The sequence below is a fragment of the Caretta caretta genome, chromosome 7, assembly GCF_965140235.1.
Source record: "Caretta caretta isolate rCarCar2 chromosome 7, rCarCar1.hap1, whole genome shotgun sequence".
NCBI lineage: Eukaryota > Metazoa > Chordata > Testudines > Cheloniidae > Caretta > Caretta caretta.
In genome coordinates this window covers 41,604,887-42,642,521 of record NC_134212.1, presented here as the reverse complement: position 1 = coordinate 42,642,521, position 1,037,635 = coordinate 41,604,887, and the positions used below count along the sequence as shown (strand labels likewise).

Genomic DNA, 1,037,635 nt, shown 5'->3' with positions numbered 1-1,037,635 from the left:
TTCAAATCAGATAGTAAGAGTGTGTTTATCTAATGGGGGAAGAGAGAATACCATCAGACCTGTGAACAATCAAAATGTACCAATATAGCTCAAATTTTGCAGATTGAAAACTGTTACAAGCTTAACTACCACCCTGCATTTAAAACAAGTTAATCAAAAACTCTCACCTAAGACAAAGGGTATGTGAGCCCACACAGAAACTTGTAGAATAAATTAATTAAAAATTAGTGTCAATTCTGCTCCCGTTTAACCTTTCTTGAAATCCCCATCCTCGTGAAAGGCAGCATAGGTAGAGCAATGGATTAGGACTCAAAAGAACAGTACTGTATTCCTAGCTGTCCCACTGATTTGCTGGGAGACCTTAAAATCACTTAATTGCCCTGTGCCTCAATTGCCTCCTCTGTAAAATGGGGATAATAAAACTTAGCTCTTTTTGTAAAGTGATATGAGACTTGGCGACAAAAAGTGCTATTGAAGTGGCAGGTGGTGTTCTGTGCTGTTCTTTTGGAAAGATAAAATTGATGTTGTAGCCTGACAATGCTTTTGTCTATGCTTTTTTGCTTAAAAATTGACTTAAGGAAATACTGACTGGTACATTAAACCAACAAAAAATAAAATGAATTCTAAAAGTGACTCTGAGTGAAATAGAAAAATGTGCACTAGTGTAGCGAGGCGGTGTGGTGCCCCACCACCCCGCAGAGGGAAGAACCTCCCCAGACACCAAAATGGGTGGAGCCAGTGGATCCTGTGCCCACCCCCCAGAGGTTAAGGCGCAGAACAGGAATTATAAAAGCCCAACCCCAGAGCTTACTTGGGCTGCCGCCGCCAGAGAGGCCAGATACCTGTGGCCTGATTCCACTTGGGAGACCCCGGCAATCCGCGGCTGACCCGAGGACTGGCCGACCCGGCCAATGCCGACCCGGCCACGGAGGAGCTGCCAAGCCTACTCGTTGCCAGCTACCCAGAGGAGCTGCCGAGCCTACCCCTTGCCAGCTACCTGGAGGAACCCATGGTGCTGGAACCTTCCGAGGATGCCACCCTGACCCAGGTACCCTACAAGGGGGAGTCCGGAAGCAGCCTGGGGACAGCCGACCTTAGTCTGGCTACAGCACTGCCAGAACCAATGTCAGTGTGTTGCGGCCAGGATCCCCACTGACGCAGCAGCGGGTCTTCTCCCACTGCTATGGCCCCAGGCTGGGACACAGTGGAGTGGGAGGGCCTGTGTCCTCACGGGTGGCAGTGTCCCCCTCTCCCTGGTCGCTCAAAGCCAGGGCCCGGGCTTATATCGAACTATTTGCTTAGTCCCTGCCTGAGGGCCTGAGCTTCTGGCTGTTTGTTTGGTGCCCTGCCCTGACCCAGGGCCCGGGCTTATATTGAACTATTTGCTCAGTCCGTCTGAGGGCCTGAGCCTGTGACGATTTGTTTGCTGCCTGCCCTGACCCAGGGCCTGGGCTTAAATTGTAATCTTGCCGGGCCCTGCCTGAAGGTCTGGGCCACAGACTGGGTATTCCCCAACCCAGCAGAGAGGGTATAGCAAGGCGATGTGGTGCCCCACCACTCTGCAGAGGGACAAGCCCCGGCCGAGTCCCCTTTCAACTAGCCACAGTACTTCATTCATATTGCAGAAGGAAAAACTGAAGTACATTTCCTGAACATGTGGACAACTAATCATAGGAAGAAAGGTCTTGACTTTTTGTAACCATCATTTTAAACATAATGTTTCTGTCTTAGGAAGTTAGTCTGTGGATTCCACATCCATATTTGGAAAACATCATAGGGGGTCCAGGATGGGATTGACAAAGTGATATGGGGCCAAACTTTTCTTTTCCAGTCATTATTTCAAATCCACTAGGGAAAAGATCCATATTACAAAAGCGTCCACTACAACTGTTGCTAAGCAAAGAGGGCCAGGATTGTGTGGACCTGGAAACTAGAGTTGCTTTTAGGCATATGCTATTTTGGGGTAGTTTCCCATGTTATTGCCCATATATTACTGGTACCGTTGTATTAATACCTAGAGAATTTCAGTCTGTCTCTCTAGCCCAATTCATGAACTCTACATTTACTTTGTTATAACAATGTCAGCTTTGAGATTGAGATAAGAAAATAATAGGTGGAGTGGCAAAACATTTCAGTCCTTTTATGGGAGAGCGTGAACACATGGGAGGAACAGGATTCTTACAATCAATAGGCATCATATGGCAAGTGCCACAGCAACTTACCTTGAATATCAGAAAACTTGGGAGTTTGATTTATTATAAAATGACATTGATTATTGTCACCTTGCCTTTCTTCTGAACATTTGCAGTGAGGGTTGGCAGAAAGTGTGTATTGCCTCCGTTCCCATCTGAAAAAGCACTACTTCATTATATGTCTTTCTTTGATTGAGGCTGTAGGCTTTTGTCTAATGAAAATGTATGTATACCTTTTCAAAACTAAAATGCAAACTTTCCTGATTTGTTAAACCAATGTGACTCTACCAGAAGGATTATAATCATTCTTGACACTTACTGTGTTCAGAATATTGTACCAATATCCACTAATCTCTACAACCTATATGATAAGTGACTAGCATTATCCCTGTTTGGGAATGGGAAAACTACTGAGGCACAGAGAGAATGAGTGATAGTCTCAAAAATGCATAATGTGTTGGATTCAATCAGAGCTGGGATCATGCCAGTCCTGTGATCAGATCCCTTTGGCTTATATGCATGATGACATAAAAGTACAGCTGGGATTTTCAAAAGTTCCTAAGGGAATTAGGCACACAACTAGCATTCATATCCCACTGAATTAGAATGCTAACTCCATTAGGCTCCTTTGAAAATCCCAGCCAATGTTCATAAGAACATTTCAGCTACAAGGCTTTCAGGAAATCTTCTTTAGGCATTTCTCATGACAAAGGCCTTTAGACTGAAAAATCCTTGCAGCATAAATTTAAGAAAAATCCCTTTTATGCAACCAGGACTCTAACTTAACATAATTGTTTACTTCAGCTACTTCACAGGGTTCTTCTAGTAACTAGGACAGGGGGATGAAGACTTGCAGTGAGAGACTCAGAGCATTTGTACCTACATTTCACATATTCCAGGAGTGGAGTTTCATATAAATCTTTATATTCTTAAACTGCCCTTGAGTTGCAGGGATATATGCTACTAATTGAAGTGTTGTATGCATATTGGTTCTGACATTAATGCATTGAAAGCAGTACACTGCACTACTTTTAGTGACTGCCACAGTACTGTGCAGAACATTGGCCTTCTGCTGAATTACAAAGCAATTTTGGGGGGAGCTTTTGCTGTAACTCAAACTAACTAAGCCAAACTATGTCAAATTTGGCAACAAAGAGTGATTCAACCTAAAAGATTACATTTGATTCAGCAAAGCACTTAAACATATGCTTAAATCCATCCCTATTCAGCAACGTTGTTAATTACATGCTTAACTTGAAATAATTGCTTAAGTCCCATGGACCTCAACACCATTGTAGTTAAAAGTGCATGCAAGTGCTTTGCTGAGTGAGAACCTTTGTGCAGAAATGCCTCCTTTACTGCATGTCACTATTCAGTCTTGATGTCCTAGCTGTCACTTTTTAAAATAGTATTCTCAGTCTGGATGTTTTCACAGGAGTTATAAAACTTCCTAAGCACTACACAGTATATTGACGGCAACTGACAAGTAGAAAACACCAGTTCTTTACCATATCTAATATTTTTGGATTAGATTTGTATATCAAAGTTTTATGTCCTGTCTTTCATAAACCACTCTTTCATCCCAAAGACCCTTTCTTTTTATGTAGAGTCTTAAATCATTTTGTTCTCTGTCACAGGAGCTGGCCCCAGCAAGGCATTAGGCATCCAGCCCACCTGGGACAGGGCTAGTTAAGGAGAATGAGCCAACCCAGATCCAAAGTGGATAGTTAATTCAATAGGTAAGATACACCTGGGCCTAATGTGTAGGCTCAGTTAAGGAGAATGAGCCATCACAGGAAGGCTGGGTGCCTGATGCCCACTGGGGCCAGCCTTATGACATCCTCCAATGAATAGTGACAGCCTTGGGGTGGACCACTGTTGTTTCACAGTGCAAGTAATACTGCCTATAGGTTAGGACAGGAAATGAAGAATATTTATTCAAATTAAACTGCTGGTTGAACTGAGACTAAAATACAGATAAGCACAAGGGTTAACTTCCTAATCTTGCAAAAGTGGCATGGTATCTTTAATCACAGATGGTCAGGTCCCCTCCATGACATGACTGTAACCGAGCAAGCTGACCCTTAAAGAGAGAGGTGCTGCCTTCCCCCATAACTAGAAGCATGGGCCCTACTAAAACCTGACCACAGGGTCAAGTGACTGAATATGGATTGAGTGATGACAGGGTTACAAGACTCCTTCAGTAAGATCACCAGAAGCAGTACATGCTTGGGAATCTCTCAAGAGTAACTAAGGAAGAAGCATGGAAACAAGACCTGAAGAACAGCAGTGGCTATTTCTTTTCTCAAGAAAGAGGTTGAAAGGGTTTAGAACCTGGAAAGAGGCCTAAGAAAATGCCTGGTAAAAATCCCTTTAGGAAGGGGTGGTGTCTAGGTTAGAAATCTACAGGTTTGTAGTAGAAGCCGGGTAACCAAGGACTATATCTAAGCTCTGATGCCAAGGAGAATTAAAAGCTTGCATTTGGGAAAAGGACTGTCTGGCCTAGCACGCTTGCAGGGGTGTGGCCTGGTATATACAGCTGCTCTTTGTCCTAGAAGCCCTGGGGAGGGTCCTAGGAAATCCACACTTTCCTCTGCCACAAAGTGAAAGGGCTCAGCTCAAGAGCGTATGTGGGATTTTTAGTCTGGTTTGAACTCTCATTTATCCCCAGAGGGGAACGCTTTTGATGTAGCTAGAGGGTGAAATCAAGCAAAGCATTTAACTGGCCTGAGGGAGACTGTGTACCGCGAGGGAAAACTGAGGTAGAGAAGGGGAGACTGAGGCATGGCAACTGAAAAGAGTTGGAGTGAGATGACCTTGTAACAAGGTCTCCTCAAATATTAGCCAGCAGCCATTTGAGCATCATAATTGATGTGAAAGAGGCAATGTAACAACCCCTTTTCATGTCATAGACAAGACAGAAATCAATCAGTCCTGTTTAAAAGTTTCCAATAGCTGCAATGGGAGTCTCTTACCTTGTCCTCACATCCTGGAGGAGTGATCCCGGCATGCAGAAAACATCTATTCAATCTACTGGTCTGCCTATTTGAAACAGTTGCTGAACTGCCTACACCAGACAGTCCTTTTTGCCATTGTCCTAGTCCTCTTATCTGGACAAAGGGAATCATTGCTAATGGGTCTCCTATCCATGTATTATTTGAGAAATAAGTGGGAACAAATCTAAATGTGCCAGATCAACATGAGTGATTTCCTGAGTGGTATCTTTAGTTTGCTGTTCATGAAACTAGCCAGGGATGGTTTCATTTCAAAGAAGACAGCTGTCTTGACTGACTCAGATTGTTACTCTTAACCCACGCACAATGATTCTTTAGCTCTTTTCTATCATGTGTCTTACAGCTGCAACCATGAGATTTCATGCATGCCTGCAAAGAGTGAGGTACCTCCAGCTATAATTTAAATCTGGTCACAAGTAATATAGTCTGTTGCTACACCATGTGATATTTTCATCACTTCTGAAAGTAGTAGCTCTAGAATATTATGTAACAATCTTAAGGTTACATATGTAGTTATGTCATTTATCTGTGTACTGGATTTACATTCTAGGAACTGCTGTTTATAGGGGCAGCTATTACTTTGTGGGACAGTTGATGCAAAATCTTTCAGAGGAGGCACGCTTTTCCAGTTGCTGCATCTGTAAAATGCAGCTAATGCTCATTTCCAGAGGGTTTTTTGAGACTTAGTTTAGTAATGATTATAAAGCACTTTGAGATCCTAGGATGGAAGGACTGTAGAAAGGCAAAGAATTGTAACACAGAAGTGTTACTATACTGGAAATGCTTTTTCACTCTCTTGCTCCTTCTGCTTTTCTGTACTTTCATTTTCAGTAGATGATTTTCAACTGCAGTGTAGAAAATCCAGCAGTTCTTGCATACAACCAACACTCCTGTGCTCTGCTTTTTCACGTCTACCTATCTCTGATACACATAGTATGTAACATCCTATTCTCTACTCTTGATTGGGATATCAATGGCTTGCTGACATTGAGTCAGATGCCCATGGCTGCTTACAGTTTCAGCGTGCACTAATGTTTGACAGGCAGAGGTTTCCATTTCACAACTAATCACACAAGCTGACTGCATCCGTGTATTGCACAAAGGTCCAATTTCAAGTTGGCAGACGGAATGACAGTACTAGTAAATTCAGCTCCATCTCCAGTGCCTGTAATTTTGTCATGAACCACCACATTTCCCAGGAGACATTTGTCAGGATTAACTTTTACATTGAGTTGGAGGCACCAATGGACCCCCTCTTCAGGGATTCTTATATCCTCTGCAACTGTGGAAGAGGATGCTGTTAAATTACGGAATCTGTGCTTCGCTTGGTCTTGGGGTTTCTTAGCCTTACAAAACTGGAATATCTTGTCTAGAGAAGCAGTGACTGTTTGTGTATTTGAACATAAAAGTAGACTAGGGTTTAGTGCAGTAATATGTCTTCAGCTGTGCTGCTGATATTGTCAAAATCAAGTATGTCTGAAGATACCAAAAAGAGAAGGTGGGTGAGGTACTATTTTTTTTATTGGACCAACTTCTCTTGATGAAAGAACAAGTTTTTGAGATCCCTGTGAAAGCTTGTCTGTTTTAGCAACAGAAGTTGGTTCAATAAAAGATATTACTTCACACACTTTGCCTCTCTAATATCTTGGGACCAACATGGCTACAACACTGCAAACAAGAAATGAAGAGATCAAATGCAGTTAAGCTCTCCTCTTATGAGAGCTTTTTTAGATGAAAATAAAAGTCCAGCTATGCCTTCCCTGGGAATAAGTGTCTGCCTGTGTTACCCATTTCTGAGTATGTGTTAAAGGTGTAGTTCTCCTCCCCCCCAGCCCCCGGCCATGCCAGTCCACAGAGAATGAGTTAGTATAGCCCCCACCTACAGAGTTTTAGCTCAAGATGTAGCAGCTCATGCTTTTAGCTTTGGATGTCCCTAGCTCATTGCCCAGTTTGTCTGCCAAGATGGTGTCCATCACACCTGTCCTGCCTTTATTTGATAAGAGGCAAAGCTACAGGGAAGCTTCCACCTTCATCTGGCTACAGACTGCTGGCATGCTGAGCTCTTTCTGAAAATCTGACAACTTAATTTGGTATCTGAATAGGAGCCGCACTCCTTAGAAAACCTGGCCTATGTTTGCCCAGAATAACTAACTTCAGAAAGTTGGTGGTAGAGCCAGGAATGAAGTCCAGATCTTCTGACTCCAGTTACATGCTCTCCCCACTAGACCATATCTCACCCCTTTGGTGGGGTTGGAGGAAATCAGTTACAGGGCAGTGGCTGGGAGAAGTTATTATTTTCTAGCTTGTATTTTTTGTGGGGAAAGAAGCATTTCGTTCTCATTTAATGAGTTGACTGGCCAAGCAAACTGCATCATAAAAGGTTTCAGAGTAACAGCCGTGTTAGTCTGTATTCGCAAAAAGAAAAGGAGTACTTGTGGCACCTTAGAGACTAACCAATTTATTTGAGCATAAGCTTTCGTGAGCTACAGCTCACTTCATCGGATGCATACGTGGAAAGTGTAGAAGATCTTTTTATACACACAAAGCATGAAAAAATACCTCCCCCCACTCCACTCTCCTGCTGGTAAGAGCTTATCTAAAGTGATCACTCTCCTTACAATGTGTATGATAATCAAGGTAGGCCATTTCCAGCACAAATCCAGGGTTTAACAAGAACGTCTGCCGGGGGGGGGGGGGGAGGAAAAAACAAGGGGAAATAGGTTACCTTGCATAATGACTTAGCCCCTCCCAGTCTCTTTTCAAGCCTAAGTTAATTGTATCCAATTTGCAAATGAATTCCAATTCAGCAGTCTCTCGCTGGAGTCTGGATTTGAAGTTTTTCTGTTGTAATATCGCAACTTTCATGTCTTTAATCGCATGACCAGAGAGATTGAAGTGTTCTCCGACTGGTTTATGAATGTTATAATTCTTGACATCTGATTTGTGTCCATTTATTCTTTTACGTAGAGACTGTCCAGTTTGACCAATGTACATGGCAGAGGGGCATTGCTGTCACATGATGGCATATATCACATTGGTGGATGTGCAGGTGAACGAGCCTCTGATAGTGTGGCTGATGTGATTAGGCCCTGTGATGGTGTCCCCTGAATAGATATGTGGGCACAGTTGGCAACGGGCTTTGATGTAAGGATAGGTTCCTGGGTTAGTGGTTCTGTTGTGTGGTATGTGGTTGCTGGTGAGTATTTGCTTCAGGTTGGGGGGCTGTCTGTAGGCAAGGACTGGCCTGTCTCCCAAGATTTGTGAGAGTGTTGGGTCATCCTTCAGGATAGGTTGTAGATCCTTAATAATGCGTTGGAGGGGTTTTAGTTGGGGGCTGAAGGTGACGGCTAGTGGCGTTCCTTGCAACAAAGCCCGTTGCCAACTGTGCCCACATATCTATTCAGGGGACACCATCACAGGGCCTAATAACATCAGCCACACTATCAGAGGCTCGTTCACCTGCACATCCACCAATGTGATATATGCCATCATGTGACAGCAATGCCCCTCTGCCATGTACATTGGTCAAACTGGACAGTCTCTACGTAAAAGAATAAATGGACACAAATCAGATATCAAGAATTATAAGCTCACAAAAGCTTATGCTCAAATAAATTGGTTAGTCTCTAAGGTGCCACAAGTCCTCCTTTTCTTTTTGCATCATAAAAGTAACAAGCAATCTTATGTGGCTCTCTGCTAAAGTTTATCATGTCTTGATTCACACATCAGTTTTGACAGCTGAGGCTAATGCATTGTGACCGATATGTCCATAGGATAGCAAATTATGTAGCTTGTTGCTGGTAAAAGCATCTACATTTTAATCCTAAATGGAGACTAAATATACTGAAGACTCCACTTACTGCATAGCTGTTTGTGGAATTCCACTTTCCACTCAGTAGGTGGATACTAAAACTACTTGACCTCTTCAACTGCCTCAAGCTCCAGGTGCAATGCTTGCTGTGGGAGATGGCATTCACAGGTAAAACTGGATATCAAAAAATGGTTTTCAAGAAGTACGAATTAATTTTTAAGCTGCAGCACACAGTGTAGTAAATATGTTCAGACACAGGTTTGATTAACATATCCATTACTAATACATTATTCACTTTCAATATTTAAGATAGCAGCCCTTGTATGTACTTCAGCATGCAATTAAACAAAGTAATACATGTCCTCCACTACATCTGTTGCCTCCAGCCTTAAAAGCTAAGGGCCAGATCCTTCTTCCAGTGAAGTCCATGTCAAGGCTCTCATTGACTTTGATGTAAGCAGAATTAGGCCCTCACTATTTGTCCTCTTCACGGAGGCCTCTTCATTGGATTACCTCTCATCCCTATTCAAAAGAATTTTGGATTGAGGGCTCAATCTGATGACTTGCTGAGCATTCTTAGCTCACATTTATTTAGGAGTGAGGTTGCTCTTCCCATCATAGAGACCCTTAACCATTTTAATAGTAATGCTGTTATCCTGGGAGCTGCAGGAAGGTCCGCATATTACTGGACATAACCACAAAGTATTTATGGGAGGTAGGCACTGTCAGCCCTTGGATAGGTACAGAAGCTTCTGCGTGCCATGTGCCAGCATAGATGAACAGCACTGTGATTCAGGAACAGTTTCAAAAACTTTCTGAATGCATCTGTAAACTGATGGAGTGAGTATGAAAAATAAAACAGCTGTAAGTGTTCTTCAGTAGGACCAAGTCTCTACCAGCCTAAAACAAAACAAGTTCCTACGAACCCGGGAGGCTTACACAGACTACAGAACCTGGGTGTAGATGCCTGCCCTCAAAGACATTCTCTTTCCAACTTCACAGCAGGTATTCTTAAAGCTCATGATTGGGGGGAAAAGTGTGGGGGAGAGGGAAGGGAAAGAGTTAACTTTTGCTCCTTGCACCCTATACTAGCTAAGGAGGATGTGAAATCTTCCATAGAAATAGAAACAGAACCAGTGTAAGATTGGGAGAAGAACACTAAAGCTAAGCATCACTAAACCAGAAATAGAACTACTGTCCCCATTCAATAATTATCATTTTTTATTAAATCTACAGCCTAATTAAGTGGCTATACTAACACTTCAGTGTGTATTACTTTATCCTGTGAATGGATAAAGGCTTGGTTGTGCTGTTAATCCAATAATGTTCTTGGAAGCCGTATGCACAAATTGATTTAGGAATTAGAGGTGAAAAGCAGAATTGTGCACCACTTGGCAGAGCTGCATAATTTAATCTTTTCTCTCACGCTTTTACTTCACTGACAAAGGTGTTTGTTTGTTTTTTGTTGTTGTACCATGGGATAACTAAAGTGCATTAGCTGCCCCACTGTAAAATCCTGATTGGAAACTAAGCACCTGTAGTTTTTACTGCAAGGTGAGATCAGCTACAGGCAGGAGATATAGCGTTGACTTGACCCCTAGCTACCTCACAGTAAAATCTACAAATGCCTTGTCTCCACTAGGATTTTGCAGGGGGATAGCTGATGTACATTAGTTATCCTCCTATTAAAAAACACACAACTTTTTTTTCGTGAAAACATAACCTTAGATATTTTAGAAACTACTGTAATTTTTCATTTGCATAATGCCAGAGCACTCTCCTAAACCTTTATTTACTTTGAGTGATTTGACACTGTCAGAAGGATTTCTCACAATTTTTTTTTTACTGAGTATGACCATGAAACTCCATTTCTTTTGGAGTGTGCTCACCAACATCAAATGGGCAGTGTAAAGCAAGTTTGTTTGTTTGTTTGTTTGTTTTTCAATGCAGCTGTGCAAATTGACTGGGTTCTAGACTTGCAGCTCTCCAGCTATTTCAGTATTCTGTGTCTGCAAAGCAGAAATTAGTGTTTCAAATGGAATTTGATCTAATGGTTAAAACAGGGGATTGAGAGCTAGGACTTCCATATTCTGTTTTCAGCTCTGCCAGTGAGTTTTGACCTTGGGAAATTCATCTAACTTATCTGTGCCTCATTTTCAACCATATGTAAAATAATTCCTTACCTCATAGGGATGTGATATCACAAGATGAAAAATGCTGTATAAATACAAAGTACAGTAGAAAGTTTTAATAGTCACTAAAAGACCTATTGTGAAATACTGAGACAAATAGTACAGCTATGCTTACACTTCATAAAACACTAGTTAATAACCTGCAGTTTGTTTTGTGAAAGTAATGAGCACCCTGCTCTTAAAACCTTACTGAAAAGTAGGAAGAGGTTGTCACTATTCTGTAGGCAAATTATGAATTATGCAGATTGCAATCTTACTAATTCCTAGTTCACTAATATATTGTACTTTTACCCATTTGCTAAATCTTTCAGCAGGAACTCTTCATAGCTCGATCCTAATTTTTTCAAAATTAAATGTCACCTATAAACTGCTTCCAGATTATATTTTTGAATGGTGTCTGCTGGATTAAAATAACTGTGGCTCTTGCTGTTGAGATTGATTTAGCAACTAGAGTGTCAAGCACTTAGAACAACTTTGTAATAATACACATACCTTCCCAGGCACAGCAATAGTACTTTCCCCATGAGATCTGCTTGGCAACATGCCTCATACAATGTTTCACACACTATATTGAAGGGGTATAGGTATAGCAACCTGTAGGTGATGCAGAACAAACAGAAAAGTTTGTATTAATAGCCTCTTCAAACAAAAGCCTCCTAAGGTCCACAGACAGTAAATTAACAGTTGGTGCAAAAGACTGCAAGAATCAATACAAGATGTAAAACATGAATACAATTAAATGCCAGTCACTGTAGTGAGGCATTGATTATCTTGTCAAACTATATTAATTTCTGAGGAACATCCACTGCTGACTTGTGGAGTGTCCAAATTTTGTTGTGTACTTTAGCTTTCAAAAGTACTTCTGTATTTTCTTCACTTGTGTATCCCTATTTACTTTGTAACTGCCTCACACACAAATTTCATAAAGCATAACTGGGACAATGTCCGTGTACTTTCTTTACTATCACATTCACTCATTAGTAATAACACATCTAGAACTGCTGTGTGCAAAGTGTTAGGATCAATCAGTCTAATTTTCTCACCCATAGATTTTTCTGCATGTCTTTGTCTACACTACCCGCTGGATTGGCGGGCAGCAATTGATCCAGTGGGGATTGATTTATCACATCTAGGCTAGATGCGATAAATCGATCCCCAAGCGCTCTCCCATCAACTCCTGTACTCCAGCACCGTGAGAGGTGCAGGCGGTGTAGACGGGGGAGCAGCAGCAGTCGACTCACCACAGTGGAAACACCACGGTAAGTCGATCTAAGTACGTCTACTTCAGGTATGTTATTCACGTAGCTGAAGTTTCATAACTTAGATAGATTTCCCAACCCCCTAGTGTAGACTAGGGCTTAGATCTCGTCTCCGCTGCTTAGCATCATTCAACTGTAATGAAAGACAAATTGAAATAGAGAGAGGGGAATTCCCTCAGGCACACAGCAGTCTGCCTGTCAGGTTGACCTTACTACATGGGCTGTGATTAAGATGTATTTGCCTCCTAGGAGTATGACCACTTCTGCCTCTTGTTAGACGATTGAAGATACCACATCTTTTTTGTTGACTTATGGATCTATTTAATATACACAACTGAAATATATATTCTGCCTTTGTCAAGGCGGGGAAGTCAGGAAAAACAAGACTGAGAGCAAGCTGACTAGTGGCCATGAGGCAAGTATTGAACAGTCCTCTTCAGTTTTATTAAATACGTTCATATTCATGCCTAACCAAAACACTTGGAATGCCTTTCAGCTGTAGATCTCAAATTGTTCATAAAGAAAGATGAAAATTGTCCGCATTTTATGGATGAGGAAACTGAAACAATTTACTAATGTCATGGAGCAGGTTGGAAGCACAGCCATGGCTAGAAACCACGTCACAAAAATAATGGTGGCCAGCCAACTGTTAATCTATGTGGAATTACCATAAAACTATGCACTGCTCTTAATTCTGCATGCACCCTTTTGTATGTATGAAATTGCACACTTTAAACCTTCTGGGCTGATTCTACTTCAGTAGCCTCTTCATGACAAAAACTGTCTTGATTAAAATCACTGCATACTACCATAGCATAAATAATAACTGAGTAATAGGGAAACCAGGACCAATGTTCATGAACTAGCTTAATTCAATATAAAGATGAATACTTATACAGAATAGAATAGTACAAGAGTGTTAGATTTGAAAAAAATGTTTGTCAGTAAGAAACTTAGTGGGTAGGGTACTATAGGAGGAATTATTAAAATCTATTTGTGTGGAAAAATAAGATGTAGAATGGTGAGAGAACTGAAACATTACTTCCTTCGAAGGAGGAAAAAAGAAGAGAGGGGGAAAAAAACCATGAAGCAGTTAGTTAGTTAATAAGGTTCCATGAAGAACCACAAAACAATTTGAGAGTAAATAACACCATGCAATTAAATTGGAATGGGGGAGAGAAATAAGTTTTCAGACAGATGATGGCAGTAAACACGTGCAGTGATTTAGTGCTGAAGAGTTGAAAGGAATAAGATGGACTTTAAGATGACTATCAAATGGAAAATATTACTAGAGCAAGAAAGTAGCTCTAATAATACATGGTGAGGGGAATGAAGAATAACTAAATTGATGAGGTGGGAATGTCACTTCATTATTTCTTAATAAAAAGAAAGAGGGAGAATTGGGAGGTAATGAAGACCTTGTAAAAATAGCTATTGATAAAATCCAGATATAGAGACACTGGGAAAAATTTGAAAATACATTGGGAGGTCTGGATGGCATGTGTCTGATCACATTAAGAGAATATCAACCTGATAAAAGTAATTTAAAAAAAAAACAACAAAAAAAAACAACGAAGAGCTATTGAGATGCCAGAGGACTGTGGGGGGGCACAGAGGAAGCAAATCCTACCACTCAACAGAAAAGGAAACCGTGATCTTGCCAACTAACATCCAGCAGAATATTAAAATAATCCTTAAATTCTGGAGGATTAGAGCCATAAGCAATAAACAGCCCAGAGTTTTGTAAAGTAAATATACCAAATAAGGTTGGTATCTTTTTTGATGCTACTGGAAAATTAGGAAAAGATGTATATTATCTGTAAGTCAAATTAATTTTAGAAACAAACCTAAGACACTGTTTCCCAAAACTTGTGAAATTGATTTGATTTTTTTTTCCTCTGAGAGGAATAGTCTGCACAATATATGTAATAAAGTATTTTTTAAAATGTAGGTGTTGCAGGAGTGATACATAAAACAGGACATGTTTATGCTGCTTAGTGAAAGAAGGCTGAGGTAGAGGCAAGCTCTAACACCATTTGATTACTCTGTGATAAGTCAGTTTCTGGTAGTAAATTTCGTCCTAATGTTTTGTGATAAATGAAGGGGGGGTAGCTCCCTTTTATGGACCCCCAGCCAGTTAGCTATAAAATTCCTCTTAGTAGCTGTTCTCTACTTGCTTTACCTGTAAAGGGTTAAAAAATCCACAGGTAAAAGGAAAGGAGTGGGCACCTGACCAAAAGAGCCAATGGGAAAGCTAGAACTTTTAAAATTAGGGAAAAAACTTCCCTTTGTCTGTGCTGTTGTCATACTCCAGGAAAGAGGGGAACAGGGAGCAGTTATACTGTGAGAAGCTGAAGGCCAGATATGAAAATCATCAGATCATATCTAGAACTACTTATTTAACAATCCAGATATGTAATTAGATAAGGAATGTTTGGAAAGACGCGATTAGGTTTATTTCTGTTTATTTCTTATTGACTTGTGGACTCCTATGTGCTAACCCCAAATGCTTTTTTGCTTTGCTTGTAACATTTAAGATGGACCTCAAGAAGGTTACTCTTGATGATTAATTTTTGTAAATGGGTTTTTTAAATCTAGCAAAAGCCTAAGTTCCAGATGTATTTTCTTTCTTTTTGTTTTTAATAAAATTTACCTTTTTTAAGAACAGGTTTGGATTTTTGGTGTCCCAAGAGGTTTGTGCATATATTGTTTAAATTAGCTTGGGGCAACCGCTAATTTCCTTTGTTTTCTTTCTCCGCTCTTCCTCAGAGGTGGGGTGAAATGGCTTGAGGGTACCCCACAGAAAGGAATTCCCAAGTGTGCCTTTCTGGGTTCTCAAAGGGGGGATTTTTTTGCATTTGGGTGGCGGCAGCATCTACCCATCCAAGATCAGAGAGAAGCTGTAACCTTGGGAGTTGATACAAGTCTGGAGTGGCCAGTATTAATTTTTAGAATCCTTGCGGGCCCCCATCTTCTGCACTCAAAGTGCCAGAGTGTGGAATCAGCCTTGACATGCTTAAAGGACCACATTCATTCCTGGATTACTCCACTGAAACAATTGTCAAGGTACTGAAACCAGGGGGGAAAATGGCCAAAGAATGAGGCTTGTAAAATAAGGAGTGTATATTCCTGGGGAAAAACAGAAGAGATACTATTAACTTATATTACTGCTACTTAACGACTGTACCATTGATAATAAACAATGCTACCAGAAGAATCTAACTGCAGCACAGAAGAGATCAGATATTCCAGAAATGCAGTGTGATTTGGATTCAATTGAGCCAATGTCTGTTTGACTTCCAGTTTCTTCTTGAGGTCACAAGTTGTTTTGGGATGGGGTGTTGCCGACTCAGAGCTTAGTAAAAAGCACTGTGTGCTAATTTATGCAATATATGAGTTGCCATTATTCAGATGACTGACATAGGAGTGATTAGGGGAAACTTTATAAATTCACTTTGATAGTCATGTAGATTGGATGGTTTCATAAATATATGTTACAGATGAAAGGCATTAGGTCACTAATTGAAATCTGAACCAGATTGGGAACTGGTAGGACCATGACTTGGGTGGTCTCCTACTAGTTCCTCATGAACAGATAGGTATATTGGAAACAATATGACTCTTGGCTTCCTTTTTGGCAGGTTCAGCTGCCCTGGGTGTTGGCCACAGTGATCAGAAACATGTGGTATTACAGCTGTTTAACTGGAGGTGACATAGTGCATTTAAAGTGGAAATATTGATTAAATTGTTAACAAGAGCCTATGAATGTGGTGCAAAGAAATAGCCATACAGTGAACTAACCAAGCATGCTTTTGTAAGAATAATGGAGGCTTTTCATCAAGCATCTAAGGAGAAAGAAGCCAGGTAACTGTCTTTCTTGATAAACTGTTCAGTAAAGCAGAATAGATTTTGCTCAACTAGTGCAAACTACACAGAATTGATTGATTCCTTGCCTCAGGCTCACTACAAACTTTATTTGCATTAGTAAACTACCATTTTCTGAATGATACCATTTTTCAGGCCCTGACAAAAGCTCCACAGTAGCCTTCTTTTTACCTCAGATAGAAAGCAACTCTGGTTTTCATAGATAGGTATTTTTGAATTTAAAGAAAAAGATCCTAAATTACTTTGTTTCGGTATATGCACCAATAAGAGAAACATCACCCAAATTTTTTTTGACTAGCCCAATAATGATGCATAGCTAATTTCAAGGTTAATGAGTAACTCAAGCAAAAGATAATTGTGTATTTTGCACAGAAGCTCATCAGGACTAGAAATATGTGAGCACATACATGATAGGATTTGTATTTGAAGGGGATGAGAAGAAGAATTGTTCAATGTGGCAGAATGGGTATAATATAGTTAAACTGGTGGAAATTTACACTAACTAACCCATGAGCCTTGGAAAGATAGATGAGTCTAGTGGGAAGAAGAAAATATTTTGAAAAATTGGCCAAAATCATTAAATTTTCAACAGATGGTATTGGTTTCTGCTGTTCTTAATGTGGGCCTTTAAGGGATCCTCTTTAAGGGTCCTTCTCCAACCTTGCCTGCCCCTAAATCCCAAAGGGTGACAGTAATCAAAAATGCTTTTTGCAGCTTTAGCTGACTGGGAAGCTTTGCACTTTCTTGTTGAATGACCAACTAGCCATGATGGTTCAGACTGCTAATCTACAGGGTCAGTTATTGCAGTGCACTCTCTGGGGATGGGGGTGAATTGCCTTCAAGAAGTTTTTAGATCTCTAACACATGGTGACCCAGCAACACAAGCTGATAAAAATGGATGTTACAAACATTCCACTGGTTTCTGGTCTAAAACTGTGATCCTCTTTGTCAAAGCCCTCTATGGTCTGGGACCTGGCTATCTCAGGGACAACTTCTCTGCAGGACAGTGACCTGTTACACTAGCTGTAGTCATCAGGAACAAAGGCACTGAAGTGAGTTCAGTGGCTGGACCTAGCAGGGGAATTCCCTTCCAGCAGACTTCTGAATGACTGTGGACCTCAATACATTTAGTGACAGATGTACGAATCATCTCTTTGCAACTGCATTCCTTTTATATCCATCTAAGAAGTGCTATGTGTAGACACGCAGTGGGATAAAAGAGAGAGGGAAGCAGAACAAAAAATAAAAGTATATCCCAATGGAATTTAATAGGGTCTGCCTACTTCATATGCTGATATAATTTGTGCATTATAAACATGTGGCTAAATTGATCAAATTGAATATACCGGCCACCCTGTAGCTCAGGGGTCTCAAACTCAATTTACATTAGGGCCAGTGCCAGTCCTCAAATCCTCCCAGCGGGCCAATAATGTCGCGGAAGATGGAGTTCAGAAAAGAAACATTTTTTTTTTATTTCGAATTTCTTAGAAATAATAAAACTGTCCTACAACTTTATACAATTCTTTGCCTGTGTAGGGGCAAGGTTGCGGAAGATTGGTGAGGAGCTAAGTGATGGACTGAGTACGTGACTGGACGTACATGGAGGATGCAGGCAGTTTCAATTAACTTTGTCCGACAGACCCTGCCAAAAGAGATTGTAGCATAGCTCAGCATATTTTTGCCTGTAAACAAGTTAGTTTACGTAATAAGCATAAATCATACATTATAAGAGTGTAACCAGCTGTTGACCCCACGTAACCCTGAGATAAGCGCGGAGAATATAGCGCCACAGAGGACTCCTCCTCCTCCCCCCAACGCAGATTGGAGCGTAAATTCTTCCTTGCTTCCTTCAATAAACCATAGTTTACTATTCTTAGGCCTGAGTGTTCTCCTTTTGCTGGTATCTTCCCCCCCACCCCCCCGCCATCCTTCTCTGCCCTTGCGGGCACAGCCTGCCAGAGTTTTTTAGCGTTTGCCAGACCCCTTGCAACGCTTTAGTTCTGTCAGTTTGTTCATGTTTGGCCTCAGTGACTGAGCAGTTGAAACCTTCAGGATTACAGCAAGGTGGGCATCAGATATTTGTGTTCAGTATTTTGACTTGTTTATATTCATTGTGGGAAAAGTGATGCCGCCTCCATGGCTGACTCTGCCCAGCAACAAATGATGCTGCCTCCATGGCGGACTCTGCCTGGCAACTAGTGATGGCATCTCTGTCCCTCTCCCCCAGCCAATGGGAGCTGCGTTGGGCGGCGCCTACAGCAGACATTGGGCAGCATGTCGGCATGCGTCTCGCCTCCACAGGCTGCAGTGGGGAGGTTCTCGGGCCGCAGATGGCCCATGGGCCGGGACTTTGAGACTCCTGCTGTAGATTGTGGGAGAAAAGCTTTCACTCTGCTCATCCCAAGAAAGTGCCTAGAAAGGAAAGAAAGTAACTTTGACTTAAAAGGACCACTTCTAAGGGCAAGAGTAATGCATTTTTCATGTTCATTCAATACTTGGTGTGAGGACTGGGATATGGGTGGTCTGACATGATCATTAGGCCTAGTGGTCAGAACCAGAGTCCAAGCCAGGAGCCAGAGCCAGAATCAGGAATGAGGGATCAAATAAGAGTCAGTTCTGGTACAGAAGCTAGTCACATTGTCTCTCTCTTACTCAGGCAACTTCATGTTTCTTTTGGCTTAAGAAGTAGGGTCTGCCCCACTGGCAGGGCTGGTTATTGTCCCCAGTCAGGGTCCTTATGGGCAGTGCCTCTGAGAGGGGTCAGAGTGCTGCTAACCCCTCACTTCCAGTATTTCTGGGTGGGCTGCCTGGGAACCCATGGGTCTAGGTTTGAAGCCTACAGGCTCTTACACTTGGTCTAGCTAGCATCCAGGATGCCAAATTTATGATGCAGGGACTGTCCTTTAGAAACTAGACTGAGATGACTAGCTCAGAGGGTAATGACTAAAACTTACCAGGGACAAATTCAGACTGCATGTTCCATTGTCAAACCCTGAGTCCTCCAGGCGCGGTGGTTTTTTTTTGTTTGTTTGTTTGTTTTTTGGTTTTTTTACTGGCATAAAAAGCATTATTAAAATTGTCAGGTGGCATAACTCACACTAGTTTTAATTATCTGGTGCACCTGCTCAGCCTAATACTATCACGTCTTCCTAATTCTAGGTGGTAAAAGCTGGATTTTTCTAACATCTGATGTTGTGCCTGGCACACCTGAGTTTCCTAACCTAGACTGCAAAAGCAAATGTGAAATACAGTGCTACTTGAGAGAACTACTTGCACAGCATGTTGAGTCAAATGGCTATGTTAAAAGGGAAAACAAAATCATTTGTCTTTCCTGAATAGTTTCCTCTGCAGGGATAAATATTTCTACATTTTTAATAAAATGTTAACACTAGACTGGCACATAACCCTTGGTGAACTAAACAATGTGTGAATGGAATCTGACACAGCAGTCACGATGATCAAAGAAAGCACTAGTGGAAATGGAAGCAGCACAGGATTCTACTTACTGTTCGGGAGATAAGCAATTTATTTTTAGGGGAAATGAATTTAATGATAGGATTTGGCAGATGAGCAAGTCTGATCTATCTATGAAAGGCTAGAAAAAAGCACTGAAGTCAGTAGGACGGAAAGGAAAACAAGACTGCCTTTCTGAAAGACTGATATAGATGATTGCGGCATCTGCAGAAAAAGCAGACTGATATTGGCAGGCCTTTCAGATGCATTCCATGTCCTTTATCTTAACAGAGCTCTGCTCAATTAGCCATGGAGAAAAGTCTCTCCATTTGTCTAAAGTGGAGACAAATGTACTGAGATTCTAGACTAATCTGAATCTCATAAGTAAGCAGCCTTCAGAAACACAGGATTGAAATCCTCCCATCCCTCAAGTTCACTCAATCCGTTGTCAGCTAAGATCAAAATGCTGTCGCAGAAGAGGGCTAGAGCTTATAACTTTCTAAGGGAACATTTACTTGCTGCAAGTTTCTCCCCGCCCCGTAATAATAAATAATATGTCAGAAGGCCCTTTCTAACAATGAGGGAATCCTAACAAAAGTAATTTTTATTTTCAACTTAGCTGAAGGAATCTCAAAGGTCATAGTGAAGCAACTATGACTGAGTGGCTCCAGTCACCAAAGTGTGGATTTTGCATTCTTTTTTGCTGTACTGATGATGGTACAATCTGGAATTAATCTCCTTGTTCTGTTAAACAAATTGTGCCTGTTTTTTCAAATGAAAATATAGGCTAAGAACACACAAAACTTGTCTGTGTTCCCTGATTCTAGTGTAAATAATGCTTTGCAGTAACAACTGTAATTGCACAAAAGGAAAGCACATGATGTCCAAATGTGTACTTTCACTAAAGGAACCAGGAGGTCTGCACTAAATTTCTAATCCTTCGTGAGGTTCAAAGTTTTTTTTCATTTTTTGAAAATGGGAGGTCCTTCCCTGCTGCTCAGCAAGTGGTTTACTGCAGATTTTTTGCTTATGAACCATGAGAACAGTTTGTTAGAAGCCACTAAAAATCCAAGAGTTACTGAGCTTTGAGAACATGGGCATATGACGCCCAGTCTCCCACAACAGAGAACCTCATACCCCCAACTTGTGCAGAAAGTCCTTTCTGCAAATAAGGGGGGGGGGGTCTTTCTGCCTTCCCCTGAACTCTGTGGAGGCCTCTCCACTGGTCCAGGGGTCTGTCAAAGGGGAAAAGACATCCCATCAGAGCTTTTCAAAGAAAAGAGGAACTTTTCCAGAGTGCCCACTGTAGTGACTCTCTCCCTGTAAGGAGACAGGAGCAGCTGGGGGCCACCAAGACCAGAGCTGATGCAGAGGCACATAACTTCTGCAGGGATGGCCTTAGTCCCCTGTGGATCTCAGGAGATCTGTGAGATGTCTAAGCTGCTGGATGTAACCATCAGATGAGATGGTCCAGCCCTGAGGAAATATTCATTTTAACAAACGAGGATTAGACATGCTTTGTGAGGACGAAGTAAAAGTGTTGAAGCAACTTTTAAAAAACTAATGAAGATTCTAGGTGTCCCGGTCATGCTAGAAAATGAGCCATGTTGTTGAATCATTTTGAAATGTGGCTGTTTCCCCACCCAACTGGTGGAAGCACTAATGTAGACAGGGCTGCAGGTGGACATTTTTGTGTATAAAGAACTTTGTTAACTAAACCTGCTCAGAATTACATGGTGGTAAAAGGTCTGATGGACCTGAGAGTTCTACAAGGGAAGTTGAAAAATGAGCAGATTCTCCCTGGCACAAGAGAGCACTGATATGCTCTAGCTGTAGGCAGCCTTTGTTGTCTTTGAATGTTTGTTGTGGGAAGCTTGCTTATTAATCTTTGGCCACAAGAGGCCTGTCTTGAACCTTCAGCAGCTGGATTGTAACCATGGGTCAATTAATTTCTGCAGCAAACGGATATCAGCCTGGTGTTGCTACTAGTGTTCCAAAAGGGTAAGATGTGGTGATGTCCTTAAGTTAACATTTATCCAGGATGTGAGAAAGCACCAACAATGCTTTACACTGCTAGTATGGACATCAGTGGGGTTACTCATTTATGACCAGGAATCAGGCCCATAGTGTCTAGAGGCCATGTGATATGCAAAATATAGCTAATCAAATGCATTCTCCATCAGGCAACCTGAATGATCCATCTTAAGTAACAGAAACTGTCACTCAGGATGAAAATCTCCCTCATAGTCTCAATCATTCTACTGCAGCCTCCCTAGCTTACTGACAGTATGTAGCAGATTGACTGTATCCATGTAACTTTGTGTAAAATGCCTAACTTATAAAACACCTCCTACCTACCATATGTATCTGTGCTCTACCTATCACTACTATCTAGATGCCAAATGAATTGAGGCACCTGTTTTCCAAAAAGTAAATGACACATTCATGGCATCCCTACAACTACACAGATCAAGTCACTGGAATTTAATGTTGCCATTTTGCTAACTCAAGGGGACATCAGTGCAAGCATTGCAAATATTGAGGCACACATATTGCTCCTAGCAGCCAGGAATGCCTTACTTTGTGGTCCCTGCATGGTTGTATATTAAACCTACACAATAACATATTAAAACTTTAGTAGTTCACAATGCTCTCAAAAAATATTGCTGACTGTACACTAAGGTAATGGTGACATTAATATGATTAGTCCCCCCATTTCAAAGGCCACTGCCTTGACCTATCCTTCTCTTACAACATGGTCCAGTAAGCTTAGGAAATATGAGCCAATGCACCCTGAGTATGTTTCTAATATTTTAGCCTAGTGTGACAGAATTGGGAGTGAACTGAATTTTACATATAGGGCCAAATGTGTTCAATTTCACACGTTGAGTTTGGCTCCTTGAGTTACCCCATTATCTTAAGCATTGATGTAGCAATTGACAGCAAGTTGCATATGTCATACAGACGGGCTCAGAACTAAATATGTGCAAAAAAGCTTTTGTGCAAATATAGTCAGTTTCATTCTTGGCTTTTCACAATATAAAACTTTTCATCTTTGAAATGTTCACAAAATGGTCACTTATACCAAGACAATTGCGTATGTTGAAAGTGAAAAATTGTTGTTTCCTAAAAAGGCATGTTAGAACTACTGAAAGGGAATGAATACTTGACTGGTTGCCAGTTGTCTAGGCTCTCAGATGGAATACTGTTCAACAGGGCACCAAGGAATGAGCTCACCATCCTAGAAGTTTTTTATAAATCTGACAGTACACTTTCTAACTTTTGTTATTACTTTCTTATTTTGACTATTGCACCTTGATATTTTTTTCTTAAGTGAGATCTATCTCCTAATAGCCTTGTATATTTTGTGACTGTTGCATTTTGTAGCATTATGTTGAGTGCCTCTATACTTGAGCATGCACACCCTTATTGTCTGTGCCACTAATCAGGTATATTTCTGGTTCATAGTTCATCAATTTCTTAAAACATTTCAGTGATTTTTTTTTATTTATTTATTTGCATAGAATTATGGATCATGAATGGAGGCCTTTAAACTTGTTTAACCTCTTTCAGCAGTAAATAAAACAACAAAAAAGATGCCATGGGACTCATTCCTGTATTCCTAGTGCACCCAAAACTTACATTAGCTTCAAAAGAAGTAGTAGGTGTGCCTGGAATACAAGCTCCTGTCTCCAGTGAACGCCATATACTTCAGGTCCCCACAATAAGCTGCTGCCTCCATGTATGTGCTTGCAGTTGGAAGACTGAGTTAATACTTTGACTGTGGCAATTCAGAGCCTACATGATTTCTAAAATTAGTTAAAAATCACAGCTTAGCAAATAAGCCAGCTGTCTTCAATAAAGACCTCACCCACCTTTTGTCTGCAAATATCTGATTAAAAGCAGGCAGTGGGTGTCCTCCTTTTACATTTGTCTTCTCTGGTGTTAGGTGGTAATTTAAACCTCTTAGGGCGGGTCTACACCAGAAAGTTTTACTGACATAACTGTCAGGTGTGTGTGTGTCTGTGTGTGTTACTGATGTTGCTATATTGAGATAAATCCTCGAGTGAACACAGTTATACCAGTATTAAAAGGTGTCTTATACTGGTATAATTTACTCAGCTTCCAAAAATGGAATACCAGAATAGTTGAAGTGGCACCACTTACTTTGTGAATGGGGAAAGGAATTGGTTGGATTAACTCTTATCAGACAGCAGACAGTGTTAATCCCAAGCATTCATTTTGCTGGCAGTTTGGAAACTGCCAGTGCCATAAAGATTTACACTATGGCCTGTCTATGCTGAGTAGTTACATCATAGCAACATCTCTCAAGGTATCTCTCAAAAATCCAAATCCCTGAGAAATGTATTAAGCCAAGCTAACCCGCAGTGTAGACGGCATTAGGCCGATGGAAGAATTCTTTCATCTACCACCTCTGGGGGAGGTGGGTTATGTTTAGCCTATTGTAGTAAGTGGCACAGCTGCAGTACTTCCGTGTGGACACTGTTGCGTTTTAAATGTAGACATAGATTAAGTAGAAACGGACTTCCAGAATCACGGAGAGTTCCAGCCCAATATGTATATGACAGTAATACAACACAAATAGGATCAATATGAAAAAGCAACAGCTTCACTGAATAGATGGAATATTTTCATGAACAAAGTGAGGCCCCTCCTACATGAAGGGAATCGCCATCTTCATACTATACAAATACTCCTCTTCCTTCTCTTCTGTATCTCCCAAGGATTGTCCCTGTTTTACTGACAGAAGAAAGAGAGGCATAGAATGGTTTCAGGACTTGCTCAATTTGTAGTGAGCCAATTGGAGGAAATATTAGATTCCCTCCTCACTTCTGATTCCAGGTCACATGCTCACCACCAGAATAAGGTTGTACCTGACCTGCATAAACTAATTCCATAGCTCAGTGTAGTTGATAGTGTATTACATTTTCCAACTGTTTTAGAATTCCCTATCTGCTCTCCATGTTAGTCACAGCAGTTACCAGTCTCCACCAGAGCAGTAATTGACCCTCTTGTTGCTCTATTGACCCTCTTGACCCTCTTGTTGACCCTCTATTTTTTTAATTGGAAGAGTACAGGGAATACTCTTTGACCATCCATAGTTAGGAATAAATTAATTCCTTTCTTTATCACTCTTGGAGTGCTATAAAATGTCAGGTATACTATGGAATAGTTTAAAAAAATTTCTATGCCGTAAATATTGAATGCTTCCTACAAAACATTTTATATGATGTCTTCCTATTTATTTTTCTCCATTTGTGATATCACTACATGTGACTTGAATAATTCCCATCTTTTTTCTTTATCTGAGCTGGTGCCCAGATCTGCTGGTGTTGAAATCAAGGGCAAAACACCCAGTGTCATAAATGGGAGCATTTTAGTGCCCAAAGACTAAGTTATTCAGAGCAAGGACCTTGGGCTTGAACCTGCTCCTATTGAATTAACTGGGAGTTCAGATGCTCATGTCAGTGGGAGCAGGATTAGGCCCTCTCTTACAAATGCATCCAGTGCCATATACTCTATTGGTAAACACACAAAAAGAAATAGTACAGGCAGCTGCTAGCTGCTCCTTTGATTCTTTGGGCTAACTGATGCAGGAAGAAACTAGATATGGGCTGGACTAAGAAATCCACCTCCCCGGGACAAGCCTCATCCCTGTCCCCCCTTCCCAATCAACTTCCAAGGATGGATTTTAGGTTTCCATAGACCATGTATTAAACTCTTAAATTTGTGCTGTAATGAAGCCTGTAACATTAGACTCTATCCTGTACCTTGTCCACTGGGAGTGCGAGGACTAAGGATTCTTCCTAGACCCTGCTTCACAGAAATGCATGAAGGCTTCTTACAGCCTCTCTCATCCTAACCTCCCTGACTGGGGTACTCTGCTCAGGAATAACCAAATTCTTGATGCAAAATGTACAGCTTAAAAATCTTCCAAGGCTTGCCTGTCACCTCATCTTGCACTGGTGCTGTGGAATGCTGCTTTGTGATCTTCCTCAGCCCCCATACAGGAAATGCTGCTGCTTTTCTAATGTTACAAGGAGAATGTCGAAAAGTGTTATGCTAAATGGTGAGTGTGGGTGGGAACCTAGGGCTCTTCCCTTAGGCTCCAAAGACATGGTCCAAAAATGTACCCAGCCCCCAAAATTAAAAACATATTTTATTGTTTGTAGGCTGTAGCTTCTCTTACTACAGATAATCTTGTCCTCACCTTGATACTGCAGCCTGTCTTGTAAGTATTTCAATTCCAGATAGCAAACTTTAAATTTGAGGGGAGGGGAAAGATTTATGTTGAGAAGAGTTGGTATTAATGACTTTGTAGTTATGGGCCTTGTGTGTAAACAGCAGAGAATATAAATGTGTGTCAAAATGTATGGTTAACAAAATTCAGACTTAGTTTGTGATTGTGATCTGCTTAACCAGTGGAAGTGTTACTTTCTCTACTTTCCTCAAGAAGGCATCTAGAATCAGCAAACTAGTGACTGTTAGGTGTGTGACCTACTATAACAAACAGCCGGGGAGGCGAGCCAGACAAGTTCCTTTCCCTGCATCCCAACCCTGAAGAGAAAAGTTGAATGAAGTAATATTCAGTTAAGAATTAAGGCAAACTTTTTCTGTGAAGGTGGCAAACAATGGCTTTTAGTATCTTGTTGAGGGTTTCACATAGCTTTATGGAGTCAAACCTTGCAAAATAAGTTAGAGACTGAGGCAAAGGAGTCAGTTATCTAGGGATTCTGTTCCTAGCTCTGCCATATTTCCTGCATGACATTGTACAAGTCACAGAACCTTTCATTGCCTCAGTTATCCCATGTTCAAATAGGGATGTTTCACTACCCAATAGAAGAATTGTAAAGAGTGCTTACTTACTGCTCAAAAACTTTGTACTGTACTACCTTCCATATCAGGGAGAACTTGGCACAAGCATTAATTTTTGTCTATTATGTGTTGGAGTAACTTTGATGTTGAACAAGTTCTAACCTTTTTACATCATGGTGTGGTATAAATGAGAGCAAAAAAACTCTGAAATAATAAGAAACTATTTGTGCAAATCTGATGTTTGGATACATTCCACTGGCAGACTGAACATACCAGTCTTATATTATCCAGTTGCCCAGGCAGTTGTAAGATCATTGGAGAGTTAAACTGAGGACAGTTGTGATGTACTGTTTATAAAACCTTTTTTTAAAAAAAAACAAAACCCTAACCCATGTAAACTTGCATAGTCATGGTGGTTTCCTTCAGGTAGTGAATATTCATTTTTCTATTCAAGAGTTACTCCAGTTATTACCCAAGACCGTGTTTTTTACCTTAACACTCATTGTCGTTTTATCTGAAGTCTACATTATATCAGAATGTTAGTTTTGTAAAGATTTTAATCTTTCTGAGTCATTGTGCTTACTTCTAGGAAAATTACGACATCTGGTTTCTTGTTTGCTTTGAATTGTATTAAAACCTGTCCTCACATTCTCTGGTCTGAACTTGTGAGCATAAAATTTTTAGTCAAAAGCCCCCATCACGAACAATTTTTATCACTGCAAAAATGGTAAATTTGAAAAAATTCTGTGAGTTGTAACACTTGTTGTTGTTGTTGCAGTACAAGGAAGTACGTGACTTTTGGAAGATGTCGACAACAGGAGACATAATACTAGGAATCCTCTAAATTCTTGCCATTGTGTGGAACCCACAGCAATTAGAAGACCAATCTGAAGAAGACAACGTTGACCATGACCTAAAATATTATGCTGGGGAACTGAAAAGGAAAGAGTCCTTTCACAAAAATAGTTTCATTTTATGCTTTATCGACTTTGCAAAGTGTCCAAGGAAAAGTTGTTGTTGTGTTGTTTTTAATTCACAATTCATACAGGATATGTGCAAGTGTATTGGCCTAACTGTACACGTCTCAAAAGCATTCATGGAATAATTCTTCTAACAAATCTAAGCACAGCTTGAAGGTAGCTGGAAAACGTGAGTAGAAGGGGAGAAGAGATCTGAAAGTGTATTTCATGCAGGAAAGAGTTCTTTCCCCAGGTGTTTGATATACTATTCAAGATGAAACTATCAGAATGCCTGCTTCCTGCTAACAAAGACAGAAGTGTGCTAGGCAATCTTTGAATGATCTGTTTCTCAAGGGCAATTCTATTTCTACCCTTTAGGAGGGCACAGTCAGAGCTAGGTCAGGCAGGGAGCCTGCCTTAGTCCCAGGCCCATGCTGCGTTGCCAACCGGACTTTTAACAGCCTGGTCGGCAGTGCTGACTGGAACCGCCAGGGTCCCTTTTCAATCAGATGTTCTGGTCCAAAACCAGGGGCCTGGCAACTTTATGCTTGTCTAATCTTAGTTTCCAATAATGTAGATTCCACACCCTCCCTAGGCAATTTATTCCAATGCTTACCCACCCTAACAGTTAGGAAGTTTTTCCTAAAGTCTCCCTTGCTGTAATTTAAGCCCATTGCTTCTTGTCCTATCCTCAAAAGTTAAGGAGAAAAATTTTTCTTCCTCCTCCTTGTAACAACCTTTTATGTACTTAAACTGTTACCGTGTCCCCTCTCAGTCTTCTCTTCTCCAGACTAAATAAACCCAACTTTTTTTTTTTCAATCTTGCCTCATAGGTCATATTTTCTAGACCTTTAGTCGTTTTTGTTGCTCTTCTCTGGACTTTCTCCAGTTTGTCCACACCTTTCCTGAAAATGTGACACTCAGAACTGGACACAATTCTCCAATTGGGGACTAATCAACTCAGATTAGAGCAGGAGAATTACTTCTCATGTCTTGCTTACAACACTCCTGCTAATACATCCCAGAATCATGTTCACCTTTTTGCAGCAGTGTCACACTGACTCATATTTAGCTTGTGATCCACTATGTCCCCCAGATCCCTTTCTGCAGTACTTCTTTTTAGGTAGTCATTTCCCATTTTGTATGTGTGCAATTGATTGATTGATTGTTCCAAAGTGGAGTACTTTGCATATGTCCTTATTGAATTTCATCCTATTTACTGAAAACCATTTCTCCAGTTTGTCCAGATCATTTTGAATTTTAATCCTATCCTCCAAAGCACTCACAAGCCCTCCCAGCATGGTAATGTCTGCAAACTTCATAAGTGTACTCTGACATTATCAAAATAATTGAAGAAGATATTGAACAGAACCAGACCCAGAACTCAATCCACTCAATATACCATTACCAAACCTGAACCATTGTTTGGTAACAGCCATCTTAGACAGAAAATGCCAGAATAAACAGATTCTTGCTGAAAAACTTTGCCAAAGATCATGCTGTCAACAAAGGAAATGGAATGGAGCTAATAATAAATAATTTATAGTCTGTGATGCGTGCTTTATTTATTAATGACCTTATCCCTTTACAATGAAAGAGCACTTGAGGCATACTAGCCCATCTCAAAAGCTCTGTAGCATTTCCAGCAGTAATGGGACTCTGGTGCTCACAATGGACATCAGCATAAATTCAGAAAGAAACCTCCTGTTAAACTGAGAACATGATACTGGCAAGGAAAGGGCAACTTCATTTGTCACTTATCATTTTAATAAAAGCATGGTAACTCGATAGAACTGTAACATGTCATATCTCTTGCTCTCCTTGTAGCAAGCTTGTAGAACTTGGAGACAAGCCCAAAGAAGCTTTAGCGCTGGATAAGTCTTGAAGATTCTCTCCACCTAAACATGCTATATGAGTTCTTCTAGCTCACAGGATTCATTCAGTGGTTTCAGACTCATTGGTAGGGCCATCTCTGTGTTGACATAGAGCAGCTGTTCAATCTTGCTGTGCTGTTAAACAATTTATGTCCAGAAAAGAATGCTGTCGCCAACTGAATTTAAACGTGGCAGAAAGTAATGATCTAGCAGTTAAAACTTGGTCAAAATCTTGGTTTAACACATGTCCTCTTGTGCAAAGTACCATGGATCCATGACGACTATAAGTGGTCAGAACCTTGATTTTGTTCATTCTGAAATACAGCACCTTCAAGAGCTGTGTCTCTAACACAAAGCTGGGCCATTGGTTCAATACGGATTCAGGGCTTGTGCCATGTAAGGAATCACCAGCATTTTGTGTGTCCGCTTTGAAAGGCTCCCTCATATATACTGACCTGGCCCTTTGCCATGTATTTTGAAATCTAATCTTTTGTTGCAAACATACACAAATAGCAATTATAAAAATGAATCTGTAGGAAAGTCCTGAAATAATTCTTAACATCCAAAAGGCTTTGGACTACAGTGATCCCAAACTAGGCACGCACAAAGGGGGAGTGAACCTGCCCCTTATGAGCCAGATCAGGGTGACCCAACTCAAAACAAAAGCAGATGTTAGTGCAATCTCTTCATTTTTGGGAAAGTCGGGCTACAAATTGAATTGCAATGAACGGATAAGTTGTTTGCAGTTTAAACCAGGGTTGTTATAGCTCTACTAACATTTCCAAGAAAGTCAGTATCTGAGCTCAGAAACAGAAAGTGTAAAGCCTGTGTTTCAGAGATGGACACAATGAGTGTCCTGGGAAATAACTCACTTAAGAGCTAAAATAGACCATTCCTGTGATAAATGTGGAATTCTTGTTAATGTGTTGGAGTTCATCTTTAATGAAGCATAGTTAGAATGGATAAACAGCATTTCTGGCCATAAAAGCCAAAGTCTTGTGTAAGAATGAAGAGGGTGACAAGAGATAAGAATACAGCAGAGCTCAGGCACTTGAGGCTGAGTTAGAGTAAGTACATACATATGTAAGTTATCATTGGTGTTGCATTTCATCTCATTTGGCCCACTTCTCATCAGAAGTTCAGTTCTATTAAAACTGTAGTCCTTGATCTCTCAATTCTAACTCTAATCAGCCACATTTCTATAAATAGTATTTGTTTTTGAAACCATAGTGGTGCAATACATATATTGGTTACAGTTACAAGTTTTCTCAGTGAATATGTTTAAGTTTCACCAGTTGGGATGCTTCCACCATAGCAGTGAAAGTTTGGGAATTCGTAATGGAGTCAAACCAAGTTTCAGGTCCAAAACAAGGTTTTGAGGAATGCTAAAGTTTTTGAAGTCTTTGTTTTAGTGCCTTTATAAAGAAACAGCAAGGGCCACTTGCAGTTTCAAACACAATATTTTGGATCTGGGGATTTGGTTCAGGGACATCAGTGTCTTTATTAAGGATAAGTAAATAAGATAAGAATTTACCTGACCATTCATCTCAAACTGAACCAAATCTAAGCTTTGTTTTTTGTAAATTTGAAAGTAAGCTTGATATTTTTTTTTCCTTTTTTGTTCCTCCAAAGATGTCTGAATAAACATCTGAACATTGGATGTTTAACAGACCCACCAAACCTACTGAGGTTTGCTCATCACTAATTCTTAAACTCTTAATGGGGGAGCTGAAATTCTCTTGAGATTTTTTTAATTTAATTAAAGGTGGTTTTCAATAGCCTGATTAAAATGCATCACTGAAAGTAAGATTGCTAAGAGGATCTTGCTGCCTAGGGAGGATTTGGAAAAGAGAAACAGAAGATGAAACGAGAGAAAAGTAGACTGGCTTAATCATAAGCAGACAGCAAGGCAAAAACCAACCTATCAGCAGTGTTAGAGCTGAATACTGTTTCAGGCATCCAATGGAAGTCTTGATGCCATTGAGTGCTGTCTGAAGAGATGAAGTGGAGTATAAGAACGTGGCCTTTAGGAAACACAATGACCCAGACAACTATTGTGGGGGAACAGAATAGTGTACATAAGTTTAAAAGCTAAGACCTATTTTAATACATTTTTAGCTAAGGAAAGTCATTATTACATATGACTATTAGTAGTTAATGTTAGGTGGAAAAACTAAGCACACCTATGGTTCTATAAAATATTCATTGCTAGGGATTTTTAATGTTTTGAATCCATTCCTCTCCGGTTCTCTCTCCACTTTCATCCAATTCTTAGATGATACCTTTGAATAAAGGCAAGTGGTTAGTAACTCTTGGCTCCGAACCATAACTATCAGCTGATGCCAGCTCCTTTTTTGAGCTGTGCTGCACAAGGTTTTATGTCTGAATTGGTACTTCATGGAACAAAAGGTTGAAATTATAAGGCTTCCATACTTCAGTCTTACCTGCCAAATGGACCAAATTCTGTTACACATATCCAGTGCTGATCAAGTCCATGATGTTCCATGCATAGTATGAAGCTAAACAAAACCAGAAGAGAGTCCATATGAAAATTACTCCACAAAAAGGCTTTGCAAAGCTCAGTGTGTATTGTCGTACAGATTTCCTAGTCAAATTTGCTGATTACAAAAAGTGACTTATCTACCTGTCAGTCTTGCAAACTCAGTCTGGAAAAAGTTCAGCTGGATTCTCTTCCCAAGTTGGCTTATAGATTCTTCACTGGTAAGAGTGCCCAGGTTCTCCCATCACTTACACGCTGCAGCTTTTGAGGCTTCAGTGGAGTTTCACTGGCGTAAATTAAAGCCACTGAACTCTGCATTTACAATGATTTGTTGCACAAACCAGAATAGACTCTCTTCCATAGCCATGCTGGTTCTACAAGGTGTGATAGACCCAGGCCAGTTGGGTACAGCCGAGTAGCCTTATTGGGGTCCAGGAAGTGGGTGGGCAAAGCCCGCCCACTGCTAAAGGATCCCCCCCAGCCTAAGGGGTGGGGAGGGGTCCACAGGAAAACCAAATAATTACGGGGGACAACTAATGAACAACAGGGACAGGAGTGCGGTCAAAGGGTCAAACGAAGGGAACCGGACGGGGACACCGAGCAGAGGACCCCGGATAGCACCCACTGCTCCTCAAAGGCGTCAAGAGAGTCAGTGGACGCCGCCCAGAGGAACTCTGCCTGGAGGCGTGAACCGACAGAGGATCAGAAATAGGCCCCGCAGTCACAGGAGATTCCATCGGCCAACCTCCTCACCCTGGTTTTATAGATGGCCACTTTAGCCAGGGCCAGGAGGAGGTTGACCAGGAGGTCCCGCGACTTAGTGGGGCCACGGACAGGGAATGCATAGATAAGGAGGTGAGGGGAAAAGTGCAACCAAATACAGCCAAGTAGCAGAAGGCAGATTTCTGTTCCCTGACTGACTCCAATTAACCTGCAAAGAGTCAGGTGAGGCCATTAAGCTAATGTGACCACCTGACTCTAACTAAGGCCCCTCTGATAATATAAAAGTGCTCACTGCAGTCAGGCAGAGGGGAGTCAGAGGAGAGGAAGTGCAGCTGAAGGGCTTGTTAATGAAGACACCCTCAAGTCATTGGTAAGGGAGCCCTAAGGTAAGGGTGAAGAAGTGAGAAGCAGGAGAGCTGTTGGGAAGTGGCCCAGGGAAATGTAGCAACTCTGGAAGTGAAAGGTTGCCTGCCAACAGCTGCTACCATTAGGCTTCCTGGGCCGGAACCCAGAGTAGGGGGTTGGACCTGGGTTCCCCCCAACCCACCACTACAGAAACACCTCCTGGGAGGGGGAAACAGGCCCCGGTCAGGACAGGAGGCTAAACTGTTTTGGCATGATGGCTATAGGAGCAACAGAGACTGGGAATTCTCTCACCAACCTCCATTGCTGGCTTATGATGAAAAGGGCTCAGTAGACTGTATCCCTGGCCCTAGAGAGAGAAGGGTTACGTGGAGGGTTGCAGTGAGCCTCTGAAGCTAGCATAAACCACCTGGAAGTGCAGGAACCATGGGGACAAGGTCGGAGCTCTGCCACAAAGGCTAACAGCAGTAATCACTGTTGTTTAATGTAAAATAGATCTAGGGGATTAGCTGCACTGTTTTAGAAAGGTGCTATTTTTTTACAATGTGAACTTTCAGAGTAGAACTACACCTCAGGGTGAACTATAAAAAGTTCTTCCTTTCAGGTGCATCACCTGCAGGAATTCATCATCTAACAATCCAGAAATGCATGGATCAGAGATTATAATTGTAAGAAATCCCCATCTTGGTTACTATCACTGAAAATAACTATTCTCCACTATTAAAGTTCATGTATTAAAGCACTGAAAATGTGCTCTGAGTTGTAAAAGTCATAAAAATAGTCCCTGCTCTAACAAGCTTGCAATCTAAAACCGAAACACTTGTGGGGGAGACCCAAAGGAAGGAGTATGTTGGATTCAAATTTTTTGTTGCAATCTGACCCACTTTGCCTCTAATGTAACAATAGGGTGGTAGTGGTAAAGTTCCAGGCTTCAAAACATTAATAATTCTTGCTTGTTTTATTAGTAGCCACATACCTTTGCATCGGATCCTTCTTATTTACAGTAGTGTTAAACTATTGTGTTGCTATACTGACTTTAATGGATTTATGTCTGATATATTCACTGGTGTAAGAGGAAAATCAGACCCTCTGTGTTTAACTCTGGGGTCAGAAGAAGAAAGTCCCATCTTCTCCTACTTAAACTAGTTGTAGGGCAACAAAGGTTACAAAGCTTTTGGCTTAGATTCACTGCTGAGTCTTTATGCCATCAAGAATCTAAGCAGTAAAGTCCACTAGTACCAAGAAGGATCAGGTAGGGTAAACACCCAGGCTTTATTTTAAGGAACTATCCCTTATTTCATTGATTTGTCCCTTAGGATGACCTCCTGTCCCTTTATTTTGAGATGTATTAAAACTCCTAAATACCATTTTAAACATCAAATTGAAGCTTATGGTAATTGCTTTGTCTACTTGAGGGCAGTAGAAATGTATACTGGAGAGAAAAATACATGATATGTTTAGGAAAACTGTGTTTCCCTAAAAAGTCCCTTAAAATAAAGCATTGCCCCTTATTTCCATACAGGAAGAGTGGTCACCCTAGGATCATGACTACTACCATCAAGCAAGAACACTTGGTTTGCTGCTACATAAAATTACTTCTGTGGGACCTGCTTTCTTGCCCTGCCAAGAAAAAACTGAAGTGCAGCAGAGCAATATTTGGACACAGTACCTGTCAATACCATGGTAAGGCAGGAACTGAGAGAAGACAACCAGATTTTTTCAGCAGGGGATGTAAATGTTTTTAGTCAGGAGATTGACATGGTCACTTAAGGAGGCACAACACATAAATATTACTGTTCTATGACAATTGCTAAGAGTAAGAACATTTTTTACAGTGTTACTCAAATCACAATTTACATTGGCAATTGCACTGCATAATCCAACTGGCCAGAGATCAAGGATTAACTGGTAACAAATGGACTTTAAATTCCATCTCATTCTCTGGTCCAGATTAATCCTTTCACAGACACTGGGGTGGACTAAGGGGAGGTGGCTTGCAACTCCTTTTTTTAGGGCCTTCTGGGGACTTCTCTGGCTAGGGCAGGTCTGAGGGCTACCCAGACTTGCACATCTATAGTAATGCTCCCCCCATGGAGCACTGCAGGGGCAAAGAATCACTATGGACATTCAGTGCACATGGGGATTCTAGCAAGACGGAAGTTATTCCTGTCCTTTCTCTGGATCAGCCAGTGTAGATTCAGCCCAAAGGTCCTGTGGCATTCTTTGCAAGAGTAGGGTGTTCTTGTGTCCCGCCCAAACTCCAGCTCTGATCCTTATGTTCTGTCTCCCTATATTCACCCTGCAGTTTCAGTTGCATAGGGGACTTCTCACACCCTGCCTGAACTGTTGTTATAGAACTGCTATGTTGCCAAGTTACTCTCTGGTGAGTTGTTTCATGGGTGGTTGCTGTGATGTGTAGTCTATGTATAGTTTCAGTTTCATAGGGCTTTTCTTCCTAAAATATTCTATCTAAGCATGAGGTATCTTATTTGACACTTGAACATTCCCTGAATATCCAGCTGCCTTTTGTCACATGATTAAAATTGTAAGGCTATAATAAACAGCAAGGCCCTGGATCAAGACACTGATACAGAGTTAGTCTGTAATTTGTATTGTCGCACTGTTACTCCAGGATAACAGCATAGCTCTTTGCAATGCCATAAAAAGGACCAAAAAACCAAGCCCTGCCCATCTTGGTCAGTTGGGACCCTGTAATTTATGGTAGTGGCAATGCAAGTATTTGTAGGAGGGGTGTCATGGCACTATGCTAAGGTGTTTCATGTATGGTACTAAAATGGAGCTGGTGCAAACGTTAACCTCAGAGTTCAAGGGAGAGAGAGGGTTGTATTTCCAACTCATATCTGCCAGTATGCTGCCTATTTACTCACCTCTGCACTAGGGTCGCCCCCAACCATAGGATTTTAAATATTCATGAAATCTGTATTAAGGTGCATTAGGATATAGATATTCATGCCTGTCTGTAAAGGCCTATACTCTAAGAATTTAGGTGTATTCTTATCACTTGGCTAATTATAGAGGTATAAAAGAATCAAAATCACTATCTGCTGGTGTAAGGGCCTTCTCTTACTGTGACAGTCTGAGGCCCTGTTCTTAGGCTAAGGCCTTTGGCTAAGCAGCAGAGGCAGCCATAAGCTGGGAAGCGAACAGTCACATCCTCACATTCCAAACTAGTCACATTGAAATAAGGTGCTATTGGGCTGTTAGGCACTATCAGGACAGGATTGTATTCCTATCACCTCCAGAGAAAGGGAAGTGCCTAGAAAATGTAAAAGGAAACTTAGTTTGATAGCATCCTGTCTGGCAAGAACTCACTTATCAATAGCTGGGATGTGAAATCCTCACTTCTGTGTTGTCTTGTCATTGTAGTTCCCACTTTGCTATTGTTTGTCTGTATAATCTCTGTCTGGTTCTGTGATTGTTCCTGTCTGCTGTATAATTAATTTTGCTGGGTGTAAACTAATTAAGGTGGTGGGATATAATTGGTTACATAATCATGTTACAATATGTTAGGATTGGTTAGTTAAATTTCAGGAAAATGATTGGTTAAGGTATAGCTAAGCAGAACTCAAGTTTTACTATATAATCTGTAGTCAATGAGGAAGGGGATGGGTGTGGGTGGGGGTGGGCATGGGCATGTGGGTAAGGGAGATGGGAACAGGGAATGGGGGTAAGAAAATTGGAATCATGTTTTGCTAAAGGGGAGAATAGAAACAGGGAATGGGAGTAAGGAAGTTGGAATCATGTTTGGCTAAGGGTAGGAATGGGAACAGGGACACAGGTGTAAGGCTCTGTGGTGTCAGAGCTGGGAAGGAGGATACTAAGGAAGGAAACTGGAATCATGCTTGCTGGAAGTTCACCCCAATAAACATCGAATTGTTTGCACCTTTGGACTTCGGGTATTGTTGCTCTCTGTTCATGCGAGAAGGACCAGGGAAGTAAGTGGGTGAAGGAATAAGCCCCCTAACATCCATATTCAGTCATGTAATATGCTATGCAAGTATGAGTATGAGACAGGTTTAAATCTGAGGTTTGGGAGGTGTCCTAAGGAATGGTTAGCCTCAATGAATGTTAGCATGATTACTAGCAAAAAATATTTTGATTTGAAATGTAACTAAAATCCTTTTCTCCTCACCAATGGATGATACTTCTTTCAAGAGAGTGATAGAAATAAGATGATGAAGAGCAATTTGAATGTATCGGGGGGCCATTTCTGTCTCATACCAGGAATTAATGTATTTTTATTGATTTAGCCTCCTTATCTCCTCTTGTACCTTTCTTCTTCTTTCTTAACTGTATTGTATCTCTTTAGATTTAGAAAGTTAGATTGAAGATGCTTTTGGCTATTACCATAAATGTATATAATTTATGGTTAAATAAACACATACTAGACACATGAGGGTCAAATTGAACCATGGACTAAATAGACCAACTTAACTAGATTCGATGGAGCTACACCAGAGCTACATTTGGCTCATCAAGTTTACTTTTATTTTGTTTTTTCCTCTGTTTTCTGACTTTCCTGAACAAATCAAAATAGTGTGCTAGCTATGTAGCTTTTACAAGGAAAAGATTACATTTCTAAAAGAAAGCAGGGCAGTTAACACTGAAAATAATTAGGAAAGCAGAATTGTTGGGGGCGGGTGTTTAAATTGTGACAAAAACAATTTTGACTGCATGGCCAAGAGGTATAAATAGGTACATATAGTTTAAAAAAAAACAACTGTAAAAAAGCTTATGTAACAGTCTTACCGTAAGTATACTATATTTCTGGTACTAGAATTGAACTATATGCTCCTTCACCATGATTTTCAGTCCACGGATGTGGAGGGTATCAGATAAGTCTCTTGACAGATTCAGATGTATTGCAAACCTAGGTGTTAGATAACTTAGATTGACAGCATCAGCAATTGTTGGTTTCCTTGTGGCTGCCTATGTAAACTCCACATATACAGGGTAGAGTGGTGGATTAGGAGAGGCCAGGACCAGACAAAACTCAAGTTCTGAAAATATGACTTAGTGTTTTTACTGAAGAAAAAAAAAATCTTAACTAGAGGTGGGCTTCAGTCCTAGCTAAAGGACCAAGAGTTGCATTCAAATGTGAACTTGCCTGAAGTTGAGGGAGGATCACATTGATGTGTTAGTGCCCATCTTGAAACTTCAACTTCAAGGAACAGTATAATAGGTACTCAGCTCTGTATTTATAGTTTCAAGGCTAGAATTTAATTAGATGTTCAATTTAAGGTTTGTACAGTCCCCACATCCTGCAGTCTCTCCAGTCTTCAAGGCAATTGTTGTGTCCATTTGTATAGAACATAGGAATTTTGAGGTATTGAAACTTGAAGTTTCATGGGGCCTGCCCTCAGCAGGGCCAGAGAGGTAGGTACTATGCTTTCTCAGTGAGACTTTACTTTTGTTCGTTTCTAGGTTTTATCTATCCTTAAATTAAACCATTCTGAAAGTATTTGCTCTGTGTGACAAGCCTACTAGGGATAGCTTCCTCTATGCACAATACCTCACCAAATGTTTCTCACCTGGGTTTGTCTTTCAAGAGTTCACAAAGCAATGTTTGTGACGTTCTAGAGGCACCATTGTTCCACTTTAATATTATAGCAGTGACTTCGGGGGGCAGGAAGGTTCTTCCTAATGGAGTGCAGGAGGTTTACAATTAACAGAGGCCCTTGTGTATGGGTACATCACAGACACAAACATAAAATCATTTATTGGACAGTGGAGTTTACTTTGACTTTTTTTTAAATCCCAGATCCCTTTCACAAAATTTGTTTAGCAAGGTACATATCTGAAGGACAGTTGAGTTGTCTTTGGTATATTAAATACTTAATATCCATTATTCAGAAGGCACTAATGCCCAAAGATACCAATCAGAATTAGGCCCCCATTGTGGTAGGTGCTGTTCAAGGAAGATGTGGTATCTGGGATACACTATACCAACAAAATGACCAGGGAGACAATAGGCATATGCCTTGTGATATACATTCTCCTTGGCTGCCTTTTCATTTAGGCATTATTTGCACCTCTTGTGTAAAAACACATGAACTATCATCTACCATTTGAGTTAGTTTCTGGTCCCAGAAATAGACATTATACTAATAATTTATCTTGGTTGCTTTATCACCTCTTGTCCACCTTTCTTCTTTCTCATCAAATGTAGAATAAGATTCCATTGCCTTAGAACCTTGAGCCGTGTGTGGGGAGAGCGGCAGGAGGGCCACAAGCGCACCCAGTCAAAAAAACTCTCAATTGTCAAGACTCAAAATTCTTGACCATCTTCTCCATCAGTTTGAGGGTGGTAGGGATTCTTCTATGCTTGGCCAGTTTCCGCACACTCTAAACAGTTCCAATCCCTTACCTTGCTGTGGGGATGTGAAAGAATAAAGGGTCTTGTCTTACTATCTTCAGTAGGAGACAGGAAACCAATGTTCATTTATGCAGAAAATAATACTAAAAAACAACGTGCTAATAAAGGCAAAAGTGTAACTCGAAAGTAACTCTCCTCATATAGATTAGCATTAGCAGCAACTGCTGTACCAAAAAGAAAAGGAGGACTTGTGGCACCTTAGAGACTAACAAATTTATTTGAGCATAAGCTTTCGTGAGCTACAGCTCACTTCATCGGATGCTCAAATAAATTGGTTAGTCTCTAAGGTGCCACAAGTCCTCCTTTTCTTTTTGTGGATACAGACTAACACAGCTGCTACTCTGAAACCTGCTGTACCAAAGCTCATAGGCTCCAGTCCATCCCTGCCCCTTGCCAGCTGCACTCTATTAGTCTCTGATGCAGTAATAAGTTGTACCTGAACTAACCAGGACGAAGCGACTCTATAATACAATATCTTTTCCTCCCCCCACCCCCCACCCCAACACTACTCCTGCTGCAATAATGCCTAATAGTTTTTATTATCTTTGTATCAGCTTGTTTGCCCAGGCATTGGAGCCCAGTGGCAGTAATAGCCCATAGGAAGCTTGTAGTATGAATTCTCTTTTGTTAAGGAGTTCCATTAGAGTTTTGGTGTTGCCGCAGCATTCGGCAGTTTTCTCAGCACTGATGTTCTAGTGTAACGTACCAGCTTTCCCAGTGACAGGCCTGGTAGATTGGGCAACAGCTGCTAGCAGTTCAGAGGCATCCAAAGTGTTGCCAAAGCTTGCAGTTTTATTGGGAGTCTTTTGGTGAGTGGTGTTTTTCTTAAAGGCCCAGCTGCTAGTCATGTGAATACATCCCACTGTCAGCTTTCATTTAAAAAGTAAGTTTCTAGCCCTCACACTTTCAGAGAAAAGTTTGAAAACGTGACCTCAAGTGCATCCTAAAACTCACAAACCAGAAGATAAATAAAAATTTTTAAAAACCATTTGGGGTTGGCAAAACTGCAACTACTAACTGTCTAATATTATGAAGACACTTTCCCTATGGATAGGGTATTCCATAATTGTCCATGAAGCTTCCTTGAAGTATCTGGTACTGACTACTATTTAAAACAAGGTATCAGATTCTATGAACCAAATGTCAGATATGGTATAGCATTCCCTACACTATTATGATCATGCTGCCTTATGTAGAGGGGATACATGCAGCACAGCAGCATGAGAGCATCTGAAAACCAATATAGAGCCACCACCCCTTTCACCCCATGTTTTAAAAGTAATAAAAAAGCCAAAAGCATTCATGTTGTCAAAGTATCCTTTTAATCTCATCTAGTAGGTGTATAAAAGAGCCAATAATAATGTAAATCTCTTCAGCAATTTATCTCAGGAAACAGATGCGTGGTTAAGGCTTTGTGGGTGGTTGCTGTTCTCTATTTGTATAACAAGTATCCCTTTTTTCTTTAATATAAGCATCTGATATACTTTGCAAAGGTATTCAACTTCCAATAAACTCAAAAGCTGAGATGCATGCTCCCTAATATTCTATTAATGTGTATGACCAAACTTACTGCATGACAGGAAAATTAAAGTTTGTACAATACTTGAAAAATTTAGAAGTCAGGCTTTTTTTTTTTTCTCCCATGACCCCTTAATCAGGCCCTTGCAACAGGTCCTCCCCAAATGCTGCCCAGAATCCATTGTGCTAGTCCTCATGGTATGTCAAAGAAAAGTTCAGTTCTTCAAAGGAAACATCCCAGCTGCGAGTGGCTGAGAAATCAACATTAGTTCCAGATCAGACACCAGGAACAAAAGCAGACCATCTCCCTTGGCAGCTTCCCTAGACAATGGCTGGCATCCCCATTGTGGGTCATACACTGAGAACTGCTGCTATGATATCTCTGGTTTTTATCAGAGCTGGATGCCAAGATTGTGAAGCAAATATAAATCTGCCTGTGGGTGGAGGTAATTTCAGTGCCACAAAAGCAGCTGCATGTAGTTTATACTGACAACATCTCATACTGTGTCGTGGGTGGGATCAGAGACTATGCTCATCTGAAATAAACATTTCAGAATAGTGTAAAAAAAAAAAATAATAATAAAGCTACAGGCAATTCCAGTGAAAGTTCAAGTGTGCTACAGAAAAGGAACAGTAGGAATTCTGTTAATTTTTAGTTGGAGAAGTGAGCCCTGATACTCCTGACACCCCCAGACTTGGTTTGTATCTTCTGCATGATTAACAGTGGGTCTTGTCACGACCAGCAGAACCCTATTTCCTTAAGCCTGGGGACTAAAACAAGCTCTCGAATAGCAAAGTGTTGATAAATGGTATAGCCAGTTGCTTGACCATGCTTTTTAGTTCATTATGACATATGAGACCAAATACCTAATATCAGTAAAGTTTATTGCTATAAGCCAATAATAATGTAGTGCAGGGAAAAGGTGCAATACAATATCAGTCTCTGGGAAGCTGTCTCATGCAGCATTGTTCCATGCTCCTTACACAGCTATGCTCCCAGAGAGATACAGCTCAAGCCTGTTTACAAGTAAAAGATAGTGTGTATGCATCATCCAAAACCAAATTTAAGCAATCAGTTTTCTACTTGGTTTTTCTGGTACCATGGTATTCCTCTTATCTTTGTTCTGAACACATGCATTCTAGATTCAAAAGGGCATGAAAGCACCTCATAGGTTTGTAGTAGGGTAGAACAATCCTATATGTCTTATCCTCTTTCTTTGAGACAATCCAGTACAGGCCTGCGAGAATAACTGAATTGTCTCAAAGAAAGAGGATAAGACATATATGATTGTTCTACCCTACCACAAACCTATGAGGTAGCCCTGTTGCTATAGTAAAATACTCATCTGTCCTGATCCTGAACACTTTCCATTCTACTTAAGACAAAGCTTACTTCAGCTGATGCAAGGTGTTATGGGATACTTGCCATAAGTGAACAGGATTATAGTAAAGGTAGAGGCCAATTTAGGCTAAATAATTGTTATAGTATTTGTGCTTTATATATTACTATGCATTTATGCTGCAGATACTACATAGTATTAGTATGATATATATGCTAGCTAGCATATATTGGTCAACCAAACTGAATGCAGCAATAGGGATAGCTCAGTGGTTTGAGCATTGGCCTACTAAACTCAGGATTGTGAGTTCAATCCTTGAGGAGGCCATTTAGGGATCTGGAGCGAAAATTTGGGGATTGGTCCTGGTTTTTTGAGCAGGGGGTTGGACTAGATGACCTCCTGAAGTCCCTTCCAACCCTGATATTCTATGAATAGTGTTGGGGATGGGAAGGGTTTGTCTAGGATATCGCTGCAGGGCTAATGCTATATAGCTGACCAAGATTCAGCCGATCTGCAGTATAGTCATGTTGAAGTCTACATTTTGGCTCCCCCCCCCTTTTTTTTTTCTTAAAAAAAAAAAAAAAAAAGCTTTACTTTCTCCACTGTCTTAGTGTTCCTTCTTTGAAAGTCATTGCATCTTAAACAGCTATACGCTACGAGATATACAGTGGGTGGTGAAACGGCAAGTATTGTGAAATGCTCTTCCTACATATGAAGAAATGCTGTACTGATGCAGCCTTGAAAACTTGAAACAGATCCTGAAAATTGGTGGTAACTTGAAACAGATCCAGAAAATAGGCAAAATTAAAATGAATTTCTTACTTGGAATTAACTTCCTTTTCCAAACACTCCCGGTTTTAGTCCCAGGATGTCTCTTGGATCAATGGAAATCCATGATAAACATATTCATTTGGGAAAATAAGATACTCAGGGTTTAGCAATCTACTTTACAAAGGCCATGGCAAAAGGGAGGACTGGCTTCACCAAACACCAAGCACTATTATCAAGCTAGTCAGATCAGAAATCTAATGTACTGGATAACATCAACCCTAATAAGCACGGGGTACAGATTGAACAATCTCACTGTTTGTGCAATCAAACTCCATATGATGCCCTGGTTTAAGAAATCCTATAAGCCAAAATCAATATATAACCACCTGTTTATGAAGGCAAGAGTAGAAACTTGGGATAGAAGTGATGGGTATGGAATTTAGCTTTCTAAATAAACTAAAGCCCATTGTAGATAATATAAAATTTAACCCCAATAAAAGTCTGGGACGTTTAAACAGTTGGCTGAATTTTGATATACCTGTCAAGAGACAATACATTTAGATCACTTGATTAAATACAACTCGCAAAAGACAACAACATTTCAATATATCTGTCAAGGTTCCTCCCCCACTCTGAACTCTAGGGTACAGATGTGGGGACCTGCATGAAAAACCTCCTAAGCTTATCTTTACCAGCTTAGGTCAAAACTTCCCCAAGGTACAAAATATTACACCTGTTATCCTTGGAATGGCCGCTACCACCACCAAACTAATACTGGTTACTGGGGAAGAGCTGTTTGGACGCGTCTTTCCCCCCAAAATACTTCCCAAAACCTTGCACCCCACTTCCTGGACAAGGTTTGGTAAAAAGCCTCACCAATTTGCCTAGGTGACTACAGACCCAGACCCTTGGATCTTAAGAACAATGAACAATCCTCCCAACACTTGCACCCCCCCTTTCCTGGGAAATGTTGGATAAAAAGCCTCACCAATTTGCATAGGTGACCACAGACCCAAACCCTTGGATCTGAGAACAATGAAAAAGCATTCAGTTTTTACAAGAAGACTTTTAATAAAAAATAGAAGTAAATAGAAATAAAGAAATCCCCCCTGTAAAATCAGGATGGTAGATATCTTACAGGGTAATTAGATTCAAAAACATAGAGAACCCCTCTAGGCAAAACCTTAAGTTACAAAAAAGATGCACAGACAGAAATAGTTATTCTATTCAGCACAATGCTTTTCTCAGCCATTTAAAGGAATCATAATCTAACACATACCTAGCTAGATTACTTACTAAAAGTTCTAAGACTCCATTCCTGTTCTGTCTCTGGCAAGAGCAGCACACAGACAGACACAGACCCTCTGTTTTTCTCCCTCCTCCCAGCTTTTGAAAGTATCTTGTCTCCTCATTGGTCATTTTGGTCAGGTGCCAGCGAGGTTACCTTTAGCTTCTTAACCCTTTACAGGTGAGAGGAGCTTCCCCCTGGCCAGGAGGGATTTCAAAGGGGTTTACCCTTCCCTTTATATTTATGACACGCCCCCCAAATCTCAGCTAGGGTGAAACACTGGCTGGGATTTCTTCCTGGAGCTCTAGGAAAAACAGAGTTAATAAGACACATGCATCTCTAAATATACTACCAAGTACATAAAGACTAACAATATTTTCCACATCTCAAGGACGATTTTAACCAGTTGATTCTGGGAAACTTTCACGGGAGAGTGCATCAGCCACTTTGTTAGAAGCTCCTGAGATGTGTTGGATGTCGAAATCAAAATCTTGGAGAGCTAAACTCCACCGAAGAAGTTTTTTGTTAGTTTCCTTGACGGTGTGAAGCCACTTCAGTGCAACATGGTCGGTTTGCAGGTGGAAACGCCGTCCCCAAACATATGGGCGTAGCTTTTCCAGAGCATAGACAATGGCATAACATTCTTTTTCAGTGACTGACCAGTTGCTTTCCCTCTCAGACAGTTTTTTGCTGAGAAACACTACAGGGTGGAATTCTTGATCAGGTCCTTTCTGCATTAAAACTGCTCCCACACCACGCTCGGATGCATCTGTGGTTACTAGGAACGGTTTGTCAAAGTCTGGGGCCCTTAGTACAGGGTCAGACATGAGTGTCGCTTTAAGCTTGTTAAAGGCCTTCTGACACTTTCCGGTCCACTGAACAGCATTTGGCTGTTTCTTTTTGGTTAGGTCTGTCAGTGGGGCAGCGATTTGGCTGTAGTGCGGTACAAATCGTCTGTAATAACCAGCCAAGCCTAAGAAGGATTGAACCTGTTTCTTTGACTTTGGGACAGGCCACTTTTGGATAGCATCCACTTTGGCCTGTAGGGGGCTGATAGTTCCTTGACCCACCTGGTGTCCAAGGTAAGTCACTCTGTTTAGGCCTATTTGACACTTCTTAGCCTTAACAGTTAGTCCTGCCTCTCTTATGCGCTCAAGGACTTTTTGTAGATGTTCCAGGTGGTCTGCCCAGGAATCCGAAAATATGGCCACATCGTCAAGGTAGGCGACTGCATATTCTCCTAATCCCGCTAGGAGACCATCTACAAGTCTTTGGAAAGTGGCAGGTGCATTTCGCAGCCCGAAAGGGAGTACATTAAATTCATACAGCCCGAGATGTGTGATGAAGGCTGACCTTTCCTTGGCAGATTCATCTAGCGGTACCTGCCAGTACCCCTTGGTTAAGTCCAAGGTAGAGATGAACTGGGCCCATCCCAGTTTCTCTAATAGTTCATCTGTGCGTGGCATTGGATAGTTGTCTGGGCGAGTTACAGCATTTAGCTTACGGTAGTCCACGCAAAAACGTATTTCCCCATCTGGTTTGGGAACTAGAACCACTGGAGATGCCCATGCGCTTTCAGAGGGGCGGATTACACCCATCTGTAACATATCCTGGATCTCCCGTTCTATAGCAGTTTTAGCTTGAGGAGACACCCGGTAAGGTTGAACCCTAATTGGGTGAGCATTACCTGTGTCAATGGAGTGGTATGCCCGTTCAGTCAGTCCTGGGGTGGCTGAGAACGTTGGCGCGTAGCTAGTGCACAGCTCCTGGATCTGCTGTCGCTGCATACGCCCAAGGGTCATGGAGAGGTTCACCTCTTCCACACCACCAGCACATTTCCCTTCGTAGTAAACACCTTCAGGCCACTCAGCGTCGTCTTCTCCCTGGGCTGTAAACTGACAAACCTTTAATTCTCTGGAATAAAAGGGCTTTAGAGAATTAATATGGTACACCTTAGGCTTCCGGTTGGAGGTGGGGAATGCTATGAGATAATTAACAGCTCCCAGGCGCTCCTGGACCATGAATGGCCCTTCCCACGATGCTTCCATTTTATGGGCCTGGAGCGCCTTTAAGACCATGACCTGGTCTCCTACTTTGAAGGAACGCTCTCTGGCATGTTTATCATACCAGGCTTTTTGCTCTTTTTGAGCATCCTGTAAGTTTTCTCTAGCAAGGGCTAAAGAGGTTCGGAGGGTGTTTTGTAGGTTGGTTACGAAGTCCAGAATGTTAGTTCCTGGAGAAGGTGTAAATCCCTCCCATTGCTGCTTCACCAACTGCAATGGCCCCTTAACCTCACGGCCATATACAAGTTCAAATGGGGAAAACCCTAAACTGGGATGTGGTACAGCTCTGTAGGCAAAGAGCAACTGCTGCAACACTAGGTCCCAATCATTGGAGTGCTCATTTACAAATTTACGTATCATGGCCCCCAAAGTTCCATTAAACTTCTCCACCATGCCATTTGTTTGATGGTGGTAAGGAGTGGCAACCAAGTGATTTACCCCATGAGCTTCCCAAAGGTTTTTCATAGTTCCTGCCAGGAAATTAGTCCCTGCATCTGTGAGGATGTCGGAGGGCCAACCTACCCTGGCAAAAATGTCTGCTAGTGCCTGGCACACACTTTTAGCCCTGGTGTTGCTTAGAGCTACTGCTTCCGGCCATCGGGTGGCAAAATCCATGAAAGTCAGTATGTACTGCTTTCCTCTGGGTGTCTTTTTCGGAAAAGGACCCAGAATATCCACAGCTACTCGCTGAAATGGAACTTCAATGATGGGGAGTGGCTGGAGAGGGGCTTTGACCTGGTCTTGGGGTTTTCCCACTCTTTGGCACACCTCACAAGACTGGACATAGGTAGAAACATCCTTGCCCATTCCCTCCCAGTGGAATGACCCCCCCAAACGGTCTTTGGTCCTGTTCACCCCAGCATGGCCACTAGGGTGATCATGGGCTAAGCTCAAGAGCTTGGCCCGGTATTTAGTTGGAACTACCAACTGTCTCTGAGGATGCCAGTCTTCCTGGTGTCCACCAGAAAGAGTTTCCTTGTATAAAAGTCCTCTTTCTACAACAAACCTGGATCGATTAGAAGAGCTGAGAGGCGGTGGGTTGCTCCGTGCTGCCGTCCAAGCTCTCTGGAGGCTTTCATCTGCTTCCTGTTCGGTCTGGAACTGTTCCCTTGATGCTGGAGACATCAGTTCCTCATGGGATTGTGGACCTAGGCTTGGTCCCTCTGGAAGCGATATAGGGGATGGAGCTGTTTCTGTTGACTGTGAACCGCTCTCCGCTGGTGCACTATGTTGGGATTCAGGCTCCGGCTGAGCCTCTTGTGTAGGGTTATCGGCTGCTGCCAGTTCAGGTTCGGTGGGGCCTTCTGGTGTTGAGGTTGCAAGTACTGGATTCAGTGCTGACACGGGGTCTGGTGTTGGTTGTTCGGCTGGTTCCGGTTCTAGGACTGGTTCCGTCTGGGTCTCTGGGACTGGATCCACTACTGCTGTTGCAGACATTGGCCTGGGGTCCGGGTCCATCACCTCTGACTGGGTCCTGATAGAAGTTTCCGGAACAGAGCTAGGCCTCACGGCTTGGTTAGCCTGGCTGCGGGTGACCATTCCCACCCTCTTGGCCTGCTTCACATGATTGGCCAAGTCCTCCCCCAACAGCATGGGGATGGGATAATCATCATAGACTGCAAAAGTCCACATTCCTGACCAGCCCTTGTACTGGACAGGTAACTTGGCTGTAGGCAAATTGAAAGAGTTGGACTTGAAGGGTTGAATCGTCACTTGGATCTCTGGGTTGATTAAATTGGGGTCCACTAAGGAAGCATGGATAGCTGACACTTGTGCTCCGGTGTCCCTCCACGCGGTGACCTTCTTCCCGCCCACACTCACAGTTTCCCTCCGCTCCAAGGGTATCTGGGAGGTATCTGGGCCTGTGGACCTCTGGTGTGATTCCGGTGCAATGAACTGTAATCTGTTGGGGTTCTTGGGGCAGTTGGCCTTTACATGCCCCAGCTCGTTTCACTTAAAACATCGTCCAGCTGACGGGTCACTGGGGCGAGGAGGGTTGCTGGAGAACGGGGTGGTGGGACGATAAGGGGTCTGGAGGGTTCTTTGGGAGGTAGGTGGGGCTTTGGGCGGCCCCCGGTAATAAGGTGTGGTCTGAGGTGGTCCCTTCTGGTCTCCGCTCCAACTGCGACCAGTTTTCTTCTTCTCTGCCACCTCCACCCATCTGGCTCCAATCTCTCCTGCCTCAATTACAGTTTTGGGTTTCCCATCTAGGATGTATCTTTCTATTTCCTCAGGAACACCCTCTAAGAATTGTTCCATTTGCATTAGGAAGGGCAAATTTACTGGAGATTCAACACTTGCTCCTGATATCCAGGCATCCCAATGTTTCACAATGTGGTAGGCATGTCGGGTAAATGACACGTCTGGTTTCCACCTTAGGGCTCTGAACCTCCGACGAGACTGCTCGGGTGTTATCCCCATTCTGACTCTTGCCTTGGATTTAAACAGTTCATACTTGTTCATGTGTTCTTTAGGCATTTCAGCTGCCACCTCAGCTAAGGGTCCACTGAGCTGCGGCCTCAGCTCTACCATGTATTGGTCAGTAGAGATGTTGTACCCAAGGCAGGCCCTCTCGAAGTTTTCTAGGAAGGCCTCAGTATCATCGCCTGCCTTGTAGGTGGGGAACTTTCTGGGATGGGAAGTGGTACCTGGAGAAGGATTGCTAGGGTTTGTTGGTATATTCTGCTGGGCCTTTATCTTCTCCATCTCCTCCACATACTTCCTCTCTTTTTCCTTCTCCTCCAGTTCTTTGTCCCTCGCTTCCATAGCTCTCCTGTGAGCAGCTGCTTGGTGTTGTTCTGCTTCTCTCGCTGCCTCCCTTTCTTGTTCCTTCTTCAGCTGCATGAGTTCTATCTGTCTTTCATGTTCCCTTTGTCTTTCCTCAGCCTGAAATTTGGCTAATTCCAGCTGTAGTCGAGCTGAGGATTTGGTCATTCTAACCTCTCTGTTTTTAACTAACTTTACACCCGAGGTTTAGAAATAAACAAACAAAACTTGGCTGTAAAATTTTGCTGTGCTGCAATAGAATACCTATTCTCTGATAGTGATTGTCAGCCTACAGAAAAAGACAATTCCCTTGTCTCTGCTCTGGGCCCAATTTAAAGCAAAAAACCTCCAACTGCTTGGAAACCTGCTTACCCAGCCCAAAGAAAAAGCAAATGGGTAGAACACACACCCCCTATTTACTTTTAGGAAGAAAAGAAAAAAAAAAAAACAATGGGTTGGAAGACTGTGAATTTCCCTGCAGGAGTTAAGTACCCTGCCTCCAGGCAAAAAAACCTGCAATTCACAAGATAATCCCCTTTTGTCTCTGCTTGGCCAAAGTTTCAAAGCTGCTTTCTGGACTTTCTTTCCAAAGAAAAAAAAATTTCCTTTTTAAAATCTGTATTTCTAGTTCAAAAAATCTCAACTGGATCTCAGATGATTTCAGGTTAATCCCACCACTGTGCCACCATGTCAAGGTTCCTCCCCCACTCTGAACTCTAGGGTACAGATGTGGGGACCTGCATGAAAAACCTCCTAAGCTTATCTTTACCAGCTTAGGTCAAAACTTCCCCAAGGTACAAAATATTACACCCGTTATCCTTGGAATGGCCGCTACCACCACCAAACTAATACTGGTTACTGGGGAAGAGCTGTTTGGACGCGTCTTTCCCCCCAAAATACTTCCCAAAACCTTGCACCCCACTTCCTGGACAAGGTTTGGTAAAAAGCCTCACCAATTTGCCTAGGTGACTACAGACCCAGACCCTTGGATCTTAAGAACAATGAACAATCCTCCCAACACTTGCACCCCCCCTTTCCTGGGAAATGTTGGATAAAAAGCCTCACCAATTTGCATAGGTGACCACAGACCCAAACCCTTGGATCTGAGAACAATGAAAAAGCATTCAGTTTTTACAAGAAGACTTTTAATAAAAAATAGAAGTAAATAGAAATAAAGAAATCCCCCCTGTAAAATCAGGATGGTAGATATCTTACAGGGTAATTAGATTCAAAAACATAGAGAACCCCTCTAGGCAAAACCTTAAGTTACAAAAAAGATGCACAGACAGAAATAGTTATTCTATTCAGCACAATGCTTTTCTCAGCCATTTAAAGGAATCATAATCTAACACATACCTAGCTAGATTACTTACTAAAAGTTCTAAGACTCCATTCCTGTTCTGTCTCTGGCAAGAGCAGCACACAGACAGACACAGACCCTCTGTTTTTCTCCCTCCTCCCAGCTTTTGAAAGTATCTTGTCTCCTCATTGGTCATTTTGGTCAGGTGCCAGCGAGGTTACCTTTAGCTTCTTAACCCTTTACAGGTGAGAGGAGCTTCCCCCTGGCCAGGAGGGATTTCAAAGGGGTTTACCCTTCCCTTTATATTTATGACAATATCAATACCTACAATTGAGACATTTTGCAATGGATCTGTTAATAATTTTTTAAAAATAGGTTCACTGTTAATCATAGAGAAACCATCCCCTGGTGGGGACATTGGTATTAGGGAAAAATCCCAATGCCATAAAATAATTTCTTAATCCCTACCTTTAAAAACCCCAAACCAACTGTTTCAATAATTCTGTGGTCTGATGGGTAATATTCAATGTACTTCCCTTTTGTTTTGCTTTTAGTCTGCTGTTCCAGCTAATGATATTGAGTGTGGTTGTCTCACTGGCACTTTACTTCAAAGCACTATATAATTTAAGAGTATGCTTGTGTTTTCAATTATCTTTCCTCCTCTAGGAATGGATTTTTTTTTCCTCTGTGGATGGCAATTATAGATGGAACTGACTGAAAATTGCTTTAATTAAATGTGAAGTCAAGAAAACATGGGTTTCCTGGTAGAAAAGATTCAGGGTCCACGTTAATGGGAAGGCGGGCTTAAGGCACTTGACTAAATCTGTCAGACATTGAAACATTTTTGCAGGTAGGTGTCAAATCTCAGTGAGTGTGCTTGGCTCTCGTACAAAGGAAGCAGCACCGTGTAATGGGGCGGTGCAGGGTTTGAGGGGTGTGCATCTGAAACCCATGTGCACGGGTGGTTTCAAATCACAGTGCTCCTCAGAAGGAAATGACTGTTGGAGCTGTAGCTAACTAAGGCCATGTCTACACTACAGGGTAAATCGTCACTGCTGCGTTCAATGCAGCAGTGTCAATTTAGTGGGTCTGGTGAAGACACGCTAAGTCGATGGCAGAGCGCTTTCCCATCAATGTCTGTACTCTGCCTCCCTGAGAGGCAGAAGCTATGTCGACGGGAGAGTGTCTATAGGTCAACCTAAGCTACATCAACTTCAGTTATGTAATTTATGTAACTGAAATAGCATAACTTAGATCGACTTACAGCAGAACTAAAATTCATTTGCAAATTTAACACCATTAATTTGGGCTTGAATAGGGACTGGGAGTGGCTGGCTCATTACAGAAGCAGCTTTGCCTCTCCTGGAATTGACATCTCCGCATCTATTGTTGGGAGTGGAATACATCCACCCTGATCGAATTGGCCCTGTCAACACTGGTTCTCCACTTGTGAGGTAACTCCATTCTCTTCATGTGTCAGTATATTTATGTCTGCATCTGTAACTTTCACTCCATGCATCTGAAGAAGTGAGGTTTTTACTCACGAAAGCTTAGGCTCAAATAAATCTGTTAGTCTTTAAGGTGCCACCAGAATTCTTGTTGTTTTTGTGGATACAGACTAACACGGCTACCCCCTGATACTTTACAGCATTAGTGTAGACCAGCCCTAAATTAGTCTTGGGTTTTACAGCTTCTCCACTCCCCATGGATAGTAGGGGAAATTACAGATGCAAAGGCTACTGTAGCTGGAACAGTGGCGGGGGGGAGGAGCAATCCTTGACACTGTTTGTATTTTTCAAGCCCAGCTACTCCGAGTGTTGGAGTGAGGAACTAGTCTGTGTGCAATTTTATTTTATTTATGGACTTCTCTATGGTGTTCATCACCATAGAAGCAGAGTATGTCAGTCCTCTATTACCTGACCTCAAATGCTCCTATTGGGTTAGAAATTATTATCCTTATTTTACGGATGGGGAACTAAGAAGCAAGGATTAAAGTCAAAATATTCAAAAGCAAACTCTGATGTTCAGTGCTTCTACTTTTGATTGCCCAATCTGACACACTTTATGCTGGATTTCTTTTCAGAAGCAGAGGACCAATAATTCCAGGAGTATATAGTTTGGGACCTGAAACCAGTGGCTGCTTCAGAAAGTTTTGCCCTAGGTGACTTGCTCAAGGTGGCACAGGAAGTAAGGAAAAGCTGGTAATAGTAAAACATGACAGAATCAAGATATCTGGAATCTGAGATTCATAGGCACTGTCTCACACAATGCACTAAGTGTTATAAAGAAAATAAAAGCACTGTGTATAGATACTGTAGCACAGAGTGCACTTGAGTCTCTTGTGCACCACATCAACTAGCTGTCCCATTAAAGCAGTTCCTTTATTCAGGGAACTTGGAATTTTGAAGCTGCACAGGGGCTGAGACCCTTAGACAGCTGCAGAGACTCTAAGGCATTCAAGAGGGGAGGTCTTTCCTGTACAGTGTAGGAGAGTAGCAAGAGTTCTAATTTCTAGAATAACCATTTTTTGTTTCATATAGCTGCTGTGGACCACGAGACAAAAATCCAACCATCTTGGCTTAACGGGCTCCACATAGAAAATAAAGAGAATAAATGTGTTGTTGTTTTTTTTAAAATACGGTTAACATTGCATAATTCACAGGCAGCCACAAATGTGTCCCTCCGAAAAGTATTCTTGGGAAGGGTAGGTGCTCCCTTGAATGTCTTTTTCAATTTGCAAATCATAAGCTTTGCTTTGAGAGGAAATGTAAATTTTTCCCCTGAATCTTCAGGGAGACGTAGCTTCATGTTTTTGCAGATGTATGTGCCAGAGTGCAGTTCCCAGCAGTCCCTTGGCCCTCAGTACCTTGAATAACCTGTAATTCACATTCCTCAAAGAATAATGGCTGAATCCTAGTCAAACCCAGCAGGTCACACAGTTGTATTTAAACCAGCATTAGACTTCCAGTGATTCTCCTGTCTTGCAATTGCTATCATCCCTTGTAATACAACACAGCAGAAAAGCACCCTACACAACATAGTGACTAGAAACAAACACAAGTCTTTCTAATGCACACTTCAGAAATCTGATAGAGGCACAGACAAGGGACTCAAAACCACGTTTGGGTGCAGATGATTTCATGTTGGAAGTATTGCTCCCATGGTTCTATTTTGGGCAGTTCCCTCCCTAAATTCTGGATGTTATCTGCACAAGGCTGAGAGAACAAATAAGAGTCTGTCTATGAAAAAACACAGTAGAGGAGCTCTCCTTGTTCTTCCTGGCTTCATCGAGCTGTCTCTCTACATGGCGATAGGAAGAACCTCTCTCTCTAATCAGGATGACAAGTCTGAGTAGCTTTGTGGCCCAATTATCCTGACCACAGGGCTCTGCCTCCCTCTCTGCAATGGTCTCCCTCATGCAGTGCAAAGGGGAATCCCCAGCAAGCTCTCAGCTGACACTCACACAGGCAGAGTAAAAGCACTGAGCAGCAACCTCAGTGACTCCTCTTCCTTAGAATCATAGAATATCAGAGTTGGAAGGGACCTCATGAGGTATTCTAGTCCAACCCCCTGCTCAAAGCAGGACCAATCCCCAACTAAAGCATCCCAGCCAGGGCTTTGTCAAGCCTGACCTTAAAAACCTCTAAGGAAGGTGATTCCACCACCTCCCTAGGTAACCCATTCCAATGCTTCACCACCCTCCTAGTGAAAAAGTTTTCCTAACATCCAACCTAAACCTCCCCCACTGCAACTTGAGATCATTACTTCTTGTTCTCTCATCTGGTACCACTGAGAACAGTCTAGATCCATCATCTTTGGACCCCCCCTTCAGGTAGTTGAAAGCAGCTATCAAATCCCCCCTCATTCTTCTCTTCTTCAGGCTAAACAATCCCAGTTCCCTCAGCCTCACCTCATAAATCGAGTGCTCCAGCCCCCGAAATCATTTTTGTTGCCCTCCACTGGACTCTTCCCAATTTTTCCACATCCTTCTTGTAGTGTGGGACCCAAAACTGGACACAGTACTCCAGATGAGGCCTCACCAATGTCAAATAGAGGGGAATGATCACGTCCTCGATCTGCTGGCAATACCCCTACTTATACAGCCCAAAATGCCGTTAGCCTTCTTGGCAACAAGGGCATGCTGTTGACTCATATCTGGCTTCTCATCCACTGTAACCCCTAGGTCCTTTTCTGCAGAACTGCTGCCTTGATGGCCTTTGGGGCAGAGAGAATCGCCAGTGTCTTACGGGTGTTTCCCTTTGCTTCAAGAAACAGGAGAAAATCCCTAGAGAAGACTCTCCCCGTCTGGCCTTTGGGGGATGGTGGGTCAGAAGAACAAGAGCCCTCCCCCCCGTCCTCTTACCCTCCTCCCCCAATGGTTTCCCATCACCACATAAAAGGGCAGAAAAAAGGCCCTTGCTTAATCTCAAAGACAGATGAGGCCATAACGAGTGAGCTCAGAAGCAGTCTCTCTCTTCCAGTTAATTTCTAGCATCAATTCAGCTGCCTACATTGCTGAAATCCATTGCCAGCAATGACTAAAATTCCTAGTGTAGACAAAGCTGCCATGATAGCAAATGGGGTCCTATTGTTTGTACACTCGTCAATGGTGGCAGTTAAAGAATCTAACAAACCCAGCAGCAGACTCCCTCCTCCACATCCTAATAATTATGGGTTAGATTGTTCCCGATAGGCACTAGCTGCATTTGGGGCCTAGTCAGAACTGCACTACTCAGAACTGCCTTGAGAAGAGATTGTGCTCAATCCTTCCCAAAGCTCCCTCTGCACACAGGGAGCATTCATGCTGCCTACACCCTTTCACGGTGGGGACCATGTGCTTCACCCTATGCATCTGCTCAGTTCTGCTGGCACAGGCAGAGGTGTGGGAGGATGTTTTGCCTCCATAGTGTATAGGGGAAGGTGATAGCAAAGAGCAGTCCTTGAATACAGGAGAGCACAGGGACCACACCTATACCCCACTCATAAGTATAAGGCTGGATGAATACACTTGTCCCCCTTTCTTCCCCTTGTCTCCTGCATAGCGATGAGCCAGCTTGTAATCCTGTATCCACAACAAGCTATTGTACTGTGTGACAGAACAGCTATCACTGGGGGTCAGTGCTGGGTTAAAAGTCTTTTCCCCAATATGTGTTTTGTCAAGGCCCTGAGAGTAGGGTGACTAGATGTCCCGATTTTATAGGAACAGTCCCGATATTTGGGGCTTTGTTTTATATAAGTGCTTATTACCCCCCACTCCCTTTCCCAATTTTTTACCCTTGATATCTGGTCACCCTACCTGAGAGGAGTAGGCTATATTTCCCTTTGCCCCAAGTGTTAGAAAGCTGAAGAAGGGAATAGACTAAGAGCAGGTACCAGTTTAAGTTGTCACTTTTTTTTTTTTTTAAACCTGAAATTGGGGACATTCTGTTCATAGAGCAATGTGGACTAGAGAGCTTTCGGAGAGTGGGTTAAATATCAAACCTCAGAGTATTGTGGGAAAGAAAGGAAAGTTCTGCAATGGTGCAGATGGAGACCGTTTTAGGGATCTACCTTCTTCCTTTCTGTAATACAGTTCTTTATTCAGTAACAGAAGAAAGTGACTCATTCAATGATTCTTTAACATTGTCTCAAAACTCTTAGGCCACAAACCATCATGTCTTTACCAAAGGGTACAGAGGCCTGCAGAAACTATGGAAGCTCTTATAGGAACTCATGAAAACAGAGCACGTGGAATCAGTAAGGAACTCAAATAGAGAATGGAAAATTGTATCTTGGAAACAAACAAATCATATTTTCGAGGGGTGAACCTTTCTTCTCTAAGGAGCAATTTCACCAACCTCTTCATACTTCTTGTGCCAGAGGTGCCATTCCTGCACACCTCTTTGTGGCATAGCAGAGCACTACAACAGCTCTGCCTCAATTTCCTCAACAGACATCAGCACACTCCAGTTAAGGGGGTGGCAAAGCCCCCTAGCCCAGTCAGAGAATTCAGCCCCTTCCATGGAAACAAAGTCTAAGTCCAACATAAACACAAACCAAAAGAATCTTCAGCTCCACTGGGCTCAGCATTCGGTCCCTTTCCTTTCAGGCAGCCCCCAGCTCCAGCAGCTTGCTTTAACAGTGTTGTATTATTTTAGATGGAATATAGGGGCGCAAAGCGCAGAGATACCAAGGGTTGGCTGTCCTTAAGAGTGAGATTTACAGCCCCAAAGAGTGAGATTCAAGCAAAGAGTGATACTTCCCAAGTGGCATGTTAGGTCACTGCTTAAGACAGGGACTCTCATCTTTGGTTCTTGGCAACCAATAGTCCAGGTTTTTAATCCACCTAGCACTTAATAGTTTGTTTTAGAATGTACACTGCTTAATAATGCATGTGAAACATTTAAATGTCCTAAGTCATACTGAGGTCTAGGGCATCTGAGAATTCTATTTACAGTGCAAACCAGTGGATTTTAATAAAAATCAATTATTTGCTGTTTGGAACAAAAATCTGGGTGGTTGGAGATCTCGGTGGACCAGAGTTAATAACCCCTGGTTTAGACATACTGTTAGTGGACAGAACAAGAGAAATATTCAACAATGAACTGTTTTTATATAAACCCAACACAAAAGAAAACTTTTATCACTACATGTTTATTTTGCATATTACCTTGTCCGAGTGATCATCCATTTGAAAAAACACTTCACAGTACAAATATTTGGTTTGTATATTATTGCTAATTTTACATGTACAGCAAACTAAAATAATCAGATTCCAAAATAAATGCAAAATAAGTTAAAATTAAATAATTAAAATAAAATGCAACCAAACAATACATTCAATTAATATAAAAATAAAGTAACTACATTGAATTTAATTAATTTGAAGTTAACAAACCATAGATAAAGGATTCAGATTCCACATTTCTTTTAATATCTAATTTGGTTTCACATTTTATTCATGTACTTTGTTATATTGCCATGAGGCTCCCTTTGCTGTTTTTATAACTTCTTTTGGAGGCTCAAACGTGTAACATGGCTCAGAATTGGCCAGCTTCACTTGGATAATAGACGACTGTGTCCCGTCTAGTCCAAAGTTTGGTCTGAATGGTGTCTTATTCTTTCGAACAAGACCGAACGCTCTCTCTTCTCCTGCATTTGAGTAGGAATAAAACTAAGACAAGCCTGGCAACCACCAACAGAAAGGGAACTTGAGAATACTCCATTTAAAAAAAGAAGTCTTGCCTGCTACCAGGACAATGAAAGGCCATGGATTTGTCCAGTGTGGTTTAAATTTTGAACTGTATTTTGCAGAACCTGCAAACTTTTGATTAAGTTCTGGTTGTTTTTTGGGCAACTGCATGCATCCAATGAAGTGAGCCATAGCTCACGAAAGCTTATGCTCAAATAAATTTGTTAGTCTCTAAGGTGCCACAAGTACTCCTTTTCTTTTTGCGGATACAGACTAACACGGCTGCTACTCTGAAACCTGTCATTTTTTTGACCAAGTATTCACACACACACAAAAACCCTATGTAGCGTCCTCTCTCCTGGCATGGGCTTGTAGTCTCTATGGTTACCACAGCACACAAGCTTGGAAAGTGGCTTTCCAAGCTTCAAGCCCTATGCCTGAGGCCCTGGGTGTATTGTTGTCTCTTTCAGCCCCTGAGTAAAAGTATTTTTAATCTTTATATATTTACTCACAATGAATGAGATAAGTTTGGGAATGTGTGTGAGAGTGAGATAGTGTGCTAATGAGTGAGACTTGACATGTCTGAAAGCATCAAAGCAGTTAACATGATCCTAAAAGTGTCTAACATTAAACAGGGTTAAACAAGGATCAGGATTTGCTATACAGGCATCGCAGCCAGCTTAGTGCCATGGCCAACTTAGGTTAAAAGGATTTTTCATGGTTTCATTAAAAGACACAGGAAAAGAAAGAAAAACAGTCAAAGCACTTGAAACGTAAAGTATTAAGTAAGAATTCCATTTCAACAACATTTCTTGTTCCTTTTCTCTTTTGCTGAAGAGGTTTTAGAAGGAAAAAAAAATCACTTGTTTGACAGTCTCTTAGATGGTATCAAAGATGAGAACTGTCTTTTTGAGGAAAAGAGAAGAAGTTAGTTAAAACGGGCTGCAGCTGTTGTTAAAGTCTGATCCGGTTTCCTAGAAGACAAAAGAGAACACACACACAAAAAAGGGGAGAGAAAAGAATAGCGAAGAAGATAGAAAATGCAGCCTGTCTCTGGTGTTGGCTCTCACTTGCAACCTCCCTGCTGGGAAAACACAAGCACAGCAAGGTATCTTATCAATGAGACCTGGCAAACCTGTACCAACATTGGCCTGTTTAGGGCATTACTTTTAGCTGTCTCTCTGGTTACGGGCAGAGTTTCAAAATATGCAGTCTTGGCCAGATAAGCCAGAATCTTGTTAGACAGAAGGAAAAAGGAGAGAGATGGGAAACAGAAGAAATATGGTGGGGAAGGAAAAGGATGCATTAGAGGGTGAGGGAGGGGAGAGAGACAGTCTCACATACCAGGTAGTTTTTTGGGATTTAGCCAGTGGAGGTGGCAATGTCATCTGGCTCCCCTTCAATCTGGTCCAATCTTGTCAGGACATCTCTCAGGATTAGGATGAAGAAGATCTGGGGTCCCCAGGTGGCGGTGGGGATGGCAGCCATGGTGGTGAAGCTTGCTCCAGTAGCCAGTTTTCTCCCCAAAAATCTCTTTAAGGACCCAAAAAGGGAGTGACAAGTGGAATAGCCCACCCGCTCATTTATTTTGTCCACTGATTAGGCCTAATTTCCAACAAACCTTTTTTGATTCACTGATTTCTGGTTCCACACTTTTCTTGTTTACCAAGCATGATCTTAACACAGTCTTTGAGTTAAACCCTGCTGATATAAAATTATATCAGTCTTTTATTTTGTTCGGACTAATTCAGTCTCTCTCTCTTTTTTGCATCTTTTCTCATCAACATTTGCTGTAATAGGTCACTGTGCTGTCTTATTAAGATCGCACACTCACTTTTTACAGTTGAGCTCACAAACAGGATAAATCTGTAAGTCCAGTTATCACAACGCCACCCGTCCAGGCCTGTGGACGGCACATCCAGGCCCCAGGGCAGAACAGTCAGTGGGTCAAAGGCTGTGCCCGCCTGGCTGCCTTTGCTGCCTCCAGTACCTCCACCCGTGCGCCTAGGAGCCAGGGCTGGATTAGCCTTTTGTGGGCCCGGTGCCAAACATATTTGTGGGCCCCCCCGGGGGCAATGGAGCCTGGTGTGGGGCGGTCAGTACCCGGAGTGAGGGGCTGGCCGGGGCAATGGGGCAAGGCATGGAGGGGGCAGCCCAACTGTGCCCAGCTCAAGGGCTCTTTTTACAAACCAGCAACCAGCAGACACACACTGGCCCGCCCAGCCCTGTGCTACCAGCATGCCCCTTCCCCTCTGGGGTGGGTCCATGCCGTGCCACACAGCCCCTCCACCCAACTCCCCATACCCAGCCTCCCCCAGACCCGCTATGCCCAGCGCCCCACACAGACCTCCCACTGCAAAGCACCCCAGTTCACACAGACTGTCCCCACTGCCCAGCACTCCCCTACAGACCCACTCCCCCATGCCCTGCACCCCTGGCAGCACTCACAGGCCCTGCAGAGCCAACACAGAGCAGGGATCCCCCATCCCAGCACAGTCCTAGGGGGGCAGGACATTTGAAGCTTGGGAACGCAGAGCAGTCCCATCCCCCGACCCCCATCCAGCCCTACTTGCCTAGCACTGGTGCTCATGGTGGAGAGGAGGCATTTCCTTGCAGGGGCAGCAATCAACTTCCCCAGCCCGCCATTTCTGCAGAGCAGGCCCTGCAGCCTGCCCAGGCAATTTAAAAGGGCCCAGCGCTCCCAGCCACTGCTACAGCAGTGGCCGGGGGCCCTCAGGCCCTTTTAAATTGCCCAGGCCCCTGGGCAATTGCCTCCTTTGCCCCCCAGCCCAGCCCCCATTGGCAGGCCTGCACCCATCAGTGTATTCTTGGTACCAAATCAAACTAACTGTCTGTGATAATAGGACAGTAAATATCATAATACCACTATGTAAATGCATGGTACACCCACACCCTGAATACTGCATACAGCTCTTGTTGCCCCATCTTAAAAAAAAAAAATTAGAAAATGTACAGAGAAGGGCAGCAAAAATGATTATTGATAAGGAACAGCTTCCATATGAGGAGAGATTTAAAAGACTGTGACTGCTCAGCTTGGAAAAGAGATGACTAAGGGAGGATATGATAGAGATGTATAAAATCCATGAATGGCTTGGAGAAAGTGAAAAAGGAAATGTTATTTACCCCTTCACATAAAACAAGAACTAGGGGTCACCCAATGAAATTAATAGGTAGCAGGTTTAAAACAAACAAAAGGAAGTACTTCTTCACACAGCGTAGAATCAAACTTTGGAACTTGTTGCCAAGGGATGTTGGGAAGGCCAAAAAGTATAACTGGGTTCAAAAAATAATTAGATATGGTCAGGGTGGGTAGGTCCATCAATAGCTATTAGCCAACATGGTCAGGGATGCAATCCCATGCTCTGGGTGTCCCTAAGACTGCCAGATGCTGGGCGGGATGACAGGGGATGGATCATTCAAAATTGCCTGACCCAGTATGGCCGTTCTGATATTTCCATGTTTTTATTCCACTGACTCAACACAAATTTGAAACTTAAATTGCGTTGACTTGCTGTGACTGGTCAGGTGTTGCTTCTGTTCCCTAACTGAATGAGTGCGCAAGCACTTGTGCACCAAAACTTGGTTTCTGCAACTAATTGTACCTAGGACTCTGAAATTTACCTCTCACTAATATTTTGCCAGTCAGTCAAATACAAGTGTGTCTGGAAATCAGAAACAAACTAGAACGTGTGCATAGGCAAGGCACATTTATTTAAAAATTCAACTTAATATTCATGAACACTGACTGTTAGCGTTATTCTCCCAGCTCTAACTGGCACTACTGAGTGTGCTCTGCTGCTAACTTCATAAACCTGAAGCCCCACTGGATGCTTCAGAGTAGGATACAAAACACACACCACCCTTCCATAATGAATCTAATTTTACAGAAAATTGGACCATAACAGGGGAGATGAAGTCTAATTATATCCAGAAAGAAGTGTCTCAGAATAGCAGGCAATGAACCTGGAAGGTGCTGGTAGGGAAGCCACTGAAAAGGAGAGTTCAAGTAGTAGAACATGAGGATGCATTCCTTTCACTGAAGTGTTTTGCCCCTTGAGCTGAAATGGTAAATTTCAAGCAAACAAGCGAGACACTGTTACACTTTAACTTCCTTTCCTTACAGCTATTCCAATTAAATAAAATAATTAAACATAAAAGGACTGGTGGGCAAATTAACCATAACAGCCATGTAGAAGGCTATCCCTACACCTGGAGTTAAGCAAATGTATTCCAATATGTAACATTTCTTCAGCATTTTCAGATCTGTTAAGAGACTCCTCTGGCACCTCAAGAAACTCAGTTTCTCTCTCTGTTCTCAAATTCTGCATGCTGCGAGCATGGGAAAAGTAACTGATATTTATAGCTGTTAAAAAGGCAATACAGACCATGCAAATATAGTACAGTATGAAGAATGGCGACATTTTTAGTTGCAGGGCTGCTCCATTTGAAGCAAGGCTGGTTATAAACCCTCTGGCTCCAGGCTCCAATGAAGTTCTTAAGAAACTCTCACTGGCTAACATTTGCCTTAGAAGTAACAATTTAAAAATTAAAATAACCTTGGCTGCTTTTGAGAGAGCACACTGTAATTAAATACAGTCCAGTAATGCATTTCACAAAGCATCCAAGCAAGTTAGAAAGTTCTTTCACAGGTACCTAACTGAAGCACTACTCTTACTGGCAGCCTTTTTCTTTCTCTCTCTCTCTCTCTCTCTCTCTCAAATTCATTGGACAGGTACTGCTACTGAAATAGTGCACACTGTATTTATAGCGCCACAAAACACATTATACGTTTTAGTCATCAGTATGTGACTGTAGCCACACCCCTGAGGGCTAAAAATAGGACTTGGTTTAGCACACTGAAATCAGATTTACTGAATGAGGTAATAAGTACTACTCCTGTTGTCAGAGAAACTTTATGGGCTCAGTTTTCCCAGTTATTATTTACTCAGCAATAAGCAGATAAGTGACTATCTCCCTTGCAAGCTACCTTGATCATAGCAAATTACTACATGATTAATGTATATAACCCTTGACTTTTGAGATTACCAAACTGTTTTCCCAGCCCCTCAATGACACAGTTTTTCCACATAAAACTCTCTTGTAAGGAAGGCAGTGGCAGGTCAGTTTCATTTTTCCATACTGTAATGCAGAGGTTACAGCAGCAGAATTACATAAATTCAGGTCGCCTGACTTCTGACATGGCAACATTTCAGTTGATCAGGCATATCCTCTCTGCGTAAACAGAAAATGGCCATATATGGGTTTCTGTGAAAAACAAAAGTCCAGCAGTCTCCCTGAAATATGGCACTAGTGGCTAATTAGGGTGTAGCTTTATTTTTCTGGCAAGTGGGAGTGAATTACACACCTGAAAAAGGAGAACTAGAAAAAAAAAAAAGAATTAATCCCAGACTTTAGGCTGAATGATTCACTAATGAGGCCGTATGGGAAATTTTATCAAAACTAAGTTTTAACTCTAATTTCTTGTGAAATTCACCTAATGCTTCCTAGTTTCTTGATATCCCATAACGCATTATTCTGGGGCTTCAGTAATATCTTAGAATGCATCTTCTGAGACATTTAGATAAAACACAGAATGACGTAAGCTGGCACGTCTTCGGCTAAGTGGAAAGGGCCAGAAGAATTTAAGCAGGTATGTGCTAAGATAATTCTGTGCTAAATGCCCCTCTCCTTTGCAGCTAATGAGGAACATGATGCACTGGCCTCAGTTTGTGTTGTAAAATTTCACAGTTCAGATGTCCCAGGCTCCCAGCTTTAGCTGCCAATTTGCTGTGGCGTCAACCTTCTCAAGGGAGTTAGGCTTGAGTCTGAGTTCAAACTCAAGGCTTACACTGCGGGAAAGACATACCCTCAGTGATTTACTAATAAGGAGAAATGGATGTAAGGTACAGAGAGCTTTAAAAATTAGGAGAGATAGTGGGAAGGGTGCCCACTGCAGCAGGAATTGACTGGAATAAGTTACTTTCCATTATATACAAAGGCACCAGAGTAATGGTAAAAATTCTCCCACTCACAGCTGAAGTGTTTTGGACCAGTTCTGTGGAATACTGAATTATGTATTTTAAGTAAGGGTTGCTTTACAAATGCAAGCATCTCAACGGTCTCTGAATTATTCTCATAGGCATTATTTCCATCATTTAATGTTAAAGAAAATCTTTAGGAAAACATCCAAGATGAGGGGTTATATATTTAACCTATCTTACATTAATAAGGTAAGATGTAGCTGTAAAATACTACAAAGAGCCTAAATAGCATCCTAAAAGGCCTTTCTCTCTGACAAGTCACCTGAAGTGTGAAGGGGACAGAAAGAAAGAGTCTGAGTGGGGAGCAAGGCCTTGTCTGTTCTAGTGATCAGCTCTAGGGTGACCAGACAGCAACTATGAAAAATTGGGACAGGAGGTGGGGGGTAATAGGAGCCTATATAAGAAAAAGACCCCAAAATCGGGACTGACCCTATAAAATTGGGACATCTGCTCACCCTAATCAGCTCTGACTTCAGCCATCAGGGGCAACAAACTGTATAGCTGCACGGGATCAAACTTCTAGTGCGGATAAAGAAAAGGGTGATTTCTACTCACGGGCAAGGTCTAAGCCTTCAGTTGTGGGTATCCAACATTACAGGAAGATCTGGTGGAGCAGACAAGCAGACTCTAAAAAGCATCTAGAAGTTTGATCCAGTGCAGCTATACAGGGGGCCTGGAACCAGTGTGATGGGTCTCTGAGAGAACCTCAGGACAGAATAAGGAAAATGCAATGAAGAACTGGAAATTGTTTAGGAATTGCCATACTGGATCAGACCAGAGGTCCATCTAGTTCTGTATTCCTTGTTAGTATTCACCTGACTAGATGAACTTTGCAAAGTATTTATTTTGTTTTCATCCGATTTTCTCTCTATTGTTAATTCAACTGCTTGAGTCTTAGATGATGGTTTGGGAATTTTATATAGACTCTCCCAGAGAGAAACCATTTTCTCCAAATGGAGATTTTCTGGAGCCTAGCATTCTGTCCGAAGGACACAAGATGCGTCCCTTCCAGGGCCGTGGTCAGACAGACAGACGGGAAATGCCTACAGACCACAGAAGAGAACAGTTTAAGGGGCACAAAGTGACAGCTGAGATCACTGAATGATTCACTAATGAGGCCGTATGGGAAATCAAAAATCAACACATTTTTGATACCAGGCTTATGAGAAAGCAAAACATTTTGGTTCTTGACATTCTCAAATCATTGTATGTGCAGTGGAGTAAATGGTAAGTTTTCCTATTATGAATTGGCTCCAATTTCTAATAAAACACAAAAGACAGCTTTCATCAAACTCATACTTTGTAGAAAAGCCCCAAATCTTCTAAAATAAAGAAGTCAGATTCTGGTGGTGGCAAATTTTACCTTTGACACTGCTCCTCTCCTTCCTGGCTCCAGTTTTCAAACACTTGGGCAAATCTCACTTTTAGCATTCAAATTACAAACTACATGTGGTTTGCTTGACACAGCTCCAGAAGACCAGTGGCATGAAAGCTTCTTCTGTGCTGCAGAAGGGTGCAGTTACCAGAGTACACATCGGGAAGGAACCAGAGTCCACTGTGTATGGTGTAGAATGAGAAAAACTATCCCACTAAACAAAATAAATGAAGATGTTAGGAAAACATTTATCCAGGTAATGGTGTTTCTCTTCAGTTCCCGGCTATCCTTAATCAAGGGCATACAGAATTGATGAGTTAGTGTCAGCGAAATATGCGATGAAGGAGTCCTTGACAAGCTTGAATACCTAGCTGATAGTAGGTATTACTGATAGTTGCAGATAAATCCTAGGCTGAATTGTTGATTGCTGGAAAAGATTCTCTCTCCAAAGGGAGAGAAGGGATTTTCCTGTGTCTGAGAGCATTCTGTCTTGTTTTACCCTTATCTCTGTTATATTAAAAATGTATAGATTCCCCATGGATCAGTCTAGAGATAAACTGACTGGAAATGGAGCAAAACTGTTCTCTTCCACTTGTGTAAATCCAGAACAACACAGTTGACTCCATTAATTATATTAGACTTAGGCTGGTTCAGATGAGAAGAGTCTAGCTTCTGCAGTCCAGCTGTTACAGCCTGGGAGTTGGGACCCTAAGGTTCTCCTTCAGGTTCACCTCTGAGTCACGGTTTGACTGAGAGTAAGTCACTTCAAATAACAAGGTGTCCAGCTGGGGCATAACTTCAGCAGCGTGGGTATTTTCAAAGCTGGGATTTGGGTTAGCTGAAGATATCCAAGTAGCACACCGGAAACTATGCACTACAAGGAAGCAAGTGTTCTGAGGGATGCAGGTCTTCACACAGCATTTTCAAAACAACACAAAGACAGCTTGAGGTGCTTGGAACTTAGATAAGACCCTCAGGGGGCATGAGCAAAGGTGTTTTGGCAGCATCATCTCATTGGGTCTCCTGCAGCCCTGTGCCCCTAAACAGAGCAAGCAGACTGATATCCATAATCCCAGAGAGCAGCCTTTCACTCCACTGAGAGACAGGCTGTATGACACCAACTTGACTCTTAAACTAGAAGGGGAACATGCTTAGAAGACAGAATAAACATGGTTATCAGGTAAAATGTACTTTTTTAATCAATGCAGTTAGTGAGGGGCATTTGACAACAAGGAGACCAAAGGAAAAAGGTCCAATGATAAAGTGCCAACTGAGGCTACTGTTTGAGGGCTTTTCTATTTGCTCTTAAACTCTTTGGGTAATGGCTTTGGAGCAATATTAAAAATTGGCATTCATTACCAGGCATTGTAGAGTGGGCTGGTGGCACCTGAAAATGCTGCTTGCATCACCCACCTAAGACTAGTAATGAGGTTTCAGTGGGAGTTAGTATTAAGGGGTTCAGCCTTTGCGGGGGAGGGGAGGAGAGAGACGTAAGAGGCTTGTGTAGCAGAGATGCTGTAGGCTGCTGCAACATTGGGTTGGACTGAGGACATATCATCAGCACCCATAGCTACGTTATTCCACACAACATGATTGGATGCAGACAAGTGGGACCAAGGGGAGAAGAGTGCTGTAGGTACAAGTCTTGCAGCTGCCATGAGGCCTCCACAAAGGCTACTATGGGCTGTGCCTGCAATTTCTCCCCAGATGCTATAGATGTTAGGCTGTGCCTTGTTTCTTGGGTGTTTCCTAACTGAGCAATTGCCCCTGGTAAGTTCAGGGAAGATTGTGCTGGAAGAATGCCAGCTGCTCATGGTGCATGATCTCTTCTCATTTCCATTAAGGTCTCCAGGAAGCAATCAAGAGGAGCACCCAAAATGAGACCTACTGAAGATTCCCCTGCTAACTTTATGCTCAGTTTACCTTTCAGAGTAGTCTCTCATGTGTGCTGAGGCTTAATGCTTGAGAAATGTTTATCTATATTTATATTGCTCACATTATGCTGAACAACACAGAAACCTACTACTGAATAACCCCCTTCAGTAACATTACACACACAGAAAAATCAAGGACCTTTCAAGTTATGCAAGGTGACAAGAAAAACAAGAAAACAGGGAGCTCAGGTTGAGCTGGCAAAATCCTGCATGCTGAGTCACTGCTAGACAAAAAAGGAAGTCAAAGAAGAAACCCTGTATAATTGGTATACATCACCTCAGACTGGGAATTTCCTCATTTGCATTAACTTGGAATATTTCCAGTAATTTCCTTTGCTGCTTAAGTCAATTAAAAAAAAACTTAATGAAATCTCTATTTATGTAACAAATTTAATATAATTCTATGGGAAATGTATGCTGCTAGGTCAACATCACACACTCTACCCCCATCTTTCAGCTACTGAAATATGCAGTAATGCATTGTCACATCTACCTTTAGCAATACAGTTCAATCTGTAATTAATAATAAAGTTGGATACATTTTATGGGTAAATATGGCAGGGATTCTTTGCCCAACACTTATGAAAATGTATGAAAAGCATATACTGTGCAGGGGCAACTACTTCAAGCTGTCAAAGTTGGTTCTTTGTTCAGATTCTGACACATTAAAATCCCTCTACACTAGTTTTACATCAGAGGCTACAGAGAAGCTTTACTTAAACATAATAGTAGTAATATTATCACCTTTCATCCTAGAGGGTCTGAAATTGATGATGAATAAAATATACAGAGAGCTACATTTCACTGGTAGTTGAAGTGACCTATCTGCTACACAGCCCACAGCAATGTTGTACAACTGTTGAAATTGGAGACCTGAACAATAACACCAAGTGAAACCGCAAGGGAAGGAATTTAGGAAAGCAGTACTGTATGTAACTACCTGCAGTGAGATTTGGTGTTGACTTCTACCTCTTACTTTTAAAAGGCCCTGGAATTTTACTCAGAGTGCCATAGTCATACTGCATTTATCTGATTTTGCTGTAGGCAGAGGGTTCACCTTTGTCTTCATTCTCATAGAAATATCTGTTACAGACTAGGCTGCCTGTAACCTGTGCTAAACTCTAGTGACATTCACCAAACTTCACCCATTAGGTCATCCACTTGGCTCAACATTCTTGCCCTTTGTAAATCTATCTTGATCTCACCTTCTTGCTTTTTTCAGGATGTTAGCTTGCACTGTTGAAATCAAAGGAAAGGAGTTTTGCCATTGACTTCAGTGAAGTCAAATCAGGCCCTACATCTCCTCCTCTTTAATTCAGTAAACTCAGACCCCAGTAACCCACACAAGTTATTTTCTAATCATTGTACAGGACTATAGCCTCACAATTCCAATTCAATCTGATGGGAAAGGAGTACCTAAAACTTCACTGAACTCTATGACTGCCATAACGGTTTAGTAGCAGTAGTATAAAGTTATTTTGCCCGAGTTGTCTACTATGCTCCTGAGTTTGTTTCATTCAGTAAGTCCCCTGTTTTTTAAATTCCTCACAGAATTAAAAAAAAAAAAAAAAAAAAAGCAACCAAACTCTCAAACTATTGCAAAATATTGCACTTGTGCCGTCCCTTACTTCTGCAGGAGTATAAAACAGGAATGAAGGTTTGTTTGTTTAAATTGTTGGTCACTTCACAAATGGATTCTACTGGAAAACTCTGTGGTAACTAGCTCTTCACAAAATAATTGATTGAAAGCTGAGTAACTGTGAATGGAAGAGATTTTTAGTCACTATTTTAAATACTTCAGAAAACACCTGGTCAGCTTTGTCGAGTGAACACACTGGAGAAAGGATGTCTTTGTAGAAAGTTCTATACCCCACTCTTTCAATTAAAGTATGAGAAATAACAATCGGCATCTTCTAGAACATTCAGTTCATTCTCCAGGAAGGCCAGAGTTGATATTGTTGGTACTACCAAGGGGAAAAAAAACTGCAGAAAAATATTTAAACCATTTATCCAACATCAAGAAGCAGAAAAGGACACAAGCCCCATTCTTTTAAAAAAATCCTTAGCAAGTCACCATTAAAGAACACAAATACTCTTATGAATGTTGCCAACTCTTGTGGCTTTTATAACAAAATTCAAATTTCTTAGATTTTTTAAGCCCCACCTCCAAGATTCGTGTGATTACATGACAATGTCACCTTCTATTTAAAAAAAAAAATTCTTGGCCTCATGGCTGTATGGGAAAACATGATTTAAGTACACCCTAAAAGCTCAGAAACCAAACTCAGCAGTTACTCAGCAGTCAAATAAAAAGCAACCCTGTGGACCAGTACCATCCCTGAACACTTCCTCATGGCCTGAGATAGCCTTGAAGGCACCGTGCTCCAAGTTTTCTTTTAGTTCCTTGCAATGACTTACTCTCAGACCACAATTTTTGGAACAAGAGTCTCTGTTTGTGGGGTTTTGTGGTATTAGATGTTTTCCAAAACACAGTCTTTTAACCCTCAGGCCTGCTCCTTCTCCTTTATTCAGGAGTCCCCCAGCCCTTCATGGAGGCTGCAATGATTCACTCAGGCTTCCCCTCCTGGAGTCCCACAGTGCTCTTTCTTAGGGCTTGGCTAATTCAGGCTCCTTGCAACCCTAAACTAGCTTCCTTCCCAGTTAGCCTCCTTTGTAACTCACTACTTTTCCTCACTGAACTGAGCAAAGATAGCAGTTCTTCACCCCTGCTGCTATCTCCTCTGTTAGAAGGGAGAAGATAGCATATATGCTGCCCTTCTTCTCAGGGCTCCTCCCAGTTGGCTGGGACAGAAAGGAGCATTGCTCTACCTACATTGCAAGGCACCAGGACCTAGCCCCTTAAAGAAACAGTAGCCTGTGTTCCCCCTCAAGCACCAACTATTCCCCCAGGGACCATCTCCTGGGAGCAGCACAAGGCCAGGGCAGGCAGGGAACCTGCCTTAGCCCCACAGTGCCACCGGACTTTTAGCTGTTAAAAATCTCCCGGATTGGCTTCAGTAGCCTCCGGGAGATAGAGGTCTATTCTGGGAGTCTCCAGGCAAAACCAGGAAGGTTGGCAACCCTATGTACTAGGCTTGAATGTAACATTCCAAAGAAACCTGCTTTACTTTCTCTCCCCACCCAGATTCACAGCTTTTTCTTCTGTTTTACAATAAAGCCTACAGAATATAAATATATTTAAAAAAAATAAAGGATGCACATGGAAGACCCAGTGAGCACTTTGGAAAACTGAGTGTACTTTACAAAGAACATAATAGGATTGAGGGGAACAGTAGCACTCGTTGTTAAACATTCACTATGCTCCCAACTTATGGGGATTTTAGTTTTCAATAACTGATTCAGGAAAGCATCTTATGCAACAACTACCAATCACTAGTGGGTCAGAGAAAGAATGGAACATGAGGCTATGTAAGCTAGTTCTTAACTGTATGCAGGACAAATAGCAAACTCCCTGTTTTCTTTTTTTCTACCCATCATAGAAAGAAACTAACTATAGCTCACTAAGAAAAAATATATCTTCCCCTATCACCTCAAAATAACCCGTTTCAATAGTAAAAATCACACAGCCACAGAAGGAATCAAATTTAAAAAGCAAGTTTCACATGGAAACTAGCAACCTTTGTTGGTCCACATCTCTGCCAAAACTGTAACAAAAATTCTCAGTGTGTGGAAAAGCCATGCCAAAAGGCTGGAACAAGAAAACCTAGAAAGGGGAAATGGCAAGAAGAGGCAGACCTCTTTCATTGTGGTAGAAGGTTCACACATTTAAGAGATTTAAGGTCGGGATTCAGCAAGGTTTCAATCACATGCTTAACTGCAAGCATGTGAGTCCTCTTCAGTGGGACTACAAAGTGCACAATTACCCTGATCGGGGCCTAAGTGCAGTTCCTTCTATTATATTGCTGTGAACAGTTGCTCCCAAAGACAAACTAGGAAGCATTTTCCTGCAGCCTTATATGCAACCTCTACAGTCAACACTGTTTCCCTTGAAGGGATGAAAACAGAACCATGTGCTTGAGTCATTTCTTGGGACATAAAGACTAACAGCTGTTTTCCTAGGGGGAGGTCATCTTTATTTTTCAAGAAAATAAATCTAGGGAGCTGTGAACAACATATAAAGTGCCTTTAGCAGTTTAGGGCCCAGTGGTATGAGAACAACAGGAAATAATGACACTCAACTCTTTACAGGATCAGACACTGAATGAGAGAAGTGACCAGATTTTGTAGTCTATTTCCATTTTACTTGCTTCAGATTTTCCTGTGGATAGATGTATGAAGTGATATTTGGGTCTGTTCACACACCTCTCCTTCCCCTATCTTGCAAAAGTGTGCTCATCTAGAGTGCGTAATTTTTGATATTGGTCCTCTTTACAGGAATGTAAACAACAACCACCACCAAAAATCTCAAGCGCAGTAGCCTGAAGTTACAGTTTAAAAAAAGGGAAAGTATAAGGATCTGTCGGTGAATACTAGGTGTCCAAAGTATGAAAGGATACTGAATTAAAAAATTTGAAGAAAACCACTTGTTTGATGACTACGCTTCTGTATAAAAGCTGGTTTTAGAGACAAAAGCTTCACCAGGCACAGAGTGCATGTTCCCTTGTGTTCATTAGCCTCAGTTTAGATGAATTAATTTGCTTCAGGTTCCTTGAACATAAGTGTATCTCAGGTCTCATTATCAAAACAATAGTTTAGGCAATTGCTCTGCCCTTGTTCACTGAATCCAGACTCTTTGAAATGAAGTTTTCAAAAGAACTATGAGAACTGATACAGCTCAATGTTCTCCACCCTGAACTATTCTTTACAATATGTTGTGCTGGGTAACAAAGACACTGAAAGGTAAACCTGATCAAGTGCCTTATCATGTGTTTCATCTGAGTACTTTGCATTGTTGTCTACAGCTTGTTAGTATACTAATATAATTCTAAAATCTATTCCTGAAGGTGTGCTTTTCAAACCTTGTCCTGTATCTTGCAGCTTTCAGGCTTAAAACCTGGAAAACCTGTTATTCCAGGACCCCACCTGAAACTGGCTGTATTTTATGATAATTTGTTTTGGAAAATCAGCAGTTGAAAGCAGAGTCTTAAATTACTACAGTTATGAATGACAACAGATCATATAACGGGAACAAGTGAAAATCAAGGACATTTGTATGCAGCCAGCTAGAGAGAGTGCAGAGTGTACAACACCTGTATCACTTTAGTCTACATGTAATACGCTTCACTACCTAAAACAGATTGCAATGCCTTAAAAACAGATAACCAGATAGAACTAATCTGAAAATGCCAAATTACTTCATCATATAGGCAAAGTCAAAGGGTTCCTTTACCAGGCAACCATTTCAGGTGTAAGTTGATGGAGTAAATGTGCTCCACCTGCTGTGTAGCGTGAGCGCTTCAGAACAGCACTAGATCAAAATCAATAATGGTGGGTCAAATTCAGATATTGCAGATGTGGGCTTGGCTCCTCTGTCATCAGTGTTGTGTTCACTTACTGAGCTGCTGAACTTAGTCCATTACCTTGACTAGAGTTTTTCCCTCGGGAGACCTTAATACACATTACAAAGAGGGATAACTTTTATTATTCCCATTTTACAGTGAGGCACACTGAGGTGACATGAATTCCCAAAGTCACATAAAGCAACTCTTCCAACTTTCAGTTCTGTGCTCTGTCCATCAGAACACACTGTGCTCATAAAAATTGGAAGAGGCACCTATAGTTACCCATCCCCAAGCCATCTGTAACAGAAGGAGCAACCAATTTCTGCTACACCATCAGTATTAAAGAAAATCTGGCTGAACTAACCCTTGTTGACAAATAAATGTATATGTCTTCCCCTAGCTCTGTTTTGCACTACCAGTAATTCCTAAAAGCCAGTATAGACCATGACATGGGAGAATAGGAGACTGACCCACAAATCTTAATTGATCTCCTTCCTTAGTTAATCTCATTATTAGACTCTTCATAGTGATACTAGTGAGCTCAGCCTATTAACTGTCTCTGACCCCTGGGTCAGAATAGCTTAGTTCTATTGGTAACATGCAAACCTGGATACATTGGCTTAGTCTGCACTGGGAAAAAAGCACTGGGTTAGTGTGTGCGTCTGCAAGTTTTCCAACAAAGCTGAACAGTATTTTGCCCTTAGCATGGATGTGTTCGCGGATTGTCAGAGCTAATCATAGAGAGTAAACAGAGAAAGCTTGGTAGCGCAAGTCATTTTTCACACCAGTGTAGCATGTCTACACTAGGGGTTTGCACCAGTTCAGTTGCACAAAAAAACCCGAAGTAGACAAGGCTGAAGGTGCATTTGGGAAACCTCAACTGTCAAAGTACCAGACTGGACCACCCATGCTGCTTCTGGCAGTGGTCAATATCTAATGCTTCAGAGAAAGGTGAAGCCACCCTCATGTTCCACTTAGGCCTTGATATAGTGCAGAAGATGGAAGAAGGAATTCCTTTCTGACTCTGCAGGGCATCAGCTTTTTGCCTGAAACGTGAGCATTCATTATATGCATCACTGTCTTATCTTGCCTAACTACAAATGCTAACTACAGCTGCATGGCAAAACAAATTTAGGCTCAATGTAAAGTACCTTTGAAATTCTGGGTGGGGGCAATGCTTAAGTGCTTTGCTGAATCAGGGTCAGTATGATCAGAAACTTGCAGGATCAAGCTTTAAGTTGGGACAATGATACATACTTTAAAATTACGTGTATATAGGCAGATAGTTCCCGGTCATCGATGACCATTCAAAAGTAACCCCAGTTAAGACAAAAGGTAAATTCAGCAGCCACATTCAAAGTGAATCTGGGAAACTGCAGTGCAGTGGTGCAGCATGGCCCTCAGTGCCCATTGATTGGAACGTTCTCAGCATCCTACCCACTAGGATACGGGGTTCTCTCCTTACAGCAGCACGACATCATCATCATGCTAATTTGACCACTCTTAGGTTTGTCATAACACATCTATTATAAATTTCATTATTCTGGCTTTATATAAGTGTGCTGCAGAAGCATACTCTGCTCTGAAACTTGGGTTCAGGCCTGTAGCTCAACTCCTTTTTTACAGGTTGTTAAAACAATGGATTTTTTTAAGTTAAAAGGGCAAAAACCAAAATCACATTGGAATGACTTTTTTTCCACTTTGATCAAACAATTTGAGTTCTAAAAATTTTAATTCCCAATCCCTGTCATGGAATTATAAAGTCAGTTGCGCTTTTTTAAAAAAAAAAAGTTTTTAAAAAATGCCTGAGTAATTAACATTTGCAGGGAAACATTTTCACAACTTGTTATACTTAAGCAGTAAAGACAAACACAGGGCATTTCCTGGCAACAAATGACTGGAGCTGATGAGCTAAGGCTTTGCCAAGCACCATAACTCCTAGTGGGCATAAATCCTCAGGATGTACATGCCATAGAGAGATTGTTATTGCTGTTATAAAATGAAAATGATTAAATTCAAGTAATCAATATTTTTAATGGGTGGAAAAGTTTCAATTGATCTGTAAAAGAGAGTTGTTTTCCTGTAAAACAGCCAATCAGACTATCTGAATTGTTTTCAATATTCCACCTTCTAACATACATAATTAAAGCTTTTATTTTGCCAAGAAAAAAACATGGAAAACAAGCTCTTTTGCGGTGCTGAACTATCCAGGCTGTAGACTGACATGGTGCTAAATATGGATTTATGGAGCAGGTTCACATTTTGTGCAATTCCTTGAAACTCCTTTAAAAAGAGAAGTCTGTGGTTTAAAACAACAGTGTTAAGGTTACCAAAAAGAAAAGCAGGATTTTAAAGCTGTCTCTCTTCCCTTAATTCAGATCATTGGCTTTCTTGTTTTCCACAGTAGTTTGAATTAGGTCTGGTCATATTCTGTCAACTCTTGTTTATAAAGGTTTTTGTTTTCAATTTAGTTATTGCTTAGGAATGAACGAGTAGGCAAACTGATTTTCCTTCCAACCACCTGCAGTTAATGCATTTGTACATTCACCAAAATGTAAATGTTTTAATGGATATTTGTGGGGATATTTGCAGCCTCATTCTTTTTGACACTCATACATGTCCTGCTGAAATAAATAAGCTACTGCTAATAAACTGTCATGTCATGTGCTTAAAAACAAATAAGCTACTGCTAATAACTTGTGTTAGCTAATGAAATGCTTTCAACGAGCCAATAAAATAGTGTAACACAAAACAATATCCACATAGTGGACCTCATATTGGAGTGCTAAGTGCCTTTAGCCCTCAAGTCAATGGAAGTTGAGAGAATTTAACAACTTGCAGGCTCAGGCACGACAACATCTTAGATGTATTCATTATTAGTTATATCAAGCACTAAAATGTTACACCTTTGTGTGCTCATTATTAGTTATATTGTACCCAGTAACCATGCTGGATAAATGTGTTATATTGTATCCAGTAACCATGCTGTAAAATATGTACCCAATTTCTGTAAAGCAGATGCCATACAGAAAACAACTGAAACTAGAGAGTAAAATTCTACTTTAATTTCTTTGTATAATTTCCATTAATAATGGGAATTGTGTTCATGCACTGATGGCCAAATAGACATCCAAAATCATTAGGCAACTTTGAAAATCTCATCCTAACTTCCATTTTAAAATGAATGGAGAGTAAGTATCCAAATCTCTTAGTTGGCTTTGAAATTTTTCACTCTGAATATGTGTGTGTGTGTCTCTTTCAATCTCTCTCTGGCTATATGGGGGGAGATTTTATTTATTTAATATTTGGGGTCTTTTACAATGAGACATTAAAATTACATTGTATTGACATGTATAGGTACATATCATAATACAGAATTAACAATATTAAGCAAGATATTGCATATTGACCATATATTGTTCTATCATTAACATTTTCTTTTCTTTTCCCCAAAAAATTATTTAAGCACAACCCTTACGTGGTGTGTGGGTATGGGTGGGTGTATATATATTGTTAAGCTTATATATATTGTGAAAGACCCAGACCAGTGGGGTACAGGATTCTGGTAGAAGACAAATATACTGGCCACGGGATGAATAGTTTTCTGTTCCCTACGTGACCAGAGCAGGGGCTGCTCTAGAGCAATCAGGAACCTGCTAGAACCAATTAAGACAGGCAAACTAATTAAGACACATGGAGTCAATTAAGAACTTACTAGACTCAATTGTGGCAGGCAGGCTAATCAGGACACCTGGTTTAAAAAGGACCTCCCATCAGTTAGCGGCGGGGTGCACGTGCGCACGCAAGAAGTGAGACGGTGTGCTGCTGGAGGATTGAAGAGTACAAGCACAATCAGGCTTCAGGAGGAAGATCCTGTGTTGAGGCTAAAGAAGTTTCTGGTGGAAGGCCATAGGGAAGTAGCCCAGGGAGTTGTAGCTGTGATGCAGCTGGTACAGGGGACATTGTAAACAGCTGCTATCCACGGGGCCCTGGGCTGGAACCTGGTGTAGAGGGTGGGCCTGGGTCCTCCCCACCCCGCCCAACACAGGAGGAGTTGACCTGGCCTGTGAGAAATGCCGAAAGGGAAGGCCTAATTTGGAAAGGGCTCTGGCCTGTCCCCGACCCACTAGGTAGGACACAGACTGTGGGGATTGTTCTCATCACTGGCCAGCATGGGGGAAATGGAGGTTAGCTGAGTGAATGGCAGGTTTGAGCCTCTAGCAGAAGCAGCCAAACTGAGGGCTGCCGTGAATCTCTGAGGTGAGCATATCTGCCAAAAAGTGCAGGACCCACCAAGGCAGAGGAGGAACTTTGTCACAATATATTTATAGGAAAGTAGAAAGAAGGAAAAAAAATATTTCTTTCATTTTCTGTAAAGAACAAGAATAGAAGCAGCTTTCTTATTCTTGGTTTGAATCTTTTTTTTTTTTTAACTGGCCAACTCCCAATATACATCTTTTTCAGTTCTGGTCGACTTCTTGCTCTATTTTTAATTTTTTTTATTTCTTTCAGGATGGTTTTTCAAAAAAATTGTTACCATCCAGTAGTCACATATCATGTACATGAAAGATGGCCTGGCTGTGTTGCATTTCACACAGATATCTTGGGCAACATTATGTATTTTATTACACAGAAATAGTGACACATACTTTCTGTAAACTAAATAGTAGTGAACTTGCACTATTTGGTTAGTATTAGATTCAATATTTGTCTCTGCATTCTCTCATTCCATTCTTTTCCTGTTACTTCATATTTATATTCTGCACTCTATAAATTAATAGTTTATGCAATTTGGATTTTAAAAACAATCCTGAGATTATATACTCTGGACATAATTTTGGTTGCTGAAGCTTCAAGTCCATGTGTAAAATTTTCTAATACAGAGAGTTTCATTCATTACTGTCTTCACTAAAAGTATTTTTAATAAATTAAGCAATCTCTATAAACTCATATTGCACATTCATTATTTACTATATCAGCTACATCTGTTTGTGTTTAGGTTTTTCCATTCCTAAAGAATTGCTTCCCCTTATCATAGTGACACTTAGATTTTGGAGCAAAAACTTTCTTTTTCAGACTGGATTTGAAAGCCTTATTTTTGACATTAGCTTGAGCTGCTCTTTTTGTTTGATCAGGTGCTTCACATATGCCCAGTTAGTAAGTGCACTTTTAAGTAGCAGTTAAGGTTGGCAGCATTGTCTTTCTAAAAAATACAGGACAGACCTCAGATGTTCCCAATCATGACTCGAACTTCTGGTCAAGTCCCTTTCCCCTCACCCCCATGCTTCAAAGGGTTTCTCTCTCTCTCCAGCTCTGGATGCTGTAGAGAACTCAGGTGCTGGGCCCACAGACTCTGAAACTTTTGTTCAGGTTCTGCCTGGGCATCAGGAGCCAGGTCGGAGGCTGCACTTGAGGTCTTTGCCTGCTGCAGCATTATGCAGCCTCCTGGGGACACTGGCAGAGACTCTGCAAGCGGGGAGCCTACACCCCAGGAGTACTGACCCCCTGCCAGACAGAACCCTTTCCTGACCCTGGCCCTTCAGTGTAGCTCCAAGGCCCGCAGCCCCATCCACTTGCCCTGCTGGACAGAGCCTGCGTAGGGAAAGCAGACAGGGATGCACTTAGGACTGGAATTGGCAGGGGACCAGTACTCACGGGTGCATCTTTCTACTCTCCTCCCGAGTCCCGACCCTAGTCCTTGAGCACAGCTCCGTCTCCTTTCCTTGTGCAACACAGAAGGGCCAGGGTCAGGAGGGGAGTGGAAAGATGCACCCATGAGTATTGGCCCCTGCTGTTGAAATTCAGAATAAAGGGTGTCCCAAACTAAATTATTACGGGACAGGAAATTTTCTATTTAAATAAGGGGCATCCTTATAATATGGGACTGATGACAAGTCTAGTAGCAGGTGATATTTCATGGATGTTGGAGTTTTGGGATTTGAGTCCAGTGCATTATTTTATAAGTCTCCTGAAGTCTGGTAGCACCATGCCTCCGATCTCAATTGGATGTTCTGTTTTGATTTGACCATATGCAATTTTGAATATGTTTTTATTTAAAATGAAACTTTGTTTTTTATTCCCAACATTTATTCCCTGAATTTCTTCAGTATTCCTGAACTTTTGTGCTAAAAATTCAAAAATCAAATCCTGTTATGTGGTAACAAGGAACACCCTGGTCTTGTTCCTCTGTATAATGTGACATATCCACAAATACATGACACAGGACCTCTGTAGATTATTTTAATTCTACTTCTGAAGGTGTTCCTCAAAACCATATTTCTCCAACATTCTGAGAAAAAAATGGGCATTCTATGGTGTCAAAAGCCCTTTTTTGCATCCACAGTTAGAATGCAGGCCTCTTTACTAGCACTCTTGGAACTCTACCAAATATAGGGGATTTTGTTTGTATGTTAAGGAGCTTCTTCCTTTTATGAAGCCAGATTGGCTCTGGGGCACTAATTTAGGCATTACTGTCTCTAATTTGGATACTAGTATTTTAGTTAAAATCTTCTCATCTATATTTATTAATGAGATGCACCTATAAGACACTGGAACGGGTAAGTCCATATTTAGTTTAGGGTGGGGTTCTCAAACTTCACTGCACCATGACCCCCTTCTGACAATAAAAATCACCACATGACCTCAGGATGGGGGACCAAAGTCTGAGCCCTGGTGCCCTGGCAGGGGAGGGAGCTAAAACCTGAGCCCTGCCACCCTGGGCTGAGAGAGGGCAAAGTCAAAGCCAAAGGGCTTCAGCCCCATGCAGGGGGCCTGTAACCTGAGCCCCGCTATCCAGAGCTGAAGCCCTCAGGCTTCAGCTTTGGCCATGGGCAGCAGAGCTGGGGCTTTGGCCCTGGGCCCTAGCAAGTCTAACACCAGCCCTGGCGACCCCATTAAAAAGTGATCACGACCCACTTTGGGGTCTCAACCCACAATTTGAGAACCGCTGGTTTAGGTATCAAAACTAATCTGCTTGATATAATGTATTTGGTAAGCACTCCATTGCTGAGAATTGAATTACCTGTGTTTTAAACATTTTATAGAATTCAGAGCTGTAGCCATCTGATCCAGGACTTTTCCCTGATTTTTAGCAATGGGATTATCATTATTTCTTCCTGTGTTATAGGGCTATGTAACACACCAGCTAACCCACCAAATGAGCACTCAGCACTCCCGTTTCAATCCAGATGCTCCCACTTGGGCCAATAAAGAGGGCAGGGCAGCATATGGGGGCTATAAGAGGCCTGGTGAAACAGCAAGCCAGAGAGTCTGAGCAGACTGGTTCAGTTAGGCAAAGCAGGAGATAAGAGCTACTAGAGAGAGAGAGAGAGAGAGAGAGAATGTGGCTTCTGGGAGAGGGCTGAAGGCAGGAAAGTAGCAAGAGCAGTTTGTTAGCTGGGGTCCCAAGCTAGACAGCATGGCTGAAGGCAGCAGCAGGTAATGTCTAGTGACTAAATTGCAGAGTAGGAACCAAGGCTGAAGGAAGGTGGAGCTATGGAGGGGCTTACCTTCTGATATCTCCTTGCTGGAGAGCTGGACTCTGAGGAACCATGAGAGGGCCAGAGGGAGTGAGGGATGTGTCCCTGGCAAGAATGCTCCTAGCAAAGAGGCTGTGTTGGAGTTTCTACTGGGGGGGAAGAGTGGTGTTGCACCCCAGAAGGAAGGGCTGGGGTGTTGGTCCTGGCAGAGGGACTGAGGAAGACTGACATAGAGCTCAAGTATGGTGAGAACAAAGTTGGGTAAATAGACAAAGGTTATGGACTAGACAGTAAACTTGAATGCAGTTATTGTGGACTTAAAAGGGAAACGGGTGAGGGCCACTTGCCAGGCTGCCCTGAGGCTGTCTAATCATTGGTTGATCCCACATCAGGTCAAAACAACAGTTACCATTACCTGTGAATTCTGGACTGGTGAAATCATTCTAAAAATATTAGTTAAAAATGAGACATTACATACTGTAACAAGTTGACCCTCTGCACATCCCTTCACCAAAACCAATCTGACCTCCGGGTCTATTTTGATCCTTTCACATTCCCAAGCTGTCTTATGGGAACTGAAAAGTTCCATATACATGGGATCCCCATTCCCTTTTAAGTTTTTGATTACTGTTTTTGTTTTATGATAAGCTTATTGTGGCATTGTCACCAATATATTCTCCTTTGTCAAAGCAGAAAGTCTTTTTTCCCCTTCATTTTATTGGGTGGCTTAGTCCCCTAACATTCAAGAAGCACCATATTGTTCCTGATTTTACTTTTTTTTTTTTTTTTTCAAAATATTCAATCTTGTCATTTACCATGCAAAAGGTACTACATGGTATACATTGATCATACACAATGTGATTCATTATATCATGAAGCATATGTAGATATTAAATGTGTTTTCCCTTGTACACAGACCACATACTCTAACTGAAATACTTCTAGACTAGATACTCAGGGTAATTAAAGCCTTTTAAATGGCTAGCTACTCAACAGCTGGTACACCAGACCATAATGCTTAATAAAACCACAAAGGACTACTTAGAGATGGTGGTTTAGGCATATATTTAACAAGTAATACTTTTAAAAAAAACTGCAGATTGTTCTTACTACTTTTGATATTTGCTACAATGCTGGGAATCCTTTTGAAGTATTTTTCATTCATGTGGTGGAATATATGCTTGCAGAGGAATTCCATTATAATTTAGCATCAGTTGACACAGCAGGTGGCATACACTGAGTTTCTATAGTGCTTACACTCTTGCTGCACTGTCAGTATTTGACTAATACTTAATAAAGCATTTCAAGATAGAAAACCCAAATTCTATACCATTCCATAAGCCTTTAAAAGGAATTGTTCTTTTTATAAATGTTGACTTAATACTGTTTCTACATGGTTTTTATTTTTATTAGGATATTTTTGCTACTAATATTTATATAAAATTTCTTGGCTGTCTAAATTGAAATTAAGATTAAACACAATATTTAATCAAAAAAATCATAATTTAAGTATCGGGGAAAAACATTCTTTGCTAGAGCCACTTGCACAAATGATGTAATTGCTCTCAAACAATATTACTCTGCAACAAAACCTATTTCCCCCCTTTGAATGTCTTGATGATTCACAATTGATTTTCATGTTAGCTTTTATTGAGTGGAAGCAGAAATCAATGACACCTTATTTATGGATTAAACTCTAATTAATCCAAACCTAGCTAAAGATCACCTACTATAGAAGAGCCAGAATAATTTAACATAGTCCTCCCATCTCGGGCATGTATATTGAGAAAACAGGCTTTGCCTTTTATCTGTAGCTTACATATTATCCATATTACCATGTTAAACTAGGTTTTTCTTTGGTAGACTTTCTTTTCATGACACCTTCAATGAGGAATAAATAAGTCTCCTTCCAACTGAGTAGCTACCCTTTACGAAGTAGCAGTGCAAGCTTCCCCTGCACCATCCTGCTAATGTGTTAACTCTGACCTGGAGTGACCATCTCTAGAGAGATAAGAGAACGGTTAAGCCTTTGGCCTCTCCTGAATGAGGGAGGCAACCTAGTGACAGAGGATGTGGAAAAAGCTAATGTACTCAATGCTTTTTTTGCCTCTGTCTTCATGAACAAGGTCAGCTCCCAGACTGCTGCACTGGGAAGAACAGCATGGGGAGGAGGTGACCAGCCCTCTGTGAAGAAAGAAGTGGTTCAGGGCGATTTAGAAAAGCTGGACAAGCACAAGTCCATGGGGCCAGATGCACTGCATCCGAGAGTGCTAAAGGAGTTGGCGGATGTGATTGCAGAGCTATTGGCAGAGGATGTGGAAAAAGCTAATGTACTCAATGCTTTTTTTGCCTCTGTCTTCACAAACAAAGCCCTGGTCTACACTAGGACTTTAGGTCGAATTTAGCCGCGTTAAATCGATGTAAACCTGCACCCGTCCACACGATGAAGCCCTTTATTTCAACTTAAAGGGCTCTTAAAATCGATCTCCTTACTCCACCCCTGACAAGTGGATTAGTGCTTAAATCGGCCTTGCCGGCTCGAATTTGGGGTACTGTGGACACAATTCGACGGTATTAGCCTCCGGGAGCTAACCCAGAGTGCTCCATTGTGACCGCTCTGGACAGCACTCTCAACTCGGATGCACTGGCCAGGTAGACAGGAAAAGAAGTGCAAACGTTTGAATCTCATTTCCTGTTTGGCCAGCGTGGCAAGCTGCAGGTGATCATGCAGAGCTCATCAACAGAGGTGACCATGATGGAGTCCCAGAATCACAAAAGAGCTCCAGCATGGACTGAACGGGAGGTACGGGATCTGATTGCTGTATGGGGAGAGGAATCCGTGCTATCAGAACTCCGTTCCAGTTTTCGAAATGCTAAAACCTTTGTCAAAATCTCCCAGGGCATGAAGGACAGAGGCCATAACAGGGACCCGAAGCAGTGCCGCGTGAAACTTAAGAAGCTGAGGCAAGCCTACCAGAAAACCAGAGAGGCGAACGGCCGCTCCGGGTCAGAGCCCCAAACATGCCGCTTCTATGATGAGCTGCATGCCATTTTAGGGGGTTCAGCCACCACTACCCGAGCCATGTTGTTTGACTCCCTCAATGGCGATGGAGGCAACACGGAAGCAGGTTTTGGGGACGAAGAAGAAGATGATGATGAGGTTGTAGATAGCTCACAGCAAGCAAGCGGAGAAACCGCTTTTCCCGACAGCCAGTAACTGTTTCTCACCCTGGACCTGGAGCCAGTACCCCCCAAACCCACCCAAGGCTGCCTCCTGGACCCGGCAGGCGGAGAAGGGACCTCCTGTGAGCGTACCTTTTAAAATACTATACATGGTTTAAAAGCAAGCATGTGAAAAGATTAATTTGCCCTGGCATTCGCAGCTCTCCTGGATGTACTCTCAAAGCCTTTACAAAAGGTTTCTGGGGAGGGCAGCCTTATTGCGTCCTTCATGGTAGGACACTTTACCACTCCAGGCCAGTAACATGTACTTGGGAATCATTATACAACAAAGCATCGCAGTGTATGTTTGCTGGCGTTAAACAACATCCGTTCTTCATCTCTCTGTGTTATCGTCAGGAGAGTGAGATATCATTCGTGGTCACCTGGTTGAAATAGGGTGCTTTTCTTCAGGGGACACTCAGAGGAGCCTGTTCCTGCTGGGCTGTTTGCCTGTGGCGAACAGAAATGTTCCCCGCTGTTAGCCACGGGGAGGGGAGAGGGTTGAGGGGGTAGCCACGCGGTGGAGGGAGGCAAAATGCGACCTTGTAACGAAAGCACATGTGCTATGTATGTAATGTTAACAACAAGGTTTACCCTGAAAGAGTGTAGCCACTGTTTTATAAAATGTGTCTTTTTAAATACCGCTGTCCCTTTTTTTTCTCCACCAGCTGCATGTGTTTCAATGATCACAGGATCTTCTCCTTCCCAGAGGCTAGTGAAGATTAGAAAGAAAAAAAAACGCACTCGTGATGAAATGTTCTCTGAGCTCATGCTGTCCTCCCACACTGACAGAGCACAGACGAATGCGTGGAGGCAAATAATGTCAGAGTGCAGGAAAGCACAAAATGACCGGGAGGAGAGGTGGCAGGCTGAAGACAGGGCTGAAGCTCAAATGTGGCGGCAGCATGATGAGAGGAGGCAGGATTCAATGCTGAAGCTGCTGGAGGATCAAACCAGTATGCTCCAGTGCATTGTTGAGCTGCAGCAAAGGCAGCTGGAGCGCAGACCGCCCCTATGTAACAAACCGCCCTCCTCCCCAAGTTCCATAGCCTCCACACCCAGACGCCCAAGAATGCGGTGGGGGGGCCACCGGCCAACCAGCCACTCCGCCACAGAGGATTGCCCCAAAAAAAGAAGGCTGGCATTCAATAAATTTTAAAGTTGTAAACTTTTAAAGTGCTGTGTGGCATTTTCCTTCCCTCCTCCACCCGCCCCCCCGGGCTACCTTGGCAGTTATCCCCCTATTTGTGCGATGAATGAATAAAGAATGCATGAATGTGAAGCAACAATGACTTTATTGCCTCTGCAAGTGGCGATCGAAAGGAGGGGGGGAGGGTGGTTAGCTTACAGGGAAGTAGAATGAACCAAGGGGGGGAGGGGTTCATCAAGGAGAAACAAACAGAACTTTCACACCGTAGCCTGGCCAGTCATGAAACTGGTTTTCAAAGCTTCTCTGATGCGTACCGCGCCCTCCTGTGCTCTTGTAACCACCCTAGTGTCTGGCTGTGCATAACCAGCAGCCAGGTGATTTGCCTTAACCTCACCCTGCCATAAATGTCTCCCCCTTACTCTCACAGATATTGTGGAGCACACAGCAAGCAGTAATAACAGTGGGAATATTGGTTTCGCTGAGGTCTAAGCGAGTCAGTAAACTCTGCCAGCGCGCTTTTAAACGTCCAAATGCACATTCTACCACCATTCTGCACTTGCTCAGCCTGTAGTTGAACAGCTCCTGACTACTGTTCAGGCTGCCTGTGTACGGCTTCATGAGCCAGGGCATTAAGGGGTAGGCTGGGTCCCCAAGGATACATATAGGCATTTCAACATCCCCAACAGTTATTTTCTGGTCTGGGAATAAAGTCCCTTCCTGAAGCTTTTGAAACAGACCAGAGTTCCTAAAGATGTGAGCGTCATGTACCTTTCCCAGCCATCCCACGATGATGTTGGTGAAACGTCCCTTGTGATCCACCAGTGCTTGCATCACTATTGAAAAGTACCCCTTGCCGTTTATGTACTCGCTGGCTTGGTGCTCCAGTGCCAAGATAGGGATATGGGTTCCGTCTATGTCCCCACCACAGTTAGGGAATCCCATTGCAGCAAAGCCATCCACTATGAGCTGCTCATTTCCCAGGGTCACTACCCTTGATATCAGCAGATCTTTGATTGCGTGGGCTACTTGCATCACAGCAGCCCCCACAGTAGATTTGCCCACTCCAAATTGATTCCTGACTGACCGGTAGCTGTCTGGCGTTGCAAGCTTCCACAGGGCTATTGCCACTCGCTTCTCAACTGTGAGGGCTGCTCTCATTTTGGTATTCTTGCACCTCAGGGCAGGGGAAAGCAAGTCACAAAGTTCCATGAAAGTGCCCTTACGCATGCAAAAGTTTTGCAGCCATTCGGAATCGTCCCAGACCTGCAACACTATGCAGTCTCACCAGTCTGTGCTTGTTTCCCGGGGCCCAGAATCTGCGTTCCACCACATGAACCTGCCCCATTAGCACCATGATGCCCACATTGCCAGGGCCTGTGTTTCGAGAGACATCTATGTCCTCATCACTCTCGTCATCGCGCTGATGTCGCCTACTCACCCGGTTTCGCTTTGCCAGGTTCTGGTGCTGCATATACTGCTGGATAATGCGTGTGGTGTTTAATGTGCTCCTAACTGCCAAAGTGATCTGAGCGGGCTCCATGCTTGCTGTGGTATGGCGTCTGCACAGAAAAAAGGCGCAGAACGATTGTCTGCCGTTGTTCTGACGGAGGGAGGGGCGACTGACGACATGGCTTACAGGGTTGGCTTTCAGGAAATTAACAAAGGGGGTGGCTTTACATCAAGGAGAAACAAAAACAACTGTCACACAGAATGGCCCCTTCAAGGATTGAACTCAAACCCCTGGGTTTAGCAGGCCAACGCTCAACCCAATGCTCAACTCACTGAGCTATCCCTCTCCCCGGTATTTCAGGCAGGACTGAATCTCCATTAAACTTTCCATTGTGCCCCTGACAGACCTCACCGAAACGATTGTCGGCCGTTGATTTCACGGAGGGAGGGAGAGAGAAAGGGAGGGAGCAAATGAATACAAAACAAATCTGGTGTATTTCTTGCTTTGATCCACTCCATCTATCTTTTACATCTTTGGCTGGCAGCAGACGGTGCAGTAGGACTATTAGCCATCCTCATCTCCTGCCTGCCCGGCAGAAGATGGTACAATAGGACTGCTGGCAGGACTAAAGAGAATGACCTGGTCGAGTCACTCCTAATTTAGTCCCTGCGCCCATGTCTGTCCAGGCGCTCCTGACCGACCTTACTGAGGCGGCCAGGAGCACCTCGGACATGACGACGATGGTTATCAGGCCTATTGCACTGTCTGCTGCCACGAGGCAATGGGTTGCTGCTGCTGTGTAGCAATGCACTACCGCGTCTGCCAGCACCCAGGAGACATATGGTGACAGTGAGCTGAGCGGGCTCCATGCTTGCCATGGTATGGGGTCTGCACAGGTAACTCAGGAAAAAAGGCACAAAACAATTGTCTGCCGTTGCTTTCATGGACGGAGGGAGGGCCTGATGACATGTACCCAGAACCACCCGCGACAATGTTTTTTGCCCCATCAGGCATTGGGATCTCAACCCAGAATTCCAATGGGCTGCGGAGACTATGGGAACTGTGGGATAGCTACCCACAGTGCAACACTCCGGAAGTCGACGCTAGCCTCGGTACTACAGAAGTACTCCGCTGAGTTAATGCACTTAGAGCATTTTGTGTGGGGGGACACACAATCGACTATATAAAAACGATTTCTAAAAAACCGACTTCTATAAATTCGACCTAATTTTATAGTGTAGACATACCCTTAGTAGTGTCTCCAGTAGGATTTTATCTTTGCAATTGTCTTGTTTCCTGGTTGTTGCTTCCTAACAGTCTCCTTTGATTTAATGCCATGCAGTCATGTGAAACAAGTAAAACAAGGTGCTAATGATGATCATAAAAATAATACAGATAACATCCTCATTCTCCACAGCATGAAATTTTATTCACACTAATTTGACACCTGGGAGGCATGACATTTTAGGGACATAGGACTGGAAGGGACCTCCTGGTTCACTAAGGCCAGATCCCTGCTATGACAGGCAACCCTGTCATGCAATCCTGTTCATGAACTTATCTAATTTCCTCATAAAACTAGTTAGATTGCTTGCCCCCCACTACTCCCATTGGGATGCTGCTCCCACTCCTCTGATGCTTAGAAACCTTCATATAATTTCCAGTATAAATGTGTTCACGGCCAGTTTTTATCCATTTGTTCTTGTCCCATTATTGTCCTGTAACTTAAATAGTTCTTTTTCTCTCCTTGGATTTTACCCCTGCATTATGTTCACAGAAATTATCTACTTCAGTCTTGCTGCTCTGTTCTATAAACAAACATAAAGCTTATTTTCCTCGATTATTTTTAGGATCCTCTGATGCATTTCCTCCTGCACTGCTCTATATGGTGGCCTGTCCATGTAGTTACAAAATAAACTAATTAACAAATAGAGTCAAAGTAGCCTCTGCGTTTACTGTCATTTTTTTTTTTAATGCTCACTTTGGTTTGACATTGATCAGAAAAGAATGGGAGAAGCCACGTGGTACCAAATGAAGTAGCTGTAAACAGAGTGCCTGAGTGTGAGTAAACTTCCAGCCTGAGTGCGATTTTCAAAAGTGACTAGGCACTGAAAAGCCTAAGTCTCATTGAAAGTCAATGGGACTTAGGTGTTTTGAAAATTCTACCCAGGATTAGTCACTCATGTAGCCACTCCATTCCTAAACTGAAATAATTGGGCATAATGACTGTATTGTACAATGATCCAGAAATAAAGATCTCTTTCTCTAAACTCTGTGTTCCAATGCTATCTGCTTCAGAACCACTAGTTTACAAGTATGCTGTACACTAACCCTTAATTGCTTCATTTGCCTGGATTTAAAGTTTGTGGAAGGGAAAATAGCACTTCACAGGGAGAAGTAAACATGGGTAATTTTGTATCTTTTCTGAGAATTAATACTGGAATGTCTGGAAATGCTGTTACAGCTCCACTATAACGCAATCTTTTAACATGTGTGGGAGTGCAGAGTTCAAGTCACACAAGCAATTTTTACAGAAGAAATTGAAACTTGTGTTTTGTTTTGAGTGGTAATCTGCTCTCTAGAAGACAAGGGGGGAAATCTGCTTTTTATTCATTATAAATTATAGCTTTTATTTTGAAAAGACAAGAGAGCAGGACCATACAATTATATTACAGAAAATAAGGGCTGTGGAACACCTATATTCCTACTCTACAAAATGTTTACTCTCCTGTTTCATAGGTATGCTGTATAATGGACAAAATGAGGTGCAATCTCTTTGTGAGTGATCTAATCAAACATTTACCAGAAGAAATCAAGTGTGACAACTCTGCACACATTTCTTTTTCAGTTTCCTTTTGCCTGCACTGAGGCTGTATCTTTTTTCTTAGTAAAAGGCCAAATGCAAAAGCTTTGAGAGCAAGTCAATTTCAGATAAGTGCTCCAAAATGCTGTTTATCAGATGTTCAGTCAGCAATGTCATATTGGGCTGGAAATCTCACCATAACTACCTTTGGGTGGTGTCTTAGTACACCTCCTTGACTATAACCAGGCACCACAAAAAGAAAAAATGTTTTACAGTGATCCTAATCTACAATCAAAAAGTAGATATGAAAAATATGCAGTGTAGATGGTGACTATGGGCAACTTTTAAAAGGAGTCACTGAAGCAATACATGTTAACTTTCATCTGCTCAGTCACTTTTTTTAGTTGCACATTTTTAAACCAGTACCGTTTGGATTTTGTGCTGGATTTCCTCAAAATGGAGAAGAGGATGGACACAGAATTTTGGTACAGAACCATCACTAATTGTACTTGGTTTACATCATACTTCCAATCAATTGATAATATTTAGTGCTTCCTTTGTATATTGACCTGTTTGCTCTATCTGTAAGCACAGAATGTGGTCACAGGAAGGTAACAGTCAACACAGTCCGACTGGATTCTTTTTTTCAAGGATTGTTTAAAAAAAATCTACAGCTAATAATGGGAAGGAAAAATAAAATTCTTTTTGTGGGAAAATAAATGTGAATGGGCTATGACTGCAACTCCTTTCCCGCTGCTTTTGCAGTAGTTAGAAGTTTGAAAGAAAAAGCAGTCTTGCTCTGAACTACCACTCTTCCCCGACACCCGCCTGAGCTGGAATAGGAGCTATACCTCCTTAGAGCAAGGATGACTTTCTCACTTCCAGTAGACTAGAACACCATTGCTCCTTTCCCATTTCCCAACATCTTGAGTCACTCCTATTCTCTAAAATTGGCTACTTCCATCTTTCCAGCAGTGCTGTGGTCATAAATCTATAGGTTGGGAACACATTGTTTTCTTCAGCCACCAGTTATGATGATGCCAGGGCAATAAACTCTGCCTGCAAGATACATATGCTCAAGTCCCATTGCATTCAAAGGGAGTTGCACATGCATAACCAAGCAGAGGTCCTGCTTCTCTTGCCTTGGTCCTTCTGCACACCTGTGCAAAATGCTACCCAAACAATGATACTGATTTTTATAACCACGTTAGATGGGTATAAATGACTACACAAGGTGCCAGCCAGTGGAGAAATAGACTCAGTGACTTCAGATACATCTTTTGATTAGCTTTATATTTTAACTCATAAGTCAAAATTGCTAGTAATTTAAAGAACAAGAAGGAAGAAGTCAGAAACGCAGAAAACTGCACCATCTAAAATTCTGTTCTGGTTTTTTAAAAACACATTTGAGAAGAGGTGGAGCATTAAAATATAAGCTCAAGTATTTTGTCTGTAGGAATGCATTGTTTGCTGTGTGGCTGGGTGAAAAGAGCAACACCTTAGCTAATATTTGGTAATCTGATCAGTTCTTCCATTCTCTGTCTATACCAACAGTGCCTGGGCAAGTTTCTATCATGGGAGTGTTCAAAGCTGAATGGTGAAACTGAAGACGGTACTTATCCATATGAAAGAGTGGTGGTCTGTGATGCCCCTACCTATTGGGGAGGTGGGGGAACACTTTTCTTCTAAGTCATATTTTAAAAGACTAGTTTTGTTGTAAGCATTAAATGCAATGTTTAATAATGCACAAAGGCAATTGGCTTCTGTATTTCAAAGTCTTGAAGCAAAAGACTTAATGCTACCTAAAGTATATGTATTCTGTTTAATGGAGTTGGACTTTCAAGAAGTGTTTATAACAGGTGGTCCACGATTCAGGGTTTGACCCTGTAATGCCCCAATCCCACAAAGTGGAGAAATATATGCCATGCTCAAAACAGTGAAGTTACACCCTTTTGTGCATAGATGTATGTTACATGCAAAATTAGTTACTTTTGGGGATGGTGGCCGTAAAGGGTGGCCAACACCATAGGACCCTCATTTATAAAGTGGGAATAAGAAACACCATCTATAAATATGTTCTGCTGTTAGGAGCATTATAGACAGTATTTACAGTGATCCATCCGCAAGTGGGCAAAGTAGCTCTGCTCTGAGGTGAGCAGATCTCCTTAGTTCTTCTGCTACTAACCTCCTTTCATCCCTATCCATAACTGAGTCTTTAGAAAGAGAGTTTCTTCCTTTTATCTACTATCTCAAAGCAAGTCTGAATTTTCTCAGTTATTATAATTATCTTAGTTATTATAATGTGTTTTAAAGGATGGTCCAAATCCTGTGCTTCACCTAATTACAAGTAGCACTGGGAAAGCAAAGACAATGCAAGTTCAAGCTTCTACTGTTCATGACAAAGTTTAGAGATCTCAGCCCTGAACTACTATCTCTTCCCCACTGCTCAGATCCCTGATCAGAGTGATCTTTGGGGAAGAGAAGCAGTTTACCCTCTTTGCCTTAGTGTAGCATGATATAATATTTATGTCTTGGCTCCAGACATTTTGAAGGCATAAATCCATCTGCTAAGCTGAACTTGCTGGGTTCAGTTCAGCAAACTCAAACATGACCACTGCAGGCTGTTTCAGCTTTCTGCCCCACCCTTCTTACTGTGCAAACTTACACAGAATGGAGTTTCAAAGCTAGTGTTCTTGCTGACTAATAGGCTGACTGAAGTGTACTTTGCATGTGTTACCTTGTTTTACTGATACTAAGCTTTTAATACCAGTAAATTTACTGCCAGTGGGGAAAAAAAAAAAAAACCCTAATAAACTTTTCATGACTCAGCCTACCGCTGTCATAAACTCGTGAGTATTTACTAAGTGGCTAGACTACCACTGTGTTCCTGTCTCGGGAATGGGCTGAATGAGACAGCACAGAGAACATTGGAACAATAGTATTAATCACAAATATGATATGAAAAAGATTCAGTTGTATCTAATCCCAGAAGCCTTTTAAGTCAGGCCTAGAGCCCAAAGTTGTAGCTAGCAAACAAACAGGACATAGAAGTGGCAGTTGGAAGCATGTGATGCATAAGGCAAGCTGGGCATTACAGAGGGCCAGAACTATTTGTTAAGGTTACACAGCTGTGAACTGTTAACTTAAACAATCCCTTATTCAAACTGGGGCGTGTGACTGGTTCCTTATATTGTTTCCACATTCTGAGTGAATGGCTAAAACATTTTAAATGGGAGAAAAACTAAATAATGACTAATGCCCTTCTGGGATGGATATTCAGCTAAATAATTTGTGCTAAAATTAAGAGATTCCTCAAAATGTTCATGAACACCTAATAGTAGTCTGACTAGTAATGAACAACAGCTATGGTACCATGAATCACAATGAACTGAAAACAACTCTTATCCATGAAAATAACTTGTGAATTAGATAGGTTTGGTATGTTGGGGTTTTTTTCCCCCTCACACTATTTGAACAGCCTTATTATTTAATCAGACACCATCAATCAGCAGCAGGCACCCTTGACGTGTGGCAGATCATACTTAGCCAGTAAATAAAAGGTATACATGGAAGTGGGAATTGAATGGCTCAGGTGACTGACTAGTACGGGCAATAGCGCCTATCATGCCTCTCAGGTGAATAATAAGCAGAAAGTTGTTTTGTGGCCTTTATTAAGTTCTTTGGTGGTCTCAGTCAAGTTCCCAGTGAATATGCATCTAAATCATAACGGTCAACACTATCATAATTAGTGCTGATAGTCTCAGCAGCAATGACAAGTAGAGAATCAGTCCTTACCTCTAGCTAGGACAGGGGCACACTTCTGTTTCATACCCAGAAGCGTGAACTGCCACTGTATATGCTGTCCTTGTTCTGTAGACAAATAGGAATTCAATTCTCAGCTCCTTTTAGCAGAATTAAGATCAAAGAGAATTACTGCAACACACACAAAGCAAAAGAAGATTGCTACATTCCTGCACACCATAGCTCCTCCTGCAGCAGTCATAGTAATGTAAAATCAACTAGGAATAGGACTGTGGTCAATTGCAGAACTGCACTGACACACACCCTTCCTTGTTGTGCTATAACCTTCACTACTTCATACTCTCTTTGCAAACGAGCATTGTAATAAGGGGAAGTGTCACAGCAATGCTGGTCAACACAGACACTAACAATTTGACAGCAGGCGGAGTGAGACCTAGTAGAAGGGTATGTGCACTGTGGAGTTTTAATGGTACCAGGAAGTCGGGGGGGGTGGGGGGGAGGGCGGTTAAGGTTTAAAAACTCTTTTTAATGAACATGTATTAAACCCAGGTAGCAGTATTGCCAGCCCCAACATTCAGCACTCATGAGAACCTAACAAAATAAGGAGCTTTTAAACAACCCAAAATGTTAGGTTCTTTTTATTGTCATCCTAGATTTCGAGCCTTTAGGATCCACGTGGGTCATGTTTTCAAGCTTTTTTCCCTCCTCACAATTCTGAGGACTAGAAATGTACATTTTTAAAATAAAAAATTTGCTTATACAAAATATGGAGGAATTTATATGCTTGAATCTGAAACTGAGAATCTCTTAACTCTTGACCTATATACCTCAACAGTCAAGGAAAATTAAAGCCATGGTGTTTTGTTTTTGTTTTTTAATTCCTAGTATCTACTGAACTCTATGCAATTGAAAAATCTGATGCAAACATAAGCTAAAACATGAAGATTATGTCTCTGATCCTGCAACATGTAGCACATGAATGTAATGCCTCTACCTGTGGAGATCCCTGCTGAGATCAGTAGCCATCTGTGCAGGCACAGTAGTCTACACATTGCAGAAGCAAGGCCTAAAAAGGTAGAAACAACTGAGTCAAGTACAGATCATGATCAAAGACATGCTGACTAATACAAAGAAAAACAACTTCACAAGTCAATATCAAAATTAACATATTTTTTAAAAATTTCATATTGTTGTGGAAGGATCCCCTAAAGCAGAATTCAGCTTCACTCAATCTCTCATATGGATGTGGCAGGCAGACTTTATTAAAGGGATGAATCCTGCCCATTACGCATTTAACTCTCTGTGCTAACCCGCAAACAGGAATGAGAAACTGAAGGAAAAGTTTGTGTGCGGTAAGTGAAGGTTCCTGGAGAAGACTCCAACATTCTAAAGCCAGTTAGTTAAAACTATAATCAATTTTCTGAATACTTCAGAAATAAATAGAGAGGATAGAAAACAACAGAGATTAGTTCAGGAAGTATTCAGGCTCCCTACTTTTGCTGTTCTCATTAATGGAAATCCCCATAATTTTTAGACAAGATTGTAGCAGGCTCCTCCCTCTGTCACTCCCTTCCCCTGCCTCTGTGAGCAAAGGGGAAGTGAGACTAGGCATTTTTTGCTTAGACTTGGGAAACAGAGATCAACAGAAGCTCACCCTCCAGCTGCATCATGGGGCTCAGCGAATAAAAGTACAACTGTAACTGTTGTGAATTGATGCTTGTCCCTACATAATCATGTGTGCATCAGTAAAACACCTTTCCTTAATTTGGAGTCCTTTTGGCCCCATGAAAAAGATATAGCATTAGTCCAACTCACAGGAGTTAGATTTCAGAGGAACAGCCGTGTTAGTCTGTATTCGCAAAAAGAAAAGGAGTACTTGTGGCACCTTAGAGACTAACCAATTTATTTGAGCATGAGCTTTCGTGAGCCACAGCTCACTTCATCAGATGTGTACCGTGGAAACTGCAGCAGACTTTATATACACACAGAGAATATGAAACAATACCTCCTCCCACCCCACTGTCCTGCTGGTAATAGCTTATCTAAAGTGATCAACAGGTGGGCCATTTCCAGCACAAATCCAGGTTTTCTCACCCTCCACCCCCCCCACACAAATTCACTCTCCTGCTGGTGCTAGCCCATCCAAAGTGACAACTCTTTACATAATCAAGTCGGGCTATTTCCTGCATAGATCCAGGTTTTCTCACTTCCCCCCCACCCCCATACACACACAAACTCACTCTCCTGCTGGTAATAGCTCATCTAAACTGACCACTCTCCAAGTTTAAATCCAAGTTAAACCAGAATATCTGGGGGGGGGGGTAGGAAAAAACAAGAGGAAACAGGCTACCTTGCATAATGACTTAGCCACTCCCAGTCTCTATTTAAGCCTAAATTAATAGTATCCAATTTGCAAATGAATTCCAATTCAGCAGTTTCTCGCTGGAGTCTGGATTTGAAGTTTTTTTGTTTTAAGATAGCGACCTTCATGTCTGTGATTGTGTGACCAGAGAGATTGAAGTGTTCTCCGACTGGTTTATGAATGTTATAATTCTTGACATCTGATTTGTGTCCATTTATTCTTTTACGTAGAGACTGTCCAGTTTGACCAATGTACATGGCAGAGGGGCATTGCTGGCACATGATGGCATATATCACATTGGTGGATGTGCAGGTGAACGAGCCTCTGATAGTGTGGCTGATGTTATTAGGCCCTGTGATGGTGTCCCCTGAATAGATATGTGGGCACAATTGGCAACGGGCTTTGTTGCAAGGATAAGTTCCTGGGTTAGTGGTTCTGTTGTGTGGTATGTGGTTGTTGGTGAGTATTTGCTTCAGGTAGCGGGGCTGTCTGTAGGCAAGGACTGGCCTGTCTCCCAAGACTTGTGAGAGTGTTGGGTCATCCTTTAGGATAGGTTGTAGATCCTTAATAATGCGTTGGAGGGGTTTTAGTTGGGGGCTGAAGGTGACCGCTAGTGGCGTTCTGTTATTTTCTTTGTTAGGCCTGTCCTGTAGTAGGTAACTTCTGGGAACTCTTCTGGCTCTATCAATCTGTTTCTTTACTTCTGCAGGTGGGTATTGTAGTTGTAAGAAAGCTTGACAGAGATCTTGTAGGTGTTTGTCTCTGTCTGAGGGGTTGGAGCAAATGCGGTTGTATCGCAGAGCTTGGCTGTAGACGATGGATCGTGTGGTGTGGTCAGGGTGAAAGCTGGAGGCATGCAGGTAGGAATAGCGGTCAGTAGGTTTCCGGTATAGGGTGGTGTTTATGTGGCCATTGTTTATTAGCACTGTAGTGTCCAGGAAGTGGATCTCTTGTGTGGACTGGACCAGGCTGAGGTTGGTGGTGGGATGGAAATTGTTGAAATCATGGTGGAATTCCTCAAGGGCTTCTTTTCCATGGGTCCAGATGATGAAGATGTCATCAATATAGCGCAAGTAGAGTAGGGGCTTTAGGGGACGAGAGCTGAGGAAGCGTTGTTCTAAATCAGCCATAAAAATGTTGGCATACTGTGGGGCCATGCGGGTACCCATAGCAGTGCCGCTGATCTGAAGGTATACATTGTCCCCAAATGTGAAATAGTTATGGGTAAGGACAAAGTCACAAAGTTCAGCCACCAGGTTAGCCGTGACATTATCGGGGATAGTGTTCCTGACGGCCTGTAGTCCATCTTTGTGTGGAATGTTGGTGTAGAGGGCTTCTACATCCATAGTGGCCAGGATGGTGTTATCAGGAAGATCACCGATGGATTGAAGTTTCCTCAGGAAGTCAGTGGTGTCTCGAAGGTAGCTGGGAGTGCTGGTAGCGTAGGGCCTGAGGAGGGAGTCTACATAGCCAGACAATCCTGCTGTCAGGGTGCCAATGCCTGAGATGATGGGGCGCCCAGGATTTCCAGGTTTATGGATCTTGGGTAGTAGATAGAATATCCCAGGTCGGGGTTCCAGGGGTGTGTCTGTGCGGATTTGATCTTGTGCTTTTTCAGGAAGTTTCTTGAGCAAATGCTGTAGTTGCTTTTGGTAACTCTCAGTGGGATCATAGGGTAATGGCTTGTAGAAACTCGTGTTGGAGAGCTGCCTAGCAGCCTCTTGTTCATATTCCGACCTATTCATGATGACAACAGCACCTCCTTTGTCAGCCTTTTTGATTATGATGTCAGAGTTGTTTCTGAGGCTGTGGATGGCATTGTGTTCCGCACAGCACACAACCTTGGAAAAGTGCTGGGTATTAATAGTGGTTTGGTGCGTTCAGGAAGCTCATTTTTATTCTCATTCTCAGTTGTAAATCTTTTGCTGTCACTTCACTGTAGAAAATTTAATTTCACATTTCTTTCCATCTACTTGTAAAATGGCTTGTAGCCATACCACCTTCTATGGTGACCCTGTCAGATTTCACACGCTAAGCAGCCTCAGGCAAGGTGAGTGTTTGGGATGTGAGATCTCTAAAGAAAACCCAAGTACTTTCAGTATTAAATCAATACCTCAGCATGGTGTGGGGGGGTGGCATTGTGCTACCTATAGTGCAGTCTGACAGATGCAATGTAAAACCACAATTGTCACCGCTTAAGGTGATTAAAAAAAATCCCCTGGTACTTCACAAAGGTAGAACTATTAGCCCCAGTGTCTTGACCAAATTCCAGCTTGTATGATTACATTTTACCTCTCTGATACATACAGCATACTTGGCTGCTGACCTGAAAGCTGTATTGGAGTGCAGTATGCTGTTCAACAAGTGCTGGTTTTCACACTATTGTTTAATGACCATTTGTGGTCAGCAAAGTGACTGTACAAACATAAATATGTTAGTAACGCTTTCTAAGTTGCTTTGGAATCTACCCAGATGAGACACTATCACTCTGTCCTCTCCCGGTTCTCCTACCGCTTTAATCACTCCTAAAGCATGTACTTTGGAGGATTGTCCTCCTTTGCCCTTCAATTTTTGGTGGGGGTTCCACAGGACCTTGTTCTTGGTCCCCTTTCCGTCTCCCTCTATATTTTACTTGTGGGTAATCTCATTCACAACCACAAATTCAACAACTATCTCTATGCTGTGTTGACTCCTAGGTCTACCTCTCCTCCAGACCTATCTCCTGTCCAAAGTAAAGTCTCTCCGTATCACCTTGCAGACACATAGTCATCAGCCCAAGAGCAACAGGGCTGAAATAATAGTTTTTGATCTGTCCTCCAAGCTCTCCCTATTACCTCCTTTCTCAGTCACTGTAGACAACATCACCATTCTGCCTGTCACTCAGCCCCGTAACCTGGGCATACTCTTTCACTCACGCCTCTCTCTACGTCCTTACATCCAGGCTATGTCTAAATCTTGCTGGTTCTTTCTGCCTCACATCTCTAAGATATAGCATTTCCCATCCATCCATCCAGCTAAAACTCTCATCCACACTCTTATCATCTTGCATCTCAATTACTTCAAAATCCTTCTTGCTGGCTTTGGCAAGTGCAGTCTTGCCCTACTCACATCCATTCAGAATGTTGTTGCAAAGATGACTTTCCTACTCAGTCACTTTGACCATGTCACCCCACTCTTTGAACCCCTCCACTGACTCCTCCTCCATCACATCAAACATAAGCTGCTTGTCTTCACTTTCAAAACCTTCACAGTCAATCCCCACACTATCATCAGTCATTTAACTATCAAACTGTCAACAAAAACCTTCAGCTGACCCATGATTGCCAGCGTCTATTGCCTGTTTGTTAATTTTCAAACAAGCACCTTTGTGCTTGCTGCCCTACATGCTTGGGACGTGCTCCACGTAAACATTCACAAAGCAACCTCATTTACTCCTTCAAATCCATAGACTGTCCTTTGTTATGATGCCTACAAAAAAACCAACGACTTGACAACAGATAGGTTGTTGGTATACTGAGACCACTGCCTATCATGCTGACCAATACTGTCTCATTGTTTCCTTGTAGTCCTCCATAAGTTTGCCTGTATCCATCTGTTATCTCTGCTCTTATACTAAAGATTGTAAGCTCCTTGGAGTAGGGACCATATTTTTATTCTGTGTTTGTACAGCACCTAGTACAATGGAGTCCTGATCCATGAGTAGGGCTCCTATGTGCTATAGTGATACAAACAATATATAATAATAAATGTAAGAAAGTAATCATCAAAATCCATTGTTTAATTTTAAGGTGAATCTAGAGAAACAAACCAAAGTCACTAGGAAAAGGCAACTGAAAACATAATAAAACAAAACTAGAGTTTTAGAATCATTGTTGATTGGATTGGAAGGAACCTCAAATTGCTAAGGCCAAGAATTTGCTTTATTAAGTAGGAAAGATTCTACATTGTACTCTCCATGAGCCAAATCTTAAATTTTTACTCAGTCCTAATGTAGGCAAACTCCCCATTGACTTTAGAGAGCTCTGACTGAGTAAAGTCTTCAGGATTTATATTCATAAGGACTTGAAAAATCTCTATTTTTAATTTTTATAAGCCTTGTGAAAATCTTATAGCCCAAAGATTAAGAAGCTATTTGTTTTGGAAAGGCTTATTTTAAAGTAATGGATACCTAACAGAGCTAACAATCAAGTGCAACTATATAGTGCAACCACAAAACAAAATGGATTCTCCCTGCGCATTTTATATTGCTTTAAATACCAAATTAATAAGAAATGATCTGACATCCATTATAAAATGCTACCCATGTTGATGACGCTCATTCGAAGTACTGAAATCAGGAAACTATCATTTGGACAGACTTGAATCATGGCTCATGAATTTGTTTTCACTTTCACCTTTCATTTAATCCTTGTAGTTTTAGTTTTGTTTTACAGAAAAGTATATCCATACATTGCTACCATATAGAAAGTTCCATCTTATAAATTGCTCTGGAATTCTATGTGATAGCAGTGAGCACTACAAGTTACTTTTTATTGAGGTTCCAGTGAGACATAATAGATTTTAAAATAGAATTAAAAATTATGGTCTGTGGTCTAGGTGAAGTTCCTAAGTGTGAATTTCTTGTATCATAAACACAAACTCTTTGATTATACTTTAAATTCTCATCACAAGATATAAGAACATGTAACTGTATGAATATATGTGCAGTTTAAGTAGATTTCATTTATGATCGAAAAGGGGTTTTTTCATTCATTTTGTTCTGAGCATAGCTGTAACTATATTACATCTCCCCTGGTGCTCAGATAATCTTTCATATTTTTTCTTTTAAACTGTAAATTGAGATTTACTTTTGATCAAGCTCTTCATTTCAAAATGGAATTATGATACAGGTGGTCTCTGCAGTAGATTCAGAGGCCTTGAGACATTTTAGAAACTCGCAAGTTGTACCCTTTGTACTTTTGGTAGCTACAGACTGGGAAGGTGGATGGGTGACTGGGATAAAATATCAGAAATTCAGGAGGAGGTTGACTGGAGCCAGTGTACATTGGGTTTGACTTTCTGCTTGGACAGAACCTAATCTGCATGGTTTTGATCACCCTCAGTTCCCAGAATCTAGCCCAAAGACAGCTGTAAATAAAGAAAATTAAAGATATGTATGTCCCACAGCTCCTGTACAGCCCTAGAGAGGTGAAAATACATTGGGTTTACTACTATTGAATTCAATGAAGTTTAACTGGAGAAAGATAAAGTAATTTAGGTGAAGATCTGACAAGGAAGTCCACTTTACTAATGAAAAAGCAGCTAAGTGCTAAAGAGATTGTTAGGAAAGTTTCTCTCTTCCACACCAAGAGTAAATGTGTGTTTTATTTATCTGTTATTAATGGTTCTGGGCATATATGTTTAATGGTCCTTTTTTATAATTATAAATAAAGGTCTAATTTTATAACTGGAAATGCTGCTTTTCAATAAAGGAAGACAAACTCTAGATTGATTGATTGACCATCCTCATAACCTATATTTTAAAAATAGACAACGGGAGGGAAATTGGGGAACTCCACTCAGAGGCATCAATCAAGGTCAGGCCTCCCAATGAGGGCACTGTATAAACATGCAGGAAGACACAGCTCCTGCCCTGAATTAATGTAACTCCCTGATCCTGCAAACATTTGATACACATGCTTAACATCATGTACATGAGTAGTCCCAATAACTACGTCCCAGCTCCCATGTGTAAAGTTAAACATGTGGAAAGTGTTTACAGGATTGGGGCCTACTGAATTTTTGCCATCCTTTAACAATACAACTCACATTTTAAAAGCCATGAAAAATCTATTTTTCACCTTTAAAAAACCAACACTTTTTGTACACTTAAGACAATCTTTCCCAAAGGATTAGGCACATATGCCAAGCATTAGCCCAGCAAAACTTTTACACAGGTGGAATTCAAATGCCCATCACCAATGGCTGAAAATCATAAGCCACCTCAGTTGAGTTTGGTAACTTCTGTCCACTTTCTGGTGGACAAATGCCACATCAAGAAAATCACTGTGGCCTTTCTGCCAAACCCCATAAGAGAGCCAAGATTACTAAATAGCTAGAGTGAACATTAAAAAAAACTTGTTCAGATAGAGTAAGTTGGCTTCCCTAAAGGACAAGCATCTCTCAAAGAAGAAGGGCTGCTGCAACTACCCTAACTGGAGTTTAAGATTGAATGAGTTTGGTGAGATTGGTCCCATGCTGGAACCTTTGCCTTTAATGCTGACCTAGAGCTGAACTCTTGGGTCAAGAGGTCAGGCAAAGCTCCTTGCTGGTCTCAGAAGAACTCAAACATGAAGGGGAAGGGAGAAGAGAAAAAGAAGGGGAAGGCAACATGAGTGAGAGTAAAAGGGGAGGGAGAGGAGAGTAAAAGAGAGGGGGAAAGTACCATGAGGGAAGGAAGGTGAGTGAGAGACGAAAAGGGAGACAAGTAAAAGAGAGGGAAGGAGAGTGAGAACAGGAAAAGGACGGGAGGAGAGTAAGAGAGAGGGAAGGTAGCGTGAGGGAAGGGAGAACGGAAAAGACGGGAGGAGCGCAAGGGAAGGAACGAAGGGAAGTGAGAAGAGGAGAAAACAAGAGAGGCGAAGAACCGGGCGGAGCAGGAGGGTGGCTCTGTCCCGCGCTCCGCCGCCAGAGGACGGCTCTGGGGCTGGGTTTCCCGTACCTGGTTGGGCGGGAGGCGGTGCAGCAGGAGCCCACACACGCGTCCTGTGGCGGGGTGGAGCCGGCAGGGCAGGTGAGCGGGCCGCGGCTGAGGGAGGGCGCCGTGCCCCCGGGGGCGGAGCGCGGGGGGCGGGCCGAGCGCCGGGGGGGCGGGCCGGGCTGGGCTGGGCACTCGCTAGCTCTCGGACAGGGAGCTGCTGCAGCTCTGCGCCGTCTGGCCGGGACGCTGGCCCCGCTGTGCTCAGCTCCCCGAGAGGCGGTGAGTGTCTGGGGTCCGCGCGGGGGGCCCCGCCCGGGTACCTGCCGCCGGGGCCCCGGCTCGGGGAGTTCCCGCTTCGCACGGCAGTTCCTGCCCCGCCCGGCGCCGGGTGAATGAGGAAGCGGCACAGGCGCTGCCTCCCCCACCCCTCCCTCCGCAAGAGGCTCCTTGGTTGCGGGTGCTGTCCGGGGGGGCTCGGGGGGTGAGCATCTCCGGGAGGGCGGGGGGCAGCGCTCGGTCTGCTGCAGCCTGGGGCTCTCCCTTTAGCTGCCCGCGGGGGCTCGGGTTCCGCTCTCAGCACCGGCAGGGTGGCGGAGGCAGCTGCCTTTGGGCTCGGGACGGGGACACTCGTGTAAGTCAGTGAGGGAGCCTTGAGCTGCTGGCGGCGCGAGGAGAGACTGTCGGGGCTGCTCCGCAGAGCTCGCACAGCAGTGGGGTAAGCAAGGGTTGCCTCTGCCATCCTTTGCCGAGGAGATAACTCCACCATGGCTTCCTGGCTCTGTGAGCCTCCATATTTTGTGTAATGACTCCGTGGTGAATGCACAGAAATCGGCAAGCATATGCGATACCTGTAAGACTTTCTGTGGGCTCGGTCCGTCTTCTTGACAGTTTTGTTTGCTGACCTCGGATCCTGTTTTTCTTCTGGGTAAACTTGGTCCTAGGAGTTACGCTATTTACTTTAGTCCTTTACCTTCCCAGGGTCTTGCTGCAAATACCTTACTTGTTACATGCTGAACTTTGTTTGCGTCAGAGTTGGTCAATGGTGGTTTGTAAATCAGCAAGTGATTTTTGTTAAATCACTTACTGAATATTTGAGAGTCAGGTCAGTAAACATATTGAAACAGGGGACTGTGGCTAACTCTGAGCTAAGATAGTGACTATAGAAGTTGATGCCAGTTAATATACATGATAATGGACTTGCGTAACAAACCCTGAATTTAGTACATTTAGAAAGCAGATAAAAAAGTCTTCATAGCTGATTTGTGTTCCCTGTCTTCTTGAGAGGATGGGAACTGGCAAGAATACATTGAAATATAGCCAACATGACAATTGATTCTAATCAAATGGTCCTTGCAACAAATGATGGCAGTAATATCGTTTTTAGTTAGGCATTTTCAGTGATGCTCTTGCTTCAGAAGTGAGGGGCTAGGAAGTAAGGATGCTTATACTCTTCCTTAGCATGTCTTCTGGTTTCACTGTGATAATAGTGATCATTAGCTCCAGGAAGCACAGCTAACCTGAACGGGGAAACTTTGTGTTCAGGGAGGAGTTATAATTTAGCCCATACAACTCAAGGAATGCTACAGAATGAAGTAATTTATTTATCCATCATATATCAGCTATACGTTTGATTATAAAACCACCTTAGCGTCTGTTGATTTGGGAGATGAAACAGACGCATCAGCAGAACAGACTTTAAAAATATATATACACCAAAAACAAATGGGAGCAAAGTTGAGTTTTCAGTGAGTTAAGCGAATTGTAACTTTATGACAAGACAATGGAATTCTTATGTCTTCAATCCCTGTTCAAATATCTGGAGCTTGTATAATTTAGGGTTGCCAATTTTGGTTGGCCATATTCCTGGAGGTTTCATCATGTGACATAATCTTTAATTCCTGGAGATTTGAGGACAATCCTGAAGGCTTGGCAACCCTACACTCTGTGTGTGCGTGTATGCACATGTGCATGCATTTGTTTATTTTACAGGCCCCTCTGTGCTGATCCATGGAGGATGTGAGTTATTACAGTGTCCAGTTACCAAGCCTTGTCTCTTTCACTCAGACTCATACTGTTAGTTTTTGAGGTCCTGGATTCAAATTCTCTCATGTCAGCTAAGATGGTATCTGTCACATTTGCGCTTAATATAGATCCTAAGTATGGTAATATTAGTCTTTTTAGCCCAGACACATGTATCATCAGTTTTTTGTTTCTCAAGGATCGCTATTGGATATGCAGCACATTTGAACCATAAGTATAAATGCTCAGCACGTCAAGCTATAAAATCCCTCACTATGTGATCAAATATGAAGCTTTTGAAAGCAGTTGGAAAACAGAGTAAAATTTAAGGCATTAACCTTTCTGGTCTCCCCTTTTTGTATGCATACAATATATGCACACACATACCCCCATTAGATGTTCATAGAAGTTCATAGAGGAAACTTCAGAATTCTCCAGTGAGAATACTACATTGGAGTTTGAACCATTAACATTATTGAAATATAGCATTTTGTGTTCATATCTGTAGTCTTAATTTACATGTGATAGTTGGATATTGTGCTATCTCTTGCCTAAAATACCTAGGTAGCACAGAGGAGGTAATATTAGTTTGCACATAGAACTGCCAGGTCCAAAAGTCCATCTTGTCCAATATCCTCTGAGTTGATGGTTGGCAATACCAGGGGAAGTTGTAAGAACCCCACTGAAGACAAATGGGAGATCATCTACCTCCCACATTGTCTCACTCTGTTAATCTCAAATAGTTAGAGTTTGGTTTAACCTGAAACATTAGGTTTAAAATCTCTAACAAAATGTTGTTCACATTAACTTCTATAACTCTGGATATTCTTGTTATCCTTATAAATGTCCAATTTCTTTTGAATTTTGGTAATTTCTTGGCCTCACGCACATGTTTAGGGTATGTCTACACCAAGGGTCTCAAACACGTGGGCAGCATGTGGCCCGTGGAGCTATTTCCTGCGGCCACCAAGCTCCTCTCCCCTGCTGCCCCCCCCCCACCAATGCGCTTTGTCCCCACTCCTCTACCAATCTCCAGGCGCTTCCCGCCACCAAATAGCTGTTTGGTGGCACTTAGCAGTTTCCAGGAGGGAGGGGGGAGGAGCAGGGAGCCAAGTGCTCAGGGGAGGAGGTGGGGCAGGGGCGGTGATTTGGGGAAGGGGTTGGAATAGGGGCAGGGAGGGGGCGGAGTTGGGGTGGGGACTTTGGGGAAGGGGTTGGAATAGGGGTGGGCAGGGTCGGGGCCTCATGGAAAGGGTGGATTGGGGGTGGGGCAGGGGCAGCGGGTCGGGGACAGTGTCAGTGATGTGGCCCTCGGGCCAAAGTATTAGTCTACATGCCGCCCTCCTGGTAATTTGAGTTTGAGATCCCTGGTCTACACTGCAATCAGAGGTGTGATTTGCAGTTTGTGTAGGCATACCCATGCTTGCTTTAGTCTAGCTAGCCCACTAAGATAGCAGTGCAGATGTGGACTTCAGCATGGGCTTTCCAAGTCTGCCCAGTCCCCATAGATATGTATTGGGTTGCCAGCCTGCACTGAAGTCTGTGCTGCTGCATCTTCGCTGCCATTTTAGTGAGCTAGCTAGATTCAAGCTACCATAGGTATGCCTAGCCACGATGCAACCACACCTCCAGTTGCAGTGGAGGCATACCCCAAGTGCTTCTTTCACTTGGTACGCGAGCTACTGTTAAATGCACCGGCAAGTGAGACATACCGTGCTCAGCACCAAAGAAGCAACCAGAGAAAGCAATGCTGTTGAGTTTTGTGGTGACTGCAGTTTGTCAAGCTGAAGCAGCAACACTGTAGTTTTCCTGAAATGTTCCTTAACTGCTCAACAGCCACTTCAGTCATTTAAAAAAATGTTGAGCATTTCCTGTTTAGAGCAGTTCCTGAAAACGTCTGTTACAAAAATGTATGAGCCAATATCTAATATTCTGACTGATGGATTATCAGTTACCCAAAGCCACAGTGGAAAGTCTGCAAACTTCGGGGAAAGAGTTAAACACTGCAGATTGCAACACGCAGCTTCAGAACATTATCTTCTTTTTCAGCTTCTACTTCCTACCTCAAGTCATATGTTAAAATACAATCACTAGGTTCCACAAATGCATTCCCATGCATATACCCTTTATCTTATTCTTTTTATAATAGGCTTCTTGACTTAAGGTTCTTTGACTGTCTTCTTTATAAAACCTTCTTATAATGGCCCTTAATTAAGCATTACCTCTTCATAAAATTTAAAATATTGTTATTTCTAAAGGGGCTGAGAGACAGAGAGGGTAAAAACTGTACATTTTGGAATGACATTTTTAAACCAAAATTTCTACTGCATGAGAAATATTACTCCATTAAGCACAAATTAAATGGTTTTGTGTAATGATAAATGAAACGGAGTTAAAAACTACCAGTACTTTAGCAATCTAATTCTAGGAATTCAAACTTAGCCGTCAAGTTATTACTGCTGCTCAGTGGCAATGAATGGCTCAATATGAGAGCATAGGCAATTGTCATCTATTACAAAGCTCTGTTGATGTAAGGCCAATATAAGTTGTTAAATGCAGCACAGAGTCACTGTTTGTCTGATGTGAAGTAGAATTCATAGAAAGTAGTCTGAGTTCTGTCTCCCCAGTAACTGAGCCAAGAAGACACCACCTTGTTTAAAACTGACTCCTATGCTGAGACAAACCTGATAAAAAGAGATCTTAAATATAGGAAGCAATTTACTTTGTCTGGTATCTTGCCTATGCCATAATTATTTGTGAATGTATTTGGTGTTTGTTTTTTTTAATAACTTACAGCCTGCCTTTTCCTTGTGCTTGAACATACTGTGCAATCATAATTCTGTCACTGTGCCATTGGTCTGGTGAGCCTGAAATACTGAGATATAATAAATTCCGATTTCTGACCTCACAACACAGTGAAGAGAAGATGGGCTACGAGGAAGGAGGCTCTGCTTAAACATATTTACTTTTGCTAGCTTGCAAATTTTGGAAGGATACTTAAACAAAAACATATGTATTTACTTATCAAAATAATATATTAAATACATATTATTAAGAACAACGTTTTTGTATTAAAGCCACTCTCTAAATTGGCCCTAGGCCTAAAATTAGACCTGCCACTCTCGTTTCTGGTTTCTCGTTTCTAGGACATGCATATCATGCTGTCTCTCTGCTTTGCTTGTCTACTTAATTTTTGGGAGTAGGCAAGAGACTTAACATGTTCCAGATCTCAGCTCTCTACTGAGTTGGAGTTCAGATCTTAGACCTCAGATTTGAGGAAGAGATAAAAAAAAAACACTCTTCCTCCTTCACCACCAAGATCAGAAAGATCACTTAAAAAAAAAAAAAAAAGTTGAGTAGACCAGGGCTTGAAACGTCAGACACTAGTCAAAGGCAGATAGAAAAGGAGGGAACCACCAGTGAAATTTCAGAGTAACCCACTTGTTATTAGAAACCCAACTCCCCCACTATCCTTTGCTACTGAGAAGAGTGTTGGGATTCCTACCAGAATGCTCTTCTTGGCTTTACTCTGGCCTCCATCTTGCATATGTGACTTCTGGCTAGTAGGTGCCTAATAAACGTGAATGCTCTTTCCTCTTCCATTCAGCCTTGTTACTATTTGTGGAGCTCCACTACTGTACCTCTCGACAGCTTCCTTTGAGTCCTCCTCTCCCTGAGTAGCCTCAGTTGGTTCCTGATAGTTTCGTGCTGTGCAAAGGGTCCTAAATGCCAGCAGAGAAAGGAACCTGAGTCTTGCAGAAGGATAAAATTAACATATGCTGGTCATTTTCACTGTTGCTATTCAGAACCCCCTGGACAGCAGTGGAAAATATCAAGAATCATGCCAATTTGTGTCTGTTGTATTTGGCAAAGCTATGAGCAATAGAGACAGGCACCAGGGCTCTCTTTTTGCAAACTCAGAAAGAAAACACTACATTAGTTTACACTGTGTCCTATGTAGAAGGTTATCTTAGCCGCCATAAGAACTAGAGCGTGATAGTCTGACTTATTTATTTTTTTCCCCATAGGTACTGATCACCTGTGTAATGGGAACTATGGGTGCTCTCAGGACTCATGACAATCAGGCGATTTAATTTTTTAAAATATGTGTTAGTTTATGCAGAAATAGAGGTATAGAAACCCACTTGCCAGAAAGAGCTTCCACCTGTCAGAGGCAAGAAGATTTATTTTTTCACTAGACTGAATTAGATTTTGGACTTGTCAAACTTGCTCTCCCTTATCTTTTTTTTTTTTTTTTTTTCAGTTGACAAAAATTCAGTTAGAATTGATGCTGTTCTAGCTAGTAGGAGGGGGGAGGAGCAGGGGAAAATCCAAAGGTATAAGCTGAGGTGCCAGACTGTAATATTAGTATCTTATAAATGTTTTTTTTTTCAATTAAAGGGGAGGGCAACTGCACAAAATTAATAAAAAGCTACAGAATATGTGTTGCTGTATCCCAGCCCAGTATCTTTCAGTAACTGTGTTGATGGAAACAAGGAACAAAGCAGTAGCTTGGCACTCAGTTTACTGGAGAGAATGCCCCATGCCACTCCACCAGCAACCTCAGAAGAGAGCCATCCATTCCTCCTTTGTCAGCAGGACCATGATGATGGGATGCAAGTCCTTTGGGTGATGGGAGGGGTTAAAAGTTCAGGCAACTTGGGAACATCCCTGATCCATCTGAGAAATAGAGGGCCTTTACAAATTGTTAGTGTTGTTGCTGAGTGATTTGAAGGTTTGGAGAGTATGTGTGTGTATTTCTCATTATGGGTTTGTTAAGCCTTTCAAATAAATGCATAGTTTATTTTCACTTAATGCTTACGGCTGAAGCTGTCAAAAGATTGAGACTCAATGGGAGTTGGGTACTTAACTTGTTTAAAAATCCCAGCATAAATATTTAAACACATTTTGATGTAAAAACACATTCACCCTTGGAAATGATGATGCTGTATCAATATGGCTGCTGCACATGATCACACACTAAAATCATTTTCATGTGACTGATATCTGACATAAAATAAATCCAGTTTCTATAAACAGAATTTCAGAACAAATCTACATAAATAGAAAATAATTTTAGGTATTTCAGTTCCCATGAGTCTAGTTAACATGCAGTTAGTTTGCCGTTATGTGCAGTGCTGAGTGTTGAAAAGTTTATTTAAGGGTGTTTTCTCAAGCACATTCAATTGGTATTCATGTAGTGATAACTGCTTAATAAACTGCTCAGTGTGTTTCTATGTGGCTGTCACAGATAATTTCATAGAACTGCAGCATGAGTAAATGCACCTTTGAGTGTGTCCCTTTCCAGGTAAAACCATTAAGTTGCTAGGCCTTAAATTATACATGTTCAACTATGTTTTGGGGTGTGTGTGGTTGGGGGTGCTTCCTGTCACCTGTCTTTCTAAGCGGGCAGAGAATCAAAACTTACAAAAATTTGGCTCAGAAAAGGATTCTTGTGGATTCCAATATGTTACCTGCTTACAAGAACAGGGCAGACAGGCAAATTACCGAGGAGAACAAGAGATAATTTGGGTAGTATTACAGTCAAAGTATGATTGGGTTGTTTGCTTAGTTCGTATGTCATCCAATAATGTATTTTCACACTTCATTGACAGTATTTTTATTCGTGTGGTGGTAGTTCCTGTGAGCCTCCGCAATCTTAGACCAGTGCTTGTTTATGCCCAGGCCATGGTTTTTGTTTTTTTGTCATAGGAAGTATCATCCTTCCTTGGTTTGAAGAGGTTATTTAGAGATCACAGGCCTGCTTCCAACATTGGCTGTGTGACCATAAACACTTGTATATCTTGACCTCTCAAGGTCTTTTCCATTCCTATGATTCTATGAAACATGCCCAGCAAGAACAATAGATGCCCCCTCCCCCACCCCCCCAACATAAAAAGTTATACATGTTGGGGGATGAAAATCTGGTCCTGCGCTGGCTTAACCTAGTTTTTTATTATGTGTTGGTTTCATGAGATGCAAGATAGGGAAAAGGTGAAACTTACTCTTAAGCCTCTTAAGTTAAAGGTCAAGTAATGTAATAAGCCATTTAGAACCTCATTTTTCCTGAGTACCTTTGTACTGCAAAGCTGTTAAAAGAAATGTTTGTGAATGTTCATTTTTGCACTTCTTATTACTTTATAGTCCATGCTTTCTAGAAGAAGTAGAGTTTATCTTCGCCACCAATTTTTTTTTTGCCTGACTAAGAAACTTGCTAAACCTGAACACTGTAATCACTGAGTTTGGTCTTCATCATGCCTGTGGCAGCTCGTATATGTCAATGCACCAGATTTATTTTGTGTCAGCATGTAATATGGGCAGAGTTACAGAGAGGAGGAAGTGTTGTTTGTTGTGATATCAGAGGTGTCATTTTGTTTGCCTGCTGATTGAAATACATTTCTGGAAACTTGTGGCCAGATATTTAAATGTATTTAGGTGTCTAAAGATGCAGCTGGGTGCCTAATGGGATTTTTAAAGGCACCTAATTCCCACTGAAACCAGTGGGACTTAGGCACCAAATGCTTCTGAAAATCCCAGTAGGTGCCTAAATACCTTTAAAAATCTGGCTCTTAGTAAAATATTATGGACTAGACCCTGCAAGCCTCTGATTCGTTCAAACCTCCCACTTACTTCAATGCCGCTTAGTTAATCTATTGCTAACAGAGCCATTTGGTGAGATTTTTTAAAACTAAATTACCAGGCAGCGTGCATATTTGCCAAAAACTTCTGTTTGGGAATTGCTTTGGGCTGGGTGGGAAGCAGGGTGAGGCATTTGGAATTTTCATTTAAAGAAAACTTGCTGCATGAGAAATTAATAACAATTGAGAAACTCCAGGTCAAATCCTTCCATAGTACCTTCTTAGTGAAATACAGGTAGCAAGATTCACCCCTTGCCTTTCATTTGCTGTTGTCAGAAGAAAGTCCGTGATGGAGCTGAATGAGCATCATTCAATTACTCTGAAAGATTTTTATGTTAAAATGAAACTAGCTTTTTTAATTGTGAGAATCTCATGATAAAATGATAGCTTTTATAATGCCCCCTGGGTGACTTTACATTTGGTTGGCTCAGCTAAGGAACTAAAGAAGGGAGTGTTTTGTATCTAAATTTTTTTTAGCGTTACTTGGATTACACTGGTGTAAATGCTAATTTGTGGCAATAATATTTTAATGGAAAACCTTTTGCCTGGGTAGGATTTATTGCTTATTTTTTAACAGTTTCTGAATCACTTAAATACATGTAAGAAAAGAACACAGATGATGTATTTATTTCAGGGTGGGTGGGTGTTTTCCTCTTGTTAAGAGCTCATGCTTTTGACAGCAAACGTTGCTTCCTTTATAGATTCATGTTGTGATTCCTACAATAAGATTTAAAACCCCATACAGTCATACAAGTATGTGTGCATGTGGTGGAGTAGGAGTTGATTTGACTAAAGATGCTTTCAGTATTGACAGAAGACTCTTCAAAAGTACCTGGAGATCTTTGCTTCAAAAATACCACATTTCTCATACTCTCTAGTTCAGTGACACTCAGACCTCAGTGTTCAGCATTATGGATCAGCATTACCCAAAAGAGCCACAGTAGTGTGAATTAATTTTCCTTTACTGTAGTACTATATACTCCTATTTAAACAGCATGACTGAGGAAATATATATACACAGTATTCTCACAGTAAAATGACTGACCAATTATTATTATTGTATCAACTACAGTTGGTTAATAACATAGTAAAAGCTTCCTAATTGGTTAAAACTTAGATTGGCTAATAATTAAATCAGTGTTTTAATATCAAGTGCTGCAAAGAGCTGCAGGAGAAACATTAAAGCACCCTTTGGGACTTGAGAGCCTGAGTCTGAGTATCACTGCTCTAGATTTTAGATGTGCAGTGTGATCATAGAGTGACTTAATTCTTTATCATTCAGTTTGCTGATACATTAGAGCTCTGTTAATGCAGAATTTCCAGAGGCTCCATAAAAGTTTCACTGTGCTCTTATGCATCTGTTGGCTAAGGTCTGTGGCTTTTCAGTGAAGTAAAAAAATTCATACTAAGGCCTGGTCTACACTGGGGGAGGGTGGATCGATCTAAGATATGCAACTTCAGCTACGAGAATAGCGTAGCTGAAGTTGACATATCTTAGATCGACTTAGAATCACTTACTTCCCATCCTCATGGCGCGGGATCGATGGCTGCCGCTCCTGCATCGACTCCCCTTCTGCCTCTCACCCTGGTGGAGTTCTGGAGTCGACAGCAGAGCAATCGGGGATCGATTTATCGTGTCTACAGTAGACGCGATAAATCAATCCCCAAAAGATCAATCACTACCCGCCGATCCAGCGGGTAGTGTAGGCATGGCCTAAGATAAGCTCTCATCAGGAGATCTTGTGTTCCTTAGCAGCTGTCTGAAGCTGACTCTTGTCATTTCAATTCAGTAAATTTATCCTGGTTCACCTGTGGATTATGTGGCTCAGGCACGTAAGAGCTGAATTCATTTTGATAAACTAAGAACTGACCCAAACTTGGAAGTCAGCTGATGGCCCCAGTTGTATATGGATCAGAGGGGGGAAGTAGCCTCAGTGCTGGGATATCCCCACTCCCAGTGACACCACTACAGAAAGGGGGACTTCATCTCACCACTTCTACGAACCCAGCACAGGGGGAAGGGGTGGAGAATGAGGGGCTGATAGGCAAGGCTGCAAAACTCTTACCATGCCTCCTCTGACCTAGCAGAAGTTCAGCAGAAAAAAAAATACAGCCTGAATCTGTGTTATCTCATCCTGGGATATCCCTGCCTAGGGAGACCACCCCGGTCATAAAGACTCCCTGATAATGTAGCTCCAATGGAGAAGCTCTGCTATGGAACTGGGGGCTACTGGAGGCCAGAGCCACTGTGAAGAAATGGGGCCTGCTGCAGATCCCCGGGAGCTCGCTAGGTTAAGGGAGAGTCTGTAGTTTATTCCACAGTGGGCAGGGAGGCTTCCCCTGCGCTTCTAGCCAATTAGAATAGTAGAAGAGGAGCTTTTAGAGGGATCCTTGTAGAAACTTCCTTCTTCAAGGGACTCCTTCTACAGGCTTTTCTGAAGGAGGGGATGGTTTGGGCCAAAGTGTTTGTAGGGCATTCCTGTTGACTTCCTCGGGGCTTGGAGATTTGGCCTGGAATCGTCTTTATTTAAAAACAAAATACCAACAACAGACTAGTTTCTATAGAATAATCGTTAAAACTGGAATCTGCAGTCTGCTTGTGCCCTACCCCTCCACCTCTAGTTGAACCAGACTGTTAACTTAGTTCATGAGGATTACTCCCTTTGCCTGCAGTAGGTTGAACTTGGTTCTTTGTGTAAGCACTTTAGGGATCTCTTGAAATTGGAAGGTGTTTATGAACCCGCATTTCACTCATTCATTTAATCAGGAATGAATCTCATTGTAACAAAAGTTGTTTTTTCAAAGAGAATATCTGGCAAGTGAGGGCATAGTTTCATTTTACCTCAAGTGAAGGTCCTTGGCTAGAAAAAAAATGACTCCAGGCTCTGCTGTTTGTTTTGTATGATACTTTTAAATGATTATTTCCAGACTTCTCTGGTTTCCAAATCAGTAGTCCTCTGGGTCCCAAATGGTCAGCTGCCAACCATCCCAACAGTGGTCGTACCAGCAGAGCCATTGTACCACAACTTGCTTGTACACCAGAGACTGAACTCATTGCATCATGGGGGCTTGTGAACATGGCCACTGGCTGTTGTTAGGCCAGCCCATGGCTCTGCCTCTCTTGAATTACACTGGAAAGAAAAGGGGAAACTTTGGTTCATTCTGACCTCAGCTCCCCTCCTTTTCTCCCTCTGGTGAGGAGCAGAATGCACAGAGTGGACTTAACACCTCTTGTTGTAGGGAGCTAGCAGTCATGTATACAGGGTCTCAAGCTACAATGAACAGGAATGCTGCTTGTGCTCTGGAAAATGGGAGAGTCAAATTTTTGCTCTTGGAGAGAGCCTAGGAGAAATGGGGGATGGGGCAGCATGCACTGAAGGGAATGGGGACTTGTGAATGAGGAAAAGCAGGAATGTGGAAACAGTGTGGGGTGTCATAATTGGGGAGGCTGGGATCATGAGGGATTATAGGATCATAGAATCATAGGACTGGAGGTCATCCAGTCCAGTCCCCTGCACTCATGGCCGGACTGAGTATTATGAGCATCCCAGACAGGCGTTAGTCTAACCTGCTCTTAAAAATCTCCAATGATGGGGATTCCACAACCTCCTTAGGCAATTTATTCCAGTGCTTAACCACCTGACAGTTAGGAAGATTTTCCTAATGTCCAACTTAAACTTCCCTTGTTGTAATTTAAGCCCATTGCGTCTTGTCGTATCCTCAGAGGTTAAGGAGAACAACTTTTCTCCCTCCTCTTTGTAACAACCTTTTATGTGCTTGAAAACTGTTATCCTGTCCCCTCTCCGTCTTGTCTTTTTTCCAGACTATACAAACCCAGTTTTTTCAATCTTGTCTCATAGGTCATATTTTCTAGACCTTTGACAACTTTTGTTGCTTTTCTCCAATTTGTCTACATCTTTTTTCTGAAATGTGGCTCCCAGAACTGGATACAATACTCCAGTTGAGACCTAATCAGCACGAAGTAGAGCGGAAGAATTACTTCTCGTATCCTGCTTACAACATGCCTGCTAATACATCCCAGAATGATGTTTGCCTTTTTTGCAACAGTGTTACACTGTTGACTCATATTTAGCTTGTGATCCATTATGACCCCCAGATCCCTTTCTGCAGTACTCCTTCCTAGCCAGTCATTTCCCATTTTGTACAACTGATTGTTCCTTCCTAAGTGGAGTACTTTGCATTTGTCCTTATTGAATTTCATCCTATTTACTTCAGACTGTTTCACCAGTTTGTCCAGATTATTTTGAATTTTAATCCTATCCTCCAAAGCACTTGCAACCCCTCCCAGCTTGGTATCATCCGCAAACTTTATAAGTGTGCTCTCTATGCCAGGGATCGACAGCCCCTGGCAGGCTGGGACAGTTTGTTTACCTGCAGCATCCGCAGGTTCAGCCGATCGTGGCTTCCACTGGCCGCAGTTCGCTGTTCCAGGCCAATGGGGGCTGCAGGAAGCGGCTTGGGCCGAGGGATGTTCTGGCTGCCCTTCCTGCAGCCCCCATTGGCCTGGTATGGTGAACTGTGGCCAGTGGGAGCTGCAATCACTCGAACCTGCAGACGCTGCAGGTAAACAAACCATCCCGGCCCACCAGGGGCTTACCCAGATGGTTCGCCTGCCAAAGGTTGCTGATCCTTTCTCTATGCCATTATCTAAATCATTGATGGAGATATTGAACAGAACTGGACCCAGAACTGATTCCTGTGGGACGCCACTTGATGTGCCCTTCCAGCTTGACTGCGAACCACTGATGATTATTCTCTGGGAATAGTTTTTCAGCCATTTATGCACCCACCTTATAGGAGCTCCCATATAATAGGATGCTGAGCTAGAGGAGAGAACAGAACTGGGAGAGCAAGGTAATGAGGAAGCTGAACTAGGCTAATGAGGAGCCTGGGATATAGGGGGAGCAACCTAGTGCCGAATATGGGAAATCGTAATTATCCTGAAAAACCACGGAAGACCCAAGTTTTCAAGCCATATGATGCTGCTTATAGTTGCTGATCCAGGTTTATCTGGGATGCAGCATACCAATGTTATACTCTCATGCTTTCTGGTGGTTTCACGAAGTATCTGGGAACTCTGGTTTTTATTATAAGGTTCTGGGGAAGAGCTGAAAGAGAGCATACTGGGATGGGGGTTGGGGGGAAGTCAAGCACTGCTACTTTGTAAATTCTATCCTCTATTTCGCAGTAATGTATAAACTGTTTTTCTTCAGGAAATGGCCCCTCATGTCCTTAACAGTCTCCAAAGGCAATTCTAGAGCTTTAATGAAATATGTCTGTTGGACTGATCTTCTGACCTATGTTGGGTATTGTAGGTTGGATCTATCTACTTTCCTTTTCCAGTGGGTAAAGATAAGCAAATGTAGCTTTGCTTGAGAGAAGCATTTCTTTAAAAAAGAGAAAATGTTATGAAATATTTGTTCCCACAGATTTAATATTTTATGGCTGTTGTACCTCATTATGTTAAGACTTGGAATTTACCCTCATGTCCTAGCTGGGGAAGGACAGAGACAGTGTGGACTTGCTGTGGATGAAAACAGTTATAATTTAGAAGCTTCCCCCATGCTTTCTTGTGGTGTTTTGTGTCTCATTGTCTCTTTCTTTATTCTCTTATTTATTAGCAACTGTGGGCCTGATCTTATTTTATTAAAGTTAGTGATAAAAATTTCACTGACTCCAATAAGAGTAAGATCTAGCCCCAAATTCTTAGTTAGTCAACAGATGGTAACTGTTTGCAGTTGTGTATTAAGCTCATCAGGCATGTAATTGGATTTTGGAAGTGCATTGTGTTGCTCGTCCATTATTCACTTAACTTCCAGCCAGAATAAAAATATGTTGCAAATCTTCTTATACGGTTTTTCTCATTTCAAAAGCTGCTGACACTATGACAGGCTGCAGCAGTACTGGCTTAACAGGTTGCATTTTTCTTTCACATAGGTGCTGTGGAGTTACTAATGTGCTAGATCAGGTTACATGCTAGATCAGATTGCCTTTGCCACCTTTGCCTTTGCCACCGGAGTGGCGCTCATGTTTGAGAAAATTTATGTCTATAAGTAGGTGGACTTTATTGTTTGCCCAGGGATCCTGGATGGATTTTCCAGATATGGCAGTCACGAGTGCTGAAGCCTTTTAAGAAGGATATTGTTACTCAATGTTTGCAATGTTGTAATCATGCTGGTCCCAGGATATTAGAGAGACAAGGTGGGTGAGGTAATATCATTTATTGGACCAACTTCTGTTGGTGAGAAACAAAAGCTTTCAAAAAGAAAAGGAGTACTTGTGGCACCTAGAGACTAACCAATTTATTTGAGCGTGAGCTACAGCTCACGAAAGCTCACGAAAGCTCATGCTCAAATAAATTGGTTAGTCTCTAAGGTGCCACAAGTACTCCTTTTCTTTTTGCAAAGACAGACTAACATGGCTGTTACTCTAAAAGCTTTCAAGCTTACCTAGGATCCTTCTTCAGGTCTGAGAAAGGTGTTCAGAATGTCACAGCTAAATACAATGTGGAACAGATTGTTTAGCAGAAGTAGTTAACATGTATTGTAAGATTATGACCTGAAGAAGACTCTGTGTAAGCTTGAAAGCTTGTTTCTTTCACCAACAGAAGTTGATACAATAAAAGATATTACCTTATCCACCTTGTGTGTCTCATATTGTAAGAGTCCCCATTCAAGCTGAAGTGGCCAGGTAACCCCTCTGCAGTCATAGGACAAAAAAAGAGGGGTTAGTGGGGATTGTTGTAAAAAGCCATAAATCCAGTGTCTTTATCAAGTCCATGATTTTTCATTATGAATTTAAGCTTCCAGGCTCATCTTTTGAAGGTGTTGTGCAGGTTTCCTTTGAGGACAAGGACTGAGAGGTCAGATGTGGAGTGACTGCACTGTGTAAAGCATTCACCAATGGGAGATAACGGTGTTTTTCTCTTTATCAGTTTTCTGTGCGAGTTCATTTGAGAACGTATATAGTTGTTATTGGGACATTTAGTGCACTGGATGAGGTACACTACGTATTGTGATAGGCATCTATTATGCAAAAACTCAGAGCTGTGTGAAGTATTTGTATTGATCCTGAAACTGTAAATGAATGTGGGTGTAGTGGTAGGGATCAGGGAGCATGGATTGAGTTACTTAAACCAGGAACAGAGAGAGATGCTTTTGCAAGCACCTTCCAAATTTAAATGTGTTTTCAGAGCACACAATTTGCTGCTAGTAGATCAGAACTGCAGGCTAGGTCATTGCTTATATTTCTGGTTAACTCTTAAAACAGCTCAAGTGTATCAATAAGTCTTTGCAGTATTCCATTTTGATGGAGATGTTGGATAAATATTTAACCCTTAAGACACACGGAGGGAGCCTGTCTATTTTTGTGAATACATTTTACAAAACTAGAGTTCCATTTTATAACTAGAGTTCCATCTTGTGACCATATCTTGTTATAGCTAATTTCTGGATATGCCTAGTTCTTTTTCTCACTCAGGCCTTATCTATATTAAAAAAAACTGCATTTGTGTAACTAAGGCAATTTAAAAATTGATCTAAGTAAGCTGGTGGAAGCCTCTAGCATAAATACACTTACGTTTCAGCCTTATTTAAATTGGTCCAGCTATTTTTGATAAGGCCCTGTCTGCCGACACAAGTCCCATTGGCTTAGATAAAAATCAGCTTTATGTTGATTTAGTGAAATTAGAGGAAAGCCTTATGTGGATGTCCATCAGTTCACACACTTGTAAACTGATTTGCCACAATTACTGGTACTGAATTAAGCAAAATTGACACAAGTCTCTTATAAACTGATCAGAGTGTAACTGCAGGAGTATCCAGGAAAAATCTGTCCCTTCTCCTTTTGGCCACTTTGAATAAATAAGAAAATCATAAAGGAATAGCATGGGACATAGTTCGGTCCTCTGTAGAATTTGCGATTTTTTACTCATTGATAAGGTTGGTTAGTTGTCATGGCAGAAATGTAAATATTAGAATTTTAGCTAAAAATATTCTAAAAATCACGATGCATAATCCATTCAGTTTTGTCAGCGAGACAGTCCATTTGAAAATCACTTTGTTTTTGTGCCAGAAAATGTTATAACTACAAGAACACTCTTGACATTTCTTAAACATTAAATACCAGTTTGCCTGTTTAGTTTGTGTTAAAGAGAAGACTTTACAAAACTCAAAATGATGCATGCTATTAAATACCCCTATACTTGGATGAGCAAGTATATGAATATGTTGACTGGCTCTAATGCTATAAATACCATGTCAGCAATGGAAGAGAAAACAAACTGAAGTAGGATCCAGGGAGAAAAAGGGATATAATGAGAGACAGAGTGATGTAATGGATAGGGTGCTGGGCAGGGAGTCAGGAGATGTGGATACTATTCCCAGCTTCACCATTGAATTGCTGTGTGATCTTGGGAAAGGCAATTTGTCTATGCTTCAGTTCCTCCTTGTGTGAAATAATTGTCGTCCTCTTCTCCTACCCTTTGCCTGTATTGTTTGCCTAGATTGTAAACTCTTCAGGGTGGGAACTATCTTTAGCCTACAGTAAACTGATCGTCATCTGAGTTGGGCCTCTGGGTGCTACTGTCTTAAAAATAACAATTCAGCATTAAGAGAGATTGCTGCCTGACTAATTTGTCTGAAATACAGTACTGTGTCAAGGCTTCTAATGAAATGAACACAAGGTAAACAATTCAGCAGACATGCAAGGTTGTAATTTAAAGATGACATTTAAAGGCAAAACAGATAATGCTCTTGAACCTTTTTTTTCCTTTTTTGCTGCTTTATGGTGCATAAAGAGGATCCTGAAAGTGTTTTTTTAAAACAGTTTTTTTTAACTTGTTTTATACTTACAGTGTAGTTTCTCTTTTTGTATGCGCATGAACTAGTAGACAAGATCTGCTCAAGGAATTATTTTGGGGAAATTCTATGGCCTGTGCTATACAAAGGGCTGACTAGATGATCGCAATGGTCCCTTCTGGCCTTGGAATCTGAATCATTTAAGGTCTCCAGTGAAAACCTATGTCACACATTTACAGAGATACAATTTATGTGCAATATGAACTGTGTAGTGTGACAAAGTTCCTCCTCTGCCTTGGTGGGTCCTGCGCTTATTGGCGGATTTTCTCGCCTCAGAGGTTCACGGCAGCCCTCAGTTTGGCCACTTTCGTGGCTCAAACCTGCCATTCACTCAGTTAGCCTCATCACTGGCCAGCATGGGGAAAAGAACAACAACAATCCCCCCAGTCTTTGCTGATCCACCTAGTGGATCGGGGAACAGGCCAGGGACCTTCTCTTCTGGTGGAACCCACAGTCCAGCCCAACTCCTCCGGAATCAAGTAGGGAGTTGGGGGGATGGAGGGAACCCAGGCCCGCCCTCTACTCCGGGTTCCAGCCCAGGGCCCTGTGGACTTCAGCTGTCTACAGTGGCTCCTGGAACAGCTGTGTGACAGCTACAACTCCCTAGGCTACTTCCCCATGGCCTCCTCACAGCACCTTCTTTATTCTCACTACAGGACCTTCCTCCTGATGTCTGATAATGCTTGTACTTCTCAGTCTTCCAGTAGTACGCCTTCTCACTTTCAGCTTCTTGCTCCCAGCTCCTCGCACGCACACCACAAACTGAAATGAGCTCCTTTTTAAACCCAGGTGCCCTGATTAGCCTGTCTTAATTGATTCTAGCAGCTTCTTGATTGGCTGCAGGTGTTCTAATCAGCCTGTCTGCCTTAATTGTTTCCAGAAAGTTCCTGATTGTTCTGGAACCTTCCCTGTTACCTTACCCAGGGAAAAGGGACCTACTTAACCTGGGACTAATATATCTGCCTTCTATCACTCTTCTGTAGCTGGGGGGGATCCTTTAGTGAAGCCTGCCCACTTCCCGGATCCCATTAGGATCACTCTCCTGTAGCAATCTGGCCCGACCCTGTCACAGTAGTTACAAATCCAGTATGCAGACCAAAGAACAATGTTCTTTATACTACATGTATAATATATAATTATACTACATGTATAATAGTCACACTTCCCCACAACCTCACCCATTCTTCTTAATTACAAACTTCTTGTAATGTATATCATTCCAGGAAACAGAGAATGTTCTTTAAATTTGTCTTGGATGAAAATTTGTTCATTTTAGAAACTAATAGCTCTTGTGGGTAAGTAATTCCTTTTCTTAATGAGGAGTTTGTTAGGACAGGGGTGTGTTTGCCACTTTTATTCCTTTTATGTAGGCCCTAGAATCTAGGTGCTGATTGAATTTGACAGAATAATATGTGGTGGTTTCAAAATGCGTCTAACATTATCTGTGCTGTAATTGTCAAATTGGACATTGAATTGACTATATTGAGCAGAATGCTGGCAATCTGTGAAGACTGTTTACAGGCTTTCCACAGATGTTGCTGAATAGCCAAGAATATAAACTTTGTTTTAAAATTTTTAGATGTTTTGGTTACATGTTCTTGCTGCGCAAATGTTCAGAATCCAGCAGAAGAGGCTGACTCGGTAGCCGTGACATCATGTTGCATAGTGGGACACTGCAGACCAGCAAGATGCATCGAGTAGCAATGGGGATGGATGTCATGGGATATAAGGAGAGTCGAAGAGACTTTTTTCCTTAAGTTTCACATTTTTGCTACCACCAGTTCAGATCCACTAATCCTTTAATGAGGTAGGAGTGCTAGTGTAGACAAGGCATTGGTGTCTTAAGTACTGTTGTCTAACTTCAAAGCACAGCCAAAACCAGTTACCTCTGTCCTTCAGTTAGGCTTTAGACCCTATTTATGCTGCAAATGCAACCAAATTTGTTTTTGCCCAAATGTGTTCTAATGCTTGGTTAGTCCAGCCTCTCTGGATGGAGGCAGATAATGGTGTAACCCAAGTGATTCAATCTGGGCTGAACAGTCCTTTAATAGCTTTTAGCAAAACCAGAGTTTAATAATGTTTAATTTTGTTTCTACTACTGTAGATGGGCACACAAAGGAATCAGTCTGGGCATGTTGCTTAATCAAATATTGTAGCTTGTTAATAGTACCAGCATTTCAGTGATCACAGCTAACCTCTGATGTTAACACCCAGTGCTAGAAGTTTTTACACCTTGGGGACTAAGTTCTGCTTGCCTTTCCAAGACAAGTAGTCCTGTTGACTTCAATGGTTAGGCTGTTCACATAGGCAAGGCAAGCAGGATTTGGTCCTTGGTTTTGCTGCTGCTGCTTCTTCAATCTGGAATGGCTCGATACGCACGCCATCCTAAGAAAAACTTCCATTTGAAGTCGAGGACTTTTGCCACAGTAAGGAATGTGACCCTAAACCAGGGCCTAATCCTGTTGGGCTCCTGTAACCCCCAGTGAAGTGAGGAAAAGGGTCCTAAAACTGTGTTTACACCGAGGCCTTGTCTACACACACACATCTGCACCAGTTTAGTTTAACCAGTTCAAACCTGTGTGTAGGCTCAATCTTATTTAGATTTAAGTTTGGTTTAGCATTTTGGTTTAGCCTAAAACTGTTCCTAACTGACACACTAAACTGAAATGAACCTGGTTCAAACCAAATAAGTGTGTCCACACAGCCTTTTTGCAAGGGTTTAACTAAATTGTTTTGAAATCAAAGCTTAAGGTAAACTGGTGTAAATCTGTGCTTAGACAAGCCAGAAGGCTGTATTTCACTAAAACTTTTCAGGCATGTAATTCCCAATAGTAGCACTCCATGGCAGCACTGTAGTGGAAACTGTAGTATAGGCAGGGCTTGTATTTTCATCACCATGCTTAAAGCAGAGCTATACCCCATGGCAACTTGGTGCTAAATACACCTGAGGTTTTCCTACACTGCAGTGTCTTCCGTCAGTGGAATGGCACCTGTTTGGTGTTACGGGTCTGAAAATCCTTGTGTACAAAAAGCCTCAGAGAGGAGGAAACCACAATTCTGAGTATGTCTTAATTTAAGAAAGATATGTAAACATACTGGTGTAATTGCTTGTATAGTTCTGCTATTTCTATTTTCCACATGATTAACATCATAAATTGGTGAGAAGCTGAGTCTTAAGTTTATGATTTTAGGAAATTAATTGTTTTAAACCCTGCTCTAATTTTCCTACTGTTTACTACACTCCATCTTTGTTTTCTAAACCTTGTGTTCTTACGCCTGAACTAGCTCCAAAGTTTCTTAGATCAGCCCTTTTGCCTCTAAATGACTTCTCGTAGAAAGAGTTGTATTTAATCTTTAAATCAAGGCATTCTAAACTTTTTTTCTGCTGTATAAAATAATCTTTCCCAGAGTCATTTGGCATTAGTTTCTGTGCACCGCACAAGATATAAGAAGCAACTAGTCAATAGCTGCTTTAAAAAGCCTTCCTGGATTTCATCCATTTTGACCTTTTCCCAGAAGTTTGATAAGTGTTCAAACTGTATATGATCCAGACACACATTGTTCATGTATTTTACTTCCCTCTTTGTCCAGCATATTCTTTTCCATTGTATGTGTTCTGCTTTATTAAAACTCCCCATTTGTTAAAGGAAATGCTAGCAGAAAGCTGTTCTAAGAATTGTTTGCAGAAGTTTATATAAAATGCACTAAATCAATCATCTTGGTGATCGACTTCTGAAGCTGACGTTCCTGCTATATCTGAACTGCTGATTGTGAACCTTTCTACTGTCCGCATCTTGACTTCAGGGGACAGGTTGCCTTGAATTCAGTTTCAGAGTAGCAGCCGTGTTAGTCTGTATCCGCAAAAAGAAAAGGAGTACTTGTGGCACCTTAGAGACTAACAAATTTATTAGAGCATAAGCTTTCATGAGCTACAGCTCACTTTTTGAATTCAGTGTAATTCCTTAACATCAATACATAACCAGTGCAGAAATTATCAGTGATACTCACAAGAAAAATCACTGGTAGGCTTGTAATCTTCAAAGAAACTCATCTATAGTGTGATAAGGCATCTCTCATAACTCCAAAGCTACCTATTTTTTTCCTCTTTATGTTACAGAATCCTTTGTATACCATTCCAAAGTCCTTTGCCGTTTTTCAGCCCAAATTTTCCAAAAATCTGTAATGTCTAATTCCCTTATGTTTGTTGTGCTTAAGACAGCAACATGTACTGTGCATTGAACTGGATAATTTCACTTTAAAAAATACGGTGTTTACATTTTTGTCACCCATTTCTTGTATTAATTGCACATTCCCAATTACTGTGTGTCCAATAAAACTAATTACTGTTAGCATCGCTTGAGATGAAGTGAGCTGTAGCTCATGAAATCTTATGCTCAAATAAATTTGTTTGTCTCTAAGGTGCCACAAGTAATCCTTTTCTTTTTGAGATACACAATGATCTAACGCTCATTAAAGTGTGAACATTTCCTTTTCTGACTTTCTTGAAGTAAAGTCAACGAAGATGTGGATACTCAGCATAAAATTCTAGGGAACAATACCATAACTTATTAAACCCATTCTACAAGTATATATAGTTATTAATTTAATTAATTAAACTTGTCATCACTTAAATTGTTTAGGAAAATGCATTACAAAACTGAAAAGGAGTACTTGTGGCACCTTAGAGACTAACCAATTTATTTGAGCATGAGCTTTCGTGAGCTACACGAAAGCTTTCCACAGTATACATCTGATGAAGTGAGCTGTAGCTCACGAAAGCTCATGCTCAAATAAATTGGTTAGTCTCTAAGGTGCCACAAGTACTCCTTTTCTTTTTGCGAATACAGACTAACACGGCTGTTCCTCTGAAACATTACAAAACTGATATTTTATCAATGCCAGATTTGTGGAGGAAAAATACATGACTGTAATGCATTCCTGTACAATCTCACCCTTTAAAATATATTAGGGTATGTAAGTAGTGGTTCTTTTACGGAATCTGTTTTGTCCTTATAGCTAAATTTTTCTCTGTATGAAAGGGTCTTTGTTGTGTTCTGTGGCTCTTTCTGCAGTTGATACACAGAGCTAGGGTTTTCCTGTTAAGGGGAAGTTGGCTAGACTGGATTTGCTTGATGTAATAAAATTCTGAGCTAGAACAGAGCCCGGTCATGAAAAATGTAACAGATTGGATTTTATTCAGCTGGTAAATTTGGACCTTTAACATGTTCCTGCTTATCTCTCTCACTCACCCTGACTGAAATGCTGCGCAAGCAGTAATAAATTAATGGTTCTGAGAGAGATTACAGAGCCAGTGTTATGGCTGCAACTTCACTGTATGTTCTAAGCCCTGGCTTTTTTGTGTTGTTTTCCCTGCCTGTGGAAGAGGCACAGTTAAACTTCTTGTGGCCTGAACGTTCTCCGGAGAGAGAGTGACATAAATCTTGCAAAAAGCTATCTGGGTTACAGTGTAGTGAAAATGTAACTTGTTTCTGACTTTTGCAAAAGAGATCCAATATCTTTTGCTCACTCCTAACTCCATCAATGGTTTGATTTTATTACAGCAGAACCTCAGAAGTACGAACAGCTTGGGAATGGAGGTTGTTCGTAACTCTGAAATTTTCGTAACTTTGAACAAAATGTTATGGTGGTTCTTTCAAAAGTTCACAGCTGAACATTGATGGCATACAGCTTTGAAACTTAGTATGCAGAAGAAAAATGCTGCTTTCCCTTTATTTTTTTAGTAATTTACATTTAACACAGTACTGTACTGTTTGTTCACTTTTTTTTTTTTTTGTCTTTGTCTCTGCTGCTGCCTGATTGCATACATCCGGTTCCAAATGAGGTGTGTGGCTGACTGGTCAGTTCATAACTTTGGTGTTTGTAACTCTGAGGTTCTACTGTGCAACCTGGTCATAAACTTAAGTCTTCTATCACCTAGTGCCTGAAGGGTACTCTGAATAAATTTTTTTCTCAAAATGGGAACCACAGATTTAAGTTTCAGTGGCTCCAGTGACTAAAAGAAGAGGTGTCAACAACGTTTCAATTAATTGGACCACGTACACTTAACAGTTCAGATTATTGTTGGTAATTACAAATTTAAAGGGATGCTATCAGGATAAAAACATTTAAAAAACCATTTCCATATGTGGTGTTAATACAGTATTTTAAATTATTGAAGGTCCCCTTATTTTTTAAAAAAAAACTTTTTTTAAATTTGTGCTATTTGTTTTTCATAGTTTGAAAAAAGTGCAAAAAATTAAATGGACTAGTAATCCTACTTTGTTTTTTGTGCAAGATGTAAGTGCTGTAGTATTTGGGTTGCAATCAGTGGGGGAATATTAAGGTCAAAACGAAATACAGTTCTCATGGGAACTTTGGGGAAAAAAATTTTAAAAAAATTTATGGATACTAAATTTTGCAAAAGCTTGGAAACACAAGAAGACTAAATTTTAGCTTAATCTGTCAGGCTCTCTTTTCATGCTGGTATAAGAGGTAGCCGCAAACAAACCTTTAATCTACATATTGGTAGAGAACCAGTGAGAAAAACCATCGGACCCAGTGCCGAGCAGCGACGATGGGTGCTTGTACTTTGAACCCCTCCCAGAGCACATACCTACAGCTAAATCATCATTGTGACAGGTGGCTTCAAGAAGAAATATTGCCCAACCTTTTCATGATGTAACTCTTACTGGCAACTTGTCAGGATTGGAGAATTGCTCCTAGTTTGCATATAACTTTGCATGGTCGTACACAAAATAAATGCACACAACCATCTTTGACAGGTGAATAGAAATTGCTTGTTCTAGTGTTCACCACCAATAAAATAAACTTCTGATCATTGATCAGCTAGGTCCTCCCCTGCACTTACAAAAGAGAGACAAATCAAAGTTCTCTTTCTGATTGCATTTCAGTAAAGTCTTTCAGGTTAGGTACAATTGTACTACGATGCTGTTTGCATGGGGACCACAAAGAAAATCCAGGTGCAGTAGAAAATAAGTACTGATGACACAGCTCTCTCCTATTGAGAACACTGAAGGTTGCGAAAGGATCAGAGATAACCTGCCCTTTATGTAGTAAGACAACTTTTAGGTGTTTGTTTATTCTGTACCTTACTGTCTCTCTCAGCCTCACTGAGTGAGAAAATCAACTCCCCTTTACACCACTGCTATTTCTGTCCTTTATTTCTCTTCCTTCCCCCATCCTCCTTTCTTTTTTTCCTCCTTCTTCCGTGTTTGCCTCTCCTCTGTTCTTTCTCCTGCATTTCCTTTCCTATAGAAGCTCCAAATTCCCACCTCCCCATGAGCTTTACTCTTATTTGATTTCCCAGTTCACCTGCTAAATGATCAGCAATGAAATGGCTAATGTTGACACTGAAGCAACATCCCTGGGCTTTAGAGCTGACAGTCCAATGAAATTAATAGGGAAAAGGGATTTCACACCTCTGAGTTATTGCCTGCAGACTCAGACATCACTGTCCGCTTGGAAGGTTTTCTTTGCAACCATGAGGGCTAGAAAGTCACTTAAAAAAAATGTAAAATGAAATCTGATTCAGTCCAATCTTATGTCCCACATGCAACATAAATACATAAAGCAGGAAAAATATTTGATAGCTCTGGCCTAAGGGTTATAGCCACAGTGTCCTGATCACATTTTAATTATATGTTGTTCTGCCTCCCTAAAGACCCCCAATAGTTTACAGTATAGTCTTAATTTCCTGTCCTAAAACAGCATTTGATTATCTGTTCCTGCGTTCCACCTCAGAGGTGGCTCCTTTTCTGTGTGGGCAAGAATTCCTGAGGATGTAATATTGCAATATTCATATTTTTGCACTTTTTAAACTTGTTTTTGAAATTTCTGAACAATTTCATTTGGGTATACTGTAGGAAAACTTAACTTAATTGTCTGTCTGTCAAGGAAAGGGACTTGAAAGAATTGTACAGTCTCCCTTAGAATACACAAAAAAAAGTAGTCATTCTCTGAGAACAAATTATGCTATTTTTCATGGTCTAGCTCATAACAGTGATGTTGCGCCAGTTGCGAGTAGATAACTGTTGTAATATTCTGGGAAAGTTTTAATCATTCCATTTGGAACTCTCTCATTATCTTTGTTATGAACCGTATGTACTAATTCAAATCAAGTTGTTCTTGACCTTCAGTGTGAATGCACAAGAGAATGAGGAATATGCATTTCAGCTTGCATTCCCTGTTTATGGTGCAGAAAACTTCTCTCTCCCTATTTGTTACACCTAATTTATCAGGAAAACTAAGAAAGGGTTTCAAGCTGACACCAGTACAGGGCTCACTAAGTGGGATTCTGATCAGTTTCACTCACCTACCAGTTGCGGTGTATGCAGAGAGGCATGTGCTGCACCCAACACTGGGAATTTGGTGTGTTGCAGCTAAGAAGCTGTGATTTTAACATTGCAGCTGCTTTTGCTTTGCAGGGATGGTAACTTTAAAAAAAAAAACTGAATGGAGAAAAAGATACTTAAATGTAAACTTTAAAAGGACATGTCAGATTTGTGCCTGTAAAGGCTGAATTGTATCCCTTGATGTTTGAACTGCATATCCTGATATTTTTCTGTAGTCAGGCTGCAACAGAAACAGATAATTGTTTTGAAGGGGTGGGTTGTTCTGCGATACTTCCTGAGAAAATGCAAACCTGATGAGAGAGGTTCAGACATCATATTTTTCACATGGTATCTGTAGACTTCAAGGGAATGGCAAAGATGCTTTTGTGGTACTATGGACATGCTGTACATCCTAAGTAAATGTAGCTAGATGCTGAAAGCTAACATAGTGCTACCTGTGTGGGACTTCAAAGAGCTAAAGGCATAGTAGGTGAAAAATCCTGTCATGTGAACCCTCTCACGTATAACTGTAGCTGTACCAAGTGGCAGGCATTCAAACCTCCATGTAAAAGGTACGATAATTGCTTATTATTGTGTCTGACCGTGGAGGAAAAGAATAAATTGCAATATAGGCTATATAATCATGGGCCATTTCTACAAAATGCAAGGAGTACCAAGAGGGCTAAATTCATCCCTAGTGTTATCTCCATTGAAATAATTTATCTCTCACCTGGTGTTTTCTCCATTGAAGTAATTTATCTCTCTCATACACTCACACACTGTTAGGCTTGCAGAATCAAGCACTCAAAAGTTATGAATACCAGAATTAAGGTTGCTTGTGCAACCTTAAGTTAGCTCTCTTGTGAATATGCATTATGATGCAGCTTTTAATTCCATTATTGCCTACAATTTTTTTCCATAGGACCGCTGCCTTATTCAGTGCACAGGGCAGAATGTACTCGCTGCATGAGCAGCTACTGCATATTTTGTTTTTTATCCTCATTGTTTAGCATGTGGCTCCAAGTCTTGTTTACTGCAAACTGTTCAAACTCGGCTCTGAACAAAGAATTATTAATTTCTTCATGAGCTTTTCTAGAATATTAGAAACGTGCTTCATAAACATTAATATTCCCAACAAACCTGTGTGGTGATGTGAGGGCATATTCCTATTCTATAGATGGAGAACTGAGTCACAGGGAAATTGAAGCAAAATTTCCACTAATTTGGGGTGCTCAATTTTAGCTGCTAAAATCAGTCTCTACTGAGCTTGTGCAAACTGTGATTGTTTTTTTCTTCAAAAGCCTATAACTTGGGCAGATTTGGACAGACTGTCATGGGGAAAGCAAAGGGCATATCCCTGACACACAGTCCATACCTCTGCCAAATTTCAAGTCCCTGTTCCAAAGCATAGAGGTGCTAGAGCTGTTCAGAGAAAGGTCACCAGAATTTCTTCTTGGGGGCAAACTGTAATTTTACCTAGCCTCTTTCTCAAAAATGGTTTGAACTGAGATTTGAACTGAGATTTTCCACACACAAATGCAGCTTGAGGCAACACCTGATAAGTAAAATTTCAGCTCAAATGGTTGAAGTTTGACCAAGTTTATAAATAAGTGAAAACTGTTCTTAGAACAGGAAGTGTGCTACCCTACCTATAATGGGGCAGCTGCTAGTTCTAATGAGTCAGTTGAGTAAGAAAGAGATTATAACTTCTTGTGCAGTTTATAAGATTAGTAATTATTTTTATTACCTAAATCTGTAGAGAAGATCATTAAGCACATTTTAAAATATGTGTGTTAACTATGTACCCTGTGATTCAGAAAATGTCTTTAGAAGATAAGAGGAGAGAAGCAGCCTCAAACTTTTCATGCTTGGGTATAATATAAATTAATTGCATACACATTCAGATAATGTGTTAATGATGTACGACTGATGTATAGTGCATATTTGGTGCCATAGTGAAATACTTGAATATAGATAATATTGAAGAAATATGCATGGGTAGATTTCACCAAAGTGTGGAATGACTCCAAAAGGTAAACTCGACATTCTCTCTCAATACACCCCCTTTCATTTCCATGGCAAAAAAGGAACTGCCATACTAGAATAGACAAACGGTCCATCTGCTTAGGTATCCTGTCTCAAATGGTGACCAGTACCAGCTGCTTCAGGGCAAAGTGTACAAATCCCCGTGATGGGCAACCAAGGAATAACCTGTCTGGTTCTCTGGTCTGTTCACAACAAAAAGCCCTAACAATAATGTGGAAGAAATAAAAGTAATGGTGGGCATCAGTTTCGAGCAGCAAATTGCAGAACGTCTTTAAGCAGAGAATTTCTGAGAGAACAGCACTTAGCAACTGGAAAAGCAGGTACTGACCTCTTGCCCTGCTCAACCCCCAAAAACTTTCACTTCACCCTCTGGCTGATAAAAGTAACTAGAATCACAGTACTTCTGCCCGTGAGACAGTCAGCACAACCCAGAAAGCACTGGGAGTTTTCTAGCGTGATTTTATCTTTTTAAGAAGTAAATTGCCATAAATAAATTGTACCATGTCCAGTGATGTAGGCACTGCATTATGAGAAATTGTCACCCATGGCTTGGAAAAAATGTACTCATTCACCTGCCTGTGGGGAATGGAAAATTTTCCCAGGGCAGTGCCATAATCTTGTGTAGCATCTAAGCATCTAGTCTTTACGGTTGGAAAGAAAATGTTTCCAACATGAACTATATGTAAACTGATGCAGTGATGTCTGCAGATGGACAGTTCCAGGGCCTTTGATGCTACTTACAACATTCCAAAGCTACAGCAGAGTGAAAGCTAGTCTTGCCAAGTCTTTTCTTTTTAAAACTTTGTTGGAAGCAGTGAAAGAATTGAATCAATTTGGTGCTACGCTACTTAAGAAAGCTCTGAAAAGCAACAGAGGCAGGTGTTAGAGCTACTTGCCGAGGAGAACTCAAAAACATAAGCTGGGAGGAGTAGAACAAAATAGACAAGGTAAGTGAGGGCCAACTTCTGTTGGTGAAAGGGACAAGCTTTGGAGCTTACACAGAGTGCTCTTTCAGGTTAGAGAAAAGAACTCAATGTGCTACAGCTAGATACAAGTAGGCAGCTCACACTAGCCAAATGCATTAGGCAGGAAACTTGAGTTAGGTGGGGGAAGCAAAGATAATACATTTCTTTTGTTTCAGCAGCCACCAGGATTTGGATATGTGGAAGGGGGTTTCACATTTATCTAATGTTTGGGTTTATCGTGAACAGTGGTCCAGGGACTGCATCCTGGTAGGAATCCCAGCACCTCTCCCCAGTGTTGAAAAGAAAGTAAAACTGAGACTTGCTTACATTTAACTACCTTACACAACAAACAGCATGCAACTTAATTCCTTTACATTGTGGAGTCCCTGGCTGTTGAGGTTCTGGTGCCATAGTTATTTTTTTCACCCTATATAGGGGGCTTAGTGCTTGGACTAGTAGGTTTCAGGTAAATGTTTTTCAAGCCCTGGTATCAGCCCACTTGTGGCCTTATTTTTCTTCATTCCGCATAAAATTTTTGTATTGCATTCCCAGCTTCCATGTGTTCTGATAATTAGTTTGAGTAACAATCTTGATCTTTGAAAGACTTGCAGGAATTCATTTGCTCACATAAGCAGAGAAATATCATGATATCCTCTTGCACTCAGAATATCTCTCCAAGGGAGCGAATCCCGTTATTAGGCAGAGACAGGTAATAGTAATGTGGGACTCTATCATTAGGAATATAGATAGCTGGGTTTGTGATGACTGGGAGAAATGCATGGTGAATTGCCTGCAGGATGTGAAGTTTGCTGATCTCTCAAGATATCGACATAGACTTTTGTGGGGAGGAGCCAATGATCATGGTACCTGTAGGTACCAGTTACATAGGGAAAAGTAGGCAAGAAATCCTGGAGGCCAAATTTAGGTTGCTAGGTAAAAGATTGAAATTCAGGACCGCCATGGTAGCATTTTCTGAAATGCTGCCAGTTAGACAGAACTGCAGGGTCTCAATGTGTGGATGAGACAATGGTGTAGGAGGAGGGATTTAGGTTTATTAGTAACTGGGGAACCTTTTGAAAAAGGAGGAGCCTATACAGAAAGGATGGGATCCACCTAAACCAAAAGGGAACCAGATTTCTGGCATGTACAATTAAAAAGAGGAGTTTTTCAGCTAAGGGCTGGGGGAAAGCCAGCAGGTATGGAGGAACACACAGCTGGGACAGACATCCCTTAGGGAAGCATCTATTATCGTGGATTCTCTATATCCTAATAAGGAGGAGAGGATAGAAGTTGATGAAGTACTGGTAAGAACCAAAGAGAAACAGTCAAATGAAAACAGAGTCCCATTCAATTACCTCACATAATAGCAGACAGCTGAAAAAAGTGACACATTTTATTATTATGCTAGAAGTCTAAATACTAAGGTGGATGAACCTGAGTGTCTGGAATTAAATGAGGATATTGATACAATAGGCATTGCAGAAACTTGGTGGAATGATGATAATCAGTGAGGCATTGTAATACCAGGGTACAAAAAATACAGGGGTGACAGAGTACGTCATGCTGGTGGGGGAGTGGTACTATCTGTGAAAGAAAGCATAGAGTCAAATATAGTAAAAATCTTAAATGAATCTAACTGTACCATAGAATTTATATGGATAGAAATTCCATGCTTGAATAATAAGAATATAGCAGTAGGAATACGCTACCGACCACCTGACCAGGATGGTAACACTGAAATGCTCCAGGAAATTAGTGAGGCTATAAAAATAGAAAACTCAGTACTAATAGGGGATTTCAAATATCCCCATATTGACTGGGTACGTGTCACCTCAGGATGGGATGCACACAAAGTTTCTAGATGCCATAAATGACTGCTGCTTGGTGCAGCTAGTCCTGGAACCCACAAAGGGAGAGGCAATTTTTGATTTAGTCTTAAGCGGATCACAGGATCTGGTCCAAGAGGTGAATACAGCTGAATCATTCAGTGACCATAATATAATTAAATTTAACATGCTTCTGGGGGGAGGGGAATAACAAAGTAGCATTTAACTTCAGAAAGGGGAACTACACAGAAATGAGGAAGCTAGTTAAATGGAAATTAAAAGGTACAGTCAGAAAAGTGAAATACCTGTAGGCTGCATGGAATTTTTTTTAAAAACACCCATAATAGAGGCTCAAATTAAATGTTATACCCCAAATTAAAAAAACGTCGTAAAAGGACCAAAAAATCCTATTGATGAAAATAGAAAGGAGCATAAACTCTGGCAAATCAAGTGTAAAAGTATAATTAGGCAAGCCAAAAAAGAATTTGAATAGCAACTTGTAAAAGACTAGAAAACTAACAGCAAAATATTTAAGTACATCAGAAGCAAGAAGTCTGCCAAACAATCAATGGAACCACTGGACAATTGGGGTGCTAAAGTAGCACTCAAGGAAATTGCGGAGAAGCTAACTGAATTCTTTGCATTTGTCTTCGCTACAGAGGATGTGAGGGAGATTTTCACACCTGAGCCATTCTTTTTAGGTGACAAATCTGAGAAACTGTCCCAGAATGAGAGGGTTGAGGAGGTTTTGGAACAAATTGATTAATTAAATAGTAAGTAAGTCACTAGGATCAGATGGTATTCAGATGAGTCTGAAGGAACTTAAATATGAAATTGCAGAACTACTAATTGCTGTATGTAACCTAGCACTTAAATCAGCTTCTGTATGAGATGACTGAAGGGTAGCTAATGAGGCCAATTTTTAAAAAAAGGCTCCAGAGGCAATTCTGGCAATGACAGGCCTAACGTTAGTACCAGTCAAATTGGTTGAAACTATAGTAAAGAACAGAATTATCAGACACACAGATGAACATAATTTCTTGGGGAAGAGTCAACATCGCTTTTGTAAAGGGAAAGCATGCCTCTCCAATCTATTAGAATTCTTTGAGGGTGTCAACAAACGTGCACAAGGATGATCCAGTGGTCATGGTGTACCTGAACTTTCAGAAAGCCTTTGACAAAGTCTCTCACCAAAGGTTTTAAGCAAAGTAAACAGTCATGGGATAAGAGGGAAGGTCCTCTCATGGATTGGGAACTGATTAAAAGACAGGAAACAAAGGGTAGGAATACATGATCAGTTTTCAGAATGGAGAAAGGTAAATAGTGGTGTCCCCAAGGGAGCTGTACTGGGGCCAGTGCTGTTCAACATATTCATAAATGATCTGGAAAAAGGGGTGAACAGTGAGGTGGCAAAATTTGTAGACAATACAGAATTACTCAAGATAGTTAAGTCCAAAGCTGACTGCGAAGAGTTACAAAGAGGTCTTACAAAACTGGGCAACAAAATGGTGGATGAAATTCAATGTTGATAAATGCAAAGTAATGCACACTGGAAGACATTCCAACAATACATACAAAATGATATGATCAAAATTAGCTGCTACCACTCAAGAAAAAGGTCTTGGAATCATTGTGGATAGTTGTCTGAAAAATTTGCTCAATGTGCAGTCCAAAAAGCTTAACAGAATGTTAGGACCCGTTAGGAAAGGGATAGATCATTAGACAAAAAATATCATGACACTATGTAGATCCATAGTACGCCCACATCTTGAATACTGTGTACAGTTTTGGTCATTCCATCTCAAAAAAGAGATATTAGAATTGGAAAAGGTACAGAGAAGGGCAACAAAAGTATGGAAGGGTATGGAACAGCTTTCATAGGTGGAGAGATTAAAAAGACGGGGACTTTTCAGCTTGGAAAAGAGACGGGTGGGGGAAAATATGATCCAGGTCTATAAAATCATGAACGGTCCGAAAAAAGTGAATAAGAAAGCATTATTTATTCCTTCACATAACAGAAGAACCAGGGGTCACCCAATTAAATTAATAGGCATCGGGCTTAAAACAAAAGGAAGTACTTCTTCACACAATGCACAGGCAACCTATGGACCTCATTGCCAGGGAATGTTGTGAAGGCCAAAACTAAAACAGGGTTTAAAAAAGATTTAGATAAGTTCATGGAGGATAGGTCCATCAATGGCTCTTAGCCAAGATAGTCGGGGATCCAACCCCTTGATTTGGTTGTCCCTAACCTCTGATTGCCAGAAACTGGGAGTGGATGACAGGGGATGGATCACTCGATGATTGCCTGTTCTTTTCATTCTCTCTGAAGCACCTGGTATTGGCCACCGTCAGAAGACAGGATACTGGGCTAGATGGACCATTGGGGTCTGACCCAGTATGGCTGTTCTTATGAAATAATAGAGGTGTGATGACAGCAGGATTTTAAAAAAAATGTGTGTTGCTCTGTGGTAGTAGCCACCGGAAAACTTCTGAAAGGGCAGTGCACTGCTGTTCTCTCTTAGAGTCCAGAAATGTTAGTTTGTTAGAACTGGGAACTGGGATGCTATCATTTTTGCATCTGCAGGAGACCTCAAAATTACAAGAGGTTTATAACCTATATTTATTTGCAAAACGAGAGCTGTTGATACTTGTCCAGTTGACAAAATCCTGATCATCCCCTAGAAAAGGCACTGGCAGTTTCTGGATGCTGGTAGAGGACAGATTTAGCTTAAATTGTTTAGTCTGTTTACTTAGAAATAAAAAAAAGAAAGAAAGAAAGCTACAAAAGTCATGATTTTTAGAGTCCCTCTCTACCTTCCCTTCCCTCCCCTGCCTTTCTTCTAGATAACTTCAGTCTGAAACATTTTGCCCAGGTTTAATAGGCAATACAATTTCTGTCACTAATATAACAGTTATTCGTGCCTTTATTATTTTTAATGTTGAAAAGGAGAATTTGTCATTCATATCATAGTCAAAAAGAATTATTCTCATCTTATGGACACTAAAATCTTAAAGGACACTATTGTATTATTTTTCCCCTTTACAAGTGCTTGTGACTCTTTAGTGATGCTGCACACTTGTATCAGGGTAAGAATAGAGGACATTAACTTGTGCAGTTCCTGACTCTTACTTACTTTTTTCCACCTTTATTTCGTCATTAACAAAGGTTTTTGCAGAGAGAAGGAGAAAGATTGATACTGTGCCAGAGAAAGGTGTTTGTGTTCTTGTGTTGGAAATAATTCTCCTCCCTTATTGGATTAAAATGCTTTCTCATTGTTTTCCTATCTTGCAGTCTCTCTGTGTAGAATCTGCCTTTGAGATAAGTTCTGCTAATCATCCAGTCAGGAGATATCACTCCTGTCATAACATTCAGTCAGGTTTTTAGGAAAATAGAGCGAATTAAATACAATTTTTATAAGGTTGCTTATGTTGGCTGGTAAATCTAGAGGAGCCTGCTTTATATATCTTACAAGTACTTTTAATCCTTCTATTTCTACCTCCCTGTTCCATCCAGCCTGCATCATTCAGCAGGTTTAGCTATTTTTATGTGGTCTGCGTGAACTATATAGTGTAATAATTTTTTTGTGAAGGAGTTTATACAACAAACTTACACTTGATTGACCTTAACTGTATTACTTATCAGCGCAATCACTAAAAGTCAAGGAAATCGCCAATTAAGGCAACAAGGCCTTGTCTACGCTACAGGGGGAGATGGATCTAAGTTACGGAACTTCAGCTACATGAATAACGTAGGTGAAGTCAACAAACTTAGATCTACTTACCGTGGGGTCCACACTACGTCTATGGGAGAGGCTCACCCATCGACTCCCCTTGTGCTTCTCGTTCACGTGGAGTACAGGAGTTGATGGGAGAGTGATCTGCAGTCGATTTAGCAGGTCTTCACTCGACCCGCTAAATCGATTGCTGATGCATCTATCGCTGTATGTCGATCCCCCGATAAGTGTAGACAAGCCTTTTACATCCAGGCCAATCTGAGCTTGCATACCTTCTCACTCAAACATGATGTGTGCAAGTTCAAACTCTTCTGCTCCACAGCAAATTCCCTTTCAGTTCCAGTATACAACTGCCCACAAAGCACACATCCAGCTCCTCGCAATCACGCTCAAGCATGCAATCTGTTTTCCTGGTCTCCCCAATACAAAACCAATGGAACCGCTGCATTTCTAGACTGCATTACTACAGTGTGCTCTATTTTGGGGTATACTTTAAACCTATTAGAAAATTGAATTTGAGGCAGAATGCAGCAGCTCACTTGTTTATTGGAGTAAATAATTATGAGTAATATTGCATTAGTACTGTACTTGGGATCTACATTGGCTTGCAGGGGGTTTCAGAGTGGTGACTGTGGTGTTGGTTTGACCTATAGCGTTCTAAGTAGCCTGGAATCTATCTGTCTGGGAGACTGGCCTGGGCCTGGGCCAAAGTCGTGTAATCAATGTCAATTTTAAGGATTGTTTAGAGCCACTTGGCCACTAGCCCTTGAAAGGAACAATGTCCCTAAATATTTTTTAAATCAAGTTTAAGCTGGAGAAGATTCTTGCATATTAAATGTTATAGTTGAAAGGTTTGATGTAGAAATTCTAGCTGCTGTTAAAAATAATCTTCAGAATAATAAACTAACCTGATCAGTACTTTCAGATATGGGTCTCAGTCTGTGGATTATGAGTGACCAAGGAAGTCACGAGTTTCCAGGGAGAGGAGAGGGTAGTGTGCGAGGGGAATCCCATCCCTTTCCATGTCTCCGATCTGCCAAAGCAGAGTCGTTCAGTTGCTTGCATATTAGTTCCTCCCATAATTACTAAATGCTTGTGTTGATTCCAGCTGTGCCTGCTCCTAAAAGGCTCTGAGAACCACTATGAAGGATTCTGCTGGTGCATCTAAGGAGGGTGTGGTTCTGAGGGTCTTGAATGATGAGTTCGATGATCCAGGGTTTTAAAAAAGATTAAGGAAAATCCTTTTTGAGGAGAGTATTTTTAATGAATACTAAAATAAGCTAAGCTCTCCTTTAAAAAGTGCAATGTTCAGTCTTTTAAATGACTAGCAATAGATTTGATTAAATAATCAAAAAGAATATGAAATAAAATGTCAAGAGCTTGTCAGCAGCAGGGTTTATAATGTGTTGATAGCATCTTCTCTTGGTACTTCGCAATCTTACATCAGTTAATTCTTGTAAGTCCCCTCTAAGGTAGATGAGTGTTATTGCCATTTCACAGGTGGGGAAACTGAGACACCAAGTTTAGACCGCAAATCAGTCACAGATCTGGGCACTGAACCCAGGTCTGCTGACTCTTACCACATGCCTTAATCATAAGTCTATCCTTCCACTCCTTTTTCTGTGTGTATTTGTTGTTGATTATTTGCATTACTGCAATGCTTTGGGGCCCTAATCATAGACCAGTAACCCATTGAGTGGACTCTATAAAGAACAACCCATTTATCTTGGAGTTGTCTTTTTATTTTGTAACTCAGCTAGGTAACATCTGTTCATGAAGGCCACAGAGACTTGAAAAAGAGTTAAAGGTACCTGTTTTAAAACATACTCTTCTGCATTGCGGCTATGAAACTTTCAAGCAAGAAACTAGTCATTTAACATGAAGTTCCTTCTACCCCACTGTAAATCATAATTCTCGTGCCAGGGAGTTATGAAAAATGGATGAGAACCTGCTACCCTGCTGTCATCTCTTCTAATGTTAGTATACTTCAAGTGGACTTTTTTTTTTATCTAATGTACTTGACATGAGATAACAGAGGGAGTTCCGTTTGGAGAACACAGTAATTGATGCTTGAGTTGCATAGCATGCAGAGAGTTTATTTTGTTTCAACCAATAGGTAGTGGTGGTGGTAGTAGTAATAATAAACTGAAATGAAAAACAAAACTAAAAATACCAGTCAGTCTCCCACAAGCAATCACAATCCAATGCATTATGTGCTGTTCCTTGATAAGCTTTCAACATGGCTGTGGGGTATATAAATTGTAATTGTGGAACCCATCCTGTCCTGTTTTTGACTGCTTCATCATTTTCAGTTGGTCTTTTAATACTCCAGCAATATTTAACTCTTGCTTAAGGTTCCACTCTGGATCATGTGTATCAAAAGGAGGACTCTAGAGCCTGTCAGCTCCACTGCTAATTTAGAAGAAAGGTCATTCTTGGGACATGTTCTACATTAGGCATCATTGGGGGCTGTGGCGAGGAGAGATGCCTCTCCCCCAACATGGACCTGCCACGGTGCAGAAAGGTGCCCCTCCCCACCTGCCACAGCACGGACCTGCCCCGGACTTGCTGGGGGTGAGGCGCCCCGGCCCCAACCCGTACCTGCCCTGGACTTTCCGTGGCTGGGGGTGAAGCACTCCTGCCCCCACCCCAGCCCAGGTGCTGGGGTGGGGTCAGAGAACCAGGAGGAGTCCTCTCTCCCCACTGTAGTTCCTGGGCAGCCTGCACCCCAAACCCCTCATCCCGACCCCCCCCCCCCAGAGCCTGCACCCTCAGCTGGAGCCCTCACCCCTCCTGCACTTCAACCCCCTGATCCCTAGCCCCCTCCAGAGCCCACACCCCCAACTGGATCCCTCACCCCCTGCACCCTAACCCTCTGCCCCAGCCCTGAGCCCCTCATCCCCGATCTTGCCCCGAAGCCCTCACCCCCACCCCCGCTCCTCCCACACGCCAAACCCCCTCAGCCCCACCCCCACCACATGAATTTTATGTCCACCAATATGGACGTGATGTGTCATACATCACCTCCATATTGGTGCACATAACAAAATTTATTCCGCACATAGGTGGGAAAAATTAGAGGGAACACTGCCCATCGCTCCTGCTAGTTCAATTCCACTGCAAGTAGCAGCAGAGTAAATTTTAGGAAGGCCTTAAGTAATCCAGGGTCTTAATCTCTTGTAACCTTAGTGTACCAATTTGTGTGGGTCTAATCAGGGCCAGCCCTAGACAAGGAGCATCTTCCATGTTCTCCTCCCTCCCCACCCCCATTTGTTAATCTTCTAAATATCTCATTTTTTATTGCATTTATAGCCCATTTCATGACTTTGATGCACGATTCGCATGCCTGATTTATCCCTGTCATATAAGACAATCAATTGCATGCTAGGATCTGTAAATCTGTATTTATTCATGCCATATATAAGTAAATAAAAAAATCCATTTCAGCTAAGCTGATATAATATTCTAGAAGGTTAGTGAAAAATGAATCCACATATGGAATACCTGAAATATTTTACTTCAAACATTCTATTTTCCTTTTTGTCACTAACAACAAAAGCAGCCCCCCAAGCCTGGGACCACCCAAGTCTGGCACCCCAGGTAGTCACCTGGGTCACCTGACCCTAAACTGGCCCTGGGTCTGAGTAATACTTATGTGCTTTATAGTGAGCTTCATTAGTTAATATCTGTAAAGCATTTTGCAGAAAGCCATTGTGCTAATACATAGTACTGTGACTATGGTCAGTGTAATGAATTTAATGTGAGGCCTTGGAGAATGTGCTTTGAGCCAGTTTAAAAAAATAGTTATCAACTGATTCCAATCCGCACATGTCAGGTAACTTATCTCCTTGTCCTCCCTTTTCTGCTTATCAAACACCTGACTCGTCTTTCCATTTTAAAAAATGTAAAATGCTGTTGTGGAAAGATAAAGACATCTCCCAGTGACAGGAACTGTGGAGAAGAATTTGTCTGACTGACTGTGCATATGTTTTCAGATATTGCTGGGAAAACCTTTTTTAATCTATAAATTTATATTTCCTTTATAAATACCGACAGAATCAGTGCAAGCTTTCATCTTGCTGCAACTGATAAATTGCTCCAAAAAAACCCAGCGGCATATAGCAGAACACATTTGTTTCTATGAAACTTGCAAACTGAGAGAATACCTCCTAAACAGGAAGTTGCTTCTAATCCTTGTGCCAGACATGTAGACACAGCAAGATATATATCACTTTCTGACTTGATTTAATCACCATCTAAAAGTACCCACATGGGGAGAACATATCCAATAGTAGAGGGCTCCTGAATCTAGTAGAAAAAAGCATAACGAGGTCCAATGACTGGAAGCTGAAGCTAGACAAATTCAGACTAGAAATAAGGGGGAACATTTTAACAGTGAAGATAATTAACCATTGGAACAATTTACCTAGAGATATGATGGATTCTGTGCCATTTGAAGACTTTAAACCAAGATAGCATGTCTTTCTAAAAGATATTCTCCAGGTCAACCAGAAATCATGCGTCTGATGCAGGAATCTGTTGGTAAAATTCTGTGCCCTGCATTATGCAGGGAGGACAAACTACATGATTATAATGATCCCTTCTGGCCTTAATATCTATAATTCAAGACCCTTTTGCTAGTACTACGGAGCATGTGCTGTCAGTTGCCACTCCTGGGTTTCAGTGATATTTTATGAATACATAATTTCATGTGTTTGCATTTTGTGTGGAGAGGTGTGGGTGGGGAACTTGCAGTGCTTTGGGATGAAAAGCACTCAGATGTGAAGTAATATTTTTATTTAACTCTGTACATTTATTTTTAAACTTGAGTGGTAACATATTACATCCCATTTATCTCCACCTTCTGATTTTTATCATAGCAAGGACTTTTCAGACATACAGTATTCCTACAAGTAGTTGTCGAAAGGTCCCTTCCTGTGTCCTTTGCATAGCCTAAATACAGAAGTTAATTTCTCCCTCCTCCCCCCACTTTGTTCAGGACGCTGTTCTACATTTCTGTATGTTCTCAGTAGTGAAGATCGTGTTGCAAATATATTTTTATGCAAATATTTTGTCATGACGTGCTTAAAATGGAAAGGAACTTGATTCCCTGAAGAACAAAAAATCTTGGTGTGGTCAAATACTTGTGAAAATGGCTATTCTTATTCAGCATATCGGCTGCTTGTGCATACCAGTCATATCTGCTTATTTTACTGACACCTATAAGTGTCTCAGTATTTCTGTTATTTCCTTTTTCTTCTGTTTGCCCCACAGAGCAACTGCAATGTAAGAGGGTGATGTGGATTTTACTCTTTGTTGTACTGTAAGCTAAATTTTGAGTTCTGAAACTCTCTCTCTTTTCGCTCTTGGTGTTTTGTGTAAGAAGTGAAGACCCCAGCTGCTATTTTTTAAAAAAAAAGAGTTCAGTTTGTTTCCAGGGTGGCCAATAAGAAAATTACTGTTTCTTTTGGACACCTGGATTATGGAAATCCATTATGATGTCACGTTTACGAAGTCACATTTCCAATTACAGCCCCACTTTTTAGGGAACTAAGTACAAATAGCACAAGCAAGTAAATTGCTTCAGCATAGTCTTGTTGCAGCCCAGAGTAAATATTTAGATTTTAAGTTTTAAAACCCGCCATAACTAACATTGTGTAGTAGAAACTGATGAAAGAATTAAATGCAACAGTACAAAATACAGACCATTCCTACAGAGTTAGTTTTCAGTGGAAAAAAGTTATTTCCTTATTGTGCCCTTAAAGAAGGGATTCCAAAACTTTTTCATAGTGTAGACCACAACTTAATAGTGTCTCTCTCTTGGACACTTTCCCACCAAATTTTGATCATGTGAACTGCCTCTAGTTCCTGATTACATAACATCTCTGTGGCTATTACAGTAATTGCTTACATGGGAAAAGAATATTAGGGTAATATTTATGTGCTGACAGTGGAGTAGTGCAATCAAGCAGCTGGAGACATGGAGGAGAGCCAACACCACATGGCAGGGACCATAGCCTGCCCTGGGGGATCACTGTGAACTACAGAGAAGCCCTGTTAAGCTTCCTGGATCAAATGGATGTTAAGTGCTGTGGTGATGGTATGGTTTTACATGGGCAGACTGAGAGCTACCTGAGCAACATACAAAGATCTAATTTGAGAGGTGATGATGTATGAAACAAAAAGAAAGACATGGTCCTTGCCCCATGGAGCTTGCAGTATAAAAAAACAAGGCAATTCAAATATACAAAGCACTGGGTGGACCGGAAATGGATTCATTGCAATGTGAGGGGACACCATATAATTGGCTGCATGGAGGAAGGAGGGATTTGAAAAAGTTGCTTAGCTTGCCCGCAGAGGAAGGGAGCGTCACCCATAAAGCACAGCGTGGAGCTAATTGTCAAGGCAAGAAGGAGAAAGATAAAAAGGGAACAGTTTTGGGAATTGCTGTAGTAATTGGAGACAGTTGGGTGGAGAGTTGAGAAGAGCCTTAAAATACACTTCTATTCTGAAAAGTTACTTTGTAAAAATGGCACCTTCAGCTCTGCTCACTGTGCGTATTCAAAGTCATACAGATCTGGCAATTTTTTATTTTAAAAATCATCTTTACTTGAAAAGTTGACACATTTGATCTGGAGTCACTGAGAGAGAATCAACAGGGAAATTCACTGTGTTATAAAAAGCCTTTTAAGAATAGAATTGCACTTTAAAGATCAGGAGGAGAAGTTTATTCTTGATGTAAAAGGATTGGAGTAGGGTAAACAAGATCAAAGTCAAGGGAAGGAGTAGCAACATTTTTGATGGATTGAAGAGGAGTGATGTGAGAAGTGAGGGACCGAAGGGCTGGAGAAAGTGCCTTGAGTGAGACTTAAATTAAAGATATTTGGGTTCTTTATCAAAAAAGACCAAGAAGTGACTTAATGATGACGTTATAAATAGGTTCACCAGGCTCTTTAATTTAGCAGGGAAGGGAATAACAAGGACTAATGACTGGAAATTAAAAATTTCAAATGAGAAATAAGATGCAAATTTTTACCAGTAAGGGTGATTAACCATTGGAACAAACTACAGAGGGGAGTGACAGATTCTTCGTCCCTTCAAGTCTTTGAATAAAGACTGATGGATGCCTTTCTGGAAGATATGTTCAGTCAAACTCAAGTTAGTGAGCTGAATACAGGAGTAAGTGGGTGAAATTTTACAGTCTGACCTCTGGTATATCACAGACTAGATGTTATTATAGTACTTTCTGGCCTTAAAATCTATGCAAAACATTATTTAGAAGTTGTAGACGAAGAACTAACAGGCACTGATGACAGCCTGAATGTGGGGATGGGGAAGTAGGGAGAGAGAATTGTAGGATGCTAAATATAAACTAGTGCAAACTAAGCAACAAGAACCACAATCATGAAAACATTCAACTTAAAAAATTCTTCTTGTGTTTAAATCAGAGAGAATGGGGGATCTGAACTGCTCTTAAGCTTAGTACCTTGTGGTAGAAAACTGTCTACCAGTGGTGCAAGTAGAAATCATTTCTTGCTGGTACGCTGCACGCATGGGAGGGACACAGAGGCGGCATGTGACTTCCCCACATGATCCCCCCACGTGACTCCTCCCCGCCTGGGGCCCCTGCACTCTCCCCATCCTCTCCCAATGATCCACATCCATCCCATGTTACCTGGGGAGGAGGGGCTCTGTCCTCCTCCCGCTGTGCCAGAGACTTCTGCTGTACAGACTCCAGGCAAGAGGACTCAGGAGATGCAGCTGCGTGGAAGGGCTGGGGGCTGGGCAGGGGGTGGTACAACTGTGCCGGATGAACTGCTGGTGTGCGGCTGCCCATCACCCCACATTCTGTTCCTTTCACCGCTGCGGTTCCCCAGTGATCAGGGCTCTAAGGAATTGCAGCGGGGAAAGGAGCAGAATGTGGGGCCGGCAGGCAGCCCCATGCCGACAGCTCCTCCAGCACTGCGGCTGTACCGCCCCCAGCTCCACCCTAACCCCCTCCCCCAATCCTGTCCTCCGGCAGGGCTGCTGTACAGACCCTAGGCAGGAAGACTCAGGAGATGCAGCTGCATGGAAGGGCTGGGGCAGGCCTGGAGGCAGGCTCCTCCTATGTCTTTCCGGTACGCTGTACTGGCTATAAATATCTTACTGGTATGGCATACCAGACCGTACCACTGTGCTTGCACCATGCTGTCTATTCAAGGGAGACCAGTGCTTATTAGCAGTATTGCATATTAGGACTGTTGAATGGTAGTTGATTTGCACGTGAAACCTGCTTAGGGGCAGTTTTTGGTTTTTTTACCCATAAGCCATTTCTTCCTCCCTTTCTCAGCCACACTAGAAAACTTGTGAAACTTCCCTATACCAGGGTCCAAAGCATGAAAGCTGAGGAGAGACAGAGAAGTAGAAAAGGAGGAGGAAAAGTGGTAATAACTGGGGGAATGAAGGAGTCCCAAAATGCACTGATTAAACAGTGGCTTGAAGAAGTGTTGTATGTGAATGCACCAAAAAAGTTTGTCAAATGCAGTGTTACTGCAAAGACCCACTAAACCATTGCATTGGCAAATACTGTATCCAGTCATTCCTGTATGGATCTTCCTGCAGTCTTTTCCTGAGGTAAAAGTTACAAGTACTGCTTTCAAGAAGTGATTGGTAGTATCACTTGCCTTACATCGGCTAAGAGGGTCCATGGAATAGCACCGCTTTTCTCAGAATCATTTTGGTGCATCTGTACATACCCAACATGGGTGTCTGGAATGGACATGAGCATTAAATTCACATGTGAGAACTAAATTAAAAGGTTGTGGGTTTGAAACTTGGGAAGTATGGAACAAGGATGCTGCTGTTGACCTGTTTAATCTTTTATGGTACCCATCCTATTACAGCTGGCTTCACATGTAATCATTATCATTTCACACTATCACAACAAGCTTCTTCAACATTTAACCATATTGCAGCACAAACACCTCATTTCAGTTCTCCAGTTGCTATAGTGAGTAGGACTTTTTGGTATCTATATAGAGTGGGTTAGTACAGTTCTTATAATGTAAAATTTATACTTTCAGAGTTGGAATATTGGTTTCTGGTAGATGTATGAGGAAAAGTGATACAACTGAGATGTTTTTATATAGTACCTTCCATTAAAAGATAGTATAAAATGCTTCCATACTGTAGTCATTTGTCTAAAAAGCACTTGGCTAACATTAATCAAACTAATTACAGATCTTTTAGCATTTTAACACTATATACTGTATGTTACACATATTAGTTTGTATGAAAGAGGTTATACAGAATATGTCCGAATACAGGAAAAGGAGAAATTAATAGCTAGAGAGAACTGTGTATAATATAACACGAAATGCAGCTGCCTTCTGGGCTGAAGCAATGCACTTGTTTCATAGTGCAGTGCTACACAACACTGCAGGGCAAAAAAAAAAATAAATGAATTCTTCACTCAATTGAAAGTATGGGGAAGTTTTGAAAGGATTATTTGAGCCAGAATTTGCCTGGGACACAGGAGCCAAGCACCTTATTCTTACTGATTTGCAAGAGAAATCACAGGAACAACAGTAGTATCACTACAGTGCTCATTTGCTCCCGCAGGGGTTCAGATACTGATTCAGAGGGAAGGGTGCCGTCTAGTGATTTGCCAGCACTGTTGCTTACAGCTTCTACGTTTTCCTGTAAAGTCTCTCTTATGCCAGTACTAACTGTGGCTGATCCTTCTTGCCTTAAAATCCAGTAAAATCACAGTTTATGATGATATGGCTGAAGGCCAGGACGAGATACATAAGTGAATATAAAACAAATTGCTGTGGATCATTACAAAATAACACTGTAGCAAAGGAAACAGAAGTACTTTAAAAAAGCTGTAGTGAAACTAGCCAGACTTTCAGTCCATTTATCAAAGGGCTTGTGGTTAACATTTTATGGCAGATCAAACTAAAGGAAATATTGAGCAAGGAAAGTTGATTTGTAGCTAAACCATTCAATGCTGTACTGCTTTTGTGGGCATGGTGGCAATGATGCTGAATTGTAGTGAAGTAATACTAATTTACAGGCTTCAAAGAGAAACAGCAGAATTAAATTCATTTGCAAATGTAACACCATTAATTTGGGCTTAAATAGGGACTGGAAGTGGCTGGCTCATTACAGAAGTAGCTTTGCCTCTCCTGGAATTGACACCTCCTCATCTATTGTTGGGAGTGGACTACGTCCACCCTGATCAAATTGGCCCTGTCAACACTGGTTCTCCACTTGTGCGGTGGTAACTCCCTTTTCTTCATGTGTCAGTATATTTATGTTTGCCTCTGTAATTTTCACTCCATGCACCTGAAGAAGTGGGGTTTTTACCCACGAAAGCTTATGCTCAAATAAATCTGTTAGCCCTGGTCTACACTAGGACTTCAGGTTGAATTTAGCAGCATTAAATCGATGTAAACCTGCACCCGTCCACACAATGAAGCCTTTTATTTCGACTTAAAGGGCTCTTAAAATCGATTTCCTTACTCCACCCCTGACAAGTGGATTAGCGCTTAAATCGGCCTTGCCGGCTCGAATTTGGGGTACTGTGGACACAATTCGATGGTATTGGCCTCCGGGAGCTATCCCAGAGTGCTCCATTGTGACCGCTCTGGACAGCACTCTCAACTCAGATGCACTGGCCAGGTAGACAGGAAAAGAAGTGCGAAAACATTTGAATCTCATTTCCTGTTTGGCCAGCGTGGCAAGCTGCAGGTGACCATGCAGAGCTCATCAGCAGAGGTGACCATGATGGAGTCCCAGAATCTCAAAAGAGCTCCAGCATGGACCGAACGGGAGGTACGGGATCTGATCGCTGTATGGGGAGAGGAATCCGTGCTATCAGAACTCCGTTCCAGTTTTCAAAATGCCAAAACCTTTGTCAAAATCTCCCAGGGCATGAAGGACAGAGGCCATAACAGGGACTTGAAGCAGTGCCGCGTGAAACTGAAGGAGCTGAGACAAGCCTACCAGAAAACCAGAGAGGCGAACGGCCACTCCGGGTCAGAGCCCCAAACATGCCGCCTCTATGACGAGCTGCATTCCATTTTAGGGGGTTCAGCCACCACTACCCGAGCCATGTTGTTTGACTCCTTCAATGGAGATGGAGGCAACACGGAAGCAGGTTTTGGGGACGAAGAAGAAGATGATGATAGCTTACAGCAAGCAAGCGGAGAAACCAGTTTTCCCGACAGCCAGGAACTGTTTCTCACCCTGGACCTGGAGCCAGTACCTCCCGAACCTACCCAAGGCTGCCTCCTGGACCCAGCAGGCGGAGAAGGGACCTCCGGTGAGTGTACCTTTTAAAATACTATACATGGTTTAAAAGCAAGCATGTGAAAGGATTACTTTGCCCTGGCATTCGCGGCTCTCCTATATGTACTCCCAAAACCTTTGCAAAAGGTTTCTGGGGAGGGCAGCCTTATTGCGTCCTTCATGGTAGGACACTTTACCACTCCAGGCCAGTAACACGTACTCGGGAATCATTGTACAACAAAGCATTGCAGTGTATGTTTGCTGGCGTTCAAACAACATCCGTTCTTTATCTCTCTGTGTTATCCTCAGGAGAGTGAGATATAATTCGTGGTCACCTGGTTGAAATAGAGTGCTTTTCTTCAGGGGACACTCAGAGGAGCCCATTCCTGCTGGGCTGTTTGCCTGTGGCTAAACAGAAATGTTCCCCGCTGTTAGTCACAGAGAGCGGGGAGGGTTGAGGGGGTAGCCACGCAGCGGGGGGAGGCAAAATGCGACCTTGTAATGAAAGCACATGTGCTATGTATGTAATGTTAACAGCAAGGTTTACCCTGAAAGAGTGTATCCACTATTTTATAAAATGTGTCTTTTTAAATACCGCTGTCCCTTTTTTTTCTCCACCAGCTGCATGTGTTTCAATGATCACAGGATCTTCTCCTTCCCAGAGGCTAGTGAAGATTAGAAAGAAAAAAAACGCACTCGCGATGAAATGTTCTCCGAGCTCATGCTGTCCTCCCACACTGACAGAGCACAGACGAATGCGTGGAGGCAAATAATGTCAGAGTGCAGGAAAGCACAAAATGACAGGGAGGAGAGGTGGCAGGCTGAAGAGAGTAAGTAGCGGGCTGAAGACAGGGCTGAAGCTCAAATGTGGCGGCAGCGTGATGAGAGGAGGCAGGATTCAATGCTGAGGCTGCTGGAGGACCAAACCAGTACGCTCCAGTGTATGGTTGAGCTGCAGCAAAGGCAGCTGGAGCACAGACTGCCACTACAGCCCCTGTGTAACCAACCGCCCTCCTCCCCAAGTTCCATAGCCTCCACACTCAGATGCCCAAGCACGCGGTGGGGGGGGGCCACCGGCCAACCAGCCACTCCGCCACAGAGGATTACCCAAAAAAAAGAAGGCTGGCATTCAATAAATTTTAAAGTTGTAAACTTTTAAAGTGCTGTGTGGCATTTTCCTTCCCTCCTCCATCACCCCTCCTGGGCTACCTTGGTAGTCATCCCCCTATTTGTGTGATGAATGAATAAAGAATGCATGAATGTGAAGCAACAATGACTTTATTGCCTCTGCAAGCGGTGATCGAAGGGAGGAGGGGCGGGTGGTTAGCTTACAGGGAAGTAGAGTGAGCCAAGGGGCGGGGGGTTTCATCAAGGAGAAACAAAGAGAACTTTCACACCGTAGCCTGGCCAGTCATGAAACTGGTTTTCAAAGCTTCTCTGATGCGTACCGCGCCCTCCTGTGCTCTTCTAACCGCCCTGGTGTCTGGCTGCGCGTAACCACCAGCCAGGCGATTTGCCTCAACCTCCCACCCCGCCATAAACGTCTCCCCCTTACTCTCACAGATATTGTGGAGCACACAGCAAGCAGTAATAACAGTGGGAATATTGGTTTCGCTGAGGTCTAAGCGAGTCAGTAAACTGTACCAGCGCGCCATTAAACGTCCAAATGCACATTCTACCACCATTCTGCACTTGCTCAGCCTGTAGTTGAACAGCTCCTGACTACTGTCCAGGCTGCCTGTGTACGGCTTCATGAGCCATGGCATTAAGGGGTAGGCTCAGTCCCCAAGGATACATATAGGCATTTCAACATCCCCAACAGTTATTTTCTGGTCTGGGAATAAAGTCCCTTCCTGCAGCTTTTGAAACAGACCAGAGTTCCTGAAGGTGCGAGCGTCATGTACCTTTCCCGGCCATCCCACGTTGATGTTGGTGAAACGTCCCTTGTGATCCACCAGAGCTTGCAGCACTATTGAAAAGTACCCCTTGTGGTTTATGTACTCGGCGGCTTGGTGCTCCGATGCCAAGATAGGGATATGGGTTCCGTCTATGTCCCCACCACAGTTAGGGAATCCCATTGCAGCAAAGCCATCCACTATGACCTGCACATTTCCCAGGGTCATTACCCTTGATATCAGCAGATCTTTGATTGCGTGGGCTACTTGCATCACAGCAGCCCCCACAGTAGATTTGCCCACTCCAAATTGATTCCCAACTGACCGGTAGCTGTCTGGCGTTGCAAGCTTCCACAGGGCTACTGCCACTCGCTTCTCAACTGTGAGGGCTGCTCTCATTTTGGTATTGCACCTCAGGGCAGGGGAAAGCAAGTCACAAAGTTCCATGAAAGTGCCCTTACGCATGCAAAAGTTTTGCAGCCACTCGGAATCGTCCCAGACCTGCAACACTATGCGGTCCCACCAGTCTGTGCTTGTTTCCCGAGCCCAGAATCGGCGTTCCACAGCATGAACCTGCCCCATTAGCACCATGATGCATGCATTGCCAGGGCCCATGCTTTCAGAGAAATCTGTGTCCATGTCCTGATCACTCACGTGACCGCGCTGATGTCGCCTCCTCGCCCGGTATCGCTTTGCCAGGTTCTGGTGCTGCATATACTGCTGGATAATGCGTGTGGTGTTTAATGTGCTCCTAATTGCCAAAGTGAGCTGAGCGGCCTCCATGCTTGCCTTGGTATGGCGTCCGCACAGAAAAAAGGCACGGAACGATTGTCTGCCATTGCTCTGACGGAGGGAGGGACGACTGACGACACGGCTTACAGGGTTGGCTTCAGGGTGGCTTTACATCAAGGAGTATTTCAGGCAGGACTTCACAGAGGGTTCCAATAAGAAATGGTGCACCTAAGTTATTGTTCTTATTGGAACAAGGAGGTTAGCCTGGCCTCTGATTGATACATGGCTAGATTTACCTCGCTGCACCTTCTGTGTGAGTGACTGCAGTGTGACCTAGAGGAATGAGTCCCCTAGACGGGGGAGGAGGCAAATGAGTGCAAAACAAATCTGGTCTATTTCTTGTTTTGATCCACTCCATGTATCTTTTACAGCTTTGGCTGGCAGCAGACGGTGCAGAAGGACTGCATGCCATCCACATCTCTTGCCTGCCCGGCAGAAGATGGTACAGTACGACTGCTAGCAATCCATATCGCCTGCCTGCTCACCATAAGACAGTTCGATAGGACTGACTGCAGGACTAAAGATAATGACCTGGTCAAGTCACTCCAAATTTAGTCCCTGCGCCCATGTCTGCCCAGGTGCTCCCAGCCGACGTGGCCAGGAGCACCTCGGACACGATGAGGACGGCTACCAGTCGTACTGCACCGTCTGCTGCCAGAAGGCAATGGGTTGCTGCTACTTTGTAGCAATGCCGTACCGCGTCTACCAGCACCCAGGAGACATACGGTGACAGTGAGCTGAGCGGGCTCCATGCTTGCCGTGGTATGGCGTCTGCACAGGTAACTCAGGAAAAAAGGCGCGAAACGATTGTCTGCCCTTGCTTTCACGGAGGGAGGGAGGGAAAGGGGGCCTGATGATATGTATCCAGAACCACCCGCGACAATGTTTTAGCCCCATCAGGCATTGGGATCTCAACCCAGAATTCCAATGGGCAGCGGAGACTGCGGGAACTGTGGGATAGCTACCCACAGTGCAACACTCCGGAAGTCGACTCTAGCCTCGGTACTGTGGAAGCACTCCACAGAAAATGCTCTAAGTGCATTAACTCGGTGGGGACACACACACTCGAATATATAAAACCGATTTCTAAAAAAATGACTTCTATAAATTCGACCTTATTCCGTAGTGTAGACATACCCTTAGTCTTTAAGGTGCCACCAGGCTCCTTGTTGTTTTTGTGAATGCTAGTTTAGTTACTTCTAGGTAATGTGCAAGTACTTGGGCAAGTTGGTTATTTTACTCTTATTCCCTCTCTAACCATCCATTTTATGTGGATACTGCAATCTGTGCCTTCTTTTTCAGACAAACTATATTCAGTACAGAGATGACCAAGTAGAGCAACAGAACAGATCGTGATTGGCAAGGCTTTTAAGTGGAATTCTTATGTATATACTTTATTTTTCCTATACATTTCTATAACTGATTGTGTGTGTTTGTTCCTGTATGTTATGCACATATACCTATTCTATAGTTTTCCTGTTGCAAGGGGTACTGTTGTAGTATGCCTTCTGGAAAAGGTCATGCTGTATTCCTGATTTCCAGAAGCCTGGGGACTTCAGAAGGGCATTCTTGTTGGAGTCCCAGACTGTGGGATTAGCTCAATCCATCAAATTTTAATTCGTTAATATTCAGGGCATGTTGCAGGCTTATTTTTTTCAGCCAAGTCTTTGGCTATCTGAGGTATTATTTTTTTCCCTTTTGTTTATTGTACCCTGCCATAAGTATGTGGATACAGAGTTGAGTCCTGGTCTTGGGCAGGAGTTCAAGCTCTGGGACCCTGCAAGGCGGAGTGCCAGCCATTGCCATACCGCACCTCTCTTAACCCCGTGTAGACATATCCAAAAAGAGTCACTTAGGCTGGATAGTCTCCAGATGTTTTGGAAAGTACATTGCAGAACTGCTTTCTAATTCCAGCAGTTTAGAAGGCATCTGTTATGTTTTTTAGCTTTGTTGATTTGATGCAAGTTTGTTCTTTTTCCATTTTTTTCAATTCCTTCATAGCGATGTGTGACACTAGCCAGCTAAAACTGAAATGAAAGCGGTTTCCAGTTGCATTCACTATTAAAACAATTCGCACCTAAGTTTTGTGGTGTGCAAGTGCTGCAGTTTTAAGGGGAGATGTGTTTAGGGTGACCAGATGTCCCGATGTTATAGGGACAGTCCCGATATTTGGGGCTTTTCCTTGTACAGACAGCCCCACTGCCATCCCAAGTTTTCACATTTTCTATCTGGTCACCCTAAATGTGTTGGTTTTTTTTTTTCTCCTCAACAAAATACTAAAAATCAGCAGTTCTCCAAAGAAAGAGACTGAGATCAATGTCTGATTTTTAAATATTTACACTGAAATGCTCTCATGTTGTGTTTGTGTAAGTCTGGTGTCAACATGTCCATATTATAGACTTACATTTTTTGTGGGGAACAGAAGTTTTAATCAATGCCCTGAGAAATATGTTCCAATGAAAACATATAAAATAAAAATCTGGAATTGTGTACTGGATCCTGAATATCCAGATATTAAAATATTGAGTGAGGGTATAGTTCAAGGGCTGGGATAGACTTTCCTAAATATACCTGTATCAAAAACTCTCTATGATAGGTTCAGCCTTTGATTCATGAAGAGCCCAGGAGCTCCTTTTTTCATCTGACTGTTCCTTCCTTAGTTCTTTGGCTTTTAATTGTCTTTTTTTAATGGTAAAGGTTGTTAAATATTATTTTTAAGCTACTCAAAAATAGAGCAAATTCATCTTGCTGCATTCTCAAACCCTAGAACTATAGGGTGCTGAGAAACATTGTGAGTGTATGAGGGGCATTCTGCTTTGTGCCTAGCGATAGACAGAGGCTGATGAAAGTGCAGAGACAGCACGGGACAAATAGTGATAGAAGCTTGTAGGGGTTACTCAAAGGAAGTAAATGAGCTGTTTCTTGTTACCTCATTTATTAAAATGAGGAACAGAACAGAGGAATGTACAGTTGACCTACTTATTTGTGTTTACTCCGACGTTTTAAATAACTGAATTACGAGGATGAGTTTAAAGGAATCTTCTCCCTACAGTATCTTTACTTTTAATTAATCCAGGCACCCAAACAAATGGAGGCTGTGCTCATAACTGGTGGAATATGTGCTTGTTTCCAAAGAATAGTATTTTCATGACCTTCTTGGGAAAAGGGTTATGTGCCTCATTTATAGGGGACATTGAACTGCGGATATCACTGAGTTCTGCCCTGAAAAAGAGCGGAAAGGATCTGAATACTGCTCCCAAATCTATAATCATATAGATCTTAGGCTGGCAACTCTATTAATTATCTTCCTGATAGCCAGAGCTGGATGTGAAGAATATAATTGTTTTGCTGTAGAAGGCAGGAGTCCTATGCATATGCTTGCTTCCCACCCTTCCTTTGTTCGAACACACTGTGCGTTTCTGCCTCACACTTAATGTTTAAATAAATAGGAATCGTACTCGGATCTTAAACATAAAAAAGAAGCTTACAAGAAGTGGAAGATTGGACATATGACCAGGGAAGAGTATAAAAATATTGCTCGGGCATGTAGGAATGATATCAGGAGGGCCAAATCGCACCTGGAGCTGCAGCTAGCAAGAGATGTCAAGAGTAACAAGAAGGGTTTCTTCAAGTATGTTGGCAACAAGAAGAAAGCCAAGGAAAGTGTGGGCCCCTTACTGAATGAGGGAGGCAACCTAGTGACAGAGGATGTGGAAAAAGCTAATGTACTCAATGCTTTTTTTGCCTCCGTTTTCACTAACAAGGTCAGCTCCCAGACTGCTGCGCTGGGCATCACAAAATGGGGAAGAGATGGCCAGCCCTCTGTGGAGATAGAGGTGGTTAGGGACTATTTAGAAAAGCTGGACGTGCACAAGTCCATGGGGCCGGACGAGTTGCATCCGAGAGTGCTGAAGGAATTGGCGGCTGTGATTGCAGAGCCATTGGCCATTATCTTTGAAAACTCGTGGCGAACGGGGGAAGTCCCAGATGACTGGAAAAAGGCTAATGTAGTGCCCATCTTTAAAAAAGGGAAGAAGGAGGATCCTGGGAACTACAGGCCAGTCAGCCTCACCTCAGTCCCTGGAAAAATCATGGAGCAGGTCCTCAAAGAATCAATCCTGAAGCACTTGCATGAGAGGAAAGTGATCAGGAACAGCCAGCATGGATTCACCAAGGGAAGGTCATGCCTGACTAATCTAATCGCCTTTTATGATGAGATTACTGGTTCTGTGGATGAAGGGAAAGCAGTGGATGTATTGTTTCTTGACTTTAGCAAAGCTTTTGACACGGTCTCCCACAGTATTCTTGTCAGCAAGTTAAGGAAGTATGGGCTGGATAAATGCACTATAAGGTGGGTAGAAAGCTGGCTAGATTGTCGGGCTCAACGGGTAGTGATCAACGGCTCCATGTCTAGTTGGCAGCCGGTATCAAGTGGAGTGCCCCAAGGGTCAGTCCTGGGGCCGGTTTTGTTCAATATCTTCATAAATGATCTGGAGGATGGTGTGGATTGCACTCTCAGCAAATTTGCGGATGATAGTAAACTGGGAGGAGTGGTAGATACGCTGGAGGGGAGGGATAGGATACAGAAGGACCTAGACAAATTGGAGGATTGGGCCAAAAGAAATCTGATGAGGTTCAATAAGGATAAGTGCAGGGTCCTGCACTTAGGATGGAAGAATCCAATGCACCGCTACAGACTAGGGACCGAATGGCTAGGCAGCAGTTCTGCGGAAAAGGACCTAGGGGTGACAGTGGACGAGAAGCTGGATATGAGTCAGCAGTGTGCCCTTGTTGCCAAGAAGGCCAATGGCATTTTGGGATGTATAAGTAGGGGCATAGCGAGCAGATCAAGGGACGTGATCGTTCCCCTCTATTCGACATTGGTGAGGCCTCATCTGGAGTACTGTGTCCAGTTTTGGGCCCCACACTACAAGAAGGATGTGGATAAATTGGAGAGAGTCCAGCGAAGGGCAACAAAAATGGTTAGGGGTCTAGAACACATGACTTATGAGGAGAGGCTGAGGGAGCTGGGATTGTTTAGCCTGCAGAAGAGAAGAATGAGGGGGGATTTGATAGCTGCTTTCAACTACCTGAAAGGGGGTTCCAAAGAGGATGGCTCTAGACTGTTCTCAATGGTATCAGATGACAGAACGAGGAGTAATGGTCTCAAGTTGCAGTGGGGGAGGTTTAGATTGGATATTAGGAAAAACTTTTTCACTAAGAGGGTGGTGAAACACTGGAATGCGTTACCTAGGGAGGTGGTAGAATCTCCTTCCTTAGAGGTTTTTAAGGTCAGGCTTGACAAAGCCCTGGCTGGGATGATTTAACTGGGAATTGGTCCTGCTTCGAGCAGGGGGTTGGACTAGATGACCTTCTGGGGTCCCTTCCAACCCTGATATTCTATGATTCTACTCTTCAAAGTTCCTGTCATCCTTTACAGCTGACAACCCTTTTTTGTATTTTTGGTGGGGGTGCATTTTTAATTAGCAATTTTGTAATGAAAAAGCTGTTTTATACTTCAGCATCTCGTTGGATTGAACCTTTTTTTGAGAGAGAGAGAGGTGACCAAAGACTGCTCATGTATGTAAAGGAATAACAGCCAGTAGAATTTCCTTCTTTTTCTTTAAAAAGAGAAGTCATGTTTTTTTTTAGTCCCAGCACTGAGCATGGAATAGTAGGAGCATTGAAATCCACAGATGATCTTCTCTTTCTTCTCCCCTTATTCTTAAATTGTTACAAAGTAAAATGGCCACATTATAAAATCAAAGAAACAAAATGTTTCTGCTGCTGCCTTTTGTGCCAGGTTACATGCCTGGGTGTTCTTTTGTTCTTCTGTTTTTGTTTTTCTTCTCCTATCTGACTTATGGATCTGTGAGGTATGCGTTTCTTAAAATGGGAACACTGTTTCAGAAACTGAACTGCAGAGAGCTGAATCCTGCCAGGAGCTGCTGGTGCAGTGGAGGCAGGCTGGGGATGGGTTCTATCACACAGGCATGATCCTCAGAGTTGGGATAGGTGGCAACCCAACTATGACCGTTCTGATGCTCTGCACAGATGCATATCCTAAATTGTGGAACAATTGTTCCAATTGTTGTTTTAGCTCATGGCTACACTTATTGATACCCGTCCCATTTGTGGCCGTGGGGTTGAGTAAATCATACCTGAAACTGCAAGGCATTAAAAAAAATTGTAAAATGTAGAAAATATTTTAAATATGTCATTTGGGAAATTGTTTTTCAGGTCATTTGGGGGCCAAATCTTAATTCATTTAAAAACAAGTCCTGTTCTGAATTGTTAAAAAACAGCTTTCCATCTAGATCCTCCCAAACTAGACATTTTAATCTTTCCATGTTGCTGTTTTTACTCAAGTGAGATTGACTTATACTATCTCCAATAAAATAATGAGCGAACTCTGTCGGCTGCAAGCAACGTTTTTATTTTTTTCTTCCTTCTTTTTTTTTTTAATATCTGGAATTTTGCTTGAAGTTATTAAGCAGAATTTCATTCTATGTCTGCTTCAAACATGGTGTTAGTAACAGAGATGGAAAATGGCAATAGTTCTGAATTGGTTCTATCTACCAGTTAGTCTTGTGCTTTCAAAACAAAAAAGAGACTGCACTAGGCCCAAAAATGTGGAAAACTCCTTTTTCCTCAAAACAAATACCTTGTTGAAGAACTCTTTTGTGTTCAACTGTGGCAAAGCAATTGAGCAAAATAACTTTGTTGGCAAATTAAATTTTCATTTACACCTTCCTGAAGTACAGTCATTCAATTTACAAGGTACTTTTCTGCCTTATGCCTATAATATCTCTTACATACCCAACCTACTCAGAGATTCAGTTGTTACTCTTGCTCAAAAGTTCGATACTTTCAGGACTAAAATCTATATATGTCTTATTTGCCACACGCTTGCATTCAGACAATTTAAGAATAGCTAAATGTGATTATTAGACTAATCACGTCATCAGATGGTCATTCAAATTTGACTTAATATTTAAAAAACAACTTGGAAGATTTATTGCTTGCAGTGATTTTGTGTGTGTGTGTTTAGACAAGGGCTTTTGACACTCAGCATTTGTGAGATGTCACAATAACGGTGGGGGGAAATGAATGATTTGAAGAGGCAGCAATCATTTTGGGTGGTTCTTACAATGTCTTGGATCTTCAAAATAGACATGGCAATCTGGGGGCATTTCCAATGCTTCTGGTCAGACTGGAAATAGTATGGCAAGAATATCTTTGGAGCAAGGACTGTCTCTTGCTATATATTTGTATTCATGCAGTGGGTGGTGGTTTCAGCTTGTCAATTTCTAAAATATTATTTCTATAATAATAAAAATATCTGCTCAAGGATACAGTGGGTTTGCATGAGTATTTAACAGCTCTTATTGTTGTATCTCCAATTCTGAAAAGCTTCTTATTATTTTGTTCTTTATAATAGCTACTCCATGTGGCATTTTATCAAAACTATTATTGGAAACCTTCATATTTCTGATTGTCAGTTCAGGATCTCTTTATAGGTGCAAATGAATCAAATAAATAATTGCAGCAAACAAATACTTGTCTATGGAAGGCAGTCATACCCTTCTTATTGTATTCTGCATTGACATCCTTGTCTTACCTCTTCGTATGATTTTTTTGTACTTTCAAATTTAATGTATATCATAAACTTTTATTTAAACATTGTAGCCAGATTTCCCATGAGCCAGTTGGATCAAGTCCAAAGTGAACATTGTGTGTTCAGATAATTCAAGTATATGTGAGACTCACCTGTAGATATTGTGTCCTGGAAAATCTCATGTCATGGGCATTAATATGGACTTTAATTCATTGTGATATTCTGTTTTCATTGAAAAACACATGCAAGATGCTGACTTCTAATTGATGAGAGAGCGTAAGGCAGAATCAGAAGAGAAAATTACCTTCCTTCACCCTGAATCTGTCATTGGATCAGATCCATGTCCCATTAAAGTCAATGACTTTATTGACTTCAAACGACAAGGAGTAGGTCCATTTGGAAGCATGGGTCCTCTGGTCGGGGGGCTAGTAATGGGATATGGAGTTTTTTATATCTCTGTTGCCAGTTGAAATGCAGCCCAATTTGGCAATGACCAGAAGTTTTCATCTCATGACAGTTCGGTGGTCTGAGAGAAAGGAGTGGATAGTTTCACTCCAGTTTCTAGAGGGCAGGTTTCCATATCAGTAAAGCACTCCCACAAATGGCACAACTGTAATCCTTGTTGGCAGTCCTACAGCTCCCTATGGGATGCCCCTCTACCCACGCCCAGGTGCTGGTATCCTGTCCTGACCCTGTCCCACCCTGGTGGCTGGTGCACATGTTCCTTCCCCTTTTCTGGGTCATGCATCTCTGCCAGAACTCTCAGTGACTGGAAAGCTGGACCAGGAAGCCCTACCTGCTCCCAGGTGGCTGGCCAGATCTCATACACTGGCGGCCACTTCAGCCCCTCCTCCAGTTCCTGCTCTCATCTCCATGAGGCGTTATGGGGGTGGAAAACATCGGGGATGGGGGCCAGAAACATAGATCCATCCCCCCCAATATTTCCATTGTGGGGGCACTAGCCCTAACCCCCTCTCCACCTCTGTTCTGCCACCCCTGGTGTAGCTGCCCCTGGATAAACAAAGGGGTCTGGTCTCCAGAGATTGGAGGATGTTTTGGTACCTCTGTGGAAATTATGGTAGCAATTCACTCTAGGAAAATGACCTAGTGAAACAAACTTTTGTTTAAAATTTATCTTCTATAATGTCACCATGGTACAATAACTCTTAGCTCAAGTGTCTGTTTTTACCTGTAAAAAGAACGAGGCGTCCTTGTGGCACCTTACTTTCTTTTTACTGATACAGACTAACATGGCTACCACTCTGAAACCAGTTTTTACCTGTGTTAATCTATATTTGATCTGCATTGCTGTGCAGGAGACTGATATTATCTTGGGTCAGTCTGTGGCTCACCTGTTTGGCAGGACTGTGAAGGAACTGCTTTCAAATCATTCGCCTGCAATTTCCAAAGGGGGCTTAGGCGAATTAGGAGTCAAATGCTCATTGAAAATCCTTATATCCCTTTGAAAATCCCGTGTAAACTGTGAGCTCTTCAGCTGATTAAGGAGCAGCACTGTCAGGCTTCCAATGGAGTCCCAGGCAGTGGCTGCAATGCAAATTTGAGGGTGTCGAGTAATGATCCTGGGATTGGGAGGGTATGAAAGATCTTTTTAGGAAATGGGAGGAAGAAAGAAAACATTTTAATCTGTTAGGGTATTACAAGAGGTATTTTATACTGTACAACAGATGATTCCAGATCTTTTGGAATATCAAAATCCTGCTCCATAATTAACATAATAAAATAAATCTGTTTTGTCAGGCAAACAGATGTTGTAGCTGATCTCTTGGAGCCATTATGTTGCATGCAGTGAATATAGGGATATAAAAACAAAAGCATATGTGAAATTTCTGTATGTACTAAAAGCCCTACATGGGTAGTTACTCTGTATGTACCACTAACTCAACTACTTAGGGATTTTAATATTAATATTAATAGATCCATTCATTATTATCAGTAGACATAAACAGTCTTTCTGACTTTTTTTATTCTCCACAGCTAAGGTAAAGTTTATGGGCTGGTTCCAAGCTATGTTGTGTACCTACAATAATTCCCATTGATGTAGGAGGAAGCTATAGATTTTCAGTACCACTGAAAATCAGATTGTAGGAGACAAAAGTAGCAAAGTCTAAGTCTGCTGAATTCCTATTAACTTTAACTGTAGTTTCTTTAAATCACATGAGTCAAATTATAAAATTTTTTTTACACTTGCAGTGACAAATTCTCTTTCTTTTCAGCCTAGAGTGAATTTTTTTCTTCTGAGTAATAAACCCATAAAAGTCAGAGGCTCTGATGGAAAAGCTGACTGACACAATGAAGTACAGTATCCCTGAGTCTGGTTGGGAAAAACAAGCTTAAAAAAACAAGTTGAAAAATGGAGAAATGCAGAGAGAACTCTAACAAGTAAAATAAATGTCTGTATATAAGGAACCACTTCATGGCAGCTAAGTTTCAGGGAAGCCTGTGTAATTTCCCTAAGACTTAGCTGTCATGAAGTGGTTTCTTATATATATATTTATATTTATGTGGAGGAGCAAAATGCTTTTGTTTAAATTGAATCATAGTCTTTAAAAACATCATAATTTGTAACAAAAATATGTTGGAAAACTTGAACGAATATTTTTAAATATTTTTAAATGAAAAGTCATTCAGGTAGTTTTGCAAAAGCCCTCAAACTCCACAAAGGTCACCTGCATCACTATCCTTTTATGTGCAGACACATTGGTGGTCCTATACTTCACCAGAAATGGAGAAATTAAACACTGAAACTTGCTGTAGCAAACTACAAGTGAGGGGTATAAGGGTGGAATACAGTTTCCCATCATTAGTCTTCTTGGGGGCATCCCTCTAGGAACTACTCAAACCATTTTAATGCATTCCCCTGAATTCCTGCCACCTCTCTGTGGCAAGACAGCAGTGTGTCATGGTCAGCAGTGTCTGGAAGGATGAGAATGGTTGTCTGTCCTCTATCCATTGACAGAAGGAGATCATCCATCAATGCCACTACAGCATTTTCAGTTCCATGTCCTGGCCTGAATCCAGATTGTGCTAGGTCTGGATTGTTGGGTTGAGGTAGAGTAACTTGTAGTTGACCTTCTGCTAGCTTCTCTCTGAGGTTGCTTGGGAATGGGAGGTTTGACACTGGGTAACAGTTGGCTATGACTGACATAACCAGAGCAGGTTTCTTCAGTGTTGGTCAGACTATTGCATGTTTTGAAGGAGGAAGGAAGGATTCCTTCTCTGAGTGAGGCATTGGGCTGTTTTGGTCAGGGCTGGCACTAGTTGTTCATGACTCTCTTTAACAAGCCAGGAAGGCCCTGGGTCAGGTTCACAAGTCTTGGGTCACGACTCCTATAGGGTATCCAGAACTTCTTGATGAGTGAATGTACTGAACTCTGGGAATGCAGGTGGGCTGTTGGCTGGTAGGTGCAGGAGGAGCTGCAGGCAGGAAGGAGCTGCTTGCAGTGAAGATAATTCTTCATGGTGTTTGGTGCTGAGCTCCAATGCAGGTTGTACAGGAATTCAGGATTGCTCCCTGGGGTTGGAATTTAGCAGACTTTTGGAGGGACCTGTAATACAGCCTCAGTACAGGCTTTGGGGAATTTGTTTCATCCTGTCTAAATCAGCCTTTGTTTTCCATCATTGGCACTTGTTTCTGCCCCTCTCTCTTCATCCAGGATGGGGTGTCAGAAAACCAGGGAGATCTGGGTGGGCAGCGGGGAGGAAGGTGCCATTTGGGGGTCAACTTATCTGTGGTTAAGGCTTGTGTATAATGCTAATGATTTAACATGGCCTTGACTTCTTGTCTTGTGGGAGGGGTGCTGTTGTCCTTTAATAGGTTTTGGAATTTGTTGGAGTCTTGGTCTATGGTGTAACATAGGGGAGATGATGTGGGCTAGCACAGGGCTTGTGGTGTTACCCAGCCAGGTCTCCGTGATGCATGCTGAGGCTGTGGAGAAGAGAAACAGCATGGCACTTATTGAAAGTTTACCTACTACCTGTCTTTCACCACATACAGCCATCCTAGGACCACGAAGATGGCCCAGAGCTTGGACAAGATCATGAATGGGAAGTTAGCTCATGGATGGGAAGAGCTGGTTGAAGCTAAACCAGAGTAAAGCAGAGGTTATGCTATTGGGCATTTTGTAGAGTTTTCAGGCACAATGTAGTTTCTTTTTGGTTGAAGGTATTGGTCAATTGACTCAGTAAGAGTGCTCCTGGATTCCTCACTGATGCTACCATCTCACATTACAGCATCCACAAGTAATATTTTCTACCATCCGGGTTGGTTAGGAGACTCTGTCCCATCTTGGCATATGATGTGGTCACATTTACTCAAGCCTTCCTCGCCTCTCGGCTGGACTACAATATATCTGGGAATGAAGCCTTCAGCACCTAGAAAACTCCAACTGTTACAGAATGCGTCATCTTGCCAATATTGGCTACCGTGAGCGCATCAGATCTGTTCTCTGCTCCTTACACTGGCTTCTCACAGAATATCAAATCAGGTTCCAGGTCTTGGTCCTTACCTTCAGTGCACTCCATGGCCTTGTCCCAGGGTATCTAAAAGGTAGCCTAATGCTCTGGGATGAAGACTGTGGTTGACAGCTTTGCACTGAGAGTAAAGCTCCTTTGTGCAGGAGACAGCTTTCTCAGAGCTGGCCTACTACTTTGGAAAGTACTCCCCCAGGAACTAATGACCATTACAAACCTCACCATCTTCCACTACAAGTGCATGGTGCATATTTTGACCTTGCCTTCTCCAACAAACTTAAACTATGTGTGTGTATAATTCGTTACTATTAAAAAAAATTCCAAAACAAATCCCTCCACTGGGGAGAGGATGAGAGAACAAAAACATGGGAGATGTTATTCACATTGTTTAATATTCTGCTGGAAGATGCTTACCTACTGTAGTGATTGATGTGTTTTAGAGAAAAGAAGTATTTTGGGAGGAAGGGAGGCCCTTGTCCAAACATGCAAAAGGTCCAGGTTTACTTCTGGGGCAGGTGGGGTGGGATGGTGATTCAGGCTGCTCTCTGAACCTATCCCCAGAAGGATTTTAAAAAGCCAATCTTAAGAAGAGGGACGTTTTAAATTAAAGCAATTGTCTTATTTTAATTATCATTAATCTTGTTAGTGTCTTAAAAAAATGTTGCTAGATAGTTATTGCCTTATGGCTTTCAGATTTTTACATACAGTGGGGAAACAAAGCAATAATAAAACAGCTAAGTGCCAAAGGGGTTGTGCTGTTTGGCCTTTGGCTGCCTTTCAAGCACAGCATCAGCAAACAGCCATGGACATTCTTTGCTGTTGGAAGAAAACAGTTTTTGTATGCAGCTTCAAGCATTCCTGCCAGGCAGCATGGAAAAGATTCGCAAAAGGAAAAGGAGTACTTGTGGCACCTTAGAGACTAACCAGTTTATTTGAGCATAAGCTTTCGTGAGCTACAGCTCACTTCATCGGATGCATAAATTGGTTAGTCTCTAAGGTGCCACAAGTACTCCTTTTCTTTTTGCGAATACAGACTAACACGGCTGTTACTCTGAAACCACGGAAAAGATTGTGACTCTTTTAGTATGTGCAGCTCTATGTCCATGTTGTAAAATGCAGAAACTTGGTTGCCTCTCTGTGGGCTGCTAAGAAATCGGAAACATGAACCAGCAGAAGCTTTTATTAAACATTGTGTCTGTCAGTGACTGAACAATGTGTCCACTACTTGGACCCATTGGTTTTCTAGCCCCCATGGCTCTGGGTTTCTGGCCTGTTGTAGGGTTGTCAATGTTTCTTCTGGACGGTGTAACTCAAAGCGTTGGTGTTACTTTGATGCAGAGGAGATGCAACTATGTTTTTGTTTTTGGATCGCTATAAAGGTGGACTAATTTTGCTGTTTTATTGCAAGAAAGAATTACCTACACAGTAACAATGGAGCTTTAACAAGTCTATAGTGCTGACTTGAGCAGCTGCTGTTTATGAGCTCCAGTTATCTGTTAAAGACTTTGGAGAATGGGAGAAGATACAACATTAACCCCTTGTCTTTCACACCACCAGCTGCTGTTAGTGAAGAGACTTCTGCTCCAGCCAAACTTTGTAATGGGGAACCTGGCAATATCTTATGGCTTGGAATGTTTGAGACTACACCGATGGATTTTTCTATGAGGATTTTCAAAGAAACACAAACAGCCCTCACTAGTGAGCAAATGTTGGACAAATTATGTGATCCCTCCTTAAGTTTAATAATTCAAAGGTGATTGTTTGGATTGATTTGTTTTCCAATTTAATTCAGTAAAAGCTTCCAATTTCCAGGGTGGATAAAAATCAATGATTTAAAAAAAAATCAGATTTTTTTAAAATTTAAATTGAATTTTTTTGATAAAATGCTTTTTGAGGGAAAAACCTATCTAAAAATAGTTTTAATTAAGATACATTATAGCTCAAAAGTATCTCATCATGGAATAGGGATTATAAATTCTAATTCTATAGTATGAAACAATATATTCATGTAATGTTTAAGAAAAGTTTTGTAAATGAGTTCCAGTAGTTCATGGATTAGGGACCCAATTTTATGAGGTTCCAGGGGCTTCTGCATAGATTATTTAGGTTATTCTTTCTGTCTACCCAATAGGACTCAGTGCTAAGTCTAGACGATACCATCAGAGTTGCTTAGTTTTGCAGTTCTCAAACTGTGGATTTGTGTCTCCAGAGATAATGTGCTTGTTAACAGCAAAAAATGTTTTAAATAAATAAATAATATATAGAGGTGAGAAATAACAGACTGCAACCCGATTGTCCCTCTGCAAATTTGTGAACACAGAAACAGTCCCTTACTTCTCTCTAAAAGTGCAAAATTTCAAAAAGTTCAGTGAATAGAAGATGGTGGGGCGGAACAGATCTGGACAAGGAAAAGAAATCTGGAGATAAATGTGAGAAGGGAGGGGGACAGGCAGTAGAAACAAAAGTGAAACTGTTTGAACAGCATATTCCAGAGGTCTTGAGGTCTTTCTGAGTAGCCTTCATTGATTTGAGATCTACCAGACCATTCTCTCACTAGAAGGGAAAACTTATAATGGCAGCAGGCCGTAAAAGAGACCCCGTTTGGGTCTCATCTATTGCTGCACTGTGAAGAATATGTATTCAGGTTATAACAACAAACAAGAATGCACTTTTATGTAGAAATCCATGAAATCGAGTCTTCCTGACTAGTGATTTAAATCCATTTAATTTAAATCAAATCTACCCTGCCAACTTCTAAAACTGACCTGCAGCTGCTGTAGAATTTTCAGAATGTCTGCCAGAACACTGCAGAAACCATAGACTTTTGCTGTAGAATTTTTCTCTAGCTTACCACAGAGCACATAAGTTGTTGCTTGTGGCACTCCTTTTGCAGTGAAATGTGGTACTGGCCACTGTCTGAGAATGGCTCTGTAGTCTGATGCAGCATGGCAGTTTCTGTGCAATTTTCTCTAGAGTAATGTTATGGAAGATTTTTCCCCTCTTTTTTTTATTTCAGATAAGACACACATTGAGCTTTTAAATATTTGAGATATAGAACTTGCAACTTCCATTGGTCTCCTTAAGAGCTCACATCTCCAAAGGCTAAGTCAAGGGCTTACGGGTAAGCCATTTGGCTGTCATATTTCATTGCAGCAATAAATTTCTCATGAGTTGAATGTGAATTCCCCTTTCTTATTTCATAAGTAGACTTTCTGAAGCACCTTTCGACATCTTGTCAAATGCTGTAATTAAAAGCTTGAATCAGCATTCAGATGCTCATGATTCTTCCAGTGTGAAGTTGCGGGGGGTGGGGAGGATCTTAGTTCACAGAGAACACTGGGCAATAACTGTGTATATTGACTAGATGTTCATATGTTGGGTTTGGTTTCATTTTGTTTTTTGAATGTGACTGAACTTTAGATGATTGGGTATTCTGCAGGGATTTTGAGAAATTTCTGCTGATTAGAATGAGTCTCTGTGGCTGTCTTTACTGCCAAAAAAGGTGGGTATTTTTACAGCAAGATAGTTAATGCACATTAGTTATCTCACTGTAAAATCCTAATGGAGACAAGTCTCTGTAGCTTTTACCATGATGTAGTTAGGTGAGGTCAGCTGTAGATGGGGCGTGGGGGGGGGGGGGTAGAGGAAATAGTGTTGTCCTTGACTGCCTACATTGTGGATAAAAACTAGACCCTTGTGTGCACTTGGATTTCACAGCAAGATAGCTAATACATATTAGTTACCTGGCAGTAAACACACACCCTTTTTGGCACTGAAGACACAGCCTGTGTGTGTAAAGAAAACAGAGTTGCTTTTGGTTGTGAGAGCAAGTTTACTTCCCAGAGTAATTAATTTTTATTGGTAATAAAAGAGCAATGGTAGCCTTTGTTTTTGCCAGCAGTCTTGAACTGATGTAGCTCATACCAGCACAATCAGAGTGCGGTGGATCTTGCTGTCCCCATGTGTATGTTTTTGTGTTTTGGCAAGCTGATTGCACGTAAGTGTTTGAGTTCACAGTGAAGCTGACTGTCATTCGGGTGGGAGGGGGGAGAAGAAAACATTTTTTCAGGAGACAACTAAATCTGGGGCTTGAAAGGTCAGTTTTGCATCTGGCTATCAGGAAGGGGAAAGATCACTGGTTCACTTAGAAAACACATACTTCAATATACTTACATTGTACTTATGAATTTAATGCTCTAAAAGTTCATGCGATGGGGGTTATGTTCACTTTAGCCAGACACAACATGAACAAGCACAGTGTAAACTTTCATCCAGCCTTGCCAATGCATCTCAATCTAAGCTCTTTGCTAGTCCCAGTCCTGGGTTTATTTGAATAGTGGTTTTCCAGCTGTGCTGAACTATGTGGGGACTTAATGATCTGATTAACTTTCCAAGAGGGACTAGGATCTAAACCATTCAACTCATTTTCACCTATGACCTAATCAGGACTTGAATCTCTCTCTCCAGAGGTTAAAGTCTACAGCATCTGGTTCCCAGTTATCCATGCATACTGCATGTTACTCACTATCTGTAGTCTTGTGTTGGCAGATGATTTGCACAGTCATTTAAGGTACCAATTCCTAGTCTAGCTGTTAGAACATATTCCTCATTAGAGATTTTGATTAGCATTATATTTACATAGATTTCTCAGTAGACGGTGTGAGGAATAGCTGGGATTTGTTACTTTTACTAAAGCTGTTTTCCTTTCTTGAGGAGGTTATGTGAATCCCTAATCCTAACAAATGAAGCTCCAGCTACATCAGCTTGAGGTTCAGTGTGGCAGAGTTGTCGTCTTAGTTCCTGGATGACATACTGTGGAAATTTGCATTATAGCGGTGCTTTTCAGTTGCCCAATGGGATAAATAGTGTTGCCAGGTAATTGCAAAGCTGAATAAAACACAGCTTTTCAGCTTTTTTTGTTGTGGAGGGGAACAGGCCATTGATCAAAATTAACATAGAATATTTTGTTTTAGGGATTTGTAAAATATTCCTGTTACAATTTTTGTGGGAAGGTTTTGATTTATAGTAGTTGTATGGCACACAAAAAAGAGTATTAACAAATATATCCCTTGCAATGCACTGACTTTCTTAGAGTTGACAATCCTTTGTCTAAATCAGTGGTTCTCAAGCTAAAGCCGCCGCTTGTTCAGGGAAAGCCCCTGGCGGGCCGAACCGGTTTCTTTACCTGCCGCATCCGCAGGTTTGGCCGATCGCGGCTCCCACTGGCTACAGTATTCCCCCCTCTACTGAAAGCTCTAGTCTTCAGTGTTACCTTGCCAGCCTATCATTACAAGAGTAAACATTTTGCTTGTGCAAATTGTGATTCAGAAGATGTGATGGATCTTTTTTGACCTAGTGAAGGAAAGATCATACATTTATTGACCATTTTGTACTTTTTGGACTATTATATTTCCCAGTAAATGCCAAATAAGGTACAAACAAGTTTTCAGTTGAATTAGGCTAATTAATAAGCATAGGCTTCCTGTTAGAAATAAAAAATATAATAGCCTTTACGCCAAATCCAGAGATTCAGACCAAAACCAAGAGAGATGTAACATTTGGCTTCTCAAATTCATCAGCAAAATTTTCATTTGGAAATGTGTTCGGCTGTAGGCTCAATGAGATAAAGGATTCTTGGGCCCTACTTAAACAGGATAGTTTGCAGAATTGGAGGGATTGCATTAATTGTGAAAGATAGCTTTTGTATAATCAGGATATCATTCCATGGTGGAAATGATCAGTGAGTGGAGTTTATTTGGTTACATAGTTAACTTAACTGAAATACTATCATAATTCAAAGAGGTATCTTGCAGACCCCCTAATTAGAATAGTGATCAAGATTTCATAATATGGAAGTTGCAGTATTTTCTGGTAAAATAATACTGTAATGGGCAATATTAACTGCTCCATTATCAACTAACAGAACCATAAATCTAGGAGTTGTTTGGAGAAACATTATTAATACTGTGACTGATTGCATTTTAGAATACAGTATACTCCTGTTTATTAGGGTTCCCAACTGTCTAATCCCAACACCCTTGCCCTGCCCCTTCCCTGAGGCCCCACCCCTCCCTCACTCCATCCCCCCTCCCTCTGTCGCTTGCTCTCCCCGACCCTCTCTCATATGCTCATTTTCACTGCGAGGCCCAAACAGGCATATTTACTGTTTTGACAGATGTATTATGCTCAGTTCAGGTTTTATTTGTTCCAGGATGCTGGAGCTGGCAGCAAAATAGTCAAAAAGGGTACTTTTTTAAAAAATGAAAGGTTTTCATAATTCTTTCCCTCCCCTCTTCCCATTTTTTATAGCCAGCTCCATGTTTTTTGTCCACTAAAGTTATTGTAATTTTCTGTGTGGAATTAGGACCGCACATTATCATAGCTGCAGTGGGTCCATTAAAGGCCCACTCTTGAAGCCCAAATACAAATCCATAGAGCACAACCACAGAAATGCCTGTGATACCTATATAAATAAGTCTGTAGAAACTGACTCCCACACCTACATGCAGATACACTTGTGTATTCATGTGTGCACATCTAGCATGCACTAACACACATAATTCCACATTATTTAATATTACAATTGTTGTTTAGTGCCTAGAGACCCCAACTAAGATCAGGGCTCCAGGGTGGTAAGTGCTGGACATACACATAAAAAGAGAGAGTCTGCTACAAAGAGTTTATAATGTCGCTTGACAAAGGTGGGGAGAAATGTATGATACATTGGCTCTTCTGCAATTACTAATCAACAACATTCATTTTTTAAGAAATAATACATTTCTTTTAGAGTTTAGACACACAGTCTCTTACACACATACCATGCATGCATGCACACACTTGCCTACACAGAGACACTTTTTCATACGCTTTTCCAGGGGCTGCCTAAATCACCCAGCTGGGAAGGGAGGAAGATGGACTGGAGGGGAAAAGATGGGGTAGGGTGGGGTGGAGGAGAGAGGATGGGGAGGGAAAGAGGCGAAGGATGAGAGCGGGGTGGAGGTGAGAGGGGGCAGTGAAGGAGAGAGGATTTTATTAGGATAATTGGGAGTTCAGATAATCAAGAGAGTAGCCTCTTGCCCCAGTCCCCCCAGCACTCTCCTTTGCAGTCATAAACAGCTGGACAGGGTATAGACCAGTGATACTCAGATCTCTTGGTTCAAGAGTCAAATCAGTGATGAGCATTACCCAAAAGAGCCACAGGAGTGTGAATTCAGTGTTTCGTTTATTATAGTACAATATGTTCGTATTTAAACAGTATGATGGGAAATACTTAGTTTTTCTTCATTATATTATACTATGTTACTAACCAATTCTAGTTGATAAAATAATAATACGTGGTTAGTCATATTGCTGTGAGAATAATATTTTACAACCAATATAATAATAACCAACTACAAATGGTTGTTAACATAGTAAAGGCATCCTGACTGGTTAATAATTAAATCACAGTGTTTCAATATTATATGCAGGAAAGAGCTGGAGGAAACGTATTAAAGAGCCACTTGCGGATTGTGAGCCTCAGTCTAAATTTCATGGTATAGACTTTCCTGTTGCCACTATGAAGTAATAGTAAGGCAGCAGACTCCCTATCACCCAGGCTCCTTCTGTGGCTGCTTGGGTCAGTGCATGCATACCCCAGCACTGGCTTCTGGAGGCTGCTGGGGACGGGGCATGGAGGTCACACTGAAGAAGGCGCTGGGTGGGCACCTCAGTGCTGCAACAGCCAGAGCTATGACACAAATTCCACAGGGGACGAGGAGGTTGGGGGAGAGATGTGCATGCCGCAGGGTGGCTAAGTGGGGCATTGCAGGCCGCCTGGGGTGTTGCATGTAGGCAGTTGTTTTGGGGGTGGGGACAAAAAGACTTTGGATAATGTGGAGGTTTGGATGGTAGGGTTTCAGATAAATGGCAGTATGCTGTATCTTGTTTTGGGGGCTATGAGGAAGAATGTGGTTTTAAAAAAATGTACATCTTATTTCCAGTATGCATTTGTCTAGCTTCAACTTCAAGCAATTGGATCATGTTATACCTTTCTCTGGTTAAGCGACATGCACAGGCTGCTTAGAACTTAAAAATGTAGTTTAAAAATATTGAAAAATGGCCTGAAAAATACAAATGAAATGGAACACAAACAATGTCGAGTAAGGTACAATTTCAAGATAAAGGATAAAGACCTGATATGATGATCAGATAGTAGTATTGCCGATTATAACCAGTGAAAGTGGTGAGTCAGGCCCAAAAAATCATGAGTGACTTAAATTATGAATCTATTTCCACATGTTAAGTATCCTCACACCTTCTTGTCAACTGTCTAATTGGGCCATCTTGATTATCATTACAAAAGTTTTTTTTCTCCTGCTAATAATAGCTCATCTTAATTGATTAGCCTCTCACAGTTTGTATGGCAACTTCCAACTTATCTGTGTGTGTGTGTGTGTATATCTTCTTCCTATATGTTCCATTCAGTGCATCTGATGAAGTGGGCTGTAGCCCACGAAAGCTTATGCTCTAATAAATTTGTTAGTCTCTAAGGTGCCACAAGTCCTCTTGTTTGCAGATACAGACTAACACAGCTGTTACTGTGTTACTCTGAAACCTTAAATTATGAGATATTTTTAAAATTTATTTTGGGTTCTTTTTATTTTCCCTCTGGTTTCTGAGCACATGCTTTGCATTTTCAAGCTTTTTTCATAGATTCATCGATACAAGGTCAGAAGGGACCATTATGATCATCTAGTCTGACCTCCTGCACAATGCAGGCCACAGAATTTCACCCACCCACTCCTGCGAAAAACCTCTCATCTATGTCTGAGCTATTGAAGTCCTCAAAGCTCCTTGAGTCTCCTTTCATAAGACAAGTTTTCCATTCCTCGGATCATCCTAGTAGCCCTTCTCTGAACCTGTTCCAGTTTGAATTCATCCTTCTTAAACATGGGAGACCAGAACTACACACAGTATTCCAGGTGAGGTCTCACCAGTGCCCCGTATAACGGTACTAAAACCTCCTTATCGCTACTGGAAATATCTCTCCTGATGCACCTCAAGACCACGTTTGCTTTTTTCACAGCCATATCACAATGGCGGCTCATAGTCATTCTATGATCAACCAATACTCCAAAGTCCTTCTCCTCCTCCATTACTTCTAATTGATGCATCCCAAGCTTATAACTAAAATGCTTGTTGTTAATCCCTAAATGCATGACCTTACACTTCTCACTAAATTTCATCCTATTACTATTACTCCAGTTCACAAGGTCATCCAGATCCTCCTGTATGATATTCCTGTCCTTCTCTAAATTGGCAATACCTCCCAGCTTTGTATCATCCACAAACTTTATTAGCACACTCCCATTTTTTGTGCCGAGGTCAGTAATAAAAAGATTAAATAAGATTGGTCCCAAAACCAATCCTTGAGGAACTCCACTGGTAAATTCCCTCCAGCCTGACAGTTCACCTTTCAGTAGAACCCATTGTAGTCCCCCCTTTAACCAATTCCTTATCCACCTTTCAATTTTCATATTGATCCCCATCTTTTCCAATTTAACTAATTCCCCATGTGGCACGGTATCAAACGCCTTACTGAAATCTAGGTAAATTAGATCCACTGCATTTCCTTTGTTTAAAAAATCTGTTACTTTCTCAAAGAAGGAGATCAGGTTGGTTTGGCATGATCTACCTTTTGTAAAATCATATTGTATTTTGTCCCATTTACCATTGACTTCAATGTCCTTTCTCCTTCAAAATTTTTTCCAAGACCTTGCATACTACAGATGTCAAATTAACAGGCCTATAGTTACCCAGATCACCTTTTTTCCCTTTCTTAAAAATAGGAACTATGTTAGCAATTCTCCAATCATACGGTACAACCCCTGAGTTTACAGATTCATTAAAAATTCTTGCTAATGGGCTTGCAATTTCGGGTGCCAATTCCTTTAATATTCTTGGATGAAGATTATTATCTGGGCCCGCCGATTTAGTCCCATTAAGCTGTTTGAATTTCGCTTCTACCTCAGATGTGGTAATATCTACCTCCATATCCTCATTCCCATTTGTCATGCTGCCATTATCCCTAAGATCCTCTTTGGCCTTATTAAAGACTGAGGCAAAGTATTTGTTTAGACATTGGACCATGCCTAGATTATCATTGACCTCCACTCCATCCTCAGTGTTTAGCGGTCCCACTTCTTCTTTCTTTGTTTTCTTCTTATTTATGTGGCTATAGAACCTTTTACTATTGGTTTTAATTCCCTTTGCAAGGTCCAACTCTACTTGACTTTTAGCCTGTCTCACTTTATCCCTACATGTTCTGACCTCAATAAGGTAGTTTTCCTTGCTGATCCCATGACTTTGAGGACTAGAACCCTATTTAACAAACCAAAGGCTTACACTTCCATTGAGTCTCTTGAATCCGAGAGCCGGAGATTTAAGAAAACACCAAATACTAAAGGAGTCACATTAACATTGTGAAAGCTGGCAACCCCGATGAGAGCCAGAGCAGGGAAAACCAATATTCTTCACACATAGATGTATGAGAACCAAGAAGCCTAAAGATACCATAGGCCTTCTAGATTATCACAGGGAGTATAACAAAATAGTAGAAAAGTTAATTGAAATATTTTGCCTGATTCTTGACTGTCAGTGATGGGATAATGTCTTTCCCAAAGGCACCACTTATTGGAGAGCATTGTGTGGCCTTGACACACGTATAAGTCTGGAAGAATATTGATTATGGAGCAATTTGAAAAACTCAAGTGTAATAAATCATCAGACCTTCTTGTTTCTGAAGGAAATAAAGTGCGACAAAGAAGTGGTAAAGAGATTCTCACACGGTTATTCAATGCAGCTTTGAAAATAGCAACTGTTCCTGAAGAATTTAGTGCCTGTGCCAGAGGGGTGGGGAGGGACCAGAGCCAAGAGGAACCCTGGGAATTACAAATTAGTGAACCTCATTTGTTTTCTAGGGAAATGTATTATTTAGCAGCATTTATATTTTGCTAACAGTCAGCCAGTCACAACTATGTATGAGTACAAATATGAAAACAAAGTGCTTGTCCTCAATAGCTTGCAATATAATTGATAGTGAATCTAACTAAAGGCAAAACACTACCACACTTGGAAAATTTAGTTTGATCGGGTCAAACTGACACATTACTTGCAATTGAAAACTATGCCCCTCTCTCTAGTTAATAAAATTGTAAAGGTCCAAAGAAGGTCAACAGAGATAGAAATACATATGAGACTGTAAAAAACAGAATTAATTAGCATTGAAGGGAGAGGAGAGGGAAAGTAGTTGAGGTTCTTTAAAGAACGGTGTATGTATAGTTAAAATCTCATCCATCCTCTCTTATGCTGGCACACTTGAACAAGGGGTCACTTGCTGAAATTAATGCTGGGTAAATTTAAAGCCAATAACAGGAAATAATTTTTCAGAGCTTGGAGTCAGCCTGTGGGATTCAGAGCTCCAGGAGATCAAACTCTCCTGCTGGAGCTAAATTTTAAAAGGAACTGGATAATTTGATGAGTGATAACTTTTATTAGGCTTGCTAAGACAAAAGTCATGAGCTCATAATTGCAGGGTTCAGGAAGAAATTCCTCCCCACACATCACACACATACACAATTGGCTAAGTGCATTATGGCTTTTTTACACACGCACCCCCCCCCCTTTTTTAAACTGAAGCATCAAGTTGGTGGCCACTGCTTGAGGCAGGACATGAGACTTGAAGCACCAGTTGTTATATCTTGTCTGCAAACCCTATGTTGCTTAATTTTTTTAAATTGGATTGTTTTCCTAACCTAGAAAAATAAACCACTTTGACATTTAAGTTTATTTCTGAGGATTTGAAACCATGCAACATATAATGATGGTATGAATTGAACATATCATTGGATATATGTTCAGTTACAATGACCTATCAGAAAATGATAGCTCAGTGGAAGCCAAGTTAGATTTTCCAAGCTTTGCAAAATCCTAACCTAAATTTTCAAAAGTGACTTAATTTGGGGTGCCTCATTGTTTTAATTTATTTTTCAAAAAATAAATCTTACTGTGGTCTGACTTTTGCAGAAGTGCTGAGCAGCTAACCTCTGAAATTCAGGACCCTGAACACTTACCTCTTATATAGCACTTTTCATCACTAGATCTCAAAGAGTTTTATAAATGAAGTCAGTGTTGTTATTCCCATTTTACAGATGGGGAAACCAAGGCACGGCTAGGCGTAGTAACTTGCACAAGGTCACCAAACAGGTCAGCAGCAGAGTCATGAATAGAACACAGGTCTCCTGACCTAAAATCCGGATTACTGAAGAATCTTGTCTTAAGTTAAAACGTTCAGTGGAGTGCACTGGTAAGTTCTAGATTTCAAACATGAAGGGCATGATTCTGATCTTGTTCACACCAGTTTTACACAATGGAGTTAGTGTAGATTTAGAATAGTGTAGGTGAGATCAGAATCAGGTCTCAATTTCCTAACAGAAGAAATGTAAAATGTAATGACAGACCAGTAAATGGTTTTCACAGCAGCCTCCATGTCCTCCAATGTCCCTTAGAAAGGAAACCTCATTTGACAATAAAATTAGGTAAGCAAACAAAACTTTTTCTATGATTATTCAGCGTGGTGTTCCATTGTATTATGAATTTTCAGACCTCAGGACCATAAATTAATTTTAGATTTATTTTCTTTATTCTTCCTGAATCAGAGAAGTGTTGACAGTTTCAGGTTCTTCGTCTCTCCATTATTTCAAAACAATTCATAGTTGTATTTGGTTTTTTTTATCAGTGTCTCTGAGAAGGATAAAACAAACATTAAGTACTCAAGGTTTAGTTGTGAACTCGGTGGACAGAGAAAAGGATGTAGCAATAATTGAGACATGAGATAAGAGACTGTATGAGAGTTTTAACTGATTTAGATGGATAGGAAACGCTGTAATATACAGATGTTATGAAGAAAGAAACAGCAAGATTTAGAAATAGCCTGTATGTGAAGGCCTAGAGAGAGAGGTCCAAGTCAAGATGACACCCAAACTATGGGCCTGAATGACAGGTAAATGGTGATGGTGTCCACAGTGATTGAGAGAGGAGATAGGTTAAAACCCCTGTTTTAGTCATGTTGAGCTTGAGCTGATGGCTAGACCTCTACTGAAGTTGTAATGTTCTAAACTCCTCAGAACTAGCTTAAAGCCAAAGAAAATTATAGAAATGTATATATAGTCTGAAGTCTATATTTAAAGGTACCTTTTGCAAAGCTGCCGTAGTGCTAACTGAATAGGCGAAAAGTCTTGGAGTAATAATGAATGAATCAGTGTTACTGGAAAAGATGAAAGCGAGAGTGTGAAGGAAATATTTCTGTACTAAGCATGTAGGAAAGTGCGAAAGTAAACATGGACTAGTGATGTATGGGCCACTTATTTAAACAGCATGTTTTTAATGTTGAAAAGGCACCTGTATTCAGTGATTATTTAACACTGTTTGGCAGGAGGAATTATCCTGACTAGTCAAGACAGATCTTTCCAAAACAATGTAGGAAATGTTACTGTAGATTCAGCAGTTCATCAGTGCTTCTGCAAATGGAGGCAATGTATTAAATGACAGAAGTTATGTCCCTTTCTGCATTGACTACCTACCTCTTGAGGTTGCACAGAGAATTGGCAATGTAGCTGTGCCTTGGCAGGACCACATAGCAACTAGAAGAGAAGACATTCTGTATTCCCATGATTAATGAAACAGTTATGTAAGACAAGGTTTGTCACCTTCAGTCCTTGGATGTGTGGATTAAAGGGGTAGGTAGAGCACTACTCCTGGGGGCATGCTACACCAAAAAATTAAATTCTGCACCAAAAAATAATAATAATAAATTCTGCACACAATATTTTAAAATTCTGCAAATTTTATTTGTCAAATAAATGTGGAGGCTCCATCATGGCATTGGGGAGCACAGGCCACTGGCTGCATGGAGGTGGGAGATCACTGTGCAGTTCCCCCTTCCCTCCCCCCAGACACTGACTCAGTGGTGAGGCTGCACCCAACCCTGACACAGCGCAAGGGCCGGGCCTGCCCCAGAAGCATCCTAGGGCCCTGCCCCTCCATGCTAGGTGTACCAGGTGTGGGCAGGCAGGCTCAGCAAGGCAGGATCCAAGTGTGGACAGGCTTAGTGGGTGGGGGGGAGGGATCCAGGTGTGGGTTGATAGAGTTCTGTGTGGGGCAATCTGGATGTGGGCATCTCAGTGGGGGATCTGGGTGCTGGGGGGATCTGGATGCACAGAGGCTTGTTGGGGGGGTTCTGAATGCAACGGTAAGGGGACTCTGCAGGGGGGTCCAGGTGAATGTGGTTGGCACTCAGCAGGATGAGGTCTGGGTGTGGGGGGGATAGAGCTCGGCAGGGGGAGTGTGGGTGTGGGGGGCTCAGTGGAGGGTCCAGATGCTGAGGAAGTGGGGCTCACTGGGGTGGGGATCCAGGTGCAGCTGGTTGGGGCTAGGTGAGGTGAGGATCCAGGTATGGGTGGCTCGTCAGGGTGGTCCAGGTGCAGAGGGAGTGGAGTTCATCGCGGGGGTTCTGAGTGCAAGTGGGGTGAGGCTCAGCAGGAGGGTCTAAGTATGAGGGTGTCTGGATGCATGGGGGTTGGGCAGATGGGGGAGCAGCTACCTGTAGAGGGATCCCTCCCCCTGGAGCTGAGAAGTGATGGGCGCAGGAAGCGGGTGTGGGGGGAGTGAATTTGTAGAGCTTCCTGCATCTGGGAGAGAAATCTGGGGGTGGGTCTGACCCAGCTCTGGATGCTGTGCAGGGGAAGAGGAAGTCCTGTCCTGTCAAGCCAGGACTAGCAGCTGGCACTGGGTAGGAGCCACCAGCCGGGTCTTCCCCAGTCCCACCCTCTGCCCCACGGTGATTTTACGTCTCTGCCGGCTGCCCTGGGCACTCGAAACATGCTGCTGGGGAGGGTCACATGTCTGCTCTTGTGGCTTCCCTTTGCTTCCCTATCAGAAAGACATTTTTCTGTGGGGAAGTAAAGAGATCTGCAGGGGACATAAATTCTGTGCGTTCACAGTGGCGCAGAATTCCCCCAGGAGTAGAGCAGGCAAACTTCTAAGAGAAACTTCCAACTAGAAGAAAGCACTTTTTAAAAAGTGAACATCTCTGATTATGCCAAGTGAGCCAATATGCCACATGATAGTTGGTCACATCCACTTTGTCAGATCACATAAGTGCTTCCAAAAAAAATCATAACTTTGTTAGTCTTAACAGATAAATGCATTCAAGGCAGTGGAATCTCAACAAGTTTAATGCACATGTAAGGTCATTATATTTGGGTTACAGTTCAGTTTTGTAGCTCATAGAGGTCTACGTTGAGTGTTTCTGTAGCTTTGATGTTAAACTCCATACCAATAGAAGCGCTTAGTTAATCCATTGACTAAGCGCTTCTATTGGTATGGAGCTTATCAAAGTTAATCTATTAACAATATGCTGCACAGCCTTATGTATTCAAAGGGGCTGAAGAGGTTGTGACTGTGATTTGGACATATTGGGAAGGAGGTCTCTTCAAACTTGTCTGGTTAAAATATCCTCTTAGCAATATCTAATAATGTGGCTTTATTATAATCTACTTCAGTTCTACGGTTGTGCTCTCAAAAAGTGCCCTTAAATTTTTACCATGCAAGTTTTGCACATTCAAATAGATGCATTAGCAAAAGTTGTAAGGGCAAATTTAGAGACTGGATTTGGGGTCACTTTGATTGAGGCACCTCATATTAGATTTTGGTTTTCTTATCTGCTTCAACCCAATTTTTTATTTTAGGATTTATATTTTCTTTTGTTCACCTAGATTTGTGCCACTGTTGTGAGCAATGGCTCCCTTCTTAAGGATATCTTTCAACTCATTTGAGCTGGGACCAGTGCAGAATGAAGGGGAGCAGCTGCAGCCCTTCTGCGCTATAAAGATGAAAGAAGCCTTGACAACAGGTACAGTAATGACTGACACATTTCTAGACTTGAATATGCTTTAGAAATTACATACTCTACACACGTGCTGTGGCAGGGCTGCAGGACTCAAGACTCAGTCCTGCAAGGTGCTGAGCGCTCTTGTCCTGATCCTGCAAAGCACTTAGGTGTGTTGGCTTCACTTAAAGAAAAGTGAGAAGTTCCATTGACTTCTGTGGAGTCCATGCTTTTGCTGGATGTGGTCCAGATTGCTCAGCACTTTGCAGGATCAAATCCTTCCTTATTAATTTCCTATTTCTCTACAAAAAAGAAATGTATGTGGCAAAACTTTCTAATTGTCCTATTTGCATAGGTTGTTGTGGTGACTAGCTAATGAGCTAACGTTTGCAAATCCTCTCTCTGCATGCTAATTGGTAAAATATGCTTACCTGAAAGTTTGGGGAGAACTGTGGTATACTGGAAGAGCACTCTACATTGCATTGGGATGAGAGCCCTTTTTCTCAAATGCAGGACAGTAAATAGCTGCAGTGTGTTAAATGAAATATATGTTAGTGGGAAATTTTGGTTTATCATCATCAGCAAGGGTTCTTGATAGGAATTAATTTGTATGGAGCTAATTATACTCCATGTGAACATGTCCCTGTGACATGTTAATGCAACACAAACAATAATAATTACCTATGCGGTGGGGGAAGACAAGTTCTTTGACCTTCATTTCAGAATTAAATTAGTACAGTATGGCTGTACTAAACAAAAAAGAATTAACATTTTTGAAGGATTTAGAGGCCTGTAGAAACTGTCTTCCTCTCACAAGAATTTAGGCCCATTTCTTCCTATGATATTTATCTAGTGGTTGCTCATAATAGCTGCATTGAGTGGGCAGTAAAATCATAGGAATTGCTATGCCATATCAGACCCAAGGGCCGTTATTCTATCTCTGACAGTTGCCAGCACTAGATGCCTCAGAGAAATAACAAGAAACACCACAGTAGGCAGATGTGGGATAATCTTCTCCACAATCTATAATCGGTAGAGATTGTCTTAAGACCTGACAAATGAGGTTTTACATCTCTCCCAAAAAATTGTTAGAATTAACTATAACTGAATATTCTTGCTACCTGCATAAATATCCAATCCTTTTTTGAATCTTGCTAAATCCTTGGCCTCAGTGATTTCCTGTCGCAAGTAAATTCCGCGTGCTGTGTGAAAGTGTTTCCTTCTCTCCGTTTTGAATGTCTTAACCATTCCAGTTCCTTGCACATCCCCTTGTTCCTGTTCTGTGACAGGAAGAACAGGCACTCCTGATTTTATCTACTTTTACCATGTCTCTTACTTGTTTCCTTTCTAAAATAAACAATCCCAATTTTTTCAATCTCTCTTCATGAGAGGTTTTTTCCCAGGCCTTTCATCAGTCTCATTGCTCTTCTCTGAAGCCTCTTGAACCTTGTTGGACTTTTTGGGGAGTTTTTTTGGAGATGCAGTGACTGGTTCTGCACAGAGTGTGGTCCTACACCGCTGCTCTGCTGTAGGGTCAAGTAACAACACACCAGGGTGGGGCAGTATGATGCTTTCTCGGGGTACCCAGAATTGAGAGTCACCTTGTTACCTTCCTGCCTCAGTAGAAGAGAGAGACTTCTTTGTGCTTAACTGGATGTTAGCTACCCAAACAATCTCCTCAGGGCTTTGCCAGCCCTTGTGTGCCTAGAATCATAGAATATCAGAGTTGGAAGGGACCTCAGGAGGTCATCTAGTCCAACCCCCAGCTCAAAGCAGGACCAATCCCCAACTAAATCATCCCAGCCAGCGCTTTGTCAAGCCTGACCTTAAAAACCTCTAAGGAAGGAGATTCTACCACCTTCCTAAGTAACCCATTCCAGTGCTTCACCACCCTCCTAGTGAAAAAGTTTTCCTAACATCCAACCTCAACCTCCCCCACTGCAACTTGAGACCATTACTCCTTGTTCTGTCATCTGCTACCACTGAGAACAGTCTAGATCCATCCTCTTCGGAACCCCCCTTCAGGTAGTTGAAAGCAGCTATCAAATCCCCCCTCATTCTTCTCTTTTACAGACTAAATAATCCCAGTTCCCTCAGCCTCTCCTCATAAGTCATGTGTTCCAGACCCCTAATCATTTTTGTTGCCCTTCGCTGGACTCTCTCCAATTTATCCACATTCTTCTTGTAGTGTGGGGCCCAAAACTGGACACAGTACTCCAGATGAGGCCTCACCAATGTCGAATAGAGGGGAACGATCACCTCCCTCGATCTGCTGGCAATGCCCCTACTTATACAGCCCAAAATGCCATTGGCCTTCTTGGCAACAAGGGCACACTGTTGACTCACATCCAGCTTCTCATCCACTGTAACCTCTAGGTCCTTTTCTGCAGAACTGCTGCCTAGCCATTCGGTCCCTAGTCTGTAGCGGTGCATGGGATTCTTCCGTCCTAAGTTCAGGACTCTGCACTTGTCCTTGTTGAACCTCATCCGATTTCTTTTGGCCCAATCCTCTAATTTGTCTAGGGCCCTCTGTATCCTATCCCTACCCTCCAGCGTATCTACCACTCCTCCCAGTTTAGTGTCATCTGCAAACTTGCTGCCGGTGCAGTCCACGCCATCCTCCAGATCATTAATGAAGATATTGAACAAAACCAGCCCCAGGACCGACCCTTGGGGCACTCTGCTTGATACCGGCTGCCAACTAGACATGGAACCATTGATCGCTACCCGTTGAGCCCGACAATCTAGCCAGTTTTCTATCAACCTTATAGTCCATTCATCCAGCCTATACTTCTTTAACTTGCTGGCAAGAACACTGTGGGAGACCGTATCAAAAGCTTTGTTAAAGTCAAGGAACAGCACATCCACTGCTTTCCCCTCATCCATAGAGCCAGTTATCTCGGCATAGAAAGCAATTAGGTTAGTCAGGCATGACTTGCCCTTGGTGAATCCATGCTGACTGTTCCTGATCACTTTCTTCTCCTCTAAGTGCTTCAGAATTGATTCCTTGAGGACCTGCTCCATGATTTTTCCAGGGACTGAGGTGAGGCTGACTGGCCTGCAGTTCCCCGGATCATCCTCCTTCCCTTTTTGAAAGATGGGCACTACATTAGCCTTTTTCCAGTCATCTGGGACCTCCCCCGATCGCCATGAGTTTTCAAAGATAATGGCCAATGGCTCTGCAATCACATCCGCCAACTCCTTTAGCACCCTCGGATGCAGCGCATCCAGCCCCCTGGACTTGTGTTCATCCAGCTTTTCTAAATAGTCTTTCTCCACAGAGGGCTGGTCACCTCCTCCCCATGCTGTGCTGCCCAGTGCAGCAATCTGGGGGCTGACCTTGTTTGTGAAGACAGAGGCAGAAAAAGCATTGAGTACATTAGCTTTTTCCACATCCTCTGTCACTAAGTTGCCTCCCTCATTCAGTAAGGGACCCGCACTTTCCTTGACTGACTTCTTGTTGCCAACATACCTGAAGAAACCCTTCTTGTTACTCTTAACATCCCTTGCTAGCTGCAACTCCAAGTGTGATTTGGCCTTCCTGATTTCACTCCTGCATGAATGAGCAATATTTTTATACTCCTCCCTGATCATTTGTCCAACCTTCCACTTCTTGTAAGCTTCTTTTTTGTGTTTAAGATCAGCAAGGATTTCACTGTTAAGCCAAGCTGGTCACCTGCCATATTTACTATTCTTTCTACACATCTGCAACCTCAATAAGGATTCTTTAAAATACAGCCAGCTCTCCTGGACTCCTTTCCCCCTCATGTTATTCTCCTAGGGGATCCTGCCCATCAGTTCCCTGAGGGAGTCAAAGTCTGCTTTTCTGAAGTCCAGGGTCCGTATTCTGCTGCTCTCCTTTCTTCCTTGTGTCAGGATCCTGAACTCAACCATCTCATGGTCACTGCCTCCCAAGTTCCAATCCACTTTTGCTTCCCCTACTAATTCTTTCCGGTTTGTGAGCAGCAGGTCAAGAAGAGCTCTCCCCTAGTTGGTTCCTCCAGCACTTGCACTAGGAAATTGTCCCCTACATCTTCCAAAAACTTCCTGGATTGTCTGTGCACTGCTGTATTGCTCTTCCAGCAGATATCAGGGTGATGGAAGTCTCCCATGACAACCAGGGCCTAGATGCATGCCAGTCCCCAAACCCTCTTGAAACATTCCCCTGTATGGCCAGCACTTAGCCACTGGACACACTCAGAAATTCCCAGGTAAGCTGTCCTCCAAGGAAGCAGTACACACATGAGTACACACACTTTGATTCAACTATAATATTACACCATAGAGAGATACTTATAGTGAAAACAATCATAAGTTTATTATCAAAAGGCTAACATTTAGTGAGTAAGGATAATGATGGAAACAGAAACACACTTCATAGAGTCCCAACTTAACTTCATCAGGCTAAAACCTTTGTCTAAAGTAGTTTTTCAGCTAAAGTAATCTCTCAGCGTCTCCAGCCAGCCTGGCTGGGATCCCTCTCTCATGAATTGAAAAAGCACTGACCTTTTTGCTTTCTCAGTGAAGGACAAAAAGGTGTCCTTTTTGCCTTCCCCTTGTATCTGCAAAGTTCATTGTTTTTGTCTCCAGAGTCAGAATGACAATTGTGGTTTATTCCCATGTGTGCTGACTCCATGTTGCCTTCACATCCTCATGTTGCTGTTCCCATCCACTCCATGTCATATGCAAACAGGCTTCCATTGTGTTAGCTTACAAGGCAGACGTAACCATCCTTTATCTTGTCAAAACCTGCTTGTTAAGCCTGTATTGATTCAGTCTTTCAAACGTGTGTGTGTGTGTGTGTGTGTACACATATACACAGCTCTGTAAATATCAATCCTACATACATCTCTCAATGATTATGAGGATCAGTATGACATAAGCTTTTAGTAGAGACCTCATTTGATGGTCTTTGCTTCATAGTATTTGTGCAATGTGGTGGGTGTAGTGAGTTTGTCAAGCCAGTCAGAAGTTACTGTTACAGAACAATGAACCCTTTTGTCAGTTGGCTTTGAGTGGTTCTTAGGGTCACAGGCAGTAAGGTGACTCAGAACAACATCCAGCAACCTCTCTTTGAAAATCCTGTTTTAATGGGGTTGGAAAAAAGAGGCTCACCAGGGGGGTTGAGAGCCTCCTGTCAGGTGGGTGCGAACCTGCACACCCTCTCTTCATTGTGTGCCCTCCCCCCCCTCCCCCCGTTAGCTGTAGCCCTTGTCAGGTGGGTCTTCAGTGGCTCAGCCCTCTGGCCGAGTCACACAGAGTCAATATGCATGAACACGAAAACTTTGCCTTGTCCTTGAATCCTATGCTGCCACCACCAAGCGTGTTAAAGAAAGAACAGGGAAAGAGCCCACTTGGAGATGTCTTCCCCCCAAAATATCCCCTCAAGCCCTACACCCCCTTTCCTGGGGAAGGCTTGATAAAAATTCTCACCAATTTGCATAGGTGAACACAGACCCAAACCCTTGGATCTTAAGAACAATGAAAAAGCAATCAGGATCTTAGAAGAAGAATTTTAATTAAAGAAAAAGTAAAAGAATCACCTCTGTAAAATCAGGAAGGTAAATACCTTGCAGGGTAATCAGATTCAAAACATAGAGAATCCCTCTAGGCAAAACCTTAAGTTACAAAAAGACACAGAAACAGGAATTTACATTCCATTCAGCACAGCTTATTTACCAGCCATTTGAACAAAAGGAAATCTAATGCATTTCTAGCTAGATTACTTACTAACTGAACAGAAGTTCTGAAGAGCATTCCTGACCTGGTCCCAGCAAAAGCATCACACAGACAGACAGACCCTTTGTTTCCCCCCCAACCTCCAGCTTTGAAAGTAACTTGTCTCCTCATTGGTCATTTTGGTCAGGTGCCAGTGAGGTTATTCTAGCTTCTTAAACCTTTACAGGTGAAAGGGTTTTGTCTCTGAGCAGGAGGGATTTTATAGTTCTGTATACAGAAAGGTGGTTACCCGTCCCTTTATATTTATGACAGATGCATATATTTCTCTTTATATTGAATTATAGAATCATAGAATATCAGGGTTGGAAGGGACCCCAGGAGGTCATCTAGTCCAACCCCCAGCTCAAAGCAGGACCAATCCCCAACTAAATCATCCCAGCCAGGGCTTCGTGAAGCTTGACCTTAAAAACTTCTAAGGAAGGAGATTCTACCACCTTCCTAAGTAACCCATTCCAGTGCTTCACCACCCTCCTAGTGAAAAAGTTTTTCCTAATATCCAACCTAAACCTCCCCCACTGCAACTTGAGACCATTACTCCTTGTTCTGTCATCTGCTACCACTGAGAACAGTCTAGATCCATCCTCTTCGGAACCCCCTTTCAGGTAGTTGAAAGCAGCTATCAAATCCCCCCTTATTCTTCTCTTCCGCAGACTAAACAATCCCAGTTCTCTCAGCCTCTCCTCATAAGTCATGTGTTCCAGTCCCCTAATGATTTTTGTTGCTCTCCGCTGGACGCTTTCCAATTTTTCCACGTTCTTCTTGTAGTGTGGGGCCCAAAACTGGACACAGTACTCCAGATGAGGCCTCACCAATGTTGAATAGAGGGGAACGATCACGTCCCTCGATTTGCTGGCAATGCCCCTACTTGCACAGCCCAAAATGCCATTGGCCTTCTTAGCAACAAGGGCACGCTGTTGACTCATATCCAGCTTCTCATCCACTGTAACCCCTATGGGGTTGAAGGTTCTCTCCATTAATGTTCTTTTTCTGATGTTCCAGGGGCAACGTTCTATAGTACTGTGCTTTCTGATGACAACATTCAGTTTTTAACAATCAGATGACTAGGCCGGTCTACTGGATGTGCCATGTAGAAGACCTGGTCTTGATGGCCAGTTTCTTATTGCCCAGTGCAGCAGAAACTTCAGGCAATGGTGAGATAGCATGCTCATCCCATAGACTATAGGGAGTGTCTTATGGTTGAACACAAACCCTTACAACTAATTAGTAGAACCATGTATATCGCCAGTTAGTCATTCCTATCTTTCGTTTGAAAGATGACAGTGATGTTGGAGAAGAAAAACATGGGTATGAGAAGATCCTTTAGGATTATAATAAAAGTTCTGTCTAACTTAGGGCTTTCTATAGTTACTCTCACCATATGTTTATCTAAAAACCTTCATAGTAGCTATAGAGAGTGCAGAGTTCTGGAAAGAACGTTTGATTAATTGAAACCTTTGCTGTGATTAGCTGTCTACAAGACTCTTCAAATTCCAGGTAAAAGCTTTTGAATACAAGTAAAGGGAGAAAAAACAGAAGGTCATAACAAAATGCAGGAGATATTCAGGTGGCTGTTTGTGAACATTTTGAGAATGCCTTTTGGCAAGCAGACTTAAGCTTACTTGTCAAAGCTGTAATTTGTAATGCTGTTCTTGGCAGGCATTCCCTAATAAAGAAATACTAAGATGTTATTCTTTACTGCTGTTTGGACAGCTCATCACAATGAGCAGAGTGCATCAAACTAACTGTTATTGAATTAATATAAACTTAACTTGGAATTCATGCTTCAGAAAGGTGTTTAGATAATAAGGGCCCAATCCTTCCCTCGGAGTAAACAGGACTTCTACCAGTTACTTTGATGGGAGGAAGATCATGGCCTAACTTCTTTGGGTATGGGTTGTGCTCTTGTTCTGGTTTGTACAGCATTAGCACAGGAGAATCCCAGTCTGTGACTAAGACTTCTCTGCACCATGGTAATACAAATAATAATAATAATAATTGAAGTCCATGCATGCTGTACAGGAGGAGGGAGGACTTGCAATACTTTGAAAGCTGTAGAAATCATGACTGATCAGACCACAGTACTGTTATGGGTGACTTTTCCCTATGCTGCTTCTAAATAGAACTGTGAGAAGAATGCCAGAATAGGTTAGGAAACTAGTTAATGAGATTTTTCAGCTTCAGGCCACCAGTTGGAATTCAAACTAGGCCAGCATTAAACATCTCTTAATTTGTCATGTAGGGTGGATGCCTGACATGAGAAGCTGGTGATCTAATCCCCATCACACAATAAACTAACGCCTTCTGGGCATTTTCAGCAAACAGTCTAAAGACTGAACTGCATGTCCATGGACACTGAACTACCGTCTGATATAGCTCTTCCCTCTAGATCCAAGTTGATGCGCGTTAGCACTTTCACTGCTGGTGGCTGTGCTATAACTGATATGTGAATAAACATAACTCTCAAGGATCAGAGAGTTTACCAATGTTGGAATATTTTAGTGCTTTCCTGGGTGGCAACCACAACCTCATGCTTTCTGAGGTTCTCTCCTGCTTATGATTTCATAGTGAGGGTCATCTCAATATTGTTGTTTTTCCATTTAAAGTCAAATCAGATATTGTCCTATGTAGAGCCATCACTTATCACTTACCTCACTTTCTGTGCCGTTTTCAGAGAGGGGGAAAACTTTGGTTCAGAGGAAACCCACCATGTACCCAGAATGGAAATCTTCCTTTGATGCCCACATCTATGAAGGACGTGTCATTCAAATTGTTCTCATGAAGGCAGCAGAAGACCCACTGTCCGAGGTGACCGTAGGGGTATCAGTCTTGGCAGAGAGATGCAAGAAGGGCAACGGCAAAGCAGAGTTCTGGGTAAGTGTGAAGATGAATCCATTCAAAATCACTCATTTGTGTTTTTTGTCTTGTTTGATTTCACTCAAGCTGAACAGACATGCCATTTCACTTTTAAAATATGAGTGTTTGCTCCCTTTTGACATGCATGGCAGTCTAACTAAGACAGTTATTTTAGAATGGCTAATGAGGTAAATAATGGAATATCAGTGTCCGTGAAGTTGATAGTAAAATCCTAGGCTTCAGTGTCTAAAAATAATGACCCATATCACACTCAGAATTTATCTTAAAAAGTACCACAGACTGAGTGTGATCAGCATATATGTTAATAGAGTTGGATTATCACAATTAACCTGTATATGATAAAAAGTGAAGCTAATTCTAAGTCTCTTTAATTTTGTATTTTGCTTTTCAAAAATAATGTCTACTTGTGCTGGAACAAGTTGTTTCCTTCCTTCCTGACCCCCTGCTATTCTATCATCCTTTATTGCCCTCATGTCCTGTGACATATGTGAAGAGTTCTGTTTACAAATGCAATTTTGAATGCCTTGTTTCTAAACAAAAGCTCACTGTTGCAATTCACTGTTGCAATGATTATCATTTTGTCTCTGCTATTTACATGGCAAATGATTTGTAAACTTATTAAAACTTCCCCATTAAATAAATAAATTTAAATTTTTAAAAAGTGTTTGGATTCACTGTCTCATCTTGCTCTTGAGTGAAGAGCAGCTGCGTCTTACAGGATGAGGGTCTGGTTTATCTCAAAAGGTTAAATGTTTTCTCAGTAGTCCTGTGGTCTCCATATATATTATTTTACTAAATGAGTTCTCCCATAAAACCTTAACTCAAGCATAGAAAAATAACAAAGTAGGGGAACCTTGTGTTTAAAATGGCTTCAAGTTAGGCAATATAAAATTTATCAAAACTTTCATAGTTGCTTCATGACATTTAACAAATTTCCTAAGCACAGTTCTGAGTTTGAGTTAATCATTTTGGAAATGATTCTGGGTAGACACTGAAAACCTCAAGTGACAAAAAGATGGAAACATTCAAAATTATGTTTTCAATAGAAATGGGATCAGAACCCCGGATCTGAACATCGAAAACTCTGGTGAAGTTCAGATCAGAATTCAAACTTTTCAGCCTGGGTCCAACTCTAATATTTAATATATTGATGCTTTCATTTGATTAATTTGACTTAATTGATTTTTCATTAAGTAAAATCCCAACTATGTCATATTACAAAACCGCTTCCCCTTCTACATTTTCATAGCTTCATACGTTGGAAGTGAACAAGGAAATATTTTAAATGCATTTGTGATTTCCCTTTTTTCCTCATTTACTGAGGTAGATTAGACCCTAGTCCCATAATACAGAGTTTCTGTATCTCTCAAGGTCAAGATGAGTGAGCAGCATCCAACAGAATTTTTTGGTATTTTGAAGAGCTTGTTCTCATTACTTACAGCAGTGGCATATAATCCATGTTTAAAACATTAGAGGGTCTCCGCATATTAAATCAGCCGTTCAGAAATACATGCTTAATAATGCAGAGTCTATAAGCAGAGGGAAATGCTTATGCTTGCCATAATTTGGATGGGAACTCTCCATTTATATGGTTGGGGGCACCAAATTATGATCATACCCAGTAAGAAAGTATAGATTGCACCCAATATGCATGAAAGGGTAGAAGTGGACCTCGGAGAGCTCTACCGGAAGGCTGCTGTGTCTGATAAAACAGGAACCTGTCTCTCTCTGCCTGTGAGAGACAAGATACGTGAGGTAAGCTTTTATTGGCCCAACTTTTGGTGGTGGAAGGGACAAGCTTTTATGCTTCACACAGCTCTCCTTCAGGTCTGAGGAAGGTAACCAGTTCGTCTAAGCTAATTACAAAGTGGGACAGATAGTTAAGCATAAGGGGTGCACGCATGCGGTAGGAGTCCACTTAAAATGAAGTGGGCAATTAAGAGTTAACGGGCAGTAGAGTGTCTTACAAATTGTGGTAAAGAGCCATAAAACCAGCGTCTTTAAGTCTGTGGTTTTTAGTTTCTAGCAGAGTTATGAATTTAAGTTCCAATGCTTGTCTTTTGAAGGTATTATACAGGTTTCGTTTGAGGAAAGGACTGAGAGGTCAGTATGTTGCATTGTGAAAAGTGTTTGTCCATGGGTGATATTGTGTTTTTGTCTTTTATCATTTCTCTGTGTGAGTTTATTCAAGAGCATAGTGATTGTCCGCTTTCATCCACCTAGCTGTCATGGGGGCCTTTGATGCACTGGATGAGGTGCACCACAGGTTGCAATAGGTATGTGTGGGGCCTGTTGATCTTGAAAGATGTGCTGTGGATTGATCATCGTAGCAGTGGAGAGATGTCTACAGGTTTTGTATCTGCTGCTCTGGCAGGCTCTCGTGCCACTTTTAATTAGTGTGTCCTGTTCTGCCGGTAGCTTTCTTGTAATGATGACCTTGGTGAAGTTGGGGGGTTGTTTGAAGTCCAGAAGTGTGGGAAGTGGGATATGGTCCCCATCAGGTATGGGTTGTAATTGTTTGATGTTACCCCATATGGATTCTAGTGTGGGGTGGTAGGTGACAAATAGGGGTTTGCAATCAGTGAGGTTTTTTTATTTATTGAAGCAGGTTCTCTCAGGGCATTTGGATGGTCTGTTCCATGATGTGATCTACTTCTCTGTGGAGAGAAGTGAAGGCAGTTTTAGTGTTCAGTGAAGGCAGTTTTAAGTGCATTTAGTGTATCCCAGACTTCCTCTTTGGAGCAAATTCTGCAGTATCTGAGTGCCTGGCTGTAGATAACCATTTTCTTGGTGTGTCTGGGGTGGTTACTGGATCTGAGGAGGGAAGTGTGGTGATCCATGAGTTTCCTGTATATAGTCAATTATAGGGTTCCATTTTTGAAGCTGCTGTTGGTGTCCAGGATGTCAGTACTAGTGTGGGAGTGTTCTAGAGTGAGTTTGATGGATGCATGGTGGTGGTTAGATTTCCATCACAACTTCATGAGGGAGCTTAGGCCATCTGTCCAGAGGATGAAGAAATCATTAATGTATCTCAGGCATATCTTTGTTTTATGGTGCATTTTTCCAGAAATTCTTCCTTGAGGTGGCCGTTGAAGAGGTTGGCAGACTGGGGAGCCATCCTAATACCCAAGGCTGTTCCTGTGGTTTGGACAAACTGTTGTTAAATGTGAAGGATGAAATGGATGAGTTTGGTGATGTTTGTTGAGAGTGGATTTCTGAGCACTGTACATTATCTTTTAGGTATTTGAGGCAGGCAGTGATACCGGCATGGTGAGGGATACTGGTGTATAGGGAGATGACATCTATGTTGGCAAGGATGGTGTTCTGGGGGAGGTTGATGGAGTTTCTGGAGGAAGTTGATAGTGTCTTGGAGGAAGCTGGCCTTTTGTGGTGAGTGGTTTGAGGATGGTTTTGTGCATCCTGATATTTCTTTAGTAAAAGTGCCATTGCGAGATATGGGTCTGCCTGGTTTCCCTTGTTTGTGTATCTTGGGACGCAAGTAGAATGTTCCTTAGGTGGATCATGGGGGATGAGATGGTAGTTTTTCTGAGAGATGTTTGGGGAAGGATTTGATGGCGTCTTTAAATTCCTGTGTAAATTGTGGTGTGGGGTGGTCTTTGAGTTCTTTATAGAAGGTGGGGTCAGAGAGAGTCTGTTGGCCTCATTGGCATAGCCATCTGATTAAGGACTACAGTGGTGCCCAATTTGTGTGCTGATTAGATCACTGTGTGCTGGTTGAATTTCAGGGATGGTATAGCTGTTCTTTGAGTGGTGGAGAGATGGTGGTGAATGTGATGTTCTGTTGAGGATTTCAGTCGATTTTTTTTTTGTTCCTGAAGCAGTCAATGTAATGATCCAGTCTGTGCTTTCGTCCGCTGTGGGAGGGTTCTTTTTTTGTGACTATCTGTGGGGATGAGGTAGTTGTGTTGGGGGGGTGTCGTCTTTGTTCTGAAAGAAGTCCTTGAGGCAGAGCCGGCAGAGGAATGTCTGTAGTTCTCCACATGTTAGTATGGTATCCAGTTTAGAAGACATTCAGTTCCTTGGAGAGTACAGATAGTTCAGTTCCAGTTCGGGGTAGTCTTGATAGATTGATGATTTCAGGGTGGAGTGTGATATCCATGTGGCAGGTCTCTGCCTTTCACAACATGTTATTCTGACGTTTAAAGCTTGCATCAAAGCAATTAGGTTTTCCCAGAACTCAAATACTCAAGGAGGGAGCGTACCACTGGGTGTCTTTGGGGGGGGACAAACAAGTGCCAGCTTGCACAGTGAGTTCTAGAGCCCTCCTGCCAGTGCATGGCAGGATGGCTCAGGACAGTTGGTGGAGAACAATAGTGGGGAGTGCTCTTGTTGCTGCTCTGAAGAGGAGTGAGTGGTGTGCATCATTTCTTAGTTTGTGCAACACACTGCAGTATATGCGCTTAAAGGCAGAGGGTTGGGAAGGTGGTCTGGTTACATCCATAAGCAACAAACCATTCCCCCTTTGGGAAGCAGATGTGGTGGCTTCATGGGCCCCTCTTAGCCCTTTCTGAATGCTATTTATATAGGCCCAGGGGGTTGTTACGTGTATCTGTTGGGTACAGGAAGGCCTTTTGCAGCTTCTACAAGTACGTTTCTGTAGCACAGAGCAGGATTTGGCTCTCAGCAGATTCCAATCAGTGTGGCAACAAGTATTTTAACTGCACCCAGTAATACAGGCACAGCAAAATCTAAATGGTGCAACACAGGATATTTCACCACTGGCTGAGGCTTGATTGTATTGCTCCACTAATGTTCTGAAAATGGATGCCGCTGCACTCAGCGGCCTCTCCTCACTTTGCTGAAGGGGAGAGAGAGAGCCTTAACCATTAGGTTCTTCCCCAACCCAGACTGACCATCCAGAAAAACAGTAGAGGCCAGTGAAGAGCAATGAAAAGGAAAATGACATTCCTGACCATGTCTTCGTGTGTGTTTGCACTGTACTGAGCACTGTTCAGGCCCTGATATTGGTTGTGGATTTTGGACACTGCCATACCATAAGTAGTAGTAAATGATAACATGGGAAACGGGGTGAGGAGAGAGAGAGAGTTGTCTAGAGTGTGAGTCCAAGATGGCATGTTAATCCATTGATGCAAGATACACAGTGCTACACACCCAATATGGTAGCAATATGCACTTTAAACTTAGAGGTATATAAGATAATGGGCCAAACAGGTTTTAGAGGACAACTTTATTAAAACATGCTTAATTCTAATTTCATTTACATATATTGCTGGGTTACAATATTAGAGGATTTGTTCACCCTTTGTATTCCAATGTAACACTTTCAAACTTTGCACAGTGACCTTGGGTTCCCTGCAGTTCTTCAGACCTGCATGTTTTGTTTTTTGGAAGTTAAAAATAAGAAAAAGGGTGAATTTGAGCGCAGGTGAATGGTGCTTTATAGACAGCATTGTAGACTGAAGTCTTCTATTACCATGCAACAGGTACAGTGCAGGCAGCAGCTGTGCAAGCTTCCTCCATATTGCTTCAATCCTGACCTGAAGGGACCATATCTAGGGATGAGAAGGTAGTTCAGTCTCCACAGATCTGTCTTAGGTCTGCCTGCAGAGACTGCCAACTAATAGGAGTTGCCGTGTGAATCCTTGTCCACCACTAACTTTATATAGACCACCAAACATTCATCACATGGTAATGACTTTTGGTCATTAACAATCATCGTCTGACTTTAACCAGTGACCTAGGCATGAAAAACTCTATTCTCCCACTACATTTCCTTCTACCATCCAGCTCCCTAGTGATCCTTATGTGATGCCTGGCCCTGATATAACAGAGGAGAAAGTCAGAAATGCAATCCAGGAAATGAAGAGTGGTAAGATAGTGGGACCTGATGAAGTGATGGTGGGCTTGATGAAAGTCTTGGGCAAGAGAGAGAGAAAATAGATTGGTTAAAATCATATGGCAAGACAAGAGAATTCCTGAAGACAGGTGCCAGGTTATGCTGGTCCTAATACATAAGAAGGGAAGCATCCATGAACATAGAAACTATTGATGGATAAAGCTGTTGTTGTACGGGATGAAGATACTGGAAGGTATCCTGGACGCGAGGGATAGGAGAATGATGGAACCCCTCACTGAACAAAAAAAGTTCGGCTTTAGGAAAGGATGAGGTACCATCTTTGTAATTCAGCAAGGGATAGAAAAGCAGTTAGAGTACCAACAGGATGTACTTTTATTGACCCAGAAGAATGCTCACACCAGCCTTAGGTTTAATAACTATGGTGCATGCTCTGTATAGATGACTTAAAAGAGTGATCTGAACATGTTTTGGAAAAACAAGTCTCTGAAGTTTGTCACACTGCACCGGGGTTGTCCCTAACTCCTCTGCTGCTTATCGTATTGGTGGCCTATGTCAGCAGGAAGATCAGTGTAAATCAAAATTAAGAAAATAAAAAAGTAACCACTCAGTCAGTTGTCTTGATTACAGCAGAAACAAAATAAAAAAACTCAACACTTCGACCGTATTGCATGGTCTGGCTGACACTGGTTCATCAAAGCAATGAAAGAGGCAAGAAGAGATAAAAAGAAATAAAGTTGTCATTGTCACTGCAATGAAATACAAGGGGTATGGAGAAATATCCCTGTTTCCAAAGTCATTATCCTGTAATTTTACTTAAATGACACTTTCTAATTCTATTGAAAAATATCAATTAAACTAAATCACTGCAATTATCTTATCAACCCAATAATTCACTGTTGGTATCTTTCCTCTCACAGCTTGACTTACAACCTCAAGGGAAGGTATTGATGGCTGTGCAATATCTTCTAGAAGATGCAGGTAAAGTAAACTTTTTATTTTTGTCAAGAACCAACATTTGTAACATTTTTCTTATATTTTGTTTTCTACGAATGAAATTACATTGTGGAAAGTGCATTCTTCCAGAAAAATTGTACTCTGTGGAATTTTCTAATGTATGAAGTTATGCCTTTGTAATTCCATCACTTTATGCAAAACCAGTCTTGGGTGCATATCTAATGTATCTATCTCAGATACTTATATAGCCTCCACTGCTGTAGCATTTAAGCACCTCACAATCTTTAATGTATCTTGGCTGACAACATCCCTGTGAGGTAAGGAAGTGCTGTTCTCTCCATTTTATAGTCAGGGAATTGAAGTACAGAGAGGTTAAGTGACTTGTCCACAGTCACACAGGAAGTTTGTGGTGGAACAAGGAATTGGACACGCATCTTCCAAGTCCCAGGCTAGTGTCCTAACCACTGAAACTAAAAACCGTATGACTGAATGAAATAATTAAATGTGTGTCAGCAAGTGAATAATGTCAGTGCTGTACCATTTTATTTTAAATGCTGTAAATTTTGTATATATGAGAAGGAATGAATATAGTGTATAGAGGGAAAACTAGGGGTCATGGGATACAATGAAGAAAGGGGACATTTAAGCTGAATAATGGGGAAAATGTCTTGACAGCCTGTAGAATAACTTCCTAGAGGAAGTGGTAGAAACCCCATCTGAGTTTTAAACTCCAGACTGAACAGTGTGCTTTTAAGTATGCTCAGGGAACAGTCCTACACTGTCAGAGAGATGAACTGAATTACTTACCACTGACAGCTCTCGTCTGTCTCTGTCTTCTATGGTTTTATACTGTGTGTCCAGTAAATTAGAAGCCATAGCACTATGACCCACTCTGTCTCCAAAATAATTGTGCCTATTCGGAAATGGCAAAAAGATTCATATCATGGTTGGAATGAAACTCTGCTTGTTTCATTTTTACCCACACACCTAAGACTAGAAGAGTTTAATATCGTTTGCATTTCATTTCAAAATATTTGCACAACACTAATTAGGACCCTTTCACCTCCAGATCACCAGTTCATATCCAGTCTAGTTTGGAAATACTTTGCCACCTGCTGATTGTTTAATCTATACAAATTGAGCTGATGGACTCAGCCCAGATCTGTTGCTATTAGACAAGTGTTGACATTTAAAAAATCAGACCCTAGTTAGCAGTAACACTTGTTGGCATTTCCAACAGAGGAACAAAGAACTAAAGGGACTATAAAGACTGGGTTGAAACACATTCATGGGGGAATGATGGGGCAGGAAGACTGTACTCTTGTTACATGTGGTGTAACTATTCTATGGATAAGACATACAAGCTTCTTTCTCCAGGGCTCCCCATCTGGCAGTTCTCCCTGCACTTGTGACTCTATGCACTCCCCGCTCGTGGCCCCATAAAGTCCAAATATCTCTTTATCAACTTCCTCCTGGAACTGGAATCTGGACTGGAGGGTGGGTGGTATCTCCACAAGTGTTGGGTCTTTTTCTGGTCTCTCAACAATGCATTCATTCAGCCAGAGTTCTTCTAGGCAGCATTCACTGACTTCTTGGACTGTTCATATAAATGGGGATTGCCTAGAGTTCTCCATCTCTGAATCCTTTGTTTCGACCCCAATACCTGCACCCTCATCCCTGTTTTTTTTCATTCTTTGTCCCCCATACTTAGTTAATTCTTGGGCTGTATAGCCCCTCCTTTACTTGAGGGATAGGACTTTTGTTCTTTGGTGGGCTCCACCTACTTACCCAAGATTCAAATAGGCTGACACCTTTGACAAGCGCTACATTTGCACAGAAAAAAAAATAAAGGAAAAAAGTATTTTTAGTGGAAAAGAATCTGCTGCAGGTAATCCTTTTATATTCTAGTTATACATAAAGGATATTCAAAAAGAATGTCAAGGAAATGGGACATTAAAAACATCAAGCTAAAATGATTCTATTGTCTTGAAACTCTTCAACATGAAGTCCTATTGCACCACATGTACCATCTGTGTGAAACCTACTGTATGATTACTAAAGATAAAATGTGGTGGGATATGTGTGATCACAGAGTTCTCGTTTGGACATGCCATTAATGATTGTTCTCTTAAGTAACAAAACTTGGTAAAGCAACAAAATTTGTGTGACTCTGAAGACTTATTAACAGAAATCTCTCTTTAAAATCTGAATGTTTTAAATATAGTGGTTAGCACTATTCCAGTCTGGGTTCAAACTGGCATCAGGGAAGTGTTAGGAAACATTTATCTTGGTCCCCACACACCGCTGGTTCACATGCAAGATTGCTGCAGATTAGAGTTAGTACTATGACAGCATATGTATTGACAAACACAGGGATAATGCATAAAAATCTGATTGTCAAAAGCTTGCAAAGTTCTGGGCTGAGAGTGAGCAAAGTGAACTTTTCTAAATATGTTATGATGGTTCATTTAACAAGATTGAGGCCTGCCTTTGTCTCACTAAGGAGTATGAAATATAGTCATAGTTTGCACTGAAAATACCGTAGAATTTTGCAAATTATCACACACAAGCCTATAGTCTTTTCTCAAAGATGTACTCTAGTAGCGAGGTGCTGTTATGAAAATTCTAATATACTATACAGCATGCTAGCATGCTATGAGAATTATTATAAATAATTAAAACTAAACAGCAATTATCAAAACAAATGGAGAAAATAGATGTAATATCCTTGTGCTTTTTTGCCTACTTCTTTGTTAAATCATAAGTCTCTCAGTTGTTGTGAATTCGTGAAATCATCCTATAATTAACAATGAGAGAGTGTTAATCTATAGTGTTGTTAAACCTTTGGATAAAGTCGGTATCCAAGGCAGTTTGCTCTTCAGTCTCGTCAATCTAAATGTAAATTCTAAAGCTTTCTTTCTCTTTTTGTCCGTTGTTTTGTGATCAGGCAAGTTTAGCAGTTTCAGTAAAACAAAAAAGAAGATATTTGGAATGGCCATTTTGTGTGTTATATCCAGGGAGTGTTACATGTTTTTCAGCATTAATCTTGCCTTATTATTGCTGACATGACTTCTAACTGAGAAATTAAAAAGGAACAATAGAAAACTAGGGAGAGCAGAGTGCTAATGTTCTTATGCTATAGGGGAAAGGCTTGTAGGGGGAAACTGATTTTCCCTGAGGCTTTCTATTTTTTCAGTTTACGCCAGAAAACTAAGGGTAAGATTTGTAAAAGTACTTAGATGTACAAGTCCCCTTGCAAGACTTGTGCTCCTAAGTCACTTAGGTGTCTCCAAAAATTTCACCTTGTTTCTTATAATGTGTAGGGCTTTGTTTTTATAAGATAAATATTATTCCACTAACATAACATATGAGGTGTTTGCTTAACGACCGTTAGAAATACACTTAGAAGTTGAGGCCAATTAACTCTACAGGGCGGACACTGCTATGTATTAGACCTCTTCAGTATCTAAGGGTATCTCTACACTACCCGCCGCGTCAGCGGGCAGCAATTTATCACATCTAGTCTAGACACGATAAATCGATCCCCAAGTGCTCTCCCGTCCACTCATGTACTCCACTGCCGGGAGAGGTGCAGGCGGAGTTGACGGGGGAGCGGCAGCAGTCGACTTACCGCAGTGAAGGCACCATGGTAAGTCAATCTAAAACTTAGATCGATTTCCCCCCCGCCCCCTCCTCCCCCCGCCAGTGTAGACCAGGGCTAAGAAGGAAAATGAGGAAGCTGTTCGGAGGGAGAAGATAGAAGGCTGGAGCTCATGAGAGAACTGGCAAAGGAAGAAAAGCTGACAGTACACTTTTGGGGAGGTTTTTAGAGTCAGGTAAGAAAACCGTAAGGAGTAGAGTGGAAAGTTAGGCACCCATGATCTATATATCATTGAAAGTTGAAATGTTTAAATCTAGGACGAACTACTACCACCATTGTCTGTCCTGCTGCGCATGCCGTAGGCTGTTTGACCAGTTTGAGAGTGCTGGCAAAAAACAGCATCTTATTTTGGATGCTTCCCTGGCTATAAGTATATGCCCAGAATGGGAACAGCTTTTATAAAGATAAGAAAAATCATGTGAAATTAATAATTATTGACCATTTTAGATGGTCAGGGCTTTCCGGTCCTGAGCGGTGGTAATTGGCCTCCTGAATTATTCAGTCCCATGGTCTCCTCTCGCGAACCGTAAAGTATAGGTGCAAATGCCAACTATCCCTTGTGCCCCCACATATCAAAACAACAACAAATCCCTAAAACCTCTAGTGAGACAGGAATATATCTTAACAGGATCATCAGTTTATAGTGCTTAATTTGAACTACTGCAGAAGTTTCTTTTAAATGTTTCTCACTCATGTAAATGGAATAATACTGACGACTTGTCAACATGGAAAATTATTCCAGAATAGCTATTCCTGATTAACTTCATGTGTGGATGCTCTTAGTCTTGAATAAGAATGTCTTACTCCAAATTACCTTAATCCACATATGAAGTTAATCAGGAATAGTTAATCCTCTTTCAGTTCACACCCTCCTGTATTGTGTAGGCAAACCCTAAAAAAGGATAAGATTTACTGTCAGTAAAGCAGAAGGTTGCTGTGCTCTGAAGTTACTTTGGTGCAGTGCATGAGAGTTGTTTAATACTTTTTCAGGATTGCTTCTTCAGGTACTTTTGAGGGTGTTGACTAAGAATATGCACCCTGCCAAAAAGGCCAAAATTAGAATGAAAATTGCAGAACCATAATTTCAGAAAGACTCAACATTTAAATATTTGAAAGCTGAGAGCAGATGCCTTTGCACAATAAGAACTATGGCTAAATGCCCTAATAGATGGCAGGAGTTTTAATTAAAAGCAAAGCATCTAATTATCACAACTCAGAGCATTTTGTGAGGTATTTACCATCTAGCCAGAGTATGTTTCTAAAAAGGGACAGCTAAATATTGTTTTTCCTGATGAGTTTAACTCCGTGTCACAACAGAAAATCAGAGGTTCTAGTTATTGATAACTTAAAAAGAGTAGATACATAAAGACATCACATAAGGGGTTCAGGTGTTCTACATAGGCAATGTTTTGTTCTAACCAACATTAATACAGTGCTACAATAATCTATGCTACTTTTTATAAAAAGGTGTATATGCCCATTGGGTGTGTTGAGAAAGGGCAACATCTCTTTGTGAGAATGCGGGGTTACATCTGGCTGCTTGATCACAAAAAATGTATATATGAACTAAGACATTCAAAATTTAAATAGGTTCGTTTTTTAAAAAAGCCTAAATACTGAGCTGAACATAGAGATCACCAGGTAGGACATCTTGACTGGCCTAGATTCATATTTTAATTTTCCTGTTAGTAAAAAGAAAAATTCAGCAAGAACTTCTGTGTGGGAAGTATGAGCCTTTTCTAGCTTTCAGAGCAATTACAAGCTAACCCCGTGTTCTGGTGCAGGCTGTTCAGTCAGTGAAGATGCCCCTTCAAGACTTGCACTTGAGTGCCTTTTTAAATGCAAATTTTACAAAAGGAATCGGCCATTCATGCACTGACAGTTCAACACTCATTTCCAATATCAACTTAAAAAGTGTTCAGTAAGCAGCAATAATGGATTTTGTGGGGGGAGGGGATCAACCTAAAAAATAATCAGAAGAAAACAAACCATTTTGTCATCTTTATGGATAAATAGCCTAACAATTTGGGTTCTGCAGATCAAATATTTTGGCTGCATTGCACTATCATATACTAATGCAATAGGTAGAATTCCAATTAACTGTTAAAGTAGAAAAGTTTGTTGGTGCATTTGAGGAATGTCTGCACACTGATCTTTACTTTTCATATTGGACAACAATTGGCTAACAATAAAAGCTACAGTTATCATAAAGGGGAACTGAGATTACATTTTGCTGCGTCTCTGTGCAGACAAGGTTTTGTTTTTTATCTCGCAGGCTTATATATTTCCATGAAAAATCTCCTAAATGTATTTGCTGATTTTTCTAAAATATTATAAAACAAGATTATTTTAGAGCTAGTATTTCAGGTTTCTGACCGTTTATTTTAGGATATTGCTGATATTACTAATGACATTTTACCTTAATATATTACCTTGCTTTTGAGGGTTTCAAAACACTTTGCAAATGTGTATAATTATCCCCATTTTCAAGATGGGGAAAATGAGACCATGACTTGCCCAAGGCAATGCATCAAACCAGTCTACCTGAGTCCCAGTTTCTTGTTTTAATTACTAGACACACACTATTACCTCCTTGACAATACTATCTTTCCTTACTTCTGTCCGAAATGTTTGTTTATGTGGTGGTTGTGACGGGTTTAACCCCCCTTCTGGGATGCCACCTGATATACTGGGATTTCACTGAGCCTGCCTGCTCCACTAGCCTGGGCTCCCTCTCCTTTTTTCTGAATTACGCTCTCCGGTCTCTGGCAGCACACACACACAGGTCGGGGCACACCAGCTGTAGAATCACACAGAGTCTGCAAACAGCTGTCTATGAGAAGACTCAGCTAGAAAATCACCCAGCACTCAAGTGCAACTCTCTTCTGGAAAATACACCCAAAATAATATTGTTTTGTGCTGTAGAGAAATCTATACAACATAAGCTCATAAATTCGCCTCCTCCCTTAATGTGGAGGAAGATATGCACAACTTCTTGCTGCCCCCCTCAGTTAGAAATTGCACAAACTGGGTGTAATAATAAACAAATCAAGTTTATTAACTAGAAAAGGCAGATTTTAAGTGATTATAAGGGATAACAAACAGAACAAAGCATATTACCAAGCAAATAAAACAAAACACACATACTAAGCTTAAGATCTTACAGAGACTGGTTTCCAGAAGTAATTTCTCACCCTAAATGTTGTTTTAGGCAAGTTTCAGAGTTTCTGTAGCTTAGAGTTCCAGTTATTTCTCTTTACAGACTAGACTTCTTGTCTTAGTCTGAACTCAGCCCTGGCCCTTCCCTCAGCTTAGTCCCTTTGTCTCTTCAAGTACTTTCAGCAGTCTTTCTTCTTGGGCGGGAAGGCAATGAAGAAGATTCCTGTTTGCCTTATTTCCCAGCCTTAAATAAGATTTACATAAGGTGAGAATCTTTTCTTTCCCAGTGTTGACCTCCCTCCTTCTAGTAATTTTCCACTAAAAGTCCAAGATGACAGGTGACAGGTCCACTTGACCTAGTAGTGTCACAGCTAGGATCCTTCTCAGGAAGGAGAGAGATTAGTATCTTCAAAAAGTTACTGTTTCTTCCTAATGGCCCATCAAGGCTGATGACCTGTTGTCTGGTGGGTGTCTCCCAAATACACACACAGTTGTAATTGTTACATGGTCCATATTCCTAACTTTAGATACAGAAATGATAAATGCATACAAATTGGATAATCACAGTCAGTAAATTATAACCTTTCTGATGATACCTTACAAGACCCATCTTGCATAACATACATCAGTTATGCCATATTTATAACATAAGCATATTTCCATAAAGAATATGTGGTGTAACATCACAGTGTTTAATATTGAACCATCAAATATATTATTACAAAGTAGTTTCTTTGGAATAAATTGCTGTTAAAATGGTAAACAAAGAAGGCTGCCTTGAGATATTGCAGTAGCCCTTAACTCATGTTCCTTTGTTGCAGATTAGGGTCTGACAGGAAGGCTGCTAGACAATTTGGTGACAGAAGGAGGTCTCCTTCCCAATCCTTGAAGTTCCTTTCTCAAGGACTCTTTAAAACAGTGGCTACAGAGCCCTGACTTTCAGGTACCAGAACCCAAGGGCCCCAAATTGTCCCGTCCTGAGAATTTTTTCTTGCCTTCCATATTACCTTTCCTTTAGAGAGAGAATGTTGCAGATGGGACTCAGGTGACTTTTTTTTCATGCAACAGAAAATGGGAATGGGGGGTAAGGCATGTGACCCCTCACAATCTATAATGTTATGTACTTTCCTCCCCCACCCTCATATTGTGTAACTGAAAATAAAGTGATGCTCCTGAAAAGCAGCTGCAGCTTAATAGTGTGCAGATGCAATACATTTTATGCCTTGCTTGACCTTGTTTATTCAAATGTAGTTAATGACCTTATCCAGTAAGAAAACCCAGCATCACAGTGCATGGTTTAAGACTGAGCCTCTCACTCTGTGTGTGAGCAGCTTGGAAGCAGTTGGAATATATTTTTTTGTTTGTTTTGTTTCTGGACTTTAAATTGCCATGCTGCTCACTTCAGCTTCTAGGAGAAAGGGTTAGTGAATTATCTTTCTTTTCAGAGTTATCACTTATATCAGAAAGCAAATGCTTCACAAGTTACTTCCAGGATATTAGCTGGTCCTGTTGGGAGGAGGGAATATGAATTGCTCAAAGATGTGTGTACGCTGCTTTAAATGTAATGTGTCGTCTTTGCGTGTTGTGTGGAGAGTGAGTAACTGAACATGAGATTTGAAGAGAGGGAGATATAATTTAGCTCATTATTTTTCATGCTAAGAAACAGGTTTATAGGTGTTCTGCTAACACCAGCTACATGCTGGGTAGGGTTAAATTACAATACAGTACAATCTCTGGTGCGCAAAGCACGTTTGGCATTCTTGTCTCCTTTTAAAAATAATAATAAACCATAATGATGATAAATTAAAAGTCAGAAGATGGCCCTATAATTTGTAAGATGTGAGGGAGAGCAAATGTAGCTGTGAACTAGGGGGGAAAATAATATCCCGAAGAGATGCCATATTCGGCATATTGTGATCTGTCTAGTACTAAACTGAACCTTCAGTTCTCTCCCTTAAGTAAATTGATGGTTTAGATACATGAACATAAATGGACTTCATGAAAATCATACCCCTTAAAGGTGAGATTTTTTAAAAAATAAAATAAAATATTAAATTTATTTTATTCTGTCGTAGCCACATATTACATTGTAGACAATAAGCCAGCAATGTACATTATCAGCCAAGTACCATAAACCACAAGGCAGAGGGAACTGAACTTAGTTTTCCCAGTGCACAGGAGGTAGGTAATGTATTTTCAGATGTTAGGATGGACTGGTTCTCCTTGTGCTTTACAATACGGTTCCTGTGTTTACAGAGAGCAAGAACTGTCAAGCATTTCTGTGCAGACATGTTAACTCTATGAAAACATTTAGGGTGAAATGTTGGCTCCATTGAAGTCAGTGGCAAAATTCCCTTTGAGATCAATGGGATCAGGATTTCACCCTTAGAATTCTCCTCACTTCCTACCCCATAGCACCTTGCTATGGCAGTAGGTGGGTGGACTGGAAAGGTGAAAACTTTAATATTGCAACAGTGTTGCCTCTTGCCATTAAACCATTATTCACACGCAAACCATCATAGCTGGAAATCTTGAGTTCCTCCCTTGCCTTGCATCTGATGTAGGTGGTATGTCAGGCAGAGGAGAATAGCAGGTTGGTAACCGTAGGATTTAGGGATTTCATCCTGCTCCCTTTGAAGTCCATGGAAAAACTTCTGTTAATTCTAATGGTGAGGATCAAGCCCTAAACTACTAAGCTGGTGGGGAAGACATAGCATGATGAGAAAAGGACCAGTAGCACCTCTGAAGAATGAGCATTAGCTGTAATTTTTAAAATGAGAAGTAACTTGTCTATTTACTCCTTTACTCAGTGTGATCCCATACCATTTGCGTGTTAGAAACTTGTGCTGGCTGTGGTGTTCAATACATGGACTGCAGATTTGTCCATTTTAATCTGTTCCCCCCACCCCTTGTTTAAACAGCAGTTTGCTAAAATACTGGTGTCCTTACTTTGTCTTTTTTCTAAGAGTGCTTTGGCATCATTAACTTTCACCAAAGTCCAAGACCTTTAGATCACACTCAAAGGTAGATATAAGTGCAGTGTTCCTGTGATACTATGCTGCAGTATCTGAGTCGAAGCAATGGGATGTCAGCTCAATTCTTGGTGTGGAGTTTATTTCATTTATTTACTTACAACTCACACACACACACACACAAGAAGAATGTGACATCTAGAGGGCAAGGTGCCCTGGCAGTCTAAGAAAACAGCTATTACAACTAACTCATTCAGTTACCCTTGCAATGGAAGTGCAGCAACTTCTAAATATATAAGTCCTATTAAAAGGTTCTGTGGAAAAAAGAGTAATTGATTAGTTACTCATATAAAAGGTTTTAACATAACTGCCATGGGCTGGTGTAGATTTAGATTGAATATTATATGCCAGATCACTATAGAAAGGGTACTGCTCATGTCAGTAAACAAATGCATAATTATATTGGTATTGAAACCTAAAATATGTCATCAAAGCCAAATCCACAAGTACTCTCAGAACAAAGAAGTCGATACAGATAAAATAAACATTAAAATACATAGAACGAGAATATACATGATGGTGAAAAAGTAAATGAACAAAATATACTGTTTTAGGAACAAACATAGTAAACAAAAACAATTAAAAATAATCAAGAGTAACAGATGTATATTTAGATTTATTATTTTATTCAAATGTAGAGTTCTGGAAAGTTTTCCCTTTTAAAGTAGTTTTTGTAAGGGTAATTCATTCATGTGTGTGTAGCATGTGTGTCTGTAGAATGCATGCAGACTGTAGGGCCAGGTTGAAGAACTGCTTTCTCTGAGCTGAAAGAGCCTGTGCAAGGCAAGAAATCTAGTTTGGGGGAAATGTGTATTGCTGTGCAAAGGTTCTAGATAGATGTTTTTATTGAATTTGGCCCAGAGGGCTTTGTTAACATTCAAATGAACCAATGGCAATGCAACAGAATAGTTAAAGGGACACTGTGAACTTCAGCTTTAGTAAGTTTTAAATTGAAGGTGGTATTATTAGCATGGGGGAAAATGTGTTTGCAATATGTTCTTTTTACATTGGCAGTGCTCCTTTAACTGGTCAGCCATTTAGCACAAAACTGGATTTCACCTATCCATACAAATCCACCACTATGAAACATTCATGGCAAGCTCTCTTTTTTTTTCAAATCCCACCATTTGCTTTCCCATTTCTAAGCTTTCAAAAAAAACCCCAAACCCATATTGTATACTGAATAAATTAGTATCTTGAGAGCTCAGCTCTCTGTCTCTCTCTCTCTGTGAATATTGGTTTGTTAGCTTCTAGCAAAGATTTTTTTCTTGGGCATTTGGAAATGAATGAGCTGATTGGGCTGAGATAGTGCTCTTGGTATGGGGGTTATTGTCATTGTGGTTAGGTTAACTCGAGTAATATTGTTTGGGTAGCTCAATAAAATATATTCTAGAATGTTAAAAGTATGAAATACTACTTGTTTCAGTTACTGTGATTTACCTAGAAGCAAGAATAGGCACTGAAGAATTTAAATAAAAACTGTATGTTCACATAGATACAGTGCTTCTGGTGTGATTGCAGTGTCATGATTGGGGGCTGATTTTATCCCCTAGCTCAATGTATAAATGCTGGGAGGAGGTTTAAGATATATTGAAAGAGCTGGTTTGAGAAAAGGATCTGAATTTTAAGAAGAGAAAAGGAGATATTTGAATAATAAGTTATTGTTAAATATTTTTCATATTTTCTCAATATTTACTAGGCAGGAAACATTTAGAAAAGCTAAATGTAATGGTGTGTTCTGGGGCTAAAATGATTCATTACAAATCTAGATTGTAACTACAGTTGTTATGGGGGATTTTCTGACACCAATCAGCAACATAATTGTTGATTATGCAGTTGGTATGTTACCATTTCTGAGTGTGTTGAGCATGCATAACGTAAGGATCTAGTCTGTGAAAATCCTGCCAATCTCTGTTGCACTTCCCATGACTTCATGCTTTTGGGGAAGGGCAAAGTTCCCCATTCTTGTGTGTTGCCCCCCAACTATGTGGAATTCTGACTCATTTCCTCAACCTACTCCTCCCAGCCACTACTGCTATCTGAATCTCAGCCCACAAATAAAATTTTTCTTCCCATTTGACTTTACGATAGCTCCGCTTTTTGAAGTGGTTTCTGGCAATATGTACTACGAGGCATTTATATAAAGAATTGATAGGGACTATACTGTAATCTTACTCTAATTCACTTTAGATATCATTTAAAGCCGTCTTAGCTTTTCAGATGCAGTCTAGCAACAGCTGCTGTCCGAACGTCCCCATTTGCTCTGGAGCAGAGGTGACAATGTTCTTTTCAATAATAGTTTGATATATTGGTTGGTTTCGGCCAAAGCAGTGCAGATATGTAATTTAATAAGGCAGTCAGTTGTAGAAGCAGGTTGTTTTGGAATACAGATTTTGATACCATGTGCAAAGATTCTTAAGATAAAATTGGGATGTGATGGTTAAGGACAGTTACTGTTTTACTAGCTTTAAATTATGCATCCCACTGCACTGTATGCATCGACTTCTGAAGCTTAGAGGCCAGCCTAATGCTTTTCTTCGGAGTTCATTGTCCGTTTTACCTCAAGTGCAGGGAAACATATTGCGATTTTGTCCCATGTACTGATCAGCAGCTGGCTAGGAATTGTGGGCCACAGTATTAGATTGCTATAGTAACTTCAGCATGAAGAGATCTATTTCCCATTTTCATGGTGAACTCTTCTGTTAGGTTCACAGCTTGCAGGTTTTCCTGAAGCTATATTTTCATTCGACTCCCCACCGGAGAAGCTTTAATTTATTAAATGTTTTCCATCTGCATTGGGCTAAATTATAAAAATGTAGGCCTGAAAAGAGAGGCTGCTGGGGCACAATTATGCAAGAAACAGCTTTTCTCCCCCTTTGGCTATAATGCTGGTTAAATCACCCTCACAGACAAGTCTGTTTTATCCATCTGATAATCCAAAATATTACTAACATTTGGCAGAATTACTATTATGTTCCTTTCTTCAGCCTATACACTTGCACACATTTTTCAGTGTGTGATTTTTCTGAAGCATTCAAAAATTTGGTGTCTGTATATATCAAAATACTGCTTGCTCAGCAGAATTAAGAAGTGGGGTAATATGGCTTGCAAGCGAAATATTGCTGTTAGTCTTTGGTTGGCTATCTCAATAAGATAAGTTGAAACAGCAAAACTGAACTATTTTTAATCTTGTTCCTGAAGCAGAGATGTGATTTACTAGATGTATCATTATCATCATCATAATTATTTAGTATTAGAGTATGAGTTCTGGAGTAAGTTCTCCTGTGGGTTAAGATCAAACATCAATAGTTTTAAGCCAATGGGTTCGAAATTTGTCAGGAAACTCTATTTGCCTTTAGCAGCACCAGCCATTGACCTCTTCTCACAGTTAATTGTCTCGTCCTCGCCTGGCCTCATAAAACTGAGTCTATCCTTTATTCGAAGATTTCGTGGATCACTGGTTCTTTCTTCCCATTCCAGTGAAACCAGAAAACTAGTTCGGGTGCTCTTAAATCCTGATGTATGATTGATTGCACGCCAAGCTTGGTTGTAGATGTGAATGCAGTTATTAGGCAGGGATACAGCACCAGGACTCAGGACAGCGACTCTCCCAAGTTCTCTCATTTGTTGATTCCTTTTTAAGTGTGATGGAGACAGCCATCTGATCTAATGGCAAAGGCAACATCATGCTAGAGGGGAATACATACGTCACCAGTGTTTGAGAAATGTTATCATAGGTCATGGTTTGGAGTATTCATCGATTTGTTGTTTTGTCCATGCTGGCTGTAAAATTTTATTTTCCGATAGCTCTGTTTACTCCTCAATTCAGTTTCATTAAAGGTGCTGAAGGTAAATTTAGGATAACCACCACTAAGAGGCTGCATACAGTGTGTGTTCAAACAATACCTCAGAATGGAAAATAAAATTATCCCTCAGATCAGTGGGGATGTCTGAAACAGAAATCCATGGGAAAGTAGGAGATTGGGAAGGTTGTTGGATGCAGTAAGTTTGAATATTGTAGTATTGTTCTAATACATAGAATGAATATCTGAGTATTTGTTGATAAAGGGGCCAACTTGGCTCCAACTGAAGACTTTTTGGCAAAACACCCTTTGATTTCCAGGAGAACATGCTTCAAGGCAGGCCGCTAACTGTAGTGCTGTATTATCACAGTGCTGAAATCTACTTAGGCTATATCTGTACTGCAAGCGAGGGGTGCTCATACTCCTGCTAGCTCTCATCAGAGCTAGTGCACTAAAAATAGAAGCATAGATGTGGTCGCACGGGCGGAAGCAACAATGGCATGGGCTAGGCATACCGAGCATGTACCCGTGGGGTTCAGGCAGCTCGCCTGTGCACCACTGCCCATGCTACTGTGACAACACTACTATTTCTAGCATGCTAGCTCGGATGACCGCTGTCTCCAGCGTGCCTGCTTAACTAGGGAATCAGACACCTAGCTCACAGTGCAGGCGTAGCCTTAGGTGTATTAAAAAAAGAATTATTCTTACAAGGGCTACGGTGCTTACCCCTTGTCTGTTCCTACCTGACTTTCTCCTCCCTCCGTCACCATGGAATTCTCTACATCCCAAACTACCACCTCTCACTACTATGAACTTTTCAGCCACCTCAGACAAAGAGCAGCGGATGAGCATTTCTGAATGCATTGAATAACTGATCCGGTCTCCATAGTTGACTTTTGCTTTTCCTTAACTGGCTAGATAGGGTCATTCTTGAGCAGCTTTTCCTTATCCCCTACTCTGAAAAAAACACATCTCCTTTTTTGGGGCTGAGTGCACTGCTATACCAGGGATTCCAGTCTTTTTTTATTTTCTCTTAAACAGTTTAAAATGTCTGTTAGGACCATCCCATTCCAATATCTTTTCTTGCCTTTACATTTTGAAAAAAAAAGTTATTGAATGTGGTGAAAATGAAAGATTAGTAATAAGGTCGCTCCAAGACCTGTATGATCCACTTATTTTAGCAACTTGGGATTTTGTGTGATACTCCTCACCAAGGTAGTGTAGGATCCTTGTCTCAGAGCTGCACCATAGGGTTGTCTCCTCTTTGGCAACTGCAGAACTATTGAAAAATATCTTATGTTTATTAGAAGAGGGAATGTTGGGAGCGTCTGAGAAAGTTACTTCCTCTTATGTGTTTCTGAAGCTGCAAGGGCCCTGATTTCCTGGCCCCCACCCCACTCCTCTGTTAACTTGAAACATCAGCATGGCCTATTCTTGGTTCAGCTTGTTTTACATCATTTCACTTTCATATCATTTAAATTATGCAGCAAGAAAATGCCACTGAATGCATTCAATAGTAGGAAAAAGCGTTTAAGGTTACTGCCTAAATAAATAAATAAATGAATAAAGCTTGACATTGACAAGAAAAGAGTAATGAACATAGACCTTCTTTTACACATAATTTTTATAATGTGTCTGGGTCTAAAACCTGATAAGGGTAATTTTGTTATTTCTCTCTGTGTGTGTGTGTGAGAGAGAGAGAATTAAAAAAATATATCTAAATTATAATACTAAATTATAACTTTTGGGAAAGTAGTATTGATTCATTTTCGTTACAACTTGGTATAATTTTAAAACAGTTTCTTCTTTTATTTTTCTCCCCAGATTGCAAGCAGTCAATGAGGGAAGATGAGGGGATTGTGACTATCAATAGGAGAGGAGCTATCAAGCAAGCCAAAATCCACTACATCAAAAATCATGAGTTTATTGCCACCTTCTTTGGACAGCCCACATTTTGCTCTGTCTGTAAAGACTTCGTCTGGTAAGAAGGAAACAATATATGTAAGCTCAGGTTTATTCTTGGGAGTGAAATGATTAAAAAACAACTAGCTTCAGATGTACTGAGAAATGATGGAAAATGTTGTAAATCACTCTGTAGCCCTTGATGTTACACGTCATGCATCACATTGGATGGGAACAATATATTATGTTTTGTAGTACTGTAGCACTTAAAAGCCCAACTCATACATTTTCCCCACATTATGCCATGGTAATAATTTAAGTATGGATCCTGAGCCCACTGAAGTAATTGGCAAAACTTCCATCAACTTCAGTGGGAGCAAAATCTGGCCCTTAACTGGCAAAACCTTTGCAAAGGAATAAGTCTGATAATTCCCTTGGGTATAAGGCAGTGATGTTCAAACCTTTTATGGAAGGGCTGGTGGAATGATAAAAATGTTTCCTTAGAGAGAAAGAAGCAGGAATCTTTTGACATGCTTCACTGAGAAACATTTACAATAGCAGGACCTAGACTGATAGAATCAGCATAAATATTGTGATTTAAATCTTGAATCTCTGGCATGTGAAAGCAACTAAAAAAAATCTGTTTTGAACAAGACAAATATCTAGAGCTACACTTTCTACCCTTGTGACTTTCTTTTTGTATTGTTTGTTTTTCAGGGGACTTAACAAGCAGGGATACAAATGTAGACGTGAGTTGACTATATGCATTTTGTAACTATGACAAACTTCTTAATATTACTCTGTAGGTAGGTATATGTCGCATTTATAATATACGGTGTAAACATTTATCACACGGAGTGCATAATCACTCTCTCAATGATACGGATGTTAATTATAAAGTGTTCGGTGCTAACATAGGGCTCTGTACTTCAGTGTCAAATGATTGACCCTTCCATCGAGCCTTGAGTAATAAGGTTAATGGGCCAAATTATCTGCTGGTGTAAATGGGTGAAATGTCATTGAAAATAACAGCTGTGCCCACTTACATCATCAAAAAATTGGGCCCAGTAATTCCATTTTGGTGTTTAGTAAATATTGGAACATATGGGAAATCTTCTAAATAGAAAAGGAAACCCTGAATAGAAAAGGAAACTCTGAAACCCTTCTAAATAGAGTTTAAGAATTGCAATTTTTCCAACCAGAAGAAACCCTTGATTCATTTCTTATGTAGTTAGTGATAGCAGTACCTTTCAGTCATAGTAGATCTTGATGTATCCTATATGGTAGCATCAGCCGATGCCAAAGTACTTTTGTTTCCAAAATTTGCAAATGTAGTAATGTTTTCTCCCCCACATACCTCAGCCTCAAATGCTGGTGGTATCACCTACAGGAGAGACTGGTGGTTCAGAAGTAAAGACATATAATCCCAAACTAGAGACAGTCATCTCCTACAGATACCTCTCTTGCTTACAGAGAGGGGCACTTTCACTTGAGAAATACGGATTAACACTTGTAGATTTTAGGGAAGGCATATTTCGTATTAGACTTTTCCAAAGCGGAACACCTAATCATCTGTATCAGTTAACTGATGGGTTTATTTTCTTTTTCATTTCTCTCTTGAAGAATGCAATGCTGCTATTCATAAGAAATGTATTGATAAAATCATTGGGAGATGTACTGGTACTGCAGCCAACAGCAGAGACACAATGGTAAGAGATGAAAAAATTTCTTTACGAATGTAGGTTTCAGAGTAACATGATGGCACATATCACATTGGTGGATGTGCAGGTGAACGAGCCTCTGATAGTGTGGCTGATGGGATTAGGCCCTGTGATGGTGTCCCCTGAATAGATATGTGGGCACAGTTGGCATCGGGCTTTGTTGCAAGGATAGGTTCCTGGGTTAGTGGTTCTGTTGTGTGGTATGTGGTTGCTGGTGAGTATTTGCTTCAGGTTGGGGGGCTGTCTGTAGGCAAGGACTGGCCTGTCTCCCAAGATTTGTGAGCGTGATGGGTCGTCCTTCAGGATAGGTTGTAGATCCTTAATAATGCGTTGGAGGGGTTTTAGTTGGGGGCTGAAGGTGACGGCTAGTGGCGTTCCTTGCAACAAAGCCCGTTGCCAACTGTGCTCACATATCTATTCAGGGGACACCATCACAGGGCCTAATCACATCAGCCACACTATCAGAGGCTCGTTCACCTGCACATCCACCAATGTGATATATGCCATCATGTGCCAGCAATGTCCCTCTGCCATGTACATTGGTCAAACTGGACAGTCTCTATGTAAAAGAATAAATGGACACAAATCAGATGTCAAGAATTACAACGTTCATAAACCAGTCGGAGAACACTTCAATCTCTCTGGTCACGCGATTACAGACATGAAAGTTGCGATATTACAACAAAAAAAACTTCAAATCCAGACTCCAGTGAGAGACTGCTGAATTGGAATTCATTTGCAAATTGGATACAATTAACTTAGGTTACCTTGCATAATGACTTAGCCACTCCCAGTCTCTATTCAAGCCTATTTCCCCTTGTTTTTTCCTACTCCCCCCCCACCCCAGATGTTCTTGTTAAATCCTGGATTTGTGCTGGAAATGGCCCACCTTGATTATCATACACATTGTAAGGAGAGTGATCACTTTAGATAAGCTATTACCAGCAGGAGAGTGGGGTGGGGGGAGAGAAAACCTTTTGTAGTGGTAAACACCCATTTTTTCATGCTTTGTGTGTATAAAAAGATCTTCTACACTTTCCACAGTATGCATCCGATGAAGTGAGCTGTAGCTCACGAAAGCTTATGCTCAAATAAATTGGTTAGTCTCTAAGGTGCCACAAGTACTCCTTTTCTTTTTACGAATGTAAGATTGTAAATGTGGCAAGATCCACTTGGAAAGTACTTTGCTGCATAACAATGGCTGTTTACTGCTTCCTTTAGATATTAGACATTCTATGGAGATGGAGCATGGGTGAAACTCTGGAGAAGGCAGAGTAGTTACAATCCCTTGACAGAAACTTTTTTTTTCCAAGTAAAGATTTAATTCTTTAAGCGTTGAATAAATTATGCAGTAACAGATATGGGTTTGGGGAGGTTTAAAATACAAAACAGCTCAGATTTGTTGATCTTAAAGTTTTGCAGCATGGCTTATCTCTTCAGGAGTTTTGAGGGTCAGGGATTTCAGGACAAGCAAGAAAGGGGGGTACATTTCCCTGCAGTTCATGCTGTGTGAAGTGTTCCTGTTGTATTATGCTGCTGGGCAATATTCTTAGTGACTAAATTTTTCACTGTTGTCAGGGCACCAAGGCCTCCACATGCAGGCATTTGGAAAACAAAATAAATACATATATCTATAACAATGGCTTCACATCCATAATAAAATTTAAATATGTGACACACAAGAGATGCTTTTGCTGAGAGGTAGACGAGTGCATTGCAATAAGTCAACTTTTGACTGAAACAATTTTAATTTGCCAGTAGGCATCTAGTTTCCCCTTGATAGACACACATTTCATCCAAACTCAGCATGTTAAGTTTCTTCAGAGATTGAACACTTAAAGTACTCAGTGTTGGATCATTTGTGAATGCTTTTTAAATGTGGTTTTTAAATTATAAACATACGTGTGTGTGTGTGTGTGAGAGAGAGAGAGAGAGAGAGAGAGATCAGTCCCCTCATGTCTGAAAAAGTGATTTATTTGTGTAAATATGCCTTCAGTTTCAGAAGGAGCGCTTCAACATTGATATGCCTCATCGATTTAAAGTTTACAACTACATGAGTCCCAACTTTTGCGATCATTGCGGCAGTCTTCTCTGGGGATTAGTTAAACAAGGATTAAAGTGCGAAGGTACTCTAGGGGCTTCTATGCTATTTGAGTCTCAGCTTTTATGGAGGATGGGGAAAAGAGCATTGCCATAGCATTTTCCATGGGAAAAACTAATTTTTGGTGAAGTGTCCAAGTCTCTTGGTTGTGGATGTTCTTGAGTTTGTATGACATCTTGTGTTTCACAAAAAGCTCTCTTAAAAACAACACTTGGCTCTGTCAATTAAAGAGCATTTTGATTATTGCAGTGTTACAGAGGAGACAAGAGCAAGAAAAATTGTCTCTTCGGTACCATTAGGGACAAGCAGCCCCCAGATGCAATGCAGTTGAGTATATTTGTCATATAGTATCTGAGTACATAGTCCCAAACTGAAGATGCATTTTCTGACTGTTAACTATAAATCCCTCTCTTGTCATAATTCTCCAACAAGAAAGACAAAATTTAATGAATCAAAAGTATTATTTCTAGTTTGTAAGATAATGGGCCAAAATTGCAGCTAATTAAACAGGCATAACTCCAGATCAGGAGAGCTTTACCTCTCTATTCCTGTGGTGATTTTGGCAACTTCCATTTTAAATGAGTTTGGGAGTGGGAGGGAGAGGTAAAATTTGAATTGCCGTTTTATTAAAGGCTGTAATCAATTAAAAGAGCAAGTTGTTCATATCCCAAATCCGAGCTTTGAAAACGTTTCTGAACAGAAGTATTGAATACAAAAAAAATCTTTCCTATGAATCTACTGTTTAACAACATTTTGCATGAAGTTCACATTACTGTCCTTTCCTTTCTTTTAGAGTGTGGGATGAATGTGCACCACAAATGTCAAAAGAAAGTGGCAAATCTATGTGGAATCAACCAGAAACTATTAGCAGAAGCTTTAAATCAAGTTAGCCAGGTATGTTGCATTGTTGTTTGTCATGCAACTAGTTGTATTACAAGCCCGGGAGGGAGGTTTTTCCTTCCCTTACCATTTTGGTCATTAAGTGACATATGCTGCTGTGGGGCCTTAGTGTAAGTGACGAAGGCCCTTTCCAGGCTTTAAAGTGAAACTGCAGGTTTCAAAACAAAACAAAAAACCACCCCTCAGATAATTGGAAACTTTCTGCTGGAATGTTTTTTTTTTTTAATCCCAACAAGAACAAGGTTTGTTTGTTTTTCTTTTTTGTTGTCTTAAACATTCTTTTGCAGTGTTTGGTATAAATGGTGACAAATCAGATTTTGCAAAATTTTGTTTTTAGTAATCTCTCTACTTCTTCACATGTTGAAAACACAAATGTTATACTCCATGATTTTAGCTTATCAGAGGTTTTGTGTGCTGGAACTAACACATCCCCACTATTAACTTCTTGATCTCCTGAGCCTGGTGGTTGCTTCTTTTACAGCTGGATAGCACTGGCTTTCATTTACAAGCAGAAAACTGTATACTGGCTGTGAAATAACAGCATAACTGAAAAACATGGAGCCACATGCTTAACGAAGTGAAGTACATCTCAAACTACCTTTCTTAAGCTTTTGTGTGATATTTACTTTTTAAAAAACCTTAGGGCTGATAGAACAATATTTTCACTACATGAAAATCTAAAGAGGTTAACTACTAAAGTAAAATTAAACAGTGCAGTTACGTAAAGAACAGCAATACGGACAAGTTGCTTACATGTGCTCAGTACCAATAACCTTGTGATTCTTTTCTCTGTCTAGGACATGATGACTCTTCCTGTATATTATTTAAACTTTAAAGTAATACACACTTTTGTGAAGAGACTTCCCCTACTACTATTCCTGCCCTGGTTTTTGTTTGTCGCTCCTTCCCTATCATTAAAGCTATGATATTTTGAACCCAGAATTCTCAATGGATAGCACTGGCAGAGGTTGTAGAATAGAGTGCTCAAACATTTTTAACACCATTTTTATTATTATTTTCTTACAACATATGACAGTGGACAGTGTGGATGCTATAAAAGGGATTATAGTAAATAAAGTGTGTGTATTATAATTCTTCAGCTTTCCATTACCAAAGGTTTCTAGACAAAGTAGTAAATACACATTTTGCGTGAGAGTGAGATTTGCTTATAATAAAGGCAAAGCAACAAATAAAACTCTCAGTTACTATTACTTGCCATTACATACCACTTACTTACATTACTTACCATTACTAATTAGTATATGCTAATTACAGTGCAAGAATAACCTCAAATGCCTTCTGTTCCTGTACAGAAATCGACCAGAAAATCTGATTCTGGGTCACTAGAAAATGTTGGTATTTACCAGGATTTTGATAAGAAATCTAAAGCTTTGGGTGGAGATACAACAGGTAAGAAATGAAATTTACTGCATTTTCTCTTATGTATAGGTAATTACCAGACTGGCACATATATTGAAATGTTAATAGCTGTTGTTTGTTATTACCATACACTGAAAACAATGTTTTATTATTTTTCTAACAAAAAGGCAGTTTTAATATACAAAGATATTTACAGTCTCTGCACAACTCTTGTGAGTAATTTATGTTCAGAAAAGTAATGTTTAGAGCTTTGCAAGCATCAGCTTGAACATGAAATATCAATAACACATCAATGCTGTTCTAATAATTTAGACATACAATTAATTTAATACATTAATTTAATTTAAATTATTAAAAATAAGTAATTAATTTATACTTAAAAGGTTGCTGACAAACTCCCCCAGAACACTGAAAATATTAAGTAAGATTTTATTCCTCTGACACTTTTTTCTTCAAAAACACAGAGAACATTGTGAAACGATATGAGCATTTATAAAGATCTGTGGATTGCTTTGCCCAAGAATAACCAGAGATGTACTGAGATAAATGAGAGCGGGCTCAAATTCCTGGAGATCTTGCTCTATTCTCATTCTAGCATAATTTCTCTGACAGAATTTGGGAAAGGAACATTAATTGGAAAGGTGCACATATAAATATTCAGCATATTGTAATTGAAATATATACAATACATATTCTTAAGATCTTGACTGACTCAGAGCATATAGAAATCTTTGTGAAATGACAAGCCTGCTGTTGATCTGAAAAACTGGAGTCAACTAAAATGTATTAGTTGGGACTAAATAGAAGTACTTTAAAAAAACAACAACAACCCACAAACACTAATTCCATGTTACAGTTCTGTTCAAAAATAGAGAATTGGATGTAGTTTTTGTAACACATTTAATATAATCTTACTGTCAGAGTTGTATCATTCCTCTCAATGTAATTATTATTCTACTAATATGATGATTAAAATATTTTTAGAGAGCGAGAACAGATAGGGTAATCAGGGGAGGAAATCCTCAGTAACACAGATCAGAATATTGGAGTTAAAATTCAAAATGACTAAATACCAATGTGGATGGTCCCATGAAGTCTGATAGAACTACTAGGATCAGGTAAGAGGTAGGTAACTGAAGGTTCGGAGGTGGTATTTTTTTCTGCTGTTCTCTACTCCTTGTGTATTGAGCTGATTTTATTGAATTGCTCAGTAAATGATCCCTCTTAATGCATCTTTCCAATTTGCCACACTAATTTCTAGCAAGAAAGGCCTGAAGAAAGTATAGTATAGGCATATTGGACCAAATTCTTTCTTGCAGTACCCCGACTTTGACATGCTGCCAGTGCAAAGCAGCTTTAAAACTGGCATAGCCCTCAATGGGAGAATCAACTCACCATATGAGGATCCTCTGGCGGCATAACAACTCCTGTGCTTATACCCCTAAATTTGAGTACATGGCTGGTAAAAAGGGGTGTAGCCAAGGTTTCCCTGCCTCGCGGCAGTCCGTAGCTGTTACAATGGGCCATTGCCACCCTACATAAATTAGAGAAGTTTAGTCCCCCAGTGCTGTAATCTGGTACACAACAGACCCAGGATCAGAGAAGATGGTTTAAAGCGGCCGTTAACAAATACCCTCCCCCTAAACAAGAATGCCTTGCATTCTTTGGGCAGAGTGGATGCTCATGGCCTTTGAGCATAATATGGATTTAGTAAAATGTCAGGTTTTTAGTAAAATCCCAGACTTAGACCAAAAATTTTAACTCCATTTGAATGATTTAGCTTCTTTGTAAGGTCCTCATGTTTATGGTCACCAGTGTCAGCAGCAGATTTGATGAACTATTGGCAGTCAAAAGTCAGAAACTATAGGAATCTCTGTCATGAAAATTGCCTATGCTGAATTTAAAAATCATGGTTTGCATTAGCAGATAACAGCGAGTATGATAAGCTCTGGGAGGGAAGTACACCAAGACCAGCTTCACGAACCAGGAGAAAATTCACCATAGACAGCTTTATCTTTCACAAAGTACTAGGGAAAGGAAGCTTTGGAAAGGTGCGTAACAAATGGGAAGCACTTAAGTTGATTTGCCTTTTATTCTGAAGTGTTATGGGCTAATTTCACTTAAGCAAACAATCTTCATTTTGTGGGGAGAGAGTTTTATTAACCCTTTGTTGTGAAACTGTTACTGCTAATGGAATGGATTGTGATCATCTGAGCCTCAGGCATAAAAAGTCCCAACCCTGTAAAATTGCAACCAACCAAGAGCAGTGTTGGAACTTAAAAAAGGATCTATGATGCACTACCTCCCAGCCCTTTGTTTCTTGATTTCTTCCCTTAATATCCAAAAAGATGCATACGCCTTTATGCTCTACAGTATGAAACAATGCCATGCACTCATATGCACAACATAGCTGTGGCTACAGAGCACCCCAGTGCAGTGGAACCACCATGGTTGAGTTGGACAGAAGCAGGGTTGCTGCAGAGCAGGAGTGACTCCATGTCCTCTGTCTATGGTGGAGCTGAGTTCTATGCTAGCCTTACATAGGCCCACAAGGAGGGGGGATTTTGGACATGGCCGTTTGCTGCATCTGTGAAATAACCCAACTAAGAAAAATCTCAAAGGGATGAACAGGGTTCATGTCCTTTCTTCTAGTCCATGAGCTCAAGTGATTGCAACAGAGGAGCTGCACAGATGTCCTACATTTTGCCACCTGTTTGGGCTGGTACACCACAATTTCTGTGATGCACCCCATCATAGAATCCTAGAATATCAGGGTTGGAAGGGACCTCAGGAGGTCATCTAGTCCAACCCCCAATAAAATCATAAAATCCATTAGCTTTGCCTTTGGGCTGAGGGGTTATAGAGGGGTGGTGTGAATCTCCCTATTTTTTAATAACTTTTTTGTAGTGCTATGCAACCTTCTTTAAATGCCTGGTCCTAAAATCCTCCTCTGCTGATTAGCAGCATTAGCTAAATCAACTTTTCTTACATATGCCTTGAAGTCTTCCTGTGTTTGCAGGTTCTGCTTGCTGAACTGAAAGGGAAGAATGAATTCTTTGCTATTAAAGCTCTGAAAAAGGATGTGGTGCTAATCGATGATGACGTGGAATGTACCATGGTGGAAAAGCGGGTCCTAGCACTTGCATGGGAAAACCCATTTCTTACTCACCTCTACTGCACATTTCAGACTAAGGTATAGTACAGATTCAACTTTTGCCTTTATGGGAATACTGGTATCAGTAACAAAGCAAAATGGATTAGTGACCAATCTGTTTCTCTGCATGAGTGAAATATGTTTTAATTGACTGGAGGTATTGGCTCTGATTCTTCCCTGCCTTCCACTTTGGGTAGGAGTTTGTGCAAAGTGGGTATAAAATAATACTAAATCAGACTGGCACAGAACAACATTTACAAAGTCTACAGCCAGAGAGAGGAGTTTTAATTTAAACACTTCAATTACTGGTTTCTTCCTGGATTACATGATCTAAGATGATGACTCACATAAGTTAAGGGAAGCACAAATGGAAGATTCATTAAAATGTACATTCATATCTGACCTGTAAGCACATGAACTATGAAAATAAGACACATAGGATGTCACTGAGCTAATGAAATCTGTAGCAGTGGGACTCTTCATTTTTGTGGGGGTGTGAGCAGGAGGGAAAAGCTTGTGCATGCTGGGAAAGTCAAAGACCATTCCATAAAAGCCATTTGCCAACTTCCCCTCTCCCTCATCACTTCTTAGTCCTTTTCTTGGTCAGAGGGAAGCAGCACCTCCATACTGGGTCACAATTGCATAAGCAAGTTAATTTTGTGTTCTTTCCTGCTTTGTAAATAGGATCATCTGTTTTTTGTTATGGAGTTCTTGAACGGAGGGGACCTGATGTTCCACATACAGGACAAGGGGCGCTTTGATCTCTTCAGAGCAACGTAAGTCCCAAATAAGTGAGCTACTTTGCTACTTGCTTTTCTTGGAGTTTTTAAAATAAGATTTAAACAAAAAAATGCATCTTGGACAAGCTGTGCTGAGAGAACAGTTCATGGTTTTTGTTTTTTAGTTTTGTTTTTGTTAGTTTTTTGTTTTGTTAGTTTTTACTGCTTATAGTTCTAAAGGACCTAGCGATTTCAGCCAATCTGTTTAATTGGGTGAATAGTCAAGACATATTTGGAAGAGTTTGTTCCATATACTGAATGACCTTCTGTAATAATGGACTGGTGGTGCGTGGTGGCACAGGAAAATGTTCTTATCCTTCTTTTAATTTCCTTTGTAGAGTTGGATTTGATTACGTCAAATAGCCAAGGGAACTTAATAAGCCATTTCTAGACCAGAAAGAAGCTGCAGAATGTGAATTATGTTTCTTAGCAGTGCTTCAGATGCAATTTTCCTATTAGAATAGTGTCTTGTGCTAGACTCTGGGCCTACATCCTTATATATTGAACTCCTGTGTGTGAGAAAAATAAGTTTCCCCCTTCAATTTTCTATTTGATTGGCATAGTAAAAACAAGTAACCATTGATGAATTAGGGTGCCTTGTGTTGCAAACTTGATATGGTACATGGAGACACTCTTCTTACTTGGCAGATTAGAATCCAAACATTTTCTGCCTTCCCTTCAAGCATTTCCATTGGGAAAATCAAAATGAAATCTTTCAGAATTCAAACATTCTGTTTTATTAAACTGACCTGTAATGGTTCATTTTTAGATTCAGTTCAATAAAAAAAAATTCTGAAATTTCTGTTCTGAAATATATTTTTTTTTATAAATTTCAACTTCTTGTCCTGATTTGGAGTGAAAAGAGATGTCAGAATTTCCCACAGCTCTACCTCATGCTCCAAGCCAAATTTAAAGTGCAAACTTCATTTATTATCTTAAGGCCCAAAAATTAGCAGAATAAAAACACCAAGCTAACTGGCTGGTGCATCAGAGTATGGTATCCACTTATTCTTTGTTTAAACTTCAAAAAAATGTAATTTCTCTTCTGAGTGTTTAACAAAAGGAGACTGATTAGATACAAATGCTTCCTGTGCTCTTAGCTGAGACTAGCAATGAAAAAAAAAATCACAGAAGAACTCATTCATATTTTAGTAGTGATTATGGATCATTTGTGGGCACATTGAGCAACTAATCGTATGAAACTTTAGGCAGCAGGATTGGTAGATATTAGACACCTTCTGCAAAACAGGTTTTAAAAAGGCACTTGTCCTTTTATTGTCTTCATTAAATTTAGGGTGTGCAAAAATTTTAACAGGGAAGGGCATTGGGTAAACTTTTAATCTGTGTGTGACACTGTAAAAATTAAAAAAGCCTAGCGATGGACTTGATTATATGCAGTTTGGGATTACATGTAAATTATTATGTGCTGTATTAACAAATATCAAGTTTCATTTCATCACAGAGTTTTGGCATAAAAGGCTGTGGGGCAAAGTCCAAGATGGATTTACAACAGAAGGACCCCACCTTGAAGCATTCGCTCTCATGCCTAGCTATCCAGTCATGTTACTTGTATTGCTTTCCATAAGAGAGCTTCTCAAATTACTTTTACTTGAACAGTAGGTTAGTGTGCAGGATATGGAGAGTATCTCTTTCCACAGTGTGTTTTTCAGAAGCTCTGGGTTGGTTGCCAGATGCATCTTGTTTCAGGAATGAAAACAAGTTGGCAGCTGGGTTTTAAAATTATTCAGTATAGCTCTTCACAAAAGGGAGGGGGCATGGGAAGCTTGAAGGGATCCTTTTATTCTCTTCCTCCCCCCTTCAAAAACTCCATGTTAAACTGGCACATCCTACTTTTAGGACTGCCAGCGGAGGCCACATGGACAACAGAGACAGAGCTCCCTCCTGTCCAGATTCTGAGTGTACTGCTAGGATCAGAGTTTGATCCAACTCCAGTTTCCCCAAACAGCAGTGAGCCCTCCCAACAAACTTTACAGGAGGCCACTTTCATTAAGAGAACACCCTAGGGTATCCCCAAACTGTCTACAGTTCTGTTTTGTCTGTCTTACAAGACCAACCTCTGTTAAACCACAGCCTCTTGTGTAATGTCTTAAGGCTGGTTTTCTCCGCAATTTAAACTCAGGTTCATCAGACATGGTCTTTCCATTCAAAATCTAAGTAAAATTCAACAAAAATCCCAGGCACAGATATTTTGGTGAATGCTGAAGGAAGGTGTTTGGCTTTGTTCAGCTCTACCTTTATTTCACTGACTTCTTTTATAGTCAGGTTTACTATTGAAGGATGGGGTGTAATGTTCTCTCGCATGAAGAACCCCATCCGTTTTAAGGTGATCCCATGAGATTCCTGGACTCTGACTTTTTATTCTTTACTGTTGCCTCTTGAAGCTCAGCTATGCACCTCTCCAAGTGTGTAAAGGAAGATTAAAGGTTAGATCAGGAACAGTGTTCCATGGTGGAAGCAAAGCATCAAGAAAAGGAAGTTGCTATCTTCCATAATGTTTGGAGTTGTGTGTATAGAACTGAATAGTAGTGTTATAATAAAAACCTTGTAGCTTTCAGGAGAGATACCAAAGTGATATTGTAAACTGTCAGGCCCCATTCCTTGGAAAGATATGGCAGATATGAGAGATTAATTTTAACTGCAGTTTTATTACATACAGTAATTCACAAGTAACAGTATTCAATACTGCATTACGTCCATATTACAAGCTATACAGGGTAATGATGCAAAAACTAAATACATGGGATTTTCCCCTCCCTCCCCCATAATGGTTATGTAAACTTACAGTACTATTCATCTTTCATAAAAAAACTGGTTTTCTTAGTTGTGTTCACAATGTAGTAAATGTCTTGTTTAACTAAGGAAGCCAGTTTGAAGTGTTGTTGCTCTATTTCAGGTTTTATGGAGCTGAAATAGTATGCGGTTTACAATTTCTTCATAGCAAAGGCATTATTTATAGGTGAGTAGTGAGCACCTCTGATATGGGGCCCTTGACACTTGGTATATTTCTTGTGATGTATTAGTGGATTCTGTGATTAACCTACAACCAGGACATATACAAGGAACAGTTCTTTATTAATACCCTTGGAATAAAATCAAATGTTTAAGATGGAATTCAGCAAGTACTTGAGATGAATCTATAATTGTTTTCTCGTGTTTTCTCCTTGGCAACAAGAATAATGAAATAATTATTTACATTACACAGAAGTGTCTTTGTTTCACATTAGTTATTGCCAAGCACCGTATTCAGACTGAGACAGTTTGACTTTATGTTGGTGGTAATGGAGATTTAGAGGTCCCTTGAGGCTGTGTTTATTTCTGTTGACTTCTTTGTGAAAAGCACTGCAGCTAAAGCTCTCTGCTGCTGCCGTCTCTAGGAAATAAGGAGAGAGACACTGCTTCCTGGGCTGTAACTTCAAGTCAGAAATGAGCTTGCAGATGTCCAAATTCTTCAAACTGTGTTTAGACCTTGTGGGCTACATTCTGATCTCAAATGCAATTGGGTAAATATGGTGTAACTCCATTGCCTGGTACTGCTGAGATCAAACTGTCACCTCTTTCCCCTATTGAAACAGAAAAGTAAGAGGCAGCAAAGGTTAAGACTTAAGTTACTATGTAATACCCCGCTTCAGCATATATGTACACTTGCCTATATTTAGTCATGTACCTAGGAGAAAAAAAGACTAGCTGTATGCTGTGATGCTGGTGCTAGTTCTGATAACACTAGCCTTTATGTGCTAAACTTAAAGGGTGAGGATGGGCCCCCTCTTTTTAAAGAGGCAGAGGGGAGAAAATGTTCCACTGTATGTTTCCTGTGGATATTTGGGGTGCATCTCCTGTATAAATTCAGAAATTTGCTAGTAGTTGATGGAAGTGGGTGGTGGTTAAGGCAGCCCACAACAGTGCATCTTCACAGAAGGGCTGTAATGTGCAGGTGGCATGGGAAAAGGCAATGGAAGGAGACCCCAAGACACTTGACAATCAAATGAAAAACCCTTGTTTAACTGCCTAAGGATTTATCTATATGAGGACATCTACCAGCAAAACAAATGGTGGAAACACACTCTTATTCTAGAAGACGTGCCCCCACCCAAAATGAAGTTCTGTTGGTAAATTTTCCCCTGTAGACAAGCCCTAAAAATCAATACAAACTTAAAATATTTGTGATGCTGGAATGAACACATTCCAGGTGAATTTTCAAACGTTATTTGATTTTAATGGAGTAAACTAACAATCATTTAAATGAGAATGATGTTTCTGTCTATGTATCAACAGCCATAATCCAATGGGACAGGTAGGGGGTCATGTCCAATCTTGGAGAGAGGGATTAATGGTGCAGCCTGTCACACCATGTGCTTCTGGAGTGGTCAGGGACAGTTCTGACATTTGTTTCATGATCTTGAGCAGTAGATCACCCTCTCTTGACAATCTTAGCAGCTGCTTTGGGGAACTCACCAAGGGAGAAAAAGAATTTCCAGTCATCTTGTGAAATATCTGCTCTAATCATGTCCGTATAGGTCAGTAACAGGGTTGTTGGCAGCTGTTCAGTGTGCCTTCCTTGGTATGTGTTGCTGCACAAAAGAATGCATAACACTTCAAAGAAAATGTAAATGCTTTTCCTGAAGACCTGGAGATACTGCATCAATAATGTTCACACCATTAAGAGTTAAATGATTTAAAAAGACTTCAGAAAAACGGCATGAACACAGTGTTTAACATTAATTTACAGTGGTCACAGTGAAGTGTAGGGCAACCCCCTGCTGCTGTACAGTCATCTCTGACTAGACGCCAAGTATAAGCTGGTTGGACTTTGGATGAAATCTCATTCTGGTCATACCAAACTTCCAAAAACAAAATTTAGTACAAATGAATCTGAGTGAGTTTCTGGGCATACAGATTATTGCCCTAAGAGACTTCAAAGCAAGTATCTAGAATTATAGAACAGAATTAGCAATAATGCTATGGTCTATAATCTTCACAACTGAACAAAACTAGGCTGACATTTCAGCCACAACTAAATCATGAAGTGTTCAGATATTTGAGGCTATGTCAGGGCCATTGCTATTTCTATTGGCAGCATACAAGTGGTGACAAGGTAGTTGGAACTATTTTTTAACCCTGAAGGAAATAACTGAAGGCAAGAATTTAACTTTCATAGGGAGCTGTGTTCCCAGCTCACCTAACCACTTTTGAAAATCCCAGCCACAAATAAGAATCCGTGCATTTGCTACAAAACAGAGATGTAGAGTCCAAACTGAGCTGCTGTAAAGCAGAACACAAGTCTGTTCTGTGGTTCATTAGCGTCCCAAGGATTTCCACAGAGGATACTAATACATGAAGTCTGAAAAACTGAACAAGGCTAATCACGAAGATAAATGCCATCTTTGCAACATGGGTAGGGAAGAGCTGGGATGTTTCAGTTAATCATTGTGCAGGCATCTGTTCAATGGCAATAGCTTCTCATGTGGAGTAGTTTCAGAACAGTTGTTGGAAGGTACACATTGCTGTTCCAAAATCCTCAGACACTTTGCCTATGATTTGTTCCCTTCATGCTATGGCAGGGACTCTTACAAAATATTTGTGAGCCATTTGTAAAAGGTAGCTGTTTTCAGGTCTTTTAGTTCTTGCAAATTGTGGGTTAGTAAGTCTGTGGAATTAATAAGTTTCAGAGTAGCAGCCGTGTTAGTCTGTATTTGCTAAAAGAAAAGGAGTACTTGTGGCACCTTAGAGACTAACCAATTTATTTGAGCATAAGCTTTCGTGAGCTACAGCTCACTTCATCGGATGCAACTGTAGCTGTAGCTCACGAAAGCTTATGCTCAAATAAAATTTGTTAGTCTCTGGAATAAATAAGTAATTCTGTACCAAACATTTAACTTCTTCCCTTCAACCACCAATGCAAACAGGGACCAGGAGAGATTGTCCTGAACATAAGTCTATTTCCTTCTAGGTAATAATATCACAATGGATTTTGGCAAAAGGCAAACTTGGTAAGGATAGAAAAATAGATTATAGTAATTTACCATGTGTTTACAGGGAAAGGGAAGAACTCATAGTTATAATAGATGCAAGTAATGGTAGGAGTGCTGCACCTAGCCGTGGCTCCTGTGGTTATGTTTGCAGAAACTTCAGTTTTACCTCGCTCGCTTCTTAGGTATTGTCTTAATATGGAAATAGTTAAAACATGGAGGGGGAGGTGAGGGGACACAACAAAATTGTCTTTTGGATTCACATTTACAGTCAGGTGAAATTTTTTCTGCAAAGACTGCAGATATAGCAACACTGAAATATTTCAGAGATTTGCATAGATCTTGGTGAATTATTACAGTAAAAATCAAGACATTTATTTAAGTTTCCTGAAATGTAAATGAAAACTTTTCTCTGATTTGCTGAAAGTTTTGGAAATAAATTTTTGGTTCCATCCAAATAAAAAAAATCTGTTATTTGCCCAGATCTACTAACAATATAAATAACTTGCACTGAGAAATATGGGGAAAACATACTTTCAAAATTACTAAAATAAGTATGTTCACCCGGTGAGAGGCAATTTAACTTTTCCTGGCAGTAATGTGTGTCACTTGTTTTCAACAAAGCAGCATACTGAAATTTTGTTGTTGTTTTTTTTTTAACCTTTCCCTCTAGAGACCTCAAACTGGACAATGTGATGCTTGATAAAGAAGGCCACATCAAAATAGCTGACTTTGGGATGTGCAAAGAGAACATGGTTGGAGAGAACAGAGCAAGTACTTTCTGTGGTACCCCAGACTACATAGCACCTGAGGTAAGCACAGAACCAGTCAAGTGCTTAGAAGAGCAAAGTTCTGATATTGACAGTGGTAATGCGGAATTTGTTTAGCAAGCCTCCTTTGGCACTCACCAACATGTAATTATATTTCCTTTCACAGAATAATGGGAATGTCTTATTTTAAAAATATTTATTCCTAAATGCTAGTAATCCAATTAGAAAGAGATTAATCCAAATGCTGTCCTAAAAATACTGCAGAACTCTGAAGCATGCACTGGGGTTTTGAAATATCAATTCATTTTTTATATTAAATCTATCCAGCTAGTGAAGTTTTAAGCAGCCGTTATCCATTCTGCCTTATTGCCCAATGAACACTGGTATAATTCCACCATGAATTCCATCATGTGCCAGCAATGCCCCTCTGCCATGTACATTGGTCAAACTGGACAGTCTCTACGTAAAAGAATAAATGGACACAAATCAGATGTCAAGAATTATAACATTCATAAACCAGTCGGAGAACACTTCAATCTCTCTGGTCACGCAATCACAGACATGAAGGTCGCTATCTTAAAACAAAAAAACTTCAAATCCAGACTCCAGCGAGAAACTGCTGAATTGGAATTCATTTGCAAATTGGATACTATTAATTTAGGCTTAAATAGAGACTGGGAGTGGCTAAGTCATTATGCAAGGTAGCCTGTTTCCTCTTGTTTTTTCCTACCCCCCCCCCCCAGATGTTCTGGTTTAACTTGGATTTAAACTTGGAGAGTGGTCAGTTTGGATGACCTATTACCAGCAGGAGAGTGAGTTTGTGTGTGTATGGGGGTGGGGGGGATGTGAGAAAACCTGGATCTATGCAGGAAATAGCCCGACTTGATTATGTAAAGAGTTGTCACTTTGGATGGGCTAGCACCAGCAGGAGAGTGAATTTGTGTGGGGGGGTGGAGGGTGAGAAAACCTGGCTTTGTGCTGGAAATGGCCCACCTGTTGATCACTTTAGATAAGCTATTACCAGCAGGACAGTGGGGTGGGAGGAGGTATTGTTTCATATTCTCTGTGTGTATATAAAGTCTGCTGCAGTTTCCACGGTATACATCTGATGAAGTGAGCTGTAGCTCACGAAAGCTCATGCTCAAATAAATTGGTTAGTCTCTAAGGTGCCACAAGTACTCCTTTTCTTTTTGCGAATACAGACTAACACGGCTGTTCCTCTGAAACCATGAATACTGTAGTTCTTCATGATTGTGAGGCACCTTGCCACTTACCTGCCCTTAGTGTGAGGAAGTCTTGTCTCTGTCTGCTGTGGATCAGCTCCCGAAAATCATTACCCTCTGGCAACACAAGCACTGCCTTCTTGGCCTCCCACTCTGTACAGGTAGCAACAGGCCCATGCCATCCACTGGGCTGTCAAAGTGTCCCTCAGGAATGCTCAGCCTCTGTTCCCCTGCACACTCACAGAACTTACATCTGCTCTTCCCAAAGGAATAGTACACACCAAGTTGTAAGATTCAACTCACAATCAACACTTTTCATGAGTGCTGTGGGTGAAGCAAACAACCATAGGTTTACTATCAAACAAAGGAGGTTCACATGATAGAAAATGAGAATACTAGAAAAATGGTTACATATAAAACAAAATCAATGCACTTTCTAGAGACTAAAACTTAATTACAAGGCATTCCCCTATTTCCTACAAGATCGTTTACCTCAAATCCTTTCCCCAGCATTTTCAAGCAGAGTGATTGAGACCCTGTCTCATAAGGACAAGCTTGCTAGCAGCTTGGCCACACAGATGGAAAGAATGAGGATGTACCTGTGTCCCATAGTTATACCACCGAAAGTTCATTGTCCTTTTTATAAAGTGCTAGTTCACGTCTTCCTGTATATTTCCTCTCTGAAGATTTCACAATCCTTCCTCAGCATTGAGCTCAGAGTAAATGGAGGTCCATTATGAACCATATGATTCATAATTTACAGTGTAAGCAGACATTTTGTGCCTGAAAGAAAACCTGCTTTTTACCTGTGACCAGTTGCTAGTCACAGACCTTAAGAACATAATTTTCAGTGTGTGTGTCTGAGCTCTTTGAGTCCATCACATTCTTCTGGTGATCCCTGCCAGTTGGAATCCAGAGGTTCTTGTGTTACACATACAGCGCTACCTGCATAATAATGCCCTTCATCTAAAATGTTAACTTGGTCAAAATTCAGAGCTGGTCTTTGCTGGCTCCTTCTCCCACATCATGAAATTCAAAATCAAACCAACTTGTAGGTTAAAAAAAACATTTTGATTTTGATTTTTGGCGCGGGGGGGCTTTGAAATTCAATGGGATTTGTGCTCTTAAAATCTCACCTGTACTATAGTCCAGAATGAGATAATTGAAATCCTACTTACAGCTATGAGAGCTCCGTCACAGCAAACATCTATTTGTTAGTAAATTATTTTCTTTTATCACAATCAGTCTTGTTTCCTCCAGTCATATAGTTCCTCATCGTGCACAGGAGTGGCAGTGACTTACACGAGTGCAAGTGGGAAGAGAATTAAGTCCACTCTCTTCTAATGATTGAAAAACTAAGTTGTCAGGTGCCCAACAATATTTCTGCCTAGGAAGTCCATGTTACAAGTGAACAATACATTTACAAAACTGGACAAAAGTTTAGCTACTCAATTTCCATATCCAGCTAGCTACAATCTAAATTGTAGCCACTTAAGTAGGACATAAAGCTCCTTTTTCGGAGGTCATAATCATGTCAAAAACTGAATTAATTTTCTCTTCTGTGGCTTCTTGATTTGTGAAGATTTTGCTGTTTCAAAATGCCTCTCATTCTTTTTGCTGTAGTTGACATGCAGGTCTACATTGTGTATGAAAAGAAGCTATAAATCCCTAATCAGATAAATGGATTACTGGTAGAAAACTAGGTACTTATGACTTAGTATCCAAGCTGATTTAACCTTTTAAGATGCAGACTGTGATTTTTGGACATGATCAAAAAATTATTTTTAAGTCTTTGCGGGCCTAGTTAAGTGAGCCTCTGGAGGTAGCATTTCCTTATTAAAATTTGTGTTTCTCTCCCCTGCACGTCTTGTCATGGCAACAGATTCTTCAAGGCTTGAAGTACACATTTTCTGTGGATTGGTGGTCATTTGGAGTCTTGCTGTATGAGATGCTTATTGGACAATCTCCTTTCCATGGCGATGATGAGGATGAGTTGTTCGAGTCAATTCGAGTGGACACGCCTCACTACCCGCGGTGGATTACCAAGGAATCAAAGGGCCTACTAGAGAAGGTAGGTGTTGGCTGTGACACAGTTGGTAGATCCTACTGTTACATTTGTATTAAGGGAAGGGAAGCTGGCACTAACTTCACCAAATTGCACTTTCAGTAAAATATCTCCTCATTAATAAAAATATTTCACTTCTGTGAAAGGTTTAAAATTGACTAGCCTTAGTCCTAAATCCGCTTTGGTTTCAGTTTAAGCCCATATCTATACTGTGTTAGAGGGGACAGGGAAGCCCTTAAGGTCTGTCTGGTCTGCAGTCACAGTGCATGCTGAGGTACTGGAACAGTGAAGCTGCAGGAGCATTGCACTTCAGCCCAGGCTACCCCAGGAATAGTTAAACAGGGACTTAGATGGGTTTATACTGCCTATGTTGAAGCCCATGCTGCCACAGCTTCATTGCTTGAGTACCGGAGCTAGCTCGATTCAAGTTAGATGAGGTATGTCTACGTGAACTGCAATCACTCTGTGTGATTGCTGCACAGACATACTTCGTTTTCACTGTCAGTGGACTACCTGTTCCTGTCAACAGTACGTACAATTCACTTCCACTGTCTTTGTTAGTGCCCATGTACCCCCAGTACCAGCTAAAGCCCTGTGTTCCCTTTCCCACGGAGGAGGTGTAAGGATACAGAACTCAATCTTATACACACTTTATTTCAAAGCTCTTTGAAAGGGATCCAACAAAGAGACTAGGAATTACTGGGAACATCAAGGAGCATTCTTTCTTCAAAACAATCAACTGGACAGCACTAGAGAAGAGGGAGATAGAGCCTCCTTTCAAACCAAAAGTGGTATGTATCGTTCCAACATTTACTGTACTCTACATGGTGGTTTTGCACTGTTGTCACAGAGCTGGTTACCCCGATGATTCATATTGACTGTAAGAGCCAGAGCTGCTGCTGTCATTCAGAGTTTCCCAATTCTCATTCCTGAAACTAGAGACAGGTGGTGACATAAACAAAAACTGTTAGATAGTATGGCTATGAGGATGCCACTAGTAAAGATGCTTGTTGAAGAAACACGAAACCTTCAAGCTTTTTTTTTTTTTTAAATAACAGATGGAAAGGAATGTGAACAGTTCATTAGTTAAAGCTGAATGGGGGAAATGAACTACAGGTGGATATAAGGATTTTTCAGTGAAATAAATAGTTGGACCAGCTGTAGATTTTTCCATTGCAGAGCATCCTGTACTTACATGTTATCAAACATAGTGTGGGATTGCTCACATAATAAAAGATTATTAATTAATAATCTCATACTACCATTTGAGATGACACTTTAAGATAAGTATAAATAGTATATTCTATTATAAAGAATCAATCATTACCACTGCCACTCATACCAAAACATCTGAACAATGACTGCATTTCTCAATATATGTTTAATCCTTCCTGATATACATGGATTAGGAATCTTCCATAGGCATACGTAGAGCACTTCATTTTGCACCATGTGGAACAGTAACCAAAACATGAGGCAACAGTCTATCTAATAGCAGTCTAGGAAATGCAAGTGTTCCACACCAGCTCAAATCAGTTTCCTTTTAATATCCAGGGGGAAGAAAGGATTTCTATTCTCCATCATAGGCACAGTTTAACTGTTAAGTTCTTTGGTGTCCATTTTATTGATTATGTTCCAGTAGTAATACCAAAGCTATCTACACACAAGTGTGTTGTAGCCCATATTAAGTTGGCTAGTACTCATTCTCAGCTGTAGCTTTTTCTTTGTTTGGTATTTACATGGCTCTTTCCCTCTATGTACACACCAGAAGGAGCTATCTAAGCCTAATTATTTGCCTTTAATTACTACTTAGATATCTCCTCCCCTATAGAGAGCCTCTAAGCCATGATGGAGTTCTGGCAATACTACTTTTAAAAAAGCACATCTCAGAACATGTCTAAACCTCTTAGTGATAATCATGGAATCTTTTGATTGATGGAGAATGAACAACTCAACAGATGCGTGTTCTGGTTTTCTCCATCATCTGCTAGCACAGTGTAAGATCGTTAGTTAAAACGGTAACTGATAGGCCAACAAGTATGACTAAAATGAACTGCCTTTTGCTGTTGAAATGCTGGATGTGTTTATCTACCTCAAAGTGAGCTTCCCACAAAGTAAATGTAGAAAGATTGACACTTTCAGGAACATCTACAGATGTCTAACCTTTTCAAGCTTCTACAAAGCATTACTTAACATCCTTCTCACTAGCTTGGCTTGAGTTTTCATCAGTAAAAGAGTGTGATTTAATACTCTTCCAATGATTAGAACTACTGGGGTGATTACCGAAGCATATTTTCAGAGTTATGTTCTGGGGGGATTCAAGATCTTACAATACTTCATTTACTATATGTAACGTTGTGCTCACAGTTACAGGTTTTTAAACTTTTTCTCTTTGCTTTTCTGCACAGCTTCGCTAAAGAAGCCACTAACTATTTCCACCCTCTTTGTTTAACACAGAAATCAGCAAGTGACTACAACAACTTTGACCGAGAGTTTCTGAGTGAGAAGGCACGGTTATCTTACAGTGACAAAAACTTGATCGAATCTATGGATCAGTCTGCATTTGCAGGATTCTCTTTTATTAACCCTAAATTTGAACAGATCCTGGATAAATAGTCTCTGAACATTTGGGGTTAAATATTGTAAACAGAGGCTTCCAAACGCTAAGTGACATGTCTCTATACCTTTCCTTGAAAATAATATACGGTAGCATGAAAAATGTCTTACTGTTGATTAACTGGCAGTGGTTTTTTGCATGGTCAGGTTTAAGAAATGAAGAATCGTGTGCATTAATTGGCAAAATGTAAATTTTGTGTTTGGTTACTTAAATGTATGTGTGTGTGTATATATATATATATGCTGTATATTTTGCTCTGGAAACAAGACTTTAGAAAACAGATTGTCTTTTTTTAAATATGGTTGAGGCCCTTTTATTCATCTTCAGTAAAATTATTTGAAGTTATTAAACTTTTTGTGATTTTAGCAATTAGTCATTTTGGAGGAAAAAGTGTATCTATTGTAAAAGGTAAACTGAGATTATAGAAACATTCCTGATTTAAAACGCAAAGATTTTTTTTAAGGATACTCTACCCAACACTAGTTTCTCTTCGTGTCAGATGTTGGCTCATTACGAACTAATACTCTTAAACTATTGTAAGACACCATCCAATATTTTAAGAACTCATGTAACTGTGGGACGTCCAGAGTATTCTGTGCCAAACAATTTCATAGCACAGTTAAGTAACAAATGTGTTTGTTGTCTGTGGCTATTCTCTAACTTTAGCCTCAGCGTGTGTGTAGTTTTTGAAACATAAATTAGTTATATTCAGCAGTATTTAATCATTCTTATCTCCTCCAACCAATATTACATCTCCTTTCTATCCTGCATCATTACAGTAGTTACGAGATTAACTGCTACAACCTTCCACCTGCAGTGTAACTCAAAAGGATGGGTTACATTAGGAAAAAAGAAAGTAGTTCCCATTCATTATATGACATCTTTTTTCCATGTGCTAGGCTTCATTGGTTACTCTAAATATTTATCCTTGGCAAACATACACATCAGATGTTCTGGCCCAAGTATCTGGCAACAACCCACTTCCTAGAAGTAAATTTTTAGAGACTGAAGTACAAGTTTCCACTGCTATAAGTATAATATATTAAAGTGCATTTATTAATAGACATGAGCAATAAGATCACTGCCTCTTACAAAAAAAGCCCTGGTTCAGCTATTATATGGAATATTGGGTCCACTTACCTGGCCTTTCAGAGATGGAACATTTCCATTGAACTGCCAGCTGGTGATTTATATGGAATAGCAACCTATGTCCTTCAAATAGAACATCTGTGGCTCCATGTGTTTCAGCACAACTGATGTTAAAACAAAGCCATGCTTCCACTTAGGTTATAACCACATGTGAACTTTTCACAGTTCAATAACATCTGTACATGATGGGGGGGAAAAGAATTCACCTGGGTTAAACCACTTACAAAACTAGTTCACACAGGTCTACTTCCAAGTAAACAGAAAGTTGAATCATTTGGATCATAACCAACATTAATGATAGAGCAAGATATACACCACTTGCTCTACTACATAAAATAACTGGGCCCATAGCATGCTATGGACCTTAAACTAGTGGATAGATCAAATACTGAAGTGCTGCTGTCTAAGTTTATTGCATAAAAGAGGGCCCTGATTTGCTAACTGGTAAGAAAATTCCACAGCTATGTAACTGCTATTAGCCTAGCAAATAGTGCTTGCTACACAGCAAGAATAAAAACAGTTACCTATCAGATTGTCACAGAAGACAGCATACGCGTATGTGTGAGACACAACCATTAAGTGTAGGTGCTTCAGCATATTTATTAGCCTAATGTCCATTAAGTTTAGAAAATCATCTTCTGCACAGAATCAATATAAATGTTAATTTCATAATCAAAACTGCTCATTAGTTCAACAATCAAATGTACCTAAGTGCACATAAATGGCTACAAGCCCCTATGCTGAGACCAAAAGGGAATCATTTCCTCTTTTGCATTTCTTTATCCAAGATGCACCAAAAAAATTGAGGGGGGTCCTCTAAGGATTTAGAACTATTGTTATTGAACATGAGAATATCCTATTGAAAACCTTCCTGAGGTACTGTGATAAACTACAGAACTATGCTAAGAAAAGTCCTGTTAGTTTCAGAAGAACTTTCTAGTGAGTCCAGTGCTTAAACATGGAATATTTGCCAGAAGGTGAGTATGGTTCATTTAACTACAATAAAACCTTTCTGCACTAGATTTGCCAGAGATAGCAAGATTTAATTTTGCAAATCCGTGAGTAAGCAATCACAAAATATAGTTTTGTTAATTGTAATACTTCACAGTATTTTACAGAACATATAGTGAAAGGATAGCAAAACCTGGAGTATGTCTACACTTGGAGCTGGAAGTGTAAATTCCAGCTCAAGGCGACATACCCGCACTAGTGCATGCTAAAAAAAAAAAAAAGTGTAGCCACAGCAGCAGCAGGGGCTAGCTGCCCCAAGTACATATGTAGCAGCTCAAACACATATGTACTTGGTGCTGCTAGCCCCTCCTGCCGCTACTATGCTATTTTTGAGCCCACTAGCTTGGGTATGTCTCTTCAAGCTGGAATTTACAGTTTCAGCTCAAAGTGCAACTATACCTTCAGCCTCAGGCAGAAGAAACCTCCGTAGCACTGTACTACTGAAACAGGAAGACTGCTCGGGCCTTTTAAGTGAGGCTCCACTGTGGACTCAATCATGTCATACATTCTTGGTTTTGTTTTTATAAAAGCAGTGCTACTTTATAAAGTTGGGACCTACAGCTGGAGCTTCAGTGTTCTCATAATAAATTCAGGTTAATATAGGCAGACCCAGATTGGCATTTTATTTCATATAGAAGGGTCTGCCTACACACTGGGGATTTGCACTAATATCAGCTGCATAAGTGCAAACCCTCAGTGTAGGAAGAACAAAAATAAATGTAAAGTGCCATTTATGGTTTCAAGCAGAGGTGACAGAACAATGGCTGAAAAGGGGGCAAATCACCAGAACAGAGAAAGCTTAGGTATGTTTTACCTGGCTACACTCTTGTTCTTTATATTTGAGATTGGTGTGCCTACGGATGCTTCAGAATGGTAGAGATGCATGCTAACAAATACAGTTTCAAATCAGGCTCTCAACACAATGCAACATCCTTTGGGGATAGGCCTTCAAGAAGGGAAAATGTGTATCTGCTTTAACCAAGGAAAGAAGGAATTTTAAAATTTGTCCAAAGAAAATAGAATTCTAACTGGTTAAAATGACCCTGCTCTACAAAGCTCTCTTTTCTTGCACATCATTCTAGTTGGTAGGAGATGCTGAAATGACTTCCTGGGAGTGCCTGCCTCAGCCAGTTGGTGTCCACACATGCACATCAATGTAGCAGGAGGCTTAACGGACCAGTTCATGCAAGGGGAGCTAATGTACCCTCCAACAAGTAACCAGACACTCATTGCAATCTTTATCTGCATCAGCACAATAAATAGTTCAGGTTTAAGTCACTATAGATACTTGATGTATTGCTACTTAAGTGACAGTCTAATTCCCCACTGATAAATGGAAATGACTAAGGTGTTAGATCACTATCAGCATCAGCCAATAATTAAATACAGATATTTACAATCTTTATTACATACCTTCTTTCCTGTAATCACTGTGCATGTAGGCCCCCTTATGGAAGATTGCAGTTATTTTCTATCTGGTTCCCAAACTGGTCTGGAGAGATGACTGGTGTTCTTAGTTCCAGCTGCTGCTAAATGTGTCCATACAATTCACTGCAAAGAGGAGTCTCAAGGCCTTTTTAAAAAAGGCATTTGGAAATGAGTTACCTCTAATAAAGAATGTTACTACATTTGAGGAGAAGGGTATAGCAATTGCTGGGGTAGATAATATGCCACCAAGAGGGACTAAAGCTAGTAGCGATCAGTACTTTCCAAAGAGGAGGTGTGAATGGGAGAGGTGGTCACAACACAGTAAGCAGTGCTTCTCGATATGAACAAGTTTGAGAACCCCCAGTCTAGACAAATGACCACTGTTAAGTTTTGCCTTCTCATGTACTGCAACAGAAATAGAAAAAACATCTCAATGCAATTTATACATGCATAATGGACTATTTAAATCCAAATGCTACAGCAGAGTAACATTTTACTTACTAATTTGCAGCTACTGGTACTGAAGACTATCAGGTAGATGAGAATTAATCTTTTTTAAAAAGAAACCAAAGTTGTCCTGTTTTAGAATGTCACAAATCCTAAACATTTAGAATGACAACACGTAACAGTTAATTTTCATTGAAATTCACAAAGCCTCAATTTACAATCATAATTTCACATGACTTTTGACTTGCTCTTCTATTTTAAATCTGAACTATTGCTATTGCAGAAGATTTTTGCCAATCTGAGCAGTTCTCAGCTTGTCTCACATATTGTAGGTAGTATAATCAGTACCTCTCACCTCTTTTTGCAGCAGCAGATGATGATGAAATGAACTTAACCTTTACTCTCACACCTCTCTCCACCTGAGATACTTTTCACAAAATGTATTTCACAGCCTTCCACAGTGGACAAATTCATAAAGTGTGTTGACCTGAGGAGATATTTACACAACTCTAAATGTTACTGTAGCATAACTGGTTTAAGGGGACAAGGAAAGAAACACATATCTTGAGTTTTAATGTTTGATCTTTATTACTTGGCTCAAAGATCACACGAGATTCATTTTGCCTAGAAGATTAAGCTGAAGGCCAGTCATGTCAGAAAGGTTAGTTTAATCCCATCCAATCATTGCAACATAAAACAAACATACTAGGCCATGCTTAGAAATTAACCCCTCTGGATGATGACTCACTTTTCCAAACCAGATGGGAATATGTATACCGCTTTTAGATAGTAAGGAGTAATTCTTGCAATATATTTCCAGAACTCTCAATTTTTCCAGGTGAGATAGGGGTGATCATTTACTTATTTTTGCATTCTGGTATTTTTTGTTTTTTACTAACTAAGATGCAGTCAATGACATTATTTGTAAATTAAAATAGAACTGACAGCTTCAGATTCTCCTTTTTATTTTCAAGTACTGACATACAATTTATTCACACTTGTGTACAATGATTTTTTACTATACAGTATATCCATCCTGCAAATGAGCAACCACTCTGATCACAGTATATTTAAAAGCAGTCTATAAAAATATCTACTATACATAAAACATTTAGCCATATAGAATTTTACAGCACCTTTGAAAGTTCTGAGATTAAAAACTCATATAGGGAAACATTTCCCTTTTATAACCATGCTTCCTTTGCTAGAACCAAGCTCAAAACTACAGTAGTCCAAACTCTGTCTTGGTAAACCTCTGCTTTTCAAAGCACATTAAGAAAATAATATTTGGGAATCTGCCTTGGATAACTATGGATAAAAGCTAGACTTCCTCAATTTACCATCATTAAACATAAATAATCCCTACTGTAGATCGTGTGGCCCAGATCCAGAGGAAACAGGGCACAGTAGAGGATAGGTCTGTTCTTCTGAACTATGAACAAATAGGTGATCAGAAGGGAACCCACTATATAGCATCTCTTCCCTCTCCAATATAAGCATCTTTAGGGTTTGTTTTGCTGTGCATCAATAAATGTCTTAGCAGTGCTTTGTGCTCTAACCTTAGACAATAACAATTAATACATCTAAATAAATATATTATTTACTTTTAAATGCATATTACTGGTTGCATGGATTACAGACAAAAAGCTTTTGATGCTAAGGTTCCAAGCGAGTGTTTTTGATATCCTATGCATTTGTTTTCTGAAATGAAATCTAGCTATATGGCTTACTTCCAGTACATTGACTATATTGCTAAGACTAGCTTAATAAAACAAATCACAACAGCAGCACATATTAGAGTCCCCTGCCCTGCATAAAACAAAAAACAATTTAGCCCCTGCCTGCAAGCTACTTGGACAGAACCCAGTTCTCTACACTGAAATTCAACTAAACGTATTAACGGATAAATGCAAGAGTTGAATTAACGACCCAATAATACAAACATCAAAAAGATACTCCAATAACTAATGGCAGCTTTCTTCATTTCATTAACAATTAGGTATTGCTAACTAAATCCTATCATCCAGCAACACATGTACACTATATATATATATTGGCTTGGAACAAGGAAGGTAGTGAGTGGCATTGACATGCATAGAAAATTCTACCACTTTTTAGCATTGGACATAAATGCATTTGCAATTTCACAGAAAGTTAAAAAAGATTTTAAAAACAAAATACAGAGATGACATTTTAAAAAAAATCAATTTCCAAATTCACTCAAGGGTTTTTGTACTTATACAATTCTCCGGAGGCTAAAATCCTATTTTAACATTCTCCTCCTCTATTTACTTAATGCTCCCACATAGAAAACCTTATACTTTTAGGGTGAAATTCACTCTATTAGAGCCCATTTAGGGTTTACATTGAAGTTTTACTGCATTAAAGTGATGCATTGGGTCTTCTGAGGGCCCACTGCATGGGAGTATATTTCACCCTGAATGTGGAAGATGTGTCCTCTCCTGGAAAGGCTGCTTAACCTGGATAGTACAGATATTCTGAAAGATATCTGTCATCTTACCCTTTATAATCTCTTTCTAGGGTAATTAGACTATTAACAAGCCAGCTATCTGTACTTAAAACCATCCTTCCATAACAATCAACTGTATAATAGTGTACCCTCACCATGGTACAAAATGCCATTTTGCATGGAGAAGATAAAGAAACTTACTGTGATAGCAAAGCCTCTCTCGCTGTCAATATAATATAATTTAATATATATAATCAAATATTTTTCTTGGCAAAGGGGAAAGCATCCCCATTTCAAAAGACACACATACACGGTGCTTTGCAACACCTGAACTATGCTCAAACATCGATAGAGGATGAAAAAAGAGTACTTGAGAAGCTTCCAGTATGAAGTGGTTTTGTATCAAATGGAGCCTCCAATGCATTAAATGCAGAATTTCACATTAAAAAAAAAAATACACACACACTAAAAAAAAGTCATGTAACTCTAGGCAGTCATTCACAGTAAAAATAAGAGGTACTCTTAGAAAAGCAATTATTGAAAAAAGTAAAAGTTCAGTTAAAACTTGACAGTAAGCCGAGAAGAGCAATTAACAATCTTGCATGATCCACAGGTGAAGAATAAAAACAGTTGAAAAACTGCATATTCACAGAAGAAAAATTAATAGCAACTTCACTGGGTTTCCCATAACTATTTCCAGTCTTGCACATTTCAACTTTCAGTATTAAGAGTCCTCCAGAATCGTGGGTTTTCCCACAAGTCATTGAATCACATTCTAAAAGCCTTACAGTCAGAGGGAGTGCGTGCATGTGACATTGCTTGACCTCCTTGGATGTCTTCTCCAGTCTCATGTACCTGAGCTATTTCCTTAGTGCTTCTGTAGCAGGCAGGGGATGTTGTCATGGTCCATGGCAGTTACAGATGATTAGGTACTGTCCTCAAGGCTTCCTCTCTCGAGCGATCCACACCTACATTCTGCAAGCCAAAGACAGAAAGAAGATTTAAGCAAAGTTTCTCCCTTGTTTGCAGTAGGTTTTTACTCAGTCTATGGCACATCACAAAGGGCAAAAGACAGACAGAATTTGGTTTTTTTACACAACACTTTGGACACATTTTCTCAGAAGACTTAATAAAATGAGACATAAGGCCCAGCCTACACCAGCCAGTATATAGAGTTCAAAAACCATGATTAAAACTTTATGCTAGCTATTAAGTTCTCTATAAAGCCAACTCGCTAATACCAGATCACAGACCTTCTTTGCTGCCAATAAAAAAGCATCCGTTAGGACATCTTTTAAAACACCATTACACCAGCTGTTAAAACACTCTCATGCTGTCCACTGAGCATGTGTCTTATTAAGTTTATCTTTAAAGATGTGGTTCCTTGTCCACACTGTGCACTATGTCAGTTTACCTGGACCTGCACTCCTGGTACGAGCATAACCTCAGATACAACCTTGCAAAGACTCCCAAGGAAAATGAGGTAGCACTATGCACTTAGCGATAACTGTCACACACCTCTGGGATTAGTTCCTGCTTGACTAAGATGGGGAAAATGGGTCAGGTCCCAGAGTTACTCACGTACTCATCCCCAAAATAGTAACTGTTCATATTTCAAGTTTTATTAGCTAGTAGCGGATTTTATATTAACTGAAATGGAGTGATTTCATTTTTGTTGGTTTCTGCAGTCTTAGAGAAAGTGTTTTTTAATTAACTATCTTCTCTGGTTTCACAAAACCAAGGTTACATTCAAGGTTATTTGCTGGATAAGCAAAATGTAAATAAAACTGAAGGGTCTATTCTCCCCTCCCCACAAGCATACAATTACTGTTAGGGCATTAGATACTATCATTCATATTATGGGGATATGAGCCACTGCGTGGCGTTTAGATGTGATTTTAAAACCACTTTTTCTACCATCTGACTCCAATACTGTCCCCAAAGCTGTTTGGATAGCATGTGAAGTTTCTATACCACTCTAGTTTCACTCTGAAACCATATAAATTTTAACTGAGAAGTAACAAGTCTACAGAACTTGGGGAAGAAGATGGCAGAAAAGTTTTGCAAAGCGTTCTCTAATGTAAAGCCCTTTCTTTCAAGAACTCATCCTGTTTAAAAGAAAGAGGAAACCCCAGCTGCAAAGACCAGTGATGCCACAGGAAAAACTCCCGCTGGCTTTCCATCAGGCCTGTTATCAATGGATGGGAAACATAGCAGCTATTGTTGACTTTGCCACAGACCATCTCCCAGTTCTGTGTTTTAACCATAAAGCCACTCTCCTACTATTAACATTATAAACTACCTTTACTGCACACTCTATCTGAATTTGCTTTTATTCCTGCACCTCAGATTTTCATGAATTGCACAAATTTCACCAGGAAAATAAACGATCTTTCTATGTAGTCTAAAAAGATATTTGAACTTCTTTATTTATTTTGTTTTGGTCTAAAGGGCAATGAGGGGGCAAAGCTATTGCAGTACAACTATTAAATAATAAGAGTTGGCACTTTTAGTAGGTTTATCAAGCTCCTCCTCTACAGCACACACCCAGTCAATGACTTGATTTAAAAAGAAAAATTAAAAAATGAGTTGAAAATTAATTTTGGGATGATTAGTTGCAAGCAACTCAGGTCTTTATTATACTTAATGGGATACTATCAAGTTACTGGAAAACAATTCATTTTCAAAAATACGTTTAAATGTGTTTCAGGGTTCTACACCTGCCAATATGCCCAACAATCACAACTGCTAGTCAATTTTTGTGGTTTTAAACTCATATTTGCCTTTAAAAATATTCTTGTTGATCTGTAAAAACCTACATTAATAAGAAAATATACAGTGACTTATCCACAGAGGAAACAGCTAAACTGACTACACATAGAGTGCGGTCAAAAGCGCACACAGAAAAATAATTGAAAAACAGATACATCCGTTTTTTCCTCTACCCTATTTCAGTGACAGAAATCTAGCTCTTACTTGTGAAAATGGTATGTAGAAAAAAAGCCTGATTTTTTCTCAAGTTGAGGGCACCCCCACTTTTTCTTTTTTAAAACCTCTCTATTTTAATTCATTCCCTTTATTTCAAATCAGCATTTATAGCATTGGATAGACATGGAGAATATTTTCTCACACACTCTGAAGTGGCTAAGGTTTCTGAAAAGACTAGTGCCGGAGCCCTGATGACTTGTTGTAGGCTTTTTGACCTCCAGGCAGTGAATCTGTTCCTCTGCCCAGCAGAGAATCAAGAACAAGACCACCTTTCATTTCCATAAAATTGGGTAACAGTCCTGTTCCTGGAAGATGTTTCAGTAAGGAATACCATCTTAAAACTGAGGAAGACAATGTGTGAGAGTGTGGTAAGTGAGGTCTGTTAGCTCACTGACTCTCCTTGCTGAAACAGTAAGCAAGCAGAACCTAAGAGTTTACAGTCTAATCAGAGATGTGCCTGTAGGCTCAAGGGACTGGTTCCAATAATGTTATTAAAACTTGGTTAAGACTCAAGACTAAGGCAACGTATCTTAGAGGAGATATGAGTCTCGTGAGAGAATTATGGAAACATCACTCTGTGGAAGTTAAGTTACTGGCAAGCCTGAAACCAAACCCTGAAACCCAACTAAGCCCATACGGAATCTCTCCAGAGGAAATTCAATAAGTCATTCTGAAGACACTGAAAGCTGAACTCTTAATGGGATCAGGGGGTTCCAGGAGTTGAAGTGAGCATTTATGATCTTTTCAGAGACTCCTTTTTATTGAGGCAATAATCTCTTGTGCAACAAGCCAGCAGAGGCCAAATTCTGGAGAGAAGAGTGACTGCCCTGTTTTTGAGAGACTACAAGGGATTTGGAGTCAACACCTGTCTATGACAGGTTTCAGAGTAACAGCCGTGTTAGTCTGTATTCGCAAAAAGAAAAGGAGTACTTTTGGCACCTTAGAGACTAACCAATTTATTTGAGCCTAAGCTTTCGTGAGCTACAGTATGCATCCGAAGAAGTGAGCTGTAGCTCACGAAAGCTTATGCTCAGATAAATTGGTTAGTCTCTAAGGTGCCACAAGTACACCTGTCTATGGATATTTGGCCTTTAGCAAGCCAATCCTTGAATGGTCACAAACGAGCAATGATGATGGTATTTGTTCAATCTGTCCATATTTTTCAGAATAACTTGAGCAACACTTGGATCAAAATGACACATCCACCAGGCTCTTGGGACTAAGTTATTGAAGGATTGTCTGTGTGAGTTGCCTGAGAGCCCCCCAGTATTGGCTGCAATATCTTGACGGCTGGGCATTTGCTATTGATTCAAAGAGATGGTAGGCAAGAAGCCAAATTCCAGGAAATCCCAGGGAAAATAAGAGGAGATCAAGAAGTTGTGGGAGTAGACTATATGCTGTACTAGATGGAGGCTAAGAGAAAAAAGAGGAAGACATCTCTATCAGAAAGAGTGCAATGAGGGAGAAAGGATTTGGGCAGGGAGAGGAAGGATGGCGTAGCTACACTGTCTGGTAATGAGAAGTTCTAAATCTTCTAGGGATTCATCTCGGCTACCTATGGCAACCGTATCTGTGAGAGTAGATGGAACCAGGATGGGAGCGAGCTTAATAGTGTCTTTTTACTGGCAGGAATTGTGCAACTATTGAGACTGCCAAGATGGGCTTATGCCTGTCTCCGTATATACTTGGTTTGCAAGAAAAACGAGTCTGGAAGGAATGAAGTAGGGAGGACAGTATTTTTCAGAAAGAAGCCAGATAAGGAGTTGCTACATACACTGAATGCAGACATGGCCAGTTTACCCCACACACAAAATAAAAATAAAAAAATACCAGACTAAATTTGTTAAAAGCATTCACATCCAAAACCCAAAAGGTAAAATAATACATAAAAATAAATGAAGAGTTCTTTTAAATCAGTGTACTATAGCAGCTTAGGCACTATAACTAGCTGATTTCCCTTGGAGCTCTGTACAATCAGCCCTGGGTTAAAAATCCATTCTGTCGTCTACTAGGGCTTTCTCTAATGCTACAATAACTGTAAACTGTTATTGAACCACTTACTCCATTGCCACATCCAGGCAGTTATACAAACTGAAAAAGTCCTCTTAGAACTACTTACTGATTCATACCTACACCTGCAGGATAGAAGTATTACAGGCATTAGACAGCAGAAGCAGCTTTAAGTTAACTTTGAATATATATTTACAATTGCATGGGATTCTCCTTAGTAATGGGCCACACTCTCTCTCATAGAATCATAGAATATCAGGGTTGGAAGGGACCTCAGGAGGTCATCTAGTCCAACCCCCTGCTCAAAGCAGGACCAATCCCCAACTAAATCATCTCTCTCATTTACTCACTATCTTGTTACTGTTTTACATATCTAACTTCCCTGCAAACCTCTCAAGGATACCCCTGGCAGCGACAGGAACAGAACCCAGGTCACTTGACTCCAAGTCTAATGTCCTATCCAGTGATACATGTTATCACCTGAAACTTCAAATTCTACACTAGGATTTTATCTGTACAATAGGTTATTTGCAGGAGCCAGCTAGCTATCACTTAATCCGTATCACTATCATATATAGGAGTTCATAATGGGGTACATGACCTCAACAGTAAACATCAAAAAAAGCAAATAGTTAATTTCACCAAAATGCAAAATTTTTGTAAAAAATGTACAAGCTGGAGAAATAGACCTATTAACTGCACAAACAATTTACACATCAAGGGATTTGTGATACTTTTAGATGAAAAGCAATTGCTTAGAAAACAGCCTATTTTCCAAGATTCGATGCTATGAAAACAAAGCGGCCCCTGTTACTCAGACACTTCTAATTTATGTTAATTTGGCCTCTATCACCAAAAAACAGCAAGGTCACGCTGCTACTCAAACTTTCAAATGAGCTACAGTCTCCTTTTGTACATTGTGTAAAGGATTTTAGACACTGGCATGTTGCACTCTCTTGGTGAATGACTGCTTGACAATCAGTAGTAAACATGCCATCTTTCACACAAATGTTCTATTAATGCTTCGGAGGTGTGTGCATCCATTTTGACCAGGACAACCTCCACCCAACCTTTTTTTCTTTTTTTTAAAGTATAAATTAAAATCTAGGTACAAACTAATCTGAAATGGCCATTGCCCTTTGTATTGTAATGTACCCAAGGAAAGCTCTGACAAGATGTATGCACTATTGCCATGAAGACTCAAAGGTCACCCACATATGTGCTAGGAGCAGCATACTACTAAGAATAAGTGTGGCTGCTGCTTGCCAGACCATGAATAGGGAACTTTAAGATTCTGTGTTTCTATATTAATTCCTAAACAAAAGAAACCAAATGAAAATTGTTACTATGTGCACAGAGAACTCTGCCATCCACCCAATGCAGAAATATATTTTAAGAAAAACCACACACATGAAACTACTCATATACTTCTCCTCATTATGTTTGAAGTCTGGAATAAAATAAGCTTCAACTTGCTCGCCACCTCTCCAAATATAGATCATTAAAGAGTTTGGTAATCTAGCAGATCTACCACACTAGCACTATGGAACAGCAGAACTAAATTTTTTGCTAACTATGGAAATGTTATTTTCTGCTACATTTAACAGTCCAATCACTCCCAAGGTCAGGGAAACAAGTACTACTTGTGCCCAGCTTGTGCTTATCACACACAGTATGTTATGCATCGTAGCTTTCATACTTCATCTAAAGTCCAACAGTTACTGGACCTAAAAAAAATCAATTTAAAAAATAAAGCTGCAAGATCACAGGATTATAGAAATCTTTAAAAAAAAAAAAAAAAAAAAAAAAAAGGCAAACAACAGCCAATTAAGGTTCAACAATTTATCCACAGTGAATTAGTATAATACAGTTTCACTTTGCCTGGACAATTTTAGACGTTATGTGCTGTACAATGATTTAAATATTATTTTTGTAATTGATTTCAAAGTGATTGGAATGATTTTTTTTTAAGATGTATTTTAAAGTAATGATGAAAACAGCACCACACATTTGATAGCTGATCTGGACACAGGTTCACTGGTGAGCAGGGACTGTTACAAGGGCTTCCTCAGGAGGTCTGGAAATGTCTACATTCTGCATAATAATAAAAATACAGAGGAGAATATTTATCATGCAGCAATAAGCAGCAGTAAAATATCAATCAGCTTCCTTCACAAGTACACAGCTGCACTTCAACAAAAGATTTTTCACTCAGAAAATTCAGTGAAGTAACAGCTTTTTAATGCATTAGTACATACAACAGTACAACTTATATAAAATAACTATCAATCCTACATAAATCTTATTGCTAACATTTCAGTTATTCACACGTAGAGGATTCCTATTATAGTCCCCAATCAGGAATACTCTTAAGCATGTGCTTAAATCTATTCCTACCCAGGAAAACCACTGAGCACATACTTGATTTCAATGGGAGTTGAGTGTGTAAACTGATTTCCCTGAATAGCAATACTTTCCTGAACTGGAGCCATACACTGCATTTCCATAGCATGATCTTCACTTTACTTGTAATATAGCTAGTTTAGAATACAAAAACTACCCCTGATGCGGTGAATTATGACAAAATCCCTCCAAGACTAAAATGGTAAGTTTGCAACCTATGGGTAGACATCTGATTATTTTGCAGAAGTTACACAGCATTGCCCATGTTCAATGCAGCACGCGTTCAAAGGGTAGACAGTTTAGCTGATAAGCTTGATGTTGGCTGCACCCATGCAGCTCAAGTTGGGGGCTTACAACAGTATCACCAAATTCAAACATAAAGTACCTGCTAACCTAGTACCCTCCCTACTGCTTTAAATAAAAACCAAGTGATGTGCATTCAGGTTCAGTTTGAAAGATCAATTCATTCTTCAAACCAAAGAAAATTCAATTCCAAAAATATTTTTTCCATTTAAAAAAAAAAAAAAGCCTTTGGGCAGTTGGGTTACATGTTTCTTTCTTTGTTCACCTCCCTGATTCTGTGTTAGGCGGAGCAAATTTCTCTTTTCTTTTTACGATAAAAACTGAATTAACTCAGCCTAAAATGAGTTTTTGCAATGAATAACCATCCTATCTCTAATTTATGGACTAAGATGTAGCAAAGGAAACAGATTTTACTGCCAGACAAAAGGCATTAAACTTGCTTTCTGAAATAAAATCCAAAACATCAGAGAGAGAACTCAAATGATTGTTGAAGTAGTTCCATAAGATTTATTATGGGAAAAAACAAAGATCACTCCTCCTTCATCCTACCCAGATAGAGACTGAAGTCATTACAAATCTGATGCTACTGTACATGAACAGTCAGATCTGCAGTCCAGATTCAGATAGATTATCTTTATTATAGAAAACATAGGAAAGTCAGTTATTCTACTCCTTTATACGTATTTTTGCAATGTAAAAATGACAGTCTTGAATTCTTCTTAGAGTACATAAAGTATTTTAAAACAGTTTTTTCAACATCTGCTATGCACTGTAGCATGCCTTATGTATTGATATGTAATTTATATCTAAGAGGCGCACACAGTACAATTATTAGGAAAGCAGTTTGTTTTATATTTTATTACATGTAATGGTAATTTTTTAAAATTAAATACTTTAGCTGTTCAGCTTTAATAAAGAGCTAATACATTTAATAAAATTAGATTTTACATAGCAGTTACCATTTACACAGACAGCATAAAGGAAATATTGTATTCTCTAATACCACACTTTAATCCTGACCTAATCAACTTAGCCCTTCATCCTCCCTAGTTAGTTTAACTGTATATTATGAAGTTTACTCAGTGTGGGTCTTTCAGAAGACATCTCAACTACAGGTCCCGCCTGTGACTCTCTATGGGTAATAAAATCCCCATGGGTCTTCCCTGAAAAAAACCTCAGGTTTACCCTGCTATCCTTTGCCAAACTTTTCCACAAGTCTCACTGCTGTACGGTTGTTGCCTGACTTCTGCCCTTCTCCCCAAACATGATTACGTTTCAGCAGTACCAGATGTGTAGTTTGTGAAGCATTTCAGGTCAAAGGGTGCTAAGTAACAGCATTTGGTGCTCAGGTACACCTATTTATAACACTCAGAACTAATGCAGTGACTCAACAGGTTCTCTTCCCAAATAAACATTTTTAATAAGTTAACATCATAATGAATATTCCCAATAGCAATTTCCTGGAAATACGTGGCAAGCTGTAAGACACTGTGGCAAACTCAGGTTAACCAGCAGCTCTTCATCTGAACTGCATCAGACAGTCATTTGGATCATCACTGAAAAAAAGTCATGGCTTGAAAATAAGGATATTCACAAAGACGCATTTTGGCGGTAAACAACATGTTCAATTTGTCAGAATTGTTTAATATTCCATCTGATGGGTGAGGTGAAGTGTTTGCCAGAAAGCATCCCACTATTTACACTGTTCCTATTAAGTGGCTTTCAGCATAATATGCAAGCTGCGCCAAGAGGAATAGATTAAAATCTGGCAAAATGTAACACATGAAGGGAAAGAAGAAATGAAAGCGGTGAAGCATAAACATGGTAAAAAACATACATAATGAAAGCACTTGACAAGAATCGCTACTAAAGCCAATGAATGTTTTGTCAACTCAGTGTAACCAAGACCATAAAACTTCTTACATACAAAAACTCGTATCTTCACACACACAAGGCCCTGATCACCACCACAAATCTCAACTTCTCACTATAATATAAATTGACTATACTGCACTAATGGATTCGCCTCAACTCTGCCCATATCATTCCTTGCAATGGTAGCCAATTTACTTCAAGGGAGACTTAAGGAGTAGACACAAAAGCTAGTAGCATAAGCACCATGCTTATCAAGTTTGGGTAAACTTTTATAATCCATCAATGGCAGAGCCTTTTGGGAGTAATATGGTCAACCCAAACTCATGGCACCACACAGCATCTCATACTCTGATACAGCAAGAATGCAATAAGTTACCACAAACCTGACTTCCTAACTCTGCTTACACATTACACACATACAAGCCACTGGGGGGGTATACAGGTTGACCTTGACTAGCTGCATCCAAACTAAGAATTTTACACTGAGATATCTCAAGTTAGGTATCTCAGTGGAAAAACACCCCTATCTTCTGCAGTGAAAAAATGAAGTCTGAGTTGGCTGGGCTTGCTTTGAGGTGGTCAAGATGATATATATAAAAACACCCATTTCTTCTCTGTGCTAGTGTTCCCACCGTTGGCTAGCATTGCTAAAAATTCTCAGTATAGACAAAGCCCTGTAATTGCAGTCAGCCTAAAGCAAGACAGGCTTCATTAATCCCCTACTACCACCAGCTCTTGCACATTTTAGAAATGCATGGGGGACTATGCCAATTCCAAAGTGGAAAAAGAGCTCAATCAAAATTTTCCTCTAATGTTTAAAATACATTATCATGCACTTGTAAGTGAAATAGATACATGATAAGCTAGTTCATAACAGATTGAATAGCTTATACATTGCTTTGATCATTACTAAGTCTTTGGCATTTGTCTTTTCTAACATAAAAATATAAAAGGCATTGACTTAAAAGCATTATGTACACACAGTTGATATTTCTGAATGCAAGAGCCAGAGTTTACCTTTATGTCTGAAATGTAAAATTTATTTTCACAAACTTATCTAGCAAACAATACCCAGATGAGTAACGTACTGGTTACACAAAGTTGGTGTGCAAAGTTAAATATGCTCAGCAACTGTAGCAAATTAATTCTAAATGTGGGTAACAGACTTTTTTTTTATGATAATCATCTCAGAAAATGCAACGCATTAAGGTATTTGTATTGAACACTTGTCCTACCTCTGGTTTATCTCTGTGTGTGTTTACAGCTTCAATGTTCAGGAATATAGATTCCACCTTACAACCTGTTGACAAAAATTAACCCGATAAGCACTCAATGTTTCTAAAACTGTGTTGCCTTTTTAAAAAAATTACAGTAAATATGTGATCTAACTTTAAAAGATTATTCCCTGTCCTTCCCTCCACCTCTTGGCTTTCACTTGGAATTCCTTTGCTAAGTTCTGATTGTCCTTGGCCTCACAATGAACCAACCCCAGTGGATTTAGTATTTATCCCAGTTTGGTGATTAATCCAGTTCTCATTCTCTTCAACCTCACATTCTTCTTATTACTTTTAACAAGACAGGGAAACTAAGTAATTCACTTTGTTCAAAAACCCTCAAAAATGATGCTAGGCATACACACAATCATAAAACTTCACATCCACTTCTGTTTTTTGGGATATTTTTAGCCTTAGCACCACACTGTAATGCAGAAGATAAATACTGACCTCAAACTTTTAATAACAGTGAATGTGACCGAATGCATGCATATGACAGATATGTAAAGGCCTACATTACTACGGCTGGCACAGGCAAGTCTATTAAATTATTATTAAATTTACCTAACATTTTAACATTTATATAAATGGAAATCTAAAGCTAACCTCTGGGGAGAAGCCAATTTTTTTTTCCATTGGATGAGCCAGCAAGCTCAGAGAAAGTAGGAAAGCCATATTTGTCTCTCATGCTGGATTGGTTTTAACAGAAGCCTCCAGCAAAAATTGATCCATTTACAGACTAGTGACTATCCCGTGCATTAAAAATAAAATGATTGTTTGCAGACAGCAAAGCTGATATGGCCCAGAATGGAGTGAATTTACCCACCTGTCCTTATGTCGAAGACACAAAAGAAACTCACTAAATCACTTGCCACTAATCTGCACTCTCCGTAATTTGGTGGTCTGTCCTCACTCCTCAGCAATATTTAATAACCAAGGGCTGTAGTTCAGGTCTCATATTACTAAGACATCATTATTTTTATGAAATACACTACAAAATATCTATTAGTATGTGCTCTGAAACCTCACACAACATTAAAGCAAAGTACCATCTGTGATGCATTATTATGTTTCTAATTAGTCTGTTCACTTACTAATTACAGTGAATCAGATAAGTTATAATGTATTCTTTCCCCAAATGCAAGTCAAGCAGAAATCCACTTTACTTCCAAAAATTAAAGCTACATCCACAGTCAGGATGGTACAAATTTGTACCATTCCTTAGAGGAGGATCTTTTTTTACTAATATTGAGAAACCCATTTACAACTAGCAATGAGAGAAAAAACTGGGCCAGATGGCCATATCCTGCAGAAAAGCCCATTAAAAGGGGCTGCGGTGAAACTCTGTTCCTCAAGGGAGAACCTTATTAGTTTTTCCACTGGCATGCTCGTCCCCACACACAAGCAACAAAGGGTTCAAACCCCTGATATTTACTCCTGTGGGAATTCTGCCCCACTGTGCACATGCTGAATACATGTTCCCTGCAGAAAATACATTCTGCTGGAGAGGTGCTGCAGTTACACATTATTCCCACCAAGAGCTGCTCTGGCACCCAAACAGAAGGCAACTGCTTCTGGGTGGGAGCAGCCCTGTGCCGATAGGGAGGAGAAAAGGCTGTGTTCCACACAGCGCCCTACTTCTGGGGCCAGGTGAGGAGGCACAGAACATGGAGGTGGATGGACAGAGCGGGGCACATGGGGCTGCTGACAGACTGGGGTTCAGAAGGGCTATTAGGGGGACAGACTGGGGCAGGGGCTGAATGGGAGTGAGGATGCAGAGGTACATGGGGATGGGAAAGGAGTGGTGGCTGAGTGAGGGTGCAAGGACACATGGAGATGGGGGAGATGGTGGCTGAGTAGGGGTGCAGGGCCATATGGAGACAGGGGGTGCAGGGACACATGGGGATGGGGCAGATATGCATGATTGAATGAGAGAGGCTAGGAGTCAGCCAGGGTCTGCATAGGTGAGGCTCCCCAACAATCCCTCCCCCCAAAGAACAAACTGTTCCATACTTCTCCCACCCACACCCAACAGCCCTCCAGGTTCACTCCCAGGCCTCTTTCCAGCAATTACTTCCCTCTCCCTTAGCCGCTCCATTACTCCTGACTCCCCCAAGCCTTTGCATTGCTTCTGAGGGGTGCAGGACATACATTTCTGTGTGGTAGTTTAAATGAATTATTATTTAAAGTTCTGTATCAATATAACTAGTAAGGAATCTATTTGTCAAAAAACATTTTCTGACCTTTTTGTTGTCTGTATTGTTACAGACATACTTGTTGACAGGTATTTTTAAATAAATTACCAAAATAATTGAAACTGGTGTGATTATATTGTGCTCTGTTGACAAATAAAAAAATGCAGAATTTTAAAATATTGTGCACAGAATTTTTAATGGTTTGACACAAAATCTCCTCAGGAGTAATATGTGCAGCTGTTGGGGAACTGTTCGATTCCAAAACTATTTGCACAGAGATTTCTGAACTGTCTGTCCCCTTGCCATTAACTGAGAGATTCTCTCAGGGCCCCAGACCTCCTGCCTTGTCTCCTTAAGGGGGGTTCCAAAAGCACAGAGTTTTGTATATAAATTAATATAGCATCAGATGGTTAACTTTTAAGCAGATGGCTCAGAGTGGGTGGTAGGGGAGTGTTAAGATAATAAGCATAGCGCATCTGTCCATCCCCACCAGTCACTAGGGATGAACACACTGCCAAGTAGGATTCTTGGGAAATGATCTGACACATAGCAAGTAATTATGGGAACATAGTACATACATAACATAGTACAACTACACTTGCAAGAAAGGGACTAAGACAGTAAGTTCAAAGCACTAGGTAATGGCAACTTACTAGGGGACAAAGGTTTCCCAAACACATGAAACACACATGGGTATTACATATCTCATGCTTTATCATATCTTGTCTCATAGAATCCAAGTGACATATCAATATTAGATTCCCAGAAACATTAGCGAATGAAAATATTTATATATTTTAACTTCTGAAGACAAATTTCTTGAGGACAATTACAAATTTGCCAAATTTCATGGTTTCAGTTGGTGAAAATACTAAAAAATAGGTTATGCTGCACCTATCAATCTCACAAATACAAAAATTCCTCTTCATAAGCACAGCCTTCCTCCTATTTTAGTCAGTAGGAGCTGAAGTGGGGTCTCACTGTTAATTCTGTTTTCATATCTGGTATCTTAAAATACTGTTAATAACATTCAGGTCCAATGTCCAAATACAGTATACAAAGTACCCAAAATCACTTAACAGTTCAGTACAATTTCTATATGAAACACTAGAATAGTTTGGGACTGGTAACTTGTACAAGATGCCTTCCTTCTCCGTTAAGATATTTTTAAAATACCAGAAACTCCCAGCACATCTGCCTTGCAACTTGTTATAAATGATTTTGGACACCAGGTGTCACTAAAATGAAGGTTTCAGAGTAACAGCCGTGTTAGTCTGTATTCGCAAAAAGAAAAGGAGTACTTGTGGCACCTTAGAGACTAACCAATTTGTTTGAGCATAAGCTTTCGTGAGCTACAGCTCACTTGTAGCTCACGAAAGCTTATGCTCAAATAAATTGGTTAGTCTCTAAGGTGCCACAAGTACTCCTTTTCTTTTTACTAAAGTGAAGTGTTCTCTTAGCTTGTTTAAAAAGCAAGAATATTTTAGATCATTGTTATGAAGTCTGTAAAAATCTCTATTTTTTTTTCAGATATGAATTCCCCTAGTTTTTAAACAGCTATTTCCTTAATCTTACTTAGACCTGAACAAAAGCTAATTTGGATTTGTTTTTGTTTAAATTGGTATAAACACGATTTATATATATATATATTGTTTAGCCTTTGCCATTTGAATTCCATTGTGTAGCTAAATTGGCAAATGATTTTTTGGAAACTCGTTCCCAGATAAATCATGAGAAATTTCTCTCCATCTACAATTAACCTTCTGAACAGTGATTAGCCATCACAGTGTACAATTAAACAATTATTCTAAGGACAATGTAATGAAGCACATTAAAATAAGACGTGCTGAATTAGGGTTGAGATGCACTTCAGAATCTAAGTAGTGATGAGTTTCTGAAAAGCCACTCTAATTGGAAATTATTGAATTTTATTTCTTGTATTCTGCAGACTTCTGGTAAATCTAAGAGTTTAGATTTGCTGAAATACAATCTAACAGTAATAATTGCTAATGAAGAGTTTTACAGAAAGTGGGGACACAGCCAGGAAAAAAGAAAAAAAAATATATTTTTCTTTAAAAGGAGGGACCACAAATAAATATCTCAGAAAAAACAAACAACCAGCAGACTCTTTGGGGGTAAAAGTTTGACAATTACCAAACTCCCATTTTATAAGCAACCTTCAGAATTTCACTTCCTTATTTTTAATTAGCAGTGGTATTAAATCAGTGCCCAGAGGACCCAACCAGCATTGGAGTCCCCTAGAGCTGTGTAGAACTGATCAATGAAATTGTTTTTAATTGTTCACTTTATTAATATAACTTCATAAGCAAAGTTTTATGAATGAAACAACATTCATTCATAAAACCAGTTACCACAATAACTGGCTAATTGAGTTTCACTTTCAATCCAATTGCTGCTTAACTCGCTGAAACTTACATTGTTTCAACATTGTAACTTCTGTTCACTGCTTGCCATTCCTTACACTTGTCCATACTGTAACTCAAACTCCATTTTAACTTGTCCCAAACTCCATTTTAAAATGCTCACTTCATTTTGTAAAAGCTTGCTGCAACCTTCATTTTTGCAAAACCCTGCTGTAATCTTATTAGTTTAGTTTAGATGTGTGAATGAGGTATATATGGACGATGGAATCAACCTCCAGCCCCAGCCTGTCCTGACGAAATAAAGTGTAAACACCCAACGGCTGAAGATGCAGACAACAGACCTGACAAAGTAAGAGGAGTCCACCCTCAAAAGAAAAAAACAAAAGTACAATTAAAGAAACATCAAAGCCAGGTTCTCAGATGAAAATCATGTCTGCAATTGACAGGTGATCAATCACACCGAACACAGAGCCAGCGTGACACAGCAAGACCTATAGACTCTGGATTCAAACTAAAGCCTACAAAAAGGATGGGGGAGATGGAAGACTTTGAAGGGTAACATTCTGCTGCCAACATGGAAGGGCATCGGTGCATGCCCAACAGATACCCAGCTCTTCCTTGTGCCCGGCTTTCCTGGCCAGTTAGCCACCACAAGCTACGAACCCAAGCCACGAACTCAAGCTACATTCAGGACTGGTAACTATACAGCAGCTGCAGAACCTGTGTGTGTGTGTGTATGAACGAACGTGTGAATGAATGTGAAACTGATTGAAATGTTATAGCTATAACTGACTGCCTACTATGATTCTTTTTGTATTCACAATAAACGTGACATTTTGTCTTATCCCCTCTAATAAGATCCTGATGGTTTTCATTTTATTGGTATAACAGCTGGCACAGTACAAACATAATCAAGGTGTGCTTGCTGGTGAAGTTGGTGAAATATCATCTGGACTAAATTAATGAATACACAAGAAAGTGTCCACCTACACACACTAATTGGTATTTTCATATCTCCGTTATTATACACTTTTCTGCTGTAATCAAAACCCACAAATACATATATGCACACTCCCATTAATTTGGAAAGGAGTTATATATGCATATATAAGGGCAGAATTTGGCCTTCAGCATTTATACATTTAACTATTTATTTTTCCAGTAAAGGAAATTTGTAAAGATGTTTTATGAAAAAGTATTTTGACTAAATAATTTTATTGATATTGGGAAATAAAATTAAATAAGGACTTCTCCCTAAACTTATACTGGAAAGGACTTCACTTTATGTATCTTTACTTTAATAAAATCAAGGGTGGAATTTGATAATAGAATGTTTACCAAAAAAAAGTGTTTTAACTTACCATAAGCCACTGGGGTTAGCTTTAAGACACTATGGAGTGGGCACTTGAGATAAGGCAGTTGTTCTGAGAAATTGAAAAACAAAAATACATATGAAACACTGGGAACAAGAAAATTCACTGAGCTGTAGTGTTTGTTATTTTAAAACTATTTAAAAAGCTTTTCTTCCTAAGTGACACTGAGACCTGTTTTTTGGTGGGGCAGAAAAACATTTATGTATTCAAAGACAGAAATTGTTAAATATAAATTACACACCAGGCATGCAGAAATATAGGTAGGTCATCCATGAAAAAAAATTCCACTTGCCCATTCACCCAGGGGAAGTAACCTTTGATGGGCAAGTGAATTATCACGTTAGAATTTGCTATGACATTAACATGGCATCAAGGGAAGGGTGAGCTTTGTGCCTGGGCTGCATAAGTTGCTAAGACCATTTGCAAGGCTAAGGTGGACCCATTGTATTAAAACATCAATATTTATTAAGGGCATATACCTGCAGTCTTGTCCAGAAAGTAAGCAAGCAGACAGCGCATAACTGCTTGGTGACATATAACAAGCACATTTTCCTGCCTTTCCAGCTCCATAATTACGGGCTCTAATCTCTGAACGAGATCTTCATATGACTGGAAAACAAAAGCATATTGAGCAGTCAGAGGCTTACTTAGGCAGGAATTACTGCACAGTCAGAAGAAACAACTAATGCTAGTTGTCTTATAAACATTTTATTAAGACAGGATATTGACCAGAAAGGAGGCCTACATCTATAAAATGCACTCTGTGAAAGAAAAATAAAAAAGTTTACAATTTTTTACGCTGTAGAGGAAGTGGTTTACTCATTAGCCATTATCTCTGGAGCCAAATTATCCCTCAACCCTCTCAAATATAGAATTTTACCATTTATCTTAATATTCCCTCGATTTGCATGAACGTCTATACTTTGATGTACTCTTACTCATACTTTTTTTGGTTAGTTTGTTTTTTAAATTCAGTTTCCCATTCATGGGTTATCCTGTGCTGGTAATTTATGGCCTGATCCTTCCAATGGGAAAGTACCACACCTTTCATTATTAATTTGGTTCCTAAGTTCTCTTCCATCTTAAATTTTTTTACTCCAATTCAGAAAAGCATCTTTCTTCAGGAAAGCATTTAAGCATGCAACTTGAAGTCAATGCAACTTTAGCATGCATTCAAAGTGGTTAAATGCTGTATTAACTGAAGCACACACTAAGGAAGATGAACAAAAGTCAAGGGTGTTTTCGTTTCTTTATTATTTTCCACGTTTCTGGATTACGCCAGCTCAATAAAACTAAAAATTAAAAATCCCTAAGCTTTGCCTCATCTTAGGCAATCTCTACACTAGCACTTTTGTCGGGAAATCTTTTGTTGGTCGGGGTGTGAAAACACACACACACACACACCCCAGGCCCTGACCAACATAAGTTTCAGTGACAGAAGCGCTGACACAGCTACGACTGCTTGTTTTGGGTGGTTTAATTATCGTCAGCACAGAGCAGCTACACGGGAGATCTTACTGTGATGCAGCTGCAGCGGTATAGCTTGTGCTACTGTTAAGGTCTCTAGTGTAGACATAGCATAGTCAGTTAACACCATAACCCTTCCTGTTTGGGTCATCTTATCCACAACTATTTTACTTCCACAAGAAGATCATGAGGGTGATAACATTTAGGTAGCTGCACTATATTGGCCTTTAAATAAATAAATAAAAAGTTTAGAGTCTGACCTAGATACAAAAGTGCCCATGCCTAGATGACTATTTAAACAAAAACATATACCTTTTAACCTGTAAGTTACCAGTGAGTAGTGACTAAAGCTTGTTTTCATCTGATGTCCACTTGTTGATCTTCTACCCATATTACACACAAAAATAAATAATAATAAAAACAATTAAAATAGTAAATTTACTATTAAAATAACTCCCTCTCTACTAAGACAATCGAAGAGCCTGGGTACTGTACAGCAAAGGAGACAACTCTCAAAGAATAGCGTTTTAGATTAATTTCTAAAAAACCTCCAATTTCACAGAGAATGACAGCCCTAATTGCGATTGTTGATTTGAACACTCTATAGAAAAGATAACATTCTCTATCAAACTCTATACACCTTTTTCACAGAAGCTACCCTGTCATCTCTAAAAGGCAGTCTCTCAAGTTGACTGTTACAAGCACACTGACAAGACACTATAAGGAAACTTTGATTGCCACCACCCATTCTGTACCTGGTACTTTCTCAAGCAATGAATTCACACACATAGATATCTTTAATACTTCTTGTGTGTATGATAAAGCTAAAATATAAATGACATGAACGGTCTACCACTTTATATATTTTGATTTTGACAACAGTAATACTGAATATATTCCAACCTGGTAATATTGAATGACTCAGCTTTGCTGTTATCACCAACAAATACATTTATTTTGAGAAATTAACAAAATAGATTAATCACTAAGAGCAATGAGACAGTTTGAAATGTTTGTTAATCTTTCAGAGGAAGCACTGATGTAAAAAACCAACAGTCCTTGTTTGAGTAGATTAAAAACTTTTCAGTTCTGTGACTGTGTCATTACTAAATGGATTACTCACATCTAGAAGAAAACACTTTATCACAAACCTATTCTGGGCATGATGATCACTCAGACTATTGATGGAAGAGAGCATCAAAGCTTCATTTATGTACCAATGAAGTCCACTGCACTCTTCACAAATGTCAGAACAGGTGTTCTATTTGCTGCCATGAATCCTAATCTTTAGCATACAAAGACAGACCATATGACTATCCATTAATTGCCTCAGTTTAATTATATTAGTCTCCTTATAAAACTGCTAGCAGGTTCATTTTTGTTTCTGAAGTGCAAAACTTTTGCTAGATTACAAGGGAAGCCAATGTGTCTACAGATTTATATAATATTGAACCAAAAATGCATGTTTTATGTGACATTTACCACACACAAAGATGACAACTGTAAATAGTCTTGACAGCATATACCTGCATCTCTAATAATAATAAAACCTGCTCAGTCACCTTGTGAAACAACCAGACTATCAATATAAAAATAATGGTAACATACAAAAATCCTTCCAGGCATATTTCCAAATATGGTATTTATTTTAAAACCAAAAAAAACCATAAATCTTCACAAAGGGTGTATTCAACTAAAAGGTTTTGGCTAAATAAGATCTACAAGCTCCTATAGTCCTTCCACTGGCAAGGAAAACAACGTATTACTCAATTTTCTTCAAGATACCTAGCATCTTAAGAAAACATGATGCTCTCAACTTAAAAAAAAAAAAGAAAAGAAAAAAGAAAAAAAAACAGCAGCATACCTCTCCCTTAGGGTATCTGTATCTGTATTTGTCTTGGTCTCTCAAGGCAAATTCAAGAGGATAGTTTTCCTGAATTTCTTCATATGTCATTTCTTCACAGACTCCCTAAGGGTAACAAAAACAAGTGAGCGGTAGCTCACGAAAGCTTATGCTTAAATAAATTGGTTAGTCTCTAAGGTGCCATTAGTACTCCTTTTCTTTTTACAATATGCATGAGCCTCATCAGGCCCATGGGCACAATAGTAGATCTTTATCTCCCATACCCACAGTGACAGACTTGGAGCTTCTGTGTAATAATTTAGTAATCCTGTAGGTGACCTAGTCATTGACATAGACTGTGTCAATTTCACAGTCATACTGTGGTAGAAGAAAATTTATTATCCACATATATTGCTTTTATTCAATGCAGGATGTCCTCAGAATGAGGACAGTAACCCCCAGATAAGAACATCCCAGCACACACTTGACAGACAACGGGGAAAGCTACTAGTTTCAAAGATCCTACACGGGGTCTCCAAAGAAGCTTCAAAACTTGTAAGTATAAGCGTCGTACAACTGTAAACAAGTGACAAGTGCCAAATATTAACAATTTTTTTCTCTCTCATAAGAACACGCCTGAAGTTTTGGACCTAGAATTATACCGAGTGTCCTTTTTATCAGCTAGGTGCAACACACAACTTGATGGCCATTTCTCTGCTTGCCTACAATGCAATAACCTTTGAATGTTGTGTATGATCCACTGCAAAATTTCAGGGAACATTCTAGATATCAATGGGCAGAATGCGATTGATTTTGCGAAAAGCCAGAAAACCAGATGGGTGAAATGAGGGAACATGCAGAGCTACTAGCTTCAACCAAATCTGCAATTGTCTACATATCAAAGAACTGGTTGATAGCAGCCATTAACACCTTTAACCTAACAATACTCTCCCTTCCCCATATCAGCTCTGCTCATAGCCCCAATGGAGTTTTAAATGCAGACACTTAGTTGAAATGACTTATCTTCCAGAAAGGGGAAGGGGAGGAAGACTTAAGAATGGTGAGGAGGAAGAAGGGATTTGAGTGGGGTGGAAGAGAGGAAAGAACACCACAGAGCCCTTAGCAGCAGAGAGGGAGCTTGTGAGGGTGACGAAGGTACACATGCTCAGGCTACAGAAGAAATGAAATGTGTGACTGTTATGGGGTGCTCACAAAACCCCGCTGGGTTCAGCCCCCTAGCCCCGTTCCCCAATGAGTCAGGACCTCTTCAAGCTGGTGCAACATCCATGCTCTTTAATCCTGTGTCACCACCACCAAGCTCCAACTATTTACAGGTTATTTACAGGTTTGGCCTAGCACAGGCCTCAGTGGCAACAGAGTAGTAGGCTCCTGGCTCCTCCTGAGCCTACTCTCCCCTCCTGCTCTCTGCCCCCTCCCCTCCAATTCACTTCCCCCCTAGCTCTTAGCCCCTGCTAATGAGGCTGGCAGCTGTGGCCAGTTTACTGGCCAGTCGTAGCTAGTGGCCCAGCCACAGTGGATTTGATTTAAATCACTAGTCAGGAAGACTTGATTTAATCATGGATTTCTACATAAAAGTGCATTCTTGTTGGTTGTTATAACCTTAAGACATATTCTTCACAACTCAGAGATAGATGAGACCCAAACTGGGTCTCTTTTACGGCCTGCTGCCATTATAGGTTTTCCCTTCTAGTGAGAGAATGGTATGGTAAATCTCAAATCAATGAAGGCTACACACTCAGAAAGACCTCAAGACTTCTGGAATATGCTGCTCAAAGAGTTTCACTTTTGTTTCTCCTGCCTGTCCCTCTCTTCTCACATTTATCTCCAGACTTCTCTATTCCTCCCCCAACCATCTTCTTATTCATTGAACCTTTTGAAACTTTGCACTTTTAGAGAGAGGTAAGGGACTGATTCTATGTACACAAATTTGTAGAGGGACAATAGTGTTGAGGTCTGTTATTTCTTACCTCTATACATTATTTATTATTTATTTATTTTAAAACATTTTTGCTATTAACAAGCATGCTATCTCTGGAGACACAAATCCACAGTTTGAGAACTGCAAAACTAAGCATCTCTGATGGTATCTTCTAGACTGAGCACTGAGTCCCATTGGGTAGGCAGAAAGATTAACCTAAATAATCTATACAGAAGCCCCTGGAACCTCATAAAATTGTGTCCCTAATCCATGAACTATTGGAACTCATTTACAAAACTTTTTTTAATCATTACATGAATATATTGTCTCATACTATAGAATTAGAATTTATAATCCCTATTCCATGATGAGATATCTTTGAGCTATAATGTGTCTTAATTAAAACGATCTTTAGATAGGTTTTTTCCTCAAAAAGTATTTTATCAAAAAAATCCAATTTAAATTTAAAAAATCCAATTTTTTTTATTTATTTTTTTTAAATCATTGATTTTTATCCACCCTGGGCCCAGCACCAACCCACTTCCCCTGATTGGGGCTGAAGTGGCAGGAGCTGATTAGGGCTTCCCATGCAGCGCCCTGCCATAGTGACACTTTAAGTTGCATATCGTTTAACCAAGACCAAGTCTAAATTCATTAGGGCACCATTTACTAAAACATGTAACACTGTCAATGAGGAAAGGCCATAAACTTTCTGATCTCCAGAACCATAATACTAATCACCTTCTAATCCACACAAGCCCTATTACTGCACAATAAAATGCTCACCATCCCCTATCCGAAACAGAATCACTTTCTTGAATAGTTACAAAAAAGGGAACCCAGGAGAACTTACTGCATCTATTTCATTCAAAACCTTCCACTGTTCATAAGGCACTCCCAAAGCCTCTGCAGTCTGAATTGTCCTTTTCATCTGACTGGTCCAAACTTTCAGATCCTTGATGTTTTGCTCATTAATGAACTGCGCCAAGCTCTTGGCAAACTGAAAAAGACATTAGAGATTGGATGAGGGATCAGTGCTAATATACTGTGGTTGAGTTGGAACCCAATCGGTTCTTGTCCCTCACTGCAAGTTCATTATGTTCCTTTAAAAAGGATCTTTAGACTTTTCCTAAGAATATGACAGTTCCTGTTCAGCAACAAAAAGATAATACAAAGATGATGACAATCCTCTCTGGTACCCCACTCCAGCCCCAAAACAACTTCCTCTTCCATCCTCACCTTACAAAGATTCACAGGTGCCCACTAACTAAGGAGCGCCACAAGTTTAAAAATCAAAACCCAACTTAAAATAAGGACTCCTTGAAAAGTGCTTTGAGCTCAAGGTTAAACACAAGTGTATCAGAGAAGAATTAAAAGAGAAGCCATATATAAAGAGCTAACAGCAAACTACAACGCAATTTGCCCACTCAAACCTCTTACCCACTTGCATGACATTACAGTCAAGGTAAAAGAAATATTTATGTTTGTTATAAGGAAAAGACAGATGAAGAAAGGAAGCTATAAGAGATGGTGTCATAAACATACAGCTAAGGGTAGCATAAAATCTCTCCTTTACCTGTAAAGGGTTAAGAAGCTCAGATAATCTGGTTGGCACTTGATCAAAAGGTCCAATAAGGGGAGAAGATACTTTCAAACCTGTGGTGGAAGGTTTTTGTTTTGGGCTTTTGTGTTCTCTCCGAAGACAAAGAGAGACCAAGCAAGTAATCCAGCTCCTACTGGATAATACATCTAAACTTACAGAAATAGTAAGTAATAGCAAGGAAATGCATTAGAGTATCTTTTGTTTTAGCTTGTGAATTTTCCCTGTGCTAAGAGGGAGGTTTATCCCTGGTTTTTGTAACTTTGAAGTTTTGCCTAGAGGGGAATCTTCTGTGTTTTAAATCTTATTACCCTGTAAAATTACCTTCCATCCTGATTTTACAGAGGTGCTTCTTTACTTTTTTTTCTTTATAATAAAGTTCTGTTTTTTAAGAATCTGATTGGTTTTTAGTGTCCTAAAAACCCAAGGATCTGGTCTGTGCTCACCTGGTTTACCTATTTGGTTGGTAGATTATTCTCAAGCCTCCCCAGGAAAGGGGGTGAAGGGGCTTCGGGGGACATTTTAGGGAAACAGGAACTCCAAGTGGTCTTTTTCCTGAATCTTTGTCTAACTCACTTGGTGGTGGCAGCAGTACCCATCCAAGGACAAGGAAGGATTTGTGCCTTGGGGAAGTTTTTAACCTAAGCTGGCAGAAATAAGCTTGGGGGTCTTTCACGCGGGTCCCCACATCTGTACCCCAGAATTCAGAGTGGGGAGGGAACTCTGACAGATGGTCAACAATATAAGAACACCCATATTGGGTCAGACTAATGGTCCATTTAACCCAGTATCCTATCTCTGACAGTGGACAGTGCCAGATACATTTAGAGGGAATGAATAGAACAGGGCAATTTCAAGTAATCCATCCTGTCATCCAGTCCTAGCTTCTGGAATTTGGAGGTTTAGGGACATCTGGAGCACGGGGTGACAACAGCCATTGATGGACCAATCCTCCATGAACAACGTCAACACCACCCACACAAGGCAACCATTTGTTTGAAGACACTTAATAAAAATGATCTTACCTCTTTCCCCCTAAAGGACAGCCCAGTGTCTCCTCCTATCCTCCCTTTCAGATTCAGCTCACTTTCTCCATGTCGACAGAGGTAGATCGAGCGAGGAGTTACATGGATATTCATGAGGTAGTAGACGATCCGGCTTTGAATATGGTCCATTACTCTATTCACAAGGTAACTCCTTCCAACATCCATGATTTTAATATAGGAAAGATCCCTTTCATGGTAAACAAATGAGTCATAAATAATCATTTGGTTTCTTTTCTCCTCTAACTTATACCAAGGTCCACCAACAAACATCACCACTCAGAAACAAAAAGGCAACTGCCAAAGAGACCACAAATTGAATAAATGTTCAGATATATGAAAATATATAATATCAGTTCATAAGGGCTAATTTTCATTATAAATCCTCAGCCTTGATGCATGGCAGTGAAGTATTGTAAACGGAGATGCAATGAACTCATGCAAACAATTAATTTTACCCTCACACGGAAAGCTCTTCTCACTCTCATGTCACTCCATTCTGTACCACTTCACTTGTGCACTCCCCCCAGCTAGATCCTGCCTCAAAGGCACAGCCCTTCATTGAAAGGAAGATTCAGGAGCAGTCTCAGGAGAAATTCTGACTTGCTCACGTAAGCCTGACACCATTCTGTAAATTGCAGCTATTGCTCCCCACAGCTAATAGATGTCTGGTGGTACAGAAAGGGACTGAAGTCATGGTCACATCCACATGCCTCACTGACCCCTTCTAAAAAGGCTAAGGTCACCAGAAGAGATAGTAAATCCAGCCACCCTGTTGATGTCTCCTTGGCCAACCCCACTCCCACCCAAGCTCTACCCACTCACATTGGGTAAGGTGCAATCTGGCTAATATTGTCTATTTGTTTTCCTCTCCACCCCCATTTCCACCAACTTATATAGCTGAGCTAACAATTTTGAGCAACATTCCACTTAGCGAAAAAGTGTGTCAAGATTGGTGAGCCTAAAATTAGCCTTGTTGTGTTTTCCACATTCAGTTGAGAAACCACATGATAAAAAAAAAATAAGACGACCTATTATTAAATGCAGTAAGGGATAACCATCATCACTTAATCTCTGAAAGCATTCACTGATGTTAATCATTACTGATCTGCACAGGCACAAATATCATGGCTCTTAAAGACATGATATGCACAGATAGATCTGACAGAAGCAGCTTGTCACTGCTCACGGTCAATTACACTAAAATGATTTTTCAGCATGGCAACAGCCTCAAAACAAACTGAGAAATGTACCCAGAGGATAAGTACAGCATAAAACCCTAGGAAGACAGACTGAGTGCTGGTGCTGGGATGTACCATGACAAAGGAAGAGTTATTCCCAGTTTCCAGCCTCTACCTTAATCTCAAAGTGTGTTAAATGTGAATGGCAAGTGCACATCATTTAAAACATTGACCAAATGATTCTGGAGGTCAAATTTACTAAGGCTGAGGCATTCAAAATTGCCACAGGGATTTAGGAGTCAATGTGACTTGTGCTCTTAAATCACTTAGGCCTTGTCTACCTAGAGGAAACGGACCAGCAAAGATATTCCAGAATAACAATTCCACTATAGCTATCCTGGAATAATATAGCTATTCAGGAATAATTCCCCCACATGAACAATATTCTGAAATAAAAGTGACTTTATTCTGATTATAGCAAATTGTGAGTGGAGTAATTATTCTGGAATAAAGCACAGGGACAGCTATGGTGGAATAGTTATGCCAGTCAATTTCCCCATGTAGGCAAGCTGTTAGGGCCTTTGAAAATCTCTCTCTAAATTGCCAACAGATTGAGATAGTAAAAAAAAAAATGGTGACATATTTCCATGACAATGAGATTGAGTACACATTCTCTAATGTAATGTCATGAAATAAAATGGCTGTGACCACAGTATTATTCTGCCACTTACTTGTCCAGAGTTTCATCTAGCATCTCATATGTGTTCTTGTAGCACTCTATTCTTTTCATGAAGTCTTCTGTAGCTTCATCATTACTACAATCAACATAATCAGGACTGCCAAGTTTCACTTGCTATTTAAAGATAAAAGAGCACATGCATTTTCTTTCCCATTTTCAGAAAAGTTTAAAGAAATTTTAACCAAATTTAAATTTCTGGAAATTAAAAATGTGTGTAGCAATGGATGGCTGTTTTAAATCAAAACTAAATAAATGGGTAGGAAAACAAACCAAAAGGAAAAGGAGCTGATGTTTCTTTTCTTTTAGGAGTCCTGCTAAAATAAGACACTCAAAGCACAGCCTGTTTAAAGGTAGATTAAAGAAAAAACAGAACCCATGTGAAGGGTGACCCAACTGCCAAATCATTTTTCCTCTTAAAATGAAATGAAAGGGCACAGTTTTATATTACTGCCATGAAAGGACATTCTTGTTCTGTACTTCAGCAAGACCATTGTGAAAGGAGAGGGAAAATGAGACTAAATGAAAGGTAACATTAAAAGAAGTCATCATCATATGGCTGATTTTAGACAAGCTACAATGTCTCCCACTTCAAGCAATTTAAGAAAACCTTTCTATAACTCACCACAATGTTTGCAGCAATGACCTCTGGATCTACGCATACTGATTCAACAAAGAAGGTCTTTAATCCAAACAGGAAATCACATGTAAGGAAGGAGAAAAGAAAGGAGAGACATTAGAACTGCTCCAGTAATTTGACAACACAAACACACAGTTTCCACCAGTTCATCTATTGAGTCTTGCTAATTATGCCATACTTCAAACATTCCTAGGTAGATTTAGGCTTGGTCATTCAGGATACTCAATGCCCCATTAAAAGTTGAGGGTGCTCTCCACTTTGCGGCATTAGGCTCTCTATTTTTCCCAAGCAACTTTCAGTAACAGAGAGCTTCCGTGGCAAGAAAATTCAGATTGGCAAAGAAGCAGAAATGGAGGGTAGAAGGCAGTGAATTCAGCCTTCCTAAAGGTAATTGATACCTTTGAAACAAAAGCATTTTGGTGTTAAAAGGTTCTCTAATTAATAGAGCAGCTCTTACATATGAGATGTACATAACATGCTTTTCCAAAGATCTACGAAGAAGTTAGATCAGGAAAAAAACAAAACAAAGACTACTAGGAAAATGCTGAATGCCAAAAAATCCTATGCCTAAATAACAGTCTGCTAAATATAAACTTATCTGTATAAAACTGTAAACAAAAAAGAAACCCTCTCTCCATTTATCAAGGATTACTTGTGGCACAAATTATTGTACTAACTTTGCTGTAGCTCACGAAAGCTTACGCTCAAATAAATTTGTTAGTCTCTAAGGTGCCACAAGTAATCCTTTTTGCGAATACAGACTAACACGGCTGCTACTCTGAAACCTCTCCATTTTTCAAAGTTACTAAAGTAAGGGAGTGATAGGACCTTGTTCAGAACAGAATCAGAACTGGGCTAATGACAACCATGTTTGAAACAGTTATTGCTAACATTTATCTGTTATAGGGAACCATAAAACTGATTAAAACATAAAACTGATTAATTTCACCAGGATGCAAACAGCATGCTCGGGGGGGGGAGGGGGAAGAGAAGACACCTTTCTAAACTTGTCAGAAAAAACGTGCTAGATTTCTACTGGCCAACACCGTTTAAAAACTTAGTTGATGTTAGCACAATTCTGATCAGAATGTCGCTAGAGCATAAGACAAAACCATGCATCCACATTAGTCACATTCATATCCCAAGCATCTTAGCTATTGACTCACCTTATAGCCATTCTCCTCACCAAATCTGAAGATTGTTTCTCTGCGTTCTCGTGTTGTGTTTGTAGCATCAAAAACCTAAGACAAATGACAGAGAAAACACTATCATAGTAGAGCTGAAATATTGCCACATCTTGACAACAGCACTAAACGATCAATAAAAGTTTCCAAAACTAAAAGTTTCCTTCAACTTAAAAAAAAAAAAAAAAAAACCACCCATAAACAGGAATAAGTCACTCCCAGGAACAATGTCAAAAACTTTGCTGGCACTAGATTATGGTCATAAGAATTCTGAACAAATAAGATAGCACCTGGGTTGAGAACTCACTTTTCTGAAGCATCTCTACCTATCCTAGTAGTGAAAATATCAAGTTACATTTCTAAAGTGGTCTCCACTTTCAAAAAGTAAACCCCACAGAGATAGACACAATCTAGTTCAATACTGCTGATGATTAAAGCTGGAATTTTTCAAAGGTGCCTAATTTAACACACCACGCCATTAGAAAATAAAAAGCCTCACAATATTATTCACTTCAATAACAAACATGATGTGCATGATCTCATGGGATCCTGTACTGCTCTCCTGTACTTATGCCATGTACCTCCCATACATTTTAATAGCTGCATATACTCCTACTCGTTTCAACTGTATAAAAGAGGTAAACTTATTGGATTTCCCTGTAGAAGTTTTCCAGCTGTCAAAAGCTTTCAAAACTAGATAAGATGGGAAAACCTCCATAATAGAATGTGATTATCTATATAAAAACTGAAAAGCAAGTCTGATGTAAAGACAGGTTTTGACTATAATAAATGGCAAGAATTATAGTCCATTTCTGACTTTAGAAATCATATTAATAATTTTCCTATTCATATGCAGAATGTACAAGGTGAACATTATTGAGAAATAACTGCACACATCTTGGGTATATCGCAAAACAGGTGACTAAATGCAAAATATCTTCAGCCACATAAATTCTATTATGCAAACTTTCATGTTTGTGGAGACTTCTATGAAAGGGGTTGCATTTTACAATTTATTTTGATTTTTATAATTAAGCATAAAAAGTAAAAAAGGTCCTTTAAATAGCATGTCCTTATTTTTCAACACTCCAAATCATGGCTTAAACTTACAAAAAAATGCTGAAAGAAAAGGAGTACTTGTGGCACCTTAGAGACTAACCAATTTATTTGAGCATGAGCTTTCGTGAGCTACAGCTCACTTCATCGGAAAGCTCATGCTCAAATAAATTGGTTAATCTCTAAGGTGCCACAAGTACTCCTTTTCTTTTTGCGAATACAGACTAACACGGCTGTTACTCTGAAAAAAATGCTGGTTTGACAACTCACTGAACACTCAGTGACAGCTCCACATGTCAACAGTCTCAAAAACAGAGTTCAAATTATGCAGAAAACTTAACGCCCCAGAGGAAAGAGAATTAAAATGTCATTTCAATGAACAGCCAATGTTTTGAATCCTTTGCATATCACTGGCATTAGATTAGCAGAGATTCTAACAGACCATTTTTACACCGAAGATTCAAATCTCAAAAACAAAGCCAATAAGTTATAACTTAGTAGAAAGTAAAAGTGTGTGTGCATGTGCGTTCCAAAGTAGTTTCCCATTAACAGTTATATTAATTGTGTTCCAACAGGAGTTTGTGCCATCACTGACCAAAACTGCCAGCAAAATTAAAAACACTGATGTACAACACTGGTGGCATTACCTTTAATTGACAACCCATTGAATATGGCCCACTGGGTTTTATTTTCACAAGGAAAGAAAATGTTCAGCAGGTTAAATGTAATTTTGTTCTACTTCTTCTCAGAGGCATTTTTAGAGTGGCAATAACACTAGTATTAAGGCACTTTTTAACGGAAAATTTTTAAAACATTTTTACCTTTGATTTAAACATTGGAGTAGGATACCAAATGGTTCTGGATGCATCTATATTATGATTAAGCAGGATATCTTACCATATAAAAGCATAGGCACTTTCCTCAGCACTAGTACAGCTTGGTAGCATTAGACATCACCCACACATTTCTAAGGGAGGCTATTTCAGGGTTTAATTATGAAAATATCATGTTTTCCTTTCACAAAACGACCAATGCAGCAGCAACATAAATCCAGTTTCCATTTACAAAGAAAATGTAAGACACATAATGAAATGATTCTGGACTGAATCAGATTATGTATAACCCAGTACAGGTTGGTGATTTTTGCAGAGACCTCACTCCAAGAATTTGCCTTCAAAAAAAGACAGAAAACTTACAGCCACATGTCCGTTTTCTTCACTGAGGTACTGCTGGACATCATTCAGCGCTGCTAAGGCACACTGTCTTAAAGGAAAAAAGATACATGCTAGTTTAACTAATTTAATTATCCATAATTATGCTTAGCATTACACAACTCTTTGCTTTCAAAGTGCTGAAGAAACATTAGTCAGTCGTCAATATATTTGATATGTACTATCTCCACATTACAGGTGGGGAAATGGGCAGAGAGGTGAGCTGACTTGCCCAAGGCCATAGATCACAGGCACGCAACTTTGGACAAAAATGAAAGCAGACCTCCTCTAACAATCTAACATGTTGCACAGATCAGCACATAACATACAGAATTTTCTACTGCCCAGTCTACAACCCTGGATGAATGTTCACAGCTTCATAAAATAATACTACAATACCACCACTTAAGCTGAAATATTCCCTGCCCCCCCACCCACGAACACTTATCCATGGGCAGTTGACTCTTAATATGGTTTTCTAGTAGATATGGTTGCTCGGTGTTTTGAGTTGTGGCCTCATTTTCTCAGGTTAAAATGAATAATTGTTGCAGCTATTTTGTCTCAAGATATTTCTCAGTAGTCTACTTGCTGTGGACTTCTATGCTGAGTTTATGTTTTTTCTCGTTTTTAAGCATGCTCAACTCATTTTGTCTTAAATTTAGTGTGTATTTGTTTTAATATAAATTAACACAACCACAGCCACTAGTCTGAAACTGAATCACAAATGAGACAATACAATATTTAGAGCTGGCTCGAAGAACATAGAAAACCCTGCAATTTTGATTTAAAATGGCTAACATTCAGATCAATTTCCTTCCACTCAATTATTTGACCAGATCTAGTAATAATCTCAAAGTGAAATAAGATTTTCAATACCTAAATAATACTATGGATAATGTCTGTTTACTCTTTGTGAAATGGACAATTTATCTGCCAGGAAATGGTATTTCACATGAACCATCAGATAGCAACAATTTTTGCTAACAACCAACCTAAATGACATATAGTAGCTGCCAAACAGGCTGGATTTGGCTCAATATCCTACAATGGGTTTTACTGGCATTGCTAGTCTATTTTAGGTTCTGGAGTGAAATGTCTTGTTTTCCAAGTGTAACTGATATTCTGTGCTCTTGATAAAAACTTTGTCATAAAAGAAAAAATGAATGCTTTTTAATTCCAACAACTTTTACATTGCAAACATTTCTATACCAACAGCTACTTGTTAACAGAGTTTGGAAATTAAGACGCATGAATCAAGCCTTCGATAACTAAATACATCTCCCGTTCCCTTCACAGCAAACGGGTCTGACTTGATCAAGTGGCTTACCAATTACTGTAATTTCAGCCATTTAGTCTAATAAGCGTCATGGAGGCACATTAAGCTGAATTTTAGCTATAAGTAAAAGATAGAGAGACTTAGAAGGCCAGTGAAACACATCATCTATCTCGTGTCACAACCACACAGCAGGTTCTTCTGCAAATTGCCATGTTCCTGGTATTAGTGATATTGCTTGTTGCAAGGGAAATACAAAATACTGAATGGAAAGACTCAGTGATGGCAGGAAAAAAACACAAATTTCAAATATTTGGTTTTGCATCACAATTCAGAGAGGATTTCGCTCCCTCTTGTCCTGCTGCACATCTGCCTCCCTTATCTCTGCTTCTGTGATAGAGAAACTCTCTCCCCACTCCATACCAGTGGTTCTCTCACCCGACCAACAGACTTCCCTCCTCACACTTTGGAGGAGTTCCATTTGCTTTCTTTGCCCACAGTATTTACCACTGGTGCTTCACTCCCTCCGGCCTCTGCCTAATTCCCAGGCATAGCAAACTGAGAGCTAATCAGCGCAATTCACCAGCAGACTTGACTGCATACAGAGTACGAAGCAGTTCTCCTGCTGTCAGATGAAGACTGTCAGCTCCAGCTCCCCTGAAGCATTGATTGGAATATATTCAAATAAACTTTAGAATTTCTATTCTAATTTAATATGACCAGCAAAAGGGAAAAGATAGGTATGCACCCTTTTTGGCAGTGGGAAAAAGGGGACAAAGGAAGTCTACTTATTTATCGCCTTAGCCCTGGTCTACACTAGGACTTTAGATCGAATTTAGCAGCGTTAAATCGATTTAAACCTGCACCCGTCCACACAATGAAGCCCTTTATTTCGACTTAAAGGGCTCTTAAAATCGATTTCCTTACTCCACCCCTGACAAGTGGATTAGCGCTTAAATCGACGTTGCCGGCTCGAATTTGGGGTACTGTGGACACAATTCGATGGTATTGGCCTCCGGGAGCTATCCCAGAGTGCTCCATTCTGACCGCTCTGGACAGCGCTCTCAACTCAGATGCACTGGCCAGGTAGACAGGAAAAGAACCGCGAACTTTTGAATCTCATTTCCTGTTTGGCCAGCGTGGCAAGCTGCAGGTGACCATGCAGAGCTCATCAGCAGAGGTGACCATGATGGAGTCCCAGAATCGCAAAAGAGCTCCAGCATGGACTGAACGGGAGGTACGGGATCTGATCGCTGTTTGGGGAGAGGAATCCGTGCTATCAGAACTCCGTTCCAGTTTTCGAAATGCCAAAACCTTTCTGAAAATCTCCCAGGGCATGAAGGACAGAGGCCATAACAGGGACCCGAAGCAGTGCCGCGTGAAACTGAAGGAGCTGAGGCAAGCCTACCAGAAAACCAGAGAGGCGAACGGCCGCTCTGGGTCAGAGCCCCAAACATGCCGCTTCTATGATGAGCTGCATGCCATTTTAGGGGGTTCAGCCACCACTACCCCAGCCGTGTTGTTTGACTCCTTCAATGGAGATGGAGGCAATACAGAAGTAGGTTTTGGGGACGAAGAAGATGATGAGGAGGAGGTTGTAGATAGCTCACAGCAAGCAAGCGGAGAAACCGGTTTTCCCGACAGCCAGGAACTGTTTCTCACCCTAGACCTGGAGCCAGTACCCCCCGAACCCACCCAAGGCTGCCTCCTGGACTCAGCAGGCGGAGAAGGGACCTCTGGTGAGTGTACCTTTTAAAATGCTATACATGGTTTAAAAGCAAGCATGTGAAAGGATTACTTTGCCCTGGCATTTGCGGTTCTGCCTTTGCAAAAGGTTTCTGGGGAGGGCAGCCTTATTTCGTCCTTCATGGTAGGACACTTTACCACTCCAGGCCAGCAACACGTACTGGGGAATCACTGTAGAACAAAGCATTGCAGTGTATGTTTGCTGGCATTCAACCAAAATCCGTTCACGCGGTGGGAGGAGGCAAAATGCGACCTTGTAACGAAAGCACATGTGCTATGTATGTAATGTTAACTTTCAAGGTTTACCCTGAAAGAGTGTAGCCACTGTTTTATAAAATGTGTCTTTTTAAATACCGCTGTCCCTTTTTTTTTCTCCACCAGCTGCATGTGTTTCAATGATCACAGGATCTTCTCCTTCCCAGAGGCTAGTGAAGCTTAGAAAGAAAAAAAAACGCACTCGCGATGAAATGTTCTCCGAGCTCATGCTGTCCTCCCACACTGACAGAGCACAGACGAATGCGTGGAGGCAAATAATGTCAGAGTGCAGGAAAGCACAAAATGACCGGGAGGAGAGGTGGAGGGCTGAAGAGAGTAAGTGGCGGGCTGAAGAGAGTAAGTGGCGGGCTGAAGACAGGGCTGAAGCTCAAAGGTGGCGGCAGCGTGATGAGAGGAGGCAGGATTCAATGCTGAGGCTGCTGCAGGACCAAACCAGTATGCTCCAGTGTATGGTTGAGCTGCAGCAAAGGCAGCTGGAGCACAGACTGCCACTGCAGCCCCTCTGTAACCAACCGCCCTCCTCCCCAAGTTCCATAGCCTCCACACCCAGACGCCCAAGAACACGGTGGGGAGGCCTCCGGCCAACCAGCCACTCCCCCACAGAGGATTGCCCAAAAAAAAGAAGGCTGTCATTCAATAAATTTTAAAGTTGTAAACTTTTAAAGTGCTGTGCTTAAAGTGCTGTGTGGCATTTTCCTTCCCTCCTCCACCACCCCTCCTGGGATACCTTGGTAGTCATCCCCCTATTTGTGTGATGAATGAATAACGAATGCATGACTGTGAAGCAGCAATGACTTTATTGGCTCTGCAAGCAATGATTAAAGGGAGGAGGGGAGGGTGGTTAGCTTACAGGGAAGTAGAGTGAACCAAGGGGCGGGGGGGTTCATCAAGGAGAAACAAACAGAACTTTTACACCGTAGCCTGGCCAGTCATGAAACTGTTTTTCAAAGCTTCTCTGATGCGTACCGCGCCCTCCTGTGCTCTTCTAACCGCCCTGGTGTCTGGCTGCGCGTAACCAGCAGCCAGGCGATTTGCCTCAACCTCCCACCCCGCCATAAACGTCTCCCCCTTACTCTCACAGATATTGTGGAGCACACAGCAAGCAGTAATAACAGTGGGAATATTGGTTTCGCTGAGGTCTAAGCGAGTCAATAAACTGCGCCAGCGCGCCTTTAAACGTCCAAATGCACATTCTACCACCATTCTGCACTTGCTCAGCCTGTAGTTGAACAGCTCCTGACTACTGTCCAGGCTGCCTGTGTACGGCTTCATGAGCCATGGCATTAAGGGGTAGGCTGGGTCCCCAAGGATAACTATAGGCATTTCAACATCCCCAACAGTTATTTTCTGGTCTGGGAATAAAGTCCCTTCCTGCAGCTTTTGAAACAGACCAGAGTTCCTGAAGATGCGAGCATCATGCACCTTTCCCGGCCATCCCACGTTGATGTTGGTGAAACGTCCCTTGTGATCCACCAGAGCTTGCAGCACTATTGAAAAGTACCCCTTGCGGTTTATGTACTCGGCGGCTTGGTGCTCCGGTGCCAAGATAGGGATATGGGTTCCGTCTATAGCCCCACCACAGTTAGGGAATCCCATTGCAGCAAAGCCATCCACTATGACCTGCACATTTCCCAGGGTCACTACCCTTGATATCAGCAGATCTTTGATTGCGTGGGCTACTTGCATCACAGCAGCCCCCACAGTAGATTTGCCCACTCCAAATTGATTCCCAACTGACCGGTAGCTGTCTGGCGTTGCAAGCTTCCACAGGGCTATCGCCACTCGCTTCTCAACTGTGAGGGCTGCTCTCATCTTGGTATTCATGCGCTTCAGGACAGGGGAAAGCAAGTCACAAAGTTCCATGAAAGTGCCCTTACGCATGCGAAAGTTTCGTAGCCACTGGGAATCGTCCCAGACCTGCAACACTATGCGGTCCCACCAGTCTGTGCTTGTTTCCCGAGCCCAGAATCGGCGTTCCACAGCATGAACCTGCCCCATTAGCACCATGATGCATGCATTGGCAGGGCCCATGCTTTCAGAGAAATCTGTGTCCATGTCCTGATCACTCACGGGACCGCGCTGACGTCGCCTCCTCGCCCGGTATCGCGTTGCCATGTTCTGGTGCTGCATATACTGCTGAATAATGCGTGTGGTGGTTAATGTGCTCCTAATTGCCAAAGTGAGCTGAGCGGGCTCCATGCTTGCCGTGGTATGGCGTCCGCACAGAAAAAAGGCGCGGAACGATTGTCTGCCGTTGCTCTGACGGAGGGAGGGGCGACTGACGACACGGCTTACAGGGTTGGCTTCAGGGAGCTAAAATCAACAAAGGGGGTGCCTGTACATCAAGGAGTATTTCAGGCAGGACTGCACGGAGGGTTCCAATAAGAAATGGTGCACCTAAGTTATCGTTGTTATTGGAACAAGGAGGTTAGCCTGGCCTCTGATTGATACATGGCTAGATTTACCTCGCTGCACCTTCTCTGTGAGTGACTGCAGTGTGACCTAGAGGAATGAGTCCCCTAGACAGGGGAGGAGGCAAATGAGTACAAAACAAATCTGGTCTATTTCTTGTTTTGACCCACTCCATCTATCTTTTACATCTTTGGCTGGCAGCAGACGGTGCAGAAGGACTGCATGCCATCCACATCTCATGGCTGCTTGGCAGAAGATGGTACAGTACGCCTGCTAGCCATCCCCATCTCTTGCCTGCCTGGCAGAAGATGGTGCAATACGACTGCTAGCAATCCTCATCTCTTGCCTGCCTGGCAGAAGATGGTACAGTACGACTGCTAGCAGTCCGTATCGCCTGCCTGCTCACCATAAGACGGTTCAATAGGACTGACTGCAGGACTAAAGAGAATGACCTGGTCAAGTCACTCCAAATTTAGTCCCTGCGCCCATGTCTGCCCAGGCGCTCCCAGCCGACGCGGCCAGGAGCACCTCGGACACGATGAGGACGACTACCAGTCGTATTGCACCGTCTGCTGCCAGAAGGCAAGGGGTTGCTGCTACTGTGCAGCAAAGCCGTACCGCGTCTGCCAGCACCCAGGAGACATAGGGTGACGGTTACCTGAGCGGGCTCCATGCTTGCTGTGGTATGGCGTCTGCACAGGTAACTCAGGAAAAAAGGCGCGAAATGATTGTCTGCCCTTGCTTTCACGGAGGGAGGGAGGGAACGGGGGCCTGACGACACGTACCCAGAACCACCCGCGACAATGTTTTAGCCCCATCAGAGCGCTCCATTGTGACTGCTCTGGACAGCACTCTCAGATGCCCGCTTGTTTGCCATTGCTCTGACGCTGGGAGGGGCGCTTACAGGGTTGGCTTCAGGGAGCTAAAATCAACAAAGGGGGTGGCTTTACATCAAGGAGTATTTCAGGCAGGACTTCACAGAGGGTTCCAATAAGAAATGGTGCACCTAAGTTATTGTCCTTATTGGAGCAAGAAGGTTAGCCTGGCCTCTGATTGATACATGGCTAGATTTACCTCGCTGCACCTTGACTGCAGTGTGATCTAGAAGAATGAGTCCCCTAGACAGGGGAGGGGGGGGAAGCAAATGAGTACAAAACAAATCTGGTCTATTTCTTGTTTTGACCCACTCCATCTATCTTTTACATCTTTGGCTGGCAGCAGACGGACTGCATGCCATCCACATCTCATGACTGCTCGGCAGAAGATGGTACAGCACGACTGCTAGCAGTCCGTATCGCCTGCCCGCTCACCATAAGACGGTTCAATAGGACTGACTGCAGGACTAAAGAGAATGACCTGGTCAAGTCACTCCAAATTTAGTCCCTGTGCCCATGTCTGCCCAGGCGCTCCTGATCGACCTCACAGAGGCGACCAGGAGCACCTCAGACATGACGATGACGGCTACCAGTCGTACTGTACCGTCTGCTGCCACAAGGCAAGGGGTTGCTGCTACTGTGTAGCAATGCCGTACCGCGTCTGCCAGCACCCAGGAGACATAGGGTGACGGTTACCTGAGCGGGCTCCATGCTTGCCATGGTATGGCGTCTGCACAGGTAACTCAGGAAAAAAGGCGCGAAATGATTGTCTGCCCTTGCTTTCACGGGGGGAGGGAGGGAACGGGAGGCTGACGATATGTACCCAGAACCACCCGCGACAATGTTTTAGCCCCATCAGGCATTGGGATCTCAACCCAGAATTCCAATGGGCAGCGGAGACTGCGGGAACTGTGGGATAGCTACCCACAGTGCAACGCTCCGGAAGTCGACGCTTGCCTCGGTACTGTGGAAGCGCTCCGCCGAGTTAATGCACTTAATGCACTTAGAGCATTTACTGTGGGGACACACACACTCGAATTTATAAAACCGATTTCTAAAAAACCGACTTCTATAAATTCGACCTTATTCCGTAGTGTAGACATACCCTTAGAAATACTAGGAATGTCAAGTCTCATTTACTTTGTTTTTATTGACGAACTATAAAAACAGAGTAGATGAGACTTGACATTCCTAGTATTTCTAAGGCGATAAATAAGTAGACTCCCTTTGTCCCCTGTAAAATGGAATGACGGCATTCACAGCCTGTTGAAGGGCCAGAGGTGACGAATCTTAAATAAATCCAACTGTTTAAGGTATTTGACCTAAAGGTTAACCAAAATTTTAAACGGTCCAAACAAAAGACACTGCTCCTGCTTTTCTAAGGTTTCATTTCTTTGGTATCTGATATCATAGTTCTACAGAGGTTTCCAGGGCATACAAAATCAGAATTTTCAGCAGTTCCCAATAGTAAATTATAACATATCATTAGAATTAAACTGGCATTGTGTAAAGCCAAAAATATTCCAACTTACTTTCTGATTTTCAAGCCCTCTTCATTGTCTGGCAAGAAGAACTCAAAGGATTTGTATGTTTTTACCAAATCTCGACGGTACTGACCAACATTAAATTCTGTGGAGAAGAGTCACTATTAGTTGGGATTGATAATCCTGCAAGTAATTAGCATTAAAAAAAAATCAAATTTAATGACAGTTCTGAAACAAATTCACCTCCAGGAACAGATCAGTCTAGTCTGTACCTGGACAACAAAACTAGTTATACTTCTCATTTCAGTAAAGAAAAGCCTTGTGGTTACTAGAATAGGACCAAATGTGAGAAAATGTGGGTTCTATTCAACAGTCTTCTGTGCACCTTTGGACAAATCACTTCACTTTTTTGTGCCTCAGTTTTCCCGCCTGCAAAATAGGTTAAGTTACTTCCTTCCTTACAGAAATGTTGTGAGTTAATTTATTTCATTTCTGTAAAGTGCTTCAATAAACTTTTTTCCTTCCACAAATTATTTTAGTGAAATTGTATTTCCATAGCACCTAATATCCAAAGACTAACTATTACATAAAGAGAAAAGAGTTATATGTGGTATTATTTAGCCTACTTTTTGGCTAAATACACCATACTTTTTTTTCCACGCACTGTATTATGTGAACACAACCTATTTATTTCTATTCTATAAGAAGTAACAAGTGAATATACCATCCTGAAAAACCTCCTATAGGTTCAAAATGAATAGAGGGGCACAAAGTGCAGTGCATTTATTGCACATATACTGAATAAAACGTGCCATCACTGATCAAAGGACAATTGTCTTGTGTCTGGACAAAGGTCTTTGCCAACAGGAGTGTCACAGCACAGGTGATCAAAGCAAGGCAGCAGTAACTTAGCAAACAAGGCAAATAGAATTGTACCATAATTAAGTTTATAAAATAGGGCTCTGGGTACAGCAACTCATGTTTAACTTCTTTTGTGTTTATAGGTTTTCTTTGCTGTACCTTGAGCATTTGTTTAAACTAATCTGGATTGAACATTCTGTTTGAGGAACTATTGTTACTTGCCAGTCTTCATTTCCAGAAGGAGGTAAAGAAATAGGGGAAATTAACTACTGAGCTGTTGTTCAGACTCTCCTGACAACAGCACTGAAAACGGTCACAGAGTAGGAAATTAATAGTTGTTTAATCCTGGACAAAACATACCGCTGAACATTAGCGGTCATGACAATAAATTAGCTAGTACAGCCGATGAAAACTTTAGTAACCAACTGAATGGCATCTATGTCCTGAGTGGTATCAATTTCCACACAAACAAGTCATGGTTTAAGAACCCAAGAGAAGAATATGCAGAAGAGGGAAAAGAACTTTGAGAATGATTATTTTTTAAGAAACAGACCTTTTCTTCATGTCAAAGCCCTTTAAAATTAAGGACTACTGAAAAGTACAGTTTGCAAAATTAGCCATACATGAAATTCTTTCTAAAAGAAAAAAGATTCTATATTGCTTCTCCCTAGGGCACCGTTTTCCTTATTAGTATCTATTCAATACAGAAATCTCACTGAAGAAACCCAATTTAATTTAGCACCTTGTGGTCCAAATGTGGTACATAGTTTGGGATTATCCAAAGGAGCCTAAGGAAGCAGAATACCCAGATCTCACTGAAATTCATTTGAATTTGAGCACTTAGCTCCCTTAGGCTACTTGGATTTGATTTGATCAGAAAGGATAAAAGCAAGTGTCTAATTATTTTTTAAATAATTCTCATTGTGGGAGCCTCAGGCTAATTGACTCAATGTTCTTAGATCCTTTATTTCATTCAGCATGAGCTACGTGAGAAGATACCACTCATCTGACCTCTGGATTTTTGATAATCTAATAATTTTAATACCCACATTAAAGGCTATAAAATCTTACTATACTGAGTACATTCTGTTATTTTTAAATGACATTAAGAAACCTCAGAGTGAAAGAGAGTACAAGACCAGACATTTATTACACAAAGATCATCCATCAAGTTAGCTTACGACAACAGAGTGATAGACAACGCATGAGCTATCTACTTGATCAGAGGAAAGGTATTTTAAACTGATTCAGCTCTGAAGAAATTGCATTCGTGATGACAAAATAACAAGTTGTTCACTCTGAAGCTAAAGATTAAATGCAAGATATATTTTCCAACAGCAGCAAGGAGGACTAGACTACAGGTCATATGACTGTAAATCCCCAGCAGCCATTATCAGGACAACCCTCACTGACGGTCTAGGCAGGAATTAGAAATAGCAATTGAACCATACAAGGTGCAAGGTTTGTAATGGAGATGATACAGAGGGATTCCCTTCCTGAATATCCAGTTCATTTTAAAATTCTAAGTTTTAAAACACAAACATTTAAATTTACAGACCTGTTACTTAAGATAGTCTGTGGAACTTTTACCACAGTTCAAGCCAATCATCCCTGTCTACTGCAACTGATAAGCCAACCTCCCCTTTTCCCCTCCGCAGTGCCTCCTGCCCACCAGCAGCCCTGCTAATCAACTCCTTCCCCTCCCTCCCAGGGCCTCCTGCACACCACAGAACAGCTCCGTGGCATGCAGGAGGCGCTGGGAGGGAGAGGGAGGAGCAGGGATTGGGACAGGAAGAGGCAGGTTGGGAAGAGGAGGGGCGGGGTGTGGCACTGGGGGAAGAGGTGGAGCAGGGGCGGGGATGGGGCAGGGACTTGCAGAAGGGGTGGAGTGGGGGCGGAGCCTGGGGCTGAGCTAGGGTTGAACACCCCCCGGGACAACTGGAAGCCAGCGCCTGTGGATGAGACCCACAATCTACTCCCCCAGTCTTGGACATGGACAGTGTCTTATGTATTGTCCAACATAGGACTTTTGCTTCTCAAAGTTGAGCGTGTAGTATTTACCTCTTTGAGCTCAATAACCATCCCCAATACGCATGAAAAGGCAGCAGAGGAATCCTGGCTACTATAATAGCTTGCTGAATTTAAAAGCATATTACACTTAGATACTTTATTTTAAATAAAAAGTTTTGTTTTAAAAAGTCACTGTAATGGTTAAATTTGCCCCATCATTTGAATAGGAGATGTCACCAGCTGGCTCTGTTACACAGTCTTCTAAGTTATTTTTCTTAATGTGCAAGCAAGTTTTGACTCCTGAAAGTCAAGTTGTGACTGTGTGGGGATGTTAATTTTGGTTCGAAGCAGCTTCCAGGGGCGATGCGGGGGGGGGGGGGGGGGACGACTGCGTGAGCAGCAGGAGAGTTTTCTCTCTGCCTTGGGCTCTGATTTGGAACATTTCTTGACATAGAGCTCCTCCCTGAGGACTAGGCAGCAGTGATGGCCTGAGTTTCCTGTAGGAAGGCAATGGCCTGCATGACTGTCTCATTTCATGACTGAAGCAGGTGTATAAAAAAAGCAGGTTACACTTTAAAGGGTACCCTGAATCTGAATCAGTGATTTCTCCTTCACTAGAAAACAAACTGCAAGGCCCTGGATTTTTGCTACCACTCATCAGAGAGGACACTGGTGTCAGAACTGACAACAATATTTTGGAAATATTATATATACACCCAATTGTTCCACAAGAACACTGAGCATCTATCAACTACCAATAAGCTACATGCATCTCCATAATCATCTACCCAATGCAAATAATGTTAGAGATTTATAAAATTATAAATAATTATTTTAAAAGCCCAATCCTAAACTTAATAGGAAGGTTCTGACAAAGTCAAATGGCAGTCTAAATACATCCCAGAACACATTTTCCATATTTCATTTTTTTCCTTCAAAAGCAGTTAAGAATGAGTGTCTGATCTCAATATACGCAGTCAGAAGTTTAACCTTTCACATTGGCTATGCTGTCTACCTGTGTTACAGGTAGATATCTACAGTATTCATATCGCCCCCATTACTGTAGTAACGTACTGAGTCTTCACACTTAGTAATGGGTTGGTTAAGTCTTCCAAACTTTAGATGTTTAAAAGAAAAGGAGTACTTGTGGCACCTTAGAGACTAACCAATTTATTTGAGCATAACCTTTCGTGAGCGACAGCTCACTTCATCTGAAAGCTTATGCTCAGATAAATTGGTTAGTCTCTAAGGTGCCAGAAGTACTTCTTTTCTTTTTGCGAATACAGACTAACACGGCTGCTACTCTGAAACCTTTAGATGTTTAGTCATCTCTAAAGATTCAGAGTCCCTGCCCACTCCACAAATAAACTATTACTTTTTTTTTTTTAACTTTGTGCCTTAATCAGGGCTCTCTAAGTGCTCTACCAACATTACCCAGTAAGCAACAATGAAATAGATACTATTACATCCATTTTATGTAATAAAGATAAAGAGTAGCATAGAGAAGTTCAGGGATTTGCTCAAAGGTCACATAGGAAGGCAATGGTGAAGTTATCAACTGATTCCAGGAGTGCTAATTCAGACCGCATACCTCCAATAAACAAGATCTCTTCTCAGATACCAAAACAAGTTAGTCAACTGTAAGAGTGAATACATGGAAGATAAATGCAGAGAGTTCATTCAGGAATCAGTCTAGAAAAAGGTAAAAACTGATCAGACAAGACAGCTGATATACAGAATGAAATTTAAATGGAATAAAGATAGTAAATATACACTGACTGAAGGACATTGACAAGAGTTTAAGAAGAAACAACAAGGAAATATATTAAAAAAGCTAACAGTCCCAAAAGAAACCTTGTGATGTAAACGAAAGCAGAACAGAACCTTTTGTAGGCACTCCAATCCAGTTTAAGTAGCGTGTCAGTTTCTTGGAGATGTATGTTTTCCCTCTGGCTGGGAGGCCCACCATGACAATCAGTGTAGGACAATTAGTCATACAGACTGAAAGAAAGAAAGAAAAAGAAATGTTTACAATTAACATGATGCCAAGCAAAGGCTCAAGTAACAGCAGGCAATTATGGAGTGTAAGCCCCTAAGGAAGTGGCTGGTCAGACAGGTCTGCACTCAGTGGTTATTCCATTACAGCATTCCACATTCAAAGTTTTCCCTAGCAAATGCAATGCAACACAACTGGACTGTGTTCTAATTTGTGTACAGCTTTAGCAGAGCGAATCAGTGGAAGCAGTGCATCTCTGGACATTTATCAGTGCTATGTGGACAACGAACAATAAACTTACACATCTGCATTCATATTAAAAAACAACAGGCATATATGACTTATGAGGAGAGGCTGAGGGAGCTGGGATTGTTTAGTCTGCAGAAGAGAAGAATGAGGGGGGATTTGATAGCTGCTTTCAACTACCTGAAAGGGGGTTCCAAAGAGGATGGCTCTAGACTGTTCTCAATGGTAGCAGATGACAGAACGAGGAGTAATGGCCTCAAGTTGCAGTGGGGGAGGTTTAGATTGGATATTAGGAAAAACTTTTTCACTATGAGGGTGGTGAAACACTGGAATGCGTTACCTAGGGAGGTGGTAGAATCTCCTTCCTTAGAGGCTTTTAAGGTCAGGCTTGACAAAGCCCTGGCTGGGATGATTTAACTGGGAATTGGTCCTGCTTCGAGCAGGGGGTTGGACTAGATGACCTTCTGGGGTCCCTTCCAACCCTGATATTCTATGATTATATATATATATATATATATATATATATATATATATATATATATATGTTATGATGCCTTCTAGTTCAGTTCTGCACTTACACTGAAAGGACACAGATGTTTCTCTCATTTTTAAAACTTTCAAATTTGTAATGTCTTCTTAACATGCAAGATTTCAGCCCTATTAATCATCCCCTTTTCTGTTTTTCAAGTGGAGATGAAACAAACATGACTGCTGCTGTTTAATACATCATGAAGTTCCCTATCATATCAAAACAGCACTGTCTTGTTCTTTCCAAACACTATTGATGTCACAACAGCTCTAGAAACAGTGCTTGTGTTAACTACTGTTGTCCAGCCAGCAGAGGGTAAGACAATAAAACATCACCACTACAATTCTCAAAATATATGCTTAAAATTAGACAATTTCATGAAATTATACTTTAAAACAAGTTAAATTTGGGGTTTGAAAACCTTGGCAGTATTCCTTTCAAAAGGGCAAGTGTTTGAAATACTTTCAGTGGTAAAACAGTATGGATTCAACTACCTTCCCTGAATCCATCATGGCTACAAATGAAATTTTATAGTACAAGGCTGCCTAAAAAGAAAGAACATATGTAAAGAGTCCAGAGCCTTTTTAACAATAAAAAACAAACACGCTAAAAAAATAGATAGTGTTTTTTTCCAACTTAATTCACAGGTATACGGTAACCCATCAGCCATTAATTTCTTTATAGAAAAAAACAATTTACTTAAAAAAAATATTCATTAGCACACAGATGGAAACAAATATGTTTATTCAGAGAGTAAATCACAGCATTACAATGAAAGGCAAAGGCCACTTGACAGTCCCTTGTGCAGCACTATCTTAATGTGTCTCTAAGTTTCAGCTAAAAGAAGCTGTTTTCTTTTCTTCAAGAACAGGCTTTTATAATTCCTCTGGAACCACCCTTTCTTTCAATTATCTTAACATGTAAAAACAGATTAGCATATGAGTAAAATATTTTAAAAATGGCAAAATTCTCCACTTTTTCCTGAAATGCCACAGGTAAATGCCACACACAAACCTTAACTGTGTAGATTTGTCATTATAATACTGTATCAAGCAAAGCAAACTATTTTTCCAGGAAAATGGATGAATCAGAATAAATCTACAAGGAGTTTAAATTTCTATGTCATTCTAAGACTCCAGAAAGACACGGGTAAAAACTTGTGCAGCTACCAAACCAAGCAGTACTCTGTGTATAGGCTCTGAAGTTCTTGTCAAGCCAGGACCACAATGTCTTCTGATACAGTTCGTGGAATTGAGAAAGAGGAAAAATGTAATTCCAAATAGCAAGGAGGGGGGGATACAGGAAGTTTGTGAAATGGAAAAAGTACAAGTATTTATTCTCGTCAGCTTTTCTCACAAGTTCCCTGAAAATTCCAAGATATGAGACATCATTGCCAGGAAAAATCGAAGTGACCCAAGAATGTCCAAGAGATGTATCATGATTTACATCTTGCAGATTTCATTTGAAATATCCAACTCGAATTTTGAACAGTTATCCAGAGAAAGCACTGGAATACAAGTTGTAGAAACTGACAATAAGCAATTGATTTGTATGCAGCTGATGTGCTGAGAAAGCTCAAAGTGCTGGTTCGCTCAGTATACTCTATATGGGGCCTGTGTAAACCAAAAAGATTTTTTACTTTCTGAACAGAATTTCCAGACTTTAACATGTCATGTATGGCTAACATATATGACTTCAAAATTATTCTTACAATAAATTCTGACATTTGCCTAGGGCGAGCAATCCAAATTCAACCTTCTTCTCACAGCAGTTATCTCACGGAACAATGCCATATTGCAAGTTATGATGGACACCACTTTCCATATTGTTGAACTAGCACAGATTCCTATGGCACATCTACACAAGCACACGCATGCCAAGCTAGGGTGTAAATCAACAGTGCTCCAGCATACTGTGCACTCTCCATGGGAACCCTGCTGAAGCACACTTGAGAACTTCTGGTGCATATTAGCAGGGTACCCAAGGGCAGTTAGTGCACACCATGCTGGAACACTGTACATTTACATCCCAGCTTGCCACACAGCAAGTGCTCATGTAAATATGCCTCTCGTCTTCACATTGCAGACCTACGGACTGTTCAGAACCATGTAGCACTATTACCTCTTCTAAGATAATGTAATTAATTGACAAACATATGAATTGCCATTCTGATTAGACAAATGGCCCACATAACTCAGTGTCCCATCACAGACTAGTGCTAGATGCTGTAGAAGAAGCTGTGCTTAAGACTGAGAATAACTCCCACAAGTATAATTTCATGAGGCTCCCTTTATTAGGAACCTATGTTCCTACTGTTTAACATATTCACGAAATCTGATGCTCTAATCACTATGGGCACAATTCTTTGGATATGCCACCTTTACTATCAGAAAGCCAAGGGAAAAATTTTCCCAATTACAACAGCAGCCCTGATTCCCACTCTCACTAAATACTTCAGTTATAAATGCCCAGTTGGTTGGTGGGATGCCTTCCATCTACAAAGAGATTGTTACCAATAAGTAACAGCTACTACATATGGAGGGGAAGAGGAACAAAGCTAAATTCAGCCTTAGCCTTTAAGGCACTACAATCTCCAGTACTATGTATTTACTTAAATCGACAGTCCTGCAACTAATACCGTAACTAACCTTAGAGGAAATACTATATTACGCTTGAAATATTTCAGTAGTAAGGTAGCTTGAAGACTGATGTGCCCTCAGCAAGCACTAGTCACCTGGAAAGTTTAAACTTATGAAGTTCAGACATTTGAGTTTAGCAGGAACAAATAAAGATTTTTTACTTTTTCTCCCTGCAACAATCGCCTAACCAAAAAAACGGGTACACTGATTTTTCTCATTCATTTCCAGGGGGGAAAAAAGTCACGTTTGGCTAAGACCAAGTATTAAATTTCAGAAAAAATGGGAGAACTTTTTGGGAAGTTTCAAACATATAGAAAAAGGAGATAACGGAGATTTTCACACAATCTTAACTATAGCTTTCTCTCCTGACAAAGAACAACACATGTACAGAAACATTCCTGTATGTGTTCATTTAGTTATCAGCATTGAAAGTGCCAGTGTCCCAAGGGCTGAGGTGATGCAGCTTAAGAAATTCCACCATGCCAATGTAAACTGCTGAAAAATGTAAACCCTTTTAAAAAACATAACTGAAACTTCCCTGTTTTCACATCCCCCGATGAACAATGCCATTTAGTACTGGAAGCTGAGCTTTGTTCCCTTCTCTGTTTCCTGACAACTAGATGAGATCTTCCCCCGTCGGCTTTAATGTCTTTCAATTTAATTAAGAGACAAGAAATAAAAATTTGATCTAATTAGTCTAGATGGCCTGTGCTCTTTAATTATCAGTGCACACAATGAAAAGGAGGGAGGAAAGAGGGATAGGAAAAGGATAACACTGTTGTAAACCCTCAAACTATAAAATTAAGTTTACAACACAAAATGTTTAAAGAGGAAACTGTAACACTACCACTAAAACATAGTGCGAGCGTTACTTTAATACTATGGCAGTGATTAGCAGAATTGTCACCAATGCATTTAGGGTATGCAGGGTCTACAATAATTCTTGCTTCCCAAAGGAAAAAAAAAAATACTTCAAGAGTATTCTTAATAGAAACTGACATTTCAAAAACACTATAATACCTTACTATATTCACTACCATACAGAATGACAAAAGGAATCTGGACTGCTACAATCCAGTACTTGATGACTGTATTGCGTACTTCACTCAGTCTTGTTTTAGAAATATATGTAATGCATGCAAGCAAATAAGATTTTTTTTAACCAAATAGTCACAAGCTTATAAAAGTAACCACACCAAGAAAGTTATTGTGTATTCTCCCCGTCAAATCATTTTCCGATTACCCAGCAACAGGCAGAAATTGTCATATGGCCACAAGTTATAATACAATTGGGAAAAACATATAGTTTGTTATCCCGATGAAAATGTGACTATGTGAAAAAGCATTCTTTGTACCAACCTGGCACTCCATAGCAAATATTTGGTTTTAGATTCCATAAGAATTTTGGAAAAGGAAAAGAAATAGGTTCCCCAGAGTAAAGTTAGGATAGTCTAGTAGCCTTTTAAAAGCAACATTGAGCATAATGGAGTTAAAATTATTCACTTCTGAAGACTGAGGAAAACCAAGTGATGTTTTTATTTCCTCCTACTTGCACTATTTCACAATAGATGTGCACATGCTGCGTCAATGTTTTAAAATCAGACCGGAATATTTAACAAGTGATCTTTTGAAACTTATGTCTTACCTTATTTTTAAGTTTACATACTACCTAAAAATTACGTTTAACTTATGAGTGAAAATGTCTCTCCCATTCCACATACTTAAAACTGATGAATCATTTCTCATTTCTATTTGGTTCTTAAATCAACTTTTATGGTCAGCAGAAGTATTAGGGTATCTATCACCCAAAGCACGTTGAAACAAACAAGAACCTTTCCATTAACTTCAATAGGCTTTCTATTAAGCCCTCCTTAGTCTCTGAAATTAAAGCAGTATTTAGGTCTTAGATAGGAGCACACCATCCTCTCTGACTAGAATACACAACAGAGGGTTGAAAATATTTGGGAGGGGTAAGATGGTTCTATATTTTGTGTCCCATCCTATGTCCTGTCAAATTTAATTATTTTTGTTTCAGCGTTTTGCAAACGCATGTTGATCTTGAAGACAAAGAAGAGCGCAACAGTGACCCTGGCCTGATTCTCCTCCAACAACAGATAACAGCTACATCTCTTAGAAAGTGCTTAGAAAGGCAATTCAAAACTAGGAGTGCCCTACAGGTTGGAAGAGGAGCCGATGTTGCAGCAAATTTTATAAAACTGTACGTACACAAGTTGAAGCAGCATCCATTTATGTTAATTCTGCCAAGCATTTCTAATGTATACTTTGTCTTTGAAGCCATCCAGTTTGAACGATAGAGTTACACTATGCTGCTCCTTCTCCTACTTTGCTCCCTCTCCCTTACCTATAGCAGCTTCCCCACCCCCAATTCTTTCCAGTCATCACAGATACACACCTATGATGCACAGCCTGACAACTTCACTCAGCCCTATCTGACTCTCCGATTGTCACCTTCTCTCCTCCCACCTTTCCCCTCCTGTTTTTCTCCAGAATTCTTGTGTGTACTGTCTACTCTTGCTGCCAAGGCGGATTTCCCCTCCTATTTAGCTTCTGCCCTTTTCATTCCAACAAAAGTATCTTGACTAAGGAGACTAACAAACTAGTGAGGGGATCGAGCACTGCTCTGCCCGTTCTAGATCCATATGCAGTCTTTACACGGATGATGGTGGTCATCCTCCTCTATGCCTCTGGTTCTCCCCTTGCTTTATTGATCTACTTGCTTTACTGTTTTACGCTCCTTATCTGTGGAAGCCTCTCAGGGTTCATTTGTGTGTTCTCTCCCTTTCACATCAAGTTCAATTACCACCTCCATGTGGGTGATTCCTAATTTACCTCTGCTCTCCACCTGGTCTTACATTTCCAACTCTTTGTCAGATATCTATCTCCTGGACATCCCAAACGCACTATATGCAATATGGAGCATCCTTGCTCACAATTCCTCTCCACAGCATCTCTTTTCTGCCAGCATTGACTAATCCAGTACCCTCCTAGGAACAGCCCTGTAATCTTGGTATGATTTTCAACACACCCATTCATATTCCTATTGTTCTCAAATCCTGTTGCTTTTCCCTGTAAGACATCAGGGTCCATCTCATCGTCCCCATCCCCAGTGCTAAACAGCTCATCTAAAGTCACTAGATTTACGGTTTATTACAACAATCTGTAACTCACTAACCATCCCTTTTTGTCTTATGACTACAGGAGTGTTAACGGGCCACTTCACCTTGAATTGTCCCTTAGAGTATGTGCTAACTAACTACTTATGCTAAACTATCTGTTCAATCTTGTATTTAGCTGGGACACTCTCAGTACCTTTCCCAGACCTGAAAAAGAGTTCTGTGTAACTCTAAAGCTTGTCTCTCTCACCAGCAGAAGTTGGTCCAATAAGGGAGATTACCTCACTTACCTTGCCTCATCTATAGCTTGGTCATCTAACATTTTATTCCTGTAACCTTCCCTTCTCTGAGCTATCTGCCTTTCACTACTTTCTTTTCCCTCCTCTAACCTATCCAAAATACTGTTGTAGTCATCTTCTTCTACAGCTGCACACCAGCATCCCCTTCTCCCCATTTAAAGTCCCTTCATGGTATTATACAGATAACTGTATATAAAGGCCCTACAAGCTCTTAAAGTAAGCTCTCCAGGGCAGTGACCATGTCTGTCTTTACGTTTTTGAAACTGACCTACTTTTACAGTGCTATATGAATCTCAAATAAAAAAAAGTTACTCAACTTGTCAAATTCTGTCTTTATGAATAACTGATGTATACAGTTCCAGGAAAAACAGCTCCAGGAAAATCTATTTTTTAATTGAAGGAAATGTGGCCTTTATTTTTTAACTTTGTTCTATAACCTTCCCTCTCCCCACAAAGAAGTATTTAGCTTTAGTCTATTTTACTGTTTTCAGTTAAATCTCAGGCTTAGATTTGATTCTTAGATGCACAGAACTTAAAGCAACCTGACAGCTGAACCTGAAAGTAGCTTTGATCTAGACCAATTATAGACATACCCAGTTGCACCCAAATAACCAATTACAGAATGCTTTCAAGACAGACTACTGTAAAAGTTAAGTGGGGATGTAAATAAAATTGACACTTAGTTGACTTTTAGTGAGTTTTATTCCCTTACTTCAGCTAGTGTCATTTTGAACAATTTATTTTCACTTTACCTTAGTGAAGTCAACACACTTTTTAAAAGCCCTGTATTTTCACACCAAGCTGTCTCAGATAGTATTTTGTTGTGCTTTTTACTAGTCCAAAATTTACAGATTTTTATTCCTGTTGGATTATCATGCTCAAGGCAGAATCTAAAAAGATTAGTGTTTCATGTGTTCTAATTTCTAATTGTCTACTGAGACACCTAATATGGTTTCTTCCAACCCAGATAAGATGACTAAAAGGTAACTTTGCAAAAAGAAAAGGAGTACTTGTGACACCTTAGAGACTAACCAATTTATTTGAGCATAAGCTTTCGTGAGCTACAGCTCACTTCATTGGATGCATACTGTGGAAACTGCAGAAGACATTATATACACAGTGGCCATGAAACTATACCTCCTCCCACCCCACTCTCCTGCTGGTAATAGCTTATCTAAAGTGATCACTTTAACTGCATCCATGGGATCCACTACCTATTATCCAGTCTCAATGTTAAAGAAAGTCCAATTAACCACAGGTATGCCATCGGAAGAGACAAGCTATTTTAGAAATGTATCAGGAAAGAAACAGAAAGACAAGGAAAAGATAAACAGAAAATAATAAAAGTAATTTAAAGGGACATTATCAAGACAAAAGAACTAAATCCTTACCTCTTAACTGCCACTTTAGATTAATTAAATTGAACACACTTTTAAAAAAAGTTTCCTTTCACCATTTATCTTGCTTTCTCTTTTTGCATTCTAAATAGCTTAGCCAATACCACCACACTGTTTGTAACCTTGATGTTAATCACCAGGTTTTGACACCCCTTCTCCGAATCATTTACTAACAAAGCCATGTGCCAACCATGCTGGTGTACCCACAACAGCCTCACTATTTACCCCCTATGCATAATGAGTGTATTCTATAAAAATCTGGGGAGGGATCCCATCCACACACACACAGCAATACATACACTTTGTGAGCACAAAAAGTTGGGAGGAAGGAGGACTGGGCAGTTACACAGATATAGTTATAGCGTCCTGCCTACACCATAAAACACCTGATTTACAGCCTGTTTCTAGGAAAACAAAACCTGTTTCTGTCAAAGATGGTGGGACACGTGTAACACTCAGCATTATGGTTCCTAACGGAGTATCAACAATGTTGCATGGAGACATAGATTACATTTAGACTCAGCTAAATCACTTACTAGTTTCAGGCTCAGTTAAAAAACTGTAATGTAGACCTGGGCTAAAATAAACTAGTTAGTTTAATTTTCTGGTTCTGTGCCCCACCACAGCATTAGCTTGGAGGTTATAACAATTAAAGGAGTGAAAGTTTTCATTGCAAACATACACTTTTTTAAATTAATGTAAACATTTATATGCATAATTAGGATTTATAAATACTTATTTTTAAAAATAAAACCTTAACTTACATCAGTTAAAAAAAGTTAAAATAAAGAATACTGTAACAAATCTATCAAAGGTGAAAAAAGTAGGCCAATCTGGAAAGATGTACATGAGCAGAAGAAAATATTTTAAGAATTCAAATTTATTTCTACATTATTTAATGCTCTGTTGAAAACGCTTCTCCATTTACATAGGCCTTGCCTGTGGAAGAGTTACAGAACTTTACCAAGAAACAGGACAGTCTAATAACAGTTAAAAGTCTAAGCTGGTTACTTGTTATTTATAACCATCAGAAGCCACTTATTTTTGTTTGAGAAGATTCATGCAGATCATCAGTTCACAGATTTCTAATACACATTTCCATTGCGTACATGAAATTTTAGTTTCTTCGGGCCTTCTTTTTAAGAAGCACTTTAACTGTCTAAAAGCTGCCACTCTAACAAATTATCATTTGTTGAAAATAGATATAAGTTTGGCTAAAGTAACTGTGTGAAGTCTTCCACAGTGTTTTTTGCAGTAGCAACTGATATTTAAGTACTTTTGCATTTTTTCCATATTCTATTGCTCTTACACAATTTTTTTTAATTGAGTGATTTATTTCATACTCAAAAATTAGTTTCATAGTCTATCTGATAAATCAATTTTTAGGAGCATTTTTTAATGGATGGATCAAAGTGATACTTTAGATCATGTAAACATGATTGTGGATATTTGCCTTACAAGTCCACAATAACTGCAGTCCATCCACGACTGAATTCAGTACTATTGAAACCACTTGGCCCAATAAGGTTGTCATGACTTAAGCTTGGTAGGGTTTTAATTAAACCGAGATAAAAATTTCTGTGATGAAACCTCTTACAAAATTGACTACAACGTTACAAAACCTGAAACCATAAGTCCTAATGCCCAATAACTCGGTTGTCTAGACCTCAAAAAAAATCTATTAAGTGATGTAACAGATGGCCTAGTTAAACATTTCATTTTAAAAAAAATTAACTAATTTAGAATCATCTAAAAGCACATGTAAAACATGTAGTTAAACTCCTTAGGCCAAATTTAGCTTTGGCCCAATGAAGTGCAACTCCATTAACTTCATAGAATCAGATCTGCTTATACTAGGTCTGAGTTCAGCCCACTGTTTTAAGACATCTTGCAGTTAAAACAAACAAATGAAAAAAACCCTATCAGGTGAAAATGTATACATTTTTTATTGAACAGATCCGTTTTTGATGCAAATACCCCACGCAGCCTTAACTACAGCTTTGTAAAAAGAGATGCATCCTGTGCTGAGCTAGAAATGATTTATGATATGGCAATACAAAGAGTAAGTTAAACAGAAAGAAAAGGAGTACTTGTGGCACCTTAGAGACTAACCAACTTATTTGAGCATAAGCTTTCGTGAGCTACAGCTCACTTCATCGGATGCTGCATCCGATGAAGTGAGCTGTAGCTCACGAAAGCTTATGCTCAAATAAATTGGTTAGTCTCTAAGGTGCCACAAGTACTCCTTTTCTTTTTGCGAATACAGACTAACACGGCTGTTACTCTGAAACCTGTCATTAAACAGAAAGGAACTAGAAGAGAAACCAAAAAGATTTACTGCAGTCCAGCAGAAAGTGGAAGGTTTCACATGAGAGGAAGGTCCTTTTACCATTTATGTTCCTGTCTCAGGGTTATTGAGATCCACTAGTCACTATAAGAAAATTAATTTTCTTAACACCTTAACTTTACTTGGTTAATATGAAGTAAAAGAGACCAACACCACTAAAGTGCCTTTTCAGCCAGCATTCATTTACAGTATTTTTGGGACAGACACCTCAGAGGGTTTTTTGTATGTTTTAAATACAAACTATTTAGATCTGGCCTATATTATTAAAACTACCACATTGTAACATGGTAGTACCGTGTATGGTTCAATCTTGCAAGTGTAGATGGAACCAAACCAAATTTTAATTGAGTTACCAAGTCATGCTACAGAAGACATGTGAAGTTCAAATTTACAGCAAGGTTCTGGAATGCAGTTTGGTCACATCTACACAAGATCAACAGTTGACAAGGACTATCATGTTGTAACCAAGTCCCAAAACTCACTAGTTTTTCTAGTATAGATGGGACCTTAATGCAAGCTGGAGAATTCCAAAGCCAACCAAATGTTCTTAAAATGTAAAAGGTGCGAGACACCTCTGTCATTCAGATTTAATTACTGATTCTATAAGCACTAGCATAGCAAAAAGTGCAAAGTATAGGAGGCTATAAGCAACTCAGAGAGGGCTTTACTCAAAGGGAAAGTTGTATTTCCCTTCAGACTCCAGATTTCTACCTCAAGCACCACAACTTCACCTCAAGGAAATATCCATACCACAAAACAGAGAGAACTTCCAGATGAATCACCTTATGCTTCCTAAAAGAAGAAAAATTACAGGAATCAGAGATTTTTCTCCATTTCTCAACATGCTAAGTGTAGCTTACAATAAGAAACTTGACCATGCCACGCTGCCCCTCACCATTAAAATTATACACACACCCAGAGCTCTTGCAATATCTCTCAGTCCATACATCTTAACTCCTGCTCTGCCTCCACTGCCAAATCCCTTGCCCAACACAACTCCTGTGTTGTCAACCTTCCCCAAGCACCTAACCCACGCTAGCCCTGTGCCCCAAATATTCACCCCAACAATTCATGCACTCCTCCCCCAATCTCATCTTCAGGGCAGGTCTTGTTCTGCCACCCAATTCCACCACCTCACCTCTTCTACGCATCTTCCCCATCCAATTTCTTCACCAAGTCCTTTGCATCTCCCATGGCCCACCAATCCCATCTCCATCTATTACCACCTCACCTGCACTGCCCCAACTCCAGATTTGCTCAAGATACTGTTGTCCCCTCCCCCCGATTTGTCCCCTAAAATGACCTCCTCCACTGTCTCCTATGTCTTGAGTCACATCTTGCACAGTCTCCCTCTATTTTTCCCCAAAAAACATGCACTTCTCCCCCCAGATCTCTCAGTCCCTGTTACCCTAAATCCTGTACTGCTAGATATTATATTTTACACACTCACACCCCCCTTAGGTAAGTGGTTCCCTTTCCTGCCTTTCTGCTGCATTCAACCTGCACTATCTCCCCCCGACTCTATCCTGCTCGCCCAATCCCCTATGCATCTGCTAAACCCGTGACCCCTTTGTGTCTCCTGCTCAGCTCCCCCAACCCCCTTTCTTTCTCCTGTTCCTAATGATAATGCAGCTCGCCAACTTCCCCTTGCAGATCCTGCCCCCCCCCCCCCGAGTGCTCACCCCCGCGCTGGGCGCTGTGCTTGGCCGGGAGCCCGTTGTTGTAGGGCTCCCAGATCTTCTGCAGCGGGTTCTGCGTGAGCTCCCGGGCCGGCGACGCCGCCATCCTCGCAGGGGGCCCCGATCCGCCAGCAGTGGTAACGGCGCTTGCCGGGGAAAAGCCGGGCGCTCTGCAGCGGCAGCGGGCGGGGTATAGCTGCAGCTCCGCCTCCTCGGCCCACCGAGGCCCGGAACAAGGAGCCGGGTAGGGACTGAGCAGACGCGCCCCCAGCGCTGGACTCGAACAGTGCGGGGGAGGCGAGGGGGCACCGAACCACCACACGCCGCCCCGGAGCCTTGCACCAGGAAGGGGCGGCTAGCTCCGAAACCCCCACGAGCCAGGGCTACCCACCAACGCACACGAGGCGGAGGGGCGGGGAGGGGGGCTAGAAGCACCCTACTGCCCTTCAGTTCGCATGTGTCGGGGAGAGAGGGGAGGCCGAGAGGAACTAGAGTTCTTTGTTGCGGCACTTACAATGGTTCCAAGTGAGCAGCGAATATTTTGAGGCCAAAATTCAAACCCTCCCAAAAATTATCTTTAATGCATCATTGGGTCAAATGAACAAACAAACCAACCCTGTTGCTCAATCTACAGAAACGTCAATATCTTTTACAATCCTTTTCCTATGGGTGTGCTAAAAATCACTTATTTTAGTTAACCACCCAAATAAATAAATACTTTAAAAAAAAAAAAGACAGACTGTACAGGGATCTCTAATTTTACTTCAGGTCTACAGGCTGACAGTGTCTACACTACATTCAAGTAGTCAACTCAGTGCAGTTTTCCATAATATAAGGAAGCCTTGAGAAATTGTTGGAGCTTAAATTGTACAACACCTAAACTGTTGGCTGAATTTGATCAGACAGGATCCCCTATTATGCTATATAAATTTGACCAGAGAGTGTCTATATACATTTCTGCAGTTTGCAGGGGAAACTCTCTGCAAAGGTTTCCAAGGCAGGTACTCCACACTTTCTGAATAATCAAGCTTCTTAAACGTGTCCCAAACTGGACATCCAAAAACGGAAGCACTGCAAATCTCTAGTCCCATTTAAAAAAAAAAAAAATCTGTTTTTTATAACTTGGGTAAGGGAGGAGCAAGCACTTATTCCAGGGCTAGTCAAGAGCTAATTCTCCACCACACTTTTTTACATTGATTACTCTGGTGAGGATACAAGTCTGTTAGCCTTTCGTGCTTGCGCCTATTCTGGAAAATGAGCAGGGTTTGAACCTCTATTCCAAAACATGCCTTCTCTGCAATGAGCTACCTCTGCACTGTAAATGACCTTTACTGATGGCATAAAGAGGGACAAGTCTTATTTGATCCCTGATGCACAGGGAGATGCCAACCACACTCAGCTCAGTTCTGGAGCACAGTTTGGCCTGTCTATATCAACTGCCAAAGATTGTTTGGCCATAGTTATATCAGATATGGCTCCCCCTTAAAAAGAGTCAACACGCTTATTTTCGAGGATCTCCACAGCTTCTTTTCAAACCTCGCAAAAACGGATTCAACATGACCCCTTTAGCACCTGGGATTTATTCTAAGATAAAATGGCTAATTTAAAAAAATATTTGCATACACGTTTCCGTTTGCTTCTGAGGGGGTAATAGATTTCAATTACACTACATATGAAATTTGATTCTAGGCAGGAGGCTTTTGTTACAATTTAATGCTCCTTATTACTCCATTATCACAGCCTCATGTTGTCCTGAGGCTGACCTGGGCTGAAGAGGCAATAAATGTAATACATTTTTATGTAGCATCTTTCATCAAAACCTCCCTCTCCCTCACACAAACCACTCAAAGGAAAAGAAGGCTTGAACACTGAAGCATAGGTGCTGGAACAGGGAGTGCTGTTGCAACCCCCGGCTTGAAGTGGTTTCCATTATATACAGCATTTACAGTTTGGTTCAATGGCTCTCAGCACCCCCACTGTACAAATTGTTCCAGCACCCTTGCACTAAAGGGATAAAGATATAAAAAACAAAATTACTTTCTGTACCCTAAGTAATATGGTAATTTGTAGTTACATTTGGCAGTCTGTACTCAATTAAAAAATAAGATTGCATTCTATTGCAGCCATTAACAATACACAAAATGTTATACACAAACACAGGGAGGTGTTCTCATTTTCTGCAAATGGACTTGTAAGTAGGTGCAATCAAACTCTTTTAAACTGTACATGAAGCTCTGTACCTCAGAATATTCTTTAAAACCATATTAAAAATAATGCACATCTGCAGTATACAATACTAAAACAAAAAGAAAAGGAGTACTTGTGGCACCTTAGAGACTAACCAATTTATTTGAGCATGAGCTTTCGTGAGCTACAGCTCACTTCATCAGATGATCACATCTGATGAAGTGAGCTGTAGCTCACGAAAGCTCATGCTCAAATAAATTGGTTAGTCTCTAAGGTGCCACAAGTACTCCTTTTCTTTTTGCGAATACAGACTAACACAGCTGTTCCTCTGAATACTAAAACAGTAATGAAGTTATTTCTTATCCATATTTCTTCAAATATGTGAATATCATCTTCTGCACTAAAGGCTAAAACCATGCCAAGAAGTTAGTCTTTAAACAGGACATTACACACTTAAGTTTTAATACACCTTGTTTTCATAAAACGTTACATTTTGGGTAAAATTTAAGGTCACACTACTGAGCACAAAATCAAGTGAATACAGTTGTGTTCAAACAAACATCTATCAAGGTTCTTATTCTGGTGCTAATCACCCTAGTACCCAAGCATCTTCAGCATTTGAAACTTAAATATTTCAAACAAACAGATTCACTGTCAGGTCCTAAACTGAATATAAACAAAAGTTAAGCTAATTTCATTGTCCAAACTGAGAAAAATTCTACAAAGTAAATAAGACACATTCAAAATTCTTTCACTTTATAATAATGCATTTTATTGAATGTAGATTAAGTATTCGTTAAATCATTTTAACCTTTTCAGTTTCCAGTAAGTGTTCAAATGTTATGGAGACTGACTTAAAAATTATGAGATTTAAAAATAAAAATAAATGGTGAGCCCTTTTTATTTGCCTTATGGGTTTTGAGCCTTTAGGGATTGTATTTTCAAGCTTTTTTTCATAACCACAAGGGCTGTGGAAACTTACTTTTTTAAATGAAAGCTGAGATTCACACAACCACAAAACTGGGGCTGTATGAAAAACACTGTATATCACAAGACCCATAATACAACTGCAAGAGTTGGCAAAGCTGCGTATTTCTTTTCTCTTTCCTTAGCAATTCCATTTGCTTGGTTTCGCTCTCCCTTTCATCTCATTTCCCCCTCCTCTCCTTTACTGCTCAGTGTTTCCCTTCAGGTCCATCGCATTCAGTATCATTCCCTCCCTGCAATTTTCTTTAACACTTGTCCTTGGTCTTGTCTATCCAGGAGACTTGATAGCAATGGGAGACTGAATTAAAATATGTCATGAGAGTCAAGAAACTTAAAGCTGAGCAAGTGAGAGAAAAAGGAATTTTTAGACTGCTCAAAACTCTTAATTTATTTGTTAATATCCATTTAATTCCAGTGAGTAATCAACATTTTGGAAAAAATATACATCTTTGTGAAAGTTTCAGCGCCTCACCCCTTCAACTGAGGTGCAAAATCTCACAATACACATCCTCCAAAACTGACAAATAGCCCTCCAGTAAAGCCAAGCATGTCCGGATTTGACATTCCTGATATCTCCAAGACTAACATAAGCAGAAATAATATTTTTACTTACAAATAAAAACCACACCCACTTTTCAGGCCTTCTTGACACTTAAAAGTATGAAATAGCAAAAAGTCATTTTCTCCTCAGTCCTTTGCTATTCATCTCTGAAAACTGACTATGGAAAAGTAACACCTTCCCCTCAGCAGATTTGCTCCATGCATGCATCCAGAGACACAGCTTGTTTTAGTGACAAAGGGCCAGATTTACAAAGGTATATTTAGGTGACTAAAGATGCACGTAGGTGAGTGTACTTTTGAAAACCCCAGCAGGCATCTATCAGAATCTTTAATCTCCCACCTTTGTAAATGTGGCCCGAAAGCTAAATTTCACATTTTTTGCTTGTTATGCTGAGCCGATACTGTTAAGAAAGTGAGCTAGAATGTATTCCTTTTTGCACATTAGCAGATTCATTGATTAAATCCGTGCAATTATGCCTATGAGTATGTATGGGGTGGAGGGGACGCTCAGGCTAAGGGACTTTTTAATGGTGGTGTAGACATTCAGGCTCAAATTGGAGCCCAGGCTCTAGGACTCTGTGAAGCAGGAGGGTCACAGCCCGAACATCTACACAGAAATTAAACAGCCCCACAGCCAGCATTGGCCAGCCACAGATGTCTTATTGCAGTATAGATATACCCCATGTGAACCTAATGAAGGTAACAGGTTTGCACAGGTGTTATCAAGGTCATAATTAGAAGACAATAAGATGTCACTGGGGACCTAATTTGGCCTGCAGAACCTTGATTACTGTTGATAACCAACAAAATGTAAAGAGAAAAAAAGTACTTGTGGCACCTTAGAGACTAACAAATTTATTTGAGCATAAGCTTTCGTGAGCTACAGCTCACTTCATCGGATGCATGCAGTGGAAAACACAGTGGGCAGATTTTATATACACAGATTTCAGAGTACACCAAGAACATGAAACAATGGGTGTTACCATACACACTGTAACGAGAGTGATGAGATAAGGTGAGCTATTACCAGCGGGGGCGGGGGGACCTTTTGTAGTGATAATCAAGGTGGGCCATTTCCAGCAGTTGTCAAGATCGTGTGAGGAACAGTAGGGAAGCGAAACAAACACGGAGAAATAGTTTTACTTTGTGTAATGACACATCCACTCCCAGTCTTTAGTCAAGCCTAATTTAATGGTGTCCAGTTTGCAAATTAATTCCAATTCAGCAGTCTCTTGTTGGAGTCTGTATTTGAAGTTTTTTTGTTGAAGAATTGCGACTTTTAGGTCTACAATCGAGTGACCATCTCACTTCTTCACATCTAAATAGGATTTTAAAATAAAGGCTTTGAAACAACTGGAAGTGATAGATTAATATTTCCTTGAGGCACACAAATTCAAGCCTTCCAGCACAATACAACAAATGATTAACACATCTCAAAAAACTGAAGATGGAACACCTTTCTCCAACAGCATACGAAAGATGACTACACACTCCTAATCCTGTGGGGCCTGGGTGGAACCCTACTGAAGTCAATGGGTCTCTGGTTCAGGCTCACGAGTCCTCCCTAGTGGTGCCAGCTGCAAGAATGTGGCTCAAGTTGGGTGCATTGAAAAGGCACAATTATTTTAAACAACCAGCACACCCTGTTTTTAGCTCAGCCTATTTCATGGAGAATCTGAGCTAGAAAGAGTCAAGAAGCCGGGAAAGAGGATGACAGCTGGGGGAAAGGGATGAGACACCATAATCAATAGTCTAAAGGGCAACAAAAATCTGTATCAATTTACTTTAAAATAAAGAGTTACAATAATACCTCGCTTTTATATAATGCTTTTCACCAGTAGATCTCAAGTTATTTCAGTACTACTTCTTCCCTCCTCCTTCATGAACAGCCAGCTATTTTACCAAAAGAACCAATAAGAGAAGATCCTTTCAAATCTGCGGGGGGAGGCTTTTTGTTGTGTGCTTCTTTGTTGTTCTCTCGGGACAAAGAGAGGGACCAGGCAGGAAAAAAAAAAACCCTCTCCTAAAACCATACCTGAAATAAGCCTCTAAGATTACAAATTGTAAGTATAGCAAGAGAATGCGTTAGTTTATCTTTTGTTTTAGCTTGTGAATTTTCCCTGTGATAAGAGGGAGGTTTATCCCTGGTTTTTGTAACTTTGAAGTTTTGCCTAGAAGGGAATCCTCTGTGTTTTAAATCTTATTACCCTGTAAAATTACCTTCCATCCTGATTTTACAGAGGTGCTTCTTTTACCTTGTTTTTTCTTTATAATAAAGTTCTGTTTTTTAAGAATCTGATTGGTTTTTAGTAAACTAAAAGCCCAAGGGTCTGGTCTGTGCTCACCTTGTTTACCTATCTGGTTGGTAGATTATTCTCAAGCCTCCCCAGGAAAGGGGGTGAAGGGACTTGGGGGAATATTTTGGGGAAACAGGAACTCCAAGTGGTCCTTTTCCTGAATCTTTGTCTAACTCACTTGGTGGTGGCAGCAGTACTAATCCAAGGACAGGAAAGGATTTGTGCCTTGGGGAAGTTTTAATCTAAGCTGGCAGAAATAAATTTAGGGGATCTTTCATGCGGGTCCCCACATCTGTACCCCAGAGTTCAGAGTGGGGAGGGAAGCCTGACACCCCTCATACCCAGACCCTCCTGCTGAGTCCCACCCCCTGCACCCAGACCCCCCCCAATGAGCCCCACTCCCCCTGCACAACCCCAACAAGCCACCCACACCCGGATTCCCACCCCAAACCCCAGCCAGCTGCACCTGGATCCCAACCCCACTGAGTCCCCCACACCCAGCCCCCCTCACTGAGCTCTATCTCCTCCACACTCAGACCCCACCTGCTGAGCCCCAACCACTTTCACGTGGAACCTCCCCTGCAGAGTCCCATTACCATTGCACCAGAACCCCCACAACAAGCCCCTGTGCATCCAGATCCCTCCAGCACCCAGATTCCCCCAGAACCGCCCCACTCCCAGATTGCCCCACACAGAACCCTCTCAACCCACACTGGATTCCCACCCACACTAAGCCCCTCCACACTTGGATCCTGCCTTGCTGAGCCTGTCTGCCCACATTTGGTGCACCTGGCATACAGGGGCAGGGCTCTGTGGTGTTTCTGGGGCAGGCCCAGTCCTTGAGCTGCGTCAGCCTCACCACTGAGTGCATGTCCCACATACACTCATACTGTATTTTCCACAGTATGCATCCAATGAAGTGAGCTGTGGCTCACGAAAGCTTATGCTCAAATAAATTGGTTAGTTCTTCTGTATTTTCCACAGTATGCATCCAATGAAGTGAGCTGTAGCTCACGAAAGCTTATGCTCAAATAAATTGGTTAGTCTCTAAGGTGCCAAAAGTATAGTACAGTTTAGCATTCCATTCGTTTTCTCAGAAGTATCAGCATCAGCTGCTGTGGCCATTGTCACATGCATGACACAAGTCAAAAGGAACTAACCGTCTTATCCAGTACAGCAACTTCTAAGTCCCTGAAAATCCATCTCCCAAAAGAAGAGGGTAGCTACTAAAATTAAACATTTATACATCAGCACGTCTAGATAACTTGTACCCAAGAGTTTCAAAAGACCTGGCTGAGGAACTCACTGAATTGTTAATGTTGGTTTTCAGTAAGTCTTGGACCATGGCAAAATTCCAGGAGACTACAAAAAAAGGTAATGTTGTGCCAATATTTAAAAGGGTAAACAGGATGACAGAGGTAATTATAGGCCTGTCAATCTGACATTGTTCCACTGCCTTTCCTGGGATCAGCTGATATGGGACTCGATCATTAAAGAATTAAGGAGGACAATATAATTAATGCAAGTCAATATGGGTGTATGGAAAATAGACCCAGCCTATAGATCTATTTTTGATTATATTACAGCTTTGGTCAATAAAAGTAATAGTGTTGATATTGCCTTCTGTAAGGTGTTTGACTTGGTATCACACATTTTGATAAAAAACAGAATTATATAAAATTAAAATGGCACACATTAAATGGATTAAGAACTGGCTAACTGACAGACCTCAAAAGGTAAGAGTAAACATAATCCTCAAGCCGGGTGTGTTTTTTGTGGGGCCTTGCAAGGATCAGTTGTTGGCCCTATGCTATTTAACATTTTTTATTAATGACCTAGAGGAAAACATAAAATCATCACTGACAAAGATTACAGATGATACAAAAATTGGGGGACTGGTACATAATGAAGAGGATAGGTCACTGATACAGTGCGATCTGGATCCCTTGGTAAGCTGGGCACCAGCAAACAATAAGCATTTTAATATGGCCAAATGGAAAGTCATACAACTAGAAACAAAGAATGTTGGCCATACTTACAGAATGGGGGACTCTATCCTGGGAAGCAGCGACCGAAAAAGATTTGGGGGTCGTGGTGGGAACTCAGATGAACAGGAGCTCCCAGTGCAATGCTGTGGCCGAAAGGGCGAATGCGATCCTTGCATGTATAAACAAGGGAATCTTGAGTAGAAGTAGGGGTTATTTCACCTCTGTATTTGGCACTGCTGTGACTGTTGCTGGAATACTGTATCCAGTTCTGGTGTGCATAATCCAAAGATGTTGCTGGAGGGTTAGGAGAAGAGCCACAACAATGATTAAATGATTACAAAACATGCCTTATAGTGACAGGCTCAAAGAGCTCAATCTATTTAGCTTAACAAGGAGAAGGTTAAGGGGTGAATTGATCATAGTCTACAAGTATCTACATGGGTAACAAAAAATTGATAATAGAGGGCCTTCAGTCTAGCAGCGAAAGGTATAACATGATCCAATGTTTGTAAGATTAAATTAGACAATTTTAGACTGGAAATAAGGCTTTAATTTTTAACAGTCAGGGTAATTAACCACTGGAACAATTTACCAAGGGTTGTGGTGGAGTTTCCATCACTGGCATTTTTTAAACCAAAATTATTATTGTTTTTTTTTTAAAAAATATATGCTGTAGGAATTATTTTTGGAGACATTAAATGCTCTGTGTTATACAGGAAATTAGACTAAATGATCACAATTGTCCCTTCTGGCCTCAGAGTCTATGAATCTGAAATTTTAGCCCTACTGAGGAGTAACAACAACATTCCCTGGATACCTGATTTATTCATGTATTACGTATGCATGCAGCATGCACATAATCCAGGCACATACTCACATCATTACCTCCATTCTGCTGAGCAGCTCCATATTTGTGAGTTTACAGTACTGGGCATTGAAAGGTACAAGAATCCAGATCCTTGGCAAGGAAGATTCTTGTACATATCAATACTGAAGGAGAGAGTGATGGTGCATGTACATGCCTACAGATCTAAAGAACCTCCTGACACAACCACAAGTTACACAAAATTTCTATTAAAAGTTCCACTTTACAAAATAAAAATGGAAGCATGGTATTTCTATCTTCACAGTAACTCAAAGCATTATATATTCATTTTCCTCTTACCTCCACTCCTGTGTATTTTATCTTCCACTTCTCAGTTTGAATGCACATTATATATTAATACAATAAAGGCTTGCTCTAGTGTAAATTAGGGTATGTCCATATGACCCAATCGAATTTGGAAGAGGGTCAGGAAATAATTACATTACAATAATTGCATCTCTGTACTGTTTCTACCAATACCTTCCTGCTAGCTCCTTCACATCAAATACCACCTAAAATACATACCATGCAATACTAGTTGCTCAAATGAAGCTGCAGAGAAGTAGGGAAAAGGAAAGCAGTGATTACACATAACAAAGGAAGAAGAAGAGGAGCAAAAACCCCATTAGCTATTCCAAATAGAGTCTCAGGACCAGCACAGTCAATCCCTAGAGCTCAAAAATCAGGAGCTAGTGCCTCCTGCCCCTCCACCCTTCCCTCCAAAAGTAATCAATTGGCTTAAAAATCATGACTTTTTAAAAAGGCAATACATTATGGGGTTTTGTTTGCCTTCAGGTTTTTAATTCTTTTTCACTTGCATTTTCAAGCTTTTCTCTGCAACCATGAGAGCCTAGAAACTTACTCTTATTTTTTTTTCCAAGTGAAAGCTAAGATATTTGAATGACATAACATGAGTCCTGCAGCTAAGGCTTCAAGAAAAATACCACCAGAAACGGTGATAATTGTCAGCATTGAGCATCATATGAAGATACTATAGGAATGAGGAATTGTAACAAGGTTTTGCTGAGTTTAAAGAACTCATTTGTAGCAATACTATGGCACGTGGTGGTCTGACTTTGTGTTTGCAAACAAGAACCACCTCTCAGTTACAGAAAAGGTACATTAACAACTCTTTACAAAAGAACTCCAATTCAGCAGTTGCGTGTAAGGCAGTCAACTAACGCAAGTCATTCTTGTTATCATGGCACATGTTGAAATGCAGTTCTCATTTCTGTCTTAAGAAATATAATGGGAGTGTTGTAAGCTGTAAACATTCTTAAAAACTGAGGGGGAGGGTCATAGTACTACAGCCAATATGTCAATGCCGCTGCACATTGAAATGGCATCATTATAAATGGCTTACTCATATGAGTGATTATAATCATTTTTGCTTTTTACTGAGCGGTATCAGCGTCCAGGACACTGGGGTTTTGCCGTGTCTTGCCACCCCCTCCCTTACAGCTGTGGGCTTTTTTCTTTGTTCTGTTTAAATTCAAAGAAAACATGGAATCTTAAAACTCCCACTCTCACCCAAATATGGGGCAAAGTCTATTTGGTTTTGTGAAAGCTTGACTTCTCCCCCACTAATGGACTTCCCATGTCTTGTGAACACTTGCATAAGTGCTTAACCAAGAAGCTTAGTAGCACATGCTTAAATATGCACATGTTTAAAATGCATACAGGATTGGGACCTTGAAGTCCACCTTCTGATCTAGAGGCAAGTTTAAAAGTTAAAGTTATAAAGTCATAGTTATATGATCAGACAGTAGTACCTAACAGTTAAATTGACAAGACTGCTGGAATGAAGATTTTTTTTTAAAATTACACACATGCACACACGCAGAGTGTGTGTATGGCAAGCAAATGTCTTAAGAATGACAAGGAGAATAAAAACCAAGATACAACCTATATGTTAGGGTGACACATTGCTAAGTAGATTACATCTACACTCACCCTCCCCCACACCAAAGATTATTAACTTTTAATCTTGTAAGGGAAGTGTTAAGATATCCAGATATAAAAATGATTTTTTTTTAAACTGATCAGCTTGCATTGCATGAGCTTTCGTGAGCTACAGCTCACTTCATCGGATGCCCAGCAGATGGCACTACTTCTACTTTTTCATTTTGCAAGAGTGCAAAAGGAGCAGAACTTGACAAACCAAACTATGTTATATTAGCACTCTATACTTTATTTAATAAACCCCCTCTATCCTGCAGAATATTTAAATCTTTCAATGCTTTACACTGAAGGCTGAACTATTTCTTTAAATATAAAATATAGCTGTATAATACACACACTTTAATAACAGTTGTAGACCAAAGGCCATATGTAAAGAAGCCTTTTGAAGGTTGTTAATATGTTGCCAACTGAGGATCAGAACACAAACCTGAACTGTAGAAGAACGAGGAGTACATGTGGCACCTTAGAGACTAACAAATTTATTTGAGCATAAGCTTTCGTGGGCTAAAGCCCAATTCAACACTGCATGCATCTGTATCTATCTCTAAGGTGCCACAAATACTCCTCATTCTTTCTGCTGATACAGACTAACACAGCTACCACCCTGAAACCTCAACTGCGTAATTATATTAGATTAACATATAGTCTGATGTTCTATGCACAACAGTTACAAAGTTTTAAGAAAAGTAGTTCCTAAGCATACAGACCAGTATCATGTGGATGCTGCACGAACACAGAGAGATTCAGAATCAAAGACACACAATTCACCATTATATAAAAACATCACCACATTAATAAACACGTTAATGCTCTACAAAAGATAGTCTCATCAGCAGATTTCTAATTGACCTGATTAGCTTTCTAAAGAAATATTTTAACTATGTAATTCCTACTGGTTGGTATCTTTACTTCCTTTCATGTTTTCACTTCACAAGTCACTTACAATTAGTTTCACTTAGGACAGAAAACTGGACACAAACCAAACCTGGGGCAATGATGAAGAGAGAGGGAGCACAAGAGAGAGAGAGAGAGAGAGAGCGCATTTTATTTACTTAAGTCCCAATGCTGCAGACATTTGCATGTGAGTAACTTTAGAGGTTACTTGTGTGTAGCTGTTTACAGCATTGGAGCCAACAAGATACCAAGTTCAGCCCTTTTAAACCTTCACAAAATGTTAGCATTAAAATGTAGCAGCCACGGATACAGGAACTTATTCCAAGTCTCCCATGACTGCCTAGTTCATACAGCATTGTGTGTTTAATACACACAGTTTCAAAGTACAATAGACATGAGATTATACAAGTGTTGTTTCCTGGAAAACAAGACAAATCAATTCCTCTGGACTTTACCCAAGTAAGTCCCATAGACAATCTATTAATCCCATTCAATTTGCTAAACCATTCCATTGCAGTAGTAAACTCATGTAATAAAAAAATGTTACCATTCTGTTCACTTTACTGACCAAAAGTAGATGATCACTGTTATACACACACATCCTGAGAGGGGCCAGTCTCTCAAAATGTCAAATACTAATTTATCAGTTTTATTCATTACATTTAGCCTGAGCAATTCTGTTTCTCTGAAGAAATTCATTTTCTGCTCTGTCACAAGATCAAATAAAAAATGAATGCCTGCAGTATCAACCATACCCTACCTAATTTTAAAAGGAGGTCAGAATGGCTGATGTCTTTAAATCTTGCAGTCCTCACACACACACACACACTTGAGACAACAAACTAAGCGTGTGTATCTAGTGAAAATACAGACTCAAATCTCATTATTTTCCAAAGCAACTAAAGACAGATTTTTCACTTTCAAGCCAGGGTATCACCAGTTAGTTTAAATAATCCTTTCCTGAAATGCACTTATTTCCATAGATTTCAACTGAAAAAGAGTCCAAGTTTCAGAACCTTTAAAATGAATACACTATAGATCAGGAGAATAATTTTATGGATGTGAGAGGTATTAAATAAAAATACATCATTCATACATCCCATTAGAGATAATATGTTTGTATTCAAAGAAATTTACAAATATAAGCATGTTCTTCAATGCATGCTCTAACATACAACTTAGCTGATGATCTGCCCTACCTTTAAGCCACATTATTTGCATATAATGCCAAGGGAGCAAAGGAAATCTCTGATGGTTCCTCACTAGTAAAACAAAGCTCAAACAGCTCCTCAAAGCTGTGGCAGATCCTTAGATGGCCAGCTGACTGCCTTGTGTGTGCTAGCTGACCAACACTCAGCATGAAAATATAAGTCACTAGCCTTCTGACTGGCCAATGCTACAACATTCTCAACAGACAAAGGAAGATTGTGATTGCCACCTTATCAATTTTTTTTTTTAAGTTTGCATCGAGAAAACCGCACTCTCTAAATTTCAAGATTTGGATCTAGGGATAGAATGACAATGTGCAAAAACCACTACACACAAAACAAACATAACAAAGCAGGTTACCCACCCCTCCATGTTTAACTTTAAAACACAATCTCTAGATATCCATCTGCCAGGTCCAACCAAGGTCAGCGGGGCAGAGGAAAGACATGCTCCCCCTACCAGCATAACCTTCACATAAGGTTTGGTCATGGAAGAAACATTCTTGCCCATGTTTGTGGGAAATGGGGAACACAGATTATGTTCCTTTCTCTCTCTCTCTCTCTCTCTCTCTCTCTCTCGTGTTTACGAGATGCATGTGGCTGATGCATCACCACAAATGCACCTCACAAACACAGATGTAGAAGCAGCTGCAGATCAAGAACTGTGAACTGAATAACAACATTCCATCAAGGCAGGAGAACGCTAACCAAGATAACAAAGGAGACAACTACAGAGAAAAGTGCTGATGCTGAAAAGACTGAACACAAAAGAGAGAATCCAACAGGAAATGTCTGTAGTAATAAACATGCAGCTACACTAAACCTTGCTATGTTGCCATATTTTATAAAGTAACAAGCCGGATTAGGGTTTGGAGGGAAAGTCCAAGTAAATCCCAGGAATTGAAGGAAGGAAATGATATTGGTGATTCAACAGGTGGCTCTCTTCCCTGTCGGTTAGCACTGAACCAACACTCTTGCACAATGACAAAGCACACTGTACTTAAGGAAATACCATCTTTCAGATGATATAAAAAACAAAGATCCATTCATTCATTACCATATTAAAGAGATTCACACAGAGAATGAGACAGGTTCCGTGCCCTCAAGAGCTTCAAAAGAAAAGAATGATGAATGAGAGAAACAGATGCAACAACCAGCAAAGTGACGCAGTTTAAGTTCAGTCTGTGTTGTCTTTGTTCCATTTCTGCAATCGTTTTGATTATATAACTATTTCTCTTCTTCCCAAATATTCTGCTGCACTAATCTGCATCCCACCATTTGAAATGCCTTCCTTTCTTCCTCCACTTATTTAGCCCAATCCCTACCCAATAGTCTCTCCACCGGAATTGAAAATACAGCAAAACAAAGTACCCCAACACTTTAAGCATCCAGAACTACCAACATGGCAAAATATAGGGGAATTCAGCTGGGTCACCTTATGACCTTTCCCCTGGTAGTTCCTTCAAACTTGGGGCCTTGTTTCAAAGCCAACTGAAATTAATGGGAGTCATGCATCAGGCCCTTATTTACACTGAAGGCCGTGGAAACCTAGAAACCTGAGAACCTTTAACAATCAGTCCCTTAATATAATATTCTGTTTTAAAGAACGAGTGCAATATTGCTACCATTAGTTCTTTATTATGTATTTTATGATTATCCAGAGAGAGAGAAACCTCCATGTGTTTGCAGCACAATTATCTTTATTTCAAAGGTTGGTTCATGTTAACACGTGAACATCAAAAGCCATACATGAGTCAGTGTATGAAAAAATAAGCTTTTTGTAATTCATACTTTTTGAAAAAACGGTTTCATTTTAAAAATGTACACATTATGGTTAGGTTTCCTAGCTGTAGGCCAGACTATTGCAGAGGTGAGTCAACAAGACAAATTATCTGGGAATGAGCAACCATTAAAAAAAGAATTCTGTTCAGTGCTAAACAAATCAGAAATAACCTAGCAGCTTAGACCCTAAACTTAAACAAAGCTATGCAAATGCGTAATGTAAGGAAAGATTCCCCAAGCTGTGTTATAATAGTACTGCTTCACTAAATTACCTCAGTTTTCAGACAATTTAAAGGCAAGATAGTGCAGACTGAGGAGTAGAACACTGTTAGCAAGTACATCAAGTGAGAAACTAATTCACATCCGTATTAATAAAACTCATCTCAACACATCTGATGAAGTAAAAGAATTGATAGGGTTTAGTCATCCAGTTACCTCATCCCAACACCTCTTTTGTGGGAGAGAAAGTAAATACCCAATGAATTTGCATTTATGTTGTTTCCCAGAATCATTCACTAAAACATCCCAACACATCTTGCCCAGACAATGAGTTACAAGCCATGGATATGTAGCCCTTAGAGGAGCATTTGTGAATGTCTGGGTTGATTCTCACCGTTTGGTGCAGAATAATAAATTACATAGTAATGATCTGAGCTAATGGTAACCAGATATTGGAATACTGACTGCATCTACAGTTTTGAAGATTTGCTTAGTGTTAGTACAGAAGAAAATTATGCTAATACACATTTGAAATGCCCATTTGGAACACATGCATCTCTCAGGAGCACACAGAATCTATAAGATTGCATTATAAATTAATTAATATGATTGGGATACAACTTAACAGAGAAGAGTAATATCACAACAGCCTAGATACTATATGAGTAGGGCCCTACCAAATTCACAGCTGTGAAAAACGCATCACAGACCATGAAATCTGGTCTCCTCCGTGAAATCTGGTCTTTTGTGACTTTTACCCTATGCTATACAGATTTCACGGAGGAGACCACGATTTCTCAAACAGGGGGTCGCCAGGATATTGTAGGGGGGTTGTGGTATTGCCACCCTTACTTCTGCGCTGCCTTCAGAGCTGGGTGGCTGGAGAGTAGCAGTGCAGTACAGAAGTATGGGTGAAAATACGATACCATGCCATCCTTACTTCTGCACTGCTGCTGGCAGCGGCGCTGCCTTAAGAGCTCGGTGCCCGGCCAGCAGCTGCTGCTCTCCAGCCATCCAGCTCTGAAGGCAGCGCAGAAGCAAGGACGGCAATACCACGATCACCCCCCCTACAATAACTTTGCACTGTCCCCCACAACCACCTTTTGTATCTGGACCCCTACAGCTACAACATTGTGAAATTTCAGATTTAAATATCTGAAATAATGAAATATACTCTTTTCAAAATCCTATGACCACGAAATTGACCAAAATGGACCGTGATTTGGTAGGGCCCAATAATATGAGAATCCCAAGCACAGCCAAATGGTTGAAGCACAACACAGCAAAGAATATTTTCATTTGCTAAGGAGATGAACAGTCACTCATTGCTCTACTATCACAATCATTTCCTCCTTTGTTACCCTTATGTAAACCCAAACCCATTCTCAGATGCTTGATCTTAAGTGAAGCTTTACTCCCCCCTCTTTTAATATATGAAGAAGTCAGTTAATCAGCACTATGATTAACCAGGTTCAGAGAGTTTATACAGAAACAGAACAAAAAAATAATATTGGAGGGCGGGGGGATGGGGAAGTACACCAATTAGCTGCTGATGCACTCATGTAAAAATACCCTAGTTTTAACGTTTACAGTGGCCTAAGATAGTGTACAGACTTATGCTAGTCCACTTTAGCTCACCTCCTCTTCCTTTAAAGTTGAAATATTGTGAGAACAGCAGCTATTTTGCAAACTAGTCAGGCAACACCACCCCTCCAAAAAAACCTGTACAACATTATAATATCTTCATACACAATGAGGAAACAATGGTCCAGATCCTCAACTGATTTCCATTTTCTCCAGATGAGCGTCTGGCACAATATCTTTAACAATTTCTGCTTTAAACCTGCCAATTATAGGGTAAGGATAGACCAATGCACATGCTGATTAAAAGAATTTTATTGTGTACATTTCTGAAAACATAAGTGTTTAAATCCTGTAACTAACTTTGTACAGACTTGGGAGTTCAAACTAAATATGGGGGTGAGGGAGGTGTGTGCGTGCCTGTCTGTCTCTGGGGAGATGCATACAGAGAAGTACCAACATACTGTATAGTAAAGAGAAATGACACAGCATCTACAGAAGTTACACAATTTCTTTAAAGGACCCAGAGGTGTAACTGAAAACACCCTCCATTTCCAACATGGTAAATCTATTGAGAACTGTCATGCCTATGCCTTGTTCTGGTAGCAACCAATGAGGTTACTACAGCAACAGCACGTACTAAATTATGCAATCTCTAGGCTGTCTGTGGGTGTGTTGTGAAACATTTAAAACAGTCTTTGTCCTTCCTGGAATTATGATACAGCACTGTCAGTTTCACTTGCAAGTGGATTCAGCTGTTTGGAAATTGTGATGCAAGTCAGAAGGCCTGATGCTTAAAAGCATTCAGAATATTTGAGGAGGAAGAGGCAGGGGGAAAAGAGGAATCTCCTAGTCACTGTGATGTTTCCATAATCTTTTCTGGGCAGATTAAATGACAACAGTATTGACTCCCATGACCTGGAAAATGTTCTTATTAATATTCCGTTCTGTTAAGGTAAGTTTGATACAACAGCTCTGCACAATTCACAGTTTGGTTTTGCTTGTGTGGAAACCAAGATACAGTTAAAGAAACACTGAAGGAAAAAAATGTACAGCATTTTAAACAAATCCTTACTTGTGTTAATAGCACTTGACATTTTTTCAATTTAAAAATTATTTAATATTTTCAGCATATGCTCTGTTTACTCCTTACATTTACAGGATCTTGGCTGAATGAAAAATAAGATGCCATCACAAAACAGTAGTAGTAATGGAGGGTCTTCAAGATGTAAAGTCCCTATCTGTTTTCCACCGGTGGGTACATATGTGCATCACATGCCTGAGTCCTGAGTGGAGTGGTGTGCTTGTTTTTCTTTTTGATTTTTACAAGCAGTGTCCATTGGCCCACACATGCACTGTAGCTCTCCTTGTACTCCAAACCGAGGGCATAAAGGGTGGTGCGGGTCAACGCCTCTACAATTTACCATTATTACCGCAGCCCAAACAATCTGCAGCAGAGGGGATGAAGGGTGGGTAGAGGAATACAGATAGGACCACACATCTCGAAGAACCTCCAGGCAAGTAACCTCCATTTCTTCTTTTTCCAGTCATGGTCCCTATGTGTATTTCACACATGAGAGATTAACAAGCAGTAGTCAAACAGGCAGAGCCGACGTGGGGGGGCCATGCAGGGTCACATGTCCCCCCCCCCCGGAATTTGCTACTCGGCTTACATGGGCTGAGCATGCTCAGTAACACTGCTAAAGCCGACCTCCCCCACCAAAGTTGGCAAGCAGAGGACATCTCTGCAAACAGGAGTTGGGTGTGAGGATATTGAAGTGATAGCTAACTGTAGTACTGCTGTCTCCACAGCTGTAGCCATGGTGGATGACTGGACCAGAGTGCAATGTCTGATGAAGGTATGCAAAGAACTTCAAGCAGCTGCACGACTTATCTAATAGAGATATGTCTCTTAGAGATGACGATGAAGCAGCTTGCCCTCTGGTGGGGGGAGATGCGAGCTACTTGGTAAAGGGTAATACAACTGAGATCCATTTAGGAAGTCTCTGCACCAATACAGCTTGACTCCTTAATTGGGTTGCTATGGAAACAAGTAGTTTAGGTATCTTTCTAATGTCCTTTGTAGATAAAAGGCCAAAGACCTTTGGATATCCAGAGAACACATCCTTCTCTCTACCTCCAAGGCATGCAGTTTAGAAAAAAAAAATACTGGTAAGAAAAAAAAGATTACCTGACTCTCATGAATCTCAGAAACTACTTTAGGGATTAATCTGGGGTGAGAGCATAATGAGACCTTTTCTTATAGAAAGTAATATATAGCAGGTAAACCATGAGCACCCCCAGCTCACTGACTCTTCTGTTAGAAAGGCCACCTGCACAGACAGATGGACCATAGAACATGTGGTTAGAAGCTCAAAGGGAAATTTAGAGAGAGACGACCAAACAAAACTGAGGTCCCACTGACATGCAAACTTCACCAATGGAGGAAACAATTTGAGAAGCGCCTTCAGAAATCTAGTTGCAACAGGTGAGTGAAGAACATACAGTGATCCATCGGAGGATGGAAAGCACTGATTGTTGCTAAATGCACCAGCAAAGAACTGAGCGTGAGACCCGAAGGACTTCAGATTAAGTACATACTCTAAAATAGCAGGGATCCTAGCAGATTCTGGAGACAAGTGGCAATGATGAGCCCAAGGGGAGAAATGTTTTCATTTTGCTGAGTAACAGCTCCTCATAGAATTCTTTCTGCTTTGGTTTGGAATGCATCCCTCTGGAACATGAGCGCTCGATTTCCAATGCCTACCCAAATAACAGGCTCCGAGTTGCAGCAGTCCTGGACGGGGTGCCTGAATCTGCCCCTGTGCTGTGTTAGAAGGACCAGAAATGGGGTGATGTTCATGGGTGGTCAAAGCGAGAGCTTAAGTAGATCTGCAAAACCAGAAGTATCTGGGCCAGTTGAACACAATCAGGATGACCCAAGCTCAGTCTTCGTGGATCTTCCATAGAACTTGTGGTATCAATAGATTAGGAGGGAAGGCATATGCCAGGTGATCCTTCCATGACATCAGGAGGGCATCTACCATTGACCCTTAGAGTACAAAGGAAATTTCCTGTTCACCCACAAGATGAAAATTTTCCAGCTCGGCATTCCCCATTGGGCAAAGATATTGTCAAGAACCAAATTGTGAATCCTCCACTTGTGATTTGAGGGAAAAAGTTTATTCAGGCTGTCCGCTAGGGAGTTTTACACCCCTGGTATCTATGCTGCTGATGGTGCACCGGCCATCACATAACCCTAAGTCCAGAGAGTGACTTCCTCTATGCATAGAGGGAGAGAAGTTGTCCCCTGCTTAATTATATATTATACTTTTTGTCATGTTGTCCAACATTATTTGGACATGTCTGGATTGGATGAGTGGGAGGAAGGCACTGCAGGCACAACAGACCACTAGTAAACATATGTATTCTGGACTCGCACAGGGTCCAGGCACCTTGTACCATTTGTCTGAGTTAGGGCCCTCCAGTTTTTGGCAAATTGGGCAAGGTGTCCTTCAAATATCTGAGGAGGGGAATGAAGAAGCATCAATAAAAGGGACGCATGTCTCTAAAGTCCCATCCAAAGAAACTCTGGAGGTTCAGAGTACGAATTGGTGGTGGATGTTGCAGAGGCTGGGTTCCTGGGTTTATAAATCCTCTATTCTTACATGGTGGCTCCTGGGGATATTGGTGATATAAAGGCTGAGGAGGCAGTCTTGTCCTACACCCTTGTCTATGGTGTTTTTTCTTCAGGGCAGGGGTATAGTTGCCCAGTGAGCGAAGCATTGTCCAAGTCCTCAAGGGATTGGAGACACTCATCTGTCTTCTTGCGGAATAGCCTGACTGGATCAAAGGACTGATCTTGGATGGTATTCTACACCTCTCTAGGGAAACCTGAGGGTTGCAGCCATGAGTCTCTCCTCATAAAAATAGTTGTTGCATCCCACTAAATGCAGTATCTGCTGTGTCCACCACAGCCTGGAGAAAGTTTTGGCCACCAATCTGCCCTCATCCACCTTAGTGCCGGTTCTAGCCTCCTCAGGGAAAATGTCCTTAAAATCCATAAATTTAGCATAAGTGGCCAAATCAAATTTGGCCGAAAAGGCCTGATAGTTAAAAATCCTGAACTGGAGATGAGGTGGAAGAGAAGACCTTTCTCCACAGGAGGTCGAACCACTTGAGTACCTTATCAGAGGGAGCAGACTTTGGGTGTTGTCGCTTAGATTGCTCTGCAGCCACCTGCACCACCAAGAAGTGAGGTGGTGAGTAATAGAACAAACACTCACCTCCTTTGGATGGAACAAAGTAACACTTCCCTGCTCTCTTAGAACTGGGAACACAAGAAGCAGGAGTGTGCAAAACTGTCTTTGTTGGGACCAGATGGCCTTGATGGGGACGACTACTTAACTAGGCCCAGAAAGCTGCAGAATGTCCAGTAATCTGTGCTTAGCCTCCTGGTCTTCCTCAAGCTGAATCTGTAGTTCTGTCACCACCCTGCGCATGAGTTCTTTATATTGTTTTAAATCATCTAGCAGAGCCGGAGAAGAAGTAGTAACTGCTTCATCTGGTGATGACAAAGAAATTTCTCCTGAGACCGTCAGAACTTTTGGATCTGCTCACCCTCCTCCAAATACTCCAACAGGGCCAGTTGTGGATGGCCAGGTGATGGCAAATATGGCTCATGCACTGATTCTGGGTGTCTAGGGTTGGACTCCCTCACCCCCAATATAGGCAATAAGATGGATCAACTGGCAGAGGAGGACCACGTGGCACGGGGTACCATCTGTTTCTTGGCCAGTCATGTTTGGTTGGAGGCCAAAAGACTAATCTTCTAGGGCTTGTCCCATGTCACCTCCACCTGGTACTGCAAAGACTTCTGTGGGGCCTCTGCCTCATCCAAAAAGAAAGTTGGATCCTATACTACCATCAGAACAGACAGTGCCGATGGCTGCACGTCGAAGTTGGCAGGTGAGACGGGAGAGCAACGCTGCACCTTTGGAACAGTCTCTTCTTTAGTGTAACAATGGAACAGAGATGATCCCCATAGGAGGGATGAATGCAGATAGGGAAGGGCAAAGATGTCCTTCAGGGAGACATTGTTTTTAGACCGCTGTATGGTACAAGTCCATTGACGGGGCTGTCAGAAATGGATCTTACTTGGCCACCATAGAAGTTGGCACCTTCTGGGACCCTATTGATATCAGTACTGCATCAGCTCTAGAAGTGGATGGGCACACCAGGAGCTGTTTATCCTGAGACTTCACCATCAAAGCTTACATCAGAACCATCAGATCCATACGCTGCCTCCTCCTGCCAAGAAGATTTACTCAAATGTAAGTCCCTAGTGCCCATGTGCGCAGGCTCTCCCAACTTTGATGCGGTTGGTGAGGAATCCTCTCTCTTCGGGGAAGTTGTAGACAAAGATGATTTGTCCATATGCTTATGAGAGTGCCCCTACTCTTCTGTAAAGCCTTTTGCTTAGGCTTACCAGTCTTAGCCTCCATTCCCAAACTAGTACTCGGAAAGGGACTGCTTGCTTGCTGAAACTGATGTATGGAGGGACAGGGGGGTCCCCAACCCAGATATGATTGGGGTCTGATTGCCTTCTCCATCAGATATCTTCTAAGTCTCCGTTCCCAACTCTCAAGTTCTGGGAGGGAAGAGAGCAAAATGCCGCACTTGGCAGAGATGCGAGCTTCAGCCAGGCCGCAGAGACAATGTTGATGTTCACGGCTGACAGAAAAGGAGCATGGGCATAATGCCAGACTTCTCAGCAGGGGAAAAAAGCCACCGGGTATGGAAGAAAGGGGGGGGGGGGAACACCAGGGCTGGCCCACAACATTTTGGCACCTGAGAGGGGGAGCTTAAATGATGCCCCCATGCCCGGGCCAAAACTTTGGAAGGTCTCAGTTCTGCCTTCTTCCTGTTCTACTGCTCTCATGGTACTGCTCTGTTACCTACCCCAGTAAAGGAGAACAACTTAAAATGCCTTGTTCAAAAATTTTAAGTAACACTTAACTTTCAAACGCCTGAACAGCAAATGTAACTTTTCTCGTCTGCATGGTAAACACTGGCATTTTTATCTGTCTGAATAATCAAAGTGGTGCTTTCCATGCCTTCTTGGTTGCAAAGATTTGAACTGCTTCCTGAAGGTCCACAGTCTGGGCCAGCTCATGCTCTATTGAGATGGATGCAAGGCTGACCAGCCTCTCCTGTGTCATTGTGGAGCGTAGATGTGTTTTTATTAACTTCAGCTTGGAGAAGCTGCATTCTCCACTGGCAACTGTTACAGGAAGTGTTAGAAGTATGCACAGAGCAACAAAAGCATTTGGAAAAAGAGTGGTCATCTAATTTGTGCACATATATTCCAGAGCAGCCTTTGGAGTTGATCCTGCTGAAATGTATCTTGACAGGGCTTTCAGTTCATCACCTAAAATCACTCGCATCAATATCGCGCATGTCATCATGTGTCAACACTGTCTCTAGTGCCCTGCATTGCTGGTGTAGGTCTTCTTCAGGTATAGTGAGGAGTTTTGGAATATCATACAACATCCCCAATATACTGCTGTGTTCCTTGAGCTGCATTAAACTGACTGTATTGCACAATCTAGCACCTGGTTAAAGAATTCAACTTTGAATTGTTGTTTGGAGTCTCTTATGGGATTATCCCGTGCCTCATAATCAAAATATCTTCTTCGGTGACTCTTGTATTCTTGAATGGGTGGGAAAATAGCTTCAGTGTCAAGTTCCTTTGCCAACTTCTGTGCACTCTTCAGAACGTTTTGAAGTCCCCCATCTGACCGGTAAGACTGTAGGTACGACTTTGCTTTGTTGAGTTGTTCCATTGCTCCAGATATATCAAGGTCAACACCTTGGAGTCTCTTGGTTACAACATTTATTTCAAACAGTATGTCATGCCACAACACTACGCCACACAGAAATTTGAAGTTATGTATGTTTCTGGTGATTCCATTTCCCTCTGCCACTGTTCTCCCACGAACAGTTCCTGTCATAGCATTATCCTCCATAATGGCAACTGTGGCATCATCTATCATCCCAATTTGGTGTTTGACAGGCTTTATCGCCTCCACTCGACTTTCCTATCATGTGGCACTCAGTGCTTTCAGTGTCAGAGTGGATGTTCCCAGATGTTGCTTCAAAATTTGTCATCAATGAGTTCATGCAGAGAAAAATACATAGATGTTTTGAATTATATTAAAAAATTGAGCAGCCTCACTAGAAGCTAATGCTGCATCACTGATCACCAAGTTCAGTGGTGCTTTATATCTAGGTGCTTTACAGACTGATATGAAGACAAGCGGTTATTACTTCTAAAAGTAAAATAAAACACTTCAAAAAGGTGGAAAGGCATATGGAACTTGTAGAAAAATCAAAACTGAACTCTCAGACTCCATCTGGCTGGATTTCCTGCTGACCAGAAAGAAGAAAATTCATTTATTTTTCTGAAACAAAACAAAGAAATGCTGGGACTTAATTTAGCTGAGGAACTTTGTTTTGTTTATATAGAAAGTTTATTTTAACTTTGCATCTGACCCACTGGTAGAAAGATCTAGCATGAGCAGCATTTTGATTTTTCACACTGATGTCTGCTGCAGGGCTAAGATTTTTGCTTTGTCTTGAAAGAGGTATTTTGATGAGCCTTAATTTTTCCACCCTCTTGCCCCAACAAAAAAAAAATCTGGATCTCTGTCCAGTTGCTTAATACAAAAGAACAGGGTGGATGGATCATCTATTTCTTCTGCATTTCATTGGCATTTACAAGGAAGTGAAGGTGGGAGGCTACTTTCAACCTTCTTTCAGTCACAGAAGTCAGTCAGCATTTATAAGCTAAGATCAGCAGCTTTTGTGGAGGGCAGTGAAATAACTGCAGTTCACTTGCTGACACTCCCAGCCTGTTCGACAAGAGGGTTTTTCCTAGTTTGTCCAGAAGCAACAAGATATACAAAAAAAAAAAAAAGAAATGGTAGAACTAGCTCACAGTTCATCCACTACAAATTAAGAGTGCAGCAACTATTAGAATATTATTGTACTGGTTCCTATCCAAAATTCTCGCAGTTTAATACATGTCACTGACAAATATCTAGTCACAGAGTTCTCACTTGTGAACAAGGTATCTGAAAGTAATACCAAAAATGTGATAAGGAATCTCAGTTGAGGAAATCTCCAATTCCTGCTATTAATATTGAGCAAAATAACTTTTTCCCTTTCCCCCTATCCCCCACCACAGCATAATTAAATGTTTTATTGATCAGATTCTGGTCCAGGTGTCCCCTCTAACTATTTCCATTGTAAGTGGACTGAACTCTGCAATTTAAAATTTAAATTCTGTCCTTGGATTTAACATAACAGAACTCTACTGTAAAAACAACAACTAGATATGAGCAAGACTCCTCTCCAGCCCCCTTTGATAATTCTCACTGACAGAGCATTACCATCCAGATCCATAGACTAGTGGGTTCCCAAACCAGGCAAATGCAAATGGGGGACTAATTCTTTCAAAGATACAAAATAAGTTCTACTAGCCATATTAGCATCATTGTAGGCAATTTATAGCCCCAATCAATTTTTCCACAACCTAACATACTTCACCTGCAAACCCAAAAGTTGTGAAATTATTTCCTATCTTTGGAAGTAATTGCTTAGATTTTTGTTGACAATCTGTTCCTAACAACTGAAGCTGGGATTTTCAAAGTAGCCTAAGAGAACTGGGTGCCTAACTCCTATTTAAACTGAATGGGACTGGGTATGTAACTCCCTTAGGCTCCTTTGAAAATCCAATGCTGAATGTACCACAGATTAGTATGAACAAGGGATAAATGTCAGCACCCACAAGAAATGGCATTCAAAAAGATTTGATCCATATATGTGAAAAATCCTAGAGTCAGACTTCTTTGTATGTTCTATACAGAACCTTGATTGATGTGTCTGTTGTTTCCACACTCCACATGTGTTGTCGGAGGAGGTCATGACATCTTATAACAAGCTGTACTCGTAACACTTTGTATATTTTGTACCATTGCAAAAACAAGAGTTATATTTTCTATTACACTCACAGTTTTTTTATTTTGATTAATCATTTTCTTCCAAATACACTTAGGATTTTACAATACAGGTTGTAAAAAGGAATGTGAAACTGTCAGTCTGAAAAACAAATTCAACATGAATATTTACACCTGGCACATAAGGCCAACACTAGTTTTCTGAACATCAACTGCTTTTACAGAAAAAGAATCAACGTCCAATTATATCAAGTTCACATTTCTAAGGTGAGCAGAGAAGAGGGCAGATCAGTTTTACTGCTGCTGCTGTTCAGTTGCACAGTTTTCAATCATATTGGGTCCCATCCTGCAGATGCTAGCCACTATATAGTCTGGATAGTATTTGCAAGATGGGACCTATATTTATAACTACTTAATGTAAATCATTTGTACATATCTATCATTTCTGTTAGTAACTTTTTTGGAGATCAAAATCTGTGAAAACACAAGTTAAAAAAATCACTCCCTCAAAGTTCTGACACAGCAAGAATCAGAGTGTTTTTTATATCCTGTTTTTTCTCCATTTGCGTCTTGGCAAGTATCACTCACTGAGATATTGTAGGCTGGCAGCACTTCATTCTACAGCCTATTCTTTGGACTTCTGTCCCTCCTTACCGAGGAAGAAGCACTGAGTCAATTACTGATTGGGATTGTCTATACGTGCCTTAGAGGATACACTTATACAGACTGATCAGGAAACCATCATTAACCATCAGGTCAAATATTATCCTGTACCTAAATCTTCTATTTCTGGACATTACTGTTGAAAAGGTTGTGATGCGAAAAATCCAACCTAAATGTAAACTGTGCTTAAAAATCACACATCAGCCAAAATTTTAATACTTTTTTCACTTCAGCTAGAATGGGGAAATTAGGATAGTTATTGAAATCTGCACTCTACATTCTGAATACACAGTGGGTTCTTAGAAACATATTTAAAAAAAAAAATGTGTAGAACTTCCTACTGCTCAACCTGCTCAGCTCCACTGGCTTTACCAGCAATGAAAGTTTTAGGGTTGACAGGCCACAAGATTCATAAATTCGTAGATTGCAAGGCCAGAAGGACCATTGTTATCATCTAGTCTGACTTCCTGTATAACTCAGCCCATAGAACTTCCCCATAATTAGAAAAACATTCAATCTTGATTTAAAAATTATTAGTAATGGCAAATCCACCGCAACTCTTGGCAAATTGTTCCAATGGTTAATTACGCTCAACATAATAAATGTATGCATTATTTCTTGTCTGAATTTGTCTAGCTTCAACTTCCAGACTTTGAATAGTGTTATACCTTTCTCTGCTTGATTAAAGGTATGTTTACACAGCAAATAAAAAAACTTATCCTTTGCCAGCCAACTCAGGCTCACAGGGCTTGGGTTTCAGGGCAAGTTTTATGGATGTGTAGACTTCCACACTTGGGCTTGAGCCCAAGCTCTAGGACCCTCCCACCACACAGGGTCCTAGAGCTCAGACTCCAGCTCTAACCCAGAAGTCTATACAGCCATGAAACAGCCCTGCAGCCCAAGTCCCAAGTCGGCTGGTACCGGCCTGCAAAGGGTTTTTCTTTGCCATGCAGACATACCCTTAAAGGCCCTTTATCATCAAATTTTTGTTCCCCATGCAGACATTTAAGGACTGTAATCAAGTCACTCCTTAAGATTTCTCTTTGTTAAGATAAATAGATAGACTCAAAGAGCTCAATTAGTATAAGGCATGTTTTCTAATCCTTTAATCTAATCTGACGCTCTGCATCAGTGATCTGTCCTCTTCATTGTTTTTCAGTTCCCCAATTTTTGCGTCATTGGCAAACTTTATTGGTGATGATTTTATGTTTTCTTCCAGGTCATTATTAAAAATGCTAAACAGCATTAGGCCAACAACTGATCCTTACAAGACCCCATTAAAAACACACATCCTTGATGATTCCCCATTTACAATTATATTTTGAGGCCTAACAGCCAGTTTTTCATCCATTTAATGTGTGCTATGTTGATTTTATATCATTCTAGTTTCTTAATCAAAGTGTCATACAGTACCAAGTCAAGGGACAGGATTTCTAGAAATGATTCTCTTTAATCTCTGTTCAATTATACCTCTTCTGTGACATCACAAATAAACATCTCTGTAACAGTCTAAGACCTGCACCAGGCTTCAGTAAGATTCCTTCAAACCAGAAAAGCTGTTTGTGCAGAAAATATAAAACATTTCAGCATGTGCTTCTTGGCGTTATGATTTATGTCAAATAGTAGACTAACTTCCAAATATAACACACTTAACATACCTCCCAAACACTTGATTTTAGCTCACCTAGTAAATCTACTATTTATGGATTACCGAAGTCAAATCCTAGCTCTGGGGTCATTCAACAGATAACTGAAGTCCTGATACCATAATATACACTCCAATTCCAGTCAACCAATTCACAAAGGGTCATTTTGTTTTGTTCATTTGTTTTTACAGTAAAAGATATGCTCTTTTATTAAAATGAATTGTGACTAATTAGGGAGGGAAAAAGATTCAGGAGGAAGGAAACGTGGCCTAAGTGGCATTATGGTTCACCAAAAAAAATTAATTTAAGAGTGAACACATCTAAACCAAGAATAAATACTGCATGCATGTCAAGAAGAAGGCATATATATTCCTCCTTTCACAGTAACATTCCATCTGTAGGTCTTTTCCGAATGAAACAAAGTTGATAAAGCATATCCATTTTAAAATTGCTATTAAATCCAATTTGAAAATGAAGAATTTTGCATTGCTTCCTAAGTTAGAATTCTAATTATTTATGGTGGTGGTGTGCTATGTATTTGATATTTTCCAGACCAACAAGCTCCCCAAGGAGATGACAATCTAGGAACATGCAGGCAAGTAAACTGAGCTGAGGGGAAACTGGAAGTAAAGTATGCTGCTTCTTTTTACTTAATATGTATGTCAAGATTTAATGTAGTCATCATGGCATGGCATGGATCTTCAAGGAGGATGTTTAATATGAAGAGAGTAGAGCCTCGGGATACCATACCATACAAAAGGGGGCAGCACTGAAAAAAGTATAGAAATGATTGAGGCAGTCAAGGGTGGACATACTGAAAGAGCAGAGTATGATGCACAACAGGACAAGCTCATATAAGGAGGAAGAGACAGAATTATATAAAGCTTTAAGGATGACAAGAAGCTGAAACAGGATGCAATAGTTGATGAGGTGCAAGTGGAGAGATTCAGAAGGGGAGAGACATGACCAAAACAGAAGCAAGGAGGAGGACTTTTGCATGGACTGAAAATGATAATGTGGGCTTTAAGGATGCTAGAAAGACTAGAACATGGGCCTAAGAGAGAGAATATGCTGGTGGGTACAGGAAAAAGAACATGAGGAGGAGGAGGAACAAGATGCAGGACATGGACATGGCGTGGGTGTGTGGAGCAAGCTAGAGGGAAGAGGGAAGAATAACCCCCAGATGGGCGGATCGAATGCCAGAGAGAAGGAAGCAGAGTAGGGAGGATTTAGGAAGGAAGATAATATGTCTGAAACCAAACTCCTTAAGTTAAATCTGATGATGGGACATGCAAAAAAAGATGCTGAAGAGACAGAGCAAGATGCAGGACTGGATGGAAGGAGACAGACCAGGGTGGACTGTAAATCTGGGAGTCATTAGCATAGAATGAAAGTTGAAGCCATGTGAATGGATTTGATAGCCAGGAGATAAGATGTAAAGAAAACAGAAGGGAGACAAAGTCAAACAATGAGACAGTAGAGTAAGAAAGAGAGGATTATATCATAAAAGCCCAATGACAGACTATCAAGGAGGAGAGGATGACTGACAGTGCAAAATGCAGTACGGAGAAGTCAAGGATAACAATGGAGCATAGGTTTTTGTGAGAGCAGTTTCAGCAAGAGCAGGCTTCCTTGGAGATAATGGAAACCAAATCGGAAGGGATCCAAGACAGACTTGGAGGAGGAGAAACTGAGGTACACACTATATTCAATAAAGAAGAGGAAGGAGATGGAGAGGCAGGTGATGTCAAAGGAAGGGTGTTAGAGGGTAGAGTACACCATGACATATTGGTATTGTATGGGGAAGGAGCCAGAGGACAGTAAGAAGTTGAGGAAAGCAGTGAGCCTGGGACAATGGAAGTACAGAAGTGTGAAAGGATCCAATCACTGGGATAGGTGATGATCAGTTCTAAGATCTTAGGTATATACCTGTAGACTATTCTTGATGTAGAGCAACTATCATGTGTGCCCCCAAGAAGCTCAGACAGAAAGATGGCTTCTGTTTTCAAGGCTGACATTTTGTAGTCTGTTTCTTAGTTATTTTAATAATAGGTAAGCCATGAAAGAAAAGTCACAGGGAAAGTAACATGAGTGGGCTTCTGTGTGCTTATTTTTTCCAAAATATGTCATCTATTCACATCGGAATAAGAAGTTCAAAAACGCCTATATTAAAAACACAGCAGTCAGAAAACCATTTCTACAGAACCCCTGTCTAAAATCAGTAATTTCTGAAGAGAAGTTAAACTAATCTGAATTTAGAGAAGTGTAATGCTAACATGTATATTATGTTAACACCTAGTTCACAAGGAACAAGTATGACTGGACAGACAGCTGCTGATATGCCATGATCTGATATGGAATCTTGTTCCCATGGCCTTTAGGGTAGATTTTTCATCTTCCTGCATTTTGCAAGCATGACTAGATAGTTTGTGGGCTTTCTGAGAATCTTCAAGAACAAAACATAGGTGGTGAATAAGTTTAATGAGGACAGATAATAAAATTAGAACATCCAAAATAATCTAATTTATCAAACACAGATAAACTAACCAGGAGCAATAACATGAGCAAAGAGAGCTGTGATAAATGCAAACATTTACCCAATGAGATACTTGCATTAAAAAATAAACCTAAAACCAAAAAAATTTAGACAAAGGATTTTTCTAGTAGTAATATCCCTGCATTTTTCTCACTATTATTACTGAAGACATTTTTGTTTGAATAGAAGATTTAGTCCTAGGAACCACATTTTCATTTTGCTTCTCCTGTTACAGAGGTCATAACCTTGCATGCCTCTATGGAATGGACTGCAATATCAGAAGTTATAATACACAAACACAAGGCAAGATAGAACAGCAGACCTATATGGCTCAGGTGACAAAGAAATGAGGAAGACAGTATTCTAGATGAACCATTATTTAATGCTATAATTAGAACAAGTTATTTTTGATGGTACGTTATTCAAGCAGAATGGAAAATGGTAGCTCGCTCACACACACACACACACACCCCTGGTACAAAAGACTGCAGTAACTCTACATAGGCTCCTTTGAAAACCCCAGCCTACGAGGGTTAAGTGTCCATTATCCAATCTCAGCCACAGTGATTCTGACTACCCAAGAATGATGCTTTTGTACAATATACACACACATACACCAGATGAGCATTTGCACCACTATGTGTAAATTGTCATAGGCTCATTGACTTCAAATTAACGGGCCTACGACAATTCACACAACCTTAAGATCTGCCCTAGTTTGTTTACATATACACACATTACACACACACCAGGTTCACAGTGTTGATGTCAGCTATGTGCTTTTCAAATAACTGGCCCCTTTCAATGAAACATGAGTTTATTGGGATGTTATTTAAATTTTCCTTCTCCAATACAAAATAGGAAGTGTTTCTCAGCCACACTGAGAACAGCCACACTGCTCTACAGTGAAAAATGGGCACAGATGTGGGTCAGAGTAACTGCAAGTGCAAACAGGAATATTTCACTCAGACAGAGATGCGTTGCTATATTTTTCACCAGCCTGGTTCTCACGGGACTGCTCTTACAGGCCCACTTGGAACTTTTTAATTGAGAAAGGTCATGAACCCCTGTAAAACTCCCCATTGTCTTGGGAAGATTTGTTTCACACTAATGATGGAAAAACTGCAAACGCTCTTCTACTTTTTTTGTTTTCGAACAACACAGAAGAAAAATGCCATGAAATTCTCTGACTTCAAGGAATGGAAAGGACAAAAATCAGGATTCCCATGAACTACAAAATTAACATGTTTTACACTAACTAAGTCTTCAAGGAAATCTGAGCATGAGAGAATTTAAAAAGGAAGAGCGAGACAGTCCTAAATCCAAATATCATGTTGGGCAATGATAATTGATGGAAGTATATTTCAAGCCTATTAAAATCCTCCAATCATTTGAGCTCAATAGAGAATTAGTATGTAAGAAGAATTCATGTACCATATGGAAGCTTGGCTTTAGCAACTAAAAATACATCACCACAAATATTCCATGCCTTGTGTCTTACACCTGATTTGAGCTACACATTCATAGACTGTATGTAATCCGCAAGAGGGCAGGAATTCTCTCATTACCTAATGGAAGATAACCTGAACTAACTATCTAGACTACATCCCAGACCAAATCATTCCTGATGCAACTCAAATGAAATCAATGGAGTTACGTCAGGGGTTAACCTAAACACAAAGTTTGTGATCATCTGCAAGCAGGCACTGGCTCCAGTGAAACTGAAGGCCCGATCCCACTACATATTTTAACCCATTTCCAAGGAAAGTAATACCCCTTTTAAAACAACTAATACGGCTGCGTCCACAGTATGCATCTCTAAATTGCTTTTCAATGACATTACAGAACTATGTACAAACACTGCAAGAAATTAGTAGCTAGCATCTGCTGTAAACTATTTTAGTTACAAGAAGAGTTATGCATACTCAATTGTTGGGTTTCCCATGTAATCTGAAAATTTATTATGCCAACTATATAAGCAAAGAACAGTTACTTTCCAGAGTAGGAAAGTAAGTGAAATGTATGATACTATATTGTGAGTATGGAAAAAAAATTATCTTGAAAACAGTTTTTTAGAAATGGGTCAGCTAGCTAAACAGTCAGCTATCTAATGAGACCAGGAAATGGGAACCTGAGAAACCAGTCTAAAAACACCTCTTTTATGTACCACAGTTACATATGAAATGCCTGATCACCACACAAGGGCTTAGCATTGGTCTCTAGAAGAGTCAGGACGCTGTGTTGTCATCTCAACTGTATGATTCACCTGTAGCACCAAAAACTGAATACGGCTGTGCATATAACATAAAATTAAAAGCTGCTAACAAAAATACAATATATTCCATGGGGGAAGCCATTTGGCATTCTTCCTACTGTGTAAATACAAACTAACAACATGAGAAAAAACCAGTTTAACCATCACACAATCCTATGTGCTCCAGAAAACATCTGAACGGGTTCCTGGAAGAGTACTATGGAGGTTCTAGCAGCCGTGTTAGAACAGCTTAGTACAGTTATGCAATTGAAACCATGTTAAAAAGTGTTCTCTAAAACAGTTACCATTTGTGTTTAGCATGCACAAGGCCTGCTAAGTTTGTAAAGGGTTTGATACTAATTTCAGTTTGCTGATTCAGATGCTTGGTCCTTTGAATTACTGAAGATATTATCAGGAGTTATTTTGAAACTTCTTAACTCAGACAGGGCTAATGGACTTAGCCGAAATTAAAACTCATAAAGTCTGTCAATATTGGTGTTCCAGGACATGTGTAATTTGTAACTATAGAATTTGCAATACATTTTCCACCAAAAAAATGAAATTAATTTCTTATTTTAGTATGATACACATTTACAAGCAAATCATGTTAAAATTTTGTACAAGTTACTTCACTTTAAAAAAACAGCCACATACATCAGTTAAGGTACATACATATTCAATTCCAAAAAAGTGATTAATATTCATCTGAATATGTATTTAACCAAATTTTAGTATGTGACAGAGACATTTAGGCCCAGGTTCTTGTAGGTGCCCAGAAACAACAATAGCACACCAACCAGGCAAAATGTCACCAAAGACTATCTGCAACTAGGCCCATGCACAGTCTACTCCTACTTTAAGAAGTTCACAATCTTCAAAAATAACATTATGATTTCCTTATGTTAGAGGCTATTATATGGTGCTCATCACAGTAATATCCCAGCACTTCACAGAAATGGGCTAAAAACAAAATGTGAAAATGGCTAGTCTATTTTCAGTGGGGTCCTGTTATACAACAAGCCCAACCAGCAGACTCTCAGAGTTTTAATTCCCCCAGAGATAGTGAGACAACTATTGTTTGTTCACTTTTATAAGTGTTTGTTAAAATAATTTATCTGAAATGGGAAAAATTTTGTGATGAAAACAAAAGAAAAAATGAATGTGAGATTTGCCCCTTTTATTTCTTTAATCATATTTTCTTTTCACAATTTTTGATCGTTTCACAAGCAGCCTGTGAATTCTCCTAAGAAGCACTGAGTCATAGAGTTTAAGGCCAGAAGGGACCACCAGATCATCTAGTCCGACCTCCAGAACATCACACACCACCACCACCACCACCTAGCATCCTAAACCCAACAACTGAAATTAGGCCAAAGTATTACAGTGCACAGGAGACTAAACTATTGTGCATCACAGGCAGAAAACAATAATGACCACAATGCACCAGTATCTGTGGCTCCCATAATAGCAGGGAAATGATTGAGTCCTTCCTGATCCCAGCAGATGGTCGGTGGAAACCCTAAACTATGAGCTTCTAGGAACACATGACAAGCCAGAAGTGAGCCCCAGAGCTGCTGAGCGCTGCTCCCTACCATCACAAGCAACCCCATCATAGAATCACACTCATATTTCCAGGTCTGAAAGCACAGGCTCACATTAGATTCCTCAATTGAAATCTCTCTTTTTCCCCCCACAAGTATCAAAATGAGGACCCTCCCATAGAAGAAAATTGAAATACTCAAAACAAACAAACAAAGAGTCCGAACTTTACAACCTCTTGATTTCTAAAAAGGGGAACAGAGTCAGCAGACAAAATGTTTTATGTTCATCCTGACCACAGAAGAGAAAAAAATACACACACACACACACTATTACATATGGAAAATTTAAATTCCAAACAAACAGTAAATGTCAAAAGCAAGCCTTCACTGAAATATTAGTAAGTGCTTAGATACACACTTTTATTGCTTTGCCGACAATTACTGAATTACTTCAAGATATTAATTCTGAAGTGGTCTTAGATTTATTATGAATAAATATAGGACCTGAGTCTTCAAACAGTTATACACATGACTAACTATCACTCCATGATTAGTCCTATTTGAGCATATGCCTCTTTACAGGATTGAGGCCTTATACAAATTGTGTGAATAAATAAATGCAGTAATAACTTTGTTCAAGCTTTTATTATTTTTCATTTACATTAAATCAGTCATTTTAATTGCAGCTATAATCAAGTTAGCATCTAACAACCGAGTAAGACCACATTTGCAAATTTTTACTGGAAAAAAATTGGAACTTCTCAATAGTATATTGAAGTGTGATTTGAAGCTCGATAATCATTATTATTAAATTTCATTTTACATAATCATAGCACTGTAAAAACAAGGGACAATACCATGGGATGGATACCTCTCAAATTACCCTAATTTTGTCCCACACTAACTTGCTGTTATCTAGTATTTAATGCAAATTGTTCACATGCAATACACATGCAAAGAGCTAAAAACAAGGGTCACAGAAAATGTTTATATTAAAAAAGCATGAGTCTTTTATGACTATATTTCCTGCATTGTTATAATATCTACCTAGATCTTTACACCACCCTTATCATTAGGATATACAATCTCCTTGGGTCCCTAATTTGGGGTTGATGTCCAGTTAGGCCTTAATAGGTTGAGAATGATACAGGTGGACTGTCTATACTATTCAAATCTATTCTCACCCTTCCATCAAAGGGAGAGATGATTTTTTGGGGTATCTATGACACACTTTTACTTAAAAAGGCTTAATCAGTTGGGCTGATTCACTGAACCAGCATTCAAAAAGTTCAGTATCTTTTACATTTCTGGGGCACCTTTCATTCTGAATTGTTACTCATAATACTTTATCAATACACTGAGCACTTAATGCATTAGTGAACTTCAGCCCTTTCTGGGGAAGACCACCACCTAGTAGCACTACATAACTGTTTAAGACAGAAAATTAAGAACAGCTTCTTTTTGTAAGAGTAGGAAAATACAAAAGATAACAGTTGCCTTCCTAAGAATTTACCAGAACACTGCGGTTAACAACCTGCCCTTGGCAAAATGTTTATAGTGACCACAAGTAAACATTTCATTCCAAAGATCTCACCTCCAGCAGCAAAATGTCCCAGTAGGGAAACAATTTTAAGAACTAGTTTGGAACAAGTCACAGACTCTGGTATTCTAATACATTTATGTACATCATGCTTTTTTCCCCCACTTCACAATCTCTCCTCAGGCTGCTGGTACCCCGACTTGCTCCAGTTCTCCCAGTGTAAGCCACAGTTTCCATCTCCCATCTGACTACCTGCTGTGGTATCTGGGTCATAATTTCCCTTCAAACATCAAGCCTAACACCAGCCCTTGGATGACTGCATGGAGAGCAAAGAACCTGAAAATACTTTAAAAATTGATAGCCTATTTACATGTTTGTACAGTACCAAGCTCAACAACACCCCCATCTTGACAGGTTCCTTAGGCATTACAACAGAAACACCACATGCTGGAGAATTAATTGCTGATTTTAAAAAGATACCAATGACTATAAGTTTGACATTCCGTAGTTTGGCTGTGTATTTAGCTTGCTTATATTCCAAGAGAGTCTGTGCTTTTCTTTCCCCCCTTTTTATCAAGGAGTTCTCCCAGCCCCCAAAAAACAGGGACGGGCAGGGGAACGGAAATGGGTCTGGGTCATCTCCAATAGCATTTCAGGTGCTACTCTGCACCACGATGCCACTTCATTCATATCCTGTGGTCTCTAGGTGCTATGCCATGAGGAGTGGACTTCACTTCATGGGTAAATTCAATTGCTGTACACTCCCAAGGGATGCTAGAGATGAGGCAACCCTTCCTCTCCCTCCAAGGCAGGGGTTCTCAAACTGGGGTCAGGACCCCTCAGGGGGTTGTGAGGTTATTACATGGGGGGAGGGGTCACGAGCTGTCAACCTCCACCCCAAAGCCCACTTTGCCTCCAGCATTTATAATGGTGTTAAATACATAAAAAGTGTTTTTAATTTATAAGGAGGTTTGCACTCAGAGGCTTGCTATGTGAAAGGGGTCACCAGTAAAAAAAGTTTGAGCGCCACTACTCCAAGGGATCACAGGGGAAAGGAACCAAAGCCTGAGAGGACAAAGGCAGATTGCCAGCTTGTACCCCAGGGGCACTGACCTATGTCCTCCCAGAACCCCAAGCTGAGCGAGGAACTAGCTCTGCCCTGACTCAGGAGGAAGAAGGATCCCTACTGAATCACTAGCACCACTTCCTCCTATAGCACCTGGGGCTCGAGGCTGGAAAGGGCCTGGCTTCACGAATCGGTGACCCACCTCAGCCAAGCCTCCGTGACAGCCGCACACGGCAGACGGGAACCAAAGCAGCAGCTCTGGACTTGCCCCTCCCCCCAGTGAGGCGCCTGGTAAACAAACAGCAGCCTCAGCGGCGGGGAGAAGCCGCTCAAGCCAAGGCACCGTGAGGGAAAGGAGCCAGAGAAGAGAAGGGGAGCGTCCCACGCCTCGGAGAGCTCCCCCGCGAGCTCTAGCAACTGCAGGAGCCCTAAGCGCCGCAGGGAAGAGAGCAGTTCCCCGCCCCACAGGGCAAGGGGGAGGCTCTCCAACAGGGGAAGGCGGCGGCTCCCCCCCGCGCAAGGGGCGAGGGAGGGAAGCGGCTCCGCGCTCCATGGGCGCAGGGGGAGCGCGACAGCGCAGACAGGAGAGAAAGGGGAAGCTCTTCACGCCAGTAGCACCCAGGGCAAGCGCCAGCCCCAGTCCGGCTCCCGAGCCCCCGGGCCCTGATGCATGAGCGGGGGACCGGGCGAGGCCGAGTCAGGGGCGCCCAGGCAGGAACCGAGCAGCCGGGCCGGGGGAGGAGAAACGCCTCCACAGCCGCCCGCGGGGGCGGGGTGCCGCGAGTCCTGCCCTCCGGCAGTGTGTGTACGTGAGCGCAGCCGGGCCCCTTCCCTTGGGACGCTGCTGCCACCGCCCTCACCTTTCCGATCCCGCCTCTGCGGCCGCCCCTGACAGCCGCCGCTGCTGCACCTGAAGACCGACATCTGCGCCCGGGCGGGGAGGCAGCCACGTCCCCTTCTGCGAGCTGCGCCAGCAAAGGGGGCGCCCAGACCCGCTCACCGGGCTCGGCGGCGTCCGAGGGGCGCCCAGACCCACCGCGCTGGCTGGCTGGAAGGAGCAGGGTCCGGGGGCGCCCAGTCCCGCTCACTGCGCCGGGCTGAGGTGAAGGAGACGGGTCGGTAACGCAGCCGGGCGCGGCGGCATCCCGCTGAGGGCGCAGAGCCCTGGAGAGGGTCCCCCAGCGCTGGAAGCGGGTGTGCGCTCCCGCTGCACAGGGCACCGGCCGTTCCCGCAACGCCGGCGCGGTGATTGGAGAGGCTGGGCAGGAGGGGTGGAGAAGGAGGCGGAGGGATGATATAATAATAACCAGCGCAGCGCTCCGTCCTTCCGAGGGATCCCAAAGCGCTTCATAGGCAGGAGCAAGAAAGGACCACCAGTAGGGAACTAGGCGCCAGGACGGCCAGCTCCCATCCCCAGCTCTTAAATATAGTACAGTATACCTATCTAGGGCAGAGGTGTTTGGGGAGCCTTAATGTTTTACACAATGGATCAACTGGAGACCCTCCAATAAGTGTGAATCAAAATATACAAATTGGAGGCAGGCATCATTCTCTTACCATCACGCCCAAACTACCCACCCTCAGCTCCTAGGGCTACCCCCAAAATATCCCAAAGATCATTGTCACCTGGGGCACAGTATCCCTGAACATGATATTGAGCAGAGGGAGTCTGCATCATCTCCAGGCAGCTCAGAAAGGGACAGTTCTTATATGGGTGAGACCCACTTGTCTCCAGGCTCATCACTGCAACTAGGGGCTATTTTGTTCTCTTACAGCCAGAGACATACACATATATGAAGGCCAGAGAAGGAACCGTAGAAGGACAGTATCATCCAAGAGGAAGATGGCTAGCTTTTCCATTTCTAAAGTGAGCATCCCCAACAAGGGGTAGTCAGAAGGATCAGAGTTTGGGAGGGACTGAGTTTTCTCTCCTACCCAGACACACTACTGCCTCTTTTTAAGCAATGGTCAGCCCCACCCCCTTCCTGAAACATCTCATCCTGTCTATTCTTAGGCACAAGTATGCAAGGCATGGGGACAAGTTTATTAATAAACAGTCTGCCCAGCTAAGGGCCCATCCAAGCTGATTCTGCAGGACTACATTAATGCTGATTTGCAAAGGTGGCTCAAGGCCCACTAGAGAAAGGGGTACACTGTGTACTAGTAGCTCTCAGGCAATCTTCCCCTGTTGCTGCAGCAGAGGGAACATGAGGCACAAGTTGGATTCAGGCTTTATATTACCCTGTCAGCTGCACTCCATACACCACTGATAAAAGCACATAGGCCCTACCTATGCACATGTTCCCTCTGCTAGTAGCCCAGGAGTAGTTCAAAGGAAATATTATCTGAAATATTATCTGGATGCTTATTTCATGAAAGGGGAAAGCACTTTGCAGAAAACCACTTCAGGCCCTCTCTAGCTAATCAGCTGCAACAAAGGCCTTGTCTTCACTACAAGCAATAGCTTGAGTTAGTATGCTTGAGTGGCTATACTTCAACACAACCACTAAAGTTATGCAGCAATTTGATGAGCAGCACAGTGACTTGATTAGCTGCTGAGGAGTTGTTGTACCTGTCTCTGTTGCATCCCCACTGCATTACTGGCTAGAACATTAGCATCACTCATGCTTCGACCTGACCCACCCCCACCTCCAGCTATTTGGAGTTTAAAGCACCACTTAACTCAATCTACACATGTGTGTGTGTAGATGGGAATCAGGTTAGAAATAGCACTTGTTATAACTTGAGCTATTTGTACTGTGAATACACACCCTCCATCACTAACAACCTACAGACCCAAACTGAAGATAAAAGAATGTTTAAATCTCCCTTACCTGTTTCAAGCATGGTTCTGTGACACAAGGACCTTTTGAAGCCAACTGGCAGAGGGCACAGGGGTCCATAAGGGTTACAGGGATCCCCTGGGTATGGTATTTACATATTAGTTTACCAAAAAGTGTCATGTAAGGTCTCTCCTGAAAGCCTGTGTCACACTGGTCATTATCATCTCTGCAAAGTGTATGTGCAGATACTACATAAAGAGATAGAATCATAGAACTGGAAGGGACCTCGAGAGGCCATCTAGTCCAGACCTCTGCACTCGTAGCAGGACTAATCATCTAGACCATTCCTGACAGGTGTTTATCTAACCTTCTCTTAAAAATCTCCAATGATGGAGATTCTATATATAGATAGATAGATAGATACACAGAGAGAGAGAGAAAACAGTATGTTCTTAAAGCTTTATAGTTAAAGGCAGGTTCCACCGTATAGGAGGGCCATTGTGTCTTACAGTGGAAGTTTATCTGCATACTGAGTTATGCACTGATTTGATTAGCAACAATGTTAATGAGATTGTGGGGAGCTCAGGAAAAGAAATTAACTGGAAGAGGTGAAGAGCAGAAGAGGGAATCCTATGTACAGGTGAAGAACAAAGGACTGGTCTAAAATAGCTAAGGGTGTAGAAAGACTCTCTGCATCCTGTGAAGACAAACCGCCAGCAGGCTTGGTCTCATAAAAGGAGGGTTCCAGCCTAAGTTCTCTCTAGGCTGAGTGGCCGCCCTGCCACGCAGCAGGCTATAAAGGGCTGCACAGGCATGCAGCCACAGGGGCTTGGAGAGGAGAGAGGTAGGGGATGGGAGCAAGTTGGGGCATGCAGGGCTGCTGGCGGGGAGAGGCGCCTCTCCCCCAGAGCTGCTGCCAGTGGGGAGAGGCGCCTCTTCCTGTGGCCCCAGCCCCAGGCTGCTGCAGTGAGAGGGCTGGGAGGAGTCCTCCTCTCTGGAGCCCTGGGGCAGCCTACACCCCAAACCCCTCATCCCTGGCCCCAACCCAGAGCCCTTACCCCCAGGCAAAATCCTCACCCCCCCACACCAACCCTCTACCCCAGTCCTGAGCCCCCTCTTGTACCCCTCATCTCCAGCCCCACCCCAGAGCCCTCATCCCCAGCCAGACCCCTCATCTCTGCACCCCAGCCCTGAGCCCTCTCCCACACTCCAAACCCCTCAGCCCCACCCCCATATTGGTGCATATAACAAAATTAATTCTGCACCTGGCTGTAAAAAATTAGAGGGAACATTGGTCTCATCCATTCTGGTTGAAAAATGCTGTGAGAAGGACTTTGAGTAAGCTAGTAGTACCTTATTTAACAAGAGGGCATCATGTTAGTTACATTTACGATATAGAGTGTGTTTTATTTGTAACCATTTGTTTCCATTAATCCTACTTGCGTCTTCACAAATTTCCATTCTTTGTTAAATAAACTGAAGAACATAAGAATGGCCATATTGAGTGAGACCAGTATCTTGTTTTCAGATAGTGGCCAGTGTCAGATATTTCAGAGGGCATGAACAGAACAGAGCAATTTTGAGCTATCTATCCCTTGTAGTTCACTCCCAGGTTCTGGCAGCTAGAAGTCTGGGGACACCCAGAGCATGAGGTTGAATCTCTGACCATCTTGGCTAAGTGCCATTGATGGACCTATCCTCCATGAACTTATCTAATTTTTTTTTAACCCAGTTATGCTTTTGACATTCACAACTTCTAGCAACAAGGTCCTTCCTAATGTTTGTTTTAAACCTGTTGCCTATTAAATTCAATGGGTGATTACTTATTCTTGTGTATGTGAAGGAAGTAAATTATATTTCCCTATTCACTTTCTCCACACCATTCATTATTTTATAGACCTCTATCACATCTTCCTTTAGATGTTTCTTTTCTTAGCTGAAAGTATATAAATGAGACTTTCCAGCACGTAGTAGAGTGGTGCCATCCCCAGTTTGACTGCCTCTGTGCTGTTGAGGAGAATGAAAGTCTCAGGGAAGAACAACAAATTGGAGCAGAGGGAAAAGATCCCATAGCTGGGATCTTCTAGATGATGTCACAGTATCCTCTTGCACTGAGGATACCTCTCCAGCGGAGGGAACCCCAGTTATTAGGAAGAGACAGGAAATAGTAATGGGGGATTCAGTTATTAGCAATAGAGAAAGCTGAGTTTGTGATGACCAGGAGAACTGCATAGTGAATTACCTATCAGGTGCAAACGTTACAGATCTCTCAAGACAGGCTTATGTGCAGTGCTGGGGAACAGTCACTGGTTGTGGTACACATAGGTACCAATGACAGAGAAAGGCAGGAGACAGGCACTGGAGGCCAAATTTAGGCTGTTAAGTAAAAGACTGAAGTCCAGGTAGCATTCTCTGAAATACTTCCAATTCCATATTCAGGGCCACTTAGACAGGCAGAGCTTCGGAGTCTCAATGCATGGAGCAGGCAATGGTGTAGGGAGGAGGAGTTTAGGAAGTAGGGAACCTTTTAGGAAAAGAAGAGGCTATACAGGAAAGATGGGCTCCACCTAAACCAAAGTGGAACTGGATTGCTGGAATGTAAAATTTAAGAATTTGTAGGGGAGTTTTTAAACTAACAGCTGGGGGAAAGCCAACAGGTGCAGAAGAGGAAGTGAGCTGTAGCTCACGAAAGCTCATGCTCAAATAAATTGGTTAGTCTCTAAGGTGCCACAAGTACTCCTTTTCTTTTTGCGAATACAGACTAACACGGCTGTTCCTCTGAAACAGTTCAGACAGACGTCCCTTAGGAGAGGATCTATTAACAGGGATTCCCTTTATCCTAGGGCTTGTCTATACTTACAGCATTTCAGCTGCTTTGCTGTAGCGATTAGTGAAGATACTACCTACGCTGCTGGAGAGCTTGCAGCCTTGAGATGCAGTAGCTATGTTGATGGGAGAAGTTGATTTTCCATACTCCTGAAGACTGTAGATATACCATCATAAGTTTGTAGCATAGACCAGGACCAAGTAAAGAGGAGAGGACAGAAGCTGATAAAGTAAAGGTAAGAACTGAAGAGAAAAAGTCATCTGAAGACTCGCATTCAATTACATCATATAATGGCAGACATTTAAAAAGTGACAAATTTTATAAGTGTTTGTGTACAAAGGCTAGAAGTCTAAATACTAAGATGGGTAAACTTGAGTGCCTGGTATTAAATGTGGCTATTGCCATAATAGGCATCACAGAAACTTGGTGGAATGATAATCAATGGGACACATAATACAAGGTACAAAATATACAGGAATGACAGAGTAGGTCACAGTAGTGGGAGAGTGGCACTATATATGAAAGCAAGCATAGAGTCAAATATAGTCAAAATCTTAAAATCGTAAAAATCACTGTACCACAGAATCTCTATAGATAGAAATACCAAGTGTGAATAATAATAATAATATAGTAGTAGGAATATACTACCAACCAGCTGACAAGGGTGGTGATTGTGAAACACTTCAGGAAGTTGAAGGGGCTATAAAAATAGAAAACTCAAAACTAAGGGAGATTTCAACTATCACCTCAGGATGGGCTGCAGAAATAGTGTTTAGAGACACCATAAATGACTGCTTCTTGGAGCAGTTAGTCCTGGAACCGGGGAGAGGCAATTCTTGATTTAGTCTTAAGTGGAGCATAAGGTGTGCTCCAAACGGTGAATATAGCTGAACATCTCAGTAATAGTGACCATAATAAAATTAAATTTAACATCCTTGGGGGCAGGGAGAAATACCAAAGAAGCCCATCACAGTAGTAATTAATTTCAGAAAAAGGAAGTACACAAAAATGAAGAAGCTACTTAAATGGAAATTAAAAAAGGTACAGTGACAAAAGGGAAATGCCTACAAACTTCATGGAAGCTTTTAAAAAACACCATAACAGAGGCTCAAATTAGATGTATACCCCATATTAAAAAAAAAAAACGATAGTAAGTGGACCAAAAAATAGCCACTACAGCTAAACAACAAAGTCAAAAGAAGCAATTAGAAGCAAAAAGGCATCCTTTAAAAATTGGAAGTTAAATCCTACTGAGGAAAATAGAAAGGAGCATAATCTCTGGCAAATCAGGTGTAAAAGTATAATTAGGCAGGCCAAAAAAGAATTTGAAGAGCAACTCGCAAAAGAGTGAACTTTTTTATTTTTTTTTTTTTAAGTATATCAGAAGCAGGAAACCTGCCAAACAATTAATCGGGTGACTGGATGATCAAGGTGCTAAAGGAGCACTCAAGGAAGGTAATGTTATTGAAGAGAAGCTTAATGAATTATTTGCATCAATCTTCCCTGCAGAGGATGTGAGGGAGATTCCCACACTTGAGCCATTCTTTTTCAGTGACAAATCTCAGGAAATGTCCCACTGAACACAAAAATGGCCATACTGCATCACACCAATGGTCCATGTAGGCCAGCATCTCATCTTCTGACAGTGACGTACGCCAGATGCTTTGGAAGGAATGAACAGAACAGGGCAATTTTAAATGATCTATCCTCTGTAGTCCACTATCAGCTTCTGGTGAAGCTGGTAGTGGACTACCAGCTTCACCAGAAGAATACCCAATCCTCTACCTCAGCAGGAAGAACACCCAATTCTCTACCTCAGCAGGAAACTCCTCCCAAGAGAGCAGAAGTATGCAATGGTTGAGAGAGTGCCTTGCTGTGAAATGGGCCATTGAAAAACTTTGTTATTACCTACTGGGATGACTGTTTACCCTTGTGACTGATCATGCACCCCTCCAGTGGATGCAGCGAAATAAAGAGAAGAATGCAAGGGTGACCAGATGGTTCCTGTCTTTACAACCTTTTCAATTCACCATACAACACTGGGCCGGAAGCCACCATGGCAACACAGACTGCTTATCATGAGTACACTGCCTGACATCCCAAGTTGCCCAGCCCTGTGGTGTTGAGCAGAGGGGGTGGGATATGTGACAGGGTCAGGCCAGATGGCTACAAAAGAGTGGTCAACGGTAGATACATTAGTTCCAGGTTAAGCAGGTTCCTTTTCCCTGGGTAAAACAACAGGGACTATTCCAGAACACTCAGGAACTTTCTAGAATTAAGGCAGGCAGACTAATTAGGACACCTGTAGCCAATTGGGAAGCTGCTAGAATTAATTAAGGCTAATCAGGACACCTGGTTTAAAAAAGCCCTCACTCCAGTTAGTGAGAAGCTTGCAAGGAGCTGAGAGTGAGAGGGTATGCTGCTGGAAGACTGAGGAGTACAAACACTATCTGGCATCAGGAGGAAGGTCCTGTGATAAGGATATAGAAGTTGTTGGGAGGAGGCCATGGGGAAGTAGCCCAGGGAGTTGTAGCTGTTACACACGTGTTCCACAAAATACTATAGACAGCTGTGATCCACAGGGCCCTGGGTAGGAACCCAGAGTTAGTGTTTGAATACCAAAATGTGAAGGAAAAAACAGTGATAGCTTACCACTACAATGAAAAAAATGAACTGTTCATTCCAATAAAGAGCAATGAGATTATTTGGTTGGGGTGGGAGAGAAGGAAGAGATCAACCTGATTCTCTCATTATGGAGAAAGCAAGTCATGTAAATTAACTTCACCAAAGCAATTCCTTCCAGAATAGTAAGATCCCACCTAAAAGATGATTGAGAATCAACTACCAACAGCCATGAAGGCAACATGGGATATGAAAGGAATATTTTGTAAATGCACCGCCTAAAAAAGTGTACTAATCATATCTCTTACTTAATACACATGCACTTTAGTCTGAATCTCCAAAAGGTACCAATAGGGAAGCATGCTTGTTTAAGAGCATCTCAGGCAGCAGCATCTACTAAGTTAGGAGATAGTATGGCGACAGGCACGTTAGAAGTATCTAGATAAGCATTTATGTCAACAGACGGTAGGCCAAGCAAAGTGTGCTTCTGTGGAGTCAAACAAGGAGCTATCACATAAGGTTCTAATAGACCTAAAGGGAAGACACTGTGTGAGATACACACCAAAGAGGAAGTGTGGTGTGATATGTCTTGCCAGCTTGATACTGGGATATACTATAAAACCCAACTGGCAAAGCTTCAAGAGATACAAGTCTTCCTAAAACTGTCATTTAACATTTTGGAATACTAGGTCACCCTGAACTATCGTTCAATAAAGAATTTTACAAATGTTTTAAGGATTAATTTAGCTATTCCTCAATATGCCATACAAGATACCTACTACAGAGTCCATGTGCACCAGGGTCGGAAGAGAATGTCTAAAAGTGGCTTCAGGAAGCCACTCTATACTTATGCAGTCATGACTGAAGTACATCATCATCTGCACACCTTCCAGAGAAAGAAGTGTAATGTAGCCAGCTATCAGAGTGGTAATCTCACCTCCCATTTCTAGCTCTGCAAAAACACTACACAAGACGGAAGCAGTGACACTTGTTTGTAGAATTGCTGTCATTTGTCCTTAAATGTATCTTGCCTTTCTTGGCTCTTTAGAAGGTGTGGCTTGGGAAAAATTCTCCATTTAAGAAGTGGCAACATATAGGGTGTTTGTTTTGTTTTTAAGAGTGGTAGTTGTTTGAAGCTATTCAGAGTTTAAGAACAGTAGAATAAATCCCAGGGCCATAGATAAGTGAGCATAAAGCAGCTAAAGTGGACACTGGTTAATGAAATTGATCACCAGCTCTGCAGTTTCATGTTGCTATCACTTCTACAGATGGAGTGCATATAAGAAGAACTTGGAAAAGTGTTCATCTGTGTTACTCTACCCTACTAAAGCCCATCCCCTGAATTTTAAAGAACAGTCTCTGTATTTTAATGTTAAAATTAAAAAGTTGTACTAAGCTTCTTTTAGCACTTATTGGATCCTGGGGCATCTTTTCCTAATCTTTTCCCACCCTTTCTTTCTCCTCCCCTTTTCTAAACTCCAGTAAACGGGCCTAACTCATGCTGGCAAGTGTTTACAGAATCAGGGCATAGCTTGTGGTATCACAAGCAAAATCCTGAGCTTCAAGGCAACAGAGCCATGTCTTAGCCAATAGTCCACAGAGCCTTTTTGCAGGGTACTTCAAATTTTTTTTTGGAAACCCGTATGAATCTGGCTAATGCTGATTCACCTTTGTAAAGTGCTTAAGTTTCCCCAGGTGAAAGGGCAGTGTTGAAGTGCTCAACATTAGCCCCCCATAACATATGGGGAAAACTAAGGCATAAAGGTTTAGTAAGATGACTAAGGGCTACTGTGACCTAAAGGATTGGGAACTGCCCGTGGAAAGAGACCTACTGATAGATTCTTCTTGTGGTAAGTACTGAATTTGTTATTGCATATTCACATGCAGCTCCTTAATAAAGGGATAATCCTGTTCAATAGTAATTACATACTACTACTGGACCAGGTTTTCAACAACCCTTTAAATTAAGAGTTACCCATTTTGCTGATGTTCTCTGCTGCAATTTATCAAAGCAACTTTCAAAGTAAAATTATGCAGTTTTAAGTGACCTGTTGTACTGCTCATTACTAAACTTAGTTTTTGCTACATGAGGCAGTATAAACCATTAAGTTGCACGTGACCAATGCCCTAAGGTTCATTGGGAGAATCTGTTTGTAGAGGACATAGAAACCTAACTATTTCACTGCTTTGTCACTAGCCCCCATAGCACTTTCCACAGCTAAATTTTGCCAACTATAAAGCCTCCAGTGGTTAGTTTATATAGTAATTTTTCCCCCTTCCTGCTCAACTGTTGAGTTGCATTTTCAGTTTTGGGCAATGTGTTAGCTGGAGGATGGTCTTTAGTATTCAAGATCCCAGGTATTTTAAGTTTAGTGTTCATCAACAGCTTGCCGAATACTTTACTCTTATTTAGGGCTAAATTCTACACTCATTGAAGACAGCAGAATGCATCCACTTACTTCAATGGAAGCAGAAAATAGCCCTTAGAAGTTTAAGTGAAGAGTTTGTTTTTTTCTCCCCTCCTTTTTTACAGAACCATTACCTGGATGTTCATCATATCTAATTTTATGAACCTACCTAAGGTATCTATTTTGAAGTAAATAATTTAAGGGTTAGTTTTCTGTACTGTATTTTAATTATGTAGTAAAAAGCAGGTCTTCATTTGCAAGTGGTCAAAAATGTAATGAAGTAGTGATTCCTAATAAGTGCTAACTTTTTTTAAAAAAAGTTTATTTTATACATCCCATACTCACACATTTGAAAGTTGGTGGTTTAAAATCCATCTACATTTTGAGATTTTAGTAGGTAGTATTTACACTAAAGCAACTGGAGAGTTCAACTTTTTCCTACGGGGGCAGGGATGGAGAAGAAAGGGGGAGTACCCAAGTTTGCTTGTAATTTTTCTTATACCTCAAGGATAAAGAGCCTTTTAGTCTTTCCATTCTTCTTCGTTCTCTGATCTAGTCTCCTCACCTGCAAAATGAGGTTTAGAGTATATTAGTGTCCCATACTAGGCAAAAGATTAAGAACTTCCCTATCATAGATTCACTAGAAGTGTTAGCTGATTTGTATTGTAACTAAGCTAGACAGGCATATGTTTTGTTATTGCGGTTTCCTAAGACTTAAATTACAATACATGTAATCCTCATCTAGTAACTGCATATACAAATTATTGATGAGTGTGATGTAGGGCCTTCAGGACTACAAGGGATTCACGTTTATCTCCAGGATTCTTCCTGTAAATCAGTCAGCCTAAAAGTTACCGAGTCAGATCACAGAGCACAGTGGTAGTTCATGGAATTAAAAGTAATACATGAGTAATTTTACAAGATTACAGCATCAAAATTACCAATCCAAAAAAGTCAGGAGGGAGGGAGGGATGGTAAGAAAGCATGAATTGGGATACTAACTTAGAGGCCTTTCTACAAGTCGTCTATTTTTAGGTCAGAGGCAGTAGTTCTCAATTACTTGCACCAGCGTTTGATTCAAAATGCATGTTTCCCTCTATAGCAGGGGTGGCCAACCCGTGGCTCCACAGCCACATGCAGCTCTTCAGAAGTTAATATGCGGCTCCTTGTATAGGCACGGACTCTGGGGCTGGAGCTACAGGTGCCAACTTTCCAATGTGCCAGAGGGTGCTCACTGCTCAACCCTTGGCCCTGCCCCCACTCCACCCCTTCCAGCACCCTCCCTTGAGTCTGCAGTGTCCTCGCTCCTCCCCCTCCACCCCAAGCCTCCTACATGCCACAAAACAGCTGATCAGGAGGTGTGGGGAGAGGGGGGGAGGTGCTGGTTGGTGGGGCTGCCGGTGGCCAGGAGGCGCTGGGAGTCAGTGAGGGGGAGCTGATGGGGGGGGGCTGCTGACACATTACTGTGGTTCTTTGGCAAAGCACATTGGTAAACTCTGGCTCCTTCTTAGGCTCAGGTTGGCCACCCCTGCTCTATAGGTCAGAATACTTGCGACCTCTGCATTCTCAAATTAAAAAATTAAAACAAACAAACAAACACACACACCTACTACGACACTATAAAGGACCTAGGTGGAGGAGGAGGAGAGATTATCAATCTGAGTAACCCCATTATACATAGGCACTGGATCTAGGGGTGCAGGGGAGCTGCAGCACCCCCTGGCTTGAAGTGGATTCCATTATATATAGGGTTTGCAGTTTGGTTCAATGGCTGTTTAGTGTTGCATCCCTTCCTTCTCCTTTGCCTATACTTGGTTTTGATCATTTTCCTTATAAACACGTAAGCCAGCAGTTCTCAGACTGAGTCAGGACCCCAAAGTGGGTCACAGTCCTGTTCTATGGGGTCGTCAGATTGGCTTAGACTTGCTGGGGCCTGGGCCAAAGCCTGAGCCCCATTGCCCGAGCCCCACTGCCCAGGGCTGAAGCCCAAGGGTGTCAGGGCTCAGATTACAGGCCCCATGTCTGGGGCTCAAGCCCTTGGGCTTCGGCTTGCTCCCCACTGGGATAGTGGGGCTTGCCCCCCCCCCCCCAACGTAAGGCAGCAGGGCTCGGGTGGGCTCAGATTTTGCTCCACTCTCCTGGGGTCTTGTAGCTATTTGTTGTCATAAGGAGGTCAAGGTGCAATGAAGTTTGAGAACCCCTGATGTAAGCTATCATACCTCAAGAATGCCATTCCAGCAACAAGTAGTTCAGAACAAAACCAAATGTATTTTTTGCAGTTACTTAGTAGGTATTCCTCACCAGTTCATGAAGTAGCCTCAGTAATAGATACTGAACTACTATTTTAAGTTTTGTTTTAACTCTTGTCTACAGGTAATTCCCCAAATCCATGCCCACCTCTGTCAGAAATCCAGAATAAATGGAGACAGTGAACCTTTTAAAACCAAGCTGAAAGGGTTCTAAACAAGTTAGACTGAGCGCAGTAGTGTTCCTCCAACTACTACACCAATAGACACTAGTAAAATTTCCTATTTTAACAGAAAAGCACAATACTAAAGTTCTCTAAGCAAAGAGAAGATTTTATAAGCCTACCTGAAGAGTCAAGGGCCTTATATCTCTTCTGAATAACATCCTTAAGAGCAGCTACTATTCCTCCATCGTTGGGGGACTGTGGTGATGTTGGAGTTAGAGTCACCTGTTTAAATAGATTAATAGGGTGTGATCATTTAGACTTGTATAATGGAGCTATTAAGACCAGAAATATGGAGTTAGGTTTAAGTTACTATTTATGAAGTTGGGCAAGAATGTATTTAGTAAAGATTCAACACATTCTTTAAGTGTACTATATGATGATTAATTGGTTGGCCAAAATAAGAAATAAGATCTGTTTTAGTTCAATAACTCTGCCTTAACTTTGGGTCAGTTTATAAATTATTTGGGAGAGTTACAGCTAGAAACCATATACCCTATTTCAAGCCAGTCTGATAGCTGCACCATGAAGCTACTTGTCTTTGATTGGATGGTGGAGGTGAAAGCAAGATGTTGGTGTTCTTGCCATGGGCAGGGGACACAGAATTAATTATTCCTTACTTTGACTTTGTTCCAGGTCAGCAGCCAGGCAGAACTAGTTCTTACCCAATATAGCTGATCTGTTCCCAGATTCCAGTACAGCTTCAGATGTGTGCATCCTTAGAAGGGAGCCTAGGATTGAATATATCCTGAATAGCCACTCTGGGACAGGAGGAAGCAAACTAAGCTTAGCTGGAGAGTGCCTGGAGCAACTGCAGCTCTCTGAGATAAAAGGTTGTCTCGGACGCTCCAAGCCTCATCTTCACTGGTTTTGAACATGAACAGTCTACAAGACTAGGTAATTTCCCATAAAGGTTTTACCTCCTGGGAGGAGTTATTCCTTCCCTACAAAAGGCTTTGTAATACACAAAGGGTTGATAACTTCACTATAAATGCAAATACACCAAGCCTATCTGCCCTCCCACTGCCTGTGCTGTGGTAAGAGGGCTTAAGTCTGACACCTTACATGGAGCAGAGACTTCACTCAGAGCTACACAGTTTAGGAGATTTGCAAATCAGCTATCCACCATAAAGATCTGGAATCACGTCACATCATGGACATTGGATGAAGAGCCTGGACACTGACGAGATACAATATTCCAGGTTAGGACCTGGCAAGACTGCACTTTCCATCCACGGTACCATGTGGTGTTCACATTCCAGTTTCCATTTTACAGACTGCCCTTGATACTGTCACTGAACAAGACAAATTAAACAGAAGCCACTGCAACTCCTAGCTTTTTGTTGTCCTTTCTGACCTATCATAATACGTGCTACTAACAGGGATCATGAAAGATGTTCATTTTACAAGGCAGTGACTACATAGACATGAACAAATGCTTTATACCAAGGGCTTTTAAGGCCTTGGAACAATTATTTGTAAAAAAGTTTCCAAATTAGATTAGCAGAGTTCTGCCAAAAATACCTCTCAGGATTAGATCAATAAACTAGCGCTGAGGATTATGGCTATTAGACTCTGTTACTTAACTAGGAATTACGATTAACAATCTGTTAAATTAAGTTTTCTTCAGGGAAGAATTTTGCTTCAACATTAGAAAGTCCACTCCAGATGTGAGGTGGGCATATTACTATTAAAGTTATTTTTAGAAAGTAATTATGCTATCCAATATTTACTTTAAAATATTACCAGAATGAAAAACCTGACCAAAAATCATCAATAATGATGCATGTATGAGCATTTGGAATCACTGTTTGTTTAGTTTTAGGCTAAACAACTCATGAGAAATGAATTAATTTGGAAGAGATGTTTTAAGTAAAGCTCCAGTCAGTTCACAAGACCCAACCCTGATCTTTTCAGATTAGGGTTGAAACTTCCACTCAGTTATTAGGATAAGACCAGTTTGTCCAATTTTAACCTCAGGATGGAAAATAGCTAGTACACACACTTTTCCCAGATTTGAGTAGTAGACTCATACTTTGCCTTTAACAATTTGTGAATTGCCTCAAATAGAGATTCAAATATTTCCTAAACACAAGGAAATACTGCAGATAAAGGTAATAAGAGTGACACTTCTGCTTTCAGATAGGCTTGGTGTACTTCTATTTATAGTGAAGTTATCAACCCTCCCTGTATTACAAAGCCTTTTGTAGGGAAGGAACTCCTCCTCCCAGGAGGAAAGAAGTTTAGGAGAAACCACCTAATTTTGTAGACTTTTAATGTTCAAAACTAGTGAAGATGATGAGGCTTGGAGCATAAGAGACCACCTTTTATCTCTGAAAAAGCTGCAGTTGCAATGCCCCCTCTCATATAGGGATTGCCCTCACAATGTTCACGATGCTACCTTTTTGTAGCTGGAGCCTAAATCAGTGAGTTCCTGCCTTGGGCACCTGTCACAAGGAGGCACCACCCCACTTTGCACAGGCTACCTAGAAGTTTGGCCGACCTCACACAGAGATCATCCAGGAACAAATCAGTACCTATATCAGAGGTGCATTCAATCCCCTTGATAAATCTCAGCTGCACTCTAACCTGATACCTCAGCTACCTTGGGACTCCAGCCATGTTGATTCTTTCAAACTGGCTTTCCTCTGGGCCCTATCCACCTTTTTTGTGGGTGAACAGCAGTCCACCAAACCCTGTGGGCCAGAATGTCCAACCATATTATCCTCACACCAGGAAACAAGTCAACCAATAGTCCAATAGGATAGCTTAGTGGTTTGAGCATTGGCCGCTAAACCCAGGTGTGTGAGTTCAATCCTTGAGGGGGCCATTTAGGGATCTGGGGCAAAAATTGGGGATTGGCCGTGCTTTGAGCAGGGGGTTGGACTAGATGATCTCCTGAGGTCCCTTCCAACCCTGATATTCTATGATTCTATGAATAACCCACTTAGCCTCCCAGATCAGTTGGAGCCCATGGCACATTCCCAGGTCATCCTAGGTGGATAACAAGGATGTCTGGTGTGTCCTGATGGAGCACCAGGCTATTCAAGAGAGCTATGGGCTGGTCCCACTGCATGCCTATCTGCTGTGCCAAAACACAACTCCATCCAGCCCAAGACCCAGCTGCAAGCCCCTTGCTGAATTACATGGTTTCTTGTAAACCCAGTGCACAATGCTGTGCCCCCAAATCCATATCCCCAGCAGTAGGCATCCCCAGATACATTCTGTATTATAGACATGGGGAAGGAAGCAGACACTGAAAGCCTGTGGTGATTATGGCCCATCAACTGCATCAGCTTCCCCTCAGGCAACCGCACAAAGAACTTGGAGCCTAAATCATCTGTGCCCTATAGCCTGGACCTCTGATGCACCCAGGTCCAACTGGGTAGCTGCTGTTGAGGCCCCTATATGGAAGAAGTGGGAGCCATAATCTCCCAGTGGCAAGCTTAAGAATGACAGCACCTTCCAACACACTCCCACAAACTGGAATTTGAGCAGGGGACCCTCACCAGATGGCCATTGAGCCACATATGCCTTCAATGCCCATATAGGCCACAAGTCACCCTCACCAACCCCAATTTGATCAGTTTGTGATCTGTGCACCTTGAGCTGTACAAAGTCACCTCTCCACTGCATGTCCTGTAGTTTGAGAGCCTGCCCCAAAGAGTCTTTGGCACAAGAGAAATAACTTACTGACCGAGAAGGCCCTGAAGAAAGCCAACAGAAAGGTTGCTTTAAACAGTACAGCCTCACCCCCCTAAATGGCAAACCCAAGGAAGAAACTGAATTGCCTAAGGATCTACAAGGTCACTGGCTTCCTGACATTGCTGTGCATCCCTGCTGCCTGGGTTCAGCTCTCCTACATCCTGTGACTTATGAATCCCCAGATGGGGGTCCGGATGATCTGCAGTGAGACCACCACAGATAACCAGTTACCTAAAGCAAGACCATGAACGACCCAAGTTGGGGATTCTGGTATAGGCAAGTCCCTAGCAGACCTTCAGCTCTCACCCAAAAAAAAAAAAAATTAAAAAAATAAATCCACACATATCAAATGCCATTTAGTAAGCTAAAAAGGTGCATGGTACACATGCTCCCTTGGCTGTGGATACAGTTTCTAGCAACCAAGATTCCACAGAGCTGCCCACCTCTGTTCTGGCACTTCCTTGGCTTCTAGTGCTAGTGCTCTGAATCTGCTGCCTGCAACTGAGAGAGCATTAGCTATACTGCTGTTAAGCTCAGGCACATGCTTGGCAGTGAAATGAATATTGCCTACAGATTTCTGTTTGGTTGTGTTAATTGTTAAACATCTCTAGATAAAAAAAGTGTTTTGAGAACCTTAGTCACATAAAGGATTCCATGCAGACTGAGTCACTCCTTCTCCTCCCTGTGAAGGGCTACTGTGCTCCAAGAGAAGGGAAATGGTCTTTTCCATAGGGCTGTGGGTGAGACAACAAAATATGTCCTGCCCTTAAGTGCATTCCAGTTCCCGTCAGGCAAGACAGAGGAGACAGACAAGCCTCTCTGTTCAGAGCACAATCCACACATTTCAAAAACATGGACCATTTGAGGCAAGTAGGACTCCATCCCAAAGATGACTCTGCTCATCTCAGAACCTGATCTGCACTCCCTTTGCCACCCGAGGGCACACAAGGAGAGATATAGACGAAATTCCAGAGCTGAACCATTTCCCCCCCAAGTTTCAGGAAACTGGTAGAGTGTTCAGTTCATCCAGTAAACAATTGGTGTACCCACACAGTAGCCAGTTTGTGGGTTCATGAAACACCCAGCTGACTGGAAGAATTCTGGCACTGACACTGACTGACATGCTTGAGCAGGACTGCTATGCAAGGACAGAGACAAACACTCAAAGCCATTCAAGCCATAGTTTAATAATCCAGACATTGGCTGGGAATGGGGGTTAAGATCCTACCTACACTAACACCTGGTCTTCTGACTCCAGTTAGAACATGGGCTCAGGGGAGCTGCATTCAGATTCTCCTATTTAACAGCCCAGACTGCAGCCCTGCAAAGCTGAAGGCTGCACCATCCTTTGGGGACCTGGTTCAGTCTCATGAGCCCTGAGAGACAGAGGTACATCAGGGGCTCCCATGTTTGTCCATATCTCCAATATGGCAGAGATTCTAGCATAGAGATGGCTTCTAACTCAAGAAGAGTCACTTTAGCTTTATAAGCAAGGGTTCATTGGAGAGGAATATCACTGCTGAAAAATTACACCAGACAAAATAAGCTAACAATCATATCAGTTCTCTACAGCCTCTCATACAAGTGCTTTCCCTTAGTCCATACCACTGTCTGCTCAATGTATGGTTATCACAGGCACCTTCCATTAGAGGACCTATTCATACCCCCATTGTCTTGGCTTCCCTTGGGAAAGGCAGGACTCAGGAAGGTGTGGGAGTAGTCATTTGCCTTCCAACTGCAGAGGATTGTCCTCCCTAAGCTTGTATTTTACATTAGAATTTAAAAGACTGCATTATCATGGACAAAGTTTCTAGAGCCCAGGATGGAGTGGTGGTGAGGCACCTTTTATAACTTCTATTCTGTAAATGTTGTAGGGACAGCGGGGTTTATGGGCACTGACAGTGAAGTTCACCAGAACTCAGTGGAAAATTCTAACACAGTATGCTTAGAAGTGGAAATTTCTCATCGTTGGGGTAGGACAGATGATACAGTCTCTGCAGTCAACATTAAGGAAGTTTGTCTTAAGTGTGCAAACCCCTAACTGAAATGCTTTAACCCACTAAACTGCTGTAGAAAAAGACCTTAAGTCTGGAAAAGGACACTCCTCAATAGGTGTCTGATTAGATCAGTCTTGTTGACCACATCTCACAGGAACAAAGTCACCAGTAGCAACACCAGATATACAGTCTATTGCTAGTGACTGAGTTTCCCTTTCTGCTTCCAAAAATGCCAGTTTTTATGTTGTGCATAGCTTTAGGCTGCAAGCATGACTAGTCCACAGGAGATTAGGGAGAGACAAGCATAAAGGAATGCTCAAATAGAATGGATCTCTGCACCAGGAACAAGAACCAAGCCAGGAAGCATCAGACCTAGTCCCAGATCAGAGCCATCAACCCAGCCACCACACTTCCCATCTGAATTAGATGGGCCCCAGGTAAGAACCAACTAGACTAGCAAAGCAAGGCACAGTTACCAGCTAAACTCCACCTCATGTGTGGGTGGGGGGCAGAGGGGCCTCATTCAAGTGACAAAAGGCAGCAAGCAGCTCTTCATAGGCATATCCCACAGCCAGAGGCAGCCAGGATTCCTCACTAGGATTCTGCCCAGGCTATGGGGCTCAGCCCTGGCCCCTTTCCTCCCTATGAATTCTTAACTCCCACTGCCCTAGCACCTTGAGCCCTGCAGGGCCCACAGGGGAAGTGAGGCAGCCCTTATGTTGGCCCAGCACCTGGCCCATGAGCAGCGCCACATGGGGCACCATGAAAGTGAATCGCTCTGAAGTAAAGCCATCTGGGCATGGTCTCACCACCTTGCACAGCTGCTGGCCCACCTGCAGCAGCAGCATGAGGCAAAGCCTAAGGAAGCTGCCCTGCTCTGGCCCTGTCCAGGTGGGCAAAGGAGTGAGATTGGGTTAACTACTGGAAACCAGGAAGTAACTCTAACCATATGGCTGTTATGGCTCCAAATCATGTGTCAAATCCTACAAGACCTCAAGCCTACCCCAAATGTCCTGTGAGATTTCCAGTCTTTACAGGACCCAGTTTGTCGTGTCCTTTTTGCCTTCTCCCATTGCAGGAGCCAGCAACACATACCCCTTTGAGACTCAGGGTCCTCTTCAGGTTGGAGAGTTACACTCAAGCTACTTAATTGTTCGGAACGTTTTTTCATGCCTCCCTGTTAGAGAGTATTTCTTTTATAATCATCCAGCACCGTGAGTGATTTCTCTGATCACTACTTATTTTGATGCTGTACTCCCTCAGATCTAGGCCATTATATGACACATGGCTGTGGGATAAACTCAGTTTCCCATATACCAAGAGCTTCATGAGCAAATACAAACCTATGGAGCAGGTACTACAGACACTTGTTGGGTCTATTTCACATTGCCAGCACTAGTATCTGCATTACATTTACAACTGAAGTCCAACCTTCAAGTTATTCCATCTGCAATTAACCAGATTCAGTTAGATTGTTATGATAGAACATATTCATGTTTATATGTGATAGGATAAAGAACTGCACGAGGCAGTGCTCAGCTATTGTAGGTTGATGAGGGATATGTTACAATAGTGATCAGCATCTGGAGAACCCATGCTGTTGAGAAAATGCAGCTATGTCCCTTAACCTCCCCCCAGAGACTCTTGAAACAGATACGAAGCAAATGAGAATGTTTTGAGACCCATCTGATAGCTTCTAGCACAGAAAGCTGCAGGAAAGAGGCTGATAAATAGCACACTTTGAGCACACTATACTATTCTTAGTACAGCTGGGCTGACTGATTACAGTACCTATAGATCAGGGGTGGGCAAACTACGGCCCATGGGCTGGGTCCAGCCCCTCGGGGCTTTGGATCCGGCCCACGGGACTGCCACCGCCTTGGGCTCTATGCCACTCTGGGAAGTGGCCACACCATGTCCCTGCAGCCCCTGGGGCTGCGGGGGGGGGGGGGGGGGGAAGAAGAGAGCTCCGCATGCTGCTCTTGCCTGTGGGTACCTCCCCCGAACCTCCCATGGGCTGCAGTACCCCATTCCTGGGGAATGGGAGCTTTTTTTTGGTGGAGGGGGCGGGGGGGAGGTACCCACAGGCAAAGGAAACATGTGGAGCTCTCTGCGCCCCCACCCCCAGGGACATGGTGCCAGCCGCTTCCCAGAGCGGTGCAGGGGTGGGGCCGGGGCCGGAGCCGGGGCCGGAGCCGGGGCAGGCAGGGAACCTGCTCTGGCACTGGTGCGTGCCGCTGCCACCCTGGAGCCACTCTAAGTAAGCGGTGCCAGGCCGAAGCCTGAACCCCTCCTGCACCCTGCCCCACAACTCCCTGCCCTAAGCCCCCTGCTGCACCCCTCCTGCACCTCAACTCCCCATCCTGAGCCCCTTGCTGCACCCCACACCCCTCCTATACCTTAACCCCCTTCCCTGAGCCCCCTCATACACCTTGCACCTTCCTCTGCCCCAACCCCTTGCCCTGAGCCCCTTCCTGCACACTGCACCCCTTCCCACACCCCACACTCCACCCCCTGCCCCGGCCCTGTAAGCAATTTCCCAACCCAGATGTGGCCCTCAGGCCAAAAAGCTTGCCCACCCCTGCTATAGATGGTGCAGACAAGTTTGTCTGATGCACCAGCAGTTCCAAAACTCAACCTCTTGATTTCTCATGTTATTTTTCAACTTTAACTACGTTAGCAGTTCCAAATAAAATTCTGTTGTTCACTGTACTTATGTGTAGGTTTTCTAAGCACAGAGCTCCAGTTGGTCTTTTTATCCAGACATCAGGATGCCTAGAATTTCCCAAAGAGGGTTGTATTTTGCGGTTTACAACAACCATTCATGTGATTTCACAGGATCTAAGAACTCAGGCTTTGTCTACACTACCACTTATGTCAGTATAAGTTTTGTCTCTCAGGAGTACGACTATGCTACCCCCGAGTGATATAAATGACACCAACCTAAGTGCTGGAGAGCTTTTCCCACTGACATAGCTACCGCCACTCATTGGCGGGGAGGATTAATTAAGTTGATGGGAGAGGTCACTCTGATCGGCTTTGAATGGCTACACTAGAGAGCTTACAGCACTGCTGTAAGCTCTCTAGTATAGCCAGAGCCTCAGACTTCCTTTTTTTGGGCAGTTTGGGGTACAGGTCATGAGTACGGAATAAAACTCCACCAGAAGCACCAGCAGAAAGCTTAGTTTTGCAAGATTTCCACTCCAACAGCTTTGGAAATTCATCTCAACTTTATATCAAAGCAGAATAGGAATTTGGACTCCTTTATTCTACTTAGTTCTGCCTCACCATGTACCTTTACAAGTCAGCCTACCTACCTAACATTTAAGTCAGGGGTCTCAAACACGCGGCCGGCCCGTGGAGTTATTTCCTGCAGCCCACCATAGGTGCCAACTCCACTAGCAGCCAAGCTCCCCTCCTCCCCCCCCGCAGTGGGTCGCATCCCCGCTCCTCTGCCTACCTCCCAGCGCTTCCCGCCTCCAAACAGCAGTTTGGTGGCACTTAGGACTTTCCAGGAGAGAGTGGGAATGTGGCGTGCTCAGGGGAGGAGGCAGAGAAGAGGTGGGGTCTCATGGAAGAGGTGGAGTGGGGAGGCTTAACCAAAGTAATTCTATAAGTAAATGTGTGTTTTGTCATTTGATAGAAGTGCATTACTGAGTGTTTATATTTCATTAAAACCTCTCTTAGCATTATAGTAGTTTTTTTTTTAAAAAGTTAATACATTGACTTTTAATAGCATACTATATTACTCTTCATTTTTTTCCATTTTTGACTATACTTTTGTATAGTTGTATGAAAGGGTTTCAGTGATGCGGTCCCTGGGCCAATGTACTCGTCCTCATGTGGCCCTCGTGGTGATTTGAGTTTGAGATCCCCGATTTAAGTGCTTGGGGATTCTTCCATTGACTGATGGCACATAAGTCCACATACTAGTAATCTATGCATTTAGCAGAGAAAAGGCAAGTCTCAAGTCTTGCTATTAGTTTTAAGCCATATTTGGGAAAGATTCCTTTCCAGGCTATTTTACAGGCAATTTTACAAGAGGAGGTTTAATGTGCTCATCCAGACTGGCTAGTATGAACCTTGTTTGATCTTTTTGGTCAAGTTGAGTGTTACTTTTAGTAGCAGAACTCTACAGATGAAGTGACAGTTCACTACTTAACTACCCTGACTGTTCTCTAATAAGAGACTGTGTCCCACTGAGCATCAAGCAGTTCTTTGATAATACATTGATTAATTTATAAAGTGAAAATGGAGTTATTTGAAAGAAACATATTAGTTGTTTAAAAGGTATCTTAGAAATAGAAAGTTAAACACATTAATTTATTGCTTATTTGCCATTGCATTAACTCATGTTTTGAAGAGTCACTGCTTTCTTTACTCTAAGGTAAGTTACAGCACCTTGGATGCAAGTTCCACTTAGATGCAAAGTTTGGGAAAGTGACCCATCCAAGCTTAGGGTGGCATTTTACTTTGAAGAAGTTGTTTATTCTCAATTTTCACATTCTTGTTGTCTATATCTTGACAATAAGATGACTTTTTTAAAAAAGGGTTTCTAGAGTTACATTTACATTGTACTGTAGTCAGCTTCTTAGCTGCAGCACAACTGTGCAATAGGAACACAGGCCTACACCAAGTCTTAAATTGCACCCTTAGATTCCACACTCTCCTTTGCTCCAGTTGTGATGTATTGGTATTAGTTACACTTAGCTTTTCTTATATGCTCACTAGTATCAATTAATAGTGGTTAAAAAAAATATAATACTTGCCGATTTCAGCTGGATTCCCTTTCTGATCTGACCCATTAAATCATTTTGATGCAAAGTAGTTGGGGTCTTTTCAGTCTTTATTTTATGCAGCTGTTGTCCTCTCAGTCTGAGAGTCTGTTTATGTAGACCCGTTGGTGATGCCCTTTTAGAAGGGGACCGAGAAGATGGCATTGGAGGTGCTGGTGCAATGACAACTGAAGGGACATTCCATGGAGGTAACAGCACTTTTGACGTAGAGGGAGGTGCTAGTAGAATTGCTTTGAGTCCATCATCTGCTCTCAGAATTGGGGAGTTTAGTTCAATACTAGGACTGATGGTTGAACTTCGCTCTGAAGATGATGTAGAATGAAGTAGAGGAGGAGAACTGGATCTTGAAGATGTGGCTGTAGAAAAATGAAGTTATACATTAAACCCAAGAGCGTATCGGTCTCAGATTTGATTTCCTACCCAATCAACCTCAGCAACCCTTTGTTAGGCACAGGTTTTCGCTCATCAGAAATCTTAAAGAAGCAGAATTCCAAGGCACTTATCCCATATTATGTTGTACGATACAAGGGGGTAGGGATGAGGCAGTATACAGCCCTAGAGAAAGGGTCAGATATCTAGCTGTTAATACTCTTAATATAGCTAGCCTACTAAGTGTGCCCAGAGCAAAACCTCAAGACGTGAACACCCCTGTATTTTAGGAAAGCTCAAATCCAATCTTTGAGGCTTGCATTGCCCTTACCCCCTGCACACTATCAATATGCCTCTAAACAGATTCTCTATTAAATATGGAAGGAACCTTCAGTTACATCAGCCTTATCTATGAAGTCATGTTTTACTTGCTTTTGTAACAAGGCAAGCTTGTAGAGTCTACTTCAATCCAGTGTATTACTGTAATGAGGTGAATGCTAAAATACCGGGCAAAGTGGTATCTTACTTAATTTGCACTAATGAATTAGTACCTCTCATCTGGACCTCTTTCCGTACAGCTTCTATTCCTCCTTTCCTCTCAATTGTTTTAAAGATCTTTTCAGAGGTTCTCTTGTTTTTTAGATGATCCTCTGTTACACCAACCTGAATAGCTACCTTCTTCAGATCTGAATCCAAGATAGTCTACAAGATGATCAGTAAGAGTCAAGTTTAGTTCTCTGCTGTCACATGACTAGCTTATCCCAGATCTTTTCCCACCCATTGACCTTAAACAGTGCAATACTAATGCATTTGTGTTTCCTTTCCTGAGGTTGCATGGGAAGGAGGATAATGAGAAGATTTCAGCAACACTAATGGAGACAAGCTATCAGTTTCTTTAGATTCCAGAAGATTTCTTAAAATTTAAGCCAATTAAGAAAAAAAGTTGGGGAACTAACCAGTAAAAAACCTAGCTTTTCAAACAGAGTATTCCCATTAGTCTCCAGATTACACAATGCAATACAAGTTTGTGAAAGCCTTCACTAAATGAAATCTGTTTACATTCCACTATCTTTAAGATGATTAATAAGTGTAGCTCTATGCTGAAGTGACTTCGTGTTTCTTGTTAGCTCCTTGGAGGGAGTTCAACTACTTTATCCTATAAAAAGTTCAAGTGACTATTCAGTCTTGGAGAGACCTTAAATAAAAACCATGAGAAATAAACTTTTTGAAGTGTGATTTATTAGATCTACTGTTTCCTCTACTCTTAGGATATGTTGCTAAGAAGAGTCTTAAGTTTAAAGCTCTTATCTACCCAATTTTAAGTGGATTGGCTTTCTTTAACAATATACCCTCATTATTCCATTTTGGCCACTCTTCAGCAAGACAGAAGAGGCCTTTCCTTACAGGTGTTGAAGAAAGTTTCATACAAGTTTTAACTCAAGGAATGCCAAGTTGTAATCCAGTGCAATTTTTAGCTCATGATCACAATATTGAACAGAAGTTAATTCGAGATTCTAAAATTGTTCCACACAAGCAGAAGCATTATCAGTTTAGTTTGATAGTTGTATTGGTAAATACTTACAGTAAATCCAGTTAGTGGATTCCATCCCACATGGCCCAAGTGCCTAGGGAGAAAATATTTGTTCATTTGAACACCACACACTGCAGACATAGGATTCAGGATTAGTAACAGTTGTAAGTAAATCAATCGAGTCACCACTGTATACCTTATTTGAGACATATTGAAAATATACTAGAAGTCAGTTTCACTCAAATTCTAGAATGTCAAGGGTAATAGTTGTATATGAAGTGATCATGGAAACTCCACCACATGGCCCATGCATAGAAAATAAGAGCCCTTATCATAGGATTACATATGCGGTCTCAGGAATAACCGAAGCAGCAGTTTAGATTGTGTGTGTATATATATCCCCATTCTGTCTACTATACTTTTAGTATCAACATTTGTTTCAGAGTCTAGCAAGTCTTTTTTTTATTATTATTAAAGTAAGTGGATTCATTTTAACATTATGGAGGGACTTGCAGAGTAACATTCACAAGTGATGATACATTACAATTGTCCTAGAAAGAGCCACAGAATATTAAGTCCTTCTGTGCTAACTATAGAAGCTGCCACAGCTAACAGTCTCTTTATTAAACTCCTTCCATCTTTACAAAAGAAATCAAGATGAAGATGACTAATCTATGAAAGTGGCAGATTTCTAGTCTCTCCCCTCCCCCCCAAGTCTCTAAACATAGTGTCAGGCAACAAAGAACAATTCAGATGTGTTAGAAGCTTTTGGGTCTCTTTAGTTGCGTCTCTTTATTTGACTAGCTGTAACTAAGACATGTCCTCTTTAATCATCTGGCCAAGAGAAAACTGACACTACCCACTTTGTTCTCTTTCCTCATGCTTTCCATTGTAGAAGCCTTCTACAGCATGATTCATCCAAAATCCTTGGACAAACAGCCTAGTCCTTCATGTACCATGGTATTTGCTCATTCTGGTATTCAATACTATGCAAAGCCAGTACTTCCAAACTGTTGCAACTTTAGAGACAGCACATATACCACAAATAATGATTCAAAACAGCCACAGTAACTTCAGCCCTGTTCTCCCTCTCAGACCAAGGTGGGGTTTAACAGCAGTTATTTAGGACCTATGAAATCTAGCTCAAGTAAGTAATTCTCCTTTAGAAGAAACAGATGCTCAGTATCTCCCAAGTCAGTACTGGCCCTATAGGGGTTCTCTTTAGTAAGCCAGGGAAGGACTTAAAGGGCTCAAGAACTCTACAGTAACACAACTGTATCACTTCTTAACTGGTATTTAGGGAATTATCTGACAAATCAGAAGTAAACAGAAACAGACATGTTATTTGCTATCCACCATTTGAAGTAAAGCCAACAAAAGTTTGAGGATGAAAGAAAGACTGATGTATTGCTCTTGAAATTATGGTAATTTATTTTCTACAGGTGGCAAGACAAGCTTGACCAAATTCATATATCCCTGTAACTTTAGCTTCTCCCCTACCTAATACATCTGTAGCTTCAGACATGTACAAGAAGAAAAAAGGTTAACAAGGGTTTAAGCATATTCCCTAAGAGTAAGAGCTTTGTATTATAGGCTACATTTGATCTTCCAGTTAACTGTCCCACTTCGCCTTCTATTGAGAAAATGATATTACTTCAAGTCCGATCAGAACTAATTCTGAGTGAAAATTTTCAAGAGCAACTATAGATTTTGGATGCCCAACCTGATAAGCCATAAAGGGGCCCAATTCTCAGATGGTCTACCTCTTGGAAAATTGTGACCCAGGAGTCCTAAATTCTATTCCCACCTCTGCCACACTCATTGTGTGTCTTTACATCGTGACTCCATGCAGCAATTTGCCATCTGTACAATGTGTACATTATTTACTTAACAGTGCTTTCATAAACAACCATAACAACAGTCTGAGGCACTCTGTAAGGGCCAAGTATTTTACCTGAAAAGCTGGTGTTCACTGTTATGCAGAGATTGCTTGTGTTTCAGTTGACGTAGACATTGGGTGTTAGTAAGTACAATGCCCACTTATATACTGGCAGCCAGCTTAAAGTACCTGAAAATTTGGAAGTCAAGTTCCTAGATCTTCCCTAGGATACAATAAGGCCAGTACTGAGTAAGAAAAAGCAATTTTGGATATTTATTAACAGTGCAGAAAACGTTGCAAAACAACTGCTAGATTTGTTAAATAACTTTTTGATGCCTAAACAATTTGCAAGTTAGATACATATTTTTGTCACACTGGATACTACACTGACCAACATAAGCAAACTTAGTATTTCATCTACAAATAAGAGATCTTTCCTCACTTACTTGAAGTTGCTTGGATAACTAATGTCATCTTTATTTATTTTGTTTCTTTTGGGTTTTCCTTTCCATTTAATCCTCTCTTTTGTTGTTTGAGAAACATAAGATGGAGGCGGTGAAATTCCAGGATCAGCAGAAGTTAGACTTGTCTGAGGCACAGGTAATGGTGAAGGCATCTCGAACACAGGCACTGAAACAATGGAAGAAAAGTTAGTGGATGTGTTTGTATAGAATAAGTATTTGCCTCTTGTAATTTCAAGAGGACTTTTTATTAATTTTAAAAACCCCTGCTAAATCTGTTTAAGGAATGATTATATCCGTGACACATTGTGAGCATATTACCCAGTGTAGGCTTACTAATATTAGTTAACAGGTTAAAGACTACCTCCAAGTTTGAAATAACAGGATTATCTGTGTTGAATTTTCAACTTTTCCCTTCTACATACTCCTTGAGGTATAAGTTTGAGAAGTATAATCATTAATACAATTAATTCTCAGTTGCCCAGTTCAAGGCAGGGACACCACCTTCATTTTGATGGTAGCAAAGGTCTGCTTTCAACAGAATTACACAATTTTCAGTATTTGAAAAGTTTAAAAAAACCTCAAGATTAACCAGTTACTAATAATAAAATAATAATAATAGCCAACTATATTTTTGATTTATAGTAGTTTACTATACATCTAATAATAGAAGAGAATTCACACATACAAGAAGTCTAGTACTGTTCCCCTCCCTGTTAAAGGTTTTGTTTTTATAGGGCACCTCCCCTTTCTTAACATAAACTCAGTTTAAATACAACACAGTTGTTAGAGACAGCAACTAACTACTTAACAAAAAAAGACTGCTAGTAGTTCTTAACCATATGTTTCTCTCCACAGCACAAAATAAAGTATTGACTGTAGACTCAGTAATGAATGCTAGTTTCAAAATATATGTTCTCCTTATTATTAATTATCATAGTTAAGAACACAGAATGAGCAATTATGTTTTTTAATTACCCAAAAAAGCAACAGTTCTTAAAAATGCCATGTTCCCAAAACCAAATCCACACTAATAGTCTCTAAAACCCTTATTTTCCTTATTATTACTTTTCTATATGACTAACATACTTTATTATCCAATTTTCATTATATAGAAAAATCTAAACAAGATAATCTGTCAATTTCCTGTAATAACCAATTTCTGTCCATTGTTAAGCAATTTTGCAATCACTTACACATGTACTTAACTTTAAGATGTGAAGAGTTCACAGAAGTCAAAGGGATTACTCACATGCTTAAAGTTGAGCATCTGCATAAGTGTTTGCAGGACTGAAGCCGTAGTGTATCCCATACTGGAGTGAAGAATAAAAAACACCTTTGAAATGAGGTTAACTAATATGCACAGTTGGTGCAAACTACATATGCACAAGTGGTTTCCATTTAGAGAATCAGTAAATTAGTGTGCCAGAAAGTATTAGAACAAAATATTTGTTCTCTGGGACTTACGACATAATAACCAGTATACTCTGACTTTCAATCACACTTTTAGAACCTAATCTAAAAGTACTATAGTATTCTACTGTAAGGGTCTATGCTTAACTTTACGGATATAAATAGGCCTATTGACATGCATAAATATTATAGAGATGTGCTGGATATCACACATATCTCCAAGTATGTAGATGTCAACCAGTGGCAGGTATGGTGAGTATGCCAGGGCTCACCAGATGATATATGGACTGGTTCAGTTTGCAAGTAGTGTCTGAAGCTTCATATCAGTTACATATGGATCACATGTTTGCCTTCTTAGCAATTATTGTTATTATTTATTTTACAGAGGGCCATTTCCATGTACCATGGCACATTAGAACAAGAACATTCAAAAACCACCCTGAACAACCCAAACTAAGACACAGTCCTGAAAACTCTTCCAAGAGTAATCCCAATGAAGTCAATGGAAGGACACACACATGCATAAATGTTTGGAAGATCAGGGCCCAAATGTTCAAAAAAGGACACTGATTTTGTGATCCTCAGTTTATGGGTGCCCAACATGAGACAGATTGTGCCTGAGAACCTGTAGCTTCCTTTGACTTCAATATATAAATGTCTAATCACATATACATTTGTATATGGCTGAGTGGCTGCAGGAAGCATTTACAACAGTTCAGAGATCAAAGTAAAGACAAGATCTAAACTGTGAAAGTACTCAAATAAGTAGTTTAGTAAATAATTAAAACAATAGAGAGGAAAAGATCTCTTTATTTGTATAGGAGGAATACAAAACAAGTAAGTTCCTGATTCTACAAACACTTAAATACAAACACAGGATTAACTTTAAGCATGAGACCAAGTTCTTTGTGCAAATAAATTACAAAAAATCCAGTATCTTTATTTACAACTTCTCATACAAAAAGCCATTGAGTATGATGGATAACATGGTTCTTTTTGTTTTAACCCTTTGTGATGACCCTGTAGCAGAGTGTATATACTCTGTACCTAACGAGAAGAAAAAGTTACAGTGCTTTTCCAGAAAAACCTTTGTTAACACTGCAAAGGGAGTGTGGGAACTGTCAGGCATAGAATGAGAGGCTCACAGCTGGGCCTCATTAGGAAATAAAGCCTTATAAAAGGAAGTGTTTAAGCCCTTTGAATCTTTTGGCTTCAACAAGGTCTTAAGTTCTATTTGCTAAAAGTATTGTTATATAGAAAACTTATAACTGATTTTTGTAACAGGTAAGAAACTCTGTATTTGCTCTACATTAATAACTTAGTATGTTTGCTTTGTATTCATTTTTCTATATAATCCAGTATAAATTCCTATTTTAAATTTCTCTGTTTTGAGAGGTTTCAGAGTAGCAGCCATGTTATTCTGTATCTGGAAAAGGAGGACTTGTGGCACCTTAGAGACTAACAAATTTATTTGAGCATAAGCTTTTGTGAGCTACAGCTCACTTCATTGAATAAATTTGTTAGTCTCTAAGGTGCCACAAGTCCTCCTTTTCTGTTTTGAGAGAACCTTGAAATTGCCCCTCTCCCACCCCCAATGCCTGCTGAGAGTTTTATGAGCCTCAGTATGTCATGGCTGTCCAGGTGTGTATAGAAGATCAAAGGGACTTGTTTCTAACAGTATACAGAAAGATAGGTCTTCAAACAGCACTTTAGCACTACTATGAAATAACAGCATTGCATGTTATGTCTGAGAATCCAAAGGGTATGTTGCAAACTCCACCCTATAAATGATTCTGTTTCAGCGCTGTTGGTTGTGTATAATTTATGAAATGCTATATGTTTTAAAAGTACTTAAAATGTATGCCGTACATAATTTAGACCAGGTGTGGGCAAACTTTTTGGCCCGAGGGCCACATCTGGGTTGGGAAATTACTTGTAGGGCTGGGGCAGGGGGCGGGGTGTGGGGGGCTGCGGTGTGCAGGAAGGGGCTCAGGGCAAGGGGTTGGGGCAAAGGAGGGATGCGGGGTATATGAGGGGGCTCAGGGAAGTGGGTTAGGGTGCAGGAGGGGTGCAGGATGAGACTTAGAGCAGGGGGTTGAGGTGCAGGAGGGGTGTGGGATGCAGGAGGGGTGTGGGATGGGGAGTTGGGGTGCAGCGTGGGGCAGGGGGCTAAGGAGGTTGGGGTGCATGGGGGTACGGAGTGCAGCAGGGGGCTCAGGGCAGTGGGTTGGGGGGCAGGAGTGGTGCGAGGTGCAGGCAGGGGGTTTAGGGCAGGGAGTTGTGGGGTGTGGTGCAGGAGGGGTTCATGTTCTGGCCCTGCGTCGCTTACCTACAGCAGCTCCAGGGTGACAGCAGCACGCACCGGGGCCAGGGCAAGCTCCCTGCCAGCCCTAGCCCCGGGCCGAGCTGGGAAGCGGCCGGCACCATATTCCTGCGGCCCCTGGGGGTGCGGGCTGCAGAGGGCTCCATGTGTTTCCCTTGCTTGTGGGTACCCCCCCAAAGCTCCCATTGGCCGCTGTACCCCGTTCCTGGCCAATGGGAGCTTTGGGGGAGATACCCACAAGCAAGAGCAGTGTGTGGCGCTCTCTGCTCCCACACCCCAAGGGGCTACAGGGACATGGTGTGGCTGCTGCGCAGAGCCTGCAGCGGTGGCAATCCCACGGGCCGGATCCAAAGCCCCGAGTGGCCGGATCCAGCCTGCGGGCCGTAGTTTGCCCTCCCCTGATTTAGACTAAGGTATTCTAATGCACTAATCTATCAAGGATCTAGTTGTAATGTAAACAAATGTATGAAGTATGAATATTGCTTCCAAAGACCACATTCTTTATCTTCATGCTTTAACTGTTTTCTTTAGTGGTAAGTTCTCACTCTGTTTCCTTGATGCTTGCTGTTGAAAATTATGAAACCGTTTATGGAAGTCTTGTGTAATGGCTTATATGTTGTACTACATTTTCCCAGTGCTAAGATTCATGCTACAGCTGATCATCTTTAACAGAGATGTTGTGGTTTCTCTTAGGACAGAGGCTTCTATCAGTCTCCTGGACTGTCAGTAAAAGAATGTGAAAAAAAATCTTTCAGTATTAATCTGCATATTAGTAGGTTGGCTTAATAGAATCTCTCAATCATCTCATGTGATGTATATTGGAGAGAGCAAAAATTAATGTACCTTTATATTCCAATGTACTACACTTAACAGGTAACATTATCCCATGTTTCTATTCTGTATATCATGTATAATTCCTTAAGTCTATTAACTATGTAAACTGTGTAGTGATACATGTATATGAAAAAAGCTTAAAGTTTATTCTTAGAATGTTTTGTCTTCAAGATGTAACGAAAATTGCTGTGAAATAAATACACATAGACTAATCTTCCAGATAGGGAAACTGAGACAGAGAAGTGAGTGGTTTATCCATGGCCAAAGAGACTCATCTAAACCAAGATGAAAATGCAGGATTTCTGGACTAATTCTAGCGGACAGACAATTGCTTCACATCTAGATTACTATTACTATTGCAAGATTTAATTCTTTGTTCGTGATTTTTCTTAGCCTCAGCAATGTTTGTGACTAATTTAAAATAGTTCATCACACTGACTTGGGATATGAAAATCCTGTATTAAGTAAGTTTGAAAATGTCAACACCACGCTAGCTTGTTTTGAGATCAGACAGTACAAAAGTGAATGAAAAGAAAATTATGTAGATAATCTAAGCACAAAACATTAGCCTTGTCTCAGTGTTTTACATACAAATAAATTGGTTAGTCTCTAAGGTGCCACAAGTACTCCTTTTCTTTTTGCGAATACAGACTAACACGGCTGTTACTCTGAAACCTGTTTTACATACAGTTGTCTCAACAATTTCTCTGTCAGAAGTATATCTTATCAATCTCCTGATATTGGAGAAATGAATAATTTTGAGTCCTAAATAGACACTGTCTGGTCAGCATGCCTAAAATTGTCTTAGTATGACATAGATTCTATCAAAGCTTTACCTTGAAAAGTTCTTCGTTTAGTAGCTCATAAAGAGGAAACATTGTTCACTCAAAAAAAAAAAATCTGAGAACCATATGACTGTCAGACAATGCATATGCCCTAGTTTTTTATTATATTTCACAGTAAGTCAAAATCTCTGGGGTTTGGGGTTTAATTTTGTTTTTCTGAGCAGCAACATCTGTTTTTTTGTTCTGTCCCCCCTCCCCTCCCCAAAAAATAATACATGAATCTGTACATCCATATGGGATTACTGTCAAGGAAGGTCAATTCTTGGGCCTACCATCCTTGACCGAGTCTGCATGGAAATCCTGCTTCTTCTCCCCAGTTGATAGAAACTTATAGCCCTCATTTGGATTGTATTAAGGTCTGCACATCCCAGTGCTGATAGATACACATTAGCCCATCCCTCATGTGATTGTATGTCAAGTATAGCTTTTAGCGACTGTAAGGGTCACATTCTGCTCATTAGCCTATGCAATCCCATTGACCCCAGTGAGGGCTGAAGATATACTATCAAAAAGGGTTACGATAAAGGGTTGCGATTCTAGATTGATTTAATGTGAATTTTTCTTTTTACATTAACCCGAGAAGATTTTCTGGAGTGGCACATCATCTTAAATCTGTATTGGTATAATGATGTGGTGCTTACAGTAATCTTGAAGGAGTCAAAGTGAGACTACTGCATGAATGACTGACACTATCTTTATTTAATCTATGGTATCATGTAACAATGACTGACTTGGGTACTAGAATTTGTCTGAATTTCTTATTCTAACAGTCAGCAGAGTACATCTTAAAGCTAGCATTCACCTGGGAGTATTAGCAAAATAGGTGTATGGCTACATTTCACTATTTGAAATGCATGTTTGTTTTTTAAACTGACTTAAAATACAGCAGTACAAAACCACCATGAATATTGGAAAACTGGCCATGGTAATCCCATTTCTAACTGTTGTGACTGGAAATCCATTTGTGACAGGTTCAGTCACAGAGACCCCCTTGGGACTGTCACCTGATGTGCTGGAATAAGTTTTCCCTTCCAGCTTGGGACTCCAGAACCCTGCCTGGTTGAGCCAGATCCACTAGGCTGCTGCAACACAGACCCAGGTCTGGTCTATGGCCCCAAAACTGAAGACTTTAACCAAAAACTGCTCAACAGGTCACCTATCTCCAGCACCCAGACACCCAGCTCCCAGTGGGATCCAACCCCCATATAAGTCCATTTTACTCTGCATAAAGCTTATACAGGAGAAACTCCTAAATTGTTCAACCTCTATATCACTGATAAAAAGAGAGATGCACAGCTGTTTACTCCCCCAACTATTAATCACTTACTCTAGGTTCATTAATAAATAAGTGATTTTATTAAGAATAAAAAGTAAGATTTAAGTGGTTTCAAGTAAGAACAAACACAATAAATTACCAAGCAAAATAAAGGAAGAACACTTAAGTCTAAGCCTAATACATTAAGAAACTGATTACAGGTAAAAAGAAAAGGAGTACTTGTGGCACCTTAGAGACTAACCAATTTATTTGAGCATGAGCTTTCGTGAGCTACAGCTCACTTCATCAGATGTTTACCGTGGAAACTGCAGCAGACTTTATATACACACAGAGAATATGAAACAATACCTCCTCCCACCCCACTGTCCTGCTGGTAATAGCTTATCTAAAATGATCAACAGGTGGGCCATTTCCAACACAAATCCAGGTTTTCTCACCCTCCACCCCCCCACACAAATTCACTCTTTGGATGGACTAGCACCAGCAGGAGAGTGAATTTGTGTGGGGGGGTGGAGGGTGAGAAAACCTGGATTTGTGTTGGAAATGGCCCACCTGTTGATCATTTTAGATAAGCTATTACCAGCAGGACAGTGGGGTGGGAGGAGGTATTGTTTCATATTCTCTGTGTGTATATAAAGTCTGCTGCAGTTTCCACGGTAAACATCTGATGAAGTGAGCTGTAGCTCACGAAAGCTCATGCTCAAATAAATTGGTTAGTCTCTAAGGTGCCACAAGTACTCCTTTTCTTTTTGCGAATACAGACTAACACGGCTGTTCCTCTGAAACCTGATTACAGGTAACATCTCTCCCTCAGAGATGTTCCAATAAGCTTCTTTCACAGACTAAACTCCGTCTTAGTCTGGGCCCAATCCTTTCCCATGGTTCAGTCCTTGTTAGCAGATATCTTAGGTGGGTTTTTCTCATGACTGGCAGCCCATGAGTGGTAGACCACTTTGTTCTGTTCCACTCCCTTTTATAGCTTTGGCCCAAAGCGGGAATCTTTTGTGTCTCTGGGTCCCCACGCTGCCTTCTAAATGGAAAAGTACCAGATTTAAGATGGATTCCAGTATCATGTGACATGGTCACATGTCCTGTGAGACCCCAGCCTCCATTCTTCCTGGGCTGGCTCACACATACATAGGAAGGCTTGCAGGCAAATAAACCATTTACAACCAATTGTCCTAGTCAATAGGAGCCATCAAGATTCTAAACCACCATTAATGGCCCACACTTTGCATAGTTACAATAGGACCTCAGAGTTATACTTCATCTTTCTAGCTTCAAACACAAGAATGATACATGCATACAAATAGGATGAACACACTCAGTCGATTATAAGCTTTGTAATGATACCTTACCAGAGACCTTTTGAATAAAGCATATTCCAGTTAATTATATTCACATTCAAAGCATATTTTCATAAAGCATATGGAGTACATCACACCATTTTACACAAAAAATGGCAGTTTGAATCAGTGAAAGTCTTTGCTGCACAGATGGAGAGTTAAACCTAAAATAAAGGTTAGAGAAACTACTTTTTTATGAGGATAGAATTCCAACATCTTGATTTTGAGAAATTTCTTGTATCTAGGAGGAGAAATGTCAAACTCTGCTTCTTCAGGTAAAGAAAGTTTCATTAATGTGTTTACACATCCCAAAACTGATAGCTTTGTAAAGATATTAAAGGCCATCTTGGTGTTTTTTTTATTCACCAGAATCCAGGTTTAATTTACTTAGCTCACAAGTCTGGCAATTAGCAAAATCTTTAGTTATGAAAAGTCCTCCTGGGATGTGTGAAAAATGAAGAGCCCAGTCCTGCTCCAAATGTAGTAAATGACAATGCTCTTAATGACTTTAATGGCCGTAAGATCAAACCCCTAGTAATATGCTTTGCCCCAGTGCAGTAAAGAACAATTTACATCATCTATTTAGCCCAAGCCTGCAAAATTCTGAGTGCCCTTTGTGAAATGCCAAGGAACCCTAACTATAATGGTGAAGTCATGGAAGTTCAGGGGTCTAGGTACCTCACGGGATCAGGCTCTTATTTTGGACAGCAGATATCAATTATATGCCCAGAAAGATGTTTGACAATGTTTGGTATTTTTCCTTGATAGTCTTAAGTGGTTTCTGATCATCTAAACAGATGTTATGACTGTGTATTTTGGAAAGTGAAGTGGTAAGTGCTTGTCACACTCTTACATAGCTGTTCTGAGTTTTGTTTTTTCACACAGTCCACCTCAATCTTAATCCTCAATTCTGCATTTATCTGCCTGAATACTTCACTGTAGTGAAGGAGTCTATTCTGGTCGTTTGGAGCAGGGATATGTAGCAGCCTAGCTGGATTTGTTTTTTCCAGTTATTTAATGTTTTTTTTGTTGATCTCCCATTTTTTACCATTTTTCTATCTGGGTGGGGTTGTTTCTTTCACTGATCGGAAGTCTAATGTTGAGTCCCAGGAATGACATGAAATGAAAACATAATCCACTGTTTGGATTTTTTTGGTTTTGTTTGTTTGTTTTTTAGTCTCCAGTGTGTTGCAGTACAGAGAAAATTTGGTTGTGATGTCACCAGAAGTCCAGTGCTCACTTCTACATTGATTATAAGGGGAACTGACCCAGTTGTGCTCTGCATACCCTATTGCAGGACTTCATGTGCACATCTGTTAGCAGAGCTGTAAATAAAGGGAGTGACATAGATAAAGCTTGTACATAATATGAATATTGAGAGCAATTTTATGAACTCTGTAGGTGACTGGGTCAGGGTAAGTTACTGTATACAAAATTTCCCAAGTGACTGTATTAATATTTACATTGGGAGTAGTGGAATGTTTACTACATGTCTATAATGCTTGATTTCAATGAGGTCTGTGCATAAATGTTATTGACTGACTTCCCAAATAAGAACACTCAAACACACTTGGAAGACAATGGGGCAGGCTGTTGCCTTCAAGGCTCCTGCCTCCAACCTGTGGCAAACCTTGTTCTGCTAAAGGTAGGAATTAGTAAATCAAAGGTCTGCAAACCATTTAAAAAGTGGTTTGATTATAGCAAAGGGGGTTGAGTTGCCAGGAGCTGATAGGGAGACAAGCTGACATAGCTCTGCAGAACAGACCTACCAGAGTTCCCAAGTAGAGGATAGTTACATACTTGGTAAGCTAGACATGCATATAGTCTGTTTTTTTTAAAAAATATGGCTTCTCTGAAAATGCTTTTGCAGTAAATAAATATTTGCTTTCATGAGGCTATTTGGTAACTGATTATCACTGTCATTGCCTCATAGGGAACAGAAGTGAGACCTGCTGAGGTAAATTACAGTTGATACATAGCATATTGTGAGCCAGGGCCTCATGAGAGATGATGGCTAGAGGCCTGAGACCTAGAGAGGGTGTGCTCATACTGAGAGGTTTCAGAGTAGCAGCTGTGTTAGTCTGTATCCGCAAAAAGAACAGGAGTACTTGTGGCACCTTAGAGACTAACAAATTTATTTGAGCATAAGCTTTCATGGGTTACAGCCGACTTCATCAGATGCATAGAATGGAACCTATAATAAGAAGATAGATAGATATGCATACAGAGAACATGAAAAGGTGGAAGTAGCCATACCAACTGTAAGAGACTAATTAAGCTGAGCTATTGTCAACAGGAGAAAAAAACTTTTGTAGTGATAATCAAGATGGCCCATTTAGACAGTTGACCAGAAGGTGTGAGGATACTTAACATGGGGAAATAGATTCAATAGTGTAATGACCCATACTTATACTGAGAGGGATCAGAAGTGCATTTAGCCTGGTAGCTGACACAGGGTTTCTGTGACGGTTTTGTCCTAACAGGTGTAACAGTAGAATGAGTAGGATTACACTGTAAAAGGGTTTACTGGAGTGTTGAGTGGTTTCTTCATGGTATAGAGGCCCACATGCTTGGAGTGCTTTTCTAATTTTGAACAACCCTATATCTCTTATGAGGCCCAGGTATGTATAACCTAGAATGTATTTGATTTCCATGTCTCAGGCATTCATTTAGTCTGGTGAGTTTTGCCTTTTCTTTCAAATACTGAGACTTTTGTTTGCTGGAGGGGAAAAAAAATCAATGAGCATTTAATTGTCAAGTGCAAATCCGAGATTCGGGGCTGGTTCCAATACGGCAGGTTAACCACTGTTGATTGTGTTGAAAAAAGTTAGCTGGCCTTCCTTTCTTTCCCCTCTATTTGCATATTTATTTCTATCCTACATTTGATAGATTAGTATATGGATTTCATGTCCTGTTTTTTCCATCAATACTATTTTCTAATCATTGTAAGACTTAATACTAGGTGCCAGACTGAGTTAAATGATTCTTTGGGGTGTGGGTGAGTGGGACGGGACTACAAAGCAGGCAAATGCTACCTTGTTCAGTTTCTTCTCTGAGTATCTGTAGGATAAAGATGTTGTTTATATCTTTAAGAGGAGTCCAGTCTGACTTTAAGGGACAACTTTGTTGATCAAGCCATGTATTTTAAAAGATATTACAAAAGAATTTGCAGTTACTGTAGTTAACATAGATGTCTATTAGTGTGGGTTGAGGGCTTCCGTTTTTCAGTGTGACTACCTCACAAAGAATCTGAGTTGATTTTAAAATAGGCCTTCCTAAAAGCAGTCATTGCTGTTTCAGCATTTTGTTTGATATAATATCTGGGCCACATTATTTCTTGACTTTGAGGACAGTGGTGGCCTCATGTGGGGAAAACGTGCAATGCAAAGAAATAGAAAAACTGCAGCCAGTATATGCAGACGTTTTCCGAACAAGCTCAGGGTCATGAATAGCTCAAATAAAGGGGACTCTAATGCTCAACAAAGGGGAAGGGAACTTATGGAAATGGCTGTCAGTTGTCAAGTTCAATGAATAATACACACTCTCCCCAAATCTTTCGTGATTTCAAAAATCCAGGCATATAAACTTGAACTTCTCCTTGTGACCTGTTAAACTTTTAACCTTACCTCTGGCCTTACTCATTGCTGTGCATCACTGAACACTAAACAATTATCAACAGTGAAGTGAAACATAGCCCTGGTCTACACTACAAGTTTAGGTCGACTTCAGCAGCGTTAGATCAATTTAACCCTGCACCCATCCACACGACGAAGCCATTTTTGTCGACTTAAAGGGCTCTTAAAATAGATTTCTGTACTCTTCCCCAGCGAGGGGAGTAGCATTGAAATTGACCTCGCTGTGTCAAATTTGGGGTAGTGTGGATGCAATTCGATGGTATTGGCCTCCAGGAGCTATCCCAGAGTGCTCCATTGTGACCGCTCTGGACAGCACTTTCAACTCAGATGCACTAGCCAGGTACACAGGAAAAGCACTGGGAACTTTTGAATTTCATTTCCTGTTTGGCCAGCGTGGCAAGCTCATCAGCAGAGGTGACCATGCAGTCCCAGAATTGTAAAAGAGCTCCAGCATGGACTGAATGGGAGACACTGGATCTGATCGCTGTATGGGGAGATGAATCCGCGCTATCAGAACTCCGTTCCAATAGATGAAATGCCAAAATATTTGAAAAAGTCTCCAAGGGCATAATGGACAGAGGCTATAACAGGGACCTGGAGCAGTGTTGCATGAAAATTAAGGAGCTCAGGCAAGCCTACCAAAGAGGCAAACAGCCACTCTGGGTCAGAGCCCCAGACATGCGGCTTCTATGATGAGCTGCATACAATTCTAGGGGGTGACCCTACCACTACCCCACCCCTGTCCGTGGACACCTGCAAGGGGGGAGTCTCACGCAACAGGGATGAGGATTTTGGGAACGAGGAAGATGAGGAGGAGGATGATAGTGCACAACAGGCAAGTAGAGAAACTGTTCTCCCCGACAGCCAGGAACTGTATCACCCTGGAGCCAATACTCTCTCAAGGCGGGCTCCCGGACCATGAAGCCAGAGATGGCATCTCTGGTGAGTGTACCTTTGTAAATATAATACACGGTTTAAAAGCAAGCATGTTTAATGATTGATTTGCCCTGAAGACTTGGGATGCATTTGCAGCCACTACAGCTACTGGAAAAGTCTGTTAACGCATCTGGGGATGGAGCGGAAATCCTCTAGGGACATCTCAATGAAGCTCTCCTGGAGGTATTCCCAAAGCCTTTGCAAAAGGTTTCTGGGGAGGGCAGCCTTATTCCATTCTCCATGGCAGGACACTTTACCATGCCAGGCCAGTAGCACGTAGTCTGGAGTCCTTGCATAACAAAGAATGGCAGCATATGGTCCTGGTGTTTGCTGGCATTCAAGCAACATTTGTTCTTTATCTCTCTGTGTTATCCTCAGGAGAGTGATTTCATTCATGGCCACCTGGTTGAAATAGGGGAATTTTATTAAGGGGACATTCAGAGGTGGCCGTCCCTGCTGGGCTGTTTGCCTGTGGCTGAACAGAAATCTTCCCTGCTATTAGCCACGCGGTGGGGGGAAGGGGTGAAGCGATCATCCCAGAGAATTGGGTGTGTGTGTGTATGGGGGGGGAGGGAAGGGTTAGTTGGGTTTGTGCTGCACGTTAACCCGAAAACCGCAGCCCCTCCTTTTAAATTGCCAACCCATTTTAAAGGGCCAACCCAATGGCTGTTTGGTATGGGAAATGAGGGCGCTGCTGTTTGAAACCATTCCCACATGTTATGAAGGTTAAAGAAGCCAAAAGACTGTGGCTTACCATTGCTGTCTGCAAGTCGAATTCTGTTGCCCGCTGGCCCTGCATGTGTGATCTCTCACCAAACCGGCAGACCCTCAATGTAAGAGGCAAAATGCAACCTTGTACCGAATGCACATGTGCTATGTAATGGTAACAGCAAGATTCACCCTAAAAGTCTACCCATTGTTCTCTAAAATGTGTCTTTTTAACTACTACTCTCCCTTTTTTTTCCTCCCGCAGCTGCAAATGTTTCAACGCTCACACTATAATCTCCTTACCAGAGGCTAGCGAAGATTAGAAAGCGAAAAAAACGCACTCGCAATGAAATGTTCTCTGAGCTCATGCAGTCCTCCCACACTGAAAGCCCAGCAGAATGTGTGGAGGAAGACAATGTTAGAGTCCAGGAAAGCACAATATGAACACAAGGACAGGTGGCAGGCTGAAGATGATAGGTGGCGTCAGCTTGCTGACAGAAGGCAGGAGTCAATGCTGAGGCTACTGGAGGATCAAATTGATATGCTACAGCGTATGGTTGAGGTGCAGGAAAGGCAGCGGGAGCACGGACCGTCGCTACAGCCCCTGTGTAACCAACCGCCCTCCTCCCCAAGTTCTATAGTCTCCTCACCCAGACGCCCAACAACACAGTCCTCTGGGCACCCAAGCACTCCACCCCAGAGGACTGCCCAAGCCACAGAAAGCTGGCATTCAATAAGTTTTGAAATGCAGTGTGGCCTTGTCCTTCCCTCCTCCTCCACTCCTCCTGGGCTACCTTGGCAGTTATCCCCCTATTTGTGTGATGAATTAATAAAGAATGCATGAATTTGAAGCAACAATAACTTTATTGCCTCTGCAAGCGGCGATCAAAGGGGGGAGGGGAAGGTGGTTAGCTTACAGGGAAGTAGAGTGAACCAAGGGGCAGGGGTTTTCATCAAGGAGAAACAAACAGAACTTTCACGCCATAGTCTAGCCAGTCATAAAACTGGTTTTCAAAGCTTCTTATGCGCACCTTACCCTCCTGTACTTTTCTAACCACCCTGGTGTCTGGCTGTGCGTAATCAGCGGCCAGACGATTTGCCTCAACCTTCCACCCCACCATAAACGTCTCCCCCTTACTCTCACAGATATTGTGGAGCGCACAGCAAGCAGTAATAACAATGGGAATATTGGTTTCGCTGAGGTCTAAACGACTCAGTAAACTGCGCCAGCGTGCTTTTAAACATCCAAATGCACATTCTGCACTTGCTCAGCCTGTAGTTGAACAGCTCCTGACTACTGTCCAGGCTGCCTGTGTATGGCTTCATGAGCCATGGCATTAAGGGGTAGGCTGGGTCCCCAAGGATAACTATAGGCATTTCAGCATCCCCAATGGTTATTTTCAATGGGAAGAAAGTCCCTTGCTGCAGCTGTTGAAACAGACCAGAGTTCCTGAAGATGCGAGTGTCATGTACCTTTCCTAGCCATCCCCCACTGGTGTTGGTGAAACGTCCCTTGTGATCCACCAGTGCTTGCAGCACCATTGAAAAGTACCCCTTTCAGTTTATGTACTCGGTGCTCCGGTGCCAAGATAGGGATATGGGTTCCGTCTATCGCCCCACCACAATTAGGGAATCCCATTGCAGCAAAGTCATCCACTATGACCTGCACATTTCCCAGACTCACTGCCCTTGATAGCAGCATCTCAGTGATTGAGTTGGCTACTTGGATCACAGCAGCCCCCACAGTAGATTTGCCCACTCCAAACTGATTCCCAACTGACCAGTACCTGTCTGGCATTGCAAGCTTCCACAGGGCTATCACCACTCGCTTGTGAACTGTGAGGGCTGCTCTCATCTTGGTAATCTGGTGCTTCAGGGCAGGGGAAAGCAAGTCACAAAGTTCCATGAAAAGTGCCCTTACGCATGCAAAAGTTTCGCAGCCATTGGGAATTGTCCCAGACCCACAACACTATGTGGTCCCACCAGTCTGTGCTTGTTTCCCAGGCCCAGAGTTGGTGTTCCATGGCATGAACCTGCCCCTTTACCACCATCATGTCCACACAGCTGGGGCCTGTACTTTGAGAGAAGTCTGTGTCCATGTCCTCATCACTCTCCTCACCGCGCTGCCATTGCCTACTCGCCCGCTTTTGCAGTTTCTGGTTCTGCACATACTGCTGGATAATGCATGTGGTGTTTAGAATGGTCATAACTGCTGCGGTAATCTGAGCGGGCTCCATGCTTGCCATGGTATGGCGTCTGCAGGAGAGCAGTGTGGCAGCAGAAGCGGCAGGTGGATGACGATGCTGAGAGCAATATGGCACCCGCATGGAAAAAGGCACAAAACGATTGTTGGCTGTTGCTTTCATGGAGGGAGGAGAGCAGCCTGAGGCAGAATGGCCCCCTCAAGGATTGAACTCATAACCCTGGGTTTAGCAGGCCAGTGCTCAAATCACTGAGCTATCCCTCTGCCAATATTCCAGGCAGGACTGAATCTCCATTAGACAAAACTTAAAGAAGAGAATGACCTGAGTCACTCCATTTATGTCCAGGCGCCCCGACAGACCTCACCAAGATCAGCCAGGAGCACCCAAGTCTGCCCAGGAGCCCCAACCGACCTAACCAAGGCCAGCCAAGAGCACCCAGGAGACGACGAGGACGGCTACCAGTCATAATGCACCATCTGCTGCCACAAGGCAATGAGCTGCTGCTGTGTAGCAATGTAGTCCCGCATCTGCCAGCACCCAGGAGACGTACAGTGACGGTGAGCTGAACAGGCTCCATGCTTGCTGTGGTATGGCATCTGCACGTGTAACCCAGGAAAAAAGGCATGAAACTATTGTCTGCCATTGCTTTCATGGAGGGAGGGGGGGCCTGATGACATGTACCCAGAACCATCCGCAACAATGTTTTTTGCCCCATCAGGCATTGGGATCTCAACCCAGAATTCCAATTGGTGGCGGAGACTGCGGGAACTGTGGGATAGTTACCCACAGTGCAACACTCCGGAAGTTGATGCTAGCCTCGGTACTGTGGATGCACTCTGCCGACTTAATGGTCTTAAGTGGAGACACACACAATTGACTGTATAAAATCAATTTCTAAAAAATCTACTTCTATAAATTTGACCTAATTTTGTAGTGTAGACATAGCCTCAGATTCACGCTGCTCAGGTGTAAATGAATTCATAAGGCACAAGGCAGTGGAGAATAAGGTCCTCCAGGACCAAACTCCACCCTGATTTACACCGTAAACAGGCCTAATTAAATAAATGGAGTTCCATAGGCTAAATTAGAGTTGTCTTTGGCTATATATTTTAAAACTAAACCAATGAAGTTCTTGCGGGCTAGAAAGTATACCAATTCCTGGAAGATTAATTATTGTTTATCTGGCTACTCTATTACTTGTATTTTACCATAACTTTCTAGAGTGGATTTTCAACCCCCATTAGTAAAAGCTGTACAATGTTTTACATCTGCAAACATCAGCCCATGCATTTTGACTCTCCTGTGACATACCCTCACTCAGCACATGCAGAGAATGACTTGGCAGCTTGGTAAGTACATAAGAATGGCCATATTGGATAAGACCAATGGTCTACCTAGCTCAGTATCCTGCCTTCGAACAGGGGCCAGTGCAGAGCCTTCAGAGGGAATGAAGAGAACAGGGCAACCATTGAGTGATCTGTCCCCTGTCGTCCTGTCCAGAATCTGCCAGTCAGAAGTATAAGGACACCCAGAGCACAGGGTTGCATCCTGGACCATCTTGGCTAATGGCCTCTATGAGCTTCTTTCTTTCTTTCTTTTTTTTTTTTTAAACCCATTTATACTTCTGGCCTTCACAACACCCCCTGGCAACAAGTTAAACAGTCTGATGGTGCATTGTGTGAAGAAGTACTTCTTTTGATTTATTCTGAACCTGCTGCCTATTAATTTCATTGGGTGAGCCCTGGTTCTTGTTATGTGAAGGGATATAACACTTTCTTATTCACTTTTTCCACACCATTCATCATTTTGCAGACCTCTATTTTATTCCCCCCACACTTGTAAATCTCTTTTCTAAAATGAACAGTCCCAGTCTTTTTAATCTCTTATCAAATGAAAGATATTCCATACCTTAATCATTTTTGTTGCCCTTCTTGGTAACTTTTCCAATTTTAATATCTTTTTTGAGATTAAGCAACCTGAACTGCACATAGTATTCAAGGTGTGGGCATACGCTTGTATGCTTTTCCTCTGAAATTCCCACTGGTTAGCACTGGTTCAGCTCCACTAGCGGTAGCAATGATTGGAGCACTAGTGCAGATGAGGCTCCAGGAGTCCTCCAAAATTCTAATGACCTTAGTCCCTTATACCACTCAGGTCTAGAGGTCATTTTGATAAAAATGTCACTGTCCTGTCCATGCCAGCTCTCCCACGAGTGGAGCTGCACAGATGAGCTCAACAGGGAAGATGCCCCAAAAAGACTAATCAGAAGTAGCAGTGAGGGATAATACAGATAGTAACAACCAAAGGTTAAGTAGCTTTATTGAAGCCATTACTCTAGGCAGAGGAGCAACTAACCCTGATGAAACTAGTAAATGAAGCTGCTTCCTTTCTATTCATTGCAGGCTATACAGTGCAAAAACATCTAATGGTTAGAAGAAAGGACTGGGAATCACAAATTGAGTTAAACGCTCTCCATTCTACCAACGAATTGCTGTGACTAGAGCAAATTGCTTAACTGTGCCTCACTTTCCTCTTCTATAAAGTGGAGTAACATTCCTCCTGAGGATTAGATATTTTATATCCCCAGCTGAAAGATGCTATACCTGTGCAGAGCACTTGTAGAAATGCTGTATTACTGTCAGGGTCAGATTAACTTTTCTTGGGCCCGGTGCCAAACATATTTGTGGGCCCCCATGGAGCAAGGTGCAGGGAGGTGGGATGGTCAGTCTCCATAGTGAAGGGAAGGCTGGAGGTAATGAGGCACAGCACAGCAGGAGCAGCCCCGCTCCGCGCAGCCCAGCAGAAGGGTACTGTTTATAAACCTGCAGCTGCCAGACACACACTGGCCTTCCCAGCCCTGAGCCAGCATACCCCTTCCCCTTGAGGGCGGGCCTGCACAACACCACCCCCTGCCCAGTGCCCCACCCTTATGCCCAGTGCCCCCTCTCCCAGAAACCTCCACCACAGATCTCTATGCCTAGCCCTCCCCACTCCCCGAGACCTCCCCCACTGGCCTCCCACCACAACTGCACAGCACCCTGCACACCACACTGCTCGCCATCACCCCCTGCCCATAGACCTCCACACTGCCCACCACCTTCCTCACAGTCTTACCATCACAGCTGCACAGCACCCCATATTCCTCATGGGATTCTAAACAAAAAAATTAAAAATTCTGCACATAATATTTTAGAATTCTGCACATTTTGTTTGTCAATAAATAAATGTGGAGGCTCCAATATGGCAGTGGAGAGCACAGGCCTCTGGTTGCATAGAGTTGGGAGATTACCCTGCAGCCTCCCCGACCCTACCTCTCGGCAGGGACTCAGCGGTGAGGCTGCACCCGACCCTGACACAGTGCAAGGGCCAGGCCTACCCCAGAAATACCCTGAGACCCTGCCCCCCTGTGCCAGCTGTACAGGCTCAGCCCAGCAGCAGGATCCAAGTGCAGAGGACTTAGTGTGGGGGGATCCAGGTGGGGGTAAGAGAGTTCTCTGTGGTGCAATCTGGATGCGGGTGGCTCAGTGGGAGATCTGGATACACAGAAGCTCATTCGGGGGTTTCAGGTGCAGAAGCTCTGCAGGGGATCCAGGTTAACGGGCTCAGCCAGGGTGGGGGGAGTCTAGGAGCAGGGGAGGTGGGGTTCATTTGGGTGGGGGTCCAGGTGGTTGGGGCTCAGTGGAGAGGGTGTCTGGAGGGGCTCATCGGGGTGGTACAGATGCAGGGGAGGTGGGGCTTGTCAGGGTGAGAGTTCGATGGGCCTGCTTAACAGGGGACCCCAGCTTCTGCCAAGGGGATGCCGCATGCTGGGCTCCACCTTCCCTCCTACCCCTGCTTCCTTCATCCCCTTCTCTTCCCCATCCCAGGCCCCTTCCCCACTGCCCCATCTTCTCCCCATCCCACCCCTTTTGTCCCCGCTGCCTCTTTCCCCCAGGCCCCACCTCCCTCCGCCCCCGCTTCCCCTGCCCCCTTCTCTTCCCTATCCCATGCCCCTTCCCCACCGCTCCATCTCCTCCCGACCCCCTTCTTCCCCAATGCCTCTTTCCCCCTAGCCCCAGCCTGCCCCTGCCCTTTCCCACCATAGGCACTCACTGTTGTACAGAAAACAGGATGGCTCCCAGCACACAGAAGGGGAGCTCAACCAGCACTAGGACTCAGAAAGTGGCATCTTCTGAGCAGCACCCTCTTTTTTCAGTTGGGCAGCTCTGCGCTTGCAGAAAGCGGGGGAGGCAGTGGAGTGTGACTCCGTGTGCCCCCATGCCTCGCCTCTGTTTGCGGGCACTGCCCCCCAAACTAAACCCATGGGTATGCTCAGCTGCCACTCCCCTCACTTTGCTTTCCGGTCACTTTTGAAAGGAAAGAAAAGAAATCTGCAGGGGATCTGTTTTCACTCCCCCAGGAGTACCCCACACAGACCCTCCAGAGACCCACTCTCCCACGCCCTTCCTGCCCCCAGCCACACTCACCGGCCTGCTGGCGCCATGGTAAACCCGGTACTGATTAGTGTTAAAGTACTCCAGGAAGAATATTTATTTGTCTAGTGCTCTGCTGTGGATGAAACCTTACAGATAGTAAGATACTGTCACTAACCTGAGGGGCTTATAATCAAGAAGACTACAAAAATATTCCATAGGGTTCGGAGTATATCAGTGGTAGGGATAATTATACTCTGGGAGTGTAATTTTCTGGGGTAGAGAGGACAAGGTTTTTTTTCTGTACATTCATTTGAAAATCAGTTACACTTGCTGGAATCCTGCACCACTGCAGAGACAGGTTTTAATTATTCAGTTGCACTCCTTATGAGACAAGTGGCACAGCTCCTGTTTCACTGTTAAGTTCAGAGGCTAGCTTGTCTGAAGGTTGGCACGTACTCTATCCCTGTCTCTGAGCAGAACTCCCAGTGATATCCGGGAAATTCTGCAGAAATACTGAATGGAGAATAAGGGCCACTAGTGCCAAATCTTGCAAAGAACTGAGTACCCTCAGCCCTGCTGGCGTCAGTGGGAGTTGGATATTGAGGCCCAAATCAGGCCCATAATCCACTCCCTGAGGGTAGTAGTGGAGTGGATATTGAATCTGAAACCCAAGAATGATAGTTACTTTGAGATCTGCTGGGTTTCATGAATGCCATAAGTGTCCGTACTGATTTTTTGTATGGTTCCCTCTTGCTCCCAACTGTATTTAGCAATGCTATATGTGTAGCCTGACCCAAAGTTGGGAATATATCATTGTAAACTTGAGGATTAACAGGTTCTTGTCCCAAGATCAGGCCCAGGAAGATTATTGCAAAATCATCATATAATTTGGGAACCCCGATGTGAACAGGTGCAACACTCACACCATAGGAACTCTCTCTCTCTCGATAGATATAGATATATAGATAGATACAAATATGATTTCTTAATAATTTAGCAAAGTTATACACACACTTAAACTCAACAAGGCAGATAGAGATAATACAGAAAGTACATTTGGGCATCCATACTTACACCCTTATCTTTCTTAACCTACTTAACCATTATCTTACATACTTAACCCTTATCTTTCTCTTCACCATCCTTGTCCTCATCTTCCCCGGTGGCCATCATTCTGGGCCGTACCAAGGTCTACATCTCTCCACCCTTCTGCTGTCCCTGGGACGTTACTTTTATAGTAGGTTACACTGATGCTGCCTTGTCCAATGCATATTCAATAGAGGTCCTTATTTGTATTTCCACCCCCTAAGGTGTCCGTTTGCTATAGGTTAGTATATGTATGATGTTACCATATTAGCATACACGTCAATTTGTTGTCATGTTAGCTTTGCGGTTAGACATTCTGTCTGGAACTTTCTGTATGTTGGTGTGGGTGGCTGATGTCGGTATTCTGGACAAAATTCCCCCTCTTGCATGCTACTTTCAGTTTCCTATAACTTATGAGTTACTTAAATTTATCTATACCAAAGGCTATAGGCCTCAAGCCTCATGCTATCTACTAAAGCCAAATCTTACAGAATAAAAGCCTGTAGGTTCCTTGCATTACTACTAAATATAATAAAGCAGAATAACAAAACAATGAATATTAATACAGGTAAGCTGGCCCACTGGGCTACATATGGTAACAAGGGCGGCCAACGAAATTCTATGTTCTCTAGTACACCAGACTTTTGGCATAGACAAAGCCTAAAATCATTTTTTATTAATCCTCTACCGTGCCTGTAACGTTGTCCTCAATGGTGCTTTGGCCACCACTGTGATGGCACATGCTCTGAGACTAACCATGTTTGTCCATCACTACATCAATATGTTCCAGTGGACTAACAGTGTTGATAGGAAGAACTAGTATAGCAGCTATGTTGGTTCAACTAGTCCTCCCAGTGGAATCCCACAAAACTCTTAGCCACCCTTCAGGCACTACTTTATAACTTAAAAATGCTTGGTTACCTGTCAAGTTGGCTGCATACAGGCCTGAGACAGTTGTGGCTGCTCAGCTCTGCCTCCTCCTAACACTGTTCATGATGAATCTAATCTGAGTGCTGCCCAAGTATCAGGCTGAAGTCAGCTGCCCTGTGCAGCTGTCTCATCCTTCCGTGACACCTCAACCCAAAAATCAATAAAACAAATAAGCATAAATAAAACACAGCTTGGACATCTACCTTTTAAAAAACATTAAAAATCTCTTCTCCTTTGAGAGTGCACCAGAAAAAGCCAGGACACAAATCAATGGCTGATAAGTAAAGAAGACACTCACTTCATGCACTCACTTCACTGGGGATTGCTGTAGCTGTCTAGGCCCACTGCCCCAGCAGTGTCTCATTTCTGAAATCTGAAAGAGAACACAACAACATTGTCATCAAACCTGGCATAAAGTAACTTAAATTTACCCTGCCTCCCCACTTTCCTCCTGAGAAGCGGTACATCCCCTGCTGCTCTACTGCATTATGTGGTGAAGGAGACAGCGACACTCCACTAGTTGATGGAGCAATATCACCTGGAATCAGAGTATTCCAGTCTTTTTCCTAAAGAGAAACATTGGAGAAAGAAACCACTAGTATAGCAACAAAATAAAACACAACCTTCTCCACAAATAAAATAAAACTCAATTATTTTGGTGGGAAGAAATGAATTAAATCAAGCACTACACTTCAAAAACCAAGACCAAAAGTTGTCAGTGCTTACAGTGATATACACTGGACCACATGGCCCACAGGCAATCGAGCAAGTGGTCCAGAGGGAGCTGATGAGTCTTTTCCATGGCATCTACTCTGCTGCATGCTTGTGCTTGCATAGTCGCTGATCCTGGTGACACACATGTACTGTTGTTGATTTTTTTCAGGAAAGAACTGACACATTCAGTGTAACAAACAATGGTCAAGAAGTCTAAATAGACAGTGGATATAATGTACTTGTTCAAAGGAGCTGTGCTGGGCTAAGACACAACAACCTATACACCCAACTGTGCTTCCATATGTGGATGTGGTGCACTGTGCATCTGGAACAAAATGGCTAGTGTGGATGCTCTACATAACTGCTGTTTGCAGTGGTTCAGTTAGTGTAGATGCCTGTTCCAGATACACTCTAGTGTTACCTTTCTGATTCACATGCATAATGGTGGTGGTGAAGAGTTTGCTCATGTTGTGGTAGTTTAGATTTTGTGCCCTTTTTTTTTTCTTGACTTGTGTAACTTTCCCCTTAGTCTCACTTTGTGAAAAACTCCTGAAGGGCTAGAGCAGGTGGATCCTAGGTGTTATGACTCAGACTCCTGGCTTCCTTGAACAGTATTATGCTTTTATCTCAACAAAATGTGTTTTATCCTTGGCTTAGTGGCTGGGTTGTAGTAATTTGCACACCGTTATCTTGATGCAATGAATTATTTTAATTAGAATACTTCCTTTAACACAATTTTATGCATGGGAGGTGCACTTGTCCTGAGATGCAAATACCTTTTATATACTACCTGGGAAGGGGGTGTGTAAGAAAAAATAATCATGCTGACTTGTAGTAAATGAACTTGTTACCCCAAATACTGCTGGCAAGTGTAAATTCCACTTCCTGACCCAGTGGGGATGCGCTCCTAAAGGAAGATCAGGTATTTTTGCCATCACACCCCTTAGGGATAGTGCTATGGCAACAGTCCTGAAGTGTGGTTGGAACATTGCAGGTGGAGGCTGCCTAGGCCATTAGCCAAGCCAAGGTTGTTAAAAGCCCTCTGTTGGATGGGTGGGTTGCAGGTGCATTGTCATTACAACCCCCCTTCCAAAGGAGGACATTCTACCACAAAAGGCCCTGGATCATGTTGGCAGAAACTGGTGAAAACTAAAACTGAATCTAGCCCATTATGTGAAATTTTGGCCCTTGTACTTTTGCCCCAGTTCCAAAATCCTGTAGACATGCTTTTTGTGTATAGGCACCATTATTTTAGCACCTTTTAAAGGAAAACTGTTAGAAAATGTACATGCAATACTGCAATGCATGCAAGCTAAAGAATAACTTTACTTTTTGCTTCCTCTTCTATTCCCTTCCCCTTGTCTATCCAGGATCTACTGGAAACATGAACCTTCTTAAGTGCTATGCCAACCAAATCACTGCTTCCATAGTTGGTGTTCCTCACTTTTGGGATGGCCTACGAATTCAACCGCAGGCTCAAATGTGTGTGGGTGGTTGTGTGGGGGGACTGGATTCCACTCCACATCAACTTTTCATTTATGAGCTTGGAAATTGATTTGGAATCTAGTTTACATGGACTTATTCTCTGCTTATTTTATTTCAGTAGATTTTAACTCATTATTGTTAAAATTATATCTAATTTTCTTTGAGTTAGGCACCTGTGTCATCAGTGTGGTTATGTAAATTCTGTTGTTTTGATTCAGCTAATCATGGTAACACTGTGTTTTAAAAATACACTTAGAGGAAAGGGGCCTGTTATCACTTCACTTAATGATACCACATTGGTATTATTCTTTCTAACCTTCTAATTAATCAGGATATTCTACTTTGTTGTAGTTTGAGATTATTATTATGGTTTGACATCTAAAACGTCACTGCTTTGTGGGTACAGCATCCAAAAATCCCCATTTTAAAGCCAACTTTTAAATATGAGGGTTTCTTTCCCTATTTTTATGTAGCAATGTAAACTACAATATCCTGGGTAAAGGAAGTCTGTATTTTAAGTAACTCAGTTATCTTCCCTGCTCCAATATGGCAGGGTATAAATAGAGCAATAGCTGACATTACATCATTGTTGCCTTCTGCACAGATGGCTAGGGACCTGAGAGTTCAAGAAAAGGGCAGCCGGAATTGAAACCTCCCAAACCACAAAACTACAGTAAGGTTCAGACATGGAATACAGATCTTTTTTTTTAGAAATACAACTACAAAAAGGAAAGAGCATTTAAAGCTGCTGCCACACTTTTCTCTCCTAAAGACAGGGTAAAAAAAGGAAGTGAAACAGACTGGGTTGGGGGAGGGAAGAGTCTTCTCTGCCCACTTCATTTACAAGGTTTGCAACAACAGTAACTCTTCAAAAATTTGTCTTGAAACCACATCGCCCTACACCAAAGTCACTGCAACCTGGTAAATGGTATACACGTATCTTTGTAGAAACAAAGCAATTAATGTCCATTCAGTATTATGGAAATGACTTACTGAAATGAATCTACAAAAAAGGCATTTATTTGATAAAATCAATGTACATTTGAAAAATACTAAAATAAGCAAATCATTGCATGAAAATCTTTGCAGCTGTAAAGAACACCAATAGAACTGTTGGACCACCTGCCATATAGAAGCAGGCAGTGCAGATACCCATAGCAAAGTGAATTAGAAATGGGGGATTTGAGGTTAGCTCAAAGGCTGCTGTTGTGCTCCACAGAAAGGTCACAGGTGGCCTTCAAAATCTTAAATTAGCCTTTGCTACCAACATTGTCGCATTGCATAGAATAATCAAGCTTTCGTGTACGTGCAAACAAGTGTTTGGCAACTCATGCAATTTTACTGCAAGTCTTGCAATACTTGGTATGGGTATTTTTCCCAACAGTCCAGGTCCCAGAAGGCTGTGTCACTAAATGTGATTCTAAGCTTGCATTTAGAATGAAGTAAGTTTATAGTCCTTGTGGTTGTAGAGATGCTTGAAAATGCAAACGCTAAAAGCTCAAAATAAAGGCTGTCACGCAATTAAAAAATTAAGCGGGTAATTAAAAAATAATAGAATACTACTTATTTAAAATATTTTCAGATGTTTTCCACATTTTCAAATATACCGAGTTCAATTACAACACAGAATACAAAGTGTACAATGCTCTCTATCATGAAAGTTGAACTTACAAATGTAGAATTATGCACAAAAAATAACTACATTCAAAAACAAAACAATGTAAAACTTTAGAGTCTGCAAGCCCACTCAGTCCTACATCTTGTTCAACCAATCACTCAAACAAATTTGTTTACATGGGCAGGAGATAATGCTGCCCACTTCTTGTTTATAGTGTCACCTGAAGCGTTCGCATGGCACTGTTGTAGCCGGCATTGCAAGATATTTACGTGCAGATGCGCTAAAGATTCATATGTCTTTTCATTCTTCAACCATCTATCCAGAGGACATACATCCATGCTGATCATGGGTTCTGCTCAATAACAATCCAAAGCAGTGTGGACCGACACATGTTCATATTCATCATCTGAGTCAGATGCCTCCAGCAGAAGGTTGATTTTCTTTTTTGGTGGTTTGGATTCTGTAGTTTCTACATCAGAGTGTTGCTCTTTTAAGACTTCTGAAAGCATGTGCCACCCCTCGTTCCTCTCAGAGGAAGGCACTTCAGATTCTTAAATCTTGGGTCGAGTCCTGTAACTATCTTTAGAAATCTCACATTGGTACTTCTTTGCGTTTTGTCAAATCTACATACAGTGAAAGTGTCCTTAAAACGAACAACATGCTGGGTCATCATCCAAGACTGCTATAACATGAAATATATGGCAGAAAGTGGGTAAAACAGAGCAGGAGACGTACAGTTCTCCCCCAAGGAGTTCAATCACATTGAATTAACAATTTCTTTTTTTAACAAGCACCATCAGCATGGAAGCATGTCCTCCAGAATAGTGACCAAAGCATGAAGGGGCATACAAATATTTACATATCTGGCACGCAAATAGCTTGCAATGCAGGTTACAAAAGTGCCATGCGAATGCCTGTTCTCACTTTCTGGTGACATTGTAAATAAGAAGCAGCACCTGTGTGAACTTAGTCTGCAACTGCAAATATTTATTATTTGAAGGATTGACCCATGTTTACTTGATTCCTATACTAAACTCCATGATAAACAATAAAACCACCCTAGGACTGATACTTATTCTGGCACCAGGGGAAACTAAAAAGAAAAGTGCCCACACTGGAACCCTGCATCTAATCATAGAATCATAGAATATAAGGGTTGGAAGGGACCCCAGAAGGTCATCTAGTCCAACCCCCTGCTCGAAGCAGGACCAATTCCCAGTTAAATCATCCCAGCCAGGGCTTTGTCAAGCCTGACCTTAAAAACCTCTAAGGAAGGAGATTCTACCACCTCTCTAGGTAACGCATTCCAGTGTTTCACCACCCTCTTAGTGAAAAAGTTTTTCCTAATATCCAATCTAAACCTCCCCCACTGCAGCTTGAGACCATTACTCCTCGTTCTGTCATCTGCTACCATTGAGAACAGTCTAGAGCCATCCTCTTTGGAACCCCCTTTCAGGTAGTTGAAAGCAGCTATCAAATCCCCCCTCATTCTTCTCTTCTGCAGGCTAAACAATCCCAGCTCCCTCAGCCTCTCCTCATAACTCATGTGTTCCAGACCCCTAATCATTTTTGTTGCCCTTCGCTGGACTCTCTCCAATTTATCCACATCCTTCTTGTAGTGTGGGGCCCAAAACTGGACACAGTACTCCAGATGAGGCCTCACCAATGTTGAATAGAGGGGAACGATCACGTCCCTCGATCTGCTCGCTATGCCCCTACTTATACATCCCAAAATGCCATTGGCCTTCTTGGCAACAAGGGCACACTGCTGACTCATATCCAGCTTCTCGTCCACTGTCACCCCTAGGTCCTTTTCCGCAGAACTGCTGCCTAGCCATTCGGTCCCTAGTCTGTAGCTGTGCATTGGGTTCTTCCGTCCTAAGTGCAGGACCCTGCACTTATCCTTATTGAACCTCATCAGATTTCTTTTGGCCCAATCCTCCAATTTGTCTAGGTCCTTCTGTATCCTATCCCTCCCCTCCAGCGTATCTACCACTCCTCCCAGTTTAGTATCATCCGCAAATTTGCTGAGAGTGCAATTCACACCATCCTCCAGATCATTTATGAAGATATTGAACAAAACCGGCCCCAGGACCGACCCTTGGGGCACTCCACTTGATACCGGCTGCCAACTAGACATGGAGCCATTGATCACTACCCGTTGAGCCCGACAATCTAGCCAGCTTTCTACTCACCTTATAGTGCATTCTTCCAGCCCATACTTCCTTAACTTGCTGACAAGAATACTGTGGGAGACCGTGTCAAAAACTTTGCTAAAGTCAAGAAACAATACATCCACTGCTTTCCCTTCATCCACAGAACCAGTAATCTCATCATAAAAGGCGATTAGATTAGTCAGGCATGACCTTCCCTTGGTGAATCCATGCTGGCTGTTCCTGATCACTTTCCTCTCATGCAAGTGCTTCAGGATTGATTCTTTGAGGACCTGCTCCATGATTTTTCCAGGGACTGAAGTGAGGCTGACTGGCCTGTAGTTCCCAGGATCCTCCTTCTTCCCTTTTTTAAAGATTGGCACTACATTAGCCTTTTTCCAGTCATCCGGGACTTCCCCCGTTCGCCACGAGTTTTCAAAGATAATGGCCAATGGCTCTGCAATCACAGCCGCCAATTCCTTCAGCACTCTCGGATGCAACTCGTCCGGCCCCATGGACTTGTGCACGTCCAGCTTTTCTAAATAGTCCCTAACCACCTCTATCTCCACAGAGGGCTGGCCATCTCTTCCCCATTTTGTGATGCCCAGCGCAGCAGTCTGGGAGCTGACCTTGTTAGTGAAAACGGAGGCAAAAAAAGCATTGAGTACATTAGCTTTTTCCACATCCTCTGTCACTAGGTTGCCTCCCTCATTCAGTAAGGGGCCCACACTTTCCTTGGCTTTCTTCTTGTTGCCAACATACCTGAAGAAACCCTTCTTGTTACTCTTGACATCTCTGGCTAGCTGCAGCTCTAGGTGCGATTTGGCCCTCCTGATATCATTCCTACATGCCCGAGCAATATTTTTATACTCTTCCCTGGTCATATGTCCAACCTTCCACTTCTTGTAAGCCTCTTGTTTATGTTTAAGATCCGCTAGGATTTCACCATTAAGCCAAGCTGGTCGCCTGCCATATTTACTATTCTTTCGACTCATCAGGATGGTTTGTCCCTGTAACCTCAACAGGGATTCCTTGAAATACAGCCAGCTCTCCTGGACTCCTTTCCCCTTCAATCTAAAGCTCTTTGAATTCTGGGGCTGGGATGCGCGAAGAGCCAGCTCTCTCTGAGGTCCCTTCTAATCCTATTAGGGGAATTTGACGGAGGGGAGTGTTACGATCCCGCTCTCCTCATGTTTTAAACACTGCCAGCCTGCACCCTCCAGCTCAAAAGGGCACAGGACCAAAGGGACCGGTTCTATAATTTGCCTCAATCCGCAGCTAAAGTTGCAGCCTGGATCTCCCAGCTTCCTCGAGAGGAAGGATTGCCTTGGCGAAGGTCCCAAGGCACGGAGGGCTCTGTGGCAGGGGGGGGAATGAACCCAGGCATCCCGGTGCCCAGTTCAGTTCTCCCCCCGCCCCGCCTTGTCCAGCTCAGGTCAAGTGGGTCGGGGCAGGGCTTCTGCTACCGCCCGCGGCGCCTCAGGCTACAGGCGGGCGTGCATGGACCGCCTCCACAAGGGAAGGAGAAGGGGGCGTTGAGCTGGTAGGCCGGCAGGCAGACGCTCGTTACTCCTCCCCTCAGCCAGGCAAGGGGCGTCTCTGGCGAACGGAGGCCGGGCTCTGGGGCGCTCCCCCACCTCGCTTGAAAAACAATCACACACCGACCCACCACCGAGCAGCGGCTGCCGTCTGTCCCCCGGAGGCAGGATCCATGGTTCCCGCAAGCGGTTGTAGCCTCCTGGCCTTCAGCTTCCTGCTCCTGCAGGCCGGCGGTGAGTGCCGAGCGGGGGTCGGCCGGGCTGAGCAGAGTCCGCTCGCCAGAGCTTGGGGTGGCCCCGTGAGGGCTGCTCCTGGTGAACCGGAGTGTGGGGCGCGGAGGTGCTGCTCCCCGAGGCGCTTGGCAGGGGCACCTTGTTGGGAACCCTCCTTTCAAACTCCGCCGTCCCAGCTAGGGAGCCCCCCCTCGCGCCTGGCTGGGGCGGGAGGAGCTAATTTCAGTGCTGTCGGGGGCTTGGTCTTGTTGTCTTCAAATGTCCCCGTCAGGGCTACACTCGCTCTTCAGCCTCCCATAAATACAGGAGGGGCAGTAAAGGCAAGGCTCGCCGCCTCAGCTACTGGTACCGCTGTAATAGGGACTTGCGGGAGGCAAGGCGGGAGAATAGTAAATACTCAGTATTTACTCGGCAGGAAGGACTAAATAAACTTTGTCTAGATACTGGGAAACACTTTCTCGACAGTGAGATCCATTAGATCATGGAATAGACTCCATAGGAGATCAATGAACACCGTAATAGCCGAGTCATTTAAAACTAGATGAAGCTTTGGAGAGTATCATAGGAAACAATCTTGCCTTGGCCTAGGGACTGAGAAGGGGTGACTAGATGACTTCACAGGAATTGTAATGAACATATTCATTCCTGATCGATTTCTTAACAATATTGAATATTACATCTTTTCATTCTGAATATAAATGTTGTGGCATGTTTGGTCCCAAACATTTAGGTATTAACATTAGGTAGGATTCCACCCCTCCCCACAAACAGCTGCTAATGTAAAAACCCTCTCCTGTGCATCCAGTCCAGTTTCCTGTTTGTCCTAATACATGGGAAGCTCAAATAGACCAGAAGCATATTTGCAAGTGGCCCTGGGGCTCTTCAGAAAATATACTGGCTGCTGTTGAGCAGGGGTACCTGGTCAAGATGTCTTAAGGCCCCTTTACCACAAGAATTAGAAAAACAAAAATGTTCAGAACATCAAACAACTCTCTTTTTCAAAACAAAAAAGAAACTGTGGTAGAAGGCTATGGTTCCCCAAGAGAATGTTTTAGTAACATCAGTGATCTTGGGGAGTAATGGTTTAACATGTGAAAACTAAGATGCGCTTTACCTTGTGCTACCTTGTTGCAGTGTTTTTTGGTTTGGGGATTTATTTTTCTCTTTTATTTTTTTACAGTGGTAACATGTTCTGAGTAAACTACTGTGCAAAAAAGTCACAAGGCTGTTAATGTCATATCATGATATTAATTTGGAAGAACTACAGTCACAAATAACACTGGTGACTAACACTAATCTAGTTAAGATTTTCAAACATGACTAGTGATTTATGGGACCTCATTTTTATTTATTATTTTTTTGCTAGTACTAGAAATCTTTAAAGGGACCCATTTCTTTAAAGAAGGGGGGTGCTTAGTACTTATGGAAGTTGAGCATTTTCAAGGTAACTAAGATTGGGCATCCAAAAAATCAACACATAAATGTCAAGGTTTACAAAATTGGTTTTAAATTTTTCATACAGCTCTAATAATCTATTTCATGCAAAGAGAACTTTTGATCTGGCATCAGGCATAAATGGAAAATATCTACAGGAAAGGAGCTTAATTAGGAAGACTAGCTGGCTTGGAGCTCAGGAAAAAGTCAAAGTTAAAGGAGCCTCAGCTTTTCCTTTACATCAAGGTCATCACTCTCAGTGCAAGTTAGTTCAATTCATTTGAGGGGGGAGGGAGAGAGAGGAATATTCACAGATATGTTTTTAAGCTTATTAATCAAGTTAGCTATGAATTGTGTCCAAATTGACTTACTGACAGTATAATAAAAAACATCTGTTAGGAGTGGTCCTGAAGGAGTTATGGTAACAACTATGAATACTATACTGACATGAATCTGTTCTTGAACAGTAGTAATTGGTGATTGGATAAACTCTTTATCAGGGAATTGTCCCATCAAATAACTCAGCTAAATTAGATGATTTTTAGGTAAGAACATCTGGGGATAGTTGATGCAATTCAAAAAAGGAGAACTACCAATAGGCTTCTTAGCAGACATGCCAAACTCATGAAAAAAACACAGAAATTGGGCTTGTTTTAAGCTTAATTGGCTTGTGAATTGCGTGTTGGCTAGTTTGTGGCTTGTAGCTTATTGCTTCTTTTTTTTTTTATCGGCTCCGGCAAGCAGGGGTAAGGGGGGGGAAGAGTCAGGGTCGCACAGCGGGCCCTCCACAGTCCCAGACTGCACACTGGGGGGATCTAGCCACATAGAGTGTTGGGGTTCTTAGGGATTGGCTTGTTTTGGCCTTGTTTTGCAATGGGATTAGCTTGATTTTTGGCTTATTGTGAAAGTCAGGGTGTTTATTTACCATGTGAAAGTTGGCAACTGTGCTTCCTAGCTGTTACGTTGACCACTCTGTTATATCCCTTCCCTCCCACCCCCACCTGATTTTAAGCTCTTCAGAGCAGGAACTGTCTTATATTTTAAAGAACACCTAGCACAATCTAGACTGTGGGCGTTAATGTGGTCGAAATAATTAGTAATGAAGCTGAGGACGTTATCATTGACAGCTTAGTTTATTTAAACTCATTTGTCAATGAAATTAATAGGGCCTTGGGAATAACAGGGAGTTGAAAATAACTGAGGATCATATGTAGTTTATTATACCTTGCAGTCAAATTAAACAATAAATTTACATTGTTATAGTAGTCCTTCCTGCAAATGTGTTTCTTGTCTATTTTAATTTAGTATAGATAAGAATGTACCTCTTCTGCCTTTATTTTAACACTCTACAATTTGTTTGCCTCTGTGCTCAGGCCTGTGGTAAACCTGGATAAACCCTTTTGTTTTTGTCTTTACGCAACACAGAAGTAATATATGTGGAAGTATCTTAATTGCTTTGCAAGTCCTTATTTTAGACAGAGGAAGGAGAACAGTTTATGATTTTGCTTCCTACACAAACATATTTCTTCATTCCATAAGAAAACCATTATACCAGAAGTGAGATCATATGGGCACAATTTGCAGAAGTCTTTAGAAGGCATTAATAAACCAGAATTTCCTGTTACCTTTTGAATATATCTGAGTCTTCATATCTGGGTGGTGGTTTTGGTTTTTGTGTTGTTAGTTATTTCTCAGAATTAGAGATGGATAAAATATTCAGATGAAGATTAGTATTGGAGAACCATGTAATGAGGGAAACAGAGAGAGGAGAGATTATTTAAACTACAGCAGAATCCGTTTAAAATACAACAGTAATAACTTCTTAATCTCTTAATAAAATATGTTAATTTAATATTTTAATGTACAATAACTCAACATCCTTATTCAGAAGATACAGACTGTCAGAGGAACAATAACACCTGAAATAATTTGAGATCCTCAGATAAAAAGGTGCTTTAAGGGCAAATTTTTCTACCATCATTTGTTAATTCACAATATGATATTACCCTTGGTTTGCAGATGGTAAACTGAGGCACATAATTTGTAACGTTCACATGGTTAAACAGTGAGTCAACACAAGTGTCAAGCAGGGAATAGAAACCAGGAAATATTGTTCTCAGTTCCATGTTGCAACAACGAGTCTGGTTACTCTCTTCTCAGAGGTAAGGTAATCTCTAAATCCTGGATCCAATCAAAAGGAGACAAACCTAAAACCATAAAAGTCCAATAACGGGATAGTCCCTACCATCTCATTTATTGCCATATTAAGTTGGGTGAAATGGGGTCGCCACAGTTTCAATCTTTCAGTAATACTGTTCTCATAGGTTTTTTTGTTTTTAACTAAATTTATTTTAAATAACAGGTCCTGACATGTGGTTATACTGGATGCTTTAAAATATGGCTAAAGAAAGTGTCAAAACCGTATAGACTATTAACAGAAATATATCTTGAAACAACAAAAATAGCTCAGTATCAAGGAGTTCTCTCCTCTGCCCACAAAATGTGCATCCCTGGTCTTCACACTAATACTTAACTCTAAAGTATGTTGTGGAACCTGATAAATTGTAAAGCTTCTTGAAATCCTCAGATGCAAGGAGTGAAGTATTATCAGCCTCCAGAATGTGAGCTGCCAAAATATTAAAGATGACCTTAAAATGGGAAGGATGAACTGAACTGTCTTTTAGGTATAAAAATATGTAAACTGTATGCAACGTTGTTGTTTGTTGTTTTTTAACAGTAGGTATGCAGGTCTCTTCTATCATGTGAGACTCTGTACTCTAACTGTGAAATTGACTTCACAAGAGACCAGACTTAAAATCCCTTGCCTTCTCAACTACTTTGACTTTAAGTTGGATCATATAAATTGCCTACCTAGTTCCAATGCATAATAAAAATTGGAGAGAAGTGATGGCTTGGTTAAAGCTGAATCACCCCATACCTTCAGTTAAGCTAGGGGTGGCCAACCTGTGGCTCCAGAGCCACTTGTGGCTCTTCAGAAGTTAATATGCGGCTCCTTATATAGGCACCGACTCAGGGGCTGGAGCTCCAGGCACCAACTTTCCAGTGTGCCAGGGGGTGCTCACTGCTCAACCCTTGGCTCTGCCACAGGCCCTGCCCCCACGCCACCCCTTCCCACGCCCTCCTCTGAGTCTGCAGTGCCCTTGCTCCTTCTCCTCCCCCCCCAGAGCCTCCTGAAGGCCACAAAACAGCTGATCGGGAGGTGCAGGGGACGTGCTGATCGGTGGGGATGCCGGTGGGCAGGAGGCACTGGGAGCCGAGGGGGAAGCTGATGCGGGGGGCTGCTAATGTATTACTGTGGCTCTTTGGCAATGCACATTGGTAAATTCTGGCTGCTTCTCAGGCTTAGGTTGGCCACCCCTGAGTTAAGCTGTGAAAGCTCAGAGAACACCTCTGAAACCCCCTAGCCAAAGGAGAGACCAGATGATGTCTTTATTATATTTCTAAAGTTAACGTGCAGGAAAAACCATAAAATAAACCTTTCATTCTTTATACATGATAGATAGAAAAAGGAACAACATCGAACAAAACAAAACATAACATAAAATTCTTGCAGATCTCCTTGAAAACTGGGGGGACCAGTCAATGAAAGATTTTTGTCATTGAATTCTGTAGGATTGGGATTTGTCCCACAGCTTTTTAAAAGATACAGATCCATGTGGGCATCTGAATCTATAGTACATGTTACTCTGATGCATCTTGTGCATCAAATCAAATACCTGGAAAGATTTTATTAAAAGTTTTTCTTTTAACACTGATTTTGGTACTCATGCAGCATTTTTAGAAGAGCCCTGATTGGCTGATAAAGTTGGTACCATGATCCTTGAAAGTCATTGCTGTATTTGATAGCCGCCATTGTGATGAAAATAACACTACAAGGAATGTCTATAATTTTATTTTCAAACAGTTTTCTCCTTTATGTGCCTGGGAGAACACTTGGAGAGAGCTAACCTATCTTGGTTGGAGAGAGCATATTATAAATGGAAAGACTGAAGGCTAAGAACTCACCTTAGCTCTGATGGAAATCATTAATTTAGAAGACACAACTGAAGTAGTATTTATTACATTCTGATATGATGTTGCGGATGACAATAAGGTGGGGGGAGAGGTAGATACACTGGGTAAGGATGGAGTTCAGAGTGACCTAGACAAATTGGAGGCTTGGGCCAAAAGAAATCTGATGAGGTTCAACAAGGACAAGTGCAGAATGCTGCACTTAAGAAGGAAGAATCCCATGCACTGCTACAGGCTGGGGACTGACTGTCTAAGCAGCAATTCTGCAGAAAAGGATCTGGGGATTATAGTGGATGAGAAACTGGATATGAGTCAGCAGTGTGCCCTTGTTGCCAAGAAGACTAACGGCATATTGGGCTGCATTAGTAGGAGCATTGCCAGCAGATTGAGGGAAGTGATTATTCCCCTCTATTCAGCACCGATGAGGCCACATCTGGAGTATTGCGTCCAGTTTTGGGCCCCCACTATAGAAAGGATGTGGACAAATTGGAGAGAGTCCAGTGGAGGGCAACGAATATGATCGGGGGCTGTGGCACATGACTTACGAGGAGAGGCTGAGGGAACTGGGCTTGTTTAGTCTACGGAAGAGAAAAGTGAGGGGGGATTTGATAGCAGCTTTCAACTACCTGAAGGGGGGTTCCAAAGAGGATGGAGCTCGGCTGTTCTCAGTGGTGGCAGATGACAGAACAAGGAGCAATAGTCGCAGTGCAGGAGATCTAGGTTGGATATTAGGAAACACTATTTCACTAGGAGGGTGGTGAAGCACTGGAATGAGTTACCTAGGGAGGTGGTGGAATCTCCGTCCTTAGAAGTTTTTAAGGCCCGGCTTGACAAAGCCCTGGCTGGGATGATTTAGTTGGGGTTAGCCCTGCTTTGAGCAGGGGGTTGGACTCGATGATCTCCTGAGGTCTATTCCAACCCTAATTTTCTATGATTCTATGATATGATACTAGATGAGCTGACAGCTAATGTAGATACATCCAAACGTGTTTGATTTTTAAATGTCTGACTGTTGGTTATTTCCTTATTTTCAGCTTTGGGTGAATATTGTAGGGAATACACAGATTCTGATGGACGCACATATTCTGAAAAATCCTGCCCACAGTTCTGCTGTGGAAACTGCATCAGCCGATATTGCTGCTTGGATAGGTCATATAAATTTGGAGAAGATGAACAATTTATGTGTAATGTGCTGGATGACAGGTATGTGACAAACTCAAGTGTGTGAGCTAGTACATTTTTTTTTTTCTGCATACCAAAAGATGATAGATAAGGGTATATGATTTTATAGTTAGAACAAAGAATTTGAACTAGGTCCCAGAGCTGTAACTAAGCATTTTAGCGCCCCGGGCAAGCAAGCATATTTGCACCCTCTACTGTTTTTCTACCCCATTTTTCCGCCCTTGTAGCTTTGCGCCCTGGCCAGCTGCCCCACTCGCCCTGTACTGGTTACGGCCATGGTAGGTCCTTCAGGTTTTAGCCATGTGTAGTGGGGTAGACACCCGCTCCTGCCCTGAAGGGCTGAAAAGCCAGCCCTTGGAGAGGGCTGGGGCTGTGGGCTAGAAGCTGGGCTGATTGGGGAAGTAGCCGCAGCTGGGCCATACCCCAATCAGGCCACAGCTGGCCTGTATAAGAAGGCCAGGGCAGCCAGGAGTAGTCAGTCTCTCTCTGCCTTTAGAGGGAGAAGGGCCTGGCTGCTGGGGAGCTTGAGAGAGTACCTGGGGTGGAGCAGGGCTGGGGGAAGGCCAGAGGGGCTGGGGAGCTCCGGCCTGGAAACCCCCAAAGCTGTAGGCCTAGAGTAAGGCCAAATAGGTACTGGGGTTGCAGGGGGCAGCCCATGGGTAGGCAGAGGCAGCAGGTCCAAACCCATCGCCTGTGATGAGTGGCTGATACACTGCAGTCTGCCCAGGGAGCGGGGCTAAGTGAGGACTGGCAGTAGCCAAGACTGAGGTGAAGTGGGGATAGTGGGTAGGGGGGGGGTTTCCCTGGGTGGGGAGACCCTGAGCCTGAGGGGCAGCACCCCAGACAAAACGGCACCGGGTCCGGGAGGGACACGGGGGCTAGTGACAGGCGGATCACCAGACGGCAGAGGGTGTTCCAGAGGCTGGTGAGCTAATTCCCAAGGATGACCAGCAGGAGCAGCTGCTGGGTGCATCTGTGCCTGGTTACACCATGTCACTGAATCATGGACTTCATTAAGCCTTATTTCCTTAACAGCATTTGACTGGTGGGTAAACTGAGGCTTAAACTCTTGCCTACCTGACAGGATTGTAGAATTTGTTGAATGTTTGTTTGCAACACTTATTGGAAACCTCAGATGAAAGCAGTGGAGAATTAGTTCTTTTGCAGTATAAAGCAGTTGCATAATACTTCTCAAACATGGAGAAACTGGGTGCTTAAATTTAAATTGTGACCTAGTGTATAGTGTTTGTTAATATGATAGCATAAAACAAAAAAAGAGAAATAAGCCATCGCTTTGCAAAGATCATTTTTAGGGCTTTTTTCAGCGATAAAGTTAATCACAATTAATTGTGCAGTTAAAAAATTCATTGTGTGATTAATTGCGCTGTTAAACAATAATAGAATACCATTTATGTAAATATTTTTGGATGTTTGCCACATTTTCAAATATATTGATTTCAATTACAACACAGAATACAAAGTGTATTATAAACAGTTGCATTGTAGAAATAAAATAGTATTTTTCAATTCACCTAATACAAGTACTGTAGTGCAATCTTTTTATCATGAAAGTTGAAATTACAAATGTAGAATTATGCACAAAAAATAACTGCATTCAAAAACAAAACAAAGTAAAACTTTAGAACCTACAAGTCCACTCAGTCCTACTTCTTGTTCAGCCAGTCACTCAGACAAACAATTTTGTTTACATTTGCAGGAGATAATGCTGCCCGCTTCTTGTTTACAGTGTCACCTGAAAGTGAGAACAAGCGTTCACATGCCACTGTTGTAGCTGGTATTGCAAGATATTTACGTGCCAGATATGCTAAATATTCATATGTCTTTTTATGCTTCAACCACCATTGCAGACGACATGCGTCCATGCTGATGATGGGTTCTGTTCCATAACTATCCAAACAGTGCAGATTGAGGCATGTTTATTTTCATCATCCGAGTCAGATGTCACCAGCAGAAGGTTGATTTTTATTTTTTGGCGATTCAGATTCTGTAATTTCCACGTTGGAATTTTGCTCCTTTAAGACTTTTGAAAGCATGTGCCACACACTTCAGATTCTTAAATATTGGGTCGAGTGCTGTAGCTATCTTTAGAAATCTCACATTGGTACCTTCTTTGTGTTTTGTCAAATCTGCTGTGAAAGCGTTCTTAAAACGAACATGTGCTGGGTCATCATCCGAGACTGCTATAACATGAAATATATGGCAGAATGTGGGTAAAACACAGAGCAGGAGCCCTACAATTCTCCCCACAAGGAGTTCAGTCACAAATTTAATTAATGTATTATTTTTTTAACGACCGACATCAGCATGGAAGCATGTCCTCTGGAATGGTGGCCAAAGCATGAAGGGGCATATGAATGTTTAGCATATCTAGCATGTAAATACCTTGCAGTACTGGCTACAAAAGTGCCATGCAAATGTCTGTTCTCACTTTCAGGTGACATAAATAAAAAGTGGGCAGCATTATCTCGCATAAATGTAAACAAACTTGTTTGTCTCAGCAGGTGGCTGAACAAGAAGTAGGACTGAGTGGACTTGTAGGCTCTAAAGTTTTACGTTGTTTTGTTTTTGAGTGCAGTTATGGAACAAAAAGAAATCTACTTTTGTTAGTTGCACTTTCACGATTAAGAGATTGCACTATGGTACTTGTATGAAGTGAATTGAAAAATACAATTTATTTTGTTTATCATTTTTATAGTGCAAATATTTGTAATAAAAATAATGTAAAGTGAGCACTGTACACTTTGTATTCCGTGTTGTAACTGAAATCAATATATTTGAAAATGTAGAAAAACATCCAAAATATGTAATAGATTTCAATTGGTATTCTATTGTTTAACAGTTTGATTCAAACTGTGATTAATCGCAGTTAATTTTTTTGAGTTAATCGTGTGAGTTAACTGCGATTAATCGACCACCCTAATCATTTTGTTACTCCGTGCCAGTGTTTACTGTATGTGGGGGACTGCAAAAGATTAAGAATTAAAATAAGTAGACTTTTAATGACGTGGCAAGGATGAAGATGGGTGCTATTGGTTTCATTTCCCTTACTCAGTTTTCAAAAGTTTGGGGAACAACTGCTTGGGACTATCCTGATTAATATGCACATCACTGTGGCTTTTCACCATCAAAAGGATGATGCCTTTGAGAACAAGAATGCAATACTTTGTATCTGTCTGGCATTACTTTAAAGTAACCTCTATTTCTGTTAACCAAGCCAGATCAAAATGATCTTGAAAATGAAAATGAAAATTAACTGGATTTCATCTGGCTTTATATATTTTTCCTATTCGTGAGCTCAAGAGAATATCTTGAGCTATCGTACTCATGGGAGTAGGCATATGGTTTCTCATGTGCACTAGGAATCCCAAAGATAATACACTGACTTCTGAAGAGTGGAAACAAGTCCAGTTTTGGTTGGATTGGCCTTTCCCCTGTGCATGAAATGTCATTGCGAAGGGATGAAGTACTTGGTAAAAAGAACTTAAATTCCACTTTTGAGATGTGTATCTGTCTTATTACAGGACATATCAACCCCTCAAGGAAGAAACGTTGAAGTTGCGGTCACACTTCGATGATGACTGGGGACCCGGACCCAGGTAAATAACTTAAGGCTTACATCTGTTTTTATCAAAGATACTTTATTAATGTGGTGTATACAACACATGCAAAATGAAAATACTGACAAGTCACGCCACAGTGTTCTCAAGATTACTGTATATTTTAGTTTATATGAAGAAGTAGGGATTTGGAGATAAACATTGCATAATGTTAGTTTAAGCCATAATCTCAATAGTATGTAATTTTCCGTCTTGTTTAGTGAATGGGAGTTTTTCTAAACCATTGTTGTTCTTTTACTATATTTAAACATTGGCAGACTTTTTTAGCATATAGTGGCTAAATTTTAAAATGCTTCTTTCATTGTAAGAGTCTAAATATTTCTGGCATTCTCTCTATATAGAATAGAGAACACTGATAAAACTGGTAATACTTCTCAAACTGGTAAAAACTTGAAGTATGCCTGCCTTACTACTAGTAGCGTGGTTTGTTTGTTTGGTTTTTTTTGCTTTAAGTTTGTTTATTACAGTGCCCATAAGAGTGTTAGTCTTTTATTTGTACCATTCAATACCGATCTTCTTGCACTGAAGCAATTAATACTTAATTTTGGGTGTGATGACTAAAGGAGGTAGAGGAAGAACAACGGTTACGCTAATTTAGTGATGAGGACTGTGATGTCTGTCTTATACAGCTATATCCTGTGGTTTTCTAGTTTAAATATGCGCACACCTTCATGGCTCCACTTAGTTGATCTAATACTACTTAAAATTGACTCTCTGCTTATGAGCATCATGAAAGAAGAAGGGATTTGAATGAGTTAGGGTCAGTGATGAGGCCAACAATAAACTAGAAAGACCAGAATTGGGAGGGCATTCCATGTATATGGAAGTGTGAAAAATGGCACAAAAATGATTCTGGGAAGAGTAGGCAAATGTACAAGAAAGCTGATATAGTTGGTGGGAGGGGACAACCGTAATAAGAAACCGCTGGATATGTAGGCAGAGGTGGAGTTAAAGGTCTTGAAGATGAGGATGAAGATTACATTTGATGTGATAGTGAAAGGCAAGCTAAAAAGGTGATGACATGGTGTGTTGGTTTAGAGAATCTGTCTGTATTTAACTTACAATTTCTGTTTGATATTGGGGACTCAGTTTGTCAGTCTCGGGCTGCAAATTCCATTCTGAATGTGGGGCTAGTTGTGGTCCCTGTCTTGGTTTGCAAGTCCCAGGGGTGGTGACACAAGGAAGGGCAGTCTACAAGTCCGTCTTTTGAAAGGGTCAACCCTGGCCCAGACAGAGCAATGGGATAGCTGAAGTCTAGGGGGAAACCAGTTGTCTCCAGCTTCTCAGTTCGGACTAGGGTTTGGAGAATGGAAAATCCCCAGCCACAGGACAAAGTAACTAGGTGTTGGCGGTAGAACTTACAAACTCATAGAGCAGAGGAGAGAGAGAGAGGGGGGCATGCTTTTGTAGCAGTGGGGGTCCTGTTTAACCATTAGATCTTCTATACTAAATAGCTCTGCTGCCCTATTGTACTAGTTTTTCTCTATTGCACCAAGTATTCAGTGCTCCTTAAAAACCCACTCATGTGACTGTAAGACTGCTATAGAGTTGTGGAGTATATTTTGAGTGATATAATAAGTATACACAAATAATTGATACTCAACTCTATTAGTATTGAAAAAGAACTGGTTAGTGTGTTCTTCCATTACCCATGTTATTAATATAAACATTTATGCTTTCATGGTACAAATAAATCCTTAATTCATCCCATAGGGTTTCTTAAATTCTGAACCATGGGCTTTTTGGAAAGGGAGGTGGAGATGGAGATGGAGAAAGAGGGCCATGTTTTGTTCATATATCTTACCTTGCTTTTGCTATCAATATTTTCTTAAAGGATACTGTTTAGTAGGGAATAAAGCTAATATATTAACTTTACAAAATATTAGTGAAGTATTTATAATTCTAATGCCTTCAGAACAACTTCCTACCTGAACATTATTAGGAAAAAAAATATATAACACTGATTTTAAAATATGGCTTTGATGGAAGTTGGGTGCCATCTTACCTACAGAGAGGCTATTGAATCTCCGTAATGATGCTTAGGTTTTCTACAGTGTTCAGACATTGAATAAAACAATCTTTTTAAAGGTCTACTGTATTTTTTTTTCTGTCACTATATGCTAAGATTCGTGAAACTAGTGTTAGTTACTCTGTGCAAGCCTCCTATTTTCAACAAAAGAAAGTAAATAACTTGGAGGAAGTGTGCACAAAGCAGAAGCTAAAGCATTGTGGTTTGTTTTGAGCAGCTGCTGTATTGAAAAAAGCAACAGTAAACTGAACAGCAAGATTAATGACCAAATGAGATGGCATATTCATAATTTCAGGGAAGCACTTTATATATTTCTTGCATCTAAGGAGTGAATAGTGCTTTTGCTTCAAAAGATAAAATAGAAGATGTTAACAGGATATTCAAAGGTTATTTTTTTCTCTTCTGTTTGTGATTTGTGTTGCAGTTAAAATTGAGTGATACTCATCCTGTGGCTTTGAGTGAGCTGTATCTAACGAGTAGGTGTGCTATATAGACTTCTGTTCTGTTTGACTTTGTGTTCTTATATTCACAGTTCAGCTTTACAGTCTGTTTTCTAAGTTTGACCCATGAGCTAACTGAAATGAAGAAATTAGCTAGGGCTGATAACAACATTTTGTATACTTAACTCTGAGCGGTACTTGCACAAGGTGGGTATGTTGGTGTGATGGTAACGGGAATGAAAATGACAAATGCCATACTCCAACATCTAGACTCCACAGCCTAGCACAGCTAGCAACTGTTTCAGAAGATCCTTAAAGCAGGAGGAAGTGTGCAGTGCATGAGCAGTATGAATGCTGTTAATCTGTGTTTAAAGGAACAACAAAAAAGTTCACCGGAAATACTGCAAAGTTAAGTGGGGAAAGGAAGGCCAGGGACTTTGCACGTTTGTTTTCTCTCCATGGAAGCTTTAAGGGTAAGATCTCTCTCCCATTAAAATAAATGGCAACACCCCCACTGGCTCAAAGTTCAGCATTTTGCCTTTCCTCACCTCAATTACTCCAAGATGATAGGTGAAGGGATGAACTCTGGTTATTTGCTGTTCCATCTGGGCTTCTCTGAGCTTGATTTGTGGCTGGCTTGTAGACTAGGAGGAAGTCCATTACAAGTTTAACCAACTCTCACTGACATGGAAAAGGTTTAAGGTATTGGAATGGATTCCAGAGTTTGAAAACTGGAAGAAACAACTTTTTTGCGTAATAAAATTTTCTGTGGATTTAATTTACATGATTCCTCTATAAATTAGGAGAGATCTACCTATTCATTTTGGATGTAACTTTTGACAATTGCTAACAGCCACATATAGCTATCACAGGGGTGGGCAAACTTTTGGCCCGAGGGCCACTTCGGGGTTGCGAAATGGTATGGAGGGCTGGGTAGTGGAAGGCTGTGCCTCCGCAAACAGCCTGGCCCCTGCCCCCTATCCGCCCCCTCCCAGTTCCCACCCCCTGACTACCCCCCTTAAAATCCCTGACCCATCCAACCCCCCCACCCGTTCCCTGACTACCCCGATGCCTATCCACCCCCGCACTCTTTGTCCCCTGATCGCCCCCTCCCGGGACCCCTATCCAACCCCCCCTACTACTGTAATGGCATAAGGAAAAAATTATTCATGTTCTAGTGCTCACACACAGGTTACTCCAGTTCACCATTTTGTGCAATCATCTCCTCTTTTTCCTCAAAATTCTACTAGGTAAATTCTAAAAATTGAAGCATGTTTTCTGAAGATTTCCAGTTCCTTCTGAAGAATAGAATCTTAAACTTTTGGGATTCCTGAATCCATTACTCCAAATACCAAAGCTAAATGCCAGTAATCTCTCAATTCACAATTATTATTCTACTTTGTTATAAATTTGCCAGTGACGTGTTTTCTATTACAACTTCAATTCTTAAAGGATAACATCTCCATGACTGTCATTCTTGGGTCTCAAGCCTCCAGTATAAAATTGGCAAAAACTCCCAAAGCTGAAGAGTTTTGGAGGATGACACCTTTCACACCCATACATGACTAGGTGGAACACTCTGATCCTGCTGTGGGAAAGGTGTATCCCAACAGTGCCCTTACTTGTCAGTTCCACAGTCACAGAAGTGGGGATGCACACAGTGTTTCTGGCTATGTATACCCCAAATTAAAAAACATAGTAAGAAAACCAAAAAAAGAGCCACCATGGCTAAACAACAAAATAAAAGAAGCAGTGAGAGGCAAAAAGGCATCCTTTAAAACATGGACATTTAAATCCTAATGAGGAAAATAGAAAGGAGCATAAACACTGGCAAATGAATGTAAAATACAATTAGGAAGGCCAAAAAAGAATTTGAGGAACAGTTAGCCAAAGACTCAGAGTAATAGCAAAAAATTAAGTACATCAGAAGCAGGAAGCCTGCTAAACAACCAGTGGGGCCACTGGATGATAGAGGTGCTAAAGAAGCACTCAAGGACGATAAGGCCATTGCGGAAAAACTAAATGAATTCTTTGCATCGGTCTTCGTGGCTGAGGATGTGGGGGAGATTCCCAAACCTGAGCCATTCTTTTTAGGTGACAGATCTGAGGAACTGTCCCAGATAGAGGTATCATTAGAGGAGGTTTTGGAACAAATTGATAAATTAAACAGCAGTAAGTCACCAGGACCAGATAATATTCATCAAGAGTTCTGAAGGAACTCAAATGTGAAATTGCAGGAGTACTAACTGTAGTCTGTAACATATCATTTAAATCAGCTTCTATACCAGACTTCAGTACTGGGCAAACTGGTTGAAACCATAATAAAGAACAATATTGTCGGACATAGAGATGAACATAATTTGTTTTTAGTAAAGGGAAATCATGCTTCACCAATCTACTAGAATTTTTTGAGGGGGGTCAACAAGCATGTGGACCAAGGGGATCCAGTGGATGTAGCGTACTTAGATTTTCAGAAAGCCTTTGACAGGTCCCTCACCAAAGGCTCTTACACAAAGTAAGCTGCCATGGGATAAGAGGGAAGGTCCTCTCATGGATTAGTAACTAGCTAAAAGATAGGAAACAAAGGGTAGGTATAAATGGTCAGTTTTCAGAATGGAGAGAGGTAAATAGTGGTGTCCCACAGGGGTCTGTTCTGGGACCAGTCCTATTCAACATATTTCATAAATAATTTGGAAAAAGGGGTAAACTGCGAGATGGCAAAATTTGCAGATGATGCAAAATTACTAAAGATAGTTAAGACCCAGGCAGACTGCAAAGAGCTACAAAAGGATCTCTCAAAACTGGGTGACTGGGCAACAAAATGGCAGACGAAATTTAATGTTGATAAATGCCAAGTAATGCACATTGGAAAGCAGAATCCCAACTATACATATAAAATGATGGGGTCTAAATTAGCTGTTACCACTCAAGAAAAAGATCTTGGAGTCATTGAGTGGATATTTTCAGAGAACTATCCACAATGTGCAGTGGCAGTGAAAAAAGCAAACAGAATGCTGGGAATAATTAAGAAACTGATAGAGAATAGGACAGAAAATATCATATTGCCTCTATATAAATCCATGGCATGCCCACATCTTGAATACTGTGTGCAGATGTGGTCGCCCCATCTCAAAAAAGATATATTGGAATTGGAAAAGGCTCAGAAAAGGGCTACAAAAATGATTAGGGGTATGGAACGGCTTCCATATGAGGTGTGATCAATAAGACTGGGACTTTTCAGCTTGGAAAAGAGACGGCTAACGGGAGATATGATTGGTGTAGAGAAAGTAGATTAGGAAGTGTTGTTTACTACTTTCATACCACAAGAAGTAGGGGTCACCAAATGAAATTAATAGGCAGCAGGTTTAAAACAAAGTTTTTGTTTTTTTTGTTTTTTCACACAATGCACAGTCACCCTGTGGAACTCTTTGCCAGAGGATGTTGTGAAGGCCAAGACCATACAGGGTTCAAAAAAGAACTAGTTAAATTCATGGAGGATAGGTCCATCAATGGCTTTTAGCCAGGATGGGCAGGAATGATGTCCATAGCCTCTGTTTGCCAGAAGCTGGGAATAAGCGACAGGGGATGGATCACTTGATGATTACCTGTTCTGTTCATTCCCTCTGGGGCATCTGGCATTGGCCACTGTCGGAAGACAGGATACTGGGCTAAATGGACCTTTGGTCTGACCCAGTAGGGCCATTCTTATGCTTTCAGTTAGAACAGGTTCAGCTGTATGTATTTCTGATACTTTTTGATGGCAACTGATGACTTCTGTGGACAGAGCTCATGCCCACAGAAGCCAGCTCCTCTCCGAGACTCCATACGGACAAGAGTGTGCCTAACCCCCACAGTACTATTAAGCCCTGTCCAGGTATGGTTACTGTGATCAGCCTTGATGGTGCTAATTGAGCAGTAAGTACCTTTCTCAAGCCCTTTCCATGGTGAGTTGCATTCACAGTACTTAATTTTTTAACATGAATTACTTTTACACTTTTGGTATGCTTTAAATCTTTTGCTTTTTGACATCAGGTGCTTTTAATATGTAGGTTAGCAGGTTAAATGTGAATGTCTGTGTGAATTTGCAATTGTTTTAATATCATCCATACTACATGGGTTAACAGACTGAGATGTAATTATTGGAAAACAGTGGACAAATTGGAAGGGTCGTGTTGTCTTTGATGTGTGTGCATAAACAGAGTTACCCCCGAACTAAGAGAGGCACTATGCCTTTAAGAAGGCTTTTCTGAGCATTGAGTGAGGTGTGTCTTTCTGCTGATGTCACTGAACAAAATCTGGCCTTCAATACCGGAGGCATTTCAAGAAATGCAGTTAAGTTTCATTTCTCAGTGAGAGGGAGAGAGCCTGAAGACTGCAAAGGAAGAATTTCAGGGAAAGACTTCGGATCAGAAGCTCTTAATTTAAATTAAAATGGGGTAAGCTTGAATCTTCCTGTGCGCAGACATTATATGAAATGAGCCCTGTGGATTTGCTTTGTAACAACTGAGAAAGCAATCATACAGAGTAGTGTCCTCCTAGCTAACCCATTACTTCAAAATTTCCAGCTGAAATTGATTCAACAGAAACAAAGTAAGGTCCATGTATAAACATCAAACTTTTAACTTTTTTAAAATGGAAATATTTTTGAAGTGGGTTACTTAAGGATTCTTGAACAACGACATGGAGATTTTAACCCTTGTATAATGTTTAGGTTTAATGTAGATAGGATTTCTTAAACAGTAACTTGTTTCCTGTCTACAGTAAATAGCACAAGTGCTCACCAATACGACACACATGGGGGATTTATTTTCCTGTACTATCCCTATATATTTGGAATCTCTAAATAGCTTAAACTGAAAAATACAGAGTATGAAGTTCTAATCTGTATGTACAACAGCTATGATAATTCAAGTATTGAGCTCATAGAAATGAAGTTTGTGTTAGGAATAAACTGTTCTGAATTTGGAGATTCAAATAATTACCTATTCTTGCCAATAATTACATTTACTGTGGGATATAATGTTTGAGTAGTCCCATTGAAATAAGAAATGTTCAAAGGTTGAAGTCAATGGGACTGGCATTAAGTGTTACAACCCGCAGTAAATATTTTCAGGATTGGTCCATAATTTGAATTTGTTGCCAAGAAAATTGCCCCAAATTATTTACCGATGGCAGATCTTGTATGTCAAAGATTTTTTTGTCCTGTTTTTGTCCCTATATACAACAAACAGAAATATTGTCTAACAATTTTAAGGTATGACATACCATACAGCGGATAACCTTTGGGAAAAAGTAAATGTTTTGTTACTATTAACTCTGTTTTTCATTGCTTTGAGTCTGACTTTGCAGACCGATTAGGGCCACACCCATTAGTATAAATTAAAAAGGAGCTTCTGGGGGAAAAAAGTCCACTAAAGACACTCGGGGATAATGTAAACACAAGACATATCAGAGTCGGGTGTATACTGGGATGATAACTGCCTTGAGTCCCTTACTTCCATGGACCCAGGAATCCTATCTGCCTGTCACGAGATTTAAAAAAAAAAAATAGTATGGGATATGCAACAGGTAAATGGAAGTAGGTCTTCCTGTGCCCCACTTTGCAGTTATGGCTAGTGCATCCATGGTCCTGATAAATCAGGATGCCATGAGCACTATTGCTATGGGGCATTTGTCTTGCAGTCAGAGTTATTACTTGATGGATACTCTTGGCTCAGAGTTGACAAACTGATCTGTGGAATACTGTTTGTCTGCAATGCTCTTACTCTTGCTGGCAGCTGTAAGAGAACCGGCTGGTTACAAAATATTGATGCTCTTTCCGGCAGCTAAATTGGAATAAGACACACAAAAATAAACTTGCTTAATAGCACCTCTCCAAGGAAGCAAGTAGCTGTGATTGCGAGAGGGAAGCTAGGGGGTGGGAGAGGGACAGTGTCCAAGACCACCTCTGTATTGAAAATATGGCCCGCCCTATGAAATTCAGAACCCCTTTCACAGTATTGAGGTAGAATTATCAGTGGCTATTAACTAAATTAGAGAAAAGAGTAGGTTAACTGATCTGATCCCACTTTTCTCAGTTGTTGTGTGGTTTTGTGTTTTTTCTTTCCTCCAAGGCTTTTTTTCCCCCTCCTCTGCCTTAGGAAAATGAATTACTAGTGACTCTCCCACTCTCTTTTCTTCTGTGTCATAATTGTTTTAAAACTTGACTCGTGTCCAAATGATTTAGTGTTTGTATCAAGCTGTTGTCCTGTTGAGTGTCTTTAACGGTGCTGATGCCATCACAATTCCCAGAAATTATTTTTCATTTAATAAACATTACAGAAGCCTAAATTAGGCTCTGGATGCTCTGCCATCAATTAAAACTATATACCAAGATTTTCAGAAATTACTAGTGAATTTTGGGTGCCTGATTTGAGACTTCTTAAAGGGCCTGACTATAAGAGGATGGGTGTATCACGCTGTCTGGAGTGGCTCACGATGGTGAGTGCCAAACTCATGGCAGCCTATCAAAAGGCAGGGCAGAAATCCCAAACTGATTGTATGTTCTATAATTAGATTTCACCAACACTTTAAGTATGAACTCCCAAAGCCCTATAACAGCCTTGCCCTGCAGTCACAAGATAGTCCCCTAGGGCATTCAGTCTGTCTTGCCACCCTGGAAAGTTGGACTTAATAATGATCCCTTACACCCAAAATCAGAATAATATTCAGGTTCTCAGTCCCAAAGGATCAATCATTTACCCCAGGTCAACTGGACTCCGATCTCAAACCAAACACAATGCTTGTAGCCAGTCCTTTTAATAAACTAACTATAGGTGTATTAACTAGGAAAAAGAAGAGTTATTTACAAACATACATACACACAAATGAGTTAGTCTTAGATTTGAAAAGGTAATAAGCTTTTATAATAAGCAGATGTATATATCCATTAGAGCTGACCCATGCCAAGCAATCTGGGTATCTGCTGCTTATGTTTTGGAATCTTTGCCCCTCAGAGTCCAGACAGCATAAAGAGCCCAGTTTCTCCTTGTCAGAGATTTTTATCTCCCGCTCCCTCCAGGATCCAAGCTGATGGGATAAATTCATGCATAGGCCTTCCCTTCCTGGAGGGAGGAAGGAATGCAATCAACAAGGTCCTTTGATGCTACACAATGCTTCATTTGCCTTCATTGGGCCATCTTGTATGCAGTTGTGAGTATTTTACTTTAATGAATCCTTCTTTTCCTGTTTGAGTTACACAATTGCAGAGACCTACAATGTAAACACTCAATATAACTATACAGATATAAGTAGGATTAATACATGCAGCATCCTACAAGCATCCATAAAGTCTAAACACATTCTTACAACACTAATATCTATTTTAACTATTACTAACGCACGGTGAGTCAGACTGCATATGCATTTGTCAGTGTTCAGTGAGGCCCTGGGCTTGGTATGAGCTGGCACGTGTTCTGCCAACATCATAGGGTGCCCAGAACTTCTTGAACATTAGGACCTTTTAAAGTGTCAAGTTGGCCACCCAAAAGCACAAGTCGTAACAAAACTAAATTTAATCAAGATTTTCAAAAAAGCCGCAAAATGTACCTGCATAAAACCATGAGTCAGGAAAACAAAGTGTATTACACTCTCCACCCCTTTAGCCTAACACAGATATGTGTGAAAGGTAGGCTTTGCAGTGTGCTCTGATAGTTTATATATATATATATAAAAAGCATTTTGTGCAGGGAGAGGGAGGTTTGACATTAGTTTAGGCATTCAGGTTGGAACTTCCTTTTTTGTACTGAACAGGCTTCTGCCTGAGTATATGTGCTGATCTTAATTTCAGTAGTTTAGCATTGGGGGGAAGATGTGTCAAAAGCCAGTTTTCACACAGCTTAAACTAGCCCCTTTTACAAAATTCAGACTAGAAAAGAGCCTCTCCCTGCACCTCCTCCCCCCCCCCCAATCCCATAGATGTGTCATGCTAGCCCTATCACGCACTTTGGAAGGTTGGCCTCACTGCCAACCCTCCCAAGGGCATCTGGCACCGCTTATACTTTTCCTAGGTGCGTTTCCCAGTCAGGGCTATGGATGACTGTCATCTAAATAGGCAGCAGCATACTTGGCATGGAGTCGCAGCAATTTATCCATAAGTCGTTGGAATGTTGCAGGGGCCCCATGGAGTCCGAAAGGGCCTGTTCCAATACACTGTCCTCCATCAGGTGTAGAGAAGGCAGTCTTCTCCTTGGCATCCTTGGCCAGGGGAATTTGCCAATATCCTTTAGTCAGGTCCTTGCCTAACTGATCAACTAGCTCGTCTATGCATGATATTGGATAGGCATCAAATTGGGATACTTCATTCAACTTCCAGAAGTCGTTGCAAAACCTCAGGGTGCCGTCAGGCTTGGGGACTAGGACAATAGGGCTGGACCACTGGCTGTGGGATTCTTCAATAACCCAGAGTTCCGGCTTCAGCTTCACTTTTGTCCTAATTTCTTCCCTTTTAGCTTCCGGTATTCGGTATGGTCTTATCGTCACCCTTACTCCAGGACTAGTGACTAAATGCTGTTGGACCAGTGTTGTACGGACTGGCTGTGTACAGAACACGTCTTGGTTCCGTTGGATCGTATCAATGACCTCTGTTCGTTGTTCTGGGGTTAATTCAGGGGATATCCTCACCTGCCCCTGTGGGTCATCTGTCTGGAGTGGAGCTCCCTGAATGACCAGGCATGTCTCTCGGTCACGCCAGGGCTTCAGTAAGTTGACGTGGTAGATCTGTTCTGGCCGTTGGTGGTCTGGTTGTCTGACTTTATAGTCTACCTCCCCTGTGGCTTCCACTATCTCATATGGCCCATGGCAGCTGGCCAGGAGTTTGCTTTCTGCTGTCGGCACTAGCACCATCACCCATTCTCCCGGCTGAAATCTCCGTACTTTCGCCTAGTGGTTGTAATATGTCCAATGGGCCTCTTGTGCTTCTTCCAAATGTTCTCATGCTATAGGGGTTACTCGAGCTATTCGCTCTCTCATCTGTGTCACATGCTCAATGACATTCTTTCCTGTGTTGGGTTGTTCTTCCCAATCTTCCTTGGAGATATCTAATGATTCTACGAGGGTGGCTCAAAGGGAGAGAAACCAGTGGACGCCTGGGGGACTTCCCATATTGCAAGCATCAGATATGGTAGAAGGGTATCCCAGTCTTTTCTGTCCTGTGCTACCACCTTCTGGATCATACTTCTAAGGGTACAGTTAAACCGCCCAACCAGGCCATCTGTTTGTGTATGGTAGACTGAGGTCCATAGAGCCTGGATGCGGAGCAGGGTACTTAAGTCCTTCATTAATTTTGACGTGAAGGGGGTTCCTTGGTCAGTCAGGATCTCCTGAGGGATGCCCACTTTGGCAAAAACCTGGAGTAGTTCTTTTGCTATTGCCTTGGAAGTGGGGTTTCTTAAATGGCTTCTGGATACTGTGTGGCGTAGTCAAGGATGACTAGTACGTTTACTTCCACTGCCTCTTCCCTCACATTCACATATAGCAGGTCATTGGCTCATGTGCGGTACCAATCTGACCTAATTCCAGGGGACCTATTTCAACTCCACCCCCGGGGTTGCCCCTGCTTGGGCTAGGAAACACCTGCCAAGTCCTCGCTGGCCTGAATTGTCTCCTGGCCTTTTGAACGGGTTCAACAAGTCCTTGTGCCTGTGCGCATTTCCTCAATGAGCCATTAACATTGTTTGGCCTTTTTATTTTGTACCTGAAAGGCTGCTTGTATGTGTTTTTCAGCATCACAACATGTTTCAGTAACATACAGAGCCAAACTTCATAATTTCACATACGACAATAGCACTTACAATCCAATGAGATATTAATGTCTAGCTGATCAAGACTTTTAGAATGATACCTCACAAGGCATACTTTGTACAAAACACATCCTAATTACATGACAGTGGTGAATTTTGGGGTGCCAGGATATCATAGTCCTTTTCTTGTTTACCCTTTCCCCAGACTTGTTTGGTAATCATAATTTCATCTTATGTTAATCATTTTACAAATGTTGCTACACATATTACACCATCATATTATTGACCAGTGAGTTGTTAGTTTTCAGATGATACCTCAAAGCATATTTTGTGAAAGATTATTCTGATTAGTGTGTGAATACAGAGGTGCATTCGGTAACACTGAGTAATTGTGTTTAACTTGAACTTTAGCCTGTGCCACTGATGGATCAGCTGACTGAGTTAAAAGCACCATTATACTTCAGTGTGAGTTTTGTGTTTAGGGATTGGACTCATATTGGGGGTTATACTCAACCTGAGTTAGCTTTGCAGTAAAGACAAGCCCAGAGATGTGCAAATCCAGTAAAACAATATGTTCTACTGTATTGCATGTTGTAGCATGATTTAATTACTCAAGTATACACACCCTAATTTTCTTCCAGTAATGATTCTTTAGAGCAATTCCCAAGAACACTGATCAGAATACTTAAAAGTTAAAGACTGTGTGTCAATCTACCACTTGTTTTGCCAATTGTTTCCTGCTGCTGCAGTGATGAATCTTGAGATACACTTTTATAAATTGCAGTGAAAAATTGGGGAACCTTGAAATTTACAGCAGATGAATTAAGATAAGTTTTACTCCTGTATAAATACCAAACTACTATCTATGTGGTACCTGGAAATGTGACTCCGTTCAGTTTTGAATCCCCCTGCCCCCAAAATAGTATTTAACTACTGTGAAGCACATTACTCTAAAACAGCAAAATCCGATGCTCCATCTGAAAGATCCTGGCTTGCAAGCAGTCCAAAAATCATATTTTATCCAAAAATTCGTCTAAATTGCTCCAGTTCAGTTTCCCAGTGGGTATTGAGACCATGTTTATTTATCTGAATCCTGCAAGTCCATTTGTACACTATTCTCTAGGTATAATCTTGAGAAACTGGACAAATTTATATCCAAACTTATTTCATTTTGCTCTTTGTTTTTAGCACCCATACCTTCTTCTGGGCAAAATTAAATGTGAAAGTAGTAACCACCAAACTCCAAATAACATGTCACATCAGCCAACATCCTGGATGCCTCACAATGAGGTTTCAGACCAGGGCACAGCAGAGACTGCTCTACTAACACTAAAAGACTGCATCTTCATTGCCATGGATAAGGGTAAGATCTCCATGCTCATGCTACAGGATCACTTGAGTTTTTGGCACAGTGTGACCACAAGATACTACTAACATGCCTACATGACATTGCAGTGCTGGGCCACTGACTTCTGCTGTGGGTTCAGTCGTTCTTCTCCAGCAGAACTCAGAGGTGATAACTGTTCTTCCCCTCTAAAGAGCCTAACCTGCAGTGTCCCACAGAGATCCAGACTATCCCCTCTTTTCTTCAACGTCTCCATGAAACCACTGGGAAAGAGTGAGAGACTTCATGGGCTTTGACACTCAACTGATGTAACCACCACCACTAAAATGTCAGAATGCCCATAACAACTTGGATGAAGAGCAGTTGGCTCAAACTGAACGCAGCCAAGACCAAAGTGATATTGATCAGAAAATAGAAATGCTTTAAAGTGTTGGCCAAGATTTTGTATGCCCAGTAGAAAGTGTTGACAGCCCCTTTTGTCAAAGTGGTGCAAAGCCTTGGGGTCCTGTGACTCCTCGCCTCGCTTGGATAATGAGGAGGTAGCATCTATTTCCAAAAAAGCTTTTTCACCTCCAGCTTGCTCAAACTTTGTCTTCATCCTAGAGGACAAACATGCCACATTAATCAATGCATTTGCCACCTCCAGGATGGATTACTGTAATCCATGCTACCTGAAGGTGAATATGAAGATGTTGCAGAGGCACCAGCTGGTTCAGAGTACGGTTGCAAAGCTTCTCCATGTTTCATGCTGTTTTGAGTGCAGAAGGCCTGCATTCAAGTTCCTCCACTGGCTTCCAGTCATCTTCTGACATCTGCTTAAGGCCTTGTTCCTAATGTTCAAAGCCACTGGTGGCTCAAGCCCCAGCTACCTCCACAGACAGTATTTTGATCTATGAATCCTTGTGACCGCTGCACTCCTCTGGGACCATGCAATTCACAAAGCCTGGTGTAGAGGGGTGAGGCTCCTTTTCCCCCAACCCAGTAGGGACAGTCCCATCTCAAGTGTCCCTGCCACCCACAGGCATAACAAGTCCAGCATGCAGCCCCAGGCGTCCTGGCCTTGGCACTTGGCTTTCCATCATGCGCTCTGCGGTTCCTCAGAAACTCCTTCTGGAGGAGCTTTGCCAGGGCCTGCTGCTCCTCCGCCAGCTGCTCCAACTGTTTGTGGAGGGACGACTGCACCTCCCACAGTCCCTCTTGGGTCTCCCGGATCCCCTGCAGGTCATCCGCCCCTTCCGCCGGGGCGCTGACACCAGGGCCCAACCAGGGATGGTACCTGAGGTCTCGGCCAGTGTAGCCAGGATCCATTGTCCCCTTTCTCCAGGCAGTAGTCCCTCAGTCCTTGCCCAGCCCCTTGTATCAGGGGTGGACCACCTATGCCCACATTCTCCACCCCATGTAGCGAAGCAATGACTCACTGGTGCGGCGCCTCCTGCTGGTCATCTTGGGAATTAGCTCTGCAGCATATGGAGCACCTCCTGCTGGCCAGTGTCTCACCTGCCACTGGCCCCCGTGTCCCTTCCGGACTTCGGTGCCCCTTTTCCTCAGGGTTCTCCCCCAGCAGTAACCCACAGTCTGGGTCTCCCCTCCCAGGGGAACCCCCAAACCTCTATCCTCACCTTGCTTCAGTGGCTACTGCCAGTCACCTCTAGCCCCCGCTCACTGGGGCAGACTGCAGTCTATAAACCACTCATCACTGGCAAGGGGGTTTGAAGCAGCTGCCTCTGCCTAACCCTGGACTGTACCTCTGCAGCCCCAGTACCTTCTTTGGCCTTTAACAAGGCCCGCAGGCTGGAGCTTCCCAGCTCCTCTTGCCTTTCCCCAGCATTCTTCTCTCTCCAGGGCTAGAGAGAGACTGACTCAGCTCCTGTCTCACAGCCCTTTTATAGGGCCAGCTGTGGCCTGACTGGCGCATGGCCCCAGCTGTAGCGGCTTTCCCAATCAGCCTAGCCTTTCACAGGAGCGAGGCAACTGCCCTGCTACAGCAGAAAGAAGCGTGTGAAAACTGGGACAAAGCATTCTTTGTCAAGGGGATCTAGCTATGGACAATCTTCCAGAGGAGAAGAGGCAAATCTAGAGTGTGACCATCTTTTAGGACATATTGCAAAACCTTCCTCTTTGAGAGAGTCTTTCCACCATAAGTGACCTTCACAAATCCAAGCCTGTACTGTCTCCCCCTCTTCCTCCCCCCCCACCCCCCCCAAAAAAACCTTACCCCAGAATTCTGTTCCTGTAAAGGGGAGAGAGCCAGAGACTCCATGAATTCCATTTGGGACTCTGCTATTGATTTTTACGAGGCAGGTGATCAGCCTATGGTGCTGGGCTGCAACATAAAACACTAAAATTGATAACAGCAAAATAATGTTGCTCAGAAACTCCCTACTATTGAGAAAGCTGAGTGGATCATTACTATACTGTTCTTGTATTTGTTTTACTGACTTACTGATGAGGGAGGGGACGTCCAAACACTTCTGGGTCACTCTCTTCATGCTATTAAATGTGAATATTCATGAAGCACCTTGCTAAGGGACATTGTCAACACATTCCTTACAAAATAGAACAGATCCCAGAATAGTTAATTAATAGTCTTGTTAAACTGATTTTTGCTGAAGAACTGTTGGTTTGTTTGTCCCCCCCCCCCCCCTTTTTAAGGGCCAACTTGCAGTGTACACTATTGCAAATAAACTCCCCATGTGCATGATGGAGAAAACCATTATACGCAGTTAGCTTTTATAGAAGGGGCTATAATAAGCCAGTAAAAAAGATGGAAAAGTCATTGATGGAATCCTCAAAGGTAAGATCTGCCATATGGAAAACTTTGTAAACTGCCTTGCATTTCTATAGAACAATAGAAATGTAGGGCTGAAAGGGACCTTGAGAAGTCATCAAGTCCAACCCTCTGTGCTGAGGCAGAATCAAGTAAAATCAAACCATTCCTGGCAGGAGTTTGTCCAACCTGTTCTTAAAAAATCCCATGATGGGGATTCCACAGCCTCCCTTGGAAGCCTATTCCAGAGCTTAACTCTCCTTATAGTTAGAAATTTTTGCTAATATCTAGCCTAAATCTCCCTTGCTGCAGATTGTCCTTTGTTCTTGTCCTACCTTCAGTGAACAAGGAGAACAATTGATCACACCCCTCTTTGTAACAGCCCTTTACATATTTGACACACTACTCCAGGTGAGGCCTCACTAGTGCGAGTGGAGCAGGACAGTTACCTCTCATGTCTTAAAGAAGACATCTCAGAATTATATTGACATTTTCCACAAGTACATAACATTGTTGACTCATATTCAATTTGTGATTCACTATAGCCCCTAGATCCTTTTCAGCAGTCATGCATTTGATTTATTTCCTTCCTAAGTGTAGTACTTTGCACTTGTCTTTATTGAATTTCATGTTGATTTCAGACCAGCTCTCCAATTTGTCAAGGCTGTTTTGAATTCTAATCCTGTCCTCCAAAGTGCTTGCAACCCCTCCCAGTTTGGTGTCCTCCGCAAATTTTATAAGCATACTCTTTGTTCCATTTTCCAAGTCATTAATGAAAATACTGAATAGTACTGAACCCAGGATTGACCCCTGTGGGCCCCCTAGATATGCCCTCCAAGTTTGACAGTGAACCATTGATAATTACTCTCTTGAGTACGGCCTTTCAACCACTTGTGCACCCATCTTATTGTAGTTTCATCTAGACCATATTTCTTTAGTTTGCTTTTGAGAATGTCATGTGAAACTGTCAAAAGCCTTATTAAAATCAAGCTATATCATATCTACTGCTTCCCCTTATCCACTAGGCCTGTAGCCCATCAAAGAAGGAAATTAGGTTGGTTTGGTATGATTTGTTCTTGACAAATCTATGCAGGCTAGTCCTTATAGCCCTATTATCCTGTAAGTCAGTGTTTTCCAAACTTGGGACACCGCTTGTTCAGGGAAAGCCCCTGGCGGGGCGGGCTGGTTTGTTTACCTGCCGCGTCCACAGGTTTGGCCAATCGCAGCTCCCGCTGGCCGCGGTTCACTGTGCCCGGCTAATGGGAGCTGCGGGAAGCGGTACGGGCTGAGGGATGTACTGGCTGCCGCTTTCCGCACCCCCCCCATTGGCCAGGCACAGTGAACCACAGCCAGTGGGAGCCACGATTGGCCGAACCTGGGTATATGGCAGGTAAACCAGCCGGCCCGCCAGGGGCTTTCCCTGAACAAGCGGCATCCCAAGTTTGGGAAACACTGCTGTAAGTGATTACAAACTGTTTAATAACTTGTTCCAGTATTTTCCCAGGGTATTGAAGTTAGGATGACTTGTCTATAATTCCACAGGTCCTCTTTCTTTTCTTCTAGCAAATTTTAAAATGCCTAACAATTTTGACTTTTTTTTTTTTTTTTTTTTTTAAACATGCCCATTTTCTTATCTTCAGTATTGAGACTGGTGTAACAGGCTCTAATTCATAATTTGTCGTTTAAATAAATTCCTACACACATTTTTAAATTTAATATTAAGGTAAACAGATTTTTTTATTCAAACTACAACTATATATTTTAATGACAGGTTTCAGAGGAACAGCCGTGTTAGTCTGTATTCGCAAAAAGAAAAGGAGTACTTGTGGCACCTTAGAGACTAACCAATTTATTTGAGCATGAGCTTTCGTGAGCTACAGCTCACTTCATCGGATGCATACCGTGGAAACTGTAGCAGACTTTATATATACACAGAGAATATGAAACAATACCTCCTCCCACCCCACTGTCCTGCTGGTAATAGCTTATCACTAAGCTATTACCAGCAGGACAGTGGGGTGGGAGGAGGTATTGTTTCATATTCTCTGTGTATATATAAAGTCTGCTACAGTTTCCACGGTATGCATCCGATGAAGTGAGCTGTAGCTCACGAAAGCTCATGCTCAAATAAATTGGTTAGTCTCTAAGGTGCCACAAGTACTCCTTTTCTTTTTATATATTTTAAGCTTGCCATATGTATAATGTTAGCCTGGAGAGACCCACAGGGAACACCAGTATTTCATATTTATTTTTCCTTGCTTGGTGCTATTGATCAGATTCTCCCATTGCCTCAGTAAAAGTGGCTATTGGTTTGTGTTCTGGTTTTAATTTTCCTCACTGGCAACTGAGCACTTGTTTCTTGTCTGAAGGGAAAGAAACAGGAAATGGCAATGAATGAGCTCAAGCTATTCATAACAGTGTGAGGTTAATTTTTACCCTTGAGCATGTGTTGCAAGAGGCCATACATTAGTGTTTTAACTGAAAGGTGGTTTAACTTACTCTGGTCGTAAGTACTGGCCACCCTGGATTTCTGAGTCAGAAGTCTTAGTTCTGTGAGTTCTCCAAACAAAGTTTTTACTTGGCTAACCTTGCTGTGGAAATAACCTTAGTTAAGATAAAAACATTGACATTTGGCTTTACTCCCTATCCATAAAGCAGTTTAAAGAAACTCTGGATGGAAATTCTATTTAATGGAGACCTCTCCCTCCCCCCCACCTATCATAATTCAAGAGGTGGAAACTGGACCTGAGCAAAACAGTGGCTTTAGTTTTCAGAGGCTTGAAGACTTCTGTATTTTTTTGGTCATGTGAATTATAATCGTTAGCATTTCAGGTTTTAAACAAACTCGGAAATTTGAGAGAAAACTCAGCCAAAAAATGCCAAGTTTGGTTTTGGGTAGAAACATTGTGAAGCCACTAGCTGTTTCATGGTTTTTGCTCAAACCCTAAATTGATCTAGATCCACTCAGAGATTTGCAGATTTTGGCAAACAGTTTGAAATGTCCCATGTTTCAGGTTAATCAAGTAAGTTGCTCACTGTAATGGTAAAAATTCCTGTTCCCTAAAGAAAAAAATAGTGTGTTTGGAAAATTATTTTAAACTACAATTTCCACTTTTAGCCTTTAAGTTGGAACTGGCCAATTTGCTAACAAGTTGCATGATTTGTGAATGTGGGGGGAAGAAAGATGGTCTTTTAAGACATTTGACTAGTAAATGCAAGAGCTGTTTTGATCTTGCTCTGATCATGCTTTCCGGGTGACTTACCACAAGTTACATGACTTCTTTGGTTTCCCCCATCTCACAGGAGGGTAGTGAAACTTAATTCTTGAATATTTATAAAGCTATTTGAGATCCTCAAATGGAAGTAGCTATATATATTTTTTAAAGTGCATTTAGGCCCCTACAGTTGGTGAGACTTTTTTAAGTTAAGATGTATTAAAAACTAAAAACTCTTCTGACAAAGCAAATAGATACTCAGGTAAAGCATCTCTGAAATATTTTAGCTTGGGACACCCATTCTGATAACATTGGGAATAGTTGGCCACTACAAGTAATAAACTCTGAAATACAGTACTTAACTTTCTAAAACTGTTAGCCTATTGAGCTAAGAAAGTGGCGCTTTTTTTTTTTACTGTTAATTGAACACAACAATACATTTAATTAATTAACTAGAAAGATTTTGGGGAATGGTAAATCCAGCTAAGTGTTTCTGACCCCAATTGATATCTTTTTTTTATGTCGTGTGGAAAACCATTCTTAAAAGCTATTCCTGACCACTGTCATGCCAGGGGTCCGGACGGGCCATAAATTTTGGTAGTGTTTTTTTTTTTTTAAACTTGACCTTCGGTGATTGCAAGGATGGATTTAAAAAATCAGCTTCTGCAGTTATGCCACATACATACTATCAAAACAGTGTGAGGTTTATCATAAATTACTTTTAGTATTGACAGACTGGGTTTATGCCAAATATTTAACAGCCATTTGAGGTTAAAGGTGAGTGCATGGAGAGCGCCAGTGTGAGTTTGGGATTCATAAGGGACTGAACACAAGTAACAGAAAAATAATTCTGGCACTGGATTAAGATGGCCAGGCTGTGCTGCAATTCTTTGTACTAAACCAGTACAAAAATAGTAAAGGAAGGCAACCAGAACTCTAGGGATTTGAATAATTACTCTGAAAGCTTAGCAAAAAATGGTGCATGAGTTATTTGAAAAAGAAAACTAGAGAGATGTTCAGAGTTATGCAAGTCCCTGATAACAGCCAGAGGATGAATGCAAGAGGGGGTTCCAGGCAGGGGCAGAGTGTTGGGGGTACAGGAGAGGGGTGAGGTCTCTGGGAGGGAATTTGGTGCAGGAGGGGTTTCTGACCGGGGCAGGGGGTTGGGCTGCAGGAGGGGGTGTGAGGTGCAGCTTCCAACCGGGAGGCCCAGCAAGACTCAGGTAGGCTGCCTGCCTTCATGCCATGGCCCCACACTGCTCCTGGAAGGGGCTGGCTACTGGCATGTCTCTGTGCGTAGCCCACACCCTCAAGTGCCGCCCCCGCAGCTCCTTTTGGCTGGTTCTCAACCAATGGGAGCTGTGGGGACAGTGCTGGGAGCAGGGGCAGCACACAGAGCCTCCTCTCCCTTCTTCCCTCCCCCCACCGCCCCGACCAGGGGTTGCAGAGACATGCCAGCAACCGGCAAGGGGGTCTCTGTGACCAAACCCATCACAGAGGCCTTCGTTGCTTTTCCTGCAGAACATGGTTTCCTTTGCAATGTACCATTGCTGAAGTTCACACAGTTTGGTGGGCAATAGATGTGTAAAAAATGCTAGCTTCCCCTCTGAGTCTCTTCTCTTCCTTTGCCACATGGCAAACCTCTTCCAGCGTCAGTAAATGATTTTGTTTGTGCTTCTGCTTCTTTACTGAGAACACTCTCTGGGAGGATTCATCAGGAACATGAGTCATTTCCACTCTGTTGCTGTTTCTGACAGTGCAGGAATTCCAGAATAGTAAAAATAGTTACTACTTGCCGTCCGTAGATAACAAAGTGCTTTATAATGGGAATTAAGTATCAACCCAGCTCTGTGCATAAGGAAACTGGCAAGTAACTTAATCTCTCTGCCTATGTCATGTACCAGGTTGGTGGCAGAGCCTTGGGTCTCCCCTAAGTCCCATTCCAGTGTCTTACCTGTTGGAGAGAGAGTATGTGGTGCACACAAAGAATAGAGATGGGAGTGGGTGAGAAACACAGGATTCCCCCAATGAATTTAGAATCTCTAATGCGAGTAAATTAATTGCTTTTGTGATTTGAAATAACAAAAATGCTTGACTGGCAGATAAGTCACACTCAGGCGTTAAACTGAATGAGAAAGTTGGCATAAATTCTACATGTACCCCTTAAGAAACAAACTTCACATGTAACTTCTATATGCTATCTGTCAAAGATTTTGCAGTATAGGGCATATCAGAGCAATTTTATATGCAGAGGAAAAACATCCACATCATTCTTCATCCGAGTGAATCAGTTCTTTTTCAAAAAAAAAAAAAAAAAGTCTCTATCTGAAGCACCATAATACAGCACTAACACTCAGGCCCTAACATTCAGGCTGGTATCTGCATTGTTGGTCGAAAGATATTAGAAAAATATAATACTCAGCAATGTTGGAAAAGATTGAATGTGTGAGTGCCACAAGAGAATATTTGTAAGGACATGTTTATATTGTGAGATTAGAATATAGCTGTTGCTATATGTTTGCTAATATCTTTGTAACTACTTTTTTGGGAATTTAGGGAGACAAGATGGGTGAGGCAACTTCTGTTGGTGAAAAAGACAAGCTTTCTAGCTTGCGCAGAACTCTTCTTCAGGTCTGGGAAAGCTATTCAGTGTCACAGCTAAATGCAAGGTGGAACAGATTGTTTAGCTTAAGGAGGTAACACATATTGCAAGAGATGTTTTAAGGGGACGTAGGCAGTTAACACCTCTGCAGTCATAGGACAAAGGAGGGTTAGTGGGTTATAGATTGTTGTAATGAATCCTAAATCCATTGTCTTTGTGTCCATGATTTGTAGTGTCTAGTAAAGTCATGAATTAAGCTCCCAGACTCGACTTTCAAAGGCATTGTGCAGGTTTCCATTGAGGATGAGGACTGAGAGGTCAGAAAGAGGGATCACTTTGTGAAAAGTGTTTGCCTGCAGGTGATATGGTTGTTGTTGTCTTTCATCGTTTTTCTGTAAAAGCTCATTTGAGAGTGTAATGGGTGTATTGTATTCCTCCACATAGTTGTTACTGAGGCATTTAGTGCATTAGATGAAGTATACCACATGTTGTGATAGGCATGTATAGGACCAATGGATCTTGTGAGATGTATTGATTTATCATAGCAGTGGAGAGATGTCTGCAGGTTTTGCATCTGATGTTTTGGCAGGATCTGGTGCCACTTTGATTTGGTGGGCCCTGAACTGTGGGGAGCTTGCTTCTGATGATGATGAGCATGGCAAGATTGGGGGGTTGTTCAAAAGCCAGTGGAGGAGGTACGGGAAAGATTTCTTTCCGGGTGTGGTCCCCATTGAGTATGGGTCGTAATTGTTTAATGATACCCCATATGAGCTGCAAAGTGAGGTGGTAGGTGACAACATGGGATGTGTGATCAGAGGGTTTTTTCTGTATTGAAGCATGTTCACTCAGAGTATTTGGGTGTTCTGTTCCAGGATGCGATCTCTATTCTGGTGGAGTGTCCTCCTTTTGGTGAAGGCAGTTTTAAATGTATTGTGTATATCCTGGAGTTTCTTTTCGAGCATATCCTGTGGTACCTGAGTGCCTGACTATAGATAAGATTTCTTTGTGTGTCTGGGGTTATTGCTGGATTTGTGAAGGTACATGTGGTAATCCGAGGGTTTCTTGTATATAGTTGTCTGTAGGGTTCCATTATTGAAGCTGATTGTGGTGTCCAGGAAGTTGATGCAAGTGTAGCAGTGTTCTAGAGACAATTTAATGGATGAGTGGTGGTTGTTGAAGTTGTAGTGGAAATCTGTTAAGGAGTTTAGGTTGTCTGTCCAGAGGATGAAAATATCATCAACATATCTCAGGTATGACATTGGTTTTGTGGTGCATTTTTGTCCAATAGTTATTCCTAGGGATGTATGAAGAGGCTGGCATATTGGGGAGCCGTTCTAGTGCTGGAGGCTTTTCCCAGGGTTTGGACAAAGTGTTTGCTTGTTGAATGTAAAATTATGGGTGAGGATGAATTGGATGAGTTTGGCAATGTATTTTGGGTGGATAACTGAGTGTTGTCCATTGTCTTGTTGATATTTAAGGCTGGCAGTGATGCTGTCATTGGGAAGGATGTTGGTATATAGGGAGGTGACCGCCACAGTGGCAAGGCTGTTACTCCGAGGGTGGTTGTTGATGTTGCAGAATGTCTGGAAGAAGTTTGTTGTGTTTTTGAGGAAACTGTCCCTTTGTGTGGGTAATGGTTTGAAGATGGTTTCTAGGAGTCCCAAAATGTTTGAATACATAATTTTTTTATTTTTTTTTTTAGTATTTTCTATGCATGACTTCTGTCTAGAATGTCTATCAAAGGCTTGGTAACATAGAGAAAAGTGATTCTACTTAATATGGGGGAAAGAGTTGTTCCCAACAAAACACTTTGACAGAAATAGCTTAAGTCCTGTGGTGGTGTTTGGCTGATTATTATTAGCACACCTTCTCTGTTACGCAGTTACCTAAATGACCAGGATGCTATAGCTAGCACTCTGTCAAAAAATTGGACAAAATGTTTATTACCTAGTAGTTTGGCAATAGAATGTTGTGAACTAGCTAGTTGATCAAGTAAGGAAACTATCTTCAACTTAGTCTCCACAAACAGTGGCACATAGCAAACCAGCGTTTTATAAAAACAAATGTAATTTCCTTTTACAGTTAAGAGAAGCAACCATACATGAGTTTGTCACTTTTTTTTCCTCCTTGGATTGGTCTGAGATACTACAATGTTAAGTTCAGTACAAGAATAGGCATATAAAAAGGAATCAAGCTGTCAGGGGCAGTCACAGGCAGGCTGCAACTTCGGCCTTGTCTTCACCACTAAAAAGGTGTGTGTTTTCATGTGTGTTTTTTTTTAAACTTCATGGTAACCAACACAGATGAGCTGTCCTGAGGTAAAAACACTACGAAGACCTGGCCACTTCAGTTTTACCATGAGGTAAACTTGCTGAGATCAACCTATGGAGGAAATATGGAGCTGTTTACCTTACAATAAAACTGAAGTGTCAGGTCTTTACTGTGTTTTTTACCTCTGGATAGCTCATTCGTGTTAGTTACCCTGAGGTAAAAAACACACACCTTTTTTAGCAGTGAAGACAAGGCCTTAGTTTAAGTACTATAATATGAAGGTTTGGTGGGCAATGCAGCTGAACTGTGAGTTATATCTATATCACAAGGCTGGTAAGAAAGGCCATTGTAAGTCACATAAGCAAAGAGGACAACTAGACACCAGGGCATAATTTTGTCAGTGAAGTCAATCTGTGAAATAAGAGCCAGAAATGTCTTTATTTTAAAATAAGTTAGTTTCTTAAAAACACATAAAACATGTAGCAAGACCATATGTGAAGTACTTAAATCTTCTTGTGCTGGGATTTGTGTGACTATTTCTGTATGTTTACAAACAAAATTGTTCTCATGTATGAATCTTTGTGCACTTGACTCCTTTCCCTCTTGTTCCTTTTGAGTATGTGCTTAAAGTATCTTGTAATGGGTCTTTGTGGCCAGTCTTAATTTGCACTAGCCATTCGCTTAATAAATAACAGTACAGAGCCTTTACTTCTAATTTCACCAGTGTTTATTGGCTGCCAGCCTATTAGGCTACTGGAAAACCGAGACATGAGGCCTCAGGAATTGGTAATAGGAGCTCAGAGCCTCTCAAATTGAGGTCAGTTATTCAATTTGCCTGGGTTGTCAGTAGTGAAAACTAATCACCATCGATAGCTATTCAGTTGCCAATGTGAAAATGGTTGTAGGCATACATATGTTTTATTTAAACTGTGATAGGAAACAAGACAGGAAGAAGGCTAGGAAATACTTTAGGCAGAAGCTCAGCAATGAAGCAGAGGGCAGGATAATTCTAAACATCATCTTGTGTTTCTTATTAAAGTTCATTGTTAAAAGAAAGTGATTTCCTGTGATTGTTTTTTACCATTGTTGGATGATGATGTGCCAGAACTTAATTCATTTTGAACTAGCATAAAGAAGAAATATAAATGCCAAATTTAACTGTCCACAAGATTTTCAATCTAAGTCCACACAAAATAGCCTGAATGGATGAAGCGCTTCATTAGATTTCAAATCACAGAAAACAATAGCAGATTGTCTAAATGCATACATTTGAGCTACTTTATAATTAAAGCATAAAAGGCCTTTGCTTGAACCTAGGCATTGTGATTTATGTATCAGTAAAGAAGACTACATAGGAAGTCGGCTATAGTTGGGCTTCTAAACAATGATTTTTCAGAAAAGCTTGAGGACCAGGCACAGCAGTAAAAAGGTCTGCAGAAAATGGGAGACTTCCACTGAGTATCTAACTCTTTAGACTGAAAAGGTTAATCGGGGTAATAATTAAAAAAAAAAAAAAAAATTCTGAGACCCTAACACCCTGTACTGTCTCCTTAGTTTGGTACTACTGAAAGAAAGAAAAGAAAAAAAAAGAAAATGCCAAAGCAATCCTTGGCTTGCCTATGTTGAGACTGCCAACAAGGGTGCTATCTGTGATGAGTATTCTTGTCTCTCTAATGCAAACTACTAGATAGTCATTGGATAGTGTAATCAATTCTGGTTGCATCCAAACTGCACAAGATCCAGATCTGAAAAGACCTGCAAAACACAGAGTCTAAGACCATTGTCTGCAATCACCAAGAGGTCTGTGAAGACTTTGGAGTGGGATACGGCTTGGAAAAAACAAACGGAACACCTGCATTCTGACTGATTCAAGCATTCCATGTTTAATGGGTGATCCACAATTTTATTAATGGAAAAAAGTTGTGTTGGGCTTCTGAAAGTTTGAGAACCACCGTCCAAAAATCCAAAATGTGACTAAAATGAGTTTGAAGCTTTATATCTCTGGTCTTGAAAGTACAAATACACACAACCACATCACAATAGAAAATATTAAACTATCCATGTTAGGGTTCAATCATGCAAAACATTTAATGCTCCCTAGGAGGTGCTGAGTGGCTTCCTGCTTGCATTGTCTTTCAGTAGATTTGAGTTCACTCAGGACTGGACCCTTAAACAGCTGTTTTACTGTTCAAATATGTGATAGTGAACAATAAATGGTAACAAAAATAGAGCTGGAATGGCACACAGACTCCTAAGTGTTTTTGCATAGCTGAAGAACGTTACTGTCAGTCTTTGTTAGTCTCTAAGGTGCCACAAGTACTCCTGTTCTTTTTACAAAAACCAGTGTGACTTTCTAGTGCCTCTTCTTTTTCAGTTTTGGGACCTTTGTGGCTATAGGGGTCACCATCTTCGTGGTGTTCGTAGTCACTGTCATTCTGTGCTTCACCTGTTCATGCTGCTGCTTGTATAAAATGTGTCGGAGGCAACAGCGTGAGTATTTGTTTATATTTTTGTTAACTTTTATCTCTCTTCAATGAAGTTTTTTGTTTTTAGTAAATAGCATCATTGTCAAACTAGCACAACTCCTCCTCTCCCCGCCCCTTCCACACACCATCACACAGAATACCAAAAGTAAGCATTTTGAGACACTTCAAACTCTGATGTAGTTATAGGAATCGCTGAATATTTTTTGACATAATTGTCTTTCCCTGTTTTCAAATGTTTTTTCTTTAGTGAGCAAATGTTGGAATAATTGATTCCTTTAAACATTCTTCCCTATGGCAGTCTCTGCAAGAGAGGGGCCATGGGAAATATATCAAGGTCCAAACAGAGCAAAAGTAACTGTGGTTGCAATTACTGAAAGGTCATCAGTGCCAGGAGATTAAATAAACCTTTTGAGAATGAGAACTACTTCCTTGTTTTAACGTAGCATGAGATGGAGAGGAATCTTGATGATCTGTCTTTTGGATTATCACTGAGGAACAGATTATCTAAATCATTTCCTGAGCTAGCCATATTATGTCAATTAAAATAGGAAATTTTTGTTAATGGACAAGCTGTGTTGACTATGACTCAAAGCATCCTGTACCACTTTGTAAGTCTTAACTCCTAATTTTCTACTCTAGACATCCCACTAACTTAAACATGAGGGCCGGAGGTACCAGTCTCTGAATATGTTGGAGAAATCTGAACTGGGGTTTCTCCCTGGTGTTTACAAAGACAAATCAAACAGTGATTTCCCTTTTGGGAATAGGAAAGAATGTTCAAAATATTCCATATCTTCATTACTTCTTCTGGATGTCTGCTTGACACATCAGTAGTAAATGCTTCTTACTTTTGTATGTTTATAGCTGTAGTGACCACCACAACTTCCACCACAGTGGTCCATGCACCATATCCCCAGCAACCTGGGATACCACCTGGTTACCCAGGGGCACCCTATCAAGGATATCATCCTGTACCGGTCCAGCCACAACATGGAATGCCAGCAGCACCCTACCCAACACAGTATCCTCCACCTTATCCAACGCAACCTTCAGGACCACCAGCCTACTGTGAGACAGTGGCAGGTAAGGCCATAGCAAGAAGAGCAAAACACAACTGAAGAAGAGAAACTTCATGTTTCTTCTTTCTTCACTAGGCTCACTAGGAAGACAAATGCATTTGTAACAAATCAATGTTAATTCTACACATGAGCACCACCAGTCTGTTTGTCGGGGCACCCTTTCTTAATTAACATGCTTGGCTTTCATAGACTAACACTAATACTTCGCTTCACAAAGGTGATCCGTTCTTTGTATTTATCCAAAATGGGATTTTTAGGTAAAATAGATTAAAAATGTACCATTTGATTCCATTCTAAGGGCATGTCTACACAACAAAATTAAGTCCACCTAATTTGTGGCGGCATATAGCTGCTGCAGTAAGTATATCGCTTCTGTGTGTCTATACTTTGCTCCTTGTGTCAGCGGTGCGCTTCCTCACCAGGAGCGCTTGCACAGACTGACCTGTCGGTGTGGGGCATTGAGGGATGGCTTCTGAAAGCCAGCAACCGTCGACGTAAGCAACGCTGTGTCTACATTGACACTGCATCAACCTAACTACATCGACATTGACTCAGCATTTCTCCTGGAGGTGGAGTTAAGTCAGTGTAGTGGGCAAGTTATGTCAGTGGGAGCAAAATTTTACTGTAGACACTTTTATATAGGTTAATATAACCTGCCTTGTGTCACCCTAACTCTGTAGTGTAGACCAGGGCTATAGCTCCATGTACTATATGCGTCTCTTGCCAGTCATCACTGTTAGGATCACTTACAAATGGAAAATTACAATTTTTCTATGGAAGAAGGTTCACAGATGGCTTACAAAGGCGGCTTCAGCTTGCTTGTAGTTTAGAGGACAGATGCTCATCTTTCAAAGTGCAATTAGGCTGAAAATTCACTATAAAATATCTGTGGACCTTCCAACTAGATGAAAAGACACTTTATGTACGTATGGATATATTTTCCTATCCTGAGTAGCATGGAAAACAAGCCCACTCAGTAGCTCTTTCAAAGTACAATATTTTTAATTCTGGATGCTCAGTAAATAAAATAATTTAAAGAAAAACAGCAGAAACAAAAACATCCGGAAGTGTAGACAAAGGAAAAGAGAGAACTTGTGCTGGAATTTAGAATTGATTGGGCAGCGCTCTACAGAAAAGATGTTTCAGATGATAGAATCAGCAAAAAGCGGATTCCTCTGTACCCTTCACGATGAAATCAAGAGAGGAGGCCAGTGCTTAAGCAGAGGGAGCAAGGAGGAGAAGAGAAGTTTTGAGAACTAGAATTAGAATCTAGAGAGGGTCTTGAAAACAAGGAAGGCAGCCTTGAACTGGATTGTAAAATACAAGTCCCTCCAGTGGAGATGAAAGACTGAGATACTATGGTTGTGCTGCTTTGTACATAAGAGGAACTAGGCAGCAACACTGAGCACAAGTTGGGACTTGAGGAAGCTGTAACAAAGGAATTATGATAATCATAGCAAGGGGAGATTACCTGAAAGATCATGTCATGCTCTGTGATCATCATATCTCACAACAGCTATGTTTCCCTGGAACAATTAAACTGTTTATATCAAGGATGAGTCTGAGTGCTGGAGACAGCTTACTCAGCAACTACCCCATTACTGTGGAAGCTGTTCCTGGAAGACATCAGAATTGCCATGAACCTCAGCACCTTCAGATAAAACAGAATGTCCATGTTGACATAACTTTATATAACACCAGCCAAAAAAGTTCCTGCTGACTGGGGGATGTGGGGGGGGGGGGGAACATGTGAGCTTAAATTAATTTGAAAAGTGCTCAGCTAAAACAGTCATAAACTCAAAGGAGATTGGATTAGACTGTAGAGGCAAATGAAAGGTCTGATTTGACGCTCGTTTTTTTTGTTTTTGTCCAAGAAAAGAGCTGGTTTTTGAGATGTCTGGTGAAGGAAGTTGAATACACTTGCTGAAAATGTTATGCAATGAGAAAAATCAATATTTGGGGGGGGGGAAATAAATAACGTAAAATGCTGATATTTTTGTCTTGGGTAGAAAGTTGATAGGGTTTTTTATTTAAAAAAAAAAAAAGAATTTTAAGTAACTTCTAGTTGATGCTATTAACAATGTGAGCATCTCCCCAGGAGGATATTCTGTTCCTCCACCATCTGAGGAATATCTTTCAGTCCTTTATCTTCTCATCCAGTGGCTTATTTTCACTTACCTACATGACATTAACTTTTGCCTGTCTCAGTATGTGCACTGTTGCCCTCTAACCAATGGAGTGTTGGATCTTCTTACTGGTATTTGACAAGCTACTCCCTAATGAGTTGCAGCCTACAGCGGAGGAGGATTTATTATTTAAGTCCCAAAAATGTGCTTGATCCTACAAAGGAAAATGCACATAGCCCGCTGCAAAGAGCTTCCAGGCTCAGTTGTTTAAGTGTGAATATTTCTCAAGTTATCGCTAGTAAATTATTCTCCAACACAACTAAAATGCAACTTAAGCTGAATCTTTGACTTATTCAATAGGAACTAGAGCAGGGGTAGGCAAACTATGGGCCGGATCCAGCCCTTCAGGGCTTTGGATCTGGCCTACGGGATTGCCCCCCATGGTGCTGCAGGCCCCGTGCCGCTCTCAGAAGTGGCCAGCACCACGTCCCTGGGGGCGGGCAGAGGGCTCCATGTGTTGCCCTTGCCTCCAGGCACCGCCCCCTGCGGCTCCCATTGGCCGGGAACAGGGAACCGTGGCCGATGGGAGCTTCGGGGGAGGTACCTGGAGGCATGGCAAGGGCAGTGTTCTGGAGCCCTGTGTCCCCTCTCCCTCCCAGGGGCTGGGCAGGGACGTGGTTCTGGCCGCTTCCTGGAGCGGCACGGCGTGGGGCCAGGGCAGGCATGTAGGGAGCCTGCCCTGGCCCCAGTGCGCGCCACTGCCACCACGGAGATGCTTTAGGTAAGCAGCGCAGGGACAGAGCCCAAACCCCTCCTGCACCCCGCCCCCCAACTCCCTGCCCTAAGCCCCCTGCCTGCACCTCGCACCCCTCCTGCACCCCAACTCCCTGCCCTGAGCTCCCTGCCACACCCTGAACCCCAACCCCCTGCCCTGAGCTCCCTCCTGCAGTCTTCACCCCTCCTCTGCCCCAATCCCTTGCCCTGATCCCATTCCTGCACACCGCACCCCCTCCTGCACTCCAACCCCCTGCCCCGGCCCTGCATACAATTTCCCCACCCAGATGTGACCCTCGGCCCAAAAAGTTTGCTCACCCCTGAATTGGAGCTATCATTGAAAAGTAAGTATAGAATGAGAACACTAATATGAGATACCTGTGTTGTGTTTTGGTTTTTTGCAGTTGGTGCTGGAGCGCCCTATCCAGTCAATCAACCCCCATACAATCCTGCTTACATGGACCCTCAGAAGCCCACCTATTGAATGGATTTTCTATTATGCCTCTGTGCAAAACTTTTTTGTAAAGTATAACGTGTGCTGTTTAAACCATACAGCTGTAGCACATTTTTGTAAAACGCAGCAGTCTCTCATCCCTCTGTAAAGAGAGAAATCTAAATCAGTAGCTTTTTAAAATACACTGAGCTCAGCAAGAAAAAGAATTATCACTTGAAGTTCACTCCATACCTCAAGCAAATACAACAGGAGAAACTTGCTCAAATTCCAGTGACAAAAGGGTGAAAAGGGAATAGTTCAGATATAAGAAGCATGGTAATGTGTATTGTGCAATAATTTGAAGGGTGGGTTCACAAAGAATGATCAGAAATAAGTTAAACAGTTGTCGTAAGCACCCAAAGCTGTAGCATTCATCTGCATATTATTAAAATATAAGAACCTAACTGTCAGAAAACTTTAGTAAAATTTGATCTTCCTGTTTTCAAGTTAACATGATGAATTAAGCTACACTTAACTTAGTGATTTTAAAAGGGAAATTTCCTTTGCTGGAATAGAATTGCCTTCAGAAAGGGATAGTGGAACATGTTCTTATAGCTTTTTTTCCACACTGGTTGCATTTATTTTGTGCCCATCAGGCATGCGCTTGATCTATTCCTTTCCAATTTTAAAACTCAAAACATGTCAAGTCATTAGGTGTCTTTTCACTTCCTTTGTTTAATTCTCTGATATCCCTGGCAAAAAACAAACAAACCAACCCTCCATTGGTCAATTAAATAAACATGTCAAAAAGCTGAAAACCTAAGAACGCTGCATGAGAATTTTTGCTTCATTACTGCAAGTTTTGACTACGTTTTGATGACGATGGAAAAAAATTTCACCTTGATGGAACCAAGCATTGTCCCTGTGATGAAAACACTGCTTCTCAAACTTGCAGAAGAACAGTCTGGCCCAGTGCTAAATCCTGCTCACTTAAGAGAAAGGGAGATGTACCTCATGTGCCTGCCAGCAAGATCAAGCCCGGGACATCTTGAGTGTGGTTTTTTACACTAAGATAGGAACTTTATAAGGAAGACACCTCTTCCAATAAAATTAAATCTGGACTTAAAAAATACTGGGAAAAAAAAATCTCAACATGCTGTACATCAAAGATCAAATCCTGCTATCCTCCCAATTTCCACGGAGTGTAATGGGAGTTTAGACTAAGTAAAGATGGCAGGATTTGGCCCTAGAGATGCAAAGGAGCTTACTTCAGGGAAAATTGCACATGTACAGGGAGAAAAATTGTCTATCATAAGTGTCTTGTTAAAATGTTGACTTTTATAACCCATCGTGATTGTGACCAGTCACAGCATTACTTTCAATTTTAGAATTTATGTACCAAACCAGTCACAATTTTAGACACACTGCACAATCTGATTTTTTTAAAAAGCCCTCAACTCTTCTCTAAAATTGAAATAGGCTTTTATTGTCCAGTGGTGAAGCTAATCAATTAACTGTTACTTCAGTGGAGCTGAACTAATGGAATATTATGACATTACTCTCATTCTGGTTTCATTTGTTTAGAGATGTTTACAAGCTGCTTGTTTTGGGGTCCTGTACTTGTCATAGGTTAAATATAAATATATATCAAGTTTGTTTGTACAGACATGATCTTGTCACTGATAGTGTTGTTTATCTTGCCTCTAACTGCAGAATGGCTATGACTGAAACTAACTTTCAAAAACAGCTTTGACTATACTTCAACTTAGTATCAGACGGTAGGAATAGAAATTAAAAGGCAGTCTATACCTGGATTTTTCAACCTTCGTTTGAGATGGTCTCCAGGGAATTTCACAAACTTTCAGCAAGTGTCCAGCATTCCAATAGGAGACTCTGTGTCTGCCTTGTTACATAGCACCAAGGGGAGCACTTGTGCTAATAACATTAAATGGGGCCATGAAACAGGCACAACGAGGGAGTTGAGTTATACAGTGCATGGTGCATTTTCTTCCCTGCTTCGCAACCAGAAGATGGGGTAGCACCTCACTGTAAATACTGCACTTTTGGAGCTGTGTGGGAACAGCTGGAGAGGAGGGGGGAGACCAGCTGAGAAGTTTCTGCTGTGGTATGTTCCCCTAGAAATCCTGTATGTCTTATGCCAGAAAACACTTCAGAAAATAATTCCTTTTCTGTAGCTTCTACCAGTGTGGGTGGCTGGACGATTAGGAGTGCAGAGGTGCAGTAGAGGGGACCAAGATCATCACAGAAACCAGATTAGACAGCTGCCAGGGTAGAGGCTGAACAGAAAGGGGCAGCTATTCAGCACAGATGACCTGAGGCCCTCAGAGTTGGGGCTGGGATTTTCCATAGTAGTTTGGTTCTTCGATTACAAAGCTGGGGCCTCTGCATTTTTGTCCTTTCTTCTGCTTAAAGTGGTAACTCCAGTGAGGTGTGATACAATTTTGGACATAACTATTCCTCTTGGGCTTTCCCATTTAAGGGAAGAGCATGGCACAAGGTGAACTTTGTGTGTAGGCATATATCCTGCCTATGTGACTTACAATCTCCTAGCCCCGAGAAAATAGTCCATGTACAGAGGATCCATAGTAGAGATATTGTAAACCAGATACTGTACAATGGACAGTCAGGATAATTTCAGGATGGTGAGAGAGACATGCTATCTGAGGATAGGAGAATATCATGGGATTAGGGGTAGGATAAGAACTGCATGTGTGGTATCCTTTCCTCACTATGTATATGTTAATGGGAGCTGTATGTTAGTAATGAAGAATTGCTTAATGAATTAATTACTCCTGGAGCTGGACAGGATGAAGGAGGAGGAAATGGGTGCAGATTTATACATTTTTCCTGTTTCATAGTGGAAGTACTTAACTCAATTTCTCATTCTTAGTGAATAGTGAATATTAATCATAGCTAAAAGATGGACATTGGACCAAAATCTGTTTCCATGTAACCCAGTGAATTCTGTTTCTATTTAACTCATGTAGTTATGTTAATAGTGGGTGTAATTAAGAGCAGAAAGTCTTATTTTATGCATTGATAACACGTTAGTCAAAAGTAGCTTATATATTGCAAATGTAAAACTGATAGTGTTAAGGGAGAGGGGGAATGGAATTCAAACTTTACATGTTTCAAAAGTTAAGTGTTTTTATAAACTCTGTAAGTGCCTTTATTTCAAAAAGTAGTGAATTAAATACAGTAGAATATTCTGTTGTACTAATATACCATATAATTTAGGGTTTTTTCTCAATTATAACCTTGCTTTGTAAGTAGTTTGTAGTTACACGTGAGAAGTATTCAGAAGAACTGGCATAAAGTCTGTACATCTATTTATAATAAATGCAAATGTCTGAAGTATATAGTGTCCATTTTGTTTACATATTACTTTGAAAGCTGTCACATTTAGAAGTGTGCCTGTTTAGCTACGTGTTACTCCAGTGTGTTTGACAGTTCTAACGTTAGTATTTCTAGTCATCTTGTATGGTGAATATATTGCTCATGGTTGCTGCCACTTCAGACTTAAGTCTTTTCAACAAAAATGGGCATGGCAGGGGCAAGACAAACTTCTCTGTGATATATGCTATCATGTGCCAGCAATGCCCCCCTGCCATGTACATTGGTCAAACTGGACAGTCTCTACGCAAAAGAATAAATGGACACAAATCAGATGTCAAGAATTATAACATTCATACACATTGTAAGGAGAGTGATCACTTTAGATAAGCTATTACCAGCAGGAGAATGGGGTGGGAGGAGGTATTGTTTCATGGTCTCTGTGTATATAATGTCTTCTGCAGTTTCCACAATATGCATCCGATGAAGTGAGCTGTAGCTCACGCTCAAATAAATTGGTTAGTCTCTAAGGTGCCACAAGTACTCCTTTTCTTTCTCTGTTACCTTGGCAATATTGTTCAAACCTAATCTAAAAGGATCATTTGTAAAGCATTATCTGGATTAGGATTAAAGGCGTGAAATTAGAATGCATTAGCCAACACATTCCAACACTATGGGAAAGTCTAGTGTAGACAATGGAGTACAGACTTAAACACACATTAAACTGATTGATTAAAGCTGATGCACCCCCGTGCTTCAACTTGACCAATGTAGCATGTGTTAAGAGCGGTGTGCTACGTCTTCCATGTTAAAACATTTGAGCTAACACATTCTAACACACCTTTTACTCTAGTGTAAACAAGGTGTATGAGTAAGCTTTTCTGATTCTGCCTAAAAGAGCATATCTGTCCAAAATGAGGTGGTGATTTTGTAATATGGATACTGTGTACTAGAAATTGAATTTAGACTTCCCACTCATTTCATATAGGTCACTGAGAAGTCTTGAGTTAAACAATTGAAGGGTTCTGTGTCCCTTTATTAGAGTATTGAACTATCAGGCTCCCTATAATCTCCAATTGTAAAAAATTTGCTTTTAGGTAGGCATTTATTTACCTTGGAATAATCAAGAGTATTACATGGATCTCATTCCACCTGGATTGTAGCAATGTTTCGTATATAATTTGATGATTAGTGTACAGGTGAAGTGTAGAAACTTTATTTCACACTGTCCTCAACTAAATTGCTCTTGACATATTAGACAGTCAGCAGATACATACAGTCCAATCCCAAAATTAATCAGACTGCAGGTAGCTAGTGTCATTCTTGTTTTGTAAACTAATGTTTAGGCTGGAAACTGTATCTGGGTCTACTGAGATTGTAATAAATCAATAAATTTAACCAATTTTCTGTCAGCCACTTACCTACCAAGTCATATCTGATGCTTTTCTTCATAACTTCTTCCCTTCATCTATTTTTTCCATGATTTTACAGTAGTTTTTCTTTTGCTACATGACCAAAATTTGAAACGAACAGGATCTGCTCAGATGGCCTCCAGGCCTGGAACTAGGAAGGAGGACCTGGCCCTTGGTTTATAAATCCTCACTGTCTTCCCTGGCAGCAGTTCATTGTTTCAAAGAACCTTGACCTTTTAAAATGGATAAGCAGAATATTGTATAAAGGAGGAACACCTTGCTTCCAAATACAATTAGTTAGCCTCAAATATTGAAAGAAAAAGGTGAGGCATATTGCACCTTTCACCATGTTGAAAGAGAAAGGTGAGGCTCTCATAATTTTAAGCAACTGTTCCTTATGTTACGCTCTGCATTTATTTTCCCATGAAAGAAGTTGGCACAAATCTCAAAATCCATGGACGGGGAGGATGGGACACTGAGGTGAAGAATCAAAGTTATGCCAAACAAGCAATTCTCTCCTAGTTTCCCCAATGTGGAAACTTAGTATGTAAAATAACTTGTCAGTTTAAATTAGGCTGTGAACTAGAGTCTGTTCTTCTCAAATCACGTCTGTTCAGTAGGGATATACCCTACTCACAAAGTCTTACGGTTTTAAACAGTTTGAGTTCCTTGGGAAAAAGACACCAAAATTAAGCACACTGGAAACCAGCTAATACAGATAACAGGAGTAAAGGTCTGTGACACTGCACCCCATATTATATGATGATATGAGAATTATGATGCATCTGGTACAAGATGCATCTTGTGAGGTGTCACTGAAAAAATTATGATTGATTACCCTATTTGTGTGCATGTATCATTTTTGTATCTGAAGTTATGAATATTGACTATATCTGTATTTCAAATGTAGTTACATGTGGGTAACAGCCACTAGACAAGATGCTTCCAGTCTAAACAGCTGGTTGTGAAGGGTCTACTCAAGGTAATGGGCCATTAGGGGAAACAATAGGCATTAGGAGAAGCTTGTCCCCCACCTGGTGAGCCTTCCTGAGAAGGCTCCAGACAGCCAGAGAGTAATGGTTGCTGTGATTCAGCAAGTGCATGTGACCAGACCACATGACACTGAACTCCATTTTGATACCTCTACTTTTCTACAAGCTGAACTAGGCATGGAGTTTGGAACAAAGAGTTCCCGCCCTATGGAAAAGCTATATAAGGTGGATTGTGACATCATCTCTAGGACTCACTCCCCCTGCAAGAGAACTCCTGGAAACACCTGAGGAACAACAACTGAACTGGGGAAGTGCTGGTTCTCAGGTAAAGGGATTTCTAACCTGTGTACAGAAACTTGGTGGACTGCTTGTATCATCAGTCAGGGTGAGAAATTGCTAATTCAGATCCTAGCCATCTAGTATGTTAGATTTAGTTTGCGTTTTTGCTTAGTTGCAAGGTAATCTGCTTTGATCTTGTTGCCGGCACTCAGTGCCGAGAGGCTGAACAACGGCTTGAGTGGCTCATTACCCGGTGTGCTACACCCAATAATCACAACGGGGTGGAGAAGCAGAAAAGTTTATTTGAAGCTTCCAATAGGTACAGGGAGATTTGAATTTCAAATCCTGTACACAGAGCAGGAAATTACACAGGCTTTTATACATCCTTTTTTTCAGCATACTTATCCAATAGCAAGCTGCCCCAAGTATCCATATAGCTAGCCAATCCAGTTCCCAGCTAGTTCCCTGGTTCTCTGTATCATTTATTAAACTATACATAAAGCTGCTTTATTCAGCATTGTTCTTTCATATCTGCCCTGTGTGGCCTTGCTTAGTTTCAGGCAGTCTGACTCTGCAACATATTGTTGCAGATTCTCAGCATAACTGCTGTGTGTGCCTCCAGGCGGGGGGGGGCCAAGGACACTTGGGCCTAGTACGCAGAGCTGCTGCGAGTGCCTCCAGGCGGGGGGGGGCAAGGACACCTGGGCCTAGTGTGAGGGGGCTTCATCGACACTCGTGGTCTTCCATCCCCTCGAGTTACCTCGTGGCCATGCCCCAGTGTCCCCAACAACTCCCCCCTTTGAGAACACTCAATAACCTTGGCTCTGAGTTTTTTTACTTGGGCTACTTATTTTTTTACAATAGGACTTTGCATAAGCACTTTGTGATAGCCCTGAAGAGAATGACTTATTAACTTTTGCAAAAGGGCCCTAACACATGATACTGCACAGCATAATACAAGCAATACAGGAAAGAGAAGTTTTAATAGCAGGCTAAATAAACCACCAAGCCAAGACGACAAACCCCAGCCTGAAAACAAGGTTTGCAACTAATCGTTCTCTGGGGCAGTATAGGCAACCTGTGCTCTGGCTCGGGCATGGGCCTTAGCCTGTACCACCTTTTTATAGATTTTTATAACTGCTATTATTTACATATACACAACATTGGGGCCCGACAAGGGCACAAACCCCTCCTTGGGATGCCAAGAGATAGTCCAAAGCCAGCCTGTTTTGGAGGGAAAACTTTCTGAGCTGCTGTATCTTTTTATTTAATGTTTTTACTGCTGACCCTAAATTACTAACTGAGTCCTCTAACTCTAAGGCCACCTTCTCAAGTACCATTTGCAGCCTTATAGTATAGTGGCCTATGCATGCCATGGCTGGCCCAGTAAACAGTGGCGCTATTCCCAGTACAGAGCACCCTACAAGCTTCTCGGTTGTGAGGGGATTCTTCATATTGCCCTTCAATGCCGTAGTCAGTCGCCGCAGGGTCTTTTCTCGTGACTCAACAGAGGTGTTTTGGGCATTTCTAATTTTTCCTTTGGGCAGTGTGGCAGTTATTGACAGATGAGGAACTCCATGAGCTATATAACAGCTACCTGTCCAGTTGGCTGACAGCACCTTGTAAGCCTTTCAGCCACATACAAAATAGTGACCGTGTAGGGCCCAGTAAGGACTGTTTCTTAAGGGGATTTCTGGGATATTTAAGGCTGCTTTGGCTGCTTTTTTAAATAATTTATATGCCCCTAAGGGGGCATTTTATTTTTTTGATTAGGTATGAGTGGGGGCGTTTTTAATTGTGCTGTTCAAATTACACTTACCATAGGGACCATTACAAACCCACCATTGGCTTGCTACATTGGAGATATTAACTGGACGGCAAGTTATATTTCCAAACCTTTTTTTTGTGGTAAGAGTATTTGTAAGAGTTTTTCTAAAAGGGGAGGAACTATTACACCCATACTGTTGGCCTCCCCTTTTGGTCTTTATTTAATACCCATTAGCCCACTGTGTAATAACACAAGAGCTTTTTTCCACAGGACGCCCATAGTGATTAGATTAGTTTAGTTTCAGGTAAAACATAACACTTCCTCAGTGAGTACTGCAACTGAATACTCCTGGTCCTGATAGGTGGCTTGCTGTAAAGAGGTCTTATTCCAGAATGGCAAGTCCGTTCTTTCCTGCTCTTGGGTGGTGGCTAATTCTGCTAGGGTCAAGGGCAGCATGTCAACAGGCATTCCCGTTTTGGGGGGACAGTGGAGTTGGAGCACATACCCAGCAATCAGTCTGGTTTGTTAAATTAGCAACATGGTGCGCAAGCAAAACAAAGGAGTTATGCTCCCGCTATGCACAGTTTGGAAATACCAATACAGAGAATAACAATGTTACCCAATTAATTATCACCAGAGTTTTTCCAGCCCAGGGTCTCCAGTACCTGGGTGGGCCCATTTTAGCATTAAGGTGCCTGCTATTTGTGTCTTTTAAACAGTAGCTTTAGCCCGAGATCGTCACTAGATGAGGAGTCAGCAGGTTGGACGGTCCACTGTTCTGCTGACGAGGGGGTGGGTACTGCCTTCAGACGAGAGTAATGGATCCAGTTCTTGTGTCCCTCGATTTTTGCCGCTGTATGGGAGATCAGCAGGACGGTATAGGGTTCTTTCCACTTTTCCTGGAGAGGCTCGTCTTTCCAGGTGCGAACAAGCACAGAGTCACCCGTGGACGGGAGAGTCCAAGGGGAGAGGCTGGGAATCCTTGGTATACCTGTGAAGAGACAAGAGAACAGCAGACAGGCAACACATATACTGTGACAAAAAAACATTACTCAACTCCCATTCCCCTGACAGAACCGGGGTGCCATTCATAGGCCATGCCCTTCCAAACAATTTCAAAGGGACTGAGCCCTAATCTACCCTTTGGGAGAACGCGGATACGGAGTAGGAAGAGGGGCAAAGCATCAGGCCATCGCAGTGAGGCTTTTTGGCACACTTTTGAGAGATGCTGTTTAAGGGTCTGATTGGTACGCTCCACTACACCACTGGCTTGCGGTCTCCAGGGCGTATGGAGTTTCTAGGGGATCTGTAAGGCATGTGAGATGCTTTGAATGATTTTTGATGTGAAGTGTGTCCCATTGTCAAATTCCATCCACAGGGAGAGTCCAAAGCGAGGACTGATCTCCTTAACAAACTTGAAGGCCACTGTTCTGGCAGTGCAGTTACGGCATGGGAAGGTTTCTGGCCATCCGTTGAACCGATCCACTATAACAAGGAGATATTTGAACCCTTAGGTCCGGGGAAACTCAGTAAAATCTATTTGCCACACTTGTCTAGGGCCCGGAGTGGGTTCTAGGGCAGCTGGTGGCACAGGATGTCCCGGTCGGGGGTTATTCTTTTGGCAGACTAAGCAGTCCGCTTGTACCTGGGCAGCCAGGGGTCGGAGTCCGGAAGTGATAAAATATTTTCCCATTAGTTGGATAAGTGCTTCCCTGCCAGCATGAGTGGTTTGATGTAGTTTCTGCAGCACTGGCCGGATTAGGCCCTTTGGTAAGAGGACCTTCCCTTCTGGGGAATGGAGCCATCCCTCCTTTTCCCGGAGACTGAGTTTGTCAGTTAGCTGTCTCTCCTCCCCAGAGTACTGAGGGGTTGGAAGCTCCCCTACTGATGGGATAAGGGCATGCATATGGGCGTTCTCAGTCTGAGGGGATGGCAGGGTGGCAGCATGCTTAGCCTCTCTATCTGCCCGGGCGTTACCTCTGGCCACATCTTGATCCTCCCTTTGATGGGCTTTACAGTGTACCACCGCCACTTCTGAGGGGAGTTGTACAGCTTTTAGGAGCCGGAGGATTTGGGGCCCATACTTGACTGAGGAGCCTCGGGCTGTCAGTGTTCCCCTTTGCTTCCATGGGCCAGCATGAGCATGCAGCACACCAAAAGCATACTTTGAATTAGTAAAAATGTTGACCCGCTTTCCTTTTGACAGTTCAAGTGCACGGGTCAGGGCTATTAGTTCGGCAAGCTGGGCAGAGGTCCCAGCAGGCAAACCTTCAGTTTCCACAGTGTCATGGAGCGTCACAACAGCATAACCCGCCCTCCTTTGCCCATCTATTACAGTACTGCTACCATCAGTGTACCACTCATAATCTGCATTTGGGAGGGGTACATCCTTTATATCCGGACGGCTGGAGTACTGGGCATGTATGATTTCTAAACAGTCATGTTTCTGTTCCTTTGTTTTTGGCAAGAGAGTGGCTGGGTTAAGGGAGGGGCAAGGCTGTAAGGTGACTTTAGAGTTCTCTAACAGCTTAGCCTGGTACCGGGCAATCCGAGCCTGGGTGAACCAAAGCCCTCCCTTTGCATCCAATAAGGCTCGGACCATATGGGGAGTATAGATTTGCATAACCCCTCCCACTGTTAGCTTCTCCGCTTCCTCAAGCACTAGGGCAGTAGCTACGACCGCCCGTAAACATGCCGGCCAACCCTTTGCAACCTGATCCAATTGCTTAGAAAAATAAGCCACAGGATGTCTCCATGCTCCTAACTGCTGTGTGAGCACTCCTAGGGCCACCCCCCTTCGTTCATGTACATACAACTGAAACGGCTTAGAGAGATCCGGCAGGTCCAGAGCTGGGGCTTCCATCAGTTTTCTTTTCAGGATTTTAAATGCCCTGTCAGCCTCTGGGGTCCAATAGAAGGGGTCATGATCCGCTCCTTTTACACAGTCGTACAGGGGTTTAGCCCATAGTCCAAACTCTGGGATCCTGCAAAAGCTTGCCATACCCTAAAATGCCCTGAGCCGCTTACAATTATTTGGAGAGGAACTTGACAGATAGCTTCCTTTCTTTTTTTTTTTTTTTTTTGCTTGAATGCTGACGCTTCCCTTGCCTTAGCTGTAACCTGATCCCTCTCCACCTCAGACAACAGGGTTTTCAGGAGGATATTACAGTTGTCTCAATCCAGCTTGTGACTACTGAGGCACCCCTTAAAGACTGAAATAAACCTGCTTGGGTTCGTTGAGAATTCCCCAGCCTGTGTTTTAAAAGCTACTAAGTCTATTGGATTGAATGGCACACTAAACTTGCATAGTGGTAGCCTGACGTCCATTTGCCCCTGGGCAAGCCACAACAGTCTCGGTAAGCAAAGGATAGAGTACCACCAAAGGGGCAATCTCTGTAACCTGAGGCATCCTACCCTTATAAGGTGGAGGTGTGGGGGCTGAAGGGGACACCCGCTCTGCCATTACAATGGGGGTGGGGGTCTGGGGACTAACATTAGCTACTACCAAATCAGTCGGAGTCAAATTACAACTTTGCAGAATTACAGCTTTGTTCTATTTTTTAAAGCCATAAACGCTTGTGCATACAAATATTTATTCCATTTATTTCTTTATTGACAAAACAAAACTAATTGGAGGATCGTGTTGCAATTAATTGAACTTCCTGGTGGCCACCACTCCTGGTCCTCTAGTTGATATTGAGGCCAGTTAACTGTACAGAATTGTTTTAATTGGCTCTTAGTCATTGGATTCGCACCAAATACCTTCTAGTTTGCTAGAATGCACTCTAGGGGCGTACACCCTGAGCTCTGTCCCTGTCCCATACCTACAGGGTAACTATGGGCGTCCCCAGGTTCCAACAGAGCATACAATCCGGATTTTAAAAGGTTCCTACCTTATTCAAGGGACCGGTTCTTCACCGTGGCCTGCAGCTGCTCCTCCCCCATGTCTAAAGGGACCGGTTGTTCACCGCCGTCCACAACTGCTTCTCCACTATATGAGTGCGTTGCACCGTTGTGCCCTCCGGGTCGATCAAATCGCATCTCCTCAGAGGCCCCCGATGAACTCACCAGTGCGCGCTGGGCGTCAGTTCTCGCCGCAATCCTCGACCTCCAGGAAGGGTCCGGGCAAGGCTAAATTGCAGCCTTGTCGCCCACCCAGGGACGCCAAAAGCTGTTGCCGGCACCCAGTGCCGAGAGGCCGAACAACGGCTTGAGTGGTTCGTTACCCTATTGGGTGCTACACCCAATAATCACAACGGGGTGGAGAAGCAGAAAAGTTTATTTGAAGCTTCCAATAGGTATAGGGAGATTTGAATTTCAAATCCTGTACACAGAGCAGGAAATTACACAGGCTTTTATACATCCTTTTTTTCAGCATACTTATCCAATAGCAAGCTGCCCCAAGTATCCATATAGCCAGCCAATCCAGTTCCCAGCTAGTTCCCTGGTTCTCTGTATCATTTATTAAACTATACATAAAGCTGCTTTATTCAGCATTGTTCTTTCATATCTGCCCTGTGTGGCCTTGCTTAGTTTCAGGCAGTCTGACTCTGCAACATATTGTTGCAGATTCTCAGCATAACTGCTGTGTGTGCCTCCAGGCCGGGGGGGCCAAGGACACTTGGGCCTAGTACGCAGAGCTGCTGCGAGTGCCTCCAGGCGGGAGGGGGGGGCCAAGGACACCTGGGCCTAGTGCGAGGGGCTTCATCGACACTTATGGTCTTCCATCCCCTCAAGTTACCTAGTGGCCATGCCCCAGTGTCCCCAACAATCTGCTGGCTATCACTTAAAATCTATCGTTGTCGTTAATAAACTTATTTTAAGCTTTATCTAAACTAGTGTGCCTTTAAGTGAAGTGTCTGGGGAGGATCTCAGCTCTGTGAGCAACGGTTGCTGCATACCTTTCCCACGTTTAGAGGAAGGCAAACTTTATTAATGAGTTTTACCTTGTACAAATCCCTGTGCAGCATAAGATTATATAATTCTGGGTTTATACTCTAGCAGGGGGTACAAGTTTGGGGAGCTAGGAAATTGGCTGTCTGTCTTTGAGTGGCTTAGAGTAAAGCACCCAGGTAACTCAATTGGGTGTGTGGTGCTAACTGCCAGCCTCACCAGGCCCTCTTATCTCCAGCAAAGCAGTGTGAGCAGAGTGGTTAGAGGGGCACAGCAGTTCCTAGGGCTTCCAGACTGCACCCGGGAGGTGACAACCCCTCATACCGCTGTAGGAGGGCAAGAGCCTGCAAAACACAGAATAGGGTTCTCTGCCTGGCTCCCACCAATCTACTGGACAGGAGCCTGCACAGTTGGTGTAAGATCCCCTGAAGGATACCCTCCCATATCTTAATTTTAGTACCTGTATGTTTGGCCAAAGGTTACCAGTTGGGTGTAAAATAATTTCAGGAACTAAATCGTTGAACTTTGGTGTAAGGCACAAAACTCCTCCCTCTGCAGCACTGCTAGGGCTCAGGCATGCTGCTTCACAGAGCCTGGCACGCTGAGAAGCTTGGCTGTACTCATGAGTGGAGGAGCTGAAACGGGGCCAATCCAGCAAGTGCTTCCCTGCAGAAGATGTTTCAAATCTGTCCGTGGGGGACTGGAACATGTTTTACTTCCTTGCTGAAACTGAAAGCTCTAGAGCCCTTTGGCAAGCTTGCCAGCTCCAGCTCCAGCCCATGCCCCGCCATGGAGAAGAGAAGGTGCTACGGGTAACAGGGGAACAACTGAGAAAGAAGCAATTGCAGGGCAGTAACAGTCTCCGCTGCACATGGAGGAATAAGGGAGTACTAGTATCCAACCACTAGCACTAATGTAAATACTAGCTTTTTATATCATTACCCCACCAAAAGAGGGCAGTGATGAAGGCCTTTATTTAAAATGGAAATTCTGCCCTTACTCTCAGTGAGCCCACCCACCACATTAGTGCTAGAATTAGACCATGCCCCCCTGACTCTACCAATGCTTTCATTGCCTGTTTTTGAATGACAGGGCATAAGCATGACAACAGAAATACTACTAAAAGGGTCTCACAGCTGACAGGTTTCAGCAGGACAAGTGCATTGCACTCAGCAGGTGTTTCTTGCCTTCCTCCATTACTTCCCTCCCCCGCCACCACACACACACACTGCTCCTCCTTTCTACCACAGAGGTCTGTGAACTTACCCACCCACCCACCCCACCTCCACCCCTAGGCCCCTGATTCCCTCCTCACTACAGGGGTCTGCAACTGCCATTGCTAAGTTAACTTCATTCCAACCATAAGCCTAGCTCCCCCAGCACCGCTTCCTCAGTTCTTTACTCTGCCTCCCGTTTCCTTCCCCCACTTCCACTCTTCTTTCCACTCCTTCTGGGTATCCATTTCGCCTCACGGTGCTTTCCCGCTTTTCCACCAGCCATGATATAAAGGCCACCTTCGGTCTGTTAGAGACCAGCCTAGGAACACACTCCCTACCCCCACCTCCAGCAAGTTAAATGGCTGGCTGTAATGTACACAGGAAGCAAAGATATTCTTATACCTTTAGCACTTTCCCCAGGCAGGTAAAGGGACCTGGTTTTCCACATAGAGCAGGCTTTCCCCATTTTAATCTGCACAAAAATCTACAACGTTATGTCTGTTGCTACCTAGAATATTCCCTGAATTTTTGGAATTGAGAAGATGCAGTATTACCAACTTATCACATTACAAACAGAGACATGCCATAGAGTTGTGTTTGACCTTACTTTGTTAGATACACACCTCCACCGATTTAGCTTTGAATACCTTTTCAGTTCTGTGCATTTTAAAAGGACTGGTAATTTAACTGTAATTCTTCAGGGGGAAGAGATGCATTTATTTCATTTTCTAAGCTCCAGGTCTGTAGAATCTCTTATTTAAACTTCTGAAAAACATCTGTAAAACCACCTTATTCCATACAGTTTAAATTAAATCTATTCTAGCTCTAGGAAGATAAACAGAATATAAACCATATCAGAAATCTCATCTTTAAAGCATGTATGGCACAGGTGATGCTACCACAACAGTATAAACCTTTTTCCCCCTCTCAGTAAAGATGCAGTGGATTTGTACTGATTATAGCCATTGAATGGCTTCAGCACATATAAAATGTTAAACAAAGTTCCATTGCTCCACTAAGTGTTGCTCTGTCATAGGATGAAGACCTAACACACACTTACTGCGGCAGATAGTATCAAATGTTGCAAAAGCAGCAATGCACACACGATGAATCCATTGGAGAAAGTAGGATTTTTCCCAAATCTACTGCCTCATCTTTGCACCCTCAAACAAGATGACATACTGCTGCTGCTTTTTTTTTTTTAAAACGTTTGAAATTCACTGGTTTCAGGGTAACAGCCATGTTAGTCTGTATTCGCAAAAAGAAAAGGAGGACTTGTGGCACCTTAGAGACTAACCAATTTATTTGAGCATGAGCTTTCGTGAGCTACAGCTCACCTTGCCATGTCTGTGTTCGTAGATTTTGCCCGCTATGAAATTCAGAAACATAGATGACTATTAGTCATAGGTGCAGGGGCACAGTAGGTTTTAATACCCTTTTTTCAAGGCAAAAGTTGTCAACTATGTAAATGCAATACATATATTTTAAAATCAGAGTACTAAAGTCACTACCGTTATAAGAATGAGCAAATTCTTGAAGTCTGTCAAACACAAAATGCAGTCATTTAGACAAAACACTGAATAAAAATAGCATATGAAAAAAAACACACTTTAAAAAAAAAAAAAAAAGTCTTGCGTGGTAAAGTTACAATGATCTTGAGACTCCGTACATTCAACACCATAAAGACTTAATTACAGTTAATTGGAAAGTGTGACAGTTTGAAGTTTTCACTTCATTCACAGCATGTTTGTGCCAAGTTTAGTTCCATGTCACTTATAAGTTAAGTATTTTCACACTGCAAAAATACGTAATAAAACAAGATTTAAGTTTAATTCTCTTCTTAGTATCAAAAAGATTTTTGATATCAAAATACATTATGCTAAATTTAGCTGGCAAGTAAGTAAAATAGTCAAAAAAACTTCAAACTTTTATATTTGAGTCATGCTACACTTAAGTGACAGTAATTAATCTTTAGCACACCATTAATTTAAAAGTTTACCACACACAGGTTATATTTCACACATGTATATTGGTAACAAAGCTAAGTAACAAGAATTCAGATGAGGGTGGATTATTGCTGAATTACTAGCTGCAGTCCATTTCTTGATCATCTACTTCTGGCTCAGGAGGATACAACTCATCCAAAGCCAGCTCTGAAACAGAATATTATTTTACAAATGAATGTCAGAACTTAATTTTAAAACATCAAATTCCTCAGTTAATGTATTTAAACATAAACATATTAATTTTGGTTAAGAACACAAATGAGCATTATGTATTAAAGGAAACAATAATACTCCGCTCCAGAAGTCCCCTCCTCCCACTCCAGCCCCCCACCAAGAACACCTTTTAAAAGACTGCTATCCTGACAGAGTTCAGAATGATTGATCCAGTGAAGTATTCTGTTGACGTGTGTGTTTGTGTTCGATGAACTTTCACTTACAAAAACATTTTGAAACCCAACCTGAGGCAAGAACTGCTTCAAAAAGCCCCTTAAATTTAGCTGAGTGTTTCCAAATGTTTCAGAGTAACAGCCGTGTTAGTCTGTATTCATAAAAAGAAAAGGAGTACTTGTGGCACCTTAGAGACTAACCAATTTATTTGAGCATGAGCTTTCGTGAGCTACAGCTCACTTCATCGGATGCATACCGTGGAAACTGCAGCAGACTTTATATATACGCAGAGAATATGAAACAATACCTCCTCCCACCCCACTGTCCTGCTGGTAATAGCTTATCTAAAGTGATCATCAGGTGGGCCATTTCCAGCACAAATCCAAGTTTTCTCACCCTCCACCCCCCCACACAAATTCACTCTCCTGCTGGTGATAGCCCAGATACTGTGCCCCTATCACCAGCAGGAGAGTGAATTTGTGTGGGGGGGTGGAGGGTGAGAAAACCTGGATTTGTGCTGGAAATGGCCCACCTGATGATCACTTTAGATAAGCTATTACCAGCAGGACAGTGGGATGGGAGGAGGTATTGTTTCATATTCTCTGCGTATATATAAAGTCTGCTGCAGTTTCCACGGTATGCATCCGATGAAGTGAGCTGTAGCTCACGAAAGCTCATGCTCAAATAAATTGGTTAGTCTCTAAGGTGCCACAAGTACTCCTTTTCTTTTTCCAAATGTTAGCTACCTGTTGAAAATACTACCTATTTATAGTATGTACAGTATTTTAGGGTTAATTTTCATAGTTTACAAAATAAAACAGTTATACCTTCAAAAAGCCACTACCCTGGCAGCAGAGAAACAACATTGTGTTACATGGAAATGTAGAAAGAACTTCAACATTTCCACTATGTAAGCTCGTGAAAACGAACACTTCTCATTTGGTAAGAATGGATATTAAGGAGCAGGAATATGCAGACAACTGTTCAGCAATGGCAGAGGAGATGATATTGGCTTCAAGAAAGCCTACATGCTCTGCGGTCCTAAGTGCAAGAAAGCAATCCTGAAGAGAAGAGAGTGAAATTGATGAAGCAGGCACTGAGATCCAGCAGCAGATAATTTCAATATTGTGGCATAACTACTAGTTCAGTGGATTTCTAGATCCTAACATGGGAGGCAACTGATGTCAGCATTCAAAATTTAAGTAGAATTCATTATTTGGTGTCTGCTGAGGGACAGATTCATTAAGAACTACATCTATCTTTGAACACAGAGGTTTATGTAAGGCCAGTAAAACATGCTGGAGTCATAGGCAGCATTCTGCAAGAAGGCAAATAATTGGATCTTCTTACTAAACCCTACCCCAAATTCAAGCAGCAATAAAAACCATGAAAAGTTGCTCCTGAGAATGGTAAAATAGTAAGAATGGGTTTTGTGCATTTGATTTAAAAAAACAAACAAACAAACAAAAACCAACCACCTTTAGTTTCAGCCAGGACCTTACCTTCAGAGGCCTTCAAATTTGGAGTTTTTTTGAGGATGGCTCTGACACCAGGCATGGCTTCATCATATTGATGGAGAACTTCCAGGCAATGTTCATGAAACAGTTTATCTTTTTGAGATAGACTATGTAAGAGCAAAACAGTGTCCCGTAAAAACTGAATAATTCGTTCTCTATACGCACTCAGGTTGCTCTCAGATCTTCTAACCTTCACCCATTGTCTATGCAACATTATAATAAGCGCCTTGACTACCTGCAGAAGAAAGAGTCATATAGGAGATTGTTTTCTAATAGGTAATTTTGTTTTTCTGTTATTTTGTTATGACTTTTACTGGAGTCAGTCATAGTAAGTGTCCAAGTTTCAGGGCACAGTCTAGCAGAGAAATTCAAGCTTCATATTAGAAGGCATCTTTTAAACACTCCTAAATCACAATGTATATTGTTACTATAACAATGTTAAGTGGAACGTGTCTTCTTTAGTATGTTTAATTAAACAGCTCTAGTTACATACCTCGAGGCTGCACTGGCAATCTGTACCAAGTAGTAAAATTGATGGACTGGAGCAGCACACACACTTAGTCAGGAATCTAACAGTCTAATATAAAAACATGCAGATTGCATTACACTGAGAACTAGGATTCTGGAGATTAAGCAAACACGATTATGCTGCAAATAAAGTGGAAATGGCATTTCATTTCTAGTTTCAAGGATTCCTGAGTTTTTTATAACTAACATTGTATAGATGTTTTGTACAAATCTAACATAACAGTTTTCCAATGCTACTTTACATTTTGATCCTCCTTCTGACTAGCAAGCAAAATCTCTCCAATACTGGAGATAAAGGGTGCCAGTGTTTGTAGGTAGTGGTAAAATAGAATATATTCAATCTTCACAGCGCACAAAACCCAAACCCCAGCTTCCTTGAAAATTAAGGTTAAAGTTACATTGACAGCAGCACAATCAAAAAATAAGTAAGGTCATGCTGAAGTTTAAGAACAGACTCAAAGTTGACTGTTTTAGCTCAAATAAATGCCAAGAATTTACAATGCTAAAGGAACAAAGGACAGTAGCCTACATAGCAAGCCATTACTGTATGTCAGTACAGAAGTGCTACAGCAACAAATCGGAGACCAGCTTTTCCATATTAGTACTTCTATTATTATGAACAAGTTTGTTTTTCACTTTTCTGTATGGAGAACTGTTTGTCTGGAACAGACTGGTTCTATTATATATAATCACATAATAAAACTTTCCTACTCATACTAATAGTCCACAAGAACATGGCTGAGAACAGCTGTAAAAATAGTTACAGCTTAATTAAAAATTTCAAATAGCTCTTCCTGAAAACAGAAGTTTCATTTCTTAATACCAGAGCAGATAACTTCAATGTCACAACCAAATCAGCTACAAGGCTGACTCTTGGGCAGTACGGGACACTTTCTCCATTATCAGGAAACAACAAGCAAGCACATGTGAAAAGAAAGTCTTTGTTTACCTCTTGTTCCAGCTGAAGCCAAAGCATTTCAGATGCGGATTTATCTGGTCTTGAAGTAATATACATGTACAGTGCAAGAAGAAGACAGGTTTCTGAAATTATATTTAAACAAATTTAATTAATTCTTCTATTAAGTAGTTTGTTTGTTGATACAAATATCTTTTCTCCTGGTGAGGGAGGATAGCCCAGTGGTTTGGGTGCTCATGGGTACTTGTGGGCTGGGATTCATGAGACTTGGGTTCAATTCCTGTGCAACCCTGGACAAATCACTCACTCTCTCTGTGCCTCTGATCATCATCTGTAAAATGGGTTGGGGATAATACTTCCCTACCTCATGTGGGTGCTGCAAGGATAAAGATTGCGAGGCATTCTGACACTATGGTGAAGGGACCATAAATACCTAGATAAATTAAAATGTTGGAATAGGTCCTGGAACTTGGAGCTACGCAAAGGACACTGCTAGCAGTTCATTCTTCATTATGGAAGGTAAGGAGTTGGCCTCTCTCCATCCTTTTATACCCAAGCATAGAGCAAGGAAAATTAAGGCGCAGGCATGGGCCAAAAGGTTCCCATCTCTGGCACATGTACATCAAGAGTGGAATTCATACAGGACAGAAAATCTCTAAGAATCACAGTTGCTGTAAAGATAAGTAAGTTCTTCAGGGCTTCTTCATAGTTTGCCGAGGATGAGTTACATAGGCATTTATCTATCAGGACAGATAAAGGAGGGTATAGTGACTGGGATAAGAGTTTGACAGGTTATTTTTTTTTTTTTTTAGTACACCCCCCCCATAATATAAAACTTCTCATGATGTGTTAACCATTTGCTATCTTAGCTTAACCTATACTTGAAAGATTTTTTATATATAATAGGAACAGTTAAAATATAAATAAATTATTTGTATTACACAGTTTGCAAACAACATTTCTTTATAAAAATCAAATTTGTTTTAAAATCATATTCTGCCTTATTCTTTTTAATGTACAGAGAAACTGAAAAAAATATTAGAAGAACAAACAAAACTTCAGAGGAGGGGGAAGAGAAGACAAGGAAAGGAAGTAGGCAGAAAAGAGGTGGAGACGAGGGGGGCACACATTTAATAGGATCACTCAGATAATTCCAGGAAAGCATCCCATATCTGACAATTTTGGGGATGCAGGGGTATTTTTGTTGTGGTATTTCCATCATAGTCAAGCTTATGATGTCTTTACGCCAATCTTCAACTGTTGGTTGCTTTTTGGATTTCCATTTTTGCAGCACTAGTCTTTTAAGAATTATTAATGCTCTGCTGAATCAAGTTTTTCATATTTATTCAGCTGCCAATTAATACCCATTAGGTTTAAAATTACATGTTTTGCTTGTAACAATTTTGACAGGAAAAACTTATCTCTAATTAAAATTCTGCCCAAAACATATAAGTGTAGGAACATTGCCAGAGCATATGAGTTAAATTAACACCTGATGAATCACAGTATCAACAATTGTCTAACTTAATATCACCCATTTTGAACAATCCGACAGGGATCCACTGCATCTTCCATGATTTTCTGATAGATTAATCTTAACTGGAGGTCTAAGAAGCAGTTCAGAGCATTGGTTAAGCCTGCTTCCATTGGTTAGCAGAGAATAACTAGCCTAGTTCCACCCTCCCCCACCACCCCTCCTTTTTTTTAAAAAAAAAGGGAATTGTGTTTAATTTTTCTGGGTAATATTTGAAGAAATGAAAGCAGTTTGGGTGGGCCTTGGGCAGTGCATGCACTGGGGTCAACCTGAAGAAAGATGGCATGTTTAATCTGGATATATTGTCATTCCGTTTCTAGATTGAACCTTTCTTTTAATATTATAAAAGGCAGGAAGGTATCATTTTATCAATAAATTGGCTGTTGGTCAATCTCCCTTTTCTAAGATGTGGGGTTTTAAGAGCCAGCTTCATTTTGAGTCAAACCAAGGATGTTCATTATTTGTCTGTTGCCTTTTTAGCTAATCCATTACAAATTGCTCACCAAACCAGCAGTTCCATTAATTCTAGTCCAAAGCTAAACTTAAGGGTGGATAAAAATCTACAATTAAAAAAACTGAAATTGACAATCTGCTAACACTTAAGCTTACTATAATTCTATTACAATAGTTTAAATGAAATATAAATATAATGTTAAGCAGTACATGTTTGCTGCTGAATTTAAAAAAAAAAAAGTCAAGCCACTTAACTGGTGAAAGTTACTGGCTAAGCACCTGGAATCAGAGTTTGTTGAAGTGCTAAATCAGCTTTTGACAGAAGTAGCCTCTTCTGCAGGTGCAGAGAGAATATTTTCTTCATTTCAGTTTATTAAACTAGTTCAGTGTAATGACTAGTTCATTCAAAGGTAAGAAATCAACTAGGAGTTGAAAAACAGGAAAGCTTGTTTTCCCTTTTCCAATCCATGAATACAAACTAGGTGTGTGAGGATGAGATCTACTAGTTCTAATATCTTGAAGGACATGGAGACAAGAAACAATCAGTTCAATTCACTAACTACAGATAATAATTCCTTTGTTTAATAAATGAGTTAGTTTTAAATGAAAAACATGCTTTGATAAACATTTTTCTTATGTATCCAGCACATTAACAATCACTTTAATAAAAGAAATTAAAATGTTGTTTGTGCATTTTGAATGGAATTTGAACTTCCATCCAAATAGAGCTTGATCAAAATTGGAAGCAAAGATGTAGCCATCTTGTAAATAAGAAATATATCATTCACCAATTTTCTAACATAATAAAAGATGGAAAAATTAAGAATCTGAGTAGATTTAAGTTAAGCTACATAATTGCTTAAATAAATGTGTATAGGTATAGTGCAACCTCCTAGTTAGGAAAAAAGCACCTAATTTACCATACAAGCTACATTTAGTTGCAAATCAGTATGTTTTAATGGTTACCAATCAATGAGAATAAACTTTTCTTTGGGAAAAATATATATATCAATGCAAAACACAATTAAAAACAGATTTAAACCAAGGTTTCCGGCTTGGTTTTAATCATGATTAAAATCAGTCATTTAAATCAATCCACTCGATGCAGCTACCTTTACTAAGCATTACATCAGAAATACTACTTCAGTACATTCTGCACTAGACCATATATGTCTGTTGTAGTTTTCAATAGTTAATTTACGTGGCTTTGGGGAACTGCTATTCAGAATCCCACCATCAGGTAGACTCTTAGAAAAAGACCTTCTACTTGACATTTGTGATGTGTCTAGAGTCCCAAAGCCCCAGAGACCAACAATGTCATTTAAGGTCAGGTACCAATTAGAGGGAAATTGATTTTTACTTCTCAGTAGCACTTTTCCATATTAAACTTTCAAAATCTTGAAAGCAGACCTGGAAAATAGCCAAGAGAATCCACATGGTTATTAAAATTTCAGATTGTTGAAAACTAGCACCAGCTAGCCAGTTCTCATATAATTCTGCATAGTTTGCTTTTCTGAGTTAAGAACTGGCGTAAGACTTATGTAAACACCCATAATTCACACCTATAAAAATATTTTCAACTAAGCTTCATAAATAGGATGTTTAAGAATGATGATAAAGATGATAAGTAATTTCTCTCCTACCTGAATGACAACAAAGTTGAGCAGCTAGCTTCTTGTGATGAATAAGCATGGCCAACAGCCGCACAGTCAGATGGACAGCAGACAAAGGGGTCTCAGGACACACACAGCGAAGCAGCATCTGGCTAGTTAGCAAATGCCAAAAACTTTTAAAAGAAAATCAGAGTTAGGAATTGGAAACACAACGACTTTAGGAAGCAAATCATTTTACTCAGGATTTTAAATGCTAATGTGGACATGAGACTGTAGCCCCCGTGGTGGGCAACCTGCAGTCCACGGGCCGCAGGTTGCCCACCACTGCTCTAACCAGTGTGACAAAGTTCCTGCTCTACCTTGGTGGGTCTTGCGCTCATTGGCAGATTTGCTCGCCTTGGAGCTTCACGGCAGCCCTCAGCTTGGCCGTTTTTCTGAACCCACAGTCCAGGTCGACTCCTCCTGTGTCTGACCAGGAGTTGGGAGGATCCCGGGCCCGCCCTCTACTCCGGGTTCCAGCCCAGGGCCCTGTGGAATGCAGCTGTCTAGAGTGCCTCCTGGAACAGCTGTGCGACAGCTACAACTCCCTGGGCTACTTCCCCATGGCCACCTCCCAACACCTTCTTTATCCTCACCATAGCACCTTCCTCCTGGTGTCTGATAATGCTTGTGCACCTCAGTCCTCCAACAGTCCACGTTCTCACTCTCAGCTCCTAGTGCCTCTTGCTCCCAGCTCCTCACACGCACACCACAAACTCAAGTGAGCTCCTTTTTAAAACCCAGGTGCCCTGATTAACCTGCCTTAATTGATTCTAGCAGCTTCTTGATTGGCTGCAGGTGTTCTAATCAGCCTGTCTTAATTGTCTCCAGAAGGTTCCTGATTGTTCTGAAACCTTCCCTGTTACCTTATCCAGGGAAAAGGGACCTACTTAGCCTGGGGCTAATATATCTGCCTTCTATTACTCTCCTATAGCCATCTGGCCGGACACTGTCACACCAGATAAAACACAGGTCTGTTATGCAGCTATTCCTCAAGTTTAGGAGAAAAGCTATTTGTCAGAAGAAATAAAAACACTCCACGTAAATAAACTCACTGAGGTACATTTTCAAAGGGGCCTCTAATCCACCCTCTAAAACTGAACCTGCAGTTATCCGTACAATCACTTGCAGGTCCAAAATTATTTTAGAGGTTTACTCATTTATTAAGTGAGATTTTGTTCACAAACCACATAGCAAGATGTCTGCGTTCTGTACATACTTACCAGTGACTCTGATCATATAACGGAACACGTTTAGGGGTATTATGACTATGACAAAAGCTTGAAAAATTCTCACTTGCCAGTGACAGATGGGATAATTTCCCACTGGGGCAACAGCAGCTGTGAAGTGTAAGCTTAGCAGAATCAGTTCAGTTTTACTGCTTGTGGGAACCTATCATGTTCATGAGTAACGGAGGCACTGGTGTATCCTCAGTTGCTATTAGAGGCAGCAGCAGAGAGGAATCTGTGATCCTCTCACGTACATAACACATTTTGCTGAAATCTGTGTGAATCACAGTTTTGCGGAGGAAAATAGGAACTGTTTGGGAATGTAAAACAAAAGGCATGGAATAATTTTCTAAAACATTCTCAAGCTGTCTTTTACCTTATTAGTAACTCAACTGTTGAATTCTCAGCTAGTTTCACCAAAACCTTTAGGCTTTGATTCATGATACTGTCTGTCTGGGAACCTGTTGCTGTAGAAGACAAAGCTAACAGCTGAAGCAGTTTTTTAAACAAAGAATGTTGGGATTGGTCATTATTAGCAGCATCTTGTAGTTCTCCAGTTTGGCCTTGTGGTCTGGAATTTTCTTTTTTATCATCAGATTGATTATTGCACACCATGTTCTTCTCCATCTCAGACACTTTTTTCACTTCAGAAGATAGTAATGTATAAACAACATCCCAGCTGTAATATACCAAGTAATAAAGAACACCTAGAGATGTAATTGTAGTCTCTTGCAGAGTAGATCTAAAATCCTCGGTACTTGATATTATATTTGAGTTAGTTCTAGAAGAACTAACTGATTGATTTTCAGGACTGTTTCTTGACTTTGAAGACAACTGCAGAGCTTGACAGTATGCACTGATATGGTATTCCACTAGAGGTAGAAGATGCACTGCACCTGGGATCTTAAAGCGTTTAAGAAGGAACAGTCCACTCTCACTTTCTGCCAGGTCTCCCTCGGATGATCCTTCATCCATAGCAATCAAGTTCAATGCCATTATTGCAAGTTTTTGAGCTTCTCTTAAAGCAGCAATAGAAGAAGGAGTTCCATCCTGAGAATAAGTTGTCCTGATGCTGGATATTCCTGTAGATCCTCTAGTAAAAAACAAAATGAAATAGTTCAAAACATGCAGTGTACCAAAGGCAGCAAAATGACAATGCATACATATACTTTGAACCTCTGGCTATTCATGTTCTGTATGTAATATGAAAAATGAATTGTATTAAGATATCCAATTTCAAAATAAGACAGTTAAGTCACGGTTTTATGCACATGTGGCAGAAAGAATGCTCTACTAGAGCATCCTTCCCTACCATGCAAGCAGCATAACTTCACAGTTGACCTTACCTTTAGTCCTCCCAGTAGAGTTGCTGCTGGAAGGCCATTTTTCAATGTCTCAGTCAGCTACACAGTGAATAAATGCAAGTCTGTTTTATTTAAATTGCAAAACAGAAAATAGAATATATTCTGAAAGACCCCTTACTCCTACACTACTTTAGGTGTACATTTAAAAAAAAATCTGTTATTACTGTTTTATCATTTGCATCCTTAATCTGTTGACACTGACAATGGGACTTTGAGACATTTCCTCCCCACTGATTGTGTGGGGAATTAGCGTATACATTTTTAATTTTATATATAATTCTCTCTCTATTGTACATTTTTTTAGAAGTATGGTAAATGTTCATTGGATAAACTATTTAGCAGGATTGCCAATGAAGTTCAGTAAAATTAAATGGCTGCATTGATCATTTATTTCCATTGTCTTTGGCAGAGGAACAATTTACATTTAAACTCTATGCAGGTGTCTCCTGGTTTCAGGAGATATGGTAACATATGTAACCAACTAGTCATTTTCATTATTGCACACACACAGTTTTGCTAACGTGTAAAATACACCTTAGAGAGTCATTTTTGTACTTTTAAATCTACAGTACTTCCTGTCCCAAGTTTGTCCTGATCAGATGATGATGCATACAAGTACTATGATACTGTCAATCCCTCTCTTCAGAATGATCAGGTGGTGGACAAAGGAATGGATGCTCACACACTATGAAACCTGAAATTCCATACAAGCATTTACATGGTTTCAGCTGCTAGAATACTTCAATTGTACAAAAACTGAAGAGCCTTAAAAAAAAAAAACCTCTGCAGTAACGAGTGTAACATGGAAATAATTTCTTAAAAGGAAGAGGAGGAAGTTTGGACTATTATACAAGGAGTAAGAAAGCACTCCTGGAAAAGTCTTATTTATTGTGGAAGTGATGACCAGTCAGAAAAAGTATCTGGGATATGAGATAACATGGATTTTCCCCAGGTTTTTGGTCATAAGGAACAGCACAAATAGAGCATGGATACTAGGCTTGTGCATGAAGAACCCGAGTCTTCCCTCCAGGTACACATCATAGCATTAATATGATTGGAGTCATGTGGTTTTCATCCATCCGAGCTATAATCCTTAGCAACCTTTTATGAGCTATACATGCTTAATGCCCTTATCTAATTTTACGTACATGCATTCACACACAAACCACCACCAGTTACCGTTTCAATAGAAGTAAATAAATGAGGGAAGCAACAGCTCATATGCTACAGGAGAGCTGAGTGAATAATTGAAGATAAGCATCACAATGCAATTGTTTAAGAGGCTCTCGCTGCCTGGAACAAATGAGACATTTACTGACGAGACTACGTTAGCTTTAGTTATAGGGAAAGTCACCAACTGATCAAAGGGTTTCAGGAAGAATCAAAGCCCAAATTGATTTAAAGGAATCCAGCACAATTTCTGCGAAGAAAGATCTTGCAATATGTAGAAGCCATAAGTGAAGGGCTAAACGAACACAAACAATACATATTTTCCAAACAATCTAAGAGGCAGAATGATGTTATTGCAGGAAATCTGATGCAATGGAGAGAAAACCGGTCACAGGAAACATAGCAGGTAAGAATGAACAATGGAGAGGCTGGGGGGAAGCAACAACAATGGTGGCTCACAGAAATCAGTTGCACAGCCTTTACTTATATAAATAGTTAGGGCTATGGTATTGAAGACAACGTGGCTTGGAACACAATATTTGGAAAGAGACAAAGCAGTAATACTTATAGAGCAAGTTATCCAAGATGAAGATATTTTAGAAGCTAATCTCAGTACAGGAGAAATTGATTTCTATACAATTAGAAGTCAGAGTGATGAAAAACCAAAAAAGGTGTAAAAAAAAATTCAAGATATGCCCCCAAAATACAACTGGATCTAAAATTATCAGTCCTTTCATATCCAGAGATACAATACACATCAAAGAATTACTGTAGATCCTTTAAAGTTGGAAATGTATATGTCATTAAGTACTTATATGGCATCTAGTTATAGTATTAACATTTTAGAACTTATATAACTGCTTTGACAGTTGCAGTGCAAAGAAGACTCTTAGATAAATGTCCTCCATTACAAGCAATATTGATTAGAAGCATAATTTGACAAGACTTTTATGGTCGCTCAATTTTATATGTACTGAGAGACCTCTGAATAATTACATCAAAGAAAACATTTGTAAGGTACAAAAACCCCCAAATATCACACAGCAAGATCGAGAGATTGTGAGCAAACAACTTTGGCAAGACACTGTTAACAAGAGTAACACACAGAATTGTTTACCAGAATAATTAAGCATAGGATAAAATAATTTTGGTACATCAAGTGAAAAGTAATCTACAAAAAGCAGCTAGGCAAACAGAAATGAGCAAAACAATCTTGTAAGCCATGCTACAAGGCCTATGCACTTAGGTTTTTGTCCCACATTCATATTTAAATAAACTTCAAAGGTACTGTAAATGTACTCCCTGTAAAGAGATAAATTATTACCATTACCAGTCTTTAACAGTTAAAAACTTACGTGTTGAAAAAGTTAGGCTGCAAGACAGACCCAGGTAGCACTTCAGAGTTGCTGCTAAGAAGATGACAGAGTCCTAGTAATGACCCAGGGGCAATAGGCTGTTTCATCAGTGCATTTAGTAACAAAGAACCTGCAAAGATATATAAATGCCTTAGGATGTTCTTTTCTGTTCATTGAAATGTGAAACTAAAAGGCTCTCACTGAAACAAGGAATCTAAACTCCAACAGACTACACAGTATTTGTGGTACACCTAACAAAAATGTGAATTTAAGATTTATATGGAATATTTTTTTCACCTTAATTATGGAAACAGATCTCCAAACATGAATTACATTTTTATGTCAATAGTCATCACCACAGAAACATATCCATAGATACCCTATCGCATCTCAATTTAGTAAAATGCCTTAGCCAAAGGCCTCGTAACACACCTACTCTATCTAGTTACTTATTTGGCCCCCAGGACAGTATCCAAGAGCCAAACTAGGTGTTAACAGATATAATGCCACCCTGACCTCAGAATAAAATAGTGTACTGGTAGCTTCCTAGTGTTGAAGGCTTGGAGATGCTGCTATCCTCTTACTGTATGTACTTATATTAAAAAAACAAAACAAAACAAAAAGAACAAACACACCTATTCTTTCCTCTCTTCTATATCTACTTACTGTAAAAGCAATCATTACATCAACTGATTTGGAGTCAAAGAAAGAGGTGGCCAAATAATTACACCACAGAAATTCTTCAACCCGTATCTTTCCACTGATGCCGAAGTGAATATTTTTTTGAGGGAGGTTAGATCAATATAGGATAACAATATCTTCCTACAAGTTCTAGATTACGATCCCAGTCCTAACAACGAAAGCATTATTCCATCACCACCTTCCTGAACAATAATATTGTACTTCATACACTACATAATAATGTTGTTTAATAGAAGCATACCCAGTGTTCCTTAGACAGCTTCTGGCTCTGGTGCCACCTAATTTCTGAATTAAGAAGATAGAGTTACCTTGGGAGTTTTGTCTTTGAACAAAACTGTAAGTCACATTTCTCTCCATCACTTCTTGCGTCACAAGTTCAGTTTCAGGACACGGGGTCTTACTGTCTGAAACAAAAAGGTACAGTCATGCAAGTAGTAAAACCAGCTCCTTATACATTTGTAACTGTATTTAATCAATATGCATATTCAATCAGATAACAGTTGTGATATAGCTAGTAAGTATCTGGAGAAAAAAGTGTAATTATGAATTACATTACTTTGCCTTAACTCAGTTATTTCAAACAAAGTCTCAAGAGTTAATCCTGATGTGGCAACCATAATTCATCCCTCTGCACTAGACAGTGAGAAAGTCAACAAAAAAAGTGTGCCTTTGCTCTACAGTTTAGTCATAGGCTAGTTCAACATTACCATTCCACAGTGATTTTTTGAAAAAAAAATTAGTTAGTAGACAGTCAACATTAGTTGTCAAGGAGTGAGGATATAAGTGAACTTAGATTTTCAGAGTGACCATGCAGTCCTCAACAATACTTAACACTTTTATAGTTCTTTCCACTTGTCAAAGTGCTTTACTATGTAATCAGAGATATCCCTGGAACTCCTTGCCCAAAGTTACAATTAAGACCAAAACCTTAGCCAGATTCAAAAAAAGATATTAGCCATTTATATGGATAACAAGAATATTGAGTGTTGTAACAGTAATTGCTAAAGATCCAGTGTTTTGAAATGGATGTGCAAGTATTTATACTTCACAGCTATTGCGAGGTTTCTTGTACTTTTCTTCTAAAGCAGCTGGTATTGCCCATTGTTTGTGACAGGATACTGGACTAGATGGACAACTGCTCTGATTCAGCATAGATGCTCCCATAAAGGTTAGCTGATCGTTTGGCCATTTGCAGATCTGAGCAGATTTCTTAGCTTTATCATTTCCTAGCATTAATCTGTGACTCTGCCACGTGTGCATTACTTCACTTTACACCACTGTATTTAGTTCTTTGTTTTCTCAGCATCAAATTGTCTTTTAAAGTATTCTTTATTTATCTACGTCCTTTTTAAATATTTATTTTTAAGAGATAGATGAACTATTACATCCTTTTGGCAGACTTTTGCCATATTACCAACCTTCTAGAAGACATGAAATTTTAATCACTGTTTGGGTGTATGGACCTGATCCTGCACCCCTTACTCTCACAAAGAATCTAATGAGTAATTCCATTTACTTCATTGAGAGAATCTTGCAGAGTCAGATTTCTCAAAGAAGGGTTCTCCAATAGTCATGTACTCTTCCAGTGTCCAGCAACTGAAACAATTTTATTAATAGTATTTAATCCCCAAATCCATGCAAAAGTAATAATTGTGTAAACAGTCTTCCAAATCCTTCATTGAGAGTAAACACACAAAATACATACATCCCTTCCTTTTTGAAGGGAAAGAAATATTAGGCTATTAAACAACAAGAGGTACTAATCCAAAAATCCAGAAAGAGATGTTAAATAAGGTAATTATTCAAGAGGAAAGAACTAAGTATCTGGGAATGAGATAACATGGATTTTCCCCAGGTTTTTGGTCATAGGAAACAGCACAAATAGAACATGGATGCTAGGCTTGTGCATGAAGAACCCTAGTCTTCCCTAAAAAACTAAGACAGAGCAGAAAGCATCGTCACTTTTATGCAACGTGCACATTTAAATCCATGCCTTTCAATATAAAACTCCCACTAGTGCTAACAGAAGTTTCATAGTTGACTGAGGGTATGTCCATTTATTTATTTATTGCATCTAGTCTAGACGTGATAAATCGACCGCCGAGCACTCTCCCATTGACTCCAGTACTCCACCAGGGCGAGAGGCGCAGGCAGAGTCGACGGGAGAGCGACAGCAGTTGACTTACCACAGTGAAGACGGCGCGGTAAGTACATTGACTTCAGCTACATTGACGTTGCTATCTATTGACGATCTATCCCCCCATCCCAGTGTAGACCATGCCTGAGAGCAATATTCATGGTCCTGAGACTGTACATGAGGGCTAGAGCAAATTTCAGCCAGAGGGAGTTAATACAGATAGCTGCAAAGGAGAAGAAAAGAGAATTTTTGAGTGGAAAGCCAGAGTATTTTATTGTGGTAAGTGAAGGAAGGCCCTACAAACTGTTCATACATACAATACAAGACAAATACAAGCAACAGTGAAACCCAAAGCTTTACATCTAGCTACTTTTTGGATGCTATAAAAACAGTGCCTTACCCTCCTTGTTCAAAGAAGTCTCAGCAGGCAAATTTGCTGCAGAACAGGATACTTTAAGGGACATGTCAGCGCTGAAAGTCTCTTTTGTAGGAAAAGATTTTTTTCCAGTCTGAAGAGAACATCCTTCCAATTTTACAATTCTGGAGGGACTCTTCTTAGGGCTAAAAGATTAAATCAAATGCTTGGATAAAGGACTACTTGGGGTAATTTCTGAATGTTACTAATAAGAAGTATCACACCTTTTTTTAAAATACACATCAGTTTCCATGAATTCTGATGTGTCATAGGTATTGCATTATGTACTAATTTATTCAAAGACAAAATTGCACATTTTGAAGTGTTTGCTAACACTCTGTGAAATCATAAAATAAGTTATTTCACAAAATACACGAACATACTACGTTTCCACTTGTATTTACAGTGCTGTTAGTGTATGCTATTTACACTTGAATTACTTAACTAGCTAGAGCATGATCCAGCTCAAAATTCATATAGCTTTTTGGGCAATGCAAGATGTGGATTCTGGCTGAAAAAGTCAAACTTATTTTGTTGGGGGAAGAGGTCAGCTTACTGCAGGTCAACAGAAAAAAAAAAATCTGTTAAGACAGTGGAAGAGTTCACAGGAGAGCATCTCGTCTTCTGTGCTCTACAACTTCCTATTATGAATCCACTGTCTCTCCAGTTATGGCTGTACAGGCACATAGTATATTACAAGATTAAAGTTAGAGTAACCCCCCCCCCCCCCCCCCAAGCAGCTCCAAGAGGTAAAACATGTGGGTCCTGGTCCAGCTCTCAATTTAAAAACAAACAAGGCACAGGGAACTTTAAAATCTCATCATACAAGTGTCTGGGACTGGTGGGGGCCAGAGCAAAAAAGAGAGAGACATCCTCCCAGGCTAATGGAGGACAAAGGTACCATGTTAGGTGAACTTCTGCAACACAGAATCATAGGACTTGAAGGGACCTTGAGAGGTCATCTAGTCTAGTCCCCTGAACTCATAGCTGGAGTAAGTATTATCTAGACTATCCCTGACAGGTCTTTGTCTAACCTGCTCTTAATCTCCAGTGGTGGAAATTCCACAACCTCCCTAGGCAATTTATTCCAGTGCTTAACCACCCTGACAGTTAGGAATTTTTTCCTAATGTCCAACCTAAACCTCCCTTGCTACAATTTAAGCCTATTGCTTCTTGTCCTATCCTCAGAGGTTAAGAAGAACAATTTTTCTCCCTCCTCCTTGTAACAACCTTTTATGTACTTGAAAACTGTTATGTCCCCTCTCAGTCTTCTCTTTTCCAGACTAAACAAACCCAATTTTTTCAATCTTTCCTCATAGGTCATGTTTTCTAGACCTTTAAATGATTACAGACAACAGTGCATGCACTATAGTAAGAGTTTGAACTCAAAACATTTCATATTAAAGAAATTTTCCATGCATTAAGTGAAAGAGTTCTCTTTGGCCTTACAAAAGACCCTGGAAAACTGAAGAGTTTTTAATCTGAGTAACTTCCCCCAAGTTAACTAAATATTTTTAGAGCTGTATCAAAACATGCTTTGAATAAACCTGAAACACAAATGTCAATAAACCTAACGTTTTAAAATTCACAGTAAAGGACACATTTTAGCTAGAAGCAACTTTACAATGAAAAGATACTAAATCAGAGCTTTATACTTCAGACTTTAGCTTTGTTATTTTATACCCCGGAAAACTAATTTTCATACACTTTATTTGTTCATGTGATATTTGTGCTGCGTTTGACAAAAGAATGCTAGTGTACTGCAATTTTCAACACCTTTGCTCTTTGACACCAATCGAGTTATGCCAGCAGAGAAGTTGCTCTGCAATGTTTAATGAAACTCCATACATGAAATAATTCACATTTGAATTTTCTGTCTTTCAAAACTATTTGGTACCTGGCATTTGTAACTGACGGATTAACAGGCTTAGTTCTTTCACAGTTCTGAAGTTTTGCTCTCAATTCATTCATTTCAGCATCTTTAAACTGCAACTCTGACTGCAATGACTGTAACTGAAAGAGGAATACAAGTGAGTAATGTTGCATTAAACACTATATAAACTGGAAGAGTAACAAACACAGAATCATAAAAATGGAGGGCTGCAAGGAACCACAATAGGTCATCTAGTCCATTCCATCCCCTGCTTCCTTCCCCCCACTGGTGTGGCAGAATTAAGTATACTTAAACCATCCTGACAGTGTTTGACTAACGTATTCTTTAAAACCTTCAATGACTGGGATGTTACAGCATGAGTTTGTTGACCTTTGATGCATGACTTAAGCTCAGATCAGGAATAATCATTTCTATCTTAGAAAGAGTTAAGATGTTTGCTAAATTAGTGCAAATGAAACTAATGCTATAATTCATACAGGAATAAGCAAAGAAACAAACATTTTAAAGTAGGCTTTGCAGTGAGTCTGATTCCTAGTATTTAGCCTGTGGCCTACTGGTAGTAATAATTAGCATAAGGCCACATTAGGCCTAATACAAGTTAGCATTAGTAAATAACCTTGGTCAGAAGAGTTAACAATATATATATTTTGTGGTTAAATTGTCTAGACAGCAAAGGTTTTATTTAGCCAGGCCTCCTTAACGGGACTGCATACAGAACAATCTATCGGTGCAAATGCTTACAACAGTTGTCCCAAAAATAAATAGCAGGAATGGAAAATATAAACAAAAAGACAAGACTTAATCAAATATGGTCTTGGAAATAAGTGGATGTAAGGAATAGGTGGCTAAAAAGGAATCATACCCAGCTCTCAGAAGGACCTTGGCATAACAGGTTGGTGACCACCTTAATGCTAAATCTCATCTTAAGGGGAACCCACAGATCCGCAGATTCATGAGTATACATGATGTGAATTCTGCTGTCATTCTTGTTTTTCTAGTTCTGTGATTTTGCTTATCTTGATCATGCTCTTAATAAAACTAAAGTCTCTGTGTGTGCGTCTCACCAATCATCTTCTTAGCCCTGGTCTACGCTGGGGCGGGGAGTCGATGTAAGGTACACAACTTCAGCTATGAGAATAGCGTAGCTGAAGTCGACATACCTAGATCGACTTACTGCAGCGTCTTCATGCCGGTGAGTCGACTGCCGCCGCTCCCCCATCAACTCTGCTTGCACCTCTTGCAGTGCCGGAGTTCCGGAGTCGACGGGAGAGCATTCGGGAATCGATCGCTATCCGGCGGGTAGCGTAGACCTACCCTTAATCTCTAAGTAGTCACCAAGGAGCAAACCTATTGATGACAAGGGCATAAAGTTTCAACTGCTATTGAGAAGCTTTAAGTTAACCTTCCCTTTCAAGTCAGTGTCAAAAGAAAAGGGCTTTGCCGTGAAGATACTTGTTTATGCTAATAATTCACCTTTTGCTCAGCTACCACCAACCTTCCCACGCTTACATATAGATTACCATACTACTACACCAAAACTACAGTTATTAACTCAATGCAACCTAAGCCAAAACACTCAATTCATTTGTACGCTATCCCAGCTGAGAATCAGATACAACACAACACAACCAAACATTGGTACAATAAGGCAAACTCATCATGATGGTTACTGTAGTTAGTTGCTACTCAAGGGAGGACTGCACTAGAGGACCCGAGCAGTGGGGTAAGCAGCAGCAGCAACCTTTCACAGTGCTTTTGGGGGAAAACTGAAGAGACAGAAAGTTGGAGTTCGGCTGTAGAAACAGATACAATGCTTTTTAAGTTTTCAGTTTTGGGGCTGTAATTCTAGTTTGAACATTCCAGGTCCTTCCAAAAGCCACTTGTGCAACACTCCTACAATTTGTTAGAAGAACATCACCACTGTCCCCTATGAGGAAGTTATACCATAATTTGGTTGCCTATTTTTTCCTGTATGTAACTTCGCTGGATAAAAAAGTTAGAGGAAAGTTTGCTATAAATGCCCTTCTCTTGATTAGGTAATGATTGATTCTATTTTGCTTAAGTCACAAACAATTGACAGGTTTCAGAGTCTCTAAGGTGCCACAAGTACTCCTTTTCTTTTTACAAACAATTGAGCTTTTCCACATAAGAAGTTAGACAGCTATCACAGAGGGAGAAAAAACAAAACAAAAAACAAACCACACACGCTACCTTTTTAGAGAACTCCTTTTCTTTTTCACTTAGTGTCTGATCTTTTTCCTTTTCCAATAGCATGTATGATCTTCTCTGTTCCTCCAAAGTGCATTCCATCTGCAGCATTGAGTCCCGCAAAATTTTAATTTCTCCATTTTTAATAAGGATTTCATCCTGTATTTCTTTCAGCTGCAAGCAGAGCATACCTTTAAGAAGTGTAGATTTACAACACTGATATTATGGATTTAATTCAGCCAAAAACAACAGAAATCACAATTTGGCCTAGAGTTGTTCTCCTGAAGAGTAACCTGATTTGTTTTTTAAGCAGACTGCCCTTCTGCAGATCCAGGCATCCTAACCACGGTGATTAAAGATACCTTAAACAGAACTTAATCCAAAGGTCACAAATTAAACCACCACCAAAAATTGCTGTAATAACCAGTACACCAGCTGATTAAGAAAAAAAAAGAGGCAATTAACCTTTTGCTTAACTTCTTCATGTTGTGTTTGCAGTACTTCAAATCCAAATGTGTCTTTAATTCCAATATCTTCAGTGCCATTTCCTGGTGAAAAGAGGGAATTCTGATACCAACTCCACTTTGAAGCATATAACAAGTTATTATTGATAACATTTCAACATCTCACTTTTTTATTATTACTCATCACATATTTTCTAGCTTGTAAGGATTATATATTTATTGGTAAATGTCAGTAAATGTCAATTTCACCATATACATGCAAACTAATGAAAAAATATTTCTGTCAATCAAAATTTACAGACTGGGAAAGTGTGAAAAATGTTATTTGGGAACTCAGTTTGATTTAAGCATATTTACTTTGTATACTTTGAAATGTGATGTTGACAGTTTGTGTTTTTATAGTTATAAAGCTTTAACTTTTTGAATGTCAACATCTACTGTCATTAAATAATTGTCTGACCTCACACCCATAGTTTCCCACAACTGTGAAAATTTAAATTGATAAAAATTGAAAAAAATGCTTTAAAATAATCAGTCATCCACTGAAAATTATAAAACAAATAAAAAAAGAATTCTGCCAAGCCTATATATATATATATAGAGAGAGAGAGAGAGAGAGAGAGTGTAATTGTGGAAATAGAAGTATCAATAGACACACACACACATTAGTATTTTGGCACCAACTCAGGAAATTGATACTTCTATTTCCACAATAACTTTACTATAACCCATCCATTAGGATTTCTTTACTCAAAAAAGAAACAAAAAAACCCAACAAAGCAAACAACTTGTAATGAGGGTGGATAAAATCAGGTTTTTAAAAATTTAAGATTTTTATTTTGTCATTTAAATTATAATAAGTGTTTCTTTTAAAAAATAAGCCTGTTTAAAATGAAATCTGAATTTAATACAAAATATGTTAAGGCCTAAACTTCTTATAATCTCAAAACATTTAAATAAAAACGTTAAATCCAGAAGCCTCTATCAAAAATTTAAGTTGAAGTGTGCTTTTTTCTACATAAAGAAAAAATTAGGGGAAAAACCATCAAGTTTTCAAGGTCAAGCTTTATAAATATGGCACAACAGGTTATGTAGTGTATTAAGGACTTGTTTGGTTTAGTAAGAATTAAATGTATATGCTGTTTTGTGTGTTTAATTAAATTCCATTTACCATCCTCATTCAGCTTGACAAATCATGAGCAAAAAGTTAATTATCTACTAAATAAGCAATGTATCATTGATTTTCTGCCATACTAAAATGTACAATTAATAAAGAAGAATCTGAAAATATAAAGGTATATCACTGCTTAAAATAACGTATACTATAGTGTACTCTCCTAGGTAGCAAAAAGATGTATCAAATCTAGGGGAAAAGGCTCTACTTAGTTGTAAATCAACATCTTTGAATGGTTATACACCAATAAGAATGCACCTTTCTATAGAAAATAACTAACGTACAAAGGGAAAAGTTCATTAAAATCAATTATTTAAATTGAGGTTTTCCACTTGAAGATTTAAATCATCCACCCTATTTGCAGTACCTTAGACTACTGAAATAATTGGCCACAGGTTGATTCTCCACCACCAAGAACTTTTAAATCAAAATTGCATATTTTTCTAAAAGATATGCTGTAGAAATTATTTTGGGGAAGTTCTATGGTTTGTTTTATACAGGAGGTCAGACTAGATCAGGGATGGGCAAACTATGGCCCGCAGGCCGGATCCAGCCCACCAGCCATTTTAATCCAGCCCTTGAGCTCCCACGGGGGAGCGGGGTCTGGGGCTTGCCCCACTCCGGCACTCAAACCAGGGAGCAGGGTCGGGGGCCACTCCATGCAGCTCCAGAAAGCAGCAGCATGGCCCCACTCCAGCTCCTACATGTAGGGGCAGCCAGGGGGCTCCGCTCCTCACACTGCCCCTGCCCCAAGCACCAACCCCACAGCTCATTGGCCAGGAACTGTGGCCAATGGGAGCTGCAGAGGCGGTGCCTGCAGACAGGGCAGCAAGCAGCAGAGCCACCTGCCCATGCCTGTGCATAGGAGCCGGAGAGGGGCTATGCCACTGCTTCCGGGAACCACTTGAGGTAAGCATCGCCCGAAACCTGCATCCCTGAGCGCGCCCCTCCGACCCCAACCCCTGCCCCAGCCTTGATCCACCTCCCACCCTCTGAACCCCTTGGTCCCAGCTCAAAGCACCCTCCAGAACCCCAAAGCCCTCATCCACAGCCCCACCCCAGAGCCTGCACCCCCAGCCAGCGCCCTCACCCCCCCCATGCCTCTGTTCCAGCCCAGATCCCCCTCCCACCCTCCAAACTCCTCGGTCCCAGCCCAGAGCACCCTCCTACCCCTCATCCTCAGCCCTACCCCAGAGCCTGCACCCCCAGCTGGAGCCCTCACCCTCCCTGCACCCCACCCCTGCCCCAGCCTGGAGCCCCCTCCTGCACTCTGACCTCCTAATTTCTTGTCCTCATCCCCAGCCAGAGCCCTCACCCCCTCCCACACCCCAACCCCCATTTCATGAACATTCATGGCCCGCCATACTATTTCTATACTCAGATGTGGCCCTTGGGCCAAAAGGTTTGCCCACCCCTAGACTAGATGATCACAACGGTCCCTTCTATGACATTAGAAGAATTTAAACATCTAGTTTACTTTTTGATATTTATCTTGATTGTTTACTTTTTGAATTCTTCCTCCATGAAAGCTGACTTAAAAAATAAACAAAAAAAACTTGGATTCTATTTTTCTTTTAGGTTCCTATCCACTTTGACTTGTTTGGATTATAAACACTACTGGATTTAACGTATGCAATCACTTCTATTGGTCTTAAGTTTGTAGAAGATTCTTTTCTCCTACTCCATTCTCACACAAGCCACTTAGATTTTAAGCCAAATTCAATAGAAAGTGTCCTTTAATCGTACACATTGTTATCACAGATAAGCAATGAGCTCAGAACACCAGGTATTCTCCAGTGCCCACCCATCAAATATTAAACTGGCATAAACCTGGGCTCCGAATTTGTGGCTAGCTCCACGCACCAGCCCAGAGTTTTGCCTACAAAACAGAAGCTTCAGGGTTAAGGATCTATTTAGCTTTTATAAATTCAGACACTAACCAGTTAAGGCTAAATTCCTAACAATTAAATTTTTTTCTTTTCCATTACAGCTTACTAGGAGTCAACTGGCAGGCACTCATACCTGAGATATTTTTCTTCTGTTTGTAAGGTACTATGTAAACTATGCATGTATCACCGATGAAACACAGCCACATTCAGCATGCTGTACAGCTTTCTGGGGGGGGGAAATGGGAAGAGAGGGAGCATTTTGTCCAGGGCACGGGTAAACTTCTACTCTCACAAATGCTCCGGGACCTTCCACATACTGGCCAAAGAGTCAGGAACATGGATATTCCTGTCTTATCTGAGAGACTCCATATTCAATCAAGTCACACAAAATTCAATTTACGTACTCTGAAAGGTGTAGAGCTGATTTAAACCCTGCTGGATTTAAAAGTGATGTTCCAGGGAAGTGAGGTATTTCATAACCAGTGCTTAGACCACTAGTAGATTCTCATTAATATTACAAATGTTATAAACAGTAGTGCAGATAACAATTGAGGTTTGTTTTGGCCAGAAAAAGTTATTGATCAGCATTTACAATGAGTAGAAGATCCCACCCATTCAGAGGATTTAAGTTTGTTGCATGATATTTATGAACAGGTCACCTTCCCTTCTCTCCCAAAAGGGAATTTAAAAATCACTTGTGCATATGACAGATATTACACAATCACGTGTAGCCTAGTGGTTAGAACTGAAGTCTGGGAAGCCAGGTATTCTAATTCCATTTCTGCCTCACATTTGCTGAATATCCATCAGCAAGCTACTTCCCCTTACAGTAGCATCTGGTTCAGAGCCATTGTGCCACTGAGTTAAAGCTTGCTAAATTGGCTTACTTTCCTTAGAATAAGGCGTTGCACACACACAAAAAACAGTGCTATCATATCAAAGTGTGATCTTTCCAAATGATTACACCTACAAATATTTGGAGCACAGCTTCTGAGTACTTCTTACTTAATGCTACTTTATCACATGTAGTCATACTATTTGCCAACCTCTATAACTAGTTCTTTAAGACATATCATTAGATGTACATACCAACTCTTGACAGTTAAGTTATCCAGACATTAAGATTCCCCTGATGATTAGAACATTTTCCCCCACTAATTCTGGTAACTCAAGATAGCTTCAAGAACATAAATGAACATTTCAGCAACAGTGCAATTTACTTTGGGGCTGAGATTAAAGAATCTATTCAAAAGATAATTAATTACTTTAGACATTTTTCTAGGAAGAACAAGTTCAGCATGTCAATCCCCAGATCTGGAAAATAAGGAGACATCAAGGCATTCACATCCCCAATTATAGTCCCATATTCCAAGACTACACATACCGAACTGGTCTTTCATATCTTTTTCTGCACTAGAGGCAACACTCCATTGTTCAATATTCAAAGACTTTTGATTGGTGTTGTTAGGGGTTAAGGATGGTCTAGCATTCTGCTCAGGTTTCTGGATGTGTGTTGTTCTAGAATGAGTATTTGAGTCTAGAACTTGTGATAAAGCCTGTGAGGCAATTATATCTATTTCTTCCAAATCATCAGCTGTGAAGTCATCATTGTCTTCAAAAGGATCTTCTGTTTGTTTGGACTTTGACTCAAAGCTTTTGTAACGCTTGTTTGGAGGAAAGCCATCTCCGTGGTTCCCGATACATCCTTGACTAGTGGATTCTCGATAAACAGAAGACGAAGCCATAATCTGTGCCTGATCCACACCATATAATATGGAGCTATTTCTCTTCTTATTCCCAAATAATGAGTTCACCGACATTCTGTATAAATATTTACCCTGTGAAACAAAACAAAAACATTACATTTTAATGCTCAAAGGACCATTTTCCCAATTAAATTTATTCCACAATATACAAACAAACAATTGAACATATGAAGAAACAAGTGTGCTACCACACAGTGATCTGGGTTCAAGAGTCTCCAGCACAGTCCCTCACTAACTGACTGGAAAAGATGAAGCGATGTTGCAAACTCCAGAGCTTCCCATCCATTTAGAAAGTGATTTTGAATCATTTAAGGTAGAGCAACATAGAAACATATGTTTTTCATGCCATCAGAAATGAACAAAAGAAACAACTGTAGTTTTGTTTACATCCATAAGAATAATGTCATTCTACAGAATATTACTTAACACCATGGAAATTTAACCAAGAAGAAACCATCCATGAATCAAAAGGGCCAAACACCCTTTGAAAAACAGCTCTGGAGGAGGCTCCAGAAAAAGGAGGAGACATGCCCCTGTTCTTTCTTCCTACAGAAGGCTGCATGCCCTTGAAATTCTGCTCTTCATGTTTTCCAAAAGCAAGACACAACATGGTCTTATTTTTAGAGTCTCTGTTTAAGCTAAACAAGAACATAAAACTGTCACAATAAGCTTAAAAACAGCAACATATTTTTTGAAGGGGCATTAGATTCTAAAGCAATCTCGTGTCAAATTTGACTAGCTGATACATAGGATCAGCTAACATTTTGAACAAAAGAATGCCTGATAACATCATTACAGTTTTATTTTAATTCCCCCAATTAGAAAAGCAGCTTTCTGACATATGCATAGTAAAATACTATCTGAAGATTACTCTGATTTTAAAGTTTAGAACACACTAAAGATATTTAGTTTCTTGATAGTTGTCCCCTTGGCATCAAAGTACCCATATATGACATACATCAAGTGGTACAGACTTCTGCCAGTCCTGCCACGATCTGTTTTAGAAAGCAACATTTAACTCTAAGGCCTGATCTACAGTAGGAAATTAGGTCAGTATAACTACATCGCACAGAGGTGTGAAAAATCCACAACCCTGAGTGACACGGTTAAACCAACCTAACCCATGGCGTAGACAGCACTAGGTCAAGGGATTAAGTCTCCTGTCAACCTTGTTACTACCTCTCAAGGAGGCAGAGTACGTATGTCAACAGGAAAAGCCCTCCAGTTGATGCAAATAGTGTCTTCACTGAAACACTACAGCGGTGCAACATTTTAACTGTAGACAAGCCATAATCATCAGATGTTCTTTAAAAGGTTTCTAAAAGCTAGGGGCCTAAGTCATTCTCCAGTGTCTCATTAAATAAAGTAGTACAAAATTAGTCTGAGTATCAAAAAATATTTCTATAAAACTATGAAATTGGTTCTCCCAAAGGAAATGTTAGAAACCACATTCTGTTTGAGACATTCAAAAGTACCACTCCTCCCCCCAAAAACCACAAGCCCATCACTATAGACAGGAGTATTTTTAAGTAGATAACCTAAAAGGTCTTTAACATCTCTGATTTCTACTATTTGAAAATAAAGTACTACTCATATAAGAAAGACATCAGTTTTGCTTTGATATTTTCTGGATTGCTTTTACATTAACACAAACCACATCATATCAAGATTATGTTAAATTCTCTAATGCAGGGCAGTGAAGGTGCATCACTCGATTCAGTTACATTACACAGAAAAGTTAACTGGGCTGATAAAAGTAATTCAGGAAAAAAAATAAGAAGACACCTGCCGCCATAAGCAATATATTTCTAACCACAATCACTGGTTTTGAACGAACTCTGGTTGATGCATTATCTCCAGCCGGAGTTCGCTCTGGCGCCATAGGAGACAAGCCAAACAGAAACACTCCTGCAGGTCTGACGGATGCCAAAACAAGCCAACTGGGGAAGCAAAAGCCAGGCTGGGCCCTGGAGTCCGTCTGTCCATTTTTAAGGATCAGATCCTCTATGACCACTCCGGGCGCTTGTCCTACAGCGCTTCCTTAGACACGCTGGCGGGATGGGGACCCTCCTGAACACCGAGCAGAGCTGACCGTAGCTTGCACGGTCTCCCGATGTACCTGTGCGCACAGCCCCGCCCCTCGCACCCCCGGGCCAGGCGGTTTGTGGCTCCCACCCCCGGACAGTCCCGGGAGCAAGAGCTCCGAGCACACTCCCCCCGCAGCGCGGGGCTGGCGCTGTCCGATCCCCGCTGCCCGCACCGCCTCCTCAAGGCAGCCCCTGCCCAGGAAAACACCCTGCCCCGCGGGGCGACAGGCGGGCCCGTTACCGCGAGGGCTTCCGCTTGATCGCCGCTCACACAGGGGCCAGGAACGAGGCTCCGCCTCACCGCTGCCGTCCCGGCATCGCGGCCTTCCTAATGGAGTGCGCTCCCCCGCCCCCACCTGCCTTTCCACGCTCTCTGGCCCCGCCAGTCAGCGCAGCCAATCGGCGGCGAGCCGTTATTCCCACTACCCAATCAGAGCACCGCCGGCCAGTATCCCTCGCTCCGGCAGCCTCGGAGGATCTGCTAGAGAGGGGCGTGGAGCTGCCGGATGCAAGAGTCTCAGCGATTGGCCAGCTCTGTAAATTTGTCAGTGGTTGGTCACGCCCTCGCCTGAGGGATAAGGCCTCGAACAGCAGGCCCCGTTTCGTGCCTCACCACCTCGTTGTTTCCAGGCTCTAGCCGGCCCCCTGAAACGACCTGGTACCAGCTGCGGTATCTGGAGCCTGCTTCGTTGGAGAATGACGTGGATAAATGTGGGGATAAAGAACAAAGCCACCCACCTCCGGAACGGTGTGGCCCATGACGGAGCGTGGCCTGTTGACCTCACAGCCTTACCAGGTGACATCACAGCACCTGGCCTGGCCTGGCCTAGCCTAGCCTGCTGACGTGACAGCCTGGCACATGGCATAGGCTGGCCTGGTGATATTCTGGCACGTTACAGTGCCTTGCTTGGTGACACCACAGCAGGTGACAGGATCTTACTGAGTAGCATCATGGTGCTCTGAGTTGAAGCACCATGGTGCAGCGTGGCATGTCATAGCTTGATGTTTTGGTACAGTGACATAGCTTGACCTGATCTGGCAGCATTATGGTGTCATGACACACCAGGGCCTAGTCTGACAGTATCATGGCATTATGACACCGTTTGGTAAAGTAGAAGCAGCATAATGGGTTCTGGCATTGTTTGCCAATGTTGTGGTGCCATGACACTGTGGCAACATCACAGTGCCATGATACATCATAGTGTTACATGTCTGTATTTTGATGTCTTGGTGTTTTGTAGACACATTCCACCCTTATTTGATTATATGTCCTTGCTATGGTGGCTAATGCCCTCTACCAATCCAATAATGTATGGGAGTGTACACTTTATACTGTATTTCAGCAATAATTGTGCAAAGAAGTATACATGTTCTGAATTTAAGATTTTGCACAAATGGCACATTGCTCCTTAAAATTGTTATCCTGTATTTTTCATATAGTTTTTCATTATTATTTCCATTAAACATAGATGGTTACCCTCTTTGTGACTCCTAGCTTGATCATTGTGGAGGATCACCTTGAGACGATCTAGATGATTACAAAATATTGGGTCTTGTGGTGATCCTAGCAGAGCAATTTTCATTTGTATGACTTCAAAACTGAGGGTGTAAGGCCTTTGGTTGGTTGGGTTTTTTCGGTTAGAATAAACTGCAGAAAAAATAGGTGAACATGATGCAGCACAGAATAACATTTTGATACTAGCCCTTGGTATTGTTATTGCATCAGCAGAATCATATGAAAGGTGTTAATCATGCTGTCTTAATTTTTTTTCAGTTCCCTCATATTTTTTTTTCCCTGAAAGGAGAATGCAAGATTAACAATTGAAAGCATACACAATAGAGACATGACTGCAATTGGTTTAAGAGAAACAGGCTGGTCTAATGTTTAAAGCAGGGGAATAGGAGTCAGAACTGGGTTCTTTTCAGAGTTCTTCCAATGATTTCTCGGGTGCCCCTGGGCAAGACATTCAGGCCAGATCTACACTATAAACTTTTATCAATATGGTGATGTTGGGTAGGGGTGTGATGATTTTTATTTTTTTGCTACATTTTTATACCTGCAAAAATTGTTGTGTAGATGCATTTATACTGGCATAAAAGTGTATTTACTGGTATATATTATTTTGCTTGGGGTACCAGTATATACTAGATTGGTAAAAGCACTTTTTTGCTGGTAGAAGCTGCATCTACACTAGGAAAGTTTATTGGTATGACTATATTGCCACAGCTATATCAGCAAATGTTTTCTAGTGAGAACTAGGCTTCATCCTTTGTGTATCTCAATTTCCCTTCTGTAAAATGTGGATAATAATACTTACCAATCTTTGTAAAACACTTGGAGATCTCTGGGTGAAAAGTGTAAAGTGTCATTTTCTGTATCATCGCTGTATCATTCTCAGTATCATTTCAACTCTGTTAATTTAGTCAATGACTTTAACTGTAGCCTCCATTCTTAAAATGGCTTCTATAACAGATCAACATTTCTTTTCACTTGCTTACTGCCTAATTTTGCTTATAATCTGTTTTGGTGGTATACATCTTACAGGATCCAAAAGGGGGGCCTTAAAGCCCTTGTGACACCCCCTCCCCAAAATAGAGGACCCAGAAGTGGGCCCTGGAAATTAAAGAGGAGACAGGACAGCCGCCCTTAATTTTCAAAAGGCTCATATAAAGAGGACAGTCTCATAGGAAAGTAGGTGTTACTGAGAAAAATTTAAAAAATTCTGAGGGAGTAGGATGAGCAACTTTTTTATGTTTGTTTACTTTGTGTTATGAATTGTATTTGATTAGGTAGTCAAAATAAAAAACAGCTGAGGAGAATTACTATTTTTGTGTTGACTCTCCAAAAATGGATAGTTAGATATCTCTTCTAAAAAGAGGTTTTCTTTCCTGATCCAAAAATCTCTTATTGCTTGTAGGAAGTATACTGGACTAGGTCTTGGCCATGTAGTCCAAGTAATAGAGAAATGTACTTGTTTCTACCTAAGGTATGACTGTTTTCTCTTTAAGCACATTTGTTCTCTCTTATGCACACTTACACAGAAGATTAATTTTTACAAAGATCATCTGAGAAGTGTGGTATCTTTCAGTCAAACCTATTTCTCAAGTCCTGTTATTTCATTTTGTTCATAATTACACTGTGGAATTTGTCTAGCTCACCTACACATAATCAGGTGTGAGGAGTTTGAATTGCTTTAGCTGACTTGGGTACTCAGATTTTAACATTCAGAGGCATATGTCAAGGCACTAGCACCGAGGGGAATTAAGTTTTTGCTTTCTTAAATTTGTAGTTTAAATGTGCTTATTTTATATCCTACTATGCATAAAACAGACACAAAAAATGTATAAATATGCACAGTATGCTTTAAAGGGAAAAAAAGCCTCCACTTGACCCTAAAAACTTTGTTCACTCTGTAGTGGATGTGACATGTTAGCATGGAGTTTGCAGGGTGTCACACAAAGATAGATCTGGCAGCTGATTTGCAAGGAAACTGAAATGCAAGAGAAAGAGAAACTTAAAATAAATAGCTTGAGGAAAATCCCCCAATAACTTTGCTGGTTGTAGACATGTTAGTGCCAAAATATTAGATACAAGATGGGTGAGTTAATAGTTTTTATTGGACCAACTTCTGTTGTTAAGAGACAAGCTGTCAAGCCATCCAAGCTTAGACTGCAGTGTCAACACAGCTATTTTTAACATGCTAGCAGGAGTCCTGCTATCACAAGTCTGTCTATCCAGGCTGGAAGGCTCACTTTCAGCTGCAGTGTAGCGATATCCTGAGTGGCTGAATATGTTGTCTCTGAAACATTCCCATCCTCTGACAAGCCAGGGAGTGAAAGATGGAGAATTTAAAAAAATATATTTGATTTATAAAAACAACTGTCAAGAGAATAAAATGTATTGGCAGGAAATTATGGCAGTGATACATACTTTACAAACCTTATGTTGATATTAAAAGGTTGTAGACTAAAAGCAAACGTAATAACAAATACCTGTCATGAAAACTTCTCAAAGCACTCTACAAATATGGATATATTTAAGACTCACAGCCACTCTCCCTTGGAGATGGGTAAATATTTTAATACCTGGTTTCAGAGTAGCAGCCGTGTTAGTCTGAATCGGCAAAAAGAAAAGGAGTACTTGTGGCATCTTAGAGACTTCAACAAATTTATTTGAGCATAAGCTTTCGTGAGCTACAGCTCACTTCAGCGGATGCATGCAGTGGAAAATACAGTGGGGAGATTTTATATACACAGAGAACATGAAACAATGGGTGTTACCATACACACTATAACACCCTGATCACTCTTGTTACAGTGTGTATGGTAACACCCATTGTTTCATGTTCTCTGTGTATATAAAATCTCCCCACTGTATTTTCCACTGCATGCATCCGCTGAAGGGAGCTGTAGCTCACGAAAGCTTACGCTCAAATAAATTTGTTAGTCTCTAAGGTGCCACAAGTACTCCCTTTTCTTTTTATTTTAATACCTGTTACAAATTGGGGATGAGGCTGATATCCTGTTTCAGAGGACTTGTTACCAGCACACAATTCTCTGTTACACACACTCTAGGGCACCTACCTTTACCCTTCTGTGGGCTCAAGGCGTAACCCTGTTAATTTAGGCACCCCCATCCTTTCCCAGTTGATAGAATCCTTGAATATCAGGGTTGGAAGGGACCTCAGGAGGTCATCTAGTCCAACCCCCTGCTCAAAGCAGGACCAATCCCCAATTAAATCATCCCAGCCAGGGCTTTGTCAAGCCTGACATTAAAAACCTCTAAGGAAGGAGATTCCACCACCTCCCTAGGTAACCCATTACAGTGCTTCACCACCCTCTTAGTGAAAAAGTTTTTCCTAATATCCAACCTAAACTCCCCCACTGCAACTTGAGACCATTACTCCTCATTCTGTCATCTGGTACCACTGAACAGTCTAGATCCATCCTCTTTGGAACCCCCTTTCAGGTAGTTGAAAGCAGCTATCAAATCTCAACTCATTCTTCTCTTCTGCAGGCTAAATAATCCCAGTTCCCTCAGCCTCTCCTCATAAATCATGTGCTCCAGCCCCCTAATCATTTTTGTTGCCCTCCGCTGGCCTGTTTCCAATTTTTCCACATCCTTCGTGTAGTGTGGGACCCAAAACTGGACACAGTATTCCAGATGAGGCCTAACCAATGCTGAATAGAGGGGAATGATCACGTCCCTCGATCTGCTGGCAATGCCCCTACTTATACAGCCCAAAATGCCATTGGCCTTCTTGGCAACAAGGGCACACTGTTGACTCACATCCAGCTTCTTGTCCACTGTAACCCCTCGGTCCTTTTCTGCAGAACTGCTGCCTAGCCATTCGGTCCCTAGTCTGTAGCGGTGCATGGGATTCTTCTGTCCTAAGTGCAGGACTCTGCACTTGTCCTTGTTGAACCTCATCCAATTTCTTTTGGCCCAATCCTCTAATTTGACTAGGTCCCTCTGTATCCTATCCCTACCCACCAGTGTATCTACCACTCCTCCCAGTTTAGTGTCATCTGCAAACTTGCTGAGGGTGCAATCCATGCCATCCTCCAGCTCGTTAATTAAGATATTGAACAAAACCGGCCCCAGGACTGACCTTTGGGGCACTCCGCTTGATACCGGCTGCCAACTAGACATGGAGCCATTGATCACTACCTATTGAGCCTGATCTAGCCAGCTTTCTATCCACCTTATCGTCCATTCATCCAGCCTATACTTCTTTAACTTGCTGGCAAGAATACTGTGGGAGACCGTATCAAAAGCTTTGCTAAAGTCAAGGAATAACACGTCCACTGCTTTCCCTTCATCCACAGAGCCAGTTATCTCATCCATAGAAGGCAATTAGGTTAGTCAGGCATGACTTGCCCTTGGTGAATCCATGCTGACTGTTCCTGATCACTTTCCTCTCCTCTGAGTGCTTCAGAACTGATTCTTTGAGGACCTGCTCCATTATTTTTCCAGGGACTGAGGTGAGGCTGACTGGCCTAGTTCCTTGGGCTCTGGGCAAAAGGCACCCACCCTTGCCCAGTTCCTAGGGTGTAATGTGGTTAATTTAAGTACCCAATTCTCTGTTACACACACTCTATAGCACCCACCTTTACCCTTCTGTGGGCTCAAGGCGTAACCCTGTTAATTTAGGCACCCCCACTCTTTCCCAATTTCTTGGGCTCTGGGCAAAAGGCACCCTCTCTTACCCAATTCCTAGAGTTCACGGTGTAATCTTCTGCGGGTTTGCAGGACTTTTTACCAGTGAAAGAGCCTTACACAGTAATATCCTTATCCTCTATTTGTTAACAATTGCCAAACAGAATACATATGCGAAGCATACAATGCTATGTTCACGAATCCTGATCATGCAGGCAGACTTTCCCTGTTGGCCAGGCAAGGTCGGTCTTGTCTGGGTTCTGGTTGCTGCACATCACGGTTGTGTAGAGAATTCTTAGCAGCTCTGATCTTAGGCTGTGTCTTAGAGGTGAGTTCTTCTTCTTCCAGGTCTTTCCTTCTTTTTCTTTTGCTGGTCTCCTTCTTGAACCCAGTTTATGTAGCAAAACTTGAGTCCTGCTTAGCTATACCTTAACCAATCATTTTACTAAAATATTACTAAACAATTCTCTAACCAAACTTTACATATTGTAAAACAATTATTTAACCAATCATACCCCACCACCTTAATTAATTTACACCTAGCAAAATTAATTATGTAACAGAGACCGTACAGATAAACAATAGAGAAGTGGGGACCATAAAGACAAAAAAAAATAAAGAAATGGGAATTTCACAACCACAAACTATTGACAAGTGATTTCTTGCCAGACAGAATGCTAGCAAACAAAGTTTTTTTTGAACAATCTTAAGATTTGTTTCTTCATCTGGTGATGGTGGGTACTATTAGGGCAAAATCATCTTCTTAACAGCCCGATATTACATTGTTTTAATGTAATTTAGAAGGAATGTGAGGATGTGATGTTCTGCTTCTTGGCTTATGGCTGCTGCTTGTCTAATATGGCTTCAGACAAAGGCCTCAGACCGTACAATATGACTAGAGAAAAAGGCCTTGTACAAACTCAGTACTCAATGGCACAGCTTATACCCTAGATCCTAGGATACCTAATCAGTAAGAAGTGGAAGGCTTATCTCATAGGGAGCTATTAGGCTGAGTTCATTGTAAAGTAGTTTGATAGCCTTGGATAGCAGGTTCTATAGATGTGAAAATATTCGAGAAACGTAGTCCTTCAAATATTTAACCATGTGCTTAATTTTAAGTACACAAGCTGTGCAGGCAATGGAACTACTTTTGTATTTAATATTAAGCATTAAATGTTTGCAGGACTAGAATTGTAGTGAAAAACAAAGGTAAGAGGAATCAACTTTATTTAATTCAAATAGCAGCTTGAAGAAAATGTTTTATGAAATGCACAGAATTTTACTTTAAAACTTTTATATTTATTTTATATTTAGGCTTCAACAGTAGCATATATTATCAACTGGTGATGGATCTAGCATAACAAGCTTAATAGTGAATATTGTTTTTTTGTTATTTCTTTGAGTATAAGGGTCTGACTATTACTTGATCTCAGTACCTCAGTCAGAAGTTTTATTCCTACTTATACTCACAAGGGTGCTGAAAAGTCTGATATTTAGTATACCCAAAGTACACTCCATGGATGAGTGGATAACATGAAATGAAGACTAACTTTCGGAATCATCAGAGATAAAGTGTAGTTCTCAATCCCCAGGGTAAGAGCACAGCATTGCTCTCTCCATGCTTTCCAATGCTTGGTTGTGGAGTGATACAGCCTTGAAAGAAACTGCCTGCACTTTGAACTGTGTTAATATGGATCTAAGAATTCATGCCTTAGTGGCAGTTTTTCCTTATTAAAGAGAATGGTTAGGGGAAGGTTCAGACCTCATTTGGTAAAGTCAGTTTGCTTTTAATGGTACAGCACAATGGCAAAAAGAAAACAGTTAGCCATTTTAACTGTGAAGCCCTACTAATCTTACCCTTTCCTCCCCTCCGCCCTCCCTCTTATGGATCGACTTTACTTCCCTGCAGCTCTTTGTTTAGTCCCCAAATTAATTCTGACTTGATTACTTTTCTTTAGGAAGATGAGGTCCCTTGCATGCAATCTAGGTGGAAAGATCAGAAAGAATTTATTATTGCATGTAACAATAACTCTTCTTGATTGCCAAGAGTGTTTTTTGTCTTTTTTTTTTAAAAGGCACCTCAAATTGTTAGCTCCCCCACCTGCCCAATACAATACTGATTAACTTAATTTATGTCAGAATCTTTTTTGTGTACTGCTCTCCAGCCCACATGCCAAGGAGAAGCAAAGATGACAGGCAGGTTATTTTCACCCCTCTTTGAGATATTCCTTATTAATTGCGGAAGATGTGTAGTAGTGTTGCAGTAACTTGAAATATCTTAGAACACGTTAGTGTCCTGGAGCTTCAGTTTATAAGCAGATGCTATATTATGTTTGCATCTAATTAAATAACTGACTTATAAATAGTTGCTACTGAACAACTTCTGTTCTGGAAGTTCATTCCTGGTTCTATGTTAGATTACCGCTAAGTGAGACTTCTTAAATCAGTGTTGTTCCGGCAGAGTACTGTAATCTTCTGAGAATTTTTTTTTTTTCACAGAAATACTTACTAAGTAATTAGTCTTTTATCTAAACGTCACCAATATCAGCAAGTATTATCCCCATTTCACATACAGTGTAATGAGCTCTGCCTACAGAACAATGAAGTGTATGACCCTCTAGTTAATAGTCATCAACTGGTGCTGCCAGCAGTTCAGTTTCTGGCAATGTAAAAGCTCTTTTAGTTAATCTTTAACGTACATCAGAGTGGGAGTTTGAGTATATTCATTTTTGGAGTGGCCTTCGAATTTCTGTAGTCAGAAGCATAATTTTATCCCCTCAGAGGGTGGCTAGGAAGGGATATAATGTGGACAAGTTTTCTTCTTAAACGGCAGAGACCGCTTTCAAGAGTCATCAAACCCTTCTATATTTTGGGCCATTAACCTTATTGGGATGGACATGGGGGGCCTGAATTCTCAAAGTAAGACCTTAGTGGCTATATAGGCAGGAAAACAAATGAATGAATCTCTTTAGTCTTGATGTTATTGCTCTAGGATTTTTTTTCACGCTTTGATTTCAGAGGAAGCAGATTGACTCTGCTCCATTACTGCATTTCTGTGACCTAGCTGGCTGTTAAGTTTTGGATTTAACTTGTTACCTCAGTAACTGAAGTTTTGCCTACACTAGAAAAGGTATGCTAGTGTAGCTAGTGGAAACACCGCTTATATAAGCAAAAAATGACCAGTAAATAAGCTATACCAATAAAAGGATATTTTTGCCAGTGGAACTGCATCTACACTAGATCTTTTGCCAGCATAGCTATGTTGGTTAGGAGTGGGGAGGGGAAATCACACCCCTAACCAACCAACATACCTATGCTGGCAAAACTGAAGTGTAAATCAGGCCTAAATCCATGGGCATTGCCAGAGTAAAGCCAAGTCTACACTACGGATTTATGCTGGCATAGCACTGTTGGTTAAGGATATAACAAAGCCTCTAGTGTATGTGCAGTTAAATCGGCAAAACTGAGCTTTTCCCAGTACAGCTTCTTTTGCTCATGTGTGTGTGGAGGACGGTTTTACTGTATCAATAAAAAGTACAGCTTTGTTGGTATAGCTGCATCCACTCTAAGAGCACTTTCCTGGAATAATATAATCATAGTGGTATTCCTACACTACTACAGTGCTTTTAGTGTAGATAAGGCCTAAGAAGTAAATCTACCAGAGTTTAATTTGATGTCAACACTTGGACAATGATTTTGAATTGCTGAAACCTAAGTTTGACTCTAGAATAGATTTTGTGCACTATTTTAATCAAGTATAACATTTCTCATTCAAGAGTCTTGCAATTCCATTAGGACAGGAAGTGGTCACTGTCACTGAGTTCGTTTTCAAAACAAAAAAGGCTTAAATGACTGTAGTACAATCATTCCAGTTTTTTGGTCATCCGTTTTTAGTCCTGTTGCTTGTATACAGTATTAGTCACTGTGGATGGGTTGGGCAGTATTGACCTTTTATAATTGAGTAAGACAAAGTGGAGGAGAACATTGCATTCCTATGTTATTAGTTGTACCATGTGGTTACAAATATTCATTTTGTTCAGTTTCAAAGCAAATAGGAACTTGTCCCCTTCAAGGAAGGAAGCATGTTGTCTGTACATACAGAACCAGGGTGAAGAGATTTTAACTGCAAACTTAGTGCAACATGGATGTAATAAATTCAATATCTCAGAAGGCAGAGTGGCAGAAGCTAGCAAAAATAAACTGAGATTAGGCCAGAATTCAGTTACAGTTTAGTGAGGAAATATTTGATTTATGCTATAAAGGACTCAAAAAGAGACCTGCTCTCTTCCAGTACAAAGTGGAATTGTGGTTGTGTCTTAATGTTATAAGACTTTCCTTTTGATTCCCCGTGCCTTACACACTTGATGAAACAACCTATTTGGGCCTGAAATTTCACATCAGTCCTAGGTCCGAAGAGTTTTTTCCGCAAAAATTTTAAGTTAATTGAGCAACATGTTCTGGAGTGAAGGAATGGGGGGGGAAAATCAGCAACTTTTCTCTTCTTGAAAAATTAATCTAACATTTGTTCCCAAAGTTTGCTTGCTGTAAAAATTATTAACTTATTACATATTGATAACTAGTAAATTAATGTAGTGGCTTGGCTGAAATTTTGTTGGAGTCACTATTTCCAGTGAATACTATAATTTCTGTTTTGCAATTTTATGTCCTTGTTTAGCTGTACCTCTAGGCTTTTATGATTTGTAGCACTAATCTTCTTCTATAAAATCCACAGATGCAAATCTTGCAAGACTTAAGTACCATGACATGCATAACTAGATGTGATGTGCAAGATCTATACACCACTAAGACAGGCAAAGAAGAGGTGAAGAGATTAGAAAAGGAAATAAAACCTCCTGTACTCTGAAGCAATTGCTACCACTTTCAGGATTATGGTAGGGCCTTCCAGCTGGGTTTCATTGGGCAGCATGATAAAAGAAATAAGTAGCTGGCTGTCTTCCTTCCAGAGAGGAAAAATAATACCCTCTTTACATTCTCTCTAGGAGAGAACTTAAGGTAGGAAGCCCATGAAACATAAGGCCATACAAAGTCTGTGAGGAGAAACAAAATATCTCTCCAAATGAGGCTCTGTTAAGGGCAGAAGCCTGTGAAAGAAGAGATGGTCTAGAAGCAGCAGCTTTTGCTGGGCCCTGGGAATAAAAAGGCCAGTAGCCGTCTGAATTTAGGAAAAAGACAGACTGTTTCTAGAACTACTGCATTTCCCCAAGGACAAGGTTTAGACGACCTGTTTAGTTTCCACTTCCATGAGAACAAGGAACTCTAGTAATCCCAGAAATAAGGTCCTAACTTCCTTGAAATAAGTGACTGGGTGGATTATTTCCACATACAAAGAACTTTAATTATGAGCCTTTGAAGAAGCCTTGTGTTAGCCAACAGGAGCGGCTAACTGGGGAGTTTTGCGAGGGAGTTTAGAGGAGGAGTGTGTGGGGGGGGGTAGATACACTTAACATTCTTTAAATTTACAGCCAAAAACACCCCCTGATAAAAACAAAACATCAACAAAGGAACAAGCTGCAGGAGAAAAAAGAAAATGAAGGCAAAAGCCCAGCAACAGAGTGGGGCTATCCAGTTTATTGCACCCAATGCAACATGTATGATTACCTGCCCTAGGGGCAGGTGGCGTATGTGTGTATTTGGTGCAAGTTGCTCCTGGCCCTCAGAGACAGTGTATAGGCTTTAAGTGGCTGAACTGGAGGGACTAAGGGAGACAGAGAGGTACATAGATGAGACTTTCTGGGACACAGTAGAACGGTCCCACCCCCGATCTGACAATCTCTGTGCTGTTGAGGAGGATGAAAGTCTCAGGGAAGAAGAACATCCAACTGGAACAGAGGAAAATGATCCCATAGTTGGGACTCTCCTTCCAGATGATGTTGTGGTATCCTCTCGCACCAAGGATACCTCTCTGGGGGAGGGAACTCCAGTTATTAGAAAGAGATGGCAATTCGATCATTAGAAACATAGATAGCTGGGTTTGCGATGACCAGGAGAACCACATGGTGACTTGCCTGCCTGGTGCGAAGGTTGCGGCTCTCTCGAGACATCTAGATAAATTTATGTGTAATGCTGGGGAGGAGCTGGTGGTCATGGTACATGTAGGTACCAATGACATAAGGAAGGATAGGAGAGAGGTCCTGGAGGCCAAAGTTATGCTGCTAGGTAAGAGGATGAAGTCCAGGATCTCCAAGGTAGCATTCCCTGGAATGCTTTGGCACAGGGCTAGTTAGACAGGCAGAACTGCAGGTCTCCATGTGTAGATGAGACAATGGTGCACGGAGGAGGGGTTTTGATTTATTAGGAAATGGGGAAACTTTTGGGGAAAGGAAGGATGGGCTCCACCTAAACCAAAATTGAAGAACTACTAACTGTAGTCTGTAACCTCTCATTTAAATCCGCTTCTGTACCAAATGACTGGAGGATAGCTAATGTGAGGCCAATTTTAAAAAGGGCTCTTGAGGTGATGCCAGCAATTACAGGCCGGTAAGCCTGACTTCAGTACCAGCAAACTGGTTGAAACTATAGTCAAGAACAAAATTGTCAGACACATAGGTGAACATAATATGTTGGGGAAGAGTCAACATGTTTTTTTTTTTAAAGGGAAATCATGCCTCACCAATCTACTACAATTCTTTGAGGGGGTCAACAAGCAAGTAGACCAGGGGGATCCAGTGAGTATAGTCTACTTAGATTTTCAGAAAGCCTTTGACAAGGTCCCTCACCAAAAGCTCTTAAGCAAAGTAAGCTGTCATGGGATAAGAGGGAAGGTCCTCTGATGGATGAGTAACTGGTTAAAAGATAGGAAACAAAAGCTAGGAATAGTCAGTTTTCAGAATGGGGAGAGGTAAATAGTGGTGTCCCGCAGGGTCTGTACTGGGCCCAGTCCTATTTAACATATTCATAAACTATCTTGAAAAAGGGGTAAACAGTGAGGTGGCAAAATTTGCAGATGATCCAAAACTACTCAAGACAGTTAAGTCCCAGGCAGGCTGCAAAGAGCTAGAAAAGGATCTCACAGAACTGGGTGACTGGGCAATAAAATGGATGATGAAATTCAGTGCTGATAAATACAAAGTAACGTACATTGGAAAACATAATCCCAACTATACATATAAAAAGATAGGGTCTAAATTAGATATTACCTCTCAAAAAGAGATCTTGGAGTCATTGGGGATAGTTTTTGAAAACATCCATTCACTGTGCCACGGTAGTCAAAAAAGCAAACAATGTTGGGAATCACTAAGAAAGAGAGAGATAATAAGACAGTGTATTGCCTCTATATAAATCCATGGTATGCCCATATCTTGAATACTGCGTGTGGATGTGGTCGCTCCATCTCAAAAAAGATGTATTGGAATTGGGAAAGGTTCAGAAAAGGGCAACAAAAATGATTAGGGGTATAGAACGGCTGCCATGTGAGGATTGATTCATAAGACTGGGACTTCTCAGCTTGGAAAAGAGATGACTAAGGGGGGATATGATAGAGGTCTATAAAATCATGACTGGTGTGGAGAAAGTAAATAAGAAAAAGAGAAGGACACTAAACTATCTAAACTACTACATACCACAAGGGGCCACAACAGCGGTTCCCTTAACCTACCCAGCAATATTGTTAATCTATCCAACTATACCCTTAGGACAGATTCTTCTGCTGGGCTATCTCGGTGCCTCTCCTTCTGCCCCTCCACCCCCACGAACATGTTACAGTTCTGTGGTGACCTAGAATCCTATTTTTGACGTCTCCGACTCAAGGAATATTTCCAATACACCTCTGAACAATATACTAACCCACAGAGACCTTCCTACCAACACTACAAAAAGAAGGATTCTGGGTGGACTCCTCCTGAAGGTTGAAACAACAGACTGGACTTCTACACAGAGTGCTTCTGCCAACGTGCATGGGCTGAAATTGTGGAAAAACAGCATCACTTGCCCCATAACCTCAACCGTGCAGAATACAATGCCATCCACAGCCTCAGAAACAACTCTGACATCATAATCAAAAAGGCTGACAAATGAGGTGCTGTCGTCATCATGAATAGGTCGGAATATGAACAAGAAGCTGCTAGGCAGCTCTCCAACACCACTTTCTACAAGCCATTACCCTCTGATCCTACTGAGGGTTACCAAAAGAAACTACAGCATTTGCTTAAGAAACTCCCTGAAAAAGCACAAGAACAAATCTGCACAGACAAACCCTTGGAACCCCGACCTGGGGTATTCTATCTGCTACCCAAGATCCATAAACCTGGAAATCCTGGACGCCCCATCATCTCAGGCATTGGCACCCTGACAGCAGGGTTGTCTGGCTATGTAGACTCCCTCCTCAGGCCCTATGCTACTGGCACTCCCAGCTATCTTCAAGACACCACTGACTTCCTGAGGAAACTACAATCCATCGGTGATCTTCCTGAAAATACCATCCTAGCCACTGTAGATGTAGAAGCCCTCTACACCAACATTCCACACAAAGATGGACTACAAGCCATCAGGAACATTATCCCCGATAATGTCACGGCAAACCTGGTGGCTGAACTTTGTGACTTTGTCCTCACCCATAACTATTTCACATCTGCTATAGGTACCCGCATGGCCCCACAGTATGCCAACATTTTTATGGCTGACTTAGAACAATGCTTCCTCAGCTCTCGTTCCCTAATGCCCCTACTCTACTTGCACTACATTGATGACATCTTCATCATCTGGACCCATGGAAAAGAAGCCCTTGAGGAATTCCTTCAACATTTCCATCCCACCATCAACCTCAGCCTGGACCAGTCCACACAAGAGATCCACTTCCTGGACACTACGGTGCTAATAAGCGATGGTCACATAAACACCACCCTGTACCGGAAACCTACTGACTGCTATGCCTACCTACGTGCCTCCAGCTTTCATCCAGACCACACCACACGATCAATTGTCTACAGCTAAGCTCTTCGATACAACCGCATTTGCTCCAACCCCTCAGACAGAGACCAACACCTACAAGATCTCTATCAAGTATTCTTACAACTACAGTACCACCTGTGGAAGTGAAGAAACAGATTGACAGAGCCAGAAGAGTACCCAGAAGTCAGCTACTACAGGACAGGCCCAACAAAGGCAATAACAGAATGCCACTAGCCATCCCCTTCAGCCTCCAACTAAAACCTCTCCAACGCATCAAGGATCTACAACCTATCCTGAAGGACGACCCATCACTCACAGATCTTGGGAGACAGGCCAGTCCTTGCTTACAGACAGCCCCCCAACCTGAAGCAAATACTCACCAGCAACCACACAACACACAACAGAACCACTAACTCAGGAACCTATCCTTGCAACAAAGCCCGTTGCCAACTGTGTCTACATATCTATTCGGGGACACCATCATAGGGCCTAATCACATCAGCCACACTATCAGAAGCTCGTTCACCTGCACATCTACCAATGTGATATATGCCATCATGTGCCAGCAGTGCCCCTCTGCCATGTACATTGGTCAAACTGGACAGTCTCTACGTAAAAGAATAAATGGACACAAATCAGATGTCAAGAATTATAACATTCAAAAACCAGTCAGAGAACACTTCAATCTCTTTGGTCACTCGATTACAGACCTAAACGTTGCAATTCTTTAACAAAAAAACTTCAGAAACAGACTCCAACGAGAGACTGCTGAATTGGAATTAATTTGCAAACTGGATACAATTAACTCAAGCTTGAATAAAGACTGGGAGCAGATGGGTCATTACACAAAGTAAAACTCTTTCCCCATGTTTATTCCCCCTCCCCTCCGCCAGTGTTCCTCAGATGTTTTTGTCAACTGCTGGAAATGGCCCACCTTGATTATCACTACAAAAGGTTTTTCCCCAGCTCTCCTGCTGGTAATAGCTCACCTTACTTGACACTTTCGTTAGTGTGTAGGGTAACACCCATTGTTTCATGTTCTCTATGTATATAAATCTCCCCACTGTATTTTCCACTGAATGCATCCGATGAAGTGAGCTGTAGCACACAGAAGCTTATGCTCAAATTTGTTAATCTCTAAGGTGCCATAAGTACTCCTTTTCTTTTTGCGGATACAGACTAACACGGCTGCTACTCTGAAACCTAAATAAGGAAGTGTTATTTACTCCTTCTCATCACACAAGAACTAGGGGTCACCAAAGGATATTAATAGGCAGCAGGTTTAAAACAAACAAAAGAGAGGATTTCTTCACACAGTGCACTCTCAACCTATGGAACTCTCTTCCAGAAGATGTTGTAAAGGCCAAGACTACAAAATGGTTCAGAAAAAGAACTTGATAAATTCTGTTTGCCAGAAGCTGGGAATGGGTGATAGAGGAGGGATCACTTGATGATTACTAGTTCCGTTAATTCCCTCTGAAGCACCTGGAATTGGCCACTGTCGGAAGACAGGATATGGGGCTAGATGGACCTTTGATCTGCCCAGTATGGCCGTTCTTGTGTTCTTAATTTACGTCAGTTTATATCACACTAAAGAAAGCTTGACTGTCCAAATGTTGCTAGGATTTTTATTTTATTTTATTTTATTTTTTACATTCTTGCTCATGCTTCTGAACTTTCACTAAGCAGGCAAGCCTCTTAACTGACATTGGAATCCAAATTGCAGGGACTTATTTTTAACCTGTACACTAAATAACAGATACCTTTTGAGGAAAATAAGTCTTAAATCTCATTGTTGTGGATTCATCTCCAGCTAACCCCAAAATCTGCCTCTAGGATGTGATTAATAATTTGATGAAAGATAAGGAGTACTTTTGGCACCTTAACAGGTTTCAGAGTAACAGCCGTGTTAGTCTGTATTTGCAAAAAGAAAAGGAGTACTTGTGGCACCTTTAGAGACTAAGGTGCCCCAAGTTTCCACAGTATGCATCCGATGAAGTGAGCTGTAGCTCATGAAAGCTCATGCTCAAATAAATTGGTTAGTCTCTAAGGTGCCACAAGTCCTCCTTTCCTTTTGGCACCTTAGAGACTAACCAATTTATTTGAGCATAAGCTTTTGTGAGCTTCAGCTCACTTCATTGGCTGCATACTGTGGAAAATACAGAAGATGTTTTTATACACACCAACCTTGATAAAATAGGTGTTTGTCACTACAGAAGGTGGGGGGGGGGGGAGAGAAAACCTTTTTTGCGAATACAGACTAACACGGCTGTTACTCGGAAACCTCCATTGATTAGTATCCCCCCTTCCCAGCGTTAGTGCTGTGAATCCCTGTGCAGCTGTGTGGCCCTTCATAAAGGGATTGAGGGAAGGTGATTGTGTTGGAGTTGCCTGGACCCTTGTGGAAGCAGTAACGTTTCTGTGTGTTTCTCCAGCCCCATACGCCCCACACAACAGTGCCCCGCTCAGCCAGGCTACTGACGCGGCTCCCCTTGCCCCAGCCAGTCCCTCGGGGGTTGGTACCCCTAGCTGTCATTCCCGCTCGTGGGGTTTACTTCCTACCCAATCCCATTGCCGGAGTTCAGGTTGTCCCCGCCCCCTTCAAAGAGCCCTTTGCTCGGGCTCCCACTCCTCCTCCCACAGACATACACAAACGGCGCTTCTGTTTCCGTCTGTTCACGGCAAATCAGGACGGGAGGGTGCTCTCGGGTTCTCCCCCTCCCCGACTGCCAGCCAATCGGGGTACAGAGGCCGTTGGTGTGTCTTGAGGCTTGGAGGCTGTTCTCTGTGACGCAGTGGGGGCGGGGCGGTGCCATTGGTCCTGGTGGGCCCCGCCCCTCGGAGAGAGGGTACCTCACTGTTTACTCAAGCTCCTTCGCCAGCGGTCGCTGTAGCAGCGTCGAGTGGGTGGCGGGGCCGGCCGCGCGTCCCGCACCACCTAGCGGCTGAGCCCTGCGCCGGTAGGGGGCCAGGCGCGGATCGTGCGCGGGGCAGGCGCCGGACCACTCGGTCACTGGTGTGGGGCGCTGAGGAGGCGGAGAGCGGGGCCGGCGGCCATGAAGACGGAGATCTCCACTGCCGCGGGCTTCATCACCCGCCTGCTACGCACCCCCGGCGGCATCGGCGACGAGCAGCTGCGCTGCTTCAGCGAGTCACTGCAGGAGGCGCTGCGAGGTGTGGGCGGTCGGGCGGGGGCGGTGCCGGGGTCGGCCTGAGCCCTGCTATCGGGGGCAGGAAGGTTCAGGCCCCTTGAACTGCCCGTGCCCGCAGGTGTCGGAGATGCCCCAGGCGGGCAGCCCAGCACCCCGCACAGAGGAGCCCTCGCCCTCTGCTCCCTTGTCTCTGTCCCTCCGCCCCACGGCGTTATCGGTTCTCTCTTCCCGTGTTCGGGCCGACGGGTGGTTGGCGCTTGGGACATTCCCCCACCCCCTCCCCCGTCTGTGGCTAAATAACCCTCCATTGATTAAAAAGAAAAGGAGTACTTGTGGCACACAAGTACTCCTTTTCTTTTTGCGAATACAGACTAACACGGCTGTTACTCGGAAACCTCCATTGATTAGTATCCCCCCTTCCCAGCGTTAGTTTGTTGTGAATCCCTGAGCAGCTGTGTGGCCCTTCATAAAGGGATTGAGGGAAGGTGATTGTGTTGGAGTTGACTGGACCCTTGTGCAAGCAGTAACGTTTCTGTCTTTCTCTTTGTTCCCTCGCACAGACCATTATAAACACCACTGGTTTCCCCTGATGCCCTCCAAGGGCTCAGGGTACCGATGCATTAGGATCAACCACAAGATGGACCCCTTGATAGGGAAGGCAGCCGGCATGATCGGACTGAGCCATCAGAGACTCTTCCAGCTCTTACCCAGTGAATTGACTCTTTGGGTTGACCCCTTTGAGGTGTCCTATAGAATAGGAGAAGATGGGTCTATCTGTGTCCTTTATGAAAGCCCCCCACCGGGTCTGAAGACTGCCAAATCTCTGGAGAGTAGAAACAGCTGTAAAGAGGAATGGAGAATTGGCAGATCAAGCCCTTCCAAGAATTACAACATGATGACAGTTTCTAGTTAAAAATTAACATTCCTTGTACAATGATGTATGTATGTATCCCAGTTTCATAATGAAGTTAGATGATGTAATTGAGATGTTGATTTTCACCCCATAGCCATTAAAGTTGTAGTAGTACTGCCAAGTTCTTCGTTGTGGCCAAGGGCTAATGTATAAGCAGTTCTTTAAACTGCATGTAATTTTCTGGATTGTATACTGTAAATGAAATGTACAGTCAGCTGATTGTTCTACAGATATATATTTTGACAGAATCCTTGGCTATTTGTAATAAAAAGAAAAGTTACTTAATTCTCTCTTTACAATGGCTTTTAGTTAATAACTTTTTACAAGATTCCTGTACTTATTGAGTAACTTCTAGGAAAAAAACACAGCTCTAACCAACTGTAATTAAAAATCTCTCCAGTGACTTGCCTGTACAAACTTTTCTCAGGGTCATAAAAATACAGCTGGAAGGCACAAATGACAAATATAACTTTCCTACTAACATATTTCATGGTGAAGAAATCCTACCTTGCCCAAGCAGCTTTCAAAGAAGGAGTTACTTCCCTATAAACTTAAAGACTATCTTGAAGCAAACCAATATGGTAGAGACATGCTCAGACAAATCTGTTCATCCAACTTTCAGTACAATACATAAAAACTTTTAATGAACATAAGATAGTTTTCAGAAAAGTGTAAGGTTCTTTTGTTATGTCAGTTCACCTTGACTTGTTTTGCACTATAGCCATTTTTTCCTTCCAGAACTGCTCGTAACAAATTTTGAGCAAATAGGAAGGTAGAATACATCTGACTTAGTAAAGGGCTTATTTATGCTTCTGGGTGTTTGGCTGTTTAAATTGGAAAAGTGAGTTTTCAGTTAGTCATAAACATCTTTAGTACAGAGTAAGATAGTATATTCATCTTAAACCAGATGGAAATTTTACAGTTGAATGTAGTAATGTCTCATCTATATCCTATTTTACAAGAAATTACAAATTTACAGTACTAATATTTTAAAACTTTACATTTTATGCCATTTTAGTTGTTTTTTAAAGTTTTAAATATGATCTACAGTACTTTATCAATTACAGAGTTTGATGGAAGCAATGGTTTTAATAAAAAGTAGGCTAATAGCCTGCCAAATAGTCTGCTACGTGGGAGATTTTGGTATTAATGCTTCACCAAAAGATAGAGTGAAATTGTTTGATGTTGGGAGGAGTTTGTTTTTTAGTAGTCATAAGCTATACGTTTTAATAGAACCTTTGAGGACTGCATACAGCCAGTGCTCATGTTTTCAGTAGCCCTGTACTAGATCATAATTACGTGGTTAATGAAAGAGAGCTTTGTCTACTGTCAGCATGTCAGCAATAAGCCTTGCAAAATGTCTCATTAACATGGCAAAACATGCAGTTGATGGACAAGTCCAGGCAAGTTAGAAATAGTCCTTGTAACTCATCTGAAAATAATCCATTTTTGTTTTGGAAAAGCTGGTGAGCTTTGTAACTGCTGGTTACATCCTAATTAACTAGGTGACAGTGGTTTTGTGTAACAGGAGCTATTAATCTGAACTGAATGCATAATTGTTACATTCTTTAAAAAAAAAACCTTAAAAGTTAACATACAGTAAAATAACCGCTACGCTTCTAATATGTCACTCCTACCACACACACGTAACAATCAGTTCTAAACAGATGTTTAGTAGAAAGAGTAACTGAAAAAGAGAAAGTAGACTAAAGTTTCTAGAAGAAGAATATTTTTTGAAAGATGGTATAGATGCTGTATTTTTGTTTCCTGATTTAAAACTACAAAATATAGTTCCATGGTTTAAATTCTTAATTAGTCATGCCTAGTTTTCATTGAATGGAATTTTAGAATACTCTCTCTCTCTCTCTGTGTAGTTTGTGGATGCAAGTTGTGTTAGACCAAAACTGACCTTGTAATGTTTATATAGTTGAAATACATTTATGTCTATATAGGGTGAGACACTGCATAGTGAACTGTTTCAGCCTAAGGTGATGTAATATTACACATATAGTACATTATCTATCAGGAATGGTCTAATAATGCTAAGGACTGTAGTATGATTGTCTTGTATGGTAGCACTGTCTTTTGCATGGAACTGCATAGCAAAGAATTCCAAAGAAACAGAATCAGGGCAGGGGAAATAAAAGAACCAGTTTCAGTAACCTCTGGGTTCTTTCAGGGCAGTCTTGCAGAAGCTAGAAAATTATTATTTCAAGCTATGAATTACTGGTTTGTGCTGCTTTTGGAAGAACACTTCTTTGGGTGCTAGCTAGAGAGCAGCAGGTACATTAGCTTTTTAGGACACAGGGTGCTATGAAAACTGCAGAGACAGTTCCCTGGCTGTGGTTTGACATGTAGACAGAGTATTTAAAAGATGGAAATGGCAGGCTTCATCAAAATGTTTTTCTTGCATGTTGCCTTCTGTGAAATTCTAAAGTGGAAGGGTGGAGATATACCTGAATGAATCCAGTCATTACATGTTTTGATTGCTTGATGAAACAAACCATCTTAGCAAGTGCTTATGGAAAAAATCTGCTTTGGTACCAGGCTATTTTAATTTTTTTAAGGAGCACACTTTGCCATTTGAATTCTAAGTGGAGTATGTTCATATAGCTGGTGTAACATGAAAAAGGTATTTTATACTTTTTAAATTGTAACTGATATGTTCACATAGTAATAGGAAAAACAAAGTTAGTACTGCATACATTTTCATAAAGATATATCTTGCATCAAGAATCACAACATCCTTTACAAATATAACACTGATACTTAACTGCTGAAATGCCATTATTCTTGAGTGCAATATGACAGTTGTTCAATTTCATATATCTATGCTACACATTGTAAGACTTCATCTTATTCTGCTGACTGGAAGGTGAAGTTAGGGAGCCAGGATGGACTTTGGCTAAGATATTTGGGTTTACACCTCATCTCCTTTGAAGAGCCGCAGCATTTTTTTTCAATGCCAATTGATGGCACTTCTCATAGCATAATGCTCTCGTCGCTATATTGGGGCATTGGTTCATTACTCATTCACTGGAAGTATGTATGCTAGACTTTCCCCCATCCACTAACATTACCTGCAGGTTGGGAGTCCCTAGGGTAGTCAGGGCACTGGCAGTACAGGGTGGATAAAAATAAATGATTTTTTTTTTTTTTTAGAAAATAAAATCGGGATTTTTTATTTAAATTGGCTTTTTTTGACAGGTGTTTTCCTCAAAAAGCATTTTATCTAAAGATAGATACATTATAGCTCAAAGATATCTCGTCATAGAATAGGGATTATAAATTCTAATTCTATAGCATGAGACAATATATTAATTTAATGTTTAAGAAAAGTTTTGGAAATGAGTTCCAATAGTTCATGGATTAGGGACCCAATCTTATGAGGTTCCAAGGGCTTCTGTATAGATTATTTAGGTTAATCTTTCTATTTACCCAATGGGACTCAGTGCTCAGTCTAGAAGATACCATCAGAGATGCTTAGTTTTGCAGTTCTCAAACTGGATTTGTGTCTCCAAAGATAACACGCTTGCTAACAGCAAAAATGTTTTTAAATAAATAATATATAGAGGTGAGAAATAACAGACCTCAACCGAGTTGTCCCTCTGGAAATTTCTGTACACAGAGTCATTCCCTTACCTCTCTCTAAAAGTGCAAAGTTTCAAAAAGTTCAATGAAAAGAAGATTGTTGAGAGCGGAATAGATCTGGACAAGGAAAAGAAGTCTGGAGATAAATGTGAGAAGGGAGGAACAGGCAGTAGAAACAAAATTGAAACTGTGTGAGCAGCATATTCCAGAAGTCTTCAGGTCTTTCTGAGTGTAGCCTTCATTGATTTGAGATCTACCATACCATTGTCTCACTAGAAGGGAAAACCTATAATGGCAGAAGGCCGTAAAAGAGACCTAGTTTAATTAAGTTCCTCTACCTGTGAGTAAGACAGGCATGTGTGTAAAATGCAAACAGTACATCAAAGAAATCCAAGGCCTGGTCGTCCGATTCAAACAACATCATGAGAAGTGTTCCTTCTCAGGAGGAAGCTGCATTGAAGATGATGAAAGGAACATGTGTGAACATGCAGGATCTTCAGGTTGGTAAACTTTTATTTCATACTTCTTTCTTAAGGACTGCCTGTCTTCCTTCTGGACTATTCTTGAATTCTCATGTTTGAGCAAAAAATACAGTTGTTACTCTATGGTACTATCATTTTAGATGTAGTTCTGATAAAAAATAAATAGCTGAAATAGGCAGATCTTCCTTTTACAATTTCACCTTTAAAGTAGTACTGAGTGTCAGTGAATGCAGTGAGTAATACTAAATGAGCAATATGGTAGTAATAATTAAATAACTGCATTGACTTAGGAGGTGGGCCATTGATTATCATGCACATTGTAGGGAGAGTGGTCACCTTGGATGAGCTATTACCAGCAGGAGAGTGAGTTTGTGTGTGTATGGGGGTGGGGGGGTGAGAAAACCTGGATTTGTGCTGGAAATGGCCCACCTTGATTATCATGCACATTGTGAGGAGAGTGGTCACTTTGGATAAGCTATTACCAGCAGGAGAGTGAGTTTGTGTGTGTGGTTTTTGGAGGGGGGTGGGGGAGTGAGAAAACCTGGATTTGTGCTCGAAATGGCCCACCTTGATTATCATGCACATTTTAAAGAGAGTGATCACTTTGGATGGGCTATTACCAGCAGGAGAGTGAGTTTGTGTGTGGAGGGGCGGAGGGTGAGAAAACCTGGATTTGTGCTGGAAATGGCCCAACTTGATGATCACTTTAGATAAGCTATTACCAGCAGGAGAGTGGGGTGGGAGGAGGTATTGTTTCATGGTCTCTGTGTATATAATGTCTTCTGCAGTTTCCACAGTATGCATCCGATGAAGTGAGCTGTAGCTCACGAAAGCTCATGCTCAAATAAATTGGTTAGTCTCTAAGGTGCCACAAGTACTCCTTTTCTTTTTGCAAATACAGACTAACACGGCTATTACTCTGAAACCTGTCATTATGAAAGCTGGAGTTATCCAAAGGCTGTTCAGTGAGTTCTGTAAAATGAGGTAGTGGTCTTAATTTCTTATGGGACAAGTGCTTGTATCGCAAAAACATCATAATTGGCATTGGCACTTTTGTTAGCTGTTTAAGCAGAACAGTCAAAGTTTGAATGTGAGTGAACCATCCCTACACTCCCAAGAGCAGTTCCTCCAGACGAAGATTGGTTCATGTTGATATGCTGGATAAGGGGAAGCTTGCACTGCTGCCAATCTGAGGATGAACAGAGAAATAAGGTTTCTAAGACTAGTAACTTGGTACCTTTCACTAGAACTACATTCCCTTTAATATTTTTAATTATTATTTGTACTATTGCATAAGAATCAGTGCAGACTTGTTTGGGACAGATGAGTGATAGTCCTGACTGCTTGCACGATATTGCAGGGGACTGAATTTTCTCCTACTGAATTTTCTTCTACAATATTATGTTAATACATTGTTCTTCATTCTAACACTCTGTAAATTATACCTTAAGGGAGTGGTCCTTTTTAGCTTGTGATTTAGGTAATCTTGGGGGAGGTGCTGATGTAGTTGCATTAAAATTGTACAGTACCTCGTGAAAGGATCTTTCTTTTGGTCGGGGTAACTCATGAGTTACTATGAGGTTCAGCTGCCCCTTCTGGTCATGCATCAATATTACTAAATAGGTCACAGTGAAAAACAGTCAGAAGCAATGAGCTGGAAATTAAACTGCAGTTAGTGATTAATTTAGTTTTGTGATTAGATTAAATAATTGGCCTCCTGATTATTTACATTTATTGTTGCACAATCTCATTAAAAGACGAAGCTATATGATATCAATTGTTCTGCACAATAGCCCTTATTAAAACAGTGTTATAAAGGAAGAAGAAAGGAAAAAACAACTATTTCGCTAAATTAGATACCAATCAGTGCCTCAGAGTAAACTATAATAAAATTAATCAGCTTTTGATTTGAGGAAAGAAAACTATATCAAAAATGTATTTTTTAAAATTTATTTTAACAGACAAATCTTCTATGCTAAAAGGTATGTGAGATAAAGAAATAAAACTGTAATGCAGGAGATAGAGCAAAGATTTAAGAAGACAAGAAAACATTTTTCCCTGTCAGTGGAAGCAAAACAAACTTCACCAAAATATAAATGCAGGTCTGAAAACTGCTGTAGGCTTTGCAGATGTAAAATTACAGCTTTAGGAGCAAGCTTGCTAGAACACATAACCTAACATTTCTTAGGTGTATGTATTTCATTATTAACAATTAAAAGCAGTCTTAGAAACAGTTTTTAGTTTATGTAATGCAGATGAGCACAATTATTTTGCGGTGTTTAAATTTAGAACCTGATCCTGAAAATCCTTATTAAATGAGAACTCTTTACTCACACAAGTAACCCCATTGTCTTCAGTGTGAGTGACCTACATGATTAAGTATTACAAATAGGGCTGTTGATTAATCGCAGTTAATTCACGCAATTAACTCAAAAAATTAATCACAGTTAAAAAAAGTAATTGTGATTAATCGCAGTTCTAATCTCACTTCTAACTAACAGAATACCAATTTAAATATATTTTGCATATTTTTCTTCATTTTCATATATATTGTATTGTGTTGTAATTGAAATCAGTGTATATTATTTTTTGTTATAAATATTTGCACTGTAAAAATGATAAACAAAAGAAATAGTTTTTTTCAATTCACCTCATACAAGTACTGTAGGGCAAACTCTTTGCCATGAAAGTTCAATTTTCAAATGTAGATTTTTTTTTTGTTACATAACTGCACTCAAAACCAAAACAATTGTAAAACTTTAGAGCCTTCAAGTCCACTTAGTCCTACTTCTTGTTCAGCCAATTGCTAAGACAAGTTTGTTTACATTTACAGGAGATAATGTTGCCCTCTTTTATTTACAATATCACCAGAAAGTGAGAACTGCAGTGCGCATGGCACTTTTGTAGGTGGCATTGCAAGGTATTTATGTGCCAGATATGCTCACCATTACTATGCCCCTTTATCCTACTAGGATGCTAATGTTTAAATTAGGTGCCTGTAAAAGTTAAATAGAAGTGTTACTTATGTAAGTGATGGATTCTGCATGTTTGGGTTAGTGCTATGCAGTTTAATTTTTTTTAAAATTGAGCAGTAAATATGGTATTCCCTTTTATGCCGCAACATACAAATTCACACAGTCTGATAAATATGCAGGGAATTGTTTAATTTTCATTGTTATTTGGGAGTCAGGAGAATGTCTGAATCTGAATTTGGCTCCAGCTAAAGGGCTTCCTTTAGCTCCTTTCAGCTGTAGTTCAAAGTAGATGGTACATAAATAAAGTTTAACTTGAAATCTTTAAATAGATCTGTGATAAATGATGTGTGGGAGGGGTAGCTCCCTTTTATGGACACCCAGCCAACCAGTTAGCTATAAAATACCTGTTAGTAGCTGTTTTCTACTTGCTTTACCTGTAAAGGGTTAAAAGTCCTTAGGTAAAAGGAAGGGAGTGGGCATCTGACCAAAAGAGCCAATGGGAAGGTTAGAACTTTTTAAAATTGGGGAAAAACTTCCCCTTTGTCTGTCTGTCTGGTGTTCTCCCAGAGAGCAGAGACAGGGCTGGAACTATGCTGTAAAAAGCTTTGGGCCGGATATGAAAATCATCAGATCATAGGCGCCAACTTTCCCCGGCGCCGGTGGGTGCTCGGGCTCCCACACCCCCGGCCCTGGCCCCGCCCCTTCTCCAAAGTCCCTGCCCCAACTCTGCCCCCTCCCTGAACCATTGGACCCCTTCCCCAAATCCCTGCCCTGGCCCCGCCTCTTCCCCAAGTGCCCCGCATTCCCCCTCCTCCCCCCACATTCCCAGTATTTGCCACGCAAAACAGGCACCAAGCACTGGGAGCTATGGGAAAAAATGAGCATGTGGCACACACAGGGGAGGAGGCAGAGTGGAGGTGGAGGTGAGCTGGGGCAGAGGGGTTGGGAGGGGAACTGACGGTGGGTGCAGAGTACCCACCAATTTTTCCCTGTGAGTGCTCCAGCCCCGGAGCACCCATGGAGTCGGCGCCTATGCAGCAGATCATACCTAGAAACTACACATTTGAAACCCCAGATATGTAAGTAGATCAGGAAATGTCTAGGAAGACGTGATTAGGTTTATCTCTTTTATTTCTTTATGGCTTGTGGACTCCTCTGTGCTAACCCCAGGTGCTTTTGTTTTGCTCGTAACCTTTAAGCTGGACCTCAAGAGAGCTATCTTGATGCTTAATCCTTGTAATTGTTTTTTTAAAATCTAACAAAAATCCTAAATTCCAAATGTATTTTCTTTCTTTTTGTTTTTAATAAAATTTACCTTTTTTTAAGAACAGGATTGAATTTTGTGTCCTTAGAGGTTTGTGCATATGTTGTTTAATTAGCTGGTGGCAACAGCTGATTTCCTTTGTTTTCTTTCTCAGCTGTTCCCAGGAGGGGGTGTGAGTGGGCTTGAGGGTACCCCACAGGAAGGAATTCCCAAGTGCACCTTCCTGGGTTCTCAAAGGGGTTTTTGCACTTGGGTGGTGGTAGCATCTACCCATCCAAGGTCAGAGAAAAGCTGTAACCTTCGGAGTTTAGTACAAGCCTGGAATGGCCAGTATTAATTTTTAGGTTTCAGAGTAGCAGCCATGTTAGTCTGTATTCGCAAAAAGAAAAGGAGTACTTGTGGCACCTTAGAGACTAACAAATTTATTTGAGCATAAGCTTTCGTGAGCTACAGCTCACTTCATTGGATGCATTCAGTGGAAAATAGAGTGGGGAGATTTATATACACACAGAACATGAAAAAATGGGTGTTACCATACACACTGTAAGGAGAGCGATCACTTAAGATGAGCTATTACCAGCAGGAGAGTGGGGGGTGAGAAAAACTTTTGTAGTGATAATCAAAGTGGGCCATTTCTAGCAATGAACAGGAACGTCTGAGGAGCAGTGGTGTGGGGGGGAAATAAACATGGGAAAATAGTTTTACTTTGTGTAATGACACATCCACTCCCAGTCTCTATTCAAGCCTAAGTTAATTGTATCCGGTTTGCAAATTAATTCCAATTCAGCAGTCTCTCGTTGGAGTCTGTTTCTGAAGTTTTTTTGTTGTAATATTGCAACTTTTAGGTCTGTAATCGAGTGACCAGAGAGATTGAAGTGTTCTCCGACTGGTTTATGAATGTTACAATTCTTGACATCTGATTTGTGTCCATTTATTCTTTTACGTAGAGACTGTCCAGTTTGACCAATGTACATGGCAGAGGGGCATTGCTGGCACATGATGGCATCTATCACATTGGTAGATGTGCAGGTGAACGAGCCTCTGATAGTGTGGCTGATGTGATTAGGCCCTATGATGGTGTCCCCTGAATAGATATGTGGACACAGTTGGCAACGGGCTTTGTTGCAAAGATAGGTTCCTGGGTTAGTGGTTCTGTTGTGTGGTATGTGGTTGATGGTGAGTATTTGCTTCAGGTTGGGGGGCTGTCTGTAAGCAAGGACTGCCCTGTCTCCCAAGATCTGTAAGAGTGATGGGTCATCCTTCAGGATAGGTTGTAGATCCTTGATGATGCGTTGGAGAGGTTTCAGTTGGGGGCTGAAGGGGATGGCTAGTGGTGTTCTGTTATTTTCTTTGTTAGGCCTGTCCTGTAGTAGGTGACTTCTGGGTACTCTTCTGGCTCTGTCAATCTGTTTCTTCACTTCCGCAGGTGGGTATTGTAGTTGTAAGAATGCTTGATAGAGATCTTGTAGGTGTTTGTCTCTGTCTGAGGGGTTGGAGCAAATGCGGTTGTATCGTAGACCTTGGCTGTAGACGATGGATCGTGTGGTGTGATCTGGGTGAAAGCTGGAGGCATGTAGGTAGGAATAGTGGTCAGTAGGTTTTCGGTATAGGGTGGTGTTTATGTGACCATCGCTTATTAACACTGTAGTGTCCAGGAAGTGGCTCTCTTGTGTGGACTGGTCCAGGCTGAGGTTGATGGTGGGATGGAAATTTTTGAAATCATGGTGGAATTCCTCAAGGGCTTCTTTTCCGTGGGTGCAGATGATGAATATAGCGCAATATAGCGCAAGTAGAGTAGGGGCATTAGGGAACAAGAGCTGAGGGAGCATTGTTCTAAGTCAGCCATAAAAATGTTGGCATATTGTAGGGCCATGCGGGTACCCATAGCAGTGCTGCTGGTTTGAAGGTATACATTGTCCCCAAATGTGAAATAGTTATGGGTGAGGACAAAGTCACAAAGTTCAGCCACCAGGTTTGCCATGACATCATCAGGTATACTGTTCCTGACGGCTTGTAGTTCATCTTTATGTGGAATGTTGGTATAGAGGGCCAGGATGGTGTTTTCAGGAAGATCACCGATGGACTGTAGTTTCCTCAGGAAGTCAGTGGTGTCTCGAAGATAGCTGGGAGTGCTGGTAGCGTAGGGCCTGAGGAGGGAGTCTACATAGCCAGACAATCCTGCTGTCAGGGTGCCAATGCCTGAGATGATGGGGCATCCAGGATTTCCAGGTTTATGGATCTTGGGTAGCAGATAGAATACCCCAGGTAGGGGTTCCAGGGGTGTGTCTGTGCAGATTTGTTCTTGTGCTTTTTCAGGGAGTTTCTTGAGCAAATGCTTTAGTTTCCTTTGGTAACCCCCAGTGGGATCAGAGGGTAATGGCTTGTAGAAAGTGATGTTGGAGAGCTGTCTAGCAGCCTCTTGTTCATATTCCAACCTATTCATGATGACGACAGCACCTCATTTGTCAGCCTTTTTGATTATGATGTCAGAGTTGTTTCTGAGGCTGTGGATGGCATTGTGTTCTGCACGGCTGAGGTTATGGGGCAAGTGATGCTGCTTTTCCACAATTTCAGCCCGTGCACGTCTATGAAGCATTCTATGTAAAAGTCCAGTCTGTTGTTTCGACCTTCAGGAGGAGTCCACCCAGAATCCTTCTTTTTGTAGTGTTGGTAGGAAGGTCTCTGTGGATTAGTATGTTGTTCAGAGGTGTATTGGAAATATTCCTTGAGTCGGACACGTCGAAAATAGGATTCTAGGTCACCACAGAACTGTATCATGTTCATGGGGGTGGAGGGGCAGAAGGAGAGGCCCCGAGATAGGACAGATTCTTCTACTGGGCTAAGAATATAGTTGGATAGATGAACAATATTGCTGGGTGGGTTAAGGGAACCATTGCTGTGGCCCCTTGTGACATGTAGTAGTTTAGATAGTTTAGTGTCCTTTTCTTTTGTAGAGAAGCAAAGTGTGTTTTGTAAATGGCTTGTCTAGTTTTGGTAAAGTCCAGCCACGAGGAAGTTTGTGTGGAAGGTTGTTTTTTTATGAGAGTATCCAGTTTTGAAAAAGCTTATGCTCAAATAAATTGGTTCGTCTCTAAGGTGCCACAAGTACTCCCTTTCTTTTTGCGAATACAAACTAACATGGCTGTTACTCTGAAACCTGCAGTTTTGAGAGCTCATTCTTAATCTTTCCCTGTTTGCTACAGAGGATGTTGATCAGGTGGTTCTGCAGTTTCTTTGAGAGCATGTGGCAGAAGCTGTCAGCATAGTCTGTGTGGTATGTAGATTGTAATGGATTTTTTACCTTCAGTCCTTTTGGTATGATGTCCATCTGTTTGCATTTGGAAAGGAAGATGATGTCTGTCTGTATCTGTACGAGTTTTTTCGTGAAAATGCGGGCCCCCACCTTCTGCACTCTAAGTGCCAGAGAGGGGACTCAGCCTTGACATGGTGGCAGAGCGGTGGGATCATTTTGAACCAGAAGCAGAGACCTCAGGATTTTTCCTTTTGGCAGCCTGCAAAGCCAGGGAGGTTTTTTTCCTTTCTTTCTCTTTTTTCTTTGCTGCCTGAGGGAAAACGGGCACACAAAGGGTTCAGCCTGCCAAGCCAGGGAGTCCAACAAACAGTTGTCTTTTTTCTAGCTTTGTGGCTAGAGTAGGACAGCCCTGTTTATGAGGCTGTGGTTGGGCACAAAAAGCCTAGAGCAACCAGTCTTCCCGAAGTGGCATGCCACGGAGAAGACAGACCCAGATCAAGCCCAAACATCTGGCTCCATGACAGAAATGCAGGGAGGGGATGGGGGACCGGAGACTTCCCAGAAGGGAAGGGTCAGCCCTCCCACACTCAAAATCCTGGTGCCAGGATGGAGGGATGTCCTTAACCCAGGCCAAGTTCTAACTGCGGAAGAAAGGAATTTCTTCCTAGAGGTGAAGCGCTTAGAGGCAGAAGCAGAGGAGAGAAGAGAGGTGAAGCGCTTGAAGGCGAAACGCTTAGAGGCGGAAGTGGAGGCAAAGCACTTAGCAATGGAGCTGATGTGCTTAGAGCTGGAAAAGGCTAAGCTGGGTCAACCAGGTAGCCCTAACAGTCCTTCTCCAGGTACCACTCCCCATTCCAAGAAATTTCCCACATACAAGGTAGGTGATGATACAGAGGCCTTCTTAGAAAATTTTGAAAGGGTACAGCATCCTCCCAGACCAGTATATGGCAGAGCTGAGGCTACAACTCTGTGGACCCTTAGCAGAGGTGGCAGCTGAAATGCCTAAAGAACACATGAATGAGAACTAACTTTTTAAACAAAAGGCCAGAATTCGAATGGGGCTAACAGGCAAGCTTGCCCGTTGGCAGTTCAGAGTCCTAAGATGAAACCCAGACGTGGCATTTACCCGACACGCCTACCACAGTGTAAAAAATTGGGATGCCTGGATATCAGGAGCAAGTGTTCAATCTCTGGAAGATCTGTGTCTCCTAATGCAAATGGAGCAGTTCTTAGAGGGTGTTCCTGAGGAAATAGAAAGGTACATCCTAGATGGGAAGCCCAAAACTGTAATTGAGGTGGGGGAAATCAGAGCCAAATGGGTGGAAGTGGCGGAGAGGAAGAAAGCTCGTAGCAGTTGTTGCGGATACCAGAAGTGGCAATCCGAGACAACACCCCACCATCAGAGTCAGCCCAACGCCCCACCTCGCAAGCAGAAGCCCTCCACACAGCCAGGGAGACTGCAGATGCCTTCTTGTCTCACCACCCTACTCTCCAACCACCCATCTTGCCCCATCCCACAGTCAGCTGGGTGATGCTTCAAATGTAATGAGCTGGGGCATTTAAAGGCCAACTGACCCAAGAGCACCAACTGACTGCAACTCATCACCCTGAGGTCCCACCGAGAGCCTTCAGGCCCAGATGTCTCGCGAATACCCCCAGAGTGAAGGGAAACTGTGAGTGAAAGAAAGATTACTGTGTGGAGAGACACTGGAACACAGGTGTCAGCTATCCACCATTCCCTGGTGGACCCCAAATTCATCAATCCAGAGGCCCAAGTAACAGTGCAACCCTTTAAGACCAACTCTTTTAACTTGCCTACAGTCAAGTTACCTGTCCAGTACAAGGGCTGGTCAGGAATATGAACTTTTGCAGTCTATTACAATTATCCCATTCCCATGCTTCTGGGAGAAGACGTAGCCAACCATGTGAGTCTAACAAAACGGGTGGGGGTGGTCACCTGCAGCCAGGCTAAGCAGCTCTCCACACCTAACTCCATTCTTGAGCCCCCTAGAAGGACCCAGTCTGTATCCTCTGATACCACAGGCCCAGGGACCCAGCCTGAGGTGGAGGAACCAGACCCCAGACCAAAGCCTATGGCAGCAGTTGTAGATCCAGTTCCTGGGACCCAGCCAGAACCAGCCCAAGAATTGAAGTCAACAGTCAGCACCAGAGCCCGTGCTTGCAACCCCACCAGAGTCAGGGAAGCCAGCACCAAAGGGTTCCACAAGCCCTGCATCTGCAGCACCAGCTAAACCGGTGCAAGAAGCTCAACCTGAGCCTGAAATATAACCTAGCGCACCAGCGGAGAACGGTCCGCAATCGACGGAGACACCCCCATCACTTGCATCACTTCCAGTGGGACCAAGCCCAAGTCCACAACCCAGCGAGGAACTAATGTCTCCAGCATCAGGGGAGCAGTTCCAGGCAGAGCAGGAATCAGATGAAAGCTTCAAGGGAGCTTGGACAGCAGCACGGAGCGATCCACTGCCTCTCAGCTCTTCCAATAGGTCCAGGTTTGTTGTAAAAGGAGGACTCTTATACAAGGAAACCCTTTCTGGTGGGCACGAGGAGGACTGGCATCTTCAGAGACAGTTGGTAGTTCCAACTTAGTATAAGGAAAAGCTCTTGAGCTTAGCCCATGATCACCCTAGTGGCCATGCTAGGGTGAACAGTACCAAGAACCGTTTGGGGAAGTCATTGCACTGGGAGGGAATGGGCAAGGATATTTCTATGTATGTGAGGTGTGCCAGAGGGTGGGAAAGCCCCAAGACCAGGTCAAGGCCCCTCTCCAGCCACTCCCCATAATTGAGGTTGCATTTCAGCATGTAGCTGTGGATATTCTGGGTCCTTTCCCTAAAAAGACACCCAGAGGAAAGCAGTACATACTGACCTTCATGGATTTTGCCACCCGATGGCTGGAAGCTGTAGCTCTAAGCAACACCAGGGCTAAAAGCGTGAGCCAGGCATTGGCAGACATTTTTGCCAGGGTAGGCTGGCCCTCCGACACCCTTACGGATTTGCAAACTAACTTCCTGGCAGGGACCATGAAATGTCTTTTGGAAGCTCATGGGGTGAACCACTGGGTTGCCATCCCTTACCACCATCAAACGAATGGCCTAGTGGAAAAGTTTAATGGGACTTTGGGGGCTATGATATGTAAATTCGTGAATAAGCACTCCAGTGATTTGGACCCAGTGTTGCAGCAGTTGCCATTTGCCTATAGGGCTGTACCACATCCCAGTTTGGGATTTTCACCCTTTGAACTCATTTATGGCCATGAAGTTAAGGGGCCATTATAGTTGGTAAAGCAGCATTTGGGGGGGGATTACCTTTTTCCAGGAACTAACATTTTGGACTTTGTAACCAACCTGCAAAACACCCTCAAAGACTCTCTAGCTCTTGCTCGAGAAAATCTACAGGATGCTCAACAAGAGCAAAAGGCCTGGTATGATAAACATGCTAGAGAGCTTTCCTTCAGAGTAGGTGACCTAGTCATGGTCCTAAAAGCGCTCCAGGCCAATAAGATGGAAGCGTCGTGGGAGGGGCCATTTATGGTCTGAGAGCGCCTGGGAGCTGTTAATTACCTCATAGCGTTCCCAGACCCTACCCTAAAACCTAAAGTATACCATGTTAATTCTCTAAACCCCTTGTATTCCCAAGAAATCAAGGTTCTCCAGTTTACAGCCCAGGAGAGAGACGACACTAAGTGGCCTGAAAGAGTCTACTATGAAAGAAAAAGCAACAGTGGCGTAGAAGAGGTGAGCCTTTCCATAACCCTTGGGTGTCAGCAGTGACAGCAAATCCAGGAGCTGTGCACCAGCTTCGCACCAGTGTTTTCAGCCACCTCAGGATGGACAGAACGGGCGTACCACGCCATTGACACAGGTGATGCTCTCCCAATGAGAGCCCAACCCTACCGGATGGCTCCTCAAGCCAAAACCGCAATAGAAAGAGAAATCAAGGACATGTTACAGATGGGTGTAATCCACCCCTTTGAGAGTGCATGGGCCTCTCCAGTGGTTCTGGTTCCCAAACCCGATGGGGAAATCTGCTTTTGCGTGGACTACTGTAAGCTAAATGCTGTAACTCGCCCAGAAAACTATTCAGTGCAGAGGTGGGCAAACTACGGCCCACGGGCCACATCCAGCACGCAGGACCGACCTGCTTGGCCCCTGAGCTCCTGGCCTGGGAGGCTCGCCCCTGGCCCCTCCTCTGCTGTTCTCCCACCCCCACAGCCTCAGCTCACTGCGCCACCGGCGCAATGCTCTGCGCGGCAGGGCTGCGAGCTCCTGGGGCCCGACCCAGTGTTCTGTGCTGCGCAGTGGGGCTGCCTGTCCTGGTGCAGCCGCGCTGCCAGCCAACAGTGCTCCAGGCAGCATGGTAAGGGGGCAGGGAGTGGGGCGGGGGGGAGGTTGGATAGAGGACAGGGGAATTAGGGGGGTGGTCAGGGGCCGGGGGTGTGGATAGAGGTCGGGGCGGTCAGAGGGCAGGGAACAGGGTGGTTGAATGGGAGTAGGGGCTTCCCGGGGGGGCAGTCAGGAAGGAGAGGAGGGGTTGGATGGGGTAGCAGGGGGCAGTCAGGGGCGGGGGTCAATGTTCCCTCTAATTTTTGACAGGCCATGTGTGCAAAAAATGTCTTCTGTGCAAATTTTTGTGCACGTGGTGTTTTGCCATGTGCGTGGGGTTTAGGATCTGTGTGCACGCACACACACGCACAGCTTAGAGGAAACAGTGGCAGGGGTTCCGTGGGCCGTCAGGGGACAGGGAGCAGGGGGGCGGGGAATGGGGCAGGAGTCCCGGGGGGGCAGTCAGGAAGGAGAGGGGGGTTGGATGGGGTGGCGGGGGGCAGTTAAGGGCTGGGTGTCTGGGGGCAGTCAGGGAGAAGGGGTGGTTGGATAGGGCAGGAGTCCTGGGGGGGGCAGTCAGGACGGAGAGGGGGGTTGAATGGGGCAGCGGGGAGCAGTTAGGGGCGGTGGGTCCAGGGGCCGTCAGGGGGCAGGGAGCATGGTGGGGTGGATGGGGTAGGGGTCCCATGAGGGCAGTCAGGAAGAAGAGGGGGGGTTGGATGGGGCAGCAGGGGGCAGTTAGGGGCGGTGGGTCCGGGGGTGGTCAGGAAGGAGAGGGGAAGTTGGATGGGGCAGGAGCTCCGGGGGCGGTCAGGGGACAGAGAGCAGGGGGTGAGGGTGGATGAGATAGGAGTTGCCGGGGGGCCGTCAGGGGGTGAGAAGCAGGGGGCGCTCAGATAGGGGGCACGGGCTGGGCCAGGCCTGGCTGTCTGGGGAGGCACAGCCTCCCCTAACTGGCCTGCCATACAATTTCAGAAACCCGATGCGGCCCTCAGGCCAAAAAGTTTGCCCACCTCTGGTCTAGGGTATACTAGCAGGACAGAAAACACAAAAGACTGTGTGTTACTGTATAAGGCATTTTTTAGGGTCCCATCTGGAATAATGTGTAATGTTTTGGGCACTTTATTTCAGCAAAGGCCTTATGTTTGCCTGGGAGAGGTTCCAGTTTAGCACAACAAACATTATACCACGTCTCCGGAATCTCAATTATGAGGAAGGGTTAAAGGAGTTGGTGTTATTCTCATTGAGGTAATCTAAGATAAGTTTTGTTATTAGGAAAGGGATTTACAAAGCAGATTGAGAAAGTGTTCCATAGTGAGGATGGGTATGAAAACAAAGAGCTGTGATGGGATGGAAAAGAGAGCCCACAGAGGCTCTGGACCAATCATTCCTGCACCAACCAATGATGCTCTCTATAAGTAAGCATGGATATGCATTAGCAAGGAATGCTAATATCTATGTAGATTCTTACATTGGCACCCGTCATTACAGTATTTGACTAACTCCAAGAGTAAAACCAACAAGAATAATCTTTCTTCCTTTCCCACTGACATACAAGTAGAAGTTTAGGAAATTTCATTGGCAGAAGTGCAGGACACTGAAACCATAAGAGGCCCCAGGGGTGAGAGGAGAAGTGTGGGCCTTGAAGGATCAAGTGGTATTTCATGTGATCTTGTCAGGGCTGATTCCCCATTCTGGCACTTCAAGTGCAGAAGGTGGGGGCCCACAAGGATTCTAAAAATTAATAGTGGCCATTCTGGGCTTGTATTAAACTCCCATGGTTACAGCTTTTCTCTGACCTTGGATGGGTAGATGCTACCACCACCCAAGTGCAAAAACCCCTTTGAGAACCCAGGAAGGTGCACTTGGGAATTCCCTCCTGTGGGGTACCCTCAAGCCCTTTCATACCCCCTCCTGGGAAGAGCTGAGAAAGAAAACAAAGGAAATCAGCTGTTGCCACCAGCTAATTAAACATTGCACAAACCTCTAAGGACACAAAATTCAATCCTGTTCTTAAAAAAAGGTAAATTTTATTAAAAACAAAAAGAAAGAAAATACATTTGGAATTTAGGATTTTTGTTAGATTTTAAAAAAACAATTACAGGGATTAAGCATCAAGGTAGCTCTCTTGAGGTCCGGTTTAAAGGTTAAAAGCAAAACAAAAGCACCTGGGGTTAGCAAAGAGGAGTCCACAAGCCATAAAGAAATAAAAGAGATAAACCTAATCACGTCTTCCTAGACATTTCCTGATCTACTTACATATCTGGGGTTTCAAATGAGTAGTTTCTGGGTATGATCTGATGATTTTCATACCTGGCCCAAAGCTTTTTACAGCATAGTTCCAGCCCAGTCTCTGCTCTCCAGGAGAACACCACAGACAGACAAAGGGGAAGTTTTTCCCCAATTTTAAAGAGTTCTAGCCTTCCCATTGTCTCTTTTGGTCAGGTACCCACTCCCTTCCTTTTACCTATGGACTTTTAAACCTTTACAGGTAAAGCAAGTAGAGAACAGCTACTAACAGGTATTTTATAGCTAACTGGCTGGCTGGGTGTCCATAAAAGGGAGCTACCCCCCTTCATTTATCACATCCCCCTTAAATCGCAAATGGTGCTGGCCAACCTGGTTCAGGTCTGGTCCACACCAGCTGGGATTTCTTTCTGGAGGTTTAGGAAACAGAGTTAATAAGATACATGCACCTCTAATTTTACTAATAATTACATGAAGAACTATACTGTATTTTTTACATTTCAAGGACTACAATGACTTAGACTACAGGGACATTTTCACCCGGCTGATTCTGGGAAATCTTCCTGGGAGAGTGCATCAGCCATTTTGTTAGAGGCTCCTGAAATGTGTTGTATTTCAAAATCAAAGTCTTGAAAGGCTAAACTCCACCAAAGAAGATTTTTTGTTAGTCTCTTTTTTAGGGTATGTCTACACTACAAAATTAGGTCGAATTTATAGAAGTCGATTTTTAGAAAGCGATTTTATACAGTCGATTGTGTGTGTGTGTTCCCACTAAGCGCATTAAGTCGGCGGAGTGCGTCCGCAGTACCGAGGCTAGCGTCAAGTCTGGAGCATTGCACTGTGGGTAGCTATCCCACAGTTCCCGCAGTCTCTGTGCCCATTGGAATTCTGGGTTAAGCTCCCAATGCCTGATGAGACAAAAACATTGTTGTGGGTGGTTTTGGGTACATGTCATCAGTTGCCCCACCCACTGTGAAAGCAATGGCAGACAATCGTTTCGCGCCTTTTTTCCGCGTGGGCGCCATACTGCTTTCAGCAGACAGTGCAGTAGGACTGCTAACCGTCGTTATCAAACCACCGCTTCCGCTGCCATTCTGCTCTCCTGCTCTTGTCTCGATAGCGAATTTCTCAATGTTGTCTGTTACGGGCTCCCGCTTCTGCTGTAACTTTGCTCTCCTGCTCTCATGAATCCACCTTGCAGGTCATCAGCCACCGCTTCCATTGCCACTCTGCTCTCCTGCTCTCCTGGTGATCTCGCAGGGCCGCTTCCGCTGCAACTCTGCTCGGCTGCTCTTGTCTTGCCATAACAGGGCAAGCATGCAGCCCACTCAGCTGTGAACAACCGGTTCTCTTGCAGACGCCATACCACGGCAAGCATGGAGCCTGCTCAGATCACTGTGGCAGTTATGAGCATTGTAAACACCTCACACATTATCATGCAGTATATGCAGAACCAGAACCTGCAAAAGCAGGTGAGGAGGCGATGGCAGCGCGGTGACAAGAGTGATGAGGACATGGACACAGACTTCTCTCAAATCACAGGCCCTGGCAATTTGCCATCCTGGTGGCAATGGGGCAGGCTCATGCCATGGAACTCCAATCCTGGGCCCATGAAACAAGCACAGACTGGTGGGACTGCATAGTGTTGCAGGTCTGGGATGATTCCCAGTGGCTGCGAAACTTTTGCATGCTTAAGGGCACTTTCATGAAACTTTGTGACTTGCTTTCCCCTGCCCTGAAGCGCAAGAATACCAAGATGAGAGCAGCACTCACAGTTCACAAGCGAGTGGCGATAGCCCTCTGGAAGCTTGCAACTCCAGACAGCTACCGGTGAGTTGGGAATCATAGAATACCAGGGTTGAAAGGGACCTCAGGAGGTCATCTAGTCCAACCCCCTGCTCAAAGCAGGACCAATCCCCAATTTTTGCCCCAGATCCTAAATGGCCCCCTCAAGGATTGAACTCACACCCCTGGGTTTAGCAGGCCAATGCTCAAACCACTGAGCTATCCCTTCCCCTTCTTTGATAGCCTCTGGGATGGAGATGATATGTGGAGCGGTGAAACATTTGCAGCTGTGGGAGGGAAAAAAGGGAGATTAGTCATTAAAAAGAGACATTTTAGAGAACAATGGGTAGACTCTTTCACAGTGAACCAAGCTGTTAACATTACATAGCATGTGTGCTTTCTCTACAAGGTCGCATTTTGCCTCTTATATTGAGTGCCTGCCAGTATAGTGTGAGAGATCACACACGCAGGGCCGGCGGGCAACAGAATTCGGCTTGCAGGCAGCCATGGTAAGCCACAGTCTTCTGGCTTCTTTAACCTTCCTAACATGTGGGAATGGTTTCAAACAGCAGCGCCCTCATTTCACGTACCAAACAGCCATTGGGTTGGCCCTTTAAAATGGGTTGGCCATTTAAAAGGAGGGGCTGCAGTTTTCGGATTAACGTGCAGCACAAACCCAACTAACGACCCCCCCACCCCACCCCCCCCACACACCTAATTCTCTGGGATGATTGCTTCACCTCTCCCCCCACCAAGTGGCTAACAGCAGGGATGATTTCTGTTCAGCCACAGGCAAACAGCCCAGCAGGAACGGCCACCTCTGAATGTCCCCTTAATAAAATTCCCCTATTTCAACCAGGTGGCCATGAATGATATCACTCTCTTGAGGATAACACAGAGAGATAAAGAACGGATGTTGCTTGAATGTCAGCAAACACCAGGACCATACGCTGCCATGCTTTGTTATGCATTGATTCCAGACTACGTGCTGCTGGCCTGCCGTGGTAAAGTGTCCTACCATGGAGGACGTAATAAGGCTGCCCTCCCCAGAAACCTTTTGCAAAGGCTTTGGGAGTACCTCCAGGATAGCTTCATTGAGGTGTCCCTGGAGGATTTCTGCCCCATCCCCAGACACATTAACAGACTTGTCCAGTAGTTGTACTGGCCGTGAATGAACCCCAAGTCTTCAGGGCAAATTAATCATTAAACACGCTTTATTTTCAACCATGTATTATATTTACAAAGGTACACTCACCAGAGGTCCCTTCTCCGCCTTCTAAGTCCGGGAGCCTGCCTTCTGTGGGTTGGGAGGGTACTAGATCCAGGGTGAAAAACAGTTCCTGGCTGTCTGGTAAAATGGTTTCTCCACTTTCTTGCTGTGCTTCAACCTCCTCATCATCATCATCTTCCTCGTCCCCAAAATCTGCATCCCTGTTGCGTGAGAGTCCATTGACAGAGTCCATGCACAGGGCTGGGGTAATTGTAGGGGCACCCCCTAGAATGGCATGCAGCTCATCACAGAAGCGGCATGTCTAGGGCTCTGACCCGCAGTGGCCATTTGCCTCTCTGGTTCTTTGGTAGGCTTGCCTGAGCTCCTTAAGTTTCACGTGGCACTGCAGTGGGTCCCTGTTATAGCCTCTGTCCTTCATGCCCTTGGAGATTTTTTCAGATATTTTGGCATTTCGTCTATTGGAACGGAGTTCTGATAGCACAGATTCATCTCCCCATACAGCAATCAGATCCAGTACCTCCTGTTCAGTCCATGCTGGAGCTCTTTTCCGATTCTGGGACTGCATGGTCACTTGTGCTGATGAGCTCTGCGTGGTCACCTGTGCTGATCAGCTCACCACGCTGGCCAAACAGGAAATGAACTTCAAAAGTTCGCAGGGCGTTTCCTGTCTACCTGGCCAGTGCATCCGAGTTGAGAATGCTGTCTAGAGCGGTCAGAATGGAGCACTCTGGGATAGCTCCTGGAGGCCAATACCGTCGAATTGAGTCCACACTACCCCAAATTAGACCCAGCAAGATCCATTTCAGCACTAATCCTCTTGTCAGGGAGGAGTACAGAAACCGGTTTTAAGAGCCCTTAAAGTCGGGAAAAAATGTCTTCATAGTGTGGACAGGTGCAGGGCTAAACTGATCTAACGCTGCTAAATCTGACCTAAACTCATAGTGTAGACCCAGACTGTAAATAGTTCCAGGGAGGTACAAACCCTTGGGATGGCTTTGATATACTAGTTCAAGCTGGGTTTTCCATAGAAAAGGAATAAAAGAAAGGGCTTTTGGTGTAAGCGGATGAGCTTGAACTGAGACAGAGTCTTGTTTTTGATTCAGCAAATGAACAGGACCTTCTGTCCAAGCAAGACCCCAACCCTTGAAGAAGGGTTGGAAGGGATATTGGCGTACTAAGGCCCCATAAGGAAGATGTGCGACGGGAACTTTTATTGTTTTTTATATGTTCTATCTGTGATGCTTTTGTCCTAAAAATAAATGTATTTTACTGAGAAAGAGCTGTACGATAAGTTGTAACTGCTGGCAATACATTTGGTTCATAGCTGTCAGAGAGAAGGCAATGCATAGATGCTGCCCATTAGGCAGCCTACCTTGCTGGGAATCTCATCACAGCGTATGCTATGGGACTTTGCAGCCTTAAAACCCTGGTCAGAAGGGAGTAGGACAAGGGCGGATCTCTACCCAGAAACAGGTAATGGCTAGATACCTGACTGAAGTGGTCCATAGAGGGGGGGACGACAGGTGTAGTTACCCTGAAAGTGAGACACTCCCAGTGAAATCAAAAGGATTGGTTTGAATGTGGAGTGACTGAAATATTGGCCCTAAACCTGATAATTAACTAATAAGAATAATTAAAAGTATGTCACGCTTCAGGGCATAAACAGATTTTCTGATAGGCAAAAAAGTTGATGATCCTCCTCCCCACCTTAGATACACACTCACATATGTATTCCACTGCACAGTTGGATATTATGGGCAGTTTTGCCTTCTACGGACATATCAGATATTGACCTGTCAGGAGCAGGACACTGGATTATATCTGATCTGGTATGGCAAATCTTCTGTTCAGAGGCCTGACCTCTGACTCTGGTGGGAGCAGGTGTGCTGGAGCAATTTTTGTAGTGGGGGTGCTGAGAGAAATTGAACCAAACTGTAAACCCTATATATAATGAATCCACTTCAAGTCAGGGGGTGCAGCAGTACCCCCAGCACCCCTAGTTCCAGCACCTCTGGGGGGGGGGGAGTTTGAATGTGCAAGGAACAGAGGACTGAGCCCTCCTTTTTTTAATTTGGTGTTTACATGCATGGATACTGTGATGCTCTGTACCTCGGGGGAACAACCTGCACCCCATGTTCATCCTCATAATATGATTGTGTGGTATCCAATGCAAAGTTTGTCATGTTGGGTGTCTTCAGAAGGCTCATGATGCACTGAGCATTGTTGTTATAGTAATGTTATAGGTTGTAATTTCATGTATATAGTTATGAGGCTGAAAATGTGCCCTCATGGCTTAAAACAAGCCCAGGCAAAAATCTCCAGGAGCAGACGGGCAGTTCACACCTCATCAGGGCATATATGGGTCAAACCCAGCCCAGCCTCACAGGAACAAAGGTTTCAGAGTGGTAGCCATGCTAGTCTGTATTAGCAAAAACAACGAGGAGTCTTTGTGGCACCTTAGAGACTAACAAATTTATTTGGGCATAAGCTAAAACCCACTTCATCAGATGCATGGAGTGGACAAAGGACACTGGCCTAGGCAGCAGCAAAGGATCTGTTGGACTCTTGAGTGAGTCACCCCCCTTCCCTTGATCAGTTTGGGACTACAATGAGGTAATGCTCACCTGACTCTGAAGTGGAGGGGCAAAGCCAAGAGGGAGAAAAGAACATTATAAAAGGGAGAGAAACTTGCCATGCTCTCTCTCTTCCACCTCCATCTACAGGCATCACCACCAAGCTACTGAAGTGCTGATCAAAGGGGAGGACCTGGCTGAAGGGCAACCAGCCAGCCTGTGGTGAGAAGCAGCTCAGTTAGTAAAGGCACTGAAAGTGCTAAGATCAGCTTAGAATGCATTTTGCTTTTATTTCATTTGACCAAATCTGACTTCTTGTGGTTTGACTTATAATCACTTACAATATATCTTTCACAGTTAATAAATTTGCTTGTTTATTCTACCAGAAGCAGTGCATTTGGTTTGAAGCGTGTCAGAGACTCCCCTTGGGGTAACAAGCCTGGTACATATCAATTTCTTTGTTAAATTGACAAACTCATATAAGTTTGCAGCGTCCAGCAGGCATAACTGGACACTGCAAGACGGAGGTTCCTAGGGTTGTGTCTGGGGCCGGAGATATTGGCTAGTGTCATTCGGTTGCACAATCCAAGCAGCGGCTGGCCAAAAGTGCTCACTCACATAGCTGGGAGCAGCTTACGTGCTAGAGGCTGTGCGTGAACAGCCCGGGAGTGGGGGTTCTCACAGCGGAGCAGGGTAAGGCTGGTTCCCAGAGTCGAGGATTGGAGTGATCTAGCAGATCACCGGTCCAGATAACACCAGGGGAACATTGCAGATACCAAATCCTAGCATATGCAAATCTGCAGCTATTTAAAGAAATTGACTTCCATTTGAAGTAAATTGTTTTGTGTTGTCTAAATAGTTTTTTGTAGAAGAGCAACTCATTAAATGACTGCACTTGTAATGCAGAGAACAATACCTCACTGAGGTACAAAATAGATGCCATGTACACAGCAAACAGAAATTAAAGTTAATTTTTTTAATCAGTAGAGAAAGGAAGGATGCCAATAAAAAGCAGATGAGAATTATATCTCAGCAAGGGGTCTTAGCTTTTCACAATTAACTGGCCGGTATTGCACATTAACTTTAATTGCTGCCTTGCAGTAGAAACTATCATTTCTGTCAACAGCAATTTGACAAAAATTGGTAAATCAAAGAGTAATAAAATTACCAACTCTCAGTCTGCTGTGTGGGAGGCAGGTCCCTGTCCCCATAGTCTTAGTTTAACAAAAGAAGGAGACAAAGCTCTGATTTCTTGGAAGCTGGCAGTAATTGCTATTTAAATTTCTCTTCATTAAGTGTGATTCTCTGGTTCATCTGTGGTGTGACACTGGAATAAATTGAATGACCTCATTCTGCCATTAAACCTGTTTTACTGAAAGAAAAGTCACTTAAAATTGGGAGGACATATATTCTCTTTCTGTGGTCTCTTGTGGCATGTTTATTAAGATATTTTCTTAAAAGAGCCATCTGCTGAGAAATACCAGCTTTATTGCTATTGACTTAACACTGTACATCATTAAAATAATGATTCTGGAATCAGACCTACTACAGTTTTCTGTTCGGTGGTTGAGATTCCAAAGGATGGGGTGAAAAGTGAATGAAAATACACCAATATTTTCTGAAATTATTTAATCCTGAATTACACAGGAAACTGTAAAGTATTTCCTTGTCAAACAAGATACCATGGCATTCACATAGGGTGTAAATAATCACAGAATTGAGTTTTTGTTATTGTTTATTCTCTAATCAAAATGTCATTTTATAAAAGGTGAATATAAAATATGAATTAGTAAATTATAGTAGAACAGGAACAATGTAACTTCAAACAGCTGTGGGAAAAAAATCACACACTGCACTATTCTTCTCAAGTACAATGCTCCAGATGGTGTACCCAAGCAGAAAGGAAAGTAATTGTACCGCAGTGGTGTGAAAAAAGACATCACTTTTTAAATCAAACTCGAGTAAAATACAGTTTTATTAATTTGTTAGTCTCTAAGGTGCCACAAGTACTCCTTTTCTTTTTAGTAAAATACAAACCTTGACAAACCATGATAAGACTATTTCTTCTGGGTTGTCTTCAGATTTTTTCAGCTAACCTTTTTCATTGTCACTGGATTCAATGATCTCCCTTTTCTGGAGAAATTATACAATACACGATCAAAGTTACTTCGGCTATGGCTGATATTTCTTAGTACCAGTTTAGTTAGATGTCCTCTGGACAAAGGGCCAAGGTCTGGCAGAGCACTATGTACAGACACAAAATGCTCTCAGTGTTGGGGATTGCCATGTCGGAGCTGACTGCTGCAATTCCGGATCCCCTCAAAACACATAGCAAGGTTGCTCTGGAGGATGTGCAAAAAGAGCTGCAGAAGAGTATATTTTTTGGAGGAGGACTCAGTGATTAAGGGCTATGATCTACGTTTGTACATTTATACTGCCTAATCAGACGACAGTCCTTATACACAGATTCCCCTTATGGATTATTTATGCTCCTAACATGGGGTAAGTATGAGTGATTTCTGTCACCAACCAGAATATGGATTATACTGCTTTTGCAGTGTGTATGTGTACCCCTTTGATGGCCATTTGCTCATATGAGCCAGAATTTGGCCTATAGTGTTGATGATTCCTGAGGTGGAACTCTTCTCTTTGAGTCATTACTTAACCATTGCCCTACCAGGTGGAGGTGATTTCTTTACAAGGTTGGAGTTAGTTGAATGATTCCCTTGATGAAGAACTATTAGGCACCCACAACATCTTCACACCATAATGAAATAATTAAACCTTGGACACATGGAAGAAATCTAGAATTAGCATAAATAAAGTTAGGTTTCAGAGTAACAGCCGTGTTAGTCTGTCTTCGCAAAAAGAAAAGGAGTACTTGTGGCACCTTAGAGACTAACCAATTTATTTGAGCATGAGCTTTCGTGAGCTACAGCTCACTTCATCAGATGCATACTGTGAAAACTGCAGAAGACATTATATACACACAGAGACCATGAAACAATACCTCCTCCCACCCCACTGTCCTGCTGGTAATAGCTTATCTAAAGTGATCATCAAGTTGGGCCATTTCCAGCACAAATCCAGGTTTTCTCACCCTCCGCCCCCCCCCCCCCCCAAACTCACTCTCCTGCTGGTAATAGCCCATCCAAAGTGACCACTCTCTTCACAATGTGTATGATAATCAAGGTGGGCCATTTCCAGCACAAATCCAGGTTCTCTCACTCCCTCACCCCCCTCCAAAAACCACACACACAAACTCACTCTCCTGCTGGTAAACGCTTATCCAAAGTGACCACTCTCCCTACAATGTGCATGGTAATCAAGGTGGGCCATTTCCAGCACAAAACCAGGCTTTCTCACCCCCCCCCAAAACACACACACACACACACACACACACACACACAAACTCACTCTCCTGCTGGTTTTTGGAGGGGGGTGAGGGAGTGAGAGAACCTGGATTTGTGCTGGAAATGGCCCACCTTGATTATCATACACATTGTGAAGAGAGTGGTCACTTTGGATGGGCTATTACCAGCAGGAGAGTGAGTTTGTGTGTGTGGGGGGGGGGGGGCGGAGGGTGAGAAAATCTGGATTTGTGCTGGAAATGGCCCAACTTGATGATCACTTTAGATAAGCTATTACCAGCAGGACAGTGGGGTGGGAGGAGGTATTGTTTCATGGTCTCTGTGTGTATATAATGTCTTCTGCAGTTTCCACGGTATGCATCCGATGAAGTGAGCTGTAGCTCACGAAAGCTCATGCTCAAATAAATTGGTTAGTCTCTAAGGTGCCACAAGTACTCCTTTTCTTTTTGCATAAATAAAGTATCCATTAAGATTCACTAATTTTGATATTGTGTGTCAGTGTTTTCTTTTCTGTTATTCCATTCTGTCTTCTCCTTTCTTCCACTACATTTAACTCGATTCTTTCTCTTTCCTAATTGTTTGCTCACTCCCTTTTATTTTATTACATTTCCTCTGCTCCTGCTACCTGTTCTGTCCCCATCTACTTTCACCTTTTCCTGTGTCTAGAAGTTTTCCTTCTCTCCTGTGCCTTCTCCCACCACTCATGCTAATCTTTTCACATCTGGCCCACTTTTTCTCTCTCTTCTAACTGTTTATTTTCTTGAGCTTCTGCCTCCCCAATTGCTACCCTCTGGCCCTATATTCTTCTTGAATTCACTATGATCTTGCAAGAAAAATCCTCACCAAACATTTTCCACAATACTCATACTCTTGATATATCAGTATCTGAAGCATTAGAGGGCTCTTTGGTAGTTCTTCTTAGACTAGTGAGGCCATATTATCACATCAGTTGTGTGCATGCAACTTCCTTAGAACTCACATTGTGCAATTCAGCAGAGTTTGTGATGAAGACTGTGTTTTGAGTTTTAATAAACATGAAATCAGGAGTGTACAGTCTTGTTTCTGTAACTTTCCCTTCTTCTCCTGTTTGTCCCTGTTGGCCGGTGCATATTTTTCCTTTCTTACAATTAGACATCAGTTCCAGGACACAACCGACAAGGAGGGAGGAGGAGTTGGCGGCAGCAGCAGCAGCTACAGTCTTGGTTATATTACTTGTTGTATCTGCTCTTGCACTGAAACAGTCTTATTCAAACAGTTCCCCCACATGCCAGCAACACCCTGTAAACCATTGTTTTGATTCCAGCGCTGCTACCTTTGAAGTGTTGCAGGTACCTCCTTTTGAATCACTTATTCCCAAAGTATGGCTCAGCTGGACAAAAGATTGATTTCTGAGGTGACCAGATCATGTGCATAGAAACTTAGATTTCAGGGGGAATTAAAATATAAGTCTATTAAAATTGAATACAGATTTTTATAATTAATTATTTTTCATGTTTTTGGGGGTATATTAAAAAGTGTTTCCTTCTGTAATAAGTGTACATAATGTTGCTATTCCTATTATATTCATTGATGTGTTGAATTAGGCTGGAACTTTCAAACTTTCCTGTCTAGAGCGAGGCTTGTACATCTGTATACAGGCACCTAAATACGACTGACTTGTTTTTCAAAGGTGTGTGCAGTTTCCACTGATTTCAGTACTGTTTTCTCTGTACTTTGAAAATCAAGCCAGTTGTATTTATGTGCCTACATATGGATTTAGGAGGATAACTTTAGGCACCCAAGTTTGAAAATTTCAGCCTTAATTTACAGTTTTGACCATTATATATCATAATACACCTATGTAGGTATTAAAAAGATGCAAAACCAAAAGCTCGAGAGACAGTGAATTTGTAAAAAGAACCCCAGACATGTGAAAGCCTGAAAATTGTAAGTTAAGGTAAAACATTTAAAAACATCAGCTACTGGAAATTATGGAAACATGAAGCAAAGGTACTTCAAGCCACCTTCAGAGATCAATGTTCTTCAAAGTCTTTTTTCATCCTTAAGTAATTCCCCCTTTACAGCCTTAACTCCAGTTAAATCAAGTTTTTTTGTTTGGGAATTGCCTTAGCTTTTTGATACTGTCAGTCACTGTTTTTAATTATTAGAGCAGGGGACTGGGAATCAGGACTGTTGGATTCTATTCATAGCTTTGAGAGAGTGTTGTCTAGTCTAGTGATGTACTTAGATGACTGGGTATCTGAGCACTGTGAAGATCTCATTAAGACAAGACTTATGCTAAGGGGAGGCTATGGCTTGGTGCCCTAAATGTAAGAGCACATTTCTGCCATGCGGAATGTGTTTAGGGTTGCCAGGTGTCCGGTTTTTGACTGGAAAGTCCAGTCGAAAGGGACCTAGGCAGCTCCAGGTAGCACTGGTGACTGGGCCGCTAAAAGTCCAGTCGGTGACGCAGCGGGGCCAAGGCATGCTCCCTGACTGCCCTGGCTCCACACAGCTCCCAGAAGTGGCCGGCATGTCCAGCTTCTAGGGGCAGGGGAGCCCACACCCTCTCCTGCACTCCAAGCCCCAGCCCCAGCCATGAGCCCCATCCTGCACCCCAAACTCCTCATCCCTGGCCCCACACCAGAGCCCCCACCCCGAGCCAGAGCCCATACCCCCTCCCGCATCCCAACCCCCTGCTCCAGGCTTCAGTCCCCCCCCCTGCACTTCATAACCCTTGACCCCAGCCCAGAAATCCCCTCTTTCACCTCTAACCCCTCATTCCAGGCCCCACGCTAGAGCCCACACCCCCAGCGAGAGCTCATATCTCCTCTTGTACCCCAACCCCCTGTCCCAGCCCTGAGCCCCCTCCTGCACTCCAAACCCCTTGGCCCCAGCCCAGAGCCCACTCCTGGACTCCAAATCCCTCATCTCTGGCACCCCCAGCTGGAGCCCTCACCCCCTTCCACACCCCAAGCCCCTGCCCCAGACCAGTGAAAGTGAATGGGGCTGGGGGAGAGTGAGTGACGGAAGGATGGGGGATAGAGTGAGCGGGGGCAAGGCCTCAGGGCAGGGGGCAGGGCAAGGGTGTTTGGTTTTGTGTGATTAGAAAGTTGGCAACCTTGGACTGGACACCAAAAATCCAGTTACTGCAGTGCCTCTGCCACCAACAGGATGGGAAGAGCAGCTGCTGCTGGAGGAGGAGGGTTCCTGACAGAGCATGACACTTGAGGAGCGGGGCTGGCAGCTGGGCTTGCCACCTGTGATGATCCATCCCACCTTCTCGGCCACCTGAGGCCCCAGCTCTCTCTGTCCCCTCGCTCCAGGGACAGACATACCCCCACCCCGCTGCACCCCAACTGAGCAGGCAAGCTCTGCATCAGTTCCTCCCACCCCAGTTCTGCAGGCGACAGGTGAGTTCCGGGGAGTGGGAGTAAGCAACAGGTGGGTCTGTAGTGTTCGGTTTTGAAAAAATGTAAAGTCGACAACCCTACATGTGTTGTAATTTCCTGTGTTCTCCTCAACATCCAGGAATTCCTCCAAAGGCTATCCCTTGCCACTACCAGGCAGACTTCCAAAGGAAAATTTGTGTAAGGTAGTATGTTAGTTTCCAGCGTAATACCTAGACTTCCTGTTGGTCTGTTATACCACAGCAATTGGGATCAACTGAAGTGCTTGAGCTGGCAGTCCCATGTTTTAAACAACGTCATCATAGTGTTAGATTTTGTTTATTCTGTATATGGAGCATGATTCTACTCTGGAAAATTATGTTATAAAATAGTATCGATAGCAACCGTGTGTGGAACTTGGAAGGAAGAGCACTAGTTGCTGGAGGAAAGAGTTTGGAGGAGGTACTAGAAACTCAGTCTGGATGCACATGGCTAGAATGCTAATTCAATCTGCAGCATCTCTGTAAATAGCTCTCTAGATAAAGAGCTGGTTTAGTTTTACCAGCAAGGAATCCTTTTATGTTATTACCAGTCACGTGGTAATTACTTTCTTCTTCATTGGATCAGCTTCTTATGTGTGTTCAGTGTAGGGTTGCCAACTTTGTACTTGCACAAAACCGAACACCCTTGCCCTGCCCCACCCCTCCTCTGAGGCCCCGCCCCCACTCACTCAATACCCCCTCCCTCTATCACTCACTATCCCCATCCTCACTCACTCACTCATTTTCACTGGGCTGGGGCAGAGGATTGGGGTGTGGTGGGGTAAGGGCTCTGGCTGGGGGTGCAGACTGTGGTGTGGGGCTGGGAGATTCGGGGTGCAGGAGAGGGCTGCGGGCTGGGGGGTTTGGAGTGTGGGAGGGGGCTCTGGGCTGGGGCAAGGGGTTGGGGTGCAGGGGAGGGAGAGCTCTGGTGGGGGATGCAGACTCTGGGGTGGGGCTGGGGATGAGGGGTTTGGACTGCAAGAGGGTGCTCCGGGCTGGGATCCAGGGGTTCGGAGGGTGGGAGGGGGATCAGGGCTGGGGCAGGGGGTTGAGGCATGGGAGGGGGTCTGGGGTGCAGGCTCTGGGTGGCACTTACCTCAAGCATCTCCCAGAAGCAGCGGTATGTCCCTCCTCCAGCTCCTACGCGGAGGCACAGCCAGGCAATTCTCCACACTGCCCCGTCTGCAGGTGCTTCCCCCGCAGCTCCCATTGGCCACAGTTCCCGGCCAATGGGAGCTGCGGGGGCAGCACTTGAGGCAGGGGCAACATGCCGAGCCCCCTGGCTGTCTCTCCGTGTTGGAGCTGGATGGGGGACATCCCACGGCTTCTGGGATCCGCGCAGAGCCATGGCAGGCAGGGTGCCTTCCTTAGCCCCACTGTGCTGCTGACTGGACTTTTAATGGCCCAGTCAGTGGTGCTGACTGGAGCCGACAGAGTCCCTTTTCAGCTGGTCATTCCTGTAGAAAACCTAGTTCAGTAGCTTATCTGCTTACTTTCATGACCAAAATAAGTTTTTACAGCTTTTTACTGCTGTTAGCCATGCAGAGCCAACATGATCTAAGAAACTGGGCTAGATACTATACCTTCTTGTGCATCATCATCAGGATAATTTACTAAGTTACTTGTGCTGACTCATTGATGGCACAGTTGAAAACCATTAAAGGCACAAACCCAGCGAGATCATAATCTATGCTGCAAGATCTATGTCACTGTGGCTGATGCACAAGAAAAAGAGGCTGTAGAACTAGCAGGTAGAAAAAATATTTTTCCTTGTAACCTGAGAACATTTGACACGCAAATCACCAAGACACAGTAAACATAGATTTCTATTTTTACAGAGCCTCTGTTCAGAATTGAATCACACTTTAAAGTTTGAGGAAGTAAAAGTGGCTGCCATCAGTCATGCTGTTTTATAAAACTAACAAGTCCTCTGAAGTGATATCTTAGCCCATCTGTATAAGAATGTTTGTATCTGATTAAAAAGAAAAAGGAGTACTTGTGGCACCTTAGAGACTAACCAATTTATTTGAGCATAAGCTTTCGTGAGCTACAGCTCACTTTATCGGATGCATACTGTGGAAAGTACAGAAGATCTTTTTATACACACAAACCATGAAAAAATGGGTGTTTACCACTACAAAAGGTTCTCTCTCTTATGCTCAGATAAATTGGTTAGTCTCTAAGGTGCCACAAGTACTCCTTTTCTTTTTACGAATACAGACTAACATGGCTGTTAGAACTCTAATCAGATACAGGTTTCAGAGTTCTATCTCTTGCAAAAGAACCAATAAAGTCTGTCTGTCATTTCATATCTTCCATTTGATGTGTGGTTGTCAGAGTCTGTGAGGAATGGATAAATCCACTACGTGATAACCAAAAATATGAAAATCCATCAGTTGTCGTCGTCTTTATTTCTAATTTCTTTCTGGCTTTCACCAATGATTGTTAATTGTGAGAGTGAATAGCTCCAAATTTGAGGGTGCTTCTTGGGATCCTCTGTTCAGGAGTTTGACTGGGAAGGTCTTTCTTTCTTTCTTTCTTTCTTTCTTTCTTTCTTTCTTTCTTTCTTTCTTTCTTTCTTTCTTTCTTTCTTTTCTTTTCTTTTCTTGCAATGTGTTAGGTGCTTCATGGTGAATACTTTGTGTTACTGTTGAATTAATCAGTTTCTTCAGCAATCTTTCAAACATCTTTAGGAGAGATTAGTGAGTTCCTGAAAGACAAGGTGGATGAGGTAATATCTGTTATTGATATTGGTGAGAGAGACGCAAGCTTTTGATCCACAATTCCCCTGAAAATCACAGCTCAGTGGTGGAAATTTACAGACACACCAGCTTGAACATTTTTCAGTTCCTTCCCCTTTTTCCCCCTCCCTCTGTCTTATCTAGTTTCAGGCATCCTTGAGATAACAGAAGTTCAGTTCCTTCAGCTCAGTTCATGGCTGCCTGCTGAAATCTCTTGCAGACATTTTAATAGTTATTTCTTATGTATGTTTCTTACAAACAAAAGGTCATGTGTACTATTCCTTATTATATTGATTTTTGTTGGGCAGGTGAGAGCAACAGTGCTAAGTGTGTTTTAAATTACATTTATAGTGTGCTTTTCATCCCAAAATATATCACTTTACAGACTTTTATATGCACAGGAATCACTTCCAAAAACACTAAAATGCTGTGTCCTATCTCATCTTTAATCTTATCTTAAAACCCCAGTAGCAGTACCCCCAACTATTATTTGTAGGATTTGTTCTGAAATAACAACTGAAATTGGAACTGATTTTGCATTCCAGATCCTTCAAAGGTCAGGATAATTAGTTCATGCCCATCTTTACACATTATTTGTCTTTGCCTATGGCCTCAAACAAGTTTTTTCCTCTCTCTCAGCTTCATTTGCTTCATCTATAAATTGCAGTTAATTATACTTATCTTCTTTTGTAAAATGCTTTTATATATCTGTATGTTATTACTGAATTTATTAAGTAGTTATACTTAGAGTTGGGGAAAATTTTCCATGTGAATCATTTATGCATTGCAAAGTGAAGGTTCAGATAGACTGGTTGGGGGGAAAAAATTGGAAATGCTGAAATAGTTTGTCTCCTCTAAAGTTAGCAAAATTTATACTTTGCTTTAAAGCAGCTAACAAGATAATGCTCATGACATATCCTCTCTCAATATATTATTAGATTGCCATAGATGGTCCAACAGCTTTGCCTACCCTACGAAAACTAGGACCCATAATTGACCACTTCTGTATCTCCATTGGAGGTAGCAATAGTAGTAACAGTGGTGTAGACAGGACTCAGGCACGTTTTACCACAGAGTCATGTAATCCTCGGGGAGTAGTTACATACCACAATAGAAGAACACACTGGTACTACATAACAGCCTCCACTATTGCTGTCTCTGGTGAAGCTGCAATTATGGTGAACTATGTACGGGTTCTAATTTTGCTGTTTAGAAACAATCGGCAAGGTCATGGATCTCCAGGAATTTTTGTTCATCTCATGTACACACTAAAATTAGGGAATTTCCATCCGAATGATCTTTTAGGGAAAACAAGGAGATCTAATTTCAGTTTGACAGGGTGGGGTGGGAGAATTATCCGGAGGTGCCGACTTTCTACTGTGCCCGGGGGTGTTCGAACTCTGTTCTGCCCCAGGCCCTGCCTCCACTCCACCCCTTCCCCAAGGGCCCACCTCTTCCCCGTCTCTTCCCACCCCTGCTTTGCCCCCACTCCACCCCTGCCCTGCCTGTTCCTGCACCATTCTGGCCCTTCCCCACCCTCACCGCCGAGTGCACCCTGCCCTCACTCCTCCCTCTCCCCCCCCATGCCTCCTGCACACCATGGAACAGCTGATCTGCAGTGGGCAGGAGGCTTGGGGGGGCTGCCAGTGGGTGCTGAGCACCCACCATTTTTCCCTGTGGGTGCTCCAGCTCTGGAGCAGCCACAGAGTCAGCGCCTATGAAATTATCAAAGATGTATCTAGGTAGCTGTTGTCAGGAATCAGAGCTTACAGCAGAGCCAGTCTCCAGGCAACTTAACAAGCACAGCTTGTTGGCTGCCTAGTTGGCTACACCACTGGACTGGTTGACAGAGTCAGCAGACTGGCTCTTAAGACCAGCAGCAGCAGTTCAGTGGCTGCCTCAAAGCATTTGCCCAGGGCTGAGATAACTCCTGTGCTGCCTTGTTCCAGTCCTGCTCCTGTGTTGGACTCAGCCTTGCCTCATTCCAGGTAACCTGGTTCTGACCCTCAGCTCCAATTCCTGACTTCTGACTTGAGCTGTGATCCTTGGCTCTGGCACCTGACCTCAGACTCCAGCTCTGACCCTAGGCTCCAATTCCTAGCTACCGATGCCTGCTCTAAGCACTAGGCACGGATTGTCCACATTCCAGTCACTGACAGCTGTAGTACAATTGAGACCTGACATTGGGCAGAAATGAGTAAACGGTTTGTTCTCTCTGACACAGCTCAAGTGAGAGGACTCTCACTTTTAAGCTTAACAATATAATCGTCTCATGATCCAGTTCATTTATGCATTGTAATTAACACAAGCTGTAAACTTTGGGAAGATTCTTCTGGTATAAAGAATTCAAAACAAATACAATCTTCAGACTAGTCAGGTTGCAGCTTATAAGAAAAGAATAACTACCTGCATCATTTAAGGGCATATATATGGGGCCTGCATCTTTAGTTCCTGTGCAATCAAAAATCCCATTAGGAACTGTGAAACCTGTTCCTATCCCTGCTCACAGGAAAAAATTTAAAGCCTCACAGAGGAGGGCAAGAAGAATAGCCTTGAAATGTAATAGATACTCAAATTCCATGGCAAACTCAGGGGAATAACTGTGCATATTCTGGGATGTCTGCAAGGAGAACCTGCCCCTTCCCTGGCAGAATGGATGCTGCTGATGGCTCCATTGTAGGCAGGTGCACATTTACACCTTTTTGAGGGGGACAAGAAGCCCAGGAGGGAAGTTAAAACTGCTTGGAAATTCTCTGGCTCCATCCGGCTCTGTACTAACAGATCCCCAGCCATGAAGTGTCTGCCCAGAGACCCCCATAGAGTTCCAAAAAAGTGGAGCAGATTGGTGGTTTTCAACCTGTGGTCCGAGGATCCCTGGGAGTCCAGACTATGTCTACGGGATCCGTAAAGGGTTGTTGTTACCACAGAACAGTGGTTTTCAACAGGGGTCCACAGACAACATCTATGATTTCCAAAGGCATCTGTACCTCCATTTGAAATTTTGTAGGGGTCTGCAAATGAAGAAAGGTTGAAAACCACTGCTGTATGAGATTAGCCTTGCTTCTGGTGGCTCCTTTGTGATCTGTTGTTTTAGCGAGTCGAAATTCTTGGGCACTTCCATCAGCAAACCCTTCCCTCTGGTTGAAGAACGAGGAGGAATCTTCAGGAGTTTAGAGTTTCCACTTCTACACACAAATGATATCCACAGAAAGGAACATGGGGACAACATTATGAACTGCACACACAGTGGGCTGAATGCAGAAATGATATGTAAGGTGGTGAAGTTCTATATAGTAGGTGGGTGTGTGGGTATTTAGGTCTTGAACTAAATCCTGCTGTCAGTTATGCTGATGTAAACACAGAGTAACTCTATTTACACCAGTATAACTCAGTGCAGAATGTGTCCCACTGTCTTAAACTTGCTACTCTTTTCCTGTTTGAGCTCCAATTTTTATATTTGTTCATTTTTCACTAAAATATAGCTAAATTCTTTTGACTCTCGATGTGTCATGATGCACTGTTGGAGTGCTCATGTGAAAAACAGAATAAAGCCAGTGAAGCAAATAAAGTTACAGCCAGCAACAAAAGTTGTTTATAACAATTCTTGGCAGGGTTGGTTATTTGAAAGGGCAGCATTAACTTCTGCATTTTTGTGACATTCATTCTAATTTGTAACACTTGTTTTACCATTAATTTTAGGAATGTCTCTTTCTGACAACCCCACTTCTTTAATGTGCTTTGGAATTACACATCTATCCGAGGCATGTATATAGGCAAAATGTGTTAATTTTTTATGGGGAAAAAATTTTATGAATCTTTGGAAACACATTCTTTTATTGAGAAAAAACATGTTTTTTAAAATTGTTTTTAATGTAAAAAACAAACACTTGAGTCCTTCCAAAATTATCCAAAAACATATTTATAAATTAAGAGCCAAATCTTATGAACCTTACTAATGTGAATAAACTTTGCTATCCTGACTTCAGTAAGATTATAAATGTGACTATGGGTTGCTCATTTGAGCTGGGCTCACAGGACCCTAAACCTGAAAGACATAGAATCATAGAACTGGAAGAGACCTCGAGAGGTCATCTAGTCCAGTCCCTGTACTCAAGGCAGGACTAAGTATTATCGAGACCATCCCTGACAGATGTTTGTACAACCTCCTCTTAAAAATCCCTAATGATGGAGATTCCACAACCTCCCTAGTCAATTTATTCCAGTGCTTAACCACTCTGACAGTTAGGAAGTTTTTCCTAATGTCCAACCTAAACCGCCCTTGCTGCAATTTAGGCCCATTGCTTCTTGTCCTACCCTCAGAGGTTAAGAAGAAAATTTTTTCTCCCTCCTCTTTGTAACAACCTTTTATGTGTAACCCTTCTGCCAGGTGAAGCCAACAGCAACAAGGGCTGGGTTCAGTATCTAGGGGTTCCTTTTCAATAATACAACACAAAAGGGGCTTGAGCCCCCACCCAGTAACCTGGGACAATTAAACACCAACCCTGGGCACCTCTAAGAGGCAATATTTCCCCTCTCGCAAGCACAGAGTCTGAGTGTAGCAAAAAATTTTAATAAAAGGAGGGAATTAACTCAGCATTAATTTGGGAAAACACCGCAATTAGGGCTCATAAACACAAACCATGCGCAAAAGACCCACCCCCAAGTAATTTGGGCAGTATCCTTTTCCCCTCAGAGTCTTAAGTCCAGCAACCCAAAAGTCCCTTTAACATGCCCGTCACTTCTCTGTACCCCACTCACAGTTGCTGTCCTTGGCCAATGCAGCCCAAGAGTTCAGAGGTTCAGCTGCAGAGTTCACTTCCCACCCTGTGTGGAAGGTGGCAGGTGGGGGTAAGGAGGTACCTTACACACTGCACTACTCAGGCACTTGCTTGTCACCCCTGTGGCCAATTGCCACGCTCTGTGGGGCTCTGTTCCGACCCTCTCCACCAGCCGCCCTGCTAGCTGCTAGCCACGCCTCTCCACCAGCCGCCCTGCTAGCTGCTTGTAACACCTCTCCACCAACCACCCTGCTGATCATGCCTCTCCACCAGCCACTTGCCAAGATATCTTCAGGGCCCCCCCCCGAGATTTCCATTCTCAGTGATTTTAGCTGATAGTGGAGGAGCCTCACGGCTGGTGTACCCTGGGCAGTCTCTTGCAATAAAGACACTGTCCCAAAGTAGGTCTAATTGATTTCAGCTCTGCAGCATGTAACAAGACTCTCAAGTGAGTCTAAATTAGCTCTTTTATTATACCATGGAGAGAGAGAAAGGGTGTCTAGGACCCTTAAACAGAAGGTACAAATACCTATTCTCACCCTCTCTCAATTCATTGGGCTTTGGAACCCAAGTCCCCTGCCTATCAAGTACTGTTCAGTTGAGGGTGAGTCCCTCCATTGGGGTATGCCAGGTACAGTTCTGCTGATCTCGGTTCACAACAAGGATAACAACCCTTTATTACCCCTGCCCCAACAACAAGGAGACTGGGGATCCAACACCAGCCACAAGTGATTATTTGGGCAAGCAGTCCCATCATGCTGAGCACATAGGCAGGGTGGGTGTGTCCATGTAAATGAGATCAGCTTCTGAAGTCTTTTTCCACAGCTCACCACTAGATGTCACAGGAGAGCTCATCCAGACTCTGCTTACATATGTACTTGAAAACTGTTATTATGTCCCCTCTCAGTCTTCTCTCTCCAGACTAAACAAACCCAGTTTTTTCAATCTTCCCTCTTCAGTCATGTTATCTAGACCTTTAATAATTTTTGTTCCTCTTCTCTGGACTTTCTCCAATTTGCCCACATCTTTCCTGAAATGTGGCACCCAGAACTGGACACAATACTCCAGTTGAGGCCTAATCAGCGCGGAGTTGAGCCGAAGAATTACTTCTCGTGTCTTGCTTACAATATTCCTGCTAATACATCCCATAATTAAGTTTGCTTTTTGTGCAACAGCATTACACTGTTGACTCATATGTAGCTTGTGATCCACTATGGGCCCCAGATCCCTTTCCGCCGTACTCCTTCCTAGGCAGTCATTTCCCATTTTTTATGTGTGCAACTGATTGTTCCTTCCTAAGTGGAGTACTTTGCATTTGTCCTTATTGAATTTTATCCTATTTACTTCAGAACATTTCTCCAGTTTGTCCAGATCATTTTGAATTTTAATCTTATCCTCCAAAGCACTTGCAACCCCTCCCAGTTTGGTGTCACCCACAAACTTTATAAGTGTACTCTCTATGCCATTATCTAAATCACTGATGAAGATATTGAACAGAACCAGACCCAGAACCGATCCCAGCAGGACCCCACTCATTATGCCCTTCCAGCATGACTGTGAACCACTGATAACTACTCCCTGGGAACGATTTTCCAACCAGTTATGCACCCACCTTATAGTAGCTTCATCTAGGTTGTATTTCCCTAGTTTGTTTATGAGAAGGTCATGCGAGACAGTATCAAAAGCCTTACTAAAGTCAAGATATATCACATTTACCACTTTCCCCCTATCCACAAGGCTTGTTTTACTCTATCAAAGAAAGCTATCAGGTTGGTTTGACATGATTTGTTCTTGACACATCCATGCTGACTGTTATTTATCACCTTATTATCTTCTAGGTGTTTGCAAATTGACTGCTCAATTATTTGCTCCATTATCTTTCTGGGTAGTTAAGCTGACTGGTCTGTAATTTTTGACTTGTTCTTTTCCTGTTATAGACTCTGATCCTACCTCATTTTCACTGGCATTCAGTATGTTAGACGTTCAATCGCCACCAACCTTCTTGGTGAAAACCAAAACAAAGAAGTCATTAAGCACCTTTGCCATTTCCACATTTTCTGTTATTGTCTTTCCCCCCACATTGAGTAACGGGCCTACTCTGTCCTTGGTCTTTCTGTTGCTTCTAATGTATTTGTAGAGTGTTTTCTTGTTTCCTTTTATGTCCCTAGCTAGTTTGATCTCATTTTGTGCCTTGGCTTTTCTAATTTTGTCCTTACATACTTGTGTTATTTATTTATATTCATCCTTTGTAATTTGACTGAGTTTCCACTTTTTGTAGGACTCTTTTTTGAGTTCTAGATCATTGAAGATCTCCTGGATAAGCCAGGGTGGTCTCTTGCCATACTTCCTTTCTGTCCTACACAGTGGGATAGTTTGCTCTTGTGCCCTTAATAACGTCTCTTTGAAAAACTGCCAACTGTCTTCAATTGTTTTTCCTTTGACTTGTTTCCCATGGGATCTTACCTACCAACTCCCTGAGTTTGCTACAGTCTGCCTTCTTCAAATCCATTGTTTTTATTGTGCTGTTCTCCCTCCTACCATTCCCTAGAATCATGAACTCTACCATTTTGTGATCACTTTCACCCAAGTTGCCTGCCACTTTCAAATTCTCAACCAGTTCCTCCCTATTTGTCAAAATCAATTCTAGAACAGCCTGTAGGGAGCCGGTGTGGTCTCCCTCCAAGCCAGAGGGTGAGGAGCCACTCCCTCAGCTTGAGTGAGCAGAGCCAGGCCAAGCTTACTCCACCCCCCAGAAAGGGAGGGGTGGAACAGGAAGTACAAAAGGGGTGGCCCTTAGCCCAGTGGTGGCAGCACCAGGAGGGAGACAGACACAGGCTGATGGCTGCTCCCTGTGAAAGCTGCTGCCAAACCAGGGGAAACCTGACCCAGAGGAAGGACTCAGGCTACCAGGACTGCTGGCTGCAGCGTACCTTGAGGAACTGGAGGAGCTGGGCAGCGACCCAAGCCTGAGTGAGCCTGATGCTGAGGGCGAGCTGGAGCTACCCGGGCTACTAGTGGTTGAATACCCTGATGAGTTGGAGGAACCAAAGTTATTCCCACTGTCCCAGTGGTGGGGACCCTCCCCCCGCCCCCGCGCCACTGTCAGGGCCCTGGGCTGGAATGCAGTGGAGCTGGGTGGGCCTGCATTCCCCTACCCCTGCCACCCTTCCTCGGGGTGGCAGAACCCCAATAATGTGCTAAGGACTCCTGCCAGCGCTCCCCTGCCTGAGGGACGCACCACAGATGCTCGCCAGTAGTCCCATGTTGCACCAACTGCGATGGCACACCTCCTTCCGCTAATTCCCTGTTGAGAGAGAGGTGTGACCAGGGCCTTTTGGCGAGGCAGTAGCTCCCCGCCGCCCCCAGCAGCTTGGCGGATCAACTGAGACTGTGCTACACAGCCTCCCCTCTAGTAGCTTTCTCCACCTTCTGAAATAAATTATTTTTCTCCAATACATTCCAAGAACTTGTTGGATAATCTGTGCCCTGCTGTGTTTTCCTAACAGATGTCTGGGTAGTTGAAGTACCCCATCACCACCAAGTCCTGTGCTTTTGATGATTTTTGTTAGTTTTTTAAAAAAAGTGTCATCCACCTCTTCTTCCTGGATTGGTGGTCTGTAGTAGACATGTTTCAGTGTCAGACAAGAGACTTTTATGTATTGTCTTTCTCTTATCGGCTGAACTCTTCATGAAAGCAGAAACTGGTAATAGAACGAAACATTAAGAAGAAAATGAATGTCTAACACATACTGCAAAGCACCAAAGAGCTTGCATTTTCATAAAAGGATCATAAAGTCAATATTAGAAAATGCATATTATTTTGAACTGACATAAATGCGACTAAATACAAAATAGGAGAAACTGTTTTCTTTTCACCTCACTTTCTTGTGATTCAATTCTGCTAGGAGCTGAGTGTTCATGGCTCCTATTGAAGCACCTTGGCAGTTGGCACCTTGCAGATTGGGTCCTTAAATATCAGCAAATGATGGAAGTTAGAAATGAAAAAGGCCTTCCAGCTCATAGTTCATCTCCTTGACAGTGTAGGATTGTTCTCTTTTTAACATTAACTAATGTTTTGTCAAGTTCTTAAAGATCCCCAGTAATGAGGTTTCCACCATTTTCTTTGGGAGATTATTTCACTGTTCAAGAAGATGTCATTGTTTGGAAATATTGTCTGATAGTCATCTTAAATTTTTCCTTTCTTAATTTCATCTCATTATTTTAGTTACATTCCTTTGTACTATCCATATCAATGAAACTTGATTAGAAACAGTTCTTGTTTAAAGCCATCATCGTAGTCTTTATATTTCATCTTTACATTTTTTTTAACATAGTTCTTTGTACATCTTCAGATTGCTTAAAGACCTTGTAATTTAGGAATCTGGCAAGAAGGAGCTTCAATGAGTTCTAATTTCTGGATAAGGTATTCCTTTTTATTTATATCACTTTCTTTTGTTAAAATTAAATGTGCAGTTTGGGACAATTCAAGCCTTTCATAGTGTGAAGCCGAATAAATTCCGGATAATAAAACCAGATATGTCACACATACTTATACAGACTGTAATTATGGGTACACTGGAATTTCTATATTAAATTGAAAATGTATGAGGTTTCATATATCTGCAGTGAAAGGAAGCAGAAACATCAAATAAATGGCTATATGATAATAGTAACAGAATTACACAGGTGTTCAGGATTTTTTAGCAGAAATTTATGAGGGTGCTAGAGATTAACTTGGTGATGCCATTGAATATAAACATAACAATTCCACCTGCATTGCACATCTGCTTAGATGTGCGTGAGGGTGAGATGCATGTGCATAAGGGGGTTCAGAGAAAGGTGATGAGAATCATTAAAGACTTGAAAAAACTTATATGGAGAGAGATTGAAAAGACTGGAATTGTTTATGTTAGAAAGAAGATTAATAATAAGAGATGTGATAATAGCATATAAAATTACATTTGAAAAAACGATGTTAAAAGGACATTAAGGTTACGAGGTCAAAGTCAGGAAATGCCCAAATTATGGTGGCATGTGCACTTTTGTGGAAGTGTATAGACTGTGCAAGTTTGGGCACATTTTCATGGGGACAGCAAAAGACATATTCCTGACTCTAGGGTGACTACCAAATTTTAAAGTCAAAGCATGGATGCAGTTGAGCTTCTCAGTGAAATGGCTGTAAAACACTTTTTAACATTGAAAAAACAATGTATTTTTCCCTAACCTCATTTCTGAAAATGTCTGAACAACTTTAGCTGAAACGTTAAAGCAAAACACAATATAAACAAACAAGCCATTTAACAACAAGAATTAAAAAACACAAACACTCAACATGCAAAATTTCATCCCAAACGGTTTAAGCTTGACAAAGTTATAAGCAATTGAAAATAGGATCTTACAATGGGAAGTGCCTGGGCAACTTTATAATTAGAGATATCACTACCTGCACTGTCTATATTAATGATGAATAATAGACAGAAGGTGGACTGGGAACATCTGTTCTCCCTGTCTCATAAGCCCAAAACAATGGGACATTAAATTAAAAACTGGAAAATTAAAAACTGGTAAAAGGAAATACATTTTCATATGGTATGTAATTATACTGTGGAACTCATTGCTACAGGGTGTCTTTGAGGCCAATAATTTAGCAAGATTAAGAAAGGGAATAGACATTTATATGGATCACAAAAATTTTCAAAGTTTTCATAATTAATTATAACCAGGGCTTTGGAGCTATGCTCTGGCTCCGCTCCAGCTCCAGACAAAAACCTGAAGCTCCACTGCTCCAGAGCTGCTCCGTGCTCCAGCTCCGGGCTCCGCTCCAAAGCCCTTATTATAACACACATTTTGAAACCCTGACATTTCATAAGTCAGTCTCTAACTATTAAAGACCAGGATGAGAATTAATGTGGGGGACAGATTATTCCACATTTACCTAGTGCAGGATTCTTATACCTTCCTCTGAAGCCTCTGGTGTGGCCACTGTCAGATAGACATCTAAATTAGACATAACTATTCTACTTCACTCCAAAATCCCAAAGTCCTCAATCTCAACTCTGCACTTCTGGGGTCAAAACTGTGAAGAGGGTTCCAGGACACACAGCAGGTTCAGGCGATGTAATCAGTTCATTTTAGCACAGATTGTGCCTGATCTGGCTGTCCTGACCTCACACATTAGTCCTGCATGGGCCATAGAATCATAGAATCATAGAATATCAGGGTTGGAAGGGAATATCAGGGTTGGACCCCTGAAGATCATCTAGTCCAACCCCCTGCTCGAAGCAGGACCAATTCCCAGTTAAATCATCCCAGCCAGGGCTTTGTCAAGCCTGACCTTAAAAACCTCTAAGGAAGGAGATTCTACCACCTCCCTAGGTAACGCATTCCAGTGTTTCACCACCCTCTTAGTGAAAAAGTTTTTCCTAATATCCAATCTAAACCTCCCCCACTGCAACTTGAGACCATTACTCCTCATTCTGTCATCTGCTACCGTTGAGAACAGTCTAGAGCCATCCTCTTTGGAACCCCCTTTCAGGTAGTTGAAAGCAGCTATCAAATCCCCCCTCATTCTTCTCTTCTGCAGGCTAAACAATCCCAGCTCCCTCAGCCTCTCCTCATAAGTCATGTGTTCCAGACCCCTAATAATTTTTGTTGCCCTTCGCTGGACTCTCTCCAATTTATCCACATCCTTCTTGTAGTGTGGGGCCCAAAACTGGACACAGTACTCCAGATGAGGCCTCACCAATGTCGAATAGAGGGGAACGATCACGTCCCTCGATCTGCTCGCTATGCCCCTACTTATACATCCCAAAATGCCATTGGCCTTCTTGGCAACAAGGGCACACTGCTGACTCATATCCAGCTTCTCGTCCACTGTCACCCCTAGGTCCTTTTCCGCAGAACTGCTGCCTAGCCATTCGGTCCCTAGTCTGTAGCGGTGCATTGGATTCTTCTGTCCTAAGTGCAGGACCCTGCACTTATCCTTATTGAACCTCATCCGATTTCTTTTGGCCCAATCCTCCAATTTGTCTAGGTCCTTCTGTATCCTATCCCTCCCCTCCAGCGTATCTACCACTCCTCCCAGTTTAGTATCATCCGCAAATTTGTTGAGAGTGCAATCCACACCATCCTCCAGATCATTTATGAAGATATTGAACAAAACCGGCCCCAGGACCGACCCTTGGGGCACTCCACTTGATACCGGCTGCCAACTAGACATGGAGCCATTGATCACTACCCGTTGAGCCCGACAATCTAGCCAGCTTTCTACCCACCTTATAGTGCATTCATCCAGCCCATACTTCCTTAACTTGCTGACAAGAATACTGTCAGCCAGGAATATGAAGGTGCGCTTTCCCAATGTTGGGGGGGATGAATGCAGTTTATTTACTCCTGTATATGGATTGTGGGTTAATGAGATCAAAAACACTTTAAAATAGCAGGTTTCAGAGTAGCAGCCGTGTTAGTCTGTATTTACAAAAAGAAAAGGAGTACTTGTGGCACCTTAGAGACTAACAAATTTATTTGAGCATAAGCTTTCGTGAGCTACAGCTCACTTCATCGGATGCATTCAGTGGAAAATACAGTGGGGAGATTTATATACATAGAGAACATGAAACAATGGGTGTTACCATACACACTGTAACAAGACAGTGATCACTTAAGGTGAGCTATTACCGGCACCCGCTGTTCCTCAGACGTTCTTGTCAACTGCTGAAAATGGCCCACCTTGATTATCCCTACAAAAGGTTTTTTCCCCTGCTCTCCTGCTGGTAATAGTTCACCTTAAGTGATCACTCTCTTGTTACAGTGTGTATGGTAACACCCATTGTTTCATGTTCTCTATGTATATAAATCTCCCCACTGTATTTTCCACTGAATGAATCCGATGAAGGGAGCTGTAGCTCACGAAAGCAAGCAATGAACAATAAAACAAACACCATGTTGTATCTGCTACAGCCACTAGGTGATGCTGTTTTTCACTGCATTTGTATTGTGACAATGTGAAAACTAGATATTACTTTATATGTACAGGATTCACAAAATATTTCATTGATCAAATTGGCTGTAATATAGGCCCAATAGAGGAATAATTCAATTTTTATTTTTGTTACCAGTGATGTTCTCATTCTAACACACATCCTGAGGCAATGTGTGTCATGAATGACATTTCACTTCCTTCTATTTCAATAGAGTGCAGAGATGGAAAATAGAAATACGGTAGCTTATATTGTGTATCAAATACAAGTTCAGCTCCTAACAGTAACTCCCAGTTTTCCCAATTTATACTTTGGTACTGAAGTACTTTTATTATAAAACATACTGTTCCTGCTGCCTCATGAACCAAATCACTACTTTTCTTGTTATTGTCGGGCTATCTTACCCAGCAGACACCTTTTCTGGCCAGATGACAAATGTTATCAAATCAAACAATGATTTTGTTCTGATGGTTTTGTTTTATGCCAGACAGCAGTCTGACTCTACGTGATTTTACAACTTTTTTTCCGGTTATTAGATTTATATTTTTTAGACATTGATTTTGTTACTGTAATTGTAATTACAACAAAGCCAGCCATGAATTTGTAAACATTATTCAGATGGCTCTCTGCCTTGCTTTTTGAAAAGTATCAAATTTGTTATTCATAATTACAATGGGTCCTTCAAAAACAGTTATTCAGCAAAGGAGTATTTTGGAATGATTTACTAGAGTGAACATTTCTGTCATTTTGCTGCTTTCAAAGGGCCAAGTCCTTAATTGAGCAAAATTCCCATTTCTGTTGATGGGCATGTTGCTAGATTAAGGACGATAGAATTTGACGCCAGCTAATGCCTGATATCTTCATTTCCCTGTAGTTCGTATGGAGGCCTGGGCTTAGACAACAGAGGCCTCAATTTGAACTTGACTTTAAAAAAAAAAATCTATTGATTTTTAGTGTATTAGTTTTCCCTCTACTGTCCGCAGTAGTTGCACCTTTACGGTGACGAAACAACTAATGATTTACCCTGGAAAGCTGTCAGAAAAGAAGACGTGAGTATGTACTAAGTTGAAGTCATGTGCATCTTCTTTTGTTGCCTATCATGTAATTTCTGAAAACATACAAAAGCATGCAAAAGCTGTTTTTCACGTTTGGCTGTACCAAACATTCCATGCAGCAAAAATCTCTTAATTGTTTATTATAACCCTACTAGTGGAAACATCCACTTGAATACTTCTGAGTCTATAGAACTGTAAATGGTTAACTTTGAAATAACCAATTCTAAGCAGTAAGGCACACTAGAGGCCAGATATTACTGTAATCTAATTGCATGTCTTGCATATGTTATGAAACCCAAAACTGGAAATGCAAGCACAGCAGCTTTGTGCTGGGGCCTGAGAACCAGAATGTGAAATTGACATGTTTCACTGTCTGTTTCACTGTCTAAGTGGAGTTAAATGAAAAAAAATGAACAGTATAAACAGTGAAAAATAAATCTGATTAAAATTTTTTTTTCACTTGTAATAATAAAATGTGTTAGTAACGTAAAGACAAATCCTGAGAGTTACTGAAAACGTACATCTCCGACTGATTTCAGTTTTTGGACTGCAGTCCTGGGTGCTCAGTATCTCTGAAGATTTGGCCAGAGGTATGGATATTTTTTTAAAAATGTATGTTTTGTATCTTGGATCCTGACAACTTCTTTCTAAACATATATGTATAATCAGCTGCTTGAAATATTCCCTTGGTACTACTGGTCTGAGCACATGTAGTAGGAGGCACTATCGATAACAAATGTTTTTATTTTTATACTTTGAGATAAAACAATGGTTGGAATGTTTGATGAGTGGAACAGAGCTGTAAAAATATTTATTCTGTAGTGAAAAAAAAAAATTCTTGATGCTTTTGTTCCCCCAGAAAAAAATTATAAATAGGGTCCTTGTCTATGACTAGGACTCCTAGGATTAAGAAAATACAAATTAATAATAAATAATAATAATAATGATCCCTTTATAAGATAATTGTGTGTCAGAATCAGAGAATACCATTTCCCCCTTTAACTAAAAGAAAGCCTTGAGCCTGGTATCTCTTTTCACATTTTAAATTAATAACTGATACATATATCATGGGATTATCAAAACCATCTAGGAAAATCTATGGAGTTTCTAATGGGCCATGCAGAGAAAGTGGCTTACCCCACCCCCAGAGAGGTGTACATTTACTATACACTGCGCAGGCAGTGATCATGTTCACCTATAGCCTGATGGTGAACAGCCCCACACCTCCCCCTCTCTGCTGCCATCCGAATTTAGAGTAAGAGGGATCTGCATGGAGGGCTGTTCATAATGGATATTGCTAAATCACAGGGCACATGAGCATAAACATGTGGAGCATGCCCCTTTGCCTCTAGGCAACACATCATCAAAATGTTCTTCCTTGGTGCATGGGCACAGAGAGCATGCAGAGTGATTCCTCTGTAATGCGTCAAAAGGCCAGATCAAGTAAGCTTCTACTTCATGTTCCTGCTGCTGGCTGCAGGATTGCTGATTCATCCCTTAGTCACTCTTATCACAAAGGCAAAATGCATATTACAATATTAAATTTTATTAGGAAATTCAACCTTTATTCTGTTTCAACTAGAGTGTTTAGCACTTTCAGTGTCAAGCAAGCATCACATACCTGGTGGGGGGGCTTCCTCTTTAGGGCTCTTCCATCATAATGTGTCACTGGATCCACCATGCCCATTCTTTCAGTTTGTCACTGCCTCTAATTACCATCTCAGATAAATTTATAGACTAGAGCCTCAAAGATATCCTATTGCTTTCCAGTTGTTCAGCATTAGATTTGCATCACAGAAACTTCCTTTAGCCACCCTAATCTTAGTAAAGTCTTGAGCTCCGTAGTGGCTCTTCTGCAAAGGACCATGGGGTGAATTTGCTCAAATTGATTCAGGGAAGTAAAAAGTACACCTCTGTCTGCCTTCCTGGCTCCTGTGACCCAGGGAGTATTCCCCTGAAGGAGAACAGAATGTGGAACTGCTGCCTGACTTCCCTTGGGAAGCTATAATTTCTGCTGGAGACTCCATAGGAATCTCACTAGCAAAGGCTGTTGAAGAGATGTGCTGAATCTGAATCAGTGCATTTTCCTGGCCAGATCCTCTCAATAGCCATTTTTAGGGCTATACTGACCTATGTCTTCCCTCCCTAGCAGATAAGACATTGTAGCTGTTGAGACTGTGCATTCCTCCAACAAAAATTCAGATTGAATGCTGGCCTTGTGAGTTTTGTTTACCTTTCTGAGCAGCACTCTTCAGGTAAGTGCAGCAGTGTGGCTCATTGCATCAGTTAACAGGTCATATTACACAGCAGATACTCAACTGAATTAATCCATGCATATATAACAGGTACCATGAGGTGATCCTTTCCAACACTGCTCCTCCTAATATCAAGTGACAAGTTGCCTTGCAGAATCTGCTCCTTAGGGTGCAAGACATGCCGTATCTATTCCTGTTTAAAGATGTGTTTACTCCACCGAACCATCATCTCAGCTCAAGTTTGGACAATTCCTCTTAGGAACTTCAATATCACCTCCAGGTGGCAAGAACAAGCTTCAGACATAATCAATGGCTATCTTGTGATCCAACAGTGTAGCCCTCTGGTTTTGATCTTCCACATTGTCTTCAGGTAAAGCTCAATTGCTTCAGATGTGGAGTGATCAGACATGCTGCTAGTAACTATGAGTGGGATCTTTGGGACTCTCCCTTTTGCTGCTGTGGCCAATTAGAAGATTTAGGCCACATAATTCCAGGCTACACCCATTGACAAGGGCTGCTGGTTCCCCTCAATTTTGCATTTTAATTTGTACTTCGTCTTTTGGAGACAAATTAGTGGATGGATCAAAGGCTTTTGCTAACTAGGTTTTAAGGTTCCTTACAGAAGTACATTGACAAATCATGACAGTTAAGAAAAAAATTGATACAAATGTTTTTTTTCCTAACTTCAGGATGGTCCCAGGACTTTTACTGAAAAGACAATTTTATCTTACCCTTCTCTTTGCTTTAACCTTTAACAAGTCAAGGGAACAAACACTAGATTGTGTCTGTGTTAAGAGACAATAAAGTAAGGCGAATTTATGTTGCAAGAGGGTGTTTGATTATGAGCTAATAGTACAATGTTCAGGGCAAAACATCTGCTTAAGAAAAATTTTCTTATCCCACAGGCAGCCAGAAAAACATTTTAATAACTTTTAAACAGGCATGAGTAATAATACCTTATTGTGATGTTAAAGTAACCTGTCTGCAAGTTTTATCTTAAACTGGAAAATCATAAGCAAGGTTACTATGTGACTGAAAACCTGCACAGTTATGAATAAGTAGTCCAATGATTAAGATAAAACCTCCATTTAATAATCACAGGTCACTCTTTTGGATTAAAATGATACGGCTAAATAATGTTGTAATGTTCAAAAACTTGAGCTTGGTTAGCCATCAGTTCAGAAACCTCATCCAAATTCCATTGACGTCCATGAGATTCTTTCCATGGATTTAGTGGATTATAGATAAGGCCTCAGATGAACGCTGGAGCAGCGAGCACTAATAATCACATCCACCCAAAGGATGTAAAATAGTACATATCTGTCTGTCTATTCAGCCACCATTTAAAGTCAGCCACATCTGGGGTGAAGCATAGCAACAATGTGCAATATTTTAGGACAGTGAATAATACTGGATCCATTTGCAACTAGAAAGAGACTTTGAGTAGAATGTTATTACCCAAGTTGGAATTTGGCCAGGATATAAGAGTTAATATGTATCTAAAAAATAGTGTTGGGGCTCTTTTAATCATCATCACAGCAAACAGGACCTCTGTTTTACATCTATGGATCAATGCTGCAAAGTTCTGAATATTCTGGCTCAATCCACTCTAGCCTGTGCTTAATTTTAAGTATGTGAATTAACCAGTTGCTTAAGTGGGATTACTAATAGCCTTCAAATTGAACACACATTTAAGTCCTTTGTTGCATTGGGCCAGAATGCTCAGTACTTTGAAGGGCAGAGTTGTTAATCGGAAACTTTGCATGCTGTAGCACTGATTTAGTAGTGATTTAGAGAAAAGTGTCACTAACGCCACTTCAAGTGCTTGTACATATCCATTCCAGTGTAGGTGGCTGGAATTTTTTCCCTTAGTGTTATCTGTTGGATTGGCTCCAATGTCTTCTAGTGCCACACACTCCTCCTTACCACCCGTGACAGTTGCTAGAACTTCCCTCATTGCTCAGGCAATTTCTCCCAATGTTTTCTCTTCTCTTTCTTGTGTATATAGTTATTGTAGTTTACTTAGTTTGTTAGTAGTAGTTAGTGAGTTTTGGACACCTCCACACTTAATTGGAGAGGCTTGTCTGCTCCTTGTATTGAAGTATGCCTTGGTCACCAGGCTTCAAGCCCTTCCTGCAGCAAGGCGATGCCCAGGAGCAACCCACACTTGAGGTGTCTCAAGTGCTTAGAGGAAACTCATTGGAAAGACAATTGCCAGATCTGCAGGGGCTTCAGACCGCACACCAAGAAAAACCAGGAGGTGAGGTTGAAGGTCCTCCTCATTGAGGCAGCCCTAAGACCAGCATCAGAACCATGCTCAGACTCAGCACCAAGCACTTCAACTTCGTGTGGAATGCTCCTCCTGCCATTCAAGAGTCTTGGCACTGATCCTCCTTCCCATGGCCTAAGAAGTAGTACCGTAAGCAGCAGAATAGTTGTTCTTTGAGTGCTTGCTCATATTGATTCCAGTTAGGTGCGTGCATGCTGCGTACACAGTTCGCCAGAAGGTATTTCCCCTAGCAGCGTCAGGTCAGTTCTGGAGCCCCCTGGAGTCACGCCTTCACGGCGCCACATATAAGGCCCTGCCGACCCACCGCTTCTCCAGTTCCTTCTTACCGTCAGTGATGGGCGTCAGAACGTTTTGTCTCTCGTTTTCAACGAGCAATCCTCTCGCGTATTTTCTGTAAATAGTTAAAGAGAGTTTAAAAATTGTTGTAGTTAGACATCTGAACTTGGAGTACTGGGGGGATGTTTCCCTCCCCTGCTTCCCTGTCCCTCTCCTGGGCCCGGGACATGCCTCAGACACAGGGGTTTAAGCTGTGCAGGGTTTGCCAGAAGCCTATGCCAAAGGGTGACCCACACTCGGCTTGTCTAAAGTGCTTCAGGGAGTCCCATTAAGAGACAGGTGCAAGATCTATAGGAGCTTTTGCGCTCACATGAAGGAGAAGTTGCTGCTAATGGAAGCAGCTCTCTACCCTCAGTCTGAGGTGAGCACCATGGATGCGGCACCAGGCTCCTCAGTCTCAGTGCGCAGCACGCCGCCTTCGGTCCAGGAGGTGCTGAGGAAGGACTCTGGGTTCAGAGAACCACAGCACTGGCATTCCCTGGCACCAAGCATGGCATGGGATCAATCTCAGCACTGTTCAGTCTGCTGTTCCAAAGAAGAAGCACAGGAAGATTGACAGAAGGCGCTCCCCTTCCCATGCATGTGAACGTGAACCCAAGGGAGGGAGACCAGGGCAAGACCGTACCTTCCCTCCAGCTCAACGGCTGGCACCTTCAACTCTGGGCCAACTGGAAGGACCATTGAGTCCCGTGCCACTGGAGGAGACCCAGGTGGAGGATTTGGTCCTCCTGTCCACACCCAAGACTTATGAGGTGGCACGGGACCTAATAACATTGACAGGTCCGCACTCCCCTGACCACGGTGTCATGGCACTGGTCCCGAGTCCCCAAATGACTCAGAAGCCACTGGTGAAGTCCAGAGGCAAGCTGGCTATCACTTGGCAATGATCTACATTGCCTCAGCACTGATCCCCAGCACCAACAGGCACAGTGCCACCATGGTCCCTGCGCGCAGACTCATTGGAGTCGGCATCGGACACTGACTCATATGTGTCCCGGAGAAGCCAACATCGTAGCTGCCAGCACTCCCAGTCAGCAGAGATAGAATCATAGAATATCAGGGTTGGAAGGGACCTCAGGAGGTTGTCTAGTCCAACCCCCTGCTCAAAGCAGGACCAATCCCCAACTAAAGCATCCCAGCCAGGGCTTTGTCAAGCCTAACCTTAAAAAACTCCAAGGAAGGAGATTCCACCACCTCCCTAGGTAACCCATTACAGTGCTTCACCACCCTCCTAGTGAAAAAGTTTTTCCTAATATCCAACCTAAACCTCCCCCACTGCAACTTGAGACCATTACTCCTTGTTCTGTCATCTGCTACCACTGAGAACAGTCTAGATCCATCCTCTTTAGAACCCTCTTTCAGGTAGTTGAAAGCAGCTATCAAATCCCCCCTCATTCTTCTCTTCCGCAAACTAAACAATCCCAGTTCCCTCAGCCTCTCCTTATAAGTCATGTGTTCCAGTCCCCTAATCATTTGTTATCCGCCGCTGGACTGTTTCCAATTTTTCCACATCCTTCTTGTTGTGTGGGGCCCAAAACTGGACACAGTACTCCAGATGAGGCCTCATCAATGCTGAATAGAGGGGAATGATCATGTCCCTCAATCTGCTGGCAATGCCTCTACTTATACAGCCCAAAATGCCATTGGCCTTCTTGGCAACAAGGGCACACTGTTGACTCATATCCAGCTTCTCGTCCACTGTAATCCCTAGGTCCTTTTCTGCAGAACTGCTGCCTAGCCATTCGGTAGTCTGTAGCGGTACATGGGATTCTTCCGTCCAAAGTGCAGGACTCTGCACTTGGCCTTGTTGAACCTCATCTGATTTCTTTTGGCCCAATCCTCCAATTTGTCTAGGTCCTTCTGTATCCTATCCCTCCCCTCCAGCGTATCTACCACTCCTCCCAGTTTACTATCATCCGCAAATTTGCTGAGAGTGCAATCCACACCATCCTCCAGATCATTTATGAAGATATTGAACAAAACCGGCCCCAGGACCGACCCCGGGGCACTCCACTTGACACCGGCTGCCAACTAGACATGGAGCCAGTGATCACTACCCGTTGAGCCCGACAATCTAGCCAACTTTCTGCCCACCTTATAGTGCATTCATCCAGCCCATACTTCTTTAACCTGCTGACAAGAATACTGTGGGAGACCGTGTTGAAAGCTTTGCTAAAGTCAAGAAACAATACATCCACTGCTTTCCCTTCATCCACAGAACCAGTAATCTCATCATAGAAGACTATTAGATTAGTCAGGCATGACCTTCCCTTGGTGAATCCATGCTGACTGTTCCTGATCACTTTCCTCTCATGTAAGTGCTTCAGGATTGATTCTTTGAGGATATGCTCCATGATTTTTCCAGGGACTGAGGTGAGGCTGACTGGCCTGTAGTTCCCAGGATCCTCCTTCTTCCCTTTTTTAAAGATTGGCACTACATTAGCCTTTTTCCAGTCATCCGGGACTTTCCCGTTCGCCACGAGTTTTCAAAGATAATGGCCAATGGCTCTGCAATCACAGCCGCCAATTCCTTTAGCACTCTCGGATGCGACTCGTCCGGCCCCATGGACTTGTGCACGTCCAGCTTTTCTAAATATTCCCTAACCACCTCTTTCTCCACAGAGGGCTGGCCATCTATTCCCCATGTTGTGATGTCCAGCGCAGCAGTCTGGGAGCTGACCTTGTTCGTGAAGACAGAGGCAAAAAAAGCATTGAGTACATTAGCTTTTTCCACATCCTCTGTCACTAGGTTGCCTCCCTCATTTATTAAGGGGCCCACACTTTCCTTGGCTTTCTTCTTGTTGCCAACATACTTGAAGAAACCCTTCTTGTTACTCTTGACATCTCTCGCTAGCTGCAGCTCCAGGTGCGATTTGGCCCTCCTGATTTCATTCCTACATGCCCGAGCAATATTTTTATACTCTTCCCTAGTCATATGTCCAACTTTCCACTTCTTGTAAGCTTCTTTTTTATGTTTAAGATCCGCTAGGATTTCACCGTTAAGCCAAGCTGGTCGCCTGCCATATTTACTATTCTTTCGACACATCGGGATGGTTTGTCCCTGTAACCTCAAAAGGGATTCCTTGAAATACAGCCAGCTCTCCTGGACTCCTTTCCCCTTCATGTTAGTCCCCCGGGGATCCTGGCCATCTGTTCCCTGAGGGAGTCGAAGTCTGCTTTCCTGAAGTCCAGGGTCCGTATCCTGCTGCTTACCTTTCTTCCCTGTGTCAGGATCCTGACCTCAACCAACTCATGGTCACTGCCTCCCAGATTCCCAGATATTGAACGAAACCAGCCCCAGGACTGACCTTGGGGCATTCTGCTTGATACCGGCTGCCAACTAGACATGGAGCCATTGATCACTACCCATTGAGCCTGATGATCTAGCCAGTTTTCTATCCACCTTATAGTCCATTCATCCAGCCCATACTTCTTTAATTTGCTGGCAAGAATACTGTGGGAGACAGTATCAAAAGCTTTGTTAAAGTCAAGGAATAACATGTCCACTGCTTTCCTCTCATCCACAGAGCCAGTTATCTCATCATAGAAGGCAGTTAGGTTAGTCAGGCATGACTTGCCTTTGGTGAATCCATGCTGACTGTTCCTGATCACTTTCCTCTCCTCTGAATGCTTCAGAATTGACTCCTTGAGGACCTGCTCCATGATTTTTCCAGGGACTGAGGTGAGGCTGACTGGCCTGTAGTTCCCTGGATACTCCTTCTTCCCTTTTTTAAAGATAGGCACTACCTTAGCCTTTTTCCAGTCATCTGGGACCTCCCCCGATCACCATGAGTTTTCAAAGATAATGGCCAATGGCTCTGCAATCACATCTGCCAACTCCTTTACCACTCTCAGATGGAGCACATCTGGTCCCATGGACTTGTGCTCATCCAGCTCTTCTAAATAGTCCCAAACCACTTCTTTCTCCACAGAGGGCTGGTCACCTCCTCCCCATGCTGTGCTGCCCAGTGCAGTAGTCTGGGAGCTGACCTTGTTTGTGAAGATAGAGGCAAAAAAAAGCCTTTCCTACGGTACCATGGCCATGGCAGGTACCAGCTCAGATGCCAACCCAGTGGCCCTTCTGGACCCCATGGGCTTACCACCAGTCCCAGTCCTTGGTACGCTCCTTCTCCATCATGTCTGAGAGAAGGACTGCATCTAGAGTCAGAGATTTCTCCTGGGCATCAGCCACCACTACCACCACCAGCGCCAGGATTGGTACCGTGCCCGGCCCCGACAACAGACCCGGCACCATACCCAGCATCGTATCTGGCACTGTGGCTACACTTAGTACCACAGACAGTACTTCAGGCACCACCACGACTGGTGCCAGGGCCAAATCCGAAGCGGACTCTGGCTTGGGGCAAAGCCACAGCGTTTTGAGGAGCCGGATGGGCAGGAGGGCCCCTCCCATATTCTGGGCTCCTCCTCCTCGTCTCCAGATGAGGCAGTGGCAGGAACATCCTCGAGCCTCCCCCCCTCCCCCAACAGCAGAGCTCACCTTGAACTTCTGAGGCGGGTCGCTCAACCTCGGGGTACAGATGGAGAAGGTCACTGAGGTGTCAGGCTAATGGTAGACATTTTATCCTCAGCAGGACCCACCAGCGTGGTCCTTCCCCTCATAAAGGCCATTCAGGAGAATACAAAAACCCTCTGGCAAACCCCATTCTCTCAGGCTCCTACAGCTAAGGGAGTTGAGAGAAAGAACTTTGTGCCCTCCAAGGGCTCTGAATCTTGTGTACCCACCCCCCACTGGACTCATTGGTAGTGGCAGCTGTTAACGCAAGGGAAAGGCAAGGGCAACAAGGACATACCCCTTGAGGTAACGACTCAAAGAAGCTGGACCTCTTTGGGAGGAAGATGTACTCCACCGGAGGGCTCCAGCTTCGAATTGCAAACCAGCAGGCGATCCTTAGGCGATATAACTTCAAGTCTTGGGACGCACTGTCCAAATTCTCGGCCCTTGTCCCAACGGATTCTAAGCCAGAATTCTTGACTCTTGTGGATGAGGGCAAGGCGTTCCCCAGGACGTTGCTGTAAGCAGCATTAGACTCAGTGGACTCTGCAATGCGGATGATGTCTTTGGACATCACAATGCACTATTGCTCATGGCTGCAGGCCTCGGGCCTCCCTGGGGAGGTCCATCAGAAAATTCAGAACCTACCATTAAAGGGGGCCACATTATTTTCAGAGAAAACAGACTCGAGACTCCACACTCTGAAAGACTCCCCAAGCCACTCTAACATCCCTGGGTCTGCACACCCCTGCCATCCAGCGTAGAGAATTTAGGCCTTGTCACAGTTGCAGACTCACCAGCAGCGCCTTCTGCTGGTTGTCTCAGGGAATTAATGTTCCAGCCTCCAGAGTGCCCTCTTCAGGCCGGTGTATCGCCCTGCTGCTGGCTCCCGTGTCCCTCCCAGGATCCCGGTGCCTCTTTCACTGGGTGCTGCCCCTGGCAGTACCCGACAGTTCTGGGTCTCCCCCTCCCATGGGAACTCCCCACTGACTATCTCTACCTTGCCTCAGTCATAGGCTCCTGCCAGTCACCAGCTAGCCCCCACGCCCTGGGGCAGACGGCAGTATGAGCCACTCATCAAAGGCAAGGTTGGGTTTGGACCTGCTGCCTCTGTCTAACCTTGGGCTATCCCCTGCAACCCCAGTACCTGTTGGACCTAATGCTAGGCCACAGCCTGGGGCTTTCCTGGCTGGCGCTCCTCAGGCCCTTCCCCAGACCTGCTTCAATCTGGATACTCTGCTTAGGTCCCTGCAGCCAGGTCCCTCCCTCTCAGAGCTAGAGAGAGAGTGCCTCTTCTGCTCCTGGCTTCCCTGGCTTTTATAAGGTCCACTGGGTCTGTTTGGGTCATGGCCCCCAACTGCGGCTGCTCTGCCAATCAGCCCAGCTGTTCTCCTGCCCCAGTCTCCCAGGGCTATCTTAAACCCTTCTGGGCCCAAGCGGGTGTCCACCTTGCTACAGGCCTCATCCCATAACACAACCATACCAGGGACAGTTTAGGCAGGACCAGAACTGTCGTCATCCCAGAAACCAGAACCGCCGTTGCCAACCCCAACCCCCAAATAACAGGGGGTCTGGGTCATCCAGGCAGCCACCAAGCCCTAGGCAGACATTTTGAGGATGCGCCCGAGGGCGTTATAACAACCTCTCAACTGGATCCTTCTTTCCCGTTTTCAGAACATCTATCCCATTTCTACCGAATGTGGTCCCAAATCACCTCAGATCATTGGGTCCTCTGCACGATAGAGATGGGATATTCTCTCCAATTTTCCTCACCCCCCACTCTCCCTCTTCCCTGTCCCTTCTCAGGGACCCCTCTCAAGAGCAACTTCTCGTCCAGACAGTACAAACCCTCCTATCGGCAGGGGCTGTGGAGGAGGTGGAGCTCAGGGGAAAGAGGTTTTACTCCCAGTATTTCCTAATACCGAAAGTAAAAGGAGGCCTTAGACCCATCTTGGACCTGCACAATCTCAACAAGTTTATGAAGAAACTAAAGTTTCAAATGGTCTCTTTGGCTACTATCATCCCATCCCTGGATCCAGGAGATTGGTATGCCACCCTCGACTTGAAAGACGCTGTGATGGGGTGGAGCGGTCCCGCACGGGTTTTGCAGGGGCTAACCCTTCCTTCCTAGCAGAGGAAGCCCCACCCCTGAGGCTCTGCTGGGCATGCTCCAACTGGAGAACAGGTATAAAAGCCTGTGGAGCTGCTCAGTTGGGGCTGACCACTGGCGGGGAAGGAGATACGCTGCCAGCATCTAAGGAGGGACAGCCTGCAAATATAGAATATCAGGGTTGGAAGGGTGTTGCGGTTCAATGACAAGACAGCACAGAGCTTCAAGCAAGCAAGCTGGTCTGCTAACGGGCTTCTGCCTGACAGCTTTCCACCTTCCCCTTTATTCTTTCTCTCCCCCCGCGCATTACATTCTCCGACAGATAAAAGGAATACACTGGCTTTGTTTAATATTCTTATTTACCAGTTTCTATCTACCGCATTCCTTGCTCTCGGGCCTTGAGCCCAGTCCTGGGAGGCTTCCCACGGTTCATGTCATCTGGGCGAGATTCCAAGGTTCATGCCCTTGAGAAGAGCTGTGTGTGCACAGCTCCTATACAACACTCCGGGTGTGCCCTGAATGTTGCCAAGCGCATGAACCTTGTATGAATCCTACATCCCCTCCTTTTTTGTTTATTTGTGCTCGGCCATCTCATGGTAGCCATCAATTTGCTCTCGCAAGCCAATTAACTCCCGGACAGATGAGGTCATAACTCGTGGAGCCTGCCAGGGCGGTTCTCGACAAAGCCTTAACAAAAAGGAAATACATTGCACACAGCAACAGCAAAAAATAAGCTCAAGAAGGTAAAGTGTAATTGGCCGGGCCCCAATTAGCCATGCTAGAGTACTGGGAAGAGAGGTTCGCGTAAGCAGCGAGCATCATCTCATTTCCAATTTCCTCAGGGTGATGACATACTGGAATAAGGCACATACCTAACAATTCTTCAGCTGCTACAAAATCAGATAAACAAAAGTGGGTAACATTTGCTATTGAAGCCAATATTTCCCATAGGTTATATATCATTCGGGAGCGTAACGGAGAAAGCGCTCCCGAGCCAACCCCTACAGGAAATAGCAGGCACAAAAGGCATACAATCAATACAGAATTAGCAGTAATTTGGGCACAAACAGAATTGCCACAAACAGAGTCTCAGAAGTCTCTGGCTGTTGGTTTGCTGCCAGTCTTCGTTGAGCCGCGGCGACCAATGCTTTTACTGCTCCCCAAGTCACGGGCTGGCTTGGGACGCTACGCCTCCTCCGTTTCCGTCCCGTCGTTGTCGACCCAGGAGGCACTGCGTTCTCCTCCCAGGAGAGCTGAAACTCCGGTATGGCGTTCGACAGCCCCTGGTGCCACGCCATGCTGTTTCAGTGCCGGTCGCACACACCGGGCTGGAACCCACAACAGTCCTGCAGGGAGAGACACAGCAGCATATCCCCGACCCCAAGTGATTAGAGGTACTGGGCCCAGCCATTGCGGATCGGGCAGCTGACGGTAATAGACATGCGGTCTTTCCAGTACCTTGGATTTGTGAAAATGCCGATCCGTGGGGGTCTGCTGATCTGCGTTCAGCGTTAAATTATTTAAAATAAACAAAAGGATATGCAATTCTTGCTGAACGTCTCCTAAGGTTCAGAGACACAGCTCCCCTTGTTTTAATTGTTTGTCGAGCAAGGTTTTTAGCGTGCAATTTGCACGTTCAACAATAGCTTGGCCTGTAGAATTATAAGGGATCCCGTGTTTGAGACAGATGTCCCATTGGGCACAAAAGATGGAGAGGGCTGAGGAGCAATAGGCTGGGACATTATCTGTTTTTATCTGGCTCGGGCGACCCATAACAGCAAAACAGGCTAGCAAATGGTGAATAACTTTGGGAGTGGCTTCCCCATGCTGTGGGGTCGCCCAGAGGAATCCTGAATAGGTATCAATGGAAACATGTAAAAACGAATAGGGACGGAATTGTGGTATGTGAGTGACATCCAGTTGCCACAGCTGATTCGCTGCGGTACCTCTGGGGTTAACGGCATAAAAAAAGGTAGGGGCAGCAGCGGCACAGTGGGGGCAGGAACGAACAATAGAACGTGCATGATCAGCAGGAATGTGAAACTGTCAGGCCAAAACAGAGGCAGACTGATGAAAAAAGGAATGGCTTTCAATGGGGTCAGAAAAAAGGGAATTTACCTGACCATGTAACGCGCGATCAGCGCGCGCATTGCCTTCAGTAAGTAGCCCAGGCAGAGGGGTATGACTGCGAATACGAGCAACAAAATAAGGGAAATTACAAGTGGTGATGAGATACTGTAAGGACAAAAACAGGCGAAGAAGGTCCGCATCGACCTGAGGGGTAATAAGGGCAAGGGGTAAATGATCAATTACCTGATAAACATAATGCGTGTCCATGATCAAATTAAAGGGACAATCAGCAAAAAGTTGAAAGGCCAAAATAACAGCAGCTAGTTCCAAGGACTAGTAAAGCTCTCCAAGCGCTGTGCATGCAAATATTGTTGTACAAGTGAATGAAGCGCTTTCAGTTTTTCTAGGGGGAGGGGCCACTGGTCAATCCATACGGGCTCTAAGGATTGCCATACCAATGGTAATGCGGATGGCAAGGTGGGTGAGGAAGGATTTCGGGCCATTATATATTAATATCGAGGGTGGTGTCCAGCTTTACAAGTAAGTCACGGCCCCAAATATTGAGGTGGACAGGGAGTACAAAAGGGCAGATTGTAGCAAGGGCACGGCCTCCTGGTTTAGAGACCGTGACCCAAGACAAACTTTGGCACCCAGGTTTGCTACCCCCGATCCCCCACAACTCTTTAGAAGGAACTGTTGGCCAACCGACCGGCCACTCCGGATCACGAATCACCGTAAAGTCAGCTCCAGTGTCCACCAGCCCTTTAAAAGGAACATTATTTAAGAGAAGTGTTAACTGAGGTTTCGAGGGGCGGACCGACATTGTTAGAGCAACAAGTGGAGAGGACGTGTTGTGAGACGGCAACTGAGACAGCGTCGATCCAAAGCCGTTCCCGCCCCGGGCTCGATCCTCTGCGGCTGGCACCTGATAGGGGACTAAAATCAATTGCGCAATTGACCGTCCACGCAGGAGCGACTGCAGAAGATGGGTCCACACCTGAACCTTAATAACGCCGGTGTAATCGGCGTCAATGACCCCTGGGATGACAAAAAACCCCTGTTACCCAGCTTGTGAGCGAAGGAGAACCAGACCCACAAATCAGTCAGGGAGAGGTCCCGTCACCTGGGTAGGTATGGCGCAAACCTCTCCTGGCAACTGAAAATCAGCGTCCTCCTGCATAATCAAATCAAGCCCTGCACTTCCAGCAGTCGCTGCCCTCATGGAGTCTATGGATTTTAAGGCAGAGGAACAGTTGTCTGAGTGGGAAACACCCCTGTTTGGCCCTGGGTTCGGGGGGAACCCGTCGTGCGGTTTCCCGACCTGCTACGACACTGATTAGCCCAGTGATAGCCCTTCTGACACTTAGGGCACTTCTTTGAGGGGCGGGCGGGTGCCGTCGATGTGCGGCACTCCCGCTGAAAGCGACCTTCCTTACCACAGCGGTAACAACGCTTCCCCTCCTTCCCGCTTTTTCTCAGGGCGGCAGCCAGAACTCCAGCTTTATGGGCTTGGGTTCCGATGTTTTGGCATGCCCGCAGCATGTCCGACAGCTCTAGAATGCCAGCGGCTTGTGCCGCCTGGAGAGCACGGCGGCAATCCTCGTTTGCATTTTCAACCGCCATTTTTAACAGGATCTCCTGAGCTGCCGCAGGGTTATCCACCTGTCGGAGGATAGCCTCCTGCAATCTGTTGGTAAAATCCATAAAGGACTCTGATGCACCCTGATGGATACTGGCAAAGCTTTTGGTAGGCTTGCCTGAATCCGGGACCTTCCGGAAAGCATGCTGGGTGCAGGTGGAAATAATGGGGAAGACGGCCTGAGGGAGTTGAGACTGCATCTGAACGGTAGCAAACTGGCCCTCCCCTGCCAAATGCTCATAAATGACACCTTGCTCTCTATATACCTGGGCTTGGCATTCCGCCATCTGCCGATACTCACTAAGCCAAATAACATACTGACTGGGCGTCAGCATCATGCGCAACAGCGCCTTCCAATCTTCAGGGATCAGGGTGTACCCAGTACCTAACCCTTCAATGAGACCACTTACATACGTGCTAGTGAGGCCGAACTCGCGAATCGCTTTCTTTACGTCTCTGATCACCGAGTAAGGCAAACTGACCCAGTTTGCAACCTGGTTGCCCTGGCCATCATCCTGCCAGGTCACCGGACAAACTGAGACCAGATCAGCCAGCTCCTCTGCTGTAATATCTGAGCGAGTCTTCGCTGCGTGAACCATTTGTTGCACCAGCGAAAGCCCCTGAGCAGACGCGGACGACCCCCCGGGGGGCCCTGGAGCATGGGGCCCCACGAGGGGATGGCGATCACACACCGGCTCCGGTGGGGAGGGCCAGGGAGGCGGTGGTAATAGAGGCACTGGGGGCGAAGTAGGGGGAGGGATGGTTGCAGGAGCGGACGGGGGTGGCGGGATCGGCAGCCCCTCCGTTGGCGTGGGAGAGGGCCTTTCCGAGGCGACACGCTGTGTCGCATCGCCAGGAGGGGGGATGGCTGCAGGAGCGGACGGGAGTGGCGAGAGCACCAGCCCCGCGAGGGAGGGCCTGTCCGAGGCGACACGCTGTATCACCTTGCGGCAGAGGTGCCAGGCATGTAGAACCTGCACAGGCGCCCGAGGCTCCTTGTGCAATGTCTGGCCCAACCGCTCCAGTCCGCTAGCTTAAGGGTTCCAGCTTCAGGGTACCACGGGCATTGGGCATTCACCTCCTGTAGCAGGAGAGTGAGTTCTCAAGTGGGGCAATCATGCTGAGCCTTACACAGCAAATACTGTAGCTCATTGCGGTGTTGCACTTGCAAAGCAGAGAGGGAGCTTCCCATACTTACCACAATGAAAAATACTCACCGGGATCCGCGAAGCGGATGAGTGACGCGTCTGAAACCCTTGCCGGGCGAGGTGAGTGCTGAGGGCCCCACGTTTGGGCACCAGTTGTTGTGGTTCAATGACAAGACAGCACAGAGCTTTAAGCAAGCAAGCAAGCTGGTCTGCTAACGGGCTTCTGCCTGTCAGCTTTCCACCTTCCCCTTTATTCTTTCTCTCCCCCCGCGCATTACATTCTCCGACAGATAAAAGGAATACACTGGCTTTGTTTAACATTCTTATTTACCAGTTTCTATCTACCGCATTCCTTGCTCTCGGGCCTTGAGCCCAGTCCTGGGAGGCTTCCCACGGTTCATGTCATCTGGGCGAGATTCCAAGGTTCATGCCCTTGAGAAGAGCTGTGTGTGCACAGCTCCTATACAACACTCCGGGTGTGCCCTAAATGTTGCCAAGCGCATGAACCTTGTATGAATCCTACAGAAGGGACCTCAGGAGGTCATCTAGTCCAACCACCTGCTCAAAGCAAGACCAATCCCCAATTTTTGCCTCAGATCCCAAATAGCCCCCTCAAGGATTGAACTCGCAACCCTGGGTTTAGCAGGCCAATGCTCAAACCACTGAGCTATCCTGGAATATACCCCACCACCCAGATGGAGCATGTTGCCACAGTGGAACAGACCAGAGGACCCCTCGACATGGAGGGCCTGGAGGTTCTGATAGGAAGTGACCCAAAGGAACTGTAGAGGAAAACGGTGTTAGAGCCACGCAGGGGCTTGGCATGTTTGGGGCGGATCCCCGCTGAGCCAGTGGCAAGGGGAACTTGCCGCTACCATGGCCCAGAGTTTGGGACCTGGTGGAGAGGATGGGCCTGGGTCCCCCTACCACTCCCCCGCTGCCACCTGGGTCGGGGGGGTGGCTCAGCATGGGAAATCATATGGACTTCAGCCACTAGGCTGCACTACCCTGCCAGTGAGGGGTGATTATATGAATTCAGGCCACTGGGCCGCACTACCCTGCTTGCAAGGGGAATTATATGGACTCTGGCCATTGGGCAACACTGCTTCAATGCTGGGAGTGATTTATATGGACCCTGGCCAATGGGCCACCCTGCCCAGATGTTTGGGGCGAGTTACATGGTAGTGCTAGGCCGCACTACCCCGTCTGCGAGGGGGGGGGGTTATATGGACTCTAGCCACTGAGCTGCACCACTATGACGCTGGGAGTGAGTTATATGGACTCCGGCCTCTAGGGCCCACTATCCTAAGGGGTGATTGCATGGAGGGAGGCCATCAGGCAGCCCACAGAGAGGCGAGCACGCAAACTTGGGAGTGGCAAGGGTCTGACACCCCACCCCGCACCCACCCCAAAGGGATGGTAAGGTGTCAGGCCTGCCACAACTGGTAGAGAATGTGGGTAACAATCAGGGCCTGAAAGAAGAACCCAGACACTAGGTCACATGGCATCTTGCATGTATGTAGTGCAACATGCGAGGCTCAGACTCAGACCTCTCCAGGCTTGGCTGGCATTGGTTTATCGACCAAGCAGGCACAGTCTAGACATGGTGGTTACCCTTCCAGTGGATGTTCTCAAGTCTCTTCACTGGTGGCTCGACCTGCACTTGGTATGCACAGGTGTGTTTTCCAAACCCCGTCCATCCCTATGTCTGACCACTGACGCCTTGGCCATGGGGTGGGGGGCACACCTTGGGTAGCACAGAACTCAGAGCCTCTGGTCTCAGGAGGAACTGATGCTTCACATCAACGTAAGGGAGCTCAGGTCAGTCCGGCTGGCATGTCAGGCCTTTCGGCCTCTCCTGGAGGGCAAGTGCATATTGATCCTGACAGATAATACAACAGTAATGTTTTATATCAACAGACAGCGGGGAGCACACTCCTCTCCCCTGTGTCAGGAAGCCCTCAAGCTCTTGGAGTTCTGCATAGCACACTCCATATTTTTGGAAGTGTCCTATCTTCCAGGGTCGCAGAACGAACTAGCAGACCACCTCAGCAAGTCTTTCTATAACCATGAATGGTCTGTCTTCCTGGATGTGATAAACAATGTCTTCCAGTGGTGGGGAATTCCCCAGATCAATCTGTTCACCGCTCCTTCCTGAATTACAGCCCAGGTTTGTTGGCAGAAGCATTTCTTCTCCCATGGAAGAACTACCTCTTTTATGTGTTCCCTCCTATACCTTTGAATATCATCATGGATCACATCCTGTATCTGGGTTTGTTACAACCTTGCTACGGTCCCTGCCGTTGCTCTGACTGCTCATTCCACCAGAGCTGAGGCGTCTTTGGCAGCCTTCCCGGCCCAGGTACCAATCTAGGAGATATGCAGAGCGGCTATGTGGTCTTCGGTCCACACCTTCACTTCACGTTACGCCACGCCATCACCCAGCACACCATGGATGTGTTCGGCAGGCTGTGCTTCAATCAGCGATTCCATAAACTCCAACCCCACCTCCTAGGTAAGGCTTGGGAGTCACCTAATTGGAATCAATCTGAGCAAGCACTCGAAGAAGAAAAAATGGTTATTCACCTTCTCATAACTGTTGTTCTTCGAGATGTGTTGCTCATCCATTCCAAACTCACCTGCCTTCCCCTCTATTGGAGTATCCGGTAAGAAGGAACTGGAGAGGTGGTGGGTTGGCAGGGTCCTATATCCGGCGCCATGAAGGCATGACTCCAGGGGGCTCCAGAGCTGACCCAATGGGTGCTGCTAGGGGAAAAACCTTCCGGTGAACTGTGTATGCACACGCACACACCTAATTGGAATGGATATGAGCAACACATCTCAAAGAACAACAGTTATGAGAAGGTGAGTAACTGTATTTTCCCCGGTGCCGAAAGGAAGCAGGCAAGGAGATCTAAATAGAGTGAGACCCATGTCGGGGCACTCCCCCTCTTTGGTGCTGCAGGGGCCACCTCCACTAGCTTTGGTACCCCCCACAAGCTCCGCTAACTCCAGCACGGGAAGTGCCATCTTGCAGCAGATAGCGTACCAGTGTGTTTGCGGTACCCCAGAGGCATTTGTGGCTGCTAGAGACCTGCTCACTCTCCCAGGGTCCCGGGAGATTCAGAACTCGGCACCACCGGTATCAATGAGGGCAGAGAGCCATCTCTGTGCTTTCACACAGCACCATGGCCACCCTCTGGGGAAAACCCCCATGGTAGCCTCAGCTCAGACTTCTCTGCAATGCTGTTTGCTGGCACTGAGAGGGTCGGCACCACCTTGGTCTCCCAGCCCCAGCTGATTTTTCTTATTGGAGTCCAAAGTGGAGTCCTACTCTCTCCACTGTCAGGACCACCTGTACTGCTCCCTTTACTATTCCTATCCTGCTGTGGCCTCATGTGCTATGGTGCCCCAAATGTTTGGCCTCTGGGATCGTGGGGATTGGCACCCATGCAATGGCCTTTTTGGAACCTGAGAGGGTTTCCCCTGGGACAGGGCACTGTTTTGAGGCATTCATATTCTGTGGCCTCAGAAAGTAGGGCACCTCCGGTACCGTGCCACGAGATCCCTGACCTGGATTCGGGTGCCAAGCCCAGTGCCGAACCTCCAGAGGAGGACCCACAGGTCTTGGTTGAGACAGAGGAAGGAACAGATGCTCTCAACCAGCCTGAGCCTCTTCTCCAAATGTGGCAGTGGTGGCTATTGGTGTGTCCCCACCTCAAGATGACCACAGGGCCTACCAGGACTTATTAAAGTGGGTGGTGTATCCAACTTGCGTATCCAAGCTGAAGTGGTCAGAGACAACACAGGGGTTACTGGACATTTGGTCATCAGTGGGTCTCTCAAGAGTGCCTCTACCCCTTAACGAGGCAATCATGGACCAGTTAGAGCATTCTGGCAGACCCCTGCTTCCTTCCCTCCTCCAGTCAAAAGGATGGAGTGCAAATACCTCATACTAGCCAAAGGGTATGAATTTCTATTTTCACCCCCTCCAGGATCTCTAGTGGCAGCAGCCGCCAATGTGAGGGACCATCAAGTTCAAGTAGGCCACACGCCAGAGGTAAAGGATCCCAAAAGCTGGATTTTTTTGGCTGAAAAGCCTGTTCAACAGGTGGGTTACAATTCTGAATAGCGAACCAGCAAGCTTTGCCAGGCCGCTATGTTTTAATATGTGGGAAGCGATGCAAAAATTAAAGGACATGCTCCCCCAAGAGGCCAGATAGGAGTTCTCTTTGCTAGTTAAAGAAGGGAAGACAGTAGCCCAGGCCTCCCTGCGGGCAGTCTTGGATGCCACTGATTCTGCGGCCAGATCAATGGCTATGGCTGTTACCATGCACAGAAGCTTTTAGTTACAGTCTTCAGGGTTTTCTCAGGAGGTGCAGCAAACCCTCCAGGATCTCCCATTTGAAGGGCCATCGCTCTTTTCAGAGCAAACAGATGCCAGACTTAAGGACTCTAAGGCAACCCTAAAATCTCTGGGTCTGTATATACCAGCAGTGTCCAGAAAACACTACAGGCCTCAACAGACTGGATACTATTTCACACAGCCTGCCAGGCAGGACCAGTGGAGGAGGCAGAATAAAGGGTTTGGGCATAGACCCAGTGGTCTCAAGAAGAGCTCTCTTCATATCAGTATCAGGGAACTCAGGGCAGTCCGCCTAGCCTGCTAAGCATTCCTGCTCCACATTACAGACCTGGTGGTTTTGGTTCTCACGGACAATACAACTGCCATGTATTAAATCATCAACAGTCACAGCACAGCACGTTCTCCCCCGCCCCCCGCCCCCATTTCAGGAGGCAATCTGGCTGTGGGAGTTTTGCCTCACACATTCAGTTTATCTAGAAGCATCTTACCTGCCGGGTACATAGAACCAACGTGCGGATTGCCTCAGCAGGTCCTTCTCCACTCATCACAAGTGGTCTCTTTGACCAAAGTTTGCAAGGGACATCTTCCAATGTGGGGGGGGGGGGGGAAGGACTCCCCGATAGACCTGTTTGCTACTCGCGACAATAGAAAATGCCATCAGTTATGCTCCCTTTGAGGCCACAGCCCCAGGTCTCTTATGGACGCCTTCCTGTTAGCATGGACAACTCACTTGTATGATGTCTTTCCCCACATTCGATTGATACACAAGGTTCTGATGAAGATCAAGCAGGACCAAGCACAGGTCATCTTCATAGTCCTGGTGTGCCCCAGACAGCACTGGTTCACCACCCCGTTAAGCCTTTCGGTAGAGACCCCAATCCGGCTTCTGCTAAACTTGGACCTGGTTTCCTGAGACCACTGTCAGCTGCTCCACCCGAACCTCTGCTCTCTTCATCATCTGACAGCTTGGAACTGCCATGACTGAATCCTGAAGAGCAAGCTTGCTCGGAGCAGGTCAGTAAAATTCTATTAGACTGTTAAAAACCCTCCACCAGGGTGACTTACATGGTAAAGGGGAAGTGATTTTCCACCTGGTCTTCCCAGCATAGTGTTTCATCTGCACAGTCTTCATTGCAACTTATTTTGAAGTACCTTCTGCTCTTGAAGCAGCAAGGTCTGGCCTTTTCTTCAATCAAGGTCCACCTGGCAGCCATTTCAGCCTTCCATCCTAAGGTCGACAATAAGGTTGGTCTTTTTGGAAAAAATGGTAATCCGCTTTCTCAAAGGCCCGGAGAGGGTGTACCCTCAGCTAAAGAAGCCTATCCCTCCTTGGGACCTGAACCTCATCCTGTGAAAGCTTACAGACCTGCCCTCTGAACTGCTAGCAATGTGCTCATTGTTGCACCTCTCCTGGAAAGTGGCCTTCTTAATGGCCATTACTTTGGCCAGGAGGGTTTCGGAGATCAGAGACCTCACATCAGAACACCCATATACAATCTTCTTCAAAGATAAAGTACAGCTGTGCCCACATCCAAAGTTCCTTCCAAAAGTGGTCTCAAAATTCCACTGCAACCAAGCAATTTTTCTACCAGTATTCTATTCTAAGCTGCATGCAAATAAGGAGGAACAGTGCCTACACTCTTTGGAAGTTAGATGGGCCCTGGCATTTTATATTCAAAGGACCAAACCATTTCGCAGGCCAACTCAGCTGTTCATAGCAGCAGCAGAGAGAATGAAGGGATTCCCCATCTCCGCCCAGATGATTTAGTCTTGGATTACCTCATGTACCTGGGCATGATACAAACTCGCTGGAATCCCTCCTCTGGCTAACGTGACTGCTCATTCCACAAGATCTCGGGCCTCTTCCTAGCACAAGTTCCTATTCAAGACATCTGCAGGGCAGCAATCTGGTCCTCTGTGCACACATTCTCGGTCCACTATGCCATTACCCAACAGGATAGAGGTGATGCCAACTTCGGCCGTGCAGTCTTGCAGTCAGATTTTACTTGAACTCCGAGCACACCTCCTGTGCAACCTGCTTGTAAGTCACCTACATTGGAATGGACATGTGCAATCACTCAAAGAAAAAACCCAATAGTTACTAACGTTTCTGTAACTGTTGTTTTTTGAGATGAGTTGCACATGTCCATTCCAAGACCCGCCCTCCGTCTCTGTCGCCTCTTATCAGAGTCAGTTGGTAAGAGCACAGGTGCTGACTTTTCAAACTGCCAGCGGGTCCTTGACACCTGGCTCTGCCCCAGACCTCACCCCCACCCCACCCCTTCTCCCAAGGCCCCAGCCCTTCCCGCCCAGTTCTGCCCCCCCCCCGGAGCGTGCTGTGTCTCGGCTCCTCCCCCTCCACCCCAGCCTCCCTGAATGCGGCGAAACCGCTATTTCCGGTGGGTGGGAGGCGCGGGGAGGGAGGGGGGAGGCACTGATTCGTGGGGCTGCTGGCGGGGGGGTGGTGCCAGGGGGAGTGGGTGGGCAGGAGCTGATTGGGGGGCTGCCCCGGAACACCCACACAGTTGACGCCTGTGGGTAAGAAGAAACTGAAGGCGTGCGGGGTCGGCAGAATCCTTTATACCAGTGCTATGAGCTCATGGCACCAGAGGGTGCTGGAGCTGACCCGCCGGATACCACTAAGGCAAAAAAATCCAGCAACTGTGTTTGGCATGTGCACACACCTCCATTGCAGTACATCACATCCTGAAGAACAACAGTTACAGAAAGGTTACCATTTCCACCCACATGTTGGTTTTTCTTTAAGGTTTCAATTCAAGTATTAACTGGGCCCAATACTGCTTATTTTGTATGATCTGACAAAATCACAATTTGAGGTGGTTAAGTTGTTTGGACTTTAATCAAGTATATAAAATTGTAAAAAAAAAATAAAAATAAAAGAAAATGGTTGAATCAATACAAGTAAATAAGTGAGGCAGTGGTTCCATCTCTATCAGGATGAGGAAGTCGGGGCTTTTAAGTTTTTGGTGATGTGCGGGTTATAAAAGGATAATTTATTGTTGTGTGTTTTGTTGCTATAAAATAAATGATAAAACTACCAGATGATTTTCAATAAATATGATAATTCCATCTTTCAAAATTTGGAAACACAATGCAATCGATTAAAAATAATTAACAGAATAATAATTGTCCCAATTTCAATTTAGTATTCGCTATACATTCTCAGACCCATTGATTTTAATCACAGATTTTTCACCCTGAGCTTTTTAAAGAAATCAATGTCTATAGAACAAAATTTTCTAGTTGATGGAAAAAGATCTATTGGGAAATATTTACTAGTTTTAATAAATAATTAAATATTAGTCTGTATTTTACATCATCCTCTGTATCTTTTGAGAGTGTGAAGATGTTAAGATATGCCTACATCTCCTTGCCCTGCTCACAAACACATGCAATATTTGTAGATACAGTACAAAACAGAAATGTCTTTTGTTGCTCTCAGAGCATGATGTCATGATATTGGTTTTCAACTGTTAGACTACTGACTTATTTCTCACTCCAGGAAATGATTCACACCCAATATCAATATGTGAGTTTAGCAAGAGGTATGTGGCTGAAATTTTACCTCAGTAAATAAAATACTTTTGAACTCACTTCACGAATATGTATTTACAGTTCAGCAAGGTTCCTGATAAACAGAGGTTAGTTGTTTCAGAGTAGCAGCTGTGTTAGTCTGTATTCGCAAAAAGAAAAAGAGTACTTGTGGCACCTTAGAGACTAACATTTATTTGAGCATAAGCTTTCGTGAGCTACAGCTCACTTCACTGGATGCATAAATTTGTTAGTCTCTAAGGTGCCACAAGTACTCCTTTTCTTTTTTTAGAGGTTAGTTGTGTAGCTCATTGTACATCATACTATCTAGTTCTGACACTGCTAGGGCATGAATAGGAAAATTATGTGACCAAGAGTCTGATTCAAAGCCCATTGAAATCAGTGGAGAAACTCCCATGGATTTCAGTGGGTTTTAGGTTAGGCTCCAGGCAAGGATTAAGACAGGATCAATGGGATCTTTGTCCCACTCTTTCAGGAGGGTGGAATGTAGCACTGAGTTAGTAAGAAGCAGAAAGAATAGCACAAAGCTGGATAGCCACCTACGACAGTCACAGGACTCGAGGAGGAGATTCACCTTATGTCTATGGTTCTCTCCTTAATCCTTCATACCATATCAAAATGAAACCTGTGGTGGCACCCCCTGGAAGTGTGTGACTCAGATTTCTTTAGCATGGCTGGGACACACTGTCAGCTCTGCAAGGGTACCCAATGTTTTAGCTGGGAACCAATGTTGGTAGCTAGATCGATCGATGGAAGAATTCGACCACTGACTTAGCACTGTCTACACTGGGGCGTAGGTCAGTTTAACTATGTCTCTCAGGGGGTGTGAATTTTTCACACCTCTGAGTCACCTAGTGGAGTTGACCTAACTTTCTAGTGTAAACCAGCCCTTACATCTCTCCATGTGAGTTCAGTGTAAGCTTAAAAGTGTACAAAACCAAAAGTTTTCATGGTGAAAATTTGTAAAGAAAATTATGGTGTAAAAGTAATGGGGAGCTATTAGTTTGCACAAGAACAGTCTCTACAAATAGTATATTAGGAATACTATTTGGTTCTGTACTTTTTTCATGAAAATGTAATCAATGGACATGTATAATTTCCCCAAGTTTAGTTTATTTAATAAATGAAGCAATACAGTTAATGATTTTGTACTGATAATGAAATGTCTGTATACAAAGTTTTCCTGATAAAATTATGGTAGTGCCAGATGCCACTGTTTATAATTTTACATATTCATAGACAATTAACCAATATATTAAAAAAATAAAGAAAATCTGGATAAAAGGAAAGCATAAATGAGGCAGAAATATAATTTAAACTTCCTATTCATAAGAAAAATATAGCACAATATTATTGTTTCATAAAAAAAAGACCACTTCTTCTTTTCAATGTTTCAGCATATGTGGTTTTGCTTAATAAGAAAATCCTATCAGTGCATATATTTTGACTAAATAAGGAGAGAAGCATAAGCCACTTTAACCACAATTCATTTGCACAGTTAAAGTAAAACGGTGTTCTAAAAAAATTAACCAGTCACACATACATATCTAACCCAAGATGTATAACAAGGGATCAGTGTCTCTTGTGGCAGAATTATACATGTTTTATTTTCAGTCTTCCAGGTGCAGCTTCTCTTTTAATTCACATAGAAAGTTTTGCTTTTTTATGAGACTGTTTAAAAGCCGAACGTGGGAACTATACAAATCATACAAGAATTTGTAGGCTTATGTCTGCTTATGTGTCATCTTGACTGCTTTAATACCTTGAGTAGAGGGAAGAATTTTTGATAACAGAAAGGGAAAACTTCATAGACTACTTAATGAGAATTAAAAAAGCATAAAGAAAAGTACTGGATTCTTTAAAGGGCCAAATTCAAAGGGTCAAAACTGCTATTGTTTTTTTGTCGACTTCAGTGAAAGTTTTGATTGAGTAAGAAGTTCAGGATTTTACCCTGTATTTGCAAAGAACAGTAATTTGTTTAGACTTTACTGCATATTACAGGGGAAGCCAAACCACATCTTTTTTACAGTTAAAGTGTGGCTCGTGGAGCCCGCTATGCTCCCACTCCATTCTCCACCTACCAGACTGGGATGAGGGGAGCTCGGGGCTTCTGTCCTGAGGAAGACTGGTGGGACTAGGTGCTTCTGCCTTGTGGGGAAGGGTCTCTTAGGGATCCAGCCCTGCAGGGCGTGCTTACCAGGGCTTGGGGTTCAGCAGGAGTGAGGCTGAAGCCCTGAGACCTGGCAGGCACGCCTGGCTCTTGAATTTCTGAAGATTATTGCATGCAGCTTTGAGAGTCAGTAAGTTTGGCCACCCCTGGCATAGTATATATTTGAGTATACATTATATACATTAAATGTGTTGGCATAATATCAGACATCAGGATTTGTTAGACAATTTGTCCTTTTGAGAAATTGTATTAAACCAAAGGGAAGACAAGAAAAATCTATTTTAAGGTGTTTGTATTGTAAAGAACTTCAAAAGCCTCATAATACCTCTGTAAGGTAGGTTATTACTCATTTAAAGATGAGTATCCTGAAGCATGGAGGTTACATGTCTTTCACACAGTGAAGAAGGGCAAATAAGAGGTTGTGGCTCCCTGACATCTCCTATAACCATGAGGAAACAATTTATGAAAAGAACAACTCCAATTATCTTCAGAGTATGTGATACATATAGTTTGACCTCTGTAAAAATTTTGTATTCAGAGGATATAAACAAATTTTGTATAAATTAAAATTCAGATACTGGGAATTTATCTGTACTCCTTGTCTCAACAGTATAAGGGTGTGTGGCTTCTAGTATTTGTATTCCCAGCAGCAACAGCAAATTTGCACTATTGTTTGTAGAGGCAAAAAGAAAAGGAGTACTGTAGCTCACGAAAGCTCATGCTCAAATAAATTGGTTAGTCTCTAAGGTGCCACAAGTACTCCTTTTCTTTTTGCGAATACAGACTAACACGGCTGTTACTCTGAAACCTGTTTGTAGAGGGTACAACTACCATTAAAAGAGCAGCTTTGTTCTTTTTTATTTTGTGGTTATAGCTCTATATATGGAAAAAATCAAACACGAAGAGATACCATGCTACTCCTAAGATATTTGATTTCTCATAGTGATGTGTGTAATATGGGTCCCCGGCTGGCTTTTCAGGGGTGAAAACATGGATAGGGACAGACTCCTTGTCAAACACAAACACTATCGGCAAGAAATCTTCTGGACCAGTAATAATGTGAGCTTCCTATATAGGATATTCAGTTCCTCTTGAAAAGTGATTTGTGAGAAAATCAGCTTTCTTTTTCAAAAAACATATTTTTTGGCCCTTATGTGGAGAAAAACTTGAAAATATGGCTACAGTGCACTCTGAAGGCTCAAAAAGCAGAAGGCAATAAAAAGAACTCCAACGTTATTTTTTAAAATATGTTTTTAAAACCAATCATAGTTTTTTGAGATCCTGACTTGTGATTTTTTTTTTTAAATTCGTGAGTGATAACACTAGAAAGCTTTACCGTGACAGAGCTTTGTTTCACCACAGTAGGAATAAGGACAGCTCACACGTTAGGAGTAGCCTTTCCTACACTGGTTTCAGGGTAGCAGCCGTGTTAGTCTGTATTTGCAAAAAGAAAAGGAGTACTAGTGGCCCCTTAGAGACTAACCAATTTATTTGAGCATGAGCTTTCGTGAGCTACAGCTCACTTCATCGGATGCTGGAGCTCACGAAAGCTTATGCTCAAATAAATTGGTTAGTCTCTAAGGTGCCACGAGTACTCCTTTTCTTTCCTACACTGCGCTTCAGGGTGGTATATTTAATATTACACAGCCGTAGTCCTTGCTCCAATTAAGACCAGTCAATGTTCTTTGTGACTCATTGAACAAACGGAAGTGCAGAGGAGCCCACTTCGAAGCTTATGCAGCACCTTGCAAAATGTGTCCATCCCTTTACACTGTGATCCAGAGGAGATCACCCTCGGGGGTGTGGGGTAGCCCGGACAACGTGCCCCTCCTAGACCTGTAGGGAGCTCCATACCCTTGAGAATATGGGCTCCCATGGACTGACCCCCTCCTCCCCACGTCACCCAGGAAGTGCCCATTCTGCTCGGACAGTCCAAGCTGGGGGGGTGGCTGTGTTAAGGCGTTCCCCAGAGCCTCCCCGCCCCCGCTCACTTGCCCAGGCCCATGCCCTGAACCCCATCCCCAGACTCACGAGGGATGACAAATAGGCGCCCGCCTCTGCCCCCACTAAAGATGGCGGACAAAACAGACCAGTCCTATCTATCGAACCCCCTCCCTGCCCTCCGTGAAGGTGGAAGGACTTCGTTCCGCAAGCCCAGCCCCTGCCCCAATCAAAGATGGCGGCTGGCGGGGCTGACCAAACCCAAGATGGCTGCCCGCCAATCACGAGCCTCTGGGCGGCCGGCTCAGCCTCGGGTTGCGTGAGCTCCGGCCACCCCGTAACCTCGCCGGCGGAGGGCGGGACTTCCTGCGGGAACCGGGCTGCCTGCGGGGGCTGTGGGAGAGCGTGAACACCAGATGGCTGATTCGTGAGCGTTCGCGCAGAAGACCCACGGGGCCGGCGGCAGCGGGACGGAGACCTGCCGTCGCCCGACGGGGACCGAGTCGGGGGGCAGCCCGGGCGGGGGATGGACGCAGAGAAGATGGATGAGAATGAATGGAAATACCACGGGGAAGGGAACAAGAGCCTCGTCGTCTCCCACAGCCAGGTACGGGGAGCCGGAACCCTTCCTCCGCGCGGGGCGCCTGGCCCCGGCTCGCGTTCCGCGCGGGGCTGGTAACGGCCGCCGGGGGTGGCGGCTTGGGCCGCTTCGCTGTCGCTGCTGCGCAGGAGCCGCTCCGAGCCCCTCCGACGGGCCAGGGGTCGGAGGGCACAGGTCAGAGGCCATGGCCCCCACTGTTTAAAGGGATTCCTGCTCAGAGGGCGGGGAAGCCGGGGGTGGGCTCCAGGGAAGTCCCATGGCCTGCCGCCCCGTGTGGAGCTGAGCAGTGGCGCTTACGAGGGTGTTTGTGGGGGTAACGTCCCCCATTGAGAGAGATGCAGGATGGCGCGGGGAGTAAAGTCCTAGGGAAACTACTCTCCGCACCTTCACCTGGAGAGAGGCAGCAAGAGTTGGGGGCTTCAGGGAATTTTACCCCTTTCCGTAGTGGGAGCGGAGGTTTGTGTGGGAGGGGTGACTACAGGGAAATTGCATCCCTTCCCAATACACTTATCTGGGAAGGGGAGCTGTGGGATGAAATCCTAGGTCAAGTTTCCCCTGCTGCCTCTCTTTCTCTCACAAATGTAGAGAGCTAGGATTACTTTTGAAAAGTGATTTATTCCTTTGTTCTCATTCATGCCTTTAAAATATTCCAAATTCTTCGGCACACAACCTCCCCTCCCCAGCTGGAAGGGAAGGAGACTTTGCCTGGTGCTTTTTCTCATTTCCTATACAGGTAGTTTTCCATTCTAATAATGTCTCTAGGATTCCGTTTCCTGGTTTTCTTCCCCCGGGTGGGGTGTGGTGTGGAGTGAAACTGCCACAACTATGGAAGGGGCTAGCACAGATTGTTTACCTGGCATTTAAACCTGCGGCCTTCCTTAAAGTCTCCACCCCCTTTTAAGGGGAAAAGGACCTGATGAGTAGTCATTTACTATGTTTTTGAGGGGAGATGTGGGAAAAGCACCAGGGAAAGTTTGTTACCTTACACTGTGGGTGAGGGAGGGAGGAGAAGGAATAAAGATGTGGAAAAACATTTTAAGGGCTGAAGGAGGAACACTAGTAATATCTTCCCCTATCCTCCCCCCACCCCCATCCTTCCCCCCCACTAGAGAGAGAGATTGAATTTGTGGCTAAAACAATGAACTGGGATTAAGGAGATTTGGGTTCTGCTTTTGACTCTGTCATGGACTTCCTCTGTGAATACAGGCATGTCATTTAATCTCTGTGCCTCCATTTTCCATCTGTAAAAAGGGAATAAATCCATACCTCATTGGGGAATTTTGAGACTAAATTCATTAACCTTATATGCTCAGATGCTGGTGATGAATGTACTAGAAAATCTTATAAATACCTATGTGTATTCTGTACTGGATTAAAAAGGTGTGCAGTCATTTTACTGCTGCCAGGATATTATTACTCTTCTTCACTTCTCTTTTGCTGTGCATTTTCATTTATTACAATTATTAGGCATCACAACTTTATACATGCTTTTAAGACAAGTATATATATGGTTCTGGCAAGGTTTCTGTAGCCTTGTATGCTATTTCATTTGTAGCCTTGTATGCTAATTCCAGCATGGATATAAGTGACTGTTATTTTCCAAGATCTCTTATCTTCTGATACTGTTCATAGATTTAAAACAACCTTTTTTACTATTGGTAAGGCAGAGTTGATCAAAGACAGGAGGCATTTGTGTAAGCATTTATGGTTTGAGTTGATAGTCCTTAAAACTTGCTAAACCCATATTTTTACTGGTCCAGGACTGAATATATCAGGTTCTAAACTTCAGACCAGTGCAATTGCTTTTCCCCTTGTAATGTATTAATCAATTTAGCTAAGGAGAATTCAGAACCATGTGTAAAAATGTGCTAAGGCTATTATGGCACCTATTTTTATTTGAGCTTGGAGACTTTTCTACTTTCTTCTGCCCCTTACGTTGAAAATTTTCATAAGTTACTGTGAGAGAGTTGAATATAGTTTTGCTCCTTACTTACAATGTTATGGGTTTTTTTATGTGCATTTCTTCAAGGTGCAATTTTAAAAAATACCAAACCCAGCATTCAGTAGTTGGATGGTGGGAATCTCAGAAACAGTGCTCCATTGTACTTAAGGGATTACTTATTCCAGGGACATGATGCATTTTAAACATGTGGAAAGTGTAGAATCCTACCTTAAATTCCATATAACTGTCAAATCTCTTTTCAACACAACAAAAAAAGTTTGCGATGTTTGCAGTGCAATGGGAGGGTGCATGTTGTTGCTCCGGTACAAACAGCATCAAGCCAATGAGTCTTGCTTCTTAATACTTCTAGGTTTGTGGGTCACTTATGAACTATTTTAATTAAAAAAGTTAGAACATATGAAATACTGTTTAAATACTAGCTTAGTTTTGTTGTTGATAATCACTAGTCATATGTGCTATTGTCATTCTAATGGTCTGCTGTCAGTCAGCCTAGGTGTGTGCTAATGGAACAGTTGCATACGCAAAGTAGTGACTAAAGTTTTGTTCAGTCCAAGCATGTCACGCTTTCTTGTATCTCAGTTGTGCAACAATTATATCTATTCTTAAATGCAGTGCTTGCTTCACAGTGGGTGATATGTGATATGTAACTTGAGGCTGAAATGCTGCGAAAAAGTCCTTGTCTCTTAAACTTTTGGAACCTGAACATAGCACAGGAGACATCTGGCTTGGAATCATTGTTTGGTTGCCCTAGAATAGGGGTGGCCAACCTGTGGCTCTGGAGCCACATGCGGCTCTTCAGAAGTTGATATGCGTCTCATTGTATAGTCACTGACTCCGGGGCTGGAGCTGCAGGCACCAACTTTCCAATGTGCCGTGGGGTGCTCACTGCTCAACCTCTGGTTCTGCCACAGGCCCTGCCCCCACTCCACCCCTTCCTGCCCCCTCCCCTGAGCCTGCAATGCCCTCCCTCCTCTCCCCAGAGCTTCCTGCATGCCATGAAACAGCTGATTGGGAGGTGCGGGGAGGTGCTGATCTGCAGGGCTGCCGGCGGGTGGGAGGAGAGGGGGAGCTGATGGGGGGGCTGCTGATATATTACTGTGGCTCTTTGGCAATGTACATTGGTAAATCCTGGCTCCTTCTCAGGCTCAGGTTGGCCACCCCTGCCCTAGAATACTTGTGACACATCACTCATTCATAAGCAAGATTGCTTCTACTGGTGTGTGCATGCTTGCACTGTTTGGATTAGACTTGCTTAAGGCAAGCGTAATCACACTATGGTCCTCTCCTGTGCAGTGCCAGTGCAGGTAGGAATTGAAGGTATAGAAGGCCCTTCAGTGTGAATAGTCGCTTTATTACTGTCTCACATTTCACCAGTCACTCCTTAGGTAGTCCATCTAGTATCTTTCCTGGTGGTCCTTGGAAATTTCCCATAAGCTACTGGTTCAGAGCATTGTGCTGTGAACTGTGGAATACGTACCTATTGCAACTACACGGTGCAACACAAATGTGGATGTCGAGAAACATTTCATCAGAAAGAGCAGGGTTAGTGTGGGTACCTTGCACCATTGATATCCACACTGGTGCCATCCCATCAGTTCACTTGTCCTGTGGTTTGGAGCTTTAGAGTAAACAGGGCCTTATCAAACCTGTTTTTCTTCCTCACTCCCCCAGTTAAGCCAGGAGAATGAGATTTGCAAGCAATTGCTGTAATAAAGGTTTTCTACATAGGAGAAAGATCTCCTTTTTGTGAGCCATGGACTTCTATCAAGTGGGGGTGGTGTCTCACTTGTCAGACGGGAGCTGCACATCTTTTGTGTAGATTTGCATTTTTAACCAGTGTTTACCAGCAGAGATTCCTACATTAAAAATGAAAGAGCAATTTTCTAAATTAAGCAATCTTCTTTAGGTATTCTGTATTTCAAACAGGGCTTGAAATAAAGAGTGTTTTATATTTCTGCTGTAAAGAGAGAACTAATGAATTCCCTTTCTTTCCCTCAGTATATAATCTAGTATGTATGCTTTTCCTTTGGTTTATTGGAACTGATGACTTCTGTTCATGTGTGGTTTTTTTTGGTGTATAGGTATACTCTAGTAACCTAATGTTTCGTTAAAATATAATTGTAAACAATTGGTTTGTGTTTCAGGGCACATGATGATTTGGAGTGGTCCAGAAAAAGAGGGATTTCTCTTATTAGCATGTTTTTGTGGGGCTTAGTAGACTAAAGGAGTAATTATTTTGGGAATCTGGGAGAAACAGGATTTTTAAGTCCTGACATGTTTTGATCAGTGTGTCTTTGATACCACAATGATAGATGTATAGTATGCAAAAAAAAAAATACTTTGCCTTCGGTGTGGGGAAATCTTTGGTTTTTTTGTTCTATGGTTATCTTGAAATCTCTTTCCCTTCAGAGGAAAATATGCTTATGCTCTCTGAGGGCTTGTGTTGAGTTACATGTAAATATTGTCATGCGACTACTTTTTCTATGTGAAATATATAATACTGTCAAAATATTTTATTAATTTAGGAGTTAAATGTCTTTACTGAGTGAACTGGACTTTTTGTCACTTTCATAATAAATGTATACTCACTGGGACTGTCATTGTTGCTACTGGAGGTTGTGCTACCCTCAGGATCATGTATTTAGAGTAGTGGGCTTTTTGCCGTATCTTTGGGCTAGTCTAAGCTGGTAATGCTAAAGCGCTGCTGTGGCAGTGCTTTAAAGTGCCTTGTGTGGTCGCAGTGCTCTTACAACAACAACAACAACAAAACAAAAAAAAAACCCACCTCCACGAGGGGCGTAGCTCCCAGCATTGGTGCACTGTCTACACTGGTGCTTTACAGCGCTAAAACTTGCTGCGCTTGGGGGTGTTTTTTCACACTCCTGAGCCAGAAAGTTGCAGTGCTGTAAATTGTCAGTGTAGACAAGCCCTAAGTTAGCTAGACAGCTTAGTGTGATTTATGAATTAGATACAGCCTTTGCAGTTCTGTTTCCCATTTTTGGAGCACAGGGAATAATACTATTTTATTAATTGCTGTCTCACTGAGAAACTTAATTTGCAGATTTTTGTGGCATTTGGGGTGTTAAATTGTGTATGGCTAGGAAGAACCTAAGCGTCTAGGTTCTGACTCTCTATGCCAAGACCATTGTTTTACTGTATAATGTGGAGCTGGTCATTCTACAAGTGTGAGTAAAACATTACCCACAGAATTTAACAATGGGATTTAATGCCTTTAGGACTTCAGGTCTTGGCATACAATATTCCATCATGTTCAGAGCAAATTTACAACGTGGAGCATTGTGTGCTGGAACTTGTCTTTATGTGGCATCTGTGATTCCATTTTCATGAGAATTTGGAGCAGCCCTCTGGTTCATGTCCATTCATTAATGAAGCCCTCAGGCGGACAAAGTCTGCTTATGTTTGAGTTAGAACACTTGTCACAAATGCAAAATAATAAAATAGCAGATGCCATTAGGCATTTTTCTGTTGGCTTGAAAATCCTGGGGCCTTTCTTTGGGACTTTGAATGTAATGTCAGTAAAGGTGGAATTCTGAGATTTAAGAGAAATGGTAACAAATGTAATGCGATGGCTATGGCAGGTTGGTGCTCTTGTTGGTTTTTCCTTCAGCCAATATTGATGCTTTACTAATATTAATGTTCATGGTAATGCTGTTAGTTGAAGTTACAGGGTTTTGTGTGTTTGGTGGGGGTTGTAATACAGTATCATTAGTACTAATTGTTTGAAAAATGTTTGTATGCTAACATTTGGTCCTAGCAGTAAGGGAAGAATGGGAGAATTAGCTCAGGTTGCATACATGTTATTCCAAAAGCACTTTAGAGCAGTGGTTCTCAATCTTTCCAGACTACTGTATCCCTTTCAGGGGACTTTGTCTTGTGTCACCCATGCTTCACCTAATTTAAAAACTACTTACTTTCAAAATCAGACATAAAAATACAGGCATATCACAGCACACTATTACTGGAAAAACTGCTTGCTTTCTCATTTTACTGTAGAATTATAAAATAAATCGATTGGAATATAAATATTGTCCTTACATTTCAGTGTATAGTTTATAGAACAGTATAAACAAGTCATTGTCTGTATGGCGTTTTAGTTTGTACTGACTTCACTAGTGCTTTTTATGTAGCCTGTTGTAAAACTAGGCAAATATCTAGATGAGTTGATGTACCTACCTCCTGGAAGATCTCCGCATACTCCCAGAGTACGTGTATCCCTGAGAACCCCTGCTTTCGAGGAGAAAATACCACCGGTGGGTATGATAACCATTTCTTAAAGGTTTCTGTTCTGAACTTGTTAGCTTGTTATAAGACTTGCACAAAAACTAGTAATATTATGACTAAAGTCTAAATGACTGATTACTCTGATGCTCATTGAAGTAGCTGCCATGATTTCAAACCAGAATAGTCTTCCTTTGTAAACTGTTAAAAGCATTTATAGACTTAGCATTTCGACAGCTAATGGTACAAGGGCACTTAAGATTTTTCAGATGTGTTTAATAATGAAATAATATGAAGTTGGTGTGCTTTGTAGGTTGCTGAAACTTGTTTGCTAAACAGTTAAGATGAAGTTATAAATGTATAGTATTGTTGCCTACAGGTTAACAGCAGATTCAATAACTAAATACATATTAACGTCTCTTTTTTGAGAGACTACTATGAAATAACTACAGCTATGTTTATTCTTTTGAATGGAGTGTGATGTAGATTCTACATTCAGAAGAATAGATTTGTTTCCTCTGTGTGCCTTTTAAGATCTTTAATTTACCATTTTATAAGACATAACCCAGGAAGATTTTCCAATCCTATCCCGTTCATCCCTGTGCACTTGTGCAGAGGTGTCCTATTTATTAATATCTTGAATTTTGAAAACCTGTTGTCTCCTTATCGGCTTATGGTCTTATTTCTTCTGGTTGCTGTTTTGTTTTTCAGTGCATTACAGCGCTTTGCACTGAGTGTATTTGAGAAAGGAACTAGATCTTAAGGATGCCATGCTACAAGGCTATTGTTTTTGCTTTGCCAGTTGGCTATTTAATAAAATGTGCAGTGAATGCTGTCTGTCTGTCTTTTCTTTTTCTTTTTTTCTTTTTTTTTTTTCGGGGAGAGGCAGTTTAGCTGCTTTTATTTGGTTATTCTTTCAAAAATCTATAAAGCTCTTGCTTCATGGCAGTTTGGAGTTTTCAAAGATGAGTGAAAGACTGAGATTTTTTATGAAAAGAAAAACATAAAGTGAACCGCAGATCTTTGAAAATGTATACAGCTCATTTCATAAGTGAAATGACTTCCAAATCTTATGAATATTACTTTAGTATCAATACTTCAAAGAAATAGGATAATTCATGTCAGACTGTAAGTTGAGCATTTTTTTTCCTTGCTGAAGGAGCTGTGTGAAGTAATCTCGGGCTCCTGTGACTACATGTGTACTGAGGCCTAGTCTGTACTACATAGTTAGGCTGATGTGAGTTGCCTTGCTTCAGCTGTGTGTGCATGTATCTACACTCAATTTCACTGTGATGTAAGTGCCCTGTTACAGTGATGCAGTAAAACTACCCTCGCTGAGTAGCATAAAGTCACGGTCAACCTACTGAGGCTCACAGTGTGAGTGTAAATACTATATGGCATATGCTGACCCTAACAGTCTTCCAGCAGTTATCACAATTTTAAACAGCATTAGTCAGGGGTCACAGAGACCGGAAGCTGCTATCTCCCTCCCTCAGAACCTTCTGTGTGATTTTTGAAGTGCTTTTTTTTTCCTGATTGCCCACTTTAGCAAGCAAACCTAGCAGCTCACCCTTGCTATGTGCAACTGACCAGGCAGGCTCTATGCACTAGATTAGGGGTTGGCAATCTTTCATAGAAGAGCCATTTTTTTGATTTTGTCTTTGACCAAAATATTTCAATAGCCTCATCACACACAAAGCTACTTAGACTCATAGAATATCAGGGTTGGAAGGGACCTCAGGAGGTCATCTAGTCCAACCCCCTGCTCAAAGCAGGAGCAATCCCCAATTAAATCATCCCAGCCAGGGCTTTGTCAAGCCTGACCTTAAAAACTTCTAAGGAAGGAGATTCTATCACCTCCCTAGGTAACACATTCCAGTGTTTCACCACCCTCCTAGTGAAAAAGTTTTTCCTAATATCCAACCTAAACCTCCCCCACTGCAACTTGAGACCATTACTCTTGTCCTGTCCTCTTCTGCCACTGAGAATAGTCTAGAACCATCCTCTCTGGAACCACCTCTCAGGTAGTTGAAAGCAGCTATCAAATCCCCCCTCATTCTTCTCTTCTGCAGACTGAACAATCCCAGTTCCCTCAGCCTCTCCTCATAAGTCATGTGTTCCAGACCCCTAATAATTTTTGTTGCCCTTCGCTGGACTCTCTCCAATTTATCCACATCCTTCTTGTAGTGTGGGGCCCAAAACTGGACACAGTACTCCAGATGAGGCCTCACCAATGTCGAATAGAGGGGAATGATCACGTCCCTTGATCTGCTCGCTATGCCCCTACTTATACATCCAAAATGCCATTGGCCTTCTTGGCAACAAGGGCACACTGCTGACTCATATCCAGCTTCTCGTCCACTGTAATCCCTAGGTCCTTTTCTGAAGAACTGCTGCCTAGCCATTCGGTCCCTAGTCTGTAGCTGTGCATTGGGTTCTTCCGTCCTAAGTGCAGGACCCTGCACTTATCCTTATTGAACCTCATCAGATTTCTTTTGGCTCAATCCTCCAATTTGTCTAGGTCCCTCTGTATCCTATCCCTGCCCTCCAGCGTATCAACCACTCCTCCCAGTTTAGTATCATCCGCAAATTTGCTGAGAGTGCAATCCACACCATCCTCCAGATCATTTATGAAGATATTGAACAAAACCGGCCCCAGGACCGACCCCTGGGGCACTCCACTTGACACCGGCTGCCAACTAGACATGGAGCCAGTGATCACTACCCGTTGAGCCCAACAATCTAGCCAACTTTCTGCCCACCTTATAGTGCATTCATCCAACCCATACTTCTTTAACTTGCTGACAAGAATACTGTGGGAGACCGTGTTTAAAGCTTTGCTAAAGTCAAGAAACAATACATCCACTGCTTTCCCTTCATCCACAGAACCAGTAATCTCATCATAGAAGACGATTAGATTAGTCAGGCATGACCTTCCCTTGGTGAATCCATGCTGACTGTTCCTGATCACTTTCCTCTCATGTAAGTGCTTCAGGATTGATTCTTTGAGGATATGCTCCATGATTTTTCCAGGGACTGAGGTGAGGCTGACTGGCCTGTAGTTCCCAGGATCCTCCTTCTTCCCTTTTTTAAAGATTGGCACTACATTAGCCTTTTTCCAGTCATCCGGGACTTTCCCGTTCGCCACGAGTTTTCAAAGATAATGGCCAGTGGCTCTGCAATCACAGCCGCCAATTCCTTTAGCACTCTCGGATGCGACTCGTCCGGCCCCATGGACTTGTGCACGTCCAGCTTTTCTAAATATTCCCTAACCACCTCTTTCTCCACAGAGGGCTGGCCATCTATTCCCCATGTTGTGATGTCCAGCGCAGCAGTCTGGGAGCTGACCTTGTTCGTGAAGACAGAGGCAAAAAAAGCATTGAGTACATTAGCTTTTTCCACATCCTCTGTCACTAGGTTGCCTCCCTCATTTATTAAGGGGCCCACACATTCCTTGGCTTTCTTCTTGTTGCCAACATACTTGAAGAAACCCTTCTTGTTACTCTTGACATCTCTCGCTAGCTGCAGCTCCAGGTGCGATTTGGCCCTCCTGATTTCATTCCTACATGCCCGAGCAATATTTTTATACTCTTCCCTGGTCATATGTCCAACCTTCCACTTCTTGTAAGCTTCTTTTTTATGTTTAAGATCCGCTAGGATTTCACCGTTAAGCCAAGCTGGTCGCCTGCCATATTTACTGTTCTTTCGACACATCGGGATGGTTTGTCCCTGTAACCTCAACAGGGATTCCTTGAAATACAGCCAGCTCTCCTGGACTCCTTTCCCCTTCATGTTAGTCCCCCAGGGGATCCTACCCATCTGTTCCCTGAGGGAGTCGAAGTCTGCTTTCCTGAAGTCCAGGGTCCGTATCCTGCTGCTTACCTTTCTTCCCTGTGTCAGGATCCTGAACTCAACCAACTCATGGTCACTGCCTCCCAGATTCCCATCCACTTTTGCTTCCCCCACTAATTCTTCCCGGTTTGTGAGCAGCAGGTCAAGAAAAGCTCCCCCCCCTAGTTGGCTCCTCTAGCACTTGCGCCAGGAAATTGTCCCCTACGCTTTCCAAAAACTTCCTGGATTGTCTATGCACCGCTGTATTGCTCTCCCAGCAGATATCAGGAAAATTAAAGTCACCCATGAGAACCAGGGCGTGCGATCTAGTAGCTTCTGCGAGCTGCCGGAAGAAAGCCTCATCTACCTCATCCCCCTGGTCCGGTGGTCTATAGCAGACTCCCACCACTACATCACTCTTGTTGCTCACACTTCTAAACTTAATCCAGAGACACTCGGGTTTTTCTGCAGTTTCGTACTGGAGCTCTGAGCAGTCCTACTGCTCCCTTACATACTTGTAGAGTTAGAATTTATCAACTAATAATAATTGAATATGTTAGTTATTACTGCTCACCAATACTTTTAATGTGACTTCTGCTATTTGAATATAAACAGGAGGGGGCTCTGGGGTTGGTGCAGCGGATTGGGGTGCAGGAGGAGGTGCGGGGACTGGGAGGGAGTTTGGGTGCAGGAGTGGGTTCTAACCTGGGAAGGGGGTGCAGGCTCTGGCCAGGAGGTTCTTACCAATGGGAGTTGCAGGGGCTGTGTTTGCGGACACTGGCAGCACAGAGACCCGCTGCCCCCGTCCCCAAGGGGCACACAGAAATGTGCCAGCAGCCAGCTGCTTCTGGGAGCCGTGTGGGGCCAGAGCCCTGCTGCACCTGGGTAAGCACTTCCTGGCCAGAGCCTGCACCTTGCACCCTGTCAAAAAAATAAAGGGAAGGGTAACCACCTTTCTGTATACAGTGCTATAAAATCCTTCCTGGCCAGAGGCACAACCCTTTCACCAGTAAATGGTTAAGAAGCTAAGATAACCTTGCTGGCACCTGATCAAAATGACCAATGAGGATACAAGATACTTTCAAAGCTGGAGGGTGGGGGGAACAAAGGGTTTGTCTGTGTGATGCTTTTGCTGGGAACAGGTCAGGAATGCAGACTCAGAACTTCTGTAAAGTTAGTAAGTAAGCTAGCTAGAAATGCATTAGATTTCTTTTTGTTTAATGGCTGGTAAAATACGCTGTGCTGAATGGAATGTATATTCCTGTTTTTGTGTCTTTTTGTAACTTAAGGTTTTGCCTCGAGGGATTCTCTATGTTTTGAATCTGATTACCCTGTGAAGTATTTACCATCCTGATTTTACAGAGGTGATTCTCTTACCTTTTTCTTTAATTAAAATTCTTCTTTTAAGAACCTGATTGATTTTTCATTGTTCTTATGGTCCAAGGATTTGGGTCTGTGTTCACCTGTACAAATTGGTGAGGATTTTTATCAAGCCTTCCCCAGGAAAGGGGGTGTAGGGCTTGGGGGGATATTTTGGGGGAAGATGTCTCCAAGTGGGCTCTTTCCCTGTTCTTTGTTTAACATGCTTGGTGGTGGCAGCATACGGTTCAAGGACAAGGCAAAGTTTGTACCTTGGGGAAGTTTTAACCTAAGCTGGTAAAAATAAGCTTAGGGGGTTTTTCATGCAGGTCCCCACATCTGTACCCTAGAGTTCAGAGTGGGGAAGGAACCTTGACACACCCCCTCAAAAAATGGCTGCCTGCAAAGGGGCAGCCAAATTGCCGCATGTGACTCTGGAGCTGCAAGTTGCCGACCCCTGCAGTGGACGCGCTCCTGCCTGGTCATTTGGACAGTTGCCTAGGAAGTATTGGATCTCCTAGGCCTGTGGGGAGAAGAGCCTATGAGAGCACAGTCACAAACCAGCTGTAGAAATGTGGACTTTTATGAGGCGATTGGATGCAGGATGCAGCTAAAGGAATATGACAGGGATTAGCAACAGTGGCATGTGAAAGCGAGGGAACTTCACCTGGGATACCACAAGGCCAGGGAGTGCAACAGTAGATCTGGTTCTAAGCTGCAGACTGCCACTTCTACAAGGAACTGCATGCCATAGTTGGAGTTTTTAAACTAAGGGCTGGGGGAAAGATGACAGGTGAAGAGGAGCACATGGTTCGGACATCTCTTGTGGGGAGGATCTATTAATAGAGAATCTCTATATCCTAGTGAGGACGAGAGGATGGATAAAATACAGGCAGGGTCTGATCAGAAACAGTCAACTAAAAAATAGTCCCATTCAGTTACATCGTGTAATGGCAGACAGCTAAAAGGAGACAAGTTTTTAATGTCTAAATAATAAAATGGGTGAACTAGAATGCCTCGTATTAAATGAGGATATTGATATAATAGGCATCACAGAAACGTGGTGGAATGAGGATAATCAATGGGACACAACAATACCAGGATACAAAATATATCGGAAGGACAGAACAGGTCGTGCTGCTCAGGGAGTGGCATTATATGTGAAAGAGAGCATAGAATTAAATAAAAATCGTAAATGAATCAAACTGTATCATAGAATCCCCATGGATAAAAATTCCGTGCTCTAATAATCAGAATATAGCAGTAGGGATATATTACCGATCACCTGACCAGGTTGATGATAAAGACTGTGAAATGCACAGGGAGATTAGAGAGGCTATTAAAATAAACTCAGTAATAATAATGGGGTATTTTAGTTATCCCCATATTGACTGGTTACATGTCACCTCAGGATGGGATGCACAGATAAGTTTCTTGAAACCTTAAATGATTGCTTCTTAGAGCAGCTGGTCTTTGAGTCCACCAGAGGAGAGGCGATTCTTGATTTAGTCTTAAGTGGAGCACAGAATCAGATCCAAGAAGTGAATATAGCTGGACTGCTTGGTAATAGTCAGCATAATATATTTAAATTTAATATCCCCATGGCAGGAAAAACACCACAGAGGCCCAACACTGTAACATTTAATTTCAGAAAGGGGAACTATACAAAAATGAGGAGGTTAGTTAAACATAAATTAAAAGGTACAGTGCCCAAAGTGAAATCTCTGCAAGCTGCAGGGCAACTTTTTAAAGATACTAAAGGCTCAGCTTAAATTTATACCCCAAATTAAAAAACATAGTAAGAGAACCAAAAAAGAGCCACCGTAACTAAACAACAAAGTAAAAGAAGCAGTGAGAGGAAAACAGGCATCCTTTAAGAAGTAGAAGTTAAATCTTAGTGAAGAAAATAGAAAGGAGTATAAACACTGACAAATGAAGTATAAAAATACAATTAGGAAGGCCAAAAAAGAATTTGAGGAACAGTTAGCCAAAGACTCAAAAAGTAATAGCAATTTTCTTTTTAAGTACATTGGAAGCAGGAAACGTGCTAAACAACCAGTGAGGCCACTGGACAATCGAGGTGCTAAAGGAGCACTCAAGGACGATACGGCCATTGCAGAGAAACTAAATGGATTCTTGACATCGGTCTTCATGGCTGAGGATGTGAGGGAGCTTCCCAAACCTGAGCCATTCTTTTTAGATGACAGATCTGAGAAAATGTCCCAGATTAAGGTATTATTAGAGGAGGTTTTGGAACAAATTGACAAATTAAACAGCAATAAGTCACCAGGACCAGATGGTATTCACCCAAGAGTTCTGAAGGAACTCAAATGTGAAATTGCAGGACTACTAACTGTAACTTGTAAATTATTTAAATCAGCTTCTGTACGAAATGACTGGAAGATAGCTAATGTGATGCCAATTTTTAAAAAGGGCTAGATTTTTTTTTTTTTTTTTGTGGAAGGGTCCTATTGAGAACCCCAGGGATTCAAGGAAATGGCAACACGAGTGTGCAAAACTGAGGTTATCAAACTTCAGAAGTGTGTAAACACCTCGACACTGTCTTGTTCCTTTTAATTCCTGCTTTGAACTTATGAAAGAATGTATCACTTTCTGTAAGTGATGGAATCATCTCTCTGCTCTGAAGTACTCCTTTTTCTCTTCTTTTTTTTTTTTCTGCATAATGTGATAACTGCCATGAGGGAGTAATTCATAAACTTAAACTCTGCCTTCCTTCTCTCCACACTTGCCTGCCTTTAGTCTATTGGAGTAGCATTGTAAACAGGACTGAATACAATTTAAGCCCCTCCTTAGGTGTTCTCTGAAAAACTGTTTAGAATAGTACCGATTCCTATTGAGAATGAAACACAACTCTTTAGAACTGAACTGCTGTTGTGTATATATTTTTCTGCCTGACAGTTATGCTTTTAATGAATCCAGTTAATTTTCCAGTGCAGTATGTAATTTTTTTTCAAAATAATTTACCTCTGTTTTAGTAAAGCATAAATACAGGGGTAAAGCATAAATACAGACTTCTAACGCTATTCAGTACTCATTTATTTCAAATGATGTTGAATACCTTTTTATAATGGGTAAAAATTACTGTTCTCAATGTAGCATTTTGCAATATCCATAAGGTGTTATATTGTACTCCTCAAGCCAAAGATTTGGGTGGCCTATGTAGCTAAAATACAGGATTCCAAAGGTATAGTGGAAATTGATACAATGGAGAGTGGTGTTAAAGTCAAATCTTTAGAACACTCTAGCGTGTGCGCTGATGAAGCTTGAAATGTATAGGATAAAATCCAATTCTGTTTTCCTCTTCATTCCACTGCTTGAATTATGTTTTTCTGTACATAGTAATTGTTTGTATGAACATGTGGCTTTTGGACATAAGAGTATGCACCATATTTCTACACTGTAGTGCTGATTAAAATTCCACATTATTTTACCTTAATACAATGGTATCTTAAAATATTCTTTTTAATAAAGAAAACTACCGTATATACTCGTTCATAAGCCAAATATTTTTGGTAAAAAGTGACTCATCAAAGAGCGGGGGTCGGCTTATAAAACAGGTCTACACCAAAATTTGATGATTTAAAACTCTATGGAGTCATTGAATTGAATATCTAATACATTGTCGTTTTGTTACCTGGAGCGTCTGCAGGCATGGAGCCCCTCAGCTCCCTGTGGCCGCAGTTCGCCATTCCCAGCCAAAGGGAGCTGCGGGAAGTGAGTGTTTCTTGTGACGCCAGTTTTTAAAATATAGCAGGGGTTGGAAAACTTTGGCTCCCAGCCCATCTGCTGCTGGCAGGTCAGGATGTTTTGTTTACTTGGAGCGTGTGTAGGCACAGAATCCCTCAGCTCCCAGTGGCCGCAGTTTGCCATTCCCAGCGGTTTGCCATTCCCAGCCAGTGGGAGCTGAGGGGCTGGAGCCTGGGCTCTGAGACCTTTCCCACTCACAGGGTCCCAGAGCATGGGTTCCAGCCTGAGCCCAAAGGTCTGTATTGCATTTTACAGCCCTGCAGCCTGAGTCAGATGACATGAGCCCGCCGGGGTGCTTAATTGCAGTGTAGACATACCATTAGTGATTATCTGTATATCATATTATGAAATTTCATCCAGTCTTTCATCCAGTATATTTCATCCACTCTTCTGCTGAGCCCAAAATAACTTGTCTAATTAAAACCTGTTATTCTTGAAAGTGTTAATGACTGTCAACAAGCGAGTCTTTGATCAGTAGACAAGTACTGACCTTGTAAAAGCTGATGGATGTGCCAAGCATTCTTCTTTCAGGCCAAATGGAAGGAGCATTTAAATGCCCCTTTATGTAGTGATACTGAAACAATAGGAGGCCACCACCAACGGCAGTGGGCCACATGGTGGAGCTAAGAGCATGTGGGCTGAAGGGACTAGAGATTGATTTGTAGAGGCTGTGTGTGTGAGAGGCAGAAAGCCGTGAGAGAGTCAGATGTGTCACCCTGGGAGGATGCCAAGAGACAGGGCTGCTTCTGGGCTCAGTACTCGGAACAGCAGATGTGGGTTTCTGAATAAGAACTGCCTGTTTTTGTTTCTGTGTTCAGGGAAACAGGACTTCACATACATTTTTGTAAATAAAAAGGATTGTGTGATTTGCACCACAGAAATACTTTACTCATATTATTTTTCTCCTCTGAATAGAAACAACCCAAGAAGGTTCCAAATATTGTTTAAAAGCCTGGGCCAACAGGGGCAACAGTATAATCCAGAAAGGCATCCAGTCTTGATTTCAAGACCTAAAAGTGATGGAGTATCTACTGCTTCCCTGTTGGCCCAGGAAATTGTGCCTTGTTTCTAAGTTGAACTTGTCTGGCTTTATCTTCCAGCCATTGGTTCTCATTATGCCTTTTCCCACTAGAATAAAGAGCCCTCTATCAAGTATTTTCTCCTCATGAAGTTATTTAGACACCATAATTGTCACCTGTCTTTTTTTTTTTGATGAGCTAAACAGATTGAGCTCTGTAACTCTCTCACTGTAAGGCAGTTCTCAATTTTTTTCTGCTGTTTTCTGCTCCTTCTCCAACTTTTCAATTTTCTTTCATAAATGTGGGCAAAAGAACTTTGCAATATTCTAGTATCAGTCTCGCCACTACTGTATACAGAGGTAAAATCACCCCCCTACTCCTACTCCCTTCGCTGCTATTTATATCTCCAAGGATCACATTAGCTCTTTTTTACATGGTATCACACTGCGAGATCATGTTGAGTTGCTTGTCCACTATGACCCTTAAATCCTTTTCAGAGTCACTACTTTCCAGGATACAGTCCCTTGTTCTATAGCTCTTGCCTGTGTTCTTTGTTCCTAGATGTAGGACCTTGCACTTTCCTGTATTATAAAGCATTTTGTTCATAGGTTTGTAGGTTCCAAGGCCAGACGGGACCATTGTGATCTAGTACTGTAGAACACAGATCATAGAACTTCCCCCAGATAATTCCTACAGCATTCTTTTAGAAAAACATTCATTCATGGTCTGAAAATTGTCAATGATGGAGAATCCATTACAACCCTTGATAAATTGTTTTTTGGTTAATTACTCTAGTTAAAAATCTATCCTTTATAGACCAATTGAGATTGAATATCTTCAACTTTGAGTCATTGGATTGTGTTAGCTCTTTCTCTGCTAGAAGAGCACAATATTGAATATCTGTTCCCCGTGTAGGTACTTATAGATTAGTCAGGTCACTCTAAATCCCAGGGGTTGGCAACCTTTGAGAAGTGGCGTGCCAAGTCTTCATTAATTTCAGGTTTCGCATGCCAGTAACAAAGTTTACATTTACAGGGGTCCCCAACAGAACCCCAGACTGGCAGCGGGCTGAGCAAGGCCAGCAGCCAGGACCCCTGCTGGCAGCAGTGAGGTGAGCGGGGCCAGCAGCTGGTATCCCAGGCTGAGTGGGGCCAATGGCCGGGACCCGGGCTGGCAGCCAGAACCCCAGACCATCAGCGGGCTGAGTGGGGTGCTGGACAGAACCCTAGACTGGCAGCGGCTCACCTTCTGCTGGTCTGGGGTTCTGCTGGCTCCTGCCAGCCGGGGTCCCAGCTGCCTATACTGCTCATCTCACTGGTTCCGTTCACCCAGGCCGACAGCGGGCTGGGTCCCCGGCTGGCAAGGGTCCGGCAGCTGGAACCCCAAATCGGTAATGGCTGAGCGGCTTAGCCCGCTGCCGGTCTGGGGTTCTGTCCGCTGGCTCCTGCCAGCCGGGGTGCCGGCCGCCGGCCCTGCTCAGCCTGCTGCCAGCTGGGTTTCCGTTCACCCAGGCAAGCAGCAGGCTGAGTGGGGCCGGTGGCCAGGACCCTGGCTGGCAGCAGCGTGTCAGTAAAAATCGGCTCGCGTGCTGCCGGTTGCCGACTCCTGCTATAACCTCCTTTTTGATAAGCTAAACTGAGCCCCTTGAGTCATCACTGTAAGGCATATTTTCTAATCTTTTAATCATTCTCGTGGCTCTTCTGAGTCCTCTCCAATTTATCACATTCTTCTTGAGTTGTGGACACCAAAACTGGACACAGTATTCCAGCAGTAATCATGCTGATGCAACATACAGAGGTAAAATAACCTCTCTTCTCTTGCTTGAGATTCTCGTCTGGGCATCCAAGGATTGCATTAGCTCTTTTGCCTGCAACATCATGCTGAGAGCTCATCTTCAGCTGATTATCCACCATGACCCTCAAGTCTTCTTTTTTTTTTTTTTTTTTTTTCCAGTGTGACTGCTTTTTAGGATAAAGTTCCCCATCCTGTTAGTATGGCCTACATTCCTGTTCCTAGATGTGTACATTTACATTTAGCCATATTAAAATGTTTGTTTGAGCCAACCTTACCAAGAGATCTAGGTTGCTCTGAATCGGTGACCTGTCTGCCTCATTATTTACCAGTCCCTCAATTTTTGTGTCTGTCTTCTGGAAACTTTACCAGTGATATTGTATTCTTCTAGGTTTCAGAGTAGCAGCCGTGTTAGTCTGTATTCGCAAAAAGAAAAGGAGTGGCACTTTAGAGACTAACAAATTTATTTGAACATAAGCTTTCGTGAGCTACAGCTCACTTAATCGGATGCATCTTCTTAAGAACATAAGAACAGCCATATTGGGTCAGACCAAAGGTCCATCTAGACCAGCATCCTGTCTTCCAACACTGGCCAAAGACAGGTCCCCTGGGGGAAGGAACAGAACAGATAATCAAGTGATCCATTCCCTGTTGCCCATTCTCAGCTTCTGGCAAACAGAGGCTAGGGAAACCATCACTGCTAATAGCCATTGATAGACCTATCCTTCATGAATTTATCTAGTTCTCTTTTGAACCCTGTTATAGTCTTGGCCTTCACAACATCCTCTGGCAAGGAGTTCCATAGGTTGACTGTGCATTGTGTGAAAAAATACTTACTTTTGTTCATTTTAAACCTGCTGCCTATTAATTTCATTTGTGTTCTTGTGTTATGAGAAGGAGTAAATAATACTTTACTTTCTCCACACCAGTCATGATTATATAGACCTCAATCCTATCTCCCCTTAGTCGTCTCTTTACCAAGCTGAAAAGTCCCAGTCTTATTAATCTCTCCTCATACGGAAGCCGTTCCATACCCCTAATCATTTTTGTTGCCCTATTCTGAACCTTTTCCAATTCCAGTATATCTTTTTTGAGATGGGACGACCACATCTGCACACAGTATTCATGATATGGGCGTACCATGGATTTATATACAGGAAATATATTTTGTGTCGTCTTATCTATCCCTTTCTTAATGATTCCCAACATTCTGTTTGCTTTTTTGACCGCTGCTGCACATTGAGTGGATGTTTTCAGAAAACTATCCACAATGACTCCAAGATTTCCTTGTGAGTGGTAATAACTAATTTAGATCCCAGCATTTTGTATGTATAGTTAGGATTATGTTTTCCAATGTGCATTACTTTGCATTTATCAACACTGAATTTCATCTGCCATTTTGTTGCCTAATCACCCAGTTTTGTGAGATCCTTTTGTAACTCTTCGCAGTCTGCCTGGGACTTAACTATCTTGAGTAGTTTTTATATCATCTGCAAATTTTACCACCTCACTGTTGACCCTTTTTTCCAGATAATTTATGAATATGTTAAGTAGGACTGGGCCCAGAACAGTCCTCTGGGGGACACCACTCTTTACCTCTCTCCATTCTGAAAACTGACCATTTATTCCTACCCTTTGTTTCCTATCTTTTAACCAGTTACCAATCCATGAGAGAACCTTCCCTCTTATCCCATGACTGCTTACTTTGCTTAAGAGCCTTTGGTGAGGGACCTTGTCAAAGGTTTTCTGAAAATCTAAATACACTATATCCACTGGATCCCCCTTGTCCACATGCTTGTTGACCCCCTCAAAGAATTGTAGTAGAGGATTACGTCTCATGATTTCCCTTTACAAAAGTCATGTTGACTTCCCCAACAAATTATGTTCATCTGTGTCTGACAATTTTCTTTTTTACTATAGTTTCAACCAGTTTGCCCTGTACTGAAGTCAGGTGTACTGGCCTGTAATTGCTGGGCTCATCTCTGGAACCTTTTTTTAAAAATTGGCATCACATTAGCTATCTTCCAGTCATTTTGTACAGAAGCTGATTTAAATGATAGGTTACAAACTACAGTTAATAGTCCTGCAATTTCACATTTTTGTACCTTCAGAACTCTTGGGTGAATACCATCTGATCCTGGTGACTTATTACTGTTCAGTTTATCAATTTGTTCCAAAACCTCCTCTAATGACACCTCAATGTGGGACAGTTCCTTGGATTTGCTACCTAAAAAGAATGGCTCAGGTTTGAGGATCTCCCTCACATCTTCAACCGTGAAGACCAATGCAAAGAATTCAAGTAGTTTCTCTGCAATGGCCTTATAGTTCTTGAGTGCTCCTTTAGCATCTCAATCGGCCAGTGGCCCCCACTAATTGTTTAGCACGCTTCCTGCTTCTCATGTACTTAACATTTTTTTTCTATTACTTTTTGAGTCTTTGGCTAGCTGTTCTTCAAATTGTTTTCTGGCCTTCCGAATTATTTTTTCAATTAATTTGCCAGAGTTTACGCTCCTTTCTATTTTCCTCACTTGGATTTACATTCTACTTTTTAAAGGATTCCTTTTTGCCTCTGACTGCTTCTTTTACTTTGTTGTTGAGCCAGGGTGGCTCTTTTTGGTTCTCTTACTATGTTTTTTAATTTGGGGTATACATTTAAGTTGATCCTCTATTATGGTGTCTTTAAAAAGCTTCCATGCAGCTTGCAGGGATTTTACTTTTGGTGCTGTACCTTTTAATTTCTGTTTAACTAACCACCTAACTAACCACCTCATTTTTGTGGTATTCCCCTTTCTGAAATTAAATGCTACAGTGTTGGGCCACTGCGGCGTTTTCCCCGCCATGGGGATGTTAAATTAAATTATATTGTGGTCTCTATTACCAAGCAGTCCAGCTATATTCACCTCTTGGATCTGATCCTGTGCTCCACGTAAGACTAAATCAAGAATTGCCTCTCCTCTTGTGGGTTCAAGAACCAGCTGCTCCAAGAAGCAGTCATTTAAGGCGTCAAACTTTATCTCTGCATCCCACCTTAAGGTGATATGTACCCAGTCAATATGGGGATAGTTGAAATCCCCCATTATTGCTGAGTTATTTTATTTTAATAGCCTCTCTAACCTCCCTGAGCATTTCACAGTCACTATCACCATCTTGGTCAGTAATATATCGCTACTGCTATATTCTTATTATTCAAGCATGGAATTACTATCCATAGAGATTCTATGGTATAGTTTGGTTCATTTACGATTTTTACTTCATTTGACTCTACGCTTTCTTTTACATATAATGCCACTCCCCCACTAGCATGACCTGTTCTGTCCTTCCGATATATTTTGTATCCTGGTACTCAAATAAATTGGTTAGTCTCTAAGGTGCCACAAGTACTCCTTTTCTTTTTGTGTCCCATTGATTATCCTCATTCCACCAAGTTTCTGTGACGCCTATTATTTCAATATCCTCATTTAATACGAGGCACTCTAGTTCACCCATCCTAGTATTTAGACTTCTAGCATTGATATATAAGCACTTTAAAAACTTGTCACTTTTTAGCTGTCTCCCATTACATGATGTAATTGTATGAGACTTTTTTCATTTGACTGTTTCTCATCATATCCTACCTGTATTTTTATCATCTTCCATACTCGCCTACTTACTAAGACAGAGAATCTCCACTAGTAGGTCCTCCTCTAAGGACTGTCTCTGTCCGAACACGTGCTCCTCCGCACCTGTTGGCTTTCCCGCAGCCGTTAATTTAAAAACTGCTCTATATCCATTTTAGTTTTAAGTGCCAGCAATTGGGTTCCATTTTGGTTTAGGTGGAGCCTATCCTTTCTGTATAGGCTCCTCCTTTCCCAAAAGTTTCCCCAGTTCCTGATAAATCTAAACCCCTCCTCCCTACACCATTGTCTCATCCACACTATTGATTAACATCAACACTGTTACCTTTTATCAAACAAATTTATAAAAAAAAAAAAAAAGTCAAGTTAGTTTGACAGGAACTGTTTTTCCAAAAACCCATGTTGATTGGGATTAGTTACATTACCCTTCTTTAATACTTGAGTCCTGAATCAGCCACTCCAGTATCTTGTCCGGAATCAATGTCAGACTGACATTGATTAGTTACCCAGATCATCCCATTTATCTTTTGTCAAATATTGGCACATTAGCTTTTTTCCATGTTGTCGAACTTCCTTGGTGTTCTGAGGCTTACTGAAAACCAAGGTTAGTGGTCCAGTGGGCTGTTCAGCCAGCTCTTTTAAAACTCTTGAATGCCAGGTATCCAGACCTGCTGATTTTAAAATTAGTAGCTGCTGTTTAACATCCTCTTTAGATACTAGTGGAATGGAAAGAGTATTATCATACAATATGACTACATCATCTGGCTTTTCTCAAAAACAGAATAGAAATATTTATTTAACAATTTTGCCTTTTCTGCATTATTATTGATAATACTACCATTTCCATTTTGCAATAGACCAATACTGGTTTTTTTGGTCCTCGTATACTGAGGAGAAGGTGTATTTTTTTTTTTTTTTTTAAACTCTGCTGGCTGGAGATTTCTACTTGTGTCCCTTTTCTTTCCTTATTAATGTTCTACAATTCTTAGCTTCCATTTTATATTCATTACTATCACATTCCCCTTCCATTTTTTTTTAATAGCTGCCTTCACTTTCCATCTAAACCAGGTTGATTTTTTTTTTAACCAGTACAGCCCCATTCTAACAGGGGAGAGAATGGGTGTCAGTGGTCTGGAGGGAGGGAGATGTGGGACGTGTGGTGGAGGGCAGAAGTGAGCAGGGGTTATATGGTGGCCTTGAGATGTGGGAGAATGGGGGACAACGATATGGGGCAGGAGGACAAGGGAGACCGAGCCCCTGCCATGATGGGAAGGAGGAACAGGGCGGGGACACAGGAGCTCTTACATGAGGGAGGGATTAAGTAGGGTTACATGGACTCCCTGAAATCAGTGGGAATTGGAGGGTGGCGCACGGATTTCTGGGGGGAGATGGAGGGATACAAGGAGCCTCTGGTGTGCGCACTGAACTTGGCCTAAGTAACCCACAGTGTGTGCACTCTCTAGATCTTTGTTTTAAAAATATTAAATAGTGTCAGGACTAGCACTGATCCTTGTTGTACACCATTTGAAATGGACATTTGATGATTGTTGCTCCATTGACACGAGTTTTCTTAGATCTAGCAGTTAGCCAGTTCCCGCAGGGTTTCCGTGCCAGATGTCAAGAGTGGATCCTGGCAAACTGGAGTAGTTCATGCTTTCTGCTTGTGCAAATGTCAAACTTCCTTGACATTGTCAAGAAAACATAGCTTTCCTCACTTTGTCTGATGTACAGTCTTGCTCACTTCACATGGTACAGAATTAACCAGGATGGAAAACAACATTTGGATACCTAACAATAATGCTATCTGTAGTAGCTTGACTTGAATAGCAACTTTGCTTAACTCTTTAAATAAAACCATTAATCAACAGCTCAGAATAGATGGAAATTCTGCATGTTACTAATTTGTACCTAAGATTCTATTTATATATGAAAAATAAAATTCTATGTGGCATAACCATAAAGGTGGTAAGTCTGTCTTTTGTTGCTCTTTCATGCAGTTTGTCATATCTGTAATATGTCAGAAGTATGCTCTATCTGTTAATTGTTGATTTCCCTCTAATCTCATTTTGAGCAGTCCAGAAAAAAGGTTTAAAACATTTTACAATGAAAGCACAAAATAGTACGTATTAAAAGAAGCTCACATTTAGGATGGTCCTTTAGGACACAGGTTTCTAAGAACAAAATTGTTACCCAAAACATGGGTTGAAATAGCTGCAAGAAACAGTAGTATTAATGCTAAGGAAAGGTTTTCCACCCAGTCTCTCTCATATCTATCTCTGTCTATTATATATAATCTAAACAATAGACTGGAGTTGTATAATTTTATTGTACTGCTGATAATTCAAATTAAAGCTTGTCTAGCAGAGCTGGGCTTTGTTTTGTTGCTCTTGAATTAAGTAGCTTTTGGTTTATCATAATTGTGTGTTGGGAATCGAAAACAGACAAAGGCAGGTAGAATTCTAATATATAATTTAACATGTTTTGTTTGAAAACGTGATTTTTTTTAATTAATAAATAACTGAACCTGTGATATTTGTGGGAGTCTAGCATTTGGGTAAGCAGTTTTATCTTGTTGCTGAGTGAAGATAACACAGGTCTTCTGTCATTACAGCATGCACAGGTGTGTACAAATTGATAATCTACGTGGTATGACTCTTTCCCTCCAGATTATGCCTATTTTATTTTACAACTGTCAGTTGTAAAATGTCATAGTGCTCTTGCGGAGAAGCACTTTGTTACCCAGCCTTGTAGTTGGGTGGAACTAGCCTCAACAGCAAGGTAAATAAGTCCAGTATTTAAAAAACTGCAAATATGTATAACTTTTGCAGTAACTTCTATCTTGTTATGCTTGGAAGTATGTTGAGACTTTCATTATAACTTTCCATTTTACAAGCTCATTTGTGAAAAAAATGTTTGTTTTTTCCACAAAGCATGCAAATTGTATTTTGTTAATCCTGTGTTTGTTTGAAACGTGTACATTATTCTAGTAATAGTTAATTAAATGTAAACTATAAAATACATAGGTTGCACAACGTGGCTGAGGTACTAGGAGAAACTTGATGCAATTTCATTTAATGATTTAAGATCTAAATGCTCAACCTTGCATTAGTCTCATATAAATTGAGCTAATTATAATACTGGTAAAGTAAATGTGTAACTATATTTTGCATTACCTTAAATTGAAAGCTAGAGCCTCAACTTGTTCTAGTGCAAAATGGCGTTCACTTGGTGGTTTTTTAGATTTTGTTGTTTGGACAGGCCAGATTTTTTGTAGTTCAATGAAGAAACTTATTTTGTAACCATAAATGACAAAGGGCTAAAAGCAAAAATAAATGGGAAGGTATACTTAATGAAGACCGTTCTCCATAGCCTTGGACAACTTTGCCAAAAAGCAGGGCTTAGCTGCACTGTTTTTTAAACACAGGTGTCAACTTTCTCTTGAACTGACACAAACCCATAGTGTAGCCACATCACACTAGAGAAAAAAGTGACTTGGATTAGTGAGGTTTACCCCAGTTTCATGCCAGGGTGAGCCACTATGGTATGGCACATGTATGTTACAGGTTTGCACTGGTGCAGTTACACTGGTGCAAATCTCTCCTGCCTGTCCCTCTCCACCATCAGTGTAGATAAGATTCAAGTTGTTTTTTTATTCATATCATTGAACTTTAAAAGAAACTTCAAAAATATTTAAGGACAAGATTAAATGGCAAGTAGCAAAGAAATAAATAGCCCAAACACTTGCTTTATCTTCTTTTCATATTTCATAATCAACCCAAAATACCAGGTAATTGCCAAAGAACCAATGAGGTAGATGTTGCTATGTTATGTGCTAACTTGATAGATTATTATACTTTTTTAAAAAAATTTACAAATCGAAATCCTAGCTGTAACCATTTCATTTGTATAGAAAAATAAAACTCTTATCGGTCACAGTCACTCTATTTTTGTGAACTGAAAATATTGTTGTCAGTGGAAAAATGGTAAATTGGTACATCGTAAATCTTGTTGTTTGAATATGAACATGAGGCTTGTAAACAAACATGGCCTCAGCCTCTCCCTTTAAAGCTTTAAAAAGTACATGACACTTTATCAGTGTGGCTTTGCATCATACCTCAATACAAATGCCTCACCCAACTTAGCCCTTGGTTGCAAGTAAAACACTAGTAGGTGCTCAGATTAAGTAACATGAGGTGCTGTTGAAAGTTGTTAAACAGAGAAATCTGTTTACTGTTTTCAGGCCTGCAGAACATTGTACAGAAGCAGTAGCTTCTGCTTGATGGAGCTTTATCAACCTGATGATGTGGTGTGGCTCTTGAACAAACTAACAAAAATGCACTGATTAGGAATGTAATTTTAAGCAATAAAAGTAAGTAGTAATATTAGTGATTTAAGGTAACTATTCTAGATTTTAACGTCAGGTTAGTTTTCAGATTACAGAACTTCATGCTACAGTAGGTAGTATTAAGGCTATGTCTACACTAGCACTTCTGTTGGTAAAACTTTTGGTCAGGGTGGGGAAAAAAAACAACTACCCTCGATCGACATAATTTTCACTGATAAAAGCACCAGTATGGACAGTTCTGTGTCGGCAAGAGATGCTCTCCCGCTGACGTAGCAACTGCTGCTTACTGAGGGGGGTTTAATTATGTCGGTGGGAGAGCTCCCGATAGCATAGAGCCACTATATGGAGACCTTACAGCAGTGCAGTTGCAGCCGTACAGCTGTGCTGCTGTAAGGTCTGTAGGGTAGACATAGCCTAACAAAGCAGTTGTCTGGAGGAGTATAATATCACTTGAGTTTTGCAGGTATTGGCCTGAAACCTAAAATAGTAGAGGGAGAGAAGAATACAGTGTCTGTAAGAGAAATGTTCCCAGCAACTTCATTGATCTGTCTAGGTATTAGAGGATTATAAATAGTAACTGGTTACAACTCAAGTTCAGTGTTAGAACCATATTGGTTAGCGGGCGGAAGGGAGGCAGAGGGGAGATACGGGGAGCTCAAAGTTTTCTTGGCACTTTGGTCCTGTAGAAGATTTAGAGAATGGTTACAGGTTGGTAGTGGCAATAGGATCAGAATTTTTATTGTAGACTCCTGTACTTAAATTTCTTTTCTACAGATAATTGTTCCAAGTGATCTTGTATCCAAGAAAACTTCATTTTGGTAGCACCAAATAGGAGACGTATTAATGGTCTCAGAGCATGTAACTAAGGAAATTGTTATTTCTTAGCAAGTATATTAAATATGTAGGGCAGTGACAATGCAATATTTGAAATTTTAAATAAGAAAAAATTCTTTTGTGAGTATATGATCATGTACAGAGCTTTTAATTTAGCCTATTGCGGTGTGTGTTTGCCTCTAGTTTAGTAACACACAATTGAAATTGAAGTGCTTTTGTGTACAATCCAAGGAGTCAGCTAAATTAGATAAAATAACTAATCGAAAGCAAGAGAAATGAGTAATTGAAAGCATTTCACTGTTACCTGCAACTGAAAATTATATAGGCAATCTCAGGAGTCTGATCTTTTCATACAGTTCTCTTCCTGTACTGTCTCAAGATCCCCTCCGGATTAATACTGGCTTTCCTTCTTCAAATTGCACATTTTCAGGTAATGCAATACTACTGGGATGCCTTCTGGAGTTGTCCTGTGAATCTAGCACTTGCACAGTTGTATATTTCTAGACCAAAAACTTCATTAAATAGTAATTGAGATAGTAGGATAAATATCCGCACAGTGTTATGAATTTGTAAAGCACTCCATGAATGCTTTTTATTAGTCATAACAGTAATTAGTAGGGGCATTAAAAGGAAATAGTGATAATTCAGGAAGTCCTAAATTGACAGACAATTTAAAGCAAAAGAAAAATTGCTGGAAAGTTTGGAAATGCAGAGTATAAGATTAGAGTCTGAAGTCTTGTCTACCATGGGGAAACTGACCACAGTAGTTCTTCAGAGGCCACTATAGAAGTGGATTAAGCTAAACCAGAAACAGGCAGTCTTAAAGGGAATTATTGTGGGATAATTATTATGCAGCAAATCCATGCCCTACCTTATCCTGGGGTAACTTCTCTGTGTAGACAGGTCCTCACTGTAACAGTTTTCTGCTCCCTACTGCTTAGTACACCTTCTGTGTAAGAATGTCTCTTGTGACACACATTGCAAGTTTCTGACATCTTAAACTCTCTTTATACTCCAAAGATATGCATATTGGTTTTGTTAAAAATATGCTACAGTTATGATACTCATGGATTGGTAACTGGATAAAAGATAAGAAACAAAGGGTAGGAATAAATGGTTAGTTTTCAGAATGGAGAGAGGTAAATAGTGGCTTCCCCCGGGGTCTGTACCGGGCCCAGTCCTATTTAACATATTCATAAATTATCTGGAAAAGGGGTAAACAGTCAGATGGCAAAATTTGCAAATGATACAAACCTATTCAAGATAGTTAAGTCCCAGGCAGAATGAGAGAGCTACAAAAGGATCTCTCAAAACTGGGTGACTGGGCAACAAAAAGGCAGATGAAATCCAACGTTGGTAAATGCAAAGTAATGCACATTGGAAAACATAATCCCATTTATACATATAAAAGGATGGGGTCTAAATTAGCTGTTACCACTCAAGAAAGAGATCTTGGAGTCATTTTGGGTAGTTCTCTGAAAACATCACTCAATGTGCAGCAGCAGTCAAAAAAGCAAACAGCATGTTGGGAATCATTAAGAAAGGGATAGATAATAAGACAGAAAAAATCCATGGTACGCCCACATCTTGAATACTGTGTGCAGCTGTGGTCGTCCCATCTCAAAAAAGGTTCAGAAAAGGGCAACAAAAATGATTAGGGGTATGGAGCAGCTTCCATATGAGGAGAGATTAATAAGGCTGGGACTTTTCAGCTTGGTAAAGAGATGACTAAGGGGAGATAGGATTGAGGTCTATATAATCATGACTGGTGTGTAGAAAGTAAAGTATTATTTACTCCTTCTCATAACACAAGAACTAGGGGTCACCAAATGAAATTAATAGGCAGCAGGTTTAAAATGAACAAAAGTAAGTATTTTTTCACACAATGCACAGTCAACCTGTAGAACTCCTTGCCAGAAGATGTTGTGAAGGCCAAGACTATAACAGGGCTCAAAAGAGAACTAGATAAATTCATGAAGGATAGGTCTATCAATGGCTATTAGCAGGATGGTGTCCCTAGCCTCTGTTTGCCAGAAGCTGGGAAAGGGTGACTGGATGGATCACTTCATTACTTGTTCTATTCATTCCCTCTGCGGCACCTGGCATTGGCCACTGTCGGAAGACAGGATACTGGGCTAGGTGGGCCTTTGGTCTGACCCAGTATGGCTATTTTTATGTACTTACGTTGTATGGTGCAGTCCTCATATATTTAATCTCCTATTAACAGTAACCTTAAAGAAAAATGGGATCATCCATACACATTTTTGTTGCTTTTTGATGTGTAAAAAAAGTGCGAAAAAATATCTTTAGGAATCTGAGATTTTTTTTCTAGCTTGATGTTTACGTAAGAAATTTAAGAGGCAATTTTCAAAGGTGCAAATGACTACTGGGGCTTTTTTTGTTTTTTTGTTGTTGTTGTTTTTTTTTTTTACAAAGAGTTTTCATAGCACGAGTTAAGTCCAAGACAAGCCCTTAAGATGCCAAACTCCCATTTGTGTCTATGAAAATCTCTATTCTATGGCTGGTCTATCAAGTCTTGAAGATGCTGTGACTGGTGAACTAGATGAATGACATCAGAAGAGACTGATCACTGGGAGAAGGAAATTATAGTTAAGAGTGCTTAAACTTCAGTTTTTGTTGGCAGTTAAATAGCTAAGGAAAACAAAATTATTAACGCTTTTGTGAAAAGAAGACTTTGTTAAAGATTTAACAACTTAGCCCCATCAATTAAGTTTTAAGAGCTAACAGTATTAAGATGGATTTAATTTAAATCATGATTTAAATTAGATTGATTTAAATCACTAGTCAGAAAGACTTGATTTAATCATGGATTTCTACATAAAAGTGCATTCTTGTTGGTTGTTATAACCTTAATACATATTCGCAACTCAAGAGATAGATGAGACCCACACTGGGTCTCTTTTACGGTCTGCTGCCATTATAGGTTTTCCCTTCTAGTGAGACAATGGTACGATAGATCTCAAATCAATGAAGGCTACACTCAGAAAGACCTCAAGACTTCTGGAATACGCTGCTCACACAGTTTCACTTTTGTTTCTACTGTCTGTCTCTCCCTTCTCACATTTATCTCCAGACTTCTTTTCCTTGTCCAGATCTATTCTGCTCCCAACAATCTTCTTTTCATTGAACTTTTTGAAATTTTGCACTTTTAGAGAGAGGTAAGGGTTTGACTCTGTGTACAGAAATTTGCAGAGGGACAATTGGGTTGAGGTCTGTTATTTCTCACCTCTGTATATTTATTTATTTAAAAACATTTTTGCTGTTAGCAAGCGTGTTATCTTTGGAGACACAAATCCACAGTAGGGGAACTGCAAAACTAAGCATCTCTGATGGTATCTTCTAGACTAAGCACTGAGTCCCATTGGGTAAATAGAAAGATTAACCTAATTAATCTATACAGAAGCCCCTGGACACCCCCTTCCTCCCCCATAAGATTGAGTCCCTAAGCCATGAACTATTGGAACTCCTTTACAAAACTTTTCTTAAACATTAATTACATGAATATATTGTCTCATACTATAGAATTAGAATTTTATAATCCCTATCCTATGACGAGGTATCTTTGAGCTATAATGTATCTATCTTTAGACAGGTTTTTCCTCAAAAAGCATTTTATCAAAAAATCTTTTTTTTTTTTAATCATTGATTTTTATTCACCCTGAAGAGTATACATCCTTTGAGAATCCCAGCAGGTCCTCCAGCAGAAATAGGTGAGACCAGATTTAACATTAATGGTATCTCAAAGGTAAATAAGCAGAAAAGAAACTCTAGCAACTTGTTTTAAGTTTATACTACAGTACCCAAGTACTCAAATTTTATTGAATGCTTTGCTACTATATTTTGTTTTAAAGCATGCAATAACACTATCACACTTAAGACTATGCTAGTAACTCAGGTGTATTTTATTCAAAATGTGGCTGCTATTTCAATTTCCCAGTGCAGCTAGGAATCAGCAACTTTCTGACAAGAACTTCAGAGTTCTGTGTTCTTTCCAGTTCTCTTGTTGCAGAAACGAATTCAGTGCTTTTTCCTTAATATTAGGAAAATAAGTCAGTTGCTTCAGTCCTTTAACACTATGATAACGTGAAAAGCAAGAAATCCACAATTTCTGAATTCTGGTTGGCACCTTTGCTTTTGAGTTTTGCAGTAACAGTTATTAGCATTAAACTCTTCATTTTAAAAGAAAGTTCAGTTTTAGCTCTGTCACAGATGTGGGTTCCATTTCGTATTTATTCATACAAATGTGATATTTACATTCACAAGTCCTAGAATAGGAACAACCACATTTGATATCCTGAATAAACAAGTTTTATTCTGTCATACTTAGAATAAACAGAATAAATATTTCTACATCCCTTGCATACAAGTATACGGGCATGTCTTATACTACAAAATTAGGTCGATTTTATAGAAGTTGATCTTTAGTAAGCGATTTTATACAGTCGATTGTGCATGTCCCCACTAAGCGCATTAGGTCGGTGGAGTAAGTCCTCAATACTGTGGCTAGCATCGACTCAGAGTGGTGCACTGTGGGTAGCGATCTCACAGTCCCTGCTGCCCATTGGAATTCTGGGTAAACTCCCAATGCCTAATGGGGCAAAAACATTATCGCGGGTGGTTTTGGGTATTTGTCGTCAGCCTCCCCTCTCTCCCTCCCCCCTTGAAAGCAACGGCAAACAATCATTTTGCGTCTTTTTTCTTGGGTTATCCATGCAGACGTCATAGCATGGCAAGCATGGAGCCCGCTCAGCTGAGCACTGCTTTTGTGAGCATTGTAAATACCTTGCGCGTTATCCTGCAGTATGTGCAGAGCCTGGCTAGGAGCCGCCAGCATGAGGAAGATTGTGAGGAGGACATGGACACAGACGTTCTTGAAAGCACGGGATGTGGCAATTAGGACATTATGGTGGCATTGGGGAATGTTGATACAGTGGAACACCAATTCTGGGCCAAGCAAACAAGCACAGACTGGTGGGACTGCATAGTGTTGCGTTACCTAGGGAGGTTGTGGAATCTCCTTCCTTAGAAGTTTTTAAAGTCAGGCTTGACAAAGCCCTGGCTGGGATGATTTAGTTGGGGATTGGTCCTGCTTTGAGCAGGGGGTTGGACTAGATGACCTCCTGAGGTCCTTTCCAACCCTGATATTCTATGATTCTATGGATGATTCCCAGTGGCTGCAAAACTTTTGCATGCATAAGGCCACTTTCATGGAACTTTGTGAGTTGCTTTCTCCCACCCTGAAGTGCAGGAATACCAAGATGAGATCTGCCCTGACGGTTGAGAAGCAGGTGGGGATAGCCCTGTGGAAGCTTGCAACACCTGACTGCTAATGGTCAGTCAGGAATGAATATGGAGTGGGCAAATCTACCGTGGGGGCTGCTGTGATCCAAGTAACCAGGGCAGTCAATACCCTTCTGCTAAGAAGGGTAGTGACTCTGGGAAATGTGCAGGTCATAGTGGATGGCTTTGCTGCAGTGGGGTTCCCTAACTGTGGTGGGATGATAGACGGAATGCATATCCTTATCTTGGCACCGGACCACTTTGCCAAATAGTACGTAAACCGCAAGGGGTACTTCTCGATGGTGTTGCAAGCACTGGTGGATCACAAGGGACGTTTCACCGACATCGGCATGGGATGGTCGGGGAAAGGTGCATGATGCTTGCATCTTTCGGAACTCTGGGCTGTCCAGAAAGCTGCAAGAAGGGACTTTCTTCCCAGACCAGAAAATTACTGTTGGGGATGTTGAAATGCTAATAGTTATCCTTGGGGACCCATCCTACCCCTTGCTCCCATGGCTCATGAAGCTGTACACAGGCAGCCTGGCAGCAGTAAGGAGCAGTTCAACTATAGGCTGAGCAAGTGCAGAATGGTGGTAGAATGTTCCTTTGGACGTTTAAAGGGGTGCTGGCGCAGTTTGCTGAGTAGGTTCGACCTCAGCGAAAGCAATATTCCCATTGTTATTGCTGTGTGCTCCATAATGTCTGTGAGAGTAAGGGGGAGACATTTATGGTGGGATGGGAGGTTGAGGCAAATCGCCTGGCGGCCAGTTTTGAACAGCCAGACACCAGGGCAATTCATATGCATATCAGAGAGGCTTTGAAAAACAGTTTCATGACTGACCAGGCTACGGTGTGACAGTTGTGTGTGTTTGTCCTTGATGCAAACCCACCCCCTTTGGTGAATGTACTTCCCTGTAATCCAATCCCCCTCCCCGCGTTCGACCACAGCTGTCACAGGAAATAAAATCCCTATTGTTCTGAATCCATTCATTCTTTATTTTAAAAAAAACTTGAGATCACTGACGATGCTGGCTAGTAAAAGGTAGCCTGGGTATACAAAGGGTTTGATAACTGGGTGGGCTGGGAGAGGAAGGAAGGACAAGGCCACATTGCTGATTGTAGCCACACTACAAATCAAAGCTGTTTGAATGACAGCCTTCTGTTGCTTGGGCCATCCCCTGGAGTTGAGTGGCAGGGTGCCTGGAGCCTCCCCCGCCCCTTGCATTCTTAGGCGTCTGGGTGAGGAGGATATGGAACTTGGCGAGGAGGGCAGGTGGTTGGTTACACAATGGATGCATCGGGGTCTGTACTCTAGTTGCCTTTCCTGCAGCTCCACCAGATGCCTCATCATGTCCGTTTGCTCCCCCATTAACTTCAGCATCTCCTCCTGCGTGTTCCGATCATGCTCACTGTATGCTTTTCTGGCCTCTGCCACCGAATGCCTCCATGCATTCAGCTGTGCCCTCTCAGTGCGGGAGGATTGCATGAGCTCTGAAAACATGTCATCTCGAGTGCGTTTTTTTCCTCCTTCTAATTTGTGATACCTTGGGGATGGAGTTGATGTGGGGAGCATAGAAACATTTGCAGCTTGCGGGAGTGGCGGGGAAGGGAGAGTAGATTTTTAAGAAGATACATGTGTGAGAACAAAAGGGAGACTTTCACAGTGAATCAAGCAATTCACAGCAGACAGCACATGTTTTAGGTACAAGGTCGCATTTTGCCTTTTATATTGAGCGCCTGCCAGTATGGTGACACATCACACACTGCTGGGCAACAGAATTCAGTTTCCAGGCAGCCAGGGTAAGCCAAAGGGTATGTAGGATTGGCTTCTTCTGCGTTCATAACATGTAGGAATGGTTTCAAACTGCAGCGCCCTTCTTTCCCGTAGCAACCAATGCTGGATGGGTTTGCCATTTAAAAGGAGGGGCTGCGGTTTTGGGGTGGATGTGCAGCAGCACCGTACCACCCCTCCCCCCGGTGTGGCTATTGTCTGGGATGATCCCTTTTAGCCAAGCGCAAACAGCCCAGCATGACCAGGGTCCAATGTGTAGGGGATCACCAAACAGATGGGATTATTGGTCCCTTACAAAAATTCCCCTATTTCAACCAGGTGACCATGAATGATATCCCTCTCCTGACACTGACATAGAAAGGTAAAGACCGAATGTTGCATGAGTGCGACCAAAACACCAGGACCATTCGCTGCCATGCTTTGTGCTGCAGTGATTCCAGACCACTTGCTACTGGCTTGGTAAAGTGTCCTACTGTGGAGGACGAAATGAGGCAGCCCTCCCCAGAAACCTTCTGCAAAGGTTTTCAGAGTACCTCCAGGAGAGCTTCATGGAGATGTCCCTGGAGGATTCCCTCTCCATCCACAGACAGGTTAACAGACTTTTCCAGTAGCCGTACTGGCTGCAAATGCCTCCCAATTGTTCAGGGCAAATCAAACATTAAAAACAATTTGTTAGCCCCTGTAGTGTTACAAATGTGCACTCACCAGAGGTGCCTTCTCTACCTTCAGGGTCCGTGAACAATACGCCCTGGGAGGATATTGGCTTCAGGGTGAGGAAAAGGTCTTGGCTGCTTGGGCGAACGGATTCTCCGGTTGCCTGCTGCTCATTCTCCTCCTCCGTGTTGCATGAGGCTGCTACCTTGCGGGTGTCCATGGAGAGTGGTGGGGTACTAGTAGGGTTTCCCCCAGAATGGCATTCAGCTGATCATAGAAGCGGCATGTCTGGGGCTCTGACCCAGAGCAACCGTTTGCCTCCTTTGTCTTTTGGTAGGCTTGCCTGATCTCCATAATTTTCATGTGGCACTGCTGTGTGTCCCTGGTATAGCCTGTGTCCACCATACTGTATGCGATTTTGGCATATATGTCAACATTTTTTCTGCTGGATAAGAGTTCTGCCTGACAGATTCTTCTCCCCATACAAAAAGCAATCAGATCCAGTGTCTCTCGTTTGCTCCATGCTGGAGCTCGTTTGCGATTCTGGGACTGCATGGTCACCTGTTCTGCTGAGCTCACCACGCTGACCAAACAGGAAATGAAATTCAAAAGTTCCCAGTGCTTTTCATGTGTATCTGGCTAGTGCATTGGAGTTGAAAGTGCTGTCCAAAGTGGTCACATTGGAACACTCTGGGATAGTTCCTGGAGGCCGATACCATCGAATTGCACAGCTTTGCATCTACACTATCCCAAATTTTGATCCAGCACTACCCTGCTTGTCAGGGAGGAGTACAGCAGTCAATTTTAAGAGCTCTTTATGTCGGCAGAATGGGGTTGGTTGTGTAGACGCATTCATTTTAAAATTGACCTAACACGGCTAAATTTGACCTAACCTTGAAGTATAGACCAGGCCTATGTATTCAGTGTCAAACCCTTATATTTGATCGAGCTTCTTGTATGCTGCCAAAGTATTTAGAGTCTAGAATGTTTGGCAGTTGGAAACCTTTCCATTAAAATGATTGGATGCTTTATCAGAATTATGTAAGTATTATGTGGAGATCAGCAGGGATCACTTGTTTCTGCTCTTGTTGATTACTTTAGTCTAGCTGTACAGAATCTCTCTTAAAACTTGTCAGCTCCAACACAGGGAGGGTTGGCATCTGCTTACTTAAAGTTTGGCGGGGTGTGCATTTGTGTAGAAATACCAGGATAGTTGGGATTTTTATCTTTAATAAGAGGGCTAATTTTATTATGGGATTGTTTTAGTTATATGGTGTTCTCTGCCAGTGCAATCTCTCTGCACATCCGAGAGTAAGGCCTTGTCTACACTCGACAATTAAGTTGACCTGTGTTAAGTCGATGTACAGCCATTGCAGTATTACTGTGTTTTTTTTCATTTACACAGTACCCTCCTGCTGCTGGTTGCGTGCATCCTCACCAGGAGTGCTTGCACCAACTTAAGTGGGGCAGTGTAGGGGCTGACAGCTTGAGCTGTAATCCCTGTGTGGAGCTCATAGCTATGAGCATTGCTGCCAGGTGCTGACAGCCTGGGCTGTGGGCTCCATGTGGAGCTTCTTTGACAGGTGATGTAAGTAACGCAGTGTCTGCGCAGAGTCTACCCTAACCACATCTACCTAAGCGCTATGCCCCTCTTGGAGGTGGAGTTATTAGGTCGGTATAGTGGGGGACTTACATCGGTGAAAGCATAGTGTAGACACTAAAATTAGGTCAATGTAAGCTGCCTTACATCAACCTAACTGTAGTGTAGACCTGGCCTAAATAAACAAAACAATCCTTTAAAACCACTTTAGTCTGTCTTGTCTTGTGTTTCTCCTCTGTGTCAGCCCCTAACTCACTTTCACTGCATAGATTCTTTTGTTACATCTTACTTGGTACACTATAAGTCTTTCCTGAGAAGTCTTTCCTTTCAACATTCTCTCTGGATAGTGCAAGCGAAAGGCAAAGCTATTCTTCAGTCCACCTACTTCACTCTCATTAGGTGAGTAATCTCTGAATGTAAGAGCACCCAGTATGCAGACACAAATAATTTCAGACTGGCTGAAAGAGCAGGTATTTTTTATTTCTATTGTATTACAGCACAGGAGGCCTAATTAGTTTTGAGGCCCTATTGTGCTACGTACTGCAAATACACATAAGGCAAAATTGAGCGCACACGCTTTTTCGCCTCACTAGCTATTCCAGGCATGAATGGGACTCCTTACATACATTTATCCTTTTTATGCCTTTTTTTTTAATGACAAGACAACAGAATATTCTTGTTTATTTACCTAGTTACTTGTTGTTCCTATCACCCTGCCCATGGTCCAGTTATCAACTTATCTCCCCTAATATCCCTGACCTTCACACCCAAAACTGAAAGTTATACCAACATAGCACCTATTACGGACACACACCTTGGTCCATATATTGCCTTTGACCTGTGTAGCTTATTTCCATTTCTGTATGGGAATAGTTAGGCTGATATAAACCACCTTTTATACCACTATTGCATCCACACTGGTGAAGTTGTGTCACATTAAGTGTTCCTGTGTAGTTATAATTAATGTGGTACAACTTCTCTGTGTGGAGAAGCCCAAAATTATTTTGCTACCTCCTGCTGCTTGAAGGGGAGACCTGAGACTTTTTAATATATAGCACGCTGCATTTACCGTTCTCACTGCATTTATTTCATTCTGGTCCACTTTATTTCCTGACCCACTTTTTCTCTGTCTGACCTGGACATTTTAGTAAACTGAGTCCTTGGTCCTTTCATGAAAGGTCACTTTCTCTTATGTGCATGCATGGAGGGGTGTTACCTTTTAAGTACCATTTCCTTTGTAAGATGAATGCAGAGAAGAGGTTTTAGAAAAGGTTAGGTCTTGTTGGCTTTGTGCTTGAAATCCTGAATAATAATCACTCCCACTTAGTTTAAGACTAGTTCTGTTGTATCCAGGTAAGTACACTGTCTCGGAGATTTCATTTTCAATATCCTCCTGGTTGAACATTCAAATCAGTTACAAGAATGGGTGCCACATAAGAGATTTCATCCAATAGGTGACATTGTTCGTACACCTTATCAGCACAAGTTTTCCTTTGTGCTCTACATCTAATCCTTCGAAAACCAGCACATTTTTCCTTCGCTGTAACATTTTTTCATCTGTGTACTACCTCTTAGAAGTTGCCTTCTTTAATGAAATATATTAAGTAAATAACAGGAGGGAACAAATTTGATCAAATAATTAGAATATCAATGCAATGTTAAGATGGGCATTAGGATGAAAGTAACTTAATAGTAGATGGGAATTCATGTGAGTTAATGGATACTTACCAAAGTCTAAACCTTCCCTTCTTTGGTAATCTGTCTCGTTGCTGAGACTGCATAGAAGGAACGTAAGAAAACTTGTAGCTATTTATCATGAGATAATGATTTATCAAAACTAAATTGGAAATCAATTTTAAGGGTTTGTTTTTTGTTTTTTTTTAAAGTGTACCACTTTACCAGAACTGCATTTCTGTTATTTGTAAGAATGGAAGTTGCAAAACCTGGGTTTTAAACAGTTGAGTAGATGTTGCAATGTAAATACAGTGACCTCAGATTGTCATCTCTCAAAGCTCAGTAACATTAAAGGGATGTTGCACTGTCTGTCTTCAAACTTGCTAAGAGGAATTTTTTTTATGTCACTTATCTAAATGTTTAAAAACATGGAGGAAAAGACATATTTCAGTTGACAACTGTACAAGAGTGCTTTCCATGTAATACTTTAAAGTAAGCAGTATGCAAGTTCCAACCCAACACTTACATTATCAAGAAAAGTAACAGAACTATAGAAATGAACAAATGCCATCCAGCAATTTTTGTCAGTACAGTAGTCAAATGCAAGTTAATTTGTTTTAATACTAGATTTATCTACAACATTTTTTTTTCAAGAATGTAATTTTCAATCCAAAGCATCGGAACCCTTTTAAGATCAGTTAAATTGGAATTCAGAAGGGCTGTTTTTGGTTTAACTATAATGTTGGTAACCAGACCTCACTTGTTAGTGTTTTGGCGTTGCCATCACCATCTGTCTTGCCTTCCTCATGGTGCTCTTCCTTTTCACACTACTTATTAAAAATAATTATTGCTCTTTCCCATTCAGCAATATGCAGTTAAAGCTTTCAGTGCTCAGAATCGATTGTCTTGTCATGGTGTCACCTTTGAATTGGGCACATACAAGCACAATAAACAAAATTATTTGCAACATAGCCAGAGACTTTCTTCACATACTCACAGTTAACGTAACAGAAAGGTGCAAAATCAAGTGTGTCTTCCCCAGTTTGCATTAAGGGTATCTTTTCTGCTTTCAACACACTTTAATCAATAGGAGCAAATGACACATGTAGTTCCTTTTTTGTCTCATATAATATGGTTGGAACTTTGCTAAAAGTTAGGTGGCTAAGTGTTTACCACAGAAAACAAATGCTTCATTTTTTTCCCTACTGTGGTCCCCAGAGTTTTGTGTAATAAAGGCTGTCTTCTAGGATGCCCTGGTCCCCCTCAAAGTCTGCCATTTTTGGACTTAACACATAAGGAAAGTAAATGCAGTTAAGTAAGTGTTGCAGATTGGCTACTTAGACTGTAAGCTCTTTGGGGGCAGGACTGACTTTTGAGAGTGCAAGGATTCCTCAGGTGAATTCCCAACTCCAAGGAAAGTGGTGTTTTATTAGACCTTTAATCAGCTATTTACAGTTTCTTACTAAATCTAAGTTTCTTACTAAATCTAAATTAGGCCAACAGTTGTTTGTTTCATCTTGAACTCTTAAAATGAAAGTGCTCATCCGGGACAAGTGTGTTATTTCTTTCATACAGTTTGCCTGTGATTAACTTGTGAACGTGAGTGTGGGTTTCCTGTATAGAATTGAAAAAAATTAATATTATGCTGAAGTAACTTCACTTTGTGTCTTAAAAACCTTGACTTGTGGTTTTGGAGGGAGGGACCATATTGGAAATCTATGGTATTTTGTCCAATATGTCACATGTGACTTTTTAGTGGTAAAGCTGTGGCTCTTTTTTTCTTTATACCTGCTCACTTTCATAAACTCAGTGTCGTTACCAGGTGGAATTTCAACATTGCAGCTATTTGAGTGTTGTCAGTAGACATCTTCTGAATATCTTGAAATCATGTACTGATTTTTCAGGCAACTAGGTCTCTAGCAGAACTATGTCATGTGGAGACAAAATTCACGGAGAAAATACTTGGTTTTGTTTTGGTTTTTTTCTGTGATGGTCAATGCCATAATATCTGAGCAATTTATCATCAGAGCAGTCCTGTGAGGTATGGAAGTCTTATCCTTAATTTACAGATTGTGAGTGGAAGTAGTGAGTGCCGTGTCCAAGAACACAGAGGAAATCTGTCAAAGCTTGGAGTAGTACCCAGCCTGAATCTCGATTCAGTGCTTTAACCACAAGATCTCCTACCTTGCCTTTCTTTCTTTCATGTTTAAATGAATTGTTTAATGATTTTGTTTTTAGAAATTAAACTGCGTAAATGAGCATACTGTTTTTAGTGCTAATGTAACAATTTCACCCCCACCCCACTCTCTCCCTTCTTTAGCGTTGTGTGGTGCTGCGTTTTCTGAAGTTTTCCCCAAACCGCAATAAGGTAAGAGACAACACGTTCTTCTGACTTGTTACTGTTCACCCATTCTGTTAAGAAACTCTCCACTTCTATCCCATATTAATGCCCACTTTTATAACGGAGTCTGCTCTGGGGCCTGTGCAATGAAGTTTTGGAGCCCACTGGGAAAAGCATTGTGCTGATTTGTTAATCTGGTGCTGCTCTTGGCAGTACAGGTTCAGTAGTAGACGCTCTGACAGGGAACTGTTAAGGGTTTTTTCAGTATAAGATACTTTAAAAAGCCCTAAGGAAGTGGGGTGGCGCTGTCAGTCAATTATAAATAGCTTCTACCCTGGCCTAGAGTTGAACAATTTAGTGGTAACCCACTCCATTAACTATAAGACAAAATATTAATCTGACATGCCTTACAGTATCTGCAAGAGCTCGTTCTTTTAGGGCTTGTCTACAGGAACACTTAATTACCTGGCACTGTCCTGCCGTGTACTGTATACATGTACACACTAATACTTTTTAGTGGGCTTTGATCTACCATGCTTTGAAACTGCTCAGTATGGGATTTTTAGTGTGGCTGCAAGGTTCACACAGATACTTACTGTGCAGTGGGCTAGTGTGGGGTACATTTACTTCCTGGCTAGTCATGAGCTAAGAGCTCTTGTAAACAAGAACTAAGTCTGCTCTGACTTAAGGAAACTAATGAGAAGATGGATTATAAGCTTTTCAAGGCAAGGACTGAGTCCTTCTATGTATTTATATACAGCCTCTTTCACAGTGGAGTACCAAACATGACTAGGGCCCCGGATGCTACCACAGCATAAAATAATTGTAATTGCCTTTTTTGACCACCAGTTCTGATCCTATTCCTTACTTCAGAATTCTTCGCTCATTAATGCTTCTTGGAGAGTCATTGGAGGCTATTGCTCAAAATGTCTCAGATACTTTATTCTCAAGGTCAGAAGTATTACACTAGATATTATGTTATGCCTTGGGTTTTTTCCCCCTATCATCACTAAAGACCTGCTGACATCTTATGAAAAAATTGTCAAAAAACTTCCTTTGTAGACAGTGCTGTTCATATGTCTGTTTTCTTCACCTTCCTTTTAATGCATAAAATCAGAATCTTTATTATTTAAATCAGCCATTCTTCCTTTTCACTTCTCACTTGAAATCATAACTACCTTGAGTTTTATATATCACACTAAGCCCTACTTGTATTACCAGTACAATAATTTTGTTATTCATCTGGCCTAGTTCCAGCAAATGCAGTTGAGCTCTGTCTACACAGCAACAAATGAGTTGAGCTAAAGAATAAGCTTTAGGAATAGATAAACATGTAAGTAACAAAGAACTTTTTTTAAATGAATTGATTTTAAAAAACAAACCAGATCCTAAATGTACACTTTATCTACTGCAGTCAGTCAGTCTCTTAGTCACAATTCTGGGATAACTGTTCCTTCTTGGCCTCCTTCAGGGCACCCTTATTCAGGTCTCAGGCCTCTAGCTCTCACCTCTTCAAGGCAGGAACTCATGCCCCTCTCCCTCTAGACTGAGGCTTTAGGCTGCAATTTTCTTGCAATTCATTGTGCTTATCACAGCAGGGGTGACTTTAGTCTAGTGCCTGCAGTTCTGCACGCTCTCAGGGGCTATGGCTGTGTCTACCTGTAGTCAGTCAGCCTTCACAAAACAAAATATATTTATTTAGTACAAAAGCATTACAGAGAAAACGTAAAATAATAAATGGTGTACACATGCTGTGACACGTAGCAGTTTCCTGCAATATCCTTGGGGGAGAAAACCTTACTGAATTAAGTTTAAGTATTTTCAAAGTCCATTGTACTAAATGTAAAGGTTATGCATTATTGTGGGATGGGATTATATGTAATCTCTCTACAGGGGAGATGGGATGTGAATCCCGGGAAGTGTTATGAACTTCAGAGGACTGTATTGAACAATGTACCAGACAAGAACGGACTTCTGAGACAGTGTCAAGTGGTTTGTTCTGGGAATCTCTAGGGGCAAATTCCCCACCTCTGGTTATGCAAAAACCCAGCCCTTTAAAGGAATGCCCTGAGGAGAGAACCATTGTCTGGTGGTTACTTGGTCTTAGGGTCTCAAGATCAAAGGCCCAAGCTGTATAATGGAAAGACTAACCCATTGGTTGGGGTGTTACGAACTTGTAACAACAGAAAACCCATTTGGGGATTTGTAGGATTGATGCCTACCAGAGCCCTTGTTGGAGTTGGGGAGAGATCTCCAGGAAGCTTGTTAGTATGTGTGTAGGTTCTTTATTGTTTTTAAATGTTTTCTCAGTACTGGCTTAAGAATAAATGTCCTTGCTTATAAAGCACTGTGTGCTAACTTGTAACTGTTGGCAGTTACAGCTGTTCATGGCTTTTGGAGAGAAAGCAAAGCACAGCTGCTTGGCCTGTTTAGGCAGTGTAGCTTGAGGAGAATATCATAATGCAGGCAGGGAACTGTGCATCCTGGGAAAATCCCTGGTCAGGAGTGGGACAGATGCAGATCTCTGCCCAAGAAAGGTGAGGCCTGAGGAACCTAAAGTGGGTGCCTTAGGTGGACTGTAGAGCGGGTATACATGTGTAGTTGCCCTGAACTGTGACACGCATGCTAAGCGTACCAGGTATTACCCGTTGTCTGAATGGGATACTGGTATGTCTCTGTTCCTTGTTCCAGAGTTAGTCGCCCTGAGTCAGCTCACGCTGACCCTTTATACAGTTCCTAGTTATTTGTTTACTGGTCCTGCTGAACCCAGTTAAAAACAGTATATGCAGTTTCCCCAAAGGGGTAGTATGTCGATAGAATTGTTCACCTGTCTAGGGATTTGCGTTAGTTACCTCCAAGTGATTCCGGATTCCACAGGGGAAACACCTAGCGAGCCAGGAACAAAAACATGCCTTGATACAAAAATCTGATTATCTTATGTACCCATAGCGACTGGCACATCTCAATATAATAGTCTTGAAAGTTTCCATGCTTCTGAGGTCTCTCATCTGTCATATCTCCCCTGCTGGAAGATAGAGAAGTCAACCCCATGAATCCTTGACAAGTAACAATACAAGGTGAGAGGGGAAACTGAGTCATGCATATTCTTTCATAAAAATACATCAGAAGTTTACCAGTTTTCCACATTCATTAACTAGATTGCTTCCTATGTATCAGAGGCCCTACTTAAGATGCACCATGCTAATGATATAACAAATAGTAGGCAACAACTGACACTGATATAGGTCACTATTATGTGTCTAGTAGCTCCATGACCTCTGATATTTGGCTAGCTCTGAAAACAATATACTCTTATGTTAAAAGCAACGGAGCAAAATTATCTGCTACAGTGATTGGCACCTGGCCTGCTTAGTACTTGAAACTCCAAAAGCTATTTTATTCTATAGAATGTAATGAAAAGTTGTGCAAAAATTTGACTCTCAGAATTTTCTAATGACTGAAGTGAGCATGAAGCTGTGCATCATGTTTACTTGTGGCCCCAGTGAATAAATGTTCTGTTTCTAATTACGGGACAGAGCTGTCTTTGTCCCCATGGGCCTTATAAAGGAGCCGACATCTTTTGTTGTGGGATCAATTTTGTATATTACTGTCTCGTATCTAAGCCATCAAAAGTTAAACTGATTTTCCTGCTCTGTTTTTCATACAAGTACCCTTCACTAAATTCCACTTGGTTATCAATATGTTTGCAGTTGTTTCATCTGATTTTAGATACAGAATAGTTTAAAAGGTAAAATTTATTTCACTTCCCTGATTCAAAAGCGGCTAGTTTGTTCCTTTCCCACTCCTTGGAGAAGTATAATTGGATAGTTTAGGTGACCTTGATATACTTTTCAGCCATTATGTTGTGGTAATATGCTGTCTACATTATACAGAGAAAAACGTCAGGTCTTGCAGTCTCAACGGAGCTACCTAGTGACAGTCCTCTTCTTTTTGGTTTACCATGGTGTTTAAGACAAGTACTTCTAGAATGGCATCTCAACCTCTTGGGGGTGGGGATGGGGGGATGAGACTGTGACAGATCCAGACATTTGTACTGGTGCACCAACATAGAATGAAGTGAAGTGTGTCATCTCTAAACCGAAAAACGGACGTGCAGCCATTGCTGATGGCATCCCCTCAGAGCTGCTAAAATGTGTTATTGATCCTGTAGCAGAATCACTTCTGGCCATCTTTCGTCTGGTGTGGAGAACTGAATCCCTGCCTACCACCTGGAAGGACGGCGTTGTCATATCCACTCTATAAAGGCAAGGGACTGTGCAGCGAATGTAAGAGCTACAGGCCGATCACCTTGCTTTCCGTTCCATGCACCTGTTTTGCTGGCATGCCTGGAGCCTTCATGACATCAGAAATGTCATCCCCAACAGTCAGGCTCTATGAGGAACAGGTCCACATTAGATGCCATTTTGGTCCTTCGCTTGCTGTCGGAGATACATCGTGAGTTCAGGAAGCCCCTGCATGTAGCATATGTTGATCTTAAGGCTGCATTTGATTCAGTAGACCATGTTGTGTTATGGAAGGCCTTAAAGGACGTAGGTGTCCCTACCACTCTGCTGGACTTGATTAGAGAGCTGCATAATGGAACCACTGCCCATGTACGTTGGGGGAACCGGATGTCAGCGCCTTTTAAATCAGTATCTGGTTTTAGGCAGGGTTGCGTTTTGGCTCCTGCACTCTTTTTTGTCGGGCAGTGGATTTTATAATGCAGCATTCTGTCAGGTCCATAGGCCTTGAGATCGGTGATCTCTCACTCACAGACCTTGACTACACTGATGATGTTCTTTTAGTACAGAGCCCTGACAGGTTTCATGAGGCACTCGAGCATATGGAGGGGGAGTCAACTAAGAATGGTCTCAATGTTTCATGGTCAAAGACAAAACTGCAAAATCTAGGACCAGGTCCGCCTGTGACTCCAATCACTTTGAACAACGAAACCATCAAATCAGTTTCCAGCTTTTGCTATTAGGGTTCTATACTTACCAGCTTCTCTAATTCTCACATGGAGGTTCTCCATCAAATTGGCATTGCAGCATCTGCCATGGACTGTTTCCAGTGGATATGGAATCAACGTCGTCTTAGTATGATAACCAAGTTCAGGATTTATTCGACCTGTACCCTTCCCATACCGTTGTACGGGTGCGAAACATGGGCGCTACACCATGCATACGGGACAAAGCTGAAGGCTTTCCACACAAAATGTCAACATCATATATTGGGCATAAAGTGGAATGACTTCATCTGTAATGCAGATGTTTATGGTCATTCGGATTTACAGACTACTGGGGCCATTGTCCGCAGGCGGCACCTTATGCTTTTTGGACATGTCGCAAGGATGCCACAAGACGTTCCAGCAAACGCCATTCTCCAGGTGGCTTCTAACATTCGGGACAAAATTCCACCAACCTAGGGGTGGAGGTGGCCCAGCGGCAGACCCCACTATTACATGGGTTCATTAAGTCTGTTCCGATGTTGGATTTTCAGGCCGTCAAGCTTTCGCAGTTGAACAGGAACGGACCAAATGGCGAACAATTGCTACAGCCGACTGTTTGGCTAAGCGTAGAAGAAGAAAAAGAATGCTGTCCCAGTTTATCACACAATACTCAGTTCGCTGCTTTGTTTCTAAGCCATAAAGGGGTAATTTGCATAATACAAATAGTCCTGAAGCTGACGGTAATATGCAGATATTAAAACAAACCAACAAAAAACCCTTATTGGATTATGTGCAGACTGGCCAGGTAGCCAAGAAGAAGCTCATGTTTTTAATCTTTATATTGAGTGACCCTCCTGTTGGAGGCATTCAGCACTCAATCTTACAAATATTACACTTAAAGAAAAAAAATAAAAGATCTCCTCTTAAAATTGCTGCTGATGTCCTAATAATTACTTGTATGGAAAACTAACTTTGTCTTTCATTTTCTACCCTTTTTCCATTGTTTGTTTTTGGTTAGTCAGACAATACTCTTGTCAGCAGCTTCCTTTCATTGGTCCTTTTATAGTCAAACCTGCAGTGTTGGCAGAAAGTTTATTGCTGCTTTAAAATTCACATGGAGACCATACGCTGCTCTTACCTCACCCCTTCTCCTCTGCACATCCCGAACAGTGGGTTTTTTACCCACGAAAGCTTATGCCCAAATAAATCTGTTAGTCTTTAAGGTGTCACAGGAGGGATAGTGTGCATCATCTGTGCAAACACTGCTGTAGCATGTTATGGAATTGAGTTCTGAAGTGGAGCTGATTTGCGCTGGTTTCAGCATTCCATATTTTGGCTGACAGGCACTGTGATTGTCAGACTGTGGTTTGAAAATCCTTTTTGTATTTTAAATAGGATATTATATAATTTTAATGTTATGACATCCTATTCATATTTAGAAATGACTAGTTTTTCTTGGAACAGAACTGAAGACTTAATATTTGACCCTGGAGGAGTTGTTTATCAACTTGAAGACCAAAGCTGTGTACCCAGCTGAGAAACCATGACTTTAGAAGCCCAGTAATTTGACAGCCATGGAAGTTGAGAGACAGAAAAGGCCTTCTAGTTCATTTGTCTGCAATGGAGGATTGCTTTGTAGGTATAATCTGTCATAAACCTCTAAGCACCGAAATGTGGCCTCACCTAATGCAAAAGAATTTAAAAAGAGAGTGCTGGAACAAAGGGTCTTCTTACACAGGTGGGGAGGAATATGGCTGCCTTTAGGCAGCCTGTTTTCAGTCCTGCCAGCATGGTATCCTGCTGAGATTTGTTGCCTGCTAACCAACTTTTTTTTTTTGGGGGGGGAGAGGGAGGAGCGGGTTCATGAGTCAAGAAACAAGAAATCAATTATTATCTATTGAGAGGTCATTGTTTAGTACTGAATATTCAATATTGGCTTCTGGTTTAGGTACATTTCAAGCAAAACAGAGAATATTCCTTTCCTTAACCTTTCCCAAGGCTCACTTGAGCCTCCACAAAAGATCCTAAGGGAGAGCCAGCCTCACAGTTGGAAAAAAACAAAACACTAGGGGTAATGCTACTTGAGTGAGTTAAATAAGACAAATTTTAATTTTTCTAGAATGACAAAAATGCCATCTAAACACTTGCTGCTTTCTCTTCCTACTGTTCATATAATAGTTTATTATATAATCTTTTTTTCATATTGGTAATCCCTATTGGTTAATGGAAATCATACTGTGCTAATACAGATAAGTAAGCTCAGGCTACGTCTACACTACAGAGCTTTGTCAATGAAAATTATGCCACTTTAATTAAACCTCTGTCTATGCTACTTGTGTCGGCAGAGCACATCCACACTAGCAGCTCTAGAATTGACACAGAGCAGTGCACTGTGGGTAGCTACCCCATTGTACAACTGGCCACAAAGTGTTTTGGGAAGGGTTTGTAATGCCTCATGGGGCAGGTAGTGTCACATGATGCAGGTTTCTCAATCCTATCGTTCCATGGGCATCCTACTAGATCGCCAGCTGCTTTTCAATGGAAGTGTTTGGGGAGGTGGGAGGGAAAGTGTGTGATGGGCAGTGTGTGTGTGGGAGACACAGTGTGTGTTGGAGAGTATATCAGCATGCTGTGTCTAAGTTCAGACAGCAGCCTGAGCAATCAATCCCGAGGCAGGGGAAGAGGTACCCTCCCTCCCCCAAATTCCCTGTAAGCTGTGCAACAGCCTATTTAGCACTGCACAGGCACACAGGGAACCCACCCGGGTGGGGACTTGCCACAGCCGGGGGAGGGGCGCCCCTGCCCCCAACTCAGCCTGTGGCCTGTACCTGCTTCAGCCAGATCAGGCCTGGCTCCAGAGGGACACCTGTCCTACTGGGGCCAGAGGAGGGGTACCTATCCTGCAGCCCCAGAGCTCCCGCAGCAGGGAGAAGCACCTTTCCCCGCCAGCCCAGGTGCTGCTGCTGGGGGAGAGTGCTGGGGGGAGTCCTCTCTCCCGACTGTAGCCCCAGAGCACCCTGCACCACAAATCCCTCATCCCCAGAGCCCTCAGCCCTGAGTCCCTCATCCCTGGCCCCACCCTAGAGCCCACATCCAGAGCCTTCACACCTCTGCACCTCAACCCTCTGCCCCAGCCCGAGCCCCTCATCCCTGGCCGAACTCCTCAGCCCTACCCCCACCACATGAATTTTGTTATGTGCACCAATATGAAAGTGATATCATAGAATCATAGAATATCAGGGTTGGAAGGGACCTCAAGAGGTTATCTAGTCCAACCGCCTGCTCAAAGCAGGACCAATCCCCAACTAAATCATCCCAGCCAGGGCTTTGTCAAGCCTGACCTTAAAAACTTCTAAGGAAGGAGATTCTACCACCTCCCTAGGTAATGCATTCCAGTGTTTCACCACCCTCCTAGTGAAGAAGTTTTTCCTAATATCCAACCTGCAGCCCCAGAGCTCCCGCAGCAGGGAGAAGCACCTTTCCCCGCCAGCCCAGGTGCTGCTGCTGGGGGAGAGTGCTGGGGGGAGTCCTCCCCCACTGCAACTTGAGACCATTACTCCTTGTCCTGTCCTCTTCTACCACTGAGAATAGTCTAGAACCATCCTCTCTGGAACCACCTCTCAGGTAGTTGAAAGCAGCTATCAGATCCCCTCTCATTCTTCTCTTCTGCAGACTAAACAATCCCAGTTCCCTCAGCCTCTCCTCATAACTCATGTGTTCCAGACCCCTAATCATTTTTGTTGCCCTTCGCTGGACTCTCTCCAATTTATCCACATCCTTCTTGTAGTGTGGGGCCCAAAACTGGACACAGTACTCCAGATGAGGCCTCACCAATGTCGAATAGAGGGGAATGATCACGTCCCTCGATCTGCTTGCTATGCCCCTACTTATACATCCAAAATGCCATTGGCCTTCTTGGCAACAAGGGCACACTGCTGACTCATATCCAGCTTCTCGTCCACTTTCACCCCTAGGTCCTTTTCCGCAGAACTGCTGCCTAGCCATTCAGTCCCTAGTCTGTAGCGGTGCATTGGATTCTTCCGTCCTAAGTGCAGGACCCTGCACTTATCCTTATTGAACCTCATCAGATTTCTTTTGGCCCAATCCTCCAATTTGTCTAGGTCCCTCTGTATCCTATCCCTCCCCTCCAGCGTATCAACCACTCCTCCCAGTTTAGTATCATCCGCAAATTTGCTGAGAGTGCAATCCACACCATCCTCCAGATCATTTATGAAGATATTGAACAAAACCGGCCCCAGGACCGACCCTGGGGCACTCCACTTGACACCGGCTGCCAACTAGACATGGAGCCATTGATCACTACCCGTTGAGCCCGACAATCTAGCCAACTGTCTATCCACCTTATAGTGCATTCATCCAGCCCGTACTTCTGTCACACATCACCTTCATATTGGTGCAGGTAACAAAATTCATTCCGCACATGCATGGGGAATAATTAGAGGGAACACTGTACTCCCTCTCTCCACATCAGCCCCCAACTCTGTTACAGCACAGCAGTCCCCCTCAGCTCCCCGCACCTGCAGCCCACTCTGCCTGCCACTGTGTTCCTAGTGCCTGGGAGAGCAGGATTCCACCTTAATGGTTCTGTGATTCCCTTAGAGTTCTCCCACAGCCTCCGCAGATACCGGGAGCAGCATCCTCAGCAGCTCTGTGAGCTCTCCATGCTGAAGAATGTCATAGCTTTCTGGAGTTTTGAAAGGGGAGGGGTGCATGCCTACAGGGCAGCCAAGTTCAAAACAGTGAGCAGAGTGGTCGTCGTGGGGATTGTGGGACACTGGGGGAGGTCAGTAACGGCGACATAATGAACGGCAGTGTCTACACTGATGTTTTAACTTCGATGTGAAAAACTCTATGCGTCTTGTTGAGGTGGTTTTATTTTGCCACCAAAAGCAGCTTTGTAGTGTATGCACCCCTACTGTTTTGTTGGCAAAACGCAGTGTAGATGAGGCCCCGTATTTGTGTAGTCCATATAAGTTAGTTATTCGTTAAGAAGTTTCATTGTGGAAAAACTAATCTGACTAGGTAAACAGTATTAAATCGTACAGTTTGTGTCATCTGTAGAACTGTACATGGGTAAAGGCCTTTTAGTTTTTGCTTCAGAAGTGCTGAAAGCTCTCCCAAAGCTAGGATTCTCAGACCATTTTGAGATATAAAATTAAACATATTATAGATGACATGTTAATTCACACTTCACGTTGCATAAAGAAATGCACCAGCTACAGTATCTGATTAATCAGTTGAATAATTCACCCCACTTATTGGCCTGAGAACTAAGTTTACCAGACCTAATTGAAAAATACCTATACCACTACAGCCCTAACAGTCATGCACCCTTCAGTTTAAAAAAAAAAAAAAAAAATACACAGCTGTGCACTGTTTATATAATAAATCTGTTTATGTAACATGTTTTTAGTCTGTTTCAGATTTAATACATTTCTGTATCTGTTTTCTTCTCTCTCTGATGGTATAGTCCCTTTTATCCTTTTCTCTTACTTTTCTTACTATGTGTTCTCTACCTTCTATTTGCTGTTGTCCCTCAGATTTTTCACTCTTCTCTCTTCCACATCAGTGTAAAAATCCCCCTTTCTCCCCCATTCTTACTCACAGCCACTCAGATACGTGTTCATCAATTTACGCCCACCCTCTTATACATAGGGTTTAAAACCCACAGAAGACTAAACTACAATAAGGGGGCACATTGTCTAGGGGCAACAACTAGGTAAAAGTCAGGGAAAATTAAAGGCTGCTCTCACTCTCAACCCCTCTGTCTGCGGGTAGGAAGGAATATAATCTCCCTGTTTAACCACCATAGATCCTCCTGGCTGCTGCAAGCGTGGCAGTGACAGTAGAGAGGGGTTTTGGCTAATCCACTATTTCACTGTCTCCTTTTTTCAATCCTTTCATTATCTGCCTTTACTGCTTTTTCTCAGAAATTTCCTGAACATAAGTAGAGGGAAACTGATCTGATTCTTGAAAGTTTTACTGCTACCCATAAGATTTCAGATAGCAGCAGTGAAATGGATCATAGTACTATTTATGTCAATATGCAGTTTTTACCAAAGCTGTGAGCAACAGCACAGGCACTTGTGCAGCTTGTCTGCAGACTCAACAAGGCATTGCTGTGTGAATTTACACTTGCTTCATGTTCGGAAAATTATATTTGCAACTGTAAGGGCTAGAAACTTACTTTAATTTCAGTGACAGCTTTAGGATCTCCAGAAGTTGATGGCACTTGCCCCCAATTATTTGGAAATTTTCTAAGACAAGTGAATATTTCAGGTGCTGTATATTATTATTATTACTGCATGCATTCACTTATGACCATGTACTATTCTTTCTTTTTCAGGCACCAGAGGAAATCTTACGCCACCTGCAAAACATAGTAGACTTCGGAAAACACGTCATGAAACAGTTTTTTGGGGAGAAATATGTTCATTATGGGGTAATCATTTTATCCTTTAACTTATATAGTTTAAGTGCTTATCCATTAGAAACATTCTATAGGTGATTTTGCTTGATGCAAAGTATGCAGACCTTTTTGTGCGTGTTGTCCATATGAGATGCACAGCTTTGACCAGAGCTCATGATCTGCACTGTCTCCATATTCTTCATTGTGATCAGATCATTAGATTTTGCCCAATGGACTGAGCCATTGAAGATTATCAGTTTGGAAGTGTTGGAGATAGTGGTTGGTGGGGGTGGGAGTGAAAGCTTTCATGCCTCTAAATTTGGAAGACTCCGCCATCTGTGGCAGCTGTGTACTGTTTTGCCACAGATTTGGTGGCGGGGAGAGAAGAGATCTGGTTTATAGCTGTTGTCCTGGATTACAGGGCAATGAGGGGGCTCTTGTTTCCTGGTGGGCCAGGTCAAGGTGGCTTCTTGAGACCTCAGACATGAGTAAGACACACAGGAGAGATTTGTGAAGAAAATCAAACCTCTCATGCTGGAATGTTGTTTTTTATGGCATAGAAGTTACACCCATGAGTTTTTATGGTACCAGACTCAATCTGGTGCTACCTGCTTTCATTGATTTTTTTTTTTTTTTTTAATACTGTGTCATGAATTACTGGGACTGTGGCACATCCAACTCACTGAAATGAGTCAGGGTTCCTGTGGAAAAAATATCATATGATCATATGTGAAAAATGTGGGAGACAGCTGTATCTTGAACGAATAGTGTGTATGTCTTTTTCTATATGATTACTATCATGCTCTCTGCTACACTGGGGGCAAAGAGTTAACTCAGTCGTGGGAGGTTTTACGCATTTCTAGGAAACCAACCTGTGACTTGAGTTCAGTTGTTAGTGCTCATAAAATGGCTTTTTTGTGAAGTGGGGGGCACTGTCTTTGGGTCAAACTGAGAGGCAGGGGTGCAGTCTGCCTCACTGGCAGTCCAAATTCCTGAGGCATGAGGGGCCGACCTAAAATTGCAAGGAAAAATGTAGGTTTTAGTAAGATAACATGTATAGGCATTTTGATTTAATTGTTTCCCTCTTTGTTTCTATGGTTAAATAAACGATAGTTTGTTTTGAGCAAACTGGTTACTGCATTTTCATATTGATCACAAATGCTGAGGGGAAGTCTACCACAGTGGCCACGACCCAACTGGGCCCGCTGAAGACATGGCTGGTGAGGAGGGGTGCTGTGAGCTTGCAACATAGTCTAAAAGTGGGGAGAATTAGAGGGATTGCACTGGAAAGAGAAGTACAGGCCCATCCCTTGAAAAGGGTGCCCATAGGGTGACTGAGTGAGGGATTGGTGACCATGCACCCTGTGTTCACACCCAAAACACTATTGTAATAATCTTGTATAAAATATGCTGTGTGATGTATCGTTTGAAAACTAGTAACTCACTGGTCAATAATATCATGGTGAAATTCATGTAGCAACATTACATGTAAAGTTATGAACATAAGCTGAAGTTATGACTGAAATGTGTTTATCAGACAAGTCTGGGGAAGAGGCAAACCAGTTTCTCGAAGACAAAGGACAAGGCAACGCCTCTAGCCAGGTGTCATGAAAGTTGATTGGCAATCACTTTCAAATGGCCATTCTTTGGCAGCAAAGTAGGGAAGGAACAGATAGCTTTGCATTTTAACAAACATCAGCATGGAACCTCAAGAGCCCATGTCTCCGTCCTCACTGCTGGAAGGAACTATATCTAGGGGTAACTCTCAGGAAAATGCATTTCAGAGTGTAACTGGACTATAAATGAGAGGGGTAAAAACACCCCAGGTATGTTATCTTTCACTCTCACTTTTTCACTTGAGAAGGCAAAGGAAATAGTCCTTTGGGGGCGGATCCTGACTTAAAAAATATGGTCAGCAGTGTTGCTGGGAACCTGTGGTAAGAATTTTACCTTGAACCAAGTCTAGTTTGTTTCATTACTAGTTTTGTCTTCCTTTCTCCAGTAACCATTTCTGACTTCAGTGATTTATACTTGTACTCACTTAAAATCTATCTTTGTAGTTAAATAAACTTGTTTTATTCTTTAATCAAAACTAATCCAGTGTTGTTTAAACTGAACTGTTTTAGTTGAAGTAGCAAACTGTTGTACATTGACCCCTTACAGGGGCTACGGACCTCTAATAACTGAACTGCCCTGGAGAGGGCTGGACAGTGCAGAACACACGCTTTTGGGGAAAATCCTGGACTAGCAGCATGTTGGGGGTCGCCCTGAAAGTAGTAACCAAGGTTGGTGGAAGCTAATGTGAGTGGAGTATGGCTGGCAGACGGCAGCTATACACAGACACTCAGGGTGTTACCTGCAGGCTGGAATGCTGTTTGAGAGTGGCACAGGTGGGAGCTACAGCAGCAAAGCATTGTGAGGCACCCAGGGTTGCAGGGCAGGTGGTGACACAACCCCTCACTAGTCTGGATTGCATCCCAGAATGTCATAGGGTCAAAGGTACAGCTTGCCCTGAACTATAACATCATGTAATTAAAGACTATCATAGTGCACATGTAAAAAGGAGACTAATTAAGGCAACATTAATTCTGGCATTTCCTAACTTTGGAGTGTTTGACGTTGCAACCTAAATACCATTATTTTAATGTAGCTTTGTTGTATTTAATGTCATACAGATTACAGGGAAACTATTTCACAAACATTTTAATAGTTGCATCTTAACTATCTTATTGGGACCGCTTTTTTTTTTTGTTCTGCATATAAAGTCTTAGTTATCATGAGCTTGAAAATGCAAAGCTTAGAAGGACCGATTTAAAATGTCTAAACATATTAAATAGCCTTTCTAGACACAAAATGACACAATTTTAATGTCTCTCATGACCTTCTGGAGCTAGAAGTGGAGGCTGTATGTCCCATTCTGAACGGAGAAAGCTCCCATTTCTATCCTGCTAGGGTTATGAGTTCTGTTATTGGTGCATAGGTAAATAATATCCTTTCTGGACCTTGACACAACTTTGGTTGTCAGGAAATTCTGTATTTGAGGACAGGGGAAGGTAAAAACATTTTCTGTTAAGTTGATTTAAAAAATAAATAAATCTGAAATTGCTTAGAATAAGTTCCAGGGTAAGAGTAGTAGTAGTAGGGGGGAAAGTTTAGGTGAGGTAGGATAGTGTTGTGATTAAGATACTTGACTGAGATTCAGGAGATATGGGATAATTTGTCAGTTGGCTATAGATGAACTTAGTGTCCTTGAGCAATGCACTTAATCTTGCTGCACCTCAGTTCACCATCTGTAAAATGTGGATGATACTTCCTACCTTACTAGGCTATAATGAGGATAAATTTATTACCTTTTGCAAGGTGCTTAGATAGTACAGTGACTGGGACCATAAAAATACCAAGATGGAAAAGAATATGAAAAAACGACTTAAGACCTGATTCTTCAGTTAAGTCACCTGGATATCATCTCTATGCCCTGGTCTACACTAGGGCTTTAGGTCAAATTTAGCAGCGTTAAATGGATGTAAAGCTGCACCCATGCACACCATGAAGCCCTTTTAGTTCGACTTAAAGGGGTCTTAAAATCGATTTCCGTACTCCACCCCTGACAAGTGGATTAGCGCTTAAATCGGCCTTGCTGGGTCGAATTTGGGGTACTGTGGACACAATTCGACGGTATTGGCCTCCGGGAGCTATCCCAGAGTGCTCCATTGTGACCGCTCTTGACAGCACTCTCAACTCGGATGCACTGGCCAGGTAGACAGGAAAAGAACTGCGAACCTTTGAATCTCATTTCCTGTTTGGCCAGCGTGGCAAGCTGCAAGTGACCATGCAGAGCTCATCAACAGAGGTGACCATGATGGAGTCCCAGAATCGCAGAAGAGCTCCAGCATGGACTGAACGGGAGGTACGGGATCTGTTCGCTGTATGGGGAGAGGAATCCGTGCTATCAGAACTCCGTTCCAATTTTCGAAATGCCAAAACCTTTGTCAAAATCTCCCAGGGCATGAAGGACAGAGGCCATAACAGGGATCCGAAGCAGTGCCGCGTGAAACTTAAGGAGCTGAGGCAAGCCTACCAGAAAACCAGAGAGGCAAACGGCCGCTCCGGGTCAGAGCCCCAAACATGCCGCTTCTATGATGATCTGCATACCATTTTAGGGGGTTCAGCCACCACTACCCCAGCCGTGTTTTTTGACTCCTTCAATGGAGATGGAGGCAACACGGAAGCAGGTTTTGGGGACGAAGAAGATGATAGCTCACAGCAAGCAAGCGGAGAAAACGGTTTTCCCGACAGCCAGGAACTGTTTCTCACCCTGGACCTGGAGCCAGTACCCCCCAAACCCACCCAAGGCTGCCTCCTGGACCCGGCAGGCGGAGAAGGGACCTCCGGTCAGTGTACCTTTTTAAAATACTATACATGGTTTAAAAGCAAGCATGTGAAAGGATTAATTTGCAGCAGACAGTGCAGAAGGACTGCATGCCATCCACATCTCTTGCCTGCCCGGCAGAAGATGGTACAGTACGACTGCTAGCAATCCGTATCGCCTGCCTGCTCACCATAAGACGGTTCAATAGGACTGACTGCAGGACTAAAGAGAATGACCTGGTCAAGTCACTCCAAATTTAGTCCCTGTGCCCATGTCTGCCCAGGCGCTCCTGGCCGATGTGGCCAGGAGCACCTCGGACATGACGATGACGGCTACCAGTCATATTGCACCATCTGCTGCCAGAAGGCAATGGGTTGCTGCTACTGTGTAGCAATGCAGTACCACGTCTGCCAGCACCCAGGAGACATAGGGTGACGGTTACCTGAGCAGGCTCCATGCTTGCCGTGGTATGGCGTCTGCACGGGTAACTCAGGAAAAAAGGCACGAAACGATCGTCTGCCCTTTGTTTCACGGAGGGAGGGAGGGAACGGGGGCCTGATATGTACCCAGAACCACCCGCGACAATGTTTTAGCCCCATCAGGCATTGGGATCTCAACCCAGAATTCCAATGGGCAGCGGAGACTGCGGGAACTGTGGGATAGCTACCCACAGTGCAACACACCGGAAGTCGACGCTTGCCTCGGTACTGTGGAAGCACTTTGCCGAGTTAATGCACTTAATGCACTTAGAGCATTTTCTGTGGGGACACACACACACTCGAATATATAAAACTGATTTCTAAAAAACCGACTTCTATAAATTCAACCTTATTCCGTAGTGTAGACATACCCTATGTAAGGAGGGCATGGGGAGGAGGGGAAAGGGGGGGAGAATGGCATTGTCAACTTTATCTATGTTTATATGGATATAAATTTAGAAAAAATTGACTTTAGACATCACTATTGTTCCACTGGCAGCTTTATGCCTTAGATAAATTTAGGAGGAACTAGAACTACGTGGTGTTTTGGCTCTGTCTTGTGAGTAAGCTGCTCATTTTTGTAAAATAAAAGCTCAGTGGAGATGGCAGTATAAATAGGGCACTAGATTTGCTTTTTATTCTGCAGTAAAATCTTGGGTTTAATTAAAAAAGGCAAATTTGGAATATATCTATTGAACAACAAAACAAAAAGTTCTAAAACATTTAACACAGCTAGGACATAACAGGGACTGAAAGCTGTTGGGTTCTCTCATACCACATATAGCTAAATCAACTCCACAATGGGGGCTGGCTTTTGAACACTGGTTACATGATTAATACTGTATTTTGGCTTTTATTTAACTCCGCCCACTCCTCAAGTCTACCTTTAATAGAGTGCAGTCTTTTTTGGTATGGAAGAAGAGCCTCAAATGTAGTAAACCCTAAATCTAAATTGCCAAATGAGGGAAAATGTATTTGAAACTTTATGTGGAATTACAATTCAAGTGGACTTTGCAAATGCTTTTAACTCAACCATTTCACTAAAATAAGAGAATATTACACTGAGATAATGCACAACCTCGAAATTATAGCCACCCATAGAAGAGAATTAGAGTAGCGCACGAACCAGGAGTCTGGTGGCACCTTAAAGAGTAACAGATTTATTTAATTTTTAAGGTGTCAGCGGACTCCTCATTGTTTTTGTGGATGCAGGCTAACACGGCTACCCCTCTGATATTTAGTAGCACAAGATGAGAGATGTCCCTGTTGGTGCTCCACTTCAGGTCAAAGTGCATCCCAGCGCCTTCGATCGGAGATTTCTATGGTAGTATCCCTACAGGCTGTGCACTTGCTGTGCCTGCCTCTTGAGCTGTTAGTGTTCTAATAGCGCGTGCACAATGCGGACTCCTCAGTTTCTTCTCTACTGTTCCTGGCTAGAGACGGAGTTCAGCCGTGCTCTTTGAGACTAGTTAGTTAGTTTGTTTCTCAGTTTAGTTAGTTTCAGTCATTTAGAATTACTACTTGGATAAGTTACATTAGCTGTTACTTTTATTTCTTTAAAAAAAAAAAAAAAAAACCTCCGCAGTTTCCGACATGCCTGGTTCCCGAGGCTTCAAGAGATGCACCTCCTGTAAGGATGCCATCCCCATCTTGGACGGCCATTCACAGTGCGTACGCTGTTTGGGGGAGTCTCAAGTACTCCAAAAATGTGTCCACTGTAACAAATTGAAAGCGCGGATCCACAAGGACAGGGAGCTCAGGCTTAAAATGCTGCTCCTGGAAAACTCCCTCAGACCTACCTCTGACCCTGGCCAGCAAACCTCTGTGACACCCTCCAGAGGCAAAGGAAAAGCCAAAAAATGGCCAGCTTCCTCTCCCCTCAGGAGTCGTTCCTTGGGGAAGAAGTTAAAACCAGCTCTCCAGTCTCCGCTGACTCCAGCTCTGCGGCTCAGCACCTTTCACGCGGCAGGCACCTCAGGCACCGACCGTGAGTCGGCTGCCCCACTACATGGTGCTGAGGCTCAGGGCTTCCAGTTTCCTGCCTCTTTCAGCTCTCCTATGGCCACCTTTGCTAGTATGGTGCTGACAGCACAAGCGGCGGGTGCGGCACCATCCTTTGATCTTGCGGCACTGCTTTTACAGCCGCCGCTCTCAACACCGAGCCTCCTGAGGTCTTCTGCCTCCCTTGCAGTGCCCACCTCAGGGGCTTCTACTCTGGTGAGCCAGCTTGTGCCCCCAGGACAACCTTCGGTGCGCCAGCAGACTCTGCCTTCACCAGCTACACTAGCACCAACTCCTGGTCACTCAGCTCCACAGCAGCTTTTAAAGCCAGAGGGTTTAAGGGTGTCCCATGCTCCTGACTCTACTTTTCTCAGCACCAACCTGTCACCAAGAGCTTTAGCACGCTACCTTCAGTACTCCCCTACCACTTCAAGCCCCTCTAGTGAAGTGTGGGAGGAAGAGGAATACAATGACCAGATGTTTTCCTCTCAATACTCTCCCCAGAGTCAGTTATCTACAACTGGGAGACATATTACAGCATGATCTCCATATCCTCAAGGCTGTCCACACTGGTATGGCAATCCCTGGATGGGACCACCTATGCTCCGCCCGGGGCAATGGCCACCCTGGGGTCCATGGACCTACACCGCACAACACTCAGGTCTTCTGCAGGGTGGCCGGAGGAAAGCTGTCAGACCCTCCCCACTGCCTGCTTACACTGAAACCCAGATAAGACCTGAAGTGGCCACCACCCCTACAGAGAACACTGCCCCACACACCTCTTCTATAGCGATAACACCACAAGATGCCATGGTACCCCCACCACCTCCCGCTACTGATGAACTTGCTCACTTTCAAGAGTTGTTTCACAGAGTAGCAGAAGAGGTCAAGATTACTCTGGAGGAGGTACCTGAAACACACCATGAGCTTACTGACATCCTGCAAGCTACGACCTCCTCCAAAATAGCCCTACCAATTAATGGGGCCATTATGGAACCTGCTAAAACTATTTGGCAGACCCCAGCTAAAATAACACCCATTAGCAAGAGATTGGACGGAAAATATTTTGTTCCATCTAAGGGTTCTGAGTTTCCATTTGCACACCTGTCACCTAATTCCCTAGTGGTCAACGCAGCCAATCAGAAAAACAAATACCAACACTTCCGCTACACTCCATCAGACAAAGATAACAAGTGACTGGACTCCTTCGGCCGCAGAGTGTGATGTTCTTCCACTTTTGCAATTTAGAGTAGTGAACTATGTTAACTATGTTAGCGCTCTTAGCAAAATATGACCACAAAAATTATGCTAAGTTAATGCAATTTATTGATGATGTGTCGGGGGATAAACAACAACAATTTAAAGCAGTGGTGTCCGAGGGCCAATTGATCTCCCGCACAGCTCTTCAAGCCACCCTCGATGCTGCGGATGCAGTCGCCAGATCCACAGCCACAGCCGTCGTCAGGCGGCGGTCCTCATGGCTTGTTTCTTCCTCCTTTCCGAAGGAGATACAGAATATGGTCAAAGATCTCCCTTTCAATGGAGACAAGCTCTTCGCCGCTACAACCAATGGGGTCCTTCACTCCATGAGGGATTCCCGTGCCACTCTTTGATTCTTAGGCATCCAAACACCTGCCTCAAAGAAGAGACAATATAGATATCAGCCATACCAATGACCGCATTATCATACCTTTGTGCAACATCCACCTTTCGGACAATATGATACGCAACAACAACAAAGACATAAGCTCAGGAACCAACGACGTTGCCCTCTGCAAACAACGGTGACGTACCCTCCTAACCAAAATAAATAAATTTGAGGTGTTGGTCGAGGGTATAGAAAACCTCACACCCTCTCCAGCCCCAACTCCAACCAACCATATTTTTGGAAACCGTTTGCATCCATTCCTGGCAAACCATCACTACAGACAGATGGGTCCTGGAAATGATCAGATTGGGTTATGCCATCCCCTTCCTCTCCTTACCTCCCACCCACCCTCTCACCCCGTCCCTCTTCAGGGACCCCTCTCACGAGCAATTGCTCTTTGAGGAGGTACAGCATCTAGGAGCAATAGAGGAAGTACCCCCTCAACCCAGAAGGAAAGGGTTTTTCTCCCACTACTTCTTGATGGAAAAGAAAAAGCGGTGGTTGGCGCCTGATCCTCGATCTTCAACGTTTGAACAAGTTCGTCAAGAAACAGAAATTCTGGATGGTTACTCTCCCATTGATTGGTTTTCAACCTTCGACCTCCAAGATGCGTATTTCTATGTCTCTATCCACCCTGCACATCGTTTTCTCAGGTTTGGTGTGGGAGCGCAACACTACCAGTACAAGGTCCTCCCTTTTAGCCTTTCCACCGCACCATGTGTCTTCTCCAAGGTGCTAGCAGTTGTAATAGCACATCTCAGAGAAAAAAGAATCCTCTCATTTCCTTACCTGGACGATTGTCTCTTTAAGTCTCCCACTCAGTTAGAAGCGAACCACGCAACTCGTGCAACCCTTCACTGCTTCCACACCTTGGGTCTGCAAATAAACAAAAACAAATCTACCTTACAACCTACCCAACAAAGTGCCCACCTTGATTCCACCACTGCTCTTGCATCTCTCCCCTAGGCCAGATTCCACACAATGGGCATCCTTATTACCCAGATAAGTGCCAGACTACAGTCCAAGACTCCCTACAGCTCTTAGGACATATGGCCACTTGCACATTTGTGGTCGCAAATACTCGCCTATACATGCAGTGCCTTCAGGGTTGGCTATAAAACCAAACAAGCACAGACTAAGCAGGTTACTAACTATGCCCCAGAAAGTCAAGGACTCATTCCTCTGGTGGACCTCTCCCATCAAGCTCTGCACCCAGGATTCCCTTCCAACAAGATCCCCCTTCAATTACCGTCACCACAGATGCATCCCTCACAAGATGGGGAGCACGCATCAGCCACCTCACTACTCAGGGTCTATGGGCCACTTCAGAAAGCAGGCTTCACATAAATTTGCTAGAGCGCCAAGGCCGTACGCAATGCCTGCCTCCATTTCCTTCCCGTCATCCAAAACCACCAAATTCGAATCATGACCGACAACATCACATGCATGTTTTATGTCAGATGGGGGAGCCTGATCACACTCCCTTTGCACAGAGGTGGTAAAACTTTGGAACTGGTGCCTTCAACACAACATCCATTTCTCCGCCTCATACCTGCCAGGTTCTCAGAATACCATTGCAGATGAGCTCAGCCGATCGTTCCCCTTACAGCACGAGTGGGAACTCAATGGATTCATTCTTTCCAACATTTTCCAGACCTGAGGTTATCCCCAACTGAATCTATTCACCACAGCAACAAACAAAAAGTGCCCGACATTCTGCTCCAGAGCAGGCCTGGGGAAACACGGGGGGACACCTTTATGATCCCTTGGACCGAGACTCATATATGCGTTCCCACCAATGCTTCTATTGCACAGAGTAATTCAGAAGATACGAACAGACAGAGCCAACATCATTCTCATAGCCCCAGCATGGCCAAGACAACCGTGGTACCCCTTTCTCCTGCGCATGTTGGTCAAACCACCCATTCCTCTTCCGCCACTCAGCAACCTCCTATCGCAATGCAGGGGACAACTATTTCACCCCGACATACGTCTCCACCTGAGGGCCTGGCTGATCGATGATTCTCTGATGCGGAGTTAACATGTTCAGACCAAGTATGCACTGTCTTGCTACACAGCAGAACACAAACACACGACACTACCTACCTGCATAAATGGAAACGGTTCACATCTTGGTGCTCTGGTAAACAGACCTCTCCAGTTTTCTGCTTCACTCCCACTGATCCTGGATTACCTGTTAGACCTTAAAACATCTGGCCTCTCTACAAGCTCACTCAGGGTCCACCTTGCAGCAATCGCTGCCTTCTGCCGTAAGGTTGACAACGTAACTGTCTTTGCCTATCCAATCACCAAAAGGTTCCTGAAGGGCATCCAGATGTTATACCCGGACGTGAAACCACCTGCTGCACCTTGGGATTTACACCTAGTCCTCAAAGCTCTGATGGCAACACCATTTGAACCGATGGCTACCTGCTCCCTTCTCCATCTATCCATGAAGACCGCCTTCTTCATAGCAATCACATCTGCCAGATGAGTAGGAGAAATGGGGGCGCTTATGGCGGACCCTCCGTATACCATGTTCTTCTGCAATAAGGTCACACTCCGCACGTATCCAAGGTTCTTACCTAAGATACTATTCCTTTCACCTCAATGAACCTATACCCATTCCAACATATTTTCCCGATACCTTATGCTAATGCCTTTGAAACGACAATGCACACGCTTGATGTTCAGAGCATTATCCTTTTACCTAGATAGGACAAAACCATTTAGGAAAACCCCCAGTCTTTTTGTCTCTACTACTCAGCGCTCACAAGGAAATGCTATCGCTACACGGAGACTTTCCAAATGGATTGCTGACTGCATAAGCCTTTGTTACCAACTCAGGCAAATACAATCTCCTACGTCAATTAGAATACTCTCTACCAGAGCTGTTTCCACATCCACAGCCTTTCTCCGTAATGTCCTACTGTCTGACATATGCAAGGCAGCTAGCTACCTGGGCATCAAACCTTACCTTAGCTAATAACTACACTGTCATCCACACTGCAGCATCTGACACCAGATTGGGGAGAGCTGTCTTGTCAACAGCCTTCTTGCCTCATCCGAAGTCCCAACCATCCTAAGGGATACTGCTTTTCAGTCACCTGAAGTGGAGCACCCCCAGGAACATCTTTCAAAGAGGAGGAGGTTACTCACTCTGTGCAGTAACTGATGTTCTTTGAGATGAGTGTCCCTGTGAGTGCTCCACTCCCCGCCCTCCTCCCCTCTACTTTGGAATTTGTAGCACACTCAGTTGTAGAGAAGGAACTGAGGAGCCTGGGCCGTGCATGCGCTATTAGAACACTGACAGCTCAAGAGGCAGGCACAGCGCGTGCACAGCCCTTAGGGGGTACTGCTGTAGAAATCTCCGATCAAAGGCGCTGGGATGCACCTTGACCTGAAGTGGAGCCACCCACAGGGACACTCATCTGGAAGAATGTCAGCTACTGCACAGGGTGAGTAACCTCCTCTTTTTTTTTATTATAATTGAGATAATGCAATTATGAATGGAACCCTGCCTGCCCCAGTGATACATCATTACCTAATCTATCGTCTTTGACTTCAAAATTGTTTTGTAAGCATGGGCTGCCCAGCCTGTTTCCCATGTCACTGCAGTGTGGCATGTTGGAGGAAGGGGTCTCTTCTTCACCCAGCCCTGTCCTCTCTTTCTAGGGAAAGATGGTTAACCTTCAAAATGTCTGGCATCTTTTTGCTCTTTTTCTGGCTGATGAACGTATCCTGGGAGAGCCTCATATTTTTAGACTTGCAATCTGTTACCTCCTTATTTCAATTCTTTGATAAATGAGTTGCTTCCATGAGTGAGGAGATCAGATCTACTTACACTTCAGTCTAGAAGTTCCTGGGCTCTATTTGGTTGCTGTGTTAAATCCTTAAATACAAGGACTTTACCAGTTTATAAATATAAGTTTATAAGTACAAAGACAAACTGATTTGTTACTTTCAGAAAATGCATAATGTTCCTGTAGTTGCATGAAACTGACAAACTGGAGAAGGGCTTTTTCTGTGTCTCATGACAGGATATGGTATTGATTATCTGGTCTCCTCAGACACACAGAGTAAGATGAAACTTGTACTGTTTTATAGGGTCGAATAACAAACAAAACTCTCAACCAAGTAAATGGCTTGTTTTCACTGCAGTTCAGTTGATCTTATGTAACTTTTTGGCCCACTTTGTTGACACCCTCCAAAATTTTATGTATTTTTGTGTATTACCAGGTAACATTTTATTTTAAGATATTTCCTTTTAAAAGAAGCTATCTGTTAAAATATTAAATATTTGTGTTTTAGGAAGTTGTTCAGCTACCTTTGGACTTTGTAAAACAGCTTTGTTTAAAGATCCAGTCTGAGAGGCCAGGTAAGGATCCCATTGCTATAATTAAGTTTCTTGCATTCAACTATAAAATGTTCAGTTAAATTGCACAAGAAAAAAATTTATTTCTAAAATCTGATAAAGAAAAGTTTTTTTGATAAGTTACAATATCATTTAATCATTGCTCTTGCCTAGTCCTTAAAGGAACACAGTCCACTTGAAAATCAGACTGTGTGAAAATGTTGTATCTATTGCAACTAAATTACTATCCATGAAAGAAACAGGAGGAAGAAATTGTTTGTTTGTTTAACTTGTACATTTGTAAGCACTTTGTGTAGTCAGGTTTTTTTCTTTGCTAAAAAGACCTTTACAAATAGTAACAGGAACAGAAAACCCGTTCTCCATTTTTGTAATGGAATTAAAAAACACTTGGACGTTTAAAGGTAACTGTGCGTTGGAATTGGTCAGTTTCAAAAATTGCGAGAAGATGTTTGTTTTCAATGCTTTCATTTGAGGCTAGACATTGATAATATCTTACGTATTTGTGTTTTTGCTTTACTAGTGAAAAAGTATTTTATGTAAAATAAACCAGAATGTGGAAGTTGACTTGTATCCATTGTCACCCATAACTTGGCATTCCTTTACTAAGAAGCTTGGGTTTTGAACCCTTTACCTGTAGTCTGCATGAAAACTGAATAATAAGTGTTGTTCAGCTTCCTTGTTTCCACAATGAAATAGTATGACACTTGTGAAGTAGATTTTCCTGGAAAACTCATCATATGTCATATTCTAATCCGTACAGGAGAAAATTCAAAAGAGATCTCTCTTCTCACTGATTACTCTTAGGCTCTTGGGTGGTTAGTTGAACAAATTCATGGGATTTGACTAGTGCAGTCCCCTGGGGAATGATCTGGTACTAAAGTCTAGGAAGATAAGACATACTTTATGGTGCCTTCAATCTAGAAGAACTGGAATTGCTTTACAGATTAAGTACAGGACTCTCTGTACTACGTTGCTGAAATAGATCCACCACTGGGGTGGCATACAGAGCACAGTTTAACAGTGCCAGTAATACTACATAACAGTATTAACTAGCCTGGGAAATGAATAATTTAACTGAAATTACAGGAGAAATGATAGTAGGCTGCATTAGTTAATAGAATTGGAATTTAGCCAGGATGATGGGACCTAACCCTCTCATTTCTAAGGGGGTGCCTCGCACTCAGAGCTCTCAGAATTTTCTTCAGAGTTCCTGTTCTTGCACTGACTGATACTGAGGGCTTGTCTTCACTATTGGGTAAGTTGATCTAAGTTACGCTACTCCACCTACGTGAATAACATAGCTGGAGTCGTCGTAGCTTAGGTTGACTTATCCCAGTGTCTTCATTGATGCTCTCCGGTTGACTTACCTTACTCTTCTCAGGGAGCTGGAGTACCAAAGTCGACCGGAGAGCAGTCTGCCGTCGATTTAGCGGGTTTTCACTAGACCCACTAAATTGACACCATCTGCATCGATTGCAGCAGCGTCGAGCTCCCTGGTAGTGAAGACAAGCCCTGATTCTTAGTTATAAGACACTGTCACATGCTATGGTTGTATGACAGCTTGATGAGGTCACATTCAAGTTGGGACAGCAGTTTTGTTTTTAACAGGGAAATATTTCCAATCAAACCTCAATGGCTTTATAGGTTTTTTCATACACTATGTCTTTCTAAAAAGACCACCTAATTTAGGTGGGAATTACTGATACTTGAGATTTATGGGTCAGTGTCATCTGGCATGAGATTTCTACTCACATGTCCTTCGTATTAAAGCCAGGCAGAAAGACAATGTGTTACCTTGGACATACAAGGCTTGTTTTTGACTCTCGCCCATCCCAGCTGAGTATGCAACATCTACTTGACTTGAAGCTAGCAATATCTCCATTGCTGACTTTTTTCTGTGTTCTGACGCATTTTAATGTACTCAAGTCTACTTCAGTTTTCTTCTGATTGTGTATTTTTCCTTGAAATGGAGCCTGCACATGTTATTCCGCCAGTATTTTCTTTTTTTCTGCTTGTAACAAACCTTCAAGCAATTTAGTGTTTGTTCAGTAGATTAAAGTAATTCAGCTGATGTTTGTAGAATTTACTCCTTTGTCATCCTTCCCCTTTTTGTAGTGTTTTTGTTGAAAGCTGTATTTCAGTGGCTGTGCTTTCAGTTGGAAGAATCATAGAACTTGAAGGGACCTCGAGAGGTCATCTAGTCCAGTCCACTACGCTCTCGACAGGACTAAGTATTATCTATTCTAGACCAGTGGTCTCCAACCTTTTTATGCTGAAGATCACTTTTTGAATCTAAGGGCAACCCAGGATCTGCCCCGCTCACTCCATCCCCCCATTCCCCCACCCTCACTCATTTTCACTGGGCTGAGGCAGGGGGTTGGGGTTCGTGAGGGAGTGCGGGCTCTGCGCTGGGGCCAAGGGGTTTGTAGTGTGGGAGGGGGCTCTGGGCTGAGCCTGGGGCAGGGGATGGGGTGCAGGAGGGAGTGCAGGGTGCGGGCTCTGGGAGGGGGCTCTGGCCTAGGACAGCGTTTTGGGATGCAGGAGGTGGTACAGGGTGCTGGCTCTGGGAGGGGGCTTCAGGCTGGGGTGGAGTGTTGGAGTGCAGGAGGGGGTATGGAGTGCTGGCTTCGGGAAGGGGGCTCAGGGATAAGAGTTCGGGTGTGGCCTTCCGCTCGGCAGCACTTACCACCAGCGGCTCCTGGTCGGCAGCGGGCGCAGCAAAACTAAGGCAGGGTCCTTGCCTACCCTGGCCCCACGCTGCTCCTGGAAGGATCCAATGTGCCCTTGCGGCCCCTGGGGGGGGGCAGTGGAGGGCCCCAAGCGCCATGCGCTGCCCCTCTTTGCAAGCACCGCCCCCACAGCTTTTCTGGCAATGCTGTGGGGGCGATGCTTGCAGGCAGGAGCAGCATGCAGAGGGAGATCCCTGCCCCCAGGGCTGCAGGTCTGTGCTGCCCGCTTCCGGGAGTGGCTTTGGGCTGTGGTAGGCAAGGAGTCTGCCTTAGCGGCAGCCATACTGCACCACTGGAAATTGCAATCGACTGGTTGGTGACCACTGATCTAGACTATCCCTGACAGGTGTTTCTCTAACCTGCTCTTAAAAATCTCGAATGGTGGAGATTCAACAATCTCCTTAAGCAATTTATACCAGTGCTTAACCACCCTGACAGGAAGTTTTTCCTAATGTCCAACCTAAACTTCCCTTGCTGCAATTTAAGCCCATTGCTTCTTGTCCTATCCTCAGAGGTTAAGGCGGCCACCTTTTTGCTGCTGTTTTGTGTGGCCTGTCAGCCTGGACTTCAGGGAGTTTCTACTGCTTTGGAGAGGGCTTCTTTTGGAATTTACTGCTTAGTTTGGAAACGTGATGTCAGTGTGAATCCCCCTATAGGTGCACGTGTGAGATCGTAGTATTTTGGATGGTTATATCCACTAGGACAGCACATGTCCTTTCTGCCTCCTCATTCGCCCATACAAAGACATTCTCCCTTGACCCTCCATTTGATCACTCCTACTGCCTATGGCAGCAAGACAGAACCTAGTAAGTGTCTGACCTGCTATTCTTTAGTTACAGCTAAATTATTCAGAATTCTCTACTAGCTGTACAAAACTTCAATAAAAGGAACTCAACCCATCTGGATTGATTTCTGATGGTCAGATGCTCCTATACGGGGTGGCACAACCTCTGCTGTCCCTGGCAGACTGAGTATATTGAGCTTCAAACCCTGGTACTGAGAGTGCCATAATCTCAGTGCTGCCCTCACAGGAAATCTATTCTTTCTCATCATCACCAGGACATACCTACCTCTATTCCCCATTCTTTATCCCAAAAAGAAAGGGAGTCGGGGGAGCTTCATCCTCTCCTAGAGCTGAGGAACTCAAGTATATATGCCATCTCAGGTTGTGGATGGTAATGTTGGCCTCAATCTTTCCATCTCTTCAGGCTAAAGACTGGTTCATGGTTCTCAGCTTGCAAATCCATGCTTCCATGTAGCCATGCTTCCTGATCTCAGGAAGTACTGCAGATTCACATTGGGTCTAACCATTACCAGTACACTTTACTGCCATTCAGACTCCTTACAGCACCAAGAGTCTTCATGAAATGTCTAACAGTGGTAGCAGCACATTCAGAGACAGGGCATCCATGTCTGTACATACTTACAGGTTTCAGAGTAACAGCTGTGTTAGTCTGTATTTGCAAAAAGAAAATAAAACCAATTTATTTGAGCATAAGCTTTCGTGAGCTACAGCTCACTTCATCGGATGCATACTGTGGAAAGTGTAGAAGATCTTTTTATGTACACACAAAGCATGAAAAAATACCTCCATCTACACTTTCCACAGTATGCATCCGATGAAGTGAGCTGTAGCTCACGAAAGCTTATGCTCAAATAAATTGGTTAGTCTCTAAGGTGCCACAAGTACTCCTTTTCTTTTTGTCCATACTTAGATGATTGGCTGATCAGAGGCAAGTCCCAGAAGGAGACCACAACAGCTCTAGAGTATGTGCTCTCATTGCTCACCCACTTAAGGTTCCTTGTGAACTAAGAGAAAATCTCAATCCATTACAGATGATAGAATTCACAGGGACTAGGATCAGCTCTCAGCTGGCAAAAGTCTGTCTCCCAGAGGATGTGTTCCAGTCCAGTTGATAATAAATTACCCAAACTCAAGTCTAGTTAAGATGGTACTTATCCCAGGACTGCTAGGCTACATGTTGGTGTGTATATATGTGGTGCTGTTTGTCCAGCTTCACCTGTGGCTCCTATAACTTCAGCTGAGGTCCTGACACCACATGAACAAGAGGGTCACAGTCCCAGCTCAAACAGGAATCTAGCTGGTGGTTATACTTCAAGAATGCCTGAAAGGAAATTTGATTCTCTGTACACTCTCTGACAATGACATTCTTCATGGATGTATTAGGAACTGGGTGGGGACCCCATCTGAACCACTTGCAGATGCAAGGCACCTTATCCCAGGACATCTTGAATCTCCACATAAACATCCTGGAGCTCAGGCCCATGATACTGGCTTATGTGGCACTCCTACCCATCCTACGGAACTCCATGATGGAGATTTTGACAGACAATACATCTGCAATGAGCTACATAGACAAGCAGGGAGGAATTGGTTCATCACCCCCCTGCCAGGAAGCAATGAAGCTATTGATGTGGTGTCATCAACATAGAATAACTCCATAGGCTCTGCTCCTTCCGGGAGTCAGCAACAGCCTGGCATACTTCTTCAGCAGGCATTTAGTAACCAACCACGAGTGACAGGTTTCAGAGTAACAGCCGTGTTAGTCTGTATTCGCAAAAAGAAAAGGAGTACTTGTGGCACCTTAGAGACTAACCAATTTATTTGAGCATAAGCTTTCGTGAGCTACAGCTCACTTCATCAGATGCGTACTTTCCACGGTATGCATCCGATGAAGTGAGCTGTAGCTCACGAAAGCTCATGCTCAAATAAATTGGTTAGTCTCTAAGGTGCCACAAGTACTCCTTTTCTTTTTGCAACCACTAGTGGTCACTGCAAAACTGCATCGTAGGGCCAATATTCTGTCAATGGGGGATTCCCACAACCTACCTTTTCGCCACCAAATGCCCAGGATTTCCTTCAGAGGAGGCATGAGCCTGGGTTTGTTGCCAAAGGCGTTCTTGCTACAGTGCACTCAGACTTCTTTTATATGTCATTCCACAGTTTCCTCCCCCTCCTCCTGGACCCGAGGGTGACATCCTAGGCCACCGTAATCCTTTTTACTGGTTGAGGATAGTTACGTCTGTCAGACCTATTGCAGATTTGGCCTCCCAACCATTTCCCAGCCTGTCTGAACATAATATTCCAGAATTGTGGTCAGATACTGCACCTAGACCTGCAGTCATTGGACCTGAAAGATTGGATGGTGGTTGGTTGAGTACTACTGCTAAGAATTTCATGAATCTGTTAGGAGCAGTTTCCCAGAGCAGAAAGCCATCCATAAGAAAGACGTGTTCCTTAAAATAGGAAAGGTTCTTCATATAGACAGTGCAACACAATCTATGTCCAGAAGAGGCCCTGATAACTGAGGATCCTTGAAGCATGCTGATCTAGTAGCCAGCTTCCAAGGTCCACCTCACAGCAATATTGGCGAGTTGTGCCATTTTTCTCAGTTCTCTTACTTGACAGTATGCATCGTACCTGTGCAATGTTCTTTCTGGTTACTGTCACCTTGGCAACGTGGGTCAGTAAACTCCAAGCTCTTGTAGTTGGACCTCCCTATAAATTCTTTCAAAGACAGTCAGTTATGCTGCGATCACATTTCAAATTCCACCATAAATGGTGGTTGCAGAATTCCACCTGACCCAGTCAATCTTCCTCTGTCTTCTTCCCAAAACTCCACAGGAGGGAAAAGAAATGACATACACTACATGTCTCCAGAGCCTTACTCTATTACATTGACAAGATCAAACCTTTTAGTTAGTCTCCTCACCTCTTCGTAGCCATAATCTGACCCTTCAAAAAGCCAGGCCATCTAGTCACAGATTCCCTAAATGGATCACCTGTATTTCCATTTTATCTGATAGTTGGGGAATATCTCCTTCTGAATATTGTGACTATCTCCTCCAGAGCACAGACAACATCTTCAGCCTGCTTCAGGAGTGTACAGTACCTGAGATCCGCAAGGCAGCAAAGTGGAGCCACCCAATGACCGTAATTGAACACCATGCTCTAGACTTAACAACTAGATCAGATGCCACATTTGGGAGATCAGTACTTCATTCATTATTTGACTAATGAAGCTGAAACTCTTCATTCCCACGGTCCAGTGAAAAGACTGCTTTCCCGTCACCTGCAGTGAGATCCATCCCTACAAGATCTGTTGTTCTTTGATTGTAGTTAGTGTGGATTCCACAACTTGCCCCTTCTCCCTATTTTTCTGAGTCCTCCCAGTTGCAGATTGCAAGGGAATGACAGAGGGGGTTAGTGGCTGCACTCTTTGTACCCTCACATAGGAGCACAAGGAGGCTCTTTTCCCCAGTGGATGTGACTACTGAAAAGATTTAGATCTTGCACACAGGAGACTCTTGTACACACAGTGGGATCCATGCTGTCTACAACATCTCCATCACATTTACTTTGCAGAGTAAGTAATAGTTCAGTCTTTTGCACGGATAAGGCATTAGCATGGTTGGGCATTAGGAAAAGCTTCCTAACTGTCAGGGTGGGTAAGCACTGGAATAAATTGTTTAGGGAGGCTATGGAATCTCTATCATTGGAGATTTTGAAGAGCAGGTTAGACAAATACCTGTCAGGGATGGTCTAGATCAGGGGAGGGCAAACTATAGCCCACGGGCTGGATTCAGCCCATCAGGGCTGTCAGTCTGGCCTGCGGGGTTGCCAGACCCATGGTGCAGCGGGGCTGAGGCACACTTCCTGCCTGCCCTGGCTCTTTGTCGCTCCCGGAAGCAGCCGGCACAGTGGCCCTGTAGGGGGAGGGAAGGGAGGGCAGAGGGTTCCATGCGCTGGCCTCGCCTGCAGGCACCACCCCCCTGCAGCTCTCATTAGATAGGAACGGCCAATGGGAGCTTCGGGAGTGGTATCCACAGGCGAGGGCAGTGGGTGATAGAGCTGCCTGCTCCTTCCTCCGGGATTGGGGCCATGGCAGGCAGAGACCCTGCCTTAGCCCCGCTGCCACCCCGGAGCTGCTTGAGGTAAGCAGCGCTGGGCCAGAGCCTGCACCCCAACCCCTTGTCCTGAGCCCCTTCCTGCACACCGCACCACCTCCCACACCCTGCACTCCCTTCTGCACCCCATTCCCCTGACCCAGCCCTACATTCATGGCCCTGCATACAATTTCCCCACCCAGATCTGGCCCTCAGGCCAAAAAGTTTGCCCACCTTTGGTCTAGATAATATTTAGTCCTGCCATGAGTTCAGAGGAATGGACTAGGTGGCCTCTCAAGGCCCCTTCCAGTCCTATGATTCTATTATATTATTCCTGGACAAACAGTATGTACTTGACTGGGGAATGAAGACAGTACTTCTGAAACTGAGATTTGCATAATCTCTGAGTAGTAAAATACATTTGTTAGTAATGGTATTAATCTATTGGCAGGAATGTTAAATTCCAAGGACGTTTCTTGCTGGGAATATCCTTTTGTATAACTGGTCTAGATTTTTCTCTGTTTTCTTTCCAAATTTACTACAAATCCATCTCCACTAATCTGGCAGCAATTGCGAAGAGATGTTTTAACTTGGGCTGTCGATTAACTGCAGTTAACTCGCACGATTAACTAAAAAAAATTAACTGCAATTAAAAATTTATTGCGATTAATCGCACTGTTAAATAAGAGAATACCAATAGACATTTATTTAATATTTTTGGATGTTTTTCTCCATTTTCAAATATATTGATTTCTCTTACAACAGAGAATACAAAGTGTACAGTGCTCCCTTTATATTATTTTTATTACGACTATTTACACTGTAAAAATGATAAAATAAATATTATTTTTCAGTTCACCTCACACAAGTACTGTAGTGCAATCTCTTTATTGTGAAAGTGTAACTTACAAATGTAGATTTTTTAAAAAAAATTTTTATGTATCACCACTCAAAAACAAAACAATGTAAAACTTTAGAGCTTACATGTCCACTCAGTCCTACTTCTTGTTCCGCCAATTGCAAAGACAAACAAGTTTGTTTATATTTACAGGAGATACTGCTGACTGCTTATTCTTTACAATGTTACCTGAAAGTGAAAACAAGCATTCACATGGCAATTTTGTAGCTGGCTTTGCAAGGTGTTTACATGCCAGATAAGCGAAACATTCATATGCCCCTTCATGTTTTGGTCACCATTTCAGACGACATGCTTCCATGCTGATGATGCTTGTTTAAAAAAAAAGTGTTAATTAAATTTGTGACTGAACTCCTTGGGGAGAATTATATGTCTCCTGCTCTGTTTTACCCACATTCTGCCATATATTTCATGTTATAGCAGTCTCGGATGATGACCCAGCACATGTTCGTTTTAAGAACACTTTCACAGCAGATTTGACAAAACGCAAAGAAGGTACCAATGTGAGATTTCTAAAGATAGCTACAGCACTTGACCCAAGATTTAAGAATCTGACGTGCCTTCCACAATCTGAGAGGGACGAGGTGTGGAGCATGCTTTCAGATGTCTTAAAAGAGCAGTGCTCTCATGTGGAAACTACAGAACCCGAACCACCAAAAAAAGAAAATCAGTCTTCTGCTGGTGGCAACTGACTCATGATGATGAAAATGAACATGCGTCGTTCTACTCTGGTTTGGACTGTTATCGAGCAGAGCCCGTCGTCAGCATGGACGCATGTCTTCTGGAGTGGTGGTTGAAGCATGAAGGGACATATGAATCTTTAGCGCATCTGCAACATACATATCTTGCAATGCTGGCTACAACAGTACCATGTGGATGCCTGTTCTCACTTTCAGGTGACATTTTAAACAAGACGTGGGCAGCATTATATCCTGCAAACCGATATTGTTTGTCTGAGCAATTGGCTGAAATGGGACTGTGTGAACTTGTAGGTTCTAAAGTTTTACATTGTTTTGTTTTTGAATGCAGTTATTTTTTGTACATCATTCTACATTTGTAAGTTCAACTTTCATTATAAAGAGATTGCACTACAGTACTTGTATTAGGTGGATTGAAATTACTATTTTTTGTTTTTTACAGTGCAAATCAGGGTGAATTTGATTTAAATCACTAGTCAGAAAGACTCTATTTAATAATGGATTTCTACATAAAAGTGCATTCTTGTTGGTTGTTATAACCTTAATACATATTTGTCACAACTCAGATAGCTGAAACCCAAACTGGGTCTCTTTTACGGCGTACTGCCATTATAGGTTTTCCCTTCTAGTGAGAGAATGATATGGTAGATCTCAAATCAATGAAGGTTTCAGAGTGGTAGCCATGTTATTCTATATCAGCAAAAATAACAAGGAGTCCTTGTGGCACCTTAAAGACTAACATATTTATTTGGGCATAAGCTTTCATGGGTTAGAACCAGCTTTATCAGATGCATGGAGTGAAAATACAGGAGCAGGTACAAATACATGAAAGGATGGGGGTTGCTTTACCAAGTGTGAGGTCAGTCTAATGAGATAAATCAATTAACAGCAGGATACCAAGTAGGGGAAAAATAACTTTTGAAGTGGTAAGAGAGTGGCCCATTACAGACCGTTCACAAGAAGGTGTGAGTAGCAGTAGGGAGAAATTAGTATTGGGGAAATTAAGTTTAGGTTTTGTAATGACCCAACCACTCCCAATCTCTCTTCAGGCTTAATCTGATTGTATCCAGTTTGCAAATTAGTTCCAGTTCTGCAGCTTCTCGTTGGAGTCTGTTTTTTGAAGTTTTTTTGTTGAAGAATTGCCACTTTTAGGTCTGTTATCAATGAAGGCTATACTCAGAAAAATCTCAAGACTTCTGGAATATGCTGCTCAAACAGTTTCACTTTTGTTTCTACTACCTGTCCCTCCTTTTTCACGTTTATCTCCAGACTTCTCCTTGTCCAGATCTTTTCCGCCCCCAACCATCTTCTATTCATTGAACTTTTTGAAACTTTGCACTTTCAGAGAGAGGTAAGGGACTGATCGTGTGTACAGAAATTTGTAGAGGGACAATAGAGTTGAGGTCTGTTGTTTCTCACCTCTATATATTTATTTAAAAACACTTTTACTGTTAACAAGCATGTTATCTCTGGAGACACAAATCCTCAGTTTGAGAAAACTGCAAAACTAAGCATCTCTGATGGTATCTTCTAGACTGAGCACTGAGTCCCATTGGGTAGGTAGAAAGATTAACCTAAATAATCTATACAGAAACCCCTGGAGCCCCATCAGTTTGGGTCCCTAAATCCATGAACTACTGGAACTCATTTACAAAACTTTTCTTAAACATTGCATGAATATATTGTTTCATACTATAGAATTTATAAACCCTATTCCATGATGAGATCTCTTTGAGCTATAATGTATCTTAATTAAAACTATCTTTAAAATATAGGATTTTTCCTGAAAAAGCATTTTATAAAAAAAAAATATCTTTAAATAAAAACTGATTGTTTAAAAAATTGATTTTTATCCACTCTGGTGCAAGTATTTGTAATAAAAAAAATAAATAGAAAGTGAGCACTGTACACTTTGTGTTCTGTGTTGTAATTGAAATCAATATTTACAATTGTACAAAAATCCAAAAATATTTAAATAAATTGTACTTTATTATTGTTTAACAGTGCAGTTAATCGAAATTTTATTAATCGCTTGACAGCCCTAGTTTTAATCACTATAACATCTAATCAGTTACTCCTGAGGGTGTTCTGCACCAAAAAATTAAAAATTCTGTGCCAAAAAAATTAAAATTCTGCGCAAATAAATGTGGAGGCTCCAGCATGGCTTTGGGGAGCACAGGCCACTGGCTGCACAGAGGTGGGAAATCAATGTGCAGCTCCCCCCACCCTGGACATGGACTCAGTGGTGTTGCTGCACGCAACCATGACACAGTGCAAGGACTGGGCCTGCCTCAGAAACACCCCCCTCCATGCCTGGTGCATCAGGTGTGGATGGGCAGGCTCAGCAAGGCAGGATCCAAGTGTGGAGGGATCCAGGTGTGGGTTGAGAGGGTTCTGTGTGGGCAATCTGGGTGTAGGTGGGTCAGTGGGGGATCCGGGTGCGGGGGGCATCTGGATGCACAAGAGCTTGTTGGGGTTTCTGGGTGCGGTGGTAGTGAGACTCTACAGGGGGGTCCAGGTGAAAGTGGTTGGGGTGCAGCAGGGGGGCGGGGTCTGGGTCAGGGGGAATAGAGCTTGGTGGGGGGGTCTGGGTGTGGAAGGTTCGGGGGGCTTGGCGTCCAGATGCTGGGGTACTGTGTTCTGGGATTAGTATCCAGGTGCGTCTGATTGGGGCTTAGTGGGGTGGGGACAGGAGCAGCTCCACCAATTTTGCCACCCCAAGCAGTCACCGCGGAATTGCTGCTGCCGCAACAGCTGCCACCAAATTGCCGCTGCGAGACACGGACTGCCACCCTATTCTACATGGTGCCCCAAGCACCTGCTTGGAAAGCTGGTGCCTGGAGCCGGCCCTGGGTGGGATCTGGGTGCGAGTATCTTGTCGAGGTGGTCCAGGTGCAGGGGGAGTGGGGCTCATTGCGGGGGGTTCTGAGTGTGTGTGGGGGGGTGAGGATCAGTGGGAGGGTCTGGGTATGAAGAGGTCTGGATGCACGGGGGTTGGGTGGATGGGGGAGCAGCTTTCTGTACAGGGATCCCTCCCCCTGCAGCTGAGGAGTGATGGGTCGGGTGGGGGGGCAGTTTGCAGCTCTGGGAGAAATCTGGGGGTGGGTCTGAACCAGCCCTGCTGCCATGCAGGGGAAGAGGAAGTTCTGTCCTCCCAGCTCAGCCAGGGCTAGCAGCTGAGCCTGGTACAGGGTTGGGACCAGGTCTTCTCCAACCCCGCCCCATGCCCCATAGTGGTTAAACTCTCTGCTGGCTGCCCTGGTCATCTGAAACATACTGCCGGGGGGGGGGGGGGTCGCATGACCGCTCTTGTGGCTTCCCTTTCCTTTCCTGTCAGAAAGTCATTTTTCTGTGGGGAAGCAAAGAAATCTGCAGAGGACATAAATTCTGCGCATGTGCAGTAGTGCAGAATTCCCCCAGGAGTAAAATTCAGTAGACAAGTGGTAAAATACCTTTGCTCCGTCTGAGTGCTGCCACTAGGTCTACATCCTGTGAAACTGCAAAACATTAGCAGTACAATGATGGGGCATGTCCCACTGATAGTGACTTAATTTTGAGCTGACCAGTTTCGATTTATCCTTCCAGTATAAAAAAGCCTGAGGAACTATATGGCAATTGTGTACTTAGTACTCAACATGGAGTTAGGTTTGGTGGAAGAATCAGCATTTCATCAGCCCCTGTAATAATTTTAGTGGCTTTGGAACAGCCCTGTTTGGTTTTTTTTTGTACCCATGACTTGATGAGTATTTATTGATCACCCCTCTAAAGCAATTTTCTTATCTATACCCTCAGAGACAAGTGAGGAAGAAGCTGGATTTCATGTAAACATGTAACAAAGAAATCATCATTTCTACTAACTACTGCTTATACACTGAACCTCACTTTCTGAATTTAGGAAGCTCTTCTGGTGTGGTAAAATTCTGTCTCATTTCCCTCTTTCTCCATTTTTCTTTTTCCAGAACTCCTGCTGTCAGTATAAAGGCAGGTCCAAGAGTTAAATAATTGTCCCATAACTGCAATGTTTTCCCTTCTCCACTAAGAATACGTCTCTGAGAGACGTAATGGGCCAGAGTCCTAGGGACTGACGAGTGTGTGTCTGGGGTGGGATGGGAAGAGATGATTAGTTAAAATTCCATTACACTTTATGTAAGTAAGCTATGCTCTGGGCCTGGTGTCATGACTCCCAGAACAGCCTTCAAACAGGAATTGGAGACTGTTTCTGAAACAGGAACTATGTGGTGCTTTATTAAGATGTGACCATTCTCATTTTGGAAAACAATTGTGCGTGGCTTCACTTTAGAAGCACCGCCCATGTTTTAAAAGGTTGGTGATAGGAATGAATATACTGATTACATGGAAATAATAATATTAGGCAATTTATGAAGGATTAGGTTTTTGTTTCCATGTAATCTGTGATGATTTAGAAATAAAACTGAATAAGCTGGATGCTCCCAGGAGTGCAGTTGTATTCTATTATGAATGTTGGGATCAGTGTCTAGTCCCCTCTTTCTTCAGTAGTGCTCCCTCTGAAAGTGTCTTTTCTTGTTAACTTTTGTAACTGTTCTGTTACAATATGTCATGCTGTTAGATTCTTCAATAATTAAGAGAGGTGTGGGAGAATATCCTTCTATTGAGAAAATTTAGAAATGATGCCTAGTGCTCAAGAAAATTCAGCAGTTCAAGCCCTGTATTTCTATTAATCACTATACACTAGTAGGGATGCTGCATTTGGTGAGCACCAAAGAGATAATTAATAAACACTGCGTACGAAAGATAGGAAGTATGGCAAGAGACCATCCTTGCTTAACCAGGAGATCTTCAATGATCTAAAAATCAAAAAGAGTCCTACAAAAAGTGGAAACTAGGTCAAATTACAAAGGATGAATATAAACAAATAACACAAGTTTGTGGGGACAAAATTAGAAAGGCCAAGTCACAAAACGAGATCAAACTAGCTAGAGACATAAAGGGTAACAAGAAAACATTCTACAGATACATTAGAGGCAAGAGGAAGACCAAGGACAGGGTAGACCCGTTACTCAACGAGGGGGGAAAAATAATAACAGAAAATATGAAAATGCCAGAGATGCTTTCTTTGATGCCAGAGGTGACATCTTTGTTTCGGTTTTCACCAAGAAGGTTGGTGGTGATTGGCCGTCTAACATAGTGAATGTCTGTGAAAATGAGGTAGGATCAGAGGCTAAAATAGGAAAAGAACAAGCTAAAAATTACTTAAACAAGTTAGATGTCTTCAGGTCACCAGGGCCTGATGAAATACATCCTAGAATACTCAAGAAGCTGACTGAGGAGATATCTGAGCCATTAGCAATTATCTTTGAAAAGTCATGGAAGATGTGAGAGATTCCAGAATACTGGAAAATGACAAATATAGTGCCCATCTATAAAAAGGGAAATAAGGACAACCCAGGGAATTACAGTCCAGAGAAGAGCAACAAAAATGATTGAAGGGCTAGAAAACGGGACCTATGAGGGAAGATTTTAAAAATTGGGTTTGTTTAGTCTGGAAAAGAGAAGACTGAGAGGGGACATAACAGTTTTCAAGTACGTAAAAGGTTGTTACGAGGAGGAGGGAGAAGAATTGTTGTTCTTAACCTCTAAGGATAGGACAAGAAGCGATGGGTTTAAATAGCGGCAAGGGAGGTTTCGGTTGGACATTAGGAAAAACTTCCTAACTGTCAGGGTGGCTAAGCACTGGAATAAATTGCCAAGGGAGGTTGTGGAATCTTCATCATTGGAGATTTTTAAAAGCAGGTTAGACAAACACCCGTCAGGGATGATCTAGATAAGACTTAGTCCTACCATGAGTGCAGGGGACTGGACTAGATGACCTCTCCAGGTCCCTTCCAGTCCTTTGGTTCTATATGCAGTAGCGGTGCTTCACTTGAATCCATTTCAGCTTCTTTGTTGTAACTTTGAGGTTTTTTTCTGTTGCACTAATGAGCCGATGGTCCATTGAAATCAGAGCAAAACCAAAACTGTGATTGTGGTCCATACTTACAATTAAATGTGCACACCGTGCCTTAGCAAATGGATTGAGACAAATGCACAGTGCCATACGAGGATCTGATGTGTCTGGAAGAATCGGCTTTGCCATTTATTCATTGCTCTTAGTAAAATGTGCTCTGTAAGGTGTGGTTTCCGTTTTTATTTATTTATTTATTTTTGGTAATCCTAAAGCTTGCCTTGCCCTCCCAGAATATGTTCCTTGCCCACCCAGGGGGGGTCTGTCCTCCAGTTTGAGAACCTTTGCACTAAACTGTTGAAATCTGGAAGAAAAAAAAATCTGTGTCCTTCTGGAGAGGGATGTTCTTTCTGAGACAGTGTCTGTTGAAGTGTTGACTGTATCAAAATGGGACCAACCCTCTTCCACCACTGATTTTAAAAAAAAGGTGGGGGGAGGGCAAGTGAAATGACAGATGTGAGCAGGAGAAAACATCTTTTACAAGTAAGGGGTGTGCTCCATTTCTTTCTTAGTTTTGGTCATTTCATTTGGCCTTACATAATCACTACTGCCATTTCTAATGCCCAAGCAGGGTTTTCTGGACCCAGTACTACTTGTCAATGACAGATGTGATTCTGGGAGAGGATAAGTTTTCTTTGTCTTCTGTATTTCTTCCTTTCTTCCCCCATCACTCTACCTCTGAACTCTACCAGCATGAGGCCTGGACTACATTAGAAAAGTTGCCCACTTTAACTAAATTGATTTGAAATCATACTAGATAAATTGGTGCAAACCTGCTATGTAGACTGACTTAAACTGGTATAATCCTCGCTTATGTTGGTTTAGTTTAATTCAATGCAAGCTCAAGTGATTTAAACAAGAGTTAAACCAGTTTAAGTGCATCTACATGAGGATTTTTCACCAGTTTAACTAAAAATTCAGTTAAACTGGTGCATCTTTTCTTGTATGTACAAACTCTAAGGGACTGTGCACTGAAGCTGGTGATACGTTCACTTGGTCATATGCTAGGAGCAAGAGTAGGATTGCATCTGAGTTACCATCCCACACTGAAATAAGGCCTAGCTGCTTACATGCTCTCCTAAGAAAATAGTCCTTGTCTCTTCCTAACCCACTTCCAACTGAGGCTTTATTCAAGGTGACTTATACCATGATGCCTTGAGTTAGACTGGGAAGACAGCTAGTGCAGTGTCTTTGTCTTTACTTTAAAATCAGTGGTAAACAATGGTTGTGTCCTACATTTACCTTTCTTGACGGTCCCCCTTCTGCAGTGTAAAATAAACATGTACACAAACTGTTACTTTTTCTCTATTTTTCTTTTTCCAGAGTCTCGCTGTGATAAAGACTTGGACACTCTTAGTGGCTATGCTATGTGCCTTCCTAACCTCACTAGGCTGCAGACCTATCATTTTGTGGAACATCGGCCAATCCTTTGTGTGGAGATCAAGGTGAATTTGTTAAATATGGGGGAAAAAAATAATTGCTCCTGCATTCTTTTAAAAATAAAAGTATATGGTAATTATATATTTAGTTTGAAAAATTGTGCAGGTAGTAGGTAGAGCAGTAATCTTTGCCTTTTGAAAATGCTAGCTTCACAAGTATAAAGTATTTAAACAGATGTGAAAGTAGTTCTTACAAAAGTACAGGGCCTCATTTTTGAGACACATTTATCTTTCAAAAATTAGTAGAAGCTATAGTTTGGTATTTAGTGCTTTTCAGGGGATGGATCACTTGATGATTACCTGGTCTGTTTATTTCCTCTGGGGAACCTGGCATTGGCCACTGTCGGGACACAGGATACTGGGCTAGTTGGCCCTTTGGTCTGACCCAGGATGGCCACTCTTATGTTCTTCTGTTCTTAAGCACGATATTGTTTCCCCTCATAAAAGGTGTATGTAACTGTATTTTCTTTGTAGCATAAAGGTTTGTAATTATTCAGTGCAGCACTTGTGCACCTCAGAAAGCGCAAGAAACCCTGGCTTCCTTATGAAATACTGTTAAGTAACTTGCAAAGGAAGAAAATGTTTCTCTTTCACTATGCTTGAAAAAAGGCTTGAATGATTCTTTCCCCTGCTTGCTTTTGCATGGTAAATTTTGTTTTACTACCTTTGCTGAGAGACTGGATAACGAGTTATAACCTGACAACACACTGAAACCTGAGCAGTTTAGAGGGGAAGACTTTTAATCACTGTATGAACCTACCCCATGTCATGATTTTGAATTATATAAGTGTTGTTTTTAAAAGACTGTGAGCTCATGCATACAAACATTGGGGAGGGAGGGAAATCTTTGCTAAAGATTCAAATAACCCTCTTCAGTAGAATGATGAGAGGTTCACTTGACTTCTTCAGTCCTCCAGCAAAAATTGGAAGAGGGGATATGATATTACTGACCTTTTTTAAGGTATGAATGCAACAAAACTCTTCCAGGCTTATTGCAAGATCATAAATACGTGGTTTTGTTGTGTGCTCTTAAAATAAGGGCTTTCAGATAATAGGGAAAGAAAAATGAGCATGACCTATTAACCTTGTTAATAGATATTGCCTGCTCTGTATCTTTTTAAAGTCCTTTGATTAGCTGTAGGAAAGGAATATATATTATAAAAAAAGTACATTTTAATAGATGTTTGTTTCTTGCAGCCGAAATGTGGGTTCATTCCTTTCTCTAGTCATGTATCGCAGGAGATAAAGCACAAGGTGTGTCGTTATTGCATGCATCAGCACCTAAAGGTAAATCTTTAAATAGTCAGCCTACTTTTCCTCTTACTGGCAGTGAGCTTACTTTTATTATAAACATGCTACTAAAATCCTTCTTTCCTGTTGAAACATAGAATCATAGAATATAAGGGTTGGAAGGGACCCCAGAAGGTCATCTAGTCCAACCCCCTGCTCGAAGCAGGACCAATTCCCAGTTAAATCATCCCAGCCAGGGCTTTGTCAAGCCTGACCTTAAAAACCTCTAAGGAAGGAGATTCTACCACCTCCCTAGGTAATGCATTCCAGTGTTTCACCACCCTCTTAGTGAAAAAGTTTTTCCTAATATCCAATCTAAACCTCCCCCACTGCAGCTTGAGACCATTACTCCTCGTTCTGTCATCTGCTACCATTGAGAACAGTCTAGAGCCATCCTCTTTGGAACCCCCTTTCAGGTAGTTGAAAGCAGCTATCAAATCCCCCCTCATTCTTCTCTTCTGCAGGCTAAACAATCCCAGCTCCCTCAGCCTCTCCTCATAACTCATGTGTTCCAGACCCCTAATCATTTTTGTTGCCCTTCGCTGGACTCTCTCCAATTTATCCACATCCTTCTTGTAGTGTGGGGCCCAAAACTGGACACAGTACTCCAGATGAGGCCTCACCAATGTCGAATAGAGGGGAACGATCACGTCCCTCGATCTGCTCGCTATGCCCCTACTTATACATCCCAAAATGCCATTGGCCTTCTTGGCAACAAGGGCACACTGCTGACTCATATCCAGCTTCTCGTCCACTGTCACCCCTAGGTCCTTTTCCGCAGAACTGCTGCCTAGCCATTCGGTCCCTAGTCTGTAGCTGTGCATTGGGTTCTTCCGTCCTAAGTGCAGGACCCTGCACTTATCCTTATTGAACCTCATCAGATTTCTTTTGGCCCAATCCTCCAATTTGTCTAGGTCCTTCTGTATCCTATCCCTCCCCTCCAGCGTATCTACCACTCCTCCCAGTTTAGTATCATCCGCAAATTTGCTGAGAGTGCAATCCACACCATCCTCCAGATCATTTATGAAGATATTGAACAAAACCGGCCCCAGGACCGACCCTTGGGGCACTCCACTTGATACCGGCTGCCAACTAGACATGGAGCCATTGATAACTACCCGTTGAGCCCGACAATCTAGCCAGCTTTCTACCCACCTTGTAGTGCATTCATCCAGCCCCTACTTCCTTAACTTGCTGACAAGAATACTGTGGGAGACCGTGTCAAAAGCTTTGCTAAAGTCAAGAAACAATACATCCACTGCTTTCCCTTCATCCACAGAACCAGTAATCTCATCATAGAAGGTGATTAGATTAGTCAGGCATGACCTTCCCTTGGTGAATCCATGCTGGCTGTTCCTGATCACTTTCCTCTCATGCAAGTGCTTCAGGATTGATTCTTTGAGGACCTGCTCCATGATTTTTCCAGGGACTGAAGTGAGGCTGACTGGCCTGTAGTTCCCAGGATCCTCCTTCTTCCCTTTTTTAAAGATTGGCACTACATTAGCCTTTTTCCAGTCATCCGGGACTTCCCCGGTTCGCCACGAGTTTTCAAAGATAATGGCCAATGGCTCTGCAATCACAGCCGCCAGTTCCTTCAGCACTCTCGGATGCAACTCGTCCGGCCCCATGGACTTGTGCACGTCCAGCTTTTCTAAATAGTCCCTAACCACCTCTATCTCCACAGAGGGCTGTCCATCTCTTCCCCATTTTGTGATGCCCAGCGTAGCAGTCTGGGAGCTGACCTTGTTAGTGAAAACAGAGGCAAAAAAAGCATTGAGTACATTAGCTTTTTCCACATCCTCTGTCACTAGTTTGCCTCCCTCATTCAGTAAGGGGCCCACACATTCCTTGGCTTTCTTCTTGTTGCCAACATACCTGAAGAAACCCTTCTTGTTACTCTTGACATCTCTGGCTAGCTGCAGCTCCAGGTGCGATTTGGCCCTCCTGATAACATTCCTACATGCCCGAGCAATATTTTTATACTCTTCCCTGGTCATATGTCCAACCTTCCACTTCTTGTAAGCTTCTTTTTTATGTTTAAGATCCGCTAAGATTTCACCATTAAGCCAAGCTGGTCGCCTGCCATATTTACTATTCTTTCGACTCATTGGGATGGTTTGTCCCTGTAACCTCAACAGGGATTCCTTGAAATACAGCCAGCTCTCCTGGACTCCTTTCCCCTTCAAGTTAGTCCCCCAGGGGATCCTGGCCATTCGTTCCCTGAGGGAGTCGAAGTCTGCTTTCCTGAAGTCCAGGGTCCGTATCGTGCTGCTTACCTTTCTTCCCTGTGTCAGGATCCTGAACTCAACCAACTCATGGTCACTGCCTCCCAGATTCCCATCCACTTTTGCTTCCCCCACTAATTCTACCCGGTTTGTGAGCAGCAGGTCAAGAAAAGCGCCCCCCCTAGTTGGCTCCTCTAGCACTTGCGCCAGGAAATTGTCCCCTACGCTTTCCAAAAACTTCCTGGATTGTCTATGCACCGCTGTATTGCTCTCCCATACATGTGTTGCTTATTTCCTTGCAATGTTTAAAGAGGTAGGTATTTAGGTGTCACTGAGTTGCTGGATGTGAGCATGAGAGGGAATGCGGGCAAACATTTTGGCCTGAGAGCCACATCAGGGTTCCAAAACTGTATGGAGGGCCGACTAGGGAAGGCTGTGCCTCCCCGAACAGCCTGGCCCCCACCCCCTATCTACCCCATCCCACTTCCCGCCCCCTGACCTCCCCTCTTAGAACTCCCCACCCATCCAACCCCCTGCTCCTTATCCCCTGACCGCCCCTAACTACCCCCCTGACCCCAACCCCTATCCAACCCCTCCTGCTCCCTGTCCCCTGATTGCCCTGACCCCTATCCATACCCTCGCCCCCTGACAGGCCACCCGGGACTCCCATGTCTATCCAAGCCCCTCCGTACCCCATCCCCTGACTGACCACTCCCTCCCTCCCCCCCGAACCTCCGCCCCATCCAACCGCTCCCTATCCCCTGACTGCCACCCGGGACCCCCTGCTCCTTATCCAACCCCTCCCCCCCCCCGCACTTCCCACCCCCTTACCATGCTGCTCAGAGTAGCATTTCAGGCAGGAACTTGCAGCCCCGCCGCCCAGAGCGCTGGCAGCATGGTGAGCTGAGGCTGCGGGGGAGGGGCCGGGGGCTAGCCTCCCGGGCCGGGAGCTCAAGGGCCGGGCAGGATGGTCCTGCGGGCTGTAGTTTGCCCACCTCTGATATAGCTGGAGATGTAGAAATTTGTGGGAATTTGGAAACAAACAAGGGTAATAGTAAACTTTGCTCAGCTTTCACAGTTTTAGTTGTCAGTCTGGTAAACTGACGTCAAATTAAGTTTCAAGTACTTCTCATTAAACATGGTCCAGGAAGTCATGTAATGTCTGTGGATGTCCGAAGAGCTCTGTTAGCTTGAAAGCTTCTCTCGCTGACCAGCTGAAGATGTTCCAATAAAAGATATTACCTCAGCCACGTTGTGTAACAGCAAACACTGAAATCATTCACTTGCTCATTAATATGTACATCATGTACTAATACCTTATTTAAATATTAGAGTTTATTCCTAGAATGGGCCTTACTCCTAATATGTGAGATTCCCCCTTTTAATGCTGTTATGGAATTTAACTGAATTGCCGTTTAAATATTAAGAGAAGGTAGCCCTCTACTGACCAGAAATAGTATGTCCAAAAGTTTTAAATATTCTGAGGTTCCTTAAAACAAAACTAATGCGTGTTTCATAAACCTGCTATTGTATTAACTGAGAGCATTCACACGTGAACATTCATAGTGATATGTGTCTTCAACAGGTAGCAAATGGAAAATGGAAGCGATTGAGCAAATACTGTCCCCTAGATCTCTTCTCAGGGTAAGAAAATATTTACTTTAATTCCAGTGATTTGCTGACACTGTGTGTCTGTCTAGCTAGTTGTCTTAAATTAGGCTGAATTTTGTCTAAGATTAAGGAGAGCAAGTGCTGACAAATGTTTTGTGATTTATAGCAACAGTATTTGTTCTTTTCCTGCATCTTTGTTTTTAAACCTCTAGAATTTAACTCAGTAGCTGTTAATTATTGCATGTGGTCCAGATGGCAAAACATGAGATCTTGAAAGAACTTGGATACTACTCAGATTTGTTTGCTCTTAAGTGGTATCTCTTTCTTTGCCCTGGCTTCATCTTGAGTAATGATATGCTTAGGGAATATATTCAATGTGGGTGATGAATGTATATGGTTCTCCTTTTGCTACTGTAAAGGTAATATAATGAGAACTGTGTGTTTGTTAAAATATTACAAATGTATTTTTCTCTAGAAATAAACAGAGAATGCACTTTGCCTTGACAAGCTTATTACAGGAGGCACAGAACAATTTAAAAATATTCAAGGTAAGATTGACTGAAATTGCTTGCACGTTTTTTATACTGTCTTGTAAATTATCGGGTCCATTTAACTTAACGTCTGAATATTCAAAACCCCACTAGATATCTAGATGAGGATTTTCCCTATTCCAACTTTCTAATTGCAATATGAAAAGATGTATGTAGATTTGAAGTTATGGAAAGTAAATCAATACCCCACTTAATTTTTGTTGGAAAAGTCTTTGAGACATAATGAGGCTGATGGGACTGTATTACAGCATCCACAAGTAATACTATAACTGTTGCATAAACGATTGGGTTTTTCAAAATGTTGCAATTTTGAGTGCTCCTTGAAGGATATATTTTTTGCACAGTTTCATAACTTGTGTGGAATATGTTGTACATTGTTTACTTAAGAGCGTAAGGACATTTCTTCTCCTTAGAGGAAGTAAAACGTTACTTCACTGCCCACAACTGTTGAGCAAAAACATACAGCAGTAACATGAACACTACTCTGTAGACTATGGAGATATCACATGCATATGTGTTAATTCTAGAAAACAAGATCTCTCCCGTCTCAGCTATTTTCAGCATAAAACAAATTAGCCCTCCAATGTAAGAGATAACTCCAACTGAATTATTTCAGCTGTGTTGAAGTGTTGGTATTTTGATTTTTAAAACTGGTGGTAATGGGGGGGAAAACAAACCCTTCAGTGCCACTCTGCCTAAATTGTTCTGGGCCTGATCCAAAGTCTATTGAAGTCAATATAGTGTTGTTGTTCTTTTTGTCAGCGTCTATGAAAAAAGTCTTGTGGCTTACGGTTAAACTTATGGGGTTGGGAGGAGTGTTCTGTGCAACTTATAAACCAATTTTATATTTCGATTTTGAACAATTTTAAACTTTCCTACTCTTAAACTTTATGCGCCAAGTCACTTTTCCTTCTGGAGTCTGTTCAGCAGCTGTGCCTTGGCTAGCAGCTAAGAACCTACTAGACAACTTACCCCAGCATGCAGTATTGCATTTGTGACTGATAAACAAGTGTCTAACTGATGCAGTTGTTCAATACTTTTAATTATTTTTTCTGAGAAACATACATTGTAGCCATCTTTGTTACATGATCAGACTCTGCTTGCATCCCCTGAAACATGCCTCTTCAACTGTTAAATCTTATACTTAATGAGTTTGTTTTCTGTTCTTTATCATTAAATATTCATAATTGGACTTTCCGAAATGCATAAGTATTTCTTTGCTCAATTACAGAATGGTGAACTAATTTATGGCTGTAAGGATGATCAGGACTCTCTCTCTGACTGGAATGAACTTGCTCGTCACTTAAAACCATTCTTCTTCCCTGCAAATGGAATGGTCAGTGGACCGCATTGTACAAGGACGATTATTAAAGAATTAATCCATGTAATAACAATGACTCTACTTAGTAGTACTGATGCCTGCAGGGCAGGTAACATGAAGACAGTTCCCATTTCACTAGGAAGGAGCTACTGTGAAGCAAGTGCTTTCAGTAAGGAGCTGGTAAGAAATGGTAAGATTTATTTCACAGTAATTAAATATATCATAATACAATCCAGGGTACATAATACACTGAGTCAGATCACTGCATTTTATTTACTGTTTGCTACTTAGGATGAGAGTTGAAGCAACAAGTGTGGGAGCGTTGTTACCTGTTTAAACACAAGAAAGTTAATGGGCTGAAAAGCCACTGCTCTAAAATTCTTTTACATTCACTCTAGATAATTGATTTTGACTGAATTTAAATTTGAATTAATACTTTTTAGTATTGCATCTACTGATGATGAAACTCCACTCATCAGTGCAAGCATGTAAAAGCTGTAATGGAGAAAAATGAAAGAGAAAATATGTACTCCAGCTGATTATTGTGTCTTAAAAACACTGTAGAGTTTCTTGCCTTAGTTTGAGGTGCAGGCTAGCTGCTATTTTAACTTAATTTAGTTTGGATTATTTTTTGTTTTTTTTCCACATGAGGTAGGTATTTAAAAGGAAAAAGGGTATGTATGTGTGGGAAATGGAAATGAGGATTGGGAGTTGGGGGGTGGGGCAGAGCATATTACATCCTCACTACTCTAGTCTTGCAAAAGTGCAATTAGTCTTCAAGACATTGTCGCTGGTTGGGGGACAGCTCCTATACTGTAGCACTATGTGATCATGGAACCATTTCTAAGCAGTAATTGGCATTTAGTGGGTGTGCTTGATCCTGACATTTCAGATGCTGCATTACATACGCATATTACTGTTTTGACTGAGATTTTTCTTTAAATTGATCTCCTGAGTTGAATTTCTTTGAAAAAACAAGTTTGTTTTTTTTAAGTCAGAGAGTACAGTTTTCTACAATGTATAATAGCTATTCAAGATCTGAAATGCTACATGACTTGATGTGATATAGATTACCTTGTAAATCAGTCTGACTCATCTGGGGGATATTTTCGAAAGCACAAAGGGAAGATGGGGCTGAACTGCCCCTTGTGGGTTTGAATATTTCCAGTAATGTCAGACCGAGCATGGAAATGTGTGAGGGAGATTTTTTTCTGTTTTTTCTTTTTTTTTTTTTCCCCCTTTGAGTGTTTTGTCATGAAAGAAAGAAAATCTGATTCCATCCCATAAGATTCACTGCACAGTCAAACTCTAGTGTTATACGTAATATAGTCATTCAAAATGTGAAATGTTGAATGCCCACCTCTTACGATTTTACTATTTTAAACCTAAGAATCAGCCTGTAGCTTTTCCTTCAGCTGATCAAGTTGGGGAATAGTTGGGTCTATTATGTAAAAATAGTTGTTCTTTTTCAACCTGCGTAATTTGAAAATACTTTTTCTTCTAGGTAAAAATAAAATGGAGAGCTCTGGCTTACCAAGGGGCTGTCTACTTTATAAAACCCTTCAGGCTCAGATGCTGGACATGCTGGATATTGAGGGACTTTATCCTTTGTACAATAGAGTTGAACAGTACTTAGAGGAGTTTCCTGAGGAGAGGTAAGACTTCCAGGCTGTCTTCTGTAATGTGCTCAGGAAGGTGTAATGTGATAATTTGCACTGCAGACTCTGGAAAGTTTCTGTCTGTAGAGATTTGTCTTCTGGTTTCGATACAAATTCAGGGTATCATAAAACTTGGTGGAATGGATGAGACCATTGGTTCACAGTATAGCATTATGCCTCTGGAGGTGACCCATACATAGGGGAAGGCTGACAAATAACAGTGAAATGTATTAGCTTTACGTCTGGCCTTGTAAAGTTGTGAATGTTAATGACCATTAAAATGTTCAGCTCTATTTTTAAAAAGCATCAGCCTTAGTATTTACATCTGACATAACAGCACTTCGTTTTTTTCTAATCACACTGCCCTTTAATTTCACCACTCATCCCCTTATTCTGGGGGGACTGGGAATTAAGGCGGTGCTGAAAGTTTTCATTTTGATCTTTATGCACCTCTGTGCAAGCCCCACCATACCATTTTAATGGACCTTTTCGGTCTCAGCTGTCTTTCTAAGAGAGGCAAAAAAACTGGACACAGCACTTCAGATGGTGATGGGATCATTAGCCACTGTCTCAATATTTAGGAGCTTGGGTCTGTACTCTCTGCCTTCTTGCACCGTTTTTTTTCCTGTGTAGAGTGTAGTCTCAGCAGTTCCTTGCATATGGAAGTCTTGGTGTCTCTCCACTGGTCTATGCTTGTAACTTCTGCTTCCTGAGTAGTGTAGTACTACTGGTTACGTAGCTCTGAAGAGGAACCTTCCCAAGGGCAGCTTGTTTGGGGGCCTATTAAACTTGCTTTGTTGCCTCAAAAGCTGGAAATCCCATCTCCTTGGCTTGGGATTGAAGCAAAATTGTTCCTTTGCTTCTCTCTCAAGTAACTTCAAAGTCACAATGCAGATTTACCAATGTAGATGGATTTCATTTTAATAGGGGTGAGGAGGTTGAAGTTTTTCATAATCTTTCACTATACCATGGCTATAACAAACAGCCTGGCCCCCTGCCCCCTATCCACCCCCTCCCACTTCCCGCCCCCTGACTGCCCCCCTCAAACCCCCGACCCATCCAACCCCCCTGCTCCTTGTCCCCGACCGCCCCCTCCCGGGACCCCACCCCCTATCCAACCCCCACTGCTCCCTGTCCCCTGAGTGCCCCAACCCCTATCCACACCCCTGATAGGGCCCCCCCCAGGCCCCCGACCCATCTACCGCCCCCATTCCTTGTCCCCTGACCGCCCCCTACCGAGCCCCCGTCCCTAGCTGCCCCCCCAGGACCTCCCCCCCATCCAACGCACCCCTCTCCGAACCTCCGCACCATCCAACCCCCCGTGTCCCCTGACTGCTCCCAAGGACCTCCTGCCCCTTATCCAATCCCCACCCCCTTACCATGCCACTCAGAGCAGCAGGACAGGCTTATTGGAAAGCCTAGGAGGTGGGCGGGCACAAGCTGCCCTGCCCACATGGTGGTGACTGCGGGGGAGGGGGGATAGCAGGGGAGGGGCCGGGGGCTAGACTCCCCGGCTGGGAGCTCGGGCTGGGCAGGACGGTCCTGCAGGCTGTAGTTTTGCCCACCTTTGTTCTAACCACATGGCCACCCTTCAGATTTGTGGATTCCTTGATACCATGGGACAGATTACTTTGTTGTGCCTCACTCTGCTGTTGATACAAAAAGATACAGCCTAATTTTTGCAGGCTGGCCAGGTGTGTAGACACAATACAGCACTGTACAAAATCTGTTTCAAATCCTGCTGTTTCTGAATCATCTTTGGTAGAGACCCATTATGTTGCCTTGATCTTCATGCTTTTCATTTTAGTGTCTAGATATGGAACTTCTAATTTAACCTTTCATGTAACACAGCAGATAAACTTCTGCACAATCTAATTTGGGGCCAGTTTTCTGGTTGATGTGAATATATTTCCATCTAGATTTCTGCTAGGAAAGATAACCAAAGCCCAATTCAGAGCTGTAAGGATACAATTCCTAAGAGACCAATCTGAGGGAAAGTTCACAGAAAGGTAGTTGGCTCCTGCTGCTTACTAGTGGAATCCTAAAGGCCACTTGTTTTGGGAAACCCCAGAGATGAAGGCGAGGTGGATGTTGTTTTTTGATTTAAAAACAAATTAGTTTTTTTATTTAGATCAATTTTTAAATTAAATACATATTTATTAAAACTATTTAAAATTAAATTTGAAATCAAGAACCTATATTAAGGTCTAAGATTATTGTAATCTATTCAAATAATTTAAATTCAATACAAAAAATATTGAGCAATACGTGTTGGCTGCCAAGTTTTAAAGAAGTCAAACCAGTGAACTGCTGGAAGTTGTTGGCTAAGCAACTGGAGTGAGGGTTAGCTGAAGTGCTAAACAGCAGTAGCCTCTTCTACAGGGGGAGAGAGAATATCTTCTTCTTTTTCAGTTTCTTCAGCGTGTTCAGTTTAGTGACTAGTTCATTCAAAGTTACTAAATTGGAAATTGTAAAAGCAGGAAAACTTGTTTTCTCTCTTCCAATCTATGAATAAAAAGTAGCTGTGAACAGATGAGATGTACGAGTTCTAAAATCTTGAAGGACATTGTGACCGGAAACCATTCAGTTCACTAACTACAGATGCTACTTCTTTTTGTTTAAAAAATCAGCTGGTTTTAAATGCAAAATATGTTTTGATTTTTTTCTTGTCTCTAGCACTTTAAGGTATTTAATACAAAAATTTAAAATGCTTTTGTTCATTTTTAATTGAATTGATTGATACAAAATCATGAGTAGTAAATAAGAAATGCACATTTAATGTAAAGGCTATATTTAGTTGGAAATCAACATGCTTTAATGCTTACCAACCAATGAGAATCACCTTTCTTCCCCCCCTTTCTTAGCAAAAGAACTAAAAAATACAAATGCAAAACATGATTAAAATTGATTACCTCTCCCACTTCCCCTTTGTTTACCTGAGTGCTCTTTTTGGCAGTAAATCATGTGATAGAAGGAATTATTCTTTCACAGGATGTGAAATTAGGTTGTGGAATTCATCACAGGATGACCTTAGCACCAAGAATTTAGTGCATGTCAAAGTGGGATTTGACGAATGAATAAGAGTATCCCAAGTAGTTATTTTAAAGTTTTGGCAGGGATTTGAAACATAGTGCGTTAAGATTTTAAGCCAAATTCTAACTATTAGTATGTAAGATGAGATCACTAGGATGTGTGTATGGGAGTTAGTTCATTCCACATCTGCATACTATTGGTTTTCTTAAACCTTCCTCTGATGTTACTGGTGCTGGCCACTGTCAGATACAGGATGCTTGTCAAGGTGGAATCTGATGCAGTGTGGCAATTCCTATGTTAAATTCTTCCTAGTGGTTGTCGAGGTGAGCAAGTTTGCAGCCTTGAAGTAATGAGTCCCTCGGTATTATTCAGCCAATAGTTGACATGAGTGTCTAATATTTCTTATCTCATGTCTAACACGCTTATGTCACTATTGAAACTTGTCCCCAGTTTATAATCTGATATAGAAAAATATTTCCTCAAATTCTGCCTAGATTATACTGAAACAAGTATCACTCCTCCTCCTTTGAAAGTGCCAAGGCTTATTTTAAGGTTGTGGATCCCCTATTATCATCTGTTCTCTCCCTTACTTGATGGGCAGTTTAGTCTTGTGGGAGTGAGAAATTGATATGTTGGTTACAAATTGATTTCTGATGGAATAGAAATATCTGGTAATGTGTGACTTATCCGTTTCTGTACTCCATAGTAATAGCAACTGTCCAAGAGGACAGATATTACAGACAAATTACTTCTGTTAATTTAAGGCTGAGTTTTATGTTTTCCTGTCAATATGGGTAATGTGCAAAAAACCAAAATACATCATGTTTACACAGCCACAGAAGTGATCAATTAGTGGAAAGAGAAGAAAACAAGGTCCCAGACAGAACATATAAAAGTCCCGATAGATAGTGATAGGTTCTGCTGCCCATCAGTCTAGTGGAAGAGCAGTGGTCCATTACATGTTGGTAACCAGTGAAGAAGTAAAATAACCAAGTAAATTCTTAATTCCCCTGTTCCCGTCCAGTTTGCAGGAGGTACATAAAGATGTGCTCATAACAATGTGAAATTCTAATGTATAATGACAGGCTTCAGAGTAGCAGCTGTGTTAGTCTGTATCCGTAAAAAGAAAAGGAGGACTTGTGGCACCTTAGAGACTAACAAATTTATCTGAGCATAAGCTTTCGTGAGCTACAGCTCACTTCATCGGATGCATCCGATGAAGTGAGCTGTAGCTCACGAAAGCTTATGCTCAGATAAATTTGTTAGTCTCTAAGGTGCCACAAGTCCTCCTTTTCTTTTTTCTAATATGTAATTAACTATTCAGTTGCTCAGTGTGGTGCTTTTATAAGTGAGAATCTTCTGTGTTTGCATCATTGCTACTTGCAGTAAAATAGATGAGGAAGTTTATGGAGTATAGCTCTGATGTGAAATTATTCTAGTAAGACCCTCTCTGCCCTGGTTTACACTAGGACTTTAGGTCGAATTTAGCAGCATTAAATCGATGTAAACCTGCACCCGTCCACACGATGAAGCCCTTTATTTCAACTTAAAGGGCTCTTAAAATCGATTTCCTTACTCCACCTTTGACAAGTGGATTAGCGCTTAAATCGGCCTTGCTGGCTCGAATTTGGGGTACTGTGGACACAATTCGACGGTATTGGCCTCCGGGAGATATCCCAGAGTGCTCCATTGTGACCGCTCTGGACAGCACTCTCAACTCAGATGCACGATTGTTTGCCGTTGCTCTGACCCAGGGAGGGGTGACTGAGGACACGGCTTACAGGGTTGGCTTCAGGGAGCTAAAATCAACAAAGGGGGTGGCTTTACATCAAGGAGTATTTCAGGCAGGACTTCACGGAGGATTCCAATAAGAAATGGTGCACCTAAGTTATTGTTCTTATTGGAACAAGGAGGTGAGCCTGGCCTCTGATTGATACATGGCTAGATTTACCTCACTGCACCTTCTCTGTGAGTGACTGCAGTGTGACCTAGAGGAATGAGTCCCCTAGACAGGGGAGGGTGGGAAGCGAATGAGTACAAAACAAGTCTGGTCTATTTCTTGTTTTGATCCACTCCATCTATCTTTTACATCTTTGGCTGGCAGCAGACGGTGCAGAAGGACTGCATGCCATCCACATCTCATGGCTGCTCGGCAGAAGATGGTACAGTACGACTGCTAGCCATCCTCATCTCTTGCCTGCCCGGCAGAAGATGGTACAGTACGACTGCTAGCAATCTGTATCGCCTGCCTGCTCACCATAAGATGGTTCAATAGGACTGACTGCAGGACTAAAGAGAATGACCTGGTCAAGTCACTCCAAATTTAGTCCCTGCGCCCATGTCTGCCCAGGCGCTCCCAGCCGACGTGGCCAGGAGTACCTCGGACACGACGAGGACGGCTACCAGTCCTATTGCACCGTCTGCTGCCAGAAGGCAATGGGTTGCTGCTACTGTGTAGCAATGCCGTACCGCGTCTGCCAGCACCCAGGAGACATACGGTGACGGTTACCTGAGCAGGCTCCATGCTTGCCGTGGTATGGCGTCTGCACAGGTAATTCAGGAAAAAAGGCGCAAAACGATTGTCTGCCCTTCCTTTCACGGAGAGAGGGAGGGAGGGAAGGGGGGCCTGACGATATGTACCCAGAATCACCCGCGACAATGTTTTAGCCCCATCAGGCATTGGGATCTCAACCCAGAATTCCAATGGGCAGCGAAGACTGCGGGAACTGTGGGATAGCCACCCACAGTGCAACGCTCCGGAAGTCGACGCTAGCCTCGGTACTGTGGAAGCACTCTGCCAAGTTAATGCACTTAATGCACTTAGAACATTTTCTGTGGGGACACACACACTCGAATATATAAAACCGATTTCTAAAAAACCGACTTCTATAAATTCGACCTTATTCCGTAGTGTAGACATACCCTCTGAAACAGAGAAAGTGATGAAATACTATGTTAATTTAGGCTGCAGAAATCCAAGATCAGTAGTTCTGTGAGTTTACCAGATTGCCATCATAAAATGGTGACCTATGTAGCAGCTTGAATTGAACAACTGCAATAAATGCCTTCTGGTATCTGTTGTTGGGGAAATACTAAGCACTGAGAGTTAAACTGGACTAACTTCAGATGGAAACCAAGTCCAGTTTGTTTTTGTAGTAAAAGATCACTCTAAGGCAAGGCCCTCTTTCATTTTGTATTGTCCTTTGTATTCCTTAAAATGTAACTTCCTTGTGTAATTTAGACACTAACCCCAAGAGGGTAATAGAGCTTCATTTGCAAAAGGTACTGTTTACTCTCTGAGCAGCTTCTGATATGTGGAAATCAACATTTTGATTTATAACTGAAATATTACATGTACGGTGAGCAACTGTAATATTGAGTCCTGCGAATAAATAGTTGGCAATATAACGCTATACTTTCTTAAAAAGTCAGGAAACATAAATTCAATTTTACATATTTTCTGCTGTGCACGTAGATTAAGCATTCCATTTGTCAATTTACCTGTATGTATCCTTTCTATCTGCTGTGCATTAGCACTAAACTAAAAACTTGTTCCCAGCTTGTTACTACATATTAGCCAACTCATACACTTGTGGCTTCAGTTTCTTAGGAATTGAAGTATTTGATGCAACAGTTCGTCTTCTAGTAAAAATGCCATTGCTCGGAGCCCCTGCAAACTGTGTGGGAAGATCTGCTGTTTCTCCATGTTTACAACATTACAGTTCTTCCCCATCATAATGCTGTTTTACGTTTACTAAAGGTTTACTCTCATCTGATGAAAACACCTTTTTGAAAGGTTTGGGTCAGTAAAGATTAGAACTGGATCAGTAAAACTTCTTCCTATTTTTTGTACTTATTAGAAGTACATCACAGATAGATGGACCTTACAATGAAGCATTTTATGAGAAACTTCTAGATCTTTCAACTGAAGATGATGGAACAGAAGCATTTGCATTTACAAAGGTACCTTTCTTCAGCGTGGGTGCTAAAGCTTACTTTATTCTGTCAGCTTCCATAAAGTATGTCATATATAATTAAGCTTGGCAGAATTTGATTTCTATTTTTTATAATTTTGATGGATAATTGATTTTTTTAAAGCATTTTTAACTATTTAGACTTTCACAGTTGTGGGAAATTTTGGGGAGGTTAGACACTTAATGACAGAAACCGCCCTTCAGAAAGTTAGATTTATAACCATTAAAACAAATTGTCAAGAGCAAGTAAATAAATAACCTTAATTCAAGCAGCATTTTTCTTCCTTTACTTATCTGTAAATTTCAATTATTGTCAATGAAACTATTTTTCATCGGTATGTGTGTTTACAGTGAAAATGACTACTGATAATCTAATCCTTCCAAGTTTGTGTATGCTGTAACAATCAATGAGAGAGAAAATCCAGGCAGATGCTGAACAGTTAAAATTCCCATTGAAGTGCTCATCCCCTTTGACAATCAGCTCATACTACCACTTTTTAACTAAACAAAGGCACTAACTATTCACAAATTCCTTACTCCTTTCTAAATCACATGGTACATTTAAATGAATAGCTATTTCATATTAGTTGACCTAGGATATAGAATAAATATGTACTCATGCAAAGCAGTCTGTATGAAGAGTTAACCATTTGTAACATGTGACACAGGAAAAATGTTAGTGAATGCATAAAGTCTGTGATGACATCGATATAATCTCCTCAACACCTGAAGTGATTATTACTTTACATTTTCATTGTGCATGCTTAGATAATGTACTTTGGCTTTGCATCTGTGACTGAGTCCAGAAATATTTGTACAAGTGCTCTTACTATGGAGATAACCTATCCTGTTTTTACCTTGTGTGTAGGTTCAGCAGTACAGAGTAGCAATGACAGCTAAGGACTGCTCCATCATGATTTCCCTTTCACCTTGTCTACAGGATGAATGGTAAGGGATTCTGAAAGACAGTTCAGACAGCCAAGAAAAAAAGCTTTCTATAGTTGATTTGAGTCCAATAATCTTTAGGGTGTTTCACTGTTGGGTTGCCCATGTTGACAGTGGGAGTACTAATCATGAAGTTCTGATTAAAATATTTAGAATAGGAGGCTCAACTTTTTTTTTTTTTTTCTTTTAACACTGAAACTACTTAGGGCTTGTATTCACTGCAACAGTTAGCTTGAGTTACTGCAGTTGAACTGTTGCATTCCCACTGCATTACTAGCTCAAGTATCACCTTCAACCTACTGTCTGACAGGCTACCTAACTCTAGCTAGAGAGTTTAATGTGGGCAACTCTCAAGTTATAATTTGAGCTAACTGTGCTATGATGCACTCTTAATTTGGAGGCTGAAATCTGTTTCAAAGTCCTAATGTTGATGATGTGTCTTTAAGGATAAACAAAAATGAATTACCTCAGTCACCATGGCAAAAGAGTTACGTTCTCATTCTTTATCATTGCATATCTTTTGATTCCTTTCTGGATATTAGGATTTATTCAATGTCTTATCATTAGAGTGATAGACTTTGGATGGAAGACATACTTGGTAGTGGCTGTGTTCATCCTCTGATTTGAGGTATGGAGGAAAGCTGCTTTTGAAAACAGATAGAGCCAACTTAACCCTTTTAAGTAACTGACCTGAAGAGTTAAGTATCTTGCTCTCATTCTGTCAAAACTGGTCATTCATCAAGAGGTGCAACTTTTGTTGCAACTACACAGCTTTAGTAACTTAGTGTCCATGTTGACTTTTTTGTCAACACAACCCTAGTCATCTCCTCAGTGAAGTCAGAAACTAATTTTCCATGTGGATTTGTGCTGTTTTTGAGGATCAGCTATGAAGAAGGTAATCTCTCTTCTCTAACCTATAATACTCGTTTAATTGTTGAGAAAATAAGATAGAAAATTCTCCCATCCAAACCTTTTACTTAGATTTTGTAAGTCATTCAGGGAATTATTTTCTAATATCATTGTTTTAAGATGTGTTCATAACACCTGAATGCTAGTTCTGATAGGCAGAAGGCAATTTTATTAATTCAGGACAATAAATTGAACAAAGTAAGTTTCATACAGAGGAAGAAGAGGCTATTACTTCAGTTTAGTATATAAAAAGGACATTTGTGAAGTGGCATTAACACTACCGAACACTACGTTATGTCTGAGCAGGTGATGGTTGTTTCTAGCTGTAGAAGCTCTGTGCAGTACTTCGACACACTTTTCATTTATACAAGTAGCTCTTACTGCCAAAACCGCCAGTTGAGATTAATTCATTTAGCAGTGGTAGAGCAATTTAGGGAGGTTTGGTTTAGATTGGTATGAAAACTAACAGGAAGAGGATTGGCATGTGTAAAGAAATGGCTTATTCATTCCTGTTCCCACATAATTTTGGACTGGAAAAACTATACCTGAGTTAAGAATGAACCATGGCTGCTTTTAAAAGCTACATCGTCTGAAGTCTCATTTTTCTGGTTTACAATGCCTAACAAATACGGAGACGCTGGCAATGTACTGCATGTGATCTTTACATGTAAAATAGAGTTATTTGTGATAGAGCCTTAGATAGGCACTGGGCTTTGAATTTCCGCTAAGAATATAAGGTGTCTGTTTGCTTTAAACAAATGGTCTTGCAAGATTCCATTGGTCTTCTTTTTCAGCTCTGCTCAAAGGCCTGTGGTTCTGGCATCCAGATCCAGATTCACCTTTTCCGTTTCTGTCCTGGACCTAGATCTTAAGCCATATGAAAGCATTCCACATCAGTACAAACTTGATGGCAAGATAGTAAACTATTATTTGAAGAATGTACAGGCCAAAGATGATCCAGTGATGACAAATCTGTTCAAGGAGAATGAAGACTGCACATTAGTTCTCCATAAAGTGTAACTGTTTCCTTAAGGTTATGGTTGAAAGTGAAGGGTTAATGAAATGTAGTTACATTGATTTTCTATTATGTTCAGTGCATTTTTCAGCTGTGAATTCTTTTGCTTTAAGAAATATATTTTAATGGGTATGTCTTTCAAAGACATGGCATAGTACTAAAAAAAAAAAACCCCACCTTCCAATATATAAATTTAATCTGAAGGAATGTATTCAATATTACAGAACAGATGTGTGCCATACCCTGCAACGACATGACAGATCAAGTCCATGTTCTTAAAACTGAATGACTACTATGTGAAGCACCGAATGAAACATTCTCGAGTAATTCTCATTTATTCTTCAGTGCAGTTAAGAATTTCCAGATACATTGCACTAATGCAGAAAGCCTGATCATTAACATGAGAATTACAGGATGGCCTTGTACCTTGTGCATTTTAAAACTCAATATTTTAAAATAAAAGCAAACCAACCCCCTACACCTGCTGCATTGATAAAACCAAATTTAAAATTAAGCCGCACTGAGCACATTAAAAATGCACTAAACTTAATTCAAAATAAATTGCTGCCCATGTAATTTAATGTTAAAAAACAAAACACACTACTGTATTGTATAATTGCTCTTTGGTGCTGGCTAGGTAGAGCTTGCATGTTAATGCAAATCTATTTTAAGCAGAGAGTGAAACTGAGAACTCCAGACTTTGTTTCCAAAAGTGGTGTGATCAGTCTGAAAAAGCTTTCTGTAACAATTTGTATAAATGTAAGTAGAAATTCACAAAACGAGGGGTAATGGTTAGGAATTTTACTAGGGAAGCAGCCTTGATTTTTAATTATTTCCTGGTTGAACATATCAGGCTTTCATCCTATGGTCCACACAGAGCTAGTCCTGCTAAATTAGTGAATCAGGAACTAGCTCTTTCCTAATCAAATTGAGCTTTAGGAATTGTATACTCAATTTTTGTCCATATGATTTTAGACTGAAATCACACGCGAATCAACTTTTTTGTGCATTAAATAGCAACTAGCAAAGGCTGCTCTTGAATCAGGCTGTGACTGCAATGACATTTTTCTTGAGGAAAGGGTTGACAGATGGTATTTGCTTTATCTTGTAAAGTTCATTGTAATTGTAGGTTGTGACTTTTCCCTGATGGTGAGTGTCAGTTAACTTTGTACCAACTTTTAGCAGTGGCTTTAGTTTGTGTGGTAACAAGTTAAACACATTCTGCTAAGCTGGAGAGGTGATCTGTGTGGATGAGGTGCTATTCTCTGATTCTTGTGAAGTTTAAAAGTGAAACTGCTTCAACTAGATCAAAAACAGTGGGATGAAACTATATATTCAGAAATGTGGGTATTGTGGTATAATGAACTACAGGTTCTCTTTTGCCTGTCTAAAAGCTTTCTTTACATTTCTTTGGGGTTCTCATACCCTAAGAATGTACAAGGAGATGTTCTTCAAGCCCATCTTGAAATGCTGCTATCTGTATACAGTAGGTATATACTGGTAATAAGTTTCAAAATATGGAGGTTGTCTTAACAAGGACTTACCTCTCCTTATAAAGTAGTACAGTAGATTAATATTGGGAGCTTGAATCTAATACCCTTCTTTCATTGTATTTTATTTGAACTTCTTCAGAGTATTGGCTTTCATAAAAAATGGCACCATGTTCATTGGCAGGACCCAATGTACAATTCTGTGAAACCAGGGACCGTTTGACAGTCGGGCCCAGAGTGGTGATATTCCGAATGAAAACTTATTTACACAGCAGTATTGCTTAACACTTAGGAGTGAACCATGTTACCTTGATCCGCTAAACCTACCACCAGTTAGTAATGTGCCTTTCTGGGGTGCAGTTGTTTGCTCTTTAGATTAGACTTGTTATATCCACAGCAATCTGACCTAGTTGTTGATTTATTGCTGTGTGGCTAGCTGCATTGTTGTAATAATACCACCCTCTGAGCAGAGGATTAAAAGAAAAGTCACAAAGGGGCTGGTCATTTTTAGTCAAAATGAAGAAGTTATCGACAGGAAAAAAAACAACCCAACATACTGTGGTCAGGTTTATACTGTAATTTTCCACTCTTGGTGTATGTACACCATAGTTTCCATTTACATGCAGGAAGCATCTAACTGTAGTTTGCTGCCATATGTAATTTAAAGAGGAATCTTGCTGGCACAAAGAATCAAGATTGCACAAAAATAGTGAAATGGATGTAGTAGTATTAGTTAGTTCTGCCTGCTCAGCAGCAGATCCCCAAAACAACCTTTTCTATGTCTGAATAAGAAGAAATTTGAAATGAATTGTAGTCTGTCAGCTACAGCTCCTACTGTTGCTCAACTGCATGCTCATCTGTAGGGGTAGGAAGGCTGAATCAAGCCACCCACATTGGTGCTTCAGTTCATTTATTCCTTGCCAGAACAGAAGGGGATACTGTGAGTGACAAAATAGATGATTGATATTTTCTGGTAATGACTGACAAGCTTACTACTGTTTTAAACCAGGCAGGTCTAAGCCAAGATCTACCAGCCTTACCCTGGTTTATGTGTGAATGTAAATGTGTGTACACTGCTTGCTCCATCAAAATGTACACCAGCTTGTAGTTGTGTATGAATACTTACAGAATCATGCACTTGAGTTTGCAGAAGAACTCTTCATTGAAACTACTTAGCAAGGGAGTTCTATGTTTACATAAATTATAGCCTTTTTGGCCCCCTGAACCCAGAAAAATACACCATTTTTAAGGTACTAGCAATTAATTTTGAGCTTGCCTGCCATCACTTTTCCAATGTTTAAAGGCCTCCAAAAGTAAAATGAGGTGGTCACTTAAGTACATGGAAAATGCCTGGCTATTGCAGTACTTTTAAAAGCCAGTGCAAAGTTGACTGTTTTCCTTCCCCTAAAACTGTATTATGGTTTCCCCCTTTGAGAAATGCTAGACATTTACAAGTGAGCTAATTCTAAAATATCTGACAGAGCCCTAATGAGGTTGCAAGAATTGTCTTGAAACTGCTTCATATTTGTTCATGGAATGTAAAGTATCAAGTTGACAATATTCCTCGACTGTTGTCTGCCAGCAGTAACCTATCTCCGTGATGATGCAAGCTTTCAGTGCTTCGAAACCAAGCCATGTTAAACAGTCATTAATGTGTAACACTTTGTGAAAGTAGTAGTGTCTGTTCTCCATCCACATTATAGAAGCAGCAGCAGCTGTACTGTTTCACTAGCATTCACAAAATTGATTTCTAACCACCTGACTATTCTTCACAAACTTCAATTTGGCTGTATTGGTCATTAATTTCTGTAATTCTAGCTTAATTGAGTAGCAGGAATATTTAAATACAACTTTATTCTTTCAGTGTCACTGTTCTCTCTATTTTAAAATCACTGTACTTTTTGTATAGAGCTGTGAAATGAAACTTCTTTTTATTGACTTGAATTTGACAGCATATGTTCCTGTAACCCGTTCTAGAAAACGTTAAGGACAGAAGAACCACTCTGGTACATTAATTCAGAAAGTTAAATTTATACTGAAATTCACTCTAATTATTTTATTTGGCATTTTTGTATTTAAATTGCTGTATTTATTTTTCATGTCATGACAATTTATATATAACGTGCCATAATTGTACAGATAGCATGTTTATGGGTATGGTTTTTAAATGGAAAATAACTTAATGTTTATATTCAATAAAATTATAGACTGTATAACTCAATATCATAATTAAAAGAATTTCCAAATTTCTACCAGTTAAAGTTTTGTAAGTAGTATTCATTTCTCCATGCCAACTGATTTGATCAGACTTTCAATGGCGGCCTCGATCCCCAGCAAAAGGAGCATGTTTCTGAAGCACTGGGGTCCATTTTCCACAGCTGCTTTCTTATCCTGCAGGGCTGCAAGAAAAGATTAAATACAATTAAGTCCTAACTACAGCAAATATACAGAGCATAAAACCTAGTTAAGAGGACAGTACTGGGCTCATGTGACTAGACTTAGAGCAGTACATAAACACCTCTGCTAAGGAGGAAAAAGTAGGTTGCACACTTAATTCAATCATTTGAATAAGGGGTTTGAAGCCTTTGCTTTATTTCTCTGTTAGACTAATTTACACATCAAGATTAAGCTTGGAATAATTGTCTCCAGTTGTTTGTCTCTGTCTTTAGAAAAACAGCCTGGTTATTCTCAAGCTTTAGAACAGCAGTGGAATGTAAACTAAAAATCAGCTGGTTAATACCCGGAAAAGGATAAAATCAAGGGATTCTGAACTTCTTGCTTTGCAGTAAGGGGCTACATCTGTATGCATTAATGAAACATGAAAATAAACATAGCCTGTGGAAGCTTCAGCATCACCTCAAGCTTCCTAGAGACCCCTCCAGAGCCTGACAAAGTAGTATTGTGGTTTCTGGACAACTCTTTCCCCTACCAAAGGTGCTGCCATCACAAACGGATTTCAGGTAGCTTCTGCCTGCTTTAGAAGAGGGGACCTGTTTAAGATCAGTCAATTTGGAAGCATGTGCAGAGGAGGAAGTACTAGAACATATTAGAGTCACTGTATAAATAAATACCTAACAATCAAAGGCAGTTAGATTTATAAAAACAAAGCAGATCCATCAATGTTTTTGGAATGTGTCTTCAATGAGACAGACTCCAGTGGCATATAAAATAGGTAGCAGGGAGCTTCTGTTTGACTGACATTTCCACCATGCCCCTAAACTGAAATTTGGGATGAGATTGGGCTTTTTAATTAGTTTTGCTCTAAGTTTATTTGTTGGAAGTTAAAGCAGCACAGCAAGCTAGATGAACCCTTCCCCATCAAAAGAAAACCAACAACAATGTTGTTTCAACGAGCTTTGACAAAAAAATTTTTTGAAGGCGTCAGGCTGTGAAATGTTCAGACTCTAACAAAAGTTGTTCTTGGCCTGAGCTGTCATGACTTTCAAAAAGCATTACCGATATTACACACCAAGCACATTTTTTTAAACAGGGAACGCTTAATAGACATAGGTTTATGCCTATTGGGATGATAGACCAGTGTGTCAGTTTCAAAAACATTCCTAATAAAATGCCAGCTTTCATTTTTGCAGCCTTTCCTACAAAATACTAGTCAAAATAGGTTCTGCTAGATCTGCCACATATCACAAGTCAGAGCAAAGTAAAGTATGACTGTGTGTAACTTGCTCTGTATTGTGAGCCCAGAGTCCATAAATACCAGGACACAAACTATTTAAAGTCAGAAATAGAGAAAACACCTTTAAAATATACAACAGGCATATTACCTTGCGCTGGTATTCTAGGCAGAAGATCCAGGACAGGTATAACTCTCCCTTCTTCATCCACATATATTTTCCAAACAATCATTAACTCAAACCTGTATCATGCATATTGGGAAGCACTTTAATGCACAAAAGTAGCTTGTATTTTTCTATGCCAAAGTTTTCTTCAGTGTATAATTTTTTTCCTGCAGAAAATAACTTATCAGAAAGTTGCTGCAGTTATGTCTTTTGCCCACCAGGGGCCACTGTGGCACTAGACCAGAGCAGCTGCTTTGGGGCCATCCCCAGCTGTGATAGGGAAGAGAAGAGGCTGCCTTCCTGAAGGCAGTAGGGCCAGGTCTGGATATAGGGGGACAGACTGGGGCAGGGGCTGAAGGGGAGTGGAGGCACAGGGCCACATGGGGATGGAGGAAGGGGGTGCCTGATCATTTTTCATTGTCTGTATTGTAACAGGCATAGTTGCTGACAGATTTTGAAATAAATTACCAAAATAATTGAAACTGGTGTGGTTGTAGTGTGTTATTTTGACAAATAAAATAAGCAGAATTTTAAAATATGCACAGAATTTTTAATTTTGTGTCTCAGAATTCCCCCAGGAGTAACTAATAAGACTTGGTAAATCTAAATGTAGTATAATGAAAAAGATTGGAGGACAGGGGAAATGATCACTTCCAACTTTGTGTAGTTCTGGTTTCCCTGTATAAGAAAATTAGCAAATTAATGCCTTATCACCTTCATAAACTGAGGGAAAAACTATGTAACCAAGACCCTTTGTTTCAAATAATCTTAGTAACCATTATTTATATATTTTGCTTTAGAAGTAATAATCACCCACACATCCTCTGAGGACCCTATCAATTTATTCACTATTACAAAGGCAAAATGTAATTCAAGCAGCTTACCCCTCGTACCGAGCAACAGTACATAATGAAATACTATCTTCCCCCCACACATCACCCTGTACCTCAGACCCTCCTAACTCTTTGTGCATGAGGTGAAACAAACAGGCCCTGCAGCATGACGTTGAAAATTGGAAAATCTGGACCACTCAGACCAGGGGCAGGAAGACATTGCTGAATCCCAGGCTCTTGTAGAGAATTACTGCCAACTGCCCCTGTCTGTTATATCAATAGAGATCAGGATCTCTCCTGACCACAGCTGTGGCAGGGTATCACAGGAGAGAACAAAGGTGGAACAAAACTGCAACCTCTAATTTGAGACACTTCCAATTTAAGGTATAGTGTGTGGCAGGGACATGTTTTTGATTTCAATCCTAGGGTCCCAAACCTTTCATTTTGGGTTGGTTTATGGGTCAGACCCATAGTGGAAGGTACCTACTTCCTGGTTCTGGATTGATGCAATCAGCCTTGTAGGAATTTGGGACCAGATAGTTAGAAATGTTACAAGAGCAGGTATTTTATGAGATTTCCAGTGTCTTGAGCTAAGATCTTAGGAGAACACCTTAGATTTTACCCAGCACTGAATCCAACTTTGAACTTGGGCTACAAAGAGCTTTGGAACTGCTTCCTTGGCCCATCTTGACTCTTAGAGCTCTTAAATATACAGATTTGGGGCCAAATTCTGCTCACCTTACTGACATGGCTCCATTGATTGAATTACTGTCATCAATGAGATGAGCAAGATTTAGCCCCTGGTTCACAAACAGTATTTGTAATGGCATACATTGCAACAGAGGTGTTTTCAACTAGAGCTGATCAGGATGAAGTCTAATACTAGTATAATTTATTTAAAATGTAATTCAAAATCTAAAATTCTACTGAAGCCTCCTACTGTCTCTCTCTTTTATGTTGTATATTTTTCTAAAGGGCTCTATAAAGTAGCAACATATAGTTGTCATCCCCAGAAAGGCCATAGTGAAATAGCTTGCACCACATGCTATTTGCTTCTTGTCTCCCAAGATTTTTGTATGTGTTGCATCTATGAAAAGCATCACACAACCCCATGGTATACACTAGAGTGATTGTTTATTTTTTAAAGAAAAGTCACCTATGTAATTCTGAGATTAAACTACCTTTCAGTGTATGAAGGTGAAACTGAAAAACAGTTATTGGTGGATTTATTTCCAGCCCTAGAGACCATTAACTCAAATTTCAGGTTTTGTTCAATTCTTCTTAAATACAGACATTAATAAGCATCTTGAAATGTCTTACCCAGAAAGTTCAGGGCTCCTTATAACCAGGTAATCTCCAGACGGTCCTTCAGGAAGTCTTACACTATCAGGATATTTGGCCTGTTAATAAAAAGGGAAATAAGAATATAACCAAGCAGTAAAGGTGGTAACTACACAAACTGGCTTCAGAATAAACTTTTTTTCCAGTTACAATTGATCTTAAGAACTATTAAAGACAAAGACTAAAAAGTGCTAAATTTATACTGAAGTGAATTGCAAAGCTCTAACAATGTTTAGACAAAATCAGGTGTATGTAAGAGCAAAATGTGTATTAAATGTACAAAACAAAACCTTCATTAATAAACTCAGTTTGTTAGACAGCATTGTGGCATGTCCATCACAGCTCCTTTTTTTTCCAGCAGAGATTCTCCAAAAGAATGAGAAAACAAAATGGATTAATTTCCTTGTTGGTTACTCAGATCATTTGTTGATTAAACATGTTTTAATGTTTCATCTTTTCTTAATACTTAACTTTAAAATGTGAGCATCAACACAATAAAATGTAAATAACAGAATTTCTCTTCTAGAATGACTGGCCAAAACTGGAAGCATTCTCTCTCCTAAACATTAAAACATCTGAATTTGTGGGGAAGCTCGTTAACACTCCAGAGTCAGACAAAATTTGCACTTAAAAGAGGAGGTTATCACCTGTAACTGGAGGTTCTTCGTGATGTGTGGTCCCTATTTGTATTCCATTGAGGGTTTACACCCCCGCACCATGCCAGAGAATTTGAAAGTAGAGTCTGTTAGTCTGCGCATGCACCCTGGCTCACTTCAGGTTTCACTCAAGGTGATAAAGGGCATTTCCAGATCCTTTTTCACTGCAAATCCAGCAGATCTGCAGCGGAGGGCAGGAAGTAGAATACAGATAGGGACTACTATCTTTAAGGACCTCCTGTTATAGTTAAGTAACCTCCTCCTCTTCAAGGATGGTCCCTATTGTATTCCACTGAAGGTGATTAACAAGCAGTACCTAAGGCAGAGGAGGATGCAGGGATGAAGATGGAAGGGTTGAGCAAAGGACAGCTGCACGGAAGAAGGCAGCTGCCGCTGAGTCCTACACCAAGGCATAATGTGTAGCAATGGTGTGTACTGATCTCTTTGTGGCTGCTCTACCTGTCCTAGAGTGGTACATAGATTCAGAGATTCGTAGATACTAAGGTCAGAAGGGACCATTATGATCATCTAGTCACATCATGGAAGGAGGCCATATTCAAAGCCTGAGCTCTCATAAAATGGGCCCACACCCCAGAGTGCGGAGGCAGACCAAATAACTGAGGGAGTGTAACGCACCCCGAAATCCACTTGGAGAGTCTGTGTGTGCAGTGTGCCTGATGTTTCATTCTTTTAGCTATTCTAACAAACAGTCTGGGGGATTTCCTGACTGGTCGTGTCCCATCAAGGGAGTGGAGGAGTTGTCCTTCTTCAGAGTTGTGCAGCTTTGGGAAGAAAACAAAGTGAATGGACTGATTAACATGAAACTGGGAGATGACCTTTGGAAAAAATTTGGGATGCTGGCACGAGGAGACTATCTGTATGGAAAGTCATGAAAAGAGAAACCCATCATGGCCCCAAGTTCACAGACCCGTCTCGCCAAAGTGACAGCAATAAGGAAGGTGGCCTTTGTGGAAAGGAGGGATATAGGGCACGATGCCAGTGGTTCGAAGGGCTGTTTCATTAGTACAGATAGAACTAGGTTGAGGTCCTACTGGGGAGTGATGGGTTGGATGGGTGAGAAGGTTCTGATGAGGCCTTTCCAAACTCTAGCAGTCAACAGGTGTGAAAAGACGGAATGTCCTTCCAAATATGGTGATCAGCTAAACCCTGGGCATGTGGGCAAGACTCACCAGCCAGACACCCAGAAAATAATTCGCTGTAGTAATTCAGATCCCATCCCATCTAACAGCCCATCACAGTCCATTGGGCATATCTACCGCTAATAGTTGAAGAGCAATTAATTGCCAAAATTAGGCTATCCCATCATATCATCCCCTCCATAAATTTATCAAGCTTAATCTTGAAGCCAGATATGTCTTTTGCCCCTACTGCTTCCCTTGGAAGGCTGTTCCAGAACTTCACTCCTTTGATGGTTAGAAACCTTCGTCTAATTTCAAGCCTAAACTTCCTGATGGCCAGTTGATATCCATTTGTTCTTGTGTCCACATTGGTACTGAGCTTAAATAATTCTTCTCCCTCTGTGGTATTTATCCCTCTGATATATTTATAGATAGCAATCATATCGACTCTCAGCCTTCTTTTGGTTAGGCTAAACAAGCCAAGCTCTTTATACTGATCATTCTTCGGATCATCCTAGTAGCCCTTCTCTGTACCTGTTCCAGTTTGAATTCATCCTTCTTAAACATAGGAGACCAGACCTGCACACAATATTCCAGATGAGGTCTCACCAGTGCCTTGTATAACGGTACTAACACCTCCTTATCGCTACTGGAAACATCTCGCCTGATGCATCCCAAGACTGCATTAGCTTTTCTCACAGCGATATCACATTGGCGGCTCATAGTTATCCTGTGATCAACCAATACTCCGAGGTCCTCTTTCTTCTCTGTTACTTCCAAGTGATGTGTCCCCAGTTTATAACAAAAATTCTTTTTATTAATCCCTAAACACATGACCTTGCACTTTTCACTATTAAACTTCATCCTACTACTATTACTCCAGTTTACAAGGTCATTCAGATCTTTTTGTATGATATCCTGGTCCTTCTCTGTATTGGCAATACCTCCCAGCTTTGTGTCATCCGCAAAATTTATTAGCAATTTCCCACTTCTTGTGCCAAGGTCAGTAATAAAAAGATTAAATAAGATTGGTCCCCAAACCGATCCCTGAGGAACTCCACTAGTAACCTCCTTCCAGCCTGACAGTTCACCTTTCAGTGTGACCCATTGTAGTCTCCCCTTTAACCAGTTCCTCAATTTTCATATTGATCCCGATCCTTTCCAAGTTAGCTAATAATTCCCCATATGGAACCGTATCAAATGTCTTACTGAAATCAAGGTAAATTAGATCCACTGTGTTTCCTTTGTCTAAAAAGTCTGTTACCTTCTTAAAGAAGGAGATCAGGTTGGTTTGACATGATCTACCTTTTGTAAAACCATGTTGTATTTTGTCCCAATTACCATTGACCTCAATGTCCTTAACTACTTTCTCCCTCAAAATTTTTTCCAAGACCTTGCATACTACAGATGTCAAACTAACAGGCCTGTAGTTACCCGGATCACCTTTTTTCCCTTTCTTAAAAACAGGAACTATGTTAGCAATTCTCCAGACAAATGGTACAACCCCTGAATTTACAGATTCATTAAAATTTTTTGCTAATGGGCTTGCAATTTCATGTGCCAGTTCCTTTAATATTCTTGAATGAAGATTATCTGGGCCCCTTGATTTAGTCCCACTAAGCTGTTCAAGTTTGGCTTCTACCTCGGCTGTGGTAATATCTACCTCCATATCCTTATTCCCATTTGTCATCCTACCATTATCCCTAAGCTCCTCATTAAAGTGTGAGGAAAAGTATTTGTTTTAGATACTGGGCCATGCCTAGATTATCCTTAACCTCCACTCCATCCTCAGTGTTTACTGGTCCCACTTCTTCTTTCTTTGTTTTCTTCTTACACGCCCATTCTAAAGAAGATGCCCATCCAAATACCACGCTTTGAGGTTAAGTGCTGGTGGATTGGGATGTCTGATCTTGACATCATGCTGTGTCAGTATATTGGGGAAGGTGGGAATGGGCGGACATACAAAGGAGGTTGGGAAGTCAGAACTGTCTGGGCCACTTGGAGGCGATCAGGATGAGACTTGCTCTGTCTCATCTGATCTTGTGGAGTACTCATGGTAGGAGTGGGAGAGGAAGGAAGGCATAGTCGATCTAGTCTGACAAGGGGAGTTTGAGAGCATTGCCCTGAGAGTGGAGATGAAGACCACCCACTGGAGCAGCATGTGCTGCATTTGCAGTTGATAGGGAAGGTGAAGAGGTCTCTGGTCAGAGTCCCCACTGGTCAAAGATGTCATGCACCATGGAATCGTGGAGTTCCCACTTGTGGTCGATCACAAACTGTCTGCTCAGCAAGTCTGCAATCACATTCTGAATCCCCAGGAGATATGCTGCAGATAAGAGGACATGATGGGCGATGCACCAGTGCCAGAGGCTGATTGCTTCTAAACATAGAACAGTCGAGTTTGTGACCCCTTGTTTGTTGATGTAGCAAACAGTGGTGGTGACGTTGTCCAACATAATAAGAACATGATGGGAACGGGTGAATGGGAGAAATGCTTGGCATACCTTCCTTACAGCCTGAAGTTCCAGAATAATGATGTGCATCCTGGATTCCCCAGGAGTCCATGTTCCCTGCATCATGTGATTGCCCATGTGCTCTCCCCAGCCTACAAGGAACGCATTGGTGATGATCGTCTTGTCCAGGGAGGAGGGGAGAATGGGAACCCCTATGCAGACCTGGCATGGGTCCGTCCACCAGTGGAGGGGAAAGAGTACCTGAGGGGAGGGGCTGTCAGCATGAGGTTTGGGTGAGTAAACCATCTGGAGCCACATCTGGACGCAGCGAAGATGGTGACTTATGTGCATGGGGCCATGTGGCTAAGGAGGGATAGTCAAGTCCTGTCTGGGACAGATGGATTGTTGATTATGTGGTTTACGAGTTCTTGCAGAGCCTTGAACCTGTCTCGCAGTAGGTAGGCACATGCTATGACCGAGTGGACGGAGGCCCCTATGAAGTCTAGGGATTGTGTCGGTTCTAAGGTTGATTTTTTGATCTTGATACTGATTCCAAGGGAAGAAAGGAGGCCAGGTAACATGGAGGTTGGAGCTTGGGCTTTGCATCTGGATTGTGCCACCTGGAGCCAGTCATCAAGATATGGGAATATGAGGACCCCATAATACCTGATGTAAGCTGCCACGACAGAGAAAACCCTGGTGAAGACTTGGGGAGCAGCATTGAGTCCAAATGGAAGAACCCTGTGCTGAAAATTGTGATCTGATTGTGAACCTCAGGAACCATGTGTGGGCCAAATGAATGTCCATGTGAAAGCAGGCATCTTGCATATCAAGAGCTGTAAACCACTTGCCTTCTTGCAATGATGGGTTGATCGCTGCTAGTGTGACCACTTGGGCTTGCAGATGAAGTGATTGAGAAGGTGGAGGTCCAGAATTGGCCTCCACCCACCTTTCTTTTTGGGCACCAGGAAGTAAGTTGAATAGAACCCCGTCCCTTGATATTCTGGAGGAACCTGCTCTATCACTCCTCTTTGTAGTAAGGAGCTCACCTCTTGAGTGAGAATGCTGGCATGAGAGTGATCCCTGAGGAGACATGGGGGGTGGGGCTGTGGATGAGGTAGCATGCTGAACTCAACCATATAGACATGGTGGATGACATTTAGCACCCATTTGTTTGTTGTTGTTGCAACTCCAAGCTGGAAAAAAGAGTGCTAGATGACCCCCAAAGGGAGTGGGATGGTTGTATGGCAGTAGGCAAGGTGGTTGACAGTTCTCTAAAGTTTCTAAGAAATATCTTTTCTTCGGGAGCTGCATGTGGGAGGAGGAAGGCTGTAAAGGTGGACCCAGAAGGTGAGATCTTTGAATCTTTTGACACTTCCATAGTGGTTTGTAAGGCATCTGATGGAAAAACTGGTATGTCCTGTAATGTTGTATGGATGGCAAGTGGTAGAATTTACACTTTAGCACAGGTGTGTAAATATCCAAGGAACGAGGTGTAGCTCTTGCATCCTTGAGGGTATGGAGGGAATCACCTGTTTTCTGGTTTAAAAGCTCTGATTCATCAAAAGGGAGGTCTTCGATGGTATTTTGTACTTCCCTGGGGAAACCAGGGGCATGGAGCCACAATTCCCATGGCAGAACTTTGCCCGTAGCCATAGAGCAAGATAAAGTATCTGTCACATTGACAGCTGATTGAAGCAATGTCCTTGACACCAGTTTCCCTTCCTCTAAGATTGCCTGGAATCGGGCCTGGTCTTGCTGTGGTAGTTTTTCAACAAATTCCTCCAGTTTGCTGTAATTCAGGAAATCATATTTGGAAACTAATGCCTAATCATTCGAAATCCTGAATCGAAGGCTGGCTGAGGAGAAGACCTTTTGACCTCCAAAATCCAACTGCTTGCCCTCCTTATCAGATGGAGTGGAGTGTGGAGTGGACTGTTCCATTGCCCCCAGACCACAAGTGAATTGGGGGAGGGAGGTTATGTGAGAAAAGAAACTCAGACCCCTTAGCTAGTATGTAGTATCGTTTTTCTGACCTCTTGGGGATAGGCGTACATATGACTGCTGTATGCCATTGCCAAACTATTCTAGCTGGCTCGAGGATAGCATCGTTGATTGGCAGAGCATCTCTACCTGGCGTTCATGAGTGAAGGCTATCCAGGAGCTTATGCTGAGTGCCCTGGATCTCCTCCAGGGGAAGCTCTCTTGCCACTCTGTATCTCCTGGAACTGGTGGAAGTCATTTGGGGAAGAGGAGGACGCTAAAGTCATTGCCGCATCTGGGGGGGATGATGGGAATCTGCTCCAGTGGTACCATCAGAACTCGACTGAGCATCTCTTCTTCCATCATCAGCTCTGGGCATCTACTTGAACATGCTTGAGATGGGGAGGCAGGTGAAGTTTCCCTCATGGAACCGGTGGGTTCTGAAGGTGGGTATTAGGGCCTGGCTCCCCAATAGGGCCAGCATGATGGATCTAGAGGGTGCTGCAGTGGGCTGCACAGCAGGGGGGACCAGTGGCTCCATGGCTGCAGGACTGGAGGATATTGCCATGATGTAGGTGGCCTCTTTGGGTACTATAGTGGCAGTAGGGGATGGGCAGTCCCTGCCCCTCATCTGACTCCTGCAAAGATGAAAACTTGGACACCAATTCCATTGGGGTACCATCGGAGCTGGTGGAAGTGTGTAGACCGTTGGAGCAGGGGGTGAGGGGTGCCTCATCTGTGGCATGTCCTGAGTGGGAGATATCATCTCCCAAGAAGTGGAAGGTCCCTGAAATTGTGGAGATCTCAGCTCTCCCAGGGCAAACACTTCCTGGGGATCTGGCACTTTTCCCTAGCTCCCTGGTGTTAAGGGTACTCTCTCTGGAACCAGTATCCAATTGGTGGTCTTCCCCTGAGTGCACAAATCTTGTACTTTATGGGGTGCCAATGTTGATGGTGTATGCGGTTTGGTACCTGGTACCAGCAGATCCGGCGCTTGTGCGGCCTCTTCTTGTGTTTGTGCGCTTTATAGAGTGCACTCCCTCCCCTGGAACTCATGGAAGGAGCATCCCCTTTCTTAGGTTTGGAAGAAGTCTTACTGCTATTCTTATGTGTATGCTTCCTTACCCATCAACACGGGCTCCATAGTGGTGGTATCGCTGGTGCCAGACTAGGAAATGGTAGGCAGAGGTACACTCCTGGTTGTCTGAGGCTAATGTACAGGGGAGGTTCCCTGATGTGGGCCCAAATGTCGCATGGCAACTTCCATCAGGTGCTTCCAGAGGAGAGAGCCTGACCTTCTCGCATATGGCTGGGGAAGGACTGGCAGATACTGCATCTGGGTGTAATGTTGGCTTCTCCCAAGGAGTAGAGACAGCGTTGATGTTCGTCGCTGACCGAGAAGGAAAGCGGGCAGCAGGCACAGATTTTAAAGCCTGGGGTCTTTGGCATAGTTTAGTACCCACATGTGGTAAGGAGGTAGAAAGGAGAGGGTGTTTATGAGAAAACAACCCCCCCAAAGTCCCAATATTACTCCTAAAAACTATGTAAAGCAGTAAAAACAACAAAAATACTATAAAACTAACTATATATAACTTTTCAAGGTGCATCACACGCAAGAGGATGGTAATAGATCTGACCCGGCCCATGCAGTGGTGAGAAGGAACTGGAGACATGTCAGTCTGCCCACCCTTTATCACCTCAGACGAAACCATGAGGCGAGCATGGTGCATGCGCTGACCAAACTGACACTACTTTCAAATTCTCTAGCTCCAGACGCATAGTGTGCATGTGTAAACCCTCAGTGGAATACAATAGGGATCATCACTCAAAGAAAAATAAAAGCATGCTTTTCATCAAGTATTTATTTATTTCTTCACATTTCTAAACCATAATAATGGGCATCCATCATTGTGGTCTGGGTGCCTATCTTGTAAATTAAAACCACAACAGAAGTGAAGGACTGCCCATAAATATATCCACCTCACCCATGCTATGCTCAACAACCTTTAGAGAGAAAAAAGACAGGCTTTCCAACATGTTTAGAGGATTAAAAAATCTGGGACCTGGTGGACCAAAGTGAGGAGTGAGTACTAAATCCTGTCCAGTTCCCTCTAGTTTATATTGAGGGTGCAACAGCTTGAGCACCTTGACTACTTTCAGTTGTGGCAGTATACCATGTGAAGAGAAAGAGGAAGGTGCATGAAAAGATGTAAAGGTAAGGCTAATGTGGGAAAAGGTGCAGCATCTCAAGCAGGGGAAGAATACTACCATGGGAGGAGCAAAGAGAGAGAAGACAGTAGGATGTGACAAAGGAAAAAGGATGAAACGAACTGATAAGTGGGTGGGACAAAGCTATGCAGCTCTTTTACTGGCCACAGAAAGAGTTGTTAGCAATGTTGTTGTGGCCATATTGGTTCCAGGATATTACAGATACAAGGTGGGAGAGGTGCTCTCTTTTATTGGACCAACTTCTGTTGGTGAAAGAGTCCAGCTTTTGATCTACACTGCTCTTCTTCAAGTCTGGGAAAGGTACTCAGAGTGTCACAGCTAAATACAAAGTGGGAGAGATTGTTTAGTATATAGTAGTTAACACATTGTGACAGTCTACACCCCTGTATTCACACCTTACACACTCTTGTAATAACCTTTGTACAAAGTATGCCTTGTAAGGTGTCATTTGAAAACTTACAATTTACTGGTCAATAGTGTCCTGATACAATATGTGTGGCAACATTGTATGTGAAGTTATAACATTAATACATGTTCTAAACCCCACAGCCCTGCCCAAACAAAAGTTGGCAAACAATTCTGTTCTAAACAAAGGAATATGTACTCTGCTTAATTTCCATTAAAGCAGTAAACAAAGTCATTAAGCAGGAAGGGAAGGCAAAGGGAATTCAAACAGCTGAAAACACCAGTAGGGAATATCTGCCACATAGACACTTTGGATCCTGGTTCTCAGCTGGAAATGTTTTTCAAGAAGGGGACAGAAACTATAAAAAGGAGGGAAAATATCCCAAGGCACCCCTCTCCTTGCCCATTGCATTCACTGTGCATGAAGAGACAAAGGAAGCAGTCATTGGACTCTGGGAGATGATTCCTGACCTGAGTGTTTGATAATCTGCTGGAGCATGTGGTAAAAAACTTTGCTTGTATGTAATAGAGTTTAAGTTAGGCATTAGTAAACATCTTATGACCATATCTGACTTTTATGCCTCATTAGTTGTACTCACTTAAAATCTCTTTGTAGTTAATAAAATTATTTTACTGCTTTATTTAATCCAGTGTGTTTAAATTGAAGTGTCTGAATAACTATTTGAGATAATAAAGTGGCATATTATTCCCTTCAAGGTCTAACACATTTAAAGTATTTTTACTGTCTACAAGAGGGTTGGGCAGTACAAGACATACATTTCTTGGGGAAAATCCGGGACTGGGGGCAGTGTTGGGGTCACTCTGCAGTATGAGCAAGGCTGGTCAGAGCCAGGTGTAACCCAAGTGTGTCCGGTATGCTGCAGTTACTTATACACACACACACTCTCAGGATGTGGCTTGCTTACTGGAAGGCTGTTTGTGAGTGGCCTATGTGGGAGCTACAAGGCATTGTAGGGCACTCAAGGTTGCAGATCTGGACTGTGCCTTGGTATATCATAAATATTCTAGGGGTCTGTTCCAGGTGAAGTGGCCTGTTAACACCCCTGTAATCATAGGACAAAACAGGGAGGTTAGTGTTAAACCTAGACCATATCTGATCAGTGTTTGTCTAACCTGTTCTTAAAAACGTACAGCAATTCCAGAGCTTAACAACCTTTATAGTTAGAATGTTTTTCCTAATGTCTAACCTAAATATCTCTCTCACTACAGATTAAGCCCATTACTCTTTGTCCTACCTCCAGTGGACACAGAGTACAATTGATCACAGCTCTCAAACATATTTGAGTCTTAAACATATTTGAAGACTTATCAGCTCCCCTCTGTCTTTTTTTTCCTGTGACTAAACATGCCCTGTTTTTTAACCTTTCCTCATTGGTCAGGTTTTCTAAACCTTTTATCATTTTTGGTGCTCTCCTCTGGACTCTCCAATTTGCCCACCTCTCTCTTAAAGTGTGGAGCCCAGAACAGTACACAGTACTCCAGCTGAGGCCTCTTATTGGCGTCTTGTTTGGAAGTAACAAAGGGTATAATTTTATGTTGCCAAATAATTTTTCTCAAGTGTTCGAGAAGCTTCTTTAGTAAATTATGGACATACGGAAACGTTACAGTGTGATCCTCTGATCTTGTGAGAAGTTCAGGTGGTTTGGATTAGAAACAGAATAGAAAGCATTAATATTTCAATAGCCCCTCAATAGAATCTCTCCCCGCCACCACAGCCCTGGAGGTTTGGGGGGGGAGGGGGGGAAGAAACATCTCTCCCCACCGCTGCCTGAGGGTTGGGGCAGGAGAGTTGTCTCCTATTCCCTATCTCACTCCACAAATGCCAAAATCTAGAGGAAAAGGGCCTATTTCTCACTTCGGTTATATCCGTGTAACCCAACTAAGATCATAAAGGTTGTTCGGTTATAAGTGAAAGTAGAACCTGGCCCAAAGACTCAAATCATGATTTATTTCATCCCCACTGGATGACTTCCTGGAGTGACAATGAGAAGGAAGCAGGAAGTGAAAATTCTACCACATCCATAGTCAACCAACCAATGTCAAATGATAGCAATTTAGGAAAGAATAAACAGGAAATCTGCTAACACATAAGCTGCAATAGCAATTATGGATATAAAATGTAATCACCTTACCAAGGAGGTTAAAAAGTAGAAAATTTGGTGGACAAATTAAAACAACTACATAAAAGGTGTAACAGTAAATTTAAGTATGGGGGACTAAGAAGGGATGCCCATCCCCGCCATTTCTCTATAAAAATCTCTGTCTCAAATGTTAGAGTTGAATCCAGCTAAAGATCTATTATGTAACTATTAAACAGACTACATATACAGGAAAAAATATCTGAACTACCTTTGGTAATAGAGAGGTTCTTAGAATTTTGGATTTAAATTTGAAAGAATAAGTCAAAAGTTAGCTTGAAAACAAAAAGATCTTGAATAAGAACAAATTGCTTATTTTCTCAGATATGGGAATGAGCACAAAAGTGAAGAAATGGGAAATATTTCCCATAAGTAATCGGTCACAAACACTAAATATTGAAGCAATAATTTTTTTAGCATTTAGGACACAATAAAATGCTAAACTACTACTTCTGGGATGCTGAAAGCACAACAAGTCTATTAGACAAGACAAAGCACACAGGGCTAGGATGCATGACAGTATGCACAGCTTCTTGTTTCACTGCACATTTGAAAGGACAAAATCAACTTGAAATCTATATTTTTGTTGTTTATTGACTTTTTGGTTTTTTTAAAGAAAAATAACAGCTGTTCAACATTCCCTCTACTTTTTCCCATCCATGTGCAGAATCAGTTCTGTTATGTGCACCAATATGGAGCTGATGTGTGGTGGGCCGAGGGGTTCAGAGTGTGAGAGGGGGCTCAAGGCTGAGGTGTGGGGTGGGATTCAGGGTGCAGGAGGGAGCTCAGGGCTGAAGCAGCGAGTTCAAGTGTGTGTGTCAGAGGTGAGGGCTCCTGCTGGGGTGCGGGCTCTGGGGTGGGGCTGGGGATGAAAGGTTTGGGGTGCAGGCTGCCCCAGGACTGTGGAAGAGAGAGGACTCCACCCAGCCCTCCCTCCTCATAGCTGCACCTGGGCCGGGGGAGAGCATCTCTACCCGCAGCAGCAGTCCTGGGGCTGGGGCCCGGGGAGAGGCACCTCTCCCCACTACCGCAGCCCCAGAGCTGGGGTGGGAGAGTCGTCTCCTATTCCCCACTTCACCCCACTGTCATCTTCTTGGCTCGCTTGTGGCCACATCCGAGTGGAGTGTGCACTCTTGCTCGGCTCTGCTAACTAAGTGTGTGCCCTTTGGTGGCCTCCTGCACAGCTGCGTTGGTATGCACCTTAGAGGGAACGTAGGCTGCAGGTAGTATACCTGTCTTTTGGACTTCCTGTCTATTTTAGTGCACTACAACCACATTTTACTATTTTTAATAATATTTTTAATTTTTTCCTTGTTATTTTTTGTCTCACAAACAACTGGGCAAAACAAATGTATGCAAAGGCAAAAAGTAAACAAACTGAAAAATAGAAATATTTCACCAATCTTTCAGTAAAATAGTATCTTTGGTGTTACTAAAAATAACAGCAGTTTTAAAAAGTTTTATGTTGATGGTGCCTTCAAAAATGTTAAAATGAGCTACAGCTGTCTATTGGTGAGACCAAGGACCTGGGAGGCAAGGCTCTGGGATTCTATCCTTGAGCCACTGACTCCCCTTATACAAATAATTTCTCTGACTCAGTGTATCAATCTGTGTTGTGATATTTAATGGTTATAAAGTGTTTTAAGATCTTTGGAAGAAAAGTGCTATATATTTGAAAAAGTATATGTTTATGTAAAATGCAAGTAAATTTAATTTTTGGAACCAAACACAGATTCTGTGGGAGAGAACAGTTTTGGATACTTCTTTCATCATCCCCTTATTCGATCATAGGGGTCAGCAGACCAGAGGTTGAAAACAATGGTTTTAAAACATTTAGCATCATCCTACTCTGTGAAAATATTTTTTCTATTCTCAACTGTCACAAGTTACATTATTTAAACTGTCTAATATTCAGAGGGCATTGCACAAGTTTAAATCAATTCTCTTCCTAGAAACATAAAATTGTGTTGCCGTGATCAGGGTTGTTCTGACATATCATGGAAGACATTTATTACTCTATAACACATCTTTTACCCTTTAAAGACAGCTGTAATCAAGAACAAAGGTTTATCACCTTATGTGTTTCCAAGCCACCAAACACAAGCCAGGGATTAGCTAAAAATGCCACTAGCAAAGGTAAATTTGCCTGTATCAACAGAATGTACCTTCTGTTTATGGCTTCAGAAGAGGAGACAGGTCACTCCTTTTATGCAGAGCAATCCAAGAAATGACTGGCATTCAACAAGGAACAAGGGAGGATCAGTACTTCTCAGCATGCCTATGTGACCTCCTACCTCTATTTTTCTCAATTTAATGCTGAGAAAAATTCATGTTCAGTTTGTTTCAAGGTTCTAATAGAAATCAGCCGGAGAAACTGTTTTAAGATGCAAAGGGAAGAGGGGTACTTGCTCAGACTGGGTGACACAAAGGCCACAACACAACTCAGGTGTGGCCTGACCACCATGTTGTCATGTGTGATTGGTGCTGGGACCAGATTCCATTGTTGCCGCTGCTGACATCATCATATCAGGCCAAGAACATTTTGAAATCCCTAACCTGATGAGTAATTCTCTGTGGTTACTCAGGAAGCTATGTTTTCACTCCATCAAACAAACTGAGAAGTGACTGTTAAACAGAGGATTCAAACTGCCAGGTAGACTTCAATTTTTTTTTTTTGCCATACAAAACTCTGCAGGAGTTACAGCTCTGTCACACATGTAGTGTTGCCCCTTTATATACAGTTTTGTGTTTTTATAATGGAAATCCTGGCGCACAATTAACCTGAGTGGTATGAATGCTGCTGTGGTCATTAAAGATTAGAATCAAAGCACCAAAATTTGAAATTTGACTACACAAGCTCTGTACCACAACATTCAGTTTAAGGTTTCCAGACTAATGGAACTACTGAATCAGCAAAACAAAGGAATATACAAGAAAATTTATACAGACTGCGATTTTTTTTTTCCACTGGAAAGTATTGGATTAGATTTAAACCTCAAGGCCTTTTAAATTAAAATCATCTGAAACAAGAATATAAAAAATTAAGCATGAATGTTATAGTTTAAATGTAATTAACATAGTCAGCAACTTTATATACAGTCGATTTAGGGATTTGTTTAGTATAAGACACATGGAAAATGTTAAACACAAACAGGGAACATTTAAACAACACTGAGGTCTTGCTCTGAAAGGTATGACAGATACACTGTTCCTTAACTAATGGTGTTGTTACAAAGAAGGTACACGCTAAAACTCAGATTGACCTAGCCACGTTGTTCAAGGGTGTCCGTACCTAAGCCCAGGTATAGACACTGTTAGGTTGACAGAAGTTGACAGAAAATAAAGATCCCGCAGACTTGTATAACAGAAACAGAGCCCCATTTAGAATGCTGACAGGCACTAAGGGGACTTAAATTAGGGGATGGGGGCTAGATCCTAAAGCTAATTGATTATACTGGGAGATTTCACTCACTTCTCTTCTGGCATCCTTACCAGCCAATTTCACAATAAATTCAGAATTAATGTTGACACTCATGGTATGGCTACATTACAAGTGCTTGCTACAATGGCACAGCTGCAGCTACACCTCTATAACGCTGCAGTGTTGACACCACAGAGACGGAAAGGGTTTTTTCATTGCTCTTGTAAATCCACCATCTCAAGAGGTTGTAGCAGAATTTTTCTGTCTACCTAGCTGGATCTACAATGGGGGTTAGGTTGACCTAACTATGTCACGTAGGGCATGAAATTTTTCACAGCCCTGAGTGATATACCTAGGTCAACCCAAGTTTTAGGTGCTGGCCAGGCTTCAGAACTTAATGTTTGGTTCTTGTGAGGGCTAGCATCCTCAACCTCCTATTGCTAATATGTATGTTGTACAGAACTCTCCCACACATTTACAATATGTAAACAAAATAAGCTTCCTTGAGACTTTTGAGGCTCCAAGGCTAGTCTGATCATAAAATACTCTGCAAGAGCAATTTTACTTAAACAGCATATGTTCACATGGCTTTTCCTGTGGATCACACCTTATAATTGCATCAGGAGAACTCTCTCTTCAATACCAAGTAAAGTAACTGATTAAAAGCAGAGCATTCTTAAAACTTGCATTGCTTTTTTATTTTCCAGTGTTTAGACTAATTAAAACTTTCACCACTCAGGGTTTAAATCCTAATCAGATTAGTAGTTTAAGATATTTAAAATTCAGTAATTATTTGCTGACCTTATAGGTAGACAGATTTGTAATAAAATGAAAATGAAGTACAATCTCTCCTCCCAAAGGGTTTTGCTGTAATTTCCATATCCCTTTCTGCGTGTCTGACACAGCATCAACTAAATCCTGGTGATTCTTGCTGTTCACATCAAAGATAATAGCCACCATTCTTCTGATTAAGGGAGACTGGAAACCTAGCCATGCCTCTGCTTAATTGTCTTAAGAGGCCATCACTGGCCAACACAAGGTCCTCTTGCCTCTCCAGCAGGGCTGGCTCCAGTGTTTTTGCCGCCCCAAGCGGCAAAAAAAACCAACAACAAAAAAACCTTGCCGCTGAACACGGAGGTGGAGTGACAGTGCGGCCATCGAATTGCTTGGTTTGCTGGTTCCTGGAGCCGGTCCTGCTCTGAAGGATGAGAAAATTCGAATCAAATGGGGTTTTGCTGTATGTTCATATTTCAGTACAAGTGGCAGACATTCAAGAAACCAAAATGGTTGGTAGAAGTCTATATAATTTACGAAAGAGCCTGCTCTATAAATAACTATAATCTCTTTCCATCCTAACTTCTGTCTAAATTAAAAACACACAGAACGTTACATGTTTAATACAAAATAATTAAGATATTTCATAATTAAACTACTATATCTAGACGTGTCCCCAGCAACAATACAACCAAACCAGCTTGTTTCTGCTGGGAAACAGGGAATGTCGGAGACTCAGCACAGACTCAGATGCAGAAGCAGCCTCAGAATCAAAAACAGAATGTTCCACTGACATGAAACTAAACGAAGGTGCCAGCCTGGCCCTGCAGGCTTCAGCTTCTTCCCTTCTTGAAGAGCATGGTGCTCTTAACCCCAAGGTTAGATCTGAGGGTTCAGCTCATATGGGCCTCTGTCATATGGAACAATGTGCCTATTCTTTTGGGCATAAGGTGTAAAAGCCCTGCAGACAGAACAATTTAGGGAATGGGGTTCCTTGAGGCACATGTTGATATAGACAGGTGCATTCAAATCTTGGAAGAATTAGAAATAAGGCACATTTTTAGCAGAGAGAGTGATTAAGTACTGGGACAAACTATTGAGGGAAGTGGTGGATTCTCCATCTCTTGATGTCTTCACACCAAGACTGAAAGCCTTTCTGGAAGATATGCTTTAGTCATTGGGCTAAATACAGGAGTAAGTAGGTGTACTTCTATAGCCTCTTTTATACATGAGGTCAGGCTAGATGATCTAATGATCCCTTCTGGCCTCATAATCTATGAATGAAGATGGGCACAAAGGACATCACCTCTACCAAATCTTTGTTTGTGGATCTTTATTGGAGATAACGTCTCAGGACTGAAGCTGTAGTCCATCCAGGAATTTAAAGAGCACAGTGGCATCTATAAACATTTTAAAATTACATAAATTATTGAAACTACAATATAAACTAACAACACAGAAAGCTCTGTAGGCCTGAAGCAAAGGTCCCTAAGCCTGCAGCTCATTGTGTTAAAAAAAAAAAAAAAAAGAAGATACTGGATAGATTGGAGCAGGCTCAGATCCTAAGAATCTAGATTTCTAATGTTCTGTGAGAGGGAACTCCTGTGGTCTGAATGGGCATACTTTTTCAGGAGGTTCCTGGAGCTCAATTGCACAGTTGGGAACATGCAAAAGCCACTTTGGAGAATAAAAAACTTTAACCAGTCATAGAAATATACACTCCTATCTGTTTGCTACTCTGGAAAGGGGAAAAAATAATCAATATATTGCTGAGTGTCCAGAAGATAATATGTAAGTTCATCACTTGTTACCTGACTTAGGCCTTGTCTACACTACGAAATTAGGTCGAAGTTATAGAAGTCAGTTATGTAGAAAGCGTTTTTATACAGTCAATTGTGTGTGTCCCCACACAAATGCTCTAAGTGCATGTAGTCGGCGAAGTGTGTCCACAGTACAGAGGCAACCATTGACTTCCGGAGCGTTGCACTGTGGGTAGATATCCCACAGTTCCCGCAGTCTCCACCACCCATTTGAATTCTGGGTAGAAATCCCAGTGCCTGATGGGGCTAAAACATTGTCGCAGGTGGTTCTGGGTACATATCGCTGGCCCCCCCTTCCCTCCCTCCCTCCGTGAAAGCAAGGGCAAACAATCGTTTTGCGCCTTTTTTCTTGAGTTACCTGTGTAGACGCCATACAACGGCAAGCATGGAGCCCGCTCAGCTAACCATCACCTTATGTCTCCTGGGTGCTGGCAGACGTGGTACTGCATTGCTACACAGCAACAGTTTATAGCCTTTTGACAGCAGACAGTGCAGTATGACTGGTAGCCATCGTCGACGTAGTCCAGGGTGCTCTTTTAACCGACCTCGATGAGGTCAGGGGCACCTGGGCAAACATGGGAGTGACTCAGCCAGGTCATTTCCCTTTTAAGTTTCGTCTCATGGTGATTCAGTCCTACTGACAGTGCACTGTCTTTTAATCTGCAGCCAGCAGAAGACGATGGCCAGCAGTCATACTGCACCATCTTCTGCCGAGCACCCAGGTGATGACGATGGCTAGAAGTCGTACTGCACAGTCTGCTGCCAGCAAGATGTATAAAGATAGATGAAGTGAATCAAAACAAGAAATAGACCAGATTTGTTTTGTATTCATTTTCTCCTCCCTCCCTCCATGAAATCAACAGCCTGCTAAACCCAGTTTTGAGTTCTATCCTAGAGGGGGCCATTCTGTTTCTCACAAAGCCACCCCCTTTGCTGATTTTAATTCCCTGTAAGCCATGTTGTCAGTCGCCCCTCCCTCCGCCAGAGCAACAGCAACAATTGTTTCGCACCCTTTTTCCTGGACTGCCCGAGCAGGAGCAGACACCATAGTACAGCAAGCATGGAGCCCGTTCAGGTCACCACAGCAGTTATGACCATTGTAAACACCTTGCGCATTATCGTGCAGTGTGTGCAGAACCAGCACCTGAAAAACCAGGAGAGGAGGCGACGGCAGCGCAGTGATGAGATCATGAACACACTTTTCTCTAAAACTGCATTCCCCCACAATTTGGAAATCATGGTGTTAATGGGGCAGGCTCATGCCATGGAACGCCGATTCTGGGCCCGGGAAACAAGCACAGAGTGGTGGGATTCTGGGCCTGGGAAACAAGCACTGGGGGGGAGTGGTTGGGTGCCCGGAGCCTCCCACCCCGCCTTCTTGGGCATTTGGATGAGGAGGCTATGGAACTTGGGGAGGTGGGAGGGTGGTTAAGCAGGGGCTGCAGCGGCAGTCTGTGATCCTGCTGCTGTTCATGAACCTCCATCAGATGCCAGAGCATGTCCGTTTGATCCCGCAGTATCCCCAGTGTTTCCTCATGCCTCCTCTGATCTTCTTGCCACCACCTTTCCTCAAGTTCATCGGCCATTGTCCTGTATTCTGCTATTGTGTCCCTCCACACAGCTCTGTCAGTGCCGGACGACAGCATGAGCTCAGAGAACATGTCATTGAGAGTGCGTTTTTTTCACCGCCTTATCTGAGATAGCCTCTGGGATGGAGGAGGGAGGCTTGAAACATTTGCAGCTGCTGGAGGAAAAAAAGGGAGTGAAGTATTTAAAAAGATACATTTTACAGAACCATGGCTATACTCTTTCATGGTGAACAACACTATTCACATTACATAGCACATGTGATTTGGGTACAAGGTTGCATTTTGCATCTTATATTGCGTGCCTGCGGCTTTGTTGTTAGAGATCACACACGCAGGGCCGGGCAACAGAATTTTCGGCTTGCAGGCGGCCATGGTAAGCCATAGTCTTTCGGCTTCTAGAACCTTCATAACAGCAGCCCCCTCCTTTCCCATACCAAGCAAAGCCCGTTGAGTTGGCCATTTACTGCTGCAGTATTCCTGTTAACGTGCAGCAGCAGAAACCAAACTAACCCCCTTCCCCCATCCAATTCTCTGGGATGATCATTTTTGCCCTCCCCCCACTGCCTGGCTGGTATCAGGGAAGATCTCTGCTAGCCAAATGTGAACAGCTCAGCGCCAGTGGCCCCCCCTCCCACCGTGTTGCTAACTGCGGGGAGAATTTCTTTTCAGCCACAGGCAAACAGCCCAGTAGGAACGGGCACCTCCGAATGTCCCCTTAACCAAATTCCCCTATTTCAACCAGGTTACCATGAACCATATCACTCTCCTGAGGATAACACAGAGAGATAAGAACGGATGTTGCTTGAATGCCAGCAAACACCGGGACCATACGCTGCCAGGCTTTGTCATGCAATGATACCAGATTACTTGCTACTAGCATGGCGTGGTAGTGTCCTCCCATGGAGGACGGAATAAGGCTGCTCTCCCCAGAAACTTTCTGCAAAGGCTTTTAGAGTACCTCCAGGAGAGCTTCATGGAGATGTCCCTGGAGGATTTCCGCTCCATCCCCAGACACGTTAACAGACTTTTCCAGTAGCTGTACTGGCCATGAATGCATCCCAAGTCTTCAGGGCTACTTAAGCATTAAAAAATACTTGCTTTTATAATGTGTATTATATTTAAAAAGGTACACTCACCAGAGGTCCCTTCTCCAGCTTCGTTGGGTTGGGAGGGTATTTCAGTCAGGGTGATAAAAAGATCCTGGCTGTTGGGGAAAACGGTGTGCTGTGTGCTCTCCCCAAGCTCCTCATCCTCCTCATCTTCCCCATCTGCAAAATCCTCAGCCATGGTGGAGAGTATCTCAGCCTCGGAGTCCATGGACAGGGGTGGGGTAGTGGTGGCGCCCCCCCCTAGAATTGCATGCAGCTCAGCGTAGAAGTGGCATGTCTGGGGCTCTGTCCCGGATCGTCCGTTTGATTCTTTGGTTTTCTGGTATGCTCGTCTGAGCTCCTTACCTTTCACGCTGCACTGTGTTGTGTCTCTGATGTAGCCTCTGTCCCTCATGGCCTCTGAGATTTTTTGAAATGTTTTGGCATTTCGTCTTTTGGAACATAGTTCTGATAGCAAGGATTCTTCTCCCCATAGAGTGATCAGATCCAGTACCTCCCATTCGGTCCATGCTGGAGCTCTTTTTCGATTCTGGGACTGCATGGTCACCTATGTTGATGAGCTCGCCTGGCCAAACAGGAAATGAGATTCAAAAGTTCCCGGGGCTTTTCCTGTACACCTGGCCAGTGCATCCAAGTTCATAGTGCTGTTCAGAGCGGTCACAATGGTGCACTGTGGGATAGCTCCTGGAGGCCAATACCTTTGAATTGTGTCCACACTAACCCTAATTCGAAACGGCGATGTCGATTTTAGCGCTAATCCCCTCGTTGGGGAGGAGTACAGAAATCGGTTTTAAGAGCCCTTTATGTCGAAAAAATGGCTTCGTTGTGTGGACGGGTGCAGGGTTAATTCGGATTTAACACTGCTAAATCGACATAAACTCGTAGTGTAGACCAGGCCTTAGCTGTATAGCAAGAAAAGTGCACTTAGGAAGAAATCACATACAGGTATTAGAGATGTTACAGTCAACTGCTCCCTACCTGAGTACTCATTGTCCTCATAGAAACCTGCTCTATTTACACAATCATAATTCTTCTCCCCCATATCTATACTGTTTAAAAAATATTCTGCCATACACAAACAATTATAGCATTATAGGACCTTTGTATTATTTTACTTCTCCCTTGTCAGATTATTCAAGGATGGATTACTGCCTCATAAACTGGAGCAATGATGTTATTATCACTTAATTAACTATATACAGAATAGCAGATGGTCCCAAGCACATAAGAGGTTGTAATTTAGTCAACCTGCCAACCTCACTGTTTATTAGTGGCAGTAGAATCCCATTAATGTGAATTATAGCCATCTATCAGGTATCTATTGAGTGCCATATTCATTGGGGGAAGGAATGGACAGATTTATCTTTTTCTTGTTCTCCTACAGTATTTACGGGAATGATCTAAATGTGCTAGTGCTTTAGTTATGATGTCTGGTTCTTGCTCACCTTCAGAATGAAAAACAAATGACAAGTAGTATATGAGGGGGCTGAGTCCGGTTTGGGGATGTCATTATGAACACCTTAGTGCTAACTGGTTCACTGTTCTGTAACAGTAACTCTGACAGGCCGGACAAACTCACTACACCCAACCCATTGCTTTCATAGTATTCATCCAAAGATGGTCAAGTGAGGTCTCAAACAATAGTTTATGTCATACTGATTTTCACAATAGTCGTGAGATGTATGTATGTATGATATTTAAGGAATTGTGTGTGTATATATTTCTTTTGTTGTATTAACCTGCTGTTTTGTGCCTTCTACTTAGGCCTTGTCCACACTGCCACTTTACAGCGCTGAAACTTTCTTGCTCAGCGGTGTGAAAAAACACCCCCATGAGTGCTGCCAGGAAAATATGAAGAGGAAAATAAGTTTTGCAGTCTGAATGAAAGCAGAGTTGACAAGCAGGTTTTGACCAGACAAAGGATGCATATTCATAGATCCCTGCGCGGATACAAAATTTGTATCCGCATCTGATCTGCAATCCACGGACAGCTGTAGATATAAAACGGATATCCGCAGATTTGCAGGGCTCTATATATTCACCTGCATGCCTTGGTTCAGATATAAAATAAGCATTGCAAGCCAACACAATGGAAGTCTATTTGCATATGACATCAACATGAGGATGTGAAGGCAACATAGAACCAGAGCACCAGGGAATAAACCACAGTGGACATCTGCACTCTGAAGACAGAACAATGAACTTTGGGGACACACGGAGTGACAAAAGGGCACTTCTTTATCCTTCACGGAGGAAGAAGGATCCCATCTGTGTTGGTTGGACATGCTGGGAGATTGAGATAAACTACTTTAGACAAGGGTTTTATCCCTTATCCTGCTTAAACTAAGTTTAGACACTAGGAAGCATGTTTCACTTTTTGTTTTATATGTAACCATTTTTGTTTCCATCATTATCCTTCTTCACTATCTCTTAAATCTTACCCTTTAATAATAAACTTCTCATTGTTTTCACTATTGTATATCCCAATGCTATATTATAGTTGAATCAAACAAGCTGGTGTGTGCACCGTTCCTTTGGATGACAGCTTAACTGGTAATTTCTATGAGCGTCCAACGGCTAAGGACTGGACACTGCCTGGGAATGCTTCAAGGGGGCTCAAGTGCATCTACTGTTAACCTGGAAGGCACAGTAAGGGCGGGCAGATCCCTGAGGAGATTGTTTGGGTAGTTAAGAAACTGGAGGTGTCAGTGGGCTGAAACCCAGTTAAGCACCAGCAAGTCCTCTTCTCACTGGAAGCAAGGCAGCAACAAGGTGACTCAGTCCTGGGCACCCCAAAAAGTGTCAGTCACCAATCCCAGGCCAAAGCCTGCAATAATTTATTTTATTTTATGCAAATGACTAACCATAATTAAATCAAGAAATATTAACAAGATACTATCTCTCTCAGGTGGTTTCCTTTTTACCCTTCTCCTTCTGTCCCCTTTCTATCCATATTGTTCCTTCAAGGTCTATTTTCATCACAGCCTATTCTCAGATTAGGGTCCACTTTCTTCATCATATTATCTACTACCCTCACCCCTCCACTCAAAATAAAATAAATCAATTCTCTCCCCACTTTGTACTTACTTTGCTTTTAAGACCTCTATCTCTTGAGCCCCTTTTCTCTCCCCTCTTTTTCTTCTTTGGTCTTTTTCTTTCCAGATTGCAAACAAAGGCACTATTCATGTGCACAAATTTAAGCATTGCAGGATTGGGGCCTTGATGAGAAACCTCAGATTCTTTCTTTAAACATTATTTTCCCCAATGATCAAGGCTTTCTTGATTTTAAAGTACAAGCATATTTGTCCAGTAAAATATGATCATAAAGTTTAAAAAATCATTTCCTGGATTATGTAAAAGACATTTGTTTTAAAACAGCAAAAAGCAGTGGTCCTAATTAAGGTCTTCATGCCTGGCTTGATTATGTTTTACAAATCCATTTTACATAAAAGCATCAGAATCCAAAGCACTTGGTTTGCTCACAACTATACAGAAGTGGCTTTGCTCTTTGGCTCATAACATGAACATTAGGAAGTTTCAGTCAAATAAGATATTTTTTTCAAGTTAATAATGAAAATTTAGTTTATAATTTGAAAGCGCACACTGATAACTGACTTTAGCATTACAGTCCACAGCCTATGGTTGTGAGCCATCTCTATATTAATTTGTGAATATTATGTATGTATATATGATATCAAATTGCTGTAACGGAAGTTTCCATCATTCAGCCAAAAGGGGCTATTAGGAAAAACAAGCAGAAAATGAAACATTGACAAGAGACCAGATACCCCTGGGGAAAACACTGCAAGGGCCCTTAAGGGAACAGGGAAGTGTCTACCTGCCTGGTTCCAGCAAAGTTAAAAGGCTTATTTTGCCTGGGCTGGGGGCCTAAGAGCAAAAGGACATTTAAAAAGTTCCTCTCAGGGGATAAAGTGGGGGAGAGGGGTGTCAGTTGTCAAGGGTCTGTTGCGGGAAACAGGCCGATATACATAGAAAGTCTGTAGAGGGAGTCAGAAGAAGCTGGGCTAACATTGAGTAAGCTATAGGTGGATAGGCCTGCATGTCAATCATTCTATTGTTTTAAAATCCTTGTTCTCTTCAACTATGCAATATTCCTACTGATAGGAATAAATAATATTGTGTTTTGTAAAGGCTGCATGGTCCCTCTGTATATACCACTGGTCACAGCTCCCAGAGAGTAGAGCTGCAGGTACTGAACCTAAGTCAGGCCTGCTGAGATAATCACAGTTGATACACAAAGGGCCTAGTCAAGGAGTAATTCAGGGCCTAGTCAAGGAGTGGGAGAATCATGCAATTCCAGCAAATTCGCAGAGCAGTGAAAGCTTGGGGCTTGTTGTCTTTGGGGGGGTATACTTAGATAGACCCAGAGACAGGACAGCAGTCAGCAGACAGACTTATCTTACAAACTGTATGTTCACATGCTATAAAATACATATGTTTCGTATTTATCCATTAACAAAACTAAAATGTGACTAAAATGTTTTATGTGATGGCTCAAGTTAAATCCAAACATATTAAAATTATTAAAAAAAAGTATATTATTAAAAGTTTGAGGCCCAAATAAGATTGTAAACAATCATAAATTTTCTAATTTTGTAGAATGAAAGAGGAATTGAAAATCAGGATACAAGCCAATGCATTTTTTGCCTTTCAACTAAATTACAGAGTGCACAAATACTGCAAAATAATATGGATTTATGAAACTTTACCACTCAATAATTACATCTTAAAATAAACATAGTTTACATAAAAATACTTTGCCTAAGCAAAAAAGTTCTGCTGCTGAATTGTATTATGTACATTACATAATAAAGATTTTGAATCCATGTTTAAACAGATTCAAAGAACATCTCACAATAAACTTCACTCAAGTTACAAAGCCCCTGAGGGTTCAGGGGAATGGACAGAAGCTAATCAAATAACTTATTATAAATTTGACAATTGTGAGTTTTCAGATCTTTATTCATGTTTCCCTTAAAAAAAGAGAAAATTGTACCTTCTATCTGAAGACGGATTATGATCCTATGGTAACCATGGAAAAGAGTTTACAACAAAAGCAGTTTATTTTGCCAGTTTATTTATTTATTTAGACAATAGCTAGGTTTGATTAAGAACTGTTTTCCAATAAAAGTTAGTTTGTCTATCTGATGTGAAGTCATCATACTGGGCTGTGAGATCACAATCTCTTGCTTATAGGAAGGATTGAGAAATAAAAACAAACTCATACATGTGCCTATCACCTGGAGTGTCTGTCTGGTTCCTCTCTGCAGTTTTTCCTCAAGGCCACATGGTAGGCATTAGGGGTAAGGTGGGGAAGGGGAAGCATCACCTGGGTCTCAGTTTCCCCAGAGTGTATGTGGGTGGTCTCCATAATGGATCTGTCAAGGTTCCTTCTCCACTCTGAACTCTAGGGTACAGATGTGGGGACCTGCATGAAAAACCCCCTAAGCTTATTTTTACCAGCTTAGGTTAAAACTTCCCCAAGGTACAAACTATTTTACCTTTTGTCCCTGGACCTTATTGCTGCCACCACCAAGCGTCGAACAAATATAACAGGGAAAGAGCCCATTTGGAAATGTCTTTCCCCTCAAAATTCCCCCAAGCCCTACACCCCCTTTTCTGGGGAAGGCTTGATAAATATCCTCACCAATTTGCATAGGTGAACACAGACCCAAACCCTTGGATCTTAAGAACAATGAAAAAGCAAGCAGGGTTCTTAAAAGAAGAATTTTAATTAAAGAAAAAGTAAGAGAATCACCTCTGTAAAATCAGGATGGTAAATACCTTACAGGGTAATCAGATTCAAAACATAGAGAATCCCTCTAGGCAAAACCTTAAGTTACAAAAAGACACAAAGACAGGAATATACATTCCATTCAGCACAACTTATTTTATTAGCTATTTAAACAAAACAGAATCTAATGCATATCTAACTAGATTGCTTATTAACTCTTTACAGGAGTTCTGACCTGCATTCCTGCTCTGGTCCCGGCAAAGAAAAAAAACACAGACAGAGAGAACCCTTTGTTTTCCCCCCCTCCAGCTTTGAAAGTATCTTGTCTCCTCATTGGTCATTTTGGTCAGGTGCCAGCGAGGTTGTATTAGCTTCTTAACCCTTTACAGGTGAAAGGGTTTTTCCTCTGGCCAGGAGGGATGTAAAGGTGTTTACCCTTCCCTTTATATTTATGACAGGGTCAAATTCTACAGTTCTTCCTCAACCAAAACTCTCATCAACTTCAAGTCAATTGATTCCAGTTCTGGTTTGCTACAATAAGGAGTGCAAGATTTGTCACAATAACCTCACTATATGTTTGTTTCCAATATAGAAATGAATAAATAAGAGAGGAAAGTTGCACATGGATTTTATTATTAGATTGTCTTGCACAGTTTTCATGTGTGTCCCAGTGTGAGATTAAGCAATGCAATATTTTCTTGTGGAACTAGCCAGCTCAGTATGAGTTGAGGTGTTACATTCTCACCATATATTTTACTCCAGAAAGCTGACTCATCTGTGCAGAGAGGAAACGTCCTCTTTAGTTTTTCTGCTCATCGCTATTCCAAGTCCAGCTGTCCTTGGTGATCTCATTTGCACAAAGAGGATTGTTCCGCAAACTTTAAAAGAAAGCGTGCTTGCTAACAAATATAACCAGTTCCTTCTCCAAAAATTAATGTGAGCTTTGCCATTGACTTCAGTGGAAGCATGGTTGAGTTCTTATTCTGGCTTATAGACAAAATAAAGCCAAGGGACAATTCCTGTCCTGGTAAAATATCATGTGTCACCACATTTGCCATATGTACATTCCTTATTTCTTTAGTAACTCTATGAATTTTAAACATAATATTTATATTTTCATAATTTGATCTAAATTGTATATCTACAATAAAGCTGTAATAGGATTCTTTATACTCAAATGCGCACAGCATTATGTGTTTACAAAAGCATCTCCTTTAAATATCATTTAATCACATGGTAACCATCTGTATATCTGCCACTTAATTATAGCATACTGGAAATAAATTAAATACATATTGAAGTTTTACTTTCAAAATCTGAGGAGAAACAGAATTAACAAAAAAAAGAGGTCCTAAAAGACAGGAGTAAAGGAGAGCCATAATACATGTCTACCGAACGCACAACTTCCAAGTCATAGGCTAGGTTTAAGTTTTCTTTTTTGCTTTGTTTTTCCTTGTGGGGTGTGAGAGAGAATAATATTCTTCTCTCCAACACTTTGACACACTGATTAAGGTGTTGGAGATTTCCAGTAATTTATGAAAAATAATACTCTGACTCATGAATATGTTCTGTGATGGTCATTCAAAAAGTGTGTTACAACACTATAGCATTGGAGATACTGAAGTTATTTCCTATTATATAAAAAACACCACAGTAATTCAGAAACCACATTATAACAGCTTAGTAAACAATGACTTAAAAAATTCAATAAATTTATTGACTAAAAAATAAGTTTTTGGCACATGTTAAAAGTTCTAATAATATTCAATAGTCAGTAAGCAATCTCAGTGAGCAATGCAGGCAGTATTGTTAATATAAAAACATCACAATCTTTCAGTTTACTTAAAATAACCAATTTTAAATATATCTGTTTTTCCATTGCTGTGATGATCTGTTACGCGGATCATCCAAGCTTTATCATCACATTAATTCTGACTTTTTCCAGTGGCTTCCTATTGCCTATGTATTGTGTAACCACCAGGAGATGATAAATCAGTTTCATCCTTTGACTTTGTTTACCCCTTCCACATGTAATCCTAGAAGAAACACTACAAAGTTACTGATTTCAGAGCGGTAGCTGTGTTAGTCTGTATCAGCAAAAACAACAAGGAGTCCTTGTGGCACCTTAGAGACAAACAAATCTATTTGGGCATAAGCTTTCATGGGCTAAAACCCACTTCATCAGATGCATGGATGCATCGTCCTTCAGGATAGGTTGAAGAATGCCACTAGCTGTCACCTACAGCCCCCAACTAAAACCTCTCCAGAGCATTATCAAGGATCTACAGCCTATCCTGAAGGATGATCCCTCACTCTCACAGATGCTGGGAGACAGGCCAGTCCTCGCTTACCGACAGCCCCCCAAACTGAAGCAAATACTCACCGGCAACTACACACCACACAACAAAAACAGTAACCCAGGAACCAATCCCTGCAACAAACCCCGTTGCCAACTCTGTCCGGCTATCTATTCAAGGGACACCATCATAAGACCTAACCACATCAGCCACACCATCAGGGGCTTGTTCACCTGCACATCTAATGCCATCATATGCCATCATGTGCCAGCAATGCCCCTCTGGCATGTACATTGGCCAAACCGGACAGTCTCTATGCAAAAGAACAAATGGACACAAATTAGACATCAAGAATTGTAACATTCAAAAACCGGTAGGAGAACACTTTAATCACCCTGAACATTCAATAACAGACTTAAAAGTGAAAAGAAAAGGAGTACTTGTGGCACCTTAGAAACTAACCAATTTATTTGAGCATAAGCTTTCATAACCAGTCGGAGAACACTTCAATCTCTCTGGTCACTCGATTTCTGATCTAAAAGTGACTATTCTTCAACAAAAAAACTTCGAAAACAGACTCTAATGAGAGACTGCTGAATTGGAATTAATTTGCAAATTGGATACAATTAACTTAGGCTTGAATAGAGACTGGGAGTGGTTGAGTCATTATACAAAGTAAAACTATTTCCCCTTTTTTATTCCTCCCCCCACCCCACCCCCCCACTGTTCCTCAGACGTTCTTGTTAACTCCTGGAAATGGCCCACCTTGATTATCACTTCAAAATGTTTTCTCTCCCCCCACCCCACTCTCCTGCTGGTAATAGCTCACCTTAAGTGATCGCTCCCCTTACAATGTGTATGATAAACACCCATTTTTTCATGGTCTGTGCGTATATAAATCTCCTCACTGTATTTTCCACTTTATGCATCCGATGAAGTGAGCTGTAGCTCAAAGCTTATGCTCAAATAAATTGGTTAGTCTCTAAGGTGCCACAAGTACTCCTTTTCTTTTTGCGAATACAGACTAACACGGCTGCTACTCTGAAACCAGACTTAAAAGTGGCAATTCTTCAATAAAAAATCTTCAAAAACAGACTCCAACAAGAAACTGCAGAACTGGAATTAATTTGCAAACTGGACACCATCAAATTAGGCCTGAATAAAGACTGGGAATGGATGGGTCACTACAAAAAGTAATTTTCCCTCTGCTGATACTCACACCTTCTTTTCAACTTTGGAAATGGACCACCTTGACTGCATTGGCCTTGTTAGCATTAAAAAAGTAATACTGATACAAAAGAGTTGGATTTGGGGACAGACCCACCAAATATGAAACAATGTACACATTGCATGGCATCGAAACTCTGCACTGAATACAGAATTATTAATTTCCTAACTGGCTTTTCTATGGTGGTCTCATCATAGTATCTTAGTGTTTTACAAATACTAATTAATTTATCTTCACAACATCCTTCTCAGGTGGTATTATTACCCCCATTTTAAGCATGGAGCATAGATGTTAAGACCAAAATTGTCAAAAGCATCAACTCATTTTGAGTCCCCAATGTGAGACTCATAGGGTCTGATTTTTCAGAGTACTTAGCACTTTAAAGGACTTTATATATTCAGAGCACAGCTCCTGTTGACCTCAGATGCAGCTGTGAGTGTTCCGCACTTCCCAGGTGCCTCAGGTTTGGCACCCAGAAAATGATGAACACACAATGGCCACCTGTGAAAACTTTGCTTTACATGATTTGTCCAGCATCACAAAGGAACTCTGACAGAGGGTGGCATTTAAGTGCCTTAACCATGAGACCACCCTTTTTTCCCTGCATTTTTCCACTTCATTTACCAAACATCTTCCGACTTCTGCAACAAATAAGGCAGGGGGCTACAGACTATCCATCTACTTAACTATGGTACATATATGATCCCCATTATCATGGGAACTGAATGCCTCACAATCTTTTGAATGCGCTTATCCTCATAATACCTCTGTAAGGTGGGGAAGTACTATTACCTTCAACTGAGGCATGGAGACAGGACTGCCTAAGGTCACACAGGAAGTCTGTGGAGGAGGATATAATTGAACTCAGATCTACAGTTAGTACCCTAATCACTAGATCAACTTTTTTTTTCCGCAACCTCATTCACTGATTTGTTTCCAGAACACAGTCTATCCTGTGGATTGAATGAGGCAGGGTCCTGTGGAAAAAATAGTCTGTGATCATGCAGTTAAAGACTGTATCATACTACATATGCACAATGGAGCCAAATTAAAGTTGCATGAGCAACATTAATTCATGCAATTGTCTAATGTTGAGTGCCTCAACCAAGGCTCCTGCTCTACACCTCCTTCCTCCAGGAACTTATTCCCTACCCCACATCTCTTCCCCCTTTTCTCATTCTCTGCATTTGACTCAGGCTCCTTCCTCCTCCATGGTGCATGGGTGCCAGCAGAGGAAGCATTGAAAAAAGAGGGGGAACAGTCTCCCTGCAGTAAGTTCAGATGCCACAGCAGTCCCCAGCATGCAAGCGGAGCAATAGCAGGGAAAGACCTGCTCAGCCCCTGCTGCCCTAGGTTTGGAGCATGATTATTTACTCTGTGGGGATGGTGCACGCAAAGCGTGATAAGGACACAGGAGCTGTGAGAGGACAGGGCATGCTCAGTGCAGATGAAATCTAGTGTATACCATAGATACAACATAATGATGCCCTGTTTTAAAATGTGTGCCTGCATGTATGCAAGTTTACTCAACATACAAATTTATCATACTGTCATAACAGAGGATGAATTTCTAAAAGAATTCAGCTCTATTTCTCACGTAATAATTTTAGCTGATCAGAAACAAGGATTTTTAAAACATTTTCCCCAATAGAATATACTCTAGCTGCATATAGGTAAACTTTTTCTCTTTGTAATCACTACTCTGTTTACAGACAACAATCACCAGCAAATTGACTAAATGTCATGCATTACCAGTGCTCAATTTCATTGCTCCAGTCACATACTGAATACTAAAAAGTTGATTTTGGACTAGATAATCCACAACCTAAGAGGGAGTTAAAGAACAGTGGAAGAAATGCTAGAAGTCATTGATCATAGAACACCATATATTTTCATTGCTAAACTGGTAATAAGATTGTGGGCACTATATCATCATTTCAGAATCTTTGAAACTATTAAATGTTCACTGAAAATTTTAGAGCTCAGGCCAAAACTCCCAAAGCCCCCCTCCCAAAACACAATGCAACTCTCTTCTCATCACTGCTAGAGTGTCCTCCACATTTTCTGAAAAGAAATGGACAGAACTCAGACTCCATAGCTCAACACCACCGCTCCTTAATTGGATAAAACTATGTGAGGTATTGTCTCCACCGTATACACAGTAAGAGACTGGTAATTACTCTTTGGTTCCCCATTCATAATTGCTGACAACCAGTATGAGAGCAGAGACATGGTCTGATCCTATGCTCTTTTTGATTGTCCTCACGCTTTACCACTGTGCAGTGCTCTAAGGAATTAGTTTACACTGTGAACTACTGGCAAGATTCACTTTTAAAAAAAGATGTTCTAAGTTACAGGAGCAACTGGAAACAAAAATAAAAAATGGCTAACCAGATTTTTTCCGTATCTGGGAAATAAACTGAATATGGGATCAAGCCTTTGAATGCCAAATAGAAAGCCAAAAAACACTGTGTCATGGAAGCGTTGACACAACCTTAGCTGCAGTGGCACAGAAACCACTCTGAAAATAGGCTACTTTGCAAAAATAGTGCCACAGCATCAGATATTCCTACTGAAATGACACAAACATTGATCTAGCATCTTTGCTTTTTCCTCTTCCTATTTATTTAATGGTGGACTGAACTGTTTTTTTTAAGTATAACGATGTGCAATTTCAGTTTAAATGCCAAAGCTATTACCATTGAAGTCAATGGGAGAATTCGAGCCTGAAAAATTAAAGGCCAGCTCCTGCAACCTTAGCTTACCGCATGTAAATAATTCTTACCCATACGTCCAGTGCTTATAGCCTTTATAAAGCCTGAGCAGGTTTAGTCCTGGTTAGTGAAAACCTGCCTTTTTCATTGTGCAATATGCCAGCAATTTCAATCAGCTTAAGCACCCCAGGTAACAGTCTGCTGGTTTAAACGAGAAGATGGGAGGCAGGCCATTTTCACTGTGAGTTATTTGACTCAGGAGTTTGTTTCCTCTGTTGGTGTACCAGAAGATAAATTTGTTCACCTACAGATAACGTTGCAAGACCATCCTTGACTTTTTCTGATAGCATGGGGAAAGAATAATGGTGGTGGAAGAAACTTTTAATTATGAGGAGACATGAGGAGAAGGTTAATTTTAGAATATGATACAAATTTGGTATTCTATCATTTGTATTGAAAAAAGAAAAGGAGTACTTGTGGCACCTTAGAGACTAACCAATTTATTTGATCATGAGCTTTCGTGAGCTACAGCTCACTTCTGTAGCTCACGAAAGCTCATGATCAAATAAATTGGTTAGTCTCTAAGGTGCCACAAGTACTCCTTTTCTTTTTGCGAATACAGACTAACACGGCTGTTCCTCTGAAACTTGTATTGAAAAGTTTGTCTAAATGGCCACATTTTAAACAAATCAATATAATTATATCAGTATTCTGTTAAAGATGCGGTCTGAAGCAGTTTTTGAGTTTTTTAAAAATATATCAGTTCAACTTTAAAAGATACAACTTAGAACATATCCACTCCATTTCTGTGCAGAATAGTATAACATGATGCATACAATATTCTAGTTATATCTTAGCAAAGTTTTGAAAAAAATCTAACAGAGAAAAATGGTTTCCATTAAGAGCCATTTATTTATGTTCATGGAAAAATCCTTCCCTTCCCGGTCCCCAAGAACTCTCGTGGTTATTTGTTACCATGCACATACTTCAGCTTGCCTATTTACATGATCAGACAGTGATATCCAGACGTCAATAAAAATATAAAATTCAGACAAGGGCCCGATCCTTAACTGGTGTAAATCAATATAACTCCAATGGCTGCTGACATTAACTCCCTCTCAGGCCTTAGGCCATTCACTTCACTAATATCTCTTGGCTGCCCTATCTATAAAAATGGGGACAATATTTACTAATGACAAAAGCCAGTAAGATAGTCATTGCCCAGGAATTTGAACATAAAATACATATTTTTATATATACAGGCACAAGGGTTTTTGTTATAGAAGCGATGTACGGATGAAAGTAAAAAAAAAAAAAAGATATGTTGCACTTCATTTGATAATTGCCTAAGTTTCCAAAGTTTTGAGAACTTTCCTTCACAGAATTTTCATAATGAAAAGTTTGCGATCCATGTCAACTGAAAACAAAAAACTTCTGGAATTATTTGGCTTTAAGAAACTAATCAAGTCATATCAGATCCAGATGACTGCCATTCATGACTTCCTGATTATCAGTCCCATGTTTAAATGACTAGAGCACATTTCCTATCTTCACAAACTTCAGTGCTGGAGCTATTGCTAATCCTGCACACCAGAAAAAGGCTTTCATCTTCATTAGGTGGACAAGACAGTTCTTTGTAGAAATCTGCACTGTGTCAATACTTTAACAATAGTACTATATAACTATTTAATAGTTCTATACAATACAATATTTAAGACTACCTCAATAATATTCTCCAGACTATCTTCCACTTACTTTGGTTATGAATTATAGCCACAAGCCTCAAATATCATTATCCCTTGAAAATAAGGCTCTGATCTGAAATGCCCAAACTCCTCATTGACTTCAATGGGAGCAAGAGTAGGTCCGACTGAAAAACTGGAAAGCTTTTAAGTGATCTGCATTTATTCAATACTGTACATGACTATATTCCATTCAAACACAGTTGTCAAACATATAAAGTTTTAACTTGGTAAAATCTTCTCCTTAACATGAGCAAGAGTCGCACAGACAATACTCATAAGACGCACTGAGCGTCGCAACAGGAGGTCAACAGGACCTGCAGGTGCTTAGCACTTCTAATGATCAGGCCTATATCTCAGAATTGAAATTGGTCAACAAAGTAATGAACATTAGTTCAGTAAAATTTAAGTGTTTGTCATGAAATAATAGATTACTAAATATTTGAAAACAAAGAAAGAATCCGAAAAAAACTGAAACCACAAAAGAACAAAAACAAAATTCGAGGAATTCTGGGAAACCACCACTTTATTCACTTGGCTTTATGTGATATCTTTCCCCTACTCTTTGTCTGTCTTGTCTATTTAGATTGGAAACTCTCTTTTTAAACAATGATGCTTGGGCATCTAGCTTGTGCTGCAATACAGTTATGTAGCAGTAATAATAATACTTGATAGAAGTGTTATTAACTAATTACCACTACTGCCTCTAGGCATTCTCTCCCTGCATTTGGTTGGCAACACAGAAAAAGCTCTGAAGACTTGTGATAATTGGGCCTACATATTTGCCCTAATTGTGAGTTTAACTGTAAAAAAGAGTGTAAATTCATCAGATGTCACAATAAGCTCTAACAACTGCTGGTGGGAAAAAGGTACAAAAGTGAGATAGAAAGACTGAATCAGACCAAACAAAAAGACCTCCTGATATAACTCAAAGACTGTGTTAAGATAAACAAGAAAAGTGTGGACCCAGAAATTAATTAATCAATATTGATATGTCAGAAAGTAGGTGGACAACATAATGATGCTATTCCACCCATCACTCCCTTTTGAGGTCTTAAGGAGAGAAACTTTGGGGAGGAAAAATTGGCTATTGTAGTGAGCTTTACCATCATGGTGGCAGCACCCCTACCACATCCTGGAACCCCCAATCTTCTTCATCCTACTCCTGAGAGATGTCCTGAACAGACTGAGCCAGACAGAAGGATCCAAATGACATTGCCACCTCCGCTGGCTAAATCCCAAACACCATCTGGCATGAGACTTTGTTTTCCCCTCCATGTTTCCTTTCTCTTTCCCATCTTATTTCGTCTCTTTTTTCTTTTGTCTAAGAAGAGTTTGGCTTAGCCCGCCAAGACTGCATATTTTGCAGTACTTCTGTAAGCCTGTGACCAGAAAGGCAACTAAAAGCAATGCCCTAAATGGCCCAATGCTCGTAAAAGTTTGCCAAGTCTCAGAATGGCTGTTAGGACCATGTGCCGGACTTGTGTTTTTCCAGCAGTGAGGTTGCAAGTGAAAGTCAAAACCAGAGACAGAAGTTACATTTTCTATCTTTGCTATTCTTTTCTCTTCCCTTTTGTGTGTGTTTGTCTTGTCTCACAGGAAATGTGGTCAGACTTCAACAACAGCAGCAGGGACAGCTGCAGCCCATTTCTATTGACTTCTTCTCTTTTCCCCCAAAGGGCAGTTATTACCATCTTTAATACCTTCTAAGGGCTGGTCTGTATTGAAAAGTTAGGTTGATCTAGCTATGTCACTCAGGGGTGTGAAAAATCCACAACCCTGATTGAAGTAGTTACGCTGACCTAACCCCCCATTTAGACAGAGCTAATTCGATGGAAGAATTCTTCCATCAACCTGGCTACTACCTCTTGGGAAAGTTGATTAACTATAGCGATGGGAGAACCTTTCCTGTCACTGCTGTGAGCGTCTATGCTACAGCTGTAGCATTTTAAGTGTAGACATAGCCTAAGTCAGTCAAAAACTTCTAAAAACTCTCTCCAGATAAAGGCAAAGGGAACAAGAGATGCTGTTAAAAAGAAAGCCTTATTTAATACTTTACATTTCATATGCTCTGTTTTTCCTCCTTTTTTGTATCTTTAATAGAATTTTAAATGGATTTTAATGATGTGTATGCCAAAGCATTAATCAGGCTGAGGTCTCTGTATACCTAACCCGGAATCTTGTTTAAAACTGTTTTAATGTTGGATTGTGACTGGGTTATGTTAACACCTTTGGCTCACATATTTCATCTAAACCAGGGGTGGGCAAACTTTGGCCCGCAGGCAGGTTACGGCCTGCGAGCCGTTTTAAGCCAGCCCATGAGCTGCCACTGGGGAGCGTGGTCTCGGGCTTGTCCCACTCCAGCGCTTCAGCTGAGGCACCAGGTCGGGGCCACGCCGTGTGGCTTGGCCCCGCTCCAGCACTCCAGCCAGGGCGCTGGGTCAGGGGCCACACCACATGTAGGAGCTGTAGAAGGGACATACCACTGCTTCCGGGAGCTGCTTGAGGTTAAGTGCCGCTCAGAGCCTGCATCGCTGAGCCTCTCCCCACACCCCAATCCCCTGCCCTAGCCCTGATCCCCCTCACACGCTCCAAACCCCTCAATCCCAGCACAGAGCACCTTCCTACACCCTAAACCTCTCATCCCCAGCCCCACCCCAGAGCCCGCACCCCCAACCAGAGCCCTTACCCCCTCCCGCACCCCAACCCCAATTTTGTGAGCATTCGTGGCCTGCCATACAATTTCTAATCCCCAATGTGGCCTTCAGGCCAAAGTTTGCCCTCCCCAATCTAAACTAATACAGATTACAGGTTAAACTGAATCAAGTTGCTGGAAAAATCCAGTTCCAATTAAACTGAAAAAATATTTATCTCCTTACCTATTTAATAATAGTAAAAAGTTAATTTGCTTCTTTTGCCTAGGAAAAAATAAAAAAGGGTTAAGTCACAATGCTGGCCGATTTGAAGATATAAAATTCCTTGGAAACATTAATGTGTACAAGTCCAATTCATATTTAAAGCTTTCTTTTTCTGAAATTCATTCATCAATATCATTCAATCTCAGTGATGACTGATAGAATGATTTATCATGACTCATGATCACTACAAACTAAAATTCAAGAACAATCCCTTTCTATTCTAGTCATGTTTCTATACCACACCTGTCACCCTGGTATCTGAGTGCCACTGTAGACCAGACTGTGACCTTGAGCACATATATGAGGGGAAGAAGGAATGCAAGAAGCCAACACACCTTTCATTCTCTTTGTAAAGTGCAATCACAATTTCTCCTCAAACGCTCCTTCAGCTACGCACAATTCACAACATAGTACAGTAGCGAAATGATACCATTTGTGCCCTGCTCTACTGAGAACTTTAGTTAGAATAATCTTGAATATTGTTCTGAGTTGATTTGCTGCCATTTAGAGAATTACTTCATGCCAGCTGGAACTGAACATGCATTGCAAAAAGAGCAGTTCAAGCCTGCATGCATGGCACAGATGTTGAAGTGACAAATGAATGGAATAACAAACTGGCCAATAATAAAGGTAGTATAAAGCCAAAGGGAGGGTGGAACTGTTTTTTTCAATTAATTATTTACTATAATGGCGCGACATCAGCAGTGGAGTGAATGTATGCTCTTTGAGGCCCTTCATATTTTAGCTTCATTGTACCTAGTAAGAATGAATTTACTAATTATGTTAAACACTTCAAAATAAAAAGCTTGTCAGTTACTAATTCCACTGAAAAAACACAACTAATCTGGTACTGAAGTGATTACAGTATCTAAACCCAAAAGGATTCCACATAAAACAATAAATTATTAAACAGTTTCAATATTTTAAAAAACAGATTATTGCTTGTATTCTAGAATAGCCTTACAAAATATAAAGTAACAAAACTGAAAAATCCTATGAAAGTCACAAGACGGACACTGAAAATTTACTACGTTATTACTGTACAAAACATGATGAGTTGAAGGAAAAGGGAATAGGAGAAGGGCAGAGAGTAAGAGAAATAGTGAGAGGGAGGATGAAGTTTGTCACTGTTCTCCTACCCAAGCAGAAAGAAGTCAAGATGAGAAAAATAAGGGAAGAGGACAGAAAGAGAATTAGAAATGGGTGAGAAGAGACGATCAAAGGGTCTGGAAGTAGAAGAGATAATATAAACAGCATAGGGAAGAAGACAAAGTTAAAAAAATAAGCGACAAACAGAAAGAAACTTCTGTGTACCCACAATGTATGCATGTGTGCATCCCCAGTGGTATGCAATGTGCATACCATTGGGGTATATACAAGTCAGCATGTCAGTCACAATGAGGATACGTTGCCACAAGACAAGCTGATTCAGACATGGGAAAGTACAGGAGCAATAACTGATGAATCACAGGGCCCTAGGGTACAAAAAATGGCAGAAAAAGTAAAATGACAAAGAGTATAAAAGGTGTCATCTCTTTTTTAAATTAAACTACTCCCAAATTGCTTTGTTCTTAAACACATTTTATGGACAGCTCCCTTCTGCAACACACTGAGAATTAGGATTCAGAACCTAGTTGGCAGGCATCTTCTATTTCTCCTTTCTCTCCTTCTTGGAAACAACTGTAGTGTCAGCATTTCTTACAACTCTTCCTGACCAGGCAAAGGAACTTACATACCAATACACACACACACCTACTCTTCTCTTAAAAATATTTCAACAGATCCTTTGCTCATTTTAAAATGTACTCTATTGTCTTAGGAAATTATCCAAAATGCAGAGTTATCTGCAATGATTGGGGCCTCATTAGAACCAATGTCACTGACTTAAACTGGACCAGAATTTCACCTCCTGCAATTATCAACAAGAACTTTTCATAAACAAGATAATTTTTAAAAAAATCATCTCTTAGGAAGAAAAATAGCACAGCTGTTCCCTTTCTCAGGCTATGCTGGCATAGTCAATTTAATTTGTCTTTCACAACAAAGTATGGGTAATATTTGGAGAGGCTATAAAGAATTTACAAATGTAACTGGAACCAAAGATTTTAACTAACAAACTCAAAATATTCAGTGCCTTATAAGTTTAACAAAAATATAAAAGCAAAGCGGAAGAGTTGCTATAATATTTATGTAAAATCATGAATACAATACTCTTCTAATAGATCACAGTTATAGTAATATATATCTTTTAATAAAAACAACTTTCTGTTCCATTTTATAACCAGTCCAGTGACTATGTTAAATGAACAATTGATCTCCATTGACAAAACTAAAGATATAAATAGGTTTGCTGGCTAGCTGATACCCCGACTGATTTCAAGGTACAGCATTTAATAAAATAAAGAAAGTTTGAAATACATAATATAACCATTGGTTTTACAATACATATCTGTTGCTTGGTAAGATTTCTAATGAAAAATATTTATTGCTCACTGTTTACCTAATAGTTTTCAGAAAGGAAAGATGGTCTTATAGTTAAATTGGCACTCAGGAGGTCTGGATTTATTTCCTGATGTTCAAGTGACTAAATTTTTCTATGCCTCATGATATTAAATGGCAGTAACAGTGCCTTTCTCACACAATTTACCTGTTTTATTTATTTGGACTGTAAGAACTTCAGACTGTCTATTACTATGTGTCTGTACAACACCTAGCACAATGGGGACATGACCTAGTTGCTTCTGTTACTTAAAATACAGTAATAAGTAATAACACCTGCTAACAGGAATACAGATCTTAGACACTTTTTGGGCAAACAAGATATAAGTTTTCTTGTTACAACTTTTCTATACACACAACTATGTGGTGTGACTGACAAAAATACTGCAAAATGAATAACTGATGCTTTTCTTTTTTGGTAATTTAATCCCCAAGTACTATTTAATATTTTGCGATTTGAGAAATTTCTTGCCCTGCCAAAGGCATTCTGTCTGAGATGTAAACAGATCCATATATCACAGGAGTAGCCAGTTGCTTATGGAAAAACACCACAAAAATTGATATTGTATAAAATATTGCTAACAAAGCTAAGCTTGTGTATTTTTTTATAAAATAGATTAGGAGTAATTAATAAATATGGTAGACCTGTGTATTATATTAATGTAAAAAAGCACTAGTTTTGTAATACAGATGATCATGCTTTCCACTTATTAAAGGCTTTTCATCCAGTGATCTCAAAGTGCAAAAGTAAGTAGTAATATTTTCAGTTTACAGATTTGAAAACTGAATGGCATAGAAACTAGCTAACTTGCTCAATTATATAATGTGGAAAAATCTAGCATTTAATCAGGTCTCTTGACCCCCCCAGACTGCTCCTTTTACACAAAGCTATTTCCTCCTCCCAGATTCCTCCCCCCCAAAATATGAGTACAACAATACAGAAACCCTTCAGGATTATAGGCAGTTTTTTATAATTATATTCTAAAATATTCAATACTAATCTTAGTGGCCAAATCCATTTTCTTACCAAAATAAATTTGGTGAGCAATACTAATACACAAGACAGTTAACCTGTCTTAGTATAATTAAAGAGGACAAATGCATACAAATGTACCAACTATACTTGAAATAGTTGCACAATTCAAGTGGTTTGAATCTTTTGTCCCATGGTAGTACTTTAACGCAAATATTAAGCCAGAAGTTAAGCAGGCGTAAATGTGTTTTAATCCTCAGTAAGGAACACCACCAGAGGTTCTGTGCAGCATCTAAATTCAGCAACTTCTTGTCCAATACATCACTCAAGTGTTTGAAGTAACTTTCAAGAGCTTCACAAATAATATAATGGTAAAAATGACTGAAGACATGGTTCACAGCACGTTCAGGCACAAGAGTTTTATTAACATTAAAAAAATGAACAAACATATAATCAGTTATGGATTGTGGCAATGTTTAGGCAGCTGCTATGCTGATGATTTCAGAGTTAAAGTATTGTTTTCTTCAATCTAGTCCTTTTTTGGTATTCATTACTTAGAAAAAACAACAGCTCTGACTCTACTGAGAGCTGCACTATAAACACTGGCTTGTTTTATTTTGTGGCCTTGAGTTACCTTTGATTTAAAAAAAAAAAAGTACTCTGAAATTCACACACCCAAGGGGACAATTCTAAAGCATTTCAGTAATTAAAAATGCTAGTTACCTGAAATGTATGTAAATTCCTGGACTAAAAATCATACAGGGCTTGCAATATTAAGAATGGTTACAGCATTAAAGAGGTAGCAAAACCTTTTTAAAAAGAAAATTTCCAACCCATTATATACATATTACAATATAATCAAGTAATCTCATTTGCATTATGAATAAATGTTGGCCAGACCCAACTGTTCTGTACATTTCCCAAATCTGTCATTTCCTTTGTCCCCCACTACTAAAACTCTGTTCCATGTTCTAATAATTTCCCACCTTGGTTATTGGAAATTCCTTTCTGGTCTTCCCTTATTTGCCAAGAGTCCTCATTTTCCTACTTCAATTCTTTCCTAATCCCCCACCTCCCCATCTACTGTACAAGGACCACAAACAGTATGTTACCATCCTAGACCAATATCACTATCTACTTGGTGTGCTGATTGCAATATACCTATGCACACCTTCCACCGAAAATTCTCTATGGATGGGACATTTTAATATTTATATACTAGTGTAGCACTATGCAGAGTGAAGGAAATTCTAAGATGAAACTGTAAAGTGATGTTTCATTTGTTTCTTTTATCCAGGTATTCCAGGAGCCTGACATCAGTGGGTGACGATAGGTAAACCACACACTATACAGATTGCTACAATAACCAAAACTGCTAAAAACTGATCACAAGTTAAAGATGAGTTGCAAGGTTAAGGCGCATGTTTAAGAAAGCATGCCAGATAAGTCACTAGTTTTGTTGGAAAAATTATTTGCTATTTTATAGCAGTCACAATAACCTAAACTAGATGAAAACAACAAGAATATTTTACATACTTCTCAACTTCATGCCACTACCCATAGGGAAGGGCTGTGTGCAATTAAAACATTCAAGGGCTGGATTTGCCTTCACTCACACCAATTTTATATTTAGAGTAACTGCTTAAATTCAAACCTGTGTATCAGGGAGGAGAATCCAGCTCCACGTCTCCTCCTTCCCATTCTCTCAAAGTAGCAGCCCATGTATGAGTATGTGACTTTATGCCAGCACTGAAAAAGCATGTTCCCCTTTATACAGGAATGATATTTCAGGCTTAATTTGGATTAACTCACTTGGTTGAATAATCAGTTGTGTGGCCCCACATGGGAAATAAAACATTCTAGTCAAACAACCATTATTTGAGACACAATTTGCATGAACTCTTCACTTCCCTCTTTGTTCTACAATGCACTGTGACTGTGCTATGTTTAAATACACACACATACACACAATTTTTTTTAATGGGTCTGCGAAGTTCATGCTGAATTAGTCAGTTGTGTGTGGGGCCAGTTTCCATGGTTTTCAGCAGACTACTGGTCTTCAGAAACCAGGGAAAACATTAAATAAATCCCTAAGAAAAACTGATTACATCAATTAAAATAAAAAAAAATCAAAAGAGAGGTAACTTTAATTTTTTTATAAGATCAGATAGCCTTTGAAATGCCATATAATATTCAGTACATTACTACACTACAGACTGAAATTGTAAACAGATTAGAAAGGTTTGAGTGATTGATTAAATGTATGTCAGAAAATAATTATGAAAATCTATCCCTGTAAGCTCTTTGAGGCATGGAATGTCTCAATGTGTTTGTACAGCATGTAGCATGTAATACATGGGGTCCCAATATCAGGAAGGATGTACAGGTGTTACTGCAATACAAATTATTTGTAATAAGTCATCCATCCTCCTAGGGCCTTTAAGGGATTTAAATTGATTGCACCCTTCTGAAAAAAAGTACATCGTATGCCAGAAAAAAAATGTATATGAAACTAGTGGAAAGACCTGCAGTACCTTTAAATGCAAACATGACACCTCTGAAACATGATTTTATGTAGTAGTACTGGGAGACTCTCTCCTAGTTATAGTCTGAGGTAGCAAACACTGATTAGCTCGTTTCAGCAGAAAGGTTGCTGGTGCCAAAGCAGACGGAACATTGGGTAAAAAGTGGATGGGGAGGTACTGTAGTCTTTATATTTCTGCCTTGAGAAGAAGCAAAGTCTATTGTGATATTTAGCTAAGAGAATGAGACGCACAAGCCTCACTCTTCTCCACAGAGAGGTCAGATATTATACAGTGTAGACATAACTAATGATGACAAGTTAATGACCTTTTCTGATCTCAGCTGTAACAAATTTTACATCTGCTTAAATGTGAGGTGGCCAGCATCAAAAGGAGCAAATGATAACTCTTTTCTAAATATTTTTTCCTCAGCAAATTTAATAGTGATGCAAAACTGAAAAGTGTAGTAACTAAACCAAGAAGAATACAAATAAAGAATATATAAACACATTTCTCAATGTTTAGATTACGGATACATCATGACTCCAGTAAGCAGCCAGGAAAACCAGCAAATATAGGAAAGTGGCCAACGCTCCTTTATCCAAAGATGTGAGGGCTTGGCATGCTACTAAATATATTTATTTCAGTTTAAATGCATCTCTTTTTGATAGCCTCCAGATCAGCATGGCATGAAACTGAATATACACCTCATATACAACTGATGCTCCATGGAAGGCAGACATAATGAAGCAAAATGCATTCACTTCTGATTTTCCAAGAGCACCCTTAATTTAATTTTTTAATTTTTTTGGTGCTTCATACAGAAAACCCATGTAAGATGCCATAAATACAGAGTCATCACAAGGGGAAGACATTCTTATACAGGGAGTCACTTTAGATATTCGAGTTAATATTCTTAACACTGCATGGAAAACAATATTTTACTACTACTCAAGTGCCTCCAAATTATAGCACATGTGGTGCCAAGACTATACAGTGATGTACCCATTATAAAGATATACTGTGAAAAAGTTCCTCCTCTGCCTTGGTGGGTCCTGCACTTATTGGCGGATTTGCTCGCCTCAGAGATTTACGGCAGCCCACAGTTTGGTCACTTTTGCTAGTGGCCCAAACCTGCTGTTCACTCAGCTAACCTCATCACTGGCCAGCACGAGGAAAGGGAGAAGAACAATCCCTGCAGTCTCTGCTGACTCACCTAGTGGGTCGGGGGACAGGCCAGACACCTTCCCCTCTGGTGGGACCCATAGTCCAGGTCAACTCCTTTTGTATCAAATAGGGAGTTGAGGGGATGGGGGGAACCTGGGCCCAGCCTCTACTCCGGGATCCAGCCCAGGGCCCTGTGGATTGCAGCTGTCTACAGTGTCTCCTGTAACAGCTGCATGACAGCTACAACTCCCTGGGCTACTTCCCCATGGCCTCCTCCCAATATCTTCTTTATCCTCACTGCAGGACCTTCTTCCTAATAACGCTTGTACTCCTCGGACCTCCAGTAGTACGCCTTCCCACTTTCACCTCCTCGCACGCTCCTCACTAATTGAAGTGAGGTCCTTTTTAAACCAGGTGCCCTGATTAGCCTGCCTGTCTTAACTGATTCTAGTAGCTTCTTAATTGGCTCCAGGTGTCCTAATTAGTCTGCCTGCCTTAATTGGTTCCAGCAACTTCCCAATTGTTCTGGAACAGCCTGTTATCTTACTCAGGGGAAAGGGACCTGCTTAAACTGGGGCTAATATATCTGCCTTCTATCACTTTCCTGTAGCCATCTGGCCTGACCCTGTCACAATACATACAAACATAACTGTTAAAATATACAAGGTGAGGCTGAAAATTAAGCTAATACAAACACAGCATCTCCCTGATACTCTGTATACACAGTCCTTATATTGCCAGAGAGCAACTTTGGATTTAGTTATTTGCTCCTCCTTTCTGGTAGGAACATTCAAAATATTGGAAAGTTATTTTTATCCTTCCTTTTTAACATGTTTTTATTGTATAGTTTTTAACATTCTTGCAGTTTTAGGTGTTTTCATTAAGCTACCAGAAGGTAGTTTCTTCTTTCCACTGCATTTCTAATACATGTGTTTTCAATTATTCTTTGCAGTATTCAACTATTCCTAAATTGGGTACGTTATTTGTGGTATACTGTCGAGTTCAACTAATTTCTTTTGCTTCATAACGTTCCCACTCATATCTTCTCATATTATTTCACATGAATTTGTGCTATTTTCTGAAAGGGTCTAACAGTTATCAAATAATTATTAATTTCAAGGGAAACAAGAAATCTCTCATTTTTATATGTGGGTTTCCAATAGACAAATAATGAATATTAAAATCCATCACAAAAGTAATGTCTACTAGAGACAGATCTAATTTTGCCATTTGGACAAATATTCTTTAATATTTATAATAAAAATAACTACAAACAATGCTATGGTTAGAGCAGGAGTCAAGACTAATGATTAGAACAGGAGTTGGTAGCCAGGAATAGGAGCCCACGGTTGAGCCACAGTCAAGAGGCCGGATGCCAAAGCCAAGGGTCAGAACTGGAGTCAGAAGTCAGAAATTGAAGCCAAGAATCTGATCCGGGTTACTTGGAATGAGGCAAGGTGGGATCCAAGGCAGGAGCAAGGCTGGGTCCAAGGAAGGAGCAGGGCTGGAAAGGCTGAAAAAAGGCAGGAGCAGGACTGGAACAAAGTGGGAGCAAAGGCTAAGAACAATTAGGCACAGAAGCTATTGTAGCCACTGGCAAATGCTTTGAGCAGCCATCAAGCTGCTGCTGCTTGGCTTAAGAGCTGCTCTGTTGACTCTTCCCACTGAGCGGGTGGTGTAACCAATCAGGCAAGCTACTACAGGCCAGCTGTGCTCATATTCCCGGAGACTGGCTTTGCTGCACGCTCTGATTCCTGACATTCGTGACTGGAGATTGTAAATAGCCGTGTCCACAGGTCCACACCTGCGCAGAGTAGTGCCTCATAATCTCAGGCAAGTGCATATAAGGAGGCGGGAACCTGCTGCCATTCCAGTTCCTGGAAGATTCTGCAGCCAAGAAGAAAGAAGGCCGGATGTGGAGCACCCACAGGGACAAAACTTCTCTAAGAACTCAAGTTACTGCACAGGTAAGGAACCTCTTCATCTTCTTTGAGTGTATATCCTGATGTGTGCTCCATCATAGGAGACTCTCAAACAATTTCTCAGTGTGGAGGCAGGTGCTGAGGTGGCAAATCCAAGACAGTCTGGAGGACTGCATCACCAAAGACAGTGTCAGTCTGGATGCAAATGTGATGCCATCACATTTGCAAATGTGTGAACTAAGAACCAGGTTGCAGCCCTGCAGATTTCCACGAAGGGAACATACTTCAGGAGTGCTATTGAAGTGGACTGAGCCCTAGTGTAATGGGATTATGAGGAAGATGTATCCATCAGCTTCATAGTAGGTCAAGATACAACCCATAACTCACTTGGATAGCCTTTGAGTGGAAATTGGCTGTTCCCAGGGCCGGATCTAGGATTTTTGCCACCCCAAGCAAAAAAATGTTTGGCCACCCCAGCTTTTTTTTGTGCCCCTCCCACCCCCCACTCCTCCCCAACTCCGCCCCTTCCCAACCCCTTCCCCAAATCCCCGGCCCCGTCTCCTCCCCAGGGCGTGCTGAATTTCCCCCCCCCATTGCTTCCTGTGGCTTCCCTCCCGCAACCCGCTGCCCTAGCTCACCTCCGCTCCGCCTGCTCCCCTGAACATGCTGCCACTCCGCTTCTCCCCCCTCCCTCTCAGGTGAGGGAGAGGCATCACGTTCAGGGGAGCAGGTGGAGCGGAGGTGAGCGAGGGTGGTGGTGGGGAGTGCAGGACATAATGGGGGGGTAGAGGAACCGCTCCCTGCTCCAGCTCACCTCCACTCCACCACTGCTGCCTCCCCTGAATGTGCCGCCGCTTGGCTTCTCTCTCCCTCCCTTCCTCCCAGGCTTGCCACGTGAAACAGCTGTTTTGGTACGGAAAGCCTGGGAGGGAAGGGGAGAAGTGGAGCGCTGGCGAGCTGGGGCACATTTCTAGGGGCAGCATGGCCGGCACCGGAATGCTGTCCCTAGAAATATGCCACCCCAAGCACCTACTTGTTTTGCTGGTGCCTAGAGCTGGCCCTGGCAGTACCTTCATCCTTTCAATAAAGGATACAAAGTCTTGGGAAGGCCCTAAAGGTCTTAGTCCTGTTGAAGTAGAAGGCGAGGGCTCTCGACATCCAGTGCGTGGAAACTAGCTTCCTCTCTTGAGGTATAAGGCTTTGGATAAAATACCGGTAATACCTCTTGGTTGATATAAATTCCAACGAGAGTTTAGGGAGGGATCTAGGATGGGGGCACAGTGTGACCCTGTCATGGTAGAAGATAGGGTATGATGAGTGCCCCAAGTTCTTCAGTTCTTTTGGCAAGGTGATGAGGGAGAGGTGGAAGAGGAACAGGTAGTCATTGGCTCAAATGGGGGGTTCCTCAAGGCATTGAGAACCAGATTAATCTCCCATGGAAAGGCGGGTTTCCGGACAGGGTGGAAATAAACTGTATAAACCCTTAAGGAAATTGGTCTTGGTTGGCTGAGCAAAGGCTAAAACTCCTTCTCTATGGGAGTGGAAGGCCATAATGGTAGTCAGGTGTATTCTAATTGAACTCACTGACAGACTTCGTGTGTATAAGTCCAATAGGTAATCTAGGATCATTGAGAGGGGAGCTTCTGAGGCTTGAAAAGAGTGGTGAGAACACCAGAAAGTGTTTCCACTTTTGCAGGTAATTCTCACAAGTAATAGGTTTTCTGTTAGACAAAAGGATTGTCTGAACATTGGCTGAGCAGTTTAACTCTGTGTCCGAGAACCATCTAGTAACCAAGCTTTCAGGTTCAGAGATGAAAGGCTGGGATGGATCAGGGCGCTTGAGCTCTGTGACAAGAGATCCTCCATGAGGGGAAGGCAAAGAGGGATTGCCACAGAAAGATGAAGTAGAACCACACTTGTCTCGGCCACAAGGGTGCTATCAGTAAAGCCCTTACCCCTTCTTGTCTCAGTTTGAGCGAGGTCCTGAGGATTAGAGGTATAGATTGGTAAGCATACATTAGGACAGAGGGGTAAAGGTATTAGTAAGACATCTCCCAAGGAATTTGGCCATATCCTTCTCTGGAGCAGAGTAGTTGACATTTCTAATTGGTCGAAGTTGCACTGATCGAAGGTCTACTTTTGGCAGGCCCCTGATCTGGAAGATGCCATGAAACAAACAGAGTCACTGAGCTCCCACTCATGTTCCTGATGGAAGTTCCTGCTCAGGGAGTCTGGAATTGCATTCTGAAGGTCTGGCAGATAAATCACAGAGAATTCTATGTGATGGGAGGTATACCAGTTCCACAGCGTTAGCGATTCTTCACATAAGGACTGGGATCCTTTCCCCATTTTTGGTTTATGTGGTAAATATCTGCCCTGTTGTCCAACATTACCCTGACATGCATAATGGACTGCCTTTAGTTCCAGGATATTGATGTGGAGTGATATCTTTTGTGAGGACCATTTGCCTGTGCCATGGAACCCTATAAGATGCACCTCCCAACCCAAGAGAGAGGTGCATTATGAGGATTTTTGAAGGTGACAGATGCGAGAATGGGATTCCTCCACAGACCTTTGAAGGATCTTTCCACCACCTGTTAAAGTCTAGTACCTGTGGAGGCACAGTGATTCATTTGGAGAGACTGTGTCTGTTTGGGGTGTATGTAGTCATTAGCCATGCCTAAAGACACTGAGATGCAGTCTTGCATGTGGCCTAATGAATATGGAGGCCAACAAATGGCCCTGGAGTTGTAGTCAGGTCTTTGTAGTTGTTTGTGGGCTGCTGTAGAGTAAAGATATAGCACAAAGGAATAAAAAAAAAGAACACAAAGCCATTTTTCACCTTTGCAAGTCATTCTTAATATATCTGCTACACATGCACACCAACTTAGCATTTCTGTGGGAAAAAGCAACTAAATAGTTTAGTTTTTTTCACCTGTCATAATTACTGAGAGGTGTTAGAGAGCCCCATTTTTAACATTAAATTGGGAAAAACTGTTTTGGAATTTTAGGAACTATTTGAAATCTCTTATCCAATTTAAGAACCTAAATCTATTCCCATTGAAGTTGCTGGCAGGATCCCTAGTGACTTCCATGAAAGTCGGATTTGGCTCCAAATACCCAATACATTTTATCCCAGTTGTGTAAAAGAACCAAAACTTTAAAAACTGTCTCCTAGGTTCCTTTCCATTTTCAGTCTATTTTGAGTTTTGTACAGTATAGAATTATAAATGTCTGTCATTGGGTAGTTGTGAAACAAACACTAACAGAAAGTGTTATTAAAATTTCAAGGACAATATGTGAGATGAATATATTAAGATGCAGAGATAATCTTTTAAAAATTATTTTAAACTGCAAATTGCCATGTCACAGCACTACAAGATGGCTATAAAAGTCATTTTTGCCATTCTCTTGCAACCCACCCAAACAGATCAGCAGGAGGAGATGCCATTATCTGTAATGGGGAAAAAATGAAGCAATGGGGGGAAAGAACGATGTTTTAGCTTTAAAAGTAAACCACAAGCTGACTTTTTCATTTTCCCTAAGTAGCTGGTTGAAGGTGCTGCCAACAAACCGTTCCTTTTAAATAAAAAAAATCATAATATTTATGCCATCAGTTTATAACTCCTTCTGCAGACAGTCTCTTAGTGGAAAAGCATCTCATTACTGATTATTTCCTAGCTAATGTTAAAGCCAACTAATGTGCAGACTTCTCAGACAACATAATAGACAGCAAGTGACATAAGAAGCAGCTCATATGAACACCACACTGTCCTCCAGATGTCAGATGTCAAATTGAGGTCTCTTCTGCCTGTGACGGGTAGAAGTTAAGATCCCATGGTATTTTTCTCATTTGGGTTTTATTTGATATGATTTAAGACTGTAACACAGTACATAAAAGAAAACAAAAATATGTACTTCTCAAAAGAGCATCCTGGGCCAAAATACTCTTTTCCTCAATAAAACAAGTTCTTATGTTCAAGACTGTACGTGAACAATTGTTGACCACATAGTAGTTGATATGTTTACCTATAAATTGACTGCACTATCAGTATAACTCATTACTATTAGTGTACATGAATGAGAGGCCCATTAGAGTAACTATTATATTTTGATATTTCTATCTAACGCACCCCCCAAATATCTAAACACAAAACTAGTAATACCGATTTCTATCATTAAAAAAATAAACAACTTGCGCCTTTTCTGTGCTATTGTATTTACATTCAAATAATTTTCCTGCAGACTATGAGCCGTATCTTGCCATTCATCTAGATGGAATGCCTACTGAAGTAAATGGAATTTTATACAAGAACCAATGGCAGGATATGGACCAAGTAAAATTATATTGCTCTGTAAGCTCTAGTGACTTGAATATCTGAGGAAATATAGCACTGTTTGATTTGCTAAGGGTGAGGTCTGTGAGCTGTACATCTTGATTTTTATTTATTTATTGCAGAATAGAAATGGTTAAAAGCTGAGAAAGTACTATCAGTGGCAATACCTGAGATTAAGATCTATATTCAGGGAATTAAATATGAACCTTACTTCAGGTTTCCCTACATATGCTATTGCAATTTAAGGACCCACCTCCAATATATACATTTAATGATAAACTCTGTCAAATGTTTGAAAGGGATAAAAGTGGCTTGGGTAAAGGATACAGGCCAACAAATAAATCATATATACTGACTGGGGAGGATTTACAGGAATATAAAAATATTCACAGAACTGATCTCCAGTTTATACTACAAAAAGTTTGTGTGAAGCAAGAAAGAGAGATAATGTCAATTGCTGGAACTATGGAAAGGAGATCTGCTTTTTTTGGTGGTTATGCTCAACAGTACAATTATCTTGGAAAGAAGTTAAGAACCATATACAGGCAGTCCTCAGACTTACGACACAATTGGTTCTTCAAAATTGCGTCGTAAGTCGAAACATCGTAACTTGGAACCGCGATACATTCCATTGCAGGACTGAGCGTCGTAAAGTTGAAACCAATGGTCGTAAGTCGATTATCAGGTTGTCAATTCAGAAACATCATAAGTGCCGTTCACTGTAAGTCAAATGTAGTAAAGTCGAGGACTGCCTGTAATTATAATACAGGACAGCACTATCCCAAGCAAAATGAAACCTTTCATATGCACACTTCAAGTGTTTCAACTTTAAGCAAGTTGCAAAAAAAAGTGGTTTTTTTTGTTTATAATACACACACACACACAGAGATCTATATTAGTTGCTAAATTGAATATTTTGAAAAAAAAACGCAAAATAGCAAAAGTTTGAATATAGCTGAACAGTATTCTGGGATTAGTCAACTGGTGAACCTGAAAAGAATCTGATACTGTTTGAAAGGGGAGACTGGGGAGCTTACTAGAATTAATTTTTTAAAATATCTTGAGTTATAATAATCATGGCTTTAAAAATGTACTCACTAGCGGCAAGTGGACCATTTTCTTTATCACTGAAGAGAACTGGCTGCAGCAGAGTGAGTGTAAAGCTCACATAATTCTGTTGAGTTTCACTGAGCAGTGAAAAATCCTAAATTTCACTCAGCACCTGTAGGACACAGACTCAATCTTCAATCACTGCTTGAAATGTTCAGCAGGAGACCTGTGATTGAAATCAGACTAAAATCCCATTATGGAGGACCAGCAGATGGAAATTAGGGTTGTCAACTGTCTAATCGCAACCGGGAGATTGAGGCCGATTCCAGGAGACTCCCGGCCAATGTGGGAAGGTTAGCAACCCTAAGAAATGCTTGAAATCTGGTCAGTTTCAGTGCTGTGTCCAGAATGAGGTTACTCACCTTGTGCAGTAACTGAGGTTCTTTGAGATGATTGTCCCTGTGGGTGCTCCACTTTAGGTGTCTTGGCGCCTTGCTCTTCTTGTCAGAGACTTGTCTGTGCATGTGCGCAGTGCCCCAGTTGGCTGTGCTTGTGTGGCATGTGTGGCAACCGTCTCTGTCATAAATATAAAGGGAAGGGTAAACCCCTTTAAAATCCCTCCTGGCCAGAGGAAAAATCCTCTCACTTGTAAAGGGTTAAGAAGCTAAAGGTAACCTCGCTGGCACCTGACCAAAATGACCAATGAGGAGACAAGATACTTTCAAAAGCTGGGAGGAGGGAGAGAAACAAAGGGTCTGTCGATATGCTGCTTTTGCCGGGGATAGACCAGGAATGGAGTCTTAGAACTTTTAGTAAGTAATCTAGCTAGGTATGTGTTAGATTATGATTTCTTTAAATGGCTGAGAAAAGAATTGTGCTGAATAGAATGACTATTTCTGTCTGTGTGTCTTTTTTGTAACTTAAGGTTTTGCCTAGAGCGATTCTCTATATTTTGAATCTAATTACCCTGTAAGGTATCTACCATCCTGATTTTACAGAGGTGATTTCTTTACTTCTTTTTACTTCTATTTCTATTAAAAGTCTTCTTGTAAGAAAACGGAATGCTTTTTCATTGCTCTCAGATCCAAGGGTTTGGGTCTGTGGTCACCTATGCAAATTGGTGAAGATTTTTACCAAACCTTTCCCAGGAAGTGGGGTGTAAGGGTTGGGAGGATTTTGGGGGGAAAGACGTGTCCAAACTACATTTCCCAGTTAGAGTTTGGTGGTGGCAGTGGATATTCCAAGGACAAAAGATAAAATTAATTTGTACCTTGGGGAAGTTTTAACCTAAGCTGATAAAAGTAAGCTTAGGAGGTTTTCATGCAGGTCCCCACATCTGTACCCTAGAGTTCAGAGTGGGGGAGGAACCTTGACAGTCTCATGCCGCTCCGAGCAGCTAACCCACGAGCGCAGCCAACTGCCACCCAGTTCCTTCTCTACCCCAGAGGATCAAGCCAAAACTCCAAAGTAGAGGAGAGGAGGGTGGGTAGTGGGAAGGGGGAGGCAACCTTGCGTATGTAGTGTGGGTGTAGGATTACTTTGTCCTTGAAGAATGTGGGATAAGGTGGGTGAGCCATTAGGGCACCCAACTCTCCCACCCTTTGTGCTGATGTGATAGCTACTAAAAAGGCGACCTTCATGGATGTGTGTACAGATGAGCAGGTCGTTAGCGGTTAAAGAGTTTGCCCATGAGGGCACGGAGAACAAGGCTGAAGTCCCACATAGGGTCGTGTCCCTTAATGTGGGGTAAGTGTTCTCTGTATTTTCGAGAAAGTGCTTAGTCAGTGGATGGGTGAAGACAGTGAATCCATCAACCTTGTCGTGATACGTGGTGATGGCTGATCAGTGCACTCTGAGTGAGCTAGTCGAGAGGCCAGATTTTTTGAGTGTCAATATATAATCAAGGTAATCAAGGTGGGCAATGGGGCGAATTGTGGAATGATTTGGTTGTCTCAGCACCAGATGGAGAATCTTTTCCACCAGTATGCATATGTTCTTCGTGTGGAGAGACGTCAGCTGTTAAGTAGCATGTTTCGAGTTCTGTCATTCCTGGATTAGCCATGCCTTGAGGCGAAGTGTTGGAATGTTGGGGTGATGGAGGCATCCTATTAGTCGGTGAGGCAGGAGGGAAGCTTTTGTAATCTGACAGCCATCTGGATTAGGTATAGGAATCATGTTTGTCTGGACCATGTTGGTGCAATCAAGATAACTCTGGATTTATCTTGTCTGATCTTGTGTAAAGCATGACTCAACAGGGTGGGGGGAAGGCATACAGGAGCAGGGCCTCCCATTTGATGAAGAAGGCATCTCCGAGAGAGTTGTGTCCCAGTCCTGCTCGGGAGCAGTATTGTGGGCATTTGGCATTGTGGGTCCTCTAGGGACCATTGGCCCCAGATGGTGTTGTCAACCAAGTATGCCCCTCATCCTACCAGAGAGGCGACCATGGTGATAGTGATTGATGGGGTTTCCCTTCGGAAGGGAACACCTGAGCAGATATTTGTTTGTTTTGTCCACCATGTGAGTGAGTCTTTCACTCTACTGGGCATTGTAAGCAGTCTGTTGACCTCGTGTCTGTGAGGAATGCATAGAGTGCATAGCCAGGTTTGTAGACATCTCATATACAGCCTGGCATGTTTCACGATAAACGCGGTAGCCAACATGTGTCTGAGAAGTTGTAGGCACGTTCTGGCGGACGTTTGTGGGCTGTGTCTTACTGTTGTGATTAGGTTTGTTAAGGCAAGAAACTGTTGTTGGTGACGCAGTTGAGGTGTGCTCTGAAAAGTCCAGTTGTTGGGTTGGGGTCAGGGTGGGTTTCTGTAGGTTAGTTTGTAACCCTATGTTGATAAATAGGCTTAGAATGGCGTGAGTGGCATGAATTGCCTCGCCTTACATCGGTGCTTTTAGCAAGCAGTCGTCTAGATAGGGGAATATGGTTACACCCTGCTTGTGTAGATATGCTGCTGAAACAGCCAGTACTTTGGAAACAACCCTTGGAGCTGTAGAGAGGCCAAAGGGAAGTACCTTGTATTGGTACTTTAGATTGCCCAGAGTGAATCGTAGGAATCTCCTGTGCGCTGGGTGGATAGTGACGTGAAAGTAAGCGCCCTGTACGTCGAGGGCAGAGAGCCAATCTCCTTTCTTCAATGCCAGAAAAATGGTTTCTAGGGTTACCATCTTGAAGTGCTGTGTTCTCACGAATTTGTTCAGTTTGCGTAAGTCCAGAATGGCTTCCATCCGCCTGTTTTCTTCGGAGTGAGAAAGTAATGTGATCAGAACCCCCGACCCCTGCGCTGAATCGGTACTGGTTCCACAGCACCTAATTGCAGGAGATGATGTATTTCCTGCTGTAACAGGTACTTACGAGATGGGTCCCTGAAGAGGGATGTGGAAGGGGGCTGGGAGGTGGAATGGAAAGAAAGGGGATGGAATAGGCTTTCTGTATAATTTCCAGAACCCACTTGTCTGTAGTGATGGTTCTCCAGACTGGGTAAAAGGATGTAAAGTGGTCTCCAAATGGGCTAGAAATTAAAGGTGACACTGGAATTGGAGAATGTAGGCCTTTGTGTCCTCAACCAACACTTCAAAACATTTCCCCAGAAGTGGATGGCTGAGTCATAGATGACCACTCCTGTGTCTGACGGCGTCTTGTCTGGTGCTGCTTGCGGTGTTGATCATAATGCGTTGAGGCTGAGTGTATGGGGCAGGATGGAATACTTGGTTGCAGAATCTGCCTGTTTCTTTTGTTTGCCGGGATATAGATTCCAAGTGTCTTCAGTGTTGCATGGGAGTCCTTCAGGGTGTGTAAGGAGACGTCCGTGTTCTCTGCAAACAATTTTTGCCCCTCAAAAGGTAAGTCCTCTACTGTCACCTGAATTTCCTGGGGAAGCCAGAGAGATGCAGCCATGAAGCCCTCCACATGACAATGGATGTGGCGACGGAGCGGGCCACCGTTTCAGCAGAATCCAGAGAAGCCTGCAAGGCAGTTCGGCGATGTAAAAGATGACATCTGAGAAAAAATGTGTGTGTACTTTGCCAGTAACGCAGAATAGTTTGCTATGTGAAACTGGAGGGTTGCCGATGAATAGGCTTTCCTGCCGAAGAGGTCTAGGAGTTTCCAATCTTTATCATCGGGGGTGGTTTTGGTTTGATGTTGCTTCCCCCTTTGATTAACTGCCTCTACCACCAATGAGTTTGGAGTAGTGTGGGTAAACAAAAACTCAGCTCCTTTAGCTGGCACATAGTACTTCTTGTCAGATCGCTTACAAGAAGGTGGGGCCATAGCTGGAGTCTGCCATATGGTTTTTGCTTGGTCCATGATGGCAGCATTAATGGGTAGTGCTTGCAATATATCTGTCGAGTCTCTGGTAACTCAGCCAATGAGATGTCTAATGAATCAGCTATTCTTATCAACAAATCCTGAAAGGATTTGAAGTTATCTCGTGATGTGTGGGGAGGTGGCATTATTGTTTCGTCCGGAGACGAAGTCAGGATGCAGGTAGGTGGGAGGGTGTCACTCTCCAGCCTGTCCGCAGATTCTTCAGCTATCTCCTCCAGCAGTACTGGAGAAGCTGGAGCAGATGGCAGAGGCAATCGCTGTGTCCTTGACCCAGGTGGATTGCCTGGCTGGATGTTTTGGAGTCTGTATAATGCCCAGGGGTCCCAGTATGCACTGTGGTGGGAAGGCCATGGGATGGGGCACCAATTTTGGGAGTTGCCGGGGGTTACCCTGTGGCCGAGCAGGTCCAGGTTTAGGAGAGGAGTGGTGAGGTGTGCTCACTCCTGTCTCCACTTCCTCTTCTTCATCACTGGAGGTGATGCCAAGCCAGCGGGTGTAGTGATAAAGCTTGGCCCTGACCTGGTCAGGGTGCCAAAGAGCGGAGTCCCCAGTGTAGAAGCAATGAGTAGGTCTGCATGGGTGACAAACTGTTGCGGTACCAGGAGACTCGGTGCTGGCAGTGCAGGCAAGCTTAGTCTGGGAACCAGAGGGAGTGTTGTCAGTGCCGCACATGTGTCATATTTTATTGGTTCAGCAAATGGCATCACAGTGCTGCTCTGTGCCTGAGGTTTCTGTTTCCTCAATGCCAAGCTATGACGTTTAGTTTTGCTGCTATGAGAGCGAGACCGCCCAGGGTCTTTTGCTCCTCGGGATGTCTCAGTACCGGAAGGTCCCAGTGCCTCGTGGTCTGGTGCTCTGGGTGCCGTCAGTACCGGGGTGGTTTTTGTGGTCGGGGACCACATTTTTGGAGGCAAATCCCAGTGTGGTGAGGAGTGAGACCATGTTTGTGGCTTTGTTAGGACCCAGGGTCCTTAGCAGCCATTTTTACAGAGGACTCCATATCAGAGGCAGCTGAAGGTGAGGACTTGCAAGGAGATGTCCTGGACTAGGGGTCAAAGGTGGGTTGGAGGGATCTCTCCATCATTAAAAGTTTTATTGGAGGTCCCCTGCCTTTCTTGTTCATGCTGTGAGTTTCTTGCAGTGGGGACACTTTTGGGTAACGTGTGTCTCCCCCAAACAACAGACACACTGCGAGTAGCCGTCTGTCATTGGTATTTAGAGTTTGCAGGTCAGACAGCATTTGAAACCCTGAGAGCCAGGCATGTCTGAGAGACTAGCTGAATGAAGAACGGGAATGGTCCCAGTTTTCAGCAGCTGCCCACCTGAGGCAGGGAGAAAAACAGGAAAGTTTTTTTTTTAAACGTGAAAATGAAAAAAAAAATGAACGGAGAGATAAACAATGAGGAACATTTACTGAGAAAAGGGCAGAGATCAAAGAAATATGAAAGTAGATAAGGGCGCTGATGTTGTTCCAACCAAAACTGAGAGCAACAGAGAAGGAACTGGGTAACAGTTAGCTGCGCTCATGGGATAATCACTCGGAGTGGCGCAAGCTGGCTGCCACGCATATGCCATCAACCAGGGCACTGCTACCACAAGTCTTCACCTAGAAGCGCACGGCACCAAGACACCTAAATTGGAGCACCCACAGGGACATTCCTTGAAGAACCACCTTTTGGTTAACCGTGAAATTGGTCAATCTCATTTCGCTCCTGCTAGGAAAATTGTGACCAAAAACAGCAGAGGTGTGATGGAATCTGCACTGCATATGTAGCAGAAAGTGGACTTAGGGACTGGAGATAGCCAAAGGACACTTTTGCAAATTATAGCCTTCATTTCTATGTGACTTGGTACCTCATCTGTAAAATAGGGGTAATACTACTAGATAATACTACTCTGCTATCTCACAGTGGTGTTGTGAAGATAAATTCTATGATATTTGAGAGGTGCTAAGATACTACAGTAATGAACATCATAAGGAAATAGTTACTTATTCAGTGCATGTTTTGAATGGTGTGCGATAATGAAGATATAGGACCACACATTGAATGAGGAAGATAAAAAAAAAAGGAACAATTGCATCAATCATAGAGCGCTGTTCATCCTGTGCACTAATGAAGATGGGGGTCTCATGGAAAAAATAGTTTATGATCAGGTAATTGAAGACACTATTATAATGTATACTATATGCCCAAGAGAACCCACTTAAGGTTATATAAGCAACCTTAATTCTTACATACCCTAATTTCTGAATGCGTTTTTGCAAGCATAACGTTCTTTTAATAGTTTTGATATGCAATTAATATTATCTGTACACACAATTGACATAATGCAAAGTTAGTTTTATCCTTAACTACAGAGGGCTCAGCACTCCTCTCTAATGTAACTTGAACAATTACAAAACAACAGAAATCTGTTTTTAATTTTTCTTTATGTCCTTCTGCAGTCGGCTTTTTCCTCTGTTCTCCTCCTATATTTTAGCTCTTTAAGGATATTAGTGACCACTGATTATAAAAAGGAATGCAGTAACCTCTATAGGTTTCATACATGAAGTGTACTGCCAATCCCAACTCTCGGTCTCACATTTTGTGCTGGATTATTATGGATTTGTTCTCCCTATAGGCACTTTCTCCAACAGGAAACTTCCTTGTGTGTTATATTAAAATCCAGTAATTTTCCAGGATTTACCACAGTTCAGGATTCCAACTTCACCTGTGGTCCATATAGCTCCCCACTGTAATGATTAATCATGCCAACTAAGTGAAGAGCAATTTAAAGAATTCATTAGGTTCACTTATTTTATAGGAGAAAAACATTATATTTAAAGTAGATTTTCAATACTTCCTTTCTTGGCAAATCTGTGGAAGGAACAAAGAAAAACAAGTTCCAGCCAAAAACTGGCATAACAATTTAATTTCTTCAAATATTGAAACCATTGTGGTGTCATTGTAATTGTGAATGAAGTACACAGAATTCATTTTTAAAAAATCTCTCTTACACTTTGAAAAAAACTTTTGCATTCTAACTTTGCAAAATGTGCAGTGCTGTTTGGAGGAAACAAAAGGAAGAAAAAGTTCTGCCACGGAAATGCATGCACTTTTGAAAGTTTACCCCACCCGCCTTTTAAAATCTTTTTTGTTTTGCTAATATCTGGATAGACATTCCTTGCTCAATCATTCTGGTCTTCAAAAGACTTCAATAAAACTACTCATATGAGTACGGGCTGCAGGAGTGCGCCCTCGGCTGTTTTTTGAACAAAGATTGCTGCCTGTATTTGGAATGCATTTATCTGTGTTGTTCTGTGAATAACCGTACATCTAGGTGGAAGTATAATGAAGCTTTGTGGTTTACAGAGACTGTGAATAGAAATGGGCAGGGAATAACAATATTACATATCTACCTACACATCAAATGTGATACTGTACATCATCTGCATAAAAAGGAATATCCTCTTCTGCATGTATTATGGGTTATTTGCCTGTTGCTATAGTAATTTCATGGCTTTATATCCTGGAGCAGCAATTTGAGGAGAGAACCATCCAGAAAGAAATGGCTGATCCAACAATAATACAAACCCCTGTGATTGAGGACATTTTTTCATGTAAGCTAGCAAAATATAACGTTCAATGACAGACAAAGAAAAAAAACCAGGACATGTCTGCATTTCAGAAATAGATAAATAATGGGTTCAGATAAAATCTCCCCCATCCACTTAAGATCTTACACTAAACAGGAGGCATAAAAGAATGAAGTACACTATGATAACATTACAAAGAAGTGTAAAACTACGAATTATTATGGAATATTTCAATCTCAGGAGTGCATTCTGGCTGGTGTTACATGTAGATGCACGCCATAAAGTGCATAGCTGGCAATTGGATAGGCGATCAGGAGATAGTTGGCTGCACCTGCCCTGATGGCCTTTCCTCAATGTCATAGAAAAACACATCACTTTCAGCCATAGAAGGGCATTATATGTTTGTGTGTGCGTGCACTCCAGTTTCTAAACAAACATCATACAGCCCCCTCAGCACACTAGTCTTGCTCTTAAAAGGCATGTCTCACTGAAGAGTTAGTCCAGATGATTGGTGAGCATCGATGTTAGCCTAGCTCAGGTGTGAACAGCAGCCACACTGCAAAACTCTACCAGAGATACTGTGTCTTCACTGGTGCTGTGATCCCCTATGTATGGACTTGTCTACACTACTGCTTAAGTCGAAGTAAGTTACATTGCTCAGGGAGTGAAAAAGCTACCCCCTAAGCGACGTAAGTTACATCGACTTAAAGCAATGTCCACACCATGCTATGTTGGCAGAAGATGCTCTCCCACTGACATAGCTGCTGTCTCTTCTTGATGTGGAGTAATTATACCGACGGGAGAGCACTCTCCTGTCAGCGTAGTGTGTCTTCACCAAAGGTGCTAGAGTGGCGCAGCTGTATCAGTGCAACTGTACTGATGTAGCGCGGTCGTGTAGACTAGCCCTATGTCACTAGGACTTCTGGGGGCATATTCCATATTCCTTCTGTGTTGAAATAAAATGAGCTGCTCTGAGATTCTTTCCCAGTGGATTGTAGGAGAACTTGTCTGTCCTTTTGGACACACAGGTAAAAGCATTACAAGATGGTCAACAATTGAGTGATTTAGCCTGCATCATCACTGTAAAGTAGGTAAGCTTCCAGTTAGTATCTAATTATAATATTTTGGACCCATAAAATCATTCATAAAATATTTGACTTGAAAACTTTCACTTAATTTAACCACTAAAAAGATTACATCACCAGATCGTTGTTTTTTCTTTGATAACAGTTTCATTAAAGATCAGAGTCTAAGATCCTTTTTTAAAGAGCTAACAGATGCTTAGTTGAAAATAAAAATGAAAGCACATTTCAGAGGCTCTCTAATCATTTAAAAAAATTAGATCAGTAAAAATAATTCTGTAGCAATCATATTATCTTCAAAGCAATGCAGCAAACCATTCAGTGTCATAAAATGTTAAACACCTTTGCTGATATTAACAAAGAATAAGAAAAGGGCACTGGAAAAAAGCATACATGATGTAGTTCATTTGATACAATACTTTTTAAAATGTAAATGAAACAGCAAGTAACATACTAAAATCCTTTTTTCCCCAATGCTATCTAAACTCATAGCCTGTAAGATTATGAGTGCAAAAACGGATGGGTTTGGACAAGGAATATATTTTCCTGGCTGTAGAAACATAATATAAACTTACTGTATTTATATAAGGAAAATGTAGAACATTTTCACCTACATGTACACTAGTCTGTAATTAGTGGTTAAGCATGGAATCCTGACCATGACCGTTGACTACTAGTTTACAGTACACCTTAGCTGCATAAACTCGCCAGAAGAAACTTATTCCTGCTGTAATTCCAATACTTTAAACAGATTTATATCAGGCATTACTTTGACCAATTTATTACATTTAGCTGTATTTTTTTTTACCCTTAAACACAAGATTTTATAATAGGAAAAGACCAAGCTGATAAAAGAGCGAACCCTGCATGATCTAATTATGAAAGAAGAAAATTAAGTCAATTGGAAAATTCACTTCTACACTCAATACCCTCTCCCAAGCCACCATCTTCCCGTACTCTCACCAAGCCCTACAACCCCTTACTTAACTTCGCTTTTGTCAAGGGATAGAATCATAGGGCTGGAAGGGACTTCAAGAGGTCATCAAATCCAGTCCCTTGAGATGAGACAGGATTAAATATAGCTAGACCATCTGTGACAGATGTTTGTCTAATTCGTTCTTAAAAACCTCCAGTGACAAGAATTCCACTACCATCCTATGTAAGCTCTTCCATTGCTTAATAGTTAGATTCCCACACCCCCACAATATCTCACCTAAATCTCCCTTGCTGCAAACTAAGTGAATTACTTCTTTTTCTACCCTCAGTGGACATGGAGAACAACTCACAACCATCCTCTTTATAATTTACCTTTTACATATTTGAAGACTTATATCTCCCCTCAGCCTTCTCTTGTCTAGTCTAAACATGACCAATTATTACAACCTTTCCTCATAGGTCAGGGTTTCTACTTCATATTTTTGTTGCTCTCCTCTAGATTCTCTCCACTTTGTTCACCTCTTTCTTAAAATGTGGTACCCAAAACTGGACACAGATGAGAACTCATCACTGCCAAAAAGAGTGAAACAATAAACTTGTCTTACATATAACACTCCTGTTAATACATCCTAGAATTACATTTGCCTTTTTTGAAAAATCACCACTTTGTTGATCATATTCAATTTTACATATTCAATATTACAATTCACTATAATCCCCAGATTCTTTTTCTGGAGTTCTGCTGCAAAGCAGTCATTCCCCATTTTATATTTATATGATTTTCCTTCCCATGTGTAGTGCTTTGCACTTGGTCCTTACTGAATTTAATCTTATTTATTTCAGACACATTCCTCAATTTATTGAGATCATTTTGAATTCTAATCCTGTCCTCCAAAGTGCTTGCAATCCTCACCACTTGCTATCATACACAATTATCCCCCTTTTTATGAGTACCATTCTTAGTATTTTTTTGGTGTTTAAGTACCATTAGTAATGCACAATTTCAATATAAATCACAATTGTAACATTAATTAAATGCTATTTTTGTATTTAATATAGAATAAGCAGAAACATTAGTTAAATATGAAGTCAAGTAACATACAAGCTACACTTCAATTAGAGCTTAGAATGCCAGTGCTGTCTATATTAACACTGCTGCTGGTGGTAACAAAAAATCCTGGACAATGTCAGTGCAATGATGGAAATGTGCAAGTGCATTTTCTAAAAGTCTTCAGATGTACATGCAGAGATACTGTGTATTAGCAGAATGCCCTCAACCATGGTATTCACTCCCTCTGCTGATCTGGCAGAGCCCAAAGGCTTGTCTAAAATGGTCTATTTGTCTGCACCAGAATAGAGTGAATTCCAGTGCACACTAGTGTGTCGCACACTAACTGTCCCAGGTGGACCCTTCTGGAGCACACCAAAAATTCTCTAGTGTGCATTAACTTGGTACTGTTTGAAGCAGGACGACAACAATATCCACCAGGAAACTTTCAGTGTGTGCCAGCAGGATTCATACAGGCCAGTTAGTGCATAACATGCTAGTGCACACTAAAATTTACATCCCTCTGGTGCAAACTAATGCACTATGTAGTTGTGACGTTGCACCCCATAATTCTTTATGGAAATATGCTTATGAATGCATATATGACATAACTGGAATATGTTGTATGCTACATATGCCATGTAAAATATCTCTGTAAAGGTTATGATCTACTGAATATACTCATCCTATTTGTATGCATGTGTCATTTTTGTACTCGAAGTTATGAATATTGGCTGTGTACTTGCTTGAAAGTAGCCTTAGTAAAGATTTGGTCAGCTTCTTGAGAAAGAAATGTACAAATTAAGTGCCCAGTCAAGAAGCACTTAACTGACAATAGCTCTTGGAAGACTCCAATCCACATAAGAAGTCTTCCTGGAGACATTCAAGATATCATGTGGGCAATGGCTGCTGCCTGTAAAAACTGAGTCACGCATGGATGTGTGACTTGCCCATGTGACTCCAAAACTCCATCTTGGAGATATATTTTGCATAGGAGAGAGGAGGGGGTCTCCACCCACAAGAGAGAGTCTATTTAAACCCCTGGGATGCCCCTCCATTTAGTCTTCAGCTGGCTCAAGTGATAGCCTCTCCACCCCCAAAGGATACCTGAAAGAAACTGGAACAAAGGACAGTAACCACAGCAGTGCAAGTGATTGCTGGACCCAGACTAGAAGGAGCCTAGTCTGTAAAAGAAGCTTAATGGAACCTCTCTGAGGGTGAGATTTCATCTGTAATCACTTTCTTACTATATTAGATTTAGATTTGCGTGTTTTATTTTATTTTGCTTGGTAATTCACTTTGTTCTCTCTGTTATTACTTGGAACTGCTTAAATCCTACTTTTTGTATTTAATAAAATCACTTTTTACCTATTAATTAACCCAAAGTATGTATTAATACCTTGGGGGGGGGGAACAGCTATGCATATCTCTCTAGTAGTGTCATACAGGGAGAACAATTTATGAGTTTACCCTGTATAAGCTTTATACAGAGTAAAAAGGATTTATTTGGGGTTTGGACCCCATTGGAAGATGGGCATCTGAATGCTGGAGACAGGAACACTTCTTAAGCTGTTTTCAGTTAAGTCTTCAGCTTTTAGGGGACGTAGTTCAGACCTGGGTCTGGGTTTGTAGCAGGCTAGTATGTTTGTCTCAAACAAGGCAAGGTTCTGAAGTCCTAAATTGGCAGGAAAAACAGACTCAGAGGTTGTCAAAGAACATCAGGTGAGAGTCCCAAAGGGGTTTCTGTGATCCAAGCTGTCACAGTAGTCAATGCCCAAGTCTGCTGAACTTCAGGGCAAATGCAGGATTGCATCTATTTATTTCAGTTTCTAAATGTGTGGACAGAAGACACTGGGCTCACGAATAATATTACTACAAATTAAAGGTCACAAAAAAAAAGACCCAATCCCAAAAGCACCTATGGCTTCTCCATCCCCACCACCTCTCTATTCATCTCTACGTGCAGCAAAAGCCAAGGACAGGCTTGAAAGTCAACAAATTAAAGGTCTGGTAAACTGATTGCTGAATATGCTCACAGAAAATGCTCTTCCTCCAATTCCTTTATTATGAACTCAGAAGTCTGTTAACTCTGGCACCTCAGCTGATTTCAACTGCTCTGGTATTAAACAAGGTAAAAAGCAGTAAAATTGCAGACTTTTGTTTGCAGTACGATTAGAATGGAATCTGATTTCTGCATACTATTCAGTACTGATGAGTATTAGGCAAGAGATTTAACTGCCGGCCACTACAGTCAGCATGAAGTATTTGTTAGGGTTTTTAAAATTATTAAACTCTAATTTCGGTGTATTTTAAAATATTTTATTTTTAAAATATATTCAATGCCCGTAGAAAACTTGCTATGGCAATAAGCCCTGTCTAAATAAATAAATGTGCACAAAAGATTCTGAATGGGTACATGTTTTTATAAACTAAAAATCCTCCCAAAACACATATCCAACTGTGTAGCTAAATTACTGGTCAATTAAAATAGCTTCTTAACTTCTAAAATTGAGTGCTTTATTCCACAGAGGATTAAAACCTGATAATATTGTAATTAGTGGCTCAAGATTTCAAAGGCTAGCATGTGTTATGCACATATCTCCTCCTCCCCCGAAATTTTTAGCATGTATACATATGTATCACATGAGATGGGAAGACCCCAGGCATCATTAGCAGTCCCCATGAAGCCATCTCGACTGTAGCCACAAGCCCCAACACCTCGTCCATGGAGTCCACACTCACTCAGCTGCCACTGGGTTGGAGAGCAAGACAACTCCGCACTCACACACCCATGAGTTTATGTCCTGTAGAGCTGAACCCAGCTCTCCACTCCAGGTGTTGTGACCGGGCTCAGGCATTGTCCCGCCCCTCTCCCCACACCTCCCAGGTGGCCCTGCTGCCAATCATGCACACTGCGCATAACAAGTGTATGGTTGTGGCAGCCACTGGTTATGCATACACTCAACTGAAATTTCATACTTCAGCCATATATTATATATTAGCTGATTCCACAGAACGGTACCAAGACCCTTTAAAATGTTGATGCTGTACTTGTTATAGGGAAAAAAAGAGTTTCATTTCTTCAGATGTTTCTTTTGAGTGGGGTCTCCAGCTGATGAGCTGGAATTTTATTACAACTGCATGAATAATTTTGAAGGGGTAGTAAATTCTCTTCTTCCCTATCGTGGAAGCCATATTATAAAAATCTAGGATTTAGCAAGATTTGAGTTTGTCAAATGTGGCAGTATCACTTTTAATTCAAAAATGTTAACATAGGAGCAGCGTCCCTGTCTCTCATGCAAGTTTGTGGTGGGGTGGGGCAGAGGGAAACAAGAGAAGCAGCCTCTCCCACCCATCATGAAGTCTACAGGAAAGCCAGGTAGACTTTGCATTCTAGGAAGCACAGCGACTGCTGTTTCTACTCCCTGCCTAGGAGCAGATGGTGGGAATTCTGGGAGGCATATTGCCTTACAGAGGCAGAATGTGTCTCAGTGCTCCATATGGGTGGTCTGGTTTCACAATATCCCTTACTATGGACTGTTCCTAACTGCACAAATGAACCAATAGTTATTTATTTTACGCAAAAAGCAAAAGCAAGAAAGCTATTCTAATGGGTCCAGATCAACATATGAGTTTTGGTATATGATGACAACAAAAGCCCTTATCCATGGAAACTTACTAAATAGTCAGTAAAGACTCAGATGCTGTGGTTCAACAATTGAAGCAGAAGAAAATGGAAAAAATACAGACTAAATATTTTCTTCTAAAGGAGCAACAGCACTTGACATTCAGAATTAGTCAACAATTTTGTATACATCAGTGTATACAAAAACCAAACTGTGTATTCTGAAACAAATGTGGAATAGCTTTTTTATCTTTAAGGATTAGGTTTACAAAAGCAGAATCAAATATATTACAATCCTAAAATACATTTACAACATAGTGTACAGAGAATTAGTCAGGTCTCCAACATTTTCTCTGTATACAAAATAATCTTTTCATAGTTATTTACAAAGAAAAAGGATTTGATTATTTGTTAGCAGTGTTTCCAACTCATTATTTGATGAGTCTCATGGTATTTGGTATTTTTCTTGAAGCCCTGGCTCCTGGAATCAGGTAATTAGGTGAAAATTTCAGCTTTCTTTAAATAAATAAAATAAAAGAAAGAAAGAAATAAAAAGGAACTCTGCAACCGGAGGCAATAAAAAAATCCCCCAAATTATTTATTTATTTCAATCTTGTGATTGTTTAGCATTTAGGGCTAGAAAAATACTATGTTAGGATAGTACTTTTCATGAGGAAATGTATCCAAATTATGCTTCAACCTAAAATGCCTCCGCTAAATATATGAAGTTAGTAAAATTTTCATGACTATGCCATGTATGGTAGGTTATTAAACAGAGTTAAATGATGCCTAAAGAACATTAATATTGCGAAGTGAAGCATCCCAAGGAAAATACCCAAGTTAAGATTGAACATGATAGCTTTAACTCTGCCCTTGGAGCTCATGCATTATTACAGTCTTTAGTTACAGAATCAGATATTGTTTCCATAGGATCCCTACTTTGTTTAGTGTGGAAGATGGATGGTGCGCTGTAAATGAGGCAATGTGTTTCACCAGTCTTTAAGGCTGTGGTAAGGATTCCTTAAGCATAGCTCACTTTATGCTGACTGTTCCTGAAACCCACAAATGGATAGTTGTCAATAGTGGGTTGGAAAGCACTGCACTCCATCTGATCCTTAGTTGGTGGAGCAGTATTGCAGGCTGCTCCAAGTTATGCCAGGACCCATTTCAATTCCCAACAGCTACAGGATATGGAGAAGCAGAAAGGTGACTTAGAGACACTTCTTCACTCCCAGCTATACCAGTCATGAATTTTGTGCAGCATAGTATGTGGCCCTGAGGGCCTATATTACAATGAAAGAAGATTTGTGTATGCATAAAAATATTCCATTGAAGGAACCTTGCTTCATTCAATATGCTACTAAAAAGTCTTATTAGATATATGCATTTAAAGATGATATTGAATGATGCCACCAGACTCGATAAGATTGATCGCTCATGGGGCAGAGTAAAGAATTACTCACTTTAGTAGGGTATTGGAGGACTAAACCCATAGTTTGTAGTCTATTTGTAGTCTGGTTTCACAATATCCCTTACTATGGACTGTTCCTAACTGCACAAATGAACCAATAGTTATTTATTTTATGCAAAAAGCAAAAGCAAGAAAGCTATTCTAATGGGTCCAGATCAACATATGAGTTTTGGTATATGATGACAACAAAAGCTTTGAAAATAGCAATATATTAAACCCAATAAATAATAAATCATCATCACAAGTAACAGAAATTTATACATAATGCTATCCTTACCAAAATGGCAAGGAACCAAAAGAGCATTTTCACCAACACATCAGGCAAAAAAGCAGAACTCACAATTTAGAGTAAAAATAAATCTATTACACGTATAATTGTGTGTAGTGTACAAACACCCAATAGATTACTAAATTCTGTTTTAAAATGTGTGCTGGAAGTATCATGCTAGTACTCTGCTGGGAGGCATTTACATTGATATTGTTTTTTTTTCATTTATTATAAAAACAAATGAAACAAAATAGTGTAAAAAGGGAAAAGAATAAGTCCTAGAATGTTTTAAGATGAAAGATTTGCTATATCAATGTGGCATTCCTACTTCTGGCAACTGAATTCTATTAATAATAGAATAACAGAAATGAAGCAAGCTGACTAGCCTTAGGACATGGAGTTGTACAGCAGAAGGATCACATATTAGGAAGAACAGGATAGACAGTCTGCCCTGAAATTAGAGTATAAACATTTGATGTCTTCCAGAAGTGGAAAGACTTGAAATTTAAGCTACATATTCAGCACGTTCCGTAAATATAGGAGCAGAATAAGAAAATTCTAACTAAAGAGGGTCTTTAGTTTTGGCAGTTAAAAATATAGGAAAAATAAAAAAACGTTGTTTAACCACTGAAAAGTTTTCACAACACACAATTTAAGTAGTCAAAGAATTTGTGAAGGAAAAACCACTACCCTATAAAAGTTCTCAAATCTAAGACAGCAAGAACAGTTGAGAAATGTTATATAAATCACAATGACTTATTTTTGTTAGTAGTTACAGTGAACTGTACAGCAGATACGGTGCATTAAGTTCATACCCAAATACAGTAACAGCAGCAACAAGTTCCTGTAGCATCTTGTCATAGAAAGCCATTCCAACATGGCTTCAAAAATATTAAAACAATGGCTTAATACATCATGCAGAGGTAATAATAATTTTAATAAATTAGAGAAAGTGAGGATGTTTTGACTTTAACCCTAAACAAGAAAATTATCTTTTTTTAAAACTTGACAGTAAAAAGAATACTCATGAAAGGTGTTTTCGACTATTAAACGTGGTGACCGAAATCCTCTGTTTATCCAGTAAATAGGTACAGTTTTGTAGTGCAAGCTTCCTTCTATGCAGGCCCAGCATACCTAAACTCTCTCCCGAAGGAACTACTTCACAGGGTTAAGAGAATAATTCTAACTCCATGCTCATTCAATCTGTGGCTCTCTACTGAAACTGTCAGTGTCACTAATTGAGTACCTTTCTAGGACCTGAAGAAGAGCTCTGTGTAAACTAGAAAACTTGTCTGTTTCACCAAAAGAAGTTGGTTCAATAAAAGATATTACCTCACCCTCCTTGTCTCTCTAATTAGTGACACTTGTGATATAGATAACTACCCACTAGGAAATAAACCAAATTCTTCAGTTTATTTTTATTTTTATATGCATTTTTATAGAAGGCTATTTAGTAGAGATTAGAAAAGAACAATTTTGGGGTTATTACTTATTACTTGGATGGATCTGAGCTGGTGACCTAAAAGTGAATATCTCCGTATCCTATTCCCCTGAGCCATTCTGGTCTCAAGAAGAGGGCACTATGAACAGATATTGGGTTCCACAAATGAGATGAACAGCTAAAAGAACAACAATTCACATAAAATGCTAGGAAACATGAATAAGTTGAATTAAGCCAGCAACCAAGAAAACAGAGTGCAATTAACAATGGAAGAAGGTAAATGAAGATTGGTTACTTGTAACTGGAGTTCTTCGAGATGGACTCCGCATATTTATACTTTTGGGATGTGCCAACTGGTGTAGCTGGGACAATGGAACTCTCTCATAGCCATGCCTGTTAGAATGCTCATGCACCCTTCCCCCTGCCCCACTATCAACATGAAGTGTGTTCTGTGTTCAAGTGGCTATAGAAGCGGGCATGGTGTCCATTGCCGTCTCAGTTTCTTACACCACTAAAGCGGGAATACCAAGTAATACTGAAATTAGGACTCCACAGGAGCAAGGTAGGCAGGCAGGGCTTAAGAAAATGCTGAGTCCATCTTGAAGAATACTGGTTACAAGTAGGTAATCTTAATTTCTTCTTCAAGCGTCATCTACATATTCCCACTCTTGGGATAGTTTAGCAAGCAGTATAGAGAGATAGAGGAAGGGAGGCAGGGTCCTCATTAAACAATGATTAGAGCACCTGTCAAGGTTCCTCCCCCACTCTGAACTCTAGGGTACAGATGTGGGGACCTGCATGAAAACCTCCTAAGCTTACTTTTACCAGCTTAGGGTAAAACTTCCCCAAGGTACAAATTAATTTTATCTTTTGTCCTTGGAATAACCACTGCCACCACCAAACTAACTGGGTTTACTGGGAAACATAGTTTGGACACGTCTTTCCCCCCAAAATCCTCCCAACCCTTGCACCCCACTTCCTGGGAAAGGTTTGGTAAAAATCCTCACCAATTTGCATAGGTGACTACAGACCCAAACCCTTGGATCTGAGAACAATGAAAAAGCATTCCGTTTTCTTACAAGAAGACTTTTAATAGAAATAGAAGTAAATAGGAGAAAAGGAATAACCCCTGTAAAATCAGGATGGTAGGTACCTTATAGGGTAATTAGATTCAAAATATAGAGAATCCCTCTAGGCAAAACCTTAAGTTACAAAAAAGACACACAGACAGAAATAGTCATTCTATTCAGCACAATTCTTTTCTCAGCCATTTAAAGAAATCATAATCTAACGCATACCTAGCTAGATTACTTACTAAAAGTTCTAAGACTCCATTCCTGGTCTATCCCCGGCAAAGCAGCATACCAACAGACACAGACCCTTTGTTTCTCTCCCTCCTCCCAGCTTTTGAAAGTATCTTGTCTCCTCATTGGTCATTTTGGTCAGGTGCCAGCGAGGTTACCTTTAGCTTCTTAACCCTTTACAGGTGAGAGGATTTTTCCTCTGGCCAGGAGGGATTTTAAAGGGGTTTACCCTTCCCCCTTTACATTTATGACAGCACCATTCTGCCAAACTTTGCATCAAACCCGGCTGCAAGATCCAAAGCATAAAGTTTCGTAAAAGTGTGACTCAAATGCCACGTAGCCACTTCACATATTTCAGTAAGAATATGTTTAGTACAAATGCAGTCACTGTTCTAGGGCTCTAAGATGAACAGAAGAAGATAGTTAAGCTCCTCTGTAACACTCTTCAATACGCTGTCTAACCCATCTAGATGGAGACTGTGCTGGAAGGGTCAGACCTTTAGAGTTATCCACATACAAGATAAATAACTTAGGCAAGGACATGAAGTTTTAAATTCAGATAACATCAGAGTGCTCTCTTTGTATCTAAGGAACGTAACCTAGATTTCCCCTTTATTTGTACCAGGTTTTGAAAAGCATACTGGTAAATTAATACTTTGATTTACATGAAACTTCGAAATAATTTCAGGAAGTAGTTTAGGGTACTGATTAAGAACCACCTTGTCCTCATAAATAGTAGTATAAGGGAATCCACCATCAAGGCATCTAGCTCACTAACTCTTCTAGTCAAAGGGCTTGTTATTATTAAAGCTATCTTTAATAAAGATGAAACAAAGAGCAGCTCACTAGAGATTCAAATGGGGGAGACATAAGCTTGCTCAAAATACATTTAAAGAGTCCTATACTGGTAGGTACAGATTCAATAAGCCCTTTAAAAGTTTTTCACCAACATATGCAAAAAAACCCAATTCATTTTCCATTAATGTGAGTATGGAATGCTGCAATGGCTGCTAAATGGAACTTTAAGGAAGAGAGAGACAATCCATTGGTTTTAAATGTAACAAATATTCTAAAATAAGTTACATGGGAGATGAAACTGTGTCAACATTTTTATCACACACTCAAAACACAAATCTTTTCCACATAAGATTGTAACTTTTTCTTGAAACTTAGATAGTTTCTAGCATTCATTAGCATTTGCTGCACTTCAATAGAGCATGATTTTTCTAAATCTTTCAGTGGCCTGTTGCCCAAGTTGTCAGATGTAATGACTGGCAATCTGTGTGGAAGATCTTCCCTTCTTGCTGGGATAGTGAGACCATTGTTATAGGAAGCATCTTGTATTTGCTGTTGGATAAAAGGAGTAACTCACTGTCCCCTGTTGCCTCACCCATGCTGGAACAATTAGAATCACCCTGGCTAAATCCTGTCTTATTTTCTTTAGGACTTTTTAGGGTGGGGGGAAATGCATGCATCAGACCCATTTCTTTATCAAGGAAAAAGACGTGTGTCAATTATTGACTCTCTGAATCCACTCTTGAGCAAAAGCAGGGGCATCTCATATTGGATCAGGTGGTGAATAGATTTATGCCAATGGCTGAAAATGTTCTGAATCACTGATTCCTTTAGAGACCACTCATACATCTGTGAGGAATCCCTGCTCACTTGATCTGCTATCTTATTGTGTTCTCCTCTACACATAAGGCAATTGGGTAAATATTGTATGGGATATAACAGTCCCAAAGTTTGAACTCATTGCATGATTGAGACTAATGAGCTCCTCTCTGTTTGTGCAAATATTACATATGTATTGTCTACGGGCACATAAGTTACTGCATTCTGCACTTGTGGAAGAACACTTTGAGAGCCAGACAGCCAAGCCCTAAGTTTTAACATGTTTATGAGCAGCAGATGTTCTCTGCAGCTTCAAAGACATTGACTGAAAAGATTGTAGAGATGTGCTCCCCTACTCTTATCTTGGACGCATCTATGGTAACTATTAATATAGGGGGAACTGGGTTGAACAAAACTCCTTTGTGGACTTTGTGTGGTTTCAGCCACCACATTAGAGGCAGATGAATTTTTAGCATATTGTCCATGCTAGGTGTGAAGCACCTCAATAGAGAACGTTGAACTTGCTTCATTCTGAGCCTGGCACATGGAGTCATATGCCAGAAGGATACCAAAAGGACTACAAATATCAAAAAAATATATTACCTTCTGAGAGGACTGTTGAGGATTGTTGTATGGTGTTTAGTTTCAAAACCTCTTTTCCAGAAGAAAAGCCCTCTCTCCTTTCTGGAGTTGAGGATTGCCCAAAGAAAGAAATCCTTTGGGATGGAGACAGAAGGGACTTTCTTTTGTTCATGAGAAGACCCAGCATTCCAAACAGAGAACAAATGATCTGAATGTCTTTTTCTAATTCTTCTTCTGACGGAGCCCTTAGGAGTCAATTGTCTAAGTAAGTGAAAATTAAAATCCCTTGCCTCCCCAAATATGCTGCTACCAGGCCAGACATATGGTAAAAACGCTGGACATAGTGGAGAGGGCAATGGGTAAAACTGTATATTGGAAATGGTCTAGAGCAAGGGTAAAACAGATATTTACAATAAGAGGGTCTTATAGAAATACTGAAGTACACATCTTTGAGATTGAGAGCAATGAACCAATCCAGAGTAGACAGGGCAAGAGCCAATCAGAGCCAGGGTTAGCATTCTGAAATGAAGCTTCCTGATGCATCTGTTTAAAGCTCTGAGATCTAGCACCGGTCTGAGAATTTGATTGGGATGGGGTGGGGGTGGGGTGGAGGTGTTGATTAGAAAGTATCAGGGAAAGAACTGTTCTTCTTATATAGCTCCTGCTTTCAATAGAGTTTGTTTTTCTGTCCTCAATACTTTCTTGTGGGAAGGGTCCCTGAAAAGGGAGTGAAGGGGGATTTGCATGGAGGAATGGCTGTCAAAGAGGAACAAGGGGGAATGTACTGACTGTGATACCTGAATATATACGTAGGTGCTTTCCTTCTATAAGGAGGAAATAACCCCAGAGATCTTGCAGTGGAGTGTGTCTCCATCAGTTTTTTTACTAAATAGTCCATTCTCTTCAGAGGGTAGATCCTCTATTTTAGATTTGGTTTCCATAGATAGACAGGATGACCATAGCCAGACTTGCCTATGGAGAACTACTGTGGATGAAACAGAACTTAAGGTGATCAGAGACATCCGCTAGCTCATGAAATTGAATTGCATTCTCAATGCTGCAGCTACACCCACACTGTCATCTAGAAATGAACCACTTTCTAGTTCCATGATTTGCTGGAAATCATTCAGAGGAGCTGGTTCCTTGTCATCAGAGCGTGTGTTGCACTAAGGCAGTGGAATATTCCCTGGATGTCAGGTCTGGGCATCTCAGATCTGGATGACTCATATCCATAGGTTCAGATGGAAGTTGTTCCAGAACCAGAGAATGAGGTTCTCTCAAGTGCTATTGGTTAAGTAGGGGATGGCCAATATGGGCAGGGCATTCACGGTGGCACCTAAGGATTTAAGTCCTTAAATTAATCTTGCCATTTACCCCAAACTGGCATCACATCACTTGTTTGTTGTACAGGATTCCAGGAGTGTTCCTCTGAGGAGGGAGATGCTTTTTTGGAGGAAATAGTTGAATCTTAGAAGTGAGTGTTGGATCCAGCCCTAGATCAGATACTGAAATAATAGGGGAGATAACTGAGGTATGGAACTGAAACATGGAGACTGGTGATACGGTCTTTCTCGGCAAGCCAGTTGGAGTCTAGGAAGTGGAAATATGGACTTTGGAGATCTCTCCCACTCATGTCTTGGTCTCTTATCAGAACAATGTGATGTAGCTAGATCTGGTATGTCATGCAGGTTGGATGAACATGCACTGTAACCATGATAGTAAGGGGTTGAGCTGACACGTTTGGTTCGAAGGTCTCTTTTTGAGGTCCATACCCTTGGAAAAAACCAGAGGACTTAAGTCCTTAGGTCTTGGATCTGCATGTTGTGAATGGTCTGAAAAATTACCCGAGATATGTTTTAATTTAGCCTTTCTTTTCTATGGAACTGATGTAGTTAGTTCCTGTAAGCTGTCTGGCTCCTTAGGGTCTCTATGGTACTGGTTCCAATGGAGACAGTAAAAATTTTGAAGACAGAAACAGATGACTTCACTATGAGAAGCTCAGTCAACTTGTAACTGGAGCTTGGTGCTGAGGCCAAAGCTCGAGGAGTAAATATGCTACAGGTAGGCACATATGCTGGTAGGCACATCACCAGGAAGTGAATCTCACCTAGGAATTTCAGGCACCAAACATGTGCATTGGATGCTGGGAGGTCAGCTGGGAACACCACACACCTCTTAAAGCCATGCTTCTTTGAACTGAGATCTACCACGTTGGTATTGGTAAGCATTCCTACTTAAAGATAAAATCCTAATCTAAAAACTATCCCAAAATCTGACTATAAAACGTCTTAACAATAACTACACTAAAAGGTAAAAAGGGTCTTTTCTAGCTACAGATCCAAGAGGTTCATGTCCTTTCACTGCTCTGTTTGGAAGCAACTGAGGCAGCTATGGGTGCTACACTCCCTTCTACAGCCACGCCTTTGAGCACTGAGGTGTTGGGTTGGTTGGGAGCATGAGCACTCTTAACAGGAACAGCTATCAGAAGGTTCCATCATCTCAGCTGGACCGGTAGGCACATCCCAGAAGAGGGAATATACAGAGGACACTTGAAGAACTGGCGCCTAATTTTGCTTTAAAAGTCAGTATGTAAACCTAAATCTAAAGATGAAGTTTACTCGTATCCAGTCTGGGAAAGTGAGCCAAAATTGGAGTTATCCTCTGAATACGAGCCAGAATCTCAGCTATTGTGCTCACACTAGTTGCAGCCTGTTAGGCTGGAGTGCTAAAAGTGTTAAATGGAGTCAAGAACAGATGCCACCTGACAAATGGTGTGAAGTCATACTGTCCAGTTCACTCTTTACACACTGATCAATCAGGAAGGGACTTTGGACTTACTTTTTATTTGGACAGCTTGAAAAGCAGGGTGTGAGATCACTATTGTATGCCAAAAACCCTTGTGAAAAGTCAATGAGTAAAAAAAACACAGAACTGATAGCATGAAGTATGCCATGGGATGGGAGTAAAACGCAAATGACACTTTTCAAACATATTAGTATCAAACTGTAACAATAAGATACATTTAGAAACAACAATAGCAGCTGCGGAGGATGTTGGTGCTACTTAGTCTGCTCACTGATTACAAAACAAAGGAGAAAAATAAACCATTGATTAAAGATGTAGGATGCCTGTGTGTTATTGTCTGGGTATACCACAAAGAGGACAGGAGACTTGTTATGGGTTTTAATCAGGCCACAACTTTATTATATAGATGTCTGGGACTACCCAGCAGGTAAACTGTACAGTGCAGGCAAATCCATGCTTATTCAAATCAATTCTCCGGGGCTTTCACCAGCCCCCTCCGCTGTTTAATCCATGATTATTCAAATCAGTTTTCCGGGGCTTTCACCAGCCCCCCTTTGTTTCCGTCCAGGTACCCCAGCCGACCTATGGCTTGGACCTTACCATCCACCAGCCTCATAAGAGGGTTAAGGAGGGCTATGAGAATTGGGGGAGGAGGGAGGAGTGTTTGGCTCCCTGCCATACCAATCATAGGAGTCCCTGAACCCCCTCCCCGTTCTGTTCCTTTATCCAGGACCTCCTTTTAAGTCCTTTACCAGGCCATTTATCTGGTCACTGGCTGCCCTCCCTATGGAGTACCTGCACTGAACATCCGCCCAATATTACAAAATAAGTTGCGACATATGACCTACCACCTTTTCTATTCACCAGAAAAGGTCCATCCTCACACCCGCTGTGAGGAAGGCGAAAAAACCACACTCCACCAAAGCCAATTCTGGTGGTGATGGAAAAATTTCTTCCCAGCCCCCCTTTAAAAGGGGCGAATAGCATAATATCCCATAGGCTGACTCCTGTTCCCCTTAGGCGAACTCACTGAGTTTCTGACCTTCCCCCCGCCACCCAACCACAAAGCAGAGCCGCCCTTCTTTGGGTAAGTCCAGACAAATTCTGCCCCACCTTTAGTTGTGGTGCAATCGTTCTGCGTAAATGATACAACACAAATACAGTACAGAAGTAGGGTCTTTCAGCTAATCATATATGATCAGAAAAATAAATGAGCTGTGAGCAAACTCCACTGTTCTTCTGAATAACCAGGCTTGAAATCTTGCTATCCTATTTTTGTCCCTTCTCACCTTTTCTTCCAGTATCTAAGCTCTCACAATACCCTATTACCTCCACCTTCACATCATCTCTAAAATTCATTCGCTCCCCTCCATATGTACTGCATAAGTCTCTGTCCACCTTTTGTTGATCTCCTGCCTTGACTATTGCAGCTCCTTCCTCTCCGCACTGCTCACCTCTCACTTATCTCCACTTCTCCAGCTACTGACAAATTATGTCACTTCGACTCTGCCACTCTCATCTTACTATTGCTTCGACAGCTTTCTCTTTCTGCATTAAATTCAAACCTCTCATCCTTGACTTCAAGGCTATGCACAATTATGTTTTTTCACGTATTTCTATCTAATCTATCTGCACCATTATATCCTCCTACTCTCACCTGTGCCTCTTTTCTACACGCCCTACCCCTCTTCGTTCAGATCTCTTGTGAAAAACATATTTCTGCTTTGATGCCTTTCACCATGGAGACAAATGTATTAAAAAACCTGAGTCTTTGAATTTGGTTTTGGACCTTTTTCTGGTGCATTATGTGCTGAACTGTTCTGTCTTATATAATATGCAAGATTCTTTGGGCAAGGATAATTTCTTCCTGTACATTTTGAACAACTCCAAACACACTGATAGAGTTTAATCATTGTTTTCCCTCCATGATTGTAAAGTAAAGCACGATATAACCTAAATAACTGTGTGGAGAGGCAATATGTTTTCTTAGTATCTATTCATTACACACATGCTGACTAGCAATTATGGCAAACTAAATTGTTATACATTCCATAACTGTCTTCTTAGAAATTTCTTGTAGTGTGGCTTCAAACAAACAAAAAATGTTCAAAAGATTAAAAGGCCCTGGAAGTCTCTCAGTAAACTCCATCTGGTAGATACATTTGTCATTTCTGAAACTAAGCAGGCCCAAAGTCTCACCAAGCTGTGACAGTCTACAAAAACTCAAGCTGAGTGGGAAGGAATTAGCCTCTCTGGCACACAAAGAACTTGTGGTAATTTACCATGTTCCCCCCCCCTCCCTTTCATATTTGGGTTATTAACATCAATACAGCTACCCAGAAGCTTCAGTGTCATATTTCAGGATGTAATTACCCTTACAATAATAAAGAAAAGGAAAATGCTTCAGTTGTTTATTTTCCATGTGCATGTTGCAGTTATAGTGAAATCAGTTGCTGTAAAAGGACAAAAGAAAAAAAACATGGCAAGTTTTATGCTAAATCTTCAATGAAAAAGTTTGTTTCACATAGATTTTTAGTAGTCTACACAGAGAAATGGGGATAAAAATGTGAATTCTGGAAAAAACTAGATCTATGTTCAGAAAGAAAGGTTATGCTTAGATAGGTATACAATCTATCTAAGCACAATAATTCTACAATAAAATCATGTCACCTGGAAAATGATTTCAAAACATTTATAGTAGAATAAGAACGAAATAAACTGCAAATGTTTTCCAGTTTCCTTGAAAATAATGTACTTTCTTGTTACTTACATAAGCATATCATTTACAGAGAGCTTCCAGCTGTGCCTTGTTAGCCTAAGGACCAAATGCATTCTGCTGCTTTTCATTTTCCCAAAGTGAGGTTTTTAGTTTTCTGAATAACTTATTAGATAATTCTCTACACACAGAAGAGAGCAGCGCTTTGTCCCCAGGGAAAGAAGCTATTTCAGACTTCACTAAGGAGCCATCTATCATGTTTCAACAATCCCCACTGTTGCTCTCTTTGTTTTAAAGATATCAGTCTGATTTTGTTTCATTTGCAACCGGAGACTAAATGACACCAAGCAGAATCTACTGTTAGGTTAGATTACCAGGTAATATACATTTTACATTTTCAATTATTGCTTACAGCATGGTGTGGAATGGCTTAAACTACATGTTAATAATGTGGTGTTTAATACTTTGCAAATATGTTTAAAAGTTAACAAGATTAGTTCTTTATAGCAAATACTGTGTATAAAAGCTTTTCTAAATTAAGAAAGTATGCAGTATTGGGTGAGCTGGGCTTCTTTGTTCCATATGAATGCTTGGGATAGCTAATCATAATTAATTTCTATGCAAATTAATTTCAATAGGAGTATATTAATGTTCAGAAATCATTTTAATCCTCCTGCATTGTGAGAGAAAGTGATTAACTCAAAGAGATTTCTGAACTTACTCTGAATAGAGTCAGATAAAGAAAGTAAATAATACTCTCTGTGGAACGTTTATAAAGGATCATGTGTTTAGAAATTAACTATTTCCTATCACATAAGGCAAAACAACAAGAAGACTGAACACAGTAAGAAAGAAAAACAAAATAAGTGACAAACAATTAATTACACATTGTAGATGAACAGTAGAGAGGATAAAGAAACTTATATAAGCATGACTTAAACATTTCTGTAGAAAATATGTCCTATTAACCCAAGTGATAAAATTTACACTATATCAGGGAAAACTGTTGTTTAGTGTATTAAGCAACAATAACAAGAATATATTAATTTCAGCACCAATTAATACTAGATGCCCAAGTCACAGTGTTGGTGATATGCAATGATTACAGTTATTTTAATTGTTCAAATCTAATTTTGTTTCAATTTTCATTTGATTAAAATTTGACTACACTATGTTAAATATTATTTTATGTTTGATAATTTAAGAGTGTCAATAGTGGGCGCAAAGGGTAGTACCAGTTGATTCTATGGCCTTTTCTTATCTTACAGGTCAAGGACACTAGTTGGAAAAAAACTGTAGCATTAAATTTTTAGTCAGTACTGAGAAATTAATGTTCTTGATGCTAAAATATAGCACTTGAGTTCACATGTATCAGTAGAAACTGATTATATAAACTAGTTTCACTTTACCTTACAGAAACTGTAGTTACAGTGTAGTTTTACTCTTTGATACCTGTAACTACTACTACATTCACACAACTGGAAGGATAATTCCAAAGATAATATAATGCAGCTGATACAGCTGAATTCTAAAAATACATGCATGAAGTATGGGAAATGTCTAATAAGTATTTCTGTAATTTAGGTAAACCTCTGGTAAAATGAATGAGTGGTAATTAGCTATCAGAACAATCACTGTTTATTTGCAATGCAATTCTTGTGTAACTACAATGTAATTAGAGTCACAATATTATTAAATATAACCTAAAGATTTAACTGTAAAGATGTCACTGAGTGCTTGATGTCATGAAAAAACATGCTTAAGGCTTCTCCTTACAATCAGCTCTTTCATTCAAACCTTTTGAGGTTTGGCCATCTATAGTTCTGTAATCTACTGCACAGATTTGTGGACAGTCAAAAGAATGCAAATCAATTACAAATCACAAAGAAAATTAGGCTGCTTGTCCTTTGTCACATCTGCAATGTTAGGTATCAGGAAATAAGCAAGCTTTGAAAAAGGCACCAGTTAGGATATTTAATGAGTTTCTGTGTGTTGGCATGTTCATTAACATTTGTTTCTCATAAGAAAAAGGTACTAACATTCAGTGCCACAGCGCATACAGCATAATGAAGGGTGTAAATCTAGTAATCAAAAAAGGCACTTAGGTATAATAAATCCTGGATTCTGTTCACAACTCTGCCACTAGTTCTGTATATGAGCTTGGGTGAGACATGTAACCTCACTGTACCTCAGTTTACCCATCTGTAAAATAGGAATAACGCATACCTACTTAATTAATGTTTGTTAAAGTATTCATACAGCCTCAGATGAAAGTAGCTAAACAAAGATTATTATTATAAAGAGGTAAGTACAAATTTACTGTTCTAAAACTTATTTACTACTAACTTCCTGTAAAAAAACAAAATATGAAAATTCTGCTATGAGTAGCACGAAAAACATGGAAGCCATCCGTCAAGGTTCCCTACCCACTCTGAACTCTAGAGTACAGATGTGGGGACCCGCATGAAAGACCCTCTAAGCTTATTTTTACCAGCTTAGGTTAAAAACTTTTCAAAGGCACAAACTTTGCCTTGTTTTTGAACAGTATGCTGCCACCACCAAGTGATTTAGACAAACAACAGGGAAAGGACTACTTGGAGTCCCTATTTCCCCACAATATTCCCCCAAGCCCTTACACCCCCTTTCCTGGGGAGGCTTGAGAATAAACAAGATGAGCACAACCCCCTTGGATTTTTAAGACCCCAAAAATCCAATCAGATTCTTAAAAATCAGAGCTTTATTAGAAGAACAAAAAAAGATAAGAGAACAACTCTGTAAGATTAGAATGGAAGATAATCTTACAGGCAGTCAAATTCAAACATAGAGAATCCCTCTCGGCAAAACCTTAAGTTACAAAAAGACACAAAAACAGAAATACACATTTCCTTCAGCACAGCGAATTTACAAGCCAAAACAAAAAAAACCTAATGCATTTTTTAGCTAGATTACTTACTAACTTTACAGGAGTTGAAGGGCTTTCATCCTTGATCTGTTCCCGGCAAAGGTGTTATACAGACAGACAAAAGCCTTCCCCCCGCTTCCAGATTTGAAAGTATCTTGTCCCCACATTGGTCATTTTGGGTCAGGTGCCAGCGTGGTTACCTTAGCTTCTTAACCCTTTACAGGTGAGAGGATTTTGCCTCTGGCCAGGAGGGATTTTATAGCACTGTATACAGAAAGGTGGTTACACTTCCCTTTATATTTATGACACCACCATATGCTTTGTATCAAGAAAAGGAAAACTTGGCAAACCTGCAGTATGAAAATGACCTGACACATTAGCAGAAAAAAAAATCACGGTGATTAAAAAACTGTTTTAAGATCAAGAGACTGAGACAACATCTTACAACTATCTATGCACCAATATAAAGGCATTATTTGAAAGGGGATGTGCTGACTTCATTTCACTAAATTACAGCAATTGCTAACTTGTTATTCATCTATCAAGGATGGTCAATCAGACTTAGTGACATCCTCTAACTCAGTATTATTTACAATTACACGCATTATGTATACAGTCAACATCACAAACCAAAATCTAGTTTAAGACAGAGGACTATTAAAATCACAGAAAATACAGGTTTTTGTGGGTGCTTCATGTTATAAGAACTAGAGTATGAAAATTTAATGCCCACGCATTTGTACTGTAAATATGGGATTATGGCTTCCAGTTTTTGTACTAGAGAACAGATCTAAATTTCTTATGCTCCGACATTGACCCAAGATGTCATGCAAGCAATCTCATCACTAATACTGTGCAAACACAAAAAAAATCACAGCTATTTCCTAGAAATATTTTTTGATTAAATGGATACCTAAAAAGACATCAACTACTTAACTTTACCTTTCCTAATATTAAATGTACTAGATGTCTTCTATTTCAGCATTTTAAATGGATGTTGCTACTGTAATTTGTGAAACTGTAAATATTAAAAGGAACTTCATTTTTGCCTCAGTTGTTGGGATCCCAAAATATTGCCACTTTGAATCCTGTTTTAAATGAAGTCTAGTTCAGGTGAAAAAATTATTCTAGCTCCTAGGGCAGAGGTCCCCAAACTATGGGGCGTATCCCCACTAGGGAGAGCACAGAGGAACGTTGGGGGGGGCATGGCAGGGCCCAGACCTACCCCCAGCCTTGGCCCCGACCGTGGCCTGGCCACGGCTTCCACTCCCAGCTCTGATCCCAGACCTACTTCCTGCCTCGGCCCCTGGCTGTGGCTCTGTTCCAGCCCCAGCTGCGACCCCAGCCTCAGCCCCCTTGCCCCTGTCCGCACCTGCCTCCCCAAGCAGTGGCCCCACTCCTGTCTCCCAGTGAGGGGTGTGTGTGCAGACCGGAATAAGGAGGGGCATGACTGTGAAAAGTTTGGGGACCACTGTCCTAGGGTTATACAACACTTTTTCTTAAGGCCATGACTAATACTCAAAAGATTCTGGACACTTAACAGAATTTAACTAAAAAGTTCATTTACAAGAACAAAAGGTCAGTATGGCTAAGGAAAGCTAGTGCCAGAACAAAATCCCTCACAACATTTCCCCAAAACACAAATAAAGCCCTACCGCACTATCATAATCTATTATTTGCTAAGCTCTAATGAGCTCAGTACTTTACAAGGCACAAAGATAAACACAAACCCTGCTTGAAGAGCTTAGAAAAGAAAGGAAAGTACTTGCTTTAAGCCTCTCTTGGAAGAATGCCACAGATTTAGTCTAGTCTATAAAGATGGCGGGTTATAGCCCATGAAAGCTTATGCCCAAATAAATTTGTTAGTCTCTAAGGTGCCACAAGGACTCCTCGTTGTTTTTTTTAAAGATGGTGAGGTGTATTCCAAATCACAAGTCCTCATCAGAGAAGGTCCCATTTTCTCATCTTTGTAGGATAATAATGTTAGCATCTACAAGATTGTCACAACAAGTCAGAGGACAAAAGCTGGTGAAATACTTGTCATAAGTACCTCTTTTTGGAGTCCATTCCACACTTGAAAAACAGCTGTGTGACATGCTTGCTGTATTCCAGAAAATGCTGGAATCATGTCTAGTGGGGTTTTTTTTAACCCTGCTTGTTGGTGACAGTAAACATAATTTGATGACTGGTTCAGTGTACTAACTCCAAAAATACAACAAAGAGTCTGGTAGCACCTTAAAGACTAACAGATTTATTTGGGCATAAGCTTTCATGGGAAAAACGCCACTTCTTCGGTAACTCCATGATCTTTAGCTATTTTGAGATGTGTTTTTAATAGTGTAGGGAACAACTCAATATGGAACAATCCTTTTAGATTATAGCCCTTGTGTTCTTCACTAAAGATGATTTGGGACACAACAGAAAGAAGTGGATTTGCCAATGTGTGAAGAAACCATCATTCCTGAGTTGCAGAGGTCAGGCAGCCATAAGCAACAGTGGTGGTCAAGGGTTGGAGAAAGCATTCCTTTAATTACAGCCATCAATGAACTCTTGTCTGCTGCCTGGGCTGGAGGCACGATTTGTATCTAACAGAAAACTAACAATTCTCACTCTGACAATACAATGAACTACTACCATAAACTTAAATCTAGCCCCAAATGTACCGCCAGTTACTTATTAGATGAGCAGTGAACATGTATTTGAGTGGTATGAATCTGGAAATCTGTTCCATATTCAGGAAGGGATTTCCAGATCCATGCTGCCTGAACACAGTATCCCTGTATCCAGGGCTATATTTGAATTCAAGTGTACTGCTCAACTACAGAGAGTCAAAATTACAAGACTGGTTAGAGAGCTCTGTCATTACAGACTTTATCCAACAGATTAAATTGTCCATGCCAACCTGCCATTTTGGGATATGAGAGCAATCCAGGGTGGATAAAAATCAATGATTAAAATTTTTTTTAAATTGATTTTTTAAATTTAAATAGGATTTTTTTAATAAAATACTTTTTGAGGAAAAACATATCTAAAGATAGTTTTAATTAAGATATATCTTTGAGCTATATGTCTCATCATGGAATAGGGATCATAAATTCTAATTCTATAGTATGAGACAATATATTCATGTAATGCTTAAGAAAAGTTCTGTAAATGAATGTCAATAGTTCATCGATTAGGGACCCAGTCTTATGGGGTTCCAGGGGCTTCTGTATAGATTATTTAGGTTAATCTTTCTACCTACCCAATGGGACTCAGTGCTCAGTCTAGAAGATACCATCAGAGATGCTTAGTTTTACAGTTCTCAAACTGTGGATTTGTGTCTCCAGAGATAACATGCTTGTTAACAGCAAAAATGTTTTTAAATAAATAAATAAATAAATAGAGGTTAGAAGTAACAGACCTCAACCCTATTGTCCCTCTGCAAATTTATGTACAGAGTCAATCCCGTACCTCTCTCTAAAAGTGCAAAGTTTCAAAAAGTTCAATAAATAGAAGAATGTTGGTGGTGGAACAGATCTGGACAAAGAGAAGAAGTCTAGAGATAAATGTGAGAAGGGAGGGACAGGCAGTAGAAACAAAAGTGAAACTGTTTGAGCAGCATATTGCAGAAGTCTTGAGGTCTTTCTGAGTGTAGCCTTCATTGATTTGAAATCTACCATACCATTCTCTCACTAGAAAGGAAAACCTACAATGGCAGCAGGCCATAAAAGAGAATCAGTTTGGGAATAAGAACCATTCAAGAAATATATGTTTGTTGATGATGTTTTAAAGAAAGTCACACCAGTCAACTGGTGGAATTCACTTAAGCACTTGGATTCAGAGACTGTTGAAGTGATAATCTCACTTTTAACAGCAGTAACTTCTTCTGACAGTGTAGAAAGAATATTTTCTTCCTTTGGACTAATTCATTCCAAACTGAGAAATCATTTGGGACCTGAAAAAGTAGGAAAGCTGGTTTTTCTTTTCCAGATGATGAACAAACAGGAAAATGAAGGTGAAGATGACTGAGTTAGCTGCAGAAGCCAATATTTTAAGTTTCTTATGTTGATCTGGCAGACATAGTCAATTTAATTTTTTTTTAATATTTCATTTCACTATTTTCATTTAACTATTTTATTTTAACAAAAACAAACCTGATTTCAAAAAACTTGAATGTTTAACTAAATTCAAAAATTCATATGCTTGTTTTGCTAAAATATTATACCTTTGCTGTTGAAGAAAAAAATCCAGAATACATAACTTTGTTGTTTTAGATAAATAAAACAATTTAAATGTCTGTCTGGTGATGTTCTCCTCCTAATACATCATGGCAAGAAAATCCTCCAAATATTAACGATTAACCTGTTGAATTGGAGACAGTTCACCTCCCAATGACTTCATAAATATCTGCTTTAATTACCTTTGGTAAATGAAATAACCAAACAATCATTCATTTTCTGATATAGCTGTAAAACTAGTCTGAAAAGTTTTTAAAATAAATCACTTAAAAATGTATAGTGTGTACCTTCTAAAAATGAAACCTACATCTATCTCTAAGTTGTGAAGAATATGTATTAAGGTTATAACAACCAACAAGAATGCACTTTTATGTAGAAATCTATGATTAAATCAAGTCTTCCTGACCAGTGATTTAAATCATGATTTAAACCAAATCCACCCTGGAGCAGTCTAAGCATTTTCTGAAAACTGTGTTTTAAACTTGCATTACATGACATATACTATAAAAAGCTGTATCTATATCTCACTTTTTCTTTTTTAGGGCACTGCTTGTGAAGAGAAAAACATGCAGACTGCATCTTTGCTTTATTATTTCCTGCTTGTCTGTTGGTGTATTGATTTTGTTGAAAATCAAACAAATGGAATTCCTAGGCGGCAAAGAAGGAGAATGCGCTATAGAGGATCAAGAAAGGGTTCCTCAACAAACCACAGACCAAACAGACAACCACAGATTAAGACTTCAACTACTGTTGCTGTAGTACCAAGCGTTCCCCTTATTAATATTGATGATGGCATTACAGAAGTATTTGACTCTCTTATAGGTTTGAGTGGACATGAATCCAGTTACAGTGTCTTACCAGGTAAGAAGAAAACAATGATGTTTTGCATTTTACCTCTATACTTAGAAACCCTCCTCACTGTAGGCCACACTTTTCCTTTGCTTTAAAAGAAATTCATGCAACTGTAACTTTAAATTACACACACACACACACACACACACACTCTCTCTCTCTCATTCAATGGTAAAAAGTGATGTGAATGAAGAGTTAAGATGATATGTAGAGTTAAGCAAAACTCAAACGTCTGCAAACCAGAAAATTCAGTTAAAGTTGCCTGTGCAAACTTAACTCTGCTCTCTCTCAGCAATGCCCCAATATGCTCCATTAACACACACACCTCTTTACTCTGCCAACCCCACAGCTGCTGAAATGTACAAGTGCTTTATCTCCTTTTACAACCCATTCACATTCACCCACAGGATACTATCTAACACTATTAAAGGACAAAAAGGTTGCCCACACCATCTTCCCTCTACCTTCTTTAAGCAATATCTTAATATGCACATACTAGTTCTCAGCACTTACTAGATTCAGGAGGTTCCAGATCCTAGTATACACCCACACAATTAGCCAACTCCCCAGAAAGAATACCACATGTACACAATTTAAAAACCATTTCACAGCCTTTTACAACAACCTTACACTTACTCACAGGACACCATCTCACTTTCATTAACCATCACTAAAGCATCAGAATCTTTTCATATTCCACCTCACTTCTGAAAATATCCTTTATAATAAAAGCACTATACCCTTCTATTGACATAACCTACACATTTCTGCATAGAAATTATGCATGTTGCATCCTGAAGCTACACATGCACTTCTTCCCTTTTCTCACACAACAAGAGGGTAGAAAACAGATGTCCTCATATCACAGTCACACCTCTGTCACACACCTCAAAGTAATCCATAGATGTTGCAAACACACCTCTACCAAGCACAGCTAACTACCGCATCCACCATTCAGTACAGTTAAACCCCTGTGCCCTGCTAATTATAGAATGTACACAATTCTGCACTGAAATGATGTATAGTGGATCCTGAAGATATACATGCAGCTCTTCCCTTTTTCAACACACATCAGAGGGTGCAAAAAATAGACCTTTATCATAATCACTGCTGTCACACACCACAAAGTAATCCATAGACGTCCTCACCTCACAAACACACTTCTACCAAACAGGCCCAACTACGGCCTCGAACATTTAATGTAGGTACACCTAATACACTGACCGCACCTGGAGTATATCCAAATAATTTCCAGTGATTATTAGCCAGCTCCACGGGAACAGAGGGAAGATGGGGTTCAATGGTACACTGGCAGATCTGTGAAGGACGGTTAGGGTTCACTAGAAGAGCTGGTTGGGGTTCAGTGGGGTTGGGGTGCACTGGTAGAGCTGGGGGGTTAGGGTGCAGTAGGTGCCCTGGCAGCACTGTGGGATGTAGGGCTTTTTTAGACTCATAGACTTTAAGGCCAGAAGGGTTCATCATGATCATCTAGTCTGACCTCTTGCTCACTGCAGGCTGCAGAACCTCCCCACCCACTCTGGCAATTGGTCCATAACCTTTGGCTGAGTTACTGAAGTCTTCAGCGAATCTACCATTTATTCTCATTCAAACCAGCAAGTGACTCATACTCCCCACTGCAGAGGAAGGTGAAAAAACCCCAGGGTCTCTGCCAAGCTGACCTGGGGAAAAATTCCTTTCCAACCTTAAATATGGCAGTTAGATCCTGAGCAAATGGGCAAGACCCACCAGCCAGACCCCTGGGAAAGAATTCTCTGTAGTAACTTGGAGCCTTTCCCATCTAATGTCCCACTTCTGGCCACTGGAGATATTTGCTAATAGCAGACAGAGAGGGGCCGTATGCCAGTGTAGACAACCTGATCATACCATCCCTTCCATAAATGTATCAAGCTCAGACTTAAAACAAGTTAGATTTTTTGCCCCCACTACTCCCTCCCCTTGGAAGGCTGTTCCAGAACTTCACCCATCCGAAGGTTAAAAACCTTCAGCTAATTTGAAGTCTGAACTTCTTGATGGCCAGTTTATATCCATTTGTTCTTGTGATAACATTGGCTCTTAACTTAAATAACACTTCCTCTCCCTCCCTGGTGTATATCCCTCTGATGAATTTATAGAGAGCAATCATATCTCCCCTCAGCCTTCATTTTGTTAGGCTAACCAAGCCCAGCTCCTTAAGTCTCCTCTCATAAGGAAGGTTCTCCATTCCTCTGATGATCCTGGTAGCTCTTTTCTGCACCTGTTGGGATGCACTGGCAGCACTGGGGGTGTAAGAAGGTTGAGGTTCAGGGTGGTTGGGGTTCATTGCAGGGCAGCTGGGAAGTGCAGGGGGATGGGGAAGCCAGTTTGGTGTGCACGGGTGGAGCTGTGGTGTATAGGGTAGTTGATGTGTACTGGCACATGTGATGCAGGGTGGTTGGGGTGCACCGGAAGAGCTGTGGGGTGCAGAGGGGTCGGAATGCACTGGCAGAGCTGAGGAGCAGGGGTTTGGAGTGCACTGGCAGAGCTGTGGGGGTCAGACAGGTTGGGAGGCACTGCAAGAGCTGGGTTGTTGCCATGCAGGAAGGTTGAGGTACATTGACAGAGCTGAGGGTGCAGTGGGGTTGGAGTGCACTGGCAGAGCTGAGGGGTACCAAGCCTCCCTCACGCCTGAGCCCCCAATCTATCTCACTTCCCCTACCATCCATCCCCATTTGTCCCCCCACCCAATCAACTCCCTCCCCTTGCAACAGCCCCAAACCCCTCTTTCCTATTCCTCCAATCACCTGCTCCCCTAACACACCTCTCCTCCCAGGAAGAATTCACGTACCTATTTTCTACCTCGAAATATTTTGATTACATTCCCCCCAAAATAAAATTGCCACATGTGGACTCTCAAATTGTAGGAACATCCAGTGATTCAGTCCAAAACTTCTTTTGTTTTAGGAGGCGGTTTGTCATTAACCTATCCTTAGATATGTTAGTGGAATGGGGAGTTCAGAGCCTTCAAGAGGTCTGTTACTCATCCAATCATTAGTACTTCTCAGTTTAACAGTTCAAAACACCAAAAGGAAACTTTTTTGGAGGGACCCTGTAACTCAGGAACCCATTGGTTAAATAATCCCAATTTGGATCACTAACACCATATAATGCTCTCATAAGGCACATCAAATTTCAAAGCAAGCCAATTAACAGTTCAGATTTTAGAGCACTTACAAGATTTAAGCTTTAAAGCATATAAAATAGCAGGAAAGGAAACCTTCCAGACATTTTTCAGTATCGGCACATCAAAAACGTACATTTTGTAATACCATTCTCAATTTGGGTCCCTCAAAGATTCAGTGGCTGCCATGCACTACCTTGCATAAAACTTGACAGATTGAGACCATTTTGACCTGCATCATAATAATGGTTTTATCTCTAACTCTGGGCAAAAAAAAAAAACCCACCTAGAAATTTTTTTAAAACTTTTTTTTTTCTGAGCATATATCTTTGGAACCCTGGCTCAAATGACACCCTCCTGAGGCACACCAGTTTCAAAGAAATCCAACTAAGCATGACAATTTTAGAGGACTTAGAAAGGTTGATCTTTAAATAGATGTCATGAGCCAACCTTAACTATAGTGGCATTTATATATATGCATATAAACCTTAATGTTAGGCAATACTACCAACACCCCCTCTAACAGACACACCTACTTAAATAAAAAAATAAAAGTTTTATAATCCTAATTACTGCAGTACTTTTTTTTTTTTATATTTTACTGTGTTTAGTTCATGAAACTTGTTAATGACAATCATTTCTGCATGTCTATGTCTATAAGTCTCAGAGGTTTTTTGTTTTTTTTACCACATAAGAGTAATATTTTCTGTAATTTTCCACACATTGACTGCACTTTACCTAATACATTTTTTCCCTTAGCCTCACTAATGTTTTCATAACCTCAAAATATCCAGTAGCTTTTAAGGTCATGTAATAATGTTCATAGCTCCTTTCTTAACATATCTGGTAAGTCAATTAATGGCTGCTCACTGGTGCCCTACTGGCAATAGCATCAGTGATACTCAAGACCACTTCAGATATTTTCCCAAATGTTAAAAACCTTAATACTTAAAATATTCCTTGAACTAAGTGTTTTGGGTATACTCTGATTTGTTTTCTTAATAAATTAAATTAATAGCTCTGAGATAATGGCTCTAAATCTCAAAAGATTATTAGAAATGATACTCCATGTCAGATATGTTATCAGTGGAAAGACTGAGCCTCACAAGCATACAAAACACATTCTTAAGAGACAAGATCACCAATCTCAGTCCATATTTATAATCTGGTGATATTTAAAAGAAGCTGAATATAATGACACAGGAAGAGACAAAATCTTGATACTGTATAAAAATATTGCATGTTATTTCAGGGTCTACTTACTGATTCTTTAATCTAGAGCATCATGCCTGTCTAGAAATTCTCCATACTAAAAATAATTTTGTAATTTGGAGCAGAGGGACTTGCTGCCTTAGGGAACTAATAATGAAGTATTTCACCTATGTTCATTAAAATCAGACCCAAATCATAATAATCTGATGCTTGTTTGGTGGACTATGTGAATTAAATTAGTGGTCTCTATCCAGGTCCTAGAAAAACATTACAAAAATCACTACCACAGTCTGCATATCCAAAAGTACTAGTTCACATTATGAAAATTTTCTGTGTCTTACAGGATGTGTTGCATACCCAGAGAACTTTTGAAACCTTCTTGTGACTTAAATGGCAGAAAAAAATTTTATTCACATTTTCTAGAACAATTCACTTTTGGTTTGGACCTTTTTTCAGACTAAACTAACCATCTCAAAACAAGCTTGAAAATAGGAGGTTTTAATGGAAAGGCTGACAAAACTCTGACTGTAGTAATTTCAGTGGGTGCTAATATAATGCATTCATAATGATACTACTTACATGAAACCTTTCATTTGAAAACATTCTTTAAATAGAAGAAAAACCACATAAATAGCATCTACTCCATTTAAGCAATTCTCATCTTTCTGTCAGAGACCATCAGTCATGTTGAAATAATGCGCGGTTTCCTTCACCCCCAGTTCTGTCCATTTCTGTTTATCTAGACTTTTACCCAAAAGTTGAGGTAAAGCCACTGGTTTTATTTTAGTCGTAATGCAATACTGGAGTTGCACCATATTTCCAAAGATTGAAAGTCCTGTGCTTAGCTGCCAAAGATTTCAACCACAAGGTATTATTCCATCTAGTTTTTAAAGTTCAAAATTTTAGTTAAGATCAGATTTGGAAGTGTCTATTAAATAATAGACCTGCTATAAATTCTGCTTCAGCAACAGAAAAAAATCTTACATTTCTGTTGCTCCAAAGCACCCCCAGATCTTACTCTCCTAAATGATTACTCTCCTCTCCTCGCTCTTGCATAACACCAATTAAAGACCATTTCTATTAATTTAAACACATGCATGAAAAGGAATGGACACAAATAGAATATCAATAATAGTAATCAGCTATCTGCATTCCTTTGTGTGTAAGATCATGTACACAGAGATGAAATAAGTAAGTAAAATGTTTCTTTACCTGTAAGGCAACTTTCCAGTCTCGTTTCTTGTTTATGGGCTAAGTCCTGTCTGTTATGTAGATAAGTGTAATGGGAGGTACAGTGTTGCACTATTTAAGGGGGTGCAGTCTTTCCTACTCCTTGCATTGCTGGTCCTGTATGGTGTGTGGATAAGAGAGGCAGTGAGGGCCATAGTTCAACCTCCTCTCTGCCCCCTATGGGATATCATGAATCCCTGAGGAACTAAGGATGAGGTACAGGGACTGCAATTCTGCCTGGTCCTTATACAGGTCAAGCAAGAGGAGAAAAAGTTACTTGCTCCCGAGTTATCACTGAGCACATGCAAAATGGCTAGGCGGATTTTGTCCCTATATGTATAACACCGCCCTTTAAGAAATTTGAATTTAAACAGAAAGCAATATTAATAATTGAATATATACATCTGCAGAAAGAAGCCAAATCCTGACTCATTTCTTACCTAGTTTTCATTCAGACAAAACTTTCCTTGTCCTCAGATATTGTCAAATAATAAAAACAAAAGAGAAATTTTGAAGAAAAGCAGAGATATTTCCAGCTCAGATAGGATATATGCTACTTTGGAGCTGCTGGGTTTTTTGTTTTTTTTTTCAGGGCCAAGTGTACTGTTCTTTGAGTTTCCTTTGAAGATGTGATAAATGAAAGGTGGGGGGTAGCTCCCTTTTATGGACACCCAGCCAGCCAGTTAGCTATAAATCCTTCTTGGTAGTAGTTCTGTACTTGCTTTACTTGTAAACTATGTAAAACTATGGCCTGTGGGCCATACCCTGCCCAGCTCTTGAGCTCCTGGACGGGGAGGCTAGCCCCTGGCCCCACCCCTGCTGTCTCCCCTTCCCCGCAACCTCAGCTTCTTGTGCCACCAGTACTCTGGGCAGCGGGGCTTCGAGCTCCTGCTGGGCAGTATGGCAGTGTGGCTGGCTCCAGCCGGGCAACACAGCTGCCAGTCCTGGTGCTCTGAGTGGCATGGTAAGGGGGCGGGGAGCAGGGGGTTGGATATGGGGCAGGGAGTCCAAGGGGGCAGACGGGGGACAGGGAGAAGGGGTTGGTTGGATGGGGCGGAGGTTCGGGGAGGCCAGTCAGGGGATGGGGAATGGGGGGGTTGGATAGGCATGGGAGTCCTGCGGGGCCTGTCAGGGAGCGGGGGTGTGGATAGGGGTTGGGGCAGTCAGGGGATAAGGAGCAGAGGGAGCTGGATAGGGGGTAGGGTCCCAGGGGGGTGGTCCCGGGAGGGGGCGGTCAGGGGACAGGGAGAAGGGGGGTTTGGATGGGTTGGGGATTCTGAGGGGGGCAGTCAGGGGGTGGGAAATGGGAAAGGGCAGATAGGGGGCGGGGATCAGGCTGTTTGGGGTGGCAAAGCCTTCCCTACCCGGCCCTCCATACAGTTTTGGAACCCCGATGTGGCCCTCAGGCCAAAAAGTTTGCTCACCACCACTGTAAACGGTTAAAAAGTCACCCTGCATAGGTAAAAGGAAGGGAGGGGCACCTGACCAAAGGGCCAATGGGAAGGCTAGAACTTTTGAAAATTGGGAAAAAAACTTCCCCTTTGTCTGTCTGTGTTGTTCTCCCGGAGAGCAGAGACAGGGCTGGAACTATGCTGTAAAAAGCTTTGGGCCAGGTATGATGGATCACCAGATCATATCTAGAAACTACTCATTTGAAACCCCAGATATGTAAGTAGATTAGGAAACGTCTTGGAAGACATGATTAGGTTTATCTCTTATTTCTTTATGGCTTGTGGACTCTTCTGTGCTAACCCCAGGTGCTTTTGTTTTGCTTGTAACCTTTAAGCTGGACCTCTAGAGAGCTATCTTGTTACTTAATCCTTGTAATTTTTTTTTTTTTTTAAATCTAGCAAAAAGCCTAAGTTCCAAATGTATTTCCTTTCTTTTTGTTTTTAATAAAATTTACCTTTTTTTAGAACAGGATTGGATTTTTGTATCCTAAGAGGTTTGTGTATATAGACTCAAGGACTATCAGAGTTGGAAGGGGCCTCAGGAGATCATCTAGTCCAACCCCCTGCTCAAAGCAGGCACAATCCCCAATTTTTTTTCCCCCCAGATCCTAAATGGCCCCCTCAAGGATTGAACTCACAGCCCTGGGTTTAGCAGGCCAATGCTCAAACCACTTAGCTATCGTTGTTTAATTAGCTGTTAGAAAACAAAGGAAATCAGCTGTTGTCTTCTCAGCTCTTCTCTGAAGGGAGTGTGAAAGGGCTTGAGGATACCCCACAAGAAGGAATTCCTGGGTTCTCGCACTTGGGTGGTGGCAGCATCTACCCATCCAAGGTCAGAAAAAAGATGTAACCTTGGAAATTTAATGCAAGCCTGGAGTGGCCAGTATTAACTTTTAGAATCCTTGCGGGCTTCCACCTTCTGCACTTGAAGTGCCGGAGTGGGGAATCAGCCATGAGAGGAGAGTATATGAAAAAAATATAATGACCCATTACAGAGCACATAGAAAGCTGCAGTCAGGATCTTAGCAGTGAGTGTCTCCCTAACAGTTGTATTATGGATACTTGGGTGAAATGAGGAAGGGCACCAAATACCATTTGGACCCAGATAATTTCCTCTCCTGCTAGCATAGTTTGAGCTGATCAGAGTGCAAGTGAATAAAGGCTTATGCTAATTGAAAATATTGATATAAATCTATGGACTGTGCAGGCCTTTTCAGAAAATAACAGAAAAGAAATTAGGTGTAATTGTTTCAAGAGCTTACTATTTTTTTCCCCTGAGTACCTCAGTTCCATGGAGGGTCCTACCATGAAAATTCACACTATGACAGCATTTTCCCTTTCTCGTTCCCTCTATATCAGACAGTCTTCACGGTGGGATTTAGGAAGCAATAAGTCATCCCTAGGAAGGGAGGAGGATTCAATTTACCCGTGAAGAACTGAATAGGAATTTTAAGGGTTACAGGAGTACCCTGTTCCTTTAACAAACAGTTCATCAGCAAGACTCTACAGCCTTTGAGAAAATGTGGATGGAAGTCCCTGTAGTAGCCTTACAGTCCTTCTCATAAGATATGTGTGATCTCTCCACTCACAAAAACACTGTTCTCTTTACAGTGTAAAGTAAAGAGAGGAGTTGTACCTGAGGCTTTGAATGTGTGTGTTAAATGCACCTTATTCCTCTGTAGCGTCTGTTCACATCTAACACATGCATTTCTACTTAGGACATCTGCATTCAACCAGAACAACAACAATACCACTTCCTAATATGAGAAGATCATGGACTTGGGGATGGAGGCCTGGTTAGTTCTACCACATTTAGAGTTAGAACTACCACATTTGAAAGAATGTGTAACCAAAGTTTCATTTAGAGAATGTCATGCTCCAAAACCCCCTTAGACAAGAAGTGTGGTGAATAGACAAGATACTTTCAGTGAGAAGAGACCTACCAACTGTGAAGCTGAAAGATGCCTTTATTAGCCCACAAATCAAGCTCATGATAAGAACCTGCATATTGCCAGAGGACTGATAAGAGTGGTGATCCTCAGGAATCTTATATGATGATGATGAGAGATTCTCATGGGTTTCTTATGGTGCAGCATGCCTGCAATCATTGAGTGCTCTTTGCAAAAGTATTGATCTTGAGCTAACTGATCAGGGCATATTGAAAAAACATCAGAATGTCCTTTGCTTGAACTGACTTTGCCCTGATGCGTGTCCCTTGTAATGCCAACACCTACGCCACAAGTGATCATTTGTGAATTTCCTCAGATTCCAAGAGGGTGTTTTCACCCTTCTTAGAATGAATGACTGTCGCTTCTTTCTCTCAGCTTCCCAGAAGATGGGTTAGGTAACACTAGATATTGGCTCAGGATAGATCTCTCTTGCACTATGCTGTGTGCGCGTGTGTGGACTTTGAGAGGAAGTTCCACTTTCCTCTAAATCAGGTCTGAGAAACAAATTCTGAGGATTAATGTGAAGGTCATTATAATAACTATGGCCTGTTTCACAATCTTCTTTACCATCTTTGCTCTCGAGTGGTTGAGAGGGAAATAGCATAAAGAAGGATTTTTAGCCCACTTCTGAAATAAGGGGACAACAGCCTCTACTTTTGAATGTCTCTTCCTCTTCTTTTGGCTTTCCATCTGGACTTACATGCAAACACATTAATCAACAGGCTTCCAACCTGGCCTGTGGTGCACCGAAGACTAGATGATATATAGATGTATTCCTTGTGTTCTAAGCACGTCTTGTTGAGCTAGTCAACCCTGACTTTCCTACTTCATGTAGGGTTCCAAGGAGTAGATCAAGGCTAATTTTCTAAGTAGTGATGAAGGTTGATAGTCCATAGCATTGGACAGGTTATATGCCTCTCTGGGCTACATCTGCCTCCACTCATATTTTTATTTGTATTATGGAAGTGCCTACTCATGGACCATCATGCTAGACACTGTATAAAACAGGACAAAAAGATGATCCTTGCAGGAGTCCAGTTATATTCCTACTATCTGGGGTCTGGCATCTATACTGATTACCAGTTTCTCTGGACCCATTCTTAGATAGTTGTTATGTAACATTAAGAATGAATTAACCAATTGCTGACAGGAAGTGAATCAAGAATTGTGCCAGGTAGCCACACAGGAGAAAAACTAGTTCAGAGAGTTGATCTTAGGATAAATATTTGGCGAATCACTCCCTATCTTCTTCTGCATCACTTCTGAAATAAAGATGGCTTTAGATATAACTTAAATGGTAGACTTCTCTGTGAATTGTAATGGGTGCTTCCACTTGTTTGTTCAAAGCCATATTTCTCAAGGTTTTCGCAATGGCTGCTGGGCCCTGTCTAACATGATGAAAAGTTATCAGACATTGGTGGACATATATCCCTTTCACTTGAAGATACAAGTGGTAAGGCAATTGTGAATATCCATGTAGAAGTTATGAGTCAAAAAAGGAGTACTCTGTATAGAAAATGCTTCTTGCTGCAGAAAAAACTCTAGTGCTTTCGGGTGAGTCTCCCTGATCATATCTCCAGAAAGTTTATTTTCATATTCTGAAGCTTTGGGAAGATAATAAGGTAATGGTAAATTTCAGTGTTTCCATCTGGAATATTGATCTCCTTATGGACTTGTTGGGAGACCTGAAATCTAGAATGGGCTGTATGCGATTGTTTCTTTTTGTAACACAAACAATACTGTACCCTTTCCAGAATATCAGTCTCTCCATGGAACTGGTTCTGTAGTTCAAATATGTAGGAGATAGACTACTGCACTCTTCATCTTCTGATGCTGTGAAAAGTCTTGTTGATAGTGCTGGTTTATTTTAATTTAATTTGGGATAACAAACTTGTCACTGGGACAATGAGTTTCATTGAATATCCTTCCCTGATTATCTGAAGCACCCATTTTCTGATGTGCTTCACTCCTAGATAAAGGCCTATCCTGAAGCATGCCCTCATAGGAGGGGTAATTTGTCCAGACTTGTGAAACCCAAAAAACAAGAACAGCTTTAGGCGGGATGAAGAATTTTAGTGTGTGCGCGCGGGGGAAGGGGGGCTGTTTTGGGGCACTTTCTCACAGTTAAGCATAGATTTCCACAATAAGAGACTGCAGCCAATGCTCTGAGGGTTGAGGCTGCTGTATCGAAGTTCAGTCTGAGTGATTATCTTATTCACCTGCTAATGGGTTTGGCAGAAATACTACCTCAACTGGTATTACTATGCTCTTTAACAAGGAGGCCATAGAAGGCTTAACTTTAGCCAGAAAAATGAAGACCTTATAGTCCTTAGATACAAGGTAGGACTTTAAGGGAATTCCTACTCCACCTTCTTAACATACTTATAAACCAAATGAGGAAGAATTACACAGCAGTCACACAATTTTTCAAGGTTAGGGTCTTTGCGTTTGTGTGTTTTTACTGTTGTAGTTTCTAAAAGCATAAGCACCTATGAAGTTAACCCCCCATTTATATGTAATTCTTCGAAGTCTGGTGAACTGTCTGAGGTATCTCAAAATCTCAGCTTTAAAGAGGTCTCTTTCTGTTTAGAGGATCTTAAAACCTCTTATAAAAGGTTTTAAGAGTTTTTGCTCTTTCTTTTATTGCTGATTGTGAGCAATATCCTTCACCAGTCCCCTGGGCCAAACTCCTGAGAGAAAGGCAGGAAGGGCTCTGTGAGGGGGAGACTACCGTACCAGGGAGACTGGAAGGAAGGAAGGAGTCTGTAGGCATGACTCCTGCATGCCTCCATAAGGAAAAGGGTAGCCACTTTATGACTCCGGTGGGACTAGGGAGGTTGTATAGGAAGTGGAAATACGTCCATCTCCCAGGGAGGAGGATGTGAATCACTTCAACCTATACTACTCCACTGCTTGGTCTGGATTGTGTGGGGACTGACCACAGAAAATAAGTAGGTTTAGAGTAGCAGCCGTGTTAGTCTGTATCCGCAAAAATAACAGAAGTACTTGTGGCACCTTACAGACTAACAAATTTATTAGAGCATAAGCTTTCATGGACTACAGCCCACTTCATCGGATGCATAGACTGGAACATATAGTAAGAAGATATATATATATACACATACAGAGAAGGTGGAAGTTGCCATACAAACTGTAAGAGGCTAATTAATTAAGATGAGCTATTATCAGCAGGAGAAAAAAACTTTTGTAGTGATAATCAAGATGGCCCATTTAGACAGTTGACAAGAAGGTGAGAGGATATTTAACATGGGGAAATAGATTCAATATGTGTAATGACCCAGCCACACCCAGTCTCTATTCAAACCCAAGTTAATGGTATCTTGTTTGCATATTAATTCAAGCTCAGCAGCTTCTCATTGGAATCTGATTTTGAAGCTTTTCTGTTGCAAAATTGCCACCCTTAAATCTTTTACTGAGTGGCCAGAGAGGTTGAAGTGTTCTCCTAGTGGTTCCTGACATCAGGAATCATAACATTCAAAAACTGGTAGAAGAACACTGTCCCATGTTTGGTTTGAAAAAAACCTACCCCCAGTTCCATGACAATGATTCTGGCCTGTTCTCAACAAAAGGAGTTTTCATGCGGTCTGCTCAACCATCCTGGGGTGGATCTTGCCCCCACTCTGGTTAACAGCTGGGTTTCACTTTGGCCTGCTGTCTCTGACTGACATTTCTGAGAAGGAGAGTACTGTCTTTCAAACTCTCAGAAACCCCAAATATTTTTTTTCATTTTAACTGTTTTGAGGAGAAAAACCTCAAAGCCACTGAAGAAACATTTAGTTAAAAATCTTGTGAAAATTCTGCCTTCGGCGTGCTACATGTGCTGCTTGGAGGCTAGGCTGGCCACTGCCACATCCCTAGAATACCGCACCTGGAAACAGCATGGGCCCACCCTGACCAATGTGACCTTGCAAAATTCACAATGCATGTGAGGCACATTGCATTGAGGACACCATTTTGAAGAGACTGTCACTCCACACCCACTGGCATGACCTCAGCTGGTGCATATGAGGTCACACCAGCAGGTCTGGAGCAGCATGCTCTTGAAAATGGTGTTTCCCATCTGTGATACCAGATAAAACTATAGCCAGTTCTGTCTCAGGACAAAACCATAGAAAAAAATCACTGTCTGGTTTAAAACCTGACGAATCGGCTATCTACTGGAGGCAGAGAATTCTGGAAAATTCTTCCTGAGGGGTGATCTGAAGCTCTGGGTCAGAGCAAAGTTCTCATCAGCCTTCTGTTGCCACAGACAGGGAACATCTCTCCATGAAGACAATCAGACATGGAAGGGATTAAGTATAGAAACTATAACCAGTTCCCATCAGATGTCCACATCATAAAAGCCACCATCAGAATTGATGCTAATTGTCCCCTCTTTAGGCAAAGCAGAGAGGCCAAAGATTGAACAGGACATGGATAATTAACTATACCATCCCATCTCCCACCTTAATGACCTTACCAGGTCAGGATTGAGACACAGTGGCAGGGCAATGTGAGAGCAGCTGACATAGATTCTGCCCATGTTTAAACCATTTTTTAGAAAGAGGATTTTTATTTACAACTGTCAATCTGGCATGTTTTAATAAACACTAAACTCACTTAAGGCTAAATCCTGATTCTGCTGTTGTCAATGGGCATTCTTCTTTTCACTTCAATGGGTAAGGATTTGGCCCTGTTCTGTTCAGGTTCTTATACTGTGCTCATCACCATAGAATCTGAAGGCTTTCCAGTCATGCATTAAGCAACATGACTACACATTTGTTACACATTGTTTGTTCTCCCATCCTTTCCCCACAGGGAGATGCATGTGCAGTGGAGTCTCGTGGTTTGGAAGTGTGTGGGTTTTTTTGTTTTGTTTTTTTAATAGAAATATACCTGTTACTATGTGTTTATGTTACAGAAGGCAAGGTCAAAGAAATGCTCCTTGCACTCAGAGTGGAAGGTGATGAGGTTTGTGACAGTCATTGTGATGCCCTTGCTTCCTAGAGAATATGGTGATGGGTGCGTTAGAAATATATACTAAAAAGAAATGTTTTATGTTCTCTTCAGTTCCTTATCAACTATTGAGGACTCAGATATCCAGAGTGAAATTGTAAGCTAAAGTATTTTATCTACATATTGGAAATATCCTCATTATATCAAAAATGTCTGATGTAATTTTTACAGAAAAGAATAATACACACATTTAAGAATTCTTTCTTCATACTGTACTCAAGCACCAAACTAAGACTCTCCTACTTAAATACATTCTGCAGAGAAATCATTCATTCACTTTCAGGTTAAGAGCAATAAAAAGCATTTAACACCTGAAACATTAATTAGCTGAAAAACATTTACTGAAGATCCAGTAAAATGAAATATTTGCCTTTAACATTAGCCATATTCTCTGGCTTCCCCAACCAATTTACTATTAATATCAAATATATGCAAGATCTAAACAATGAAACTGTATAATGTTAATTTCAGTTTAAGCTATCAAAGAATTATTATTTAATTCACCTCTTGCTTTTGACCTAATTCTTTTTCTTTTATTAGGAAAGAAAGGGCATTGTACAGCTAACGGGATGATTATGTACGATAAAGCTGTGTGGTCCCCCAAACCTTGCATTATTTGTCTTTGTTCAAAAGGAAAAGTGATTTGTGATGAAACTACGTGCCTTTCTCTGACATGTCACAAAACTGAGATACCTGAAGGAGAGTGCTGCCCAGTTTGTTCTGATATTGGTACAGTACACTATACTATCTTCTTATCCATCATTTAATTTTCTATTTGTTATTTTTACTATTTTAAAACTACCTCAAATAAAACATTAAATAAAGACAAAGGGTAAGTGATATAACCTATAAAAAAACAAGTAATGATTTATGCAATTTTATTATACATATTTAACTTTTTCTAAAATATATATTATAGAAATTATTTTGGGGAAATTCTATGGCCTGTATTAACAGGAAGTCAGAATAGATAAGCAAAATGGTCCCTTCTGGCCTTGGAATTCTTGAAACAAACAATTTTTTAAAATACAGAAAGTAGAAAAGTTCAAAATTATGTAATAACAGCAGCTGTACAGCTCAGTTTTTCTTTACAGAATCAACAAAAATTGTTCCATAATAAAATCCAAAAGGTATGTAAAACTCTTTGTTGCTCCCAAATGGAAATATGCTATGCCTGCAATGGGAAAAGGATCAGGGCCCCATATTTTCTATTGATTTTTTCCCTTTTTTGTTTTCTCCTCCCCTCACTATCATCCCTATGTTTTTTCAGCTAATGAAATAAAAGCATAAACTTTACTCCTTTACAGTACATACCAAAAAGAAATAAGGTTCCATTTATAAAGTGTTAATAAATGATTTCGACATGATATAAAAGCACATTAGACACACGAGTAGTATGTGTTATAAATTGTTATAAACACACCAGAAGAAAGCAATAAAAAGTGGTAGTTACAAGCAATCTATTAACCTGTTGGACACTAACATCTTTGACAACTGACCAACCATTTATTAACACCTCAGTTAATCATTTATTAACCCTGGATATACTACCTATAAAATTAACCCTAATAGTGTGACCAAATGTCCAAGTTATCCATCACCCCACACTGAAGAACCCCCACAAAACTTTTCATTATAGAAAAGCATCTTTTCTATTGCAAGAATGCTGCATTGTTTCCAGGGAAGCAAATGACAACTGAAGGTCCCCACCTCGCAGGATCAGACCCTTGTATCTCTTTTGCACTTAAACTTGATGGTGGAAAGTCTAGTTGTGCATTTAGGAAACAAGTACCAAGTATATTTCTTATCAGACTTTAAAGTAACAAAGCAATAAAGATGTTCTAAATACCAGTTAATATGTTTTAGCAAAACAAGTTTCCAAGGTTCAGTAAATATTTTCTCTTAAATAGGGTATACAATTTTAAAAACTATTGTTTTTGAGTAACACTAATTTCAAATTATCACTAGAATTTCTATTTTAAAATAAAGAATCAAAAAAATTATGAAGGTAGTTGAGTCCGCCCTCCTTTTAGCAGATGGAACTCAAACAAAGACAATGGGCGGTGAGCATATAAAAATGTGTACTCATGCTGACCAAGTGAGAGGAAGCAGTTAACATGGCAGAATATCAGCAAGAACAGCCTGCAACCCTGTGGTTTCAGATGATGAAAAGAAAGGAGAGAAACTGGATTGGTGACATTTGCATATATAAAAGTATTATTTATCCCACAAGAATGCACACTATTTAACTTTTGTACTTACGGTGACAGGAGTAGTGACACTTTTTCTTTCTATATCTCTGCTGGGTTGAGCATGGGTGGAAAGTTGATTGTAAAGCTAGTAGCAAGATTGATGTATAGAGCAACAATTATACTAGATTTATTCAAATTGGCATGGTTTGCATGTGCACATGCATATGTAATGCACAAATTGCAGTGCAATCTTTCCACTTTTCAGAGTAGCAGCTGTGTTAGTCTGTATTCGCAAAAAGAAAAGGAGTACTTGTGGCACCTTAGAGATTAACCAATTTATTTGAGCATAAGCTTTCGTGAGCTACAGCTCACTTCATCGGATGCATAAAGTGGAAAATACAGTGAGGAGATTTATATACACACAGACCATGAAAAAATACACATTGTAAGGAGAGTGATCACTTAAGATGAGCTATTATCAGCAGGAGAGTGGGGTGGGGGGGACAGAAAACCTTTTGAAGTGATAATCAAGGTGGGCCATTTCCAGCACATTTCGAGGAGTTAACAAGAACGTCTGAGGAACAGTGGGGGGGGAGGGAGGAATAAACAAGGGGAAATAGTTTTATTTAGTATAATGACTCAACCACTCCCAGTCTCTATTCAAGCCTAAGTTAATTGTATCCAGTTTGCAAATTAATTCCAATTCAGCAGTCTCTCGTTGGAGTCTGTTTTCGAAGTTTTTTTGTTGAAGGATAATCACTTTGAGATCAGAAATTGAGTGACTAGAAAGATTGAAGTGTTCTCCGACTGGTTTATGAACATTATAATTCTTGACATCTGATTTGTGTCCATTTATTCTTTTACGTAGAGACTGTCCAGTTTGACCAATGTACATGGCAGAGGGGCATTGCTGGCACATGATGGCATATATCACATTGGTGGATGTGCAGGTGAACGAGCCTCTGATAGTGTGGCTGATGTGATTAGGCCCTATGATGGTGTCCCCTGAATAGATATGTGGGCACAGTTGGCAACGGCCTTTATTGCAAGGATAGGTTCCTGGGTTAGTGGTTCTCTTGTGTGGTGTGTGGTTGCTGGTGAGTATTTGCTTCAGGTTGGGGGGCTGTCTGTAGGCAAGGACTGGCCTGTCTCCCAAGATTTGTGAGAGTGATGGGTCGTCCTTCAGAATAGGTTGTAGATCCTTAATGATGCATTGGAGAGGTTTTAGTTGGGGGCTGAAGGTGATGGCTAGTGGCGTTCTGTTATTTTCTTTGTTGGGCCTGTCCTGTAGTAGGTGACTTCTGGGTACTCTTCTGGCTCTGTCAATCTGTTTCTTCACTTCAGCAGGTGGGTACTGTAGTTGTAAGAATGCTTGATAGAGATCTTGTAGGTGTTTCTCTCTGTCTGAGGGGTTGGAGCAAATGCGGTTTTATCGTAGAGCTTGGCTGTAGACAATGGATCGTGTGGTGTGGTCAAGGTGAAAGCTGGAGGCATGTAGGTAGGAATAGCAGTCAGTAGGTTTCCGGTATAGGGTGGTGTTTATGTGACCATCACTTATTAGCACTGTAGTGTCCAGGAAGTGGATCTCTTGTGTGGACTGGTCCAGGCTGAGGTTGATGGTGGGATGGAAATTGTTGAAATCATGGTGGAATTCCTCAAGGGCTTCTTTTCCATGGGTCCAGATGATGAAGATGTCATCAGTATAGCGCAAGTAGAGTAGGGGCATTAGGGGACGAGAGCTGAGGAAGCGTTGTTCTAAGTCAGCCATAAAAATGTTGGCATACTGTGGGGCCATGCAGGTACCCATAGCAGTGCCAATGATTTGAAGGTATACATTGTCCCCAAACCTTTCCAATATGGCTCTGAACTTCACAGCGACCTGGGAGAACAGCTCAATCAACCTCCCCTCTCCAGACAGCTTTAACCAGGGCTGTACCAGCTAGCTTCTGCTCCCGCATTGGGGGAAAGGGTTCTGAGAACCTAGTGCTACTGTAAACCCTCCTCCCATCTCCAGGCACACTTTTTTCTATTTGGGACCTTGTGCCAGGCACATAACATTAACAAACGCAATAGTTCAAAAATGTACTACCAAATCAAGCCTATATTCAAATTCTTTTGGAACTGCTTTGATGCATTCTTATTTATCATATTAACACCTTTACAAAAAAGAATACAGATAACTATTCTACGTTGTAGCTGCTGTAAAGGCTTAACCATTGATCGTCATACTCACTTAAAATCTGGATTCTCCACTAACCAGCTGTGTTCAGTAAAATTCATCAGATGCTGGATTTGCATAATGATTGTAATATTATTATTTCCTCCTAAAGGTATTATACACTGACATTTGAATCATTTTTACAGTAAAGATTCATCAAGAACCACAAAACAAATATTTAACATTTTAGTGTAACAAATTTATAATATATTATAATTAAGATTATAAATAAGAAATACATTTTTCATTCTTTAAAATCATATTCTCAATGTGAATTTATTTCTTCTATAATTAGAATATTTATAATGTTTGGGGCGGGGCTTAATGGTTACTAACACTAACTTCATTCTCATTTCCTCTTATACAACCATTTTCTTTTTTTCCCTCACTTTTATTACCCTGGTCACTCTCATTTTAAGTACTAAATATTTCACTGGATGACACACCTGAAATTTCTGGTGCTTCTCCAGAGCCCAATGACCCTAGTGACCCAATGCTATTGCAACCACTGCATACCCAGGCTGAAATGGACGAGTTACTCAGACGAGAGAAGGAAGAACTTGAAGGGAGAGAAAAGGAAATTCACAAAAAGGATGACGAGAAAAGGAAGAGAAAAGAAAAGAAAAGTCAGGAGGAGAAAAAAAAACATGGCTATGAAGCCCATCAGAAAGAAGAGGAGGAAATAAGCAGGAGAGAGGAAGAAAAAAGAAGAGCATATGAAGAGGAAGAGCTACAAATTGAAAAGGAAGAAGAAGAAAAAAGAAAGGGAAACGAACTTCCAGAGCAAGAAAGAAAACAACAAAAAAGCGAAGAGGAAGAAGAGGAAGAGGATGAACATATTTTACGAGGTGATGTTTTCAGAATGCCCCCTCGATTCCCAATTCCTGTTCCTCCTGCAGAAATTCCTCCTTTGCCAACTGGATGTTCGATTTCTGACACCACAGTAAGCTGCATTAATGCCAGACTTACACAAATACCACCAATTACTGATCCAGAGCTAACAAGCTTAGAGCTTGAAGGTAAGAAAATGTTTGCTTTATATTATTTTCTTCACCAATTAAAATTTAGCCCTCTCCAAAACCCACAATTTTAATGATAGCAAATTATAATGTAAAATGCTTTATACTACTAGTTTCTTATCACAGAAAGAAATTTAAAGGCATTTTACAACTAAGCCTGAGAAATTATGCAACAAACTAAGCCTAAGAAACAAGCAATAACCTAGAGATTGAAAGTTTTATATTTCATTATCAATGCCCTCAGAAGTTCAGGCCCATCTACTGTATATTAATTTATGATTTCTCTTATTACATTAGCTCTCCAACACTAATGCTTTTGTGCTCCTAAAGATGGTTTCATAATTATAGTAATTTTAGATCTATGGTAATCTAATAAAAGACGTTAGTGCCATGTTGCTACAATCTAACTTGCTTTTCAAAATTTAGATGCTACTAGTGTTGAGATACAAAGAGACATACAGTTGACTTTATTTCCATAAATACATTTTTACTTGTACATTACCTAGTTACCTGACTCAGACCATATAAACTGCAATACATCACTAAGATATATCTATTTTTAACTATCTGTCCTAGGGAATACCATTACTTCCATTCCAGATGAAGCGTTCAATGGGATCCCTAATTTGGAAAGGCTTGATCTAAGTAAAAATAATATTACTTCTCCAGGCATAGGTCCACAAGCGTTCAAAGTAAGCATGCATACTCTTTCTAACATCTCTGTCACTGATTTGTGCTTGAAGTAGATCTGGCTGAATACTATAGGGCAAATCATCAGCTGATATAAATGGCTATAGCTCCCCTGGAGTCAATGGAGCTATGACAATTTGCACTAGCTAGGGATCTACCCCTATGTAATGAATATATGATTAATCAAATTTTGCCATTTTCAATAAATCATTTTTGCAGTTTTCAGCCAGTTATATAGTCGGTTGAATAAAATTCACTGAAAAAGTTATTTACTGAATAACAATTATATTAATATTTTTCTGGTATTTTATCAGCTTCAGTACTGAGATTTTTAAAAATATCTTTTCCATCATCATAAAGTGCTTCTTATATCCTTTTTAGAAACCTCATAGTACTTGGACTCTCTTTTAAAGAAAAGTAGTATGGAAAGGGAAGGTTTTGAAAGGTGCTGGCTTGACAGCACAGTGAAGTTCTTCATATGCCTAAAAACACAGAAGTTGCCCCACCAGTGTGCCTCATTGTCTAACGTGGAATGACCACCTCTAATGTTCTTTCTTTAGAACTTCATCAGTCATTAGCCTGCTAACAAGGGTGCCTGAACTGGCATCAGATATTGCAGTTTTTTTCTTTATGGCCTTTATCTTGAAAGGTGCTGAGCACTCTATTTCCAATCTAGCAAAGTACTTAAGTACGTGTTTACCTTTAAGCACATGATCAACGCCATTGCTGACAATGGGACTACCTATATGCCTAATTAAGGCACATACTTAAGTGTTTTGCTAGATCAGAGCCAGAATACTCAGCATGTTGCAGGATCAAGCTCTACAAGCACACTTGAGTTACGATCTGGATGGTGACCATCAGCTCATTTCACACAGGCCATCTAACTGCCAATAAATGCTAAATACCAATCTGAGCTGGATTTCTAGCCAATAACCTAGAGATGAAAGGCTTTATATTCCACTATCAATGCCCTCAGAAGTTCAAGGCCATCTACTGTACATTATTTTATGATTTCTCTTATTACAGTAGCTCTCCAACACTAATGCTTTTATGCTCCTAAAGATGGTTTCATAATGATAGTAATTGTACATCTATGGTAATCTAACAAAAGACATTAGTGCCACTGTCCCCTTAGTACAAATGAATTTGAGAACATGATTTTGTTTAGTTTAATTCAATAATAACCAAAGCGTAAACCTACATTTTTGTTTGCAAAAACATTAATCCTCTGAATAAGTTGGGAAATAAACTAAACTACTAAAAACAAGATCCTGTTTTCATACAAATGATCTAGGTAACAAAATAGCAGGGAAGATAAATACAGAACATCTGACACACAAGCAGAACTGCCACTAAGTGGAATTTCCTTTATCATTTACATGGAGAATAGGCCTTTGAAGTATTCCAAGACTAACTTTGCAAAAGATTGAATATCTATGTTACTTATTTAATTAGCAATATACACATATCAGAATTATTTATTAGTACTTCATTGATTGTCCATACTAAAAATCTTCTGATAGTAAGCTGTAGTCGCAAAAAATGTTGGACCCTGATTTTGGCCTCAATCCAGCGAAGCACTTAAGTACGTATACGTATATAGTCCCATTGGTTTAAATGCCCTACTGAACAGTGGCCTTACACCCCTCACAATTGCACTTGTGACTCTGTTGTAGAATTTCAACTGTTAGGTGAAATAAAATAGGTCAGAGTTACATTTCCCCCCTTTTTATTATATGAGTTTTTTTTAAAAAGATGACATTTTATTATAAAACATCTTAATTTGTATTTGTATTTTATAAAACATACAAAAAAATCTAAAAAACACACTAAAGAATAAAAGGAACATGAGTCATAGCCAAAAAAGGTTCATTTAAAATTGTACCCCCTTCAATGTCCTGTCAGTGGAAAATTTCCCCCAGCTATTGAAAGGTATACTGCCATATTTACTCTTTTGCCTGCAGGAGACTTTTGCCCCTTAGCTCCACAGGATAACTGATGAGACTATGTTTAATGTCAGCCAGGGTAAGCGCTACCATATATAATGGCACCAAGGACTTTCTGATCATTTTTATGTAATCCTTGATGTCCATATAGTTTATCTGATTGACACACACAGTATGAGAGACAATGTGGATGAGGTAATATCTTGTATTGAACCAACTTCTGTTGTTGAAAGAGAAGCTTTTGAGCTTACACACCAGCTCTTCTTCATACGAACAGAACACTGAAGCTTTACAACTTATACATCATTTTAACTCTCAACCTGTGAAAATGCCACGTGCCTCTACTCCTAAGCCAAAAAGTCTGCTGACCTGTAGTGGAACAGTAGCCCTAGAGGCGATTTACTAAGGATTATTAACAGGACTGGGATCCAGTATGGCTGGGATGGTGGCTGGCTGGCGCATGTGAAAGAGGTTGATGAACTAAGTCCAATTCTTGGGCGACATAAGTTCATATACAAAACATAACCTCACAACTGACACCCTTGTTGGTAGTTTATACTGAAAGGCCAATGGTTCAAGTACTTAGAGAAAGAACTCCTTTCTTACCAAAACACTGGATATTCCACAACAGTGTTGAGACACTACAGCTTCCCAATCTTTACCTGTTCTGTGTAAATGAGACCCAGTTCTCCAGTTTATCAACCTGCTGCTTTTTAGGAGTCCTAAACTTACCAGCATCAGCAACAAAATTAACATGGTTAATAAAATGGCAATTACAATTTTAGGTTATTTGACAATATAATTTTACATTTTGTTAACTGAATTCTGATTTCCCCCCCCAATTAAGATCCTGAAAAAGTTAAAACGTTTGTATATGGATGGAAACGCACTAGTACATATTCCTCCTGAATTACCGTCAGCTTTAGAAGAACTTAAAATAAATGAAAACCATCTCCATGCTATTGATGAAGACAGTTTACAAGGTATTTAAGAAGTGAATATTGAGTCAATTAAATTAGATTTGAAACTCAAAATGCACAATAGAATTTTGAGATTTGCATATTAAGCAAAATCTGGAGAATCTGAGACCAATTTTCATCTGCCATTGTAGATGGAAAAAATTCAAGTTAGATGTGAGTAACAGACTGATCCTGCAAAGACTTATACATATGTTGAACTTTACATTCATGAGTAAAGTTAAGCACATGCACACATCTTTGCCAGTCAGAATCTAAATGTATTTTTGTTGGTCATTGCCAATCAAGGCAGCATACTACTGCAAGATTCAAGGATCTTCTGTTTCTAGAGGAGGCAGAGACGTGCTAAATAACAGAAACGTAATCATTAGATTGATAAATAGATCTGTTTTTCCAGATGTCTGTATGGCAACAAAGACAACCTGCATGAAACTTGAGTTTTTAAAATCTGAATTCTCTTGTAATTCTGAGGAATGTCAGTGTTTTTCCCAGCAAAGTCTGTGCTAATGCTCAAGTGCCCTAGGGAAACTGGACTGTGCACTGCACAGGGAGTATGTACCCTATATCCCAATGTTACTGAATTATGTACAGCAGAACCAGTACGGATATTTTTATACTCATGGGACAGGGAACAGGTTTTGACCTCTGTGCATCAAGAAAGCTTAGATGAAATTATTCAACATTTTTGTTTATGAACTTCAATATTTTGTAATTGAGAATGAAGAACTTTTTGTCATGAAATGATCATTTTTGTTTACATATAGTTGCCAACATTTAGTTCTTCTGGAATATATCTGGAAGATCAAGTCTACAATATCCATTCCCTAGGAAGGGGGATACAGGATACTCCATGCAGAGTTCTCAACACATAGTAGTACACTGAGGTGGGGCAAGGACCTGTGAACCTTCAAAGGGTGCAAGTAACATGACCACTAAACAAATGAATAACTGGAGTGCTGTGGGAGAATCCTACAGATCTTAGGGCATCTGTGCTGAAGGTCAGCACCAATATATTGCTCCATGCACCCTCCTGAGGTCTTGAATTACTAAGGACCTTCTGCTGCCATTAGCTCCCTGCACCTGCTTATTTTCCCATTCTGAAAGTACAATATTAAAATAACAATAATCATATGATGGAAATTGCATGGCTCTCCTGGAGGATAATAACAAAGTTATATAATGTGCTGTAAACAAACTTTGTATTCTCAATACATTTCAGTTGCATTTTTCATAATTTAACTATTTACAGTATAGTTTTTGAACATGGTACAGTAATTGGCTGAAATTTTTTCAAATGATTGAAAATAAAAATAATTTTACAACCTATAAATGGGAGTATAAAATTGTTTTCTGTGCTAAGACCCATTCAGGCAAATGTTATATTTTCCCATTTTTTGAATGGATTTTAGTAATGTTAAAAATTGTTACAACTCATCTCATGTTTTAATAGGGTACAAGATTCTATATTACTTTATTGAAATTAATTAACAATTATTTTGTTTTCTACAGAATTAAAGAACTTGGTGACCCTAGAATTAGAAGGCAATAAACTTAGTGAAGCAAATGTCAGTCCTTTAGCTCTCCGTCCTTTGAAAAGCCTGTCTTATTTGCGCCTTGGAAGAAATAAATTTAGAACTGTCCCACAAGGTCTTCCCACATCTATTGAGGTAAAAAACCAAAAATCTTTATTTTTCCAGATGTGTTCCTGTTCTTCTTTTGTATGTACTCCTCTACCACTGTACAGCACAGATGATATTGTTATATCTTAATAATTTGTTTCAAGACATATTGTCATTGGTTGCAAAGTCACTATTGCCAGAAATTTACTTATTTACTCATATTATACAAACTCCATCACAAATAGCATCCATCTAAATCTCTGGGCACTGGAAATCCTGTGTTTTGACCAACTCTGTTCACATACCTCAACTAGTACCTCATTCTTATTGCAAGTTTGTCATGCCTTTCCTATACTAAATAAACATTTTTATTTTCTCTTGGCAAATTTGTGTCCAGAAAATATGAATTATGTTACAACAGTCTTAGCATTCAATACACCCACACACTCATTGTGCAACTGCAAGCAAGATGCAAAGGTGTTTTAAAAATAATGATTTTATTAATCTGTCTTTCAAAGTAATATATGTTTCCACAAATGAAAAGTATATTAATTTTGAAATATGTTTTTTCCAAAATCAAGTCATGCAATTACTACTACTGAGTTTATTATGCAGATGTGTTCAGGTAATTATTTTGATATCTGGAAAACAGTGGTTTTAGCATGAGAGGCCAATGACACTTAAAAATTAACTTTTTAAATCACAACAGGAAAAAATGTAAATATTGTTTTTCAAATTTTCTTTTTCAAATGTACTTGTAGGAACTATATCTGGAAAATAACCAAATAGAAGAAATTTCAGAAATTTGCTTTAACCATACCAGCAATATTAACATAATTGTGCTGAAACACAACAAATTAGAAGAAAATAGGATAGCGCCTTTGGCTTGGATTAATCAAGAGTAAGTACCAATTTAAGATTTAATTGTTTTGTTATCCAGTACTACTAGAAAACCCTACTGTGAAAGTAATATTTGTACCGTGTAACGAGGCTCCTCCTATACCCACAAAAAATATATATATATAAGCTCTGTTTTAAAAATCCATGGATACCATGATAATATCACCCTTACATTAACAAATTCAATTACCTTTCTATCCACATTATAATTTATCACAATCTAAGTAATATATAATATAACTTTTAAAATAACATTGTGATATCATGGGTCAGTTCCACTCAGAAACCAAGAGAACATTTAATTAAATCTCAAGTAAGGTGGATTGATTTAAATCAAAGCTATTTAAATCACCAATTTTAATCATGATGTAAATCAGCAATCTGCAGCATTCTGGACACTTTGGTTTTTACTAATCTTATTTGAATCATGTTTTGCATTTGTACTTTTTAGGGTTTTTTTTTTTTTTAAAGAAAGATGGATTCTCATTGATTGGTAACCATTAATATATGTTGATTTGCAACTAAATATACACTTTACACTAAATTAAGTGCTTTTTCGGGGCTCAGCAGGAGGATACACTATATCTACACACTTTTATATAGGATTACCTTATATTTAATCAGATTCTTAATTTTAATATTTTTCATTATGCTAGAAAATGGCAAATAATGCATTTCTTATTTAATAGACTGTGATTAATTTTTTAAATTGTAGTTTGTGTCAATTTCTGTTTGGATAGAAGTTAAAATTCAATTAAAATGCAAAAATAGCATTTTACTTTCCTTAATTAAATAAAACTATCTTAAAAGTGAAGAATACATAAGACAAAAACATTTACCAAAACTTTTTTATAGTATTTAAAACTAACTGATTTATTAAACAAAGCAAATGTTATGTGTAGATAATTAAATGAACTGATTGTTTCTGGTCACCATGTCCTTCAAGATTTTAGAACTAGTAGATCTCATCCTCTCACATCTAGTGAGACTGGAAGAGAAAACTAGTAGATCTCATCCTCTCACATTCATAGACTGGAAGAGAAAACAATCTTTCCTGCTTTTTTAATTGCCAATTGGCTTCTTAACTTTGAATGAATTAGTCATTGAACTGAATTAGTTGAAGAAACTGAAATGAAGAAAATATTCTCTCTCCACCTGCTGAAGAGGCTACTGCTGTCAGAAGCTGTTAAAAAATAGAATACCAATTGAAATGTATTAAATATTTTTGGATGTTTTCTACATTTTCAAATATATTGATTTCAATTACGACACAGAATACAAAGTGTACAGTGCTCACTTTATATTTATTTTTGATTACAAATATTTGCACTGTAAAAAAACAAAAGAAATAGTATTTTTCAATTCACCTAATACAAGTACTGTAGTGCACTCTCTTTATCATGAAAGTTGAACTTACAAATGTAGAATTATGTACAAAAAAACTCCATTCAAAAAAACCCAAACAATGTCAAACTTTAGAGCCTAAAAGTCCACTCAATCCTACTTCAGCCAATCGCTCAGACACACAAGTTTGGTTAAAATTTGCGGGCGATAATGCTGCCCCTTCTTGTTTACAATGTCACCTGAAAGTGAGAACAGGCTTCACATGGCACTTTTGTAGCCGGCACTGCAAGGTATTTACATGTCAGATATGCTAAACATTCAGATGCCCCTTCATTCTTCGGCCACCATTCAAGAGGACATACTTCCATGCTGGTTTTCTATTATTGTTTACCAGTGTGATTAATCGTGATTACTTTTTTTAAAATTAATTTTTTTAATCAATTGACAGCCCTGGCATTAACATAAGTTGTCAATTTCAAATTTAATTTTCAGTAGATTTATTTTTAAAAAATAAACCTGTACTTAATGTGAATAAAAAAATCCAATATCATTTTTTTATCTACCCTGATCTCAAGGCTAAATATTATGTTTTGTTCAGAGTCAAAATTAATACCAATAATAAAAAAGAAACAGTGTATTACAAAGAAATACTGTACATCTCATATCTTCCTAGCCAAATTCCTTATTAGCTAAATAATCACAGGTGTTGATCACATCAGTCAATCCACATTAAAAATGGTGATTAAAATAGAACTTTTCCTCTCCTCATCTCTGACAATAAAGTTCTGTCTGAACCTGGGTTGCTATTTTCTGCTCACCTGCATCCCCTACCTTACCTTTAAAAAGAAACAGAAATCACAAGAAGTAGTAAGAGTTAACAGACAGGGTCACGACAATACATGAAAGATATACAGTAACTGGGTGATATTACTTTTTGAAGAAAAGATGCTTATCTTTAGGTACTTAGGTCTGATCCTGCAGCACTTAGTCATATAAGCAGTCCCACTGAAGACAAATTTAAAATCAAACTTTATCTCAGTGTCAATGGGACACTGAATTAAGTGAAGCAAATGGGACTACTCACGTGTGTAAGGGTTGTTGGATAAGGCCCATTTTAGTGCCACCCTGGCCAACGAGTATTAGTCATAAAAAATGCAAACCATCTAGATAAGAGCTATGGGAAAAGAGCTGTTAACAGTAAAGAAAAAATGGTGTTCTCTAGCATACTAGTCTATTGCAAATCTGAGATGCTTATCAAGCACAAATTAGTCCCTGGGGTTTCCTATCTCTGTACTCATATTACTAGATTTTTCCCCCTCTCAACAAAAGCGTAAGAATAGCTCTTGAATGAGAAGTTATGACTTACATTTTTGCTACTCTGATCTTTTTTCCTGAAATAATGATGTCTCTGCCCACACACCATAAAATGAATTTCTTTCTATTAACAGAAACCTCTCTCACAGAAAAAATATTTTCCCATACTTAAGCATCTGGACTTCTTGCCACCAACTGAATGTTATTTTGTATGGAGTCCAATGTAAACTATATAGTATACTGTATTATTTACATGTCCCTTTTTGTTTCCTTTAATGCAGGAATTTGGAATCTATTGATCTTTCTTACAATAAGTTATATCACGTTCCCTCCTATCTGCCAAAATCTTTACTGCATCTCGTACTTATAGGAAACCAGATTGAGAGAATACCAGGATATGTGTTTGGTCACATGAAGCCAGGGCTGGAATATCTCTACCTTTCTTTTAACAAACTTAACAATGATGGAATAGATCCAGTGTCATTCTATGGAGCTTATCTGTCTTTGAGAGAGTTATTTTTGGATCACAATGAATTGAAGTTTGTACCATTTGGAATCACAGAAATGAAGGCATTAAGCTTTCTGAGGCTGAACAACAACAAAATACGGTATTTACCAATTCTGCTGTGTTAACTGAGAATATAAAAAGGGATTTTAAAATATATTAACTTCCTACTCTACATTTTCCATAAACCATACATTTTAAATATTGTTAGAAGGGACTGAATCCTGAATTCCCTATTGCAATATTTTCCAAAACCATATACAAAAAAGAAGTGTGGTTTAAATCTCTCAATACTGTTTTTAAAAAGTGTACAACTCTGAGGTATCAGTATTCTCCAAGTACTCAACTTGTTAAAGATTTGGGGTCAAATCCCCAGCTACAGCTGTGCTCTGCTTGCCACAGCAGAGGAAAGTGGGGGAAAAGGTGGCTTTAAGTCACCTTTCTGCTTTTCTGATACTAAGGCTGACCGGAGGCCCAAACTAGCTGCCGACATAACTTGTAGCAGTCTAAGGGCTGGTCTAATTTATGCTGTGTGGAGCAGACTCCTGCTCATGCAACCAAGGATTACCAGAGTGCAGCACTTTCTAGAAACATCTCCTCCAGCCCTGTTACACTCCCTATGCAGCAGGGAAGCAGGTGATCTCAAAGTGGCTACACCAACTTTCTGTCAACTTTGCCAGGGGAATCCTCAAGTGCTCCTTTAGAGCACTTTTTCAGCTGGTTTGCATTGCCTGAACAGCACAAAGCAGCTTCATGGGCCAAGAATCTTGTTCATGTTGTCAAGACAAGAATTTATCTAATAACTAATGTATTCCAAGAATTTCTTAATAAAAGGTAAGTAATTATATTAAGTAACAATGCAAAAAGAAACATTCACACTGTGTTACAAAGTATCATTTGTGACAAACTCATTTTTTAAATATATCAATTATGTCTACTTGAACCTTCAATTAGCATATATCTATTAATACGGACAGTAAGTACAGTATAGAACTAAAAATAAAAATAACTACTTTGGGGGTAATTTATAACTATTTTTCATTGCTGATCAAGTCCAAACCTTTTTAAAAAAAACCTTCTTAGTCAGTATCTCTAAAATGAACAACTTGTATGGAATGTGCTTACTAGTACACTTTAGTAACTAAGCCAAAATTTATCTTATGATTTCACAGGACAGTCCCTCCAGAACGCATCTGTAGATCTGTTGTCGATGATGACAATGTTGATGCCGACAGTAATGATGATGATGAGGAGGAGGTTGAAGATTCACATTTGGAACATCTTCATCTTGAAAACAATTTTATCAATACAAGAGAGCTGTCACCATATGCATTTTCATGCATAAGATCCTACTCCAGTGTTGTTCTGAAACCACAGAAGATCAAATAACAAACACCATATATTTTAATTGCAAAACCCATTTTCTTACCTGAGGTGACATTATTTATTTTCCATCTGATACACAGATCAGTTGATCTCCTAGTTAAAAGATGTCTCAGCACTATTCATACACTATTATTTTCCTAACAGTGTCAGTTGATATATCACCTAAAGACTGTTTGATTTGTTTAGTTTATACTGTTAAATATACATACCCACATACGCACGCAAAAATATGCAATTTAATAAGGGACTTTTGCAAGTTCTATTAACAGCATGTCGACTTGAAAAAGAGACTAAGTGGAGATATGATAAAGGTCTATAAAATCATGATTAGTATGGAGAAAGTACGTAAGGAAGTATCATTTACTCTTTCAGAACACAAGAACAAGAAGTCACCAAATGAAATTAATAGGCAGCAGGTTTAAAACAAACAAAAGGAAGTATTTCTTCACACAATGCACAGTCAACATGTTGAGAAGGCCAAGACATTAACAGCGTTCAAAAAAAGAACTAGATAAATTCATGAAGGATAGGTCCATCAATTGCTATTAGCCAGGATGAGCAGGGATGGTGTCCCTAGCCTCTGTTAGCCAGAAGCTAGGAATGGGTGATAGTGTATGGATCACTTGATGATTACCTGTTCTGTTCATTGCCTCTGAAGAACCTGGCTTTGGCAATTGTTGGTAGACAGGATACTGGGCTAAATGGATATTTGGTCTGACCCAGTATGGCCATTTTTATGATGGCAGTAGGGAATGATGATAAAAGACTGACACCTTTTATTTTTCAGATAATTATTTTCAATAATATATTGGCCTGCTCCTCTGAGGGACACTTTAAGAAACTGCCACTCTGTTTTACCAGACATACTGCTGCTGATCCTGAATGATCTTTTCTTTTTCTGAATGGATGAAAGAAGATGGAACAGGTTAATTCAAGGTTGCCCTTTAAAAAAGGCCTCTGAGTTGTAGTAGGCAGCACACAAAAGAGTCTGAAGTCACACATGTACATCCAGATTTTTACCCCTTCCTCTGGAGTTGAAATTATTCTGCAGTCGGATCTGGTGATGCAGATGAACATATGGATATTATTTCCCACTTTTACTATGCAAATTCACTACGTAAATTAATGTACACAAATATAGGATTCATACATAAACAGATAGCCAAGGACCAAGAGTTTTTTTGTTTTTAAACTTAATATTAATCGCTATTATATACAGAAAATAGAGTGCACATACACAAGGCAGATTACTCTGTTTTCTCTAAAATGAAACAACCACTAATCTATAGACTCTATAGAGGATAGAATCCTGTTAATTTACTTTTAATTTTTCTCTTATAACGTTAGATGACTATACATGAGACACAATTATATTCTGCCTGAATGCAAACCAAATAATGTATAACGCATTGCTTGTAAAAATTGGCGTGGTATGTGGCCTTTTTGTAAAAACAACTGCTTTGGTTGTTTTGCTTGGTTAAGTATGGTCATACAGGTATGACATACAGATTAACTTTTTTGATACAATGTTCTACTTTTCACAGCTTTATTTAATAATTAAAATATTTTTGCATTTCTACGCATTGAAACCTTTAGGTTTCTCAGTAGTATCTAATACTTTTTGTCCACAGAACATCGTGTAAGTGACTCAAACTACATTTTCAGAGATTTTTTTTTAATTTAAATTTTTTGGAGAGGATGACTATATCATACTGTTAAAAAGATCTAGACTTAAGAGGAAAGTATATTAAAAAAAATTAAAAACCAAAACACTGCTATTCAACTTTTAAAAGGAAAAGAACACTGAAGTTGTTTTTCAGAACTGTTGAGAAGTTCTCGCTAAAAATGCAGCTGTAAAAAACATATTCAGCATACAAATCTACCCACAGGAGAAGTTCCAGAAACACAAGCCTTTTTATTACAGAGCTTTGTGTATTGTTAAAATAATTGTAAGCAAATGAGTGCATGGAAAATCTCATTTAATAGATTGGGGCCAGAAACAGGAATTTTAAAGGTGTATAAATAAGAAAAGGTTTTTGAAATATTTGATCATTTTAGGTGGTAAAAAGTCCCTTACGTAAATTCATGCATTTTCTTACATACTGTGATAGGAGAGAAAGGGAGGAGTATTTTATATATTACATTTTCATAACTGGCTATTTTTCATATTCTAATTAAGCCGTTTAGGAAACATGTTCAAAAAGGGCAACTCCTTCTAATACAGAGACCAACTGTAGAAAGGGAATTGGTGGATATCACTAGAAATATGGTAATTTTTTTTTAAATAACATTTTCATAAAGGACTGTCATTAATGGCAAAAATTCCATTGACTTAAAGAGGAACAGAATTGGACTCTGAAGTATTAATGACTTACGACTGCTTCTCTGATGCCTCTAAATACTTCAATGTATATTGAGCATGGGCAAGTTTTGCTCTATATTACCCAACCAGCTATGTCGTTAGCGAAATTAAATAACAAGTGTATTCTTAGTTCTAACATCTAACTGTGGAACATGTCTGAACAACATCATAACATCATAAAACAAGAGAAGAACTATACACATATTTTGCAGAAGGGAAAAAACTTCTCACATACAAGACGGGGGAGGAGGAGCGGGGGTATGTGAACACTGCTTCAGCTGCTCCCGGTTGAGAACACTTCCTCCTTGACCCCAGGGGAAAAAATTATTTCTCCCAGACAGCCCAAAGCTCCACTCTAGCTAGTGGGGTGAGAGTTCTCTCAGATCCTCAGGAGTTCTTTGCATGATTTTGTAGAAGCTGTCAGAAGTCATAGATAGTAGCACAAATGTTTTCAATCTTTTAGAAGTAGCAAGGCCATGCAGACATCTCAAGAACATCTCTGACATGGCTTACTTGTATCCAGGTACTCAAGGAACACCACACATTGTCAGCATCATGTCATGGAGGTTATTGCACACAGGGATAACTTTCAAAAACTTTATCACAATTACCCAATACCAATATCTTCAAAATGCCATTGCAATTCAGGAGGAAATGGCCAAAATTACAGTTCTGCATCTCAAATAATCATGTACACACTTTGCTGTCTTATTTTCAATGGCCAAAACATTACACAAGAAACTTAACAAATTCATTTGAATCATTCTTCGAATTCTCTAAATTTTAATTAATATGATTTGTGTTCCTGTGCCAGTTATAGGTCATTGATAATGAATGCTATTGAACGGTTTCACTTTTCATGCAAGCTAGGCAAAACTGTGCCTGAAAGGCCTGTAGCAGAGGATGGCACAGAGTACCACCACCCAAAAGGAAGCTCCTAGAGACACTGGATCAAATTTTCAAAAACATTTAAGTGTCTAAAGATGCAGATAGGCACCTACTGGGATTTTCAGAAGTGCCTAAGCAGGTGAGGCACCTACTTCCCATTGGTTTCAATGGGAGTCAGATACCAAACTTGCTTAGATGCTTTCCAAAATCCCACTAGATGCCTATCTGTCATTTATAGATATCTAAAAACCTTTGAAAATCTGGCTTGTTGTCCCTGCTTGAGAAACAATGCCTCTTGGACAACAGGGGGAATCAGCCACTTTACAGGGTGCAGCATATCATTTATGTAATGCGGGCAGTGCTCTGCTAGCCAGTGTTATTAACAGTTGGGCATTGAGTCATAGAGGCCTCAGGTAAAATCCTGGCCCTTCTGAAGTCTGTGGCAGGGCTGAACCAGGCAATGTGTCTCTTTGCTGCTGCTGGGCTGGGTCTGGGCATCGTGTCTTCTCACTTCTGCTGGGCTGGGCCTGGGCTGCGAGTCTCCCTATTGTCAGTTGCAGTGATCTATCAGAAGTGAAGGGGTGGGACCATCATTCTCCCTGGCTGGTGTAACAGCAGGGCCAACAGAAAAAAGCCAAGAAAGCCAGAACTCAGGCTGCAGCTCCCAACCTGAGACTGTGGGTTCTGGGGCCAACCAGAATCAGGGACAGTTGAGAGGGATGTGATTGTTTCAAAAACTATTTTGAAAAAATACTTGCAGATAAAGGTATTTAAAGCATAAGTAACTTTTTTAAAATGTGCTTAAATACAAGTACAACATGTTCAAAGTAACTGTGCACAAGTACATATGGCACTTCAAAATACTTATATATGTAAATACAATGTACAAAATGTACTTAAATACATGGGGACATGTGGCAAAACCCCCACTGACTTTATTGGGGTGTAGATTTCATCCCTCATCCTTGAAAGCTAAGGACTGTGTATATACCTGGTCCCTGCACGTGACTAAGGCCATGTCTACACGAGCGAGCTTACAGCAGCACAGCTGTACTGCTGTAAGATAGCTCGTGCAGCTGCTCTATGCTGACAGGAGGAGCTCTCCTGTCCACTTATTAAACCACCTCTAAAGAGCAGCAGTAGCTATGTTGGCAGGAGAAGCTCTGTCAGTGTAACTTATGTCTCAAAGGCCTCGTCTACACTACGAGTTTATGTCGGATTTAGCAGCATTAAATCCGAATTAACCCTGCACCCGTCCACATAACGAAGCCGTTTTTTCGGCATAAAGGGCTCTTAAAACCAATTTCTGTACTCCTCCCCAACAAGGGGATTAGCGCTGAAATCGACATCGCCATTTCGAATTAGGGTTAGTTTGGACGCAATTCGAAGGTATTGGCCTCTGGGAGCTATCCCACAGTGCACCATTGTGACTGCTCTGGACAGCACTCTGAAATTGGATGCACTGGTCAGGCCTACAGGAAAAGCCCCGGGAACTTTTGAATCTCATTTCCTGTTTGGCCAGGCGAGCTCATCAGCACAGGTGACCATGCAGTCCCAGAATCGAAAAAGAGCTCCAGCATGGACAGAACGGGAGGTACGGGATGGGGAGAGGAATCCGTGCTAACAGAACTATGTTCCAAAAGACGAAATGCCAAAACATTTCAAAAAATCTCAGAGGCCATGAGGGACAGAGGCTACATCAGGGACCCAACACAGTGCCGCGTGAAACTTAAGGAGCTCAGACAAGCGTACCAGAAAACCAAAGAATCAAACGGATGCTCCGGGCCAGAGCCCCAGACATGCCGCTTCTATGCTGAGCTGCATGCAATCCTAGGGGGGACTGCCACCACTACCCCACCCCTGTCCGTGGACTCCGAGCATGGGATACTCTCCCCCATGCCTGAGGATTTTGCAGATGGGGAAGATGAGGAGAACGAGGAGCTTGGGGAGAGCACACAGCACACCGTTTTCCCCAACAGCCAGGATCTTTTTATCACCCTGACTGAAATACCCTCCCAACCCAACGAAGCTGGAGAAGGGACCTCTGGTGAGTGTACCTTTTTAAATATAATACACATTATAAAAGCAAGTATTTTTTAATGCTTATGTAGCCCTGAAGACTTGGGATGCATTCATGGCCAGTACAGCTACTGGAAAAGTCTGTTAACGTGTCTGGGGATGGAGCGGAAATCTTCCAGGGACATCTCCATGAAGCTCTCCTGGAGGTACTCTAAAAGCCTTTGCAGAAAGTTTCTGGGGAGAGCAGCCTTATTCCGTCCTCCATGGGAGGACACTTTACCACGCCATGCTAATGGCAAGTAATCTGGTATCATTGCATGACAAAGCCTGGCAGCGTATGGTCCCGGTGTTTGCTGGCATTCAAGCAACATCCATTCTTTCTCTCCCTGTGTTATCCTCGGGAGAGTGATATGGTTCATGGTAACCTGGTTGAAATAGGGGAATTTGGTTAAGGGGACATTCAGAGGTGCCCGTTCCTACTGAGATGTTTGCCTGTGGCTGAAAAGAAATCCTACCCGCAGTTAGCCACGCGTGGGAGGGGGGGCCACTGGCGCTGAGCTGTTCGCATTTGGCTAGAGGGATCTTCCCTGATACCAGCCAGGCAGTGGGGGGAGGGCAAAAACGATCATCCCAGAGAATTGGATGGGGGGAGGGGATTAGTTTGGTTTCTGCTGCTGCACGTTAACGGGAAAAATGGCCAACTCAATGGGCTTTGCTTGGTATGGGAAAGGAGAGGGCTGCTGTTATAAAGGTTCCAGAAGCCGAAAGACTATGGCTTACCATGGCCGCCTGCAAGCCGAATTCTGTTGCCTGGCCCTGCATTGTGTGATCTCTAACACCAAAGCCGCAGGCACGCAATATAAGATGCAAAATGCGACCTTGTACCAAAATCTCATATGCTATGTAATGTGAATAGCATTGTTCACCATGAAAGAGTATAGCCATTTTTCTGTAAAATGTATCTTTTTAAATACTTCACTCCCTTTTTTTCCTCCAGCAGCTGCAAATGTTTCAAGCCTCCCTCCTCCATCCCAGAGGCTATCTCAGATAAGACGGCGAAAAAAATGCACGCGTGATGACATGTTCTCTGAGCTCATGCAGTCGTCCGGCACTGACAGAGCTGTGTGGAGGGAAACAATAGCAGAATACAGGACGGTGACCGATGAACGTGAGGAAAGGTGGCAGCAGGAAGATCAGAGGAGGCATGAGGCAAGGCTGGAGCTACTGCGGGATCAAACGGACGTGCTCCGGCATCTGGTGGAGGTTTATGAATGGCAGCAGGATCACAGATTGCCGCTGCAGCCTCTGCTTAACCGCCCTCCCTTCTCCCCAAGTTCCATAGCCTCCTCACCCAAGAACGAGGGTGGGAGGCTCTGGGCACCCAACCACTCCACCCCAGTGGACAGCCCAAGCAACAGAAGGCTGGCATTCAACAAGTTTTAAAGTGGTCTTTTCCTTCCCTCCTACCCTCCCCCCACAGCCCACCTGGGCTATCTTGTGAGTTATCTCCCTATTTTTATAATCAATTAATAAAGAATACATGTTTTTTAAACAATAGTGACTTTATTTCCTTTGCAAGCAAGCTGTGATCAAAGGCGGGAGGGCGGGTGGCTTACAGGGAATTAGAGTCAACCAAGGGGGTGGGTTTTCATCAAGGAGAAACAAACAGAAGTGTCACACAGTACCCTGCCAGTCATGAAACTGGTTTTCAAAGCTTCTCTGATGCGCACCACTTCCTGCTGTGCTCTTCTAACTGTCCTGGTGTCTGGCTGCGCATATTCAGCAGCCAGACGATTTGCCTTAACCTCCCACCCCACCATAAACGTCTCCCCCTTACTCTCACAGAGATTGTGGAGCACACAACAAGCAGCAATAACAATGGGAATATTGGTTTCGCTGAGGTCTAAGCGAGTCAGTAAACTGCGCCAGCGACGCTTTAAACGTCCAAATGCACATTCTACCACTATTCTGCACTTGCTCAGCCTGTAGTTGAACAGCTCCTGACTACTGTCCAGGGTGCCTGTGTATGGCTTCATGAGCCAGGGCATTAAGGGGTAGGCTGGGTCCCCAAGGATAACTATTGGCATTTCAACATCCACAACAGTTATTTTCTGGTCTGGGAAGTAAATCCCCTCCTGTAGCCGTTTAAACAGACCAGAGTTCCTGAAGACGCGAGCGTCATGAACCTTTCCCGGCCATCCCATGTTGATGTTGGTGAAACGTCCCTTGTGATCCACCAGTGCTTGCAGCACCATTGAAAAGTACCCCTTGTGGTTTATAAAAAGAAAAGGAGTACTTGTGGCACCTTAGAGACTAACCAATTTATTTGAGCATAAGCTTTCGTGAGCTACAGCTCACTTCATCGGATGCATACTGTGGAAAGTACAGAAGATCTTTTTATACACACAAAACATGAAAAAATGGGTGTTTACCACTACAAAAGGTTTTCTCTCCCCCCTTTATGTACTTGCCGGCTTGGTGCTCTGGTGCCAAGATAGGGATATGGGTTCCATCTATGGCCCCACCACAGTTACGGAATCCCATTGCAGCAAAGCCATCCACTATGACCTGCACATTTCCCAGAGTCACTATCTTTGATAGCAGCAGCTCAGTGATTGCATTGGCTACTTGCATCACAGCAACCCCCACTGTAGATTTGCCCACTCCAAATTGATTACCGACTGACTGGTAGCTGTCTGGCATTGCAAGCTTCCACAGGGCTATTGCCACTCGCTTCTCAACTGTGAGGGCTGCTCTCATCTTGGTATTCTTGCACTTCAGGGCAGGGAAAAGCACAAAATTCCATGAAAGTGCCCTTATGCATGTGAAAGTTTCGGAGCCACTGGGAATCATCCCGGACCCGCAACACTCTGCGGTCCCACCACTCTGTCCTTGTTTCCCAGGCCCAGAATCGGCGTTCCACGGCATGAGACTGCCCCATTAACACCATGATCTCCAAATTGCGGGGGAACGTGGTTTTAGAGAAAAGTTTGTTCCTGTCCTCATCACCGAGGGGCATAAAGGGCAGAGCAGACCAAATTGCCACTCAGTTCCTTTGCCCATACAAAATCTATATGTTATAGGACTCCATTGCAGCAGGGAAGGAGGGTGGATTGTGCTCTATATCTGGACAACACATCTAAAAGAACCACATTTGTTGTAAGGTGAGTAAACATTTCTTCTGCTTCAAGTATTTGTCTGTATATATTCCATTCTTGGTGAAACATAAATAGTGATCTGATATAAGGAAGTGCGTGCTCTGAGAAAATTTAAATAAAGATTGCAATGCAGCTCTGTCAAAAGAAGCACCAGACTTGGGCGCCTCTACCAAAGAGCAGGTTTCAGAGTAGCAGCCATGTTAGTCTGTATCCGCAAAAAGATGGGTAACACCCATTGTTTCATGTTCTCTGTGTGTATAAATCTCACCACTGTATTTTCCACTGAATGAATGCGATGAGGTGAGCTGTAGCTCACGAAAGCTTATGCTCAAATAAATTTGTTAGTCTCTAAGATGCCACAAAGTACTCCTTTTCTTTCTACCAAAGAAGTGTCTCGTAAAAGCATGGACCAAACCTGATGTAGTTGCTCTCCATGTTTCTGAGAGTATGTCTACCAGCAGCTGGAATGTGTGATTCCTAGCTCAGGTAAATGAACATGTGCTAGCTTTGCTCAAGCTAGTGCACTAAAAATAACAGTGTGGCCAGGGTGGCACAGGTAGTGGCTTAGGCTAGCCACCGGAGTATGTACTCAAAAGGGGTTGAACAGGATTGTACTTGGGTGGCTAGCCTGAGGTGCTGCCCATGGTGCCACAGCCATACTGTGTGCTAGCTTGAGCAAAGCTAACACGTGTATGTCTACCTGAGCTGGGACTCGTCTCCTAGCTTCTGTGCAGATGTACCCTGACACAGGTATGCCTCTCAAGGAAGCCACAGAAGCTGTCTGACCCCTAGTGGAGTGAATTATAATCAGCACTGGGGGAATCTAAAATGACTAGCTTGTAACCAGTTAGAAAGTCTCTGGCCCTTCACTCTATCTGCATAGGCAGCAAACAGTCTCAGGGTGACTTGGTTCTATGTAGATAGAATGATAATGCCTTAAGGAGATTGAGTGTGTGTAGTCTGGCCTCTCCCTAATTGGAATGTGGTTTCAGGAAGAAAATTGGTAAATGGATCAAGTGAAAATCAGTTACTACCTTAGGTCAGAACTTGGGATGGGACAGAAGGGTAATCTTGTTCTTACAGAATACTGTATGAAGACTTATCTAGACTCAATCTCCTGTTTTGTTTTTGAGTGCAGTTATGTAACCAAAAAATCTGCATTTGTAAGTTACACTTTCACGATAAAGTGATTGCACTACAGTACTTGTATGAGGTGAATTGAAAAATGCTCTTTTATCATTTTTACAGTACATATATTTGTAATAAAAAATAATAATATAAAGTGAGCACTGTGCACTTTGTATTCTGTGTTGTAATTGAAATCAATATTGAAAATTTCGAAAAACATCCAAAAATATTTAATAAATTTCAATTGGTATTCTAGTGTTATATTTTTTTAAATTGTGATTCTTTTTTTTGAGTTAATCACGTGAGTTAACTGCGACTAATTGACAGCCCTAGGCAAAATATGAAATATCTGTTTGAAAATCAAACAAAACCAAGCACTGATAATACACTTACCGGTCAGACTCTTTCCCAAACATGTACATTCCCATTTCCTTTTGACGTGTGTTACACATTCTTGTGAGCATTCCTTATTAAGTAACATTATCCTTCTATTGCAGCTAGCTAACATTAAATCCAGTGCTCACTATCCCAAGAGTAAAAGTTGTGATTTTGTTTCCTTTGGCACCATCAAAACATTTTGAATGGGAAAAAAACCAAAGGATGTGTGAAATAAGATCTCTCGTTCAATGAGGTCAACAACTTCTGCAAGGCTCAAACTATTATAAAATTTACTGGACCAAAACTTCTGTCTAGAAATAGTGAGGACGTCAATCACAGAATTCTCATAACTGTAGTCAACAGATCTCCTTTTCCATCTAAGCAACAGGACACGGTATGTTAAAGTCTGATCAAAATGTATTTAGGTATATTAAATTTTTTATATGTTCTACACACACTAAATGAAGCTTTATTACATCATTCTAAGCACCAAACAGCTTGCAAATTTAAAATAGTAAGTATAGCTACAACCTTGTTTGGTTTTAAGAACCTATGTTTGGATTTCTTCTACAATTACCAAAGGTAAAATTCAATGACAATATTCTCCCTACATTTATATTCAAACACGGAGTAATTTTATATAAATCCAAGATGAAGGCCCTCTTCACTACCTCCTTTCTTGATCACTGTGGACAACACCACCATCCTGTCTGTCACTCTGTAACCTAGGCATCTTGTTCAAATTGGACTTTTCTGTAAGTCCTCACATCCAGGCAATGTCTAAGTCTTACCTATTCTCTCTGCATAGCATCTCTAAGATATGGCCTTTCATATCCATCCACGCAGCTAAAATTCTCATCCAGGCTATCATTTCATGCCTCAATTACTGCAACATCCTTCTTTTTGGCTTGACAAATGCAATCTTGTCCCTCTCATACCCATTCAGAATGCTACGGCAAAGATAATTTTTTTAGCTCATCACTTTGACCACATCATCCCTCTCTTTGCATCCCTCTATTGGCTCCCCCTTATCTATCTCATTAATCATAAGCGGTTTTTATTCACTGTCAAGGCCCTTCACTGCTGATCACCACCCTGCCTATCATCTCCTGTTCACTATTGACATGTCGACTTTGTCTCCAATCAGCCCATGATGCCAGCCTCCAGTGCTCTCTTTTAAATTTTCCAACAAACTACCTTCGTACTTTCTCCCATGCTATCCCCCACGCTGGTGAGGCGCGCCCCATAAACATCTGCAGTTATCTCATTATCCACCTTGAAATCTCTCCTCAAAACTCTCCTTTGCCACGATGCCTACAAAAAATGACAATGATTTGGCTGCTGGTGTGCTGAGACTACTGGATATTGTGTTGACCAACATTGTCTCATTGTTTCCTTGCACACTGTGTGTGTGTGTGTGTGTGTGTGTGTGTGTGTATGTATATCTATCTATCTTTAGCTTCTTGTCTTAAACTTAGATTGTAAGCTCCTTGGGGGCAGGGACCATCTTTTTGTTCTGTGTTTGTACAGCTCCTAATACAATGGACTCCTGGTCCATGACTAGGACTCCTTAGCCCTATGGTATACAAATAATAAATAATATTATTACTAATAAAGATCTGTGGTAAATCTGAACTGTCTCCTCTCTCCCTTTTGCAGGATCAGGATTTAACTTTATTACTTGTAGAATGTAGACCACTGAGATCTGATCCACAGGAAAAATATGGCCAAGGAAAGGTTTACTGCTATTTGTCCTGACGTGGATAAGAGTTGTGATCATTTTGTGAAAGGGAATCTCACAGCAATGGATCAGTCATTGAGAGGCTGTCTGTCTCCAGTTTTCACTATTTTCAACCCTGGCTTTGAGCGCTCCATCTTGGCTGAGGATCACAGCTTTCTTAGGTGGTCCCGGCTAGAAGGGAAATCTGTCTTTGAGATAGTCCAGGTCTAGTCCATTTTTGAATATCTATACCAGGATCTTGGACTTTCTCTTATGTTCAGTAGGTAGGCGGTAAAAGAAAGGAAGCACTACAGTGATTTATTCTTGCTAGCCTTTGTCGGTCAATGAAAAAATGCTGTGGTCTACAACAGCTGGAGCATCTTCAATGCCCAAAGACATGCACAAAAAATTGCCAGGGTATTCTCATGCACTTTTCTGGGGACCATGTGCACGCTCTTTCCCGATCATTCTGAAAATGCATTTAGCAGTGCAACTGATTATATTTCAGAGTTAATTTGGAAGTGATGAAACAGAAAATTCTTTAAAATTAATTTCTAAATTTAAAAGCTTTTTAACAATTGTGAGAAATTGTGAGTGTCCTGCAGACACTTGAGAGGTGAACAAAGGAGCTAAGTGTAGATTATCTCCCTCAACAACAGAGAGCCAGAGAGAAAAGAAATTGGGAGGATGTCTCTACTCTCTTTCTTCTCTAATGGGCCATGCCATGAGAGACACTGTAATCCAACAGGAGACAGAAAGGGGAAGTGATTTTCACAGAATTGCTCCACAAGGGCTAAGGAGCATGTAAAGGAGACTGATGACACAGAGAAATGTGTTCTTCACTTTTCAAGATCCCTCTCTTAGGCACAGGAATCAGCAGCAGACGCTAAGGAAAAAAGTCTTCCCTCCCCAGGATCTTCTACATGAGACCCAGGTAGCCAGGAATCGGTGAGGGGGGATTCTTCTCTGTATGAGATCTAGGGATGAAGAAGTACACTAGCTGGTGAGGGTAAGGGTAGGATGTTCTGCTCCCACACGTGATGGGGCATCCTGCCCACACTTGCCCTGAAGGGGTTAAGGCAGGCCAGAGGGGCCAATTAGGCAGCAAACTGGAGGGAATTAAGGCTGAGAGAAACGCCCTAATTAGGAGCTCACCTGTACAGGAACAGATGGGACTTCCATAAAGCCAGGGAGCAGACACTCCCGGGAAGGGGGAGGAGTGTTTGAGGCTGCAGAGGCACATAGCCTGCAGTTACTGTCTGGGAGGAAGGAGTGGTGAAGCTGGTAGACCCAGAGAAGGAGGGAAGAGCCAGGAGGTTAGGAAAGGGCTCAGAGAAATGCAGCAAGGTACAGGGTACAACAGACTGACTGCTAACTAGAGGGTCCCTGAGCCTGAACCTGGAGTAAAGGGTGGGCCCATTTCCCCAACCAGCCACTGGAAAAGTGGCACCGGCAAGGCAGTGAGTAGGAAGACTGCCTGAACCTATTTGTGAGAAGAGACTTTCCACCTCCGCCAGAATGGGAAACCACAATGGTGACCTAGCGGAAGGGCTAAGTCATGAAGAGATTGCAGCAGCTTCTGGAGCAAGAAAGGGGCAGCAGACAGAGGCGGAGGAATAGCATGCAGGAAAAGGTGTCAATCCGGTGAGCTATTCCCCAGAACGGCCAGAAGGAGATGCCATACCTACAGTGAGTAGAGGCCCTGTCACACTAAGCATGTCTGTTATTAGTGCTTTTGGCCTATGCTTGCTCTTGGATTGGTGCAAAACACCAACAAAAACACCAGCATGGGAGCAGTTAAAAGCAAATCTCTGTCAAGTTTCTTTAAAAAAGGAAGCAGATAAATGAAAGAGACTAATTTAAAGATGCACTTTCACAATCTTTTTATTATATTGTCAATGTAAAAATCAAAATCAAATTGACAGTGTCCCCCTAAATGCAGTGAAAGTTTTTAACAAAAGGGAACATGTGAAGCTAGCAAGTGAAAGTTGATGGGACAGACAACCCTAAGCTCTTGAGGAAACTGTTTTAAAAGAAATAAAGATAGAACAGATTTTTCTTGGACTAATGTATTTTTTCTTCTTTTTCTATTTTAACAATGATGTTTTTGTTTTGTTCTACAGTGCAGCTGAACAGCCAATATTTCTACAATTGTGGTCAGATATTAAGTTCTCTGAGAAGACTCGTCTGTCCTGTGGAAAACACAAACCAGCTCTTATATATTTTCCCTATGAATTGCTTTCAGGTTCTTAAATACGTGTGAAAAAAAGTTCCCACAGTGAAGTATAGATTTATTCTAGTGTTGTTACATATAAAGCCTACAATTTTTGGTATGTGTACTCATTATGCTATTGGAATGAAAACACTTGCAGATTAATACTACTTTGTAGATTACCATTAAATATATCTAAGCAATTTTTAAGATTTTATAATTTTAAGAAATATAGAAATGTTCTCTTCAAAATAGTCCATATTCTAAAAAAGCAGTATTACACAAAATGTAGTCGAGAATAGGCATTTGAGGATAGAAATTAATATAAATTAAAATAGGTGTTTAGACACTACAATGTTGAGCACCATAGAAATGCCTATACATTAATATGATAAATAAATGAGTAAAATACAGATTTAATGTATTAAAAATATAATGTTATTAGATCCTAAATCCAGAAGACAGTAGTAAAGAATCCCTTGTCTAAGGTTACAGTTAGTGACAAACCTGAAAATATCTATCTTGGGGTCTAGGCTCCCAGGGTAAAACCCTAGCCCCAATGAAGTCAATATGAGTTTTGCCATAGACTTCAGTGGGGCTTGACTTTCACCCCAGTTCTGTAATTTAACTAGTAGACTGTTTAAACTGTGGCTTACAACTCTCCTTCCAGGTAAATGAAGTGGAAAAAGGAGGACTCCAGTAGCTAATCTTAAAAAGAAAAGAAAAGAAAAGAAAAAAGGTGGACAAGTACTGAAATACCAATATTTACACCTTTTGGGTCAGTTTTCCAAACCCCCACATATTAAATCCTCAATTATGGAATCTTGTGTGTAGATATGCACAACTACCATCAAGATTACTCGTTATAGGTATAGACATTCTAACCCATTAATATGTTCATAAGCCCATTTACAATCCTAACCCCTTTCTCCCCCTAGAATACTATTTCACAGACCCACATAATCATCCATTTTTATGCTCTTTTGAATATGGGAACTCACTTTTAAAATGATTTCCAAACTATTATAATAATTCCTAAATATACAACCAGTATTGTACATAGTGCAGCTTAGGCTAAATGCATTATGCATATGTAATAGTAATCACACCTCCTCACAGTTATGACAATTTCCATCTGCTCATGCGGTAGACACCTGCAGCTTGTATATCTGTGTACCTAGAGCTGTATTTTAGCAATTAACATTTATTGTGTGATACAGCTTTCCAACTCTTTAAACCTAGCTTTCCGAAACCCAGTTCATTACTTTTTCACTGTGCTTCTTTACACAGACACACAAAACCAAAGAAACACCTTCTTTTGATGAAAAGCAGAGGACAAAAATACCATTCACGAGTCTTGAACCAGCCTGTAAGCTGGCTGGTTTTATAGTGCAACTGAGTATATCAAACAGTACGCTGGCAGAAATAAAAGACTCAATCATGAGTGCGATGGTCACTGACCACTGTGAATAACAAATACTTGATAGATTTATAGAGATTTTTGCATTGTACAAAGAATTAAACAAATAAAAACTCCTCCAAGACTGCAATAACAATCTACCTGGCAGCTGGGAGAAACTATATACTTAAAAGACAATTAAACAAGAAAATGTTGAACACATGAGAACTCCTCTTTTAACATAAGCACTTTAATATAGTGCAACAGCTGGTACTTTCATTTACATAAAGATTCATAAATCCATGAAACAACTTCAATCAATCTTACTTTTTACAAAGAGGCAGTTTGGTCTGAACATAGACTAAGGGAACCAAGAACTCAAATTCTAATATCAGACCTGTCACTAACTAACTATATTGCTGTAGGTAAGTGAGTAAACCTCTTCACTAGTTACTCTCTCCACATCTATAAAGTAGAGATAATATTTGTGTCCCTGATGTATCAGCAGATTCAGAGAAAACAACACGTAAATCAAATAATTTTACCGTTGACAAGGAATCAAACATAGATACAATGATGGATTTTAAAGCAGAAGTTCAGAACTTCATTACCTTAACAGAAGCAAATACCAGGTCTTTACTTGGTTCCAATGTGACATTAACCAGCATTATGCCAACCAATTCTGAAGTATGGCTTCCTTTAGTCTAACCCCCTAGGATTCAGCCTTCCCCAGAATCCTTTCACCCTCTGCGCATGAAGGGGAACAAAGATACACAAAGGGTGTCTCAGTCCGTGATGACTTAAGGTCTACCCTTCTTCCTTCAGACTAATAGAGTCCACTAGTTATCTCCCATGTCTCATATTTACCTCTGGGAATTGATCCCTCTGAGCCTCACAGGCACACTGGACACCAGTTGCAAGAAAATTACCACTTATAAATGTACAGCTTTTACAATCTTGTCCTTACTCCTCATTAAAACTAAAACCGGGCCTCCAGAATGCTACAAGGAAGGTGAAAAATATCCACCATACACCTTGCAATCTTGCCTCAAGGGAAAAATTCCTCTTTGGTTATCAATTGTTATCAATCAGACCCATGGCCTCTTGGAAAAGATGGTGTATGAAACTAAAGCTCCATTAGATTTCTGGGAAGCAAATACCACAGAAAGACTGCTGCATGCCCACCCCTTCTGATTTCATACATAGTGAAGGAGGACTGCACAAGACAATCAACTCTCCCTTCCCCGCCATAGCCTAGTTAATGGGTGACAGACAGGTGGAGAAATTTCCTCCCCTGCATCACCTTCACGGTCAGGTGGGATCTCCGTGTGTGATTTGGGGGACAGGTGAGAGAAGGCGGCTCTGGAGCAGCTGAGCCTGTCCCTCTCTTCTGAGGACCCCACGTGTCATCTACCCCAGGCTGATCTGATCAAATATGTCCCACAGTGAACCAGGATGGAGAGGGAATTCTCTTTCAGGAAATCCACTGATTTGATAGGCATTACTGCAAAAAGAAGTCAATTCTGTAGTGCACAAAGAAATTACATGCCAATAAACAGGTAGTTACTGGGGAAATCTTGTAGAGGTTCTATGTGTCTCAGCCAGTGAAATCACCATAAACCTGACAGAATATATAGTACTATGATCAGCAGGGTGTAGACTGGAAAATTTATAAGCTTGAGAAACATGCAACTTAATCCACCTAAAGACAGATGTTTAGGCCTGGTCTGCACAAAGTTTTTGTACTATTTTAAATATTTTAGTAAAAAAGAAAAAATCCCACACTCCTAATCAAAATAGCTAAATGTGTACAACCCCCACTGTGTTTATACCCAGTGAGTACACTTACACTGGTAGAATAAAAGAACCTTTACACTGATATAACTATGTCTACACTAGGGGGTTGCACCACTTTAGCTATAAAGGTTTCAAATCAGTACAGTTTAAGTAGCACAAAAACTGTGTGTAAACTAGCCCTTTCAGCATATATGTTGAAGTCATAAGTAGTAATAATGTCGCATACATGGAGGGGAAAGTACACTTCAGTCTACAATCATAACTTGACTTGTGGTCATTGCTACATTTTAACGTATTTTCAGATTAAAAAAAAGTAAACAAAACCTCCACACTTGCTTGTTCCTTTTGTCTTCAGTAAACTCTGGGGTAGATCTAACACTATAATAAAATAAAGATGGGATATTCAAATGCATCTAAAACAGCTTGGTACTGCCCACCCACTGAAAGTTAGTTGGATGCTTAACTCCCTGAGGCATATTTGGAAAAAAAACACAAAAAAACCCCAAATCTAAAGCATTTTCAGCATCTCTTGTCAGACACCATCATCTTAATAAAATATAATTTATATCAGTAATATTGAACCCAATTGTCCAAAATCATGTTAGTTTCCATCCTATAAAAATGGTTTATACATAGTATATTTAGGGACACATCACTTGTTATCTCTTGGCAATCACAAAACATTGTATTACCCAAATAAGCTTTGAGCACCAGAACACATGATCTTCGTAAGTGCCCTACTCAATAAAAAGAATTTCACATCAATGCTGCAAAAGACAACAAGGCAAAAAATGACCCCAGATATTTTCCTCTTCATAGAACTAAGCATTAGTTGTTACATCATTTAGCAGGCATTTACTTTGAGTACCTGAGTTGCATTATTACTCAATAGCTTAAAAAGTGTGTCTATCAAATTTACTGTGTTAACAAATGTTATCCATTAGGGGAACATTTACAGTCCCAGAAAATCGTCTGTTTAATCCACTGCTCTCTCACTTTCTGAGCAAAGGATATCTTATGTTTTTATATTATGTGGGATGAAGAGACAGTTTATTACTAAGAGTATTTATAATGCATTTCACATTCATTATCCTGAAAACCATGAAACAGTCTTACTGCAACAAGAATAATTTGTTCACATACTATAAAAGTGGTATAATTCGCTCACCTCTTCAGAGGTTACTCATTGTACATTTACTTGCTGACCAACACCAAAACTGTTTAAAATCACTACTAGCAACCTAAATGGAAATGATTCCTTCAGTAATATGTGCCATCAGCTTCCAAATAGTTTACATAAAGCAACAGGGAATTTTATTTTCCAGACCACATATACATTTAATATGTAATCCTGAATTTATGTTTCTTTCAGGTTACATGAATGATGCCAATTGAGTGGTGAAAGTAACACATTATTTTGTGCATTTTTATAAGTATGTAAATCCATTCAAAATTGCTCTAGCAAACATTTCTAGTGACCAAAATAGGGAAACCAAAAACTTAAAATACTTGCATTAAAAAGTCTATAAAAATATACAAAGATCTCGAACAACCTGTTTTGGCATTGTGTGTTACTGTTTATACAGTCCGTTAAAGCTAGAAGTTTTTCTATATTCTCTTGTGACATTTCTCAAGCTTATAAACATGCTGGAATACTATCATGCAACACCCCCATGGTGGGTCACTGGTTGTAAGGGATCGAACCTGGAATCCTCTGCATCTAAAATCATGAGTCTCCATTACCTGAACTAAATGATTCATATCTGTTAAGGCTATAGTGGGCTCAATCATTATTTTTTAAGCTGAAGAAAAACGTATTGGGAACGGATGGAGAAAGTGAACATATTTTACAGGTCTACCAGCCTCATGTACGGAAAGCCATAGTTTCAATCAAACAACTTATACTATTATATGTGCTACCGTATAATTGATTCTGCAAGTTAGAGCTATCTGAATTAAATTTCTAGATTTGATCCTTTCTTCTTGCACTGATTTGTAGTTTTCCCTTAAGACTGTGGTAGAAGAGTATGTGTGCTGAAGATCATCAAAAGACCTTGTGTGGTATGTATGCGACAAAAGTAGTATTAATTTGGAAATCTGAATGATTGACTATAGACTACTGTTTTTAGAAACATACAATATTAGGCTAAGACTATGATGGAATGAACTCGTCTATTAATACTAAGGTCCTAATTCAGCAAAGCACTTAAGCAAATGATCACATCCCCTCCCTGCATAGAATCATAGATTAGGGTTGGAAGAGACCTCAGGAGGTCATCAAGTCCAACCCTCTGCTCAAAGCAGGACCAACCCCAACTAAATCATCTCAGCCAGGACTTTTAGTCAAGCCAGGCCTTAAAAACCTCTAAGGAGGGAGATCCCACCACCTCCCTAGGTAACCTATTCCAGTGCTTCACCACCCCCTTGTGAAATAGCTTTTCCTAATATCCAATCTAGACCTCCCACACTGCAACTTGAGACCATCGCTCCTTGTTCTGTCATCTGCCACCACTGGGAATAGCCTGACTCAATCCTCTTTGGAACCCCACTTCAGGTAGTTGAAGGCTGCTATCAAATCCCCCCTCACTCTTTTTTTGCATACTAAATAAGCCCAGTTCCCTCATCCTCTCCTCATAACTCTCTTCTTCATTGGTTCTCCATTACCAAGCATTCTATAATTTATTTTATTGTATCTGAGAACACACGCCTAAGTGAGAACATTCATATGCTTTGTAAAACAGAGTTCAGAGAATGAATTTAGTGAGGTAATTCCTTCCTGTGTATTATTAATATTTCCTGAAGTTATATGTAAACTTTTCCATAATGAGAACATGTATCTTTCAAGAAATTTGGTTTAGAAGAGATCCAACAAGTCAACCTACTAAATGTTACATGCTCACCTTCTGAAAGAAATGTAAAAACACAGCTTCTTCAAAAACACGTAACAGGTTTGACAAAATTCATTAACCTGGAGACAAACATGCAAGTTGCAATAAATGATGTTTACAACAATGCCAAGTTATAAGTCTCACATTTTGCTGTTTCTAAAAGTAATTTTAATGACATTTCACACAAATCGACTGGAAACTATAACTATTTTAAGTTTAGAGATGCCAGCTTCTAACATACTAATTTATTTTTAAAAGAGGAAAACAATGCAACACTCATTAAGAGAACATATAGTACAACCCCAAGTGTCACCCTCACACACCCCAGAATGAAAAATTGGTTGATGTCAAACAGTGAATTTAAGCATCTCTTGTAGCTTGATGAACAAGTGTTTTTAACATTACTCAAAGCAAAGGCTTTGATCTATTTTACTGCTGTTGTACAATGAATCATGGAAGTATCTACGGGTTTGGACAGACTTTTTTTCTTAAAACTTCCAAGCCAATGCAAATAAAAATAACTTTAAATATTGCCCTTAGAACTGAAAGCAAGATAACTCTGTAGCAAAGACTCATGTAGACAGATCCATTGTCAACTACCCTGTCATATCATTGACCCAAAAAAAGATATGGCAAGAACAACATACATATATTTAGGAAGTGAGAGTTTTACTTCTTTAATTATTTTATTTTGTTAACAAGGAAGTACAGCATCAGCTTGATTTTGTGTTTCAAAACAGAAAACTTTTCCTAGACTCTAGTAACTGGAAGACTCAGTAGCTTGACACAGGTTGTGGAGCCTCTCAGCATTAAGTCCGTGATTTGACTTCAGGTCAAGATGTAGTTACTCAGGGCTTGTCAACAGGGTGCAGCTAATGGAATGTGATTTCTAAGGTGCACTACTTGGTACTTCAATGTAGTACTGTTTCAAATAGTGCATGAGGGAATTATTAGTGTGCACCAGCAGGGTCTACACAGACAAATTAGTGCGCAACATGTTAGTGCATTTTAGAAATCATACTCCTTTAGTGTGCATTGCTGTCCCATGTAGATATGATCTTTACAACTGTTAGATTATCTATGTGACCATGATTGGGTTCTCAGTCCATTTATAATGGACAGGTATCCATATTACAAAAAAACATTCTCATAATGAGAAAGTTTGTAAGCAGTATCAGCAGATAGGCCAACAACTGAGTAGACATGGAGACTGAACTACTTATCTGGTCTCTCCAAGTTACAGTTGGGGAATGTTGACAATTTGCACTGCCACTACTCACCCTGTACCTTCTGTAGAAGTAATACAAAAATGCATTTACATAGTGCCTTTCACTACAGGTTGTCAAAGAACTTTTAAAAGTCACGTTTTATAGTTGGGGAATCTAAGGTAGATTACCTAAACCCAGAAAGGATGTCAACAGAAAAAATAGAACCTAGGCCTCTGGACTCCTATGTCCATCTCTAACCAGTGGACCACACTCTGCAATACTATCCCTTTTCATTAACACTTAAAAATTAAAGAAGAAAATATTTTTGTTTTGGTTGTTAACAGTATGTCTGAAAATCATGTGGGCACATGTTACTGTACACTTGAGTTTACAGCTCTTATGTACATGCTCTAACACAATACACAGACATATTTTCAGATACTAGTCATACCCTATTTGGTTTCAACATGTTGATAATTAAAGGTAGAGATGAAAGGCTTCAGGCTGTAAAGTGAGAACACGTTTATTTTTGGTTTCAAATATTTTAGTTTATAAGTCAGATGCTAAAACAACTTTTCAGAAAAAAGTTTGAGTGCATTAACACATACATAAAGTGTTGATGCAATAAATTTATGTTTGTTGTGTACATAAAATTAAACAAGCATAATTACTACATCTACACAGAGAGAGAGTGAAGAATCAAGATGAACCACAGAAGTGGAAGAATAAACTTTCCATATTCAAGTAGTGCAAATAGCATGGACGAACTTGAGAAAGCCCAGAACTTAACTAAAACCAAAACATATGACTGCATTCAAATGTACTGGGTTCTCAGTAAAAGAGAAATATGTCATGTTATTAAAATGTTATGGTTTGTCTCCAAGAGAGAATATGTACAGTCAGAGTTTACATGAAAATGATTAATGTAACCACCTTTAAAAACAGTGGACATTAATGAAAACTTATTTTGCCTTTCACTAAGACTTGCACACAAGCTTTGGAAAAAAGACAAAATTCAAACATACTGGAAGGTTTTAAGGACATATGACAACATATTCCTAATGATACGTACCCAGTAACCAAATATAGTCACTCTCAAAGGAAAAAATATTCATCATGGCCACATTCTACGGCGCTGATTTTGTTACACAACAAATAAATGTGTCCATCGAAGTTTCTATACCATAGCTGCAGTTATGTAATTTCTCACCACTAGAAAGTGGTCTTCTAATTGCATTATATACTGGTCTTGATTTGTGCTTTATCCAATCAGAAGTTAGTCTGTTCTTAAAAGTAGCATTTGTTTTAAAGAATATACCAATTTTATTTGAATAGCCTGCTATGTCATTAAGTGAAATTAAGTTAATTGCTTAAGAACAAGCCAAGCAACAGTCTGACGGTCGGACAATCTCACTTGTAATTAAAAATATGGACTAGATTTTGATGCAGTTTTATGGTAAATTGTAAAAGATTTTGTGAATTTTTGAAAGAACTTGATTAAGTTCCCAAAGCCTAGTTGGCCATATTAGGATTCCCTGAACTACTTTTTTTGTGATGTCATCAACTATTGCATAAAAAAATAGAGACTCTGAGGTTCAGAATTTGGAAGTCAACTGACTGCAAAGGTGATTATAAAATATTTTATTTTAGAATTTAAGTCTCTTCATAATTTTGAAACTATTTCAGCTAGAATCACCCTACCCAAACCTCCACTATTAAAGGAAAAAAAAAAAGATGCAATTATTTTCCTCCTATCCAAACTACTACCTCAACAATGTTCCCTTTTACTATTAAAGGGCCAAGACAGACTTCATTACAGCAATTTTATCCAAATTTGTTCAAGTAAATGGATGCACACAAACTCATTCTATATACAGACAACATATTTTCTTAGGAAGTTTGTTCTAATGCTGATAGGATTTTGAAATCTAGAACTACATATCTGAAATATTAAAAGGAGTATCATTGAACTTTTGGTGTGGGAATTTGATTGTTAATGAAAGGTAATTTCACTATTTGGGAAACACTGATCCATAAAGGGTGTATTACTCATCTACTCTAATCAACCTGGAACATACAAAAAAGAACAATGCAGTGAGCAACACGAGCCTTATTTTCTTTAGTATAGTAACTTCAGTTTGGAAATGTTAGTGTAGCATCTCTGCTTCTTTTCCCCCTTAAAAGTACAGTAGACAAAATAACTAGTGCTACTGAAACAAATCTGTAACCTTATCAACATGTCATCAACATGAACTTATAATTCCTTGCCATCCAAACATTTTATCAGGATGGAAAGGAACTAGAATTTTTAATCTTTTTTTCCCCCTCTTGCAAGATTATCAGAATTGTAACATAAAAAGAGCCATTTACATTAGTAATGACAAAGTAATATATCTATAAAACTGGATAAATGAAAATCCTGAATTTGTCCTAAATCGAGGGACATAAACCATTAATTACATTGACGATGCAAACAGCAGTATAGGTAACTCATGTTAGTGCCATATCACTTTAAATAGACAATCTGTTAAAGGTAAGGAGCATATAACCCTGCTTCTAACTATATTGGTATGGATACTGTAGTATGAATAATGTAAATGATTTCTATTTTTCCACGGACCTAGCTTAAACTTATAGCTCCAATCATGATTATAACATATTGCAGCTAAAGACTGGAGTTATGTTAACATAAGCAAGTTCCCGCAATAGGTATTTATTCCAATGTTCTCATTAATGACCATCATCCTTGAAACTTGCTAAAAAAAAAAATTACTGTTTTAAACAAAGCATACACTTTGTTCCTTGTATTTAATAATATAATGTAGGGTTTTAAATCAGAAAGTCTGTTGTACACTTGGTCTGTTGCTAGGTATTTACTATAAGTAAGATGTCTTATCTATATACAACTACATAAAAGGATAAGCAGTGTATTAATTTTACAGCTTTAGTCTTTGAATAGGTTTGATAACTTGCTGATCATCATCACTATTTATTCTTTGAATGGATGTGTGTTCACATTTTGGTAAATGCCACACTCTATAAGGAATGATGCACTGAAAAATTATTTTTAAAAAATTGTTCTCATATCAGAAATGGATTTGAATGGACTTCACTGTACTTCCAATGGCCAGGTGCCATCCATTATTATATTTCAGGTTTTACCAAGTCTTCTAACTAGATGTCTAGAGTTAAGCTAGAAGTTTTGGCTGTAATACAAGCAGTGATGAAAACCACATGAGTAGTAACAAGTCTTCTTAATGTCTTTCTTCAGTACTAAAATGGGCTAATCTGTAGAAGCAGTTTACTCAAGTATCATCCAGGGTGCCAGGCAGATCAGGAACTTTTCAAGTTGAATTTTTCCTTGGAATGCCCACTCTCAATTTCACAGCACTCAAAACAAGTTTGTTAATACTTACAATTTAAACAATTGAAATAAACCTCTTCGGTGGATTATCACTGCTTTTGGAAGGACTGCCACATTTACCAGGTATGTTACATTTTTGCATCTATTCACATTTAAACAGCAGTACAGAATTAAGCAACATATTTATATGAAGATAACACTGTTAGGTAAATAAGTGCTTTGCAGTACTAAATGATTTATAAAGTAAAAATATTTTTCATAGTATACTTTGTAGTTCAAATATTTTCAAGTTTACTGAAATTTTAGAATCAAAGAGTAAAAGCAACAGTGCTCTAGCTGGATTAGCAAACAGTAATCAACCTCATAAAAAGAAAAGAAGTGATTTATATTGTCACGTAAACATCTAAAGCAAAATATGATAAATCTTTCCTTGTTATTTTAACCTATGCACAGCCCTGTTCTATAATCATTACTTATAATTAATATACTACTAAAAGTCATTTTAATGAAAAATTTATTTTATCAAGTATAACAGAAAAAAGATTTTAAAACAAAAATAAAATAGTGAACAGGATAGATGTTTAAATAAGTGAAAATAGCATAAATGCTCATAGATTAATGTTCATCTAATTTTCAAGTTATAAGTAAAGTAGTCCCTATTCAAAGTCAATAAAATAAAAACCACTATCTCAGCTATTTTATTTAAGTCTGCATTTCTCATAGTTGCACTGTGTATCTTTAACATAATGCTGTATTTTCCAGAATATATCTTAGTTTCTTATATGTTCTTATTCAGAAAGTTGTTTAATTTTATTTTTCTTAAGCATTAGTCCAAAGAAACACAAAGAGTTAAAATATAAAACCATTTATTTTTGGGAAGGAACAATGACTAACAGAAGCCAAACTATTTTTAAATATAGTGGTCAAAAGAGCTACTATCTTGCCTTTCTTTGGACAAAAGCTCTGCACAGAGCAATGATTTGTGATACTAATGAACACAAGGATTTTCCCTGCCTGTCTTCAAGCAAAACCAATGTTTTATTCCTGGCTCATTTAAACATTTCCTTTTCAGAAACAATGCTCTAGGAAACTTGCCTCCCTTCATCAAACTACCTTAACAGCAGCTCTTTCTAAACATGGCTCTAAAAAGGACTAAGTCTTGATTACTCTGCTGTTAACTCCTTCAGTGTCATGGCTTAAGAAAACAATGATCACGTTACAGTTTTCTGCTGCTGGAATCTAGCCATAGAGTAATTTCAATATTTTTCTTTGAACATATGCATACTTACCAGGGCCTTCAAATCATCTTTCTGTCCACAAACTGATTTATTGTATTTTCTCTTGTAATCCACATTTACTATTTTAATATTATGAAGTTTCTGTACTGTTACACCGGAATTTCTAATCCAAGTTTTATTACATCTGAATGGCGTTAGTCACATTAAAATAACATTAAGAGTTTATCATAAACTTTATGTAATATTCTAGAAATACCAAGAACTGTACCACACTAACAAATGCATAAAAAAAAAGAGTTAATCTCTTCTGTATGTTATCTGGCAATCTGAGGTTTGGGATAAAACAGACAGCCTTTAGAATTCCAAATCATAGAGGCTCAACTGTGTCCTAAGGGGAGTCTGTAGAGGCACAATATTTTCTAGAGCAGTGGTCCCCAACCTTTCTGTGTGAATAGCAACGGGTACCACGTTGGGGACCACTGTTCTAGAGCTTCAGGGTGTGCAAGGAAAACACTACGATTGCAGTGCGTCTAAGTGCTGGGCATGCCTTCTGCACCCCACCAGCTTCCTGCCTGATGCTGGAGCACACAGCCCCCTCTACTTCACCACCCATACATTTGGGGTGGCTTGTCCTCCTGGAAGTGCTGCGAAGGAGCACTCTCTGAAGTCAGGGAAGCATAGGGACTCTATGCAGATGATGCAAGTAGAAGAAACGCTTCTTGTACCCTTTCCCACTCCTGCTGTATCTGGGCACAATCTCCCCCTCAGTGTTCTGGTCAATTATTAAGTGTGAGAACTGCTGAGGGTATACATTATCTTGACAACAGTAACCCATTTCACATACTTTATTACAAAGTTACCTATTTAAATATTTCATAAAATAGATGAATTAAAACATTTGGAGCATTTATATTAATCTACTGGGGTTTAAGCAGACACAAAAATTAGTAAAGAAGTTAGAACTGAGCTAAAGAATCACAGTGTTTTTGCAGAAAATGTTCAATACCTCTTCACTGTGTTTCACGCCACAAAAACATTTGAAATTTCAAATGGAATATATTTGCCAATTGCTACACACGTGCTACTTCCCACTGACATTTCTGTCACTTATACATCCATTTGAGACAGAGAATAAGAATGGGTACTCCTGATACCCTCCCTACATTATAGCATAATAATTTTTATATTCCCTGGGATTTCTGAAGTTACTTCCAGTATAATGAATGTAATACTTACACACAGTTTCAATAATATTAAGAACAATGATCCTGACACACAAAAAGCATTGGTCTCATATAAGTAAATTAAAAGCAACAATGTAAAACAACAAAAACACAAAACTGGAATTTAACATAGGCCAAAGCAACACATAAACAGACAATTAAACATTTAATTAAGCAATTAAACAAGGATCTACATCCATCCAACATTTCCCAAAAGAATTCTATTACATCCCAAAAAAAGATTATCTTATAAACAGGATATGCATTACAAAGTTTACAGCAGTGTCTCTTGGATTCTACATAGACTACCGTAGGATACACTCAGCTCCTCAAATTAAGTCTAAATATCCTAGTAAGTGGACAATTAGAGCAAAAATCAGGCCTTCTGAATCTCAGTTCTGTGTTCTAAACAACTAAACCATGCTGCCTTCTTCAGTTTCAAGTCAAAGCTATCTTTGCTCCTGGACTGGAGTACCTCTTTCATAGATCCACCTAATCAGGTTGGTGGACCCAGTTAGGTTTGAATTTTCCATGAAAGACTTATCACATAGCTGAGGACCACTCTATTAACAGTCTAGTGACTAAATATGATGGTCTTTTGTCCCCTGAATTCCACTACTTATGTATACTATCTTCACAGATCACTGGGGTGGTGGTGCGGGGTTTAGAGAGAGAGAGAGAGAGCAAGCATGTAAGGATGAAGTCAGGGAGCCAGTGGTGAATATTATACTCTGAGTCTGACTGATTACAGCAGAGAGAGTTTTTGAAATCCTACGCCATGGCTAAGGTACAAGAGAAAAGCACTTTCTTCATCTCCACTGTAGCATCTAGAAAGTCTTGAACTGCTAAAAAATTCTCAGTGACTGATTAAACCAGACAGCTTCTATTTCAAAGAACTTTTGCTTCTTATTCACTGTGACTATACGAACATAACTGATTGGATTCTAACAACATTGGCTACATCCATGGTAGCTGATCCATGTTAGGAAGGGACAAATCAAATTTATCCCATATTCCATAATTGTCTAATATGAAGCATCTGGTAATGTCTACTGTGAGAAGCAATTTCTATATTCCTAACTGACAACTCCTATATTCCTAACATAGTGTCTAATTTTTGCCAGTTTTGCTTGCAAGATTTCTAATGTGCTGAAGGAGTTTCAGCCACATATCTAGCAGATGGAACCATTTTCCATGTTATTAATTAACTCTGATAAGAGGTTTTGGAACTACTTTGACTGTTTATTAACGTTTTCTTTGGGAAAAGGTATTAGCTCTCCTTGGGCAAGCAGTTTAGCCATGCTCAGGAACTCATGTAGACAGTGACAACCTTGATGGGCAGGTTATTAAGAAGGCTGTAGAGAAACAATCTGGAACTCTCCAATTTCTCTGACCCATGTCAATATGATTTTCCACTGGGCATGGAACTGAGACTGCACTTGCTTCAATGGTTGATTACTTTCTTCCAGTCTCGGAGAGAGGATAGGCATCCAGGCAGATTCTTTTAGAGCAGTCTTCAGTCTGATACTATTGGCCACAATGTTTTGTTCACTTGCTTACAGACTCTAACTGGGATAATTCAGTAGTTGCAATGTTACCGTAAATAGAATCATGAAAAGATATTGCTGAGCAATTGCTCATCAGCCTTAGTGGCAATTTCACAGGGTTCTATTTGATCACCCCATGTGTTCAATTTATATGGTGTGCAATGCACTGGGGGAAATTGTCAAGAGATGTGAATTGCCTCGGCATTAATTCACAGAAGATTCAAGGCTCAGGCCTGAATGGTGCAGGCTCCCTGCTTTCCCAAGGATTAGTCAAGGGGAGTGGATGAGATCAATCTGGCACAAGGTAAACCCAGAAATTATTTATTACATATTATTAACAGGCATCATGAACTAACATCTGTCTCTGCTTTTGCAGTAAGATATATGTAATTTGTTGAGATGGTCTGAAATTTGGGAGTGTTTCTGGATTCCTAAATAGCATTAGTAGTGTAAAAAATACTTTTTAATCTACATATGCTAGACTATTCCTCTGATGTGGATATAGCCCAATTGATTAACATCTTTGAGACCTCTGCACTGGATTACTACATGGGACTGGGATCAGCCATAAGTTACAACCGTAAGTCTCATCTATTTAGATTGTAAGCTTTTCAGGGCAGACTGTCTATGACTCTGTCCATGTAGTACTCCAAGAACAATCGTGCCCTAATCTTGGGGTTTGGGCCTACAGGTGCTCCTGTAACACAAATAAAAATATTACTTCTGTTCCCAGGGATGGGCATTGGCTTACAGTTAATTTACAGGTACAATTTAAGTCTCTGATTTTAAACAATACAGACCTATACCATTTGGATCTTTGTCACATAAAAGATCAACTCTTTCCCTATATGCCATTGCAATAATAGTAATAAGTGCAGGGCTTTTACCAGGAATCTTTAGATCTGAATACCTAAGACAAGAGGCAAGTTGATTCTGGGTTTGAGAACTTACAACTGTAGATTTTTTTCCTCCTCAAATTTGAGGACATGACCAGAGAATGTTCTGATGGATGCATTTTATATCTCATATAACTATTTCCCATCCCCCTAGATGCAATAGGAACAATAAGTCTGTTTAAAACATACTGCAATTTAATGCTAACAGACATCAGAGGATTAATAAACTGGGATCATATCCTAAAAACTTGTAACAAGTTTTGCTACAAAACTCACATACAACATGTCTCATAAGTCTAGAGCTCACTGTACCACGCTCAAAACCTATTTCAGGGCATTATCAAGAGACCTTTTAATTGAGCTCAATAAACTCCTTAACTGTTGCATCAGCATCAACTATTCAGCAACTTCATTCTTATTCTTTGTAAGAATCATTTTTGGCTCTGGCCAAAGAGTGTTACAAGAGATGAATTAAACTAGAAGTATGAAGAAGTTATTTGTAGTTCTACATTTTCTAACTTTGGCTATATTTTGTTCTTTTCCCCCCAAGATTAGTTATTCTCCGTGAGAAGACATGAAAGAATATGTGTTGCTTCTCTTCTTGGGTTTGTGCTCTGCTAAACATTTCATTGGCCCTTCACACTTTACATTAAAGCATATGATGCTGCAAGATATGGAAGATGAAAATGATGATGATAACTCTCTATTTCCAACTAGAAGACCAATTCTGCAACAAGTTCCTTTTGATATATTTCCAGTATGTCCCTTTGGATGTCAGTGTTATATGAGAGTTGTCCACTGCTCTGACCTTGGTAAGAATAAATCTGCATGTTTGTCTATCATGGGAATTATTCTTTGGAAATTTTTTAAAGAGGTGAATTCTGCATTTCCATGAATTATGAATTTATGAAACAAATCGTGTTTTGAGGGATAAAGTAGTATTAGTTTTCAAGGAGACTAATGTTTTTACTACTAGATTGTTTCAGTCAGATTTCCAAAGGATATCATCTATGAAGTTCTCTCTCTGAGGCCTTGTCTACACACACACAACTTATACCGATTTGTTCAATACCAGTTTAGAAACTGATGTAATTAAAATCAGTGCAACCTCCTTGTGTGAGGGTTGACTTGTATCAATGTAGTTGAAGTTGGTAAGCAATTTAGACTACATAAAACTCACTTCCTTAATAGTAAAATGCTATTTTATTTAGACAAATATTTCCTTTCCCATCTGTTAACAAGATTATTTCGATCCAAAGATGAGAGAATAATGCCTACAAAACATAAGAACTAAAATTTTCAGAGAGACACATTCTGCCTTCACATATTCCCTTTATTTCAATGGAAATTGTACCAAAGTATATGAGGACAGACTATGACCTGTATCAAATGTGCAATGTCTTGTATTTGTATTAGAGAAGTCCCTACTCCCTTCTCCCATAAAAGTTTATATCTAAAAAAGTATCTACTAGAATTTGAGGGGGTCAACAAGCATGCAGACAAAGGAGATCCAGGGATATAGTGTATTTAGATTTTCAGAAAGGTCCCTCACCAAAAGCTCTTAAGCAAAATAAGCAGTCATGGGATAAGAGGGAAGGTTTTCTCATGGATCGGTAACTGGTTAATATATAGGAAATAAAGGGTAGGAATAAATGGTCAGTTTTCAGAACGGAGAGAGTAAATAGTGGTGTCCCCCAAGGATCTGTAGTGGGCCCAGTCCTATTTAACATATTTATAAATGATCTGGAAAAAGGGGTAAACAGTGACGTAACAAAATTTGCAGATGATACACAACTACTCAAGATGGTTAAGTCCCAGGCAGACTGCGAAGAGCTACAAAAGGATCTCACAAAACTGAGTGACTGGGCAACAAAATGGCAGATGAAATTTAATGGTGATAAATGCAAAATAATGCACATTGGAAAATATAATCCTAACTATACATATAAAATGATGGGATCTAAATTAGCTGTTACCACTCAAGAAGAGATCTTGGAGTCACTGTGGATAGTTCTCTGAAATCATCCACTCAATGTGCAGCAGCAGTCAAAAAAGCAAACAGAATGTTGGGAATCACCAAGAAAGGGACAGATAATAATACAGAAAAATATCATATTGCCTCTATATAAATCCATGATATGCCCACACCTTGAATACTGCGTGCAGATGTGGTTGCCCCATCTCAAAAGAGATATACTGGAATTGGAAAAGGTTCAGAAAAGGGCAACAAACATGATTAGGGGTATGGAACAGCTTCCATATGAGGAGAGATTAATAAAACTGGGACTTTTCAGCTTGGAAAAGAGGCGACTAAGGGGGGATATGATAGACGTCTATAAAATCATGAGTGATATAAAGAAAGTAAATAAGGAAGTGTTATTTACTCCTTCTCATAATACAAGAACAAGGGGCCACCAAATGAAATTAATAGGTACCAGATTTAAAACAAACACAAGAAAGTATTTTTTTCACGCAATGCACTGTCAACCTCTGGAACTCCTTGCCAGAGGATGTTGTGAAGGCCAATACTATAATGGAGTTCAAAAGGGAGCTAGATAGATTCATGGAAGATAGGCCCACCAATGGCTATTAGCCAGGATGGGCAGGAATGGTGTCCCTAGCATCTGTTTGCCAGAAGCTGGGATTGGGTGACAGGGCATGGACCACTTGATGATAATCTGTCTGTTCATTCCCTTTGGGGCACCTGCCATTGGCCACCGTCAGAGGACAGCATAGTGGGCTTGATGGACCTTTGGTCTAACCCAGTATGGCCGTTCTTATGTTCTTATGTTGATTTGCAGAGTGGCAGATCACATGACAACAGAAAAGGATGACAAGAGACAAAAGCCACAAATCAACCGCAAGAAAATTATAATGCAAGAGCATGGAAAGAATATCAGTTATTTGTCTAGGTTAAGACTGAATAGCATAACCATAATGATGACATTTTCACCAAAGGAAAATATGTGAACAACACTAAGATTCATAGATATAATATAGTACATAAGGATCACGATCTCTATAATTAATGACTATAGTCTCTATCTGTGTAAGTCTTTGTCGGTAGGCTTTATATAATTCAAGGATGCCAATAGGTTGTTTTAACTGGAGTTTATAACAAAATTGGGTATTCTTAAAGAAAAAGGTTTTTTTTTTTAAATTTCCCCTCCCCATTCCCTCCACTGGTTCATTTTCCTCTCCCTTGTTATCCTCACCCCTCTATCATTCCCGCCAGCTCTGCCTACTCTTCCACTTTCCATCCTGATCTGCCCACTCCTCCTGCCAACACAAATCCTCCCACATCTAGATACCTCTCCTCACCTCTGGTGACATTTGCCTATGGGCCTCCCTCCATTCTCACCCTTTCCTCCTCCTACACCCATCTCTGCCACCATATCTGCTCTTCTCATGCCACAATTCTTAACCCCAAGCCCATCCTCCTTCTTTCTCCCTTTTTCTTGCTTTCTCTGGAATGTCCATTCAATCCCTGAAAAGATTACTGCCATCCACAACCTCTTCATATCTCGCTCCTTCCAGTTCTTGGCTCTCACAGAATCCTGGATCCCTTCATATGATCATGCCTCTACAGCTTGGCTCTATCAAAGAGGCCTGTCCTCTCAAGCTCCCCTTGATGGATCAGACTGGGTGTGCTTCCTCCTCCCTTTTCCCACTCCTTCTCTTCATGAACTGCACTGTATCTGGCTCTCCTCTCCCTCTTCATGTTGCTGTCATCTACCGTGCACCCAAGTCCTCCCTATCAGCCTTCCTCTCTGATCTGTGCACTCTCTCTTTCTCTCTTCACAATTCCCCTCAGCCTTGGTGAAAGCAAGATTTTTTTTAAATTCCAGAATCAGAAACTTGTGTAAATTTCCTGATCATATTCTCTCTCTAACATCGATACTCTGTCTAGAGAATATGCTCTTACATTATTAAAAAATAGTTATATACATGAATTTCATCAAAAATTCTTTTAAGAATGATATTACTTCCACAAGGTATGGAAGAAACCTTTTTACTTCTAGAACAGTTTATAATGAAGGCAACATCTTTTTTTTCTGCTTCCATTACAGTCAAATGGCAAAATTCCCATTCTTTTAGGTCCCAGTTCAGAAAGGTAACTATGCACATGAACAATCTTAAGAGCATGAATAATCCTTTGACTTCGATGGGAGTACTCATATGCTTATAGTTGAGCAGAATACCTTGCTGAAATGGGACCTAAAATAGGAGCAGACACATGCTTAGTTTTTATAAAAACTGTTAATGTTCTATCCTAGAACTGAATTCACACAAATATTTAAATCAGAGCGAAAGAAATATATTTTAGTATTCCACACATCATCAGAATTCAGAAATATTAATGAGGTTGTCACAGGGTGCTCTACTCACTGCGGGACAGCCCTGCCTCCTGGCGCTTCTGGGGATTAGCTCTGCCAGGCTGACACCTCTTCCAGTGATCACTCTCCATCACTCCGTCTCTTTCCCTCTCTGTGGTGCCTCTCTCATTCCAGAAACTGCAACCTCCTCTTTATGACTTGGCCCTCCAGCCAGGTCATTATATGGTTTCCTATCAAAGTCCCTTCTCACTAGCAGTCTCAGGCAGTCTTCCCTTTCACTGTGCCATAGTGCCACTCCCTCAGTGTCTGGAAGGGAAACCTGGGCCCGCCTTCTAATCCAGGTTCCCAGCCCAGGGACCCTGCAACATGCAGCCAAGATCTGTTCAGTCCCTAATCTTGGTGTTTACTCCCTGGGCTGCTTCCTGCTTTGCATTCCTTCTAGATCCTGCTCACTTCAGGGTATGCCCTTCCCTCAGGGTCAGGCGCCCTGGATCCTACTCTTTCCCTGCGTTCTCTACTTCCCTTTCTACTGAACAGAGGGTGACAACTGCCTTCCACTCAGCAGCCTTTGCTACTGCCAGCTGCCTGGGTTCATACTAGCCCAAGTCCACCCATGCTCAGGTGAGCTTCCCTCTAATCAAGGCTCTCCACCCAACCTACATCTCACTCATTTGCTGCTTAATGGCTGATTGGGCCTGCCTGGCCTAATCCAGCCCTCACAAACCAGTGCGCGCGCGTACACAAAAACAAAACAAACCAACACACACACTCACCTTTCTTTACTGAAGTTTTTGTTGTTTTAAGATCTTAGCTTACATAATATCCATCTTTATATTATAGTACAAAATCTTGCCAAGGATAAGAGACCCATGCCTATACCCTTTGAAGGTCTATTCTTCTAAGAAATATAACCATGCTTAACAATCATAAATGTGCTTGTCATTTCTCTTTAAGTTTATATTTTTTTAACTGAAGAGTTCGTTTAACAGGAAACACTCTAAAAATTTATAGTAAAATAAGACTAACACTGTACTGATTTTCTAATCAACCCACTATTAATATATTTAGTGACCAAAGAGTAATACAAAAAATAAAATACCATATAACTAATAAAGATCCTTATGCTCAAAATAAAAACAGCACAGCAATTTCTTCCTAAGAGTTATCAAAACCTCAGGACTTCTGTACAGGATATAGAGCAGAACATGCCACTTAAATAACAAATAGAATCTACCACTCTTTTAACTACAAAAGTAAAGAATAAACTAAATTAAATGTTCAACAACCATAAAGAACAGTATTGGTAGATCTAAGAGCTATATTCCAGTACATAAGAATGTACGAACGGCCATACTGGGTCAGACCAGTGGTCCATCTAGCCCAGTATCCTGTCTTGTGACAGTGGCCAATGCCAGGTGTTTCAGAGGGAATGAACAGAACAGGCAATCATAGAGTGAGCCATCCCCTGTCGTCCATTCCCAGCTTCTGGCAAACAGAGGCTAGGGACACTCAAAGCATGGCTTTGCACCCCTGTCCATCCTGGATGATAGCCAAAGGTGGAGCTATCCTCCATGACTTTATCTAGTTCTTTTCTGATCCCTGTTATAGTCTTGGCCTTCACAACATCATCTGGCAAAGAGTTCCACAGGCTGACTGTGCGTTGTGTGAAGAAATACTTCCTTTTGTACTGTAGCCCTGTATCAGCATATTTTCTACCAATGAGCAAAGCTCTTAACCTTCAAACCTGCTCATTTGCAACACAAGCCCTTACAATGTGTGACACGTATGTTTTAGTTTATGTCAACTCATTATTGAAAGATTTTTTTTAAAAAGGGTAAAACCTGTTTTTATGGATGTTTTCCTCATTATCTGAATAAAATAAACAACTTTTGCAATCTGTAACAGGGTAATTGTAATTGGGTGCCCTGTTACAGGTTGCAAAACTGTTTTATTAAATTCAAACACTTAGAAAAGAATCCATAAAACAGATTTTATATTTAAAATAATTATACATTTGTCAATTATGGCACATGCCATTAAACACAGGCCATCTTGAACCCAGGTACTAGGGAGAGTTCTTGTGGGATACCACCACCTTTATTTCAGCCCTTTCCATATTAAGTACACCTTCCTCCCCCAGAACAAGTACTGCTGTCTGGACTCTACCTTAGGAGTGCTATACCCTCTTCTTCCCCACTGCCTTCCTGAGGCCATGGTCTGAATTCTCTCCTATCTGGAATCTCCTGTCAGTTCCTGCTTAGTTTCCCATCCTTCCCTGATAGGCCTTTCTCCAGTTCCTGGATGGGAGGAAGTGGGGAGAGAGGAACAGAGGGTCCACAGCTGCAGGCAGCAGCCTCTGTCTCATATAATATATGTGCAATGGGATGGAGGCCAAACCAGGTCTGACAGTGAGCCTTTTACAGAGGATAAGATTGTATTTCCTATTGCATGCTGTTGTTCTAAACTTACATTTTATGTTTAATGAAGAAGTGTATATTGCTCAAATTAATTTACATTATTTTGGGGATTCAAACTCAAGTTTAAAAAGGCACAGTTAGAAATCCTCAGAATTCGTCTATTCATGACAGCCAGCAACCAAAGCTGAAGACAATAAGATCATTAACTGGAGCAGCAAAAAACAAAACTAAACCCTGAACTCAGGTTGCCAAATACAAGAAGTGGGACTGATCTGATTTTAAAATGTGTTAAACATCCAAGGTGAAATTCATTGCAATGCAGAAGACCAATGAAAAATCCCTCCACACCCCACTTTACTTCTCCTCAACGAAACTTCCACTCTGTATTTAAAGTCATATCTACTTACTTTACTGACAAATAGTAGCTTTTACTGCTCTTAATTCTGAAGAACACAAAGTACTCTGGAAGAACACACCAGATTCAATTCTGCCTTATAAATCAATAGTTAGCAAAGAGAAATAAGGACTACATTTGAATTTCAGATCAAAGGTAGAGATTACATTACAAATAGTTTTTTAAAAATCATATTTTGACTTGTAAACTGATCATACATAATATGAATCCACTGAATTATTGAATCCCATGAAGCCACTTTATTGTAACTTTTCTAATCATAACCATTTAGTTTAACAAGCAAAGAGGATATGTACATTTTATTTTGAGTAATCCTAACAAACTATTTTTTACTGAAAGTGCAAGTGAAGATAAATCTCGTTATTTTAAAATGTCCTGTATAGAAGAGTACCATCATGGGAGTCAAGAGAGCTGAGCTCTATTCTAACTCAGTATGATCTCTCTGTGTCACAGTTTACCCATCTGTGAAATGGAGAAAAAATGCTTATCTGTTTTTCTAAAACACTTTGAGATCTATGAATTAGAAACGTGTTTAAGTATTATTATTTATTTTCAATATCCAAGCTTCTTAAAGTACAAAAAGTAGACTAAGCAGTTTAACTTTTTATTTTATACAGTCAATTCCTACTCAGTTTCACTTTCTGGTGCCTACACTTTAAGAGGAAGATACAATCTTTTGGGAAAACGACAGATGAATTTTATACTTTTAAAAAGAAACTGTTTCAATGGAATACTGAAAACAATTCATGGGAATTGTGGGCTGATGTTGAGCTTTGTATAAATATGAAACTTTTTTTGAAAGCTAAAATTATAAGCTAAACTTACCTAACAACTTATGTATTCAAAGCAGAACTAAAAACCACACATTTACATTGTCATTGTGTTATCCTGCTTAGCAGTTAATGGTTTTCTGTATATCAACATAGTAGGCATTTATATATATTTTTGTTTATCATTAACACTAAATAGGTTTGACTTCAATACCAAACAATATTCCATCTGATACTCGCATGATAGACCTTCAAAACAACAAAATTAAAGAGGTCAAGGAAAATGATCTCAAAGGACTCACATCACTTTATGTAAGTTCGTTATTTTCTGATTGAGTCTTATTTAGGCAACTAAGATTTTTATTCATTTATTTATTTATATAAGTTATATCCTTCCTTCTACAATAATTTAGATGAATTAGAATAAAATATTTTGATACCTTCAACTCTGGGTGCATACACATTACAGACTGCAATCTTGTCAGTTTACATGGAGCTCACAACATCTAGACACATGCCATGGGCAGGGAAAATACATTCAAGCTTTTAAATACCCAGAGAGAAATTTCTCTCAGCTTTAACTGATTATAAGACAAATTCCCACTCTCCCCATCTAAGAACTGTAACCAACAGCCATAAACTTAATCCCACATGTGAAGCAGATGTCAGGGAGGAATTTTCAAAAGCACCTAACTCTGCCTCCATTGAAGTGAATGGTAAAACTCCCATTAACTTCAAATGAAACAATGTAAGGCCAACACTGAGCTCCTTTGAAAATCCTGTCTGCCTTATTAATTCTTTAAGATATAGGTAAGCATACTAAGTTAAAATAATATGAAAATGATTAAAAATTATGATGAGAAAATGACACTTTAAAACTAGACTATATCAATGAGACAGGATTGTACCTGATACTCCCTTCCAGCAGTGCAAGGAAAATAGGACAAGCTGGGGTGACTGGGAGGTCTAGATCAGGAAAATCTGTATAAACAATTATGGTAAACAAAAATAAAAATCACATGCTTTTTGCAAAATCCCTCCTATCTCACACATATTTGAGATTTTTCCCCATATCTTCTATCTCCTCACAGCTCATGGAGTATATCTTGGTTTCTTTAATAGTCTCTTAATTCAGTTTTTAGACATAATAGACAGCCACCACACACAAAAAGAAAAGAAAATAACAAATCCACACCTGAACTCAAAGTAAAAAAAAGTCAAGTCAAGTCAAGGTCAACTGACCAACATGGAGTACCTTAAAAAGGGACTCCCAATTTCATGGTAATAAATACAGGATAGATAGATTTGACTGATGGAAAAAGTCCTTTCCAACAGCACTTGGTTTCTCAACAACAAATGAAAGTTTAGCAAATCTAATTTACTCCGCAGTCTATCAATAGAGCTTTTACTTATTGTGGATTCATTGGTAGTAGAGAAAATAGGTATTATACAACCTTAGTGGTTGCCACACGTAGTGTCTACTTGTGAAATGCATTGTATGCAGACGCAAAAAATGTAATCAATATGAACGTTACAGGAAGTTAACGAAGAACTAATTTTTTATTTAAGTGAACACTAACTGATACTAACCTCCAGTGTAAGAACACAGAGATTAATCAAAAAAAGAAAGGTTTCAGAGTAACAGCCGTGTTAGTCTGTATTCGCAAAAAGAAAAGGTTAGTCTCTAAGGTGCCACAAGTACTCCTTTTCTTTTTGCGAATACGGATGCATCCAATGAAGTGAGCTGACCAAGTATGCATCTGATGAAGTCGGCTGTAACCCATGAAAGCTTATGCTCAAATAAATTTGTTAGTCTCTAAGGTGCCACAAGTACTCCTTTTCTTTTTGCGAATACAGACTAACACAGCTGCTACTCTGGAACCAGAGATTAATCAGGAGCCATTACTAATTACTAAGGCTGCAAGTCTGTCAGAGAAGTCATGGATTCCATGACTTTCCGGGACCTCTGCAGCTGCCGGTATGGCTGACCCCAGGGCCGCCCGAGCAGCTGCTGGGGCAGATCCCAGGGTGAGACGTCCAGGCGGCTGCTAGGGAGGCCTCAGAGCCGGCGGCTGGGGCAGACCCTGTGGTCAGTCGCACGGCTGCTGCTGGGGCAGCCCTGGGGGCAGTGGCGCTGCTGGGGCAGCCCTAGGGCTGCCCAAACAGTGGCTAGTACCACTGGCCCTGAGGGCCGCTGGAGCAGCGGTCCCGGAGCAGCAAGGGTTTCAGGGTCCACACTAGGGGCCATCAGAGCAGCGGTCCCTGGGGGCCTCGGAGAAGCAGGTGGCGGGGGCTGACCTCCAGCCCCAGTCTAATAGGGTTGCTCAGAGTTTAGACTGTGTGCTTATATTTTATTGTGGTAACTAACTCTGACTTTTTACCTGTCACTTATAATCACTTAAAATCTACGTTTTGCAGTCAATAAATTTGTTTAACTGTTTATCTTTACCAGGGAGTTTGCCTGAAGTGTTTGGTAATCTGCTCACGTTTGCAAAGGCTAATGTATATCCACTTTCCATTAATGAAGTAGTGAACCAATTAATAAATGTGCATTTCTCATATTGAGCAGTGCAAGACGGTATATTCCTGAGGTACAGTGCTGGAAGCTGGGGTATTTGGCTCTGGTGCCTTTCTCTGTGTGATTCATGAGTGGCTCTGGGAGCATTCATGCAATCTAGCTGGGTGTGGGTCTCTGCATGTGGTTGTGTTGAGTGATAACAGCACCTGGAGGGGTTTAATGCTGGTCACTAACAAGGCATTGTGAGAGACAGCCCAGGCTGGAGAGAGTTAAGGGGGCACAGTGGTCCCACAGTCCTAGGCTGCCCCCCGGGGATCCCATCACAGAGAGTAACAACATTTTGACAGTACTCTCTGAAGCAGTGGAAAGTAGAAACATGAACAGTCATGACACTGAAATATAAAAGTATAATCTTATGTGCAAAATAATCTCAAGTAACACAATGTATCGATCATACTCACATGGCAGGCCCTCAACTAGTGAGGCAATGATTTCTAGAAGAGCACAGAGAAAGCAAGATTAAGAGACCTATCAAAAGGAGGGATATTTGTTTAAATGAACAGAAAATAATTTAAAGTACATCAGAGTTCAAAGATAATGGAAAGTAAGACAAATGAAATGTTTTTGTTGTTATATACAATTTACCCATTCCTTTTAATTCTGGCTGGGCAGATTTTCATTAATAAATCATTTCGAATACATCAACCTCCTCTCCAGTAGCAGTACTTAGACAGAGACAAAAGTCTTGAAAAGGACTGAGATATGACAGTGGGGAGAAAATATTTTATTCCTCCCCTTTACCATAATTCCTAATTTTCCCATATTATACCTCATACAATTTATTTACTTGCTCTTTTTTCAGTTCTTGCAGGGTGCTGAGCACATTCAACATCCTTTGACTAAAACATGAGTAGAGGACTCTCAGTACATCACACGATTTAACCTTCGAATCTCTCTAACATACTGCCTGTTTCCCTCTTTGTTTGACTTTTCACAATATGCCCATCCTCCTTTCCCCACATCCACCAAGGGCACTTTTTGTCCCACAATAATCATGGGGAATTGAAAGCTGGTGTTGAAAGATAGCAATTTCAGTTGGGATATTTGTTTTATAAAAAACAAAAAATTAACATAAAACAACAAAACAAATCTAGATGGAGACAGTCTGCCACTCCAAAATGGGGGCGAGCACTTCTTGATGCCAGTTAGAAAATAAATCTAACTCTTTCCTCATTATTTGGCTTTCCCAACTGTATTTAGCTGTATTGGCTCATGGCCTTCAAAAATGTGACTACAGCATCACTGGTATGTTATATCTGAAACAATGAATATATAAAAAAGCAGAAATCATACGATTTATTCCCATCAGTAGACATGTCATTTTGCTTACTACACTGAACAGTAAACAGTCAGCAAAAGGAGCAAAATATTTGTTGCACAGCTTGCTTTAACAATCACGAGAATATGAGATTAGCTTCCCTCTCACAATCACTCATCTTTGCTGCATCCCAACAGCACTTTTCTCTTACTTTTTGTGGAAGCTTCAAGTTCTCGGTACATTTTTTGAGTAATTCAATTTTTATGGATTTTATGATTAAGTAAAACATACAACATGCAAGATGTTTTAAAACAAAAGCTATTGGAAACAAAAGCTACTGCATTTATGCAGTCAATTATTAGTAAATAAGTTCTCATTTCCAAGTCTCAGTATGTATGTTAAATTAGAAATCAGGAACTCTTTAATGACCTGAAAATCAAAAAGTAATCCTATAAAAAGCATGGACAAATTGCTAAGGATGAGTACAAAAGAATAGTGCAACCATGTAGGGACAAAATCAGAAAGGCTAAAGCACAAAATGAATTACATCAAGCAAGGGACATAAAAGGCAATAAGATGACATTATTTAAATACATGAGGAGCAAGGAAAATGTAGGTTATCCTCTGCCTCAGCAGGGAAGGAGAGCTAATAACAGATGACATCAAAAAGGCTGAGGTGTTTAATACCTACTTGGCTTCAGTCTTCACTAAAAAGGTTAATAACCAGATAATTAACATAGTTAATATTAATATCCAGGGGAAAGGAACACAAGCCAAAATAAGGAAGTTAAAGAATATTTAGATAAGTTAAATGTATTCGAGACATCAGGGCTTGATAAAATTCAACCTGGGGTACTTAAGGAACTAGCTGAAGCAACTTTGGAACAGTTAGCAATTATCTTCAAGAACACATGGAGACAAGTGAGGTCTCAAAGGACTGGAGAAGGGCAAACATAGTACCTGTCTTTAAAAAGGGAAACAAAGAGGACCCGCGGAATTATAGACCACTCAACCTAATTTTGATACCTGGAAGGATATTGGAACAAATCATTAAACAATCAATTTGTAAGCACCTAGTAGATAATAGGGTTATAAAGAATAGCCAGTGTGGATCTGTCAAGAACAAATTATACCAAACCAACATAGTTTACTTTTTTGACAGGGTTACTGGCCTAGTAGATGGGGAAAGCTATAGCTGTGATATATTTTGATTTTAGTAAGGCTTTGGACATGCATGACATTCTCATAAACAAGCTAGGGAAATGTGGTCTATAATTACTTTAAAGGGGTGCACAACTGGTTGAAAGATCATATTCAAAGATTAGTTCTCATTGGTTCACTGTCAAACTAGGTGGACGCATCTAGTCCACCTAGGGTCTGTCCTGTGTCTTGTTCTATTCAATATTTTCACTAATGACTTGAATAATGGGTTGGAGAGCATGCCATAAAAATCCGTGGATGACATCAAGCTGAGAGGCGTTGCAAGCACTTTGGAAGATAGGATTAGAATTCAAAACAGCCTTGACAAATTAGATGATGGTCTGAAAACAACAAAATGAAATTCAATAAAGACAAGTGCAAAGTATTACACACAGGAAGCAAAAATCAAATGCACAACTACAAAATGGGGAATAACTAGCTAGGAAAGGATCGAGGGGGGAGGTTATAGTAGAATCACAAGTTCAATGTGAGTCAACAGCGTGATGCAGCTGCAAAAAAGGCTAATATTCTAGGTTGTACCAATAGGAGGGTCGCATCTAAATCATGAGAGTTAATTGTCCCATTCTACTCAGCACTGGTGAGGCCTCAGCTAGAGTACTGTGTCCAGTTCTGGGCACCACACTTTCAGAAAGAAGTGGACAAACTGGAGAGTCTCCAGAGGAGAGCAACAAAAGATGATAAAAGGTTTAGAAAACTTGACTATGAGGAAAGGGTTAAAAAAACTAGACATGTTTAGCTTTGGGAAAAGAAGACTAGGGGCAGAGGCTGACCATCTTCAAATATGTTAAGGTCTGCTATAAAGAGAATGGTAAGAGGATGATGATCAATTGGTCTCCTTGTTAACCCAAAGGTAGGACAAGAAATAATGGGCTTAATCTTCAGCAAGGGAGGTTTATGTTAGAAATGAGAAAAAACTTTCTAACGGCAAGGGTAGATATGCTTTGGGATAGGCTTTCAAGAGAGGTTGTGGAATCCCAGTCATTGGAGGTTTTTAAGAACAAGTTGGACAAACATCTGACAGTGATGGTCTAGGTATACTTGGTCCTGCATCAGTGCAGGAGGCTAGATGCCTCCTGCACTGATGCAGGACCAAGTATACCTAGACCAAGGTGCCTTCCAGCCCTACATTTCTACTACTCCATAAAAAATGCATATGTAATTACTAAAAATATTTATCAATGTCCTCACAAATGCATGATCATAAAAATCCAATATAGATACTGTTTTCTTACTTTTCACATATTTCTTAGGCACTGGCTTTGAACAACAACAAAATATTTAAGATCCACCCAAAAGCCTTTCAATCAACAAAGAAGTTGCGACGGCTGTACTTGTCCCATAACCAGTTAACTGAGATCCCAGCAAACCTGCCAAAATCTTTAGCAGAGCTACGAATTCATGATAATAAGGTTAAGAAAGTACAAAAGGAAGCATTTCAAGGAATGAAGGCTTTACATGTTTTGGGTAAGTCCGTCTTATTGGAACAGTATTAAAATGACTGCATGTCACCAGTCGACAAGAATATTTCAGGATTGCATTAAGCAATATGGCAAATGTGCTAATAAATACAGTACAGGCATCATAGCTAATCTACATACACAACTCCAAGAGCATGAGAGTTCTATACAGAGTGACTGCATAATCGGGTCGTAAATCACTATGGAAATATTATAGAAGTTTTATTAGCTTTATTAATAAAATGTTATTTTGCCAATTTTACTTACACAAGTTGGTGAAAATGCTAAATTGCTACATGTTCTTGAAAAACAGCTAAATTCAGAATGAAATTCATCTACATCCAAATATTAATGATCTTGTGAGGCAGCTGGCCAAAACCTTGGGTTCAGCTACAACCTCAAATGAGTTGGCTCCGTCACAGCTCAGCTTCTTTACTTATTCTTTCTATGAAGGTTGATCACTGAATTTGAGAGGTCACATTTCATGGACAACTGATTATGATGCCATGGATTTCACCACAAGAGAAAACACAAAAGCTAACTCAGGACAGGGGAAAAAAAGGCTCAGATTCAAAAATGCAAAATCTGAAGTAGCAGCAAAGAATATATATTTACTGGCAAACTTTGTTTCCTACATGTAGTTTCTGTTCATATGTTCCTTATATAGAAGTTCCTCTTTAAAGCAAGATATCTATATTAGGGAAAACTTGACACACCATCATCAATTAAAGCATCTTTTATTTGCTTTACATAAATGAAATTCAAATCTACCTAACTGTATCTTTAAGTGGGTCAGGTTTTGGTAACTCCGCAGGTCAAAACATGCAATCCTTACTCAGGCAAAACTGTTAGAGACATGTACCTCTCCAAAGAGGCCAACGGGTAGCACCCAGCTGCTCCCACATAGCCAACGGGAGCCACTTCAAAATTCCAATTATAATCCATGGTCATAGTGAGGTTGATGGAGCTCCAGACTGTTTTGCAATGCAGAATTCGGTGGGAGGGAGAGGGCAGGGTTGATTTGCCATTTAAAAAGAAGTATGCACAAACTGCATAATCCCAGGACAATCTCCTCTGAATTATAGCATGGAAATTTTAAAACTCAGTCATGTAAACCATGGTTTTTTTTTTTTTTTTCAAATCAAACTACCAAAACAGTCATAATGATTACAAGTGAGGTGAAAGCAGAGTTGCTTTTAGTAAATCCTGTATAATTAGACATACTGGAATTAATGTGCAATGTGTATTAGTTTACTTATAAAACACTTGCTTTGGCAGAAATGAGTGCAAATCCTTTGGACAATGATGGAATAGAACCAGGTTCTTTTGAAGGAGTGACAGTCTATCACATTAGAATTGCAGAAGCTAAACTGACCTCAGTTCCCAAAGGTATGGGTTCTTTTTTCTAGTAAGGATATGCCCGAATAATCTATAAATCTTTCAGATGTGTGCTACGTACAATAAGAATCTTCCCCCTACATCAATGTTCTCCTGAATAGCCTGATTTTATATCTATTATTTTTCTTTGAATTTCTGTAGTATAACATTACAATATTCAAAATAATTATTTCCATCCAATGGGTTCTAAATTTGTTCCTCTCTCTCCACTCCATCACAAGCAGCTGCCCATCCTTCCCTTCTGCCTTTTTCATCCTTGGAATGCTGTTACTGAGCACTGGTAGACACTCTCTCTTATTCTCAGTGGTTGAGGAGATTCACTTCTCCCACTGTCCCACTCTGTCCAGATGGTGCATGCCATCTTCATTAAGGTCACAAAGCAGCAGAAACAGTAACAAACCAACCAACAGCAAGGAGGGGCAATTCAGCATAGCCCAGAGAATGAACTGGGCCAGGCCTCCCAACAAATTGCAACTCCCTCTTTTAACTTTCCTCTGGCAGCTTCTCCCAAATGCTTAAGAACCATGCAGGTCTAAGAATACCTGGGAATTAGCCAGTGTCGTAACTGAAAATTGCCACAGATACTTAGTCAGTCAATCTGAAATAACAGTTATTTTCTTTTTTATTCCTCTTCCAAGTAACCTACATAATGATCAACTTTCCAAGTAATACTTCCTTTCCATTCAAATTTTAATTTTTTTTTTCTGTTAACAGCGATGCTTCTCAAGAAGTTGAAGCATTAAGAATCCAAGCTTTTGATTCGACATAGAGGACAATTACTGGATATGATTCCTCCTTGATCATGCCTCTTTGTGAGCACTTAACTTTTCAGATGGGCAAAACACAAACTCCTCCAAAACCACTCTTCATGTCCTTGCTATATTGAGTTACGCCTGGGCTTACGATTATGAGTGAAATGTGATCTTGCACCATTGTGCCTAATAAAACATTTAATCCATGCTAGGCATGATTCTCCACTGGTCTGGGAATCTGTAGGTTATTCCCAAACCTGAACAGCAGCACAATCTAGTACCATCTATAGGCCTGATTCTTTCACCCTTATTTACAAGTAGATACATGGATTTCAGTGAGATTATTCATGGAGTAAATAAAGTATTACTCAACATCAGTGAAGGTGGAAGAGTTTGACCATATAAACAAAAATCCAACAACAATAATTAAAAAGAAAGACAGCAGAAATCTAAAGGTATTGGACACTATAATTAAAATACTTATAAAAATATCTAATCAATTTACCAGAACATCCAGGGTAAGAATAATATATTAATCTAGGGTAAGAATAATATATTAATTTATTTTAAAAACAGACCATGAATAATTAGTCAATGTCCATTTATTGTTGATTATAAAATTTCAAGGAGAAAAAACAAATATTCAGGTTGACAATTCTTTTGAAAAACAAACCCTATCGATTTAAACCACAAATGAAGAAGTCTAGAAAAATCAAAAACATAACATACATTTATATCTGCTGAATATTTTTTGATCCGGACATCAAACCAGTCCTATCCAGCACCTTTCCAACCCTCCCCAAAATAAAAGGGAGGAAGTAGTTGAGAATTTAATAAATATAAATATTTTAACCAATTAAATTACATTGATTTTTCTTCCCTTTAGGGCTACCATCCTCTTTACTAGAGCTTCATCTAGATGACAACAAAATTACTGCAGTTGAACTTGAGGATTTTATTCGGTACAAAGATCTTCAAAGGTAAAATGCAATATGTAGAATGATTCCTCCAAGAAGCACTACTTGGTGGAACGTCAAAATTTCCAGGATTTTCTCCATCACTTTTGGCAACCATTTTTGGGATCGGGTACTGTATGGTGAAATAGCTTAAAACATTAATTTTGTAATTACACTAGAACAGTGATGTCCAACTTGTGGCCCTAAGGGCTCTTTAATGTGACTGTTGAGGGAAAACACGATAGAAGAAAATTTGAAATTTGCTTTTGGAGTGATGTTTGGTACACCAGTCTTTGTCTTGACAGAGTACCTAGGAGCATGCCAAGAGATACCAGGTTCAGGCAAGTACTCTAAGTGCTTCAGGTGCTCAGGCTCTAGAGGCTCTAAATACCTGGCTGGTTCAATCTACTCCACCAACTAACTTCACACGGCCTCCTCCCAGATCTGCACATACCCTGCCTCCATGATCACTTTTCCCAACCGTCTCCTAACTGACACAATTATCCTCCTCTGCTGGAGATCTATTGCCCCCCGAGCAGTGTGGGGAAAAAGCAGCAGCAGACTCATCATATTCCTTTTTACTGTCACATTTCTGCTCAGCAGATTCATCATAATATGTTTCCTGGTACTCTTTTCCCCACGCAGAAAGGGGAGGGCTAGTGAAGAATAACGCAGTTCTGAGCTTCTGCTTCTTTAAGAGGTGGGGAGAAAGGTACTGAGAAAGTGGAGAGCTGGCTGGAGTCATGCAGTTCTTCACAAGGGGGGGGAAGAGGAAAAAGCAGTATCTAGTGCAGGAGGAACTAGGGCACCCAGCAGAGAGTGCATGGGAAAAGGGCAGGAGAGTATAAGTAGGAAAGTCCCTCTCCAAGGCCCAGCTGGTTCTCTGAAAAAGTGGCTGAGTAACTTTGAATCTAGAATTTGCTCTTAGAAACCTAAACTGGGAGCTGGTTGCAAGGCTTCTAATTCAGTGAAAGCAACTAGAACAGAGAGGAGTGAAGAGAGCTTTACATAATCTTCCCTTCCTCAATTTTGGCCCCTTAACATTTTGAAATAATATTTTTAGCCCTGCAGCTAGTCACTGTCTTAGACTAAGTTAAAGTGTGAGTGACAATTTATGTGAAGAGGAAATCTGAAAGTAGAAAATAAAAGTGAGGTATATGAAGAGTTACACGAAGCTGAAAATGATTAAATTTCGTTATATAAAAATTTTAATTTTTCCTGCTACTGTGTCTATATTATAACAATACAAAAATATTATTTTTCATTGTGCATAAATGTATTGATTGGGTATACTATCTGTTTAAAGAGTATGATTTATTTATACAAATACTGCTGATTTTTGTTTTGTTTTAATGTTTGCTCCTGATAGAATAACTATTGCATACCAACTGAATAACTAATGTACAATTGACCAAATAACTAATGTACAATAGCCCTTTAAGTGAAGCTAAATTGGGCAAATGTTCTGTTCCAGATTAGTTCCATAAAGCAATGCTGATTTATTTTATATCAAAATCAACATTTTTTCCTTTTCTGATTTTTAGTTTTCTCCGGTATACAAAACTTGATTGAAAAGGACGCTCAGCAACGCTGCTATAAATCACCATGTATCAGCAGTTAAGTTTTCTTGTTTTATTTCTAGGCTGGGACTGGGAAACAATAAAATCAAAGATGTGGAAAATGGAAGTTTTTCCAGTATACCAAATGTACGAGAAATACATCTAGAAAACAACAAACTGAAAAAGGTTCCTTCTGGACTACCTGATCTGAAATATCTGCAGGTAATATACTACTACAGATGGTTTTATTTTTATTTTGTTATGCTGCTTAGGGAACATAATTACTCTAACAATTATGTATCTTGGATACTGTTCTTACAACAGATACTCCTGGGGGAATTCTGCGCATCTGCCGACATGCAAAATTCATTTGTCTCGCATAATTTTGTATTTTCCCGCATAAAAAACATTTTGCAGAGGAAATGCTGCAGTTCCGACTTTTGCCCACCAGAGGCCGCTGTGGCGCTAGAACAGCTAGCATGAAAACAGCTGACTGTTCTGGCGCCTCAGTGGCCTCTGGTGGGAAAAAGGCGGAACTGCAGCATTTCTCAGGCAAAATGTTTTTTATGCTGGAATACACAAAATTCTATGCCCAATGTTGCAGAATTCCCCCAGCACCCTGCCTGTGGAGCCAGGTTAGGACAGAGTGGGGCACACAGGGCTGCTGCAGGGGGTCATACACTGGGGTTCAGAATGGCTAGTGGGGGGACAGACTGGAGCATGGGCTCAGGAGCTAATGGGGTGACAGTGTTGAGCATGGGGATGGGGGCTGCAGAGACCCATGGAAATGAGGGGTAAGGGGACAGGGGCAGATGTACCTGACTGAATGGGAGAGGCTTGGGGACAGTCAGGGTCCGCATCGGGTAGGCTTCTCAACACCCTGACAATCCCACGCCCACATCCAAAGAAAAACCTCCCACCCACACCTAACACCCTTCAGGTTCAGTCCTAGGCTCCTTCTCTCACACTCAGCTCTTCCACTACCCCTGACTGCCCCAAGCCTTTGCACTGCTTCTCACAGGTGCAGGAAATACAGTTCTGTATTGTAATTTAAACGAATTATACAAAGTTCTGTATAATATGCCTCGTAAGGAATCTATTTGTCAAAACAAAACAAAAAATCTTTCTTTTTTTTCCTTTTGGTCCATACTGTTACAGACATACTTGCTGACAGATATTTTGAAATAAATTACCAAAATAATTGTAACTGGCATGATTATATTGTGTTATTTTGACAAATAAAATATGCAGAATTTTCCAAAATTTTTTTTGGTTCCAATTTTTAATTTTTTGGCCCAGAATTCTTCCATGAGTAAACCGAAAAATGGGAAATAATGTATGTGTTTGAAGGGATAACCAAGTACAAGTAACAGAATCACTCAATACAAGCAATTCTCTGCAAAGAAAAAACAGCCAAAAGGTATTTTGTGTGGTAAAGTAATATCTAGGAAGCCAATTGACCAATGGCCCCCCAAAACAGGGCAAATAGGTAATAAGTCAATTTGTAACAGAAGTTTGTACACACACACAGGCTAGGACTGAAATATTTTCATTCCCATGTTGAAAAATATTGATCTCCAAACCTACAAATTTATAAGATTATCTATTAAAATCAAGTTGAAACTGAAGTGTAGCGGGAGAAATCAAGGTGAAATGAATGATGCAGGTTTAAGGTTTGGTATTTAGGAACACACCAAGGTTAGAACAGTAATCAGAATCCAAAATGCTTTCATATGCAATACAATATTGCATAAATTGGAAGAGAAAAGCAGCATGGTAATCAGAATAATGTAACTTTAAGGTCTAATATTTCACAATCTGCCATGTCTATTACTTTATTCTACTGCCAAGCCAGTAATCTAAGTTTACCAACAGTACAGAGTATTTGTTTGTAGTCCTGATAGCTAGCATGACATATTAAGGCTGTAAAATTATCACTAGCATTACTTTAAAAAAAAAAAAAAGTATAGTAAGTCAGATACCTCAGACTGCTGATTTTTTTATTTCCCTTGTTAAGGCTGTGTGTTAAACTTAGGCCATGTTTACCAGAAACTTGAACAAAAATAAAATCAGGAATGAGCCAAATCTGCTCATCAGGCAGAGCTGTTAGAGCAATATGTCATATGGTGTAAATGTACTGCTGTTAGCAGAGAACCCAGATATACACAGTACCGGGGAGTGCCAGACCCAGTCTAATTAGGGTGGATAAACCTGTTCAGTATAAAGGATGACTCTTCTAAGTGCTCTAAGAACGGCATTCTTATTGGATCACTTGAAATTTGGTGTGCTCATGGGGGTCTGGGGTAGGGTTAGTGATCCAAATTTGGGGCCATTTGACCAAGGGGGTCATGAGATAAAGCCCTCCCCCACAAAAAAACCCAGCATTTCTTCAGCCTGGCAAATTTCACCAACTTTTTTGAGCACACTGGTGGTCAAACCATGGGTCTGATCATTTTCCAAAGTGTCTCAATCACTGAATATTTACCCCAGCAAGTGGCTCCCACTACTCCTCTGGGGAAGCAGTATTAAAAACATTGTTCAACAAAGAGCTAAACTATTGATAGGCTCAAGCCTAACTCTCGTGATTCATGAGCCTAACTCAGACTGATTATATTGTGCATGTGCAGACAGAATATGTAAGAAAATTTCTGGCCAGCCACTTTTCACAGAAGTATGGTGGCTCAGGAGAACATGTTGTGGCCGTTGTACCTGGGCTACACCCAGGCGTGCCCTTCTGGGGCAGATCTGAATCTCCTTCCTTCTATTCTGTGCATGTACTAGGATTTGGGGGGGGCTAACCCTCAGGGAGTGTATGATCCCCTCTTCTTATCCCCCACAGAGCTGGAATCTGGGTGCCCTAGCTTGAAGATGGGGCCAAACTGGGTGGACCATGGGCATGGCTGGGATAATCCTGGCCAAAGCAGGGACAGAGAGTCTGGCTGAGGACCTTGTAGTGGGGGCTTAGGGCCTGGCAAAGTGCACAGCTCAGGCTATATAACCAAGTTAGCATGCAACCCTCCAGTAAGCTGCTGCCTGTGATATGTGTACATGCAGAACTCATAAGAGAATGTCAGTATCATATTTACTGTGAGAGTTATAATTATTGGCCCGCTATACCTTTAAGGTTGTGCCCTGACCCTTTAAAGATTTGGAGCTCTGCTGTAAAGAAAAAAAGAAACAAATTGGGATCAGAAATTGATTGCAGGAAGGTTGTTGGAGTGCTCCGGTGAGACTGAGCTTCTGTGGGACTTGTGAAAGCTGAGTTTGTCTGTTTTTTAGGATAGTAACTTTAACAAACCTCAGTTTTAAAATCATCCTTGGTTTGTGAATGTAACATGCAGCAGCAGAGCAACTTTTTATGTGTTCATGTCTTCTAAAGTACCCGTGACTTATTAGGATGGGAAGGGGAGGGTGATCTGGGTAAATTGGGTGGAGGGACCACGTTGTAGGGAATGGTGATGGAGTGGAGTGGAGAAAGAAAAACACCAGTCTTTTCTCACATGCTTAAAGTTACAATAACTACCATGTAATAAAAATATCAAGGTTTTGGCTGTGATTTTTCTCACAGACCATCTCAGCAACTACACACTGCAAATCTTTCAAACCATGACCAATATCCCCATTCTGTTATTACCAAGTATACAGAAGGGAGGAGGAATACTTAGGAATCACATAGCAACCATGCTGCCTAGTGGAGAGACCACTTGATTAAGATTATTCCTGGGTCTGCCACAGGCCTGTTAGGTGATCTGGGCAAGTCAATAACCTCTCTCGGTCTCCATTTCCCCATCTGTAAAATGAGGATAATTATGTATAGTGTGTTATTTAAGAGTTAGGTGGTATTATTAATATTATTTCCTAGCCACAATTCCACATCAGCTGCAAATGTATATGATGCTACAACTACCTAAATGACCACTAACTACTAAAATAAACATTTCTCTTTCTGTTGAAAAAACTAGGAAATTCACTGACAAGAAACTTAATGCACAGTTAAGATTCCCTTGTGATATCTCATGCCCTTCCAAAAAGTTGAGTTTATTGACACCCAACCCTCTGAAAACCAGGAAATGAAGAGTTAAGGTATTTCAGACTTAAACTTCTGAAAACCAGGAAATACAGAGGTCAAGTACATGCCAACACAACTTTAACCCTGCCCTCTTTGAGCAATGATCCAATATGCCCATAACACATGTAATAACATTCTGCCTTTTCAGATACTGTACATAATTCAGAGAGTAGAGCACATGACAAAGGTAGCACAGAGAATAATGCCTTCGCTTTACTAAGGCAAAACTTGTATTTAAGTGAGTTGTACTTAAAGGCTACCTACATTTGTTTCTCACACACTTGCTAAACCTACTCCCCAGAAAAATACCCAAGCATGATATATTCTGCAACCCCCTGAACTCTTTGTACAATCCTTTTGCTCTCATCCACAGGATTCCATCTAACACTATACTTTCACTTACCCATCATTAAACCCACAGCCCGCTCTCGTATCACACATCAATGCTGACAACCCCCAGGGCATGAAGACTCCTGTGTACCACTATTAACACAACCTATATAACTCTATTTTGGATTAAGGAATACTGGATCCCTCAAGATATATATCCAACTCTTTTCTTTCATTTCACAAATGGGGGGTGCTCAGAACCATGGCCCTCTCAGATCTCCTCATACACCATAATGGCAGTTCGACCAAGCTGCTCCAACTAAATCCTCCAGTATTCAAACAGCAACACCTCACAGCTGGATTGCATGCAGATAATTTCTAATGGCTATTGCCAATCCTATAGGGGCAGAGTTAAGGTTTTGTTTCTGTGCATCTCAACTCTGTATTTCCTAGTTGTAAGAAATTTAAGGTTGAAATACCTTTCCATAGACTCTTAGATTCCAGGGTCGGAAAGGACTATTGTGATCATCTAGTCTGATCTCCTGTATAACACAGACCATTGAACTTCCCCATATAAGTCCTAAAACATATCTTTTAGAATAATAGCCAACTTTGATTTTAAAATTGTCAGTGATCCACTACGACCCTTGGTAAGTTGTTCAAATAGTTAATTAGTCTCATTGTTAAAAATTTACACCTTATTTCCAGTCTTAATTTGTTTAGCTTCGGCTTCCAGCCATTGAATCATGTTACACTTTTCTCAGCTAGATTGACAATCCCATTATTAAATATCTGTTCCCCATGTAGGTTCGTATAGACTGTAATCAAGTCATCCCTTAACCTTCTGTCATCACCTCTTGGGGTGATCTCTCAAGGGGTGTCAGCTTCTTCTGACTGACCCTCCTTAGTTTGCTCTCAGTCAAGTCAGTTCCTGGACCCTCACCTCCCATAAAGCCTGTTAGTCCTTCACTTTTTGGCTTTTCAGTCTCCTGGCAGATTTCTTGGAGGAAAGTCTGGTGCAGGGCTGTTGCTACTTTGCTGTCCAGGCCTTTCTGTCTCCTTTTCCTTCCCTGTACTCTCCCATTTATAGCAGGCCTTGTTTCCTCCATTGGTTGCAGCTGTCAGTGCCTGCCTCCATGATATGCCACTCTGGCAGCTGTATGGTAAACAGGACAGACTTTACTGCTTGCTTGTAAACAGGACAGACTTTACTGCTCCCCCTCCCACCCCCCAATTATGCTCAGGATGGGGTTTGTAGACCCCCTTTACACCTTCTCTTCTTTTTGTTAAGCTAAGTATTAGGACTGTTGATTAATCGCAGTTAACTCATGCGATTAAATCAAAAAAATTTATCACGATTAATCACAGTTTTAATCGCACTGTTAAACAATAGAATACCACTTGAAATTTATTAAATATTTTGGATGTTTTTCTACATTTTCATATATATTGTATTCTGTGTTGTAATTGAAATCAAACTGTGTATTATTTTATTACAAATATTTGCACTGTAAAAATGATAAACAAAAGAAATAGTATTTTTCAATTCACCTCATACAAGAACTGTAGTGCAATCTCTTTGTTGTGAAAGTACAATTTACAAATGTAGATTTTTTTTACGTAACTGTACTCAAAAACAAAATAATGTAAAACTTCAGAGCCTACAATTCCACAGTCCTCAGTTCTTTTTCAGCCAATCGCTAAGACAAACAAGTTTGTTTACATTTACAGGAGATAATGCTGCCCTCTTCTTATTTACAATGTCACCAGAAAGTGAGAACAGGCATTTGCATGGCACTTTTGTAGCTGGCATTGCAAGGTATTTACTTGCCAGATATGCTAAACATTTGTATGCCCCTTCATGCTTTGACAACCTTCCAGAGGACATGCTTCCATGCTGATGAAGCTCGTTAAAAAAAAAAGTATTAATTAAATTGTGACTGAAGTCCTTGGGGGAGAATTGTATATCCCCTGCTCTGCCATCTATTTCATGTTATAGCAGTCTCCGATGATGACCCAGCATATTGTTCATTTTAAGAACACTTTCACTACAAATTTCACAAAACGCAAAGAAGGTATCAATGTGAGATTTCTAAAGATAGCTACAGCACTTGACACAAGTTTTAAGAATCTGAAGTGCCTTCCAAAATCTGAGAGGGACGAGGTGTGGAGCATGCTTTCAGAAGTCTTAAAAGAGCAACACTCCATTGTGGAAACTACAGAACCTGAACCACCAGAAAAGAAAATCAACTGTCTGCTGGGGGCATCTGACTCATGATGATGAAAATGAACATCTGTCGTTCTACTCTGCTTTGGATCATTATCAAGCAGAACCATCATCAGCATGGACGCATGTCCCCTGGAATGGTGGTTGAAGCATGAAGGGACATACGAATTTTTAGTGCATTTGGCATGTAAATATCTTGAGACACCGGCTACAACAGTGCCATGAGAACATCTGTTCTCACTTTAAGGTGACATTGTAAACAAGAAGCAGGCAGCATTATCTCCTGCAAATGTAACCAACCTTGTTTGTCTGAGTGATGGGCTGAACAATAAGTAGGACTGAGTGGACTTGCAGGCTCTAAAATTTTATATTGTTCTATTAATGAATGCAGTTTTCTTTGTACATAATTCTATATTTGTGAGTTCAACTTTCATGATAAAGAGATTGCCTTACAGTACTTGTATTTGGTGAATTGAAAAATGCTATTTGTTTTGTTTTTTTACAATGCAAATACTTGTAATCAAAAATAAATATAAAGTGAGCACTGTACACTTTGTATTCTGTGTTGTAATTGAAATCAATATATTTGAAAATGTAGAAAACATCCACAAATATTTAAATAAATGGTATTCTGTTATTGTTTAACAGTGCGATTAATCACAAAACTAATTTTTAAAATTGAGTGATTAATCATGACTAATTTTTTTAATCGCTTGACAACCCTACTAAGTATATTGAGCTCCTTGAGTTTATCACTTTAAAACATGTTTTCTAATCCTTTAATCATGCTCCTGGGCTCTTCTCTGAACCCTCCTCAATTTATCAACATCCTTGAATTGACAAAAAGAAAAGGAGTACTTGTGGCACCTTAGAGACTAACAAATTTATTTGAGCATAAGCTTTCGTGAGCTACAACTCATTTCATCGGATTTCTTTTTGCGAATACAGACTAATACGGCTGCTACTCTGGATCCTTGAATTGAGGACACCACAACTGGACACAGTAATCCAGCTTATATTCAGAGAGCTTATATTCAGCTGATTACCTACCATGAACCCCAAATCTTTTCCGGAGTCATTGTTTCCCAGGATAGAGTCCACCATTGTCTAAGCATGGCCTTCATTCTTTGTTCCTAGATGTCACTGTACTAAATGTTCTGGAAAGGAACAAGGTTAACTGTGTGTTAAAGTTTTTTGCAGGGTAGATTGATTTAAATCAAAGGAACTTAAATCACCAATTTTAATCATTTTTTCTTTTTCTGAGGAAAGGTTTAACCTAATTGATTGACAACAATTAAAATATTAAAACACATACTGTTTGCTTGCACCTAGTTTACCAGGTGATCCAGATTATTCTGTATCATTCACTTGTCCTCTTCATTATTTACCACTCTCCCAGTTCTTGTGTAATTTGCCAACTATATCACTGACGATTTTGTTTTCTTCCAGGTCATTAATTAAAATGTTAAATAGAGTAAGGCCAAGAACCAATCCCTTTGGGACCCATCTAGAAAACACATGCATTCCCAGTTTACAAATGATTACATGATGATTCCCAGTTTACAAATACATTTTTTGAGACCCATCAGTTAGCCAGATTAACTCTTCATTTCCTGGTTTTCAAAATTTTGAGTGTCACTGTACTAAATGTTCTGGAAAGGAACAAGGTTAACTGTGTGTTAAAGTTTTTTGCAGGGTAGATTGATTTAAATCAAAGGAACTTAAATCACCAATTTTAATCATTTTTTCTTTTTCTGAGGAAAGGTTTAACCTAATTGATTGACAACAATTAAAATATGTTGATTTGCAACCAATAGATCTCATCCACTCACATCTAGTTTTTATTCTTAGATTGGAAGAGGAAAATAAGCTATCCTGCATTTTCAGTTCCGAATCGGTTTCTTAACTTTGAATGAACTAGTTGCTGAAATGAACTAGTCGAATAAACTGGAATGAAGAAAATATTCTCTTTCCATATGCAAAAGAGGCTAAACAGCACTCAAAAGCTGACTGAACACTTAAACTCTGGTTCGACACAAACTCTGGTTCCAGGTGCTTAGTCAGTGACTTTTCCCAATTCAGTCATTTGACTTTCTGTAAAACTTTGGTAGCAAGCATGTACGTAGGCTGTCATAAAATAAAATTTAATTTTAAAGAGTTTTTAAAGAAAAATTAATTTAAATTCAAATAAAAAATCTGCTCTTTAAATTAAATCAATTTTTATCTATCCTGATTTTTTGTCCATGAATACTGACATATATTTCCTGTTTTATTAAATCATCACTATAATACAATTATGAATACCATTTTAGAACATGTTGCTTAAGATTATGCTCTCTAATGTATATACAAGCTATGCATTTTTAAGTGTTAGTTAATAAAACGGCAGATGTTGCTGAAATTAATACAATATTAGCTCTAGTAAGATAAATTTATTTTTATCTACTATGAATAAAAGCTTACTTTTTAAGGAAAATGTAACACATGCATATGCCCAAATATGTTACATTAAGAGAAGCTGCACATCTTCACTCTATATTAACCATTTTGCCATCCTATAAATGCTGGCATCTAAGTGGCACATTAGATGACACTATAGTTATATTGCTGAGTTGGATTTGTTGTTCCTTAATGCAGCAAAGCACTGCAGAAAATTTCATGAACCTCGCTCATGCACTATATGTTGCTCAAGTAATGAAGACTATCTGAAATGTTTGAGCTTTCATGGTATTAAAATGAGAAGTTCATTTAGATTAAGGTAGGGTGTGAATTTATAGTGGAATAGCTATTCCTGATTAACTCCCTGTGTGGATATTCTTATCCTGAAATAAGAGTTCCGTATTTTGAATTAACTTAGCCCTCTTTTATGCTAATTTGAAATAAGCCACTTTTATTCTGGAACAAGAGTATCCACACAGGCAATTAATAGGAAATAGTTAATCAGGAATAACTATTCCAGAATACAGAGTAGCTGTCGTGTTAGTCTGTATCCGCAAAAAGAAAAGTATCCGATGAAGTGAGCTGTAGCTCATGAAAGCTTATGCTCAAATAAATTTGTTAGTCTCTAAGGTGCTACAAGTCCTCCTTTTCTTATTGCAGAATAACTCACCACGTAGACAAGCTCATACAGATCTATATAAATAATTTTTTTGGTTTGCTGGCAATTCTGAAAAGCCAAGAAAAAAATAGTTTCAAGTTGAACCAAAACCAAAACTTTTCACAATTTCTGGTGAATTGAAAAGTCAAAAAAATAATTTTAGGTCAAACAAAACTTTTATACTGACATTTCAAAATGAAATATTTTCATTTTGAACATTTTTATGGTTTTTATTAAAAAAAAAACAAAGGAAATTTGAAACAGAAAGATATTTCAAACTGAAAAAAAACAAACATTTTGTTTCAGAAATGTCAAAACAAATGCTCTCACCTCCATGAATATGGAGTTTCCCAATACAAGTAAAATTTCCAAAGTACTTCCACTGCCTAGGAGGTTTAGATGGAGAGGTACATGTGGATCAACTATTCAGCTGATGTACACCTTGGCGCAGAGCTTGGGGAGATGCGTTTAGGGAATGCTAGTATCACAGAGTTCGCTTAAGGCCTTTCAGTTCAAGTAGTGTGTTTTAAATAACTTCAGTCCTGCGGGGGCAAGGCTACCTTCAACTTACTCCTGTGAAATTCTTCAGGACCAGGCTAGCTACTCAAGCTAGTATTGTGAGAAACAAATTTAGGCCTAAGGCCAGGTCTACACTAGAAACTATGGGAGAGGTGGTGTTTTTTGTGACATTACTATACTGGCAAAAGCCCGATTGTAGATCCAGTTATACCAGCATAGAAGTGGTTTTACTGGAATTTCTTATTTCTTTTGCTGAGCTGGCATAAGCTATTCCATCAAACACACTTATTTGCCAGTATAAGCTGTGTTTATATTAAGAGGGTTTGCTGATATAGCTATACTTTTGCTAGTGTAGACCTGGCCTAAGTCTCTACACTGTTTACAGTTAATACAATACACACACGAGTGAATGCACTTGTTAAAGGAAAGGGTATATTGGTATGTTACGCATATAGTCAAAGCACTGTGATAACAGGATAATAAATTAAATCTGACAATTTTGCAAAACAATGGAAAAATCCCCTTCTAGTGACCTATTACCATCTGACTTTCAACTCTTGATATTATAGGGCAGGGGTGGCCAACCTGTGGCTCCAGAGCCACACGCAGCTCTTCAGAAGTTAATATGCGGCTCCTTGTATAGGCACAGACTCCGGAGCTGGAGCTAAAGGCGCCAACTTTCCAGTGTGTCGGGGGGTGCTCGCTGCTCAACCCCTGGCTCTGCCACAGGCCCTGCTCCCACTCCACCCCTTCCCGCGCCCTCCCTTGAGCCTGCCATGTCCTCACTCCTCCTGCTCCCTCCCCCGCAGAGCCTCCTGCAAGGCATGAAACAGCTGATTGGGAGGTGCGGGGAGGGAGCGGGAAGTGCTGATGGGGGGCTGCTGACGTATTAGTGTGGCTCTTTGGCAATGTACAATGGTAAATTCTGGCTCCTTGTCAGACTCAGGTTGGCCATCCCTGTTATAAGGGTGTACATCCAACTGCTCTACAGAAAATCCAACTCATAATTTTTTTGTCAGTGACTGCATCAGCATGTTTTTCCCCCACTTTACCTACTAGATGTTATCACATATTTTTCTTTTTCTTATTCCTACAGGTTGTCTTCCTTCACTCTAATAATATTGCAAAAGTGGGAGTAAATGATTTCTGTCCAACAGGAGGAAGCACGAAGAAGACATTATACAGTGGCATTAGCTTATTCAACAACCCTGTGAAATACTGGGAAGTTCAACCTGCAACGTTCCGTTGTATTTTAGGCAGAAATAGCGTGCAGCTTGGGAATTACTGACAGTGACACAGAAGTTTGCACATTCCAAAACTATCTTTAAATAGACATGTTATATTGCTGGTTTTACAATACTTGAAACCTGCTGTAAAGGGGCAATTTTACACCCTTTAACCAGTTTACAAAATATCTACACTAATTTAGAGATTGTAAATTAGAAACACAATATACCATAGCAGTCCTTTGTTTTATTTTATAATGTTAAACTTATGTTTTTGAGTAAATTATGCAATAACCTTGATTTTCAAGGAAAGGAGGACTCTTGGAAACAGAACTGGAAACTGTACTTTTATGTTTCCTATTACAGATTTTAAATTGTTTACTTAAATCTACTCAGTTTGTTTTTTTGCCCAATACAGAAGCAATGAAAAGCATTAAGTAAAAAAAAAAAATTTCTATAATGACTTTTTCAGTACTGAAAATACTTTATTTTAAAAAGTGTATATAGAATGCATAAAAAATTGCAAACAAAATATATCAGATATAGTGTGTCAGATATTTCACTGGTAAAATTAATTGGCTGAGAGCAATTAAAAAGGTATGGTATTTCAATTCTGATGTTGGTTTAGTTCTTCTAATGTCACTAAACCAGATTATATTTAGTTTTTTTAGTGAAATCAATCTGGGTTTGATACCTGAGAATTAAGACCTTAAAACTCCTAACTTTTTAGTATTTATTCTTGCAACTCTTAACCATAAAATGTCTATCAGTGTTTTGCTACCAACTTAACTGTATGCTCTCTGAATACTAAAAGGCAGCATTCAAAATTTACCATATGCTTCAAGCTTATTAGGAGCTGTTATTAAAATCTCTGTAGGGAAGCACAAAAATAGTAACATTTTATATATATAAACTGTAATCATGTTCTTTATTTTAAATATAATTCTTTTACATTTTATGACATTAATAATAATTAATGATCTAAAAGTACTCCAACATTGCTGAATATACGCAGTGTATAATGTAAATGTAATTGACATAACCGCTTATGTTGGATAACATGCAGAATATGCAATACCGACAGTACTGTATAAAATGGATATTTTATATATCTATTTAGTGTATATTTGTTACTCATATTCATCATAAATTAAATGAACTTAAAGATTACCCTGAAATGCAAGTCTTTTAATAAAAATGTTGGATTGAACCCAAGTTATTTTATTCCTGTCTTAGTGGAATATTGATAACATATACAACAACACTTACCACTTAGTTTATTATTTTTTAAGTACTATTTTTGCAACATACTCCCAGTACACAATTATAAACATTGATAGGTATAATTTCTGAAGGTATCTCAAAGTAAACTCTTATAGTACTTTTTAGGCTTTCCTTGTATTAGTCTTTGTTCCAGTTCCGCACACACTGAAGATAATTTAATACAACATTTTCTTTTACTAAATCACCAAGTTATGTGTTTTCTTTATTTGAAGTTCTAGTAGAAAGTGATGAAGAGAGGTACTGTATGCAAACAATACTGCAAGGAAATTCAACTGCCCTCTTCCTCTTACTTTTTTCTCTGAGATGATATTCTAAAAGATTATTCACTTTGTTCTCTAAAAGTCTTTAGATAAAGTCTTCTAAACATTCTCCACTCAGCACAATTTCTTAGATCAGAAAAGTTTGTGGAATATGAGTCAAAACAAGAAACTCTGGCTAGTTTTCAGTGAAAAGTAATGGGTAGGAATTACTGGCAGTAGGTCCTGTTGGGCTTGGGATAGTAGAAGTGGCAGCTGCTGTTGAGAGTGGTGAAATTGGTGGGTGCTGTTAGGTGTAGTGCTGACAAAGGATTTGTAGGTGCTGTTTCAGCACTTAGCCTTTCCACACCACTCCCAGCTGTTGTGCACTCTGCTCCAAGTAAAAATGCTGTTTTCCATGAGTGACAAACCAGTCAAGTGCTATGAGGAGTATGGGAATAGCCAACTCATCGCCTTTAAGAGATGCTTTGAAGGAGCCAGTGTTGGTAGAGATAAGGGCAGAAATAAGGAACTGGAGCGGGGGGCAGAGTGGCAGAAGCAGGAGGAGAAATCAGGCCTTCTCCTTCCTTCCCCTTAGCTCTCTCCTATTAGGGGCCACCAGAGGTTTAGTGATTTCATCAACCCTTCCTACATGAACACAACTAAGGCTACCCATATAAAGGACTTACAGGAATGATAACTATTTAAGATACAAGTGTGAAAGATAACAAGTAGCTAAGAGTTTAGGTGGGACTTATCTCTTATGTATATTATTCTCTTTCCAACTACCACAAGGTGATGGTGCTTAAGACTGTCATCACCATACAGCTAAGGGTAGCATAGAATTCCTCCTTACTTGTAAGGGGTTAAGAAGCTCAAATTACCTGGCTGGCACCTGACCAAAAGGACCAATGGGGAAAGAAGATACTTTCAAATCCAGGAGGTGGGGGGCTTTGTTCTGTGTTCTTTGTTTTTGTGTGTTCTCTGGGGAAGCAGAGAAGCATCAGGTCAGAAAACTTCTTCTCATAAAATCATCCTAAAATGAGTTTCAATATTGCAAAAAAAGTAAGTAAATAAGGCAAGGCACATTAGATTATCGTTTGTTTTTAGCTTGTGAATTTTCCCTGTGCTAAGAGGGAGGTTTATCCCTCTTTTTTTGTAACTTTGAAGTTTTGCCTAGAGGGGAATCCTCTAGGTTTTAAATCTGATTACGCTGTAAAGTTACCTTCCATCCTGATTTTACAGAGGTGCTTCTTTTACTTTTTTTTCTTTATAATAAAGTTCTGTTTTTTAAGAATCTGGTTTACCTATTTGGTTGGTAGATTATTCTCAAGCCTCCCCAGAAAAGGGGGTGAAGGGGCTTCGGGGGATATTTTAGGGAAACAGGAACTCCAAGTGGTCCTTTTCCTGAATCTTTGTCTAACTCACTTGGTGGTGGCAGCAGTACCCATCCAAGGACAAGGAAGGATTTGTGCCTTGGGGAAGTTTTTAACCTAAGCTGGTAGAAATAAGCTTAGGGGGGTCTTTCATGTGGGTCCCCACATCTGTACCCTAGAGTTCAGAGTGGGGAGGGAACTCTGACAAAGACATTTGACCATTATGATCAATTTAGTCTGACCTGCAAAACCCACGCAGCAGAATTTCACCAAATGCATCAGGCACATAACAAAAGACTTAAATTTAAAAAATAGCATGTGATTAGGTAATTAAACATTTGTATCATAATGCATACACATAAAGGGACTGTATTAAGGTTGCACAGACAACTTTAATTCTAGCATTTCCTAACATTGAAAGTTTGACTTTGCAACTTTAATAATGTTCTTTCAACATAGCTTTTGTGTGCAATTTCCTAGGCTGTTAAAAAAGCAAACTAAAAAAACCAAATTCCATCATGTGGCATCATATTGACACCCACATGGTTCATCCTCGTGGACTGCTGCCACTTGAGCTCCCTAAGTAACTGATAGTACTATGTTGTCATCTTCTATGTGGATCAGCACTAAAGTGCGATGAGACACTTTCCGTGTGGGTTAATATCTCTCAGCAGAGGAAGTGTGAAATTCAGGAATCTTGGGTTCCATTCTAGGTTATGGAGGGAGGGTGTGGTTAGTAGGCACAGACTTTTCTGCCTAATTCCCTGCTCCCCCGCAGCTTGACCTCTTCTGACCAATCCCCTCCAACTTGCCTCTGTCAGAGTTCTCTCTCTTCCTTACCCCTGGATCCTCATCCCAGTCTCCTTGCCCAGAAAATCCCAGTTCTCACCTCCACTGTTTTTTCTTCTTCTTCACCCTGCTCCTTTCCAACTCCATTCCCCCTTGCTCCACTGGTTCCAAGTTCCTGTCACTTTGCCGAGGCAGCCCTCATTTCCAACCCCCAGCTCCTCATCAAATCTCAGTCTCCCTGCACCCCCAGTTCATAGGATCTCATTATCCTCCTCAGATCACAGCCCATCTCCCCCACAAGCCAACTCCCATTTTCCATCCCCCACACCAGCTTCCAGTCCCAGGCTATTTGTTCCAATCTACTTCCCCTGTCCCTCGTCCCCTCTGGATAAGAATCAGGCAGCTATGTCCTCCATGCTGCCTGGGCCCAGCAGAAGAGGTATTTATATCACAGAAGAAAGTGTTTCCCTGCTTTCAGTTCCAGTTCCCAGACCCAGCCCTTGAACGTCCCACAGCAATCCAGAACTGCAAATACAGGGCAAGCTCTGCTCAGCCCTGGGCTGGAGCATGTCCAGTGAAGACAGAATCTTCAGAGATTTTAGTTGTTAAACTCTACAGAAGTCTTTGCTGAGCATGCACTAACTCTGATTTTTAAGGCTCACAACTTGGGAAAATCAGAGTAGATTTTCACAGGGATGGCAGAGAGCACATGCCTGACTAAAAGGGTGCCCATCCATCAAATTTCAAGTCCCTGCTCAAAATATGGGAGTACTATAGCTTTTGAAATAAAAGGTCACTCTAACACTGGCAAAACAATGATTTTTTCCCTATTGTCATTATCTGAAACAGCAGAATGTTTTAGCTGAAAATAAATAAATAAATAAATGTATGAATGAATGAATAAATAAATAAATCAGCTTGAGGCAGACACCCAGCATGGGATATTTCAGCCCAAGCAGTTAAAATTTTGCAATGTTAGAAGCAACTGAAACCAGGGTCCTATAATGAGATGTGTTAGGCAGCCTTAATAATAGGTGGTGCTACCAGCCCCATATATTATAATGAATGGTACACTGAAGTGGCTTCTTTTCTCCCTGTTTCACAACACAAGAACAAGGGGACATTCAAAGAAATTCAAAGGTGGCAAATTCAAAACCCATAAAAGGAAATACTTTTTTCTCATAAGGCATAATTAATATGTGGAACTCATTACTAGAAGATGCTGGGAGGCCCAAAGTTTATCAAGGAAGTTTAATTAGAAAATTGACATTTACATGGATTACAGGAATATCCGATGAAGTGACCTGTAGCTCACGAAAGCTTATGCTCAAATAAATGTCTTAGTCTCTAAGGTGCCACAAGTACTCCTTTTCTTTTTGTTAAAAAATTGTGGAAGCAATATTAAACCTCAAACTTCAGGAAGTAAACCAATCTTCTATTTTATACTTAAGTAATTATTGGGATTAGGAGGAGACATAATGTAGAGGGCAGATTATCCCACATCTGTTTTATGCAAGTTTGTCTGCAACTTTTTCTTAAGTACCTTGACTAGATGGAACACAGGTCTGAATGAACTAGTATCAGAATTTCTGTTTCCTATTGTTAGTAGAAAGTTTCACGTATTTCTGAGTTAACATAACTCAGTTAAGTAACCTGATTTTTGTAATTAGGCATAAGTCTCTATAAGGCAAAGCCTATTGAAGACCATGAAGTCTTACTCTTTGTTGTTATTATTGTTACTCTTCTAATAAATTACTGCTATAAAATATTCAACCATTTTGACATTTTAAAATATTTGACTGATATGTGACCAGTCAATTGATCAATTATTTTCGGACAGGTCAAATGCCCAGCCCTACTTCAATGAGATGTCAAACCCCTCTCCTGGGCATGGTAAGTGATTGAAATACACCGTAATAACCTTGGATAAGTTTAAGCGCATGTTCAGCACATGATACCAAATCGTGGTCACAATACACCATGAAGGGTACAATAAAAAAAATGGAGTTCACGATTAACCCAGACTTAACCCACTCTGTTACAAACCTACATATGATAATCTGTTTACCTCTGCACATATAAGAAGAATCTCAAACCCAAAACTCAGTAGTGCCAAACTCCTGCAAACCTCCAGTATTAATTCCTGGAGGGCCAAGGAGATAAATTATGTATCACACTTCTAATTAGCAGCTTACTATGCAGACCATGAACTACTCAAAACCAGCAATGTTTGAAACTAACCAATTCCTGACTAGTCCCATCTAAAGCAAAGCAGAAAGATACAGAAACATGGGGAGGAAACTGCACTCTCAGCCTATGTTCGGTTCACAGATGTAAGCACATGTGAAAAAGCCAAAGCATGCATGATGCAAATCCTTCTTATCTTTATTGATGGTCTTCTGTTGGACCCTGCCAGCAGGACATCTGTTTAAACACAGGAATCTCTCCCCCACCCACACTTTTATTTAAATATATTTCTGACAATCAGTTCTCCTCAGTCCCGTATTCACCAAACTCCATAAAATTTATCTTGTAGCACACATTTTCTACAAACAACTGTGTTCCTAAAAAGCCTTATAAAAGGACTATAGATCTTTTTCTTTGAATTTAACAATTCCTTACAGCACAACAGTTATCAAAATTCCACCAGAGGATGGCAGCCTTATCCCAGTATATCAAGCAAAGCAGTAGTTCTGTAGAGAGTAAGAAAAATAAGTTAATGCAGTAAAAAAAAAAAAAAAACCAATCAACTGTACTGTAGCAGTCAAAACAGTATACATCACTTAAAGGCTTTAAGTTCATTTGACAGTTTAGCCTAATCATTAGAGTACTGGACCAGGATTTAGGAGACCTAGATTCTATTCCCAGTTCTGCCATTAGCCTGCTGGGTGACCTTGAGAAGTCATTTGGCCTCTGTGTCTCAGTTTCCCGATCAGTAAAATGGGGATACAGATACTGATCAGCCTCCTTTGTAAAGAGCTTTGTGTTCTATTGATGTAAAATGCTATAGAAGAGCTAGGTATTATTATTATTAATCATCAAGTAACTACACATTTTTAATAAAACAATACACATTTTTTAAAAGCTATTTCAAAATACTGTAAAGTCTCGATTATAACCTACACAACCAGAGAAGGACTGTACACTCAATTTGTATAAATCACATGCGTTAAATAGAGTGACAAGGATTTATTTCAAATCTATCTTGAAAGGGAGGACAAACACAAAGTGAATCTATATGTTTTAAACCCCAAACTCCTATGACTAAAACTAATTTATGATTAAAAAAATAAAATCAAGACATTTCAAAATTAAGACCAACTTCAGCCATACCACCCCCTCTATTCCTCATAAGTACTTGACTTCAGTATTAAAGGAACAATCCATTATGGAAAAATAACAGGTTTTTAAATTATATTATTTTACATACAGTGCCTGAGCACTTTTTTTTGGCAACAGGTGCTCTATATCTAAAGAACTAAGTTAAAAAAAGCACGATTTAGCTGAATACTACATGATTTTTGAAACACGATGCTCTATGCCACATAGGGATAATGAAGCCAATTAGCCACTGATTACAACAAAAGTAAAAGTAATATTCTTGGTTCTACATGTTATCTCACAGACGGGTTTGTACAGGAAAAGCTGCAATTCTGTCCCCTTGTGAGGACAGCACACTTTCTCAGGTGTTAAGTCTCATGTCTTTTATCTATCCTGGGGCAGAATTTCACAGTTCTCCCACTCTTAGAAAAGGAGATGGGCTAGAGCAACCTGTGGTGTATCCACCATTATTAACTTTGCAGGTTCAACTGATTTGAACACCTGGTTTCTTCCCTCTGGGACTCTGTGACCAGTGGTATATAATGACAAAACATCCATCTTAAAACAAAAGCTTTGTTTATTTTGAAGTAAGAACAGAGGTCTTACCAAAAAATGGATTTTAAAATAACTGCCTATATGAAAAAATATGTCCATCTTAACTAAAGATTTACCATCTCCTGATGGTAAACTGGGCAAGCCTAACTTCTTCACAGACCCCCAGAGAGGTTGTGTATCAGTCTGTTCCCCCCAAACATTTGCCACCCCTCTTTGAGAGGGTCCCTTTTTATCTTGCCAGAGATCTTTTGACCTTCTGTATTAGGGTCCAAGCCATTCCTGGTCAAACTAGTTCTGTAGGCTGGCTGGAGACCAGAGATAGAATACTCAAAGCTTATCTGTTTTGGCATGGTCCCCTAACCACTCTTAAGTGTTTGCTAATAGGTGGTTCTCTGGGGCCATTCTTCTCCTTCCTGCCTATATTTCAGACAGACTCCTACTGAGATTAATCAATATATTCACTCAGTAATCATCATCCCAATTGTCAGACCAACGTAAAGTATTCACAAATGTACATGGCAGAGCCCTATCCACCAGAGATGGTTTTGTTGATAATTTGAAAATACTTTTGCACATTGTAAGCCACTGCCTCCTAAAGCATGAGAGAAAGGGGATGAAAACTAGCTGGGGGGAAGTGGGGCAAGGACAACTCTCTCATTTGTTCTTCAGTCTCAGCTTTCAATTTTAAAAAACTGTCTAGTTATTCTAGTTGTGAAGAAAACCTTCAAAGTATGAAGTGTAACCAACACAGAGATGTCTGCCTGAGTTTACAGAGAGCCTGAAACAACAGGAATAAACATTAATTTATTTAAATGGGACCTAACTCAAGTGCCAAAGATGATACTTCAGATATCAACAGAACTATTTAACTGCTAATCAAAACATGTAAGGACTTGACTACACTGGCAGTGGTGTGTAGAGTATGTGTAGCTACATGCTGCAGTGACAAGCAAGCTGTGTCCACATTGTGGTAGCTGGAACATTTCCCATAAGCTCCCCACGCCAGACACTTTCCCTGAAGCGGGAAAAGGCTCTCGCAGCTCCCTATGGAGGAGAAAGACTACAGCAATGGAGAGCTCCCAGAGCTTTTTCCTCACTGTCTCCCCCTTGGAAGAGCCTTTCCCTGCAGCAGAGAAAGGCTCCAGCAGCAGGACACTATACTACTACAAATAGCAGCATAAACATGGGAGGCACGGCTTGAGAGTGTCAAGAGCCATGTAGGGTACACACCCTAAGATTTCAGTGTGTCTTTACTTGCCTACACAGTGCCTCATTGTCTACACTCCTATTTATACCCATGCTAGAGGGTATACATGGTTAGTCTCTAAGGTGCCGCGAGTACTCCTTTACTTTTTGCGAATACAGACTAACACGGCTGCTACTGTGAAACCATGCTAGAGGGGCATGCAGTAGATAGTATATGTACTCTACATGCAACCATTGCCTCAAAAAGTTCAAAATATTGCCTCAAAAAGTGGAGGAAGTACATATTATTAAGATATACACCAACATTTCCCAAAGCATGGCAGATGCCAAGGACTACCCAGGGGACTGGAAGACCTAAAATTAAGATGTTCAGACTTCTAACAGTTCCTAAAGATGGGTGAGATTGGTTTCATAAAGGTTGTTCAGCTTTTGGATTTTGGAAAACACTGCTGTAAACTACTACTGTTTTGTCTATATTCATTCTCCCTTAAACTAATCAGTTAAAAAGTATTTTCCACAAACATGTTTCGTTAAAAAAAAAGTTCAGATCTGCCACATAGCTCCTAAGAAGAAACTTCTCCCATCCACACATACAGAAAGTGATAAATTACTTTTCAGATATGTGCCATTGAATTAAACAAACCAGCTTTATTTGATATTCAGTAGTTAAATACTACTAACAAATGTTATTCAGTGTGAACAATACCAGCAATTATCTAGCAATAGTCTTGCATCTAGTCTGACCTAGGTCAGATTTGATGATTCGAGTGGATTTTTTGACCCTACTACAATCTAGGAGTCTGTGAATATTTCATATTTAATTAAAATCTAAGGTAACAGTGATATCTTCTGATGTCTACTAAATTATTAAATAGATCTTCCGCTTCAGTCTTAAAAGGCATACCTAATATTGTACTAAATAATTTTGCAACTGTTCTAAATTTAAACTATAAAAACTATGCAAGAGAGCTGGACTCCCTCCCTTCTACATTTCACCTGATTGGAGGCAATATCCAAGTAGCTTACTTAATTTTCTTAACAGAAGCTGTGGGTACTATTGGCTGATTGGCATTAGTAAAAGCTATTTTAAATGTCTAAGGGAAGGTGGGCCATAAAACTAAAACTGAACAGTGGGCGTCTCGACATCCTGTATTCACTTACAAGTTTTGAGCCATGACCATTTGTCCTTATTTTTCCTAATCTTCTTTCTTCCTTTCCAAAGTTTCTGAACATGTTTGAACTTGTCCATGATTTACATAAATGTTATCCTTATAGTTTGTCCTTTCAAAAAGAAGTAGGAAGAAACCCCCTTTTGTAACAGAAGCATGAATTCTGATCAAAAGTTTTAACTGAAGAATTGTAGGAATTTCTCATTGAAATAGTTACAGTGTCTTTATTTTAGATTTTTTCAGCCTTGCTCACTGTTTTACAGACTGAAGAATGACATTTTATTTTAAATTAAAATACAGTGTAGCATTTAGAGAGAGATACAAATATAAAGCACATCACAATTGGGAAAAGAAAACAGACATAGGTGTGTGCCAATTTTTACATACAGTTATGTAGTGCTTCCCTTGTTATAACTTTAAAAAATGTATGACAATAAAAGAAATGATTACTTGAAATGAATGAAGGCATAATCAGCACACACCATTTTTTGACATTTGTTTTCTTCGGAAAGACTTAAAAACTCTTGGTTTTTTTCCTTTCTGGGGAGACTTGAGGTTTGGGAATGAAGCTGCTAACAGGAAACATATGGAAAAGCTCTGCAGTAAATGGAAAGTTGGCTTGAACTCCATGTGCCACGTATCACATCCCAGTGTCTCAAATAATCTGGTAAAAAGTTAATAACATTCACCTTACATGCTCAATGAATCACTTTGCTGATTATAGCATGTGAAATTTAAGTATAAAAACAAGCAGAAAAGCTGATAAATTCTTTACAAAAAATTCCCAAAGTAGCAAACGTTTTTTAAAAAGAAATATTATCCAGTGCTTCAACTCTCTTTAACAAGCTGGCTGACACAAGTCTTGAAAAACATCCCATAAAAGATTAGCTCAACAACATATGCTGCCAACAGACAAACTTGTTGTAGTTTGTTTATAAAATATGAACAGTTCTGTGCAAAAAGTAATATTAAAATTATTAACTATTATGCTGCCAGGAGAGACAGGAAGATGTAATGCTTTTATCCTGTAGAAAAGAAATATTCACCAGACTAACTAAAGCTACTACTCTTCTCACTCTCCTTTTGATAGCATATTATTTACAGTGTGTTCACCTACCATTATAAAAATCCAAGGAAGTAATAACCTTACAGCTGTAACACCCCAGTTCAGCAAAACTTTTTAAAGCACATGCTTAAATCTTATTCAAATCAATGAGATTTAAACACATGCTTAGAGTTAAGCATGTGCTTAAGTGCTCTGCTGAACAGGGTTGGACTTGAGCATGTGCTTATTTGCTTTGTTGAACTGGGGCCTAATTTAATTAAGTTTTATAATACATCATCAGTCCTGTTGTCCTAAACTGGCAAACAGGTGGTCCAGGGTTATGACGGCACCACACCTTAAGTTGGGGATGGGGTGTGGGGTCATTGTCTGGCTTCCTGAGGGAAGGGGTAAACCGCTTTAAAGGGAGCTGGAGACACACAGACTCTTCTGCAGAAGCAGAGCAGATTAGTGTGGTGATGCTGACTCATCCCCAGGGTCCAGAGGAGAAAGGAGTGGATAAGGGAGTTTCTCCCACTGGTCTTGCTCTTTTCCCCCGGTCTTGCGGCAACTGCAGCGGCCTAGCTGGGTATGGGGGCTAGGACTCTTCAAGCAATTGGGTGTTGGCATTTGGAAGCATACAGAATGTATGTGAGACCCCAGACGGGGAGTCATTGCTAATTTTACATTATATTTTCATTGCAGATGTGGGAGGACGAGCCACAGACAGTGGTGTGGATATGTGGGCACAGCATTGTTTACTGGTCACATAGGCGGCATCCAGGTTGTCTGAGGGTTCACAGCTGAGGCTCAGTGAGGAAGCAATCCTGAGCTGGCACAGAAGTAGGGGCATGATATGGGACCAGCTGATGCCATTTGTGTACACTCTGGGGGCCTGACAGTGGGCACCAGATGTACTTTGGGGGAAATTATCTGGAAACGTGAAAAGGGGTAGCCTCAGTGCTTATTGCTAAGAGGGACTTGAGGCAGATCCTGGAATTTTTTCCAAGAGTAAAAATGATATGATTGGACACGCTGCAATGCAGAGTATGGCAGGGAGCAATGAAGCACCGCCTGCCCCCCAGTTAACAAGGCTAGGAGGTACATGAGCAGGGAGGTGATCAAATTCATAGAGGTCACAGGGGAGTCGGGTAACTTCACATCCTGATACAGCATATGGGGCACCATTAGTATACAGGGAGGATGGGATTCACCTGTCAGACTTGGGCACAGACACGTTTTTGGCTGATATTAAAGGGAGCATTAGGAGATGTCTGAGAACCCAGTTGGGTATATAGGGGCAGGGCAGGAAGAAGCAGCTAAACCAATTGCTGGAGCCTCTTTGTGGTGGATGTCCAGTGCAGGTACTCCACAGGAAGGGTATACAGTGATCAGATACATGGTTTGGTGAAGGATTTAAAGGAGGTGTTTATTAAAGGAGTGGAACAGGGCATGTTGGAGGCGCCTATGGCTGGTACAGCAAGGAGCCTACTCATCACTCCCTTATAACCCACCTAAACCCTCATTCAAGGGGGGTGGGGATGGTAAAGTCACAGCAGCAGGTCGGCTGGAGACAAAAATGGAAAAGCGGGGGTGCTGACAGAAGCCCTCAGGTAAACAGTGAAATAATCATGGAGATATTTGCCACATATCTATTCAGGGGACACCATCATAGGGCCTAATCATATCAGCCACACTATCAGAGGCTCGTTCACCTGCACATCTACCAATGTGATATATGCCATCATGTGCTAGCAGTGCCCCTCTGCCATGTACATTGGTCAAACTGGACAGTCTCTATGTAAAAGAATAAATGGACACAAATCAGACGTCAAGAATTAGAACATTCAAAAACCAGTTGGAGAACACTTCAATCTCTTTGGTCACTCAATTACAGATCTAAAAGTTGCAATTCTTCAACAAAAAAACTTCAAAAACAGACTCCAGCGAGAGACTGCTGAATTGGAATTAATTTGCAAACTGGATACAATTAACTTAGGCTTGAATAGAGACTGGGAGTAGATAGGTTATTACACAAAGTAAAACTATTTCCCCTTGTTTATTCCACCCCCCACCCCCACCCCCGCTGTTCCTCAGACGTTCTTGTCAACTGCTGGAAATGGCCCACCTTGATTATCACTACAAAAGGTTTCCCCCCCACCCCACCCCCGCTCTCGTGCTGGTAATAGCTCACCTTACCTGATCACTCTCCTTACTGTGTGTATAGTAACACCCATTGTTTCATGTTCTCTATGTATATAAATCTCCCCACTGTATTTTCCACTGAATGCATCTGATGAAGTGAGCTGTAGCTCACGAAAGCTTATGCTCAGATAAATTTGTTAGTCTCTAAGGTGCCACAAGTACTCCTTTTCTCTTTGCTATATAGTCTCTCTCATTCCTTTCTTATGCCATCCTATGAAATATCAGTGACCCAATTTTGATTCATTCCAATTTATGGAGGTAAGCAAAGGAGAGGAAATATCCAACTATCCCATTACCTCTCCCCTTCTTCTCTTTCTGGATCACTGCCAGTTTTGTTGCAGCTTTATTCCTCTATACTTCAGAAAACACAATGAGAAGAAAGAATAATGTCTCCCTTTTTGTGAGACGAGGTGGGTAACATAATATCTTTTATTGGACCAGCTTCTACTGACAAGCTTTGGGGTACACAGAGCTCTTCCTCAGGTCTGAGAAAGGTACTCAGACACAGCTAAAAGCAAGATTGAACAGATAGTTTAGCATAAGTAGTTAGCGCATATTCAAGGAACCATCCAAGGTGAAGGTGAATGATCCCTTAGATTATGTGCTAACTACATATGCTAAACTATCTGTTCAATCTTGTTTTTAGCTGTGACATTAAGGGCATGGCTACACTTTCAAATGTAGAGCACTGTGAGTTAAACCAGCCCTCGGAGACCACAGCAGGGAAAGCGCTGCAGTATGTTCACATTGTCAGTTGCAAGCGCACTGGCGTGGCCACATTTGCAGCAGCATTGGGAGCGGTGCATTATGGGCAGTATAACACAGAGCACCTCTTCCCATTCTGGAGCTGTGGCTTGTGGGAAAGGGGCACGGGGGGGGCATTCTGGGTGCTGACCCAATGCCCCATGATGCATCACTTCGCATCCCAGCAATCCCTGTGCTGCCATCCACATTTGGTGCCATCTTTCAACATTTTTTGTACTGCGCGCTCTGTCTTCCCTTTCGGTCTGCGGGAATGGATCCCAAACTGCTGAGGAATATGCTGATGGGTCTCGCCAGCACGTCACGAATTTCAGTCAAGTTGCTCCTTAAGCTACAAACTGACAGTGAGGAGTCATAGAATCATAGAATATCAGGGTTGGAAAGGACCTCAGGAGGTCATCTAGTCCAACCCCCTGCTCAAAAGCAGGACCAATCCCCAATTAAATCATCCCAGCCAGGGCTTTGTCAAGCCTGACCTTAAAAACTTCTAAGGAAGGAGATTCCACCACCTCCCTAGGCAACGCATTCCAGTGTTTCACCACCCTCCTAGTGAAAAAGTTTTTCCTAATATCCAACCTAAACCTCCCCCACTGCAACTTGAGACCATTACTCCTTGTCCTGTCCTCTTCCACCACTGAAAATAGTCTAGAACCATCCTCTCTGGAACCACCTCTCAGGTAGTTGAAAGCAGCTATCAAATCCCCCCTCATTCTTCTCTTCTGCAGACTAAACAATCCCAGTTCCCTCAGCCTCTCCTCATAAGTCATGTGTTCCAGTCCCCTAATCATTTTTTTGCCCTCCCTTCCAATTTTTCCACATCCTTCTTGAAGTGTGGGGCCCAAAACTGGACACAGTACTCCAGATGAGGCCTCAACAATGTCGAATAGAGGGGGACGATCACGTCCCTCGATCTGCTCACTATGCCCCTACTTATACATCCCAAAATGCCATTGGCCTTCTTGGCAACAAGGGCACACTGCTGACTCATATCCAGCTTCTCGTCCACTGTCACCCCTAGGTCCTTTTCCGCAGAACTGCTGCCTAGCCATTCGGTCCCTAGTCTGTAGCTGTGCATTGGGTTCTTCCGTCCTAAATGCAGGACCCTGCACTTATCCTTATTGAACCTCATCAGATTTCTTTTGGCCCAATCCTCCAATTTGTCTAGGTCCCTCTGTATCCTATCCCTGCCCTCCAGCGTATCTACCACTCCTCCCAGTTTAGTATCATCCGCAAATTTGCTGAGAGTGCAATCCACACCATCCTCCAGATCATTTATGAAGATATTGAACAAAACCGGCCCCAGGACCGACCCCTGGGGCACTCCACTTGACACCGGCTGCCAACTAGACATGGAGCCATTGATCACTACCCGTTGAGCCCGACAATCTAGCCAGCTTTCTACCCACCTTATAGTGCATTCATCCAGCCCGTACTTCTTTAACTTGCTGACAAGAATACTGTGGGAGACCGTGTCAAAAGCTTTGCTAAAGTCAAGATACAATACATCCACTGCTTTCCCTTCATCCACAGAACCAGTAATCTCATCATAGAAGGCGATTAGATTAGTCAGGCATGACCTTCCCTTGGTGAATCCATGCTGGCTGTTCCTGATCACTTTCCTCTCATGTAAGTGCTTCAGAATTGATTCTTTGAGGACCTGCTCCATGATTTTTCCGGGCACTGAAGTGAGGCTGACTTGCCTGTAGTTCCCAGGATCCTTCTTCTTCCCTTTTTTAAAGATTGGCACTACATTAGCCTTTTTCCAGTGACCCGGGACTTCCCCGGTTCGCCACGAGTTTTCAAAGATAATGACCAATGGCTGTGCAATCACAGCCGCCAGTTCCTTTAGCACTCTTGGATGCAACTCGTCCGGCCACATGGACTTGTGCACGTCCAGCTTTTCTAAATAGTCCCTAACCACCTCTTTCTCCACAGAGGGCTGGCCATCTATTCCCCATGTTGTGATGCCCAGCGTAGCAGTCTGGGAGCTGACCTTGTTCGTGAAGACAGAGGCAAAAAAAGCATTGAGTACATTAGCTTTTTCCACATCCTCTGTCACTAGGTTGCCTCCCTCATTCATTAAGGGGCCCACACTTTCCTTGGCTTTCTTCTTGTTGCCAACATACCTGAAGAAACCCTTCTTGTTACTCTTAACATCTCTTGCTAGCTGCAGCTCCAGGTGCGATTTGGCCCTCCTAATTTCATTCCTACATGCCCGAGCAATATTTTTATACTCTTCCCTGGTCATATGTCCAACTTTCCACTTCTTGTAAGCTTCTTTTTTATGTTTAAGATCCGCTAGGATTTCACCGTTAAGCCAAGCTGGTCGCCTGCCATATTTACTATTCTTTCGACACATCGGGATGGTTTGTCCCTGTAACCTCAACAGGGATTCCTTGAAATACAGCCAGCTCTCCTGGACTCCTTTCCCCTTCATGTTAGTCCCCCAGGGGATCCTACCCATCCGTTCCCTGAGGGAGTCGAAGTCTGCTTTCCTGAAGTCCAGGGTCCGTATCCTGCTGCTTACCTTTCTTCCCTGTGTCAGGATCCTGAACTCAACCAACTCATGGTCACTGCCTCCCAGATTCCCATCCACTTTTGCTTCCCCTACTAATTCTTCCCGGTTTGTGAGCAGCAGGTCAAGAAAAGCGCCCCCCCTAGTTGGCTCCTCTAGCACTTGCACCAGGAAATTGTCCCCTACGCTTTCCAAAAACTTCCTGGATTGTCTATGCACCGCTGTATTGCTCTCCCAGCAGATATCAGGAAAATTAAAGTCACCCATGAGAACTAGGGCGTGCGATCTAGTAGCTTCCGCGAGCTGCCGGAAGAAAGCCTCATCTACCTCATCCCCCTGGTCCGGTGGTCTATAGCAGACTCCCACCACTACATCACTCCTGTTGCTCACACTTCTAAACTTAATCCAGAGACACTCAGGTTTTTCTGCAGTTTCGTACCGGAGCTCTGAGCAGTCATACTGCTCCCTTACATACAGTGCTACTCCCCCACCTTTTCTGCCCTGCCTGTCCTTCCTGAATAGTTTATAACCATCCATGACAGTACTCCAGTCATGTGAGTTATCCCACCAAGTCTCTGTTATTCCAATCTCGTCATAATTCCTTGAAATCACCAGGACCTCCAGTTCTCCCTGCTTGTTTCCAAGGCTTTGTGCATTCGTATATAAGCACTTGAGATAACCTGCTGATCGCCCCTCATTCTCAGTATGAGGCAGGAGCCCTCCCCTTACAGACATTCCTGCCTGTGCTTCCTCCCGGTATCCCGCTTGCCCACTTACCTCAGGGCTTTGGTCTCCTTCCCCCGGTGAACCTAGTTTAAAGCCCTCCTCACTAGGTTAGCCAGCCTGCTCGCAAAGATGCTCTTCCCTCTCTTCGTAAGGTGGAGCCCGTCTCTGCCTAGCACTCCTCCTTCATAGAACACCATCCCATGGTCAAAGAATCCAAAGCCTTCTCTCCGACACCACCTGCGTAGCCATTCGTTGACTTCCACGATTCGACGGTCCCTACCCAGGCCTTTTCCTTCCACAGGGAGGATGGACGAGAACACCACTTGCGCCTCAAACTCCTTTATCCTTCTTCCCAGAGCCACGTAGTCCACAGTGATCCGCTCAAGGTCATTCTTGGCAGTATCATTGGTGCCCACGTGGAGACGCAGGAAGGGGTAGCGATCCGAGGGCTTGATGAGTCTCGGCAGTCTCTCCGTCACATCGCGAATCTTAGCCCCCGGCAAGCAGCAGACTTCTCGGTTTTCCCGGTCAGGGCGGCAGATAGATGACTCAGTCCCCCGGAGTAGAGAGTCCCCAACCACCACCACCCGCCTTCTTCTCTTGGGAGTGGTGGTCGTGGAACCCCCCATCTCAGGACAGTGCATCTCATGCCTTCCAACCAGCGGAGTCTCCTTCTGCTTTCTCCCCCCAGACATATCATCTGGTCCACTCTCCGCAATGGTACCTGTGGAGAGAACATGAAAGCGGTTAGTTACCTGTGCCCGCTTTGCTGGAACCCGGACATTCCCCCTTCTTCTTCTGGAGGTCACATGTTGCCAAGCTTCTTCACTGGCCTCTTGGCTCCGCTGTGCAACCTGCTCTAAATCTTTAGAGCTTTGTGCCCGTAGAAGCATATCCTGACTTTTGTCCAGAAAATCCTCCATTTCTCGTATGCAACGCAGGGTCGTTATCTGTTGCTCCAGACCTTCAATCTTCTCTTCCAATATGGAGACCAGCAATGATGTTGACTCGCATAACACATACGACTTGAGATTGCTTGTGGCATTCACAGACATACTCACCACAGTGGAACGCTGCTTTTTGGCTCGGGAAACAAGCACTGAGTTGTGGGATCACATCGTCATGCAAGTCTTGGATGATGAGCAGTGGCTGCAGAACTTTCAGATGAGAAAAGCCACTTTCATGGGACTGTGTACTGAGCTCGGCCCCACCCTGCGGCACAAGGACAAGAGATTGAGAGCTGCCCCGCCTGTGAAGAAGCAGGTGGATATTGCAATCTGGAAGCTCGCAACTCCAGACAGCTACCGATCGGTCACTAACCAGTTTGGAGTGGGAAAGGCGACAGTTGGAATTGTGTTGATGCAAGTTTGCAGGGCCATTAGTCGCATCCTGCTCAGAGGAACTCTGACTCTGGGTAACGTGCATGACGTTGTGGCTGGCTTTTCACAAATGGGTTTCCCTAACTGTGGAGGGGCAATAGATGGGACACATATTCCAAATCTGGCACCAGCCCACCTAGCCTCGGAGTACATAATTCAGAAGGGGTATTTCTCTATGGTTCTCCAGGCGCTTGTGGATCACCATGGGCGTTTCATTGACATTAACACAGGCTAGTTGGGAAAGGTGCATGATGCACGCATCTTTTGGAACACAGGCCTGTTCAGGAAGCTGCAAGCCGGGACTTTCTTCCCAAACCAGAAGATCACCATATGGGAAGTCGAAATGCCCACTGTGATCCTTGGAGACCCTGCCTACCCTTTAATGCAGTGACTCATGAAACCCTACACAGGGAGCCTTGACAACAGCAAGGAGCGATTCAACAACAGGCTGAGTCAGTGCAGAATGACTGTGGAGTGTGCTTTTGGCTGTTTAAAGGGCTGCTGGTGCTGTCTGTATGGGAAGCTAGACCTGGCTGATGACAACATCCCCACGGTTATATCATGTGCTGTATCCTCCATAACATTTGTGAAGGGAAGGGTGAAAGATTCACTCAGGCATGGACCTCAGAGGTTCAACACCTGGAGGCTGAATGTGAACAGCCAGAGAGCAGGGCTATTAGAGGGGCCCAGTGCGGGGCTGCAAAGATTAGGGATGCCTTGAGGGAGCAATTTGAGGCTGAAAGCCACCACTGATGTTTGGTGCCCTGCACGGGAGGGAAGTGCAGTGGTTCCAATGTTAGTAGGAATCTATGTTTGCTAAGTGTGATGAACTGACTTGCAATGCCTGTTGCTTTCCTGGGCTAAGGTATCTTTTACTTTATGCAATAATAAAGAATGTTTTCAAAGCTAAAAAATTCATTTAGTGAAAAGAAAATTCATTTTTTGAAAAGAAACACAACTGCTTAGGAAACAGAAAGGGTATGACACATCTGTGCTGTGTAGGAAGAGGGAAAGGGGTGGGGAACGGGACAATCACAGATTTGCGTATGTCCTGTTATCATACTCAGCCTTCCTGTCCGGAGTGCCATGCAATGAGTGCTGCACTTCAGGCTGACTAAAATACATGGTGATGGGGGTTGAGTGTAGTGGGTAAGGGTCGTAGTTTGCAGGGCTGGGTGGTGAAACTACAGGCATTGGAGGCAGCCGGAGGTGATAAGAACCCAGATGTTGGGGAAAGTGGGTTGGCGGTGACATGGGGGCACAAAGCAAAGAATTTTGGGACCTTCCCAGACCTGAGGAAGAGCTTGGTGTAACTCCAAAGCTTGTCTCTCTCACCAATAGAAGTTGGTCCAATAAAAGATATTACCTCACCCACCTTGTCTCTCTAATATCCTAGGACAGACATTGCTACAATAACACTCCCTTTTTGTGAGTCAGCGATATTACTAATTCAACTTTTTAGTTTGAAAAAGAGAGAGAAAACTGCTGGGGCCAAACCATTTATCGATTAATCTGATCAGCAGTTACTCTCAAAGGTGACACTGCTATTAATCTGATAAAATGCAAGAAAGATGCATAAAGTGTTTTAGGCCTAATTGCCCAAAGCCATGCTTTCATACTTCCCTCACAGTGATAGTTCCTTGTAGCGTAAATATTGTTTGCTGAAGAATGAGTTTTTCACAGCCAATTAAGAGATTTCCACATGGAATGTAAACCTCAGAAGGACTATGGAATAATTTCAAATTATAAACCCTGACAATCTGCGAACAATTTAAAACAACAATATATCATGTAGCTTTTAAGTTGTTGGTCTAACAGCATTTATCAGACAGAACTTTGCAATTTCACTATAATGTAGTTTGCTATTTTGAATGTTGATGTTTTTAAATATTTACATCCTCAGCTACTACATACAATTAAGAGTACATTTTTCCATATTTTTTCCTCTGATTACTCATATATTACCCCTATTTTTCTTCCTCCTATTATCTTTAGCACCACAAAGTTTTTTGTAGCATAAAGGAGACACTGAATCTATAAAATTATTCTAACGAAATAGGAAAGGGAAGAAAGTAAATTTTAAACAACTATAAAATTATTAATTAATTACACTAATGCCTAAGCTAACACAGAAACATAAAGTTTTGTTTCCCATATTTACTAATGGTATAACTTTTTCCTATCCCAATGACCAACAAAAGCATGTAATATGCTCACTGTTACTGAAGGGGTGGATCTTTGTCCAGGAGGCAGGAAAAAAGGGATTGGGACAAGAGGAAGGACATACATGAACAGAGCCAAGCCAAGGGGCAGGAATGGCCCAAAGTGTTTTGCTGCCCAAGGTGAAAAACATTTATGCAACCTTCCCCCGGCCTAAGCAGCCAAGCATGCATAAATAAATAATAAAATAAAATAAATAGAAACAGCCAGCTAACCAGCCTAGAATTGACCCAGCCAAGGGGGAACAGAAAGTGGCCAGACAAGGTGGGGGAGGTGGAGGTATTTATACATTGTGCATTCTGGAAGGAACTCTTTCATAAGTCAGCAGTACCCTCTAACACCCATGTATCAAAGGAAGACTACCTTTTTTATGATCTGCAGTGGGCAGTTCCCTAGTCGCCTCTTTTCTTTTGGGGCTGAGAACGAATTATCCCCTCACTGGCAAATTGGTCAAGGCAGGGTAGATTTTTTCACCTCCTCCACAGCAAGTCAGGGACCTGGTGACATAGGTAGGAAGTGTAACCGTGCCTTGGTGGGTCGCAACTGAGGATGCCAAATTCAGGACGAACTGCTGAGAAATAGGGCAAACAACCCAAAACTGGTAGTTATTCTTTTATAAGATATGCCAAACCAGTCACAAAAGTAAACTCCTGTTTTACCACACTGGCTAACAAGAAAACATAAAGGCAGTTTCCTCAGGCATTCCAGCTCTTATATCACCACCAAAACATTGGGTTTAGAGATGACTGGTTCTTTACAACCAGTCTCATCAAATAATAGATTCTTGTGCTCCCCAAAGACCAGCCATACATCCAGTTCAATATACAATTTAGAGCTTACCCAAAAATCATGCTGATGCCAAACCTTTAGTATCTAAAATCTAAAGGTTTATTTATAGATAGATAGATAGATAAGCTGAACAATTTGAAGTAGTAAGCTTATGTAATAGATACCTTTAACAACATTTCTGGTACAGCCAGTAGGTACAACCCCAAGCTGTATCAGAGCATACAGTAACACCAGAAACATCTGATGCAAACCTAAGCACTTGGCAAAATCCTACCGTTATCTGGGAGAGCCAGACAGGACAGTGGGGCATAACAGTGTCATGTGTTTCAGAGTAGCAGCCGTGTTAGTCTGTATCCACAAAAAGAAAAGGGGTACTTGTGGCACCTTAGAGACTAACATTTATTTGAGCATAAGCTTTCGGGAGCTACAGCTCACTTCATCGGATGCATGCAGTGGAAAACACAGTGGGGAGATTTATATACATAGAGAACATGAAACAATGGGTGTTACCATAAACACTGTAACAAGAGTGATCAGGTAAGGTGAGCTATTACCAGCAGGAGAGCCGGGGGGTGGGGGGAACCTTTTGTAGTGATAATCAAGGTGGGCCATTTCCAGCAGTTGACAAGAACGTCTGAGGAACAGCGGGGGGTGGGGTGGGGGGCGGAATAAACAAGGGGAAATACATCATTACACAAGTAAAACTATCTACTCCCAGTCTCTATTCAAGCCTAAGTTAATTGTATCCAGTTTGCAAATTAATTCCAATTCAGCAGTCTCTGGTTGGAGTCTGTTTTTGAAGTTTTTTGTTGAAGAATTGCAACTTTTAGGTCTGAAATAGAGTGACCAAAGAGATTGAGGTGTTCTCCGACTGGTTTTTGAATGTTATAATGTGTGTATTTCCAAAACACATACTATCCCTGCAGTGCATGACGATTTAGGAAAGGGCACCATAAGATGTTGCCCACTACTCGTTTGAGCACGAGCAGTGGTTACACACAGCGAACAGTTTAACATCAGCTGAACAGCTAGTCAAACAGGCGTGGGAAGTACAACAAAAGTCTATGTGCTAGCTGGTTATACCTTCTAATGGTTGAAGCAGTAGGGCGGAACCTGCTCTGCTGCTTGCATGATAAAAAGGTTTCTGGTACCATCTTCCCTAATGCAGTTTATACAGCAGAAGGCAGGATTTGGTCCACAGATTTTAAATATACATACAATGTTTTCTATAGCCTCTGAGTTACAAATTACAAAACTTTAGTAATTCTAAAATGGGGAGGTGGGAGGGAGAACTCATTCATTCAAACCTGCTGCTTTTCCATTTCCTCAAATCCATGTGTATTTTCTCTACAAATCCTGTTTACGTTTCATGCAAGTAATTACAAGCAGTTCAGTACTATTTAGAGATAATGAACATAAATATAAAAAGTAAACAGAAAAACACTTAGCCATCTCTGGTTTTTAATGTGACAAGAATGAACAAGTTCCAGATATTTTTAAATAAGTTCCTATACAATTTTTTACCACATTGAAAAACATATTGAAGCAATCAAAAAAACTGTTACCTATCTTTCGCAACTGTTGTTCTTTGAGATGTGTTGCTCATGTCCATTCCATTCTTGGTGTGTGAATGCCCACGTGCACAGTTGTTGGAGACTTTTGCCTTAGCGGTATCCAAAGGGCCAGCTGTGGTGTCTCCAGAGTGCCGGACTTATGCGGTGGTATCTCAGGCACAACCGATCCTACGCCCTCTCAGTTCCTTCTCGCCAGCAACTCCAACAGTGGGGCAGGAGAGTAAGTAATGGAATGGACATGAGCAACACATCTCGAAGAACAGATATGAAAGGTAGGTAACCATTTTTTCTTCTTCGAGTGCTTGCTCATGTTGATTCCATTCTAGGTGACTCACAAGCAGAATCCCTGGTGATGAGCTCAGAGTTCATAGACATGCAACTTGTAGCACTGTTCTACCAAAGCCTGCGTCGTCTCAGGCTTGCTGGGTAAGCGCAAAGTGAAACGTGAATGTATGCACCAGGTGGCGGCCCTGACGATATCAGAAATTGGCACATGGGCCAGGAAGGCCGCCGACAATGCTGTGCTCTAGTTGAATGGGCTGTTACGACTGCTGGTGGCGACACCTTTGCCCGATCATGGCAGAACCAGATGCAGACTGTGATCCAAGAAGAAATTTTCTGGTTGGACACTGGACGACCTTTCATCCCTATATTCCACCATGACGAACAACTGCGTTGACTTGCAAAATGGCTTGGTCCTCTCAATGCAGAAGGCTAGCGCTCTCCGGACATCCAGAGAGTGCAACCTACGTTCCTTCTCAGACTTCTGAGGCTTTGGGCAGAAGACTGGCAAGAATATGTCCTTGAAAGTGGGTGGGATGGAGGACGAGGTTTGCCAGATGCCTTTGGCAATGTTCAGGACCCCTTCATGCACCGGGAGTGTGACACATGTGGACAAGGACATGGAGAGCACACTGAACGTGTCCAATTCCTCCACCATTTCCTTTGCCTCAAGGCCCTAGTTGGTGGCCATCCGTAGGAACACTGCTTAGTGCTCCCTAAAGTCGTCTGGTGGGCTAGCCCGGAAGGACCCCGCCACGCCTCATCTGGAGAGGAGGACGACGACTGCACCACCGGGGGAGGACCCAGGGCATCTTCCCCGCAGGGGAAGGGGATCTCAGGATGGGCAGCTGTTCCTCCACCACAGCGCCTGCTGGCACATCCTGCATCGAGCCCGGGGCTGACTGGGGTTTGTCCAATGCTGCGACCAAGGACCGGTGAGACGGGGGCATCGGCATAACCGGTACACCACAAGTTTGAAGTGCAGCGTGGCCTTGTCCTTCCATCCTCCCCCACCCCTCTTGGGCTACCTTGGCAGTTATCCCCTTCTTGGTGTGATGAATTAATAAAGAATACATGAATGTGAAGCAACAAGTACTTTATAGCCTCTGCAAGTGGTGATCGAAGTGGGGAGGGGAGGGTGGTTGGCTTACAGGGAAGTAGAGTGAACCAAGGCAGGCTGGGGGGGGAGGGTCATCAAGGAGAAACAAACAGAACTTTCACACCGTAGCCTGGCCAGTCATGCAACTGGTTTTCAAAGCTTCTCTGATGTGCAGTGCGCCCTCCTGTACTCTTCTAACCGCCCTGGTGTCTGGCTGCACGTAACCAGCAGCCAGGTGATTTGCCTCAACCTCCCACCCCGCCATAAACATCTCCCCCTTACTCTCACAGATATTGTGGAGCGCACGGCAAGCAGTACTAACGATTGGAATATTGGTTTTGCTGAGGTCTAAACGACTCAGTAAACTGCACCAGCGTGCTTTTAAACGCCCAAATGCACATTCTACCACCATTCTGCACTTGCTCAGCCTGTAGTTGAACAGCTCCTGACTACTGTCCAGGGTGCCTGTGTATGGCTTCATAAGCAATGGCATTAAGGGGTAGGCTGGGTCCCCAAGGATAACTATAGGCATTTCAACATCCCCAACGGTTATTTTCTGGTCTGGGAAGAAAGTCCCTTCCTGCAGCTTTTGAAACAAACCAGAGTTCCTGAAGATGCAAGCGTCATGTACCTTTCCTGGCCATCCCACGCTGATGTTGGTGAAATGTCCCTTGTGATCCACCAGTACTTGCAGCACCATTGAGAAGTACCCCTTGCGGTTTATGTACTCGCTGGATTGGTGCTCTGGTGCCAAAATAGGGATATAGGTTCCGTCTATGGCCCCACCACAGTTAGGGAATCCTATTGCAGCAAAGCCATCCACTATGACCTGCACATTACCCAGGGTCACTACCCTTGATATCAGCAGCTCAGTGATTGTGTTGGCTACTTGCATCACAGCAGCCCCCACAGTAGATTTGCCCACTCCAAATTGATTCCCGACTGACCGGTACCTGTCTGGCATTGCAAGCTTCCACAGGGCTATTGCCACTCGCTTCTCAACTGTGAGGGCTGCTCTCATCTTGGTATTCTGGAGCTTCAGGGCAGGGGAAAACAAGTCACAAAGTTCCATGAAAGTGCCCTTATGCATGCAGAAGTTTTGTAGCCACTGGGAATCGTCCCAGACCTGCAACACTATGCGGTCCCACTAGTCTGTGCCTGTTTCCCAGGCCCAGAATCGGCATTCCACGGCATGAACCTGCCCCATTAGCACTATGATGCCCACATTGCCAGGGTCCGTCCTTTGAGAGAAGTCGGTGTCCATGTCCTCATCACTCTTGTCACCGCGCTGACATCGCCTACTCGCCCGGTTTCGCTTTGCCAGCTTCTGGTGCTGCACACACTGCTGGATAATGCGCGTGGTGTTTAATGTGCTCCTAATTGCCAAAGTGATCTGAGCAGGCTCCATGCTTGCCGTGGTACTGCACCTGCACGGAAAAAAGGCGCAGAACGATTGTCTGCCGTTGCTCTGACGGAGGAAGGGGCGACTGACGACATGGCTTACAGGGAATTAAAATCAACAAAGGAGGTGGCTTTACATCAAGGAGAAACAAAAACAACTGTCACACAGAATAGCCCCCTCAAGGATTGAACTCAAAACCCTGGGTTTAGCAAGCCAATGCTCAACCCACTGAGCTATCCCTCCCCCCGGTATTCCAGGCAGGACTGAATCTCCATTAAACTTTTCAAGATGCCCCTGAAAGACCTCACTGAAACGATTGTCGGCCGTTGATTTCACAGCGGGAGGGAGGAGGGAGCAAATGAATACAAAACAAATCTGGTCTATTTCTTGTTTTGATCCACTCCATCTATCTTTTACATCTTAGGCTGGCAGCAGACGGTGCAGTGGAATGCTAGCCATCCTCATCTCCTGGCTGCTCGGCAGAAGATGGTGCAATACAAGTGGCGGCAGGACTAAAGAGAATGACCTGGTCGCGTCACTCCTATTTATGTCCCTGCACCCATGTCTGTTCAGGTGCTCCTGACTGACCTCACTGACGCGGCTAAGAGCACCTAGGACATGATGATGATGGTTATCAGGCCTATTGCACTGTCTGCTGCCACAAGACAATGAGCTGCTGCTGTGTAGCAATGCAGTACCACGTCTACCAGCACCCAGGAGACGTATGGTGACAGTGAGCTGAGCGGGTATGGCGTGGTATGGTGTCTGCACAGGTAATCCAGGAAAAAAGGCACGAAACCATTGTCTGCCATTGCTTTCACGGAGGGAGGGAGGGCCTGACGACATGTACCCAGAACCACCTGCGACAATGTTTTTGCCCCATTAGGCATTGGGATCTCAACCCAGAATTCCAATGGGCGGTGGGGACACACACTATTGACTATAACAAAACGATTTCTAAGAAACCAACTTCTATAAATTCAACCTAATTTCGTAGTGTAGACATACCCTAACTACAGTACCTAACAGCTACTTACTAACTAATCTACTACAAACAAACTAAATACAGCTACAACACAAGGTTCAGGAGTAGGAGAAAAAATGCTAACCACTTGCAAAGCAAGGGAAAGAGGTGCTCCGACCAACCACCATGGGCGGTAAGAAGGAACTGAGAGGGCGTAGGGCAGGCAGCACCTGATACACCAACGCATGAGGGGGGCCACAGCTGGCCCTATGGATACCACTAAGGCAAAAGTCTTCGACAACTGTGCACATGTGCGCGCACACACCTAGAATGGAATCTACATAAGCAAGCACTTGAAGAAGAACTAAATTATTCAACAAAAGGAAAGCATAGGCCTGTAGGTCAAGCTCTGCAATTAGAGACAAGATGGGTGAAGTAATATCTTTTATTACATCGACTTCTGTTGGTGAAAGAAAGAAGCTTTCGAGCATACACAGACCTGAAGAAGAGCTCTGTATAAGCTCAAAAGCTTGTCTCTTTCACCAACAGGAATTAGTGTAATAAAAAATTCTACCTCTCCCAGGTACAACACAGCTGCAAACAAGCTCTGAGATTGTCAGTCCTAAATAATGAGTTAGCAAACAAGAGTTTGGAGCAACCACCACATGCTTCAAATATCCTGAATTTCACCAGATTTATTCTCAATGACTGTCAAATTAAAGTCCTCCCTTTCCTACAATGCAGTAGGACACCATAATGTCGTCTTTTCTCCAATTAAATAGCAGTTAAGATGGAAAAATAATGCTTTGACATCTCCTTGGATGAAAGAACCATCAAGGAAAGTCATAGTGAACAAATTAGGGGATTGGTCTTTTTTGTTTCTTTTCCCAAAAACCATTTTGGGAAAGAGCTTTTGCCATTGATGAGAATGTGAGCTGGAACAGGCCCTTAGCAAGGTAAAGTTTCACATGCAGCTATCTGAATAGGGAATTTATTTGCATCAAAGCTTAGATGTGTATTTTGTTAAAGGCCAGATAACCATAATCAATATTTGGAAGTTGTGAACCTCTCATATGCAATAACATTGTATTTGAATGGACTGGCTTTTAGGCCTTTACACAGACAGCTTATTGGCTCCCTTAGATGTAATCCATTTGGCTATTTCTTTCTGCCACCCTCTCTTGGAAAGATTACTATATCTTGGGAGATATGGGAGGCTGTCTGTAAACTATGCAGTTTCACTAGTATACACATTTGATTTGTTAAATGGCCAATTAGGGAGATGGGCATGCTTGACTAAGGAATGTCCATTTCCAGTTGGGGATGGTAAGAACTTAGGTTGATACTGGGCAAAGCACTCAAATCACCACTCAGTATTTCATTTCATGCAGGACAATGTTTTGTCATTGGCCTGTTTATTTACAAACAACTCATGATATCAAGTCCTGTTTTTAATGCACTACACCAGGGTTTCTTCACCTTTTCAGGTTGGTGACCCCTTATTCAAAGTCAAAAATGTTCATGACCTTCTTACATTCACTATAAAAATAAGAATAAAATGTGTATCTCTGATAAGTTTAAATAATGCAACTACTATTTCTACAACTAAATACAATTGAACTAAAAAACTTTGAAGGTTATGGCCACCCCAAAGTTATTCTAGAAATTTTATTTATCTAAGAATTAAACTAAATTTTTCCAAAACCTCACTAGCCCCTTTATTGTCTTTTGTGCAACCTACAGTTCAGAAGCATGACAGTAGATTCTGAATTGCCTCTGAATCTATTTATCTGCAGCTATTTGTTTTCGGGCACTTTGGTTTGGCTAAGAATTCAATTTTTATCATTTGAAATTAAAAACAATAATTTATATTTCATCTGAGACATTTCTGTACATATCATGACACCCAGGGAGCTGATGAGATCAACAAAAATGCATCATACACTTCCAATTCAATAACAACACATCTGAAACATCTATGGACATATTAAACTATATAAGACACTTTTTAAATCACACTGTTTCAAGCTTAAACATCCTGTGCATATTAAGACTAGTCAAGGGTCAACAACTGTGCTTTAACCATGCTTTAACAAAAAATCTTTATGTCCAAGAAAACGAAATAAAATATTTTCACGACTGTGCTCTCTTTTAAAGCTCCTAACATGGAAATAAGTCCGTAGAAAACTAAAACTAAAACATCTGCTGTAAGATTGCTTTTTCAAAACCAGACACTCATTACTGCAAATTGGCACTGTCATTGCCAAAAACGTTAAATCAGCCCCACCCTTTCATTCAAACAGCTTCAATCTTGCATATTTTAACGTCTGCAAATTTGAAATGTAATCTTTGCTTGTGAAACAAAATGACTTGTAAATTAAGAGAGCAAAAACAAATGTTGAACAGTGAAACAATGTACGTAATATACATTAACAGTTTCCTAAAGTTATTAATCCCAGACATATGTCTATCTTTCTAAATTGCACTCTGTTCTCAAAATTTAAGGAAACGTTGTTCATTAGGAAGGATGTGGTATTGCATGACCCGTTGGGGAACCAAAGCTCTCACAGAGAATTCTCTACATGTAGTTCTTTGCATCAGTGGTGTTATTGAGCTTCTACTCTTCATGCGCTTTCATCCATTCTGGGATTAACTTTCTAGCTTTCATATCTCAGTGCAGTTAGGCTTGCTATCAGCACACACACTTGATAATTTACAAAATCCCTACATGTTAAAAGTTATAGTTTAAAAACATATCTGGAAAAAACAAACTGAAACCAGAATCTATGAAAACGATGGTAACAAAGACCCCACTTTACATTTTACATGTGGATAAAGCTGGACTTCACACCTTCTTTAAAACATCAACTTTAGAAAGAATGGGCCAGAGTGGGGACTGAATGGGAGTCTCAGCTCTGTGCCAATCATTTCTCCAGCCAATTGGTGGTCTATTACAGGTCACAGATATAGGAGAATTTCCTCTAATGCTGCTACAAATGCTATTCAAAGTGGCTAATGGAAGAAGATGAATGTGCTGATCAGAGGCCACATCTACTTAGCCCTCCTTGCAAATCTGGGGCATCATTTAGCCCTCCCCGCAGGTCTGAGACAGTGGGAGGAGCTTCAGACCCCACTTCTTTCCCCCAGTCAGCCTGCAGTCGAAGGAGATAACTCACTGAGCATGGGACTCCGCTCCAACCCTGCTCAATTCTTCAGCTAAGCAGCAGATGCAGTGTAAATACAGATCACCTTTGTTCACTCACTGCTGCTGTTGCAAAAAAAAAAGAAAATAAGGTGAGTATGGGTCAAATCAAGAGAGGCAAAAACACAGGTGGGAGAAAAAGAAGAGGTCAGGGCCCCCCCAAAATCCAAGAATATGGAGAATAAATTGAGAAAAAATAAAAACAAATGGATTCTTTAATTTTAGGGTGGCATGAAGGTTATCCACCTATAATGGAGTTCTTCGAGATGGACTCTGCATATTCATACTCATGGGATGCACCAACAAGGTGAAGCTTACTCGGTGGAATAATAATTAGACATGCCAGTTGGAATGCTCATGCACCCCTCCTACCTCTTCCTTCAGCATTTGCTAACAAGATTATGAAAGGAGGCGCGACACTCCAGCCACCTCAGTTCCTCCCATCCCCAAATCCTATCAGCTATTAGAATTCCGGGGCAGAGGGGAAAATGGGTGGGGAATGCAGAATCCATCTTGAAGATCTCCTGTTACAAGTGACAGGTTTCAGAGGAACAGCCGTGTTAGTCTGTATTCGCAAAAAGAAAAGGAGTACTTGTGGCACCTTAGAGACTAACCAATTGGTTAGTCTCTAAGGTGCCACAAGTACTCCTTTTCTTCTTGTTACAAGTGAGTAACCTTCATTTCTTCTTCAAGTCACCTCCACATGTTCCCACGCATGGGATAGTTTAGCAAGCAGTAATCCCATAAGGATCAAAGGACCTGGAATCCTAATCAAATAAGGATTTAAGAACTGCCTGCCAAATCTAGCATCTGACCTGGATGCTCCAAGTCTCAAGAGTATTGTCTAGAAATAGTGTGAATAAACCCTTATGTCACTACCTTGCATATCTCAATAAGCAAAACATGCCTTCTTTAGCCCTACCCAAATAATAGGCTAACATTCCATCTGCATCTAGGGTATGCAATCAGCACTCGCCTGGTTGACCATGTGATTTCAGAAAAAATACAGGTCAGTCAATTGACTAATATGAAACCCATAACTACTTTAGCTAAAAATTTCAGATGTGGTCATAAAATTACCTTGTCCAAATAGGGTAAGGAAAGGAACGGAAGGTAATGGATTGCCACTTTTGAGCATCACATCAAATTTGTGTGTGCATTTGTGGCCCAGAAGACGACGAGACTGGGGTTTGCTTCCCCTTAAAATGGGCTTTATATGACTTTGTTTTCTACTGATGTTTTTATGGATTTTGATACTTCTGGTAAGTAAGTCTTTATGAAAAGCATATAGACAAGGTGAGATAGGTTTTTGTCTTTGATACCTACAAGGTCAACAAGGAGACTGGTGGCATCTTAAAGACTAACAGATTTATTTGGGCATAAGCTTTCATAGGTAAAAAAAACCACTTATTCAGATGTGATACCCCAATTCTTCTAAGTAACTGGAAAATTCCTCAAGACATAGCAGTTCTGGAATTTTTCATTCTTATCAGTATGCGAACAGAACAGGCCTTCTACCTCAAATGGGAGGTCCTCCAAATTTTGCTCTGGTGTCTGAAGGAAGTTTTGAGGCTCTTAGCCAAGCACATCTCCTAAGAGAAATTGCTGAAGCAGTGTCAAAGGTGTCAAAAGCTGCTCTCAGTTCATATTTCACCATATTCTGCCCAACAACAACGGCAGTAACCAGTCTCCTCTGGTCACCCAGAAAACCATTAATAAACTGAGATTATTTATACCAGAGGTGATATGATTATCAGGCTGTAAGAGCCTGATAGTTCACAATTCTCATTCTCAAGATGGCAGAGGAAAATGTTTTTCTTCCCAGCACATCCATCTTCTTACCCTCCTTGCCAGAGCGAGTAAATGCAATATGCCCCATTTTGAATGTTGATTTGTGGTTTCCTACACAATAAAATTTAGAGCTGTGTGTGTACGGAACATAGAAAATCCTTCTCAGGGTAGTTAATAAAGTTTATCAGCTTTACTCAATATTGGGTGAGCTGACAAAGGAGAGGACCAAATGGATTTGGCAGCTTGCAAAAGTACATCCAATAAAGGCAAAATAATGGTGCTTCTGGAGTATGAACCCAAGAGGTCCAAAACTGGGTGTGAAGTCTCCTCCACAGCTATTCATGGCATGGCTACAATCTGTTCTGTCAGTTGATGAAAAAGAACTACATCCTCTAAAGGGGACAGAACCACTGAGAACCTCACATTGTCATCTGGGAGGTCTGACCCTCAAACTCCAGATGTGTTTCTTATGTATGTTCTATCAACATTGGTTTCTCCTCTTCTGACAATGTACCTGGAATATCAGGAGATCTATCTTTGTCTTACATCCTGTCATTCGATACAACATCTCTGGATCTGGAGGCTGAAACACCTCTCTTATGGTGCTGGAGATGGTTTTCTTGGATAGGCTTGTACTGTACAGGAGTGCCCTACAGAGGGTCAATAAGGCCATTTTATCCACAGTGTAACCTGCCATTTTGGTCAGAATGCCATATTCAGAGCCTGGTGATAAAATTTTTGTTGATAAGGATCCTCCTCATACTGTCTCCTTATCAAAGGTCTTCCCTTATGGTGTCGCTCCTGATCTGAGTTGGATTTCTGATCTGATCTCAGCTCCAATCTGGAAAGCTAAGGTGACAACAAAAGTCCAAGTTGCTGTCCTTTCATGGGACTGGAACCTATTCAATTTTTAAAATGGTATTCCTGCACAAATAAGATGGAACTGAGCTCTGGGAAGGACGGATCTGACGTAATCTGATGTAACCACCCATGCAATCTGTTGGCAAGATGGAAGGTGGAGAGTCTTTCTTTTTATGATGTGAACTGGTCTTCTCTCTAATCTTCAGATCCAGTGGGCTCGGATCCAAAGCAATAGGTTCTGATGTAACTAAGAACTGCTTTCTGGCTCTTGCTAGAAAGTCTTTCCCCACAGTCAGTTCCTTAAACTTGTTCCGGAGGACATGGCATTGAGGAACACCTGCCCCATGGATTAGCTTTCGATACAGAGGCTGACAATATCAAGTAATCTCTGCTCTTGGTCTTGGGATCAACAGATTTCATATCTTTCCTCAGATCCGGCACCTTCTTGGAGCCCAGATAAACTGCCAACAGGTCTTGAAGAGACTTTTGTAGCCTCTTGTCCCTGGATATATTCGGGGCAAAGGAGGATCTATGTGACCCCTTGAATCCTTTCAGATGATCGGATCCAGGTAGCCTCAGTGCCAATGCTTCTTGCAGAACTATTATCTTCAGTCTGTTTTGTTTGTCCTTATGAGCACTTTGCATCAATGTTGCACAAATGGAGCATCATGAGAAAATGTCCTTCTCCAAAACACGCCAAATATCTTGTGTGGGTGTCGGATGTTGGGAAGACTGAAGGGCAGGAGGCAAAGCAGTTAAATCCCAGCTTCTTGATCTTTGGATACAGTATCCAAGAACTGAAAAAGATTATTTTATCTTGTCTCCAAACCTCATATAAACTATTTACCCTAGAGATTAAAATATTATATTTTAAAAGTATCTAAAGCTATGTGAATGGCACTGGAGAAAAGGATCCAGCTGAAACACAGAGCTGTTCCTGAATCCATCAACTGGATGTGGCAGGAAGGAGCTGAGGCCACACACATTGTCATAGCCTCACCCTGAGAAAGTCCATGAACCTTAAGGGGGCAGATCGGAGGAGCACATGAACAATCACTGCTAGTTCAAGTTCCACACTAAACTGCACCCAGGCAATGCATCCTATGAGTGGGATTATGGAAGGCCATTTAAAGACGTTCATATTATTTCAGTTGCATTAGTACTCAAAGACCCCCTAACAGGGAATTAGGGGCCACACTGTATTAGACTTTTTACAAACAAATATATTTATTTTTCTTTTGGTTATTGATCCTATCATCGTTATACGGATTACTATCTGAAAAACAGACAAAATCTATCCCAAGACAAACATTTTTTAAATTTCTCCTCCAAGTTATGAAAGCCCAGCTAAGTCAGTGTCCATTCACAATTTGCACTTGGTTAATATATTGATCAAGGAAAGTTTTACTCAGAATCACTGTCTGATCAACTTATGCAAAATGTTCCCACAATCTGAACTACAATGAGCACTAAAAAAATGTTTTTTAACATATACCCTACTTTTGAAAAGCCAGCATACCAAATACCCCTGCCTGCTCATGTTCTTCCTTGTAGCTCTTACCTGGCAAAAATACTTCCTTGACACTTTTCAGACCCATAGGCAACATCAGCTAGAAGTCCCTAGAAAACTCTTAGGGTGATTACTTTTTTTCTGCCCAGGATCTACAGCTTAACTAGCAACTGCAGCCAGTCTGCAGGAGGTACAACCCTGAGGGTATGACTTACTTCAATGCAACATATCCTTTATGTGAGCCAGAATTAGAAAAAAAACAGATCTTTTCACTACTCTGGATCAAAGACAACAATTTCTACTGGGCAACAAATTAGAGGCAGAGAGTTGACACTGCAGGGAATGGTATTATTTTCTCAAAAGTATAAAGCAGGACCCCTTTAAGATGTAGGTAGAAGGTTTCAGAACTCTGTGGCTTGAAATAATTCTTCAGTCTCTCCCATACACCGATTCCAATGCCAAATTTGTAGAGGGGGAGCCTTTCAATTCAAGTGTGTTGATCCTTCCAAGAGAGTTCCCCACAGTATTACCCCTGGCAGTCGTTTTATTTTGCCCCTTTCTGGGATCATGAGCTGCCTACCCACTCTCAGAAGATTCATTCCCATCTCTACACATAAACCCACTGCCTCTTCAAATGAGCCATGTACACTCTGTAGAGAAAGGGGACTCCTTTAGCTCCTTTGAGCTTATAGGCTCAGAATATGGGCTAGAAGGGGAAAATGGGTATAAATGGAGCCTGAATGTACAAGTAGTATCAAAGACATTCCTTTCTTTTCGGGCTTACATTAAAATCAGGGCCCCTCCCATTCCTGATTGCCAGTTCAGAGTTCACCCATGGTGATCTACCCTACTTCTTTAGGTAGTTATGATATCCATAGAACAACTTGTTTCTCTGCATCTTGAAGTTTCTCAGAGTGGTTATATGTGAGTATCTTGCAGAGTACAGACCTCCGCTGTTTCGAATCAGCAGTTTCTGAGTTAACAAAAAAATAAACAGTAAATAAGCCCCAATACATTATGTAATACTAAAAAACAATTTCTTTGTGTTTGAGATTGCATATCAGAATACAGACTGAAAATCTAACCAACTCTCAGGATTTGAATAGAGATAGTCAGTAAGGCCACATTTCATGTATCACAATCATTGTTACTTAAACTCAAACCATTGGTGATTTAAGAAAATAAGTCACCTTCAAGCCAACACTAAGTTTCAGCTTGAAGTACATCTTTTTCTATTGCATTGCAATCTGACTGTAAAATAAATTGGTAATAAAAATGTTCATGGAACCTTAATTGTAATAAAATTAGCAAATTTGGGTAGGAAACACTAGATTCCAGCCTAATTTTATTGGACTTTCCAAACAGTAAACAAACAGAAAAAAAGGGAAAAAAGTGTTTGGCATGATAACTGAAAAAGCTTTCAGTACATGATGTTAAATTTAATCTCCTATTTACCCTTCATGTTAAGGAAATTCCTACCATACCTCAAACCAAAAGTAAAGAGAACGAGATCAAACCCCATAAACTTGACCAGCATCACAAAATATAGCCTTATTTGTATCCAAGATAGTTTGTGCAACAAAAAGGAACACATAATTTTAATCTACCCTGCAATCTTCTACAGCAAATTATACTTCAAGTCCAGTGCTTCACTACAATTCAAAACGACAGAGTCCTTTTCCATTGTAGATTTTAGGAGCATCATATCAGATCTTGAGTATTTTGTTATCTCTAGAGGATTTGCAACACAACCATTGTCTGGGAACTAGAGAAAAATTTAATCAGGTATGGAATTATAATTTAAATTGCATGCCTTCAAAGTAATTTGAATATATCTTTACGTGGCGGATGTTTCAAGTGTGTGTATGTGCTTCATTTAGCTTTCGTGATAAAGTGCAGCTACTCCATCAATCCACCATATTCATAGACTTACATCAAAAACTTATAAACAACAAAAAACCATTTACAAACTGGATCAATAAAGTAAGTTTTAAATTGAATTATTTTTTATTAATCACAAAATCAACCCCTCAGGATTTTTTTTCAAATAAGATTTCAAGTACCTATGTAGTTCACCATAATCTTTGGCAATTAGTGTGGTACAGTGACTGCTTCAAATAGTTATAGTATATCTAATAATAAAGTACATAGGATTTATAATTTTCTTCTTGCAAGCTATTTCCAGTGTTGACAACTTTCATGATTTTATCATGATATATAATTTTTTAAGTCCCCAAATACTGGAATCATGATATTGCATGAAAGCCTCATCTTAATTTTTTTACGTCTACCCCTCCTGGTTGCAAAGAAAAGCTTGAAAACATGAAACAAGTGCACTCTAAAGGCTCAAAAGCTAGAAGGCAAGTAAAAAACTTTTTTTAAAAAAAATCTCATTATTTTCAAGTCAGTCTCATAATTTGGGGGCTAGACTCATTTTTTGTCTGCTTAGGATCTAATGCAATAAAACAATCATGGTGATTTATCCAGAACGACTTTCCTCATTCACCCTAAAAAAACAAAAAATAAAGTAACTGTGTCCCTTTCTTAAGGTGCACTTTTGGTTCATATCACAGTTATAATTATCTGCTTTGTCTAGATGAAAGTAGAAATCAAATAATCATCAACTAGCAGCAAAAGAAGATAATCTAACACGTGTTGTACCAATACTCAACCATTTTCCATAAACAATACCTTCAGTTATTTAATAGCAAGTGTTTATTTCTCAGCTTTTATCTATTTCATAGAAATATTTTAGCTATTTTCACACAATTTATAAAAGTGTTTTTGAAACATTTTGTTTTTTAAAATTGTGTGCAGTCTTAAAGGCATATTGTAAAGCTGGTAAAATATCAGCTCAACACTGGAAGCACTTTATAGCAGGATGTTTTCTGTGTGAAGAAAACATACGAGTCATGCAGAGAAATCACTTAAACTCTAGAGTGAAGATATGTGAGAGGCCCTCCTCATAACAGGAGAAAAGCTGGGGAAAGACAGAGAAAGGGATGTGGTGTTAACTTTCTTTCATCCAGCAGCTACAGTGAGAGTAGAGAGAATGGACTAGACTTCCCTCCTCCTGAAAACCAGGCAGAAAAGGAAAAGGCAAAAAGAGCTAGCAACTGTTTTGGGTGAGAGGAGCACTAAAGAAAAAAGGCTGAATGTAATCAAATATTGTTTTGGAAATTCATTAGTAAGTGATGGATAGAGAAGGAAGCGAAGACAGCATGCACTACTACACTGTCAGTAAGGTCTCATGAACGTAACCCGTCACCTCATGACTAGGGGGACTTTGACTGGCCTGGTAGGAAGACAGCAGTGGGCCTTTAAGGGTCCCCTCTCCCAACTCCAAAAGGAGAGGCTGAGAGGGGAGAAAGATATCACCTGAAATGGTGGGCAAGCTGGCAGGATTCAGGTAAACCACTGAAACCTGTATATCTGGGAGAGGGTATATGAACTGTATACCTCCAGCCTGAGACCTCTTTCACATCAATGATCCCATCCAGGGATCAGAGAAGGACTAAGTTTTTTTGGTCTGCAGTGGGCACTGCTCTAGTTGCCTTTTTTGGTACTGAGAAGGAAATGTTCCCTCATCATTGCATGTGTTAGGATGGGTGGGGTTTTTTGCCTTCCCCATAGCAGCCTAGGCACCCAGTGGTGTAGGTCAGGAGGGAAGGTTCAAGTTGTCACAATACAGCAAGCGTCAGGTGTCCAATGCAAGTACTCATTCTGTACATGGTCTGGTTCCCTGAAAAACCAGAATTGGAAGTGGACTTTGGGGAAGGCATCCCCTAAAAAAGCTGGGAAATGCAGTTGAGGTTCCTAAAGTCTGTTATAGCAAGGAGACAACCCCATTTCCACAGCCCCTTAACCCTTTTACAAGAGAAGGGCAATGGGGTCCCAGTGATGAAAGAGCAGACTTTCACTGGATCAAAATGATTAGGGAAGCATAACCTGCAGTGTACTAATTATTGCTGGGTAGTTCTCAGATGAGTTAAGTAATAAAGTTGTGGCCTAATTAAACCATCATTCTTTCCACCTCTCCAGGACAATCTCACTTTGAAAAAATCTGGTTATCCCCATCACGGCTATCAAAGAGAAGTAGAAAGACAAGAGCTTCAGGTATTTTCAGTTGGTCACATATCTAACTATTAACCAGACTACTAACCAAACCTGTTAGCTTTTAACACCACCACACATCAGGTATATTTAGAATGGATTGGCAATTCTCTTTCAAGCATCATCCATTCAATACCCCTTCAACTACGATTTGTCTCAAATTTGATAATTTATTCAACAATTAATTCATCTATATATCTGCAATATTATTGTTCAAGCAAGCACAAATGTTCATGAGTTATGGGGATCTCAAAATAATAGACTTTAAAGTAATTCTTTCATTGCTTAGAATTTTCAAGTACTGGAGCACAGATTGAAATCTTTTAACCTGCAAGAATGTGACTTGAACTGGATAGTAGCACATTTTCTTAATTTTGATAAGGTGAAAATTTTCTCTGGACTCCACAGCTTCAGCCTCCCAGGAATATAAAGAGCAACAAGAACTTTGGCTGACTTCACTGTTGAAGATACAACTAATGCCTTCTGCAACTTTTAGATGTATCAGTTCTTCATTCTTTTTTAGACTCTAACTGATAATACTGAACAAACCCTGAAATTATTATTGAGGTAATTATAATTATTACTTAACTATGTCTGGGAAATCCCCATAGTGACTTGTGACATCAACAGTTTTTGTAGCTGCTGACATGGCTAAAGCCTCTTTACTGCCAAATTTATTTATTTTTTCTCTGCTTTGCCTTCCTTCCTTCCTTACTATCCATAAAATATGGCCTAGACAGATCTTTTATTCCTGTGGTTATTTGTGTTACATTACTGCTCAGATGGTTTCAGCAGGACAATAATTTATCACTATAAAAATTTAAATTCATCAACAGGCAGGTCGGGAAGGACAGAAAAAAACTTTAAACTTTACAGGTGACTATACCTCAAAAAAGTCAAATCTCCTAGTAAACTGGATTGAAAATGTTTAATTATAGTGTTTTGAGCAATTAAATTGGTTTGGTGCACACAGATTGATGTATTTTCCGTTTTAACCAAGAATGGCATGCGATTTACTAGAGGTAGTTTTTACCAGGGCAAAAACATGGTTTCTATTGCCCGTGGAAAAACTAGTTAGTCCCAGTTCAAGACATTTTCTATTTTAAAAACTGTTTCATTAATGCACTCCATATTATACTTTTTTAGTTACATAATCCAATTGTGGTCACATAAAGCAACAGATTTAGAGATTAATTTAGGTTTGTACAAATAAAAAGTAAAACTGCTGTAGGTGCCATGCTAATATATATAATATAATACTGAACACTGGAATGTCTGTATTAGGGCTGTTGATTAATCGCAGTTAACTCATGCAATTAACTCAAAAAAATTAATCGCAATTTTAATCACAATTTTAATCGCACTGTTAAACAACAGAAAAGGAGTACTTCTGGCACCTCAGAGACTAACAAATTTATTTGAGCATAAGTTTTCATGAGCTACAGCTCACCTCATCGGACGCATTCAGTGGAAAATACAGTGGGGAGATTTATATACATAGAGAACATGAAACAATGGGTGTTAAACAATAGATTGCCAATTGAAATTTATTAAATATTTTTGGACGTTTTTCTACATTTTCAAATATATAGATTTAAATCACAACATGGAATACAGTGTACAGTGCTCACTTCATATTTTTATTACAAATATTTGCACTGTAAAAATGATAAAAGAAATAATATGTTTCAATTCACTTCATACAAGTACTTAGTGCAATCTCTTTATCGTGAAAGTGCAACTTACATATGTAGATTGTTTGGGGTTATATAGCTGCACGCAAAAAAAAACAACAATGTACAATGTCAGAGCCTACAAGTCCATTCAGTCCTACCTCTTGTTCAGCCAATCACTAAGACAAAGTTTGTTTACATTTATGGGAGACAATACTGCCTGCCTCTTATTTACAATGTTATCTGAAAGTGAGAACAGACGTTCACATTGCACTTTTGTAACTGGCATGACAAGTATTTACATGCCAGATATGCTAAACATTCGTATGCCCCTTCATGCTTCAGCGACCATTCCAGAGGACATGCTTCTGTGCTGCTGATGCTCGTTCAAAAACTAATTTGTTAATTAAATTTGTGACTGAACTCCTTGGGGGAGAACTGTATATCTCCTGCTCTGTTTTACCTTCATTCTGCCATATATTTCATGTTATAACTGTCTTGGATGATGACCCAGCACATGTTTGTTTTAAGAACACTTTCACTGCAGATATGACAAAACACAAAGAAGGTAATAATGTAAGATTGCTAAAGATAGCTACAGCACTTGACCCAAGGTTTAAGAATCTGAAGTACCTTCCAAAATCTGAGAGGGATGAGGTGTGGAGCATGCTTCCAGGAGTCGTAAAAGAGCAACAATCCGATGCGGAAACTACAGAACCTGAACCACGAAAAAATAAAATTAACCTTCTTCTTGTAGTATCTGACTCAAATGATTAAAATGAATATGCATTGGTCTTCCCTGCTTTGGATCGTTGTCGAGCAGAACCCGTCATCAGCATGAACATATATCCTCTGGAATGGCGGTTGAAGCATGAAGGGACATATGAATCTTTAGAGCATCTGGCACGTAAATATCTTGCGACGCCAGCTATAACAGTGCCATGTGAACGCTTGTTCTCACTTTCAGGTGACACTGTAAATAAGAAGTGGGCAGCATTATCTCTTGAAAATATGAACAAACTTGTTTGTCTGAGGGAAACTAAACAGGAAGTAGTACTGAGTGGACTTGTAGGCTCTAAAGATTTAGACTGTTTTATTTTTGAATGCAGTTATTTTTTGTACATAATTCCACATTTGTAAGTTCACCTTTCATGATAAAGTGACTGCACTACAGTACTTCTATTAGATGAATTGAAAAATACTATTTCTTTTGTTTTTACAGTGCAAATATTTGTAATAAAAATAAAGTGAGCACTGTACACTTTGTATTCTGTGTTGTAACTGAAATCAATATATTTGAAAATGTAGAAAACAACCAAAATATTCAAATAAATGGTATTCTATTATTGTTTATCAGCATGATTAATCATGATTTTTTTTAATCGCAATTAATTTTTTTAATTCCTTGACAGCCTATTCTGTTTACATTTTGGTTTGGTATTTTCTCAAGGAAATTATACATCTCATGACTCATTTCAGTTTTCAGTATTATATAAATATTACATATACTGCAAAGCTATTATCAAATTGTTAAATATATTTCAGTTATTTTCATTAGTATTTTCAAATAATAATTTTATTTTCCCCAGTTTCATAGTTTAAACCCAATTTATCAGTGCCCTGTCTTAAACTAAAAGAAAAGGAGTACTTGTGGCACCTTAGAGACTAACCAATTTATTTGAGCATAAGCTTTCGTGAACTACAGCTCACTTCATCGGATGCATTCAGTGGAAAATACTGTGAAAATACTCTTCAGTGAGGAGAAAGTTGGCTAGATTGTCGGGCTCAACGGGTAGTGATCAATGGCTCCATGTCTAGTTGGCAGACAGTATCAAGTGGAGTGCCCCAAGGGTTGGTCCTCGGGCCGGTTTTGTTCAATACCTTCATAAATGATCTGGAGGATGGTGTGGATTGCACCCTCAGCAAGTTTGCAGATGACACTAAACTGGGAGGAGAGGTAGATACGCTGGAGGGTAGGGATAGGATAGGTAGGGCCCTAGATAAATTAGAGGATTTGGCCAAAAGAAATCGGATGAGGTTCAACAAGGACAAGTGCAGAGTCCTGCACTTAGGACGGAAGAATCCCATGCACCGCTACAGACTAGGGACCGAACGGCTAGGCAGCAGTTCTGCAGAAAAGGACCTAGGGGTTACAGTGGACGAGAAGCTGGATATGAGTCAACAGTGTGCCCTTGCTGCCAAGAAGGCCAATGGCATTTTGGGATGTATATGTAGGGGCATTGCCAGCAGATCGAGGGACGTGATCGTTCCCCTCTATTCAGCATTGGTGAGGCCTCATCTGGAGTACTGTGTCCAGTTTTGGGCCCCACACTACAAGAAGGATGTGGAAAAATTGGAAGGGAGGGCAAAAAAATGATTAGGGGACTGGAACACATGACTTATGAGGAGAGGCTGAGGGAACTGGGATTGTTTAGTCTGCAGAAGAGAAGAATGAGGGAGGATTTGATAGCTGCTTTCAACTACCTGAAAGGGGGTTCCAAAGCGGATGGATCTAGACTGTTCTCAGTGGTAGCAGATGACAGAACAAGGAGTAATGGTCTCAAGTTGCAGTGAGGGAGGTTCAGGTTGGATATTAGGAAAAACTTTTTCACTAGGAGGGTAGTGAAACACTGGAATGCGTTACCTAGGGAGGTGGTGGAATCTCCTTCCTTAGAAGTTTTTAAGGTCAGGCTTGACAAAGCCCTAGCTGGGATGATTTAGTTGGGGACTGGTCCTGCTTTGAACAGGGGGCTGGACTAGATGACCTCCTGAGGTCCCTTCCAACCCTGATATTCTATGAGTCAGGGGAAAGAATATCTGTGACCATTAGAACACAGACACCTCAAAAACTCAGAATTTAACGCATTATTCTTGAGTTGTCAACATTCATCTGCTGCTGGCAAAATGTCTCCATCCCACACTAGTGGCAGACCCACACAGATGGTAATGACCTTCTACTGCTACAATTTACTCAAGTGGTACACAGATCCACTGTTAATCTAAAGACGCCAACTCTCCAGAGGACCCAAGTTGAAGGTCAATATGACGAAATTTTTATTTTTTCAGTTTTTAAGTTTCTTCCAAAAATTATGAAATTACATTACAAATTATAGTACGTTATAACATTAATGTTGCAAAATCAACCACTTAAAAGTTAGGAGATGCCAGAAATAAGGCTGCACATGTAATTGTCTCCCTTGTGAGCAGCCTTTATTTGTGTGATCAAAATCTTCCTGAGATCTTCACAGATAAGGCTCAGGGATAGTTTTTCCAAGTGGTGAAAAATCCTTAACTCAGGGCTTTTACAACTAGACTGGAGAGCACAGCAGGAACTGTGCCATTGCAAACCATTCTGAATTTATACAGAAATGGACTGGATGATTTAATAGTATTTTCATCTCAAACTTTCATGATTTGTTTGAGTCAACTGAAGGAAAAAAAATGCCTGCTACCACAATGCTTGGTAGCATCCAACATTAGCCTCCAACTGGGGTCAGGATGGATTCAGCATTATGCAGAATTCCAAGTTACCTGGAAATGATGCTATGGAACTTTTGCTGCATGTAATAGTATGAAAAGGATCTGTATCTCATCCAGAAGCAGTACAGAATTGCAGCTGAAGACCTTGAGTTATTGTGCAGTGAGATGGTCACCAGAAAGCTGTTTAAAGTCCAGTCTTGACATGTACCCAGCATCCTAATTTCCCAATTGAAGGTGCGACTACTCAGCACCTCTAGAATCAGGCTACTTATTTAAATGTGTATATATGGAATCATAGAAGTTTGAAAATTTTAACCATAGCTAATTGGAGGCAGTATGGTGTAGTGGATAAAGCACTGGACTGGGACTCAGGAGATCTGAGTTCTTTTCCTGGTTCTAGCACTGGTCTACTAGGTGACTTTGGACAAGTCACTTCTCTTTGTTCCTCTGTTTCCCTGTCTGTAAAATGGGGATAATGATATTGACCTCCTCTGTAAACCACTTTGAGATCTATGGTTGAAAAGTGCTATTTCAGAGCTTGGTATTATTATTAGAATTAATTTACACTGTGCTACATGTGAGGGGGGAAATTCCTTCTTGACGGGTGGTTAGTTGACAACCTGAAGCAAAAAGAAAAAGGAGTACTTGTGGCACCTTAGAGACTAACCAATTTGCTCACAAAAGCTTATGCTCAAATAAATTGGTTAGTCTCTAAGGTGCCACAAGTACTCCTTTTCTTTTTGCGAATACAGACTAACACGGCTGTTACTCTGAAACCTGAAGCAGTATTCTTCTAACATAGCTGTAAATGTTTTTCATAGCAATTAAGATATATAGTCTTAAAATATAGCCAATATTTGTCTCAAAACTCTCACAGTGGATTGCACACAAAAGCTTATGCTCTAATAAATTTGTTAGTTTCTAAGGTGCCACAAGTACTCCTGTTTTTTACAGATTGCCTGCTTATTCCATAAAAGAAATGTTTGTTTTAAATTTACTATCTTTCACCATCTTTGAGCATTCCTCAGCCTATGAAAAGTTAGGTTTTCCTTTTTAAAAAGTTAGCAGTTAGCTAAAAACTACCAAGATGGTATTAGATATAATTGTATTTTCTTAATTATTTATATTGCATGCCCATTCCCTCATTCAGATTGTGGAGTAAAAACTGCCCACAGACTCCAACAAGCATAGGAACTAGTTAGAGCATCAGGATGTTTACTGTACTCCATAGAAACTCTACCGACATCACTTTAAAGTGGAATTTTAGGGCTGTGGCCTGTGCCTCCATTAGCAAATGCCCCTGTTCATCTTGAAAGGAATGCAGCGCCCATGGACTCCAGTACAACTCTCAGGCTATGTCGCCACTACTGCAGTAAGTTGACCAAAGTTACGCAACTCCAGCTACGTGAATAACGTAACAGGAGTCGACATAGGTTGGGTTGACTTACTGCGGTGTCTATACAGTGCTGGGTCAACGGGAGACACTCTCCCATCGACTTACCTTACCCTTCTTGTTACGGGGTGGATTACTGGGGTCGACCGGAGAGTGCTCTGCCGTTGATTGAGTGGCTCTTCACTAGACCCGCTAAATCGACCCCCCAGTGCATCGATCTCTGGAGCATCAATCCAGCAGTAATGTAGACATAACCTCAGGCTGCAATAGTGGGCATAAAGCCCCTCTCCCCCACACTATGTCTGTGCAATCTGTAGAGTGAAAAAAAGGAGGATGAAAATTTTTCCCTCCCACAATTGGTATACAACCCTCTAGCACCACGCTTGACCTCAGCTTTAGGATTTGGGCCCCAGAGAGGGGAAAAAATATGGAAAGATTGCAATTCACTTGTTTGAAGTCCACGTTAATAGGTGCCTTAGAAAATACAGAATTGAAAGAATAATAATTTTTGGTGGTAATTATGCAAACTAAATGTTTATGTTTCCTGCAATAATTATTTTCTCCTCATTTAAAAAATAGTTATTTTTTTTCTTATATTGGAATTTAAATATGGTTTCATCTATTTATGAATTTTGTTTCTTCTTTTCAACAGGGTACTACAGAAAAACAAAAAAAATGGGGTTTCTATGTCAACTATCAATTATCCCTCTTCTATTTGGAGCTATGGTCTTTTGTCAGCATGAAAGTTATGATTTTGAGGATGAATATGACCAAGAGCCAGATGATGAATACCCACCTATTTTTCATTTTAATCCTAGTGTAGAATATGTAGTTCCTCATTTTCCTACTCCAGCCAAATGTGCTCAAGAATGCTTTTGCCCACCAACTTTTCCATTATCAATGTACTGTGACCATCGAAAACTTAAGATGATACCACATATTCCTTCCCACATCCAACAACTCTATCTTCAGCATAATGACATCAAAGCTGTAACTGCAGAATCTTTTGTTAATGCCACTGCCTTGAGAGAAATTAACCTTAGCCATAACAAAATTAAATCTCATATGATTGACCATGGTGTTTTTGCCAAACTTTCAAATCTTGTGCAACTTCACTTAGAACACAATAAATTGGATGAATTTCCATTTCCTCTTCCCAGCTCTCTAGAACGACTCTTTCTCAGTTTCAATGAGATTTCCAGATTACCTGGAAATGCCCTGCAAGGGTTAGTAAATGTGACCATACTTGATCTCTGCAATAACTACCTTGATGACTCCCTACTCAAAGGAAAATACTTTTCAAATCTGAAAAATCTATTGCAGATCAACCTATGCAACAACAGGTTACAGACTATGCCTCCTGATCTCCCATTTTCACTTATATATCTCTCCCTCGAAAATAACTCAATTTCTTACATTCCAGAAAACTATTTCAATAGACTTCCAAAAATAACTGCTCTAAGAATGTCACACAACAACCTGCAGGAAGTCCCATATAATGTTTTTAACCTTTCCAACCTTGTAGAACTCAATGTTGGACACAACAAGCTGAAGCAAGCATTCTATATTCCAAGAAGTCTACAGCATTTGTATATTGAAGACAATGACATTGAATGTACGTTGATTATTATTAGTCCTTAATAAAAATGAGAGAAGTATTTCTATAACATTTTTTCTTTTGCATAATTTTTCTGCTTATTACTCAAAAACTTACTGACTTTTAACCTCAACCCAACACCAACACTACTGGGCTATATTCAGTCTTGCTGACACAAGGAGGTTTCTGCTTTGCTGTGATGCAGGTTACCTCATCCTGCCCTTCTTTGAGGGTCCCATCAGTTGGGGCATAAGGCTCAATAGTAGCCCTAGTTCTGCAGCTTGCCCAAGGAATGCTCTGAATTGTTAATTATCTTGGACTCTCAATGGAAGAAACATTGCAGAAGATTTGTACTTCTGCTATCTTCCTATCACCTCCAAGCAGGCTCTCTGTCAGACTCCGCTCCAGCTTCCTCTAATAAAAATCAACTAAGAAGTCTAGCTTATTGTTTAGAACTTGTTTGTAGCAAAGGCATTTGATAAACATTTATATAGAAAGAGGCCACTATTAATACATTTCCCTTACATTAAAATAATCTATTTTAGGCCATTTTAACACCACAAACCTTCCCACTTCTACTTGATCAAAAGCTATTTCTCTTATTGGTTTTTCCATATCTGGAACTCTAACTTAAGTCAAGAGGCAGGATGATAGCAATATTTTTCATCAGTTACATGGGTGGATATTATTCCTGTTTCTAGCTATGAAAAAAAGTGGATTTTAAAGAAATTTGAGTTCTCTTAATATTTTCAATGTTTAAACTAATATTTTTCACTCTTTTACAGTTGTAAATATTACTCTGATGTGTCCTTCAATTGATCCAAGGAATATCAATCATTTAACCTATATTCGGATGGACCAAAATAAGCTTACAGCTCCAATAAGCACATATGCATTCTTCTGCTTTCCCCACATACGCATTATTTATTATGGTGAACAAAAAGGAAGTGTCAGCCAATCAACACAACTGAGAACTCCAGTTGTCCGCAGATTTTTAACACCAGAAGAATATGATGAAGCAGAAGATGGTCACGAAACGGAAGATGGTCATGAAGAAGGAGAAAGAGAAGATGACTACTTTCATCCTTACTTTTAAGGAAGTAATTATAAAGTATAAGTAAAGTATATATAAAAGAGGTGAATAATTTGGGGCACTACAAGGGAGTTATGAGCAATATGAACTATGTAAACAATAGTGGTTAGATCAGATTCCAAGTATATAGAACAGTGCTTTCTAACATTTTCCAGGCAACTAATTATTAGTTGAGTGAAGTAATCCTTGACTGTACCAATCATGACCCTTTCCCTCTCACTCACATTCCAACTTGGAAGAGAACTTGGTTATGTTAGTTTTGCAATTTGGACTAAACTTTTTGCATATATTTGTGTTGATTTTAATTATAAATGTATACTGAGTGGTTTTGGTTTAACATAACTGAAAGAATAAAAATGCTCTTAATCTTAGAAAAATGTTTAGGGCCTTAACTGTGAAACTGGTCTGCATCATTTGTGCAGTATCTGTATCATCTAAATTCAAAGGAACATGCACGAGTAGTTTCTTAATAAAGTTTGAATTTAATGCAGTATTGCAACATTAGAATTAGAGAGAAGACTCATTAAATAGCTATCGTATAAAACATAGCAACATTAAACAGAAGTAAAAAAAACAAATACTTTCCGATCTAGCTTGCACAATAACTATTGATATAGGTTTTATTCCTTATTCCTTTTTTTCATACATGAACAAATAATGTTACTTTACTTTCTGTGCCATTATACATTCAAAAGCACATACTACATATTTTGTTCTTTTAAACAGTACTTGCAGAAAACTGGCTTTTGTTTCGTAAGAGAATGTATCCTGGTTGACACAGGAAATTTTTACAAATCATCCTTTAGAAAAGCAGCACTGGTGGTTAAAATATACACTAAAACTAACTAAATAAGAATAATGCTATGCTCATTGGACAAAAAAAAACGTTTACTTTCAGCCCTGTTTAAACCATGCAGCTGAGTGTTTTTATGCCTTTTTAATTTTTCAGACACCTCTGTGCTTTCATATGCCATGTGTCTGTAGTTTCATTTTCAACTGGATGCACAATGCGCATATTTGTTCTAATACTTTAGAAAATTTAAATCTTCTACTTTTTTTTTGTTTGTTTTTACAGTGCCCTATGAATTGTATAAAGATACCAAATATCTTCTGCTTGTAAATCTACCAGTGCATCTCCTTTATAAAAACAGGCTTTAGTTGATCAGTTTTTGTGGGCATCCAGTGATACAGTGTCCAGGTCTTTGAGATATGTTTTTGCTTGTTATTTAAGAAAAATCAATATAGCAAAAATATTTATGTTCTACCTCTCCATTATTTCAAATTATTTTAATAAAATTAATCATTTCATGCTTTTTGTTGTATTTTAGGCACTTTGAATACAAATGTAGGGTCTCCCTCTACATAGGTGATGAAATTTGTGTGTTGGACTCTGGTATATCAGTGTTACTTTATTCCCATACTGACGTAGACCTTGAGCTACTTTCAGACATCCATCTTACAAATATTAAATATACATGCTTTTGCCATGGGGAGTTTTGTACATTATCTCTAATGAAACTGATTAATTGTGATTATGGAAGGTAGAATACTTAAGAATATTATGAGATGCTTTTTCATCTTTATTCATTTGGATCTTCTACTTTGCTAAATCTAGCCCTAATTTCCTGAGAAACCCTTTCTTCTGTTATGGATAACTTGCCATCTGAACAAGAAAGACATGAGTGCAGAACTGTACACTTTACAAAGCAGCATCTAATTCCATAAGATCTTCTGAATTAAGACAACAGAAATACTACATTAATGATGCAGGACAGCATTACTTTACAAAAAAATCCAAATACAACTGTGTATATTCTGGGATGTCATGTTTATTAAAGAACAACAATTTTTATTGTTTACAAAGACAAACAAAACTTATTAAAATCTACATTTAAGACTAATTTTCAGGCGTTTTAAATCAAAATATCAATTTTTCACCCCTCTATTCTCTTCATTCATAAGATGAAAAGATCTTGAAAATCAACCAAAACCACTCAGACTTCACAGGAAAAGATCCACAGATTCCAAGGCCAGGAAGGACTATTGCGATCACCAAATCTGACCTCGTATAAAACAAACCCACAGAACTTCCCAAAAATAATTCCTAGGGCACATATTTTAGAAAAAAAACATCCAATCTTGTTTAAAAATAGTCAGTGATGGAGAATCCACCACAACCTTTGCAAACTGTTCCAATGGTTAATTCCTCTCACTGTTAAAAATTTACACCTGATAATTGCCCCTTTCATCTTCATGGTAACTGCACAGATTAATAGCATAACAATTCCTTTGTTATGGCCTTTCTTAATATATTTGTCAACCTAAAAAGCTCTTTTGAAGTCATACAGAAAAAAATCTGTGCATACAATAAATTCTTTAAATCTAGGATTAAAAATTTGCCAACATTACATATTTTTGAATTATTTTAAAGGACATATTAACATAAACATATAGCTTACTAACTTCTGGAAAACACTGTGTATCATGACTTTTCTCTTTTTCTGTATACATTATAAATTTAGACTACTATTTTTAAAACATGAGAGTCTCAATTTAGGCAGCCATTTTTTTAAATCTAACATTAAGACCACTTAAATATAGCATAGTTAGAAATATTGTACATGCTTCCTCAAACTGCTGACACTTTAAGACTAACATAAAACTTAGTTTCAATTTGTGTTTTATACCTACAGTAAATCCAACAAATAAAAATTGAATTTTGGATATTAAAAAGTGTGCATAGCTGGATACTACAAATTCAAGAGATTGATTATTAACTTTATAGTAATAACATGTTGACATGGCTTCTCAGTATTAGCACATGCTTCTTCTCTCAAGAATATATACACTTAAATATGTTCCTATGACCACCTGCTAATTTTATTTCTGTCTTCACAACTATTAAATTTGTAGTCCCTTCAAGCATTCTTTTTTTCCCACTATATATTACACTAGATTTTGTGGCAACCCAGTGACATATCCAGAAACATGACATGTATAGTTAACAACCAGAAAAGATGGCCAGGAAAGAAAAGCTTTTGTTTACTCACAAATGACTGCAAAAGAAATGTCTAAAAGTAGTATTCAAACAGCTGACTTGTGCTTCTGATACAACATTTGCCTTTAATGTTTTAGTTTGTTCAGATGGTTATGTGAGTTTATTTTCAAAAGAAAAACAAAGCTAAAATGAAAGTGTAAAATGAAATCTGCATTACAATGCTACCTGTTATAACAGTCAATAAATAATAAAAACCATCACAGGGCTGCTTCAACAGGTTTCACTCTAGTAACTGAAGGAAGCGGTTGCATGATGCGGAAGATACATGTGACTAGGAACCAAGAGATCTGGGCTCTGCTTCTAGCTTTGGACAAGTCACTTTGCAGATTTATGGTTTATTCATTTCAATCACATAAAGGGGGATGATGATACTTTACCAGCTTTGTAAAATACATTAAGATTTATAATGGCTAGGGTAGTTATTTTTCATTATTACTCAACAGTACAGCAAGTTTGACTTTATTATGGCGTATTTTTAGAAATATTGATAACCTGTAGTCATAGTTAAATGTGTTGGATCAACTAAATCAAAACCATGAAATTTTCAAACAATGTTTTTATCAGAATAAAGTTCTTAAAACTAGAAGCAAAAATGACTAATATAGAAATCTTGCCTCGTTTACATTACAATTGTTCGTGAACACTGTTGCAGTAAAAAAAAAATGGCTAACTTATTTTTACAGTCTCCATTCTTTCCTTTAGTCATAAAAACATTCAGATCCTTTTTAAGTCCTTCTAAAACGATTAAGCATTTTTGTGACATTTACTTCAATATCTTGATATATTAAAAAAGTCACATTTTTATTCACATCCAACAGATGTTTTTTATTTCAACTTTTCTGATTGCTTTTAATATATTCACATTCCACTGAAATATGTAATAACTTGAATCAGTTTCCTTTTTATATTTGTTTTTAAATTGTACTCTGCAAGCAAATAAATAAAGGAGTTTCCGATGCAAAGAACATGAACGGAAGCTGTAGTGAGTTTGTACCAGATTGCATCCCAAAGCTGCTTCTAAGCAGCTAACAACTTCTTTACATTACTAATGTGAGAACATTAACTTTGCCACTTGTGGAGATTTTACATATATACTATAATACACATACACACAAATCCAATTGCATATGAGCTTCTGGTAGCTGTGTGATGAACTCTGGAAATATATGATAAAGTGTGCATTTATCATTCTCTTCTCAAAAGTTATTTTACCAAATTTTTAAAACTCTAGTAACCCAGGAAGTCAGGCTAAGTAGATGAGTAAAGCACATCCTATGTTCCTGTGCTATAGTTACCAGGCCTAGTGACATTATTCCAACTTCATTTTTATTGTCAGTATATGGAAATACTGTAGCATCTCACATATCAGGACTGAGGATGTGTGAGGCAAATTATCCCTTTCCCAGCAAAGAACAGACTGGGAAAAGAAAATATAGAGGAAGAAGTGAAAAACAAAATGTAAGGAAAACAACAGATGGTATTCACCCAGGAGTTCTGAAGGAACTCAAATGTGAAATTGCAGAAATACTAACTGTAGTCTGGAACATATCATTTAAATCAGCTTGTCTACCAAATAACTGGAGGATAGCTAATTTTTAAAAAGGGCTTCCAGAAGTGATCCTGGCAACTGCAGGCCAGTAAGTCTGACTTCAGTAGCATGCAAACTGGTTGAAACTATAGTAAAGAACAATATTGTCAGACACATAGACGAACATAATTTGTTGGGGAAGAGTCAACATGGATTTTGTAAAGGGAAATCATGCTTTACCAATCTACTAGGATTATCTGAAGGGGTCAACAAGCATGTGGACAAGGGGGATCCAGTGGATATAGTGTACTTAGATTTTCAGAAAGCCTTGACAAGGTCCCTCACCAAAGGTTCTTAAGCAAAGTAAGCAGTCATGGGATAAGAGGAAAGGTCCTCTCATGGATTGGTAACCGGTTAAAAGATAGGAAACAAAGGGTAAGAATAAATGGTCAGTTTTCAGAACGGAGAGAGGTAAAGAGTGGTGTCCGTACTGGGACCAGTCCTAATCAACATATTCATAAATGATCTGGAGAAAGGGGCAAACAGTGAGGTGGCAAAATTTGCAGATGATACAAAACTACTCAAGACACTTAAGACCCAAGCAGATTGCGAAGAGCTCCAAAAGGATCCCTCAAAACTCAGTGACTGGGCAACAAAATGGCAGATGAAATTCAATGTTGATAAATGCAAAGTAATGCACATTGAGAAACATAATCCCAACTAGACATATAAAAAGATGGGGTCTAAATTAGCTGTTATCCCTCAAGAAGGAGACCTTGGAGTCATTGTGGATAGTTCTCTGAAAACATCCACTCAATGTGTAGTGGCGGTCCAAAAAGCGAACAGAATGTTGTGAATCATCAAGAGATAGATAACAAGACAGAAAATATCATATTCCCTCTATATAAATCCATGGTACGCCCACATCTTGAACACAGCGTGCACATGTGGTCGTCCCATCTCAAAAAAGATATACTGGACTTGGAAAAGGTTCAGAAAAGGACAACAAAAATGATCAGGGGTATGGAACAGCTTCCCTATGAGGAGAGATTAATAAAACTGGGACTTCTCAACTAGGAAAAGAGACGACTAAGGGGGGATATGATAGAGGTCTATAAAATCATGATTGGTTTGGAGAAAGTAAATAAGGAAGTGTTATTTACTCCTTCTCATAACACAAGAAGTAAGGGTCACCAAATGAAATTAACAGGCAGCAGATTTAAAACAGACAAAAGGAAGTATTTTTTCACACAACACACAGTCAACCTGTGGAACTCTTTGCCAGAGGATGTTATGAAGGCCAAGACTGTAACAGGGTTCAAAAAAGAAGCTGGGAATGGACGAAGGGATGGATCACTTGATGATTACCTGTTCTGTTTATTCCCTCTGGGGCACCTGGCATTTGCCACTGTTGGAAGACAGGATACTCGGCTAGATGGACCTTTGGCCTGACTCAGTATGGCCGTTCTTATGAATGAGATACGAAAGGCAACACAGGAAAAAATGCCAAATTAATTTATGGTTATAAGTAAGTGGAGTTAACACAGGAAGGAAACAAAGCTTTTTAAAGCAGAAAGTTGTTAGTGATTTATTTTTTTTAATAATTAAATAGATGGTTGATTGACATGACAATTACAATTAACTCCAGAACATAACAACCAGTACAAAACTAGTTTATCCATTTAAAAGAAAGGAGAGCATGTTTATTTCTGTCTATCTTGGGACTGTAGGTATCAGAAAATTTGATACCTGATTATCATATGCTGTAGGAGCCTCTACGAGTAATATATTTATTTGCAACATAAACTAAGTCTAGGTGTTCTTGTTTTCTTTTATAGCCATTCAATCAGTAATGTCTGCAGCTTTAACTGGAACCAGAAACTTTTGCAAGGTATCAGAGGAACAGCCGTGTTAGTCTGTATTCGCAAAAAGAAAAGGAGTACTTGTGGCACCTTAGAGACTAACCAATTTATTTGAGCATGAGCTTTCGTGAGCTACAGCTCACTTCATCAGATGAAGTGAGCTGTAGCTCACGAAAGCTCATGCTCAAATAAATTGGTTAGTCTCTAAGGTGCCACAAGTACTCCTTTTCTTTTTGCAAGGTATTCACTCAGTCATGGGGCCTTGTTGCAGCTGCCTATCAGTTTCCAGACTTTTGGCCCTTGTGGTCACCCAAAACTATTTAACTGAACCTTGGAAATATTTCCAACTTACCTGTTGAGAAACTTACATATGTAACTCCTTTATTGTGTCCCCTTATTTCTTGTATATCTTTTTCAATCTTTTTCTGGCTTCATTAAAGACATAAATTATCCATTTGGGAAATCAGTTTAACACGTCCCCTGGAACTTGTACTTTATAAATTCCTCCTTAGCTCCTCCTGTGCCACTGACACATGAAGAAGTCCGGTTCCTCCAATGATTACAATCACAATAATTGTGGTACTTCTTCCCAGGTTATGCCAGTGCATTCAATACCCTCTGTCACGATCTTCCACCAGTTCTTTCTTGGCCTTCCTCGCTTTCTCTTTCTGCCCTCCAGTACCTAATTCAATGCTTGCTCAGCTTGTCTCCCATCTTCCATACACTATACATGTCCCAATCATCTGAGCCTTCTTTAATGATATCTTCTAATATGTCCTGCTCTATCAGCTCCCTTACTCTTGCATTTGTTATTTTGTCTTTACACTCAATGTGTAATATCTTACTCAACCTTCTGGGATAGGTAGCCTTCAATTTCTTTTTGCTAGACAGTCTCATTGGTCAAGCCTCTGCTCCATATAGTAGTATGCTCAGTACAATCAAATGGTATAATCTAGCCTTTAGTTTGAAGTGGAGACCTATGTTTGACCAGATGTTGTTCATCTTTCCAAAAGTGGTGCTGCTTTTCCTAATCTTGTAGGAATATAAGATATAATTCTAAACAAAGACAGAAATATAAGATAGAAATGCTAGGAAAAGGCTGCAGAGGCAGAAGCAGCAGCATAGAGGAGAGACTTCAACCAACTCTACAGAGCAGCAAATGATCTCACAGGAAAAAAAGACTTTCCCAGGTCTCAGGCCCTTCTAGGACTCTCATCAACAGATGTTAAAAATGCATGAAGAACATGCCAGATGATGGAAAGAACATTTCCACTCCATATTAAGCTGTCCAGAGCTGACAATCATTCACAGATTCAAGAGAAGTGTCAATACCAGGTTAGAAATAGAAGATGGACCAATAACACCCGATAAAATTAAAGCAGCCATCAAAGCCCTCAAATACGGGAAAGTTCCTGGGGTTGACAGAATTCAAGTAGAGTTGCTAACAGTGGGAGGCCAAATTCTGATTGAGTGGCTAACAAAACTGTAACAAAATACGGTGAAAGTAGCACCACAGCACTGGAAAGAAGGTATTATCATGGCATTGCTAAAAAAAGGGAGCATGAACTGGAGGCATAGTACTGCTATCAGTCCTGGGCAAAGAATTGGCTACTGTTATGCTGAATAAAACAAAAAAGGCAATGGATGAAATATTACAAGAAAAACAGCTGGGTTCCATTGAGATAGATCATGTCATGAACAGATATTCACTCTGTCAGATCATTGAGAAAGCTACTGTTTGGCAAAAACCCATCTAAATTCACTTTTAGAAAGTGTTCAACAGTGTCTATAGAGAGACCCTGAGGAATATTGCTAGAAGCTATGGGATACCAGACAAGCTGATCAACGTAATAAGGAGTTTATACAATGGAAAGTAAGATCAGACATAGGCCTGGCTGAGTGAGGTGAATGGTTAAATATTGTGCCTGGAGTTAGCCAAGGGCGTGTGCTATTACCAATTCTCTTTGAATTAGTAATAGACTGTGATGAGGTGAGCAACAAAAGCCTCATGGATGGTGTAAAATGGGTTAGTGGAGACTAATTACACTATTTTGACTTTACTGATGACATTGCTTTACTAAGTATATTGTAGAATGAAACGAATGCCCTTACATCAGAGGTAGAACAGGAAGCAGCAAAAACTAGATTTGAAGTAACTGCAGAGAAAACCAAGATTACAAAGGCAGGAAACTGGACAATATACACAAATGTGTATCTGGATGGAAATCTAACAGGTAAGACTTCTGCTGTCTGCAGAGCATTATAACACTTGAAGGTGCAGTGATATTCATCTTACCCTTTAAACATATAATATTAACTTTAGTTTAACTTTGCCTTCATCCAAGCACATTTTATAAGGGAAGACAGGCTTATAGTCTTATAAGAACTAACAACAATTTTGGCTTTAAATAACCCTCAGAATCCTCCCTAAGCACTTTCATAGTCTCTTCGTTGGAGAAGCCATAGGAAACATTCTCTATAGATCCTGCTTTATTACTAATTGGCTTTTATCAACATAGGTGTCTTTTCTTTGCGCATTCAGCTCAATCATCCTATATTCTTCTTTCACCAAACCCCATATTGCATGACTATTTCTCTCTATCTTGTTCCTCTGAGGGGACTTCATTCTTTAAAATACTCGAATGGTGACTTGAAACCAAAAATCTTCAACTGAATCAGTGTATCTGGACTAAAAGAAAAGGATTACTTGTGGCACCTTAGAGACTAACCAATTTATTTGAGCATAAGCTTCCGTGAGCTACAGCTCACTTCATCGGATGCAGACTGTGGAAACTGCAGAAGACATTATATACACAGAGACCATGAAACAATACCTCCTCCCACCCCACTCTCCTGCTGGTAATAGCTTATCTAAAGTGATCACCCTCCTTACAATGTGTATGATCATCAAGGTGGGCCATTTCCAGCACAAATCCAGGTTTTCTCCCCCCCCCCCCCCATACACACACAAACTCACTCTCCTGCTGGTAATAGTTCATCCAAAGTGACCACTCTCCCTACAATGTGCATGATAATCAAGGTGGGCCATTTCCAGCACTGAATCTTGACCTTGTGCTAGCCGGACAAAGTGTGAGAGAAGTGAGACCACACTACAAAGTAATAAAATCTAATCAACTGCCACAGCACTATACAGAAAGCGTTTAATTTCAAAACTTGTATAAACAGACCTTTTAAGTGTTACCACTAGTGGCAATGCTTTAGGAACTAGGTGGAAAGCTGTTCCTTCAGAAGAATGACAAAGGGTATGTCTACACTTCAGTTAGACACCTGCAGTTGGCCCATGCTAGCTCAGGTTCACGCGGCTAAGCCTAAGGGGATGTTTAACTGTGGTGTAGACGTACGGGCTTGGGCTGCTGCCTGAGCTCTGGGACCCTCCCACTTTGCAGGTTCCTAGAGCCCAGGCTGAAGCCCGAACCTGAATGTCTACACTACGGTTAAACACCCCCTTAGTCTGAACCAGAGCTAGATGGTTCAGGCCCGCCACAAGTGTCTAACTGCAGTGTAAATATATCTATACTGCATATCTATACATATTCATTAATATTTATTTGGATTTACAAAATGCTAAAAAAAGGATGCCTGCCCATACGCTCTAGGTACTGTAGACTTTACTTAAAAATACATCATAGATAATACCCCGATATAACTTAAGTTCATCAGTATAACTCAACAAAATGTACAGTCAGCAAGCCCAGCACCTTCAAATCTCAAATCACCCTTCTCCTCCAACAATTCCCTCCCTTTCTCTGTGAATTATTCTCAAAATTCCTTTGTAAAAAGATGAGCTTCGCAGCATGCTCTGAAAGTCTTAGGCTCAGGCTACTTCAGACAAAGGGAGGAAGGGGGAATCGCATTCTAAAGGTATAGGACCCCCACAGAAAACTTGACCTCTAGGTTCCCCATAATTTTTCATTATATTTATATTTGCCACCCATCTTCCTGGAAGAGGTTCCTTTTCCAAAGAAAGGTTCCTTTGTGACTGCTTTCTGAGGGAGATATAGGCTATTTCTCCCGCAGATTGTTTTGGTTATTCACTATATATGCTACTGTGCATATACACTTTTACCAACAATTTGTATAGTTCATAACACTTTTCATATATTGTTTGATTGCCTTCCCTTATCTTCTATACAAACCTCTTTCAGACTTTGAAGAAACTTTCACAGAACAAACCTGCATCTGAACAATATTGGTTTTGGAACCATCTGTGCTGTTGTTCCACCTATCCACATCTGTGCTGTTGTTCCAGTAATCTAACCATTCATAATCTTGCTACCATCTTGTCAGCATTTTGGTAATAAAGAGGCCACCAATTCAGACAACTAACTTGATCCTAGTTTGTAAAGGGCTGTGTAAATAAAAAAAAAAACCTTATAACCAGTAGAAAAACAAAATAACCAGCACAAATGGACTAACATCCAATTCCAACATCTAATCCCAATTAAAATTTTAGTTGCTATACATTTTATCAATGTATTAATAAAAAACATTGAAATACCAATCAATAAACACCACAGTAGTGAATTTGGCAAGATTAAACTGTGTGCATCTGGAAAAAAAACTTACAAATTCTGGGGGGTGGGAAATATGCAATTTTGGAGTTTTTTTCTTAACTGGTAGAAGGATAACTTCAGCATTACAGAGACTTGGTACTAAGAACTAAGGCCTGAACTAATCAGACCACCAACACTGTTAATGAGGGAAAAGCTGTATTTCAGAAACAAAAAATAGAAAGGAATGAAGAAGCATGCTTAAGCTGGTTTCTAAAAAACACTTTCAGTTCTAGCTAGATTTAGCATCTTAGTCCTCTGAAGTACTCAAATGGTGTTTCATTGTTTATGTAATACTTTAGACTAATTATTCTGATTAAGTATAGTACTTATATACAAAGCTTCTACTGTTATATGTATTGCCATTTCCAAACCATATCACTGGCCAGCTGCTATGACAAAATCATGTTATTTTAATAACTTCTGCAATCACTCACAAAAATTCATATAAAAGGGATGCTGAGTGAGGTTTAATGTTTTATGCCAAATGTATGAATTTAGTAAGGTGTCAAATTTCAATGACCTACTTCAACTAAATGATTTTGACACTGTATGTTCCTAGGGCTATCCCACAAGTTTATGAGTGGACCTAACAGAATACAGTAGATTTATTTGTGTACGTATTGCATGAATGACTCACAGTGTCTATCAAGCACCAAGAAACTAAGTAATAATCTACTTTTCTTCCTTCCAAGTACAATGTTGCTCTAACTGCAGTATTTGCCAATATTATCCTTTACAGAATGTGTACAAGATGAAAGCCAAGGCCTCTAAGCAGCTGGAAAAAATATTTATAAGAGTTCTAAGTGAAGTGCAACAAACCTTCTAATACGTTGTTAAAAAGCAGGAATACATAAGAGCAGTAAATAAATATTACCATAATATAAAGCTAACAAACACACAAGTGTACATGAGTCTGAGGTGGTTTTAGGATAAAATCCCCAAAACAAAAACATCTGTCCTCCTATATGAATTGCTGCCATCATCGGTTACATCACATGTTGGACCAAAACTTCACAAAGGTCTGCTTTAGTGGTGGGCTTCAAATATGAATTGGGATAAATAAATTGTTTAAAGGGAAAAATTATATAGGGTATCTGCTGTGGTCTTTTCTATGAGGAAGAGTCACCAACACACACAGACAAAACAGAAATTCTACTTAGAACTAACCAATTCTGTTATCTTTGGCTCTTTGACAGGAATCTGAGTCACTGAAGTAAAAGAACATTCCATGACTCCAATATTGCCAATCCCAAGCATTCAAAAACCATGAATCAGACCCCCAAAAAACATCTGACCAGTTTAAAAAATTTATTTTTTGAGCGTGTGAGCTTTTGAAAGGAAACTGCATACCCCCAATTTGTGTATAATAATTGCATATTTCAAATTCGACTTTACTCATACAAAAAACTAACACAAAATTGCAGGCCACCTCCTGGCTGATCAAAAAAGGGTCTCCACTTGCTGTCTGAACTCTGGGGTGCAGGAAGTTGGCCTTATTTCCCTCTCCATCCCCCTCAATATCTCCCTTGTCTGTCTCTCCCATTTTCCTTCTTGGCTCCACCAGTTCTGTCTCCCACACTTGGTCTGCCACTCCACATTATTGTATACTTTTAGTTTCCCTCCTTTTCCCCCTAAAATCTCATACCCCTCATCCTCCCTCCTGTTTACCAACATTACAGTGTACCCCTATTTTGCTCCTCCATACTTTTGAACCTGATCCCATTACAGTTGCATGTGCAGTCTCCAAACCTCAGAGCCTAGCTAGAAGCTGTCTCTTGTGAAAGGCACTTGGCTTCAGTACATTGGAAAATTAGACTGTCATCTTTACTGGAGCTACTTCCATGAACCTCTGCAAAACTGTAGGGAAATGGAAGCCATCTTATTTAAAGGCAGCCTGTAACTTCAATACCACTGAAAGCAATCGAAAAAATGACCATTTTAAATACAGGCACAAGTCTACAACGATATTGACAGACATCAGAATATCAAGAAAAGCTTTTTTGAGGAGGAACAAAAATCAAACCTAATAAAAGAGACTTGATAAAATTGTGACAGTTCGCAATTTAGACTTGCATAGGGTGGATTGATTTAAATAACCAATTTTTATCATGATTTAAATCAGTAAGCAGGAATCCTTGACTTAAATAATTGATTTTAATCATGTTTTGCATTTGTACTTTTTAGTTATTTTCCCAAAGGTTAACTCTCATTGGTTACTAACCATTAAAACCTGTTGATTTCCAAATAAATATAGGTTTTGCACTAAATTGGGTGCTTTTTTTGCTAACCAGAGGGATACATTATATCTATACACTTTTACTTAAGTTATTATACAGCTTCTTACATTTATTCAGATTCTCAATTTTTTTATATTTTTATGATGTTAAGAAATGTATCATTCACCAATTTTTATTTACTAGTTAATTATTTTTTTATTTGTGGTTCATGTCAAGCTCTGTTTGGACAGAAATTCTAATTCAACTAAAATGCACAAAATATTTTTATTAAATAAAACTACTTTAAATGTGATGAATATATATGAAAAACGATTTAGAAGTTTATCAAAACATACTTTGCATTTAAAAAATAACATTTTTTTAAAAAAGCAAGTGTTATCTAGTTTCTGAACAGAAGTGGTTGTTGTTGCTCACCACATCTGTCAAGATTTTCGATTTCACTCCCTCACAGCTAGTTTTTATTCATGGATTGGAAGAGGAAAATAAGCTTTCCTCCTTTTCAACTCCCAAGTGGTTTCTTAACTTTGAATAAACTAGTCATGGTACTGAATTAGCTAAATCAACTGAAATGAAGAAAATATTTTCTCTGCTGTCAAAAGCTGGTTTAGTACGTCAAACTCGGATCCAAGTACTTGACCTTTGACTTCCACCAGTTCAGGGTTTGACTTTCTTGAAAACTTGGCAGCAATTATGTTCTGCTTAATATTGTTTTTTGTATTTAAAAGATTGTGTTGACTTATTATAAGTTTGGACCTAAATGCAGACTGTAGATTTCAAATTTAATTTTAAATATTTATTTTAACTACACCTGTATTTAACATAATTTTTTAGAAAAAAATCTGATGTAAATAAAAAAAAATTTAAATTCTAAATGATTTAATTTTATCCACCTTGGATAGCATAGCTTTTTATTTACCTTCTGTAGATTTTCTTCAGAAAGCTTTGGTCAATTAGACAGCAATAATTAAGTTTGTTCAGATTTGCAGGAAGGAACCCACATTCTACTTTTATAACTAAACAATGAACAAATAATGACTGATCAAACAATTTATTAAGTCAGCTCTAACAAAGATCAGGTGAAAAAATTCTGAACTTGCCTAGATACATGCAGAATATTTACTGCTTCTTGTGGATTTTCCAGGAATCCTTATACTACCCATCGTATCCACAAGCAGCCTGCTCATCTGAGATGTTTTGTTGTCCTTATTGAAATTCTGGAAGGTGGGTGGGCACAAGCCCACCCGCTTCTAAAGGCCCCTCCCCCAGCCATGTGGGAGGAGCCACTGAACCCGGGACTCAGCTAAATACGGGAGACAGCTAAGAAACAACAGGGCAGGGAGTAAAGGTCACAGGTTCAAAACTAGGAATCCAGAACTGAGCAGAGAACCCCGGACAGCACCCACTGCTCCTCAAAGGTGTCTGGGGAGCCAGTGGACGCCGCCCAGAGGAATTCTGCCTGGAGACATGAGACAAAGGAGGAACAGAAATAGGCCCCACAGTCACAGAGCCCCTCCCCGTCTAACATCCTCCCCCTAGGATTATAGATAGCCACTTTTGGCCAGGGCCAGGAGGAGGTTGATGAAGAGATCTCGCGACTTTGTGGGGCCACAGACAGGCTGCGCAAATATGAAATGGTCTGGGGAGAAGTGCAACCAGAATCTCAACAGGAGGTTCTGGAGGAGCCAGAATAGGGGCTGCAACCTGATGCATTCTAGATAGGCATGTGCCAGCATTTCCCCTCACATCACAAAAGGGTCAGGCATCAGGGATGGGGGTGAACCACGCCAGGTAAGCGCCCATGCTCACAGCTCCACTGAAGGAGCGGACAACAGATATCCCCGGCAGGCCGTGGAACCAGGGTGGAATATAGGTTGGGAAACTGGGGTTCTTCACCCTCTGCAGGTGATAGTAGGTCCCGCCACTTGGCATCGGGGCAGAACATGAGGGTGAGAAAGTGAAACATGTGGAGCATGAGCGTGTAAAGAGCGAGCACTCTTGGTGCAGTTTGGAAATAAACCGGCTCCAGGGCCAGCTCGGGTTATGGAAGGGAGAGGGTTAAGAGGGCTTGCGGGGCAGGAGCCCAATGAAAAAGTCCAGAGGACCTGGGGTGAAGGGCAGGCAGGGAGAACCCTCTCGCAGGACCTGCTCCAGGAAAACCCGAGAGTTGGGCGATAAGGCTGCCCCACCTCCTGGAGTATACACGGGGGGTGTGAAGGATGGAGAGCCCCATGCGCTGACTGAGCACTCAGAGATCCACCCAGTCCCCCATCATAGTCCAGGAGGTCTCAGATTTTGGTGGTTTCTGCCAGGACCAGCTTCAGGCACACCGAGGAGGACTCCACCACCTGCACACGAAGATGGGGTTTGTGTAGCAGGGGCTCCACGAGGAGGTCTGCCCCCTCGAGGGCCACCATGGACCTGATCGCCGAGAGCAGCTTCCAGGTCCAAAGGAGGTCCTGGTAGAAGACTGGCTGCTCAGAGAGGTTTCGTGGAAGACCCCTCAGATGGAGAAAAAGAGCTGCCAGTTGTATCGGAGCCCTTGGAGGTGGTGGAGGAAGGCGTGTGCCAAAATGCTCCACGCCGGACTGCCTGAGCTGTAAAGGAGTCTCCACAGGGCCTGGAGGCAGAAGACATGGACCGAGGCAGACCAGGTCCTGTCCTCCCTCCTCCAGGGGAAGACTCAGAACCCCTGTAGAGATCCAGTGCAGTCCTGGCCAAAAGAACTCCAGAGCTAACCTCTGGAGCTGGGCCAGGATCCCTGGGGCCGAGCTCAGGGTGTTAAGCCGGTGCCAGAGCACGAACAGGACTAGCTGGTTAAACACCAGTGCCCTCCCCCAGAGGGAAAGGTACCAGAGTAGTCCTGTCCATCTCCGCAGCCAATCACCCACCCTGGCCTCCAAATCCTGCCAGTTCTCTGGTGAAAGATGCGTGGGGAAAAGGTAAATGCTAAGATAGAGCAGTGGACCCACGCTCCACCAAATGGCTTGAAGCTCGGGTGGGAGGGAGCTCATCTGTCACCCATCCCCAACCATCAGGCCAGAGCTGTTGACCCAGGCGGAGGAGGCCGCTGACTAGATCACCCGGGTCCTGGACCACAAAGAGCACATCATCGGCGTACATCGACAGGACCAGCCACAACTCCAGCTCCTGAAGCACCAACCCCGTCAGCCTCCGGAGGAGGAGTCAGAGGAAGGGCTCAATCGCCAGAGTATACAGCTGGCCTGACAGTGGACAACCCTGATGTACCCCTCACCCGAAGCTGACCGGTTCAGTCAGGGTCCAGTTGAGTCTGACCAAACACTCCGCAGAGGCGTACAGCACCTGGAGAAAACCCACAAAGTTTTGTTCTCATCACGACAAATGATAAGTGATTAAATAAAATGTCAAAACTGCATCTTCAAATATACTGCATAGAGAGCTGTTCATGAGCATGTTATGTCTATTTGGAGCAGCAAGTGAGAGCGTACACAAGTGATTTTCTGGTCATCAACAGCCCGAATTGCTGCTCTAACTGTGGTCTTATTGATTACTGACCACTTGAATGGTATTCTGCAAAGGTCTTTGAAGATGTTCTAACATTAAAGAGCCTCCTCATGAGCATGAATTTGAGAGATGTCCAGAATCCTAGAAAATAAATAGCTTCTGATCAGAGAAGATTACAGCTTTCTTAGGCCAAGACCTGCACTTTAACATCCCTTCCTCATCTCCATATCTTAAATGAGGTTGTTATGTAAATGACCGCTCTGCACTTTTAAGCCGGGGGGGGAGGGGGGGAAGGGGCGCGGGGGGTGTGTGTGTGAAGAGGTATTTGGCTGGCTGGCCAAATGAAGGGAACAGTGCTTTATGGCTGGGGGAGGAGGGAAGATGCAAAGGGGACAGCGTGGTCGCTGACTCATCGCCTAGGAATGCAGGGTTTTAAAGGGGCAGCCCTGCATCTGAAGCTCCCTTTTATACGGAGCAGTCTGACGCAGGACCCACCCTCCCTCCCCTTTATGTGACAATAAATCTGTTGGAGGGACTTGGATGGAAAAAGGTAATTACAGAATAAAAATGAGGCTACCTGCACTGTACACTTTTATCTGCCGGGTAGTCCCAGACATCAAATAATAAAGTTGCAGCCTAATAATACCCATGTCAAATATCTCCTGTCATTCTTTCAGTATAGCCAGATGCATTCCCCAAAAAAACTCAGCATATCTAATCCCTGAACTGCCTCCACTCTTAGCACTCCTAGAAATTTTTCCAGAAGGACACAGAAGATATATCTAATATTGAAATCTAATACTTTGAGCTCAAGCCCTTAGCATACAGTATTTTGCATCCTAGAATTCTTCCTCTGAACTGTTGCTGCTTGAGTTTGACTGTAGTGTGACATGAAAGTATGGATGGAACTCCAAGTTGCTACTCTGCAGATGTTTTGCAGTAGAATGTCAGATAAGGATGCTGTGGAGGTGGCTTGTGCCTACATGGAGCGAGCTGTGAGATGCCCAGCAGGGGGAAGCATTGCTAATTTATAGCATGCTAAGATGCACCCCAAAACTCATTGCAAAATCCTCTGTGCGGATATGACTTGTCCCCACGCCCTTTCTGCAAGGGCAATAAAGAATCTTTGGGATTTTCTGATGGGTTTGGTTCTCTCCAGGTAGAATGCGGGGCATGCCTGATATAGAGGGAGTGAAGTCTCTTCTCCTTGGAAGAAGCATGGGGTTTTTGGAGAGATACAGGTAAGTGTGCTGATTGATTGATATGGACCTCTGACACAATCTCGGGGAGGAATCTGGGGTGTAACCTAAGGAAACCTTCTCCCTGTGAAATACTGTATAAGGAGAGTCTGTCATCATGGCTCCCAGCACACTGACCCTTCTCACTGAAATGATAGCTACTAAGAATGCCACCTTCGTGGACAGGTGAGTCATGGCACATGTTGCCAGTAGTTCAAAGGGTGGGCCTGTGAGTGTTGAAAGGACATGGTTAAGGTCCCATTGAGGGATAGGTTTAATGACGGGTGGGAAGGTTCTGATCAATCTCTTCATAATCGAGCCATGGTCAGGAGTGAAGATAGAACATCCTTCCATCAGGGAGAGGAAGGCACTAATTGCAGTTAAGTGTACTCGCAGTGAACTAAGGGCAAAATCTGAGGTGTTTAAGAGGAGAAAACAGTCTAAAGGAACTGGAATGACCATGGTATAAGGGGTATGCTGGTAGCAATGTGCCCAGGCTGAAAGGCACAGCCATTTAGCTAGGTACCAGAGTCTAACAGAATCCTTCTGGCTTTGGGTTAGGATTTCATGAACAGAGGTGGAGCATGAGCATTCTATGTCTATCACCCATCCAAATGCCAGGTCTTGAGGTGGAGTGGGCTTCAGTTGGGGTGATTGACTTTCCCCCTTGTCCTGAGTAAGAAGGCTGAAATACAAGACCTTGATAGGAAGGCATTTGGACAACATTAGGAGTTCTGTGAAATGGAATTATGTGAATAATGTGTTGCCAATTTTTTAAAAGGGCTCCAGAGGTGATCCCAGCAATTACAGGCTGGAAAGCCTGACTTCAATCCCAGGCAAACCGGTTGAAGCTATAGTAAAGAACAAAATTATCACAGACATAGATGAACATAATTTGTTGGGGAAGAGTCAACATGGATTTTGTAAAGGGAAATCATGCTTTACCAATCTACTAGGATTATCTGAAGGGGTCAACAAGCATGTGGACAAGGGGGATCCAGTGGATATAGTGTACTTAGATTTTCAGAAAGCCTTTGACAAAGTCCCTCACCAAAGGTTCTTAAGCAAAGTAAGCAGTCATGGGATAAGAGGAAAGGTCCTCTCATGGATTGGTAACCGGTTAAAAGATAGGAAACAAAGGGTAAGAATAAATGGTCAGTTTTCAGAACGGAGAGAGGTAAAGAGTGGTGTCCGTACTGGGACCAGTCCTAATCAACATATTCATAAATGATCTGGAGAAAGGGGCAAACAGTGAGGTGGCAAAATTTGCAGATGATACAAAACTACTCAAGACAGTTAACACCCAAGCAGATTGTGAAGAGCTCCAAAAGGATCCCTCAAAACTCAGTGACTGGGCAACAAAATGGCAGATGAAATTCAATGTTGATAAATGCAAAGTAATGCACATTGAGAAACATAATCCCAACTAGACATATAAAAAGATGGGGTCTAAATTAGCTGTTATCCCTCAAGAAGGAGACCATGGAGTCATTGTGGATAGTTCTCTGAAAACATCCACTCAATGTGCAGTGGCGGTCCAAAAAGCGAACAGAATGTTGTGAATCATCAAGGGATAGATAATAAGACAGAAAATATCATATTGCCTCTATATAAATCCATGGTACGCCCACATCTTGGGAACACAGCGTGCAGATGTGGACGTCCCATCTCAAAAAAGATATATTGGAATTGAAAAGGTTCAGAAAAGGGCAACAAAAATGATCAGGGGTATGGAACGGCTTCCTTGTGAGGAGAGATTAATAAAACTGGGACTTCTCAGCTAGGAAAAAAGACGACTAATGGGGGATATGATAGAGGTCTATACAATCATGATTGGTTTGGAGAAAGTAAATAAGGAAGTGTTATTTACTCCTTCTCATAACACAAGAACTAGCGGTCACCACATGAAATTAACAGGCAGCAGGTTTAAAACAGACAAAAGGAAGTATTTCTTCATACAACACACAGTCAACCTGTGGAACTCTTTGCCAGAGGATGTTATGAAGGCCAAGACTATAACAGTGTTCAAAAAAGAACTAGATAAATTCATGGAGGATAGGTCCATCAATGGCTATTAGCCAGGATGGGCAGGGATAGTGTCTCTAGCCTCTGTTTGCCAGAAGCTGGGAATAGACGAAGGGACGGATCACTTGATGATTACCTGTTCTGTTTATTCCCTCTGGAGCACCTGGCATTGACCACTGTCGGAAGACAGGATACTGGGCTAGATGGACCTTTAGTCTGACCCAGTATGCCTGTTCTTATGTTCTAACGGTCTGGATCAGTTGGGTGATGGTGGCTTTCTCACACCAGATCTTCCATATAACTTGTGGTAGCAGAGGGATGGGAGTAAAGGTGCATCTGCCTAGGAGAGCATCTCTCTCAGAGTCTTGGTCTATGGCTCCCCTGGACCGCAACATGGGAAGCTTCTGTTCGCCTGGGACGCAAAAAGGTCTCATAGTGGAGTTCCCCATTGTGCAACTATGATGGTTAAGACTGTGTCATCGATCACGCATTCAGAATCTGCAGAAAAGCTTCTGCTCCGTAAGTTCGCCAGGAAGTTCTGAACATTTGAGAGGTATGTGGCCTGGTGATATAATTTCTGATACACCAGTTCCAACGTCTGATTGCTTCCAGGCAGAGGGGACAAGACCTCACTCCTCCCTGTTTGTTTATATCACTATGGTGATAGTGTCTGACATTATCTGTATGTGGAATGAGCGTATGAGGGAAGAAAGGCCTCGTACGCCAAGCAGATTGCACTTAGCTCCAGTAATTTTACATGTAGCCTGACCTCTTGGGGGCTCCATGTACCGGAGCAATGTAGCAGTCCAAGTGAGCGCCCCATTTTGTAAGGAAGGCATCCATCAAAATGGTTGCCCTTGGCATGGGAGGCTTTGTCTGGGTTGGATCACCAAGTGAGAATTCTGGAGGGAATGGTGACTTGGGATTCTATGATCCCTGCTCAGTCAGTAGTTCAAGTGGAACCAAGTTTGTAGGCACCACAGGTGGAGTTGCAGGAAAGATGTCACATAGGTACAAGCCTAACATGGAGAGGCACCAACGTCCCATGGTTTGAGGTTCGCAGATGATGAGAGAGATCATGTGGGTCATCGCATAAAATCTGTCTTTGGAGAGGAATGCTCTCACAGACATTGAGTCCAGCAGCGTGCCTATAAAGTTATTGTCTTTGTAGGTGACAAAACAGATTTGTCTTCATTTATGCAAACACTTAAGGTGACAAGGAGATGCTGAAGAAATTGTTACTGACATAACCTCTTGGCGAGATTGGCCTACAAGGAGACAGTCATCCAAGGTATGGAAATTCTGTATATCCCTGACATCTAATCTGGGACTCTACCACAGCAAAAACTTTCAGGAATGCCCTATATGCTGTCGAGAGTCCAAAGTGAAGGATGTGGAACTGGTAGTGCTGTTGGACAGCCATGAAACGTAAGACCTTTCTCTGTGATGTGAATGTCCACATGAAAATATGCATCCTTCATGTTGAGAGCTGCAAACCACACTCCCTCCTGAAGAGAGGGGATTAAAGGTGCCAGTGTTGTCATCATGAATTTCAACTTTTGGATAAAGACGTTGAGCTGCCAAAGATCCAGGATAAGATAGCCTCCAAAGATGACAGAGGAGAAGTAGGTGGCAGCGGTGGCGGTACATGGATCTTGATGTGTATGTCAAAAATGTCCTCTGGCCTGTGGTTGGGAAAGGTTGGAGTGGTGGAGTGAGCCGAGAAACAGGACCTCTGAATCCACTGTCACTTAGGAAGAGGTTCAGGTGGATGCTAGGAGTTTGGGATACGCAAAGGGGGTAGTTGTGGTTGAAAGGGATGTTTCCGGTATTTCTTCCAGGGGGCTGGAGTTTAAATCCCCAGAGTTTGCAGGGTGGATCCTGAGTCTTTTAGAGAATATAGAGATTCATCTGTCTTTTCATTTAAAAGGTTGGAGTAGTCGAAGCAGAGGTCTTTGATAATATTTTGGATCTCTCCAGGGAAGCCCAAGACTGAAGTCTCAAGGCACTTTGCATGACCAGTCCTGTGGACAGAGATCTGGATGCTGTATCAGTGACCTAAACCACAGTCTGTGGAGCCACCTTTGTACCAACTTCCCGTTATCCGGAGAGGACTGGAATTGGGCTCAGTCTTCCATGGGTAGCTTGTCTTTAAATTCGACAAAACTAGTATGTGTGTTAAAATCATATTTTGCTAATAAGGCTCGGTAATTAACAATATAAAATTGGAGGCCCACAGAAGAGAAAACCTTCCTACCTAATAGGTCCAGTCTCCTTGACCCCTTATCTGTTGGAGGAGATTTTTGGTAATGTGGCTGAGCTCCCTCTGTAGCCACTTATATCACCGACGAATCAGAAGCAGGATTAGAAGCGTCTTTCTGCTCTTTTTTGTGTAGGGGCACAAGATGCTAGTGTGTGCCAAACAGTTCTGGTTGGTTCTAATATGATCTCACTGATTGGGAAGGCCACCCTGGTCAGTCCCTGTGGTTGTAAGATGTCCAGAAGTCTATGTGGAAGGTTCTGTACCTCCTCTAGAGGGATTCAGTGACACTCTGCAACAACTCCTGATATTGACAGTGGTCATCCAATGGAGAAGGCAACAAAGAAGTGACCGCGTCATCCAGGGATGATGAGAAGGCTCTCAGTGGAACCAGCGGAACTGGCTGACAAGAAGGGGAGGAGTGGTACAACTCCTGAGAGGGATCCAGGCACTTGCCATAGGGGTCCCAAGGGCCCCAAAAAGGCATGAAGGAAGGATGCACCAGCTGTGGTAGCCCCCATGGGAATCAATATGAGGTGTCCATACTAAGGGTCGTAGCCAGAGGAATAGTAATGTCTTGGCTGTCTGCCAGGACTCCTCTGCCTTCGGGGAGACACGGATACAGCTACCTCCTCTGATTCCTCCGACGGTTCCACTGATAATGGCAGAACCATTGGTACCAAGGCGCTCCAGCCCAGAAGATGGAGATGGGGTCTCTCCTGAGACAACAGCGCTGATCCCTCCTCTGTGGTAAGGACGTCTCTCAGGAGGGCAGGGTCTGAAAGGAGTGGAGACTGCGGATAGACGAAGAAGATACCCCTGGCATTACAAAGGTCTCTGCATGGCCCAAAGTCTGAGGAGTTCCAGTAGAGAGACCTGACAGGCCCAGTTCAGCTCGCCAGACGTCCTATGGATAAACGAGCCAGCAAAACGAGTCCAGACCTGCACTTGTGGATGGGACAAGCGAGTGTCTGTCTTTGCATCCTGGTACCGCAGTCACTGTCAGAACCAGCACATCCCTCTTCTGCCATGCCTTACCCTCCAGCCTGGAGTTCTTTGGCAGAGCCAGTTCCGTGAGTTCCATATGCGACATCTCACCTGATCTGGGCTGGCTTGGAGATTTGGACAATCCACTGTGGGGCTCTATACTTACACCCATGCGAGTACCTCTTGCTCTCATGGGGAGACATGTGTGATGAGTCCTTGGGATTCAATGGTAAGGGCTCTGCTCTGAGGCTCATGCTTGGAGGGGCACTGCTGGTCAGCTGAGGCCAATGTATGTGGGAGGGGTCTCCTGGGCCTGGGTCCAAGTGGGGCATCATAGCCTCTTCCATTAGCAACTTTTTCAGTCAGAGCTCCTGGGCCTCTCTAGTTCTGGGCAGGAAGGATTTGCAGATACTGCACTTAGCGGAGATATGTGCCTCCCCAAGACAGAATAGGCATTGATAATGCTCATTGCTGAAGGACAAGGAGCAAGAGCAGGAGACGCAGTTTTTCAATACCAGGACCCTGGGCATAGTCCCAGGACCAGGAAGATTTCCCCCCAGCTGGGCAGGTATGCTATTCAGTACTAAACTTTATACTAACTAAAATTCTTAAGATATAAACTATTTCCAATTAATTTTTTACAAGTCCTGCAACAGCAAAGGAGGACACAATTCCAACTCAGGCCATGCAGTGCGAAGAAGGAACTGGAGACGTGTCACCTAAACTGCCTTATACCCTAAAATGGGCGCATGAGGAGAGCTGCTGCGCATATGCAGGTTAATGGACACTGCTTTGAAGACATTTCTGGACTCGGGCGCATTGTGCGCATGCTTACGGATGTGTGGAATACATAGAATCATAGAATATAAGGGTTGGAAGGGACCCCAGAAGGTCATCTAGTCCAACCCCCTGCTCGAAGCAGGACCAATTCCCAGTTAAATCATATAGGGACTATTGCTTGAAGGAGAACAGGAAGCTCCAACCCTTAGCACAGCTGGTGAGATGAAAATGAGAAAGAGTCAACGTGGTCCTGCCCCTTAATCCCTAAGTTGCAAGCATGAAGATGTATAGGGCACATGCACCACCCCAATGGTATTGCTAGCAAAAGTCTCAGACTCAAGTGCACTGGGAGCACATAAACCTACAGTGGAGTAAACGTTTTTTACTTGCAGTTGTTCCAATTCAGAGCCCAATTTCCACAGCTACTGTGTTAAGCTTCTGCTCATCATACTTTTTCTGTTGCGGAACATCTGTATACAAAGTGAACTGTGAAGGTGGAGTAAAGGGAGAGGGCCTTTAAGAGTCACCATATTGAGTACTGAAGACCCAACACTGTTATCTCCTACAGGACAATCAATGGAGTAGTCCACTAGCAGCAGCCTACATTAGAATGCTAAGGAACCTAATCTGGCCCATTAGTTCCGAGGTCAAGACAATACAACAGAGTCCACCTGCCACAAAGGGATTAAAGGTGATCCCTGACTTCAGCCTGAAAGTTATTTCAGCTTTATGTTATAACAGCGATTCTGATTCAAGATGCTCCGACTCCAGCCCAGGTTTCATAACATACTAGGAATGTGATTATGGTATGACAACTGAGATCATATCTAGGACATTTTGCCTCATTTGCATATAGAAAGAAGTCAACAGACATTTTTAAAAAACAAATCACGTTTCTGAGTGGTGAATGGCTATAAACTGCAGAAATTTAAAAGCAGCAGATGTTGCATATAAAAATATTCATTTCCCCACTGAGAGCTTCAGGACAAACATCTGGTTTCTTAACAATAAAGTAATTACAAAAATATGTCACCTCCATCCCCAATAGGTTCACCCTTTACGCCCAGTGTTAATATATTCTCAACTGATAGAGCTTCCAAGAAAACTGGTAGTCTAAATGAAAAGGGGAATATAACTTTGTACTTTGCCAAAAACGTGTTGTTGTTTTTTTTGCTGTATGTTTTTTAAAGACTCAAAAAAGCAACTTTGCAAACTTTAAAGTCAGTCATCTGGTTCCCATTTACCTTGACTGCCAAAAATATATAACAATTAAAAGGACAAAAAAAGGTATGCAACAGACATTTAGAAAACTGGTGCTCCTCCTTCATATCTAAATCATAAGCCTTGATGCAAATTACTAAAATTCCTCAATTGCTAATATAGAATTTCCCCAAAACAAACATTCATTGTAAAAACATCTTTCCAACAAGTTGTCTAAGAAGTCACTGAAAATACCTACTTTAATGAATTACCAGACTGCAAATTATAAGATATAGCCTCCTAAAAACACATAAATTGTATATTTTTGTGTTAATCGTAATATCACTAGGAGAAAGTATCAAAACGGAAAGTACAGAAAAAGTCTGAATCTGCTAATGCTGACAAACTTGCATTTCATGTTTAAAACTTGGACCTTCTCTAAATACATGTTGTAATGCAACATTTTACTGTTCATAAATGTGACTAATATTGAATACATATAAAAGCGGCAAACAGTTCTGTGGCTCCACTACATGCATCTGACGAAATGGGTATTCACCCACGAAAGTTTATGCTCCAATACGTCTGTTAGTCTATAAGGTGCCACAGAACTCTTTGCCACTTTTACAGATCCAGACTAACACGGCTACCCCTCTGATAGGCCCAAACATATGTACTCTATCTTTGTCTCAGTCAGAAAGCAGCTCCTTTGTCTCTTAGCTAAAATATTAGACAAAATGAAAAACATATGACTTGATACATAGGTCTTCATTTCATAAATTAATATTTTATTTAATAAAAAGAGGTGAAATGATTAGGTATGGTAGAGCAATACACATTGAATATGACCAGTTTTAGTAGATAATATTCCAAGTTAGATGAACTAGGCTGATTTACCACTTATTAAAATTATTCTGAGTACAACCCCCTGCTCCAGAATATTACCTCTCACCCAAGGGAAAGAATGCTAGCACAGCCTTCTTTACCTCATGGGAAGTGTTTAAAGCTGACAATCTCTGAAGTACTGTTCGTTTCAGCATCTTGGAAATAAACCACAGCTTTATTCTCTTATTCAGCCACATGGGATTAATGCATAGATAAGAATATCTATACTGAAGAAAATCACAGGAAAACTCAAACTCTGCTACAACGGTAGGTGTTCTTTTGTAAGAAAACATCTTAATCCACAGTTCATCTAAAACAGTTTTAACTAAAGTAACTACTGTATCGATTTCATTGGGAAAGTACAGTAGAAACCTTTCAAGTTTACTTAGAAACTTATTACTTCTTGCTTTTTTCAGTAAGGGGTACAACTAAGTCCTCTCAATTTTAAAAAAAATTATACGCATTTTTGTTTTGTTCATTTTCAAATCCAAAGTTTCCATAAACAAACGACCACAAATTTCTTATTTTAAGTTAGCTTTGAAAATCATTATTTTGAACTTCAAAATAAGATTCGGTCTTTTTGTTTTTAACAATTCAACCACATGCTTGCCAAGTATTTTAAATACTGTTTAACAAAATTTTCTGGCTATCAAACAAAAATGAAAGAAATATGATATCTTGCTAAATGTAAGTGACGACAATGAGGTTAGCATTGCCTTCATTATTTGGAAACTAGTAAGCTTTTATTTATTACTTTTTAATATATCTTTTGCTGTTAAGTGCAGATTTTTATAGGGCTAACATTTAATTAAAGAATACCAAGAGTTAAAAGTTGATCCCTGTTTCTTATGCGTTAGAAATCCCTGCCAACAAGTCCTCTAGGCTTTAAATATTGTTTTGACAGATTGCATTTTTATTTCCAGTCACAAAGAAAGTGTTCTCGATAGTCAACACTACCATTTCTTCTCCAGCTCAGAAAAAGCCAGACACATTTTCTCTGCTAAAATGACGACTTTCCAGACTATGTTTTTTTTATTTTTCTTTGTGCCTTTGGTGAAGTTAGTACCTCCAATTCAACAAGAGTCACTCAATCTTTATGAGTATGATACAGACATTTTCGAAGAACTGTTTAAACAAGATTATGAAGACAAATCCCAGGATGCAATAAAGAAAAAGGTATTTCATTTATATTATAAATTAGCTATATAATCTTTTAAAAACCTGACAAGCATTATGAATGAATTAGTTATCAGATGCATGTATACACATTTTACAGAAAACTCTTGAAATGGTAGGGAAAAGGTGGATCACCTAAAAATTGAAGCAAAGCAAAAATAAAATCACAAAAGCTTTCTTAACTATGGTTTTCATTAAGGGTCTGAGAAACCTAGAGAATATAGGCAATCACAAAATTGATGGCTGACACACCATTCTTAGATCCCTTATCCTGACGTGCCCTGGTATTTCAGAGGTCTCAAAAGGACATGTCATGTCCAAAAGACAACAAGGTGAGCCAAAGTTTGAAAATCAGGATGTAGTTAGTCTTAATTCACGAGTTTTGTTTGTTTGTTTTGATATTATAGTAGCACTTGAAACACTTTCATGAAAGTATGTACCGTATATGTAATATGTCATCATAAACCATAGCAGTTCTTTCAAGCTGGAACACAATCAATTGTAATATAATGCCACTTTTGTTTTTTTAACTGATAGTCTGTAATAGCTCTGAGCAACTGTATCCTACCAAGCAACACTAGGGAGTCCACTGCAATATCAGTACTCTGTTTGTGTGGGCTGAGGGGGATAGAGAAGAAAGCGTGCACTACAACACTCCTCAGCACCCCCGAATGACAAATTGTGAGTGATGCTACTGTCAATCCTGATGCCCAGGAAGTCAGGTACTCAACAAGAGATATACTCAAGAAAAGGAAGGAAGATTTAGTACAAAGTGCCAACCTAAAATACAAATCTCATAGCTCTGTTCAGACTACTCATGAATGGAGCTAAGAGGTGAGAGTTCTTTTGATATGCACCATGCATAACTGGGTTTGAAAAAAAATTAAAGAAGTTTATGGAGCATAGGTCCATCAATGGCTATTAGCTAAGGGTGTCAGGGACGCAATCCCATGCTCTGGATGTCTCTAAACCTCTGACTGCCAGAAGCTGGGTCTGGACGACAGACGTGAACCACTTGATAAACTGCCCTGTTCTGTTCATTCCCTCTGATGCATCTGGCACCGGCCACTGTAGGAAAACATGGTATTGGATTAGACAGACTATTGGTCTGACCCAGTATAGCCATTCTTACATTCTTATGTACAGCTGGGATCACACAGGCTGAAGGAAAGCTAATTTGTTTAATTAATGCTTAATGCTAACTGCCAGAGGAAAACTTCCATGGTACGTATACACATTTGCAGTGGCAATTTCCAAATATTAAGAGGCTTTTAAGTTATTTTTTACTTAAGGCAAGCCTAATTGCTAACTATGAAACTTATTTTCTAACATAAGCAGCAAAAGAGGGCGAGTCAGCTATACCAGCTCAGAGAATGCAGTAGTGATCACAGAATCATAGAAACGCAGGGCTAGAAGGCACCTTGACGTGCATCAAATCCAGCCCCCTGCACTGAGGCAGGACCAAAAACATGTAAATCATCCCTATTTGGTGTTTGTCCAACCTGGTCTTAAAAACTTCCAATGATGGGGATTCCACAACCTCTCTTGGAAACCTATTTCAGAACTTAACTTTATAGTTACAAAGTTTTTCATAATAGTTAGCCTAAATCTCCCTTGCTGCAGATTAAGCCCATTACTGCTTGTCCTACCTTCATGGGACTTCAGTCTTCTTTTCTCAAGGGTTTTTTTCATAGGTCCGATTTTCTAAACCTTTTATCATTTGTTGCTCTTATCTGGAGACTATCCAATTTATCCACATCTTTCCTAAAGTGTGGTGACAAGAACTGCACACAGTACTCCAGCTGAAGCCTCCCCAATGTTGAGGAGAATGAGACAATTACCGCCCATGTCTTACATACAACATTCCTGATAATGCACCATAGAATATTAGCCTTTTTCACAACTGCATCACACGGTTGACTCATGCAATTTGTGATCCACTGTAACTCCAAGATCTTTTTCTACAGTACTACTACCTAGACAGTTATTCCCCATTTGATTTTTCCTTCTTTCGTGATGTACTTTGCACTTGTCTTTACTGAATTTTATCTTGTTGATTTCAGACCAATTCTCCAATTTGTCAAGATCATTTTGAATTCTAGCCCTTTCCTCTGAAGTGCTTGCAACCCCTTTGAGCTTGGGGTTATAAGCATATTTTTCACTCCATTATCCATATCACTAAAGAAAATATTGAATAGCACTATACCCAGCACTCACCCCTGTGGGATCCTACCAGATACACCCTCCCAGTTTGACAGCAAACCATTGATAACTACTCTTTGAGGATGGTCTTTCAACCACTTGTGCACCCACCTTAAAGTAATTTTATCTAGACCACATTTCCCTAGATTACTTATGAAAATGTCATGTGGAATTGTGCCAAAAGCCTAACTAAATTCAAGATATACAACATCTACTGCTCCGCCCCGTTCACTAGGCCAGTAACACTGTCAAAGAAGACAATTAGGTTGGTTTGGCATGATTTGTTTGTGACAAATCCGCGGTAGCTAGTCTTTATAACCCTATTATTCTCTAGGTGCTTACAAACTGATTGTTTAATAATTTGTTCCAGTATATTTATTTCCAAGTGTCCAAGTTAAGCTGCTTGTCCTCTTTGTTTCTCTTTTTAAAGATAGGTACTATGTTTGCCCTTCTCTAGTTCTCTGGAACCTCATTTATCCTCCATAAGTTCTCAAAGGTAATTGCTAATGTTTCTGAGATTACTTCAGTTAGTTCCTTAAGTACCCTCAGATGAATTTGATCTGTCCTTCCCAACTTGAATGTATCTAACTTATCTAAATACTCTTTAACCTGTTCTTTCCATATTTTGGTTTGCAGTTATGCCTTTAATATTGCCTTTTTGAGAAACTGCCAGATATCCTGAACTCCGTTATCCCTTAGATTTTCTTCCCATGGGATCTTACCTGCCAGTTGTCTAAGTTCATTAGGTCTGCTTTTTTGAAGTACATTGTCTTTATTGTGCCACTTTCACTTCTTCCTTTCCTTAGAAACATGAAATCCATTATTTCACAACCACTTTCAGCCAAATTGCCTTCTACCTTCAGATGTGTAACTGATTCTTCCATGTTGGTCAGAATCAAGTCTGAAATGGCTGTTCCCCTGGTTATTTTGTCTGCTTTCTGAAACAATACATTCCAAAAACTTATTGGAAATTTTGTGTTTTGCTGTACTACTTTTCCAACAGATGTCTCAATAATTAAGTCCCCCTTTATTACCAGATCTTGTGTTTTGGATATTTCTGCTATTTGTGCTAGAAATGACTCATCTACCACCTCTACTCCATCAGTATAGGTTATGGATTGCAGCAATTATACAATCAAGTCTTATCTTACTTGTTTTTACATTAATTCCTCTCACTTCATCTTTCTTCCAATAGTTCAGCTGTTAACTTAAAGCATACAGTAGATCTTTGCTTTATTCTAAATTTGTGTGAATCATTTCTATATCCTGGGTTTATTTGGTTACCATAGTAATGAAAGAATTGTTGTTTTTTTGCAATTAAAACATTGATTCACACGAACAAAAGGACTGGAGACCACTTAAACTAGATGTATGACAAACTGATAGCTACCTAAGAAGTCAACAGCCTTTACAAAATTACTGAAAAGACTAAAGCTTAATATAAGCAGGCAAAGCATCAAATGATATGCAATTTTAAATTATTTTGATAAGAGGCAGATTACTTCATGACCATACAGCAAAATGAGAAGGCATATATGTAAATGCGGGAAATGTCAGCAGTTATGTATTTGACTGATTCAAATGCCCAAATCAAATTCCATATACACAGTGCATATAATTAAGCAAAGTCTATACGCCACTCTGCATAATAAAGTTTTAGGAATGCAGCTAGTCATTATTTCCATCAAATCAGTTTTCCACAGACAAATTTTTCCTTGCAAGAAAAAAATAAAATAGTTCCTTATATGCTACAATTATGTCTAAATATGTTCCAAAATTCCAAATAAAAAAAACACAAGAGGTAAAATAGATCAATAATTTAAAAGGCCCAATCATTTGTGACTATTTGCTTCCTGACTATTTCTACCACTGAACCTAATCAAAACATGCAACCACATTTTTTTCTGGCCTATCACTTTTGTACATGCCCAATTGAAAATCTGGTTTCATATGGCCAATTTCAATCTGTAGCAATGTATTTAAACTCAGTTATAAACAGAGAATACTGATTTTTAACAGGAATGCTAACAGACCCTTACTAAAGTGGTGTAAGTGATCACCACTGTAAAGCCTTTCTTTAAAGTGAATATAGTATATTCTTCAGATGAGCATTGAGATGAAAATGATTATAACATTTATTATTTGAAACCATAACATACTGTATGTTATTAGCTTTCTCTTTGGATGCACAACTCCATTCTGTCAACACAAATACTAAATTAGAAAAAAGAAAAAATGTCAATCCTTTTTGATTTAATTTAATTTTCACAATTAACTCTTATCTCCATAAACCTGCATGTACATATGTACTGTTTTACCTACAGAGTCAACTAAGCTTAATGTTCTACAAAAGAAAGAATTTGTTTTGATCAACAATTATTACTTAAAAATTAAAAGCAAACACTCAGAACAAAGGGGGCAGGGCTTATCAGCCAACAAAATGAGACAGTTCAGCGTGGAGTTCAGCTTTGTCAGTGGGTGTGTTTCCAGTTTTCTGTTTGTTTTTTGGAACAGTTAAGTCTGAAAAGAGGATCAAGGAGAACTCTAGCCCTACCATGGTGCTTCTTTAACAGGATGGACTAAACCAGCGTAGCCTAGATGCTACCAGTTGATTTTTAAGAGGAAGGAGAGGAGGAATCAAGTAACTTGAGACCCTACATTTTTCAAAGAAGGAAAAATGGAGGCAAAGGGCAGGGCAGAGATTGGTCCATGACTATTTTCATAGGTTGGGAGCAGGAAGAGGAGCAAAGCACAAAGCCAGAGCTCTTTTAAGAGGAGTGGGGAGATAAGGTACAGTTGGGGAGCCTTCTGTGCATCAGGGACAGCAACAAAGGAGATGGGGCCCAATATAAATTTGCTTATTGGGTGCATGGGGCCAATTAAGTTATTTAAGGAAGAGGAAGGACATCTGAAAGTTTCGAAGAATGACTTAAAAATGGGAGGAATAGGGGCAGTAAACTGGTTCATGTAAATTCCAGGACAGAGAATGATACCAAGTAATGAAAAAAGAAGAATGCTAACTCAGCAGTTTAAGATGTGTTCATTATATCTGTGTAGCACCATGAATTTTTTCTATTATAATATAATTGAAGTTCATAATAAAGGTTTGAAGATTAGTTTTTTTAGGATGTGTGTAAAGATATCAATATTTCATTCACATTGCAAGTTGTAATTCACAGTTATTGTTACTCATATCAGCAGTTTTAATTCATTAAGGCTTGGACTGATTATAAAAATTCTCTGAAGTGAATAACTATGATGAAGCCTATTAACTTACTGCAATTAACTAATGACAACCAGGATCAAACACCACCTCTTTGTGTTTAAAATAAACCTTCAGCTATTTGGAGTGACCCTTAGTGTGCTTCAGAGCGTTGAGTTAGTGACTTTTCAGAGGGAGGAGAAAGTTGTCAGATGGCACCAGATTTTATATATAAAAAGGCAATTTCTTTTTTAAATACTTATGTGCAAATCTTGCCTGTGCCTCCATAGCTTCAGTCCTTTTTGGAAGCTGCACCAATGTGCAAAAGGGAGGGAAGACAAAATATAGGAGTAGAGTCAAGGATCTTTCTTAGAATCACAGAACTATAGGGTTAAAAGTGACCGCAAGGGTCATCTAGTCTAACCCCCTGCCAAGATGAAGGATTTGTTTTGTCTAAACCATCCAAGACAGATTGCTATCGAGCCTCTTTGGAAAACCTCCAGTGAAAGAGCTTCCACAACCTCCCTAGGCAGTCTGTTCCATTGTCCAACTGTTCTTACAGTTGGAAAGTTTTTCCTGAAATTTAATCTAAATCTGCTATGCTGTTGTTTGAACCAACTGCCTCTTGCCCTGCCCTCTCTGGTGAGAGAGAATAACTTTTCTCCATCTTTTTTATGGCAGCCTTTCCAGCATTTGAAGACTGCTATAATCTCCCCTCTTAATCTCCTCTTTCCAAACTAAACATGGACCAGTTCCTTCAGCCTTTGCTCATTTGGCTTGCATTCCATCCCTTTGATCATCTTGGTCGCTCGCCTCTGGATCCTTTCCTGTTTCTCTACATCTCTTCTATACATGGGTGACCAAAAATGGACACAATATTCCTATTGAGGCCTAACCAGAGCCAAGTAGACCGGTACTATCGCCTCCCATGGTGATTTGCATGCTATGCCTCTGTTAGTGCAACCCAAAATTGCATTTGCTTTTTTTTTTTTTTTTGGCAACAGCATTGCATTGCTGACTCAGGTTGAGGTTGTGATCCACCACAACTCTCAGAACCTTCTCAGCAGTGCTGCTGCCAATCTAGTTATCCGCCATTCTTTATCTGTGCATTTGGTTTTTCTTCCTTAAGTGTAGCACCTTTGTCTTTGTTAAATTTCATTTTGTTGCCTATAGCCCATTTCTCCAAGTTATCAAGATCCCTTTGAGTTTTGGCTCGATCTTCCAAAGTGTTGGCAATTCCCCCTAGCCTTGTCTCATCCGTGAATTTGATCAGTATGCTTTCTATTCCTACATCCAGTTCATTAACAAAGCTGTTAAACAACACCGGACCCAGCAAAGATCCCTATGGAACTCCACTTGAGACCTCCCTCCAACCAGACATCATTCCATTAATCAGAGACCTCTACCAACTAAGCTAATGGAGTAACTAATAGCAATAATATGTTATCTTCCTCTATGTCAACTAGTCATTACTGAGGGAATGACACACACTTAGTCACCAGGTTAAAGTACCTTGCTGAACTGGGGCAAATATCTGCAAGGGGATAGGTTTGGAAAGTAAAGTTTACATACACTTGATAAAAGATGTTAGCACGTTTAATGTTTCAGGAGAAAAATTCTCACTGACTTTTTATTCGGAAGAGTATTTTATTTTACTAAGACTATTTATGTACTATATATAGATGGTCTCAGTGTATTAGGATTGTTATCTATTTGCAAATAGTCTTTTGAATGCTGATGTTTAAGGCCAATTTAAATCTAGTCAATTTCTAAGACTAAGTTAAGAGCAGTTTCAGGTATACTCCTGTTTCATATTCTCCTCCTCCTCATTATTTGTTGTTTTATAATGTTTTCCTATTATTTAAGAAATGCTTCTCTTTCTCCTCTCTGTGTACGAAACCCACAAACAAAAGGGGAAACTGGGTATATATCAAATGCTGTCCAAATGCAAATAAACAATATTTTTCTCTAATTCCTTTCAGTTAGAAGTATTCATTATGAGAATAGCAAGCAGCACATTTTAAACAGTAGTACAATATTAAAGTTTGACTTTAATGGTTTGGTTTAATGGTTTGCCTTTCATGAACTCTTCATTTTTATTACCTTTGTTCTTACAGGGAAAAGATGACATGATTGTTTCTCCTGACTCTAACATACAGCTGGAACTGCAGAGAGATGAGAGTGTACCTAAAGTACCACCAACCAAAGATACAGGTAAGTTATAGAAGTGTTACAATATTAAGCTTCCTAAAAGAAAATATTTCACATGAAAAAAAATAAGAGTTTAGTAAAGGAAAACTGCATATAGCACTCATCTTTTCATTCATAAACAAGGTTTTCATGAGCTCAGTGGGATTTCTGCTAACTCCAGTGTGAAAATTTTAAAGAAGCTCCAGATACATTCTGAATACATGCAGCCCAGTTTATCTGATGCTCCTATCACATCCTCTAGGCAAACACACATATTGAATGGTCAAATGAAAGCATAATAAAGCTAACAATATGAACTAGACAATCAGGCAAAAATAAGGTAACTAATTCATGTTGAAGTGAAACGTGCTCACCGCAGCTTGTATGAGGGGAGTCTTTTGCTGGCTGGCCAGACATAAAGAGATATTACCCTTTAAGGACTCTCTCTCAACAATAGGTAAGGGGAACAGGGACAGGTCAGTGGAGGGGTCACTGCCCTTTCTGCAGACTGGAATGTAAGGAGGGTGTTAGGAACCCACACACCCACAGAGAAGCTGTCTTTAACCTGGATCAGGCTGGCAGCTCCCACTCACCACCCATAACATTTGCAAAATAATTGGATTTCTATACGGCCGGCTGTAGGCATTACTGTAGTCGCCCTTTTTGGAAAGGTATTTTTCCCTCACCACCAGATTGTCCAAGACAGGGTGGGGTGATTTTTTTTGCCTTCCTCCCAGTAGGTCTGGGACTCAGTAGGGTGTGTGTGTTTGAGTTTGGGGGTGGGGATTAGGTTATAATGTCACAACTTCATAAGTAATAATTGTGCCAGATATCCAGCGTAGATAACTGTTATGGAACAGATACAGTTATCAGATAAAATGGACTGGCAAAGGATTTGAAAGAAAGGATCCCTTACGGACCTGTGTAAGAGGGAGCGTTGGGACTCCTACATCTGGAACAGCAGGTAGCCAATACCTCTCCTTTTCTAGCCCCACAACAGGATGGTTGGGACCAGATTGTGGATTATGTGGAAGTGATTAAGGAAATAATCATGACCTGAATTATACAATTTATTGCAGGGTTCTTTCAGCTATCTTCAGTGAATAAAATTGCAGTCTAATTACACCACATCCATTTCCTGCTGTCTATTTTATGGCATGACTAGACAACGGGTGAAGTGAAAAAGTAGAGAGACTTCTATGGAGAGCTATCTGCTCTCAGCACTTCAACTTCAGAGAGGAGCAGACTATGTCTGTACTGTAGCTAGACAGAGCTTAACTTGACAGAGTTTATACGTTACAATCAATACCTTGAAATGCATCCAGAAATTAAGTAGAATCCAAATTAATTTGGCACAATACACTCCACAAAAGGATCACCGTTAAGGTTTCCGCAGCTACATTCTCCATTAGCTCAAGTTTCCCAGTAGTTTTCAAGTGTATCCCCACAATAGCTTTTCTGTAATTAACCATGATGTGATCCACATGTGAAAGGAAAAAATAAATACAATAAAAAATAATAAAAACCCCACCTCCCTAAAAACACAAATAACCCCGCCCCCAACTCCTTGCCAAAAATAAAATAAATTAAATGAACCACTCTTGGGTACGACTTCTATCTAGAAATCACGATCAAACAATGATTTAACAAGACCCTCAAGTTGCAAATCTATAAAAATCTTTTAATCAAGGAATAATTATAGCCTCCACCATCTATAGACATTTCCCCAGCCAACCAACATTCTCTGAAATGAATCATCTGCCAATTAGTTCTCATCCAACAGTGAGCAAAGCTAGGAGTACACCCTCCAGCTCCAATGAAAGAGTCATGCACTGCTTCTCCAACCACTACACTATTTCCTGTATTCACATACAAAATGAGCAAAAGGAGTCTAAGGGTAGAAATCTGAAATCACAGGCAAAAGACTGAATGCAAGGCTAATGAATGGGGTCCAGTATTAACCTCAGGAACCTTTCAATGGAAAGAAATAACTGAAGACTTACCAATTCTCAGCTTGCCCATACCTACCAGCCATTTCATCAGGACTTCATTAGTTATGAGTATCAAAAACTGCCAATTGATCTAGAAGGAACTTCTTTGTTAGGTGGACAGCAAAAAGACAAGTACCACCTATGCACCAGATGCAGATATATGTAGAAGATGACTAAAAGTTTCAATACCACAAAGAGTTAGAGATTAGAACTAACAAAAGTTGTAGCACAATTGAATTCAAAGCTGCAACTTTGAGGCAAGGCCTGAATATTCCATGATTTCATGAATGTGCAATTTGCCTTAGCATCCTTTGCTACAGAATTGTGCTCGAGAATCCAAATATTCTCCTGTTCTTATACATGTCTCTTTCCAGCCTTGAAAACGCAAAACTAGAAATTGATAGTTTTCATCTTGAGAATATCTGAAATGAAAGGTCAAAGGCACAAACTGCCCCATTATAGCAAATGAGTTTTCTGAAGCCTAAAGATAAAGTCAACATCAACATTAAGTATTTCACTGCTAATTAATTTAGCAGACACAACCAGTAAATGGACATTTCCCTCATTTCCCAAAATGTCTCCCAATGAGCCAAAAGCGCCAAGTATTTCCCTACTCAACAAAATCTTCAACTTTACCTATACAAACTTCTAAAATGCACTTATGTTAATATAAAAATCTTTGGCACAATGTAAATTAAAACAGCAGTGACAATGTAAATACAATTAATAAAGTCCTAGGATATTAAATTCACTTTTTTCATTTAATAAATTAATTCATTACCTATATTTTTTGATGTAAATCAAACTGGCCAGCAATTTCTAATCTGCCACAGGATCCAAGACTCTTGAAGTATTTATGTACAGCTTGTACAGAGCACATAGGCCATGCTCATAAGATGTAGGGTGATTTATGGTCTCACTCTTTGACTGGTTCACATGGAAGCTTTTGCTTTTCTAAGATTTTTTTTTCTAACATAAGTTCAACTTTGAAAGCAATCATTTTTAAGGAAGGCGAGTGACATTACAATCAATTATACTGAATGCTTACACAGCTGTAATGATTGCAAACCAATTCAATAACATAGCTGAGTAACTCTGAAAAATGGTGCTTCAGGAACAGATTAGAAAAAGGAAGCTAGAATGTGTAAGTAGAAAAGTGCAATTCTCAATACAAGGAATGTTTTTTCTAAGAGAAAGGATTTGATGACCATGACATCTTTTTTGACCATACTACCTTGAGAACAAATATATAAAATCCTGAAAGACGACAAACCTTAACTCAGTGAAATTCTATGTTTTGTATTAAAGATTGTCAATCTTTTAGCTTTCTACTGATACAAGAAAATCAAATTCTTTGTTTGCAGATTTGGCCACTTGTCTGCTGTGTGTGTGTTTAAGTGGATCGGTATACTGTGAAGAAATTGATATTGTTGCTATTCCCCCTCTGCCAAAGGAAACAGCCTACCTTTATGCACGATTCAACAAAATAAAGAGAGTGGCAGTCTCAGATTTTGCTGATATTCGTAAGTATATTTAGACTTCAATCTTTTTGATTAGGTGATATGTACTTATAGTTTAAAGTTAAATTCTTCCTTGCATATGGAATGGGGGGAGGGTGTCAATACCAAAACAAGATACATTTCATATTCATTGTTGAACTCCATCATTGCATTAATATGTATTATATATAACACACTACTATTAGAAAAGAATTGTAAAAGCAAATCTGAAAACCTAGCTAAGCCTAATCTATGGCTGGCGGGGGAGCGAGGGGAACATAGTTGAATGTATAAGACAAAGCTCCCAGTCCAGATAATATCGGGATGTCTGGTTACCCTAATTCACAAATACCACGAACCACACATTTCAGAGTAACAGCCGTGTTAGTCTGCATCCGATGAAGTGAGCTGTAGCTCACGAAAGCTTATGCTCAAATAAATTGGTTAGTCTCTAAGGTGCCACAAGTACTCCTTTTCTTTTTATGAACCACATAAGTAGTGTTGTGTCTCAATCTGGGCTGTCTTAAAGGAACCATAAAGTATCACGAGGAATTCAGAGAGGCAAAGAAAATATACACTTTTATTTGTTTAAACCTTTTTCTGTGCTGATTGCCCCACTCTCCCTAACTAATTAGTAGGGACATACAGCAGAGAAACCTGGTCTTAACTAAAGTTAAGCATGTCACCGTTAATGCAATGCTAAGTGTTTAAATTAAATACCAAGCTCTCAAAAGTAAAGAAATTCTACAAGTTAAGATTTCTCTTACACTGTCAAGTCAATCTCTTTGTTCATATGCAGTATTATCTATTCTCCCCTTTGTTGAAAGTGACTTTAAAAGCATTTGTCTTAAGAACTGGGCTTGGTCCTTTTTGTGATTCTTCTGGAAATATGAAGAAGGCCTGGAAAGTTTATTTTACTTAATTTTTTTTATGCTCATCTTTTACCGTAGAAATTCAAGTATGTTCTTGGCTGAAAGACATAATGACTATATAACTTAGGTGACAGTACTAAGGCCAACAGTGTAGAGAGAAAAGAGAGGGGATTTTGTCAGACTTTAAAGACTGCTTTTGTTTCTACTTACCTATTTAACTTCAATGACTAATTAACATTTGGAAGGACATCTTTGTTGTAAATTCACATGCCTTTTTACTTATATTCACCCTATCAGGGGATAGAATAAACCTCTTGGAATCTGTGTGTTCAATTAAAGTGAACATACACATCAAGGGGACTGAATTAACGTTACACAGGCAGCTACTATTATGGCATTTCCAAATTTTGAGTGTTTAACTTGGCAACCTTATTATTCTTTTAACAGTTTTCTTCAATGTAATTTCCTTATTTTTTAAAACAAACAGAAAAAATAGAAACTACATCAAGTGGCACCCTCCTGACCCCCCACATAGGTGGTCATCTGGAACAGGACCCTTAGATCCACAACACAGATCTCTATCACTTGAGATAACAAGTAACCAATAACAGTAGTAGGCTTTTATTCTCTGTGTGGATCAGCCACTAATTGTTAGCCTCTTTACAAACCTTGAGTGAATGTGTGTGAACTGAGAGTTTTTCAGATGCTCATATCTTGACCACATTTGGGTGGATTTCCACAGGGACAGGAGAGACATCCCTAAAACCCGGGCAACTTCTGTGGCAAATTTCAAGTTCCCCTCTAAAGGATGGAGGCACTAGAGCAGGGGTTCTCAAACTGGGGGTCAGGACCCCTCAGGGGTTGCAAGGTTATTATATGGGGGGGGGTCACAAGCTGTCAGCCTCCAACCCAAACCCTACTTTGCATCCAGCATTTATAATGGTGTTAAATATATAAAAAAGTGTTTTTAATTTATGAGGGGGAGTCACACTCAGAGGCTTCCTATGTGAACGGGGTCACCAGTACAAAAAGTTTGAGAACTACTGCACTAGAGCTTCTCAATGAAATGGTTAGATTTACATAATTTTAACTGGGCAAAACTACTTATTTTTCCATAGCCTGGCTCTTGGCAGTGGCTGAACTGTTTGTTTTGTTTTGTGTTTTTCAGCCTAAGGCATTTGTGGAGAATTTTAGCCCAAACAATTAAAGTTTGAGAAAGTTATAAGAAACTGAAAACAGGGACTTATGACGCAAAGGGTTAGGCAATCATATTTATAAGCATTTCTACCAGAGCCACTTATAATAGGAGTATATTATGGTTTACTGCATTTTACATACCATGAAAAATAAATTTTTTTTGTTTCCTTTATATAAAGCTACGTTAAGAAGAATTAATTTAAGTGGAAATAGGATAGAAGAAATTGAAGATGGTGCCTTTTCAAAGCTTCTGTTATTAGAAGAACTTTCACTTGCTGAAAATAAACTGATAAGACTTCCAGTTCTGCCCCCCAAACTAATTACATTTAATGCAAACTACAACAGGATTAAGAGTAGAGGTATCAGAGCAAATGCTTTCAAGGTAAGTAACAGGTTATAAAAATTGGAGTAATTTACATAAACTTAGATAAATAACCATTATCATAGATGTAGTGTTTGTTAAATATTTGTAAACTTTACTGTAAGACTCTGAGCACAGGTATAGGAGGTTTTTCAGATTTTTAAAACAGCATGCTTTTTATTTAAGGTATATGGAACAACAGCAATGCTCTGCTAATTATGCAAACATTAGTTTCATTTTAAGTCCAATTTTGCCCCTCCTCACTTCTAAAATCAACATAAAAAAAAAGTACATTTGGCCTCCAAATTGGTAGGTCAGATCAGGGGCCAAGGCAGAATTTCAATTTTTTTTTTAACACACTAGGAAGTGAATTGGACAGGAGCTCCTGAAATAAGACACTCTTAAAAGAGTTTTTATCCTAAAAGATTTGAGGAGGACCAACAACCTCTCCAAGCCTTGTGGTACTTCCAGAGGAAATGTCCTTCCTGAAGACCTCAGATCTACAGAGGAGGAAAATGACACCCTGGTCTCCCACAGCTACCTGTATTCTTATTCAGTACCTCCCTCCTCCAGCATTATAGATGTGAGTTCTGTAAGAAGAGGGCTTTGGAAGAAAATCTGATTATCTGCAAGAGAGAACAATTTTCCCCTACCCACATGACTCAGGAGGCCTGTTAAATCTTAAATGAGCTTCCATTGGTTCACCCCAGGCCTGAATAGCTTATTATGGTTTGTCTGGGACTAAGAAAACTACTAATGCTGGGAATTCTGAGGATCTGAGGCGTATCCTAAGAGTCTGTGAAATGCAGGTAGGAGAAGTGAGAACATGGAGCTAAGCATCTTCAGGTTTACTAACAATTCCAATAAGGCTCTTAGTGAAAAATACTTGTAGCCTTAACTTCACCTTAAAGTTTTTGTATGGAAATAGTTCTGTAGCTATGGAGAGCTATTACATTGTTACATAATAAGCTGTGATTACATAACTAAACTCAACAGGGCTTGATTTGATTCTAATTGTGAATTTGTATGTCAGGTTGTTGGCACAGCAACCCAGAAAAACATGATATATGGCAAAAAGAGATTACTCAAAATAGAAGAGTCAGTGAAAGCACCATGACACCGGCTCACCCCAGTAATGATCCAAAATTCTTCACCGCAAGAAGGACATAGCCCACTTTGGTATTCAGCTATAAGTATGGTTCTGGAAAGTGGGGGAAAACATTAACAGAGCAACAACCAACAATAATAACAAATCATTACAATCACAATGTGAAGCAATATTAATTGGTTTAATTCCCAAGGAAGGTTAATACTAGAGGATATTTTAGTCACAGCCACATTCAAACACTCTTAAATAAAGCTATGGCATTAAAGCTTGAAATTTAAGAGAACTTGTTTTATTAAACTTTTCAATCTCTCAAAAATGTAACAAATCCTGTTCAAGCAATTTCTTAGTATGTTACAGCAGTGGTCCTCAACCACGGGTACACGTACCCCGGGGGAACACAGAGGTCTTCCAAGGTGGTACATCAACTCATCTAGATATTTGCCTAGTTTTACAACAGGCTACATAAAAAGCACTAGCTAAGCAAGTACAAACTAAAATTTCATACAGACAATGACTTGTTTATACTGCTCTACATACTATACACTGAAATGTAAGTACAATATTTATATTCAAATGGACTTATTTTATAGTTATATGGTACAATTGAGAAAGTAAGCAATTTTTCAGTAATAGTTTGCTGTGACACTTGTATTTTTATGTCTGATTTTGTTAGCAAGTAGTTTTGAAGTGAGGTGTACCTTGGGTACACAAGACAAATAAGACTCCTGAAAGGGGTACAGTGCTCTGGAAAGTTAAGACCACTGTGTTAGCGTATTACATACAGTACTTCGAACAAAAGAACATTCATATGGGATGTCTTTATGGACATATAATTAGCCAAGGTATGTATTCAGAAGAAAAATGCTGATACCTATTGTTAGACAGGCATGTGAGGTGGGTGGATTCCCTGGCTCTGCCCCCCCCCCCCCACAGTTGGACCCCCCCCCCCGTGCTTCCCCCGCACCCAGAACCCTGCGCTACCCCCTGGTCGGAGGAGCTCAAGGCCAGCCGAAGTCCTGAGCTTCCCCCCGCCTGCCCGCTACGCCTTCCCTCCCCATACCCGAAGCTGCCCCAGGGAAAAGCGTCTCATCCGGAAGAAGCTTTTGATATCCCCCATGCAGGATCCAGGGCGGTATGTGCTACTCAGCTTCCTGGGTTCAGCAGTAATCTCTCTGGAGTCGGGAGAGATTATCGATGAACCCAGGAAGCCGAATACCACACACTGCCTCCTCAGCCACCCAGGAACCTGCACGGGGTATAATATAGCAAAAACTTCTCCTGCCAAACCCCACAACCGGGGGTCCAGCAGCAGCACCGGGGTGGCTGAGTCTCGCCTGGCCTTTTATACCTGCTGCCCATGTAGACAGGCACAGGAGGAACTGAACTACTGACAGTGTAATCAAGGAAAATCAACACTAATTTTTTTTTCTCCTCTTTTCTACAGAAACAGACCAATTTGTCATATCTCTATCTCGCACATAATACACTGGAATCTGTACCTCTTAACTTACCAGAGAGTCTGCGTGTTCTGCACCTTCAGGTCTCAAAGTATTTTTTTGATATTGTAGGGCACAGATAATGATTTAGCTAAAATAAGACCACTCTTGCTTTCTTTCATTATTTGTTTTCAATTTGGCTCACACTGTTGTGCTACCATCGTCCAAAAACATTCCACTGAAAACTAAACATTAGTACAGACATGCACCTAACTATACTTAGCACCATAGCACATGTGCTCATCCTATCTCTGAAACATTAAAAAAGCAATAAAGTAGTTGAGACTTCAAATAATTCTTCAGAATAAAGTAAAATAGAAGGTCTCCTAGCCACTAAAGCTGTTTGGTGGCTGATTGTAACTGCAATACTGGAATTTGTCACTACTTTGTCTATAAACACTGTTGATTTCTCTATTTCAAGGGCAGTCCCCGGCCACAATGAGCAATAGAATAACCCTTTGTCAACAAAAAGTACTAGATTTCAGTACCAATGTAAAATTACTGCTTAATAACTGCACCCATAAAATAAACCCTTTATAAGACTTAAAAACAAACAAACTTAAGATTCAAACAAAAAACAATAAAATAAAAAAACAAGAAAAGGAGAGACAATTAATTATTTGTAAGATTCAGATACTTTCATCTAGGTTTTGATGCTGAAACATTTTCAAACTATCCTTGTTTTGTTTTGCAGTTTAACAACATAACCTCAGTCACAGATGACACGTTCTGCAAATCCAACAACACACGTTATATCCGTTCACGTATGGATGAGATAAGAATGGAAGGCAACCCAGTCATCTTGGCAAAGCATCCTAATGCTTTCTCTTGCTTGAAAACACTGCCTGTAGGAACATATTAACAACCACTATCTATTAATTATACATGCTAAAAACTTAAGTATGGTAACATATGATCATTCCTGTTCCTTTTTTAAATGACTATCCTTTCCCTTGCTAATTATGTTTTTCTATATACCTAATGAACTTTTAATCACGTTAAAAATGTGGTTCTAGTCTGAAAAATCACCGTGTAAAAACAGCATCTGCTCACTTGACAGACCCAATACTACTTGTACTTTCAGATTCATGTAGGTTTATGACAGTGTCAAAAGTATGGGCTTAAACCTGCAACACTTACTTCTGCAAGTATCCTTTACTCATAGATATCATTCCTTTAGCTTCAGTGGTTTAATTGCAATACTCATATGAATAAGGATTGCAGGATCAGGCTTTAAGTTTGAACTACTATATTCATACTAACACTGCAAAGCAAACACAGCTGTGAGAATGTTATTCTGGCTTGCACATCAGCAGAATTGTTAATTAAGTTCCAAGAGACAGCCACCCGCGGCACCTCAATTGCACGTTGGAAGCAATGGGGTTGCACTGGTGTAACTACAACCAGAATCTGGCTCAAATCATTTTAATTACTGATTAAAATCCATGACCTGTAAAAAGCACAGATTCACTCTAATTCTTTGTCTTGATCAGGAAAACCACTGAGTTTAGATCAGGCTTCGAGCAGGTGAACTTTGTTTTTCCTTTTGGTAAACCAAGAAAGTTTCAACTGGAACTCACTAAGAAAAAATAAAGATGGACTTGTACAATGTCACTTTTTAGAATAGAAGCCATAGTTCAATTACTGGAAAAATGTAAAAAAGAGACACAGAAAACTTTTTAAAATGCTTAGGAATAAAATGCAAAGTTGGTTCTATCTTAAACTGTAAAACAGTATAAAAACCTAATACAATTATATTACCAACATGGTTTTATCCTTTTAGCATTTTTCAGATACAAGGAATACAAAGGGACATAGTCTCATATTAATGCTGGGGGCTTTTGACTGACAGTTCAGATTAAAATAAAGATAACTACACCCTAAAGATATTGATTCTGACTTAACACAAATACACAATTTCAGATTTCTTTTTTTTTTCTGTTTTTGTTTGTTTGTTTCAATAGGAATTTGCACAGTCCTCATTTGGCCCAGCAGCTTCATAAATACAAATGTACAAAAAAACCTAATCACTAATACTAGACTTATTTTTTCTGGACAAGTGATATATAAAAGGAGCTTGCTGAAATACAAAAAGTTCTCAACTTTATATACAAATAATAAAATAGTAGCTATTTAAATTTCAAATACATAATGGTGTTTCACTTCGGAATCACTGTTTTTCCTTAGTAATACGAAGTCAGTTTACAGTAACAACTTTTTTTTAAATCTCCAACCTAAGTAAACAATAATATGACAGTGCTTGCATTATGGGCTATTATAACCTGCTCAACTAATATAGTTGAATTGAATATTGTTATGTGCTCATTAAAAGCCTGAGGTACTGTTGCTATTTGTTTGGCTGGTTTTAATTTTCTTGGAGAAGAAAGTGATTATTTTATTATAATTATTTAAAAAATAAAAATAAGCCAGAAGATATTTTTAATCTTGAATCCATAATTAAGAAAAATCACAATCACACTTGCACCAGTATTGTTTCATTTTTATTTCTTTTAAATCCCCTGACATTTTGAAAACTAAATCTATCACTCTTGTTGGGGTTGATGAATTAACTAGCAGCTAGAACACTTGATTTTCATTTTCCATTTAAAAAAATTACTCCGAGTCATGAAACTCATATGCTTTAAAGTTTTTAATAAAACATAAAAGAAAAACAGCCACCCCACAGCAGCCACGATTATATTCCAAGTCCAAGCCAAGCTGATGCTAAAAGGAAAAAAGAAAAACATTTCTTTGTCCTAGTAGTGGCCAATGTATAACAATAGCCAGTATAAGAGTAATAATATTGCATATGTAGCAGGCCCACTATATCTTCATCTCATTCCAAACCTTGATTAGTAGAGAAAGCTCTTTCCATACATAAATAGGACCAAATAACAATGATTGCTTTCCTATGAGAAAATAGGTTTTTATACATATTAGAAAATCTGGAGAACAATCTCTTTGAGATTACAACATTCTTATGTTAAGTTAAATTTTGGAACTGTAATGTTTGACAGTGTCACTTTAAAACAACTGCATCTGCATATTTATGTTATTCATTTATTCACATGCTATAAACTCACTGGGAAGCCAACCAAGTATACTGCTCTTTACTTTCTTGTGATAATTATTGATTGCTTGCTTTAAAATCAGACACTGACTACATAACTATCATTGCATTGTCAGTTTAATATTTTACTGCAATCAGTTCTTATATCACTTAGTTTTAAATACAGTCTTATCAACTACATAACATCCATGTATAGTATACATTTTATGTGTACAAAATTCAAACAAGCTTGATCTTCCAGTCTAATAATATGAAATCATTATGGCTCTTAAACAGAAAGTTCTATAAATGAGCAACTAACAAAAACCACCTGTGACTGCTTCAAACCCCAAAGGAAATATTTGTATGGAGACTATCACATATTTGCGGCATTTACTAAAAACAAACTGGTTCCTTGTGGCAACCTAAGAAGCTGACTGTTCCAAATTCCTTATCAGACATTTGAAACAAATAAAAACTGCCCTCCAAACCACTGTTTTAATGTCTCCCAATTACTAATATTTTATTGCCCTCCAGCAAATCATCAAAACAAAAACCTCATCTTCAGAGTGGTTCCTCATATGACAATAAAACACAGAATAAGCAACACTATCATTATTTCCAAATGTGAACCTATAACAAAAGGCTTCAGTGTGATACTGTGCAAAGTCATTTGGTCATTACATGCGTACAAAATCTAATACAACAGACAAAATGGTGATGCTCTATCTAGGCCCATAGATTAAGATGTCTATTGTAAACTGAATATCCATCTTTATTTTTAGTGTAGGTGTATCCTTTTTTATTTTCAGTATGAACAGTACTATTTTAACCACTGCTTGCCTACCCTTTTGTGCATTAATAATAAAGCAAAAAAATATACCTTAGCAGGCAAGTTATCATTTTTTCTGTTGATTGTTTGTGATGCCATTGAACTGCTTGCTGTCTCTCCTATATCAGAAAACATCACTTATAAGTCTGGTAAAATTATCACAATGTTGTCAAGAACAAGTGGTCCTCTAAGTCTCTTAACAGGTCTATACTCATTAATCATGCTTGGTAAAGTTAAAAGGGTCCCCAAAAAGTATGTTTTTCTTCATCCTCTTCTAATAATTTTTTTCATAGAAAGGAAAGTAACTTTAGAATCATTACATTTGTCATATTGATGGACAAAGAGTGTTCCATTTGTTGTCTTTACTACTTATTAGTTAACATTAATATTGTGCATCATAAACTCCAAGAATTGAAGCAAGAAAATCTTTTCTGTCCTTTATTTTCCAAGATGTTCATTAATAAAGTCTTTTGCATGTAATATTCAGGGACTTAGAGAAGTGAAAATGGCTTTCAAAAGGATTAAGATCTGAGGTAGTATCTTAGTGAGATGTCAGGGTTTTAATATGTATATTTACCAGGCTTCTAAATGAACCATATGCCTAAATATGAAAACTACAAAAACCTTTTAATGAATACATTTTTGGTCAAAAAAAAGTATTTCTTCATATTCTGCTAATTCATTTGAACAAAATGGGTCAAATTAATCTGTGATGTAACTCTACTGAAGTCAATGATTTATACCAGATATGAAATTGGCTTACTAGGTCTGTCTTATCAGTTTCTCTTAATTTTCCATTTTAAAACTAATCTTTAATGAAAATATTCTTTCAAGCAGAATTGTATGTTTTGGAAAAATATAAGGGTTAATTCACAAGGAAATTAATAATTATTTTGAAAGCTAGCTCCAAAAGGAATTGTAGGACCAACATTTCCATATGAACTTTGGATTTTTCATACAAGAGGCATGCTTTTTTTGTGTCTTTCTAGGCATAATGGAAAAAAAAAATCTTACTTTCAGATGACAATATGTTCAATAGCTCAAAAATCTTTTTGTGTAAAGGGCCACAAACAACTTATGTCATAACGCTTAACATTAAAAAATTGCAAATTAACAAAAAACCAAAAACAAAACACGCAAAAACAATTGTGTTCTCTTTGTGTTTGACAGCACTTTGTCAACAGTTAGTTTCACTATTTCCATGCATAAACATTTAGTAATGACATAACTGATTATGAGAAGTCCCTTAAAATATCAGTGTAACAGAAATAGACGGGAAAAAAAGCAAGTTACATTGTGCAAAGTCCCTTGTCAGATAACAGAATTGTTATAGGCAATTTTAAAATACATCAAGTTGACAGTATCTCTTTAAATGTTAAGTTTGAAGCTTTAAAAATGATCAACTTAAAATAAGAATGCATGTAGCTCTATCATTATTCAGTTACAAAACATGGGAAGAGAAAAAGATCACTTTTGCCGGTGTTTTTAAAAGAGTTGTTTCTTAAAACAAGCATAATAAGTTGCAATTATTTTCAAGCCTGCCCCCTTTTTAACTTCAAAATGGATTTTAGAATGAGTGACATTTACTGTAGAAAGTTACTATGTTCGTGTAGTTTACATACTTAATGGCTGCTATCATGGAATTTACACACATGAACTAAGGACCAATAAAGCATCATTGCAGCTCCTAGCATCAGTGATCCATATGCCCTCATGTCTTCCCCTACTTCCTTCCTTCTGCTTCTTCATATAAGACCCCATTGAGGAACAGGAATAACTGTGTGTACAGTGATCCTAGGGATTAGAGCACTTCAGGGTTGCATGATCACTCAGTTGCTAGATCAGCTAGTGATGGCAAAGATTTATTTTTCATATCATAAAAGATATTACTCTTTACCCAGCACATTCTTGCTCTAGGACACAGTTAGGAAATCTCCCTATGCATCAGAAAATAATTGGGTTACAGATCATCTCCATTGTTACATTACAACTGAAAACAGAAAAGGGTACAGTATTTCATGGTGGACAGTAGATATCTGAGCATGATAAAATTACCTCAACATCACCAGGAGCAAATGGCCCACCATGCTAGTATGTCCAGTATCACTCTTGCACTGTACCTCTGAGCATACCTCGGAAGGGTTCTGCACTAGCTGGTGTTAGGGGGCTTATTCCTTCACCCACTTACTTCCCTGGTCCTTCTCGCATGAACAGAGAGCAACAATACCCGAAGTCCAAAGGTGCAAACAATTCGATGTTTATTGGGGTGAACTTCCAGCAAGCATGATTCCAGTTTCCTTCCTTAGTATCCTCCTTCCCAGCTCTGACACCACAGAGCCTTACACCTGTGTCCCTGTTCCCATTCCTACCCTTAGCCAAACATGATTCCAATTTCCTTACCCCCATTCCCTGTTCCCATCTCCCCCACCCACCCACCCCCTCCCACCCACACCCACACCCACTCACTTCCTCATTGACTACAGATTATATAATAAAACTTGAGTTCTGCTTAGCTATACCTTAACCAATCATTTTCCTGAAATTTAACTAACCAATCCTAACATATTGTAACATGATTATGTAACCAGTTATATCCCACCACCTTAATTAGTTTACACCCAGCAAAATTAATTATACAGCAGACAGGAACAATCACAGAACCAGAGAGATTATATAGACAAACAATAGCAAAGTGGGAACTATAATGAAAAAACAATACAGAAGTGAGGATTTCACATCCCAGCTATTGATAAGTGAGTTCTTGCCAGACAGGATGCTATCAAACTAAGTTTCCTTTTACATTTTCTAGGCACTTCCCTTTCTCTGGAGGTGATAGGAATACAATTCTGTCCTGATAGTGCCTAACAGACCAATAGCACCTTATTTCAATGTGACTAGTTTGGAATGCGAGGATGTGACTGTTCGCTTCCTAGCTTATGGCTGCCTCTGCTGCTTAGCCAAAGGCCTTAGCCTAAGAACAGGGCCTCAGACTGTCACAGTAAGAGAAGGCCCTTACACCAGCAGACAGTGATTTTGATTCTTTCTTTTATACCTCTATAATTAGCCAAGTGATAAGAATACACCTAAATTCTTAGAGTATAGGCCTTTACAGACAGGCCTGAATATCTATATCCTAACAGCTGGAAGAATATTAGCAAGGAACTTCCATGATAATATCAACAGCCTTTACTGTACATAAAATGTTTAACGAGGGAGGATAGATCATATTTTAGCATGTTTAGTCAGTTAATTCTATTACTAAGAGATTGAATGATAGAATTTGGAGGTCAGGTTGACATTTGGAGGAAAGTCAATGATTGAAAGCTTTCTACACAACCCTGTTAACAGGAGTTAGAAAGAGCAACAAAAACAAAGGAGTTGAGCATCGCATGAGCAAAAACCTCTATGAATGTACTGGAGGAACAATACAGAACAGTGATGTGAAAAAGTGTGTTTCTTAAAACAAGCATAATAAATTGTAATCATAAAAGAAGATATTAAAGGAGTAAAAATTATGCTAAGTGTAGGAAAAAAGTAATGGGGCAAAGCAGATTTTAGGTATTGGATGAACTGAAGTTAATTCAGAGAAAATTACTGTTCAGGAAAGAAAGTCATAAAAAAAAAGAGGTGGTAAAACTGATTTAGGGAAGTATTTAAGAAGGTGAGTAATGTACTTTATGTATAATTATTTTTATAGTTTAAAAATTTTACAATGATATTTATTTGTCATCTTGGGGCTAAGAAAAAATGTTAATAAGTTAGTTAAATGAGTTTGGCATATGCCTACTGTAGTTGTGCATGTTGAAATAAAAAAAACAAGGGAAAAGCACTGTGTGTTCATTCAAATGCCTAGCACACTTATGGACACGAATAAAAAATAAGAAAAATCAATTAGAAATACCTCTAAGAGGGTTCAGGCTATTTTCTAAGTCAAGAAAAAATATTCTCATGGCCTAAAAGCCATCACACAACTTTATTCAATGGCAGAACATCCTTTAAAAAGTTGGAAACTTCATCTAAAACCTTACATTTTAAAAAAATAAAGTAAAATTGTATTACCATGAAAGTTCCATGGCTTGTAAGAAAACTGTACAGGATCACAGTTCACTTTTACAATTCTGTTCAATAGCACCTCTTTCATAGCAAAGTCATAGTGATTCTTGGATCTTTTAATGAATTTAAGCCCCTACTCTCTCTTGAACCATGTAATATCAAACTAAACTAGTGTTAACCTTACCATACATAACCTCTCCTCAGATACATTCTCCATAAATAAATCTTAATTTGCTATCTCTTCATTTAATGAATATGTTGTTTTTGTTTAGATAAGTTCTTTTTTGTTTGCTTCTTCACGACATTACAGACAGCTATTTTACTGGTTATCAAACTATGCTATAATTATGTTAATACAACAATAGTATGTACCTTCAAATACAGTACTTAACATTCAGACCTTGAAATTACTGTTGTGACTTTTTGGTATTTACTATTACTTATACGATATTTTTATTGTCTAAGACCTCTGACAAATAAAAAATATTACAGAAACAAATTGGTTTATATTTTGCTACAGAACTACCCATGTTTTTGAAACGTTAAATTCTCAGCTGTGAACATGACTACAACATAATTTATCCCGCATTAACAGATAAAAGTGGGACTGACAAAATCTGTAATCATTCTGTCAGAATCTGCAATCTTTCCGCTGCTTTGCTGAGCTGATTTTTGCCTCAGTATATATGCTTATTCCACTTTCAAGACACATTTTAACATCACTCCCCAGGCTAGTAATCATGCATATATCAACAGTCATGTCATCCCAATATAACTATGTAAAATAAGTTGTAAAACATCCATAAAAATGGGGAAAATTTGACTCAAATATTCCATTTTTTCTTAAATTTTCCATTGGCTCTTACTGTTTTTTCAATAGACTACACATGGGCTGAAATCCTCCAGCTTTACCAAGGACCAATGGGAGTTTTCCTGAGCAACAACAGAATGAAGATAGATCATCATTTGAATATCAGATTCAGGGTTAGATTGTGTATAAATGACCACTTCAATTTGTAAGCATGTAAAATACCCTGCCAAAAAAGAGGAAGTCCTTCATCTGTATTCAAGTTGTGTAGCTATTTCTTTGGAATCTTCTCCTTTCCTGGACTACAGTGAAAGATTCATGTCTGGTACGAAGAGGTTACTCAATTTTTTTTCTTGTATATTTCTTTATTTTATGGTTGGTTGGTTAAACCTTTATCCCTAATAATGCATTTTATTTAAAAAAAAATTATGCATTTTAGTTAAAAAAAGCCAACAACCACCACCACCAAAAAACTGTAGCATGACATCTTATGCCATTACAGTTGTAATGGATTTGAACGGGTAAATCCCATGACATTTTTAATATGAGGTCCGCTATTGCCCAGTCACATCTTGTATAAGGCTTTTTTATTTTTATTTCTGGCTACAAGAGGTAACATTTGAAATTAATGTTTTTTATAAAAAAAATCCAGGGAATAAGTAAATAAATGTTATTGCTTGGAGATGGTATGCTGAATACATATTTTACCAATTTATTTGTTTTTTAAAACTTAAATCACTGTTCTTCCAAGTAAAACTACAGCAGAATGAAACGAAACACCACTAAGGAACAAATTATTATTTACATGAAAAATTACACAAAACAATAGCAAGGCAATTCAGTGACCTTCTGACCTGACCCCCAACTGCTTCCTGACCTTCTTGTCCATCCTAATAAACTTTCCCCCTTCTCCCCACCTGCTGCAAAAGGGCAACACCCCTTTTCTTCCAGCTAGCCAGAGAAAGACCCACTCACATGAAGTTGCAGTTGGAACAGTATTTTAAATTTCCCTGATGCCTTTACACTAGATTTAATCAGACTGCAATTTGTCTGAAAAAGAATATGGAAAATGCTATGACAAAATCAACTTAAATGACACATTAATAAAGAATTTTCCTTTTGTACATATGGGACACAAAATACCCAGTAAGTTTATAAACCTTTGGATAATGTTCTTTCTCCTCCAATTGCAAGTTTAATAGTAGTATTATTAAAAATTATTTAAAAATTATTAAAAATTTCTACTCAAAATTAAGATTGCTCTATTATTCTGAAAAGTGCTATGCAGAGTAATACTTATGTTCAATTTGCCCTTTCATCACAAAACTCTTATTAATATCAACACTTAGGAATGATAAGGAATGAAATATATAGAATGTTTTGTCACACACTACCTTGAAATGTTTGAAGGCGCGTTTGCGATGTTCACACCACTCAGCAAAGGACGAAAGGCTTCTGAAAAATAGCAAAAGGTTTCCTTGTTCTTCGACACTGTAGGAAAAAAACCCAAACAATCTATGTAGTGCCTTCAGGCAGTTCTGGTAAAAAGCATCTATGATGAGTATATGTAACATGGGTTTTTTCTGCTAAATAATTCATAGCTAAATTCATTACATTTGTTTCTTAAGCTCAGAACTTGCAACAAGTTGCATAATGGAAGAACCTTCCACATACAAGCTGATTTAAGGCAATGGGTATATGTGCACTGGAGGATCGAGATGTTAGTTTTTAAAATTTCTGTAGTACTACTGCTAGTAAGATGTAAACAGAAAATATGGGACTCAAGGAACATACTATCAAAATGAAAGATATAAAAACAAATAAAAAAGAAATGTATATAGTTTTAGCATTACAACATATATTTTAGGAATGGTCATTTTTTATTTTAATATATATTGTTTTTCATATTTCTGAACCCTGACTCCTGCCCTCTGCACCCAGCGTTAGGGGCTTTAAGGATTCAAGTAAGGTCTCTCTCCTCCTGTACTCTCACACATAACTCTGTAAAAACAGAGACTCTTCTATCTTTCTTGGACCACCAGACTACAGTCTTCATGCCCATAGTACATCTGAACAATAATCAAGGAGTCATTAGTTCATTTTCAACACCATGACATTAGTCATGGCGATATCAATGCAACAATTTATTTTCGGCATCAGTATTTTCCAACACTTTTAGAAAATACCACCTTACTTTCTAGCCATATGGACTGATATTGAATCCCAGGACTACTATGATTCTCTCAACTATTAACTGGCCTTTGCACAACTCAGCTATATCTCTGAGACACAATCAATATCAGGCTCTCAGCCTCTGCCTGCATTATGTTCAACTGATCAAGTTAGCCTTGAAATTGGATTTTCAACGGAGAAACAAGACGTTCTATTCATCAAAACATACATTTTAACTTAAAACAGAGATGTTCCTATATTTCTGAAACAGTTATATTAGCCGGAGCCTATATTTCTTCACATGAAATAATTCCGTTAAATCAATGGAATTTCTGTATGCAAAATAAATATAGGATTGAGCCCCACTATTTTTGTTGTTAATAATTTACATTACACTAGTGCACAAAGCACTCAAGCACGATTAGGGCCACATTGTGCTGGTTTGAAAAAAAAAAGAAGTGACAAGGTTCTATCCCTTATTAAACCCTCAAGAAACCAATGTTTGAATCATTTCCCACAGAACTTTAGGTTTTTGAATTCACATCTATAATTATATGTTTTTAATAAAACTGCTCAAATTTCTTAATTCCACCAAAAAAAAGAAATTGATGGAATACAGGCCTCACTGAACACAGACAAATGCATAGCTGGAAACCAGTCTGGCTTATGTCTGTGTTAGCATTGTTAAAATAGATGTTAAATTGATAATGTGTTTAGATTTGATGAAATACTTGTAGGATGCTGCATGTATTGATCTTACCTAGAACATCTGCAGCCCATGATATAAAGTTTTACAATGAAAACACTCGACATACCTCTATAATTGTGTAAGTCACCAAACAGGAAAGACACATTAGTTATTGGTAAGTGTTCGTCCTGCATCCAAGAAGGCTTATTGAAATCAAATGAGCCATTGTAAAGCATCAAAGGACCAAGACTTTGCTGACGGCCTGTGCACATGCACGTACGTACACACAAAGAGGAGACAGGTGCCACGCCTGTTTGAATGCTGCGGGAAAGGGAATAAAAATCCCTGACCGGAAGGAACTTCATCCCTATGCTGCTTGAACTCTAAGGGGCAAAGATTTCTAAGCATAAGTCAGGAGTCCCCAGGTGTTTAGCTTGGGATAGCCCTAAAGGAAATACAGGATTTGTTTTATTAGAGAAATTTCTATTATCTTTTATTGTAAATAACTCATGTTTCTTTCTCTTAGTTCAGGGGTGGCCAATCTGTGGCTCTGGAGCCACATGCAGCTCTTCAGAAATTAGTATGTGGCTCCTTGTATAGGCACCGACTCCGGGCTGCAGCTACAGGCATCAACTTTCTAATGTTCCAGGGGGTGCTCACTGTTCAACCCCTGGCTCTGCCACAGGCCCTGCCCCCACTCCACCCCATCCCGCCTGCAGTGCCCTTGCTCCTCCCACTCCTCCCCCAGAGCCTCAGCCACAAAACAGCTGATCGGGAAGCATGGAGCTGCTGGTGGACAGGAGGCACCGGGAGCATGGGGGGAAGGAGAGAAGCTGATGGGGGGCTGCTGACGTATTACTGTGGCTCTTCAGCAATGTACATTGGTAAATTCTGGCTTCTTCTCAGGCTCAGGTTGGCCACCCCGTCTTAGTTAATAAATCTTTAGTTAGTTTATTGCAGGATTGGCTACAGGCATTTTCTTGGGTGAGAGACCTGGGATGCAATTGACCTGGGATAAGTGACTGGTCCTTTGGGATTGGGAATAAACCGAACATTACTGCAATTTTTGGTGTAAGGGACCATCTATCACAAAGACAAGCTTGCCTGGGTGGAATGATAGTTTCCCTGGACACTCTGGTCTATCTGTGACTCCTTGTTAAGGCAGTTATAGTGCTTTAGGAGTTCACACTTGTTACTTCGTTGGCGAAATCTAATTCTAGAACATACAACCAGTTTGTGCCATGTTCCTGGACAGTCTGGACTGAGGATGGCACTCACACTCGTGAGTCACTCCAGACAGGTTGACACTCTGTACTCTTAGTGCTGATTTTGGATTAAAATTAGTATGGGAAATATGTCTTAGATTAGGCTGTCTGTAACTGTGTGTAACAACCAATAATGGAGCCAGCACGGTGTCTGGATGGGGCAGAAAACACACCTTACTTCACTTACAGTTCAAAAAATGAGAAAATGCTAATTGCTGTTTGTGGTTCTCTTCAATTTCCTGTATCTTTCAACTTTACCTAGAATGTCTTTCAGACAGAATTAATCCCACTGAGAACAATCGGTGTAAAACAGCCATATGAAATTATATATTTTGTTCCAGGGCCTGCAATCTTCGATTAGCAGTAAGCAGAAGTTAAGTAAAAATTTTTGACAATGGAACACAGTGGTAGGCCACAAGCTCCTCATCATGTTTCCAGTCTGTTGACATGAAACCCTGAACTTTTTTTAAATATATATCTCAGTCATTATATGCAGATCTAAATTTATCTCGGTTCTGACTAGCTTATATTTAGGCTTGGAAGGATTTAATTAGTATGGGTAAATCTTAGTAAATGTCGATTTCACTACACGCCCACAAACAGATGAAAAAATATTTTCATAGATAAAGATTTATAAATCAGCAAAGTAAGAAAAATGCTGCTCGAGAACTTAAAGTTTAAGTATACTTATATTTTGTACATTTTGGCATGTGATGTAACTTTTTGAATTCCATTATCTACTGGATAATGACCACCTATGGTTTGCCCCTTGTAATTATGCACAATGGCAAACATGTAAATTGATAAAAATCTAGAACAAAATGCTTAAAAATAAACATTGATATTATCTATTGAAATTATTTTTACAAAATCTAATGCTGCCAAGCCCACCTACATTCTAAACGGTATGCAGTATTATTTGTCTTGTCAGTCCCATGATATTAAAGAAACAAAGTGGGAGAGGTAATATCTTGTACTGAACCAACTTCTCTTGGTGAGAGAGACAAGCTTTTGAGCTTACACAGAGCTCTTCTTCAGGTCTGGGAAACATTCTCAGCATCACAACTAAATATAAGGTGGAATGGATTGTTTAGCATACATAGTTAATATATATATGGTACCAAGGTGGGAAAAAATCAATTTTTAAAATCAACTTTTTTTTATAAAATGATTTTTGAGGAAAAAACCTATCTAAAGATAAAGATATATTATAGCTCAAAGATATCTCATCATGGAAAAGGGATTATTAATTCTATACTATGAGACAACGTTATTCATGTAATATTTAAGAAAAGTTTTGTGAACGAGTTCCAATAGTTCAGGGATTAGGGAACCAATTTTATGGGGTTCCAGGGGCTTCTGTATAGATTATTTAGGTTAATCTCTATCTTCCCAAAGGTACTCAGTCTAGAAGATATCATCAGCGATGCTTAGTTTTACAGTTCTCACACTGTGGATTTGTGTCTCCACAGATAACATGCTTGTTAACAGCAAAAATGTTTTAAAATAAATAGAAGTGAGAAATAACAGACCTCAACCCTATTCTTCCTCTGCAAATTTGTGTACACAGAGTCAGTCCCTTACCTCTCTCTAAAAGTGCAAAGTTTCAAAAAGTTCAATGAATAGAAGATTGTTGGGGGCGCAATAGATCTGGACAAGTAGAAGAAGTCTGGAGATAAATGTAAAAAAGGAGGGACAGACAGTAGAAACAAAAGTGAAACTGTTGGAGCAGCATATTCCAGAAGTCTTGAGGTCTTTCTGCGTGTAGCCTTCATTGATTTGAGGTCTACCATACCATTCTCTCACTAGAGGGGAAAACCTTTCATGGCAGCAGGCCGTAAAAAGAGACCCAGTTTGGAAATATTTTAATGAAGTTCCTCTACCTGTGAGTAAGACAGGCATGCGCACAAAATGCAAACAGTGCAACAAAGAAATGCAACGCCTGATCGTCCAAATGAAATAACATCTTCAGAAGTGTTCCTTCTCAGGAGGAAGCTGCGTTGAAGCTGATGAAAGGAACATGAAGGATCTTCAGGTTGGCAAACTTTTTTATTTCATATGTCTTCCTTAAGGACTGCCTGTCTTCCTTCTGCACTATTCTTGAATTCTCATGTTTGAGCAAAAAAATATATTTGTTACTCTATGGTACTATCATTTTAGATGCAGTTCTGATAAAAAATAAAAAGCTAAAATAGGCAGATCTTCCTTTTACAATTTCACCTTTAAAGTAGTACTAAGTGTCAGTGAATACAATGAGCAATACTCTATGAGCAGTATGGTAATAATAATTAAATAACTGCATTGACTTATTTTGTTTAGGAGAATCCATCCTCAATATACAGGATTCTGAAGACTATCCACCGTGACAAAGTTCCTCCTCTACCTTGGTGGGTCTTGCGCTTATTGGGGGATTTGCTCGCCTTAGAGCTTCACAGCAGCCCTCAGCTTGGCCGTTTTTCTGAACCCACAGTCCAGGTCAACTCCTCCTGAGTCTGACCAGGAGTTGGGAGGTTTGGAGGGAACCCGGGCCTGCCCTCTACTCCAGGTTCCAGCCCAGGGCCCTGTGAATACAGCTGTCTACAGTGCCTCCTGGAACAGCTGTGTGACAGCTACAACTCCCTGGGCTACTTCCCCATGGCCTCCTCCCAACACCTTCTTTATTCTCACCCTAGGACCTTCCTCCTGGTGTCTGATAATGCTTGTACTCCTCAGTCCTCCAACAGTCCACGTTCTCACTCTCAGCTCCTAGTGCCTCTTGCTCCCAGCTCCTCACACACGCACCACAAACTGAAGTGAGCTCCTTTTTAAACCCAGGTGCCCTGATTAGCCTGCCTTAATTGAGTCTAGCATTTTCTTGATTGGCTGCAGGTGTTCTAATCAGCCTGTCTTAATTGTCTCCAGAAGGTTCCTGATTGTTCTGGAACCTTCCCTTTTACCTTACCCAGGGAAAAGGGACCTACTTAACCTGGGGCTAAATATATCTGCCTTCTCTCACTCTCCTGTAGCCATCTGGCCCAACCCTGTCACATATTCTCCCCCCCCCCCAACCCCGCTCAACACTACGGGGTTGGGCAACTTGGGACGTCAGGCAGTGTACTCGTGACAAGCCATCTGCGTTGGCATGGTGGCTTCCAGCCCGGTGTTGTATGGTGAATTGGAAAGGTTGTAGGGACAGGAACCATCTGGTCACCCTTGCATTCTTCTCTTTATTTCGCTACATCCACTGGAGGGGTGCATGGTCGGTCACAAGGGTAAACCTTCATCCCAGAAGGTAATAACATAGTGTTTCCATAGCCCATTTCACAGCGAGGCATTCTCTTTCAACCACAGCATACTTCTGCTCTCTCGCGAGGAGTTTCCTGCTGAGGTAGAGGATTGGGTGTTCTTCATCTCCGACCATCTGTGATAGGACAGCTCCCAATCCTACTTCAGATGCATCTGTTTGTAAAATGAATTCTTTGTTGAAGTCTGGGGCTTTAAGCATGGGGTTACTGCAGAGGGCTGTCCGTAGATCTATGAATGCTTTCTCTGCGGCATCTGTCCACTTCACCATGTCTGGACCCCGGGCTTTTATCAGGTCTGTCAGGGGACTTGTTCTGGTAGCAAAATGGGGAATAAGTCGTCGGTAGTACCCCACCACACCCAGGAATGCCTGGACTTGCTTTTTCCGATTCAGCCAGGGCCAATTTTGGATAGCCTCTAGTTTGTTTAGTTGGGGCTTGACCATGCCCCTTCCTACAATGTAGCCAAGGTATTTAGCCTTGGCTAGCCCAATAGCACACTTGGCTGGGTTGGCTGTGAGGCCAGCCCATCTTACCGTGTCCAGAACCACTTCCACCTTTTCCAAGTGGGTTTCCCAGTCGGGGGTGTGAATAATCACATCATCCAGGTATGCCGCTGCATAACTGGTATGAGGCCGTAGGAGCTTGTCCACAAGACCCTGGAAGGTGGCAGGTGCCCTATGCAGTCCAAAAGGAAGAATAGTATATTGAAACAGACCCTCTGGTGTAGAGAATGCCGTCTTTTCTTTTGCATCTTTGGCAAGGGGAATCTGCCAGTATCCCTTTGTTAAATCAAGGGTGGTCAAAAATCGGGCATTGCCCAGGAGGTCAACTAACTCAACGATACGGGGTATGGGGTGTGCATCGAATTTGGATAGCTCATTCAGCTGGCGAAAGTCATTACAAAACCTAGTGGCGCCATCAGGTTTGGGCACCAACACGGTCGGGCTTGACCACTGACTGTGGGACTCTTCGATGACTCCCAGCTCCAACATCCTTTTTACCTCTGCCCTGACCTCCTCCCTTTTTGCCGCTGGGATCCAATAGGGCCTTAAAGTTACCTTTGCCCCAGGGTCTGTGTTAATGTGGTGATATGCTTTGGTGGTCCGGCCTGGTTTGGTTGAAAAACACATCCTGGTATCGGTTGATCATCTCAGTTACCTCCTTCTTCTGGTTTGGTGTCAGATCAGTGGATATCCTGATCTGCTCCTGCATGTCATTTCCCTGGATTGGGGTCTCTTGGGCCACTACACACGCCTCTCGTTGATGCCAAGGCTTTAAGAGGTTAATGTGATAAATTTGTTCTTGTTTCCGGCGGCCTGGCTGCCGCACCTTGTAGGTTACTTCTCCCACGGGTTCAACCACCTCATAGGGCCCCTGCCATTGGGCCAAAAGCTTGCTTTCTGCCGTGAGTACCAACACCATCACCCGATCCCCTGGTTGGAACTGTCGGACTTTTGCCTGGTGATTGTAATGGGTTCGCTGGGCCTCCTGCGCCTTTTCCAAATGTTCCCGTACAATAGAGGTGACCCGGGCTATCTGTTCCCGCATCTGCAACACATGGTCAATTATATTTCTCTCCTCATTGGGTTCCTCTTCCCGATTTCTTTTGTGATATCTAGTATGCCACGGGGATTACGTCCATATAATAATTCAAAGGGGGACAACCCAGTTGAGGCCTGAGGTACCTCCTGGATTGCAAACATAAGGTAGGGTAGTCGGGTATCCCAATCCTTCCCGTCCCAATTTACCACTTTCCTTATCATTGCCTTGAGGATTCGGTTAAACCTTTCTACCAGCCCATCGGTCTGCGGATGATAAACTGAAGTTCTCAGGGGACGTATATGGAGCAGTATACAGAGGTCCTTCATTAGCTTCAACATAAATGGGGTACCTTGGTCTGTTAAGATCTCCTTTGGTAGCCCCACTCGGGCAAAGATCCCCATCAACTCTTTCGCTATCGTTTTAGAGGCCGTGTTCCACAGGGGGACGGCTTCTGTGTAGCGAGTAGCATAATCCAGAGTGACAAGTATATATTGGTGGCCCCGAGCCATCTTCTCCAGGGGTCCCACTGGGTCCATGGCTATTTGCTCGAAGGGGACCTCTATGATGGGAAGGGGTACTAAAGGTGCCCTCAAGTGGGGACGGGGACTGTGCAGCTGACACTCCGGGAAGGACTCCCAGTACCTCCGCACTTCTTCATGTACTCCGGGCCAGAAGAATCGTCGCAGGACCCATGCCAGGGTCTTCTCTACCCCCAAATGCCCCCAAAAAGATGACTATGGGCCAGACTTAATACAGCATTCTGGTGTTTTTGAGGTACTAGGATCTGCTGTACCTTCTGCCCCTGTACTGGTGCAATCCGGTATAAGAGATTTTTCTTCATTATGAAGTAGGGTCCTGGTCCCTGGGTTTTCTCTTCCACGGGGACCCCATCTATTTCGGTCACCTCTTTCTTAATGTTGTTGTACCTTGGGTCTTCAGCCTGGTCCCGTCCAAAATTTCCTCTCCAGGGGCTAATCTGTCCGAGATCTAGGGGGCCAGTCTCTGTTGCCTCTACTGGTTCAGAGGCGTTAGGGTGTGGGTCAGACTCGGGTGCTTCTCCCTCCTGGGTGGCCTCCTTTTCAGCTGCTCGGGTCCGCCTACCTACGTGAGCGACCCTCTGGCTTTGGGCCAGTATTCGGGTTCCCAAGGCTTTAGCTGCCCTTCTTTCCTTTTTCGTCTTTCTAGCCCCTCTGGGAGCGGAGAACAAATCTGGGGATATTTCAGAGAAGATTGGGGGTTGACAGTCTACTGTGGATGCCTCACTAACTTCAGGGCTTCCCCCTTTCTCCAATTCCCCGACCGGGAGTAAGTCTCCAAACCCTGGGAAGTCCCTCCGTATGAGCACTGGGTATCGGAGTTTAGGGACTACCCCTGCTGCTACCTCAGTAGCGTTCCCCTGAATCTCGATTTTTACTGGGATGGTGGGGTAATAACCAACTGTCCCATAGATGCACATTATCCCCGTACACTTAGCCCACAGCAGCTGACTACGCTTCACGAGCTTCCCAGAGACAAGCGTGATAGCACTCCCTGAATCAACCAGTGCCGTGGTCTCTACCCCATTTAGCTTCGCTGGTCTGGTGCACATATGTGGGGTTAGTGAGACCCCCCACAAGGTGGATTAGGGAGCATGGGTCTGCCCAGTTCCCCAGGTTACTCTGCATAGGCTCCTCGACATTGGGACACTGTGCAGCTATGTGTCCCCACTCCCCGCCGGCGTAACATCTGTATGGAGCCCTAGGCATTCCCCGGTCTCTTGGTTTGGGCAGTCTAACATCACGATCCTCTTCCCCCTCAGTGCTCCAACAATTTGTTGCTTCTGGTGGGCCTTCAGCCCCTCTCTTTTTCCACCTGGGCTCTCCTGGCGGCCCAGTCACCCGAGCTCTAAGGCTTGGTGCTGCTAGTTTAACCCGGGGTGCTTCTTCCTTAACTGGTCGGGTTAGCTCCCTCGCCGTCCTTCACCTTTCGACCAGTGCGACAACCTCGTCATAGGTGGAGGGTTCATTCTGGCTTACCCAGGCATAAAGGTCTGGCGGTAATCCTCTCATGTACCGGTTGATGACCAGAACCTCTAGTATTTCCTCCGGACTCTGGGACTCAGTTCGTAACCACTTTCCTGCGAGATGGTTGAGGTCATAGAATTGGGACCGTGGGGTTTTGTTTTCCTGGTACCTCCACTCATGATATGGCTGGGCCTGCACTGCAGTCGTTACCCCAGATCTGGCCAGGATCTCTGCTTTCAGCTGGGGGTAATCTGCCGCAGCCTCTTCTGGCAGATCATAGTAGGCCTTCTGGGCCTCCTCACACAGGAATGGAGTGAGGATGCCAGACCACTGTTCTTGGGGCCAAGCCTCCCGCAGGGCTGTCCTCTCAAAGGCCAGGAGGTATGCCTCTACATCATCCTCCCGCGTCATTTTCTGCAGCCAATTGCTGGCCCGCATGATCTGCGTCCCATCATAGCTGTGATTCAGCTCTGTAAGGGCCTTTACCTGGTTTACCAGTTCCCGCACATTGCCCAGTCTTGAGCAGCCTGGTCCATCAGCAGGCCATTAGTCTCTTGCTGCAGCCGCACTGCCTCCTGTTGGGCGGCTGCCTGGACATGGGTAGTCTCCTGCTGGGCAGCCGTGACTTGCATCAGTGCCCGCACTACCTCCCCCTGGCTTACCCCCCCCACACACCCTCCTTCTTCCGCCGCACTGTGTACACCAAATCCCATTGCTGATACCAGTTGTAACAAAGTTCCTCCTCTACCTTGGTGGGTCTTGCACTTACTGGCAGATTTGCTTGCCTTGGAGCTTCACAGCAGCCCTCAACTTGGCCGTTTTTCTGAACCCACAGTCCAGGTCGACTCCTCCTGTGTCTGACCAGGAGTTAGGAGGTTTGGAGCAGCTCGCAGAGACCCCTTTCCCCTCTACTCCCCCCATGGCCACGGGAGTGGGGCTAGGGCACGCAGAGAGCCTGCCTTAGCTGCAGCCCCGCTGCACCCAGGGGTGGCAGGTTTGTAGAAATTTTGGTGGTGCCCAGAACCTGCCCCTCCCAAACTCTGCCCCCCACCTGCCTAAGGCTCCAGGAGGGAGTTTGGGTGGGGGGAGGAGGTCTGGGGTGAAGGTCTTAGACTGGGGATTAGGATGCAGGAGGGGTGAAGGGTGCAGGCTCTGGGAAGGAGTTTGGGTGCTGGCTGTAGGCTCCGAGCTGAGGCAGGGGGTGGGGATGCAGGAGGGGATGAGGGGGTGCAGGCTCTGGGACAGAGTTTGTGTGTAGGCTCTGGGCTGGGGCAAGGGGTTGGGGTGCAGGATCTGGGAGGGAGTTTGGGTGGGGGAGGGGGTCTGGGATGCAGGATTTGGGATGGAGTTTGGGTGCTGGGTGCAGGCTCCGGGCTGGGGCAGAGGTACAGGAGGGGTGCAGGCTCTGGGAGGGAGTTTGGGGCAGGAGGGGGGTGTGGGAAGGGGGAGAGGGTGCAGGATCTGGGAGGGAGTTTGGGGATACGAGGGGGTGCAGGGGTGAGGGCTGTGGGGCTGAGGATGAGAGGTTAGGGGTGTGGGAGGTGCTCAGGGCTGGGACAGAGATTTGGGTGCGGGGGGATGAGGGCTCTGTCTGGGGCTGGGGTTGGGGGCGTTGGAGAGGCTCAGGCTAGGGAGGAAGGGCAGGGTAAGCCTGCCCTGCCATTAGTGAATGGGGGGCACTAGGACCCTGCTGCAGCAGTTGATTCAGGGAGCCGGCCAAGCAGAGTCAACCTGAGCTGGGGGAGGTGAGCGGGGGCAGCAAGTAGGGGGAGAGACCCAGCCCTAAACATTGGTGGAGCTGGGCCCCTGGGCCCTGAATATTGCTGGAGCCCGGGCACCACAAGTGTATATAACTTGCCATCCCTGGCTGCACCACCGGAGATCGCGATCAATTGGGAGAGTCTCCATGATTGACCTCAACCAGTTGGTGACCACTGGATTAGAGGCATGGCTGAATCTTCATTGGATAAAGAAGAAAAGCATTTCCTCTTTGGGTTGGCCTTCTCCAGTTTTAATTGTAATTGTAAATCCAACACAGGAATGACCCCAGATCTGTCACCTAAAAAGAATGGCTCAGGTATGGCAATCTTCCTCACATCCTCTGCAGTGAAGACCAATGCAAAGAACTCATTTAGCTTCTCTGCAATGGCTTTGTCTTTCTTGAGTGCTCACTTAGCACCTTAATCATCCATTGACCCCACTGACTGTTTGGCAGGCTTCCTGCTTCTGATGTACTTAAAAAAAACTGATGTTAGTGTGGTGTCTTTTGCTAACTGCTCTTCAAATTCTTTTTTTGGCCAACCTAATTATATTTTTACACTTGACTTGCCAGAGTTTATGCTCATTTTGAGTTTCCTCAGTAGGGGTTTAACTTCCAATTTTTAAATGATGCCCTTTTACTCTGCTATTTAGCTATGGTGCCATTTGGTCTTGCTGCTTATCAAACTTGAAATTTAGATTAAGGTTTCTAACGAAGAGGGGTGAAGTTCTCGAACAGCCTTCCAAAGGGAGCAGAGGGGGCAAGAAAATCTAACTTGTTCCAAGACTGAGTTTGATAAGTTTATGGAGGGGATGGTATGATGAGGTTGCCTACAATGTTACATGGCCCATCTGCATCTATTAGCAAATATCTCCAAAGGCTGGGGATGGGACATTAGACAGGGAGGACTCTGAGTTACTACAGAGAATTCCTTCCCAGATGTCTGGCTGATAAGTCTCACCACGTGCTGAGGCTCTAACAGATTGCCCTATTTGAGATTGGGAAGGAAATTTTCCCCAGGTCAGATTGGCAGAGACCATGGGGGTTTTTCATCTTCCTTTCTTCAGCATGGGTCACTTGCTGGTTTGAACTAGAGTAAATGCTGGAGTCTCTGTAACTTCAAGTCTTTAAATCAAGATTTGAGGACTTCAGTAATTCAGCCAGAGGTTATGGGCCTATTATAGGAATGAGTGGGTGAAGTGCCTTCGAGCCTTTAAGTCTATGAGTCCATGAGATGGTTGATCTACTGACACCAAACTGGCTAGCTACTGACCGGTAGCAATCGGGAGTAGGGAGGTTCCAAATGATGATGGCTAGGCTAAGGGCAGCTTTCATCTAGGTGTTCTGCTTTGAGGCTCTGGGGCAAACTCTGCACAGATTTCCAGGAAAGTGTTTTAGGACATTCTAAAGTTCTGCCACCACTGCTGATCATCCCAGGTCTATAGCACTATCCTGTCCCGCCCGTCATTGCTAGAGCACAAAAAGCAGCACGTCACCAAGTGAAGTCGTTCCAGGAAAACATCAAGGAGACATGTTGGTCAGTTTCAGCCTCCTCCTAACAGGCCCTGTTCCTTAAGTAACTGAACAAAATTCAGGTATTCATGCAACAACCTATTCACCACCATGAGGATAACAGTGCTTGCCAATGCCTCCTCCATGCTTCCAGACAGCACTTTGAAAATACTACTGGCTCACAAAATATAGATGGATGATGGGATGAAAGAAGAGCAATCTTGGGAATTACTTAATTTGACCCCAAATCCCAAAATTCCACTGCCTTCTAGTAGGTATCCCACAACAGATGTACGAAAAATCCCAGAATGCATAAAGTACAGTTGCAGAGCAATCCACCATGGGATGCAAGACCTGAATGCTGATCACTTGCTTTCAACCATCATCCTCCTGTGTGGCAGCAATGATATAAGGCAAATTTACCTTAATTCAAGGAGTAACTGTGGTGCATCGGCATTGCTCATGCAATACTTGTTAAGGGTCACTTAACATGTATGGACAAAACATGCAGTTTCAAGTGTAGACATGCCCTAAGTACACACACATATGTACAGACGTAATGTTTGCTACATATGAGACAGTGAACCACATTACTGTACCAAATACAAAATGAGTATTGGCTTTGACGGTACACGTGTAAGATAAGTGATTTTCTTCAGTGTCAGAGGGAGTGAAGGAAATGAGTACAAAAACCTAAGTTTTTGAAGGGTAAGCACAGGAGTTCTCAAACTGGGGGTTAGGACCCCTCAGGTGGTTGCGAGGTTATTAGATGGGGGGTCACGAGCTGTCAGCCTCCACCCTAAACCCAGCTTTGCATCCAGCATTTATAATGGTATTTAATATATTAAAAAGTGTTTTTAATTTATACGGGGGGGAAGTCACACTCAGAGGTTTGCTATGTGAAAGGGGTCACCAATACAAAAGTTTGAGAACCGATGGATAAGCAGGAGAGCCTGAAGAAAAATATTTCTACTCTGACTCATTCAGCTGTCAAGAAGGTTTTCAGAAATCTGAAACAAAATGGAAACTCTATTTTCACAAGAAATAATTCACAGCACTGAAGTTAACTAGGTCTCCCCTGACCCTGCATTCCCACAGTTATTGCTGTTTTCGTTCACTCATTTCAGAGAGTGAAATGCCACATTACAATCACTCACTTTTGCCAGTTTGGAAATGATTCTCAAAGTGTTCCTAACACTGTAGGAGACTCCTTCAAATTACTTGGAGTTCTGACAGACCAACAACATAAACAAAAATTTATTGGTTAGCTTAATAATGATGTGAAGAAATATGAAGTATTGGCACTACACTGCTGTGTTTTTTGTAATGGTAACCTGCGTGTATCCTTAAGTATTAAGAAAAATTTTCAAAGAAATAGGTAGATCTGTGAGAGAACTCATAATTTAAGACTGTTTTGGAAAGAATTTAGCAGTCTAGAACCAGAGTGGATTAAAAAAAAAATTCCATTAACTACAGAAAGAACTGATCTCAAAAGCTATTGTGCATGTGACAGAGAAGTTATCCAAGAAACAGAAGACAAATTTAGGAACACAGTAACTCCCTATCAGGCCACAATAAAATAGTCCCTATCCAATTTCTGTACCACTTTTACAAAAGTGTATCAGTAAAAACAAAAAGTATGTAAGAAACAAAAATCCATTATAAAAGAAACAGGATCCCTTAACTACTTCCAAAGAAAAAAAAATTAACTCAGCACAGTACTCATGACTTTTTGCACCAGATATAAAAACAAGAAATGACTCTTACAGCTGTGGTAATAATGATTGTCTCATGGGGTTCCCTTTCTCTCTCTCTCACACACACAAAACTACAACAGACCACCGTCACATAACACACCCACCCCCAGAACTAAGCCCATGCAAAGTTTAATATAATACAGATGTGTTGCAGATACAGCACAAAATGCTGCATTCTACTGACAAAGTCAAAGTTTAACTAGTTAGGAAACACAAAGTTGAAGCCATTCTCAAAGTGTCAAACAAAATACAAAACGGAAAGGGTAATTTATGCAATAAATTAGTTTACTATTCCCTGTCTTGTGGCCCACTCACCGCTAGAGTCACCTCCTCCTGGACACTCTGGGGGTTAGCTCCGTCCAGTTGCTGGATCCTCTAGCAGTCTCTCCACCCAAGGTCCTCTCTCCTGCCCCTCTAGCTCCAGGAGCTACAGCTTCCTCTTCATGACTGGGCCCTTTGACCAGGTCCCAAAAGTCCTCCCCTTACGTCCTCGAAGTCTTCGAAGGCGAACTGCCCCAGGCAGTCCACTTTCCACTGTGTGGACTGCACCACTTCCCCAGTGGCTGGTAAGGAAACCCAAGCCCACCCTCTACTCCAGATTCCAACTCAGGGGTCCTCACTTTAACAGCCAAGGTCTGCCCTATCCAACTCAGAGACTAACCAATTTATTTGAGCATAAGCTTTCGTGAACTACAGCTCACTTCATCGGATGCATACTGTGGAAAGTGTAGAAGATCTTTTTATACACACAAAGCATGAAAAAATACCTCCCCTCACCCCACTCTCCTGCTGGTAATAGCTTATCTAAAGTGACCACTCTCCTTACAATGTGTATGATAATCAAGGTGGGCCATTTCCAGCACAAATCCAGGGTTTAACAAGAACGTCTCGGGGGGGGGGGGGGGGAGAACAAGAGGAAATAGATTACCTTGCATAATGACTTAGCCACTCCCAGTCTCTATTCAAGCCTAAGTTAATTGTATCCAATTTACAAATGAATTCCAATTCAACAGTCTCTCGCTGGAGCCTGGATTTGAAGTTTTTTTTGTTGTAATATCACAACTTTCATGTCTGGAATCGCGTGACCAGAGAGATTGAAGTGTTCTCCGACTGGTTTATGAATGTTATAATTCTTGACATCCGATTTGTGTCCATTTATTCTTTTACGTAGAGACTGTCCAGTTTGACCAATGTACATGGCAGAGGGGCATTGCTGGCACATAATGGCATATATCACATTGGTGGATGTGCAGGTGAACGAGCCTCTGAATAGTGTGGCTGATGTTATTAGGCCCTGTGATGGTGTCCCCTGAATAGATATGTGGGCACAGTTGGCAACGGGCTTTGTTGCAAGGATAGGTTCCTGGGTTAGTGGTTCTGTTGTGTGGTACGTGGTTGCTGGTGAGTATTTGCTTCAGGTTGGGGGGCTGTCTGTAGGCAAGGACTGGCCTGTCTCCCAAGATTTGTGAGAGTGTTGGGTCATCCTTCAGGATAGGTTGTAGATCCTTAATAATGCATTGGAGGGGGTTTAGTTGGGGGCTGAAAGTGACGGCTAGTGGAGTTCTGTTATTTTCTTTGTTAGGCCTGTCCTGTAGTAGGTGACTTCCGGGAACTCTTCTGGCTCTATCAATCTGTTTCTTCACTTCCGCAGGTGGGTATTGTAGTTGTAAGAATGCTTGATAGAGATCTTGTAGGTGTTTGTCTCTGTCTGAGGGGTTGGAGCAAATGTGGTTGTATTGCAGAGCTTGGCTGTAGACAATGGATCGTGTGGTGTGGTCAGGGTGAAAGCTGGAGGCATGTAGGTAGGAATAGCGGTCAGTAGGTTTCCGGTATAGGGTGGTGTTTATGTGACCATCGAACTCCAGCGAGAGACTGTTGAATTGGAATTCATTTGCAAATTGGATACAATTAACTTAGGCTTGAATAGAGACTGGGAGTGGCTAAGTCATTATGCAAGGCAACCTATTTCCCCTTGTTTTTTCCTCCTCCCCACCCCCCCACCCCCCGACGTTCTTGTTAAACCCTGGATTTGTGCTGGAAATGGCCCACCTTGATTATCATACACATTGTAAGGAGAGTAGTCACTTTAGATAAGCTATTACCAGCAGGAGAGTGGGGTGAGGGGAGGTATTTTTTCATGCTTTGTGTGTATAAAAAGATCTTCTACACTTTCCACAATATGCATCCGATGAAGTGAGCTGTAGCTCACGAAAGCTTATGCTCAAATAAATTGGTTAGTCTCTAAGGTGCCACAAGTATTCCTTTTCTTTTTGCGAATACAGACTAACACGGTTGTTACTCTGAAACCTATCCAACTCCTTGTTGCTTTTCTCTTGACCCTTGCCTACCTTTCTGGCTCTCTCTCCTCCCAGGGATTAACTGTAGACTACCCTCTATAGTCCCAAACCCACCTCTCTTCACCCAGGGAGTGACTCTGGGCTACTTCCCTGGAGCCCCTAGCTGCTCTCAGTTCCTGGGCTTTCTACAAGCCCCTTCTTTTCCCATCCAGCTGAGCCTCATCTAATTAATCCCTGTTCCTGACTCCTCCTCCTGGTAGAGAAATGCCTCCTCCTGGTGGAGAAACTGCAGAACAAAATTCATTTGCAAATTTAACACCATTAATTTGGGCTTGTATAGGGACTGGGAGTGGCTGGCTCACTACAAAAGCAACTTCCCCTGTCCTGGCTTTGACACCTCCTCCTCAATTATTGGGAGTGGACTACATCCACCCTGATTGAATTGGCCTTGTCAATACTGGTTCTCCACTTGTAAGGTAACTCCCTTCTCTTCATGTGTCAGTATAATAATGCCTGCATCTGTAATTTTCAGTCCATGGATCTGAAGTGGGTTTTTTACCCACGAAAGCTTATGCCCAAATCGGTTAGTCTTTCAGGTGCCACCGGACTCCTCGTTATCTTTTCATATAGACAGACAGTATGATTGAGCTCATTGTCTTTCTCTTCACTGCAATGAGCTCTAGGCCACTCTGAAGTTAGAACATGTCCAGGACAGTGGTTCCTATGTGGTGGAGATATGCTGTGCATTTTCCTTCAATAACTGGAAACATTTTTTCAGCATATGCTGCAAACCAATCTTTATCTTGTACATTCTTTTTACCAAAAGTGAAGACTATAGCTATATGGATATTCAGTCTAAGTGTGTTCCACGCTGCATCAGCAATCAGGGGAGGTGGAACGCAGGACACAGCTTCCCGGAGATTTTTAGTGAGTTGAAGACATCCTCCTTGGTCTTTTGTGTTGTTGATATTAACGTGTGGGCGAACAGCTTTGTTTGATACAATGGAATTTCCTCATTTTGCAGCATGGTCTGTGTCACAGTCTGAACTGTAAAAACTAAGTATGGAGAATATCCTGTAGGTGTTTTCTCTGGGTGACAATTAAATCCAGCTGGTGCCAGTGGCTACATGTGGGATGTCTCCAGGAGACCTTCTGGCCATGACTACCTCTCGAAATAGTTATAACCAATGCACAGTACTCCTGTAGTGTTTGCCCACTGTTATTTATTTTTCCTACTCCATGGTGGCCTGTGCATAGCAACCACATCTTGTGATGAGAGGCGACTCTAACACTGAACTATCCCAATAGATATAGTCACTCACCTAGTGGTAGTTTGCCGGTGACACTGTCTACCTACTAATAGAACAAGTTCCTCTCTTGAAGGGTGGAATAAAGTGCTGGGGCAAAGGTAACAGTGATGTTGGCAAAGCTGCCTGTGGAAGATATTCTTAGTGATATAATACATCCTCATATTGCAATGGGACATTTGACCCTGGGTGCTAAGAAGTTGACTGCAAAACCAACCATCCCACATTTGTGATGGTCGTTTCCTTTTTCCATGCTAAATGAAGGCATAATGCATCTCGCATAGAGAGCCTGCGTCAACTAGTCTGATTTCAGAGAGAGTGGCTACATCTATGTCAAGCTTCTCCAGCTCTCTGTCAATGGTGGCAACCTTTCCAGGGTCATCGACCTCACTGAGGTCATCCGCACAGTGCAGATTGTCCTCACATTCCGGCAAGCAATGAAGAGGGCAACCATCATACCCAAACCTTTGGCACATACACCTAGGCAGAAAAATAAGGAGGCTTGCATTATTACCAGGAGGGGGGATTTGGTCCTACTGACTGGATCAAAAGGCACGAAAGACCAAAGATATTTGGAAGCCAGCACCAATGCAGGAGATGCCAGAGAGCAGAACTGAGTTGCAATGCCAACCACCTGACGCTTTCTCCCCAGTGAATTCAGTTCAGAGTTTTCTGCCCTAGCTTCTGTTCAACCAAGAACTGTCTACAAGGTATCAGTGCCAGACAGAACTACTCCTTTGTGAATATTGTTTTTCATTCCAGTGGGTATCTGGCATACCCACCACTATGAATTGGTGTGTGGTGGGGTTCCCAGTTTAGTCACCAAGCAACTGATTCAAGGCAGGTTACACGATACCAGTAGTAAGCCTCACATTCCTGACCTATGAGGATGGTAGCACTAAATGCCATGGCTTAGCTGGTTAAATAACTGTCTAGTAAACAGGAGATTGTGGGTTCAAATGCCAGCCTCTACTTACTTCTCACCTCTCTGATAAGAAAGATAAATATGTACTTTACAAGTCACTTCAATAAAAATATTAAACTTGTTTAAAAAAAGACCATTGTAGGCCGGACTGGTAGCATGACTGTGACATACTGGGGTGCAATCTAGCCAAGTGAGGGGCTGCTCTGCACCTTGGGTGCCTTAAAATGCCTGACTGCAGTAGCTACCACCTGACCCACTCACAAGCAGCCTGCCAGCATGCAAACACCTTGAATGTCTATAGGTAATTGCAGCCTGCCAGCCACACACGGGTCACACGCTAGCTTTTACCAGCCTGGGTTCTTTCTGCAGAGTGACCCCAACACACTACCAGTCCTAGATTTTCCCAAAAATATATGTATTGTACTGACCAGCCCTCTCTTCGACAGTCCAAATATATTATATCTGTTGTCCCTTTAAGGGAACAATACACAACAACTTGCCACCTTAAATGGCGTTACCCAATTTAAGTTAAACACACCGGATTAGTTTCAATTAAAGAATAAAAATATTTATTTAACTACAATGGGATTTTAAAATGACTACAAGCAATGAGGCAAAAGTTAGAAATGGTTACAAGAAAAATAAAGTTAAAACACTTCCTAGGGCCTAACTTAAACTATCCTTGATTCAAAGTGAAGTCCTTACTATATCCTTCTAACAGAATTACTGACCAAACTTTACAGATCTGGACCTCTCTCCCAAAGTCCAATGGCTGTTTCTTTTGTCTTCTCAGGTACGAAGGAGGAGATTGACAGGGAGAGATACACCTTGGGGTGTTTGCCCCTCATTTTTGTTGTTTAGCCCCCTCAAAGTTCTAACCAGCTGAGCAGAAGGAAACAGAGTCTAGTGAGGTAAGATGCTACATGCTGTTTTCTGTCACTTGTGTGCTGAGATGCAGATTTTCTTTGTCTTCTTTCTTTTCTCTTGCTGAGGACATTGTTTACATCTTATATGCAAACTGAGACAACCACACATCCCTTTATATAAGACTGCTTGACCAGTTGTCCCTTAACTAGCTAGGAATAAGAAACAGACTCCTATCCTTTGAGGGTCATTCACTAGAGGGAGATGCGATCACACACATTTTGCCCATGTATAACAATGTTGGAACAGAAAAGCAGACCTTGAAAGGATTTCTTGCATATTAATTGAAATTAGTTAAATTATCTCTGGATTAAGCAATACAAAGTTCTAAAACACATAGCAAAAATATGTATTCCTGTTTTTAATATGGCTTCATAATTCATAAATGGCCCTTTTCGGCCTTAAAAATCTATGATAATCTAATCTGCCCTCCTGCCATGACATAAACCATAGAATTACCTCTATTAATTCCTGTATCAAACCCAGTAATCTGAAGGTATTTAAGAGCCACTGATTACAACATGTTACCAAGCGAAGAAAATGACACAGCTTTTTCAACAAATCCAAAGAATCAACCCACTCAATACTTTCTCTAGTACAATGAACCATATCAACCATACAAAAATAATTTATTTAACAAACAAAAACCTTACCTGGACACAAACTTGCTTAAATCCAAATATTCACCACATTCCATTATAATGCTGAGGTCAGTAACAACAGCAGATATGCTTTCATTACTCTAGATTAGAGAAATTAAGAAAAAAATGCAGATTAATTTATAATTATATATAAACTTGTTAGTTAAGGAGATCTTAAACACAGATTTTAAAGTGAGGTCTACTTACACAAAAAATCTTTGATCATACACATAAATAGTACAAAGATAACAACCTATTGGAATAATGCCTACGCTCCCTTGAAGAGAAATGGTAATTTTTAAGAAGTACAAGAGGATGGTGCTTGTATTCTTCATAACATAGCATTGCTTTCTGTTTAATCTATTATTGTCCCATTCTCTTCATCCCCCAGCATGACTTCAACAAGTAATATTAACAAATTAACTATTTGTGTAACACTGTGGTTTTCAACCACAGGTCCATGGACCCTTAGGGGTCCGCAAGGTTTTGGGCGTCCCCCAAGCAGGGAAAGCTTTAGACTTGTTGGGGTCCATGGCAGAAACCCAAAGCCCTGCCACCTGCGGCCCTGAGCCCAGCCACCTGGGGCTGAAGCTGAAGCCTGAGCAATGTAGCTTTGCAGGTGTCCCTGTGGTATGGGGCACCAGGCAATCCGCTTGCTTGCTACCCCTAACGCTGGCCCTGGCTTTTATATGCCGAAAACCTGTTACTGTAGCACAAATAGGCCATGCTTGGGGGGCGGGATGGGGGCTCAGAAAGAAAAAGGTTGAGAACCTGCGGTATAACAAACAAAACTTTGTCATCCAACCACTAATACATATAATACTGTAATGTGATCTAAAGAGAGGAATAAGAAAATCATTTGCTCTACAGTTCTCCTTGTGTTTTATTTCTTGAATTTGTTTTGTATTTTATGACATCCATTTTGCCTTACTTTCATTTTACTTCACAAGAATACGCGTACACAAATATATCTGCAGAAATAAGTGTGATTAACGTGTATACCAAATTAAAATCTCAAACAATGTATGCAATTTTAGCTTTCACAGAGAGTGAGAAAGTAGGTTCAAATAGAAAAAATATAATTCTTTGTATTATATGTTAGAACACATCACTTGGAAAGACATCATGAAACAGGCAGCATTAATACTTCTCACTGCAGTGGGGCATACCATACTGTTTTTCCTATTCCAGCTACTATGAACTCATGGGAAGGTAAGGTAGAGGAAACAAATTTAATGGGAATGCTGGAGTCAAATGAAAACATATCATGACATTCTGTAGCATTGTTTGTACAGGGACATTGCCAATGTTGCCATGACTAGAGTTGGAGAAGGCTAGCCAAGATACTTTATAAAATTTGGGAAGTTGAATAAGCATCATAAGGAAAGAAAATCAATTAAAACATATAGCAGAAGGCTCAGATCTGGGCACAGAGCAGCAGACAAACTGCTAGCACAGTTATTGGATGTAAGCAATTGTATCTTTATAGAAAACTGGCATCCCAGGAAACTGACACTACCATTTTATGCCCAGACGCCATCTTATGGTCCACTGAAAATGTTTAAAGGAAAAAAAATCCTCTGGAAAACGGCAATTTTTAATTAAATTGACCACTCCCTCAATGTTCTTGAGATTTGACGTGGTAGAGTTTAAAGTTAGTATAAAGCTAAAATTGTGTATGTACTTGGAGAGAGTTTAAGTACAATATGGCAGAATCTCATGGTATTTTTATGTCAAACTTCATCTTTCTGTAAAGGATCTCTGCTTTGGCACATGGGACTCCATCTTTCATTATTAATGACTTTTAGCACCAGTACAGGCTTTTTTTTTTTTTTTTTTTTTTTTTAAATCTAGAGACAAAAGTAAAAACCCTTTGCTGTGGTAAAACTTTCAGATTTCAGTCAAGAACCTGCGGAAACAAAAGAATTTAACTCATTCAATTGGAAGATCTATGCTGTGGCCATTTTATATCTCCCCAAAACAGGGGGAAGAAAAATAATCCTTACTTAGACCAGAACTGGGTGGAAGATGTGTTACCCAATTGGACATTCCTCGAAAAGAGGTTTGGGAGAATACTAACAGGAGGATTAGAGCTATATTTTTATTCTAAGGGTCTCAGAATACTTTACACATATTAGTAAATCTGTGTCCCAACACGAATCTCCTACGAGGTAAAACATTTATCATCCTAATTTTACAGGTGGAGAGCGTAAGGAACAGAAGTTATGGGAAAATTTTCAAGTTTTAAAATTGCGGATTAAGGACCCAATCCTGCACTGAGAAATATGGGCAAACCCCCGTATCCATGCAGACCCCCATTGACTTCAGTGTTTTCATTGCACATTGGAGACCTAAGTGTCTTGGATAACATCACACAGGAAGTCTGTAGCAAAACCAGGATTATCCCTATCTCACAACGTCCAATTTTGTGCCTTAAACGCAAGACTGCCATTACCCAAACAATTCCTTGTTTAAACAAATGTTGTATGCACAAAAAAATTCACAGACAGCCTCTCTTTCATGCTGCTGAGGTAGCCAAATAGCAGTGTATGAAATATTTCCACAGAACCTCCAACATACCAAATACACAACAGGATATTTTCTTTAAAAAAAAAAAAAAAAAGATTTTTTTCAATTCCGTTACATACGAACTTCTGAACTATACTTCCGGAAAAAAGTTAGTGCACACATTAGTCACATACAAAAATCTGAATGTCATAGTAAGCATGCTGCATTGTCCGTTTCTTTAAAAAAATAGAAATTAAAAGCAAGATGTGTCCATTTGCTTTGTTCATGAAATGTTGTGTTGACATTTTACTACTGTAGATAAAAAATTCATAGATATTCTCACAATGAATGTAATCGTCACATTATAAATAAAATCTTCAAATTGAACACCATACATAGTAATACAGCGCATACAAGGAAGCTGAATTATAATTGCTATGGAAACCACAGCTTTAAATTTTCTGACTTGTATATGTAAAATCTCTATCATATTACAAGACCATATATTTTTGTTGTATTTAATAACTGTACAAGTAGATATGTGCTATACACATTAGAGTCTGTATGTGTAATTCCCTCTATGCTAGAAGATGCTTATATAGCTCCATATTTTTAAAAGCATGAAATATCAGAAACTTAAATTATATAATGCAAAAGGGGGGGGGAACAAAACCAGAAAATTAATCTCTCTCTACTAGCATTTTAAATTGTAATTTTGACACAGGTTTTTGTTTTTTTGTTTTTTTTCCCACAGGAAATGACCCATCAACAAAACAAATTCACATAAAAATCACAATTTCTCTGATAAAAAACATGTAATTTAAATTCCAGTAAATAGTGAAATACTGCCATCTAACGACATAGATTTAAATAATTTAGTGCACAGTCAACATGGATGTTTATTAGAATATTAGCCTGAAATTTTATTAGAATATCAACATGAAATTCTGCATCTTCTCTTCAACATGCTAACTTCACAATGCATTAAATGAGGTCATGATTCTGTAAAAACAAACTAAGGTGAGTAGTCCCTTTGACTTCAGCGAATCTTTTTGCACAAGTGATGACTGCTCAGCTGAGTACAGTTTTGTAGGATTCAGTCCTAAATTTAAGTCAATGGGTCTACAACTGTGAGTAAAGTTAAACATGTGCTTTGGCTTGCAGACTTAGGGTCACAATTATGGCCCAAGATTTGCTTATATCAGAAGTCTGAAGGGGGAGACCCGAACTGTTTTTTGAACTAAGAGGAAAATGTTAGACAAAGTAAAAAATTTCTAATCAGAATATTTTAATTATCTGTAGCTCAAGAACAATTAGATTCACTTTCTTAAATTTTGCAGAAACATTCTCCTTTGTTTTTAGGGTAAACAAGGCAACGCTCAGACCAAGCCATAGCTTTAGGAGGTTAATATAAGGCTTTATAAAGGAAGCTGATTAGTAAATGTCTCATTAATATGTAGGGTTGTTGTGTTACTAAACAGGTTCACGTTTTTCTTATATTTATCTTAAGATTTTATATATTATGAGACTTTTCTACCCATTAAAGGCAACAATTTATACCTATTTTTGGAGGGGGCCAAATTCCATATGTAGTTAAACCAGTGTTGCCAACTTTTCTGATCTTTGTCATGATATTTCGTGTTTTTCTTAGAAGTCCAACTCTTGGACTCCTGGGGTTAAATGAAAATCTCCCCTTCGTTTCAAATAAAGTTAAGCTTACAAGCTTCATAGCTGAGGAGAAAAGCTTAAAAACATAATGCAAGTTCACTCTAAAGATTAAAAACAAAAAGACAAATAAAAAAACCCAAATTAAAATATATATCTCATGATTTTGGAGGTTCTGACTCATTTATGAACTCTTGGGGTTGGCACTATTACAGTCCATATGCTGCTTCATAAATTTAGGATTATACTCTACCTTAAATCCACAATCCATTGATATCAGTGCAATGATGGATCAAAGATTAAAAGTAGAATACGGCCTTTATATGGCGATTCAACTTTCAGATATTATTCTTTGTTAAACTGCGTTCACTATTGTTCAGTGGGAAAATATTTTCAGGCCAGGACAACAGCTATTTCTGTCTTGTATATCTTTCTTTTTCCTATCCTCTTTTCCCTATTTATCTCTATCGACTCTTTCTTCACTTTTTTTTTCATGCAACAACTCTAAATTCCTGTGTGTGTTTCATTCTCACCCACAATTTCACCATCACAGCTGATAGAATGACCAGCAGTTAAATACTAGTGTCAGAAGTAATATTCTAATTAAATTAATGGGAGTAAGGAAGATCTTGACTCCCAGCACCATAGTTTCACACTCTCTGCAAACTGAGGACACCACCACTGTGTATCAGTTACTATGAAAGCTAACCCTTACTTACTTTTTTTTTTTAAATGAAAGCTTTGATTCTGAAGAATCTGAATATACCATGCTGGTTTCAAAAGTGCATCAGATAGACTGAATTTATGATACTACTTCATATAAGTATACATCTGAAGGACTTTGTAAGAAACCATTTCCTCCCAACCTCATTCTGGCACGTTTATCACTCTTCACCTCACAGATACATCTGAATGGCTAATTTTCTCTGTTCTACTTAATAAAATTAGATTTTTTCTTCCAAGTTGTCAAAACTTAATTCCTTGTAGTTATTTTTGACCGAATCTTTCAGAACTAATTTGTCTCTTCAAGTAGACTTAAACCATATTTCTTTTACATGTTCATAGGTATCTTTATTGAGTAACAATATCTCTGTGTAAGTATATCCTCAGCAAAAAATGAAGACACTGGAGCATCAGCTAAAGTACAACAGAAAAAAAAAACTTGAAAACAATTACCTCTTGTCTGATAACTGATGCTTACAGAAATTAACACGCCAAGTTTTATGTAATAAAAACAAATGTATTAAAACAGTGTAACTCCCTAAAGAGGACAATATAGTCTTTTTTTTTTTGATGCACGTGCTTATTTCTGATTAACGTTAATGGCACTCATATGCCCTGTTTAAGACAGTAAAAGACTTAAAGATATAATATGCCAAAGTTTGGAAAATAAATGTAAAGTCAGAGAGAACCACTAGATCATCTAGTTGACCTCCTATTTATCACAAGCCATAACACCACCCAGCACTTGCATATTAAACCCAACAACCAAAATTAGACCCCATTATTACAGCCCACAGGAGACTAAATTATTACATGCAACAGGTAGAGAATAGAAGGTGCATCAATGCCCGCAGTGGCAGCAAATTGATTAAGTGAGATATACTCAGATAATCCTGGCAATCAACTTGCACTCCAGGCTGCAGAGGAAGACGTTAAAAAAAAAAAAAAAATCACAAGATCACTGCCAATTTGACCTGGAGGAAAATTCCTTCCTGACCCCACATATAGTGATCAGTATATGTAATATCCATCTATGACAGTCTGATAATAAGTCTGTCAAGTTAATTTTTCATTAACAACATTTATTATCGTCACCTTTGGTGTTCATTACAACTTCCAATCTGTAGCAGGAACGGATTAAATCTGGGAAGCTGACATAGGGCCATCAAGGGACTATCAACATTAAATAGTTCCACTCTGGTAGAGCAATTGGGTTGCTTCCAGTAGAATCGTTAACTTTTAACAAGACTCTGCCCAGCAACCAACAGAGGAAGGTTGGAGCAAGGAATATTCCCAGCAATGTCTCCGACTCAAGGAATATTTCCAACAACCTCTGAACAACATACTAATCCACAGAGACCTTCCTATCTACATCACAAAAAGAAGGATTCTAGGTGGACTCCTCCTGAAGGTCGAAACAACAGACTGGACTTCTACATAGAGTGCTTCCGCCGACGTGCATGGGCTGAAATTATGGAAAAGCAGCATCACTTGCCCCATAACCTCAGCCGTGCAGAACACAATGCCATCCACAGCCTCAGAAACAACTCTGACATCATAATCAAAAAGGCTGACAAAGGAGGTGCTGTCGTCATCATGAATAGGTCGGAATATGAACAAGAAGCTGCTAGGCAGCTCTCCAACACCACTTTCTACAAGCCATTACCCTCTGATCCCACTGGGGGTTACCAAAAGAAACTACACCATTTGCTCAAGAAACTCCCTGAAAAAGCACAAGAACAAATCCACACAGACACACCCCTGGAACCCCGACCTGGGGTATTCTATCTGCTACCCAAGATCCATAAACCTGGAAATCCTGGGCGCCCCATCATCTCAGGCATTGGCACCCTGACAGCAGGATTGTCTGGCTATGTAGACTCCCTCCTCAGGCTCTATGCTACCAGCACTCCCAGCTATCTTCGAGACACCACTGACTTCCTGAGGAAACTACAATCCATCGGTGATCTTCCTGAAAACACCATCCTGGCCACTATGGCCGTAGAAGCCCTCTACACCAACATTCCACACAAAGATGGACTACAAGCCATCAGGAACGGTATCCCCGATAATGTCACGGCAAACCTGGTGGCTGAACTTTTTGACTTTGTCCTCACCCATAACTATTTCACATTTGGGGACAATGTATACCTTCAAATCACCGGCACTGCTGGGGTACCCGCATGGCCCCACACTATGCCAACATTTTTATGGCTGACTTAGAACAACGTTCCTCAGCTCTCGTCCCCTAATGCCCCTACTCTACTTGCGTTACATTGACAACATCTTCATCATCTGGACCCACGGAAAAGAAGCCCTTGAGGAATTCCACCATGATTTCAACAATTTCCATCTCACCATCAACCTCAGCCTGGACCAGTCCACACAAGCGATCCACTTCCTGGACTACTACGGTGCTAATAAGCGATGGTCACCTAAACACCACCCTATACCGGAAACCTACTGACCGCAATTCCTACCTACATGCCTCCAGCTTTCACCCACACCACACCAATGATCCATTGTCTACACCCAAGCTCTACGATACAACAGCATTTGCTCCAACCCCTCAGACAGAGACAAACACCTACAAGATCTCTATCAAGCATTCTTACAACTACAGTACCCACCTGCTGAAGTGAAGAAACAGACTGACAGAGCCAGAAGAGTACCCAGAAGTCACCTACTACAGGACAGACCCAACATAGAAAATAGAAAATAACAGAATGCCACTAGCCATCACCTTCAGCCCCCAACTAAAACCTCTCCAACGCATCATCAAGGATCTACAACCTATCCTGAAGGATGACCCATCACTCTCACAGATCCCTGGGAGACAGGCCAGTCCTTGCTTACAGACAGCCCCCCAACCTGAAGCAAATACTCATCAGCAACCACACACCAGAACCACTAACCCAGGAACCTATCCTTGCAACGAAGCCCGTTGCCAACTGTGTCCACATATCTATTCAGGGGACACCATCATAGGGCCTAATCACATCAGCCACACTATCAGAGGCTCGTTCACCTGCACATCTACCAATGTGATATATGCCATTATGTGCCAGCAATGCCCCTCTGCCATGTACATTGGTCAAACTGGACAGTCTTTACCTAAAAGAATAAATGGACACAAATCAGACGTCAAGAATTATAACATTCATAAACCAGTCGGAGAACACTTCAATTTCTGGTCACTCGATTACAGACCTAAAAGTCGCAATATTGCAACAAAAAAACTTCAGAAACAGACTCCAGCGAGAGACTGCTGAATTGGAATTAATTTGCCAACTGGATACAATTAACTTAGTCTTGAATAGAGACTGGGAGTAGATGTGTCATTACACAAAGTAAAACTATTTTCCCATGTTTATTCCCCCCCCCACCCCCCACCCATTTTTGTTAACTGCTGGAAATTGCCCACCTTGATTATCACTACAAAAGGTTTTCTTCGCCCCCGCCACCCCCGCTCTTCTGCTGGAAATAGCTCATCTTAAGTGATCACTCTCCTTACAGTGTGTATGATAACACCCATTTTTTCATGTTCTGTGTATATATAAATCTCCTCACTGTATTTTCCACTGAATGCATCCAATGAAGTGAGCTGTAGCTCATGAAAGCTTATGCTCAAATAAATTGGTTAGTCTCTAAGGTGCCACAAGTACTCCTTTTCTTTTTGAGAAAAGTTGTCATAGACTGCTTTTAAAACGGACATGCTCTCCAAGCAAGCAGTCCATCCCATCAATAGAAACAGACATCACAGCTGGAGTGGAGGCAGGAGAGGCTTTGTCTACCTCCAACACTGATCAATCCCAAGAACTCTCAGGAATGGTAAGAACTCTAAGGGCGGGATTGCATTCAGGCATCTATTGCTTTGCATAAATCTGTAACTCTTTTATGCTAAGGGCATGTCCACATAGGGGACACTCAGGTAAGTTAAGGTGAATCAGCTAAAAGGTATGAAATCAATGTGCATAAAATAAACGTTTCCACCACCATCACCCACGCACACACACCCCTGTAGATGCTTTCATTCAGGAGTAAAGTGGAATTAGTTTGCTGAAACTTAATCCAGTTTAAATCTGAATGTCCCTGGACAGGCAAAGCACTCATAGTAAAATGTGTATTTTAAGTAGTTTCTTTGGAGAACCTGTTTTCCTTGCTTGAACAACCTTGTGGTCCCTGACAAAGGAACTGTAAACCAGAGCAACCACAGCTAGGTGGATGTCTGGAAGAATGTGCAAAGTGGTTGGAGAAGTTAGGAAGGTCTCAACATGAATTTTGGGTCCTATCGCAGTGGGACTGCAGAGACCCTCATCCCAGTAAGGGTGCCAGACAACAGGCCTAACCAGGAGACTGTCTAAGGAGACCCTCAAATGGAAGCAGTGACTAGACTTTGCAAATGCAGCTGGATTTGATGCATGTAGGATTCAAAGGCAGACCCAATTATAACAGACCAGTGGACTGTCCACCAGGGGGACTCAGCCAGGACTGTGACAGTACCCATTCCAAAAGTTCAGATTTCTTCTATCATGACAAATACACATCCATAACCATTTGGATTCCCCCCCCCCCCCACCCATAGAAATATCTTGTCATTACCTGTATTTCTAGAAGATGAAATTCCATCTGAAAAGGCAGTGAATAGCAATTTCCTGACAATCTGTGCTTCTGTATAGTTTTGTTTCCAGCTATAAAGTAGGTTAAAATATTTTAGATTTCTGATCACATTCAATAATTATTCTGTCTCCCCATTAGCAAAAACAATATTAAGCTATAAACTTGAAGAGTGGGCAATGTATGTTATACACAATATAAATCATGCAATTAACCATGTAAGTGAAAAACTTTCCTACCAAATGGATTAGAAAGTCAAATTAGATCTTCAGTGTATCTCCAGCGATAGATATATTGGCAACATTCTGTCTTCTGTTATAACCTTTTAATACCATTGAGTGTAAAACCAAGAATCATTTGGCAGTATGTATAAACATCACAGAATTCCATTTACCAGCAATTACTGTGCTAGTGTTTTATCATTTCAGAGCACAAGTTTTTCTGCAAATGTTGAATGCTGAATTATAATCTGCAACTGCAAACAAACTGTGACAAAATGCTTGCAATGTTACTAATAGGCAACCAAATGCTTACTTTTTTCCACTGTTTCCTTGGAGTAATTTGTGAACCAAATGCCAGTAAATTTCATTAAAAAAGAGAGGTCAGATTCTAAACAATCCAGTTCAGCTTTCAGATCTGGTGGAGATTCATGTAGTTTAGATTCTCCTTGGAGTGATTTTCTAGAATTGAAAAGATCCATTAGCAATCACCAGGGCACAGAGAAACCTTTTAAAAAGAGTTGCTCTAACATGTAGATCTATGAAGGTGGTTCAGAAATGTCTTATGTTTTCAGTTATACTTTGAATTCAGTGGCACTACTCATGTAAGTTCTATTCCATGTAAATACTTTATGTTCCCTGCCATGTACCAACAGGCTAGTGGTTATGGAAAGCTCTCACATTGACACAGGAGCATTCAGTAAAATGAGTTTTGGCAGCTTATCTGCATCTTTCCAGTTAGGATAATCAAAAAAACCCCATTTGCTTCAAGAAGATTATTTTACTTTGTAATTATAGATTTAAATCAGAGTCAAAAAATTAGCAACTTGTCAGGATCCCAACATAAAATTTAATATAGCAAATCACTGCTATCCTCATTTTTAATACAGAGGTGCAGCATGCAACAGAGAGTAGGCACAGAGCAGTGCATGATAGAATCTGTGAACTCCACAGGTTGTACCTCCATATTAAAGAAGGCAGCCACAGGTCACACTGCAAACTTCTGAAGGCTACACTTCAGCCACCACTAAACTACCAAGTGCATTTCTCAATACTTCTGATTCTTTTATTGCTAAAATGTTTACTTTATGAAACAGCATGAATAAGGGTGGACAAGAACAATGCTGAACACACATTCAAAAACCAAAATTAATCTGAACATATAAAATACATACATTGATATTTGTATCTCTTCATCAGAATAAAATGTAGATTCTTGTTTGTTTTCAAACTTTTGAGTTAACATTTCAATTTCTTCTTCCAAAGAATGAATTTCATCTTCATAAACTTGATAAATGTCACTCTCCATTTCTCAGATTCAATGTTACTAAAATGATACAAAATTTTGTAAATAAGTATATTCATTTTAACACAATTAATGTTTGATCCTATTTATTGATTCTAAAACTATGAAATATATAGCACTACAATATTAAAGTTTCTCTCTCCCCTTTTTAAAAAGATTACATGAGTCAGCTCACACAGCTTACCAATTCTGAAAACTAAATATTTTAGATACGAGTGTTTTTGACTAACAAATACATATTTGACAAACTTTAATGTTAAACTAGCTACAGAATATTATTAAAATCAAAGGAATTGTAGATACTGAGCCATATGTTCCCCTCTACTATGAGGTTTAAAGGAAAGCAAATGAGTTGAGTCTTGCATAACTGAAATCAGTGGGAGTTTTGCCATTGACTTCAACAGGCACAGGATCAGGCCCATACTTAAGTGGAAAAAAATCTATGGTGCTATCAGAAATGGGAACAAACTGAGTCCCCTAAGACTCCACAGAAACCCCTCTTGGAATCACTCTAAGATTGGGGATTGGAACATTCTACAATTAGGGACACATCAAAGCATAATGTCTGCTCCTTCTAGGCTGCATGCTGTCATTAGGTGTTTGTTTTATAAGCAAAAAAAAAAAAAAACAACAGATGGCAGTTAATCCTGCTGAAAGCATAATAAATTCCCGTACAACAGCTTCCAACTCTTATGCCACCCTATGAGTTGAGCTAACACAGAGCAAGAAGTGAGTGGAAGAGACGACAACCTGATGAAGGTTCTAACTTGTGTGTTCTTTCCTCATACAGGATTTTTCGTGAAAGGGTATAATAAAACCTAATGCAACAAATACACAACCCTGTAGGAAATAATTGGTAATTCCCTATGACCCTTTTAATTTCCACTGAATTTAATACTGGTCTCATTTAAATACACAGATTTCATGGTAGGTTCCAAATCCAGAGGTGTAATCCTGGGTCTACTGAAGTCAACTGAAGTTTTGTGATTGACTTCAACAGATCCAAGATTTCACCCCAATGGTAGGGAAGGGAGTGGGTGGTTAAGCACATTAAGTTGCTATACTGTGGCAAAATATTTAAATCAGCAGTAACAACTGATAGAAGACCTACATCAAATATGGCAACAATGTTGAGATGTGAACAGTTCACAGCTCTAAGTAGTCTCTGAACTGAAGAAACTACTTCAGTATTTGACTCTTAAAATAGCTTGTCCATCAAATCAGCAGCAGGCAACAAAGATACAATGGAAGTGTCCACATACAAAAGCAGTTTAATTTCTGGAAAAACTGAAGATTTCGCCAGCTTCTTACGCACCAAATTCAGGATTTATAAATTTGAAAGATAGTTGTAGCAATTACAAAACTCAATATGGATAAAAATTGTGAATTTTATTTTTATTGGAATTTTTAATTGTTTTATCTCAATTGTGTTCTTTCAAACCTAGTCCTTTGTTGTCTACATATGTTTCTGTTTGTACTGAATCTATATTAATAGCGCTGTTTACCAACAGTTTGTTTCCTAAACACAGCACAACACTCTCTAAACCAAAACATTTCTGTTGCCTGCCAAGCTGTGTTTGTTTCTCATAAGGGCTGCAAGGTCAGCAGAGGTAACACACACACTGGGTGAATTAATTCTGATGTTAATGTAGTTGCACACCAGAAATAAACTGGGCACATCATATTTGAGAATACAACAAAACAGTTTAATGTTTACATTTTCCAGAAACAGATGTGTATGTTCTCTGCTTATGTTTAAAAAGAAAGATTTTCTCTATTAGTGTACAGCACACAATGTATTTCAGATATAAGTATGCACTTTGGATGTGTGAGCACTATGTGAGCACATCTTCAAAACAGAAGACTCAAAATGAGAATAAAACACAATGTACATATTTATTTTAAGAAAACTAACCACAATTTTTTAAATGCTTAAGTTTCCAAATCACTAGCAGCATGTACGTTTATGAAGTCTAAATATTTGTCTTTCATATACCATCTGATACAAATTCCTGAAGTTAAATGTTTGCTCTCTAACACCTACACTGTCCTCCCTGCACAATTTCAAGGGGTCTGATCACAGAATAGCCTACCACTCAAAATTTTGTAGGAAATAAGATAACTGATTTTCGAGTGTTTTACTCGAAATGATTTGTAATGTTGAAGTTTAAAAATATTGCTCTTAGAATACACAGCACCCAGACAGGTCATTTTTCTTTTTGATGTTTATCTACTATATATTCAAATAACTATCAGATACAGATAATCAAAGACAGGAGTCTCTTAACTCATAAACCCAAAAGAAAATATATAAGTGCCTAGCTCCCAGCCCTGGGAGCCAAAACCACAAATGGCTAGGGGTGAGGAGGATGCAGGCCCGAGTCTCGGGGAAATCCCACAGACATTTTGCATTGGTTGCTTGTTTTCAGGCAGACAGACCAGGCTCCAAGGAGGAGAAAGGGGGCCAGCTCCCTCTGGCAGCAGACCCTTCTTCCGACCACTGCACTTGGCTCCTGATAGTGGGACAGAGAAGGCTTCAGGTCTGTCCCTTGCTGATCAGACGCTGCTTCCCACTCAGGCACCAGGAACCCAATATGATCAGAAAGGAGGAGGCAGAGCCCTCCACGAACTGTAAGATTCCTCATTGAGTGAGGGAGGAACCAACTGTTAAGTACCCTGCTATCCAGTGGTTAATCTGTGTCAGCGCTTGCCTGGGCAGAGCCCCCAGCACCTCTGGGCTTGGCAGTTCATCGCCCCAGCACCTCTGGGCTTGCTGCATCAGTTATGAATATAAAAAAAAAATTGCTTGAGCGCCAGACACCGAATTGCTGCAGCCCTAGCGCCTCTTTCACGACAAATTCACCGCTTCAGCCCCAGTTGAACAAACCTTCCCCCACCCCAGCCTCCCCCTGAGAGGACAGAGGGCAAGACTTAACTCCCACCGGCAGGGAGCGTGATGACAGCACCACAGGGGGCTGAGCCTCACCGGCTGTCTTGTCCCTTCAGGCCGCGGAATCCGCGCTGCCTGCGCTCTGGAGCCGACGCTTCGAACCGCCCGCCCAAACCAACGCCCGCCGCTGCCCTGCGGGCGATACCACCGGAGCAGCCCAGGTCACTTTTCCCAGGCCACACGCACACAGCCGGCCAGGGCGCCAATCACATGCCCCACTCGACTCTAACGCCGAGCCTCCGGGCAACGAGCCCCGGCCTTCGTTGGTTGGTTAGTTGCTTAGTTAGTTAGTTTTTGTTTGTTTTCCGGGCGCTGGCCTGAGCGATACCCCCGCGTTCTGGTCCCTGTGGATGAGCCCAAGCACGGCCTGCGCGAGCCAGAGATGTGTACCAACTATACCCGGCCGGTCGGGAACAGTGAGCCGCTGGCGGTTGCCGTATGCGAATGGGGTTTTGACGGAAGTGGTGGGGGCTCTAGGAACCCTGTTTTCCAGTGTGTCCCGGAAGCGGGAGGGGGCGTGAATAGAGCAGCACTCAGGAAACGCGTGTGCGTGAGGAAGAGGTCGCTGTGTTTCCTGGCTGACACGTGCGGTATGTGAACCCGTTGTGTATCCGCCCAGGATCAGTGTAATCTGGGAGATCTCCTCGGCGGGTGGCTGAACCTCTAGCTCGGAGGTCAAGGCTGCTGCGGTGACCTGGTCAGGAGTCTGGGGCCCGCGTTGGGAGGCTCTGTGGAGAGAAGTCCCGGTAGAGAAGCCACCGAGACCGAAAGGGGCCTGGCGGGCTTGTTCCGTCCCGGGGCTATGGATGGCCCCTGTCTCTGTCTTTCCCCCCGGCGCTCCCCACCCTCCTCATTCCCGGGCTGTGGGGGCCCGAGCCGTGCCCCCCCCCCCATTCCCAGACTGTTTTTTTTTCCAGTTCAAAGTTGGCACAATGTAGTGAAGGTAATTCGGCGAAACTCGTACAACTGAAGGTTGTGTTACCTCTGATGTTTGGATAGATGTGTAGTTTTCTCTCACACGTACCTGTTTTTTTCTGACACTAATGATAAAAAACACAGTTTGTATTAGTGGCCCTATGTGTCAACCCTGAGCGTTCTGAATATAATGGACATTCCATAACATTGAATGGCAGCAAATCTAAAAACTGATTAAAGGAAAAGTTTTTTATTTGGTGCATTATTAGCCTAGCAGACTCTTCGAAATAAGTTACAGGACTGGACATTTCTCCAGGGTGTTGAAAAAAAGTAATAGGATATTTCTAGTGACAATGAGACTATCCTCCCCTATATGAGTGTGGAGTTTTTTAAGTTTAGTGTTTGGCAGGAACATTAACTGTTAAGAGCACCGTTCTCTAACCAAGGGTTGTAGAAAGAAACTTCTCCAATGGGCATGTTATTCAATAATCAATAATTACTCTTGCCAGGGTTTCTTGCACCTTCTTTGAAGCATCTGCTGCTGGCCACTATCAGAGGAGTTGGGTCTAGATGGACCAGTATCTCATCCAATATGCTTATATTTAGGCACTTAAATACAAGTGGCCTTATTTTCAGAGATGTTGAGTACCCACAAATACTGTTGTAACTAACATGGAGTTATCCATAAGTGCCCAGCATGTGTGAAAATCAGCTTACTTTCATTTAGGTGGCTAAATATGGATTTAGAGGCTAATTTTAGTTATTCTAGCGCTAATAAATTCATAGCAAAGTCATCTAATATAATCGGGTAATTGGTTTGCTATATTAATCTGATATCTAGCCTTTTTCAAGAGAATTAAAAGTAATTCAGATATTGCTTCTGCCCGGAGGCTTCTGATGGTGGGTTTTGTTTGTTTTGTTTTCCAGTTACATTTTACTATTCTTTCACATGTTTTTCTCTCCACTGTTCTGTGAAAGACCCAGACACAAATGATGGAATTGACTGATTTATCATACAGAGTGCTGTCAAATGCACAATTTAAACAAACTGGAAAGAGACTTTTCTTCTCATGTTTTTCAGTTATGGTAATTTTAGCTGTTAATTAGAACAATAATGTAAGATACTTAAGCTATTTTCCTTTGTGTTATAAAAATATTTGGCTTTTTCCCACAAAAGGAACAAAGAGGAGTGCTTTCTGTGTCTTTAAACTTATTAAACGTTCTATAAAATGTTTAAAACGAACAGGTGGGGCAAATTGAGCACCTGATTAATTATGGTATGTTTGTCAAAAACAACTCTTACACATACAGTCTGCTTAGGACTGATATGTCAGAAGAATGTATAGTATTATCAACTGTAGGTTTTCTTGGTCACTTAGGGTATGTCTACACTATGAAATTAGGTCAATTTTATAAAAGTCGATTTTTAAAAATTGATTTTATACAGTCGATTATGTGTGTCCCCACTAAGCGCATTAAGTCGCCGGAGTGTGTCCTCACTACCATGGCTAGCATCGACTTAAGACGCAGTGCACTGTGGGTAGCTATCCCACCGTTCCCGCAGTCTCCGCTGCCCATTGGAATTCTGGGTTAAGCTCCCAATGCCTGATGGGGCAAAAACATTGTCATGGGTGGTTTTGGGTACATGTTGTCAGTTGCCCCTCCCTCCGAGAAAGCAACAGCAGACAATTGTTTTGCGCCTTTTTTTTTCCTGGGTTACCCGTGCAGACGCCATACCACGGCAAGGATGGGGCCCACTTGGAGATTCAGTCCTACCTGGACTATCATGCGAGCTGGAGGCTTCTGCCTCAGGCTGCTCTCCCCAGCCGGCAGCACCGCGCGGTCACACCTACTCCAGCATACCCCTTGCTCTCATGGCTCATGAAGCCTGGACTGTAGTAAGGAGCAGTCCAACTATAGTCTGAGCAAGTGCAGAATGAGGGTAGAATGTGCCTTTGGAGGTTTAAAAACTCGCTGGCGCTGTTTGCTGACTAGGTCAGATCTCAGCGCAACCAACATTTCCATTGTTAGTGCAGCTTGCTGTGTGCTCCATAATATCTGTGAGACTAAGGGGGAGACATTTATGGCGGGGTGGGAGGTTGAGGCAAATTGCCTGGCATCCGATTTTGAGCAGCCAGACACCAGGGCGATTAGAAGAGCACAGCAAGGCATGCAGTGCATCAGAGAGGCTTTGAAAACCAGTTTCATGAAAGGCCAAGCTTCGCTGTGACAGTTGTGTGTGTTTCTCCTTGATGCAAACCCACCCCCTTTGTTGATTTTAATTCCCTGTAAGCCAATCATCCTCCCCCCTTCGAAATAAAGTAACTATTGTTTTGAAACCATGCATTCTTTCTTTATTAATTTTTTAAAAAATGAGATAAAGGACAAGGTAGCTCGGGTGGGGTAGGGGAGGAGGGAAGGACAAGGCCACGTTGCTTATTGTAGCCACACTACAAATCAAAACTGTTTGAATGGCAGCCTTCTGTTGTTTGGGCCATCCTCTGGAGTGGAGTGGCTGGGTGCTCAGAGCCTTCCCCCACCCCGCGTTCTTGGGCGTCTGGGTGAGGAGGAAAGGAGTACTTGTGGCACCTTAGAGACTAACCAATTTATTTGAGCATGAGCTTTCGTGAGCCACAGCTCACTAGAGGAGGGTAGGTGGTTATACAGTGGATGCAGCGGGGGTCTATGCTCTTGTTGGCTTTTCTGCAGCTCCAGCAGATGCTTCATCATGTCTGTTTGCTCCCTCATTAGCCTCAACATCACATCCTGCCTCCGCTCTTTGCGCTCACTTAATTCTTCCCTGGCCTCTGCCACTGAATGCCTCCGTGCATTCAGCTGTGCCCTATCAGTGCGGGTGGACTGCATGAGCTTGGAAAACGTCATCGCAAGTGCGTTTTTTCGCCTCCTAATCTGCGTTAACATCAGGGATGGATATGATGGGGGAGCGTAGAAACATTTTCTAAGCTCTACGATTCTGGGGGGACTGCATGGTCACCTGTGCTGCTGAGTGCTGCTGAGTTCGCCACGCTGACCAAACAGGAAATGAAATTCAAAAGTTCCTAGGGCTTTTCCTGTGTACCTGGCTAGTGCATCGGCGTTCAAAGTGCTGTCCAGAGCGGTCACAATGGAGCACTCTGGGAAAGCTTCTGGAGGCCAGTACCATCGATTTGCATCCACATTACCCCAAATTCGACCCAGCAAGGTCGATTTTAGCGCTACTCTCCTCGTCGGGGAGGGAAGTACAGAAGTCGATTTTAAGAGCCCTTTAGGTCGACAAAATGGGGTTAGTTGTGTGGATGCAGTCATTTTTAAATCGACCTAACGCGGCTAAATTCGATCTGACCCTGTAGTGTAGACCAGGGCTTATACTGAGTTCCTAGTGTTAAACCTTATGATCCAGCAAATGCTCCTAGATCAATTTACCATTGGGATCATCAGAAGCCCTTGTAGTGCACTCTTGTTATTTTAACCTCCTTTTCTCTGCTTGATATATTCCGTTTGTTGAATAAATCATATTCTGTTCTGAATAAGCTGGGTCACAGTTCCCAGAGAAGATTTCATAGCAGGGACCAAGTCCTGTTGGACCTGTTGAGTTAATATGGTTGGTGAGAGAAGTGCAAGTTTAGGTCCATCACTTGGAAGTGCCCACCAACTGACTGAGAAAGAGATCACAGGTGCAGTTCACCCAAGAACCACAAAAACCATTTATACTGATTTTTTTTTTGTTGCCTTTTTTACAGAAAGATAAAACATACATCCTAAATGAGACAGTCTGACTTTTTAATATGGAGAAAAAACAAGTTTTAAAACGTTTATATGTTGGAGGACTTGGCTATACAGTTTCTGAGGCTGAACTGCAGGAAAGATTCAGCAAGTTTGGAAATGTTACAGATGTGGAAATTGTTATCAGGAAAGATGAACAGGGTAATATTTTCATTTTGCTCTTTAGAAGTATAACTGTTCTTTACTTCAACTAGTAATGGAAAATAACGTCCATTTCAAAACTACTACTTTTCCTTAACCATCTGTAGAGAACACGTTTTCAATTTTAAAAACAAAAACTTACAATTTTATATACAAAAGTAACCAAATGTTTCTAATTATTGACCAGGGAACCCTATGAAAACTTTTGCTTACATCAACATCAGCATTTCTGAAGCAGATCTTAAAAGATGTAAGTACACAAATGATATTTGTTGCAGTTTATTTTAATCCCTGTAAACTAAGGATGTAACAAATACCTGAACCTACTCAGACCCCCATTGAAGTAAGGGACATAGGTTTTTCTCTTCATCTATACCTCTTAATTTCCGCCTCTCATTTGCTATTTCATTCTTCAATTCTGTTTAGCTCAGTTATTTTAGGAATCAGTGTTTATGGAAGATGCTCTTCAAAATAATGTATTTTATTGAAGTATCTGTATTTTTATGTTACGGGGTGCAGGCAATGGTCTATCAGAATAGCCTAGTGGGTTAGGGGCGGAGGGTGGAGTGTATATGTTAGCCCCTTAGTGAAAAGGTTTAGAAAATGATCTTAAACATATTTTCTTCTCTTTGATACATTGATACTTGTATATGACATTAGAATTGACTGAGACGAAAGGGAATAAAGAACGTTGGCTTAAGCAAAGTTTATTTTCCTTAAGGAGGTCAGTTTTAACCCTCTTAGAATGGAAATACAGATTCTCAGTCTTTTCTGGTAGTCATATGAACATTACAAAACTGCAACTCCTGTGTAATCTGCAGTAAACCAGTTGAGATTATTTCAGCACAGTCATCTGCACCGGAAGAATGGGGTTGATAACGTACCTTTGAAAAAGAATAAGGGAAATCTTCTTTTTAGGGATAGGCCATCTGGTTTAAACATAATTAAGAATCATCTTAAAACTTTGTGCTTCCCTTATTCTCTTTACATGGAATAAGGACTTCCCTCCCAATCTCCATCTCCCAATATTGCCAATGTGTCTGCCACTGCTTGTAGGATCTGTTGGGAAGGAGGGGAAGAAAAGTAAATTCTATTTGAAGATAGTGTGAAAGGACTGGATACAGTGGTGAGGGAACCTAAGAATGTAGATATATCTGAATTTTTCAGTCCTTATTTGGAATGAGCTATTTAATCGTTCAATTTCATAGTGGTAGCCGTGTTTTTTTTACTCCATGCATCTGATGAAGTGGGTTTTAGCCCACGAAAGCTTATGCCCAAATAAATGTTAGTCTCTAAGGTGCCACAAGGACTCCTCGTTGTTTTTGCTAATGTTTCAATGTTTATTTATCACTGGCTAACTTACTGTTAGTCAAAATAGGGTTTGGATGTTGACAATATCTTGTCTTTGGTTTTCCATATTAGACCCTAAATTTGCTACCTGTAATCAACAAAGTAGTCTAACTGGGGGCAGGATCAGTCTCATAATGCTCCAAAATGTAAAATATAGCAAAAAGCGACATGATTAAAAACATTACTTAAATATTATATACATGGGTAATAAGCATTTTCTGTCTAATGCTTGTTTCCTAGGTATGTCCATTTTAAATAAAACAAGGTGGAAAGGTGGAACGCTACAAATTGAATTGGCCAAAGAAAGCTTTTTGCACAGGTAATGTTAATATACAAATGTATATTGTTGCTTGTTGAACTACTTTGCCACATAATGTCAAAATATATATATAAGGCCCTACCAAATTCACAGTCCATTATGGTCAATTTCACGGCCATAGGATTTGAAAATTGGTAAATTGCACAATTTCAGATGTTTAAATCTTAAATTTCACAGCGTTGTAGCCGTGGGGGTCCCAACCCAAAATGGGAGGTGGGGGAGTGTCGCAAAACTGTTTGACGGGGTCATGGAATTGCCACCCTCATTTCAGTGCTGCCTTCAGAGCTGGACTCCAAAGTCCATTGTCATTTAAGTGTTTCTTGATTGGACACTTACTGAGAATAGTCCTTTCTCAAGAAGCTGACCAAATGCTTCACTGAGGCTACTTAGAAACAAACACATTGAGATACAAGTACATAGCCAATATTCATAACTTCAAATACAAAAATGATACACAAATACAGACAGCATAATCATAACCAGCAAATTACAACCTTTCTATAGACGCCTGCTTGACCTCCTTTGTACAAGATTTGGTGCGACTATAGGACATTGGTTACAACAATGATCTATACGGTCACAGTTCATGTCAATAACGTGTCACACACCTCCCTGAGCAGCTGTGCAGGAGATGGACAAGTCCTGTCCCTCCGGTGCCCAGCAAGAGCTAGAAACCCCCTTTGCTGGGGCTCTCCTAAGAACAAGGGTACATCGGATTTCATGGGGAAAGAATTATTTCAATTATTTCAAGGTCCGTGATGCTTTTTTCACGGCCGTGAAATTGGTAGGGCCCTATATATATATAATTTTGCTAGAATTGTGCAAAATACAAACCAGTGTCTGAATAATTCATCCTACCAACTTTAAATGTACATGTCCTGAGTTTTTCCCTTTATATTTGTCAAATACTATATTGAGTAAATTTTTTGACAGCTTGTTTATAAGAGGGCTCTAATTAAAGAATGCTCTCCTATAATGAATCTGCAAAAGCCACTGGATATTGCTTTCACTTCAAATCCAAGTAAATGGGATTTTAACAGACTTAATAATAAAGAAATAACTTCTAAGAAGATAGTTTGGGTACTACAGTGTTTTGAATTTTTTATACTTGTTATTTTGCCCACTTTGCAGTTTTCCCTTACCCTTTTCTTATATGTTCTCCATTAGCTGCTTTCAGTGTTTGTTTATTTTTCATTGAAACTGATAGCATGCTGGTACATTTGCAGCATGCTTATCATACCTGCTATATTCATCGTCATAAAAAAGTTAGCTGGGTGGAGGCCATGTTCCTGGTTTCCTGGTTTTAAAGGGAATTGGCAAAACGTATCTTTGATATGTTTCACATTGGCTCAGAGTGAATGGTTGTCCAGAAGTGTGAGAGAGACCCATCGCTGATGATGGCTTTACACACAGATACTTTTTTATTTTTGCTTTTATGTCGTGGCAAGCTTAAACCATGCACCTCCTGATACAGATTGGCACAGGAGAGACAAGAAGCAAGATTGAAGAAGGAAAAGCCACATACAGATGGCAAGGGAAATCTGTTGGAATCACTGAATGAAGCTGGAGTTGTGAACTTTCATATGAAAGCAGTGCCAGGAACAGAAGTACCGGATCATAAGGTGTTGTGGGGTATCCATTCTGCTGAGTTAAGAGAACTGCATCAGGCACAGTTTTATTTAGCTTTCTTCACATTAAGTTTACTTCAGATTTGTATATTTGATTATCGGAGACAATACATACAGGGTGACAGAATAGCTATGACAGAATAGTACAAAATAATCCTTATCCTTATAAAATAAGAGCATCGACATCAATTTGTTTTTTAGGAGGGGATAGAGTGGCTATCTTTGCATGTGTGTATTGTCATTTAAAGTTCATAGCAATGTCTAGAATGAACTTTTATAAAACGTGTCATCTTGTGTATGAGCTGCCTTATATAACACAGTCATTTTGGGCCCTGTGATCAGTAGGACGATTCACAGTGCTCAGCATTGAGTTCGAGTATAAATTGTTGCAGGATTAGAGCCCATATTGTAGGGAGAGGATAAGTTTAAGTGAGACTACATCAAGATTTACGCAAATAAAACAAGTATTCATTTAACGAGATGTTTCAAAATTTCCTTTTTAGTGTTCAGCTTGCTCTTGGGGTTTTCTCTTTAGCTGCTGTGAGAGCAGAGTCAGTTAATGGTTGGTGTCTCTTCAGTTAAATCAGATTTTTTTTTTGGTCTCTCTATTATTGTCACGTTACAGACAGACTATGAGAATATAATATTTGAGATGTTCCCTCCTTTCCAGAAAGAAATTAGCACAGTGGCTTAATACAGAAATGTGACATATAATAGAACAAAAAGGCTAGCTGTGGGCAGATTCCTTTTATTAGTATTCCTGTCATTCAGAATTCATTTTGTTTTAGCAAAAAGAAAAGGAGTACTTGTGGCACCTTAGAGACTAACCAATTTATTTGAGCATAAGCTTTCGTGAGCTACAGCTCACTTCATCGGATGCATACTGTGGAAAATACACAAGACATTATATACACAGAGACCATGAAACAATACCTCCTCCCACCCCACTCTCCTGCTGGGAATAGCTTATCTAAAGTGATCACTCTCCTTACAATGTGTAGGATAATCAAGTTGGGCCATTTCCAGCACAAATCCAGGTTTTCTCACCCTTTGCCCCCCACCACACAAACTCTCTCTCCTGCTGGTAATAGCCCATCCAAAGTGACCACTCTCCTTACAATGTGTATGAAAATCAAGGTGGGCCATTTCCAGCACAAATCCAGGTTTTCTCACCCACCCACCCCCACTGCCCCCCAAAACACATACACACAAACTCACTCTCCTGCTGGTAATAGCTCATCCAAACTGACCACCCTCCTTACAATGTGTATGATAATCAAGGTGGGTGGCTGAACTTTGTGACTTTGTCCTTACCCATAACTATTTTACATGTGGGGACAATGTATACCTTCAGATCAGCGGCACTGCTATGGGTACCCGCATGGCCCCACAGTATGCCAACATTTTTATGGCTGATTTAGAACAGCGCTTCCTCAGCTCTTGTCCCCTCACACCCCTACTCTACTTGCGCTATATTGATGACATCATCATCATCTGGACACATGGAAAAGAAGCCCTTGAGGAATTCCACCATGATTTCAACAGTTTCCATCCCACCATCAACCTCAGCCTGGTCCAGTCCACACAAGAGATCAACTTCCTGGACACTACAGTGCTAAGAAACAATGGTCACATAAACACCACCCTATACCGGAAACCTACTGACCGCTATTCCTACCTACATGCCTCCAGCTTTCACCCTGACCACGCCACACGATCCATCGTCTACAGCCAAGCTCTGCGATACAACCTCATTTGCTCCAACCCCTCAGACAGAGACAAACACCTACAAGATCTCTATCAAGCATTCTTACAACTACAATACCCACCTGCGGAAGTGAAGAAACAGATCGATAGAGCCAGAAGAGTTCCCAGAAGTCACCTACTACAGGACAGGGCTAACAAAGAAAATAACAGAACGCCACTAGCCGTCACCTTCAGCCCCCAACTAAAACCCCTCCAACGCATTATTAAGGGTCTACAACCTATCCTGAAGGATGACCCAACACTCTCACAAATCTTGGGAGACAGGCCAGTCCTTACCTACAGACAGCCCCCCAACCTGAAGCAAATACTCACCAACAACCACATACCACACAACAGAACCACTAACCCAGGAACCTATCCTTGCAACAAAGCCCGTTGCCAACTGTGCCCACATATCTATTCAGGGGACACCATCACAGGGCCTAATAACATCAGCCACACTATCAGAGGCTCGTTCACCTGCACATCCACCAATGTGATATATGCCATCATGTGTCAGCAATGCCCCTCTGCCATGTACATTGGTCAAACTGGACAGTCTTTACCTAAAAGAATAAATGGACACAAATCAGATGTCAAGAATTACAACATTCATAAACCAGTCGGAGAACACTTCAGTCTCTCTGGTCACGCAATCACAGACATGAAGGTCGCTATCTTAAAACAAAAAAACTTCAAATTCAGACTCCAGCGAGAAACTGCTCAATTGGAATTCATTTACAAATTGGATACTATTAATTTAGGCTGAAATAGAGACTGGGAGTGGCTAAGTCATTATGCAAGGTAGCCTATTTCCCCTTGTTTTTTCCTAGCCCCTCTTCCCCCCCCCCCCCCCCGACATTCTGGTTAAATTTGGATTTATGCTGGAAATGGCCCACCTTGATTATCATACACATTGTAAGGAGAGTGGTCAGTTTGGATGAGCTATTACCAGCAGGAGAGTGAGTTTGTGTGGGGGGGGGGGGGGGTGAGAAAACCTGGATTTGTGCTGGAAATGGCCCACCTTGATTATCATGCACATTGTAGGGAGAGTGGTCACTTTGGATGAACTGTTACCAGCAGGAGAGTGAGTTTGTGTGTGTGGTTTTTGGAAAAAAGGGGGGGGGTGAGAAAACCTGGATTTGTGCTGGAAATGGCCCAGCTTGATTATCATACTCATTGTAAGGAGAGTGATCACATTAGATAAGCTATTCCCAGCAGGAGAGTGGGGTGGGAGGAGGTACTGTCTCATGGTCTCTGTGTATATAATGTCTTCTGCAGTTTCCACAGTAGGCATCCGATGAAGTGATAAGTGATAAGCTCACGGAAGCTTATGCTCAAATAAATTGGTTAGTCTCTAAGGTGCCACAAGTACTCCTTTTTTCTTTTTGCAAATACAGACTAACAAACTGCTACTCTGAAACATTTAATTCCTGACATTTAATCCCTATTATTTTTTTCACTCTGATATAATTGTATATTTTTCTTTCTTACAGGATTGGGTCGTTAGTAAATTTGGCAGAGTTTTACCCATCCTTCACCTTAAGGGTAGACACAAAAGCAAAATATCCTTTCCTACTGCTTTAGTAAACACTGACTGATCATAGATACAGTTCCATTATTCTCTTCATTTGTTTACCATCTTTATTGGGGGAAGGAGATATTTGCATAAGTCTTTATATTGTTGATACAAAACACCGTGCAGTTACTGTCTCTTATGTGGAGATAATTAAAATGCTATGCTTGGCAAAGAATTGGTATATATTGGCTGATGATTAGAATTCCAAATCTCTCACTCGCCATTATGGAAAGGATCAGAGTGCAAAAAACAGATGGACTCACTTTAAATATGCGTTTGCTTAAAAAAAACCAGAAAAATGTTCCTCCAGTGCTTGATTACTTGGTGGCTTCATCCTAAATCTTGCAACAAACTTGCATTAGTTAGATGGATAGTTGTACATGTTGCATGTAACTCACTTAAAAAGTTCATAAAACATAGCTTTAAAAATGATGGATGTGGAGCTGTGATATAATACCCTAAAAATACTCAGATGTAATAATTTTATGAACATTGTATGTGACCTGGTCAGTAAGGTGAAGTTCCTATATCCTGGGTTATAAGACTCTTCTGCAGCAATGTATTGATCTAGCTTAAGAGGAGGTTGCGGGGGCGAGGGGGGGGGAGCAAGAAGGAAAGCAACACAACACTTATAGATAACCTCTTAGCAAACACTGGAGGGCAATTACCCAATGTGGGGGCTGCACGGGGGGGAGTTATGAGCTTAGAGGATCCTATACCTTGTCTCCAATGAAGATGCAAGCCTTGTTTTGCTGGGCTTAGAGCCTGGAGATCAAAAGGACACTAAATAGTTAAAAGCCATTCTCAGGAGAGAAAGGATGGGGTCAATAGTCAGTGGTTGAGAGGCAGGCTGAGACACAGACAGGCTCTCTGAAGGAGTTGGGCCTTTCCCAGTGCCAGGGAATAGTAATAGTCGACAGCAGAGCAATCGGGGATCGATTTATCGCATCTACACTAGACACGATAAATCGATCTCCGATAGATCGATCACTACCTGCCGATCCGGCGGGTAGTGTAGACATGGCCTGTGACAACATCTATTGTCCTTGTCCCTATAACTTAAGTTGTTACTTGTTGAAAAGTGGAAGCCTCCTTGGTTTTATTTTTATTCCTTAACTCTGACTATAACATAATGAAATATGACCCATCAAAATATTGCCACAACCTTAGAAAGCTGGAGCAAGACTTGACTGACACAGTTCCCATATCCAAGCTCACCTGGCAGTTGGAAGGCGGGGATGACAGCATAAGCAAGAAACGACGAGGAGAGTTCCCTGAATTTAAAAAAACACCTAAAAAAATGAGGATACAGAGTAGTGAAGATTTAAATAAAACACCAGGTTGCCACTTGAAAAAAGAAAACTTAAAACAAACAAAATTAGTCCAAATGTCAAACTCCAAATCAACTGGTCTGTCTAAATTACTTCAGACACCTAGTCTTAATAGAATTGTCATGAAAGGCAAAGAATTATTTCTGGATAAGAACCTGGCAGCTGGTGTTAAGCCTAACAGGAATACAAACAGCATTTCAGACAGTGATATTGATTCAGAAGAAGAAATCAGGGCAATGATAGAGAAAGAAAAGGAAATACAGAAAGCTAAAACAAATGCTGTATCTGAAAGTGATCATTTGGAAGTTGTGGGGGATAATTTTGAGCTAAAATACAACACTCACTGGTCTTTAACCAATCCAAATATGAAGAAAGTGAGTAAGGGATGTAACAGACAAGGAAAGACTATTGAAAATGACACTGATTATGATTCAGCAGATACAGATGAAATTATTGCTGTGACTAAAACTCCAGATAAAAACAGTGTGAAGACTAAAATTCTAAGAGATTCTGAGCTGGTGAAAATGCAAAGGAAGGACAATGTTAGGAATGAAACTTTCAAAAACAACAAAAGCTTTGATTCTGTAAATGATTCCTTTGTGTTGTCACCAGATAAGTTAAGAGACAAAAATAACAAAAAAGCAGTGCATAACAAAACAGCAGAAGTCCTGACTTCTGAACTACAGGACAACAGAGTTGACAGCAAGTCTGGGTCTACCGGTTTTGATTCAGAGCTGGAAGCAAGTGAATCTGAAGCTGATTCTGATTATGAAGACATGATGCAAAACTGTTACCGCCTACATCTTACATTACATGAGTTAGAAGCATTAGCCACTGCAAGTATTGAATCTTCAGAAGGAGATACAGCAGGTAAACAGAGGGATAGTCAGTGCAAAACTGAAGGTAATATTAGTAACACCAAGTATAGTACAAAGCCTTTTGAAATTGCCTCTACAACTAAAACATCTATTAATCCTGAAGATATAGTTGCTGCCATTTTAGAGGGAGAGGAGAGTGCTGATGATGAGAAGCCAAAGGAAAATACTTCCAGTTTGAAATTTCAGCCTTTCAGAGGAATAGGGTCATTATGTGAAAGTGAGAATTTTGAGGAGATGAGCAAGGAAGGTTCTTGCAGCTGTAAAAGAAAATGTAACCAAAATTCCTCAAGCCTTGTTGATTTGAAAAATAAATCTTTAGAAGAGGTTTCAAAGCCAAACTGTTCTTGTCATGGGAAACACTCAGCTTCCAGAGAGTCTAGGAGTTCCATATTATGTTCACTTGAAGACAGAAGTGTGAAAAAGAAGCAAAATACTCTCAGCAACCAGCTCAAGAAGGTGTTAAATTCCCAATACTCAGAAGGTGGAAGTGAAAAACCTGTTTGGAAACCACCTTTATTACGAGAGAATAACTACTTGAATTCTCATGCAGAAGATCAAACAGCAAACAGAGGAGACAGTGAGGACTGCACCACAACTAGTATCAGTGGAAGCGAGGAGGAAAGCACTGACACAGACAGTGTTTTATCTGTCGCACAGAAACACATTAAATGTGAATTGGAAAGCCCAGAATCTCTTCCTGGCAAACCAAAGAAGGATGCAAGCAGTAAAGGTTCAGCCTCTAAATTTCAGGAAAGTGAGAACAATAAGAAAAGTCTTCACAAAAGTAAAGAAAAGCTTTGCATTCCTATTGCTGTCTCAATTGAGTCAGATGAAAAGGAGAAACAATTGCAGGATAATCAGAAGAGACTTGCAGCTCTACAAGAGAGACAGAAAGAGAGAGCATTACAGAAGAAACTTATTCAGGGGGCTCTTCTGAACCTGGTAAGTATGCTTTCAACTTGTCTCTGAACAGTAAAACAGTACTGAAAGAATACTGGTTTAATAAGTATCTCTAGTATGTGTTCTCTAAGATGTTGCTGTGGTTTGAATCGTGTTTGAGAGCAGCGCCTATCTTCTTTGCCAGATTGATTTTTAGGATATGTCCAAAAAGATGTCATGGGATTTTTTCCAGAAAACACAATAGGTGTTTTAATTTCATTCTCTACTGTTGTAAATGTGCCCAGCAGTAGTTCCCATAGTATATAACCAATATTTGAAATGTTAAACTTAACAATGTCTCTCCTTTTCCAGGAAAGCCAGTCAGCAAGCAAACATAAGCACATTGTATTTGATTCAGATGGAGAAAGTGAAGCTGAAGTAGAAGAGAAGTCTAAGGAAGAAGTGACTATAGGAAATCTGCCTGGAAAAGTAAGTGGCTTAGAAACAAATCCAACCTAATTTCTGAGAGGGCATTCACCTACCCAATTTGCTAGTATGTATTGTACTGAAGAGCAACACCTACTCTTATTCAGAGTTTGAGATCAAATCTTGAATATTGTCCTTCGTACTAATGGATATAAAACAGATGATACAAAATAAGTGATGCATATTCGTAGAATTAAAACATGAATTTATAAATTAAGGACAATGCAAATTTTGGAGTATCTCTTTGGAAACTGAAAAAATCAGGCACTCTACCGCATAAAATAACTTGTATAAATTGATTGCAGTGCAGTGTTCACACGAACCATAAGAGCAATGGTCACATGGAGAGGCTTACATGTGGTTATGCCAAAACTCCACTGCCCACTGTTGTCAGTTAAATAAAAGGAAAAGATTTGAATTGCCCAGTGTTGTGCAGAGAGTAAGTGGCTGGAAAAGGACTGGAAATCTGGCGTTCAAGATTCTATCATCTAACCACTAGCCCTCACTCCATCCCAAATAATGTAACTCAAAAACCAACAAATAATGACATTGAAATACACAAGCAAGGTTATGCATCTTTAAGTCAGAATGTCAAGCCTGTCATGCATTCCAGTTTACTGAACCTTGTTTTAATTTGGTATTGGTTTTGGTAACTGAGTAGAAATGTATTTTATTGTTTTTAACTGTAGTGTAAGATTTTGACTGTATGCTAGATGAAAATGGGCTTTCGCTACATGAACAATTAGGTATATTCTTTTATATGCTACACGCTGTGCAAGATGCAGAAGGGTTTTTGCTTATTAATTGAGCAACTGTGGTAAAATTACATCTGCCATGGATCCTTCACATTTACTATCTATAAAGCGGAGGATAAATTTTAAATTGGCCCTCTTGGGTTTTAAAATGGCTGATGGTGTAGAGTTTGAGTAAATTTTGAGACTTTCTCCTGGAACTTTACTTAACCAATACCTTTTGTAACACCACCTCTCTTCAGAGGTTTCACCATCATGCAGTAGGTCAGCAGGTGATGATGCGTTTGATGGGAGGGAACTTCCTCTCCCTTGACATATTTCATTCTCTCCCCTTTTAAAGCCTGAACTGAAAGCTGTTTTCTTTTTCAAAGATGTTTTAAAATTAGGGCCACTGTCAACGTTAAATGTAAAACACCCTTTCTCCCTCCCATCCCTTTGTTTTCCTGACTTCTATTTAGAGGTTAGTTTATTACTTTCTGAATTGTTGTACGGTGGCCAAAACACTCTGATGGGGAGCCATAATTATTCTGGAAGACTTGGCTGTGACATTCTTGGCTGCTGCTGATGAGTGTGTCACTTGCAACTGCATTACATTTCTTTTGACTTTTATCATTTTAATTTTATTTGTCAAGTAACTTCCAGTGTATTGTGATTTCATAAAGCAAAAAGACAGTCTGTGAGGCTGGTACTTAAAAACTGGTTCTAAAACTCTTTCCTAGAATAACATTTTTCAAAATCCAAATTAACTTTTTTATGAAAACCTAATGACCACTGTGAAACCTAGAGAAAAGCATGTTTAACTGAAATATTGCTTCATAATAACTATCAAACTGTTTTTATTGACTATATGGATTTGAGAGGGTAAAGTGTCATCTGCATCACCAGTGAATCATCTACATTAAAGGCATTTTACAAATACTAATCAGATATGCAGTTGCAAGAATATGAAATGTGTAACTGTGACCACGGTGCCTGGAGGGGCTACACTGAGAATGTTTATTCAGGGCAAACTGCAAATAATAGGGCAGACAATCCCCAGAATTGGTGGTTTATTTTATAATGAGATTTCACCAAGCCAGTAACCAAACAGCTTCCTTACTGGTTATCAAGAAGCCAAAATACAGTCCCCTTTGGTTCCCATCCGGACAGCCAAGTCTAATATAGTGAGGATTTATTAATAAAAAGAAAGAGTTGCTGTGGTTAAAACAGCAATATACATACAGATAAGAAAAAAGTTCTTAGGTCAGTTTCATAGCAGAGATGGGTGAGGCTGCTGATTTGTAAAAATCCTTCTGTAATCAATATAAAAGCCTATAGTCAAATAGGCAGTCCATGTGCAGAGTTTGTTCAAATTCTTCCATGAGAATGGCAGGGTTAATTGAGAGTAGACCTGGAGACCTAAGTCTTGTAAGCATAGACTTTCCCTGTCAAAGTTTAAACAGATCTGCGATAAAATAGGATCAGGCCCAACGCTTTCTTTATAGCTGAAGTTAAGTGGATAAGCCTCTTGACAGCAAATGATCACAGCTGGCCTTCCTTGAATGAAGAACAGGTCATGTACATTGTTGCTTTGAAGCTAATCTGTTTCCCCGGGATACACCGGTAACTAGTTGTATTAATTAGCATAAGACAATTAACCATCAAACAGTTCACAGGTAGTTTACTATAAATTTCAAAGAGAAATGTGCCCAATAACATTATTATACCACAAGTCCTATCTAAATGATAATTTCGCCTTTTGATCTCTGAGTCAATAGAATTCAGTAATGAAACATAGCTAATTAGATCACATTGTTAAACTTCCAACAAGATATAGGTAAACAGGCAAATATGATTAGAGTTTATTCTTGATTCTCTAGATCCTTGATATGGAGGCCTCTATTGTTAGTCAACTTGAAATGGCTTTGATAACTATCTGCAAGGAATGGTCCTATTTACCATTTCAGTACTCTTCTAATATGTCCTTAAGAGTTGCTTTCAGGTCACCCAGCCTGCTGGTTGTTTAACTCTCACTGGCTCAGCATCACAGTAACTTATAAAATAAAATCATATGGAAAAGTGCGGTTACTTCATACAGAAATGTGCTCCTGCCACACTTGGATGATCACAACTGTAAAATAAAATTACCAAAGAATTGTCTCAGAACATCTAAAGCAGCTGTAACATCTTTTTACAAGGATTCGTGGACCTCAATAATTAGGAGAAGTAAATGCGGTATCCTGAAAGAGTGTTGGCTTCCAGCTGTATTGGGAAAGTAATGCAAAACAAGTGGCTAGTAGTTGATAGTGTTCTTAGAACTGCTTATTATAACTGTTTCCTCTGTGTGTTTTGCTTTTTTTTTATTAAACAATTAAGGAATTTACTAGTAAAATTTCTGGGAAGTTGTTTGAGAGCAGTGACGATGAGCAAGAGGCTGCCGGTGAAGATGACCGATTCCAAATCAAACCCCAGTTTGAAGGCAAAGCTGGTGAGAAGGTTAGTGAACCTATTTAATAATATCTGCAGTTACCTGAAGAGGATGGTGTTGGCAAAGTTATGGTAATACCTGCGTTGGAAAAGTCCATTTAGATGTAGAGGAAATAATGTTTTCTCATTATGTAATAATGTAACTGCACTTTCCCACACCTTCCAAGCTGTAGTCAAATGGTATTTTCAAAAGAGGCTTATTAGCGTTTCTCAGATGTGGCCACCTTGGCCAAATGCAGACCCCAGGCACTTTTTCTTGTGGCCCCAGCCTCCCAAGTAGCTGCCCCTTCCTCTCCCTGTTGCTCCTGGATGCCCCACCTTGATGTTGGTTACTGGGGCCACCAGCAGAGGTTGGGCTCTGCTCCCCCCTTGGAGACACCTTGGGCACATCACCGGAGAAGGAAGCACCCAGTGAGTTTCCCCACATTTCCAGGGGCAGTTGGGCTCAGGCTTTGGGGTTCAGCCCTGGGGTGGGGGGGTGGCAGGCTCTGGCCACGGGGCTTCAGGCTCCAGTCCCGGGCTCTGGCTGCATGGCAGCAGGCCCCAGGCTCTGGCAGCAGAGCTTCAGGCATTAGCCCCCCACTGCCTTCCCTGGCCACCATCCAAGGCTTAATTTGTCCCCAGGCTTGCCAGGGCTAAGTCCGTTATGCAAAGTGATACTTGTATGTTTGTTACTATCACTTTGCACAACAGATTTACTAGCTATCAATAAATAAATTACAATGATTTGGATGTGTATATGTGCATATTTATTTGCTTTTCCTAAAGCTAATTAAGTATTTTAGGAAAAAGTGTGAAAGCAGTCACCAGCAAGAGTTGGTGGCTGCACTCTGAGGCCACTAAAAATTTCTCCTGAGAACCTCTACAGTGAAAGCTTATGTTAATTCATGGCCATGATTCCAGTTAAAACTGTTACTGCTTGTCTGATTGTTATAAAGCTGCTGGACTGCATACATTTAATCTCAGATTTTTTGTTTTGTTATCAATGTAGCTCATGCATTTACAATCACGCTTTGGCACAGATGAAAGATTTCGTATGGATGCTCGGTTCCTTGAAAGTGGCAGTGAAGAGGAAGGTAAACATTTTCTCTTATTTTCCAGGTCTTGCTCTTCCACAGCAGTTTGTAGTCACAACTAATTAGTAATAATAGAGAGGCATGATGGGTGTAAGTTTTTGAACATTTAGAATTACTTATTACACATTTCTCTTCTCTGGATTTAGCTTCATGGGAAAGTAGTTTAGAAGTAAATAGTACTGGCATCATAATTTAGAGAACAAATTTATAAAATGCCCTATTTAGCTACTGTAAACTCTAGTTTGGGTTGTAGGTGGGGGTGTATTTCCTTGTTAGAAGGGCAACATTTTAAAACATTTCTTTTGTTATAGGATGATATCAAAATAAATGTATCTGCACCTTTCAGAAGATAAGGGGATACCATTAACCAGAGTAACCTTGCTTTTTGCTTTTCTATTCCTTGGCTATACTTGAATTTTATGCATCTTGCAGTACCATGCTATACAATAGCCACAAGGGGGAGTATTGTCAATTGAGCTGGTTGAAAATTGCAAAAATGTTTTCCTGAAAAGAAATTTTTTTGGCAAAAAAACAAAACAAAAAAACCCTCCTATCAATCCAAAACAAACAAATTTCAAACAAACCAACCCTGTTTTAAAACACCCAAATTTTCAGCCAGTCCTACTTCTCACTTGGATATTTTTGTCTACAACCCCAAGAAATGTCCCTTAACAGCCTTAAATGACAATGTCTGGGTAATTATTATAAAATAGAAGAAAATCATGGGACTGAAAATGATTAAATCTCTATCTTTCATGTTAAATTGATGCCCATACCGCCTCATAAGCAAAGCTTGAGCATAACTTGAGGGGAAAACAAAATGTATCGTTTAAAAAGTTTTAAAATAAGGAGGAATAGAGAACATATCCTATCCTTTTTAACCTAAAACTCTGTGAGCTTCTTAACTGACTTACTAGTGGTGTAAAGTATTGGAAGAACACTTCAAGGAGTCATTTCATAGAGGTTTTTATATATTTTTCCTAGAAGAGGCAAAGAAAGTGAAGACAGATGAGGAAGGAGAACTTGCTGCTGAGAAAAAGAAAAATCTGGAGATATTGGGAAGTCTCTTGCAGATCAGCCTAGAACATCCTAAATCAAGCAAACTGGCAACAAATACCAAAAAATTCAGGTATGGATCCTGCTTTAGCAGAAGAAACCTGAACCTTAGGAAGACTATAATTTTCTGTTACATGACATAATTTCCTCTCTGTTTTATTAGTTTACTGAAAACAGCTTTCTCCTCCCCGCCTTATCACATGCATGGGAGGTCACCTTTGAATCAGGCTTCCCATCCCAGTATGACAATAGATTATATTATGGGCCATAATCATTATTTATATAGTGCCATTGTGCGTGAGAATTTATGGGTTAATAAAATGATCTCCTTGCCCCCAAAGAGCTTAAAATCTACCAAAGTTGAATGCTTCCTTATTTTCTTTTCCCTTCCAAAGAGAGACAAACTCAAAATGGCTAATTATACTGAAAGTAGGTTGAATAGTGGGTTAATAGACTTGTCATAAATATAAAGGGAAGGGTAAACACCTTTAAATCCCTCCTGGCCAGAGGAGAAACCCTTTCACCTGTAAAGGGTTAAGAAGCTAGTATAACCTCGCTGGCACCTGACCAAAATGACCAATGAGGAGACAAGATACTTTCAAAAGCTGGGGGGGGGGGGGGGGGAGAAACAAAGCCTCTCTCTCTGTCTGTGTGATGCTTTCCCCGGGGACAGAACAGGAATGGAGTTTTAGAACTTAGTAAGTAATCTAGCTAGATATGCGTTAGATTCTGATTCCTTTAAATGGCTGAGAAAATAAGCTGTGCTGAATGGAATGGATATTCCTGTTTTTGTCTTTTTGTAACTTAAGGTTTTCCTAGAGGGATTCTGTATGTTTTGAATCTAATTACTCTGTAAGGTATTTACCATCCTGATTTTACAGAGGTGATCCTTTTTACTTTTTCTTCTATTAAAATTCTTCTTTTAAGAAACTGAATGCTTTTTCATTGTTTTAAGATCCAAGGATTTGGGTCTGTGGTCACCTATGCAAATTGGTGAGGATTTTTCTCAAACCTTCCTCAGGAAAGGGGGTGTAAGATTTGGGAGGATTTTGGGGGGAAAGGCTTTTCCAAATGGACTCTTTTTTTCTAATAATAAGAATACCGGTTAGATGTGTGGTGGTGGCAGCGAAAGTCCAAGGGCAAAATGTAAAATAGTTTGTACCTTGGGGAAGTTTTAACCTAAGCTGGTAAAAGTAAGCTTAGGAGGTTTTCATGCAGGTCACCACATCCATACCCTATAGTTCAGAGTGGGGAAGGAACCTTGACAAGACTAGACTTTGATTTCTGGAGACTGCGATGGATGATGATGGCATCACGTAATTGCCATTTCTGCTCTTCATCAACATCAAATTTATTCCTAGACAGAAGTGTTTTGTAAAAATATACATTCTCATTTATAGTCTGTCCTTACTACTGTTAGGATGTTTCTTCAGTGTGTTAGGCGTGGATTCTCTACCTTTATCCCACATGTCCTAACTTTCATTGTCCGAGGAAGCCACAATTTCTAGATACAATGCATTTAATAATACATTTCAAAAACTGAACTCTTATCTGTATCTTTAATCCATACATTTGGAGGAGCAATCCATCTGTGGGCTGAATTAATACAGGAATGATTATTTTTAATGGTGGTGTGTTGAGGTATTTTGCAAATAGTATATTTTCGTTCCAACTTCCATTATTGGTGTATAGCCCTGTTTGGTAGGCAACTGTGTCACAATGCTCATTTTACAATTGTATGAATCTTATAAAGATCTTTATGTATCTCCTAAAGATTTTCTCAACAGTTTCAATGGCCTCCTTTCCTTGTATTTTTGCTTCACAGAAGTCAAATCACCTATTTTTGGGGGGTTAACTTCCGTGATAGCATAAATTAACTTTTAATTTCACAGGACAAGAGAGGCCTGTGTGGGGAACAGAATATTTGGTTGAATATTTTTGTATTGTCTTTAAGCTGGATGGAATAATGCAGTCAGGCTATTTTCCTCTGATCTAAAGTTTGGACTTCATTAACTAATTTCAATAACATTTTCAGTTTTGAAAGGGAAAAAAAATCTCCATTTTTGGTATATTTGAAAATTAAGGGGAAATCAGAATCTCTGGATATAATAATCATAAACTCAGTTAATCTCCAAACGATAAAACATATCTATGTATTAATGTTGTTTCCTAAAGAACAACTGACAGATATTTAATGCTGAAGATTTTAATAATTTGATGTGAAGAATGCTGCGTGGAATCTTTTTTTTCTTCACAGTACAGACTGTAACACACATTGATCTGCTCTCATAATGCTAATAATTTTTGTACTGTATAAAAACAAAAGTGAATTTCAATCTGCTTGTGAACACAAATAAGATGAGCTGAAAATGTCATTGCACTTGTCAGTTAGGTTGTTTTATTTTAGACATTTAGTTACAGTATCTCTTTTTATTATTCCTCTTATTCATACAGAGATATTAATACCTTACGCTATGATCCCACAAGGCAGGACCATGAAGTTTTTGAAAGGAAAACAGATACTACAGAAAAAGAGAGGTAATATCTTATCACCTCCTTATAGTTGTAAGACAAACTTTCTTCCCCTTGAGGGCTGATTTTCAAAAGTATTTGGAGGCCACAAGCCTATCATTCTCCTTGCTTACTCTGCTGTCCCCTTTGCAAGTCTCCCCATCCCTAGTAAAATGTAGACTCTCTATAAAGATTCCTTTTAGTACAGCAGTGATGATGCTAGCAATAGATCAGAGTTGTCACCAGTCTCTTAAGGTCAAACATGAATTTTTCCCTTCTGTAGGTTGTGCTTATCTGTATGATCTGGAGAGAGGAAATAGTTGAAAAATGAAAAATTTGCTCAAATTGATGAGACAGGAATGTAATCCTTCAACTCTTAGGGCATCCTATTACCAGAAACTGAAATTACTGAGAAAACAGGAATGCAGAAAAGCAAAGTACTTGCTAGAGGATTTGAATATTTCCCTGGATAGGAAGTCTCCTTTAAGTAATACAAAGATCAGTCAAAAGAAAACCCCATATCTTTCAAATTTTTGTCCAGTGCATAATTGTTTTTTAAAATAAATATAATTCCAGTAAAGCTAAAAGAAAGAAGAAAAGGGAGGAGGCAGAGAAATTGCCCGAAGTGTCTAAAGAAATATACTATGATGTTGCGGTGGATTTAAAAGAGGTATTTGGATCAACAAAATGTGCAGCTGAAAAAAGTGAAATAATACCCTGGGACAAACATGATGATATGGAAGAATCAACTCTGGCTGACCGGCATATATTAAGACTTAATGTTGAGGGCAATGCAGAAGAAAAATCTAGTGGCTTCACGTTTTCCTTTTTTGGTGACGATATGAACCAGTCAGCTGTGAAAGAAGGTAACATTGCAGATTCTGGTACTTTTTTTAATAGTTTGCTTTTACTGGCATTTATTTGTTTTAACTTTTGAATCACTGAAGATTATATTTAATAAGATGACACACCAGGTTGTATGAAATCATCCTTCTGTCAAACAGATTAAACAAATCTCATGGACAGATCTGAGCAAAATTTAAAGCAAATTTTCACAATTAAGCATAACTTGAATATTTCCTTATAGCATGGTATACAGACATTACAGGTAAGATTAATGCATGGAGCAACTTATAAGAATTGTATAGAATCTAAACATATTCTTACAAATCTAACATCTATCTTGAACAATATTAACATACAAGTGAGCTGGTCTACCAGCGTCACAATCTGCATGTAAAGAATTGCTTTCTACTTGGATTTTGTACTGTTGGTTTTGGGTGGTGTGTTGTACCGCACAGGGAAAACAGTTGTATTGTTGTCCTTTTCTCTTCTTTGACAGATCAGCAAAGGCTGAGAATACTACCTGGGGACTATGCTTATCCTCTGGATATTTAACAGCACTCTCCCTGGCCAATAAGGAGTAACAATGACTGGCTTCAAAGGAGATCTGCTATTCTCTTCTTAAGCCAAAATGATACTGACTGTAGATTTTGGGGATGGAAATGTAAAACAGAGGAAGATAGGGAAAATCTGCATATCCTTCTGAAAGCACAAAAAGTGTCCTTTCCAAATCAGATATTTCACACTTACCTAAACAGAAGTTTCACTTTGTAGTCAGGGGAATGATCAGACTTTTTGGTGGTACTATTGCAGAGCCCTACAAAATTGAAACAATAAAACCTGCAAGAGTAGCATGGCAAGAGGATCCTCGTTTCCAGGATAGCAGCTCAGAGGAAAATGATGAGCCAGAAGACTCTGAAAATGAAAACTTCAAAGAAATGTAAATCTGGTTTTATATTTTGTGGCTATTAAGTACTTACTGATTATCAGGATTTATGTGGCAGCCGGGAAAAAATCCTTTTATTTGGCACCCCCCACCTCCACCCCAGCATCAAAAGCCTCATTCTGGAAAAATGAATTCCTTACTGCCCACCAGACAAGTTGCTGCTATACATTTAAAATTCCCTGGTTCACTGATTGACCAGTGCATTTGACTGAGGCTGGAAGTGAAAACTGGCTTCCCTGCCACGTAAATGTTGCTCGGTACCTCACATGCATTGCAACTTAACATGCAAAATAAAAAAACAACTTATTTTGGCTTCATGCAAATATTTTGGAAAGTACTTGCTTATCCAATAATTAGATTTACATTTAAGTTGTTGGTGAGCAAGTCTCCTTGTTTCAAACAGACATCCCATAGCTTTAGTATTACTATTACAAATTAAACTGTTAAATCTTTCAGTGTGTAGCATTTCTGATATTATAAAGCAATGCAGTTTTACATAAGAACGGCCATACTGGGTCAGACTAAAGGTCTATCTAGCCCAGTATCCTGTCTTCCCACAGTAGCCAATGCCAGGTGCCCCAGAGGGAATGAACAGAACAGGTAATCATCAAGTGATCCATCCTGTCACCCATTCCTAGCTTCTGGCAAACAGGCTGAGAATACCATTCCTACGCATCTTGGCTAATAGCTATTGATGGACCTATCCTCCATGAATTTATCTATTTCTTTTTTGTACGTCATCACAGTTGGCCTTCACAACATCCTGTGGCAAAGAGTTCCACAGGTTGACTGTGTGTTGTGTGAAGAAGTACTTCCTTCTGTTTATTTTAAACCTGCTGCCTATTAATTTCATGTGGTGACCGTTAGTTCTTGTATTATGAGAAGGAGTAAATAACACTTCTTTATTTACTTTCTCCACATGATTTTATAGACCTCTATCATATCCCCCCTTAGTAGTCTCTTTTCAAGATGAAAAGTCCCAGTCTTATTAATCTCTCCTCATATGGAAGCTGTTCCATACCCTCTAATCATTTTTGTTGCCCTTTTCTGAACCTTTTCCAATTCCAATGCATCTTTTTTGAGATGGGACGACCACATCCACCCGCGGTATTCAAGATGTGGGCATACCATCGATTTATATAGAGGTGACGTGATATTTTCTGTCTTATTATCTATCCCTCAATGATTCCCAACATCCTGTTAGCTTTTTTGACCACCGCTACACATTGAGTGGATGTTTTCAGAGAACTATCCACTCTGACTCCAAGATCTTTCTTGAGTGGTAAGAGCTAATTTAGACCCCATCATTTTATATGCATAGTTGGGATTATGTTTTCCAAAGTGCGTTACTTTACATTGATCAACACTGAATTTACTCTGCCATGCTGTTGCCCAGTTACCCAGTTTTGTGAGATCCCTTTGTAGCTCTTTGCAGTCTGCTTGGGACTTAACTATCTTGAGTAGTTTTGTATTCTCTGCAAATGTTGCCATCTCTCTATTTACCCCTTTTTCCAGATCATTTATGAATACGTTAAATAGTGCTGGTCCCAGTACAGACCCCTGGGAGACACCACTATTTACCTGTCTCCATTTTGAAAACCAGTTACTGATCCCTGAGAGGACCTTCCCTCTGATCCTATGACAGCTTACTTTGATTAAGAGCCTTTGATGAGGGACTTTGTCAAAGGCTTTCTGAAAATCTACATACACTATAGCCACTAGATCACCTTGGTCCACATGCTTGTCCACATGCTTGGTCCACATGCCCTCAAAGAATTCTAGTAGATTGGTGAGGCATGATTTCCTGTTACTAAAACCATGTTGACTCTTCCTCAACAATGATGTTCATCTATATGTTTGACAATATTGTTCTTTATTATAGTTTCAACCAGTTTGCCTGGTAATGAATTCAGGCTTACCGGTCCGTAATTGCCAGGATCACCTCTGGAGACCTTTTTAACAATTGGCGTCACATTAGCTATCCTCCAGTCATTTGGTAGACAAGCTGGTGTAAATGATCAGTTACAAACCACAGTTAGTAGTTCTGCAATTTCACATTTGAGTTCCTTCAGAACTCTTGGGTGAATACCATCTGGTCCTGGTGAGTTATTACTGTTTAATTTATCAATTTGTTGGAAAACCTCTAATGACACCTCAACCTGGGACAGTTCATCACATTTGTCACCTAAAAAGAATGGCTCAGATTTGGGAATCTCCCTCACATCCTCAGATGTGAAGACCGATGCAAAGAATTAATTTAATTTCTTTGCAATGGCTTTATCGTCCTTGAGTGCTCCTTTAGCATCTTGAACTTCCAGTGGCCCCACTGGTTGTTTAGCAAGCTTCCTGCTTCTGATGTACTTAAACATTCTTTTGCTATTACTTTTTGAGTCTTTGGCTAGCTGTTTTTGAAATTCTTTTTGGCCTTACTAATGATATTTTTACACTTCACTTGCCAGAGTTTATGCTACTTTCTATTTTCCTCACTAGGATTTAACTTCACTTTTTAAAGGATGACTTTTTGCCTCTCACTGCTTCTGTTACTTTGTTGGTTAGCCACGGTGGCACTTTTTTGGTTCTCTTAGTATATTTTTTAATTTAGGGTATACATTTCAGTTGAGCCTCTATTATGGTGTCTTTTTAAAAAGTTGCCATGCAGCTTGCAGGGAATTCACTTTTGCCAATGTACTTCTTAATTTCTGTTTAACTAACTTCCTCATTTTTTTGTAGTTCCGCTTTCTAAAATTAAATGCTACTGTGTTGGGCTGTTGTGGTGTTTTCCTCGCCACAGGGATTTTATATTTAATTATATTATGGTCACTATTACCAAGCAGTCCAGCTACATTCACCTCTTGGACCAGTTTTCAGAGTAACAGCCATGTTAGTCTGTATTCACAAAAAGAAAAGGAATACTTGTAGCACCTTAGAGACTAACCAATTTATTTGAGCATAAGCTTTCGTGAGCTACAGCTCACTTCATCGGATGCATACTGTGGAAAATACAGAAGATGTTTTTATACACACAAACCATGAAAAAATGGGTGTTTATCACTACAAAAGGTTTTCTCTTCACCCACCCCTCTCTCCTGCTGGTAATAGCTTATGTAAAGTGATCACTCTCCTTACAATGTGTATGATAATCAAGGTGGGCCATTTCCAGCACAAATCCAGGGTTTAACAAGAACGTCTGAGGAACGGGGGGTAGTAGGAAAAAACAAGGGGAAATAGGTTGCCTTGCATAATGACTTAGCCACTCCAAGTCTCTATTCAAGCCTAAGTTAATTGTATCCAATTTGCAAATGAATTCCAATTCAACAGTCTCTCGCTGGAGTCTGGTTTTGAAGTTTTTCTGTTGTAATATCGCAACTTTCATGTCTGTAATCGCGTGACCAGGGAGATTGAAGTGTTCTCCGACTGGTTTATGAATGTTATAATTCTTGACATCTGATTTGTGTCCATTTATTCTTTTACGTAGAGACTGTCCAGTTAGACCAATGTACATGGCAGAGGGGCATTGCTGGCACATGATGGCATATATCACATTGGTAGATGTGCAGGTGAAAGAGCCTCTGATACTGTGGCTGATGTTATTAGGCCCTGTGATGGTGTCCCCTGAATAGATATGTGGGCACAGTTGGCAACGGGCTTTGTTGCAAGGATAGGTTCCTGGGTTAGTGGTTCTGTTGTGTGGTATGTGGTTGCTGGTGAGTATTCGCTTTAGGTTGGGGGGCTGTCTGTAGGCAAAGACTGGCCTGTCTCCCAAGATTTGTGAGAATGTAGATCCTTGATAATGCGTTGGAGGGGGTTTAGTTGGGGGCTGAAAGTGGCGTTCTGTTATTTTCTTTGTTAGGCCTGTCCTGTAGTAGGTGACTTCTGGGAACTCTTCTGGCTCTATCAATCTGTTTCTTCACTTCCGCAGGTGGGTATTGTAGTTGTAAGAATGCTTGATAGAGATCTTGTAGGTGTTTGTCTCTGTCTGAGGGGTTGGAGCAAATGCGGTTGTATCGCAGAGCTTGGCTGTAGACGATGGATCATGTGGTGTGGTCAGGGTGAAAGCTGGAGGCATGTAGGTAGGAATAGCAGTCAGTAGGTTTCCGGTATAGAGTAGTGTTTGTGACCATCGTTTATTAGCACTGTAGAGTCCAGGAAGTGGATCTCTTGTGTGGACTGGACCAGGCTGAGGTTGATAGTGGGATGGAAATTGTTGAAATCATGGTGACGCTTCCTCAGCTCTCGTCCCCTAACGCCCCTACTCTACTTGCGCTATATTGATAACATCTTCATCATCTGGACCCATGGAAAAGAAGCCCTTGAGGAATTCCACCACGATTTCAACAATTTCTATCCCACCATCAAAATCTTCAAAACCAGACTCCAGCGAGAGACTGTTGAATTGGAATCCATTTGCAAATTGGATACAATTAACTTAGGCTCGAATAGAGCCTGGGAGTGGCTAAGTCATTATGCAAGGCAACATATTTCCCCTTGTTTTTTCCTACTATCTCCCTCTCTCCCCCCCCCCAACCCCGTTCCTCAGATGTTCTTGTTAAACCCTGGATTTGTGCTGGAAATGGCCCACCTTGATTATCATACACATTGTAAGGAGAGTGGTCACTTTAGATAAGCTATTACCACCAGGAGAGTGGGGTGGGGGCAGGTATTTTTTCATGCTTTGTGTGTATAAAAAGATCTTCTACACTTTCCACAATATGCATCCGATGAAGTGAGCTGTAGCTCACGAAAGCTTATGCTCAAATAAATTGGTTAGTCTCTAAGGTGCCACAAGTACTCCTTTCCTCTTGGACCAGGTGCTCCACTTAGGACTAAATCAATAATTGCCTTTCCTCTTTAAAATGCTTAAGTGTTTAGAAAATAATTTGCCTTTCATGGGGGATGATTTTTGGCATTTGGAATGGGATAGTACTGTTGGCTCTTCTGTCTGAGACTAAAATTTCTTTATCTTTCCAGGTCTCAGTCTTTACCACAGATGAAGACGAGTAGATTTTTCTTCTTTTCCAAAGATGATGAAAGATTAAGAGGTACAACTGAACTTATCCAAATTTTTCCTACAGGATGATGGAATTTAACAAAGAGGCATTGTAACAAATTATATTAGTATAATATTTAATTCACGTGGGGTGGTATAGGGATTAATTAGAATGTTTCAGTATTTGAAAATGTAAAGTCCAATGTTAAAAGCTACATTTTGAAAACTGTTGAGGCACTTTGGGCTGTAAAACCAGCCATCTCCTTGAGTATCAATTGCAAGGTTCTTCTGCTTACCCAAGCCTTATTGGAGAAAGTGACTTAAGTTTGCTTTTTTGGAAGGATTGCTTAGTGTGGAGTTTCCATTGTCTTGGGACATGTTTGGGTTTTTTAAAAATATATGATTAATGCACCCCCATGGTTTGATAGATGCATTATAAATAGACTGCTAATAGCAGGGTTTAAGGTGAATCAGTCTAAAAAAGCAGACACAAGTCTATATTTTCACCAATGGTTTGTTGTTAAAATTTGAGCTAAAACAATGCGTCTCTTATACATTCAAAATAGCTTATCCTGGTAACTTTCCATATACAAATTCAAATTAATTGATAATTTTACTACAATTTTTTCAAACAAAAGCTTGTAAGAAAGAAAATGGTTAAGTTGTGTTTTAACCTGGCTCAAAGTTGTTCTGATGCATCTCTTGTGTAGATGGTCCTAAGCTGTTCCGCAGATCATCAAACCTCAATGAAGAAAAAGATAATTGGGAAAACCAACGTAGATTGTTACTTGAGGTGAGTGATTAAAGCTGTAATTCAGTAACAACTGAGAGAGTTCATTATGATGGCAGGGGAGGGGTTGCTTGTGGAAAAAAAGTGGCTTATTTTGTTCATTTTAATAAAAATGAATCATTTGGACTTTCAGAATGGCCTAATATCCTACTAAGACCAGAGAGTTTTGTGAAATAAAAATTAACTGTCTATATAATATATATAATTTGTGTATTATGTCCACTTAAACTGTTGATTTGTTATAACTGCCAGAGCTGGCTAATTTCTGTTAAATATAAAAGCAAAGCAGGTTTAAAAGAGCAATTTGTGAGTTTATAAACTGGATTTAATGCCATTTAACATTTTAATATTTCCAGGAATGCCGGAAGAAACATAAGGATGCAAGAAGAAAAGTTAAAGCAAAACAATAAGTTTGACAGTGCTAGCCAGCAATGTTTCTTGATACATGTGTATTGTATTACAACAAAATGAAAATGTCTGGCTTCAGACTTGTGGTCTTTCAGAGGTTTAACAGGAAAAATATTGCAGCTGAACTGAAAATAAACTGTTAGAAACTTTTCAAGTTTTGAACAGCTGTCGGGATAACAGGTCTGTAAATATGGCCATTTTTATGTGTACAGTTGCACTTTTATTGTTATGTGGGGATATCTGTTAATTTGAACAGATGGAATGGGTGTGTGTGTGTATATATACACTTTTTTTTTTACTTTGGAGAAAATTGCTTTGAGTGTAACATTGCTGCTTTATCGGATACTTTTAGTGTTCAGTGCAGTGTAGTTTGTATTTGGCTATATTTTTTTGTTTTCTGGGTCCAGTCCTGCAAGGGGCTGAGAATCTACAGCAGTGACTGAAATGGATGGGAGTTGAAAGCATTCAGCTCCTAACAGAGGTTCTCAGTAACATGTGGGATTGACGTTCTGTGTTTAGCAAGATACAGAGCCTTTAAGATTTGTTTTGCTAACAATCAAAATATTTATTGTAATTACCAAAGTAAAAAATTATACAGGAAGTTCATGAAAGTGTTTAAGTAACTGGAAAGATTTATAAAATATGTATGGACTTCTAATTCTTTGCACAAAACCTACCTTTCCATTTTTTAAATAAAGCTTTATTCATCTGTAAAACTTAAGACAACTTTTGGTGGGGTTGTCTTTGCTCTTGAGTGATTATACATCACATACAAATTTATATTCATACAATTATGTAGAACATAGGCTTTTAAGAGTAGTGGCTGCTTTTCAGGAATTTCAAACTACTATCAGGAATCTAACTCATTTAATATAGTGAAAATTGAGACATAGAGCATCCTTGTGCTCTACTAGAGACAAATACTTTGGTTTCAATTCCTAGCCTCTTCGTGGACTGACAGAAGATAAGGGACAGCTGAAGGTCTGCGGCCTATTAAACCATGGCAGTGATAACTAAAGGGAGAGCCAAGCCAGCTCATTCTGGCTGGAATGTTAGAGGCCAAGAAACAATCTGGCACTGGATGAGTTAAAGCAGTAAAAATCAGAAGCATTGTCAGGTATGCCAAAGAACCCAAGCAGAGGCAAAGATACAACAATATTTCTCTTCTCAAAGTCTGAATTAAGTAATCTCCTACTCTGTGTGAGATTGTTGTAGAAGGAAGTGTTTGTTAGTGGTTTCTCCACTAAGGGAATGGATATATCCCATTGCTAGATTTAAATCACCTAACATACAAATCTCTATTTCTAATTTCTTCTGTCTTGCATTGTTGTGCATTCTGGAGAGATAGCAATATGGACACGTTTTTCCAAAGTACAAATTATGTATAAAGATGGCAGGTAGGGTAAACCATCTTGGGATATATTTCCAGAGTGGTGCAAAATGAGCTGCTCTGAGGACTGAATCATGGCTCATAGTTACATGAGAATAAGGTATGTGAATAGGTTCCATGGCTGCTTTCAGAAATAAAAGCAAAATGTTCTTCTGATTTGGCTTCCCCTTAGTGTCTTCAAACAACACAACATACCCAGTTGTATAAACAAATTAATGAAACTCTAGGAAGTAAGCAAGCTATTTCTCCTACAGCTAGAAAGAAATGTTTAGTTGTTTTTAACTATATGGTACACAGTACCTGGAAGGCAGTTTGATACTGCAGTGCCTGGAGGTGGGAGTGTGTAAGTTCCTGAATAATTAAAATCGGTAATGAACAAGTTAGGCACGTTATGGTTGCTGCATGGGAGTAGTCTACACACATGCCACATCAGCAGTTTCAGAGTCCACAGCTGGAGTTGGCTATCAAGAGAACTGTTAAGAATGTGTGCAGCTTCTTTTACAGTGAGCTGTGGAGAGCTTCCCTGATTACCACAGAGTCAGAAAGCCACTGAGCAGGCATGTTACTTCTCCATTAGCACCCAGACACAGATGCTGCCCTTCAGGCAGTAGGCAGCATGTTGGTCAGAGCAACTACAATGATGACTCTGAAAGGTGGTTCCCTTCTCACAATACTACTAGTACTTAGTGGACATGGACACAGTTTAGGCCTTACGTGGGTTTGTTTTGGGGGGTTTTTTGTTTGTTGGTTGGTTAGTTTGGGCAGAGGGCAGGGAGCTGTTTTGTTTTGAGAGGATATACTACTTCGACTTTTCTACATCCTCCTTGCATCCCGTTACAGAGAGGTGGTTGTTATATCTGTTTAACTTGTAAATGGTTTTATTCGCAAAAGGTAGAATCTGAACAAGATGGCAAGCTGGAAAGACAAAAAGTGGAATAGGGACATTTTCGGTTTTGGGAAGCCATTTTTTTTCATCTTGTACTTCGATCTCTGGGGTTTCCAACTTTTACATCCTTGTAGTTGTTGGTATTGAATTATGGCTGTTTCTTATCCTTCAAGTGGCTTGCAAGGAGTGCATGGTAATGGTGTTCTCATCAGTTATTTCCAGCAATCTTAATTGAAGTATGACCCTGCTCACAGAGGAAACAGGACCATGCTTGCTGCAAGGCTTAGACAGAAGCACAGAGAGAGAGTGCACAAGTCAGTGATAGAATCGGGATGAGAACCTGGGGCCCAATTTTTCAGAAGCACCTAGTGATTGTGATGGGCATCCAGAAATTGAGGCAAACATGACACCTGAAAGAAAGGTAATTGTCCAAGTACTGAGCACCTATTCTTTGAAAATTAAGGGTTATTAGAGTATTACAAGTTTGGCATTAAATTACAAGGCTATATGTGAAGGAGATGAATTGGCTTAAATTGGATTAGAAAGCTGTGACTGAAAAAAGGGCAAAGCAAAACTTTAAGAGCACCTAAGTTTTAAAGGGAATAGGAAAAGTATATAGTCTTTACAACATATGTCAATGTGTCTGTTTGGGGCTGGCCATGATGGGGAAGCATTATTGGGAGCTTCCATGTTGAAGTTTTTATGAGAAATATTAAGTATTTGTCTGTTTTACTTGCTGTAATTCTGCTCCACTTATTTAACTCAGCTTTATATATAGGAAGATATCTTTAACTTCAGCATGTTGGTCAGTTCCTTTGATGCTTTAGATAACTACCTTGCTTTATTTAAAAAAAAAAAAAACATGTAATCCTAGAAAAGGACTATGTTAAATTTATTTTGTTAAGTATAATTATGTTCAGTAGCAATGGGATTGTGGAAATTTGTTTTCCTTTATCAGACTCTCTATCTGCTACTGAGGACTTGTCTACACTTAAAACTCTGCAGCGGTGCCACTGTAGCACTCAAGTGAAGATTGTACCTATGCTGATTGGAGGGGTTCCCCCATAGACATCGGTACTCCACCTTTGCAAGAGACGGTAGCTAGATTGATGGGAGAATTCTATCAACCTAGCACTGTCTACGCAGGGGGCTAGCTTGGTTTAACTGTGTCGCTATGGGGTGTGAATTTTTCACACCCCTGAGTGCCGTTATTATACTGGTCTACACTAGGAAATTAGGTCAGGCCTTAGTCATAGAGTTTAAGGCCAGAAGGCACCACCCAATCATCTACTCTGACCTCCTGTATTGCACAGGCCCTCGGCGTCATCCAGCACCTTCACATTAAACCCAACAACTGAAATTAGACCAAAGTATTACAACCTACAGGAGACTAGACAATTATATGCCACAAACTGAGAATAGGAGGGACCGAGAGCATCAATGCCGGAGATCTCTGCAATGGCAGAGAAATTGTATACCCAGATAATCCTGGCAAGTAACCCATACTCAAACTCTGCAAAGAAAGGTGAAAAGTCCTTAAGGTCACTGCCAATCTGACCTGGGGGAAAATTCCTTTTCAACCCCATAATCATTTTTTAGCTCTGAGTCTGTGAGAGAGAGAGAGAGAATGCTCAGTACTTTGTTTTCAAGCAAAGGTATTAGAATAATAGACATGTATGACTGGAAGGGACTTCATGAAGTTACCTAATCCATCTCACTGTGGTAGGACCAAGCTTGCCTAGACCATCCCTGACTAGTATAATGCCAGAGGCATTCTTACTGCTTTATCTGGAGAACAGACAGACTTTTGCCACGTGGTGTTTAAAATGTGTTGAATGAGACATCACAGGGGGAGAGATGACACTGGGCAACAGGTGAGGGAATATTACAAAGTACAGTTGCGGTTGCTTGTTCCACTAGGTATCCATTGTTAGCTGTTAAACAATTACTACATTTTAATTAAGTCAAATCAAGAATTTTTTTCTAACTATAGCCACCAGACACTCCGAAGGCCAAGATGGATTCTTTCTAGGTCTCCATCTTCACCAATAATAAATACTCTGCAGTAAGAGTATAACCATACTCTGCAAAATTAACAAAAATTAAGTTTAAGTAAAAACTCTCCTTGTCACCATGATAAGCAGAGATGACTGTACATAGACTGAAGATGTCATAGACAGGTTTTTCTGACCATAAGTGCATTGGTGGGGAGGTAGGGGGAGACATTGTTAATATTAAAAGTTCATCTGAGTCCATGTTCATTATAAAACATAACAACAACAACACAAAAATTCAACTTAATTGACATCTACTTGAGTCTAGAGTCCCAAAGGAAAGAATTACCTCAATAGAGTTAAAATAGTCTTTAAAAGAACCATAGATTTGTCATCTTACTTGTACTGAAAGACATGTTGCTCCAAGAGGAGATGTCTGTGCAACAACACATTAAAGAACAAATTTGAACCTTTAGTAGTTTCGCCGACTGGTGGTTCATCCACCACGCCCGGCTCAACTGCGTCCCGCTCAACGGAGCCGTCCGCCATGGGAACCGAGACAAGCGTTGCAGGACGTGCAGCTACTCCAACCATACCCTACCCCACTCCAGAGCCTGGCAGCTGCGCCACAACACCATCCAGAACCCTCTGGTGAAAGCCATCGTGCCGCGCCTGGGGGAGGTCTCCATGAACTGCGCCATCCCCGGTACTGACAGCCAGTTGCGACCTGACATGGTAGTCACCGACGAGGCCCAGAAAAAGATCATCCTCGTTGACATCACGGTCTCCTTCGAGAACAGGACCCCGGCCTTCTGCGAAGGCCGAGCTCGTAAGCTGGAAAAATACACCCCCCTGGCCGACACCTTGAGAGCGAAGGGCTACGAGGTGCAGATGGATGCCCTGATCGTCGGAGCCCTGGGCGCTTGGGACCGCTGCAACGAGCATGTGCTGTGGACCTGTGGGATCGGTCAACGCTACGCACAGCTCATGCGGCGTCTCATGGTCTCGGACACCATCTGATGGTCCAGGGATATCTACATCGAACACATCACCGGCCATCGACAGTACCAGGAGGTGTGAGCCGGTACGACATCGTGCATCAACTATGGGAAAGGGACTGAGAGACTTTTTCCATTGGACCATATGAACTGGAACCATAAACTCACTGAACATTAAATCCCACCAAATGAGGGTAGATCCATCCTCATTATCGTATCCACTCATTATACTCCACACCTGAACATAGCCATTATATGGACAACATATTCCCATAGCTCAATGGCTGTGCTTTGCCCCATTAAACTTTTACCCCCAATTGGGGAGATTGCAGATTATGTATTCCTTACGCCACCCGTTCCTAAACCGAATTTCGCACCCCTTGATAATCTGTACCTTATTCCCTGATAAACAGAAACTTCTATGCTTAAACTCTGTACCCTTTTCTTTTTACTTCAACATTATCTTAATAAAATTTTTAAGGAGTGAAGTCAAGGGGATTGTCCCCTCACTCTATGATAAACTACACAAAAAAGCAACATAAATTTTAAAAAGCAAGCCTACACCATCTAACAGTTCTGCAAAGCATCAGTGGCAGAGGAAAGATCTGCTTCTACTAGTACCATAAAACTAAGTTACACTTCAGCGCTTTATAGAAGACAAGCAAATTGGGAAATAAGATATTTTGTACCAAAATCTTTGATGCTATCAAATTTAGCTGTATTACTTTCATACTCTTTTTCTGAACATAGGCCTCTCAAACTGAAAGGTGACATCCCTGAGTGCCATATTTCTGTCTGTAGTGACAGTTAGGAGAGTTACAGTAAATCAGCATTCCTCTGAGCAATTTCTTGCACTCAAAACAAAAGCCTTGGTAACTCTGTTATAGCCACTTAAGACCCTGTTGTCTTTGCTTTTTCAACTGACTGCAGGGTGAACCACCTCCTGTGGTATGGCAGGGATGGGTACAAAGGTGCAAGGGGAGATAATCCAAGGCATAAAAATGGAAGTTAGGCACCTAACTTATTGACATCCAATAGGAATAAGATATCTAACTGCCATTTCTGCCTTTTCACTAATCAGCTTTTATTCTCAGTATTCATGCACTTAAAAGCAATGTTTCAAAATTAATTTCACAATTTAAAACTGCTGCACTGTGTCTTGGAAGAAACAGGCTTCTCTCTTGCCGCACATCTGTCATATTCATAGCTTTGGCTGCACAGCATCTACCATGTGCTAAACTCTAGTAAAACTTTCCACTAATCACAGGGGGCTAAATCCTGCATCAGACAGTGACATTTTAAGTGAGAGTTTTACCTGTGTAAGGACTTCAAAATTGGGCCCATTGTTATCAAAGTAAAGATTTGTGACCTAATACAACTTAGATTTACCAGGGAAAATCATTTACGTAGAGAACAAAACTTTTTTTTTGGGGGGGGGGGGGGGGGCTAAAATAACAAGATGGAGGAACTATCGGACTGTGCGGAGGCCGCTGTGGCACCAGCACTGAAGGCAGGGAACTTGTTTCTTTTCCTCTTCTCTCCATGACCTCTCCCAGGCCCTGAAATGCCCAGCTAGTGTGGACTGACAGAACGGAGGAGGTGAGCAAGTGCAGCTGGCTGCCTCAGGGTCTGGCAGGCATGTGAGAAGGACAGAGTGGGGGAATAGAGACAAGGCCTCAAGGAAGTGCAGGGTGAAAGGCTGAGGAAAATAAAATGGGAGGGAGACAGGGACTCAAAAGAGAAACGGAAGAAGAGACAGAATGGAGGTAGGGAGGGGGGCAGAGGAAGAGGGCTCCCCTTGAGTCCAAGCCCCATTTTGTCCTTGTGCAGTCTCATGGGTCATTCCAGGGTCAATTAGAATCAGGCTTTCCACATCTGGATAACCTACATTCACAAAAAGCATGCTCATCCACTTGAGACATTCCCTATACTTTTGAATTATGTTTATGGTTGTCGATATAGCCAATATTTTCTCTAGCATACATGAAGGTAGGGGCGTAAGCTCACTAGCTTTGAATAACGTGGGGCTTGATGGTAAAGATTCTGAGTCATTGCTCTGAATTATCAGGGCTGGCCTTACCATGAGGCAAACTGAAGCGGCTACCTCAAGTGCCAGACTGTGGGGGGGCACCATTAGGACCCAGAGTGTAGAAAATTGTATCTGCTGCTGGTGCGTATGTATTCTCTCTGCTCTAGATGCACAGAGATGGTGAAGTGCTGTGCTGGAGGAAGGAGGGCACAAGAAACATAACAGGCAGGCAGGAGAAAAGGTGAGAAGAAATAACAGAAAGCAGCAGGAGCTGCAGGGAGAGAGAGAAGGAGGAGCCTCTTATGTACCTCTCTAGCACCCCCAGGAGCCTGGACTGATTAACACCAGGTCCTCAGGGAGCTTCCTGTTTCCTGCTGCTTCCCTTGAACCCACTTGAGGAGAACAGGCAATCAGCTGAAGTAGTAGGAGCCAGTTAGGCCCTTAAGACGCTGATATCTTCCCTCACTCAGGCCCTGCTACCAGCCTGCTTATTTGTCCCCTTCGATTGAGCGTTGAGAGCCATTATAGCTGGCACAGAACAGCAGTCATGAGTGAAAGGAAAATGCCCCTCTGGGGCAGCATTCAGAAAAAGAAAGAAAGCTTGTCTGTCTAAGCAGGAAGGAGCTCTCCCGAGATACATAGACACAAATGTTCACAGTGAGCCTTCCGGCCCCAGTGAGGATGAGAGTGGTGAGGAGATGCCTGATCTTCCAGTTAGTCAGAGTGCAGGTGAACTGGCAGTTCACCATCTCATATCTCCATCTCAAATGGATGTAACCATGCACATTCCTGGAGAAGAGTGTGGTGGAGGCTCAAGAAACAGCTGCTGCTGAGTTTAGTTCCTTAAGTCTAGATGATCCAGGACTGTGGATCCCCTTGAGCAGTAACCTGAGGGACTTCCTTGTACTCCATGGGCCACAGCAAGTAAAAACTTCATGTTCCCCAAAGACAATGAAAATAGAAGTTTCCATCCAACACATTACTGGCGTGAAATCCCCAATGGTGACAAAGTGGAGAGGCCATGGCTTATGTACTTAAAAACCCAGAATGCTGCATACTGTTTTTGTTGCAAACTCTTCCAGTCTAATGTTCCAGCCGCATTGGGTTCTACAGAAACAAAGGATTGGAAAAATCAGGCATGCCACGAGAAGGTAGCAAATCACCAAAGAACATTCCATAGGTGGAAAGAGCTTGAGATGAGACTAAAGTTAAAGGCCACCATAGATGATCAGCATCAAGAGAAGATTGCATCAGTGTCTCTTTATTGGCAAAATATTCTGAAAAGGCTCATTGCCATTGAGAGAATGCTTGCTACCCAAAACCTAGCACTGCGTGGCACTTCAGATCAGCTGTATGTGCCAAACAATGGAAACTTCCTTAAAATTGTGGAGCTGATGGCTGAGTTTGATGCTGTACTCCAGGAGCATCTAAGAAGAGTCACCACCCAAGAAATGTGTACACACACCACTACCTTGGAAAAACCATTCAAAATGAGATCATACAGTTACTGGCAACAAAAGTCAAACAGAAGATTGTGGCAGATCTGAAGTCAGCAAGATATTACTCTGTTATTCTGGACTGCAGACCTGACATCAGCCATATGGAACAAATGACTTTAATGGTGCGTTTTGTAACAACAACAGAACGTCGTGAAAATGTCCCTGAAATAGTGACTGTCAGAGAGCATTTTCTAGAATTTATTTACACTGATGATACTACAGGAGCTGGTATCACAAATGTGCTTCTTAAAAAGCTGGAAAATACGGGAATTGCAATAGCTGACCTCAAAGGTCAGGGCTACGATAATGGTGCCAACATGAGAGGAAAGAACAGAGGAGTGCAGACACGGATCCAAGAGTTAAATCCTCGAGCTTTTTTTGTCCCAGGCAGTTCTCGTTCGTTGAACTTGGTGATCAGTGATGCAGCATCAGCTTCTAGTGAGGCTGCTGAATTTTTTAATATAATTCAAAACATCTATGTATTTTTCTCTGCATCAACTCATCGATGGCAAATTTTGAAGAAACATCTGGGAACATCCTCTGCTGAATTTTTTAATATAATTCAAAACATCTATGTATTTTTCTCTGCATCAACTCATCGATGGCAAATTTTGAAGAAACATCTGGGAACATCCTCTCTGATACTGAAACCACGGAGTGCCACACGGTGGGAAAGTCAAGTGGAGGCGATAAAGCCTGTCAAACACCAAATTGGGAAGATAGATGATGCCATAGTTGCCATTATGGAGGATAATGCTATGACAGAAGCTGTTCGTGGGAGAACAGTGGCAAAGGGAAATGGAATCACCAGAAACATACATAACTTCAAATTTCTGTGTGGCTTAGTGTTGTGGCATGTCACACTGTTTGAAATAAATGTGGTAAGCAAGAGACTCAAAGGTGTTGGCCTTGATATATCTGGAGCAATGGAACAACTGGACAAAGCAAAGTCATACCTACAGTCTTACCGGTCAGATGATGGATTTCAAAACGTTCTGAAGTGTGCACAGAAGTTGGCAGAGGAACTTGACACTGAAGCTATTTTCCCACCCATTCAAGAATACAAGAGTCACCGAAGAAGAAAACGACATTTTGATTATAAGGCACGGGATAATCCCATAAGAGACCCCAAACAACAATTCAAAGTTGAATTCTTTAACCAGGTGCTAGATTGTGCAATATAGTCAGTTGAAGATTTCATGCAGCTCAAGGAACACAGCAATATATTTGGGATGTTGTATGATATTCCAAAACTCCTCACTATACCTGAAGAAGACCTGCACCAGCAATGCAGGGCACTAGAGACAGTGTTGACACATGATGACATGCGCGATATTGATGCGAGTGATTTAGGTGATGAACTGAAAGCCCTTTCAAGATACATTTCAACAGGATCAACTCCAAAGGCTGCTCTGGAATATATGTGCACAAATAAGATGACCATTCTTTCTCCAAATGTTTTTGTTGCTCTGTGCATACTTCTAACACTTCCTGTAACAGTTGCCACTGGAGAACGCAGCTTCTGCAAGCTGAAGTTAAAAACACATCTATGCTCCACAATGACACAGGAGAGGCTGGTCGGGCCTTGCAACCATCTCAGTAGAGCATGAGCTGGCCCAGACTGTGGACCTTCAGGAAGCAGTTCAAATCTTTGCAACCAAGAAGGCACTGAAAGCACCACTTTGATTATTCAAACAGATAAAAATGCCAGTGTTTACTATGCACACAAGAAAAGTTACATTTGCTGTTCAGGCGTTTGAAAGTTAAGTGTTACTTAAAAATTTTTGAACAAGGCATTTTAAGTTGTTAGTTCTCCTTTACTGGGGTAGGCAGCAGAGCACTACCATGAGAGAAGTAGAACAGGAAAAAGGCAGAATTGAGACCTTTCAAAGTTTTGGCCCAAGTGAGGGGGCATTGGGGCGTCATTTGAGCTCCCTGCCTCAGGTTCCAAAATGTGGGCCAGCCCTGTGAATTACGTTAGTGCCTTCTCCCCAAAAGAGGTTGGCTGAATGGGCAGACCCTTCTTTTCTAATGTTTGTGTAGAGCATGTGTGTGCTTATGGCTAGTCAGATTAAAAACCAGGAGTTGGGCTCCCCCCCTTTGTTGGCAATAAAATCCAGTACTAGGACATCACTGGACTATAAAGTTACTGTACTTTGGGTAAGAATTTATCTAGTAATAATTATATATAAAGGTGTGTGGGAGGGCAGTGACTACGGTCCTTCAAACATTTACTATGACACATAGTGCCATCTAGGACAGGTGAGCCCACTGACTTCAATAGAACTACTCACAATAGTGAGCATTTCAATCCAGAGTATGTGTTTTTATGGTCATGCCCTTATCTTAATACATGTCCGGGCCCTTAAGAACTTTTACTTGAAGGCTGCAATCCAGCAAACAGATCAGGACAGAGGTTACCTGCAAAGAACCCCATTGATGTCAGTGGGGCTGTTTGTAAGTGCAAGCATCTGTACCGTGTGCATGCTGGATAACTGTTGAAGTTAGAAGAGAAATTCTTGGAAGGAGTGAGGGTTAATACGTTATATGAGAGAGGATTTCATTTTCCGTCGGAGTGTCATATCTACCGGTTTCTGTTGGTTTACAGGAAAGAATGTAAAATCCAGTGGCACTTTGTGAAGAAAGGAGCAGCACTCTCATCCTTTTCCCTGTAAATACAGATGTTTATATACAAATCTACACAAAAGTGATTGCTGAGCACAAAATGGCTGCCTTCTCTGATAACACTGCCCTATCTGAATCTAACATCCAACTCATTAAGTTGTTTAGGTGTTTGAGATACTTCAGGCGTGAAGTGTGCTGTACAGAACCACAAACTACTAAAATCTGGTAACAGGAAAAAAGCCTGACCTAGCAAGTGTTAATGACACATTGGATGTAGGATTTGGCTTATTTTAAAATGAAGAAAAGGGCACAATCCACCATCTTTAAACCATATTTTGTATTTTTCACAAGATAGTTTGTCATACTTGAGCATTACAGACATGGGCCACTGATGTTCAGAGGCTTTATTTGGACACTTTCTCCTTTTTTATAATACTTCTCCCCCTCCTCTTTTCTTTTGATCATGTACTTCCTTTTGCATTATTTTGTAAGTCAAATGTATACTATACTACATGTGTGCATCACATGTCTGATATGGGAACTTCAGATGTTTCATTAGAAACACCTCTTCTTTGTCAGTATTACAATATCAGTCTTTTGTCTTTCTCCTCCTGCAAAGCTGGAAGCATTTTACGTGGTGGGAAGGAGTTGGTGGGGTGATGTACCAATGTCTCACTCATGATGGCACCACTGAGCAGTTTTCAGCATAGGAACTGTGATGCAGAAGGAAAACATATGTCAAGAAAGCAGCAACCAGACTGGAAAAGCAGGAGAGGGGTGGGAGGTGGCCACCAAACTGCTAGAAATAGTGAGCCTAGTGTGATGCAGTATGCCATCAGCATTTCCAAAGCCATAAATTCCAGCTCCTAAAGCCAATTGTTTTTATTGATTTCTCAATTTTTGCCAGTCCCTACAGGGATCAGACTGGAAATATGGAGGCATTAGCATGAAAAGATTCATCTATGAGTTTTTCAGAGGTGCTACGTATAAGCATCTCTGTGCCTGGAGCTATCTAACACCGTCTTAAGGATTTAACGTGTTTTCAAGCAGCCTGTTTGATTTTCACTTTTAAATTGGCTTTATTGCATCTGAGCTCTGTGCACAAAGACAAATATGCAATAGGCTAAATTTACAAGATTTCTATATTATTCCCTAAACCTGAGTCTAGTGACTATGTCAGGCAGTTATTGATAATAAAACTACCAAAACATTAAAATAAAATCCTCCCATTATTAGTTCAGTCCACGTGATTTGTTATACAGTCCCTAGGTTTTTAATTGCTGTAGTGGAAGATGGGGAAAGGAGAAAACAAAAAAGGGTAGGAGGTAGCATCTGACAGCTGAAGGGGGAGAGTCCAATTCTTGCTTGGACATAGCTTCTAGCTCCGTGTTATATAATAGTAATCTGAATCCCCCACCTCCCATATTCCCACCACCCCCGTCCCTCACACACCTTCTAAAGGATTTATAAATGAAGTGTCATTGGAAATCAGTTGAAGAGCATACCATCTTAGGAACTGCCTCATTATCTGTATACAGAAGCTGCCAATAATATTCTCCTTTGGAAAGAAAGAATTTTTAAAAAAAAAACTTGGTATTTCAGTACTGCAAATTTATCAACATGCAGTTAAATAACTAGCAAATTATAAAGAATTTTATAAAACTGACACTAGTAAATAAATTATCCTCAGCAAAAATCCTCAGTGTGGTACAGTGCCTTGTACTAAAAAGGAAGATGACAGCTGTAGTTTTGTCATCCTAGAAAGGCTGTTGTTTTACTCTGTGCTAAGAGAGCCTTCTGGAAGTGAGAAAAGTGCGATTAGTCATTGTAAATTTTATCATAAATTGTCATTAGGGGTCTATAGCCGTTCACTATGAAATTGGGTATCTTCACACTCCAGCACATCCAGTGTGATGCAATTTACTGATAAGTTCCACCAGGAGACTTCAGCTTTGTCTTTTCTGCGAAAAAAGGTGTTTTTTAATAGGTTAACTAGCATGTTAAAATCTTAACATAGACCAAGGCAGTTGACGTTTTAAATGTGTTAGCTGGTCAGTATAAACCCTGTGCTCATCGTTGGATTTCACCTCAAACAGTTCGTATGTTAGACCTACAACTGCCTCATCTACACTAGAATTTTAACACATGAGCTAGCCTCTCTTTCTAGTATAGAAATGGTCTTTATGGGCAGTAGAAACACTGAGAGGATGGCAATGTAAAGGAGAGAATGGGGGGAATCTTGTTATCTCTTAAAAGAGACGAGAAGAGAAAAAATGCATTTGTAGAATTACCCCCTTCTTTCACACAGATGGTACTCTTAAACTTTTTTTATCACATCAAAGTAACAAAGAAGAAAGTAGAAAAAGGTACAAAGAGGCATGTTTTCAATGCAGTTGTTAATGCAGGTTGAAGGGGTAGGGAAATATTAGGGTAAAGCATGTAGCAGACTGAATGATAGCTGGTTCTGCCAGTACTGAACATGCTGTAGTGCATTGTGAGCATATCAATCCTAAGGTTAATGTTTAATTGCATAACCTATTTATTTTACTTGCAAGTTGTACCAGAATATATAAACCCTCTCCCAGTCAAGGACCTACAGCCTAGGAACAGGTAGCTTTACCATTTGTTTTAGGAATATGGTATTATTTTATCATATTCAAGGCTATTTCAACAGGGATAAGGCCCTTAAAGACTGCAAGCAGCTGAATGAAGATCATTTACAAAAACCATTTTAAAGGCAAAAACAAGTTTCAAAGTCCTTCAAGAAATGTATTTAAACAGCTGATCTTTATATGGTTCCTATTACCCAAACATTTGACCTATTGATTCAACAATATATACAGGGATGACTTCACCCCCATTACAAATGCCATCTTTGGGGTGAAAGGGAACAGGTGTTATCCCATACGTATCGCTTTAGCCAGGAAGTAAAAGTTTTTTTTCTAGCTGAAGCTCCACGATTTAGTTGGTTTTGTTTGGTTTTTTTCCATGTAGGCAGAGTTTAATCAATAGGAATTTGGCCAGGATACCTACTCCTGTGGAAGATGCCATGAGATTCTGTCAGGACCTCCATTTTACACCTCATTGTTAGAATATCATCTTCAGTAACACAGTATCCTCTAACAGTATGCCAAGGTAGTGGTTAAGAATTTGGCTGAAATAGGCCATTGTTTGAACTTACACTCTTCGAACTTGGATGCAGCAAGCCATGTCTTGTACCTTTGCAGAGGGAGGCTTCACTTTATTTGGATTTGGCCCTTACAAAGGAAAGATATTTTTATTTATTTTTCGGTTTACACTCTGCTTAGGCATTCCGAGTCCTTTCCTGCTCCAACATTAACTTAAACTTTTATTTCTGCAAAATTTCCTTCCTAGCACAGGTCTCTGGGTGATTTTTCAGCTCATCTAACCTGAAAACTGGCTATAGCTAGGTTTTTGTGTGGCTCAGATTATATTTTTCCATTAAGGATTTATGCTTACACTTGATCAAAATACTTGTAAATGGAGAAAGCACTAAAAATAGATACACATATTTTTTCAGGGACTAACCTACACAGGTCCCTCTGGATAAACAAGGTAACACTATAGGCTTTTCTCCTCCATCTTTAATCTTTGTTACAGACACAATTAATGTCTTAGCATTCGAACTTGACTATAAAAATGACAACTGAACAACTCTGGGCCAGATTATTTCTTCACTTATACCTGATTTACAGGCGTTTAAGAGGAGAGTCAGAACTGTGTTTTTCCATAAGTCAGTTATATAGAGAAAATAGAAAAGGAGTACCCTTTTCTTTTTGCGAATACAGACTAACACGGCTGAAACCTGTCATAGAGAAAATATTTACAAAAGCTTTTAAGAGTAGACCCCAGGAACTGTGCCTAGTAGTCTGATTTTGGTGAACTTTGGAGGGGGAAAATCCAGCCACTTTGCTTTACCATTTGTTTTTATGATGGCCTTTTCATTGGCATTTCTGTATTATTGCTTTGGTAACAATGTACTCAGCCTTTTGCAAGATGTGAAAGACAATATGTTTTTTATAACATTAACAGGTACAAAATTCTTTGAGAGCAAGTGTGACCCTATTAAGTCAATTGGGTTTTGCCACCTACTTCATCTGGTTCACAGTTTGACCCTTTACACCCTGTAACTTCCCCATTACTCTCTAGCAAAAAACCACGGTCATACAATGCCTTTACCAATGACCTAAATGTTGGGGCGTGAGAGCTCTCTGGCATCTCTCACAAGCAATTTAATTAGGGGCTGGCATTCACATGAAAAAATTTCAGCTCCATTCATGGTGTTCTTTCCATAGGCAGGCCCTGGTGTGATAGATTGCAGGGTACATGGAGGGAGTTGAAGGTTATTTGCGAAGAAAATAACACTTTACATTTGTTCATATCACTAGAAAAATTACTTACTCATACCTCCACCAGCACATCCGAAAGCTTGCAGGAATGTACATAAAACTCAGATACAAAACAAATACAATTTGAAGAAACTTATGACGGGTCTGAACTAACTTGAAAGTGTCAACAACAGTGCAGACAACATGAGGTTTGTGGGAAAATTGCTTCCTTCTGTGCAATGACACATCAGGGAGTACTGACCATCTCATTCCACAATTATAGCTTTATTCTGCCCACAGAACCACATGGATTCCACTGGTTTCAAAGGGAGTCTCATGTACATGTAAGGGGACAATTTGGCCCATCTAAAACACTATAGTATTGTACAATAATGGCCCCTGACATTGTAGCTTAAAATGGGGTTATTGAAGATTCAGTTTGGCAGTCCTTATCCAATTATAATTCCCAAGTAGAGTAAACTCAGTGAGGAATTTTACCTAAGTAAGGACTGCAGAATTTGTACTAGTAGTAACATTATTGAATGGAGAGTTTAAGTGCTTTGTTTGCACATGCAGTTTCTTATTTTGTTGTTGTTGTTTTTTTCCAGGTGCAGTACATGCATACTCGGTGCATCTTTCATATACTTGCTTTGTGTTGTGGGCCCTGGTGACTAAGCTATTTACTGGCAGGCAGGTTACTACTCTTTTTAAATTAAGGGCTGTGTAGAGAGTCTTTCCTTTGATTGCAACTGGATTGGGCCCTCAGTGCTGGAGATCTTGGTTCAATCCCCACTCATGACTGATATCTGTATACATGCAATCATACACTAATATCTGTACACATGCAATTTGTAATATGTACATTATGTTCCCACCTTCGAAAATTGACTCCCTAATGCTATTATGTTTGAAGTGCGGTGATTGATCATATTTATCCAGACATCCTTATTCATTTATTCCCTGGTTTCCATGTAGTTTGTGTCATATTGCACAGGTTTAGTCACATGAACGTTTTCCTCATGTCAGATCAAAATACACCAGTGACTCTTATAACCCTTCTGAAGGTTCATAGAAACAACAGCCTCAGACATCTGTATTTCTCTTGGTATACATTTAGGCCTCTTACTGGATCTCTCTGTTGTTTGTCCAACATTCAGACAATCTGAGTCTTACTTGATTAGGAGCAGAAGAGGAAGTGTGTTAGGTTTTCCATTTCATAGCAACAGGCAATGTGTCCCCTCCCTCACGTCCCCTCCCATCCTCAGCCAAGGCGTGTCCTTGACTTTCAGCAAATAGACTAACACAGAATAGGGGAAGCAGCAGCAATATCAGGCACTCAGGTAACAATTGTACCAGTGCCAGTTTTACTATGTGTGTGTCATATGAAACAGGGAGAGTTGATTTTGTAAAAGAGTTGTTGAAGTGCATTTGCTAAGCTACTTGCTTGTGTTTTGTCTGCTTGCTAATTTCAATTCAGAATGCTTTAAAATAGTCTTTTCTTGGCCCTGTCTTCTTTCCTTCCCTCTTCCAGTGATCAAGCAGCTTCAAAAGAATTTTATCTGATAATACATCAGCAGGTATTTGAAATGTATTCTTCTGTTGCTTTGGAAACAAGAACTAAAGCAAGATAACTTTGAATGGTTTGACATAAAAGGTCCATACTTCAAGGGTTTTGCTTATACGTAGATAGAGCTTGAATTAATATATTAATGTGTTTTCAGGCAAATCTGTTAGATAAAAACATTTTTAAAAATCAAGGAAGGAAATTAGTCATTGGGTAGTTCAAATCAACTAGAGTTTGCCACACTGCTGCTTTGTATAACAGAAAGGAAATACGCATATTAGTCAGCTAGAATGTGTGTGGTTATTAGGTACTGCACGGAGCCTGAGTTTGTCTGTGTAGCAACAGCTTTTCCAACCAATCAGCATAGACAAATTAAAGTTGGAAGCGTTTGTCTCACTTCCTTTTCCCCTTATAATCTGCCTATTTTTGTCCCCTCCTCCATTTCAACCTCAAAGAAATTCATTGTGGTTAGAGTGTGTTTTTTATGCGATTAAATTTAAGCACCATATAGAAAGCTCAGTCAACAATTCAAGCCAAATTTGTTTAGTCTTTCAATTGTGACCTATGATGTCTGCAAGGTGTAAGACTGTGTGTGACTTACCCCTCCTGCCCTAAATTCCTATGCCCTCTAAGCGGCAGAGGTCAGCAAACTAATGTGCCTAGAATTTTCATGCATGCATGTTTGTCAGAGGAGGTAGTGGACAAAGGTTTTGCTGGCCCTCATTGCAGCTTCCCACTCTTCCTGATTTAACAAGGTTACGGTTAGGGGAGAGACAGCCTGACTCCTCTATTGAAACCCTATTGAATGAGGAGATGTGGGCATTTATGTGCCACAAGAACAAACTCATGCCTCACACCATATGACAGTGGAGCATGAGCAGTGAACATAACACTAGCTTTAGTGGGGTGCACCAACCACAGGGGCCCCTGAGTCCGGAGGGTTAATTCAATTGGCCCTCACAATTATCCTTGCATTGGAAGGAAGTGAGGCAACCTAGGAAGTGAGTAATGCAAGTTATAAATGTTTGTATTAGGAAAGTTGCCTGTTCTTAGTATCACCTGCCTTGTACTCAGGGATCACAGACAGTCATATGCGCTCGAGAATGGCGACTGGGGGAGTCTTGAGTCCCTTCACCCAACCACATTAGTTCTCTGACAGAGATAAAGTGACCCTTAGCTTCTAAAAAAATGATGTTTTCAGTTGCTCTCAAAAATTAACCACATACACCCACCCGTTCACTCCACCCCCACCCTAACTGTCAGAATCAGTTGACAGAGCAGGGGGAGCTAAGCAGCAGGTAGCAACTTTGTTGATTCTTTGTTTCAGTAACAAAGTCCAGCCTTGAGTAATAGCAGTTGACTTTTCAGAGAAGATCTCCATGTTATCTCTTGAAACAGACAGGTTATTAAACAGACACCCTCCCCCCCCGTGTGCTGCCGTGTAACATGACCTGCTGTTTTTGGCAAGGGTTTCAGTTCAAGTTTATGAGATCTCTTGCCCCACATACCCATTTGCTTTTGTTTTAAAAAAGTGATCTGTCCCAGAGATTAAAATGGCAGCCTCCTGCTCAGCCAGCCCGGCTTCAAAGTGGGTGAGAATATCTTGTTTTTGAGAAGTGAACATTCACCTTCTCTAAAGAGCATGTTAACTGAAGGTTATGAGCAAAGTTTCTGGTGTTCAATTTTCCTTAATTTTCTGTTCAAATATGCTGTAGTAAGTCCTTGTGTTAATTTCCCTCAGTAATATGGGATGTTATATCACTGTTTCAAAATTTCATAGAATGAGTAGACTTTTTTTTTAAATGAGCAAATGAAATTAATCTTTTGTTTCTATCATTGTGGTAAAGGACAGGCAAGTAGAATTTTTTACCTAGGCTGGCATTTTTAGACACATTATTTCAAGCAAGGAAATAGGCTGGCTTGCATTAGTGACCTGTAATTCAGCATGAGTTTTGTTGAGAATACCGTCTTGCATTTCCTTCATGCCATAGAGTTCTCAATAATCAGCAAGGGTGCTCGGTGAAGATGAACAGATATAACCACATGTGATGTTACTGACATGCATGAAGCCACACAGTACTAATGAAAAAGGAAAACAGCCATTTTATATCCACAATGAACATTACATCCACAGATGTTATAAACCAGACAAAATGCTATTAGTCCAAATGAACAATAATGTGATCTGAGTATCAGAGGCTGCAACGTAACATAATATGCCAGGTTTTACTGTTACTTTAAGCGAGGTGCACTCTCTAAAAACAATTATTACTCTAGCATCCAGACTTTATATCATGGGGTCTGTAATATTTTGCTGGCATTTGACTGATGGGCTCATCAGTGACTGAAGATTACAAACTGCAGTAGCTAACTGCACAATGAAGAAAAGATCACTGTCCACTGAATCATCATATCTCCTGCCCTGGCTGAAGTGTGTCTGTGTTTTTCCAAAGGAAAGCCAGTTCTGCCCAGTGACTCTTAAAGGAAAGTTGTTTTTATCATTTTATTGTTTTGATTATTGTAGGTAACTGAGGTTAGATTTTGAAAACTAGCACTAAAACCCTACCTGAGTAGTCTAGATGATCCAGCAATAACATTTATTCTCTTGTATAGGGACCAGTCTCCTCCTCCCTGTGCCAACAACACTTTGGTGAAAACATACACAGTCCTGGGATGTGTAAAGCTTTTGCTGCACTAGAGTTAACCCTTCTGGATGATCGCAATCAGCTCCCTCTGTAGAAAATTGTAGTATTATGGTGGTCAGACAGAAACAGTCGTTGCTGCGAGAGAAACATGTGGGTACAGAGATCTAGAAATTCACCTTGAAAACAGATCAGAGTCTAATATCCATGAGACCTGGGGATCTGGAATATCTGCC

At 41.2% G+C, this 1,037,635-nt stretch overlaps 14 protein-coding genes and 4 long non-coding RNA genes across 55 annotated transcripts; 10 read left to right on the top strand and 8 right to left on the bottom strand.

Moving 5' to 3' along the window:
* Positions 1-92,412: 92,412 nt before the first annotated feature.
* LOC142072742 (uncharacterized) lies at positions 92,413-101,510 on the bottom strand. The gene is made up of 3 exons (XR_012669295.1): positions 101,437-101,510; positions 93,369-93,440; positions 92,413-92,545 (listed from the first exon to the last, which is right to left on the bottom strand). It is a non-coding gene; the product is annotated as an uncharacterized LOC142072742 (long non-coding RNA).
* On the top strand, positions 101,389-231,887 carry PRKCD (protein kinase C delta). Of its 5 annotated transcripts, none has more exons than XM_048856172.2 (18): positions 101,389-101,508; positions 177,765-177,901; positions 186,288-186,487; positions 193,247-193,307; positions 208,763-208,919; positions 209,558-209,589; positions 210,464-210,549; positions 212,558-212,687; positions 213,456-213,556; positions 214,876-214,972; positions 216,866-216,993; positions 217,962-218,135; positions 218,781-218,872; positions 221,790-221,852; positions 225,536-225,674; positions 228,738-228,926; positions 229,583-229,711; positions 231,378-231,887. In XM_048856172.2, the coding sequence occupies exons 2-18, from the start codon at positions 177,787-177,789 to the stop codon at positions 231,534-231,536; spliced, it is 2,052 nt and encodes a 683-aa protein (XP_048712129.1). In that variant the 5' UTR covers positions 101,389-101,508; positions 177,765-177,786; the 3' UTR covers positions 231,537-231,887. The 5 variants fall into 5 exon arrangements, with proteins under 5 accessions (XP_048712129.1, XP_048712130.1, XP_048712127.1 ...); XM_048856173.2 differs by lacking the exon at positions 101,389-101,508 and adding an exon at positions 101,592-101,694 and having other exon boundaries at positions 216,869-216,993; XM_048856170.2 differs by lacking the exon at positions 101,389-101,508 and adding an exon at positions 101,592-101,694.
* On the bottom strand, positions 221,522-236,058 carry LOC142072741 (uncharacterized). Of its 5 annotated transcripts, none has more exons than XR_012669293.1 (7): positions 235,928-236,058; positions 235,111-235,724; positions 234,512-234,669; positions 232,678-232,862; positions 226,907-229,855; positions 223,349-223,464; positions 221,522-222,456 (listed from the first exon to the last, which is right to left on the bottom strand). It is a non-coding gene; the product is annotated as an uncharacterized LOC142072741 (long non-coding RNA). The 5 variants fall into 5 exon arrangements; XR_012669294.1 differs by having other exon boundaries at positions 226,907-227,179; XR_012669291.1 differs by having other exon boundaries at positions 226,907-232,862; positions 235,111-235,530; positions 235,627-235,724.
* Positions 236,059-236,520: 462 nt separating this feature from the next.
* PFKFB4 (6-phosphofructo-2-kinase/fructose-2,6-biphosphatase 4) lies at positions 236,521-331,989 on the bottom strand. Of its 9 annotated transcripts, XM_048856183.2 has the most exons (16): positions 331,608-331,988; positions 302,022-302,264; positions 281,569-281,685; positions 276,862-276,958; positions 268,733-268,799; positions 266,463-266,537; positions 265,282-265,338; positions 264,652-264,773; positions 262,722-262,929; positions 260,950-261,096; positions 258,179-258,283; positions 255,327-255,456; positions 254,836-254,898; positions 248,857-248,921; positions 245,049-245,134; positions 236,521-239,017 (listed from the first exon to the last, which is right to left on the bottom strand). In XM_048856183.2, exons 3-15 carry the CDS (start codon positions 281,678-281,680, stop codon positions 245,075-245,077), a joined length of 1,308 nt encoding a protein of 435 aa, XP_048712140.1. In that variant the 5' UTR covers positions 281,681-281,685; positions 302,022-302,264; positions 331,608-331,988; the 3' UTR covers positions 236,521-239,017; positions 245,049-245,074. The 9 variants fall into 9 exon arrangements, with proteins under 9 accessions (XP_048712140.1, XP_048712137.1, XP_048712141.1 ...); XM_048856180.2 differs by lacking the exon at positions 302,022-302,264 and having other exon boundaries at positions 331,608-331,989; XM_048856184.2 differs by lacking the exons at positions 302,022-302,264; positions 331,608-331,988 and adding an exon at positions 330,950-331,131.
* Positions 331,990-341,727: 9,738 nt separating this feature from the next.
* On the bottom strand, positions 341,728-386,852 carry LOC142072876 (uncharacterized). Of its 2 annotated transcripts, XM_075131166.1 has the most exons (8): positions 386,559-386,852; positions 380,845-380,919; positions 358,581-358,764; positions 356,307-356,349; positions 355,276-355,426; positions 354,329-354,711; positions 343,980-344,082; positions 341,728-341,952 (listed from the first exon to the last, which is right to left on the bottom strand). In XM_075131166.1, coding segments are annotated over exons 2-8 (909 nt in total). In that variant the 5' UTR covers positions 380,846-380,919; positions 386,559-386,852; the 3' UTR covers positions 341,728-341,908. The 2 variants fall into 2 exon arrangements, with proteins under 2 accessions (XP_074987267.1, XP_074987268.1); XM_075131167.1 differs by lacking the exons at positions 380,845-380,919; positions 386,559-386,852 and adding an exon at positions 359,848-359,908.
* A 1,166-nt stretch (positions 386,853-388,018) lies between these two features.
* Positions 388,019-433,298, top strand: SHISA5 (shisa family member 5). Its single transcript, XM_048858372.2, has 6 exons — positions 388,019-388,288; positions 394,789-394,957; positions 398,479-398,553; positions 425,397-425,512; positions 426,373-426,591; positions 429,892-433,298. Exons 1-6 carry the CDS (start codon positions 388,228-388,230, stop codon positions 429,969-429,971), a joined length of 720 nt encoding a protein of 239 aa, XP_048714329.1. The 5' UTR covers positions 388,019-388,227; the 3' UTR covers positions 429,972-433,298.
* Positions 433,299-436,239: 2,941 nt separating this feature from the next.
* On the bottom strand, positions 436,240-443,815 carry LOC142072740 (uncharacterized). The gene is made up of 2 exons (XR_012669289.1): positions 441,619-443,815; positions 436,240-438,716 (listed from the first exon to the last, which is right to left on the bottom strand). It is a non-coding gene; the product is annotated as an uncharacterized LOC142072740 (long non-coding RNA).
* A 1,428-nt stretch (positions 443,816-445,243) lies between these two features.
* Positions 445,244-473,041, bottom strand: ATRIP (ATR interacting protein). 7 transcript variants are annotated; one of them, XM_048858342.2, is made up of 14 exons: positions 472,924-473,041; positions 470,214-470,667; positions 465,768-465,850; positions 465,306-465,476; positions 463,098-463,213; positions 461,186-461,346; positions 458,957-459,052; positions 457,947-458,076; positions 454,434-455,150; positions 452,820-452,962; positions 449,223-449,314; positions 448,239-448,322; positions 447,731-447,980; positions 445,244-445,988 (listed from the first exon to the last, which is right to left on the bottom strand). In XM_048858342.2, exons 2-14 carry the CDS (start codon positions 470,647-470,649, stop codon positions 445,921-445,923), a joined length of 2,547 nt encoding a protein of 848 aa, XP_048714299.2. In that variant the 5' UTR covers positions 470,650-470,667; positions 472,924-473,041; the 3' UTR covers positions 445,244-445,920. The 7 variants fall into 7 exon arrangements, with proteins under 7 accessions (XP_048714299.2, XP_048714301.2, XP_048714300.2 ...); XM_048858344.2 differs by having other exon boundaries at positions 472,984-473,014; XM_048858343.2 differs by having other exon boundaries at positions 472,954-473,011.
* A 17,534-nt stretch (positions 473,042-490,575) lies between these two features.
* LOC125640157 (protein BTG1-like) lies at positions 490,576-492,099 on the top strand. The gene is made up of 2 exons (XM_048858373.2): positions 490,576-490,923; positions 491,462-492,099. Exons 1-2 carry the CDS (start codon positions 490,806-490,808, stop codon positions 491,812-491,814), a joined length of 471 nt encoding a protein of 156 aa, XP_048714330.1. The 5' UTR covers positions 490,576-490,805; the 3' UTR covers positions 491,815-492,099.
* Positions 492,100-550,623: 58,524 nt separating this feature from the next.
* Positions 550,624-555,734, bottom strand: LOC125640158 (uncharacterized). Its single transcript, XR_007357698.2, has 2 exons — positions 555,328-555,734; positions 550,624-551,747 (listed from the first exon to the last, which is right to left on the bottom strand). It is a non-coding gene; the product is annotated as an uncharacterized LOC125640158 (long non-coding RNA).
* Positions 555,735-567,594: 11,860 nt separating this feature from the next.
* On the top strand, positions 567,595-671,240 carry IPPK (inositol-pentakisphosphate 2-kinase). 6 transcript variants are annotated; one of them, XM_075130565.1, is made up of 16 exons: positions 567,901-567,915; positions 608,014-608,061; positions 609,286-609,367; positions 610,984-611,111; positions 614,447-614,617; positions 619,350-619,445; positions 632,221-632,287; positions 648,842-648,963; positions 650,155-650,244; positions 654,058-654,116; positions 654,559-654,631; positions 655,866-656,145; positions 657,460-657,610; positions 664,507-664,609; positions 665,489-665,568; positions 667,269-671,240. In XM_075130565.1, exons 5-16 carry the CDS (start codon positions 614,603-614,605, stop codon positions 667,492-667,494), a joined length of 1,362 nt encoding a protein of 453 aa, XP_074986666.1. In that variant the 5' UTR covers positions 567,901-567,915; positions 608,014-608,061; positions 609,286-609,367; positions 610,984-611,111; positions 614,447-614,602; the 3' UTR covers positions 667,495-671,240. The 6 variants fall into 6 exon arrangements, with proteins under 6 accessions (XP_048714311.1, XP_048714320.1, XP_048714313.1 ...); XM_048858356.2 differs by lacking the exons at positions 609,286-609,367; positions 610,984-611,111 and having other exon boundaries at positions 567,846-567,915; XM_048858361.2 differs by lacking the exons at positions 609,286-609,367; positions 610,984-611,111 and having other exon boundaries at positions 567,846-567,915; positions 614,447-614,621.
* On the bottom strand, positions 671,021-986,938 carry CENPP (centromere protein P). 2 transcript variants are annotated; one of them, XM_048858371.2, is made up of 9 exons: positions 986,546-986,938; positions 983,473-983,624; positions 982,614-982,759; positions 982,065-982,153; positions 972,579-972,667; positions 951,885-951,981; positions 674,930-675,009; positions 672,762-672,853; positions 671,021-671,378 (listed from the first exon to the last, which is right to left on the bottom strand). In XM_048858371.2, exons 2-9 carry the CDS (start codon positions 983,604-983,606, stop codon positions 671,257-671,259), a joined length of 849 nt encoding a protein of 282 aa, XP_048714328.1. In that variant the 5' UTR covers positions 983,607-983,624; positions 986,546-986,938; the 3' UTR covers positions 671,021-671,256. The 2 variants fall into 2 exon arrangements, with proteins under 2 accessions (XP_048714328.1, XP_048714327.1); XM_048858370.2 differs by having other exon boundaries at positions 986,590-986,938.
* ECM2 (extracellular matrix protein 2) lies at positions 752,770-791,059 on the top strand. Of its 5 annotated transcripts, none has more exons than XM_048858349.2 (10): positions 752,770-752,993; positions 760,281-760,599; positions 775,146-775,334; positions 779,486-780,034; positions 780,611-780,726; positions 783,521-783,656; positions 785,160-785,317; positions 786,031-786,170; positions 789,109-789,435; positions 790,505-791,059. In XM_048858349.2, exons 2-10 carry the CDS (start codon positions 760,305-760,307, stop codon positions 790,719-790,721), a joined length of 2,127 nt encoding a protein of 708 aa, XP_048714306.2. In that variant the 5' UTR covers positions 752,770-752,993; positions 760,281-760,304; the 3' UTR covers positions 790,722-791,059. The 5 variants fall into 5 exon arrangements, with proteins under 5 accessions (XP_048714306.2, XP_048714310.1, XP_048714308.1 ...); XM_048858350.2 differs by having other exon boundaries at positions 752,773-752,993; positions 775,239-775,334; positions 779,435-780,034; XM_048858348.2 differs by having other exon boundaries at positions 752,774-752,993; positions 779,435-780,034.
* Positions 791,189-798,288, top strand: LOC125640153 (uncharacterized). 2 transcript variants are annotated; one of them, XM_048858367.2, is made up of 2 exons: positions 791,189-796,015; positions 796,988-798,288. In XM_048858367.2, the coding sequence occupies exons 1-2, from the start codon at positions 795,547-795,549 to the stop codon at positions 797,428-797,430; spliced, it is 912 nt and encodes a 303-aa protein (XP_048714324.2). In that variant the 5' UTR covers positions 791,189-795,546; the 3' UTR covers positions 797,431-798,288. The 2 variants fall into 2 exon arrangements, with proteins under 2 accessions (XP_048714324.2, XP_048714323.2); XM_048858366.2 differs by having other exon boundaries at positions 796,985-798,288.
* ASPN (asporin) lies at positions 815,104-851,907 on the top strand. The gene is made up of 8 exons (XM_048858365.2): positions 815,104-815,362; positions 820,694-820,955; positions 828,282-828,394; positions 834,390-834,603; positions 835,875-835,985; positions 837,633-837,726; positions 839,345-839,483; positions 850,600-851,907. Exons 2-8 carry the CDS (start codon positions 820,718-820,720, stop codon positions 850,789-850,791), a joined length of 1,101 nt encoding a protein of 366 aa, XP_048714322.1. The 5' UTR covers positions 815,104-815,362; positions 820,694-820,717; the 3' UTR covers positions 850,792-851,907.
* On the top strand, positions 896,323-898,340 carry OMD (osteomodulin). The gene is made up of 2 exons (XM_048858364.2): positions 896,323-897,262; positions 898,030-898,340. The coding sequence occupies exons 1-2, from the start codon at positions 896,323-896,325 to the stop codon at positions 898,338-898,340; spliced, it is 1,251 nt and encodes a 416-aa protein (XP_048714321.1).
* OGN (osteoglycin) lies at positions 924,551-945,684 on the top strand. Its single transcript, XM_048858369.2, has 7 exons — positions 924,551-924,721; positions 925,378-925,630; positions 933,152-933,248; positions 936,580-936,738; positions 938,963-939,165; positions 941,697-941,792; positions 942,443-945,684. Exons 2-7 carry the CDS (start codon positions 925,460-925,462, stop codon positions 942,608-942,610), a joined length of 894 nt encoding a protein of 297 aa, XP_048714326.1. The 5' UTR covers positions 924,551-924,721; positions 925,378-925,459; the 3' UTR covers positions 942,611-945,684.
* Positions 986,939-987,054: 116 nt separating the features above from the next.
* Positions 987,055-1,018,149, top strand: NOL8 (nucleolar protein 8). Of its 4 annotated transcripts, XM_048858285.2 has the most exons (17): positions 987,055-987,143; positions 991,209-991,392; positions 991,580-991,642; positions 992,983-993,061; positions 994,536-994,683; positions 997,932-998,003; positions 999,147-1,001,165; positions 1,001,475-1,001,591; positions 1,004,696-1,004,815; positions 1,005,798-1,005,882; positions 1,006,867-1,007,011; positions 1,009,393-1,009,476; positions 1,010,026-1,010,315; positions 1,011,106-1,011,232; positions 1,016,207-1,016,277; positions 1,016,936-1,017,018; positions 1,017,372-1,018,149. In XM_048858285.2, exons 2-17 carry the CDS (start codon positions 991,254-991,256, stop codon positions 1,017,423-1,017,425), a joined length of 3,696 nt encoding a protein of 1,231 aa, XP_048714242.2. In that variant the 5' UTR covers positions 987,055-987,143; positions 991,209-991,253; the 3' UTR covers positions 1,017,426-1,018,149. The 4 variants fall into 4 exon arrangements, with proteins under 4 accessions (XP_048714242.2, XP_048714243.2, XP_048714245.2 ...); XM_048858286.2 differs by lacking the exons at positions 991,209-991,392; positions 991,580-991,642 and having other exon boundaries at positions 987,061-987,143; XM_048858287.2 differs by lacking the exons at positions 987,055-987,143; positions 991,209-991,392; positions 991,580-991,642 and having other exon boundaries at positions 994,510-994,683.
* Positions 1,018,150-1,037,635: the final 19,486 nt, after the last annotated feature.

What these genes read in the sequence shown, in the direction of transcription:
- PRKCD (XM_048856172.2), top strand. Translation starts at nt 177,787, where the DNA reads ATGGCTCCCTTCTTAAGGATATCTTTCAACTCATTTGAGCTGGGACCA. An exon ending in ATATCTTCTAGAAGATGCAG is followed by an intron (nt 193,308 to 208,762) that starts GTAAAGTAAACT and finishes TTTTCTCCCCAG; the next exon opens with ATTGCAAGCAGTCAATGAGG. An exon ending in TTTGATCTCTTCAGAGCAAC is followed by an intron (nt 218,873 to 221,789) that starts GTAAGTCCCAAA and finishes GCTCTATTTCAG; the next exon opens with GTTTTATGGAGCTGAAATAG.
- PFKFB4 (XM_048856179.2), bottom strand. Translation starts at nt 294,056, where the DNA reads ATGGCGGCGTCGCCGGCCCGGGAGCTCACGCAGAACCCGCTGCAGAAG. An exon ending in GATTGGAGTGCCTACAAAAG is followed by an intron (nt 276,959 to 281,568) that starts GTTCTGTTCTGC and finishes TCTTCTCCACAG; the next exon opens with AATTTAATGTTGGTCAGTAC. An exon ending in CTAGATGAAACTCTGGACAA is followed by an intron (nt 262,930 to 264,651) that starts GTAAGTGGCAGA and finishes TTACCATGAAAG; the next exon opens with GGATCTTTCCTATATTAAAA.
- LOC142072876 (XM_075131166.1), bottom strand. An exon ending in AGTTATCCAAGCAACTTCAA is followed by an intron (nt 356,350 to 358,580) that starts GTAAGTGAGGAA and finishes TTTTCTCCCTAG; the next exon opens with GCACTTGGGCCATGTGGGAT. An exon ending in TAAGGCCCTTGACTCTTCAG is followed by an intron (nt 341,953 to 343,979) that starts GTAGGCTTATAA and finishes CTCATTTTGCAG; the next exon opens with GTGAGGAGACTAGATCAGAG.
- SHISA5 (XM_048858372.2), top strand. Translation starts at nt 388,228, where the DNA reads ATGGTTCCCGCAAGCGGTTGTAGCCTCCTGGCCTTCAGCTTCCTGCTC. An exon ending in AATGTGTCGGAGGCAACAGC is followed by an intron (nt 425,513 to 426,372) that starts GTGAGTATTTGT and finishes GTATGTTTATAG; the next exon opens with CTGTAGTGACCACCACAACT. An exon ending in CTACTGTGAGACAGTGGCAG is followed by an intron (nt 426,592 to 429,891) that starts GTAAGGCCATAG and finishes GGTTTTTTGCAG; the next exon opens with TTGGTGCTGGAGCGCCCTAT.
- ATRIP (XM_048858347.2), bottom strand. Translation starts at nt 471,866, where the DNA reads ATGTTGCACCGCTGTAGTGTTTCAGTGAAGACACTATTTGCATCAACT. An exon ending in TCAACTTTGTTGTCATTCAG is followed by an intron (nt 449,315 to 452,819) that starts GTAGGAGAGAAA and finishes ATATAATTTCAG; the next exon opens with AAACCTGTCTTCTTCTTGCA. An exon ending in AAATTTGAAGGCCTCTGAAG is followed by an intron (nt 445,989 to 447,730) that starts GTAAGGTCCTGG and finishes ATTCTGTTTCAG; the next exon opens with AGCTGGCTTTGGATGAGTTG.
- LOC125640157 (XM_048858373.2), top strand. Translation starts at nt 490,806, where the DNA reads ATGAAGACGGAGATCTCCACTGCCGCGGGCTTCATCACCCGCCTGCTA. An exon ending in ACTGCAGGAGGCGCTGCGAG is followed by an intron (nt 490,924 to 491,461) that starts GTGTGGGCGGTC and finishes TCCCTCGCACAG; the next exon opens with ACCATTATAAACACCACTGG.
- IPPK (XM_048858354.2), top strand. Translation starts at nt 567,835, where the DNA reads ATGGACGCAGAGAAGATGGATGAGAATGAATGGAAATACCACGGGGAA. An exon ending in GCATGCATCAGCACCTAAAG is followed by an intron (nt 650,245 to 654,057) that starts GTAAATCTTTAA and finishes TGTCTTCAACAG; the next exon opens with GTAGCAAATGGAAAATGGAA. An exon ending in AAGCATTTGCATTTACAAAG is followed by an intron (nt 664,610 to 665,488) that starts GTACCTTTCTTC and finishes CCTTGTGTGTAG; the next exon opens with GTTCAGCAGTACAGAGTAGC.
- ECM2 (XM_048858348.2), top strand. Translation starts at nt 760,305, where the DNA reads ATGCAGACTGCATCTTTGCTTTATTATTTCCTGCTTGTCTGTTGGTGT. An exon ending in GTCTTCCCACATCTATTGAG is followed by an intron (nt 785,318 to 786,030) that starts GTAAAAAACCAA and finishes ATGTACTTGTAG; the next exon opens with GAACTATATCTGGAAAATAA. An exon ending in CTGAACAACAACAAAATACG is followed by an intron (nt 789,436 to 790,504) that starts GTATTTACCAAT and finishes ATGATTTCACAG; the next exon opens with GACAGTCCCTCCAGAACGCA.
- LOC125640153 (XM_048858366.2), top strand. Translation starts at nt 795,547, where the DNA reads ATGGACAGAACGGGAGGTACGGGATGGGGAGAGGAATCCGTGCTAACA. An exon ending in AGCTGGAGAAGGGACCTCTG is followed by an intron (nt 796,016 to 796,984) that starts GTGAGTGTACCT and finishes TTTTTCCTCCAG; the next exon opens with CAGCTGCAAATGTTTCAAGC.
- ASPN (XM_048858365.2), top strand. Translation starts at nt 820,718, where the DNA reads ATGAAAGAATATGTGTTGCTTCTCTTCTTGGGTTTGTGCTCTGCTAAA. An exon ending in AAGGACTCACATCACTTTAT is followed by an intron (nt 828,395 to 834,389) that starts GTAAGTTCGTTA and finishes CATATTTCTTAG; the next exon opens with GCACTGGCTTTGAACAACAA. An exon ending in GAAGGCTTTACATGTTTTGG is followed by an intron (nt 834,604 to 835,874) that starts GTAAGTCCGTCT and finishes TTGCTTTGGCAG; the next exon opens with AAATGAGTGCAAATCCTTTG.
- OMD (XM_048858364.2), top strand. Translation starts at nt 896,323, where the DNA reads ATGGGGTTTCTATGTCAACTATCAATTATCCCTCTTCTATTTGGAGCT. An exon ending in TGAAGACAATGACATTGAAT is followed by an intron (nt 897,263 to 898,029) that starts GTACGTTGATTA and finishes ACTCTTTTACAG; the next exon opens with TTGTAAATATTACTCTGATG.
- OGN (XM_048858369.2), top strand. Translation starts at nt 925,460, where the DNA reads ATGACGACTTTCCAGACTATGTTTTTTTTATTTTTCTTTGTGCCTTTG. An exon ending in TCAGAGCAAATGCTTTCAAG is followed by an intron (nt 939,166 to 941,696) that starts GTAAGTAACAGG and finishes TCTTTTCTACAG; the next exon opens with AAACAGACCAATTTGTCATA. An exon ending in TGCGTGTTCTGCACCTTCAG is followed by an intron (nt 941,793 to 942,442) that starts GTCTCAAAGTAT and finishes TTTGTTTTGCAG; the next exon opens with TTTAACAACATAACCTCAGT.
- CENPP (XM_048858371.2), bottom strand. Translation starts at nt 983,606, where the DNA reads ATGGAGAGTGACATTTATCAAGTTTATGAAGATGAAATTCATTCTTTG. An exon ending in TTAAGCAAGTTTGTGTCCAG is followed by an intron (nt 951,982 to 972,578) that starts GTAAGGTTTTTG and finishes TTTTTCCTACAG; the next exon opens with TGTCGAAGAACAAGGAAACC. An exon ending in AGGAGCCCTGAACTTTCTGG is followed by an intron (nt 672,854 to 674,929) that starts GTAAGACATTTC and finishes TGCATGATACAG; the next exon opens with GTTTGAGTTAATGATTGTTT.
- NOL8 (XM_048858285.2), top strand. Translation starts at nt 991,254, where the DNA reads ATGGAGAAAAAACAAGTTTTAAAACGTTTATATGTTGGAGGACTTGGC. An exon ending in CAGAAGTACCGGATCATAAG is followed by an intron (nt 994,684 to 997,931) that starts GTGTTGTGGGGT and finishes TCTTTCTTACAG; the next exon opens with GATTGGGTCGTTAGTAAATT. An exon ending in ACAAATACCAAAAAATTCAG is followed by an intron (nt 1,007,012 to 1,009,392) that starts GTATGGATCCTG and finishes TTATTCATACAG; the next exon opens with AGATATTAATACCTTACGCT.